Genomic DNA, 886,618 nt, shown 5'->3' on the forward strand with positions numbered 1-886,618 from the left:
TAGTTAAAATTATGATCCGGCCATAATTTATGCTAAAATTATAGCCATTTCCGGTTCTACGGTTATTTAAATGAATTATTATTTAAGGCCGAATTTCAGAGAATCGGAACGTACAAAATAACTCTCGATTATCAAGATCAGAAAATTTCTCTTCCTAACCTCAAAAATAGCTAAAAATCGTATTTATGCTTGGATCATAAAATTAAGGGTGTCATCGGAAAGACGGGGGACGAGACGAGTTTCAAACACTGGCTGTCGACTATATTTGGTTAGTAAAATCGAGAGATATTCTCGAAAAACTGTAAAACATAAAAATGTGCATAACTTCTATGCAAATAATGCTACGGGGTTGAACGAGGACTCATATGAAAGATCTGGACCTAAGTAATAAATTGGGTCCCCCCTATAGGATATCCCCGTCAAAAATGCCGTATCTCGCTTAGTTTTCGAGTTATGAGCGTTTAAAGATTTTTCTATGCTCTGCTGGAGCATAACCTTGTTTTTCGCTTATAACTTACGATCTATGAGAGGTACATAGACCACAAGTATATTAATGGATTCCTGAGAGCAAGAGCTTTCCATTGATATAGTTAAAATTATGATCCGGCCATAATTTATGCTAAAATTATAGCCATTTCCGGTTCTACGGTTATTTAAATGAATTATTATTTAAGGCCGAATTTCAGAGAATCGGAACGTACAAAATAACTCTCGATTATCAAGATCAAAAATTTCTCTTTCTAACCTCAAAAATAGCTAAAAATCGTATTTATGCTTGGATCATAAAATTAAGGGTGTCATCGGAAAGAGGGGGACGAGACGGGTTTCCAAACACTGGCTGTCGACGTATTTGGTTAGTAAAATCGAGAGATATTCTCGAAAAACTGTAAAACATAAAAATGTGCATAACTTCTATGCAAATAATGCTACGGGGTTGAACGAGGACTCATATGAAAGATCTGGACCTAAGTAATAAATTGGGTCCCCCCTATAGGATATCCCCGTCAAAAATGCCGTATCTCGCTTAGTTTTCGAGTTATGAGCGTTTAAAGATTTTTCTATGCTCTGCTGGAGCATAACCTTGTTTTTCGCTTATAACTTACGATCTATGAGAGGTACATAGACCACAAGTATATTAATGGATTCCTGAGAGCAAGAGCTTTCCATTGATATAGTTAAAATTATGATCCGGCCATAATTTATGCTAAAATTATAGCCATTTCCGGTTCTACGGTTATTTAAATGAATTATTATTTAAGGCCGAATTTCAGAGAATCGGAACGTACAAAATAACTCTCGATTATCAAGATCAATAAATTTCTCTTCCTAACCTCAAAAATAGCTAAAAATCGTATTTATGCTTGGATCATAAAATTAAGGGTGTCATCGGAAAGACGGGGGACGAGACGGGTTTCCAAACACTGGCTATTGACCGTATTTGGTTAGTAAAATCGAGAGATATTCTCGAAAAACTGTAAAACATAAAAATGTGCATAACTTCTATGCAAATAATGCTACGGGGTTGAACGAGGACTCATATGAAAGATCTGGACCTAAGTAATAAATTGGGTCCCCCCTATAGGATATCCCCGTCAAAAATGCCGTATCTCGCTTAGTTTTCGAGTTATGAGCGTTTTAAAGATTTTTCTATGCTCTGCTGGAGCATAACCTTGTTTTTCGCTTATAACTTACGATCTATGAGAGGTACATAGACCACAAGTATATTAATGGATTCCTGAGAGCAAGAGCTTTCCATTGATATAGTTAAAATTATGATCCGGCCATAATTTATGCTAAAATTATAGCCATTTCCGGTTCTACGGTTATTTAAATGAATTATTATTTAAGGCCGAATTTCAGAGAATCGGAACGTACAAAATAACTCTCGATTATCAAGATCAATAAATTTCTCTTCCTAACCTCAAAAATAGCTAAAAATCGTATTTATGCTTGGATCATAAAATTAAGGGTGTCATCGGAAAGAGGGGGACGAGACGGGTTCCAAACACTGGCTATTGACCGTATTTGGTTAGTAAAATCGAGAGATATTCTCGAAAAACTGTAAAACATAAAAATGTGCATAACTTCTATGCAAATAATGCTACGGGGTTGAACGAGGACTCATATGAAAGATCTGGACCTAAGTAATAAATTGGGTCCCCCCTATAGGATATCCCCGTCAAAAATGCCGTATCTCGCTTAGTTTTCGAGTTATGAGCGTTTAAAGATTTTTCTATGCTCTGCTGGAGCATAACCTTGTTTTTCGCTTATAACTTACGATCTATGAGAGGTACATAGACCACAAGTATATTAATGGATTCCTGAGAGCAAGAGCTTTCCATTGATATAGTTAAAATTATGATCCGGCCATAATTTATGCTAAAATTATAGCCATTTCCGGTTCTACGGTTATTTAAATGAATTATTATTTAAGGCCGAATTTCAGAGAATCGGAACGTACAAAATAACTCTCGATTATCAAGATCAATAAATTTCTCTTCCTAACCTCAAAAATAGCTAAAAATCGTATTTATGCTTGGATCATAAAATTAAGGGTGTCATCGGAAAGACGGGGGACGAGACGGGTTTCCAAACACTGGCTATTGACCGTATTTGGTTAGTAAAATCGAGAGATATTCTCGAAAAACTGTAAAACATAAAAATGTGCATAACTTCTATGCAAATAATGCTACGGGGTTGAACGAGGACTCATATGAAAGATCTGGACCTAAGTAATAAATTGGGTCCCCCCTATAGGATATCCCCGTCAAAAATGCCGTATCTCGCTTAGTTTTCGAGTTATGAGCGTTTAAAGATTTTTCTATGCTCTGCTGGAGCATAACCTTGTTTTTCGCTTATAACTTACGATCTATGAGAGGTACATAGACCACAAGTATATTAATGGATTCCTGAGAGCAAGAGCTTTCCATTGATATAGTTAAAATTATGATCCGGCCATAATTTATGCTAAAATTATAGCCATTTCCGGTTCTACGGTTATTTAAATGAATTATTATTTAAGGCCGAATTTCAGAGAATCGGAACGTACAAAATAACTCTCGATTATCAAGATCAGAAAATTTCTCTTCCTAACCTCAAAAATAGCTAAAAATCGTATTTATGCTTGGATCATAAAATTAAGGGTGTCATCGGAAAGAGGGGGACGAGACGGGTTTCAAACACTGGCTGTCGACTATATTTGGTTAGTAAAATCGAGAGATATTCTCGAAAAACTGTAAAACATAAAAATGTGCATAACTTCTATGCAAATAATGCTACGGGGTTGAACGAGGACTCATATGAAAGATCTGGACCTAAGTAATAAATTGGGTCCCCCCTATAGGATATCCCCGTCAAAAATGCCGTATCTCGCTTAGTTTTCGAGTTATGAGCGTTTAAAGATTTTTCTATGCTCTGCTGGAGCATAACCTTGTTTTTCGCTTATAACTTACGATCTATGAGAGGTACATAGACCACAAGTATATTAATGGATTCCTGAGAGCAAGAGCTTTCCATTGATATAGTTAAAATTATGATCCGGCCATAATTTATGCTAAAATTATAGCCATTTCCGGTTCTACGGTTATTTAAATGAATTATTATTTAAGGCCGAATTTCAGAGAATCGGAACGTACAAAATAACTCTCGATTATCAAGATCAATAAATTTCTCTTCCTAACCTCAAAAATAGCTAAAAATCGTATTTATGCTTGGATCATAAAATTAAGGGTGTCATCGGAAAGAGGGGGACGAGACGGGTTCCAAACACTGGCTATTGACCGTATTTGGTTAGTAAAATCGAGAGATATTCTCGAAAAACTGTAAAACATAAAAATGTGCATAACTTCTATGCAAATAATGCTACGGGGTTGAACGAGGACTCATATGAAAGATCTGGACCTAAGTAATAAATTGGGTCCCCCCTATAGGATATCCCCGTCAAAAATGCCGTATCTCGCTTAGTTTTCGAGTTATGAGCGTTTAAAGATTTTTCTATGCTCTGCTGGAGCATAACCTTGTTTTTCGCTTATAACTTACGATCTATGAGAGGTACATAGACCACAAGTATATTAATGGATTCCTGAGAGCAAGAGCTTTCCATTGATATAGTTAAAATTATGATCCGGCCATAATTTATGCTAAAATTATAGCCATTTCCGGTTCTACGGTTATTTAAATGAATTATTATTTAAGGCCGAATTTCAGAGAATCGGAACGTACAAAATAACTCTCGATTATCAAGATCAATAAATTTCTCTTCCTAACCTCAAAAATAGCTAAAAATCGTATTTATGCTTGGATCATAAAATTAAGGGTGTCATCGGAAAGACGGGGGACGAGACGGGTTTCAAACACTGGCTGTCGACCGTATTTGGTTAGTAAAATCGAGAGATATTCTCGAAAAACTGTAAAACATAAAAATGTGCATAACTTCTATGCAAATAATGCTACGGGGTTGAACGAGGACTCATATGAAAGATCTGGACCTAAGTAATAAATTGGGTCCCCCCTATAGGATATCCCCGTCAAAAATGCCGTATCTCGCTTAGTTTTCGAGTTATGAGCGTTTAAAGATTTTTCTATGCTCTGCTGGAGCATAACCTTGTTTTTCGCTTATAACTTACGATCTATGAGAGGTACATAGACCACAAGTATATTAATGGATTCCTGAGAGCAAGAGCTTTCCATTGATATAGTCAAAATTATGATCCGGCCATAATTTATGCTAAAATTATAGCCATTTCCGGTTCTACGGTTATTTAAATGAATTATTATTTAAGGCCGAATTTCAGAGAATCGGAACGTACAAAATAACTCTCGATTATCAAGATCAATAAATTTCTCTTCCTAACCTCAAAAATAGCTAAAAATCGTATTTATGCTTGGATCATAAAATTAAGGGTGTCATCGGAAAGACGGGGACGAGACGAGTTTCAAACACTGGCTGTCGACTATATTTGGTTAGTAAAATCGAGAGATATTCTCGAAAAACTGTAAAACATAAAAATGTGCATAACTTCTATGCAAATAATGCTACGGGGTTGAACGAGGACTCATATGAAAGATCTGGACCTAAGTAATAAATTGGGTCCCCCCTATAGGATATCCCCGTCAAAAATGCCGTATCTCGCTTAGTTTTCGAGTTATGAGCGTTTAAAGATTTTTCTATGCTCTGCTGGAGCATAACCTTGTTTTTCGCTTATAACTTACGATCTATGAGAGGTACATAGACCACAAGTATATTAATGGATTCCTGAGAGCAAGAGCTTTCCATTGATATAGTTAAAATTATGATCCGGCCATAATTTATGCTAAAATTATAGCCATTTCCGGTTCTACGGTTATTTAAATGAATTATTATTTAAGGCCGAATTTCAGAGAATCGGAACGTACAAAATAACTCTCGATTATCAAGATCAATAAATTTCTCTTTCCTAACCTCAAAAATAGCTAAAAATCGTATTTATGCTTGGATCATAAAATTAAGGGTGTCATCGGAAAGACGGGGGACGAGACGGGTTCCAAACACTGGCTGTGACCGTATTTGGTTAGTAAAATCGAGAGATATTCTCGAAAAACTGTAAAACATAAAAATGTGCATAACTTCTATGCAAATAATGCTACGGGGTTGAACGAGGACTCATATGAAAGATCTGGACCTAAGTAATAAATTGGGTCCCCCCCTATAGGATATCCCCGTCAAAAATGCCGTATCTCGCTTAGTTTTCGAGTTATGAGCGTTTAAAGATTTTTCTATGCTCTGCTGGAGCATAACCTTGTTTTTCGCTTATAACTTACGATCTATGAGAGGTACATAGACCACAAGTATATTAATGGATTCCTGAGAGCAAGAGCTTTCCATTGATATAGTTAAAATTATGATCCGGCCATAATTTATGCTAAAATTATAGCCATTTCCGGTTCTACGGTTATTTAAATGAATTATTATTTAAGGCCGAATTTCAGAGAATCGGAACGTACAAAATAACTCTCGATTATCAAGATCAATAAATTTCTCTTCCTAACCTCAAAAATAGCTAAAAATCGTATTTATGCTTGGATCATAAAATTAAGGGTGTCATCGGAAAGAGGGGGACGAGACGGGTTCCAAACACTGGCTATTGACCGTATTTGGTTAGTAAAATCGAGAGATATTCTCGAAAAACTGTAAAACATAAAAATGTGCATAACTTCTATGCAAATAATGCTACGGGGTTGAACGAGGACTCATATGAAAGATCTGGACCTAAGTAATAAATTGGGTCCCCCCTATAGGATATCCCCGTCAAAAATGCCGTATCTCGCTTAGTTTTCGAGTTATGAGCGTTTAAAGATTTTTCTATGCTCTGCTGGAGCATAACCTTGTTTTTCGCTTATAACTTACGATCTGTGAGAGGTACATAGACCACAAGTATATTAATGGATTCCTGAGAGCAAGAGCTTTCCATTGATATAGTCAAAATTATGATCCGGCCATAATTTATGCTAAAATTATAGCCATTTCCGGTTCTACGGTTATTTAAATGAATTATTATTTTTTGTTGAAACAATTTTCAATAATAATAAATGTATTTTTTTTTTTCCGTCTTTAATATTACTACTTATAAAAAATATATAATTTAATCAAAATAAATAACAATGGAATCTATTCACAGTTCTTGTTCTTTATGTATCGATCATTTAAATATTTTTATTTAAATTGAAAAATTTTAATTTTATTCATAATTTTGTTTTATTGGCAAGTTTGTCAAAGTTTGAACCTTTGATTATATTGGACACGTCCTTTTTTATATTTATGTTTAAACCATCGCTCAATCTAGGTAATTTTTCATATATTATTGCATAGGATTGTTGTTTCATAATAACATGCACGAATACTGTACAACTGCCAATTAAATATTGAATCCATTTTCATTATATAAATTCAAGTCCTTCGAATTTCTGAGTAGCTATCTTCGTATCTGGTAACAGTATTGAACCATCTATTGTGAATGCTGTAATGTACGTGGCAGTATCACCTTTATATTCTTCAGTTTTTAGTGCCACAATAATATAATCATTTGAACCAGGAAGGAATTTGAAACTAGAATATCCTCTTATTGGTATGATCGTACCAATTTTTATTACTGCTACTGTACTGAAATACTCATCTGTTTTTAATAAAACATTGCAACTCATATTTTCATCTGTTGTTTCGTTATATTGGTTTTGAGAACATCGACGAGGTAGAAAAAACCAGCTCTTATGTATATTACTCCATGTACCAGATTCATGGATCATATATCCTGTATATTTAAAAAAATGTTTAGTACATAAATAAGTTTGTTATAGAGACATAATTATTTAATTTTAAATATATATTAATACCTGGAAAATTGATATTGATCGATGCTCTTAATTTTTTATAATTATCCATCCAGTTTAATGAATTAGATGCACCATCCGGAGACAATACTTTTATCCACATAGGATTATTATTAACAAATTCCCCGGAGGCTGAAGTCCACTCTTTTCCCATGCTACCAATATACAGTAAATTATTTTTTACAGCAGCCCATTCTGATTTAAAACCTATTCAAATACATCAATTATAAATTAACAAATATCAAGTCTTTTTTAATTACATTATTTTTAATTATCATAGCAAAAATGATCGAACCTTTTGAAGTTTTTCCATCACCATCTGCTAGGATGATCCAAGGATAAATTTTATCATTCTCTATTTGGTAAACAAGACCAGTTCTATCATCAAAGCTCAAGAGCCGACCATCAAATGTTACAAGCTCTGATAACTCCATGCCACGATCCTTCATCGAAAAGGTTGAAGAAAGACTAATTTCATCTTCATCCCAATGAACAGAAATATGATTATTTTTTGGTAACCACGTCAGCCATCCTTTTTTAAAATAACTTATCCATTTATTTTCTTCATTAGCTTTTGACTGTAAATCGAGATCACTCACAATTCCAATTCGATAAGTTGTTCCTGAGTTCGTACGTATGGGTGCAGTCATAGGATATGTTGAATTATATTTGTAGATATTCAAACATGAAGTATTTTTACACTCAGTAAAGCAGTTATAATTTAATGCAAACGAGCAAAAATATAGCAAAATCAATAATAGTATTGAGAAAAAAATTATTAAATAATGATTTTGAATTCGTAATGTGCTGCTACCCACTCTATATACATGAGGAAGGTCTAAATTATTTCGCCAATTTCGTCCAGTAAACATATTCGTCATAATTTATCTAATTAATTTGATTTTTTTTTACTTATGTATTTATATGGATATTTGCAATAATGTACATTTCATCGTAATCTGAAAAACAAATTTTAATATGATTTAAAAATATAATGAAATTATGTAAAACTGCGTATAATTAAATATGTGTAAAAACTTAATTAAAAAATAAATCTTACACGTTTATTTGACAACTCACCAACTTTGTGTCTTATTGTTCACTATCCAGAAAACAGATTTCTCATTATAACCTATATTTTCAATCTGATTTTTCGCTTCGTTTTCATTGAATATACTAATTAAATCCATAAAATTGATGTTAATTAGTGATTTATGATATTTCAATTTATAGATTCAAAATAAGAATAATTAATAAACAATAAATAGTAACTTCAAAAATAACAAAATACAATTGTCATTAAATCAAGCTGAGATAAGAATGTATAATACATTTTTCAATTTACTATCAGTGAATGATTTCATAATTTATACAATAATATACAGATAAATATGATAACTTTTTAAATATTTATGAATTTTAAAGTCAACTGTACAAATAAGAATTGGTATAAAGATATGTACATAGACAAATTAATTGAAAACATGAGTTAACAGATTCAATGCACGCTGAATATCTAAGAATAAAATAGCATATTGAAAGATACTCGATTTTACTCATTTATTTTAATTCATTTATGAATGTATTTGTTTTTAAAACGATTAATGTATCTATGTCAAATAGTTTATTTAAATTGTTTTTATTTATGAAAAAAAAAAATTTGGAAAAACTACTGTAGATCCCTAGATTAAAAGGTTACCGACTTGTTGGGTGAAATTAATATTGTGATAAAGATTTGACAGATGTCTCTGCTTGGATTTTTTTAAATTTAAAAGACATTAAATTCTTTAAAAAATTTTTTTTTGTTCAAATTTTTTAAATAAATAATTTCTTATTGTTGAATAACTATACACAATATATATAGCAGTATTTGAAAACTTTTTTGATATATCTATAACATTAAACATATAATTATCTTCTCATACTTCAATTTCAGGCTCCGGAACAGGGAGCATCACTGAAGATACCGCAACAGGTTTTTTTTGGTCAAATCTACATAAAAGAACTTCGACTTTTTCAGGAATTAAACTTTTAGGAGTTGCTCTAACCGTAACTGGTACTGGATGACCAGCTAAAATAAAAGGTAAATCAATGATCCTGCGATCAATATCTACTGTTTCTTCACTTCTATAAAGCAAATGCAATCCCTCATTCAAAGTTTTTTCCTTGACCGTACTTAACACAGTACGAATTACATATGTTGGCCCTAATCCTAGCACACTAATTTCCATGTTAACTGAATTATTAGCAGGGCTTGCCTGAGAATATAAAAGTTCGTTTGCTTTTTTAGCAACAGCCAATTGAAGTTGAAGAAAATCTCGTTCAAAAGTACTATGAATGTTTTTGGCTTCTGCTTTTTCACGATTGGTTTGTTCTAAGAACAGTCGAGTTTTCTTTGGTATTGAGAATTTCTGACTAGAATTCACAGAAGTATTTGAATTATCAATTCTACTGCTAAAATTTGCAGTTCGTTTTAAAATTTTTACACATAATCCACCTCGAAGTGTCACTAAAGCCAAAGCACGTTCTTCTTGCCCCATACGTCCATACTGAAAATCCATTTTACAAAATTATTCCTCAAAATAGTGAATACTACTTAAAAATTATAAATACATTTAACATGACAGTTGATTTCTTACCTTCATAGCCGAAATAGGTTCTAATGTAGATATCGTATCAACATGATGTTGTGCATCATAAATAAGAATACCAACTTGTGGTATGCTGATAGCAAGAAGAGATAAACCAGTCTGAGGAACTGGAATGCTAATCATATCTAGTGCAAAATCGACAAGTTGAACTTCCCATAGCTTTGCGCCATTCATTGAAAGTCCAACTAAAGTACCGTTCATAAGGACAGCTGCTAGACCTTCAGCAGCAAGAGTAGCAATTGCTACTACAGGAGCAGCAAGATTTTCCCAGAGACTTATAGCTGACATTCCTTTTTTTAAAACACCAATTCTAGTATCTCTTGAAGCAACAAATATTTTGCCATCGCCAGACCACAATCCTGCACTTGCGATAGCTGCGGGTGCCCAACCAAGATAGAGTTTATCAGTCAATGAAAAAGATCTGAGTTTTATTACAAAAAAAAATTATTTATAAATTTTTAAAATATGTTACAATAAAGTTAAATTCTCGCATTAGTATTACCTTGGATCTAAAATGAGTATTTCTCCAATTTCAGTGCCGAGAACCAAACAGCTACAAGCTGGATCATGCCATGAATCTTTTCTGACAGTTCCAATAACACATAAACAATTAGGTTTGGTTAAAGGTACATTTCGATACTGTTCAACAAATTCAAGGCGATGATTTTCATCCATTGAAAGAAATTTTAGTGTACGTGGAGTCATAAAAGATGCACCAAGTTCATTCGAAAGTAATTCAAGATCATCACATAAAGATTTTATATTAAGATCACCTTCAGAACAAGCTTTATTCCAAATCTGTGTAGAAATAAAATAATATTAAAGACATGAAATATTTTTTTAAATGTTAAATACTTGATTTTTGATAAATCTTATTATATAAAAATTTTATTAATAAATAAATCCATTAATACCTCTCTCTCTTTAGGATGAGCGTCTAAACACGGTAAATTATATTTAAAATGTGGTTTCATATTTTTATAAATAAATACACTAGCAGCAGAACCAACAGCAACAACTGCAGATCGTAGTTCATTATTTTCTGTATAGAATCCAACAACTCCACATGGTGGTTCTAACACAGGTATTTCATTAATTTGTTCTCCACCTTTAAATACACGAATCTAAAACATCAATATAATAATTGGATTAAATTAATCAAAATAAATTAAAAAATATCAATCAAAGATTAAAATAAAAATACCTTAGATGATTCTGTAGACTCTGGAGGAATATCTATGCAAATTAATCTCGCTTGACCATCTCCAGTTATATCAATCATTTCAAGACCACCAGGTAAGGCAGAAATTTTAGCAGAAGGTTCCCAAACAGCTTCTAACCAACGACTTGTACTTAGTCTTGAATTCAAAGCTCGCTCCATTTTTTATAATAATAAAACAATAATAGTACATGTATTTTCTAATTTTTTACTATATTTTTGAAATAAATCAATCGATTTTCATACTGATGCATTTTATGTAAACAATTGAAGCAGATCAATTTCATTGTGATTGAAATGATAAAAAAACTTTTAAAAAATAAAATGGTATTATTGTTTATAAGTATGTATTTAAAAATTGTATCTTAATATACATAAATATAAAATGATTGACCTTTTGAATTGCACACGTTTATTTACACTACCGAGAACTGATGAGCAAGCACAGAGCGTCGAAACCTTTGTTTTGATTTTGTATCCATAGTAGAGTACCTGCGTGTTTACGCTAAATCCGTCCAATAGAAAATACGTGCGAAGTAGGAATATGTAAAATTCCAACGCCACAAAGGAGGGATTTTTGAAGAATAATGTTATTATTTACTATTCAACATCTTTATTTTTATTTTTACATTTGACTTCGTGCATATTATATCATTCTATTGGCATGAGTTGTGAGTGAATACAATTCAGTGATTAGGAGAATATAAAATTTATATTTTTTCTAATAAAAATGGATATAGAAACAAGTACTCCAATTGTTATGCTTCAAAACCTTGAACAAAGTTCTCGTTTATCAGAGGTTTCTGGATCATGGAAACTTAATTCACAGTTGCAGCAAGCAAATAATAATAATAATACAGTGAAGATACAAATTGGTGATTCGTGGTACAGTAAAGTTGATGGTCCCTGTTATGTTGATTTTCAAAATGGGATTCCTGACCCAAGAGACTCGTTTTTTGGTTCGTATATTATTTATTGCATTCATCATATTGTGTAATAATAGATACTAAATTATTTAAATAATTATTTTTCTTAAAGATGGACATGGATCATGTGTTTCTACACCAATACCACAACAAAAAGAACATCCAAATCAGTTGACGCCGAATTTGGATATAATCAGGTTAATATTTGTATGGACGAAAATGTTATTTTTAAATCAAAATATAAAATAATTGTAAATGTTATATTTTAGCTCACTTAAGCGATGCTCAATCTCTAGAATTGATGATTTAAGTGAAGGAGATAGTACTCTTAAAGCTGATTGTACTGTACGAGAATTTCAAGTAAATTATTATTTTTTTTTCCATTTCAAGAAACTTATTAATAGACTTTGAATAATTATTAGTTAATTGTTACTAATTTATTTTTTCAATTTTTAGAATTCAAAAAATTCGACCCTCTTGATTAGTCCTGATCCTCAAAGAAGACTCTCTCGACAGTCACTAACGACAGTAAAACCGTTCAGCTTTGAATTACGTGAGAAAGAACGACGAGAACGTTTAGAAGCTAAACAACACTATGTAATGAATTTTTTACATTTACATTTATGTTAACTAATAATAACATTTATTCTTAAAATAGTTAGATGATTAAATGATTTTGAAAATTTTTTGTAGATAAATATTTTGAAAGAACAGTATGAAGCTGAAACTTCAAAAGCAAAACGACCAAAATTTAGATCTACCAAAAAAGCAAACTCTATTGATACCAGTGCAAAAGTGAAACTTCTAGCTCAGTTTGAAAAAATAGCAGATGTCGAACAAAACAACAAAGTTTTGACTTTGGCTAATACAGAATTTCCAATTGCTAATAAATCAAATGCCGTAGAAGTTCCTGATAAGCAAAAATTTGAAGTTTGTACAAAGATAAGACCGGAAACTGAAATTATAAAGAACCAAATACCTTTAATTACAGGACAAGTCAATAAAATTGTTGAAATTTTTGATAAAAAAAAACCTCCGGATCCGGTTAAAATACATCTAACAAATAAAATCAATGACAAACCAGCATCAACAATGAAAATACAACCCACTAAACCTCTTTTTGCTGATGGACAAAACGTGCCAGTTAAAAATACATTACAAGTTGAGAATAAAAAAGAAATTAACGATTCAAGCAATAAAAAATTAGTTGAGGTAGGTAAATAAAGAAAAATATTGGAATATTAATTATTACTAACATAATTATGATTTATTATTTTAAGCCATGGAAACAAAAACCATTTCAAGTTTCTCTTCCTAAACGTCCAGCATGCATTCCGCGATCACCTAAATTACGTACTGCACAACGAGCAAGAGCCAGACAATTATTTGATGATAAGTTAAAAGAAAAAGAAAAGCAACAAGAGGAAATGAGGAAAAAAGTAAATGTACTAATTTGTTTCGATATTTTATCAAATCGAATAATTAAATGGAGAAAATTTTTCATAGCTATCTATACCAATCAAGTGATTTTTTTCTTAATACAATTTTACATATTAATGACTTACAAAAATTATGTTTAATTTCAGGATGCAGTTAATAAAGAGAAACGTGAAAAACAAGAAATTCAAAAGCTGCGGAAACAATTAGTTCATAAAGTTACACCAGTACCAATTGCAAATACAAAACGTAATCTAACAGATCCAATAATTCCGATTTTTGTGAAACGTCGTAAACTAAATAGTCAACATAATACTAACAGTAAAAATAAAAAAGTAGTAAAATGATTTTTTACATCAATATATTTATGATTGAAATAGATGTAAAAGTAGAACATGAAGACATTGAGGTATTCGATAATAAATTAAATTCTGTATATCTCAAAATATGTGCCAATTATTATATATTTAGTTTAGATATCTCAACATTAAACATATCGAACTTTATATAGTGTTACATTGCATTTGGTGCAACAATGATACAAATGAAATTAATCATTGTTTGGAAACAATAATTAGTTAAAAAGTATTTTTATTACAGAAAATAATTTTTCAACTTATCTCTTGATTCCCAGTTGAACTTTTCAATTAATTATGTCATTCGATTGGCAACAAAATTCAATTATTATTGTCATTACTTGAAAATAAATAATTATTGGTATATGCATATGTATATAAAAAATTATCAGTCTGTAAAATAAATTGTTATATTTTTCTAGTGTTTGTTATCAATAAAAAATACTGGGGATGATATTTTACAACTAATCATTAATCATTAAATTAATTTCTAATTAAGTACATTAAGTAATTTAATTGACAATAAATCTCAAAGTTAATCTCATTCGTCAAGGAAAATAGATAGATAATTTGAACTTCATCGCATAATTTTATAGTAAAAATTACCTATATTTATACTTAATATACCTAAAATCGAATTAATACTAAAATCAATGTAAATCACATTGTGTCATTACAGTCTTCCTGCATTTATCAAAATTACAGTTACTGATTAATTAACAGAACACATTACAAAAACGCTTTTTTTAATTCCACACATTACAATAACACTTTTGTTTATAATTATTAATTCCTGTCTTTTATTTAACCTCAGGTCTTTATGTTCAAATTTGTTCAGTTATTGATTAAATATCGAATTGGTAAAGATGAAATCTTAGCCAATAATAACATTATTGTTAACGATAAACAAAAATATTAGAACATCGAGCATTTTTCATTTACCATTAATTATTGTGTTGAATATTGAATAATATAAGAGGCCTGTCATTGTGAATTCAGAATTTAGAATAACAATATTTATAGCAATATTTTGATCACATATATCCACATATTTCTTATGTATAATTGTTTATAACATTATTATAAAGTGTATATATTTATCATTTATCCAGTTATTTCAATATTATACTTTTAAAAATAAAGAGCTTAATTACAAAAAGTAACACGATATTTAATACACTTTTCATCAAATTCATGCAAACTTTGATCATTAAAAGCAACTTTAATGATCATGAATTGATAAAGTAACAAAGAAGAGTTAATTGTAATTTTTTGTTCTTAAGCTCTTTAAAAAATCACAAAAATCCACAACAATAACAAAATTACAATTACATGATTAAGATAGACTTGTTTTCAACAATAAATTATTTAGCACCATCATAGGATAGAATTAAATCTCAATATTTTTACTTTTGTCTATTATTAACTATTTCTGATTGGCTTGGATCAAGATGAAGAAGTGGAGATGAAAGTGATGGTGGTAACGTTTCCAAAGTAGGAAGACGCGAATTAAGTACTTCTATTTCTGGACAATGAATTTGACAACCAGTACTTGAAGTACTTAAATTAGATTCTGATAGCATACCTCTAGTCTTTTTTCTTCGCCAATCGATTTTATCACCATTATCAGTATCACCTGTATCTTCATTTTCAGTCGATCGAAATCCAGGTAGATATTTTTTGAGCTTCGAATAATGAAATTGTGCAAAATCTGATGATGGACCAATCACATAAAGAAGTGGACATAAAAAGAACGTTGCATATATCCAACTAACGCACATGACTAGGATAAGAAAAATTGCAATTTGAATGTATGCTAAAACGTGTGATGGCAACATAAATGCACCCGAAGCTCCACTTGTAACAGCTGCCATGAGTGTAGGACCACCCATTTGCTCCAATGCTGCCTTAACTTTGTCTACTTTTTTTTCTGATTTACATGCACGATAACTCACACTATAATGTAAACTAAAATCAACTGCTAACCCTATAGCTGTTGATACAGCAACACTTTCAAGAACGTTGAGCCGCCAATTTAATAAAACAAGAGCAGCTACTGTAACTAATATTGCTCCTCCGATCGTTACAATTGCATATAAACTGAGCAATGGATTCAATGTTACAAATGCTAATACTATTAAAGCTAAAATCATGGATACTCCCATTGCCCAAAGTGTACCCTCATACAGAGTCCGTTGAAGTTCATAAAATTCCAAATGACTTACAAACCAACCACCACGCATACCTGGTGGTGCACCTTTTAATTGCTCTTGCATCCAATTTTCAACTTTGTTATAAAATTCATTCATCTCTGTGAATGACAAACTATACGAATAAGTACTGTCATATTCGACAATCAGTGCCATTATTTTTGGCAAAGGCATTGGCAGAGTTATATTATTTTCATCGACTTGTAGTTTTACAGAGTCTTTCAAGTACTTGATCCCACCAGCAACCACTCCTCCGCGAGTCCATAAGTAAGCAGGTGTTCGATAAAGATCCGCGCTGGCTTCGGCAACACACCGTGATAGAACTTCTGGAGTGTAAGGATATGTACTGCTTTCACAACAAGGTGCTCGGCTTATCTGGGGATTAATGACATCTTCACATCTTCGAGCCATCCAAGAGCGAAATGATTCAATAAAACAGTTGGATATTAGAGGGCCCAAAGTGTTGTGGTAAAATGGCTGAGTCCGAAGATTTCTACAAAATTGTTCAAGCCACAGTTGGGATTCTTTGTCAGTAATATTGAAGGTTTCGTCCCAGATTAGTTCACCTCGAGAAGCAGGATCTAAATAGTCACCATTGTCATATGGTTTGATGCCCCAGACAAATCGCAGAGGTAATAGGCCAGCACCTTCACCCTGAAATTTAATTGAAATTGATAAGGGAAATGTTTTTTGGAACGAAACAATTAGCTAATATTTGATATTAGATTTATATCTTACCATATCACTCTTTTCAAACCAGAATTTTGGTGCATACAGAGAAGTGTATCGTTCAAATAGATGCGAACTATCAAACAATTGAAAATCTGGAGAATTAGGTAATCTTAATCCTGGGTAACTGAAGACTATCACTCCTCCAATTAATACAATCGCTCCTAAAGTTGATATCCATAGCCATCTTAAGCCAATGACTAATCTCATGAGTAAATCACTGAATCCAGCTACTAATTTGTTCATAGTTATTTTAAATGGTCTAATTATTTTTCGAACTATTAAATTGGCAGGAGATAATATCATCAAATTACAATGATCAGCTACCACAACACTTGCTGGTAGCCAAGTTATCATAAGGAAAAAGTTTGCTATCACAGTCATACCTGAAAATAAACTATTCCCAAATATTATTATAAAATTTATGCAATTAAATAACAACAATAAGAAGTGAAAAATAATATAACGTATGATGAAAGGAAATTACCTGAAACAGTTGATAGCTGTAACGTTACTAACAATTGATGCAAAAAATGCTACTGCTGTTGTGAGGGAGGTCACAAACATTGAAGGAACCGCATGTTTCATAGTTTCTTGTACTACCTTGGTTAAACTACCATTAGAATTTTTTTGTTGTTTATGTTGTTCCCAAATTTTACAGAATATGAATGCATCATCTGCACCAATGCCTAAAAATGATGATAAATACATCTTAATGATTATTTATCTTTAAATTTTTAGTTTATTATTAGAAATGAAAAAATTTCAACAAAAAAAGTGTTTAAAATTACGTACCTACTGCCACAATCACTGCCAGAAAATTCATAAAAGGAAAAAAACTAATCTTTAGAGCCAGAGTATAAATAGCATATGAAATTCCAAGACTAAAAACTACAGCTAATATCGTAGTGATCGTCAGAATAATCGAGTTGGTATATGCCCATATGCAAATTGTAATAAATAAAAATCCTGATAATAATAAACACGTGTCTGCTACTAGCATACGATCGAATAAGGTACTTTTTAATCCCAACTCCATTCCTACAACTTGGAAGTTACCGTATACCAAACCATCATCCTTAATATCACAATAGAAATCTGAAGCTGCAGAGCTTGCAGCAAATGGTAAAAATAACATGACAAATTCTAGAGTCGTGTTTGAATTATTTTTGACAACCTGAAATTAAAAATAATTTTAATAGTTATTCTCTTCTCAATTTTGCCAAACGATTGATAATATCACTTACTTCTCGTGACATAAAATTTGAATCCAAAAGAAAATGCAACAAATGATAAGGAGCATTATGAACATAACATTCAGGCGGTACTTGTTTTTGGCAATTAAAGTCTTCAGTACAGTCGGCAGTTAAATAACGATGGTGGTAATAATATGCACATTTTTTCAATAAATTTTCAATTTTAATTAAATCACTTTCAGTTACTCCCAAACAAGATGTACGATTAGATAAAAACGCAACATAATTAGCAGGACTCCAGCTTCTACAACATTTTTTACTTCGAGGTCCATCTCCTGTTGGTACTTCACAAATTGATGAAAACTTAGGATTTGCTCTAAACATAGCATCTATATGACATTGAGCTAAAACACCTTCAAGTGACCATAAACTTTTCTCTTTAGAATTTGATCCAATCACTACTCGAGCATATGCAGATGTTGGTACATGACAGAAAAAATCTTCATCTAAATGATTGTGATTTTCATGATTGTCAATATGTTCGAATTGATTTTTATTTTTCAATTTCAATAGTTCATTCCATTTATCTTCACTATTCGTGTCAGTTACATCACTGACTGTGTCATTGGAATTTTTGTTATGTTTTTTATTTTTTTTCTTTTTATTTTTTGGCTTTTTTCTCAAAATACCGGGAATACTTCTTGTGCTATTGAATGAATCTGTCGAATTCTGTAAAATAAATTTTTTGTAATTCATTAAAAGTAAACAAAAATTTTTAAAGCATTTAAAAAAGTATGTTTTTGAATTTCTAATGGTGTCAAAAATCATACTTGTTTCATCAACTGCAATAAATAATTATAGTATTCTATTGGATCATCAACAAGTTCTCCCCGAGCACCAGTTGCTCTCATCAAATTGTACCATGCTGTAAAGCGTTTAGCCAAAGGAGTACCACGTGCTTCAAACCCCTAGAAATACATAATAATTATTGTTTAATAATAAAAATAGCTGATATTATTACTTATAGTTTACTTACCATTTGAGGGTCTGAAAAATCGGGAAAGTTATTGGTAGCTAGAGGAACAATTAAACATGTTGATGATAGCACGAAAACTGCTGCCAAAATAGCGTAAGGATGATGAGCAACAACTCTCGAAAACCACCACACTTCCATAATTAATATTGAATTAAATAATTTTTTGGAGAAAATTAGACTGTTTTTTAGATTACAAAATTAAACATGATGATATATTTAATGATGAAAAAATTATTTTACTCAATTAATGGAATACATATTTTTGACACTGTCTGAATTATTTTTTTCAACATCTGTAATTATAGATTATATTTTTTAAATAGAATTAAGTGTGCTTTTAGAAGACTTATACTCCAAAATTACCTCTTAATGAACTCACCCATTTGCGTCTTTTATAAGTAAAATGTAAACAATGTATGTATGTGGTGCAAAAACTCCAATTTATAGTTATTTAAAGGTTGAAAAAGGTTTAACAACATTTATTTGAAGCACTATTCCACAGTATTTTAACAAAAAAATTAAAATGATGAGGAAAATAAGTGAAATCAGACTAAAGAAAATTGTGCTAAAAACTTCACCGTTTCAGGTTAGGTCAATGTACTGAAAAATAAGCATAGAGTCATTGTTAGATCTAATTTTGTTTATGAGAAGAGGTTTAAATACTAGACTATTTAATATTAATTACTTTCCAAAAAACGAAAAAATATTTTAGTGATTTTTAAAGCATAAATAGAACAGTATATTAAAAGATAAAAGGATGAACTCACATATAAAATTACGGCACTGAAGAAAAGGGTTCAGGATAAATATTACGTATATTACAGCACTGTTAACGTAAATATTTTCAATCCAACTGGGGAGTAAATACTGATTCACCCTCTCACATCGTAAAAACATCCTTATTTATTTTACATTGAGTTATGATTATGATGATACATAAATTAGAGGGTGAATTTGATTAACAACATTTATAGGATAAACATTTCATGCAAATATAAGTTTTATTATCACTAATTTAAATACTGAAGGTATGTTTTACACAAAAATGAGTAATTTTTTAATAATATAAATTAAACTTACATCAATGAGGTGATAAGTAGTAATTTCAGATAAAAATAATCATCCTAGGCACAAAATAAAACATATTCATGATTTTAAATCATTACAATACATTTAATAATTCACAAATGTCCCGATATTTAAATAGAATTAAATTTCACTGCTCTATTTTTTCGTTTTTTGTTTATCAATAACTTTAATTATGATCTAATTTTTTATGACAATGATAGTAAATTATTTAAACCCAGATCCTCACGAATTGATCCCAAGAACAACTTGCTACTGCCATTCCGTTAGGTGCAACACTCAAACATGTTACTCTGTTTTCATGTCCATTTAATGCTCCTAAAAAATAATAATAAAATTTAACAATTAAAATGAAATAATTATCTTTCATATATGTCAGGTGGTACTAGCTGAATTTAAATGAATTTTTAATAAAAATTACCATTATATTGAGCTTTTAAAGTATCCCATATGTGAATAGAATTATCATCACTGGCACAAAAAATAAATCTTCCACTTAAAGACAACCCACATGAAGTATATCCAGGATTGGAATTTGGAGGTTTATATGTTGCAAGTTGTTGATCTGATCTAAGATCCCAAAGTCGTGCAGTTTTATCTTCCGAAGCTGTAACAAAAGCTTGACCAGATGGATGGAACTGGGAAAAAAAATTATAATTAATATAAAAAAAATGCATGGTGTGCTTTTTTAATTATTTATAAAATATATTAATGCACATACACAAACAGAATTGACATCAGCTTCATGACCGAAAAATGTTTGTCTAGCTTTTTCTTCTCTTATATCCCATAACTTACATGTCTTATCAACAGATCCAGTAATATAACTATTACCATCAGGAGAAAGACTGATGCTCACAACATCTCCAGCATGAGCACAAAAATCTGTCGTTTTTTTTCCTGCTTCTAGATCCCAGATACATCTAAAAATGATCAGTAGCTATTTAAGTTAATATCAATTTGATTGAAATGATGATAACATAAAAAAGAGGCTCACATTTTCATATCTCCAGAACCAGTGATGAGATTTTTATCATCTAAAAATCGACATGATGATAAGAACCCTTCATATCCAAGAAGCTCTCTAGTAATTTTAGCAGATCCTGTGGCATCTCGATTATTAACATCATAAACAGTACACATATTATCCATGCCACCACAAGCAACAAAATTTCCAGACTGTGCAAAAGCTACTGACATGACCCAAGCTGATCGAAGGGGAATTACTTGAACTTTGTTTCCTGTCCATGAGTCCCATATGATTAATTTACCATCAAGAGATCCAGTTACACAGTGCCTAATAAACAAATTGAAAAAAAACTATAGAACTCAAAGATAATTTTTGTAAAGTTATATATTAAAAAATCGACTTAAATTGGCTGTTAAGTCCTTGTCTATTGTAAGACTTCGGTCAGACTTATAACTGGACTTACTACTAAACTACGTTTATTTTGGAGCTGATTTAATTATCTAATTAACAAATGAACAATATATAATTATTCATCTACAGTTATAATTAATATTTCAATTATTACCTGCTATCTCCACTGTAATGAACAGAATTCACTTTATTTATATGACCTTTGAGAAGTTTTTTAGTGGATAATTTAACTTTAGGAGCATCTGGTAGCGAACCACACACGTCTTCAAGTTTAGTGTCTTGTTGTTTTTTTTGATCCTCCTATTTAATTTTAATCATTGTTCAGGAAAATAAACAATAAACTAATTAGTAAATACAATAATTAAATAACATAAATAATAAATTGATGTTGACTAAACATACCTGACATTTTTTAATTAAATCATCAAGTTCTTTTTTCAAAGCAGTAGTTTCAGCATCATCTTTACCCATTTCTAATGGATTATTTTATTATTAATTATCACAAATATTTATTTAATACTGATTACCGATTGACAGGTAGCTTAAAACTATACTGGTCAAATGTTGAAGAAGCCGCAGTATCGAGTGTTGGCCTAGTAATCATATTAAATCAACGTCAAATCCTATTTGTTAAGTATTAACTTGGCTTGTCAATATAACTTGATTAGTTTCATTATAAAAGCGCTAATACGGTAATTGTACGGTAAACTTTAGCATCACTGCCCTTATTTCAGTATAAATAGGATTCATTTTTTATTACTGGAATCATACCTATGGGTATGATACTTCTTTCATAATTTGATGATCTCTAGATCATTTTTCAACATTTAATTTTTTTTGTTCTAAATTTATATAAATTAAAAATCTAAAATTAGAAAATAAAAACTCTATTCAAATACATTTATCATGATTGATCACCTTTTTGTATCATCCATTGATTCATAAAAATTTTAATAGTGATCATCATTAAAAAGCAACTTAAACACTTTACAAAAAATGACTTCTAAATAACATGACCTTCTCACTTGGTCATGAAAAATTAACTTAATCGAATACAAAGTACTCTATTAATCATCCTGCATAAAGTACACCAAAGTATTTACTAATATCACTCAAGATAGTCTGCTGACAATGATCTACTTTCAAATCATATTAATCCAATCAATAAATATTGTCGTTAATAAAAATATAATGAATTTAGTTATATTTCTAGCTTATTCAGAATGACATTAATAATTCATGGTAATGCAAAAATAAAAATTAATGAGAGTCGAAATAAATAAATTAGTAAGGATCGATTATTAAACCATTGAGGCTCTCAGTAAATATGATGAGTTATTTTTCGAAGATAAACATCAGCAACATTCACCTCTCATATTGGACGTATTGTCAACAGTAATTATGCTTGAGCGACAAACTGACACGAACAAATAGATTATCATCATGATGTGCTATCGGATAAAAGTCGATTTCCCGTTTTGATTTGCATACATTTGGTGTTTGTGTGGCTCAAGTTTCGCATCATTGCATTAATGACTATTTTCAGTGAAACATCCAGTTAATGATTGATTTAAAAAATATACATTTCGATGTTTAATAACAAAGATTTAAACAATTATATCTAATTAAATTGAAAAAACAACAATTACTATTGTGTTAAGAATGTTATTCGGTTAAGTTGTTTCAATTGATGATAGAATTGAAGAATTATTCCTGAAAATGTCAAACAATGATTAAAGTATTTATAAAAAGAATCAATAAATAAACAAAAATGAGTAAACTTACCAAATCAGATATTTATCAGGGATTATTTCCTATTTATCATCTAAGTAAAGTATCAGGTTTATTACCTGTGAGATTTGTTCACCAAAGAAATGATCGATACATAGGTCGTATTCATGTAATTGACATAGTTCTCAGGTAGATAATTGGTTTATAATCTATTTGAATAATTATTGAAAAAAATCAATCATTATTTTGATATTAATTAAAGTTAAAATGACATTATTAGAGTTAAATAATTATTTGAGTTGCGAGCAGTATTTTTCTGCTCGTACTGTTTATAGTTCTGGAGATATGGGGTCTTTGGAGAGATCTTCGAGATGGCTGGGTGAATAGTACGAGATTAAAACATCAAACTGCAGTGAATATTACAGTTGGAGATGTTTGTGCTGTTGCTCTTTTGGCGACTGTTGGAGTACTTGGTGCTCCCTTTCGGTGGAAGTATATTCAGGAAATGATTTCTCGTTTTGTTCATGTAAGCACTAAAAATAAATTGTTATAAATAATTATTAATTCTTAACGCTTTTTTATTTCCTATATTATATAATGAAATTAGGCTGATGATAAACTGGGATTCATTAATTTGAAAAAAACCAGAAGATTTGCTATCATTTTGGCAACTGCTACAATAATATGCTTCATAATTCTTGCTTCCCTTGACATTTACGTGTGGGATGCTCAAACTAAAGCAAAAAGAAAAATGTCAGATAAAGGACCGATTAATTATACGCCTGTTTATTTTCTCTATTTCCAAGCGCTCATGATTGAAATTCAATGTACTATAGCTACTTACAATCTTAATGAACGCTTTATAAGGCTAAACAAAAACTTGGAAAATTTATTGAAAAGCATGAAAAATACTTCTCGCAAAGATATTAGCCTTATTGGAGATCCTATTATTGAAACTGATAAAATTCCAGTTACTATTTTAAGACCAGAGATGCATAGTAAATCTGCAAAGAGAGTTTTCAGGACTCCTAAAAAACCAGAATGGACTAATGAAAGAGGTATACTTGAAGAAGTAATAATATTATCTAGTAAAATGTTTTTATACCTGAATTTTAATTGCAGATGCTGCTGAAATAGCTGATTCTTTATCACAATTGATCAGTATTCACTCGTCCTTGTGTGATATAAATCTTCTCATAAATAAAGCATTTGGGTTTCCAATCCTTGTTGTAGGAATCACTTGTCTTCTTCACTTAATTATTACACCATATTTCTTGATGATGGAGGCAAACAATGAAAGAGAAGGAATTTTTATATTTGTTCAATGCTTATGGTGTATCCTACATATTTACAGAATGCTTATGGTCGTTCAGCCATGTTATGCAACAACTAAAGAGTCTAAGAACACTGCTGTTCTTATCAGTCAACTTCTAACATATTCATGGCAACCAGATGTACGAAAACAATTGGAAATATTTTCATTACAACTTTTACATAGGCCATTAAATTTTAGTGCTTGTGGATTGTTTTCATTAGATAGAGCACTTGTTACCTCGGTATAGTTTTTTTTAATTATAAAATAGTATTTTCTATTAAATATTCATTAATTACAATTTAAAAAATAAAAAATATTTTTTATAATTTGTCTTTTAGATGGCAGGTGCAGTAACAACTTATTTAGTAATATTAATACAATTCCAAAAAGCTGATGATTCAAAAGATAATACAAATAACATGTTAAAAAATGCAACATTACTTTTAAGAAATGTGTCATCACTTCATAATACAACAGGATTTAGGCTTTCATAATTAAAAAAATAAATATAAATAAATTGATAAATAAATACGAATGATAATAAAATTTCTGATTCGTATAAAATCGTGAAAAAATGTTTGTTGTTGAACTTTAGAAATTAAACAGAATTAATTAATAATATATTAATAAGTAATTATTTACAATTCGATTATTTCAAAAAAAAAATATTATTTGTAATTATTAACACAATTATGAAGATTTTAAAGAAAATATGCCGTGATTATTAATATTGGAAACGTGGTCCATAATTATTTTTGTTTATTAATGTATTTTTATTTTATTTTTAATAATAATACAACAAAAGAAAACTAAATAAATAATACCGACAAAATAATAACAATTGTGTGATGAATGTAATTTAGTTTATGATAAAACTACAATAATGATCAATAAGGAAATTTGAACTAAAGAATTGTTTTATTGATACTTGATTTGTTAAATTTAGTATTTAATCAATTGATCATTAATATCATTAATATATTTATTTATTAATTAATTGTTATACTTTACTATTTATTACTATACAAGTCCATTCGTTGATACGTGTCTGAAAATAATCCATCACAGCCTTGCACAAATGTGCACAGTATTGTGGATGTCACCGCTTGGTATGGTAAAATATAATCTTTCAAGAAATAATTTTTTCTTTCACTTTATAACCACATACACGTACTGACTCGTTAAAAATACATATGTACAATTTCATTTATATATATGTATATACTTATGTTATACTAAAATTTATATTTATTCTGATGTGAATATCTAATAAACACTGATTCTATATGCATTGTCGTAAAAATATTATTAGTTGAGTAATAAATATTTTATCATGTATAATATAAGACATTAATACGTTATCCATTCCTTCTATATTTACTTTATATAAATAAAAAAAACTTTTTAAGTGCAAGAAACTACACTATCATTTATTTATTAATCGTATCTTTGTCCTTTTTTAGATTTTATTTTACATTATCATTTCAGATGTTAATTTTGAATTGAACGAATTCAATTGAAATATCGTTTATCTTTTCTTTTGCTTTTCTTTTTATTCATTAATTGACCACTCGATTCAGAGAAGTGTAAACTTCACCGATTATTTTTTTGGCAATTAATTGTCAATGAAGTCTCACCATTGTTTTCTTTAGACTGAATAGAATTTAGTTTGCATTTTGTATTGATAAATGTGATATCAGAATTGGAAATTGAATCTAAAGAATCGTTATCGATGTGCTTACTTTTTTGGAGACTTTTACATTGACATGAATTTGAATGATGATGTAAGCGAGAAAAACATTCACTGCAAACTCTCACTGGGTTATAAAGTTGCTCACTAGGAAGTGGTGTTGAATTTTCAGAGCAATCAGCGCAAAAAATTTTACCACAGCATCTGTAAAGTATAACTGTATTAATAACTAATCATTACAAAAAAAAAAATTGAATATTATTACGTTTATATAAAGAAAAATCGTTAAAAATGATGAACAGTTATTATTCACAACAGAAAATAAAACTCTTAGGGTGAAATAAGAAATGTCATCCTTTGTGACAAGGGATTTTGAATCAGTTTAAAAAGACTAATAGCTTTAGATATTTTTTATTCAAACTGCAATTAATTCCGTTTTATTTTTTTTAATTTTATTTAAGCAATGATTATTAATTATTTATGAATTTAAAAACTGCAAAAAATCATTGAAAGTATCGAAATATTTCTCGAATAAATTACCTCAGAAATCACTACTTTTTACACTTATTTCAGCAACATCATTTTTTGGAGTTCTTAGAGCTTACAAAGACCTCCTAGATCGACAAGAATTTATAATTGAGAAAAAAAGAAATTAAATAAATAATTTAGAAAAGAGAATCGAGTTAAATTTTTAATTCATTCTAGGTCTTATTTAATTTATAGATTTTTGTTAATAAAATTGAAGGAATAGTTGAAATAATAGTAATTATTATTGTACCTGCAATGATGTTTTCGTCGACCTAACCAAAATTGTGTATCACATCCCATACACCTATTGACAGCATGATCGGGAACCCAAAGTGTTGGAGCAGGTCCAATTTCTTCTACTGCTTCCCAAGACATATCTGAGGGTAGAGACTCGCCGTGATCTCCAGCACTACCTACTGAATCTGGTAATGAGCCCTATAAATAGAAAAATAAATTCATTTATTTATTTTATAAATCAATAGATACTACAACTTCATGATACTATAACTAAATATTTAGAAAAAAATCTTACAATTTCATCAGTACGATCGTTTTCTTCATTATGGTTATTACAGACTTTTTTAATTAAAGCTATCCGCGTAGTGTGTAATTCTTTTCTCAAAGCTTCTTCTCTCACCTACAAAAAAAAACATTTATTAAGTAAACACATTATAAAGGAATTGTAATTCAATACTGAAATAATTAAAAGTAATATAATGTGACCTTGTGTTCAACAATAATTTGCTGAATGCGTAACTGTATATCACAATGAAGAACGGGAAGTCCATCCACGTCGTCAAGGCTATCAGGATTATCTATGACAAGGTCTTGATGTATTGGAGAAGCAGGACATATACTGCTAGGTGTTCTTGATGTTAAAGGGACACTTGTTTCACTTATTTCACTCCCTTCATGGTTTACATGATTACATTCTGCTTGATCTGTATTATTTTCTACCCAAAAAGCCACATTTTCTTGAGAAAGAGACGTTTGACACCTAAAATAATTAAATCATTGAATTAATTTATTTATGAGTATTCAATGCATGAAATTATTCAACAACTCTATTAATACAGTGTTTGAATATCAACGATTTATTTAATGAGATAAAATTTATGAATTAATGATCAGTCAAATAAAAAGACTTACGTGTCATTTTTGCCATCAGATATTACACCTGTTTCACTACTGGGTATAAGAGTATCAGTAGAACTGTCTACTGAAGGATTATTTGGTATTTCATTATTATTGTTATGATTAGCTTGAGAACCATTCTCCTTTATTGGTTCACAAATGCCATTAATTTTATCGTCAATACTTTCACCTTCTGCTTTATCCGATACATTTTCCAGAGTAATTGCATCAAACTTTCTGTAAGTAATTAATAAAAGTTTTATAAATATTAGTATGCTGAACACTCATTATCAAATTATTAAAATAATTAATATATGTAATTGTTTAAAACATTTTTTATTTACTTTCTGAATAATTAGTATTATTAAATTTATCAGTAATAAGATAAAGTGAAAGAGCGAAAATTTGCCTCACTTTCTTAATCTCATGATGAAATTTATATTAATTCATCTTAATTAAATGTTGAGATTTAATATTATATTCTAAGTAGAAAGTAAAGTAATAAATATCAACATACTTTTCAATAGAAATACTGGGATCACTAAGTCGACGGTAAAGATAAGCTGCATGATCTTGTGGATGAATAAGATCACCATAAGATCGTGTTTTAGTCATTTGCCCATGAGTTTCATCTTTATCGTTGTTTTCATTATCGATTAGAGGAACTCTTTGTTTATCTGGTTTATTAAGTGACATTTCCATAGATCCAAGGTAGACTTCAGACCACAGTACAAGGTCACGTACATTACACTTTGGCCACAATACCTAAAGCAAAGCTATTGTCCATAAGAAATTAATTACAAATGAATGGTATTAAATTTGAATAAATATCTTGCCTGATTTTTCGACGGTGAATACAAATGGTTTATAAATGAACTTGAATTTAAAAAACGCCACACCGAAAATGTACGCTCTCTTATCCTTAATCGCAACCTTTCGTGTCTTGTATTACATAAAAATGTACCAAATAATTGCGAATATGTATGCTGTGCTAGTTTTACCTACATTCAGAACATTTACATATTAATTTTGTATTATTATGAATTATTCTTTGTTAAGGCATGACATTATGCAATACTGAAATGTCTTATTTTCTATTATTTTCAATAATAATGTCTTATTGGTAGAATTTCATTTGAATTAAACAAACATTCAGTTGATTACATAATGTCGTGTGATGGTTGAATAAAAAAACAAAATTGAATTTATTTACAAAATATGTAGAAGACATCTGGAAACTGCATGGGAATTGTTCGATTAATTGATGGACACAATCTAACCATTGAAGGAACACTGGACATCTTTCATTTGGATCATCAGAGCCAATTATCTGACCACATCGATCAGCAAATTTATGGCCAAAGTCTAACCATTCTCTCTCACAAAGTGTTTGAAATCCCTTGAATAAAAAAAAAATTAATTTTAATAATCAAAATAATAGCAATATTGATCATATTTCAACTGTCATACTTGATCTGGGTCTATACTATGAATTAATTTACAACAAACAAGCAATTATATACTCACTTCCATAGTTCGATAATAAGGATCTAATAATATTTGTGCAAGTGCAACAATCTGAGGCGTTCTATCCCATCCATCAGTACAATGCACAAGCACTGGACGTCCTTCTCTTTCAATAGCTGATGCAACAGTAACTGCAGCCTGCAGTAAATCAGACATATGTTGTAGCCATCGAGTTCCTTCTAATAATGTTAACCAATTTGGTAAATTAGCATCAGATGCACAGAGTTGTCTTATCGCGTGAAAACTTTTTCTTATCGAATGTATATTTGGAAGATTCATAAACTGAATGTCACAGCTGGAATAATAGTCTGGACACTCACAACCACCTCCACGTGCACGATTAGCTACCGCTGTTGTATAAGATCTTGCATCAATAATCAATACTTTTTTTGGCGTAGGACTTTGAATACTAACAGCATCTTCACTAGAATTAGATGATGAATTTGGAGAGTCAATCATCGTTGATTCCCCTCTGTCATATGAACATGCGTCGGATAAAGCTTTTAGTAAGTCTTCATCTTCTGGACTTCGCCAACCTAACCAACCTACTTCTGGTTGACTACTACGTGCTATCACAGCACCATTTCTTACGTTACGCCAAACAACAGCAGGAATCCGCCTAAAACTTCGGAACTTTCCGACAGCTTCTAAGATTTTGTCCGGAATACAAGCCGGTACTAAAATTTCTGGAGGATAGGAAGGACACATTTGGTAATCCTTGTTGATGTGACTGATACGCCAAGTTCCATGAAGATTGAATTTCAATCGTTCAACCTTGAACATAGAAATTTCCAATTTTCAATCTTGAAGTCTTTACTTCGAGTGATATTCTAAATTTATACATTCAAGCATGAAATTAATTAGTTATTGATTCATAAAGGTATAATTATCTTTTTAATAAACTTAATTGAATAATTGTTTGTTATTTGATATAAAATATGCCAAAAAAAACCAACAGTGATTAAAAAATCTTCAATATTAATTATTGTAGAATGAAACTTCGTTTCAATAATAGAAATTTCTAGTCATCCAGGAGATTAGATTTTTTGTTTAATACTTATTTTTATTTCTTCACGTGTAACGACAGTGTGTACAAAAAAAATTATTACACATAATTCAATCGTATAATGACTGTTAATAAGTCCAATCTGTTATTAATTTACTCAAAATTGTATATTCATGAAAAAGGTAAAAATAGCTACGATAAAAACCCATTGTTACTATAATTAAATTACAATACGTACCTCAGAATTAAATGTTGCAATGAACGAATTATTATCCTTCCCAAGCCTTGGATAGTCTCTACCTTCTTCAGTAGACCATGCATAATATGCAAACGCAAAAATATCTTCAATACTTTTTCGTGAATAAATAGCTTTGTGGATTCTCTTGAACCAGTCGAGACAATGTTCATTTGTCGAAAATGCACAGCTGTAAATAATTTAATATATTTATTGAATCAAGTATTAATGTTTACATGTTTTTGATAGTTAGAGTGAGAATTACAAATTAAATAAATATTTTAAACAATGAATTGCAAAAATGATATCAACATAAAGATAACTAAACAATAAAAATAAAATAATTGTTGTGAAATGACCTAAAGGTTGTATTGATAAATCAATTTAACACGTTAAAAGGCACGTGGATTGTTTGAACTTACTACATTGATTTCCATTTAAACTACTTAAAAGTTTTAACGAATAAATAGTATATCAACATATGGGATTTATCAAATATTATTAATAATTTTTAATATTTAAAAGCACTTATAATTGTTTTCAGATAGAAATACCGAAGGTCTAAGAATGGACAATTCAATCAAAGAATATTAATATTATTCACGAAATTGAATGTTGATTGATCAAATAATAAAATTTTTTATCATATAATCTATCACAACAGTATTATTATTAGAATTGATGAGCAGTAGAAAACAAATTTAGATCAAAGGTTATCATAAATTGTTTACTAACCCATATGATTTTCCAAGACTTAAATTACTAATTAAAAGTATGGAATAATTGAAAACTGATAATTGAATTGAGAGTTGGTTAGAATAAATTAATTATAAGATGATTCATGCATGATTTACCTCACTGAACGTGCATCTTTACAGCAAATATGAAGAAAAAAAATCTCTTTAACTTCGAGTTGTTCAATGAGACCCAATGGTATGTTGTAACACGCTTGGCTTAATTGCAAGTACAACCGATAATTAGATAATGCTAGTGTACCATCAGCAGTTCTTCCTAGTGCAACTAAAAATTCTCCATTTAACGGCGTAAATGGTATACTTAAAGATGGGTCGTCACTTTCAAAATGAGTATGCTTCGGAAAAAGCTCAGATGCACGAACATGACAAATTGATTGAAGACTTGAAGGTTCTTCTGATCCCTCCATAATTACACTGAAAATGATAATTTTTATCATTTTATTTTTTCTTTAATTTTTTAATAACAGTGTTTCAATCTTTGAATTAATTTTACTATCATAATTTTATAAATCAATATATTATTTATCTCCTTTAAATTAGAATAAAAATTTTTTTCGAATTTCATTAGTTTCACTTCTTAATTCTTTAAAAAGCAATAAGAAAGTAAATATTTAAAAATTGCCATACATACCAAAAAAGTAATTGAATTAATCTCTAATTTATCCAATTATCGTCACTTATAGTCCCTTTTAAAGCTACGAAATTATCACTCAGCGTTCTGAAACAGATACAAAATATTTATTTATGTTTTCGCCATATTTAAAAAAAAAATCTAATTACATTTCACAGCCATTCATTACTTTAAATGTGATTTATTCGCTTAATATGGAATGAAATTTTCACCTTCTTCACACCAATAATTATAATGATACAAAAAATAACAATAAAAGAGATGATATCCTTGACAATGATAGATGTGTATAAAGATTGTAAAAGACTCAATAAACAGATAATAAACAATAATGATACAAAAAGAAAAAATATCGCAATAATCTTAACCTTCGATTGGGAGAGAAATGGAAAGTCAATTTATGTCAACATGAAAGTTGGAAATGTCGGACATACATGCCTACATACCTACTCATAGTACTTAAATAATAATCAATTAAATCAATAAATTTTTCTTCACATTGTAAAAAAATAGATTAATTAGTATTTCAATAAATATGTACATATGTATTAAAACATATAAAAAAATATATTGGATGTGTAAGATCAATATAAAACTCGTTAACAGCACAGTCAGTATCCATACTAGTAATTTCTAAAATTTATTTATTATGACAAATAAGTCACTTACATTACTACTTTATTCCACAAAAAATTGTTCAAAAAGTCACGAATTATTTCGAAAACTTGAAAAAAGTTTCATAAAATCCTTGTAACTTAAACAATATTCTAAATGTTATGAATGGTCGTGACACTAAAGACAAGGTCTATGGAGGCCATTCTCTTTATCTAGGTAATCGACATTTTATTGAAAAGAAATTCATTATTCAGTAACAATAAATTGACGTTTCATTAAAAATAACATTCTACTAAATCACTCGCGAGTAAATAATAATTAAGTAAATTGTACTTGACAGTTATCATGTCTTTCACAACGATAAAACACAGTTTTCATTGCAGCGGCAATGTTACAAATTAATAAAACAAAAATATGATTTCATGCATTATATGTATATTTATATATATAATAAATATATGTGTAAAAAGTGGGATTGACCTTTGGCAAAAATTTTGTCAACATAAATATTGAAATCTGACCAAGATAATAAGTAAATCAGATTCAATTGAATTTTATAGTTCAACAGTACAGATAATAAAATTTTATCAACATTTTTGTTATATGAATGTTAACGTGCAGCCATTGTAATAAAATGCATAGATACAATACTGCACTCGCGATCAGAATTTTACATGTAGAGAATGTCTCATGTAATAGTAAATAGTCCACGAATTAAAATACATAGACACATTTGAGTTTTGCAAACTACATAAACATGAAAGTGCGTCCGAAATGGTATTCAAGGTATATTTACAACACAAACTTGATCATGGCATCATACTGTAATCAACTTCGGCCACATTTTTACTCCAATTCATTGATTTGACTGTTATTTAAATTGAATTGTGATAACAGATGGAAGTACATGACATTCTTTCATTTTATTTTTCTTTAGATTAATTAAAATCGTATTAATATTGTATTGATTTACTCATCAATGTTAAGAGAGAACGATTGCCTTTCGAAATACTACACGCTGAATATAAAGTGCTAATTCACTAGAATACATATACATACATGTATACAGAGAGCAGCTGATATGTAAATATAAATCACTCTCAGTCCAGACGCGTCGATGATATATTTATAATACATTTGGTTCGAGTATCGCGTCAATATCCTAATACTCACGAAAAGTTATTAAATCTTTTATTATTATCACATTCATTATTTTTATACACGATTAACATGTAAAATGATGACGAACAAACTTGGCGCACAGTTTTGTACAGTCCCTAGGACTGTTGTTGGTACGACTGTGTATTTTTTCCTGGTATCGCCAAGTTATTGAACTGCCCTCTGTGGTCAAATTTGATAAGTACTGTAGAAAAATTTCTACGAATTACCTACAGTCGATAACTCATGGAATAAAAGAAAAGGTCACGGCATTCATTTCAATCTATAAAAAAAGAAATCAAGCCAGGAAGGCAACACTACTGATTTTCCAATAGCAAGAAAAAATATGGCGTAGGTGTGTTGTCATTTTATAAATAAAATAAACGAAGTGTAACGATAATATTTATCAAAATTTACTGGTGGTTATTATCAATGGATACGGAAATCGTGTGACCTCTGGTGAATATAATGTATATTACTTGAATCAATGTGTCGATTGTCATGAATAAAGTTGAAAACGTTGGCAATCCATTTTGGAAAAAGGTATGTTGTGTTGTAATAAACGTCAACAAAATTGTATTCTTTAGATGATACACCTCGTTAACTCTGTTTCACGAAATAAAACTCATCAAGAGGATAATATATATTTATTGTAGTGAAGTTTGTGAATTTGAACTTTTTTTAACGTAATAAAACAATGATGAATCGTACTGACGGATTAGTGCAAAGACGAAGAGTAGTCAACAGTGGCAATCCACAGAACCAGGATGGAACTTCCGATCATAGTGGAGTTTTTAATGATCAATCCTCAGGTCATGGACCAGAAGCCGATGGTAATTCTCCCAAAGATCTTAACTCCAATCCAACAATTGATGAAGATTCAGATAAAGAAACAAGATTGACACTCATGGAGGAGGTTTTATTACTCGGACTCAAAGATAAAGAGGTTTATTAGTTTATTACAATTAATTGATATTTTGCTTATGAACTAAGTTCATTCAATTATTGTTTTCATTTTTGAATTAATAATATTTGTTTATGGATCAAAAGTTTCATGCAATTAAATTTATTTTTTGCACTCTAGGGTTACACTTCATTTTGGAATGATTGTATAAGTTCAGGATTAAGAGGATGTATTCTAGCAGAATTAGGACTACGGGGTCGTGTTGAACTAGAGAAAGCTGGAATGCGTAAAAGAAGTTTATTGACCAGAAAATTATTAGTCAAAAATGATGCACCCACTGGTGATGTTCTTCTTGATGAAGCACTTAAACATCTCAAAGAATATGAACCACCAGAGCCTGTTCAATGTTGGATTGAATATTTAAGTGGTTGGTGATTGAAAATTTTATGTAATTTAATGATAATTCATAATAACACTGTGTTATTTTATTGTTCGTTTTTAGGTGAAACATGGAATCCTCTAAAGCTTAGATATCAGTTAAAAAATGTTCGTGAGAGATTAGCGAAAAATTTAGTTGAAAAAGGTGTTCTCACAACAGAAAAACAAAATTTTTTGCTATTTGATATGACAACACACCCTTTGACTGACAATTTAGCAAAAACTCGACTCGTTAAGAAAGTAAGTAATTAACATGTAACTAATTTCTATCTAAAGTAAAAATACTAAAATTGAACGTTAAATTTTTATAAATTAACATAAACACTGGTAACATATGACAGATATTATTTTATTGAAAAATTTTCAGATTCAAGAAGCTGTTTTGTGTCGTTGGGTCAATGACGCGAGTCGTATGGACAGAAGAACATTGGCACTTGTATTCTTAGCACATGCAGCAGACGTGTTAGAAAATGCATTCGCTCCTTTATCAGATGATGATTATGAAGTGGCCATGCGCCGAGTAAGAACGTTATTGGAGCTTGATTTCGAAGCAGAAGCTGCTAAACCCAACGCGAATCCAGTTTTATGGGCAGTTTTTGCTGCATTCACCAAGTAACATTACCCCAAGGATTGCGAGCATCAGGTACCAATATTAAATATATTTGCAAAAATTTTTAATATGTATGTCAGTTCCAAATGTTTATAACATCATATCTTAGATAAAATCACATATTTGATATCAAGTCATAAAAGACATTCCCTAAAATTGACAGCCATCAATTGCATCATGAGCTACATTTGTGCCATGTGAAATTAAAAAATTAAGAAAATATTATTGACATTGTTGCATTTACTTCAGTTAAACAGTTTTTTTAATTATTTAAACTTTATGAACATAATAATTTTAACTTAGTTAAGAATCACCAACATTTTTACGAAAATAAATGATTCATTTTAACCAAATTTTTATATGAATGAATTCAGAAATAAAATTGATAAATTCAGAGATAATTTTTTCACCGTTTGAGAGTGGTATTTTTTAAATAAAAGGAAAATTTATTTTACTTTTACAAAAATTCTTCGAATAGTGAAAATTACTATGGTAATATTAAAATATAAATTAAAAGTATATAAAATAAAATTATTAATAATGGTTGCAGGTCAATCATTAATTGTTTAATAAAATAATTCCAATAATGATTGATTATAGTTATAAATAGCACACAGTTAATTCCTTATAAATCAATATTCAGCTTTTATTCTTTTTTTTTTGATGTGTTAACAGGAACCTCTAATAAATCACATAAATATGATTTAATAGCAAGCTGATAAGCTTGCCTTTACTTTATGGCAATGTGGTAGTTTATCTTCCACGACGAATTTTCTTCCCAAATAATTAGAAGAGTTGGTGGGATTTGTTTTAAGGAGTCTATCTGATGGATAAAGGTTTTTATAATGTTTAAGGTAAAGTTATTGGATAAAAAATTTTGATTTATATTTGATTTTAATAGAATATGAAAATTTTTAATATGAAGTTTTTTAATCGCTTCATTATTTCTTAAATAAATAATAATTTATCCTAATTCAAACATGAAAAAAATAATTGCAACGAATGGTAAATATAATTTATTAAAAGTGTCATTATTGTTCAATCTCTTTTTGATAATTGAATGAATTTACAGTAAATGAAAAATAAGAATGAAAATTATAAAATTTAATTTTGTATTGAGATTGCACAGTATTATTATTTCTACTAATATCGATGAAAATCATACATATGTTGGACTTTTTACTTGTTATCTTTTTATAATATCAAAATGAGATATCTATATTTGAATCATTCATTCACGTAAAATGGTGAAAAAATTAATACGAATGTAATTAACAAACAAGTTATTAATAACTATGCAGAATAATTTACTTTAAGCACTGAAAATTTTATGGTGAAATTATTATATTAAATAGGAATTAAATGATATTACTGTTTTAATATTTTAAAATACAAAATGTTGGTGATATAAATATCATGCATATATTATACATATATCGATTTTTGTTGTTTCACTATTTTTTCTTATGTTACATACAGTATATACATACACAATATGTTAATAGATAATTGTACAAATAATCTTAAAGTTACAATATACATAATAATATATTTACAGATAGTAGTTCTAAGTAATAAGCATTGTATTAAAAATAAGCATAATGAAATAAATACAATCTTCAATAGCTTTGTACTATCTATTAATTATAATTCATAAATATATCTATCAACTACTATTATATAAATTTATGTAACAAGAAGTGTGCGAAAAATTCGTAATATTCGAATCGTTGAGCAGATAAATTTAATTTCTAATATTTTTTTAATGTTAAGAATAAATTAAAAACTTTCAATAGTTGTTGTATAACAACAAGAAATGAATAGACGTTTGAAGTAATGTTATAAATAAAGACCAAAATTTAATCTACACGATAATTAACGAGTTTAATTATGCGGTCATTTTGTATCAAGTTTATAATTTAGATTTAATCATAAAAAAAATATTTACCCTAATAAAGGATAATATGACGTCATACTTAAAGAAGCTTAGATTAACTCAAAAACTCAATTTGAGATTAACTTACTGTAAAATTCAATTTTAACTCGTTACATTAATTTACATTAAATCGGTTGATATGTATTATACGATAATATTTCATCGTTTTTTATGTATAAATTATTTCTTTCTCTTTTTTGGTATTCCATTCATTTGACATTTTAATGTCTACGAATCATTAAGAGCAGCACTAATGATTCCATATTGTCCAGTAGTCATCCAGTTCGGATCTTTATGAGAGAGTTCAGCAGCTTTATCAGAAGATATTCCAACAATCAAATCTGCTTTTACAGTACGTAGTGCAATTAAGTTAGTCGGTTGAAATTCTCTCAAAGCAGTTTTCAATTTAGTTGAATATTCCCAGTTAATGTCTCCCAGTAGTTTTCGATAATTCAGATCTCCCTTGGTAATTATTAAAACCGCTTCTGATAATTTATTATATAATTTCGGTGTTTCAGTTTTCATTTTTGAAAAATCAAATGGTTCTGTCCAGAAGGATTCAACCTATTATAAAAAATTAAATTATTACATTGAAGAGTTAATTTTATAATATATAAAATTAAATTTTTATTTACTTCAATAGACCATCTTTCAGATTTTAAATATTCCAAGCATTTTTCTCCCATTGCTTTTAAATTATTGTTTGATGAATTTTTTAATTGATCTATCATCCAATAAAAGTCTTTTTCCATTGTATCACTTACGAACCAAGGAAACATTTTTACATAAAAACGTATTTTATGAACTATATTTTGACTAGTTAAAAAAATTCCTAAACATAAATCAGTAAAAAGTTCGTAGCCTGCATTATCCAATATTACATCAACTGTAATATTCTTTCTTGTTTCTTTAGCTTGATTGAGCAGATTCCATACTGATTCACTATCGTTAATTAGAAGGTTCTCTTCCAATTCTGCAATTTGGTCGAATGGATTTTGGTCTTCTACAGGTATTGATGCTCCAGCACTTAAAGATAAATCACACCTAAAGTCAATAGATTAAATGAAAAATTATTAATATCCAAATTTCTTAATTGTCTTAAAGATTTATATTTTGTAATTTTATAGACATACTGGTTTCCCCAAAGATTCATTTTGAGTAAATTAATGAAATCAGTTTTTTGTTCATCAAGTGAATAAGTTTCAGTCTTATTTAAAAGTGTGTTTATAAATTTAGCTAAAGATGACATTGGTGCTAGTGATTGATGGAAGCTTTCATATTTTAAACTTTCAAAAGGGTCATACGAAGTTAATGTTTTGCTAAAATATAAAAATATTGTACGTTTAGTTTCAGCATTTAATAACTAATTCAAACGAATTTTAAACAACTTACGTTACTTGAAATATTTGTGCTATTCGTCGATACATGTAACATTCACTAAATAACCAAGTAGCATTGTACCATGTTGGTGGTTTGCCTTTATCAATTTGATTTTCAATTTCTCTATTCCATTTAATAATATCATTGCTATTTTCAGTATTAGTACTATTTAAACGTGATAAAAACTTATTAGTCATGAGTTCACTTTTTAACTCACTGAGATCACCAATAACTTGTTTCAATTCTTCTGCTGAATCCTATGAAATATTCATTTATCGTTTAATCTTGAAGAAATAATAAGCCATTCTGATCACTTTCATTGACTAAATTTTATTTTTTATCACTGGAAAAATTTTGAATTAATAAAATTATTCAAAATTTTATTTAAAAATAAAATTTAGTCAACAAATTTATAAAAATTTATTTGACATTGAGGTTAAAATGAAATGAAATGTTTACCTGTCCATATTTCTCAATAATTTCATCTTTACTCCTGCTCATTCGGTCAATAATTCGAGTTACTGTTACAGGTACTCGATCTTTTAGAGTGACATAAGCGAAGCTTCTGTAATTTTAATATTAGGATCCAATAATAAACCATGAGAATGAAGGAGTCGGAGGTTATGTAGGTAATTTTGGTTGTACTTACCTTTTATATAATCCTGACAGATGTGATCCAAATGGAGGAGATGCATCTTGAAGACCCATTATGTCTAGTGCTGATGATGACATATTACCAAAATATTTGATTTTGATATTACATGCAGTATCTCCAGTGTGACTGAACAAAATAACCAAATACGATGTCAAAAACAACCTTGTCATTACGATAAAGAGAGCCATCTTTTTTGAAAGTAAGAAACTTGATATTTTAAAGTTAAATAACTTTGAATAACATAACAATGTATCTTATATAGCTATAAGTAAACCTAAAAATAAATTACTTGTCCTACAAAATAACTAATCAAAAAATTAATGCTGATAAATTTGAGATCAGGATAATAAGGTCAAGTTGATAATTTTATTAAAAAAATTAATTTCACAATTTTTATCAATTATTGCAAGTTAAAAAACAATAAAATGTAACTGATTTGTGACCCTAGAGATCCATAGTGACCATTTCCTAATATTTATTATTAAGTATTTTTTCTACAATAATTATTATAAATGTAAGTTTTTATCATAAATTATTTTTTGCAATATAATGAATATAAATAATCATTTAAGAAATAATGTTTACGAATTCATCAATCTGTTGAATGTAAAGTGTGCCAATTGAACAATTAAATGGTAAACTTGATAATTTTCTGATGATTTGGATGTTTTTTTTCTAACATTTTCTCCATCGTATTCAGATAAAGAAACTTCATGTCAACAAACATTATTTGCTCAATAAATATTGCGAGTTTTAATTGCGTATAGATTATAAGAAAACTATGTAAATCTATTGGATGAAAATAATAAATATAACATGTTTATACTGAATGGAATTTACCAAGTATAAATGAATTACTTCTTGAGTATATCAACTTTCATTATTTTCATTTTTAAACAGTGCATAAAAAATGAGAAATGATTATTCCAAATGACAGGTGGAAAGATAATAATTTTAGAAACTTATATAAATAATTGAATCCTAAAGTGAGTTTAAAATAATTTTGATAATGTAATGAACTGTTTTGGTTTCTACATGTGGTGTCACTTGCAGGCAGAATGTTCAGATATTTGGATACGTTTGAGATGTCATTGTTTGACGATTCGATAACCGCTTCATTTAAAGCTAACACATCATTACGAAACATGTCTATCAGGTTGTATTGTAACATATTGTACGTTCTCTTCAACACCCCTACCCGCTATTGTACCGAATTGCATATATGTATAGTAGAATTATCCCCAGAGGCGGCACGCGAGGCACACAAATTTAAATTTTTAATTTTCGATAATTGAGATTGGAATGGTAAATTCATGCAGTGCATGGATTAGCCAATAGCATTAAAAAAGAACGACGAAACACTGTAGTTTATCGGATAAATAACGATGTTGAGTATATGCATTGTGTGATAACTATTTGCATTTATTTTTATCATCGTTTTTGTCATACTGATATATCTACCAACGTAAAATTGTTAATGCAGTTCTAGCATATTTGATTTTTTGTTTTGTTGACGTGCAGGTTGGTGAAAATTCAGGATCAAAGTTAAGTTTGTTAAATATACCTCTCAGTCGTGTCTTATCGTAATCATGCGGACAAGATCATTGACCGTGCTCTAGCATAATAATAACCTTATTATATTTATTCACAAATCTAATTACATAGGTATCCCATTATCAGTACTTGCAGGTATAAGTTCATTTTCGATCATTATTCAAGTCTGATTATTTTTTATGTTAAAATAATTCACTTTTCCAGCAATCACCTGATATCTCTTTTCAGGTAATTTTCATAAATGAAAAAAAATGTCTGACTCTGACAATATTCATTGTTTGTAAAATTTATTGTTATGCATTATATCTTGATGATGAAATTAATAACATTTAATAAATCTTCTTACTTATCTTTATCAGTTTATCCGTTTGAATTTCAAAAAATACTTGTAGCATGACTTGACTGATTCATTCAAAATATTCCGAGTAGTAAAATTTTTATTACAGTTATGACCTTGCTCTAATCTGATACAAATCTTGTCAACGTTTATTGCTGAATGGAATTATAACAGCATTAAGCAAATCCATTTATTTATTCATCATAAATAACAAAATTATTTTAAACTCTTTTTTTTAACACAATTGTTGGTTTATTCATTCATTGTATCACTTATTGCTTTTTACTTCATTCATTTTAGAGTTTATTTGTTATAAAAAAAAGAAAAAATAGCTATACCGAATTTGTTTAAATTCCTTCCAGATTTTGTATTATCTTTTAGATAAAATTATTCATCAATATCTCAATATAACCTTTTAAATGTCTCCAAACGTAAAGATATGACAAATTTACAAACTTTGAAAATGAACTCCATTACAATGTCTTCCTGATAGAAAATAAAAAATTAATTGTAAAAAATGGTTATTTATTAAAAGTAAATTTAGAATAAACATAATTAAATTTATACCTTGCAACCATATAAAGTAGACACTATCTTAAGATTCCAAGCAAAGACGATATTTTTTGTGACAAAAAGTTGGTTAATATTACTTTGAGATTGTTCAAGATTGATAATACCACTTCTTACAACAACTAGTATATTGCATGCATCAGAACTTTAATGTAAATGTTAGTTGTTCAGTTTGATGAGAAAGAAATCAGAAGAGCAATAAGTAATTATCTTTGGCTAAAGTGTTTTTGTAACAACAACTGAAACTTGAAAATTATAAACTCACAACATAACTCATTCGCAGATGTACTCGAGAACTGAATTCATACTACTTAATTCTATAAACTCTGATTTAATTTAAACGAATATCATTCTAATATGATTCCAAACGTAAATTGAAATAATAGTTGGATGCAATTGATGTCTACAGATGAAGACTCCGCGTTGGTGTAGGGACTGGCAACAATGTTGCTAATTACTACATACCACCGAGTGCGGCATAACTTGCGACCCACGAATTCCGAACGCCACCGTGCGCTCTTGCTACCGGTAAGTTAATTTATCGAGCTCATTTGTGAATAACGTTCTACATAAACCATGATAAATACCGCAATTTTCTATGAAAATTATCAAAAGTATGAATCGGTGAAGTCTCTTAACGCAGCTTGCGAATATTGTGAGATACCTCGAAATATAGATTAAAAATGCAAACTATGAAAGTTCATGGTTAATTATTCGAGCAAATGGACTGTGTGCTACTTGAGCCATACTTGCATATGCAAACGTTAGCATGAATTAATTTTTTTCTGGATAACACGTTCAGCTCATAACGAATGAATATATACAACACACTACATATATTTATTCATATACATCTATATATATATATATATATATTCAGCACATTAATAAATAATGTATTTATTGCTGATAATATTTTTGTTTAATAATTGAACACAAATGAAAAAGTAGGTTATGTCCAATTGTGTGGAGAATCATTCAATGATTGGTTCTTGATCATTTTTTATCAGATATCGAACTAACTATTGAAATGTATCAGCATTACAGTAAATGCCAATACTAAATCTAGATTTAACTAAATTATCGTCTCATTCGATACTAACTATGATATAATTCCTGAAGTGGATTCAGTCGAGGTGGAGCTAATTTTATTCACAGAAAAAAATATATTTCATATCTGATAGGACGATATGATAAGCATTGAAAAATCAGAGATTCAAAATGTACGTCGTATTGATTTTGTTATTTATTTACATATGAATAAGTATTATAATCAAAACATGCTATTTTATGGGTAATTTGTAGTGTACATATTTCATATTCTTGTCTTACTATAAAGCAGAGTATTATTTTATCGATAGTTTTAACTATTAGGTTTGTTTTTAATAAATGCACAAATTACAATTGAATTTGCTGAAGTAAAATCCACTCATTAGTGTAACTTTGGCTTTTAAAGTTAATTTTGGTCTTTATGTGAGTAGTGCTCTGTAGAATAAGGCCATCAGTGGTCAAATGAGTGTCCACTGATGCTTTTCGTTCTATTAAGGAACGAGTGAGATTAAAGTATGTGTTCTTAATGGATTTAAATATCTCCATACTTTCCCTAATTATAAAATAAATAAATTCATATTTTATGTCTGTTTAATACTAACATTGAATCTTCTGTTAAATTAATTTATAAACTCTAATTGGCATTAGAAAGTTGAAAATGATTCAGATGTTTTTGTTTTCAGGCTTAAATTAGAAGTTTTTATTTTAAACTAATTCTCTCTGACAATTCAGATAGTATAAATTTAAATGCGATAAATTAAGTAGTACTATCACACTTTCTTACGTAATTTTGTTTCATAAACTAATTTTATAGAACTTCTGGAATTTGTTATTTTGTTACTAGTTGATTCTTGAGCATTCTTTAAGGGCTCTTGAGATTTTTTTGATTTTTTTTTTTTTTTTTGCTTTGAGCTGGACTTCTTAATACTCTTAAATTAAACTAGCCTGTACATCAAACAAGTTTAAATCCAATGAACCAAAAAGAAGTTGAAACGACTTTAGGAGTACTTATATATTTTAGTGATTGTACAACACATGTTATCATTTTCAAAAAATCTAGAATCATCTTTTTCTCGTTGTCTCCATTTTGTTGCAAAGAAAAAGAATAAATTTCTGTATTATTAGTAATAAATTGAGTCATTAATAGTTGATTACCCATAATGTTTACTTTTTTAACGCCAAAAAAATTGATAATAGCCGCTATTATGATTCTGTTCATAGGTCTTCTAAGCTGGCTAATTCTACATAAAGGGTCTTCGTCTTTTGGAGCATCAGCACTAGATCCTTTTACACCTGACCTTGAAATAGAGAGGGAAATCGAGGAGGAGCATAGTAAATTATTTACAGAATAAAAAAATACAGATGATCACCACATTATCACTTATTGATGACTTGTACTTTGACTTTTCAATATGATGCTATTTGGCAAAAGATTGATATGCATCAACTCAACAAAAGTAATGAGCTCTTATTATATTACTTCCCATGATTGTATTAGCTAGGCACATTTTATTATTAGAAAAATATTCTAGAAAATTTGCCTACCATTGGAAAAGTTGATATTTGTTGGGAATGGATACTTTTTAATGAATACAGACAAATTAAATAGAAAAGGAGCAACAGAGTATCAACCTATCATGTATGTGTCAAACTGTGATTGCTTGTTTTATATATATGTGAAAAATATTTTTACTTTCTATTATTAGAAACATTAGGTAAGATACTGATAATAATCATAAAAGAACTTTGTTATAATGACTTTTGATAGCACAATAATAGTGGTTATTTGTCTGATAATTTTCGCTGGAGGTGTTATATATTTCATACTCTTCTTAACATCTTCTGTTACTGTAAATATAAAGCAGAAACTTATTACAGAACATAAAAAATTATGAACAATATTAAATCATGAAAATTATCACTAAAATTATTATTATGTAAAACATCAATGAATATGATTTTTCTTATGAAAATGCTTCTATTACAATTAATTGAAATTTGTTATGTTTAATCACATCTCATTAGTGACATGAATTTTGAAAACTGTAATTATTAAAAACATGATTATAATTAATGTGATTATTGAATATGGATACATTCTCTTGAAAGATCTAACAAAACAAACGAAATGGTAATTAAAAGATACTTCTCGAATAATTGAAATTACATATTACAAACATTATGTGGAGTACTTATAAAGACTACAAATAAAACTAGAAAATTGACAATTTCAAACGAGAATAATTCACATTTTATACCATCAATTTTGTCAATGCATGAATAAATTGAAAATATTATTATTCAATTAATTGAATATTATTGTAATATAATATACCAACTAATTTCTCAAACTTATGAAAACTTTTATCTATTTTTAATTTTAGATATAATTTATAATTATTACATTTATGATCAATTTTGATATTATTAAATTAGTTCATATTTGTTAGTGGTTAAATAAAAAATAAATATCTTTATGTTAATAGTGCATCATGGTGTATTGTAATTCTAGCAGAGAGATTGGCTTCTCCCTGGTTCAACATTGGGCTATGGATGGCTTAGATTGACACAGTGTTAAACCAGAAATGATTAGTCGTGCTTATCTGCTGGAGAAGTGCAATAATGATTTGATTGACAGTGAAAAATTTTATTTGTAATATTAACTATTAGAGAAATTACTAGTCAGGTTTATTTTAGTTAGAGTAATGTCGTGATGATCTATAATTTAGATACTTAATTATACTTTGTTACTTTAATTCATTAAAGGAGATTCAAATGAATCTCTTGTTGGATGATATTGTCAAATCTGTGTCACAAAATTTTTAATTATAGATATTGTAAGCTTTCTACTTGTCAGATTCTCATGGAATAATTTATATATTTATTCTATAATTATTATTATCCCAATAATTTTATTGAAATATGATTTTCCTTTTTTATTGAAGAAGTTGCCTATGAATAAAACTGATTCCATTTCTATAATAAGCTTATCAAATGACTGATAGAAATAACTTTATAAAGTAGAGATATTACAAGTTCAAACTAGCAGGCATGCATAAAAAATTGTTTGACTTTGTCACTTGATTGAAAAATGTCAAGCTTATCTTAGTTGATCATTTTTCTATCTCGTTTGATTATTTTTATCTTTATGTTACTATTAAAGTTTGCAATGAAAAATCTAACTTGCCAAATAAGTCAATAATAATTAATTTGTTTGTATTAATGTATAAGTAATTGATAATGTTATACAAAAATATAAACTAATAATACATTCGTTAAAAAAAAATATTACAAATATTTATTAAGGTTAAAATTATTAATAATGAATAAACGTAACGTCCGATCAGCTATGGTCTAAGCTACAATCTAAACATCAACAAGCAAATCGATCGTTGCTAACAACAAATTTATCCACGGTTGAGCATACAAATCAAATATTTAACAATATGAAACACTTGGATGCATTAAATTCTCTAAAAAAGTAAATTTAATTTATTAAAGATAAAAATTGATATTGGTTTAATGAGAATTACACAACAAATGTGTTTATTTAAAAAAAAAAAATTCTAATAAAACTGTGAATGTTATTTATTGTAAGCTGGTATTTTTGCAAGTATTAAAATAAGATGAGCTACATTCAAAACTTACTATCTCTAATGTTCCAGTAATAAAAAAGCAATGTATTATCTGACAGTGAGAGAAACGATGTTTTTATATATAGAAAAGTTATGAAAACAAAAAAATCAAAATGAACATCTTAGTGAATTCATGGTGGACGATAAAAAAATGGAAAAGATTAAAAGCATCACAACGTCGGATGCTTGTGAATTTCTACTAGGGGGGTAATGGTTCGTACGAATGGAGTTACGCGGTTAGAAATTACAATTCGAATTCCAGAGTCCTAGTGTGTAGCCTGAACTGGCAGTTGACCCTCGAGCGCGATTCCACGCTCGTGCAGCTTCGACCATTTGGCATTCTAGAATTGTAATCGCAGGTCTCGGTTCATCCTTGTCGTTTTCGTTTACACGAGGCGTTGACTGTCGCTAAATTCCACTTTAATTAATATCTTTGTTTCAGACACACACACATGTAAAATTTATTATTACACCATAAGGGTCAATAATTTGATTAATGACATCAACTTATGTTGTGAAACAGACTGATACAATGACTTGTTGTACAGCTGTAAAGTATTTGTATATTTTTTCAATCAGGATACAAGATGTGAAAAGCGAAAAATCTATTCGATAGTTCATTCCGCACTTCAATTTCCTTCGACTGAGGGTGGAATTAATGAGCGACAACTGCGAAACGGGAGTCTTTCAGTTATTGATTTTTTTCTCGTCTACGAAGCATCGGCATTAACCTCGGGAAAGTTCACGAGAAATATTGCGTAGTCTTCACCTGACCTGAAAAAATTTTCATCTTAATATATATGTATATTATTTTTACATTACCTCGATTAAATATATTTAACACGTATGTATATAATGAAATGGTTAAATTTAATAATAATATAATGTATTAATTCAAGTGAAAGACGAAAAGCTACATGTAGATCAAATTTGCACTTAACCGTTGGAATTCACTTTTGAAACTTCTCTCGGAATTCGAGTCTACGTTCTGACAAGCGAAAACGCGCTCAAGCGGTACGTACGGCCTGAAGCTATGGACCGAATTATAAAGTAAAGTGAAGGAAGCTGGCTAGTACGCTGGTCTCGACTCGGCCAAGCGCGGTAGTAGATTTAATTCATAATGTTCCACAATGCCCACTGTTCCCTACTTGGTTCATCAAGAATTTACGAGTCCTTCTCTCATGAACGTGCTTAGCAAGAAAGTCAAGAGGAGTACGAAGTGGCTTTTACGATTTTTTTTTGTATCTTGTATAAGAGGAAATCGATATAATGAGTCAAAGATTTGCATCACAATTTGTTTTCAAAGACTTTTACCATGCTATAATAAAATAGCCTGTATTAATCGACTTTCGAGCACTTGTCTAGTACACTAAATAAATAACTTTATTTTAACAACAAAATATTTTACTGCTTTCATTATTTTATTATGAGTCTAAACAATTTCATATTCAATCACTTTTTTCGTTTTTTTACTTTTAATGATGAACAACATCCATATTAAATGACGTTAATATTATAATTTTGTAATTAGAGATAAGGTTATGAGCGTGTGACGTCATGAATCAATCTTTAGTATTGTAGATAATTATTATAGCTATCCAATATTGCTCTAATCGCGAATCATCTACAGAAATACTTTAGATAATTCCTTCAACAATCTTTTTTCCTCAGTGTGTTAACATTTCATGATGATTTATTAGTGCATTAATTTTATTTGTGTTTTAGTAAAGTAAATGTAAATAAAATATTGATATAAACATTAGTGGTTTATTTTATTGATAAGTTACATTAAAAAAATAGATTACTCAATTATTTTGCCGTTCCATTCGTAGTAAAAAAAAATTCATTCAATCCATTTTCTTCCTCTTCCTCTCATATGTATCAAATAAAACAAAAACAAAAATACAAAACCTTTTTTTTGTACTGAATATACAAAAACCTATCGCATCAGGTTTTAAGTTTTTTTCCAATAAATCGTTCTCAATAAAATTCATCGTGACAATTTTTTGTTGAAATTCATCATTTCTATATCACTAACAAAGTAACAAAAAATAAATATCTATTAATAAATATCAGTTGATTTAAAGATAATAAAAATAATTAAAGACAGTTCCTAAGTTAATAATTACTTCTTATTCGTTAAGTCTATTTATTTATTAACAGTTACGCATCCGGCACTTGATGAAATATTCAAAATATTTTTTTTTTTTTTGGTTTATCGTAACTACTGTATTATTTCTATCTGTAACATTTTACAGTAAAATATTCCGTGAATCCTCAATAACGATCGCATAGTTGTAAGTATAGCTATATTTTACTGAGCGAAAATTGAATTTACTCGTAAACACGATTCGTAACCATTCCGCGGGGTAAGCACTAACCTCCATACAATTTACTCTAGCGTATTTATATGTTTTATTTTATCAATACCTTAAATTAATTTGTTATAAAAGATATTCACCTTCAAACAACAATGCATTGTATCCTTTTTATAATATTTTATATTAAATATTCAACCTATTTATTTTTTAATTATAATATTTGTGTCATTATGAATAATAATCATTTATTACTGTCATATTAAGACTGATCAATTGGTCATTATTACTAAATAGATCATTTTCTTAATGTAATCTATTATTGATTTGTGGATTATGTTAATATGGTTTCGACAGCAGGGTACTAATACCACCACAATTTTAGCAATGCAATGCTCATGAAGTGTAATATTATATCTTTGAACTTGAGTTAACCTATATATGCATATTATAATTTAATGATAATTATAATGTTTTTTTAAATTATTTTAATATATATTATAACAAATTTAAAATGGATATAAATGCATCTTCTCATTGATTGATGTTAAATTGAATGTTTAATGGAGATGCACCTATTTGTCTGTGCTTTAAATGAATATTGTTATAGAAAATATTGTAATTTTTTATAGAAATTTAATTCAGTTGCATTTATTTTTAAATTAATTTTATTTTTAGAATAATAAAATTTTGGTAATTTTTATTGAATAAACTTCAAAGTAAAAAAGAGGAGTATTTGTGATGACTTGAATGTATCAACTCTACGTCAAGTCACTGAAATAGAGGTGTAGAATTATTTGTCGTATGTAAATTTCATTTTGTGACAGAGTTAGTTAAAAATGTATATGACAAATAAAATGCAGTGGATAAATTAATTTTAGATTGATTATTTATTTCTAATTCAGATTGAATAAAGCTACAACTAAAAATCTATAAAAATCATGCTTAAATTAAAGATTAAATATTCCTTTGAAGTGAACCCAATTTGCATAAATAATTCATCTATTTCAATAGAGAGAACATTTTTTTTATCGAGAAAAGAATGCATACCATACAGAATATTATATGTGATGACATTTATTTGATAAAAAAAATAAATGAAGGCTTGTTAATTATTAGTAATTATTTATTTTTATTATTAAACACAATCATAAAATATTGAGTGAATATTTTAATACATTAATTAATTCACTTAGAAGTTAATAATAATTATTAAAAAAAACTCAGAAACAAAAGTTAAATTTTTTTATTTATTTTTTATCCAGTTAAAAATGAGCTCGTTGTTATTATCAGTGAATTATTGAAGCGTAAGTGCAGCACCTTCAACTATAATGAAAATATCGAAAAAAATACTTTAATTTTGGACGAATCGTCTTTTTAGAATATGCTTCAATCTTGGTGCATTAAACAGATGCGCGTGTCTGATAAATATACAGATCAGTAGTATAAAATTTCCGTCAATCTAAACGGTCTAATATTCTTCAATAGGAAACAAGCAGTGATCGATAGAAGTAATATTTTTGTTATTAAATAGTTTCAGGTCGTCGATAGGAGTTGAACTATCATAATTCAAAGTTCTGAGGGTGAAAGAAATTCGTTCAGCTATAAAATATATATATATATATTTAATCAAAGTGATTAAGTGCTAAAAATCAATTAATTTTGGAACAAGTCTGATAATTATCATCACATTATTAGGAATATAAATTTAATAACGAATCGGAAGTTTAATAAATGAAGTACAGATTTATTTGTTATCATCTTTTACAAATGAACACATTTAAATAAAAAAACATTTTTAATCCATCTATGATAAGAAAATGGAAATCATGAGCATCAAACTGCTGAACAGTGTGTGTGTGAAGTAATTAGGACTATTGACAAGATTGAATTAAAAATATTGATTAGGATCTTTAATTGTTGTGTAAATTAAATGATAATACTTTAATCATGGTACTGATACTAAACATTTCATGTCTATATAAGATATATTATTGAACAGTCATGATTAAAAGTGATACTCATAATATGTTGTTTGATATTGACATCCATTTTGTTTCATTCCAAATTCAATTATCTACTTCTCATTATTATTAATATACTATAATGCTTTAGCTAGCATCCTTAATGCCTTACAATTAAATTGGAGCATCTGAATGATGTTGATAGTAGTTTACATGGTTTCTTCTATGTTATTTTGATACTTTTCTAAATGTCTGATATCAGCTATTGCTTCTGGATGGTTGTTCACTGTGACTGGAGGGCATTTGAAATTATTCGGTCGTGTTGGATCCTTAATTACTAAATTTTTTTTGCTCAATTTTGACTTCTCTTTTAAATTAAACTACCTGACAAATCAGGATATGCTGGAATTTTAGGGTTTGCTAGTGATAGATCAAGTAACTTTAGATAGGATGATGAAATTAGCAAACTCATGAATTGAAGGTAGCACAATGCTTACAGGTATGTGAGATAATATTCTTTAAAAATTAAATAGTAAAAATCATTTAAAATGATTGCAAGCTAAATTTAATGTTTATATATTTACAGGATTATTTGTGTTAAAATTTAATAGAAAGATGTGGAATTGTGATCTAAAAAGAAAAAAGGATTGTCACATTGATTAAAAATTCAATTTTTCACATTGGAGGTGATGTAAGTTAATATATTTATTTATCGATGAACATAAGATATTTCATTCATGTATAAAACATCCTGTGTTTGATAAAAAAAGTATGACATTTTCTATCAAGACCTGATCGGTTATTGGAAAATCCTGACTGGAGCTCGATTACTTCTCCACAAATTTCCAACATGGGAGCTGTTAATACCCAACTAACATTTCTCGTTTGTTTTTATCTTTATCTGCAGAAGTGAATATATTTTAAAAACGTGCTTTTATCATTTAGTGACTACAATACTATTCAAGTCTGTTAAACAAATTTTAACTTTCATTTCCACTATTAAAAATATTAAATAAAAATTGAATGTAAGTATTAAGAAATTTCAAATTATTTTATTATAAAAGAATTTCATTTAAAAATTATTTCCGAAGTAATTTACTTTTTATATCTCAAACTGTTGCACAGCAAGCAAGTCCACTGGCTGACATAGAAAAGATCCTGTGTTACAATAAGACTTTTGATGTTTGTTAGCATCAAAATTTCAACAAGAAAAAATGATTTATTAATTAAGGAAATTAGTAGAACAAGAATTTTGGAAAATTGAAGTTGTTCTAACCAGGAGCTTGACTTTGAGCTTATTAGGAAGAGTGTTTGCTATCAAAAGCTAGCACTTTTGAACTAAGTTATTGATGTGGGTGTTGAAAAATATATTAGCAGCAATTGGAAAAAAAACTTCTCCCTTTTTAGTTGAGATGATGTTATGTCACTTATTCTCTTGATTTATCAAGTTAATTTTTAAATACTATCTTTGTACGAATATTTACTTAAACTCGTCACTTTAAGTTAATTGAATTTGTCATGTAAAATGAATTTCGTTTATGAAATGTAATAAATTAATTTTAAAACATGAATTATTCTATTTTAAGCATTAATTATTTGAAATTACGTTAAAAGTTAGTGCTTTTAATATTATTATATGGAAGTTTTTTTTAGATATTACTTATATTTTAATCTGTTATTCCTACTTTGTGAGAATCTATTTAGTAAGGTGTTAGATACTAGTGTAGTTGTGGGTGTTCAGAAATAGCTCAAAGTCCTGAGTTTGCCGTGAATTTTAACCCACAAGTTTACCACTAGCTCTCATGAATGAGTATTTTCAACCTTATGTGAAATTTGCAAACTGCATTTTTATTAGATGTTTTATAAATTTCTCAAATCTTTAATTGAATTAAAGGTCTTTGCTATGTAGAGATGAAAACAAATTTAAACTAAATATTAACACAGTGTTGACATTTTATAGAAATCATTAAGTACATAAAAATTGACTAGAAGTCAAAAAATATTTATTTTGTAAAACCTTGATTGAATAGTTTTTAAGGAACCTAAATCTTAGTTTTCATTAGATCAAGAAAAAAAATCGTTATCATTTTTACCTAGATATTATTAAAATCATACCCACAAAAATTTTCCATGGAAAATTACGTATTACGATTTTACAAACTATCAATTTGATGAATCGTAAAGTTCACAATGCATCACGTGTATTTATTGTATTGTTATAGATAGCATAAAAGTGGAGTGTAAATTTACCGAAGAGATTCACATCACTCCAAGAGTTTTATGGTGAAGGTCATAAAATCAAATAAAACTTATTTAAAAAAATTTTAATTTTATCAACTCACATTGGCCTTTTTTTGTCTTCTGGGCCTGAAGTTATTTTCTTCTGGGTATTATTACTACCTCATGATTACCATAGAACTACTCATCATATAAATAATTATTAAATGGTCCTATACTTTTTTTCTTTTCTATACCTGAATTTGCTCCTTTGGAAGTCTATTATCAGATCAGACTTTTCAGAAATTAAGTGGGTCATGTTTAGAATTCCAGAATAGAACCAGATTTGAATTATTGCATAGAAAACTGCAATTATAAATTTTAAAATTAACAATATTGATTTATCATAAAAATATGTTCAAACAAAATTAATTTGATACAATTAGGTATAAAAAAAACACAAATTTTGTCATAAATTTTTATTTAGTACCATTTTCATTATTTTTGTTATGAAATTAAAACTTAGGATACTTGGATAATCTAAAGGTAGTAAATATCATAGACATATTGAGGTTTGCATCTATAAGGCGTGTTGGGAAATATTTTCAATTAGTAATTATAATATTTCTGTCATTTCATTGAAATTTATCTCTAATGATTTTTTTTATACATGACATTTTTTTGTTTTTAAGCATTGATATTTTGAAAATAATTATCCGCTGAAAACAAACATAATGATTATATTCTTCTGATTTATCTTAATTAGTAACAATAACACAGCTCTAATAGCTTTTTAAACTATGTTTTTTTTTTTAATTATATATATTCATATTTTTTTGTATCCATACGGCTTATTTTAATTTTTGACACTTTAACTTGGAAAAAAAATTATCTTCTTAATTTTTAAACAAAATTCGTCTTTTCGTTAAGGCTGAGCTGTGCCCACATTTTTTTTAGAAAATTCCTAGTAAAAGTTTTTGGCAGATTACGTCGTTAAAAATGGATATTTTGTTTCAATTCAGGCTTTAATTGAAAGCTGAATTTATATTCTAGGATGGAAAATACGAATATTGTTGATATAATTAGTTAATAATTTGTCAAAAACAATTTGAGGTGATTTGAAGTTAGTACAGCCCAGCCTTATTTGTAAATCATTTCTATACTTGACTTGAATCATTTTCACGATTACAGCACTAACAAAATAACATTTTTTTTTGTTGAATTAATTTGTCAAATTTTAGAATACGTCGTATATACAATTGCCCATTGATTAACAATAATAAAAAATCAATAATTTAAAGCACAATGTATCGTTAGTACAGTATCATTTAATTTGCAATGTATCGTGTCACTATACTCATGACTGTTTCTCACAATTAATTATAACATAGTTTATATATACACGTACATATTTATGTATATATAAAATCTTATAATAGTTCGTCCTTTGTGCATTAACGGTTATATGGTTATTATTGACTATTTTTTAGACATCTCGGGGTTACGTCAAGAACATTTTTTTTTTCACATTTATTTTCACCATTCTTGATTATATCAAGACAGATAAAATTCTTATTCGATCTCATTGTACAGAGTTGAAATAATTTTTGGAAAATCAAATATTGATGTAAAATTATTACGAGCTTAATTCAAGAAATAAATTATACAGTTATTAAAGTAATGCATTTTTTACAATAAAATTCGATTTTTAATTTAAATAATATTATTGAAACAATATTAAAGTTTTTATAAATAATAATATGATATATCTAAATAATGAATGGAAATATTATAACATTAAATCGTATACATTGATGAATTTTTTTTGTTAAATTTAAAAATCAATAAAATTGTTTCAAGTTGATAGAAAAAAAATCTAATTTTTGAATTAAACTCGAATTAAACTACATATTTCACTTCACTACAATAGTAGATATCGGAAAACAATAGAGCCAAGTTAATCAGCATGCATTATTAAGTTTTATCATTATCTCAATTACATAATACTGACACATAAGATAAATAGAATTTAAATTTAATATATTTTAATCTCTTTTTTTTGCCTATATTTTGTTTACTTTTTTGAAATTTAAAATATAAATATACTTTGTTATTACTTATAAAATCTAATAAGTCAAGTAAAAGAATAACAATAGAAAGAAACTGTCAGACTAAGAAATATTATACTTTTACCCAGACTTTGGTACTTTATTTAATTCTTAACATTTCTTCATTGCTGTATTTTTGTGAAATTGTTCTTTTATGAATTTTACTAAAGCTCTTTTTTTTTTAATTCTATTTCTCCTAGAATAAGACAATTATAAGAACATTAAATATTTAATTCAATAAATGGATAATAAATCAATATTTTTCTACAAGTACATTAGTTCATATTATTTTTTATTCAGAGATAAAATAATTGATTTGAAGATGATGTGTAATAAAGGAATTAGTTCAGTAAGTACATGAAAGTGTTTGTTTTCAAAGTCTGCAAATTATATAGTCGAAGTTTACATTTAACTGGCATATCCGTAAGAAAGGAAAGAAATTTAATATAAGTAGAAGATCATTTTTATCGATTTTTTTCCTTCAAATATATTCTACACATATTTTCTTTTTACATGGGACCAACGAATGCATCTCTATAACTTCTCATTATTAATTTTAAAAATTAATTCTCTGTTCATATTATTTTTTTTTTTTATTACTTTTTAATTTGAATTTTGTTTGCTATTTCAAGTGAGTGGTGGTGCGTTGTTACGAGTGCGAATGAAGATAGAGGGAGTCTAGAGACATCTCAGATTGCTCTAAACTACGACCAAGTGAGGAGCTCTAAAATTTTGAGGTAATTTCAAAATGATTGTTAACAAGTTGTTGCTTATCTTTCTTTTGTTCTTTTAATGAATACTAAGTAATTTGTGATCCGTTATTGTTGATTGAAACTCCTGGTTCTTCGAGGGAAACAATTAGTAAATTACTAGATGCAAACAATGATACTTTTACATAAGTAAACTACTTGTTTTATCTCTGACTAAAAAAGTACTTGTCAAGAAAAGTAATTAATATGAATCAATGAAAGCTGATGATAGAATTAAATAAATGGGAAGAATAATTCAGATAAATGAATCGATAATCGGACTTGAGATCGTTTCTTTAATCATTAGCTTTATCCGATGCAGACAATCTTAAGTCTTTGTTATTTTGTACTCTGTACCTGTTGCGTTAAGCCGCAGCAAGTTACTGAATAATGGATATCCAGTGGGTATACCTTATAAGTAGATATACCTATGTACATTAAAGAAAATGTACTTTCAATGTTCTATCCTATGTCGCAGCAATAACTGTGTTTGAACATTACTTGACCTATATATACTTTTAATACCTTTACCCGAGATGCTCTAAATAATTTATGTGCACAATTGCCGTAGAAGTTTATTCCTGAGAAAATCGCGGCACCGTAAGCCGTTAGATTTGAAAACAATAAGCTCGAATATTTGGGCTTTCCTTGCCACATCTTTGGACGTATTAATACTAAAAGTTTTCATTCATTTTCATTTTTTTATCATTTTTTTTTTTTTTTTTTTAATTTTCTAGAGTGATTGCTCTAAAAAGTTAAGCAAAACAAATTGATTTGACCTTGAGTAAATAATAAATTGATCAAACACTCTGTCTTTATGATCAAGTTATGTGAATACTACACATAAAATATAGTTCTATACACAATTACAGGTATGTATATTTTTACATTTTTTTTTTTTTTTCTTCTTATCAATCACTTAAATAAGTATTTTCAGCGAGCATGAATCATTTTGCGTTCGTAAAAAGTTTCATAAATTCAGTCTCAATTATTTGCAGTGATCTGAAATTCTAAATGCATTATCTTCTAATGCATGATATAAAAGGAAAATAGTTGGCAATTTATAATACTTGAAGGAGGTAAAAAGTGCATTTTTTCATTATGTGTCTCTAGAGATTTTGGGGTTTATTGCTATTATATCAATTATATTGAATACAAAAATGGCATCTAATTTTTATAAGATATTTATAGATATAGTTATAGTATTGTATTGACTTTGTTTATTTTAGATGATCAATGATATAATAATACTTTTTTTTTTGTTACAGAATTCATTTTATCCATAAATAGATGAAGGAGTAAATTGTAAACAAGTCAGAACAAAAATAAAATTTATTCAACTATTTTTCCTGTAAACTAAATGGTAATCAATGCAGTTAAATTCAACATTATTTAGAATAACTATTCAATGGACTCCACTAGATTTTAAATGTCTGTTTTTTTAATAGAAATATTTGATAAAAATTAAAAAGAAAAGTTTTTTATAATAAAAAACAATTGATCTATTCGTTCAAAATGTAGTTGATGATTAATGTCTTTTAACAATGAAAAAAACTTGTTTGAAAAATATTTCAGTTGTATTTAGAAAACCAAAAATTCAAAGGATTAATCTTCAATTATTCGTGGATAAAATGCTTCAAATAGTTATAAAGAGAAGTGGAATAGAAAAGAATAATATTCAATGGATGTTTTTAATTGACTTGAAGTATGGAATGAAGTTTCAATTAATTAAAGAACTTTTGACTGAAACGTTGTGAGAGATTTTAATAAATATAGAATATCCCTAGTTGGTTCTAAATCATCATGATAATTGACTTAAACTAATTGACTTTATAATGTCTATAGAAATGAAAAAAATTTGAATGTGATTGTTATATATATTTATATATTTATATGTATATGTGCTGTTGTTGATATATATTATACTGATTTACAGATTGATACAAAAGATTGTGATGCATATGTTCATTTGATTATTCATTATTGCATCAACGTAATTATATTCCAATCTGAATTCGAATTATGGAGCTATGTATTACAGTAAAAACACTTGATAATTGATAATAATTAATAATCATAAGAAAACCATTTATATTAATTATTATTATTGTTGAAAAAAAATTTTTAACTTTAATTTTATCCACCTGTCAATCCAACAGTATATTTTTTTCATGAAGTTCATGTAGAGAGATTCAAAATAGAAAGCACTCTGGTATATTGTAAAAAAAGAATGCTTTGAATTTTATTAAAAAAAAAATCATTAAGCATTTTTCCAGTTATATTCGTAATATTGACTGTATCTATAATGAAATTTTTAAAAAAGCATGATCGATTTTTTTATTAATGTTACAACGCAACATAGTGAATAATATTCAAATTTTGGGGTAAAGTTTATTCTAAATTTCTCTTCGTGTAAAAACAAATGATATTGTAAATTATTTAAGTCTCATTGTGAGCTACGTTTTATCAACCGTAATAAATGTTAAATACCACATTTGTGCGATTTAATCAATCCACGTGATTTAGTCTGATAATTTGATTCTAACACATAAATCGGTTTTCTAGGAATATTGATCTTTTACTGACAAATCACATTAAATTCTTAACATTAAATCTTACAAAACTGTTAGAAAAAAGGAGGTATATATAACTGTAACTCAAGCTTTAATGATTAATTTTTATTTTATGGTGATAATTTAAAATACCTCAAATAAAAAGGTATCTATGAATTTTTAGTTTCATGTTTGTTACTTAAAAGAAAAAAAAATAGTAACAATAATTGAAAGTCACAACAGAACAGTAATTTTTTTTCAAATTACACTCGTATATCATTCAATAAGATTTACAGTTTTATTAATATCCATAAAATTAATTTTCAATCATTTAAATTCATATTTATTGTGGTTTATTAATCGAAAAGTTTAACCTGATATCAATTCTCGAATCATCAACAAATGAGTTAATCTCAGTAGCAAACAGCAATCGAATTTGAACTTGAACTGAGGGTGTTTGTGGTATGAACTCATTTGGCCACTGAGATCTATGCCCTAGTTCTCGATACTTTAGTGTGGGTGTATAGCATGAATGAAGTACATGTATATATCCATAGGTATTAGATTAACACTAGCTTTATTGATGCAAAGCTTTTTAATGAAAGGGAAATTAAACGTAATAATTTTTTAATCGAAAGATGTATTCAAGGATAAATTTTTTCTAGTAAAAATATTGAGGAAAATTCTATTACCATGGCAAAATATGTACAGAATGATTAATTTTCTAATCAAATGATCATCTGGAAATTTTGTTTTATATTTATATCTAACAATTAAAAACTAGTGTTTCTAATTTTCAAATTTATAAGCATCTTTTTTCATTTTTTACAAATCCTCTTGTATTGATAAGTTCATGCCTTTGATATTTTTACTATATTTTTATATTACCCCATAATTTTGCATTTACAGTATAATTTGATTGAATAATTGATAAGATTTAAATATGATTAATCTTGCATTATTTACATATTTAATCATTAATTATTTTTGTAAATAATTTATAATTAGTAACAGTTTTATTATAAATGGTTAATTAATTTACATGCAATAAATATGAATATACTATAGTCTTGACAATTGTCAAGTAATATTTTAAAATGAGGTAAATAAAATATTTTCATATAAACATAAATTTATCAAGTGTGAGAATAAAATTAATACTGCACGAAGCAAAACTTACCGAAGAGAAACATTCACTCTTGAAAGGAGTTCGTTTTAGTTAGATAGTTAAAGTAATCTTCAGTATAAAATTGGCTCCGATTATTTGAATGTCTTAATATTCTTTGATTGACAGGTTTAAAAAGTAATTTCAAATCTGTATTTGATAATATTTACCTAAAAATTTTCTCTATATACAAGCACTTGTAAAATATTATTAAAAAAAAGAAAAGAGAATATAAATTGAAAATCATTAGGTAAATAGATGTGGGCAGTCAACTGCATATATTCTATTCTTGTAAGTCAAGAATAAAAGATGAAAGAAAAAAAATTCAACGAAGGAAACCTGACGTTTTAATCTCAAGCATACAGATGGGGTCAGAAGAATTTTATAGAAGCTCAAGAACATGTAAGTAGTAGAAGATAGAAATAGAAGCAAGATTTTGATATTTCAAAAGTCGAGCAGATGATGAGACAGAATAAAATTACGAGCACAAATGATTCATGCTGACATCTGAAAATATTGTTTGTTATTTTGGCATTCATAGAATTTTCCCATCGATATACACGACGTTGAAAATGGACTAGTATATAAAGCGAAAGGCCTCTGCATTAAAAGAAATATTCGGCTTGGCGCGAGATTATCTGTTACATAAAATATTACATCAAAAGCGTCATGGTTGCTTCTTTCGGTGATGTTTATTTCTTTAATCGCAATGCCCTCAAAATTTAAATTGTTCATATTGCACTTACATTGCTGTGTTAGAAAATGCACTCATCAAATGCATCCACTAACATTATAATTTATAATTTGACGGCTCACGTTAAGATGTTTGTTTGCATATTTTTCTAACTACACATGATCAGTCTTTGTGATGATCTTTAGTTCAAGGGAACCACTCGATTAACGTAATATCCAGCGACGTCCGTGTTTATGTTTATCGAATAATCCAGGTAACAGTCAGATTCAATATCAAAACAGAAGTTGTTGTTGCTACTCGGATAGCAAGGTCTGAAACATAAAATTCATTATTGCTTGCATCAATACTTACCTGTGAATTTATTACTTAAAATTAATTAGAAGTCAATTAAGAAGATTATTTAAACATTTTAAATGTTAATAATTAAATTAAGAAAATATTCATTAAACGCATTAAAAATTATTAACATTTGTTAATATATTGGTTAATTTGTTGCTTTACATTTTTTTTTTCGTGTCCCACTTTACTCCATCTTCTCCCACGTTGTTTGCAAACTCGAAAATGAAGTAAAAAAAAATTCTTAAAAGATATGGAAATAAAAGAAAACAAGTTTTATTTCGTGCTCCGGTGAGTTTGAAAGAGTTAGTCTTAGTTTATTAAGATGGAATAAATCTAGAATTATTTTAATCATTGCCAATAATTTCATAAAGAACTTAAATTATCTTTCTACAGATAAACAAAAAATAATAATCATATCATTAAATTACTATATCTTTTTTAAAGATAATTTTGATTATTTAAAGTAATAAATTGAAATAATTAACTGCATAATTCTCATTTTTAATTTCAAAAAATAATTATAGTTGAAGTTAATTTCAAGTATCTCTTATTTATGAAGCATTTAACATTAGCATTTACTCTGATTGAACATAAATGTTCTTTTAATAATTCCCCTCTAGATATTCATGAATTGTTTTGTTAGTAAATGCATAATTTACTAAATATAATTCAATTCATTATCAACAAGTGATAAAGAAGTTCATTAATAACAATAAATATCTTATTTTGAACAATTGAAAGGAAACCGAGACGTTAAGTCACTAAATACCTCAATATCAAATAGAGATGAATAATATTAGAATTTTTTTTCTTATTATCGAAAGAGCCATATTGTTCCTGATTTTTCAGTTCCATTCATCTTTGATTAAGCTTCCAATACAATGAGGCGAATTCTTGGAAGTAGTGGTGCTTCGTTTATTTTATCATTAAAAACGAAAAAAAAAAAAAAAGAAAAATTGCGAAGAGAATAAGAGAAAGAGTATCAAGAAGAAAGAAAAGTGTATGGAGGGAGGGGAGGAAGAGAAACGAAGAGAGAGATGGTGTGAGAAAGAGAAAAAAGAGTATACTCCTCTCGTATCCCACGGGACTTCCGAACTCCGCAACTTTTGTCTGCTATCCTATTCTGTTACTCTGCATTCGTGCTACGTAGCCTTTTCCTTTTATTACTTTGTTCATCTTTTTTATCTCATCTCTTTAAAGAACGGCAAATTCGCAATGCGTTCAGCTATTCTTTTTCAATTAAATTGTTTAGTAACGCTTTGATTTATAATACTTCATAATCATCTGATTTTTTATTTATAATTGTGCTATTGTCACACTGAAGTTCAAATAAATACTCATTTTCATTGGATATTAATAAATAAGTTTTCACTATTATTTAATGGAAAAAAAATTCATTATTAATGACAAATATTAGTTCAATGAGGTTAATTATTAAAATGGGATTAATTTATAATTGATTTCATTGTTTTAATTTTGTAGTATTTTTCAATTATGAATAGAGTATTTCTGGTATAGAACATAAAAAATCGAAATTTAATGTTATTATTATTTTTTTTTAAGGTATTTTAATTTCTAGTTTCTTTTGAAAAATTAAAAAAAATTAATTTCAATACGATTAAATAAATAATACTAATGTGATAGTATTTCAATCGATTACCCGATTTCGATTTTCATTTATAACCGAATTATGCGAGAAATAGAGATTAAAAGAAAAATACGTACACGAAGATAAGACGAAAAAATGCAATTGTCTGATATTGAATCAGAGAGTTGGTTATTGATCCTTGAGTTTTATATACATCGTCTTGGAGTTTTAAGATGTTTGTAGATGTAGAGATATTGTGGTAAGAGTCAATGGGGAGAAGAAAAGCTGGGAGGTCGAAAGAGAAGGAAAGATTGAAGAGAAAGAGCCATCCGAGAAGTTGTGCGAACTTGTCAGAAAACCCGATTAAGCCACTGTGCATTCATTTTCTTGTACCATCTCGTCGACTTTTGCCCATACCCAGACATCGTCCTCAAACTTTGTTGGGCAAAGTTCTCTCGATTGGTTTACATACCGTGGTCGCGCAATTATTGTAAGTGAATTAATTCAACATTTGATTATATTGCTTACCATGATTGGATGGCCAATTGTAGTTACTCTTTTCTTCTATATCACCGGATTTTTGCTCGGATTTATTTATTTCGTTGAGGTTTGATCCAGATTTCTTATCTGAAAGTCAAGAAAAACATTCATAAATTTTACAAATTGAGTTACAGTTACATTACATTTATTTCTTTTAGAATTATTTACGTTTTATTATCTCATTCTTTTTGTTAAGTTATAACATTATTTATTATTATTAATTTTTTTTAATTAATCTACTACTTCATACTGTACATCTATGTATGTTATAATTGTTAAAAACAAATTATAAAGTGACTACAAAATACAATAGTTTGTGTATGGAGCTTTAATATTGAACACACTCTATGTGCATTATAATAATTCATATTTTTTTTCAGTATTCATATATCTACTTTATATGTTAATTGATTTGTTGACGCCATATTCACAAGTTTTAACTTTGTTAATATGACATACTTCCAAAAATGAAGTTATATCATGACATACTTGGATATTTCTATTCCTATAAAATCATCAATGAATGAATAATTCTTTATGACAATTCTATATTTAATCTAATGAAATAATTTATGTTGAAGAATAGAATATATGATTTATACTAGTTTATTAATTTATGTAAATGTATTGGACAAATAAAAAAAATTGAAACTTTCACAATAAGTAGAAAAGTCTTGTTTAGTCAGACATCAAAAATTTTTCGATTAATTAGAGTAGAGTTGTCGTTAGGTTTACCGAAAGACCATTAAAATTTTAATGACGAATTTGCTGCCTACTTGGTGCCTAAACCATATTTCCGCTCGGATTGTTTAAATTCAAGAAAAAAAATTTAGTAAAAGCTAATGAAAGATAATTCTTAATAAATAGATTTTGATTCATTAAAAAAGATTAAAATATTCAAGGATTGTATTGAAATGTATCTATTCTTTTCAAAAATGCTTAATTAATAATAGAAGAGAATAAAAGAGATGAATTTTTTTTAAATAAATAATTACTTTTGGATTGTATCAGAAAATACTGAATAAATTATTATCCAATACTTGTCTAAATTGAGATAATTTTAAAACCACCTTTATAAAACTGAGAAGATAATCAATGAATTTTCCACTAAAACATCTAATGACGTAAATCTTTAATTGCCTTAATACTATCATTTTGAAAGTCAGTTTATTACTTTTATCATTTAATGACTATTTATGTGAACCAATAAATTAAAAGAAACTTCTAACGAGTTCATTGATTGTCGTAATTTAGAGACAAAAGCATAAAAAAAATGATCACGTTTTATTTAACAGACCTAAATTGAATTTTATCTCTGAAATAATATTTATATGTAAGTTTGGCAGACTCATTAGAAATAAAAGGTTACGGGTGTTAAAGACAACGGAGCAAGCAGGTCCGAGACAAAGGGAGCGACAATGAAGTGCCTCTTGACTAAAGATGTTTACACCTCCATTGGCGTGTAAAGAGGGTAACAAGGGAGCTACAACGAGTATGCAAACTCAAGGTAAACACAATTCTCTTAACCTCATCTGAGGGCTTATATTCATTGGTTTGCCACGTTCAGTGTACAACATGACGCTTTCTCGTCTTCAAAGTCCATTTCGGAAGACCATCAGGATCCAGATTTACCTTTGTACTTAGATTTTATATGATTTTACGTTGTTTTTTTATTTTTTTTTGTGATATTATTTTATAAAACTTTGTCAAAGTATTGTAATTAAGGCTTACATAATTAACTACTCAACAGGAAGCACAATAATGGCTTCCATACATAAACGCAATATTTAGCTAAGAGCTTGATTGACAGTAAATACATAGTTACTAAAGTTGATTTTAGCTCACAAAATAAACAAGTATAATTTAAGTAATGTATTTTCATGTATATCACATAAATATTGTGAAAATATATCCTAAGGTACTGTGTCATTTGACATTTGCTAAACAGCTATTTTAGACCCTATAAAAAAATTAATTGTCATTTATTTGAGATAATTATTATTAGGTAGAGTTAAAATTTGGTTTTTTAATATTAGAAAATGTTTTTTAGTTAAAAATAATTTACAATGAAAGTTGAAAATATTTTTTTTATTCACTTGTTTAATTTTCATTAATTTATTCTTCTCCAGTTTTACTAGGAGATTTTAAGATAAATTGTAATATTAAATTTTCAATAAGACACTCAAAGACATTTTATTTGATTAAAGTACCCAACTTCGTCAAGTTTTTTTTAATCATAAAATTTTCCGAGCACAAAGCTGTCTGCTAAATCATTAGCTTATTAATCTTCAGAAATGAAAAAATATTACAAATATTGTAATTTAAAAGATCAATTTAAAGAGAAAATTGGAGGTCAGTTTTTCAATACAACAAAAAAGTATTGTAATTAAATTGAATGAAATTTAATTTTAATAATAGACATTATTTTTTTCAGATAATTGATGAATATTTTCAATTTAAATGATGAAAGGAAAAAAAAGGTAATAAATTGTTCATTTTGACTAAAATAAATAGCTTCAAAACTCTATAGAATACACTTAAGATCACGTTTAAGTTGCTATAGACACTTCACTTCACACGATACACTCGACACACGAAACAAGTGATGCGAAAACAACAGAATGACTAACAATAGATTTTTTTCTTGCACCTGAAGCTTCAGTTGAATTCAAATGCTATGTTTACGAATATGTTTGTGAACAGTCGATCAATCAGTTTATAAATTTTAAACGAATGACAATAATCTTGGAAATTTTAATTATACATGATAATAATCACTGCACTACACTACACTGCGAGAAATAAAAATTAAAAATTCATGTACGACACTGTACGAATTCTCATGTTAAAACTTAGGATTAATTGTTGCTATTACTGTTAATTATTATTATTTTTGAAGTATCACATGAGACTACAAAGAGTTAAATAAGCTCAAGAAAATTATAACATCAATTTTAAGACTGATTTTATATGATTTGTTATTGAAATTATTTCTAAAAAAAATTGATAATATATTTAATTGATGTCAGAGAATGAGGTTTTTTAAAAATATATGTATAAAAAAGGATTAATTAAATTATTTGATTAAAAAATTTATTACATATGCTGATAACAAAGTTAATAAACAATTAATTCAAAGAGTATTTTTTGAGCTAAATGAAGAATTGTTAATAGTTAATAAATCATATAAAAATGTCATGATTTAATTCAGAAAAATATTTAAATTATTTAATCAAACTTGAGGTCACATTGTATGACCGGATTATTAAAATAAAAATAAATTTTCTAAATCATTAAATAATTAAATTAAGTACGATTAATAAAATAATGTTACAGACATTTACAAAAATATTATCTATTAATATCAAGAGATATTCAGTGATTAAAGACTTATTAATTATCAAAAAATGAATAATTTTCATATAATGTTGAAGATTTAATAAAAATAGTCAAAAAATAAGTAGATAGAATAAAGCATTTAATTAGCTGGTAGATTACAGATTAAATTTCACTCGAATAACGTACTCGAATTAATGATCACATTCAGATTGTATTCTCGAATAGCCTATTTTGATAAGATAATTGATCGTCATATATAGATCTTATAGATATTTGTAATGTACATATATGCTCGTTTACATTATAATGAGAGGAGCAACATGAGGCTTGCCGATCATTCTGAACAATAGAGAATGTTGGAGAACAGTATCCAACAGCTTACTGGATTCTGACTAAGAAGGGCTGGTTGGTGGTACAGACGCATGCAAATTTTAGCTAAACATTAGCAGTGACAGAGCACGAGTTATATGAGGAGACTGCACGAACATTGTGTGGCATATAAGTGTACTAGAGGTGGGGTTGATACAACTGCGTTCACGTGCTGCTATCTGTCCCTCAATTTAACCCTCAGTAGGACTTGGTATAACTGCTCTAATTCCATTGTTTCAACATAAGTGACCATTATCACAATCAATGAAGCTATTGGATGTCAAGAGTGAGTGGCTTGCTTGTATATACGAGAGACATGGATTGTATTACACACAGTTATACTCATGTGGAGATTCGTTGATAGAAACATTATTTTCCTGGGACATAATCATAAAATTTGGGTAAAAACATGAGCTTGTGTTTAATACAATATTTGTATTTAATCTGATGAATTAATTTATGGTAACTAATTAGTCAATTATAAAACTACATAAGAGGAATCGTTGAGTGATGAGACTAATTGATTTTTATTCAATAGGTAGAAGGGTCCAACTTGCTAGGAAATGAAGTAATCATCCAGTCATGGCTGAGCAGACAACTACTGCTGAATGAGAACTTCATGCTAGTTCAATGATGAACCTATTCGATGTTCCTCCTAGGGATAGTCAAAAAATCATGTCATTTAAGAAGTCATCAAGTTGATGGTACCATGTTATCAAATACTATATTTTTAATTATATCAAGAAAGGAAGTTTCATTTTTGTTTTTTTTTTATAGAAACAATAACAATTTTATTTTAAAGAAAATCTAATCTCATGTTGGAATATAATTTCAATATTATTAACATAAAAACTTGATATGACTTTTTATATTTATTTGCTTGAGAAATGAAGCTAGCCAGCAGAGAGTTCTAATAAGTACTCGAATGTCTTATTATTAGAGGATTGATGAATCGAAATAATTTAAACAAAAATTTATTTTATCTATAAAAGAACATTTCTCAGCTGTATAGTATTATTTTTAGAATCTCTCTATTCTAGAGACTTTGAACAGATAGGTCTTTGTGATATGGTGATTTTTTTAAAATTACTTTGCATGTATAAATAATTAATTTATGCATATATATTTTTCTTTTAATAATAATAATATAGGTATATTGTGTTGATTACAGTTAAATTTACCTGTATGAATTGAGCATTATACGATAACGAAACTCTTGATGGGTTAACTTTACTCAATGTTATATCGTAGCAAGACCGCGAAAGCTAAACGAAGTAAAGTGGGAGTTTAAGCCACCGGCATCTCTTTACCGTGGTTCCGTTTCCGCCCCTCTGAGCAACACGTCAAGCTTGTACTTACCCTATTTACTCACTCTCCATCCTTATACTAGGAGATGCTCGACAGACTTCCTCAACTTTTGTGTAAGTTACAGAATATCAGGATTCAAGATACAAACATCACGAGTTTGTATACAGTTTTTAAGAAAGTGTTGGCTTTTTCATCGATTCACTCTAAAAGCTACTTTTATATTCACTTCGGTATTTTTTTCAAAATTGTCCCATAACAGTTAAGCCATATTCTTTTATCCTCAAACTTGTTGCAAGATTTTTCCAAACTTTCCAACCAAGTAACAATAATCAGTGGCTGCTTTTGGATCCAAGTATGACTTTTTGTCAATATTATTGCCACTAAGTTTATTATTATTTTTTTTGTTTCCTTACCACCATTTATGCGTGTAGATGCGTGAGCAGTTATGTACAAAATAGATATCGCGGAGGTTAGTAGTTGGTAGATAAAACACGATGTAGTGGTATGAGTACGAGGGAGCAAACATTAATGCCACCCCACAGACCGCAGATGTTGCGCCAATTACAAACCTCACCTCTTCCCCTTTACCGCCCACACTGTTTCCCCTACATTCTGTTCCGACAAGCGCTTGAGGCGTAAGCCATTTCTCTAGCGGATACCGACTTATGCCATCGTCGTCGTCGTAGTAGTTGGAACAAGCAATTCTCTACTAGTGCCATTTCTCTTCCTCTTCATACTTAACTTTTTCTTCATTCAAACCTTTAATGTGTAAAATAGCTTCAAATAAGTTATGGTGAAAAATTAACTCTGTCAAAGGTACTTAATTCACTAAAATATCCATCAGATATTTTTTTCTAAAATGACACACACAAGTTCTTCTTCAAAATTTTCAAGAATTTTGGCATTTAAAGCTTCTCTGCTTTTAAATGGTATTTTCATGATGAATAAAATACCTTTTCTTTCATGAATGATATGTTGAACCTTTTTGGAATTTAATATAATGAGGTTTGTATTTTAATGCGCTTTTAGAATGACGAGAAGTTGAAAAGAAAATGTGAGGTAAACGAAGGTCAAGATGATTAAGAATAGAGAAAAGAGCAATAGTGGGTATAACGAAAACGAGTGAACGCATGTATTCATGAACAGCTGTGTAATGTGCGTACAAGTTTGCGTGGCTGTTATACATATATGCATGTGACTGTACGTGGTTGCTGATATTATTCTTGGGTCTGCCTCGCTGGAGCATTATTAGTTTTGGCGTGTTAGCATACATGAAATATTGATGTTACAACCCTCACTATAGTCTGTGGCAGTCTAGCAGCACTACCGTATCTCAGCTCTTCCTACTTCACTCGTTCTCTTTCTCTTCTACTCTTTACACCATCGTACTTTCACCAACCACACTGCTCAGCCAATCTGTCGCCACTCTAAGTCCGTCCACTAACTTTCCGTGGTGTCGTTTAAGGTCGTATGCGGGCCGATTGCCTCAAAGTTACTCTCTGAAGGTGTTATAGCTTTTTGAACTGTTCTAAACGTGAAGTGACGACGTATGGAGCTTTACCGAATAAAATTTTTATTTCTCCATTTTTATTTTTCATACACACTTCAGTTAAATAATTTAATTTTTTTTGCGATTATTATTATAAAAATAATTCATCGAAACAATTTCTTGTACCGTTATTTTATAATATTAAAAAAATAAGAATGTATTTATAAATTTATTTTTGTGTTTTATCAAATGCACTAAAAGTGTTTTAATATGACATCACATTTTTAATTAATATTGTAGTAACTTTTAATGGACTTGAATATATTCAAGTGATTGCAATATTAATCAAATCGATGACGTCATATCAAAACATTCAGAGTGCATAGAAATTAAACACTTTAAAATAGAAGTTTTGAAATATTCTTATTTCACTAGTAGAAAGTATTTAAGATCATAGTAATGTAAGACTTCTTTGATCAAATACTTTATAATTAGTGTAAGATAATACTTATATCTAAAAATGTTCTGTGAGCTAAATAATTAATTTAAGAATGTCTCTTGAAACAGCAGCAATAAAATAAAATTTTGAAGGTCTTATAGAAAAGTTTGTTTTAAAGAAAAAGTTGTAAATTTTTTTCCAGATTTTAAATTTAAAGCTTTTAGAAATGTTGTTTAACAATGAAGTAAATGAAGAAAAATAAAATATATTTTATCGCAATAGTTTAAAGTAATGCTTTACTCTTGAAGCTAATTTATTTCCTGAATTGATCGAATGCATGCAACGAAAATATCATAATGCACTACTTTACCAATTTTCGGAGTTTTCCCATTCGGAAACATGAGCGAACTTGGTTTACTATCTATAGAATTATTAACTTCCGTTAAAACATCCCACACTAAACAAAAAGAATTGAATAATTATTTATCGTGATTGAGCAAAAATGTTGGAAATAGAATAAAATTTTTACCATTTTTCACCAATTCCGTTGTTGTTGGGCTTGGACTGGTACTTGGTGGGGTAGACACTGAAACAAAACAAAAGTTTTTATTTCTAATAAAAGTATTATTACAGTATGGTGTGGGGGTACATATGCACAATAACACACAAAAAAATAATGGTATATCGTCACTAGAGAAGATAAGAGTCGTCGCAGAAGATAACACACAGTTGTTATGAATTGCACCACCTGTTACTAACTTTACCTTTTAAACCTATTACATAACTGATGTAGTATGGTGGTGAAACTGGTGTGACCAGCCGCCTAAATCTTCATCATATTTTATCCGGTTACTGGGCAAACCAATGTTTGGTGGTAGTCGTGTCGAGAGTATATGCTTGAATAATTAGCCTTAATTTGGTCATTCGTCTTAACTTGATACAATTACGTAGAACGTTTGTCTACTTCGCATATGATTGAGCTAAATATATATGAAATGTTTTTTTTTTAGCTTAGAAATTTCAACAAATTTTTCATTTAGTTAGAAAATTTAACAAGTTCAAGATTGATTGACGTTTATAAAAAAAAGTGATGGAAAAAAGCGTTACGAGCTCGATCGAGAGTTAGCTGACTGGGAAAATATGTGGCATCAAATTTCGATTAATCACAAGGTTGACGCAAACGAGACGAGCTTGCATAACGAATAGTGTGGTATGTAAACAAGTTTGGTCAACTCAAAGCTGTTGCTCAAAGTTTAAAGTTTGTTTTCTTTAGTACATTTGAAAAAGTCAATTGCAAAGTGACGCTTTTATGGGAATATTTTTTTTTTGAATTCACAACATACTTCAAATAATTGCCCAGTCACAACGTTCTTGAATCAACTTTTAATTAAGCCATTTATGAAACTGTTTATTTATTCAATTAGCAACATTTTCTTGCTCCATCCAGGACATTTTCCTCATTTTCTAAACTATTGTGATTGAGGTAGCATCAATGTTCATTTACTTTATCTGTTGATAAAAAATATATTCATTTGAATCTATAAGCATAAATCTGATCCCTCTTCGGGACCTTTGGTCTATCTTTACCCAAGTCTGATATTCCTACCAAGCATATTTAGAATCCTCTGAACCATCAATATTAAATATTTTATGAGTAATATTCTTACTTGATTTCGAATAAACAAAAAGTTGTTTCTAAATTCATCTTAGCTATAACTGCTGATAAATTTATAAGGAATTACAACAGATGTACACATGATTAAAAATACTATTCTGATATTAATAATACAATTTTTAGTTCGCCCCAGTAGAAACAAAGATGAACTCAATCTTTATCCAATGTTGTACCAATGTATCTAATCTTGGTTCAACGTTGAGTTAAAGATGAGCCAATCTTTTTTCCTATTAGGGTGAGATTCAAGAGAAAAGGGAAGTTGAAATTTTTTTCATTAAATATATCGAGGTTTATTTCAGCAATTGACGACATGTCTTCAAGTCAAAATATCAACCTGGTTGTTAAATAGAAATGTATGCAAATGATGGTAGCTGTCAACTCAATTTGATCATGACAATATAGAAAACATTTCCAATTAATATTTAATACTTCAGTTTAATTCATTATGATTCTAAATAGCATTAAAAGTTATTGTTTATTTTATTCAAGTAATAAGGCAAATATACCCGTATGACAAGTATTCTGATTTTATCCTACATGCAAAGAAAAGAGAAAATCTTATAGTTTATGACCGTCCAACAAGGAATACATTGTAAGTCTAGATAGCAAGGTTTTAAAAAAAATATTCTATCAAGTTATCCTAGTCTCTTGTTTATCCAAATTTTTTAATCTTAAATAATTTTTGTCTTGTTTAATACAAGGTGTGCAGTTAAAGGGTTGACACTTCTATCATTGTTCAAAGAAGTCTGATTATAAAACATCAAACCAATGTTTCCTCTGAACTGTCAACTTAAAAAGAAACAATTAATTTACACGAGTTGTAACAAAATTTTTTTACTAACCATATTTAATAGTTGGAGTCTTCTTAATATTGGTGATACCATTATTTTATTTGGTATATTTTCTGGAAGATTTCATGCATCATTTCAATAAAATTATGTGAATAGAAATAAGCAGTCACAAAAATTCATTTATCATTTTTGTGAGTTTGTGACGGAAGAATGAGTCACTGGCCGATAGGACGGTAAAAAGAGGACATTGAATAGATAGAGGAAATAGAGACTGAGAGATGGAGAATAAGAGGAAAGAATGATGACGACAACAACCAAGAGTTGCCATTTTGTTCCCGGCTGAGTGGCAGCCAGACTGAGCGAGGTAGAACATTTTTGATTTATCGAGCTAACTTTTATTTCTCCCGGGATATATTAAAACTCGTTGTCTCGACCATTTAACTTCATATTCTTCTGATTGATGATTGGTTGCACAGACACGTATCGTGTGAACAGTCAACTTTTTGCTATATTCGATCTAACACTATTAATTTGACATATTAAATTTTAAAATCTTTCCATATCAACAGTAATTATTGTTGTCAACTATTTCGGACTAAAAAATTTTACCATTTAAGCTTATAAAAGCTTCACGGTGAAAAAGTTTACCGGAATCTCGTTAAAATCTCCAACATTCTCTAATTAGCGTAATGGGACGGTCTTTGCTTTACTCGTCCATCTGTTCACGGTTGCCAACTAAACTTACACTATACTTTGGTCGAGTCGTCAATCGTCCCAAACTTCACTTCATTAAATTTACATTTTTTTTTTCTTTTACCTAATTTTTATCCAATTCATAAAAAGATTCCACTCGTTATATAATCTATCGTATATTTATATATCTATATAGCATTAGTATGCGGTCAATGTCACATTCTTCCTCATCTTCTTCCTTATGACCCTTCCATGACACGGGACTATCCGTTAATTTTCCATCCCGTGACTCCAATCAATCTTACGAAGCGTCAGTGATTCTCTCTTAGTGCGAAGTTGGCTTTTTCTTCTTTCTATGTTCGATATGTCATGAGATGACACATTTCATCAAGCAATGTCATTAATGTTAAAAAAAATTTAAGGTACGGTATAAAGTTTTTATTTTCCAGCTCGCTTTTTTTTTAACCTACAAAAGTTGTACTATTTAAATAGATGTTATCATTTATGTTATTCAATTTCAGCTTCAGGCAAAAAAATTTTACTATTCTCGAAGATAGAGTAATACCATTTCGATAACTATTTGCAGGTTATGCGTGCATAGCGGCATAGAAGTTTCTGCTCTAGACAGTAGCCCTCGGCTGATTTGAGTTATTCGCTAATGTGTTGTATAAATCCTTCTGATAAATACATCTGTGAACGAAAGATCAGTTGAAACTTTTGTTTAGCACAGTGATATTGGTTAAATGCAAGGCTTATCAATGCAAATGAAATTTACCTGAAAAAAGATATGAGCATTAATGATGTCTCATTAGTTTTATTTAATTATTTGCCATTTTCTTCTGATTAATCCTTTTGTTGTGATAACAATCGGACGTATAAGTTTCTATGTGATTTTAAACTGATAAAATTAATTCAATTAGAGACAAAATAGCGAAGAGTGAGATAAGTATGAATGTAGAATAATTACAAATGTGGTAGTTTTGAAGTTTCCAAGCCAGATGATATAAATTCATTTTGAAAAGAACAATTGTATAAGGAATCAAATATATTAAATTTAAAACCATCTGGAAAATTATCAGGACTAAATTAAGGACTGTGTCAAAAATGTTGGAGATTTTATAAGACTCTTATCATGATAAGAATGTAACTTACAAGAATTTAACGCCTTCAACCATAAGTTTCTAATCCGATTACTCTATAAAATTCAGATAATATTGTGCTATTGTTCAATCTTATAACAATAAATTAACTCTTTAATTAGTTCCTATTAAAAAAAATTACTCATACGAATGAAGATTTAATGAGAAATATCAAAAAGCAAAGTATTATTCATCTTTGAAGGGCATTTTCATGGATTTTTTAATTAGGCTCTGATAGGTATTATATTAAATACCATAATATGACATGCTTCATCAAGCTATTAACACAGTTCTGATAGTCATCAAACATGCTCTGATTTTTTTCTTCTCAACCAGAGACTTCTATGCATCATTAATAGCCAAATATAAAAAATCAATTGGTATTAATCTTACCAATTTAATTTTAAAATGATATGCTCCATAATTAATAGACCATTTAATACTTTTATTCAGCTCTAAAATATTGGAAACACTTGAAATTATTCTGTAGTGTGTGAAGAACTGTGGTTATTAATAATGACATATTTTTAAAATAAATATTGCAATAAATTAATATTGTTTGTTATTATAATTTATTATCCAATGTTATTGTGTAAAATTTATTGGATAAAAAGAAGAAGTATTCATTGAAAAATAATTTTAATTATCGATGAAAACCAATCACTCTAATACTATGAGCTTGTCTGAACAGCTACTATTAAGAGCTGATCTTCCCTATATCAAAAGCGAGCCAGCTCGTTAACACGTTCTCGAGGGTCTGTTGATAGTTTATTATGATTGCAACGATCGATAGATACGACGTTTGAGTACTTGTAATGCGTCGATATGGAGAGAATGTATCGTAGGGTTGCCCTAACTTGGTAATTGTGGTAACATAGGTGGGTGCTGTTGCTTATTAAGCATCCCGCTCGCTACCGTAATTGATTGAGCTTGAATGAATTACGTACCACCAAATGATAGACAAAAGTGAGTTGATCCGATTTGATAGATAGTGAAAATTCATTTCATTCATGTTGAATATTTATCTACATATTCAATTAAAAACAATTATTTATTTATCTAGCAGAAGTGAATTTGTTGAGGAATATTTTGACCGCATAATTTGCAGTTTTAGAGTTTTCCGATCAAATTTATTATAAACTCAATTGCCAATCACAATACTTCTCACTGAACATTCTATCGTCATGTAAATTCCCAGCAATTTCGACATAATCCTGTGCTGCACAAAAAGGGTTCTAATCGTATTACCAATGCCAACCGTATTTCCATATGTTAGGTCAACCACGCTTATTGATACTGAAATTAAAAAAAAAATATTTCCTGATATTTCGTTCTTATTTTTATTGAATACCAAAATTTTTTATTATTCAAAGAATATTGTCAATGAAACATTATTTTGCAATTGAAATTAATATTTTCATCTTTCGAGGTATTTATCTTTATTTTCCAAAAATGATTGAGTAAAAATCACTTCCAAGTAATAAATATTCTTTGATTCTTTTTCAGAATTTGTTCAAAAGCCAGTCTCCAACATTAGACCAAGGTTGAATGCACTGACCAGTAATATGCTAACCCTGTTTCCTACTGAAAATAGTGCAGCAGTTGTCAAACACGTGAGTTTAGAACATACTTTTCAAAATGAATCACTATAAGTTAGTGATTGATTCTGAATGCCAAGCTTACTGACTGAATCAATGCCTAAAGTGATCCTGGAAAACTGAATAGCTACTGTCTAAGCAGGGGTGCTAAATTGGTGTTAAAATGAACAATAATGGGTCCATTGTATAACCCCACTCAGGTAATTTATTTGAAGAGAATGCTATTGAAGCACTATCAAGAAAATAATGTAGAAGATTATTCCTACAATTAAATCTTGATTTAATATTTTTATTGTAAATAATAGTTAATATTAAATTGCATCTGATAAGTAAAAAAAGATAAAGACATTAGACAGTCTAAAAAATGTTCAAATAGATCTCCACCTGATCTCAACTATCCTTCTCTTGAAACAAATCAGTCAAAATTATTATTCACCGTACACCACTACCAGGTTTAATGCTGAATAAATCAATAACCGCATTCACACTGATAGTTAGTCAATAATCGCTGATTTCCAGGTACCTTTACTGATTTATTCTAAAAGAGAACGACAGCAGAAAACCGTTAAGGGGATTCTAAGTTTCATAAGGCATTGACACCTGAATGAGGCACTCTTGGTTCGATCTGAATCCGATCCTTGAAAGTTATTCACTTGACAAGCTAAGAGAGGCATATTTTCATAACATGAATTATATTTAAATTAAGTTCATTTAGACTTGAAGTCAGACTTTAGTTTTAAAAATTTCTTCAGGATCACTACTCTTATCATCGATCTATCTTGATTTAAATCATTTATGGTTGAGCTTTTGTTGAAATAAACTTGATAGTTTCAGGAAATGAATATAAAATATTGAATAATATGATATGCAATAATAATTTATATATTAAATATTAATAATGTTTTATGGGAATAAATTTATAATATTCCTTTTCAGCTCTTCATCTACATGTTGATGATGTTTTTTTGATGTATCATGTTTCATTTGTTGTTTTACGTTTTGAATGAAACATTGTAAAAGTATGTCTACAAAATAATAAAGAAGAAAAATAAAATAAATATTTTAATTAACTAAATTTTTTTTGGATAGAAAATCTGTTGGCTATGAAACCTCAAAGGTTTCCAACCTTTGGAATTTATATATATATATTACATGATATAAATGATCAAAATGTGAACATTAATATGGTTTTTTTTTGTCAAAAGAATACTTCAAATAACTAGACACAAATGAATTGGATAAAATATATTTCTTTTAGAAGAACAAGTCCTGATAATTTAAAAAGTTCGTTATTATTTAAATTAACAGCTATTCAAAGAATGAAAAATTTTATATTTTTTTAACATAATTAAAATTCTTTTAACATTTAATCTACAACTAAACTTATTTTGTAGATGTTAAGAATAAAATCATAATTATAATTGAAATATTCTGCAATATGAATAATAAAAACTTGATTCTTTGTAACTCTTTGTAATACTTCATTAACTTTTCTGTCTTGTGAAATCTTTAATTTGACTTACCATATTTATAAAGCTGGATTTTTTTAATAGTAAGATTTTTTTCCAGTTCAAAAAATTAATAATTTTACAAGTTTATTTAATCTGAAAAGAGTGCAGAAGAAATTTTTAAGTTTCTATATTACTCGCAAACTGAAAGTTTACAAGTATGAAGGAGGTTAGATGTCAACTGAAAATTTTACAAGTTTCCTGTCTCAATGTTTATAGAATTCAACCTCGTTTTAGATTGAATTTTAAAAAGGAAACATTAAATGAGTTTTTAAAAAATATTGTTTTCAAAGTATAGGTATGAATTTTTGAAAACTATGGCTCTTCTATTTCAAAGTCTTGACATATTATGCATGTCTTGTATGTATTACTTATGGAACTACTATTTATTCAAAAACACTTAGAAGTCTAAAAAAATTCCACATATTGACAAGTTTAGTGAAATAATAAAGTTGTAATTTTATGTAAAAAAAAACACTAGTAGTTATTCACTTTCAATTATATTATTGAAAACGAGTTAAATTTTACTGAATACGGTAGGAGTGATTTATTTAGTAAAGATCACTAGTAAAATCAATCAACTTTTCTATTTCAATTACCACTCAGATGAAAAAACTCTTCACTATTGCTGGTGATTAATTCATAAAACGAATATGAAACAATATTTCAGCACAATTGGGAAATAAGTCAGATAAATAAGTAACTGTAAATGAGTAATATTTTTTTTAATTAACAAAATCAGTATTTTGAATAGTTGCAATGAAATATTTTTTTAGAATTGGTATGGTAGCATTTTTATAGATTCAATTCTGATGGTTATTTTAAATAATTCATTGGACAAATACATTATTGTATTTAATGTCAGTCAATTTTCAATGATTAGTTACAAAAAAATGGGCACTATTATTCTAAGGTTCTTTTACGAGGAATTATACAGAAATATTTTCATGTAATTAGATTACAAGAGTTAGCAAAAGAATATGAGCTTAGACCAAAATTTTTAGTTCATTTTTGTTATTGAATAAAATGTTTTGTTCATTGAATAGCATTTTTTCTAGAAAAAAAAGAGTTTTAATAAATTGATTAAGTGAAATGGAAATGATATTATTTGACTGAATGCGAAGTAATAAAATAAATAAGCTTATTTTTAATGGTAAGATGTTTGTGTTGGAATTATCCTAAATTTGTTATAGCAAATTTCCTTAATAATATTACCTCCACTATGTTTTGTTGAATATATTTATATCCTATCCTTGACGTACATACACGTTGATTCTATAGAGTTCTTATATTTCAATAGAAGCTGAATAAATTCGTAGATGTAAGAAAATACTGGCTCTCAAAATTTTTCACCCAGTCAAAATAAACTCGATTGAACAGTATATTTTCATGATGAAAAGAAACATACTTTCTAATTTATTTGAGTACATAAGAATAAATAATAAAAAAACTGCAATAAATTATCCAAATTTGGTAAAAAAAGATTCACTTCTAGTTAAAGTTAACATGGACAAAATGTAAAAAGAACTTTTAGAACGTGATGTTATTAATCATATTTCGAATAATTGTAGTAGCAAGCAACTTTTGAAAAAAACTTTGTACAAATTGACAACGTGATAAAAAAGTTGGTTATCGTAGGAAGAGTTAAAAAATCTGTTTAACTTGAGCGTACGCATTCACGTTCGTCTTGTGAAATCTCGAGAGGTACTCGGAGCTCTACTCCTTGTTTGAGGAGTCGCTTGTATAATTCATGGGATCACTCGGTGTTCGTGGTCGGTGTGAGTCCAATTTCATCCCCTCTCAACCTTGGAGCTCCCTAGTTTTGCTGCCTCGGCGGCATCTCAATGCTGACCGACCTCTAGATTAGCTCCAGGAAATTGCCAAACTTCTTTGCTCGTCAGAAAAGTCGATTCTAAAAGTATCCCTCTCTTTTTTCCTCTTCTTCTCTGACTGGGCAGAATTCAGAAGACAACTTTAGCTCAAACGACCACGAGTCGTGCTCAACTATCTTTTAAATTAATGCGGCGTATGTCGTAGCCACCTTGGCCCAACATCTTATGTACCTTGTGACTTGGTTGTTCTGTCTTCAATATTTTACAGTAAGAGTTACGTAGTCGACGTGCAAAGGAGCTTGCTCTGTGAGACTAAAGCTCTTGCGAAGAAGAAATGTAGATGCCGAAGAAGGAGAAGAAGAAGAAGGGACAAGGTGCGGAAATCGAAGATTGATGAGAGACGGATGAACGCGCAGACAGCGATTGTGAAAGAAGGCAAGACAATGAGAGACAGAAATTTTTCTATGTCGAGACAGAATGAAAGATCGAGCGATGCGGATGGAAATACTGATAGGATATATAATGTGTATGCCGTTAGAATGAGAGCAGCCATGGGTTAACGAGTTGAGACAGGTGGCTGGATGATATTATATTGATAACGTTCATTTTTGTCTGATTCATCACTACACCCAAATGCTAATATCTTCCCACTAACAATGTGTTCCATTATAAAATCGATTCAGAATAAAATCATATTTATATTTATATTATTTTGACATTTTATCTATCATGTCTAGAAGACATCTTTTTATAGATTGTTGTTTAATTCATCATGGAAGATTAGTGTAGAAAGGGACTGAATAAATGAAGAACAAGTGGAATATATTTAAAAAGAAATGATTAGCTGATAGTTACTAATAGAGCATTCTTGGTTGACCATTTGGTCTTAGGTTTTCCAGATAGACTAATTACTGACCTCTCATCACTTACTCACACATTCATGCAAGGTATTGCTAGATTTTTTTTCCCACCTTCACTCACAGATTATTTATTACAGATGTTTCTTACATCAAGTCAAGTCATCACATGGTCAATATGATGAAGTAAAAATTAATCCATAATGTTTTCATAACCCAATCATCATAAAATGTTGTAAAATGTATTACAAGAAATTCAGGTCTCAGACTTATTTTGAATTCCAAGATAGTTTTTACTTTAAAACTTGCTCCCTGTAGCTTTTATTTGGTGAAATATTAATTCCATATAATTAAAGTTTAATTATAATATAAATGTTAATATAAAAAAACTTGATAAAAAAGTTTATTGTTTAGATTGGCCTAGAAAGCTAAAAATAACAAGTATTACACAGCTTCAAAAATAAAATTTTTTGGAAGTTGTACAATGCATAAAATTAAATTAAAATACATAACACAATTATTTAATTAATATTCAATTAAACCTTTATAACATAAAAGACTGGAAATGACAAAAAACAAAGTTTTTATAATTAACCAAGAACTAATAATTAATAAACAACTAAATGTTTATCCATTCAATTCCGAATATAGAAATAACAATAAAAACCAATAGCACTCTTGTGGAATTTAATAGTTATTGATAAAAGACTATTTTAATTGGAATTATTTACAATCAAGATCAAGAATGACAGATAACTGCAGTTATAAATTTTTTTAGTGCAGAACGATGTTAAATTTCGGCTTCATAAAAAAAAACACTGAAAAATATTTAACTTCCCCATGAGAGAGTTCTTATTTTAAAATTTATCTACTGTAAACAAATTTCATCAAGTATGATGGTAGTTTTAGGATATAAATATTCTGTTGATAACAAATGGAAATGATTAAAAATAAAAGACTTTGATCAAAGTTTCAATAAATCTCTTTTAAATGAAATAAGTTGCTACAATTTTTTCTGCAAATGGTAATTATCTGTCAAGCTGATGATGATCAACTTTTATTATTTTAAATTTATCAAATTTAATCAGTTTTTTCAGCTTGAATAGTCAAGTTGGTTGGTGTTTCTCAAAAATTTGAACATGTCTAAAGATAAAAATAAAATTTATCTACATTTAACAGCACATAATTCATTATTCTCATTTGATAGCATTGATAGAATCTTTATATCTACAATATCGAATGTTTATGTAGAAATTATAATGTATTTTCCGAGTAATAGGTATTATCACTATCAAGTCATATTTGGTTAAATCATAAAATCTGTCACATTTATTCCGGGAAAAACACACCCCTCTAGTAAAATTGCTATCAGAACGTAGAAGAGCTAGAGAGTGGTAAATACTTCTAGAACAAATGCACATTGTTCCAATTTTGATTATATTATTTGGAAGCATTGATTAAGCCGTCACTAACGACATTTCAATCATGCTTAACACATAGTTTCGCAAAATGACAGTAACGTTGCTATTTATGAGAAGAATTCTTCATATCTTGAGGTAAACACATATTTCCTGACAATCATTATGCTGCAGTTATTCGTCGATGAATGTATTTTTATACGAGACTAAATAATTGACTTTTAATTATATTGATTGACTTAGTTGTTCTCCATTTTGTAGCATTAGAAATAGATAAGCTATTGATTAGGACAAATATATAACAATAATAGTTGAGATATATTTAATTGTAGAATTTCATTTTTTAATCTATTGCAAGTATTGACAATAATTTTTTAAAAGTTTTTTAATAAAAAAAAATAGATATTTTACTAAGAATGTAATGTAGAAAACAGAATGTTACAACAACATCAGTGACATGCTGAAAGGCTCTGCTTTTATTTTCTACATAAAATATATGTAAAACATTAAATGGCTCTAATTGCTAAAATTAAAAATTGTATTCATAGACACGACTTTTTTAGTAGTTATTAAAAGGTCTCTAAAAATGCATTTCTTGGTGCGTTAAAAGAAGCACCACGAAGTTAATGAATAACTTTTCCAAATGAATCATTCTATCTGGTCTGACTTTACATTGTAGAAAATTTTTTAAAGATGTTTTAGTAAAATTAAAAATACATTTTTATCAAGATACTCTAACTTATCATTTATGAAACATGGAGAAAGTTGTATTTCTATATCCTAAATGTCAATCTCTTTTTAACATGAATGAAAAAAAATAACTACAAACTTTGGAGATGAGTTTGTAAATTGATTTTAATTATGATCAACGATTTATTGATTATCAATGGAAAATAAACCATAAAATAAATTGATGAAGCTTTAGTTTAAAATCTTTTACACTATATGCTATTTTAAATGTTTTTGAAGAAGGATATTAAAGAAAATAAAGCTAGACGTGAATTTAGAGATGAAGATTATTCCAATACGGATAACAAAGAAAAATTATTGATATTTATCAGGAATGCTTTTAAGCATAAATGATGATGAAAGATTGGATAAACTGGACCTTGATGAACAAAATAGCCTCACCAGATTCAAAATACAGCATTTGAGATATTATTAATGAGATTAGTCAAGCTAATTATCTTTACCTAAGCAATTATTTATGGAAGAAGCATTTTTCTTATCATTTTGTCATTTAAATTTCATGCCCACCTTCAAGCTACAATCGATTTTTTTTAATTGCTGATAAGTTGACTGAAAAAGCTCGTAAAACATTTTTCAGAACCGCAGTTCGCTGGAAGAATAATGGACTTTCGAAAGCTTATCAGTTTTCATAAAAAGAAAAATTTCCACATCCTCAGGGCCTTAATAATATAAAAGAAAAATCATTGGCGAATTATTTCGTAGTTTTTCTTCAATTTTTTGAAAAAAAAAAAAGATTAAGCTTCTATTTATTTTTATAATTATTTTCTTAATGTTATTGTTCTTAAGAAGTTACTTCTCCTTTCTTCATTAAATCTTTTGTTAAAAAATGAATTGGAAAGTTTAAAAATAAATGGAAGAAGTTTTTCAATTAGATACGAAAAATATTCAAGATGATTGAAAACGTTCAACAACCATTTGAAATTCTGTTATTAGATAACATTATGTTTACGCTCAATTTCAATTATCATTATCCTAGCTCTATAGATGAACGATGAAATGCTTCTTAGATTAAGAATAATTTGATTGTTAATGATAATATTCTTAAATAAAACAATAATAGCAGAATGATGACAGCAGGATGGATCCAGAATGATAGCAGAGTGGAGGCAGAATAATGACAGAAATGTCATGATCCTCCATCATTCTGGATCCATTCTGCTGTCATCATTCTGCCATTATTGTCTTATTTAAAAACATTATGATCAACAATGAAATTATTCTTGATCTAAAAATATAATTTAATCAATATCTGTATATGCTTAATATTATATGATGATTGTTCAACATAAACAGTCAGAGAAATGTCAACTTTCTAAAACTGCACAATATCCTTGACATGCACACCTAACTAAATGACTTGTATTATTTTTAATTCGTTGAAAATTTTTTTGATGTAAGAATAAATTAATCACCATATTCATTAACTTAGATTGTCGCATTAAATCAATTCCTATGACTTTTTTCACCAACACAGCATATTTAAATTCAAAAAAGGGATATACTATACTAAAACTGCTGACAATGAATTACATTACTCTTGTTACATGTATTATCATTTTTGTTAAATATCTTTTTTTGTTATATAAAATACTTACTATATAAGCGAATAGTGCCATCAGTTTCTCCTCGTGGATTTTTAGCCACACATTTGTAGCTGCCATAGTCTGAATTCTGAAAGTTGAAATATTAATTTAACATTTTTCTATACCAGTTTTATTCAATATTATCAATAATCTTATTTTATCTTATTTAATTATCAATACTTTGAAGAGTTGAAATTATTATCAAACATTTATAGCTATTGTTAGTTTTTTTCTCAAAATAAGACTAGGACCATTCAGTAATCATTGATGTAAAAGGTAGTTCTATGGTATGTAGTAATATAGTAGCTGAAGTAATTAAATGGTAGAAGACTAGTTAAAAGGTAGAAATGATGGGTCCAAGATTTGGGACTGAATAACTTTGTAGGGTAAAATTGGTATAGGTTTTTTTAAGAATTGAACTAAACTTTTATCATCAACAATTATTAAATATTTTGGATAAATTAAAAAGTCAATTATCATTGGATGTATCAATTTTTTAAAAACATATTTTATCATCAACTTAAACATCCTTAACAAATTGTAACTTTTTATCCATCTTTCCAGAGCGAAATTTTCAAGAATTCTATCTTGACTTTGACTTGAAGAATGAATTTCTATAGATGGTAGATATAGTTGAAATGTCAAGCTCCTTGTTAGGATGGCTTAGCAAGTTTTTTCATTTCTTGTATGCAATGAAGTCAAAATTATAAGCCCTTTTTCATAGCAATTAATTTCATATTTATCAATAGTTCATTAAATCACAATGATTAATCTCTAATTAGCATTATTGTATGTCCGCGTATTTATTTCAACGAATATTAAATTAACTTCAGATAAGCTGATTTAATGTTGAATAACAATTTTACTTGATTCTTTAATCAAATTTAATAGGAAAGGTTGAATAAAAATTTCAGTAAATATTTAAGAATAAGTGTTAAAATGTGATAATATTAACTTGATAATTGAAAAACTATCCATAATGAATTATATAGATAATGGTAATAAATAATTATGTCAGTATTATTATAAAGCATTCAATGATATCATAAAATCAAAAATAATTTAATACAAATGAAATGCATTAAATACAATAAATTTTAATTCCATTATCAATCTTTCAAAATGAAATGATATTGAACCGGGATTATTTATTATAAATATTGAACAATTGGGAATAACTTTTATTTTAATTAGAAAAAATTAGTAAAAAGATCAAGTATTGAATGAAACTTCATAAATACAGAAAAAAAGCAATAAAAATCTAATTAAAATACTTTAGCAAAGTTTATTAGGTAATATTCTTAGTTATATCTGTATAGCAATTTTTAGTCTAGTTTACTATTGATCGTTAATTTATCAGTACACCTGCAAATATAATACATTTATGCGCGATGAAATCAATACAAGAGATATGAGGAAATATTTTCAATTTCCACTCATATCCATTTGAACTCGTTCAACTACAGAATCCACGAATATTTGAAACAATCGTGCATTCCACGATCATTACTATTTGCGCCTATTATATTACCATTGTTCAAAACAAGTAGGATATTAAAAAAGACATTATTACCTCCAAGTCATATATGGTGAGAGTCATGTGAGTTTTATAAGCAGGTTTTTCTGCCACTGAAGTGGTTTTGTACTTTTTACTGTCATGAATCATCCTTCCGTTCTCATGCCTTGTCCAATAGTTAAGTGAAGTAGGATGTGCTTCTGTATAACACTCCAGAGTCACTGTGTATCCTAGTGGTGCACCTACCAATTGATGAGGTATCCATAACATTGGAGAAACTGCAATAAAAGTTACAAATAGTGATAAGTCATTTGTATTTCTATTAGAGTCCATATTTTTATGCACAATCATTTCAAGCTTTTCGTTCAATATATTCAAATCAACTTCAAACATAAGATCCATTTAGAAGTCATATTCTTTGATTTCATTGTCAATTGATCAAGTCATAGTCACTATTATCTCTGGCTTTGACATTTAAAATATTTCAAAACTATTCCAACTTTTGTTTTTACCAACAAATGAAACCTCGATCCATGATCAAAGAATCAAAAGCAACTTGAATCTTTTATTATCCAGTTTATAGAAGAACCACTTTGTACTCAAGATATTTTTAAGTAATTAAAAATTATCAAATTGTCATGTTTCATTCAAGTGATTTAAATTGTTCTGAACATTGGAGAGAATGAGAAAGAAAGGGATTATTAAGAAAATGCAAGAATGCAAGGGTGTAGTAGATGAGGGTTATAGTGAGGAATGAAAAAGGGATATTTCATATGAGGGTTGAGCAAAGAATAAGTCGAAGTGTTTATAAAGTTTTTTAGAATGTAATAATGTAAAAACAAACGTCAGTTTTAGCGACAATGTATTGCATATTCTTTATCATTATTTGCTTTCCTGAATCATTCAGCATTGTTTTAAATTAATGGAGTTTAAATAATTGTTTACCTGAATGCAAAAATTTATTCTTCTTCATTATTACAATTTTATTAATGTTTGTTTAATAATAATCAATATTTAATGAAGCTTTTGTTCATCTATTCTAAGAATGGAAGGATTAAGATTCAATCAATTTAATATGGTTTGATCATCGTATATCCTTCATTGCTTCAATGTTGAAGCCTTCATTATCGAATAAATTAACAACAATATGATAAAATCAATCACCAGGCAACTTCATCAGATCAAATAAAGTAAAAAAAAATATTCTATTTGAAATAAAACTTTTAAGTAAAGTTGATCATAATGAAAGCTGGCATACATTGTGGTGATGATCAATCGAACTTAATTTTAAGTTGCTAGAGCAAATGATTAGATAAAGCTTTAATAGAGGTATTTTATTAGAAAGAGTAAAAGGAAGAAATAAGCCAAAATATGATGACGTTTATCTAGAAGGTCTGTAATGTGTCATGTGTCTGAAAATGAGTCTAAAAGAAATATGATGAAATTGGTATGTCTGTGAGAGATGTGCAGCTGTAATCACATCACGTTTTACACTTGGCTTCAGGGGGTAAGAAACTGAACGCAGAAATATGATTAAATGGAAGACCCTGTAACGTATAATATTCTGATTCTGTCCAGCAGAGTCCAGAGTTTTATAGACTGTCTAGGCGATTGTAGCATTGTGCTTGGGTCTTTTCAAGTTCGATGAGGAAAAGAAAGTTTTCTTGACTGCCTAAGGCAAACTAAAAGCAATATTACAGCCGGTGCCACGCGAATTCTTCGTACAAGATTGATCGATCGTAGCAAAGCTTGATATTATATAGTGTGAATAAATGAAAAAGTAACATGGTGCGAAAATGAAAAGGGAGTAAAAGAGTAGTAGTTGTAGGGCAAGTGGCAATCGATGGTAAAAAGTATCGATTAGAGATTAGAGTCGGCACTGTGTGTTTGGGGATGAGGAAATGCCTAACGGAGTTAACAAGAAGGTACAAGGGTTTGAGTGAGAAAGAGAAAATAATCCTCAGGGATTTCTCCGATCGTGTTGCGCGTATAGCTCGTCTCGAGGTGCCGCTTTGCTCTCTGCAGGGTGGAGGTGAGTCAGAACAGAGGTATTGTCGCATTAACATTCCTTTCGTGCGAAGAGGGTGCAGAGCGGTTAGGGTGGGATTTGATTACGGAGGGTTGCTGGCGGTCTCGTAGAGAGGATTGCTCGAGGGTTGACGACGACGAGTCAGGTGGTAGGGGACCAGTAGCTGGTGAAAACGTCTACAATCGGAAGGATGTTACAGTAATGTTACTATTATCCTTATTAATTTGTGATATGGACTATCGTACAAACGTATGGAATGTAGCCAATTGAATTTTACTAAGCAGACAATCTGTAACAATTCCACACAGGAAATTTTTTATGCCATTTCAGCTTCTACTGTGTGCCCAATATTCATTCTGATATTATGTTCAATTCATATCACTTATTCAAACTTTAACAATATATGAGCTCCAAGTTTCACGGAACAGGAAATTAATAGATCAAGATTACGCTTGGTATCAAAGAAAGGGACTTTAAGACAATGTGTGCATTCGTCAATGCACACCAAATTATTTGCAGATGGCAAAAGGACTATCGCCATGAGGATGAGAAATTGATTTATTGAAGAATATTAAAAAATACTTTTCAATTATTGTCAAGTTTCATTTAACTGAAATATTGTTTTTTCTTTCTTGTTATAGAATTCACGAGTTTTTATTTTTTTTATTCAATTTGCATGGATTATTATGATTTGTGTGATATATTTTTAATCAATTTGCTTTCAATTTTTTCCAGCTGTATCTTTTGTGTTGTGAAAAAATGTTCATTTTAATGATGATAGAATATTTTATTTGTAACCATTCGAGGAAATACTAAACTGTTGAAAGACTTTTTTTTTATGCATCAAATATTATACAAAATCATCATGTTATTTATGAATATGAAATTATTACAATTGTTTTTATTTTTTCATTTTATCACATCTAATGTAAGATATGTTTTTATCTTGTGAATAGTAGCTTAATAGGGACTTATGACTAATTCTACCATAATCTATTGTAATCCCAGATTTACTAAAGCTCAAATGATCTGGATATAACGTGAAAAATGACTACTGTCAAAAGATATTGATTATTATTATTATTTATTACTATGATTAGTTTATTTATAGATTTTTTTAATCCAAATTTATTCACTTAAAATTTTATTACCTATTTTCAGAAATAAATACTAATAATTATTTTATTTACTACTAATCATCAAATCCTAATCAAAACATTCAGAATTCCCTATAAAAACAAATTTTTTTGAATTATTTTCTAAGTAATTTATTAACAATTTTAATTACTAAAATATTCCTAAATTATTTATAATTTAAATATAAAAACTCTATTATAAAAGAGTGATTTTTAATAATCGCTAATTTTTTCGTGCCTATTTTATTAACCTAATATAATTATTGTAGATTCACAATCAAGGTATATAAATAGAGTAACATACTTTAGTCATTATTTTTACATAAATGAATTCTAATAAATGAGATTAAAAAATCTTCATTCTTTTCATTTTTTACAATTCAATGTATTATTCAAAATTATTCCTCCATTTGTAAAAAATATTCTTTCTTCAATTAACCCAGATGAAAAAAAAAATATTTTATTTTAAAAATATAGGAAAAATAATAGGTATATATTATAATTATTATCCAACTTTTAAAAGAATGTTTAATCATTAGCTGATTCTCAAATCTTGACATAATAAATTTAATATTATAATAACATGTATGATTATAGTAATGATAATAATAAAACTAAATGCATAGTAATCAGAATGTAACGTTGTCTGCTGTTCAAATTGGAATGAATATAATAGACAATGACTGATTGACAGTCGATTTCAATACTGTAAAAAAATATTAGAATAATTAACTGAAATATAGAATTGAATTAAAGCATTAAGATTGATAGAATTGAGTAATTTCTAAAAAATATTTACTTCTGAAATAAATAAAATAGATCACCTTTAATTATTCATGTTTAAATAGATGATAAATATTGATGCTGATATTATTTAATAAAATTTGAATAGGTTGCATTAAAATGTTAGTATCCAGTATTCACACAACAATATTTACAAAGTTGGTAATAAGAAATTCTGAAAAATTCATTGCTATTATAAAATTCATCGCTTTCAGTAGCTAAAAAAACATTCAGATAGGGTAAGTCCGGTAAAAAAGAAAATATTCTTCAAGCAAAGGAAAGTCTTAGGACGACATCTCACAAGTCTATAGTCAAGGCACGTAGCCACTTCAGGAAGACTGTACCCTGGGGAAACTAGAACGAATAAATCAACCTTTGCGTTGCCTGAAAAAACTACGTGTATTGCGGACGACGACTTTTGCTGTCTTACAAGTTATCTCTCGATGTATGGAAAAGTCCGTCAACGGTTCCATTAATCTGATCATGTAATAAGTGAGACAGTATGAGATACTGGAGATGTTATAAATTTGAAAAGTAAACTCAAATTACATCATGTTTCATTCTTTTTTCTACTGACTTTTATCTATTTATCTAAATGTAATTTCAAATAATCTGATATTCTATCATTTTTTTTTAAGACTACATTGATAGACAGTTGTTTGTTGATTAAATGTATGTTTGTTAGCTAGCTTGAAAATTAAACAATCGAGTTGTTAAATATTTTTATGATGTGTAGTTACAGTTATTTTTGCAATGCATGAATGAACTAGTTTCAATGATAGCTTAGATGAATCTACTTTGACAACAATGACCAAATAATTTTTATCAATTTTTTTCAGCGTATTTGTTAATTAATGGAACGAAAAATATTGAAATGTTCATCTAGAATAAATTCATGAAGATAAATTTATGTTATTTTACAGAATAGTTCATTTCATATAGCTTGTCATCTTTAAAATTATTATAGAGAGATCGTTGATGATATTTTTCATTTATTAAACTTTTTAAAATATGTAACAGTGCTAGATATTCAGAAGTATTGGTTTTATAATGTAAGTGATTGAAAGTTTCTTTCAGTTTGAACAGAAATATAAAAAGAATTTAATTAGCTCATTCCAATAGCACAAGAGAAAAATTCTAAGATTAATGTTTTACATATGGCGTTGAAGCAAGAATAGGATTAATAAATTAAAATACTTTATTTTAGATCTGCTGGTATTTCAAAAGTGTTTCCATTCTCTATAACTCTTTCTTCACAATGAAATTGGTTTGAAATAAACATGTCAAAAATTGTTGGATATTGACTTTTGTGTTCAACAGTCAATAAAAACAAAATGACCATAGATATAATGGATTGAATACTTCAAGTGTTTTTTTTACTCTTTCACCTTGAATAAGAACTCTCTTGAATGTAGTTGTTGTATATTCATTGTCATTATTTATACTCCATGAACATGTAATTCATAGAATGAAATTTTTCAAAAGATGTCTAGGTCTTATTGATTGGTATTTAGCAAATCTGATAGATCGATTGAAAATATTTCTTCTGCTTTTTATCAAGTTCATATTAGTTTTCGAATTATTAATACCTTTTTGATAGCTATTTACAACTAAAGAATATATAATTCAATCAAGATCAATCATGAATTAACTAGCAAACATTCAAACTCAGCAGAAAAATATCATCAAGTTGAAAATGACCACTGGTCATTTTTGGTTGACTATTAGACCATAGCTGACTTGGACTAGCACAGTGCTGGACCAAAAATGATCAATCGTGCTTTCCTGCTAGAAATGCATATGTTTTTTATGATGAAAGAAAAGTTGATGAATTTAAAAGCTATTAATTCAAGAGTAAATTATAATTTGAAAAATACAATTTTAAGATGAATTGGAAAGAGTCAAGTTTTATGAATAAAAAAAATGATCTGACAAATTTTAAAATACATTATTGAGCTACTTATGTAATAATAACTGTAGATATATAATAAATGAAGTAAAGTAACTGACACTTGATGGAATAAAAGATTATCCTGGCAGTTTTTTGCTTAGAAATTTGACTTGAATTGAGCTATTTCTTCAAAAAAAAGACAAAAAATAGTTTAAAAAAAACTGGACCAAGTATAATCAAGTTGAAGAAATTTTCCACGTAAGAGTCGCAGCTGATATGAATGATAGAGTAGAAGGGCAAGCGAGGAAGAGAGGTTCGCTCCCCCTTAGGGGGTGAACTTGGCGAGGAATACCGACCGCTACTTTTGATATAACAAGTTTCAAAATAAATAACATAGCTATATTGTAAACAAGTTTATGGCTGATTCTATATACGGTTGTACTACTGAAAGATTATGTTCTGGTAATTCATGATATTGTCAATAATAATGGTAGTCAACATACATATTATTTATATTATATAGACATGAAGCATTATCAAACAAATTTCAGTATATCATTATTTGATATTAGTAATATTAGTTACGAACATAAATATTAAATTGTCTTTTCTTGTACTCTGACAGTAATAATTATATTTAATGAAATTAAAAAAATATATTTGATTATAATTTAATCATCATTCAATTCATTATTTCATTTTTTATTTATTTATTTTTATTTTGCTTACAAGATGATCTTCTAGCTAGAAGGTACAATTATTAAATTAAAGTTTTTTTAATCACTTGACTTTATGAAAAATCTAGATTGTTAATTATATGTCTTTAGGGAATATTAACATAAAAATTATTTGATAAATTGTGTGTCATAAGAGCAAAGTATTAAAACGTATTATAATTGTACTTTTATAATTACACCAATACACACGATTGTTTTTTTTTTTTAAAGATTACTGTTTAAATTTGTAAGAAGATCAACCTGTGAGCTTTGCAAGACTTTTCGTGAATTAATGATCAATAGTCTACTATGACGAGAACATTTTTATTTGATCATTGTTTTCCTCAGGTTTCAGGGTTATATTCCATTAGTACATCAAATATATTATCTCTCTTCATAGGAAACTTGACAATAGGCCATTGTGACAGTATACAAAATACATCCCGAGTAATTAGAAGACCTTTATGATAATCAATATTATTTCTAATTATTTAATGAAGATATGGAATTGATTCCAGTGTATTATAATCAGCAGAATCTTTGTCATTTTATTTTTAGAACACTTTTATGAGGGAATCTAAATTCTACTGAGTAGAATTTTATCTACCATATAATAAGTAATAGCAAGTCGTATATTGTGCATTAAGGAAGTAAATAGGACATTGTATAACAAGGAAACAACGAAGGATATTTTTTATAAGGCGAACACCTGTGCTGAGATTGTTAATTTTATTCTCCTAGTAAATGTACTATTTTTAACTTCTTTTAAGGAAGTTATTGTAATGAAGTCAATTTTTGAAATTTGTAATTTTGTCATATTTTGACTCTCTTAAATAAGTAAGTGAATATTCACTGATTATCAGTGCCAATCTTATCACTTAAAAAGAAAAAAATTGGATTAGCACTGAAAATTAGTGTAAAACAACGCTTACTGTTATTTTTTTGTCAGTGTTTGTGCATAAATGATTGTATATTTTTTAATAGAAAATAATGCATGCCAATTAAAGTTCCCTTTCTTTATAAGAAACGCAAACGCACTAATCACTTTGATTACACTGGTATCTTTGATTCATCATTGATATATTCTCATTGATGAATAATTTATAATTTTAATTTATTGGAAGTTCGGATGGGTATTTGTGAAATAATCAAGTACAAGTTGATTTTCTATTTTCAAAAATTATAACTTAATTCTTTATTATTATCACGGATTGCATTTAGAGAAAACGTCTTTACATTACAGATAGTCGTACAGAACTAACTAAAGACTTTAAACTGAAGTATTATTTAGACAAAGAGATCTAAGCCTCTTCTCTATTTGTTTAAACATTACAGATGGTTATAATAAATAAAACACATGCAATACTCTGAAGATAGAGTACCAAATAAAACTTAATAAAGAAAGAGTCCTTTGTATGACCCAAGTGTCTGAAGTCATAAAACAGGGTTGGGCCTTGGTTCTTTTCTTTAAAAATATGTTTATAACTAAGTGTTGAGTTTAACCATAAGTTGAATATTTAAAAAACTATGAAATAAAATAAACAAAATATTAACTAAATAAGATTCATTTTTGTTCAGAGAATTCAACATAATTATTAAATTCACAATTATTACAATACGTAATAGTGACGTGATATATCAAAATGAAAATTAAGTAAATGAGATAAAAATGCAAACTAAATTGTACTTCTCTGTGAACATGATTTGCACATATATAATATATATATATATCTATATTTAATATCCATCATCACCATCACGTACTTACCAAGTATAATGATTCATTTTCGACCCAGTATACATACGTTCATTAGTAAATCAATAATTTAACTTTGAAAATGATTATCAAGATAAAAGAAATTAATTTATCTAAAGATAACTAACCACGTAAAGTTCATGAATAGCATTTAAAAATTAAAAATATTTTTTATTATTATAAAAAAGTTTGAATGCTTCAGTAACTCTGTATTGATGATAGAACAATTTATCAGCTCATCAACATTTATTAGCAGAATATATTAAATATAGAATCGTTGTTTTTTATAAATATTTGTAACTTTACAATGAGCTGCAATTATACGTACATGATTCTGCTTTTCATGTAACTGCAGAGGTATAAAGTACTTATAACATGTTATGTATCATGTTTTGTGTCTAGACCACATGTTTGCTACACACAGTTGAGTTATTAAAATATCCATTTTAAAAAACCAAAAATAAAAACTTAGAAAATCATTTATCATTTTTTTTTCTTCTTTAATTTTCGATCATCATCAATCTGCCTTTCATCTGTTCATTCAATTGTGACTTGAAAGAATATAATTTAGGAGAGAAATCAGAATGATTGTTTTTAATGGTATGATTACTATTTTCTAGTTGGAGTCAAGTAGTATAATATTTTTTAAAAATTCTAATCATTACAAATGTTTCTAAAAATCAATATAAAGAATCTATTTTTCAATCATTAATAATTCTAACTAAATCTCCAAAGAATGTTTCAATTCTAATTCTTTGTCAGAAAGGAAAAAAATGTACAGAAGAATAAGAACAAATTATTCTTAAAGTTTAAATTGGATAACGATAGGAAATGGAACATTTATGAGAAAAAATCATTTACTACCTTTCAATACTTGAAAATTCACGAATGAACTTTTACCCTGTTACCTCAATTTTTTCGATAAATATTTCAGTATCCATGTGTCTCTAACAATATCACTATAATAATCAATACATTCTAGAATATTATTATGTAAAATGAATGTCAATATTTGTTAAATTCTTTTATTGGGAATAAAGCAGAGTTTGTAACAACATAGTTGTCATTAAAAGCACCACAACTTTTATGACTTTGATCAACTATTTGAAAAATATGTACACTCTCATGCATTCTGTTGTTTGCCATTCATCATGAAAATGAAGTTAATTAAAATCTGAACAAAAATAAAAGTTGTAATTACAATCAATCTCTTTTTTTAAATTATTATTCCTATTGATTAGAAAGTTTTGATAAGAAGAATAAAGTTCTGTTTTTTTTTTTGAAATGATCTTATTAAATATTAAAATGATAATAATAAATTTTGTATATTTTTTTCATTATCTTGTATGGAAAATAAAATTCCATAGAAGAAAAATCAATCTTTTTTTTTAAACTTTTCCATCATTATTATTTCATACTTTCTCTTGAATGTATAATTCATAGCGTATAATACAAACTTTATCAACTCTAATTTCTTCCTTGCTACATCTTTCCTTTGTTTCCGAAACTGTAGGTTTATGAACAAAGTAATTACATTAATGAGTTTTTTAACTAACATGCCAAAATAAAATCGACAATAGCTGATAAAATGCATGATAATAAAAAAGAGTAACAAAGTAAACCAACAAAATTAAAGAAAAGAAATGTTGCAATGACTTTGAATTTGAAAAAACGCCAAGATCTTAAGTGCAATCTCTAATTTTATTGTTTTACAAAGACATTAAAACTTTTGGAATAGTCGATTGGCATCAACAAATCTTCGAGATATCATCTTCTATATGCTTCATCCAATTTAGGTTGAATCTAATAAAAGAAAGGGACTGATAGCAATATCAGTAATATATAATCGGATCTGATTGACAATTACATGACCTTATTAATTGAATTTCTCGCTTTAAAATTAACTCTTCACTATCGATTATTTATTTATGATTTCGCCACAAACTTAATTTTATGTAGAAAAGTGTCTTTCAGAGTGAATAAAATAAATGGCTGAATTTAAATTATTTTTATGTATACTGGCAACTTTATCTTTGAGATATCTTCAAATAATTTCAATCGAATTGAATAAGTATTTCCTCTAGATAAAAATCTACATAGCACAATCTTGCACTTGGATACAAAATACATACAACGTATGAAAGCTAACTAAAGATTAGACAAATTTCTACCAAGGTTGTTTAAAGAAAATTCCAAAGAAGTTTTATTGCATCTCGAATTTAAAATGTTTCTCGGCAGTTATTTTTTGAATTTCTTTTGGGACTTTCTTTTTCTAACATGGAGATGTAGGGAGAATATTTTTAATTTAGATTGCACAGTTTAATGATGAATAATATTATAAAATAATGACGCGAGAAATGATTTAAAGGAACTAAAAGTTGATTAAAAATGAAAGGAAGATTTCATAATTAAAGGAAGATGTTTGATGTTTCTTAGTCTAAGTTGTAAATTAATATCAATAAATAAGTCAGGCATTGTTGAAGACATATAATTATTTTACAGTATTTTATTAATTATCTGTTAGAAAGTTATTGTGATGGGGTTGATTTTTGAAAATTCATAATTTTTTCACTTCTTATTTCTATCACTTTTTCATCTAAACATCTGGCATAGTGTTAGTGATAGATGACAAAATGAAGTATCGAAGCATAAAATTGTACTTCCAACGAATTTATTTTTTAATTAATCTGCGATTGCTATCGAATGTATGCTAGGTATTTATAGATTAGTATATTTTTAAAAATGAGAAATGTTTCAATTTTTTTGCCAGTATTTGATATACATTCTTTATTAGATTCACAAGAGTATTTGGGGTTTTAATTTCACATGTATCCAAAGTTTTTTTCATTCATACGAACAATTTCATATTAGCGAATCGATATTGGTTGAAAAGAGCAAAAAATACCAAACGAGATGCTTGAGGTCAGACGAAGTCACGTATAGGCGGTGATTCAACGTTCCTCCACCTTTCCCGACTTTATAAGCACCGTTGGGTTCTTCTGACGTTAGTGGCAATCTGTTATTAAAATCAGCAACGAGAAAAATCCGTGCCATATCTTCACGTGCTTGGACTCTGTGCTTCCTGTTTGTACACTGACAAACGTGTTACAGCAAAAATTAAGCGACCAGCTAATTCAAAATTTTACTATGATATGTTCACAAAAATTCAGGATTAAGCAGATAGTACATGAATGGAATAATATGATTTAAGAACAATTTAAAATAAGCTTAAAAATTGCTGTAGTGAAAATAATTTAATCTACAAAATCAATCAAACAATATTGATCAAATTTTTCAACAATTCTTATTATATGTGGGAGGTTAATAAATTAATTTATAATTACTTATTGTTTCCAAGTATGAAGAAATTCTTTTAAAGAATTACTTAATTTTCTGTTTTGATGATTATTTTTATTCACATCTTATTTTTTTATCATGCCAATAAAATCAAGAAAATCTTTCTATGATTTTTTTTAACTTTAATTTATTGATAAATTAATAATTCTGATGTTTATGTGTAATTCAGTTTTCTCTTGTAAATCATGTATTCATTCATAATATTAAAATTGAATTATTTTTATATCATTTATCGATAGAGTCATGTAAACTTTCAAACTAATAAAAAATAAATTATTGATTATTCAAATTGTTTTTTTTTGGCAAATTTATATTCAATAAACAAACTATTTTTTTTTATTCTGTAAAATGTATGAATATGTATTTTAAAAAGTGGATAAAACCACGTATAACAATATGTGAATAGATTAATTTAATTTTTAATATGAATACATCTCTTCAATATTCCCTCGACCAACTTTGACTTATTTAAAACACAAATAGCAGTAGCAGACAATTAACTAAATCAAATATAACTTTAGTATCGATTGAGAAGCTAAATGAGACGGATATAACTATCAAAAACTTATCAAGATAAAAAAACTCATTTGAATAAAATATATATTTGATATATGATATAATAATGTCGTTATTATCTCCAAGTTACCTATCGGGTTGGATCCAATAAATCATGATACCCAATAAATCAAATGAATAATTGTCTTAAAACAACAATAGTAAATCTTGAAACATCATTCGAATAAGTTAAACTGATCGTTTAACTCAGATTATCGAGAAAGGAGAGGGTGATTATTAAGATAAGAAGAAATATCCAGATGTAATGTTACGTTGAGTCACTAGAAATCTGTTTCTCATGTAATCGTATTCGTTTTGGAGCCTTCAAACTAATCATATTATTTACATCAAACATCTTCCTCTATTATCAAATTCTAATAAATAGGTTTTTGAATATTTTTTAAAACATTTTCAGTGATATTAGATAAATCAGTAACAAAATAGCTTGGAGGATTGTTTGAATTATGATAATTGGTAAAATTGTTGGATTGATATTTTAAAAAGTTTTTTTAAGTTTGAAAAAAATGATAAAATTATGAATTTAATTTTTTATAATAATATATGATGTACTTACAATCTACTGATACTTTGATCTGCTTGCTGACAGAAGGTGGTACTCCATTGCTTGCTATGCACAAATAAGCACCCATACCGAGTCTTGAAATTCGTGTCATCTCTAATGTTTCACCTTCCCATTCCATCACTAGAACCGACAAAAAAAATTTCAATAAACCAAAAATAATATTTGAAATATTATTAATAGTTACAAAGTTTATGACAAAGCTAAATTTAACTGCAATTAAATTCAAGCTTGATTCAATAACAAGATCAGCAAACTGTCGATTAATGTCAAATGACAATTATTTATAATTTTTTGAAATTTGTCTTGAACTGAAATCGAGTACAGTAGAGATGAAAAAATGATTTCATGATAAATTGGGGGTAATTTTATTACTCCAAACAGGTCAAAGTCTCAAAATAAGTTTATCAAAGTTTTTTTCCAACATTTGTACTCGAATAAGCGTTACTGTTTTTTTAGATCTCATAAATTGGATAGATGAGACTTTGAATTATCATTTAGAATGTTTCAAATTATTTTTACGAAAACACTTCTTGAATAAGAATCAATAAAATTTTAATGACATTTGATTTATTTTTTATGGCTACAACAAGTAGTTAAATCTCAAAATAGTTAGACAAAATATTCAGTATTAAACTTATCTATTTGCAGAAATCTAATTTTTTTTACATATTGAAAAATTAACTTAAAATTTGTGTTTCAGACTGCTGCTACTTTTAGTGACATCCTTCAAGTTAACTTTTTTTTTTTAAGAACAAACTGTTGAAGTTTTTTGTGTCAATTCTTTACACAAAATACAGATTTTAACAGACTTCAGATTTACAGTGAATGGATTAGTTAGTGATTGAAAAAGACATTAATTAATGTGCATGTTCATAATGAAATTAATTAAATCGAAAGATGCCTCATCTATGATAACTTATGAAAGACTAGGTTAATAGCAAACAAAATTTTATAGCAATTTAGATTGAAAAAGTCATTTAATTTTCATCAATTTTCGTCATGTTGTATATAATCTTCTGTTATTTTATGTGTCAAGTAGATGGACAATTAATATTAAAAGTAAATTGAAAATATAATAACATGGATATTCGAAATTATCTGAATTTTTAAATCATCATTTAATTAACATCATAAAAGTTTTTCTCTTATTTGAAAAAGTGAAAAATTTCTACAATGTCAATCAAATTGGTGACGTTATAATTACCTGTTTTATATATTTAATATATCTCTTTTATATATCGGAAGGAGATATAACAAACTGTATAAAAAGATATATAAAATATAATATAATAAAAACTAAAAGTAATTTTTTTTTCAAAATTTCTATATAATAATTGACTTTTGAAGATATGATTTATGTTACAGTTGTATATTTTATTCTTTGAATGAAAAAAATATCTATAATAATATAAATTTGTTATAATTTTCCCACTTTCAGACATAGAAGTCATTTATTTTTTTTAATTAAAAACTAAATATCTATATTTATCAATCCTCCAAGAATCTTGAGAATAAAAGTGGAATATCTGTTTTTATTCACAACTCATCCATTGCTTAACTCACCCTAAATAGGGTAAAATCACTAATAAGAATGCTCATTCCAAAAGGGAACTTGATTGAATTTTTGTTCTTTAGTACCATTCATTGATAAATGGCTAATAATCTATTTTCTTTGTTCTCCGATTAAGAAAAAATCATACAGGAAAAAAAAAATTTCACGAAACAAATTCTACTAATTCAATCCTATTATATAAACCATTAAGAATTCTGAGTAAGTTAGAAGTTTGACTTAACTTTGAAAAGAATAACAATATAGTAAGTACTTCTCACATCACACATCATCTATCAAGTCATATTGAATAAAACAGGGAGAACAAAAGTCTTTATTATCAGATTCCTAGTGATATTAGATTGTTAATTGTTCAATTATTGAATATCTTCAGTTTTTATTTTGATTCAAAGTCTTTTCTTTTTCATCACTAGAAGGACAGCACAACAGACCCATCTATGATTCAACTGTCCTAGATAGCGATTTAAAATAAAACCAGGACCATTCAGTAATTATTTATGTAGCTCTATGCCCTAGTAGAGTATGCTAGACTTGCCAGTAAATGAATTTATCATCCAGTCATGGCTGAGTACAGAATCATTACTGAATGATAACTTTATGCCAGACCCAATGCTGGGCCATAAATGAGCCAGTCTTTTATCCTGCTAGAGATCTAGTTCTTGCTAAATTTTTGGATATATTTTTATTTTTCACACTATAAATCTTGTACTTGAAAAGTGTTTAATCCTTTTAAACACTGGATTTACAGTGCATTAACATCATACATTCATGTAAATTCATTAAAAAAATCATATTCTAATCAAAACATAGTATTTTACGAACCTTCAAGTGTTTTGTTGATCACAATTTTTTCATTATCATCACGTTTCCATCGAATACTTGGTGTAGGACTGCCAGTAGCTTTACAGGTGAGTGTAACATTAGCATTCTCTCGAACAATTGCATCCGATGAACTCTGAGCATCATCAATATTAGGTGGCACTACATAATAATAAAAATAACATTTTATTAATCTCTTACTCTCTCTTTAAACTCTAATATTGAAATAAATTAAACATTATCTTGGTACTTTGTATAAAAAATTAGAAATTTTTTCAACAATGTTAACTTTTACTGTCGTCTATGACAATTTTAGGTTAATTGATAGAATTGCAAAAGCATAAACACTAGAGGAGAGTTAAGTGGTGGAAATTATCCTTTAAAAGATATGTGACAAAAGTGAGAATGGTACAAATGTAGAGATATGAATACAAAAGATTCATACGCATGGCTTTTAATTGAGTTAAAGACCAAATCTCTGCTTTTAATTGGCTTATTCAATAATTGAAAGCTCTTAATTAATAATACTTGTATAATAAATAATAAATGCAATAAAAAAAATTTTTTTTTCAATTAGAAACATATATCATTATAAAAGAAACTGTTTAGCAAACAATATAAAAAGAATTATCTACAAAGAGTAACATTTCTTTCAAGAATTGTAGTTTTAATAATAATATTTAAATAAAAATTCCTTCACTCTTATTGCATTGTGATATAAAATTTTTATTATTATAAATTTTTGTGTTTTTAGATATTTTTAAAGAAAATTAAATACCATCGTGTTATAAAATATCTGATTTGGATATTTTTAAAATCAACCATTAAAAGAAGACCGAAACGAATTGAAAAGATTTGAAATTCCATTTTAAATAAGGCATAGCTTTAAATGTTATCTAAAGCATAAAAATAATGATATATTTGTTATAAAGTGGTTAAGTATTTCTTTTGATAAATATTGATACTCAATCTTCACCTCTAAGACTTGGCTGTACATAGGCAAATGTCAAGAAAATCTCAGATATCCGGTACTAAACATTGAGGCCAAGAGTCTCATAGAAATAATTAATCTAGCTTTCCGAGTACTTCTCTGACTCTTGTTCTCCGCGGAGATGTCAAAACTGGAGATATTAATATGTTATCTTGGATGACAGCACAAGGTTCAAGCGTACTGAGCACCCTATTCCGATTAAATTATTATTGTCTCTTGAGTACTGCTAGATAAACGGCTGCTATCCTTTCCGTTTTCTCCGCAATCTTACGTAATTTCTCATTTCTTCAGACAAAAAAAAAGTAATCAATGTTGTTGTGTATTGAAATAAAAATTATCTTTTTCATAATTTTCAAATGATTTTTTTTTAACAAAGGGATTCAAATGGAATGAGTTTTAAATAATAAATGTTAATTACCTACGACATCCAAGTATCCATATTGAGTTTTTGCTGTTGCTGTATTTATTTGGCACATATATTTCCCTTTATCATCTTCATGTACATTGTTGATATGTAGGTACCATGTTCTATGCTTGTCATGCGATACTGATATTCTTGGATTTCTTGTAATCACATGATTGTGAACAGTCAGAATTGCACTTTTATCAAATAACATCCAAGCAACCTGAAACAACAATTTTTGTATCCATTATTGGCTTACATTCGTAACACAAAAAGTAAATGTTGATTTAAAATATTAATTATGCTTTTCGATAATTAAAATTACTTCTGGTGGTCAGTATTTATTAACTATTACTTTTCCTTATTTTTAAATATGCAATTACTTGAAATTATTTTATGTTATCTTTAATGTATTAAATTATTTTATCAAAAAATTATAAATAAAAATCTGTCGACTATGATGTTATTTATACTAAACAATTGTTTATTCAATTTGAATCCGTTCTAATTAAAATACAAATATAGAAGTGCAAGTTATAGATTATCAAAACAAAGAGCTATCAAATATAGAATTTCGCTATATTTTAAATATTGATATTCCAGGTTAAGAGATCTTATTGTAAATTTGATCATTAGCCTGCATATATTTGCTACTAAAATGATCACAGATTTAAAATTACTGTATTCGAATAAGTTACACTTATTTACATATTCAGTAACATATTTTTGAAGTCCAAGAGTTGCTCATATGGGATTGAATTTCTGATAAAACAAACCTAATCAGAACTTTGTTTAGTCTAAAAGAATCTTCTACTCATATTACAATAGTCAGTTTCCGTTATTTTAGATAATGTAATAATAACAATAATGATTAGTTTACACAATGAACCATATCATACTAGGTTATAGATACATAGCATCTGAATTGTATAGGGTGTAGAACAGTGTATGGTAAATATGACACGAAACAAACTAATCATGTTATTCCAGGGTCATCTCTATATTATTACACTGAATCTAAGTTCATTACTGTAATATTCGTTATCTAAATATGACATTCATAATATAATATTAATATTATCGATTTGGTTTAATTGACCCATGTACATACATATCCATATAATATACTTGAATGATAATTCATCAAAGAAAAAAACATCAGAGACATCAACCAACTTATCTACCTTTAGAATATGGTCTTGTTAATATGAATACTGTTAATAACTTGAATTTAAATAAAAAAAGAAAAAGTTTCTTTGATTTATTTTAATTATAAAAAAAAATTAAACGTGAATATTAATTAAAATAGACTAAGCTATGGATAGTAATCAGCTTTTTTTTATTATAATTGGTGATAATCATCAACGATTGTTTATGTATCTTTAAACACTACATTTTTATTCCAAGTTGAATAAATAACTATTGTTAAATCATTTTTGTTAATTACTAATAAAAAATGAATAACAAAGTTTATTGTAATAGTTTTGTTAAAGAATAAAAAATAGTTTAATTGATTATAACATACTTTTAATATAACCTTGTTGATACCAATGTATAGTAATCTGAATGTTGTTGGCTGAAAGTCAATATCTCAATTTACTTCCAAGTTATTGTAACAGAAAAATTGCTCTACATTGTAATATGGACATGTACATCTTAAAAATACTGTAATAAATTTCCAACACTTTAATACAAAAAGCTGTATTAAAATTTCTGCTGTCCATTTTTTCATAAAGCACTCTGAGGCAATTTTTTTTTTTTGACTAAAAAAGTAAAACATTTACTTTCCAACATCGTAGCTTCTGTTATGATTGTAATGAACAATGTTTAGTTTTACATAACTCTTTACCATATTTAAATTTTATTAAGTTGGTTGAGAAAATATCTTGTACCAGTGAATAATGTTTTACATATGGTGAGCAAAAGTTTATTAGACCACAAAAGGTTTTTGTTTTTATTTATATACTAGAATCGAAGCACTATTTATATTTATGTGCAATAAAAAATTTTCTTAGTGTGCATTAACTTCTTTAAGTTGAGAAATTAATAAAAATACTGAAATTTAATGTCTTTAACAATTAATAGTTTTATAAGAATAATTTTGATTTTTGTTAATAAATAGTAAATTCAGAACAATGATGCACTAAATACCCAGATAATGGCAAATGACGCATCAAAATGGCTGACGCACTAATTATAACCTATTTCTGAATTTATCCGGCATGTGAAGTTGGCCAAAAATCGATATATATCGAAAATGGAGCGTCTTTATTCTGATTGATTACAAGATTCACATTATCATCCAATAAGCAGAAAGACGCTCCATTTTCGATATATATCGATTTTTGGCCAACTTCACATGCCGGATAAATTCAGAAATATGTTATAATTAGTGCGTCAGCCATTTTGATGCGTCATTTGCCATTATCTGGGTATTTAGTGCATCATTGTTCTGAATTTACTATTTATTAACAAAAATCAAAATTATTCTTATAAAACTATTAATTGTTAAAGACATTAAATTTCAGTATTTTTATTAATTTCTCAACTTAAAGAAGTTAATGCGCATATAAATTCATAAATAGTTTATAATTAGTAAGTTAGTGATTATAATAAAGCGTCAGTTGTTATTATCTGGGTGTTTAGTGCATCATTTTTCTAAATTTATTGTTTATAACTAGTGTTTAACGGTGAAAATTCAATGAGTTAATATATTTTAGTAGTGGTGAGCTTTTAAATCAATCAATTGATCGAAAAAAAAGGTAAGATTATTTTTTTCTATAAAAATTTACATGCCAATATTTAGATAAATATTCTCGAAATTAAAACCAAACGGATTTTAGTTTTTATTTCAATTAATAAAAAAAAATATTTGCAAACTTAATTTATTGAAATGTCTTGCTCCATATACGAAATAGTGTGGAAAAGATTATGTTCAGTATTGTAGCAAGAATTCACCAAAGAGAATAAATTATAGCAGAGCTTTTTGTAATAACTAGATGTAGAAATGTGAATTTTACAAATAATTCCAACAATTATGATAGATATCACGTAGCTGTTTGAATGTGACGTTAGCAGAAATTCAATTAATAAAATTAGTGAAAATTCTCGAGTATAGTCAGACATGCTCTAATCATTGTATTAATCATAAAATCTAACATATTTATTCAAAAAAAAAAAAATAATAGTTCCATGGAAAATAAACAAAGCTTAATTTCAAAAAAACAATCATCAATCATTTAAAATTCATTAGATAAGTTATTTTCCATTATAATCAAAACATTACGCATCACTGTTTGAATATGAAATATTAACGCAACAACTCAAACATATTTATCATGTTATCCTAGAAAGTTTTTCTTAGTTTTTAGCAGAAATGGCTTTTTATCAATACAACATAGTATACCATATATTTGACACTTCTATTCTATTTGTTGTCATTTGAAAATAAAATATTTGTACTTCTTTGTTGAGATGAGAAAAGTGAGTTCTGATCTTTGGAATGTAAAACGTATAACGTACACACTTACGGTAGGTAGGTAAAGCCAGTACAATCCCCGGAGAAATAAAAAGACGGCAGGTACTTTTTCATCATATATAACGCGTTGCGTAATGTGTACTTTGCTCCTACGAAGAGCTTGCATTCTTTCATATACATATATATATATATTTTATATATAGTCAAAGCTATATATTGTCAACAAGACTTATTACGATAGTGTCTGTGATAAAACCGTTACTATCTCGGTCGATCAAATAGCATACGAAGATTTGCTTAAAGAGAAAATTGTCGTTTATTTCTATCAAAAGATACGTAGACAATTTTTTTCGATATTTCTTAAGAGAGGATTATCTATATATATATATGGACGATTGTTTATTGGATCGATGGATGTTTGGCGTCGAAGCACTACTCTTTTGTGCATCAATATGCATAAATCTAGAAATAAGATGGATGCTGAACTCAAGTTTGTTTCCAAGTAAAGGGCAGCATTGATTCTTTAGTGCGAAGAGAGTTACAGCTTTGTTTACCACGAGTGCGACGAGTTCAGCGCCGTCCAGTCTGGCCAGAGTTGTCTGTACGTTTGTGACTCCATCCACTTTCCTTCCCTTCTACCATGTAATCTCGTGCTCGTGTTTCTTTCTATTCTCTACCTACTAAACTCTCGCTATTCTTTACACTTCCTATGCGTCTAATCCACTGTAAATTTAGCAAGCTTTGAATTTTTACACTTTATTTGTTTTTTTATCCACATTTTATACATTTATTCTTTCAATTTTATCAACAACATAACAATTAATTAATTAATATTTACAATAAACTACATAGTTTTATCAATTATTTTATTTTTTTCATTTAATATTTTATTAAAGTAAAGTTTGATGAGTTTTATCAATAATTCATATTATTTGTATTATAAAATATTTGGTTATATTGATATCTATATATGTTGACAGTACAATGCTAAACTAATTTGTTCATATTTAGTTTATGACTGAAACTAGAGTAGACCAGATGTCTTTTTCAATCTGTCATAATTCATCTTCCCTTTAATAAACTTTTAAAAAGTTTTTAATAATTTCTAAGTCGTTATTTTTATGATATTATAAATTTAAATAAATTTATGAATGAAGTTAGACAATAATTAAAATATATCAAAAATTGAGTGACTGGTTTTTCGTTAATTAATAATTTTTAAGGATGATTTATTCATACCTTTCTTAAACAATATCAGTCTGTGAAGAGTAATTAAAGATTACCTTTAAAATTTTTACATAGAAACACTAGAGTGAATTATGAAATAATTAGTCTTGCAGTGATTTTCACTGATTCATTTTGTTTTAAATTATTATTATTGTCACTGCAATTAATGAATATTCACTGATTCATTCTCAAAAAGATGTTAAAGGCGAGATAGTTAATTTAAATTTAAAAAGTAACTATTATGTTAATTAAATGAGTGAGGTGTATTTAAACACTTTTAGTGCATTGAAATACAATACTACAATTAGCAGTACAGGGTAACAAAGTAATTTTATGGTTTAGAGTAAAAAAGGAGACTTATCAAATAATGATTTCGAAATACAACAACATATTTGTGGATTAAACTTGCCCCAGGCGTAAACCTTTTTATTAGATATAATAAATATGAAACACTGCTTCATTCTCTTTTATCAAATTGTTAGTTATACAAACAAATCATCATTTGTTGGAGAAATCAAAATTGAAGATAAATTGATTTATATCGATTTAAAGAAAAAAAAAAAGTAGATAAAATAGTTATATATGCTATAAACGTATGACTTATTATTACTGTACACTAAACGATATAACTGGCAAGTTGTGTTATTTGGTTTGGTTGTATGACATCTGGTACAGTGAAAAATGTTGGTAAAGCATTGGAATAAGGTCCAAGGGGTTAAGGTTATTGAGAAAAAGGACAAGAAGTGAAGGTAGAAGGAGAGAAATAGGGGTGACAAGGGCCGAACATGTGGCGCTAGAATGGGTATATTGGAGGAAGAATGGAGGGTTGTGAGGGTGACCGAGAACCACGGGGTCGGGTAGTTGTGGTATATGTTTCTCTAGTCAAGGCACGCGCAACGTAATTGTCAGGGAGGAAGAGAAGTCGTTGGCTTGAAGGGGATGAGAAGGTGGTAAGGGAAGAGACGAACCCGTTCTCTATTCCGTAGCAAAGAGACATTGGTAGTCGAAGAGAGAGTAAGCGTCAGATGAATAGATGACAGGGAGGAAAAGATAGAGAAATCTCCATCTCTATTCTGATCGAAACCTTAAACAGGCATCACGATCATAGTCTAGAAACGTAATAGAATTCAAAAAGGACCGTTCATTCAACTATTTATGGAATTTCAAAGAATCAAGGATAAACGATAATTGAAGTTATATTGATAGATTTTACGAATATGTCGCTTTTATTTCAGAGTAATAACATATTTTTATCCTAAAATCTACTATTACATAACAGCTATCTATTTTGATATTATATCTTTCTATTTATTTGTTTAAAAATAAACCTTTATAGTCGAGTCAATAAAACATGTATTATGATAAAATTTTATTAAATTTCCTATTTTTATTATTAAAAGTAATGACATTAAATTAATACCAAGTTGTTTTAAATATTTAGCATAGATGTAGCTTCCAATGTTTTTGAAACAGTAAAAATAATGAAATGGATTGCAGAATCAGTGAATATAGTACAGCTGATTCAAACAGTGGTTCAATTTATGCTACAAAATTGATGAATATTCACTGATTTTGCCGATCTTTCAATATTTTCACTGTTTTATTTTTAGAGAGTGGAAACTGAAACTGCAACAAACTTTTCTCTTGTCAGTTATTAAATCTTTTAGTTAATTAATTAAATGAATGTTTCATTTAAATGATTTATTTTCTATTACTCAGTTAATTATTAAGGATAAATTAATTTATAAATCTTCTTTTAATTAAGTGTTCAAAGAATAATTGTTTTAAAGCCATATAAAGAAAAGAACATTCAGTTTTAGAGATTTCATGGTTCTAAAATTTTTTCATGAGTATTTTTCAAGTCCACTAAATCTGTTTATATATCAAAAATCCTGACTATAACTTTTTAAAATTCTGAGCACAAATTTTATTTATTTATCAGATGTGTAATAAAAGAAAATGAAAATAACATGATGGAAAAGATGTATGAGACGATTCTACATGTTTTCCCGACTACTAATTGCTCCATTCTTTTTTTGTTTTATCATGGTCCGTAACGATTCTTTCTTCATTCCAGTTTTCCCCCAAAGAGATAAAAGTCAATAGTGTACACTTGCCAAGTTATTACGAACTGACTCATATACAATAATTTTATAATCGTTCTACTAAACAGTGTCAACTCAACAAAAATGTTATTATCTACAATTGTGTTGATAATAAAATATATTTCCTTAAATAAAAAAAAAAACTTACCATCTTTTTTAATGTAAATTCGTTTTAATTAATATTATTATAAATTTGGGGGGTATTTTATTATTATCATACAATAAAAATATTTAAATTCTCAATTATTAATAATTGATTATTAATTAATTATTGTTTTTTATTATTATATAATTAATTAATCTATCAGCTATTGAATTGTGCATTATTTATTAATCCTTAAAGTCAATTGACTTTGGAAAATAAAAATAATTTATTTTAATTTCCTTTCGCGTTTTTATTATTCAAAAGAAATACAATATTGAGATGCTGTATTATTTTTTTAAGATAAAAATTTCGTTGTCTTGCAAGTGAAGTAATATCGTAATAAAAATTTTTATATTCTGATAAAAGAGAAGTAACTATATAACAATAGAATTTTCATTTCAATATTTCCACTATCCTTTAATGCGTATTAGCAGTTTTATATTGATTTAAATGTTATAGTATTCAATTTTAATATAAATATTCGTTTATATCAATTTTTTATTTTATTTTAATTTTGTTAAATGTATATAAATGAAAAATATTTGCAAAAACCGATGATAATGATAAGAATGGAGGTGAAATAAATAAAAAATCTATAAAAATTTTAACTTGGATCGTAGAACGTGTAAAGAGGGATAAAAACAAAATGTACAAATGACCAAGTAGGGAACGTCAGGCAATGGAAAACACGTTGGAGTAGCGTTGAAAAGCAAGGCGTTGAGGTATTTATATAGGGTTCTTTCGGTGTGACATAGATCGACTAGGAATTTCGTTTTCTGTACTTTTTCTCATTATTGCTCAGCAAGTTTTTCATATTAACTTTTGATGTTACAGAAAATAAAAAGAATTTTTATTTATTATGAATAAAATGTTTAAATTTCAATTTAAAATTCATGTAATCGAATAAAAAATAAAATTTTAATGTAATAATAGCTAATTGTTTAAAATGCCAATAAAGAGATATAAAGGTTGTGGAATTTTATTTTGATTTTAAATAATGAAAAAAAAAAAATCAGGTATGCACGTGAATATTTTGATTTTTAATTAATACAGTAAATGGAAAGCACTTTGTATCGGAATTTTAGTGAAAAAAAAATGTATGAGGACTTTTGATATTAAAGGCTAATGATTTGAAATTTTTTCAATTTACATTGAATATTGTTGCACTTTCGACCATTTCACTTTTTTACAAATATTTTATCACAATTTATTTTGTAATTGAATATTAATTACATTCATACATTGTTATACCATTTTATTGGCACTGAATAATACTATTAAACACTTAAATATTTTATTTATAATAAACATTTTGATAGAATATAATTTTAACATCAAGTAAAAAAAAAATAATAAAAGTAATGTATAAAACTCTATTAAGCAATATCATGTTTTTCTATTCTCAAATTTTGTGTTTGTTTAAAAAAAAGAATATTTAAAAAATGTTTTTTAATAAAAACAATGCATCACAAAAATAGTATATAAAAAAAAAAAATAGATATATATGTATTTTTTGTTTATTACTGCAAACATGAACCTGCTTCCGGAAAATTCAAAAACAACTACTCCATTATATCGAATCGAATTATATCACGTTTGTTTCTATGTAACGATTAACTAGTTCAATCGAGCATTTAAAATTTTTGTTCTTGCATTTTATAGCTTTTTTCTCTTTTTCACTGATAAATGTAGAATAGAAAAAACATCCTGGTTGTATCGTAAAATATTTTTAATATTCTTCATAAATTAAAAGTACGTATGTAACTTATATTAAAAAAAAAAAGTAGTGAAAATGAATGAAAGTAAAAAAAAAAAATTTTAAAAATGAAAATAAATAAATGAAAAAGCAGTGAGTGATTTTGCATTATATAGCAAAATGGTCGTTCGTACTTAGACATTCATAGCATTTTTTTTATGTAGAATTCGATTATCGTAGAGTGCTCAACTCAGTTTCAAAGCTAAATCAGAGTCTTTTATAGTATATATCTTTATATGTGTATGTATCTCTTCTTTTTATATCCTTTCCTTTTTCCCTTGAACGTTTGGTTTTCGATCGTGCACACTGATCTTCCGGCTGTTCGCCTTCTCCAGTGTTCGCACTAAGTACATACACTCAACGTTCTCGAATTCGATGCTTTCGTCTGATTCTACGTTTGCTATTCTATCTATATCAACAGCATTCGACAATAATTGAGAACTCTGATTGATTTCTGCTGGTGATTCACAAAACGAATGAAATTCGCCAAGAGTTGATGTTAGTGCAACAAAATACAATGTATTTATTTTTTATTTTCATTCCCACTAAATGAAATATTTTACAACATTTTTTATTTGCTTCCAACTAATATTAATATAATAAAAAATTTTTAAATTTTCATTAAATAATTTCAGTTTATAACACAGCTGTAAACTGATTAAAATTATTCATTGTCTAAGGTTGAATATAAGTTTGAAGTAAAGTAATTTACGAAATAATATTGAAGTTTGATGAACAGAGATTAGATATAGAATTTTCGGAGCAAGAATTCTAAGTGATGATGTCATTTTTATACTAGTGCGTGGTATGCATTGTGTACGATGGTCAATGATAGGACAAAGGTTCCAACGTGGTCAGTGAACTTTGTTTTAATGCAGTTATATGAAAAGTCATAAAGGTAAAAATTTTATTAGTTAATAAATTCTTTTTGTATTAATAATGATTTTATTTAAATAAATGTTATCATTAAAATTAGTAAATAGTAATTAGATTTTTCCAACAAGGAATTAATTGAATAGTGTTTAATTTTAATTGTGATCTCTTTTTATTTTTAAATTTTCAATTATCTATTGTTTAGTGCATCTAAATTCCTTGAAATTCACTGATTTTCACGTTTTCAGGTCACTGATAGTGAAGCTGAAGTTTGAAAATGTTGAGAATTCAAGATGGTATCAACTCTGAATAATGCTTCGAGCATCATTAATATGAAAAAATATCTTATTCACGACTCAGTAATTGTTTTTTTTTTTATAAATCAGACTATATATTACATAGTTTTTTCCCTCAGTATATATTAAACTTGAGATGCAATTAAATAAGTAATCATATATCAGTTAAAAAAAATCTTATTATCTAAATTTTGATTTTTAGCTGGAATAGAACGTTTTAGAAATTACATTTAGTGACGGTTTTTTAAAAATATATCTCTCAGTTAATTTCGATTCTGAAGGAAGAATATTTTTCAGAGGAAATACAGTTTAGTTTTCTTATCACGTTAAAAAGCTTATGTTGTGAGCTCAAAATTTCTGTAGAAATATTTTACAATTTTTAACCGTTCATCCTGATTTAGAGTAAATGTTGTCTTCTTCAGTTTTATAATCTTATTTTTATGAATAATATGATAGATAGATTTTTTATTAAATATTTAATTAATATTAAAAATATTTGTTCATTGGAAATCAAACTTTAAAATTGGCTAATAAACATTTCATCATCCATAATAAATAAAATTAATAATTAATAAATACATTTAAAAAAAAATTTCTAGGCATATATATTCAAAAATATATTAATTTTTTTTATAAAATTAAACTTATTAAAAAGAAAACTGGGAAAATTTTTAAAAGTGACTTAAAAACAGTGAGGCCTTATTTTGAAATAATTCAGAATTAGCACACAGATATATTTATAAAATAGATAAATATTTATAATCAATATAGATTGATAGAAGCCATTCTAAGTGAAAAAAAGTGTACGTTAAATGAATGAAAGACCTGACAAAAATGTTATCAGATTTGAAAATTTCTCGAAAATCTATAAAGTAACCGAATATGGAGTAACTTTTGCATGTGTGTTCACATTTTCACTATGTGCGCAAGGATTATTGTAGGAGTGTAAAATTTTCGTATGTATCCTCTTCGTGATTGTTAAAGCTTTTAATACTTGAACATGTCGAGCTTTACGTACATAACGCTCTCGTCGAGGATTCAAAAGGTGTGCAGTCAAATGGATAAGCGGATTGCTATCAGAACTAAAAAACTTTAATCGAAAACTAAAGTTTTTCCGATTACGATGAGATATATGGCAGGTGACTATGTTTGTGAGCCTTTTACGAATATGTCAAGTTTCTTTTCATTCTGATACAATATTTCTATGTATTAATTATCATTCACTTTGATATACTATTTCAATTCAATACCATTCACTTTGATATTCATTTAATACCTTCAATTCTAAACTAACTATTTATCACCTTAGTAACAATAAATAAATTAATCTCTACATAAAAGAAAGAGTTCAATTGTAACACACAATAATATTGTGACGTGTATTGTCTCTTGCTTCAGTTAGTCCAAAATTCGATATTAAGAAATAAGACATGAGTCGATCAAGAGTCATTATATCTATATACATTCAGAATTATTTTAATTTTTAAAACACAAATAAAACAGTGTATCAATGACTGGTGTTGAAAATTATTATAATAAATAAACCATTATAAAAAAATTTATTTTCTAAAAATAAAACAGTGAAAATGATACAACTGTTTCAAACAGTTTTTTTATTGGGTTGACAAGAAAATAGTAGAGCACTTAGAGCAGCTTTTAATTTTATTATTTATTTAATAGTCTGCGAACTTCAATCTCCAATGCAGTCACCATGTCCATCAATGACTTGTATCTGCCTTGAGGGTAGAGATATAGTGGTAGCATCATGATACTTTGTATTCTAGAATATTTAAATTATAAAAGTGTTTTATAATTTTTCTTTTTAATCTAAATAAAAATAATAATCATTGTCATGAACATTATTATGAATTATATTAATTCAAATAATGAATGATAATTATTCGATGCAATCCATTATAGTCTAATAAGCATATTCATTTATAATATATCTGTAGTCCTTTTTCTTCTTTAAGCTTCTTTCGATATATTTGTAGGATTTTCAATTCGTCAGTCAATCGTATTATTCCTTACTTATCGTAGAAATTGTTGGGATGTATCGCAAAGATGTAAATTATTGTTGACTATAATTGCAAGAAAATAATCAAATAACCATTTGATGGTGAATCAGGGGAAAAAGAGAAGAAAACTCATGAATAGAGTTATAAAAATGAGAGTGAAAATTATTGAAAAGGAAAAATTAAACGGCGGAAGGAAAGCAGTTCATTAATAGAATCTCGATGGAAAACTTAAAACAGTTCACCAGATTTAATCAAATTAGAATGCTTATTTAGGATACTAATAGCGACAAGTCTTAAAGTCAATTTTTGTCATCAAAATAATAATTTTTTTTTTAATTCAATTTATTAAAATAATATAATTAACTATTTATTTAACAAAATTTAATGCTAAAAATTGACATTAATTTTTATAGTTCATGTGAACTCACTATGATCGTTTTATGAATGCCTGTGTTAGATTAAATTGAAAGGAAATGATAAAATTAATTGAGTATATGATGTCACCACATCTATACCAGTGAATTGTAAAGAACTTCTACTCAAAGTTTATTTTTTTTACCAACACATCATGATAATATTTGTACATTTTGCATCAACGTATTTTAATGAATAGCTATCCATTAAAATTACTCCAAAATAGTTTTTATACTCCGAAAATTTTTTTATTCAGGTTCATTAAATGATAACAGCTAAGTTAAGTTTATATTACTATAGTAATTTATAATAATTAATAATAATACTTATTATTAAAAATGATAATAATTAATAATAATAATTAATTCGATATATGAATGAATTATTTGTAAAATGCAAATTTTTTTTTTTTTTTGCATAACAGCAAATATTTATAAAATCTTAAAAGTTAAGAGAAGGATGTATTTTTAAAATATACAAAATATAATTGAATACGAATCTTAAACTGAAATATATTTTCCTTATCTAGTATCTTCGAAGTTTTCACGAATTGTATTCCTTCAACTATATCAGCTCGAAAGCCAATCTTCTTGCGTTATGGGACCACGACTGGTATTCGAATAATACCGGTAAATCGAGAAATCCTCTTTTCAAGTCCGACTTACCAATTCAGTTACTGGCGAACAAAGACTTCCTTTACAATGAAAAAAGCTGCCCCTTTACGCTGGCTCAGGAAAGCGTGGCCTTCACAATAGAAAATTTACATTTTCGAAGATTCTCAAATTCTTTGGGTTGTCGATTTAGCTGACACCAAATATATATATATATATACATACTCATACATGAAGAATTATGTCGAACAGAAAAAAAAATAATGATCACAATGATATTATTATTTATTACAAAAGTATTATATGTAAAAGTAATATTGCATCATGTTGAACTTTTTTAAACATTTTCGAGCAGTGATGAATTTTAGAAATAATTTAACGTGGTCTTGGAGTAACTAGTGGTACTATTTTACTCTTTTTGAATTAACTGTACAGTCGTTTTTCTCACGTATTACATCTGACTCGTTTTATACCCTAATTTCTTTTCTTTCTTTGTAACAAAAATTTCATCAGTATGATTAACAGAGATCATTATTTATTGGCTGTCAGACTAATCAGTTTTTTTTTATTAATTTAATTTAAAAACAATTGTTCAGAAAAAGTTTGTGTTATTTTTTAAACAAAGAACAATGATTTTTAATCATTAAAATTCATCTTTGATCTTATTAAAATAATTATGACAGTCTGATCTCCAATGCAGACATGATGACTGCATTGGAGATCAGAGTTAGTGAGCCATTGAAAAAAAGACTACAATTAAAAATCATTCTACGTGATCCACTATTTTACTGCCAACCCAACAAACTAAATATAAATTTACTGATCATTGACTAAATGTTTGAATAAATTTATTAAACAACAACAATGAAATTGTGATGAAAAGCAATGTATTGTTGAACGCAAGTTGCTGCTAACCGAGAATAACTGTCACCTCAAGTGATGATAAATTGACCCAAGAAATTAATGATGTATGTTATAGCTTAATAACAAGCAATATACTTATAATAAATTATATACAATTTGGTATAAAAAATATTTTACTACCAGCTGCTTTGTCGTTATAATCCTTTAAAACAACTCAAGCGATATATTCTTGAATCACAACACAGTTCTCAAGCTCCTTTGATGAATAAGATTCGTGAGTCGCTCTCATTAAAATCACAGAGGAAAATTCAATAGATGAAACAGACGTGGATGAACTACAGAAAAGATTCATATTTAATGAACGACTCGTCATAAGAGTCTACTTTGTTAATACCTGTTGAAACCAAATCTTATCTAGTATATTCATCAATGAAATATATATGTAAAAAATCAAGTATGGAATTAATTATTACAATAATAATATTGATTATATTGAAATGAAAAAATATGTCAGATGAATATTTCATTCAATTGAACTAAAAAAAAATTTTTTAATGATGAAAAGAAACTGAAAACTTTATAATTATTTTTTTTAATGGTCAAGTATTATTAATGTAGAGAAAGTTCATCATTCAACTATTCTTAATCTTCACTTTTTATAAATTTATGGGTGACTTCCATCACTCAGATTGATTTTAATTTATTCAAATGAATCTTGTTTTAATTAAAAAGTTGCTGATGTACAACAAGAAATAATCTATGAAATTTTGTAAGTGTTTTTTTTTCTATTATTCTTATTTGAAACTTATTGTAAAATATGTATACTATTATTTCACTCAGTAAGATTGATTTTAAGAATAAATTTAAAAATGTTGCACAAAATCTAATTGTAGATTTTTCATTCAAGTATTTAGTTGATTTTGATAAAAATAGTTAGAATTCAACAACTTCAATTACTTGATTAAAGTCATTTTTAACTTGATATATTGAATTTGTTTTTTAATATTTATCGATTGTGAAAATTTTGATAGCTGATAAATAACTGATGATTACATTATAATTTATTAAAAATAGACTACCTTTAAAGACAGGCTTATATTTTATTGATAAAATAAGAAGTAAATAATTTGACTTTATAAAATTGTTTTATAATCAAATGAAAAATTGAGTGATTTTGGAAAAAAGTTTTTTTACATTTTAGGTAGCTCCTTTAGAATAAGAATAAATCCTAATTAGAGAGGTAAATTTAGTAGTTAAGTTGTCTTCTAAAGAGTTTTTCTTTTCTTTGACACAACTTCTAATGAAATTTAATTTCTTGTTAATAAATTATCAGGTTTTTTTTTAAAATAATTAAAATTAAAAACAAAAATCGATAACTCAAGTATTTAGTTCTTGATGATTTTGAGAACAATAAATTATCGAATTGATTACCAATGAAGTCAATTATTGAATCATCATCAGGCTGTATCTTTTAATAACTTTAATCACGAGTGGTATCTGTTAAAGTGCTTTTAGCCTTCAAGCACCCACTTTACAGAGGCTTATGAGGCTTAAGAGGAACAAGATCATTTTATTGGTCTTCTTTTTCTTTCTAACTTTTACTAATACACTTATACTTTTACTAGTTACAAAAAGTGTCCCGAAACTACGTCGAAATTTTGATAAACTTCGTTAGGACGTTCAAAGTTTTTTTTTGTCAGTTCAGGAATTCTTAGAATTTAATCATCATTCCTGCTTGAAGAGATTGAATTAACAAAATGAAGATTGTTTTTTTTTCATTACAAATACTGAAATAATGCTCTTAAATTTTCTTAAAATCAATAGAAAATTGGAACAGTTGAGATGATTGTCTAATTTTTTAATTGATCTGATCATTGAAATCATTTTTATCTAAGTATTCTGAAATAAAATAGCCAATTATAAATATTGTATCCAACTCTTATGGCTGGTCCATTGATTAAAAAATTAAATAATACGCAATCAATTATTTATAAAAAAATTAAAATGCTACATAATTTGTGTAAATCACCATTGACAAGCAGTAAGAAATTTTTAAACTCTTTTTAATTATTGAGAAAGAGATTGGAGATAACTATCACATATTTTCTCCAGTTTTTCAACAGAGTTTTACGTTAAAATGTGATTTCAATAATTTTAATTAAAGGTTTACTTTTAAACACTTGGATTTATTTATATTCAAATAATATGGGTTGATATTCAAGATTTTTACTTATGATTCAATAATTTTTAAATCTTACCTTATATGTTCCCAAGTCTTTGACACTACAGGCCAACTTGATACTCCTTCCTGCTGGTACAGTAGTATTTCCAATTGGCTCAACGAATTCAGGTTCTGGGATTGTACTCACTGTAAAATTGAAATCGATAAGTTTATAAAAGAATTATTATTTTAATTTTAATTATTCAGATGTGATTGATATAAAAAATAATTACTAATTAACCCATCATCTATATTTGATTGAAGAAGGTTTTTTTATTGTTATAAATTTATAATTTTTATTGAATTGATTTATTGAATCTAAATCTAACAGATATTAAGTTTAAAAATGTCATCATTTTTTTTTTGTATTTAACAGCTAATCTGTACAGTTCGAATAATTTTATTTCTAAACTTTCTTTCAATTTTGTAATTTGTTCATTTTTCATTAAAATCAAACTTTTCTGAAATATCTTTAGAAACATTAAATGAATCTTCGCACTAAACGTGACTTGCCAACAAAACTACTCAATTGGAGTTCAAACGTTTCAGGAAGATGCAGAAAGAAAGAATTCACCTTCTGAAATCGTTTTTTTTTTTACCTAAAGTCGAGATTTATATATTTTATCATCTTTTATCTATTATGCACCATCTTGATTTCGTTAGAATTTATCATTTTTATTGTGTATTAACATTAAAGATATTTTTGCATCAATTTTATCCTCATGACCTAGAGTCAGATCATCAAAACAATCTAAAAGTGACAGATATTCATTGAATATCTGCCATTTTTTGAAATATACTAGATCAACATTGAATTTTATTTGTCAAAGAGAAAGTGAAAAAATATAAAATAATAATAGTGAAAAAAAGAAATTTGATTGCCTGATAAAAATTTATTTTAAAAAAAATATTTAACTACTAATGTTTATTTTTAAAAGCATTTAAAAGTATTGATAATAGATTTTATTTTAGAATAAATTAATGAAAATGTTAAGTAGCAATTACTATTTAATGAAAGACGTGTTAATGAATATAATTATGTTAAAATTGCATTCTTAAAATAAAATGAATGAGTACAAGTCTTTCTTGATACGTATTAATCGAACTTCTTATTGGAACACGAATTTGGCAAGGCAGTTACTTTGACCGCGTACCACACGACTGATTGGTGGGATGACAAAGAACGGCCAGTGACCAAATGACTAGTTCCAATCAACCACTACTGCTGGAAAATCGATTTTCGTAATGAATTGTGGTTCAGCAGCTTCTCGTTGTCACCAAACCAATATTGCTTTTTCAGTCCTACAAGTTTCTTTGAGATAAGAAATAGTTTGTTGTGGTCGAAACAAAAAATCGACCCATATATTTGATTTAGATGAAAAAAAAAAAATTTTATTGCATTTTTTATGATTACTTTTATTAGAAAGAAGCTGGTAATGATACTATTCCATGAACTTTCATCAATTTTTTTTTTATTCAATACTGTGCTATACTTAGCAGACACTTTTTCTAGGTCTCAACTTAATCCATCGGTTAGCCATAAGAGCTGTTTTTTAATTGATATTTATTAATTAATTAATTTAACGAGTTATAGAGAATAGAAAAATTAGAGAAAAAGGATCTTGAATTTTTTAAATACAGTGATCAACACTCTTCTGAACTTCTTAAGTAGAAGAAAAAGATTGACCATTATTGGTTCAACACTGCTCGGATAAATTTTGTTGTGTATAAATTACATACTTTCCATATATTTTATCTCGATCAGAGAGCTGAGACTAGTCTCATTTTATTCCTCATGAAAATCTCTACAACTAAACATACAACATGTTTTGATCTCTGATCCATTGCTTTTAAGATATTGAATAAAATAAATTGTGAAGTTAAATTTATTAATATTTGAAAAAGTTAAAATTTTTGAAACCTTTTGAATAGAGTAGTGTTGTAAATATGTAAAATAGAAGCTAGTATTTAAATAATTACATTTATCATTCAAAACAAATGCAGATGTTGCAATTTAATTATTGACATTTATTTAAATGATCAATTTTTTCAATTAACTGTTCTTAAAACTCTAGTTTTTACGAGATCCATTACTCAAGGAACATTAGATTTTTTAAATATTTTTTGTAAACCTACCCTGATGTTCTGCCTTATCAACCTTATCAGGTTAAATCTCATAAATTTTTTCTAAAAAGTACTATTAAGCGAGGTTACTTTTTTTAAGTCGAACCAGATGCGGATCTTTCCATTATTCCTTCCTTGTGTCTACCTTTTTCCGTCTCTTGCTATTTCTTTTTTCGAACCGTCCAATCTAAGTATTCAAATGAGCGAATCAACTTATACTCATGCTATATGTCTAGGTACAGACTTTTGTATGTATATATATATATAGATATAAATATATGTATACACACGTTATTCTACGTTCGTCATGCATTCAGTCAATGTATCTAATAAAATTGGTTATACATATACGTATAAAGTATAACGAGAAAAAATATAGTCGTATATTTTACCAAACAAGACGATAGATAAATATTATCTAGTTAACATAAGTTTCCAAGTAACATTGTGTAGAGAATAATATTTCTACATTTCAAGCAAAGAACAAAAAAAAAAATGTCACTTTGGTAGATTTTTAAATTTAAATTTGAAATTCTTGATTCTAAAAATATATGTTCCTTAATGTATATAAGAAAATGTACCAGATGAATATGTAGTGATATAAATTGAACATTAATTCCACTGATTAAGTATTGATTTGATTTTTAAAAAGTCTTTGCCTAATCTTCTGAGTATTAATTTATATCAGACCAGATCTTTTAACACTATTCATATTTTTATTTTCAACAGAAATACAAAAAGAACCGTTGTTTTTAAACAATGGACTGTAATTTATAAAAAAATAAAGTTTTTAATAATTTCTCTATTTCTATAGATTGTATAAGAAGAAAAGTTTTAAACATATTATAACAATCCATATATTTTTTGGTTTCTATTTTATGAAATAATTATTTTTCTTAAAGTATAGAATTTATTCAAAATAAATAGATATTGTCAAATTCATATTACACGAGGTATAGTGATGCGTTCGTTATTACTCGGTAATCCAATATTCGACATGTATTTGGTGACCACGCAATAGAAGAAGCAGGGGACAACTACTTAGTATGCATTGCGATCTTCTATCAAGGGGTATAGTAATGTCTTGCTCCCCTAGGTATATGACGTAGTTGGTATTTTCATAATATGTGAAAGTATTCGGCATGTAGACCTCATTATCAAATTTCCTTGTCCCTTGTCGATATCTCTATACAATAATTATTTTTCATTTAAAAAATAATATGCTAACATTAATATAAATAAATAAATGTATATTACATTTTACATTTAAATTAGTTGGATAGTTTTAATTTTATAAACAATATGTTAGCAATATATTTTTAAAATAATTGTATAATAAAAGAACGATATGATGATTGACAACGTAGACTTAGTAATGCTATGATAACGAAATAAATATCAAACTGAAATTCAATTTTAAACTGAACAAATCCACCAATTAAATGAATCATAATTATAAAGTTTATAATTACAATCATCGTTATTTATTTTAAACATAATTGAAATCTTAATGTTTTTTTTTTGTAATTACAATTATTGATTTCAACGGGTCTAACAATTTTGAATTTTTTAAAATAATAATTTAAATATAGATAAATAAATAAACGTTATAATGATGATAAAATAATTTTATCCAAAAAAATTCACAGCAAGTGACTATTTTGCTTAAAATATTTTAAGTATTCATTTAAGATATTTAAGTTTTAATAATATGATAGCTGTTAGTAATTGTATTGTATCAATAGGTTTAATTTGCGACAAAAAATTTTAAATAAAAGTAAACTTGATAATAACTTAAATTTTAATTGACAAGACAAACGAAGAGTAATAACAGATGGTGCAACATCAGATGGAACTTGAACTGAAATAAAATAAATACAACCACTGTCAACACAAGGAAAAACCAAGAGAATGAGCAGTATAGGCTGTTGAATTCAATTCAATCCATTAATACAGTATTGTCTGAGTAATGACCATGCCCTTCTCTGCTTTGCAATTCAACTCCTGTCTAATTCCTTGTGCTGATTCACACTTTCACTACAATACCTGACAGAAAACTTATGAGAAAATTTCATGTAGTTCTGCTTATTATTCCATTTAATTAAAACTTTAAAAACTATTGTTCCATTTCAATATAAAAAAAAAAGAAGGAAATAAAATTCATTAATTATCTTATTAAAGTTATTTATAAAAAATTTATCAGATTATGTCTGGTTTGTATTTTATGAGTATCCACCTATGTAGTCATTTTTTTTAATGCAAAAATTCATTTACATATAAAATGTTTCGTTGTTATTCGTTCATTTTCATTTGATGTAATGTTTAATGAATGCTTTTTTTACATCTTCGTGGAATTAAGTGTTCCTTGAGATGAAAATAGTTAGAAAAACAATTTTCATCATGGTATGATAATTTTTGTGCTAAGTTTTAAAAATATTTTTCAACTTAGACGTCTTGTGAGCTTGAAGAATAATTTAGGATTGAATTGCTATATTTTGCGATATTAATTAAATAGATGACGATACATTCCAACACTTTTTATACATTTAAATAAAATCCTGGGAATGGCAGGCCAGGTATGGATTCAAATGCGGCTCTATTTTGGAGTCTTAAATATTAATATGGTCCACTTAATTTGTTTAAAAAAAAGCAAATAGGACTAGGGCTTTTTAATAATTATTTATTACTAGATAGTTCTATGATAGTGAAATTGTAGAATATTGTAATAACTACATTTCATTACCATCAGAGAAAATGGCATGATGAAAATAATGAATGAATTGATACTATTTTTGGATTCAAATAAATACAAAAGACTGAATTAAATTGAGTTTAAAATGCATTTAAATAATGATTGTTATAAAACATGAGAATATAAATGGTTCTTTAGATACCACATTTATAAATGATGGTTAATTAATACTCAAATAATTCAAGTTTACTTGAAACAACAAAGTAAAAAGTAGAGTAACAATTATTACTGTTATTTTACGAATTGAAAAAGTACATATAAATGAAATTTACATTTCATCAAATGAAAATGTTTTATTTTATCGTTGTTCATTCAAAGTTATTGAAAAGTCTTCACTTAAATCACTGGTTAATGGTCTACGAAGCGCTGACGTAAATAATGCTATAAAATTTGTTGTTCGCGGTGTAAACATGGTTGCGACCGCTCGAGCCAGATCTCACTACGGCGGACTGTAGATGTGCCAACACTGTCGCGTTAAACCAACTCTCCATAATTAAACACTACCATGGTAAATTAAAACAATAAATACTAAGTTGTTGCAGGAATTAATGGCTATAGTGAATTCGAATTTACTTAGTGTCCTCCAAGTTTCACTGATGTAATTAATGTTTTGAATAAAAAATTGGTATTTATACCCTAACTTAATTAATTTTTATCTAATCAAATATAAGAAAAATTTTAAACGTTGCTTAAATATTAACATTTTATAATTACAAGTTAAAAATTATTTTTTACATGTATTCATTTTTTTTCTAGGCAGAAGGAAGACATGAGGGTAGTTGGAGATCAATCAGGAATTATTCTAATATGGTACATCATGGCAAAACCTGATCAGGCCCCCATTACATTGCTATCAAAAAGATTAGGACAAATAGGAAGGGTGAGTACTGTAAATAATATTATAAAATTTATTTTTGTTTATCGAGATTATTTATGAATTTATTTTTACTCACTTTGACATTTTATTGTATTTATAAAGGAAGCTTTAAATAGAATAACGTGTTACATTTAATTAAGAATAATTTGATCAAAAATTATATTTAATATTCAATTTAACGTTATTTATTTTATTATTCAAAGAATATAAAAACACAATTTTTTATTCACTAGATCACAACATTTACGAATAATACCGATAGTCATTATCAGTGAATTTTATTTTTTAATGTTTTTGCAGCCATTTAAAACTCTATTAAAAGATTTATTGGTTAATTTATAGTATTAAAATATTTTAAATACATTACTCACTAACAAACAATTTAGTTATTATTCAATAATATATTTTTATAAACAATAATTTTATTCACAATAAGTTGAAATAAAACCTACTAACATACTTGTTTCACTTTTTTTTTTTTTATTTTTAGTAATATACACTTTTTTTACCCTCGTCCGAAAGTATGATGAGTTAAAAAAGGACATAGATGGCACGAACTCCATGGATAACAATAGTGATATCCGTGTTCATGCGTCCGGTTGGTGAGCATCTTCCGGTTATGAATTACACAGTTGAATAAATATACTAGGTAGTAGTCACAACAAAAAAATTATTGTCAAAATGGTGAAAGTGACAGGAAACAGTCTTGTTAATGAAATTGCAATTGACTAAATATACATACACTAGTGTATGATTGCACACATAATACATGCACATTTATATATGTATATATGTATTAGCTTTCTCGAGTACTTAATTGTGTGGATTATGATCACCCTTTGGCTTACTGCATGTTATTTAAAAGAGTTGGTACGAAGCCACATCCATCTATTAATTTCAAAACTGAAAGGGCATCCTACTTCACATAATTAAAATCGACGTACGTGACAGACAAACATCCTTTTAGCTATTTTAACTTCCTACTCTGTTAATTATTTTTATTACCATTATTTCAACTTAATCCTTTTGATAAATAAATTAATTGCTTTATTCAATATTTCAGGTGAAAATAATCATTTTTCCCACTGCAATCAGCAGTTTAAACTATGTTTAATCACAAAATTTTATCTATTTAATTTGTCAATAGCACACCAGAGTCATTTTTATTAAATCCTTTTTTTTTGTATTTATTCATGGACTTTCGGTATGCAAAAATAATACTCATAAGTATAATTGTGTCTCTATAGAAACATCTACCACATACTCCACAAATTTCTAACTAACATACCTCTGAAAGACAAACCCAACCGTATTGCCGCTGAGGATAACTATAATGAATTCATTTACATTTCAGGAATGTAATATAATAGAACAATACAATATTGTTCAAGAATGATTTTTAAACTACCCAATACTCCCTAAAAATAAATCAGTGTATGTTCACTGATATGTTGTGCTAAATCTATCATTGTTGGAACTAGTGTTATTATTATCACTGCAAACAGTGAATATTTATTGATTTATTTTCAGAAAAGATGATATGCTGACTACAATGACAGACTTTAAGAGGAAAAAATCAGCTTGGTTTACCTGATTGAAACCCTAATTGGACTTAGCAGCAAGTGATCAGTCGTATTTACTCTATCAAGACCAAAGATTAATTTGATGTGTGGTTTAAAAAAAAGGTCAGTGAAAAATAATTAAATTTTTTTGTCAAATGAATTCTATTTATTCATTTCTCTCGTAAAAAGTTTGTTTAAAAAATAGATAAGTAACTTTTGTGAAATATTTCCCATAACAATTTCTACTATTTCCACCCTCAATTCAAGTAATGCCATTATACTTTATTTGGCTTAAGGCAAGCCATCTGTTTCTCTGGTAAAATCTCTAATCAGCAAAGGTGACAGTTGCAAGAATTTTTTAACTAATAAAGTAATTGCAGTCTATCATCTTAATTAATCTTATTATTATCTCTATGATATATTATATCACATTCATCAAAATACTTTGTTGATTATTGAATTATTAATTAAAAATATCTATCCATTCTCGAAAAAGTTCTTTCAGATAAATTCATTTAGAAAGCATCAAAACTCATATACCATGTATCACATTACTAAAACTTTTTGCCATTCATCAATTTTATAGAATAAATCCTTCTTTTTTTTAACATCAACTTATTCTATTCCAATTGAAAAAAATGTATCATCCTAATTTTCTTATTAGCATAATGCATTGCACTTGATTTATTTTTATAATATTATTAAACAAAAAAAGAATGTCAATGATCATCAATTTACATAAATTATTGATAATTATTTGAAAATGTTTTGATCAACATAAAATACTATGAATTTATTATCAAGCTAATTTTGTAAAATCAAATGAATATATTAGCATTAATTGAAGTAGTTTTATTTTTATTTTAAAAATATTTCCTGATTAACATAAAGATATGTACTTATTTCAGGGAAATAAGTCTTCGATATTAGCTAGTTTATTATGTATAAACTAGTAGTGGTGTATTATGTGTATAAAAAGACACTAATAGCTATTGCTGGAGGTATGTAGGCATCAAACTTCGGTTGGAATCATGAATGAACTGAAAGAAGCTTTGATCTATTTTACAGTATCAGAAAAGATATGCGTTGAAGAAGGGAGCAAGAAGCATGATGAAGGGAGTGGCTCCATAGGGGATTGTCGCTTCATGCATTTTATATTTTGTTCAACCTTGATTCTACGATAGTACTTTCAAGAACGACCCTAGAGTATAATCCTTAATCTTTGATCAGAAATTATCTTTGATCGCTGCTCAGCCATTGAGCATACTTTTATGTCTTGTTCTTACCAATTTTCAAAGTTGAATAACAGTTATTCTTACATTTTTTTAAGATTGCTTTAAGATGGAGATATGAATTTTTCTCAATCAAATTATTGTCATCATTTGCTTTAAAGCTAATTCATGATTAATATTCATCAGATATTTCATTTGATTTCTTTGAATTATGCATCAATAAAAAGATAAGTTAACTTTATGGATGTATTATTGATGATGATATTACAAGAAAATAAGAAAAAAATAAGACATAAGTAAATATTCTAAGCTTATAAAATGATCTAAATAGTGTTATGTAAAATTGATCATCCTTTTTTTCTCACTGTTCTTATGTAAATGAGTAGCAGATACTTATGTTTTTCCAATGTCTGTGGAATATGAGTATTATTTTTTATTTGATTTAAACTGTTTTGACATGGGATAATGCTATCTCATTACGCAATAAGCTGATTTCTCCCATGAAATGGTGATTTATATTGCCCCACAAAAATTTTATACGGAGATTATTTCCAGAAAAATGACTCTCTAATAATGTGTGGAGTTAATCCATAATACTCGGAATAGTTTATTTAAATATGCAAAATTTATTGCTTTTAACTTTTAAACGTTTAAGTTTGTGGTAAATAATATGAATGTAATTCATATATTATGGATGTAATAGAGAAGGAACTTTGAATAAAAGTATGTCAATTTGAAATAAATGAATAAAAGAAAAAGTATCTTGACAAGTTTTAATAAAAATAAATAAATAACAAATTTGAAATATGTCAAAAGTAGCACAGATGGAAATAACAAAATGTATGTACCAATATTGAAGTCCCCTTCAAAGATTTCGCTATCTACATAATTACCACTTTACACATTTTGCTCATAGCAGAGCTTCATGGGGTGGCTTTAATATACTAAAATAATTATAAAAGACAGATGAAGGCTACATTTGAATTAGTAATTCAAGGTAATGAACAAATATTAACAAATCATAATATTTTCTTTTGTTTAAAATAATTATTAAGTCATCATTTAACAACATGAATAATTGATAAAAAAAAAACATGGTAATAGCCATAAATATTGAGTGAACAAAACATTTTTAATAGAGTTCGACTTTAATCAAGTCTCAACCAAGATATTGCACTCACAAGAAAGGGTTGGAGCAAAATAAATCAAAAGTATTATTGCTATTAAACTTGAATGAAAATTAATAATAACTTGAATTCGTTAATTGAATATAACTGTTATTTGCATAATATCAGAAGAAGCAAATATATTTTTTTACTCCGAAAATGGTTTTCATTTAACCACACAATAACCAACTTCAAAAGTTAAGCTTCGTATTTCCATGAGAGTTTAATAATACCACGATACCATGCTACAATAAATATACTTTTTTTATTGTTATATTTCATCAAGTTTCTACCATCGCTATCAACTTACGTATATTACACGAAGCAAAAGAAGCTAAGAAAACCTTATACTTCAGGTCAGTAATTTTTAATGAAATTAATCTTGACAATAACCCGCGTGGAAATCTTAGCTTGAGCTGCTTCGTCGTTATCTGACTTAATGCAGATATATATCATAACTGACTAGTCAAACTGTACAGGTGCTATTGTTGAACTTGAATGTGTTTCTATCAAGTTATTTTGTCAAAACTTTTACCTTCTAATCAGATGATTAAGATATACTACTTATTTTTAAAAACAATTTCTCACATATTTAAAAAATTAAAAATCATCGTTTGACACTTGACAAGTCATTGACTTGCAGTGACTTTCTTTGATCCATTTTAAGCAAGTATTTATATAAAAATCTTATTTAATATATTAAGAAAAAATAGTGCTATAACAAAATAAATTTTTTGTGTTATTAAATTTTTATAAAACGTTTCATATCTATTATGTTAACAGAAAGCTTTCTGTCCTGTAGATTTAAATGCTAGGTAATTTTTTTCACTTTATATTTTGTTTGTACACTGAAAAAAAATTGAAGTATCAAGTAAATAAACATAGGAATAGTTAAAGATTATCTCTGTAAATGCAGAAAAAGTGTAGAGGACTTGGATCATATATTATGACATTACAAGTTATATATATATCAATATACGAGATGTTGTTTTTAAATGATTTAAAAAAAAAACTTAAGTTTCACAACCAATTCTATGTTTAATTATTACTCAAAAGGCTCGAAATTCCTGCGTATTTATGTATTTTCAAGTACCTTGTTAATTGTAAATTATATAAGCGATTGAACTATGTAAATAGTATACAACACTCCATACTTTCATGTTATTTTATATATAATTGTATTTTTGTATAGCCAAAATAAACCTTTCCTGGTTTAAAGGGTTTTATAAAAAAAAGAGGTAAATAAATACTAGTGCTAAGCCAATAATTCATTCGATAGAAAATTAAATTTTTTATTTAATTAATTGCTTATTTAGCACAAGTGATTGTTTACTTGACCCTACAATAATCACATATTTACTTGATACAATTTTTTTCTTGCAGTGTAATAAAATTCTTTATCACCATTTTGATTATAATTCAAATGATGATAAACAATAATATTACTCAATATTTATCAATTGCATAAAATTGATAAAAAGTAATTTTTATTTTTTTTTGTCTGATAAATATGCTCAAAATACTTATAGACAAAATTTTTTATATAACCAGATATATTAACACGTTAATGTGCAAAAAGAAATCAATGTAAAATTGGTTATACAACTAGAATAATTGAAGGATACTTCATTATATATAAAAACAATCAGCATGAAATATAACAAAATAATAATTTTAATTGTAAAATTCATAGAATTTTATGACGACTCAAGTATGCTTTATAAATATAATGTAAATATCATAAATTATTCTTCAAATTTTTCTGCGTGTAATTATATACAACAGAAATAATTAATCAGGACAGATTTTAATTACTAGTGTAAATGAAAGATAAATATACTGAAATAGGAGTTATTAGAAGTCGAGAATTACATGAAAACCATTTCTTATAATTCCTAGGTAATTTTGAATTATTAAAAATCTTAATGATTTGATAGAAGCAGAAGCTTGAATTTAATTCATAAAAATATCTGCAAGTCGATAATTATTGATTGATTACAAGCACTAAGTCTATCATTGAATGAATCATTCATATAATAAGCAGTAGAAGATGATCACTGTTCTAAGATCATTTTTATTTATTTATATTGATAAAATGTGTTCTAGCATAAATCAAATAAAAAATTCACGAAAAATGGCAATTCTTCTGAGCTAATGAGGTGGTTTTTTTTTTCAAATAAATAAGCAGATTTGGGATAATGAGAAAATAACATTTGAGCTGATTTATTAACGATGATTTATGTATGAAAGCGTGCTGAAAAGCTCTCCCATTAAAAATAGAACCGTCAACATCACTGCGGAATCAGTGAATATTCACTAAGTCGTTGTGATTGACAATCGATCATTTTTATTTTTATTCAATAATTCCATTAATTTTGAATAATTAAGAAATATTAATTAACAATAAATTATGTTCATATTTAATAAATAATAATAAAAAAACAAAATAGCGGCAAATTTAAAAAATAAAAGGTGTCATATTAATCCTTTCAGGACCACAACGTTATAGGAGCTTATGTAATTATTTTATCTATTTAAAATGATCCATTGGGCGATAAAAAAAAAATATTTTAAAATCACGAAGGGATACTGTAGTAATTAATAAAATTACATACATCAGCTTTTAAATTTATATATGAATTTTGTCAATTTTGATCTGGATACCGTATCCCTTTGGTCATCAAAGGGTTAAAAAATGACAATTGTTAATATTTAAACTTACCTGTAGTAAACGTTGCTGTCGTCGTACATACAGCTTGGAATAATATGCATGACAATAAAAGAATTGACGATAAGTTAATTCGTAGCTTGGCAACTTTAACATTACTCATACTAAAAATTTCTAAATTAGGCAAGACACATGTTGAGTGAATTTTATTGGCACAGATGTTGATCCTATTGTTAGAACTGTTTTCTCTAACTGAGCATTTCTTATTGGATAATCTGTCTTCAAGGAGGTATTTTGGTGGATCTGTCAACGACTCACTGTAATCGTTCATTGTTTAAAATTTATTTTACCAAACCTACAATCGATAATCAAACGAATCCAATATACAAAATTGTTCACTATTCACTCGTTCAAAGGAAGCAAATAAATTGTACTATCACTTAATAGTTGGCATCTCGTACGTAAACATTATGTCCGTGATTATCATAATAAATAAATAGATATGAGAAATGCATATAAACTTTTGACCGTAAATGGCTAAAACTATTGAGCAATTTCATTCATTATTAAATCATATAATGAATAGTTTTATTCTGAATTCCACGTTGCAAAATGCTTAGAACTGCGATACTCATATCTCTCACAGCCGCTCGCTTATAACGCCCGGCGTCGACTGTTGTTTTCAATGTTAACCCTCTATGCAGTGGTTGTCACTGCGCATCTTTTATGCGACCAACTAAACTCCAACCCTCAGTGAACAGACCAACCACGAATTCGTATCACCGCCCACTAATACTCAAAAGGCGGAGCTACTGAATTAAGATTTTCGACTTTCTTGAGTTCTGTGGAGCTTGCGGCTACCACTTTGAGAATTAGCTAATTCCAACCTCTATCTTTTGATATTGCTATTTGAGTTTTATTTATGCGTTGATATACGGTTGTAGATGCTCAAATTGATGTCATTTAATTTTTATTACCTTCATTTTGTAACGATTAAATGTTCTTCTTCGTCATCAAACGATAGAAATCATACTAATATTATCAACTCATTTGCATTCATTTATCTTAGCTTTTAATTTATTTCAATTCGCACTGCAAAAATAGGATATTTTTTTTTTTAGTTTCAGTTTGAAAATTTTTTGATGAAATAAGTAACTTTGTTTTTTAATTGAAATTTAAGATAAATTGTCATCGAGTTTTTTTGTTGAAAATAACAAATATTTATTATTGGATATAAAAATTTATTATCGATTTATTAAATTCACTTTCAAGCTTTCAAAGTTGTGTCTTTACTTTGGAAAAATCATAGAAAGTTCGAATAACGTGATAAAACTGTAAAATCCAATGGATTGGTGTTTTTATATAAATTAAAGTAGATATCATTACTTGGTATTAATTGCAAATGAATTTTTTAATTGGGTCGGACTAAACTAGGATATTTTCACTTGTAGTAATTTTCATAAAATCATCTAGACGCATGTGAACATTTAATTATTTTCAATAATTTAGCCCTGATAAAAAATGATCTATATAATTATATAAGATTTTATATGATTATATAAATAATAGTAGGTTTTTTTATAGAATTAGATATACTTATATAAAATTATTATTGACTTAAATAATCAGTTTTAATGCATAATCTTTATAAGCTGATGTTATTGAATATTTTAATTTAAAAATTTAAGTCAGCTTTATTTTTTAATCATCAAGAAATGAACAGTACCAGTGCAATTGATTCTTTTGTTGTTTTAAATTTTTACTCTCATTCTTAAAATGATCAATTTTTTATCAGAATGCTATAAACATCACAGCTGAATAAAAGATGATCTATTCAAGGTTGTCTGATCAAACCTGGCCATTTTCACTTTCAATTGTTCTTGAAAAGTTGTGGAATAAAAAAAGGTGTTATAATAAAATTTCTAGTGAAGTAGAATTATACAATTTACTTTTGATACTTGTGAATTGATATAAAATCTTATCATGAGGTAGTTTATTTCAGAAAATAAGTAAATTGTAATGCACATTTCTTTGAGAAAGCTGAAAATTTTTGTCATGTAGCAGAATAGGTTATTTGAAGATCACTTTTCCGTATCTGTAGCAACATTCGTGACTCTCATTCCTTACCCGTTCCTTCAGGAATGCGTGACATGCCTTAAAACTTGTTTTACCTTTTTTTTTTTTTATTCCAATACATAGGATAACGCTCAAGCGCGTTGCCTACTTGGTAGTCATTTTCTGACTCGACACACCGGAAGATAAATGTAGTCCAGAGTTAGAGAAAAGCGGGAAAAACATCCTTGTGATACTCATAGGGAGAAGACAAGACAGCAAAAAGACAAAGACAACGAGTTAGATATCGGAAAATCAAAACGAAGACTTACGATTCTTGACAAGAAGCTTTCATTTCACCAATATAAGTCTGAAAATTCACATTACAGATTTGACAGGAATCAACATCAGACACACGTGTTCACCAACATATCTTGACTAGAATTTTCCATAAGGTATGCCTAGAATAATCAGGTAAATATCCAAACAACTGAATAAGTACATTTATTTTAATAAAATAACAATTATTCATTTAAAAAAAATATAAACTTTACTTTTAGATTATCTAGAAAAATTTTCTAGAATTGTTAACTTTTAATTTTAAAAAAAGATCCATTTTATTATTAGATTATTTATTATTTAATTTGTATTATTTATAGAAATATAGAAACATACTCTTTAAAAATGAATCAATTGAAATCACTGCAAGCAGGAAATATTCACTGATACATTTTTAGAGAGCACGAAAAGTGTGCTGAACATTAAACTTCCATAAACAAATTACAGAATTTCATATGCTAAGAAGTGTGTGGAAAGTGTCTGCAAAGTTTTACAATCCGTCTATTCAATTTCAACATCAAGCACACTTTATGCATATTATTCGAATATACATGGTTTGATGGTGTTCATGAACCCTGGTTTAAGATCTTAAAAATAATTCTAAATCATGATCATGTGCATGCTATACACAAACTTTAAAACCTTGAAGTCATTTCTAACACAAAGACTGGTTCAACGTTAGGCTAAAGATGGCCAGTTGTGCTCTTCTGCTCAGGTATTCTGAAGATTACTTCCCAAAGTAAAAAGTGTGGATGGAAATAGTCATGCCTTGACTTGGTAGATTTTTAAGATTAAATAAGTAACTCATTAAAAATGTTAATATTTAAATAATGTGACAAGCTCTATTCTTGTAACTCATCCATATGCTCTTTGAACAACATCACTTACTCAAAAGCTTTCACATCTACGTTGCACTTTTCTCTGATCAACAGCAGAAACAGTAGATTATCAGAAGAACCCAAGTTGGAATCTAATCCAAGAGGTTGCGCTGCCCACTTTGCTGTTTTGTACAAAAATATTCTCTTTTATCTAACTTCATGATCAGATAAAAAGAAATTGATCAAAGTCTTTCAAGAGTTAAAAGTACCAAACCCTAGCAACCAAACTAACGTTAGACTGACGTCAGGTCTGGATATTTTGTCCTACGTTGGTCATTTACGTATGTTTCTGCTATTTTTCTGAAACAGATGGACGTAAGATTACTAGAGAAATTAAAGTGAACGTAGTAGCTTGAAAAATATTATCCACAAACATTGCAAATGATTTCAGAATAATTATACCAGTTTTGAAGATTGGTTTTTTTTTTGACAATGACACAATAAGACTAGCAGTGATGAAAAAGTGTTTTCATGCAAGCTGCCAATGAACGAAATGCCTTGCAATTCTAACCATTTCATATTTAAAGTATATTTTCATTTGCTGTTATGTTATTGACGTCCATCGCAGATAGGCAAGCAAAAGAATATAGTCAATATCTTTTCTGACGTAGAGTTGCATCATTTCCGGTGGCTTCTTCGATGAAGAAATCTGCCAGTCAGTTGCAGGCGGGTGTACCCGGCTTATAGCTTACTTACAGACCCTCTTTATGCCTCACTACACCTGACTGCTTTAGTATAGCTACTGAAAACAGACAGCTGTTTATGCGGGTGGAAATACTCTAAAGAAGCATTCAATAAATCTTTATCATTATGTATCGATGTAATCACAAATTTATCGAAAGTTGTGTTGTTAATACAAGACACTGCAGGGTTAATTAGTTATCTGTTTTCCAAAATTAATTTATAGAATAAATATTCAGTGGTGATGGACCAACTCTTTGGATCATTTTTCAAGAAATATTATTGATTAAGAAATAATAGAAGCTAAATCAGTGAATATTCACTGATTCACAGTCGTTTTTACTGATTCAATTCAAGTGCATACACTGAAAAAAAAATGTTCATTTAATCAATAATAATAATTTAAAATATTTTATTACATTTAATGAAATTTATCTTGATATTTTTCTAGGTCTTCGTCTCAAGACAATACAAGTGATATTAAATTAATTCTTACTTTCTGCAACCATTTCAAATTTTGATTTTAATAGTTAAAAAAAAGATTACTTGTTCACAGTTAATTTTGTTTCAATATATATTCATCAAAGATATCATTGATCATCAAAACCTATATGGTACTTAATTAAAAATAAGACAATTTTATTATTGTTAGACAATCATTAGTTGAATCTCTTTGAAAACGAGCTCAATTGAATTGATTGCTAATAAGTATAAAATCTGAAATAAACAATGAATGAAAATGAAGAAATGACTCTTGATTTCGATAAATATCATGATTAATTGATTAATTATCAAGTCATTTTATTGACAAGAAACGAAAGTGGTTTCGAGTAAATTAAAAGGAAATAGCACTTTTGTCCTGAAACCAGTAAGCTAAGAAATTTACGATCCAATCAGTGGTGGGAAGTGTTTACGAGAAAACCGTTCAAGACTGATGATATTGGTGCACGTGGTTAATAATTTTAAAGTAGCAGTATTTTTTCATCTATCTTTCCTATTTCAGAATTATGTTATCTATCGACTCAATCATCTTTAAAAATAACATTTTATTTATTAAGCAGTGTATCATAAATAATGAATACTAAAAAAAATAATTATTATTACAGTGTACCTAAATAGCAAAAAAAATATTCATCTTCATTTATTTTGGAGAATATAAATTAAAGCTTAATAAAAAAAAATGAAGTGAATAAAGCTCACCTTCAAAATGACTTCCAATTCTTATTTCAATCAATTTAACTATTAGAGTAATTGAAGAGAAGTAATAATAAATAAGATAGTCAATTTTTAATTAATTGACTAATGAAGAATTAATTTAATTAATTGAATAAGATTGACTAGGTTTTTTTGATCATAAAAATTGAGATTATTTGAATACGAGACAAGTAGATTGGTCTTTAGTGTTGAAGGGTACCAAACAGGAAGTTGGTAACTCAATCAAGTCACACCCAGCTTTTTTTAGAGTTTAATTAATACCAATAGATAAAAAGATAATAATTTAATGGAACCAGTTGTGACTGATAAAAAGTTTCCAACATTTCTCGTTGTAACTTAAATGTATCTATATCTCCGGAAGTCATGGAATCGTCTTCTTCTTCTTCAAAGAAAGAAGAAAAAAATTAGTGGTAATTGTAACCTTTAATATTATTTACTAACTTATAAATTGTCGTTTTACATTGAATTGTTTCGAAAATCACACGACTTCATAAAACTTCTAGAAATGTTTCAAGTTCTATTGGCAGATACGAAAAGTCCTAGCAATCGCACCTATGCAATACCACAACGAAAAACCTTTCGTGTGCCCCAGGCTTTAAGGGTATAGAGGGTAGATAACGTGCAGAGCGTTAGTAAGGGTTGGGATCGTACGTGATCTTTCAGTGCGACTTGATTGGCCCAACATCAGAAGTAAAACTATTGTCACGGTGATACGTCTTGGAAGTACAGAAGATATAGACTAAACATTTAAAACTTTGTTCAATTGGCAATGATAAAAAGACAAGTTGATGAACACAAGATAAAAACTGAAGTTTCGCCCCTAAACTGTAATCTGCCCACGTGCTTCGCGTTATTTGAAAGTTTGCTTTGCCAATATATAGATAGAAAAAAAGAAGAGACTTTTCTTGTTCTCAAAGCTACTGGAAGATCAGTAAATTATTTAAAAGTCACTGAAATAAGATAGAAAATTTTATCATATCTTTTGAATCACAAGTTTTGTTTACAATTCATCAAGAGGTCAGATCTCAAATCTAATATTTTGATATTTAACAAAAAAAAATAATAAATTAATTAAATAATTATAATTTACCATCATCGTTGGAAAGATTTCCCGAATTACTTGAATAATATCTGTTTTATTACATTCATATACATGTTCTGTCTATCTCTATATCGGAAATTACCTGTCATATATCTAATAGATGGAATACATAAAAATCTATGCTCTTGAAAAGAATTATATATGTATATAACATATGTGGACTGATTTCCTAAAATTTATATCTCACATCTTTTGGCACATATGAAAAAGTCTTCTCAAACATTTTTTGTTCTCGAAATAAATATAAATATAGATATGGAAGTGAATAGTCATCAAACATCAAACTTCATTAAAATTGATATTATTTTATATTTGTAATGAATACCAATTATACTTAAGCTTCAGCAAATCCAATTTGCGGCCCGAGTTTCAAGTAGTCGTCAAGTTCGAATGGAACCTTTTCTAAACAAGCGTGCTCTAGTACTACACTCACTATAGAATAACGAGACGGTGCTGTACTAGTGTCTACTTTAACTTTATACTTTTATATTTTTGAATCCATTTTTTTTCATTCTCGTTTTCATGTATCCACATCAAATCATTTACTCAAATCAAATAAAATCATCCATCTTGGCATTGATATAATATTTTTTAACATTAAAAATTTCACATTATTTAATTTATATCATACCATTAAATATTACTCTAGTTTACCGATAAATATTAGCAATAATTAATGACAAAATATTAGTGACTAACAAATATCTACCCAGCTAATAGATCTAGGTCATACAGATCTATTAAATTATGAAAAGTTTTTGAAAAGAGTTAATTCTATTGGAGTAAATGTTTCAGTCATTTGCAGATGATATTGAATTAATACTTATTCAACATAACAGCCTAATGAGTCTCCTGTGGTATTGTAAATAAAACTAAAAGTGTGATAAATTGGATTAGATACTTGTTGTGAAACATCAGATCATTGCAGTTGGCTCTATTACCACTAGAAAATTTTTTATTTCTTTGGTGCTATAAAGCAGCACTTTCATTTAATTTTTTCCTTAATTTTAGGTCTGTGTACAGTATTTTTTGTTTGAACAAATTTTATCTAATTTTACTCTTTGGATTATATACATATAATCAAAATCAAAGTGAAGATATTAAATCAAGGATTTGATTTCTGGTTTGTAAAATATTCTTGGCATAGCTTTCTTCAATATTACTGATGAAAAAGGTATGTATCAATATATACTAATTATTGAAAAAAAAATTAAATTATCTAGTTTTTAGAAATATAGAGATGTCAGAATTTATAAATATTGTCGTGGAAATATTCGTAATTTACAAACCATTCTTGATTACAATCAATTTAAAAGAAATGCTAGCTATTCGTAAGAGAGTTTACTGATTTACCAAACAGAGAATTCTACAATTTCAAAAGTCGGTATAATATCATATGCAAATGAAAGTCTATACTAGACTATTTAAATAAGAAGAGAATTTGAAACCAACTGTGATATTTCAAATGCTAATACATAATCTATAATGATAAGATATAAATTTATAAATCTTGTTCAATAATTTATTGCTTATCAAATGAATATATTGGCATAAGTTTCTTAAATATTCTCATTTCTATTGGTCTATTACAATACGTTGACTTGTTGCTACAATTATATAATACTATTTAATTATAATGACTCAGGAATATACCATTACAATCATCAACTTCAACACAAATTTACAACTCTGCTCCATTTTATGAATAATTTCTCTTTGACTTAGTTTGACGATGATTTCAATCAAATTCTAACTACAAGTCCAATACAGATGGTATTTACTATCTCCATGTCCTTCAAAACACTCTTGGACATTATTATTATATCCGTGTTTTAACAATCTAAGAAACTATTGTTTCTGCCAACATCACTTCCACATGTACATTTCTCAGATGCTTCCTGTATTTTGTTTGAATCACAACCTGAAATAATTGAAACAGGTTTAAAGGAATGAAGTATTGAAGTCGAAGTAAATATAATTTACTATCAACTCAATAGTATCTTGAGTTTTGAAAATTAATATTTTCAAAACTCCTCAGAGTATATAAGTAAAATTTCAAAAATTCAGGTACGTAAAAATTTCAAAATGATTAAAAAATTAGTTCATTGATTGAAATTAAAGTTAAATTTTCAGATAAAAATTTCTATAAATATTTTTATCAGAAAAGAACATGAATAAATTTTGAAAAACTTTACCTATACCATGACGTAAATCATCTTGAACCTTATAAAATTCAGCAAGTTCCCGACCGGAACATAGTGGAGTATCAACTTGAGATGTAGAATTAAACAGTGAGTGATCTACTTCATAACCTTGCCTTTCTTTTGAGTATGAAACCATGGGTTCGAAACGATGTCCCCAAAGAATTTCTTGTGGTAAATAACTTGATCTCGCCTGAGTCGTTTGACCAGTTGATTCAATAGTGCCTTCCAAAATAACCACAACTTCGAAACGCTCAGTTAGCATATCTTCAGCAGTCATATTATAAAATGGAGATTCAGCATTTACTCTGTGAATAATAGTCATTGGCCAGATGAAGAAAATATTTCCATTATATCCATCAGTTCCAACTTGTAGTTCTTGTTGATTATGAGCAAGAATTTCACCTTCCTTGGTTGTTTTAGATCGGATCAACTGAGCTCTTACGTTTGCTCCAATAATATGAGACTTTCTCATATCAGCTACCCGGAACATCAAACACAATTCACCATCTCTTTGACAAATGACAGCATTTCTTGAAAATAACAATGTTTGAGTACGTTGTTTCGGTCTGCTCATCTTAGCAAAAACAATTCCAACCATGAAAGCTTGAATCATAACTCCAGCAATACTTTGAATGCACATGACAAATATCGCTTCAGGACATTCCTCTGTAGTTGATCGACTACCATATCCAATCGTATGTTGTGTTTCGATTGAAAAAAGAAAACAGCTTGTGAATGAAAAAATATTATAAATACATGGAGTCCAATGATTTTCAGCTTGAAATGGAGGTAAATGTTTTTCATCAAAATCACCATGAGTGAATGCTATGAGCCACCATATTATTGCAAATCCCAACCAGGACAGTACGAAACTTAATGTAAAACACAATAAAGTCCAACGCCATTGTGTGTCTACTAGAGTGGTAAAGATGTCTTGGAGAAATCGAAGAGATCTTCGTGAGATACGAGATTGAAGGATGTTACATTCACCATTTTTTAGAACCACTCGTCTACGAATTTTTCGGATGGGACCAGACCTAGAGCGATTCCTGCAATATTAATTTACAGAATATTAATTAAGGAAGTTGATGGCTTTAGTAAAAATAATGAAATGTCAATGGTGAAAAATAAATTTTAAGTTTTGATTATAAATAATTATTACCTTCTAACATTATTATTCTCACATTTACTTAATTTTTCTATGAGCGATGGTTCAAATTGAATAAAAATTTGCTTATCACAGTTCACATTTAAATGTTGATTTTTTAGAAACTTATTTTTTTCAAATTTTATAACTTCTTTCACCATTATTATTATGAAACAAAAACAAATGTGATGTTTTTGAAGAAATTTTGTCAATGTCAATGAATGAATACTCTGTTAAATGATCTTAAGGTGAGAAATGAGTGTTCAAATAAAAAAGAATCTCATGCATCGATATCAACTATTGATATAAAATCTTATCATGAAATCGATTGCATTGAGAATCGATATAAGTAAATGTAATTAATTATTATGTATATTTATATTTGTATTATAAATGTGTTAAGAGTAAGAGTAGAGTGATTGTTAAGTATAAATTTAGATATGAATAAATTCGGAGATCTTTTGATATTTTAATTATTTTCTAAATTATTATCTTATCATAGATTATGGTAATGATTATTACTGCTATGTTAAAACTTTATAATAGAATATTTTGAAGTTTATTTTTCTTTTGGTGTCGAGTTACAACAGAATATCGTTGGAATAAAATGTTCTTGAAACTTCTTTTTATGTAGCAATAGTATTTAGCATACTACAAGTATCGCCTCAATGGTGTAATATTTTATTTCGTGATTTTGTTAACAACGTTAAGATTATCATATTTTTATTTAATAATTTATACAAGATTTATTAATACTGAATATGAAGTTTTAATAAATCCCTTCTTCGATGCAGGTGTAGAACTGGAGGCTCAGTTGGAGATGCCCTGTTTTGTTCATACATCTTAATCATACTTTCTCCAAAAGTTAATATTATTTCGCAGGTGTAAATTTAGAAAGGTGACAGTCTTTATCTCTCAGACAAAGACAACACTATTCTACGTACACACAATTCTTTCTTTTACTGGAGAAGCTTTTAATTTTTACCGGGGCCATGCAGTGATGCGAGACCATACACGCGAACCTATGAAAATTCACCTAGTAACCCATGAGGATTGTAAATCCACCTATGGGACTCAACTATTAATCTTTAAGAATGTGGACAGACAAATACTATAACTGGGTCCAATTGCTTTCATTGGTATTTGTTTAAAAATAATTAGTTATAATTATTTACATATTAAATCAATATTTTAACTATGATACTTTTATATTTATAGAACATTAAAATTGATGAATTAGGATTCAAAATTGATTGATTTATTTAAATGATAAAAAAAAAATTTGATAAATGAATGATTTATTTACCTGTAAGAATCCTGTCGAGCAATACCCCCAATACTACTACTCTGCGTGCTCACTCTAATTAGAGTAATATTTCTCGGAATGCCAGCAATATTAATATTATTTTTTTGCCCAAGCAAAGGTGACTCAGCACGTAGTAAATGCTCATCTTGATGTAGTTTTGATTCTAACCCTTGATCGGTATCATCTTCGTTGCCTGGTAGTTGAAAGAGTTTTCGTGGTTCTTCCATGATGATGGATGTCCGTGAGATTATTTATCGTTGAATTATGGATACAATGTATCGAATCCAAAGAATAAAAATCGTCGATACAATCATCTCCGAAACATTTCATTTCATTCTTCAAAGGAATGGAATGGAGTCAACGAAACTTTTTTTTTTCTATTTCGCAACTTTCATTATCGACAAATCATTGAAATAGATGTAAATCTGCAGCAAAATGATTATGGTAAGCAATAATTATTATGTCCAGTAAATAAAACTTGTGTTAATGCATTTGAGTATGGTTGAATGAATTTTTTAATTATTGAATCAGTAAAATTCATTGTAAATTAATGATTATTTTCTAATAGTTTGTTGCAAGTCTTGCTACTGATGAAATTAGCACATGCAGAAAAAAATTTTCTCTGTACAAAAAATATTAATCTGATCAATAAAAATTTAAAATATTCTATTGCTAATATTTAAAATTTTGATATTATAAGTTAAAAAAATATTACTTGTTCATTTTAAATTTAAATAAATATATGAAATGGAGATTTTAATTCAGGGCCAATCATATTATATATCAGCTTGATACTTGCATCAAGTCTTCTGACAAAATACTGATTCAATTATGATGTAGATTTATTTTACTTTAATTACACTACTAATCCAAATATTTAGAAACTAAACATTTGAAGTGTTTACCATGTTAAACACTATAAACAAATAATAGTAATTCTAAACATTTCTTGGTGTTTACTAAAATGCTATGGTTTGTTTATGGTGTTCGACATTCCAAACACTCAAATATTTAATTATTAAATAATTAAAATGTTTTATTACAAAGCATTTGATTTGTTAATTCACGTCAAAATATTTGTTTTCATAAAAAGATTTTTAATAAAAAAAAATTTTCATTAATGTTTGCAACTTTTTTTACATTTAAATGTTATTTTTTGAATAGAATTATTGACAATGCGTTAAAAATAGTATTTGCCATAAACAATAATCTTCTAGTGTGTTATTCATTTCCAAAAGCACGATTTTATGTCCACTCGAAGGTTTTTGTTTTATTGTTATATTTAAATTTTTTTTCTCATAATTACTCTGTTATGTAAATATTAATTACACTATAGATATTCATACGTAAGATATCTACCTCATGTTATTATACGTAATGTATGAACTTCATTAACATAATCGTAATAATTTTTGTCAATACAATGTATTTCTATTTCCATCAGTTTTACTTTTAACCAGCATAATCTTCATAATGACATTCATATATAATTTAACTTGCTTAGTAAGTAATATTAATTTTCATCAATTATTAAAAATTATCGTTGACAATAATATATCTTCGTGACACCATATGAATAAAATGAATGTAGGTCAACATGCGATCGGATGTTGGTTTGTTCAGTCCCCTCTGTAATTATCTATTATTTCCAATAATGAATTATCAACTTTATTTGTATCGTGTAAAATGTAAAAGAATTAACTTTGAATAAGTACTAAATCATCATCATCATCATCATCAAGAGTTAGTTTGATCTAGATATTCACTTTTCAAGTCGATTGACACTTGTACACACTTACCTTTATCACTTTTAAAAGCAATATGTGTAAATAGATTATTTTTGCATTTACTTGTTTATTTTATTTTTCCTTCAATTATTGAAGAATAAAATTTTTTTCATAAAAATAATATTTAAAAATATTTATCCAGAATAAATAGATATAAATGTTGGAAAATATTTTGGAAATATCCACACTTTTGTAATACTTTGACATATTATTATAAAACAGTTTCATACACTTACAGGTATCTTTACAAATCCAAACATTGTATTGTCGAGCACTTTTAACAAATTGTTTACTACTTGAAGATATGTAGAATTAATAAATATAATTTTTTTTTAACATTATATTAACAAGTTCTTTATTTAATTAACACTTTTTATAAAATAATAACAGCTATAGGAAGATGCATACCGGTTAGTAGAATCGTCTAGTCTTTTAATGATGTTAACGTACATTCTATACTCGCCTTTATCCCCTCTTTTTCGACTTCATCACACTCTTTTTTTCTCAACTCCTCCCATCTTTCTTTCAAAATCTACACGTCTCGATACATTATCAAGAGTCTCCACTCTATCACCGTGATAGATGTAGGTGAAACAAAGGTGTTGTCATCAACGTATGTCATCAGGTGCTGTTCCAATACAAAACTATCAATGATATGAAATTTATGAACAAGGATTTCAATTGTAACAATCCGTAACATCTCTTTAAGTTATTATTAATAATAAACTTAACAATAATATTTGTTTCGTCCCAATAATTAACCTGTTTCCAATCTATAATCTTGATTTTTTGGAACTATCAAATTATCACAACGTTTCGGTATCAATAAATATCATCTTCAGCTGACTACAAATAATATGTAGCATTTTCTGAATAAGTAATTGTTGTATAAAATGATAATAGCAATTGGATATACTTTGCATGTAATGCATAATTGAAAATTTGATTTTTTAATTTAAGTTTATTTTTAATTGATGCTATTAACTGCAAGTTATATAGTTTTAATAGAAATGGTTAAAAAATAAATAAAAGTAGCTTAAAACAATGGAGGAAATTTCATTAAAAAAATCCAAGCTTTAAAATGCATGTCATGCACTTCATTGATATCTTGTGTATCTTACATATACACTGACTTTAACATAAAATATATAAATATTATGATTTAAATTGTTTATTTTAATTGTAAAGGAATTTTTTTTAATGCTAAAAACAACAATTATATAAATACAATGACTTTATTATTTTAAATGTAAAATCATCAATTATTGCTCCAATTCAATTGAATTTATAATTAAAATTATTATTATTATTATTATTATTATTATTAATAATAATAAAAGAGGTGTGAAAAATTAATAAATAAATTTAACATTACAAATGATGTCAAAAGTTCATTAAAAGTGTCCTCGATTCATTAAATCTCATCTCTTATCATAATATTTGTTAAGTGATACTTTTAACAGCAAAGTGAATTTTTTTGGATTCAACAAAAGAATAAATTATCATTACACAAATTACTCTTCATTGAAGATAATAATGACGTGGAATTATAAAATAAAAGAGACAATATGTAATGTTGGATACTTTTAATAAATTACAATAGGTATATTCAAGCTTTTAGAAATATAGTCACATGTATGTGAGGATTAAAATAGTATTAAAAGAAAAATAATCTTTTTTTTTGTAGCTGACACAACTTGATAACTAGTTAGACTAGTTTTGCGTGGTATTATACGTCATGTAAAAGAACAAACGGAAACCAAAGAATAGTTCAAGTTGCTGAGATTAAACAATTGTCTGGTGTGATAATAAGAATACTTCCCGCCACTTACTCCATCCTGTTACCTAATATAACTTACCGAGCTTCGATTTATTCATTAAAACTATTAAAATAATGGCGCTGAAAGAGCTTATTTGAAAACCAGTTTGATATTTAAGATATTTACATTTATTCCTACATTTTTAACTTCATCATTATCATTAATTAAAATAATAAAATTTTATTTGAAAATATTAAATTATTTTGTAACAAATAAAGCTCAATCATTCCAATGCAAACGTTATTTAACAATTTTTTATATTAAATTTTATTATATAATAATACGAATGTGCATACTTAATTAATTTATACAAAATGTCCATGGTTTTGTTGGAAGAATTAAAATTTTTATCATACTTTTACACCTCAAATCCTTTTAATCTTTTCAAAAGATTACTGTATGTACAACTTTTGTTTGATAAATAAGAACTATAATCTTGTTTCATATAAACAATGATTACTAAAATCCCCATATTAATTAATTATTATTTTTTTTTCATTTTTTCTAAAGATAGATAGCTTCCATTAACATATTGAAATAAATTGTAGGTCAATGTTTGTGCTTAATTTAGCATAATATTAGTCGTCATCAGAATCATTCAAAATAAAATAATAACTCAAATTTAAATAAACGTCATCATTATTAACAAACATAAATTGATACTGAATATTTTTAAAAAATTTTATTACAGATAATCATTCAAGATTTTTTGATAACTGTTATGCATCATAAGCAATACAACAGTAGTAATGACTGAGATAAATTTAGTCTCAAAGAAATATATAAAGCAACATGAGTAATACCAATCGTGTATGTACGATACATGTATTAATATTTTCTTCAATATTAAAAAAAAATGATTTTTTAATGCTAAGAATATCAATTAAATTTAGATATCGGCTCATCTTCTTTGAATAGTTTTCTGTAGAGAGTTATAGAATAGCCATTCTGTTAAAATGAGCTATCCTAAAATTAGAAGCATGAAACTCTACTGACACTTCTCTATCTTACTCTTTCGCTGTTTTACATACACAACCAAGTGATCTACTTTAGTTCGACTAATATTTAGAAGGTTGAATCAGTACAATTATACAATATTTAATAAGCAAGATCAACCTTAGTCTGTGCAGTAATTAGTGTAAAAGATGCATTGTGAAGGTTGAATAATAGTGAAAAGAAAGAACATTTTAATTGGAAAAGCATTTATAATCATCAATATCTATCAGAAATATCGTGAAATAACATGGAGCTGACACGTGCTGTCGAAGGTACATCAGCTCCATGCTTAGAACGTCTACATGTCAGTGATGGAATAGCTTTATCAGGTCTTCGTAGAGCTATTTCTCAAGTTTCTATGCTAGTTGGGAAAGCGACGAATTCAGGAGAATCTTCTTGGCGTGAAGAATGTCTGAAGTACATATTTTCGTCATTTAGATTAATATTTTCTGAATTAAGTCTGCTTTTAGCATTTGCTTCATGTTTGTTTCTCAATCAGATGATTAATGGATCATCACATGATCTTTTTTTGAAATATTTTGATACATGAAGTAAAGATAATACTATTATTTTATTTTATATAACAGATATTTTCCATTCATTTGCTAAGTCTAACATTGTTATCAAGACAGCTTTTCGAGTTTTTTTTTAGTAAATATGGCTTTTTATATTTTAAGTTTCAATATGATTATTATTTAGGAAAACTTGTGAAGTGAAGTTTTCTTGATTCATTAAAACAATTTGTGAGTAATTGACATTCGTTACTTTTTTCATTAATTTTATCGGAGTTATTTGATTTTAGATACCGTCAAACGAGGTTTAGTTCTAAGAGAGTACGAAAAAGAGTGGTTTTTAAACATGGTGATTGTAATATTGTTCAAGGATATGTAGCTAAAAGACGTCGTAAATATCTTCAGGTAATATCTTGTTAATTAAAAAATCTTTATCAAGTTCATTCATTTTCTAGAATTTTTTCAAAAATATTATTATGTTTATTTATGTCACCTAATAAATAAGTTCAATATAAGTAATAAAACATTATTTACCTTTCTTAGGACATTTTTACAACGTTGGTAGATGCCCAATGGCGATGGACATTGCTTGTATTTTCTATGAATTTTTTATTATCTTGGCTTGGCTTTGCTATGATCTGGTGGCTTATAGTATATTCTCATGGTGATCTTTACAGAGAAGATAATAATGACACTTTTACCCCTTGTGTAGAAGATATTCATGGATTTACCAGTTGTTTTTTATTCTCAGTTGAAACTCAACATACTATTGGGTACGCTAATAGCCAAAGTACAAATTTATTTGTCAACTTTTAATAATAGCAAAACATAATAATTAATTTAGATAATATCATTTATTTATTTATTTATTACTTATGCATTAGTTATGGTTCCAAACATACCACAGAGGAATGTCCTGAGGCTATTTTTGTTATGTGTATACAATCTATGACTGGTGTAATACTCCAAGCGTTTATGGTTGGCATTGTGTTTGCAAAACTTTCCAGACCAAAAAAAAGAACCCAAACATTATTATTTTCTCGTAATGCAGTAATTTGTCAAAGGGATGGACAATCATGTTTGATGTTTCGGGTTGGTGACATGAGAAAGAGTCACATTATTGAGGCTCATGTTCGAGCACAAATGATTAAACGCAAGGTTAGTTTTGATTTAGAAATGAATATATTTGAAGTGTGTGTAGTAAACATATTTATAGATGTTCCATGTTTAACCCCGTAAACAAACTATAGATTTTAATACACCTTGAAGTGTGTTAAAAATGACGACAAAACTCTATAATGTATACATAGTAATTCAACATTGAACACACGCAAGATGTGTTATTTTGACACTCAAGATTTGCAGTATATATTGAAATTTTCAAAGGGGTTTTTATATCCCGGCTTCTTCTTCATCTTGAATAAAATATAATTTTATTGTAGAACAAATCATGATCTACTATTAAAAAGAAAGCTCTTCATTAAAATAATTATTTTTTAAATAATATTTCTGGTTTTCTTCAATAAAAAACAGCTATCTTCTGACTTATTATTTAATAATGTTTAAAAATAATTATTGTTATTGAAATAATCAATTGCATTGTAGGTTACTAAAGAAGGAGAAGTGTTACCTTTTTTCCAAACCGAGCTTAAAGTAGGAGGTGATGGTGAAGAAGATAAAATATTTTTTATCTGGCCAACAACTATTGTTCATAAGATTGATCAGTGTTCTCCTCTGTATCATTTATCTGCTAGTGATATGCTACGAGAACGATTTGAGATCATCGTCATTCTAGAAGGTTTGAACAATTTATTTTTATTCAAAAATGTATATTTCTTTATTTTTTATCTAAAAAATTCTATTCAGGTGTTATTGAATCAACGGGAATGACAACACAAGCACGAAGCTCTTATTTACCTTCTGAAATTTTATGGGGTCATAGGTTCGAGAGTGTCATTACGTTTAGAAAAGAAACTGGTGAATATGAGGTAAATTATACTCTTTTCAATAATACTTACGAAGTCGACACACCTTTATGTTCGGCGGCTCAACTTGATGAGCTCAAAGCTTTACAACGTGCAAAAGGAGGTACATTTGATTCAGAACAAATTATTAAAGAGATTTTTTTATCAATAATAAAAAATAGTAAATTATTGGATGAAATAAATATTACATCTTTGACTTCATATTTTTATTTATCATAATTTGATTTTATTTTATAACAAATATTTTGCATTATCAATAAAAGAATTTCTTTAAGACATAAATATTTTAGTGAAACACAATAATCTTGTCTAGCAAAATGTTAAGACTCAAATCTATAATGTCTTGCAAAATAAAATATTGTCTTAATAATTTGTTAGTTTGGATACACTTTATAAATAATTCTCTATTGAACTAGAGGTGCTAAAACCTTTGATTTTCAGAACGAACAAGTACAACATCATTCCCCAACTATGGAAACAGTTCTAGTAGTTCATTAAAGACAACTTCCGATTCAGGGTCAGAATCTTCGAAAAGTGGTCTTAGGATGTACGTTCCACCAACACCTGTACCAATTTCTGTCATGATTACTGGTCCTGACGAAAATTCTAGCAGTATTAGTTTGTCAGCAATACCGAAATCTACAACATTCGTAACGCTAAATGAGGTACTTATTTCATGTTTATTTGATACTAAAGGTTGCCATGATGATGCAATGTATTTTGAACTCATTTCGCTAATACTAAAGGGAATCACTGATTATCAAGGATTTCATACAAGTATAGATAATAATCAGCATGAAAATGAGAAAAAAGCTATATTGGAAAATGTTGAAAATATTATGTATGATCAGAAAAATTTGGAGGATTTAAATAATCAACAAGTTCGTGAAAATGTATCCAATCCAAGTGTTTTGGTAGAATTAGATGCTCATCAAATTCATTTGGATGATCTAAATATAAAAGATATAAGTAATTCTTCATCAAATTCTGTTGTAGGACAACATTTATTAATCAATAGTTTAGATAATTCTCCAAAGCAAATGCATCAAGATGCCAGGTATGTTAAATATATTTTTTAAATTTTTTATATCAAATTGAAATTATGTGAATTCAAGAAAACATTTATTAACATACAACTCAATATTGACTACATAAATTTTTTCCTTTTCTTTTAAAACTTAATGGATTTAAATGGACTATTCAAACAACATGATAGAAAATTTGAATATGTCAAAAAATTATTATTATTATCCATAAATTGCAGATTTTATAATTTACAAAAGAGGTATGATTGATTCACACATTGAGATAGACTATTAAAAATGCTTCATTACCATACATTTGTTACCTCTTGTGGAGATTAATGATTCATAATAGTGAAAAAAATTCCAATATTTATTATTATTGACGTGTAAGTTCCTTTTATCAATCTATTGATATTTGAAATTTCTTAATTAGTATAGAGATTTATTAATGTTTATTATTTTCTTGCAGGTTTGTAAAATTCATAATTCATCTAATCGATGGATTGTTCTTGCATTAAAGAGATAAATACTCATTTTTAATATTAATTATTATTATCTTATTAAAACTATATTTTCAAGATCAATGGAAAAAGATATTTAGAATTAATTTTGGAATTAACAAAAATTATATTGTTAAATAAAGAGACATTGAATATTTGTAACAAAAGGATATTTGGAAAAAGTCAAACATTGATAAACAACAGCATATATTTTCCAATGATTTATGGTGAATTTGTTTCGTTTAACTATATTTATATAAACAAAATTAACATTACTGATAAAAAATGAAAATTTTTGTATGAATACAACTAAAAATAAATCAAAAATTTACTAGCAATATCATACGTAAGGAAAAATAAATTTAATATTTTGAAATAAAATTTTTGTTTCATGATTTATCATTAAACCGTCGAATATAATTTTATGATGAAAATGAAATTAAAATTACCATTTAGTAATTATTTTTTTTATTCTTTTTCAATCAAAAATACAAATATATTGAATTATCACATATGTGATGAATAATTGGCACATGAGGTAGAAGTTACAATTTTATATGGAATTAAATTGAAAATCATATATGATTTATATAAAAAAAAGATAAAAAATTATTTTATAATCTGAAAAGTAGTACCAAAGTTTTTACACAATATAAAAGTAAAAAAAAAATTAGTTGAACCATTGTATTACATTCAATGAGCATTACCATCTTTTGTTCATTAATTGTTTTGCTTTAACTTTACTGAATTTATTAACTAATTTACATCGCTTTTACTTCAAAAAATATTCAAAAAGAACAATATTATAATCTAAACTACTTTGAAGATGTAGCATTTTCTGGAGGCCATAAATTGTGAAGTTCTTCAGCTACATCAAGTTGTTCTCCTTCTATTATTCCTTTCCATTCAATAACTTTTTTTTTGAAATCATCTTTTTCTTTATCACTTATAAGTACTCTCTCTATGAACTGATTTAAAAATGCATACTGATTATTTGAGATTAATCTCATATATCCCCTTTTTCCAGATTCTATGAGTTGATTTCTGAGATCTGGTATTGTTGGATCATTAAATATCAAATTAATACTTTCTAAGTCCTGTACTGCTAGTAATTCGTTTACAAGACCACTTATACCAGAATATATCATCTTTCGTTTAGTAGTAACTAGAAGATGACTCCAGACTGTTTGTAATATACTAGAGTAAGTGGTATTTTTTATATTACAGCCTTTCTTGTGTTCATGAGACATTTTCCTTGAAGATTCAAATAACATTATACTAAGTGTGAGACTATTAGTCTTTACATATGGCAACATATCGTTTAATACTGGTATGAAAAGTTCTTGCCATGGCCACACAAACAACAACATTACTAGAATTTTAGATTTTACATCTTCATTCATAATGTCAAAATCATCAACGTTTTCCAGTGATAATTCTTGATTGAAAAGAAATTCCTTTTGATCTTTATTCATCTGGTTTATTAAAAATAAACAGATCTCTGCATACCTCTCTTTCTTGTGATTCTTTATTTTTTTATTCTCAATTTCATAATCATCGTAACACATCATAGCCATGCGAGTACAGTCTATAATACAAGCATTTCTTTCTCTTTCATTTATCTTCCCCCAAAAATATTTAGCTGCAATATGATCACCTTCATGTACTGACATCCACAACATATTTTCTTCTGGAGAATGATCAATGCGATATGAAAAATCATATTCGTACGTAAGTGGTTCTTTTAACATATAGAATGTATCGAAATAGAATTTCAATAAAGGCAGATTACCATCTCTCCAATGTCTCCAATATACCCATATATGTCGATCAACATTCGTAAATATGTCCTCATCACATTGTTTTTTCGAATCTTCTGACATTTGTTCCCACAAATCATCGATATGTTCCTCCAATGCATAATAACATGCAATACAATACATTATTTTAGGAAAACGATTTGGATTATTTGACAAATATGATTCGAATATTTTAACTTCATCAATAGTACCATAAGGTGTCCAGTATATTTCATCTAAATAATCTTTCACTTCTTCTATTTTAAACGGGAATTGATTCTCGATTTCAATAAGGACATACCAATTGTATAATTTTTCTCCTAATTTCCTGACAAAATACATCAGTTCATTCTCTAAAGTTGGAGGTAATACATGTTGATTTAATTCTTTGACTAGGTTGATAATTTGTCGCCATTTTCTTTCAACTCCGGCTTTTGTCAATCTTCCATCGAGATTAGCAAGCTGTCTGATTTTACGTTTAACTTCATTCTTTTTCAGGAGTGATATTGCAACAGATAATGTTGCTTTTTGCTGTAGATTAAATTGAAAATCATAAGGCATCTTGATGTTGATATTCGTCTAAAAAATATATATATATTCCATTATTAAATGAAAGAATATTACAATATTAATTAATTCATCAGTATATGCTATTGATTAACTTAAATATTTTTTTCATTTCAAATGTAAATCAGATAAGTTAGTAGTTTTTATGCTAACTTTTTAATTTGATAGTATACAAAAATAATTGAAACACAAAAATAAACTTACAACTAGTATTATGAATTCAATAACTACTAATAATTATACAACAATGAATTGTTTGGACAAAGCAAATCAATGCAAAATGAGCCCTAGGCAATGCCTACATGATCGAGTCGATTGTTTAGGCGGGACCGGCAAGGCTGATTTTGTTTACATCATGAAGGTTAGAAAAAGTTACATGCTGAAATGATAAAATGGCCACTGACTACAGAGAGAAGACTGAGAGTGTCCACTCTATGAAAATTTGTAACATCAAAACATCGCCATCTGAATCTAAAATGAATGTGAGGAACTAAAATATGTACAAAAGGTATCTTTATGGAGTAGACCCTCTCTAGCATTGATTATTACTGGTTTGAGGTTAGAAACACTTCTCCAATGTTGATCAACAAGTAATTATTTATCAGTTTGTAGGATTTGTAGATATTTAATTTATATATAAAAAAAATGTCCTATCTATGTGGAAAATTGTGTTCAACTATTTTATTAGAACATTTTGGACCAATTGTTCAAAAAGTTGGAGATTGTTTATTTCAAAATGATTCACAAACTTTATTTTTTATTCGTAGACATACATCTCTTCCAATGGAGAAGGTAATGAACTTATCTAAAAGCTTTCACAAAATTTTAATAAATATTATAAAAACTTATTTTTTATATTTCCAGATAAAAGAATCACTCTGTGTTTTAATTAAATTTGGACTGGTGACATTTGATCAGCAAGGAAAACTTTTTTGGTATAAAATACATTCTGAAAAGATCATTACAATGTTGCGTTACTCTAGGTAATTATCAATTCAATTAAAGTAATTATAAATTTGTATCTCTAATTATTTTAATTGACTTTACATGTTTCAGATTTATGTTTTTTATAAAAAAGTGTAGTGGAGATGAATGTGAAATAATATTCGAGGAAATATTAAAACAAGGAAATGAAACTGCATCTCAAGTAATTATCAAGACTTATCAAAAGATAGCACAAGGTATGAAAATGAAAGAATAAAAATAAATGTAAAAGCTTATTAGATACTCATAAAATAAATTTATCAATTTTACAGTTAGTCAAGAACCATCTGTCGAGAATTTAGTAAATAAATTTCAATTATTAGTTAAAAATCAATTTCTAATACGAAATATTAACGATAAACCTGAAAAATCAATTAATAGCTGTGAGTTTGATATGCCGAAATTAAATATAAGTTCAATCATAAAAAAAATTCAAGGAATTGAAGCAGATCCTGGTGACAGTAAGATTTATTGGAAAGTCAACTTTGACAGATTAATACAAGACTTAAGGTATGTAAAACAAATATAGACAAATTATTGCAACTATTTCACATAACTTATCCTGAAATCTATTTGTAGGGATGAGATTGTGGTGAGTGCAGTAGAAAGGATGATTGATAATCATGCTAGTGAATTGATGCGTCAACTTATTTATTTAATGTATACCCGAACAGCTTCTTGGGTAGACACATCGAATCCTATTCCTTACCATGAAATCAAAGATAAAGTTAAAAATTTAAATGCTCCAGAACTCTATGATTACTTGGATCAATACTTGCAACTTCTAGGTAAGAATTTATCAATTCATTATATTTGTTAATATTGATATTGAATTAATAAAATGAATATTCTAGTGGACGATCCCAGAAGATTCGTTAAACGAGTTGGAGACTCAGGTGGTGGTCAATTCTGTGTTGATATGAAAGAAGCTTTTGCTCAACTGGCTTGGGCTACAATAGAAAATATTGTACTTGAACGATTTGGATCTAAAGCAGCAAGAATTTTTCGGTATTATTACAATTTAATTAACATGATTTATAGTTGTTAATATTAATAATTGAAGTTAATGTTTTTTTCAACAGATTAGTTCGCAGTGAAAAATTTATTGAACAACAACATATACATGAATTAATTATGTTTCCTGTAAAGGAAGCTAAGGATCTGACTTATGCGCTTTTGGAAAAGAATTATTTAAAAATGCAAGAAATCAAAAAAATGAATGCATCTGCTGCACCATCGAAAATATTTTATTTATTTCACATTGATATTAATCAAGTGGTTCGTATGGAAATTGAACATTGTTATCATGCACTTTACAATACCATACAAAGGCGGAATCATGAAATTTCCAGCAACAAGCGTATGATGGATAAAAATATTAGATTGCAAACTCTTATTAGTAATTTAAAAGAACATGGTGCTCCTGAAGATCAAATAGAACAGGTAGAAAACAAAATTTACATTTTTGTTAATAATATTTTTGCAAAAACTTAATGGAGATTTTTTGTTTTTAGATGGAAAAGCTTATTACTCCATCGGAACAAACACAATTAGACAAAGTACAGAAAACAATTAAAACTCTAGGAGGAGCTGAACTCTACATTGAAGATACTTTATTTTTATTAACAATGTACTTGCGGTATCATTAATATTAATATAATGATAATAAATAAAACAAAAATAATTTTCATATTTTCAAAATACGAGGTTTTTTGTGGCGCCCTCTGTTCAAAACATAATTTACAAAACTTAGGTAATTTACGAACAACAAAAAATCTTCTTACCGACTGAGCAATCAATCAAACATTTCGTTTTGCACAAGCAGGAAAGAGAGACCAGTATAGAAGTTTTCATGTAGGAGCTAAACACATGCAGTCCGCATTCATGAAAATAACCGCAAGATGGCACGCCAACCGGGCATCTCACAATAGCTATAATCAAGACACTAGGGTAGCAATGGACCGGAAATGGCTATAATTCTAGCATAAATTATGCTCGGATCATAATTTTAACTAGTGCATTCGAAAGCTCTCGATCTCAGGAATCCATCGATATGCTTGTGGTCCACGTTCCTCTTATAGATCCTGAGATATCGGCCAAAAACGAAGCTATGCTCCGATAAAACATAAAAAAAACTTTAAACGCTCATAACTCGAAAACTAAGCGAGATACGGCATTTTTGACGGGGTTATCCTATAGGGGGAGCCCAATTTATTACTCTGGTCCAGATCTTTCATATGAGTCCTCGTTCAACCCCGTAGCATTATATGCTTCGAAGTTATGCATTTTTTTATGTTTTGCAGTTTTTCGAGAATATCTCGTAATCTATCTAACCAAATTTAATCGACAGCCAGTGTTTGGAACCCATCTCGTCCCCGTCTTCCCAGTGACATCCTTAATTTTATGATCCAAGCATAAATACGCTTTTTAGCTATTTTTGAGGTTAGAAATAGAAATTCTCGGATTTTGATAATTGGGGGTTATTTTGGACGATTCGATGCTCTAAAATTCGACTTTAAATAACAAATTAATTTCAACGACCTCGAGACCGGAAATGGCTATAATTCTAGCATAAATTATGCTCGGATCATAATTTTAACTAGTGCATTCGAAAGCTCTCGATCTCAGGAATCCATCGATATGCTTGTGGTCCACGTTCCTCTTATAGATCCTGAGATATCGGCCAAAAACGAAGCTATGCTCCGATAAAACATAAAAAAAACTTTAAACGCTCATAACTCGAAAACTAAGCGAGATACGGCATTTTTGACGGGGTTATCCTATAGGGGGAGCCCAATTTATTACTCTGGTCCAGATCTTTCATATGAGTCCTCGTTCAACCCCGTAGCATTATATGCTTAGAAGTTATGCATTTTTTTATGTTTTGCAGTTTTTCGAGAATATCTCGTAATCTATCTAACCAAATTTAATCGACAGCCAGTGTTTGGAACCCATCTCGTCCCCGTCTTCCCAGTGACATCCTTAATTTTATGATCCAAGCATAAATACGCTTTTTAGCTATTTTTGAGGTTAGAAATAGAAATTCTCGGATTTTGATAATTGGGGGTTATTTTGGACGATTCGATGCTCTAAAATTCGACTTTAAATAACAAATTAATTTCAACGACCTCGAGACCAGAAATGGCTATAATTCTAGTATAAATTATGCTCGGATCATAATTTTAACTAGTGCATTCGAAAGCTCTCGATCTCAGGCATCCATCGATATGCTTGTGGTCCACGTTCCTCTCATAGATCCTGAGATATCGGCCAAAAACGAAGCTATGCTCCGATAAAACATAAAAAAAACTTTAAACGCTCATAACTCGAAAACTAAGCGAGATACGGCATTTTTGACGGGGTTATCCTATAGGGGGAGCCCAATTTATTACTCTGGTCCAGATCTTTCATATGAGTCCTCGTTCAACCCCGTAGCATTATATGCTTCGAAGTTATGCATTTTTTTATGTTTTGCAGTTTTTCGAGAATATCTCGTAATCTATCTAACCAAATTTAATCGACAGCCAGTGTTTGGAACCCATCTCGTCCCCGTCTTCCCAGTGACATCCTTAATTTTATGATCCAAGCATAAATACGCTTTTTAGCTATTTTTGAGGTTAGAAATAGAAATTCTCGGATTTTGATAATTGGGGGTTATTTTGGACGATTCGATGCTCTAAAATTCGACTTTAAATAACAAATTAATTTCAACGACCTCGAGACCAGAAATGGCTATAATTCTAGTATAAATTATGCTCGGATCATAATTTTAACTAGTGCATTCGAAAGCTCTCGATCTCAGGCATCCATCGATATGCTTGTGGTCCACGTTCCTCTTATAGATCCTGAGATATCGGCTGAAAACGGAGCTCTGCTCCGATAAAACATAAAAAAAACCTTTAAACGCTCATAACTCGAAAACTAAGCGAGATACGGCATTTTTGACGGGGTTATCCTATAGGGGGAGCCCAATTTATTACTCTGGTCCAGATCTTTCATATGAGTCCTCGTTCAACCCCGTAGCATTATATGCTTCGAAGTTATGCATTTTTTTATGTTTTGCAGTTTTTCGAGAATATCTCGTAATCTATCTAACCAAATTTAATCGACAGCCAGTGTTTGGAACCCATCTCGTCCCCGTCTTTCCAATGACATCCTCAATTTTATGATCCAAGCATAAATACGCTTTTTAGCTATTTTTGAGGTTAGAAATAGAAATTCTCGGATTTTGATAATTGGGGGTTATTTTGGACGATTCGATGCTCTAAAATTCGACTTTAAATAACAAATTAATTTCAACGACCTCGAGACCAGAAATGGCTATAATTCTAGTATAAATTATGCTCGGATCATAATTTTAACTAGTGCATTCGAAAGCTCTCGATCTCAGGCATCCATCGATATGCTTGTGGTCCACGTTCCTCTTATAGATCCTGAGATATCGGCTGAAAACGGAGCTCTGCTCCGATAAAACATAAAAAAACCTTTAAACGCTCATAACTCGAAAACTAAGCGAGATACGGCATTTTTGACGGGGTTATCCTATAGGGGGAGCCCAATTTATTACTCTGGTCCAGATCTTTCATATGAGTCCTCGTTCAACCCCGTAGCATTATATGCTTCGAAGTTATGCATTTTTTTATGTTTTGCAGTTTTTCGAGAATATCTCGTAATCTATCTAACCAAATTTAATCGACAGCCAGTGTTTGGAACCCATCTCGTCCCCGTCTTCCCAGTGACATCCTTAATTTTATGATCCAAGCATAAATACGCTTTTTAGCTATTTTTGAGGTTAGAAATAGAAATTCTCGGATTTTGATAATTGGGGGTTATTTTGGACGATTCGATGCTCCGAAATTCGACTTTAAATAACAAATTAATTTCAACGACCTCGAGACCGGAAATGGCTATAATTCTAGCATAAATTATGCTCGGATCATAATTTTAACTAGTGCATTCGAAAGCTCTCGATCTCAGGCATCCATCGATATGCTTGTGGTCCACGTTCCTCTTATAGATCCTGAGATATCGGCTGAAAACGGAGCTCTGCTCCGATAAAACATAAAAAAAACCTTTAAACGCTCATAACTCGAAAACTAAGCGAGATACGGCATTTTTGACGGGGTTATCCTATAGGGGGAGCCCAATTTATTACTCTGGTCCAGATCTTTCATATGAGTCCTCGTTCAACCCCGTAGCATTATATGCTTCGAAGTTATGCATTTTTTTATGTTTTGCAGTTTTTCGAGAATATCTCGTAATCTATCTAACCAAATTTAATCGACAGCCAGTGTTTGGAACCCATCTCGTCCCCGTCTTCCCAGTGACATCCTTAATTTTATGATCCAAGCATAAATACGCTTTTTAGCTATTTTTGAGGTTAGAAATAGAAATTCTCGGATTTTGATAATTGGGGGTTATTTTGGACGATTCGATGCTCTAAAATTCGACTTTAAATAACAAATTAATTTCAACGACCTCGAGACCGGAAATGGCTATAATTCTAGCATAAATTATGCTCGGATCATAATTTTAACTAGTGCATTCGAAAGCTCTCGATCTCAGGCATCCATCGATATGCTTGTGGTCCACGTTCCTCTTATAGATCCTGAGATATCGGCTGAAAACGGAGCTCTGCTCCGATAAAACATAAAAAAACCTTTAAACGCTCATAACTCGAAAACTAAGCGAGATACGGCATTTTTGACGGGGTTATCCTATAGGGGGAGCCCAATTTATTACTCTGGTCCAGATCTTTCATATGAGTCCTCGTTCAACCCCGTAGCATTATATGCTTAGAAGTTATGCATTTTTTTATGTTTTGCAGTTTTTCGAGAATATCTCGTAATCTATCTAACCAAATTTAATCAACAGCCAGTGTTTGGAACCCATCTCGTCCCCGTCTTCCCAATGACATCCTTAATTTTATGATCCAAGCATAAATACGCTTTTTAGCTATTTTTGAGGTTAGAAATAGAAATTCTCGGATTTTGATAATTGGGGGTTATTTTGGACGATTCGATGCTCCGAAATTCGACTTTAAATAACAAATTAATTTCAACGACCTCGAGACCGGAAATGGCTATAATTCTAGCATAAATTATGCTCGGATCATAATTTTAACTAGTGCATTCGAAAGCTCTCGATCTCAGGCATCCATCGATATGCTTGTGGTCCACGTTCCTCTCATAGATCCTGAGATATCGGCCAAAAACGAAGCTATGCTCCGATAAAACATAAAAAAACCTTTAAACGCTCATAACTCGAAAACTAAGCGAGATACGGCATTTTTGACGGGGTTATCCTATAGGGGGAGCCCAATTTATTACTCTGGTCCAGATCTTTCATATGAGTCCTCGTTCAACTCCGTAGCATTATATGCTTAGAAGTTATGCATTTTTTTATGTTTTGCAGTTTTTCGAGAATATCTCGTAATCTATCTAACCAAATTCAATTGACAGCCAGTGTTTGGAACCCATCTCGTCCCCGTCTTCCCAGTGACATCCTTAATTTTATGATCCAAGCATAAATACGCTTTTTAGCTATTTTTGAGGTTAGAAATAGAAATTCTCGGATTTTGATAATTGGGGGTTATTTTGGACGATTCGATGCTCCGAAATTCGACTTTAAATAACAAATTAATTTCAACGACCTCGAGACCGGAAATGGCTATAATTCTAGCATAAATTATGCTCGGATCATAATTTTAACTAGTGCATTCGAAAGCTCTCGATCTCAGGCATCCATCGATATGCTTGTGGTCCACGTTCCTCTCATAGATCCTGAGATATCGGCTGAAAACGGAGCTATGCTCCGATAAAACATAAAAAAACCTTTAAACGCTCATAACTCGAAAACTAAGCGAGATACGGCATTTTTGACGGGGTTATCCTATAGGGGGAGCCCAATTTATTACTCTGGTCCAGATCTTTCATATGAGTCCTCGTTCAACTCCGTAGCATTATATGCTTAGAAGTTATGCATTTTTTTATGTTTTGCAGTTTTTCGAGAATATCTCGTAATCTATCTAACCAAATTCAATTGACAGCCAGTGTTTGGAACCCATCTCGTCCCCGTCTTCCCAATGACATCCTTAATTTTATGATCCAAGCATAAATACGCTTTTTAGCTATTTTTGAGGTTAGAAATAGAAATTCTCGGATTTTGATAATTGGGGGTTATTTTGGACGATTCGATGCTCCGAAATTCGACTTTAAATAACAAATTAATTTCAACGACCTCGAGACCGGAAATGGCTATAATTCTAGCATAAATTATGCTCGGATCATAATTTTAACTAGTGCATTCGAAAGCTCTCGATCTCAGGCATCCATCGATATGCTTGTGGTCCACGTTCCTCTCATAGATCCTGAGATATCGGCTGAAAACGGAGCTATGCTCCGATAAAACATAAAAAAAACCTTTAAACGCTCATAACTCGAAAACTAAGCGAGATACGGCATTTTTGACGGGGTTATCCTATAGGGGGAGCCCAATTTATTACTCTGGTCCAGATCTTTCATATGAGTCCTCGTTCAACCCCGTAGCATTATATGCTTAGAAGTTATGCATTTTTTTATGTTTTGCAGTTTTTCGAGAATATCTCGTAATCTATCTAACCAAATTTAATCGACAGCCAGTGTTTGGAACCCATCTCGTCCCCGTCTTCCCAGTGACATCCTTAATTTTATGATCCAAGCATAAATACGCTTTTTAGCTATTTTTGAGGTTAGAAATAGAAATTCTCGGATTTTGATAATTGGGGGTTATTTTGGACAATTCGATGCTCTGAAATTCGAATTTAAATAACAAATTAATTTCAACGACCTCGAGACCGGAAATGGTTGTAATTCTAGCATAAATTCTGCTCGGATCATCCGTCTCGTCTCGATCTTTCCGATGACATCCTTAATTTCATAATCCAAGCAGAAATCCTATGTGTACCTTCAAAGGCTCATAACTCGAAAGCTAAGCGCAATAATGTTTGGCTAACTTCCTGAAAACGTGCCAGAATTTCAAAATACATTATATATATTCATAAACTGTCTATTGTTGTTATTGAAATTAATCAATTAATAAAAAAAATAATATTGATATGCTTGAACACAAAACCAACGTTTCCGGAGTTGAGCGTGTTACCTCTGAGCTGTTACAAAAATATTGAGTTGGTTTTATAGCTTTTATGTATGGTGCGAACAGAGCCGGACCTTTTCCATTTAAAAATTGGTGCTTGAAAGCAAACTGGCTTAGGATTCTTGTAATGAGAATAAAAGAGACCATAAAGCTTATCTCTTTACTCTCTCAGATTGAGGGGTGTGGCTAGAATTGTGGGAAACAGGTTGTACCCAACATTAAATTAAGTCCAATTATTAATAACAATTATTTTTTTATAATCAAACTACTACTATTGTTACATTAAAATTAACATTTACTGCACGCCGTGTGCATACGATGTACGTTAGATCAAAATTATAGCATTATAGTCGGACTGAGAAGAGTGTTCCTCAGATGCTCTTCATGTGTTCTTGTACGCTTGCGCAGTAGTAAAAAAACATGGCAGAAGGGGTAGAAAATCAGTGGTGGGGAGCCCGAAAGCATTGAAGCAACTGAGGAACTTAGAGATGTGAATTTACCGGTAATAGAAAATTCGGTAATTACCACGTAAAATTACCGGTATCTGACGGTATTCTGACGTCAAAAAATTCTGAATGTAAAATTTACCGTCAAGCCGTCGGTCAGCGTAATTACCGTAAATTACCGGTCATTCGCATCTATATAGATGAATATGATGAGCTTTTTACCGAGGAAATGGCTTGCTTTCGAACTTGCTTGCCAATTTGCTTATGTTAATTTTGCTTTTTGCACTTGTTAATTTAAAACTAATTAATTATTATAAGATGAAAAAAAAATTTTGTAATTTGTAATAAAAAAAATATTTTACATTTTTGACTGTTAGGACAGAAATAATAAATATATTGAAAATTATTATAAACGTTTATTTAGTTAAGTTTTTGGTACATTTTTTTTATAAAATAGATAATCCTTCGTTATTACATATTATAAAGAATTTGACTTTTTTAACTTTTATGTAAATTATTTATGAAAAAATAAAACCATATAATCTATAGTTTCTATCAACTAGTAATATCACATAATAATTGACATATTTCATTAGGAAATAACAAGTCTAATACTGATTCAATTCCATCAACATCACTAATTAGTCTTGAGTAAATTCTTCTTCTAAAAATTCAACTTCTTCATGCTCAGCACAAATTTCACTTATTTCATCCTCTCCTTTATTACTTTCCTCATCTTCTTCCCATTCTTCTTCTGTATTTTTTGGTGAAGGATTAAGTAATTTTAAATTTCTTGCAATGTATGTTATTTTTCCAGCTCTATCGATACTTAACTTATTTCTTTTAGATGAATGAATCCATCCTTGTGTACTAAAGGAACGCTCGGTTGCAGCTGATGTTGCAGGTAAAGTCAATATAGCCACAGCTATTTTGCTCAACGAAGATTTTTGGCAAATACTTTGCCACCATTGACATGCTGAAGTGATTATACTTGCTCGCTTAACGTAGTCGTAACTCCACATACTTGATTCTGACACATAATGTACTTTATTTATTAAAGGGTTATCACCCTCTAAAATATTTATCCACTTTACAATCGGTTTCATCAATTGAAGAATTTGTTGAAGATTATTCCAAAATTCTTCATTTAGTACAAGAGCACGAGAAGCAGGTTTCCATAATGTAATAGCCTTTGAAGAAATTGCTAAAGCCTGAAGATTATGCTTATTAACACAAAGACTGTCAATCATAATTATAGTAGATCCAAATCTTGTCTTAGCTGGTAATTTTAAGGTAATAAATACTCTACGTTCATCTTGAGATTGAATTTCTTTGAAAATCGCTGACATTATTTGTACTTCTTTTATTCCTTTTACAATAGCTGTTGCACTTGTCACCAAAGTTTCAACAGTTGCTTGACTACCAATATCTTTCATGAGTAGGTTAAGAATGTGAGCAGCACAACCATAACAATACAATTTGTCGACATTATACTTTTGATCTATCAAAGTCCAAGCACTTTTCATTGCAGCACAATTATCTGTACAAATTCCGATAACTTTTTTAATTCCCAAAGCATCAATAACACTTCCTATTTTTTCAGAAATATATAAGGCAGTTTGTGATTCGGTTCCAGTTGGAAATGTTTTGAAAAAAACTGGCGCTGGGGTTGTTACAATAAAATTGATGATTCCTTCTTTGCGAATATTAGACCATGCGTCACATTGCACTCCAACAGTAGTAGCAGATTCAATTTTTTCATTAACCATATTTTGTGTTCTAACGAATACTGAATCTAAAAGATTATTTGATATTTGATTTCTTGATGGCAAATTAAATGAAGGCCGTAATGCGTTAAAAAATTTTAGCCAATATGGATTTTCTGTTATACATAATGGTGTACCAGATGCATAAATCGCTTCTGCAAGTAGTTCTTGTAGAGAATCTTCATCTTTTTTTGACATTTTATCACAAAAACTATCGATTGTATTTTTTTCATAGTTATTGCTACAAACACTTATATTATTTGGTAAATTTTCATTTGAAATCATTGAAGTACTTGCTCTATTGTCTGCTTCATTCAAATCTTCAATAGTAAATGAGTCGTCTGTGCTGTTTAGATGAGAATTATTTCGTTTACGAGGTTTACATGGTTTTAAAAGTTTCCGTAAGTCTTGAGGACAACTTCTACACTCTTTATAAAGATGTTTTCGCATGCGAGTAATGTTTTCTGCATACTTTCTCTTGCAATAGTTACATGAATACGATTTTAATTTTTGGTTAGATTGCAGAGGTAATGCAGAGAAATGTTTATATATTGATTTGTTCTCCCCCATTGCACCAAGTTCTCAATGAAAATCCTTATCTACAAATTGAATTTTCTTATATTAAATATTATCAGTATTTTTAATAAACAAATAAAAATGAAAATATATACCTGATAGAACAAATAAACAGTTGTATGCCGTTGGGAATTCTAAACTGTGATTGGACATGTATTAACCAATCAGAGATCAGCATTTTTCTGACCGGTATGGTAAAACAGGCTTGGTCATTGACGCGTTTTTTACCGGTAATTTACGGTAAATTTACCCGTCAATTACCGATTCACATCTCTAACGTTAGATCAAAATTATAGCATTATAGTCGGACTGAGAAGAGTGTTCCTCAGATGCTCTTCATGTGTTCTTGTACGCTTGCGCAGTAGTAAAAAAACATGGCAGAAGGGGTAGAAAATCAGTGGTGGGGAGCCCGAAAGCATTGAAGCAACTGAGGAACTCTTTTCTGAGTTCGACTATACATATATTAAGGTAGAAGATGGGGAAAATAAAGGCTGATCTCCAAAGAATAAACCGCTGCAGCGCCATCTCTTGATAGGTGCACAGAAACTTTTATGTTGTGACCTGAGATTACTGACATGTTGACCCAAAATACCAACATGTTGACCGAAACTTCGTCCGGATTTTTAACATAGCATTGGATTTCTACACTGTTCTCTCTTCTTTGGCACGAGTGAAGTTGAGATTTCTGTATGTTATAATACTTTTTAATAAATAAATAATTGTTACAAGCTAAGTAAGTAGTAACTCATCTTTAGTTCTAATATTTAAACATAATATAGTCAATAAAAAGAACAATATATTCATTTATTTATTTACTTTATGCTACATGTCCTACCCACGTGAAACTAACATAACCTTTTTCATAAATAAACATCAAGTTTTAAATATTATTAACATTTAATTTTTTTATTTTACAGATAATGAGAGATTTTCCACGAGGAGGTAAAGAACTTATTGTTCTGCCTTCATCTAATTTAGTAAGTCAATTTTGATTATAATAAGTAAATTGGATAACTTGTGTTTAACCTAAAGTATTAAATAATTTTTTTGTTTATAGCTATCCGGTAAAAATGGAAAACATAAAAAAGAAGGGAAATTACATCGAAAAAATAAAAATAAAAGTGACATTTCATCTGAAATCGATGCGAATTTTACACCAAACACTGCTGACTGCTTGACCTACACGACTTTGTTGGAAGGAATGATCGTTCTTGCTCGAGTTCATGCAGTCACAGAATACAATATTGCAGTGTCTCTACCCGGACGTATTGGCGGACAAATTCCAATTACAAATATTAGTGAATCTTATAATAATTTGTTACAAAGTTTAGTTGAATCAAAAGGTTCCCAACAAGATGAATTTAAATCTCTTTCTGATCTATGTAAACGTGGAGATTATCTTGTTTGTTATGTAAAAAACACTGATGCATCAGGAAAATATCGAATAACTCTTTCAATAGAACCGCAATTAATTAACCAAAGTTTAAATCTTTCACTTCTACGGAAAGGTGCTAAAATTATTTGTTCAGTTGCCAGTGTTGAAGATCATGGATATGTTGTGGATACTGGAATCAAAACCCTTCGAGGATTTTTATCAAATAATGATGTTCAGAATAATCTTAAATACTGTAAGTATAATTTTATTTTATCGTTTATTATTAAATAAGATTACTAAATTTTTCTCAATTTAAATTATTTCCAATAGATCCCGGTCAACAGATTTCTTGTTACATTAAAACATTAAAGTCTGATGAGAATATGACAACAATTAAATTAACTACAAAATCCAAATCTGACCAACTCGTAATTTCTGATGACCAACCTCTGGATGGATTAATTCCTGGCATTCGTTTAAACTTGAACATTAGTAAAATTTTGTCTAATGGTTTACAAGTTACCTTCAATGAATCCAACATCGGTTATATCAATCAACTATATTTGAAGAAACCTCTTTCGACATACGAAAAAGGATCAGAAATTTCTGCGACACTTATGTATGTTCTTCCAACAGTTAAATATGCATATTTCTGTCAATGTTCTCTTAATAATGAGAAAACATCCATAGAAGTTGGAGAAATGATAGAGAATGCGCAAGTATTATTCAAAGAATCGAGAGGTGTAGTTTTTTCTTTGAAGAAAGGAATTCGAGGCTTTCTGCCATTTAAAAGAGCAAACGTTGATCACGAAAAAATTAATGAAACATTTACTCCTGATTCTGTTCACAAATGTCGAATCATCTCTTACGAAATGTTTGATCGAGTTTATATTTGTTCAATGCAACAAAGTGTAGTGAAAGGAAATACTTTGATTCCTGAAGCAATACATCCTGGAGACAAAACAACAGTAGAAATAATTAAAATTAATGATAATGGATTTCTTGTAGTCAAATCTGGATCAATTCTTGGTAATGTGGCACCAGAACATGTACATGACGTTGATGAAGAAGACGCGAAACCACTGAAAATTGGAGATAAGGTTGAAGCTAGAGTTTTAGGACATCATACTCAAGGCAATGGAATAATGTTTACCTTAAAGAAGTCGCTAGTTAACAGTAAAAAAAAAATATTAAGTGATATTAATGATGCTAAAATTGGACGAAAATATCAAGCAGTAGTCATTTCTGTCCGTGATGAAGGATTACTTGTGAAATTTTATGAGAATTTAAAAGGCTGGATACCTGCTAAACTGTTGGATAAAAAAATCGGTGGGACTAAAAATTATGTTGTAGGACAAGTAGTGATGGTAACAATTAAAGAAATTGACAAAGAAAATGGAAAATTAATCTTATTTATGTATGACAAAACAAAAATGAACAAGAAAAAGGAGGATGCACTAGAGGAATTAAAGATTGGAAGTCTTGTTGAAGGATCAGTTGTCGAATCATCTATCAACGGAATTTATATACGAATTAAAATAAAAAATGACTCTGATACTGTTACTGGATTCTTACCAGCAGGTCATATGGCACCTTGTACAGAAATTGGAACTTATCTATCTGCTAAATATGTCCCTGGAGATAAATTATCAGCACTAGTTTTTTCAGTAACTCCAGAATTATTATTATCAAGAACTTTTACTCTGCAAAAAGAATCTCCGGTATTTAATAACCTCAAAGTAAATGAATGTATTCCTTGCTCTATTAAGGAAATCAGTACAAACGGTTTAAAAGTGATTCTATCAGTTGAAGATTTCAATGATTATGGGGTTATACCTTATCATAAGGTAGATAATACCGAAGCTCTATCAACGAATCAATTGTTATTTGGAAAAATAACTGGAATTAATAAAAAAGAAAAGAAACTATTTCTGACAACTTCTTTACACGAAATATGGACTGAAGTTGTGAAAAATGATTCTGATATGATTGCAGCTGTTGATCTATTAACATTATATTTCAGTAAATTAAAAGAGTTGTGCAATCATGATTGCTATAAAAATAAAAAAATAGCTTCGATGCATTTAGGTCAAAGAGTATCAGGAATTGTTGACCAAGTTACTGATCATGGCTTAATAGTAAAACTTGAGAACGATGTAATGGCCACAGTACGTCAAAATCATTTCTATGGAACGTTTGAAAAAGGAGATGAAGTTAAAGGATCAGTTTTATGGGTCAATTATATCCATGAAATTGTGGAAATCACTCTTATACCTGCTTTGGTAAATAGAATCACTGTCAAACAAAAAAAATTATCCGAAACATCTACAGATGTCCAATTAAGAGGTGAAATTCTTTTAGTGACTAATTGGTTCATTTTAGTATTATTGAAAGGTCAAGCCAAAGGGACCTTAGCTGCTTTACCTGCTAGAAGACATATTAATGACTTAGAACCTAACCTTCGTCCTTATACAGTTGGAAAAGAAATCAGATGTTATGCCGTTCTTGGTAAAAATGAGACTGATTTACTTCCTATCTGTCTAGTCAAATCTGCTTTTGAAACTAGAAAATCTGCATTGCTACAAAAAAATTCCTTGAAACGTGAAATTAAAAAAGATAGTGAAGATAATGTCACGGGTAAAAAAGTTAAAAGATTAAAAGTTTCTAATATTAATTCCAATAATTCAGTTGAAATCGAAGATGAACCAAATGATAAAGATGATAAAACTATAAAAGTTGAAATAACTAAAGAAAAAAAGGAAAATAATGATGAAAAAAAATCTAAAGATGTTGAAGATCTGATGATACCTGAATGTAAATTCTTTTGGGATTCGAAACCTGATCCAGAATTGCTTAAACAACTATCAAGTGATAGTGAAGATGATGATGAAGAAGATACCGAGCCGAAACAAAAGAAGAGAAAATTAAATGCTGCTGAAAGACGAGAACTTGAGAGACAAAAAGAACGAGAAATTCGTGAGCGAGAAGAAGCTTTAGCTAGTAATAAAGCACCTAGCTCTGCGGATCAATTTGATAGACTTGTTCTAGCAGAGCCCAATAATTCTATGATCTGGATGCAATACATGGCATATCATCTCCAAGCGACGGAAATTGAAAAGGCACGAATGGTTGTTAGAAGAGCATTAAAAACTATTAATTTCCGTGAAGAGAATGAAAAACTTAATATGTGGAAAGCTTGGTTGAATTTAGAATCTCGATTTGGTTCCTCTGAGAGTTTAAATGACGTTTTCCATCAAGCAATAAATGCAAATGATTCTAAAAAAATTCATCTGCATATGCTAACAATTCACTTGGATGCAGAAAGAAAAACAGAGTTAGAGAAAACTGTGAAAGCTATCATAGGGAAATTTAAAGATGATGTTGAAGTATGGATTGAATGTGGAACTGCTTTTGTTAAAATAGGATTGAAAGAGAAATCGAGACTTCTTATGCAACAAGCACTTCAGTCTCTTCCAATTTCAAAACGTACGTATCAATGGATCATTTATTGTCCATTTATTTTTCATTACATTTACTTATTGATTAATGTTATTTTTAGATGTTTATTTGATGGTGAAATTCGCTCAAGCAGAAAATAATTATGGTGATAAAGAGAGAGCTAAAACTTTATTTGAGAACATTTTAACTTCATACCCTAAAAGAGTTGACGTGTGGTCAACTTACGTTGATTTCTTGGTAAAGGACAAAGAATATGAGATTGCAAGGTATGATTTTATCTATAAAAGTTTATTTCTGTCTCGTATTACTTTCACATCATTAGATGCTAATAAAAAACAAAAAAATTTATTGCAGGAAAGTGTTAGAGAAAGCTGTTGCCCAAACTTTGCCACCAAAAAAAATGAAAACACTCTTCAAGAAATATGTTGCATTTGAAGAGCAGCATGGTACTCCTGATGGAGTAGATTATGCTAAAAAATTAGCTGTTTCATATATTGAAAATATAAGTAAAAATCCAGTTAACGAATAATTTATAAAAAAATATTAAAATTTTTTATTTAGACAAAAAAATAATTGTAAATAATTATTAGCAATAAATAATTATACCTCTATACATGTGAATGAAACGAACTTTATTGTTTGAAATCAACCATTTTAACCGCTATTTACTAGACGCGTGCGCGAAATTAAATTATCACAAAGATGGCCGCTAGTCTGCGCTGAAACCGCTATAACATCGCGAAGCTTCGGTCGGTTAGATTAGTGTGCATAGCATAGCATTTTTTTTAGCTGCGCTAGCGCAGAATGCATTAAGTTGATCGCGAAAAGCATGATTATCAGCGCAAAAATCGGTAACCTTGTAGTTGACGCCATATTGTTTGTACGCACGTTGCTGGTGAGCGAATATTCAGTTGTAAAATATCGCTGTATAGCAACGTAACGATCACGAAGACGAGGGAGTGCCACAGAGAAAGGTAAATATGTCCGCGAGTGAGGAGAAAATGCAAATTTTTTCTTTACGTGCATTCCTCCCAATATAATTGTGACTTTGTGGTAATGTTGAACTCTGAAAAAATTCCGGTCGCCTCGCGCTTTTCAACCTCTCCTCGTGTTCTCTCTCTTGCTCACTGTGCAAATGCCAGTGATGATTCGTAAGTGAATTTACCGGAAGGAAATTTCCCCAAAAGGCTCCGAAAATAAAATTATTTTCTGAGCTAATTTTGGAGGTTAAGTGGAGTGAGAAAGATGTATGTTAATCTTGTGAGTCATCTAAATTTTGAGTGGTCATTAAGTAAAGAAAAAAATCGATGAAGTATCGATCTCAGTCGTACGAATAATAAGCAGGTGCTATGTGAAGGAAGTTATTCATGAATAAAAGGGCGGAAAAAAGTTTGGGACATACGAACTGGGGTATTGTGACGTCACAATTAGATGAAGAATAATGACGCTTGATTGGACAAACAGAAATTACTCTCGCTGTTTAAAATTTTCGTTTATCCTTGAATATTGTCAATCAAAAGATTAACAACAGTCAAAAATCTAGAAACTTAACAGTTCAAGTGACGTGGATGATATCGAATATCGTACATACGTGCGTCATATGTGAGTAATTAGAGAGAGATTGCGAGTGGAGGTTAGAGTAAAAGTAAAAAGGAAACGTCGTCGTGGAAGTTGCGTGAGTATTTTCATCGCACATCACGCATTTTCGTTCATGTGGGTGGCAATAGGTTAACAAAAAACGTCCAAGATTACTCTTGAGACTTGAATATTGTTCCGAGTTTACAAGACAATTTTAACTTTTTCAGTAAATGATTCAGTTACTATTGTCCTCTAGCGTCAATAATTTACCAGTGAAACATCACCATTAAATTATATGACCAATAATAAATAACATGTTTCTTCAAGTTGTTATGAAGTTGCATTAAACATTATAATAAATGGAAATGAGAAAAATGAGCAAGAGAAAAATCGAGCAAGTTACTAAAATTCCAGTGTCATTTTCTATTTAAAGGAATATCATACCCTAATGAATATATTTTAAACTTTCTTTTTATTACAAAAAGTTTTTTATTTTTGACGCCTGTGCAGTCATTTTAGCTCTTTATATTTAGGTTAGTCATTTAGGAGAAGGAAGTAAAAGGTGTCGTAATTCATCATTAAAAAGTTGTGATCATTTTGTTGTATGTAAGCTATTTTGTTATCATAGTGGGCAATTTTCCAAATAATTTTGTATAAAATTCAATTAAAAAAAAAGATCTGATGTTTTTCAAAAGTGTATTATAGTGAGATTACAAAATAATGGCTGGACTGTACGTAAAATCCAAACAATCTCTACATTCAAGGATATGTAAATAATAAATAAATTTATTTATTTATGTATTTATTCATATAACTAATGAAGAAATTTTAAATATGCAAAAATTGAGCTATTTTTTATCTTAATATTAATTAATGTAAAAACCAAAATTTTATTATCTAAATAGTTTCATTTATATAATCTCACGTGAGTTATCGATTAACTTTGACAAAAAAAGTATTTGCCGAATGAGGACAGTCAAGATAATTATTTTAAATCATTCAATGACAAAAAAAATTGATAACAAAATAGATCAAAGTATCAAATAAGAACAAAAATAAATGTACAAAATAAATGATAATTATTTTTATTTAAATATAATTCAATGTCACTGATCTATAGATGAAGGAATTAAGTGAATTATTATTTTGAATATAAAGTGTGACGTCTATTCATTAACTTGAATCATTAAAATTTAATTTACACTCATGAATGATGATAATGAGTCACAAAAATCGCAGGAAACCGCTAAATCGACGTTGCATAAACGCTTAATCTCATCATAGTATCTATCTGTTAACGAGGTTTACCCTCAATGACGTAACACTGTGTATCGTTTATGTGTATTCTTTGTGTATTAGTGTAAGAGAGTTGAATAACGTCTTTGGCATTTGATAGCAATCTATAGTAGTACTCGATGGTACTTTGATATGAAAGCACTTATTTTTTATTCACGAATATTCTGTTTTTAGATATGTTATAGCTATAGCTATTATTATTATTGTAATATAGTAAATAAATAATTAAGAAAGTTATTAACTAAAGCAATACGATTAATTCTAAGTGGAAAGTTTAATACATTTACTTATATCACGAAGCCTCTTTCATGAAAGCTTTTAATCCAATTAAGAAAGGAAGGAAACTAAGGAAAAAAGAGAACAGGTTTGTAAAAGTATTGATGATATGCATTATGCTATTCCAGTTACATACTTTCAGAAACATTTTATTGCATTTTAATTTAAAAAAAAAAAAATATGCTGATAAATGATAATTATTTGATTACTTTGAAATAAAATGTAAAATTTTTTCCTGTTTATTGGATTCAAAGCTTTCTAGAAGTGCTAAAAATTAATAAATTTAATGAGGAAATTAAATGTAGAGGAAAATACTATTTATAACCAAGATAAAAAAAACATGTCTAGATGATACAGTATAATATTACAAGACTGCGTATTATCTTATTTTATAAATAGGTTGAAAATTTAATGCATATACTAACGAGTGGAAGAGTGTATCGAGAGATTTGGAAAGTCGCCACCTCGTGCATAAAAGTATTATAAGCGCTGCATAGTTTTGCATTCCTGGTATTATAATACATACTATAAATTTTCTCTTATACATTTTTATTGTTATTTTACATTTTGTTTGCAAACATAGTCTTCTTGTGAAATTTTCTTTTATATGACCAAGTTGACATCTTTATATAGTTGTTTATGAAAAAAATTAAAAAAAAAAATCACTAGAAATAATTGTATCAAAGATAGAATGTTTAGAAATATTTTTAAAACGCTCGTTAACTACTGTATAAGTTAAATTTAATTTGTTAGAATCATTTGAATTTAATGAATTTTTTGTCCTTTTCTGTTTCTCATTTTGGTTCACCTTTGTTACTCCATTACATACATCTGCAATCATCACGTTGGTCTGATTCATTTGTTCAAGGAATTCTTTCGGCCTTCACAATGGCCTTTTACAGAAGATCATATTTCAAAGAAACAAGTAAAAAAAAAATATGTCTAGAATTCATAAAATAACCCTTGAACAGTCTAAGGTCATTAGAGAATGTGAAGATGATCAAATACGTGAGTTAATTAGATTAGTGATTGTTTAAATAAATATATATATACATATAATTACATACTATTATTAATAATTCAATGATTATTTATTGTTATTTAATTAGTTCATTAATTTAGTATCTATATTTGGATTTCAATTAAACAAAATGGATTATCCAGTCATTTTCTCTTGCTCATAGAATGTTTGCGTGTGTTAAACCATCAAACACTAAAAAAAAAAAGAGTATTTAGTTGTATGCTATTTTTAAAAATAAAATTCCAGTTAGATATGTGTTAACTGGGTCACCCACCAACGGAATTTATGTTCCAATTCGCGACTGTATGTGAGTGTATCTTATAAAACAAAGCTCAAATGTTTGTTCATGTAATTGTTTGATGGCACACGAATTATATAAGCCTTCAAAAGCAGCTTCAAAAAAGAGTGTTAATTTTTGATTGAGAGTTGACAAAAATTAATTAATTAATAACGATATAGGAAAGTAGAATAAGTTAGAGATGTAGGAAATAAAATATTAAACATTTTATTTTTTTTGTTTAAAAAAGATTGAACCGGGGACGGTAACGTCAAAGATTTTGCACCAATACAACAGAGTGCAATGTCATTCCATCGCGGCGGTTCATCAGATATCCTCGCAGTTCCTTACAAAACAAGTTCAATAGCACCGCTATTGCCAGATGGACGACTTAACAGCAGTAACAACCGAAACGCAGCCTCTGGAATCGGTAGTCCTACAACTTCTACTAAATACATGTGTAGACCACCTGGAGAATTTAAATGTTCTCTAGTTGGTTCTTCAGTTTATGGTACAGCTGCATCAGCAGCTCTAAAGAAGAATAAATGTTTACCTACCAGGTGTGAAACAAATTCGTGACATCTAGCATTTTTAATTGATTTTATATAAAAGAAGAACACTTGAATCCTCTCTAGTCATATATTAGCATTAATTTATTTTTTTATTTGAGATCAAATATATTTAGACTATACTTAGAGTAAATATTTTGAGTAAAAGGTATTCTTGTCTTCTTAAAAATATTTAATAACAATAAAAGTCTACGGATTTTTAATTAAATATCAACAATAGTATCAACATGATTGAATTTTTTAAGAAGACATGATATTTTTTATTTATAAAAATATTAAAGTAATGTAAACAAACATTAGTAATGACTTGAGGTTTATTATAACAAACTTACAACACATTAATCTGCCTTAATGTTAGCATATCCGGGTCTCTATGGAGCTTGTTGTGTAATTCAAGCTTTGTTTCAACGTCCCACAATGTTGAAAGAATGAAGCAGGGTGAAGACATTTCCCCAGGGGGTAATTGCCACGATGAAGAGGTAGTAGTGGAGGCGTTAGACGGATGCATTGAAAACTCGGACAATTCGTTGACAAAAGCCTTGTTCGTAGCTTTTGTTTTCTGAGCAACAAAGATCCAATTAAGAATCAACTATGTTCACGCCTAAATTCTATAGAATCTCTAGGCGTGCGTATACCATTCTACTAGCAGCTCTAAAAGGTTTTAGGGGTCTAGTAAAGGGTCTAGGTCACACTTTCTCTGTACATTTGACACGGTCAATCATGTTGAATTCATAGAAACAAGTCAGACAAGGTCCAAGCGTTGAACCTTGGCCGTAACAAGACCGCGAACCTGTTCAACCAGTATCAACAACAGCATCAGCCGATTAGTGGTCGACTGTCGTGTCCCTCTTGATTTCTTCTTCTTGCTCATCTTTTTCTACTTGAGGTCTATCAAATGAAGGATCATGTTTATACATTGTACTGTTGAAGATGCTATGGAGTACACAGTAAAAAAGAAAAACTGGGGTCATGACCGCTCACTCGTGACTCGCATAAATGACGACAATTTAGCATCTGGCGAATTTTTTTCCCTCAGGGGTACTTTCAACCCCTGAAGCTCGTCTACTAGCTAAGAATAATGATCGTGTCAAGGGACACCCGAGTACCGTGGCACGAATTGTTTACAGTACTTGGCCTCTCCTTCTTCTACCCTTCATTTCACTTTTCAAAAAAGTCGATGCTAATATTAGTCTTAGCAAAAATAAAGGTAATAGCTTGTTAACTTGTTTTATTTCATATCAATCATATTTGTTATTATATTTTTACTCCATTTTGTTGTTTATTTTTTTTCTTTTATGAATTAAAAATATATATATATATATATATATATATATATATTATATATATATATATATATATTAATTGCGTAACTATGTAAATGCAATATGATTAAAGATTTTAATAAAATGTAATTTCATTAGAAATTGGTTACTTAAAGAAGGTTGTCAAATAGAAGTGCTTTTACCTTACGTAACATCCTTAAGAATAGAGCAATTTAATCTTGGAAAATTGCATGATTCTTAAATCACGCAATCTGTGATACTATTCCACTTTCCCGAGATAGTTCAGTCGTCATCGTTGTTAAGTTGTAGTTTGAGAAGAAATTTCTAAAGGTACAGGCAGTGATGCTGAAATTTTAGTTTGAAAAATCTTCAATGTGTCATTGGATTAGATGTTCCAAATACTTGGTACATTATAGCACACAATTGATCGATCCACCCCTTCTCCTCTTGGATGACTTTCGATGTCGTTTATATACACATTCGGGGAGATAATCTTTATAAGAAACGATAAGAAAGCTTGGAAATTTTTTGTTGAAAAAAATCCGATAAGATTTGAATAAAATTGTCAAAGATAATGTTAGCATATTCTTGATATGTGAATAGTAGTTAAAGCGATTTAAAGTAGTGTAAAAGTATAAAATTTAATGCGAATAAAGTTGCATAAGATAGTGAAAAACCTTTGGCTGTTAGCCCAAAGCAAGCAATAATCTATAACGTGTCCTGAATGACTTATATATATATAAATTTTTTACAGGCCAAACTTGCACAGTGACGTCAGATCTGATACAGCAGCTGTTAAACTGCCGAAATATTCATCATCGTCATCAACAAGCCTTGTCTCACCTTATTGTTTTGATAACTCCTGTGACACTGGATTGAGTTTCACAAGTAACAAACTGTCCAAGTATTCATCAACATTGAAATCTTCAACATCACCACCAGCCTTGTCAACATTGTCATCTTCTTCACAAGACCGTAAAAGCTTTTCTGTATCTAGTAGTTTCTCTGAAGAAGAATTGATGAAGTATTCACCGGGCAATTATACAGCCAAAATTCACCGCGACAAAAAGAACCAATTAAACGGCCACCGCAAGACTGTTTCATTCTCTGAACCTCTAGAACAACTTCCCGGTGGTGACGAACGTGATCGTCGGGACCGTTCATATTCAAACGATACGTCAATTTCAACGGTTTCAGATAGATGGTCATCCAATAGAGAAGTTAAAAGAAGAAATAATCTATTGAACACAGTGCACGGTGGCCACGATCAGATCGACTGTGCTGCAGCATCAAGCGAGGTAACTCTTCAAGATCAAAACGGAGACAGTGATATACCGAGAAATAGTCACGATAACGTCAACAATATTAACGTGGACAATGACAACAACGGAAATAACAATGACCGAGACAATGATACTTTAGATGAGCGTAAAGTGATCAAAGATCATGATGATAACATTAACAATGATGACAATTTAAACCACCACGGTCACCCGACGTCGGCCGATAAGTCGCGAAGATTAGCTGTTACTTCATCCTCATCTTCTTCGCTGTCATCATCAGCTTCACTCACTGATTCAATTTGGACCAGTTCCCCCGCTACTGAATCTTGCGATTCGTCTGCTACTACTCCTTTAGCTGCTCCACAAACTAGTATTGACAATTTTTACTTGTCGGCCACGTCTGGTGGTGGTAGTGGTGATCCCCAAGTTTTTTCGTGGACTAAAACACCCATTAATCCCGATAACACGGAGCTATTCACTAACAATAATGATCAGGACTGCAATTCCCCAATATTTGGGGCTGTCCAGAGTGAGGTCTCTCCTGGAGATACTTTGTTTGAGAGGCAAGCTTCTGTATCTAGTGCTCGCGTAAATGTTCATGGCTGTGCTGCGCAGTGGACTAATGCCAACGACTCCAATGGTCATCAAATCAATGATGAAGAGAATGAAGATGGTATTGATGGTGGATTTGAAGCTAATTTAGCTTCTAGTGACATTTCTGTTGATAAAATAAATCTCGAAGATGTACCTTTGGATGATACTCTCATTTTGAGTGCGTCAGATGATGTGTTCAAAACTCCAGGTAGTCTAGATGACAATTTTAGGGTTACAACTAGACCAACTGGTAATCAAGATGATTTGCCAAAACCTTCAACATCTAGAACTGTCTTTGGAGGTTGGGATACACACAATAATGATTTTAATACTTCATCAACCAGCACTACTCAACCTATTGATGTACACCAACCAATTTATAGAGGATTCAATGATCAGTCTGTAAGTATTCAGTGTATTCAATCAACAAATGTCGATGAACCGAGACAATGAGTTTACCCTCGACCGAGTTTTTCTTGATAGATTATTTATCAATGGTGATATCTCCTTTTGCTTTTTATTACCACGTGCTAGGTAGGACTGAGCTGCGAAAAGATGTATGATGCATACTCTTGTGCTCTACTTCCTCCCGCGCGCCAATTACTGATTTTGGCAGGCAGAATTGCGCTTGAGCAATGCCAGTGCAAAGTTCTATCGAGTCGCGAGGTACGAATAATCATTCACCGACAACTAAACAAGAATCTAGTTTATATTTCTTACAAGAAGAAAAAATAATATGGTCTCAGCTGTTGGTGCGACGTTCTTGGTCAGTGGCACGTGTAGTATAGAGTTTGCTATTAATACTTTCACTTGTGTGTCCACATATACCAAACATTCAATATTAGATAGAAGTGAATTATATAAACAGTTTTATATATACATCATTTTTTAATAATAATAAACCATTATTTTAAAATAAATATCTTTTTGAAAATAATTATGATTGAAACAACTCGTGAACGGTTCATCGACATTCATAATTGATAATCATCCTATTCTTAGACGGAACTCGTGTCTTAATCCTGACGTCTCATAGTTAATTGTGAGTATCAGTCATCATTTCATCAAAGTATCGTCAACGAAATATTTTATATTTTCATATTTTTACTTACTTCTTTTCTCTCTCTCTTTTTTTTTATTGTTTAAAACAATTTTTCCATAAAAGAAAAAAAAAATACGTAGTTGTTTATGATACTCATAAATGTATTTTTTTAAACATTTTTCAAACTATGACTGAGAAAAATTTTTCCATCATTTTTTATAGTTAAACTTTTTAATTATAATCAGTGGAAAACGATAAAAAAGAATGATGACAACCATTTTTCTTTACTAACAAAAATAAATCAACAGTACTCTGAAATCATTTCAAGAGAATTTTCCTCTTATTTTGACTTTTTCCATTTATTTTATTATTGAAATTTTTTTCAATCAATGAAAAGTGTAAACTTTTTATTTCACTGACAAATGTATCCACGGTGTTTCGAAATCATGTTGCTCTCTTCATCACAGACAAACTGCGACTCTCACCCTCGAGTTTTTATTAATAGAATCCGACAGCCGCTCTCTCTGGTTCTCGATGAAGTGCAACTACGTGTACGCCGGTTATAGAGTCATATATATTGTTATTAACACATTTTCATATATTTTCTAAATTAAAATTTCATCAAATCGTTCTAAAGTTTTCTTTTTATATTAATAGAATATTTTTTCCAAACTTTTAAATTGCCAAAGCAATAGCTTATATAATTATTTAGCTTCACTCCTGATTAGAATCAACTTCTAAATAATTTATTAATTATTTCAAGCATCATTGAAGTTAATTCGGTGCTTTTATAATAAATCAGTTAAAATAACGTGTAATATTTTGTATATAAACTGGCTTTCATTCAATTAATAAACCTGTGTCTTTGGTCCATTTGGACTACAACGGCTCTTGGAATTATTTTTGTTTTCTTTCTTGGACTTGCAACACCCTTAAAGGCTCAAAAGCCTCATGACCCTACTCTATATCGCTCGAAACTAACTTGTTCATTAGTTTCTCACGTCGTTCGTAAAAGGCCACTCATATCTCGGGTCAAGGTGAGTACGTGATGCTTTTAAATTGTCTTGAAACAATTAATACATTTTCATTCAATCATTTACATTTATTTTATTTATTAATTGATATTTTTTATTTTCTGGCTGATTAATGTGTTGGATTTTAGAATTTTTCAAATGCTCGGCGTGATATTTAACATCAAATTAACTCAACTGGTTAATAAATTATCAATATTCTGTAATAAAATTGCGGAAAAATATGTTTTCTATAGACTAACCGGAAACTGACCGACGACTTATGACCCATACGAATTTACGATCAACAGGAAATTGCTTCATAAAGTGCCAAATTAAATTATTGTCAATTTTACAGGAGGAAAGTTCTACCTCAAGGTCGCCGAGAAATCGAACTTCAGCACGACGAGACGAGAGTCATGGTCTAAATGGATTGAGAAACATAGGAAATACTGTAAGTTACATTTTTCATCAGTTTAAAACAAATTTCTTTTACCAACATGTATATTGATGTTCATTTTTTCTTTTCTAGTGTTTTATGAACAGTGTAATACAATGCCTGAGCAACACGAGACCTCTTCTAGAATATTTGTTAAACGACAATTATTTAGCCGACATAAATGTAACAACGTCCAGCATGAAAGGTGCCTTGATAAAAGCTTTTGCCCAAGTAATTCATGAACTATGGGGAAATAGTGGTGACCATGTAGTGAATACAATTTCACTGAAAACTCAAATTCAACGATTTGCTCCTCGATTTATGGGTTATTCCCAACAGGATGCTCAAGAGTTCCTTAGATATTTATTGGAAGGTTTACATGAAGATGTTAATCGAGTTGTAATAAAACCACAACCTATTCTCACTGATATCCCGGACCAATATACGTAAATATCTATTTTTCTAATTTCATTATAAAATTAACGTTACTCTAAAATAATGTAGTAATTATTTATTTATTTAACAGAGATGTTCAAAAAGCAGCAGAAAGTTGGAAACGATATCTTCGCAGTGAAGATAGTACTATTGTTGATGTATTTGTTGGACAATTACGTTCGTCATTGCATTGTACTTCCTGCGATCATGATTCAGTAACATTAGATCCTTTCTGGGATTTAAGTTTACCTATTCCTGTTAGAAGTGGAACAGTAAAACTTCAACAGTGTTTAGAACACTTCACCAAAGTGGAAACATTAGATGGTGATGAGAAACCTACGTGTTCTAAATGCCAGATGAGGAGAAAATGTACAAAAAGTTTCAGCATTCAAAAGTTCCCCAAGATCTTAGTTATCCGTATCCTTTATCAACTAAATAAACTTCTTAAGTATTAATATACTTCAAAAAAATTAAACTTATGAATGCTTTACTTAAACGTTATAAATGATAAATATTTTCCTTAATAAATATATTTTAAACAGATTTGAAAAGATTCTCTCCAACAGAAAGATTTCGAGCAAAATTGAGCGTTTTAGTGGACTTTCCTCTAGAAGGTTTGGACCTCAGTGCCTTTGCAGCTCCGGGCGTGGCAGGTTGTACGTACAATTTGTATGGTGTAGCCAATCATTCGGGTACTCCATACTCAGGTCATTATACCGCCTACTGTAAGCATCCGTACTCTGGAGAGTGGCATGAATATAACGACAGCAGTGTATCCTCAGTCTCTCAAAGTTCGGTGGTATCCAGTGAAGCATACGTCCTCTTCTATGAACAGCAACCACTTAGTCATCATTTGTAACCACACGCCACAATTAGCGTACACGACCATCTTGCCTCGTGAGGATTTTACCTCGGTCCAGCCTGACAAATGCGACTCGACCCCAGGCGAGTGCAGCAAAACACAAATAAAACAATAAGAGCAGCTTGACATCCGGAAGAAAATTGAACCACGAAGCGTTAGTGTAATAGAAACGTAAAAGCACTAATGGTGACGGTTTTAGGTACTGTGCTAGCTGGAGAATAAGCATAATAATAAATTAGTTGAACAGAAAAATATTAAAAATAGAAGGACGGGTCGCTGCATTTCTTTTTGATATTTACTTTGCTTCCTCTTTCATTTATTTATCATGAATTTATTAAAATAATTATAATAAATACACTCGTCTTTTTAATCAATTAAGATGGCAAGGATAAATCATTTGAAAATGTATTATGTATTTTTAGAATTGAATATATTTAATTTATTTATTAACAATAAAATAACTATCATGCGTTTACTGGCTTGATAAAATGGATGGATTAAAAAAAAAAAAAAAAAAAAAAAAATTATAGTGAAAAAAAGGGATATTTTGTGCAACGAAATGGAGGAAAAATTATGAAGGAAATATAAAAAAGGCTTTTAAAACATTGTTTACACTTGGAGCATGAATTAATCAAATTTCCGGATGTCTAGTTACTTTTTTAAAGAAAATTAAAAATTATAATATGAATAATAATTATCTTTCTCACAAAATCCATTTAATAAATCAGAAAAAAAATAAATAAAAATGAATAATAATAAAAATAAATAATAAAAATCATGAACCACCTGATAAATTTACGGCTATATTTACTTTTGTAAAATACTTTGTTTTATTTCCAAGCAGTCAGTGTTATTTATTTAATTTATGAAAAGAGAAAGAAAACTACAATAAAATATTAATATATTCGATACCAACGGATATAATATGAATCATATAAATATATTATTAATTAATTCATCATTATTATTAATATAATAATTATTATTACTATTATAATGCATGACAAATACCAATAAAAGTAACAGACATTAATAAGTACAAGCTGTCCAGTCAAATTATAATAAATGTTTTATCTCTATTATTTTAAACAAAATAATATAAAAATTCCTGTAATTAAAGAAAATCAATTATTGTTTATGTTTTGAAGAAAAAAAAAATTAATTCTTGTAGTGAAATACCTTATTTGATTTCATGAAAATTAATTAAAATCGCTTTCTAAGAAATATTTACGAACAGCCTGTAGTTCGTGTTTAAATCATTTTTAAATATTCATTAATAAATTTTTGTGCAGTAAAAAATAATAAATAGTTGCTCTATATTTTATTAAATACATTACTCATAAAATTTTGATCGACTTTTTGTTCTAAAAGGAAACAATAAAACAGGTTCGTTAAAAATTGTAATTTGATAATGAAATTTATTAAAAACTCTAAACAATAGATGATAAATATATGCAATTTTTTAAAATTTAGTTTAAATACAGTTAAATAATGATCAAAAATTGACATTTTTTATTTATTAACTCTTTTTGGAGTAGTTTCTTTTATAAATAAGTATTAGAGTCTTTAGAAAAAAATCAATTTGAATAATTTTAGGATAAAAAAAACACGTATTAATTATAAATATTAGTCGAACCACAATGATATGGTGGTCAATTCACAAACTGAAACTCGTTGGCGAAAATGCAGATGGCGGGATTACACATTTTCGCACATAAGAAGATGATAGAGTTGTGTGCGAGAACACTCTTGTGTAGTCGCGTGCGGTGCTTTCATGTTAGAAGAGAAATAAATTATAATGTTGGTAATAAATCGTTAAATAAATAGTTAATTAAAAAATGAATTAAAATAATAAATAATAATTGAATAAAAATAAGAATAAAAATGTAAAAAACCGTAAATACATATGAAACAGATAGTAAAAAGATTGACAGTACATCGACGATTCTTTATGATAGTGTTCTCTTTCAAGTGATGTCGTATATGTGTACGTGTGTGTGTGTGTATATATATGTGTGGGTATTCGGTCAGACAGAACGGTGGGAGTTGCAAAACGGTGAGGAGAGAGAGAAAGAACCTCGAATGGAAGTAGAAGGGAGACAGGGGGGCTTCACGACGAGGTTTAGGAGAGCGAGAGGAGTTGGCCGCGTGTTCGTGTGCGTGTCGTGCGCACCAGCGAAGAGTAGCGGAGAGACACGACACGACGACGGCGACAGTAGGACCGCGTACAAACGTATTCGCAAATGTACATGACCGTCTCGCCGGTCGTTCCAAACTAGAAGAGCCGACCACCCGCGAAAAAAAACCTCTCGTTCTTGTTTCCCTCTGTCTTCCTACACGTTTCACCACTAGATCTCGCTTATATACATGTATATAAAATTTTTTACAACCATGAAAATGTTGGAAATGCTGAAAATGTTAACATTTCAAACAAGTCGATAAAAGTACATGAGTTTTTACGCAATTAAAGTGGCTTTAATGATCGTGTTTCGGGTTTAAAAAGTGTTTAGTGTCGTTTTTAACAAAACATTTCAAGGCTTTAGTGGATTATAAAAATGGATTATGAGACAAGAAGCGTGAGAGGAGCATCAAAGACTAACTCTCAGGTACAGCTTAAGTGTGTGGCAGCATTTGAGACACTGGAGGTCTATATTTTCGCGTGCGCCGTGGTCGCTGTTGCTGTGCGAGACTCTATTGGCCGGAAATATAAGGCTTGAGAGCTGCGAATAATAGTGGTTTAGTTAGATTTTTCAAAGCTGGAGGATTACAAAGACTACTATAATACAGAGAACAGCAGAGAGTGCGTGAGATGGTTATGGTCGTGAGCAAAAGCAGGACGCGGGTACAGGAGAAGGCAATGGATCGAGAGGGAGACTCGGTCGTGCGCGCGAGAGGGCAGTGATCTCTCTCGGGGAGCGGCGACCTGACACCAACGACCGATAGCTATAGGATATATTCCACTCTCTCTCTCTCTCTCTCTCTCTCCCTCTCCTTCTTGATCTCTCTCTCGCTTTTGCTCATCGCCACAGACTCCACGATCTCAAAGAATTCACTCCGAAATACTCTGAGATTCCACCAAGGAATTCTTTTTTATTTATTCATGTCTTTGCTCGCTTTAATAAACTCAGCACATATCTCATCGGTGGACAAACTAAAGCAAACGCTTATTAAAAAGGTATTTTTTATTACCTTATATCTCCTAGTATTCTATGTAACTATATAAACGTGCGTGCGCGCGAGAAACATCGACACACGCGGTCGCTGAACTTTTTTTATCTGTCCACGGCCTCGTGCTTTCAAATCTCATGGTAGCTTTATTATTCCCTTTATTTTTTTCTTTTTTTTTTCATTTTTACTCTCCTATACTATTTTAGTATTTTTCACTGATATTTTTTTTTTTTATTCTGATGGTAATTGTTTTTAAAATGAGTATTGATTAATTATACTATATAGTTGAAAATGATGTATGTATATATATGTATATATATATATATATATAATGCTCAAGACGTTTTTAAGTGATTTATTGATTATCTTGACTGTAACGATTGCTCAATTACTAAATTAAATGAAAAAATATATTTATTCTTTTTTTCTTCATGTAAAGACGTTTACGACATTAATATTGAATTTACCATCAGAAATAATAGAAAATGATAACAAATAACGAGAGTTTAATTTTTATTTTTTTCTTCTATTTCTCTAATAATATTCCATGATATTTCATCAATTTTTATGCTAATTCTTGGAGAGAGAAATGAAAGTCAAATTAGAAATTATAACTTTTTAATTCAAGTTAAGAGATAATGAATATTTTCAATTACTTAAATGATTTATTTTCATCCTAGTAAATTAAAAAAGATATAATTAATTTATAATAATAAACCTGTGTAGTCAGTTGGAGGTTTTTTTTTTTTTTAAATCATTTATTAATAACGAAAGTCTATTATTATTACTTATAAATTAATTTAAAAATGGATAAAGTATAATTTAGAGTAACTCAATTATTCTTTCATGTATTCTGAAGTATAAAAATGATTGAAATTATAAGAAAAGAAATGTTAGACAATGATAAATGAAATTCTTGATTGATAAGCCTTTTACATGTCTACAAGCAAAAGTCTCTTAACGGTCATGGTTATACATAATTGTTTCCATTCATAAAGTATGTATTTATTGATAGACGTTCTGTATATATATTAAGACACGTATAAAAGGGTCAGTATATAATGTAAAGAAATACGTAGATGTATATAATCGGTAGTGAAGTGGCCAGTAGTCCAGGTTACAGCTATGCTAGAAGTATGTATTTAAACGATAAAGGGTTCAACTTTACTATACTAATTTTTCTACTCATGCGTGGGCTGTATACGTGTATCCATTATGAATGTTATGATCTCTTCCGCTCCCTCGTGCTTCCAAGTTTACTGACCCGTTAGTTATTTCAACTCTGTCCGTCACACGGAATTATTTAATCAGCTACACATTTTTTTTTACGAATTGTGCTGACCAGTTTTAACTTGTGTGTTTTAATAATACTTTATTTATTGTTTATTTAAGTATTTTTAACTTGATGGAATATTTTTCCTCAATTAAAAAAATCATCAACAGAATCAACTATGTTATTTTTACCTGAAGTGAAAATTTTTGGACAAATTCCCATACTTTCTGGTAATCTGTCTGCAATTTATTGGTCAAGTAAAAATTATCATGTTTCTATTGAAAATTATTATGCATTAATGAAATTTTTTCTAGTTTGTTTTAGAATAATTTCATTATTCATTACTTGCACTTGCTTTATAAGAATATTTCTAAGAAATTGGACTTCAAGTATTATTTAGGTTTAATAATACCTGGAAAGAACACAATGATGTTCATATAATGATGAAATTTATATTTCTCAAACTTCTCAGAAATTCTGTGTAATTAAAATTGAAATTACATTAAAATAAAATCAATATTTTTATTTTAGAATGAAAAAAAATTATTGCTAGTAATAAAGTGAATATATATATAATGAATTATTAATCTAGCAATTGAGAAATAAAAGTTGATAGACATTTTTGTTTAGTGTTTAGAGTGTTGGAAGGAATTTAATATGTAATTCAGTACTGACATCCAGTAAGACCTCCATCATGTTTTTCAGCTGAATGTTAGGTCTAGGGTCCGAACGATTTTCAGTAAAAAAGAGGGCGGAGCCCCTTTCACATGTTTGATGTGTTGAGCTCAGGTAAAACATTTTCCGAATGCACTCAATGTGTCCCAATCCCCACCAAATCATCCTCTTTCCCCTTAAAAATAAGAGGCGGGGCCTTCTAGCCCTTTTTACTTGACTTTTCATGTTAATATTTCTTTAATTTCCAATCAAATTTGGAGAAGGTTGGACCCTTCATCAACATTCACCACTACCGTATCATTCCATGGTGATCATTTCTTTCAACTCAACTTTCTAGGGTACATTAAACCCATTAAAATCTGCACACTTAACTGGCTCCTTTTTTTTTTTTAAATAAATGAGTCTCCCATTACTTCATAGCAAACAAGATTTAAATTAAAAAAAAATCTAAAAGTTTATTGCATCTATAAATGCACTCGTCCAACTTGGTAGGATACATAAATGTTACCAATTAAAATGTTTTTACAAAAAGAAGGAATCAGCGTCTTTAATTGAAGTTAAATTATTCTTCACGAAAATACATGGATATCATGATGTTGTTCATTAAAGAAAATGCGATATATTTAATTAGTTTACTTGATTGAAGGAAAAAGTATAGCACAAAAATCTGGAAATATTTCCTTTGTTAGACTTAGGACATATATATAGAACATCAAACGAATTCGGTCATCAACCTTCAAACTTTCCCGACTGGTTTTCCCCTCGAGTCTAGCGTCTGAAAGCAGAGTCTTTCACCCTTCTTCCTTGGGAAAATAAGTGCTGATCGTGCTGGAGGGTGTGTGTCTTTGACCCGGGTGATCGTGGGGTGTCGCGAGCACGTAACAATGTTGCGGTAGGCCTCTGGGCCAAGACTTGTCTACAATAATATACACATTGACATTCATACATGTATGGTGATGGTGTTCTGTCTCATTTCAATTTGACTCTTTTCTTTGTTTAACATTTTACAAAACAAAACTGCTAGTGACATGGATTTGTACATAATGTATGAATGTACATCACTTGGATGTCATTTTATTTTTCTTTACATGTTTTAGTGATGTTTTATACTCGTGTTTCTTCTTATATAAAAGTATAACTTTTACACCCTTGAAGTTTCTCGTAGGTCGAAGGCCATTTTCCGTCTCGTATCTGTCTAGTCTAGCTAGACATTCGATCCCTCTTGGGGACGCTCTGGTTTGTCAACTACAAACACAAGTGTTGAGCTACTAATATAACACAAAGTTTCTTTATATCACTGTATGTACAGAAAATCTCATAAACTCTTTTTGTCAACTGATATCTTATTTGATATACAAGTGGAATTGAAATAACTGTTCATCTTCATTAATACTTGACAGTATTTTTATTTATTCATTTAAGCAATTACATAGACTCAACAGAATAAGCCAAACTAGAACCACAGATACATGAAAATTATACAAAGCAAGAAAGAGAAATGATGCATGAAAGTTAAGATTTATTGACTCCAAAAAAAAGTATCAAAATTTAATCAATAGTTTTCTCCAAAATGCTTAGCATCAATAAAAGACAGGGTAGATACACCAATAGATGGACAGCTACCCTAGCAGGAAAGTATGACTGGTCATTTTTCGGTGCACATTGGACCAGTTTTAATCAACTGTGGCCCAGTGTTGGACTGGAAATGATCACTCGTGCTATCTTGCTAGGATGAGCCCAAAAGATGGACAAAAAATGGAAAAATAATTATATCAGTAAGATTTATGTATTTGAACTTAATAATCATAAATAATAATAGCAATATTAATCATAATTAAATTCAATACTGTGCTAATCTAAACCAACCATGGTCCAATGTTAGTCCGGGAATGATCCAGCTTTGCTTCCTGTTAGTTTAAAAATATTTTTATCTTTTTGATGATGTCCATCTATTAATCTATTCACCCTACTTAATAATTAAATGCTAATAAATTGAATTAAACATTAAAAGATTAATTAAAAAAAATATTATGCTTTGCTTTGATGCATGAATTCGCAATAAATAAATACATTTCGAAAGATCAATTTTCCAGTAAATGTATTTGTTAATAGCTTTGACAGCATTGATTTATCAACTGTTACTGAAAAGGTTATGGTTGTTATGTATTTATTTGCTCAGAGCAAGTTCAATGAATAAATAGATATATGTATAGATGAATACTCGTGTATATATATCTATCCGGAAACTCAAGCGACGATGACCTCATTTCCGCTCTTAATTCACCAAAGTTTCATTGTCATCTAATCAGTATTTATAATGATAGTAATAAATTTGTATCATTCAAATATCTAGTTCAATGAATTTCTTATAAACTCTAAAAATACTGCCAAGCATAACATTTTATTTTCACTATTTCCCTTCTTATATTTTTCATCATAAATTCAATATGTCAATAATGAAATGTTGAAAATAAATTTTATTAGAAAAGAAAAAAATGGACACATAGTGAAGGATATTTTATAAAATAAATCAAGTCAAAATGTGGAATGTATGAAAACTATTTTATTAAAAGTATATTTTTCTTTTTCATTTTTAATAAAATAAATAACTAGTTTATTTGAGGAGTTTAATAAAAGAAAAAGAAGACTAAAAAGCCAATAAAAAAATTCGAAGGGGTTACATAAAAATATCAGAGCTGGAAAAATATATATTCTTAAAACGTATTTTTGAATATAAAGAAAAAAAAAAGAAAGGTGACGTTTTATTATATATATATTCTGCTCAGAGCTCAATATTTTAGCGTCACTTCTATAGTTCCATCGATCACACTTTTCCACGGACAATCCTCCCATAACCATCCCGTTTCTCGACATTATTCTTCGACGTCAAAACATATATGAAGCTCTGGTTGTCGTCACCATCTTCATTCTATGTATTTTCTATCTATATAAGTATATATGTATACACATATCCAGCCACAACGGGGTATTTCAGGAGGTGGAAGGTACTGGAAGGATGCGAGAGGGGTTTGAGAGGTTGAGGAGCGTTAGAAGATGTCTGAGGAGTAGCTGAGGAAATCACGACCAAAGGAATAGAAGCGACGGAGGTAAGAGGAGAGAGGTTGAGCTCGCTGGAGGCCGATTCCCGTCGTCTCAACTTTGTCTGGTCTGGCAAGGGCTTGAATCCTTCAGCTCCCATCCCTTTTCTCCTTCTATTCTTCTTTATTTTCTTCAACTTCTTCTGATGCTGCTGCTGTTGCACGGTCGTGGTCTTCTTCTTCTTCTTTTTTATCCTGTTTCCTTGGCTACTATATACTCAGCCTACCTACATGCTCATAAATGCGCTCAGGTTCTGTTTAATACTTGGGTTTGGCGCGTACGTGGATATACGCTATTGAAATGTGAGTGTTCAGATGTGGAGAAGATACTTCTAGGGACGCATTCTATACCTTACAATGTTCTCTGTATATAGAAGACACTGCGAGGTTTGAAATGAATCCTTAGAGATTCCTTTTGTTGCTTTATTAGATATTTATTACATCAATTATTGATAAAATATCTAATACAACTACTCTTGAAACAAATTCATCAAATATTTCGTTAAAACTCTTCTCTTGTTTCGTTTATTTTTATTTAATTTCATTTGTTATCTTAGATTGATGATAATACTAATTTATTTCAATCCATTGGTAATATTATTTTTAATATTTTTTTCAATTCATGAAATCCAAATTTTGAATAATTGCAATAAAATGTCAGTTCTGATAATTACTCAAAATAATAATAATAAAATAATTTATTGAAAGAGTATTGAATTATTATTATGCTCGATTATTTTTAATATTAATTTATTTTAAGACTTTATCAAATTAATCTGCTTCAAAATAATGACGTTTTTATAAAGAAATAATTTAGTTAAAGTTACATGGATAATTTTTGGGAAGTTAGAGATGATAATAATAATTGAAAAAATAATTATCACATAATATGTAAATAAATGAATACAAATGTATAGATATAATTTGGTGGATATTTTAGCTACTGATATGTGATTTTCTATGACTCGACAATACAAAACTAGTCACGCGATGCTCTGTGAACGATTATTATACTACATGGCTAGAGAGATACATACACACTACAGAACACATCCGTGACCACTGAACAGTGCAATCGTTCGTAACGAAACGTTTTCGTTTTATATCATCACGCGACTACTGCATCATTTTATCACGCAACGAATATAATAGTACTCTAGACATATACTGTAACTATTATAAATCGTTTACAATATCCATGTCGAGTACCTACTCTCATTTATATATTTCACGGTGCCAATTTAATCAACAGATTATACTCAAAAATATGACACTTAAATTTACCAATGCTCTGCATGCTTTTATATTCATCTATTTCAATTTTATTTTCATTCTTTTTCTTTAATAATATCTTTCAATATACGTATATAAATATAAATAATATTTAATAATAAATTCTATAATATTTAACATTATAATATATTTATTATTATTTACATATTAAATATTGAAAAACAAATCTACATCTTAATAAATTTGAAAAAAAAAGAACTATCATTTTAATTAATAACTATTTGTTAAATAAAATTGAAAGGAAAATTAATTAAATGATGCCGAGTTTTTATTCTTGATATCGATGCATATTTAAGAGCAATATTGAAATAGTGGTGTAATTACTTAAAAATGTTTTTAAAAAATTTATCAAAATGTTTTTTAGCAAAAAGTAGTCTGAACAAAAAGAAGAGTTTATCGACCTCTCGGAAGAGAGCTTCGAGAGGTCGATGCAACAGCCAGCGGGTGGTCTATATAATACCGTGCAGCCGACGCTCTTCCCTCCACTCATCTTTTTTCTCTTTCTACTTCTCCTCCTCCTCCTCCTCCTCCTCTCTATCTTTCTTCTTTCTTCGTTTTCTCGACGTTTATCATTGCACACACAACCAATACACATAACCCCTCATACATTGTCAACATTCATATACCAACTATAATACATAGAAAGAGATTATGTATAATATTCTCAACATCATTATTTCATCTTTTGGCCCCAAAGCTAAAAACTATACCAAGTTTGAATTTATTCAAAAGTGCAACAGAATAATACAGAGTTGCTCCTTCATTATCATTGTTCATATTTTAACGTTATTATTATATATATATATACATGTATATATGTACATATATAATAATAATAATAATAATAATAATAATAATAATAATAATAATAATAATAATAATAATAATAATAATAATAATAATAATAATAATAATAATAATAATAATAATAATAATAATAATAATGTTAGTATATTATTATTTTAGTCCTATTATCTCTGATCATGCTCATAATAATACATTTTAGGTATTTTCGTTGTAGTAAAATATTAAAAGCCCCAAATTTAATTTTTATAATCATGTCATGTTTAGAGGCACAAAATTTACCACATTGTGGGGAAAAGGTAGTTTCCAGATAGAAAATTATGGTTACAATATTGTGGTAATTTGGTGTTACATATTCTTGCTAGGTTTATTACAAAGTATTTTATTTCAATGCACTAACAAATGTTTTAACATTATTCCAACCATTTAATTAAAATCACAGCCATTTTTGTAAACATTTAAATACATTAAAAGTGACTACAATATTTATTGAATAGGTGACGATGTCATATTAAAACACTTCCATTGTCAGTGTTATCATAAAATGATTTAATTATTAATTCTTGAATGAAAAAAAAATTATGTTAGGATTTTATACACAAACCATTATATAATTATCTATATATTTTATCAATCATAACTTAATAATTAAATTAATATTCCATGTTGATATATTTATAAAAATATTTAAATATAGATATAAAAATATATAATTAAATTAAATAATATTGAAATGAATAAGAAATTAATTTTTTAATTTATTTATTTTTAAAAAGTATTTTCTTTAATTTGTTTAAAAATGTTACATATTTTTATAATATATTTAATTTATATTTTAAATGATTTTTTAATACTTCAAACCTCATTTCTGATGGTGTTATAAAACGTTTAAACTATGGGTAGAAAAGAAGCCATGTGGTAAGCAGATAGTCCCCTTGTTCTCTTTATACTTCCAAGACAATATTAGAATTAGCTGTAGAAAAAATTCTTTTTTCATTTTTCTATACATACAAAAAAAAAAAAAATATTTACTTAAATCGAATTTAAATTTACTCCTCTATTATTTATTTTATAAAAATTAATCTTACACTTTACTTTTTAAAGCTGCTTATTTTAATAAAATCGTATTTATAATGATTTCTACTTGATCATGAGTATTTAATTCATCATTTACATGATAATAATCACAGCATATGTTAACGAGCTTAGATCTGCACCGATTAATTTAATCCACTACAATATTGATGAGTACTTAATAAGTACAAATTATTTTCGTGTATAAATAATTCTCTATTCATTTATTTAATTATTTAAATTTACAAAAATACTCATAATAAATCGATCAAACCAAATCAAACCAAAATTATTATTATTTCGAAAATTTTTTCTACAGATATCAAATCTAATTATAACCACATACACATTTTATTTATTCAGCTTGCTTTTTCAATTGCAGTTTAAAAACACATGTCTCAATATTTTTCATGTAACGTTATAGAGTTATTGATGATCAATGAAAAAATGTTAATTATAAAATTTTCGATATGTCTAATGGTATTATGAACTAAAGAGAAAAGTAGTTACACACACTTTGTACAACATATAATACACGTCGTTGTTGGGGTATAGAACATTGATGCTATGCGTGTATACGATAATAACTGCGTCCGACCAGTAGAGGCTGTGTTCACTTCACGTTGCATCTATCTCACACATTTACTCGTTTAGAGTTCGCATTGGGCCAACGTCAGTACGAAAAGGGACCTTTGGGAGCCTGCAAAACCCTTTAGAATTTATGTCGGCGCGTCGAATGGTTACCACTACCACTTTCAACTTGAACTAATACTACTACATGTATTGTAGATGCTACATGTAGACACAACCACTATCAATATCAAATTTTAGTTTCAAGAACAGTTCACCATTGAATCTAGATTTTTCATCTCAAAACTTGTATGGTGTTTTTATCATGTTATTAATTAAAGTATCATGTAATTGGATTGTTGGATGTTTCAGTATTATTTCAGTTATAAAATAAAATTTTAGAGTTGATAAATAATATTATTAAAGTTAGTAAATGAAGGATATAAAAAATTATAAAAGTATCATAAAATACATGGAATGAAATTTGTTTTGAAAACTATTTTTAAAGTTATAGATAAAAGTACTGTGGTGCTCAGTAACCATATGATAAAACACCTTAGTTAGAAAAATCACCACAGCATTAATACTTGAAATTCATTTTTATTAAAAATCATTTTCAGTTTCTTTTTGTTTAAATTTAAACTATTCCTACACCGCACAGTCATTTTTGCAAGTACATTTTTTAATAAATATATTTTAAAAAATTTTTTGTTGTAAAAATTATTGTGCTTTGATGACTTTTTAAATAATAATTGCAATAAATATCACTGAATTGGTATTCACATGTATTGCCTGTTAAATTGCAAATATTTTTAAAAATTAAATTTTTTTAACGGAAATAATTCAAACAAATTTGAAATTACTTGATTATTGTAAGAGATAAGATATAATAAACACATATTCACACACTTTAACGTACAGCTTAAATTTCTTGTTCTTATAGAAATATGTAAACAACGTTTAAGTTTAACTTGAGCAGCATTGCTGTTAGGATCACATTGTAAATATATTTATAGTCTTAAAATCATTCTAATCGACTATCATATTTATTCTGAAATAACAGTATTAACAATAATACTATAATTGATCTAATACAAATTGATAAATCATAACAACCAATAATATATTAATATTAATAAAATAATAATATTAATATACTAATACTTAACAATTTAAATATTTTTATTTATTTATAAACTTATCTCATTATTAACATAATTTTTTTTTGTTAAATGTGGGCCATCAAGCGTTAATAATAATAAATATTTAAACAAATATCTTAAATTATAAAATACAATTCACAATTCACAATTTCTCATATTACCTTTCTTAAAATTCCAATGAATTTTTTATCGTTTTTCCTATCTAAAAGAAGAGTGTTGATGCTTGCGAAAAAAAAGCTCTTATCAACAGACCGTATTAAGACGTTAGAAAATAATGGATGGTTGTGATAAAATTTATGCAAAAATGATCACAAATTGGCACTTTAATAATGACACAATATATTTTATAATATCAACTCCTCCACTGGTATCTTGCGGCGCTAGCAACTAAAATTCGCATAATATATTCGCGAATATCGCGGCAAGCCACGTGATCAATATGAAGGCCGAAGTAGGTCGGAGATGCACGAAGAGGTAGTGTGCACCCTGTGAAGCACCGTCATGTCAAGTATAAAGTGGAATATATTCTCTTCTTTATAAAGCCATCGTGGTTGAATAGTCGGCTACCAGTTTGTTGTTTTTAACCCTTCTCAGGGTCACTAACATTATCTAACTTTTAATTGGATAATTTACATAATTATTTTTAATTATCATATTACTTTATATTTATCAATTGACTTTTTGTGAACTTTCCCTTCAAAAAAAAAATCGTTTTTATATTCAAACTTAGTTAATTAATATTTATTTATTTAATAATAGACCAGAGCTTGTCTTGTTGATAAAATTTTTTTATACTATTTAAATATTATAATATAATAAATAGTTTTATTATTATTTTTTAATCTATTAAGGAAGAAAAGGGAATTAGTTCTAAAAATGCTGATTTTAAATGCAATTAAATTATTAAAGTTCCCATGTGTTGCTTTCATGAATTAATGAAATTTTTTTTCGAGTAATCTGTGCATATAATAGCACACTGCACTCAAGGAAGTTTTCTACAAAGCATATCGATCGTCTTTCAATTGCCTAGACCTGAGAGACCATAAATACTGATAAAAATCTCTCGATTCGTTGCTGCAAATGGCCGTCGTCTATTTTACTAGTTACTTTTTTTAACTTCACGACACTATTCACTGTATTTATTATTCCTCACATCTAATTCTTCTAATATATATTTCCTCGTAAATTTGAAAGAATCATGCACCTAAATTCTATATATATTCCACCTGTAATACTTTTATAAATATCCTAGAGCCATCGCTATCATTTTTAATATTTAGTGACTCATAGTTTTCTGGGGGAAAACAATTTTAAAATAGGTACAATATTTAATAGAAAGGCCTCTTTTGATTAGTAATAGTTTTTAGAAAAATTATTAGTAACAAATATTGTTTTGCTTGGTAAAAATTACCAAAATAGAAATGTTTACTCAGTTTTTGGTAATTTTTACTAACCAGAACAGTATTCTTTACAAAGTATTTTTTAGCTACTTTTACTAAAAAAAAACCCTAGTGATTTTTAATTTTTCTTCCTAGTAAATTTTACCGTAAATTAACTATTAAAAATTGTTATAAAATTTTCTCCTATTATACTATTTTACCCCGCATACCCTATATGTTCCCAATTTTCCCTATTAAAAAATATAAACCATTCATTTATTTAAAATCCCCTATTAATTACATTCATTAAATTTTCTTTACACGAACATAATAATCAAAAATTCCATTTACAAGCAACACAGTTGAAAATTACATCCTTCAACTCTCTACTTAAAATTGCAAATGATTATCCTCAAAGTCACACCAATTTTCTTTTCTAAAATTACCTTAGTAACTAATTAGTAATAATTTTGGTATTATTTACAAGATTGTTAGTGAGATATTTTTCTTTAACAATAACGAGGGAGCTATAGGGGTATATAGTTATGGCCAATATCACACATACTCCATCAGTCAACACGTAGAAAATAATTCGTCCAACGAACTTTATTATTCTGGCCCTTCTTTCCTGCTGCTGCTGCATTCTCCGCTGCAGGCGCACATCAGCCAATGCTTCACTCCCTACTTCTTTTATTTTACTTGTTTTCAATCCCATCACTGTATAATTTCTTTCTTTCTTTCTCTACAAATCCACACCACTCAACTCTCTGTTTCTTCTCCTCTATCTTTCATTCTTTCTCCTTTATTTTAGCTAACCATTGCAAATGTTTTCAGGTTTGTTAAACTCGGACAATTCACCATCAGTAATTCCATTTAACATAAAGAAAATAAATTAATATTAACATTTGAGAAACTTTTAGTTTAAATTAGTGCCTTAATTAACTTATTATAAAATATAAAGAAATAAAAAGTAAAATATTTAGTAAAACAAATTAAAATGTTTATTAAAGATGAATAAATTATGACAGTAGTAAAAATTTATTTTTATAAATTAGTAAATAAAACAAAAAAATTATACAGTGAAAAAAATCAGAACGAGTTAGACTACCGAGGAAAATCAGAACTAACTAAAAAATACGGCCCTGAGATTGAATTTGCACACCAAAGTAGTCAATTCTGTTGTCCACGTCACCGACGATTTCACGAACGCATCTCACCCCCGCATTTAGCAGTGCGTTGAACACCAAGTTAGAACTGCATATATGGTGTAACGGACGAACGAGCACGCGTGCACACAAAATCAAATGGCGGAGCATCCGTCTTCTATTCAATACACATCTCCCTATTCAATCAACTTCAATTAACATCGATTAGCATTCTCTAATTCAAATAATACAATATACTCTACCATAGTGCACCTTTGTCTCAGAATATTTTTACACAGAACACATCATCATCATACAAGTTCATTCAGCACTCAATCTATTTCGAATTAAACATCAACAACAATTTATCAATTCATTAATTCAATTATCCATTACATTAGGGATAATTTTAAAATTTTCATTTTCGTTTATGACTCAAGTGTTATAGATAGTAGAAAAAAAATCTAGGGCTTAATGCTAGGCTTTACTAATCTCAAATTACCTTAAATTTTTTTCATCAAACTGTGTCTGTTTTATTTGTTCTTTTTAGGTAAAAAATATTTATGAATATTCAGATAAATGGTAGACACATCGAAAAAAAAAATAAATAGTATAAGTGCAATAATAATCGTTGAATAGATTATTTTTTAGTCCAAAGTCCAAAGACCAACCGTAAGGCTCCGCTAGATGACATATATTTTAATAAAAAAATCACAAAGAAGTGGTTAGTGACACTAACCACCAAAGAGTTGAACATCATTCATGAATAATAACACTTTTTGAATATTTATTCACAAGATTATTGATCGTTTCATATAAAAAAAATTCTTCCAACTGTATTCACCATTGAAGATGACTTTTCAATTGAATTTCAATATAAATTGATGACTTAAAAAGAGGAAAAATATTGAAATATTCTTCTTGGTATAACGGTGCATCCCAAGACCTAAAAGAGGGAAAGCCAGAGCTCGTATTCCTCGCAAAAATGTGGATTCCCTTCGTGTCACTGAACTTACTCCGTCGTTTGACCCCGTCGTTCGGTTTTTCCGCGTGAGAAGCCTCGACCTCATCCGGAAGTACACGGTATGAAAAAGGGAAGGGAGTTTCTCTATTGTCCCCACCCCTCTGCTCCACCTCCTGCATATTACCCTCTCTACTATGATTCTCATTCCATACACCTCATGCTACTTAGTCATCTCTTGAATAATAGTAGTAGTAGTAGTAGTCATCATTATTATCATCATCATCATCATCATCATCATTGTCATCTTTGCAACTCATTTGTAATTACACGAGTTCCTATTTCCAACTTAAAGTCTAATTAAATATACTCGTTGACATTATTTATCTCATGTTGAGAATAATATCTTTTGTTTTAAACAAGTGTGCATCTAGTTTCATCTCACAACTCTACGATACTCCGTTGCTTTGATAAAGTTCTTTTTTTAGCTTGTATTGATATGCTTACATGCATGGATGTAATGCAATACTAAAGCCACAATTTATAGATTTTTTTTTGGCTTTGAAGTACGTGGAAATTAATACATGTTGTTATGACAGTTATGACATGAACATCTAGGTAAATGGGTTTGAAAAATTTTTTTAAAAGCCAGATGACTATTTTGGAGTTATCAGCAGGTGATATGCTGGTAACAATACCTTTTGATAGTGATGATAGTATTTTTTTTTTTTTAATATCTAAATCGATAATATTAAATCAACATTTATTTTAGAATCAATAAATTCTATTTTTTTTTTTCAAATAAATTTAAATGCATTCAGATTAATTTCTTCTTAAAATTTGTTGTACATTAAAATTAGAAATTACTAGAAAATAAAATATTTATTTTAATACAAATAATTAATTAATAATTTAAAACGAGGTTTTTTTATATTAATTTGATAACAATTTTTTAAATCATCATAAAAAAATTACATTATGTAAGTGCATTTAAATTGAATACTGTTAATATAATAATAAATAATTAATAATAATTTTAGTCTAAATTCTCCCATAAGATAAGCATTAATCTTTTGTTTAATCTTTTCGTATTATTCAAAGTAATAGAAGACTGTTTATATTTAATAAAAAATATTATCCAGTAATTCTCAAAAATATTCTGACAATATAAAATTCATTATTATTTTATGTATTTCGTGTTTATTCTTAATTAATGTAATAAATAGATTCATTAAAATACTTTAGAGTGCTACTATATTTATTTATAAATATTTAAAAAATTTTCTTATACCCATTGAAAAAATTATTTTTACATCGACTGAATTTATTAAATAAATTATTTAATAAAAAATAATTAAAATTCTAAAAATTAATAAAAAAATTTTAATTTATTACATTTTCTACCCCACGAGACATTTTTATCTGATTGAATAAAAATATAATAAAGAAAAAAAACATATTAATAAATTAATAAATAAATATTTATTTACATTTCTATCAATGGAAAAATTTCTCGATAAATTCCATTAATACATTTGATTTTAATGAGTTGGTTTTTCGTTAGAATGTGAAATTCTCTCCGACTAAATTACTCCGGGACTTGAGCTCTCGTCTGTACCTCTGATGATTTCCGCACAGAGACTGAAGGTGGCTCCGCTGGCGCGACACTTGGTGTCCTTCTCTTGTTCGCGTACCGTCCGTTCGCCCGGGCGATGCACTACATTGCATCGCGACCGCAGAATGCACGCAGTTCGTGAGCCCGACGTTCGTTAGTGAAGGTGATTCTTTATACGCCATCCCATCTCTTGCATTAGATATTTCACTTGTTTTGCCATTCATTAGACGTCATAAAAGTGAGTCAGGTACCATTGTTTGTAATATTTTCACTAATTTATATTTTTATTAACAACAGTAGACTCTTCAAATTTATAGTGGTTGTGCTTCATTTCCGATAATTTATAATTGTAATTTCACATAAAATATAGTCAATATTTAACTTTATACCATCTAAGGAATAATATACAGTGAATTTTATAAATTACTTATCGATTGTGTTGATGAAAATGAGTGAAGCCTTTTAGCAGGACTCTGTAAGTGAATTTTACAAAAAGTGTATGTTTAAATATATAACGTGAGAGTAGGATTAATCATCACTTGGATACTCTGGATAATTTTGGAGTTGGATCAATCAAAGCTGTATGGATAAATATTTAAATGTGATGAATGATGAACAAGTGAAGTGTTAAAGTGTACTGACATTTTTTTTTTTACCTCTAATCTAAAATTGAAACTAAGAAAAAGAACAATTTATAAACATTTAAAATTATAATTATATTCTCATTTCTCGTAGCAAATAGTGATTAAAAAAAAAAATAGTATCTCAGTAAAGATACTTTTTGTGGTATAATAATAAATATTAATGTTTGTTTTTAAGTATAGTGATTAGTGATATTTTATGGTAATATTCTTATGGTGGATATAATACTTGATGGAGTCAACCACTACTGAAGAGCACATATTTTATCCCATGCGGTTAGTTTTATAGGCATTTTGTTTTATTTGTGAGAAAATACGCCTCATCTTGATGGTTCAGAGGTGCAGGTAATTGCATGACTTCAAGGTCGTGAACAATCATGTGGTGCATTCTTCTAGACTGATGGTGAATCACATAAATTGTCTTCTTGTCAAACAAAATCAAGTCTTGATCATTATCTAGACTATTAAATATTTATCAACAAATTCAATCATTTATTTGACTTTAAAAAAAAGTAATTATTTAAACAAATTAAATTGAATTATTGATAAAAATATATATAATTATTTATTATCTAAAGAAACAATTGAAGAAAGACTTGAAATAATTGCAGAATAATATTTAGATGAAATAATAGAGTAGTTACACTTGTGGGCTGAATAAAAATATATATGATGTAATATGAGCAAGTATGTGTACTTGGATACATGGAAGAAAATCTAAACTGATTAAAGAGACAAATTGAAAATGCAAAAAATGAAGGTTTGATAATTGGATTTATTTCCTGGATCAATTAGAGAAATGAAAGATACTGATATTGTACTTTTATCTTTAATTCAAGTAACCATAGCACTATAAGCGCTATGAACGTCCATCGATTGACGTCTCTTAAGGTACTCACAGGCCAGTGGCACGTCCCGTGTCGCATCACATTTCCTTTGTTCGTGTCACTGTGTCTACTCCCGCCCGCTTGTCGCGCCTGCAACCGCCTTGATTCATTTCAAAGTGCAGTCATGCGTAGACTATTCGTAAACGTCAATGTTTAATCCCATAAAATTAGCAAAAATTTTAAGTTCCAGTATTTAAGTTATACTTGAGAGAGGTTGTTTGCATAGTAGTGAATTTATTTCGTAGATTACTTGCTTTGATACATACACAGACACACACACATTTATATTACATACCACTAATTTATTTTTATAATTTTTATACATTAATTAAATGTACAATGCATATCTAAATGATTATTATTATTATTATTATTTATTAAAATTATCTCAGGCAACAAATTTTTTATGATAGTAGAAGTAATTATTTCAATTTTACTATTTATACTTTTAATTAATTGTAATTTCAATTTTATTTTAAATAAAATAATGATGATAAGACAATTCATCAAAAGTAAAATATTTTTTTTACCGTTATTGATAAAAACTATATTTTTATTTATAGTGAAGAAATGTTTTTTTTTTATGCATATAGATAACATATTAAGAGAATAATAAATAAAAGTAAAGTAAAGAATTTAAATTGAAGTTGAAAGAAATTTTAATTGATACTTTAATCAAAGATTATTATTAAAATGAGAGCTATATTATCTATTTTATCTTCATATTTATATATAAATAAAATTATTACATCTATTATAAGCTACATATTTCTTTATATTTATAACGTTAAGATCTTCAATTATTTTAATAAGTTTAATCTTATATTATATTTTATGAACCCAGAAGATAAATATACTTTCATAGAATATTTCTGTCAATTTAAATATTTGAACAGAGTCCATAATATACAATGTAAAGAATAAAACATCAATTAATTATTAACAACACGACATTTTACATAAATATATTAATTAAAAATTTTTATGTAACAACATTAATTAATACTAAATTAACAGGAGTATTTAATTAAACATTAATAGCATTTTTCATAGTAACAAAACATGTTAAATCATTTGTATAATACTAAAATTTCTAAATTAAATTTAATTATCCAATTAAAAGATATCTCCATCATCTTTAATTGCACCAATTTCAGAACATCATTAATAAAGTAACCATTATGATACACTAATTGATTTCATAGTCATTAAAATTTAAACAAGAGCTCCTTTAAATTTTGGCTCATCAGATGATCTTTTATTTAGATTGTTGCTGGTGTTCTTCTCTCATTCATCTCCTTCTTATTTCTCCAGAGTCGAGCTAAGGTGAAACACCCCGAGAGAGGTCCTCGACCTTCCAGTGAACGTTCCGTGTATTTAGTCTGAAATATATATATATATATATATATATATGTATTAAGTACATACATACTATATTATATAGACATATATATTTTTGGGGAAAGGGTTTATGTATTATATTATATATAATATACACATGTACATAGAAAACGGTAGACGGAAACACGGAAACGGAAACTAGTTCCGGCTAAGATCAATACCTAACTTGTATGTTGCAAGCAAACGGTGTGCTAGTGTATCTGGGGGTCTGTAGTGATGATGAGAAAATACCTCGTGCACGCGCATCTCATTCTCTCCTGGGACCATCACACTTTCATTTGTTGAACGTGTCATATTGTTACTCTTGCATACATATAGGTAGATATTTGTATATCCAAAGCAATGTCTCTCCAGGATCCAATTCCCACTGAATTTTAGCATTCAATTTCTATTTTGTCATCTTCTCTACACGAAAGAAAACTGAACTCAAAATTTATATAATTATTAATTGAAATCAAACAAGAATTAGTAACGTTCAGGTGCATAACAAAAATGTCCTTGGATTTCTAGTTTATTCAACCAAAACTTCATATTTATTCAATAACAACATTCCTGAAAATATAAAAATGAATTCCTAGAAGCTAACTAGTTATAACCCATTTTCATATTTTGTACATGAATTTATATAAAAAAAAGTAAACATCCAAACTCACCTCTTCAGAGTTAATATTGTTTCAACATTTTCAAAACCAAATCCATGATGTTTTCATATATTACAACTTGTATTGAGAATATTTAGTTTGAAAATTATTGACATATGAATCTATCAAAAGCATTTGAAATATCATTTAAAAATATTTTTTACAACATTTGAAACAATCATTAATTACAATTTTGACAGTTTCAGTGAATAAATCAAACTGGAGTATTCTATAAATTATTTTTCAAGTCCATTTCTCTCTGTATAGTTGAAAATGGATTATATTATTAATTAACTTTAACTGTATTTATCACTTTGGATATGTGTTTTAATGAACACTCGAGTATTCTTGGTTGTTGAAATAGATAATTAACCGTGGATTTATCAAGTATCATGTGGAGTTAGTATTTTTACTTACCTTTTTATGCATGTCAATCTTTCTTCTCTTGTCACTGCCGGATATAGTTTCATGCTCAGAATTAAATAACACGAATAACCGGATATTAAAACTAAATTGGGATATCATATCATGTATAACTGAGTTTCATGCTTACACATAATGTAATCCTTGTAATTTCAATTATCTAAAGTACATACTTTGCCATTTCATTCAAGATTACATATTATTTATCATGAAATCAATTTATTCTGGTGTGAAATGAATTGTGAAGGTGATGAAGCTTTAATTAGTCTTCAAGTTTTAAGATCTAGGTTTCTAAATCCTTTGGAGATTAAGTTGTTTTATAAATATATTTATAAAATCAAAGTTTAAGCTAAAGCTTATTTAGGAACATCATTCATAATTACATCTATTCTATTTTAATGTTTTTAGACGATTAAGTGTAAACTTATCTGAGATATTTCAAGCTTTAAAATGTTCATTTAGTTAATAAAAAACATTGGAAATATTTGAAATAATTGAATCAAAAAAATATTCTTTAATTTCAACTATTTAAAATTTTGATTTTATTAATTGAAAATGATATTACTTGTTCACAGCTAATTTCAATCTCAGTCTAGATAATTAAATATAAATTCATCTAAGATGTTTTCAATTTCAAAATGTTATAATTAATAATCATGTTCTCATGATTAGAATATTTTTCTACGCATAAAAAACAGAATAACTCTATTTATGGAATGGAATTTTAAAATATTTCAATTTTACTCCAACTTATAATATAAATTTTTGCTAAAAACATTCCTGATTAATCGCATATTTCAGCTCAAAAAATTCATTTTAGCACACAATGTCAGCTAAAAATTTATCACCATAGTCCAGGATGCAAACTTTGATATCTAAAAAATAGAAAGATATTTTAAGAATAAATATTTTTTTAACGATAAATATGATATCAATATCAATAAAAAAAACAAAAAAAAAGAACAATAATTGATCAGAAATATAAGTCAAACCGAATAGTTGCTAACAATCAAGTATAGTGTAAGGAATAAATCAAAATAAAAGTCAAGATTTAGTGTGTCTCGTTGGCCCACTCCCCCTCGAGGAAGAGGGGGGACTAGTGATTCAGTTTAACCGTGACTCTCGCGAGCCTATCGGCTTTCTACGAATAGAATGCGTGGCATTCATTGGTGGAACTCGTCTAGGCAGTGGGCGGAGATAGATCTGTAAAAGAAAAAAGTGTACAATAATGTTTTCGACTACCTACCTATGGTGCTTCCTCTAACTTGATATTTTTTTTCATTAATCACCTTTATGTCTTATCTTTAGATATAGACAATTGATGGTTGGTGATAAAATAAATTAGAAAAAGCACCAAAGTTTTACTTTAAATTATTTATCTATCTTACCTTGGCTAACTGCAATTGATGAATTTTCTTTTGGAGTCTGCTCACTGTTGGCTCATGATCTCAATTCAATTCATCTATGGAGATTATTTTTACTTCTTAATTATATTACTAGATATTTAGTCGTTTTGGAGTGGAGTATTTATTTCCAGATGATTTAATACTCCTGAAAATCCAGTCATAATTTTATGAAAATTATTACATTCACTTTATCAACAATAAAAATCACCCTTTTGCTAAAACTGACCGGATCCAAACTAAATTTGGACCAATTTTTTTTTCTTCTTATTATACTTGATGGGATGTATATATATAGTACTTTACAACTCGTTGCCATGGAAACATTCATGTTATATATAGGTGTATAATATATTTCTTTCAATCCTTTTTAGACTATTATTATTATTATTATACTCTTTTCTTTATTTGCGCCCTCTTGAAGCTTATTGCACTCGGGGATGAATTTTGTCTACAATACTGGGAATATTCTAGCACGTTGTTACTTCTGAAAGAGAAAAAAAAGTTATGAAAAACAAACTTTTTAAAATTATAATTAAGAAAAATAATTTATAAATATTTAAACATTGGAATGCATATAATATTTTTAAATAATTCCAATTTATAATAAAAAAAATGAATAATATAAAATTTATTCATTTTATTTTTTAAAAGAGTAATATTCTAGAAAAAAAACGTATTTATTTCTGCTTTCTTAATTTTTCCCACAATTATATACATCACATTTTGTATCATTTTTTTTTCTTATGTTTAAAATAATTCAATGGAATTTTTGAAAAAGGATTCGCGGTTTCCTTTCCGTCCGAAAAAGAGGTGCATGCTCATCAACATCAGGCATCTATACAGTCGTCCATATGCACCTGAAGTTCATTCACACGAGAATTGCACGTCTTGCTAAATATAATATGGCGGTTGTACCTCAAAACCCTCATTCTCCCCACTTAACTCCCTCGCCCCCCTCTATCCCGCTAATCCAACGCCCCTGTGATTACTCGTCGCCCCCTCTTTTTCTCATCCCCCTTCAGCTTCGTCTCTCTCCAACCCTCCTAATTTTTAACTATGCCCTCGTTCGAAAAAAGTTCGTTAGCAATAGCCTCCTATTAATTCTGCTCCTTTTTTCTATATCATTATATATAAATATATTTAAATGAATCATTTTTTTCAAACATTAAATTTATTCAACTCTACTGATATCTATTGTTTAATAAATAATATTTTATCCATTAGTTAACTTCATTTAAATTAAATAACTATTTAATTATTAATAAATTACATTAAAAATGTATCTTTAATTTTTGTTAACAATATAAAAGAAAGATTCGGTGAGATTTAATAATTATATTTAATGATAAATAAAAAGAGTATGATAAAATGTTAAAGATTGAGCAATTCTCAGATAAATTCTTTGAAAAGAAATCGTTTTACTCCAAAACGTGATTACAATGATTGCGAAAAATATTAATCCTTCAAAATACCGAAAACATAAGCTGTAGAGTTGGAACATATAATGATGGTCTTGGGAGCAGACTTGGGAAGATTTTAGGCTGTGTGTATCTTGATGTAGTGTAGATTCTCAAGGGGTCCAAGGAGCATTTTAGCTGATGCAGAAGAGGGCGAGAAAAGAAAGAAAAAAAGAGTTTTGGTGGTACCACGATGCGTATCGCGACCACCACCTAATCGTTCAATTGGAAACGGGCCCTTATTCCTGGCTTAGCCTGCGGCAAAGTATCTACCGAGGCCATTACACTGTCTACAAACGTCGACCAGCATGAGATTCTTACAACAGCTCTGCAGAGTTGCCTTTATACTCATCTTTTACTTCTTCTTTCCTTCCTCACTTCTCTCAACTTCAGTTTCTTTTTTACTTTCATTTCTTTTTTTATTTTTCTTAATTTTTCAATTTTTTATTTTATTATTTTTCTACGTCTTTTTCTTTCTCTCAAGATCCACCTTCTTTTTTTCCACTCCTACTCTTCCGCCATTACCATCAGCAGTGGCCCTTTTCTTCGTCCACTGACTTGCCATTGGCGTGAGCCTGCAGGGACACATCATTTTTCTTTGCTTTTTCATTGCACTAGTTGTTTGACACAAGTCTCTTTCTCTCGAGTGGTCATCATCTTTGCACAGAATTAAAAAAGTAGAAAACATCTCTGACATTATTTAATACAATTGTTGTAGAAGAGAATGCAATTTACTTAGCAAAAATTACAATCAGAATAGATGATTAAAGTCAAGTTGAAATACGTGAATGCAACACAATTAGTTGACATCATTTTTGAATATTCCAAATGCTTATTTTCCTCTTTTGCTTCAAGGTAGCTTCAGGATGACGTTGATAATCAAATAAATCTGCATGAAGTTTAATCGTCTGAAAGTAATAGAAATAAAAGAGATTTAAAAGAGAAAAAAAGGAGTGTCTTATATACATGCTAATAATTCAAGAGAAACATACATATATATATATATATGGTACGAAATGTCATCGTGAATTAAATTCCTTTCCTTTATTGCTTTCAGGTGACCTTACTAGGTCCACGGGGAGGCTTGTTGAACCTGAATTCACACCACCTGGCTCCCTCCAGAGATATGAGACAATCTGCTGAGACACTATAATCCAGTCGTCAATCTGCGGACGACACACAAGAGAAGCAGCTACTTGATGACACTAACCCGTAGATCCGAACTTGTGGGCTATTTTATATGCATACCGCAAGCTCCTATCTACCGGTACATGTAGTCAGGCCGGCGTTTATGACCTTTCATCTCGTTCACGCTGTGACATGTTTGCTTCATCTAGAACTTTGGTGCATCAATCACCAGTGTAGACGATGTGTTTACACTTTGCTAAAGAAACAAAAAGAAAAACAATAAAAGTAAAAACAAACAAATGGATTTAACAAAAAAAAAAATCTGAAACATTTTTATCGTTACGTTTCTTTTATTATTGCAGTTATTTTGTCTTTGTGAGGAGGAAAATATTAAGAGGAGGATGTGATTGACAATTTTAATGACAGCTTTTATTTTTCCTATACTGTTGGAAGCACAAATAATAAAGCTTTCTTCAAGTTAATATAAGGTTGAAATTGAGGGAAAGTATTTTCATACATTTTCTCAAATACCTTTTTTGATGGTTAAATATTCAAGTGCGACGATGCCTGGGTGAGGTAGTAGGTTGTATAGCGGGTAATTGCTTTAGCAGATATGAAGTTCACTGTACAACTTGCTAACTTTCCCAGTTGTCGACGCTTCAGCGCTGGACAATGCTCTGAGGCATCGGTGTTTTGAAGAGATGAAAAAATAAAATAATAAAAAATAAAATAAAGGAGAATGAGAGGAAAGAGTTGGAGAAGAAAAAGGGGGAAGAATCGCTGGAGACTCAACTATAAACGGGCGGGTGGGAAAGACGAGAAAGAATGAGAAGTATGGAAAGAGGAATAAAGAGTGCATGAGAGTAAGAAAGGCCGTGAGAGGATAGAGAGAAGGGCAATGGCGAGCAGGCGATATATAAAGCCTGCCGCTTCGCCGGTTCCCTGAGACCCTAACTTGTGACGTCGCGACCGATATCTCACAGGCTAGATTCTCTGGTATTGGCGATGAGTTCTGCCTTTTGGCCGGTCGAACGACCGGTCCGGCACCGCTAACGTTCACCGGCCCTTTTAACGCAGTCTCGTCTCCGATGGATCGGCTAAGTGAATGTCCAAAAATTTTTGTCAATCTTAATTGAGAAATTTGCTGTTGATTAGTTTTGAATGAAAGATGAGTGCATTGATTTTGCTTTGTCTTCATGTATTTAAGATTATCATTTCAATTTATTTACATATCTTTCATGTATAAAATCATTTTCCAGAGACAACTTGCTCAAGACTAAATGGATTAATTGTTAATAATAATATGTTATTTGTACAAGTGGCTCATGAATGGTTTTACTGATAACACTTTAACGAAATTATTAATACTTGAAACATTGTTACTAATTAGATCATCAAAGATTTGGAAGTTATTCGTTAAATTGAACAATATTAAATGATTATGATAATTTAATTTTATTCATTGTGCAAGTAGCTCTGAGATTATTTTATTTTTTTTTTATAAAATAACAGACATGTTTTGAATGTAGAACCATTTATGCTTGTTGTATTATAATTATATAAAAATACATAAGTATAATCATTGTAATAACACTATAATAGAATCTGATAGTTTCAGTTATTTGTAACTTGTTCGTCATTTATATTGTTTTTATTCTTATAAATAATTTATATCGTAACTTATAAAGTTCACAACACTGTTAACCACCACAATTTAATTCTTCTGATAAATTTATCTCAAATTGACTGTTAAAAATATTACTATGTATCAATCAATCAAATAATTAATTGATTAATTATTTATTTTAGAGTTAATAATATTTTCTTCCTTCTTCAACTATTTTGCTAAGCTCAGCAGCTGAATATCCGAGAAGTTGTTTTAAATCGGCATCAAATTTATACACAAATCTTTTACCCTGGACCTTGGAGATCATATTACCATCATAGTAATATCGTAGAGCTCGGCTTAATTTTTCATAGTTCATCGATGGTTTATTCTTACGCGCACCCCAAAGTTGTGCAACAGCTTCTGGTTGATTAAGTTTGAATTCTCCATCTTCACCGACCCAACGAATGGCATCTCTATGTTCTCGATCAGTCAACAACTCAAGTAGAAATTGCCAGAGTTGTATTTGACTACTATTTACCGTACGACTAGGTGTTCCAAGTGTGACAGATGATGAAGAGTTCGAAAGAGGCATACCTACTAAACGTGCATGTTGATTCATTACTGCTCGAGCTTTAGGAGCTTTTTGACTACGAACTTTAACTGATTTTCGATGAATATTTTCGTGTATTGTCGAATCTTTTTGTACCACAGCTATAAATAATAATTGAAATAAAATCAATTAAAAAAATTACAATGTAATATATTTTTTTAAAATTATTTACTAATGAAAGAAAGATGATATACTTACCAACAAATTTACACTTTCTAAGCAACTCTAAATGTGTCCAAAATACATCGCCTGGATCGAGGGGAACTTTAGCTTGAAATTCTTCAAGGGTAAGATTACAAAGTTCAGCTCCAGTAATATTCCAATCTGCTAACCTCAGCGAAACGAGATTAAATTGCCTGACAGCCCATTGGAGCCAGTGTTTAACGTGGGTTTGTGACCATTCTTTCGGATCAAATGGAATTTTCAAACGTTCCTAAGAATATTGAATATTCAATATCATTTTCAATATTTAAATTAATGTCTCAAATATTTCATTTTTAAATGGTATAATATTAAATCAAAATTATAATATGTACAAATTTTAATGGAGATTATTAAAAACAATAACTAAATTTATTAATAAAAACTATGAAATAAAATAGCATTGACTTTTTTTTACTGTTTTCCTTGCTTTCTTAATAACTTTTATCAGTATAAAATTCAAAGAATTTAATAAATACCTGCTCTTGTTTATACTGTGCATCTACCATCCATCTAATCACATTCTGTTTATTGTCTTCCGGTACTGCTGTTGGAGCTTAAAATTTTAATAAAAAATATTCATAACGATCTTTTTATTTTTTTTCTTCACAATATTTCATAATAAATTTTAAAGTAATATTATTAACTCAACTAACCATGATTCTCAGCAGTTTCTACATAATCTTCAGCAGGTTTTAGAACGTCAACTATATTTATTCGTCTTTGTGCAGCTCTTATTTGTACATTCACTTGAACAAGACCTTCGCCTTGAACACATTGGTCTACTAAATTTTTATGACTTTCTAACTGAAAATTAAAAAATTGTTGATAAATTAAAAATTAAACAGAAACAGTAGTAGATTAAAGTCAAATTATTAATATAATTATTACCATTTGAGCATCTTGAAGCCAAAAAGAATAATCAGTTAGTTCAACACCCAATCTTTGTTCTAATAAATTTCGAAGTGTTGATAAAGGCTCTCTTATATCCATGTGCTGCATTAAAACTCCTTCATTACAATCCTCGTTAGCTACGGTATCAAGTACAAAACTTGGTTCCACTTCTAAATCAGAACTCTCTTGATGTAATTGTGCCATAATGTCATCATCCTGAGATAATATTGTTTCTGGTTCCATTTTTATTCGTCTAATCATAGCGAAATCAGATTGATCTTCGTCTCCGTTGTAACTTTAATATAAAAAAATGTTAAATAAGTAATAATAATTTATTTTATAATATTGATTAAGTTAATTGCATAGAAACAAAAATGCTGATAAGCCTAAGGGAAAATTACCTTTTTGTAATATTTTTTCTGTGATTTGAAGAATCCATTAGATTATGGTAAAGTATTAGAATAAATAATAAAAATCTTCAAATTTTGTATTTATTAGTTAAATAATTTTTTTTTTCACATTCAATAATATGAAAACATTCATTATCGCGTCATCATAAAGAAAAGAGGTTAACTTTTCTTGTATTATACTAGCGACACTAGCGGCGACTGTTGGAACTAATAAACGACAGTACTTCCCTCTGAAGTTAGTTGCAAGCACTGTAAACGGCGCAAAATTTGATTGTATGTACAAATAAAAAAAATAATTAAACAAGAAATTGTGAAGTGGTGAATTTTTTACAATTAAAAAGTAGAATATTCATTAACTTAACATCATGATTAATTTATTATCCAAAACGTTTTATATAAAAAGTTATTTTTTGCATTAAAAATATTTAATAAAAATAATTAAAAATATTGAAGGTTGTTTTCTTCAATTTTAATTCATTAATTAATGTTAAAATACTAATAAATAATAACAAATAAAAGTTCCTATGGATTTTTAAACTTATCTAGACGATTGTAAACAATTTATTCTGTTCACATTATATTATTTCATGGACCTTTGTAAAAAATCCCTTAACATAAAATGTTTTTCATCATCAAATAAAGCAAACACCGTTTGTCCGGCAAAATTGGGAATATTTCCTTTTGCTCCGTGCATTAAAAGTTTTTTACAAATTTGAAGATGTTCATTCTCTAGAGCATGAAAGAGAGCAGTTCTTCCTGATTTACAATCGCGTGCATTTAAGTCAACTTCAATGCGAATTAATTCATCTACACCTTCTTCATATCCATTCATTGCACAATAATGCAATGCCGTAAATCCTAAAAGTGTATAGGATTTATTAATATCCAATTATTTATCACAAACTACATTGAAGGATAAAAAACAATAGTTACCTTCTGAATCAACATTATTAATGGCAGGATCAGTTGATGACAGGTACGGAATAAGTGCGAGTAAAATAGGCGACGATTGTTTACTTGCTAAGGTCAAAGCTGAATCATGAGACTCAGGAGCAGTGGGATTTGCTCCAGCTTTGAGTAACATTTTGATAATTTCTAGTGAAATGCCATATCGTACAGCTAACTCTAAACTCGTCTTAAAGTGAAATATTATTTAATCTACTCGTTTATGTTTAAGAATTAATAAATAATAAATATAAAAGATAGATACCTGTTTATCAGTTGTACGTAAATCAACACTAGCTTTACAATTTGTTAAAACCATGATTTGTCTATTTACTAATTTCTCTTGATTACTTAAAACAGCTTTATGAATATTCAATAATCCATTTTTATCAAATTTTTTATAATTTTTAAAATCTTTTTCTATCAAGCGATGAGCTTTTTCAACTACAGGATGAACTTTAAATATTTCTCGCATTTGTTCTACATTGTTTTTATTTACAGAAAACGTATCCAACATTTTATTGAGTTTTTCAGAAAATTCAACGGTATCATTTGACGATACTTCAGGAAGTTTGGTGGAATCAATTTTTGTTCTTTCAACTTCTTGAATACGTTCTAACGCATCGCTTTCACCTTCAACCTTAATGAAATCTTTTTTATCAAGCAGTCCAAATACATTTGTCTGACAATAAGATTCTTTGATAGATTTCAAATCAGGAGAAGGTTTTATTGGTACAAATCTTTCCATCCCAATACCACAGTCTGCTAATGCTTTTAAAGCTTTTGCTTTAAGTTCTTCATCACCGATGGTACTTAATGCTTGACCAACAATGCTCAATTTACTTGAAATATCATTATCAACAGGATCATCATTCAATGAATCATTAGTTGGTAAAGAATAAGAACATGAATGATCTAAAGACGTTTCATCGTTTTCATTAAAATATGGTCTATTAATTAAAGGATTTTTTCGACCTCTTCTTATTAAATTTACTCTTCCGTGAGAATTCCTAAGAAACTTACTTTGATTTTCTATTACTTCTGCATTTTGAACACTTTCATTCTCAGTAAGATTATCATTACTTGGAACAACATAAATTACATTATCTCCAGTGTTATTTTCTTCTATTCCTTCAAGCTTCATAACAATATTAGAATTACCAATATTTACAAATTTCTTATCTTTCACTATAGTAGGTTTAAATACTGTTTCATCTATCTTTCTTTTCACTCCAGTTGTTATAATACCATCATTATTTTTATAAGTTACTACAGGTGACTTATGCGTTAATTGTACTCTTTGAGGCACATTTTTTACTTGTTTTGTATTTGTCGACATTACTTGATCATCATTTACTTGAGGCTTTAATATTATTGGCGATAAATTTGAAGTTTGACCATTATTTAATACTTGCCAATTATTTTTTGTTGGTTTTACAAGGAACACTTGCTTTTTCTTATGACTATCTACAGAAATCGATGACTGATTATTTTCACTAGTACCATTGGTCATCATATTGGATGCTATTGGTATTAAAACTCCCTGAGATGTTTCAGGCACGTCTACTTGTATCGGTTTTGTTAGATATTTAACTGCTGCAGATTGTGATAAAATTGAATTTTTTCCTGCAGTAAGTTTAACATACTTTCGAACATTGTTATCTTTATAATCACTCTTTATTGCTGGTAAATTATTTGGTTTTGATTGTACATTTAATGTTGTTGACAGATTTCTATTTTTATTTACAATTTGAACATCAAATTCTCCTAAATCTCTACCATCAGATGATTTTAATTTCAGTTTTTGAAGCTTTGGTCCAAGTTGTCCATCTTTCAATGGAATATTTGTTTGAATAATATTAGAAGGATTACTTATTAATTGTACTGAACTTTGTGATGTCATATTCAAATCCCCTTTTGCATTTTTAGCCATACTTGGAAAAGCCTGTGGCAGTTTAAATTCTCGTATACACTCAACAACTCCTGCTGACGATGATCTTTGTCTTTTTATGGGCACTAGTGAATTAGTCTCCATTTAGAAAAATTAGTCAATTTATTACATATTTTATTTTCTTCAATTACTCATCATAGTTTTATGTGAAAGTATTTTTTAAACTTATAGTTAACCTGTAAATAATAAAGTAAGCATAAAAATTTGTTCAAAAAATACGTCTAAAATATATAAATATTGATAATCTAATTAATGTTGAGCTGATTCAGCAAATAACTCGTTGAACAAGTGATCATGTACAAACATGCAATACGGGACATCCCTGTCTTTGTGTGATGTAGTACATTGGCGCTTTTCACAAGCTTGGAATGAAAAATAAATTGATGTTTGAAGTTCAAATTTACTGTTTTTACTAAGTAATTTTAATTATTATATATACTCAAATGATGGAAAATATTCCATTTATATACCTTGTTATTATAAATCTTTTTGTCAATTATTTAATAATCACAAAAATGAGTTTACACTCTTCACAATATCAACGCTATTTTATTTGCTTCGTCGCTCTAACCTCAATCAATTCCATTGGATAACATTGTGGGGGAACTCCAACAATACAAAATATCGTAAAGGTGCATTTTCACAAAAGCGTAATAATAACAGAAATATTACCCTTACTTTTTAAATATTTCTACCAATCAAATCTCGTTATTGATAGTTTTTTAGATTGGCAACTCTACCTCCAACGTAAACGCGGTATGTTGTCAAACAAGCATGATAAATAAATTAATTTAAAATTTGTTCACATTTAGATTAGTTGTTTTTGTTGGATTAATTATTCCTTTTACAGTTGATTCTTTAAACAGTTGCATACGATGAAAAATTAACATAATTTATTACTAATTTTAGAAAGAAATAACCTAAAAAAAATTCTAAAAATTTTTAATATTAATCAATTATTATTGTTCTAAATATTTAATGAAATATTTAAATGTTTGAATAAATAAATTTTCCATTCTTTTTTCATAATTCTAGAGTTGAAGTTTTAGATGTTTTATTATAATTATAATAATTAACAAAATTTGATACAACTATCTAATCACTTGAAGACATTTTTATATTTTTTATAGACTCTTGTAAGTAGAGATAAAAAATGTCGTCTACTGCAAACGGAATTGAAGCAAAAAAAATCTGTTATCAACTATTAAACGAGTAAGTTTTATTATTTCTCTTTAAACTTTATTAATAATTAGAGATATCTTAGTTACGTCTGTCTAAGTTAAGTATAGTATTTAACTTAAAGTTTAATAAGCTTGACAAAAACAAATCGCCAGGATGTTATCACAAGTCATTTTTTTTTAATCGTCTGGTCACAATAAAGGGAATTATCCGAGACGATGCTATAACATTTATCCGCGACTTATCCACCTCGCAGTGATTGAGCAAATGTGAATCGCCTGATGCTTAATGTCTCCAATTAAATTACGCCAACGTTTAAAATATCCAATCATACATATTCATATTATTATATCTATATACAGATTGTTACAAGCTTTTTTTTCAATTATTATTAAATATAAACAATTCACTTTGACAGCTATATTTTGATTATTGAATGCTTTATCAATAGCCTTGGAGTAAAATCACACAAATTTCAATTTCTAAAAGTCGTAGACTTGATTCATTTATTGATAAGATATCACCACTTCATTAAAAACATATTGTTTTGCTTTTTCTATTATAATTATAATTGACTATTCTATATTGCATAGCCTTCTTCATATCAGTGTTATATCATTAATCAGAATATTTAAATTAAATTTTACTTTAATCAATCTGTAATATTACTTTTTTCTAGAATTTATCATATTTTTTTAATCAATAATTTCCACACCAAAGTTAACATAAAATACTTCTTACTGTTTTAAATTAAATGAATGGTATGATGCTAAAATAATGATAACAATATTTTCAGAATGTTGATGAACGTGTTTGCCGGTCGCAGACAGGATGGCAAAGACCCGTGTCCTAACTGTCCAACATATCGGAGGTGCTACCCAAGAAAGGTCAACCCTCGCAACAAGGTTATCATTAGATTGAAAAAAGAGAAACTGAGAGATTTTTGTAAGACATTAAGTCGTATGAGAAGTCAGTCAAATGAAAACCATTCTAAGTGTATCATTTGATCGTGATTCATTGGGAATTTTGGATCAAAGTTAAAAAATATATTAACCATCATCATCAACTAAATATTTACGAAGCACACATTTAATTGCTGATTGGAATAATTATATAGTAAAAAAGTTATTTAAATTTTTAATTAATCTAAAATAAAGTTAATTTTTTGGCAAAATGACAAAAGGCATGTCAATAATGGAAAAACCGTTGTCGAATAATCGTCGACATTTTCTACCGCGAAAGTTGGTCGTTGCTTCAGTTCTTGGTATGACATTTTCAAGTCTGGTTCTTTTTGTAATTTTCTGGTGTACAAATATCTTTCAAAATACTATTCTTTCAACACTTGTCGTTAAAAATGGTACTCCAATGCTGGAGTGGTTCATTCGCCCACCAATTCGGGCAGTCTACAAGATAAAAATATTCAACTACACAAATGTTGATGACTTTGAAAGTGGTAGAACAAAAAAATTGAAAGTTGAAGAGGTTGGACCATATATTTATCGTGAAACTTTGACAAGAATAAATTATGTTTTTCATGAAAATGGAACGATAAGTTTTCAAGAGAAAAGATCCTTTCAATGGGAGGGTGGAAGACCTGATGACGAAATTATTATTGCACCAAATGTTCCACTTATGGCAGCTATGGCTTTTGTTAAAGATATGTCTTTTTTTGCTCATCTTGCTCTTACTGGAGTCCTCACGACTTTGCAATCAAAACCCTTCACATCAGTCACAGCAGGGGGTCTATTATGGGGATATGATGATAAAATATTTGAATTAGGAAAACCATTTATTTCTTTCCAAGAACATATATCTTTTGAAAAATTTGGTCTTCTTGCCCACGTATGTTTATTATTCATTCTTTCTTGTAATTAAAAATTTATTATCTTTCAATGATATATGAAATCAACTATTTTCTTTTAGAAAAATGGTGTCTCATCGGATGTTATTACAATGAACACAGGAATACATGATTTAAATCAACTATCAATGATTGAACGAGTCAATGGTCGTAGTAATCAACATGTCTGGCATGATGCTCAGTGTGACCGTGTTTATGGGTCAGAAGGATACATGTTCCCTTATAACATGATCAAAGATCCTGATTCAACATTATCAATTTATGCTGTTGATATGCGTCGTACTTTACGTTTCCAACGAGCAGGATCTGACATATCCTTTGGGGTTCCAACATATACGTAAGTTAATCATTGATTTCCTAAAAAAAAATTTTGTCAATAAAATTATTGACATTAATAACAATTTTTATTTAATAAATATTAATATACTTAAAGGTTCAAACCTCCTACTGATGCTTTCAATTACAACAATGGAGAGGAACGTTGCTTTTGTCCACAAACTATAACAGGTGTTTCATCATCAAAAACCTGTCCCCCTAATGGAATCTTTAATTCGTCAGTCTGTACCTTCAATATGCCTATCGCTGTGTCTTTGCCTCATTTTTTAAATGGAGATGAAAGTCTTAAAAAAAATATTGATGGTTTAAATCCTCAACAAAATTTGCATGAAACATACGTCAATGTTCACCCAGTGAGTTATTTTGCTATTTTAAAATGACTGATAATTATTACTGGCAATTGTTATAAAATAATTGGTTACTAATTGTTTATTTATTTTAGCGATTGGGAATTGTAATGGGAGGACACTCTAGAGTCCAACTGAACGTTGAAGCTCGCAAAGTTGCTGGTATTCCTTTCCTTGGGAATATCGAAGATGGGCAAATTCTACCTTTAATTTGGATTGACGTTGGAGTCGACAGCATTCCAGACCACCTGATGAATCTCTTGAAACATGCATTTTTTACTGCATCCACAGTTGAAGCAGGAATGAAGTGGGGAAGCATTGTAGGTATCATCTTATCTTCAGGAGCTCTCATGCATGTCTTAAGAAAACAACGGGAAGCACATCGAGCTGCTCTGAAGAGAAAAATATCTGGACAAGCTAAATTACTCGAAGAAAGTGAGTTAGGAACAGTACAATGTTAATTATTATTACAAAAAAATTAAAGTTAATTAGTAGTTAAAGTTAAGTAGAGTAGTAGTTTCTTTGGTATTAGACCTGTGGCAAGAATAAAAACTTTTAAATTTATGTGTTATGAACAAAGAAAGGTGTGAATAATTATAAGTAAAGATGTGTACAATATCTTTCTCAGGGCAAAATATTATTTTTTACTCTTAAAAACTATTCGAGAAAGTATGAAGGGTAAAAAGACTGTTAATTTTAAAACTTTCTATTTATTAATTATTTTATTTATCTCGCGATTTTTTAATTAGGTGTTTATTGATAAGAATTTTATTGGATAGAAGTTAATAAATAAACTAAGTAATTTGGAAATATTGTTGAATATATAAATTTACTAATATATTATGTTATTAATTTTATCATAAATTTTATTGTTACCTCATTAATCACGATAATTTAGTTAAATAAATTAATGAATAGTAATATTTAACAAGTTATTAAATAAATGCTCAAACCAAAATAATAAAAGAAAACCATGATCTTGAATTACTGTATGTAAATATACTCATCCAACAGTTACATAATTTCTATAACTAAGGAACATTAATCAATATAGATTATTAATATGCTAATGTCTATGTCTTATCAGCAGAATGTATTTTATCATGTTATTTTTTATAAAGTGATAACCTCTCTTTACTAGCATGACCTTCTTCCGTGAAACATGATATTAGCTGTTTAAATTGCAAGCATTTTATATGATTCAAAAATTTTGCAAAAATGATGTGGTACAAATTAATTGGTTTTCATAAGTCTATTTTTTCCAAGTGAACATACGATGATAAAAATATATATATATATCTATCTATCTAAGTAACATTTAATATGTACAAATGAAGAGGCGTAATATAAATAATCAGCAATGAAATATTTTGTTTGGTATCTTTTGATTTATTTGTACAAAATTATTTTCACCTAACAAATATTATCTAATAATTTTTGTTCCTAGTAATATATATAACATATACAACGAAGAATAATAAGAATTTTATTTAAAAATAATTAATAATAATAATAATATAAAACATTAGATATAGTTACATTCATTGGACGGAATACGTAGCCAAGATATTTTGATATTTTATAAATCTAGAATAAATTCATTAACTTAAATCATTATCAATGATTTTCAAAAACACATTTGATGTTACTTTCTTTCATTAATCAAGTCTTGGCTTAATTTTCTTTTGGATTAAATCCAATTTCTATTATGATAATTAATTTATAACAATAATAATAATTATTTTACAACTGTAATTTGAAATTTAGTTTGCATTTAATTAAATTACTTCAACTGCCACACTTCTAGAAGAAAGAACTAGATCATTCTAAAGTACACGCATGTGTAGTTTAGTTACACTTCAGTGCATCTGTTTATGTTTTTTTTTTTCCAATTTTTGCATGTTATCATTCATGTTTGTGATTTGTTTCGCAGTTGATTGATATGCTTTGTACGATTAGCATTAGAATTTTTAATTAAATTATTGTTGGACTTCTACCATATCAATGGATTTAAAAATATATTTTTCTGTCTGAACATGATCAAATTTCTCAACATTCACCACAACAAATGCGTCAATATAATGACGTATTAAATGAAAACATTAGATCGTTAAAATTAATACATTTATATCATAATTTTATTATCTCTCGACCTCGACCTACTACGAAAGACTTTCGTTGAGCATAAAAAGATTACGTGCATTGAAGGGTTTTAAATTTTAAAAAACAAAGTAAAAAATTTTTGTACGAAAAGAAGAGAGCTAAATATTTACTGTCATAAAATATATAGACAATTGATGACGGTAAATATTTTTTAAAGAATATGTCTTTTTGAATAATCATTCATAGATTGATTCCATTAATCATAATTATGTTTGTAATATATTTTACAGTTTTCATAAAAAGTTTGTAAATATTTAAAATCTAGATCATTTCTAATAATTCACCCTAAATACAAACTTAAATACCTCTTTTCTCTTACTTTCACCATTTCCCGCCTGCTTGACAATTATTTTCTTCGTTATAATTATACAATTGTTGTTGAAATTATTACATTGTTGTCATGACGAGTACACATAAAATTTATTCACCTTTGAATTTAATTCAAGTCGAATTTTTACTCTGGATTACTGTCCGATATTTAAAAACAATAAAAAAAGAAAAATCCTTATATCAACGGAGGATTTTTTCTTTTTACTTTCTTTACTCTGTTTTTGTTTTCATTTCTTATACATATATCACTTTCTATTTTTATTATCTAATTTATTTTGTTGGTCCTTGAAAACCTGGATTAATATTTCCTTGCTTTGTCATACCTGGAGGTAGAGGATTGCTTAAATGCAATTTTTCCTGACGTTTAGCCGCTCTAGCGAGACAGAAAAGTGCACCAACGAGAACAATTATTCCTGCTGCAGCCATAGCACCTGCGAGACCTGCTCTTGCTATTGGTGGAACATCAACAGCCATTTTTAAGAGAGATGTTACTTCTTCTGGTAATCCATCAACACCCTGTTATAATAATATTCATTCATAAGTACTGATGTAAGCACATTTGATTGATTTGTTGTTGATTTTTCATATCAATTTAATTTAAAGAATACACTTACATCTTCAAACCACATGATGGGAAAAATGATATCGGGAAATGAGGCAACTTGTTTGATATCTCTCACTTGACTAACAGCGAGATTGATTTGAACTCGAGCACGTGCTCTCAATGTAGTTCCCATTAATGGTTGGACATCAATGAAGAATTGATGTTTTTCTGCGTCTGGAGGTGATATTCCTACTACGGCTTCCCGTAGAGCAGGATCAGCTGAAAAAAATTGTTTAATTCCAATTTATCATTCTCATTTACTCTTTGTATTTAATACGAAAAAAATGAATATTTAATACCTAAATAAAAGTGAGGGAAACTTAGCAAAACAGGAGAATCGTATTGACATTTAGAGACATTAAATGTTCCTTCTGGTGCACAAGGCGGACCAGAGGGGCAATAACATTCTTGAGCAGAGATACGATCAGCTGATGCAAATACATCTTTAGGTGGAACAAATCTATATCCGGGAACATCTCCAGCAGTAGCTACTTCTTCCTATAACATTAAAAAAAGTGTCATGTTTTAATTTAAATTTATTTAATTCACTACAGTCAATTATTATTAATAACCTTGAAAAAAAATGATAGAAAGTATTTAATATAAAAAAATATTATTAGCATAAAGTCTAGTTTACCTTGAAGACAAGCGGAAGGGTTCTACACAAGTCCTTGTCAAAGACCTTGAGTACAGTTTGCTTGGAGATATGCGGGGGGAAAATACTGCCGTCACCACCCAATATATTATCACATTGATCTGTGGTCCAATGTTGAAAACTATCTTTTCCATTCCACCTATCCATCATTCCATACTTTGTGATATCTGATGTACCAGTAAAGACGGTATACATATCAGGATGTGTTCCATTTTTTCCATATAATAATCCAAACTGGTCGTAAGGAAGTTTCTGCTCTTTTGGTACGACGTCCTTGGCAAGCTTGAGTAATGGATCATCGTATCCCCAAAGAAGTTGACCGATTGAGACCTCGACAAATGGTTTAATTTTTAAAATGTCCATGATCGATGCCATAGCTAGCCGGAGAAACCTTGCTGCGTGACGAGATTGACTGGTTGCTGATAGCATTGGCACATTTGGGACAATTACCAAATCATCTTCAGATAAACCCGAAGATAATTCCTGTAAATTATTAATCATTAATTATAATCAAAGTATAAAAATATTTCTATATATGAAAAAAGAAAAAATTCAATTTAAATTATTCATAAAATTATTTTGATTATTTTTTCATCCAAAGTATTTTGTAATACAAGAATAAAATTACTTGATAAGTTATTATACTACTAAACTATCAGGTGATTCTAGACCTCGGCCATCATCAACATCTTAAACGAGTCAACGGAGCGTTGCTACGAGTGATATGCAAATTGCGATTCCGTATGCATTGTAGTCGCGCACGGATGAGCGTGTTTTCATCGTAATCAGAGTAAGACAACTGAAGAATGCCTACCAAACTTTCAGTCAACCGATTAATTTGTCATGTCTTATTGTTCAATTAGTCAAGTTACAAATAACATTCATCAAAGTCCTACTTGATTTCATTTTTATTATTTACCCAGTGACTAGTGGACAAGATAATTATAATATTATGTTACGCCAAAATGATAGAAAATTCATATTTCATGATCCAACTGTTTTTTTCCTGCACTAAGAAACTTGATAATTAATTTTAAAATGATTTTTGCACTCAAGTGTACTTAGAAAAAAATTCCAATGGAAAAAAAATGTCAGACAATGAATCACACTTACTACTGACTCATAAAATATCCATAAAATTTTACCACAATCATTGAATCTTATTCTTTATATTTATAAAAATGATTAATATTCAAAGAATTAAATTAATAGACATTTTTTCCAACCACAGCTTAGTCATTGTCACACCCTATATATTTATAATATTAAAAAAAAAGAAAAACAAATAATCACCTCAGAAAATACGAAACGTTTCCTCACATTGTAACTGACTGTTCCGTTATCATTGAATGTAATATTAGTTTTATCCCACTTTTGAAGGTATACATAGGGACCAAGTTCATCAACAATGGGTTTGTCACCGTTATTTAAGAACTCATCAGCATTAGTTACGTTATAAATGTAAATATTCATTCGAGGAACTATTGGAGGTGCTTTCCACCATCCATATGATCGGCTACCCTCTCTAATAGACACTTCTCGATTTATTATCAACTCCATAATGTTTGGGAACAATGCTGCCAGTACTCCAGCGAAGATTATCAATAATGCTCCAGCTGCTACAGCTGCCCCTGAAAATTAAAAAAAAAAAATGATTCATTGAATAAAAATGACAAAAATTAATTTTAAAATAAAATAAAAAAATGATCAACCTGTTAGTAATATTATTTTCTTATGCTTCATTTTAATTAGACAAAACATAATAGGAAAATCTAACAATATTTTTTCGACCTAGTTTGAATCGTTCAGGTTCCTGTCAGATGAACAACTGAATAGCTTACTGTCAAGTTTACTCGATACAATAAAAATACTAAAGTGAACTTCTAGATAGCATCGCAATTTTTCCCTCTTTTTTGATTTGTCACTGCCTGTAATTATTACTCTAAAGCATGTAAGTGTAGGGATTGTAACACTTTTTCTTTATTTGTTCAACCGTTGTTAGATTACATGTTTTCTAATACATGCTACCGTCATTTATGCATTAAACTTGCTGTTTACTAATGAATCTCTCAAAATAATATCATTATTCACTTGTAGAAATTATAAAATAATTGAATAGTGTGACACGGCGATTATTCAACTATTATTCAATAATAGACATTCATTATAAGCTTGATTTTTATTGTAATTAATAGATTATTATTCATGTATACTTTATAACCATAAAATGTCTAATCTTTTAGTTAAATTTTTATTTTAAAAATTATTCAATGAACTGATGGTATAAAAATTTCATTTTTTCTATTTTCCATGGCCACCATTTAACCTTCAAATTATGTCGAAAATTAATTAAATATGTAATAAAGAATACATTACTTTCAATAAACATGCTCATAAAAATGAATCCTTGTAGAAGCAGAAGACATAATCGTAAATTTTTTCTAGCAAATTTTTAATGAACTAAACTAAATAGATACTATATTATTATCCAGTGACTTCTTGGTTTTTTTTCATTTCTTTTTTTCTGTTAAAATCTCTCATTCTCAAGCAAATTACTGAACATAAATGTTCTATTGCTTTTTTTATTACATATGGACATTCATAGACCAAGTATTACAGTGATTATTTTATTTTTTGTATTTTCACGTGTCTGGCTTTTTTTTCGTCTTAAAAATATGAAATAAGAAGTGAGAGTTTTTCAACATCTAACTCCTTAGAAAATCTAACAGTGTTTCAAATTAATCCATTCAGACATTTGTCCTGAAATACAAAAGAAAATTACCATTCAGTGTTAAAAGATTGTCTCAAAAATGATTAATTAGACCTAAAGTAGTTAGAAAACAATTTTAAAAATTCTATTTCAATTTTCAATGTATTTTTTTAAATCTTAATTAGTAGTAGTACTAAAATATATTGCTGTGAATTATCATAAATTAAAAGTTAAAATAAATTTAATTACATAATAATACACAATAATTCTAGAAATCTTATTCCAAGGTTGTAGTGTCTTCTTGTATCTTCAATATTTTAATGACAAAAAAAAAACTTTTTAATTAACCTCTATCGACCCGATATGCAACTTCCTGAAGGCTATCACCAAGTAACATTTAACCCAAGTTCTCTTCTTTTAACAAATGCGGAAGAAATGAATTCCGACTAACAATTCAACCGGATGACTTTATTATAACATCAAACTATCACTTTCTTCGACATGCAATGTACAGTAAAACCATACCGGAAGTTAATTGGATCCGCTTTTCCGATTTTCCTAACACATTTCTAGATGAGTGTTTTTACTTTTGAAGGTACATTACATGTCATGTAGGTATTTGTGTCTCAATTACCAGAGCGTGTGAGATTTATGAGACTTTTAAAGTTGGATCTTTACTACAGTGAAGTTGGTTGCCATCAAAGGTCAAGTTCGACTGTAATTATGCTGACTAAAAAATTTTTTTTTTTAAAGGAAGTTTTCTGTTTATTTATTTAGATTATTATAATTATTATTAAATAAATAAAGCGTTCGGAAACTTTGAGTTGCATAACCTGTGAAAAACCTCTTTAAAACACTTCATGGAAGTAATAATCGGTTAGATCAATAACGAAGACCATTGAAGTGAGTCACTATACCGACAAATAATATTGCCTAAAAAAAATTACATAACTAATATAAAGTGAGATTGTTTTTTTTCTTTTCTAGATGATTTTAAATTTAAAAAATTCTACTTCCTTCCAACTTATTTATCATCGCCATCATCGTATCATTTTGAAGAAGATGAATGAAGAAAAAAGCAAAAATCATGATGTACTTTCCCATTACTACGATGTCTTTTGAACGAAAAGAATGGAATAGATGTGTCTTTGTAATCAAAGATGGGTATTATTTATAATTGGTAGTAGAAAATAGGCGTATAGGAACATGAGTTCTGATTCCGCAATGGAATTTTACGTCCGGTTATTTTTGATGAAAATATCGAATTAAAATAACTTTCACTTGCAATCAAATAGAGCGAATGACATATTACGTATAAATTATGGTAACTTGTTTTTTTTATACACTCATTCAAACATTCGAAATATTTATAAGCATATTTTTAACCAAGTTGTCATGAAAATAGTTATTTTTTTTTTTAAATAATCATCATTTTGAATATTTTTATCTAATTTATTCCAAATATTTATTCCGCAGTGGACGTCATAGAGTTGGAAAATAAATTAACTTGTTGATGTTAGAAAATTATTTGTCAGCATTATGCTGATACAATACCTATGTGAAAGAATAAACTACTGATTAGCCAACACGTCAGTAAAAGTCAATAACATTCCTGCATAAAATATTATGAACAAAAAGATGCTGAAGATGTTTGCCCCTGAAAGTAAATAAATGGCGACCACAGAGAGCTGGGAGATGACACGAAAGGTCATTCGTGCAATGGCCCAACTGGATTAACCTCCAAAAATTCCCTTGGAGCTCATTCAAGGAGTTAAACCGGTTCGTATCATTTAGTTGGCATCGAATTTATTTTTACTTTCAACTTTCATTGATTTTTATTATAAAAACAAGGTTTTCACGTGGACTTATAATTTTTCTATCATCAAAAATGTCTCAAGACCTTCATTATAAATTTTTATCTGAAGTGATTTAATTATTTCAAAATATTAAATTATTACGTTCAGTGTATTTAATACGTGAAATGGTATAAAAATAGTGCTTCTACGTTACCTAACAACTGTCATTTGAAAGTATAAATTAGCGTAAGTTAAAATTAAATGAATATGTTATTTTTTCTCTAATGTAATAGTGAAGTAATTGAATAATAACTTGAAGCTTTGCAACATTTGACGGATTTTTTAAAAATAAATAATAAATGTCATGTTTTATTTAGCTCCGGAACTGCAAGGTTTCAAATGATGTTATCAATATTTTCTATTATATCTGGATGGTGTAAAAACAATTGTCGACTGCGGAAAAAGAGTGCAAAAATTCACACTATTAATACAGCAGAAGAACATTTTCATTGCAAATTTTTTTTATAAAAGTTACTTAATAAATAGTATGAATTATTCGAAATGAAGAAATGAACAAAAAATTATTTAATGTCTAAGATTATTCTCAACATCATAAATTATTAAATGCAAAATATATTACATTCAGATAAAATGATGATTGCAATTGTAAATTATCGAAGTAGATTTATTTAATACATTTTTTTTTTGTCATAATAATCTTGAATTGATACACTTGGTCATTTATTGACTATCAATATTTAATGAAGAAACAAGTAGTTTAATGAAGTTTTTTTTTTCATAATTATACACAACTGAGGTATAAAGTTTTTCATAAATATCATTTGAACTGAAATATATGAAAATTATTCGTCTTTTTTTGTTAGTCAATCAATACAGAAAAAATTCTTATTTATTTACTTGGTATTTTTGTACCAACGTACACAATGATAATTGCAATTTTGTTATGGATACAGATCAGCATGATTCGAGCAAGGAGAACAACTTGGATGAAATGTGTAAGTGTACTACTACATTCTCATAGTCATGATAAATATATGCTATATAAAATAAATGTTTATTTTTTCAGTGATTACACTTTACTTAATATGAAGAATAGAGAGATATGCAATAATTGCCATAGTCAGCCTCGAAAAAATGATTGCTAGAAAAAAAATCCACTTTTTAAAATTTCTATATAAATAAAAAAAAATTTTTAAGAATCTCTTCATCAAGTTTTGATGCAGAAACGGAATATTATATTGATTTTTTTCACTACGTGAGTTAATGTAATGCATAATTAGCGATTACAAAATTACTTTTATTATTTAATAATACTAAATCATTATTATTATTATTATCCTTTTTTGTATATTTTTTTATATTCCAGCAATATGTAGCAATATTTAAAACTTTTTATTCTATAGAATAAAAATAAAACGCAATTGAAACAGTCATCACTGCAAATTACGTGAAAATCTGAAAGAGACTATTGAAGCTGTAGGAAGCTGACACTTTCAGTGCTCTCATTCCCACTAGTGAGGCGCGATAATCTATTCTCTCACGTGTTATACACACTTGATAATATTGTATGTACATTTTAGATTTCGACAATATCACTACAATACGCCTGAAAACTTTCGCAGAATATATAAAACTCGAAAAGATTTATTTTTCTCATGTCTGTCAGTATGTTTGTAATAAAAAATAACGTCCCAATCATATCCATGTTTGTGTTTGAACAATTGATTGGTGAAAAAAGAAAAAAGATTCATTAAATATTTATTAACTTGACGTGATAATTTAGTGGAAAGAATTTCAAAATAATGAATAATTATTTAATCTCATAATAAACACAAAAGAAACCAATCATTTAAAAATGGACATCTTGGAGTATAAAAATAAATTTTGCATTCAACGAAGAAGCTACCTATAAGCATTTTATCAGAATTAAAAGGAATTTATCATGATGAAAATAGAAATAAAATAAAACGATACATTGGTCGAGCAAAGACTACCAAGTCTTCGTCATTTCCGTCCACCAAACAAGTTCTAAAGACAAGAATCTTCACGCAAATCACGCAAGTTTGTCTATAAATCGCTATGATAATTCTAACATACTTGATTGTATACAGATTCCAATGTTTCTTTCACAGACTTCACAGTTGTGTTGAATTTGAACAATAAAAATAACATAAACATTGGCCAATGAGTATTTTAAAATACCTCATTTATTTTATTTCAATTTAATGAAGTGAATAAAATGAAATAATCTAATTAATAAAAATTATGTAAATAAAATTTCAGTATATTCCACTTCTTAAGTGGGTAATAAGAAATGGCAAAAAGTTAGTCATTCTGAGAAAAAGAAACTTTGTTATCATGTTAATGTAATATATAATATTCTTCTGATCGCAATGAGAAACGTGCGTGTAATTGAAAGTCTCCAGTTCACGGGCTACAACCGCAATGCTGATTACGGGAGCGAGGCGAGAGTTACGCGCGTGTCTTGTATGTGCCATTACGACAGAGAATACTTTTGCAAGAGCAGAGTAAAGTCTTGTGTCTTAAACATGTGCATTACTTGATTACTTGGATCGAATATCTCTTTAATATACTCATACAGAATACAGTAACTATAAGTAGTAGTTTACATGTACATTCTAAATAAATATTCACACCGTTATCCGACAATGTGTACAAAAGATTCATATAATTAATCACTTCCAGTGTAAATTACACAAATGTTTATTAAATAAATAAAATATTTTCAAGTTACTGTTTATATTTTCAAACTTTTGCAACTGATTCACTTAATCAAAATATCAATATTTCAAAATTATTTTACAAAAATACATTTCTTTATTTTATATGTTAATTTAATATCATCAAAATGATATGTGATTAATTATCAATATAATTAGTTGAATATAAAATATTATTTTTAAGTGAAAATCATATGGTAATATTTAAAGAAATTCAGATATTACCTAAATTTTTGTTTACCTCAACTCAATTAAAGTTTTTACATTTTTTCTCAACAATGATTACCTACATTTTTTGTAGTAATTACTACTCACTACCTGAAGATTTATGTCTAGTCCAGCTGTAGCAACCATAACTACTAAGTACTCGTCCTCGCAATCTAGCAAACATATACCAATCTAAGTACAAACTGAATTACCAACAACAACCACAATAATCTACCTAAGGTCAGGAATAAATGGTTGCAAAATGCTTAAATAAATGATAGTAAACTTTGCTCAATATTTAATTTTAAAAGAAACTCTGTAGAAAAAAAGATTAAGTAAAGATCCAAGAGAATAGATGCTTCTTTGCTGGCCATTGCTTGAGGATATCAATATCTAAGTGTGTGACTCTCATACCTACAACTTATAAAATATATAAGTATATAATGAACCGGGAAAACTGGCTAAGCCAGTGCACCATCAAGGAGAGGAGAGTATGCGAAGCCTGTCACTCGGGTTTGGCCGATGTTGGAATGCGGTGTGTTCATATTCTTGAAACTAGTTGAAACATTTAACTGCCAGTTTCATGTCAAATACGATTTATTTTTTTTTACAACATTTTTTTAAATAATCTATTATATTACAAGAAGCATACTCTTTAACTAGAAATTATTTTAATCTTCATATTTACCATCATAACAACTCACACTTAACTATGATACTCATAAAAAATGTATATAAATTTTTCTCTAATGAGAATGAATTTTCATGAACTGTTGGATGAAGAAGTTATCTACTTTACATCTAATTATCCATCAAAACAAGTTGCATAAATTAAATAATCAAGGTATTGAAGATAAATTAACTAAACAAACACGCAGAAGCTAGGATAAGGAAACCTATATTAACTTATTGAATGAATAATAGAACTTTAGACATGAAAACATCTAGGAAATATTAAAGAAAACTTCTTAAACCAAGTGTAACTTATTGAACTGAATGAATTGACCGTAGAAAGTTTGCGCGATAACGGTTTTGAAATTGACGGCTAAAGGTTTTATAAGTAGAGTAAGAACATAGACTAGCTATCCGAAAGTTTACTCATGAACAGCTAATGACGTCATTTACATTGTTGATATATTTAATTTGAAAAATATTGAAATATGGTAATCTAACATTTAACTTCCATCTATGAAATACCAACTACAAACATACTTTTTCAAATAATATTCATGTATATATCTTTTGAATAATCATTGAATTTTTTCTCTGAGTAGAAAGATATTAAGTTGGCTAATGACCTTTTACGACTCGTTAATAAGTAGAAAGGCTATAATGCTTGACTTTGAAAATACAAATTAAAAAATTGACTTATACGTGAAGAGCATTTTGAATTCCGGTATTTTAATTTGCATGTTAAAAGATATATAGTGACACTTAATTCATCTAATTAGCATGCCTTATACTGAGTTAAAGTCATTGCACTATTATAAAAAACTTGTGTAGAATACAGAATTTTTTATTTTAAATTACATTTTCATTCAAAATAAAACTATTCTCGAACTAATTTGTATTATATTCTAATATCAAACAAAACCCTTAAGAAAATAACATACTTAATTCTTTCATAAATACTTTGTAAGTCAAGGCAGCACAATTAGCTTGTAAAAGTGATTCATCATCAGTAGTTAATGTATAATTACTGCGATCAAATTATAGCAATGATTTTCTAGGCAATTTTACAATCGAATAACGAAATCAATGAATATTTTTTTTTCTTCAATCCAATCAATTTTTTTTTTTAGTTCAAGATGTTTTAAATTAACTCTCAATAATATTCATTTAAATTTGTCATTAATGGGACTGGAAATAATGATCTCAATAATTCATAAATAACAACATATAATTGGATAGCATTAAAAAAAAAATCCACGTGGAATGAAGAAAATGATCAGACATTTCCATAATGAACTTAAAAAATCTAATATCATCAAGAAATGTTGCTGATGAGTCGAACCATGACGCGAGGTCATTTCATTCACTATTGCTTGCATTTATAGTCATACCAACATCTACTAACGACACGAGTACACTTATAATATACATAGATAACTATATAAACCTGTATCAAATGTATTCATCTATCACATCACAATGTCTACATCTGTATCTGTATTGTACATATGACTGCACCCACGTGGCTTTCAAGATTTCAAAGATACATCAACATGAAGTGACCATTTTGTTATTTAATATTTTAGTTTCACTATAAAGTAAAAAAAAATAATTAAATTGTCAGCACATCAACTTTAATAATACCAAAACTAACTGTTTTATCCATCTTGGAACCAATGACAAACAGAATATATTTTCCATATAATCACATCCAGGGAGACTTGTTTTAAAATAAGAAAAATAGCATCTAAACTTCACTAGCGTGATCAAAGTGATATGGACTTCGAATGTTTCTCATAACAGTAACCTAGATATCATGTCTCCACTATAATTAGTGATAAAACTGCAACTGGAGCAACTGGAAGATTAAGCTAAGACAAGTAAATGTGATACCTAAATATCCCATTCAACACGTTCTTCGATTTATTATCGTTACATAAGAAATTCTATTGTAAATAAAATTTCATAATATAACTCTCTCTCAATATAAGGCCATAGTCTTTTTCATTTCAACTTATATGTACAGACTTGATCAAATTGAAAAAAGTCGAATTAGGTCTGTTGCTAGAGAGGTCTGTTTTGAATAATTATTGATAAAAGAAAAGTCATGAATATAATAATATTATATACATACACCATCTCCTTAGAAATCCTCCTTGAAGTTTTCCACAAATTCCTCGATTAATCCTCATGTTTTCTTGGTTTCTTTCTTGCACGTTATCTTCTCTGTCTATTCACACGTTACAGGTACAGTTACCTCATCCGTTTTTCTTTCTCTTAATCTATGTTGCTTTTATTTTGATGATAATTCAACTGAGAAAATTGCACAAATCCAATTTGGTCAAAGTAATAAAATTCTTACGGTAATTTTGGATAATCGTATAAGAGTTGTATACATCCAAAATCGATTGCCCAGATAAAAATTCTCCAGTCGACAACGACACGAGGAGAAAGTCGACTCTCAAGTGTGCCGACTACTTGGTGCGGTGACGAACGAATGGAAGAATACAGGCGTAAGTTTTATAAGTATAGCGCGTGAGAGCTGTTTTTAAAGTTAAACTTTGCGATACAAAAATTATTTTTCTTTTCTTCGTTTCTTCTTCTTCTTCTTCAATTTCTTCTTTCGTTTTGAATCACTAGTAGATGATAAGTTAACTTGAACAGTATATATAAACACCTTTTCTTTACACATACATTCTTCAATTTAAAAAAAAAAAAACTTTATGTCAAATCATTCTTCAATTAACAGCTATTTGTTTTCTAAACATCCTTTCTAATTGATTATCATTGATCTATCTTTGTATCAATTAGTACTTTTTTTTTTTTTTTTTAAAACAATTTTATCATTGAATGAATTTAGAAAAAAATTTTGGAGTAAAACGGCCGACCAATTGATTTTACTAGTAAACTATTCATTGATAGACGCGTGCAAAGTGATCAGCACGAGATCGGCTCGGACACTAAAGTGTGTTCGACCTGGCAGGAAAGTTGCGAGCTCGAGTAGTGGCTCAGGTGAACGATTTATTATTGCCCCCACTTTTAACAATATTTCAATCTTCTCTTTCCATCATTTCTCTGTCCATCTCTTTCTTGTCTCTTTTTACCTTCTGTTATTATTATGTCTTTCTCTTCTTTTTAAATCATATCGTCACCAGTGTTGCATTTTGAATGCATTTCTCTTTGTTTCCAACTAAATCATTGGCCTCCATGCTTTTTTCACTCTTATGTTCTTCACAATTTACGTATTACTTTTTATACCTCATTCACTTTTTTATGTCTTCGACTCAAGACTTTTTTCTACAGCATCGTAAAAGTTCAAGTTGCTGAAAATTTATCAAACAAAATAATATTTTAAATAAGAATAAAAAATATATATAATAAGCAGAAAATTATGTAAAAATTTTTATCGATTTATTAAATTATAATTTTGAACCTGATAATTTTACCTTTTATTTTTTTTCCCTTTGGCCTTGTGTATTTGCGATTGACATTTCCCTGACAAATAGACCACTGGGAAGATAAGACATGTACTAACATGATAATTGAACGATATTATTGTTAAAAGTCACGGTAACTCAGGTCATAGCAAATTAAATATTGAACCATTACTGTAACAAAAATGTACATATGTTTATTCATGTGTATCAGATGAATTTTATCTTGTATCAATTGTAATTTTATTAATAGATCCATGCTATAGCTTCGATTATTCTTTACTTACCACTGACAAAGTTGTAATCATAAATCCAAAATTAATTTAATTATTAACAAGTCATATTAAATCTTGGCAAAATAAATAACCTAAAATTTTTCCTTTCTTCTTTAAATTTAAATAAAATAAATTTAATTTATTCATATCAATGTTTATTATTAATTCATCCATTTTATTAGTTGTTATATTCTTGATATTGTAAAGAAAGTTATTTTATTTCAATCAAATAATTCCGTTTGAGTATGTAAATTAAGAAATGATGTGCATCATACACTTATTTTTGGTGTGTTTCTTGTTCTCAGCTTTCATCGAAGTCACGTAACTTCCGGTGTACACCTGTAAGAAAAACTCTCACCTACACGTCATGATTGATAAAACAGAACTTAAAATTAAGCTTGAGTATACACATTATTATTGCTATTAAATATTAACATAAATGCTTGCAATTATAATATAAGTTTTAAAATATAAATAACCAAAGAGTAAGAGAGAAAATACGTTCTAGAAACTCATATGAATGATGTAATACTCATTAAATTATTGAATAACATTCATTTTCTATTCATAATAATTTTTCACATGTATGTATAAGTTATGACTAGTGAACAATAAAAATATGGTATCTTTTAACAAATGATAGAAACTAAGATATAATTTTATAATAACATCATGAATTTTTATATAAAAACCTAGTATTTTTTTCGCTAAATTTAACTAAAGATATATTTTATCAAAAATAGTACTTAAGGATGTGGCTAAGTGATGACACGGTTGGTTTGTGGTTTAAAAACTGGTAAAAATATATAATTCAGACTTAAGGATCAAATAAAAATTTCACAATTAAGGTTGAGAAAGACAACAAAATAAAAATGAAAGCAGAAAAAAATTAAGTAAAAAGTTTAACAATAAAAATAAGAATGACTTTAACATGTTCAAATAATAAAGATGATGTTTGAAATAAAAAATATTTTTTAATACAAGAAAAAAAAAAAATTAACAAGCACGAATCAACCTTTGGATAAGGTTGAAGTTCGAGTGTATAGGTACATATAAACTGTATTTACGTCAGAGCCAAGTTGAATTGACTAGACATGTTTCTCAGCATATTTTTCAGAATCCTTTTTCTTATTTCTTTTTGTATATTTCTCTCTAAATCTCTTTCCGACTATTCTACCTCCCTATGACTATCCTTGGGTTACAAAGCAGTCATGATAATGAAGTAAAGTGCTTAGATGACGTTAGTTTTTTTTTTGTACCCAACTAACAATCACAAGAATTTGCAACATAATTTATGAATGCTTAAAGTTATTTTATTTTTTAATAATTTATTATCCTAGAAATCAAATAAATTTTAGTTGAAAACAAATACGTATATATTTTATTCTAAAAATCATTCTTTCTTGCAGTTTCTCATATTTTTATAACCAAACCAATTCATATTTGCATGGTTGATAAATATGCAGACATAATTGCAGTAATTATCACTTTATCAGAGTAATTATACAATTAAACTAGTTCCATGAAATAATTAATTATAACAAATTTAAGTTTCTAAAAAAATTTTGCTTTACCTATTTATCTTAAAACATTATTCAATCTTAATAGAGTTAAAAATTTTAAATATAATATTATTGTTAAAAAATTCGAGTAATATATTTGATCCACGTAACTTTAAACTGCATTAACAATCACCTATCGTTCACCACAAACAGCTATTGTTCATTGTTATTATTCAAGGTCTTTAAGAAATGTTAGAATGTATCTAACTGACTTCAAAGAATTCCTACCTCACCATTAGCTCATATAGCAAATCATTAATTCAACAAAGTAATAATATCCTAATTTCAAGCTAAAAATTTTTCTTGTTTTTGTATTCTCATATTTTAGTGCTGATTTTATATTTATTACATTAATTGAAAACATAGTTTAAGTTTCACTTTAAATGCTTTGCTACACAAAGCGTGAAACTCTCGGCTTACTCTCGCGATTTACGTAGAATTGCGATTTTCTTGCTTCCTGAAGCAATAAGTGGACCACGAGGTTTGTAAGATCAACACATAGCTTCATGAAAAAATATCCTAGTACTTGAACATATTTATTTTACATCTCTGTCACTTTTTAATTTCTGTTTTTATTTAATAAAAAAAATAACCTATAAAAAAAATATATTTCTGATTAGTTGATGATTAAATAGTATAAGCGTAGGAGTTATATAAACTTATAAATGACGTGTTCAAAGATAATATGATATACAATGAGGAAGACGTAGGTTAATAAACGTATTGCATTGTAATAACCTTTTCATACGTTTCTAGATTTGAAAGATATCAGGCCAACAATTATTGTGTATTGATGTACTCTCTATAGTAATAAACTCAGAAGCAATTACTGGTTTAAATTACCACAACATGATCTGGAGTAGCTTTGCAAAGAGCTAACAATTACTGTGTAAAAGGAAATAGAAGTAATATTCATGTAGGCTTCATTTGGAATAATCATTTAATAAGAAAAAAAACTTGAACGTTTTAATCAAATATTCAGCACAGCATTGAATAGTAATGTTTCTTGTAATGCTTGGAATTTCTATTATTTCTAGGTATTTGAACGAATAATGATCGTTAAACAGTCAAATCTAGAGTTTAATAGAAGAAACATTCATACAGATGTTTGTGGAGAATGTAATGATTAATGTCATTAGAAATTTATGAAACATTAGGGATATTAGATACGCTAAAAGTATCTGAATTATACAACGATCTTTTTCTATACTTCATCTCAAGTATTAAAATGAAAATAATAATAATGAGTTTTAAAGTTAGAAGTTTTACCTGATTTTTTATTGTCTGGAACAAAAGTATTTTTATTGGATAACATTGAAATGAAATAATATATAAATTAGTAGGCTCCTTTTAGATGTCTTCATCAATCAACCTCCGATCGTCTTCATAATTTTTTTAATAATTTTTTTCCTATAATCTGACAAGGATTTCAACTTTTTTCTTGACCACTTTGTTTTTTGTTTTTTTTTTTTAATCAACACAGTCAGATTGTTTTGGAGTCAGTAACAAAATACTTGAGTTATTGATGCTCCAGACATGCATTGACTTAATTGTCACCAATACAGGATGTCTAGTGCCATTTTAGAAGCTACTGTTAATTTCGTGACGTAAAAACTCGAGTCATAATTGGTATTATAATGAAGAATGGCATTGATCAAGATATTGATAAAGAAATACCTGAACGGATGATTAAAAAATTCATTGAATTTTTAATAGAGAATTTATGAGAACATATTTATTCTTACACTGATTCAAGGTATCAGTTTCCCAGCACTCTTCTATTATATTTGTTGTTTTACTTTTAGATCGATAGTTTTTTTTTTCATGCGTTACGCAAACATTGAGAAATATTACCAGAATTAACATGCTGACTGAGTACAATTTACATGTCAATGTCATACGGATCATACACACATAATTTGTTGATCAAATTCAAATAATTCCTTTAATTAAGGGATATAATCCTTTTTTGTTCATTGGAGAAAAAAAATAATGAGATTCTTCACCATAAAGACTATGAATATTAATTAGTCTCATTTAAATGAATTCATTTCTGATCATTAGAAAATGTTATGAAGAACTTCTGATATCTGCTATTACTTAGGACATTTTAAAAATATTTATAAATATTAATTTTAAAAAATAAAGTAATTCCAAGGCTTTGTTATTTTTCGAGTATAATCATTTACTTACCTCATCACGTAGATCATTTAACTTGTGTGTTTTACCTCCAATGACCTCAACCAGTTGAAGCTTTTTGGCAATGTGACATATTTTTCCGATACCATAATACAGTCCACTTTTTTGTATGCGAATCACTTTTCGTTATGCAAGTTATCCTTCAAGGGGTTTCATTAACTAAGAATCAATAAAAATTTTCTAAAAACACACACATACACATATTAATTGATCGCAAATTAATAAAAAATAATAATAATAGAAAAAAAAACTTATTCAATTTACATTTTAGAAAATGATTCTCATCAGCAGCCCATCAGTCATTCTTTTTATAATGAAATTAATTAAACAACTTTACAGAAAATGCACATTTTCACTCGTCCGATACTTTTTTTTACTACATTATAACCAATTTGAATTGTAAAATTAAGTATTTATTCTTCTCAATCATCAATCTTTAATGACCTTTGAAGTAATAGTTCATATGACTATGCTATGTTAACTCTTTTACGTTCGAAAAACGTGATAAAAGTTTACATATTATAAATCAAATAAAAAATCCTGTAACAATTTATTATTTGCATTATTCTTAAAACATAAATGATTGTTCGTTCGTAAGATAAGTAATAATTAACATCCTACCTTATACTTTTGACACTGTAATCATTAATGAACATGTGCGTGACATATCTGATTACCGGATATCATATAAATGAATGAGACTATGATTATAATGATAGTAAAGATATTTGTTAATTATTTTCTGTTTTCTAAATTTCTCATGACTTTTTTGTAAAATTTCCAAAATAAAAACTGTTAAATATAAAATAAAAATATTTTTTAATCATTTAAAAAAATAATTATCAATATCAAATTAATATGAAATTATATGTCGCAATTAAGTAAATTATCAAACTCAATTACCGACGTGATAACAAGAAAAAAGTATTAAGTATCATTGCTCACTCATAAATAAAGACATTAACTATCAATTAATTAATTAATTATTTAATTAGTCAATTAAAATCTTCTGTTATGTCTGCTTTCTTTTCATAGAATTATTATGAATGTTATCATTTTTTATACTTGATTTTCCAACATAAATTATTAGGGGAAAAATTACAATTATTTTTGAATAACAATCTGTCTGCAGATATTTATCCAACAACATGTCTACTTTATTTAGATCACAGTTCATTGGAACCTTGTAGTCTACATTCTATTCAGGTCAATGTCTGTATAATTATGTATGAAAAATAATAAATAATTTATCTGACATAGATTTACCAAAAAAAAAATTAATTATCAAATGATTTTATACTCGATTTATTCGCTTAAAAATAAAATTACTATGATGGCTAATAAAAAAAAATATTTAGTGTTCTTTTATTTTCATAAATAATTTCTAAAAATATTTAAATTAAATAATCATAATAAATTTAAGTTGAAAAAAAATAATTGTATCCTTGCCCTTTATCCAAGGTCCGCAAATCAATGCTAACAGTAACAAAAAGATTTTAAATATCACTGTGTGATATATTGATTATTAAGAGAATTAAAAAAGTCAATGATTCCCATGTAATCTATGATTTAAAACTATTAACAATTCCTTCATGCAATGCATTTATTGTAATTATCCAAGTATGTTATTATAAATAATAATACTAATGATGACAGTACGTTGTAATATGAGCATTCATTTATTAAATTAAAATAGAAAATTTTTGAATTGTTATACGTTTCTTAACGTTATTTATTATTATATCTTATTCAATAATAATTTTTTACTTACTTTATCACTAAATAATATACAAACTGGTTACTAATTATAACCCATATAAAATTTTTTATCGATCAATTTCACCGAAAACAACATCAAGAGTTCCAATGATAGCGACGATATCAGCAAGAAAATGTTTTGGTCCAATCTCTTGAAGAATTGACAAATGTGCAAAACCAGGAGCCTTGATCTTACACCTATATGGTTTACTAGTGCCATCGCTTACAAGGTAGACACCAAATTCACCTTTCGGTGCTTCGATTGCAGTATATGTTGCACCCGGTGGTACTTGAATACCTTGGCTGAAAAGTTTGAAATGATGAATCAATGCCTCCATACTAGTTTTCATTTCATGACGGCTGGGTGGAACTATTTTGTGATCATCAACTTTAATTTCACCAGCAGGCATCTGATTAAGACACTGCTCAATTATTCTAAGGGACTGACGCATTTCTTCAACTCGACACAAATATCTGCAATAAAATAATTATGTAAAGCACGTTAGACTATTAAATCTCATTAAACAACTAATTGATTTCTTTACCTATCATAACAATCGCCTGCTAGTCCAATTGGGACATCAAAATCAACGAGATCGTAAGCATCATAAGGTGCAGCCTTCCTAATATCCCACTTATATCCTGATCCTCGAAGCATAACACCACTACATCCCCAATCTAAAGCTTGTTGTGCCGTAACTACTCCAATATCCATGGTTCGATCTTTCCAAATAGGATTTCTCGTTAATACATCTTCCATTTGATCAATTACAGCTCCATATTGAGCTGCCCATTGATAAATGTCATCCAAAATTCCGAGAGGGATATCTTGTGCTACGCCACCAGGTCGAACATAAGCTGCATGCATTCGAGCTCCACTTACTCGTTCATAAAATTCCATCAGTTTCTCACGTTCTTCAAAAAGCCAAAAGAAAGGAGTCATCGCACCAATATCAAGTGCATGAGTTCCAATACCCATTTGATGATTAAGAATTCGAGTAATTTCAGCAAAGAGCGCTATGATAAAATTTTGTTTGATATTAATATTAATCGAAATATACATTACAGTGCAGTGAGATATGTTATTTAATAAATGAACTTACTTCTAATGTACTTAGCTCTTAGTGGAACATCAATATTTAACAATTTTTCAACAGCTAGAGAGAAACATTGCTCATTACACATCATGGATACATAATCAAGACGATCAAAATATGGTAGAGCCTGCATGTAAGTTTTATATTCAATAAGTTTTTCAGTGCCTCGATGAAGCAAACCAATATGAGGATCAGCTGACAGAACAATTTCACCATCTAACTCTAAGATCAAACGTAGTACACCATGAGCAGCTGGATGTTGAGGGCCGAAGTTAATCCTTATATTCTTGACTGTTTTTTCTGGAACAATTTTTACATCCTCTGGTGGAGGATAATTCCATCTCACTCCATCAGGAGCATACATATACGGTCCTTGGAATTGTTTCATATATTCTGCATCTGGATACCACGAACCCGCATATCCTCTTTGTTGCCTAGAAATTAAAAAACAATTTATATTGAAATTAAAACATGAATACATAAAAAAATGATTGATTTAATAATTTAAATAAATATAAAAATTGTAATTTATGTGATATAAATCAACAATGAAAAAGTTGCATATTTAATGTTTTTCTAGTTGAAACAACAGTTGAGGTTATATTATTGTTACATAATAAGTCAATCAATTGGTGATAAGAATTTATTAAGCAATTGTTATAACTTACCCGAGGACATTAACAGGATTATGTTTTTGCAATAAATACTTCCCATCATGGATAAAAAATCTAGATTTCTTCAAAACTGTCCTCAACACATTGATCGCCATTTCTTCCCAGGCGATCCTCCAACTACTCCGGCAAACAAGTGCGCAGATTTCTACGCTGCTCAATGTTACGCGCGTAGAATAATGTCATTTCAATTTATTTCATCATCAATTTTTATAAATAATTATTTATTATTTCTAAAAAATATCATACCTATTATTTAAATAATCTAGGTATTGAAAATTTTCAATTATTGGTCTTTATATTACTGTTTAACCTAAAAAATTGGTTTCCAAACTGATCAAAAATTTTGAAATTTCGCTTATTTATTTAATTTCTCAGAAATAAGAATTTAATAATTATAGTATTAACTAATATAAATAATTATATTAAAATTTTAATTAAAATGATACCATATTCTCGTGATTAAATATTGCTTCATTGGCAATCACGTTTGCCAAGAGTTTGACGTAAGCTATGGTATTGAGGCTGCTATTTCGAGGATGAGAATACAAACTGAATGATTGTGATTCTTAACGACTAATATTTTTAGCATTAAATATTCTGGAAGATCAAAAAAAATGATTATTTATATTATTAATGAATCATATATATGCATTCATATTTTGATTTATAACCTAACATTTACAAAAAAATCGATGAATATGGAATAATAATATTTGGGATATTTTTTATTTATTTCAATCGAACATTGTTCACATACAAAGGTACAAAATTAAATTGAACATGATCTATTTGAGATCATTTTATCTTTCCAATTTGTCTAATTTCTTTAATATCTCTGAATTCAGTCAGTCAGTTATTATTGTTAATTGAATGTTAATTTAATTTATTTTACATTATTTATTAATATAATACTTTAGTTTTTGTTCGGAAGCAATTGTTGTGAGTTTACCGACAAAAACATTTCAAATATTACTGTAAAAATATTAATCTCTACTGAATAACAATAAAACAACAAAATTGTTTATATTCAAATATGAAGTAGTATTGTATTGTATCACATTTTGAAATTTTTCGTTGATATTTAATGTTATCAGGATTAATCTCAAATACTTATTAATAGCAGTAAAAAATATTGAGATCATTTTTGCAGGTAGCTGTTAATAAAAGTCATACAAAAGGTAGCGATGTAGTGATTGAGGCAGCTGTAATCTACGCACAATTTTAATTAATTTATTTCCACACATTCTACGAACGATGAGTCGAGCCTGGTGAGTAAGAGGTAAAGGAGTTCGAGCAGCTTCCATGACTAAAGCTCTTTGAGCATCTGTAAGACTACTAGATCTTCGAATCATACAAGGATCAAAACTCTCAGCAGCTTCAAGTAGAGCTTTCAATAGCTTAGGTTTATCAGCAGTGTTTTGTAGGGAATTTAAAATTCCATGTGGATCTCGAAATTGTGTTTTGATGACAACACGTGCACCATACTTGAGAAGTAAAGCAACAACCTCCACTGATGGATTTTCATTGGATGCTACATATTCAGCAAGAACTGGACGCAATGATAGACCTTCATCACTTTTAATAACAAGATTTGGATCAGCTCCACGTTCCAAAAGCATACAGAGGATTTCTAGTCTGTTGGGAATGTTGTCAGCACACGCAACGTGCAATGGAGTACCAATTATCGGTGAAGATGCATTCACATTTGCACCTGAAAAAATAATTGACTTTTCAATTATTTTTATTGACAATATGAATTATTCGATAATGATTAAATAAATAACTGAACTGTTATTTAAATATACTTAATAATTATGCTGAGGCAATCATGCCAATAATTCATACCTGCTTCAAGCAACATTTCAACTATCGAGGGGTCACCTTTGAGAATTGCCAAGTCCAAGGCCGTAGGTTTTTGATAGTCAGGGCCAAGATTCAACTTAGCGCCCTGCTTTAACATTAAATTAATCACGGCTTTGTCACCACCAAGAATGGCATAATGTAAAACTGTTCTGTAATCATTTCGTGCATCCGTCATTGCATTTACATTTGCTCCATAACTCAAGAGTAATAATACAGATGCCATACCCTGTAATAACATTTATATTATTATTTATTTGTTTGTCTAACAATATTAATCATGTTGATAGGTTTATCGTGACTGCTCTACTTTGATATAATAAATATATCTATACCTGAGGTAATCTTGCAGCCTTCATCAATGGTGTAAGTCCACCACGATCACGTGTATTCGGATGTGCTCCAAAAGCTAGCAAGAGTTCCATACAATCCAAATCCAAGGGAGATACCAAGTTTATTTCAGAGCCAAAGAAATACCTTTTGTTTGGATTAGCGCCAGCTTCCAGAAGAATCTTTGCAACATCGATATGGCGATTTTTCAATGCTAATCGGAGTGGTTCATCACAGAGTGTAGTTCTATTTTATTAATTAACATATAATTATTATTTATTCAACTTAAAGGTAAGAAAATTATTTTTAAAATAAATTTTCTATCCATTCATTACTTACCGGGGATATAATTCTCCAGTATCCTCCCTATGATTTACTTTGGCACCATGTTTCAGTAATAATTTAACGAGGTCAAGAGATCCATGTTCAGCAGCCAAATGTAAAGCAGAATATCCGCATTCATCAGTCGCATCAATGTCAGCACCTCGTACAATTAATAATTGAGCTGCATCCGCATATTTTTGCCAAACTGCATAATGGAGAGGTCTTAGGCCCTGAGTGACAACATCATTGGGTTTAGCACCACAAGCTAAGAGGATCCTTATTTCATCTAAAGATTGCATACGAATTATTGCATCTGCAAGCTCTCGTTGCAATGGGTTGGCAATGCACTCAGCCGGCATCTAAAAAATTGCAACATATCTGTTAATTATTTAAAAATACATTTTTTCTTTAACATTCAAAAATTGAAATAGACAAATGATGATGACCTTTCTGTTTGTTATTGTCCCACGAATATTTTAAATTTATTGATTTTTAAATGGTATTAACATTGATATGATAATATTTATGAGATGTTCAAAAAATATTTAGTATCTTTATCAACAGGAAAAAGTGAATGAATATAATAATAATAATTTGTTTTTGCTTTCTAGTTGCTTTGACTTGCCAGTAAAATTGAAATCAATGATCGAGAGTGACGTGTAGTCCACAGACTCATGATTTCTTTTTTAGCCGTTCAAACTTCCTCAATAATCAAACGTGGACTAAATGTTTTTTCTCGAAGCGTCTGTCTTTATTTGACACGCGTTTCTAAAGAACAAATATCTATCTTACGTCTACATGTGAGCTACTACACTGCGTCCTATTTATTGAGAACACTCAAAGGGTAAGTCTATTTCGAATGCTTGTGATTTATTCGCAATCATGACGCTTTGAACATTTAATTTTCATAATTAGTAATAAGTTTTATTTGTTGATGTTTTTATTTTACTGATGTGCATGAAGTTACATGCAATGACAATTATGATTTGGTTTTTTTTTCAATTTTCATTCACAATTACAAACTCTTTTATACCCACTTCGTTTGATCTAAATAGTGTATACCGCGTGTAAGAAACCTGAAATATTAAATTATTTTTTAATTTTCAATTATAAATTTACATATTTTTTAAATAATCATTGATGTCTTTTTTTTCTAATCATGAATGTCTTTTTGATGAAATAAATTTAAATTTAATTTTTTTTGTTTCCAATTTGACAGAAGTATCAATTGATTCTCAAGTCTATCAAATATTTGAAATATCATATTAGCTTTAACTAATAAAATGAAATATTTTTAATACATTAATTTTTAATAATTATACAGACTTCCCTAAGTGTCGACGTCATCGTCAAATTTGCAGAAGCTTGTTTCCAAAATAATCACGATAAATTTTGGAGCTTTTGCCAATGCCAAGGGGAACGACGCAGTTTTTACCGGGCAATATCACAAGAGAGGAAAAAATATTAGTGTCCCAGTGTATTCTATAAAAAATTATTCTAATATAAGTGACAAAGATGGTATTTTAGTATAATTGATGAAAAGTTTTCAACACTATTATTCTTGAGGTCAAAATCCATTCTTCAACTAAAATATTTTTATCACTTATGACAGGTGGGAATTATATAATAAATAACTTTTATAAATAGTATTATAACAAAAAATTGAAACAATTTATAAGATTTCTCATATTTATTATCAATTGACTTATGAAACTATCATATATAAATAATATTCATTTTATAGATTTATAAATTGGTCGGATAAATGCTTCACCAATAAACCAACCACGAGCTTACGAAATAAAGATGATGCACTCACAATTAAAAATAAATAATCTAATAACATCGGCCAAGCCAATTGACAAATAACTTTTTTTTGCAAAGATACACTTTCACAAATGTAACATTTTAAAAAATTATTCCAGCTATTTTATTTGTATTGGTTTAAAATTTTCAAAAATCTCTTTTATCATCACTATCTATCAAAATATCATTTTTATTTTATTTAAATATAAAAATGAAATCATAACACAGAGTTGAACTGGTGATAAATTAATAACATTGTTGTCAGTCTTCGTAAGATCATTTGTTTACTTACTTCGAAGACAGTGCGATGCTCCAGCATGTAGAAATCGTGTTATGAACTGCTTTATACGACGGAAACTCAGTCCTATTTAAAGCATAGAACGACGATTCTGCCAAAAATAACACAAAGAGAATATGAGGCGAAAGAGCGTGCGCACCACAAGAATCATCTATCGTCTGTTATACTTTTAAACTACGCAATTTTGTTTGGTTCTTTGATTTACGATGGAAACACGAGGTTTCACATGTAGATCATGATCAATGTCATGATCTTATGACACTTAGACAATCAGAAAATATTTCTAAAATTTACAACAAAAGTATTGGAGCTACATGATGACTTAAAAAGCATTAAATGAACATTCAGACAAAGAAAATTTGCCAAAAAGTTGGCAAAGATCATACATAGGGAAATCCCAGCACACACGTGTCACTTGGCGTCAAAATCTTCATCTTTTTGTGTCGTTATGCACGCACATTAATATAAATAAAGGTTTTTAACCGTATACTCTAGACAACACGAGGAATAAAGGGAATGCCAAGGCGATAGAGGGTAAATTTGAATCTCTAGTCATTGACCCTAACTCCTGATGTATGCTGAAATTGAGTGAGAAAGGTCCGGGAATCCTAGGCGGGTAATATTTGAATATTACAAAAATTGATTAAATATTAGCTTTCTTTATCGCTTATAGACAAAGGCTTGAGCTTGATAAAATAAACGTTACATTCTCTAACGTTACAAAATAAAAAAAGACACAGGTCTCAACATATATATATTATGATAAGATCGTAAGCTATTTGTTGAACCTTACTTATATATAATTAGAATCCACAAAATGGATCATAGTATTGATTAATCTGTCAGAAGGACACGACGATGGTCGTAATAATGCAACGATCTGTTTTTTTTTTGTTTTGTTTTTTCTTAAATATAAAGAAACAGTTTTGTGTCAGTTTTTAGATGTATTGTCAGGTAAGAAATCGCCATGTAGAAATTTTTCTCGGCGTCCACGATGTGTTTTCGTACATCCACGAGGTAGGCACACGTGGTCCAAGGCCGATGATCGGTCGTTATATGCCAAGGTCATCACTTGGAGCACAGGAAGAAACAGTCGATTCTAGATGTTACGCTGCTGATGTCGGTGCCACCGTCTCGTATGCGTATGAGAAAAGTGCATTTTTCACTAGCGTGGATCGGATCGTTGGCCTGCGAATAAATGCGTTGTGTTAACAATAATCAATCCTTCACTGCTATTTAGGAATAATTTTCAATAAGCAGCATTATTGTAGTAATAACATTTGAATGCTTTTATTCCCATTATATATAATATTATTCTAAATTGATAATTAATAATAATAATAAAATACGCATATGATGTATAAACAAAATAAAAATAAACTTGGTATAAATTCGGTTTTAGAAATAATTTTATTAAGAAATACTCTGCACTTATTAAATGCCTTATGATCATAATTCATGGTAATTATATCTATTGTTTATAGCAATGTCCTAAATCACTAAGTAGAAGCATGCTTCACTAACACATTTTACATGTTCTTAAAATTAAAAATTAATAATAATATACCTTAAAAATGATATTTAGTTTTATGTATCATTTATTTTATTATTTTTTTTTTTGTATTTATTAATTGATTTCATTTATTCTAAATCAAATAAAAATACTTGGGAGTCTCCGCGAAACTAAATATATGCCCTAAACATAAGTCATCTCAAACAAAATGCTCACAGTTAGACAATTAGTTGACGGTTTCTTTTAATTATTGACTAATGACAAAAAAATTTGTTAAATGACACGAATATTTTTTTTCGTCTTAATTTTTCTTTTCATATACTTTCAATAAGGACATTGATTTATGCTCCGTATAAATTGTTATAATAATTATTATCATTATTATTATTATTATTAATTATAATTCTTTTCTTTATAATATACATATTCAAATTTTTTCAAAACGGTTTTTGCTCATCACCGAGTCGCTTAATAATTAGTTTTCTTATTAATTCATATCATTTTTTGCAGACATTCTATCTGCAATCGTTTATTCATTTCAATAAAGATTAAATATGAAAGTTGTAATAGAGTTATTATTCATTGCAAAAAAATATATTTTTTGTACCAACTTGATAAGTAAAATTATTTCGATTGAATGAAATAATATTATATAAAAAAAAAGAAATCAAAAAAATCTCTTTATATTCAATTTTCCTGCTTCTTTCTACTTCTTTTCTCTTTTTTTTTTTTTTATTTTTGATATTTTATAAGTATAATCTATGCTTTTATTGATTATGAAAATTTAAATATCGAACTCTATTTAATCTCTTTTACATACTATTTACTTATTAAAAAATTGTTGTTACTGAGTTGCAGTCACCAAAATGATTCATGATTGACGATTCTGAATGCTCTTTCGCAAGTATAATGTAAAATCTATGGTAGTTTTTATACTAAATATCATTTGTTGTTGTTTTTTTTTTCGTTACGTTAATAAAAATTAAAAAAAAAAAAAAACTATGTACGAAAATTCGCAAACAAAACATGACAAAAAAAATAATACTAAAGTATGTAAAGTAAATAATACAAATAATATTAAAAGATACACTTGTACACATTGAACGAGTCACGAAGGAACAATTCGAATCGTTTCGAGAATCATATAAATAAACTTCACAATGCATGATACTATAAAATGAGTTCCATGATTGTCCTGACTAAAGGGTAAATTTCAAAGGAATTTAAATGGATGAAAGTCTTGGAGTTTTACAGTCAAACAACAGTATAATGGCCCTATCTCGGTAACTTGGTATGAAGACTTATGAGTAAAAAAATTTTTTTTTTATCCGTTTCTTATTTTTTTTATAAACAATACACAATTAGTTTTTTTTTTTTTTTACCAGTCATTGATTTTATCTACAAATATAAAACGGCCACCGAGTAATGTATCCGTTATAAAAAAAAATTGCAATTTCATTATTACTAATGAAACTCAATATTAATTGCCACTAAAATGGCTGAGCTTTATAAATTGCAAGAATATTACTAAAGAAATGGAAGAATGAGAGTTTTAATATGTAATTACAATATTTTTAAACTCTCACAATTTTTTTTTATTACGCGTATATTCATTTAATAATAATCATACTCCAATGGGAGTAGTCTCTTACTTAAAAAAGGTAATAATAATAATTGTATTATTAAAAAATGCTGAGGGAAAAACTAAAAGAAAGAATACTTGATGAAATGAGACAAATTCACGCGGGATTGGTGAAAGAAGCGATTCTATAAAAAACTGTTTAGAAAACTAATTATTCTGCATTGGTTTTTGGAATACTGGTTTGATTAAACTGTTTCTTGTTGGTTAAACATCTTTCTACTATTCAGAGCCATTGTCAGTATCAATAGCGTCACAAATTGACGATTTACAAAGACAAAAAAATTAAATTATTATTATTATTATCCTATAACACTTTCTTCTATTAGTGTTTTTCTTTTTTTAACTTTATCATTAGTATTATTATTATTATTTTTATACTTTATTTGCTTCTTTGCTTTGTTCGGTCGGTTTCTCAGTGAGTGTAACTATGTTTCAATTATTGCATTGCATGAAAAAATATGGCCTCTTTTGAATGCTATATTTAACAAAGGCATTAACACCGCACGAAGTTGTTTCCACTTCGAGAGAGAGAGAAAGAGAGAAAGAGAAAAAGAGAGAGAGACTATTCACAATTGTATTTCCATAAAAACAATGAGATTTCTTTCACTCCGAATCTAAATGTTTTTATACAAACCAAATGTACTGTCATCTCGTTGACTACGTGTTACTTCTTTATTTCCTCATTTTGTTTTGTTCATTTCTTTTATACACTAATATGTAAAAAGCGTTTATACTACGTCATGATTATATTCCAGAGTATTGCGGATTTACATCGAAGGATCCGTGAAAAATAAGAGCAAGAAGTCTTTATATTTTTTTTCTTTTATCTTTACGATTTAGTTTAGTTCGCTTTTGGTAAATATTCACAGTGAAAAATATTTCTATATCAAAAAATAGTCCAAAAACCCCGGCTACATCTAATGCTTTCACTGGAATACTACCTCTGGCTCTTGCGACATCATTTAGCTTAAAAAATAATTTTTTTTTTTTTTAAAAACAAAAAACAATGGTAATAGACCGATACTACGTCGAATCTAAACCTTAGCTTGAGATTTGATATTGGAACGATTAAAAATTTTTTTTCATTTCTTTAGGCCTTATGGGAATGTTAAAACAAATTTTTAAAGTCAAATTAGTAGTTGATACTAATATTTGAAAATATATTATAGCACGGAATTTTTCTTAAAAAAAAATTTAATTCCGTCATTTTACTTATTGCTTTCAACCGGATTGTATGAATACAATATTTGTACAATATTGTTTTATACTCTCTTTTAGTATTAATCGTTCCTTAATAATATAAGTAATTGTTTTCATCATTATCGGGTTAGTAAACTGTAAACGTACGTTCTGACATAATAAAACTCACTACTCATCTCTCAACGAACGTGTACTTTGCATTTATAAGCACGTTTCGCCCGTCGACAAACTCAAATAAATGAAACAATAATAAACGGATACAGTTTCCGATATAGAGAATCGATGAGGGAAAAAATCGATTATTATACCCACGACGATAACTTAATCGTATTGACCGGATAAACAACCGGTATTTCACTTTCACGTCTCTTAGCCACTACTGAAGACTCGAATTTAGAGTCTCAGGCAAGCGGTAATTCATCATGTGAAATGGTGGAGTAGTCGCGGGGCTGCTGGGCTGACTGTTCGACGCACCTATGTTAGTCGAGCCGCGTCCCCGTTTTCGCCTCTGCAAAAGACCCTTTCGGACCATGTAGAAGCGAATTGTGCTGATCGGAATGTTGTATTTCTCAGAAGCTACTTGAAACGTTTTGCCGCGTGCTACCATGTCCGATGCCATTTTTAATTCTGCTTCAGAACGTCGTTGTCGTCTTTGATAACCTAATTAAAATCATCAATAATTATTGTTTGCTACCTCTAAATAATCAATACACTTAATTGAGAGAGAAAATATTATTGTTGAGAAGGAGAAAATCTTTAAGCAAAACAATACTTTTATTCTTAATAAAAATTGACAAAAAAAGTTTATTCAAAATAAATAAATTCGTTTTGGAATAAATGAATATTTATCGATTTGAATAAATAGGGGAAAAAAAATCTTTTGTTCATAATATATATATTGAGTTGAGAAATACAGGAATTTTTGAATCTTTGAATAATGAAGAAAATTTTTTCAAATATACCTATATATATTTAATATATACGACTATCTTCTTGGAATAAATGAATATTTATTTATTTTAATTCACTTTTTTTTTGTTTTTCTTTAATAATAAAAATATTTCTTTTGTTAAAAATTTATCACATGCATGAAATAAAAATAATAAACTTTTTTTAAATCGTTTGCTTAAACATTTTCAATTTTTTTATAAAAAATAATAATTATTTTCTTCTCAATTAAAATGATAAGAATGATAGATATAAATATGTTACCTTCTATAGCAGGAAAGGGACTGTTGGTCGTAGTAGTGGTTGTTGTATTACAATTGCTTGTCGGTACCATACTGATAGAATAGGGTTTGTCTTGCTGTTGTTGTTGAAAAAATGGTTCATCTGGTTCCATTTTAACCATTCCTGGAGCCTCAGTTAAAGTGGCTTCACAGGAGCTTAAAGCTTTCTCTAAATGTTGAAGGGCTTCAGTATGTTCAATGTTCATGAAGTTGGAAGTGTTAGAAACGGGTGGTTCACTGGGTGGTGAAGTTATCGGAGTATTGTTTGATGTATTTAATACGACTGCTGGTGAGTTGTCTATGAGGTTAATCGAGTCAATAGGTAGTGTGTCGTCGGTCTTTAAATTTACTTGATTAAGTTTGACAGGAGTTGTTGGTGTTGTTGGTACACTGGAGGAACTTTGTGGCGTTGGGGTGTCTTGATTATTGTCTCGTCCTTGGCTTGAAAGGCCACGAACCTACAAGTAAATATAGTAAATATGATATTATTATTTTCATTTAAAATCTTAAGAGAAGATAAACTCAATTATGACAATAAAAATAATGATTACCTGAAGAGCTTCAGCAGCCTGCATTAATTTAGCAAGCTGCTGTTCCTCAACATAAACTTCTCCTCGATACATAAACTCCACTAATGCTTGGAGTTCCCACATACGCATATCCCGAAGGAATATGATAGGATGTGTACATGGTATTTCCAAAAGCAATCGTTCCAGGTAATCACTGCATGCTGACAAAACAACCTTGTGACATTTAATGGAGCCACCATCACACGCCAAAGTGACATCCACAAATTGCTCAGAACTTAGCAACTTTGGAAAAGCACTGTGCATATTTGACTGATGAGAATTCCATGATACGCAAAATTGTTGACGATTCCCGCCGGGATAATTACCCACAGTGGGCAGGTTGTTTCCAGATTCCATAATAAATGTTGAATCAAATTCGTCAAGGTTTCTAAAAAGAAAAAAATATAACATAAATCAGATAACCAATAACTTGTTTCAACTAATAAAATTGGACAAACTTAAATAAAATTTGATAATGAATAATTAAATAACGCTGACGTAAGTGAAACTATGATAAGAACTTATTGTAAACAATTAACATGAGACGTAATATGTACTGATTAGAAAAAATAGTTTAATCATGCCGATAGAGATTTTTGGAGGCAACTTTTCAATATAGGATAATTTTACATAAAAATAATGATTATGATGAATTCTCACTTAATTATTATGATGAGAATATTAATATGAGGTTGATTTAATAATATATTTAATACAATAAACTTGAAAATACGTGAAAAATGTGTATAATAAAGTGGAGTTCACGACAGTGAAATGATTGTTAAGTGGATTATAAGATGAATGGAAAGACAATAGAGGCATGAGTATATTAAGAGAGCGGGAAGAAAAGAAACGAAACGACACACAAGTGTAAAAGAATTTACAACATGGCTGTCACGGCATGAGAATCTCCATTAACAATAAAATACTCCCGAAAAATATGGGCACAAGAGAGCGTTGCGCTAGATGTTCTCAACTAATAGCTTCAAATGGGCAAATCTATTTTAGCCGGTGGAATATTCATTAGACGAATAAATAAGTAACTAACGGATACCCACGCTAACGGTAAAATTTGGCGTCCCGGTCAAGATTTTACAAGGGAAAAAGGCCTAAGAGTGTTGAGCGTGCAGTAGAAAGAATGGATGGGCAACAAAACAAATAACGAAGCGGCGCGAGACGAGCGCCGTGAAAAAAGGAATGCCTGTTGGTACACGAACAAGAGAGAGATAGAAACACCCACGCGTTCGAAAGCGTTTTCAAAAATCACGTGTCGGCATTTAGCACGCTTCACTAGGTTAACAAAATAATAAAGTATTGATAGGAAATAATTTGAGTGAAAATGATGCTCAAGCATAATAATTATTGAAACGTTGTAGGAGACGACGCTCTGTCGGCGTGAGGGCCATCACCCCCCGAGGGACCGCCTTGAGCACAAGTTTCACGCTTTCTTCTTAATATCACGCTAATAATCACTAAATAACACTGACTTTTTTATTACTACCTTTATTTTCACACTTCCAACACGTTTAATTTCACTCGCGTGCACACTTATTTGGCAATAACTCAACGATCGTCGCGTCAATTTAGTAAGAATCCCTTAAGAAAACATACATCCGCCGAGATTTGCACTAGCTAGGGGAGCTCCAGGGGTGGGGGTAGCGAAATTGGGGGGTAGCTTCAATGGGAACACTAGCGCTCACTAGCGTCTAATATACTTTTCTATCAATCATTCAAAAATACCTACCACTTTAGCTACTATTTTTACTCTTTATTTTTAAAGTTCACTTTTTTTTATAAATATATCTGTAAAACTTTATAGATAAAATTTTAACGTTATTATTCGTCGCAATAACTTTTACGTAACGCGCATTCACTTGTGCGCATCGAGTTTGTTCAACCGACAAATGCAAATAAAAAACCAAATCATATATTTGATCATCAATAATTTAAATTAAAGCATTATTAATAATTTTGTTAATTATACATTATATGTTTTTTAATTATACTCCTTTACTGTTATTTCTAGTTTATTTTATATTATTTTTCGTCATTTAAAATTTATAATTAACAAAAAATAAAATTATTATTATAATTGCGCGATAAATCATTCTTGGTGTATTTACAATGCGTGACTTCCGTTCAACCATCCTAGTTGGTCTAGGGACTTTCTAGATTTTAACCAATCAGCATTAATTTATTAAATATTCCACTTCTCTCATTGGCTGAAAATTCAGTAAATTTTATTCGTTGAGTATCGATCCATATTAAACATCTGCGTTCGATATATTCATTTTTTTTTTATATTTTTGTAAACATCATTCCAAATAAATTGAATCATGTCAAGAATGGCCGGTTATGATTCTCACAACGATGGTCCAGGATTTGTTGGTATAAGATTTTGTCAAGAATGTAATAATATGTTATATCCTAAAGAAGATAAAGAAAATAAAGCACTTATGTATGCGGTAAGACCATAAAGTTCATAACATAACCTCTACACACTTATCATCTATTTATTAATTACAACATTTAATTGTTTTATTATTATTTTTATAGTGTCGAACATGTGACTATAAACAATTAGCAGACAGTAATTGTATCTATGTAAATAAAATTATGCACGAAATTGAGTAAGTATTGTTATTGCCAACATTTTTTCATTTGTTATATAAACAAAATTTAATTATAATACTTGTTTATTGAAATTATTTTAACAAAATATTAAATTTACAGTGAATTAACTCACATTGTTGCCGATGTCATATCAGATCCAACATTACCTAGAACAGAAGAGCATCCCTGTCCAAAATGTAATCATAGAGAAGCTGTTTTTTTTCAAGCTCAAACACGAAGAGCAGAAGAAGAAATGAGATTGTATTATGTATGTACAAATAAGCACTGCACTCATCGATGGACAGAATAGATTTTATTACTATAAATTTAACAGATTATAATGTAATTTCATTTTTATATTTATTACTTAATGTGTAAAGTTAAAAAAAATAAATTTATCAATTTTTCTATTTAATATACCGAATTATTGTCATTCAAACTTACCTAATTCATTACATAATAAAATAACATACATTGTTAATATTATTAATGTAGAGTAAACTACTAGATAAATTTAATTTAATAAATACAGGAAGATAAAAAAAATATCGTGAAAAAATAAATTTTCATTTATTTTATTGAATGAAGCAATTTTGTTACAAAAGTCAAACGTCATCTCACAATCGTTATAATCGTTCCACACTACAAGAAAAAATGGAGTAACAGATAAAATTGGTACGTAGGTATACATATATATGATTTACCTATCAATTGTACAATGAGTGATTGAAAAGTTTTGATTAGAGTCTATATGATAGAATTGACTAAAAAAGAAACAAAAAATATTTGACCCGAGAACCAAAAAGATAAGAGTGTATAAAAACTACTGTTTGTCTTACATTCACGACTCACTCATTTATAATTTTATTCTTTAATATTATTCATATTTAATTATTATAATAATTATTATGATAAAACGCTAATATATATTTTTTATTACACATATTTGCTTGACCTGAAGAGTTGAATAAGCATCTCAACAGGGCAAACTTATATATTTAATAATATTCATATCGTAATTATTTAGCTAATATTTAATTCTAATAGCTAGACCTAAATCCCACTAAACGAGACACATACTTGACTTGAAATTAATTAATATGAAGGAATAAATTACTTTCCATTAAACAATTCTAATTATAAACAATATGTAATTATATTTTTGGGCATTTAGTCTAACGAATACGAACTTGATAGCCTTTTAAATATACAATAATATAATTTGTATAATAAACAGTATTAATAAAAAAAAATTAACAGACAATTGTTTAAGTCATAATTAAAAACTAACAATAATTACGAGATCCCACTTTATTGCACTGATAGCTCACAATATTATAGTCATTCAATTTTAGAGTCGTGAGAATTCATTTTATATTATATTCAGGCCATTTTATTTATAGTAATTTGAATAAATTGATTAATTTCAAAACTGAATATTGAGCTCAAAATGAAATTGATTGGCTATTGTTCATTAATACATTATGCCAAATGCCATGAAAATCCTACAAATGAATATGCTTTTTTTTTTGTTCAATATTTATCTACTGAAAATTGTTCACTTTATGATTGGTGTCTCATCAAGTGTGGATTTACTAAACATAGTCCATCAATCATATAATCTATCTGTACACTCACAACCGTTCAAATACACAATAATATCAAAATATTTAATATGGTACCAGAAATATTATATATAATATTTGTTCGTAATATTTAATAATTTAACAATTCTTAAAAATGATAATTAATTATTAATAACTATCAGATAACTTAAACAAGATATCTTAGCTAACAGGAAGAAAAAAAAATTTATTAATCACATTAATAATTAACATTTGCGCGTGAACAAAATGATAAATATGATTGAAGAACTAATTTTTTTCTTACTGTTAAATCGATTTTTTTTCACTAACCAATTTATTTAATATGAAAATTAGTCAATTTCTTAAAATTCCTTCAGTTTATAAATTTACTCCATTATTTTCTATGAGCCCATATTAAATATATTTTACAATATTATTATTGTACATGAACAACATATGCTCTACACCTCAATTAATTAAAGTAGACGTAGGGACTTGAATCTTTAAGATCCCTATGTGCGTCATCTTCATTCCTGCTATAAAAAAAACAATTATAATTATTCTTTTTATTGATTAATTCATAAAAATAAGTAAAATTTTACTTGAATAATTAATATACTCACACAAAAATTACACGAAGTCAAATATAAGAAGGTTATTCCTTCTTGTCATCAGTAGTAGGCTTGGTGGAGGGATTTTGAGACTCCGTAGAGGCAGCATCAGATTTCTCTGCTGCATCTGTGGCATCTTGACTTGAGTCTGAACTATCTTTTACTTCATCATCTTTTTTTTCTTCATTAGCATTCGCACTTTTAGATTCTGTAACCGTAGTATTTTCCGATTCTTCCGTTAAATTTTCTTCTTTTGAATTTGTTTCCGGCGTTTTTTCAACATCTTTACTATCTTGTTCTTCATTCTTTTCTACTTTTTCCAACGTTTTACCATCTTTCTCATCTTTCATCTCATCCACATCCATTTTCGCCGATTCTTCGTCATGTTTCTCACTTTTATTATTCGCTTCTTCATCTGTGTTATTTTCATTTATTTTATCTTGTCTCTTTGGACGACCACGACCACGTCCTGTTCCTTTTGTACCTGATTCTTGTTTCTGTTTCTTCGGTGGTGATGGAGTTGGTGTCGGTGGTGTCGATGGAGTCAGCCCACGTGCTGAACTACGTGTACGTCTTCTTCCTTCAACTTCACCACCTGCTGTGTTCATTCCCTAAAATTAGAAAAAAAAATCTTCAGTAATTGAAATAAAAATTAGATTAATAAAAAATCTGTCTTAAAAATTGGAGGAATCAAGTAGTTGATAATTTTTTTTATAAAAAAAACGCTACTGTGGACATTCGTTGCAATACCTCCCCTTCGGGTATAAGAGTAGTCTAGTCGCCAGTTTAACGACTGTTTCCTCGTCACACTTGTAACGATATTCCCCTCCCTTGACTCTAGTAAATATGAATCACATGTATACCCATACATACATTTGGAGTAGATTTCGAATGTGTAAGTGAAACATTAAATTGGCGGGGAGAATAAATGTAGTGAATACTTTATGGACGAAGGGTGCGTAACCTTGACCTCATCATACTATTTTATATATTGCAAAATTGTAGGATATCTTATTCACTAAAATATGGTATTTTTTAATATACAATTTGCACCTTAGTTAATGCTTCGCCTTCTTGTGCTGTTCTTTCTAAGGTCGACAGCCTCTTTGTACCACTGCGTTTATTTTTTGCAGGAATAGGCTTCTCTTCCGCCGACTGATCCTAAAAAAAAAAAAAATAAATGATAAGTAAAATTACAAGATAAGAGATATGGAATAAAAGATAAGTCACATTAACATGCAGATGACGCATTATAGAAATGAATTGACTACTAATTCAAATTCATCAGATTTATTAAAGCGAAATAAATCAGAATACTTGAAATAAACGTGTTAAGACATCATATAGTATTAGAGAAATATTTTATAATAGTTTGAAGAAATTAATTTAAGTCAAGAAAAATTTCTGTATAACGATAATTGTTAAGCTTTGATAAGACTATCGAAGACCATTGAACCATGGGCGGTACTGGTTTTTTTTCATTTCCGGGAATCAATTGGTAATTAATATTGATTATCATGATCTAGTTAATTTAGTTGAATGAATTTAAATGTAATGTGAAATTATAATGGAGCGTACGATGACCGACAACGATATAGTAAAACTGGTGATTTCCCGCCTTTTTGAAAGCCAAACTGCCGGCGTGGAGAGCAGCGACTCTCGTCACAAGAGTCACAAATAAAAAACATCCACCATCTTTGCCAATGAAGGACGTACGGCGCAGCTTCAAAAAATCGCAGAATTTTCAATTTACGTACCTAAGCGATACTTTATATGGCAAATAATGGAGCTAAATGTGTACCTGATTAATAAGAAATACTAAGTCTTAATAAGTAATCACTTAGGAGCTCTGAATTTCTAAGATTTGAGCATTATCCCATATTTCAGCCACGACACGGCGCTTCAGCATGAAAACTCGGCTTGACGAAGCTTTTTTCAATAATTCCAACCACTTACCTTAGATATATCGTCGATATTATTATCATTCTTTGTTTCTGTCTTGATTTCCGACATCTTTTTGCACCTCAATCACACAACAAACACGGTAATACTACGAATTTACCAACGTTAATTCTCGTTGCGCCCGGTCGCACTGTTTATACGATAAGCAAAGATGGCGGTTAGCGTGGGTCACGTGATGTGGTCAAACGCGGAGCGGGAGTTCGAAGCGACATCACACGTCGTTTCAACAAACTTCGCGCTTGGTGACGCTTCAGTTTGTCTATGGTGTTAAATTAAATTTCTTACATTCCAATTGAATAGATACTTTTCTATTTTTCTTCAAAATTTTTCCCAATTTCAAATGAATAGAAATATTATATTTACTCGATTGTTATTATTATTTTTTTTTTAATAATAATTATGTTTCATATTATTCCAGAAACATCTGAAAACTAAAATCATCCATTCAAACTTGTGAAAAAGAATTAAATTTGAAATATGTTATCTAACAATTTACAAACTTACCCTTGATACCTTTATCAAGCTACGTAATTCATATAATTAAACAGGGAAGATTAATTTTTTTAATGTTCCATTTTTACCTTTATTTTTTTAATCTAATAATGTTTCGATCACCTAAAAATAATTAGAAAATATGTTAGTATTCTTATAAAAATTTCAAAGATTAAGTTATTATGATTAAATAAGATACATACCTAAATTATGGTATTGTTGATAATTATTGAATCCTAAATTAACTATAATAAATAAATAAAAATACTTTTAAAAATAAAATAAATGTTCAGTAAATTTTTTAGTTTACTGATTGCTGACTGGTAGTTTAAACGGCAATAGATCTGTTTCTTTGTTATAAATATCATGTATTCATTCATTTAATTGCTTGAAATCCACAAAGTTGAATAATAATTCATCATCACTAATAATATAAAAATATAAATTCACCAGTGAAGTCTTTTTTTCTTAAATATTTAATCAGATTAATCATCATTTTTAATGTGTAGGCATTCGTCGGAACCAAAATCGTGCTCTGAAATCATCACTGCAAGTCAAAAATGCTGGAGCTGTAGGGGAATGAACAATCAGTCGAACTGGGCCATTATGTCCCAATGATAATAGTTGTTTTCTCGAAGCATTTCTTGAATTCCATGCACAAAGAGATGTTGTGGCTTCGTCAGGGAACATTACGTAATCTTCAGTGTGGTTAAATATTGCTTGAGCTTTATGTTCTTGTTTTCCTAAAGTAAATAAAACAATTTCGTATTTTAAATTCTACTCATAAGTTGTCTAGACAACATAGTTTAAAGTAAATAAATAATATTCAGTAAAATACTTTTAGAACTTTATTGTTACTGATTTTACCTGTAGTTCCTGCACCTGTGTATGCTATTAAACATCTGCTGGTTGATAATTCCCATAATTTTATTAAAGAATCTTTCCCTGATGATAGTAGATACTAAAAAACATAATAAAATATTATTTCAAACATCACTGGTATAAACTAAAATTATCAATATTGCTACATACCTTTCCATTTCGTGTAAATGCAACAGAACAAACTTCATAGCTGTCATGAGCTTTGACAAAAGCATTGATACATCTGTTTGAAATACCATCCCAAATTTTAATACTGCCATCTTTGCTAGCAGAAGCATAAGTTTTAGCATCAGGAGAATATTTGATGCTAGTAATACCATCAGTATGTTGATGACTAGGAATACTGCAAACAAAACACTGAGCAGTGTTAACATCATATAGTCGTATAACTGGATGATTAGTTCCAACAACTAAAAAGTCTCCCGTTGGATGAAAAGATAAACATCTAATCTGATCGGCATCAGTTATAGTCCTGAAGGCTTTTTTTACACTGGCTTTGGAGTAATCAAATAACTTTATAGAAAAATCTCTACTCCCTGAGACTAAAATAGGCTCTCTTGGATGAAACTCTAAACATGTTACTTCCTCTAAATGATCATAGAGAGTTCTAATTACTGGATGCCCGCCAGCTTGATCTCCTGGAGCCATTTCATCAGGAGCAGATTTGGCCAACATTCTATCAACGTCTAAAATTTTTATTGATGCATCTACAGATCCTGTTGCTATTAATTGTCCATCAGGCGAAAATGCTCCAGCTCTACAATTGCCTTTATGAGAGGTCACATAAGCGGTTTCATATTGAGCTGGTTCTGGAGCTTGTGTTTGTGTTTCAGTTTCATATTCCAAGTCTAATCCAGGTCCCAATGTACTATCAAAATTACTGAAAGATGATTGATGATTATTTTCCTTCTTTGATCTATCTGGCTCATGAGCCATTCCAATTAACATTAAATGAAGTAATCTGTCCGATGGTGGACATGGTGGTTCTGCTTGAATCAGATTCGACAGTTGTACTGCCAGTGTTTGATGGCCATCATAAAATAATTGACTGAAAAAAAATTTTTTTAATCAAAATAATTGTTAGAAAGAATAAATTATTTGTATTAAAAGGCTTTTTTAATATGTTTAAATGACGAATAAAATAAACTATACGAAAATAAATGCGTAGAAGATATTTATGTAAACTACTATTAAAATATTTATAAAGTAAATACAAAAAATTCAAACCTGATAATTAATCTGTAGAGAAGTTCTCTATTTTTTATTACATTTTTTGGATCTATCTCCGGCTCTTTCACACTATTTTCAGTCATTTTTTCCGGGGACTGAATTTTTGCAATTTATTTCTTACTTTCTAGGAAAGAACAGAACGCCCATTAATCGATGCCAAATCTGTTGAGGTTATGTCATGTTGTTGTGATTTTGTCTACATATATTTATAAATTTCCATTACAATTTTATTTCAAAAAATAAATTCAATTGGGCAGTGAAAGAAGATCCATGAGAAATAACCTATAAACATTCGTTATTTTTCGGAGTCATTGGTCACGTGGTTCGAGTTAACATGGAGCACAATGGCTGATGAAAGTGAACAAGTAGATTTTAATAATAAAAAAGATAATTCCTCAAGTAAACCAAAAAGTTCATTGGAAAAAAATTCCAATTATTTAATCAAAAAACGAAATCCTTTGAGTAGTGGTCGTAAAAAAAATGACGTTTATGTCTCTAATCAATCGAGCTTCACAGTAAGTAAACCGCATAATTTATTTAACCTTAAAAATATTTTTACTTTATGTTTACAATTTATTAAAAAAATTTTTATATAATTTTTTAACATGTTAATCATTCATTACTTTTGTATTATTTGAAATTCTCTGCTAATTCATGTCAACAATATTTAAATGTCAGAAAGCAGTAATATTTCTGTTAAAAGGATGGTTTATTGACGCTGAAACTTATCTTTTTAGGCTCAATTAAAAAAATGTGAAAAACTTCTTGACTCCGGAGAATCTGAAATATTTATTCATGGTCTTGGAGCAGCAATAAGTAAAGCTTGTACTTTAGCATTACAATTACAAAGTAATCACCACCAAACTGTTGATTTAGACATTGAAACTTCAACTGTAGGATTAACAGGTATGATAATAAATTTAACAATCAATAATGTATTTATTACATAATATTTTTTTACACAGATGACATTATACCACTTACTGATGATGACGATTATTCGATAAACAAAAGGCAAAATTCTGCAATACACATCCGAGTGTTTAAAGTTGTTAATTTTGGTTCACTCAGATATGCTAAGGAAACAAAAAAGTAACTTATAATTTTTTACTTCTGAGTATTTAAATTTAATTATAATAGTTATATTTATCTATTATGTATTTAACTTTCGCTCAAATGTCTTCCTGGTAGAGACAAAAGAAATCAATGTTTAAAAAATGATATTTTCTTTAAACGAATTAGTACACTGGTTGGGACTAACCATCTTTGAAATATGGATAAATTTAGTATCACTTACAATATTCACTGTTTTATTAGCTTTAAAATTAGATGAGGATTATTTTATCGGCTATTCTGGTTGGTGGATCGTCTTTTCACCACTTTTTATAGCTGATGGTTTAAATACTTATTTTTGTGCAATCATATTCATACGAATGCACATGGAAGGAATGATTAAAGTAGGAATATTACGTGGTTTATGGAGTTTGATATCATTATTATTAATATTTGTATTCAAATATTTGCTATGTAAAAAATTATCAGGTCAAAGTAATCTTGAATATTCAGAGGTATTGAGTCCTGTATTTATACTGCTTCAATTAGTCGCAGTTAGAGCTTGTCAACTTCACTGATTAAGATCTAACAATCTTATTATAATTTTGATTTATTCAAGCATTAGAATTTTTTATAAAAAAGAAAAAAAAAATATTCTATGAACTTTACCAACAATTCAATGCTTGAACAAGGTTTTTTCTATCACTTTAATTGTAATGTAAATAATCAGAGCATAAGTATTGCTATTTATTGCTAATCAGTTGATGATTAAGTATAATTAATTTATTGATGAAAATATTTTTAGAACTTTATGGGCGACAATGCTGAACGTAATTTTGAATCATTGATTACTGAATTAATAAATAAAATGATTTTTTTACTACTCAATTATAAATAAATTGCCCTTGCATGCATCCGTTTGCTCCTAAACTATTTTAAGGATGACTTAATTGTAATTCACCAACTTACATGGTCTATTATCGTATAAAAAACATAATGAACTCGTGTAATCGATCATAGAAATCACGTAGTTTATTCTAAATATAGATAAAAACCTCACTCTTAACGTCAATAATCGATCGAAGAGGTGATAATCTTTTCTCTAGACTATATTCAACATCGGAAGTGACCGACTTTTATTGCCTCAAAACAGTAAAAACCCTCACAATGATTTTTCACAAGTTAAGATGTTTTTTTTTTCATGATACCTACATGATGACGTTGGTTGTTTTTTTTTAACCTAAAAAAAATAACCCAAATTTATTTATCAAAGTTTTTATGCTTTTATAAAATATTAAAAATAGTTTTTAGAAGTCCCAAAAAATAAACATAAAAAAAATAATTTGAAACAATAAACTCCAAGATGTAAATAAACTATTTAAAATAATAGATAGAATGAATATTATTTTATTATCAAGAATTTGAAATACTTTCAATTTCATGATGTTGATTATTCTTTGAGATGAAGTTGAAGACACTTTGTCCATGTAGTCATAAGATAACTAGGTCGTCCCATCTCTTTGAAAATTTTATACGAAACAGAAAAAGCTCAATACAAATCCTGAAAGCAATAAAAATAAAAATTGAATACCATTTGTAGATTTTAATGAATAATTGTTACCAATTTTATATAAAAATATAATAAAAACTTGTAAGTGTAATGAGTGAGCAAATTTAATCCCAAAAATAAACAATCTAAAAAGCTTGTGGACTGTGAGGATGGGTAGGTAACAAGTTATCTCTCTATACTCCCTCCTCCTATTTCCTATGAAGAAGATCAATATTCCCTACCCAAGGGAGACAGAATATCTCTTCTGACGCTTGCAAAAGGGTAGGGGTGCGAATGAAATTACTCTATAGACAAAGCCTGTTGCTGCCGCTGCACTTTGCAACTAGTTTTAGTGGTGAGTGCGTCTGATTCACCACGATATTTTAATATTTTTATTCATCACTATTAATTCTTCATTTGTTATTTAAAAGGGCGGTCAAGTGATGTGTGGTGATTTGCACTCAAAAGATTATGGATAAACTTGCTAATGCGACCCATGGTGAGTGATAATTAAATAAATATATTTATTTAAATAATGTTTTTTATTCTTATTAACAAAGACTGTCATAATATTGATAGAATTCACTAATATTATTATTTTCTTTGATTAAAAATGATACAATATCTTTGTTATTATGATCACATTGTCTGATTAATATGACAAATAAACAAAAATCAATTCGCAGCATCCATGCATAAAGTTCTCTATTAAAACTTTATTGATTAATTTTTCTATTATTTATTTGACTTTTTAATTTCGTTGTTCTTTTTATTTGATTGTTTTTCATTTATTTATTCATTTAGATAAAAATTAAACACTGAATTCAATTGATTGAAATAATTTATTTCAGATAAAAATGCAACAACTAATCCTGGACAAAATTGCGTGGGCAATTCATCAATTTTATTTGATAAAATTCTCATAACTACTCCACCTTTAGATCAAGTTGATCAAGAATTAAAATGGATCTTTTCTTTACATTCATATGGTTTTGGATGTCTTTTTTTTGTACTGAGTTTCTACACATTGTTTTCTATTTTAAACCTCAGGTATTTCATTTAACATAACTCTTTTTGTTATTGTTTTAAATTAAATAGTTTATATATAGATATACAAAGATAAAAGTTAAGTTGTTATTATTCATTAAAAACTTTCACCAACTTTGTCAAACTTTAATATTATTTTTGTCGAGTCCTTATCTTCATTTAAAATATAAGCTAATTTTAATTTAAACAATTCTCACTTTATTTTAATAATTAAATTTATCTATTTAATTTTTTTATGTGTTTCCTAAATATAATAAGGTTGTTTTTTTACAATAAAACTTTTTTTTATAGATCTCTCCTGTCCAGTCGGCCTTTCATGTCATCAATCAACATATTTCTCTGTCTCTTGGGAGCGTCGAGAAGTGGCTGTCTTTTTATAGATCCTTACAATCTCCAAGAAGTAATTGTTTTTGTTAAATATCTAGAAAAAAATATATCCAGAATATTATATAAAAATTATGCAATTTAATGACCAGGAAATGTATTAATATTGAACAGATAATGAAACAGTCAATTTATGATAATTCCAGACAATGCCAAAAGTAATTGGTTCAATAATGTGGGACATTGGATTTCCTTGCGTGACCTCGGCCTTTTGCCTCATACAACTTGCTTTCCTCCAACTCACGCAGGTGCAATTACAAGTTAAAATTACATGAAAGATAGTTTGGATTAACAACCAAATACTGATTCTATCAATTTTGCTCTTAATCTTCCAGCTTAAGTTTGGTCCGGCAAAGATACAAAAAGAATCATGCCTAAGTCTTATCATAACTTCACACTTTTCGTGTGTAATAGCAAGTGATGTAGCATTAGCATTCCATAATCACTTTATTACCAAGTATGTGGTGCAAAGTGCTTATCTCACTTGGAGTATACTCCTGTACTTGACCTTCCTTCATGCTGGCTATAAAGTCATGAATCTTTTAAAGAATTTACCAAATCACATTCTCACTCGAGATAACTCTTTGGGAAGTCAGAAAGGCAATTATTTAATTTTTTTTGTACCATATAGAATAAAAATCTTTATTTCATCAATTATTTAATATGTATTTAGGAATCATGCAATTAGCAATGCTGGCTCCCTACAACAATCTGGCATCTTCCGTAGCTGCAGCATTGGTTCCAACATTATTAAGCCAAAAATCCAAGCCTGATGAACGCGATGCAGTCAATCATAACAAGAATGAAGTAAATAATAAAATGAATTCAGAAGAAAAAGATAAATTTGACACAACAGCGATGTCAATAAATAAAAATATCCAAGAACAAAATCAATCTACCTCTACAGTACCAGAAGTTTATGTGAGACCACCAACGCCAACTCCTCCAATAGCAAATCTTCCTATAATAACAATTTCCAGTGCAAGTCGGAGAAGTTCTGTAGCAAGCAGTCGAAGAGGAAGTGATGTATCTAGGGAATCCAGAAGAAACTCAGAATGTAGTATTAAATCTATTGGCAGGGATGATACATCGTCGATAGCAGAAAATAGACACTCGCCAATTTATGATCGACCAAGAACGCCAGAAGGAGCTATGAGAAGACATTCTGATATGCCCACACCTACTGGAAGTACTAAAGATATCAGAAGATGCTCAGATTTCACTCATGAAAAAAATAGAAGCTCACAGTTTGCTACTAAGCTAAGGAGAAATTCTGATTTTGGTAATCGAACACCCAAGAGAATGATGCAATTAGATGATCATCCAAGATTACCTAGGGTATTGGATATTAGTCCGGCTGGTAATAATTATTAATATATGAATCAAATTTTTAATTAACCAGTGATTAACGCTTTTTTTTCTTTTTAATTCAAGGCTCTCGACGTAATTCTGATATTGGTGGATTAGCAAGTGTAAAAATACCAGAATCTCGGAGAAATAGTGATATTTCTTACAGACGTAATTCAGAGCTATCTGAAATAAAACCATTCGTAATGAATCGCCGAACTAGTGACGTCAGTATTAGAACATTGGATAAAAGTCCTACTCACTTCCAGAGCTCAATACCAAAGATGGAGATTCTCGAAAAGTCTGAATCAGATTCAGAACAACCAGATTGTAATGAAAAGGCTGCATTAATGACAAATGATAAACCAAAAAATCCAGAAAGTGAACCAAAAAATCGTAAAAAAAGTCTTTCATGGAAAAATATTGATTCTTGTAGAAATGATGATATTACTGCTGAAAGCAGTCTGTTGCCAGAAAATATAGATAATAAAGTAGGGGTAATTATTCTGAAATGTTTATTTTAAATAATGTTAGTGTTTTTTTATGTTATTAAGATTAAATCGTTTAATTTATTCTAGGGAAGTGACTTTACTCTTCATGCAATTCTCAATCACATTGCCCATGTAAATCGGTCGAAATCAAGCATTCCACTTCACGTTCCAGAATCGAGTACTGCTGCAGCTCGTAAATCACAGATTAAGAGAATTCTTCATGTTATTTATGCAACAGCAATCTTAGGGATAATTTTATGCATCGCAGACATCATACGAATATTTGGACCATATGGTAGGTTGTATTTATTGTTCTTCATGCTCTTCGTAAATATTGAATTTTTTGTTTTTAGGATTACTAGCTGATACCATAAGACCAGGTGAACAATTTAAAACAGTGAAATATCCAAAGCCTGTACCTTGGATTATTTATCAAACCATCTGTCGTGGATTAGAATTAATAATGGGTTGTGCTATGGCAAGTATTACCAAACAATCATCTGTAAGTCCAAGACATCAATATTTTCCTAATTATAACAGTAGTTATCGACTGAAGAATCGCGATGATCCGTACATATGAAATCCGTTGAAATTAGGAGCATGAAACATTTCAGAAAGCAATGACTGTATTTAGATTTTTTATTTGTTTATTTATTATAAATCGATCAAAAACATCAGTACTTTTTTTATTATTCAATGTTAAAATTTTATTCACGAGTTAAAGTATAGTGGGTGTATATTACACCAATAAATGGATTTTTTTTTATTAAAGTTTGATTAAATAGCAGCAATGAAGGTAAATATGTTGAAAAATTTTCCAATTGATTCTAGTAAGACTAGAATAATAAATTTAATTATATATACATACCTTTCATAAAAATCAAACTTGGGAACATGAAATTGCTGTGAACAAAAGACTTAAAGACTAATGAAAAACTGAAAAAAAAATTATAATTAAAAAAAAAAAAAAACAGAAAGAGAAAAATAATGAAGAAAGCGATATAAATGATTAAATTATCGATTGATTATTTATTTAACAGCAATAGTTTAAAGTTGGATTCTAAATAAAAGTAAATTGTGTTCAACATTAAACAAAATATGTGGAAATGCAACAATATACAAGTGTTAATTAATAGCAATTAATTTAAAAAAAAAAAAAAATTATCAATGTGTTGATAATTAATAATTCTATCGTCCAATAAAAAAAGTCATTCATTTAGATAATCATCAGATTAAAAATTGATAAACTATTTATTTTTTATCAAATAAAATTAGTTGAATATATATCAGTGAAAATATGATAAAATTCCGCATATATTGAGCATTTAATGGTTAATCTCGTCATTAAATTTATTTTTTTACTATGACTAAAATGGCTCAAGTCTACGTTATCAATCAATTTATTTATTTTCTATGAAAAAGATCATGATGAGCATCATGGGAGGGCTTTAATATTTAATTCTATTGTAAATAAAAACTTATAATCAAAACCAACATATATATTATACATAAAGATTGAAGTTTGCAAAAAAAATAAAAAAGTGGAAGTTTATTCAGTTATTATATTATTTATCTAAGTTGATGATAAATAAATGTAATAAGTAGTAATAAAAATGAATAACTTTTTTATTTTTTTTTTTATACACAATCAGTGTACACTTCAAACCCAATTTTTCAAGTGCCCGACTCTTTAAATGTTCAACCGAAATATTTTAATACTTGAGACTAATGACTTTAATGTTTTTCATTATGAAAATTAACAATGTTATGATTCTATATGTGATATGCATCTTGATGTTTGTAGAGTTAGATCGATTGTTTTCAATGATATCAGTACTCGTCTTAATAATATTTATTGTTGGTATTCGAAATATTATTAAATGGTTTTTTTTGCAACAATTATAAGAGAATGAAAATATAATTTAAATTATTTGCAAGCATTACTAATAAATATTTTTACAGAAATTTCGTTTTAATGTATTGAAATAATAATGATGATTTTTTTTTTTTTTTATATAAGTCAGTAAAGTATCTTAGAAGTCAAATATACAAGTACAAAAACTTCAATTAAAAATGTTTAGGAATACTTATGAGTACTCATGACATTGTGAACGTTTTTAGATTTTTCATTATCATATAGTAGATGTTTCGATGTGCCAAAACTACTCATGTTATCTATTCTAAATGTTTATTAAACTAAAAACAAATAAGTTAAGAGAAATTATATTGAACAAAAAAAAAAACACAAATATCATGAAAAAGTTAAGGAGAGAAAAGATATATCATTTTTTCATGAATAATTCTTGAAAAATGTTTTTCCTAAATGCACAATAAGTTTTAAAAAATAAAAGGACAAGTGATACTACAAAAAATATATCAGAAAAAATTACATAAAATATTTATAACAGAGTTTTTAAAAATTATAAACATATTTTTTTGCAATATGAACATTTTAAACTACTTAATTTTAAGCATTCATATAATAAAATAATGACATCATCTATAGATAGTCAGACAATATATTGTTAAAATTAAAAAATAATTATTAGAAGATGATTGGAGCATTTGAATAAATAAAAAATTTCGAAATATTAAATATTATTTTGAATATTCCAGTCATTGAAATAAACAGTTGTATTTCTTACTCGTACAATTAGCAATCTTTTATGTACATAGTCTAATGCTAAAAAAAAAAAAAAACATTGATCAAATTATGATGACTTCATACTTCTATCAATCATTAATAGTGTTTCAAAAATTGAATAAACTGAGTTACCAAAAGAAAAAAAAAAATTTGAAATTGATGCAAAAATGTTGTATTGAGAATTTCTGTCAATATTGATTTTACTATTTAATATACACTCTAATATTTAAGACTTCTACAAGAGGATAAAATAAGAAATAAGGTAAAATTTGTCAATAAAATAAAGTTTTCATGTTTGATGGTTCTGTATATTTTTCCTTCATTTCCATTCATTTATAATGACATTATTTCTGTGCTACTATCAAATTGAACAGTAAAAAATTCATTGCATATGAATTACTGTAAATTACAACAACTAAACAATTTTATTATAATACAACTATTGTGTTTAACGTAGAAATATCCTTTTCTATTCTTTGTTAATGCAGATGTTTTTCTGAGCATAAAACTTTCTATTGAAAACATGAAATTTTGGAGCAAAATGTAATATTTTTTCTAAATCAAACCGAAATCGAAGTTTTTAAGATTTAAAAATATAAAATACATGATGTTTTGAAAAATAATTTAAACAATTAATTACAAAACTGATAATTAATTCAAACTTAATGATTGCTTTAATTTTCAATGAAATTTAACTTCCCTTGGAATTGGAGTAGTCAAAATAATCTATCTCCTGCTCTGAAACCTTTGAGCTTGAAGTTGAAGGCTGAAGCATTTGAGTTTTCTTAGCAGTTGATGGTAGAACTTCTGAAGTTCTGTAAAATTAAAATTCATTAAAACAAAATTGACAATATATACATTTTTTACCAACTTACCGTGAAATTAAAGTATTAGTTTTCGTTGAATTGAGCATTGGCCTTGGCACTTTTCGTTGACCATTTTCCCGTTGGACCATTTCTAATAAACTGTAACTTGGTAGCCAGCACTGAAAAATAATTTATTAATTATTAATTTATTTAAGGATAATTTTTTTTTCAAGAAAAATTACCTTATCTTTTACAGCAGTTGCAACAACATTCCTTTTAGGCTCTTGATCATAAGCTTGACTTCCACATCCAAAATGTTCACACGCTTCATGAACAAATTGCCGTTTCTCTCGATTCATGCTATCAAAAGAATAACTTCTCGACTTTTGTTTAGATGTTTTAGCTAATTGAACTAACTCTGTAAGCTTTTCATGAACCATTTGACAAAAACTTGGATCTTTCTTAGCCCATTGTTTCATAAAATCACTATATCTTGGCAAAAGTTTACTACTGAGATCCGGATTAGCAATTTGTAAACCTAATGCTAACTTTCTATTTCTTTCTATTATTTTACACTCATCATTACATTCTAAAGTTTTCAACTGATTTTGTTTTCGTGCACTTTGACCAAAAACTTCCTCTAAATCCACTGAATGTCCTAATTGCATATCAGCCATTTTACTCGCAAGAATTCCACTAGCAATTCTTTGATATTCTTGCGAATTTTCGGCACAAGCTCTGGTCATACTTCGATGTCCACATGTGCATGTTACTTTTACCATTTCTTTACAAGGAGTATCAGGGCACTTTCCTTCATGACAAGGAGCTGCACAAATATGCCCACAAAGTTCTCTAGGTGTAGTGCAAGGTTGAACACAAACTTGTCCAGGTTTTTCACAAGGTCCAGGATGACAAAGTGTAATGCATTTGTGTCTACCACAACTAATTGGCTTTCCACAAGGCATTCCACAAGAAATTTCGTTGTAATAACATGGAACAGCTTTTCTAAGCTCATGTTTACCATAACACCATTTCTGAGTTAAAACTGTACAAGGTGGACACGATGCTTCGCTATGACAATTATGCAAAACTTCATGACCACAAGAATGTTGCCGAGAGCAAGGTTGACTGCATGTTGGTCGTCTTGTTCCACAAGCTACAGGTGGGTAAATAACAGCTGCACCACATTCACAGAATAACTCTTCAAAACTACTTCTATAACACGGCTGACATCTCCCTTTGTGACAAGTAAGTTCGCATTTGTGTCGTCCACAACTGAGAGTTTTAGAACAAGGCAAAGGACAAATATGTTCAATGTCAATACAACATAACTGATTGCATTTATGCTTTCCACAAGATCTTTTTTTTGTACATTTTTTTTCACATCTTGCATCATCAGCTTTTGTTGTTAGATCAGAACAAGGAATTTCTCGATCCATATTTCCACATCTACACTTGACCCAAGTTGTTAAATCACATTGTGGACAATCACCTGTGTGACAAAGAGCTTTACAACTATGTGGAGAACTTGGTTGACCGCATTTAAGTTGTTTCGAACAAATTTTATCACAAGTAGGAATGGGATCTAAACAAGATTCTCGTTTTATTGTTAGAAGAGTTTGGCCACAAGGGCAGTGAGTAACTATTTCTGGTTTCAATGAACATGTTCCACAGGCTCCTGGATGACATTTTTCTTTACAATAATGATTCCCACATTCTAGTAATTTATTACAAGTATCTTCACAAGTGTACATCGATGGAGTATTTGGTAAACACGCAACATCACGATTATGTTTACCACAAAAGCATTCTTGATGAATTGTTTTTGTGCAAGGACCACAGTTATCATGATGACACTGTCTTTCACATTTATGAATTCCACAATTCAAAAGTTTTTCGCAAACAGCATCACATAGTAGTTGAGTATCAGTGCTGCACTTAAGATTTTGTGAAGTTCTTTCACAACCACAATAACGAGTTACAATAGCAATACACAAAGGACAAGATCCTGGATGACAAAGCAAAGTACATTTATGCACACAAATATTTTTTTCTCGTGCTCTTCTTTTCCTACCACATACTTCTCCACAAGAATGTGCTACATCTCTCCTATTCCATTCAGGATCTTTTGTTTTACCACAGAAACAATTATAATCTTCAGGGATGGCTAGATTAGCATTCTGACAAGCAGGACAACGCCAGCCACTTTCACTCTGTGATGATTCCGCCCATTTTTTAATACATTTTAAATGCAGAACATGATAGCAGTTATCACATGACCAAATAGAATCATTTTGCCGGATAGAGTCACAGCAAACTAAACATTCTAATTGTCCTCTATTTAATTGTTCTGTTAATCTTTCTCTCTGACTTGATGCATCATCTAAATCAGCTTTATTAATTTTCTTCATTCGATTAGTATTTGACTTCAGACGCCAATTAACAGGCTTTTCTTCACGATTTGTAGAGTTTTCTTTCGGTTTATCATCTTCTTTAACTTTTTCAGACTTATCAAACTTTGAATCATGATCATAACCTTCTCGGTAATTAGTTTGATGATTTTTTCGGCTTTTAGAGTTTTTTTCTTCATAAGAATTTCGCCAGTTTCTAAATTTGTCATTTCGATATTCATCAGAGTAGGTTGCATCTTTGCCTTTAGCTCGTCTTTTATCTTTCTTTGATGTTCTATCCATTTCTGAATGCTCGCCATAATTATTATAACCTGTAGAGGATGAACCTGGACGATATTTTTCATCACGAGGATCTTTAGAAACTGATTCTTTTACTGATAGCTTACTTCGATTTAACTTTTCTCCATCACCAATATCATTAAGGCTTGATGTATTTCTCCACCTATTCGAATTGTTTTGATAATTTGACGTAGATGTAGTTCCATTATTATAATAACGACTATTAGAAAATCTATCATTCTGAAATCTGCCATCATTTCGATTTTTCCGACCTTTGTATCCTTTCGAAGAATCGTTGCTAGATGAAGCTTTAAATTCTTCTTCATTACTTTCTTTAATATTTAAATGATCTTCAGGAACAGCAGAATTAGAATAGGTTTCGTTAGTAAATGTGTGATTGCTGGAAGTGTGATCCTTTCGATGTTTTTCATAATGTTTATAAGAACTTCTTAAATAGTCGTTACTTTGCTGTCGATAGCCTTCGTTATTTTTTCTATTATCATACTTTTTATGATTGTATCTGCTTTGATTATCAGCAAAAAATGTTTTTGGATATTCAACAGGCTTTCTGTTAGATGGAACAAATTCATTAGCATCTGGATGCAAATTTGAATGACTGATACTGTAAGAATCAAAGTTCCTTGGTTTTGAATCATCTGAAATGTCCACTTGATAATTCTGTTGTGTATAGAAATTTGATGGTAGTCGATTATCTTCAATATAATAATTGGAGTTGTTTGTTGAACTGGTATTACTATTTACAGATGCATCCTGATAATTTTGAAATACTCCGGTTGAAAAGTTAAAATTTTTTTGTTGATTTACAGTGCTATTATCAACATAATTGGAGGATGCATTGTAATACTTCCAGGACTGTTGATTGGAACTTACATTCTGAGAATCTGAATGGTGATAATAATAATCATCCTCATGGGATTCTCCTTGAAAGGAGCCATCCCAGGTGGCCATTACGGCCTATCTTCACCTTGATTTTTCAGACTTTCAGTATCAGGTTTGGAGATTAACTTCACTTCAAAATTTACCTGTTAATGAAAATAGAAATATTATACACCATGTTAATGAAACAGAATCGCAACAATATTACTAAGTAATTGCATAATACTGATTAATATTTAGTAAGAGAGTTTTTTTAAAATATGTTAAAAATCTAACCTTCACATATTAAAATATTATAAATGTTTAATACGTCCAATTATCGAATAAAATTATTAAATTGACAAATTCAATTGGAATGACATTATTAAGTATTAAAAAATACATATTTTACGAACCTTCAGATAATAATGATTAAAAAGAATCCCATATACTAAAAGAGATAGCGCCATATTTAAAGATGGCGATTTACACGTAAGATGCCATATTGAGAGCGCTATTTGTATCTTATTGAGACTAGGCCATATTTAGGTATAATCACCTTAAATTTCTCTCCACAGAGTATAATTTATTTATTGGTTTTTTTTATATAAAAGTTGATCATAAATTATCTAAAAAATAGTATGGTAAATAAGAAAATTTTTTTTATAAATTTTAACTGAATTTTGAAAAATCCGCCTTAAGACTTGATATGTTGCTCTCTCTAGTAAAATTCAGAATGAAAATTACTTAGTTTTATACAATTAATTAATATAAATATTATGTTGATTTATCCTCAACAGGATCCTCAGCAGTAATAAATTTTACATCTTCCTTACAAGTATTTTCTAACTGCTAATTTTAAAGAAATAAATAAATAACAATATAATAAATAAATAAATTCACTAATTTAATTTTGGTACCTTTCAGAAATGGCAAGCAGCGCCACCTCATAAAGGGCAATTTTTGCAGTGAGTAAACCCTCTTACCTTTTTTTTGTTCGTCTAGTTTCAACACATGTGCACTCCAATTACTCATATGTCTTTTCTTTATCATGGCGACCGGCAAAGGAATAGTTTCTATTTTTCGACCGTGCAGTATTCGTATTATAAGAAATAATAATATTAATACAATCAAATCAAATATTTTACCAAAATGTCACGAGTGTCAACGGTTATTCGGAACAACAGCATTTAGTGTCGATGCGTGGTCTACGAGTATCAATGAAAAATGTAATGCGCTTTTGCATATCTTTCATTTTTTAAGATTACATCATATTGAATTTGTTTGATTTTTTAAAACATTTGCTGTTACTGTGATTGAATTGTACATAAACATTTAATTTTCATGGTGTATTAGAGTGTCTCTAACGTGACAATCAATTAGGTTTCGAAATTATTTCCAACCTCACTTTTATAACAGAAACACGAGGTTCTTGTTACTAATTGATATCGTTTGTAATCGTTTTTTATTTTGTTAATGTTCTAGATACCAAACGTTTTCTTTTTTTGCGACGAGATTTCCATACAACAAATAGCTTGAAGGCTGTAAAAAAGGATTATTACGAAATATTAGGTATAACTAGAAATGCTTCAGCTAAAGATATAAAAAAAGCTTATTATCAGCTTGCCAAGAAATATCATCCCGACACTAACAAGAATGATCCTAATGCGAACAAAAAGTTTCAAGAAGTATCAGAAGCTTACGAAGTTCTCAGTGATGAAACAAAAAGAAAACAATACGACACTTGGGGTGCCACTTCCGAACAAATGGGAATGGGCGGAGGTTACCCAGGTGGTCAACAACAGTCTCAAGAAGCCAATTATAATTGGAATTTTCAGTCAACAATAAATCCAGAAGATCTTTTTCGAAAAATCTTTGGAAATGCTGGATTTAGAGCATCTGATTTTTCAGAGTATGACGACTATGCTGATTCCAAATATGGGTTTGGAACTGCTCAAGAGGTATTTTTCTATAACTTAATTTGTTTTATCATTTTATTAAATTTTGTATTAAGAAAAATATGTTTGATTGCAGGTAGTCATGAATTTATCATTCGCACAAGCTGCTCGAGGTGTTAATAAAGAAGTTACTCTTAATGTAGTAGATGTTTGTCCAAAATGTAATGGATCTCGTTGTGAACTCGGCACAAAAGCTATCAAATGTCAACAATGTAATGGTACAGGTATGGAAACAATAAGTACTGGACCATTCGTAATGAGATCAACTTGTCGATATTGTCATGGAAGCCGAGTTTATATTAAATACCCATGTCTCGAATGCGAAGGAAAAGGACAAACGGTGAGTTCTTGAATTAATTTCAATAATCTTAGATATAGATAATAACAATTAAACATTATACTTATAAAAAATTGATGAGAGTTTTTTGGAGCTGAAACTCCAATCTACATTTATTAAGCCCCAATTAAAGTTTATTTTAATACTAAGTTTGATAAAAGATAATTTATCTGTTATTGATATGTTATTAGTAATAAATGCTTATTATATTTATTATTTAATTCAGGTTCAAAGAAAGAACGTAATTGTACCTGTACCAGCTGGTGTAGAAGACGGTCAAACAATCAGAATGGCAGTAGGAAATAAAGAAATATTTGTCACATTCCGCGTAGAAAAATCACGTTACTTCCGTCGTGATGGAGCTGATGTTCACACAGACGCGGAAATATCACTCGCACAAGCAGCCCTTGGTGGTACAATTAGGGTTCAAGGAGTTTACGAAGATCATACTATACAAATTCGACCTGGTACATCATCACACTCTAAAATACGATTAACTGGTAAAGGAATGAGGAAAGTGAATGGAGTTGGACATGGAGATCATTATGTTAATATCAAAATTACTGTACCAACAACACTTACTGACAAACAAAAGGCTTTACTTCTAGCTTATGCGGAGCTAGAAACATACACACCTGGAACTATTTATGGAATTACAAATTTGAAAGACGGTAAGATCAACTAGAATAGACGAGCGAATAATCAAAATGCCATTCGATTATTTTTATTTAATATAAAAATGAATTAATTCGATGTAAATATATTGTGTAAATAGGATAGATAAGCAGTATTTAAAATTACAGTGTGGAAAAATGTGTTATTTTATCAGATTGCATTTTGGTTAGTGGCTTTCGACATATATATATATATTTCTAAATATTATTAATTAAAAAGAAATACCTTCTGGTATCGCTTGAGTTTTCCCTTTTTTATAAAGTATGAAAAACGATTGAAGATATAAAAATATTGCTTGACATGATTTCAAGATGGGAAATTAAATTTGTTTAACCGAGTTGAGAATAAATATTCCTGTTTTAGGCTCATCTCAGAGAACTCAAGCGAAACCGGAGGTCCAAGGCGATGACGAAAACGACGGCATACTTAATAAAATAAAGAAAGCAATTTTTGGTTAAAAATATTTAGGTAAGTAAAAGATCAATAATCTTTGTTGGAAAAATACTCATATTTTGAAGATAAAATAATTTAAATACTAATTTTTCTCACGATAATAAAGGTTACCATTTAAGAATCATAAAAAAAATAAACAAGTTTTGTTGTGAGAAAAAAGAATTTAGCAATATTATTTTTGGACTTAATTTGTTTTGGTCAGTCACTACAATTATTCGTAAATCATTTCAATATCCATGAAAGCATTAATGACAAGTGCCAATTATGATTTTGAAACGAATTATATAATTTCTATAATTACAGGAGCTAAACAATGCTATGAAGGTCCTCTACACCTGTTAGAGTTAATACGACAAGCTTTGGGTGACTTGTCAAGGTCATCATCATTTTCTTCTGGCGGTAAAAGCGGTGCTTCACAAAGCTCATCTACAAAACCTGCCGGCGGGTCACCAAAAAGTAATCCAAAAACAGAAGAAAGTAGAAGTGATGATGAAGTTAAAATGAAGCAAAAAATGACTTGAATTGTAGAATAAATAGAAGGTAAAAGTTCATACCTTGACTTAAATAATTGACTGGTTTAAGAAAATGGACTTTCAGCAGTTTTCTTAAAGCCCTAATTTTTAATTGTATCGTCTGAGTATGTTGGAGTTAAAAATATTAAGAGTATATTATGGAATGTAGTGAAAAGATGAAGTGGTTAAAAATGTATAATAAAGGCTCTTTAGTTACCTGTTACTCAGATTGTTTATAATAATTTTTTTAATTTTAAAATATATTTTAAAATTATAAATTATAGTTAGTTTAAATTTTTAATCATTTTTATTAACAATGTAAATTAACATTACAATATCTTACAATTAAAAAACAAAGCATAATTATTAGTAATGAGCTATCTCTGTTATTCGGAAATAGTGAATATCATGAGCTATTTTTCTTTGTAGAAAAAATCAATAATTCTTCTAAATTATTTTTTGAACAATATTATTTAAATATTACTTCAATAGTGTAAATGCGTTACCATTAGTAAAGTTCAAGTATCTTTTATGCTCTACACATGACCTATCTCGATCAATATTATGAATTATAGAACGCAGTAAGCTCTTGTTAACTTTCATTGCAAATAAAACGTTCGTGAATATAAAAAACATGAATCACTCTATAGACTATTCAATGATGTTTGGCGTATTAATGAAACTTTTTCAACACATTTTCAATATAACATTCGTATATAATATCTCTTTAATACATATAATTATTTAATAGACATATACAACTTTTTACACACAATAAATTATAAATATTAATAATTACATTTACAATAAAAAATATTTTATTCAGTATCATTAATTAAAAGATTTAAAAATAAAAAGAGTACTGTGTTCATCACAGCTCAATATTTGAACGGGTCTCAGTACGTTTTGTTGAATTTTCTTCTGTTAGAAGATTTTAAATTCAAGTCTTCTGATTATTCACGCTTTTTGGTGATGGTCCTTGATGTTCTTTATCTCATTTATACAGCAGGAAAACCGTAGCCGTGACCGTCCTATCGAAAAATCAAAGTCACGCTATGTGCTAGGCTTTTTCCAGGGTCAACTAGGTTGCCGTTAATATAATAAGGATTGATCGTGCTTTGCACTATGCTTCAGTTAACAGGCCGTATTTTAGTCCAATATTTGTAAGACTTTCCGTAGCAGACACTTGAAGTACTGCTACTGCCATAGCAGCTATCGTGACTGCACCTTCAAGATACAAACCATAAATTATTCTAACAGGACCTGAAGTTGTAGCTAATCCACCAGCTGCTGTGAAGTCTAAAGGAAACAACAGGCTTGCCGCTAATGGTCGTAACCTTGCTGCTCCAAATCCTATGATACCAAGTAGATAATAACTCACTGAAACAAAAAAAAGATTTTTTCTTATTTTTATGTAATTTTGAAAACAAAAGTGAGCGTATAAATGCATTTTAAATTTTAACTTTTCACTTTTCATTAATAGCTTTATTAGAATTTATGATTTTTTCTTTTTAATATGTAAAAATTTTGGTTTTGAATAATTGAAATAGTTCTGAAAATAACTCAACATTGCATAATACGACCAAATGATGTAATTTTAAAAGTAAATATTAAAATCCTTTCTACTCACGCTGCATAAAATTAGAACTTGGAAGCTTGATTATTTAGTTCATCCATTATTTTATTGACATAAAGTTATTTAATAATTTAGAAAAAAAATTTGATTTAATTTTATTTATGTTCATTAGATTTATTTTAAAGATGATAAGTTTTAGAAAAATGGTAGATATGATTAATTAAAATGAAGAAAAACTATTATAGGTCAGTGCTTATAACAAAATATTTATATCGATACATTCATTTAAAATAAATAAATTAATAAACACATATCTTCTTATTTGTTTTTATTGTATTCTGTTATTCTATTTATATAAATAGAGCTTTTCAAGCTGCGTGATTCCTACATCTAAATTATATGATTAAATCTCACATCAAAAAAAGTCTTTTCGTTTTAAGTTTAATTATGAACAGTCGGGTCATATGTGGATCAAGTTAGACGATTATTTCCATTATAAAGATTAATCAAAGAAATAAATTAAAATTAACGTTCAGCATTTTCGTAGGAATATTTCTTATGAAATACTTTAGTCGTTTACTCGAATAAAATTTTTTTCCTAAAAAGATTGGAGTAATGAGTATGATCAATCTTACTTTAGATCAAAGTATTCACATTAACGAGTTTTTTTTTTGAATTATCCACAAATATTTAAACTATGTATATCTTACCTCCAATAATAAAAGGCGTGACTTTCACCCATTTAGGAACAGGTAAATTTTCTGCGGTTTCCACATCATAATTAGACCCATATCTCTTCTTTGCAGCAAACCTTTGAAGGCGTACCGCAAGCAAAAGGCCAAGATTTAAAACAAGGAGGAAGTGGGCTGGAATTCCAATTGCAGCAAAAATTACAGCCACAGTTCTTCCAGGAGTAGTGCGAGGTACTGGTGCTCCGAAACCTACAATTTATAACGGTTCGATTGGATTAGATAAATCATCAATCGATACCGTACGTATGCAAGAAGATCATCTACCTAAAGTAGTAATTAATGAAACAGCAAAAAGAACACAACCGGGAAATGTCCACAATCGACCACTATCACCACCACCTTCACCATAACCAGAACTCACTGCTGCTAACAAAAGTTTCTCGTGTTTCGCAACATATTGTCGAACTTTATTGCTCCAAAGAGGTTCCATTTCCTCTTCACTAGCTTTTAACTGTCGAAGCTCTGTTGCTAAACCTACTGCGAGATCTTTTTGCATTGTTTTTAACTCTATAACTTGTTCTCGTTCCCGAGGGCCTTCTGTTGCATAAAATGCTGCTGCTCCAGCAATCGTCCAGAATGTGAGAAGCCATGCCAGACCTGTATAATCATAAAATATTAAAATTAGATAAAGTTTATTGATTTTAATTCTTTCATATTAAAATTAATAAAAAGGAGGAATAAATTAATCAAAGCTGATATAATAAAAATTAGGCCAGTCAATAGCTCCATCACTCGTACAATTTCTGGAGTTTTTAATATTAAATTTGACGTAGAAAGTTTGAAGTTAATTTATGTAAATGTAATAGTCTATTTTTTAATTTATGTAAAACTAAAAATGATTGAAGCTTTAAGTGTTTCAAGTTCCTTCTTATTATTATAACTTTTACTGAATTATTTAGACAAGTGTTTAAATGTTTGATTTATTACTTCAATTTCAGTTCGTTAAAATAATCACTACTTCAAAACATATGTCTGAAAAATTCTTTTTACAGTTTGGCAGAATTTGGAAGTTTTATTAACTTGGATGAACTTTTTTAAGTTTAAGATCTTTTGACATCGTAAAATTAAACACTTCTTCCTGTTTTCAATCATAAAGTTAATGGTTTTAATTAATTTTTTGCAAATATAAAAAAATACTTATTGTACTTCGTAGATTCAATCGTACTCAATATTTTGAATTACTAATGAATATAAAAAAAATTATCCAAACCAAAAATAAAAAAATAATTCAAATTTCAGTACTTGAAGTTGATAAAACAGGAGGCAGGAAAAGTATTTCAATAATGAATTAAGTCAATAATCTAAAATAAAAAATTCAATATTTATATTCATTCAACATATTATCAAGCAGTGTAAATAAGAGTAAAAAAAATAAATAATTATGACATGCTAACACATAATTCATCATTTATTAATGATATCAAAGTAACGTACCAAATTGACTTAGAGAAAGCCTTCCTAAAAACCTTAAGTGCTTCCAAAATTTAGCAGCAGGCCTTTTATTACTATCATTCTCTTCTTCATCAATGATGTCTCTCAACGAAGGAAGCACCTTTAGCCTATATGGACCTTCACATTTACGAGTTTGGATACCAATCGATTTAATAAGGGGATCTTCAGTATTTTGGTGAGTATTTTCTTCTTTTAGATCAACAGATAAGTCTTCTGATATCGTCCTCGAGTCGAAGGACGCTGGAGTATCTAAAACATAATGCATTGCAAAAGAAAGTACTATAAATACCAAGTGAATCACTGAATATAAACGATTGTATGCAATGTACTGAGAGTATTAAATGGTTATGTAGCATAATTGTGAAACCAATCGATTTTTTCCGAGGGAAATCCATGAAACTCCCACTTTCTATTGATGGTTATGAGTGACAATGAAAATGTTCGTGAATGATTGTATCAATGTCACATTAAATGAATTGAAAAAAAGTCATAATAAGTTCAAAGGGTTATGTATTGTTTTTAGAATGTTAATCAATATATGGAATTGCATAGATGATGGAAATTGTTTTTTATTAAAAATAAGATAATTGTAAATAACATTTAGGTTAATTTATTAATTGAATTTTTTTTCTAATAAAAAACGATTGATTAAAAAAGTTGTTTTCAAATTTTTAAGTGCTCAGAAATTTCATTTAATATTAATTTAGTAGATACTGGATGAAACTAAACAAAAACTCGTGATATATCATGAAAAAATGTGAAATAGATGATGAATTAATTGACATAGTGATTAAATGATAAAAACAATTGGCAAATGTCAATAAATCGAATTTAAACTACTTTCGACTTCTTTTAAACCCATTGTTGCCATCCTCACAAGAAGTACGAATTTGAGTGTCATTGGATTTACCAATAATAAAAAAAAAAAATTCAACAAAGTCAGTTGATCAATCTAATGCGTATGATTTAGATGTATGATCAAGTTGAATTTTAATCTAATAAATAAATAACTCAGTCAATTATTTCTATAGTCTATTTTGAAAATAGAATGTAAAGACAAATATTAGTGTGGGAAAATAAAATAAAATACAAGTGGCCTACCTGGCGCACAAACCACATCAGCATCATCATCGTCCTCTTCTCTCCTTTCGGTCATCTTGAGCTTCAGCTCTGTGACACGTGCACGGTTAATTCTCGTTGACGCTCTCGTGACGACTCGTGGATGTACAGAGTTTGCAAGACGCGCCAGCCGGTGCGCGCGTCTCTTGGAGGAGTTGTTGATGCCAGAAGAGTTTGACAAAGTAGTGCAAGTGTGTTGCTCAGGTGTAACATGATTACACGGTCTCGAGATAACATCCGAAACGTCTCTGAATGTTATTGTTGGTGGTGGCACCGGAAAAGCCGGTACCTTCATATGAATACATATAATGAACACTAAGAAACACGTAAGTCTTGGCTGCAATCAAATATAAATTAGAAATAAATTTTACGATCTTTAACTCTAGCTGATTATATGTAATTAGATAATCTACAGATTGAGTGTGATAACGTAGACAATGTTGATGATGAGTATTATTATTGTGGTTATTGTGAAGTAATAAAGTTATTAAAATACTTACTCGTGATGATGGTTCATAATTAACAAGTATTTTTTTATTTCCCTAGGTATAGATGACCGAAAAATCACAGGTGCGATGTGAATAGACGGAGGGTTGAGAAAGAAAGCAGTCATAGACGGTTAGAAATAAAAATTCATACCTTTGAATACACTGATAATGGCCATGCGCAGAATAAAGTGGGCTGTATTGCACGCGGGAAATTCTAGGTATGATGATGATGATAGTATGGATGTGTTTGAATTATTTTTAACACTTACTTACTCATAAAATTTATATCAATTTATAGATATGGATAAATGTCATTTTTCCAAAAAATTTATAAATATCCTGTGAATCATACTGATGAATTTAATAAATATTTTTGTTTAATACAATTTCTAGAAATTCCTGAAATAATAATGGCCAAATACAATGTTTAGTTGCATACCTTCTATATGGATCATAAATAATACTAAAACAAGGTAATTGAAATAATATATTACATTTATATTATTTTAATCTTCGCATTAATCTTACAGACTATGATTGTAATAACATTATACATTCGATAAATAAAAATAAAAATCATATTTTCAACTTAATTATTCTGTAGAAAACTGAATAATATAAATATAAAATATTATTACAGATAAAAGAAGAATGAAAAATCATTAAATGAAATGAACGAAAAATAAACATTTACTACTGTGTGACGTCGAGTATTTATTATTAACTGAAGGTCGCAGACATCTTTTCTTGACAATCACAAGTGATGACTTAAATTATGCAGCAATACAATATTTGGACTAATGATTTAATTTCTCTCAATACGATTTATTGTCATCAAAAGTATAATATTTAAAAAATATGGATTGGTTTAGTACTATCTGACTATTAAAATGTTTATAAAAGATTTTAAATTAACTTGCTCATGTAATCAAAAGTTTCTGAATGTGTTATGATTGTGTCCATCAATTTAGTAGGTCATTACTCTTTTTACTGTAAAGGAATTTTCGCTGTCAAGTTAAAAGGAATCGATTAAAGAGCATTTTAGCTGTAATTATCAGCATGCCGCAGAGCTTCCGGGCGTCATTTAATAGATGAACATGATCAAGAAATGTAGAAAAGAGGGATAGTTCAGTTACAGACTTTAATTAACTTTTATCGATCGTTTTTGAACAATGAAAGAATAAATTTTATGTTAGAAATCACTTTTTGACACTACTGACAGTTCATTTGAATTCTTGTCATAATATTTCTTCATAAAATTCTGCTGACAGTTATGAATTAAGATATTTTTTTGATTATTTCATAGTATAATTGTGAAGATAAAAAAAAAATCATTTGGGTTCTGAAATGTAACAACGTCGGCCCTGAGACTTGCGCTCATGTGGCATCGATTAGAAAATGCAAGCAAAGTAAATGAGGGTGTAGTGTCAGTGAGGGTAAAAAAGTGGAGAACAATTCATGGATTTGTGTAAAAGACTGAAAGCAAGTTCAAAATCATAATAATAAGGAATGCGTGCGCATTTACGTAGGTTGTTTTTTTTCCTAAGTTTCATCATTTTCTTCTTCTTTGGCATCCATATCTTGACAGGTCGAAATCTTCTACTTCCGGTCGATGAAGATGCTTCTTTAGTAAGCTCAGAAGGTCAGGAAAATGCACAATTCACGCTTGCGTACGCACCTGGTACATATATGATTGGTCATCAACCCAAAAACACCGCAGCCTGCATTTGGGACTATGGGTTACCATCGTTATTCTCTTATTCGGTCAATAATATCATCTGGAGTCCACAGCAAGGAAGAAAAGGACCATATAGGATCCTTCCATTTATCATTCGAGGTGTCGATCAATCTTTTGATAAAAAATTATTACCACAACTAACGTTGTGCACTCATGCAACAGCTGACCTAGTTTATAACATCGTGGAAATTATAAGAAGATGGGAAGGGCCAGTTAGTTTAGCTATTTTTGTACCAGGATATGATGCTGGACTTGCAGTTAATCTACTCGACCGAGCTTGTCGGTGTGAGCCAGAGATGAATAAGGTCAGAATAGTAAAAATACTTTTTAAAATTAACATTGATTATTTCAATGATTTATAATAATTTTCTTTAGCTATCCGTCCATTTGATATTTCCAGCGAATCATCCACCTGCCCTCAAGAACAATTGTCCAACTTATGGAGACTGTACTGCTCTAGATCTCCAAATAAATAGATCTGACACTGAAAGATTTCGTCTGGGAATGACATATCCTATTAATGTTGCTAGAAATGTTGCTAAAGTCCTAGCAAATACTTCTCGTGTTTTGGTGTCTGATATAGAATTGTTACCCAGTGAGAAACTTGCTTCGGGTTTCTCGGAAATGATTGATGGACAACCACCGCAGTATGGACTTGTATTTGTAGTGCCTGTATTTGAAATTGAAGAGAACGAACGACCACCTAAAAATAAAAAGGAGTTAATGATTGCAATGAAGAATGGTGTGGCAGTTTACTTTCACAGATATGTTTGTATACACTGTCAGAAGTTTCCAGGAATAACACGATGGATGTTGAGACCAGATCCAGGCCGAGTGAAACCTTTAATTGTCACTCGGAGAGAATATCCTCATCATAGGTGGGAACCACTTTATATTGGTACTCAAGAAGACCCACTGTATAACGAAGACATGTCCTGGGAAGGGCGCCAAGAGAAGATGGCCCAAGTATGATTTATTTTAATTTCACTTGACAATTTAAATTGGCCATGAAGTATTTCAAGTGCTAGGGAATCCACTTTAGTCATAAAAAAAAGCTTACGTGGTAAAGTTCGTTCTCATGTCGTATCGAATGAAAAAAGTAGATAAGAATAAGGTAACCAAACCAATAAATGGACGGTTAAAATAAGACAACCTACAAAAAAATGTTTTTACAATTAGATACTATTAGTTTTTATTTGTTAATTTTCAAGAGTCTCTAGTTTAAACGGTTAAAAAATAATGTAATGTTAATTTCAATTTTTTTGTAGTTATCTGTTAGTATATTGAACCTTGTTAAATTATAAATCATTTTTTGATTACAACAATGATTTTATTACTTTCAGTATCAATAATTTATAATATTTTCAATATTGTATAAATTTTTAAAAAATACCAATGTCCTTTCGTTTCAAATCATAATTTAAAAATCATGAGCATAATTTTGAGCTATTTAAAGTTTATTTGCAATAAAAGTGTTATTTCAAATTTTATTCAATTTAAATTTAAAAAAACTTTTAAAAATGTTTTAATTTTCTATTACTGCAACATATTTATAGGCTATAAAATGAGCATTTTAACATTTATCATTAAATCATTATCAATAATTACTAAACAATTATATTTTTTTTTCAGATGCTTGAAATGTGTCTTTTAAATTATCATTTGATAATTCTCGACGGGGCCTTTCTAGTCCATTCACCAGGAATAAAAAGGAAGTTAAAAAAAATAAATGCATCAAATATTTATGAACATTCTCAGGAAAAAAAGAACGCTCAAATATATCTAAGTATCACGCAGAATTTGCTCAAAAAATATCCGACAAATAAGAAATGCAGACAATAGAAAATTATCAGGTTCCTATTAAAGCATAATAGAAAAACATAATAATAGTTAGATATTTTTTTAAAGATAGAAGTAAAATAAAAATAAAAATTATTTTATAGCTTCTTATAAATAGCTAATTTAAATATGTATCTACTGAATTCAAAGTATTAGCAATATCTGATAATAACGCCTTTATTGCTGTTACGCACATAAGACTATTGTCCAAACAACATACAAATAAATTAAGGATTTAACTCATAACAAAAAAAATGACTTAACTAATATTTCAAAAATATTAGTAACATTAGGACATTATTATTTTTTTTTATTCTTTCTTTTTAATAAAGTAATAAAATAAAAAATAATAGATGATGGTGCTTATTGAAAGATAACAATTTATTGTTCGCCTAAAAAAAATGGCATAATGCCGCATGCAGCGTTTCCTTGCCACTTGCCTGGGTTCCACCCTCTTAATGGCAATTTAGTATTCTCACTTTTACTTATTTTATCGCTCAAGTTTATCTCATTACCACCAAATAACATATTCACATCTGTTAATTAACCAATTGTGATATTTTATACACTGCTAGTCTTAACTTTTAATACATTACGTAGAATAGGCTGATTATTTAGTAAAAGATGGTATATTGTTACATGCTTCCTGTTTTATTGTAAGCTATTAAAACGTAATTAATAAAAATAAACAATAAAACTGATATTTGTTAAACTAACAAGAAAGAAAGATTGACAGAAAACTTTTTCTTGTTGTTTGAATATAATTCTGATTAAGAGAATATAAAAAAATCCGAAACTCAATTGATTTTCATATGTGCAATTAAAATATAAATAAATGTTAATGTCAAATTGATATAGAAACTGTAGCAATACATTAATCAGCCGAATCGTATACATAAAAAATTGTTAATGGTTAACAGTTGACACGACTTAAGAGTAGATTGTATTTCGCTGTAATTATAAATTATTTTACATCAATATTTATTCTACAGTAAATAATATATATTTTTATGTATAAGATAAAGAATGTTATTCGTAGACAAATGACGAAAACAACTGAGACTCTTAAAAATACTACAAAAATAATTTAATTTAATTTTATAAAATTTTTTTTTTTATGTTATTTGAAAGTTTTCAACTGTGATCGTTTTATTTTTGTATACAAATGTTTATTGTACGCAGAGTAAAATATATAGTTTACGATTTAATTGAAATTTTAATTAAAATATGTCAGTATTGTAAAAATATTCATTATAAGAAATACTTAGTATAATTGAAAATGACTGTCATGCAAAAACAATTACTATACTGAGGTGTATATAGAAATAACCTTTGGCAAAAAAATTTAGTATTTCTCTTGGTAATATAAAATGATTGTTGGTCGTCAAAACTCAAACGAATGAAAAAATATTCCAAAACTTTTCATACTATTACTTATAAAGATTTCTTTACAATTAATTATATTTATTGATTATTATTTTAATGATTGAAAAGTAAATCAGTGATAAGTTCGATTTTTCTCTAAACGTGCAAAACAAAATGTAAAAATACTCCGATCACGAATAATCTATTGAATTTAAAACCAATAAATTAATAGCAAACATGATGATATTGTTTCATGCTAAATAAAATCATGAAAACGTATTTCAATAAAACTAATAAACGATAAAAAAAAATTCAATTGAACTTAAGAATTTAATTGTTTCTTAATATTATTATTTTTTTTGTTTTTATAAGAAAAATTAATTGTTGTAAACGAACGACTTATTCCTATAATTTTTTTTTTCTATTCACAGCTTAAACATTTTACTCTGCATACATTCCTACTTCTTTAAATTTGATTTCGCCAATTTTTTCATTTACTACTATATTTTAACTTAATAATTAAAATTAATAGGATATCACATTATAGAAGGCACAATGCCTTATTTTATCACCTCATCCCGAGCATGACTCGAAACACGACTCTAAAAATTTGTTGTGCTACTACTACGATTAACTTTTTTTCCTATGACCCGTGATGATGTTCGATTTGGAGTCGGTCTCAATCTGTAACCACCGGAATTACTAAGAGAATTATTGATAGCCGTGACATTGGGAGCCATTGTCTTAATACATTTAGCCGCTTCCTGAAGTTGCTTCGATAAAATCTCATTTTTGAGTTTTTCTGCATTCAACTCTCGACGAAGTTGGGCTTTGGTTTTATTTCCAAAAGGACATAAAACTCGATGTTGAATTAAGGACACTGCTGATGGTCTTGTTTCGGGGTTTGGATGAATCATAAGCTACAGAAAAAAAGTACATATTAGTATGTTGAATCATCAACTGGATTAACGTTACTAAGAACCGGTAAAAGATGAATTAGTTCGTTGAACTTTGATTCAGACTATGATATAGAAATAAAATTCAAAAAAATTTATAAAAAAAAAATAGATAACTATTAAATTTACCTTTAATAAATCATTGAGATCACGACTATATTGAGGTAGTTCTTTGAGGTTTCCTTTTCTGATTTCATGCCAGTCAGGTCCATTTAATGGCAATGGACCACCGCCACCAGCTTCATAAACTGTTAAACCTAACGCAAAGATGTCAGCTTTGGTGAGATGTGTGAAGTCTTCATGTAAAATTTCTGTCGGTAGATATCTACAGTCGCCTTCTTCAACTTGTGGGTTTGTAATAGATGTTACATGACCAAGGTCACCAATTTTGTAGGTAATTTCTTCTTCAACAGTTTCTTCTTCGTCAAAACCATCGTCTGCGGAGTCATAATTTACAGCATGAAGTCGTTTTTCTTTAGAAATAAAAATATTTCCAGGTTTAATGTCCATGTGAACCAACTGCATACTATGAATATACCGTAAACCTTCGGCAACGTGAAGAAGTAATTGTCTTAATTCTGCTTCAGAAAATGTTCTTTTTTCTTTTTCGAGGTTTATGATAGCATCTGCCAAGCTTCCTCCATTACAATACTCATTTTGTATTATCATGTGATTGTCTTCCGCCCATGCTGAATAATAGCGCACAACATGCTGATGTTTCCCAAGAACTGCATGAGCATAAACTTCATTCAATGCATTCTTTTCATTCGCACTTCCGGCTACTGGTTTTATGCTCTTTTTTATAGCATAGGTACAACCATCCAGTCTATTTATGCATTTGTACACAGAGCCAAATTCTCCTGTACCAATGAGTCCTACTTCATGAAATTCTTGATGATACCTTGGTATGTTTGATTCCTGTAACGCAACGCGTTTTGTTGGATGTTCTACTTCATTGTCCGATTCTTCTGAATCTCCTAGATCATACTTTGGTATTCGAATATCAGGGGATCTACAACATTCAATAGAAAAATTATTTAGTAATTATTTTTTTTAAAACAAACCATAAATAATATAAAAGAATTTAGAAACAAAAAGAGAAGTTGATATGAATTTATTCAGATTTTTTTGTTAAATTTAATTATTAAAATAACAATAACAACAGATAAATAGCTTGCTTTGTCTCTTTTTGAATTTTCAACTTCCTCAATTAACACAATACTAAAAAAACAACTATTTTCTTAAATCCTTAAAGAAAATAATAATAAAATGAAGAAGTATTTTCCGAATAAACTTATTAAAAAAATTAGTAAGAAAAATAAATTTCACTAATGAGAGTGAAGAAACAATTTTTTAATCTTACCCATCAAGACTTCGCTTCGACCTACTCCGTTTCCTGGCAGTGAGTAACATTCCATTGGGAGTAAATGGATTAACATTGGCTGCGGGTCTATCGGATTTTTGACTTGAAAAACATGCTACAGATCTTGGTTTATCTAAGGGGAAAAGTCTTGAGCATTTAGAGGGAACAGGTGTGTGCATAGCACTTTTTTCTATTAAAGTTTTAGGAGTTGTTGGAGAATCAAATAGCCTTAAGGCTCTGACTCTCTTATAAGGTGGACTGCAAGCCATTGAAATTCTCGACTGTGGTCCACTGTCTCTAAGAGGATTCCTAGGGCCTGTGAACAAAAATTACTTTATCAATAAACAATTCAAATATTTTTTAAAAAATATGTTAGTTTATAATATAAATATTCTTATTTCTATTTTATACGAGTGCAAGTGGCAAAAAAAATATTCTAAAAATCTCAAACAATTTTTTGAACCACAAATACACTCAGCCATTGCTGAAAATAATATCTATTAGTTATTAAACAAAAAATCCATGCTCCGTTTATGCTGTGGTGGAATTTTTTGAAACCAAAGAAAAAAGAATTAGTTAGAAGAAAGAGTAGATATTTATTGTCCTTGACTTTTAGATCCTTTATATTTTATGCGATCCTTTCTTTTAACAGTCCAATAATTCTCTATGTAATCAAGTTGATACCAGCTAATGGCAATAATGAGTATTTTTATTAATCAATTCGGCTCAAAGGCTTCTTGGTTGGTACTTGTGACAGGTATGAAACAATTGGCTCGACACCTTTGCATAATCAATTGTCCACACCAGATGTCAATAAGTCCTATAAATTTTGAAATGTCTGCAGGCAAAATTTGAAGAACACTTACTCGGAGAATCTTGACCCATTACCGTTTCGGTCAATGAAAAATCCATTGTAACTAACAAATTTACTAAAAGCGTTGAATTATCTTTTTCTACACATAAAAATCACAATCAATCAAATTCACTAGGCGAATTTTCAATTTTTTTAGAAAAATAAAAGAATAAAAAAATCAAACGAAAGAATAAATAAATGAAAGAACACTGATTTAAATCACCAAACCAAAATAAATAATGAAAAACCTTGATAATTGAAAAAAAAAACACTCTTATTTAAATCACTTGAAAAATAAAGATTAAATATATAAATGAATAAATAAATAAATAAATAAATAAATAAATAAATAAATAACGCCAAACAACACACTTAAAAATAAAATCCCTGTGAACAAAAAATATCTTCGAGATGATGAGCTAAATAGAAAAAAAAAATTGGGGTTTTTTTAAAGCTTATGACGCAGGTAAATGGTATGTGTATCACAAGGCGAAGATAGCGTCCATAAAACGATGGACTAACCTGTCACAACGATGGCCGGAGTTTTCTCGATACTGTCGGATGGGCTAATTTCACTATCACTGCAATCCATGACATTGCTAAATGATAACTTTCTTCGCTGTGGTGATGGTGAAAAATCTTCTGCTGATGAATCAAGGGGATCCTCTACGTCGCATCCTGAACTATTTGTACGACAGCTGATGTTGAGTTCTTCGTCTTCAATATCATAAGCATCAAAATTGAGCTTTTGTGCAACGTTCATCTTCATTAAGACGTCATAGATAAATACGCGAGTAAAAAACGAATTTCATTAATACACAATTATATTAGTCAACTATACACTGATCACTAAATTTTAAATATTTTTCCAGAACACGTTCATTCAAACACTACTCATACCACGCTATGTTCGTTATGGCGGGTGGTCTGCTGCATTTTGAGGATATATTTTTGTAACCAATGAGAAAACGTTTTATAAATGGACTTCTACCTGAAATCTTATGTAACCTGTTTTCCTATTGGCTGTTGCTAGACACAATGGTCAATGTATAACAGTGCCATCTACAACTCATATTTGTCGACAACTGGATGATTTTCATCAGACGCGTCTTTCTTTTTCTCTCTCTTTCTCACTTGCCTATCTCAATAGTGACCTTCCTTTCTTTCGGAGAATACAGAATCTCTTTATTCTACTTTCTAATGTTGACCATCCTCCTCTATTTTAAATCTCTCAGGATTTTTCCATTTTCAAAATATTCAAACTGTTATCCTTTAATCTCCCATGGCTGTATCAATGTTTTAATATTAAACATTTATTCAGTTATTTTTCTAAATTATCATAGAAAATAATTTTTCATTAATAATAATTGTTAAAACATGTAATTTTTATTTTTTTCAAACATTCTTTTGTTGTAAATTACCACGTGGCATCAAGAATAGTTCAAAATTTTTCATTTTAAGCTGAAAATGATTTATTTATTCATCAAATTTTTGATGTTTTTATAACTTTGATAAATTAAATTTTATCTAAATACAATTGGAATAATAATAAACAATATTTTTTCTCGAAGCATCATTTTTAAACCATGTAAAATGAAAGTTACTTTCATTGTTGCTCACAAGCATGTGATTTCCATTATGTTCTTCATGTTTTCTAACAATTATATTGTAATTGTAAGTATTACGACTATATTTTTCTTCTAATTTTTAAAGTATAAATGTTAAATAATCATTTACAAAATTAAGATATATTATTTGATAAAAAAAACCTACATTAAAAATCAATTTCCTAATCTATGTCTTATTATCTTTTAAAATTAGATACTGAACATTGCAGCTTCAAATTTCATTTACATTCTTGTTTTTTCAAGTTTACATCAATTACTCCGCTAAATAACCAACCAAAATTCCGATTCTAGCGAGTGAGTTTTGGGAAGCAGATTTGCCGAGAGCATACGCAGTAGGGTGTGCAAAAGAATTTTTGTTGGAGCAGCTGCAACCTGTAGCATGCGTAGGGCTACGACGGCTGCATCAGGCAAAAACATAGGTAGGAGAAGGGAGAACGTAGGAGCAACTTTATCGTAATATGAAGCATGTTTGAACTTGTAGAGGGGGCCTACTGATGACTGCTCTTGGTCTAAATCTAAAATTTCAGAGTGGGGAAGCCTTATTCATTTACGTATATTGAAGAGAGTAAAAAAAATACAAGAGAACTCTAGCAAGACAAACTAAACACATAGACAGCCATTGTTTTTATCATCTGCCACATCACAGAAGAGTTGTTGATACAAATAAACGATGCAGGACGATGTAGGAATCACGATTACTGGTGAAATGGAGAATAAAGAAGAGCAAAAAGCTCAGAAACAAAATGGGTAACTTTATTTATATTCACATTTTGATCTACTCCTATTTTTACTCCGATTTTCCATATGTTTACTATAGACAACCTAACCTCACTTGAGTTCACAACTGTATCTTTTTTATTTATTTTCTTATTACTACACTTGGCAGGTGTTATGAGAAGGGAGATAAGAATTTGATAGTGAATTTATCCGAATTGTTATCAAACTTTAAAATTTACTGAATCATTTACTATGTAAACAAATCATTATATATCTAAATAATACTTTTTTCTTTACATTTCAGGTTTGATTTTCTACAATTATCACAGCTTCCATTGACTCAATTGAATCAATTAGGATATCCGCAAGCTCAAGCATGGATTCAACATAGAAAAGCTACTCTTCGGCCGTGGAGTGTGTTTTTAAATACGAATAATATCAAAGCTCCTCCTAGTATATCTAGGTTTAGCAAGAGAGTGATGAAAAATATTGAATACTTCCAAAGCAATTATTTTTTTGTATTTATTGGTTTGATTATTTATTGTTTGTAAGTATACTGATCATTAAATAATCAATAATTGTCATCAACTGGTCTGATATTACAAACAAATTCTGTTTTTTGCAGAATTACTTCTCCATTACTATTAATAGCAGTTGCTGGATCTTTAGGTACATGTTATAAAGTATCTCAAAGACATGCCAGGCATGAATTAAAAGTATTAAACCACACTTTAACGTTGGCACAAGTGTATATGTTAATTGGACTCTGCTTTTTACCTGTCTTCTATCTGGTTGGAGCTGGTGCTGTTCTTTTTTGGGTGTTAGGTAAGCTTAACAATTCTTCAATCATTAGAAGAGAATCAAATGATTCAAAATTTTTTTTTATTTGCATACAGGCGTATCTTGGTGCTTGATACTCCTTCATGCAGCTTTTTACAATATAGATTCTGTTCTATGTCCTGGAGAAGATGAATTAAATGCCTTAGTTATGCAAGAAGTGTAAAATGATAATAGAAATAATTAATTTTCATTCATACCATTGATAATCAACCATTTTTGGATTAAAAATCGATCAATCAATGGTTATATTCAATTATAAATAATTGTACCTTAATATGAAATGAATTAATTTTTTGTATTAATGAATTTTAATATTTTAAATACTGAAAAAAATTTTCGAGTAGTTAAATAATATTATAAAACTTTTAATATATACATTTATTTGTAAACAAAGCAATAATAATCATAATAGTGATAAATAAAAAATAGTAATAACAAGCATAAATGAAAATATTATATTTCGAAAATCTGAACCTTTCATGATAAAAAGGAAGTCAGGTGACGCCTATGAAAGAGACCAGGTGTTACAGGACTCAGCGTACCAATCTGCTGATCTTCAATTTCAAGCAAAAATTGAGCTCCTCCAATCAGATACTAGCAAAAGAAGTTTAAAACCCAAGCGTCAATCGCTAAAGTACACCTGCTCTTTCCTCGACTTTTTTTTAATCTTAGTTACCAAATTTACTTCGTAGAGTATCATTAATTTCAAACGTTTTTGCAATTTTTTTTAGACCTAATAAATTTCAATATTGCTTGAAGCTATCATAAGAATATCATTATGCAGATAATTCGTATCACCCGCTTCAAAATATGATCGCTTATTGGATGTAATTTAAATATAGCCGCTAAAATATCTCGAATGACTCTTACGAATCAATAATAATAAGCAGCTGTTGATGCAGCATTCACTTAGCAATCCAGTAGCACGCGGTGCGTGGATACATGAACAGTATTCGTTTATTTAAGAGAACTTTGCACCATGAGTGAGCAAAATTAAATTTATTTATCTTAATATCTATGTATATAGATCATCTATATTTATTTTTAACTTATTTTCTTTTTGATTCCAATGATTATTCTTTTAGGAGCAAGAAAATAACGATGTAACAGCAAGTAATATTATATTACCACATGGTCGGGTTGGTACAGAGTAACATCAATCATCTACTGTTTTGGACTCTACTCCTTCATTATCTACTTCCTTTTAGCTAGTGTAAGTGAGCTTTAAATATTTTCTAGCCACAAAAAATGTATTGTACATCATTAGGATTTTTCTTTTTTGAAAACAAGAGTACTGCAGCTCTTCTGGTTTTATTTTTGGTTACATCAAGCCTGTGATGGTATTACTCATCACAGACTCTCAAGTGTAATATTTATATTTTGTAACATCGTTCTGGGTATTTGTGTGAATACAATGTTTTTTTATTGCAGTATAACGACAAAATGGAGGAAGAGGAAAATGATAAGACAGAAATAGTTAGTAGAAGGAGTCATAGTACATCCCCAAGCATTTATCGTTCTGCTACTAGTAATATTGATAATAAAGGTTCTCAACAAACAATCTATCAGAGTTTTCGAAATACAATGTATGAAGATGCTATTAGCGTTGATATGACAAACGGAATAGTAAATTTTACCTCAGGAGATGATTCTTCGACATTAAGAGGCACTGAGGAAACAGTTCTTGAAGGAAGTTGTGAAGATGTAAGAATAAATTACACGGAGGATCAATGATGGTAGATTATTTTCAATTTCAAAGTGATAATTAGAGTAATTACTAAAAGTTAATATTATATTCCTTCAGTTCGCTCAAGATGATGGTACATATTTATTCTTTAGAGATGGAATTAGATCTATTGATTTTGTTCTCGTGTGGGATGAATGTGATGAGCAAGCAATAACTCCCAAGTGTGTTTATTATCGTAAGGTAATTAAAAAGATAAGTTTTTTAATTATTATTTATAATTAAAAATTATCAGGAATGTTAATTGCAAAAAATAACTATCAATCATGGTGATTTGCAAGGTTATGTCGTTATTCAAGTATATTTTTTTTTAACTTTCAACTTAAATATCTGAACAAAAATAATTTTGCAAGTAAATAGAATTAATTAGACTTATAATAAGTAATCTTTTGGGTTGTATTGAACAGTCTCCTAATCCTATTTTTTTTTTTAATTATTTGTAGGTTTTTGAACGAAATCTAGAATTTGAAGGATTGCAGTTAGAATATGAACCACCGGAACCAAGCGGCTTAAGATTTATTAAAATCCACGCACCACGGGAGGTACTAAGGCGTTACTCGGAAATATTAAAGTTAAGATTGCCGATGAAAGAGTTAATAGGATCGGTAGCGTCATCCCAACCGAGTAGTACAATCATTCGAGAAGTGAATGGATGGATAAAAACGTTCATGAAACGTTATTATGTAGATACTACGATTTTTCCGCCGATGAAACATCGATTCACTGCAGTCTATAGTAGGGACAAAGAATATCTTTTCGACCTCGATGCACCAGAATTTTTTACACCTGCAACACACTCCAGAATAGTACAATTTATACTTGACCGCACTAAGTTCACACAGGACAAAAATGATGATTTTGCATTTGGAGTTGACAGATTGATTTCTGAACATGCTTATACTGCTGCCTATCCTTTGCATGATGTGAGTATTTGTTATTTCTAGTAATATAATGCTTTTATTCAAATATATATATTTATAAATGGAAAAAACCTCAACACGACAGGGGATGTATTCTAATTTTGTGAAAAATGAATTTTATGTTCATTGATATTTATCATTTCTATTTAATGTAAATGAATCTTTGTCCTCTTGATACTGATCTACAATTTAAAAAATTTTTTATTTTATAGAATTTAAATTCTATTAAAAATATTTAACAATTGTTCAAAATTTTTTTTTCACTTATTATTTTATATTTATTCGAATACGGACGAGATTGTGCGTAGTTTATGATTCAGAATAAAAAAAAAAGATAAAATTATTTATAAAAAGAATCCTAAATCAAACCTGTTGACACTTAAAAAAATTATAAAAAATGGTCCTTAAATTTCGAGTATTTCTAGTACTTCCTTTTGGGAATAGTATGCATATACATTTTATTCAAAGACATTTTTTAGGTGGTAAATTCCAAGAAAATCTGACCATGGGTTTCATGCTGTTTGATTGTTCTCAAGGCATTTAAAATCGGAAAATCTTTGGGGAATAGAATGAGATCTAATACAAAGATGAAAGTGGACAACGTTTAAGTTGACCCATAGCATATATAAAATCTTCTTCACTGCAATCAATCCCTATCGATTTATCTGGTATTGAGATTCATAATCCCACCCAAGAAAATTCGGTTGTAAACTATTTTATTTGTTAAGAGGATTCCTATTCAAGAGCATTTCTCAATTAGATGAGAATGTAAATAAAAGTTGTGCTCAAGTCAAGGTCAAAGTACAATGATACTAATGCTGATCCAGGCAGAAAATAGCAAATACTACAATTGATGACCTTTACCCAATTTTAGAGATGAGTTACAACAAAAGTCATTGCTTTTTGGATAGCACATGAGGTTGTCATTCACCTTGGGACCTTTAAAATTTAAAAGTCCTGATCATAAACCTGATTCCCAATGTCTCCAAGGTATTTAAATTTATCCTGGTCCCACATAACCTTTAGGACAGTTATTTATCCTCATCCCTAATTAAACATTTCGAAATTTTTCAAATGCCCATTTAGTTTATGTTAAGAGTATTAGAGTACCGATATAATAGCTATTGTTGTAAAAATAACTGTAGGCTTACGGACTAGATAATAAACTCCAATCATAGAACATCTGTTTTTTCTTTACAGGGAAATCTGCGGACTCCAAACTCTACAAGATATCTATTATATACACACTGGGCGAGTCTTCAAAAGTGCTTCCATTATCAACCCCTTGATTACATAAAGGAATATTTTGGAGTGAAAATAGGTCTTTACTTTGCCTGGCTTGGATTTTACACCCACATGCTGGTACCAGCTAGTGTTGTGGGTCTATTTTGTTTCATCTACGGCTGTTTTACGCTGTATTCCCACCAACCTAGCGAAGATATTTGCCATGGGAATGATTCTATACACATGTGTCCACTCTGTGACCATATTTGCGGTTACTGGGATCTAAAGGACACGTGCCTTCATGGACGATTAACGTATTTGTTTGACAACCCATCAACAGTTTTCTTTGCAATATTTATGTCCCTATGGGCAACGTTATTTTTAGAATTATGGAAGAATTATTCTGCAGAAATTACTCATCGATGGGACCTAACCGGTCTTGATGCTCAAGAAGAACACCCACGACCTCAATATTTAGCACGTCTTGCTCACGTTAAGAAAAAAGCTGTTAATGTTATTACTAATACTGTGGAACCTAAAGTTCCTTTTTGGAGTATGAGACTGCCAGCAACAATTTTAAGTTTTTCTGTTGTATTATTATTAATTGCTGTAGCTATGGCTGCCGTTCTAGGTGTTATTTTATATCGGATGTCAGTTTTAACAACTTTAAGTGTTTATGGACATGCAACACTTACAAGTAATGCAATTCTCTTCACCACTGCCACCGCAGCATGCTTGAATTTATGTTGCATTGTTCTATTTAATTGGCTTTATGTATGGTTGGCAGAATATTTAACTGAATTGGAACTTCTTCGAACACAAACTGAATTCGATGATAGCCTGACTTTAAAAATTTACTTGCTTCAATTTGTAAACTATTATGCATCAATATTCTACATAGCATTCTTTAAAGGTAAATTTGTGGGACATCCACGCACTTATAATAGATTTTTTCAATATCGACAAGAAGAATGTGGACCGGGTGGTTGCCTTACTGAACTGTGTATACAACTTAGCATTATAATGATTGGTAAACAAGCGATGAATTCATTGTTAGAAATGATATTTCCATTATTTTATAAGAGATTGAATACTTGGAAAGTACACATGACAAAGACGAAAGATGAAACGGAAAGGTTGAATAATAGAAAATTTTTACCTTGGGTTAGAGATTTTAAATTAGTTGAATGGGGACCAAGAAGTTTGTTTCCAGAGTATTTAGAAATGGGTAAATATTCTTTTATTATTATTTTTAATAATTACTTCTTCCAATTAAATAATTGAAATTATTTTTAATGATTATACAGTGCTACAGTATGGATTTGTTACGATTTTTGTCGCCGCATTTCCATTAGCTCCACTTTGTGCTTTATTAAATAATATATTCGAAATGAGATTGGATGCAAAAAAATTGCTGACTATGTACAGAAGACCTGTAGGTCAACGTGTTCGAGACATTGGTATTTGGTACAGAATTTTGGATTCTATTTCGAAATTATCAGTCATAACGAATGTAAGTTGTAATTTAATTTAATTATTTTAGCTCAATAAAAACATTGAGTCGAATAGAAACTTTTATTTTTAATTTATTTATTTTTTTCAGGGTTTCATAATAGCATTCACTTCCAATTTTATACCAAAACTGGTCTACCAATTGACTGTGTCTGAAAATTATTCATTAGAAGGCTTTCTGGATTACTCACTCTCGAAATTCAATACCTCAGATCTTGAAAAAGAGATCAAACTCACCGAAAACACAGCAAATATTGAAATCTGTCGGTATCCTGATTTCAGAGAGCCACCGACTTCTCCAAATAAATATAATGTCACAACGATGTATTGGCATGTACTAGCAGCAAGACTAGCCTTCGTTGTTGTCTTTGAGGTAGTTCTTGGCTTCTTGATTTATCGACTATGTAATAAGCTTATTTTAATATAACCGGATATTAGAGAAAGAGAAAGAATCTAAAAAACTCATATTTGAATGAAAGCTGATTCCGGAGTTAGCAAAAAGACGACAAAAAAAATGTTCTTTTCTCCTTTCACAGAATTTCTTTTATAATGAAGGTCATAAAGTGAAGAAAATCTTAGAAATCATTGAAGAAAAGAAACGCATGTGAAAGGAAATGAATATTTTTAGTTCAAAAATAATATAAAAAATTTTTAAGTATTGAAAAAACTCCATGAAGGTCTTTTACATAAATTTATGTAAAAGGAAATTCTATTTTATTGATAATACAATAAAAATTCCGAATAAAATTATAATTATCTCTGCTTTTTACTTACAGAATGCTGTTGCAGTTGTGATGATTTTGGTTCGATGGTGTATACCAGACATGAGTCCTAAACTTCGTGATAAAATTCGACGAGAAACCTACATAACAAATGAAATAATTATTCAGCATGAAGCATTGAGAGCTTCTAATCGTAATCCTGATGAGCCAGAAATAGTTAGAAGACGAACTTATGTATGTGAAAATGCAGATCGATGGAATCGTGTGATGAGAGATTCTATGTCAATGGCAGATTTTGACTTGGAAGTTCACGGAAGTCCAGCAATTGCTCCAACTCCACCTCTGCGAACAAGACCTGCTGCGCTTTGACATGTGTCATTAAATATGTTGACATTACGATGAAATTTATGATGTTAAAATTTTAATGAATATCTGCACATATTAGTATTGAATGTAAATAACGAATGATATTATTGACATGATGCAAATTAATTTTTTAAGTGATAAAGTGCTAATCCGTCACTAGTCACTATTGAGATAGATAAAATTTATGATATACACTTATATATATATTTTATAAAATACGTACTTAAAGATTTTTCATTATTTATATAAAGATATATTTTTTCGTTGCTTTATTATAGTGATTATTGGTTTAAATATATTTTTTTGCATCTACCTCGGTAAATAAATATATTTTGATTCTGACACTAAATAAAAAAAAATTATTTCATAACATTTAGTATTTTCAATCTTCCTTTCTCAATTTATATTATAATTATTTCGATATTTTATTATGACATTCAAAGAATGCTTAAAGAGTTATAAAAAAAAAAGTTCGATTAAAATTTAAAAAAACGTCGATAATGAACAGAAAGAGGATCCTATAATATCGATAATGTTTTTATCGATAGAGCATAATTCTGAGAAATCCATTTTGTTCTAACACCAGGTGTCGCTAGTGTGTAAAGGTGTAAACAAACTCATTTAAACAAGTGCGTTTGTTTTAACGGTTCTTTTGTTTTATTTATTATTATCATAATTGTTTATGTTTAATGTAGTGAATGTGCATATGTTTTAGTGTATGGTGTTTATTTTATTAGGAATAAACTGTGTATTATAAACAATATTGTGATTTCAAATTAAAAGACGCTCTGGAGTGTTAATAAAAGGAGTCAAGTTCAGGATTAAGGCTCCAAAATGTAGCAAAACAACTAAAATTGGATCTTCTATTATAAAATAATTTAATCCTGTTGAAAATGAAAGCAAGATGATGATCATCACTGGTAAGTTTTTAAAAACAATTATTTGTGTTTTCAGAAACTTTTTACAATATAAATGTCATTGGATTCTATATCTACTCCATTTAATCCAACTTTTTTATTCGTTTCAATTCAGTCCTCTAAAGAACAAATGACAAGCATTCTTATTAGGTGTTATGAAAAAACTATACTTATAAGATGATATAAAAGATCTCAATTCAGGTTTAGAAGCAGTTTACTCGAGTGTATCAGTTAATGCGAAGATAAATAAATACTAAAAGTTACACAAAAAATTTAAAAAAAAGAAAGGTCTTTATTTGTCAGGTTAAATAGTTGAGCAAGAAGTGAAGATTTTACAGAAAGAAATATTAAATTAATCTAAATATTCACTACTTAACACATCCTAATAAACCAATATTACATTTCCTGTGCTATTCAACTAAAGGATTGTGATAAGAAGGAATTCGAATAGAAAGTGCCAGTCTTTAATTTAAATATATTTTTTTCAGAATATCATCGATAAAACGAATCCGTGTAAATAGAACCGTAACGATGATCAACAATCAGGGTATATATAGTTTCAATTATTACATGACCCTTGCGTTCACTTTGACGTGCATTAATATAATCAATAACATAATTATTACATTTCTATGTATAATGTTATCATTCATGGTCTTATCATCATCATCATCATTATTACCATCATTAGAACTCTCATTTCACAAATCTTACAATTCTTATAATTAGGATACACTTGATGGTTAACGATTACATTGATAATGCATTGTAGAAATAAAATGGATGCTGATGTTGGCTACTTTTATCCTCCAATTTTATATCATTCCAACACAATTTATTTATACGTTTTTTTAATATTTTTGTGCAATATTTTATTATCAATTTCTTTTCATTATCATTATATTTAAATGAATGTCATGAAACATTTTGAAAAGTTCAAAGTAGAAAGAGGTTTTTTTTTTATATCATCATAGAATACAAAGATTAATGCATTTAATATACAGGGTGGTGTGAATGTGCCCATATCATATCACAGAGAGGCGTAACAAAAATATAAAACAATTTAAATGTTACAGTATCTCATCTTTTATAAATCATGCATTCATACGGCAAACTATGCATTGTAACTCATTTTACAATCAAACTTAGAATTTAAATATTGAATTATTGGACATATGGTTTTATATTTTATTAAGCATGTTACAAAAAATCATGCTCTTCTTTTTATCATTATCATTTATCATAGCTATCATATAGAATATTAATTCTTCATAACATACATATCAACATGAGTTTAATTATTCAACCGTTACATTAAATACCACCATAAAAAATGTTTTTCTATTAAAATAAAAAAATACATAATTGTAAAACGAGTTACTCAGCTTAATTATTGTCATCATTCTTCACTTGTTTTTGTTTTTTTTTTTGTTTTTAGAAATTCTTTTATATTTTTTTAAAATTATCTATCATCTGTTATCTCCAGTCCACTATATTTCAACCAGTAAAATTGAAGCTTATAACTGTTGAAGATTGACGGCTTCATTATTTATTGAATAAGCATATCAATTTAATTACTTTTTTTTTCATTAAAAACAATGACTTTTCATTATGATTTTAGATCAATTTAATTAGATGAAATTAAATTTTATATGATAATGAGGAATACACTTTTTGTTCTAGTGTATTCAGAATTATTGATTGTGCTGATATACAACAGTGCTTGTTATAACATCACTTTATGTATTTCATAGACATACAATTTATGAAATGCCATATTTCTTTTTTTTTTTATATTCTTTTTTAATTTATCAATTAGTTTGATATAATAATAATATCATTTGCTTCAAGTAATTATTATTATTAGATTGTTAAATAGACAGTTAACAGTATGTTGGATGCAATGATCATTTAAAGTAGCTGAAATTTATTTAAGATTATTTAACAATATTTTTTTAGTCCCATAATGATTATAAATAGAAAATTAAACTAATGTTTTTTATGATGATACAAGTTTATGGATACTAGATAGCCTTGAATTGGTAATTGTAAGATTTAAATGTAAAATTTTATCGAATTTATATTCATGCACTCAGTATATACTTTAGCAATAAGTATTTCAACGACATAGAAGAAGTATAAAAGTTATATAAGTTTAGATTAGGCTATGAAATTCGCAAGGCTGTTGTCAATTAATTCTCAAGTTTCATTCTTAATATTTATATACAAGAAAATCTACGAAATTTTATAAAAAAAAATAATATCCAATTCAACTACATTGTTTATCAAATAACAATATTCACCATTTATCATTATACTTATTTTTTAAAAATAAAAAAGATAAATAATTAAAATAATCTTTTATAACATACTCTTTAAGCTCGAATACATTTATCTCATTGCATACATAATTTTTTCATTTAGGTAGTTATCAGAAATAATAATGTCAATGTTATTTTTCAAGAATAAATTTTGGAAGTAACTTTCTCTAGCTCTGTGCACTGAATCAAAAACACTTGTGCATATTTAATGAACTGCTAATAAACTCTGTATAAACGTTAACATCCCTTTGAAAACATTAACATTCATTATTTGGTAATGAATCAAATACCAAATGGTAAATTCTCATCATTATTTGATTTTTGCTTACACTCCATTGTTTGGCATCTAACAATTGTATTTTTCATGTTTTATCATCAACGATTATGGCTTTACATTAGCAGTAATATTTATCAGAAGTGCAAATTTTAATTATTTGTTGACTTAAACAAACAAAATTGAACATTAGAAATTATTAAAAGAAATTGATAATTTTTTATGGTTTATAAATTTGCATTAAAAGATTTTTATCATTTTTAAAACTTAAAAATGTATGCTTTTTCATTCAGTTTAAAATTATATCCAGTATAAATAATGATTATTCATGTCTTTCGAGACCAAAAAGTCTACATTAAATTATCAATTTCTACAGCATTAATGAATAAAAAACAAAATATATCTATCTATTCAAGTACAATATGCGCAAAAACTTATAACAATTGCGCAATACATAGTCTTATAATATTAAATTAATTACATTCATTAATTCAATGTAGACTTCATTGAAATATAAATATATTTACAATAATACCATTATGATGAATACAATAGGCTTATAATTTTAATCATAATAATTATTAAATTATTTAATTAATAATTAACTGTGATTAAATTGTTGAACTTTGTAAATTTACTGTGGGGTTGATTTTTCAGTCTGTTGATAACCGCGAATATATTTGAATATCGCATATTGTAAGTTGCTTTTTGATTCGACAATGAATCAAATAATAGAATATCCAGCAACATTTAATTATTTAATATCTTCTCACTTTAATTAAACTTATTTAATAAATTTATTACTCCGATTAATTACAAACATTATTGATGTCATTATTAGAATTGATCAATGAAGAACTGGAACAGATATAATATCAATACGTTTAGATTCTTATTTATTAATTCATAACTTCACTTGTTTAAAATATTAAATAACTGCTTGGAGGTCAAATTGATGAGACATTTTAATTATTTATTATTTCCTTAACGGATGCCACATAGCAACAGGTCGACGGGGAGCAGATAACATCTGTCTCCAGTGTGTTGAAGATTTGCCTGTCGCATTGGATCCTGTTATTACATGACCTACGGAATAGGCTTTTGAGTTAGCTCCAGAATCCGAATTCCACTCGGCTACAGTCAGTCTCAATTGAATTGTCTGCAATAAACAAAATATTTTTTATTAGTTAACTAATTAATATTGATGTTGTATCATAAAGATTCTATTCAGTGAAAACTATTATAATTATTCATTGATGTTGGAATAATTGTAATGGTATTAAAGCTGCTCTAGAGTTAGGTGAAATGAAGCTACATGAAAAAACTGCTCCTAAACTTGACAAAACATCAATTAGTCTCATCTTCAACATCCCATTTTCTTCGGCAGAAGTTAATCTTTGCAGATAATCATTGATAGTCTATTATTATTGTGCTTTTGGGAGCACAATGTATTCTTCAGGAGAACCTTTCGCAGGTACACCTGACCCATCACAAAGAGATTTGTAAACGATCCCTCGTTACTCTGCAAAAGTCAGAGTTTCTCTTGTCCTGTTATAAAGTACGATTGGATTGAACAGGTAACCTAATCCCATTAAAACGAAACTTGACTTCTTAATTTGCAAATAAGTTGAAGACTTTAGTAGTCCAGGTATAGACGTTGGACTCTTTACTACCTGCATTACCCATCCCACTATAAATCATCATGAAGTGATATGTCCTGTTAAAGATCCAGGGTTTAAAGACTGCAATTGACTTTCAGGTACACCTGTATCGATATATAAGTGATGGACTATGACAAGAATGACTTTTGTCAATTACCAGCCGTTAACTTTGCCATCGATCCTACCCAAGTAACGGTCAATGTCCGAGAAAATCACTTGTTGATATTTTACAACTCTATTGTAAGCTACATCAACTCATTGTGATTTCCAGTGTATACCTAGCGTTGCAATGTCAACATGCTAGCTCAATCAACATTAAGTTGACTATGCTAAGTGCTATGAACCTAAGATATTTCTTTGGTAGTAAGCTATAGTAAAATTAAAAGAAACTTTTTTATTTATGATTATAATAATAATATCGAAGTTCAACACTAGTATGAGCAGTTAAATTGTTCTTCTGTTGATCTTTTCTTCATCAAACTTTCACGACAAATTTCTTGCTTTACATCATCAATAAATCATAGAAAATTCATAATACCTGCAAAGTATGAACAGGAACATTGAAAATCATGGCTTCATTGAAGGTAGGACTTTTTTCTCCTCGTTTGACAGAAGTCTTTTTCTTGTGCATTTTCTTCCCTTGTTGAAGCAGGTACACCTTCATTAAAAATGATACATTGTTGTCAATAAAATGATTTCTTATTATAGAAAACAATTATTTATAAAACTTTATCATTATTTACTTTAACGAAAAATTCTCCAGGTGCTTCATTGGCTCCTCGGAGATTTCTGGCTTTGACTACCACTAAAGTTAGTCTTTCAGCAGTTGGTGAGTAACTTAGAGAGAACATTATTTCTCCTAGATGTGGCACTGATAGTGTAGGAGAAATAAGAGGTAGCCACGTCGTTGCTGGAGTTCTTGCCACAGGACCCAGCTTCAGAGTTGCTTCTCCTAGAAGATATGCCTCACCACCCATGTTGAGATCAACCGAAAAAATCTGGATAATTTTTATATACAAAGTTAAAGAAGTATTAAAATTTAATAAGTTATGCCAAGGGTGGATAACCTTTGACTTTTAAGCAACATCTTAGTACTTATAAACATTTTCTTTATTATTCTGATGAATAAAATAAGCAAATGTTTTAGACAAGACTATTTTATACTAAACATTTCTGTTTACTATTGAATAATAATTATATCATTGTTTTTCTTCTGATACTTTCTTATTTGAAATCAAGAACAACTTGATTTTATAAACGAACTCTAAGAGATGTTTTCTAAATGAAACATTGATGAAGAAGCTATCTTCAATGCTTATTTATAAATTTCTATTAAACTGGCATGCTTGAAAGATCAGTAGCTTTTACCTCAACCAATAATGTTCTCCCTACTGGACCTCCATCAAGAGGAAATGAAAATTTTTCTTGATAACTTGGTGCAGGCGATCCCCTGTAGAGTCTCGTTTGTACATGAGTTTGACGGTCTGGTAGGAGACACACTCTGTAAAAAGAATATATTTTTAGTCAAACGAAATATGAACGAATATTCAACCTATGTTTTAAACAAATATTAATTTACAATTCTTTTTAATTCAATAGAAATTCATATCTCTAAACAATTTATAATTTAGGTTATTAAAAAAAAGAATAATAAACCCCCACATACTATAAATAATAGCCTGATGCATGTTTGTATGGAGAAAAAAAAAATACAAAATAGAGAATTTCAAGTTGATGGAATATCTGATTAAAATTTTTATCTTAGGTAAATATTTGATTTAATTTGATAATATTTTATAGCTGTGCTGCTGTAAATAATAATATTAGGTAATAAAGCTTCCTATAAATTGAAAAGCTTCGTATTTTTAAATTTATGTTGGTTAGTAATTTATTACTATTAAAATTTCAATAAATGACAGCTTTTTACGAGATTCAAAGAACCTGGTAGAAAGTTATTTATAGGATTTTTATTCATAATTATTTGATAGAACAAAGTATTTGTTTTCATTTTTAATTAAATGTGGAATATGATTTTAAAACTAATTTATTCACCACAAAATATTTTCAAGATTATTCTATAAAGTTTATTATCAAATAAAACCAATAAAAAAGGAATGATTAAAAATGCAAAGCAAAAACTAATGATGAATATGAAAGATTTTAGAAGAATCAACAGACCTAGCAAGTGTATCTTGAGCAGGTCTTCCATCCCGTGCAATAAGGTCTCTTGCCTCTAGCACACTAACAGCTAGATCTCCTTTAATATCAGTTCCACGTCCAGCCCATCGTTCATACTCGAGGCCAACGCAAACATGCCCGACAGTGATTTCCTCTAGATCATCCAGGACCACACTAGTATCTGAACAAACGCTTTCACAACTAACAGCTCGTTTTAAGTTAGTCTCATCGGGTGGTGGTTCTGGTTCAGGGCCCTGTGAATTTTGTCGACTTCCTGGAGTTATTTCCTCCATGTCGAAGTTTGAATATCCATAGGATTCATCGAGGACTTGCTAAAGGGTTTTAATGATGAATGGTGAGTTAATGAATGAAATTTCATTGGTAAAATCAATAACTTACTTGTGAAAGTCGTCTTTTTAATTGAACTTCTTCAAGCGCATTATAAAGATCTTGACTACTGCGTCTTCTGTGGGAAAGCATTATTTGAAATCCCAGATTTTAATTACATCACCAACTTGTAATCAATTCAAGTTTGATAATTGAATGAATCAACATACCTTACATTATTAATGCTTTCCATTTCAACGTATTCATGAAGTCCATTGAGTCTTTCCATACTTTTTCTTCTTTGCTCTATACTATTGAATATATCCTAAAAAAGGCAAAAGATAAAGTTGTAAGATGTTTTCAAAATTCACTACACACTACTCGATAATACCTCTGAGGTTCTCGTAAAACTCGGATCAGACATGTAGGGATAGGGTTCCTGACTAAGATCTTTCAAAAGTAGTGGTGACGATGGGGGATCTTGGAGACTGTTGTACACCTATAACCAAAAATAAACAAATAAAAGAGTAAAAAAGAGAACACTACGTTCAGGAAAAAGCTTTTGTCATGTCAAGCAAACATTGCGATTACAAATCAAAAGAAAAAGCGAGGAAAAATTACTTTTTTTTTGTCAATGAAGAGAATGTGATGGTTTATTTATTTTACGTACACATGTTGGTATTTTATCAAAAGTATGTGAGTTTAATACAGCTAGGTATTAATTAATTGGGAAAGATAACTGATGTTTTGGAGTGCATTCAAGAAATAAATTCTGATAACTACGAGGTAAAAATTCAAACTGAATAACTATTTGAATTATTTATAGAAAAATTGGATTAACCAGTTCTAAAAAAGTTCTATTTTTTAAAAAATAAATATAAAAGTAGATATATTCACATTGATGAAATAATTTTTTATTTTTTAATAAAAAAATTTATCTAACTTTTCATTGGAAAATTAAATAAATACTTATGATATTAGAAATAAAGTATAAACAGAAGTTTATACTTTAATTAGAATCATTAAAACCTTCAAAGCAATTACAAATAGCACATCATCTTGATAATTTTATTAATTGGTAACTTTAACCTTAAACAAATTAATTCTACTTTAATTAGAATATTTATTATTCCAATGGTTGTTCATTGTTCATAATTTTCTAAAGTTGTAAGTCTCAAATATTTTCTTAAATAATTACAAAAAAAAGAATTGAATTCTATCTGTGAATAAAAAAAAATAATAATCATTGTAGAAGTGGAAAAATTTTCTATTCATTTGAAAAAAATTGTAAAAACCTAATAATATGAGAGAAGAATATGAATAGGAAGGAAAAATCTAGAATTTTAGACACGTGTAATTAAAATGAATAACTGAGTATGATATGAGTGGGTTGTTTACACGTGCGAATAATTGAAAAATTTCAATTGAAAAAAAAAGCTCTGTTTATATGAGAAATTTAGTTGAAGTAGTGTAGGTAAACGTGTGATCAGCCAATCGAGGATTTTACCTCCTGTGCGGTCTGGTGAGCCTTCAAATTAAGCTCGGGACTGTAAAGGTCGGATGCTCGCCTCGAGCCATCAATACCAATCGCTTCAGGCTCAACATCGATGTAGAGATTTGAAGCTTCATCTTGTATACTATTTGCTGGGCTATCCTTTTCAAGCTGTAAAGATGATCTTCTAATCGTCGGGAAGGTAAGCATTGGAACTTGCTGAGCTGATGAAAGCACTGAACTGTCGATTCAATAAAATCTTAAGGTCTTGAAAATTTTTCTGGTCAATTACATAGGCTTACATCGTGATTATCATATTAAATATTAAAATCAAAATTTGCTGATGATGGTTTAGCATCTTCTTCAAGTATATTCTGCATTTTATTTATGCTAAAGTTGATGAAAAATTTATTTTTTAATGCTATTTTATTTTTCTCTAGATTGTTGAAGGATTTGATACAGTCATATGCTCTTTAAAGCAGTTGGTACCTAGGTGTCCTAGGTAAGCTTAAATTTTTAACTGAAAGTTTTAGCAGATGTTGATCATTTTATTTTAATATTGCACTATTTGTTTCAAAATTGATCAGGAAACTATTTTTTAGATATGGATGATTAAATTAATCCACATACCTAAGTGTTTATAGTATAGATGATTTTTAACTGACATTGTAATATTATTTCAAATCAATTGAATTCCTCCAAGATTGGTTCAGTGATATTTTAAATGTATTGTTTATTATCCAAACTTTTACCAATCCAACAGTCCTGATGTTAATAAATTTTCGAACACAATGTTTTAATTACAATCATTATCAAGTGTGTACTACAATTGGGTGGGTTATCCTTAGAAAAAAAGCTTGGAAAATAAACAATAAATTTAAAATAGTTACAAATTTTACCCATGTTAAAGATGATTAGTCATAATAGTTTTATTATGAAAGGAGAAATGAATAAAACATGCAGATTCATTCTGTTGCTAGCTGTAGTTGTCAACTCTCCTGACTGGAGACTTCAGTTAGGATTTCATCAGGTCCTAATTAAGCTAGCAAATTTGTCATTAGGATCTTATTCGTCTTTAGATTTATCTAATTGGAGTTTTTAATCGTGTCCCTTGGAAGTCAAATTCATTTGATCTATTTGACAGTTGGATAACACCAACAACTATCTACTTAGAACAATCTAGATCTCTTTAGATTCTAATCTAATTTATGCACTCAATGAATCCTTAATTACTGTTTAAAAAATTGGAATCATAAATTTGAAAAATTTTATAGGCTTTTAAAGAACACTCAAGACTAGCAAATATTTCCATTTATCGAACAATAGAGATAGCTTTTTTTATTGTATATAAAAATTTCTTTGGCTTTTGTGGGGTTAAGAAAAATAGAGAAAAATAAATTCCCTTTGTCAGTTCATAACGATTTTTATCGTAGTGATAACCATTTATTTTCCTTATGACACTATTCCGGAATTTTATACATGAATTTTTATTTTTCGTTTATGGTTTATTTTTATGCTTTTATCATAAATTTCCTCCTAAGATAACCTATCAAAGATTGACATACAAATTTTGAATTTTTTAACAACTCCCTTTTTAACCTCCAGGCTTTATGCTATAAGTAAGCTAGACAATTTTTTTTTCATTCTGCAGTGATTGTTGATACTCAAGATGTAAACAAGCTCTCAAATACTTTGACTAGTAGAATAATAATCATTTACAGTATAATTTAAAACGAAAAGTAAATAATAAACAGCAAAAGAAAATCTTGAACTAAAATATTTAAAAGTTAAAAATATGTAAGCCTATGTAACAATTTGATGTTAAAGTACCTCACAATTTTAATTAAATAATGAAAATAAATATTTAGCTTACTTGTAGAATTCAGATGCATCAATATAACTTTGCGAAGTAACTGATCTGAGAGCACTGAATATTCTCTCGCCAGTTGTAAGTCCATTTTTCCTGTTCATATCAACTGAATTGGAGGGATCAGGTGGAGCTGGTGGAGGAACTGGACTCGGTGCTAATTCATTGTCATTAGGAGTGAGAGTTCCGTCATCCTCTATTTGATCTTCATGTGCTTGATCACTCATTGAATCATAAATAGGTACATCAGGTAGACTTTGAATATATTGAGAAACCCTTTGTAATCCTTGAATCTTGGAATTAGCATGAATTTCATAACTGAGATCTTCTGGAAAAACAGCAGTGTTTCTGAATGGAGTCATTTCTATGCTTTGCGTTCCATCGTCCTTTGTTCCAAGATCATTATTATAAATCTGTGAGTTCTGTAGCAATTTAGTCACAGCTTGAGGCCCATAAATAGACTCCATTATGTTCTGACTGTTTGAATTATTTGAATTAATAAAATTAAAACTACTATAAGATCCTCTCGAGTCATTTCTCACGTGTCTCATTTGATGTTGATTCTTTGAAGCTGGTTTATTGTATTCAGGGTAACTTGATACTGATCGAATATCATCAGAATTTCTCATAACACTTCTTTCATTCATTTGAGCTTGTGAAATACCATATTTAAGCTTTGACGAGTCATCTATAAGATCATAAGATCTATAGGGAATCTCTCGATTAATTCTACTGAGATAAGCATCCTTCATTTTCTCTTCAAAGCTCTCAAGGCTCTCATACCTTGGTTCGAATCCTGATACCTTGACCTCTGATGGATTATTAGTAGCAAAAGCTGATGTTTGAATACTCTCAGGAATAGATTTACTAGTATATGGATCAAAGTGTAATGCAGATTGTCCATTGCAAGCTTTTACATACTGACTATGACTGTATGACTGTGGAAGTTCATTTTGAAATACAAATACAGGTTGTGCTCCTCCTCGATGAGGTACTGATGGACGTGGAACTGGAGGTGGTGTCAGAGGACCTGGTCCTGTTTCTTGACGTAGATATTCCGCTCCGTAAGGTGTTTGAAGAGGTGAAGGTCTTGGACGAGCAGTTGGTCTAGGTTGAGGTGCTGGTCTAAGTGGCTGAGGTGGAATTGTATTTCCACTTACTCCTAATGGTGGATGAAGATCTCTGTCTACTGATTCAAATCTGTTAAAAAAATATCCTTTCACTTTACTTCTGTTATTCTTTCATCATTATATCAATATTGGCAAGCTAGAGTATTTAAAATGTAAATGTAGAAGTTAAAACTCAATATGATTTTAACTATTTTTATCTTTTCTTACTTTTTTCAATATAAATCGTGGAAAAGAAAGAAATATGATGGATCGATTGATGAGAGAATTAATGAATTACTTATTCAAGAATTATGATACATCATGTGATTTAATTTCTTATAATCTATTTTAAAATTCTTATTCATTGAATTGTATAGAACTAATTGATTCATGTCAACAATTAGCTACTAATCATTGATTGATTTTTGCTCATGCATCGGTCAGTTGACCGTATAATTAACTATTCAGATGATGCTCAATATCGATTAGCTTCAAAATAGCATATTAATTTTTATTTTCACCATTCAGGTTGTTGATCATCATAATAATAAGCTCCCAAACTAGCTTTACCTAATACTTAGCATAAAACATTCATTCTATGCTTTTTCTCTATCAATAAAATTACATATCATTTGAAATATTTTTTATCAAAGTCTGATAATATTCAATTGAACATTTAAAAGAAAATGTCATAAAAATATTTAGCCTTAGGGCAATGGTATTTATCATAATTTATTATCACAAATAATTGGAAGGATATATTTTTTACTTAATAATAATAATAATAATAAATAAATAAAGTGAAATAAAATAAAAAATATTTCAAATCAATTTTTGCAAAAAAAAAAAAAAAAACTGGTTACTTTAGTGAAGTGAAGTCATTAGTAATATGGATTAAAATAACTTGACTGTACAAAAAGTAAAACTTCATCATTAAGTACAGTATATAATCGAGTGAATCTAGAAATTTTCTCGTGTATTTACCGCGTAAATGCTCCTTGAGCATCCAAGCGTAGATCGCTGTCACTGTGTAGAAGATGCTGAGAGTTATTACTAGAATGTCTATATAGTCCTGGAATTGTCTGACAATGAGCTGTCGGATGTTGAGCCTTCACAAGACCCACCTAAAAGCGTTAAGATATGACATTTTAACCATGTTTTATCTTTAGAAGGAGAAGATGAAGAAAAAAAAGTCGAAGAAAAATATGGTTTACTATAAAAATACCTTTTCCTCCCTTGGTGCCCACAACCAAGACAATCTCTGTCTCCATTCTTCACATATACTCCATATATTTCTAGCTCCCCATTTCACGTTAATGCAGTATCTGAAGAATTTGTTTTATTTTAAATTCATATTATTTGTCATGATAAATAGTTTAGGATTTAAATAATGCTCAACAAATAAATTATAAATATAAATCAGAATGAATTTATTATCATCCAGGATGATGTTGAATGATGTGTTGGTCTTTTTAGAAAAATATTTCAATCAATTAACAGATTATTGAACCAAACGAAAAAAAATTATTTCAACTACTTTTCATATTGAGAATAAAATTTACTACTTATTGACGTAATCAATTTATTTAAAATATTTTTCAGCTAACAATGTCAGCATGTTGATTAAACCAAAGTTAAATAAAGTAGAGTATTGACAATTGGGATGAAGATTACTGAGATTTATTGATGAAACTAAACTTGAATCAACTCAATGTGCTAGGCATTAAGATTTGAATAACATCTAAAGCTTAGTTTTAAAAAGTCTCTCTAAAGAAATTCTATTAAAAAATAGATCTAACAATTACTATGAAAATGAAATATAATTCCTTGAATGAGTAGCTTGATAATTATTCAATAGAAAAATATTCATTTAAATTCTTATTATGATTTTATATTACTCTAGAATGAAGCATTTCTTATTTGAAAGATTATTTTATGCAATTTCAAATTCAATTTTCTTCTTCTCTCAATAAAATTTATCATCGTTTTGATCGTTTTTCTTAATCCATTGTTGTAGAGCAGAAGAAATAAATCTCTTAAAAAACTATAAAGCTGAAAAATAAATTAAAGTGCAATTAAAACCTTTCCTGTTATTGTTGGATAACACGAAACTTGGCAAGTTTCAAGACACGTGATACAAGAAAAGAAAATGGGAAGGATAGAATGAGAGAAGTGGCAAAACTTGCCTCCGGTAAAGAGCTAAGGTAGCACCAGCAATGACAGCAATAGCCAAAACAACCGCCAGAGTGACCACCCAACCGCTCATCCTCTTGGTTTAATCTCAGATCCAATTGGGATTCCAATCACTTGTCAATGCTGAAACAGACAAAAATTTTCTAATTTATTTTCCTTCTAAATGTGATTTATCTCTTTAATCTTGATAGAGTAATCAATAAAAACTAGTCAATATTGTAGTAGAAAAAATTAGACATGGAGTATAAATCTGATCTATATGTTAAAATGAAGTTGATTATTCCCTCATGACACGTGTTTTTCATAAGATTTATTCATGAAATATATTTTTTGAAAGGTATTATTTACAAGAGATTTACAGGCTTGTCTTGCTAGTAAATTTGATGCATAGCCTTATGCTCCTGACACATGAGTGGCAACGAAAAAAGGTCGGGTAAGAGTACTTGGTCTCCAGCTTCTTCCTATTCATAAGTTCTTTCTCTAGACATATTTCCAATTTATTGGAGTACCTACTCCCAAACAAAAGCCAAGCTTTCTCCAACTTTCATACAAATAAATTACTATTTTTCCTGATTTAATAAGCAGTAAAATATTGAGTTTATTTGAATGAAAAATAAAAAGTCCTACACATTCATCTACATGTGGGTTTTCATCTGATGGTAGCCAATTTGATCATCACCATCTGACTTGATTCATTCTGTTTTTTTTTTGCTCTTCTAGATGGTTGATGAATTTTGTTCTTTCAGTTTGAAATGCTACAAAAATTATTGACATATATAAAATATTTTTTTCAATGGATTTTATACTTGAAATATATCGTTGAAAAATGTTGAGTTCATGTTCAGAACATGCTTTTACATTTCAAGTTGATATAAGTATTTAGAGTCGATATTTTGATGATAGCAACTGAATGACATTTCAAGGCCAGAAGGTAAAGTGTTATTCATTTCATTTTTGATTTTTCAGACAATCATAAATAGGTCAAGAGTTTCAATTTGCAATTTACCAAAATTCTAATCAAATGTAATTAAGATTATTAAAAGTTTCGAAAAGTAACACAAGGTTAATGACGAATAAATTATAAATACATTTAGTCTTGAAAAATATGAATAAGTGAATGCTAATTACTGACCTAGTTGGTGGTTTAGATGGCTTTTTTTATGATGTAATAATAACCATTTCCACTGATGGTCAGATGTGGTCACTGGTGGTCAATCTGAAAAGAGTTGTTATCAGCATGTTATTGATGAAAATTTAAATAAAACCAGGCTACTTTTTGTTGAGTATTTTTTTTTTCTTTTCAATTTAATACAATGCAAAAAAATTAAAAGTGCATATTTTCATTTATGAAAGGCTATTTGCAGCAGTCAAACTTTTCAAATTCCAAATAATTATTCGAACATAAATACTTGAATTGTTTTTTGTATAAATTAATTGTTGTATAACGTTTTTATAAATATTTCGTAAATAATTGTTTTATAATAAATGATTTAATTTTGATATCATCAAAAAGTTGGCTTTGTTATTGAGTAAAAAAAATAATACTCTGATAAATTTTATGTTAAATATTGCAGCTTTTATTGAATATGTTGTATTTATAGAATGCAAAATATATCTCTGCAATTTATCTATCAACAATTTTAACTTGTAAGCTTTATTCCATGATATAAATTAAAAAATTCCATTCATCAAAATAATTTTAACACATAAAACTCCAATCAGAGTAAATAAAAATACGAGAATTTTATTGATAAAAGAGAAAAATTGTATTGACAATTCATCATTGATGTGTACTTTTCATTAAAAAAATTTTTAATCTGTAATCATCATAATTGAATACCACAGTGAGGTAGAAAATATCAACAAATTAAAAAAAATTAAATGAAAGTTATAAATAAAAAGTTGAACTTTCATTATTCATTACATTCTGATCTGAATGTTAAATTATAAAATTTATTTAATCCATTCTATATATTATAGATTAATAATGAAATGAATTTTTCAAGTAAAAGAATTATTTTGAGCTTCAATTTGCTTAGTACAATTCTACATAGGTTGATTGTAAATTTTGATGGTGATTACTTTTGAGCTAGAACGATTTTAACTTAGTTCTTAGATTCTCTCAACAGTTAAACTTCAATAGAGCTTCCGGGAGTTGACCAAATAAGATAGCTTCAACATTCAACCCTATATTGTCTTCAGAATAATAAGATTATAGAAACAATTGTTTTAATTTGTCGTTACATGATAAAATAAGACCAGCAATTTTAGATTTCATGATTATGTTGTAATTTATTGAAGCTGAACAGGTAAATGTGTATTTATAGTTGACCAGGTCAACCTAATAAATTACAAGATACAAAAACGAACAGGTCGATACTTGGACCATGTTACTACATGCATCTGCAGTTAATGGTGCTTTGGTTGACCAGAATGCAGAAACAGAGTTTCTGTTAGCAATTGGTATGTCCACTTTAAGATGAGACAGTAAAAGTATTGGGAACTTTTGAACCAGAAGGGATATTAGATAAGTGAAGGATAAGGATTCCATCGACATCAAAATTAGCATCAGGAAGTTTATGGAGCAAACAGAGTAATTACAGGAAATAGTAGGAAATTATTAATTAAACATTTTATTGTGAAGAAGGTAAAACAGTGAGAATCCTGGTGATTTTAAAACAAAGGATGCTCATGTAGATATTTTACATTCATTTATCACTATTTTGTAGCTACTATACCATTTATTTAGGTACAATGTTGATTAATTGATGATTTTTAAGGTAATTAGTCTCAACTAAATTTCATTTCCTAGCTTTTGAATCAATTAATTAGTTCACAAAGTTGGTAAAACGACTTTGTTTTATATAAACCATGTGTCTTCATTAATAAATAACAATCAGCTTCCTGATGCATTATTAGCTTGGTCTATAATCTGATAATAATTGAGACATGGCAACGGGATCCTCTCAATTGAGTTTCTTTTTAGCAATGACCTAAAAAATAATGATCAACTAAATAATTACTGAAATACAATCTCTTTGTCCAAAGAATAATTTTTATTCTAGTGATATTTTTGAAGCTCTTTCAAGTTGATAGTCTAGATAATATTTGATATGAAAATTTGCAGTGTAGTGGACAATGATTCAGATTTATCCAACATTATTTTCATCATGCCTTTTTTTTTCTGGACTTGATAATGTTGAAAATATCCTAGAGCTATGCTGAAATTTATGAATACTTCTCTATTGAATATACAAACAACTACTGTAATCCAACATTAAATCCTAGCTTTATGCAACCCAGGTATGTTCACATTTATGATGGAAATTTGCCATATGAGTGACATGGTATTCACGCGTATCTATATAGCACGGATATTGCAGAATTCGTGGTTCGCATGAGTGAATGAAGTGGAGAAAAAAACGTAGCCTTTTTTCTGAAAGTCATATATATACAATGGTAGCAATTAGTAACGCGGAGAATTTTGGCTTGCGGCAACACTCAGTTGTCCTTTCTTCATTTTTTTTTCTTCTTCATCTATTCTTCTCTTCATACTCTCTCGGCATTTTGTTCATTTGCAAATAAGCAAAAAAATAATCAAGAACTTGATGATGAAGTGATTCAATAAATGTATCTGTTTTTTTGACGATATAACTAGAAAAGGTTGATGTGAAGTAGCAGAAGATGTCAATTGATTTGCGAGCATCAACCTTTTCTACTTGATTGATTTTTTGATTGGCACCCTCTGATCAACTATGACCATCCAATCGTGTACGCCTTTCCCCTGAAGATATTTCTTTCTATTTACTAGACTTGTTCGACAGTTTACCCAAAGGGTTAAACCGATTGCTAAAATCGATAAGGTTGAAATTTAACAATCACTTCTCCTCTCAGATCAATTTGCTAAAGAAGATTTGATCTGTAATATAATTGAGGGAAAATTAGTCAAGATATTTTTCCCATCTATTAAATAAAATGAAAGGAAATTTATCATTTTGAACTAGAATACTGGTGAGATAGAAGAGAACCTGGATTACATTTTAAAGTAAAAGTAACTGATGTATTTCACATCTTGGTAAAAGAAAAGAAGAAAAAATATTAACAAATACTAGCAACTAGGAATGTTTATGTAAACCGATAACCAGCCGCAGGAAAGCAGAATATGTGTTGCTGGGCCTGGAAGTAGGTCAGGTCTTGGACAATGCTACCCCACCAGCACCACTCTAACTACCCTCAATAGATATTCGAGCTTGGCTCGGTCAAGGTAAATATTCAATGCGTACTAAAAAAAAAAAGAAGCTCTTTTTTTGACAGATCAATAGTACTTTCTTTTTAATAACTCAAAGAAAAAATATGGTGAATTTACAAAATTATAATTCAGGTCTATCTATTCCATTATCATCTTTCTGAAGCTGACTCTTAAATTCAATTTAATTCCTTCTCTTCTTTTCTTCCGTTCTCTTTTCTATTCTCTTTCAACCTCTTTACCCTCAGCTACGATCCACCCCGGCGGCATGACGGATGTCAAATACCCGCCTACAGAGAGAGTTTTATCTACCCCTAACACGATTCGCAAAACTTGATTTTCATCATCCAGCTCGAAATTCATGATGACAAAAAATAAAGGAGAAAGGTGAATATGTGATGCATATTTATCTGCTTTAAAAAAAATTTTATATTAATTATCTAATGCTATATTTTATTCTTGAAAAAAGAATTTTATATTTAGAATTTTTAAATATTAATAATATTCATATATTTATTATTAATCATTTTTTAACATTTCATGTTTAATCATTTCAAATGAATTGAATATATAAAATATTTTTAAAAAATCATTGTTTTTATTTATTTAAATAAATAAATTATAATTTTAATAAATTGCGTACAAAAATTGTTATAAAAATTCCAAATAAAAGAATGCAAAAAGATTTTTTTTTGTTATTGGAATATTTTTATCTAGATGAAAAATAATTAAATTCTATTTATTTGTTTAAATTGGGTAATTTTTTATTTTTATAAAGAATAGAAGTATCTATTTTATTATCTAGAAAAAATATTAAATGAAATTTTTTTTTGTTCAACTCGTTCAATAGGGAAATATTTATATTGTTAAATAAATATAAAAATAAGAAAGAAAAAAAAGTTTTTTGTTTAAAAAAAAACTGATGGTTTTTAAAAATGATTGAAAGTGGTAAAAAAATTATTATTTGAGGAAAAATATAAAGGCTGAAAATTTAATAACCAATATTTACTTTTGGTCTAACTAAAATGGCAATGTAATCGATATTGTGCTGATACGACCTCCACTTTTGTCAACGAGATCGTGACAAATTCTAAATTTTTTGGATCAGTTTTCATTTTAAGCCAAAATTAATCCTTTTTGTTGTTACTACATAAAATGATGAGGACTATCAGTCAGGAATAAATTCCAATATTTTTTGGTAGAAGTCCAGTGAATCATGTATCTCATTTGTTTGTTGAGTTGAATAGTCAATAATCATTCGACTGATGTACATATTTTTCCTATTACCATATCCATTTTATCAAGACAGCTATTGAGTGTTGAATTAATAGCCAAAGTTTATTTATGTCAGATAGATTTTCAAAGAACTCTTTTTTTTAATTAACCATTTAAAAATTTGAGTTCAAACATTATCCATTAATAAAGTACTTAATAATTTGAATAAAAAGCTATCATTGACTGTAAAAATTATTTAAATACTCATGCTGATGTTGATTTACAATTTTATTCATCATTACTAATGAAGAAACTTTTTTTTACCAACCAATTAAAAAGTTGACAATAATTTATTCATTTTAATTCCTGTTAATAATTGTTCAATAATAAAATAATTGAAAAAGCCAAATTATCAATTACATTAATTAGAAATAAATTAAATTATAAAATTATCCATCAATAGAATACCAAAAATTGTATTCACCAAAGTTATTGATTACTCACTTTTTGATATTTTGATTCTCTGAATATTTTATTGCAGTATTAAATAATTACTGATTAATATCAAAACAGTTATAGAATATAATTGATGACCATTTTATATTAATCGAATCAATAGTTTATTGTTTCTTATAATAATAGCAAATAAAATTAATAATTGATGATGAATTGATATCTAGGTACCAGTTGAATTAGGGTGATAGATTAATTAGAAGAAGAATGATAAAAAAAATAATTGAATTGGGTGTTAGAAGAGTTCTTTGATGTGATAATTTTTCAAGACTTTTATGAAATATTGTCATATGGTATCATTCTGACCAGTCTAAGAAAGCTCTGATAATAGTTAAGAATGTCTTGATGCTATTTTACTTAGGAGTGGTTGCTGATAGCACTGATACCAATATGTCATTACCACCTGCATTCAGACGTTTCTTTTTCGAATTATTAATGCATTTAGTGTGTCAAGTAGTTAGAATAAAAAAAAGTCTTCCAGTTTATTAACTTCACAACTCAAGTGAAATATTTATATCAATTTCTACCACATTAAAGTTAGAGGTGAAATCTACCACATGTACCTTATTTCAAACTCAATTAATTTCACTCACAGCATCACTTTCTCGTATTTTTTTTCTCCCATTTTATCATTCACATTTAAAAGCACTCATGCCATAACAAACTCTCAGCCAACGCATTAATCTATAAAAAGTTGTTCATGAAAAAATTCTCAACCGTTTGACTTCATACAGCATAAACCAACCCTCTTGTGAATAAATGAAAATCTAGCGGGAATTATTCAGATAATGAAAAATAAAAACATAGACTTAAAGCCTAAGGGATAAGAAAAGATGAGGGTAAGAAAGAGGGAAATATTTAAATAAGAGGGAGTTGAAAATTAGCGAAAAACAGCTATGCTGAAAGGAATGATGAAAACGATAATCTTGAGTTGCAAAAAAAGCGTAAGACAAAGAGAGATGGGGAAAGTACTGGTATTTTGGATTGTTGCCAGATGGTGCATTGCGTCTGAGTGAAATCCACCCCCCATTATTGGAACGTTGTACTCAACAATTCGCTATAATCCCTATTTTCGTGACCATGTGATAGGTCAACGTCCTCCATACACCAACTTTAGCTTATTCTAGCTTTCAGATAATTGTATCTATCTTTTTCGTTTCCATTTAAACTGGTCTGTATGTCTCTTGGATCTAGCTTCATTCAAGTTAAATAATTATTTCAACAGATATTTCTTTCTTAAATATAATTAAATTGACAAAGGAAAAAAAAACTTCAATTTATGTAATCTGTAAATCTTAAAGTTTTTCGTTCTTTTAATCGGCTATACTCAACTTTTCGAACGTAAAATGGAAGTTGTTTTACCTAGTTTGCAACGAAATAAAATTTACTTCTAAAGAGTATCTAAGAAAAATAATTCACAAAGTTTTAGTACAGAGAACTTCTCTATTTGCAAATACATTTATCATTCAAGATTAGTTTAATGTACCAAGTATTATTTCCAGCAAGCATTTATTAGATAAGTTCTTCAAATTGTTTTTTATAGATGTTGCAATTTATTGCTTGTCAAGAGTTTCGATGATTTCAGTCATGTGCATCAGACATCAAGTATTCAAGGATTGCTATGACATGGAGTAGATGGTTGACCAGTCAATACCAGAAGTCCAATATCCTCAAGTATTTGTTAATTAACGTGCAAACTCCATAAATGTGGTATCATTTAGAGATATTTGTGTTTTATGTCTAAATTGTTGGAATAGCTAGGAAGCAAAAAATGTCATATTCATCAATATGAAAAAAAAAGAAATGGTGGCTTATTTCTTCCTTATCATCAAGACTGATGCATCTTATTTATTTTATCAAAACATTTAGATTCAATGCAATCAAATGTTAATTGACTTCAAAATTGTCGATTGAGGATGAAAATGTTTTTTCCAACATGTTCAAAGGTTTAGATGAATGATATTCCCAATAGAAACAACATTGAAATATTTATATAATAATTGAGAATCACTACGAATGAAGTAAAGCCAATAACTTTATTCATGTTGACACTGTGCTGACTGTAGTTATTTAAATGCATCAATTTTCCTGATTAAACCAATCATCTAGGAACCTGTTTTTCACTGTAATTTACATATTTTTCTTTCTAAGTCAATGGAAATATTTCTATTGATTACTCAATTGAAGTATTTTTGCTGTCATTGCACCAATTAATAAAGAGAGTTTGAGTCATTTTGGCAAGGATTAAATCCATTTCAGTTGCATTTGAAAATGTTTCAAATGCATCAATTAAAACACACTCTGTTAAATGCACACATGAGATAGTCGATCGATCTAGAGCTACGTTGTGCAGATTTAATATGACGAAGTTATTCTATAGAATCCTCAACTGCTGCATTCTTGCAATACCTGACTAGACTCGTCGTTTGTTAGAAAGCTGGAATGGAGTGTATGCAAGATGAAGAAGAAAAGTATGAAAGCATGTTGGTAGAAAAACCACATTAAACGATAAAGGTATATTGTAGGGCTTAATTTAACCGTTATTTTTAATATTCCAGCCATCAATTTTGATCCATAAATAAAATAAGTCTTAGATGAAAAATTATGATGCTGTCTTGGATAAAAATGATTATATATAACCATATTGAATTATATATAAACAAGTTCTTAATGATTATAGATATAAAATTCAGTCTGACATAGTGATATATAAATATATTTAATTACATATGACAATGGCCATATTATTATAAAAAAATTTTTTGTTAGTATTGTTTAATAATTATAAAATAATTCATTACTTACATTTTTATTGTTTAAATGGGCCATCAGGTCCTAAGAAGTCCTTGAATAAATTTTTGGAAATTGAGATAATAATGTGGATTAAATTTCGTTTCGGCAACACTTTGTCCGATAATGATGACATAATCGTGCAAGAATTTACACAACGTATCGGTTGCTTTGTTTACATTTGTCTGTTATGGTGGATTTCTACGAATTGCTGGGTTAAGAATATAGATAAGAAAGCTTAAGAATTTAGAAAGACTCATCAGTTGAATCAGTCGACAAATTGGAGTGACTGTGAACACACTGTGAATAAATTGTTAATGCTAGAAATTAGTGTCATCATATTACTTGTGTCTGACTGTGTGAGATTTGAACCTACGATTATCAAAGTGCTTTTGGAAGACTGGAACTCAACCAGGACGACTACCTTCATTTGTATCATTAATCATTACATTAAAATGGGTTTCAAAATTTGGCTAACCACGTAAGTTGAATTTTATTTTTCTTTTAATTCTTTATATTAGTGTCATGATATATATTTGTAATTAAAAATTAACTGAATATTTACGATGATCGCTTTCTTTTCTATGCAATAAATATGTCTATATATAATTTAATATAAATATATATAATAAATATAATGATATATAATCGAACGATGTTTCAGAATTAAAAAATAATTTTAAGCTGGATTTTATATTTCATTATATATCATTATATATAAATATTTAAAGTTGTACAAAATTATTTTAAATTACATGTACAATTTTATACAATGATATACATTTATATAAAACACATTTATAAATTTTATATTTCACTATTCGTATTACATATAATTTATATATCGCTATATATGACCAGATATAATTATACGAAATAATTATTAGACTTAATATATAATTCTATATTTTTTATATATCATTATATATCATTATTTTGAACTGGACAGCTTGAAATTTTTCATTTAATTCAAAAAATGTTAGAGTCAACGGAATTATCTATAGATTTATGCACAAAAATAGTTCTTTGCTAAAGCATAAAAAAAACTTTTAGCAACTAGGCCAAGTGCGTTGGTTAAGAGTGTACAAAAAAGGATGAGAGAAACACTTGTGATCTACTTCAGAAAAAGTTGGTTTCTTTTAAAAAATTGCTTCTTTTTCATTTTTATCATTTCACGCATTTGTCCATTTTTAATTTAAAAATAAAGAATCACTATTAAAAAGATGAATGAATGAAATAAAAACCCATGTGCTATGGAAGTAGTTATAAATTTATATGCTGTTACTTCTTTCACTTTCACTTGGAATTCATTTCCATGAGTATGATCACATCGTAACAAGAAAGAGAAAAAAACAGTGAAAGTGTGTTACTTTTTTTCAATAGTTGATGTGTAGAGGGTAAATACTAGAGGGGAAATCTAGTACATTTTTTAATATCAAGGTAACATTTTCTCATTATGTTATAACGTTCTTTGTCTTTCAAAATGTTTTATGGTTTGTTGGAATAAACTTTCATTTAGTAAAAAAAATTTTATTGAAAAGTGAATATCTAATTTTGATAGATAATATATATTTTAAAAATAATTTTTCAATTTTATATATTTATTTATAAAACTTGGAAATTCTAGTTAATGGATAATTATTTTATCCATAATTATTCCATCTTTATAAATTTTTCAATTAATAGTTGACATAAATTTAATGGATCAGAGTTTTTAATTAATTAAAAATTGATTTAAATTTTCTTTAACTTCATTTCATGAAGTTATGTAACATTTTTAAATCACTAAAAATATACACTTTATCGTTTTTTAATATTCTAGACAATAAGGAATGATAATAATAAATTAAATTATCCAAAAAAATTTACTCTGATATTTACTACATTTTTTTTTTTCATTCTTTCAAATGTCTAGCACAGATTCTTTATATATAAAAAAATAATATAATTATTTTAGTCTATTTTATCTTATTTTTAAAAAATATAATCCCTTAGAGTTATTTAATGCTGTAGAAAAAGCGATATTTTATAAAATTAAAAAATAATTTATTCAAAATATTTTTTTAAAAAAAAGTTCACTTCATTTTCAACTTCATTTTTTTTTACATAAAACATTCAATAGTAAAATAATCTAATTTTGTCTTGATGCTCTACATCAATAGGATGTTATAAAGCATCCATTAAATTTTATTGATTAATTAAAAATAAAAACATCTCGAATATTGACCTTCTATCTTGCTCGTAAAATATCTCAAAGTTGTTACTAAAACATTTACTTGAAACGTTCAAGAAAAATTTACGTTGTCTGGTTTTTATACTTTTTTTTAACATCTTATTTTTCTTTAATTATTTAAATATTCAAAACCAGTTGAAAGCACAATATAATTCAATTGATTTAAATTTAAACTTGATGTTCTAAAAAATAGTTGAATTTTCACCAACAACTCCAATCAAGTTAATCAGCTGATAGAGTTGTCACTGAATTTTTGTCAATTTAAAGTGAGTTTAAATTGTATCAATTGATCTTGAAATAATCATAAGCAGTCGAGTGGTTCTTGAAATACTGTGACCAAAAGCTTGGTTTATGAGCAAACATTTTTTCAAAAAACATCTAGAATTATTTATCAAGCTTTCAACAAGAGACTTTTAGAAACAAAATGGTTGATTTAATTTCGATATACAATTATTTTTATTCGATTGAATAGCTCGTAGATAAAACAGATCATTTTTATGTGTAATTAACTCAGCTAATTAAATAGCATTGATTTCGTATGTGTTCAAAGACATCAGCATTCAGCTAGCCACATTCAGATACCTAGATGTTGATAGCTAGCAAGCATTGTTTTCGTTTATTTCGTTGGATTCTTCATTGAAATGTTAATTCTAATTTTATTTTATTAAGCTTTTAAACTTCAAAAAGAGCCTTTATTGGCTACACAAATGATGTAAGACAAATATTACAAGTAATGCACATGAAGTGTAGAATATTGCAGTGCATCAACGTAAAATTATAAATATAGTAATTCGTGATGAGAAATGTAACTTAACAGTTAATTTAAACATTGATATTACATGATCAAAAAAAGGAATTTAATTTTAATTAGATGGAATTTACAGCACACAGTCCATACCACTTTCAATTCCGTGTAATTACATTGGTAATAAGAATCTATATCTGATGCTAATTATTCATTGACTTTGTAACTTTAGAAATGGTCTAATTTAGAATAGAAGTGTTAGTTAAAATAGGATTGTTGTGTCAGATTGGATTTATTGTATCGAAATATACTCTATTCGTAGTGTTTATGAAGCTGATAAAGTTAGATAATGTCACTGTATTTGACATATGAGTACGTACTGTACGTGCTCACATTATTTTGCTTTCACAGCTCTAAAATCATATCCTTATTACATCTGGTCTGGTGCATTATATTTAAAAGCAAAAATTGCTATTTTAGAAAGTATGATGAGTTTCTAGTTAAATTATTTAGAATTTAATTAGAAATATCATCAAAACCTTCAAAACCTAACTCTTTATTTTGAATTTCAATTTTGTTTAATGCTTTAGTTGTACTTGAATCTCAAATTCCTGAACACTAGGCTTTTCTACTGATAAAATAACAATGCAATTAGCTTGTTATTGTCTAGAAATTGTCACATAGCTATATTTAATATTCATTAATAAAAAAATGATTGATGTGATCAGAATAAGAGTATTTTATTTATCATGATTGTTTGATAGTTAATATTAAAGGTTGATGAATCAGTTCTATTATTTATTTTGAAATATTTCCTTGAGTACATTACAGTCCAACACATTACAAACTTTAATAATTATTCTAAAGTGTGTTTCATATTAAATTTAATATTACTATACGTAACAGCTGTTCATTTATTGTAATTTTATGTATCATTACGTAGGACTCTTAGATCCAATTACGATTCACTGTTAGCCGAAGTGGTATTTTCGTGATATCGATTGGTAATTACAATGTGCGATAGTATCACTGAGGGAATAATGCACATGACATAGACGCATTCGAGTACTCATCGGTCAATTTCCGGAGATAGCGGTAATAATAAAAGATTGGGAGGGAAGGTAGAGAAATCGAGGGATAAATCATAAAAGCCAGTGAATAAAAAAGTTCATAAAGAAATGGGAAAATAATTTCAATCGTTCTGCATATACTCGGCATACGCCTACTTCCTATCGATGGTGATTAATTGGAATAGTAAACAATGAGTCTTTATAATCATTTTTATTTCGTTTGAAAGGATATATCTTAATTAAATAGAATATTAAAAATAGCAGAGTTTTATCATTGAATAATTATTTTTATTTACAGTTTTAATATTCTTTAATTTTCTTTAATAAATCAATAAAAATAATTGAGTTCATTGATTAACTTAATCATCATTAAATGAAAACTTTATAACAATCCAAGTGTGTAAGTTTTACTATTTTAATTTCCTTTTTTGGAGTAAAGACATTTAGGCCTACTTAGCCTAAATAAGCTCAGCCAACTCGAGTTAGGATTTATGAGATTAAATATAATTTTTTTTTTTAAATATACAATTTAAATTACTTAGATTACAACTTTGAGATTGTAATGGATTGAAACTCATTTAATTTAGACCAGTTTCAGTAGATCAATTTAGATTCGAACAGAATTGAGAAAACCTCATAGTCAAGACCTAAAGTGAAGTGTTGATGAAGATCTAGAGAGAGAGAAAGAGAGTCTAGATATGATCAGATCCACGAATTATTTCTCAATAGCACAGATAACATACAAGTAGATGTATAGTTTAAAATGAAAGGAATTGATAACTTGTATCACACTGTTGCTTTTCCTAACAGTGATGCTACAAAATCCTACTAAAGAGTCATTTTTGTAATACTTGGCATATTTTTATCTTCAAAAATAAACTGACTGACAGAAGCTGACATGACTGCAATCAATATCATACAGATTAAGAGATTAAACCAGTAGGAATTAAAGAAGAATTGAAATTAAAATGAAAATTTTTTTAATCATTTAAATACCTTTGATATTAAAAATGAAAAATTCATACTGAAATCAACTAATTCGAAGAGCTTTAAAATTTTTTCTTTTTTAAAATTATCTTTCCTTTAATCCGAATTTCCATCCATTATCACGTTTACGTACGAATTTTTTTAATTAATCAGCTTTTGCGATTGATAGAATTCAGTGATAAAAAAAAATAGCAGAAAAAAGGTAGAAATATTTTTTTATTTGACATCTATTAGACTAGCCCTATCTAAATTGCTCTAGGGGTAGGTGAGCTAACCATATATAACTTTGTATACAAATTGGATCCAGTTAGTCTGACTATTCCTAGGGGCAACTCCAGCCAGTCTTGTAGGAAATTTGTTTAGCTTCAAGTCAATCATATCAATAACAAAGGATCTAGTGTAGAATACATTTTGTAGTATTCAACAACTGGTTTTCATGTTTGTTTATAATAAATACATTTAATACTGTACAAACCAAGACTTCTTTATTATTAATTAATTCCATTAATAATAAATATTATTTGACATTAATAATATATTTTTTTGTTAATATAACAGAGTCGTTTTGCTGTATGTTATTCTTTAATTGATGAGTATCAACAAAGAAAAGAGCTCCAGAAATGATTAATTATTAATATTTTAGGACCTAAATGTCAGTTGAAAAAATGATAAATGATGAGAATGGTGGATAGATGAGTTGAGGAAATGATTAAAGAATAATAAGAAATTAAAGGAATGCACAAGAAAAGGGATGTTTAAGCTTAGATAAAAGTAGGCAACTAAAGAGTTGAGAATAGTTTAGACATGTGATTTCATTGTCATTGATGATGATATATCATGTAGGTTACATTAATATGAATTGGAAATCATGAGCAGTGAGCATGAATGATGTTGGTTCTTTCATTTTGAAAGGACCAGTATTCTTTCTGCAACTTTATTCTTCCTTATTTATCCAAACTTTGAGAGACGTTTATTTTTTCTCCCTCTTGCTTGATCATTTGAAGGTTTTTTGTACCTCTGACGCATTTAGAGTCTCTCTATTTAATTCTAAACAATTGTAAGATCTATAAAATACATTCAATGCATGATAATAATGATATAACATAATATTTCAAGCTCTAGCTTTAATAGAAATGCCACATTATGGTAGAAAATATTATTATGACAGTCGTAGGTAGTTGTAATGATATACTAAGCTAATAGTTATGAAAACAAGCTCAGCAATATTCCTCTAGCTGATGTTCTCTTCGTCCTTAATATGACAAGAATAAAATAATTCAATCAATATTTTATCTACTCGATTTTTTTATTTTTTTTATTTATTTCCGGATACAAATATTTCATTGCTTCAATGTTTTACAAAAACATATTTTTTAAACTCACTCTGAAAAAAATTTATTGTTATTCAAAATACAATTCGTGAAGATGATTTATAGAAATAAAATATTTCTTTTTGAATCTGAATAAAGCTTAATAGAACAACATGGTATAATAAAATTGTGTCAAGGTCTTACTGGAACACAGCCAATCATTTCTTTGTTGTTAACACGCAAATTGAATTAAATTAATGCATGTAAATTGTTGCAAACTGTGGTAGTAATTTTTTTCTGTTTTTTCAAGATCTGATTCTGATGAAAAAATTATATGATTTATGATGAAAGAAATTTTTTATTTTACAACACAATCATTGTTATTTTATTTATATTTGTAAAATCATAACTCGAGAAATGATTGAGAAAAAAAATTAAAAGTTTACTTAAAATAATAAAAAAGTTTTTTAAACATAAATGCTATTATACCAAACTGAAACATCATTGATGTCTGATACTGTAAAATTATTTTATAATATTATGAATGGAGTAGAAAAATGATTTTCAAATTTTACTTAAGTATTTTTTTATCCAGAATAACAAGCAAGCCTTTATCAAGGCTATCCTTAGTACGAACTGGAATTATGTAATAAACCTAGGATTATATAAACAATAAATAATGTGACATAAACTATGTGCAAGCAATGTGTTGAGGTCTTAAGTTGGTTATTATGAATCACAGCAAATCTAAGATTTTAAGACTGTTAAAATAGCATACGTAAAGCATGTTTGATATCAAATTTTCATAAACAAATTATATATATACAAACATAAACAAATAAGAAGATTGGATTACTCTTTGTTTAATAATTAATCACTTTAAATTGTCTCTAAAATGATGAAGATGTTTGATCGTGCTAATTTAAGGCTATCATTTTCCATGCAATTCTCTCTAGACAGAAGAAGCAATGGAGATCGATTATCAAGATACAAGTGGATACTTTGAAATACCAATAATGGCTAATATCTGGTTTTTCAAGTGTAGTTGAATCATCGCAGTTACAATAAATAAATAGTTTATTCTTACCAGGATTCTACCATTTTCTAGTCTATTGTTCTTCTTAAAGATGAACAAATATTTTGATAAATCATAAAATAAATTGAGTAAAATCTACTTTATGCTTTTACTCGATTTTGTATTGTATGAACAATATCCTTTGAAAAGATTTTAAAAAATAAAATAAATAACAAAAAGGAGTTCGAGAAGTTGAGATCAGCAATACGTATCCGGAATTTTTTTTTTTTTTCATCAATGCATGCTACGGTTGAGTGCATTCAGGAGTCTATTTTTCCAAGCGATCCTTTCGTCTGTGCCACCAAGACTCTTTCTAGCTTTCGTGACCGAGAGAAATCGCGTGAGAACAGTAAAAAAATATTTCCTGTTATCTTTCTTCTACAAGTCGAAAGATATCCTTGATATTAGTAGTTGTTTCGATCTATTATTTTGCTATTCTTCCTTTATTTGTTATAGATTTTTCCTAGATTTTCTTTTACACACTTTTCAATAAACTCAACTCAACTAATTGAGAACAAATCAATGACTTGAGGTTTCAAATCTCCAACAATACTTTTGTATATTAATTAAACATTTTTTTTTAAGTGTTATAATTATCTAACATCCTTGAGGAAATGAAGGAAATCATTTAGAAGATTGTTGAATTTATGTTGGGTGTAGTGAAGACAACAATGTGCTTAAATACAATGTACATTTGCACAAAAGTACACTTTGAATAACTGCAGAAATAACGAGACAAGTGGAAAGAGGTAGGAAGTGGATAGCGCCTCGTTGGCAAGGTTCATAAAGTAGTAACGCTCGCGTTATGGTCAGACATCCGTCCGAGTACATTGTTCAAGACGTAACAGTTGAAAAGTAGCATGATTTTCTGCATGTGTGAAAACTCAAAGTAAGGGCTTTCAACGTTGAGTGTGGAGCTTTTATCGTCCGTATAAAGTGCGAGTAAATTGTTAAAATTGATAGATAAATTGAACGAAATTTTATCAAAGACCTAAAAGAAATTCACTAGCGTAATCAAGTTATTTACTTCGAATAACCTGTTTAATTAAATTTTATCATTAAATTTCTATGTGTTGGTAATAGATTTACTATGAAATTGGAGAAGGAAATAATTTTTATTTTACTAGAACCTTAAATTCACTTTGAAAATATTTACCATCAGTAGTTATTCCTAAGCTAAGTTTTGTCAAGTACATGACTCCTTTATAAGTATCACATCCTAGTAGAAATATTAAATAGGTCTATCATTGGACCAGCATTAGGACTGGCATGAAGTTATCATCCAGTAATGGTTCTGTCCTAAGCCATGGTTGGATGATAACTTCATTTCCTAGCAAGTCTGGCATACCCTACTAGACTCCAGAATAAAACCGGATTTAAATGGACACTTGTCCCCCAGTGTTTATAAATTCATGAAAGAAAAAATACTTAAATGAGCTTTTCCTAATTAAAAAAAAATGGCCATAATCATACTGAAAATGCTACACATAGACATACTAAACATAAAGAAGTAGAAAATGATATTTTATTTTTCTAAAACTCACCATTAAAGACTTACAACTGCACATGATTCTTTAAAGCTTCTTCTTCTACCTAGCTTTGCTTTACAAACGTCAATCTCATAATAGTAACATCTAAGTTACGGTCGACTAATTATGTTTAAGAAACTTAAAATACTTCCGCATCCGTCGGTGTTCACAGTAAACCTGCACTGACATTAAGTTGAGTGACTTTGTCCTCGTTCATCTTAATTCTTTCCTCCTTTTTAAACGTTTTTATCTTTCGAAGCTACTAGATCAGAAACTCGTAGAGACATCGTAAAAAGAGGCTAAAGTTCAAAAATATTACATGGCTTCACTAAAATCATGAAATTTATTTCCCTTTTTTTCATACATTTATTTATAGTTTTAGGGAAAAGAGATAACGTCATTTGATGTCATGACATTTTTTATCAAGTTTATTTTTTATTATAAAGTAAAGTTATAGTGCATTGTTAAAATATAAAAGTTATCTTCAATTAATTCAACTAAATAAAGTGACTCTAACTTTTTAACACGTTTAAAAATAAATGTGGAATTTGATTGCATGAGTTCAATAAATGAAAAAAAAAATATATATATATGACAAACTTTAAAATATTTTTTTTTTCATCAATGATAAGTAAATTGTTTGAACAAACTCTAAAAACCTGACATTTTTTTTTTATATAAAAAATTGTTTATTATTTATGAATGAATACTTAATACTTAAATCATTCAATAGCAATAAATCATTTCCATTAATTAGTTTGAATTTCAAATGTAGCCTCTAATAGTTAAACTAAATGAATTTCATCATTTGCATACTCTGTTTTTATTCCTTGATTGCTGTGCTATTCCAACATATTTTTTTTTGCTGTTTTTTTAAGTCAAAAGTTAAATAAAGAGATACGTTTAGCACTAGATGGTAATCAAGCAAATTGAATTTTTGGAAAAAAAAAAATTAGACTAGACAGTGAAATGAAAATCGTTAGCTAAAAGAAATGATTATAATAGAAATAAAAAAGACAAACAGGCAATAATTTAATAGCTCTGCATCATGGAGGATAACTGAACCGAAGCTTTCTGTCCCTATTCCAGGATGCCAATACCGACTGTACTTGAAAACACCTCTGTAATATACATGCATTCTATCATATAGGGTATTTCTACATTGCATAGTGCCTCTACCACTTTATGATATTCCTCACAAAATATCCAAGTGTTCTTGGTTTCTCAGATGGTTGAAAATAAATCAAGACTTCATTGAAGTAAAATCATTTAAAACATTCTTTATTTGATATTAAAAAACTATATCGAATTAATGTTGATAAATATTTACCTGATACAAAATCAATAATTTATTTACTTAAGTCAAGTAATTCTTTACTTGGTACACTTGATTCTTTTTTCTACTCATACTATTCTAGCATCCAGATGTTGGTCTTGATGATAGACTTGCTCAAATCTGCTCTGAGTATTACCCCTTGGGCGATATAAACTTCTACAAGATTCTTGTCAAATTGGAACAAGATCATCATGAGAATAAAAAAGCATGTGACAAAAGTTTTCAAAATATAAACCATCAGTACTTGAAATAGCTATGGAGTTACTTTTATGTTCTCCAATCTCTGGATGTTGATTTCATGTCAACTTGAAAAGTTATATCCAACAAATTGTTCTCTCATTTAATTCAAAATTTGTATCATACCAATTAACTACATCTCATTCATTATTCTATATATTATTACAGCACATTATTATCAACATCAAAATAAACGAAATGAATAACTTTACTTTCATTGAAGTATAAAAAGCATTGTTGAATTTTTAATGAATAATCTGATCAAAAATTCCAGTTTATTGTTATGTCTTAATTTACTTTTTATTCAAAACTAAACGAAATTCAGAGCTTTTTGTTCATTTGATAAATACCCTGACTCTAAGAATTTAATATATATCCTGCTAAATGATGAAAATGCGTGGGAAGATGATGTTAATCAAGCTAATCAAGATGGTATATAAATATCAAATGCTTCTACTTATTCAGTAGTTGACTGTTTTTAGCTATGATTTACAATGCCTATAAAATGTGTTCTAATTACAAAACTTAAGTGGTACTTGAATACATGCAGCCTATGAGCTAAAGAATTGTTAAGCACTAGGATAAAATCATTACTTCACTAATGAATACTTGTATTCGGATATTGGAAATATCATTTTGGAAAATAGATAATAGGTAACTTGATAGAATATGCAACTTGTGTTCATTAATATCATCAGTTGTTATCTAGATGAAGTGAAATAAATTCATTAATTATTTATCAAGTAAAAAAAAAATAGTTTTATAATTAAATAAAAGATTAAAAAAGCTTTTTTTCTGGTAGATAATCACTAGAAGTATGAGAGTAATTTTTTTTAGTTATTGTATTATTATTTTTTCTATCGATTACTTTCTTACGTCTGACGTGTTGGAGAGGTAGTTGTTGCTGAGGGCTGTTATATTCTTTCCTTTATACTCTGTCGTGGCTTTTGTTCCCTATTTGTCTTTAGTCATTGTTTTGAGACAGAATATCTGATGAACAGAAATGTGATTATCAACGAAGTTGAGCTATCAAGATATAAGAGGAGATGCAGGATATATGAATAGTATGATAAACATGAATAACTTATATTCAAGTCTTTTGTTAACCTGGATTTTTCAAAGTCTTTATTCATCAGTTTAAAAACACAGATCAATAGTGAAAATGATCCTAGATGTTTGAGTATTGATTTAGCTAGGGTTGAGGATTATAATTATGTAAAAATTATAAACTAGATCATATTATTGTTTGTGCAAAAAAAACATTATAACTTTTATAGCAAAAGTTTTAATAAGAATCACTGTAATGTAGTGTGAAGTGACTTTATCCTAGGATGAAGCAAGAAGTGGTTCATTTTTGGCTCAACATTTTCAAGCTTGGTCCAATGTTGAACTAATAATAAACCAATTCCACTTCCTACCAGTGTACTAAATTAATGAAGATAAAGATGAAGCTATTTTATATCAAGGAAATTTAGATGTTATTTATTTAAACAACTGTTTCAACCAATTTTGAGTCCATCAATAAAAGGTTCATCATCAAGTTCATATTTTTAACTAACAGATAATGATACTTATGAAACAATATCCTAACTTGAAGCATGAACATGTGGACCTGTCTGATAGTATTTGACATTATTTTTTTATTTTCCTTTAATCATTTTCTCTAGAATTTATTTATTATTATTATTTTATTCTTTACAGTCTGTTAAAAATAGAACAATTAAGAAAAAGTGCTTGGGGATCACTTGTTACGTTTTAATCTTCTTATTTGTACTGGAAGTAAATAGGCTGTCTTGGTGTGAATGCTAGATTTCTAAATGATAATACTCTTCAACAGTAAGCTGGAGAGTAATTGAAAATATTAATATTAAGAATCATAGTCCTTGTTTGTTTTCAATCAAAGATATTAATAATCATAAAAATAATTTATCTTTATTGATTTTATGTTTAAAGTGTATTGAATACTACTTCAATGTTTACATATAGATATTAATTACGTGTAAATATATATACATATATCATTACTAATAATATAATGTAACTGTATGTCTAATTGAATGCTTAATATAAATTAATGATCTTCTTGGATAGCTTTGCTATATATAGCTCCAACACATTATCAAATAAACATGATTATCTCGCAATATTATGCAAATTAATAGGCACGACTACTTGTTAACATCATTCTAATGGTATCTAAATTTGATTTCAATACAAACTCCTATCATTTAATATAATGTCAATCACTAGTTATTTGTTTTTTTTTTTTTTTTAATTAAAATAAATTCATTCTTTATTCACTAGTTAATTAAATCTATTTATAAATCTATAGAGCTATAAAAAAATTATTGATTCAAAGGTGAATGTAATTTAATTATTACTATAAGAATAATATTTTTATAAAGAAGTAAAAATATTTATATCATTCATTAAAAATATTATTTTACATTCATACATTATTTATTTTTAGATTTGATGAATAATAAGATCTGCTTAAAATATACATTGATTTAAAATTTTTTATTTATTCTATATATATCGAGAGGTTGTTTTCAATTATTTGCTTTTAAATGATTTAAAAAAAAAAAGTTGACATAAGTACTTACAAAGTTTATAAGTGCTAACGTAATAATTCTTTTTAATGTTTGCAATAACATAAAAAAACTTTACAAGGTATTTCAAAGTAATTTCAAGTTGCTTTGAAATCATTTATTTGGTTTACTATTCTAAGAAAATACTAATGTTATTGATCTTAGAAAGGGAATTTTTTTATATCAGAAATTTCTTATCACACTTGACAAAAGCAATTTTTCCAAGTCATTAAAGCTAAAAAAGTATCAACATTTAATTTATAAAAGTACATTTTCCACTGTCATAACATTTGTCCATTACTACAGGTGAGAGTGGACATTTATCACATTGTAACAAGATTGTTGGCTTTCAAGTTAATTGAATGGACAAGATCATAGTGTATTGCAGAGTGAACTTTGAAAGGATCGGTGAGGGGAATTGACTGGTACCACAGAGGTCAGATGAGTAATAATATCTCAGCACATAGTGGACAGAAGAGGCGTTGACTTGCTAGCTACACGTTTGGAGAAATGAGCTTTAACAGTGCATGAAAGCTGGTGAAACAAGAGGGACAGCACTTACTCAAGTAAATCAGATTATGCTCTCAACTATCTTTACCTTATGGCAATCAAGATGCATTTTTTTTTCAAGTGCTTTCGTTGGTTACCTTTGCACATGATAAAATATTACCTTTCGTTCGTTTACTCAACGTTAACAACTGAGTGCCATCAATGATGATGGGTAGAGAATGGGTAGAGGAGATATAACAGTAGGTTACCCTTTGATCAAGCCCTCTATAAAATTTCTCAACCCTCTCGTTTACCGTTCATATTTTCACATTATTACGCCTGTGTTGCCACGTGCTGAGTCTGTTAAAAAAGGAAATTTTTGGGGTAAAAATGATTGTAGGTCATGTGGTGTAAAATTCATAACACATGTAGACTTATCAGATCTGATTAAGTTTTGGGTTGAAACTTCATCTTTATTTTAAATAATAATAACCCAGATATACTTTTGTGCTAACTTTTTTTTATCTAATATCAACAGATGAGTTATTTCCATCTGATAAACTGTCAGTGACTTTTGATCATCAAACAATTGATGAGGAATAAGAGATGTTTTAATCAATAAAGTCTAGTATAATGCAGCCCACACAATCCATAAAATAAGCATTGATTTGAATTTATAATTGATTGAATAGTGGTTGTTCAGTAGAGAAAAACAATTATTTAGAGTATCTTGGTACTGTTAATTCCTTTCGTGTGGTTTTTGTGTTGAACTGTAATGGATTAGATCCATGAAATATTCTAGAAGACTTAAACGAGTTATTTTAGAAGAAAAGTCAAAGAATCATTGATTATTCATCAACTAATGGACTACTTTAATAAAAAATTTGAGGATTATCATTTAATTAAAGACAGTTATTAACTCACAACCCACACGTTGCCCGCATATTAAATGCTGTGCCTACGTAATTAACTTGTTGAAGGCTGGTAGCAGAGTTTATTCATCCTATCAACTATTCTCTCTATCAGTTGTAAATATATTTAGTATTTAGAAATAACCATTGTATTTAGAATTAGCTAGATGATTAACTCAAATTCAATTGTTAATTTTATAAAAATTTTTTCATCTCCAAACAGATCCAATCATGATAATGATAAGACTTAAGACATTATTATTTATTTAAAATGTCATTTTGAAATAGAAAAAGCAATAAATTGATGATAAATCAGTTTCTTGTAAAACGAATTCGATTGCTTGTATTTCAATAATACTCATTTATATAAATCAGAGGAAGAGTATAAAATTGAGCTGAATTTTCTCTATTTGATAGCATATTACTAGACCTATTTGCTAGGTAAACTTCCATCATTTGATCCAATCAATTGAATAGATGTGTTGAATTTAATAGAAAGAAGAAATCGAATAATAAAAATAGATGAAATGTTTCAATTGTATTGAAAAATTAAAAATGATCATTACTACATACTGGATTAGCTGGAAAGGCTAGAAGAATTAAAAGAAGAACAATAAATGTCAGATAAATAATAATTTTCTTCAACAATTCAACAATAAGTTTAGTAATCAATGTTCAATTAATTAACAGCTGGATTACTTCTTCATACATATTGAATTTATTGAACAGTAAATTCATATTTACTAATATAGTTTGTCATTGAATAAAATATATAGTAATAATCTATTTACTTAGCAAACATGGTGTTAGACATAATATATATGCACTTACTCCTCATAAACTTATAACGATTTCAAATTTTCTTAGACAGATGAATGAACATTTGCACTTCAGGTACCTTCGTTTATGAACAACTTGATGGGAATTGTCGAAGCGAAAGGTAAAATGAACATCTGAGTTTGGCACATGTTTCTTCTTCCTTTTTCTTGAACAATTGCAGGAAATAGTTCTACCCCTACTGCTTCTAAAGAGCTTGAGTTTCTAGGTCAAAACTGTTCTATGGAGAATAAACTTTTGAATTAACTATAGATCCCATGAGCGAATAAGCCTCGAGCTGTCTTTAACGCAACCTAGCTCTCTAAATTGACTTCAATTATATCTTCTGTTAATTAACATGTTTCAATATATTTTCAGTGTCCATTATACTCTAATTACTCTAATAAATTTATTTTTATTGCTTGAAATTGTCCTGCATAGCATCTTCTTTCATTCAGATTCATTTTTATGTATCTATTTATCTATAAATAATGCCAAATAAATTGTGTTACTCCAAAAAAGTATATTACAATTCTAATTACTTGGAGATAAATTAAAATTATGTAGTTAATTTAATTGTGATTCACTGATAATTATATTAACATTATAATTTCTCCAGTTTACCAATAAAAATTAAATTTATTTAGAGTGTTACGAACTTCTAAATAATAATATAATAAAAACTGTAAATTACAATATCATTCTTGCTAATATTTTTTCATTTAATTGCAGTGATATTCATTAGGTTGAATTAGAGCTGTTACACCTCTAGATCAAGGCTCTAAATGAAATAGAATTTAAAGGGTAATTAAATAAATAGTATAATAAACTAAAAATATTAATTACTGTACTTGGATAAATGTAAATAGTCACGAAGATTCATTTCCCTTCAAATACTAAATTTCCTAGATGTTTTTTTAATTAAAGCAACTGAAGCTTATGTTAGCATTACATAATTGCATAAAGAAGCTAAGAATTATAATTATTATTAATAATAATTAAATATTGACCTTTACTATAATCCATAATTTAAAATTTTTTTGATTTTATCATAAATATAATTTAAACAAGATCATTTGAGTGACATTCGTTTAAAAGAAATTTCCAATTTACAAAACAAATTTTTTCTTTAACCTGTAAGCTGACATTGATGTATCGAGCAAAATGGTGCGAAGCAAATTAGTAGAGGTAGTAAATAATAGGGTGTAAGAGAACATCTGAAATATAATGTTAGTAACAGGCTTATAAATAATGTATAGATCTAAGGCTGTAGCTAACCGTTTTTAGGACAAATCTGCATGCAATTCTACCTAGGAAGCATTACTTCAAGCTATACTACATGTGCTATCAAAATGATTATGTAATCAAATGTGAAGTAATACATGGATGTTTTACATAAAGATTGACATATTACAATAGTTATACACGTGGTGTTGGTCTTTATAAAATCCAATCGACGTCATCAGTTATCTGTGACACATGTTGGTTCTGTATTGCGTGAGCTTTGCGCACACATATTAGCGCACACTTTGTAGCAGCTTCAAGTCGATATCCTCCCAGTGCTTGATCTGTATGTAACATACGAACTGGACTTAGTAGCAGTCTCGTCGTAGACAACAGTTACTGTCTACGTTTAAACGTCACTGTCAACCTACTGTGCCATTTACTACCATTCGTTTAACTGATAGTGACTGTTGCGTTCGATAACCCTCTAGTAAATGAAGGCCTTGGTACAAAAGCTTCTCGGTGGTCTAGCATTTACCATGGAAGAAAGAAAATACTTTACGTTGCATTGAGAGTTGAGCACAGATGCGGATTAATAATTAAACATATTGTTTTAAACTGAGCTACTATTTTTAGATATATTGAATTTTAGCTTTTTTATGTTCATCTATCTGTAGAAATTTATTCTTCTAAATCTTTAGAAGGTTAAATTCATTTCGGATAAGTGGAAATGAAATAATGTGCCCCAGAATATAATCTTTCCTAAATAACCTAGATTGGAATTTAAATCAGGTCCTATTCTGGAGTCCTAAACATGGCCTACTTCATTTTTGAGATACTTTGCCTGATGTGGTACTTATTGAAGAAGGATTCAAGACCAGAACTATTCAGCAATTATTATTTGGTGATTATTTATGTCATTGATAGCTTTATGATGATTATAAAGTAGCTAGAGGAAGTCAATTCAGGTCTAGAAGATACTAGGGTAGCTGGAGATTGATCAGACCTAGATGTAGCTATACTTCATTGCTGGTTGGGAATATAATATTGTATTGATACAATTCTGATGGAACTTAAATGTTCATCATGATTTATCACTTGATCTATGCAAAGAACATCTTGGATCATGAATTCAATTATTGAATTATTTGCTACTACTGGTTTCTTCCAATGCAAAGCAGTACATATGTATTTAAAGAATGCTCCAGTATTCAAAATTCCTCGACTCTTTGTTCGTTCGTTGAAGGAATTCGTAAAAATATTCAATTAATTCTCGATAAAGTGCACTTGACTGAATTCCTTCTCTTCTTTTTCTGCACAGAATTATTCTTATTTTCAATAAAATATGAGCTTTACTACTTGTCTGATTGTTATGTAAATGCATTGAGAACAAAATTCGAATGATAGGAAGTCTTATAACTTCAATTAAACTTTAGCATTTCATCATTTCACTTTGATAAAAAAGTGATAAACCAAGGCCTTTTTTTTCATAATACGATAAAAATAAAAATAAACAAGAGTATATTATTCAATAGGATTCTTCTAGTTTGACATAGTTCTTAACAAGTTCAACAGGCAAAATCGATTGTAGTGGCTTCTTAGAACTTAAATACTGAAAAATTTGTTTTTCGTTGGATGTACTTTAAAAAGTTTTAAATGGGCAAAGTTAAGGAAAATTAATAAATTTTCCAGTGAATAAAAATTTAGATGAATCTCATGTGGAATCTTTGTCATTGATAAATCATGTGTTTGGAAGGAAATTAAAAGTGTGAAATTTACACACTTGAATTAATATGGAATTTTCATTTAATGATGATTAAATTAATCAATGAACTCAATTATTTTTATTGACTTATTAAAGATTATGCAATTATTTTATCATATAATTAATGATAATAAATTAATGAAAATACAATCAATATTTGAAAGCAATATTGATTAATAAAATATAATAAGAAGCATATCTTAAAATAAATTGAATGATTAATAATAAATTTTTTAATCTAATTTTTGATTTTACATTTTGTCACATGACGTGACAATATTTTAGTAAATGAAAAAAAAAAAATTTATTAAGACAAAAACGTTGTAGCTTTTTTTTCTTTGAAATTCAATATTCAAACGTGGACGATTCAATATTTAAAGGTCTCGAGCTTTACACGATGTATAAATACTCCTGGCAGTTATTTCTCATTGCATGACTGATTGGTATACCAATGGGTCAAAGTCAAGCCTGCACAGTATCCGCATAGAAGTGGTAATTCCGGGTGTAGATACCGGATTGGCTGCAGTCTGGAGATAACGTCATTATCGAGCTTGCTACTGACATCCTCTGCAGACAAACTTATACATCATCGTGATATGGACACTTGGATCATAAAATTCCAAAAAACTCATCATAAATGAAAATTAAATTGTTGAAAAAAGTAACTTATTATCAACAAATAGTACATTGTACAACCAGAGAGCAAAGTATCAAGATTTTAAATAACTGTAATATAAATATCCTGATCAAAATAATATAATATTATAATTGCTCATATTCCAGAGATAAAAAAAATTTCATCATCGAAATATTAAGCATATTCACATCTGCAATAATAACTAATTATTTCAATGAATGAATATTAAATATTTGAATATCTAGGAATTTAAATTGATAAAAGTTCATAACTCCAATGTGAGTTATTACAATTATTCTCCATTATGAAGAATCGAATTTGTTCGACTATATAGCAAAAAAAAAAAACTACATAATTTTGTAGTTAATCCAAAACTAAATCAAAGTTCCAATGAAAATTAACTTACCAGCTCAATTAAGCTTTCACAATGGAAAAAACTTTATCCTAATTACTTTTCTTCCAACTATTCATCCACTTATGAACCTATTTTTTCTTTTATTCTCAGCAATAAATATCAAGTTATCAACATTTTTTGATTGTTGATTTTTAAATTGAACATTCTGATCATGGTATTCCTCTGCTAATCACTAAACCAAAGAATTTAATAAATTTAATATTGATGATATTCAAGAATTAAAAGTTTTCTTCAAACTAAAAATAACTGGAATAATTCTGAAAAACATTAAACAAAGAAGATAAGTTTAACAACAATAAAGAGAGAAAAAAATTTATTTATTCCTAAAAACTTTTTATATCTTGAACAGTTTTATCGATTTGTATATTAAATGGTGAAGAGCTTGCTTTTTTCCAACTATCGAAGTTGATATTTCTAGTTTTTCATTTCATTCTTTCTCATTCTCTTATATATTCTTCGTTTTCCCGATATTTCACCATACATTCGAATATTTAGTTCACCAATACCTGTAGATGAAACTGATCTGACATTTGAAACTGTCACTTTGTTCTCTTTTAGATTATTTTCATGTCCATCAGAATCTAATGTCCAGGAGATTAACAATCCCCTTATATACTTCTTTTATTTTTAGCATTCCAAAAGTAATTGCTGCATTTAGAAATGCTTTAAAAATAAAAAATTCGTGAGAAACTAAAATACTGAGTAATAAGGAAATGTGTGTTTTCAAAACAATCATCAATGACATGTCATGAAGAACTTGGAGATCTAGAAAGATGATGAGGTGTTAGACTATTGTGCCATGATAGTTGGATTTATGTATTTTTCTATTGTTACATAAAAGAAGTAAATAACTTGGCAAAATAACTAAAATAAATTTATTTGTCTACTATCTCTTGTCAACACTATCCTTTGTCATGGTTTTATTTGCTATTCCTGCTGACCTACTTTTTGATTTAACTAAACAATCAAAGTGCTATTCTCAAGATTTAGTTAATATTTAAACAGGAGCAAGGTAACAACTTTCAACAAAACATATGATTTTTTTAAATAGGCAATTAATTATTTTAATTGAAATTAGTTGGAACACTCTTTTAGCATTTTGAAGCTTTCATATCCAGACACCTTTAAGGTTGTCAGTCAATCAGAGCTGTTTCAATACTATTTAATTATAGAGCCACGATAAAAATTGGAGAAATTTATACTTTTGTTATTTAACTTACTTAGAAATGAATGAATAAATTGGTGTTTAGTTATTTGCTGATATTGATTGTAAATAAAATCAGAAAAGATACTTATGATGATTTTAATTGACAAAACTATGGACACTAGTCATATCAATATTGACTTATCTGTTTTAATTATTAAAGAATTCAAATATTATTTAACAAATACTCCATAGTAAAATAAAATAAAATTTTTTTAACTAAATCTCACTTTAAAAAAATTCACTGCAAATAAAATTCAATGAATATCATGAATATGATGAATATTAATTCTCCACAAACGTCAATTTTGTCATTTTTTATTCCAAATTCAAAAACACCAATTGAATGTTTATTTTAGTACGTTCAAATATAAGATTTATTTAAAATAAATAATGTTCAATGTATATAAATGAATTGCTTTTGAAAGCAGTAATTTATCACTTAAAAAAATATTGACACAGTTTTGACTATTTGACTAAAAGTTTAAAGTATTTTATAAAAAATTGCAATATCATTTTTTTTTTTTTTTTATGTTAATCCATTTGATTTAAATGATTTATTAAATTGTTTACTTTATTCATTGTTGTGAATAATCCATAAATGTGACTATATAAAAATAGTAAGGTATTCCTTTGTGAAGTTATGATAAAAAGTAAGTGACAAAACTTCATATTTTGAAGTGCATTCGTGCATACTGAGTATAGTTTTCCTTTAAATTTCCATCTTTTTAAGTTTAAAGATATTTTAGTGCCATACTTTTCTTGTGAACTTTTTCTTTTCATATGCAGAAAAATATACACACATCTGTAGATATTTGTACTTGTTATAAATATATAATATTACACAATATTATTGAGCAAATGCTACACAAAAGAAGTATAGTATACTTGTACAATAGTTTACTATGATTGATTGCTTTGAAGAGATGTTGAGACTCACCTTTGACATATTATATCTACAAGTCTTGAGGGCTAATTTTCATATAAATAATTCCATAATGTACATGTTTAGTATATGTAAATATCTCTAGGCTGCTTCCGATATTTTATACTACAATAAACATTACTGTTGATCTAACATTTTTTATTTATTCAGCAAAATGTTAATATATTGACCCCATAGTATAAACATCAATTGACAATATTTTTTATTCTCTTCCAGCTCCTTTGAAGCAAAGCAAGGAAAAATGATTTCATATCACTAGCTGTTTATTAATCACCAATACCAAGTCTGTTACTAAAGGTGAGTCTTGATCTAGATGAATTATTTTATCATAATTTATAGTCAGGTGACTCTTTCAGGTATGGAAGATCTAGTCCAGTATACCTGGGTCAGAAGCTTACACATACGTGATGAGCATGTCCAAGTGGCAGTTCAACATTCAGACAGGCAGCTGGAGATAGTCTTCTGTCTATCAGATTTTTCACAACCTTTTGAGATGGAATTAAAAGGATCAGTCGATCAATAATCTAGACAGTCCAGTGATAGACTTCAGGTAAGGATTTTAAGGCATTATTATGACGAGAGAGTTTGATATTTTCAATTAAAGTTTATCAAGTAGATCCTATCTTCTTGATGCAGTAACACAATATTACATCAAGTCCCAAGTTGGACCTAGATTTTTTTTTTACTTGCACTTATGGGAATATTTACAGAACATATGATATGTTGCTCTTGGGAGTATAAAACTGTCAAGCTCTCTCACTTGCTCTGATGAAAGCATTGGGAGTCAATATGGATCTCCATCTCCAAGTATATTTGACTCTGCTTTATAATAAAAGACTGTCCTTTTTATTTTGGTAGTTGATTTTACCCTAGTGTGCTAGGTAATTTTTTTAACGACTGAAAGAGATGTCTCAAGTTGATTCTAGGGTACCAGATAATTTTCTCACTTTCTTTCTTTCCTTGTAAATATCAACTATTCTTTGAAAATCTAATTATGCTTAACAATTTATACCATTTGATAGAGATTGTTAGGTTCAATAATTTAATTAATATCATGAAATAAATAAAACTTATTGCCTGATGTATGTAATATTTTTGTCCAATTGTCATCAGTTTTTATTAACTGACAATCCAAATGAACTCTGTTGTCTACTGTGTTTCTCTTGATTTTATCACTGATTCATCACCATGTGTTACTACGCAGATAATTACTGGGCAATTATTCGAAAAGTAAATATGATTAATTTAAAGAATAAATGAGTGTAAAAAGCATCAAGTTCACGATAAATAAATAACTTCAATTTTGTATTGTTTGGTATAAATAATTCAAATCTCTCTCTATAAACTATTCAACAACACTAGAATGCTTTTTCTCTGTAAAATGTATCGATCGTTTTTGCATTAATTTATTTATGCTAAAAAAATATACCAATAGTGAAAGAGAAATATTTATGATATGTCTATAAATCATAAGAATATTTTTTCCTTTTTCTTTAATAAATTATACTTAAATTATAAACAAAAGAAAAGACAAATTGATGAATTTTTAATATAAAAAAAATCAAATAAAAATGATGCTTATCTATCTAGCTACCCAGTGAAACTCTATAACACCCCCTCTTTCTGTGTCAGGAGTTAAAAATAGAGAAAGATAAAAAGCTTAGTTGTTCTTTTCAAATTGTTAACATGAACAAAGATAGGAATGATTTCAAAATATATCTGATGGTGTTGGTAAGTAGTTAGTAACTTAGATTAGCTGGAACTAAAATGGAAAAAGCTTTAAACATAGACATGTTTAGAATACCTAATTATCAGCACACGTCTTATCTCTTCTTCACTGTGGATTAATCGTGAATTTTATATTCAAGATAGTGATGATTGTATCCTTGCCATTCCCCTTCAATTCATTTGAATAATTGTATTAAAAAACTTTAGCTATTTTTTTATTCATAAAAGACAGAAAAGTTTTGATAAAAATTCTCTGCTTTCTTTTTTGAAGTGATCATCTCTCTCTCATGCATTCAAAGGAATTTTTAGAAATTTTTTTTGTAATTCAAAGACCGAAAATAATATATTTAAAATGAATGGAGTTTCTTTTCTGATCAAATGTAATGGGGAGAATCGATAACTTGAAAATCTATTAACAGCTTTCATTGACTTCTCCATCAATCATTTAGGGAAATTTTTGATCAATAAAATTTTGTCATTACTGTCTTCAATAATTTTTAACAGTCACATTTTGTTATTAAATTAATTAACACTAGCATTTTATTATTTAGCACAACATAAATTAGTATGAATTATTTATAAATATTTATTTATTAATATTTAATAAATATTTATATTATTTATTTATTATGTATTAATATTTATTTATTAATATTGAGTTGAAAAGGAATATCTGGAGGAAAATTATATAAAAATTAGGTTTTATGATAATGATAATATTTTTATGAATAAACACAAAAATTCTATTCATGTAACCCAAGTCTGAATAAATGTCTTTAAATTTCATTTCCACTCACAGAAAATAAAAATATGGAAGAAATTTAAGATGTGGCTAACGTTGCAGCTTTTTAAAGTCAATGCATTTATTTTAATAATATCTAGTCGTTAAAAATTCATTATAACAATTATTTTGCAACTTCTTTTTACTCTACTATTTTTTTTAGTATCCTCTAAAATTAATTCAACTAAAGTACCTAGTAAAATATATCACATATTGTCAGTTTTAAATAATTATTACTTTATTAAATAAATTAATTAATAATTTTCAATTAATAATAATTTATTTTAATAAAATGGAATTCTTTAATTAATTATCATCATCAACATTTCTTCTTGATGAGAATAAAAATGATAATTTTTTATTAAAGTTTCCAATGTTTCTGACTCGTCCATCAGGCTATTAACCCTAGCACGAAGAGTCTCATTGGTGTATCAAGTTAGCATGTTTTGAAGCTGTACAAACATGGCAAACAATCATGTACTTAAGATTAGCAATCACTCAAGGTTTCTTTTCTACTTGATTCCTGAACTTCTACTCAACTTGGTGAATTTCAATTAATTATTTCTTCTATCAAAAGCAATGGAATGTGTGTTGTGAATATTAAATTATCATCCAAATTTCTACATTCAGCATCGGTCAGTTAAAATCAGTCAATAAAATAACTTCTGTAATTCAATAAGCCATCAGACTGAAATTAGATTTACAATTAACCAGTTGAGTCAACCACAATAGACTTTTCTTTCTCTCTCTTAATACACACAATCATAAGAATTTTTATACATTGAGTTGAAATGAAGTTCTTTTACTATACATAAGCTGCGTGATGGAGCAGCTCTAGCATATGATTCAGAAGAATAAGAGAATCCTCGAAGATGAAAAGAACGAATGAATGAAAGTAAAAGAGAATAAAACAATAACAAAGCTCTTTGAAAGATTAAAACACGACTAATCTTAAATCGTAACGAAAACCATGTTGAAGCTCAAAAATACTGGTGCTTCATCTCCAACCCACTCATGCCTTATGACTCTCACTGATTTCTCGCTTTCTCTCTTCCGCGAGGTGAAAAGGTCAAGGTGCAACTAAACTCTTATCTTTTTCTCTAGATACTTATCGATTCCCCCACTCTTTGGACGTCGCATATTCCCTCTGCTGCACTCTTATCCGCATGAAAGATCAGGATGATGACTGAGGTTTGATGTCAAATGACAATATTCATGTTCATCAAGGGAGAAAAATTAACCAGTGAGTGTTTAAATAATTTACACTTCTTTACCTCAGTTTGATCCAGTTGTCAGTTAGCACATTGTTTTTAATTTTTAATTATCAAATCTATTATTGCATATTAATTGGAAATAAAAATATATAATCATGGTATGAGCATGAAAAAATATTGAACTTGGTTGTCAGTATTGATAAATTATTTTTACTTAATTATTTAAATAAAAAGTATGCATATTAATTAAACTTACATCCGGCGTCTGGTCTTTGGTTGACCTTCTCCACTTGCAAGTTGGCTAAGTCGATTCACCGATGCCGCGCGTGGTGACACCAATGTTTACACATCATTTTCACATAGTGTTATTATTCCGGAGTTTTGTTACAATTTTGTTGACAAGCACAAACGTATGGGCAAGAGAATAGGAGAGAAAGAAAAAAAAAACATAAATCGTCTAATCTCTTTTATTTCGCGTGCACGAAGCTTGGACAGGGTTTCACTAAATCCTTGCTCACATCACAAGCAAGACTGACTGAAGACCAGGAGAGCACCAAAGCCTCAGCGCCACCGCCGAGTGGTGTCGCACCACTCGAACTACACCCTCGTGCGCGTTGGAATATATAACATATCTGATAAAAAGAGAGAAAAACAAGTGAAGTAAAGTAGGGAAGAGAGGAATTTCTTTTTTTTTTAATTATCTTTAAAAACTTTTCGACTTCTTGAATTGAGACTTTAGAAAGATAACCTAATCTTGTGCTTATTTTTACTAAAATTCAATCAATTGAATATGTGAAATGAAAAATGTGGTTTTTTGTCCTGTTTTCGAATTCATCAGTCATGATCTCTATTTCTTACACTAGGGGTTGGGGTAAAGCTGGAGTCATTGACGTTGCAGCTAATTCATGACCTCTTTTGAAAGCGGTGGTACAGATAGACTGGATGATAAACTTTGATGTACTAAACATTACTGGGCTATCAAACTGAATCTTTTATTTTAGTCAAGAATCAATTGATCGGTAGGTGGTTTTTATTAATTTTCCTATGTTATTTACTCGACGTTTTTATTTTTAAAAATGGTTAATTGTATTTATCATGATTTCATGTCGATTTGGTTGAGTTTAATTGGAAAATTGATATATTTTTTTTTCCAAATGATTTTACTGGAGTAAATTATCAAAAATATTTTATAATTGAATATTATTTACCATTTATTTAATTGTTTATACGTTTATGGAATCCAATTATTAACTTTTTAATAATAATTGTTATTTAGATGCACAGTTTTTTCCAAGATTGGTTGTTTTATAAATTGACCATGTTTATTATTTAAATATTGATTATAATTAATAATAAAATACTCCAGAATTATTATTATTATTAAAAATACTTCTTCAATAGTCATTGCTGTTTGTGCTACTCAAACTAGTTGAAATATTTATCAACAAAGTTACATGCAAGTCCATGAACTTTTACTTAATATTCTGATTATTGATATTCAAGATGTCTACCTTTTTATTTAAAAGAAAAAATTTTTTTTTATAATCACCACATTTCATACTTCATTTTTGATTTCTTTTAATCCCCCAGTTAGAATATCTGGTCAATAACCTATAAAATACACTTCAATGTTGGCTCCAAAAAATCCACAAAACCATGAAAAATGCAACAACTACCAATGCTATCAATGTCATCAATTATTTAAATAAATGAACTAAAAAACAAAAAAAATGAAACCAGCAAGTAGGAATAGAAGAAAGGATTTCCTGATCCACAACAATTATTCATCAATTCCTTTCCATTACAAATGATTCTCTGGAATGTGGATGATCTAAAAATAGAATAGCATTATCATCTTTTTTTTCATCAGCACCTCTAATCTTTTACATTGAACGAACCCTTTTTTTTCAATTTCACCCTGCCAGTCTTTCTAACGTTGCATCCGACATGAGGATGGTAATCCAACCACCTGTAACGCCTGTAGAGACATCGGCCTCGTCCTAGTTCTTACATTTTTTCACTCACAGCTTGCTGATCTCTAATGATTATCAACACTATAAAAAAATTTTCTTTTAAACGTGATATTATTATACTTCTACTTTTTTTTTTATCTTCTATTTCATTTTCAAACTTGAACTGACACATTTTCAATATATCTTGACTTATAAAAAGCATTCTTGAATCAAATAGCACCATGCATTTACCAGAAGTCTTATTGTTAAGATATACATTCATTTCAATATAAATAGTTTGAAGAGGTGTATTTGCCATTTTCAGCAGAAAAAATATATATGCGTTGAATTTAAATAGCTATGATGAAGAAAAAGTCAATAAAAATGATGATACTCACTTTGAAGTACGTCAATTGCAAAAATATATTATTCAAGTGATTTCTCATTCTACATGTAGAAGCCTTATTGTCAAAAAGAAAAAAAAATGAGTGTACATGCTATTCATAATTCAAGATTAGAAGCCCTGGGTCTATAATATCGGGTTTGAATAGTCCGACTGAGTCCCTTTGTCAAGGGAGAATATTACAAACTTAGTAACGTTTGATAAAAGCTCTAACAACAATCTGAAAGCTAGAGCTTCTATGGTATCTCCAGATAAAAAGCTTTCCCTTCTTATCAACACACATTATGATAACATCTAATAATCATCATGAATGGAGATGTTTTTTTTTTATTGTTCAATCATCGGAGAGTCTTTGAACAATATTTCCTGCTAATAATTATTAATTTTGATTAAAAATTAACTGGAATTTAAAAGAAGCTTTGCTCTTAAGCTCGATCAATAATACAGTCAGCTATCAACTGATTAATCAATAATCCATCCTAAAAGTGGGTTGAAGAGTTTGGTAGCCGAAAATGATTCAGGAATTTTACCAGAAGTGGTTGTTGAGGTAAAAGTGAAGATAATTCCTATCACATTCTAAGGGAAGGCTAAAATCATCAACGAGCAGGTGAATGACCGATTGATAGGAGTAACCAAAGTTCAACAACCCCAGAGGGACAAAGAATGACCTAAAGCCTTACAAGTTGTGGAACAATACGAACAAGTTGACACTAAAACAATAAAGGAAATAATTTAATTTTCTATTCTTCAGTAACCTTCAATTATTAATGTTTGTGTTGAATACATAATATGGTTATTTATTTGTTCATGATAGATTGTTACCTTTTAATATTAGTAAATTACAGGGACGGTTTGTTTTCTTCAATTACTGCAATCGATTGTTAATTATTAGTTGGAATGGAAAAAATGGAGATATTTTTGTTGATGTTAAATAACCTTTACAAATAATCTTAGGTTATGTACTATGACAAATTGGAAATTCGTTGATATTCAAAGTCATTCAAGATAGTTCATAAACACTAATCATTCTATCAACAACATGACAACAATTTTCGAAAAAAATAGAAATTATTTTACAAATTATATATCATTCCAGTCACACCAGGTGATACAAATAAATTACCACCTAATCTGAAAGATGTCATAAATTTCTACACTTATGAAACTCTTAGTTATATAAATTCTATTGTCTTCTAGGTCTTCTGACATCGTCTTCACGACTATTCTCTAAAAAATAACTCACTTACCTGCAAAATCCAGCTTCTATTTATCTTATGTCACTGTTTTTTAAATTACATGCTAGCAAATCAACCTCCTGGTTTATTAAATTTATGAATAGATCAACATTGAAAAATTCTTTGACAAACAAGCTGAATCTTTCCTATTATTATTATTGTTTTTTTTTATTAATAATAATATAGTCCTAACCAAAGAAAATTAAACTAATCTTTACCCCAACTTTTATAAAACTATTATCTAATAATAAAAAAAATTGGGTGAATGACCTTAGCTGAAGCATCAGGTGGTAGTTTGTTACATGAGAGTTATTCACGTCATCAGAAATAATACTTCTTGAGGGTGAATAAGTTTTTCTCGTCAATCAGAAAAAGTTGGAAAGTTATTTAAGTATTTGGGTATGATAAATATGTTTATGTATCAATAATATTTTTCTGACACATTGATGCTCTATTTATTATGCTTGTTCATTCATGCTAATCGATAATTCATCAACCTTTTGATTGAAACTTTCTTGTGTTATTGTATTAGATAAACGATTTAATGAATCTTAGAGCTTTCATGATATTATTGGATGAAAAGATAAATACAGTTGAGTTGACTGGTTAAATTTATTTAAGACCTCTTGCAATGTGATCTGGATGAGCAAATACTTTTTTTCAAGTCAGTTGATGGTAGCATGGTAATTTTTATCATTAATACAATTCTTTTTTATTCCCATTGAAGAAACATTCTTGAAGTTTTTTTATGAATACAAACTTCTTTGCGTAGGAATGAATTTTATCTTCAGAAAATAAATTAAATAATAAAAATAAGTTTCAATTTCAAGTCTCTACTATTTCATTAGGAATAATCTTATTTATATTGGATCTTTGCTTAAATAATCTGATACAAACCAATTAATTTTAACACAATATTAATGAGTAATAATGGAGTTTTTAATTTTTTTTTCAAGGTTCAATTAGGATACCAAGTATGATATTATCATCACAACTGGGCCATCACTGTACTTGACAACTAACCTTGGTGCCCAGTCGTGGGAAATGACTGAATAGCAACATCATGTTCAGAATATCTTGTATACAAAGACCAGAAGAAGATGCCTGCTAGTCACCATAGGAGTCCAAAACGTTCAAATAGCACCAAAGGTATTGGGAAACTAGGAACTGAAGATATCGTCTAGCACGTATCGATTGACTTCTACCATACAAGAGTCACCAGGCAAACTTTATTCACAAGTGTCAAGTGCTAATACCAAGTATGAAACTAAAAGTGCCACTTAGTTTAAAGTGAAAGTGAGCATGTGATTAAGTTTAGAAGTGTCTGTGTAAAATTAATTCAAAATGAAAGTGCTGGTGATAGTGTCGACAAGGTTAGTCTTGGTGTTTCCAGGGATCCTGAAATATGTGATGAGGGTTATGACAACTCTGAATAGCCTAATTAGATCTACGAAAGATGGGCCGAATGTGAGTATATTTATCTTCTATTTAGTTCTAGATCCTCTATTTAGTTATAAATTTAATTTAACTTTGGGTACTCTTGATCCTATCGATTCAAAATCATTGGAATGTAAAATTATAAGTTGTCTGATCATGATATTTGAGTTTCTGGAGTGAGTCAATAGAAAACAATACTTACCACAAATCGATTGCTATTTGTACATGTAAAGAGAAATAGCCTGTTGTGCAACAAGTGGAACAAGTGACCAATTGTTATATTATTGCAGCTCGAATACAAACTCTCCCTATAGTTTAGTTATAGTTCAACCTAAGAATCACACAAGTTTTCATGTAAAAGCGCTATAAGACTTCAGTGAGGAGTATAATGTTTCGTTTCATGTTTCACATACCAGGCATGGTTTTAGAACCCACTTAGGTGGTATAGGTTTACCGATCATCTAAGTCTTTTAACCCAAGTCCAAATGACTCAGATAACATTCTTTTCATGAGACATAACTACTTGATGTTTATTTAAATTTTTTATAAAATCATCTTGTGGCCATTTTCTTCTGGTGCAGGTGTCAGCATATTAATATTATATCTATTCTTGTTGAGAAAGGATACTTGAAATAATTCAACAGACAGTGTATTTAAATTCCAAGATCTGAATTTATTCCATTTGAATTGAACTCTGGGAAGGTGATTCTCTCGTGTGGTTTTTGTTTGTTTATATCAACCTCGACCTAAATGTCAATCCAATTAGTTTTTTGATGATCTGTCTTTCATAATATGCTTTGATTTATTTATCCATCGATTTTAAAACAATATGGTTTGTTGATAAATTTTGTAATATTAAAAATAAATATTCCAACAATTTCATCCTAACTCAAAGGTTCAATTATTGTGGCTCGGATTCTAACAAAGCTTTAGAGAACGAAAGTTCCTAGGAATTAATACCAAAATTCTATACCAGTGCAATAATTCTTTTATTGGATAAAGTGAAATGAAAAGAACAAATATTTCACATGAATGGAAAGTAATCGGAGTATAGTAAAATCATAAGAGGAATAAAGAACTCTTGAACCACACTTCATATTAGTATTAATGAAAGATAAAAAAAAATGGATCTAGATGCACTTTGAAGTGTCCACACAAATATTTTGGTCAAACATCGCTTCAATTTTAAATTGGCTCCATTACAACAACTTTCCAATAAGAAGTTAATAACTCAACAGATCTTCTACTCCTTTATTTCAAGTATTTTCGCGGCGCATATTACCGTTTACAATTCGCTTGCCACCACCATGCGCTTTGCTCAGATACCCACGCACCCCCATCGACGCTGTGTGGTGGTCGTTGTTGAGCCTCTGAGGATCAGTCGTCAGGCCGCGTTTCACTTCGAATAGTCGCCTGTAAACTTATCTCATTTCAATATAACCATCCATATGTCACGTTATTTTTTTCAAACAAACAGTAGTTAAAATAAAATAATTCCATTGATTATCTTGAGATTCAGGTATTATCTTCAAACTTAAATCTTCTAGTTTCGTGACCAGGAATAAACGAATAAATTTATTGATGTTTGAATTTTATGACGCGCTTGATAAAACGCTACTCGTTGATAAGTGTATCTATTTACATTTACAAAACTTTTTACTGTTTAAAAAAGTCAAGTACTCATTAAAGAAATTTATTTTTGTTTTTTTAACGTGAAAAATAGTTACATCAATTAATCTGGAGTAAGAAGTAAGTTGTCATTTTTACTACTATCTAGACATAATAAAAAAAAAATCATATTAGACTTTAACAATAATTTATTATATTTTTTTGTCCATAAAGTTGCTCTTGTCTTACTTTACGAGTCATTTGTAACTGTAATTCACGCTCTTGTTCTTTTCAATATCACTCACATGCTGGTGAGATGAGAAAATATTTCCCCAAAAAAAAAAAACTGTCTGATACATTGAACCAAGTAATCCTAGTATTAGCAGACGATGAAGAAAACGTGTAAAAACTGATGTTTATCACTAAACCTCGAGATCAAGGTGATTCTAGCATATATTGTTAAATCGAGAATATCGATTAAAGCTTATCAGTGCACTTGACAAGGTGATGATCGATAAGCATGAAATGAAGCTCTGGAAAGCATTATTTAAAACTTCCACCATCATTTAACCACTTGATTAACTACTAGAAAATATTCAATAATAATTTCATATTTTTTGCTGTCTAGCTGTCTGATATTTAAATAAATTCATCACAATCTCGGTTATTTTTATGTCTATGTTGCTAAAGAAGTTCGATAGAAGGATAGGATTTATATTTATAGATTATTGATGGAAAAAAAGCAAGAGTAATGTATGCTGTCCATCATCATCATCATCATCATACCTAAGACTTGGACAATAGAAGATTGAATTACTTCTCTACTAAAGAGCTCAGTTTTCTAGATTCTGGTTTCCCTGTTTATTTATATATACTACTTTCATTATTGCTATTCCAATACCTGTGCAAAATTCATCCAAGGAAAAAACTTGAAAAAGGAATTATTAAAGAAATGTAAACAAGTTGTGTGTTCTATTTGACCTTGGGGAGATGAGCTTAAAGTTTTTTCTTGATGTATTTTTCAAAGTTTTTTTCTTCAAAGTATTCCTATTGTTTAAACTATTTTTAGAACTTTTCTTCTAACATTTATAGCTCTTTAAGCTCTTTTTGAATGTTCGTAATGACTTTTTTTGCATATCTTGCAAATGGATTGAATTCGAAACCTCTTTTTCAATATGTCTCATTGTAATTTGAACTTTAGTTGGATTGGAATAAAATCAGGCAAACAGATTTCTAGTAAATAATGAGAACGAGGTTTTTGAAGTGAAAATCACTAGTTCTGATAGAGGTGATGGTGAGTTAATTAAACAAATTGGTATCTAACAATTCAAAGTCTACTTTGATTTTAGAAATCTTGAATAATAATTTCACATGAGAATAAAGTTGTTCATTTATTATACTGATTGTAAGTAAAAACTTTGAATATGTACAAAGATAATATTCCAGATGGATTACATGCAAATGCAATTGTCGTATTCAAATATGTAATATTTTCTAGCATTTTTACAACATATTGGGTTGGCAAAGAAATAGTGAAACACTTTTATAATTTAAATATTCTAGAATACAGAGTATCATGATGCTACCACTATATCTCTGCCCTCAAGGCAGATACAAGTCATTGATGGACATGGTGACTGCATTGGAGATTGAAATTTGCAGACTATTAAATAAATAATAAAATTAAAAGCTGTTCTAAGTGCTCTACTATTTTCTTGTCAACCCAATATTTAACATTTTAATAAAAATAATTTTATATACCTATTTTAAAAAATTCTTTAAAATATAATAACCTATTGTGTCTTCTAATCAATTATCAACTATTTCTTACATTAAATCTAAGTAATGTAAAAAATCTTGATGTCTTTAAAAATTAGCAATGCAGTAGAAATTATATTACATTATGAACTCTTATGCTACAAATAATAAACTTAGATCTTTAAAGCTAATTTTCTACTCTTTTTGAAAATAATATCAAATTTTTTTTTAATTAAAATATAATACTATTTTAGTTAATTAACAATTAACAAGCCACAAGACTCACTTCTACTATTTAATGATAGAAAAATATTTTTTAAAAATATTATGTTCTGTGCTGATGAACAGAGTTGAAGCAAAAAATAAAAATTAATTTTTTTTAATGATGTCATAGTAATTTTATCACCAATTAATTTTGATACATTGATTCAGAGGAAACAATAAAATTATAACAATAATATAAAATGGTTGATAACATTGAATGTTCAATTTTTGAATTCTTTTGATGTACAATGTTGTTATTTTTATGTTATGATGATTGCATACATTCCAATTTTATCTTTATTAGATAACTACAATGGAATTATTAAAGATTACTAGTTGTAGTTTCATAAAAACCTTGTGAAATGATATGTTATTACAGTCAAAACTTGTTCTAAAGAATAAATAACAAGAAAAGTTTGTAAATCAGGGAAGTTGAATAGCTGAATTTTAAGCACATCAAATAAACAAGACTTTCGTAACGAGAGTTGATATGACGGTTTTCTTTTGCTATGATAATTGTGTTTTGAATAGTATTATACATATTTCTAAATACTTTCAAACAAAATAATTATTTTTAATAATTTAATATCATTATAAACAATATTAATAGCTAATTTATCTTGTTAAAATAATTGGTGAAATTAGTAATTAAAAATCCCACTGAGTTTTACTTTAAAAAATGTTTCTTAATACTTTAACGTCTTGATGGTATTGGATTTTATCGTGTGACCAAGGTGGACGTCTTAATCCTAGGGTTATAATAAAGTGCACTGGTTGCACTTTGAGCTTAGCCACACTAAGTCCATTAGACTCTGGATGAAATAAAACCCTAAAGTACTTCCCTAGAAAATTGATTACTTGATTAAATCAACTCATTAATTTTATTGATAGCTGAACATTGCTTTACTTTACAAGTTATTTAGAGCTGACTCAAATTCGTACCTTTCACAAATAATATTAAACTAAACTAATTCATTAACCAACCTCTACATGTTGATGTTGGGAAAAGAGAATGACTTGATTATTCATAAGTTGTTGAATCAAATAGCTTTTTCAGACAAAAACAAAATGCTAATTCACTCTTTAAAAATAACATGGAAAAAAGTTCTACCGAAGAGTAAATAGTTACTGATTTTCACTACTTCATTTGAACAGAGTATTATCTTGGAGTTGTAGCAAATAAAACTTGCTATATAAAAGTTGTAAAGTTCAAAAGATCAAGTTGATGAATTTATGCTAATCCATGTCTGATATTTATCATAAAATTCTATTTATGGTTGATAAAATGCATACACGTGTAGATGTTTATCTCAGTCAAGTCAAAAAAAATGATGAAGCTTTTATAAATGAAGATTCAAGGTTGCATAAATCATCAGCAGGCTATTTATTAACTCTTGAGTTTATGTCGTCAGCTACAGGTAGATGACATAGAATCATCATTTATTTAATCTTGGAAATATTATTTTAAAACATTTGTCCCAAACAAAATTTAATTATCTTTGTATCGAAAGATGATATCATTAATATATTTTTTCTTTACAAATTGAATAAAAATAATATATATTTAAGAACATCTTAAGACGTTGATTCTATTTTAGATGTTATTTTTTTTTTTGTATCGTTTGGAAACTTTTAAAGCTTTTTCTAAAAGTGGTTCCAAGGATTTTTTTATTGATACTATTATTGCAAAAATATTTGTTCAACTATTAAATAATCGGAAAGTACTGGACAAACTCTATTTTTATTTTTACACCTGAAAATATCTATCAGATATCAATGTCAACAAATAAATTTCCTATTAAGAGTATTCCTCAGCAATATTTTTAATATATTTAAAAATAAAAATCAGATCAATTCTTTTGTGCTTGTTAAATTAAGTAAGAAGCTTTCTTGTGAGTATAGAAGATAAAAATATAATAAAAAAGTTGATACTTTATAATTTTTATGAAAAAGTTACTTCTTATCAGTGAAGGGGACATAAATTATCTGAAAAAAAAAATGAAGAACAAAAGTTTAGAAGAAATCTGAGCTATGGAAATTACGGTGAGGAGTATAAAAAGGATTTCAAACCTTTTGGACTTGTAGATTGTGTTATGTATGATGGGATCTAACCTGAGTACTGGAACCTCTTTTGGTGGGTCGTAATGTGTTCACAAATAAATGGAATCTGCGAATGCATTCAGTGTTGAAGTGATGATAAGTAAAAAAGTGGTTTGAGATCATTTATTATTGTCACTTTTGCAGAAATAATAAATGAGATAAATTATATTTATATATTGAATACCTGCAGCTGTTATCAAAAATATAAATACCAAATTTTAGACAACCAAGATTGAATATGTTACCTTAATGTTGAAGAATAATTGGATCAATAATTCTCGTAAACCCTCACTGCTTGTTACATGTACTCAGTTTCAAATACTTTTCAATTTTACTTCATTTTAAAAAACTGTTGAGTAAAAATTATTTAATATTGCAAGTAAACCAAGGACTAGTTTTAAATGTAATGAAGGTTATTCAGATCAAGGTGAATATTTCTCTTCAAAAGTACAATTCAATAAGCTTAAAGTAATTTTTATTAATCTTAAGCACTTATTTTCACTTCAAGTTTAATAACCTTTATCACATTACAATCTAATCCTTACATTATCCAACTCGATCAATTTTTTACTCAAGTTCTGGACCAGGACTTGCTCAAAAATTAATTCAATGTTGAACATAGTATTATTTATCATATCGATGTTTAATTTTGAAATAAATTAGAACCAGCTATTAGCAGTACATGTCTTTACAAGGACAAATATATAATTGAAACATGTGATGATATATTAATACTTCAAAAAACCATTATTATGATGTAAACATTGGATAACTCATCAACAGTTTCTCACTCACTGTTTCATAATTATTCAATATACATACAAGGATTAATATAAATTCAAATTACGTGATTGAACGGATATGAATTTTATCATAACATAAATCCAACATTTATTTATATCGCTCTTCATTATCACAGGAAATAAATTGATTGCAAGAAGTCATTCTATTGATTTTGAAAATCTTTAGAATAATCCAACACAGATATCTAAAGTTCAAACGACTATAATCAAAAAGAATTCCTATAAAAGAAGAAAAGTATTTATTACACAAGTGATTCACCTTTAACATATCAACAGAAAATTCAAGAATGAATATTTTTTGCTCATCTTATTTATTCCAGACGACTTTAAGAAAAATCTTATCTCCAACGTTTACTGGCATACTGATTATTACACATTTATATTTTTTTTTCTTCAACAAATGGTGGAAAAGTAATGGAAAGTCGCTGAAAAATTTTGAAAAACTGATGAAAAAGAACAAAAAATTGATAATCCTACTCAACATATGAATAAGAAGATGTTGATAGAAGAGAATGAAAGGGATATGTTATCAGCATCCATGCTTTCATCTGGCTTTCTCATCAGACGTGCAAAGTCTCGTGGGATTGAATGAGTTTGACATTCCATTGGCAACCCCTGATCAATTTAATCAAGTTCCTCTAATCAACTGTAAGTCATAATGTCAGTTCCTTTGGATATAAAAATTTTCTACCCTATTATTATTTATCATTGAATTAATTTTCTATTTCCGGAGAAATTAATTTTTATTTTTTTTAAAAAAAAGAGGACAGTGGATTTTTTTTTCTAGATATTGAATGGATAAAATTACTTGATTCTAGACTTGAGTAAAAAGAAACAATTGGTATTGGAGTGTAATGAAAAAATGAAATGAAGTTGATAAGTTTTTGAAGAGTATTAAACTCAATGATATAAAAATAGCCAATAGAAAGATCTGTAGATTGGACTATAATTAAATAATCAATAGGAAATAAGAAATAAAAATGAATTGAACGAGGATTATTTCTGTTTTCTGAAGTCAATTGCACAGCTGGACATTTATTGCTGATCTATATGTAATAATAACAAATTTTATGTTTAGGTATCTTTTGAAAAAAAAAAAATGCTTTTAATAAATATGAATTAACAAAATTGATAGAAATGAAATACTCTGAAAATTAATTAACATTCAATTCAATTAAATATTTTTTATTTCAATTATTAGTCATTTTTCTATGGGTATTTATTTTATTGTATGACTAATGAGTTTGATAGTTTCAAAAAAATTATCTCTTTCTTAAAATTATCTTGAAAAAATATTTTGTATTAAAAAACTCCAAATTCATGTGAAAACAAATTTTAATCCATATTACAATAATATCTTTTTTTTAAAAAATGATTGTAAGCTCATTATTGAATGAAAATTAATACTTTAATCTATAAAACATATTAGTGCTGCTATAAACACACTTATACATAGTTCTGATTAAACTCATTTCAAATCTTAAATATATAATATTATTCATAAAACTCAAAATACATAAATGTACGTTTGTTTATTTATTGAGATGAGTTTTTTTTTATGTTTTATGGGAAATTAATGGGCAAAAAAAAATTAAAAGGAACAGATACAAAGTGGAATATATTATAAGAAACATTGTGATGCAAATAGTGAGTGGGGTTAGCTTAAAAAAAAATTCAATCCACTTTTAACTTTTTTTTTAACAAAGAATTTTTAATCAACAATCATTTTTATAAAAAAAAAAATTCAATTGCTTGAAGTGTTGAATAATGAAAACGTCTGTGAAATGTAATATTTATGATTTTTTGATTATAAAAAAGGTATATGTAGGTTGGGAAGCTTGTCAATAGTGGATAAAGAAATGAAATAAGTGTTATTTAAGTAGATATTAAGATAAATTACAAAAAAAGAAAACTTTTATTGAAAAAAATAGTATCAGTCATCTTTGCTCACACCTCATCTAGAACTGCTTGTCATTTTGCCAACATCTCTGTCATCTAACTTCTGAAAATATTATATTTTTTCTTAAACTCATATGTAGATCTTATTTAGTCGACTGCTTTACTTTTATTTTCTTATTTATTTTTTCTAAATGAAAAATAAAATTTGTGATTTTTATTAGTGTAGTAAGTTAAAATATTTAGACTTTGAAAATGAAAACTAGATCAATTCAATGAAGAAGTAATGAATTAAAAGCTGCAAATAGGACAAGAGTCTATTAGCAATTAGCTGATCTTATTTACAATTTTTACATTTTATTTATGTACAATTTTAATTAATAAAAAATACATGTCCTCATTGAATAATGAAGAAACCTAAATGCTAATAGCCTCTGAGTTGCTTATCCTGAGATCCAATATGTCATCTGTCATTGACATTCTATCATAGTCGAATATGGTGATCAATTTTGTTCAATAACAATCTGAATTACTCCATCAAGACAAAATATATATCGAATAATATATTTTTACATCAAAATTTCTATTTTAAAATCAATAAATCAATGAAAAAAATTTATTTTCATATTTTTGCATAAAAAGTTTACTCCAACAAACAATATTAGATTTAAATCAACTTACTTTTCTCAAATTATAATTTCAAATCATTCTAATAAAATTTGAGAATTCATTAAAATAAAACCTCTGACTTATGTAAAATAATTTTTATTGGATTTTATTTAATATCAAGCAAAAAAAAAATTGTTAGTTAATGTCTGTATTGGAATTATTAAAAAGAAACTCATTCTCTCAAACAGTGGGAAGGAAAATTAATTAATAGGTTCAAATATCAGACCTCATAAACACAGTAATTCTAAAGGTAAATAAAAGAAATTGCTGAATGAATATATCTACACATTTACTACCGAAGAGTGTTAAGTTAAAACCATATTTTTAACTTCACAGTGTTGTGACTCATCACTTAGGAAGAAAGTGATAATAATGTAAGAGTAGATTGCATAAGATTTATAAACATACAAAATGCAAAAGAAACTCATGAAAGTACTCTACAGCATATAATGAAAGCATAAACGTTATTTTCATGCAGAATAACTTAATAATTTTTTTAATTTAGTTCTGTAACGCTTAAGCTTGGCTTTTAAATTAGATAAAATTACTGTGCTTATTTAGGGCGTGAAAATATAATGATGCAAACAAAAAATGATCATTTAAAATAATTGTTACCTATAAATATTAAAGTTTAATATAAAAGTAGTCAAAATAATGCGTTTTTATATTTTTATTGTGATTAGATTTTTCATTACTCATTTATTGATATATCTTGCGTGATGAGGTCGAAGTTATAATTATGAACAGAATCATATTACAAAATGGATAAACATACAATTTAATGGGATCATAAATGGATATATAGAAGTATTGGAAAAAGTGAACTATTAAGGAAAAATATATTCTTTGATTTTTATGTAAGTCTATTCTATTATGTGAAATATTTGTTGTTTTAACTTTCATCAAATAAGAAACCAAATCAATATGTATAATTGATCATGTACCTTTCATCAGTTGTCCTTTTCAAGGTTTAAAACTGTACTCAGATGTTTTTATCATACTTCCTTTAAATGAAGCAGTGGGAATGCGTTATTTCCCAGTGGAAATTCATTCTTTACAATTGTAATGGAAAGCTGTAGAATCAGTGGAAATTTGATAATGAAAACTTTCACAATTGTATGTACCAGCCAATTAAAAAGGTTGAACAGGAACTGTACACCAGGATGATTGTAATTTTCCAGTTTTTCAAAACTAATTGAAACAAAACTGCACATCTGGAAACAGATTAATGTTCAGTTCAACCCTAGCATTGGATTTTTATGCCTATTTAAAATGAATCAATGTCTTCTTATTAAATTTTCGTACTGAGCTTGATATAACACTAAAATACAATAAGGATCCACTGATTTATTTTATAAAAATAACTTACCTCAATAATTGTGGTACTTTTTTTATTACTCTCAAATTTTCATGGAACTTGTGTGATAGCTTGTACCTGCCAACTGTTTCCAGAAACTGTTATTACTGCAATCTTTCTGCTCATTAGGATCTAATTCTAATGAAACCATCTAAAATCATTAGCTGGATGAATTTAACTGTTTTTTGTGCTTTTTCTTCTGGTAGTTTAAGCTTCTTAAAGACTTAGCCAATCATCACTCTTCATTTTTATATTCATAAAACTATTGATAGTTTTACACAGTCACTTTCATTAAATATTTTATCAAATTTCTCTTTTTTCCACTCTTATTTCTTCATACCATTGATTGACAGTACCAATTTCTGATAAAAACCAATCATTCATTAGTACTTTTTTGTTCGTACCAGTGAAAATGATGGTATGTTCAATTCAGAATTGTGCATTCAATAAAACAATGGTTTTTTTTCTATCATGATATATTTTTCAGTATTTGAAATACATCAATTAATAAGCTGAAATATTGATCTGTGTAGTTTATGAATACTAATGAGTTCTATATAATACTTACATGATATATAAACTTCATTAATACTCTTCCAGATAATTAATCTTTCGTCCTAGAAAGTGCAATTTATTGAACAAGTTACTTAATTACACTGAAAATTATTATTTTTACATTAGATATATTTAATGAAAGATCAATTAACTGCTTTATTATTGCTAATGAGATACTTGAATCAAGCTGAAGACATTTCTGACGAGATATTTTTGAAATCAATCTGAACTGATGATTGGAGTAAGAATATAAATATCTAGGAGTTTTCATTACGTCATTTTGAATCATTATCTTCTTTATATAATTTATTCTCTCTATACAAAGACCAAGATACCCTGCAAAAAAAAATCTCACAGAATAAAAAATATTTTATTTAGTAAAAAATTATTATAATAATTATAAACACTGATAGTTAATATGTCATGTTTATAATTAATTATTAATAACTCTAATTTTAATGAAAGATAATTTTTTTCCTTGTTTTTTTGGTCATAATAAAATTGTGGAAACATTTTTCTCATTTGTAAATGAAAACGTCTTACTTCAATAACTAGGTGTACTACTCGTAAGAGGAGAGTTGAGATTACTTGAAGCTTCTCAAAGAGAATTATGAAAAGAACATTCAATTGATAAAGTCTGTACTTTGAACCCATTACATTTAACTTCAATCTAAAAGAAAATAGATAAAATTAGCTAGACTTCATGTTTTCAATTTGAAAATCAAATACATCTTTTTCTTTGTTGACAAAAATATATTGTAACATTCAAAGTGTAAGTAAATAATATTTGATTATTAAATGGATATTTATTTATTTAATAATTAACTTGGATTCATAAATGGTTTGGATTTTCATTAAAGAAACTTAAGACCTCCAGAAGTTGTTTTATATAACTTGTGATATTGTCTAGAGTAATTTTACCATTATTTTAATTTTGTTTCAATATCTACATTTATATATTTCTATTCACTTTCAAATCTAAATGATAACCAGAACAGACAGTTACATTTTCAATGTCAAGTCCAATAAATTCTTAAAATTATTTAAGTGTATAAAATATGTCATTTACATGATTGCTTTGACAAGACAGTCTTATCAGATGCAGGTTTATATTTTCTTGTTGCTCTTTTGTTACAAATTATTATTTAATCTCCATGGTCGTATCAAAGCAAGTGAGGTGAATATATGCCATTTTTGTAATGCATTTTATATACAATTTGCCGTAAATTTCCATTCAATATTTTCCCTTCTATGAATTTTTATTACACTTTTTTTTTTATACAGACATACATTCACTTGTTTTTCTCCAATCCAAGAGATTTTCCATTTCGTTACACATGGATTTATCTCCCACTGAGGTAATTCGATTTCACTAATTTTCTCTAAAAACAGAAACGTCTGTTTTACCTCTAAATACCCACTCCTTCTTACGTGAAGCACCTCGTTTTTCCATTTATTGTAGTGTATTTAATCTTATTGTTCCCCTAAATCATCAAGCAGAGAAATTAAAAAAAAAGTATGTTAAAATATATCTACATTGAAGAAAAAAAAATCAATAATTGTTTTTGTTTGATAGCGCAAATGAGAATAAATTTCTTCAATAAATTACAGAATTTAATAGTTAGTTTGCTTGAATCTTCTTTTGTGTCAAGAAAGGAACACTTTAACTGATTAAATATTATCACATGTTATGTCTAAAGTTTAAATAGCTTTTGAAAACAGCTTTTTCAAGTGACTAACTACTTATTTCTAACACTTTTTACCCATTAAATGGATCACAAATAAATCTTGTTTTTGCTTTCTGTCGCAGAAAAATACAATAACATCAGTTTGAATACAATTATATTAATTTATATCGATTTAAAGTTGAATAATTAGCATCACCATTATTTTCCTAGCAATTTTTCTTCTATCACATTGACTTATTATATAATTCTCATCACTTTTATCCAAGTGTTGGTAATAAAATTACTTATTATATCTTGATGAACATTGATAAAAATGGCAAGCGTCAAAAAGCTGATAGTATCACTGCTTTCTTGGATTTTTGATAAAAAAAATATCATAAGACCTGTCTATGTCAAGGACTTTGCCTCTGAACCCTTGAAAAAGAAATCTTTAAATGGAGTGTCTTTGATATACTTTAGTATGCTCATTTAAATTGAAAACGATAGAATGTAAATCAATTGATGATCAAAATACATGTATAAGTACCTGGATTTATAAAACAGTGACAATAAATTACAGCCATCAATGAATTAGGGTAAGTAAATATCTTGGAGTTGTATTATGCAAATAAAAAGAGCTTCGTTTGAAATTCGAGATGTTCAGTTAGTTTTACAAGATTAATTCTGCTAATCAAATCCAATTTATCTTATGCTTTCCATTAAAACTTGTAGCATTTGTGCATTCCGAGTTTGCACAAAAATTAGAAAAAAATTCTGTTATTATTTCAGACATTTTATCTATAATTCATTCAGAGCGATTGAAAATAATTAAATAAATATAGTTTCAGTAAGTCTAAACTTAAATGAGGTAAAATATAAATGACCAGTACATTAATGATATTAATTCCAACATTTTAAGTTTATCAATTATTATTTAGTATTGTTTGAAATTAAAAAAAAAAAAACATCAATATGTCAAACTACTTATTATACCTCTAAAAATGATAAACCATAAATAACATTTCCGACTCAACTTAGTTAATTGCAAAGCAATTAACCCTTGCCATCACCAGTATTAAACCAAAACAGCAATTATCCTCCTTTTCTTTATCTAACTTCCTTCGAGGGGTAATGATATCTATAAATATGAGTAGTCGAATAGTATAAAAGTATGAACATCAAAGCAAGTAATTTTACTTGACATAACTCACGTAAAATAGTTTTGCCTCTAGGGAAATAGAATCACACTCAGAGTGGTATTGAATACGTCTTCTCTATAAGGTCTTGAGCTACACTCATCTTTTTTTTTTTCCATATCAAAAGTTACCCTGAGAGACCAAGCTCTAAGTATTATTGATCATCTTTCTTCTGTACTGTTTCTCTTTTTACTTCTTTTTCGACTGTTGTTTCCAATTGTGTGAATATAAATCAACCAGAAATAATGATGTTATGACATGCATATAAAAAATTCATGAACCTTATCTTCATCATTGATGAAAGGTCAGTTTCTAGAAATAATAAATATATAAATAAATCTTAATAATAAATCACATATTAATATTTAAATATCTTCATTAATATTAATCGATCATTGATTACCTTTGTTTGCAGGACATCACATCGGTTCGGTGTTACAAAATCCATTTAAAACGGGGGAAATGGTTTCTGCCGCTGTACTTGGTGCAGCAGCAGGTACAGGGCTAGCTTTAGTTGTAGCGGTTACAATTGTTGTATACCGCTACTATACTGCTAAATATCTTGACAAGTATTGGAATACTCTCGACCGTTGGCCTGATCCACCATTGAAAGCCTCATCCAAGGAGTACTATAATATCAGTCGGAGTCATCATCATTCACACAGCCCACCAGTTGCCTCTACTGTTCTCGACTGTTGGAAAAAAACCAAACCCAACTACTACACCATCCAACCACAGGTATGTTATCAGAATAAAATAAAAAATAACCTTAGAATGATAACAGCAACCATCTGATCATACCACTTTCGTACTCCTCCATCGGTAAAATAAATACTGACATTACTAGACAGTCGATAAAGTAGTTTCAATTTTTTTTCCAAGAAAGTTATAATGGTAGTTGTTAACTACTGTATGAACTAGAGATATATTAGGTAAGATTAGATATTCATATTCTTTGGCTAATTGTTTATTTAATTAATTACTGGTATATAATTATATCTATCGAAATGGAAACTATTGATAATAGTTATGCTAACTTAAGGTCCAATAATTGAGTACGAAGGTCAAAATAAAATATTTATCCCAGAATAATTTTAAATTTTCGAGACTAGACTAACGTGATTGGCGTATTGAATAGGGACACAGGTGGAATATTTTGAGAAATAAAATTGAATAAAAATTTGACTGAAAGATGTTACATTGAATAAAGGTTTTTTTATGTTCATTGAAGGGGGGTTGAATTTTTATGTGTTCATTGGTATAACATATATGAAGTGCGAAGAAATGGTCATGTGGTAAAGGAGGATAAAGGGTGGATTATGGGAAAAGAAAGTAAAGAATCGAAAGCGGAACGGCGGAGAGGACAAGGGAAGGTAAAAGGGAAAGGTTTAGAGGTGGGAGGGTGAAGGGAGTGAGAAAGATAGGGAGGACGAGAGGTGTGTTCCCGTGTCGCCGCGAGGGAATATAGAATCTGGTATCAGGATCAATACAGCACTCTACAATAAGCGATAGCTATTAAGGCTTTCAAGAGTACCTGCTGCCAAAGAGTAACAAGATTAAAGAATGTAAAGGATAATATCACTGCTTGCAAGATGAAATTATATGAACATATTTACATGAGAATACATTTTGTTCCTATGTAATAAATATTACATACGATATGACACATAATAACTCAATTGTGTTCGAAATTGATACATCACTTAGTGTTTGAGCAATGTCGACCAACATACTTTATGTCTGACATCACATCACTTTACACTACTTCTTCAATATTACTTTTGCACTTGTTTATCGTTGAGTAACAACTAAAAGACCACAGAAAAGCACATTCTTCTTTTATTACATTTTAAACTTTTTTTTTTTTTTTTTAAAAGTATTGTTAAATTCTTACTTTTTGTTTTATTATTTTTGATTTATTATTAAATATTTATGAAACCATAGACATCTTTTATTTAACGAATTTTAAGAGAAAAAGATAAAAGAGATTTTTTTTTTTTGTATTTTTGAAAATAGTCTTCAATCATTTATTCTTGTTTTTTACCCTTCAAGGCTTTTATTTTTTATTTCTAAAGATGTTATGGCATTTAGAGAGTTTATGTAAGACGTAGATATAAAAGAGGGAAGAATGAAAAAATAGTTTTATGTCTGAAAAAAATTTTAATATCTTTAAATCCTGAAGAAAAAAAATGATTTCAACGATAATGGATAATATATCATGACATTATTACATGACGTTTTGTATATATTTAAAAGAATTATTTTTGCATTATTTTTTTTTTTTTTTAATTTCATATCTCATCTTCATGTGTATACTATTGTCTGTAATAACAACAACAGAAAGGTTGGAGTCATAATAAGAATTTAATCCGATTATCTAGAAATATGTTTATACATGCTGAACAATTATGAAATAGCTTTTTCTCTTTCCTTTTAATATTTTTTCATGAATTTCTATTAAAATTACAGAATAATAGTCTGTATCAAGTTCTTCTTTTCATCAATAAATGAAGAAATATTTTTTTATTATAAATAAAACAAATATTTCAAATTATTAAAAAGAAGTGGAACATTTAAACTTTAACAAACAATAACAAATTTATTGAAAATCATAATGCGTCTGACCGAAGCTTGGTTATTCTACTTAAAAAATTTTCAATGAATTTCAATTAAGTTGAAAGTAGATGATGAGTTTGTTTGAAAGTTAAATAGTAGTTTATTGAATATATTACCATGGAATAAAAAAAAAAATAAAATTCATTCTGACATTAAGTAGAATCATCCAATTTTGTTCAGACATTCATCAATTTTTTAATGCTATCTATGATTGATGAATCTTAATAACAATAAAGAATTTCTTATTTGTTTAGGATTCGGAAGTGAGTTAACTCCCCTACAATTCTTATTGTTAGTAAATTAATAATAAAATTCATTAAATAATTATTTTCATAGACAAAAAAATAAAAATCAATAACTATATAGAAAAATTTTTGTATTGATTTTTTTTTAGTAAAAATTTTTTATTTTGGTCATTTTTACCAACTAGAATTTTTCAGTTATTTTTACAAAAAACAACCTAGTAATTTTTAATTTTTTTTTTTGCTAGTAAATTTTACTGTAAATTGATTACTAAAAATTACTATAAAGTTTTCTCCATACATCAGAACTGAATCTATAAAAATATCATCATGTTAATTCCAAAAATGATTATTATTGCGACTATTCAAAATTTTAATTTTATCAGTAAAAGAAAATACTACTTATCCATAGTTAATTTTTTTTTTTTGCAATGTATATTCATCACAAATTAACTCATCTTAATTTTACTAAAGTAGAGCATAAAGAGGCTGAAACAATAATAAAATCAAAGATACGCAATATCTTTAATTACCCTACTTTGTTTTCCATCGTTGCATCATCACGAGTTCATATCAGCACAATTAAACAACTTAATGTCAGCATGAAGAGGAAAAAAAAAAAAATATCTGAAGAATATAATAGATAGCCAAGGAGTCGATAACAGTCGATAAAGAGAGAAGGTACCTGTGGTTGTTCTTGACATGAATCCCAGGAACATACGCAGTTGGAGAGAGTGTAACCTGTTGCGACGCACGCATAGATCTCTCACTCTCACCTGAAACAGAAAACTTGTCTCACCACCTAGCCACCACCCTCGCTAGTTCTGCGTCGACTCACTGGCAACACGCGAAAGCCTTCCCCCTTCTTCATTCGCTCCACGATTCGCTGTTTTCTGGTCTTCCCGGCTGTCGTGTGATAATCGTGCTGATGTGTCGGGTCAAAACGGACGAGAACACTATAGAATAAAAGCGCACTTCTAGTCTTCCAAGACTTGAAGCATTTTATTTCATCTGTAAAACAATCAAATTCCAACTCCAAACAAAGCGCACGTAGGTCATTGAAATAAAACGAAGAATAACGTTGTTGAAATGAATAGAGAAGTGATTTAACAAGTGAATTATCCAATTCAATAAATCAACGATCAATTCAGCAGACAGATAAGAATAATAATTAGTGCCTAATTTATAAATTTTTAAAATAAAAGAAAAGTATAGTTTTTATGAGAATAACCAGTGAGGAGAATCAAATAAGAAGAAATAATTCTTCTGAAAAATTCATCAAACTAAAATCAAAACATCAAACACACTTGTTTTATTCATCTTATTTTCAAAGTTATTCTTTCAAATTCATACCAACGTCGTGATAATCAAATCAATAAAAATTATAACATAAAACTTCCAGTGAATTAAAGAGAGTAAAGAAAAGAAAGAAACCCGACAATCATACACTTAATTGCTAACAATATTTCCAAAAGTATTTGTACATATATATATATATTTTTCCAATAAACTAATACGCTTATAAATATCGTTGATAAGTTGACAAGTCAAGTATTTAGAGGCAATTGAAGTACTTTGTAAGCTACTTATCAAAGTCATTATATTCTATTGCAATAATTAGAAGAATAATTATCCCTAAAAACTCAAAGTACTTTTACGAGCACTTGGACATAAACAGTGATATTGGACGCACTCGTCAAAGTGCCGGACAAGTTGTCGGAAGTATTTGGGGATGTTCTGGAGCGAGCATGCGGCGGTGGAAGCGCCGGTGGCGGTGGCGATAAAGCTACCAGCAACAGTACCGCAAGTAAAATAGCAGTGGTTACAGGGGTAGCCATCATCAGAGATCGCTGGGTACAAAGGAGCTCTCGGTCACCCCTATCCTCTGCTACGACGACTGACAGCGCTGATAGTACCACTAGTTCTGAGGTAGATATTATTTCTTTTTTATCTTGAGTTATTGATGCTCCTTCTTCTTCTTCGTCTTCTTCTTAGGAGGCTTATCTAACCAACTAGGATTGAGTCTTATGATATGATTCTTTGTTAATAAAAATAATATTGGTGTAAGTCTACCCTTTTTATGGCTACTGACAAACATTGGAAAACTTTAAGCATCAAATTTGATTGAAAAGTATTGAAAAAAGTGGTGCTGTAAAGTTTGGATTACTTACAAGTTTATTTTTAACTGGGGATTTTTTGTTTCTAATCTTTAATCTACCATTAAGAGGGTTTAAAAAGGGATGTACGTACGTATATGCGTACGTACGTATGTCAGATTTTTTTTGTGTTACAGTAAACATACCTACACGTGTTTAATGTTGAACAGAATTGAGAATTAACTTTACTTATTATATGATAAGAATAATTTGAAAAAAGTGGTCAATATTGATGAAATATTGTTTGTCAATGACTTATATGACTTATAACAATTTAATATTATTTCTACCAATTTTAATTTGTTATAAACAATGTAAAAAATGAACAATAATTGAATTTATCGTTAAAAATGGGAATAATCCAATTGATTAAATTCTAATCAGATTTATGTGATTAGGAATTAAACGGTATTGGATCTTTTTGATAATGACTTCCCTATCGATTCTTTATTATCATATGAGAAAATATCTATCATCGATTTTTGGACGTAGTAATAGAGTATGTAACCCATATATTTTATTATTAAAAAACACATAGAAATATTTATATTATTTTTATCTGTGTAGTACACTCCTTTTTACATGAAATATTCGGTTTTCTATTTCGGTTAATTTAAAGCAATTTTCCGAGAAATATTCTTGTGTAGTTCTTGAAATGAAGGGAAAAGAATATAAATATAAGAAGAAAAATGTAGGATACAACGAAATATTTTTCCAGGGTTGTGATTTCAATCTCATGGTAATATCCAGCAATAACCATTTTATTCCCTGCAGAAAACAGAACACTTTTCTTCCTAAATCCGTACATATATGTATATATATATACACTTGTTGCACAGAGCCTATAAAGTGCAACATTTGTTATATTGCTAAGATTGTCTGCACTCTCTTGTGTCTCAAACTTTTATTCATTGTCATTTAATAGCTGGAATGTTTTTTATTTCCCAACGAAATTTTTATGTAAAAAGCATTTGAAATAAAAACCAGAAAAAATTGATAGTTATACAGAATAGAAACAGTAATATTGAAATATTTTTTTTTTTTTTTTTTAAAAAAGTTCAACTATTTAAATCATAAAAGCAGTTTCAATTTATATTACTGGAGAATCAATATTACATTTATTACAATAGTTGATGAATTTTTATTTTTTATCTGCTTTAATTGAATATTGTCTCTATTGATTGATTAATAATTAACTCAATTAAAATAATGAAAGGCATTTTATCAAAATTGATATATCATTTTATTAAATAACCAATAATTTAAAAAATATTGTAGATATTAATTGAGTTTTAATGTATATTTTTTTTTTTTCAATTATCGAATCATTTATTCCTATCTACTATAAATTCGAAAATATTTCGATGAGGAGGGTTTTTATTGTTTATCTCCCTCCCCCCTCTTCCCTAGGGATAGCAAAAAATTTTTATTATCCGATTCCAAATACCGGTATACTTTTAATTTGCTACCACCAAATTAATTGGGTTAAAACATCCATTACGAATACATAAAAAAAAAATTACTGTTTTTAAAATAATTGTAAGGTATTTATTTTTCTTATTTTAAAAAGAGAAATTATATGCCAAGCAATAGAAGAAACAATATTTTCCTTTTTAAGCTAACTTTGTTCCAATATTTGCCATAAAATATGTTTGTATAAAAAAATATTCCATGATAGTTTGAAAATTAAATTCATTTTCACAATCTGAATTTATAAATAAATTATTGAATAATCCGAATTCATAAATTTAAAATTCCACAATCTTCCAAGTGGCAAACATGTATGCAAAATAAGTCTAAATTATTCCAACTCACACGATTTTCAAGAGGTACAACCTGTCACGATTAATAAATGTCCAAGTTAAATTGAGATTTAGGTCAATTGTATTTCAATAGAGATTCTTTAAATTATGAAAATTCATCACAACTTTTATCAAATTGTTATCGAAATTTTCTACCAAAATAAAATTTCAATCCTAAATAATAGCAAGAACCACTTAAATCTTGATTAGTTTGTTCCATAAATTTTCAGTTAAACAAAAATGATGAAAGTTGTAATGAAGTTCTGTCAATCAAGACTGTGGTTACCAAACTTGTGGTATGTAATGTTATTTTGGAAAATTGTCGAGTGCGTTGTTATCCTGTAATATAATTGTTGACCGAGATTCCCTTGGCATGTTATGATGGAAACATTGTTACTCCATTGTTATTATTAATAATATTATTATTTAAATTTCACTTAAACACTCTTAACTATAAAGTAGAATCATTTGATTGGTATGAAAAATAAATAGACAGCTGTCATCAAATCGTCATGAAATAAATTTCATAATACTCTCTATTAATATTATTGATGGATAAATTATACATTAATTTATAGGGTTTATTTATCTTCCTTCTCTCTTAATTAGCATTTTCTATTGGAAAAAATTACAAGGACCATTTGTCACTCTCTGTTGATACGATGCTTATCGTGACATATTTTTCTACATCATACAGAGTTCTGAATAAAAATCCTTGAAATTGTTTGTCATTCGCACAATACAATCCTTGTTTTCTACATACAAACATCTCTATTTTTATTTTTTAATAAAATAAAATGATGTATTGAAAATATTTCATGTTAAAACACATGTCTCCATTACATTAAATAATTATAACAATCATTGAATTAATTAACTTCTTTCACATTAACAGATGCACTTGACAATCTTGAAAGCACAAAAAAAAATATGAGAAACATGTTTGGTTTGAAATAACAATTAATAGTAAAGAGGAAATGGCACAAATGTTGGAGATCATAACAGGTATGTTGGAGACACATCAAGAGAACATTAGCCCAGTTAATAATTAAATGTCAGATTTATAAGAATTCTTGCTGTTAACCTGATTAAAGATTTCTACCAGGTTGAAGCAATCTCAAGAGAATATTTCCCTTGGTCTTTTCAAAAAGCTTTACAATATTTGTTGGAGATACTTCTATTATGCATATACATTCTGAAAGGATTTGATCATCATTAATAAGGTTTATAAAGCTAACAAGTTATTTATCAAAAAGAAGATTTATTGAGAATGAATTTGTTGCTATTGAATTGCATCAACTTTTGTCAAATGTGAATATTTAGTTGAATAATTATAGACCAGATGGAAACTTATATCTTGGAAACTTGGAATAAGTAAATTAAAAATTTTAATTAGTCTGATACAAGGCCAATTGAATGGGATATTATCAACTTTTTTTCTTGATAACAATTTAAAAGTAATATCTAATGAGTTAGAGTGTAACAAATCAAGTCTGCTGAAGCTTAATAAGAAAGTTTGAAAACTAATTCTACTTGATAAAATGTAAAAAAAGTTATACATGAAGCACTTGAAAATTTTTGGTGTCTCTGAAGAAGATTTAATTGATTAATAGACAAGATATTGACACTCTTATCTTTGTCCATCTTTCTTTAATGTATATATTAGGTTTCAATCGATAAACAATTATGCTTCTATCATGATTAATTGCAACTCAGTTATGAGTTAATAATTATCAAATTTCTTTAAAATGACTTTAAAAAAGTTTCATGAAAATAAAGAAAACGATGCACTCTACGAAATAATAATCAATAAAATAAAGTAGAGGAGGAACATAAACGTTAATGGACTTTGAATATAGTTTGGAAATAATTCATCAAAATGTCAGTGCGTTTTTAGCACGATCAAAAATTCATCTTTTGAGAAAAAAGAATCACTTGAATAAATTGTCGAACTTTATATCATTATAATACTTCTCTATTATTTTTTTTTCTTTCTATTCTGCAGTTATTCATGCTATTCAAAAGTTATATGAAAAAGAAAGAATGATATTGAGAAAATTTATCGATAAACTTCTGTTAGATAATGCACTTTTATTGTAATGTTGAGTAATCAAATATCATATCAAAGCTATTTTATTTTATATTTCAATGATTTGAATTCAGTTGATAATTAAACTGCGACCAAGATGATTTTTCATTAGTTAACCACTAGTTAATTATTGCTTTTATATTTTGAAATAATTTAGTTGATCAATTTTTTTTGCTGAAATAATCATTTTAGATCAAAGACTTCAGCATTTAGGTAGCTTCGACAATAGATTATTAACTTTACTTCTATTCGATTTTCAATAGTTTCAAGTTTCCTGTTCAAATTTCTTTTTTTCAGGTCACTCCAAGTATTTATTGAATGCTTGCAATACTTTTGAAATCGAAATACCTCTGAATATCAATACATGTTTCTTCTTGAATATATTAATTCAAGATATTCATCGTTTGATTGAGTGCTGTTTTTCAATTAAAAAAAAAACTACACTGAAAAAAAAATTAACTGTGAATATCTAATTCTAAAAAATATTAATTAGATAAATAAATATTTAATACAATAATACAACTATTTATTCAATTTAAAATTATTCATTAGTAAAATCACTATAATTTAACATGAATTAAATAATTAGACTTTAAAATATTATTATTAACTTGATTACATAATTACATGCTTTGCTCTTGTAGCTATGAATATGGAAACAATTTACCTGATGACAGAAGTTGTTGTATTGATATATAACACTAGTAATCAACACTTCATTTATTAAGATTTAAAATAAAAAAATTTTAATGATGTATAATTAAAATTCTATAGAGCAACTAAACATATTTTATGTTCAATTAATCTAGCATTTAGACAATGTCTACGTGTTGTTGGAAATATATATTTAAAAAGCTAAAAATAATAATGTAAATACATTTACTATAGTAATTAGTATGTATTTAAATATGAACTATTAATAGCTAATTTTAAAACTTCAAGAGTGAATGTGAAAGAATATTAATCACAATTTTGGGGGCAATGGAATCAGTAGCACTTATTGATTTCTATTCAATTGACATTTTATGATGTGACAAAAGTGGAATGACAGTAAAACAATCCAAAATCAAGTGCTTTTTAACTTGCTTGGCTGTGAAAATGATGTACGAGCTGTCAATTCGTTAATCAAACCAGAATAAAAATTTTTTGAAGCTTTTGTTACAATATATAAAGTCAATATCACTGTTACTAAAATACAATTATTATCACGTGATATCCAAGTGAAATATTTCAATCAATTGAAAATAAAAAATATTCATTTTTGTAGGAAATAACTTTTGAACTAAAAATAATGGAACCTATAAAAGTGTAGAGTTTTATTTCAAGCCGATTTAAATGATTGTAAAATTTATAAAATTGATCATACAGTTTAGATTTCACTGTAATTTATATCAACTTTATTTAATTACACCAAGTATGTCATTCAATTAAAAATAACATTCAATCATAAACTGAGATATGAAGTGATTTGGACTTTAATACCAGTTTCATTTATTTACTCTCTAGAATTTCCAAGCTTTCATGCTTGATGTGTAATGATCCATATTCATTGATATAAATTACTATTGAATCAACAAAAACTTTAGTTCTCTAATTGACTACAACCCAGACCAACATGAGTGCAAATTCGTTTGCTTCTGATAACCTAGGTAATTCCCTGGAAAAAATAATCAGATCTTTTCAAATCACATTTAATTTAAATTTACATCAATCTAGTAATATTAATAAGCAGACCTGAACAAACCTACTTCAGTATTCTCAGATCAAATTATGCAAACTATCTATCTAGATGTAGACATAATGTAGCTAGGTCTAAACAGATCCTATTTAACTTCATTAGATTATTTCATTATCCCAGGTTCTGATGAAAGCATCAAAGGTTTTTGATGAACATCTAATTATATAAAATAAAAACAACTACACTTCCTAAAAATAATAAAGTTGTTTTTTATCAATTCATTTTTATTAAACTTTGCTTCATGAGCATTGTTTTATTGCACTGACCTGACAGTTGCTCAGCTCTGATGGTGAAAGAAATTATGAAAGTTTCACTGACGATAAATAGACACAATTTTAACTCATTCTTTTATTTTGAAAGCTAATAGAGTAGCTTTAATATCATTTTATTAATAGAAAATTCTAACATTTTTCTATATTTTATTTCATATATTTACTCTCCAGCTCTTCACTCCACTTATTACAGACTTTTTAACTCGATAAAAATGAAAAATACTTTTGACATAGTACATTCTCCAGCTGGGAAATTAGTAATACGTTCTGTTGAACGTGAACTTTTATCAAGTTTCTTTTTTTTTGTTCTTTAATAAAGAGTTTGCTATTTAATCAAACTAAAACTCAATCTAAAAGACCATTAAACATTGTACTATAAGAAATCATCTGAGGACACGAGTTCTTTATCATAATTAATTATGATAAAATTAAAATAAAAGATGTTAGTAATGACAAATACAAAATAGAGAAAAAATTAAACAAGATATGTAGTATATAAATTAAGAAAAATGTAATAAATATAAGAACTGAGAAAAAATGAAATAAAATTCGATGTTCGTGTTCAATAGATTGAACTAGGGGGGTTCAGAAAGTTTCATCGTATTCAGTCTCTGCGCTGTTCATGGAGTATCGACCCATAAAAGCCACCTTCTCAAATAAAATCCTGGAAAAAGAGGGAAAGCCATCTATAAAGAAAGAGAAATGAAATAAAAAATCTAAGACGTTTTTTTTTTAATCCTTTTCAGCATCACTCACACCTCCAGTTGCTTTTCTACATTTATTTTCACTCTCTTTCAATCTTAACTTGTTTTACATTTCTTTTTTTATTATATTCACTCCTGTCTGATTGACACTATCTTTAAGAGATAAAAGATATTCTTATGAATACTTTAGAATAATATGAAAATTAATTTATTCTTATAGATGCATTTTCTTTAAGAATAAATGCTTTGTTTTTTTACCAAGTAGTGTGGCAATTAATGTTTGTTAATGTCAAAGTTGATCTTTTTAATATTATGCTTTAGAATGTCATTTGGAACAACCACTTAAATTTATATGAAAAATAATAAAAAGTTTTATTACTGGTTCTTATTCATTTTGATGCTGACAAAAGTTATTTAAAATAAATGTCAAGTAAAAATGTTCATAAATAAAAAATTTGAAAACAATGAACAGATAAGGTTGGTTTATGTGTGAAAAAATAAAATGAGCTGATAATAATTAATGCTAAAATTGAGGTCATGATGAGATAAAAAATGCAAAAAGAGTTTTAAGAAGAACACCATAAAGTTTCATTTAAAGTTTACTAGTAATAATAGAAGAAAAACTTGAAAATATAGTGCAATAAGATACAACAAGTAGGTATGACCTAGAGAAAGTCTACACTCGCAACTTCAGTCACATATATACCTTCATGAAAATAATTGTTGTATGACTCCAATGACTTTAGAACATTAAAATATATGTTGAAATTTTGAATTCAATGCAATAACTGGAAAGTCCACAAGAAACTTGGTAAATTTTCTCAGCATATTGACTACCTAAGCAACTGTGATTACTTTTGATAAAAGCACAGGATGTTGAATAATGATCATTTTCTGCAATAGCTTAAAAGTAACTAATGGTTCAAAATAAAATGGTACGAACGATTTAAAAGAACATTTTAATCCTGCTAAGATAGACTGAAAATAGATCTTAGGTTAAATGATCAAAAGTTGATATTATGTTGCTATTGTACCTAAATAGCATAAAATTTAATATAACTTATAACACTGATCTCAATCAATTACATTTTATGAGAACATTAAATTATTGAAATCATAATTTTCTTTAATATTCTTTGAAATTGATTTTTTACTGTTTATTATTTTTTATTTGATCATAAAAGCAGGAATAAAACTGTTATCCAACCACAATTTCATCATTTTTAATTGATAGAGAAATTCATGCTCTATTTACAACGTGTAATCATCAACATTTGGATACATTTTTGATCGAATGGTTCATTCCCATTAATACATGAATTACTTGCTAAGAATATAGGTCGACTGTTTTCAACATTTTGTAGTTATTACCACTGTTGTCAAACAAACCAAATGGTACCATTTTTTTTATAGAGATTGATTGAACATATTTATCAAGTCCAGAGTATTTTTTGTCAGAATTTTTTAAAATGCATCAAATTGAAAAATAATATTTTTACATCAAGTAAATGCTTGAGAATTTTATATTCCATTAAAGCTATCTATTTTCTTGCATTTATCAAACTTGTGAGTAGAATTATTCGGTTTCCTTCCAACACTTTACATTCAATTTTACTGATGAAATTCTTCATGTTGAAGATTTCAATAAATTTCTTGAAAGATTGATTTGATTCTTTATAGATTCATTTCTAAAAACACTTCCTTTCCAATATCAATATTTACATGTATTTACACAAGAATCACATTTTTTGAGGTTACTTTTATGTATATATACTTTGTAACTATTCAAAGTTAAGTTGGGATCTTAAAATAATTAAAATACTTTTTGTAAATTTTGTTTGAAAACTCGTGGACGTAAAAATATAATTTACGTTCCAAAATTAAAGAACTTTCTCGATACAGTAATCGTCTTTAATATGTAAATGCCAGCTTTATATAATAGTAGTAATTATTTAAACGTGAATTCTTAAGAGAGCAGTAGAGGTCTTAGGAATGTTTACTTTTACAATAAAAGATCATGGATACTTTCATTTAAAATTAAATATAAAATTTAAAAAAAAAAAATTTTTAATAAAACCAACACATCCTAGATATGGTTGGACCAAGAAAAGAGTCTTCTTCGGGTGATTCCGGAAAAGTCGATTCCGCCAAAGAGAAGTAGTCCCTTTAGTTTAAATTGCCCTAAGATTGTTTTATTACAAAAAAATAGTATTTTTATTGCTTTTAATTATTGACAGAATGTATACGCGATGCAATATAAATATAAATTAATTATAAAAAAAATTACTCAATAAATTTTTGATTTTTCATATTTACCGCGCGGTGTAGTAATACAAAATAGGGCCAGGCGCATGCGCTCATGATTTTAGTCATGGTGGGGGTACTTTAGCCGAAAAGACCCGAAGACGACTCGTGTTCGGGTGCAACCATAACCATACCTATTTAGAATCACACAAGCCTTATGGCAATAAATATCGATTGTAAATCAATAAAAAGTGACAGAAATTAAAATTATCTGCATAAAAGAGAATTAACAGTGGTGTAACATAACAAAAATAATAAACAAATCTCAATAATTAAAAAAAAGAAAACTAAACATAGGTTAGTTTTTGTATACCAAGAACAAAGGTAATTGAGATGGCCATATTACAATGTATTCGAATTTTAAATATTAGATAACAAAAGAAAAAAGAGAGAAAAAGCACAATGATAGTGCAAACAATGCTTAGGGCAACTATACAACAGAATCAGATGGCCTGTGTTCCACCAAAAGCTTTTTTACATCTCCAGGAAAACAGCCAGTAGGGTTGGCGATTATTTAAACATTTAGATTAATGAATAAAATAGAAGATGATATAAATGCTAGAATTGGTAATTAAAAATGTAACATGAAAATTTTCTTTCTCAATTTTTAATATATTGATTTAATTAATAGCATACCTTGATAAAGAGTGCATACTATGGAATAAAAATAAATACTAAAAGCTGATGCATATTTCAGACTCAACGTGAAATAGTTAATTTATTATTTTCTGTTCTAAAAAATATTTTATCAATATTGAAAGTAACACGCAAGAAACTAATTTACTTTAATAGAAATATATTAAATGTAAAAGAATTATTATGCTCGCGTGGTTATTTATGACTTGGAGAAATTATTCCAACAGGTATTATATATTTCAGTTCAATCTTATCTTTTTTAGGAAATTTCAAGATATTGATAAGTCACCTGTAGTTCTTTTTAAGTGATAAAATTTTTTCTTGGTTAATGAATTCCCCATCTATATATTAGAAAATAAGTTACTAACATCACGATTGGATATTGATTTTATCGTACATTTATGCCGATGAATAATTCTCAAAGCTGGCTCTAACCCTTGGAAAATTAATGCTGCTTTGAAAGTAAAGTTCACCATAGAATATCATAAACCTCAGAGGTAAATATCAAGAGTTAATAAATAGAAAAAAAAATAAAACTAGTAGAAAAAAATATTAAAGACTCAATTTAACAAAAATTATTCGATATAAATGACAAAATTTTCTTTAGAATTTTTACTAACAGACTTAATACAATTTTTCATAATTATTTCTAGAAAATTTTATTATAATTAAAAAATAGTAAAAGCTTGCTGGATAAATATCAAAAAACTATTACATGATTACCATAGTTGTTTGAGGTAGATTAGTAAGAGCAAATAGAAGAGGAAATAGTGAGAAAGAAAAGAGTTTCAACCCTGGAAGTACACACCTTCAAGACCTTGTAAACACCCAGACACATAGATTGACCCTAGAACATTTTCAAACCTCTATGTCTTCTAAACTATGCTTTTGTTCAGAATTTATGTCATGAGATTTTTTTTGTTGGTTAAGAGAATGTTCTTTTTGACCACTTTATCGTTAGTTAGAAACTTATTTTTAACATCAACTCACTTCTTCCAATGTTTCTGCTCATTTTGATGTATTCCATTTTAAACAAGGTTTTGTAGTCCAGATGAGTCCCTGTATACTTCCCAGGTTGATTACAAAAGCAAGTAATTTCATTTTAGACTGAGCTTACCCAACTTAAAAACAAAAAAATTAGCTTACAAAAAATTGGGTAGCAATTGAGATCCAGTTCTATTCTGGGGTCCTGAACATGGTCCACTTAATCTTAGAGACGCCTTGCTAGGTATTACACTTATAATTCAAACCCAAAAGAGACAATAAGACCAAGACCATTTAGTAATTATCTATGTAATGGGCAGTTTTATGATCAAGAACAAAATCTCGTTCAGTGACAGTTTATTATAGTAATGTACTTTATAAATATTTATTATTATTGAGATTTAATCTATATTAATGAAATGTTTAATATTAAATGCTAGTAATTATAATCAGTGATTATTAATTTAATATTAAAGCAATTTTATATTAGACATTTAAATTATAACAAAATATTTATTAAACAAAAAAAACAGATTTATTGACAAAATATAACCTGTGTGGCGATATAGTAGTGAAATATAAACAAAATTTAATCATGGAAGAATGTTTATGGATTATGAATATTTCATTATTAATTAATAATACTTAGGGAATATAGTATATTATAAAATAATGAATAATGAATAATTAATTTAAAGTCACATATTTATATGACAAATATTGTAAATACATAAAGTATAAACCAATAATAGAATATGTGTATCCAAAGAGTCTTATCAACACAATAGTTGAATAAAAAAAAATTAAAAACGCTCTGATGAAAACATCGAAAAAATTTTATTACAACTTGCAGTCGAGGATGCAAAATTTTATTGAATCAACCATCTAAAATTCTAAAAAATATTAGCTTCATAACAACATACATATTTTCTGTTTGAATATTTGAAATAAATTGCTTTTATAATTGTACTTTTGTTTTTGGTCATAAAATAAGGTAATAAAAGAATGTAATTTTTTTATTGATTTTGAAGTCATAAACTGTAAAAATCCTGTTTTATTACAAGTCGTTTTTACCATGAAATATGCTGGAATATATCAGAATCAAAAAACTGCTGCTGATAACCTTAAAATATTGAAGAAAGAAAACTTTAGTTTTAAAAGCAGTTGGTGAGTTAGAATAAAAAACTTTGGAATAAAAGAATGATGAGAGATTTAAATTCATGAGATGAAATAATAAAAAATTATCTAGTATACTCCAAGCTGTTGTATTTATAATTATAATAATTTAATCACCGAAGCTCAAATATTAGATACAAAGTCAATCATGGGATATAAATAGTGACAAATAATCACATCAACTAGATAAAATTATTTATACAGACAATTTCAAAACTTTTTGATTCAAATTATGACCTAATGTCTCGCAGGTTATGGGTCAAGGTGAGGTCAACGCGTGAATATATAAAATTATGATTTATTTAGCTTTTCTAGAAAGTTTAGAATGAAAAATTTTGTGTTTTAAATCTAACAAAAAAAAAATAACTCTTCCATAAAAGAGTATCTTTTGTTAAAAATTTAAACACATAAAAACTATTATCTCTAAAAAATTCTCAAGTATACAACTCATTCCAACAAGTTCATAAATTGGAGCAAAAACTAATTAAACTCTTCATGTTTTCAGGAAAAGTATGAAATAGCATCTCGATTCTATAATTATACACACTAGATCAATTATGAGAAATGTAATAACAACCAAAACCATTTAAATAAATTAATACTATTCATGTTTCAGGAATTCAACATAGCAAAGGAACAACATGCAGTCCAACCCTCATCTTTCACCGAAGGTATTTCATTATTTTTATTAACTTATTTATTCAATGACATCAATTCGAATGAACCTTTAACATTTAAGGGACAAATTTTCGGTTAAATATTGAGGTTAAAATACTGCTTGTAACTATGTTAATAAATCAACTAATAGACAAGTTTATGTAATACCCAGATTATTCATAGGAAATTCATTAAACTCAACCCCACACTGACACAATATTGAATCAATCTAAGTGAATATCGAATTCCCAAGTTGCGATCAGTTGAATAATAGATTATTTATCATACCTTGTTGCTAAACAATAAATGTAATTTCAGGACCAGGCTTACCGCACCAAAGCCGAAGTTATCCCAGCAGTGCTGTTTCAGTTCAAGGTCCAGGTGGTCGAGTTCTGGCTAGAAATCCATCTATAAGTTCACAAGGTTCTCTAGAAGGAGCATCTGGAACGTCATCACATCGCGGCTCTTCTCCACAAATTAAAGCTTTTGGACCTGATGGACGTCATCATCATGACATCGTCCACGCTTCCTCCTCATATCCGCCCAGCAGAAGCTCTAGGTTATTTAATAACACTTATATTGACTCATTCAACAGCATCTTTTATCTTATTATCATTTTATAATTAAGTAGTGTTTGATAATTGAACTATTTCGTTACAGATAAAAAGTTTATGACTTATCTGATACTATGTTATATCAAGTTTTAATTAATTTCGGATATAACTTAAAGCTAAAGGAATATGATTAAAATGTTAATGGAAAAGCTGCTTTTGGAATGTATTTAGGATAGATTAGCTTTTATTTATTGATTCTTCTATTTATTTTTAATTGAAAATTTTTTTTTCAATATATTTTAATGAATTTGATGATTTTTTTATGATGACATACTTTATCACAACTTTCATTAAGCTTTCTTGATATATTTTATTGAAAAAAGACATTTACATTGTCTCTTGAATTTTCATACATTTTTTATTTCGAATTCATGGAAAGTTTGAATCTATTGCTCTTTCAAAAAAGCTTTCAAGTTTTCGAATCATGTAATTTTTAACAGTGTTTTAGAACATGAAATCCAGGAATGAAATATTTTTTTCAGTAAGTTTATTTTTGAAAAAAAAAGTGTTGACAGATTTTTTTTAGTAAATTGAAAAACTGATATTTTTAACTTCAATTTTATTTCACCATCAAAATTCGGTGATTTTATTCTCTGAGATGTCCTTGCTTGAAGCTAAAACCATCCTTTTAGTTTTATGACTCAATTACTCAAGATTGGAACGACGTGAAAAATAAAATAGGAATTTAAGCTTTTAAACGTTTTTTGGAAACTTAAGTGTGATTTTTTTTTTTAATTTAGTGTGTAATAATTTAGGAATTTTTTATTTCTAACTATTAAGTAAAAATAAAGATAAGTTTATGTAGTCGCGTCGGAATTACTCCAATTTTAGTGCTATGTATGGTAATTTTAGTCTATTCAACTTCAATAAGTTATTGAGATCAATATGTAATGTTATTCCTTAGAATATTTCTCCATGCATAAAGGAACTTGAAGCTAAAATGGTCTTACAATTTATAATAAACTCCAGGTCTAAGGAAAATAAAGAACAAAATTATGTTTGTATATAATCTTATATGTCTCAAGAGATAAAAATAAAATTATTCCAATGTAAATTGTACCTTCCAAGGGATGCATAGAGGATAATATTGATTCTCAATTCATTATATTTCAAGATCAACTACTGTAGAGTCATTTTCACTCTCCTTCAATAAATTAAATTTATTTTTTTCACTATGGTAAATTTACTTATTTTTATAAAGTAACATTTTCTCTCTATCTCTCTTTCTGCTTATATTTAATTATAAATTTTTGAGAGTTCAAATTAAATTTAAAAAACCAAATAGTAACTTAAGTTAAATAAAAATAATAAAAGAGAAAAGAGATAGAAAAAAACTATTTAAAATGGAGTAATTCATAGACGTGCTTTGAAAAACAAGCAATATTAAAGATATAAGAAGAAAGAAGACAAAAATTATGAAGGTTTTCAATGAGTAAAAGTAATTTGGATAAAAAGAAAAAGACTATATAAATAAATAGTCTCATGAGATTTAAAATTTCTCAGAAGCTAATGATCCTCATTTTATTTCATATAATTGAAAATCATTGAAATTATTTTCCTGAAGGTTTTTTTTTTTTTTTTTGAATTTCATCTATTATTACTGTACAAAATTTTATCTTATGTTTAAACATATCTATATACATATATATTACCACTCAAACACTTTGAAACAAGCATGAATTTTAAATAAATCCGATCATTATTATTTAATGCATGATACATTCCGTTCAGCAGAAATTTATTCAGCAAATTATTTATCATTTGTTTCAAACTCAAATAAGTAATTGAACAATATGAATGGAATTTTTCATTAAAATAACAACTACATCTGCAGCTATTATTATTAAAAAAAAAAAAAACAACAAGCAGTAGATAATTCATCAATACCAGTGCACTTATTACTATGCAGTAGAATGACTTGGAACATTATTTGAATATAACATGTTCGATAAATTAGATTGCTATGTGAGAAATTAAACACGAATACGTGCTATAAAACAAAATTATAGACCATTATAACAACTAAATCTATTATTTCACGTCTCTATTATTCAAAATACACTATCATTTTACATATTCTATAATGGTGATTACTACAAGTGATAAATGGACAACAAGTAACTGAACATTTTAAAAACTTGCTGAATATAGAATGCTATCAAGAAGTGTTATGTGTTTCAAATATTTATAAAAAGGAATTTTAAGAAAAATTTTTACAGTAATTTGTATTAATTTATTTTAAAAGAGTTTAATGTAATACTTACACATAATTTGTATAAAATTTTATCATTCTTTATTAGCATTGTTTCACTCTCAAGAATTCTAGAGCACTGTTTCACAATAGCACATCTACTCTAGAAACTATTTTAATTATGAATAATATTTAAAACTTCAAATTAAAAAATATCTCAACTACCATTCAGATTTAGACAGAAATGCTAACTAGGAAATTCAATTTATAAACATGCATGTAAATTTCTATACTGAAATAGCATGTTATATTTATGTTAATTGATATCATCAACGAACAGGAAAGAAAGAAAGAAAAATACTGAAATAAATACAAAGCTCGAGACAATCTTATACAAGAAAAAAAAGTAGCAATGTAATACAAATACCAACACAACAAAAAGGAGAAAAAGAGAATACTAAATGCTTCTCTGAATATTATCAAAGCAAACTGTAATAAAATATTTTATGTTATTCTATTTTTCATATTCATGAGTTTAATGACCATAATAATCAGTTTGATGTCTTTATATTTAACTTTAAGAAGGATATAAAGGATTAATAGATAATTATACTGTTTTATTTGTTTTTTTGTTAAAAAGATCACCATCTCCAGCAAGAGCAGCTTCTTTAGATGCACGATGTAGCAGTCCAGCTAGCTTTACTTCAGGAATTATTCATGGTGGAATTGGTTCACCTTCACAAAGTTCTCTATCTTCCATCGCAACTGGGACAAGTATATCAGGTGTCTCGTCTAATAAACCTCCAAATCGTTGTCTTTCACCACTTCTTATTCCTCCACCAAGAACTTCAATAAGGTCAGTTGTATTTCTTTTATATTTCTCTCATGAGCAAAGACCTTTTTACCATTCCCTTAGTCTTCAAGGTAGACTTTTCCTTCATTAACGTTAGAATGCTGGCTAAGGATTATTTTATTTCCCTCCAGATTTCTTTTTTTCTTAAGACTTTGTGAAATACTATTCCATTTATACGTTATTCCATCACTCTGTCTTCTTATTTATTATTTATAATTATATTAAAATATCGAAATATTTTATTTATTCATTATTATTTGTTTTAAAGGGAAATGAGTTCAATTTGAATGCTAGAGTTTATCTATAAATGCATTGCATTGTTTTTCGTTGATTGGAATTATAAAAGGTTTTAATTGACTGAAGAATGCTAGTCATGGGAGAAGAATGAATTCATGTTAATGCTTGATTAAACCATTTAGGTTGATCAATTGTTTTTTTTTTCCATTGGAACAAAACAAACAAGCATTTGTAGGATTTTTTTTAAATTTAAAGTTAACAGTAGTTTTTTTTGAAAGGACTATAAAGCTTACAGTGATATTGATCATGCATTTTACAAGGATAGATTGCTTTTCACATTGATTTGTAGTTTAGCAAAATTACAGGCAACAAGAAAAAACGTTCTAATTATAAATAAAGAGGAATAAGGTTTAAGAGTCAGATTAAAACTGATTATAATATATATTTTGAAACTAAATATTTAAATAAGTAGGATTTAACAGAACAATGTTATAAAAAAATAAGTAAAAGAGTAGAAATCAGACATAATTATATTCTACAGCCTTTTCAAAGAGTTGAATGAATGAAAAGGAAATTTTTAAACTGCATATGTAGTTGAGTTTTACAAAGAAACCTATGATAAAACTCTAAAGTAAAGTCTACTTGTATTTTTTTCAAGCTCACTAGAGTCTGACTACTGACTAAAAACTACCTAAAAGTATCATAAAGACAAAGAGATTTTATAATTTGTCATTTGACATAGCTCTTAAAAGTCCATTTAAGCAATGTGAACTGTTACCACTACTATATTATATCAATTAATATTTTCATTAAATAGTGAAAAATGAAATTTGAAAAATCTTTTAGTTTTTTCTTTCATTTTTTTATTATTAATAAAATATAAAAGATATTTTAATTATTAATAAAATGTTCTTCAGATGAACAATTAGTGATTTAGTAAAAAAATGGTGTAATAATTTCAGAACGCCTTACGGTGAGTTATTGAAGGGAATACGGTAAACACAAACGTAGAGTAATTACAGATGTGGCAGTTTTGATGTGTTAGAGAAAAAGAAATTAATTTAAGGAGAGAATAATCCAAATGAGAAATTACAAACACTAGATATATTTACCACAAAAAAAAAATAAAAAAATCTAAGACTGGATATTTAATCATTTTTCTCATAACACTAATTCTTCAACCATTATTATTTATTATGTTCTCTTCTGTAAATATAACAATGAATAATTGTTTTCTATAATTTATTACTTTTTCTTTTTTATTTAAGTTTCAACACCTTTAGTGAAATGTTGTTTCTTAAAAAATGTAAAAAAATTTGTGTAAAAGTTTTTTAGAAGAATTATTACAACACTTTGGAATGTAAATATTAATATTCCAATCACTAGTGAGTGTCTGTAAGTAGAGTGTCTGAACAAAACCAGACATTTCTACTTAAGTAGTAGATTCTACAGTTTTTAAAATCATGTCGAGGAGCTGATAAATTTAAATGGAAATGAAATGCATTGAATATTTATACTAAAATGAGGACATTGATTTATTTTTATCAAAGTTATCAAAATGATAATAAAAAAATATACTTAATAAAATTTTTATATAATCATTTTCCAATTCAACAGATAAAGTAGTAAAAACCTTTGTATGTTCCAACAAAAACAATTGTAATACAAATTTAGTCTAATTGAATTTTAAAACTATATGAAATTTAATGTAATTTCCTATTATACGACTTGAATACTTAGTTTTTAAGTTTCTATCATATATTAACACTTTTGTCTAGTAGTTTTAGATTTAATAGATCTTTCAAAATGAGAAAATTAAACAGCTTAAACATAAGTCACTTGAAATAATTGTTATAACGAATAATAACAGCTCGTCAAATCTTTGCAATCAAGTTTATAAGGTACTAAAACTTTTATAACTTAGACTATGAGATTATAATATATTATAAAATAGAGTTTATAAAGTTGCAGTGCATTTATGATCGAGTGTAATGAAATTGAAAATGTCTGCTTGAATAAGTGAGGATAAAAAATTTAATAATGATCAATTATTCACTTTTTTAATGCACAATTTAGACATAAAAAAATAGAAAGATAACTTAATATTCAGCTTAAAGATTGTTAGTAACATTTAATTGAAATTTTTTTTGTTGGAATCAGTTTCAAGATTTAATCAAACAAAATAACTAGACTGATTGAATTCTCTGTGCGACAAGATCCACATACAAATCTAAATTATTAAATACTTGCAAATCGATAAAAGAAAATAATGATGAAACAAATAAAGAAATAAATAACACGTCAATAACAGCATTTTTCTAGAACAAAAATTCAATCAGTGAAATCTTTATGATTACTCGCATTTATTAAAGAAATTCTTTCACTGTAAAATTCTAATTTCTTTTATCTCGGATGCTTTAAAGCTTCATGTTTTATTGAATAGGGATTTAATTTTTTTAATGAGCTAGAGTTTTAAAAACATAGAAAATAAAATAGTGAGGGAACATGGTTATAGTGAGTAATTAAATCCTTTGCTATTTTTTTTTGGGTCTTATTATTCCAATCCTTCATTCAATTGGATTAAAAATTCATCATAAAGATGAAATATTATTCTAAACAGTATCAATATTAAAATTAATTTCAATTTGATAAAATATAAAGGTTGATCAAGATTAATGTATAACTTGAGTTAACTCACACTTTGTTATAAATACTCTCATTGTTTTAGTACTTTCTTCATTTTCATCATGAATATATTATACTATAATATAACAAATCTTATAATTTAATAATCTAATATTAAAGCTTTCTAAAGATAACTTGAGGTACAACTCTAATGATGAAACTACTATTTGAACTTTATGACATTTAGCACATAATGAACTTGGTTTCTTCAGAAAGTGGTTCACTTAGCTTCTCTTTACTCCTAATATTTCTAGCACTTACATTCATTAATGTACTAATTTGATCCACAAAAAATAATAATTATAATCAAATTATCGTTTCATTTTTCTCATTAATTCTTCTTCAACACCAACACTATTTCAAATAATATAAGTCACATACAATCAATCACTGTTTATTTGTATTTATACATATCAAACTTTATACAAAGTTATATTGCTCATTTATTCTGATTACATATTAAATAGACAGAATTATAAATTATTTAGACATTTTTTTTTCTTTGGAAGATAAATTGTGTATTTTTATCAACACTTTTTATGATTTTTTCAGTATATCTTTAATTTGTAATTAATATTTAAAAAGAAACCTGTAAATATTTGATCAAATAAACAAATGTGATTATGTTATAGCGATGGTGGACCAACAGCTCCAGCATCACCATTGGGATCCCTCCAGCCTGATTTGTATCAACGCCAGGATGGCCCATTTTTTCTTAATGCTCACTGGTAAAGTAGCAATAAAGTAATCTATTCTTTATTGACCATTTTATAATCGAATAGTAAAGCTACTTCAACTGAATAAAAATATATTTATATGACCTATATTTTGTGGTGACTTGAAGAGTATTTTTTTTTCTAAGTAGAATAAACAAATCAATAGACAGACAGTTTAGTTAGAAAGATAATTAAAACTGAAAGTAAAGTATTTAAAAATTATTCTACTTCACAAAAATGTTTTCCGTTGAAACTAAAAAATAATTTTCTCTAAATAAATTCACATTTTCTTTTATGTTTGACAATTTGTCCTTCTTTTGGCTTATAGGGGAGTGTTTTGAGACATAAAAATTTCCTGAAAACTCCCCAACTAATTCTAGGGGTGATTACAATAACTTTTCCCTACACAAAAACAAAAAGTTTATAAAACCAACTGCATGAAGGTAAATAAACTACTACACAGGCAAATTGTTAGCATAAGAAAATGGTTAAAATTAAAGGAAGGTAAATTATTTTTAAACTTTGAAATAAAAGTTCTGTAGTTTCAAACTCAACTGTCTATTTATTGATGTATTTACTCTAGGTTTCTCCATATTTTATTTCAAATAATTAACTCTAGTATTTATCGATTGGTTTAGTAAAACTGGAAGAAGCATGGGTCGTCTTCATCTCTACCTAAGTTACGACTTTAATAAATCAGATCTTCAAGTTCATTTAATCGAGGCACACGATTTAGCAGGAAGTGATCAAGGAGGCTTCAATGTTCCTTTTGTCAAACTTACCCTTAGTCCTGAAGTTGACAACAAAAAAAGACAAACTAGCATTCATCGAAATAATCCAAATCCATTTTTCGATCAGTATTTTAGATTTCCAGTTAGTTGTGATGAATTAAAAGAGAAAACTCTAACACTTCAAGTAAGGATAAATATCAAAGATAAATGAAATACTTGAAATAATTTTTTAAATAATTCAAAAGTATTTTATCTAGTTTTTAATTTGCCGTTGAATATTCATTTATTTTTATGTAGGTGTTTGACTACGATCGTTATTCGAGGAATGACGTCGTTGGGTCACTAAGAGTCGTACTAGAAGAGCTAGAACTTGCCTCATCGGCTTCACCTGTTGAAGTATGGGGAGAAATAATTCCAGAAAAAAAACCTCCTGAAGAAATCCAAGAAGTTCTTGTTACTTTGTCTTATTTACCAGGTGCTGAAAGACTTAAAGTCTTAATACTTAAAGCCAGAAACTTATTCCCATCAGAGGTACATTTTCAATCTTCAATATTATCTAATACATTAGAACATCTCGACACAATTGATTTTTTCACGCTAACTTAATATTAAATAAATAAAATTAACTGTTCTTTGATCAGAAAAAAGAAACGTTGGATCCATTTGTCAAGGTCACTCTTTTATCAGGAGATAAAAGAGTTAAGAAAAAGACTAAAGTTAAAAAAGGTACCAGATGTCCTGTATGGAATGAAGAAATGGCCTTCAATGTTTCCTCAGGTTCCCTTGCATCATCTGCTATCGAGGTAATTAATACTTGAATAAATATTTGCATTAACTTTAGGGCACTCAGGGTAGGGTATTTAAACTAGAAGTTTCGGTAATTATTTATCTACATCGCAAAGTAGATGTCCAATTACTATGGCAAATAGAATTTTAAAAAAATAGGAGAATAGTTTGATAGAGAATTCAATCGTGATTATTTGTTACTTATGTTACTGACAGCTGCTTTTTTAAAAAGATCGTTAACTTTAATAGATGAGGCTTTTGAAAGAAAAACCATTTCCGTAAGAAAGTTATTAATAAAATCCAATATTACTTTATGCTTAGCTTCGAAAGGGAAAATTTTTGAAAGCCTAGAAGTATGAAATAAGTAATTATACTTTTCCCTGACTTCAGGTCACGCATATACATATTCATTTTTAAAAATCAATAAAATACTTATTGATTTACTTCTTTTCTAATTGTAACATGGTTTAAATAGTAAATTGTAGCTTCATGAGAGAATATTTCATTGAGAGAGATAATTTATTGGAGGTATTTGAACTATTTATGGTTTATTTGCTTGCTTTTATTCATATTCTCTAAAACGTAATAAATTCTTTATTTCATATTTAATCGGAATTTATCGAGTCCAGTATCACAGCTAGTTAATTTTGATAAAAGCTTTATCGTCATAAAAGAGTGCGATTAACTTTCTTGTGTAAATGCATAAGATATTCGATTACATTACTCCAACATTACTATTCTACTAAAGATAGCAATTAGCAAAATCATTAAGGCGACTAATAAACTTGTATAGGTGTGTGTAATGGATGCTAGTAGTGAACTTGGTGGTAATACTATTGTTGGCTCATGCATTGTTGGTCCATCAACTGGAGGGAATCTTTCGGGAGTGAATTGGGAAACGGGCAATCGCAGTCAAGAACATTGGACAAAAATTACACAATCACCACGAAAAAGTGTCACGATGTGGCACACGTTACATTAAATTAATTAAAATAAGTCTTAATTAAAGCTATACACATACAAATAAAAATAAATGAATAAAACTACCGACAAAGTAGTCATTAAAAGTTTATGAATGAGTGTTATTCATGATTAAATCCATTGATAAAAAAATTAGCAACTCAATGATACAAAAAAAAAAAGTTATTCAAGAAGGTACAAACATATATTTATGAGAAATATAAAATTTGTTAATGGCTTATGATTTATAATGCAGTGAATTGAGAAAATAATTGGAAATTGTAATTGGTGTCTATTTTCTTCTTTCTATGCATGATAAGATAAGAGAAAAATTTTAAAGTTAATTACTAATAAATACTGATCGATCATGAGAAAGAAAAATAAATAACTAAATAAATCTTCTATTGTTATAAACGTTATAAAATTATGATTAATTGGAAATATATGGCCTAAATAAATGAGCCAGATTTATAATAATAATAAAAAAAAAAACAATAATGAATTTTCACGATAATAATAAAGCAAAAGCAACGGAATATGCACAATCTATTGACAAAAATAATATTATAATAAAGTTTTACGTTAATACGACTTGAATAAGATGATTAAATAATGTTGTCAAGTTATAAAAATTTATGGATAAATATTAATAGCTATTATAAAACCAAATATATAATTATAATATTACTCTAATTATTATGTATTATTATTATTATTATTATATCTATAACTTATAAGAATGATAAAATTGAAAAAAAAAAAATATTATATGTTTTACAAATAATAAATATATACATGAATATAATAATAAAGTTTTAAATGATATAAATTAATGAAACTTGAAAACGCTTAACGGAATTTTAATTTTCATATTTTTTGAAGTAGTTTGCGATCAATATTGCAAATACTAAATTCATAACTGAATTAATAAATTAACCAGTTACAATTAAAGTCTGATTTTTACACAATCTAAAAAAAAAAATATTAAATAAATAATAATCATTAACATAAATCAACATACACTTAAGTAACAAAGTGATCAAATATCGTAATTTTTTGACTAACATATCAAACATGAAATTTTTTATTATATCCAAAAATCATCTAGCAACTTCATTTTTTTATTAATCTATCTAAGAGTTACCGTCTTGTGCATCAAACATTTGAAATAAAAATTTCGATAAACTATAAAAAATTAAAATTTCACAAAATTGATATAAATATATGGATTTTAGATTTCACGATTACAATAATTGTTGATTATATATTCTACCCATATCTTATATTATATATTAAATCTATTAACGATAAAATTGATGAAAAATATTAATTTAAAAAAGAAAATAAAATTATTATGGTAATCAGAACGACAAAATAATAAAAAAACGCTCAGCCATTTGAGCGTAGTCCGAATCGTACGCTTATCCTTAGATACCAACAGTATTTCTAAAATTCTGTCTAAATATTATATATATATATATTTATGTAGACAAATATATATATGTATATTATACACATATGTATACATATTATATGCTATAAATATATATAAAAAAGTATAACTGTTTATATTAGAACTATAACGTTCTTATACAAGTAAATAAAAATTCAAAAAATTCAAAAAAAAAATTGTCCATCAGTGGAGGCAATCTCTTCTTGTCCAAAGTATCTGACATACGAAAGTACCTTAATTATTGAATTAATGTTTCATTAAATACTTCAAATATTCTATAAAGTATTCAAACAAAAGATCAATATATTTTCAATTCAATCAGAAAGTTTTTATTTTCTCAATAACTCCAATTCGACACAATCTTTTATCTTGGTATATAATATAAAAAATGTATACTGTACTTTAAGTGTGATGTTCAACCAAAATGTCTTGTTATGTAACTTTAATTATCAGTTTACATTAAAGATGAATTTATTTACAGCGAATTGTATTGTTTGATAACAAATGAATCTTTTTTCCAACAAATTATGTTACAAGTTTTTCATTGGTGAATATTTCAGTCCTACAAAAGTGCAGTTTAGTTCATATAATAAAAGGCTATCAATTTCACTCTATGAAAATATTAAATAAATATTTATAATCTATAATAAACAAACATATACAATAATCAATCGATAATTCAAATTATCTCATAATTTAAATTCTATTCCTACCAAAAATCCTGAGTTTATATTTGGTTGAACACTTTTAGCATAGAAAAATAGTTACTATTCACTAAAACTGGGCATGAACATTTTTTATAACATTATCTGTCTCTGCAATGTCAACAAAATCCTTAACTCCAGGAGGTCGAACTGAAAGCATAATACTGGCTCCGTTTTCATGCCATTTAGTTTTTAGTTTGACGCAGCATTTTTTACCTGAAATAAAACATGACAAATCAATCTTGTTGAAAAGAAATAAAAAATACATTAAATGAAATTCAAATGTGCTTACCGAGTTGTCCACGTTCATGAGCAGCAGCCAACTGGTTAACTACTCGTCTTTCTACTTCATATTTTATAGACCGAGCACCATAATGAGCATCATAACCATCAGCAAGAACTGAAAGAACCTCACGATCCCATTTCAGTTCTATCATATGTCTCTCTTTTGCTCTTGTAGCCCAGGCTTCGAGTTCACGAGCTACAAGCTTTATCAATTCACTACGTGAGAATGGTAGGAAATATACGATCTCGTTTATTCTACCTAGAAACTCATCACGTCGAAAGTGAGCCTTTAATATGGGCCGCACCTATCAGTTATTCAACATTCAAAAATAATCAATCATTTTAATAGTAAATAATAGTATCAATACTTGATTATTATCTGAACTCAATAGTTTAACATCAAAATACGAGTACATAATTATACGAACCACTTCATCTTTAAAATGTCGTGATATAACGATTCGTTCTGGTTCTTGATCTTCATTAGAATTCTTGTCAAGTCGTTGTTGTAATACACTTTCTGCTTCAGCTCGTAATTGCATAGCATGTTCAGCTATTTCTTCACTGGCAAGATTTGACGTCATTATAAATACAGCATCTTTACACTCAATTGTTTTACCTTTTCCATCTGTTAGTCTTCCCTAAAAATATTAATTAAATAAAATAAAATAATCGATCGCCAGATAAATGTTTCCTCACCTCATCAAATAGTTGTAAAAGAACGGTTAGTACATCAGGGTGTGCCTTATCTACTTCATCGAAAAGTACCACGGCATTTGGGAATTTTTTTAAAAGTTTTGTCAACTGTCCTCCATCATCATGACCTACATATCTGTTATTTAATGAAAAAATACTTATAAACATTTATTGTTTTGTTTACTAATAACTATAATAGGTAGCATAAAACTAAGAGCAATATTAATGGATATTACCCAGGTGGAGCGCCAATTAATTTAGCAACTTCATGCTTTTCTTGATACTCAGACATATCCAATCTAATAAATCCATCTTTTTTATCTTTATGAATATAAGCAGCAAGTTGTTTCGCTAACTCTGTTTTTCCAATACCAGAGGAACCAAGGAAAAGAAATACTAAGGGATGTTCTTCATCAATCCAACCATTTTCTTTTCTTCTTATAGCTATTCAGTGAAAGCAATCATTGATAAATTGTGAAAATAAGATAATTAAAAAAAAATTAGAAACTTACTAGATGCTACAATAGAAATAGGACCTTCTTGACCAACAATATGTTGCTTTAATCTTTGCTCCAATGGGAATCTTCGTCGTTCTTCTGCTTCCTAAAGTCAATTAAATTAATTTGTCATAACTATTAAGACTAATTAGTGCATTTATTTTACAAAAAACCTTTTCTTTAAGTAATTCATCATATTTTTGAGCCTTCTGAATAAGTAATTTCTTTATTTTGTCATTTTTCGAATATTCTTCAGGCCTATGACCAGATTCATTATCTATCGTAGGATTAGCACCTGCATCTAAAAGTGCTTTAACACATTCGTAAGAATCGGCAAGAACAGCATAATGTAATGGAGTAAAACCTTTAAAAGTAGCTCGACTATTTAATCTATCAGAAAATTCTTCTTCACGTATCATAAGAACTAAAAATAAATTATATCCAACATTTTTATTCATTCTTTTGAATAAACGTGAATGATAATGATTGATAAATAAATTATACCTTCTAATGAATGAAGTCCTTTCTCTCTTCCAGTTTTATAAACATTTATAAATTCATCTTCCGCATTTACATCAGCTCCTTGACTAATTAAAAATTTGAGAGCATCAACTTTACCATTTATTGCTGCTGAATGCAATGCTGTCCATCCAAGACTGTGTCTCATGTTTACATCAACTCCTTCTAATATTGCCTGTAAGATGATATCCATCATGAATTATCAGTATCACTCAACATGTCAACAATTAATTATACATCTATTATTAGATTCTAAATATTGTGTTTCACAATTTAATATTGTTAAAAGTAATTAGAATTTATTTTACGAAATTTTTTAAACAAACTGTTTTCAACAGTTCAAATTGAGCTGAATAACAATTAAATATACTTGATAATAATGAATAATTTTCAAACCTTCTTTAAATCTGGAATATTTCCATACTGTGCGGCTCGAAAAAACCTTTTCTCTACAATAAAAAAAACAAAAATAGAATTACACTGATTGAATTTGTGAATTTTTTAATTCATTAGTAGAAATTATTATGTTTTCAACAAGATTATACCTTTTAATGATATTGGAGCATCACAATAAGCTACAATCAATCCTAATCCACTTAAAATAAAACTCAAATTCTTATAATTAGCCTCTGAGGTATTTTTTCTATAATTTCGCCACTTCTTTTCCCAATAAGATAGTGGAGCAATTGTTGAATGTAAAACGTTTCTTTCAATAACTTTGTGCATTGAGCATAAACAACGAATACTGATTGCTGCTCGCTCGAAAAAATAACCTGTTTCATGATGTACAACTGTATTATGTGGCTGTGCGTGTTTATGATAATTCAGATGAATACAAGAACTTTTTGTAGGCACTCGCTTATTAAAAAATGAACAAAATTTGAGGTAATTACAGCGTGACATTTTATTTATTGGTTTCTTATTCATATATTGTACTTCAATCTATACAATCCTTTAAGACCATGTGACAACTGCGTGAAGAAATGGAATCATCTTGTATTATTGATTACGAACAGATGATTTTAAGAGGGAGATCATTGCGTCAACCATGTACATGCTGCTACCATGTTAGAGATCATTTTTGTAATTAATTAAAATTCATTCATTTTACATTTTCATTACGGTCACACTGACTTAAATAGTGAAATATTTAATAAACGCTTTTCTAACCTGCTCCATATGAAAATAAATCAGTGAAAGTCACAGCAACATAATGAAAATATTCACTCATTTGCTATTGTAAAATGATCACTAATTTAAATCAATGTTATAATTGCTAATGAATAAATATTCACTATTGTGGAGCAAGTATAATTTCTAAAGAGCAAGAAGTCATTTTAACAGTTGACAGTTCAAATGTTTACTTATTTCTATATTGAATACTTAATTGTTAATTTTTACCACTCAATTTAAATTGAATTGTTGCAAATAGTATACTGACATATGGACAAAAATGTCATTTTCATCGAATAAGCGTTTTCAATCTATGGAAAAGTCAATAAAATTAGAGGTTATAATAAACAATAAATTATAACCTGTATTTGTATTCGATTATTTTTAAATACTTGTCTTGTAAATTTTTATACAAATAATATTGGAGATTAATTAACAAGAACGTGCGAATTTTCTAGAAAATCAAGAAGGACCTATTAAAGGGATATGGTATGGTGAAAGAGCGCGCAAGTTTAATATATAAATTCACAGAGACCGGTATTATCAAACGGCGTGGTATTTTCTAGAATATTCCAGAACATCCTTCTGTCCAATCGGACCTATGTTCGCGGCAAGCAACAGCGCCATGATTGGCCAGTTTTCAGCGGCAGTCTACAGAAAGTAATCATTCAGTCAAGTTCGTGTGCTGCATTTATTCACTTCGGAAGTTATTTCCTGAGCTATTTTAACGTAATATTTTACAAGCTGATTTACTATTTATTGTACTGATATTCAGATACGACAAGATTAATTGAGAGAAGTGATATAATTAAAATTAATACTTCAATAAAAACTCAATTAAATAACTTTAAACAAAAATAAAGTGTAGGTTGTGTTTCAATTCAGCGTGGAAGTCGTGAATCAAGTGGATAAATTCAATCAAGCGACCAACCATGGCTGCTATGTCCGTCATTGGAATCGACTTCGGTAACGAGAGTTGCTATATTGCTGTAGCAAGAGCTGGTGGTATTGAAACAATAGCTAATGATTACAGCTTAAGAAATACACCGTAAGTAGATCATATTTTCTTTTTATTCATCTACTACATTATTTGCATATTAACCGGCGCCGGCGCACACCGGTACTTCAAAATTTATCATATCGTCTTACAAACGTTTTAGAAAGTATTTTTTTCATATTTTTTAGACTAATTATTAATAATTACAAGTAACTAGTATTGATCAAATGTCATAACATTTATCTGAGGCTTAAAACATTTGTAAAACCATCTACCGGATGGTTCTTATGTTTTCCTTATTGTAGCTAATGAAGTTATATTATTTTTAATAGTAATTAAGTAATTTACATTATTTGTATGGTAAAACAAATCAATATCTCATTTATTTTTTTTCACTTCATACTGACAGATGCTTTATTTGTTGATTGGTAGTTGTTTTTTCTTTAAACATATATTAAATACAATTTGCCACGGTTTATTATTCAGTTTTTTCAATTCTAATGATTAATATCGATTAATTTACCTTTAAAAATCGTATAAATATTAATAATGTTATATAAAAAAAAAACTAAGTTTGAGTTCTCTAATATTTTTACCTTATTTGGGTGTCATATGATTCATAGTATGTTCAAGGTCTTTCATCTAAACAGACACTGGCAACTTTTAAGTGATAATTCAACCAAAGTATCAATAATAGGTTTTATTTATTAATTTAACATTAATATATTGATTGAAAAATTAAAACTATTTCAGTTAGAAGCTATACAATTAATATTAGCATGGATAATCTTAGAGATCTTGATAAGGAATATGCAAAGTGAAAAAATAAATATTCTATGATATTTCATAAATTTCTATTGTTAAAATAATTATCATTTGTTCCAGATCATGTGTAGCATTCACTCAGAAAAATCGAGTTCTTGGAGTAGCTGCCAAGAACCAAATGGTCACCAACATGAAAAATACCATTCATGGATTCAAGAGATTATTAGGAAGAAAGTATTTCGACCCTCAAGTCCAAACTGAACTTCGTAGTTTAACTTACAAAACTTCTAAACAACCTGATGGCAGTATTGGTATTCATGTAAGTAATAAAAAAAAGTTAACACAAGAATATTAGTGAGAAAAAATTGTTCTATATGATGTGATGATTATGATGCTCGTATTTTTAATGTTAAAATTGATACTTATTTTTATTATAATTATTTGTATTTGAATTTTTACTCAAATTCATATGAATGTATCATTTAATGTAATACTGGAAGAATGCCAAGTCTTCTTACTATACTTAGTTTATTTATGTAACGTAGATATTCATAATGAAACTGAGGTATCTAGTTGACATAAGAACAATTCAGGCGAGAATCAATTCGTGATAATTATGTACTAGGCAATTTATTACATAATAAACAAGCACAATGAAACATCTAAATAAAAGAAAAAATGTTCTAGAGTTATTTTATTATTTTATGCTTCTGAAAGACATTAATCAATATTAATCAATGTTTTGATTATTTTTTGTATTTTAATTATGTTGACAAAAAGTTAATGTAAGTTGAAAAAATTTAATGTATTGTTATTTATCATTTACAGGTTCAATATTTGGGAGAAGAGCATGTATTTACTCCTGAACAAATAACAGCAATGTTATTTACAAAATTAAAAGAGGTTTCAGAGCATGCTCTTCAAACAGCAGTTAATGACTGTGTTATCTCAGTACCTTCTTATTTTACTCAAGCTGAACGTCACGCTCTTTTGGATGCCGCTCGTATTGCTGGGTTGAATGTTTTACGTTTGTTTAACGAAACCACGGCGACAGCTCTTTGCTATGGAATATATAAACAGGATTTACCTCCACCAGAATCTCCACCACGGAATGTTGTATTTGTAGATTGTGGATATGCTAGTCTTCAAGTCTGCATTTGTGCTTTCCACAAAGGCAAATTAAAGGTACAATAGATGAAAAATTATTATTTTATTACATTATTTATTACTTAAACTTATGGAAAAAATACTGTTCTATGATTTTATTTATTTTGACGCTGATTAATTACAAAAATTGGTAATTAATTATCATATTAATATATCGTGCTTATTATTTTAGATGTTAGCCTGTGCGTCAGATAGCAACTTGGGTGGCAGAGACATTGATACAATTCTTGCACATCATTTCGCCAAGGATTTCCAAGCTCGCTACAAGATTGATGCTTTTTCAAACCCCCGAGCATATTTACGATTGCTTGCGGAAGTAGAAAAATTGAAAAAACAGATGTCAGCTAACTCAACGAAGCTTCCACTTAATATCGAATGCTTTATAGATGAAAAAGATGTTCACGGTGATATGAAACGGGAAGATATGGAGGCTATGTGTGCTCATCTTTTTGATCGTGTTGAAGCAGTATTAAAAAAGTGCCTTCATGACTCCGGTAAATACCACATATTTCCTATAATAGCAATTATAAACAAGAAATCAATAACTAATATTTTTTTGTTTTAATTACAGAGTTGAAACTTGATGATATTCATTCAGTAGAGATTGCTGGTGGTTCTTCTAGAATTCCAGCGATCAAACGATTGATTGAATCAGTCTTTAAAAAGCCTGCATCAACAACTCTCAATCAAGATGAATCTGTCGCACGTGGTTGTGCTCTCCAATGTGCTATGCTCAGCCCAGCTGTTCGAGTACGTGAATTTTCTATTACTGATATTCAACCATATCCTATTAAATTGACATGGGACCCAGTTGAAGGAGAACAAGGGTAAGCTAAAGCTTGTATGGAACTCATTTCTTTTTTTTTATTGCAAAGCTTTGTAATAAATTTAATTTTTTATTATTACAGTGAAATAGAAATCTTTTCATACAACCATCAATTCCCATTCTCCAAGTACTTAACGCTTAAAAGAAGTAATCCATTCACTCTAAATGCCAGCTATATGATTCAACCACCAAATTATCCTCAAGCTCATATTGGTAAGACTTTAAAATTTAGTTATCCATTTATATAAATCACTTTTTGAGGATAAATTTTACTGAATTGTTGTTTTTTCAGGTTCTTTCGCCATTAAAAATGTAAAGCCAACACCTGAGGGAGATCCATCTAAAGTGAAGATTAAGGTGAGATTAAATCTGAACGGAATATTGACAGTAGCATCAGCCTCATTGATCGAAAAACGTGAATTAACTCAAGAAGAGAAAGAAGAAGAAGAAAAACAATCCCAACAACAACAAGCCAATAATATGGATGTAGATCAACAGCAACAATCGCAACAAAACCAAGACAAAACTGATCAAGATGCTCAAGCTAACGAACCACCCGCTCAAGAGGTAATTTTTTTTGAAATATTTATTTAAATTAAAAAAAAAAAAATCAATATTTATATTTACGCATTGCCAAAAGAAATCATTTCAGAGTTGCATGATTTACAATATTACATTTGGTCAATTCAAATTGATGTGAAAAAAGATGCAATGTTTATGTAGCTTATAGAGGAAAGCCAATAACATTTCGCGAGCATGATCGTAAGTCTGTTGTGGTTTAGGTTAACGCGGAAAAAGGAGGGCGAGACTCAGATGCAGACGATGATGGAAAAAGTAAAAAGTCCCAGCGCTACTCCTCGAGGATTCGCTCTTGGTTCAGCTCGGTACGCGACACACTAACATTTGCTTGGACCCATGCGCATACATCTTCCTCTATCTCTTTCTGTCTAAAATCAAAAACATTTAAGATTGAGTGCTCCATTGAAATCGCCTTAATTATTTTAGCGCACTTTATCGTCGCGCACATTCTTCAGGATTTTATTTTAATTTGATCATATTTTATTATTGGTTAATACATAATCAGAATCATTTATCATTGTCAAAATCATCTATTTCATGATCATCATTAACATATCTCTTAATTATTATATGTCATTACTACACAATATTAACGTTTTGGTTGTTGAAAATTCGAATTACATTTAGAAAATTAATAGTGTTACTAATTCAGATGCAAATTCTGTTTCTATTTCTTCTGCAATAATTATTCATATGCTTGCTTTATAATTAACAATTTTTATTCAATGGCCTAACTTGTAGAGGGTTGGCGATTTCATGAAGGTTTTTTGTTTCATTTAATAAATATGCATATGGGTCCAAAATGTCCATTGTGTCACAAACCGTGCTATGTTTTTGAAATCATATTTTTAGTTGTTGTCCTTTATTAACAAGTAGCAGAAGAAAGAGAGACAGTTTTATTCATTGTAAAAATTTTCGAATTAATTATAAGGATCTATTTGAGATTCAATATTTCGTTAATTAATAGAAAAATTTATTTAATGAAATGATTTTATTATGATTTATAATAAGTTTATAATTTTATTTGATATACATGAAAAATAACTTGTTTGCGTATTGACAACTAATACTTATCGCGCCATTTTATTGATTCCCTTTAATGTACTTCACTTATTCTACATTAGTGTGTTGTTGTGTGTTCAAGTGAATCAATTTCAACTCACTCGTTGATCATGGAATGCTTTGACTTCAACATTTTTTGAGTTAAAATATTTCTTTTTCTTTCAGGGTGAAGATAAAGCAGAAGATAAAAATAAAAAGAAAGTTCCAGTACGTCATATTGAACTTCCAGTGGAAATTCAAGCAGGTGGTTTACCCCAAGAACAGTTACATCTTGCAATTGAGAAAGAAGTAATTATTACATAATTAAATGTTATTAAAGGATAATATAAGTATTATATTGATGAATTGATAAAATGAACGATTTTATTTTTTAGGCTAAAATGGTTGCTGAAGACAAACATGAAAAAGAACGAGTCGATGCACGGAATGCATTAGAGGAATACGTTTATGACTTACGAAGTAAAATTTTCGACGATACTCAATTAGCAAAATTCGTTACTGATGAGGAAAGAGAAAAACTCAGCAGAGTCCTTGAAGAGACTGAAAATTGGCTTTATGATCAAGGCGAAGATTGTAGTAGACAAATTTACAGTGATCGATTAACTGAACTCAAGGTTAGTAATAATCTTTTGCTTTTCATTAATTTGATTATCAAAATTATTCTCTACAAATGATAATTTAAAATAAATTTTCATTCTTACAGTCTCAAGGAGAACCTATTAAAGAAAGACAAAGTGAATTCGAAGGTAGACAATATGCTCTAAATGACCTTGCTAGTGCTCTTCAACTTGCAAAGAAGAATTATGAACAGATCAAAGCTTCATATGGAAAGGACGATAAATATTCTCATCTAACCGAAGAAGATATCGAAAAACTCAACAAAGCTATTCAAGAAAAATGGTCGTGGTTAGAAGAAGCTTATTCGGTATTTGCTAGTACACCACGAACACAATTAGCAAGTATCACTGTAGTACAAATTCGCAGCATGAAACAGGTAAATATTATTTCTGAAATACACGAAACAATATGTTAATGAGTATTTAATACCATGAAATGATGTTTTCTTTTTTTTAGGCTCTAGATAGTACGGTGTCGCCAATTATCAACAAACCAAAGCCCAAAGCAGAACCCCCTAAAAATGAAAAGACAAAAGAAAAATCAGCTGAAGAACAAAAAAATCATCAGAATTCACAAAAAAACTCTGAAAATGATGTCAATCAACAATCTCCAAAGGATGATAAAATGGATGTCGAGTAATAATTCGACTTAAATTATTTATAAGTTAAAATTCACCTAATATTAATTACAAGTAATGACGAGTACTTAAATGAATTATTCTCGTCAACACGCAAGCGTCTGAATCCTCACGATAAAAGCGAGTATAACAGCGCGTTTTGTTGCATTTTTGTTAAATTTGTCTAAATAATACCTCTACCATTCTAAAATTTTATTTGTCGAAACTTTTTCTACCTCAGTAGAGTGTTGTCAAACGAAACAAAGGTAAATAATACCTTTATTAAGAACTATAATTTTGAAAAGTAACTATTAATTCATCCGAATCATATAACTTTAATCTTAAAGTCAATTAAAAATTGATTTTTTTTATAAATGATCGGCCTTATTCATCATGTAGTGAGGAGATTTTTCGATACATTTCGGACGCTGTGTATTTGCCAGTAGAAATAAATGGACACTTGCAGCTTATGAACGTACAAAGGAACTGTAACTTGAGCTGTTGACTTGCTAGCTAAATTTAAAAGATTGATATCGCTGGCGATTTTATGTATTTAATTATGATATCAAATATTCATTCCATCAATAGCTAAAAAAGAAAAATCTCAAAAAGTATATCTGTGTTGCATTTATGGTGAAATAAAATCATTGTCGAATAAAGAGAAAATTAACATTTAATTATTATTTAATTTATCAAGCAAAAAACAAAATAAGAAAATCGCCAACGGAATAAAATTGATTTCTTATAATATTAAATTAATTATGTATTTTTTATTTAATTATCCAGGTGTTCTGTAATGTCACGAAAAAGATGTATATAATCCATTAATATTTGAATGAATTCACGTCATACTCCTCATACATAATTATAGTTTAGATAAATGAAAAATGTTTCAAACATTTTTACACAATGTTCCTTCACTTTTTATTTAAATTATTAAGATACATTTTTTTTTTTATCATTTCAACATTAATTTTACATTTTACAATAATTTGAATAATTTATGTACAATTTACAGAATAGTACTAAAATGTGATTATCTCTGCTGAATAAATAATAAATTAATTGTTGAAAGTACATTGCTTTTGTTTGCTATGTACTTTTTATTTAAATAATAAAATAACAATCAATGTAGGTTGAATTATAATTAATCGTTTACGAATTTTATAGAGTTGATACATTTATTATTTGATGCAAGAGAAATACTTGTAATATGTAATATCTTTGCTTAATTAAGTAAGCGTGTTGACATTTTTTTGCTTACAGCCTAAAATAATATAAAAATATAATATATTAAATATATCATTTTTACAATGGTAAATTATAAGTTCTTTATATTCTATTGAAAAAACAAAAAAAGTTAAGAAATGCTCTACCAATCCGTATCCTGTTCACTATTGATATCAAAAGTGATAGTTATTATTTTTACAAAAATTTAGGAAACATATTATTTTGAATAAATTAATCAGTTTTAGATGGTGCTTTGCTTTGACTTTCTGAATATGCTTTGTAAATAAATACTCCTAGGGCACCATGTAATACCAGGATAGAAAATATTGCAGCATAAACATTACTTGGAATACTATTCAAACCTAACAAGCCTAAAATAAATAAAATATTTTCATTACTTTTGTCAAAATAGAATGATGTAAATGTCCAACTTATCAACAATACTAAATTCTCAATAGTACGATGAGTATATGCAAGTTTTTATTTTTTAACGAGTGATTTTATGCTGATAAATTAATTATAAAATTTAAATTTAATATTTTTGCAGAGTTACTTTGATAAATAATAACAAGAATTAATGTAACAATTATTATTTGTGAGTATTAATATAAATCATAATCACATTGTGATAAAGTAGGACATTTACTCAATTAATATACTATATTTTGATGAAATAAATAATTTTTACCATCAAAAATAAATATCTTAGTTGCAAAAAAAGATGTGATGGGTAGAAAAATTATATATGCACAATAATAAAGAATAGTTTTGAATATTTGTAACTCCGGGAGTTCCTGAAAACAGAAAAAAGGGCAGCTTATCAGTCATGTTTACTGATTTATCGATTATAATTATTATTTTAAGTTAAAGTCTAAAATGAAATGTTATATATTCAATGTAACTAACCTTTACAGTCATCATTCTGTTGTAAAATACCGATAATTACTTTTGAAATAAATAGAAAACAATTATTTCTATACCAGTTTTCAATTATTTATTGACTTTAGAATAGAAAAGTTTTCACACTTCGAACCACGTGATTTATTGAATGACTTATACCAACTTATGGTCTAAAAAACCAGAAAGAATAAAGCACAGAAGAAAGGCCAGTACAGAAGTCTAATGCCATGTTAAAAATCCAGGTGGAGTTGCGGTCAACATGTCGGTAATCTCAGGTCACAAACATGGAAGTTTCTGTAAACCCATCAAGCGATGGCGCTGCACCGATTTATTTTAGCCTGGCCTCGTAATCTCATTGTTAAGATCGGGGGTTATTCTGTACGTCTCGATGTTCCAGAATTCATAACTGATTCACCTTAAATAACAGTTCATTTGAAAATCCGTAAAAACAGAAATGAAGGTGAAACCGGAAATGACCATAATTTTAGCATAAATTATGCTCGAATCACAACTTTGACTATATCAATGGAAAGCTCTTGCTCTCAGGAATCCATTGACATGCTTGTAGTCCATGTACCTCCCATGGATCATAAGTTATAGGCGAAAAACGAAGCTATGCTCCGATAAAACATAAAAAAATCTTTAAACGCTCATAACTCGAAAACTAAGCGAGATACGGCATTTTTGACGGGGATATCCTATAGGGGGGATCGAATTTTTTACTTAGGTCCCGATCTTTCATATGAGCCCACGATCAACCCCGTAGCATTATATGCATACAAGTTATGCACTTTTTTTATGTTTTGCAGAATTTCAGGAATATCTCCTGATTTTACCAACCAAATATGGCCGACAGCCAGTGTTTGGAAATCGTCTCGTCCCCGTCTTTCCAATGACATCCATGATTTTATGATCCAAGCATAATTACGATTATTTGCTGTTTTTGAGGTTAGAAAAGAAAATTCACGAATTTTGATGATTGGGAGTGATTCTGTACGTATGGATGTTTCGCAATTCAACCTTGAATAACAGTTCTATTTATTTTAAAGTCCGTAGAAAGAGAAATAAAGGTGAAACCGGAAATGGCCATAATTTTAGCATAAATTATGCTCGAATCACAACTTTGACTATATCAATGGAAAGCTCTTGCTCTCAGGAATCCATTGACATGCTTGTAGTCCATGTACCTCCCATGGATCATAAGTTATAGGCGAAAAACGAAGCTATGCTCCGATAAAACATAAAAAATCTTTAAACGCTCATAACTCGAAAACTAAGCGAGATACGGCATTTTTGACGGGGATATCCTATAGGGGGGATCGAATTTTTTACTCAGGTCCCGATCTTTCATATGAGCCCACGATCAACCCCGTAGCATTATATGCATACAAGTTATGCACTTTTTTTATGTTTTGCAGAATTTCAGGAATATCTCCTGATTTTACCAACCAAATATGGCCGACAGCCAGTGTTTGGAAATCGTCTCGTCCCCGTCTTTCCAATGACATCCATAATTTTATGATCCAAGCATAATTACGATTATTTGCTGTTTTTGAGGTTAGAAAAGAAAATTCTCGAATTTTGATGATTGGGAGTGATTCTGTACGTATCGATGTTTCGCAATTCAACCTTGAATAACAGTTCTATTTATTTTAAAGTCCGTAGAAAGAGAAATAAAGGTGAAACCGGAAATGGCCATAATTTTAGCATAAATTATGCTCGAATCACAACTTTGACTATATCAATGGAAAGCTCTTGCTCTCAGGAATCCATTGACACGCTTGTAGTCCATGTACCTCCCATAGATCGTATGTTGTAAGCGAAAAACGAAGCTATGCTCCGATAAAACATAAAAAAATCTTTAAACGCTCATAACTCGAAAACTAAGCGAGATACGGCATTTTTGACGGGGATATCCTATAGGGGGGATCGAATTTTTTACTCAGGTCCCGATCTTTCATATGAGCCCACGATCAACCCCGTAGCATTATATGCATACAAGTTATGCACTTTTTTTATGTTTTGCAGAATTTCAGGAATATCTCCTGATTTTACCAACCAAATATGGCCGACAGCCAGTGTTTGGAAATCGTCTCGTCCCCGTCTTTCCAATGACATCCATAATTTTATGATCCAAGCATAATTACGATTATTTGCTGTTTTTGAGGTTAGAAAAGAAAATTCTCGAATTTTGATGATTGGGAGTGATTCTGTACGTATCGATGTTTCGCAATTCAACCTTGAATAACAGTTCTATTTATTTTAAAGTCCGTAGAAAGAGAAATAAAGGTGAAACCGGAAATGGCCATAATTTTAGCATAAATTATGCTCGAATCACAATTTTGACTATATCAATGGAAAGCTCTTGCTCTCAGGAATCCATTGACACGCTTGTAGTCCATGTACCTCCCATAGATCGTAAGTTATAGGCGAAAAACGAAGCTATGCTCCGATAAAACATAAAAAAATCTTTAAACGCTCATAACTCGAAAACTAAGCGAGATACGGCATTTTTGACGGGGATATCCTATAGGGGGGATCGAATTTTTTACTCAGGTCCCGATCTTTCATATGAGCCCACGATCAACCCCGTAGCATTATATGCATACAAGTTATGCACTTTTTTTATGTTTTGCAGAATTTCAGGAATATCTCCTGATTTTACCAACCAAATATGGCCGACAGCCAGTGTTTGGAAATCGTCTCGTCCCCGTCTTTCCAATGACATCCATAATTTTATGATCCAAGCATAATTACGATTATTTGCTGTTTTTGAGGTTAGAAAAGAAAATTCTCGAATTTTGATGATTGGGAGTGATTCTGTACGTATCGATGTTTCGTAATTCAACCTTGAATAACAGTTCTATTTATTTTAAAGTCCGTAGAAAGAGAAATAAAGGTGAAACCGGAAATGGCCATAATTTTAGCATAAATTATGCTCGAATCACAATTTTGACTATATCAATGGAAAGCTCTTGCTCTCAGGAATCCATTGACACGCTTGTAGTCCATGTACCTCCCATAGATCGTAAGTTATAGGCGAAAAACGAAGCTATGCTCCGATAAAACATAAAAAAATCTTTAAACGCTCATAACTCGAAAACTAAGCGAGATACGGCATTTTTGACGGGGATATCCTATAGGGGGGATCGAATTTTTTACTCAGGTCCCGATCTTTCATATGAGCCCACGATCAACCCCGTAGCATTATATGCATACAAGTTATGCACTTTTTTTATGTTTTGCAGAATTTCAGGAATATCTCCTGATTTTACCAACCAAATATGGCCGACAGCCAGTGTTTGGAAATCGTCTCGTCCCCGTCTTTCCAATGACATCCATAATTTTATGATCCAAGCATAATTACGATTATTTGCTGTTTTTGAGGTTAGAAAAGAAAATTCTCGAATTTTGATGATTGGGAGTGATTCTGTACGTATCGATGTTTCGTAATTCGACCTTAAATAACAGTTCTATTTATTTTGAAGTCCGTAGAGAGAGAAATAAAGGTGAAACCGGAAATGGCCATAATTTTAGCATAAATTATGCTCGAATCACAATTTTGACTATATCAATGGAAAGCTCTTGCTCTCAGGAATCCATTGACATGCTCGTAGTCCATGTACCTCCCATAGATCGTAAGTTGTAAGCGAAAAACGAAGCTATGCTCCGAGAAAACGGAAAGCTCTTGCTCTCCGTCCGGATTTTTAACGCTGCATTAGGCTTCTATATCGGTCTCTTTTCTATGTTAATGTGTTAACGAGTCTTAAGGCTTCTGCCAAAAAAGCAAAGAATGGTGAAGTTCATAGATATCGTATTCAGTAGATCGGAACCTTTGAGTGCATACTCCAACCACCTGATGTCGCTAATTGTTTATTCTGACTCAATAACTTCGCGGTTATTTTTATAAATTTTCACTCAGTTTTTCAGCTTCTAGAAGAAATGATCTTCTCTACAAGTTTCTTTTCCAAGTAAAATAGAATGCAAAGGGATGATTCACCTCTGGAATGTTAAGAATCCATGATTTTTGATGAATGATGGCGTTGGTCATTTAAAAATCAAGTTTTTTCCGAATAAGAAGATTTAAGATTGAGCTGGTATAAAAAAGGATTTGTTAGGTTAACTATTTATGACTAACCTGCGTTGGATATATTTGTCCAATTACTATTGATAAAAAAATCGATCATTCAGTTAGTCTAATGTAGACTAGCTTATTTAAGAAAAAGAACTGAGTTCTAGGTATTTGAAACCATTTTTTGTTATGCATTTTTATCTTTCCCAGCTGCACCCTGTTTTGATATTGAAAGATTTTTTTTTCTTGGAATTTCATAGGCTGTTCTTTCTTGTCAACGGTCTAGCTAAAGTTCAAACGAGAAGTACACAATTGTCTACAGTTTATGTCATTGGGTCAGTGCCAATGGATTGTCATCAGACATATGTAGCACGAAGCAAAAAGGTATATGTGACTATGGGAATCACTCGTGAACTTCCGTGTCTATTCGTAAGCGGCTTCGGGATACCGATGAAAGTTTAGATGGTTCAGTTGGGTTCAAGTCGAGTACGACGATTGTTGTGTAAACGGAGGCTGGAAAAAAGTTATTTGCAGTTAAATAAAACCCGTTGTAACTTTTTCTTTTTCATTTTGATCCATTTCACAAGCTTTCATGATCATGAAATAGTAATACAAATTTCCTTTCAGTCTAGACTAACATAAAATTCATTATTAAATCAATCTCATTGCTATCGGAAACCATGAGGCGTTGATTATCGCGTGTATTTTGTTTGATAAACGCGGCAAATCGAGAATATAGAAATGGCAGCAGCTAGTGAAGCACCAATGCGAATTATACCATCTTACGTATCATCTAATGGTTATTATGGTTACGTTCCACCGATCAATGAGCCGGCCAAGCATCATAACAATTACCAAGATCTACAGCAACAAAATCAAAATCAACCGACTGTTAGTTATACAAACAATCACAGTTTTAATGATGTAGCAGCTTGTCATCGTCACAATCAGCAACATTATGATTACAATAATAGTCTATCAGCTATGGAAACTGATGAAGAAAATTGTATTGAAGGTGAATATTGTCAGAATAGCCATCGCGTGCTTCCAGTGACGGAAAAGCATCTCAACGATGATGATTGTGGGGGTGGCGTCGGCTTCATGTACCGGGTGGCCCATTCTGAGAACAATTACCTCACGAACGTATCTCAACGCGTCAACAGGAAACGCAACAGTTATGATGATCCTGCACTTCTTGGACAGATGAAAAAGTTAAGACAAGGTAGGAGAGAATTCACATCGACTTACCAAAACATCGTGGGTGCACGGAGTGAAAATTGTGTCGTCAAAAATCACGATTTTATTCAACAATCGCGATGAGCATGTACGAATTTGAAGGATATCTTTGATGTTTGTACATGGTTTAGGTAGTAAATATTTCGTCACCTAAGTATTTAGAAGTTGAACTGATTTGAATAGATGTTTTGTTGTTATATTTTTTTTCAGTTCTTTATTGTCAGTCTATTTTCTTGCCATCATTTAATATATTATCGTGGTTTGGCTTGAAAATTCACGTATACATACTCTTGAGAATGCACATGTTTATATTTTGAAATGCTAATTCTCAATCACTACTGTAGAGGGAGTAATTATTTTAAAGGGTTATCGCGGGCAACAACATTTAATATTTTTTTGTTTAAAAAAAACTTTAGTGGGAATTTTATAATTATTTCATATTAAAATAGTTCTAAAACTATTATCTAAAATGATAATTTTATAACTGCATCAACATTTAGACTGTTTATTCAATTATTAGATGATAAAATTAATTTTTAAATTTATTTTTAACAACTTTGGATTTTTTATTAGTAAAATATTATTTAAATAATTTTTTTTTATTTAAATGTTATGCGTTATGACGTTTATAAATATAATTTTGAGTTCAAAAACAATAATATGATTACATAAATTTTTAAGCATTGATATTTATTTTATAACAATAGCAACGGACTTGTTCACAATTAATTAAATAATCAACTCTTAATTTTATTCAATAAATTAAATTCATTTGATTTTTATTTATAAATAATTTTATTTGAAAAAAAATCTCTAAATCAATACAATGAAATTACGAGTTGATTAATAAATAATTTATGTTTGAAAAATATCTTCGTTTTTTTGTCATTTCTTCTGTGTAACAGCAATAAATGAGAATGATGGTAAAGGGAGCATGGAAAGATACGTGTTTGAACAAATAGGATGATAAGAAAGCGGATTTCCTTTCAGAGACGGTGGTAACAAACGTGTTTGCCATGGTACAGGAAGTAGAAGAGAACTTGGATCGACCGCGGTGTATAATGAGCCGACATCAATATGCTTAGTTTTCAACAGAACTAGTCCCCAAAAACGGTTCCCCAGGATGGTAGATGGTCGCTGCACACAAGCAGTAGGTAATAACTGTCTCTTAATACATGATAAGCCTCGAGAAAATATTCATGAGGTACGAGAAAACCCAATCACAAACGCATATAATGTAGAATATGAAACAATGTTAATGGAGACGCATGGCTGCTCAGTTTATCATCATCACCGCCATCATCTACTAGGCACTGGCACTTTCGAAGCTGAATTTTAGATTCACCTTTAAATAAATGACTTATAATTAAGATTTAAACAAACATGACTTACTATTTATACTAAACAAAAAGTTAGAGAACTATTTGTTATACAGTTATTGTTAAGATTCATTAAGGAAACTAAGGTTTTAGGATTTAATTATAAGTTTGTGTGCAAGAAAAATAAAATAAAAATATACTTTTCTACTTAAAAAAAAAAATTATTTACTTAAATTTTTTGTTATACCTTATTAATTAAAAGTATTATAATTTAAGTATTATAATTTGTAAAATACAACTGCTTTAGTTACTTTTTAACTATAGAAAAATAGTATGAATTACTATTAATACAATTACATGAAAAAGATTCATAAATTTCTTTTATCAACTGCTCTATAAAAAGTAAACATTTTTAAGATACTGTATAGCTTTGTTTAATTAATAGAAAAAAAAAACGAAATAATTTAATTACTTTTATAAAAAAGCTGTGAAATATATAAAAATTTTATGACAAATAGTCATTAATTTTAACGATGAAAAAGTATTGCAGAATTTCGTTCGAGTATTGAATTATCAGTTGCAACAGCATCATTACCATTCTCACTGTCTAAAATTTCTCGATCTGCTTCAAGAGCTGCGACATCTTGATTTACTGGAAAATGTAAATCCACACTATCTCCAAGTTCATCACTGCTGTTGTCTAATGAATTCTACAAGTTTAAAATAATGTGATAAGATAAATGTAGAAACTTTAATTATACTGTTGATTAAAGTTTTCAATCAAATTTAAAATGAGATAAACTACCTGTTGATTGTTCGATGCTTCTGGGCGTGATTGATCAGCTTCTGCTAAATCCTCATTGTACCCTGGTGTTAGAATTGATGCTGAAGATATCGAAGAGATAGAAGATATTGGATGAATATCCAATTGTGGTGCCTAAATTAATAATAATTAAAATGATAAGATATTAAAAAATTTTATTTTTAAATTTTAAATTATATTTAAACTTAAATACTACGTCTTTTCTAGTATTTTATAAAATATAAAATATTAAAAGTTTCTTTTCTCTTATATTATTTCAATGATTGCCATTGATAAATATTTGTACAACTAAAAAAAATTTTTTTATTTATATTTTATATAAGCTTATGTAATAAAACTATTTTTAAGATGGAAAATATAGTGTTAATAACAAAAAAAAGAATCAATATTCATTCCTTACATCAAATTCAATGTGATCGACCAATAAAGCTGGTATATTCTGGGGTAATGGTCGTTCAGAAGAATGGATTGGTGCCATTAAATACTCATTTACTAAAGATTGATGATCTGAACTGGTGTTCAAAAGTGGTCTCGCTTGAGCACCTATATCTGAATCTTCATCACTAGATTGGCAACTCTCACTAGCAGTTTGATCAGTTGTTTCATTCTGTAAAGAAATATTTGAATGACATCACTTGTTAAATTTTGTTATCTAAATGTTATTAGAAAATATTTGAAATAGAGATAAAAATGATTACCAATGGAATATTTGGTGATTGGGTATCTTGAAGTGCTCTTAATGATCGTAAAAGTCTTGGTCGAAGTCTGTGGTCTTCACTAATAGCCTTTATTTCTCGTAGGATTGTTATGAGGTAATCTGACCTTTTTCTATTTGCAGTAACTAAGGATAGCAGGATTTCTCTCATTTCACCACTGAAATCAATAAATTATTTAAAATTTATTATAAACTGATTTAACCAATTATTTTTTTAGTTTTATATCTCTTTTTTTTCATTTATATTACATAAATATTTTTAAACATAACTGCATATTTTTATAAGATATAAATTTCAACTATTTAAATTGGAAATTTGAAAATGAATTGCACGTAGATAAAATAAACATTGTGATGTAAAAATAAGTTAATTATTCATCGTTTATTATTCACATTCATGTCCAGCATAATAAATTCTAAAATTAACCTTTATATTATATAAATAAAAATAAATAATTAAATCAATCTTAATTGAATATATTAATTATCAAGAATTTTTATTTTAAGTTGTTTCTCAACTATATATTTAATTATTTATTTAAATTTTTAATAAGCTTCTAGCAAGTTAATTAAATAAATGATTTAAAAAAAAAATTTACCTGAGATGAAGAGAATAAATGTCATCATTACTATCTGGTACCAATCTAAAAGATGAATGCGCTTCTTCCCAAAAATTATCTAGCTGTTGAGACTGTGTTGCTTCATTAAAAGATATATTACTTCTGGCTGTAGAACTTTCTCGTTCATGGGTCTGTAGATTTGACTGGAGTTGGAGATTAAGAGAATACTGTGCATCTGAACTTGTCAAAGATGGTAGAGATAAATTATCGACTCCATGATCTCGATTTTTTTTATCCCAACTTTAAAAATAGAATTAGTTATTTAATTAATTAATCATTATAAATGCTAGAAGATTAAAAGATTTTGTGTAAATAATTTTGATAACAATAAACTCACACAAGTGTTGTATGTGCACTGGCTCCTGCAGTGTTAGTTGATAAACTTGAATTACTGGATGGACCAGGTAAAGAGTCTGTTATTGTTTTGGAATTTCCTGACAAAAGATTTTGCCTGGAATAACTGAAAAGCAAAACAATTCCAAACACATCACACATTGTTATTTTACAGAACATCACAATTATTTCATGCATTAATTGAACTTAAACAAATCTATCAAGATTTACACTCGGTGGTAAACAAATGATTAATCAACAAAAAAAAAACATCAAAAGGTCTTATAATAATTTTTTCCAATCAATACCTAGTATTATTTAATATTTGTTTGGTTGACTATTTTGACATTCTTAATTTAAAAATTGTTAGTAAATTTTTATAATAAAAATTCGACATTTCCGTGCAAACTTGTTCATTACTAGTTAATAATTGACTTTGATGGATGTGAATTGTCTCAAATATTCATAGTAAAAGCACAGTAAAATGTACATCAATAGACAAAAATAAACATTACAACCGCCAATCGATTTACATACCTATAAGGTACCTACCAAAAAAAGTTTCTCTTTTCTTGTAATCCTCATAAATAAATTCATTTCAAATGCACTTACGCGTAAAGAATAATATCTCTTAAAAAAAGGATATAACTAAATGATAAATAAATAAAATCGCGATTAAATGCAAAAACACAAACCGTGATTTTATTCCTCAATACTATAAATACAATGAAATAATAATTTTGAATATGACAGAAAAATATGATAATTTGTATTCAGAAAATGTATCACGAATTAATGGATTAATCTTGTTTAATTTCTCATGATCCATTGAGGTGTTTGGTCGTATAGATTGACTACGCTTGAGTCTTCAAGACAAGTGATAGACCATTTTTTTACCTTCGAAAATTATCCCAATAGTTGTTAGCACGATTTCCTGGTGGCACTTGATTATTAAGTTGTTGTTGATTGTGATGGTGATCAGAAGTGCTTGAAGCAACTATCGGAGTATGTGATGGTGCTGGAGATGGTGTTGGAAGAGAGACTAGATTCGGTAAAGATGAACTTGGAGGTAGAGCAGTCTCCAAGGTATTACCTAAATGATGAGTTGATCGACTTAAATTGGAATAATTCTCACGGTTTTCATTTTCAGTAACTCGTGGTTGATTTTGGGTCAATTGAAAGTGTTGTTGCAGTTGAGTTATTGCTGTCCTCATTGATTGAAGTTCTCGTTGCTGTGCCCATAAAAGCTGGCAGCATTGCTGCATTGTAGTGCTCATCATTTGAAGTTGTTGAGCTTGCGAACTCATCAATAACTGACGATAATATTCCAAAGAACCAGTCATGCCTATTCAACAATTTTTAGAAACAATAAAAATGTTTCAACATTAGAAAAAAGAAAAGAAAAAGAAGTTTAATGATTACAATTAAGTATATAAACATCTGTGTATCATTTGTAACAAAAATCTACTAATTAATCATCCAAAAAAACTATAAAGTAGATTTGAGTTATTTTCAAGTATGAGTAATGAAAAAAATGTGTTCTAATGCTTTTTTATTTTTATTACTCCTTACGTCTATAAATATAAACCAAGTGCTAATCTATGATATAATGCAAGCGGACAATTGGCTGAAGCTATAAAAATAGAATTTCCTAAATATTTCACAATGAAAATTCTATCTCAATGATAAACCCAATGAATCTATTGATACTATTGATTATCAGTTGATTTATTTTTAACATCTTTACCAGGCTGATGTGGTTGAGTAATCGGAGGAGCTGGAACATTCCACCAGTTGTTGCCAAATCCACTGTCAACAGCTGGTACCTGAAGTCCAATGTCCAGTAAATTGTCAGGGGCAGATATTCCATCAACACTTTGATCATTTGACTCACTCACTAAACAAAAATATGCAGAAAATTTATTACTCAATATTTTTTTTCGTTATTTAATGTATCTTTTGTTAATCAAATATTTATGGATAGCAATTCCAAATTTAGAATTATAAGATTTTAGTTTATTTAAAGCTTCCGGCATTTAAAATTGAATATGATTAAACTTTTTTATTTTTGGAATTTTCACTATAAAAAACTTTAATAAAATGACAAACGTAAATGATACTTAAACATTTTTATGACTGAAAATTTATAGAATAAGGAGCTTTATTACTATAAATTCACAGTACTTCAAAGCTTTGATGTCTTACTTTAGACATTATTTACTGAGCAATTCTTTATTCCTAGCGAAAAACATCATTTTGTTTTCTAAAACGAAGCTTCTAATATTCAGCATCTCGACTTCAAATATTTTTATAAACTAAGCACAAAATTGGATGATTATTCTAAAATATTAGCTCATTTATTTCTGTACTACGATTATTTTAATTTAAAAAATTTTTAAAGTTTCTTTTCTATTAGATAAAAGCTATCACTATTAAATTTTAGAATAATCAAAACTATCTACGTTTCGACTACAATGAAAAAATAATTTTTTCGTCATGCCTGCGCGGAAAGTTCACTTTTCCATTGGAGAGGGGTTGAACTTTCCACTCAGGTATGACGAAAAATTATATTCAGCCCTAAGGAGGACAATTAGACAAGCTTAAACCACGTGTTTACCCCCCTCGCCTTCGGCTCGGGTTGTAATTTTACACGTGGTTTGAGCTAGTCTACTTTTCCTCCCTAGGTGTGAAATATACTATTTTTTTTTATAATAAATGCATAAGAAACAGCAAATTTTAATTCATACCATTCATAGCATTAGGAACAGGCCAAACATTAGCAGGAGTACTGCTGTGACTATAATGTGAACTAGAGCCTCGTCTACTACTCCAATCAGTTCCACAATCTCGGTTAATACTCGAAGAATGAGGTTGGTCCTTTCGTACCAATTCTTCTAATTGTCTTTTTTTGTTTTGTGCAATGTCTCCATTTGCATTGTTATGTGTATTATTATGATGATTAATATTGTTGTTATTGTTGTTATTATTATTATTGTTGGTATTATTATTATTACTTTGATTGGTGTTGCTGTTCTTTTTCTCTGCATTGGAAATTCCTACTGTCGAAGAAGGAGGAGTTGATCCTTGCAAGAGAAGCGATGGAGCAGCTGATGTAGATGGAGTTGGATTTTTTAAACGTTGAATTTCAGCACGTGCTGATTGCAAGATAACTTGCTGTTCTTTCATTTTACGAGTAAAAGCCTATAATAAAAAAAAATTTGATATAATTTGAAAATGAAAATTTATAATTTCCTGAGCTAAAAAAAAATATTTTACAAAATTACCTGGATGTGCTCAACTGTTAAACGTTCTTTTGAGTTATTAAATTTAGCGTAAATATCATCAACATCACTATTTCGATCTAATGAGTGTACTGATGATGGTGCAGCACCAATTTCATCCTCAGCAGCATCACCATTCTCACAACAGCCTGCATTTGAATTTGATTCAACATCAGGTTCTGATGAATTGAGAGTATCTCTTGTAGCTTCTCCCATAAGATTCTTTAAGTGCGCCAATTGTAGTTTGAGCGATTCTAATTCAGCAGCTTTATCTCTTTCTGCATTACGTGAACTACTAGAGCTCTGGAATAAAAAAACGATTATAAAATTTTTATTTGTGTCAATACTTTTAAGTTTATATAAATATTTTAAGATAATATAGTTTAGTTAATTAATTAGTAGAATAAAAAAATATGTATACATTATCTGTTACAAAATTTTTTTACTTTTCAAAACTATATCAAAATAAGGAGTTATTTAAATAGCTGAGAAAACTTGAAAATAATTATTTATTTTTAGATACTAAGACATATCCATTTATATCTTGTTTTCAAGGGAGGTAGCTCAATTTACTTAAAAAGGTTTGAAAGCATATTTTTAACTCTTCAAAGTTAAAAATATTTAAAAATAGTTTCGATCTGTCATTCCATATTTAAACTAAAGATGTATTCAAGGCTTATTTTATTTGTAATCTATAAGATGTAAACAATAACTCACACAGCTAGCTCTATCAGACATTTCTGCTGCTTGTAATTCAGCAACAAGCGTATCCATCTGCTGTTTTTTACTCTGAAGTGCTGCTAATTTGCTCCGCAAAGCAGCAGTTTCTGATTCCAAAGTTGCAGTTTCATTTTCCATTTGACGTTGAATGATATTTGCATTATCACAAGTAGCCAAATTAGCTGACAATTCTCGTGCGTGATTTTCTTGTTGTAAAAGTGCTCGTTGAGTTTTTTTTGCCTCATTCAAACGTTCTCTTACTCGCATTTGCATTCCCACGAGATTTGCTTGATGTTCTTGCAACTGAGCCAATTTTCTCTGTGACTCTTCTACCTTCTTCCGCAATTGCGATTCTAATGATTCCTCACTCTCAGCACCGTCACCATTCTGTTCAAATGAAGTTAAATTATAAATAATTTTCAATTTCGAAATGCAAATGATTGGTCAACAGTGTCTAGAAAATTGATATTATAATGATTGTTAGTAAAGTAAATCAAACAAACCATGATGTTAAAGTTAGTAATTAATATACGATCTTGATGAGGAAGAACATCCAAAAGCTCAATAAAATGTTTCATTTCGGAAAAGCACGGTAATTGATGATCACACTACAATTATGCAATGTTAGTAAATATTTTGAAAAATAAATAATGTTAATCATTAGCCATGAATATTGATTTAATATAAAATACTTAAATATTTTCGATAAAAATTTATAAACAAACGTAAATTAAACGATTGTTGATGAATAATAAGTATCAATATTTATGGCAAAATTAATAAAAGCTTATTAACCTCATCTACAGGGCCCCGATAATTCTCCAAAAGCTTTGTGAGCTTTGCTTCACTATCACAAAGATCTTCCACCATTTTAGCCAATTTATCGTGTTGCGTTCGAGCTCGCTGTGAAGAATTGAATGATTAAAATTGAAGAGAAGAATAAAGATGATACTATTGATAAACTTTTGGCAATTATCTTCATCGAACTTACTGGATCCGAAGATTGACTCAGAGATTCCATCATCGTTGAGGTCACTCTGATGTAATCGCGAATTTGGTTTAAACGAGTCTCTACTTGATGTCTGTCCGGCTGTAAAATTTTATTGACAATTGAACATGAATATTACTATCAGTTCATCACATATCTAATTATTAAAAGACAAATTCATTCTAATTGAAGTGACATTAATTTAAAAGAATTATTTATACAAAACTTCAGAATAAATTGAATAAATATAGTTCCCATGAAAATAACAAATGAATTATTTACTTTCATTTATGTTACAACAACATTTTTGTGAAAGGAAAAAATTTTCTTTTAAAAATAAACCAAATTACACGTATTGGGGCTTGTATAAGTTTTTAGAAGCTTTAAAAACATTTTTGGAGTTATCTTTAAATTTCAGAAAGCTTATTACTGAATGATAAAATTGTTATTATAATGCTTATAAAACATTAAGTAAAATAAAATTAATGAAATTATTCAATGCAGTAGGAAAGAAAGAGGTTAATAAAAAAAAAATCAAGTTACCATCTTATCGACATTCGTAGGCTTCGCTTCTTGGACATGAGGGGGTGATTGAGCACGTGAATCGATTGATTGAGCCATTTCTTGCCACTGAGTACAATCGTCTCCAGTATAATTAAATTGCCGATTTCCACTAAAAGAAACTAAATCAATAAATAAAACATTATTAATTATTATTGCAAATATTCATTTAAAAAGATCTTATGTTTAATCTTTTATTAATGTTCTTTTTTCAGTGTTTATTTTATATTTTAATCTTAACTAATAAAACAGTTAGAATAACTAGTTGTAATAAAATAAAAATTCTTACATAAATCAGCAAAATCCTGGTAGGATAAAGAAGTAGTTGAAGACGTAGATCTAGCGTTGCTATTTTTAGTAGTTCTCACACTTTCCCGGTCATTGACTGGTTGCAAATCCAACTAAGTGAATTAGTGAAACAATTGATTAACAACTCACTTGAACTTTGTAAAGAATATGTTAAACAAGATTTGATAAAAGTTGTAGGTACATTGCAGGAGAACTTTTGTAATATAATGAACGAGACTTAGAAGTCTCGAAGTATGTATTCTTAGATGGAAACCCCCACTGTTAGAAGCTTTATTTATAGAATTTTACATCCTGAATTACAAGAGTAATTTCAACGTTCAAACTACAAAATACTTGATTGAATATCGTTTATAAGTATTCCATTTAAATATTGTGCCAGTTTGATGAATGCATTAATTAATAAATCAATTCATTTGTGAATGAATTGGTTTTTGATGGATGATAAGTGATTAGATACATAAGTTAGTGTTTCGTTTTTCTGAAAAATCTCAAATTTATTTGCCATGTGATGTGAATTATTTCATTATTATACCACTTGTGTTCAGTTACGTTTTTTAAGAAGACAGTACGAATGGAGTTGACAGCATAAATAGTTATTTTGCTATTATTTTTTGTTCAAATGTATAATTTAACCTTTTAGTCAATAACTTTAATAGAAGGTTAACTATTATTTAACCTCTAATTCTAATTTTTGGAGTAAAATATTATTAAATGTATTATTTGGATAAATTTTTATAATAAACATTGATAATTGTATGTGTTTGATATCTTCTTTCAAAGTATTTATTAATTTGTAATTAGAAAACTCCCTTTATGAATAATAAATCAAATGTTCTTTCTTTTCTTTATTGGTTTATAAGTTCAATAAAAATTGAGAATGATCAATGTTTAATGAATAAATAAGCTATTTGTTATACATACCAAATTATTGGAGTGTTGTGCTCGACTATGATAAGCACAACGCACAGATGGTGGAGTAGAATTGATTATTTCTCGATTCCGATCATTTCTGCGATTACTTTTGGGAAGTGTCCCCGTATTTTTTGGACTATCGTTTATGCCAAGAGTCATTGTCCTTGTGACAGCTAATTACTTTTATCTGTAAGTGTACATTATTGAACTTGAAAATTGTTATTAGAATTTTTCAGCACAAATTTATTGTTTCATAATATTAACTTGATAAAGAAATAGAGGTTAATTGAATTGAAAAAAATAGTTATTACTCACTGTAAATAAATACAAAGGATTGCTAATAATTTATAAAGAGAGTAAAAAAAAGTACTCCAAAGTACTTTAAAGTTCACAGTAAAAGATACACATGTAAAAAGTCATCATACAAATGTAGGCTGAGTAATTTATAAAGTGTTCAAAATCACTTTGCGTCAAATTATTTGGCAATAGTAACACGGGAAATCAAATCCTATAAATAAAATCACACTTCGACGCATTTCGTACACTTAGATAAGCCCAAATTCTAGAGACTTTGACAGAAATGATAACACCAAGCCGCATCAAGACACAGCGGCCATTTTTAAAAAACGCTTAGTGCAGTTTGGCCAACTGATATCTAATAAAAGTCACCAGACCAACTAGGGGAAATGTGATACCATATGTCGGTAAAACAGTTATATTCACACATTTTTGGAGTTTCAGAAAGACGTGTGTTTACAAACAAAATAAAATTTTTTAATTTAATTTATTAGTTTAAACAATGTATTAAAATTTTCTAAATGATTAAAAATCATAATGGCCGGATATTTAAGAGAACCAGCATTATTTGTTGGCAATATAGATGATGACATGGATTTTTCTGTTCCTCCAAGCTCTGGTGAAGAATATTTAAAACGAGTAGTGTAAATATTTTCGCCTCACATTTTTGTTTTTCAGCCCATTAAAATTTTTATCATAATCATTTTTTTACATTTATTTAGTAAATTACTTCATTTTTTTCTATCATCAAAACTATTTTTTGATCATTTTTCAATTTAAATGATTATTAACCAATGTTGCTACAAATTATTAGTAATGGAAAAAAATATTTTTAATATTATTTAATTTAATTTTTATTGCAGATTGGAGGCTCAACAATGTGATGATGTTGTCGTTGCTAATATAGACCGAAGTAAATTCAAAAAACCTACTGGTATTACACCGGTACGTTTATATTATTTATTATACTTTGATAATATACATTATGATAAATTTATAAATAACTTTCAAATTAATATTATTAAAACTTTTTAAAAGCTGGAAGGATGTGTAGAAGCTCCATCACATTTTCGTCCTACTGTAGAATGGCAAAATTACCAAGTCGCTGATTTTTCTGAAGTTAGAATGAAGATGGAAGGACTCAAATTTGAACGAGCTGAAAGTACAGATTGGAAAAACAATTTACCAACTCTTGTAAGTTTTCCTCATAGGGAATTGTTTAGAAACAGGAGCAAAATCAATCACTTTACTGAAGCTGTATCTTTTCATTTTAATTTTATTTATTGTTAAACAGAGTAAACTGTAACTTCTTGACCAAGTCCTTATCCTTTTTTTTAGCCGCCTGCGAATAGCAGCACCGAATGGATCGATTTTTGTTTAGGAGCATCAAATCAAGAGACAGAAGCTCATCAACCAAGTTTAAGCATAATTCTTTCGATGAATCAATCAATGGTTGAGCAAGTTTTAGAATATCTTGTGGACGAAGTAGAAAATAAAGGAACCTTAACACCACAAATGGGTCGATGGATCTATGCTTTATTAACTATCATAGAAATGCCTTTGGATCCAGATGTGTGTGCATGTCTCAGAACATTAGCTCGAGCATGTTCTAAACTAAGAGCAAGTTTGGTAAGAAAAAATATCTTTTATACTTTCTTGGAATTTTCATTTATTATATTCCATTAATTGACGTTTAATGATTTTCAGACATCAGAAGATGACACACAAGTGTCGACGATGAATTTATTTATCTGCTTAGTAGCAAGATATTTCAAACAACTAGATTTAGCTGATACTTAATCATGTATAAATGAAAAGCACATACACAGTAAATTGAAAAAAAAAACAAAAATTATAAAAAATATCATTCATTGGTAAATATTTAATCGTAAAGATTTTAATAAAAATTCATTATAATTTTTAAATATTTTGTAATATCTATTTTTAATTTAAATTCATGGAAATATTGATGTATGGTATTAAAATATGAGATGATGATTAAATAAAAATCTAACATCGATTACATTAACTCAAATTATATTAATTGTAAAATTAGAAAAAGTCTTGGTGATTTTATACAATCATCATTGTAATAAACGTAATTATTATGCTAAATTTTCTTGATCTTGTATTAAAGCCGTAGCTAATCGTTCTAAATCATCAAAACTAAGATTATTTACTTTGCTTCTTATAGCTTTTATCAATTCATTAACGATGGCTTCTGATTCAGCAGTACGATAATAATGTTTTAATATTTTCAATGCTGTATCACTCAATAATTCAGCTCCATTTTCTTGCGTTGGTGCTTTGTCTTCACTAGATCCTTGTGTAGTCTTTTTCACAACTAAATTCAATTTACTTCCATCCTTGATTCCAGGGTAAAAACTCAATGGATTTTCATCTGAAATGAGATAATTTATTTTTAATGATAAAAAAATTAATTATTTTCTTTGAATACTATTCAAACAATATAATAATAAACTACTTTCTTTTGATAAATAAATGTATTAAAAAATGTTCAATACCTGCTAACGTCTTTCCTGTTAGCAAAAGTTTTTGTTGAGATACTTCTACACCTAATAATTCACTGACTTTGTTTTTCAATTCGAGAACAGTCTCAGAAGGCGAAATCTAAATCAAAAATATTTTAAATAATTTTAACAAAAATATACATGAATAATTTATAATAGAATTGATGATTTAAAATTGATTTGATACCTCAACTACGCACTCGCTTCCTTGTAAAATCTTCACAGTGACTTTAATGGTCTCCATTGTATAAATAATTGCCAGGAATATTAAAAAATACTATCTAATCAAAGTTATGTAAATAGAAAATACTGAGTTAGTAAAGATGTAAAATAAAATATTTTGTAAAAGGTTATATTTGTTCGATAAAATTCACGTAATTTTTACACTTCTGTATGTGTCCATGTATGAGAAAAATAATTGACAGTAAAACTCAATCGATAAAGTAGACAGATACTTTTTACTAACTGTAAGTCATATCGTGATCTTCCTTATTATTTATAATTTATTATTTATTCAGTCTGTATGAATGAAAAATTATCATTAACTTCAATAAGATCAAATATTCTAAGCTATTTAAAATGATACAAGTCAATTCTTGTAATAATAGTTCATGATTAAAGCCTATGAAATATTGTCAATCATTTATAACCTCAATCCTTGAAAACGGAGTAAAAATGTGCACGTGATTATTTCATAATATCAATTCAATAATTAACTCATATTCTTGACACAGTAATAATTAATTATAATAGCTACCTGATAATTTTGAGTTAGTAATTATATTTCTGGTTTCAAAAAAAAAATGTTTTTATAGGGAACAAAGATAATTCAGAGAAATGTGTCATTGCAACAGTAGCAACAGCTGATTCGAGTGATGTGTGAGTAATGGAAACGACAGTACAATCAGTGTGAGACAAAAAAAATTAACTATGATGAAGTAATTGTCACCCCACTACATACATATCCCTACTACCTTATCTTGGAGATCGCAACTGCATTTAGCGTTCCAAAGTCGAGGGACAATCATAACACGTTCTTGTTGGTGGGTAAGGTAGTCGCAGTAAGTGCGACAAGTGAGCACTTTTAGGTTTAGTTTGCAGAATGGCACCAGCTCCGAGTAAATTTTTAACCCAAAGAAATGTGACTGGTGCCCTGGCAATCAGCGCGTTGATTTGGTTACTCAAACGCAAAGGAACAAAAAGGATAACTAAACAAAGGTGATTATTTCTATCACCATTATCTTTACGCGCGAAATTGCCTAATCACTGTTGAAATTACAGAACTTTGTGGCCGAGTAACGACGTCCACTATGTCATCAAAGAGGTAATATCAAAAAAGAACTTTCCTTATTGTTAATAATAATAATTGAAATTAATTTTAATCATCATAATTTGTATAGGAGAAGCCAAAAGGTCCACCCAAAGCTCATGTCAATGCAGCTTTTTTCAGACAACTTTATAAATTGTTATCCATTGGTGTTCCTGGTGTTGTTTCACCTGAAGCAGGATTCGCTTTGTTGGTTGCAGCTTCACTTGTTGCTAGATCACTTTGCGACTTATGGATGATTAGAGTCAGTACTCTTATTGAAGGGTAAATATGATTGTCATTAATTTTTTATAACAAATTACACAGCTAACATTAATCATTTACATTTCTTGTTCTATTGATGATTCATTCACTTACTTGATAAAAATAATTATGGAATTTTTTTAGATCTATTGTAAATATGGACGGACCATTATTTAAAAAACGATTGATTACATTCTTAGCAGCACTACCACTGGTAAGATTTACAAAACTCTGATGAAAATTTATTTTATCAACACAGTTTTTATCGTTGATTATTTTATAGATTTCAGTAGTCAACAACCTTCTGAAATATGGTATTGGAGAAATGAAGCTGCGATTACGAACAAATATTACTAGACATTTATTGGACCAATATCTCAAGTAAATTATTATTATTAATAATTATTGTCAAAACAAAACTCTTTTTTCCTTTTACAATATCTGCTACAATTTTAAGTAACCTTATCAGTACGTAATATAATAATCAAGGTTAAGCGATATTTATTTCGTAATGATAGTAATTAGAGTACTGAAATGTAATGTTTTAAAATCTTATCTTTTATTTATTTTCTGTTTCTAGAGGATTTACGTACTACAAAATGACGAATTTAGATACCCGTATTGCCAATCCTGATCAATTACTTACTACTGATATCGATAAATTCTGTGACAGCTGTACGGATCTTTATAGTAATATTGCCAAACCGATTCTTGACATTTCTATTTACGTTTATAGATTAACGTCTTCTTTGGGTGGTCAGGTATTTTAATTTAAGACTATTTATTAAATTGTAAATATTAATTAAATCATTGAATTATTAAATTAATACAATTTTTAGACTCCACTTATTATGTTTGGATACCTGGTGTTAGCTGGAAGTTTTCTTACACATCTAAGGAAGCCAATAGCTTCAATGACAGTTAAAGAACAACGTCTTGAAGGTGAATATCGGCACATTAATTCGCGACTCATTACAAATTCCGAAGAGATTGCGTTTTATCGTGGAAATAATCGAGAGAAGTTAACACTTCTAGCGAGTTTCCATAAACTGGTAAGTTTATTGGTTTATCATAAATTGCTGACCTTTTATCAATAGCATTAAATTTCCTTTTGACTACAGATTAAACATCTTCGATCACTTTTGGAATTCAAAGTGGGTTTGGGAGTAATCGATAACTTTGTTGGAAAATGTATGTTATTATAATGTACACTGTAATTTTCATTTAGATAGAAAGAAAGAAAGAGTATTAAAAAAATGTTCTACTACCTTTCAGATACTGCAACAGTTGTTGGCTTTTATGCCGTAAGCATACCGTTCTTCCAAAAAAATCATCCAGTTCTCTCAGGAACACCGGATCATCGGTTCAAGAATTATTATGAAAATGGTAGGATGATGATTAAAATGGCAGAGGCTATCGGTAGATTAATTCTTGCTGGACGAGAAATGACTAGACTAGCAGGTTTTACTGCTCGCGTGACGGAGATCCATAAAGTTCTTGAAGAGTTGAACCAAGGAAAGTATCAAAGAACAATGATATCTGACTCTAAAGGTCCACCAATTGGCGAGCCAGGTGCTGGAAAGATTGTTGCCAAGGATAACATTATCCGTTTTGATCATGTTCCGCTGGTTACACCCAATGGCGATATACTCATCAGAGATTTATGCTTCTCAGTAGAGTCAGGAATGAATGTATTAGTTTGTGGGCCGAATGGTTGTGGCAAGAGTTCACTATTCCGTGTACTGGGTGAGGTAAATGTCACTTTCTTATATCAATAATCAGCAAACGTTTTTATTGAATATGTAAATGCCTAATTTGTGGTTTAATTATACAGTTGTGGCCTGTCTGGGGAGGTGTTTTAACAAAGCCACCAAGTGGAAAACTGTTTTATATTCCGCAACGACCTTACATGACCCTTGGAACTCTGAGAGACCAAGTAATTTATCCTCATACTCAGGCTGAAATGCAGAGACGTGGTCATGCTAATGATGATGATCTGCAAAAATTCTTAGATTTAGTACAACTTAGTCACTTATTAGAACGAGAAGGTGGATGGGATACTGTAGCTGATTGGATGGATGTACTTTCTGGTGGAGAGAAACAACGTATTGCGGTAATTAAAATAATTATTACAAATCAATGAATAAATCATCATTTAAATATTTTATAATACTTTTTTTAGATGGCAAGATTATTTTATCATAAACCACAGTTTGCAATTTTGGATGAATGTACAAGTGCAGTAAGTGTAGATGTTGAAGATTCAATGTACTCTTACTGTCGTGAAGCCAATATTACCTTATTTACTGTATCTCATAGACGATCGTTATGGAAACATCACGAGGTAAGTATTTTTGTTGACCTTTGACTACGACTTTAGTTGACCCGAGAGAACTTTTACTTATGAATTGTGTATCATTTCAGTATTATCTACTAATGGATGGTCGAGGCTCTTATCAATTTAAACCAATTGAATCTGATACTGAAGAGTTCGGTTCATGAATCATGGTGTCCCTTGCATCAAAACATAAATAAAATCGAAGACACCTAAGAGTGCAAGGGACCTGATAGCAAGTTAAATTGAAAATAAACTTTAAGTAATTAAGTTGAAGCTCTAAAATTCTGTTCCAAAAGAATATTAGAGCTGTAGATACACTGAAACAATTTTTAGATAATCAAAAAAATGCCAATTATAAATATTAGAATTTTAATGAACTTAACTTTTGCACTTTTTTGAGATAAATTATTCGATGGTTATGCACGAAAAGATTAGACAGAATAAGAAAAACCTAAAGTTGATGAGCTCATTGATAAAAGTGTCAAATATAGTGGATTTCATATATTTTTGTTAGTAATATTTCTACTTAACGGTTTTAAAGTTGTTTATAAATTTCTTAATATTCATTTAAAATAGTTTCCTCTATCACAATCACACGGATTAGGGTAATACATAGTAATAATTATTATTAAACAATTTTATTATGGCAATTCTTTGTGCAATGTTAATCAAATTTATAACATTTACTATCAGAGGTCAATGATTATAACTGGTTATCGCCAAAATCAGAGAATGCCAAAAAAAAAAAGTTATCATCGTAGTACTCTGCGATGCAAATTGCTGGACAATATACATAATAAATAATTTTACAGTAGTTTATATATAAATCAATTAATTTAATAATTATACTATTACTAGACAAATGCTTTAAATCTTTTCAATTTTACATTAATATTGTTTCAAATCTTTCACAATCAGCACTCTATACAACATTTTTTATTTTTATTTTGTAATAAATATCTCCGTTAAATAAACACTAAAGTTTCTTTTCAAATTTTAAAATATGGTGAAACTTTTTCCTTAATATATTTTGTTTATATTTTTCCAAGTATTTAAAATTATTAACTATTTTATTTATCTTGAATTTTAATCAATATATTATTTAACATACACAATCATCGTATAATTTTTTTATTGTAAAAAAAACTTTTTGAAAAATAGAATTTTCATTATTTAAATTCAAACATTTTTCGCGGTTATAGATGTCGCTGTTTGAATATTTTAGGTTATGTATAAAAATTCTGTTAGATGTCAGTGTATGGTCGTTAGTGTGGCCATTTTTCATGTATTTGGGCTGGTCTCACACTGAGGTAGGTTCAGCTGGGTCTGGGAATCCGGCTGAGGCCGGGGTTTTGGGTTTTTCGGTTGCTAGTCGCAGAGTTCGAGCGGTCAAGGGTGGGTGGTTTCGTAGCGGGATCACCAGACGCGTGACGAAGAACGATCGAGCAAGCAATAAACGGAGAGAAGAGACTCGAGAGAAAAAGAGGAGAGACTAGAGTTACAATTCCCAAGAAGTATTACATAGAGAGAAGAGTGTCACGCAGTAGTGTGTCGAGTGTCGTAGTGACGGTCGAGTGCTCGATATCTTTCTCCAGTTTATCGATCGAAGTTTAGAGAGCGAAGTCTCTTGTGCCTGATTGTAAATTGTCGCGGTCTGGATCCTGTTTTCGTGCGTGCTTGGGACGGTTACTAATAAGTGAGTCGCGTATACATAACGCAATTAACGTTAACGACGACGTTATTCAGGTATATTTGTCGTTGAGGCCCGGCACGGGTCTGATTACTCGCGTCGGGTCCAAGGTACAGGTGCAAGGTGCGAGTGCGTGCAAGGTGAAGAATTCGTGATCGTTTTAGAAACACTGCACAATGGACGGCAGCTCGAAGCAGCCGTCCACGGACGTCACAGCAATGGATGGTAGCGGCAACAACAAAAGCACCAACGGTGATAATAACCACAGGACAAATAATAACAATCCTGAAAGTGAAACAGAATCATCAACTTCCTCGTCATTAGCAGCGAGTGGTGAATCGGAGTATTGTGCGGCTGGATCGAGTTCTGCGATGGCCACGATGACCACAAGTAGTGGCACCAGGAGTAGTAGTTTTGCCATGCCTACCTCGATCCCACCGTCACCACCAGGGTGTGGCTGTATTGTTATGGGTCCGCCAACAACTGACCCCGAGGAGATCACCATCAGCATTACACCCACAACAGGCGGACAATTTGAATTAGTTGTCGAGCGCAATGACACCATCGAAAACCTCAAAAAGATTATTTCAAAACGGCTGAAGGTCGCTAAGGAACGTATTTGTTTACTGCATCGAGAAAGGTGAGTGTGTATAATATATCTACTACATTTATAAATATGTGTTAGCTCTAGTGAGTATGAAAAGCCAACACCAAATGTCTATATTGCTAATACTCCTCATGGCCATCCACTAAAATTCCTCAATACATTTACTACACGAACCTCTCTAAATCGTATCTGTCGTGATATACAACTAACTACTCACTCCTCCTATCTCCGCACACGTTTCACCTTTCCCCCATGAGTCCCCCTGTTTCCTCGAGTCCCATCCAGATCTCTAGAGAGCGAGAAAGACTGAAGGAGAAAAAAACAAGTAAACTCGTGCAAGCACGCAGAAAGGAAAGGAGGGGCGAGAGATGTAGAGAAAGAACGTGGCTGGGAAATCAGCGCATCGGTGCTGCACTTTTGGCCGTCGAGTGGAAGCCGTAGGCGTCGCGGGGGCCGTGGATCCTCCTCCGCCAGGCAGGCACGCGAGAATCGAGATATACATGACGGTGCAGACACACACCGAATACTCGAGCTGAAGGTAAACGGAATATATACAGTAGGTGGAGATGAGGATCTTTTTTTACAGCTCGCTAAAGAGAGATAGAGAGAGAGAGAGAGAGATTGAAAGGTCGATTCCAGTGTAAGGAAAGTCGCATGTGTGTCTGGAGGAGATCGCGCACATGAAATAGAACTATGACAAGTGAGTAGTAAAGTAGGAGGAGAGAAGAAGAAGAAGAAGAAGAATCTATTCCCGGACCACTATTCTCCTCAACGCGGTTGCTTTTTCTAGCCGTTCTTATTCATGGCTCTGAGGCTCACTGTAATTCTCAAGAAGGTCTCTTTTGCTGCCGCCTCGTTTCTTTGTGCCCGCAAGGGGCCAGTTTCAGACTCCACTCAGGTACACGCCTCGGTCAATCCAATGACGACACTCACGTGTGTGCAGGCTCTTATACACTCCATCGTTATGTGTCTTATTGCAACGCGGCTTGTGACTCTCGAATCCATTAGGCGGAAGAACAAGTGCCACTTGGGTGTACACTGATATATTCCAAGCTCACTTATCCTTCTTTCTCTCTTTTTATGACTCGTTTTCTTTCTTCTCCCCTTGGACATACAGGTCGCCTTGCTGCCACCCTTTTCCTGCCTCGTTCTCCTGCATTTGTATCACACAGGCCTTGCCTTTCGCACGCGTGCACACGCGCATGTGTAGTTATACACATACACGCCATAGGTAGGCTTATCGTTATATACACACAAGACTACGAGAACAGTAGGTATATGCTGTTGAGAAAAAACTTTTGACGCCGAATGTACGCGTCCGGACGAGGGCCGACAGAGAAAGAAAAAGAGAGAGAAAGACGGATAATAACGTAGGATAGGGTATGCGATCTCCCGTGGTATTTCGAGACAGACCGCCGAGAGATAGGATTCTCCTCCTCTTCCTCTGCTTCATCATCATCTTCTTTCTCTTTCCCTCTTGCTCACTCACTCTCTTCTTTAATCGTGTGCGTCACATCGGCCAGTATATCCGTGAAGCAAATATATCGCCGATGTATGCACTACGAGTTATACAACATATATGGACGATGAACAACATCGTTCTATGTGATATATATACACAACAATTTCAATGCAGTCTGCAGATCTTTTGCAGGTTTGTAGCAAATCAAGTTTTATATATACTTGTTGCCAATATATTTATGTATATACTACTTTAACTGTGATGTTGATGATGATGATGATGATGATGATGATGGTGGTGGCTACTTATTCTTTTGTATACTACAGATGATGGTGTCATTTCGTAACGGTCGAAATCGTGAAAATGTATAAGCACGTTTGGCAGTCGGCTAATTAACACTGTCTGCTGCATATTTATTTCCCCGTATGTTACACGTATGTCGTTGGTAATGTAAGAGAAACGCTGACAGCGTAAATAAATATTTCCTGGCCGCGACAAAAGCCCATCGATGTTACATTCGTTTAGGTTGCAGGATCTCCTGGAAATTTGTATAAGTGTGTTGCTGTTTATACGAGTTAAAAGAGAAAGAGATGAAAGAATTTTTTAAAGTCTTGCACATCATGTCCTACGTGTGGGTAGAAAGAAGTGCTTAAGAGGAGAATGAGACGTAAAATGAGGAGGAAAAAAAGAAATGAGAAAAATTCAAAGGTAAAACCCTCATTCTTTATTATTATACTCTTTTTCTTTCTTTCTTTTTTTACCTCGTGAGAAATTGAAATTCGACTGCGAAAAAAGACTGATCGGAAGTGGCTTGGGCCACGTTTTCTGGTTGGATAAAGCGGCTTCACCAGAGGGGGTGAATTCCATGCTACGGATCGAAGACACAAGGCAACAGAGAAAGTAAATAGGGTATTCTAAAGCCTTCACCATTCAGCTCTTTCCTTTTCTATCTATCCGGTCTTCAACCCCTAGAGTTCGTCAATCCATACACATTCTATACCCGTATTGTACACACGCATTCGACGCTTTCTGTCGTTCCTCTTTCACTAATTCATTCTCTTCCATTTTCTCTCTTTTACGTAACTTCATTCACCCCACGTGCGCTGATACACATGCGGGGAAAATATTTTATTTTTTTTTTTTTCTGAGAGGACAGTGGAAAAGGTCATATTAATTATAGTACTCAATGATTAATTACTTTCTCTGATGTTAGTCGATTTGGGGAAAGCACTTCAATTATTCCTATTTTTTAGTGTGTGATGAAAATAACTTTCACAAGGGCGTCGGTTATAAAATAATGCTTTTTAATTTTAAACGAATTTTTTTATTTCCTTGAAATTTTTGTGTGGATTAATTATTTCTGGTAATGATAATTAAACATTACTTGATTAAATAAAATACTTTGTATTGAGTTTGTTTTTTTTTTTTTTAATTAACAAACAATTGTACTTGTTGGATTATTTTAAAGGCATTAATTTTATTGATACAACACAAAATTAAATAAATCTCTCAATTATTGACATAAAAAATATTTATTAAAGATAATTAACTTTTTATATCATTTTTTTTTTTTTAATAAATATTTAAATAGTTATTTTATTGATATAAACATTTATAAATCATTGAAAAAATTATATTTTTAAGAAATGCATTATATTTGAGTATGGAAAAATTTATTATAATTCACATTTAGATTCGTTGCCAAAAAGTCATTGTTCTTTACTAAGAATAAAAAAAGTCTATCAGCAGGAAAAACTTGTTTACAATATAGTTGCCAAAAAAATAAATTTAACTTATAGTTATTTTAGAGAAATAAAAATATTTCATACTTTTATCTAATCTAAAATGTATGTAACATAAATTTTACAGTTACACAATTTTCTTTTTTGTTGTATGAAATGAATGTAACAAAAAACTAATTACACTTTAAGCTATAAATGATAGGATTACTTTCAATCAATAATTGAATAGAAACAGACAAACAAAAGTCTTAGAATATTTAAATGTCAAGTTTATGACCTTTTCTTAACCTTTTTGAGTTACATAAATAAGTAAAAAATCTCTAGATCTTTCATTGAGTCAAAAAAAAAAAAATAATTTAATCAATAAACACGTGACGAGGTAATTGAAAATCTAAAAGAAATGAAAAGACAAGAAAGTCAAATATTCAATAGAGATTTTGTTTATTGTAATTTAAATGAACTGTGCCTTTTATTTAAACTTGAATAGGTCCAATAAAAATGCTAATGATAATCATGAGAATATATTCTATGGCTTCTTAGCTTTATCCATCTGACATCCAAGTATGGATGCAGAGGATGAAGGTAAAGATGTTTGGGCTGTGAGAAAAATTTTTTATTTAGTTAAAAAAAATTTTTTGATAGTTGTAAATCAATATTTTGATTAAAGGATGCATTGAACTTGATTCAATAAGACAATAAAAATTTTATTGATCATTTTAGATCATTGCAGTTACTCTATACTGCATTAATGATTAAATAAAAATAAATTCATTGTCTTAATATATTGTAAAATATACAGAAATGGAAATTACAATGAATAAATTATGAGAGATTCACAAAAGATGCCTGGTCAAGACTAACAATAATAATAATAATAATTTTTAGTGGAATCAAAACTTACAAAAATGAATACAGATGGATAAATTAATAAATTAAATATATATTTGAGTCTTTTAGAAAATTATAAATTATTATTATAAAGATATAATAATAATAAATTTATAAATGTATTATTTTATTTTATAGAAATTTTTATAAAAGATAATAATAATTATTGATGATTAATTAATTTTTTTAAAAATAATTAATTAATTTAAAATAATAATTATGTTTTACTTATGCTAAACTAAAATTGCATGCAATTATTTGCTTATAAAAAATTTTTTTTTCAATATATTTGAACCCATCTAATAATTAACTTTATAATTATCTTGATAAAAAAAAATTATATTAATTATAATTTATGTTATAAATCAAAGAGTTAAATTATATAAACAATAGAACAATTTATAAGTATTATTTGCGCTAAATTATTTTTAAAAAAATACATTTAATTAAATTAATTTTATCTTAGTGAATGATTAATATCCAGCATTGATTAAAAATAGTACAAAAAATGACGGCAATGTCAAATATTCATAAGTATTATTATAGTGTTTGAACATAACTGTGTACAGTTGTGATGGGCGATACTCGAAAGTCGAGGGTGTCCGGTATAGAAGGACCGTTGTCCGGACATTGGATTTACGGTTACGTTACCGTTATTACCGTGACGGAGTATATATTCTCGTGGAAGAAAATCTCTGATTTTCTCCAACGGAATTTCCATCGAACTGTAAAAATTCAATTTCGGCAATAAAATCCCACCCATCAGGAAGTTTTATTTATCTAAAACCAATATATAAATATTAATGGTTGACTGGAACCAAGTCAAACATCATCAATATACACCATAACACTATTTTTCATTACCGTTTGCGTGATCAAAGAAAATTCTCGCGGTCTCCGACCTCCTTCCTGTCCCATCCGCACCCTAGATTGAAGCAACGCTCAAGAGAAAGAGGAGTGAAGAAAAAGAAGTTAGCGGGTCGTTCCAGTTCGCTATTTTCAGTGACTAAGTCATTCTCCTAATCGAGTCTTGTGCTAATCTTTTGGATCCAGCATTGTACTAGCACTAGAATGATGAATAGAAGCAAAAGAATGGATGAATAGTCTGAGATACTCAAAGTAAATAAGATCTGGTTTGTTAGCAACGAATATTTGTGATACTCTTGAACAGTGCTGAGCAAAGCTGAGCTGATCTGGATACTCTCCAGGTAGATCTATGGCTACTGTCATGACTGGTGTGAGTGCAAGATACACTGAGCCTCTTATATGTTCAATTCTTCCAACATTGAGTCTCTTTTTGCTTTGAAAAAGTTACAGGCCAGGCCTGCTCTTGATATGAGGAATTGAGCTTTGAAAAAGGGAACAAAGAACAGGTTATACTAGATAGTCCAGCTTTGGAAGCATTTTAATTGATAAAACAATCAGTTTATTTCAATAAATATGCTCAAGCTTTTTTATTGAATATTTAAAATTATTCTTTATTTATTCCATAAAAAAAATTATATAATTATAGATAATTATATAACATTTTTAATGATTTTTATATATAATTATTACAAAAACAATTGATTGCAAATGTTTTAATGGTAATTTATTTAAAATTAATTTTTTTTTATCAATAAAATATTTTGTTTTATAATTTTGTCTGATAGGCTCATCATGATAAGAGCATAACTGATAGAATTACCAAATATTTATGATAATTAAAATCATCAATAATGAAATAGACAATTGATAGCATCCTTCAAAATGCAGTGATAATTGTTTACTTGGAAATGAATGATAAAATTATGGAGTTATAATGAATAATAATCATAATACTAGATGACAACTAAATCTCTAACATTATGTAAGACTGTAAAAAATAAAACTTTAATGGTGGAATATATTTTTAGTGGCATTAGAATGTAATAAAATGAATGAATCTAAGTAAAGAAATAATACAGCCAATGAGCTCCAAAAGTAGTGTAACTTTCCCTGATAATATTTACACTAATTTAGAAAAATGTTTTAATGACATGCTCAGCATGATGCCTATCATTATTTATATCATAGAATTTAATTAAAATTATTCTGTTAATTTATATTAATTACAATTTATTTCCACGATTGGGAAAATAAAAACATAGTTTATAATCCAGTTTCTTAATCTTTAGTTGAAACAAAAAAAAAATTTTTTTTTTTAAGAATTAATTCTTATTAATAATTATTACTATTTTTATTAAATTAATTAAAATTCCTCAAAAGTTTTTTGATAAAATTATTTAAATTATTTTGATAAAATTTGTAGCATCTGAAGCTTATTTTTATTGTTATAAGTAATAATTTGTAGATAAAAAAATAATTATTATCATGATAAAAGTTTTAATTAATAAATTAAAAAACTGCCAAAAGAGGTAATTATTGTAATCCAATGTGTGGTATTGAAGTAGCATTGGGGAGCTTGGATTAAATAAGGGCTAGTCAAGGGAAATAACTTGGTATAAATTATTCAAACATCAATCTAAAAAGTCAAATAAATATTTTTTATTATTATTAAATTATTAAAAAGAAAAAAAAGTTTAATTCCTGAAAAAAGAAATGAAATCGATCATTTTATTTAAAAAAAATAAAAAGTGAAGCTTTATCAACGCCCAGTCTATACAACCATCTAAAAAGTATCCATACATCACCCTAGCTTTTCTCCCCATCTGACAGTGAATTGTACAAGGTGGCTCGTATCCAATTGGAGTCTCCGTTAGTCTAAAGAGAGTGAGAAGAGCAAGTATAAAGCCCTGTCGCCAGTTATAAAAAAGAATTTCCAACACCTGCTTATGTATTTACATCTCTCTAGCGAAAAGAAAAAAAACTTGGAACTTCTTCGGTGTGTTTATCGATGGACCAGAACGTTCGCCTACTCGCCTGAGGAGTTGAAGGGTATAGAGTGTAGCCGAAGCAAAGAAGTGGGAAGAGAAAAGATAAATAAAACGAAAAAGTCGTTAGACTGAAGCAGCACACACAGGGCCTCGGGAAGGCCTTAGTTATTAGACTCAAGGGTTCAACTTTTCATGGGTTACTCATTTAGAGGGGGTCGTAGTCTCCCTCCCGCCCCTCTTTCTCTCTGTTCTACCTATTGGTGGACTCAGCTTCACTCCTTCTCAACCCCGGAATGTTTCGAGGGTCGCATCAAGGACGTCTGGGGTCGAACTCTGAGAGCCAACGCGAATGTAGAGAGGATTGTGAGCCAGATGTGAAAGAGAGAAGCAACGAGAATTGTGGTGGCGTCTCGTGGGTAAACGCCTCCGTGCAGAAGCCAGTACGCGAATAAATTTTGCGCACCCCGCGTGCCTTTACTTTTGCGCTTGCGCACTCTCTATTTCATTTTCTCCCTTATTTTACAGCCTGATTATACACCCTTCGTTTCCCCTTCTTTCTCTAATGCTTCTGGCTTTAAACTCTTTCAAACTTTCTGCTACTCAATATGTACTTAAAAATTAATCAAGATTATTACACCACCACCAACGGTTCTATTGGTAAATTAATTATTTTATATTTAAGTTTGATGGTTAATGACATCTAGTAGTTTATGTTGACGAATTTTTCATTGTATTTTGGAGGATGGTGATTGAAAAAAAAAAAACCTCGACTTCACACAGATGCACACTTGAGTATTTAAGAATGAGGAAAGTGTATAAAGTACACAAAAGCTGTACGTTGCTAGGGAAAACTGCTACGTGGCGTGTGGATCTGACAACATTTACATTTGGTTTATGTACTTGTTGTATAGCTGAAGAAAAACATCTGCTTTAACAGGAAATCATTTCTTCTTTTTTTTTTTATATATATATTATTATGAGTGATTTTGCGATGGCTTCAAAATTTGTGGTTGGAATATTTTTGTCATTATTGAGGAACAATCAGTCAGGTTAATTTATTCTATAAAATATCCAGAGTCAATTATTTTTTTCATCAATTGATTTTTTTTTTTTTTTTGCAACGTAATAAATATAACAGGTGGTTTTAAAGATTGGATAATAATTAATTTATTATGAATTAAAAATATTTATAATAATTATTTTAATTTATTTTTTATTTGAAGAAAAGGTCAATACATTAAAGTAAATAATGTTTCTTTTTTTAGAAAATTCATTTAATATTTTAAATATTAAAATTAATCGTAACGGTGAAAGAATTTGTAATTGATTTTGTAACGTAATTTACCACAGTTGGTTCCTCAACTTAAAAATTCTTAGGTCAGGTGTATAGAGAATTATTTAAGTGGGGACAGTGTAAGCTCTTGAGATAGGTGGAAAAATGAATAAGTGTAAGTCACCTCACCATATAGAAAGTTTTTATCTTAAGAAATATATTATAAGTTTGGAAAGTTTACTATCAAAAGTTTTAGGCTTAAGGGCGGATGCAAGACCAAAAAACCTTTGATTATAATTGTTTAGTTTTCCAAGGGTTTCTTCAGGAAATTTGTTTAGAAACAATAAGATAAAAATAGATAAGAAATCTTGGCTTAACAATTGGGTATTCAACCACTCTAGGATTCGATTGTAATCAAGTTTATTAAATTTGTTCAATGCAACACATCGACACTAAATAAATGATTGTTAATTTATTATTATCACTAAATGATTATTTTAAAGATAAAAAAAAAATAACATTATTAAACAAAAATTCTAGAAATGTAACGAATGATAAATTATTAGATGATACAGTGCTCTCCAAAAGTTAGTTGGAATATTCAGGTAAAAATTCTCAGGTATTCTTTTTTTACTTGTGGGATATTAATATGATTATAAATTGCAAATTTTCTATTATCCTTCTAAAAGAAGGCACTTTAAGAATTTTATTATCAGTCATCTAGTTTTTTTTTTATTAGCCAATTACATTTTATCTATATTATTTTCTTGAAAAATTCAGACTGAAATGGAGCAGCTTTAAAAAATAAATAAGGAGAGTAATAGTTACTACACAATCAACCATTAGTTAAGTGGGCTATATCTCGTGTTGAAACCTACCTCAAGGAATTATTTTAGGTTGAAAGTAGTTTATGGTAAATATTTTTAACTATCTCTATATTGAATATATTTTAAAACAAGGACTTAGCACACATTATCAATGATAAATGATTTACAGATAGGCTTTTTAAAAATGACAAATTAAATAGACGAAATGAAGCAGAAAGGTAAATGACCACTAGTAGATAATATCAATGTTTGAGCATCAAGCTTTGTTTTTTTTTCTTTCTTTCATAAACTTATTTATTTATGTTATTCATGAAATGCAGTTTGAGTTTGTTTATAATAAAGTTATAGTTCAGATAAATTTAGATGAATAGCTTTATTAATATTCGACAAAAATGATGTTATTTAAGTGTATTTGCAATATTACATAAGTAATCGGTTATGTATTAAATAATTCTTCATAAGAGATAATTATTAACATGAATATATAAGGATGTAATTTCAAAAAATAGTTAAGAGTGAAAATGGAACTCGAAAGATTTATTATAATCTGAATTTTAAGATGCAAAATTTCTTTTTTATCTCGTAAGCTCACGATTTTAGTTTTTTTAAATTGAATATTTCGAATGTTTTTGTTATTAATAAAATAATAAATAAGAGTACTTTAAGAATTTAAATAAACAATTTAAAAGTTTAAAATACCCTGGTGGAATAAAATCTCGCCACTTTCATTTTTACTTGACCAGAGTTTTACTAAAAGTATTTAAATAAATAAATAAAATTTAAAAGAAGAGAATTAATATGTGGTTTTAATAGCTACGAAGTAGTTTTAACTAATTAATTATTCATATAAAACACCTTGAGTAGTTGTATTTATTTTCAATGAAACCTTTTAAATAGCACAATCAGCTAAATATGTATAATAATGAATTATTAATAAACAGAAAGTAGAATGGAACGTTTGCTGATATAAATATTCGCTATTCTAATTTTTATAATAATAATAATAATAATAATAATAATAATTTCCAAGCATTCAATAGAGTCACATGTTCTTATTCTTATTGAGATAAATAATTTGACAAATTTTAAATTAACAACAATAACCAATCACTTACAATGAATGATATAAAAAAATATTTACTTTGTTTCTATCTAAATAAAGATAATACATTTATATTAATATTGTGGAAGAGAATAAATAATAGGAAATGTAACATCACTTCCTATATAAATACTTGATATCGTGATGCTTTTTTTTTTTAATACAGTATCTATTTTTAGTTGACTTAAACAGTTATTCTTGTTGATAATATACGTACGTAACATTTCGATTTTTATTTACAATTATATTTTATTCTAACATATATAATACTCATTTTGTAACGTGGATTATATTTTTATTTACTTGAATTAAATTTATTTATATTAAATCATTTTTATTATGACATTTTGGTGAACTATTTTTGTGAATATGTCGAATTAGTTTTATATGAAGACATGAATTTAATTATTTTATTTATTTTATGCTGTGACATAATTTTAATTCATTTTAACGATAAATAATCACTATTTAATTTTCAATCAGTATTTTATTCAAATTTAATATCGATAATTAACAATATTAATAATAATTAATATTTTATTATTGATAAAATTATTTTTAAAGCTTTCATTCAGTTGTTCTCCTTTAAAACAACAAAAAAAAAAGATTAAATAATGACGTGACACATATTATATTAATAAAAAAATTGATTGTTTTATATTATAAAAAAAAAAAAAATTCAAATTAAATTCTTTTTTAATCATATAGAGTGAGGAGAAAAGTTTAAATTTGTAATAAAACTTTTACATTACTACTACTATAATGAAAGCAGAAGTTTTCTAAAAAGTTACGTTGTTATATTATCAAATTTTTTTTCAAGGTTTTACCATTTTTTAAATTAAACTTTTAATCGATACGAAAAAAAAAGCTCGCATAGTATATATCAAGGTGATTGATTTCTCAGTCATGTGTCACATTTGAAGCATAAATAAATGTAACGACGAGCCCACTAATATGATCGCTGTTTGATCAGTCAAGCACGTGTGGATCTTGATCGAATTTCAGCACACGAGAGAATATCTTTATTCAGAAGTCACTGAAGTTTTAAATCCCCACGTGTTCGTTTAAAATGCTACTCAAGTGTGTTATGAATAACGATATTATATATTTAACATGAATAACAAGCATAATAATAAATCGATGAAAATCCTGGTGAAATTAGATGAGTTGATATGATGGTTAGAAAGTTGAGGTGAATTTATCAACATTTGCATAAAATGATCATCTTGAGTTTTTTATACGTCAGCATAGCTAGTGTTTCTTAAATATATATCATTATTTATCATCAGCATTTTCGAAGTTATTATTTCTTATGTAACTCAAGTATTATGGAATGTCTATGTAACGAAATTAAAATTGTCTATTATTCAAAGTTTATTGCAAGCAATAATTACAAATGAAAAAAATTTTTTCTGGGGTGAAAAGTGTTTTAAAATGTAGCTTAAAGTATTAAATTGTGTCTAGTAGGGAAAATTTGATCAAAAGATTCTAATTTTAGATCTTAAGAATCCAGTTTAAGCACAATTTTAACTCCAAAAGAAATTGATGTTTTAATATTGAAAGAAAAATTTGTTTTTTGAAGGTAAATAAATATATTATTGAATTTTTGTATCGAATTGACATTCACTTACTTTGAATAATAGTTTATTTCATTATGAATTATTGAATAATGATATTACATAAAATTATTTAAATAAAAATTACTATGATTTATTGAATAAACTGCTTACTTTATTAAGAGAATCGTAATTTAGTAAATAAACTTTCTCGAGTAACAGCTAATCTTTCTCCAATGTAAGTATTGCGATGAATAAATATGATAAAAATTAATAAGTTAAGTAGAAGTGTTATAAAAAATGTATAGAAAATCGATGCCAGTGTTATGTTATTATTCATACACGACAATAGAAATTGATTATGTCTGATTATTTATTACTGAAATAAAGCATTTTAATATTTATGTTAATATTACTGGTTGTAATGATAGGGTTAGAGATTCATTTGACAGACATACACCCAAGTTGATAATTTTTTTTTAAATATTAAATATAATTAGATATTACAAAATACATTGTTTTTATTTTTATTCAATTCATGTAAATAAAAAAATGAGAGATTGATTTTTTTAAGTATAAATATGTTACCATATTCAGGTTGATGTTGGAGATTAGAGTGAACGCTGAAGATCATAAGATTGCTAAAAGTATTACATGCAATATTCAAAGCAAGTAATTTGTGATTTATATTTTTATTAAAGGTTTATCAATTATTTATGAATATTGTTAAATAATTATTTTAAAGTTTGAACTCGAAAGTGTTTTAATACATTTTAAGAATCTTAATGTTATCATTCAAATGTTTAGTCTGAGCATTTGAAAAATTTATCTGAACTGTACTTACATCCTGTCATAATATTGGTTTCACCTAGCAAACAGTTTTGAAGGGAGTCCAGAAATGAGGTCGTGAGTTGGGGTTTGAGTTTAAGATTTCACATAATACCTGTGATGATAGTTTGCAAGAAAGAATCGTTTTTAGTTTCTTATCATTAAAACAAAAGTAAATGAACATTATTTTTAATTTTTAACTATTTTTATTTCAACAATGTTGAAGAATATAAATATAATAATAATCATTAATAATATTTTTTAGCTTTTTCCAATTCTTTTATTATGTAACACCAGTTTTGGAAAATTTACAGTCATTGGGTTCCAATGACAAATAAAAGCCACCAAGATTTCAAATTTATGCATAACAAGGTCTTTGTTCTAGCAAGAAAGGAAACAAAAAACCTTCATTTTCTAAAATTTTCTTTGATGATGTAAATTCTTAAACACAAACTACAATATGTGGATAACAACCTATCGATCACTTTCCCCAAGAAAGGAATCTTTTCTCCAATCTATTTTCCTTTATGCTAAACACATCCAAACAGTTAAAGTAATTTTTTTTCACCAAATAAATCAACGACCTAAAAAAAAATGCACCAATAAAAATTTTCATCATTTTTCCTATCCTCTTTAAAAAATGTCTCCACTTCCCTTGACGATTCATGGAGCCTTGTTTAAATGACAATGAATCCTAAATTTAGAAATTCCTACAAAAGAATGACCTGAAAAAAAGCATGGACGATGGATGTGTAAAATATCTTGATATTTCGAAAATATAAAATCTTTTATGCTCCATCCTTCTCCACACACTTCACATCATTCCCTAGAGAGTCTTCTAGACCAATGTATAGAATCAGCAAGAGCTTTAAGATTAACTAAGAAAACTGACGCTCTTTGAATTTTTTTCAGGCAGCTGCGTGAGGGCACACTCAAGGAAAACCATCTCCAAGATGGCAGTCGGTTGACGTTACTTCCCAGTGTAGAAACTGGTCTTATGGTAAGTATCTCTTAATACATTTATACATATTTGATGATACTTTGTGGTATTAAGCTGTAAATGAACTAGTCTACTTCATCGTATTTCTCATGATGATACTTAAAAATAACTATTTGTCTAAGAACTTCATAATAAATACTAAACTTTATTTCTCATTAATGTGAAAATGTTATTGAAAAGTAAAATTTTAAAAATAATTGACTATTTATGAGAGTCATAAAAACATTTCTTCAAAGTTCATGCTGATGTGCAGCATTCGTATGTGATGACGTGGCTTTTTCTGACATTCTTTGGATAATAACCAACCATCTAGTTAGAAAAAATGAATCAAAAGAATATTCTCCACACTAGGGACTCATGTGGACAAAATATTTTTCAAATGAATCTTGATTTTGAAATAGAAATTACTCTTTTTATGATGCTGGATAATGATGTCTTTGAATTATTTGATGAATTGTTGACAGCCAATTGAAGACAGCCTGCTATTATGGATGTATAGAATTTTTATTTATGTCATATAAGTGTTTTGAAAAAATTATTTTGTAATAGATAATTATGATGATATCTTTATTGAACATTTATGTAAGAATAGTCACTCAATTTTATCAATTATTGCATCAATACTTCTCCATCTCCAACTTGTATCCAAGTCAATTTTTAATTCATCTTCAATCTTTTGATGTTCTTTGCTAGCATTCCAACTATTCTATTATTTAATGATCAATTTTTTTTTATTATTATTGATTACTCACTGTTTCATGTCTGATCATTCTCACCTTTCCACTGTTTATTGATCATCATGAGCAAGTAGAATTACTCTCAAGGGAAAACTCATGTTGGAGATGATCAATAGTACCACTTTTACTTTCATTCCAATTATGACAGCTAAATTTTACTGAAAAAGGTTTTTGAGTATAACAAATTGTGTGCATCGAATAAAAAATACCAGACAAAAACTATAAAACTTTAGCATTCAATTTTTCAATGTTTAGAAATGTTTTTAAATAGACTCCACGATTTATATAATTTGTGTATGGCATTTTACACTGAATGCACTTGATAGATTTTAATTTAAAACGTTTTATGTGCTCTATTTTCCAACACTTACACTTGTACTAAAACATTGGGAATAATAAAACAGCAGAATATAAATGATCTTTAATTTAAACTTTTTAATGAATCAATTGAGCTGCTATTTTGTTTTTAGAAATAATTTTGCTTTTCTTGCATTACATAATAAATTTTAGTTATTGAATTAAAGATATTTTATTGTAGTAATTTATTATTAGATTTATAAAGGTATTCATTTAATTTTAGTAAATAAAAAAAAAGCCATTCATATTTTTTTAATTAATCAGAATTAAATCAAAACTTTTAATAACACTTTGGAATCTTTTATAAGCCCTTAATCTCTTATTCTAGAGTTATCAAGGGTTATAATTTTATGATGGAAAGATTATCCATAAAATATTTCACCTTAACGACTTTTCAGTATCATAACCATCAATAATATCTAAATATTTTTATTCAAATAAATTCTCACAGTTATTTTATTAACAGTAGCTTAGTCTAGCTTTTAAGCTTGAATTGTTTCTAACGGGCTTTTAATAAAACCGTAAAGTTAAAAAATTAACTTGAATATAATCTTTGTTATTTATTATTATAAGTTAAAGACTGACAATGAGATTTAGTTTCCATTTATAATTGAAACCAACTTCTATAAGCTCTTAATCCTTCACCATATTCTGTCTTTTATTTCATCATTTTTAAATGGTCTTTTTACACCATTGATTAAATGAGTTATTACTCTCACAGGTTTTAGTCCATTCAAATGTTACTTTGACAAAGTTGTTGTCAAGACTTTGTTTAGAGATCTAAAAAAATTGTAATGTATTTGAATCTTTATTCTGTGATACTTTGAAAAAATACCTTCATCTTCTGGGTAGAGTCCAAGTACTGGTCTGTTTACTCTATCAACTTTTGTGCTGCTAACTCACAGTCAATCCAAGTGCATTGAAACAACACACCTAAAGTGCTTCAATATTGAATTTCCATTCACCAATTATAGCAGCATTATGCAGTTCTTTTCTATCCACATCAAGAGGCATTTAATTCTATCATTTATTCATGGAAATTTATCATTGGTAACACTTTATATATGATGATATTATTATAATGGTGGAAAATTAATAATCATTATAAAATCCACTTGAAGTGTGCTTGTAATCAGTGGACACTAGCTCCTGATAGATCCTGATGGTAGGCCTAGTGGTTTGCATTTTTTTTTTAAATCTACATGTTTCGCTACTTCTGTCCAAGATCGTTGATAGCTGATTCTGTTGATATATCTCGTGCTGAATTTCTTCCTTGACAGTACTCATTCCAAGGTCCTTGTGAATATTTTCATTTGTTAAAGAACCAAGGAGCATTTACTAAGACTCTGTGAACTTTGGATTGAAGTCGTTGTATTACTTGGATTGAGCTAATACATGCTGAGCTCCTGGATGCCATACTTCCAGGTTGGCTTGATGATAACTTTGATGTTATTGAAGTGATTAATTTGAATTAAAATAGAGTGGATACTTTTTTTGACTTTTCTTATTAATTGCAACTATTAAATCTTGATCCAACCAATTGTTTACTCAATTTTCTTCTTCAATAATTGTTTCAAATGAACGTGTGCGAGTAAAATCTCCACACAGTTGGTAACAATAATTAAACAAGGAATGCGTTGTACAAATATTCGTTGTAATATAACGGCTAGGGAATTAAAAAATAATCAAGAACGGTTAACAGGTAGTGGAGTAGCAAAGAGTGCGCGAATTCCTTGTGGAGCAGGCAACTCGTGCTCTGGATAAACGCCGTTAACTCTAGTGCACGAGTATCGGTTGGGTCACTTGGTTTCTCGGTCATCATATCGCACTTTATTCACCTCCGTTGCAGCCACAGCGATTGCGCGACAACGTTACTTGCCTCGTGCTTTCAACGTCGACTAAGGAGTTGAATTACGCCTTTACTTTTTATCTATTCATTCTTTATATACATTCAACTGTGATAACGTTTAACTTCTGGTATAACTACCATTTACAATCCGTCACGAAGTCCACTTTTTTTTGTATAATATACAATAAAATGACGTCAAAGAATTGATACAATGATTAATATTTTATTGATTACGAAAAGAAGACATGGAAATGTTAAGTTTTACGTACGTATTATTGTATGTCCAGTTTTTTTGAAGATATCGACTCCAGACAAATTTCATTTGAAAGATAATACATTGAAGAAAATCTGGAAGAAGTTTAAACAAATTTGAGACAGCCATTCTTTTTTAATAACAAAAAGACTATAAAATGGATGAAGTAAATGATATGATAAGAATTATTGAAAAATTTGTTGAATATTGATGAAATATTGTTGTTAATGATTTTATATGAAATTTATTGTGTTGGCACAAAGTGCATCTAGATGCATTTTTTAATTTTATTTATGATTGTTTTTTGATTTATAAGCAAATGACAACAATGAATGGATAAAGTTAAATCAAATAACTGAACATTAAATACAATTTTACATTCTACATTATTCAGTTCAATTTTATAATTAAAATGGTTGAAAATATTGAATAAAATATAAATGTAAAGTACCTCTTAATTTATCAATGACGAGCTTTTTTATCATCACAATTGTTTTAATAAAATTACTTTAATATTTATCTAGATTGTTTATGTTTTTATATTCATGCATTATTGTTGGAAGTGGTCTCTGCCAATTTAAGTATTAAATCTCTCAACACTTGACAGTTATTTGTAAATATTACTCAGAATTTTAGATATAAATTTCGTCACTATCAACATCATCATCATAACAACGAAAGCTATATAATTTATTATTACCCGGAAATTAACCTAATCATGAAAAATTATCAAAAAATATCAGCTTTGTTATCGATTTTATCGATTGTGTCTTGAAAACTTTACTGTGTCAACGTGCTTCAGAAGTTAAATGGAACATACTATCTCGAAAATTAAACAATTCAGTAACTTTCATTTCAAAAGATAGTCAATTTTTTTTGTATTGCTATGCTACGATTGAAAGTTATTAAAACTCATTATTAAGATTATTTAATAACAAAATAAACTTTTTAATTTTCATTAAAAGAGAATTTTATTTAATCTCGTTTAAAGTGATATAATGATATTTCCTTGGTAGTTTTTAATATTGAATATTCCAGAAGTATGATATGAAATATATGTATCTTATAAAATATATGTTGAACAGAATCTACTCTGTAGCAATGATCAACACAGTAGTGCACGTGAACGAAAGAAAAAAGGCTTGATAGAGAAAGACATTCCAATGCAGAAGTTGTTTTAATGGAAACTATTTCAATGGGGTTTTTTTTAATTGAAAAGCAGACGGTTTAGTTATCGATCTGTCATAATAGAAAAATTGAGTTCAAATAGAAATACAATTATTTCATTGAAATTAGACAATAAAAAAGAATGATTCACTAAATAGAAATACGTCAATTGGAAATAAATTCAATAAAAAATTATGAATGAATTTTTTTTTAATTCAAAAGTTTCACCAACCTCGAGGTCAGCAATTGAGAAAGAGAGTTCGGTTGGAAAACGAGAAATAAAAAACATTGAAAACCAACTTTTTGCAAGGTTAAACTTCCAAGTTAAAGTTCACATTGGTGCATTCATGGTTAAAATGTATTTAACTATCAAAATTAGTTTTTCGATCAATAAAAGTCATTACAACAATTGTGATATTTTTTTTTTTTTAGTCAAAACAATTAAAAAAAAAAAAAAAGAAATCTATTTTCATATCTTACAATACTTTGGAGTAAATAATTCAATACAACTATTTATTTGTTTATCAGAAAATTATTTTGGTATTAAATATCAAAAGATAAATAAAATAAAATTAAAGAAATAATTACCATTGATAAAAAGATAATTTTCAAAAAAAAAAAAATAGAATACTTTGTACTTGAAATATACTGTAATTAATGAAAAAAAATCATAAGATAAATTTCACTAATGAATATAATTTATTTTATCAAAGTAATAATTTTTTTAAGTAGGTTTATATATACAGAATTTAATTATCAGATGTATTTCCTTATAACCAGCAGATAAAATTGCAGCTGATAAGATGTGTAACATTTAAAAGACAAATCATCAATGCCAAATGTTATTTAGCATGTACTTCACGTGTTCTCACTTCACTTTCTCCTTCTTCATTCAATAATGAAGGTTAACATTTTTTAACTTGAAATCGAATTGAATAGATCAATAGAGCAAATAAAAGAAGATAATGTAATACATATTAACTGATATTATTCATTACACTTCTTATCTCTATCAAGTTGATCATTGAACCTGAAGCAATAGCAGACAATATGTCTCTCCAACGTCATTTTATCGTTTACAATATATAAATATATCATGTTCATCATTACACATTACTTTTATTTACAATTAAATATTTCACCTGAAGTCTTGAAAGCAAAAATAAATGTTTGGTTTCAGTTCAACCTTGTACCAGAATTAAGTGGATTTTTCTTTGTATAATTATTTCTAAATACGAAATTTCATTTTTACTTTTTCGTCCTTATAACTTGTTGAGTGATTTCAAGTACTTCATGACATTGCTGCTATATATTACAAGTTTCTATAAACAGATCTTTTGTAATATATATATATATATATATACATACTGTTAATGACACTTTGTCATTCTGGCACCATCACTAAACTGACAAAACATTTTCAAGTCACCAAGCTTGTAATTTAAACTTTGTGAAGTACATCAAGTACAAAATTTACTTCATTTAGAAACAAAAAATATCTTGAAATACTCTTCTTTCATTAATTAAAAAATTCTTCTTCTCTTTTTTAATTAATTATAAGTCATTTCGACAAATAGTGAATTTACAGAGATTTTTTTTTTTGAACTACTTTTTTTACAAAGATCTTTTTTTACATTAACTTTGATGCTTTTTTATTTGACACAAAGTTCGAAAATATGATTTAATTAAGTTATATAAATCTATTTAACAGTAACAATAATTTAATTGATTAAAATAAAATAAATTAATTAAAAACAAAAAATTGCCAAAACAAGTAATATTAAAAATAGATTTTAAATTTTAATAACTAATTCTACTGACCTATTTTACTTTAGAATTTTTTATACATTAAATGATCAATCAATTAATTATGTTCTAAAAATACCATGTAATCATTGAAATATTAATATTATAGTTTCTTAATTGTTTTTATAATGATTTCACGTGAAAAAGTTTTTAAAAATTAATAGTCAACAACAAATTGTTTTCTAAAATATCTATAAAGTAATTACTAACTATTGATATTCCTATTCATGTTATATGTAAATCTATTTTGAATTACATATTAATATTGTTGTTCAACATTAATCATATTATTCATCAATCCTCATAATTGTGATATTTAACTACTACCACAATAATTGATTACATAATGTTTTGATATTCTGCTTAATTATCTCAATAAAGGGCCAATAAAAAACAGATTATTCTATCTATCTTCAAAGAGGATTGAGCTAATAATTAATAATTAATTGTAAATAAAATCGTCTTTGAGTAATTAATTTTAATCCTAGAGTTATTTACCAATTTAATTGTGAAAATGTTTTTAATTCTTCTAAACCTCTACATGACAATTATCATCAAAGTTTTATGCTGTTGTCTTGACAATGACATCAACTATTCAATGATGATGAGTCGTTTTTTTTTTTTTACCTAGAACATTACAGACAATGTTATTAAATAATTATTTGTTACTAGATTTTATAGTATTTGAAAGAAATATTTATTTTCAAACAACTATGATACTTTAATTAAGTGTGTAATCTAGTGTAAGTGAGTCAATTATTATCATCCACTTTACCAGACTTATTATCAATCTAAATAATCAATTACCTTCAAAGTTTTGCATTGAAAAAATGATCAATTTATTCTCACTACTTTTTCAAGTTCTAGCAATGTTTAAATAAAAAAAAAGTTGTTGTATAAAAATTCCATTCTAAACTTCCTGATTGTTCTTCAATTAAAGCAATAGCTAATTATAAATCCAACTATTTATCATGATAAATCTAGAATATTAGATAAGTAGTGAAAAAAAAAAAAAAATAAATATTGCAAAGTATCTATTAAAAAAATCAATACAATCAGATCATTAATTTCCCATTAAAAATAAATTAGCAATACCTTATGTCTATGAAATAATTCACCAACAAGTCATCATTATTCCTAATGATCTCCAATGATAATTTCTGCAAGAATATTTCAATGAATTATTGAACTAAATAAAAGAGAGTATGTTATAATAGTGATTTATTAAAACTCACCTATCACGAAGCCAACCCAACGTGAAATTGATTTTTTGCCTCACAAATAGCGATATGAAAAGTGAAAACATCAACAAAAAAAAGGCATATCTTGATTATAAAAGCCTAGGTATATATACTTACATCTATATATCTATGAGTTATGGTAGTTAGACAATATAAAACTCAAACAGACAAAAAGGGGGAGGAAAGGAACATTTTTTTTCCTTATCTCCATCTTGCTTCATCTTTTTGTGAAAACTATCCAAGCTGACGTATTTTTTTACCTCAGGGCATAGGGTGAAAGACATTCTTGTCGTTATTTAGATATATATTTAGCTCTAAACGCAAGAGTGGAAGTATTCGTAGCTAACATTCATGTCGATGGTACACACGGCTGTTCCGTTTCCGTTCAACAATGAGGATTCATAAGGTGGCGTCAGTCCCCAATTGGTACAATGAAAAAGCCTGCTACGAAACGGTCTAGTGGAGCCAGCAGCCGTGAGAAATACCATGGAAAGGATCTGGACTTAACAACACACTGGAGTCTGTATTCTGCAATGAAGCAAGAGCCTTTTTAAAGCCACATCGGTGAGAGGGTGAGTTAGGAAATAAAAATTGAAGAGCACCAGCAAATACATACCATTGATGCTGCTGAGAAGAAGAATTGTGGCAACGTCGCGAGGTCCTTATCGTCATCGTCGTCACCCTCGTGACTCTGCTTCTCTTGGCTTATTGGCTGTCAAAGGGAGGGGACGTAGCCTCTTTCCTTCCCGTCCTCTCTATATACATGTTCGTGGTCAATTTTAAAACGTCTGGTCTGAACACCGGGCTCTCTGTGTATCCGTTTATTCTTTCACTCAGGGACGCCCGTAGGTGGTGTTTTCATGGTCCAGGACAAAGAAGGGTTCCAACACTGATCCAACTCTCAAGGAATTATTGTAACAGATCGCGAGATATATATTGTATAAAGAGCGTGAGAATTTTTGCCCGGTGTATAATCTAATTTAATAAATATTTTTTTCTTCGTTATGATACTTTATTGGCTTCAACAATGTATTTAAGAGTATTATTCAATGAAAACGAAAGTTGATGGCTTTGTATATGCTCCTAAAACTGACTTATTATTCCTGATTATTATTATTGTTATCATTGTTGATGATGGAATTACTTTTTCATTTTAATTCTTGGTATATTCGTCTACTTCAAGTGTACTTAAACGTGTAATAAACATGGCTTATCAACACCAGCAAATAAAGTGAAAAAGAAACATTGAGCAAAACAAAACAAATGAATATAGTGAACGCTGAGTAATACGTCTGTATACACCAAGACTTCATTGTCGTTCAACATCAACACTGTGACAACTTCGTAGGCGAATCATGTTTACATACGTGCTTATCCTGGGTACATTCGTTGTTCTCTTTAATACTCTCTCTTTAAATTTAACGCGACAACAAAAGTCGAAAATTTCTTTGAAAAAGAAATGTTTGTACATAGGTATGACGTTCTATTTGTTTCCATGAAGAAAAAATCTCTATTAACCAAACATTTACATTGCTAACTTTAATAAATAAAGTTTCGTTAACAATTTATGATACTGAGATTGAATTTAAATTTATTCAAGTTGACTTTATAAATAACTTGCTAAATTATTTTTCTTTATTTTTAGCTTTTTGTTGATAGAAATAAATCATGATTATATTCGTGAGATAAATTATTGTAACACTTACTTGGCTTTTAATATAATAATATAACCTATATGCTTACGTGGTGGTTTTATATCAGTGTCTTTGATATTTCATTTAATCATTATCGTTGGATTAAAATGATTATTTCTGAAAATGTAAAACTACTTAAATGTTACATCAGCAATTACATTGCTTTTTTTATATACACACATACTTGATTATAAAATGTAATTGGTTTAAAGGAGACAATAAATATACCACCTGATTCATCAAGGTTTCTAACTGGTTCTAAAGTGCAAAACTATAAAAGCTCTATAAGGATTTATTAATTGATTGGAAATTCTTCATTCAAGTGAATCATTTTATTTGTTTTATCAACACAATTCACGTTAAAACAAAACTTTTTTTAATCTAGACTACAAATGGTCGTGGTTCGAAAATTAGTTTTCTGTTTACTAATTAAAATCAATTTTGATTGTTATTAAAAAAAACTTTTATGTAATTTTCTATCTAAAAAAAAACCTGTTTACACTTTACTGTATTAAGAAACCAGTTGTTCGTTCTATTGATGTGATTTGATATTTGATTAAAAAACTTTGAGGTCAATGATAGAATATTAAAGCTGGACTGTACTAACCTCAAATCACCTTAAATTATTTTTGGCCAATTATAAATTATTTATTCGTTTTTATCATATAAATTTATTCTTTTAAACTATTATAAACTAATTATATCAACAAAATTGGTATTTTCCACCCTAGAATATAAATTCAACTTTCAATTAATACCTGAATTGAGACAAAACATCAATCTCCTGCCAAGAACTTGTGCTAGGAATTTTCTAGGGGAAATGTGGCTACAGCCCTGCCTTAAAGACTGATTTCAAATGATATTGTAACATCTAGGGGAACAAAAATGATTTGCAATCATGTATTTAAGGGAATTAGTAAATAAATTACTTTGTATATATTCACTTTTCATAGCTTTAATCAAATAAGCAGCAAAGAAATGAACACCTACCTAGTGAATTGGCAAATCATTTAATGATCTAAATTGAAATATGACTTTGGATTAATATTACCTTTCATTACAGTATAAACCAATATTAAACGTAATTATACATTATTATCATAAATATGATTAGCAAATTCAATTAGAAAGCTATCATGTTGAGTTTGGATTCGGCATTGATGATCATCATCTAGAAGCTTGACAAATTCATTTCCATGTGATGATTTTAATCAAAGACCAATTAAATAACTGCAAAATGATTCATTTGATATTGAGGTTCTAATTCTTGCTATTGATTTATTATTTGTGAATGCTGTTTTGAAAGTATCATTGATGAAGGGAATATATATCTTTATCATGATTCTCCCTCTGGAGAAGGATTTCCCTATTTTTGTGGTGACCCATGCCACGAAAAATACAACTGTATATTCAAGAATCACATGATGTTATTCATCTTTATCTAACATTTGTCACTCTCTAGAATGAATAGGAAGTACTTTCCTATTTTTAGAATTTTCCCATTTGGGAGGAGTTATTGGAGTTCCATTGCAACAAAGCTGATGAAAGAATACAATACTATTAATTAATTTAAGTAATTGGATTGCCTGTTAATTAAAAGTATTTGTAATAATAAAAAAAGATGAATCATTTAAATTCATATTCACCAACTTTATTTTTTTCCAGCAATTTATCTCAACTGAAACTGTAAAGCAAATGTTTTCTTCGAAAAAAGTTGATTCGTTATATAAATACCGAATGAATCAGCATATAAAACCTAACGTGATCATTTGAACTATGGAAATAACGTTTATGCAGAGAGAAATATTTATCAGAGTAGCTACAAAGCGTTGGAGAATTTTTAAAAAATTAGCCTATGTATCTTTAGGGTAGAATCCCGTGAGAGAGCACCCATTTCGTTGGTAGTCGAAGGCATGGCCATGGAAAGTCGATGCACCGTGGAAGCAAGCTCACTCACATATACATATGTAGGGTCGTTCTTTGCACACGCCAGGGGTCCAAAGAGACTTGATTGTATGTTGAGAGCAAGAGAGATAGGACTAGAGTGGAGCAGAATCCAAAGTACTAGTGTGCGTGGATCGAGATAAAACGTGGGTGGGAGAGAAGGCGTAGGTCCGTACTCTCTCGCAGCTTGATTCTCTATTCTGCTGCTATGCTCTGCTACTTGTCTGTGGCTGTGTAGTTGATGTGTATTAGTGCCCCCGGGATGTGACACGTTGGATGTCTCTACCGGACGTGGGATAGCAGGTTGAGTTTTGGCTCTCGATTGGCGCCGACGACGCCCCTACAAGAAAGAGAGAAGATGATTTTTTCTTGATTCCCTTGATGCTAGTGATATACATCAAGTATCTTCCTACGTTTCATTTGTTAGGGAAAAGGAATAAAAAAAAAGAGAGAATTTTTTTCAGCTTGATTTAGTGCATTACTATACGTGGGCTTCGTGGCTATAGGTCATTAGTTGGCTAATTTTGTGGGGGGAATATTAAAGTTGTTGAAACAAATCGAATTACAGTACATGAGTATAGTAGACTTTGTACGAAAGGAAGTCCGTTAGGTGTTTCGAGGCAGCCAGGGATGCCGAGTGATGCCCCGGGGAGAACGGAAGAGCTTCAATGCCCGCGAGGTTTCCTCTCTATGCAGGGTCTTCTTGGGATTCGATCTCTTATAGTATGGCCGCATCGATTAGCGTCATCCTCGGTGTGGCTGTAAAGGGCATTGTATTTCAAATGTGCGGTTGGAATCTGCTGCGGTCGCGACTCGTCAAATTGCATGGCGCTTGTGTATACCACCTACATAAAGACTTTCATTCAAGTAATTGAAAAAGATAACTCTTCTGGTGGTTTTAAATCAATTGATAAATATTATACATGTATGTATAATAAACAGCTATGTAAAGTTTGATCAAATGTTAAATTTCCATGGTCACGGAATTGATCAAATGCAATTGTTTGATCGTGATGCGTTTCTATGCTAATATTTTGATAGCATTAATACTCGACCTAAATTCACCAAGTTGTTCGTTTCTTGTTACAGGGACAACGCCCAGAACAGAGTGTAATGCAAGCGTTGGAGAGTCTCAATGACTCACAGGTGAATGACTTCTTATCTGGCAAAGCACCACTGAATTTGACGATGCGCCTTGGCGACCAGATGATGTTGATTCAGCTGCAACTTTCAACTGTAACTCCAGCATCGCCACCTGCTACTTCTGTAGATCCCTCTGCTGGTGTTGCCATGTCAAGTAATCCAGCATCATCATCATCATCATCATCATCACCGACGTCGTCGTCGTCATCACCATCATCATCATTACCGTCATCGTCGTCATCGCCATCAATATCAACTTCCTCTTCTTCGTCATCGCCTTGTGAAAATACCACACCCAGTTCCTCAATTGGTAACTCGACGTCATCGACGTCGAAATCCAGTTTCGATCCACTGTCTATGTCCTCCTTACACAAGAATTTGAGCGACCACCTCGTCCGATCGATGCGCATCACCAAGCAGTATGGGAACACACCCGCCGGAACTTCGGCGTTATTAAGCAGCCTCGCCTCAGCATTTCACGCTTGCTGCCGCAACAACCTCTCTACAGCTATGACCACAACCAACCCAAGCGCCAGTGAACGCGTCGCATCGTCACCCACCTCTTCGTCAACTTACTCGAGACCTTCTTCACCATCAATTGCTTCAAGATTACGTTGGCACAATCACCTGGTACACCTTCGACATCGTCACAATCATCATCACTATCATCATCATCACCATCATCATCATCATTCAAGAAAAGAGCAAGCCTCTACATCTTGTAAATCCGTACAAACGTCTACCTCTTCACTCACAAGCCTTTCGGACCTCGCATCATCACCTACGACAAGTCAAGATACATCATCGACACATTGCACTCCACCAAAGAAAAAACTCTGCACTATGGGCCATCATCATTTACAAGCAGATATGACCAGAAGTCCTGACTGTGATTCTAACCCACAAAGTCCAAGCAATTCGATTATGGGTCTTTCCACAAGCAGCAAAGTTGCCTCTGCTACTCTTGACACTCGGGCTCTCGCTGAGGCATCCCGAAACCTTACGCAGAAACTTAAACAGCTATCCTCTGAGGTACTCACCTCGCGGGTCGACCTAGCCGAGGTATATTTACCGAAGCCAGTTCCCCTGTGTCATTTTTAATAAACACAATATCTGTTATTTACATTCAGCTAATTTAATAAAATTATTTTATTCTTAACAGGAAAACGCTAGACGTAGACAAGGAGCGATAATTGAGAGTATGCATCATCATGGGAAAGGCGTTTATTCTGGTACTTTTAGTGGTACACTAAATCCAGCTCTTCAGGATCGACATGGCCGACCTAAACGAGATATCAGTACCATCATTCACATTCTCAATGATTTATTATGCGCAACTCCTGCTGCTAGTGCTAGTCATTACAGGCATCATCATCGACATACCAGCAATCGTCAACAATCATCAACGTCCTCTTCGAATTCCACAAGCATCCCTTGTGGTTCAATATCACCTAGCGGCAGCTATCAAGATTCTTCTACACCAGGATACTCTATGGGTAAATTTTTCATTACTTACTTTGATGAAAAAAAAAATCTAAAAATCCAAAGATTGGCTTTAAATAATAATCAACGGTTTCTTGTTTGTCTTAACAGAAGAGTTATCAAGGGAAAATGAAGCAACCAAGGGGAAAATGCGACGGCTGCGCCTTGTGATGGAACAACGACGAGCCAAGCGGAAAGCAAGGCGACAGGCTCGTGCCGCGCCTTATACGACGCAGTGGGCGGCTCTTACTCCAGACCCAAATCATGATCCAAACACAACGTCGGGGTCAAGTAGTGCATCGGGCACTAATCCTACAGAGCCACAAAATGAACCTGAACTACAGCCTTGCAGTCCGGAACCTGTAGTGGCTTGAAATCAGTGCGTACGCGCACAAGTATCCTTACATCAGTAGCTGGATCAATTGTATCGTTCGTCCACTGCAGTTCAACTGCCTAATATGGCTTTCAACGTCTATTTAATCTTCATCCCGCATTCGACCCGGTCTAGCTGACAATAAAATGTTCAACTTTACCAGTTGTGTTGGTCATCTAATTCTCCTACTGTTCATATAAATATTCAAGTTAACATCAACATCCACACAGTAGATATATTTTTCATCAGGAAAGCGGTGAATGCTGATGTATGATTTGTAAGAAAATAAAAGAGTGACACGTTACGAGCGATGGATTATTATTAATAAATTGGTGACTATCATTAAATCAGTGCAATGATTATTCCCCCTTCGATACGAACCTTTATGTCCGACAATAATTATCACAAATAATGATAAAGGAGTCGGGACGTGCCGAATGTGGGGAATATAATGTCGAAGACGAGCGGTGATTAATAACTACAAAGTTTTTTAGAATTAATATCTCTGCGAATACTATATACACAGATAATAATAGAATTCGCATCGATATTTTCTTAATCGTCATGCTCGATTTATGTAGTTTATAATGTAGTTAATTAAGTTGTAATTCATTTACGTAAAATGCGATTTGATACACATTGATGATTAATAGTTTTGCAATGAATTGGCAATGTCGTTGTTATTATTGAGTGTATAGCTAAACAATTATTAATTTCCTTGAATTTTTTGTCTGTTTCAATTCTTAATGTAAAGGAAATCGTTGTCTTTTTTAGTAAAATTGCCGTTTTTTTTGTTCATTTATTAATTTGTATACTTTATGATGAATGAGTGCGAAGAGTAAGTAATAAAAGTCTATAGATTTCATCATTGAATTCAAAGAATTCATGAGCTTTGCATTCTCGACGTTGTACGATCGATTTTGCAACAAGAATTTGTAGTAAAGTTTTTCAAGTTAACATTTTTAAGTAAGATAAACTGAGAAAAGATGAAAAAAGTGAAAATATGGATCATTCTGTAGGTAGAATTTAGACGATCCTGTCTACGCAATAGGCTTTGGAGCCACACATTCGTTGAGGTTTATTAGGTATTATTATAAACATTGTATCACCTTATAGTATACTACTTTAGGTTATTTAGAAAAATTATTATTACTACTGTCATTATTATTAACTATTACTACAGTTTTGCAAACTGGCTCAATACTGTATCATATAAATACCGAACCTATCGAGTACCAAAATAAATAAGATTGCTTGCTAAGTCCAATTTATGACTTTCTTTTGTACCTCTTGCCTTATTAATCGGTCTTATGTAAATTATGTAAACCTTTTCTACGTTAATAGGTGGGTTGTGTATGATTTTTGTTAAAAAAAATTGCCGAAATAGTAGCGTTTAAAATTTATAACTTCAAATAAAAAATAAAACTGAAGTTTAAAAAATTTTCTCTGAAATAAATAAGCACTTCAAGTTTTTATTTGTATCATTTTTATCGTGTAAATATTTCATATATTCTTGAAAAAAATGTTATAAGCGTATTTTTTACGATAGATTAATTAATTTCCAACATTTAAAAATGTCTTGGAAATTATGTTAAAATAAATTGTGTAGATTACATTAGTCTGACAATATTTTGAATAATTTTCTGTCAATTTAATTATAATGTTATTCGTTTAATTGGGAAATTTTTCCAATTAATTAGAAGTTAACGATTATTTCTTCGGACGATTTATTAGTTTAGAATATAATAAATTTTTTTATGAAATAATCGCTTTTCTTTAATTAATCGCTTCTACTTCTGAAAGTTATAAGTTGAAATTTAGAAAATAAGTGTTATTCAACATTATTTTTCGTAGTTAATATTGTCTTTTATGTATAATTGTAAAAAAATACACACCAAGTTTCATATTTAGGCAACGATTGATGAAAATAAAAAAGAACCATGTATTAATATAACTTAAACATATTTATTTCAAACTAAGTCTAATATTTATTCCATGTATAAATTTAGTTTACTATCATTAATATCATTTTACAATACATTTATTGTAAATTCTCTTGGCCATTATTTATTGGAAAAAAGATTAAAAAATCCTTTCGGAGACGATAAAAATTGAACATTCAAATATATTGGATTATTAAGTATACATATTTTTCATGAAATTCGATCATAAATGACATATTTCCCTGTCATTTATTGCGAAAAAATTTATATATAATTTATTTGGTATTAAACACCATTATTTTTCAAATGATTAATCATGGTCAATATTAAAAACAGATCATAAATTCCTTTTATTACGCCACATTTATTTTAAATTCATCGAAAACTCTATTTTAGTTAAAATTTTTGATAATTACGAGAATGTACCATAGAGCAATGAGAGAAAAAGATGATTAAGTAGTCAAAAATAGGCTCTAAAATGGACATTTATCAATTAATTGGTCAATATTCGCACGAGTGGAAGTACATGTGAAAAATGGTTAAAAAGAATATCGAAAAATTAAGAGTACGCATTAAAAAAAATAGTTTACAAATATGTTACGTATACAAAAATCTTCAACGAGGGATTAATTAAAGGATCTAAAGCGAATAAAATATCGCTTTCGTTCCTTCGGTTATGGCACATCGCTCACAATAGAAAAATTCATTTGAGCTACGAGTAGCATCAAAAGGCAAAAATTACTATCATATAATTGGGTTTGGCAGTTGGAATTTTACAAGTATAAAAATCAAATTATCTAATAAAGATTGATCTTTTTGGTAATAGTTTTCCGACACATGTGACATGTTTTAAGAGGTGCTGCGCAATGCTCACAAGCACCATGTCCACAAAGGAATGCTACATTGCGTCTTCGTTCCATGCAAATACTGCACATATTTGCTTCTTCAAGATCAGCTACTCTTGTTTCTAGGTAACGTAGTCTCTCCAAGTCTTTATCCTTTTCCCTCTCCTTTTTCTCTTCTTTTTTAGTTACCTCATCGCTTTGTAATCTTTCTTCAGCTTTTACAGGACTGTCTCTCTTTGTCGAAACATTTCCTACAAAATAATCATTTATATAAAATTATAATTAAATAGTAAAAACTATTTTTCGATAATAAAATTAATAAATTTCTATGGTATATACCTGATTTGTGAGGACCATTTTTGCAGTCTTCATTTTTCCCTTCAACTATTGCTGTGATAGTATAGCTGGGTGATTCTTCAATGGTTGGTGGAGCAGTAGGTCTCCTACAAAAATGAAAGAAACTTGATTACATTTGTCCAAATTCCATGAGTCATTATTTAATTAAAATAATTAACTTACTCAATTTCAGGAGCATGCCTACGACGGAAATGAAAGTATGAACGTAGCAAATCAGCTACGTTAAGATCTGATCTCTCTGAAGGTACAAGATCTAACGGTGTTTTTCCTTTCGAGTTCTTTGTTTGCATTAAAAACGAACCATAATTCTCTACACTGACGAGAAAGCATGCAAGCGTCAATTCCGTTGGTCCATTTTGAGCTGTTAAATCCTGCCAAATCTGAAAAAAAAATGCATTCGCCATAGAGTTTTTTTTTATCTACATAAATAGAATTTCAAAACAATACTAAAATTAATTTACCGCATTTATCATCGGAGCATCACGTTGATTTTCACTAGTAGGTGTTGCTGATTGATGTCGGCTTTTAGCAATAGCTATATGCAAAACTGTATCTCCATCTTCATCAGTTGCTAAAATATCTGCATGATGCTTTAAAAGGAGCTCCACCAACGCCCAATGTCCTTGAGACACAGCTAAATGCAGAGGAGTTTGTTTTCGATTATTTCTAAGGTCTACTGTTGCTCTACCTCCAGTATCTGATAATAATAATGCAGCAACTTCACGATGGCCATTAAGAGCAGCAAGATGCAAAGCTGCAAAACCATCATCTTTTTTTACATCAACAAGATGTTGAATTCTCATCATAAGTTTTCTTGTTGCACTAAGAAAAAATAACATTATAAGAAATATTGAATAATTAATTAATAATCGTCTCAATGATAAAATAAATTTGTGTTTACTTACTGTGCATTTCCTTTCAATGCAGCATGATGGAGAACATTAAATCCACGTTTATTTTGCACTATGAAATCAACCGTTTCATAATTTATTAATGCGTCCATGATCTCAGTGGTATCCTTGCTAATAGCATCATGTAGTGCAGTGTCACCATAAGAATCCTGGAGATTCACGTTACAACCATGACGCAGCAACACCTGCGCGCATGCTGTATTTTCTTTATTAACAGACACGTGAAGAGCAGTACAACCACTATTATTCACAGCATCTATTGGCGCTCCTCTACTCAATAGCAGCTCCATCACTCCAGCTTGATTCCTATACAAGAACATGTATTTCCATGAATCATGTAGCTTTTAGATGAGTAAATGATCAAAAATGCTTTTAAATTTTTTTCACAAACCCAAATGCAGCATAATGTAACGGTGGATCACCATCTTCATCTACGGCCCGAAGTGATGCACCGGCATCAAGCAGAAGAACACATAGTTCACGATTACCTTGATGAGCAGCAACTTGTAAAAACGTTTTTTTACCACCACAAATTCCACTCGGCCGTACATCTACACTTCCGGAATACTTTCGTAAAAATTCACGCACTGCAGATAAACCAGCTTCACCTCTTGCTGCATCACGAAGAAGCTTTTCTATTTCTATTGCTGCACCATCAGTTGGCGAAGGATCAGTACCTGAAATTATTTTATTAAATTAAAACTATTGCAACATTTCTAGAATTTTCTTATAAATGAATAAAATTTAATTTCAAGTATTTTGTTAAAAGTTGCAAATATTATATTCGATGATTTCATTTTTTATTGTTGTTGAAAATATGTAAATAAATTAATTTAAGTTTTACTGTTATCAATGAGTAATAACCGATGAAATCATTTTTTCATTGTGCAATAAAAAAGCAATAATTTATGCATTACTGTAGAGATTCCAGATTTTTTTTAAAACCAACTATTGTTTGATTTAGAAACCATGAAAACATTTAATTACAGCTTATCTAATTTACCCTGTGTCCGTTGTGATTCCGCATGATTATTAATTCCTTGTCCACTGGCAATTTTCACTACACTAAGAGGGTTGAATGTCCATGTGTGGCCGTCTAATGTGACACGAAGATCTCCGTCTGGGTAAATTTTTATGACTTTTCCTAATTTTCCTAGAGCCTGTAACAATAATTATATTGTTAAATAAAAAAAAATTTACGTGTAATAATTTTCATGCATTCTTTTTCAACTACCAAAAACGTTATTTCTATGCAGAAAAATATTCCCATGTTGTCAGCAGTAAATTATAAACCTAAGATGGATTTGCGTGTTATCAAGAGACGGAAATCCCAGGTGAAGTAACGTTCAGTCATTGCAAAGGATATTTTTTAAATTATAATCATTATATTTTTCAAGCAAAATTTTTTTCTAGCTTTATAATAATAAAATTTTTCAAATTTTAATCATGACAAATATTAAAATACAAAAATACAATTAAAATCTTTTTAAATGAATTAATACTTTAGATTATACTGAAATAAATTACCAAGTAGCTTTTCAATAATGAATATGTACATGTATAATTCAAATTCATGAATAAATCCCTTTTCATTTCTTCATTTTTATGCTTCCGAATAATCAACTTAGAAAAAAACTCGCCTTTTTAAAAATGATTTCATGTGACCTTTTTTAATTACATATTTAGAAAGTATAAAAATGAAAAAAAAATCATAGAATACTGTTGTGTAATAACTTACACTCTTCATGACATCAATCCATTCACCATGACCCTGTTGATAATTTTTAACGAGTGCAGCGTCACTCTTTACCCGTACAATGTCTCCAAGAACAAAAGTATCTTTACTTGTAACTTTGGTAAGTGCTCGTGGATGAAATGTCCATCGATTGTTACATCCTTCATATTGTACTCGAATATCACCTTTATCTGTTATTCGATGAACAGTACCAATTTTGCCAATATAATCGGCCATTCTTGGATTCCATCCTCCATGACCAACTTGCATCTCCTTGAGTGACTCTGCATCACGTAAAACTTTCACTTTATCACCAACATTAAATGTTAAATGACATGGACTAGATGTGCTAGATACGTTTCCGCACTGGACGGTGGCATTTTCGTCCTCAACCATTGTCATAACTGTCTGGCCAAGGACTGGCAAGTGTTCTTTATAATAAGTTCCATAAGTAGACTTTTCAATATAACAAAGATCAACGCAACCTTTGTATCCAAGTCGGTAAACATTTGTGCTTCCTGATCTCCACGTAACTGTTGCCACTGAACGACTACTTTCATTATCCCATCCACGAATATCAATCACTCTTCCCGTTTTCCCAGGTCCTCCATCCTGATTACCCCATTCCCAATCAGGTCCTCTTATCACTGTAGCTCCAATGAAAATACCTTTTAGTGGAATTTTTGTGCAACCTTCTCTAGGACTTAGTTGAACCCTGGAAAAAACAATATTCAATTAGTTTATATATATTTTTTTTTAATTTACATCATTTTTAAATACTTTTCTAGCTATTACGAGATAACGATAATTCTCCAATTTTCTCTTATTAAACAATAAAGATGATAAAAAGTTGTTTAAATTTGTTTTTCTTTTGTTTCTAAGACAAATGTTCATTTTAATTGAAAATTGTATCTTCATGGTACTAAAAAATTCCAGAAAATAACATGTTTTTACTGTTAAACATTATTTTCCAATTAATAAATTCAATTTCAGATACTTTCTTTATTTACAATTCGTTTAATTATTCCTAATTTACAATTTCATCTCAATTTAAAAGTTGGATTTATAACTGAGATAATCAATAATCTAAAAACATCATAATCAATTCCTTTTCAGTAAAATTAAGGTAAAGAGGTAGTTATAATTGCAAAATTTTATTCAGATAATTAAAAAGACTTTGCTGTATAATTAATTAGATGAATGTTGGAAATAAGCAACCCATAAATCAATCAAAATTAAAGTTTTCAAAAGTACGAATATTTTTGTAACTTTCTAAAAAAGATCATCCTATCATGAAACCGATCTCACTCACCTTAACTTTTCGTACAAGTATACCAATACTTCAATTAGACAAAACTTTTGATTTAATCTGATCATTTTTTCTAACGACTGCTCTTTCGAAAACTCATATCTAATCTTTATGGTTTCAGGTAAGAAGTTTCATACTACTTTTGTTCAAGATTACAATTTTTTTTTGTTAACTTATATTATTAAAAAATATTCTATCAATAACAAATATTTCTTTTTTTTATTTATTTATAATTTTTAATCAATCACTAATCATTGATATGAGTATTCTTTTCGATGATAATAAATTTCAAACTTTATATATGACTTGAAATAAATTTTTTAATTCATCTCAAGAGTATTGCATACTTTTTTCATGTGAACTTTTTAATTCTTTTCAAACGGAAACATTAATTTAATCAACAAGAAATTACGTAAATATCATAAATGTTACAAACTCTGAACTTAATAATAGATTTCGATGAAGTTGATAACTTAATAGTGAGCATGAGTTGAAAATCTATTTTCCAAGAATATTACATTATGTGCTGACATTTTTTTTTTTTAGAGGACATTATTCAAAGATGAGTCGAAAGATCAGATAACAAAACGTAGAGCATTTAAGTGAAAAGAGACCTATTTCCACAAAAGCGAAAACTCTTGAGTTCTAAAGATTCCATTTTTACTGAATAAGTTTTTATAATAAGATATAAATCTTTGTCAACTACAATTGTCAGTCTTATTTTTGATAATAAATTATTCTAGATATTCTGTAAAATCTTCATTTATTGATTATCAATAGTTTCAGTAGTTCTGATGCTTTAGAAGATTTATTTTAAAAAAGATTATATCTCTTTGGAATTAATTTTCATTCCCTCTGGCTTGACAGTGTTTCCTTTCACTTTGTTGTACATTTATATATCGAGAAATAGTCAAATGAATGTTTTAAAACATTCAAAATTATCAAAACCACTAGCTAAAATGATTTTTATTTATAATAATTATGGTAACAATTGATTTGAAATATTTTTCATTTAATAATTATTATAAACTTTTAACATATTTTCTCTTTAACAATTATAAATTATGTAATAAATTATCATAATACATATTACGATAATTAAAAGTTTTTTACTCTGGTAATTAATCAATTTCAACAAGTCGAAATATTATAAAACTTTTCATTATAAGATTAATGATTGATAATTCAGATTAATATTAAAATAAAACAAGCTGAAATTGCATTTACTTTTTATTCAAGCATTGATATTTATAATCAAAATTCATTTAATTTTCATTAGTTTAAAAATAAATATTCAATACTTATCCATACTGTTAATTAACTTTATTTAAGTATCCATAAATACAAATGTGGAAATTTCAGCACTTGTAATATTCTACATCGATTCATTGATGTTAATCATTCTTTTTTATGTCTTTTGATAACGATTTATCACTATTTTTTCAGAATTAACTTTTTATTGAATCGAAGCCTGCATTAATATTTCATTTAATTAAAACGTGGACAGTTTTTCATTTGAAATTAATGAACCACTCCAGTTGATCAATCATAAATATTTTTATGCTTTTATAATTTTGATTGAACACTGGAATGAATAAATTACATCCAGTTCAATGAAAATAGCTTTATAAGGTGATAATCAATTTAAAGGGGTTTTGTTTTACTCTGCTATAGTATTTTGAATATTTCTAAAAATAGTAACAAATAAATTCAATTTAATAAAATATATTTTAGACCTCTCTATTTCTCGTCATTTGTATATCTATCAATACTTTTCAAACTTTATAATAACTAATTTAAAACTCCAAACTTTTAATAAATAGATAATCAAATATACGTACCCAACTGCATTAGCTGTTTGAAATCTCTGAAATGAATGGCTTAAATCATGAACATCCCCCATGTAACACTGGGTACACAGATCGTAATCATGACACTGACCACATTTCCATCTAATACCAACAATTCCATGTCTTTTACATCCGTCACAAATTATATTGTTATGTTGCACACCAGCTGCTGCATTATCAAACACAAGCAAGTCGTAGTAACCCTGGTAACCGATTCTGTAATTGCTTCTGGATCCATGATCCCATTGGACAATGACTGTTTTGTCAGGCGTTTTGTCTGTAGAATTAGTTGTTGCTGTTCCATTAACCTGTGGAGCAGGAGGTTTGCCAATTTCCACTACTGTTCCAGCATGACCCTCTCCACCATCCTGGTCTTTCCATATCCAGTCGTGGCCTCTCACCACCCTCAAGCCCACCTCCAACATCTCCAACAATCAAAGTAGCCGCCGTCTGTAATAAAAATATTTTATTATACCTTCTATCTATTTATTTATCATTTTTGATCATTATTTACATTTTTCATATTTCATGGAGCTTTAATTTAATTGCTTTTTAATGATACAGCTCTTATGTAATTTAAAAAACTGTTGACAGTTTTATTATGGAAAACTGGAATAATTACTGTTGAAGAAAGTATTCTTAACTGCTTCTAATTTATTTATATTTGCTTTGAAAACTCATGACAAAAATCTTTGTTGATGATTTCTATTTTCCAAGAACCTTTTTAGCTACTATACTAGACACTTATCTATTACTACATGTCCGATGTATAAATGACTTTGCGATAATCAGAGGAAAAACCAGTATTGCATGGAACATTGTAATCATTTCTCAATTTTTTTTTTTTTTATGAAACAACAAATTTCTATTCATAATAAAAAGCTGCTACTAAGAACTATTATTTTTATTTCTTTACAGAGAAATTTATATAATATAAAATCAATCTAATCGATAATATATATACTGAAAAATATATTTTATATATTATGTTATTTAAGAATGAATTAAAAATAGGAATTATATGACAGAAAAAAATTAATTTGAACAAGTTCAATGAAAGTAGATGAAAGTAATGAATGTTTAATCATTTCTTACATTATAAAAATTAGAGAAATTTGAATTTAATTATAATGACAGAATTTTAAGTAGTTTTAGTAAAATATTTAAATCATCATAAATTTTAATTCATTCATGTAATTCAATAGCTTCCAGAATGAACTGTTTCTCATTTGAATATTACTGATGTCTGACGTATTATGAGTAATATGACGAGAGTTTAGTATGAATTTTAGCAGAATCTAATAAAGAAAACATGCTAATATATTTAAATTCTTAAGTCATGTCAAAAAATGAATAAACAAACCCTAATTAATTTTTTAATAAGACTTACAAGCAATAGCATCATTGATAAAATGATATTGAGTGCAGTATGTTAATTATTAATTAAATAGATACAAACCTAGAACTAGCAGACGAAACTACTTGCTGCTAGAGTTCCACTCACTCATAGTGCTACTGATGATCACAAAAACATTCAAATAATTTTATCATACAATTTGTTCGATAAAATGAATAAAAATAAATGATAAAAAATTCACTTAAAATCACAAAATCCACAACATCATGATCAGAGTATTTTATTACTACTCCTGATGTGATCCTGAAGCTTCAACAGCTCTTTTGGAGTATCTTACTATCCTAGCAGCTTGTAGAATGAAAGGCCAGTGGCCTCTCGTAAATGATTCATCCATTTCTCGTTCTGGTACCGACTGTGAATACTCACTCGTTTATCAGATCCAAAGAATACACCTGGGTCCATTGATGCCTGGGTTGTTATCAATTGAGCCCGGCCTATACCCTACGAGTAATTATCAACTGCGAGAGGATTTTTTTTGTGTAGTTTTCGGTCTATCATTTTTCAAGTCCATGTTATATCTAAAAAAAACCATAAAATTATTTTTTATGGTTTGAAATATGAAGACTATAGAGATAAGGAGTCAAATAATTGACCACATTTGGAAGTTTGGGGCTCCATATGTCATCTAGTAGACCTGAAATTTCTAAAATAAAGATCAAGAGTTCCTAAATGGAACTATTTATCTTTTACAGCCATACACAATTATTTTTAATCCTTTATTTTTAGTAGAGAATAAAGTTTAAATACCTTGAAGTTAACCTCACTTTATTTGCTTAAATAGAAAGAATCGTTTTTGGTCTGATATCGATTGTAGATACTTATTAGTATGTTTGTCATGTTTCCTAAGCACACAATGGAGTTTCAATATGCATTTCCCTTCATTATGGAATTTCCCAATTTTATTTAGGAGTATTCCATGATTGCTCCAAAATTACTCGCATTTCTTTTTCTTTTTAAATTAAAAAAAATTGTAACAATAACAATACAAGCATATAAAAGCAATGTTATTGAATTATTTTTATGAATAAATTAAGTAAAAAATTGGACAGCATTATCCAGGGATGTCTTTTGACATTATTTATTAAGTTAATTATTTATAAATAAACCAATTTTTTTTACTGGCCATAATATTTTTTTTAAAATTATATTAATAAAATGTTTACTTAATTATTAGTGGGTAGATTTTAATTATCTTTTGATAAAATTAATAAAATAGAAATTGAAAAAAATTATTGATGTGAGCTACTTGTAGAGGGGTTGGCACCATTGGCACTAATGACGTCACTGAGCCGACATAACGGAAGAAATACTCCGTGGTGAATGTATGTTGGCATCGTGATCAGAGTAATTTATATAAACCTGGTACAATTTTATGAATAAAATCGTATTTTAATTTGAATTAGAGTTATTGCTCGGAGTGTGATCAAGACATTATTGTCAAAATAGTTAGTAAAACGAAGTTTTTCTTGTTAAATACGTATTACCATGGATCATGTTGGTGGTGGTGGTGGCGCAGAAGATCACCGAAGTGGAAGTCAAGGAAAAGGACGCGGAAGTTGGACGAATAATCCTCCACCTCTTCGACGACCGCATAATGTTAGATCAGGTACTTCATTTATTTATCTTTATTTTATTGTTATTGTTGTCAGCTGTTATAACCTCTCTTATGTTTTCAATATTTTTCAAGCATCAGTTAATCAAGTAGGCGAAATGCTCAATAATGTGTCTATCAATGACGTCGTCAGAAATTCACATTTATCAGCAGAAGCACGTGAATTTACTCCTCGAAGTGCGGTAAATTTACAAATGGTAAGTACGCTTATAAAATTACGTTAAAATTTTTTTATTCTTGAGAATCATTTTAAAAATGTCCGCATACGTAGGGGACATTTTCCAATATGAAACTCATTAAGAAATCTATCATTTAAGTGTTTATAATTTTTGCAATATGTTCAAATATAATTCAAATATCTAATAATAAATACATGAATTATATTGATTTTTAATAATTGATTAAATTAATTTATTACGTAGCTGCACAATCGATTGAGTCGAACTTCTGTTCAAAATCGAATAGACCTTGCCAGAAATGCTGATACTAGGAATCAAAGTTATCAGCATCAACAATATCCATACCAATATCAAGAAACATCTAATCAACCATCATCATATAACAATATCTCAGTTGACGATGGTTTAGATAAAACTTTGAGTCAACTCAACACCGCTATGCAAAAGTTATCAAGTTTTCCAGATCAATTTGAAAATCTAGTCAGTTCTCTCGTAGACACCATTTCTCCTCATCTTGAAAATGAAGCTCATGCTCGTGCTATAATCTCAACTGTAATTTTAAAGGTAATAATAATTTTTAACAAATAATATGAATACTTAAATAAATCAAATAAATCCAATGTAAATTTCACTTACAGTGTTTAAGCGATTGTAACTTCCGATACAGTGGAGTTAGACTTTGCTCTCATATTGATGCCGCAAATTCATCATCGAGTTCTTCTTATAATTTTCGAACAGCGTTATATGAATGGTTTGTTATATTACTCCTAAATAATACTACTAATCTAATATTTACAATAATTAGTAATAATATTATTATACTTTTCACTTACAATCTTCATATCTAGAATGTGAACTTTGAAAGTAATTCAAACATGATCATAGAATTATTCTTTAATTGATTGTAAATTATTTTTATTCATGTTAATGAAATTTGAATGCTTACTTGGATGTAATAGTTGAGTTGTTTGTAAATATAATAATCCATCTGTTATGTATGTTAATATGAAATATGATGTTATAGTTGTGAACAGGAAGCTAATAATCTTGCGGAAACATGGCCTAAAATAAAACAGCATACCGTCGAAGATGAACAAAAGTGCCGTGGACTTATGCTAAGTTTAGCTGAATTAGTTGCTCAAATGAATTCTGAGCATGCTGTAGTTTTAGGTAAACGTTTAATTGAAGTCATTTCAACAACTCTCAAGAATCCAGGGCCTACTTCTGCCAAATTTATTTGTCAATCTCTAAAAGTATGTAATTTGTATTCAAAAAATTATCAATTACTTTTATAATTGTAATCTTTGAACAAATTTTTATCTTTAGTTGGCAGGCCAATATTTAGAACGAGAGAGCAGTACAAATAGAGATGAAATCGAACGAGTTATGAAAGAACTTTCATCCCTCGTAATTCAAGGTCGTGTCGACGTACACACGGGTCGTATGGTTGATAGTGTGAAAGAATTACGAAATGGTAATTGGGGGCAGGGTATATCTTCACATGGACCTACGCCTGTAGAAATAAACCAGAGAATATCCCAGAATCAGGTACAACCGCAGTATCATCAGCAACAGTATCAACATCAACATCAACAACAACAACAACAGCATCAACCACAACAATTTGATGAACCAGTGCTTTATGGTCCGGATGGAATGATTTTGTCATCAGAGGAAAGACAGTTTTGTCAAAATCTTGCTAATTTTGAGTATGATAGTGAAGATTCATCGATTGTGGCTATGTATGTGTATAATAATTATTAACAATATTATGGTTAACATAAATTACTCATGTTAATGTTGAAATAGTTCTTTATTCTTCGCTTAAGAAAAGTAAATGAAAAGATATTATTAAATTATTAAAATTATCCGTAAAATAATTCAAAATTTGAGAAGTCTAGGAGTGCTATAATTTATTTCAATTATGTCAAGATTTAAAATTAATTAAAAATGATTTTATTTTACAGACAACAAGACTTGGGACTTGATCCATTGGAAGAAGCTGAAAATGATATGATGGCTGAAGCTTATGAGGAATTTTTAAAGCTTCCGCCCAACTTAACGCCAGTAATTAAAAAATGAAAATAATTCAAAAACAAATACGTCCTTCCAAATTATAGCTTACGTATTCAATCAACTTGTTATTTCATTAATGAAATACGTTTTAATTACGTTAGTAATCAATTAATTATCGATGAAAATATATAATAATCAGGCACATTATAGGAAATGTCATGACAAATTTCACTTCTAATTAAGTGTGTACAACCATTTAGATTAAGAAAATCTTTTTAATGGATATAAATATGTACGTAAAAGTTCTATGAATGTATATTTATAATAATAATTCATTTATGCTCGATTTATAGCACTTACTAATGGACTCATATAATTAAATATGAAATTGATACCAAGCACATAATATTGCATTTTTTTATGTATGAACTTTTATTAATAACTTTTAATTTAGATGTATTATTATTAATTCTTGCGATATCTATTATTGTAATATTATTATATTAGACAGTAATTATACTGTCATAGATGTGGAAAAATAAACAACGCCTACATTATGTAAAACAGACATCAACATCTTATTGACTTTTATTTCAATAATTATTGGCCGACTATTTTCTCAAATAAATTAAACAAACTTTATTTACTATAAACTATGCAAATGTATAATGATATTTGGATACTTAATACTCAAGTCTTTTTCGTTACTAAGTCACTTATTTTTTAAAATTAAAACCTACATAATAATTCGTGCGTAAGCATTCATTAAAAAAAATCACGTTGAACAAGTAGGTGAATCAGATGTTCTGGTATTGAAAATGATCTTTAGAATAACAAACTAATTTGACTAAGTAAAATAATAAATTGATCGAATTGTGAAAATATAATTTACAATTAAAATTGGTGAATATTTGAAATTCCAATGATTATCAATTTAAAGTGTTTCAAGTTCAACGTAACTTGTTTGGGAGGCGGACCTGAAAGTATTAAAAATCATTGATATCTTTATGTTTCGAGGTCAATTCAAGGCCATGATTACCATTTAGGAACGATATGACCATTACGTATGTGTTATCCCGTTCGTCATAACAATCGTCAATGCCATGAGAAACTGATATGTTATTAATGAATTAACTCTGAAGACGTGGATACTTAATAATTGTGAAGAGTTACCAGTTAAGGTACGATCTACCTACGAATGCTCTGATAGTTGATGATGTTTGATGGGTGGAGGTAAACTGCATTGATTTATTTTTTAAAAATCGATGAAAATATGTGGGTGGACCGAGTTCCAAGTCAAGGAGTCTGCCAGGGTCGTGCGTGGGTCAACTGGAGAATCCAAGATCGTGGATGGTGGGGTTGACGTCACTTTTACAATATTTTACTAAGCTATTTTCTCTGGATAGACTCAGCAAAAGTCTGTCAGTCGTCGCTATCGCACGGAAAAGAACAGTCTTCTCTGGAAATTTTGTAAATAGATTTTAAATTCACTTTTTGCTCTCACGTGATGACAATAATTCTCTACTATTCTTTCAGACATTAGTAACCGTGGGAAAATGTGGACTGCAGTTCTGCTAGCAATTTTTGCTACAATCACACTTGCCAATGCTTCAGGAGTACATTATTATTCCAGGCTCGTGTCATCAGGTAATTAAATAATTCTCTATAAAGAAATCTGTGTCAAAGCAAAATGTACAATTTATCACCATAAAGAATGATTTAAAAATTTCTGGATTTTTCCAAATATTGTAAACATATTACAATGTTTTTTTTTTCTATTATGTAGATGGATGTGCCTCTTATACATGTGGAGTCAATGCTAAATGTACCATGACTGATGGTCGACCTGTGTGTTCGTGCTTGAACCTTCACATGGGTGATCCTCTGATTCAGTGCCATCGAGTTGAATGCATAAGTAAGTACAAAGATATTTATAAGCAAACATTGATGGTATTCTAATTGTTCTCTTCAATACTCGATTTTCATTTTAATGATCATGACGCAGGATTAATTAATTATTGAATGCAATTATTCTTTGATTCGATGAGTAATTACATTATTAGCAATTCATTAAACAAAATTGTATCATTTAAAACATAGTCTAATAAATGCTAACATAATAAAATATATCAAATATTAAAATGTAATGGTACTAAAATTTTTTTACAGTTCCTGAGGATTGTCCGAATCACAAAACTTGTGCCAACAATCATTGTGTAGATCCTTGTGCAGGATTCTGCGGTGTAAATTCAAATTGCAAGGTAGTTAATCATTCACCTATTTGCTCTTGTCCACCAGGATATACTGGAGATCCATTTAAATCTTGCCATGTAGCTGATCCTCGTAAGTTAATTGCTTTATTTAATGTTTAGTATTCACTTGGTGACTTTGTTTTCGATGAGTATTGACCATGACCGTACCTTCGTACCATTCTCATTTAAATTTCAGAGGCGGCTTGTAAGCCAAGTCCTTGTGGAATAAATACTCGCTGCGAAGTAATCAGAGAAGTCCCAGTCTGTACTTGTTTACCAGGATATCGAGGTTCACCACTAACCGGATGTAGACATGAGTGCGAAAGCGACGCTGAATGTCCTCAACATCTTGCTTGTTCATCGAACTTTAAGTGTGAAAGTCCATGCAAATGTGGAGATGGTGCCAATTGTGATGTTGTTCATCATCAAGCTAAATGTACCTGTCCAAACGTAAGTGTCTCATTTTAAAATTCTTATCAATAAATAAATCAAATGTACTAAAAATAAATTTATTACCATTTAAATCGAATTGTAAATTAATAAAAAAACGTTTAATTGATACAAATATTTTTAGAACTGGCTTGGAAATCCCCACCTAAGATGCTACCCAGAGTGTACCACTCACTCCGAATGTCCTGGAAATAAACCAGCTTGTGTGTATCAAAAATGTACTAATCCTTGTGAAGGTGCCTGTGGAATAAATGCCAACTGCGAATTACGTGGTACTACACCAGTATGCAGTTGCCCACGCGATATGACTGGAAATCCATTCATTAGCTGTAGACCTTTTGAACCTGGTATGAATTATGCTTTAATTATGTTAATTTAATTTTTCAATAAATTAATTAATCATGAATCGTAGAGAAATATCTCTTATCGATTTATTAATTACTATTAATAATCGACAAACTATTTCATTATTTTTTTATCCCTGCAGAGGATCTTTGCCGACCAAATCCTTGTGGAGAAAATGCTGTTTGCACTCCAGGTCATGATAATACAGGAAAAGAGAGACCAGTTTGCACATGCCCTCCAGGATATATTGGAAATGCATTGATCAGTTGTCGGAGAGGTGAATGCCAGACAGACAGCGAATGTGCTGACAATAAAGCTTGTATTGATTATTACTGTCAAAATCCTTGCACTGGGAAAGAATGTGCACCAAGTGCAGTATGTCAAGCTCGACGGCACATAGCAGTCTGTACATGTTCAGATGGAACACGAGGAGATGCTGTTGTGGGATGTAATGTTATTCAATCGCGTGTTGCTGGATATGGAAGATACTTGGCTGGAAAATAAATTTCTTTCATTCACTTAACTTTAATATTTAAGTTAAACATTAACAAATTATGTCGAACATTTGAAAATTAGAATATTTTGTTAAATTTTATAATTATTGTGGAAATGAAACAAAATTGGTAACATTAGAAATTATAATGAAACAAAGTAACAGAAATTGAAATTATGGAGATATTTATGTAAAAAATTATTTACTTATATCGAATTATGTTAACATATTCTTATTATTTAATGATATTGTTATAGTATTAATAGTTGAAAAATATAGAAATTTTCGTAACTATTTGAAGACTCTTTTTCAAAAAACAATTTTCAATGATAATATCCTAGAAATAATTTTGGGTACTTGGTTTACCACTGTTGAAGCAACTAAAGAAATTAGGAGCTGTAAAATATAATAAAATAATAAAAAGTCAGTTCATTGATACTTAAAATAAACATTTAATAATAATAAATATATTTTTACCGGGATCAATTGTTTGATTTGCTGATGACATTGGATTACTTTCTTTAACTATAGGATTATTCATTTTAATATCAGAAGAATGTGTTGGCATTGCTGGAGAATCATACATCATATTTTTAAACATAGAAGCATTAGACATAAATGAGATATTAGAATCAGCTCGATTGGGAGGAGAAAAGTTTTGCCAGTTTGTATCAATTTCATAATTTCCATCACCTATGATTGATAGGTGATCTTCACTGGTAGAACTAGGTGCATAATTACGATTAGGACATAAGTTAGGTGTTGGTGGTACTTCAGCCATAGGAGGTTTTGTTTGTATTTTTATAGGCTCATTAATTATTTCAACTTTTCTTATATTTGGTAAAATCTTTTTTATAGTATCTTGAGTTTTATTTTTTTCTTTTTCTAAATTAGATAACAATAAATTTTCTCGAGAGGACTCAGAAAGTTTAGATCGTTTTCGTTCTGGTTCTTCTGAAATATCTTGTGCTGAGTCAATATTTTCTGATGGTTTCTTTTTCAAGTGGGAAACTGGACCTAAATATGCTTCTGTAGATACTGGTAGCCTTGGAGCCTCTATAATTGCTTCGCAGACAATTTGTTGAGATTCAGCATTATTCGAATCTTCTATTTTATCATTGTTTTCCTCATACATTGGTTCTTCATTGATACTTAACTGTCGACATTCATTTTCTAAGGTATTTACATTGAGTTCATGTTGCGAATTTTGTGATGTTTGTTCATCTACATCAGAATTTTGAGAACACTCACAATAATCCAATTGTTGCAATGATTCAACATCTTCTTTCTTTTTATCGTTATTTATTTTATCAAATACTTTTTCATTTTCACTGAAAAGCTGATCAAGAATCGAACTACATACAGAGGTAGTATCTGGAAGGAATTTCAAATTACATTGATAGATTTCATATATTTAAAAATTTACAAATAAATTTTACCTGAACCCATAGGCTTTGATTGATAAACTTTCTTTTCTCTTGATCGAGGAGTAGCAGAATATACTGATCGTAACATAGAAGTGTTTATTCTTGGTGCAGGCATCAGTTGTCTAGCTAAAGCTTTAGCTTTAGCTTCTTCCTCAATATCTTGTTGAATTTTTTTATACTACAAACATATTCATTATTTGAAAAAATTAATACTTACAATTGAAGTTTCAATGATAATAATAAACTGAATGATACTTTGTTACACATTTCTGCGTATTTTTTGTTCAAATCGATAATATCTGCTTTCAATACATCTCGATAATTTTGTTGCTTCAATCTTTCTAGTACTAATTGAGACATTTCTTTAATTAATGCTTTCAACCTCATGTCGTTTATAGCTTCTCTTTGCTCTAACATTTTAATCAATTGATTTCTTTTAAACTCTAAATTCATTAATTTAACCTTCTCCTTCTCTACTTTTATTTTAATTTCTCTCCTTCGGACAGCACCATCTAATTTCTCATATTTTTTCTAAGAAATATTGAATGAATAAAGTTTTTATATCAGTTATTGGAGTAATGATGCATTTAATGAATATACCCGATAGCTTTCCCATATGTTTTTATATTTTTCAATCATTCCTTTATACTTTTGTTGCTCATCTTTCATCCTCAATGAATCACTATCAAGTTCTTGTTCTAAGAACAATAATTCGAATTTTTTGTCTTCACAAATCACAGATAGCCTATTGGAATAAAGTGGTTTCAGGTTATTATTAAGAGACCTTGATAAACATTAATTATTAAAAACTTACACTTTCAACATTGGTTCAAATATTTTTAATTTTTCTTTCTCTATCTCTAAAAATTTTGACATCATTTTCCCTTCATTATATTTTAATTCCACTGATTTTTTCACAGTTTCAATTTGATCTTTAATATCTAATAAATGATAATAATAAAATTTAGCAAATTATTCTTCTATAATTTAACACTTGTAAAATTTATGTACTTATATTTAAAAAAATTAAACAATTATTTAAATTACCTCTTAACTTTTGCTCTTTTTTTTTTATTTCTGTCTCCAATGTTGCTTTTAATACCATGGAAAATTGTGGATTCTCTAAACATTCTTTTGGAATATCATTAATATCCATTTTTTTAATAAGATGAATGTTTCCAAAAAATAAATATGCGAAAATTCTTTTTCTAATTCAACAATTATATTTAAGACGCTATAATTTATTTAGGACGCTAAATATTTTCAAATTCGAACAATGTTTTCTGTTGGTATCAACAAAAAACTGTTGTATTGGCCGCCATTTTATTTAGAATTGCACAGTAGAGTCAAAGTTTTGCTTTTTCACCACAAACCGGTGCTGCCGGTTGCCATATTTTCACGATTTCCTGAAGACAGGAAAGAACGCGTGGATTTTAATTATTGTGTAATAATAAATTACTTTGGAAACATTTATTGAGTAAGTTTAAATGTAATAAATACTCACTAAGTCATTTTTTTCAACAATTTAAAGAACTTGTAAAAAATAAGTAAAATATTGATTGCTCATTTATAAGGTTTATTGGTTAAGTTGTCACATACTGTCTGTATGGTGTCAAATGATATTTTAATACACGAAATTGCCCAGTGATTCGAACAAATACTTTATTTTCAATTTGTTTACAGATAATCATTCAATATGAGTAAGTTTTTTACTACCGGGACGGATTCCGAATCCGATAGCTCATCCGAAGAGGAGCAGGTTCAACGCGCACCAGCGACTGCTTTTACTGTGAGTAACAAATATACTGATTTTACTTTATAAACTCAATAAGCTGAAAAAATATTTGCTATTATTCACAAAATAATCAATAAACTATCACTTTAGTTTTTTTATCAGAATAAAATTATAAAAAACCATTTTGGAGCAATAAGTATGAAAAATGCTTTACAAAAATGATGTTTAGAATTTTTTTCATTATTATTAATGTTATATTTATTTGCAGTTTAGTGATGAAGAAGAAGAAACAAAACGTGTGGTACGGTCAACGAAAGAAAAACGATATGAGGAGCTTACTAATCTTATTAAGCTCATTCGAAATTATAAAAAAATCAAAGACATGAGTAGCATGCTTTCAAGTAAGTACAAATTATTATTTTCAAAATAATATTATTTCTTTGAATTACTTTCTAATGAAATTTTCATATTTTATAGCTTTTGAAGACCTTAAAAAAGCTTATGAGAAAGCTCAAACAGTTGTTATGAAAGAAGAAGGTGGTCAAACACCACGTTTTTACTTAAGATGTTTAGTAGAAATGGAAGACTTCATTAATGAAGTATGGGAAGATCGTGAGAGCAGAAAAAATATGTCAAAGAATAATTCAAAATCTCTAACATCTTTACGTCAAAAACTCCGTAAATATAATAAAGACTTTGAGGAAGAAATAGTGAAGTTCAGAGAAAATCCAGATCAAGATGATGACGAAGAAGAAGAAAAACAAGAGGAAGAAGAGGAATCTGAAGATGATGAAGACCGCGTAAGCTCGTTTAAAAAGTCTGGATCCGAAGTTAGTGTAGCTGATGCTTCTAAGTTCAAAAAAACACCAACAACAGGAGATGATCAAAGCGAGAGTGATTCTGATTGGGGTAGTGACTCGGAAAGTGAAAGTGAAAGCAGTGAAGATGAGGGTCAGTATCAAAATATCCGAGAACGTTTCATCAAAAAAGCCACCGATAAAGATGAAGAAGAGGAAAAAGCAAAGAAAAAAGAACAACGTAAAGAAAGGAAAGATAAAGAACGTAAGAAAAAGCGTGATGAAGATGATGGTGAAGGCGAATGGGAAACTGTTAAGGGAGGAGTTGTTGTTCCTTCCGAGAAACCAAAAATGTTTGCTAAAGATGCTGATATTACTGTTCCAGCAGTATTAAAAAAATTGTCGGAAGTAATAGCAGCTCGTGGAAAAAAACGTACAGATAGACGAGAACAAATTGAACTTTTACATGAATTACGATCTATTGCTGAAGTTCATAATCTTGGACCTGCTGTAGTTGTTAAAATTATTTTCTCCATTGTATCATCTATTTTTGATTACAACCCTAAAGTATCTGATGCAATGAAGCCGGAATATTGGTCCAAATTACTTGATCGCATAACAGAAATGCTTGAGATGCTTCTTGCGAACCCAGACATGCAAATTGCCGAACACATTAGTGAAGATGCCGAAGAATTTGAAAATCCTCCATTTAAAGTTCATGGATGTGTTCTTACACTTGTTGAGCGTTTAGATGAAGAATTTACTAAACTTTTGAAAGAGTGTGATCCTCACAGTAATGAATATGTTGAAAGATTAAAAGATGAAAAACAAGTTGCAAATATTATTGACAAAGTTCAAGCCTATTTAGAACGTCATGGAGGTGTTTCTGAACTATGCCGTGTTTATCTACGTAAGATTGAACATCTTTATTACAAATTTGATCCAAATGTTCTCAAACAAAAAGACGGCGAAGTTCCTGCTGATGTAGTAACATCTGTTCAAGTAATGGAAAAACTTTGTAAATATGTTTACGCTAATGATGGAACTGATCGTTTGCGTACTCGAGCTATTCTTTCGCACATTTATCATCATGCTCTTCATGATAACTGGTTCCAAGCACGTGATTTGATGTTAATGTCTCATCTCCAAGAAACAATTCAACATTCTGATCCAGCTACCCAGATCCTTTACAATCGCACAATTGCTCATCTAGGTTTATGTGCATTCAGACATGCTAACATTAAAGATGCTCATAATTGTCTTGTTGATTTAATGATGACTGGAAAAGTTAAAGAACTTTTAGCACAAGGACTTTTACCACAGAGACAACACGAGCGTAGCAAAGAACAAGAAAAGGTTGAAAAGCAAAGACAAATGCCATTCCATATGCACATCAATTTAGAGCTGCTCGAATGTGTTTACTTGGTCTCTGCTATGTTGATTGAAATACCTTATATGGCAGGTGAGATAATATTAATTTTATTTACAACATGAGCTGTTAAACGTATGTTGTATTACAAAAAAAAAAAAAACATTTTTCATATAATAATTGTTACAACTTTTTATCAATTTTTATCCAGCACATGAATTTGATGCAAGACGAAGAATGATTTCCAAAACTTTCTACCAACAATTGCGATCTAGTGAGAGACAATCTCTTGTTGGTCCACCAGAGTCCATGAGAGAACATGTTGTAGCTGCTGCTAAAGCAATGCGTAATGGAAACTGGTCAGCTTGCAATAACTTTATTATTAATGAAAAGATGAATGCCAAGGTATATATTTTATTTAAACTATTAATTCAAAACGTTTTTCATTTTTTATTATTATAATCTATGAAATATTTATTTAATTAACCGTAATCAATATTTCCAGGTTTGGGATCTCTTTTATCAGGCTGACAAAGTTCGTGCTATGCTAACCAGATTAATTAAAGAAGAATCACTGAGAACTTATTTGTTTACTTATTCTCATGTTTATGATTCAATTTCTATGCCAACGCTGGCTGATATGTTCCAATTGAAACGAGCTGTCGTACATTCCATCATCAGTAAAATGATTATCAATGAAGAATTGATGGTAAGTTTTATTGATCAATCACATTTTATGAATAAAATATTATTATTACAGTCTAACTTTACTTAATTCTTTTCATTTTAGGCATCACTGGATGATCCATCTGAGACAGTCGTAATGCATCGCAGTGAACCAAGTCGTCTTCAATCATTGGCATTACAACTTACCGACAAAGTTAATAACTTTGTAGACTCTAATGAGAGAATTTTCGAAATGAAGCAAGGTATGTAAATTATAAAAATTTTTTAAAAATGCAATGTAATTGTGTGGAATAAATAATAAACATTTATTGTAAATTTTAGGCTTTTCGAGAGGAGGAAACCAAGGTAACTTCCGGGATCGACAAAATTACAACCGCCAGGGTGCAGATTGGGGTCGATCCAGGAGAGAGCGTGATCGTAATCGGGAAGAAACTCGTAATTATTAAATTGCCAAACGCTAAGTAGATATTTACTTGCGTGTGAAGTTAATCCTGTATAATTTTACACTCTGGTAAATAAATTACTTGGTTATAAAAAAGTAATTTTCAATTCTAAAATATATTATGTTAATAATAAATAAAAAATATCATGATCATGAAGTAATCAATATTGATTAAAATTTAATACTTTTTTTTTTAATGTAATGAATTTGTAATTGGCTGGTTCTTAAAAAAAAACAATTTTTTATAGAAATATAAATTATCAGTATTTAATAATATAAATTAAGCATTTTGTATGTTGTTAATAAGTTTATCACCAGTAATTAAACAATCAGAAACAAGAACTAGCCGTATTCCCGTTGATTTTTCAACAAGCCGACAAGCTGATATTTCTCCGTACGTAATTCCTCCAATAATACAAACAATTACTGTCTTGGGTTGTAATAAAACTCGTGGATGATTCACTTTACACTCTGGTAAGTTAATCAATTCATCATAACTCTTAGCATCTGTTACTTGAGCTAATGCAACTTTCAGAAATTGAGCCTAAAAATTACAATTTATTTTTAATTAAATTTTTATCTATTAAATTCAAATATTAGGTTTTTATTATTTAAAAAAAATTGATTACTACTTACAATGGCAGGAATATAAGCTCCACTATATACATAACTTGGACAAATAGTAGTTTTATCAGATTTTTTAGACTGATTTGGTAACAATTTCATTCGTTGAACATTGCTAGACCACTCTCCACTCCATGTTGGCAATTTATTAAGAAGATTTTCTTTCTTTTGTCGCAAAAATCCTGAAGTTTCTAATTTATAAAACAGAGGTATATGCTCGTAACCGTGAGCATGGAGGTGAGATTTTTGGATTAAATTTATTTCGGCAGGAGTAAGGCCATCACTAGTGATAGAAAGCAAGCATAAAAGTCGAAGACTGCGCATTGGATTGTCATCTAAAAAAGTAAAGTTTATTTATTAAAACAAAAGAAACGACAAATAGTTATTTCCATTTTCAAACGTGTTGAAATAAACAGTTATGTTCACCAACCAATATATCTCTCGATATAATCTAGACATTCTTTTCGTCTAGAGCAATCAAGTATTGATTGTTCAATTGCTTGCAATGTTTCGAACTCCGAACCCAAAGATCCAATAATTGCTTCACATGCAGTAATATGAGCAGCTAATTGTCGTTTGACTTCTGCTGTTTTTGGCAGTCTCGTAGCCACATAATGCCCCATTTCTGCCAGCTTCATCGTTTGTGTTGCTTCCTGTTCAGCTGATAGTAATATTATTCAGTTATGCTACGGAAAAATGAGAATTTAAAAAATTTATCATACATTTTAATGACTTAGCCATAGCACGAAGTTTAGGAAAAACATCACTGAAGTGGATATCACGAATATCTTCATAAACTTGATCTTTCTTTGGATCCAATTTAATTTGATTTTTTTCTACTGTTGCTACACCTACGTTCATAGGCGCAACCTCACTTAATAATCCAAGATAAGACACTGGAGTTAATAACGTTGGTACAAGATCATAAGTTCTATCCATAATAATAAGACCTCCTACTTCAGCTTCAGGAGTTATAGATTTCACTTCTTTCATTGTATCAACCATTTTTAAGACTTGTTCACTGTGTTTTCCAAATGAAAATGTTAATTTAGGCCAACCTAGGACTAGTTGTAATGACCATAATTTGCGAGCTAGGGCTGGTAATAGACTTGTATCTTTGTGATAAAAAAGATCAGTAAACATTGGAGTTTCTAGTGATAGCACATTTCCATCAATTCGAATAAATTCCCATGACATTTGATGGATTGTTATTAAATCAGCTAGACCTGGATAAAGTATATTATCAATAAAAATGATTTTTTTCACAGAATAATTGAGTTTTGAAGAAAGCAAAAAAGGTAATTATTAACGATACCTTCTTCTTCAATAAGTGATTGTAAAACTGTGGGTACATATGGTGCTACTAACATATGAAATACTAGGCCTTGAGTTTGAGATAACTCTGACTGAATTTGATCGAGTACCCTTTTACAAGATATTAGATCGTAGGGTGTTAAGAAAATTCGATGAGTATTATTAGGTTTTAATCCTGGTTCTAACTTGAATATCTTATCAACTCCGTGTCTCCTGCATAAATAAATTGTATAGATGAGAATAAAACCGAATTTCATTATTGGTTATTTTAGCAAAATTGTTCATTCAGTAGTTCAATAATGTACTCACTTAAGAACTGTAACTCCGACAAATGAATCTAAGGTTTTCATTAATTTTTGTTCTATAATGAGATCTTTTTTGCCAGATATAGAATCTAAAATATCTACCAATTTTCTTTGACTTATTTGTTGCAAGGCACTCAATCTATCATCGAATGTGATATCCATTTTACTGAATGAAAGTTCACCTAATAAAATAACAATGGTTCAATTTGCGTACATACTTGAATACGAATAATTTATAATAAATGATAATCATGAAATAAAGAAAATAAAAAAGACTTACTCATACTTTGGATCAATAAAATATTTTAGATAAACAATTGTTAAATGTTTATAATGAAAAATAATAGAAATAATTCATTCAATTTCTTTCATGAGTAATCGCAACAATTGATTGTTGATAATTGAAACAAAATATTAGAACATTTCTAGTGTTATAGTTTGTACTGATTTATTTTTGTTTAATATATAATTGTCTATAAATAATTAATGTAAATTTATTGATGTATATTTATCTAAAGTAACAATAAAATATTGTTTGGAGTAAATTAATAGTAAATTTTTTTCAATAATAATATTAACATTCTAGTATAAATATTCACTAACTTCATATTAGATAGAAACTTATGTTCAATGGATCAAACAATCTTTGAAGACTGTAAACAAATTACTACAATTAATTTATATTATTTGTTATGATCGATGAATACATTACTTACAAATGACACAAATAAAGAAAACAACTCCAATTAAGAGCTTAACAAATTTGCCGCTAGATGCTCGAGCTTTTTTGTGAATTGAATGCATCGTAAAAATAAAAATAAACGTAAAAAGTCATTTTTTCAAATAATATTCAACGTCAATTATACAATTAAGTATTAATATTAGTTTTAATAGAAGTATTTTTTGTATTATTCATAAAAATGACAGTCTATGCAAATAATTAAATTATAATAAACAGTTCTATTAACTTAACCTCTAGCACATTATCTGTCAATTACAAGAAAATTCCAAAAAATATTTTGATATATTTACTATACAATCAACGTAAGTAATATTTATAATTATATTATTCTCCATATGTTATTCTTAATCTAATAGAATATAAAAATATAAAAAATAAATGTAGGAAAATGGCCTCTGCAGCAATGTCTCCAGCAGAAGATGATGAGCTAACTTTACCACGAGCTTCAATAAACAAGATGATAAAAGAAATATTGCCACAAGTCCGAGTCGCTAATGAATCTCGAGAGTTAATTCTCAATTGCTGTACCGAATTTATTCACTTGTTATCATCAGAAGCCAATGAAATCTGTAATCAACAACAGAAAAAGACTATTAATGCTGAGCATGTGCTGTTAGCTCTTGAAAAATTAGGATTCGGTGATTATAGTGCTGAAGCTGAAGCTGTTTTAAGAGATTGCAAAGCTGTTGCTGCTAAAAGAAGACGTCAAAGTACTAGGTTAGAAAATCTGGGAATTCCAGAAGAAGAATTACTGCGTCAACAGCAAGAACTTTTTGCAAAAGCCCGAGAAGAACAAGCAGTTGCTGAACAACAACAGTGGCAACAACTGCAAGCTGGGGTTGCTCAAATGGCTTCAATGCAACAACCAGATAGTGAACAAGAAGATTATTCTTAAGAAATAATTATTCAAGAGAATAAAAAACAGTCATATAAATTCATAACTTACTACGTTGAACCTTCAATTTCAAACATGACTCAAAATATTGTAATGAACGGCTATATTGCAGGTAAAACTGATAAATTGTTTAGAATGTAAGATGAGTATCATTAGGACCAATTTACAAGTAGTTCAAGCCCACGTGTGCCTGTAATTTATGTTATACCTAATAGGCAATAATCTTAGATAATACTTTATGGAAGTAATCTTCCGTATTCTAAAGAAAGATGACTTTTCTTTATAGCCTCTACAACTTTTGAAGCGTAATGATACCTAAAACATGTAATTATAAAATAAATAATTAAAATTAAAAAGTCACCTCATATTTAAGTCATTGATAAATAATATTACCAGTTTTTTTCTGTCAACGTTGAAGGCGTTAATGAATTTCGTGACACTCCGTGAATTTTATTTCGTAATTTTTCTATCAAGTCTTTTTCATTATCATGCATAATTGGTTCACCTATATGTACAGAAATATTCTATTAATAAAATTTATGGACATATAAATACAAAGTAGTAATTAAAAAACAGATTAGTTACTTTCTGGACAGATTTTAGGAATAAGAAATAAATTTAATTGCCCTTCGGTAGGATATGAGCTCATGTCTAATCCACTGTGAATTTGTAGTTTAGAAGTGGCAAACACTTTAGTATAAAAATCCTAAAAAACATTTTTATAACATTATGTATAAACACACAAAAAATATAAAATAAAATATGATTTCATAAATAATACCGTCATTATTTTCTGAGTCTCGGGCCTAAAATCGTCAATTTCTGCTTTATTATGAAGAAAGAGGATGTGAGGATAATATTCAGCGTAATCTTGATCTAAATTTGATGTTGATGATGGTTTTAACATTTCAGCAGTTTGTAAAAATCTGTAAGTTAATATTTTAATTTTGTATAACACAAATGTAGTTGATGAATAATCTAACAATAAATTCAGATGTTAATCACCTTACTAGATTTGGATCGACAAACCAATCTTGAACGAATATAATAATATGACATATCGAATATAGAAAGGCTGTGAATTGGAGTGATTGTAGTTCTAGATTATAATCGGTACTGGCATAGTGTTCTAGTGTAGATGTTGCTGTAGTCATAACAGCGCTAGAAAGAATCGGCTGAGTATCTAAATAGATGACTCGATTTTTTGTTACATAAAAATCTATCCCAGTTGTACAATTTGATCCAGTTTTATAGTGTGTTAAATTTTCAACTCCAAATATATCTGGCCTAAAATACATTTTTTTTGTAATTAATGTTTTCAATAGCTAAAGTATAGTTATTAATTAAGTATTTTTCAGTATCTTACAAATGATTAAAAGTTAAAAGTGATAAGATTGTTGATTTCCCAACTCCTTGAGTTCCTAATACTCCAATTACTAGAAAGTCTTGTTGATCAACTAAATAGTCTAAGACATTTTCACAAAGCTGGAAATTTTCATCCATAAATTTGATACAATTCGACATTTCTTGGGGCATAGACATAAGCATTCGAGCTGGAAATTAAAGAATTTAATTAATTTTGAAGCTTGATAAAATATAAAATTTGTCATTTTGATTTATATTTACATTCAGAAGGTTTTGAAGATGTAGCAGTTGGAGTTTCTGATTCTTTCCTATAAATAAAATAAAGAAATAAATATTCATCAGAATTTCATGATATGATGTTTTTTATAAAATATAAAATAAGTATCAGTAAATTAAATTGTCAATGGAATGTTAATTTACTTTGATCCATTTCGCTGACTTGGAGAAACTGCTCTATTTTCACCTTCTCTGGTTTTTAATATAAATGTTGGACGTTCTGCAACTTTTATAGGTATTCTTCCTTCAATTTCTTTACCGTCATGATCTTTCGATACAACTGCTGTCACTTTTCGCGAATTCATGATTATTATTATTAAATTTAAACATTCACGAACTTTAAAAAAATTCCTAAATTTGCTTGTCTACTGTTGAGGTTATATTTACAAACGCGCGTTGCCATTTTGAAATTACAAAAAAAGTTTGTCGATAAGTCAGATGATACAAACATTAGTCGGTAATTTATCATCACAATATTCTGTAGATAATTTGTCAAAATATTCCCTCTGCTGTATCCTTTCCAAGTTCGAACATCTTGAAAGATGGTGAGTGAATTTTTTCCTGTGAAAAATCTAATAAATATGAAGTGATCCTAATAATTTATTGTTAAACATTGATCAAAAAATATTCTGCAGTAATCACAGATTTGTATAAAATCTATATCTTTGTTAAAAAAACTATTTTTGAATTATAAGTATCAGAATACTCAATATTTCTAGGTTAAGGTTCATGATACATTCAGTTTTATGTTGAATTTTGTGTTTCTACTGCAGATGTTTTTATCATAAAAACTTTTTTAATATTTATCATTGTTATTGCCTGATTATCATAATTAATCATATAATTTCATTTGTTTTTTTCTAGACAAAAGGGACATCGAGCTTCGGTAAACGCCGAAATAAAACCCATACTCTCTGTAGAAGGTGCGGAAGATCGTCATACCACATCCAAAAGAGCACATGTGCCCAATGTGGCTACCCTGCTAAAAAAATGCGAAGCTGTAAGTATTTTATTTATATTCTTTATTTAAATTTCTTAATTCAATAAATTCATTTCGATTAATCATCTATGAATTCTTTTTGTTAGACAACTGGTCTGTCAAAGCCAAAAGGAGGAAGACAACCGGAACTGGTCGAATGCGACATTTAAAAATCGTGAGAAGGAAGTTTAAGTAAGTTTGCATTATTTTTTTTCTCTATATCTCCAAATTTTATAACTTTCTTATTCATATTTCTTTCTGTGTAGAAATGGCTTCAGAGAAGGGCCACGTCCGAAGACCGTAGCCACCAAATAAATTGAATAAATTTCAAAATTTACAAAAAGTTAACAATCATGTTTTTATTTCACTATCCTTGTCTATTAGTTAATAAAATTTATAAATATTTGAAGTAACTCTGCAAAATATCTTTGATGAAGTTAGAAGTATAGTGTTCCCAACAAGAAAGTGATCTTTTTGGAAAGTATATGGTTTCTTTTCCTCCATATCATAAACAGCACTAATGCGCATGTGTGTGAATATTCTTACGCGCGCGGCACATTTAAAATGACGAATATGTAAAATAAATTAATTCATCAAAAAATGAGCACTTTACATAATTACTAATAATTAATTTGATTGATTAATATCACTAATGTGTGTGCCATGAATAGAAAAAAATAATTTTATATTTGGCTAATTTATTTTAATGTATATAAAAATTAGTTTCAATATAAACAATCAATATCAGATTATGTTAAGATAATGAACGATTTAAAAGTAAAAAAAAAACTATTTCAAACCAAGATCATCGAGTTAATTCAATAAGTTAAATATCTGCATAAAATTTTCTCCAGCATTTGGCCTCGCATAAACTTCATGTTTTTTTCTGAAAAATTCATAGGTTCTATTCAAGTGTATCATGTTAAGTATTATTACAATGAAAGTGTGTTTACTAATACACAAATATTTGCTTTAATATTTAAGTACTAGTGTATTATTTATTTAAGTTAGCACGTTGCAATCAGCCGGTATTTATATGATAATAATAGGTGAAAGAACTCGGCGTCAGATCATTTTCACATAATCGCACCACAAATATGACAAACATGTCTACGAAAAACTTCGAGAACATTGACGCTGTGGGTATTTAGCGAGACCACTGGTATTACGAAATGTCAGTCTGTTCCTAGGAGTCTTTGTCGAAGGATGAAGACAAGCATTAACAATTTAGTTTGATTCTTGAATAATTATTGTATAATATTAACAACTATTAAAGAGTCTACTTAGACTCTTGTTAATTTTTTAACAAGTTTTTGGAAGTCGTGGAAAGTTATGCCACGGCGCCAACCAAGTAGACCCATTTTCCGTCTTTATAAACGTCAAAGGATCAAGAATAGTCACGAGGATACTATTAAATAATCAGGACTTTATTTGTTTTGAGGATAAAACACGTCAACTGTTGAATTGAAAATTCGTCAGTTGGATATTTAAATTATTATTGGAGTCATTGGAAATTCCAACCATAAATGAGCTTCTTCAGAAAACTATTCTTTGGTAAAATTATTTAATTAATTTTAAATTACTGAATTTTAAGGATAAATTATATTTATTAATTTTAATTAAATAGGGAAGTACCTTATGATCACAAATACTGTGAGTGGCGGGCTGATGATGGGTATTGGAGACTTTTTGCAACAAAGAAGAGAACAATGGAAACAGAAATATATTGATTCAGCTAATGAGTTGGAGAACATGGTGCAAGATGGATTATCTTTCACACTAACACAATGCTCTAATAATTTTATACAAGGACCGAATCAACCGATTGTCCTTACTAATCTACAAAATCATGATATTACTCGTACTAAAAATATGGCTACAATTGGTTTGATGCAAGGTCCTTTTAATCATTATTTTTACGTTCTTCTCGATCGGTTCCTACCAGGAAAAACAGTAGTTTCTCTTGCAAAAAAAACTATTATTGATCAATTTGTGGGCAGTCCTACAAATCTTGTTATGTTCTTCTTTGGACATGAACTGCTTGAACAACGAAACCCAAGGGAAGTTTATAAGGATATTGTTGAAAAAGTCATTGAAACATACAAAGTAAGATCCTCATTTTTTTTTTATTATTTATTTTAAATTGGATTTTATAACCTGAACTTTTAACTTGTCAGATTGATTGTTGTTTTTGGCCTCCAACACAATTGTTAAACTTTATGTTCGTACCAATACAATATCGTGTAATTTACGTAAATATTATGAACGTCATTTGGAATGTATTTTTATCATACTCAAAATATGTAAGTATTTTTTAATATTTTAATAACTCATTTAGAGAAATGAATAATCATAAAAATTACTTTTTTAATCATTTTTATGGCTATTCACATTTCAACAAACACTCAAATGAGCTATAATTTATATTTTTTTTTTCTAAAGATGTAAAAATAATTTTGATGTAAGTTATTTTTATTACCAAATTCTATATTAAGACTAATTTGTTATTTATTAAATTAGAAAAATTTTGTATCTACAGGATGCTGCATAAATGAAAGGTATCAAGTAATGAGACTAATTGATAATAATATCAATAAATCTTTTCATATTAAAATGAAGATATGCTGACTATAGTGTAAGAAGAAACTTGGAGAAAAATATCATGATGTCATCATGTTCCTAGATTAATGGAAAATTTAACACGATAAAAAATTCATATCACTATTATTATCTTTACAGACTTATATTCTATTGTTTGTCAATAACAAAGATCGTTTCCGCAAAAATATTTATCAAACTTTCTGATATTTATCGTATAAACGATCACTTTGATCATTATCATTTATAAACAATAACACGTGCTTGTTACTTCTTTAATAAATAATTTATGTATGATAAAAAATTTGATCAAAAAGTTGGTAAAGACTGGTAATTAGTGATAAAAATTTTGTTGTATCTCTACAGTCGCCAGCTTGCAAATATACACAAGAATTGTCATAGGAATCATGAGTAAATAAGAATAATAAAAAAACAATACATTGTTACAATTAAACATTGCACAATCTTTTGTGGGTAGATCGAGATCTTGATATAGATTTCATATCACACAGATCCCCGTCGGAGCGGCGCCAAAACTCCTGACATCAATGTGCAACAAGTGAATTTATTTATCATCAATTTTTAATTAATATTCTGTTTTTATAACTATTGTATTATAAACAAATAAAATATAATGTTCCGTTTATACCTGACTAAACTCAATATAGTGTCCAGTATTGACCACAGTATTTATTATTTATTATTTATTTTTGCACAAAAATGATTTAATTATCTTGTATCTGATAAATTAAATCATTTTTCAAGTGCATTTGTCAAAGAAAAAATATAATACTGATCATTATCAATTTAAAAAAAATATTGGTTTATAAAAAATTTGAAAAAAGCGCCATGTGTTTGGGTAAATTTTTATAGAAATATGTAAGTGGAAAAGTTGCGAGTGTGATTTAAAGATTCGGCTTGTACTTTACCTTTGGAGGCTTTGGAGTAAGCGCGCAAGCAATATGAAAACAGATACCGATATTTCCATCACGTAGTGTAATAAATGTCACTGCTGAAGCGTGGACGCTGAAGATGGGAGGGGAAAGCGGCAGTCGTTTCAACTTTCAAGCCGTTTGGCCAAACAAGTAGCATCAGCGTCCCAACGGCATATACCACTACTACACGTAAAGTATCCAACTGGGGAAAAAAAACGGTGTGTTTTGTTAGTAGTGGTACCGTTCCAAAGCCAAACGATTAACGCCAGTCACCATCGTGTTAATTTAACTAAAATTATTTTATTATTTAATTGGTAGTTTTTACGAGTTAAATCGATTAGTGTTTTTTACGAAAGTAAGTTAAGCAGTATGTCAACAAAGAGAAAAAATACTTCCCAAAAGAAAGGACGAAGCAAAAGTAAGAAGGTTGAATATGATGAGGAGGATATTTCAAGTGAGTCTGATTATGATGATGCCGACGCCGGCTCTAACGATGACGCTACTGAAGAGGACCTAGCTGATGTGTCCAATGTTCCTGAGTTACGAGCTCCAGAGGTAAACATCAACATCATTACTTGAAAATTTGGCGGTATTAAGTATGCAAGTGTTTTTTAAATATATTATCTGTTTTTGTAGGGTGGATGGGGTAAACCTGGCACCCTCCTTATGTGTGGTTTAACGAATTGGGGCATGGCGGGACGCAAAGCACCTCCAAAAGGTGCCAAGTCTAGTGTGGGGAGGAATCTTTGGACTCCACATACTTTTAAGAACTTGAATGGCGCTAGAATCAGACTTATTGCCTCAGGACCTGCTGCTTCTCATAGTATTATTGTCACTGAAGATAACAGATGTCTTGCCTTTGGTAAAAATGAGAAAGGTAACATTATTGGATTTGTCTTGATGATAAAATATAAATTGTATTCTTGATATATTAATATGAATAAGCAGGTCAGCTAGGAGTTGGGGATACAAAAAGACGAGATGAACCAACTGAGATAGAAGCCCTGAAAGGTCATACAATTATTGCTGCTGCTTGTGGTCGAAATCATACATTGTTTTTGACTAGTCGTGGTATAGTTTTTGCTGCTGGTGATAATAAACTAGGCCAGTGTGGGGTTGGAAAATCTGATCCTTGCATAGTGACTGCAACCAAAGTTAAATATTCTGGTGCACCAATTGTAAAAGTTGGTTGTGGTGCAGAATTTTCAATGATTCTTGATATCAAAGGTGGACTACATTCATTTGGTAGTCCTGAATATGGTGCATTGGGTCATAATACTGACGGAAAGTATTTTATAAATAGTAATAAACTGGCATTTCATTTTGAAAAAGTGCCAAAGAGAATTGTCCTTTATGTTGAAAGAGGCAAAGATGGTCATGTTACTCCGTTAGACCGAGTTGAGATTACAGACTTTAGCTGCGGCCATTATCACACTGTTGCTATTGACAGTAAGAGCCGTGCATTTTCTTGGGGATTCGGAGGCGTTGGTCGTTTAGGTCATAATGAACAAAGAGATGAGCTGGTACCTCGTCTTATTAAATATTTGGAACCACCAAATCGTGGTGTAAGATCCGTCCACTGTGGAAGTACCTATAGTATTGCTATTAATGTACATGGAACAGCACTTATGTTTGGTCAAAACAAACGCACTGGAGAAGCTAATATGTATCCAAAACCAATTCCTGACCTCTCTGGATGGGAAATTAGATGTGTTGGTTGTTCTCAAACTAGTGTTGTTGTAGCTGCTGATGAATCAGTAATTGCCTGGGGAGCCAGTCCTACTTTTGGTGAACTAGTAAGTTCTTTCTTAAAAAATATTTGGCTTTGCTGATTTAATAAAGAGGTTTTAACATTTTATGATAAAAATTTTTAATAAAATGCTGAGTACACTAATTAGTCATGACATTTCTAGGGGTTTGGAGAGATGCGTAAATCTTCAACTACACCAATGGAAGTAAAAGCACTCGAAGGTCTTTATATCACTGCCGTAACTTGTGGGCTTTCCCACACATTAATGATTTGTCGAGATGATTCTGAAGAAGAAAAAGCTAAAATAGCAAATTTGGAAGTATATTCTGTTTAAAGGGATTTTAATTGAAATTTGTAAACCTTGTGATCGATTATTTGAGATTGGTTCTTGGTACTGAATGATATCCTGCTTAATATGTCAATATAAAAAATTTTGTAGTATGGAATTGATAATTCAATCACAGTGATCACAAGGTACGCGAGACGCTAAGTGACCCGTAATACGTTTTTTTTTTAAATATTCTAAATGGCCGAGAGTAATAAATAAGTCTACTTAACGGTGTATTAATATTACAGTTTTCGAGTTGAACATTTTATGTGCTAAATTTAATTGAGTATTTATCCAAGTACATATAAGTATACATGAATTTTTTTATTTATTCAGCAGAATATCCAGGTGGATAAACGCTGATATATACAAATGACATAAAATATATTTTGATACGTTGCAGTTTTAATACTATTTTAACTAGAAGTAATTCAGCCTAATAATACCATGACGAGAGTAATAATTCACTTTTAATAGTTATAATAAATATTGAAAAATACATGTCAGCCTTACTTATGAGATTGAAAATTAATTTATACTTTTAGAAAATAACTTTTAAACTTTTTTAATTTTAAAAACGCTCTCGGCATTGTCCTACACTGCAGGTACCTGAGTCGCCCGCGTTTATAATAGTAAATTCTTTTATTAATCTAATAACAATAATTTTGTTTCTGCGGTTATTGCATTTACTTGTACGTAAGTTGAAAAAACAAAACATTCTTCCATTACTCTTTAAACGAGTTTAAATATTTATATACATATAAGTTCAGGTATTAAAATTAGAGTTAAAAATATATTTCATCATGTGCGTAGGTATACTACTTGAGAAAACGAATGGAGATTTTAAATTTTTTCATAATACATTTAACTGCCAGAATATGTACAACGTAAATGACTTTATCATTTTTCTTCATGTATCATATAATTAATTATTGACATTATTATAAATTGTGGTAAAAGCAAACATAGCGATATAGATTTAATAAAGTATTCTTAAGATATTATAAACGCACAATCACCATGTACTTGAACACATAATGTAATAAACTACACAACAGGATGAAAAAAAAAAATATTAACTGAAGAATAAGTAAAGTGGAAACAATTTTTATAATAAAGTATTTAATCTTTTCTATCCTGTTACCGTTGAATATATGAATTAATAATTATATTAATATTAAATAAAATTAGTGAGTAATAATTTTGAATTTATATATCCATTCTACTAAAATTTATATTCAGGTAAAAAAAAATAATCATGTGAAAGATCTCTTTTTATTTACAAATAAATATTAAATATGACATTATTACCATTTTATCATGTTTGAATTGTATAATAACTCACTTAATTTGTGTAGAAATATAAATTTTTTTATATATTATTGGTTAGAATAAGCTGCAGTAACAACTAGAATAAGCGTCTTGTTGTTGATAATCATCAGTCAATAACATTCCTCGTTTGCCTAACCGTTGACGTGGTCCACTTCCACCAATGTTGGGCATTCGGCTGGAATGATTATGCTCCCATAGGCCCGGTGTTTGAATTATCTGATTAAAGTATTTATTTATTAATTGAGTTATCAGACCTTGAAGTAATAAAGAAGTTTATTTTGAGCAGTAAAAAACTCGTTAAAAATTTCAAATATTCTTCAAAGAAATTATACTATCAATTATTTCCTATGAATTATCAAAAAAACATCAATTTTGATTTTATAACTATAAAAAAATATCCTATGAATAATTAAGAACTGGAAAATTATTAATAGGGGGTAAGCATTAACGTTTTACATACCTTTTGAACGAGTTCCTCAAAACAACATTTAACACCATCAGCTGTTTTTGCACTACTCTCAATATAAAGTGTTTGATGTCTCCTAGCAAAACTTAATCCTTCTTCTGTAGTTACTTCTCGATTGGGCAAATCTATCTTATTTCCAACTACCATCTTTACTATATCTAATTTATTGCAGTACGTATTTAACTCATCTAGCCACGTTTCCAACTTTATAAACGTGTTTTTATCAGTAACATCATACATTAAAATTGCACCTTGACCATCTCTATAATAACTTGGAGTTAATGTTCTGAATCTCTCTTGACCAGCAGTATCCTAAACGAGATTCATTAATTACTGTGAAAGTTTTATAAAACCATGAAGCAAAAAAGTAATTCACAATGAGAAAACTCACCCAAATGGCGAGTTTAACTGTATTGCCATCAATTGTTATTTGTTTTGTTTTATAATCCATTCCCACGGTGCTTTGCATATTTTCATTGAACTCATCTTCCGTAAACCTCAACAGGGTGCTAGAATCAGCCATAATTAGAGTTTTTTTCAAGAAGATTCACATAATTAAAAATTAATAATAGTTAATTAATACATACCTTGACTTTCCCACGTTAGATTCGCCAATCATTAGAATCTTAAGTGTTGTTAATACGTCTTGATCCATTATTATTGACACAATGATTTACCTATAAAATAATAAGGTATCGAATGTAGTCTCGAGCTTGGAAATAATATTAATAGTTTTTTAAATGCATGTCCTATACAGAAACTTACGAAATGATGATAATTAAAATTTGATCAACGAAATAGAACAACAAAAAAAAAATTAATAAACGTCACAAAATAGCATGACTCAATTGTTGAATCGTCATAACAGTTTATAGAAGCTTTAATTTAAATTACAAAGGTCGTGATGAAATGTAACTGATAGAATTATCTATTTATTCGATATTACTTATTTTAAGCCTCAAGCAATATTTTAATCACTAATTTTTCAGTTCAATGACATTTTTCCTAGTGATATGTAGTTTTCTAAGAAATTTTAAATAAATATATATTACAAGAAAATTCTTTCTGTCACTCTATAAACTCATACACATTCCTTTACATATGTGTATACACATACACACTATCAAAATTATATCTTAAATATACACATGTAGAAATGCATGCAAATCACATAATCTCACGGTGTACAAAGTATTGGTACCTGAATTGTCTTTGTGGAGCGGTATAATCGACTTATAACCGCGTTATTCGATTTTTCCACCGTGTTAGTAATTGGCTTTGATAATATTTAATAAAACAATATTAATATCATATATATCTATTAACATTTTATTTAGATATAATTTAAAAAAAGGGAGCTATTTTTATACAACATAGCAATTGCTATTAATCGAAAAAAACTTGATCGATTTTTCGATATTCGATTATCAACAAATCAAATTTCTAAGAACCCTGATATAACCTAATTAAAAAAAAAAAGTCAAGGACATCACATTTCCAAGTTGAAAAAAATACATTAATAATGTCAAATATAAAAAAATCAGAACAATTCTATAAGCTTTGTGAAGCAATTCAACACAAGGATAAAGAAGCTATCAAGCAAATTTTATCACAAGATATTAATGTTAATCTTAAATTCAAATCATTGCAAAGCCCACTTCATTTAGCTATTATTCATTTTGATGATACAGAAGTAATTAAAATGCTGCTAGAAAAAAAAGCTGATGTTTATGCTAAGAATTATCAACAAAAAACTCCTCTTCAACTTGCTGTCCAGTTGAATAAAATAAATGCCTTTGAGTTATTTATGAATCTTGGAGTTGATCCTGGGACTCAGAATTTAAATGTACTGTTAAATATTGCTACAAGACAAGGTAATCTAACAATGGTGAAATATCTTGTTGATTGGGCTCGAAAAAAGCATTTATTAATCGATCGTAAAAAATCATTTGATGTAGCGGTTAAACGAGGATTTTTAGACATAGTTAAATATTTTTTACCTTTGATTAAATTCGAAAAAATCAGTGACAGATTTATTTTGCAAGATGTTGTTATAAAAAATAGTATCCTATCGAAAGCCTGTATCGATTTATTATTACAGCATGGTTTCATTGTCAATCCTGATTGGATGAATGATAAAAAATTCGTCTATTTAACTGTTTTATATGGACATACAAAGATAATTGAAGGGCTTTTAAATCTTGGATTGGATGTTAATATGAAACATGAATCAGTGGGATGTACTCTGCTACATGTTGCTTGTTTGCATGGATATTTTGAAATGGTGAAATTATTTATACAACATAAAGTAGATGTCAATTCAAGAGTCATCAATGGAATATCCTCTTCGAAAATATCTCAGATAATTCCAACAACAGACACATTAATTGGGAAAACAGCTTTGTATATTACCGTGAAATGTGTGAACATAGAACTCGTACAACTCCTTCTAAATAACGGAGCAACTGTAAATAATGATTCAGATTTTTTTTCTATGGCCAGTATTGCAATTAAAAAAAATCAAAAGGCAATTTTGCAGTTACTTTTAGACCACGGAGGTAATGTCAACGCTATTAATGATGAGAAAGAAACTCTTCTGCATGTTTGCGCTAAAATGAAAGAATCTCATAATCAGAAAAGTTTAAGACATGAAATATGCGAGTTGCTTTTAGCAAAAGGAGCCAAAGTTGATGCTCAATGTTCAAAAGGAAGAACACCACTTATTGAAGCTGTTCATTATCATTTTCATAAAATCACTCGAGTTCTTTTAAAATATAATGCTAATGTTAACATCCCTGACCAAGACGGTACGACTGTTCTTCATATTGCATGTGAACGGGGTCGTAAATTTATAATTCAATATTCTCTAGTGCACGATGCAAATCCTAACTCTCAAAATAAAGATGGTCAAACTCCACTCCATATAGCGACAAATAATTTTGACGTCCAAGTAATCAGAATTCTTTTAGAGAATGATGCTGACTCAAATATCAGAGACAAAAATGGACAGACGCCTCTTCATATTGTGTGCCAAGATCATCCGTCAACTGTGTTGGATATTATAAAACTTTTACTACAACATAATGCAGAGATTGATGCTATAGACGTAAAAGGAAAGACACCATTGTTCTATGCCTGTATGCAAGACAAAAATTCTTCGACTGTATCTTTTAAAGGTGTGGACTTTGATTCTATCGTTAAGTATGTTACAAGATGTCAAATTCCTGCTAATGATTTTAACTTTATAAACTGTTGGAAAAACTTTGATAGCGCAAAACTACTTTTAGCTAATAATGCAAACATTGATATAACTTATGACGAAGGAATAACGTTACTTCATCTCGTTATTGAACATGGAAAATTAGATTTAGTTGAAATTTTAATCAATATTGGCATAGATGTTAATAGCAAAGATGCATGTGGAAGAACAGCTCTTCATTTTGCAGCAAAAAAAGGAAATGTACAAACAGTTGAAAGTCTCTTGAAATGTGGAGCTGATATTAATATTTCTGACTGTAACAGTAGAACTGTTTTTCATTATGTTTTAAATGGAATTAATCAAATTCAAAATAATTACGAAGAAAATTTTAATTATTCTAATAAGGACAATATGAATGGAAGTACAAATAATTATCAAGATAAGATTGATTCTTATATAAAAATTTTTGAAATATTCAAAGGATATGTTCTTGAATTAATTACATATGGACTAAGTATAAATGAGCAGAATGCTGATTTTCTGAATTATGAAATTTTAGTAAGTGATAATAATGAATAAGGCATAAATAATGAACGGATTTTTTTTATAATAATTACTATGATAATTAGAAAAGCTGAGGTGATAAAGAAAAAAAATAGAAATTAAAAAGAGCTCTTGTAAAGAGTAAAAATAGTCATTAGATTTTTTTTATGATTATTATTGATTTAAAAAGTTTTATTTTATATCATAAATAATAATTAATGTTTATATTACCGATTATCACAAAAAGATATTTTAAATATGTTATAAAGATAAAAAGTAATAGTTTTTATTATTTATTCATAATATTGTTCGTCTTTTAAAACCACAGTCACTTTGTTTTTTGTGTGTTTGTAAGTGATGTAAGTGAGATTATTAATTGTAATTGAAAAAAAGGATTAACATAATCATAAGTCCTTCTCTGGTATGAATCATCGTCGTTACTATTTAAAGAAAGCAAAACTTTATATTAAAAAATTAACATTATAAATTGTAGAATGTTAATATTAAATAAATAAATATTTTTTTGTAAGACTGTGGATTTATTTAATGATGTTCGTCAATGATCATAAAAAAATTTCAATATTTTTATTGATTAATCATGTTTTATGCTTTAAAAAAATAACATTTGATTTTGAGCAAAGTTTCCATCGTACAGGAATACTAAACAAAGAATTTTACCTGCATGATAATTTGTATTACAATCAAACAAGTTTTTGAATAATTGAAAAAAATAAAATAATGTTTCAATTCTGCAAAAAAATGGAAAAATCAAAAGACAATATGCATTGTGATAAGATAAAAGCATCTATTATTAAATAGAGATGTATAGAAAGAACTTGTCTATGTTCGAAGAATTCATCTATTATTTTCTTCAGAGATAATTTGATACGATTCAATATTTTTCTGCAAATATTTTTTCAAAGTTAACATAAATAGAATTATCATCTACAAAGGATATATAAATAATGTAATTTCAGAATGCAAAAAGTATTTGATGGTTAAAAAACATTGCTCCACATAATGGCCCAATTTTTAAGAGTTTATATAAATAGTTTTATTTTTTTATTTACTATATTATTTTCAATAAGAGCCATCAATAGCCATGATGATCATTATCATAACAATAAAAATGGAATTTTAGGTAAATAATATTGTTTAAATAAAGAATAGTAACTTTATCAGTACATAAAAAATTGTCTTAATACATATTTTATATTAAAAGATCGTAATAAGCGAGACGTTTTTCCACCAAACATCTTAAGAATTCAGATAATTCATGGTAATCATACAGAAACGTTTGAGCTTTCAAAGATGGAACCTGATTATCTGGTTAATTGGAATGCATTTGTATATGCGTATAATAAAAATGCTGCCAATAATTTCAGCAATCTTGGTCAGGTAACATATAAATATCTTATTAATTAAATTAATAGATATGAAAATTGAACTGATGTATCGATAATAATTTATAATAATGCACATTTCAGATATCTTCTTTTAAAAATCTAACAACATTTTATTATGATAAACCTACTCATTCTGCAGTTGTATTCTATAATCAGTCAATTTTTGGTGGTAATTGCTTGGTAGTAAGTAAATTATTTACAATTATTGATATTGAACATTTTATAAAAATAGTGATTTTCCCTAGACCTTTTAATAAGCAGTATTGTTAAATAAAAAGCGAAAATAATAATTGATCTTTATTATTTTAGAATGGAATAATTGGCGAAAAGTACGTTCTTAAATATAAACCATACGCTGAATATAAAGGAGTTGCTAATATTAGCGTAGATTCTACAGATGTTATTCCTAAAAAAATTAAGAGAAGAACTAGGAGTATATCAGAAGCATTGAGTAATCAATTTTTAAAATTTATTTCTTCAGCTCACGATTAAAATAAAAATTTATCTATCAATCTCTTTTGATATATTATTTGTTAATCTAATGTATTTTTTAAAAATTCAATGCATAGAAACAAACATAGGAAACTCGTATGAAAATCCAGAATTTTACTTGGAAACGCTGGTTTTTATTGATGGAATATTGGTCAATGAGTATCTACCATACATTTATAAACATTTATTGATTACGTATTATGATAACACATAATTAAAATTAATATAATTTTCCAGACAATTTCCTGGTGAAATGAAAAGAGAAAGTAATCGACAAAAGCTTTATGTTATGCAAGTTTTATCTTTCCTCAATGTGATCAATATGTTATTCTCAGAAACTAATTTTAGGATAAATATTGCCGGAATAATATTCAACCAAGTAATCTTTTTCGTATTGTCATATTACTAAAAAATATCATATTCTATATTTATTGCAATATGCAATTATTACTTACAGAGGTACGAAGATGGAAGATTTTTTTTCTTGAACAGTGCTCTCAGTGATGATATCCATCAATACAAAATTCCTCAAGTAGTTGATGCTTTTTATGAGGCCTTACCAAATCTACCTCGTGATTTATCCAATCGAGATTTATTTGATTATATTCTCCATTTAACTGAGTTAGTATTATTTTGTATTTTAATAATAAGATGAAACTAATCAAACTTTATACATCAAACTGATTATGTTACAGTTTTTCTTTATATGACACTGAAACCAATAAAGTAACAGAAGGTAAATAAAGTTTTCTTTAAGATTGATTGGAATGTACTAGGAAAATAGAATTACCAATTGTTTCGTTGTGTGTTTTATATAATACCTTCCAATTACTTTAGGATTGTTGAGCTATCCAACATTTGGAATCTATCAAACCAGAAAATCAGAATCTTTTCGATCTTATCCATTGATTATATCTAACAGTTCCTTGAACTATCCATCAGTGGCAAATGTTGCACACCATCTCTTCCACTTGTAAGAATTGCTGTAAAATACACATTTCACGATTATTACATCAATAATAATTTCAGAAATTATAAAACCATTTTGTTGTTTCAGGATTGGGAGTGCCAATTACATTAAAAAATACAACAGCACTAAAAGTAGTCAATCAACTATTATCAGAGACTTTGATTCAAAATGTGCTGATTATTACGACTGGTACATTTTTCTTTTGTACATGTTTAATAATTTTATCGGTTATGAAAATAATATTAGTAATATTAGCATAGAAGTTACATTTGAAAACATTTCTTACCTATAGGACAGAAGACTATTGTGTGTTTATAAACAAACCACGAGTAAGCAGCTCTAGTCCATCTATTCTAGTCAGCAAAAATGATCAATGTTGGTGTTATGATTATTCTTATAAATATCATAATGATATGGTAATTATTGATTTTTGATCACCCACGAACCGAGTTTAATTTTTGTTCTTTTGACTCCTCAATTAAATCATGTGCTTTTTTATAGAAAATAACTGGCAGTGATATTTGTGCAAAAGGATTTCAATGTGAACTTGGTAAAAGAGTTATATTGAATGTAACGTTGGTTTTGGATGGAACACCCTGTGACATTAATAAAGTATTAATAATTTTTAACAAAATAATTTATGCTTCAAGTATAAATACAAAAAAACTCTAATTATTAAATTGAGTTCAATCTAATCTATATGTATATTTGCAGGTTTGTTGGAATAAAGCATGCACTCAAATCGGTTAAAGTCCAGAATATAACTTTAAAAAAGATGTGTATAATGAAATGTTAAAAAATTAATGTTTATTTTTGTGTATTTATCCAAAACGTGTGATTTAAATATATATCATTTTGAAAAAAATCTTCAGATGGCGTAAAAAGTATTTTTCAGTTTCACTCTTAGCGGAGAAATTATGAAGCATAATATTTGGCTTTTCAAGGAGTTTTCTATCTATGTAGTTTTTACTTTAGTATTAGCTATGGTTACAAGATGGCCATAGTGTTTTTCAGAAAAAATAAACTATTGTGGTCAGAAGATTTTAGTTAACATTAATATTATACAATAAAAAATCAATTAAAATTCTTTTTTATTTATTCAAAAATTTTATATCATCGAATAATAATTAAAATATTTATTATTACGTAAGTGAAGAAAAAATCTAAGAAATAGTGAAATCATTGGTGTAAACTTTCTATCCAGCGTGAAACAAATCTATTGCAAATGAAACTGTCAAACTTATTAAGATAAAATTTACTCATATAATAAAATCATCATTAAGTTTGTTGTTGTATGATTAAATTCAGTCTACAAAATTTAAAAAACACATTAGGTTTTTCATGATACCAGTAAAATAACATTAATATTTATAGTCGACTGACTAGTTATTCAATAATACAATACTCAAAAAACATTCAATCATTTCACTAAACAATTATAATCAGAGGAAAGAATCCAAGCTCTTCAGGGTTATTATACTTAATTGGCTGGAGGATAAATGATCTAACTCTTCTACGTTGTTTAAGATAAGACTTATAATCAGATTATTTCAATCTGAATTATTTATGCATTTGGATTTCAGTTTAAATATATTTGTATGTACAAGTCACGTTTTCATTTAAATCTTTTGTACACAATTGAAAGAACTATTAATAAATCAACGGATGTATTATTTGAAATCAAGGCATTTAAATGATATCGCGAATATTCCGTGGAGAACATGAGAATACTGCTGTTAAAAGAAAACGTCAAATTGATACACTTAAAATTTTTAACGACAAGTAAGTTATATTAACCTTTAATTAACCTCATAAATCATTCAATTTTAACTAAGTATTCCAAAGATCTTTTAAGATTTTTTTGCCAACAACTTGAAAAATCAGTTAACGTCTTTTTAAATGATATTTCTACATAATCATGTTGCAATGTCAATTCATATTGTTGTAATTAATAATTTTGTAAATTTTAGTGTAGTGGAGTTGAGAGAAGATGCTGAATATCAAGTACAATTTGATGCTGGCGATAAAAGGATGGCTATTATGGTGTCACTAACTCCTGATTTTCCTTTGGAAAAACCTATCCTGAGGGTATCTCCCCCTGTGTCACACTCATGGTGTAATGAACATAGTGAAATTACTCGTGCCCCAGGATTACTTAACGTAAACACATCTCATGATTAATTTCTCTTTGGTCAAAAAGTCAATCGATACTTTTTAAATTAATAATTTCCTTATTTCAATCTTGTTGGAGTACTTTATTTATTAATTACAAACAACTTTACAGTTTCATTCTTAAACTAAATATAATTTTAAAATATTCAACAACCTAGTTCAATATTATTTTCATTGATTTAATTCTTTAAATTATTTATTTTACAGTTCACAATGCATAGCGATCTCGGACGTGTGGTACAAGCGATAATTCGGGAATTTAGTAAAAACCCACCTCAAGTGATTGATGAAATTTCATTAGCTTCAAATTTAAAATCTCTAGGTATTGTAACTTAGAGTCATGTATGAATATAATTTTTTAGATGAAAAATTCAAATAAAAATTTTTCTAAAACAATTTGTTAATTTTCCAGAATTGCAAGATAATGCGTCAACCTATGGATTACAACAATTGCCTGAATTACAATCAATGTTATATAACTCTTATTATAATTCTCAATATCCAACGTTTCCACCTAGTTCGAATATTTATAAATATAATTATGTGAACTCAAGTGCATCAAATGAAGAAACAACGTCATTTGCATCAACTTCACACCGTCCAACATATAGTAATAGTCCTGGTCAATCAACTGGAAGTGTGAGTCCCGTTCAATACTCTAGTGATCGTCCAACGCCCGCTTACATTAATTCGCATTATGGAAATTCAAACTATGGTCCATCTGCATCTAACTCGTCAATGCATCCTGTGAATAGTTTTGAATTTCCGGAATTGAATAATTTAAGTAATGAGGAACTTATTGAACTTAGAAATGACCAAGAAAGTCTTGATGATTTTCTTTATGAACATTCCGAAAAAATAAAAAACATTAACTCGTTGATCGATGAAACGATAGATGATGTTGAAAAATTAGCATGTAAGTATTTTTTTAAACTACCAAACCTAATTTAAAAATAATTTATTGAATTTTATAGTATCTAAAATAATTTATTATTATTTGTAGCTGATAATTTATCCAAAGAGACTGAATTAAAAGCACTCCGAGATGAAGTGGCATCGAAAATTAATACTGTATCGGAGTTGAAAGCACGTTACGATAATTTAATTCAGCAATACAATAAATTGTCACAAGTTTTCACTCCTGATCATATAAAGGAATGTCTCAAGCGAGCAGCTGATGAAAGCCATGAACAAAGTGAGAAAATAGCGGAAAGTTTTTTAGAACAAAAAATTGATGTTGAACGTTTTTTAAGTACCTATATTGAGTGTCGAAAACTAGGCCAAGCGAGACGGACAAAAGAAGAAAAACTAGCTCATCAATTGAATGAATTGAAGCGAGCTGGTTATTAAATATATCTTATTTTTTAATTACAATAACGAAAATGTAAACAAAATGTAAATAATGAATTAATAATTCGTGATAATATAAATACAATTTAAAATTTTCCGCTAACCAATTTGACATCAATTTAAGCAAGGTTTAATAAATTACTTTGCTGCTTTTCAGTGCTTGTTTGTCGATCAAACATATGTTGTATACATATGTTAACTAATTTATTTATTGCATGAATTTAAATATAAATATGATAATGAATTTAAAATTATTTATTTGCAAAGAAAGATAATTCAGCGATATAAATTTTTACCATGTAAATAATAGCAGATGATATATATAAAAATATATCTAGAGATATAAGAAGATATTTAATTGAATGTGTTATAATAAATTTGAGGCTTGATAAAGCATGAAATTCAATCATGAATGTTCCTATGATGTTGGAGAATAATAAATGTTTTAAAGTTATTATCTACAGGATTATAAATTCGAAATTAAAATATTTTATTTTATATATTTTATTCGGGGGAATATCTAGAAACTACACATCTTCGATATTTTCATATGTCAACTGCCACATTTGTTTTGTCTGTTTGAAGAAAAATTATATTAATACATAGTTGTATAATACTAGATTTATGAAAATATAAAAAAGTATTTATACTAAAAAATGTTAAAATTTTATCCAACCTTTACATCTATTATTTTTATTATTATTTTTTTTTATCTTATTTACATATAATATTTGTCAAAATTTATACATAAACATTCAAACTGCGTTATTAACTTGTATTCATTTCATTACATATCATATATACTTTAGTAAAAAAATATCACTTTCATAATCGTGGACAAAAATAACGGATTAATTAAACTAATGAAAAATGAGTTATTTTAAATTGATGCTTGGACGTCATAGATTTAAAAAAAACATGAATAACATAATGTAAGTGAATTTATAAATGTATATAAATTATCATCACTTTGGTAGTTAAGTTATTATGGATCCACAAATGAAATCATGATGTATCTCGTTCCTTTAGTTACTAATAACCCTTCATGATAATGCGTTAGTCTACCCGGATGCATTAACATCCAGCCTCGTTTTGTGTCGGTGACTGAGCAATTGTATCGAAGAAAACGACATCCGCCTCCTTCATAATCGACACCAACTTGATTTAATGCTATGTTTATTGTGTAAGTTGAACTGTCATGGTGAGGGCGAAGAGACGGTTGTTCATCTGGCCTGTATCTCACTACGAAATTCATCAAAGATCTTGGAGGCTGTGAAAAATTTTCTTTTTTTAATTATGGTTCTATTATGATAGTTTTAAAATCAATCATTTAAATATTCTTATAATCTTTTATGTACAAACTAAGATAAAATGACTTTTAGAAATTTCCAATGGCTTTGGATCCATACTATAAGTAGTCCTTTTGTCATTATTCTATCATGATCATTTATCAATCAAAGTTCTGTCATTATAAAACTCAATACTAAACCACAGAAAGCCATTTTATCTTATTGAAATATCCAAAAAGTTTCCGTCTCCAAGGATTTATAAATTTTCATCTTCCCCGGTTAGTTTTATTGATAATTTTATTAATTATGAGCATAAATTTATCAATAAATGTGCTCAATTTCTGACGAATAATTTGTAAAAGTCGAAATAAATAAGCTAAAAGAAATTTTGCGTGATAAGATATGTCCAACACCCATGTGCAACCAATTGTGTTGGTGGTGAATTGAAAAATTTCAAGTCTTACGTAGTCTTCATATCCAAGATAGACAAGTTGTTGCAATGGGCTTACATATATCCGCAAAAACTCTAACCATGCTTCATGCAGATCAACTTGGGTCATATGAATATCCCGAGTCGGAACTGCTTCGTACCCGCCTTCAATCCTTGGATCCTAGAAATATTATGCAGAATAATACATTTTTATTCATAAAATCTTACATCGTGATAGTAGCCAATGAACACGAGCTCTTGTAATGGCCTGACATACTCCTTTAAGAAATACAGCCAGTGAGGCTCATAGTCAACTTGATTCATATGAATATCACGTGTTGGTACATTCTCATAACCACCTTGTAATCTAGGATCCTGTGAAATTCATTTAACAATTTTCATAATATAATTAAAAATTTATGATGTTGTTTATAAATTTTATCTAGGAATTAGCAATAGTTTTGATATAAAATTTTGAATAAATTTAAACGGAATATCAGATTATTCTACTAAACTAGACTGATGATTTGATTTGATCTGATAAATAATAAAATTACTTCTTTGTTAATTAAGATTAATTCGTTCGTTGGTATTCTGATACTCATTTAGCAGCTTTCATAATCGAGATAAAAACATTCAAAAATTAAATTAATTTATTTCAATTGAATCTGAACAATGAGTCATTTTTTAGGAAATTAATCTCAAGAGAATTTAATAGCCATTTTTACTCATGGTTCTTTAGAATTATCAATTGATTGTTGCATTACAACAATTGTCAATGACTGATTTTGTTGATGGTACCAACGAACAAGTTGAAATATTATTAATAATAAATAATTTATTAATTTTTACTTTATTTGATCCATCTGACCATTGTCCGTATGCTTCCATAATTTCAACGAATTCTTTCGTGAACCTGTCAGTGACAATTGGAAACCAATAAACATCTGGACAGGGCTGAAAACATAATCAGCAATAATTTTATATTCAATCATTTATTACATTGCTTATTAATCATGCTGAAAATTTACCTGATGTGGTGGAGCTTCCAGGTCAAAATTACTTGAATAATTTTCATGAATGTAACGTTTTTCCCAATCATATTTATTATTGAAGATTTCATAAACATCAGGATTTGTATATTGAGTATTGAAGTATTCAGGATTCACCAAGTGTCCGAATTCTAATCGATTACTAACGTACATGAAAATTTGTCGATATCGATTGGTCACAGCAAATGCCATATCTGGATCCAAGTCCTCATAGTTATAAAGTGGTCGAGTTGCTGGGTTGTCGATGATGGTTACATTGATCAGGTAACAATTATTGATGTATGGAACATTCCATAGTCCTCTAAAACAAAAAAAGGAAATCTTTTATGAAATTTATTTACATAATAAACGAAATAATATTGGTTTTTATAATTAAATCAAACTTTGCTATGAAAAATAAAATTCCATTAGTAGTATTAAAATGTAAAAATGAATTCTATCTTGAATAATAATTTTACCAGAATATTCAATAGCATTCATTGCTCTTCAAAACAATAAATTCAGAAATTCTCTAGAAAATTCTACTCTCCAACCTTTTCCACATAATCTCTACCAAATAGTCAGAATTAAAACAATCCTGAAGCTCATCAAAGAGTTTGAATTGTTGAAAAAAAAACTATCAGCAGCTTTCTATAATTGTTTGTAAATGTTTAGAAATTTCTACCATGAACTATGAAGAAGATAAAAAAAAGGTCGAAATGATAATAATGATTGAATTTAATAATAGCTGCAACGTTAGTGCAGGTCGCAAGTGCATTTATGATATCATTTGTAGCATGAACAAGTTGATTATGAAGCTGTGAAGATTAATAATTTCGAAGGTTAATAAGCCTAAGTTAGAAGAATGTTTAGGTAGAAAAATACTGTGGTGTCGTGATTGGTCGGACCCAACTAGCAATTGGTTACGCATAATTATCCAATTGAGATTCATAACTCTGACACTGCAGCCGGCGTTTCTATCGTGTATGGGTCCATTCATGTTTTGGGCTTGAAGACAATAGCCGTGAATCAGTTTCATATCATTTTATTCATACAAAAGCAACTCTATTATTATTAGTCAAGTGATTTGATCAATTCGCGCTATTTCTTGACCGAGTAAGTGAGCATCTAATTGTTCACAATCGTATTTCCTTTGCTAATTATTTTATCTGGTATCTCTTGGTCACTTGGTACACCTTTTGTTTTATCACATCAACAGGTCCAATGAAGTACTGGCAGCTTGGGGCAATCTTTCTATTGCTGATGCTTCATACCACGGTGGAAGGTGCGAAAGCTGGAAGTAGAGGTGCTCGAGGTAGAGGAAGGGGTCGTCTTTATGGTTCAAGAATGCCTATTCTTATTCCAAATCGAAATCCTACTAGTGCAGGATACTACGAGAATAAGGATGTAAGTTTCTGAGATAATTCAAGATTTATCTAATCAGAGCTTTTCTAATTAATTTGGTGATTAATTGAAGTAAATTAAGCAAATTAAAATAATGAAATAAAATTAACAATGATTTTTATCTATTTTATTAATTTAAATTATTTTTACTTGGGTAGTTCGAATAGCATGTTGATAGATATGATGTGTTGATGTTAATTATTCCAAAGATTGATTTATTTTACTGCGGATGATAGAATATAATCATTATGAATTTTTTTTAGGGAGCAAAAATAGTGAAAGCATCTCATTTTGAATTGGACTACATGTTGGGAAGGAAAATAACATTTTTTTGTATGGCACGTGGATACCCTAGACCAGAAATAACTTGGTTTAAAGACGAAATTGAATTGTATGATCACCGATTTTTTCAAGTAAGTTAGCTAAGGTGCATCATTGATAAACATTTAGTGCTATTTTATTTTTTAATTTATTTAATTTAACTCTAAAAAATGTCTTAATCTCATAAATATTCTATCGATCATTAATAGCCAATGTTGCTATCAATTCCAGCATTATTACAAATCAATAGACTGCTCTTACTTTATTGATAACTTTTTTTTTAAAATAAATTCTTCAATTATTTTTAAATCAAATCCTTTCCACAAAAAAGATTGAAAAAAATAATAATAAAAAATAGAATTATTCTTGGAGGTATCTCATTACTTTTTTATCTCAAGATAATTAAGTTCCAGTCTTATTGAAAACTTTATGATATTCCTATTTGATACAAACTTATATTTAGTAGATTAGACTCTAATTATTACAAAATACCTGAAGATTTAATTTCATTTTCTTAATCCTCAATATCAGAGCATGTTTAAGTCTTTGATGAATTAATCTTAGAGATTGAATTCTTTTTTCAATCATTAAAAAACTTTAATGATTACTTTATACCTGCCATTACTTACTGTTTAGCTAGGCTTGCACACATCTTGGTGTTTAATGTATTTTGATGAAAGTGGGGTAGCACTGGAAGCTTTTTGTATTCAATAAACTGATAAAGCTTTATCGAATTGAATAAAATTAAGCATTAATTAATTGTATGGAGTTTTCATTGCATTGCAATAATTAATAATAAATCTTAATAATTGTCATCAATAAATAATTAGAAAGATCATGTATCCATCACTAATTATTGTGCTAATCTTTAAACATTTCCAGGTGCATGAATGGCCAGTTGGAAATGACACAATAAAATCAAAAATGGAGATAGATCCTGCAACGCAAAAAGATGCAGGTTTTTATGAATGTCAAGCTGACAATCAATATGCTGTAGATCGTCGAGGCTTCAGGACAGACTATGTTATGATCTCATATTGACATGATATATTAATAATTAAGTTCCAACTGTTAATACACTCATATGTACCTATGTTGATTAATGTAATTTTTTAAAAATGCTTTTTCGATGTTGGCATCTTAGTAATATTATATTTTATACAGTTAACAATAATTCAATTGATTGTGACCCTCGCTCTATTTATTACAATGATTTACGGTAATTTAACAATAAGCCTCGGACTCATTGTCGTTTTATGAATATTTAAAAATCTGCAATTTTGCACTTGAGCATCTTTAGATCCCCCTCTTGGATCATTGGATAGCTCAATAATTATGACAACCCATCCTAATGTGTATTATATCTCCATGTAATGTAAATCATAATCTTATAAATCATTTTTTAACAAACATCCCAATTCTTTTTTTGCTAGTTTTTATTCTTAAATTTTGTTTGATATCATTGGAGTCCATTTTGCACTTTCTATTCATCGAATCATATCATCTCTGATAATAGAATAATTATTTAAAACAATATCTTTGGAATAATAAACAATAAATGAATATTCCATACATGATCCTGATTTCAACAGTTTATAATTGTTAATATTATTCTTGATGATTTGGTTTGATTTTCTTGATGTAAATCTTCAGAAGCTATTTATACTTCATATGTAGATAGAATTTGACATGTTTTAATTAATGTAACCCTTTTCAATTTATAATTTTATAAAAAAAAAAAACATAAATAATTTAAATAAAATTTAAATGACATAATTAAGATAGAATAAAAAATATTCCATGATAATTTTATATTAGAGTTTTATATGAAAAATAAATATTTAAAGTGATTGTTAATAAATGTGGTATTAATGTGACAGAATGAGGGAGGTAGAAGCAGCAAAGAGACGCGGAAGATTACTAAAATGACTTTAGCCACACAAATGTATCTCACTCTATGTAGGTAGATTACTATTGTTATGAGCTATAAGTCTGTAATAGATAGGAGTGGACAACTAGGGGAGTAATGAACAATCACTGTCAGTTACATCGACATTCTGTATCATCTTCATCCACAATATTGCCGGTTACGAGTGCACATTGCGCTTCTCACTATACTGGTCAAAACTGCGGATCACTATTTAGTTATTCTATTGGTTTTATTTTGCTTTCTTTCATCAATATTTTTTTTGTCAATATTTAATATCAACTATTGATTAATATTGCAACGATGCAACGTCATATTGGAATCATAGTCTTAGTGGTGATATTGATAATGTGTCCAGAAATTTATGGACGAAGAGGAAAAACACGAGTCAAAAGTAAATCTCGCGTTCAAATTGGTTTACCTATTACTGGAAAATACCGTGATCCAGAGAGTGATCAATATTATAACAATAATAATGTGAAGTATTTTATTTTTAAAGATGTTGAAAAACTAATACGAATTATTAATTAAAAGAAGATTATTTACTATCTGTGATTTAGGGTGCTAAAATTTTATTGGCTTCTCATTTCGATTTGGAGTATGTACTAGGACATAAAATTGCATTTCTTTGCGTTGCTAGGGGCTCACCACGTCCACACATAACGTGGTTTAAGGATGGTGCTGAAATCTATACACATCTGTATCTTCATGTAAGTGTATGAAATTTTTTAATTAAATAATTTATATGAAATCTAAGCCTTCAAGATAAATTATTATTTGAATAAATAATTTTTAACTGAAGGAATAAAAATATCAATTTTGAAATTATCTAATTTCCCAACAGGTCCATGAATGGCAAGTAAGAAATGATACCGTAAAATCTAAATTAGAAATTGACCCAGCCACTCAAATGGATGCTGGAGTATATGAGTGTACTGCAGACAATATGTATGCTATTGATCGAAGATCCTTTAAAACTGATTTTTCTATTGCATTCGATTAATATTTTTCAAATGATCTAAATACCTTTTTCAATTATTTTTTGAGGAATATTTCTTTAATATTTATCTATTGAAAATAAATTAATTATTTAAATGATATTATGTCAATTTGGTAGCTGATTCAGAAAAAAATATTAACTAAATTTATAAAACTTTGAAATTATACAAAATAAAAATTTTAAATATTGTAAATGATAATTTATTTGATTTACTTACCGGCGTTTGTTTTCAATAATTTCCATGTAATCAGAACTACGAGCATAGTAACCATTATCAGCAACCGCACCCCAGAAGTTACTCCAAGTTTTACCAGGTCTAACCAATAATGGTGCTACGATTCCTCTTTGTTGTTCAACTAAGAGTTTTAGAGTATATTCGTTGTCCAAATGAGCCACTGAATCAATGGAAAAGTACCCAGAACATTCTTTTAGTAGACAGTAGTTTCTAAAATAAAATACAAAATTCATTCAGTTAGTTTAGTTTACATAATAATAAAAAAAAATCTAATTATAAATATTAAAAATTTATTTGCATGAACTTGGAATTTTTTACGGATATTATATCTGTAATTAAATAAAATATAAATATTGTTTATTAAATGATAGACAAAAATAATCTTTATGATGTTAAATCAAGAAACTATTTAAATAATCATCAAATTTACTAGACTAGACGATAAATAATGTTCATAATCATTTATCCAATGATAAAGTTACTGCACAAAGCAGTCTGTAACTCAGTTGATAGAATGCATTAGTCGGTGAAACACAAATTAATAAAAATTTTTGTTAAACTATTTTATTTTAAAATAATTAGGAAACTTATTTTAAATAATTATTAAATATAATAAAAAAAAATACATACAGAGCTAAATTTCTTGCTGTCGATACATCAATTTGATCATCTGGATGAATGACTTTCAAGCTTTTGTATTTATCACCGTACTTATCAATCCAACTCCTTACGAGACCATCATGATAGACTTCATTATTATAAACGAATAGAAATAATTTGGACTTTGGATACGTTTGTTTCTGAACTTTGTCAAGAAATTCTTCCAAGAATGGCGTAGGACGATCAATGAATACAGCAATAACAATGGGTGGGTATGTTTCAACTTCTTCATCTAGAAGCTCGATTGTTTTATCCCAACAATTCATACATCCTTCTTCTGGACTCCATGCTTTGGCCAGGTAATTTCCCAAAGAATTGAAAATAGTTTTACTCAGACCATTTCCATGGATTATAGAAGGTACAGTATTGTGTGCTATGTTCTGAATGTAAGCTTCATTCTCTTTGAATCTTAATTCAATATCTCCTGCAATGAAAATACATTTTATTAGATATTAGCTTTGAAGAAGAAGAATAATTTATTGAAATTGATTAAAAAGCCAGGAAAAATTCTCGATCGATTAGCAATCGCAATGAAATTTTTTTAAATAATAACAAAATGTCAAATAACAATACTACTTGCCCGTAGATTCATGTAGATTTTGAAATATTTCCGATTTATGATCTAATTTGATTTTGTGTTTATTTCTCAATTCAAGATTCAAATAAATATGAGTATAAAAAAGTTGATCATCATCAGTATTTCCAATTTCTTGAGTATTTAGAATTTCATATAAATCCGAAGCATATCCAATAAAACCACCGGAATTAAGATAAGGATCTCCATTGTAAACACTTGGATATTTGGATTTGAGTTCCTTGTCTGGCCAGCAGCTCTTTTCTGCTGCAAATAATATTCGAGCGTCGAAGATTTTAAACTTTTTGATGATGGTGTCCAGGTCCGATGAAAAAATTACGTCATAACTGTAATAAAAATATATAACAGTGATTTAATACTTATTTAATAACATGTTTAATATTCTAATGCAATGATGAGTGATCAAACAATCATCACTATGAATGATCTAGACCATGACTTACCTGTCAGTGAATATAATAAGCTTTTCTTGATCATTCTTGTACTTCTTTAATTCTTTTTTCAGGAGATTAATTTTATATCCCCCACCAACACTGTTCATATTTCCTCCTTTCCATGGTTTATCTAGACCTAGGGTTATCACTTTGTCCTCAAAGCCATATACTCTAGTGGATCGCAAATACCTTTCGTATCCATCGGTTCTATTTGAAGCTACATTTATTACAATCACATCTGAAACAAACAAAAAAATTAATTGATTTATAAATAAAAATACTTGGAAGCAATTGATGATGATAAAAAAACATTCATGACATTTAGAAATGAAATAATTTCAGTATGAGGAAAGTATTAATATTCTAATCTAATAATTAATTATTCAAAATAATCATTATATGTTAATTAATACATATAATTGTAATTTCATGCACTAATTTATTTATTACAGTTCAGTAATTGTATTCAGGAAAAGATTTTTCTGAGGTAGAATAATTTAATTTATAACAGGTAATAAATCACTCTTTAATTGAATCAATTAAATCATTTTCTGATAATTATTGAATATATTTTTTTAATTTCAATTGATTTTTTAAAAGACTTCTGATTAAAATCAATGTTTTTTTTCAACATAGTTGCGCTTTTTTTTTTTTTTTTTAAATTGTATAGAGAAAAACAGTTCTTACTTAGTGAGTTTGTTAATTGTTAGTTTGTATTATGAAAAGTAGTACGAGTTTTCACGAATTATGATTTTTACGGAAACTAATTAAATTGTATTACAGTTAGGTTTGTGACTGATGAGTAACTTTGAGCAATTATTTATCTAAAAAGTTATAATTCTTACAAGCGTTTATTTATTTGTATTATTTTTTCTTCATATATTTCCATTAATCCTAAGCTTCTAAATAATAAAAAGTTAAATAATTTATTATCAATTCACTCTTTGTTATATTTAGTTTCCATTTCAAGTGTGGCATTGTTACTTGAACATCCTCAGTTCCATATGCACTTACATTATAATAAAATCAGTTCATTTCGAACTATCATTACATTGTCATGAACAAATTGTCGTGGTTTATTGTGGGTATCAATAGATTAATATGATACATTTCATTGATAATATCGCACCTATTCATGATTATTTTAATACACATCAGGAGTATTTGAAGTTCAAACTTTGAATTTTATTAATTCAAAATTTGATAAGTATTTATTTTTATTCTAATAATATGACGATTAATTTAATGATCTTTAATATCGTGTATCCTGGCTGTAATCAAAACTACTAAAAATACTCGTGGGTTTTCATCGTTGATTCCCACTCAAAAATCTATTTCCTTCAATAGTTACAAAGTATTTCATCGTTTTTAAGAAACTCAATCGGCTTTAAAATTATTGACCAACATTTTTCATTATATTTTTAAATGTTTTACTGTATAAACAATTTTAATTGTGTTATATATAATTATTAGTTGTTGTTGTTGTTATTATTAATTAAAATAAGTCAGTAATAATTGTCATACTTTTGGAGTATTTTATGTAACTTGAATTAATACTTCTCCAAAATTAATTTTTTCAAGCATATTTGGTCATTTTAAGTTATTTTAAAAATATCCATAATAAAATTGTCATAAATATGCTGATATGAGGAGGTTTGTAGCGGTGAGAATGACGCTTACAACCGTAGGACGTTCAGCGAGTGTTCATTTCCCTCTTTCAATATGATATTTCAGTATTCTTTAGCGCGCTTTAACACCACTCTGTCACGTATATACCAGAACTCATTCAGACCTACGTAAAGAGAAATAAGATATAACATTTTGTTTATGATAAAAATTATTACATTTCACCCTAAATGATTAAATAAAACAATCTTTAGTTGTTGTTCTATCAATGATTGAAAAGCTATGACTGATTACTTAGCTCCAATATTCTGCAAACCAGATTAAATTTTTCTTTGATCATTTTTTATTGTCACTTAACTAATCCGCATTGCTAACACATATAGCTGATGATCTAATCACTTTTTAGTCCAGTAAAATGTCAATGAATGATGAAAAAAAATTGTGGAAATTTTACAATTGAATGAATAATTTCTAATTTATGGTTCATTGGATGCCAAACGAAAACAAAAAATATTCTAGATCATTTATTTTACAGAAACTAAGTATTTTAAACGATTTCTCTTGTTTCTTTTTTTTTAAAAATAAAATTACTATTATATTAAATGAATAAAGCTAATGAAAATGTATCTATTCATCCTATTAAAATTGATCAAAACATATCATGCTGATATACAACACTCATAAATATATTAAACACCCTCATTATTAATTTAAAAGTCTTCTAATTAGGAAATGATAATTTATCAAAGGTGATTGTAATTACTTTTAGGTAATAAACAATTTTATATCAGAAAATAAAGAGTGAAGAATAAGTGAAATGCTCTGAAAAAAACAATTGCCAATAATTTAAATAACAATTAAAAATTTGAAAAAAGGAATAAATAAGAAAAATTAACTTACCATTATCACTGTCAGAAGTAGCAATTTGTGTGATAATGCAGGAAATAATAAAAATATGAAAAATCCATTGATCACTGAACATGTTACTTGAAAAAGACCGGAAAGATTCTGTATGATCAGTGATAAAGCTCCAACAAAACTGAGAGTAAATCACGTAGGCACATTCACCGACTTTACTGGACACTGGAGATCAATCTTTATAACAGCAATCTCTCCCACTTAGAATTAAAACTGTTCCAAAAGGAAGGGAAACTGACACACACCATAGCTTTTATAAACATCCTGAAAACTAGAAAACCCTCTTTTTACTAGGCTATCTTTAATTTTAGTTACTGTCTCAATGAAAAACATTTGATTATTTATGTAGGGGGTGGATGATGTTTTTCGAAGACCATCTTACATGTGTTGGAGTGAATTTAGTATACCACGATACCTATAGTAAATTAGTTTTGATACATTTCCATAGCCATAGTGGATTACAGGAAGCGTAATTAAACCAACGCGGACGTTTTTTTATCTGTAAATCGTTATTACTTGAGTAAAATACACGCAAACAGATTATTTTAATTACTTTTATGGATAATTAAAGTTATTTGTGGTGATTCAGTGCAATGCACGCACTGTGTTATGTTTAGTTATGTCGATAAAACGTTTTGCAGTTGGAATTATTATCATGTAGATATAATATAAAATGCAAGTAATTTACATTCAATGGTTAATGAACTGTTGACGTAAATAAATCATTAAACATTTTTAAATATCAAAATGTATTTACTCCTATCATAATTAAACGAATATTTGTGAATATTTGTCTATTTACGATTCTAACCTATTTGTGCATCGAACCATATCGGTGAAATGGCGGTCGGCACAACAAAAGTTGTTCAAGTGACGAACATTGCTCCACAAGCAACAAAAGATCAAATGCAAACGCTTTTTGGTTATTTGGGAAAAATAGAAGATATTAGATTATATCCTACAATAAGAGATGTTGCAGTACCAGTTCAATCACGAATTTGTTATATCAAATTCCATGATCAAGGTAGTGTTGCTGTTGCTCAACACATGACAAACACTGTTTTCATTGACCGGGCACTTATTGTTATTCCATATCAAAATGGGGATATTCCTGATGAACAAAGAGCTCTAGAGCTTACTAATAATGGAACAGTTGTACCAGGTGATAACAATATTCATTCTAATTATGTTTAAACAATTTTTTTCATTGTTAATTTTTTTATTTAATACATCATTAAAATTAATATATTGCAGATATTGATATTTTTAGAGTAACAGACTTGATTAATAATCGACATATATTTTTACATCATAATAATTATCATTCTTCAAGTTAAATGATCATAATTTTACATTAATTGTTTCTGAGTTTTTAATGAATAACAAAAGAAATTCACAGTAGTTTTTTTTATTAGATATCTTATGTAATCAATTGATATTACGTTATGAGAAACTATATTTTTATATTATTATAATATTTTTATTATATTTCAAATCACTAGCTTTTAAAAATTTCATTTAATATATTTTTTATAATATTGATTAATCTTTTCCAGGTTTATATCCATCAGAACCAAAATTGCCAGCAAACGTAGTCAATTCTATTGAAGGTATTCCTCCAAATCATGTTATCACGACATCGGATCCAAAACTAGAATCCAATGGATTGCCGCCTTATCCAAATCTTCCTGGTCATTTAGATAGCAGACGTATTGAAGAAATTCGACGAACGTTAATCGTTGCTAATTTGGATGATTCAGTATCAGTAGATCATCTATTGGAATTTTTTTCCAATAATAATGTTGAGATTAAGTATTTACGTTTATGTACAAGAGACTCAGATACTGATCATTATGCTCTAATTGAACTCACAGAGCAAACACAAGTTGTAACTGCTTTAATGTTAAACGGAAAAATGCTTGCTGATAAACCAATCAAACTTTATCATTCCACTCAAGCAATAGCCAAACCTGAAGCAAAGAGTAATGAAGCAGCACAAAAAGAAATCGAAGAGGCAATGTCAAGAGTGAAAGAAGCTCACAATTTAATATCTGCAGCAATTGATCCAATGATTGGAATGTTGTCAAAAGATAAACGTAGTCGAAGTGGATCAAGGAGTAGAAAATCTAGATCTCGTTCACGAGGTCGTAGTCGACGATCAAGATCTCGAAAACGTTCGCGTTCACGTCATAGAAGATCACGCTCTCGTCATCGACGACGGTCAAGATCGCGTTCTAAACGATCTCGCTCTAAAGAACGCCGACGTAAATCTCCATCTCGTCGAAGAAGCAGTTCTCGTGCTCGTCATCGTTCAAGATCACGATCAAGAAGGTCTCGGTCTCGACGTTCACGATCTCGATCAAAAGATCGAAAGAAAAGGTCACCTCGACGTCGAAGTCGTTCACGATCACGAAGCAAACGGTCGAAGTCTAAATCTAGGCGTTCAAGATCCAAATCAAAATCTAGATCTTCAAAATCTAAATACTCAGAGAAATCTAGGGATAAAGACAAAGAAAAAGATAGACACAGCAAAGATAAATCAGAAAGTAATGGTAAAAAGGAAGATCGCGACAAAAGCGACAGGGATAAGAGTGAAAAGAAATCAAGCAAAGATAAAAAATCTGAAAAAGAGTCTAGAGAAAGATCCGAAAGTAATACTGATAAGTCTTCGTCGCGCAGTGATAGTAAAGAAAAAATTGAATCTGAAAATTAGACGTATGTCTATTGATTATTGTCAATAATAAAAAGAATCACACATTGAAACTTTCTACAAAAGTTAAATTTCATCAAACCATAATTATGCAACGCTTTTTTATGACACTTTTACTTTCTCTTGGGAATTTGTGGTCTTAATACGTCTTTCTTACCGTCCGGAAACGATGGCCTGGAGTATAAAAATATTTTTAGTAAAAATAATTATAAAAATATCACCACTAAATTAAACAAATAATTCAAATACCCTGGTCCATATTGATTAACATATTCAGGCCGCTCATTGTCAATGTTGTGGAATGTCATAGACAAAGTTGGCTTTCGGAGAAAATCTTTTTGAGCACATTTAATTGCAGTCCGACGTTTTAAAAGTATCTGTAACAGTAATGAGATAATTATTCATACATAATATTCATTATCAATTAATTATAGAAATATAATAGAATGATTTAGATTTTGAGTGTGTGATATTGAAGAAAGCAACCAACCACTGCTGCATCAGATTCCAAATTTTCATCAGATTTTTTTTTTCCTAATTCTATTGTTTCATATTTTTTACATTTATCTTTTGTATGATCTAATTCGGTTGCACCTATAAAAATGATCATTTAAAAAACTTGTTTCATTAATTTATTTTTGACATTTTTCATTATTAATATGTTTACTTACGAATTAAAAATTCGTCATATTGATTTAAAATATCAATGCCAAGGAATATAGCGAGTAAATTAGGATGTCTAAGATCCAAAATTAATAATATTAAAGATAGTAATAGACATAAAATACCTAAGAATTTATTATTAATTATTATTAATAATTAACTTAAACAGTTCAATATGTTGAAGAAAAAAAAACAAATTTAATTTGAAGTTTTTATAAAAGGAAACGATCACCTGTCGTTGCGGCCAGCCAAAATGTTGGTCCATAATGCATCTCAATAAGTTTATCATTAAAGTGAATTGCTAGAGGATTAGGATTACGTACGTTCATCCAAATAATACAGCTAGTGATTTCAAGAATTCCTATCAATCCTGTAAAATATGCTGCATATCTTCCGACAGATTGCAAAAAAATATTTGCTAAAATCCAGGCAGGTACTGCAGCCCAAAGTAAAATGTGACAATACCATCCAGTTGTTCTGTAATATCTACCAAACCTAATGCCTTCACCGTCAATTGAAAGAAGATCAACAATCCAGATGATAGGAATAGGCAATCCTTTTCGTTGTGCTTCCCTAAGACTTCTTTGCAAAAGGCCAGCTGTTTATAAACATAATAATTTTGTTTAATTCATCAACAGTCATGAAGTAAAAAAAATTAGATTTCTGTATTGACAAATATAAGTATCTCACTTTATTGATAATTATTATTTTTATCATAATTATGTAAATAAAAGTACATACCTAGATGGTAAAATCATAATGAATGAATGTTTTACTCACCACTTGGACCAAAGCCAAAAGTTCCTTGATCCCAAGTCCATGAAAATCTTTCATTATAATTTATGATTTCCTTTTCAAGTGGAGTTCCTCTTTCACCGAAGCCTTTTAAAGTTATATTTATCGATCGTAATCCAATTTTGATTTTAATTTGTGCTTGAATTTCACTTTTTTCACCCGCACGGTAAGGAGTTGACGTTTCTATCTGGCCAACTTCCCATTCTTGACCATAATTCACAACTATTTTCATTAAACGTCCCATAAATTAAATATATCGAGTAATTTAGGATTAATTTAACATATTTATAAAGAGTTTAATATTATTTTCGCTTACGGAATAATGAGAAGCCAATAGATATGCTGAAAAAAGCTTTTATGCCAACATGAAGACTCTAAAAGTGATTTTAAGATAAAGATTATTTTAAATAATCATTTTATCTTTTTTTATTTTTTTACAAATTGTATGATATGAGTATTGATAAATTACCCTTTTTCCATAGCCAGGAACTATCGACAAAAAAATAATAGCTAATGTAGAAAAAATGAAAAATATAATGACTTCATCGTAATCAATGGTTACCCAAGTTTTTTTTGATTCGTAAATTGTTGGAAATTTTTCACTTCTTCCATATTGAAATAACCACGACATTTTTAAAAAATAAGTTTGAAAAAAAAAAACTCACAATAATAATAATTATTCAATAATCTTTTTATAACAATAAGTAGACTTAAACATAAAAAAAGTATAAACAAATCTTAATAACAAATTTTAACTATTTAATATGACGGTTTTTAAGAAACAATGTATGAACAAAAAATGATGAATAAATCATCCTTGATGGCTTATCAAACTATCGCTACAGTTTCCGTTTTTTTTTGTTATGAGTAATCATATTCTCTGAATATTAAAATGGAGTAAAACCATCAGATGACAAAAGAGTATAACGATATTTATATAATAAAGTTTGATACAAAGTTATAACAATAATATAATACTCAACTATAATAAAGTATTAAACAATAATACAAGATTATTTTTAAATTATATATTAAACATTATTCATAACTAACGAAGACTTGCTGTGCTTGTTTCTCTTAGTGTTGTGGTAGAGATACGAGTGAACACGAAGACTATTACTGTTTTTGTATTTGTTGCCACAGAGTTTGCAGGTAAGGCTTTCAAGAGGTCCATGGATATAACGTACATGAAGTTTAAGATTTTCTTTACGGGTGAAATGTCTTAAACACCAAGGACATGAGTACATACGAACAACTTTTCCCTTTTCTACTCGAATCGTGGGTCCAAGCTCAGAAACGACACGTAACGTTGTTTCCAATGGTAATGCACTGTGTTGAATACCTTTAACAGTTCTCCGGCCCTTCGCTACTTTTGATTGATTGGAAGAATCGAATGGCAAATCTTTTACATAATTTACATTGTTATCAATAGCACCTAGAATCAATAATCATTTATTATTGTCTTATCCTATTTTTTATATCTAAATGTAATAAATATTTTGATAAAATCGCTCGATAATTTTCAACTTTCCTATTTAATTTCTGCTTCATTCCAATTTCAATGAAGTCTGTCATAAAAATGATTAAATTCAATTTTTTCCAGCTTACTATGAGTCTAAACAATGAATAGATTGATTTTTATGATTATAAATATTTAAAGAATATTTATTCAACAAAAACTATGATAATAATATAAAAAATCAAAGTTAATATACAGTTTTTCTACAAACAATAGTATTGAAATAATATTTCTGTCAAACTTTAATCCTTAACTTATTACTTAATCAAAAATAAAGCTTTCAATTTACCTGGTGGCTCTTCAAAATAATCTGTTTGGAAAGACGTAATCTCAGAAGATGGTAATGATGATTGTATCGATGGATCTTCTAAACTATTTACTCCTGCTGACGACGTAGAACAACCAACGCCATATGTATAATTGTAGAGTCTGTCATTAGCTTTATTAATTTGACGAGTATCTGCAGTAAAATCAAGTGGTTCAACGGTATTATTTATTTCATCTATGTGAGGATCATCATCTTCGTTAAAGTCAAATGGCATAGGTTTAACAGTTGATTCTTGCTTGTAATTATTATCACTTTCAGATGTAATGATACTTGGAGATGTAATTTCATCGGGATGGTCTGTTGTTGAATTATTTTGATGAAGAGAACTGTCATCTAATTCCGATCGCTCAACAGCTTTCGAAAGCAGGTCAAATTTCTCTGTAGATTCTGGTGGAATTGATTCACTATGATTTGTATTGTCGTCTTCTGTAGAACTTAGGTTTTCTATTCGTGTTGAAGTATCTTCTGGCCGGTTTTTGTTCTGAAATGATAAGAAATAAAATGTTTTTACTAATTTAAATTTTTAAAATAATGTTTATTAATAATTACAGAGCACATAAACTACTTGAATATTTATCATTTTTGGAGCACGCCTGTATTCTAGGAATAAAAATTCTATAATATCCAGAGATAAAACCCGCAGAACATAAAATTGTAACTGTTTTCTAACTGTATATTTTCGAGTTAATAACTTTCGATTGTTCTTTTTTGCAAACAACCCATAAGAAAACTGATGATTATCAGTATTATTCTATACAATTAGAGAATGGAAACATTTAAATCATGTTTTAACTATTTTATTTATTGTCATTCAAAGAGAAATTTTCCAGTGGTTTATATTAATCATTTATATTTTTATAGCTAAACAATTTCGAAAGAGTATTATGAAACTTTAAAATACATTTTTTAAATTACCAGAAAAAAATAATAACTAAAAACAACTGTATTGTTTTGAATTTTGTAATGAATAATTTTGAATACGAATGACATTTCCAAAATAATCCAAGTTTTTGTGTTTACAAACTTTTATAACAGAGTAAATATTTTTATCATACGTTATTGATGCTCACCTCAGTTTTATCTTTTGTTAATCCTTTAATTTGTAAAGTTTCAGCAACTTTTAGAAAACTTGCAATATCTTCTTGTTTTATATTTACTTCTCCCTGGTACATAAAGTGTAGCATCGCTGATAAATCTCGATAATTAACATCTTTTAATATCACTATGGGATGTTTACACGTATTCCCCTGCGTAATAAGAATCAAAACAATCATCAAGTCACATGGTATCAATGGCAAAACAATTGTAAGGTATTTGTTATAAATGTTAATCAATTATTATCTTAAACATAATTACCTTAAATAAATCTCTGAAAAATGTACTACAAATAGATAAAACTAATTTGTGTGCTCTTAAAATTTTCCCTTCAGCAGCCAGAGTAACATCCACCAAATGTTCATCAGTTAATAATGAGTATAATCCAGATGATAAATTGGATGGAAAACTATTCCACACTAGTGAGAATTGTTCATCAGCCATCATTTTTGATAGTTTTTAATAATATAAAATATTTATGATCTGGTAAAATATATATGTATATATATATATATATATATTTGATATATTACTATAATATTTTAATTATGATCTAGTTGCATTGATTTAAGTATCAAATGTCACTGTTTTAATCGTATTTGTATTATAAATGAATAACTTTTTATTAATATTATTATTGTAACATGGAAGATAAGTATTTTAATACTATTTAAATAATAAAGAAGTCATTTATAAAATATAGAAACAATAGTTGCACTATTATTACTATCACAAACGACACTTGTCATTATTAAAATTTAACTCATATGTAAGATTATCACATTAATAGAGACTTTTTAATGACAAATTAGAATAACAAATTTGTTTAATTTGTTTTTGGAGTTATCATTAGTAATGACAATCAGGTAAGATACATAACTGCACCATGAATCATGCTTGCTACTGCTTACAAGCTATTTTTTTTTATTTATATGGGTATAAAGAGCGTTATATATGCGCGTTGTAAAATGACTTTAGCTCACGGTAGGAAAATCAGCTATATATACAATATACATACATATAAACATACAAAATGGCTGACTTACGCAAGGTGCGCCTTATATACACATGCATTTTTATAAATTCTACGCTATTGAGCTTTATAAAAAAACGTAATATGGATAAACATTAATATGCAAATGATTCAGTTAACGTATTTTTTCAATTTGTTTATTGAATATATTTTTCCTGACAAAAATTTTTAACAATTCACACATTATTTAAATAGTTTCTACAAGAATAATTTATTATTTATATTAAATAATAATGTATTTGAAATTTTTGAAAAAACTTCATACATGTTTTGATATTTTATTTTGACTTGTTCAAAATGAAAACTGTATTATTTTATTTTGAAATGTAAAAACTATAAAATGTCACCTGTGACTGTATTATGACTTTTTACATTCATTACTTTGATACTAAATTTTTATTTTAATCATTTTAACGAAATTTAAAATTAAAATAATCTGTGGACTTTCTAATAGGTAAAAAAAAAAGTCGTACATAAATATAAATAAAATACATATTTTTTTTATAATAAAAATAAAATTACTTTATACCCAATAATTTTATCATTATAATAATGATAATTTGATTAAAAAAAGACATTTTAAATACAAGGTAATAGTCTTATGATTTTTAGACATATTATAATTATACTTTTAATATTTTGAAGCTATTGTAAATATATTTCGCATTCTGATTGGATAATTGTCATTGTTTTTTTATTTTTTTGAAATTATTTATTATATCAAACGGTGAGCATAAATATCGCGTGCAGTAAGTCTTAAAGTGTTTACTATGATGCATATATATATTGTAAAAATCACTCAATAAAAAACGAAAATGTTTAACAATTATATAATTTGAATATTGCACGCATTTTTAAAGCAAAAATGTAACGTATTTTTTAAAAATTATCATTATCATTATGTAAGTCTTAATCCAATCATTTAGGAATTACACTTACTGGATCGTTACATTTAGTTTCTTAAAACCGGTTTTTAATTTTTTTTCTCTTTCTTCTTAGTATTTGAATCTGAATTGATCTGTTTTTACGACTTTTCTGCGTCTAGTTTATACAGTAATTGTAGACAATCTATATAAAGTAACATTGTTTATATGTGATTTTATATTATATCGTGCAATATACGATCCCAAATAGAAATGCCAAAATGCTCTATTATCAATTATTTCCAAATTCAATTTTAGCCTTTTTTTAATAAAAAAAGAGCAGACGTTCTTGAGCACTGCCAGATAATAATTTCCATCCACGTTTGATATTCAAGTACTGAGTGATTGCACGTATGCAAATAAGAATACCTGTTAAAATGATTAAACAATCATTAATGATATGTTGAGAGTCAAATAAAATTATAATACAAAACGGCATAGCTACGATGAATAATTACCAAGAGCCATAATGAGCCACCATAGCCAGAAATTAGCTCGTGATGCCAAATCTGTAGAATGTTTCACTATTAATGTCCATTTGGTAAGAGATAATCCGAATCCGGCGAGTGCTCCGTACCGAGCAGCAATTGTGTGACAGAAACACATTGATAAAAGGAATCCGATCCAATTAAAGAACAATGCCACTGAAACATTTCAATTATTTTTAATTTTATATTAAATTTTTTTTGTAGGCATTCTATACTTGTATTTTTCAAATTGTTTAAATGTAAAAACAAGTACTATTTTGTCCACAAAATTATTGTGTTAACAAGTCGAGATGTTATGTAATAAATTTATCCTATAGTAAAAATCTATAATACGTCAGAAGTTTATTTTTTTTTATACTTACGTAAAAATGCTGTGAAAAATGTAAAATCTGTTCCGAGTAATCCACTTTCAGCATCTCCTTCTGTAGCACTGGGATCTATAGCCAAAATAGTCAGCGGCTGGGGAGCAGAAATACCACCCTGCAAATTTGGAACATCATTAGGCATTAGGTTATTTTAAATTCCATATTTCTCTCTATCCTAGGTCATTGAAATGATCAAGATTAATTTAATTGATTATTATTTTGACACATACTAGGTGAATTTGTGGATGAGGTGTTGTTTCTCCTTGCAACGTTTTTTCTCTTTGTACTTCTTCATAACTAGGCAATTTAGTTGCCAACTCATATGGTGGAGGTGCTGAAAAATCAGGTTTCGGAGGTGCTAATTCTTCAACAGTAATCTGTATCAATAAATATCAATTATTATTATAATATTATTCTGTTTATAAAATTATAAAATACTACAGATTGCAGTAAATTAATTACGTACCGTTGGTGGCGGTGATCTAACTATTGTATGAGAACCAGAATGACCTGGACGAGGTTCTTCATGCACCTGGGCTGTTGAAACCGGAGTTTCTCCAGACATCGACGTGCCATTATGGGCACCATCAGTGTTTAGTTGTGACTGTAAAAAATAAATCTTTAGTATTAATAATCTGTTTTTATTGGGACTTTACGAAATTGTAATCCAATCTTTATTTTTTTTTAATCACTTTAACATGTTCATAAACCATAATTAAATAAATCCCATGACCTTCGTTAAAACCTTGAATATTATAATCAATATTTTGGGCTGTCATAAGTTCAAGAGGGTGACATGTATACAACTTTTTTGAACATTAATTTCCAACATTATTAAAGTTAATCTTGGATTTTTTCAAAAAAATTGAATACTTGTACTTACGGCATCAAGTATTTGTTCAATGAAAAAATAGAAAAAATATTAATCCCTGAATGCTTTCCTATTTAGAACATTATAATTGTTGTAAAATAGCATATTTTGTTATTTTTTAAAGAAGTTGTTTATTTATACTTCATATAGACATTTAGTAAAGCAGATTTAAACATCAGTGATCAATTTGAATTTAATTAACTATTGAAAATATAAAAGTAATCTTGTAATTAATTAGAAGCTGTTGAATAAACAAATATATGATAAATTGAAAACACTTTTTTAGAAACTTATAAAATAGAAATTCAACAATGTCATGATAGTAAAGAATCTTATTATAAACATACCATTTTGTGGCCAGTAGTGATTAAAGCTCTGTATAATCAGTTTATTTCAACAATGTAATATTGAATAGAAAAAAATAGAATTTTGTTAATGTGTATTTTCAAGTGTAACAAAATGTCCTTACAATCGATGGCTGACAGCTGGTGAAACTATCGTAAAAGTGTGTCTAACCAAATGTTTCGGATGACGGAAAATAACATTTCACATTGTACCTAATTGTACACATAACTTATAGGTATGCGTGCATTATCACGTGGACATTCTATATCTCGATCCTTTTCTATTTTTCTTTTCGTCGCATACTCTCCCGCTTTAATTTTATAGATTTCATTTTCACTAAAAAAAATTAATTTGCATTTTATAACCTCAATTATTAGTAAGAAGTTTTAACTAATATTTCAAGATTTTTTTATTAATAAAAATATATGAATCATAATTAATAAAACCTGAATAAATAAATTAATTATGAATGTGGTAATTTTTCGATTTCAAGACAAGATATTAGATTTCTCTGTGGTATCAGCCATTTTTCTAGCGTCACTTTGTCAGCAGCGCTACCGGAAGTGACTTTTGAGAATAAAATACAAAATTATGCATACATTTATCTAACTTCAGTAATTAATTATTTTTTTATTTATTTATTAGAAAATTAAGATTCCATATTCTTAATCTTCAACATTATAATAACTTTATTATTTATATTTAATTAATTTTTAAAATAAACTGTTATTACTTTCAACAATTGAATGACTCACGTAGTAAGTGGTGGGGATAAGTCAAGTTTAGATCACGGTGTAATCATACACGACGCTGAAGCTGCCAGTCAGTTGCCTGCTGAACGTTAAAGAGAGTTTATCTGCTGTAAAAATGTCGGAAGGATATAAACTAGGAGATCTCGTATGGTGTGTATTTATCAATTAAATATCATTTTGTTATCAGTGATTATAAATTAGAAGTTAATGTGAATTATTTGGAATGATTTTAGGGCGAAAATGAAAGGATTTCCACCATGGCCTGGCCGGGTAAGTTCCAAGTCTCTACTAACGGTTAGCCTGCATTTTATGCGTAATGCGCGCCACGCATCATGCTTTCTTCGGACGCATCCGTTTTGGCGGGAACATATGTGGTTTTTAGCGTAAAAACTAACTTAAACTCCAACTGCATTATAATCGACACTGGACTCTGGAAATATCCATTTGTTGACAACTACAAGGAAGTCGAATTATTTTCCCGCGTCGCTAGTCACTCCCGCCACACCCGTTGTTCGAATTCAAATTGGCGCGCAGGTGGATGAAATTATAACCTCGAAAGTGTTTTGAATTCAATTAAAATAATTTTTTACCTAAAAAATAATTTACCGGAGTGAATTAATTAAATAAAAGATCTTTTTCTGTTGATTTTATGGAATAATTGTTTATATTATCTTGTATTTAATGTTCATTTCTAAAGGTTGAAGCACCAAATCCTGACTCTAAAAAACCAGCCAATGCAAAGAAAAATCCTGTGCAATGGATATTTTTCTACGGAACTAGTAACTAGTAAGTGTACACCGATTTTAAATTAACTTCTATGTTATTGTAGTCATTAGCATAAAAGTAGATTTATTTATAAAATAATTCTAATTTTTTTCAATTATCAGTGCTTGGATCGAAGAATCACACATCAAACCATACCATGAGTACAAGGACACATTAGTGAAATCTAGTAAAACTGGGCAATTTAAAGAGGCAGTAGAAGCTATTGAAGAATATATTGCTAACGGAGAAGTGAGGGTAAATATCAATTTAAAGTTTTCGACATCATTTTATATTACATTGCATTTTGCATACGAATATATTGCATATATTAATACACACATATTTAATAGGTTCCAACCAATGATGTCTCTGACACAAACTCCGTTTTTGATAGACTAAAAGAAGAAGAAACATCTGAAAAGAAGAGTCCAAAAATTACAAAACCACGAAAGGTAAATAAAAGTGATAATTTTCAAATGATTAATCATCGATAAGAAAAAAATACTCCAAATCAAGAGATCTTTATATCTCATGAGTTAGTATATTATATAAACTAAATTATCGTAGGAGCCTACTCCAAAGACAAAAAGAGTGGACAATAGTGCTGAACGTCGTCCTGCGAAAAAACAACGTCGAGAATCCAGTACAAGTAATAGTGCTAGCAATCGCGTTGGTAGCGTAAGTCCAACATTAAATCATTCTCCCAGTCCTCCGAGAAAATCAGGATCAACACTCCTTAATAGACCTGCCAATATAGCAAGACCTGTAAGTATCTTTGAATTTGTTTTTTATTTTTGTTTTTAAACGTCTCAGTTTTTATTAATTAATCTTATAGCATAATTAATTATTTCAATAATCTTACTATTAATAATTTAAAATCACTATTGGAACATTTTTTTATATTTTTAAATATTTTTTATTTCTTTTCATTAATTAAATTGCAAAAAAGAAATTCTATCTCAACAATTGTCTAATTTATTATAGTTGTATTTATTTATTGCTATCTATTACTAAAACGATAATATTGTTTAACAGTAGTTTGTTGATGAAAGAATATTTATTTTTATAATATTTCATAAATAATATCAATAAATTCGGTTTATTCACAATCTCCACACAAGGATATTAAATCGCGAATCTAGTGCGCATGATCTTGCTAATGCACGTTTGTCCGGTATATTCATATATTTTAACAGAATGCAATATTTATTAAATACATTAATTTAATTTATTTATCGATTGCTTTCATGACGACTACATTCATCAACTAGTTTTCAATAACAATAAATGACAAAAAATATTATTCATTTGTTTTTAGCTTTTTCAATATAACAATATATTTCATCATAATTCTGAATTTCAATTTTTTTTTTTTTTTTCATTTATTGACCATTTGCGTAGATAGTCATTTGTAAATAATGAAAAACACGTAATTGTTAGTTTAAACTATAAAAATAATTTATACAGTAATGTTTATTTTAATTATATAAAAATTTTTTCTGATAACTAAAAACTTGATTTACTTTAAAAGGTAACTCCTCCCCTAGACGTGGAAACACTATCTCAAACCCTGAAAGAGAAAAACATAATGCCGTCAAATTTAAAGTTCGGTTTTCTTGGGCTCGGAATCATGGGCAGCGGTATCGTGAAAAATCTAATCAACAGTGGTCATAGCGTTATTGTTTGGAACAGAACTCAAGAAAAGGTATGTACTTATATGTAGTTATAATAATTATTTATAAATTACAGAGGAAACTCTGTAAATATACTAATATAATAGCGAACATAAAACAGTTTACGTCCACCATTAAACATTAGATTGTTTAACTTATATTTCCATTTCTTTAAGTTAATTTTGAAAAGCATTTTTAAAGTAACATTAAGCATTTAACTTAATTTATTTAATTAAAAAATAATTAAATAACGATTAGCATATGTTTAGCGTTGAGTATAATCATAAATTACCGCCAATTTTTTAAATTTAAATTCCTTCGGTCAGTTTAATGTCTGTTGTTTTTCATGCATTTTAATCATAGTTAGGGTTCTTAATAATTATTAAACAATTATAATTATTTACATATGAAAACTTTATTACAAAAAGTGTTGAGAGTGAAGTCTAAGGTAGGAAAGTTGAGAATTGATAAATCTAGGGTACAGAATAAGTCGAGCAAGACCGCGGTGTCTTGTCACACTTAAAGACCACTTACGTAATTTAAAAATACACTCAGCTATCATTTGCCCTATGACGAGTTATACTGTTATTCACGTGCTTACCTTACATAGTTTAATTTTAAATCATTTTCGTTAGTCCGTCCAATGTTATTTGCACATCGTAAATTACACGATAACCGCTATTGAATTGTTAATTAATTTACTAATAGAGAGTGAAAAAAATATTATTAAACAACAGATAAAACTGAATAGATTATTTATTTACAATTCATTTATTTTTTTTATTTTTTTTTTTTTTTCAATTTATTTACACAAAGTGATACATTGACAAAATGATACTCGTTTTACAAATGATGGACCATATTAGTCTTCTGATTAAGTACATTGAAAATTAAAAAATTAACTAATGCATTAACTCATTACATACATTTGCTATTTAACAAATTAACCTTTTGAAGCATATATTTTTAAAATTCATTCAATTAAAAGAATCTATATTTCAAGATATCACAATTTTTCTTCAATTAAAACCTGTATAAATTAATTTTTTTTTTACTTATATTATATGATTTTTTATGCATTATATGAGATATTAAAAAATTTAAATAAACAGTTGACTTTATCATGACATATTATTTATTATTAATGTGAAAATCTGAAAAAAAATATCATTATTTACTAAACATTTATCGTTGAAATATGAAACTTTTTCTTTAACATTTTTCATGAATTCAAAACACATATATTTTATTCTATGAAAAATATTTTTATATTTTTTTTTTAATTCATTTATTCACAACATTGAGTATATTTTTTAACATTATACATAACAGACCATATATAGCACCTATATTTTTTGACTAAGCAATTATTTTTAACTCCAGCAACCAGATTAGTGATGAATAAAAATGATATGTAAGAAGATTTAACTTCTTATTGTTATGCTTCAAAGGGTTAAATAATTAAAAACGAACGTTTTTATATGGGTAAGATTAATAAATAATCTTAATTTCCCATTTATACGTATATACTTTATTTATATTATCGATTACATTATTATGGAAAAGGAGATAATCTCCAATATGTATATATATTTTTATATATATATATGTATATAATCTACATAATTTTTCTAATTATTTAGATTTGTTTGCATATTTTGTGTAATTTTCACTCCTCAAAAAACAAAGCACATCTTCTAGAAATAAATTAATCAACTAAATATCAATTTACAATTCTCAGTGCTTTAAATTCAAAATTAACAATTATCTATAAAAAATATACAAGCAAAAGTCTAATATCAACATTTAGTTTGATAATAAATACTTGTATTCATATCTGAGATTAGGGTTGAAATTAAAATTCAGTACCCGTTGATTATTCAACTCATAAACATTATTTCCTGTCTCTCTTTTTTTCTTTCTTTTTTTCCGTTCACTTTTATTTCTTATTCTTTTTCGCTCAATTTTTCTCTGTACTTTTTCAATATTAATAGCTAGTGTATGAGCGGCTGCGTTGTCCCTTTAATTGACAAACATTCCATTGTCACAATTCTAACTTATTATTATTTTTATTATGATCATTATTACTGTATTTTCATAATATTTATCAACTAATTAAAATAATATTAAGTAATATAATATAAATCTTAATGAATAATTTATCATCACATTATTTAAAATGATGTTAAAACAAAAGTTGATGAAAATGATTATTATTTATTTTCATTGATTTGGTTTAGCAAAATTTATTTTTGTTATATTGTAGGAATTATTTTACTTGAAAATATCAGTTAATAGAAAATATTGGAAAGTGTACTATTTCAAACAAAATTATTTATTGATTTTGTTTTTTTTTTTTCAATCTATTTACCGAGGAAGACGTTACTAAATCATGAAAATTTGGCACCGTACCAGACAATGAAAATATCAATAGTGAATTATCAGTAAATTTAATTGAAAATTTTCATAAATTTAATCTCTTTATTTTCAATTGTTAGAGTAAATAATTAACACATCTGAAAACTTTCATTACACACTCATAATTAGCATTTTTTTTTTTACTAATTTCTATTGATGATATTTTTTTTATTTATGCATCATTTTTTTTTGTATTCTATTGCTATATTTTTCACTACATCTATAGAGAATTTAGAAACATTATTTAATGCTTTCAACAACTTACAATCTAGAAGAATAACAGATGAGTTGATGAAAAGAAGATGCGGTTTATTATTTAATACAAAACCACAAATAAAGTTTTTTTCCGACTGAGTATGTTGGCTCGGATCGTGATAAAAAAAAGAATATTAGTAATATAAATCCATGATTGGATATGAAAGAAAAAAAAAACAATCAGTCAGATATATCCTGAGTGATATTAAATCACGCTTACACTCAACTCCCTTTTAATTCGTGTACAAGTGTTGTGGATTTATTGTTTTGCACTACATTCCATGAACGTTCTTCTGAATATAATATTTTAATTAAATAAAACGAATAAAAGTAATGATTCAAATACGTTAAACAAAGTCAATAATATAAATAATTTAACAATAATTGATAATTGAAATGATCTAAAACACCATCACAATGTAATCTTCACAATTTCTTTAGTTGAATAATTATATTTTTATTTATTACTTCTTTTTTAAATTTAATTTATCTCATTTATTGTACACATCTTTATTCATTATCACTTGTTATATTATGTCAGGTACGGTGTCATGTGCAAGCACCAGTGATATTGTAAAAATTTCCTCAGGATTTAGAGATATTGTAAAAGAGTCACCGATAACTTTCACCTTGACCGATACAAAGCGATTAGTGAAAGGCACATGAATCCGAGCACAAAAAAAAACGATAAGATTTGCACCGACATCACAGAGGAATGAAAGAAGAAATTGAGAATATCATAATCATTATCACATTTAGGCCAGTTAGAGCCTGGTCTCGTGAGGTAATTCAGGCATACTAGTACTGGGGCCTAGAAGACTAGAATTCTCATTTGTCTTTTCTGGATTCTGTCGATTCAGCAATTCAACACTGGTACCTCTGTGAATCGGTTGACTTATAGTGAAGCTCTTCACTACTGTAGAATTACTGTTACACTCGTCAATATTATGCAGGATTGCATTCGATGTGTTGGCAGTTACTATTGGGCCGAGTGGTAACGGTGGACTGTCTTCTATATAATTGATATGAATTCCCTCAAAACCTAGTCCATGAGGACTTGCTGATGAGAATTCTGTTGGAGTATAATATTCACTATTAAGATCCTCAAGGCTTGCGCTACAAGTTACGATATCGTTTACTTTAACTTTGAAATAAGAATCTATTTCCGGTATTTGATTAACTTCTCTTGGATCAAATGCTGCCGAGTCACTTTTTCCACATGAACCACTACGACAATTGTCGAAATATAAATTAGGCAAATTTTCCAAAACTTTACTCAATGTTTGCTGCTGATATTTGTAGCTTTCACGTAATCGTAATACTTGATGGGCACTAAACTTGCGAATTTTATTCCGTTGGAAGACATAATTCTCTCGTACCCAATTTAATTGTCCTGTTGAATAATCTCGAACGCGTTTAACCTATCAAACAAACAAATTGTTTGGATTTCTATTAGTCTACATGCTTACTTTAATTTCATTATTATTCAACATTTTTTAAAATTTAAATGTTGTTGAAAATGAAATATTATCTTAAGGGTATTAATGATAAATTGATAAATTAGTTTAGAAAGTACCTGTTCATAATATTGATCTCTAAGTGATGTTAAATGACTTGTTCCATAATCACGGATGTCTCTGATGTGCCTCATTTGCCCTTCATAGCTGTCTCGTATCCATTCAACTTGTTGGGCGCAGTTATCTTTAATTCTATGTACCTGCTGAGTGTAATTTTCACGTAATCTTTCAAGCTGTTGGCTTTTATATTGTTCAATATTATCCAACATTTGATAGATTTGTTTTGCACGTGGTGTAACACCACGCCTGCAACAGTAACACCATCGATAGCAGCCACACCTGCAAAAAAAACATTGTATTTATAACAAAATTAATAACTCATGTCAAATAATTTAGATAAATTAACATTCACAACTAGGCATTCAAAAATCAATAATTAATTTAATTTAAAGCTTTAAAAGCAATCGCCATCAACAAAAATTAAAAATAGTATCAACATTAAATTAAATCGATTATAATACTTTAAAAGGTCAGAAAAATGATGCGTTTATAATTTATCAAGTGAGATGTTATTTAGAATATCTAATATTAGATAATTGAAAAATTAGTTAACGTGATAATATGAAAGTTTAAATGCTAAAATAAATGATTGATGTCTATAATAAGGATTACTTTGAAGATGAAAGGAATATTCTACTTGCCGATTAAACAGATAACGAAGAAACTGAACAAAAAGAGTCAGTAAGAGAAATATTGTAGCGCTAGCTGCTCCAACAGCAATGCTGAACATTTTAATATGTTGATAAGTAATTGGATCCATATGGACGTTGACATAAGTTGTATAATTATCTATTGGATTGATGGCAAAACATTTGTAACGACCAACATCTTGTCTGAGCAAATGTGTGATGAGCAAGGAACCATTATCAAGTAGGCGAATTCTGCCATTATTGCCAAGATTCATTGAATTTTCAATTCTATGATCAGCTGGATGGTTATGAAAGTCATCGGGAAAATCTGGATCAGGATTCCAATGAAATATTTCCAGTGAAGGTGTAACCCATGTTAAAGATGGTGCTGGATTTCCATTAAACTCACATTCCAATAGAACAGAATTATTTAATCGATGTAATTTCGTTGGGGTTGTATGAGCAAGGGAAGGTGGTGTACAATTTAAGTATCGAAGAATTTGTAGAGTGTCTATTGTGGCTATTTCATGCCCACAACGTAGACCACTTTCAAATGCAGTTCTATGAACATTAGTATCAGCCCATTTAACGAACCAGAACATTCTGCAATCACAAGCCCAAGGATTCCCTTGGAGATGAAGATGTGTTAGACGTGTTAGATGAGCTAAACTTGCTGGTAAAAATGTTAGATCGTTTCTTCGAAGATCCAAATTACGTAAATATGTTAAATGATCCAATGCTTTAGAATGGATCTCTCTGAGCCTTCCATTGGTAATGGTTAAATTTTCAAGTTTTTCAAGACCTATAAGGTCTTCATTTTCTATCACTTCGATCTTTGTTTCATCAATTGTTAAAGATCTCAAATTGGGTATCAGTCGCCAGAAATGATGAGGTATATGTAAAATGTTCGTTTTTCCAATATCAAGTTGAATTAAATTAGTCAGCCCTTGAAAAGATAAATGTGTTAAATTGGAAATAGGATTACCAGCCAAGTTTAAGAATTGAAGATTATTCAATTCAGCAAATAGTCCACGTGGAAGAATGCGAATATCGTTGTCGGCCATGTCTAGATGTTGTAGTTTACCAAGACCTGAAAAAGGCCGGCTAGGTAAATTAGTAAGATGATTAAAAGAAAGGTTGAGATACCGTAGTTGTTGATTTGGTTTAAATGTGTAGTCTTGTAGGGATCTAATACCATTGATAGAAATATCAAGATTGCTGAGATATTTAGACATTACAAAAGCTTGATACGGAAGCACAGTTATATTGTTACGAGCAATCAAAAGTGTTTCTAAAGATTCCAGGTCTTTGAAAGTAGCACGTGAGAGATTTGTCAATAGATTTCCAGTAAAATTTAAGAACTTTAGATGACGAAGTGGTGCCAAAACATTTTCTGGCAAAGAGATGAGCCTGTTGTCACCTAAATCTAGATATTCTAAATGCGGAGTTGCTGTAAATACACCTGGTTCCAATCTTTCTATTCCACTTGATGTCCAGCTGAGTTTCCGGAGATTTGTTGATACTTCCAAGGCAGCTACTGGCAAAGTAGCTGCTCCTACATTGATCAACACAACATCTCTTGCACGTGCTGGTAGTCCTAAGCCTAGAAAATTTCTTCCTTTGCAATAAAATGTCCAATTGTCGCATTGGCAACCGACATAGGCACACACAATGGGTCCTTCGCCAAGATTGCCGGCTGTTCGACTTGCATCCAAATTGGCCGAGGCTATTTTTGCAAGGATGGAGACTTTCAATGTCACCAGCAGTAGGAATACGAGTAGAGAACATTGTGAAGGAGGTAGAAAAGCTAGAAGTTTCATTCCTGATGTTGAAAAGGGGATGTCGTTTTTTTGAACACGGCTCACGTCCCATTTCCTGGCTCTAACCCTTGCGGCAGAGTCCACCACTCTCTTCTAGTAGTTAAGAATTGCTCCAATTAATCAATTGATTAATTTATTTAAGATATACAGCCCGGCTGTTATATTTTTCACTTCAATAATTGTCAGTCTTTCTTCTCTCTCTCTTTCTCTCACTAAACGCCTTCAACTTTTATAGATATACAAATTAGAAGACTCGTTTTCACCCTTTCAATTCTTCGTCAGTCCCAAATATCGAATTATTAACCGTTAGCTAGATATCTGCACGCTCTTATGAAGAACGCACTCATACCAATAAATATCCATGTTTCTGACATGTTTTTTTATAGATATATTTTCTTTAATACATTGATTTTATTATCAAGGTATTTTCTTTTTACTCAAACAATACATTTTTTCCCCTCTCTCTCTCTCTCTCAAAGTTGAATTTATTGAACAATTACTAAACTATTATTTTATTAGCTCTTCAATATTTAGTATTAAATTTCTTCACTGTTATGTTTTTTTTTTCGTCACATGACATTAACAACCCGATTCATATTCATATAAGTCAGTCGTCTTAGTCAGTCCAAGTCTGTTGAATCAATCTCAATACCCACCACGTCTCGAGACTAAAATTGACTGGCAAGCGTTCCCCCGAAGCTCCTCGTGGTTGCTCGTAGTTGCTCTGCTCCAAGGACATGGCAACAATGGCTGCTTGCTCGGCTCTCTCAACATCTGGCAACACTGTAGAGATACACTACCACTCAGCTCGACAAATAACCATGGTCATGCTGAAAACTTTGAAGACTACGAGAGGCTTTGATACTCAAATACTAAGCAAATATAACACACACTTTCATATTATTATACTTGTACAGATAATATATTGTTACTATGCTGCTAAATTCTTTGCAACTTGGCGTCTTCCTTTGTGTCTTACACTCTCTTCTCTTCAATATTTTATCATTAAAATTCTCACTTATGAGACTGTGCATCTTTTTTGCATCCTTTTATAACCTCGAAGAACTCACTTCGATCATTTAAACGATAAAATTTCTATTTTTCAAACTTTAAATAAATTTAAAGTAAAAAATACCGTGTAATTAAAACTGAAATAAAATTTTTATTAAATTATAACATAAATTTATAATTACAAAAAGATATAAATTTAATTAGTAATTATTTTCTTCTTTGTTTAATCGTGTTACGATAGACAATATTACTAATTAAATAAACATTAGTATTTTCATAAATATTTAAACATTAAAAAAAAAAATTACTAACATTAATGATTATCGTCATTATCATACAGTTTATGATAACGTACGTAAATACTTGAATTTTATATTTTTTCTTTATTTATCATGAAGAATGATAAAATAAATCAACATTCTTTATTATAAATTACGTCAATTATTAATGATATATAGATTTTTATATTGATATATTTTATATTAATATTTTTTTCATAATTTTTTGTTGAATGGAGCATGAAAATTTGCATCTATTAAGAAAAAGTCATAAATAAAATAGACTTTTCCAAGGAAATAAATAATGAAAGTGAACTTTTATATTCAAAGAAGAAACCGTCATAAAAGTGTCGTTTGAGTCATTACTCTCTACGAGGTCATGGTCATAAGAAGAGAGCAATTACTTCAATACATACCATGTACATATATATTTATTTATTTATCCAAGAAACAAATAATTTGCTAAAAAATAATTTCCTGTGCCATTTATTTGTTAAGATAAAAAGAAATAAAAAACGTCTGAACTAAGTCAGACGTGAAATGAAGATTTCTGATGAAAGGATTTTATTGTATTGAGTGTAAAGAGTGATAGAAAGTTTCCGGATATTTCGATATGAGACTGTGTAAGTGCATCACAAGCAATGAAGACTAGACAGGAAGAAGGGATAGGAGTCACACTACAGAACACACAGTCTTGGTAAAACGAAGCAGAGCTTGAATCAGCTGGGATCCGGGCTGCGTTGCCATTCGTTGAGCACTCAGCTACAGGCCGATCAATATTGCCCAGTGTGGCAACAACGTTGAGAAATAAATAAAGGTTCCTCACGAGTTGCCTGGTACAAGCTATACAACGAACATTTTCTGTTATGTCGTTCCCAACTCTCTTTACATACCCACACTCCATTGCCTACGAGTGCCATATGTTGTTTCCTAAATGTAATTAATTCATCTAATGAAATTACATTTTTAATGAACATATCATTCTAAACGACCTCAAAATGTTGGTAGAACTCATCTACGTACTTTGATGACCAAAAAAAAAACAACCATGCGTTCACGAAGCTATTTCTAAAAATATGTAAAATACAAACTATAAATGCCACGATATGGAAATGGGAACTGAGGTCAATATTCTGAGATAAGACAAAATCTAGATTTATTCATTTTACTGAATTTCGAGGACGATTAAAAGAATATTTTTAACGTATTTATATAATAAATGTAGTAATATTTGATGAAAACATCTTGAAGATGTTTAATTTAGTACTTGAAGAATGTTATTATAGTTGTTATATAGCATGGAGACATGTTATAATAACATGGTGGTAAGATGTTATATGCATCTAAAGCTGTCTCTAGGTCAAAAAAGTTACTCAAGAGTACAAAAAAAAAATTAAAGATAGAAAAATGTCAATAAACATCATTTTTCTTATATACCAAGTAGTTTATCTACGATAAACACCTATTTTTGCAGATAAATGGTAAAAAATTTATACAGATTTAATCGGAATTACCGTTATATAAAATTATATGTTGGTTTAAAGAAAAAAATTTGAATTGCTTCAGTAAATAAATGATTAGACAATCAAGAATATTCTTCATGATCATGGTAGATAATTTTTATTGGGTTTTTTTTTATTGAAAAAACCATTTATCTTCAGCAATTCTAGAATAAAAATCCATTGATTTTTTCCATATTTAAATAGTAAAATAATATATAACGTGAAGTTTTGTTCATTTGTTCACGACAAAAAATTATCCAGCTGCTTTCAGCAACATAATAGTGAATTGATGATAACAGACACAAAAAATTGATTATTGAAAAAGGGGTGGTTCCATCACCTATCATCAATAATATATCAACAATTCTGATAATTTTTCATTTCAACATACAACTATCTTCATACTTGCCTGTAAAAATAATAAATAAATCAACATTAATTTACAGTAAAATTCATGAAACCATGAGGTGGATTACAAACTAGAATATTTATATCATATTATTTTTCTAGTGTGCATTATTAATAATTAAAAAGTTAAGTTATTTAACTAGTAAATTATGTAATAAAATATAAAGAAAATGGTTAATTACGGATTTTTACGATGAAAGCGTTCATTAAAAAAGGGAGTAATGGCGACAGTTGATGATGTGGCGTAAGCAGTGTCAACATGCCGTTTTGTAAGCCATATCTTTGGCGTTACGTGACTTGGTTAATTTTACAAATGGCGGAATCTTAGAAAACTAACGCCATCTTGCGTATTTAAAATGAGTAATTGCCGATCGAGAAAAATTGTTTCGTCAAAAATCTACAGATGGCGTTAATTATCAAGTAAACGCGGGAATATATTTGAAATTTTCCATGCAACACTATTTTTTATATTTATCATTAAACAATTAATTTTTTTTTTGCAGTGTGCAGACTTTATTAAGGCTGGTGCTGAACATGGTCTAACACCTTCTGACGTTGTGTTGGCAGCAGATATTACATTCTCTTGTGTTGCTGATCCACAGGCTGCTAAAGATGTAAGTCAAATTAAATATTTCAATTATTTAATATAATTAAACTTTTAGCTTTATATTGTGATGTATAAATTTAAATTTAATTTCCAGATGGTATTTGGTAATTGTGGAGTCTTGATAGAAATGACACCAAACAAAGGCTACGTAGAGATGACTGGAATTGACGCAGAAACATCTCAAGATATTGCTGAAGCAATCAATTCAAAAGGTGGCCGTTATCTTGAAGCTCAAGTTCAAGGTAGCAAAACTCATGCTCAAGAAGGGACTTTAGTAATACTCGCAGCGGGAGACAAATCGCTTTTTGATGAATGTCATTCGTGCTTTGAAGCGATGGGCAAGAATACCTTTTATCTAGGAGAAGTAGGAAATGCTTCCAAAATGAATTTGGTGCTGCAACTGATGGCTGGTGTAACTCTTGCTGGACTCGCTGAGAGTATGGCATTGGCAGATCGTGCGGGTCTTCAACAAAAAGATGTCCTTGAAGTACTTGAATTAACTTCATTGGCATGCCCAGCGATATTAGATAAAGGAAAAGGTATGTTGTAGCACTTAAAGTAGTTGTAATGGAAATAAGAAATTTGTGTTAATGAAATTCTTTTGTTTTAGCTATCATTGAAGGTGGATTCCCAACTCAATTACCACTTCAACATATGCAGAAAGATTTAAGACTTTCCCTCGGTATGAGTGATCAATTAGAGCAACCATTACCTTTAGCCGCAGCAGCTAATGAGGTCTACAAGCACGCCAAACGTCTTGGTTATGGAAAACATGATGCATCCGCTGTTTACATTAGAGCTAGATTCTAACCTAGCCGGGGCATACCGTGCTTTTGCTACACTGTATTTATTGCAATATCTAAAGTTGTTTTCCGACGCAAGCAAACTGAGACATTAATTTTCTTTAGTTTATTTTACTCTTTTGATAGTTTCCTCATGATCCTAGACCAGTAACCGATTATTAAAAATTATTATTATTATAACAATTATAATTATTATTCTTATAAATTAATTGATGAAAAAAATTTCACTAAACGACGGCACAAAATACTAAAAAAACGCGGATGGGTCTCTTTAATGGTTTTTTAAGCTTTCGAAATTAATCCTGCGTCGCATTTTTTTATCATTTATTTTTCTTATTACAAATAACTGAAAAATAAAATGTAGAATACGAAATGGAGGAGATTGCTTTCAAAATAAATCTCAGTTGTTTGTAATAATATCTGTCGAAAGTGTTTATTTGCTATTGTTATTAGTATATGATTAAAAATAAATTAATTACTAAACAAAAAATATGAAAATCATCTTTCGACATATGTAATGAGTAGGTGACCTAGTAAATTACAAGAAGATACGACTTTTATTATTGACGCGTTTTAAAATGTGCCTTAGAATGCCACTCGGTAAGAAAACATTTATATTCATTAAAAAAGAAGTAATGAAAATTTGTCTTATCACAAAAGATCATAAACTTTAGATTAATTTTTTAGAAACCTAATACATAATTTTTTATTTCTTTATATGGATCATCTATTCCAACTATCTTATCTTTATAATTTAAATATTGTTTAATGAATGATGAAGTCAATTTCGGATGTATTTAATATTATAATTAATTGAAAAAATTTTAATTATGTGTGCGAAATTACTTTTGGCTTTTTTAATCATATTTATGGTTAATTAATGGCCAGTTGTATTGGAAACAACATATGACAACTAATTTTCAGATTAAAAAATTGGATAAAAATGTAAAAATAACTTTAAAAAAATGATTTGCATAAGCATTTTAGATAATGCAATGTTGAATCTTTTTTTTATTGAAAAAGTTATGTATGTATGATGAATTTTAATAGAATAATGTACAATTAAAAATAATTTAAATGTTATAATATAAATTTTTGTCATGAAATTGGAGTCCAATTCAATATTTTCATTTTAATGAAAAATACGTTGATGTATTTTGTTGTAAGAATAAGATGCTCCATTAATAAATTCGATAAATATAATAAATAATAATAATGTTAATAATTAAAAAATTATTTCAATTGATGACTCCAATATTTAATAATTACTTTAATATTATTAACAACTGTTAATATAATTTTATTATCATACTGTCTCCCATTTTATCTGTAATGGTTTATATTTCATAAGTCGTTCAATATTTGTTTAACTTTTTTGCAACCATACGCGTCAATACTGAATGAAAAACAATTTTACGAGTGGTCACTGACAAATATTTAAAGTGGAGATCAAAGATATTTGAAATAACATAAAGTCCAATAAAAGAACAAAATTTTTTATTTTATTTTGTATTTATTACAAATTTTTTTGAATAATAATTCATTTAGAAATTTGATTTAAAGTATTTGGATTTATGTCATACACATATTCAATTGATTACACTGAATTTTATTATGTTTTTTCCTTCTTTTTTTTTTTTTGAAACATTTATGCAAAAAAAGAAAATAAAGAGGAAATATTTTCACATAATTTATTTTTTATTGTTTCATAAAGTAATAAGTTAAATCATTTCATCTAAAACATTAAGGAAGAACCATAGTATTCATTAAAAAAAAAAAACTCGATTCTTGAAAATGTAATTAATCATCGGATGTATTTTTACTTATTACATACTGCTTGGACTAAACTATGATTTAGAAAATTTATGGTTTATATGATATGGATATATATAATTTTTTGAATGATTTATGTGCAGTAGATGATAATAAATATTTTTTGTGGCCCATCGGACTTTAAAAATTAGATCAATTCAAAATAATTATAATAAATAATATTATTAACGACATAAAAGCATATTATATAGCACGTGTAAAGAGTTTTAAATGATAAGATGGAAGATATATATACATAAGAATAATACATATTAAAAAAATCTTACTTATAAAATCGATAATAAAGAGTAGAGGAGCAATGTGTGAATGAGAATGTGCATATTATGCTACTCTTAAGAGATACGTTATATGTTTTACCGTGAAATACACTGATTTTTAAGTAATTATACTGCATTATTATTTATTAAATTATTTTTTTTAATGAAAAATAATTCGTTAGAAAGCAGATAAGCATCATATTTTTTTATGTAATTCTGATATTTCGCATCATAAAATTAGAGAAAAAATATAATAACATCTTTTAGAATTTAATTATATATTCATTATATTGAATAATTACGATATAATGATACAGTGGAAGTTGAAGTTGCGATAAATTTCAGCGACAAGTATTTTTAAAATAAGAAATAAAGTTGAAATAAAAGAAGTGGGGGGCAAAACTGCAAGTAAGAATCGGATTCAACACAATTACGAAAGCATCAATCCTATCTAGACGTTATAATTTTTGAACAATTTTTATACAAAATAATAATCGTTGATGTAATTAATTATATTCTTATAGTTATATTATTTAACAATTGTAAATATTTTGAGAAGTTGAGTTAATTGAGAAGTTAAAAATATTTGACTGATTAGATGAAGAAACAAAATAAAAGATAAACAAGTTAAAGTGACAACGCAGAAAATTTACGAACATTGTTGACAACAGCTAGATCAGTCTCGGTTAATCTCGGCAAGACTCGATACACACTTCGTGTCTCGTGACTTGCTTTCAGTTATTATAATATTTTGAAAGATTAAAGATAGCAGAGACGGAATATTGATAAAGATTTCGAGGTATTCCATCAATATAAGAATTATATTAATGTATATACAAAAGTAGTGCAACTCACATAGTATTTTTTCTTTTGATGAATCCACATTCCTAAGTGATTTATAACAAAAAATAGCACAGTTTACGGTACTGTGGTACTGTAATAATATGAATACTTAAGTATGTTCTACCTAATCATCAATAACAATAATCGTTATTATTGTCAATAAGAACGACGGATTTGAAACATCCATAATTTAGTAAGAAAAAAAGGGTAAGAATTCGTGCGTCACGACATATTGTAGTTAATGTACTCGCCCCACATGTTGCTATTTCCATCGTTTTCATCTAAACCGTTTTCACTGGGGCTTCGAGACATTGAGACTCAGAATAGAGGAAGCCCCAATACGATGCCGTTGTTAGTAGTCGGACTGTGAGTAAAAAAGATATTATAGAAAGCCTTTGCTGATGATGTGATGAAAATACAGTATTTTGCAACGCCATTATTTACTGTTCAACAGCTTAATTAATCTCTACTATTTATTTATTGCTCATCGAAATGCTGAGAATTTATCATTCAAGACATTCTGCTCATATTTTCATGGTAAAGACTGGAGTGGAGAGATTTATAGTTTATTTCTCTGTAAAAGATCATTTCATTTGTTTAACAAGTCTAGGAAAAATTTTTATCATTCTCTAACAACTTTATCATCTTCCTTTATTAGACTGAATTTTTTTGGAGTACAAATAGAACATGATCAAGTCTCTAGGGTTGAGCATGTATTTTTCAAACTTTCATTATTAAGTTTCTCATTTAATATACTAGTGCATGGTAAATTTAATAAAATTGTATCATTTTATCTAACATAGATTAGGTCTAGAAAGTCTACCTAGATTTAATGAAAATTATAATTCTATATTGGATAGGATTTTATTGAAGATCAAATGACAATTCCAGTAATTTCTTAACTTGAACATGATCTGGAATTGAACTCCATGATGAAAGTCATTGAGAGAATAATCATCTTAACTCTTTGATGAAGATCTAATAATCAAAACATGATACAATATTAATATAAATATTATAGATAAAATAATGATTAGGAATATAATTGAGTAGCACAGTAAATCATGTTTTACTTACTGAAATTTGATGTTCAATTAATACATTTGACGGTGAAGCAGCGTTCCAAGTATTCGTGCCAAATACCTGTTGATACTTGTATTTTTATCCTACTTTTATTTTGTTAATCGGATTTCCGTTGTCCTTTTGCTTAATCCATTTATCATGAGTTCAATGATGAAAAAAAGACCTAAATCAGTCAATATTTATTACAATTTATTTTGATAATAAAGTAAATATTATTTATCATACTATACAATCTAATTTTGTTGAAGTAGTACTGAATTAATTTTACAAAAGAGTACAAACCTTAGTCTTCTAGGTATTTCAATGTTATTATAATATTTTTAATCATTTCTAATTTTATAAAATGTAATACATATGTTAGGAATAATCGACTATGATTATTTGTGATAATTTAGTAAAAATCACTCTATTGAATAAATGTCACGGTTGATCGAGGGAAAAAAAATTAATAGTAGAAGGGAAAGAATGGAAAATGGTTGAATGTCTTAGCATTTTGCATTCATAGTAAATATAAAAAAAGAAAAATAACTGCACTTGATAGTTCTTTCATTTACTTACTCAATTTTGTTGTTTAATTGCTTTTATTGTTTCAATGTTACTCTTTTTCTCATCATTCATGGTCTAGAAAATCTTTGTTGATGGTTTGGAGTAATTAATATAATGTTTTGAAGTAATTCTAGCATCAAGACAAGTAATAAATAATTTCATAACATTGAATTGTTGTTAATATACTTAGTCTATCTTTTGATTAAATATTAGTGGTCTTCTTACTTAGTTCACACTTTCTGTTTGCTAAATAATTTATTTAAAGCGTTAAATGTTACGGATTGAGTAAATGTCACGGACGACTAAGAAAAATGGAGAAGGAAAATTCAAAGATATACATCATTTACTGAAAATTTATTTTTGTTCTTAAGTAAATGTAATTATTATCAAGTGAGTGAAAAATAATATTCTGTAATTAAATTAGATATTTATTTAATATTATTCTTAATTATAACTTGTTGAGTTTGTTTTATAATCGTTAGCATTCTCCATATACTGAATGAGTTATTAAAATCATTGATGAATGAAAGAAATAGAGCATGATAAATAATTCATAAAAATATACTCATGTTTCCGGTGAGGAAAAAGGTATAGAATTTTTAGTAATTTAAGTTATTAAGAATATTTTTCTTTAGTTTTTAATGATGAGTTTATTTATATCATATTGAAAACAGTTTTTAAATAGTTTCAATCACATTACTAAACATTTTTTCAAGATCCATTATTAAGAAACATCAAAAAATAACGAGTTACCATTATTTATTTAGTCAAACTATTTATTTATTTATTTTATTACATGTTATTTTAAGAAACAAAATAACTGATAAAGTTTTAAATATTTCTAAAAAACAAAAGAAAATCGTCCAATTATTTTTTTGGTTATCAACAGAGTTCCCTAACCTCTATTAGTTTAATCCCAAATTTGCTACAATATATATAATTAAAACTATATCAAAATTTTGATTCATCTTTCAATTGTATTGCTTAAAAAATAGGACAGTTTAGTCGTTATATTTAGCTCCAATTTTGAATTTAACATTTGTGGTTATCTTGATCAGTCTTCCAATAATTAAAATGGCCGCCTATTAATTAAATAGGATACAAAATAGTTTATTTACTGGTCGGTTAAGTTTACAAGCAAAATTTTTACATTTCCCGCGTGATAGACAGCACGTTCGTGTGTACACAGCTGTTAGATCGAGTGGGGGGAAGTAAAGAGAACAGCGACACTGGTCGCCATGTTGAAGCAGCAATCGCACGTGTTTTGCGACCCGACTTTGCTGTCAGTCGACAGAGAGAGGTGTTAGTGGCGCGATGTACTTGAATTTTAATCTTAAAATTATGTCATTTAGTAAAGGCGTCGATACACCGCCATTCACATTATGGTTACGTTGACATCTGCGTAGGTTTTAGTCAAACACTGACTAAATAATTATGAGATTTTTGGTATATTAATTATCGATCAGCTGTTTCGATCGTGATAATCAATCGAGTACTTGTGGAATTGTGATTATTGAATAAAAATATTAGAAATATGGTTTAATCAAAATCAAGTGTTTCCTTGTTGAAAAACAACTGTTTTTATTATTAGATAAAGTGATTTAGATAATATAGAGGGTATGTTTTCAGATAAATAAGAAGAAAGGTACCTCGAGAACGTAGTGCAAAAAAAAGTGGTACACAAATGCGTCATGTGGACTATGAAAAACATCAGGAGAGGCAGACAGTAAGCAGAGAAGGTACCAAGCAAGATCGCGCGACAGAGAGTGATGCAGTGGCGTAGTGCTAGTGTCAAGTGCCCTGTGCCAATCACTTGGATTACTTGAAGAGATGCCCTCGACTGGAGGTTATTATGATGACAGGAATCCACTGCTCAAAGGTACTTTATCGAGGTAAGTCTATTGATTACATTCAGATTAATAAACTTTGCTGATTCCCCAGCTTCTGATGGGATTATTGTTATCTAGTGCGCTCGGTCAGTCACTAGGCCAGTGTGTCGACATGAATGTTAAGCCTGATGCTTTCAGAAACGTGTCCCTATATCCACTTAATTATTGTATTCAGCCTAAACCAGATGCCTACTTTAAAATCCATATGGTTATCTAACTGGTCATTTCTTATATCAATCGTTTCAATGATTTACCAAACTGTTGAATAAAATTCCATTACCACTTGAAGTCACTCTAATATTCTTTTTTTTTTTTTTGACTTCACTTCAATAAACAGTCTCACTAAAAATGTGATTAGTGAATACTGATAAAAATTTTTTATCTATCATTTTTATACGACGATGTTCTCAATTTTAATTATTTTAATAAAAAAAAAAATTGATGACTCGTTAAAAGTAAAAACTCACAAGCTTTACTAATAGACAAATTCAATTAAGACATTTTTAAAATAATGCTTTGTAATATTTCAGCAAATTTTTATTTTTCAAATTGAATTATTTCGAGTTGAATATTAATTTAGGAGCATTAATAAGTGAGTGATGAAGAACTTCTAGATAATTTTTTGAAACAAAAAAAAAAAATTTATTTGTTTCCATACGGTAGATTGTTGTATTTATTAGGCCGATTTTTGACCTCTATAAAACCACATTTATATCAGGCTAGAGAAAACAAATACCAATTTGGTGAATGTGTACATTTAATAACTACCAGTTTACAATATTAACTTCTTATAAACCCTTGTTTCTTGTTCTCATGATTTCTAACAACCATCAGCACGCATATGTCTGATAGTTTTATCAGTAAACTTTTTAAATTATTCTGTAGAAAAATGTAGGACAGGGTCATCTACGAAAAAAAAAAAAAAACCCACTTACTCACAATGATTATTTATATATTTATTTTATTCAGTTTCATTTTACTACAATAAATATAAGAATATTTATCTTATTGTATTCATAATAAGAGAATTTTATGAGTTTTAATGACTTTGATATTTATCATCAACTTACATCGACATCTTACGACATAATTAATATGGTGGTTGGAGATAAAAATGAGTATAAAAACAATTAGTAGATGTGTTATTCAATGTAGAATATCTTGTTCTGAAATAGTAAATTGATAATAGCGTTTTATACACCCGCAGTAAACACTTTCACCCAAGGATTTCTAAATCGTGCTATAAGCTCTTGGGCATCGTCCATACAGTAACGTCTTGGTAGGTGCATCGCTGCGTGACGTCTTTCCACACTCTCTCGTCCATTCTCCAATCAATCTTGAAATTATATCAATTCATATAAGCACAAATAAGTGCTACTTTGTCTTTGTACGCCTTTCGATGCTTATACTGCAGTAGTCTTATCGTATTTTCATTTATTTATGTTCTCAGAAACAAAAAAAAAAATTACTGCAGCTGTGTTACAAGCTGTTTTAATATCAAACCATTTTTATTGCGTTATATTAATGCTTATGAAAATTCTGATGCAGATCGTTGATTATTTTATTCGTCTCCTTTAGACGTAATACATTCATTATCCCAGACATTGTTGGATTTTATGTTTAATTTTTTTTTTCTCCAGATTCTTTTAGTGAGGTTTCTTTTTTTTTTTTTAGGTTTTAAAATTGTTTAATTGAAAATGGTGCTTTATTAATGGAGTAAAAAATATGATCAACAAAAATTTACACTTGATTGACGAGGAAATATTTCGAATCGATTACTTTTTTTGGTTTAATTATTTTTAACTAAGGAGTGAAAGATAATTATTTTAATGAAATTTTTTTTCGAAGATTTATTAATAAATATTAAACATTATTTTTTTTTCTCAGTGAATTAAAAGAATTCTGGACAATCTGAGTTGAATAGCATAGACGAGGAAGTAAATTAAATTATTAATAATAATTATTTAAAATTATTAAAACTTAAAAAAAAATTTTTAAAAGTTGAATTTTAATAATTTTTAAAAAAAATACATTTGCCAAATAAAAAATCAAATAATTTATTCAATTAACTTTTAACTGATATTTTATTAAGTAAATTTTGAGAAAGATTTCTAAAAATACGAATGTCATTGTCAATTCATTAAAGTCTGTGATATTTATTTATTACCATTATTGTCATGTTGAACAAAAATAAAATAAAAAAAAGATTAAAAAAGAGGTTTTAAATTCTAGAAATCGATGTTTTTGTTACAGTAAAAAGAAAAAAAAAATTTCCTCTGTTTCGAAGTCACTGTGTATACGTAGTTTTTAAATGTCAAAAGTTTGTATTAAGAACTTGGGACGAATTTTATTTTTTTTTTGAAGAATATGTCTCTTTTATCATGATATAAAACACGATTGGAATAGTTTTTACTTAGTGTTATGAAATAAATCATTATTATCATTAAATGTTGATTTTTTTGTGTTAAAATAGAAAATTTAATGGGTCGTGATAGTTGTCAGGGCCCAAGTTATATACGAGTTGAGCGCATGTATATGCAGGTGAAAGTTGTAGAATAACTACGGGCGCATGGCCTCGTTTGAGCATAAACAGACGAAAAATTTGCAAACGCTTCTTTATTCATGTTATGTACAAGTATATTATGTAGTGACGACTTTTAATATTATTTTCGCGTCATCAAATTTTTTTTTCACCGTAACTTGAGCTTACGTCAATATATCTTAACTACTAATTAGATCTAAACTTGTATGAATTATATCTGATCTTACAGGTACAAACAAATCAAATAAATGTTTGTTATTTATTCATTAATTATTAATTTAAGTACTTTTCTTTTTACAATTGATATTCTATTGATAATTCTCAAGCATACCTACACTGAGGTACTGGTATTTTTTTTCACCTCGTACAGAGCTAAATATAACTTAGGGATTCATCATTAATTCTTGTTGCAGCAGGGTATTTCTAGATACAACTAACAGAAATATATCAGGAACCTCACTTTCTCGTACACTTTTCACTTCTTCCGTTTCAAGGAAACTGTCAACTTGATGATATATTTATACACTGTCATTTTTCACTTTTCATTTCTTCCCAGTATGATCAAATCTCTCAACTCTACTTAAGATAAATTATTTCTATGATAAATGTCTTATTTGCAATTATATGCCATTTTATAAACCAGAAATAATGCATGCTATATTGTTTTAGGTATTTATCACAAATATTCACCTGGATGAAAAGATAAAAGGTGATTCTTTTTTAGATACACTGAGAAAAAAATTTATTATCCACAAGTGATATTTTTTTTTTTTTTAATAATGAAATAAAAATTTTGAATAGTTGAAATGAAATTTTATTTCGTTAGAATTGACATGGTAACATTTTAATAGATTAAGCTCTGATAATTACTTGAAATAATCGAAGAATAATTGATTTGAAAAATACTTTTTGATTATGCTCAATTATTTGGAATAAAATGATCTGAGTATTGATTTATTCTAATGTTATATTGAATTGATTTTTCTTTCTAAGATCCAAAGTGTCTCAGAGAGTAAGAATTAGTTTTATTTCATTTGTATTTAAACTCATCACAATTTTGACCTAGATATATTAAAATACATTTTTCAAACAAAATTGCATTAAATTCAATAAAATATTTTAGTTTAAATTCTTTTTATTGATTAAATTTATATTTTTAGATAGTTGGGTTAGAGAGTGAAGTTTTGAATGTTTATGTTGAGAGTATGATTCATAGTAATTATTTTTGAAATCATCAAAAAAATTTCCGACAAAAAACATTTCAAGTAGGTCACTTGACTTTTACTTTATGCTTTTTAGTATATTTTGCAACCCTTAAAATGCATAAAGGGTGAATATACTTCAGTTGGTCTGCAGACAAACGAACTTTTTAGCTAACTGAATCCTCTTTTCAAACATTTTAGCTCTTTAATATTCCTTTCTTTTAAATAAAAAAAAAATCATTTTTCCTGATAATTTTATATTTTTCAACCAAACTAATCACAAATTTTGTGAATTATTATTAACTAATTTTCCATTTGAGAAATCTAAAGTAAACCTTTAGAGAAAAGAAATCGTCAGAAAGAATTTTTGAGTAAGCTTTTTTTTTTGTTTATTTTTGATTGATTATAATATTGTATGACTAACGATATTTAAGTATGTAATGTTGAGGAATATGAGAAAGTTTCCTAATTCTCATATCTATGTTACAATCATACCTTTGTTGAGTTTCTTTCAATTCCAACCCAGAGCCCATGAAAATTCATGACCTCTTTTTCCATTGCCTCAGGTGATTTTATATTAAATCCCAATGAATCTATTACTTTTAGAAATTACCTTGACAATTTATGGAATGGTTTGGTGTGTAATATCTTGTCAAATTGATTGATAATGCAATATTATCATTGCTTTTGATTTATTTATAAATATCAAGTCATTTATTGCATTAAATAAAAATTGATAGTTTAATCATATTTCAAAGTAATTCAATTTTTGTATTAAGTTCATTTGATCGTCAAATTATTTTTGATAAATATTTAAATTAATTCATGAGTAAAAGTGAAAAACTACACTGACTAGATCAATCAATTGTAATTTATTTCAACTTAAGTCAAATAAATCATCTGTCAATAACGTTTAAAATTGTTATTATAATATTTTAATAATTTTTATATAAATCAATATTTTTTTGCTAATTAAAATATCCCAACTTCTCTACACATTTTTTTTTTATTAAAAATCTATTGTGCTCCAAAACTAAAAAAAGTAAAACAAAAGACATTTATGAGTACAATATTATTATAATTTATGTAATGATAATAAAATTTCTAATAATATTATCATTTTTTTCTCCCTCACAAATTTATTTACTAAAATTGTCTAATTTTCTTAATAAAATCAAAAGATTACCATAGAGATCACATTACTTAGAACAATAATTCAAAGATGCTTGCAATATTAAAAAAAAAAAAAATAAAAATAATAGTTACTGGTTACAACCAAAAATTTAAATGTTATTATGATAATAAAAATCCTGTTTAGAGTCATTTTAATACAACAAAGTCAATTATCACATAGTTACTTCACAACCGATAACAATTTATAAAACACTAGATATTTTTATCCAAAAGTGAAGCATTTATTGCCATAATAACATATTGTTTGCTTTAAAGACCCATTTATCACCCTATTAACGATAATTTAACACTGTTATAAAAAAAATATATTCACACAACAATCTTGCAGAGGTTTAAAAAAATTACTGAATTTTAATATAAATATTATTCAACATAAAAATTAATACATCCGATTTAAACCAACTAAATTATTTATTTAATTAAAATGTGATAATAAATCTAATAGATTTAAATAATCATAATAATTAAATCATTAATTACATCGTTAATAAAGCATTATTAAAAGGTATGTTATCCTAATCATATCACAATAGAAAATTAGTTCACTACGTATGATAACGTGATAACAATTAGCTAATCGTATTATTTTCGTATGTGCATATTTTAAAACACAAAGATATAAACGTCTGTTGAAAAGTGTGTAAGTGAGAAATGTAATCATAAAATGATAAAACAAAGGCATATGAAAATAAGGAAATGGAGATAAAGAACAAAAACTTTTCCTTTTAAACGTGACAATTGAGAGTTAAGTGGCGAATGAACTACAGATTAAAGATATAATGTAACAAGTACTTCTTTTATGTGTGTATGTATGAATTTGTTTTTCTTTTTTTTTTTTTTTGTCCTTACTTTTTTAGTTTATACATAATTTCTTCTTTTAGACGATAGGTATTCTTAGTTATCCATCTACGAAAACATCGAAAATGCTTGAGTACGAAAGTAATTCCTTTGTCGCGAGTTTGTGAGCAGGATGACCCCGACATACGTGGCATTCTGCCTTCTCGTGAGTATGTGGGTCGAGAAATACCGCACTTGCTAAATATATCCGTACTTGTGTACAGCTCTGATGTATCCTAGTCATTTGTTTCTTTTTTTTTTTTTCCTCGATCTCTTAATATCATTGTTTAAGTAGTCATTAACTTTAAGAGTTAATCAGATATGCTTGGAATTATTTTCAAAACTTTCAACAATTTTAACATTTTTATTTATATATCAAATAATTCTATTTTTTAAATTAATTAGCAGTAATAAAAGGTATTGTGATGATTGAATAAGATATCTTTGATGTTGGATAAATTATAAATCATGGATTTATTTGTTAATAATTAATGAATGAAGTTTTAATAGATTTATGAGGAAAGATTTGAATAGATTTTTAAAAAAAAATTAAATAATATTTGTAATCGATGAATCTCTTTTTGAGGAGAAAGTATTTTTAAAAATAAGAAAGGCTTGAATATTTTTACGTCACAAGTGATTATTGTTATTATTAATATGTAATGTAATTTTATTGGTTAAATTTTTATTATAAAATATAATAGTTTTTTCTTTTATGTTATTTGATAATTTTTTATGTCATTGAAAGTTAGGGTCATATAATTTATAATTATATCGTAATTAATAACAAAATTTAACTTAAAAATAATTATTCTAATATTAATTTGAAAAAAAAAATTATTAATAAAAATATCTGAATGATAAATAAATAATTTTATTTTATTAAATTGCAATTTATTGAGTTCAATTATATTAAATTATTCCAATATATTTTAATTAATAAATTCTATACTTGTATAAATCAAGTTGGCAAAAAAGTTACTCAATCTTCAATAACTAATATCTTTTTTCTAACTTTACATATCGAAATAATTGAATATTATTAAAGTTGATAAATTCCAGTTTAATTAAGACTTTTATTCGCTTTCTTACATTACTTTATATCATTTTACATTAATCACTTACTTCCGGAATGTTTAGAAAATAATCAGCCAAAGTCTTTGAATACTTTTATAATATATATCACAATATTTCAAATTCTAAACCATCAGGAAATTTATTATACTCATCGATAACACAGTTTTAAATTATTTTTAATAATGAGAAGATTAAATATTTCATATATAAATTTTTAAATATCTACCAAAAGTATTTCGTTTATCAGAACATTTTTAGAGTTCAATAATAATGATATTATAATACAATTATTGATATAAAATAAATTTGTTAATGTTTATATTTATTTTAGTTAATTTTTTAATTAATTAATTAATGAGTTACTTACTCAATTTTATGTACCATGAAGTCTTTTTTTTTCTATCATAGATAACATTTTTCATACGAAATAGCTCGTATTTTAAAATAAATAATTATGTTGTAAATAAATTTGATTTATTCTCGTCGGAAATAGTTGAGTAAATAAATAATTTATGTGATGTACTAGTATGGATTATGAAATTTTTCATATACCTTATACTTAGTATATTATAAGGATAAAATAATTAACCATCAACGATTAAATTTATAGTTTAAAATAATTTCAATAACAAAGATTCATAGACCTTCGTAAAAGAGAACATGCTTCCTTATTTCTGCACTTAACACATTTTATGACTATGTAATTAACATTATTTCTTCAATCCTATGAGAAAGATATTACACTTCAAACCTCTTATGATTACTTAATTACTCTTCACTTCAAGAATAATAATATATTCAATATGACTAAAGCATGTACTTTCTTTATCCATAATCTCTGACAGTTGAGTAGTTGAAAAAATAACTGATTTATTTTTAAATAAATAATTTAAATTTAAATAATATAATTTTCTATCTGCAATTATGAAGGTATTTGGATTGAGATTAATTTTTTTTTTTTATTATGTTAGAATGAAAGATTATTAGAAAAGAAAATATTTATTTTGATAACAAAAAAATGGATTAATGGTTTAGAAGTGGAGTTATTTGAAATCAAAGTTGACTCTTATCTCCATTTAAACTAATTATAATTTACTACAACGCTAGCTTTTTTAACATTCATTCAAAAATTGTTCTTTAAATAGAAAAAAAATGAAAATAAAAAAATTAACTCTGTTTAGCATAAAATCTTAAAAAAATTATGTTGACAATGAGATAAGTTTATTATTGTTACTATTGTTGTTTGTTGCAAAAATGTCAGGCTCCAAAGGGTTGAAAAAATTTCAAAATGTCCAGAGTCTTTTTTTCAATACAGCCCAAAGCAATTGAAACACCTTAACAAAAAAATAGATCAAAGATAAAATGATATTCAAAGAATTGAAAATAAATTTAAAATGGTGTATATGTAAAAATATTTTTTTTTTTTTTTCGACTCCAACAAATCTAATCTTGAAAATGTATTTTCTTTCTTTTTCATTCCTTTCTTCACTTGAATTTACGATGTCTTGATTTACTCCGGATATTCTTCAGCTTTTGCATGCTCTTTTTTTTTTTCTCTCGGGATACCTTAAAAATGTAAAAAGTCCAGAGCAATAAAATAATATAAAAAGAAAAAGATAATAATAAATTCATTATAGATTAAGTTCTCAGTTGAATTTTCTTCTAATAAAATGATTTAATGGAATAATAAACAAAGTAAGATATTATGAAAATAATATTTATAAACATAAATACGCAGCATAATGTAAGAAAACAAGTTTACTATACTCTTTAGTAGCATACTAGTTATTGTTAGAAAGCTAGAAGTTAATATTGTTACGCTCGAAGACTTCAAGAACTGCGCAATCAATCTTAATGCTGCTTATATGTCCGTAAACTCCTTGAACTGATCAACAAGGCCACCAAATTAAAAGACAATCTTTAATATTTACATTTATTGATCATGAATTTTATCATATGGATCCAAGCCTATTTGACTATTTTTCTTTTTTTTTTGTCATCTGTTATTGAATGAAGTATAATTATTTAATTATTACTCATACATCAATGGACAATTTCTCTTTTTATTTCCGGGTATACTAAAGGCCTTTCTATATAGAAATCAATACAGAAACGAGAATTTTGTAACGGTAGGGTCGTAACATGATCATAGGATCCGTTTTATATCCACATTCGTTTGACATCCAATAAAAATGTATATAAGAAAAAGGTCAATAAAAAGTAAAATTTTGGTTTGCTTTTTTTTCTTGAAAATTTTGAGTTTAAAAGAATATTTATTTTATTTTGAATTAAAGTTGAAGTAATTTGTAAGAATATTTTTTTATTTTTTTAATTTCGATTATTCAAGCAGGAATTTGGTTAATGTTGAAATGAAAAAAATACATTTGAATAAATAATCGTTATCTTTTTTAGATCATAAATTTTAATTTACCAGTGATATTGTAAGTTATATTATAAAAATAGATGTCCATTAGTTTTATAGATTATCGATGGATTTTTTATGTCGAGTTGTTTTATATTAAAATGTAAAATAAACATTCAGATATAAAAACTATCAGTTATTTTTAATTTTACGATTTTGAGTGAATATAAAGCTTTTTTATTTATTACTGAATTTAGAGATATTTTTATTTTCATTATTACTAATAAATAAATGCATTTATTATGCACTTATAGATGTCACTATCTCAATTGTTATTGCATCAATTAACAGAGTATTTAATTAGAAAAATTAAATGAACAAAAAACATTTATTTCGCTTTTTTTTTAAATTTATTTTTGGATTAAAAAAATTATTGTTTGAAAGTAATTTTATTTTATTGAACAAATAATCACTTGGAATGATAATCTTAGTACTCTATTCAAGTATTACATACTTATCCATTGTCATTACTCGAAACTATCTAATCATATAATTGTTAGCAATCATAAATATATCCATTAAATATAGAGAATTGATAATACATGAATTTTATATCCTTCAACTATATATTGATGTTTTCTAGAAAATCATATTAATGTCAGTAAATTTCATTGTATCATCAATTAAACATTAAATGATTTACAATAGAATTCGTTTTAATTTTTTACATCTAAAATTAAGGATCTTATTTTTAAAAGATAATTTTTCCAAAAATCATGAATCATTAACAAAAAAATTGGAAAAAATAATTGAATCGTCATTTTTATTTTATAATTTTTAATACACTGACTAATTATATACTGAATTTATTTATAAATTATTGAATTATTTATCAACTTATCAATATCATTATCAATGTAATCAATCGTTTTTGGAGTTAAAAAAATAATACTCTTGGGATTCCAACAAAAAATAATATTATAACAAATCAGCAATGAAGTGTTAATTCATTTTTCCTTATTGTTAGTTAAATAAAAGATTAATTAATAATATAACTTTAGTATTATTTAATTAAGCTTTTTCTCATCTAAACAGTCGCACTCCTTTTATAAAATTTTCAAAATAAATTACACAACATAATTATCATCAAATAATATATTTATTATAAAATTATTAATTACCTATAAATGTTGGATAAATTGAATGAATATAAGATCAATTATTGCTGGAAAATTTTTGGTAAAATTATTGAAATTATAATAATACTAAACCTTATACTTTCACAATAAATAATTATTAAATAAAAAAATATCATTAATAATAAAATAAAACAAATAAGAATCTTTATGACGATATGACCAGTAAATAAAATTAAATTCATAGTTTTAGCAATATTTTATAGTATAATTAGCATAAATTAAAGAGTATATGTTTAGATTTATGAGGTTGAATTACAGATAGTTAAATAGAGATGTATTTTAATCGCGATGACAATAATATTTAACAAAGTAGTTGTAACAAGTAGGAACATTTACACACGTATTTAGATTCACCAAGTGAGAGATTTTGCTGCGAGGCGTGTGTAACAATATGCGTCATACTGTTATGACGTCACCATAAACTCGACCAGAGACAGACAGAAATACGTCGACGATGGGGGCAAAGTGTGGGCAAATATACGTTAACTTGTTGCTTAGTATATATAAGAACTAGTCTATCATATTATACATATTTTTTCTTCTCCCTTTCAGGAATTAATATTATTTGATGTATACAAATATAATAAATTATTCACACATTAAATAGAAATACAATATTTCGTGATCAAAGTGGGACTGCTAAATATAAATAATTCTTCAAATAACACATAGTGTGTAAATTTGAGAAAATAAAAATAAATAGTCTTTAAAAACAGACGATGGTAGAATTAAAAATAATTGTCTAGATTTTTTTTTCTTTTTTTTTACTTATAAAATAACATAAGCAGGAATATTTGAATAAGTTGAGTTGGCACAATATCAAGTCCAATACGTTCACCGTGTCAAGGTGCTGTGAGGCTTTCACGAGCGACACGAATTATTTGGATTTAAATTTCCAGATTTTAGTCTATACGTGATTTTATTCGCATACGGAAATGAAAGAGTTTTCAATGAGATAAAGAAAAAGTGTTGAAACGTGTGTATGAATTTTTATCATTTTTATATTTTTTAAGATATCCATTTTTCAATTGATGATTTAAAATATTTCGATCCCTTCAGGCAGTTAGAATAACAATTAATAAAAAACAATAATATATAATACAATAATAGTAACAATAATAAATCAATTATTAATTATTATTAATATTTAACAATTTAAATGTTTAAACATTTTTGAGAAATACATGTCTTCTTATATGCTTAAATTTAAAGACATGTTTTTGAATGAATATTAAAAAAGCTAGCGTTGTAGTGAAGTGTAATTGGTTTAAATGGAGATAAGAGTCAACTTTGATTTCAAATAACTCCACTTTTAAACTATTAATCCATTTTTTTGTTATCAAAATAAATATTTTCTTTTCTAATAATCTTTCATTCTAACATAATAAAAAAAAATTTAATCCCAATCAAAATATTGTAATTAAATGTTATAATCATCAAAAAATGACAATTATTTTACAAATCTTTCTTTCATCATTTATTCTTCTTTTTATATTTACTGAAATTGTCAAGTAGTGATCGAAGAAATCGACTTCTAACCACCAATGAATTTTGAAAAGTTCTAACATTCTCTCTTTCGAATGTGAAAAGAACTTATCAATTCAAATACCACATTAGAAAATAAAACAATAAATTTTTTTATCATCATTATGATTATCAAAAGTATAATCATTGTTTACAATAATTACTATTATTATTTTTGAAAACATACAAAACTAGGACTTGTTTTTTTGTTATTAATAATTAATTAATAATTGATAGTTACTTGAGGTTTGTTGGAGTATGTTTTGTGTTTGAGTTGGAGTCTTGTTAAATACATAAGTTATTAAAATCAACTATTTAGTCTGGAAAACTGATGACTTAAACTTTTTAATAGATCTACTCACCGAGTTAAATAAAACCCAAGCCTTTACTGCAAGTGATTAAGAGTCAAGATAAATAAACTCCTAGTTTGCAATGTTGAGATAAAAAATATCCTCCGAGATTTACGCATGATATTGCTGGTGGATAAGGTCAAAACTGTACATAAGAAGTTGTAGGAGGTGTTAAAACACACTTATTATCTGAATTACTCTAAAGTATGTTAAAAATGCTCAACCACAAATGCTATAGTGAAAGGATAGCTTAAATTGTTTTATTTTTTTAGCTTATAAAATGCAAGGTGAAAAATTATAACTTGAAATCATGTTTACTGTGGTTATTTGTAATTTATAAAATTTGTTCAATCTAACTAGAAATTATGAAATATTATATACATATATTTTTTAATAGAAAGATTGAATTATAAATCGTTTCCTATTTTTATTAGTAAAAATTATTTGATAATTGAACTCACTAGAGTGAGTAATATATTTCCTGATTGTAAACAGAAATATTTATCTAGGTAAAACTTAAGTAAATAACAATGTTATTAGAAAAAGGAGGGGTAAAGTAGGACACAAAAAAAAATATAAAACCCCAAATTAATTATTATATTAAGAAATATTAATCATTTTTAATATTTCAAACTTCACTAAAAAAAAAAAAATTTCTATAAATCAATTTTGTTCAATAATTAATTAATTGATTGATTTATTAAAAAAAAAGATTGCATTCATCGTTTTACTAATCATTATTGCTTTTAATTAATTTTAATTTTCAATAAATTGTTTATGCAAAAATGGAGCAATTTATTGTAATAAATAAAATATAAAATAATATTTTAAAACAGATAATAATCAAACTTACTGAAACAATAACGTCAATTATTTATAAAATTAAATTTAATTATCATCAACAAAAGACAATGATGCACATTTTAATAATCAGATGTTAATAAATTTAATTGTGCTTTTTATTTTACAATACGACTATTGTTTATAAGAAAACAGCATCAATTATTACCTAAGCATAAAAAAAATTCATAAATAATATAAATAAAATTTTTATTTCAAATAACAAATTACTTATATAACTAAATTTGTTAAAAAACATTTAAACGTAATTAACTTTGATAGATTAACGAGTGTTGAAGGCATAATAACATGCATGTAAAGGAAAAATATTCTTTGAAATGATTTATTTAATAAAGTCGTTAACACGTCTTGCGTTTTTATAAAGTGAAAGTAGAGTAGTTTGTACTACACCCCAACATTTTAAAAACATATTATTAAATGTGTATAGTGTTTTAAACTTTTATGGCTGCCCAGTTGTTGTCTCAAAACAATGAAAATATAAAACAGTTAAATGTGTATAGGCTTGGTAGAAGTTAAAAGTAGTATGCAATTGCTCTAATGACTGATGGACACAGATAATAACTAAGCTTGTCATTACTACTGGATAAATAAATATGGACATTCATAACGGGAATACTGATTCAGTAAACTTGCGTGAAATCCACACTCTTCGTTTTATTTTCGCTGCATTCTTTCAATATGACCTTGTTTCTAGGTTGAAATCACACAGATTTAATCGGTTAACGAATTTTTTTTTTTTATTCTTAGAATACACTACGAATAAAATTTACGGCGAATAAAGAATATATATTTATTCCAATTAATTAAATCAAAATTTTTAATAGTTGTAATAACATATTATTTTTATAGATTTAGTTTTAATAGATATTTAAAATAATTTATCAAAAAAGTATATTTTTTTGTGCTTGATCACATATTTAAAATATAATTATTTAAATATTGGTTTATTTTAATATTTTATTGGATTGTTTTTTTAACAATTCATCTAATGTCACTTGTATTTAATCTCATCATAATTTTGGACAAAATATTAAAATGTATATTTAAGTAAAATTGCATTGAATCTAATAAAATATTTTATTATAAATATTTTGATACAGAATTATTTTTACTAATTAAATTAAAATTCGTCTTGTACAGCAAAAATGTATTTCTCAGTGTACCTTTATTAATTTGTTCTATCAAATCTGATTATTAGCATGAATACTAGACCTGACTTGTAACATCAATAAACTTGAATGCCTAAAAATAGATTAGATGAGTGATAACATAACTATATATTCACAATAAGGATCAAATGTCAAGTATTAATGACAATCAGCAAAGTAATAGAATTGATAAGGTAAATAATTTAGAGTTATATTTTAAAGAACATAATTTTTATTTTTATCACTATAAGGAAGTACAAAAAAATTATTGAGAATATTTTTTTTCTTATTTTAAAATTATAAGTTCAAGAAAAAACAGAATTTTCATATCAGAAAATTGAACAATTAACAATACTAATGATTATTGTTTTAAATAATTTGTTAAATACTTTAAGAAGTATTCTTGAATGGTTTCATTTCTATTATTAGATAATGTCTGGTCATTTTCTATTAATTGTTTATTGTTATTTAATTCCCATTATAGTAAGCAATAATATTTTATTTCAAGTAAATACATAAGGTAATTTCAAATTCAACTCATTTTTATTGTCATATAAATAAACATGATCCAAAAATAATTTAACTTAATTATAAATTTAATAATTAAATCATTATGTTCTAGAAAATTATATATAATTAAAATTATCAATATTATTAGTTGTTTATTATCGTATTCCATAAAATTCAAACTTAAAAATAATTATAAAATAAAATTATTTACCCATGTTTTATATTTAACTTAATAATAAAAATAATGAATTATTTATAAACATAACAAAAATTTTTATTTTAATAAGTAAGAAGAAATTACATTCAATTTTCTAATAAATTCTGTAGTGTTTTAAATATATGAAGTAAAAATAGAATTTTAAATTGCTTGTTAGGATAAAATTAAAGAGCTTGACATTGAAATGAAGTTAAAAAAACAATCCATATTCATAGGGAAAATTGAAGCTGTTTAAATGATTCATATCATATTTCAGTGCATTTAAATAATCTAGTCGGTAAAAAAGATTAAGTAAGTAGATACCAAAGTAATCCGATAGATGTCAGGAAAATAACAGACATTGGGTTGTTGAGCATAATCTGTATGTCTACTGTTGTATTCCCCTTCCCCTCTTGGGATTGGTCGTCCTGCGCTGGTTACAGAACAGCGATTGCAATATGGCTTCCGCCACTGCAAGCAAGTGAGAGTAATCAAAGTGTCAATCGTCAGTAGTTGAAGATATTGATAGTATCGTACGTTATTTTTTAAAAATTAGTGTGACGTTTATTAGAGTTGATATTATTTGGTAATTGATACTAATATTATAATGAAATTTAAGTGACTCGTGTGGTCATAAAAATCGTTGACAAGTTTCCAAGATTGCAAAGAGAGTCTACGAAGAATCTCATTGGGATATAGCCGCAATAGTCGTTGTGTCGTGTCGATCGCTGCTGCTTGTACACAAACATCTTGACGACCTCATGAGTTTCTGTTTTCTTTGTGTATGTGAGTGCATGGCCTCTACTTCTCAGGCTCAATGGTTCCGTGCGAACACGTTGTTGCACCAGAATCTTCAGTGGCTCAAACGATGAAACGTAAATTCTAGTAAACAAAAAGAACCAGGTATTTTGTTTTGTTAGGTTTATTTCATTTACTTTTATTTTATAAATATTAACCGTTTTTTTTTTTATATACTCCATTTTAGATATTTAAATATTATCGCGGATTTTGCCATTCGCGTTACGTTGACAGTTTATTCGACTAATTATTAATAGGAAAAAGAGATTGGGTAAATATGTATTGATATTTATATAGATGTATATATAATATTTAAAGGCGGAGCTCTCGTCTTGCTTCTTCTTGCGTCGTTGCTCTCTTTTCTCTCTTCGTAGCAGTCACGTAGCGCGTGTACAACTGGAGAAGCACCTTCATATGTGTATATATCTATGGTTAAATGCATGTATGAGTGTGCTTTGAGAGGTAAAATGGCTTAGTAAAATAGCTTGATCCTCTAGTATACATGGTTTATAACATTGAGAGGCATAAGATACTTGTACAGATGCAATCAAAGTAATATACATGTCTGTATGAACATTTGATACTGTGTGGCTTTTGGCTGACGAAAATCGGACGAAAGAGAGAGAGCAGCTGTTGAGTGAATATTGTTCTGGATGGATATGCGCACACGAAGAGCAAACGGTGAGAAAGAAAGAAATAGTCAACTATGAGTGCTGTGTGGTATACGGTTGAGTGAGTGAGTGAATGAGTTGCGACGTTGCCAGAGCACGTTCCCTTCTTCTTATTTCTTCGTCTCGTTTCGGTACGTTGACGGAAACGAAAGAAATAGTCAAAAGTACTTGTGTGGAAATAGGAATGAAAATTCATCAAAAAGTTGGTTATTATTAATGGATTTCATGAAGGATTAGAGTATGATTTTGGCAATAAATCACATGGTTGTAAAGTCATAACTCGGGTTTTCATTCATAAAAATTCTAATCAATTTTTGCACGAGCTTGTGAATATTTTTTTTTCTATTTTTTCATATACTTTAAAACGTTAGTTTATCGAGTTTTATATATTTCCAACTTTTTTAGATATGTTTTTTCAATTTGTAGTAACTGTCAATTGATTTTTCCTTCATGAGGTAGGGTATGTGATGTTGCAAAAAATTATGAAAACATTTTTTTAATAAAAATTAGATGCTAAATGATTTTGAGAAAAGTACTTGGTCTATCAGTTCTAGAAAGACTGGAAAAAAAAATCAATGATATTGATTGATATCAAAAAATATTTCTAGAGTAATATTATAATTGATAATTAATTGATTGGCCAACAATACAATAAGCTCAATAATTTAGAGATACGTAATTAAATTTAAAAAAAAAAAAAATACCAATTTCAATCTTTGAATAATTAAATTCACAGTTTCTCATAACTGTCCTATATTTTATGATAATTAATCTTTGAACTTTACGAATCTATTGCATTTCATTAAATAATTATAACATCAATTAATAGACATTTAATTTCCAGCAATCTAATGCTTTTAAATAATTTTGAATAATTAATAAAATAAATGCAATTAAAAATCGAATTATAAAATAGATAAATATTTTTAGTATCATCACATAAATTTTATAAAAATTATTTTTTAGTTTCGATCCGTATATTGGCAAAATATTTCGTCGAAAAATGTAGTTTATTAGAATTTCATCACAATAAATAGTATCAATACCGATGGTAGTAAAATAATTGGCTATTAGCAAACGTTGATTGGTTAGTCGGGTCACAAAAAAAAAAAAAAACGTAAAATGTTTGCAGTCTTTGTACGTGCTCCAAGATCGCCGGGGAAAAGAAAAAAATAAGCGAAGAAGAAAGAAAAAAAGAAGGGTGTTTGATGCCATGATAGTGAAGGTAACGAGTGACACGTGACACATCGAGTTACGAATACGAGGTGGCTGACTTAAACGCCATGAAGAAACAGAAACCGCGGTAAGTTCACATCATCACATACATATACATATATTTTGTTTACTTTGTTATCATTTTCATTTTTATTATTATTATGATTTCAAGTGGTAATGACTTCATAAATGTTGATTTTATTTATTTTTATTATTATCAACGGATAATTTTCAATAACTATTTAATCTTTTTAAACCTAAGTTAAATTTTATAAATCTAGAAAAAAATTTCACTAAATAAAATTAATATCATAATCGAAAGTAATTCACGTGTCGAAGAAGTGGTTTTGAAACTTGATAACGTTGTCGATCACTCCGGAAATGAGTTGCTAGGTGATTGGTATGGTTATTTCATGCTCAAGTCTTTAAGTATTAAAGATGTCTATGATAAAAACTTTTCTCAACCATTTATCGTTTAAATTTTTCACCTAGTTTTTTTTCTTTAGTTTAAAACTCTTGCAAAGTTGGTAGTTGCTTATTGGAGAAAAAAATTATTCTTCACTCATTGAAACTTGAGTGTACTAAAATGTAAACACTGTGTATTTGGACTAATTTTAAATCAAACATGCTTTAGTTTAATTTGTGTATTAACCAGAGTTATTGGTAATTTTTTCTACTTAAGATTTCGTGAAGTCGTTGAAGGGCATCAAAAAAGTTTTATTGGTCAATTTTGAATGTAGGAATTTTAGTGAAATATTTACTTTATAAATTATGTGCTCATAAAAACGTTATATTTTGATTGAATATTTTTGCCTAAAATTCAAGATAATAATTAACCACAATGGACAAAAAGTCAGCAAATAAATGGAGATAAAAATGAAAAAATATCCAGTTTTGTTTGAATATTATTCAATTAATCGGTTGTTTCAGTATTAAATTGTGTCATTTAATAGACTTTATTGCTATGGGAGTATTTTTTTGACACAAACTATGATAAATCATTTTGCCAATTTATGAAAAAAAAAAATAAAATATTATAAATTAAATTATCAGTTTTTATAACATGGAAAAAATTTGTAAATGAAACTCATTTATTTTAATTAACTTATTTTCTGGTTAACCGAATATTCTTTTTTATTCAGCTCCAGAAACATATATTTAAGTCTCGTTAAATTTACTCAATTTTATGTTGCATAAAGTTAACTCCTCAGTAAGTGGGAGGGAAAAAAAAAGAAAACCAAGAGTTTGTTTGAAATATATGATTCAAAGAGCTACCAACATGATACTAAAAAAAATCCAATCAATATCATTGGTAACGTAGAGCAAAGATATTCTTTGAAAAAAAAAAAAGCATAGAATAAAATCTTCACATTTATGATATAAAAAGCAATTTTTTTTTTTATTTTAAATGAGGTTTTTGATAATTAAAATAATAATATGACGACTTATCAATGCTTATCAACATTCTATATCTATTTTGAATTAATAAGAAACAATTGAGTTCAAAAATGATAGTTCTTGTTTCATTAAGTTGCAAATACATAAAAGACTCCAGCAAATTGCTTTCTCTTAACACAAAGTTCTGGGAATAGTCGTAAGAATAGTTATAAGCGAATCTTGAGAACTGCGCAATCCATTACACAGTATAAAGTGTTCTCTTCGTAAGAAAGATAAAGAAAGATGATCAAAATAAGGCCGAGTCCAGTTATAATAAGTTTAGTTGGTTAATATTCATTAAATCGGTCATGACTTGAGAAGAAACAGGATGTTGACATGAATACGTAACTTTACATTGTTGCTCCTTTTTTTTTTTTTTAATTCTTTTTGATTGCTCTGTTATCTTTATGGTATACTGTGAATATCTATAAACACTGTGATATCTAGATAATTCAGTTCAAATGCTCCAAAGCAATAGTTATTGAAATAGAATGCCTGAGAGTGTGTTTCCAGGCAACTTGTAATGTAATGTAATGTGTTTATGTCCTTAGGCCGAGTGTATTACCTGTCTTTGTATTGCAAACATTGAGTTCAAGCGTAAATACTATACTAGTTAAGATGACCGTTGGCTTGACTAGCCACATATAGATACTTATACACACTCGAAATCCAAAGGAAGAGAAAATAGAGACCAGGATATGCATGTGTATATAATCCATAATATCCATGCATTTGTTGTATATATACATATATATGTATGTACGTAACTATAATTGAATGTATGATAGTGCATTAGTATTGTTCGTTATCGTATACTATGTATCAACTGTTAGGGTGGGGGGAAATGCATATCAATACAAGAATACGTATTAGAAGGGATTCGCTTTACTGATACTTAGCACGTGTGAGTTGATAAATTAACACTCAAACGATCTGTTATTATTCATTCGCAATTGCTTAGTATTTCTGTAGCCAGGGGATATAACTTGATTTCGTGATTAATATGCAGAAAAAAACAATTTTTTTTTTTGCGATGTTAAATTAACGCTATTTATATCGGTTGAATTTAATTGAAGACTTGAAGTAAAGAATTCATTTGAAAGCAAAAAAAATTTATTTAAATCATTAATTTGCAATTAATTATAAAAAAGTATTTTTAATTTTTTTTGCATTTATTTTAATATAAATACACAAACTGTTTTTATTAAAAATTAAATTTTTATTAATTTCTCATTAGGAAGTTATTATAATGAGGTCGATTTAAGTAAATGGTAATTGATAATAAACTTTACTTATTGTATGATAAAAATTGTTGAAAGATTTGTTCAATATTGATAAAATATTGTTATTAATGATTTTATATGACTTATAACAATTGCATAATGTTTATAAAAAATTGAAATTTTTAGAAAGCTTTCAAATCAATATTTGAAGTAAAGTTCAAACATTTAATCTTCATTTTGTACTTATTTGATAATACAAAATGTTATAACAACTAAATGTTATTTTCTAACGGATAAGATTTAGGAAAACAATGCACATTTAGTGACACCAAGTCATCTTATTGATTTTTCATCAACAAAAGTATCTTAAGAATGACTAGAATCCGATATACAATAAGAGGGAAGTTGTTACTCACTAATAGCTGATCAAATAAATCTTATCGCATTTCAAATCAAAATTGAGTCACTTTAACTAATGAGCTGACATCTAGAGATGATTTTACTTTAATAATTGAGTAAACATGGATACTTCTATTACCTTTAACGATTTTTTTACATCAAATTGTTGTTTGTTGGGTAAATATTTATTTGTCAATTATTTATTACTTGTGATAAGACAGTGGAAATGTCTTTCAATTTATCTGGCTCATTGAGTACAGTGGAAATTTATTTGTTATTTCAATTGCTACGTTTTTACATCAAATAAATTGCAGTTAACTTTTTAAAATTATTACTTCAAATTAGTTTATCTTAATTTTATTAATTCTGCACACTTTATTTCGAAAACCAGCAATAAAAAAAAAATTAATTAATAAAGATAAATAAATTTAAATGATAAAAATTGCAAAAATATTTTTTTAATTATTTTATCATATAATATTATTATATTAATATTGAAATACTCTGGCTCCGCTTAGAATCATTATAATTTTTAATTTGTTAATCTATTAATCTAAATTTGTCAATTAATTTGTCCATTTATTATTTTTTAAATTTAATTTGTGATATTCCCTATCTATTATTACATGTATTCGATAATTTACATTGTTTAAATTTATTTAATTAATTAAAATATATCGCAAATTATTGTTAAATTTGTGAAACAATTGAATACAATCTATGATAATCCCCTAAGTCTATCTGGATATTGTTCTAAAATTAATAATAACGGATAGATTAATTTTCGCTGTAATAATTAATCAAATCTATTAAAAACAAAACAAACAAGACCATAAATCTCGACTCAATTAATCAAAAATGGGAAGATTTTTAATAGATTTAATATTCCCATATGACTCTAGTTTTAAATTATTTCCCTCATCAGTTCTAAACAGATAAAAAATTATAAGATAAAGGAGATATCTAAAAGGTAGTTGCAAATGAAATAATTGAAGGAATTAAATGAAAGATTTTATTATAAAAAATAATAATTATACCGTGGATGAAGGAAAGATGAAGGAAGTTTTTAAAATGATCGATTTCGATATAAAGTACAATAGATAAGTAATAGGTTCTTATTTTTTTCTCGGTTATTTTATATCTATATCTTTCTATCGTATCTTTGCTCGACTCGGCGAACCTCAAGTATTTAGCGTCCGAGCATCCTCGATACCGATAACGTGTATACGATAAAGGCTGCAGCTGACAACCCACTTTGATAAAGTCTTGTCTCGAGTGTATAGCCGCCTATCTCTTTTTCTTATTTTCCTTCTGACGTTATTTGCAATTTTATGTAGCTGAATCATCCTGTTATAATACACATCCATGAACTATCATCGACTCTGTTTTGCTGACTTAATATATTCTTCTTAATTAAAAATACCAATACTCATTTACATAACATATTTTTATTCTAACCCTTTCAATTGATTTTCATCTGTAACTTTTCAATTTTTATCTTTTCATATTTGTTTGAGATCTGGTAATCTCGATTATTAAATAACATTTATCAATTACTGTTTGGTGTTTGATAATAAGTTTAAAATATTTTCATTCAAAGACGATTAATTTTATTTGTTTATTAAAATTAATTAATATTGTGCAGAGAATTCAATAGGAATTAATAATTGAATTTAAAGTATTAGATTTTTAATTCATTAAGTAAATAATATTTTTAAACATTAAATAGATATAGGCATTTAATATTAAAAAAAAAAAATTAATGATAAATAGTAATAATAATTTAATATTGATTCTAGAAAATTTATTGAAGAATGTAAGTGATGATAATGGATTTGAAGAAACAAAATAAACAGTGGATAATATAGGAATTTAAATCCACATCGATATTTATCTATTGTGTGAATAGACATGACGGATAATACATTGATTGATATCATCATTTCATGCATTCTCGTAATAAACTAGAAAAGAATAATAGTTGAGTAGAAAAAAAAAATTATATTTTATTTGGAGTGAAAATCAATAAAAGTATTCAAAATTGCAATTAAATAATAATTTTTTAAATACATAAATAAATTATGAAAGAACAAGAAAATAATAATAATAATAATAATGAAATTAATTAATTAAATTTGTTAAAGTTAGAATATTGAATAAAACTCAATAAATAATTGAGCTTGAATATATTGTTGAGAAATAATATATGAATGCTTGAATTTTATTGAATTTACAGTACATTTATTATAATGATGTACACTAAGTGCACACATCTTGTTGCATTGATTGTCGCAATGAATTCACTTGTGCTCTGATTAGTTAATAAATCTTGAATTTAATGCATCCATAATTTACATAACTTGGTGAATAGACAAGCAGTAGTAGTAAGAAGATAATAAGATGGATAAATTGATAAGGAATATAGATATACAACTGTTTGAATTTAGCGATGAAATATATAAATAGAGAGGATGAAAATTGCGTTGAGAGGAGTTACAAGTAGGCGGGCGTTCACCTACGTGAATGATGAATAAAGAGCTTCCAAGCACGATCTTCTCTCCACCATGTCTACAGTCAGTGAGCTACTGATTTTGCGATCAGACACGTGTAGGTCAAAGGTCAACGCGTTATTTATTCCACGACCTTTTCTTCCACTCAACTCGCATTGTACGTAGGCATTAAATACCTACCTGCTGCTATCAACTTGGGAGCTTTAATGTGCAAAATAATATGACGAGAAAAGAGAAAGAATTACTGAAACCAAGTTTGAATGTTGAAATATATTAATTCATCCATTCAATGCTTCATCATTTTCTATAGGATTTATTTTGAAATTTATTTAATTCATTTATCAAGTAAAAATACGAAGATTTGAAAATATTTTTTCAAGAATAAAGATATTACTAAATGAAAAATGAGGTTGGTAACCTCAGCAACGGTTTCTGGAGTGAGTCAGACGCCGGATATGGTGCGGGGGTATTGCGGAGTGTACCCAGGTATCCCTGAAATTATTATCTACTTCAATGGTCGATCGTAATTCCTAGGGACTAGTCACTAGGGATCAACAGCCTGCTGCTTTGTATTCTCTGGTAGTTTGTTGTCTTGCTACAAATTCCCTCAGATTAAAAGATATTTGCTCTCAACCTGTTATGTCTTTAGTCACTCTTCACAGTCTTTAACCAAAATTCTGAATGGAAAAGTTCAACATTCTTGACCATTTCTAATTTGTCTTTACAGTGAAACATGATTTCACAGTTTTGTACTTTTATCACACTATTCATCAGTGATCGAATCAACAGATTATTGTTCAAAATTGCTTTACTTGATTCTATTATATTTTATTTTATTGTTTTTTTGTTTGTTAAAGCATCCTTAACCTATATAGGTTTATTTTAGCTGTAAATACATTTCTATATTACACCTTAACTTGAATCTATATGTATTATAATTATGATGTGAGCTCAAATATTGCAATAATTTAAATTATTAATTTGTTTATTAAAAAATATGATTAAATACACGACTTCCATTTTCTAAAAGTCTTTTTTTTTAATAAGCAATTTAATAAAAAATAATTTAAAGAAAAGAATTACAATAAATTAACCTTGAATCTTATTGATTTAATTATTAACTGCTGAAAACAGAGTCCTTCTATATATTTCCAAGCTGATCATAAAATAACTTGTGTTGGAGATATTTTAAAACAATTTTATAGATTTGATCTTGGACTTTTTTTTCTTTAACATATCTTGATATAACTTGGAATTTAAGTCTCAGACTTAATAAAACTTTAATTCAATTCACTTGAGTTGATCTTATAAAGAAATAAAAGAAAACTAATTTTTTTACCAATACATATCGTCTGAGACTTTTTAAAATAGTTTAGTCAATTTAATAACAACTGTTCAGTTTATAATACAGTTTTACTGCTGTACAATAAAGTGATTAAACATCTTTAATATTCAGAACATTAATAATCTTTTAGCATAAAACTATGGGAAAATAATAAATGGAGAGTTTGGTCAGAAATTATAGCTTATGCTTTGAAATATTTAATAATAAAGTTCAGTACTTGGCAGTGAATAATATATTTTTACCCTCTGTTATTATATCAAAAAGAGCAATAATATTTTATTTATAAATCATTGTCTCATTTTTTTGCCTTAAAATATTCATCAATGAATCTAGAATAGACATGAAAAAGAATTAGTAAATTTTTCGAAAGTTTTTCCTTCTTTCTATTCAATACAGAGATGCTTTGTAATTTTTGGTTGAATATTATTTTTCTTTGGAACTAAACGATGTTATTTCTGCTGTCCTTGAATATTAAAAGAAGTCTAACTTGTTAACTACCCTTATTGCTCTTCACTTCCTTTCACTCCTCCCCCTATTACCGGGCTTTTATTCGTCTCCAACTGGTGCCCCTCTAAACTCACTATTAAACACCAAGCTTCAAGTTATTCTTTTCGGTTATAACTTTTCTTGTACTAAAATATATCAAAGATTCTTTCAAAATATTTTAGTTTACAAACATGTCTATGTGGTATTTATATCGTATTTTCAACATATTTCTACATTATTTATTGAGATTCTAGTTGTTTGTCAATCTAGATACAATATTGGGTGATACTATGATTAAATATTGAACAATATTTTTTTTTAAGCCCAATATATTGTTGTCAATGACACTCAACTTGAAATACATTGATGAGTATTGGTGATGTTCAATATTATGAATGAATTGTAAAAATGAGAATATTTTAATTTATTTTTATTTTCCATTGCATTTATTATAACTCTTACTTAACAATACATTATTAATGATTTATAAATAAACATAAACTTCACACAATATTTTTTACATTTTATTAATCATTAACAGTATTATTTAATCATTAATAATCAATAATATTTAATTATTGATAACATTATTAATGATTAAAATAAATTTTTTTAAAATAAATTATCAGTCGAATTGAATTGTTAGATATTTGTTATAGCAAATGTTTCAACAATTTTTTTTGTTAATAATTTCTATTTCTAAGTGAAAATAACTTTATCAAGTATGGCTACGAGTTTTAGAAAATAGCATAATTGTGCTATTTATAATTTTAACTTAACTCATGATAAACAAAAAAATTCAGTTTTGATAACATCAAAGTTAGTTATTGAAAGTCATTGCATAATAACAGTATTATTTATATAATTGATCATTTTTATATTATATATAAATGTATCTTTATGTACTATGAATTATTACGACATTATTTGAGGTAGTCTTTCCGGTGAATGGGCGTTTTCTTCATGTTTACATTGCGTATATATGGTCACCAATACTTTTATGTAACCATGAATTTTTTATAAATAGTTCCGAATTCATATAAAGCGGAAATTGCATAAATTTCATATAATCACTTAAATAAAAGCAGGGTTTACTTTAAATAGTCTTCTTACATTGTTGATATGTTGTTAAATATTTACTGTCAGTGATACATTACTACTTTAACTTGGAAAGTTATGAAGAATTTATAGCAGTTTGCAATTTAAATCGATTATATTTCTGTTTATTTTAAAATTCATTTGAATACAAATTCAGATAAAATAGTATTCCTATCAACCACTAGACTCTATTTATTGAGTTATTCTCTCACATTTTATTCATTTCATGGAAATTTCGAATAACTGTAATATTTATACAGCCCACATAGAATTTTTGTCTAAATTTAAACACACGTTGAAATACCACATCCTTAATTTTTTTTTTGGGTCATAGAGACAAGAAGGAATGCTAATGAATCGTGATATTTATAAACATGGTCTCTTTCTTTTTTTAAAAATAAAAAATATAATATTTTATTAACAATTAAAAATTATTTCATCATTATTAATCATTGCAATTATTAATATTACTATTTAGTAATAATTTATTAATAACAAAATATTATTTAATAAATAAAAAGGTTGTTATTAACTAATAATTATCTTCAGATATTATTATAACAATTGTTTGCACCTGGTGTTGATAATAGTTTCCTCTATTTAGACACTAGTCTTTTGACTGGCTTCCCTTTTGAATTTTCCTTCAAGAAATTATTTACGGTGGATTATCTGCATGTTATATGATAGTGAAAACCTTGGAAAATTTCCATGCAATATTACTTGTTTGAGAAAGACAAGCAATAAAAATTTTTGAGAATTTTACAAGTAAAAAACTTTCTCAAACGTATACAGATTTTTATTTTTTTTCAGTTGATTTTATCTATTATTTTTAAATATCTAAACAAAATTTATTATGACGTACTGTTAAAATTACCAATGCAGAAGCACTGAAATTAATTTAGGAATAAAAATCAGTAGAGATGGAAATTTTTTATGGGAGTTTAGTTGATGCAGGAATGTTTAAGCTAATCTACAGTGTAGTACATAAAGCCCTAGTATGATTAATATACATGAGTTTAATGTTGAAACGACTTGTAATAAAGAGAAAGAGGAATTACAGTTTAAATAGCGAATTATATATAAATGAAATCATGTAGTGATGTATATTCTATTTAAATAAGGGTGAAACGTGATTAATGAGGATATAAATCAAGCGATTAGAGGTGATAGTGTGTGTATGTATATCGATAACTTAGATTCCTAACTAGTAGTCAGCTGCCTTGCCGACTTGTGGATTCTTTGTCGTTTGCTCAATGACCTGAGTAAATAAAGTGGAAACAACTGGTTTAGTTAAGCCAGAGGTCAGGACTCGGTCTAAGACTCAAAGTGTTGAGATATCTAATTTAAATTAATAGCTTGCTGATTTTGCTTTATTTCTATCCAACTTTTAGATATTTTAGAAAAATTAGTCTAACTATTTTGATGACATTTGAGCTGATTTATAATGACAGTTATGTTATTTGTGAATTAAATATTTGATAAATGATACAAAATTTAACTATTTATTATCATGAATACTTTAAATTTCAGAGTCAAATGAAATTTTTTTTTTTTGTTTCAAGTAGAAGTTTTATAACATGTAATTTAGAACGTGCTAATTATGTTTATGCTTTTTTTAGTAATGAAGTCAAATTTGATATGCTTCGAGAATTTTTGTTCATTAAAAAACAATAAAAATAATAACAATAAGAGTTTAAAAGAATTACTGAATTTTTTTAGATATTTTAAATGACTTTATTTTTTTTTCTAAGCAATGTTTATTTATTATAACTAGTTGATTAATATTATACTAATGAAAGTTAATGGTAATACTATTTTTATTTCTCATTTATCAAGTTTAATAATAATCTAGCCCACAGGGACAATAAGTATTTTGTTAATTTTTATAAAAATAATGATTTAATGAATTTTTGTGATTCCAAGTCGTTTTCAATCAAACTTATTGACATTATTCGATCTTCTTTATAATTAAAATATCTTTCAAAGCATTTAAATGTAATGTTAATTAACATCATCAATGATAGTAATAATAATACATTTTTAAACATGACCTTCTAGTATTTACAAATTAATGATTAATGAGAATTTTTTTTAATCCTTGAATATTATAATAATTAGAATGATTAATTAAATATTCATAAAACAAATTAAAGTAAAGTTATTTTGTTTTTTATTATTTGAGATTTCTTATTAATTTTATTGAAAAATATTTGTTGCAAATGTTTTTTCTTCACATCAAATTTTTTGGAAAAAAGTGGAAATTATTTCACAGCTCTAAGAACAAATTTAATGCATAGATAAGTATATTAGTCTTGTTAACTGTATACTCTCTACAGCCAGTACGTATAAAAAACAAATTGAGATAAAAATAAATCTTAGCAGCAAAAAAAAAAAAATTCTTTAAAATATTCTTTCCATTTTAATTAAGCATTGATTTAATAACCATATAAATTTTGTTTTCATTGATTATTTACACTCTAGATATCAAAAAAATTCTCTGAATGATAAAAATCTTTCATAAAATTACCAAGGATTCTTCGTTATAGAATTTTCTTTCAATTACCTGCAAAAAAATTGTCACTTTGAAATGAATCTTGTTATTTAGAAGCGACAGTATCATTATAATAAGCAGACTCTATGAAAAATGATTTTAAAATGTTCTCTCTAGTAAATAAAGAGTGACAGAATTAACAAGTTAATAAATTTAAAACGAGTTAAGTAATATGAGTTGTTTTTGTAATGGAGCAATACGTGTGTACTTGTAAGGGCATTCTGACAGGAAACGTAGTGAAAAGAAGCCGGAGGGCTTGTGAGAAAAAAATGACAAGAAGCTCCATATGCTCTTGGTACTGATGACTGACAGACGCATACACACGTATGTCTCTTTTCAGTCAACACGTACAACTTCCATTCAACTTTCACAGCGATTTTATTATGCCAACACTAAACTGAGATAAATCTTTAAATCATCTTCCTGTCTGTTGTTCCAATCAGCTTTGACATAACCACATCATGTCAGAGATTAGTTATCGATTTCTTTTATATTCTGAAATTAAAAATATTTTATTATATTTATTTTTTAATAATCACTAAATAAGGAATTTTTATTATCTTATCTCTATGTCTTTCACTAGAATTCTAGCATTCAAAAAAACTGTAATTCGAATTATTTATTTTTTTATTATCATTATTATTATTATTTAATTAACGGATTATTGATAATTACGTATTTGGTTTGATCTCTCGTTTGTGAAGTCTATTATATTCACTTTTGAAAGACTTTTTAATTACTTTCACTTTATTAAAAACATTATACCAAGGTAATTAGAAAAAACTATTCAGCAATTAATATATTGTTTGAAGTAATTGCTTTATACTCTGATTAATAAAGAAAAAGTAACACCAATTGACATCTTTATGTGAACGAATAATTTTTTAAAAAGGTAAAAATGTTTTCTATGAAAATAAAAATTATCTTTTTACAATGATTTATGGTTCACAACTATTTTGATTGGTAGTAAATTAAATATGTATTTTTTTTTTTTTATTTTTTTGTAGCAGATTTTGGCTTTGTATTGTGTTTCAAATGTAGTTAATTCCTCTGTTGACATTGAGATAGAATTTGAAGAAAAAATCGTCATAAATCTAACAATGATAATTGACTTTTGATATGAAGATTTACCTTTTGATTTCTTTTTCACTTTTTCCTCGAAATCACTAGTATTAGCCTACAAAAAAAAAAAAAATATATTCTTTATAATGAACTGCCCACACAGAGACCACTAGTTTGATGTTTGGAGTTTAAATTTAGTTTCCAACGAATTTTAAATTCTGATTACTTGGTGCTTCATCAGTTTCTATCATTCTGATGAATTTTTTTTTTTATTCAACAATATTGAATAACTTTTTACAATTACTAATACACATTATTATTCAACAAATTGTCATAAATTCAACATGAAAGCAAAGCTTTTAAATAGGTCATAATAGCAAAAGAAGTTTTAACAAATCAAATAATCATAACTGTACACATAAATAAATGTTATTTTATATTTTTAAAAACATTGTGTTCAAAAGTCTGCCTATCAAACTAAACACCCATTGAATTGAACGTACAATATTTTCACACCAAATAGTTTCCAAATATAAAACAGCAATTAATCAAATTTCAATTCATAGAGGTGTGTAATCAAGCTCATAAAAACAATCAATTTAGTTAGTAGGAAAATTTTTTAATAAACTGACTGTGTATCACGAATGGTCAAACAATCAACCTAAATATTTCCGTGTCAGTTTAATTGGTTATTTATAGTTTCCACGACATTAAGTGTCATTGGAAATCATGGATGGTTTGAAGTCATGTTTTTGCCAATTAATATAAAACGTGTATTTGTTCATGGAAGATTTGACAGATGACGATGAGTTTAGTAAGATAAAAGAAGTAGGTGTCATTTTTCAAGGTACATTATCGAGAGATATATATCGTGTTTCCGCCATTTTGGTGTTGCGATCATGTTGGGACGAATGGTGCGACGATCATCAGGCAAGAGAGGACAACCAAACGAGACTGAACCAAACTATATATGTATATGTATATATGTATATAAATACACATATAGAATGCGGGGATAAGAGGGAAGAGAAATAGAGTCACACTCATCGTTTGGTGCTTGCACCAGCTATCACAAAATGTACACATACATTCTCTAAGTATCTCTATTTCTCTTTGTTTACTGCTATCCGTCTCTCCTGTTCAACATAGCAGTTCATTTCGTTCACCTAGACGTTTTTTTTACTCCTTTTACTTCGTCTGCCATTACCGCTATTTTTTCCCTCACTTTTTTTACTCACCAGATCTCTCGATCTCTTTTACTGTGCTCTTCGAACTGCCAATAAAACCAGCTTTGTGACATAGGTCGGGAGGTCGATTGACTTATAAAACTATGTTTCCCTCATTCCACCTTTTTATCTATTTAATTATTCCCCTCTTTATTTACCCTCGTAAATTTCGTTTGTATATGCTTTTGACGTGTTTTGTAGATTGATCAGTATCTATGATTCTATATCATGGTGCCTGTTTATCTAATAAGTATCATTTTTATTAATAAACTAAAACATATGGATCACTAAGAAAGAGGGGGATATATAAGACTACTTACGAGTTAAGATTAAACTTCTCCCTTTCTCTATGTTGTTAAATTAAACAACGTGGGATGCGTTATTGATCCTCTTTTGAAAGATTTCGTTAGTTAATGTATTTTATTATTGTAGTTGGCCTCCTAAACAAACAAAAATTAATTTAATATTGTGATTTATTTTATTTTATTTTTAAATTTTAATTAATTCAAGATTTTCAATTGTTTATTTATTTTCGAACAGTTTTATTATCAAATCAATACATTGGAATTTAATTATCATAGTTAATTGGTGATGAATTTGATTAGACAATAAATTTAAGATTAAAAGTATAAACCTAGAGGCATTGGAGTCGAATTTGATAATAAACAAAAAAAAACCTTTGCACAATAAAAATGAAATATTGATGATAAAATTGAGTATTAAATCAGTGTTAGTTGTTAAAGATAATAAACAAGGTGTAATTTTAAGGAAAATTATTTTTGGAGCATTAATTTAATTAGTATTAATGAGTATTGATAATGATGGTATGATGAAACACATTAGTTTTCCTTAACGATCCCTCGAGAAAAGTATAAATAAAATCACAGCATAAAATATTGATCATAGAAATACTTACTCCAAAAAATGATACTCCAATAAATTGTATATATTTATTTCGTGGGCAAACAGTTCTTGGGGTTTATAAAAAAAACTTAGATACTCATATTCGATAAGATCCAAGTAATATGTTGGAATTTATATACGTCAACTCTGAAAAATCAATAAGAAACAATAGGTAATAAATAATAATAAAGTAAAAATGATTATTGTCGCGACATATCATAATTTAACGAGCATTAAATAAGCTAGTAGAGCTAGTAAAGTGTTATCTCATCACGTCAATAATACCCCTGATAATCTGATCGTGATGACATAAAAATTACTCCATTCCAACGTATACACTTTTGCCTATGAAAATATATTTCCCCCTCTGTGGTTGCCAGTCAAAAATAATTTGTCGATTCAACATGCATATGAATTCGGAGTAAATTCCTCACATTTCAGCATGCGGATACACTAGGAGTTTAATCTAGTACAGAGAGACATATCTTTGGTTACGGCAAAAGAGGAGGTGTATTGGTGGTGAGGTTATATTGGTCGTCGTTATATTGGTGTTAGTTCTGTCTGTCTCTTTGGTCGTCGTTCTCGTGTTTTCTTCCTCGTCTATTCTACAGATTTTCTACAGATACCCTGTCTCACTTGTCCACATAAGAGAGACTAGACTCGATCCACGTTTTCTGCACAAGGCGGCGTGACGATCGAGCGGCCATTTTGATAATCTCTCCCACCTTTTCGTCGCGCGCCACTTTCCCCTCTTGGTTTCACCCGTCTCACCACTTGGTCGGCGTATGTACCATGCTTTACCCCTCTACTCTACCTTCTCTCATCGTACCTTTGTCTCGCTCAGCGATGCAGCTTTTTCCTCATCGCAAATTGTTTCGATCTTTCTCACTCTAGTATCAGTTAGCTAGTGTGCGTAGCTCAGTCGCGACCGGAAAGTGCCAGTTTCTCTTGAGCTCTAATCGCTTCGTTGCGTCTCCATCAAATACTGGAGAGAAGAATACGTCGTAACAAATTTTTTTTTTTTATATTCTTAACAATATTCATAACAATCTGAAGTTAACGTGACACTGTGTCGTCATATTCCGAGTGTCCGCGTGATGACAATAATCTAAGAAGTAAATATAACGTATACAGTAGTGTGATAGCTGCATTGGTAGTCATCTTAAAGAAGGAATGTCTTATTATTAAAGGGAATTATAAACATGATTATCATTAAATCAACTATTAAATAATAGTAGTATTTAATAAACATTTAACCGGTGTTTATTGGGCTAACCACATTGAGTGTTTTGAAGCTTTGTAAAATCCAGTGGGAAAATTTGTTGACGTGCGCGCATGATTCGTCTCGACGATCAATCAGTGTGTGTGTGTGTATATTAGTGTATGCAATTTAAATACGTGTATATTAACGTGTTTTCTTTGTGTCTCTTTGAACTAAATAACAGATTTACGACGCAGAGGTGACCTTTTGAGCGCGCAATTAAAAAATAGAGGTTAGGAAACACTGACAGAAAGAAAACAATCCGTTTCTACGTATTATTTATTTAGTGCTCATTGACTCCAAGTGACTTATTGGAAAATATATAACAACTAATCCTGTACGTTTATGACATCTGTGGAAAAGCCTTAATAAGGAAGATGTGATGATATTGTATGTATTGTAGTTAATTTAAAAGCGACGTGGTTGCGTTGAGGCGCGCGTTTCCGGATTAGCCGCTTCCTCGGGGCCACGTCGTTGACGTGAGCGACTAGTGCGCACATTTAATTAAGTGTTGCGTGCACGCGTGTGTATTCTGTGTGCTTCCTGAGGAGCATTAAATGCCCCAAGGGTGGGGTGCTCAAGTTGATATGATTGTGATGCATATTTGAAATATTTAAGTATGAGACCACGTTCAAATTTTATTGAACGTTATTCTGTTTTTTCCTTTTTCTATTTATCTTTTATTCTACTCTCGAATGCTGTACCAAGAACGATTGTAATACTTAGTTGCCATACTTGTACTCCTATAACTCATACGTCAAGATTATATTTGGATACACCAGAACGGCGTCCAACTCTGTCGCGCTCTTGAATTCCTGGTGAGTCAGTTGATTTGTGTCTACAAAAGATTCATAATATTCTCTCTGCACTACAAAAATCATACTAAATCGTATATAATACTAAATTTAACATTTTTCCTTTTTTTTTTTTTTTAGGTTCGTAAATTCTTCATGAAGTTTCATATACTTCACTTTATTCGAATAAATACATAATTAGCATTAATATATTGAGAACAATCACGTTAAATGCTTTGAGTTGAAATATTTATCACCAACTGATAAAATCTCAGTAATTATAGTTTCAAGTTATTTTTAGCCATTTTGTTATAATTAATGGGTTGTTATAGACTAATGATAATTTAAAAAAAAGCTCAAATCTCTTTGTTATAAGTTCACTGAAATGTCGTTTCTTTTTTGGCACAAAATAAGTGTTTTGTTACAAATTATTACGAATTGGAGTAAAAAAAAAAAAAAATTAAAACAACTTTTGTTTATGTTGCTTTTATCTGATGACTTTTTTAGACAAAGAAAAAGCAAACACGTTGGAAAAACTTTTTATTTATTTATTAATATTCACTGTTTTATATATAAGTTTGTTTACTCTTGTAAGTAATCGCGATATTCTCTTTGTTACTTATTATGACTGAAAAAATATAAAATTAGAACTTTTAGTTTTCATGATTTGAAAATTATGCCAAATTTTATGATTGCTTCATTTTTTTTTTTTATAAATAAATTAATTCATATTTATTTATATTCAATGTTCTATAAGTTGGTGAGCCAAAGATATTTGAAGTACTTCATTAACTACTTTTATAAAACTTTTAATTACTACTGTTAGTTTTTTAAAATAAATGTTATCTAATGAATTCATTAAACTGCCATAGAGTGTAATTATGAACAATAACAAGTATTAAAAATTGAGGAAAAAAAAAAGAATATTTTAATAAAGTAAATGGCAGGTTACAGAGTGAAAATGGAAAATTGATGACTCATAAAATGCAAACTTTGGCATCTGTTACTTCTCTATTATACTTCAATTTCATGTGAAATTTCCTATGAAACTTTGACCTTTTATCGCTTAAAATAACATTTTAATTATGTAGTTTCTTGGTGGATACAATTACTTATTAAAACAACAGAGAAGGGTTTTAAAAATTTCATTACAATATAAATTTATTTATCATTAAATATATAAACAATATTTTATGGAAGTACATACAAAAGAGATGAGACTTCATTATTTTAATAGATTTTTATTATTTTACTAGATTAATAATCTATGAAAACACATGACTCGTAGAGTATTTATTTAATTAAAGAAAACAGATGATTTTAACCTTAATTGATTTAGTCCATAAAACTAATTAAGGTTGAACCGGAAAAATTTTTTTCAATCAATATATTTCTTTTAATGAGTGATAATAATTAAAACTAATCCATCTATTTAGAGTAAAATAATTTTTTATCTCCATGGTGATATTTTTTTTTATCAAACTGTCATAATATTTCTTACAACTTTTCTTTTTTGTTAAAGGAAAAGTTTTGAGGTTAGAATGAATGTGATTTAGTTGATGTTAACAGTAAATTCATTATAAATTAAACAAGAATTAAATTCATAGTCTATTTGAGTTGGTACGTTGTAAGAAACAATGTAGGGGATGTTTAACGATCGTAACTATATTACTTTGTGTATATATATACGTATGATTTGAAATTATTACCTTCTCGCGTGAAATGTATATCATTCAGTACGAGCCAGGTGTCACGAAGAAACAGTATTTTTGAATGACAATAAGAGCACTATAACGATTATTCGAATTTCCCTCGAGCTTGCATTCATTCTAACTCACTTTACTAACTACTCAGTGAGATAAATATTTCACGAGAATTTTCACTCAATCATTTCTTTACATTACTGTCTGAAATATTTATTTCAACAAGTCGTTTGAAATAATGCAATTTTATTCCTCACAAAACTATTTTTATAAAGAAATTAATATAACAGTTAATAAAACAGTCATTTGCTTAATTATTAATTAATCATTAATCATGTTAATTATTTTTACACAAGTTTTAAAGTGAGTGTCGTAATAAAATATATTAAATATATTTTATTGCAAATATTTTAAATTATTTTCATTAATATTTCATAGTAAAACATAAAAAATTTTCATTTTTCTATTATTATATAAAAAAAAATTTATTTCTTCAACTTTTTATATTCATTAACGTCAATTAGTTATTTAAAAAAGGTCATATTAGATAAATTAACATATTAAATAAATATTTTGAAATGTTATCTAGATTATTTTTTTTTTTGTATTGAGCATGATAAAAAAAAATGGGTAACAGATATTTCCTGCTGACGTAAATAAGTAATTGCAAGTTTAAACTTTTGAAAAGAAGAGAGAAAAAAGTGTGGAAAAATAACTCTAAAGCGTGTTTCAATGTTATGAAGTCGTCAGTTGTAAATTTAAGTGAAATCTGAAATTTGAAAGAAAAATTATCCGAATTATCCCGTGTTAATCCATGTCGAGACGATGAAGAGACATGTTTTTTACAGTCTGTAAAACTTTTAAGTTGATATCTTTAGTACTTTTTAAGAAATCAACTGAGTCAGCTTAAAAAGTAGTCTCGTTTGGGTGTAAAACGACTCTTCAGTTTGAAAGTAGATAACGATACTATGGATAATATTATGTCACGAATGATGTTTACTTTTGAAAAACTTGTTACAACAATCAATATCTAATTAAATTATACATTCTTATTAAAATATCATTTATTACAACATAAAAAATTCTAAAATCATTAAATACTTATAGATAATTTCTTTCTATTCCAATGAATATAATTATTAAAATAAATAATTTATTATAATCATTCCAATCGATTTGACGATGTATAAAATAGATTATTAAATATAGCTCTTTAAAAAGGATCTGATTATAAAAATACCTTTTTTACTCTAAAAATAATTCGAAGATGAAATTATCCTTACAATGATTATACATCTCATCGCTATAAATAATTTTACTTTTCAATTCTTGCAACGATGGTCGTCATAATTATCATTAGAACATTGAATAAATGTGTTCATTAAAACATATGGAGATAGGCTGACTGATAAAATCTTCCACCATTTATTAATACAGTCAATTTCACAGAAGTTGTAATGATAGATATGAATACTCTAGAGAACTTATTTTATTCTTTAAATATATAGAAATTATCTACAAAAAATTTTTTTAACATGAAATGTTAGTTCAGTGGACTCTAGAAAAAACAAATAACTCATGACATTAAATTTTATCTATGTCAAACATTTATTCCTCTAATTTCTGCTGTTCTATTATAGATAATAATCTAAACTAGAAGCGTTAAATACAGATAATGATTCAATCTGTAATATACACTTTATAATTTAGTTTCATCATCAATTAAAACTTTACTCTAATCTTTACCACAATTAAGATCACATTTTAAGATTTATTTGACTTGTGAAAAAAGTTTTAAGATTATTTTTCACCAAATTAAGTTAAACTGATGTTTCTGTCGATATTTTTCTGAGAACTTAAAATGTTAAAGCTGTTGTCTTTATACGTCATCATGAGTAGTAGCTGATGGTTGCTGACCTCGTGCGACTCAATAAGCTATACTTGAAGTAATCACACAATAACACAATCGTTTATTCACTCTTCCTCTCACTTTCTATCATTAAACACGACACAAATTTCTTCTTGTATCTCAATAGAAGTTTTAATAGATTAATTGATTAATGATAAATATAAATTCTATTTATAATCATATGGATTAATAATAGAATCATGTTTTTTTTTTTTTTTCGTGAAAAATGTGATATGAATATTTTATTTGATGGATAAAAATATTTTTATCCACCTCTTGAGAATTTAAAGTGAATGTTTTGATTGAATTAAAACTTCTTCGGAATTACTTCAATTAGTAGAGAGAGAGAGAGAGTTATTATTCATTTTTATTTTTGAGAATTTCGTTTTTATTGTTGTTAATATTCAAATAATTTTTCAGACTTTATTTACTCAAGAGATTTTGAAGTAAAGAATAAATAATTGTTAGGCAAGTTTTCATACTACTGATTAGATTATGCAATGCTTGATCATTTTTTTTTTTTTCCTAAAACTTGGAATGGAATCTTTATTCATGACCTCATTTTCACGTTTTCTAAAAGAAGAGAGAAAGTTTTTTTGCTGATAAATCTCATATTATATATTAGAAATCGTATCTAAATTTTAATTTTCTACTACTTACAATTTATTTATAATAATATTTACAACAATATCCAGTCGATAAAACAGTTTATCTACTTAAATAAATTTAACCATGGAGAAAAAAAATTATTTCTTTCACGATAAATATTTTTTTTTTTTTGTAATCAAATGGCTTAAACGTCAACAAACAACATCATTCACTCATGACAAACCATTGAAAACTTGAACAAACAGTTCTATATAAAAATATAAAATTTTCTATCATCAGTTTTACCTTTAAAGTTCTAATCTCGACATTCCTTTATCTGATGAAGTTGACTTGAAATTCCGACAGTGACATATAATTTAAAATTGTAATTCTGATATAACTTGCACACTTGAAAGGGTTATAGTTGGATAATGTCGGAGTATTATGTTGGACACATGTGAATTGCGTGAAAGAAACTCGGTCGCGCGAGACTCGGAGCGTTTAACTGCGCGAGTTGGATTGGAGCACGTGCCCAGAATCACGTATACATACACTAAGGGATGTGCTTGGTGAGTGAAGAATGAGTAAGAGAGAGAAGGAGACAAGTGCGATCATGAGTGTGACGACATACTTCTTGTGTGCGCGGCACGATAAGCCGATCGCTAGTAGCCGTGAGTGTGATATCGATTGAAAGTTAATCGACAAAATATTCAGACTTGTTTCCCGAGGATTTTAATCAATCAAATATCCTTTTTTAACCGTTAATCAAAATATCAATCACAACCATCATCAACAAAGAACTAACAATTATTAAAGAAATTCATCTATTTCTAACCTAAAAAGGTATTTTAACTACTCATTAATATTGTGCCAATATAAAAAATCATAAATCTTAAAGAATGAAGAGTTTTATATATTTATCTGGTCATATTTAACATTTATATTGGTTTGAAATAATAAAATATTCGTTACTGGTAGTTTATTTTTGAGGAAAGAAATAAATTGTTTCAACAGCTCATTTAGTCTGTTTGAACATAAATAATGTGATGGGCATGTTAATAATAGCATACAATCATAGGCTTTCTTGTGATTGAAAAATGTACAAAAATTTACTACTGGTCCACAATGTACATTTCGGAGCACCCTCTATGGCTAGTTTATGAACACACGCTCCGCAGCGCCACCTAGTTATAGATCGATTGCATCAAACTTCAGTCGATTCTTCCGAAGAGGGTTATATTGTTGTTTATTTGCGATTGTGGATTTATATTGTGAAAATAATCAAATAATAGTAGTTATAAAAGACTTGAAAATGATTTCTATATTATTTGGAGTTTGAATTTTAATCTAACCTAAATATTGTGTCACTTTTCGACATCAAAAATATTCAATAGACACGTAGATTGTATTCGGGGATCAATAACCTTTAATGGTCGACAAGATTCATCAACTTGGAACAAATATTGTTTCAAGTGTATAAATTATATTGCATATTTGATATAAAGTGCATATTTTTACCTGTTAAAAAGTTCTATTAATGTCTATATTTAATAATCAATATGATTAGTCAATATGACGAAATAAAAATAAACATGACAATTGATAACTAGACGTAATGGAAGTATTTCAACATGTAATCCTTAAGTAAGTAACATGATAGTGAATGAAATATTACAAAAAATGATATTATTTAATGTCCTCAAGATCACGGTCAAGTTAAACTAATTACACACGTGTTTGTTAATTTTTCCAAGTTGAAGATCAACTGTGTAATAAAATAAATTTTATGTTGAAGATATATTTGCTTGATGTTGTAAGAATACTGTTTACCTTATATTATTAGCTGTGTATTAATTTAAATTCAAGTTTAGGTTAGGTTGAATGTAATACATGTATGTAAACACTAAAGTTATTTTCAATGTATGTAAATTACTGTAGGACTATTTTTAGTCATTATTATGAACTTAACTATATGATCATTATTAGTATGACATCGTCAAAATTGTGATATGCATGAAGGATCGTGTAATTGTGTCAGTGTGTCATTGTCGAGGCTAAACTGCAATCGCGATCACTTGGTCATGTTGGTGACGCTGATGATAGGAAAGAAAAATTATAAATAAAATCACTAGGAATTTTACAATTAAATGATGACATGTTTATTCATTTTATTTGTTGAAAATTGATGAATAGATAAAAATGAAAAAAAAAAAAAAAAATAATGGGGAACATTGAGGATATAAAAAACAAAGATCCATAAAATAGAAAAAAAAAAATACCTAGTGATTTAAGTGTTATTGGTTGCTGTGTGATATATTTTAGGAAAATGGTGGATGATAGCACAGTAGATATATGAAACAAGACGACAAATCGATGTTAAGAATTATAGTATGGAGCAAAATCAAGCGAAAACGACAGTGAATGATAGGAAGCCGATGGAATTATCGAGAATATGTAGACCATCGTTTCATTACTACCAACTCTATTGGTCTTGAAATAAACGCTTATTTGATGCTTCCTATTTTTTTTTCACTTTTAGAAAATTCTTTATTTTATTTGGTTTTTCTTATCATTTTATATTCAACAAAAAATCAAACCATATTTTGTTTATTATGTTTTCTCTTATGCATGGTTAATCAGATAATTAAATTCCACAATGTCTTTATTCGTTACAAATTGAATATACTCTCTCTATAATATTAAAATGTTATTTTTGAGGAATTATCACGATGGAATAGTATCGTTAGCTACTCAAATTAATCAGATATTACAATTTATCAAATTATAAAAGAAATATGGTAGCATATTTTAATTATATCTATTTTGTAAAATTAAATCTTTGTTTATTACATAATGTTTTATCATTAATTTTTATTTTAATTGTCAATTATTTCTAATATGTTATGAGATAATTATGTCTGAAATTGTGTAAAAGAGAAATAATTTATTAATTAACTCTTTGTAAATATTATGATCAATAGCAACATATTGGTGTAGCTAATTAAATTCTATCATTCTTATGAATAATTAAATACGAAAAATGTTTAAATTTTAATTTATTTTACATTTAAATGTGATTATATTCATACAAATGAATATTTTTTTTTTTTTTGTTAAAAAAGGAATTAAAAAAATAACTTATTTTTATTATTAGATTCTAAAATTTTAATACATAAAAATTTTTAATTATTTTTTCAAAGAATTCTAAGGGAAATACGAATATCGTGCAATCTGGTTTAAATATATTATAGAAATTAATTTTATCGAATGTCACAAAGGTAATGAAAAACGATAAATGTAGATATGGCCATATTACCATATTCTTTGATAATTATTTAACCAGTCCAACTTGTATGGTTGTATGTTCGTTATTTCATGATATCGACACTTGTTTAAACTTTTTATTGAGCATGATATGTGAAGAATGAAGTTGAATAAACAGTTTGATTGACCTTTTTGTCTTTTTTTTTTTTGTTCTAGCGTCGACCGGGACCGACTTCGAGAGCGTGAGCGGCAAGCACGCGCAGCGATGTCGGTCCAGGCGGAGCAGGCAACGGGCACCGGAGGTCCTGAGACCTGTCACAGCCACCACAATCATCACCATCATCACACTAATGCCCATATGTCTGCTGCCGCTCAGCTCTTTCGTCCTCCTCTCAAGGTATGTAAATATTATCATTAAGTACTTAAATCGCGCAATCATCTGCCGATAACAAAAAAAAGTTTTCATTTTGCTCCAATTATCATATTATCACATTTATAAATATTCAATCAACGTCATTTTTATAACGTCAAGAACTATTTAAAAAAAAAAAAAATAGGTGTCTAAATAATTCTATAATCATTTTTTTTTGTATTACTCAAAAGTTTTACGTCAATAGGAATTCGCATAATAACTGGTCATGTGGTGTTCATTATTTTAAATGATGGCATTTTTTAGTCTGATTATGTAGAATAGAAGATGATGAATTTTGATTAGAGAATTGTAAGGAAAATTATGCCACGACATTTTATCAAAAAGACAAGAAAAAATGTCATCTTCATTTTCTTTACTCTGATTGTGCTATTTTATGATGAGAAAATTATTTTCTATGCCATTTTTACTTAAGGTTTAATGATTTTTATTTTATTATTCATTTATTTGAATAAATGTCAGGATCTAACAATGATTGTCATTTAGATTGAAGATGTAGTTTATTGTTTAGGAAGCTAAACAAATAAAATACAAAGAATAATATACAAAACAAAGTAACGAACAAAGCAAAGGAAATTTGAATAGTATGACAGCCAAGAGACATGGAGAAAATCATTGAAAGGATCCCTAAAATAATTGTATGAAGTAGTGTAGTAATTATGACAAAATGAGATTGAGTTATCAAAACTAATATTCAATCAAAATAATATACAAAAGAATTATTATTATTGATAATAAAAATTTTTAATCAATACAAAAATATTTTTTACTGCTAAAAAAAATTTTTCTATATTTACTAGTAATTAATAGTGTTTTAAAATAATAGTGGATAAAAAAAATTCCCCAAAAAATATTTTAAACTGCAATCATAAATTATCCAAAATAAATTTTATTATTCATTTATTAATTATTTTGTCCATGTAACTAGTGACATTAGGTAGCAATAAATTACCATTACGTCAGGGATCTGAATCATTTTAAAAATCCTAAAAGATGATTATAAAATAATTTATAAGCAATAAAACTTTGCTGTGCATAATTTAATAATCTAAAGAATTTTTCAATTTTGCAAAATACAATAAATATCATAAAATCAAACAAATTCTTTCAATTGCTCTTCAAATCCTAGGGATTTGTGAAATGCACACTAACAATTTTCATTTGCTTCAATAAAAAAAAAATAAATAGCTTTTCATAATACTTTCATATAAAAGTAATCAAATAAAAACGTTGCATGATTAAGTAAATGCACTTTCATTGTTCTTCTCTATTTGATTGAAACCCTTTTTTTTGCAAATTAAAAAATATTATTTGATATATATCACAACCAATTAGCAATTAATATTTACCTGATATTGAAACAAATCAAATATTTATTCAGAGCTTTTCCAATGTTCAAATGTAACATTGAATAAAAATCCATGTTACTCTAGAAGTAAATAAAAAGTAAAAATTAGTTAAAAGGTGTTATCAAAGTCACGTGCATTAAAGTTCCATAAAATTCTTAGTTAAATATATATTTCCGATTGTAATTTCAATGAATTCAAACGAATGAATTAATTGATCTTAATACATTCATGCTTATATTCACTCAACAGGTGTTGGGATCAAAAAATTCATGAGCTCTTCATTAGCTATTCTTTTAGTTTAACTTTTTATCCATTGAAAAAAAAAAAATCATTTTTACTATTCGTTCTTTTGTCATTTAGTCAACAATATTTTCAAATATTGAATTGACTTCTAATCAAATCTAAAGTGTATCTCGTGGTCGTGTTTAAACAGACATCGATTCTCATGATAAAAATTAATTACAATTTATTGTTATAATAATTGATATTAATTAATTTTCAAACACAACGTTTCGATGATAATAATTATTATCAACATCAAGTGTGAAAAGAAGTTTTATGAAAAATAAAATTCTTTAATGTTAATAGTTTTTGGGCCATTAAAAATAAATAAAAATGGATGAATTTCTATGAAACATAATAAATTTAAAATATTATCGAACCAATCTTGAGGAAATTCAATGAATGAATTAATTATGATGACTTTAATTTTAATTTGTTATTTTATTTAACAAAACAATACTTGTTTCTTTTAATTGTGAGGAAAATTTTTTTCCTTCTTTATATAAAGAGGTTTGTAGTGTTTATTTAATTGAATTAAAGGTAGAATGGCAATAAAATTTGTATAATGTAATAGAGTAATAGTGAAGAATAATCAAACGCGAATAATTTATCTGCCAAGACAAATTCAAGGTCGTCGTAGAATATTTTTATTCTCGACATACTCCATTTCCGCTTGAGGGACCTTGAATAGTATCTACAGATTTTCTCGATCATTATGTCAATCATATCCTCGCAGACACGAAAAAAATCTGGTTTCATTTGTATGAGAAACAACTTTTTCTATTCTTTCAAATATATTTTCGATGGTAAATACATATATTATTGAAGATGTTTATGAATTAAATAATACTCAGTATTTAGTAATTGATTCTATTGAATAATCACCAGGTATTGCAACAAAATTTTGCAAGTAATACTATTTTAAATCTAGTTTTAAGATTATTAAAAAAGTTTATTGAGTCTATATGAACAGTAATTTTTGATTCATTGAAAGCGTGAAGATTTAATTTAAAAAAATAAAATATGAAACTGGTGAGCTGTTAAAGTTGTTTATGGATCAATAAAAAATGCTAAATGATTTATTTTTTTTTGAGGTATGAAAATTTTTTGCCATTAAAATAAAAGAAAAGAAAATGATTGCAATAAAAGTTTTAGAAAAGTTTAAATTAAAAATAATTTTTTAAGAAAATTATCTTTATTATTATTTAAAAAATTTTTAATTCTTTTTACTGAATAACATGTCATACAAACTAACTCAGTATATTAAAACCATTAACATTTAATTAAATTCTCTTATTTTTAAATGAAAATATTCTCTTTCATATATACATTACTTAATTAAAATATTTCACATAATTAAAGTTTAAAAGTAAATTAACATTCAATCAACAATGAATTTATGATATTAACATATTGGAATTTTTTCATTTCCACATCAATTATAAATTCCTCATTTTTTATTTTTTATTTCTATTAAAATACTAGTCCCTATATGGAATAAAATAAATTATGCATGAATAAAAAAAAAAAAAAATGAGATAAAGATAGAGCAATTTGAATCAAACAAGTTGACATCTTTTTACAAGGTTTAAACACCGATGTAATCAATAAAAGTACACTTGACAATCTCTATACTCTGATATATTGAGGGATATAGAAAGATTGTAGCATCTTTTTGTGTTCTATTATTCATTTTATTCTCTGTCCTATGACGTCGATATTCTGTTGCTGAGATCATTCGTTTCTTTTTTATTATGTGTCGTTGCATAATTCAAATTTCCCCTTTTTTCCCACTCTAGTAACATCCCACCATCGTTGGCAATACGTCATGCGATGAATTTTAAGAAGTAGTGTCAAAAAGTTTTTACATTGTTTTTTTTTCTATGTAAACTACATACTTATATATTTATATTTTATTTTGATTTAATTTTATTCATATCAATATTTTATTCCTTTAAAGTATTTCGATTAAGATGATTTTTTACTGCATTAAAATTAAATATTATTATTATTATTATTATTATAATTAAGACTAGGTTTTTAAACATTCATTCAAAAACGGTTCTTTAAATCTTCGAAGCAATAAAAGACAAATTAATTAATATTTAAAAATTAAGTGTGTATATTTAAGAAAAAATATTAATTTCATTTCAAATGGCCCTGGGTCTTTTAGTCCAGTCAAATTTTATTCACAATATTTGGAAGTATTATATTTGCCTAAATATTTTTATTATCATATCAAAAGCAAAAAAATAATATTTATTTTTTCACCTGTCGTGACTTAGTAGGAGTGAAAGAGTCAAACAAAAGTATATGTAAGAAGTAAATATCTATATGGAGTATAAAAAGAAAGGAAGAAAATATAAGAAGTGAAGGAAAAGGATGTGAGAAGGATGAATAGCATTCACAGTTGACGTTACTCCAAGTCTACTCACCAAACTACACGATAAGCAAGCTTGGAGAAGTTTTTTATTTCCATCTCTCTTTCTCTTTATCACAATCTCATTTTATTTACCTTCTCACTCTTTCTTGCAATATGCTTGAAAGAGGGTTGAAATCAATACCTTGGTGTGTGGAAGGATAAACGTGATAATACGTTGACTTAACAAGAATTGCAAAACTTGAAAGAAAGACAGAGAAACCTCTAGAAAATTCTCTTTTTTTATGCTTTACTTTTTATTTTTCTGTCTACTCCTTTTGTGTCTATTCGCTTTCGTGTCGTTATTTAAATATTTCTCTTTTCGTTTTAAATGATCAATAATTACTTGAATAATATTACTGCATTAATTTAATTACTTTAAACCACAAAAATATTATCATATTTTATTTTTGTTTACTTTTACGGTCAAAACATTAAACTGGCTATGAAAATTTAGTGTAGTAGTTAGTTGTATATATTGAGAGAGGATTTAAAATATACTTTGATGATCCCTTTAATACGTGTGGCTTCGATGTATATACACTTATAAATATTTTCTATCTCTTTCTTTCTCTCTATCTCAATACGTGGAATCGTGCCAATGGACTGGATTAATTAATCCCTCCAGCACATCTGGGTTCTTTCGCAGTGTACAACGCGCACGCGACTTATTTGATACCTTCTATTTAACGTCACATAATAAACACAACTGTTGCCAGATAAATATCAAATTTGATCCAGCTGATTATTTGTTCTAGTGGAAATTTATCTCTTATTGTGGAGAATAAAAATGAGATTGATAAGAAAATCAGATAATTATCAAGGAATTATCGTTTACGCAATGATGATCAATAATTTATTGTACACAGTGTTTTTATTTATTTTGATCACAATATTAATTTTAAAATGGATATTTATTTATTTATTTACAAGTTTTAGTGTGCTTTTTGTTTATTCAATATTCAAAGTTAAATGAGATATATATCTTAGGATAATTAGTTTCTAAATTGAATAATTATTGATGGAGAAGAATTTAAAATAGATATAATTGGTGGACTTGGAGAACTTAAGTAATTGTTTTTTTTTAATGTGTTCTTTATTTAAATTGGATTGAAAAAATTTTCTTATTTTCATCGTTTTTAATATCTTATCTAGTCTTATATACAACAGACTTTTTGTAAAGTAATTAAAAAATATGTTGATATTTTTTTAAGTTATCAAACATTTTGTGATTTAGCTAATTGGATTTTGATTGATATTCAATGTTATTTTAGTTCAATTGTGTCAATATTAATTTGAGTGTAATTGCTTTTATCAATTTCAAGAAATGAAACAGCTTTTGATGAATATATCTTTGTTTTAGATGTTTGGCAAGTCTTGCATCTTGTGGTTATGCCAAAAATAAGATAATCTGGACATAATTTGAAAGCAAACACTTGAAAAACTTTATAAAGATTCTTTTGTTATCCTTTCAGTTGAATTTTTTTTTGTTATTACTCATCAAAATCCAATTAAAAGCTCATTTATTATAAATATTATTGTTCAATTAACTTGTCTTATTAAATTTTCTTTAAAATGTCTGGTTTCATTAGCTTAAAGATATGATGGTTTTGATAATAAGGTTTATTATCAATTCAAAGTATTAAACAATAAACTCTAAGGTTAATTTTCAAACTATGAAATCAGTTGAGTGTAAATCATTTGATGTCATATCATCTTTTGATGTCAATTCAGTTAATCTTGTGTCAAGTTAAACTACCATTGACTAGTTATTTACCTATACAAGCATCTAGAAAAGTATAAGATAATGCTGAAAAGTTGGTACACATTCATACAATCGAATTGGAAGGTGAGGTTAGGCGAGGTCGTGACGAACGTGAAAACCCTGACCTGGTCATTCATCCCTCCTTCTTGGCCACTCTATCGTTGTCCTCCTCATTATGTAGTCTGCAATACATACACTGATTCTTACTATTGCTACATCTAAATTGTCCAAGGTCTCATCAGAAAGATAACTTGTCATTAAATTTTTCATTTGTAACATAGTACTATGCATTATCTTTATTATTTTCCACCAATTTTCTCGATTTCATCATAGGGGTTATTCCACATGCTGCAACTCATATTACATTTGATGAAATTTTTTCTGTATCATAGTTTATTTATCAAACACAAGCATGTTTTACAAATTATCTTTCTACATGAATTGATAAATTAACTTCACTGTTGTATTTTACAGTAGAAGTAGTAGAAAAGTCTATCCTAAAAATAAAAAATCCATGTTTACTTGAAAATACAATTCTTGGGTACCTTCGTTGGTTAGTACTAGAGAAAATGAGCTTTATAATAAGCAAAACCTTATTTAAAATAACTACTTGACAATATTATTGTTGCCACAAACCATAAAAATGAAACAAAAATTACAATAACTAGTGTAGTGAAAATGACTATTGTTGCATTTGACATTTTAAAGTAAAAATAAGCACAACAATACATATTTATATTTGCCCAACACATTGATATAGCATCCAGAAAAATTTGACTCATGTGGAAAAGTTGAACTTTGCTTTCGGTATTCATTAAGTATTAAAACGAATCAATCTGTATTTGTATTTGAATTTATTTTATATTACTACACTTTTAATGGCTAGATCTTGAAAAGAAAAATCAAGTATAGATTTTGATTCAACGATTGACAATTAGTAAGCATCATATAAAATAGCACAAACTGAAGTAAAAATTAATTTCTTGTTGGCGTATCTAATTGGATAAAATAATTAAATCAAAAAGAAATCCAGTATTATCTGAAAAAAATGGGAAATAAAGGTTTTATTTTGTTGTTATGATGAAAGCTTTAATTATCAAGTAGAATTGACCTATTTTAAAAATAATTAAATTAAACAATGAATTTTTTTTGTTTTATTAGGTGAATCCTAATAGCCAAGACCAAGATACGCAACAAATCCAATCAAAGCTTGGCAACTATTCGCTCGTGAAACATCTGTTGGAAGAGCCAAAGAGGTTGATAGGAATAGAGGGAGTGCCTGCTAGTCCAGCTCCATCGTCATCGTCGTCAAGCTCTTCAACGCGATCATCTTCAAGTACGAGCAGCAGTAGGAGTTCACCTTCTTCACAAGAGTTCAAAAAACCCGGATGTAATGGTCCAAGATCATCATCGTCATCAAGCCATACATCTCAAAGAGGCGGGTTTGTAAAACCTGCCGATGGAAAACCACCTTATAATGGTCGTGGTGGATATCCAGGTCAACCAGTCAAACATGGTGGCAGCAGCAATGATCACAGAAGCCACGGAATCCTTCCCGCAAAAGGTCCACCTTCGTCAGCTACTGTAAACACGAATTCTACCGGAAACAACGGCGGTCTAACTTCTTCCGGAAACTGTCCTCCTGCCCCAGGCAATACAGCTAATTTGAGTAGAGCTCATGCAGCTGCTTCCAGACTCTCAAGGCTACCTCTTGACAATGTTAGTACAGTTTATCCTTTTCTATATTATTACATCTAATTATCTCATCGTCAGTAATAATTTTATTATTTCTCATCATTCTGACATTCTAGGGAGTGAAGCATGGAGCTAATGAGAGTACTGCTGACTTGGAAAACATTCTTAAGGTATAAGAAACTTATATTTATCATTTAAAAAATAATTATCAATGTATTTTAAAAAATAGACAACATTATGCTATTTCAAATTATTTTATTGAGAAAATTGAAGAACAGTTTTTTTAGAATTTTTTTAATATATACAAATTATTGAACAGTAACTTTTAAAATAAAAATATAAATATTAATAAATAAGTTTCACTTGGAATATAGTCATTTTTAAAAAAATATAATTTAATTTTAAATCGTGAAATTTTTTTTATTAACTTTCTATCTTCTCGGGTTAATTGATTATTTATTGAACTTTTTCATTTTATTGAAAGGGTAGAAACTAACTAATTTAATTTCAATTTCACATAACTGTAAAAGTCTAATTTAAAAATACATTGATGATAAATTTTTCTTACTCTGAAATGACTCAACGTTCGTAAAGTTAATTTGAAGTTTAGTAGAACTAATAATATAGAATAGAAAAGTGACCAAATAAATTGCGAAAGTAAACTATTTATTTTACTCGTAGAAGAATAAATATTTAAAAAAAAAAAAAAATAATAAAACGATTGTAGATAGTTTTTCCTAAAAATTGGATTAGTTTTAAATAAAATTTATATCTCTAATACCGTGAAAAAGCATAAAAAGTAAAACGTTTAAATGACTATGAAAAGATAGCATAAAAGAAGAGAACAAAATCAAAGATCTCTGAGTTGAATTATAAAGTAAAATTGACCAATTTACATCAAAAGATTACAAAACATTTATAAATTTTTTCCACTCCAATAAATCATAAAACCTCAGTTCTAAGATTAAATGTTTTAAAAAGAAGGAAACTTAAGATATAAAATGATAGCAAACGAGAAATAATATATCCAAATAATCGGCTAAACTATCATCAATAAATAGAGCCTGGAGCTCATGTCATCTCCATATGAAGTCGTCAAATCTGAAAAAGATGGTATCTTAGAACAATGCTGAAAGTACAATAGAAGGCGTATGGGTTTATCGATCGTATAAAAAGACCACTTGTCAACGATGAGTCACGCCAGTAATTTTCGTAACCCTCGAATGGAGTTGGCGGGTAGCAGTGGAGGTGGTTAGTACTGAATAATAGCAAGTTGGCAAGCTAGACACTATACCAATACGATCACTATGAATCATGTTAAAGCACTTTGGCTTCCTACATAATGCTTGTGGTCATACAGTCAGTGACCATGAGATAATAAGTGTTATAATTACAAGTAAAGAGTGTCAGAAGGTTAATCCTGAAAATTTATTTCCAAATTATACATGTTTAGTAAATAAGCTGATTAATAACATTATTAATAGAGCTTAAATATTGTTGTGAAGCATTGTAAATATGAAAATTGAATGAAAATATCATCAGGCACATTCGAAAATAGTATTTACCATATTATAAGTCGTCTGGTTCTGGACTGAAACTGGAGAAAAGTTTGTGGAAGAGACGAAGAAGAGCGGATGCGAATGCGCTACTACAAACGCACACTCGGCCAACCATAGCATGAATTATTCTCACGGCTGCCCGTGGGAAAATACGGGTTACGCCGGTAAGCATCGCAAATGCTCTTGCTAATTACATTTCATGATCCAAGACCGTCATCTAGACCATTCAAATACTCACTATTTTGTCTGTCTATTATTGTTACTGATCAAATGATAATTATCTATTTTGTGTCAATCATTCTGGTAAATCTTTTGTTCGCTTTATTGATGAAATTATCAATACAAAAAAAACTGTACACTCAACAATAGATTTGGAACCGTTGGAGATTAATAGCTGGATGGATTACATATTGTATTTTTTATTATGTTATAGGAAGGAAATTTCTCTATATAACATTTTATATTTCATCCTTCGAGGACTAGTTTACAAAAAAATTCTCAAACTGTTTTATTAATATAAATTTATGCTTTTTTATTATAAATAAGCATGCATAGGTATAATTATGAACAGAGCATTAACTTTTATACGATTTGTTAAAGGGTAATTGATTTTTCAAATCATTTTAATGGCTTCCTATTTTAAGTCTGTTATTATTCTTTAAATAATCATCAGTCTGATATCAATATTACTTTATAAATCTATTTATAATCTTGTTATTGATAATTATTTTATCAATATTTAATTTTTGTTATTGAAAAAAAATATTTTACACAATAATTGGCTACTAAAAAAGTCATTAAAGTATTTTTTTATGTTCTATTGTATATTTAAAATTGTAGAAAACAAAAAGAAAGCAATTTTTAGTTTGTGGTATTGTGTAAAATCTTTAAAAATTCTTAAGTAATTTAAGAGAACTTTCATATGATTTCGAGTAAAAAATTTTACTTTTTTTATACCGGAAGTTTTACTCTTTTACAAAATGTATAGCGTGTATATAATTGATCATTCAGAAGATGCATGTTTAAAAGCCAGCTTTTTTCTCTAGTTTGTTAATACCATTATTTAGATTTAACTCTTATTTTGATGTCAATCATGTTATGAATTGATTTTTATCAATTTTATTGACAGGTCTATCAATATTTTCAATAATGTATGATGTTCAAGCAATGATATCTTCAGTGAAATACCAGATTTAACCAGAATAAAGCTTCAAAACATACATTTTTCAACACTCTTTTTTTGGAATTAGAGATATATTGTGTTTAAAGTGTATTTGTAGAAACAAAATTTGAAATTCAATACAACTGATCAAGTATAAAGTAATTGTAAAATATAGTAGCAATTCTTTTAAACTTACTGAAGCAAAAATTGAAGATTCATTTACTAACTGAAAAATTAGTTCTACTACATTGAATTAAATATCTTATTAAAACTTGAAAAAATCTAGAAGATAAAAGTTGTTCACCAAGAAATGGTAAAAGTTCTTTTATTTTATTCATCACTGTTCAACTACAATTCAAGATAGTTAAAAAAAAATGAACCCAACTGTTATTTAGATTAATATTAATGGATTTTAATCCTTTGTTAGTACAATACTAATTTCTGCTATTTTCGGAGCTCACTTGTATTTATAAACACACTTTAGAAACAGTTATGTGATTACATTTCTTGATACTCTTAACAAGTTAGACCAAACATTCATAATAAATATACTATTCAATGACCATGTTTATAATTATATTAAAGTGTGGTACAAAAGAACAGAAATAGAGCTTTTGGAGTGAGAATACATCAAGTGTTTAACTTGTTTTTAGATATTACTGTTATATTAGCAAATTAAATAGTCGTTATCAAGTGTATGGTGGTTTTATCCAGGATGTTAACTGATAGAATCCTACAACTAGTAACTTTAATGATCTGATATTCTTGATGATGATCAAACATCCTAAAATATACTGTCTAGAATGTCTAGTTATTGGAGTCTATATTTAAAATGTACAAACATTTTGCTTTCAAGATGAAAAAAAAAAAAATGTAAACATTTCAATGTTAACATGTAATTATTACCACAGTTTTAGAACTTTATTACTTAACAGCATATCTAATCCAATATAATTTCACTTCAATATTCAATCAAATATTGCGAAAATAGTTGTTTGCAATTCTCTAATAGAAGCGAATAATTAAAAGCATTATTTAATTAATCATTTCCCAGTTGTTAAGAATATGTTCTCAAAATAGGGTAATAAGAAACAATATTTAAAGTCTGAAGTAAGCTAAAGTATGATAATAGACAGAGTATTTAGTTTTTTTTTTTTTTTGCACCGGAAGCATTGCACTCTTATGAAATGTATTGCGCGTATGTAGTTAGTCCAAGGGCCACTCTTGCATGAATGCCTCGAGTGCGAGGTCGACGAGGTAACACTCTCTCTATCTTGTTGATGTTGGTGTAGCAAATACTCAAGAGAGCAGAAGAAGATGTGGCATGAAGAGAAAAAAGGAAAAGATTGAAAGCTTCTTGTTCATAATATCTCCACTGCTTAGACTACTCAGCTTGGTGTAACGGATTTTAGCCTCTTCACGTGCTCAGCATAATTATCTATCTAACGTCCACGTGAGGTGATGTAGGCTCTCAGTACTTTAAGTCACCTGCCCAAGCACATATGCAGGTGGCGCAGGTTGATCACTAATTTTGGCTAACAGTTATATGTATATTTTTTTGTTTTCATTTGAACGAATTGATATCAATATTTATAAATAAGTTTCATAGTTATTAGGTATATCGTAATCATAGTAATTGGATAGATAGTTATGGTTTATTGTTATTGATTTTGTGAAATGATTTGTTTTTATTTAGTTCATGAGAATCGAGAATAATTAATCATAGGTTTTCGATTGTACGCCTACTTATAATATTGTTCAAAACTTAAATAATGTTCCTTTGTCGTTTCAGGAAATGACGATGCCGCCCACACCACTTACAGCCATTGCACAAACGCCAAGAAAAGAACTCGAGTCTAAATTTACATTCAATCCTGTACTGGCTAAGGTAAGATATTTTTTTAGCTTTATTTCATTTGATAACATATCAATGTTGAGTTAAATAAATACTTGAGAAATTGATAAGTCACTCAACTGAATTTAAGTTTTAACAGCTGTCAAATAATTTTTTAGTTTAGTACTTGGCATTTTTATCACAAGGTTTTTAATCGATTCTTTATTATTTATAGAATCTATTGTATTTTTTTTTTTTTTTATTCATTTATATTATCAATTATTTACTTCTTGAGGTCATGAACTTAGAGCAAAAGAAAAACTGTTATATTGATACTGTATAATTTTAATTTTATTTTTATATTCATTAAATTTACTTCATAATTAATTACTTTGCAATTTTATTTATTTTTTTTTTTTACTGAAAGTTATAATAATTATTTATTACACAATAATAATGGTGTTTTATCAAATATTTTTATATCAGTAATTAAAAAAAAAAATTTTTTTTAGTTAGAGTAAAGTATTGTTCTTGAAAGAAAATTTTTCCATTTCTCTAAAATGTCCACATTTAACATAAATACAGAAAAAAGTAAAAACTTTGAGAAAAAAAAGTTATAAAGTAGAACAGCTTCTAGATGTAATGTGGTGTATTTTCTTATGGATAGAAATTGTGAAATAGTTAAAAGGGTGAATTCCGTGGGATTAATTCGATTTGTAGTTTCAACTTAAGTAAAAGAACTCTGTGATTAAAATAGTTATGTCGCGTTATACTTTAAAAAGAAAAAGAAAGATAGAAGAAAATAATTCTTACCATTTTACACTAAATTCCTTTTATCGATTACTCTTAATAAATGCAGTTATTAAAAATATAATTACTGAAAAGTATTTTTAAAATAATTTCAATTATTTTAATGATTAAAATATTTAAAATCTTTCTTTAGTAATAATTATCCATCTTATCAATTAATTTTAGTAATTTATATTTAACTCATCAGTTAATTAATAATATAAAAAGCTGAAAAAAAAGTCTGCTTCTTTAAATGAAAAAGCTTTTAATTTAAATATAAAATAAATGAGTTACATTTGAATTTGAATTTTTTTTTTTCAAACTTTAAAATTCTATATTTCCTAGAAGATTCATTTTTAAAAAATAAAATTACCTGTCATATAATAAGTTTAATAAATTTTAAAAGTAAAACCTTGTTTTTTTTTTTCGTTACAGTTGGAGATCCCACCAGAACCCACAAAGGCACCACGTAAGTATTTTTTATCGATAATATTTTAATAATAGCCAAAGATTTGCTGAGATTTAACGATGTTTTTTGCTTATATAAATTGTTTAAGATCGATTATAGTCTATAGATATTAATAGAGTTAAAAGAAAAGTAAAAAAAAAAAAAGGTTGTAAAACAAGTATTCACTGTGTCTGTTGTACTCGATCATCAATTTAATATTTTTAAAGTGAGAAAAAAGTCGTCTATTTGAATATGCAGTACAAGCTTGTTGATCACGTATGCGACAAAGCGGATTGTCTTGAGAGAATATTCAAGGCATCCGTTTACCAACACACATCCTTCGTTTACGACCATACCGACACTAAATTTATCGCGATTGCCCTCGATCACAGCAGTATTTTATCCACAACTTACTCTTCAAGTCAAGGAGCTACCATACGTAGAATATCACTAAATTTATGTACATCAGTTTTCTTTACTTCTAACTATTTCTGATGAAAGATCAATAATAAATCTTTGATGAAGGAACAACAATTTGCTGGCACATTTGTAAACAGTTAATTATTTATCCAATCATTTTGGCTGATAAAGTTATTTTCTGAAGCTACGTTACATGATGTTCCATCAATAGTTTTTTCAACAATAATTATTCTTAAATTAATCACCTAGAAGTTGATGAAAAGTTGTTGTAGGTTTTTCAATTAGTCATTTTTATAAATCATTTTTGATTGATTTGTTACTTCATATCAAGATAAAGTACAATTGATTAATGAAAAATATTTCAAAGTTTTAATGTCAAAGTTCAGTACTCTTTTAGAATATTTCCACTCTAACGTGAAAAATTGAAATAAATGGGAATCAATTCTTCAAATTATGTGACTACACCACGAATGGAAGCAAAAGTAGTTGATGTAAATAACAGAATTCCATTATAGGAATGGATATGATTTTGTTAATTAACTAGCTTTTCGATTTTGGAGTACAGAGAACAAGTAAAAATTAATTATCGACCAACGAGAATTATATTGTGATCAACAAAGCTATAATTTACTGTTTGAATTTCGTCTGTTCCATAAGTCTATTTTGTTAGGTGCTAAATTTTCTCTTCTAGATATTTTTAGGCTGTTCAATATAATAATAGACCTTACATGAACTTGGTAGCACAGACTGATGGTTTATTTTATCAGCAACTAACATTTAAATTAGATATATTTCTAGAATTGTCTGCTAAAATCAACCTGGCATCATTAATTGACCTTTGGAATTTTAAATTTAATTTTTTGATTTCATGAAAAATTATTTGATACTCATCATTAAGATTCTCAAAACAATTTAGCTTTGATGTTTTTCTGAATGATTAAGCAAGATTTCATCTGATACTGGTAAAAAAGGAATAAATTATCAAATTATCGTACATTGATGATTGTACTTGAGCTATTTATAGAGATGATGGTTTAGAACAATTAAATTATGTCGCTTGGAATTTTTTTTTTTTTGGCATTCCTATTGTATAATAGAGTCAGCCAGATAATCAATAAATCAGTCTAACTATAGAGCCATAGAGTAAAGAATTTGATTGCAAGTTGAATGGATTTTAGTAGAATGCAATAAGTGCATTAATTTCTGTGATATCACAATGATTAGCTTTAAAAATAGAATTTCATTGAAATCTTGTTGGAATTTTTAAAACTTTTGGAAGAAGAATCATGTGCTAATAAATATCTAGCTATTATTATGTAGATGATAATGGATCTAGATAGATGTTTGAATGAATAATAGAAAATTGTAGAATTAATGAATCAAAAAATTCAAAAATAAATCCAACAAGTCTTTTTGTTTTAAAACTCTGATTGATGACAATATTTGATATAGTGTTTTATCATCATTATTTGACTGTTGAGAAAAGTAAAAATAAAATAGAAAAATGTTTAAAAATAATTCAACATGAAATATTTATCTATATATTTTTTTCAATTTCTCAAGTCACTAAATAATATTTCTTTTGTTTCTTTTATACTTTATTTTTCATCTATGTCAACTTGAAAAATAAGTCATGAGTTTTAACAGTGAAGAATGATTCTTGATTGTTAAAAGAAGAAGTTTTCTAGCTTTTTCAAACTTTAAGGAACAAGTTTTGGTTGACTATATCGACTCTTTTACCGTTAGAGGTTTGCAAGGTTTTCCCTCGACGAGCTTTTTAAATCTCTACCAGCTTAAAAACTTGTCTTCATCCTTTCACCTTTTAGCTTTTCCATGTACTCATTCACTTAAATGATTCACTTTCTCATTTGCTCCTTCAAACTATAACTTGATTGATCTGTCCATCATATGGCTGTTATTAATTAATCAATCAATCAACATTTTAATAATTATTAAATGAACAAATGAAAATTTTTACTTTTGTCCCTGACCTATTTAGTCCCAAGGTTAAATTAAGTTTGAGCTAACAGTCTATCAATGCCTCCTACATGCATACCAACAAGTAGACACGCGACTCGCTTCCTACGTCAAGTTGAGTCGTTGTTTGGTTCATCATGCGAACTATTCACTTCTGTACTTTACAGTTAAAATATTCACGGCACTTGGAATACTTACAAGCGTGCAGTAATATGCATGTTGGAATTCTTTAAATTTTTAGTTACGTCAGTTATGATTTTATAAGAATTTCCTTGCATTTACGGCTAAAACGTGATTGCAGTTATGGATGCAGCTGAATACAAAAAAATAATAAAAAACGAGAGAGAGAGAGAGAGAGAAAAGAGGGAAACAGGTGCAGAAACCGGCTGGCGTGTGCCAGCCGTCAGATATCTTGTCAAACACAAGCCAGACTTTTTGCCCTGAGTTTCTTCTTCCTTAAGAAACTGAAACTGGGCCACTAAACTCATCTTTGAATATTTCTTAAATTAACTGTAATTCATTGTAATTAACTCATTATTTGCAATGATAAGAATATTTTATTTATTTAGCAAGAATAGGTTGGTTATCTCCATTTTCTTATCATGTTTGTTTTGTAAAATATTTAAAATTGAAATGCTAGATAATTGTAAAAACTCTTACTAATTTTATCTACTTTATTCAAAACAAAATTTTTAATAGATGAAAGTCTTTTTTATTTATAAAAAAATATATCTCAAGATAAAAAATTAAATTAAATTAATTAATTTAATTTATACTGTCTTCCAAGACAATTCTCTGGCATTAGAAGATCCTTTATCATAAGTCTTACTCCAAAGCTATCAACTAATGATGAATGAAATATTTGTGCTAATTAAGTCACATTTATATTTAATCTATTGATTAGAGTTTACAACGTGACATCCAGTAACAGTGGTTGCATTTATTTAAATTGGCAATATTAATTCTAGCAATTATTCAACATATTATCCAATAAATTAACTATCTTTTTAATAATGAACCTTACTGAAAATGACATATAGGATACTTAAGCCATTTGTAACTAGTGTTTTTGCTTTTTATATTTAACAAAACGTTTAAAAATGAATTAGATACTACAGTAGTATATATCGTATATATAAAATATATGCTTTTAGATATCTCATACATGAGATTCAATTTATCGATTGACCTGCTTTTTAACTCAGTTAAATCCTACCCAATTTAATAGCAGCATTGAAGAACTAGTATGTAAAAAAAAAAGTTCGACCTCGAATTTTCATTTCAAGAAAATTTATCGCATCAATTAATTAAATCGAAATTTAATTTAAACTAACAAAAAAAAAAATAAATAGTGATACATTTGGTTATATTTTTTTAAATTTTATCAGAAAATCCTTTTGGTATTTTGTTATTGCAAAAATAAAATATAAGAAATTATTATTCACAAATATTAAAAATAGTTATTATTAAATTTTTTATTTACTAAGTAAATATTTTTAATGCTGAAAAACAAAGCTTTATTTTTATATTTTTCAATATTTCATATCCTCGAAAAAAAAAAAATTTGCAAGTCATGTAAATCCACTGGAATATCAAACTAAAAACCAAAAGAATAAATTATATTATAAAAAATATGTATCAGCACGAAATAGGTATTGTTGGTACGTGCTTAGTAAATTTTTAAAAATATTTCACCTGAATTAATTTTATTGAAATATCATTCAATATTTGATTATTGATATACCAGTTCATATTTTTAGCTACATTTAAATGGAATATTTGAAAAAGCTTGTCAATAATTCAGATCCACCTACCATACTTCAGGTGATATAATAATAACAACTTAAAGGAATTTTAGACCACCTTTTATCATTATAAATGATTCAAGAAATAAGATTGGATTTCTAGTTATTATAATGTAAACTCTTTTATTCTAAATAATGATTGTTCATTATCAACTCTTATATCATTAATTTCTATACAAACCTGCTAACTTGAAACTACTAATACCAGTTTCTATCATGTTATATCCAATTATATTTCTTATGCCAATAGAAAAAACCTCATCAAATATTTACAGAAATACTTTACAATAATTTACACTCCAACAAAACTATCACTTGGAAAAAAACTTTGCTCAATATAAATCTAATTTTCACTTTTTTCTACATACTTCACTTCGGAATAATAAATAACTGAAATTGTCATGTTAGTATCCATTTATCTTCCTAAATTCATTCATGTTTCTATCATTTCTTAAATATTAATTGAATAAAAAGTGATAACAGGCAATAATTTATCTAATCTTCAGCTATAATTCATCAATAATTTCTGCTAATAATACAGTACATCTAGATCAATCATGAACTGATATCTTCAGTCATCTAATCTCCAACTATAAAACCCTCTTAATAATTATTCTAACCAGTTAAAACATCAATGTATCATTTTTTCAATCAACGAATCAACTAATTCATGTATCACTGATTTAGCACAAACTATTTTCATCAATCACTGGGCAAAATAATGCAAATTTGACTGTTTGATTCCCAAGTGTGTGGTGTCCATGTATGAAACTATCACATTCACAAGTCAGCAAACAACAGACGTCGTTAAACATAGAGGGGATTTTATTGCAAAGAGTGGGGTACATCAGCAGCAATATGGGGCACATCATTGCAGGTGAAGCCTATAAGTCCTATAAGGGTGCCATAAAAAGCCAGACTTCAGTATTTTAGCTTCATGTTCCCCTTCTGGAAACGAAGGCCCCTCCTTTTTCTCAACTACTGCGTCAATGTTCACCATACTTATACGTGTGTAAAATCAAAAGCTATGGGGTTCTTCCTTGTGCACTTTTACCAGTATCATCGTCATACTTTGCTGCTAAATTCAACCACGTTATTACACGAGATCAATAAACGATTTAATTTGATAAAGATTCACTTTGTCATATGCATTATTAAACTTCTTTTAATTGATATTATTGTGCATAGTTGATAAGTTAATTGAATATCAACGCTAAATAATCAATTTGCTTAAAGTAAAAGCTATTGTGAACATGTGACAATTATGTAGTGTTTATGAGAGTGCGTGTGTAGATTGAATAAAAAAAAGTGTGAAAATCAGATATTGCATCATGTGCACTAAATTTGAAATGCTACGAGGGATTGCCAGCTATCTTCTTGTATCAGGTGTGGTGATAATATTGTTATTTTTCCGCGTGGAATCTTATCGATTAGCGTCTATATCACTATAGGTCATCGATCTGGGTAAAGCATCCGTGGGAATCCTTCCATAATAGACATGCTTGTGGAAAATAGCTCAGTCCAAGGGATTTACAGTACTGTATACTCTGTCAATCTTAGTGACTTTTATCTAGAGAGTTACTTTTACATACCTTATCTCATGTCTAATAGTTTTTTTTTTTTTTATTTATTTACTTTAATATCCATGGTATAAAATATTTCTCCTCTAAGAAATGTTCATGTTTGTGAGAATTAGTATTTTATTACAGTTTAATGATCTTTTAAATTATTATGGGAATATTATTTTTTTAGAATTATTAAGTTTTTTTTGTTAGTGCTTCATATTAGAGTACTTTATCTACATTAAAAGTTTTGAAGTAACTATTCGTGCTTTTCAAAAAGGTCTTTGAATAGTGAAGCAACTGAAGAGAAAATTCAGACCAGGTTTTAGTATTTTCTCATTTACATTAAAATTATTTTGATGAAATTGATATTTTTCTTTGCTCTGAATGTAAGTTGTTAAAATTCCTTTTTACGTAACAATTTTTATCAAGTTCTTTTTCTAAAGTTTTTTAGCAATTTAAAATAAACATGATATAATTTTTCATGAGTATGAGTAATTTTTGTTTTTAAATGATGCTTTTAGTAGACTTATGTTGGAATGTGATACAAAGTATTATCCATTGAGAATCTAATCAAAATTAATTACTCATTAAATTGTCATAAATCCTGATTAATTCATTGATCAGCATCAAGGTTTTTAGGTTCTTTTTAGATTTTTCTTTTTATTTTAAAATATTTTTACAACACTTAGTAAATAAATTGACAAAGTTTGTCCATTAAATTGCTAATGAATAGCAATTATATTTACAAATTATTCGATTTATCTATGCATTATATTGATTAATTATCAATGAAATTGATTAATCCAAAAACCAATTGTCCACTATCTCTATAAACAGCAATTATTGAATTACCTTGTTAATTAGCCAATCAAAAAAGCTTCATGCTTATCATAGCCATGGAGATACATTATTAGCTATTATTCTGTTTATTTAAAGTCAACAAAGTTTAACATAAAGCATTGTCACGTCTGAATAATTAAAACATTTTAATCTTCCAAATGACCAACATTAAACTATCTTAGTAAATATTCCTTACTAAAATAAAGTTTATAAATCATTGTAATAAATTTCCTAAGCAGCTCAAATGAATTTAACAATCTGCTTCAACCAAGCGAGCATACATTATTTGATAAAATTTATTCAGAGCAGAAAAAAAGGGTAGTAAATTTGATGTAAAATGTTGACGTGCATGCTATCATCTTTTTCTTTTTTTTTTTTTTTAATAAAAAACATATCTGCGTGTTTAAAGTAGCTATAAAACTTCATTGTACATATGTTAAATTAAAGAAGAATTTGCAGAATTCTTCTTACATTGTCACATAATGATTAATATCATTTAGCTCCTGTCTAATTGAAATGTTATGCCACTCAGTGAAAGAAAAGAGTTGAATCACAAAAACAGTTTTAATGAATGGTCTGTTATTAAAGTAGTCTTAAGAGTAACCCTAAAGTTACTTTAATTGACTGTTGCATGAACTGACCTTTTATAGCAAGACTTATTAAATGTCAATCATTTTCAATTTTGCAAGTGCAAGTTTTTCCCATTACAAAATATCTTTTTCCTGATGCGAATCATTCCTACTTATGATTCTGATCAATAGCAAAAAAAAAACGACCAAATTTTCTTGGCCTTTTTTTTTTTTTATAATAATACACAATACCTTTCGAGTATACGTGACGAAATTCAATTGTAGCATCGTCCAGGTGCTCAAATTCCCTCTCCATACTGGAGAAGTCTGAACATGCAATCTACTACGACTTTGTCTCATGATATACCTGGCTCTATATCCATATTACACATATACATAGGTACTAGCCAGCTGGTCTATAGACAGTTTTGGTGTCTTGGCCAGCTGCAGAACATTCTACTTGTCAAGACACATTTATATTTACTTTATACTTTTGTTTACTAATTTTATTTAGCAAAACGAAAGTCAGAAACTGATTGCCAACGAATACATTAAGTAAAGTAAGCTGATTGTTGGTCGTTATTTCGAAACAAATGTTTACAACTTATAGCTTTTGACAGTTGACATCACATTGCAATAAAACTTTTTTATTCATTTAAAATTATTTATATTTATTTGTAATATTTAGTATACAATGGCTGATTAATAATTCCAACTGAACTTTGGCAAATAAATTTTCTTTATCAAACCAAGACAATAAATAGAGCAAGCTAGTAGAGGTAAAGAAAGGCTATCATACTAGGTTGGTTCATCAAATTGTCATTAAAAGCTGAATATGTTTATTGCAAAAATGATAATCATGGAGATGAAGTTTTTATTTATAAAGTTTTTTGTACTTCAAAACATTGAAAATTTTTATCTTCTATCTCGAACGTTGTAACTACTTTCAGAACTTTAAATAGAACATTCAGATTGGCAGTTTACGTTATTATACTTTTAAAGGATTAATATTTTAAATTTTTTTTATGGTGATTTTTCTATCTTCTTTGCTGTTGTTTTCAATCAATTAAGAGTTTAAAAATCTTCTTTTTAACATTGAGAATGAACTCTAAGAAACTTTTAATTGGCTATCAACAAAACAGGTGTTGAATTTCTCTAAATCATGAAAGTAAAATTTCCAACAAAGATTTTTTGTTTTGTATTTTTTTAAAGCATCTTTTTGCATCATATTACTGATCTTTTAAAATTATTGTCACTTAAAACACCAGCTTGGAGAAGCCACCAATTGTATCATGTTGGAAACTGGTTGGAGATCATTTATTACATATATAAACATGTTATAAATATTAAATGACATCAGGATTACCATACTAAGTTGCTTCTTATTACAAACATCAATTCTTCGACCATCAATTCAATTGTTTTGTAAATAAAGGTAAATTTAACTGCATTGACATCAAAACTGGAGCAGAAGAAGATTGATTAATAGATTTATTTCAATCCAAATATCATCAAAGGGACTTTATTTTTTTCACTTCTCCCTTTTTCTACATTTTATTTTACAATATAATAAAACAAAGGATCAATTTTGACAACGTTTTTTTTTGTTTTCGTTGTCCAATTGTATTCGATTGACTTACATAAGCTTGTGTACATTTTTACCATCAAGTTTCTACTTCACACGCTCCAACAATGATTAAACCACACGTTTGATTCACGTATTCTCAAGATCCTTTATATTTTTATTGCTTTTCTCCACTCTTTACTATTGCTCTCTATCTGAACTTGCACGTTACATGAACGTGACGGAAATACATTGAGTATGAGGTAGATGTTGAGGAACATGAAATATTACTTTCAATCGTGATCTAGGAATTCTTTTTGACTTTCCAAATGGTGGCACATCACTTATCATAATGTATTTATTAATAATTTAATCATGAAAATTTATTTAAATTTTTATTAATATAAATATAATTTTTTATTTGTCTTTTAATCATCTTGTAATTATTATATGAATGATTTTTTTTTTGTTACAGAACGTGAGAGACATGGAGCAAGCAGGCTGTCAGCGTAAGTATATTGATTCATAAAAGCTTTACCAAAAGTTTAGTAATCTATTTTAATAAAGTAGGATTCACTTTATGTATATGACATTCATACACAAAATATACTTTATAAGGGAACGTATGATACAAAAGCCCTTTTCAAAATTTGTCAAACTATCAAGATTCAAAGAGACTTGGTGCTACTTTTATGCAGGATTTATTTGAGATCTCAAATAAGAATAGACTTTAGTTTTCTTTTATATTCTGAGATGAGAAAAAATCTGTTTTATCATAACGTCTCTTTGACAATAGTCATGTGGGATTATTTTTGATGCTAATTATCAATTTGTCAAGTGACTATTTGTATTAAAATATTTTATCACACTGAGAAAAAAAATTTTGTTATACAAAAAAATATTGATTTTATTAATTAAAAAAAAAAATATTACTTTTTCACAGTAAATTATTTTCTCAGTGCATAAATATTATTTTTTTCTCAGTAAGTAAAAATTCTTAGATTAAAAATCCTCAACAAAAAATTTCATTCTGAGGTTTACTTTTTAATAAATTGAGAAAAATTTCAAGAAAACATTACAAAAGGTGTACACACCTTTATGAATAGTAAATAAATTAAATAATTCGTTCATTTTTGAATAGAGTTCATCTACTAGTCTACTTCTCTTGGTTATTTATTAACATTTTTTGGCATTTGTTTCTTGTTTTTTTTTTTTACGATTTACGTAGTCCCTGGCTAAAAATACGTAAAGAATAGGATATAAATTGCATGCTCTCATATAATGTTCTGAATAATAAATACTAAAATTGTTGTAAAAGCTAAAATCAATACATGTTCGTATTTTTTCGTATAATAGCACAAAACAATAGTACGTTAATTGAAAAAGTTTATTTAACTGACTTTAAAAACTCGATATTATTTATTATTAAAAGTTATAATTCACTGCTATTTGATCAATTTAAATTAATATTAAATTCACAAAGGGTAAAATGTCATTTTACATTGATAACAAAACATTTATTTTCATTCACATAATTGCAATAAATGTTATTTTTAATGATTGACATTTATCTGTTACCGAAGAGACAATTAACAATACCTTCAATTAGTTTCAAAAATACATATTTCATTGAAAAACTTAATCTTTTTATAGTGCATTGATGATTGAAAATTTCTTGAGTAGATTAAAGTCAATTTCTCTTTGGAAAGCAACTATTCCCATGAATGAATAATTTTAAAACTCAATTATTGTCCTTCACATCAATTTCAATTTTTTAATTTTCTTGTTAATTAAATACTGTATCGAACATTATTTGAGAGTAATTGCTCCAACTTTTCATCGTTTAGACTTTTAATTAATTTTTCTATCACATTATTGTTACCTCTGATTAATTATAATTTTTTTTTTTCAATGATTCTTAATTTAAACAATCACCAATGAACTTGAATATTATTTCATTGATCATTTAAAGTGTTAAAATAAAAATAATTCAATATCTTTTAATTACTTATTAATGGGTTGATTAGATAAATTAACTTCTTCTCTGGTTATTTAAATACCTCATTAGAATGAAGTTGCCATTTGATAAATTCACTTAGACAAAAATTTATTTAGACTTTAATAACATGTACTTTATCATGTTATTTTTTCTTCTTATCTTGTTAAATTTCTTTAGTATTTTATTGTCGAGTTTTATCTACCAATTTATGTACATTTGCACACGTGAATGTATTTTCTATTCCCTATATGCATGCATACATTCTTCTTCAAGCTTATCCATATCGTGTATTTAGTTGGACAATTTTACTCTTTCATTCATTCACATTCCAGTATTGATTTTTTTTTCATCAATCCCATCTTCAACTATCTAGAATTATTTTATTACATAAAATTACAACTAAGATTATTTATGATGAAGGAAAAACCAAAAAAAAAAAAAAGAATGAATTTAGTTTAATACAAAAATACAAAAGAAAAATGAAATTTTTAAAATATTTTTCAAACTTATCACATATCCGTAATGATTTTCCGTTGTGGGCGTCTATATATGGTACAGAATTGCATGGTCTGTGCTCGTAATAAAGGGTGAGTGTAGAGATAGAGGCAAAGTTATTACCGACATTGGTTGGCACACGTTGCACGACAGAATACAAACAAGGAAAAAGGTGGAATGACGAGAGAGAGCTGGTTCAAGGAGGAGGAGGAGGAGGAGGAGAAAGAAGAGAGTTAGAATTCATGCAACTTTTAAAATTATTCACAGTCTGCATAGTGGAATTTTCTCTACTCTCTTGATTCCCTGGATTCTCTCACTTTCCCACTTACTCTTTTGTCATCTGGACTTGTTCTCCAGTTAATAAGCTAAGAAAAAGACTAAGTGTAACCAACATTCTAGGATCCAACTAATTGTGGCTTTGCCATTGACTTTTATTACTTACAGCAAATCACCAAGTGTCTGATACACTTATTTATTTCATAAAAGATCCAATGAATTGATTCAATTTATTTGAAATTATCTTGTAAAAGAAACAACTAATCGTTTAAATGTAAAACAAGACATAAAATGGGGTGACAAGTTAAGAAAACAGGCTGTCTTTTGCCGCTTACAATCTCAATAGCTAGCAAGACAAAGGAAGAACAATGTAAAATGAAGAAGAGAGAAAAGCTAGAAGAGGAGTATGAGTGAAAGGATGAGACTCCAGGACTATCGATTGCAAAGGTTTCTGACTGGGATGTGAGAGAAAGAGATAGAGTGAGAGAGACAAGGGGACAAAAAAAAAACGAGTTACTACAGGGGATGGAAATATTCCTCTCTTTCTCTTTCATTTTCCTCCGTGGTAGTCATCCACTCTAGTCTGCAACGTCGACTAGGGTCGTCGACCGTCCACCAGTTAAACATTCGACCACTCCAAAGTTCCTTTGTTTCCATTCGACAATTCTTTCAATTTTATTTTCATTCGAAAAATGACACTAAAGCTTATTCAAACATCTTGGACAATGTAGATTATTTGATTGTCCACTTTGTGTCATTAAAAAATAATCAATACACCATGTGGTTTGGATGTTACGATGCTATTGAGTAATAGTCAATTATAAATTTATTGATTTCATTTCATTTTACATCAAAAGATGGTTTATAATATTTTTTTATTGTATTTTTTTTTTTAAGAGAGAATGAGAGGAAAAATAATACCAAGATGATGAAAATTAGATTGAACTAATGAATTAACTGATTGATAAATATAGACCAAGTTAGTCTTTATAGTGACAATGAATGTTTATCAAGGTCATAAGCCTCTTAACTGTTATGAAAATAATCCACTAATGCATTGGAGCTTATTCATTGATTAAATACTGATAAGTCAATGTAGAATGTCAGCACAATCAATATATCCTCTTGATGAAGGGCATCGAATCTTATGATTAGAGATTGTTGGAGATCAGAGCACTAAGCTACTTGGAATGAAAATTATTGGAAAGTTTTATTAGTATCAAAACCTTCATTATTCCTATGGCAAAAGTAGGCAAGCTTAATTTCGAATTTAGTACTGTTGAAGAGATTGAAGTAATTACCATAAATTACGAGTAAATAGTAAATGGTTCACTTCATTATATATTTGTGGCTCAATCTCTAGTTTAATTCATAAGAAGAAAACTGTTTTGCTTTCAATATTATTTTTAAATTCACAGTGAATATTAAAATAAAGAGCCACGATTTTTATAATTAATTTTGTGGAATGGATTAATATTTATATTTTTTTATAAATTATCTTTTATGAAGGAAACCACTTTTGATGTAACTTTGAAGTCTGATGAATTCATGTCACTGAATATATATTTTTCTTATTTATTTTATATCATTTTATATATTTATGAGCTGTAAAAGAAGATTTTATAATCTGATATTTAACAAAGGATATATGAGAGAATGCACAATCGATATAAATGTTGAAAGAATTTAGTGTACAATGTAAAAATGTCAAGTACAAACCAGATTATCATACTATGAATATTTATAAAAGTAAATCTTTATTTTTTAAACACTATGATTAAGATTGTGATTTGATCTAGATTTCATGGTCTTAAATTATAAAAAATTATCATTATTAAATCATTAAATAATGATTTTTAATCATTTGTTGTTGAATCAAAGCTTATAGTTATCTAACTTATTCAACATTTCATATAATTTTGAAGTTTTGAAAATAAGAATTATTTAGACAATTAAAAAATTATTCTAAAAAGATATGTAAATGTTCTATTTGTATCAAAATATTGATAATCAGTAATTCAATTAAATATTTAATCGACCATGAACGTAATTCAGATGTAAACTTGAACCTAGGGCTTACAAGCCCTGTAAGATTAAAGATATCTCTCCTTAATTACTCCTTCTGATACACTAAATCCCTTGAAGATAGACACGTGCTAATATTCATTGAGATAGAAAATTATCATCATCATTAAAAAGATTTACACCACCATTTTTTAATGATTGTAAAAAATTTATTTATTTATTTTTCTCTCTGTCTGAATGACAATCGTATATTTCTAATTATAATTTTTTTAATTCAGTTGCCATGTCATTATTACCGTTATTCTATAATAAAATTAGTAATTAGGTATTGATTAATTGTATATGTTCACTGGAAGGTTATTCAATCATCATTAGTCTGTGAATTTACATAGGTCTAAATAACGTAATTTATTTACTGTCCTTCAAGCTTGCTGGTACAGGTTGGAAGTAGGATACAATTAAATTTTTCAGATTCATTTCTTTTTATTTTTGTTTCTATCTTGATCTTATCCATCTCGATTATTCTCTTAAGGCTTTATTAGGTTGAAACAAGAATTAAAAAATTCCTTTTTTTCTATCAAATAGTTATTCTCTTGAAGTTCTTTGTATCTTTTGTTAAAAAATTCCCATAAAGTTTGTGTTTGAATGTTTTTTTTTTATTTAATCAATAAAATACTTCTGACAAATATTTCATAATAGATAACTACGACTAAATAAAATATTAAACTAAATTAAATCAAATGGTTGAAAATAAAATTTAAAATATTTTTAAAATTATAAAAAAACCATTTGATTACTAATTTAAGTTAATGATCTATCAATAAAACGTCAGTGTTGAAAAAATTTTTAATACACCGAAAGAATATTTTTAAAAAGATTTTAAAATATAAATTATTATTTGCTGAGAAATTTAATTGTTTAGTATAATGAACATTTAAATATACTCTATTACCATTGAAAGGACTTTGGAGCATAAAATGAGGATAAAAGCCCAGATAATTTTGTACTACTATGATTTTTATTATACCGCAATCTTTGGCATTGAAAATAAAATAAAGGCGGAGAGAATCGTTAGTGGTTGAATCTTGATTGTAAAAATGTCATAAAAGGTTTAGAAGTGTCGGAAGAAGGTGTTAAAACCCGAGGGGTAAAAGTGTTGAGAGGAGGGAAAGATACGCATGTAACAAGTAAATGGACCTTAGCTTGTAAATGCGTAACACAGTAAGGTAGCAAACCACTGTCGAACGCAGAAGATAGGGTAGCACAGTCTGAGCGGGGTCGACGTCCGCGATCCTCTCTTTGCCTCTAAATATATTGTGCACACGTATGTACATACATATGTCGTGTATATTCTCTTTTTACTCTTTACTACGTTCTACTCAACTCTGCACCATTCCGCCACTTTGTGTTTACCGATTCTATGGTATCGCTTACCCGTTAATGTATTTTAGCTTTCTCTGACATTATTTTATATTATTACAATACTCTGATTCAATATTTTATATCATCTTATTACTTTTGTACATTTGTTTATTATTCCACTTTTTCATTTAATCATTTTTATTATTTTTACTTGCAGAGATCTTGAACGTGACCTGATTCTTTCTGAGGACAGTGACGATGAAGATGTCAAGGTGAGCTTTTGACAATTATTCAAAAAGACTCTTTTTCTGGTATTATAAAAAAAAAACATTTTTTCATTTTCAGAATCCAATTTCAAGATTACCAAGAGGTAATAGAAGTCCTGATTTAACAGTGGAGTGAGTATTTTTATTGATATTAAAAATAAATAATACAAATTATTTTTTATGTTAACATTCAAATCATTTGTGTATATAAAAAAAAAAAGTGCAGAGAATAGGTAGAAAGAATTTTTTTTGTTGAGGGACATTTATTCGCAACAGGTGACTTTTATGACAATAGAAATATTTTTTGTATGATTTGAGTATGATTGATATTGTTATTTTTGAAATCTATTATGATATTAAGTCAAAAACGGATTTTATATACATTTTGAAATTAAAACACTTTAAAAAATTGAATTTAGGCCATTTAAAATAATTGTTTATTTAAATTATAATTTTATTCTAATTTTAAATCATCATCAAAACATCAGAAATAAATATTATCTATTCCACAAGCGTGAATTTTCAAAATTATTATCAATTTAAATAGCTCTTCTATCCCTTTCATTAAAAAAAAAAAAAATTGCACTTAATACTACATCATTTCAATAATTCACATTTATTTACAACAGCAACGTTGATCTCTATCACTAAAAGCAGTATAAAAAAAATCAATATTATTTAATTACAGCTTATCAACGCCACTGATACCAGCTATGACACCAGCTCCACCACTGTTGGCGCCAATGTCACCAATGGGAATATCTCCCTTGGGTCCACTGTCATCTCCGAGAGCACTCAGTCCTCCACGGAATTCATCGCCACCCAAACACACGCCAATAGAGCAGCAGTTGTCACCGTTGCCTGGAAGTCCTCAGAGAAAATGTTCTCCAAGCACAATGACACAAATGAGACCGCCAAGTCCACCTGGTCAAGCACCTGGGAGTTCAGGTAGTGCTAGTTCCAGTTCAGATTCCGGATCAGATTCAGGATCAGACAGTAGTGATGATTCTGAGGATGACTCTGCACCGCTGCCTCCAAAAGGACCTTCCACACCGCCTTCTTCCTCTCCTAAAGTTCCTGTAGAAGAACCACCTCCTGCAGAAGAGTCGAAATTCAGGTGGGATCTCAAGACATATTTCAACAAGACTGCAGTGCAAACTGGTGATCCGAATTCCGAAAATAAGCCTAATCAGGTGAATATTTATTTATTTATTATTAATATATTTTTTTCAAGAACTTTTACAATGAAATCATTTGTTTTTTTTTAATCAGGGCGAAGCTACTCGACGTGACAGTTCTCCCGAAGAAACTTCTCATGAGATACGAGGTCGAAGATCTGAAACAAATCACATGAATAACGACTGGAAGATGGATGACGCATTAAAGAGAACAAGAAATACAACGATGATGGGAGTGTTGAGTGATAATGAGCAAAACTCTGATTTAGAGAAGAAAAAGAAAGCTCAAGAGCAAAGATCTCAGTTACAAGATAAACCAAAGCCGCCAGATGTACGAAAACGTGGAAGACCACGGAAAACTGTGAATGAAACAGTAAAAAGTCCGAGAAGTCATAGAATGTCGATAGATGATGCAAAAACAAAAAGAAGTAAGCCACGTAGTGTGAGTAGTCCTAAAAAGAAAGCACCTATATCAAGACTTACAATTGATAATAGTGATGAAGTAAGTGATTCAAGATCACAGGACAGATCTAGTGATTCAGAATGTGAACGATCGACAAGAATTTCTCCGGTGCCAGTTATTCCAGCTGAGAAACGAAGATCTCGATTGAGTGTTTCATCAAGTGAAGATGAAAGAACTAATAAAAATAGTGGGTCTGAAGACGATCCGCGTTGGAGAAGAATACCAATGAAGCGAAGTAAGCTTACAGACTCTCCAACAAAGAAACAAGATAAGAAAAAGAGTCCCAGTAAAGTGAAACCTCGACGTCCGAGATCGAGAGTAACTAACACTTCAGGTTGTGCATCTGATTCAGACAGTGATTTAGAAACAAACTTACGGAACAATCGAATTCAGGTGGCGAGAGTACCACCAAGACCGAGAGCTCCGCTGGCGAGAGCTACATCGCCGGATAATTCAGACAGTGACAATAGTCCGACACCAAAACTGCAGGAAGAAGATGCTGGAAATGTTCAGGATAAAAAGAAGAATGATACATTGAGAAAGCTATTCTCAACTGCCAAGGGTGGAGCAAAGGGTGGTGGAAAGGGTGGAAAAGGTGGTAAAGGTGGAGGAAAATGTGGTATTTATGTAGAAGAGTATACGGGATCAGCAAACACACCAACGGGTGGTGAAAGTCCATATAAGAGACCATCATCGCAAGCTTCCTTGACACCGAGCTTTCCGCCATTGACGTATGTCAATGGAGTTCCGAGTCTCTTATGTAAACTCGACCTCAACAGAATTCCACACATACCACAAGCCTCTAGGGGTCAGGAACTTAGACAGCGTACGGAACTTCCTGATACGAGGCCGGCTTCCAGGCAATCCGTTGTTAAAGCTCAACGACCACCGACACCGGAAGAAGGTGAGATTGTTGACACTCCTACCACTCCACCATCTATCGAGTATCGAACCCATGGTGATAGTCATCGAGTAATTGATCCGGCAATAACATTAAAAAGTAAACGGTCAGAAGTGAAAAATGAATTCACTAACGGGGATGTGAAAAATCGAGCTATTCCTAGTGGTAGTGGAATAACAAGTGGTTCTACGAACTCTAGTGTAGGTGCTAGTGTAAATATTATTGCTACTACTGGTGATCATGCGCCGAAACGAAAACGTAATCCCAGCTGCAGTTCTGTATCCAGTTTGGGTGTGTGTTCTATAGACTCAAAGGTCAAGTCTGAGCACAAAGAAAAGAAAAAGAGAAAAAGAAATCATGCTGACAAAGAGTCTAATTCTTCAAGGTCTTCTTCTCATCAGGTAACCTTTATTTTTACTTTAATACGTCCTCTCTTTTTTTCTTTACTTTTTTTTTGTCTTTCTTATTACTCAAAAAGTCATTTTGATTAATTATTTATGACTTTTTATATAGCAAAATGACATACAACCTACAAATCATGAGCGAGAAGATAAGTCTGACATTAAATTGTTGCCACCACCGGCAGCACCACCTCAGCGTCTCTATTATTCTTATTTCAACCACCAGAACGATGTTTTGGAGGACCAAGATAGGTAAAGATTTTATCCTTTATCATTTAATTGCTTACTTTTTGACATATTTAAATTCAAACGACACTATTTATCGATATTTCGTTCGAATTTAGGGACCAGAATCAGTACCTGACCGAAGCTAAAAGATTAAAACACACTGCGGACGAAGAATGCGAGTTAACCGCACAAGGCATGCTATACTTGGAGGCAGTTTTGTACTTTTTGCTCACAGGCCACGCTATGGAGTCTGATCCAGTCACTGAGAGAGCCTCTTTTACCATGTACAAGGACACCCTTAGTCTTATAAAGTAAGCATTGAGTCAAGTGTATCTATAAAAACGCTAATTAGCTTGTAACAAAAGAGTTTCCTCAACTTTCATCGTTCTTTCAGATATATCTCATCCAAGTTCAAGAGCCAGCAGAACAATTCACCGGAAAGTAGTATACATAACAAGCTAGCGATCTTGAGGCAAGTATCGAATATACATTGTGAAGATTCTTTGAGATAAATAAAAAAATGGAAAATTATTCTTCAACTTTATTTTATAGCTTGTGGTGCCAGTCTTTAATTTATTTGAAACTCTTCAAAATGCGCAAACATGAAGTTAAAGAATACCAAAAAGTACTATCAGAATATAATCAAAAGGTAATAAAAATATTTAATATTTAAAAATAATTATTACTGTGAAAAATAAAAATAAATAACATGTTGAAAATAATTTTTACAGTCAGCACAACCAACGCTAGTGCAAGCTGAGGGTCAAGGAACTCCATCACTGTCTCCAACTCCATCTCCAGCAGGTTCGGTAGGTTCTGTTGGCAGTCAAAGTTCAGGATATAGCAGTGGTGAGCTTGCTAACCGCGGTGTGGTCTCAGGACAACCACCTGCAGCCACATATGTTAGTGTTCCTCTTGGTATTCACACAGCTATGCAAAAACAAAATCATCATTTTTCATTGTTGTTGAATTGCCATGAATTATGGGATCAAGCGACAGCGTTAGTTACTGATAAGCATCGAGGTAAATTATAAAATAAATCTCAAATATGTTGATTAAAAAATGAAAGAAGTTGTTGTTGAAAGTTGAATAATAATTCATGCTTTGTCTTACAGATTTCTTCATTGAATTAGATGAGAAACTTGGTCCGCTCACATTGAAAAGTTCATTACGAGATTTGGTGCGCTACGTACAAGCTGGAATAAAGAAGTTGAGAGCTCTCTGACCCCAGTGGCATAGTCCTAGGCCGCCCACTCCTAATTATATAACGGCACTTCCTCATAACATGGCAACTTACCCAACCATGTTTACGTAGCCATTGCGATTAATTCGCTACAAAGGCAATAATTAACAATACTTCACAACAATCAATTGATTAAATCGTAGGGTGGCGAGGACGAATATTTTTTTTTGAATGAATTTAGGCAAAAGGGTCATGTCTGTTCATTAAATTATATTGCGTTAATCAAATGAGATTACCTAAATCGGTTAGCCGATAAGGTAAATGATAAAAATAGTACTCACATCAATCGATGAATCCCAAAAAAAAAATTAAACTCAATTTAGAGACTGCAATAATGCATAATAAATGAAAAGAAGAGAAAACAAAGGGAAATATGTAGATCTCGGTGACGAGTGTGAATGAAAGTTGTACTCATTTCTATTCTTCCTATTTCCGAGATATTCTGCTTTTGTAAAATGTGCGTAGAAAACAATTGTACTTGATGAGTTTCGTGGTGCTGCGAAGAGGCAGTATCCTTGTATATTGTATGTCAGGAGCTTCCTCTTCAGCAAATTGTACGCACGAATGCGTCACACAAGTAATATTAATGAAAACTATATAGACGGATATAAAGTGCAGATTAATCTATACAATATATGTGTATAAATATTGTATACATTCTTATATATAACGTATATAGAAATGAATAAGAAAGAATGAGGACGGTTCATCTTTTAACGGAAAAACGTTACCGGAAGTTAACCGTTGTGCACTACTGGAAAAATAACTTTTGTAGATAAGCAACGATTATATAGTTAGATTAGTTATTAGTATGTAACAAAAAAAGAAAATCAATACATATTCTTTACATGATTATCTAGTTGGTATGGGAATCACTACTAAAGGAACTCTGTTCTAGTAGTTGGTATAGACAAAAATGAAATGAAAGAAAATTTTAATTAATAATCAAGCAGTAGATTTAATTGACTGAACGAATCGAGATAAAAGAATCAGAAAAATAACAAGCAGTGAGTTGCTCATGTATATATTTTTGTAAATAGGTATTGTGAGTGCCGCCGCCTTGAGGGGAGAATCTTTTGATCCTTGAGTTGATCACTCAGGAAAGATTCTTACCCGCCCCAATTTTTGCTACCACATCTTATCAAGAATTATTCAAATTATTAGTAATTATCCAGTTTACTTGACGTTATCTCAATAGGTCTCTCAGACATGTATAACTCAGCTTCTCAATCTTTTAGTACCTTTTTTGTTAGTAAATGCTCTACATTTAGTTTTATATTAATTGTCGTGATTAATATATTTAATGTATGTTGTGATAAAAATGAGTCATGGACAATTCAGAATCAGCTTGTAAATTGTGCGGTCCAATGAATACAATTTTTTAAATTCTAAACTAAGAGTGAATTTACCGAACAAAATAATACAAGAATTCCCATATTTTCGAGATGCATTTATTATGAAAGCAATTTATATCACATCTAAGAGTCTGATTGTCTAATATTAAAACTCATTAGAAAAAAAAAAACAGAATAATATAATTCTTGTAATTTCTGTTAAATTTTTTAGTTTGAATATGTAAACATTAATGAATGGTTTGCATTAAATATGTGATTATTATCAGTGATTGTTATTAAAGCAAGTAAATTGCATAATAAATTAAATAGTGTAATATTTTTTTTTTCTTTATAAGAATTAGAAAAATTTGTTTACGATGTTTTTTTTTTTTTTTGGTGGATTCTAAGATAATTATTTTTTAATTAATTAAATCAGTTTAAAATGAAATAATTGAGAAGAAATTAGTAAATTAATATCGATGCATGTACTGAGAACATGGCTGAGAGATTTAATAGTAGAATAGCGTTAAGTAAAATTGAGCGATTTGTACATTGTATCTAATCGAGAGTAGCAGTTGATTTATATTTATGAGAACACGGAATGGAACAATCCCCGAAAAATGTTGCTTACTACTGCTTGTTTTTTGGCAAGCTTCTTTATTATTATTATTATTATTATTATTATTATTATAATTCTTACAATTATTATTGTCATTATTATTTTTATTTTATTAATATTATTATTACTATTATGAGTACTGTATGATATTATATTATTTTCATCCATATCACTGTTGGATTATTATTTTATTATATTCAAACAGAATATCATATATATATATATAAACTTATTTTTGATGGTTAGAATCATATTGGAGCTGAAACTACTCAGTTTTTTATATATGCTCCGATTTAATATTCTTTTAGTAACAATATTTATCTGATTAATTGTAAATTGTGGTGCTCGCATTATTTTGTTTTTCTTCCTTTAACAAAATACCAATGGTTTTATGCGATTATTTAATTGATTAAAAATATCATATGATTGTTATCAGTGTAACCAAATTTTTTTCTCTCAACTACTTCAATTAATTAAATTTTTTTTTTTTAATTTTAATGTTTAAGCACAAATAATTGATTAATGATGTTTATTTATTGAATTTAATTTGTTTTCTTTTTTTGATTGTGAATTCATTTGTTAAAATTAAAAGTATAAGATATTATGTAAAATGTTCAATTTTTAAAAATTTTTTTTTCTAAATTACTGTATGTTTTCAACAAAGCACCAACGATAATAAAAATGAAAATACAGTTTTATAGTAACTTACGTACTGAGTAACACAAATGGAAAACAAACGGGTATAGAAATATTGGCACAAGCATATGCAAATAATCACAAAGTTGAGAAAAAGTTATTGGGGCACGCACAGATCTTTAAATCAGCTGTTAAAAAACTAAATGATAAGATGGAAAGTGAAAGGAAGATTCCTAGAAGGTAAACTGCACCAAGGAGAGACCAAACTCGCTTAATGAAACAATTTTTTACTCAATTTTTTTTATTTATTATTATTTTATTAATATGATTATCGATTTGATTTGTATTATTATTATGATTGATTTTCATTATTATTATATTATAATAATTATAACAATTATGTTATTATTAGTTAGTTAATTAATTAATTATATATTTTAATTATATATTTATTGCTGTGGTAACTTGAAATACAGTTAATCCACTGTTTCGGCATAGTAAATTGTTGAAACTAATCTTATTGTTACTTAACTAATATTGTTTCAGTTAGAAAAAGGAATAAACTTATACAACAAATTTTAAAACTACTGGTTCGATGAGATTGAACTTCTTCAATTGATTTTTAAATTTACAATTATGCATGAATATCATTGATACCATGCTCTAATAATCAAATTATATCTTTTCAGTAATTTCATTTAATTATTTTTATTCATTATGCAGAACATTTATTATTATTTATTGAAAAAAATAAATAAATAATGTGAATAGTAGAGCCGTATAATAAGTTTTATTTAAATTTTAATATAGTTCAGAGTTTTAATTTTTTTTTCGCTGTTTCTGAATGTTTTCAGTATCATGAAAAAAAACAATTAACATAGAGAGAATTGCTACAAATAGTTAAATTAAGAGGATTATTTAACGCAAAATAAATAAAGAACAAATATATTAATATTGCGAAATACTTGACAATATCGAATATTTGCGAAATATTTTGTAAATAGAGCTTTTTATCTATTTTATAGTATTCTCTGCTAGGAATGAACAAAAGAAGCAACAATCATTAAAATATATATAAATAAATGAATATATATATATATATATAAATGAATAAAAAATATAATAAAAAAGCACTGCTCACGCTTTTATATATTTAGTATTGCTAATGCGTTCAAAGGGGATGGTTTACTGCATACCGTGTACTCTACGTGAAATCATTTTTTTTTTCATTCTCTTATTTCGTTACATGTAATAATTGTGTTATAGGCTTATTATTACATTATTATATAAATTATATTATCATGTATATGGTATGAATTGTAAAAAAAAAAAACATATTTACTATATCATATTATTAATTAATTTCTTAAGATATTCATGTCTTTCAAATGAGCATATTGTTTGAAAATAAATAATTAAATTAACAATTTTTCGATATGTTTTTTTTTTAATCATTCGTCTTATGTTTATTATTAATTATTTATTTAAAACAAAAATAATCGTCATGAAAATCTAGTTTACCGACTGATGTTCAGATAATAAATAGATCATTGACTTTTTGGTTCAATTTATCGCCGCATCGTTTTTAGTGGCGCTGCCGTTATTAAACGGAACTCGGAGGATGAACTGAAGAGTTGATGATCACATTCGCTCGCTGATGCTTGAGCGAACGGTACTTTTGGGAATTTCTCGTCGTGTTTTTGTTTACCGTCATCTAGTGTTCATTTTGTCTTAATTTGAAACGTTACTCGGTAATTTAATTTGTGATTCAATGTTTATGTGACTTTCTTAGAAATTTCGAACGCCGGTCTTTATTGTTTACATTTGTGGTGTGTATTTAAAAGTGAAAGAGGATTAAAATGACAACGTGATACATTCTTTTTGTGCATTGATACCAAGTAACACGTCGCATCTTGCACCGTGGCGTCCTCCTGAACAGCTCCAGAAGATTTTATTCATCAAAAGAAAAAAAAAGAACAAGTGAACAGCAAAACAACGGTAAGTTTTTTACATAATTGATAAAATTATTTAAAATATTCTCTCCAGTGTTTGTTTACAAACCAATTCGTACTTTTTACGATTTATATCGGTTTATTTTGGTTAAAAATAATCAAATGAATATCATCGAGATACTGTAGTAGGCCAACAACAACAGACACCTGTTGGATGAATTGATTCACAGAAAAATGTAGATATCAGAGTTTTATCTGATCGCATTTCAGTTATTAATTAGGTTTTTATCATTATTTTATTATATCTATAAACACTCAGACTTTGCCAAGTTTAGTCCCACTGGTATACATGAGTGATCAACATGTGTTTCAAGCGGAAATTCTTGAAATTCTTGATAATTTAAATTAACTATCGAATAAATATTGCCATAGCAAAATGTGAAAAAATTAATTCATGCTTAGAATATCATGCTGTTAAACAAGCACGACCAATTATTGCTCATTGAGTAATCAACTATGATGATGATGACAGTAAATGAGCGTGACGGTTCTATGTTACTGATGAACACAAAGCATGATCTTTTTGTTTATCATTTGTCATTTATCAAGCAGAAAGTGTTTCAAGACATCACAAAAAATCGTCAACTATGCTTTGTTGGTCATTTATTGACAAAGATTTCGGTGAACAATAGATGTGTTACTCTTCCATTCTCTCTTGTTGCTTTCTTGATAAAGATCTGTGGTCAATACATTATTACAGTTTCAGTCCTAATTTCTTTGAATTTAAACTAACGTAACCATTTTTTTTTTTTTTATTTCATAGGAAAATTGAATCAATATTTTTCGACAATTTCAAGTGATTGTAGAAAAATATTGATAAATAATTGAATATTAAATCATCTCTATTGGAGTTGGGATTAAAAATTAACATAATGATTGCGATAAATAATTGAATAATCATTTATTAGTTTGAATTAACATTTATTTATCGACTGTTTATTAATAAAAAAAAAAAAAAATCACATTAGAGTGTATTCAGTTTATGTTTATAGATATCTAACGATAATGGAGCATTGTATTTAATGAGTAACTAGTAAAATCATTAGAAGTCATGCATTATGAAAACCATAACTTGCTACATTAAAAAATTAAAAGCTCAGTCGTTAATGTTTATTTATTCATTTTCATACTGAATTAACAACAAAAGTCAACAATAGTATTTATTAGTTATTCATTAATTCAGGAAATATTTCATTCCATAGCTCTAAACAACGACTTTTCAAACAATTATACCATTCATTTTTTATATTGTCTTTATTGCCATTGGAAATTTAATTAATGCTTTCCTTATCATTTCTATTATTCATGTTTGACTCAGTCAAATATTTATAACTTTTTACTCCAAAATCTTCTCTTTTTTTTTCAACTTTCCATTGAACAAAACCAATTAAATTATTAGTAATTATTATTCTAGACTGATAACTCTTTTATTTATACCAGTAGTTAGCTAGAAAAAAAATTAAAAACTTCTTTTATTCAATTTTGATTATTTTTACTGTTACGTTTCATTGATATGTATTTGATTGTATTGGCATCTGATTGTAGTACGATTATTTTTTGATTTCATTAACCAAAAAATATGACTCGAATGCAGAATATGTTGAGTGATTTGACTTTGAGTGATCAGTGAAAAACCAGTCGACTACATCTAATCTATCGTATGGATGATAGAACGAATAGGATAAGTTGTTAGCATACAAGGAGTGAAATGAATAAAGTAAAAGAAATCATACTGACTCGTGTTGGTAGTAGACGCAATAAAATGAATAAAGGGAGGAAGGAAGAACTCCCTGTGGAAAGAAGTAGCAGGTAATACTGGTCGGTGTACGACCTTGAAAGTGCGAGTCGAACCGCCTGGTTCATCAACAGTGTTCTCAACTTGTTTTGAATTGTAATCCATCTTGATTTTATACTTTTTTTTTTCATTTGTTCGTTAAAAGAACCTCTGGGTTTGTTCGGCCAAGTGGAAAGGTCCGTCCTCTTATTTGTCAAGCCCATGGAACTACACTTATGTTTATTGAACCAATGTTTATTATTATTATTATTACATTCTTCAGCAACATGTACTTACTAATTGTACTATTTTTCTTCCACTGACACTTTCATAACATTTCAATGTTGCTAACTTATTATTTGGTTTTTTTTTTCTGTGTGTATATAATTAATGGTATGACGTTTCTATTTTGGAGGTGAAGAAATAAATAATTATGTTATTTTATATCTTTAATCTATGATATTTTCGAGGTGTTATTTTATAATTATTGACGTTTGTCAAATTATAATTACCTTCATCACGAATATAAATGTAAATTCATATTTTCTATTACAATTTTTTTTTTTTATTTATAATTAAAATGTTTTTTTTGCTATATATTATTATAGTTCTGTTAGATGAGCATTTATTTATGATTATATATATTTAATAAATTACTTGAGAAAGTTTTTTGAATTCAATACAACGTTGTAATTAATACAACAATTCACTTATTAACTCAATGACTTTTTACCGTTTTCTTCTTATCTGTTTTTATTATTATTATTGCATTCTTCATTAATCAATAAATGCAATTGTTATACAATTTTCTTTCTTCATTCATGTTAATAATATTTTATTATGATGAATTCATCTGCTAATATTGCATATAATTTGTTGATCTTATTTCAAATGAGCAATCATTCTGTGAAATGAAATGTGTAGCAAGCAAATATCTGTTTAAATTTTCAATTTAATTTTTTTCTTTTAAATTGATTATATATTTTAAAAATGTCATCCTTTTAATGAATTTTTATACGAATTTTAATCTAAATGATTGCATGCACACAAATATAATTTCATACAGAAGATCACTGCTCTCTATATTTGTTGCAATTCTTCTGAGAAATGCTTTGAAATTCGTGGAGACTCTTGACTCATCATCTCCATTAAGTTGAACGATTTAAATAAAAAGATTTAAAAATGCAACAGTGAGTCAGGCAGTAGTAGAGTTGAATGCAGTCGATGAATCTTCAGAGAAAGGTAAATGATCCTTTGATGGGCCGGATACAATCATTATATTATTACTTTGAAGACAATAAGTTACGCAATTGTAATATCTACCATACTTATATTTCTGTTTTCTCCTAATTCTTGGAATCTACATGGCACATTCCTTTCTTTGTATCGTCAAATAGCTGAGAGTTTGATTCAGCAGCGTGTGTTTATATTTATTTCTATCATTCGAGTAGGAAAGCCTATTAAATGTTATCAACACACTTTCTTCGATTTTCACTCTTCCGGGGAAATTAATATAAACATAAATAAGAATCTTTTTGTTTGAATTAAACCTGGAACCATTTAATAATGATTTCGAAATATATCTAATGCTAATTTGAAATAAATTTTATTTTTATTAGTTTAAAAATTAATTATAAATAAATAGAATAATTTTTTATTTATAACAAAGAGTTTTATTTATTAGGGTAAATATATTGAATTAATTAAAAATATTTTTTATTTAATTGTTGATGAATAAATGAATAATATTGTTAATTAAGAAGGATCGTATTGGTTTTATTATTGCAATAAAAATCGTTTTTTTTTATTATTATTAAAAATAGTATGACTAAATAATTTAAAAATAGAAATCAGTTAATGATCTGTGCTAAATTTAATAAATTAAATAAAAGTGCCCACACAATGAAATGCATAATAATTGTATTATCTTATAAATAGATTCATTTGAATAATTCTTTCATTTATTAACTTCAATAAATATCTATTTATTTTTTATGATAAAAATTGGAGAATAATATTTAAAAAAAAAGACCATAATGAATTTAAATATTTTCAATATTTGTAGTTTCGTATTTCCATCAAGAAAAAAAATAAATAAACCAATTTAACTTGAATTCAAATTGAACTTGAAATTACTTGCAATTTAAACTCACTTGTTCACTTTAGCATAATATTCATCAGGCATGGTATCATGAGAAAAAATTTCTTTGTTATGTCGAAAGCTAGATTACAATTCAAAGAGAAACTATATTTCATTGTCTTTGAATGAGTTTGAATGAATTTAGAAAAAAATAAAAACAAAAGAACTTGGTGAGTTTAAAAATAGATTATATTTATTTTTAGTCATGTAAAAAAAATTGTAATATCTAACTTATAGATAATTATATGTTTAGTTACTGATGCAGGTAACAATTAGAGATATTTATATTTATATAAAATACAGTATGTTAAACCTATTTGTGTAGAATAGTTTAAATGATTAGTACTGAAGAAAATTATAGTGTCTATAAATAAGTATTAAGACATTTTTGATGAATACTTTTTATCACTAATTAATTTTCTTGAGCTACTTATTGGTTTTTTTCTCTAATTTCTCTCAGTATTTTTTAAAATATTTTATTAACAAGCCTTTTTAAATCTTTATTTCCTCTGAATTCGAGAAAAATAATATGATTAAAATAATTTACATAAATAATTTAGATGTTAGAGTAAATTTAATCACTATAATAAAATTTATCTCTTGATATTTTAGGTCTTTTAAAAACTTTAAGACTAGTATTCATTCATTTTTCATATTTAACTTCCATGTTTTTATCATAAAAATTATTATAATTTATGCAAAACTATTTGAATAAATATTAATAACAAAATAATCAGTAAATTTGCCTATTTCCGACCACCTAAACATTTAAATTATTGACTCATAAAATAATCACAAGGCCAAATTATAAATAAATTGCTCTGATAAATAATTAATTAATTATACAATATAACTGAATAATTTTGGGGATAAATTAAAATAGATATTTGTGTTTTTATAATTGAAAAAAAATTCATAATATTTTAACAAGAATATGTATCAGTTATTTTATTGGAAATGATAAATTAACAACCCAATGAGAGTTTGGTTTGAAATTTTGATACTTTTTTGTAGCCAATAATAAAAAGTGCTCGAGGCTGTGAAACACCAAATATTATGTGAATAAAAATCAAAATTATAATATAGATTTTTATTTTATTCTGCTCAGTATATTTCAATATTTTAGCTCGAGTTAATGAAAAGTATAATTAATTATAAATAAATAATTTTATTGATAATTGAAAAAGGATTTTTAATGCTTAAAAAATAATAATTAATATAAAATAATTACATATTACACAAAAATTTCAAACAAAAACTAATTATCTCTGTTAATTAATAAATATTTAATTTATTATCTTTACTGATTGTTTTAATAATGTTAAAGTTGGAAAATCAATGACAAGTTTTTGTCATCGATATAATTTTAAAAGTTTGAAGGAAGTTAAATAAGAACTGTGAAAAAAAAGAAATAAATAAAACTAGTATTATCAAATATTTAAAGATAATTTTATTTTTTTACAAATTTTATTTCTGTAATTAATTCAATTGTTAGATCAGTCAACAAGTTGGTAGTACGTAACAAAACGTTGTGAATGGTAGAGGAGAAAAAGTTTTTCATAAAAAATCAAGGTTGTGATTATGTCGAGCATAACATTCAAGTGCGCAAATCCATTAAGTAGCATTTCTCTTTTTATTTATAAAACGATTTTAGAATTTATTTATTTCAAAAATTTTAGTAATTAAAAGATTATTCCTTTTTGTTTACACTAATAGTAGAGATATGTAATGGGACAATTAATCACTAAGTAGCTTGATGATTTAAAAATAGAAATAATTGTTGGTAAAGAAAAAGAAAATTTGATAATTTTATTGTAAAATTATAGAGAGTTTATGACACGCTCTGCTTATGCTTGACAACAACGCGACTCATTACGATTTTTTCCTCTCGTTTACTCTGTTTTCACCACTAATCACAGTCTCTTCATTGATAAATTGTTTATTTTATTTGAAATAAATAGAATCAATTAATCTATAAATATTTTTAATAATTTTATGTCAGTCTCATTCATAGTCAAATAAATATGAGCAAATAATTAACAAAAAATGATTAGTTTACTAAACTTGATCAAGGACAAGAAATATTTGTTATTATTATTAAATATTTATTGAATTTATAGAGCAAAAAATGTCGAAAGCAAAAATACAGTTTTTTAAAAATAATAATTTTACCTTTTAGAATTATTTAATAGTTGTCGAATGTTGTTATTATTATTATTATTATTATTATTAAGTTCAATGTGTTAAAATTTTTTAATTACAAATTCAAGTGTGTTAAAAAAGCATTCAACATCATAAAAAACTATAAATAGTTTTTCGTCATTTTTTTTATTTATTTTAAAGTGATTTAATTTTGATGATTTATGTATGGCATTGACATTAAACATATTTATGTGTGATTACACTTGGAATTTACATCACAATATATTTAGGTTGACAGTGATTTGATATTCTACTATTTTTTATCAATAAAATCCCGTTTACCTTTCAAATATATTACGTGTCTTTTTACATATAGTATCTCATTTACACTCAGGTATTCTTGATAAATAAAATGATGTTGCGTGAGAAAAACTCCCATGGGGATGAATCTCTGAAGGGTTAGAATAGCAAATATGTAAATTACTTTTTAACCTTTTTTTTTTATTAGTTAAATCATTTCTTAAATTAATTAAATTTTGTTTTTTAATAGTTCACTAATGTTTTAATTTATTAGAATATCTAAATTACTTATTATTTATAAAAAAAACAAAATTTTAATTAATTAAATAATATACATACCGTATTTAATTTACTGAAATTTTTTTTTTTGTTGGAAATAATAAATTATTTAATTGTTAAATATCATCATCATTTGATCTTATAAATAAATAAATAAATAAATAAAAATATTTAAATACAATCAACAATTAATTAATATAAAAAAAAAAATTAATTGGATAAACTGTCTTCATTATTAGTATTTTTTTATTGTTTATTAAATTATATTGTACCTCAATTTAGCTTAGTATGCTATGAAGTTCTTTGAGGTTGTATAAAATAAGAGAAGAAAAAAAAAAATAAGTAAATAAATTGATTGTAGTTAAATAAAGTCTGTTATCAGCATCAGTGTGGACAGTTGAGATGGTTATTTAATTGCATCAAGTAACAGCTTTTTTGCAGTTCCTGCGGGTAGGTATAAGGGTGTCACAGGATGTCGTGAGTCCAAAGGAAGTGAACCAAGGGCATCAGGAAATCTGATAGCTGTTATAAACTCATAGGAAATTCCGTTGTTGAATATATATACACTTGGATACATGTAAAAGAAACCGGTGTATTACATGTATACAAGATAACTCATGTATAAATTAAATATTAACGAAATTCAATTGACATATAATTTTATTTGCATACTTTTTGTTTCAATTAAATATTTAATTAATTATTATTGTTTATATGGGCAAATAGTATTGAATTATTTTATAATAAACACATATTGATCATATGTTGATTTATTCAACTTTCATTCAATTCAGAATAATTATTTAGTTTGGAAATATTGGTATTCTGAACTGATGGAATTTACACAGAGAAATTTTGTGCGATGTTGATAATTACATTTCTGTCTATTGAAAATGATGTTATACATGGCAGAAAGTTGATATTAATTATGAAATATTTAACACTGCCCTCGAGGTGTTTCAAACAATTTACCAATTAAGGTGGAGGTTATTAAATTGTCCTTGACTTTTTCTTGTAGAATATTGTAACTCAAGTAATTAAAAGTTTCTTATAGAGTATTATCAATTTTTTTTTTATACACAAAATATTTGTTAAATTCTTCAGAAGTTTTAAATTCAAGTTTAGAAGTTCTTTACTGATAAAAACTTTATCTTGTTACAATTTTTTAAATTAAATATCTATATTGCTATTTAAAAGTTTGGATCAATAAATAACATGACTTTTAAACTTATAATTTATGTAAAATTTGTTGGTCATAAATAATTATATAATGTGATATGATAAATGATTAAAAAAAAACTGATATTTTAAGATATTCAAATTGACATATATGCATTCTCATGATTGAATTATCTTACTACTGACAAATTTTTCTTTTTTGGAAATATTCTCTTTTATTTGACCCAATTTTTTATTCCTAAATTCTTCAAAATATTTGAAAAAAATTATTATTCAATTTCTATTCATAAATTACCATGATTTTTATAAACTTGATTTATTTAATTTAAATTTAAATAAAAGTTTACTTTTTCTTACATATATATATTTTTTTCTTAAATATCAAATATATCAACTAAATGAAATTTAAACAAAAAAAATTTCTGTCGTGTGTAATTTTATTGACTTTTTTTCAGTCTATTTGATGTGAACAATACTATTAGTGATCGACCCAAAATTAGTCATCGACAATTACATGCATTTTTATGATGGATAATAATAGTAATACTATACTTGTAGTTACTGCATATATACATTGTAATGTCGTGTTGATGATAGGTTCGGTGTCGATTACTGAGTTGACGATATCCACCAGGAATTGTCAAAATCTATTTCAAGCCCACTTACTTGATACATACAGCACATTATTACAAGTTATGCTATTAATTTGCATCGATTTACAATTTTTTTTCTCAACTCGTCTCTAAATATAAATTGATAAATTTAAACCAACATCAATTGAAATAGATAAATATATTTTATTTTGAAATAATATTTTTTTTTCAACTTACATTGTTTCATACTCAATCAGAAAATGTATTGATGTTTAGTAAACATGAAAAATATTAATAGTTTTCTTATCATTACAATTTGTTAATTAATTTTTTTCAATTGTTACTATTCATTATTTTTATTTGTAAATAGTCTTGCTATTGGTATCTTTTAAATACTTCAATGAATAAAATAAAAGAATAATTAGAAATTAGAATAATTAGAATAATAAGAAATAAGTGAATGAAAAATAAATTTAAAAAATAAAATATTTGATTTCATTTAATATAGTAATCTAATAAATGGAAAAAAAGTTTTACTCTAGATACTAACTTATCTAAATGTAATTCAAATCTCCTCTTAAAAATAAAAGCTCTAAAAAACAAAAATATGAGCATCCAATTAAACTCTAAATAATACTCATTTAATATTTCACCAAATAACAGAAGTTTGGCTAGTCAATTTATGTCTCGAAACTTTTTATCTATTGCACCATAAAATAATGTCAGTGTAACTAAAATAATGTCAATGTAACATTCCAATGATAAAATTATTCGAAAATAAATACCCAAGATACATATACAGTATTGCCATCATAAGCAAAAGTGTGGTATTTATAAAAAAATTATTCTAGGGTTTAAAATGTAATTTAAATTAGTATCGTGTTATTTTTCTGATTAACAACGATTAACAATTAATGGTCCTTAACTTTGAATAACACTTGTTCAGTTTATTGACTCAAAACTCATTAATTGTCATATGCCCCACTTCTTTTTAATTTACAATAAAATTTATTAACAAAAAAAATTAAAATCACTAGGATTTTTTTTTAAAATAAAAAATAGTAAAAAAATTTAGCAACTTAGCAACTGTTTAGCCCCAAAAATTTGTCTTTGAATCAAAAAATTTCTTGAATACAGTTTTTTATAAAAAATAGTTTGACTGTGATTTTTAAAACGCATTAGACATATTAAAAAAAAAAATACTTATTAATTTTTTAATTACTTATTTGTTTTTAATTCATGCAATTAATATATATATATATTCGTCAAAATACTTTTGATCCACCACTTTATATATTTCCAATCTTTTGATGCATAAAAAGATTTTGAGGTCAGAGTAAAAGGTGTAGCGGGTGTTTGGGTAAATTTCAGGGGCGTCAGAGTGAATAGAGTCTGCAAGTGTGATGAAGAGTGCAGGGAGAACGAGTTTGAGTTGATAGTAACATATATATATATATATATATATATATATATATATATATATATAGAGAAAGAGTAATAAGTGGCATAGGTGTATATGTAGTGTGTTGAGGTAAACTGGCATCGAGTCTTCGTAGGAGGAAGCCATGCCCGAGGCTTTCATTACCGTTGTAAGACTACAGACTCAGGGCCGATATATGTTACGCAAGGGAACGCTAGCTGTCACTATATTATTCTTCATCTTTCACATGAATTTACCCCCCATTAAATACAATCCAAGTATCGGTGAATTATAGACAACACTTGAAATAATAATATGTAGATGAAAATAAAATTAAAAAACAAAAAAAAAAAAGGTTCATGTTAGCATAGTATTTTATATCAGATAGCGATTACCACGAAGCAAAGGACGACGACCCCAAAACTCTGTGGACTTGCGGCCTATACAGAACGATCGATATTGGAGAGCCTACGTGTGCATCGACACCTGCTACTGCTGAAAAATGTATAGAAACAGACGAATAGTTAGTTGAAGAGTAATTGAAAATAAATAAGACAATCACTGAGTTGATTTAGTTGATATAGTATTGGATAAAAACGATATTAAGACGATAAAAGACAAGAGTATTATCCAATCAGGGAGTGTTTGTCTGTGGCAGAAAGCAACTCAAGTCGTTTAGTGACTTCAACTTGCAAGTCGTGACCGCACAACTGGTGGGAATCCGCCCTGAGATCCACTCTCATACACTTGAGATCGCGTACACAAAGAAAAAGCACTGATACTTTTCTCTTCATCTTCCTTTCTCTTGGTTACTCTTTCTGTTTTTCTTTTTCTTCACAACTAATCCTCATAGAAAATACATACTGTTGTGCTAAATTTCAACATCATCACGAGAAAGTCAATAATTGTTATTTTCTTTGATGCGTTCACTTGATAGTCTGCAAATTGGATTGAAGACATCTTTTTTATTTTTGCGGGATTTTAAATAGACAGCTAGGTCAACAAGCCTGTAGAATTTGTTCTGATGATTAATTCAATTGTGTTCACATGTTGTTCAGATTTGTTTTTAGTTGTATTACACAATATGGTATTTGATTTATTTTCCTTTTTATTATTATGCTGCTAGGGGATTTGTTTTGTTTGATTAGAAATGCCTAGAGTTACCTTCAGATGTCATATATCTTTTTTTTTTATTTTGATACAATGTAATTGACTGTTATTTTGGAATTAATTATATTAATCAAAAAATGAAGCAATGAGATATTTTTCAAAATTCAATCACAATGAGTGTCTACTTTTAAATAAATAAGATTTTATCTCAATTATTCAACGCGACCGTGAGATGATGATTTAATTTTATAGATAAAAAATTACCTTGATTGATGATACAATATTTTTTGGACTTAAAATTTATTTTCTTGGAGTTATTTTTTAAAAAAGCTAGAAATTTTATACATCAAAAAATTCTTTTTTAACTTGAAAATTCATCTTTTTTCGTTATCAAGCTTTTTCGAGATGAAAAAGTAGAAATTTCAGAAAAAAAAGATGGAAGAAAAGAAGTCAAGCTTCTTTACATAATCTCGAAAAGATTGCAAAGGCATCAAAGAAATTGAAAAAAAAAAATAGTTTCTTTGTATTTTTTTTTTTGTTCAATTAAGAATGATATTAGTTAAACAAAAAAAAAAGCAATTGAAATATTTATAAATTAAACGAATAACTCATAAACAAGCATTCATAATTTTGGAGTAATAATTTTATCTTAGAATTAAATAATTATATAAAAAATCGAGTGTATAAAAATTTTTTATAACAAGAGAATTAAAAAAATATTTTAAGCTAAATACATGTAGCAAACAGTTAAAGTTTGCAATAATTGGAGAAAGAAAAAATTAAATTTTGAAGCCGAAAGCTTGTAAAAATACAAATAAGTGTTTGCAAGTTAATTTCATCTTTAGATACTAATTTTTTATGTTAATTGTGCATAATAATACGTGTAATATCCATAAACAGATAACTGTACCTTCTCAATCTCTACTGATTCATTAATATAATTATCAATTATTTTCATTCTTCTAAAATAAATAGTAAATCTTTTTTATTATTATTTTTTTTTTACATAAATTTCTTTATTATTATTATTATTATTAAAAAATAGAAAAGAATACTCGTAAATAAAAAGTAGTAAAATACAGCAAAATTGCGGTTCCAAGTGTTTCGAAATTAATCCAACTCATTTAGACGCCAGTAGATTTCAATTTATCGAGTCTTATTTACAAATCGATATGTTGAAATTGGATTTCACAAATGTGGACAAACGATGAAATTACATATGCAGATGAAAGATTGAATTTTTTGGTCAATCAAAAGGAAATGAAAGTTTTGAAAAAATTTATTTTTTAAATAAATAAATAAAATGAAAAATTATATTGATTTTTGATAGGGCAATTTGGTGATGAAACAGGTGTAATTAGAGCTGTGAGTGGTAATCTATCTATGTACAGGTAATATGACAATTAATAGGCAATTGAGCAGAGGCGTCGGGTCAGGAAGTCATCGTCTGTTTCTCGTTTCGACACCTGCGATTAAATCATTTTGACCAACCGGTTTCCCTGTTTCACTTTTATTTCCATTTGCTAATTTGTTTCGTTACAGGCATTAAAAAAATATCATTATTATATAATTATTTTTATTATATCCACTTGAATATTAATTCATTCCTCTTGTCATCTTTATCTGATTTCGTTGATTATGTGAAGTCATAATATTTTTAAATACACTTCATTATTAATCTTAATCCCGTCAATTTAAAAAAATAAAATTTAATCTCGAAAGTAGATTGAAAGAGAGAGATTTATATATACATGTATATTATTTTATTTTTGATTTTTTACATTCTAATACATTTTTGCATTCTCATCGTGAGAAAATCAATTTGCCTGTCAACGTATTAATTTATCAAATATTTTAATGATTATTTTAACATCATTTTAATGTAGGGAAATATGAATTGAAAAGAGAAATATGTTTGAATCGTTTGCAAATACCTCAAATAGAAAATATTTTCATTCATTTGATTTTTTTCCTCGTCTAATTAAAAACTCTCGGCTCGGTTGGCCTGTTTTCCGAGTAGGTCACACTGCTATGAGTCTTACTGATGGCTTAAATAAAAATCACGATTTTTTATTTACTTAATATTTTATTTAAAAAAGGCAAACGTGAAAAAAATCCCTATTAGATTATAATCAAGTGTTCACTACAACTATTAACAACACTTAGGTATATTTTTTTAATTAAAAAAAATGTTGAAATATTTCTGTGATTTCCATCAAGTATTATTTCTATAAGAATGTCCTTGATTGATAATCACAATTAGCAGATTGTTTTTCAATTTTTATAAAAAATTCTTTATTAATAAAAAAAATTTTTTTTTATTTTACTTAAGAGCTTGTAAAAAATCTTAAATTTAATTTGAGAGTTCATTATTATTTTAAACTATTTCACCACAGGTTTTTTCTTTTTAATAAATTATTTATAACATCAAAGAAAATTTGTTATTCAAAAAAACATCAAACAATTAGCACTAATTTTGTTAATGAATATTTATTTTATTTATAATATTTATAATAATGTTGACAAAATATACTTCACTTGGATTAAATTCCCACAGAGAAAAAATTCCCTGGACATGGAAAATATTTTATTGTCTAGACCATACCAGGGATCATAGTCCAGGTTTTCTTTTAGGACCTATGGTTAGGATACTCTTATTTCCCTCGTGAAATAAAAGGCTGGTTCATTCTTAGATCAACACTTGACCAGTTCAATCATCATTAGTCCAATGTTGGGTCAAGAATGAACCAGTCTAGCTTTCTATTAGACCCTAATAAGTAGGGTTCTGGAGTACAATAATATTTAATCTTTACTATTATGCTACCAAGACTGGTACTCATGCTGATCAATGATCTTTATCATCTAATTTTCCCTCAGTACCTGTTGGTAAATTTTCGATAATAAATCACCAACATTCAACTGATCATAATTCAAATAAGCCCTACATTTTGAATAATTGATCAATATTATGGCTTCAGCCATGATTGGATTAAATAAGGGATTAAAATCCACTCATACATAAAGTTAGGGGTCTAGGGTTCAATTTTCAATCGTAACCAAATTCTTTAAGTTCAGACTGTAATCATTACATCCCCATATTTTCCCTGGTTTGAAATCTAATTAAAGACTCGAAAATAATAAAAAAGTCTAGAAGTGAATAATTGCCTCATGTAACCCATTTTTTGGCAAAGTTTATCACAACGAATTAAATACCTAGCATGATAATTTCCAAACTAGGACTGTGGTGTTGGTAACAGACTTGAAACACGAAAGTTCTAAAAGTGATAGTTACTTAAAATTCTTTGGTATTTAAATAATTCATAAAATACAAGTTTAAAAATGACTTGGATTAAAAATAGAATCAATAAAAATTGAAATAACTTTGTTGGTATTAATTAATCACTTATAATTACAACATTCCTATTCATATTTTTATTTCCTACTGATCTTAATTTTATGTATGAATTTTGTGCAATACTGGAATGAATACACATTAATACTGTGGTGGATTATCCAATAGTTAATTAATAATTATAATAACATATTAGCTTTCAGTTATTTGCAATCCTATTAAATGAAATTCATTCCAATACAGATTGATTTAAAATTTAGATTCGAAATGTTATGAAAAAAAATATTAACATGATATCAAGTTCGTGTACTGGAAAAGATTGAGTATCTGGAGGAGATCCCTCTTATTTACTTTCTGTCTGCTTTCTCCCCCGGATGAAGTTGTTAATTTGTATGATATCGAATGACGATGTGGGAATGAATAAGAGTTCACGAGGTCAACGTTCGTTGGCAACTTTTTGATTCACGTTCATACCTTAATATAATAGATGTTAGGCATTTGAACATTTGTTTATGGATCAGATGAAATGATTATGCCTGTTGACACATTCAATAACGATTGGTGTTGATGCCAATGAGCATTGAATTGCCTCAGGGAAAATAGGGATGAATGATGAGATTTCTAAATAGCTTTGGGTTGTGATGGGTTTATTCATGTTTATGTTTCAAAATTGATCATTCAATCCATTTAAATAATAGGTTCCAACAGTATTTTTAGCAGTTTAGAGTCAAACAGAGTCAGTAAATAGTTCCACATGTTTATTAAGTGTAAGTGATGGTGAATTGACATGGTCTAGTCATTGGACTGAACTATTTAAGAAAGCTTGGGATATTTTGAATTGAAACCATCCTTGATGGAAACAAAAATTGGCCCATGCTAACCTAGTCTTAGTCCAACAATGCATCTTGCCTTATTGTTGCTTGAAGAAAATCCCTGATACCTTATTATTTTTATAAAGATGTATTTCTGTACGTAAATGTGATAGATCCCTCTGGATATTCCCTCACCCTTACTCTCCCTACCCTCAAATATTCCTCAGGTTCCCTACCTCCACTTCCACTTATACCTAAATATAAATAAGGATCCCAATGACCATTGACCTCAGTTGCTTACCAGGTTTCAAGATCGTCTTTGCTCATTACAAGTGAAGTTGTCTAAACTCCTAGTTATTTTTTGTGATTTTGTGTCTTGAATACATTTGTGAGTTTGTTCAGATATATTTTATTTCAAAAAAACAAGAGTCTACCCAGCAGCTTTGAATATCAAAAAGGTGATTTTTAAATATCGATTTATTTATCATTATTTAAATTTTCAAGATATTTTAGTGTTTATGTTGATCAAAAGTATTTAAATAAAGTGTATAAAACAAATATCTTTTTTAATTCTTCAACAAAATATTCACTTGTAATGCATTACCTCCATCATGCTCTCTGACGTGATGAACTTTTGCCCTGGAGAATATTTGAAGAACTCTTGTGAAAAATTTTCTTCACATGGAATGCAAAATACTTAAATATAAAATACCAACTTATTTCTTCTTTTACTTATTACTTTTTAGTTGTTATTATAATTATTTATCAATATTGATTATTTTAATAAATTATTGTATCCAATTTAATTAAAATCACTATCTAATTTGAAACAAAAGTTTTGGTGAATAATTTACTGATATGATTATTAAAAATCTATATAATCACTTTATATTCACATAGATAACATCAAGTTATCTATCAGTCAGTATATTTGAACAATTTTCATGCAAAATTAATTCAATCAATTTCGTGAAAATTCGGTACACAGAAATTTTGAGGTATATGGTATTATCTATTGGTTATTTTGCCATTCAATTTCTAAAAATTTATATTAATATAACACATTACCATGACCACTGATGTAACACATTTCTATATAGAAATCAAAACATGAAAATTATGTAGATAAAATTGTTTTCAATCATCAACATGTTAATCCTGATCTATCATAGCTACAACTGGTGTTAAGAATAATTTAACATTCCTTGAAACCCTTTAAAGGTTAACTTTAGAATGTAAAATTGTCAAGTTGATAAATAATTATAAGTTTCTATTGAAAACTTAAATTACCATATCACCTGAATAAGTACCTGTCATGACCTTGTTGCTAGTTAGTAGATCTGCAATAAATATAATACACAGTTCTCGTTCTAGCATGCTACCTGGTAAGAGCTATGTAATTACCACATAGCTTTTCAGATATCAGATGTAAAATTTCCAGAAAAAGTGAAAATCCTAGAATCTAATTATCAAGTGATTTATTGATCAGGTAGGTTTGTGGTAACCTTGACTTGATGATTTTATTGCTGACCCCTTGATTTACCTGAGATACACTTCAGTTGTCCAAGTAGATCAGGACTTTTACTTTATTTCTTCAGGTAATCATGTAATTAACTTTCATGAGCATTTGAAACTTAATACCCAGCTTGAACTGTTCAGGTTTTAATATGTACATCAACTGGTCCATCATCGTTAAGAGTAGATGACGATAGTTTCAAGATAGTAGGGTGTTCCATTATGCTATTCATTTTAATAGTTCAATGCAAATTTTCTAAAACATTCCATCATTCATTTTTAGCTAGGGATGTTGTAAATAATTTCACTAATAGCTGATGATAATTTCCAATTAGAGTTTGAAATTCTGCTAAAGACTGAGTTTACTATTTTATTATCTATTTAAATTTTTAATACTATTTTTCTTTTACATTCTAAAACACGTGTTTTCTCAAGTAATTAGAAACAATGCCTAAACTCCTTACTTGTCTTTAGACAAAGCAGTGCACTGCTTTTGTTTGGAATATCGATAATGCTATACTAAACGAAGACAGTGCAATAGATAAGTAGGAAAATCAGGCAGAGCTCTTTGTCAACAGAAATATTTTATAAAAAATAAAATTGTTTATAACATAGACATTCTAAATACATTATAATAAATAATTAAATTAAATTATTTATAAAAAATTTATTTATTTATTTTAACATGCTTTGGAGTAATAATGATAAATTATAAAAAAGAATGCATTTTATTAATTAAATAATTATTTTAAACAAATCTTTATTTACTAATGTAATACCTACAATAAAATACACTGAATATTGATTTAATCCTTCTTTGAATAATTTTTAAAAATTTACTTTAATGCTATTTGTTGATTATAACCGATAATATATTGCAGAGAATAATAATCATATTTAAATTTACAATATAATAATACTTGTCAATTATATGTAGTTTATGTTGTGGTGGTAGTTTTATTCAATGAAGGGCGTGGTGAAGTGTATCTTATTTTTAGCTCGTATGAAATATTTATTATTAATAATTTTATTCAAATTATAACTCGAATAGCATTACCACGATGCAATAAAAATTTGAAGATGCTTACTTGAAATTTATTGTGAAATTTTTTTCTCTTTAGCTCATGAACACAAATTGTATCTCATTAAAAAAATATTGGTATTTTATTTATAACTCTTATAAGAATAGCATTCTATCACTGCATTTTTTATCTTGAATTAAATCTTCCAATTTATCAGATTATAAATATTAAATCTAGCATAATTAATTCTTTACTTCACTAGTTCTATCAATTTGTAGCAATTTCAACTGTTTATCCACCAAGGCTAATAGAAAATTCTTTTTAAAAACTAATGATCGAAAAAAATATAAAATCAATCATCTTCAATACAGCTGTAGAGTTCATGGAGTCATGTAATTGATGTCATTAAATTAAGGGTTGGCAACAGAGACAAAGAAAGATAATGTTACAACTAAAGTGTAACTTTAGAAGTACAGAAAATGACTTTGTTGGAACCCAGTATGTTATGCTAGATATCAATCTATCGTACTGCGCAATTTTATTTCAAGTGGACGTTTAATCGTCCAACATTCATTATAATTGGAGCTGGACATTGAGTTATTGAATTCTTTTATTGCAGTTATTACCAGCAATTTATTTTCAACTTTTTCCTAATCACACTAATAACATTCTTCTATTTTTTCATCAATGAGTCATAAAACCTTTCTAAGTGCTCATTCAGAAATTTTATAGATTATATTCTTGTGTTTACTTAAAAATGCTTTTTATGATGCACTCAATGATAGCAAGTATTTTTAATCACCTGTCATTTTTGAAAAATTGTGGGAACAGCTATTGTAATGGACTGTCACACGAATCATTTCATTCAAGACAGTTAAAAATTAAACTTCTGAATAGACTGAAGCATTCCCATTATTTTGTGCTTACAAGAAACCTAAAAAATAGTTTCTATCTAAATATTAAAAAATGTTAGAGATTAAGATTTGTATTTTGAACCAAAGCTAGCCAATAATTACCTTTGAATTAATCAAATTAAATTGCTGTATTAAATTTTTCTTCTACATGCAACAGAAATGAAGCATTTCAATTCTTCATCAAGTTTTTGTCAATCAGACTTTCATCAACACCAACAATATCAAACCCCACCTGTACCTAAACTTTATCTCCATTCAATACATCTTCTGAAATGACTTCTACAAAGAATTTCCAATGCTTTCAAGATAATCAATGAAGTGGTCTGCTAAGGTTTAGAAAAGATATTGTTCACTAGCAGAAGAGCTTATCAGCTTATTGTAGACGTGCACCTGACAAATTTTTTGCTCTCAAAAAGAAGCTAAAAATCAAAGGAGAAGTGTTTAAAGAAGTGAATGATAAAGATGAAGGTGATACTTACTTTTGTTACCTTATACATCATTCATTGGCTCATTAGAGATCTTTTCTAGCATCTCTATTGATCAGGAATCAGCTTATTTTCTCTAGCCTTTCAAGAAGAGTTTATACCTGAGTACCCAAAGAGCTAACTTTTGATTGATAAAGAATTACTAGAGCTTTTTATTCATTCAATATCAGCTAGCTTATTCTACAACAGGTCTGATTCTTGTGATTTCAAAGTCATCATAAGCTATAATACAATTAGCTATCATTTTTGATTAACTGTATTGATCATTAAATTATATAAAAACAATGTTATGAACTAACATAGAGTAGGAATTGATGGAGATTATCACAGGGAATTTGATTGACAAAGAATTTAATTAAAAATTCCACTGGTTCAGTTGGTTTAATATGTATAACAGAAAGTTTAAGATAACATTGGAATAAGTACTCTTGAAATATCGTCAACGAAAAATTGTTCTTAAATGGCAAAACTTTGTTCGATGACACTTTGAAGATTAAAGTTTTTTTCAACATGTTGAAGATAACTTTTAAATTATTTGACAGTTCTTGAAAATTAATTTAGATTAATTTTTCATAAATTAATCCAAATATTGTTATTAATTCAGTGAATCAATACAAGTTGAATAAACTAATGATTGAATATGTCTAGAAGTTTAAAAAAAAAACTTACCATAAAAATTGAAATAGACTTTTTTGAAAGCTTTTCAATGAAAGTACATCAACTAAGTGCTTCCTCATAATATCATTAGGATATTCAATAAACAGAAAACTAGTTTTAGATATTTATTGAATAAAAAAAAATATCATTGAAATCGGTCAAAGATCCCTGACAGTTGACAACATATCCGTCTGCTAGTGATAATAACATGTAGTCAAACCGGATCCTTTTGCTCTTCTGTTTTCGCTTTCATTTCCTTCAGATAAATAATCAGTAAATAAAATGAAAAATCACACTGGAAATGATTTTTTAATGCAAAATCGTACATATTAAATTTCATTCAAGATTTAAATTACTTTCTTCTTTTTATTTTCTCTGACAACCAACTTGAATTCAACCACAATCACATGGCATTAAAATTTGACGTTTGATGGGAAAATCATTACCTTGATAAATCAGATAAAACATTAACTGAGAATAAATGTTTTAAATTCAACAAAGTCAACAGCTTGATAAATACAATCTTTATTGAAAATTAAATTGAAAAATTTTGTCATCTTTTAATTTTTTTTGTTTATAATGAGTTGCAATTACATAAAGTTATTTATAACAATATTTTATTGTTATTGAGAACAATTTTCAACGATAATAATCACTCAATATGCTTTAAAATGTCTTAAAACGTAAAGATATATGGAAGGAATAAAATGGTCTAGATGAAAAGTTTGCCATCTTCTTTTGGATTTGAATTAAATGAAACTGGGACAATTATTCTTGTTTCTTTTAAACACAATTATATTACGGCTCTCATTTTTTATTTCATTTCAGAAATCACTGGCTCATTACCTGCCAGTGTTTGTAAAAAAAATAACCTCGGATTTTCTTTATAATTTGCAAGTGCAGAAGGTAAGAGAAAATGGAACAACATGAGAAAATAAAAATAGTGGAAGCAAGTGAATTCATCATACGTCCACTCATACAATTATTTCAAAGCTTTACCATTTTAAAACTTATGCTTTTCTCCATCATATAAGCTTGCATGGATCTTTTGTTCCCTCGAGAAATGTTCAACATATTGTTTGTTTCACCACCATGTACTCTGCTTATCAACTTCCGGTATTGTATACGTCATTTCTATTTAATAGTTGCGTTTATTTATAAACTTTAAGGGTCGATTTACTGATTGTAAGTCTTGAAATGTGTGTAAATAACAAGAGAACTTCCGACATGGAAAATTTTTCGTCACTCTAAATTTTAATTTTAAACTAAGGAAGTTGGGGGAAGAGTGTATGTGTCTGGAATCTAAAGAGTAAATTATTCCAAAATGACGAGAGAAAGTATATATGGGTTTTAATCTTAGCATTTTATATTTATACTTACAGAAGCTTTCTCATTCAATTGGCTATATGATATATTTTTACATCTAAATCCATAGCACTTAAGTCTCTCTCTTTCTCGGCATTCCATAGATCATTTTTGTTACCTCAAGCTACATATTGATGTTGAATGTAAAAGTAACTTGATTGAACAGCTGGATACAAGGCTAACAAGTCAAAGTCTCTGACAGACCTTCAACTCTTGTCATTTTTAGATACCATTCACTCTCGTGACTATAATAGTAGGGTAATCTTTTTATCTAGTTAATTCTTCAGAGTTGAAGCTTTAGAGCTTCTTGAATATACCAGTGACATCCATTATTTCATTCAGAAATATTCTTCAATGCTGATTGAAATATGACACCAATCAATAACTGATTTATTATTCATTTATTATTAATAAGGTCGTTGTGTTATGATTGTTCTCCATGGTACAATATATTTTTAATTTTATTATCTAGTTAAATTAATATCTATTTACAATCATAAGTGATAGTATTGGAGTTTATTAGATATTAGTTAATATGACTTGGCATATTTTTTTTTTTGTTTATATCAAAACATTTATTTTAATGCTATTATCTCTTTATAATATATTATTATTAAGTTAAGTTTTTTTTTTGATTGGGTATTTTTTCTAATCACTTAAATTTATGTTTATGTATTTAAGATTAGTTCTGACATTGGAATTAATGAGGTAAATGTGGTGTCTTGAAAACTTAATAAATTTGAAATTTTCAAACAGTAAATTAGAAGTTGATCTTTTTATATCTTAGATTTTAGAAAAAAGGAGGAAATGTTTGTTAATTCGTGGAATAGATAATATTCTTCATGCTGTCTAGTAATCTAAACAATTTTCACAATTAATGTCCAAACATCTTATATATATAATTATTTACCTCATCCTGTTTTATAATTAAAAATTAAAACAATATAATTTTTTTAATTTTTTCTGTCTGAGGTATTTCGATTAGTTTGAAATAAAATTAATATTTTTTAATTTTAATGTAATTAAAAAATATTAATCACAATCGAAATACTTTAAATAAAAATAAATAATTTAAAATTATTTAAATAAAAATCTTAGAGTAAATAAATAATAATAATTAAATCTGAATAAATAAAATTGCAAAGCATTAATTAATGTAAAATATTAAGATGCATCATAATTATAATATCTTAAGTTAAATAATTAATTACAAGTTGATCTTTGTTATTTATTTGTCACATGCACTTGATGAAAGTTTATTGAGTTTTAATGAACATTATTTGTTGGTAGTTTATCATTTGAAACTTTTCATTTTGAAAAATGACATGATTATGATTAAATGATATGAAAAGGATGATTTTATTTTTTGCAAAAAAATATTCTGAATAATTTGCATAAGTTTTGAAGAAGGATATTTTAAAATTATTAAGTACTTTCAACTTGGAAGAGATTTATAGTCACGTTAATTCTGATGGTTTAACTCTTCTTAACAAGGATTTATTAACTGCTATTAAATAATAAATTATTCATTGAAGGGTAATAGTTACAAAATTATGGGCAGTTTCAAGCAATGTAATCTCTATTAAAACTATTATCTTAAAATTTGATCAATATAATAAATTATATGGTATAGATTTTAAATAGTTGTCATTATTTTTCTTAATTAATTTTTAGATTGAGTATATTAGTTTATTTTCACGATGTAGAATTAAATCTCAGGGCCTGTCAACGTATTCATGTGCATAGGAAATAATAAAAAAATGCGACTAATTACGTCTGTATTTCCATAAACAATCTTTTAAATAAATAAATGAAATTATTTACTTTATTCAAAACTTCAATAAAATCATGTACATAACATTGTTCAATATTATTACTTAGTTTTTATGAAAGGGAGCAAATGGAGCAGAAAGTAATGTTATTGGTAAAGCTCAGAAGTCAAGCTCTATTTGAAAGCGGAATTTTAAACTTTTTTTTTGCAAAATTGACATTTCACAGTAATTTAATTATATTCATTTTTACTGTATCCATTTTCAATAATATTATTAAACTCCATATTGAATCCAATGGTACTAAAAAACAAAATATTCCTACAATGGTCTCAATTATTCTGTGGTTGACAAAAAAAAATTTATTTAAATGTAACTGAGTTACTTAGCAGTCTGCTCAGCACTTGGAACATAGCTAGGTGTGGTTCCAAGTGATTCTATTCTGTTGCATCTATGCACTTGATTTGTAATTAGCTTTTTTGGTGACAGATGGTTACAAAAATTTATTAAGAAACTAAGACACTATTTCTACAAGTTAAATATTTTCTTTCTCTGAATATTTACAAATAAAAAAAAAAACTATCTTTTAAAATGAGCTTATTAATATGCTTTTTATCTCATCTTCAAGTAATCAACTATATTTTTTTTTTTTAAAATTGGCTCATCCATCACATTGATGTCTCCTCTTAGCATCAATCATTACCTTTCCAAGCTCCAAAGTGTACTTTTTGTTGATTTTAAATCATTAAATTCAAATCTAAAATTACTTCTTACTAATTAGTCTAGCATTTTCATCATCTTCTGATTAATAATATCATCACTAATGATTCATAAAAATTACTCAGAAAAATATCTACCAAGTTTTATTAGACTACATTGTGAATGTCTAAAGATAACAATTTTGATAAGTGATTAAATAATTGACTAAAATTTATTCCTCTCTAATGAATCATTTGTATCATGTTTGCTGTAACTACCTAAGTAGTTTATTTTATCTAAGTATGATAATATTCTTTAGTTACTCAAAAACATTTATAAAAACACTCACTATTTTTTTTTTAGACATAAAATGCTTCTCATTAGAGTGAAGAAGTAGATTAGGTTGGTTTGAAAGATTGAAAAAAAAATCTCATGGGTTAATTCTTACGTAAAATAGTTCATTATCTTTTGATAATTATGTAATTAACTTTATTTATTGTTTTAAAATTGAAAAATATCTGAATGATACTCCGCTTAATTATCTAATTAATTTTCTTTTTTTTTGTTCCAGATCATTGAAAAAACCAACGAATAAAGGATTAAAAAGAAGATAAAAATCAATTAAAATGTCATTCGTTCAGTGAGGTAATTACTACATTACTACATTACGTTTAGTTATAGTCGACATTAAAGTGTCAATTTTAGATTAAATTAACTCCCTAATTTATTAGTCACGAGTGTAAGATATTTTTTTTTTTCACACATGCTCTATCTATTACGTATGATGACCTAACTGTTCTTTTAGATAAGAGCTTACTTATTGACAATATCAATGCGTCATATCAGTAACCTTCAAAGGCTTTCCATTTCTAAACAAAAAAATGCTTCTTTATTTTATTTAATTGAAGAAAAATGAAAGGATTAATAAAATAAATATATTGACAATATTATATAAATAAAATGATTTAGAACATATCCATTTTGAAGTCATGGGATTAAAATCCAAGGGCTTTTAGATTAAGTCATTATATTTATTTATGAAAATAAAATTTAGAGATTACGAAATTATTTACAGGTATTTTATTGACCTGACTTAGAGATATATAAATTCTAATTCTAATTGCATCATCATTTGGGTGGTCTTTGTGGAATAAAATCTACAAAGAGTTTTATTTAATAGACAGCAGAAGCCATTGATGATGTAAAATGATGCGTAACGGGCAATTTGAATGTTTAAATGTATTGTTATGATTTAAATTAGCTAAGAAGGTGAGGTTTAGGTTTTATGAACTTGGCTTCCTTTATTCTAGAAGTAATGCTAAACTAGTGTAATTATTTAGTCATTTCTTTGAATAAAATTTAAATAAAAATATATTTTTAGCAATATTTAAATATTAAATATTCAAATAAGATATTAATTAATTAATATTAATAAATATTTATAGGATAAATATTTACTTAAAATATTTAAAATAATTAGAAAAAAAATTTTCTTTCATTTTATATTGATATGGAATTTTATTATATTTATCTATCATAATTTTCACACTTTTGTTAAATTTATTCAACGAGCTTCCACACCATTCTGAGTCATTAGTTAAATTATTAAGAATAGCATTAACTCTGTTTCTAAGATAATTCATTATGCAATTAGATGTTGACTATTATAATTATTCATGTTTATTAAAATTTAATGAGATATTTTATACTTCTAATCTTCAACTGCACTCAAGGTGTGTACTTTATCCTAATTGATTAAACTAGACCCACGTGTTAGAATAAAATAAATTTATTTACATTCATTTCTAGATGTTAAACTACAGATCATAATAATAAATTTAAATTATAATTACAATAAGAAGTTGAAAATTATATTTTTTTTATTAAATTCATCTAATTCAATTCATATTTTACATAAATAATTAAAAAAAAATCTTCAAATGTATTATAAAAATTCAGATCACTCCCAAACAATTCTTTTTTTTTTAACAATTTTTTGCAACAAATACCAATTGAATAAAAACAACTAATTATTCCACAAAATATATATTTCCCTATCCAACTATACATACTATTATTTATATAAAAATACCAGTATATGTTGAAAGACATATACTAAACACAAAAAAAAATTTTTTCCCCATTTTTCTTATACTTATAATTAACTAAATGTTAACATATATTTTTTTTTTTCATCCATCCGGTATGGTTACCAACTCTTGACATGACTTTTCCACTCACCTCATAGTTACGATAATAATAACAATGATGATAAAACGTAGTAGACACTCCTCCTGGTGCTGCAGCATCAACATCTCCCTCTCCCTCATCCTGTCCGCGTGCGCCACATGACGATCCCGCACGCTCTGTCAGCTGTACTGTTAGCAAGGTCATGGTCACTGTAGGGTGGGTCGCGTAATCGATAGCCATCGACCAACCCCTTTTTGGCTGCAGCTTCCATGAGGATTCAAATCTTTTCGCATTCACTTTTTGCACATCCAACGACGCAAAACGTCTGTTAATAAAAATCAATATTAACGAAAAAAAAAAAAAAAAATATTTTATTTTTTCATTAGTGACTGTGAGTTATTTGTTGAAATAATTGGGTGAAGATGGATGAGAATGTGAAAAGATCATGGACATCAACAAATTCAATATTATTAGAATGGTATCATAGTGTGAAACAATCCTATATCGCAGCATGGTTTTTCCGGGTGTTTCAGGCGAAAGAAATGTCGACAACGAGTGGTAACGGAAGTGGTACTAGTACTAGCGGAGGAAGTACTATAATTGGAGTTGGAGGAGCTTTAAGTCTCATGGGTTGTGTGAGGGAGGCTTCACCATCACCCCAGGAACATCATCATACTCTTGACATGGGTGACTTTGCTATGCACCGGAATCAACGAAATGTTGACACACTTCCGAAAGGTAAAAAAGAAAATTTTTTTTTCTTTCTATGCTTTTTATGCTTTGTAGAAAAAAAATTTTTATGTCTCTTTTTATAGTTCTACTTTTTTAAATGAGTCAGAAATTTTTTCTTTTTTGTTCTTCTAAATTTTTTGTTTTCACAGTTTTTACACAGATATTAATTAGGAACAGAGTTCTATCAATTTTTTAAAATATTATTCATTGTTTAATTTTATGTGTCGAGAATCAGAAAAGCTTTTTTTTTATCTCAATATTTTACATTAATTAATAATTCACTAATTTATTTATTTAAATCCTCATATGGGAGAAATATATTTTATTTTAGAGACATATAAAAATATCTTATTTTCAAGGTATTTCGATTAAGATTAATATTATTTTTATTATTTCTCACTATTTAAAAATATTTAAATTATTAAATATCATTAAATATTAAATATAAAAATAAATAATTAATGATTAATTTATTATTGCTGATTATTGTTGTTTGTTGTTATTTGTTAATTGTTGTTATATTAATCAATCAAAATACCTTAATTAATTAACCACTATTACGAAATAATTCAACCATTTATTTACAAATAAATCAGGAAGTTGAAAAACAAAGAGAAAAGTAATTACAATGAATTGAAATTTTTTTGCTACTTGTTCTAGTCATTCATTATATACAATTATCATTCTAAATAACTATCACTATTACTATATTTGCAATAATGATGACAAAAAAAAAACAAATTAAATTTCTTTCAATATTTAAGTGAGAAAAAAGAATTAAAACTCATTAATTTTAGTCGATAGGAAAATAATATGAAAAAAATGTTTGATAAAATCATAATTAAAGCACTAAAACATTCCATTGATTAAAGCAGTATACGTAAATCTTCTTCACTGACATATTCGATAAGAATTAAAACGAAAAGAATCCCTTTAAAGATATTTTATAAATAGACATCCGTTAGGGGTACGTTAATTGAGGTAACGGTGTAGGGTTTAAAGGTCAGCTTTCCAATAGTCATTAGCATTCAAAGTTGACATATCATGATTCAAAAACATTCATCTTTCAGTCTATCTGTTTAAAAAACTTTAAAAGAAAACTATTTGTCAGATCTTCAAACAGTGGGTAATAATTAAAAATGCTTGTAACGATTAAAAGATTTTAAATGATAACAGAAATAATAAGAATCCTTCAGTCTTTGATTTATTGAAAACTTTCGAAATGTATTACCAGGAAACAATGTAGTTATTTCTATTCTTCTTTATTCACATAAAATGTATTATGTGGTATAGTTATGTTAATTATTATATTTTTAATAATATATGGGAAATTACGAGCAAATATTTCTTATGATTAACCAACTGAACATTTTTCATTCCTTATGTAATATTTGAAAATTTTCTTAAGTAAATTAAAATTTATTACTCAGTGATAATTGTATAATTTATGTCTTAAGACATAATAGTACAATACTTGAACATAACGCAAGGTTTAATTATCTTTTTTATTATATTTTATTAGGTTTATTATATTTTATTTAAATAAAAATCATAATGATTGTTATTTCATTCTTTCTCGCTCATTAAGTGAAGAAAAATAATTTAAAAATTTTTTTTATTGGAAAACATTTATAGAAAATGTGTTTTTTTTTATTATGGCAGGAAATAGGGTGAAACTTTGACTTCCGAAAATTGAAAAAAATTATTATTTCAAGTCTATCTTTATAACGTGCTCTAGATTTATTTTTATTCATTCAAAATAAACTTATAGAATGAAAGTTTCGTGTTTCAAACATTAGTTTTTTTTTATGCAGTTAACTCATTCATAACTTGACTGAAATATATTTTTTAGATAAAAATTACTTCACAAGATAAAAATTACTTTCAAATATTCAATTCAAATTTTTTTGAATTAAATAGAAAATTATTTCTATGAAGTCATTTTTATTTTTTATTTTCCAAGCCAATTTTTTTTGTATTTTTTTGAAGTTGAGCAATTTTTAAAATATTATTCTGACCAGAACAATTTTTCAATTTTGTTCAAAATGCCCATAAGTGACTGATTTACGAGTTAATAATTTTTAAAATAAAAAAAAAATCTCAACAAGTTTATGTTCAGGTCCAATTGGATCCTAATTTGCCCATTATATAACAGTAATTTTTACTTAAATCATTTTTCTCGTCATTAAACTCTTCACTTGTGTGAATTATAAATAATATAACATTGAAAAAAAAATAAAAAAATAAAAAATAAATTCAAACGAACAAAAACACCCATTAATTAATAAAAATGTACATGTTTGTAAACAAAAGTGTCGTAATAAATTGAATAATCCAAGCTCCACCATAAATTAACGTATTAAAAAAAAAGAAACAAGTGAAACCTTTTTAACTGAAACACATAAACTGTAATCAGTGTAAAATGTCATAAACAAGCAGCAGAAAACGTGTAGTCGATTTTAAAATACTTCCAACGATTTAAAGTAACTACATTTTTCTATAATTTATTATGGCATTTTACATTTAAAAAATATCGCACGTTTTATTCTAAAACATTGCACTGACACTTGAACGTGTTATTCACATCACGAATTTTTTAACATATTCTCGAATTCTATCAGCATTAATAACAATATACCTCTCTTTTAAAATCATTTTTATTCACTTTTTTATACTTATTTTATCTTCTGCTAAAAAATAAACCATCAACTCATTTTTTTTTTTTTATTAATATTTATTTTACTCTTTATTTGTTATTAGATGAGATTACGTAAATGCTTTTACTTTCATACTATATCCAAGTTATCTCAATGCAAATTTAGGTCAGTCTGTGTTTGAAAAAATAGCAAAGATAATAATTTATCTAAAGATAAAATTCAGGTAACTTTCGCTTATTGATAAATTATCTACTATCTTCAATTAATACAATAGCAATAAGTTGAGTGAAAATATTTTCATTCCTCATTTTAAATTAATATATAAATTGATCAGCATATTGCTTTAGCAGTTGCTTGATTATGAAGGCCAGTAGAGCAGTTTTAATATCGCGTGAAATTGACGTTGTAATTTCAAGACTTTTACCGTTTTATGGGATGTGATTGAGAAGCAATTGCACTTGAGTGAATTAAGGTCAATTGTAGGTACTCGAGTATATAGAATATTTGTTGGATGCATGTTTTTTTTTATCTTTCTCTATTTTATCGTTTTGTCTTCTTCTGCTTCTTGTCAAGTCACACACTTTCACTTACATCAGTCTTATGTAATGTATGTGCATCTATGTTGTGTTCTAATCTCAAAAGATCCTATAAGATTTAAATCTTAGTTTAAATTATTCATTTCCTTGCTCTGTGATATTATTTTTTATGTTGATGGTTAATTATTTGCTTGATACTTTCGTGGGAATAATTATTTGCTATCGATTGACGTGTTGGTAATTATTGTGAGGATTTAATTTTCCTGGGCTATAAATTAGTATTTCTATCATCTAGGAGTCTATTATTTGTTATTTGTAATTAACAGAATCATTCTATGAAATCTAGTTCATCAGACATTTTTTTTTTCTTGCTCTTTATTATTTTTATGGTAAATTATTTTACTTGGAGATGTAATTATAATTATTTTATTTAAAATTGGAATTATTATTATTAGATAAGTTAATTTAATGTAAATAATAATAAAATCAATAAAAATTTTTTATAACATTAATATAAATAATCTCTACGATGATAAAAAGTTCTAAAAAAAATAATTAAAATCAACTAAGAACAGAGTGTGATAAAAAAAATATGTAAAAGAAATTAAAATGAAATTCTATGTTCAATAAGATCCAAGAATTCGTAATTACATCTCCATCTATTTTTTTTTTCATTATCATATTTTATAATATTTATTATTCATTTGATAATAATAATAATACATGAAATGTATTGGTTTATAATATTTTATAAATTATGTGAATGTATTTCAAGTTCTTTAATTGAACCTCCAACTTAAATAACCTGTCAGCTGGAACGCCATTCAGAATTCCTGTGTTGATGATTAATATAATGTCTCTGCTCAAGTTCATTTCAAATATTAAAAATTCCAATGTAATTTCACTCCATATAAAAAAAAAGTAGAAGCTAGAACATCCACTAAAAGTCTTTCTTCAACTACGCTACAATAATCAGTGTAAAATTGTTATCAATCTGAACTAAATGGTCTTTTTACCAGAAACTTTTAGCTTTGTTTACAGACAAAAATTATCTAACAATATCTTGATAAGAGCTTAACTAATATTCCTTCATGGAGAATCAATTCATGCGTTTTCAGGTCACTTAATGTTGATAAAGTTCTCTGTAAAATCGGTCAAATCGTTATTACAGAGCTATTAATAGAATTTAGACAATATTCAAGATAAGAAGCTCTAAATCTGATTATCGTACAATACCATCAGAAATTTAGCTTTTCATTTAAAATAGAATTTTCTAAAAATAATTCCTTTTGAATGAAAGGATTCTTTCAGTGAAAATTACACCATTACCTAGAGCAAATAGTTATCGTAATTTTTCTCGAAATCTTACTGGATTTGATCTGTCTACACTAGATGGAAATTAGCACATTGAAACTAGTTCATCTGATTTTTGTTTGAGTTTTATATTAGAATAGAGAACTTCAAAATTTTAATGATTATTTGTCAGCTAACCCTAGGGTTTTGATAATAGAAAAATCATCAAGTAACTTTTTATTATTCTCTGGAAAGGTACAGGGTGCTCCAATTACTTACTTGAAGTGTTCAAAGTAGCTATCATGACCCAGTTTATAAAACTGAATTATTGAAGGGATGACAACTGGTCATAATCATCAAACAATCGTGATCAACTTTTCTTTGCTGCTTTGCTTCTTTATCATTAATCGAAAGCTTCATTGTTGATGTTCATCAATAGGGAATGATATAAATATTCTAGATGAAATAGAATTTTTGTCTTCCATCCAATCACTTTGTTATAAATATCAAATTAAAAATCAACAGAGACTGAGCATGCATAATAAAGTATGCAATCAATCTGATCAAACTTGATGATCAATTCATCCATCCTAGATCTCATGCTACTTACTTAGCAACGAAATTAATGTTGATTATCCTCTCATACTTTGATCATCAAATCAGGTTACGTTTCTATTAAATTGATAAAAGAATAATCTGATAAAAATTTATTAACTTTTTTCTTTTTCATTCCAACTCATCATCTGTTCCACTTGCAATTTTTCCAATAGAAAGCTTCGAATGATTATCCTTCATTTTTCCATAAAAGGGAATTGCAAGGACTATATAAAAAGTCTACCAATTGTTACCAACTGCAGCCCTACATCTCCATCACTCAAGAAATATAATAGTAAAGTGACAAAAATACAACAGGAACTCTCGCTAAAGTCTCTTGAAATCTTTCCAACAATACAGTAGCTAGAGATTCACATTAGAATTCAATTCTTTTTTTTCTTCACTCTCTTTGTTTCTTTTCGTTCATCTCCCTCATTTCCGGGCGTCGACTGCAAGTTCTCTTCGTTTAAATTCCAGTAAGCCTCAGGGTAAATACTCTCTTCTACGAATATATATATTTCTCTACCCCTTTGCTGTATTAATCTCTCATCCATCTCTTCATTTTTCCCTTGGCTTTTTTCCTTCGCATATTTTTCTCCTATTCATACCTGCAATTTAGTGTGCTTAGATATCCTTTTGTTCAGGATATTCAGCTTTAGGCTCTCGACTTTACAATTAAAAAACCACCAGATCAATAAAAACCAATAAGTTTTCAAGAGTAAATGCTCAAAGGTGAAACAATAAAGTAAAAAGGATATTTAAATAAATTATTCATCAACTTGCTACCTGTTTTTGATGACAATATGTATCACTTTTAGAACTTTATTCATTTCGAACTGAAATTAATAACTGAACTAGTGATACTCTATATATACAGTAATATTATTTTCTTCTCATACAAAGAAAGACAATTGCTTATTGAACAAATACATTTTTAAACATTTGAACACATGGAACACATGACTATCTCTTATAGAATATGATAATAAAACCACTTCTAGAACCAGAGTGAGTAATTAAATTTTGCAGCGTTTTTGATAGAAGAATGGATTGGACTACAAATAGTCAAGTAATTGAAAGGAAACTAATCGAGATGAAGTTGCTTTCTTCAGACTAGTGGAACCTTGATTGGACCGGTGAACAAATTTTCCTTGCATCTCCAACTCCATCAAGATGAGCTCTAAGATTATACAACTTGAGTTATCCTATTAAATTCAATAAAGGAAGCTTTTTTATCCTACTATCAGATTATATAAAACTCAAACTCTTAATGATATAAAGAAACCAAATATAATTGGTTTACAAAATAATTCTAGTCATCTTGGCGTACCAAGCATATAAATGAATTAGACAATAATATATATGTAGATATTGTAGTGGTGATTTATTATTTGTTTGAATAAGTTTTAATTCAAACATATTATTCATATTAACTATTTATTTATTGTAATGTCAAAAAAGATGTTTGTTCCACTCCATCTGATTCTCAAGAGAGCTGTACAACTTGAAACACTAACTTTCTTCAATTAACTCCAACTAATTATTATTTCCCTTGACAGTGTTTTCGGTGTACTTTTGCTTTTGTAGCTTAAACTAAAAAATCATCAATCATATTAAAACTTTGATAGGTCCAATGTTCACTTTAAATATTGCCACTGTTTGAAACTTTCAATTAATACATATCAATATCATTGACATTTGCATTAACATACATTAAAATTTTCTCAGAAGATGGATTTTCATGTTCATTTAACCAATCAAATATTTTTTTAAAAAGTTATTATAATACTCGTGATAAAGTAAATTTTTTAGCAAAACTTTGATTGATAAAAATTTATTTATAAATTAGCATATCAGTTTTTCAATGAACTTTTGTTCTTAAATTACATATTTTGCTCCTGAGCTGATAGCTTTCAACTCATTTCATTCAAACATACAATCATCTCTAATTCACATCCACCTGGTCTGCATGAAATTGATTATTACGTTGATGTGTTGGCTTATAGCGAAAGTTTCGAACCAAAAAATGATGATAATTATGTTATATCAGACATAAGAAAAGTTGTACAACTAATATCTGTACTTAAATTCTCATTTATATTTCAATAATTAAATCTTGAAGTAGATGTTGGCATAGACAATCTTATAGAAAGTATGAACATTGATAACTTAATTCTTTTCATCACAGAAATTACTTTCATTAGTTGATAAAATTCCAGTTGATCAACTGAAAAAGGTACTAAAATAAATAAATAAATAGAACTCGTGGAATCTATAGGGAATAAATGTCTAGATTTCGAAGTTCTGAATGTCATATTGACAGGTGTGTCCGCATAATGGAGATTGGACGGTTAGTCACGTGGTAGTTAATCAAATCAGTTCGATATCTGTTATTCATGTTATACAACATGTATGAATGTATCCTATACATACATATATCCAAGTCGTAATTGTCATTGTCATCACTGCTATGAACTCGCTATGTACTGTGACAATGTCCATGATGTCATTTGTAATCGATACATTCACATTTTGATTGGCTTTAATTGATTATATATATACTATGAAATTGCTTCTTATCTCTTTCATTATGTACCTTTATCGTCTTGATAACATCATGTTGAAAAGATGAGCTAGCTAATAGAATTGATAAAGGTACTTGAACACTTTCAACTGTTGTATAGATATATATTTTCTAGGACATCTAGCAAAGATGGTGAAATCACTTCCACTTTATACATCTATGTTTTTTACAATCTTTTCGAAATTTATTAATGTTTATTCAGCAGATTATGATAAATGACTTGCAGCTATGATTTAATCCAATAGCTAAAGAAATTGTTTACTTCAAAGTTCAACATTAATTTCAAGAAATACTTAACATTCATGCCAATTGAATTAAAATGACTAATTTTTATGGTCATTTTAATTCCAATATATCAATAATAATAGCAGGAAAATTGAATCAGAATTGAGTAGAATATTCTATTGGATTCTATCAAGTTTTCTTTTTTATTTTTATTCCATTGAAAACCTCAGGTAAGGTCTTTTGAAACTGCTTATACCATTTAGGTACATCCAATACAATACAGATAAATCAATACATTTCATATATACCAATTTCAGAGTAATCTATCAATATATTTAAAATTTTTTTCATTCTAGACAAAAGCATCAAAGTGGAACAATTAATCTTCTCTGTTGAAGCTCATATTTTTGAGAAGACTTCTCAATCTCTTGATGTCTTCCTGCATTACGTGACTCATTTAGACATAAGCATCTAGATAATAGTCTCTTTCCTTTTAGCTACACCTGTCTTCTCAACTGAAAATAATTCTGAATAGTTTGCCTGTAGTTAAATTATTCCATGTGATCAACTCACTTATTCACAGATGTTACATACCTTTTTTAAACCAGTTCATGACAATCAGTGACATATAGAGATAGTGTTGGTGATGAACAATATTTGTTTAGGAGTTTGGAGTCACTTTTTACCCTTTGGATGGTTTGTTCCTCTAACTTTACTACTTGTTTTGATCATTCCAATGTTGGCTATTAATCCAATATTTCATCATATTGATATCAACTACACCACATATTATAAATATCTCATTTCTTAGAGCATTCCATCTTGAACTACGTTTCTTTATGTATCGTAGAAGTGAATCATCAGTTGACTGCAAGCAATTAAACTCATTGTTTATCATAAAATAATTGTAACGAATGCGAATGAATGGAAGAATAGATGATTATAGAGTATGACAAACATAGAACATTAATAGAAGACAATAACTCTTCATCTACAGTGATGATAGTTATTTTGTAGTATTAAATAAGTGATTAGTTTGAGTTTGATCATGAACAGAAGCAGTCATGTATAGAATAAGAATTTTAATTAATTTCTTTCTTTAATTATTTAATTAAATATTTTGTTATTCAGTCATATTATTTTCAATAAGAGTTTTTATTGAAAATTTTGAAAAGTATCAATAACTTATAGCAGATTATTGAAAAATATATCATCTAAAATTGCTTCAATTAGATTTAGCAATATAATACTTACAAATAAATGTAAATATAACTTTTCAAATATACAAAAATCATTGTATTTTTAAGAATAGTCTACTATTGTACCCCAAAGAGTCGTTTTACTACGAATTTCTTTGTGTAAACGTCATTTTATTGAAGATATTTCAAGAACGATTTTATTGACTCTACCCTGGAACCTTTTTACCGGTACATTTTTAAGTAACTTTGACTTGTTCAAATATAAAATACAATTTGTAATATCGTTTTTTACACAATCTTCAAACATCAATTCTTCTATAAATGTAAATATCAATTCTTTTATTCGAATAAGAAAAACATCAATTTTATTTGAGTTTTATTACCAATTTTAGATCATTTTTAAATTTAAATTCAAATTTTAGTTTGAAATAAATCATAGAGGGTTTTTAAAATAAAATAATTAACTCATATTAATATATAAATACTTGTCGAAGTCTGTTTTAATGCTTGAGATTTTTTCTTTCAGTTTGAATCCTTTTTTAACCCTTAATGATATTTCTCTTGCATTATTTAAAAACTAATGTGTACTTGAACTTTGAGGCTGAAAATAAAAATATGCAATACTTTTTGATCTTTTATAAATAATAATTTAATAATTTTAAATACTTAAAGATCTATTATTTATTGATCATTTTTTATGGGTTCATACAACTTGGTACAGTAGTATTATTTATAAGATAAACCTCTAAAAGAGAAGTAAAACCATCTAATCAATTTTTCATTTATGTTTTTATTCCAGAATTAAAGAAGAGGCGATTTCATCCTCTGCGAGGTCTTCGGAGAATTTTCCGGAGAAAAAGTAGAAGTGCAGCAGACGCAAAGGTCGACTCTCGTGGCAGTGATCGAACCAGTGAACTTGTGATTCATGACAGAGAAGAGATGACACTAAGACATCCTGCTGGACGTCCAGACGATGCTAGAAGCCAAAGTGCTAGTGAATTACTAACAGACTCCTGTGACCGTCAGAGGTAAATAGTATTTGCATCACCAAGTAGTATTTATTTTTATTTTTCTTTACTATTTTTTTCTTTTCAAGGAGGATAAATCAAAATAGTCGATCTATTTTTCCAATTATCTGTTATTATTTCAGCAAACGTGTCATTGGCTGGCCTAAAAAATACAGAATATCCATGAGGAAATCTTTTAATCAGTAAATATTTTTTTATCAATCAGCAACATGAATAATATCAAGCTTCTATTTGTTTATTTTAATAATTAATACTATTATTTGTTTAATAGAGTAAATATGGGATGTTATAATGGTATTTAAATAAGTTGTAATTTTTTTTTAAAATCAATTGTATTATTATTAATCAATTTTTATTATTTATAAATAAAATGTAGAGAATAATTTGTATTAAGTTTGGTAGAAAATTTGTTATGTAAAGTAAATATTGATAACTAATAGTTCAATATGCATTTGTTTGTAGTAAATTAAGAATAATGAAGTTGAAAAAAATTTTTTAACTCTCTAATATAAATTTTTAATACTAAAATTATTATTGCTAATATTAAATATCTTGATAATATAGTAATAAACAATTGATAGAAATTAATATTGCTTCGTAATAATTTTTTTTCTTGTCAGAAACAATGTTTTCAATTTAGAGCATGATGTAGACCACATATTGACTGTAACGCCTATCGAAAGACTTTTTTAGTTCAACCGGAAAAATAACAAAATTTTTGGCATTGCTTCAAAAGCTGTATATGCTATCAAATAGATATTACACATGACTTACATAGTTTTATAGTTTTTCTAAAATAAATTTTTCATTGGACAATATTTTTTATTCTTTTCAAAGTTATCAACAAATATACCTGAACAGATAAAAACTTTGAAAGCTGATAATATTAATAATATATTTACATATTTTTATTATTTATAAATATTATTTTATTTATTAAATTAAATGTATTTTATTTATTTATATCTATCTATCTATAAATGTAATCCTTTCAAATGACAAGTTTTTCCAAGAAGAACTGATAAAAGATAAGTTTTCTTTTCCTACATAGTATTAACATAATCCCATGTTTACTCTATTCGTAATATAACAAATGAATTTATAATAAATTATTCAAGGTCTGCAAGATTTGTGTGTTTTAAAAAATTGTTTACTTTTTTTTCAATATTTCTGGTTTAAATTTTTAAATTATTTTCATTGTATTCTAAAATTGGTGACAATTAATTTTTATAAAGATGTTCAAGCTTTTTTTTTTTTAATCCATAATCACATTTTTTATTAATTCTCAAATCTTTTTATAAAGTTTTAACATCAATTAATGTCATCATCAGGTGAACTACAAAATTTTTTATCATTCTTATCAATATTTAATGATTCTTTAATCATTCTTAAATTGATACTCTAGAATTTTATCATGCTAAATTTCAACTCATACTGAATGTATCATACTTTTAAAATCATTTATTGCATTGATACTTTTTTCAAAATATTTCTAATCATATGCAAAATGACTGATATTCTCTTTCATCAAAAGCTTAGCCCTACAATGTATGTAGTGACATATATGGTACAACCAAGAATATTAAAAACTTTTTTAGACTTGTATAATATAGACTAATATTATTAAAAACAGTCTAAATCTTAAGTAGAATCATATTTATTTTTTTTTAGACTAAAAAAAATGCATTGTAGGGCTGAACTGTTCACCTTGATGATAAAAAGCATTATTCATAGATGTATATAGTGAGTGGTCTTACATAATACAAAAAAAGTAAAACAAAATGATTAAAACAAAACTTCTTATGCAGACCCATGTAATATATCGCATAAAACCATGTTGGAGAAATTTATTGTCATTGTAAAATTGATGCTTGGAATAGCAAAGTAGTCTAATGGTACTATATTCAGCAGAAAGTGACGTCTTTGGTGCTTATACATGCCTTCTTGATCCTCTCATATTTTTGTTTATCATATTAAGTGTATCCTATTGTTTTATTAACGAACAAACTTGGCTTTCTAGTGTGTTCCTGAGGCGAAGTAGAGGTGAAGAGCCGTTTGGAAAACTACGAGGTACATCAGGTCAACTCTCGGTGTCTCACGACAGTGTTTTCCCCGGAGAAGTACCTCACACTCGCCCACTCTCATCCCTGGATACCTTGGCAACTCTCCAAGTACGTCATTTTTTTTTCTTCTTTTCCACTTATACTTTTTTATTTTACCATTTTAATCTCTTATATTTTACTTTATCTCCAACACTTCTACACACTTCTTAAGAACTTAAGAAAAAAGGTCTATAAATATCACTTCAATATAATTCCAAGTTTCATTTAATCAATGATTTACACTTGGAATTCCTCATGAACATACTGCTGTTTTATGGTACACTATTTCTGGTAGCCAATAAGGTCAACGTTGGAAATAGAAGCATCGTAAGCTTCGTGTACTAACTCGACGAGACATCCAGATTCATTCTCAAATGTTTCAATGGGATTATTGATTATTTTGTCAATAAATTTTCACCAACTACTGTTATTCATAAACTATTTAAAGCATGATTGAATATGAAGGATATATGTGCTCTTTCATTCATCCATCTATATATAGAATAAAAAAGTTATCAATAATTTTTCCAAGCAATATTTTATTAAATAGAAACAAAAAAAAACATAACACAAGTCTGAGTAATTTTGTGAACATTAAATCATTTGGAAATAATGAAAAATACAGACACTAGATTATCTGAAATAAATCCACGTCTGTTAGTGCTCATCTTTCGCCACATTTTATTGCAAACGTTTGCGTTCCAACCTGATAGGCTTAGGAAAGTCTTGGAGCGTTTCATCATTAAAATTTAGTTCCTTTTCTACTTATTGTTATCTTATTAACCTTCTAGAGATATATATAAATATTCTTTTTAGTTTTCAGTGATGGAATTATATTGTTTATTTATGGGAATTATTTTTCAACTTTTCATAGAGACGACAAAGCAAGACCAGTGATGAAGCTGTTCATAAAAATTGTAATCCTCAAGGCCCCTACAATCATCGAATGTCTAATCGAGTAAGTATACTTGTAAGAACTATGATATAGATATTTTCAATCATGAACATAATAACAATAAGTTATCAGTAAACAAAGTATATATTTCCTTTTCATTTTATGATTATTTTAAATTAATATCTAATCTAATTTTATATCAGAACAAATGAATGAATAATAGTGATACGTTTTATTGTGATTCAGATCATAAATAAAATAAAAAAGTGGAGAAAAAAATGAATCTCACTTCTAATATTTGGAAGAGATTATTTCTTTCAATTGTCATATTTATATTGAAAAAAAAAAATAATAATTTTAGCTTATCAATATTGATGGTGTGAATAATTATTATAGTGAAGCATTAATTATTAGTGAATTTAAATAAGATTAATAAAGTATTTTAAAAGTATACTCATTGAAGTTGCTTTTGTTGGTCTAAAATTATCATCTAACCTAGCTACCTGGATTGGTGTTAAATTTCTAGGCTAACATTTTACTTTGTGAATTTTTATATCACTTAATTAGATTGGATATTTCTCAATCAAGTCTGATATTTGAAAATAGTAAGAAATATTTCCCAATGAAATTTCTTATACATAATAAATATTTAAAATAAACTAATTTAGCTTGATATTTGAATAATTTGCTATAATTATTATAATATAAAAAAAATATTATTACCAAGAATTCATGGTTAAAATAGTTTGGAAAAAAATACTGATAAAGTTGATTAAAAATGAAATACCAACTAGATTAGATTAATGAAAATTAGAATAAAACTTGAATGAAAAATAAAATAAATGATGATTACTCAGGTGTTGGAGCAAATAAAGACTGCCATAGAGAATCGAAATCAGCTGGCATCAGCAGGATCCACTTATAGTTCACACGTGAGTATACAAACAATCAGCTTGAAATCTATATCATCTTGACGAAGCAAAATATGTCTTATAAGTTAGTTGCTCATGTGGGACTTTGGTTGGTGGTGCACTTGTAGGATACATAAATTTCACCATTCCTTTCTTTCTGGTCTTTTTATGATGCGGTTGACGAGTTACCAAGAACACTTATTCTTTTCTGCATTCATATCTTTAGTTTCCTTCTTTCTTTCTCTTTTACTTAAATTGCTCTTTTTCAATGATGTCATAACATATTTTTTTTTTTGCGTTTCAGGCTTCTAGAGAGCACTATCAGCAGGATACCACTGAGGTGAGATAATGTGAAAAGTACATTTTATGAGACATATCACGTCTATCCACACGAATGAGCTTGTTCAGTCATGCAATTGCGTGTTAGTCTGTTCGGAGTGCATTAAAGTGCATTTACTTGCTGCATAGCCATATATACAATTTAAGTATTTATTCAATCATCTTGTGAATTCTCTTTTCGTAATTTACCTATTGATTGAATTTCTAAATGGATCATCTTGCCAAGGTTTCTGTTTAATTGATAAATATTGATGAAGCCTGTATTCATTGATGATGCTGGAAATTAAGTTGTAGTGTTTACCATGGGTATTGAAATCATGTTCCTTCGAAAATTGAGAATTGAAATACAACTGACCCAGTAAATTACGTGAATAATTTGACTATTTTATTGACTCTCTCTCTCTCTCTGTTGAGAGTTCATTAATCAACGAAATCAATGGGGGTAAACATTCTCGTTATTCATTAGTTCTCTTTTGTGTTTATTATATTATACGAGTTCTGTTAAATACAATCAGTGACATTGTATTGTTGTTATTTCAGAATCGGTTTACACGATTGGAGAGACGAGAAAAAATCGACGAAGGAGAAAAATTTAGGGTGAGTTTTATTTTTAATTATTTATTATTATTATTTTTTAATACATCAGAGTTTAAAATTTTATTTGCGTAAGCTTATTGCCAACCGAAGTGATTAGAAAATTCTTTTCACTGATATGAATGTTATGAATAAGAGGAAAAAATTCTTAAAGTTGTTTTTGAGGTATTTAAATTTAAAAATAGTTTCGATAAACTTCTTTTTAAAAAGGCATTTCTAAATAAAAATATCGGAATTTTATTATTTACTTTATCAAATAAATTAATAATTAATTAATATCATCAACTACTCCAAAACCAAATGGATGAATTATAATTACTCCAAAAATTGGAATTTTTAATTATACTTGATTTTAAATATAAACATTTATTTAATACTTAGCATAATTAAATCTTATGATTATGCTAGATTGTTTCGACAATACTAAAAACTAAAAACAAAGAAGTTTATAATTAATTCTTTTTTATAAAATAAAATGAATAAAGAAAGAAATCATTGAAAATAATACTGTTATAAGTACAGTATTTCTTCTGTCGCTAATTGGTGAATGGAAAATTGAAGATACTTGGGAGGAAAAAAATATAAAAAGACTTTATGAGATAGAGTTTCATATTAAAATAAGAAAGCACTTCATTTATGAAGATAATCATTCCAATAACTATGATATTAAGTAAGCCATGAATAAATTCCAGTGGTATAAAGTGAATGTCAATTAAATATGGATCTATTAAATGAATGAAATATTCTAATCAGCAACTTAAGAAATAGAAGATGAATCAACATAAATAAAAAATCGAGAGTAAAATCCAAGTGAATTTTTTCATCATCTAGAGTTTAGAAACCGGTTTAGCATGAGTCATCGAACAAATTGTCAAAATGGCAACAACCGTTTCTCGACTTTTTTTTCCTCAATTCTTCCCTGATGAGGATCCGTAAGATGCAATAAATTATCTGTTGAATCGGGTCAACGTTGTTCTAACGACGGTCCCTTTTACGGAATCAGTTGATAGCCATTCTGGTTCACTCACCTTAACATTCGTCATCGTCGTCGTTGCTTTATGTCTCTTTGTTGTTATTACTTCCGGACATTCTTTGTTCTAACGATAATATTCCGTTAGGTTGATTTAGCAAAAGTAGTCAACAAGTAATTAGTGATTATTTTATTAACTAATTGACAGTACAAGTGCAATTTGTGAAGATCAAGTTCATCAGATGAAAATATGAATGGAAAAATCTGGAATTTGTTAAATAGAATTAATGACAAATTAGTTGTAGGGAAAAGTGACTTTCAGATAAGAGATGATCAAGTAATGAATATCATGAAGCAATGTTAAAATGAAATTACCGTTATTCGGCCTGATGCCTCTGTGGCAGTAACACGATCTTTGTAGCACGCTTTTCTCAAATAAAAACATTCTACCTTCATCACCTTCTAGCGCCATCATACGTTGCTTTTTATCATCTTATTCATTTATAACTCACCGTTTCCATCAGAGAAAAATTCCTGTCTGACCAAACCTGTCAGCAACTACTTTATCAACTGCATTCATTAACTCAGTAGAAACATACGTTAACTGGTAAGACTCAAATGGTAAATAAAGAGCTGTTGTTAAAAAAAATATATATAAATTAAATTGTATACTTTATGATGCTCTAAAAGACTACTGTTTTCTCGACAGTTAATATTTTTTATTTTAAAGTACGCTCTTTAAATTAGTTTTTAAATATTTCTCAATAATAACACTTAATAATTATATTAAATTAATTAATATTATATATTATTTATCAAATTATCTAGGTTTTTGGTAATTTTTTTTTTTTACTGAAAATGGGTTTTAGCCAAAGTAGTTCAAAAAGTGAAATATTTAATTAGGTTGGTAGAAAGTCATCTCATTATAATTTGGATAGTTTTAATAAATTATGCTAATCTTATGTAAAACACGTATTAAGGTAAATGTACCAGTACAGTAGTGACATGGTAACTAAATAAAAACACTGATTAAATATAAAATACAAAACCTGAATAATTTTGATTCTAAAATTTCCAAAAAAGTTGATGCTCCAACATGTGAACAGCTACCTTTTCGAGATAACTAATTATTATTTAATATTCTATCATTAATTAAAATAAAACTTAAAAATATATAACTGATTTAAAGTCCAATTGAATAACTAATTAATCAATAATTAAACAACATTTTGCATATTTTATTTAAAGTTTCACTGATATATTGAATGAAACCACTGCTTCATCCAATAACCTGGAACAAAAAAAAATATCTAACCATTATCTAACAGATGATTGGATAACCTCGGTATAATCCAATAAGTCTAGAGCCTAATGAAAACCTTCTTTTCAATTATCAACACCAAAGAAATAAAGAGAAGCCATTAGGTCAGTTACACGTTATAAACCACCAAGTGAATCTGAAGTGGGCCTTAGACCGGGACATTTTCTTATCCCAGCCAGAGTAAGTGTACTCAAGGTTTATAGCAATTACAACGGTTCATGTTAGTCTTCTCACGGCTTTCATATACACCAGAATATTGCTTAGAGAATGGTCTTGGTGTTGCGTACAAGCTAGACAAGATAAAAGGTCTAGTAGTCGAGGATTGCAAGTCCTCGAGTTTGCGAAAGATCTTTATAGCATACCTCGTATACACAGTGAAGGGTAGGGAAAAGTGTGGCACGTGGTGAAGGAGAGAATGTTGGAGGCGTTGTGAAGACAGCAAAGTCTTGTGGAGTTAAAGAAGAGAAATAGAGTGGGTACTACAAAACAGCTGGCAAGCAGAAACTAGTAAAAGACCGTTAACGTTCTCGCGTGTGCTCGCTAGAGGATCGACCCTCGCGATCAGCCCCTTTCTACTCTACCACAAAGTCCCCCTCTTCACTTAGTTAAGAACTGTTTGCCTGTGAAAAGTGACTGCACAACACGACAGTCGTTGTCGTGCTTCTCTTGCAGACCGGACCCATTGTCAGTTTTTTTTTCTACCATTCACTAGAGTAATATTACGTGCTGTGTTTAACTTTACCAACCAACTAAAGTATCAGTTTTATTACCTGGAGATCATCAAAGTCATTGAAAGATTTAAGGATGTAAGAGTGATTTAGGTATTTTAAAATAATTCACTGAACAACCAAAATTACTGATATTATTTTGCAAGGAATCAGAACATGACGATTGATGTTAAGACAATAGTAGACAAGATATACTCTAGACTCTAGAGATCCATCAGTGGAGATAGAAATAATACTATTGGAGCTATATTAGAAATTAGCAGAAGAGTTTCTTCTTTTGATGTGCTTCAGTGAGCAAATACAGGTCAGGGAAGTATATTTCCTTGTAACTGATTGCTCCAGAATCTTAACTATTTTTCCTTTCGTTTCCTTTGTTTTATCTAGAATTAATCCCAGTGTTGATTGATAATGTGATTAGATAAAACCAGTGAAATACAGTATTCATACTTTCAGAATATCGTGAACGATAATTCTTCAAGGTTGATCTTGAGACATTTTTAGATTTAGCATCAATTCACAACCGATAATAAATCTCTTAGAATCTATTATCTTCAATTCCAAGTTATTGTTTAGATGGTAATTAAAATGAAGACTGTGTTTGAGAATAGTTGGAGTGATTGTATGGCTTGTAGGGTAAATCAATTGATTGAACAATCGTCATGTTTCAAAAATGTTGATATTTTCACTAAGAGGATATGCTTACAATGTATTTAACAATACCGGGAAACGTGTTTTACTGACATTGCGTGCTATTAGAATACTTCAAACATCCTCTGTTGGGTACACAGAGTCACGTTACGCTACTACTCACATTCAGTTGGATTCATAAAGTGTGATAGTGATGGTTGATAGTTTTGTATACCAAAGTATTGTCGAAAAATCGTTGCTTTATGCTTTTTATAGAATAAACATTACCTACATATATATATCATTTATAATAATAGTCATAATTAAAATCTTTAAAGAATTAATGTCATTATAACAGGACATGCATTCTACACATATAGAGTGTGATTTACAATTGTATCTTTTGAAAGAAAGTGAGTTCATGAGCAACAGCCATGTATTGTGTCTAAAAAATTACAGAATTATCATTTTAAATGTCTTTTGAATAAAGATTGTTGTTGAAAGAGAATAGCAAAAAATAATAACATTGAGTTTATTAAAAGTAATTAATTGAAAAAAAATTTTATTATTTAAAAGAAATAAAATGAATAATGAACAAAAGAAATTAAGAGGTAAAAAAAACAAGCATTGATAGTTTAATTATTCGTAAATGACAGGTTTGTTTTTACTATCTTTTTTTTTTTTTTTAGAAAATTAAAAATTAATATTGAATATTATTTTCTATGATCAAGTAGATGAAATGTATTTGAACAATAATTTCTACTTGTTAAGTTTCTTTACATGAGAAGGCTTTTTCAATAAATATACTTTTAATGATAGTTAAATAAAAATGACAGCACATAAACTGATTAAATGAAAAATATGTCAGTAATGTTAGTAATCACTTTTTAACAACTGTGACTTGGAATAAAGAATAATAGAATATAAATTTTTCTTTAACATTACTTTTATTGAGTTAATAATAATAAATAATCTTATTATAAAAAATTAGTTACATCAGAAATACTTTGAGGTAGAAAATATTTTCTACAAACACCTGGTGTTAATAAAAACAAAAAACCCCCTGAATTATTTATCAAATGACCAAATTAGCAGGATAATTTATTCCAATGCTTCATAAAACAAACAATAATACTTATAATAATTTATGAGTTATTTTCAATAATCTAAATAATGACTGGAATTGATTAATATCTTATTAGGTTACTCACCAAGTCATTCCCTCAATTTATTAAAATTGCTTTTTCATTAAACTTAATGACCTAAAAAAAAAAAAAAATGTACAATAAATTAATCATTTACTTAATTACTCTTTAATTATTCATAAATTATATTTGTCCAGATTTTTGAAAAATTTAAAGAGCAAAAATAAAAGAAAAAAAAACTTATCATCTAGAGTAAATATAGACTGAAGCCATGAAAGTGTAAAATAAATATTTACATCTCTTTCATGTTTATTTTGCAAGCAATTTATTGATAGAAAATCTAAATGTAAAACAAAACACAAAAATAGCAATTACTTTTATCTATTCAAATGAGTATTTAAATGCTTTCAACTTATTTTCTCCATCAATCAAAAATTTTTATGAACACATCTAAAGGTATTCAACTCCATCCAATTCACAGATGAATGCTGAATGATAATGTCTGATGTCATATCATCATTGTCGAGCTTTCAAGCATGATAGAGTCTTAGAAAATACTTCCAAAGTGATTACTCAGTTATTTTACACGAGACCAACCACCATGTAACGAGCTAGCAACACGCTAAAAGATAGATTCAGAGTTAACTATATCTAAATCAGATTCCATTTCTGTCATTATCTTTCCAGTAATCTTATAAATGCATTAGCAGCAAAGTTTAAGTAAAAAGAGTTTGATCAATATTACCTAGACAACGAAACGTGACAGCTATTGCGTGACTAATCAACATCAAGATGCTTGATATTGTTATATTACTATCAGCATTGTTAATACTTTAATTATAGAACAATTTGTATTTCTAACTCACTTGGTTCAGTGTTATGATGATCAAATATCAATCAATAATCTTCAGCTTCAATGATTTTTAAATATAACACCAAATATTACTCTAATTAGATTCTTGTTGATAAATAAATTAGTAAAAAACACTTCATGGTTCATTAATAAGTGGCTATTTAAAGAAATCTTATTAAAAGTTTTTTTTTTTTTTTAAACTGGTAAAACTTTAATTGGATTGACACGTGAATTTTATTGATTAGATTTATGATTCAATCAAGCTAGGAAGAATGTTGGTGGGTTGATCCTTTCAAGTATAGTAATTCATTGGCAATATTTTGAAATTTAAAAAATTTCAAACATTTTAAAAAAAAGAACTCTAATTGGCATCTGATATATAATTATCTTAATTCATCAAAATTATTTAATTGCTTACACATTTCATAACAAAGCTGACTCATTGTATTCTTGATGTATCAATTCATCTCCACTTTTTTTTAAAGCTAAAAGTGAATACTAATTAGTATGACCATTATCATTTCTCCATTACTCAATGCAGTGTAACTAATAGATTTGTCAAGTTAGCAACAGCTTTTGTCTTGTTTCATAAGTGAAAATCAGCATGAACTTTGAAAAAATTACAGATATGACCTATCCAACTTAAAAGTCGTTAACTCTTAGGTAACATAAAACAGAGGGAAGAATAATTATCAATGGATGACTTGGAATTTCTAAAAAAAAAAACAGTTTTATTCTACTTAAACAATTGATAGTAAAGTCTAATTATTAAAAATGCATATATAAATATTTTCTTCAACAATTAGAGTCTAAAGTCCAACATGAAAGATGTGTAATTGATTAAATGAATTATTTTGTAGCCTCAGACACATTAAATATAACTCAAATAATATTTTAAAGTGAGTTAACATTAGGTTTTATCACAACATAGTGTTTCGCTCTGTTAATGGTTGACACTAGTTAAATAATCAGAATAATAATTTAAAAAATAGCTTAATGATAGTAAGATTATTTATTCGGCCATGGTCACAATGGGTACACTGACTTTACTACCTATGATATGTCTATCATATACCATTATTATGTTAATTATTTTGATTAGATTTGTTGATAAATAATATCATTCACATTGTCATATTATGCTAGCTGAACCAATAACACCAACACATTCTTCAAAACAATGTACTGATATTCTAGCAGACAAATAGTGCATTAAATATAACTCTAGAAGCTTCAATACTCTATAAATTATATTTAACAGTAGTTAGATATAACTCTAAGGTAGAAATTTATCATGGTAGCAAAAAAATTGTACCCACGCTATTCTTTTTATGAATAAGAGACTGGTATTTATGATAGTAGCAGGGAAAAGACCTTCTCCATAGCTTATTTTTAATAAATTAATTTTAATAAATAAATTGCATAATTTCAATGCACTTTGATGATGAAAATATTTGTTAATATTATTGTTGCTATTTATATGAATTAAAAATTTTTTTTTTGTTTGATATACAGTAAATTTAACATGAATTTCATCATAATTCTTGTTATGATGTTGATGAGTGATAATATAATATGAGCATAAATTAAGGAACTTTATTGTTAGTCAGTCACAGATAATTTATTATTAATTTCAATTATTCTGTTATCCAATAATACATTTATCTTCAACCATTTGTGTTTTGAATCAAAGCAACATTGCAGTAGAGTAAATACAAGTCTTAAATGTCATAGGTTTATCAAGAAACTATACTAGCTTTCTGATCTCAATTTCAAATGATATTAAATTCTCTATTTAAAAATTGAAAGTTAAGTAAAATTAGAACGACTGTGTTACGTTTTATTAAATGCTTTATTCATAAAATAAGTGGTCAAATGAAATAAAGGTGGAACTTAATATTATTCAAGTATATTCACTTCTGCTTCACGCCTGACGAGCACGGGTGTATTATCTCCACTTGTTATCAGAATAGAAATGCCTTGGAATAACGAATTGTACTCTAGTTTCAAGTTTTACTTCATTTAGTGAGTAATAGGGGATTAGTAATACGTGTGATCAACTTTTATTGAGTCTTAGATTTTGCAATTATTTTATTTATTTTTTTTATAATTTTTAATGTTGATTAATATTTTGTTATGATTATTTTTATTGTTAAGAACTGATGAGAATACTTTTAGCATAATAATTTCATTAAAATAAAGCATCACTAAATAATGATGATGAGAATATTTCTAAGTAGGTTGAAGATTGTTGAAACAATTATTGAACTTGAATTTATATTTTTTTATTATTAATTAAATATTTCAGTATTAAAAGTAGGATTTTGAATAATTTAAAAGACTTTAGTTTGATATAATTATTTATTGTTCATCCATTTTACTGAGAAAGTTGATTAAGGAAATAGTTAATTAGACTTTATGAAAATTTTTTTTAGATCATTGTATTAACATTTTTATTAACTTTTTCCGGTGTTTTAAAGATAAAATATTTTTAAGAAAGTTTTAAAATTGAAAATTTCTATTTAAGATTAATTAAAAAACGGAAAATCTTTTTTTCAATGATAAAATTTATTACTCCAACTCTTAGTGAAAATATCTCAAGTTAACATTCTAAAATACTAGTATTGAAACAAAAAAAATTAAAATTAATTTCAATATATCAAGTATTCATCGGAATATTTGTACCCAATTACACAGCATAAATTGTCTACAACTACACACCAAGTCCATTTAAAGAAAGTATAAATATGTACATGTAAACATACCAAGAGTCTAAGATTTCAATTCTTGCATGTGCAATGAAAACATTAATGTAGATAATGATGATGATGAAAAAAGAAAAAAGTTTTCTTACACCTGAATAGCAGGTGGGAAACTTTTTTTTTTTCTTAAATATTGTAGGACACACCTTGCAGAAAATATCAATAGAACATAAAAGGCAAAAGGCGCGACGAAGATTCTAGAGTAGGCGAATATGTGGGTTGTTCATTGGCCCAGAATTGACGCACCTTGATGAGAATAACAAAAGATAAAAATCCATCATTCATTTATTGTATTGATACGAATCTATCATCTTAAATCTTTCAATGACTTATTACAGAAATATCAAAAGGACAGGATAATATGTAAGACACCATTACATAATCTACAAAATAAAAATCATCATAAAGCTAACAAGTTATTCAAGTGTTGGAATTCAAATATTGACAATTGTTCCTACATTATATGTTTAAATGTAGTTTCCGTGTTTTCTATCAGCTACTGAGCGTGCGAAATCGGTCGAGAACGACTGCAAAAGGGAAGATAGTGAATAGTTTAATCTTGACTGAGGTTGAAGGTTGCGTGAGAAACGATAGAAATAGTAAGCTAGGTCGAGGAGAGTCCAAAGAAGAAGCTTTAAATATTGTGGGTAAATAAGATAGTCTAGTCGTTTTGTTAATACAGTTGATAGTAGAAGAGCTGAGAGTGTATTCAAGAGATCAAGTGAACTCAAGTGAAAGTTGTTAAACTGTTCTGATGAGATTAAAGATATAGCTTTATCTTTATCTTAATTATCATCATCAACAGCATCATGGTTGTGTCACATAGAGAGACTAATATTTCAACTAATATTCGTGCTATAATTGAGCAATTGAATTTAAATCCAGTTGAACGACGTCGTTTAATTGATAGAAATCGTGAAAATGTGAGAATAAGACCAGTTAGTTTGCCAGCTAAAATTACTATTGGCGTTTATGGTTGTAATAATAATGACCAAGATTCGAAAAAAATTGAAACTAATGTTACTCCTAAGATTGATATTTATCCAGAAGATAAAAAAGTTGAAGGTATTGAGAAGCATGATACGAATATCAATGTTGTTGATAATAATACTGGTTATAAAAGCCGGATCCAAGATGACTTTTTAACACCAAAAGCTGGTAAAATAATCATTGGTGTTTGGGGAAGTAATGATGGTAGAAAATTGGAGACTAAGATTGAACGTACCACCTCGTGTGTTGGAAAAATAGATATTGAAAGGATTATAGATGAGGAAAGGAAACCATTCCTTGTATCTAGGTCACGAAAGTCTGAATTGAGGCAGAGGATACCAGAAGAGCAGAAGGATCGAGTTGAGGTAATAAAAACCATCATTGATTGCTTTTTAATATATTTGATCTTATTGAAATTGGTTTCCAACATACGAAGATTTATTTACAACCGGTTCTTATTGAGATCATGGTTAAATATTGACTGAACCTAGACATGATACAGGTTTGCCCTGTTTAGCCCACGTCTTGTCTAATATATATCATTAAGCATGAAGAGTAATAGTTATTAAGGTCTTTAGCTGACTGATTTTGTGAATTATAAGAGAAAATTAAATGCTCACTTTAAGGCTGGGCTTTAAAAGTTTTTCAATTGTTTCAATGCTTTCAAGCTCCCCACCACTAATTTCTTATCCCCTCTACCACGTTTTACTGCGCAAGCGTACAAAAGCACATCGGAAACTCTGCTCAGTCCGGCTATAACCTCAAATGTCCGACTATAACCTCAAATTTTTCTTGTCAAACTGTGCAATTTTTATTAGTTTTTTTCATGTGAATAATATTTACAAATATTCAGAAAAGTGGTATATACATCAGAAAACAAAGATTGATAGTGTAAGTGCGATTATTATTGTAGAATAAGTAATTATTCAGTGAATTCCGTAGTGTCATGGCGGGTGCACTTATCGTGAGTCCTTCCCTGAAAAATTATTTATTCTACGATGATTATTGCACTAAACCCATCAATCCTTATTTTCCGATGTGTATAACACTATTCTGAATATTCATAAATATTTTTTACATGAAAAAAACCAATAAAAATTGCACAGTTTGAGGAGCAAAAATTTTGAGGTTATTTGAGGTTAGTTGAGCATGCAATCATAACTCTTTCTTTCAATTACTTTTCTTAGTTATTATTATTTATATGTTCTACTTTTGGTGTCGGATATTACGAAAATAATTATATTATATCCATTTAGCGGTAACTAATTTTTTAGAGTGGTAATAAATATTAAGAATTAACAATAATCTAATTTGTATAAATTGAAATGACAACTTTAAAGAGAATTAATCATCAATTGAATTATTAATGAGAAATAAAAAATTAATATTTCATAATAAAAATAAAATTAAAATATTTTAATTATTTTCATGTTAATATAATTATTGAGTGTTATAAACCTAATTTTCATTTCTCTAGGAATTTGCTTTACTACTATAAAATATGAAAGAAAATAATAAAATTAAAAAAAAAATATAAGAAAAAAATTTTCTCTTTTTAAATAATGATGTTAAATATTAAGCATAATATGAATCATGTAATTAACAAAAAGACTTTGACTCTAAGTTTCATAATAACAGTCTAATTAATTACAACTTTATCAACATGTAATTAAAATAAGAGAAATATCAAAACCTGGCAGCTGATTTATGTATTTGTAATAAAACTGCAACATTATAAGATATCGTATTTTAGATAATACAACCGGATATTATCAGCAAAATGTATAATTAAAAATAAATAAGACAAGGAAATGATAGAAGCAATGAACGAATTTGGCTTAAACTGTAATACTCAACAAGACGAATGCGAAATAGAAGGGAAAAAAAGAAACTCACGAGCACTCGAGCGCTCAAACAAGTCTAAGCTCTGATGTAACTTAGTATGGAGAAACTAACGAAACGATGTTCATCTTTCCGTGTTTAATAAAATTAATAAACAACCACATTGCCATTATTTTTATTTCTGTAGATTATTGAAATCATCAGGTGAATCTAATGGGTAATTATTTTTATTTCCTTTTTTCAGGTAACACGGACATTACAACAGGATGAAAATGAGAGGATTAATAAAGTGCCAAAAGAGGAATTACGTATGTATAAGATTTCTTATCAATTATTATCAAACATTCATCATCACTATCGACTAAAGAATAAATTTAATTTTCTTTCAAGTCTGACAAGTAATTTTTTTTAATCTAATTCTTTATTATTAAAAAAAATAAAGAGGAAATTTATTAAGTTCATTTATTATTAATTAATCGAATTAAAAAAATGTTTTAGAAGCTTTTATAATTTTTATATGATAATTTTTATAAGATAAGAGCACCTTTTCATTTCTAAGTGGTGTTAAATATCTTGGAGAGACATCTCAAGTTCTAGAGAGAAGGTATTAACCCCTTCAACATAGCTGACTCATTCATAAACGTCATTCTGAGGGTGACTAAAACACGTTTTTTTTTTTTGAGTATTACTCATTTTTAGATTATTGTCTAATAGATCTTCAATGAAGCTTAAACAAATTTCACAGTTAAATAGATATTTTCTTAATTATTTAACTTCAAACACAAAGTTTGTTTTACTTTCAAGTAAATAATAATTTCATACATTTTTTATTTATAGCGGAGTTGGAGATAGCTAGTTTAAATCATACTGCTGCTCATCACCGTATATCGGTTCGACCGAAAAACCGACGACCACCACGACGTACAGCAACGAACACCAGTATGTCTTGTTCAACGATCACAACGATATCAGAAGGTTCTGACGTTTTGGATAGTCTAGAGCCAATATCAACAAGCAACGAAAGTACACCAATCGATACAAAGAGTATTTCAATACTCCGGAAATCTTCCAGCCGGTTATCAAGAAACTCTGATATTTTTGAAGAACTTGAAGCAAAATTGCCAAAGAAACCTTCAAGTTTAGCTTCTTTGTCACCAGATAGTTTAGACATAGGGTCAACAAGAGGAACATTAGATCATACAGATACAGATGATAGTCGTGAATCTAAATCAATCACAAGAAAGTCTTCAAATCGTATTCCAAAGCCATCAAATCTTTATGATGAACTTGAGCTCAAAATTCCGAAGAAAAGATCATCAACCAGTAGACTATCAAAGTCACCAGACAGCCTGGATAATTCATTTTCAAAATCAACAGAAGGATTCGATAAATTGATTGAAGACGAGAAAGTACCAACATTTGGAAGGTTGCAAAATTTGATGTCTAAATCTAGTGATGGCTTTGATAAATTATCAGAGCAGATGGAAGTGAAACCAATGCCTAGAAGGTTTTCTAATGTTATATCCAAGTCAACTGATGCTTTCGACACCTTGACAGAACGAGACGAGCCACGTCCGGTTGCTAGAAGACTTCTACATCCAGTTTCCAAGTTTCCAAATGTTTCAAAATCATCTGATAGTCTAGAAGCAATACAAACCCTCGAGAGCGATGATTCGATAGAGCGCAGGCGCAGTAGTTTCGAAATTCGCCCAAGAAGAAGTCTGAAAGTAATGTCTATGTCATCAGAAAATTTCGAAGCCTTAGAGAAACCTCTAGAGTTGCATAAATTGAGCAGTGCATCTGACGTTCACCTTTCGCGTATGAAACACCAGTCGAAGATGAATAATAATATTATTTCTAAGTCTTCTGAAAATTTCGAAAGCATGGCAAACAGTATTCAAGCCGCAGAGACTCATAGATCAAATGATTTTACTAAACCTAGTTGGAAAAGTTATAAAAGAACTGTTTCTTCAGAAAGTTCAGACAATCTGGAGCTTGATGACAAAATTGAAAATCGTAGAGTTCGTAAACCACCAAAGAGAGTACCAAGTTCAAGTATTGTTGATGTATTTCAACGTGATAGTTATCACGAGGATGAAAGGAGACCAGTGTTGATGAGGAAACCACCACGTTTACAGAAATCTTCTGAAAGCTCAGAACTTGGTAGTACTGACACTATTGACTCGGAGAAACGAAATAAGTCTTCCGACAGCACCGAAACTCTTGATAGTCTTGAGAAAGACCTAGAGCAAGACACCAGGGATGAAGATATGTCAAGTAGCTTTGGTGAAAGACACGATAAACATGTAAGTTATATAAATGTTTATCTAAACGAGTTTTCTCTATTTTTCCTAACAAAATAGTTATAAACTAATAATACCGTTTATTCTTAATATATATAAATCTTAAAACTTATATAATAAGGATATTACATGGTTTTACTTAGACCACTTTCCTGCTGTTTATCTTTAAAATAAATTGCTCTAGAAAGGCTTTATCATCTAAGTAGGAAAAATTGCTTCATACATAGATTTCAATAGTAACATTCCACATTTTTTATGGTGAAAATAATTTTGTTATTACATAAATAATGTCATGGAATTATATAATAACAATATACAATTCATAAATCTCAAAATCATTCAGATAAATGATAATCAAAGACAATTGTTATCAAAGTCAGGAGGTAGTAATTTATATAAGAATATAATATATATTATTAATATCGATTTATGTTACATTGAATGAAGAATTATTATTCGCAATAATACCTTTTACTGCCTAATATTATGTTCCATAGATTTGTAGGTTTCTTATGTATAATAAAGTTTCGAAAGGAAGACTATCGGTTAGGTAATAATTTGATCATGGGTATTGATTTTGACAAATCAGTTTTAGACAGATACAAGTTTGATAAACCTGCATAATTAATTTGATTTATATGACTAATTATTATAAGTAAAAATTATAATAAAAATTTTATTGAATCATAGTTGACCTTTCACACTTGAAAAAATTAATTTATTGATAAAATTGAACTTGTCTTTTTGATTGAGATTTAGAAAGTTATCAAAATAAAATATATATAATCGAGTTGGTTTAATTAAAATTCATTACACGAAAAAATCAGTACTTCATTTTTTAATATTCAAACAACGTAATGACAAAAGAAGTCGATTTCAAATTTTTTAGCACTGTTTTGTACGTCTTTAAGTGTTGCTAACACTTGAAAAAGTGATACAATAATTAATCAAATTAAATTTATAAATCATTAATCATAAGTAAACAAGTACATTGATTTATTAATCAATATATACATAGTTAATTAATTTTATCTAATTATTTTACATTAATTCTTATGGGGATAAATAAATGTTTATAAATGAGTACTGATTTAGAGCTAGAAAAAAATTAAATATTAAAAAATATCTAATGGCATTTTTTTTTTTATTGCTAATAGGATTCATGGTCATCAAAGCCAATGGATATGAAGCATGACAGAGAAACCGCTGATGGAGTAGAGAATTCCAGGCCTCTTTCGTTCACAGATAATAAATCTTATTGGCGTCAAAGTTCAGACTCAAAGGAAAATATCGACATCCATCAGCTTCTTTCAATAGTCAGCCGTATGACAGACAACGGTAATAATAATCAACGGAACTCAGTACCATTTCCGAATAAACTCACATCACCGCCATCATCTCCTGTGGTTAAACAGGAAGACAATAAATTATTATTTAATAATTTACTTACGACAAAAAATAATGAAGAATTACAAAATATGTTAAATGGAAACATATCTGAAGTGTCAACAGACACAAAAAGCTTTAAAGAAAAACTTATCATGTTTGAAAAACTCGGAAAATGAATATATATATATATATATATAATAAAAAACCATTGTGATAAATAAATATTTCATTGGTGTTTTTCACAGTTGTACTAATCAGTAACTTAATAACAATCAATCTTCTACTTCATGACTATATCATACTACTCAACATTTATTATTATCATTATTTTATATCTTTAGAGATTACTATAATCATACTGATGCAATTATAGTTGCAAATAAATAAGAAGAAAATACTTGCCTACAATAATTGAAGTAATTAATTAATTAATTGAACATTATTGCTCTAACGACGTACATAATTTATATAATATCAATACTGATAATGTTATGGTTTTTTCATTATTATTCAAGAGCTTAAATGTGCTGAGCACATATTAACAATGATATTTTATTTTATTCATGTAAATTAATTATTTCATTTCACTTTAGTGTGTTGATAAGAATTTTTCCAGTTTTTCTTAAAGATCTATTATATAAGACTAAATTTTTTTCTCTTCTGAGAGAATATTTACATACTTAAATCAGTGTGTTTGTATGATATTGTAGTGGAGAAGTTTAAATAATATAGAAAAGTATTTCTGATTGTAAATAAATAAAAGTAGAATTTACATATTCAATAGTTATATTAAAATTATTAATTCATTTATAATAGAGTATAAAAAATAATATTGCCCCTGGTTACCTAATTTATTAGGGCCAAAGATTAGAGGCTCAAATCCCATTTACAAGTTTATAGAATGCAAAATTGTAAAAAAAAAAATAACTGGATTGATGTCAAAGTGAATCGATTATGATTTTAAAAACCATTAGACAGAATTGAAAAAAAAAAAAAACATTAGCATAAATTTTAAATAAAAAAATACTTAAGTAATGTTAAATTTCTAATGTGGTGCCTATATATTTTTTTAGCCATCAAAAAGTATTAAAATTAATGATGAATTAAAGTGTGATCTTTTTATTGGAATAATTAATATTCGAAAGGTATTTAATTTGCATCAATCCAATGCTTAGACTCATTTGAGGCGAACATTTGGGACATTAATAAAATAATTAAAATGATTACATGAGTCTCAAGTGCCTTAAATGGACCTAAAAATTGACTAAATGTATCCTGGAAAATAATGAAATATCAAAATCGGTAGTTACCTAATGACAAACATGAATTGATTAATATACGTAAAAGTTTTTAAATAAATATAGTTGATTGGAAAGCTAAAGATATATAGACTTATAAAATAATTGAAAAATTATATAAATATTATTAATAAATATATGAATATTAATAAATAATAAATGTTTATGAATAAATGTTGTAAATAAAATCGCCATTGCTGTCATATATTAATTTGACAAAATGTAATTTATTTTTTTAAACCTGCAAATTGAACGCAAATGCGCTTCAATATTCTTTTTTAAAAAGTTACAAAATATTTAACTTAATTTTAACATGTTCTTTATCGGTTTAAAATTCACAAAATGTATCAGGTTTTTAACAAGTTGTATCCTCGGAATAATTGGATCACTGATTGCACGATTTGGTCACAAGTTATCATCATCACTACATGCACTTTATCACATGATCATTATAACAGACATGTTTTAAATAAGTTATTTAATAAAAAAATTTCATGTTTGTAATTATATTTATTTAAAAACGGAGTTGAAAAAATATTTTAGCATATTTTGTTGTTTTAGTATTTGATAAAAATAATTTAGAATTTTTATTTATGATATATAAAATGGTGAAAACTATTATTTACGATTTTTATCTAATTGAAATTTTATATGATCTGCTTAAACTTACATGAAACATTACTATTCTATTTTTATACATTTATTTTTCTTGATAATTCATTACTTATACAGAAAAGAGGAATGTAACAGTGATCCGAGAATATTTTATGGCCTTTAACCACCGTATTTTTTTTTATTTAAATATTAAATTGTTGCAAGTCTTTTTAATAATAATTTTATACAAATCAAATTATAATTATTAATCAATATTGCTTCGTTTATAGATTTTTATAATTTTATCTATGTATTTTATTGGTAAACCAATAATTTGTATAGTCCATTCATTCTATTACTACTTATGCAACAAATTAATAATTTTCTTAATCTTTGTGAAAAATTGATTGGCTACGTAATTCGAATTTGTTATATTTTATTTAAATGCACATATAACTTTTATATGAAGTATGTTTGATATAATAAAAAATGGATTGACAATAATAATTCAACAACATCAAATCCATTTTTTACGTATTGGTAAACTTTTAACATAAAGTTATCTCAAAAAGATTACGCACAATAATAATTAATAAAACTAGGCACTGCCTTGCATGTTCTAATTGTAAATAAGGTTTACAAGAAAAGTAAGAACATTTTTTAAAAAATGATAATCCATGAAAAATCACACCCCAGAAATGTAAACGCATCCCATACAAATTGGTGACACAGAAATAGTATAATTCATGAATTACTTGATTCATGAATTACACAATTAATTATTTATGATTGTTTTTAATTTGTGTCCATGTAATATTCATACTATTTAACATAATTCGTTTTTTACAATTCATCATGCACACTACTAGAATCTGAATCTGTAGTACAAAGTGCAGGTGTTGTAAATATCATTGCATATTCACACCGGCTTGGTTCTGAAACTGAAACCAGTTTATTTTCTGTTCCACATCGTAGATCAACAACAGTCGAACGTGCAGGTCCATTCCAACAAGTAAGCCCCTTATCGAACTTCATCCTTGAATATTTATTATGTTCAGGACCAATCCATTCACTCCAGTGACCAAGACTTACTTCACTACCTCCTGATTTTGCACTCTGAGAAGCTCGACCGAACATACACATGGAATAAACGTATTCCAGATCCGTATATTGATAACATGTACCATCAAGAGTAGCAAAGACTTCTCCTGGACCATAATCTCGATCAACTTTGGCCTCTATTGATCTTATTTGATTTTGTAAGTCCATAACTACTTTTTCTACTTCTTGATATTGATTTCTTGCTTCATTTGCTTCGTTAATAATAGCCTGAGTCTCTTCATCATACTGAATTGCTGGCTCTTCAGGTTTTTCTGGTTCTTCATGAGCTTCTGAATGATCACCTTCTTCTTCTTCCAACTCATGTTCATCTTCTTCACCATGTTCTTCTTCCATATCTTCATGAAGTTCTTCAGCATCTTCTTCGCCAGTTGGTGGTCTAAATAATCCTGAAAATAAACGAAAATTTACAATTAATCTGTAAGTACAAAATATTACATTGCATACTTATATTTAATATAATTACCTTGTTCTTTCATCATGAAAGGTTTAATCTTGATCCAAGATTTTTCGATAAATTCATCTAAATTAACTTCATCTTGTCCTAAAAAGTACATTGCTTCTTCTTCAGTAATTACTCCATTACCATCTCGATCAAATATTATTCTTGTTTGGAGTTCTTGGATTGTTACACTTTTACTCTCATCAGAATCAAGCTTCTTAAAGTATTCTTCAGCTTCAATTTCCTTACCTTCAGGTTTTTCAGTCTCTTCTGGAATTGGTTCTGGTTCAGGTTTATATTTTTCTAAAGCAGCACTTTCCCTTTCTTCCGCTTGAGTTTTAATCACTTCTTTTTCTTTTTTCACTCGCTCTGCCTCCAAGTATTCAGCTTTTAATTGAGATAATTTCTCAACATTATCTGTTCTCAATTTTTGGCCTTGTTGAGACATCTCCAGTTTAATTTTGCTACCTTCTCGTGCTAACTCTGCAGCCTTTTCCGCTTCAGCTCTAGCTTCTCTACCAAGCTCATAGCAATTGTCAATACATGACACACCCGATGCATATTCATCACTAGCATCACAACAATCACATATTCCATCATTCACTCGGCTAGATGGGATGTATATGGACCTAAACCCAGTGTTTTCGCAGAAAAAGAAGCCATTATAGCAAGCCGCTGTGCCCGGTTCATCACTACCATCTCCACAATCGCAATAATCATCATTAACTTTATTAAAAGTTATTCTACGACTACCATCTAAACATTCAAAGTCTTTTTCAGGGTTATATAGAGGACTTTTGGGCAGTGATACACCTCGAAGGCGAAGTACTTGGGTGCCGGTTACGTGGCTTAAATCAAACGATAGCACTATTGACGACACTCCAAAAAACAACAAATAGTTCATCATGGTTGTAGAATGAATTTCTAACAAAAAAATCACAATTATTATAACTAGATCTAATAAGATCTAATGTTAAGTTTATTAACTAATACTTTCTTATCAATAATATTATTTTTTATTAAAGATAACTCAAGTAAACGACTCACAATCATACACTCTCAAGCGTTTGCGAAACCTCCTCAGGTACCCTGCCTGAGTATCATTGCTTAGAGCTAAAATCCCTAGAAAAATTATAATTCCCTAGTAATATTTATCAAATAAAATATTCAAATAAATTTTTATCACAGTTTGTTCTAAAATTATATCAATAAATAAATATAAAAAATAGTATTATAAATAATAATTGATGAAATTGTAAAATAAGAGAGCATTTTTATAAATTCATTCACGAAAATCCACGTCATTCATAAACTTCTAGGAGATTTTTTTTTGGTTTGAAGAAGATAACCTAGAAGTTTGTCTTACCGACTGAGAGAAACAAGTTAACCTATTCTATCGAGTAATGGTTCGTAAACATTACAGTTATCTATCTTTTTTCAAACAAAAACTATAAATAGGTGAAAATAATTATTTTTTATAGTTTTTTCTGTTTTAGAGACATGTTTAATATTAAAAAATATATAAATAAACAAATGAATTGATAAAATAAGGTGTATATGTGCTAAGAAATGTTGAAATCAATTTTTCTTGTCAAGAATTGAATGAGTCTTTATTTCAAGTAATTGACATAATTATTTAATGACATAAATAATGATGAAATTGACGAATTATAAATAGATAATTTGTTTTTTAGTTGAATTAAATATACATAATCATTGTTCAATTGTTATAACACATTTAACCTCTACAAAGCATTAACAATCCATTGAAATATTTTCAACAATCATCTGGATTGTCATCATTATTAATTATCATCAAAATATGCACAAATATACCAATTTTTATTAAAATAGAATCATTCTCACAGAAACTACTTGTTTGGTTGATGAAAAAATTTACTTTAGAACCAATGTTCATAAATTCTTTACTAATTTATGCTTTTTGTGTAGGAGTACTGCACACTTTTGCAGAAACTTATTACACTTTTTCAATAATCAATCCTATTCCTAAGAATTTAGTGGCTATAGTGAATGGTTATGTGACTATTTGTGTTGGTGTAATAATAAGTGAAAAACATGTTCTAGTTAGAAAGGAATGTTTGACTGATTGGAATTCAAAGTCAACGAAATTGAAAATTGGAGCTGGAAATACTGTACGAGGATATGATTGGTATCAACAGTTTGTAAATATATCTCAAATAAATGATTTCACATATGATCTATCAATAGTATTGGTAAGAGATATTTATTTACTTCAACAACAATTTATTAAACAAATATTTACCCAAATTATCTTAATTTTCTGAATTAGCTCAATCATACAATCAAATTGAATGAGCAAGTTCAAGTAGCTCAATTGCCCACTCAAGATGTGCATACAAAAAAGAATGCTATTGTTTCGGGATGGACTGGTAAATGTTCAAATGATTTCAAGTTTTTCGTTAATCGAAAGTTGATGGTGGTACACTATTACCCAAAGGAGTGTGGAGAAAAAAAAGATGATGAATTTTGTGGAAGAACAAAGTATCCTAAGAAGTCACATAGTACTAAAGATGATGGAATTGATCGAGTAATATTTTTTTTATATGCTATAAGGTGGAATATTTAACACTGATGTTTTTATATATTAAATCTCTTTTTATTCTAGGTATACAAAATATCAGAAGGAGCACCAATGATTGATTCAAATGGAGTTTTAATTGGTTACACTCGATTTGGATGTAAAGAAGGTGGTCCAGTTGTCAATATATATCGTCATGTAAATACAATCAGAAATATTATAGAGAATCCTTGAACTTGAAAATGTTGGGATAGACTTAGGAAAGGGAATTCGTTAATGGATTTACAATTTATTCATAAATTTTATTATATTAATAGACATATTATTAACTAGATAAAAGTGAAATCACTCTTTTTTTTAAATATTACCATCTATAAATATTTTTTTGATTAATTGAATACTTTATTTTTTGAAACGTTGTCAAACGCAACTGAAGAATCAATTTAAAAAAATACATTTAACTCCAAAACAGACACGTTTGAACAGATCAAAGAATTAAAGGGTATTTTTGTATAAAGGGTGATTGAGTCCTTTGATTCGAATTTCAATTAAGACAATTTTTATAGGTGATATAGAATTCAATACATGGATAAAAAACTTTGGTAATACAATTATCGTAGATTAATCTAGTTTAAACATTGATTGATAACTATATAACATCTTTAGGTAATTGTTATCAAGATCTTTAATTTTTAAAGCAGTAAAATAGATATGTGTTATCATTATGTTGATATAGACTTTTTCAGCATATCCAGCTTCCCATGGTAAACATGGTGAACTGCCGGAAGACCTAGTCTTGTACAATGATGAGCCATCAACATATACTCTTAAACAATCGAATTAAGAATGGACAGTATATGAAACGATGCCTGCTGAGTATATCAATTATACATAACAGCTCTCTAAGTAAAATAATATGTTATACAATAATTTATCTGTATAACACAAAAAATAATTGTTCACATATTGTGTAAACCTTAATTTAAACTTAGAGATAGTATTCAATGTAATTTTTATTTAAAAAAATATTTAAATTTAAAATTTGTTTTATGAAAGATATAGATGATTTATTACCATCAATGATAGTAGATATATCATAAATAAGTAGAATAAATAGTAAAGTAGTTTATTTTTTTAATTTAACTACTTTAATTCTATTTGTATACTGATTATGAATTAAAGCCCATCGACTGTTTAATGATGATGGAATAGCTGGTTTCTTAAATTCAACTTTCTTTGCTTTTTTTTGCAAGTATCTGTTCGTTCGAAACACATCTATAATCCCTGAAGATTTTGGACGAACAGGTTCACCTATCTTCTCACATGCATCAGCTATTTCATCTTCTTCCCTGGTTTTTTGTAAAGTTTCATCACTGCTCACTCCCACTTGAATTTTCAGGTATTGAATCTCTTGTTTTAGCCCTTCAATTTCTCGCTTAATATGCTCGATTTCTTCCTCAAACATTGTGTGCAAAAATCCTTCTGGATTAGCTGTGAAAGGATATTTAGGATTTATTAAAATACCATTAGATTAAAAAATATTTCCTGTTATTTATGATTACTGTTAGCAATGAATTATTTTATATCAATTGTCATATTTGAAAAATATCTGTATTTTTAATTGTTGTAGGTCTCAAAACAAGCATAGATGTTCTCTGATCAAGCATCAGATCAAGATATATTTCCTTGGGAATAAATGTACCCAATAAGATACGTGATTCTAATACATTGTATTATTGTAACCAAGCAGATAGCAGGTACTTACACTCAAAAATATTTATTGGTGTACTACTCACTATGTTCCAAGATAGGTAACTTATATCAATGATGACAGTCTGCTGATGCTTCTCAGCAATGATTAACTTTTGAATAAATCTTCAAATGTAGCCTCGATAGATTTAACTACTGTATTATTTTAAAGTTATTCAATCAATTAAAGCACAACTATTTAATTTCTTTTCTAATAATTTTATAATTTATTTATTTAACAATTACAATTGACATAAAAAAATATTTTTCACCTAATAAACATTTAATTTAAATAAAATACTAATTTATTAAACTCTCATTTATTTGACTAGTAAAAAATAATTGCAATTATCAAGAAAAGAAGTATTAATAAAACTTTTCACTCAAGAAACGAGAACAAGTTTTGAAGACAGAGATCCTGAGTTTCTTTTCGCAAGGGTTTATGTAAAACTTTGTATCCTGTAAAATGCAACAGTGGAAAGGAATTAGTAGTGGGGTATTTTCCCTCTAAATGAATTTATAGGAGATGCGTATGCGCGACTGAGTCCTAACACTTGCTGGTTCTACCTCTGAATTTCACCCTTCCTGCTCGTACTTGTTGCGTTGGAGCACGTGAGCTTTTTTGTTTACCCTCTGAAACGAATTAGTAAAAAATATTCAGTGATTACCAATGCCAATACATATATTCAAGTGTATCAATGACCTATTTTATCATTTTTTTACTGAAGTTCTGTTTTATGAGTGTCATATTGTATATTATCACTTATATGTATGATGTATCATATGTAAAGAGAATAAATAATAAAGTGTTTCATTTAAAAAAATTTAATGTATTTAATAATTTACCTCACTCCCACCACTACTCGTCTTAAGTACCTTGGTGTGTGTCAAATCGTACGATAAAATACATGATAATTTTAACATTGTTGCAGTTAGACAAAATACAGACAACACTTTAAAAAATATGTACATTTCATGGATGACTTTTAGAACGTTTGGTCATCTAAGCTTTTTCATACTGCTTGTCAAATGACTAATAATGACAATTTTCTGTTGTGATGTTTTCTATTATCCCATTATTTTGATGATTAAATCAATAAAGTCGTGGTGTATTTTGAAGTAGAAAATTGCTAAATATGAATAGCTTATCCACAAAAGAATTAATGTACATTTTTAAAAAAATTATAAATATACCAGATCTCTTAATACTGCGTGAAGTTTGTAAGAAATGGAACGATGTAATAGATCTTTTATTGATCAACATTAAATTATGGAAGAATATGTGCTCCAAAGATGTCATCAGTCCATGGGTTCATGAAATTGTAAAGAATAAATATTCATCTTATTCTGTAGCAGATTTTGAGAATAAAACCTTTGATCAATCAACATGGAAAGAAATTTATTTATTTTACAAAAAATGGCGACAATGCGTTTATATTCCATCCATACATTTTTTTTTCAATATCACTTCTGAAACAACTACGGATGATCATCATGAAAAAGCCACATGCATGGATATTTGGGGTTAGCATTGTGAAGAATCGACTAAGATTTTTGTTAGAATTGAAATATTTATTAACATTTGAATTTACAGCTGATTATGTAGTCGTTGGTAGCAATATTGGAAACGTGAACTTTTATCTTCTTCGAGGTCGATATAGAAGATTATATCAAATTAAAAATCCACAATTATTCATTACGGAAGTCAAGTTTTGGTTCACGAGTAAGTATTATTGAATATCTTGATTTTTTAAACTAGACTCAAGTCAAACGTAAACGAAGGTAAAACCGGAAATTGCTAGAATCTTAGCATAAATTATGCTCGGATCATAATGAATCAGTTAGGATAAATTTTTGTCGAGGATGATTGAATTTCGCATTTCCGAACACCGAAATGGACAGAATTACCCCAATCATCAAAATTGGAGAATTTTGTTTTCTAACCTCAAAAAACAGCAAATAATCGTAATTATGCTTGGATCATAAAATTAATGATGCCATTAGAAAGATGGGGACGAGACGATTCCTAAACACTGGCTGTCGGCCATATTTGGTTTGTGAAATCAGGAGATATTCCTGAAATTCTGCAAAACATAAAAAAGTGCATAACTTCTATGCATATGATGCTACGGGGTTGATCGAGGGCTCATATCAAAGATCTGGACCTCAGTAAAAAATTCGATCCCCCCTATAGGATATCCCCGTCAAAAATGCCGTATCTCGCTTAGTTTTCGAGTTATGAGCGTTTAAAGATTTTTCTATGTTTTATCGAAGCATAGCTTTGTTTTTCGCTCATAACTTACGATCTATGAGAGGTAGATGAACAATAAGCATATCAATGGATTCCTGAGAGCAAGAGCTTTCCAATGCAATAGTTAAAATTATGATCCGAGCATAATTTATGCTAAAATTATGGCCATTTCCGGTTCCTCCATTATATTCGTATCTATGGGTTTTAATATGGATTGATATTGAGGGTCGAATTGCAGATCTTCGGATTGTACAGAATTACCCCCAATCATCAATATTGGAGAATTTTGTTTCCTAACCTCAAAAAACAGCAAATAATCGTAATTATGCTTGGATCATAAAATTAATGATGTCATTGGACAGATGGGGACGAGACGATTCCCAAACACTGGCTGTCGGCCATATTTGGTTTGTAAAATCAGGAGATATTCCTGAAATTCTGCAAAACATAAAAAAGTGCATAACTTCTATGCATATGATGCTACGGGGTTGATCGAGGGCTCATATCAAAGATCTGGACTTGAGTAAAAAATTCGATCCCCCCTATAGGATATCCCCGTCAAAAATGCCGTATCTCGCTTAGTTTTCGAGTTATGAGCGTTTAAAGGTTTTTTTATGTTTTATCGAAGCATAGCTTTGTTTTTCGCTCATAACTTACGATCTATGAGAGGTAGATGAACAATAAGCATATCAATGGATTCCTGAGAGCAAGAGCTTTCCAATGCAATAGTTAAAATTATGATCCGAGCATAATTTATGCTAAAATTATGGCCATTTCCGGTTCCTCCATTATATTCGTATCTATGGGTTTTAATATGGATTGATATTGAGGGTCGAATTGCAGATCTTCGGATTGTACAGAATTACCCCCAATCATCAATATTGGAGAATTTTGTTTTCTAACCTCAAAAAACAGCAAATAATCGTAATTATGCTTGGATCATAAAATTAATGATGTCATTGGACAGATGGGGACGAGACGATTTCCAAACACTGGCTGTCGGCCATATTTGGTTTGTAAAATCAGGAGATATTCCTGAAATTCTGCAAAACATAAAAAAGTGCATAACTTCTATGCATATGATGCTACGGGGTTGATCGAGGGCTCATATCAAAGATCTGGACCTCAGTAAAAAATTCGATCCCCCCTATAGGATATCCCCGTCAAAAATGCCGTATCTCGCTTAGTTTTCGAGTTATGAGCGTTTAAAGATTTTTCTATGTTTTATCGAAGCATAGCTTTGTTTTTCGCTCATAACTTACGATCTATGAGAGGTAGATGAACAATAAGCATATCAATGGATTCCTGAGAGCAAGAGCTTTCCAATGCAATAGTTAAAATTATGATCCGAGCATAATTTATGCTAAAATTATGGCCATTTCCGGTTCCTCCATTATATTCGTATCTATGGGTTTTAATATGGATTGATATTGAGGGTCGAATTGCAGATCTTCGGATTGTACAGAATTACCCCCAATCATCAATATTGGAGAATTTTGTTTCCTAACCTCAAAAAACAGCAAATAATCGTAATTATGCTTGGATCATAAAATTAATGATGTCATTGGACAGATGGGGACGAGACGATTCCCAAACACTGGCTGTCGGCCATATTTGGTTTGTAAAATCAGGAGATATTCCTGAAATTCTGCAAAACATAAAAAAGTGCATAACTTCTATGCATATGATGCTACGGGGTTGATCGAGGGCTCATATCAAAGATCTGGACCTGAGTAAAAAATTCGATCCCCCCTATAGGATATCCCCGTCAAAAATGCCGTATCTCGCTTAGTTTTCGAGTTATGAGCGTTTAAAGGTTTTTTTATGTTTTATCGAAGCATAGCTTTGTTTTTCGCTCATAACTTACGATCTATGAGAGGTAGATGAACAATAAGCATATCAATGGATTCCTGAGAGCAAGAGCTTTCCAATGCAATAGTTAAAATTATGATCCGAGCATAATTTATGCTAAAATTATGGCCATTTCCGGTTCCTCCATTATATTCGTATCTATGGGTTTTAATATGGATTGATATTGAGGGTCGAATTGCAGATCTTCGGATTGTACAGAATTACCCCCAATCATCAATATTGGAGAATTTTGTTTCCTAACCTCAAAAAACAGCAAATAATCGTAATTATGCTTGGATCATAAAATTAATGATGTCATTGGACAGATGGGGACGAGACGATTCCCAAACACTGGCTGTCGGCCATATTTGGTTTGTAAAATCAGGAGATATTCCTGAAATTCTGCAAAACATAAAAAAGTGCATAACTTCTATGCATATGATGCTACGGGGTTGATCGAGGGCTCATATCAAAGATCTGGACCTGAGTAAAAAATTCGATCCCCCCTATAGGATATCCCCGTCAAAAATGTCGTATCTCGCTTAGTTTTCGAGTTATGAGCGTTTAAAGGTTTTTTTATGTTTTATTGGAGCATAGCTTTGTTTTTCGCTCATAACTTACGATCTATGAGAGGTAGATGAACAATAAGCATATCAATGGATTCCTGAGAGCAAGAGCTTTCCAATGCAATAGTTAAAATTATGATCCGAGCATAATTTATGCTAAAATTATGGCCATTTCCGGTTCCTCCATTATATTCGTATCTATGGGTTTTCATATGGATTGATATTGAGGGTCGAATTGCAGATCTTCGGATTGTACAGAATTACCCCCAATCATCAATATTGGAGAATTTTGTTTTCTAACCTCAAAAAACAGCAAATAATCGTAATTATGCTTGGATCATAAAATTAATGATGTCATTGGACAGATGGGGACGAGACGATTTCCAAACACTGGCTGTCGGCCATATTTGGTTTGTAAAATCAGGAGATATTCCTGAAATTCTGCAAAACATAAAAAAGTGCATAACTTCTATGCATATGATGCTACGGGGTTGATCGAGGGCTCATATCAAAGATCTGGACCTGAGTAAAAAATTCGATCCCCCCTATAGGATATCCCCGTCAAAAATGCCGTATCTCGCTTAGTTTTCGAGTTATGAGCGTTTAAAGGTTTTTTTATGTTTTATTGGAGCATAGCTTTGTTTTTCGCTCATAACTTACGATCTATGAGAGGTAGATGAACAATAAGCATATCAATGGATTCCTGAGAGCAAGAGCTTTCCAATGCAATAGTTAAAATTATGATCCGAGCATAATTTATGCTAAAATTATGGCCATTTCCGGTTCCTCCATTATATTCGTATCTATGGGTTTTCATATGGATTGATATTGAGGGTCGAATTGCAGATCTTCGGATTGTACAGAATTACCCCCCAATCATCAATATTGGAGAATTTTGTTTTCCTAACCTCAAAAAACAGCAAATAATCGTAATTATGCTTGGATCATAAAATTAATGATGTCATTGGACAGATGGGGACGAGACGATTTCCCAAACACTGGCTGTCGGCCATATTTGGTTTGTAAAATCAGGAGATATTCCTGAAATTCTGCAAAACATAAAAAAGTGCATAACTTCTATGCATATGATGCTACGGGGTTGATCGAGGGCTCATATCAAAGATCTGGACCTGAGTAAAAAATTCGATCCCCCCTATAGGATATCCCCGTCAAAAATGCCGTATCTCGCTTAGTTTTCGAGTTATGAGCGTTTAAAGGTTTTTTTATGTTTTATTGGAGCATAGCTTTGTTTTTCGCTCATAACTTACGATCTATGAGAGGTAGATGAACAATAAGCATATCAATGGATTCCTGAGAGCAAGAGCTTTCCAATGCAATAGTTAAAATTATGATCCGAGCATAATTTATGCTAAAATTATGGCCATTTCCGGTTCCTCCATTATATTCGTATCTATGGGTTTTAATATGGATTGATATTGAGGGTCGAATTGCAGATCTTCGGATTGTACAGAATTACCCCCAATCATCAATATTGGAGAATTTTGTTTCCTAACCTCAAAAAACAGCAAATAATCGTAATTATGCTTGGATCATAAAATTAATGATGTCATTGGACAGATGGGGACGAGACGATTCCCAAACACTGGCTGTCGGCCATATTTGGTTTGTAAAATCAGGAGATATTCCTGAAATTCTGCAAAACATAAAAAAGTGCATAACTTCTATGCATATGATGCTACGGGGTTGATCGAGGGCTCATATCAAAGATCTGGACCTGAGTAAAAAATTCGATCCCCCCTATAGGATATCCCCGTCAAAAATGCCGTATCTCGCTTAGTTTTCGAGTTATGAGCGTTTAAAGGTTTTTTTATGTTTTATCGAAGCATAGCTTTGTTTTTCGCTCATAACTTACGATCTATGAGAGGTAGATGAACAATAAGCATATCAATGGATTCCTGAGAGCGAGAGCTTTCCAATGCAATAGTTAAAATTATGATCCGAGCATAATTTATGCTAAAATTATGGCCATTTCCGGTTCCTCCATTATATTCGTATCTATGGGTTTTAATATGGATTGATATTGAGGGTCGAATTGCAGATCTTCGGATTGTACAGAATTACCCCCAATCATCAATATTGGAGAATTTTGTTTCCTAACCTCAAAAAACAGCAAATAATCGTAATTATGCTTGGATCATAAAATTAATGATGTCATTGGACAGATGGGGACGAGACGATTCCCAAACACTGGCTGTCGGCCATATTTGGTTTGTAAAATCAGGAGATATTCCTGAAATTCTGCAAAACATAAAAAAGTGCATAACTTCTATGCATATGATGCTACGGGGTTGATCGAGGGCTCATATCAAAGATCTGGACCTGAGTAAAAAATTCGATCCCCCCTATAGGATATCCCCGTCAAAAATGCCGTATCTCGCTTAGTTTTCGAGTTATGAGCGTTTAAAGGTTTTTTTATGTTTTATCGAAGCATAGCTTTGTTTTTCGCTCATAACTTACGATCTATGAGAGGTAGATGAACAATAAGCATATCAATGGATTCCTGAGAGCGAGAGCTTTCCAATGCAATAGTTAAAATTATGATCCGAGCATAATTTATGCTAAAATTATGGCCATTTCCGGTTCCTCCATTATATTCGTATCTATGGGTTTTAATATGGATTGATATTGAGGGTCGAATTGCAGATCTTCGGATTGTACAGAATTACCCCCAATCATCAATATTGGAGAATTTTGTTTCCTAACCTCAAAAAACAGCAAATAATCGTAATTATGCTTGGATCATAAAATTAATGATGTCATTGGACAGATGGGGACGAGACGATTCCCAAACACTGGCTGTCGGCCATATTTGGTTTGTAAAATCAGGAGATATTCCTGAAATTCTGCAAAACATAAAAAAGTGCATAACTTCTATGCATATGATGCTACGGGGTTGATCGAGGGCTCATATCAAAGATCTGGACTTGAGTAAAAAATTCGATCCCCCCTATAGGATATCCCCGTCAAAAATGCCGTATCTCGCTTAGTTTTCGAGTTATGAGCGTTTAAAGGTTTTTTTATGTTTTATCGAAGCATAGCTTTGTTTTTCGCTCATAACTTACGATCTATGAGAGGTAGATGAACAATAAGCATATCAATGGATTCCTGAGAGCGAGAGCTTTCCAATGCAATAGTTAAAATTATGATCCGAGCATAATTTATGCTAAAATTATGGCCATTTCCGGTCTTACCTTTTTTTAAGCGTTACATTTCGGACTTTCTGTATTCTTTAAGTGAGAACATGAATTCTCGGCGCAATCAGAAACATATGATTCAATGCATCAAGATAGGAGGAATCAGTTAGCTTCATGACTTGAGTCCCTTCTTAATAAATGTGTTACAAGAATGGATGAAGAGGAAAATAATCGAATTAATTTTTTAGATGCTCAGAAATTAATTGCTGTCATAGCTCTTAGAAATCGGCATTTAAAATTTTGGGATGTTGAGAACCGCTATAATATCGAAAGTCCATCTGAAAATCAGTCATCAACAATAGCTGAATGGTATGAAATATTGTTACTACATCAGATTATTTCAATCGCTAAAAATACAGTAATTCCTTTCTTTTCTTCCTATTCCGAAAATTAGCAAATTTCATAGATTCTTTGTGGCAAGTAATCTGGAGATTCTGGAATATAAATATCATCGAAATAGAATACATGAAAGACAACGATTCGCATTATCTACGATTTTGAGTTCAACTGTTGATCAGCCTATCAACATCATTGGAATGTACATCGGTGTAAATAAGGTAAAAAATAAAATAGAAACAAACATTTAAATATTGTCTCTAATTTCCGATTCTTTATTATCATTATTAAAATGAATAAGATAATAAAAAATAATGATCTCATTTTACAGTTGACAATAGTTGGAAGTAATTTTCCTACAATTGTAACGACATCGTTAAACATTCCTGTATTACCACATCGTAGGTCCATGATCATTTCCAAAGATGTTTCTATTCATAAAACAGAGCAATTTTCAAATAATAAATTCATTTTATGTCATGTACCACTTAATGATGTTCTGCTAATTGTTGATGGTAATAGAATTCTTTAAAAAAACTGATACTAATTATCAAAGAATATGTGATCAGCTATTATAATCAAGAATTTATCTTGACAGATTTATTCTTATACACTGCTACAAAAGATTCAACGAACCAAGAATACGTGTGGAAAACATATCAATTGAAAGATCCTCTAAAAAGAAACATTTCATCTGTCCTTTTATTTGCAAACACTTTGATTATAGGTACTAGAACAGGTAATTGTTAAATAGTTACGACTTCTTTCTATTGTCTTCTTATGGTTTATTTCTTCTCTCTAAAATTACCCCACAGTATTGAATCAGTAAATGTTCCTTTTGTATGGTAGGATTGACATTAAAACTCGGTGAACGTTTACTGATTCAACTGAAGAGAATCGTATTATATTTTTTAAATGTTTTCAGGTATATTAAATCTCTATATTTTAAAAAATGTTTATCATTTCTCCAATCTTATTCTGGAGACCATTCCTTCAAGATCTGTTTATCTCAGTACGGAACCAATAACTGATTTGAAAATCACTGACTTGAAAGGTTTTTTTCATATTTTTGCCATGACAGGATCAATGTTACATATTGTTAAATTTTCTGAAAATGATTTTGAACAACTATGAGCATTTTTATCTGCAAAAACAATTGGTATTGATATTTTAATTGTTAAGTTGTATTATTTAATAATGATTTGTCAACATTGTAGCAATAAGAGTTGATTTCTTAATTGTTTGAATATGTTAGACAATTTAAAAAATGGTTTTATATACAATAAAAATAATGATTCATACAATACTTAGATCACTCGAGAATTTGTAGAATTTCTAAGCTTCTCTGGTTAATGTCTTTCACGTTTTTCTTTAAACAAAAACAAAAAATCAATTGATTTAAGTCAACTTTTTTTTAAATATGGAGGATCTACCACCTGAAATGTTAGTTTTGATTTTCGCAAAAATTAATAATCCATTAAATCTTTTACGCTGTCGTGAAGTATGTACTAGATGGACTAATATTATTGATTACTCGCTAATAAAATTCAAACGATGGGAAGAAATGTGTTTTAATAATTATGTACGACCATGGATTCATAAAGTTATTGAAAGAAGATTTCCATTACTTACGAAAGATGAATGGCAACTTTTAACACAATTAGATTGGAAACAAGTTTATTTATCTTACAGAATTTGGCAAACTTGTCATCGATTCAAATTAGTTCATAAAGTTATTTTTAATTTTCATCTCCCTGAATATGAGGCTGAAAATGAAACAATTACTTCCATGGATGTTAGAGGTAAGGAATATAATATTATTCATGATGTTATTACAATTAAGTAATTTTGTATTTCTATTTTAGCTAATTTTCTTGCAATCGGCAATTTTACTGGAATAGTTCGTTATTTTTTTATTGGAGAAAATATTCAACCATTGTACTATGAAGAATATCCACATTTTTGTGTAACTAATATCAAATTTTGGTATATTGGTAATTAAATTATATATAATTGCAAAAATATCATTGACCTTAAGATGAATGGATATATTTTATTGATGTTAGGAAAGTGAAAAAAAAATCTTCTATATATTTCAGACAACAAGCGATTGATTGCTGTTATTGCATTAAAGAATCGTTTTCTGGAATTTTGGGATGTCCAGTACAGAGAAAGTATTCCTAGCTCATTAATAAACTTTCCATCTACAGCAATCGTATGGTAGATAAAAAATATTCATATGGAAATATCAAAACTGGTGTTAATATTTATATTTTATTTACATAAGTGATGGTCACAGATTATTTGTTGCGAATAATTCTGAAATTCTTGAATGTGTGTGGGATGGTAATCAAGTATTAAAAGGAAAAATAAGTACACTTGGTCATTTTCCACTTAGTCCAATAGCACAACCATTAGATATTATTTGTATGAATATTGATACAGATCATAAGGTAACATACATATGGCTATAAAATAATTAAATGAACAAAATGTCAACAGTTATGAATGTTATTAGTTTTATAGTTAACAGCAGTGAGATGTGATTATCGCATTTTATTAACAAACGCATTTATAATTCCCACTTCTAAAAATCCGGATTTTCAACCGATTATTGAAGGCTGTCTGAAATATTATGAAAACGACAACTTTAAAAGACAAAGATTTATATTCAATTATCCAGTTGCTAATACTTTTTTGATTATCAATGGTAATTCAACGTATTCATTTTTAATATTTATAAAAAATATTTTTTTATTATTGTTTTTTTTTAATAAATGTTTTTATTTGTAGATGAACATCTTCATGTATGTCTTAAACATTCACATAACTATCAGTGGAAAACATTTGTATTACAATCTCCTCTGGCATCAAATACTTCTGCATGTTTTATGCACGCAAATGTTTTATTATTCGGTTTAAAATCAGGTAACATAAAAAACAGTACTAATTTTAACGTAATCAAACATTATAATTCTGAATTAAAAATTTAAAGAACACTTTCTGCTATGAACTCTTCAAAAATTATTTTATTTTAATAATTGTTAATTTTTTCTATGATTTTCTATTTTCTAATCCTACTAGTATCTTTTTATTCCATTTATTTAAAATATATTGTTTATTATTATCAGGTTCTTTATTGATGTATGTCTTGGAAAACGTTCAACATTTGTTAGAATTTACTACAAAACCTGCATATACGAGAACATTTAAACTCGACAGTCAACCAATTACTAATTTAAATGTTGCTGAATATAATTATATTCTTTATATATTTGCAACAGTGGGAACAAAGTTATATGTTGTTACATTTCCCACTGATTAATGCGATAATATTTATCAAGAATTAAAAAAAAAAATTCGTAGTTTTACTTAATGTATGTAGAAAAGGTAATATATTCTAGCAATTCTGTTTAATGTATTCGATAGCTAATAGTTTTAAAACTTATTGTATGTATTTATCAAATATTAAATCATTAACATAAAAAAAAATAATTATTATGGACTAATTGTTAAAAATATATTTTTGTTTTGATATTTTTGCTCTTTGCAATTAGTAGTAAAAAAATAAATGTTTCCAAACAAACTCAAACAACTTACAAACAAACAAAATATGATTCCTAAACTAGATGGTACAAAAGAGACTCTTACTATCTGGGAACCCCAGCAAAAAAGCGTATTAAAAATAGTTTTCAATATCTAAGACTTTAATAACTATAATTGAGATTAGATAAAACTAGATCTTCAGATTAAAACTGAAATTGAAATCAACGTAAGGCTTATGACTAAACTTATTCTATAAATTGGAATCATATTTTATAAAATATCGCTGTTAGAAAATTTAACATTTCTTTCGTTTATTTTGACGATTACCAGATCTGGTTCTTATTCGTTTCTGTTCTGCTAGTGTCGAAGATGGCTTTTCTACAACCGCTTCTTGGTCATCCGATTTCCTTACATCATAGTCAGTATTATTAGCAACGTATTGAAGAAAAGCGTTAGTGATGTCGAATATTGCAGGATCCATTGTTGTTGAAGCTTCATAAACTACGACTTCTTCATAGCTTGCACTTATTCCCAATGCTGATAATAGTTCAATTATCCATTTGAAACCAGTTTTCTTATGAAGATATGTCCCAAGAGCTAATTGTAATGTTGAAAGAAATGACTTTGGACGTATAGCAGAAATAATTGAATGTGCAATAAAATTTCGTTTGATGCTTCTTTTTGTATCACCTGAGTTATTTTCGTTAGGTAATAAATTATTCAAAAAAGAAGATAATTGTGGTGGTATATCATTTTGCATGTCGTCCAAAAATGTGCTTGATTCTGGATATGATGGATAATTATATTCACGCTTGTTTACTTCTTGTCTTAATAACTCAGCAGAAACTTTCAGTATTTTTTTCTTTGCCGCGTCACTTACACTGTCCTTATTACAGTGCCAGTCTTTACAAATTTGTGCAATATCCATCTTTTCATACAAGAATTTAGGAGATTTGCCTCTTGCTGTTACAATAGTCATTTCATCTCCGAATTTTTCCTTCAAAGCAGAATAAAGCTCTTCGTTGCTACGGAATTGTTCTTGCAACAGATCTCGAAATTCTTGAAGGGTAAATTGATCTTTGCCACTTTCTATAATGAAGTTGAAGAGTTTCTGTAGTGCAGCTTCATATTCAGGATCCTGTTCTTTTGCTTTCGCTGAGTATAATACTTGAAGAAGTCGATTATAACATGCTTTATGATATGCAGCTTTGGCATCAACCAATGAAGACGTACTATTTATGCGATCAATTATCAGAAGACTATCAGCATTGTGCTTTTCACAAAGTTCAATTATTCGTTCTTTTGTTTTAACATCATTCGAGACCGTAACTACTGTTTTGTGTTTTCGATCAAGTTTCTTAGCACAAATAAAGCACAATTCTTTGAAGTCAAACATGATCTTTGATAATGGTTTTGACGAGCGTGCAGTGATAAAGAAAGCAGTAAGATTATTAAATGTTGTAATTATTTTATTGCTGTTGAATCAATAATGTATGGAAAAAAGAAAAATGAATTATTCTTTTAGTCATATTTTTTCTATTAAACATATAATACTATTATTTATATCTAGTGACGAATATTTAGATTTAGCAACGATTTATTTTCAAAATCACACACTGCTGGTTTGGAGGTTATTGCATAAAGTATACAAAATATAAAGAGCACCATCTATTGACAAATTTTCAATTTTATTGGGCACCTTAAAAATAAACAAATATTACCAACTGCGATTTTATTTTCCCCCACTTTTCATTAGATAAGTACGTTAGATCTTCTAAACAAAAGCAGCGAATCAATTACACAAAAGATGTATAAATTCATAATATGCTTTTTTCTTTACTGTAAAAAGGAATACATGAAATTAAATATTATTTTCGTCTTTAACAGCTTTAAAAATTGATATTTCAATGCTTTACGTATGTACGTATGCAATTATAAAGAGGCTTTAAAGCTCAATAAAAAAAAGAAGAAATAATTACTACAATTTATTTTGCTTTGTTCAAATTTTTCTTCGTATGTATTGCTATAGGCAATAATAGAATACTTAGGTATTATATACAAAAGCCTACTTCGTAATTTGTTCCATTAAAAATTATACGTTAATATTTAAATTAACTTTTTGTTAAATATCTTCTTACAAAACAATACAATATAATTCAAAATTAATATTATGATAACTAATTACAGTGTAGACTTTGATGTCTTTTCGTATTTTAAATGGAGATTTTGAAAGATAAATTGTGAATAAGAATATTAGTCATGTACCTTAATTATCTTTATCATTAAAATATATTAACAAAATATAACACAATAATATATTTTTATGCTCATTAAATATTTTTTAATAGATATTGTCTACTAAACAATAGTCTATTGTGAAGCATTCTTTAAACTAGATGTTCTGTACAAGTCTTGTAATTTGTAAGTTCTAGTAGAGTTGATCGAATTGCTTGCTGAAGACCAAAAAGTTGTGTTTCTTTCAATTTTCATAATTATTTAATATAATTAATGAAATAGAATTTAATATAACATAGTTATAACGACAAAATGATTCGAATAATTTTACATTTATTTGTTGTAACAATTTTATTAAATAATTATATGTGTGGCTCACATTTTATTAAAGATGTAAAGAGTCACGTTAATACAAATACTCCAACACAATGGACATTACAAATACTGCATACAAATGATATGCATTCAAGGTAAATAATTTTAATTTTGTTTTAATTATTGATAAATTAATGTTTAAGAAATATTTCTAAAGGTTTGAAGAAACAAGTTCAGTCTTAAGCACGTGTACCCAAAGAGATAAAGCTGAGAAGAAATGTTACGGAGGTTTTGCCAGGATTGCACATTTAGTTCGAAAATGGAAACAGTCTGCGTATCCTACATTATTTCTCAATGCTGGAGATACTTTTCAAGGGACAGCATGGTATTACTTGTATAAATGGGAAATTGTTGCCAAATTCTTAAATATTCTGAAACCAGATGTAATTGTAAGTAATATTATTTATTATTATCAGAACGACAAGGCGTAAAACAATTTCGAATTGATTTTATTTTTATTTTAGACTTTAGGTAATCATGAGTTTGATAATGGTATTGACGGATTACTTCCTTTTCTCAAAAACGCTTCATTTCCTATTGTGGTATCCAATCTCGATCTATCTGAAGAACCAGAAATAGCAGCGATAGTAAAAAAGAGTATCGTCCTCAACGTAAATGGTAGAAAAATTGGAATAGTTGGATATGTAACTTCAGAACCTGGAATAGTACATCCCACTGGCCGAATCATTGTTAAGAATGAGATTGAATCAATTAGAAATGAGATAAACAGGCTTAAGAAAGAAGAGGGCGTGAATATTTTCATCGGTCTTGGTCACTCTGGTTATGAAGTTGATAAAAAGATAGCAGCCGAAGTTGAAGATCTAGATTTAATTGTTGGAGGTCATTCACACAGTTTTCTCTCTAATGGAATTAAACTAGACAAAGAGATACCAACAGGTTCATATCCAACTGCTATCAAACAGAAAAATGGAAAAATTGTTTACATAGTTCAAGCTTATGAATCTACAAAATACATTGGTAGACTCTTTGCAACATTTGATAATGATGGTAATATAATTGATATTTTTGGTAAACCAATGCTACTTGATTACAAAGTACCACAAGCTCCCGATGTTCTTCAAGAACTTGAAAAGTATCGGCCAGGATTGGATGAATTTAAAAATAAACCAATTGGATATAGCAAAGTTTTATTAATGGGTGAAAGAGACGTTGTTAGAAAACGAGAAAGTAATCTAGGTAATCTAATAACTGATGCTATGATTGAATATGTAAGTATGATAATCATTTATTTTTTACGTTAAATTTCTCTATTAAATATTAAAATTTCTCATAAACTTTTAATTTCGTTACAGAATTTAGAACAGTATACAGGCCATGATGGATGGACTGATGCAGCTATTGCTACTATTAATGGTGGAGCAATTCGATGCTCAATTAATAAGACATCTGGTGAACCAGTAAGCTTAAATTAACAATTTAAAAATCATTTTAATGATTAGATTGGATTTAATCTTTTTTTTCTATTTAAGCTAACATATGAAGATGCAATTCACGCATTTGCTCTCGGAAATGTTATAGGAAAAACTAAATTAAAAGGATGGCAGATTGTACAAATGTTGGAACATAGTGTAGCGCAACATGAAATAGGTCGAAATGATATCCAATATTCAGGACAATTTTTACATTTCTCTGGACTTCAAGTAACTTATGATCTAACACAACCTGTTGGTTCACGAGTATTGTATCGAAATGGAGTTCTTATTCGATGCTCTAAATGTTTGGAGCCAAAATATTATAAATTACACTTGAACAGGACATATACAATCATTATGGATACATTCCTTTACGGTGGAGGTAATGGTTACACAATGATCAAAACTGAGAACTCAACATGGACATCTTTAGGTATGTAATCATAATCCTGTGAGTGCCATTAATTTTTCTGCTAACTATTTTTATTTTTTAGATGTTCCTTTGGATATAGTGTTAGCAAAATATGTAGAAAAAACAAAATATTACATTCATGCAGAATCTAACAAGAGAATCAAATTCTATTCTCCACAACGAACAAGTGTCATTCGCAAAAATTCACCATGATTTTATTTTGCTAATTTGAAATTTAAATAATTAATTATACATTTATAATGTAAAAAATTAGATTAAAAGTGAAATAATTTATTTATTATTGATTCAATTATAGATTTTAATATTCTGTTGATTCATTCGTGCTTCAAAATGGCATGTTTTATAAAGTATTCCGATTTTTTTCAAATACAAATCTTATCAATTTTAATCTTTAACTCGATTCGATATGATATAAACAGTTATAAGCCTTTACTCAATATAGCTATATAGCGGAAAATAATGATTAACATGACGTCATGTTTTAATGATGTATTATTAATAACTGTGATAACGTATTCACTGCTCTATGTACGACAATTTGTTTCCTGCATAGTGTAAAAGTTGTCGGTAGCAAAATAAGAAACATCAATAATCGAGTTCAATCTGAAAATGAGTGCTAATTTTTTAAGAAAAGCAGCAATAATTACTGCTGGAGGAGCAATAGGTACTGGAATAGTAGTTTTTGGTGCTCCACTTGCTGTTGCAGCTGTTGGATTTGGATCTTCGGGAATAACAGCAGGAAGTACTGCAGCCTGGTTGATGAGTTTGTCTGGTGGAGCAACACAAGCTGGAAGTGTCGTAGCTGTATGTCAAAGTATTGGAGCAACTGGAGCTGTTGCTACTTCTACGAGTGCTTTAGGAGGAGTTTTAGGAGTAAGATATCGAATCAATACATGTTATTATTGATCATATATACAAAAAAGTTAGTTCATTTTTTAATGTGTTTTTCTTTTTAATCTTATGATATTTTTTTATATTTTTAGGGAGCAGCTGGATATTTTGGTATGTACAAACATATTAAGCAATTAAAACCATGTACTTAAATTTTCTTAGTTGATGTTTGACCTCTATATTATTATTTACATAGTGAGTAGAAATGGTAATAGATCTAATGACGAACCAAACCAAAGACCAGATCAAGAACCAGATCAAAGACTCGGTCAAGGAAGAAGAAGTGAAGAAGAGTCAAGCGAAGAGAATGAGGAAGACGAAGAACAGAACGTATAAAACAAAATCAATCTATTATATTCCTTATATCATTGTAATAGTGGAAATAAATTTATTTCCTGTATAATCACGATTGTTTTATGAAAGTTTTAAGAAAGACAAAATAAAAAATTACACTTTTCTGAAATTTATCGAAGTTAATCGATATTACTCATGCTTTACTACTTTTCAAGGAGTTTCTTACAAAATTTTTTACTGTTTTATATTTTGTCTGCTTTAATGGAAAATTATAAATGAATCAATAATAATTACCAATTAAATCATATAATCAATTGTCAATAAAAAATAAAAATATTTACGAAAGATAAATATTTATTTTTATTCTTAGTTTGTTTCAATACTACTATCGAAATATTATTATTCAATTTCTTAGTTAATATTTGACTTCTATATTATTATTTATCTTCTTCTAATTATCAGTGTATTTTATATCTTTAGAAAATCGCTGGATAAATGAGGAAGTGAAAGCAACAAATTACTTTTTTCTAGAATTTTTTTAAAATTAATAAATATTTTTTATGCTTTACTATTTTATAAATATTTAATTTATACATATATTTTCTTTCTCTAATAAAAAATTACTCATTACTTATATATTACATAATATTTTTCATAATTTTATAGTCAAACATGAAGTTAAAATATTTTATTACTCAATTAATAGAACTTCACTGAATCGTATTCGTGTTAATAAAAAACGAGAACATTTACGAAAGAGTGATATTTATTTTTATTAATAAAACAAGCACATTTTGAATACATTCTAGTTGTCGACGAAAAATTTGATCATTTAGAATTTTTTCTGTACCAATTGACGTATTCCAAATAGATGAATTAGAAATTTTTTATTTGAAGGAAATAAAAAAGATTGAAACCCAAGACTGAATAAAGAAGATAATTCTTACACTTTTCTTGTTTATTAAAGAGTCAAAATTTCGGACGCTCGGGATTCAAGTAGCATTTCCATTAAATTAACATCTTTACACCAACGATCTAACTGCTGAACCATTCCGGAGATTTGATTGCGATCAAGAACTCTCGGTTGGACCCAAGTCATATTGACAGTACCGGCTACTTGATCTATAGCTCCACGAACAAGACCTTGAGCTAGAGCTTTCATAACTAATAGTTCTACTTCATTAACTGGCAGTCGTGTTTCTTGTGAAATTTCCGTAAACGTAAGTTGGCTGAAAAAATAATCAACACTTATTTCTCCGAAAAATGTCTTGAATTAAAACAGAAGTCATTAATAGTTTTAATAAAAAATAAAAATTCTACCGATTATTTGCTTGACGTTTGAATGTCATCTCCATCAAACACAACAATGATATTTTTTGCCGTAATTTCAATTCTTGTGCTGCTAAATCAGCAACTTTAGTCCATTGAGGTTTGAGTTTTTCAAAAGCAGCAATGTCGCCTGCATTGAAGGCTTGAAGAAGATCAACTAGCCAACCATTTGGAGTACCTCTCAATGAGTCTAACACTGGATGAGCTAAAAGTTCTCCAAGGTTGTAAACTCCCTCACCTAGAAGAGCTGCTAATCCGAGGAAAAATGCATGTTGCTCTTGTTCTTGTTTGTTTAAAGTACTCAAATTAATACAACCTAAATATCTGTAAAATGATGCATTTTAAATATTTTATGTTTTGATAATTCTCAATATTACTTAATTGTAATTCCTCTTTATAAAGAAAAATCACTCATTTATCATACCTTAAAGCTGTACGATAATATTCAGCATGTTTTCCTTGCAATCGATATAATCTGCTAGCAAGTAGATAAAATCTACCATGTACAGAGGTAACCCCATCAGCATTATCAAGCATTGCTTCGACATCTTCAATGATTTTTTTTGTCTTCACTTGATCATTGAGTTTATCCAAAAGAATTTGTCCTTGCAATACTTTACACAATGCAACTGCTTCATTGTTATTACTAACTTTAGTCTCTGTTTTTTCTAAAAATTTCACAGCTTCTTTTTTATCTACAAACTGCTGAACAATGTGTGCTGATATCTCCACGAGAGACAAAGAATTAATTCTAAAATCGAATAAAATCACGAGATGTTTTCAATTGTAGGTTATGTTTAATATTAGTATTTATCAAAGTAGATTATACAAAACAAACTCACTTATTTTCGAACGTTGACAAGAAGTTTTTATACAATTGGATGAGATTATCACCTTTTTGGAGAGCAGGATGTTTGACAAATGTCTCCAATTTTAGAGTGAGTTGATGCCATAGTCTGCAAGTCAGCAAATAAATCTTAACAACTAGATCCAACTCATAAATTACATGAGATTAAATATTATTTACCTTTTATTATAAAGCTCCTCCAATTGTGCCCATTCTGCGGCCAATTCTTTATCCGTAACATTTTGTCTTTGACTCAAAAAGGTATTAACATCCTTCGATCCTGTGGCGGCTGCCATGTTTATTAACAATGACCGGCACAATTGTTGTATCGAACATGAAAATGCACTTCTCTGAGATAAGCAAACTAGAAATAAATCGTCATGCACTCTTTTGAAGATAAATTAAAATTTTTGTATTATTTGTAGGAAACTTAGATCTCTAGTTTATTTATCAACGTCTCATACAGTGTCGACACACTGAATGAGTAGATTTGGAGGTTATACAAGGAAATTATTTTGGCGCATGCGCACAAGTTATTTCTGAGCTTGTTCATAACTTAAAATAATTAATTTCTCATATAGAATAATTTTCTGTATAACAATTTTTAATAAATAATAACTTAGAATAACTTGAAATAAAATATAATAAATATAATAAACATAATAACTTAAAAAAAAAATTTCTCGTATAACTTCTAAGTGCTCTAAGTCTACTCTTTCAGTGTTCGACTATATTTCGTGTCTCTTTTCATAAAAAAACATACACGACACCCGGCCACGTCAAAATAAATTATTTAAAAATGGTAAGAAAACAATATGAAATTTATTTACTGAAAAAATGTAAAATTATCATAAGTATCTTCCCCTTATTTAATTGTACTATAAAGTTGTATTAAATCTTAAAATCAAAACCGGTAGTTGTATTCTAACCTTAATACATGTTTTTATATTTAATCGACACATGATTGCTTCATTTATTATTGTATTTTAATTTTAGATTGAAATTGAATCTATGACAAGGTATGTTTCACCTGTAAATCCAGCTGTATTTCCAATACTAGCTATGGTTCTTCTTGGAATTGGTATTTTCTTCACAGCCTGGTTTTTCGTTTACGAAGTCACTAGTACAAAATTCACAAGAGATATTTTTAAAGAATTACTTGTATCTCTTGTTGCGGCACTATTTTCGGGTTTTGGAGTATTATTTTTAATGCTATGGGTTGGAATTTATGTATAGGTAAGATTTTAATTATTTCCATTAATATTCTTTCATTAAAAAGTGACTAATTAATCAATCTTCTTTCAGTTTTTGGCCTTTTATCCAGAGTATCAATATTTTAACATTCCAGCACTGTTTTGTAAATTATTTACATTAAATAATCAGTCACGTTTTTTAACTTTCAAATATCAAAATAAACATCTAATCTTTTAAAACTAAGCTATAACATGATTTATTTTTTTGGACGCGTACATTGATAGTGATTATAGCATTTACATTCTTATTATTATAATAGTATAATTTTTCTTTTAACTAAATACATTTTTCAATATTAAAATAGTATGTTATATCAGAATTCAACCATAAGATTAAAAGCATGTTTGTTCGATATTTAATGATGACATCAACCAGCTAACCCGGCTTTTTGTCGACAGCGAAGCATTAATGCTCTGAGCATAAATTGTCTTCGTGATAACTGCCGAACGTGCTTCAAAAACACATCTAGATCTATGGAGCCTTGCCGAAGACCCTCTCCTAGATAATATATCGCATCTTCTGTTGCAGCCTCTTCAGCAAATGCATTCAACATTCTGGAAAATAAGCAAAAGTATTTTTATAAAAGTTTAAAATCAAATTTGCTTGAAAATACACTGAGGAAAAAAAATAGTAATCAATAAATGATTGAAACATACTGTTTATATAAAGGTGCGATAGTCGTAACTGCTTCATCAACATCAATAGACTGATTGTCTGAAAGTTTTTCTATTTCTTTCTCTAGCTCTCCTTCTTTATCCTGAAGAATAGTAATATTCTTCTCCAATTCTTGTTTTTCCTTTTGGAGTTTGCTAAACAATTCCTTGAGCTTTGTAGAACCATTTTGTAATTCTTGTTGTGTACGACGCAACGTTTCAAGCTCAGCTTGAAGTTGTGAAAATTGTTCACAAAGTCTTCGACGGAGTTGATCTCCTACTGCTGACAGTAATGATGCCCTTATGTGTTCTTCAGTTATAGTATCTGAATTACCACTATTTATTGCACCTGTCATTGGTGGTGACTAAAAACAACACATCAGTTGTAAATTAAAGATAATAAAAAATTAATCAATTTTAGTATAAAACATATATGCTATGTTATCGAATACTCACGGGCTGTGCAGGAGGATAAGGGGTTGGGAATGAATTAGGGTATCCACTAGGAGGAAAAGATGGCAATCCTCCTGCTGGTGGATACCTTGGATAACCACCGTAGCCTGTTGTTGGATATGGTGGGTATGGAGTACTGCTACTACCATATTGAGAATTTGTAGGATATGGAGGAAAAGATCCACCAGATGCATTAGATGCAGCTCCTGGCATCGGCATGAAAGCTGAAAAATTAACGTTGTACTATTTTATTTATTTCTAATAAATAATATCAACAAATTGAAACGAGATATAAATAGACTTTTCAACTTACACTGTATAGGATAAGGAGTTGATGTCTGAGTATCAATACGTCGTTTCGCGTATACTGGAGGTTTTTCTCCAAAAGTCACACACATGATTTGTATCAAGCTTAATAGATCAGAAGAATGCTGGAAAGAAATGTTTTTTTCTGTTATTATTAATCATCTTTTTTGATCAGACAGCATAATGAATCTTTTGAGAACATATCATGATTCATTTTGTCTCTGTGACCAAACTAAAACTTACAGGAACCCAGTCATGTAGATAAGGTAGATAAATCTTTCCATTGTGATCAACATACATGCTAACTTGAATAGTCATATCTGCTGTTGGCTTCACATAGCACATTGGAGCATTGTTGGGATGAGTATCCATTAACCATATGCATATTGGAATGTTATACACATTACCTGAAAGTATTTTATAATTATAATAAAGGATTATTTTATTTTATTTTTAATCAAACTTTCATTTATTATGAAACAAACCTTTATATTTCACTGGTATTGTTCCTTGTAGGTTGAATAGATTCTGGCAAGATCCATCATTAAATACTGCGAAGTAATTTTAGTAATAAATTTAAAAACTTTATTATTATTATTTAATAATTAAATAGAATTATATTATTACCAAAACTATCACTGGCGGGAAGTAAATTAGGGTATTCTTTCAAAACATTTCTTACTTCTCTCCATGATGCTTCTGGATTCTGGTACTATAAATATAAAAAATTATTTAATCATTATTCAATCATAACCTATCATTTAATAAGAGTTTATGATTAGTTATCAAATATTTAATACTATACCTTTACAAAGAATTGTTTTAGTTTTTCTTCAGTTATGGAACTCATTTTCACCATCTAATTTGAGGTTAAGTTGACAACTATAGGTTAAAAAGCACTACCTTAGGTGAAAAAATAAAAAAATAAAATAAAATTTAATTATACTGAGTCACCGAATGATTTTTATTATGATTAAATTCCAAAATACTTTGATCAGCATTTAATTCTCAAAGCTGATCTGAAAATGACGTTTCTTGGACAATGATCACAAGACTAATCACAAAAATATCAGCTGTACTCAACTCAACTGTCAATGAGCTGTGGCGCTATCTATATACAAAAATATAACCCTTGAAGGTCTAGAAAAAAAGCAAATAAAGGGTTTTAAATTAACATCCCGGATGTAAAAATTGATGTAATAAATTCAAAGTAATAACTGTGTTTATAACTCTTATCAATCAAGCATTGTGAATACTTTTTATGAGTGATTTAGAGTTTAGATTTTTTGGTCGCTAAATCATCCAAGAAAAACAAGATTTCTACATAAACATACACATAAAATGACAATATAACCTTAAAACTCGAATTTTTTACATTTTATTTTTTACAAAAAGACTATTTTAATCAATTTAAAATGGATATAAGTAGTGAAGAATGGTTTGTAGATTGCTCTGATGATGAAAAATATGAGAATGATCCCAAGGTTAGAATATACTTTTTTATCACTGTAAACAAATTATCATTCTATTGTTTATTATCGTTATTGCTGTTATTTAGGATGAATGGTCTCCCAAACCTGAAGATCTTATTAATTTAATTGATAGATTAGAATGTAATAAACAATGTCTAGAATTGGAGTGGAAATGTCCTGGACGGAGAGGACCTTCTCCTGTACTTCTTAATAATCATCAGCCAGATGATATACCAGAATACAAGTATGGTTATTTCTCCTTTGAAGAAAAAATTTTAATATCCATTCTATTATTGATGGGTTTTTTTAAGTTGCACGTTATTTCTACTCCAATCTCAGTAATTCGTCGAATATTATCAATTATAAGATATATCAATTATAATATCAGTATGAATAAAATATGTAAAAAGAAAATTATCTACAGTTCATTAATCAATGAGTTTATTATGATATATTTTTAATAATATATTTTATAAAAGCGCTATTATGTTGAGATTCATTGTAACAATTAAAATTATTTAAATGTTGTTATAGGACTGAAGAAAAAGATGATTTTGATTTTATGGATGAAATGGCTTCACCACGTTTGTTAGTAAGAAGACAAGGTGAAGCAACACCAAAGGGTAGTGCCAAGAAAAAGACTGCAAGTTTTAATGGTGTCTTATCAACAATGCTTCGTCATCGTCGTCAAGAGCAACAAGAAATCAATTCAACTCCAAAAAAGTCAGATCTTTCAAATGTCAAGTTACAACTTCCGTAATACAAACTCATCTATTTTTTATACTTAATTCAAAGACTTATACATATGCGTGATGTACAAATAAGAAATTTCTATAAATATTTTAGAAATTGAAAAAAAAATAAAATAATATATGCATACATTAAATTGGAGAATAGAATCTTATTGATCATGTGTGAAATAGATTTTTTTACTGCCAAAAACAATTTTGTTAAATCACTCTTTGTTTAAAATAATTTTTCTTTGATACAGCAAATGATCTTTTTAATGCAAAAATATTTTTGATTAATAAATAGATTATTAAATCAATAAACATTATAAAAAATAGTACTATTTGGATAAGGAAATGAGTACAAAAATTAAATTTCAATCAAATTGCTTACAAAAGCATGAATTAAATATAAAATATAATTAAGTAATAAATAATAATTGTGATGAATATATAATATTTAAAATAACTCAAAATTATTGTCAATTGATTATTTTATTTTCTCTTATAATAATTTAAAATGTACTTTACACCTATTATTAATAGCTGGTTGAGTAAATAAGTGATGCAGAAAGATGATAAAATGACTAGTAGGGCTTTTACCTCGACAATAAATAGTTGAAAGTTAAATAAAAAGTCTATGTAAAGTGTAGATATAGACATGAACATGAAAGTTCGAATTATGTCTAGTGAGTTGAGGGCAATACAATGCCCTAGCAAGTGGGGAGGTTAAGGGGAAGGTATTTGAACCCCTTCTGGTAAAAGCTCGTTGGAGACTTTGCTCTGAATTTTAGTCTGCATTGCGCATTCACAAGACAGGCGCAACGTGTATCGAGACATCGCGACTTGTCGTCGCAAGCCACGATCCTCGTTATTTCTCCCCCGGTTTGTTCAATAATATATCAAGAATCTTTAGTTCATATTTTTTCATTATACTTTTATTAACTGTTTGAATTAATTTTTATAAAACACTCTTTTATTTAACTTCCGGGTAATTATCGTTCATTACTCTCGCCGTGTTCTGGCTATTGATTTCATCAAACAATCGAGATAATTTGACTAATTTTCATTTAAACATTGCCAACGATTCAACTACATCAACTTGTTTTCTCAAGTAAGTATTTAAATATAAAAAAAAAAAAAAACGTTTAGAATTTGTTAATATTAATTATTATAAGAGAGTAATAATTAAATTTTTGATTTTAAATATGATAAAAAATTGTAATATCTTATTTTTAAAGATCAAAAAATTTTTTTAATCATTTTCAGCATAAAAAAAATATTATTCTGATCTAAATATTGGTGTAAAAAATATTTTTCAGATAAACACATTAAAATAATGTACAAGCGAACAAACATGGCAGGCATAGTCCTTATCTTTATATGGATGACAGTCCTTGCGTGCGGTCAAGGTATACATGAAATTATAAATTCAAATTTCCAACTATATTATGTATTCTTTTTCGATTTTTACAAATAAAGTAAAGAAATTAATTAACTTATGCTGACTAAATATTTAAGTAAATTTATAAAATAAATTAAGTATGTAAATTGATGTATTTATTGTTTTTTTCTTTTATTAAAGGGAGTAATGCCCGAGAATTACCTCCCAAGGAGACAGAGGTGCAGTCACTGATAACGCGCGCCTCCACGTGGTTATGGAAACAAAAAGATAAAGACGATGGATGGGGTAATAACACCCACTGGGTGTTGTTGGCACTTCGTTTGACTAATTTATCCTACAGTGATGATAATCCTTCGACAATATCTCTGGACTTCCAGCTGAGTAGCAAGCAAATGGAGCTGGAAATTGTGCTGTTGCTTTGGAGGTAGATGTTGAACCTTTATTATGCTATCATTAGATGATTTAATCAGTCATCAATAGTAGTTTATTATTCAATAACTTCTCATAGTTAAAAAATAAATATGAATTCACTTTAGTCATTGATCTTTTATAGCTATAAAAATAGCAGCATATTTTTTTTTAACTCTCAAAAACATATTGGACTAGATAAAATATATAATAAAATTAAAATAATTTAAATATAGAATGTAGACGTTAGTGTTTATTAAAACTAATTAATAACTATTGTGAATAATTAAAATAAAAGTTATTAATAATTTGCAGTAACATTAAAGCTCTTTTGGCAAACATTGAGTTCAATTTTTTTTTTAAAATAAAATATTAACAAGTTAAATTAATTGGTTTAATAATGTTTATAGTTGGCCAATATTTTATTCTATTCTAAAAAAAGCAATTTGCCAATTTTATTTTAATTGTAACTTCATTGAATGTTTCTTTTGTCTTAAAAAACGTTAAAAATATTTATACACTCTAGCAGAGAGTATGACAAGGTGCCAATTAGTAATCCATTAATGTTTTATTTAATCAAGTACTTGAAAGAGGGTTGTAATATTTTAAAAATGGTATTTAAATATTTAAAATCCATGAAGTACATTATTATGAAACTTTTGAAAGATTATCCTTTTATTTATCATCCTACTTGTTATTTATAATAAACAGTGGAACTCAAGATATTACATAACTATTATTGATCCTATATGTAATCCTGGCGCTAGTAATAGGGAATAGAATCACTAATTGGCGCAATAGTGGATGCTAGATATAAACTGAACGTATTGATCTGCTTACATAAATTTAATACGTATCCATAACATGAAATTCATGATAGTATTAAATATAATCATTAATAATGAACAATTCATTATCATTCATTTTTTAATTAGGCATAGAGAATTAGGATTTTCAGCAACCAATTTAGCACGATACACGCTTGCCCTGAATGCACTTTGTATGGATCCAAGACAATTTTATGGTCATGATCTGATAGGAACTCTTCAGCATCATGAACCACAAACGGACTATGATTTAGCTCTATCAAGTCTTGCGGCTTGTAGTGCGGAAGCTCATATCAGAAAAAGACAAATTAGAAGACTTTTAGACATTGCCAATGCTGGTCAATATCATAATATAGGTAATAGATAGCTATCTAGTTATTTGAAAGGATATACTTGATGATGAATAGGATAGAATTACATTTAAAAACAATTTCAGATACTATTTCTATGGTAATCCTTGCCTTAAGATGTATTGTCCAAGATCACAGACATCGGAATCTTCGCCATTTCGTTAGGAAACCATCAATAAGCCTGGCCAAACGCCAAAGACTTGATGGAAGTTTTGGAGATTTACGCATGACAGCATTAGCTATGCAGGCTCTTGAACAAGCTGAAAACGAATCTGCAAACAATTGGAATAAATCAGCAGCCTTGAAATGGCTGATTTCTTGTCAGCAAGGGGATGGTTCTTTTGAGAAAGACATTTACACGACAGCTCAAGTAGTTCTTGGTCTCAGTCCCAAGAGTCTCGCTGGAATACGAACTTTAAATTGCCGTGATGGTGACAATACTTCTCCGCATATCATTACAAATTATGGTAAGTGAAGAAGCGAGATATTATTACGATCTTACTTCAAGTTGTGCATAATATTTCGATTCTTCTCATTATGTAAGTTTCTTCGACACTATTTTTTTTTATTGCTAACATTGACAATGCTAAGATTAGTTCAAGCGAATGAGAAACTTTTATAAATGCAAAATAGGAAGCAAGTTAAAATTTTTCTTGATAAAAATAGTTTGGAATTACATTGATACAGTTTATGGAAGATATTTTTTAACATCTTTATTCTAATTTTATTGGTCAAGCTTCTTCCAATATGCAGAATAAATGCAAAATTATCTTAAAAATTTTAAAATACTATCCTTATATTGATACTATGCTAGACATTATCCTCGACTCTGATTTGAATATTGGAAAAGACTCTTTGTAAAGCATTGTTGCACATAAAATATTTTGCTATACAAGTTTTTAAAGCTTCACCATTCAGCTATAAAATGGAACGTAATTTATTCTAATAGTTGCTTTACTTTTACTCATAATTAATATTTTATTATCAATATGATACCCAGTGGATGAACTATTTGAAAAAAAATTTGATGCTTTACATGTTGTCAACAAAGTTGAATAACTAATTAACTAATTTAATTTTTAATGATTGATTTTTTTAGATAATTATGGTGAAAATTCAATTCCTTCAAGTACAATGATGAACGTAGAAATGAACATAAGCTCTATAACAACCTTATCATCATCATCAACGCCATCAACATTAACTAAATTAACAACAGTTTCAACAACAGTTACTACAACACCATCAAATCATTTTGTGAATGTTTCATACACTCTTTGGGTTGGAACTAATGAAAGTTACCATTTGATTGTAACGGCACCGAAAAAAATGACTTTCTATGGAGTCATGTTATTAGCAGCTGAAATGTCACCACATTTCCAATTCTCAGCATCTGAATGGCCTAATGGTCATTATGTTCATACTATCGCTGGATATAAGGAGGAACCGATGTCATATCATTATTGGTTACTATATAGGCTTAATACACCACCAGACTTATCTTCTCCACCAGGCAATCAACTCGTTGCCCCTGGAGGTAAGATAAATCCTTTTAAATATCCTATCTTTGTAACAAGCTATAATATCCACTTATTACTTCATTTAAAATTCGATAGAATCAAGTTTTTTATCCTTCCTTGTTCCTGAAAATAAAATAAAACCATTAGAATTAAAGAAAGTTGTTTTCGTAAAATATATTTATATTTTAAAATTTATTTTTAAGTTTTGTTTGTCGAAGATAAATTGATATGTGATAAAAATAAATTACAATTTAGTTTATAATTGATAGATGAACAATTTTTAAAACGTAAAGTAAAAATAAAAATCGAATACTTTTAGTATGAATATTTAGATTAATTATAATCTCTGAATCTAAAATATCAAAAATAACTGAAGCATATAAAAATAATGTAATCGATTAATTTTCAGGTGTGGATGACCTGGAAGTCAGTGAAGGAGAATACTACCTCTTCTGGTATAAAAAACTCTGAAGAGTATTAATCAATAATCATAAATGAATCATTTATCAAATGTAATAATAATAAAAAAAAAACACAAAACAAAAAATGCCATGCACTGTAGCATGCAATTTTTTTTTTAATTTGAACAACAGTTATAAAACTAGTAAAGTCATTTAATGATGAGCATTTAAGTATATTATACTTAACGTCGATTATTAAATACACGTACACATACGTTGTTATATTATTTATTAACAATGAATAAACAAAAAATTTTGTAATATGTATAAAACTCAAATGCACAACATCATATTGATATTGCATATACTTCATATAGATTATGTATATAATATCATTATCATATGATATCAATTATTTGGAGAACAAATAAATAAATAATCTAATTAATTAATGATTGTTATAGAAAAAAAAGCTTATTATAACAATGAATTAAAGTGAAAACAAGCGAGTTATTAAAGCTCTTGGTTAATTAATAAGTATGTACTAAAGAAATTTCTTGTTATTACTTATTACCTTGTGATTTATTCGCAACCGGTTAGAAATTAAATCTTTCTCTGCAGATAAGATAGCAGCTGGTTTTTATTATATTTAATTCTAACTACTGAATGTTATTAATAATAAAAAATTGTCACAAACTATAAGTTAGAAGTAAATAAAAAGAGATAATGATAATACTGATAATAATCTTCATCAAAGTAGTAAGAATCTCCTTAACGAGAAACCCCCAATTGAACAGATATAACTTGATTTTTTTTTGACGCACCTGCGTGTTACCGTGAGAAAGATAATTGTAGTTGGGTACGACTGATTAGCGTTAAAGATCACAAGCGGCTCAAGGCGAATTCGCTAGTAAGCGGCAGGGGTCCAATTTGCTCGAATTATGGCAGGTGAGTGCCAGAAATGCCTTCGGTTATTTTGCATCAAGCCTTTTGATTCGTTGAAATTTGCACGGAGGAGATGAATTTTTAATTCAATCAGTGATAAATTTAATGCCGTACATAATTGTTGTATTTTCTTTTTTTTTTTTTTTTTTTAATTAAAATTTTTATAAACTAATATGACAAATAAAGGTTTTACAAATGGTGATAAAATTACGATATGAATATAAAAAAAATCATTTTAATAAAATTGTTGATAAATAAAAAACTTTGTTGGATATTTAATAAATATAAATATTTATAATGGTTGAATAAACAAAATTAAAGAAGAAATATTTAACAAATAACATGTACTAAATGTTTTAAAATGTTTAATCTTACAATGTTAACTTTTTAACTAACAATAAGTAAGTACATTGAATATGAATTTTTTTTTTTTAATCATTTGCAACGATATTTTTATAGCCTTAAGTATTTTTTTAAATTTATTTATGTATTGAATAAATTGTAGACTTACTTGCTGTTTTATTTTTTTTTGTTATTAATATATGAATATCTATCGAGCAATAATTGTAACATTAATCAACTAATAATAATTAATTAATTAATTAATAATGATAATCATTTAATATCAATGATGTAGATAAATAAATATATCTAGATAACGTAAAAATAAATTTGTCTCAGCAAGGTAAATATTTTTTCGATTTTATTATATACAATAATATGGCGCTTTTTTAGGCATTTAGATTATTCCTCTGTTTGTCTATCAATTAAATACATACATAATATACATCGACATATAGAAGAATCGTCACTTTGTCAGCAAGTAAAGAAAACACTCATTTTTGTATTTTTATCTTTTATACGTCCAATCGTTTTTTTTTCTTATTTTTACCAAGGTCTCCACATTCCCTCTTCATCTTTAACCGGTTGCTGATGAGAAATCGTCGATGCTGACGAGGGAGGGATGATGGTAACCATTTCTTCAGGACAATCCACTGAATGAGTAGACGATCGTTCTCCAGCAAGTACATTATTTTGAATTTGCTGAGCATTAAGCTGTTCATTTTCATGAGATTTGAATCCTTTGATTTTTTTGGATGTTGTAAAGTCAAGTGGCTGTTCTGGTTGATCAATTCTTAGACTCTTTGTGGGTTTAGGGCCATCGGAGGTCCACTCGGATGGTGGAATATCTTGATGAGGTCGTTTGACAAGCTTATCAGTAGCTTTTAAAAGAGACATATTAGTAGCAGCCCAAATAGCTGTAGGTGGATTAGGTCCAATACTAATGCCATTAGCTGCAGCAGCGGCTGCCAGTTGAACATAATGGCTGGGAAGTAAAAAAACAACTTGGCCGTCGGGTAGTCTGGACGGTATTACTTGGACGACAGAAAGCATATTAGGATTCTGTCCAGAAGTTGATGCTTGATCTAATGGCAATCCACCTGGATGATGGGGATCTAAAGTCGCTGGATTAACCTGACTGAAAGCTGATGTTGGTCGACTGCTATTATTATTTTCATCTCCAGTTGTTGTACTGCTGTCTGGTCGCGTCATTGGCGTAGTTGCTTCCATGATATCCGGAATTTCAGATTTAATTAAGTTAGAATTGAGTGATGTACCGCTGCAATGCGGTATAGGTGTCGAGTGGTGATCAAGAGCACCTGGACTGGAAGCGCCGGGAACACGATCTGTTACACTACCCGGACTGCTTCCCAAACCACTGTCTGGCCGTGAACCAAGATCTAAATCTAATTCTGAGACACAACTGTCAAGATGACGTAGCAGCCGTTGCTTAACGGCTGGATCCATCGGTGTCGTATTGCCTGTTATTATATCTGGAGCATCCAGATAACGACTTACCTAGAAGACAAGTTATCTGGTTAATATTTTTCATTTATCCAATACACTGTGTGAAATAAAAACATTTTTCAGAAATATTTTCATTTCTCACCTCTCGAGAACAGTCTTGATAACCAGCTTTGTACCTTGAAAGACCAGGCTGTGCTAAGGTTCTCTGTCGTTGGAGGTGTCTTACAGTCAATTCTAGTATATCAGCTTTTTCAAGCTTGCTGTGCTTCGTATTTTCTAGTCTAGCGCTATCGAGAATTAGCGCCTTAAGCGCAGCCAGTGATTGATTTATTCTTGCACGTCTTCGCTTCTCCATCAGTGGTTTATTGGCCTGCAAACATATTGATGAATTAGTTTAAAAAACTCCAACTATTATTATGAAACACTTCTAAGAATATACATGCAACGGTGAAGTGAAATATATTAACATAAAAATAGTTAAATGTTTTTTTTTTCTTTCTTGTGCAATAAAATATAAATTATGATTCACATAAAATTTATACCTAGAATCTACTGATTGACAATGAAAGATATCTCACCGCCTACAAGTCTTATTTTATAAGAAATTTATGTAGATTTTAATGCGTAGAAAAGGGAAATGGAATCTAAACAAACACAGTATCTCGTATATACAATAAAAATAAAATGCAAATACACAGAACTAAAAAAACCCCAACACAGATGGCAGAAAAACAAGCGAAGAATAAGTGGAAAAAAAGGGTGTGAGTGCAAAATACGGCGCGTGGCCTGTGTCACGCGACGTTCAGTAGCTTTTTATATAGTTTCGAGGGAATATGACAGTTGCTGGCCTACGTGATTAGCACTAAGTATGAACGATAATCATTTGTGGTTGGCATATTCATATGAAGATCTGATATAAAGGTTCCATTTGATATCATCTGATGGTTATAATGCAATGATATGGTTCTGCACCATTTAAAATAAAAATGATTATTATACATGACCACTTCAGCTTTAGCAGAAATACATAATGAAACTCATTTAATATTGTTGCAATACAATCATTCATCAGCCTCTGATGATAATCAGGAAATAAATAAAGTTTTCAACTTCTTCAGTGTAAATGGTGGTGATGATTTTTACTCATCATTTATTATGATTTATTGATGATGACCATGTAATTGGAATATTAATAACAATAGTTACTTTACTGTTCTTATCATCAAACCAGTAATGCATCAACTAGCAATAAAAAAACAGATATGGTTGAATTTACTGCTTTTACGTAGGCTTTGTTTTACTGAAGTGAATAAATAATACTGAAGGTACCATTAATGAACATAATCGCAACCTCAATATTTGAACTAACAAAACAACAGTTGTTTTATTGGATAGCTCAAAAAAATGATAAAAAACAAAAGAAAAATAATAATAAATTTTTTTTTGTAATTAATAGTATATTTTATTTCCAGATGAATAGGAACCTATTATTTATACTTCCTAGGTACTTTTGAAGAACCAAAATATACTATTGGAGTAAAAAAAGCTCTAAAATTTAAAGAAGATAACTTGAACCCTACCAGTTGTTAAGCAAAAAATAAATGTAGTTTTTGATAACTATCACATTTCGAAATGAGTGAATGGCATTAATAAATGAAAAGCTAATTCTATCATCTCTAGGCATAACTAAGATGAAAGTTATCTTCTAGACATGCTTGAAAAACTTGCTAATAGTATGAAAAAAAGTTGTTAAACTTACTCGACGTCCGTCCGAGTGCTTAGGGTTTGGGCTAGGACTGGAGCTGGGGCTCGGGGCCGGGCTCGGGACTTGTGGTACGATCTGCTGATGCTGCGGCTGTTGGGTATGATGTCTGTGTCCACTGCCCGTGGATTTTTTCTCCTGATGCCTCAACGTGTGTAGACGCGCAGTCATTTTAGCAGGTCCTCGCGGACCTTGGACTCACTGAGTAACACTTTTGCACCGTTCGTGAAATTTTCGCGATTATGCTCAAGCCACTAAGCATCGCGTCCAATCCAAGTTTCAATAGTTACGATGAAAATTATTTTTTTAATGGTAAATAAGAATTCCAAAGTTCACTGTTTACTTTATATTTGTCTGATTGGTTTGTTCACTTTAGGTTGCTCTAGCATTCAACCATCAACAATCAATGTCTTAAACTTCATGTCTCCAAGAGAACTTGATGTTGAATATCTTATTATCAATCAGGCAATTATCGTTGGTTGAAGATAATTCCAGTTATAATAAACTTAATGTGGTATGCGCCACCACGTGGGTTGCCTACACGTGTCTTACGACCACTTGCTGTCACTTTCGTTGTAAAGCTCGTCACCAACTATTCACTCAATCCATAAATTTCACTTTTTATTTATTCATTCATTCATAGGTTGATTTTCTTCATCAACTTCTCCAGTGTTCACAATTGTTCTCTGATCAATTCAACCAACTCAATTGTTCACATTGTTTTTCTGTCACTCAACAACTTCCAGCCGAGGTATTGACTGTTTAATTACATGTATTTTCACTGAAATATATTGGTAAAACTATGATTCAAGTGTCCAGATGAATCATTCAAACTTTTGATCAATTATTTTCTTAATAATATCCAACGAATTGGAAATATTTTCAGTTTTTTTTTCGTTGAATGAAAATAGAGTTCTAGAAAGCTAAAGCACGAAACTTTTAGCAAGATAGTAAGAGAGATTATATAAGAAATAAGGATGATAGCATGAGCTTTTGATCAAGTATTCGCGTGACCAGTCAACAGACTGGTAGGAACTCGAATGATGATCAGCAAGGCAGCGAACGGCTTGCAACCGCGGCTTGTCGTTTCTGATATTGAAGGGGAAGAGCACACGAGAGTGCGATACGAGCCGTGTGACCAACACAACTACCACCGCCACACACAGTTTACTACTACTATGGACTACATAGAATGAATTCTGTGGTGAAGAGTAGGATGAAGAGAACGAAACAGCACATCGTCATCCAGACCATACCAAGTGAAAGAGGGGATGAAGCGGAGTCGAGGGGAGGAGTCGGCGCGCTACACTGCTGTTTAAGCACCAGAACAGAGAGGAAATTACTGAGCAAGGGCGATGGAGAATGAGCTAACGTTCATGTTGACGCGCGCCCTTGCCTGCGGCCACCACTCAGGCAATCTCACTGGCTACCTTACTCTCTACCTCTACTCCTCTATATCATGCTAACGTGACTGTCGTCTCTCTTTGTGCAAGCACACCAGTTCGACATGCAACTCAACATTGCTTAAATAACAATTCACCCTATATATAAAAAAAAAAAAAGCTTCAATTCACAGAGGAATCACCGAAATTGCTGGACAAGGGGGAAAAAGAGAAAATTGTCAACAAAACAAAAAAACCCGAAAGAAAATAAAAACAAAATTTTAATCCAACGGCGATCACATTGGCGTATAGAGTAAACTTGTGGTGGTGTAGACTATTCAGTTGCCTAGCACACGTGTGTGTGACGTTGGTTTTCATGTCGCACGTGTGCGAGTATGATAGGGAGAGAGATGGAGTGAGTGGAGGTAGCGGAGAGATGAAAGGATCTGTTGAGTGGGTTGAGAGGCCTGGTAGCGTATCGCGGTAGCTATGGGTGAGGGGATGAGGATAGTGACTATCGCGGCTGTCGGCACGCGCGCGGCCAAGTGCGCTTCACTTCTATCCCACTTTTTCGCTGGTATATAGCACACACTCTTGCTGCTGGAGATACGCTAGAGTATTGTATATAATATCCCAATATAAACGAGAGTTGGTAAAGTGGTGGTGATGGTGGAGGGGTTGCTGCTGCTGCTGTTCTTCTTCCTTTCTTCTTGTTCGGTTCTTTTGTTAGCTTTCTTCGTTCTCGTGCATCTCTGACCACTTCGTACGACCACGGCATTCTCCTCATATACATAAGCTTATATACTTTATAGTAGTTTTGAGCTCGTGTGAGTTAGTGGCGCTTCGTTTGAAATGTTGTATGTGTGTGTATATGTTGATGTGTCTCGACGGATCACTTTTCTCTTTTTCTACTCGTCGTTCTCGCCTGGGTGGGTATTAGGTTGGACGATCGTGCGTGCGGCGACCCTCCAACTAGTCTCGTTGAGTGTAACGAGCAGAATTCTAGAGTTGCCACGCTACGTTGAGGAGTCAAGGGAGGAGAATTTGCTTGATCTGTGCTTGGATATTTTTAGAGGCTTTTATTGCTATTTCTTCTTTTGTTATTATTATCATTGTTATGAAGTGTATGGTGCTATAAAAATTTTTTGAATATTTTATATGATTATTGAAATGATAGGAATGTTGGTTTATCAGAGATTGAAAATTTTTATATCAATAAAATATTTTTGTTAATACTTCTGTCATTATTATTAACCTTTTGGAGTCCAAGATCTTAAAAAAATAAATTATGCTGATCATGAGATAAGTTTAGGCATATAAGAAAACTCGTATATTTCGAAATTTAATAATATTTAAATTATCAAATATTAATAATCATTTGTAATTATTAACTAATTATTGTTACTATTATTAAATTGTCGCTATTATTGTTAATTATTATTGTTGTTATTTTTTAATTATTGTACCATTATTGTTGGAAGATTACTGTTTGTTTTTTAGTTATTTTATAAACAAAATGTTTTCAATATTCTAATGTGGTTTTTTAATAAATCAAATATGCAATATATTTAATGTATTATTATAATTAAAAGAAATGCAAAACATGTAAAAAATTATTTAATAAATAAACATTATTTTTGATATAAATTATTGGATCTTCTAATGTGTTAAAATAATATTTATGTATTAAATAAAAAATAATCAATTATAGAAATGAATTCGTATTTTAAATATCACATTAAATTATACAATAAATTAATGAATAGTTGGTTTTCTAAATGTATTATTATTTTTTCTTATCAAGTAATGATATGATATGTACTTGATACTTGATAAGTAATTTTATTACTTTTTTTCCTGAAAATCAACCATCAGGTAATTCTATGAAATGATTCATGAGTTTTTCTCTAATATTATTAAAAAATCATTACCAGTTTTTGTTTTTCACCAATATTATTTTCAATATAATTTCTAAATTTATTTATAACTGAACTGACATAAGACTAAATTAATTCTCAAGATAAAATTGTTATTATAATAAATGATTTACATAAATGATTATTTTTCTTTCATTCTTATAGAAACTATATTACTATTTCTGTCGTGATTTTTGTAGATCCGGCAAGAAGTACATACGTGAATATGTGCATGGACATGCTTCGAATTCTACGTACAGACAGATACATATTCTATATCTACGTGAAGTTTTCTTCCTTGCAGCTACCACTGTAACATCACACTCGAATCGGAACAAGTCTTGATGCCACATTCTTTCGAGAGTTCCGCATAACTTTACGATTTTTTTTTTTTTTTTTTTTTTTTTATAAAATTTTCTTTTTGCTACATACCTAACCCATTTTTTCAAATTCCAAAACATATTTATTCTACAATATATATAAATATACATACAATCGTTTCTTTTTGAAATTCATATTTTTCGAAAAAAATTTTTTATAACTCCACTTTGAAGTTATTAATCATACATGCTGACAATCAGCTTTTATTTAAACAATAAAAAATATTGCATACATTTCTACAATGTAAAGAGAGTAAAGAATACACAAGTACACTTGTGACTAAAAAATAGCAATTAAAATGGAAGGAATTTTTTATTTATTAAATCTTATTTAGAATAAACTAGACAATATATTTTACCAATAAATTATAATAATTATTAATTATAAATTAGCAATATAATTGATAGATTGTTTAAAATTTCTATAAAATATCCATTAACATTTCAATTAAAAATAATTGACGTTATTTAATTTATTGCAAATTTATTATTTCAAAGTTATGAAAAAACAGTTGTCATTATAAATAATAGCAAATTTTAATTTTCAATTTAATAAATAAAAAATATGTTAATAATATTTCCTTCAGCTATTTTTAGTGCAAAACTATAACGTAAGACGATCTTTTTTTTTTTATCCATAAAAAGAAACTCCATACTATAAGTACACTAACGAAAGAAGCTGATTCCTATTGACATTTAGAAACAGAAGTAAAATAAAAATCAGCTCGACAGTATTATGCGCTTGTTATGAGCAACCCCTCAAAGTATCTTGGACGTATCTAAACAATCCTCATTTAATGCAACAATTTTTTTGATTTGTATAAAAACAGAAGCGACGGGAGCTAAAGTTGGCAGAAGAAGAGTATTTATATGGAGTGATCAAGAAACAGAAGGGCGTGACGGTATACCTATATCAAGTATCCTAGGATATATTGGCTAGGGGGAGTGTATAATGACATTGATAAAGGATAGAAAAAAAAGAGGAACGAGCATAAACCAAAGTGAGAGAATAAAGGACAAAAAGTGAAGAGGGAAGAAAAGAATAATATAAGTGAAGTTAGTTTGGTGACTCCCACATCTTTAATAGCGTTCGCGTGATGCATTTACCAAGTTTCAATGCGTTGGTAGTATACAGAAATCGACGTACAACGAGAGAGAAAATGCATAAAATCCCAGTAGATCTATTGTACGTATCGTTTATATGCATGTTTGCATCACTTGTATATATGTACAAAGAACTATTCTATATACACCAGAATTTTTTATCATTTTTTAGAAAACATTTTAATCTATTTTTACTATGAATTTACAGATGAAAAATAGATTTTTTTGAATTTTTATCAAAAATTTGTTCATAAAAACAAGTAAACTAAACTTTAAGAGAACATTTTTTTTAAATATTTCTATTGTCTATTATTTAAAATATTCACTGTTTGGTGTAATAAAAATTAATCTAGTCAATATACTTTAAAAAAAGACAAAAATTCGAAGTTGTTTTTTAATATTTATCGTAAGACTTCAGTAAGTATTTGTGCTTTTTTGTTTATAAATAAAATTGCTCTTGTTTTAAACAAACAATAATAATCATTATTAATTAATTATTAATTTCAACATTGACTCTTATAACTGTAAATTTATTAATATTTATTATTATTATTCTATATTAATTTCCATTAATTTTATTAAAATATCATTATTTATATAAAAGTTACTTCAACTCATATTGACACTAACAAAAAAAAAAAAATTATTTATTAATTTGCAGTTATAAAACCATCAATATTTAAATTAATACTATTATTATCACTCCAACCAATAAATATTCACTGATTTATTTTTCCAGAGTAATTAAAGAAAAAATTTCCAAGTATATTAGACATCTATTGCCATAAATAACAACATGTAGACAATTTTTGAATTTTTTTGTTGTTCAAAAGCATTAAAATTTATAGTAAAAATATTATTAACACATTCTACAATAAATAACCAACTTACTTCTATCGATCTGCAAACATAAATTCCAATGATAAAACGCAACTCGTTCCATCGATTTTCAACAAAAAGACTTTTCTAAAAAATTAAAAAAAAAAAAAAATCTCCAACTAAAATTGTGTTTTAATATTTCCTCCATGCACATATATATATATATATATATATATATATATAAACGTGTATATATCGTTTGTGATTGTAAGTGTATTGTTAAAATGTGTATACGTATTGTATATAATAGATGTGTATATATACGTAAAGCAAGTTAGTTGGGGCGCAGTTGCCTCGGGGGCTGGATTACATGACGCGTGTAGAGTGAGTGGCAAAGTGAAGCACCTCCAGTATATGTGTACGTGTGGTGCGAGATCCCGCGATAACGAGCAGCACGCACGTTCACACGAGTGGAGGTGCCACGCGTGTTCGTTCTATACATCCCACTTTATCTAGATTAAATAGAGCTATATAACACGTGGCAAACTGTCTATATATACATACATACATATACATGGATTTCCTACATGCTTCTGGGTAATTCAAGCCTACGCTTCGGCCTCTGATGATCGCCTTTTTCCCTTGATTTTTCATATCATTTTTTTTTTGTGATTTGTTTGCTTCGTTATTCATTTGTCTTTCCTGTGGCGCAGTTACACTTTATGCGCCATTCTGATAGATCATGATAGGTGGTAAGGGGGTAGTAGAAATGGCCTTACCCAGTCAGACGTGATCATCTTGATGGCATTGATGTAACTATCATCTTTATCGTCCAACAGTTGATAACCATTGAAGTATTGGTCTGAAATATTTTTGCATCTAAAAAATGATATGTTTGCAGAAATTTCTGGTAAACTTACTGAAGAGATGGAAAAATTACGGTCATATTTCATTTCTTATTATTCTAAGGAAGTAAAAATATCTTTATTTGTTGATTGAAGGTGTTTTTTTTTTTAGATTTTTTATAATATGCTGGACGATGCAATTAATCGAGGAAAAAATACTCTAGGATATTTAGAGAAGAAATAAAAATAATTGTTATCACTTTATTTGATTAGTGTATGTTATTTAATTAGCATGTCATATATATAATGTGAAACTGACAATTGTATTGATTTCATTTTTTATTCATACCAGCTAATTCTCATAACTGACAAGTATAAATAAATAGAATATAAAATATATTATGGAAGGAGAAAAAAATTTATCATTTACTAGTGTATTTATTTATGAACGTTTAGATGCAGGCGATGTTGATCAGTGGAAATAACAAACTATTATGATGGATAAAAAATGGAAAATAAAAGTATTATCAACTGAAAATTAGAAGTGATTCTATTTTTTTGTTTTTAAATTCTAGTTCAAGTGATTGGTTGAGATAATTTTTATCCAATTAAACATTGCTAGAGTAATCCATGATGAAGTAATAAATATGTTTTTCAATATAACATAAAAAATATGCTTTTTTTTTATCTATTGGAAATAAATTGATGATAAAATTATAAAAAATAAATGGAAAAATACCAGGAATAAAAAATTATGTAAATAATAAATGTCTCTTTATATCCTGGATCGTATCTGATGGATAACTTTTACACTATTTAAGTTGAAGGCAAATTGGTAGTATGGTAATAATTATACTTTAGGGACGTTTATAAAGTGATAACAATCTACCAGGTTAGTATTGCATACTCTTCACGAATGATTTCATCCCTGTCCTTGCTTTGATAATTGATTTTCTAGATGAACATTTGCCTAAGAATGTATTTTTTAATTATCATAAAAATTAGTTTCAGAATCTGAAGAGAACTTTGGAGTAAAAATGACTTTGATGGAAGAAGAAAGTCTAGGATAGCTCTAAGTACCAAAGGAGTAATTAGAAACTACAATACTTTTTTGCAAAAGGTACCATCTCCAAGGTAACACCATGGTATGTTATTTTTTGTGAAATTCTTGAAGCTTAGAACTTGAAATAGCACTTAAATTCCAAGCTGTTAGTGATCACAGTTGAATTATGAACCATGATAGGGATACCTCAAATTCTGAAGGTCTCTTACCAAGAGTCTAAAACTTCAAAGCATAAAATCCTAAGCTATTCTATGAAACTTGGATGAAATTGTACAATTGTTAACATTTGTAGAGCTACAAATTAGTGATTTCATGCTCTTTTTATTCTTTCTTGAAGTATAAAAAAGCATATTCACCTAATAGGTAAGGTCAAAGTCTAAGAAACCTAGTAAAAATCAAAAAGAGGTCATGATGGGTCCAACATTACACCAGGCTTGAAAATGGTAATCTCATGTTGGACCAGTAATGTGTCATCTTACTTTTTACTGTAGTATTATAGATCTTTAATCCTCCAACAAAGAAGGATTTATCATAATAGGGCATTAAATGTTGAAGAAAGAAAACTAGACTGACTCCAATCATTAGCAAGTCTACCACCCAAGCAGTATTGAATGTTGAATACTGTAATGTAGCATACCTTGGCAAAGTTTGATGGATTCTTGATGATAGTCAGGCATTTTTTGATGATTATCTGCCCAACGTTTGATATAAAACCCAGCTTTCAACCTAAAATTCAACAAAAAAGGAATAAAAATAAAATAATGATAGCTACACCATGGTAGATAAATAAAAGAACAGTTTTCACTACATAAAATTAATTATTACAGCTGAAGAAAATACTAGCCGTTCCATACATTGAGATAGTTTTCGAACAAAAGTAGAAAGAAAAAGAAGAAAAAAGAGTTTTGAACAGAAAAGGTCTGGAGGGAAATAAGATGTGGATGAGAAGATCCTTTGATGTGGTCAACTAAACCAAGTGCACTTGTATTGGAGAGTAAAAGAAAGTAAATAAAAGAAGACAGAGAAAAAAAGAAGAAGACTGCAAGTGAACTGGTAAGTAAAGAAAGGCCATGAGGATTCTAAGGGTCAGTGGAAGCAGAAGAGAGTTGGAGAAAGATAGAGGGTGGATGAGTGAGGGAATAAAAGGTGACAGAAGGCGTGAGGGTGGAAATGGTTTGTGGGTTGGGGGAAGATGTCGAGAAACGTGCGATGCCGTGACACCGACAAACTCCCTCTTCTCTTCAGCCCTGCTCTTTATCCTCCGTATGCAATGCTCGTGCCGCGCGGGCAGCAAACTCTCCCGGCTCGAGTTCGAGCTCGTCGTTAATCCGTTTATCGCGTTACGCCGCCACCAGACGCCCTGCCCCTCTCATTCCCAACATATCCAACAGTTTTCGCTCTGCTCTATATATCTATAGATGCAGCTCAACACTCACACACTTGTCTTCTACACTACGTGCATGAGATCACTCTACACAACTTGTGTGGGTGTGAACTTGTTCACGTGCGGGTACCCGCACCTAATACCATACTCTCAAAGGCCTCTCGTATATCCCATGCATGTGTGCAAGGATTTCGCTTGGTTATGTCACATCACAGACTATGTATAGATATATGTAGGTATGCTCCTAGGTATATACATGCTGCATGTGCTATTCTATGGAAATATATAGACGTGATTATCACTGCGCCACAGTCATTTTCTTTTCACACATACACACTCTTTATGTGTGGGTGCTTTTTTTTTGGATAATTTTGAAAAATTGTCCTACAGTTATTTGTCATTAGTAGCCATCATTTTAAACCCTATCTTCATATGCATTAATTATAGAATAAGAATGAAAAAATTTTTTTCTTGCAGATGCTAAGTTTCAACGAGATTTTATTTAAATAATTTTAATTTTCAAAACATTTGTAAGCTAGAAATGGTAGATTTTTAAGTTATGAAAGCTAGAAAGAATTGTTCCAATGTGATATGATATTGTTCAGTAGTTATGATAAAATGTTTAGGTAACAGCAAGGCTATTTAAATGTATCAATAGTCATCTAGAGTTTTAGCAGCATCAGCAATTTATTTTCTAATGATAAATTTATTGATGCACTTGGTGGATATTGGTAGCTAGAAGGTGATAATTTTGCACTAGGAGTTGGTCTGATATTTGATAGAAGACTAGGATATTTTCAGATAGTAGAGTAATCGTAAAGCGTCAGAGCAAAATTCACTCGATTTTAGAACGAATTTCACGCCGTACTGAAATTGCTCAGTAGAAGATTACGAGTTTAATGCGACATGGTAATTATGAAGTTTCAATATATTTTAACGCTTGAAGAGTTTTTCATTGTTATTAAAAAAATATTCTGGCACACTACTTTCGCAATGGATTATTTATTATTAAAAATAAAAAAATTTATAAATAATATGGTACATATGTTAATAATAAAATTTGCCATTTTATGCAAAATTTTATGAATAAAAGTGGCATTTTGATTAATTAGTCTGTTAACTTTGATTATGAGTAAAAAAATAGCTGAAAAAATTTGGAACATCTGGAAACCAGTGATGCTTTAGCTAAAGAAAATTTGAATAATTATCAAGAAGATGCAATGATCATTTTTATGTATTTAGAAATGACTACAATGATGATCAAATGAGTGATGGTCATTTTCAGAACATTTAGCTGTGTAAAAACAACACGTGTTTAACAATCAAGATTTGAAGTCTGTTTAGGCTTTCTTTTAGACATCATTTGAAAAAAGTTTTACGCAAAAACAGATATCTTTTTAGATATTTCAAAGACAAGAATATCAAATAAGAATTGGACATCTTTTATCTGACTCCAAAAGATGTCGTATTTCTTGAAAATTTCAAAATATCTAAATTATTAAATATTAATAATAATTAACAATTAAATATTATTTGATTATTGTTACTATTGTTGCTAAGTATTTTTATTATTGTTATTTGTTAATTGTTGTTGCATTAATTATTATGTTATTATTAAGTAACCATCAAAACTAAATCTATAAAAATATTACCATGTCAATTCCAAAAAAATATTTCATCAGGACTATCAAAAATTTTAATTTTATTAATTAAAAAAATTATTACTTGTTCATAATCCATTTTGTTCTGAGTGTATTTATTTTTAAAAACCAATCATCGTAATTAATACCACAAAGAAATCCCCTCCTCCCACTTTCAATTATTTCCATAAATTCTTCTCGATGATAGAATTAAAATGCTCGCAAAAAATTAAACGCGTGGATCTCAGTCGATTTGAGTTGGTAGGTGTCTACAGTATTTCCCGGGGAGCATGTATTGCTAAGATTTATTATAAGTGTGAGGGTGGTAGTAGGGTGGTTGAGTGTCGGCGATGAGGGGTTGGAAAGGGGTCGAGTTTGTAGGTGGTGGGTTCGGTCGCACTCCCTCGCGACACGACACGGATGATTGAGCACCACTGACGCGGGAGTAACGGCGGTCTGGGACGGGGTCGACTGGTCATGGCGTGCCGGGGATGATTAATGCGCACTACCCCCTGGCCGCCAGTTATACACGCGCTCAGACTCTGCTGCCTGCTTTTGCCATTTCCCCAATATACCACCGCAGTTTCACATCACCTCGCACCTCGTTTCTACATCATTTCGAGTATCCGTATATGCTCATTACTTCTACACACATATCAACACTTGATGAGGAAATATGCCACGTGCCAACTTTTCAAGAAATTATCTAAAAGTAATCAAGCGTTTTTATTTGTACAGGAAGCTCAGGAAAATACTTTTCAACTTGAGATTACATATTTTATATTCTTAATGCATTCACTGATAACAGAAATTAATACAACCTTTTTATTCCCGTGGTAAATAGATTGATATGATGATGAATGAAAGAAATGAATATGTTGAGTTTTTGTGCTGAATTTTTTTTATTAGATCAATAGAAAGGTAGATAGAAATCAGTCAATCAAATGAAGCTTCAATCATCGAAAAAGAATAAATAAAAATGAATGACAAATTTTTACTTCCACCCAGCTTTTTCTGGTAATTTTAAAACAGAAAATCAAACTATTCTTGATGTAATAAACTTTGGACATTCAATATTTTTATAATTCTAATTATTTATTAAAACTAATTAAACACTAAGGATGAATCTAATGATTTGATCAATCAATTTACCACCCTAATTTCCAAAAGATGATTGATAAAAATCCATAGCTATTCAACTAATCATCAAAGTATGATGATTCTCCATAGAAATTAATTTCTATTAATTCGACAATGATTATCATCAACTTAATTTTAATTTTATTTATTTATCAATTGCTGTCAGAAATAAAAGCTTCCATTCATAAATACACATGATCCAGACCCAAATGTTCATGTGATGACTGAGATTTCTTTCGAGATCCATTTGTGTATGAAGTATTAGTTATTGAATGTAATTTCAGTAACATAACACTACTTTTTCAAATGTCAAGCAAGAATTGAAGATATATATTAATTCAGATTCAATAGTTGGTTTATGTACAGTTAGAGTTGGTTGACTATGAGAAGTCTGAATCATATGTCTTTAACCCTATAATTTATATCATGACATATGTACACTCATTTGGAGAGTTCATTCATTGGATAAAAAATAACTGGTAGCTGATTTTGATGATATATGATTAGAAAGAAGTATGCTTTCTGTTCAAGATAAATTTTTTACTGCAAGTCTAACTTTTGAAGTAAAATAAACATATTAGTTTAGCAATAAGTTTACTTCCATTTAGGGAGATCTTGGTTGAATCATCTTGCTATTGATGATAGAAATAGGAGTTTCTTTTTCAATGCAGCATCTCCAGCTTAAAAACTAGCGCATCAATTGTATGTACTTCATTTCTAGAAGATGATAGCTATGCTGATTGATTGTGAAAGTATTGCTCATTGTTGGTGTGATAATTGAAGGTTGATGATGGTGATAAGTTTCTCTAGCTAAATACCAACTGAAGCAGATAAGTGTTAGCTGATTTAATCAGTTATAATTTCAATAATTATAGTGATTATGATTGAATGAATCAGTGAAAACCTATTTTACTGATTTTTAGTGGTGTGATTAGGACTGATTCCATCAGTGCCATCAACGAAAAGCTGTTGATATAAGCAGTTAGCTACAAAATAATCATTTTCCTTGCCATCAAGACATAAATAATTCTTTTGTGAATAATTTAATTATTCAAAAAAACCTTTACTTACTCTATTTGCATTGCTTATTAATAATCCCGAAAGTATTTATCTTGTTTGATTATTATAATTCAAAAGTATGTCCCACTAATCTTGGAATTAAAGTGATGGAAAAAAACTCTGAATTATTTATCCAAGGATTAGATACTTCTTATGACTTGATCTGATATCAAATCATATCAGACATGCATTAGAATAAATATTCATCAAATTAATCAGCGATATATAGAAAGCTAACTCATTAAATTAAAAAGCTTCAGACATTGATCATCGTCAAATTTAATTGCTGAATAAAATCATAATGAATTTATTCTTTGAACAATAAAAATCTAGAGCAAACTATTGAACTTGTCAATTTTGGATATTTAAAATTATTTCCAATGACAGCAAATCCATCATTAAGTAACTGATGTATCATCGATAACGTAATTGACAAAATTGATGAATTCATTCTTGTTTTTATTTTTTATTCTCCGGTTTTATTTAATTATTATTACTTCCGATTTAGAGGATTTGCATGGAAGTTATCATTCGTTGACTGAACATCATAAAATTACAATTATTATCAATTTTAAATTAACAAAGATCATTTTTAATCATTATTTTTTATGGATATTATAATTATCATCATTGCTATCTTGATTATTTGGTAAAAATATTTTTCTTGATAATTTAATAGCGATGTCTCGATAGAAGTTGACTATTATTATTTCATTCTATCACCTTTAATTCGTTGCTTAGATTCTTTTAATGTCAATCTTTACGAACAATCTACGAAGAAAATTACAACTGATTTTTTTTATAAATATTAAAAAAGAGAAGTTGCATTAATTAATAATAATTTTGAAAGATTTATAAAAATGTTTTTTTAAATTTTATTTCGAAAAACGTTTTAGCTGTAATGCCAACCATCAAACTAGGATTTCACACATCATGAAACTTTTCCACCAGTTTATTTTCATTGAAATAAAATGTTTAATTGTTAAATGATTTTTTATAACAATCTAAGTTGTCTTTTCTACTCATTTATTATTAATAATTAATTTTTATTAATAACAATGATTATTAATTTCGCAGACAAATAAAATTTACTTGACAATAAATAGCAATACATGAATTTTTTTATAATCTTGTAGTTATTTTTCATATATTTCTAATTATGTATAAATCTACAACATGATTATAAAAATTTCACATTAAATACACTTCATGTATGTTATTTTATGGCACTTAAAAAATCTTAGATTTGCAGTGCATTTTAATTTACAGGGATAAAAATAAAATGCACTTGAAAACAGAGTGATTAAAATTGTGATAAATAAAAAAATATTTAAACTTCAGTATTGTTTAATTATTTCCAGATGAATTTTGATATTATTTTTTTTCGAATATTTTTCTATCAAAATAATAATCAAATTTCATTGAACAGCTCTTTGTTTTGAATGATTCTTTTTTTTTTTTTTTTAAATAAAAATTTTAAAGCTTTTATATTGTTATTAATAATCACCAAATATTTTTAATTCTTTTAAATTCTAATATTTTATTTTCAAAAAAACGGCTATATTTATTAATAATATTTTAAATAAAATATTTTAATAATTTATTTATAAAAAAATGCTGAATAAAATTTTTTTTCAAGGAAATTTAAATTATTTGAATAAATAAATAAATTTGAAGAATAAAACAAAAAAATTCCTACAATCATGAATGTGAATATCTTAGTCAATTGATATTTATAAAAAGGCCTTTTTTAATTTTAAAAATAAAGAAAAAAAACCAGAAACTTATGTTAAAACTGATGAAGAAGCAAGTGACAATATCGTGAGACTTTGAGAAAAATATAATGAGGCCGACGTATTACCGCGTAAGACGAGTAGGAAAATAGTTGAGACGTAAAAAAGTAGCACAAAGCTGAGAAAAAAAAAAAGAGGTGAAAATACGAAAGCGCTAGAGAGGCTAAAAAAGACGCGCAGGTGCGTGTTTTCTCGCTCGTTCATCGGGGTAGAGAAATAAAGTGAAAAAGAAATGAGAAAGAAAAGAAAAAGGATATAGAAAAAAAAAAAGAAAAAGCTCTCGAAATAAAGAGTGTGCGCGTGTACATGAGAGCAAGAGTAAAAGAAAGGAAAAAAAAAGAAGGAAAAGAGATGAGAAAAGTCTTGGAGAAAAAAGGAATTAAAAAGGCGGGGCTGAGAAGGCGCGCGCGCGAGGTTCGTCGAGCGAGAATAGAACGAGTGGAACGACGCAGCAAAAACCGAGCGAAGAGCTGAGCGTGCGCAAAAAAAAAGGAAAACGAAGAAGAGTAAGAAAATAAAGTAAAAAGGATTCTTGACGAGATGGAAGTGGTGGGTTTCTTACGCAAGAGAAGGAAAAAGAAGGAGAATTGTAGAAGAGTAGAAAGAGGAGAGTCCAAAAGAAGCAAAAAGAAAAAAGTAACGGAAGCCAACCTTCGACTCTCCTTAGGTCGTGGAGCCGCGAGACGACAAACACGCTTCAACTTCTCTTTCTTTATCCCACCTCTGCTATATACCATCTAACTATCACTCGACACTTTCTTCTACACTATTTCACTCTGTCTCTTGCTCTCACTTTTGCTCTTCTTTTATCTACTTTGATTTTCTTTGTGAAGCCAAGAAACAATCTTGAATATCTAGACCCACATGTCCCTATTTTTTTGTACTTTTTATTTTTTAAGTTGCTGCGTATCAGATGGGCTATTTATCATCAAACATGTGCCGAGTCCTTTAACCCTTTTAGGGGTTTAACTTACAACTTTGGGTCTTGAATGTAGTTTGCACGGGATAGTAAGTTGGAGTTTAATTACACGCTTGAAGATTGTCTTTGAGAAAATTCCTCAAAAAATAAAGCGTTCATTGCAATGATACTTTTGAAAGGTAATTTAAGTTTGAAAAAACATGACAAAAATAATTTCGAATGCACTCTAAAAAATTAACAGTTGGATTTATAATCCTATGTTAATTTCGCACTTGATAGAAAATAGTTGAGCTATTTTTGAAGTAATATAATAGTAGTAAATGCAACTATATATTTCTCTTAGTGTGACAGATTGTTTTAAAACAATTTAATGAGATAAATCAGAGTAATTTTATAATTTATTACAAGTCACAATCAGCTACTGTTTCTGTGTTTAATTTCATTAATTTAAATATTTATAAAAAAAAAAGGTTTGTTTTATTTTACTGAAATTAAAAGATGTTGAAAGACGGATAATAAATTTTTATTCTAATTAATATTTATCATATCACATCACAGTAAATATTTTATAGTCAATTTTACTGTAAATTAACTGGTAATAATTAGTATAAAAATTTTTTCATTTGTTTTTAAAAAGAAAAAATCTTTCTCCCCAACACTTGTACTTTTCATTATTAATATTATTAATTGTTAAATTTATTAAACTTAATGTAACATAATTTGATTGAAATAATTTGTTTCCATTAAAATGCATCAACTCTAACTGACGAGTTAGGATCATTAAATAAAAAGTTTAATGATTAAATAATGTGATATTAAAATGACTCATTGAAGGATAACTCATTTACAAAAATTCCCAAAGCCTAAAAACCATCACTAAAAGTTATAATGACACAAAAATATATTAAACAAGTTTTTAAATGATAATGACTGGAAAAACGCACTCGAAACAAATTCGATACCAAGAAAAAAGAGATAAGTAAAAAAATAAAAGTAATATTGAGTGATAATAGGTGGGTTTTAACGCCATTAATACTTGACGAATTTTTTTGTGAAGATAAATACCGAATCTCTGGGGTGGAGAAATCGATATATATATAATTCACCATATGGTTGAGACCCTCCATTTCTGTGCTCATCTATCAAAAGCACATACGTGCATAATGTAAGCACGCGTGTAAGAATACATGTATGTATATAACAACACGATATCATAAGAAGTATTACTGTTATCATGGCCAAATCAAAAGGATTGCAGCCATTACTACTTTATGCATTTATACTACATGACTCTGTCATTATTTTCAGCAAATATATTATCATATTGCGTGTATAGGGCGCAGACAAATTACTCAACCGTTGTTGATCAGCTTTGAATATCACTCTATTTCATTTTTTGGACAACAATTCACTGAGAAATGTTTCATTATAGCGAATGAGAAAGCAAGGTGTATTATAAAATTTAACTTTACTTCATTTAACGAAATTTTACATTTGTTAATAAATATTCTATCTCTTTAAATAATTTATTTCTCATTAAAATAATTAATGATTTATCTAACGAATTAAATTTTAAATAATTTAAAAAATAAAATAGAACATAATATCAAAAGTGTGAATCCTTTAAGGAGTAGTAAAATGAATGGAGTATATATAAAATTACAAAATCAGTGAAAATACTACACTTGATTCAAACAGTGGTTTCATTTGCACTGCAAAATTTATAAATATCCACTGATTTTGCAGTCCATTTTCGTTTTCACTATTTTATTTTTACATGCACAATCTCCTGTCTTTCAATCGCTATAGACTGAAAAACCGTGAAAAACAATGATATTAAAAAATTAGAAAAAAAAAGAAATGATCTTCCAGGTCGCTGATAATTTTGTCGACTGTTACTATCGACTTGTCTGTCTTCCTTTTTGTGGCTTTCTCTCTCTCTCTCTCTCTCTCTCTCTTTCTCCCTGTGATCTCATATCTCTGTCATTAATGATCATAAGTAAAGGATGAAAGTCCAAGAGAATATTGATCGCAAGTTGACATTTACCCGGACGCCATCAACTATCCTATACTCTAGCTATCTCACTCTTCCGCCTACTTTGTCTCCCTCACTCTTTTGCCATTCTTTAAACCCGGACCCACTGGACCCATTCAAGTATGCCATGTAATCCTTCGACAACGAATCTTCTTATCCTTCCCCATAGAAGTATTTTTCTTTACGTTTGATGCCAACTTTGATGCTTTGAAAAATTTTTCAAAACATTTATTAAGAATACTGGGAAACCAACATAAGTATACTGATATTGTATTTTTATATTTTTGACGTTAAAAAATTCATTTTTTTATTAACCGCCATTTTTTTAAACATATTTCACAATAATTATCCCAAAAAATTATTCCATTTTCTCAAATCATTCCTTTTAAATATTGTACTTTATTAATTACAATAAACAATGCGAGCAGATAATTTTTTTTTTTATTTATTTTATTTATTGTTATTTTTTTTTTTATGCATCATCGTCACAATTATTTTTTAAAATCAATTGAAGTGTTGTATTCCATAAAATTTAATTTAATTTTTAACTATTTATATTTATTAATAATTCAATTTTTTACAAAAAAATTTCTAGTTAACTATTATGGTTTTTTTTTCAATTAAATCGTTTTCTTTACCTGACAAAAGATATTATCTATTTATTCAGAAATCATTTATGAAATAGACATATTGAACTACATTGAAATTACTTCCCTTTAATAAAATCGTTCAAAGTTCATTTAAAAGATTATTAAACTTTTTATAATGAAAATGATTATTACTTATTGCAATATAAAAAAATGTTTGCTTTTTGAATAGTGACTTTTTAAAATGATTTAGACATTAAAAAAAAACATTTCGAACAATCACAGAATATTTATTTACAGTGAATTATTTTATTTTAATTAATATTAAAAGAACGTTTTTTTTTATTAAAACAAAAATAATAATTAATTAAATGGATACAGTGAAAATTAAATAATTAAACTTTTTTTTTTATTAAACAATAGTTAATCACGTGTGATTGGTCTTAACTAATGAATGACTTTTCTACTATTTAACTGACATAAGTGCCGAGTTCTACACTAAAATCACTTGATTTGTTTACCAAATAAACTTATCAATCATCGTGACCAATATTCACACTTCTGTAAAATTGAATAACACTATTACCATAATTATTGCCACCGGAAATAATCAAATAAAGAACTTTATGATAAATTACATCCAATAACTAACGTATTTTATTTAAAATTTTATCACTCCAAGCCGATTTTTAGTTTGATATTCAATCAAAACATGGAAAAAAAATAATTACCCATGATGTGATGAAAAAATTGTCAAATCGTTTATACCCGGGGAATTTTTTATTTTATTTGTATTTATTTTTTGCAGAAATTCAATACTGTTCACCAGTTGATAACGCTTACGGAACATTACGATCATTCATAAAAATGAATACAGATGAATATCACGAGAATGTAAAGTATAAATACAGACTGCGTGAATTCCAGAAAAGAAGTAGTACAACCCTTAATTTGAACCGACAACATACAATTTTCTCTACTACTCTATAATTACATTCATGAAAGAATTTTGTGAGTCTCGTTGTGTTTTTAATTATCATTTTTAACTAAAGTATGACATTATTTATTAATAATTAATTATTATGATTTTAAAAACAGTGACGTTTATTCAATAATTATATTTCATTAAGCTAAAATATTAACTGTCCATTAATTTTTTTCTGCTTCTGTGTCTTTTGAAAAATAAATTTAAAAAATATTTAATTAAAAAGCTTTTATTTTAGTTTTTTGAAATTAAATTTTATTTATTGAAATGTTGTCATGATTATTATCATCATTATCAAGCAATTGATAACTCTAATCACATTGATGTAAAGTATAATGAATGTTCGAACTATTCTTGCATAAATCATCAGCACTAAGAGGCTAGAAGATAGTCTAATGCCATTTTTGAATAAAAAAAAAAAATTATTGCACTTAAAAAGAGCTTTTTAATCTAAGTCCTAGTTAAAACCTTTTTTATTTTTTCATTGCTGATGCTATTATTCTTTGCGGTTTTCAGACACATCAAAATTTAATTTGCACTGTACGCGTGATGATAGAGATTCGAAAAAGAGCGAACCGCAAAAATGAGTGACTCTACTAAAAGGGGATATATTGAATTTTTTACAGCCATAAAAATTCCACGTATGTCCTGCTTACTTATCACATTTGATCGACATCGAATAAATATTTATTGTCACAATTCTTCGTCATCATTAATGTCTAGTCTATTTTTCAAAAAATTTATCAACTCAATAAAAGTATAATATACATTTATTTATTTTAGGAAAGAAATAAAATGAAAATTTTTTAATCGAAATAGTTCAAAGTTGTATGGGAAAAGAGCATAGCAAATATTACAATTACAGACGAAAACGGATTCTGATTAAGCCCCTTTCCTTTCACTGCCAATTCTGTAATTCGGTACAAAGCTTATTCAAGAGGAGTTAGAAAGCTAAAAGAGGATGGTACGTGTCTACATAATGTTTTTTAACCATTTTTTATATTCTTTGTGTTCAGAGGACGTAAAAAAAATTATAGATTGGCTGAAAGAAGAGAGAAGTTGATGAAAAGTATAAGCCAGCACAAATTATAAGATAATTATACTCTATAATTTCTTGTTATATTAAATTAAATAATTAATTTGTTTGAAATCATTTATGTAACCATTGACTAGGTGTGACTACTTTTTTGATTTTTTTTCGCCAAAATGTTGGTCGAAGCTTTGATCCCACTATCTATGAATCATTTTGACTGGGGTACAATATTAAAAAGTGTAATAAACACATCCATTTAATTTTCATAATTATTTTTGTTTTTAATGTTAACAAAAGGTATTGATTAAAATACTTCAAATGTGGAGATTAGATTATTCACATTTTTGTTCAGAACTAAACATTCGAAAGGAAGAATCTGTAGGCAAAGAGTAGGGTTAGTTTTAGCTTTACGTTAATTCCAAGTGACAGTTATGTTGCAAGTAGTCAAGATAGACACAACATTCTGTCAAGTTGATGTATTTTACTTCAATCTGATGTTTAGAAATAATTTATCATTTATACTTAAATCATCTTGCTTATTAACCTTGTTAACTTCTCAAAAATTTACCACATTTAAAACAATCTTGAGCTTTGTTTGTAAAAATATTTTTTCAATTGTTCTAGATATTATTTAGAAACTTGATAATAACGTATTTTTAGTTGTATTGCAGAAGTTTGAATAGCAGAAACTTATTCCAATAATAACGTGACTCAAATTACATAATTTCGTACTAATAGTTTCGATATGAAAAATGTTTCTTATGGATTTAAATTTGTAAGCAATGATACACCATTTTGTATTGAATTTTTCTTCAGTAATATTTATTATTTTTTCATTTATCTGTAAGTTACTATGAATGTCTTTGTTTTTTAAAAGTAATTATTAGCCTGATTAGGACCAATATATTGTGAAATAATTTTATGTCTCCATCCATATGTTTATTGAAAGTTTTTTATTGATAAAAAAAATAGTTGACATTTAACTTTTTATTCATAAAGATTTAGCAAGAGTCATTTTAATAAATAAATTACCTAGAGTTATTAACTATAAACTTTAGAATAAATTGACAGCCTATCGTCTGTTCTTAGAATTGTAATAATATTTAATTTATTTAAGTATCAAGTAAGGTGCCCACGTAAACATTGGTTAAAAAAAACCACTTAATAGGTGTTGCAACAAATGAATAAATATATAAATAAATGGAGCGCTATCTTTACAAAAGTCATCAGACATCATTCTGCCACTTAAAATGAATTTTTCGTTCCTTTTAATAATTTTTTGTACCGTTATTTTACAATATGATAAATAATATAAATAAATAAATAAATATAAAGATAGAAAAATTCCAATTTTTTGTAAACGTTACCTAAAAGAATTATTTAACAATAAAATGCATCAAATTTAGAAGCAAAAAATAAAATAAATTTTTTTGAAAAAATATAAACTTTTTTTTTTCTGCATGATGAAAGCTTTTCAATACCTCCTTTCATTCTATTTCTCTTTTACACGAGTATACACCTATCTACGTGTTACAATGCTCAATGTGTTGCTTTTAATGCCTGATGCAGTGATGGCTCACGAAAGGATACTTAGTTGAGTCATTGAGATTTCAAGAAGTGATGAGTCCTTATATTTACTAGTCGAATCTCGCGCACAATCTCATCTACAATACTTGAACAAGATATTTTTCCTCTTTTTTTCCCCTTCGGTTTTCATCTCTCTTTCGACCTCGTACACACAGCACATCCACTAGGCAACGTCCTCCTTCCCTCTTGCCGGTGTGTTCCCGCCCTCTCCGTGTTTCCGCAGCCCGTTCCAACCACCCCGTTCCATGCCATGTCCCGCAGGGCATGTCCCTATACTCCACTGGATAAACGTTGTCCAGATGATGCTGAATAAGTATCTCAAAATTTCCGTTAAAATGAAGATAAAAAAAAAAATTTCTCTCTAGACCCCTAGAGAATACGATGACAAATATTAAAATGATATTTTCCAAAAAATAAGTATAATCCTGTAATTTTAGTGAATTTTTAAAAAATCCAAATGGATGTCAATAGTTTCACAGGGGATGGAAAATTCCCATCCCCTTCGGTGGCACGCTCCGCGGCACGCCCGGCCGTCTCTGTTATACTGCCGGCAGCAACCCCCAACCCATCCCCCATTCGGTGTACCATACTACCACTGACGCTCTTCATGCCTCAAGCGCCCCGCGAGCCGCTCGTTAACCTGCTAGCGCACCCCGTTACCACCGCCTGAGGGGTGGCCAACGATCCCCCTTCCACTATTCTCTGTCTTTGTCTATACTCAATCCTCGTCTCTTCTCTCCTCTTCACTCTCCCAACCTTCATCTCTTTCTGTCGCATCCTCATTCTCTACTCCTGCAGCATGCAACAGAACGACCATGACGCCGTATACCTCACACCGTAACCTTTACCAACCGTACGTCCCTTTGCACAAGTGTGAATATATATGGATGTTTATGGATATATAGATATATTCTACCTTGGGTACATGTACTTATAGGCTTGTGTATATGTAACATATTTACATATCAATATTTCTCGCCACTTGAACGTTTCAAGTTGACGAGACGCAACTGTCTTTAGACTTCTGGCTACTAGGATAATTGTCTCAAACGCAGCTGAGACTTGCTGAGCTCATTCTTGGATTGGATAATGAATCAAGCTTATGGTAACATCTGGGATATTTTTTGGGGGGTTCTTTAATATAAAAAAAAATGGATCTGAACACACTTTGTTATTTCCATTCATTGAAATCCATAATTTTGTCATCTTTTACTTTTATTTTGTTTATAAAAAATTGTATTTTTTGTTAAAAGTTAAAGGGAAAAGTTTAATATTTTTCAGTGAGAAAATGACGAAAAGTATACAATATGTTGGAGCTACGTGGTTTAATCAACCACAATACGTTAGAGAAATTGTCACATCATTCGCTACACTTGTGTTAAAACTTACGTTTCTTGAATTTCTTATTTATCTCCAATCATCTCCCTTATGCTACCATGATGATATTAAGTGATTAAAGAATTTTTAGTCTTAAGAAAAGAGTTTAGTAAATTGCAAAAAACTTTTTTTTTTAATTCTTTGCAATATCTTTGGAAATAATTAAATTGAATATTAAATGATGGAAGTCACAGTCTAATTTCAAGAAACAGTAGTTCTTTTGGATTTTAATATTTCAATACTAAAATTGAAAAAGAAGCTTCCAAAAGCAAAATCTTAATCAGACTACCTACTTTAATATTGTATACATGATCAAGTCTTATTAAACCTACATCAGCATTTGTTTGCTTAAAATTTAGTAGCATATTTATTGTTACATTTATGATAATTAGATGATCTTGATCTATTTCTTAGCTAACTATTTTTGTGAACTTTAAATCATCAACTCCACTGATCAGTAGCTACTTCTAGAGAGTCGATCTTTATTGTAAAATAAATAAAATGACCTGGTAAGAAGCAAGAATGACACATTACTGGTCCAACATTGGCCTAACATTCTCAAACTAGGTTCAATGTTGGATCAGGAATGATCTTGCCTTGCTCCTTACCAAGACATTTTTATCAGCCATCCTGAGACTTCATAATATTTCTGATCATCAACAGCATAGAACAAAAAGACAGATTTTATATAAAAAAATACTAAACATTGTGCTACTGAAATGTGCCAAGGTTGATTAGAAGCTTTTAAAAGTCTTGATACCAGAGGCTAAGATGTTCTTTGAATGGCTTGGATCTCTTTCTATCACTAGTTACAAGGCTTTATGTACACTTTACTACAACTTTACACAGTAAAAAATGCTATTCATGTGATAAAAAGAATGTCCTGATGGATTGAAACAAGGGGAAATGTCATACGTCAATTGTACTAAGTTATAATATTGGTCACAACATTTAAGTATGAGTTGACACACTAGGGGAAGCAGTGTGATATTATTCAAGCATTAAAGTAGGATCTACATCATCAGAAAGTATCAAGATAACTTTGGAAACATGTTGTGTGATACTACGAATCCATTCCAAAGTTTCAATAGTTTATAAATAATCTTATCTGGTTGTGTTTTGTTATCCCACTTGACTTGTGAGATTTTATATATAAATAAATATGTACATTTTTGATATTATAAGAGCTTTTGATAAAGCATTTGGAAGTTTTATAACAATCTTGGGACATTAATACTTGATATATTTTTTTTATAAAAAACTGGCATTTTATTTATGGTAATTAACATTTTATTGATGAAAAAAAATTTAATTGTGAATGTTTAGGCTTATATAAAAGCTAATATAAATGTTTGTTTTATCATGATAAGAGAAATTGGGAGATATGATAAAGTAGATTAAGAAGATCCAAAAATACTGCCTAAAAATTTTTGATTAAACTTCAGGAAAAAGAAGTTATTACAGTGGTCTTCATGTTAGCTATTTCCATGCAGTTAAAATTTATTAACCATAATTGAAGTTTCTTTTCAATCATTTTTTAGGACGAAGGTGAATTGTAATGTTGCAAATAAATTTATTTGATGTATTATGTATAAAAAATTAACAATTTAAGCTTATAAACATTTTCTTGTAATATTACATTTGAATACTTGAATAATTCGACTTGCATTCCCCTACTGCAAGATAATTTTTTTTGTTCATCAAGGGTGGTTTTTTTAAATAAATAATTTATAAATAATATATTTATGGTATAATTTATACGTAAATTAAATAAATTAAATAATTTTTTCAGTACAATATGAAATTAAAAGAAGAGCCATTTTTTTTCTCACAAGTTAACACCAATTTATCAGCCAATCAGTTCATAATTTAAACAATAAAAAACCACGAGCCCTGTTTTATTCTGATTAGAAAAAAGATGTCTAATTCTATGGTAAAATTTCGTATCGCAATAGTTCGAAGAGTAATCTCCGAGGTAAGATGAGTGGGAAAAGGGAAAAGGATAAGACGATGTAAGTAAAGCGAATAAAAGCACTGGTAGCAGGAGTAGGAAAAAGGTAAAAAAAAGGTTCAGAATAAAAAAAAAGAAAAAAAAAGGAACGAAAGAGTACGAGAATCCACAGGGAATAACCGTATTCTGCAGTGGTATGAAAGACGCCTCGGTGGTTGGAGGGTAGGTCGGTCGTAGAGAGAAGTATGAATGTGAGGGTTGAGAAGAGATCGGAGTGAAGGCGAGTGGTTGAACGCGGGGTGATAGCAGCGTTGCGGCGTAACGACGCTATAACGCGAGCCGCCGGCGGGTGATTACCTACCACCTCCTCACTGCTGTCGATTTTCTCTCCCCCGGCTCCCACCTCAAGGCCCCAAACCACCCCCAAAGCAGCTCCGCCTTGCTCTCTCGCGGCCTAACCGGCTCTTCTTCTATTCGTACTGTGTGTCGTATACCGCACACTACCCGAGTCTCATAGCGGCAACGACGAGCGAAGAGAAAGGGGGAGGAGGAATCCAAGGGGAAATGGAAGCCAACGTTGACGCTCTAAACGCGGCGCCCTCGTAACGACGCCTAGCCGCCAGGGACTCTGCGACGTGTCGCTCGGCGTCAAATCTACCCTTCCAACATCCTCCCACCTCCACTATCATCCTCCCACCTCCATCACCTCCCGCTCACTTACTATATCGCTATCCTTGCTCGCTTTTCTCGCTTCGACGCGGCACTCTCGACGTCGTCGCCGTTACCATCCAAACGGTCGCGTCGCCCTCGTTAACCCTTATCCCGACGAGTCGAGACCCTCACGACCATCAGGACTTGTGTCGAAGAGGCAAAAAAGAGAAAAAATACAAGTAGAAAAATGCTGACGCGTAATTTCTATCTAAAACTCCACGTTGTTACCTCTTTCTTTGTTTTTTGTTTCTATCGTTTTTCTTTTGACTCTAAGTACTTTTTTCGGGGTTTGATTTTGGTTTAATTATTTGAATTTCCTTACGTTTTATAAATCACTAATAATCATTCCAGTAATAATTTAACCTTCGTTTAAATAAAGAATTCTTTATCAACTATAAATCTTAATATATAAACATTGCATGTAAACAAGTGTATTAAAAATGAGTAAAAAGCTCTATAGTTTATGTATAGGCATTTAACACACAGACAGTGTGTTATTTTAACACATTTTCAATTTAAAGTGAAACAGTATCCCTTTAATTTTTCGAGTATCTCACATTACCTTTCCCTTATTTAAAAAAACTTATCGTTTTGTTTTTAATTAAAAATTATTATTACGCAGAATTATCCATCTAAATTATTAAAATTTTGATTGCATAATTTTTTTTTTCCTTTAACTGGTTATCTGGAATAGTTTAAAGAGATAGTGTTGTATTCCTATCTCGTCTACTCACTGCTTTCTAAGACGGAGGAATAAAATTGCAAATATTATGCCACACCAGAGTTTTATTTTATTAATTGCGAAAAAAAATAAATAAATAAATAATGACAATTAGGTTTAAAAATGTTCAAGAACACTAGGATTTTATTGACATTTAAGTGCTTTATTCTTGTCACCAGTTGATGAAAATTATAATGAATTTTGTCTCAATTAATCTCAAAACGAATAATTGTTGTAATGAATTCATATTATTCTGCATTATTTTAAATCGCGTAATAATAAAATACACTTTTGCATCGTTTATAAATAGTATTCATTTATCTTCAAAAAATTTTAAACTTTTTTAATAAAGAAATAAAATTTTTTCTACTGACTGTTAATAATAATATGAATTTAATAAATTCTTTTTTCATCTTTAACTGTTGTTAAACAATATTTTTACAAAATAAATAATATATAAAATGTTTTTGAAAATAATTTTTTTCTATTCAAAAAAAAAAAGAAAAAAATGTTTTTCTTTTTTTTCTTTTGGATTTCTCGTGTTTTTTTTAGCAAGTCTTTTTTTTTGTTCATTTTCTGTTGGTTCTTGAAAGTATATACGTATATATCTATGTATATATATTCAGTCCTAAGTGCTTGAAAAAATAAAAAGAAGAAAACTGAAGCGAAGAGCAAAAGGAGACGAGGGAACAATTTCAGGAGAAGCTTAGTCTCACTTTCCACGGACTAGACATTTATCGGGAGGCTTTTACGTCATCGTCCTCTGGTAGAGTTGCTGACAGATCGATATCTTCAAGATAAATTACTTTTCTGTCTTCTAGATTGTCATATAGTCACACGAAAAATGTGACATCAAATTTTTGAAAAACGAAATCAATCAAATCTAATCGATAATTATTTATTTATTATTAACATTTTTTTAAGTACTTAAAAGTCCTGATTTTGAAGGATTTAAAATTATCCAATTATTGTTGTTTATAAAAGATCGAAAAGGGTTGTATATTTTTGTTGAGCTTCATCAGTACTTATTAAGGATCTAACAAAAAAATTTCTTAGATTCTAGTTCAATACTTTTTCATTATTATTAATAAATTATTTTGTGTAGTATGCATAAATAATATGACCAAAATTAAATATTTATTTGCATTTTTTTAAGGTACTTTGTTGAAAAGAAACATGGAGGAAAGTGATCTTGATTTGCGTAGCCCCTTGTATTTTTTATGTGTCTTCGATTATGTCTTACAATTAATTATTAATTCATCACTATTTAAATTAAAATAATCAGGATAATAAAGCGAAATATAATGCCACAATTATTAAGAAAAGGATAACAACCTATTTTTAATTATTAAATAAAATAATTAACATAAAAAAAAAAAAAAAAATATTCACCGAACCCAATAAAAAAAAGGATTATTTCAAAATGAATGAAAATCGATTTTCCGATATTTTTGAAACATTTCCTCGATAATCCTTCGCACGTGTTCTATATCGTGTTCTCATCTTTATTTGCCTCTCGAAAGCCGAAGCTTTCTGCCGATTCCGAAAGCACCAACTACTCGAAATCGTCGTGCAGAGGTGGAGTCAACACCCGTGTGTGTTTTTTTATTGCTTTTTTTTTTTCCTTCCTTTTTTATTTTTTTTATTTTTTCTTTTTTATTCAAACATTTCGTCTCTTTTCAACTACACAACATATACCTATATATATGTTCGCGTAATAGCCTCGTTTCTGGCGTGTGCGATGGTAGATACGCGGTGAACTTTTCTCTCTCTACTCCCCTTACACCACCTCCGAGTCGAGCCGCGAAGCCCGAGGGCGAGCGATAAATGGTGCCGCGCCGCGCCACGCCACGCTCACTCGACCGAGCCACGGAATATACCCACGAGCTGAGAGCTACAGTCTCATACAAAATTTGACATCCTTCTATTCAACTTCATCCACAAATTAGTTCATTTTTTGACTGCCATGTGGTCCCAAAATAATTGTCAAACACCTTACAGATATCCCCGAATAATTTTAATAAAAAAAAAATAACAAATAAATGGATAATTGTTGATAAAAAAAATGGAATTTAATGACAAAAAATTCGGGATAAGTGTTAAAAAAGCGTTAAAAATGATGGGAATGATGAAAGGAATTTTTTGAAGAATTTTGAAAAAAATGTAAAAAAGTGAAAAGAAATTTTGAAAGGAGCTGTAGGATAAAGCTGCGGCAGCGGGTGGCCACGGGTAGACCGAGAGACGCGACGAGGGAGCACGAGCAGCAGCAGCACTACCATCGCTATACGAGGCAACGAGGGTGCGATGGCTGGAGACCAAGAGAGAAAGTATAAAGAGGTATGTTGAGTGAAGTGGGAGTGAGAGAGACAGTGAGATGTGCTTGGTTATTTATCACGCGCCGCGCGGTTCGCCGATCGTATCCCTACTACCCTCACTTCCTATAACCCTCTCGTATACTCTCTGTTTCTCGCTTCTCATTCCACATTTCATTCCATCTCACTTGACTGACTCGACGTCTGATGTAGTTTTCTTTCTTCCTCTTGTCTCTTCTTCTAACCGTGACGACATCACTGTTGTTGCTTTTCTGTTGTCTTTTTTCTTTCTAGTAGCCTCTTGCGACATTTCGTAAGACCGTAGTCTCGTTACATCCACCTCACTGTCGTCCTATTTTTTGTCTTTCTTATCGAGTCACGTGCACCGTCTCCTCTTTCGGTGTATCGTTCTATTGTAACTAGTTTTGTATACAAGCTCACATCGAATCTCTGTCTACACTTAATTGCTGTCATTATTTATGTTAATGTGTTGAGTAATTGTTGATAATCGACAGTGCTTGCCTATTTTAAATAGTCTTCTTGAATAAAAAAAAATTACACATCTGTATGTCATCGTCTGTCAATACGTCTGACCAATTATTGGTCGTTCTACTTAGAGAAGCATCTTTGATTTGAGTCGAATATATCGGACAATAATTATTGTAATTGATAAGAATTATTGTTAAATAACTATCAGAGCTGAATCCACAAAAATGTGACCATGTCAATCCAAAAAAAATATATTTCATCACAATTATTTAAAATTTTGCTTTTATCAGTTGAAAACAATGTTAATTGTTCACAGTAAATTTTTTTTCTCAAAAACTAATCTACCTCATTTAATTGCATATAAATTTCTTTTTGAAAAAAATGTTCAAAAATTTAAAAAATAAATAAATTCTTTTTTATTTATAACGTTTTCAATTTTGAATATAGTAGTTTTGCAATAAAATTTATAGTGAATGAAAACCAATTAAAATTCATTGAAAAATAGAGAGACATAGGTGTAATATTATAATACTTTTATTTAACAATTGTAAAAGAACCAATGGAAATGTGTTGTTTGCTAGAAAACAGTCCATGTGGATTATTAGAATAAAGTAGAGAATATACAATAGGAATAGGAAGAGATGAGAGATGAGATTGTCCGTCGGCACGCGCAAGTATTCATCATCAATGAAAAACAACATTAATAACTATTTTTCACCATGTCTTTTTTTTTTTTTCATTTCTCTATTTTTCCAGATTATTTATATCATTTCATATTTAACAAATAGCCTAAAGAAAAAATTATATTTATAAAGTGTAAAAATACCTGATCAATAATTTTTCACTCATGAAATAATTGTCATCAATATGTTATGAATGAATGAATAAAGTATTTTATTCAACGAAAATGAAAAAAAAGAGAGTCAATATCATCAAATAAATTAAAAACATTTTTTATAAATTAAATTGTTCATTAAACCGAAGAATTGAAAATTGTAATGCTTGATACTCGAGTAAAAATTAATCATTTATTTATTTCCAAAGTAAAAAATTAAAATTTACAAAAATATATAGAGTATATATGTTTTAAAAAAGATAAATCTCATTATTCATTCATTAAATATAATATGAATTATAAAGTACATGAACAAGCAGACCAATAAAATATTTTTGGACTTTGACTACACTGATGTATAGTGATAATTGTAAAACCGTATTAAAGCAACAAGTTTATACTGTAACTATATAATGATAGTAATTAAATAGCGGAAAAAGTCATTATAGAGTTGGTTCTGGACTGTCATAAATCACATTACTGAAAGCGTGAAAAATGATACTGATCTGGAATGTATTGAGCCATTCAAAACAGATCAATAATGAGCGTGTATTTTAATTACACATCATGAAGTGCAATTATTTTTGAATAAAACTACTTCCCTACCTACCTAAATAAAAATGATCACTTGGTATGATCATCACTGAATAACTGCAGACCTACATCTGATTATAAATTTTCATACCTAAGGTATCAGTTCCTAAACTTGAACTAAATGTCTAATTATATTTAATTTCATCAGCTACATACTGGTCATGATAAATAAAAAATAATCTTAATTATTAATACAAGAATAAAGTCACCAAAACCTAACTGCTTTGATGATCTATCAAAGAATAGTTGATTTACTGTTCCACTTTAATTCAATTCTATACCTTGACCGATTCCTATCTAGCACATATTAATGAGAGTTGTTGTATTTTTTCAAACTCTTTTGAATACATAATGCATATTTTTTACGACCATAATGCTAGTATATTTTACCCAGGCAAAGCAGAATGTTCTAAGCTATAAAGTATCCAAGAATATGGTATGAAGGAGTTGAAGTAAACGAATATTGTAAGAAGTAGCATATAGACCATGCATATAAAATAGTCTTATCAGGATGAGGACATGTAGACACATCTATGTACATAATTGTGACGTCTATGATGATAAGAGGAGCTTTTAGGTGAGTAGCTTTGACTTACTAAAACAGTCTTTTATGCAAAAGCTATCAGGAAAAAAAACTAGCATCTAGAGCATCATCATAGCTGTAGGCTCTCAATTTAATTAATCAACAGAGTTTGTTTTTTATTCAGATTTAGAAATTACTTATGCTTATCAGGTATTATTAATGTTGATCGTAAAATATCTGTCTTTAAAAAAAGACATTGATTGGAATTTTTAACATTGCCATTTGCTCCAAGTTGGAGACCATGGAACATAAAAATAACATAAGCTTCAAGGTCTAGGGAACTCAACTAAAACTAAGCTGTAAACCTTTATTAAAAAAGTTATGCTACGTACTGAATTAAAACCATAAGATTTCTTTTTATTCACAATCAGAACATGTCCATCTTCCTTCTCTGTTTTTCTATGATCATAAATCAGTTTGGTAAAACATAAGATCAACATCTTGGTACAGCTGTGAAGCTTTAAACATAACTATTCTTTTAGTTTCATAAAATATTGTGTTTTACGTTGCAATGATTGATAATATTCACAACTCAAAAGCTTTTCATGATGAACATGTTCAAATTTGTATCCAACAACTTCAAATAAAGTCTAAATTTATTTCAAGGTGGCAAGTAGCTACCAAATGACCGAATAGTATGCTAATATTACCAAGCATATAATTTTCTCTTCTGAATGTTTGATCAGTTGAAAACAACATTTACAAGTAGCAATTTACCAAGAGACTATCTTGAAAACTAAACTTTTTCTTCAGCTCCAATTGAGAGTACTTTTGTTCTAGCTAAAGTTTTTTTTTCTTGCCTCCACTGACAGTACATACATCTTATTTAAATAGTTAATAAATATTGTGTAGCAGTGATATATATTTTTATCCCGTATCTGACATCCTTTGGGTGTGCAGGATACATGTAATGCCAAGCAAGGCACCGGACTGGAAAATAGCCTATGCTCATCTGAATGTGGTGCGGTAACACCTGCAGTACTAGAGAATGATGAGAGAGAACAAAGGCGAGATGGATAAAGAGTGGGTTGTACAAAGAAGAGATGCATGAATTTAGTGTGCAATAGACAGAGCACAACATGTAGAAACTCAAACGTGCAGCTTCAAAATAATGACGATAGCTTACTAGTGTATGCCATATTGTGCTATACCAGATGATGAAATACACTCTGATGGCTGTAAAATAAATGCCCATTCGAGAGGCAAAAGTAGAGGAGAAAGAGGCTACAATTTACGTTGTTCACATCAACACGTTCCATTCAATTGTCGAGTTCATTCAAATTTTTATTACAAGTGGCCAGTGTGCTAATGATCAAGTGTCTAAAAGCACGTTCCAATGTGTTTGGTAAAAAATTTGGGAAATTTTACATCAACATAGACAACACGTGCATCAGATTTTTTATACTTCACTCTGAATAAATAAACGTTTAACGTTTAGCTAGCTCAAATTTAACACTGTAGCTATGGGGTTGATGCTTTTGTGGGGATATTTAATCAAGGGGTGAAATAATTTAAAAAATGCAGATATTTTGTGAGATTTCCTTGGAGGGAACAGTCGAGATTATTTCAAGGACCATTAAAATTCCCATGATACTTTCTCAATTTGCAATGATAGTATAGGATATCATATTTGTTAGTTTTAAAGATAAAATTCAGCTCATGTTATTCAATTGTTTTTTTATAATTGGATTTTTTAATAATATTCTTATAATGAAGCAGTTAAAGGGGATAGATTCATTCATTAAATATTTCCCAAAAAATTTTATATCAGTTTAAATTGAAGCAGAAGTTGAAGCAAAAGTTATCAAGATGTTCATCTAGCTGCTTGTGTATTTAAGAACACATTATGTGATAGCAGCTTGATCAATTTTTATAGAATTTATTTTATTATATTGATAATAGTTCTACTTAAAAACATGACCAAGTTTTATTTCAATTGGTTGAGTAGATCCAAGGTGACAACTTGAACTTTTCATACTCTGCAGCTTCATATAAAGTTAGTATCATGATGGTCTGGAGACCATGGTGGTTTGCTATCATCAGGGTCTAGATCAGAGACAGACGAACTTTGACTTTTTAGGAGTATCTCTGTATCAGCCAGTGCTACTCTGTACTTATCTAGAAAGCTGAAAGACCTGAGTTTGTCCATCTCTCGTCTAGACAATAAATACAAACTTTTTTTCACATCATTCAGAGCCTGCATTTCTATTTATTAATATCTCATTACTGATAAACTTTATCAATAATTACTGAATAAATTTAGACTTTTAAAAGTTGTAAATTACATGATCGTAATTTGACAATTTCGATGAAATTAAAAGAATCATTTTAACGAAGGGGAGCTATAAAATAATTATCACATATTACGAAGCCACATGTAGGTAATAGTCCAATTTAAAATGCAACGATACAATATACTCTTTCAGTTTGATAATATTCGTTTTAATTTTTCGTTAATTCGGAGGATGTAGCTCTTTGTTTCAGTAGTTTTATATGTTGAGATATTTTAGGGTTTGGAAAAAGTTAAATACGAGTGTCGATATTTGACTTAAAACATATACATCACGTGAAGAATATTGTTGGTGGAAGTTTCTAAAGATATAGTGATTGACATCTTGAATATAAAATCCATGAACTAGAATAGAACGAAATGAATGCCAATAATTGTTCTTAACGTGCCAATAACTTTATAGTTTACTTTAATTATCTAGGTGCATCAATTTTCACAGTTAAATTGTATTGAATGAAAACGAAATATCGATATCTTAGGAAGAGTTAAATCGACTGACATGTCAATTTATTTTCTCAAATATTTTTAAATTTGTTTAAAACACGTAAATATTAAACCTAAAATTTATTTTACTTTTCGTCATATTTATATTGTTTTTCAAAAGAGTTTGTCTACAGTTTTTGGACAGTGGAAGAGAAATAGAGGTGAATGTATTTGAACTAATTACAATATTTTTGGGAAACTTCCAGTAAAAATTTTAATTCATGCACATTTCAGAAAATCGTAGTCTCGTTACATCCACCTCACTGTCGTCCTATTTTTTGTCTTTCTTATCGAGTCACGTGCACCGTCTCCTCTTTCGGTGTATCGTTCTATTGTAACTAGTTTTGTATACAAGCTCACATCAAATCTCTGTCTACACTTAATTGCTGTCATTATTTATGTTAATGTGTTGAGTAATTGTTGATAATCGACAGTGCTTGCCTATTTTAAATAGTCTTCTTGAATAAAAAAAAATTACACATCTGTATGTCATCGTCTGTCAATGCGTCTGACCAAGTATTGGTCGTTCTACTTAGAGAAGCATCTTTGATTTGAGTCGAATATATCGGACAATAATTATTGCAATTGATGAGAATTTTTTATTTAATTACTATTATAAACTTTGGAATATTCTATTCTATTTTATATTTTGTTTAAACAAATATTTAAAGGCACAGTTATTTAACTGTTGGGTCCAATTTGTGAGGAAACCATTTCCTTCTCTTGAAAACTAAATGTTCATTTATAAATAAATTATTTATATTTATTTATTAAAAATAGCTTCTTATTATATTCTTTAAATTCAGGCATATTTTTAATATTTTTCTTTGCTTTTTTCTACTAAAATAAAAATTACTATTTTCGTTTTATTAATTATTTTACCAAAAATTGCGATTTAGTTCAAAGATGCTAAATAAAGCTACACTAAGAAAGAAGAAGATTTAATAAGTAAAAGTTACTGACAAACTCTAAATTATTCAGATTAGAAGATTATCAATTGTGGTTTAGAATATAAGAAACAATTCGTTTAATAAAGTCAATAATAAATGCAATTATCATAAAAATAAATTCGATATATGACAAAGAATAGACGAAACACGTGCTGAAGTAACTTAACACTACCCAACAGACAAGTTGCCCGAGGGTGCAATACTGAAAGAATAAGTCAGGGTATGGAATCAAGGACTGTGGACGGAAATAGAACAGTTGATAAGTCCGGTAGTTCGGGTGAGTTCAGTACTCTAACTATGTTACTACGTTGGCTTCGTATATGAGTTCCCAAGAGCCACTTTTCGCTTCTCACTCCCAACACCCATCAACCCCATTCGAGTGGAACATTTATGTGTACATGTATGTATATATGTATAGATGTATATATGTAGCTTTGTCGCACTTGGACTACCGCTACCAAAGTCGAATATGTTACACTCGATCTCACGACAAACGCCCACATGCTTCATCATCATCGATTCTCGCACCATTGCGACAGATAAAAAATACTCCTGACCATTCAAACTAGAAAAAAATTATAAAAAAGGCATTTTTCAATTGTAACGAGTCGACTTGTTTAAAATATTTTTAATATAGGTACTTGTCGAAGTCTTTTTAGATCATTTTTGTCACTCTCGAAGTCTGTTTTAATACTTGAGATTTTTTCTTTCTATTTAAATCCTTTTCAAACTCTTAATATTATTGCTCTTGTATTTTTTAAGAACTAATGTGTACTTGAAGTCATGGATTTTTTAAAAACAGTCATGTCAAAAATTGATAAAATATTAAAAAAATTTTCTATACAGAGAAAACAATCAAATCCACAATAAATTTTATGTAATAAAATAAATCCAATTAAATTTATAATAAATTCATAAACATTAATTCAATAAAAAAGACTCTTAATTTCAAACATATTGATAATTCTACCATTGCATTTTATCGACTACAAATTTTGAAACAATTATCATCAGAATTTTTTTTATAATATTTAATTGTCAATACAAACTAATAAAAAATTAATATTCAATTTTAAAAAAAAAAAAAAACTAAATCAACAAAATGGCGATTTAATAAAAAAAAAAAAAAAGAAAAGTTAGTAATAATAATTCTAGATAACCCAAATGAAATGCTTGAGAAGAGATGCATAGATCAGGTATTAGAGTAAAAAGCATATTTTCCGTCTAAATCGTCGGGAACTCTATATCGGATTTTTCGACCACGTCAAATGGAACATCGTGAAAACGAACACGGTATCAAATCAAATAGGCATGTCAATATGTATATATGGTGAGCATAAGACAGAGCAAGAGACTAGGGAAAAGCAGAAGAGAGACCAGGGCGTTTCAATCGATACGATAGTCGATACCCAAAGCACCCGATTGGTCGTACGATTATCGTCCTCCCCCTCCCATCCTTTTCGTACTACTATCCTTTACTCATATCCGCGCGACGTGCATTCGTAATGCTATGTCGGGATGTCCGCGCGCTTGCATCCGTTCACCCGTAGCATTGTCATCCGTTCCACAGACGTGTAACCGCAGTTTCTGGGTCGCATCTACTCACCCCGATATCGATCCGCTAATAAAGTCGATATGACGCTTCACATCATCATACACTTTTGCCTCATCTTCTACTTCAATAAATTTCACATCAAATTCTTCAAATTTTTTTCCACTCTCTCTTTCTCTCTCTCTTTATCTTCATTGCATTAACATCAACTATGTAAACTTTGTTCAATTATTCTTTGCAATGTTAACCAAAATTTTGATATTTTAAAAAATTCTAATTCTTGTCCAGGTATTTTAATTATTAATAACAATGTGTTTTGTTGAAAAAATATTAATAATAACGCATTTTAATGTCATTCTATTATTTACTTTCTTAAGTTGAATCAGTAAAAATCAGTGAACATTTACTGATTTTCATTATTAATTATTAATAATAATAATAATAAATTCTAAATATCAGTATTAATCGTTAATATTCACTGATTTTAAGTGACAATCCTGATTCATTCAGTAATAAAATTGGCACTGAAAAACAAAATATTCACTGATTCGTTTAAAGGTATCTTTTTTTTACAGTAAATCATTAAAAAAAAAGATTAATCGATTTTTTGTTGTTGTTGTTGTTATGATTATTATTATAGTGAATAAATTTTTTTATATGCAATAAAATTATGCAACTCTATTGTAAAAAAATCTTATTTTTTATATCAAGTAATGAAGTAATTTTTTCTTCAGTTTTATATATAAATAAAGAAATAAAGTGGTGAATATATATTTTTGTATCGTAAGAAAATGGAGATAAGATAAAACAATTTATAACTTCTTAAGAAAAATTTATTAATAACATATCTTATGTAGGAGGAGAATTAATTAATCAATTCTCCATAAGATAAGATTATTCTTATATTTCAAATGATGTGATTATATTGTGCATAGAAAATAGTTGCATCTAAGAAAAAAGAAGATCTTTTGTTATAGCTTTTAGTGATCGAAATCAAAAAAGAAAAATAGTAATATTAAAGTGTATTTACTGATATTTAAACAGGAATTAAATTTTTTTTTCTGATTAATTTTATAGAATTTGACTGTTTTTTGAGTAATATTCTACTACTGTATTTAAATAAGCCAGTAAAAATGATTTAAAATCAGTAAATATTTACTGATAATTAGTGTCAATGTAATAATTGTTTAATTCAGTGATAGCTTTAATACTGATGATTAATCAATTTGCAAAAATTTTACTAATTAATATTAAAAAGATACTTATTAAAAACCTGTCAGTGAAAATTAGTGAAAACCAGTGAATGTTCACTTTGTTTTATCAATTTTCACTGATTTATTTACCAATAAACAAAATACAAAATTTTTATCAACATTTTTTTGAATCCATCAGTAAATAACCATCGTTCAAGAGAGTTAATTTCCACTGATTAATCAATAAATTAACAAACAAAAATTTTGTATGTATTTTTGTAAATTAACTTTTAATGATTGAACAAATAAATTATTTTTATTTTGAAAAATTATTTTAAAATAATTTTTTTACTCAAAAATTTTTAAAAGTATGATGAAAATATTTATCGTAAAAAATAGTAAAACCAAGAAAGGATATTTTTTAATAGAAATATTTAAACAAAATAATGGAGTGTGACGTTGTGAAAGGACCTTTACGATGGCGTACGATGACGTCGTTGAGTCGCGTGGGTGCTAGCGGATATACGATCCGCTCGCTGGCTCATCGTTTCACAGTCGCCTAGAAGGGGTGGAGGTGACGTGGTATCGACGCCCCATTCCTGTTATCCGACGACTGCCAGGTTCTCACCCTCTCTGATACATTCTCTCGCGCGTGGTGCCACCACCCAAGCAAAAGTGCCAGGAAACTGTGTGAGTAAAGAGGAAGTGAGATAGAGAGTGAGAAAGAAAAAGAAAGAAAAAAGCTGATAGACATCACCAGAAAACCCTGAGGAATAAAGAATGACCGCAAAATAAAAAGTCGACTTTAGTCTACTATCTTCTTTTTTCTTTTCTTTTCTTTATTTTCTCATCCCTCAATTCTTCTCTTTATTTTCAAGTGTACTTGTATAGAATATGAAAGTTGACGTACGAAACTCAGCACTCTCGTTGTCGTTAAGTCGAAAAAGTATGCGTATGTCTGAATGTATATGAGTTACTCGATCCCACTTGAAACAAGAACTCAAGTACGTGTAAGTCAAAAAGAGCTTACAATCACCACAATTCACATCACCCCCTAGTTCATCACCACTACATCTAATGTAAAATAAAACAATTCAAGATACTTGAACTTGTGTGTGACAAGTAAAATACTTGTCAAGTTCCTGATAACTGAATTCTCAATTGCTCCAGGTGCTTCTGTAGATGTTAGAGTAGCTCAGAGTTTAACTATTCTCCCCTGATACTTATTTAAATTCGAATTTCGATGAAAAACATTTGTAAATATTACTTATTTAGCAAGAATTCATCAAGATATAGAAAAAAGTTGATAATAACTAGGATATCTAGAACCTGAGTGAGATAACTTGATCTCAAACAAAATAAGGTAATAATCAAAACAATGAAGAAATGATAGATGATCCATCTATCTAAATTAAATTAAAAGTAATTCCATGTTTAAAATGTTATAAACAAATTTTTGTCTTATGTCAATTGCTCATTCCAATCATCTCATCAGAAGATTGGAATAACAAAAAAAAATATGGTTGATTTAAACAATTAAAAATTTTTGGTATCATTATCAATGATTATTGATTATTTTAATCAGCAGAATATTACTAGAAAAGCAGTCAGATATAATAAAACTAAAAACAGAGAAAAAATAGGTAATGCTTATTGGCTTATATTACATTAAACATAATCATAATTCTAGATATTATTTATCATAAATTTAATTGTTAATATTTACTAACTCTTTTTCACTGATACTACAAAGCTATTTCTTATTCATCATTCAATATGATTGTACCAGTATGACAACTTCTTGACTAAATATCATTTCAAAAATATTGTGCTAATGATTCTAATAATACCATTTTAGTTTGTTTTAATTTAAAAAATTAAACTATTGAATTATTTTCAACATCATAGATTCAGATCAGCAAAACCTTCACTATTTTCTTCAATATTCATACCATAAATGAATGGATCCAGTGATTGTATATCTTTTTTATTAAATCATCCAATTATTATATTGTTTAGTAGGAATAAAATTCTGTTAATAAGTTATTGTGATCTAACCTTTTATCACTATACTTAAATAATGCCCTTGTTATTATATTATAATATTTATTATCATGTGAAGCTAATGTACAGCTATAATAGATGATTCTACAGTAAATCATTCTATATGAGGTTGTATGAACATTGTTTTTCGTTGCAATATTGTTGTTAGTATAGAATCGACAGTTCATAAGTTAACAAACTCAATAATTAATTAACACTTAATTAATGACTTTTTTTAATTATCAAAGTAAGGTTAATAACATGTTGTTCATCATAGAGGTAAACTTTCGAAGTATCAGTGAAAATACATTACCCATTTTTATGACCATGTTTTCAATTTTTTTTATTAAATCATTAAAACGATTCACTCTTAATTATTTATGGTTTTAAAAGCTTGATAGAATGATCGAAATGATAAATATGTGCATCAAGACTAGAACGTTATATGTAGAAAAGATATGAAAGAGTTTTGTGAACAAAATCATTCAAGTAAAATTCAGAAGTTGATAGAAATATATCTTTTTTTTCCTACTCTAGAGATTTAATTGATAGAAATCGAAACACACATCTAACAAATACTTTAAGATAATACCCCTTTGTTTGGAATTTTTAGGTAGAAAGAAGGGTATATCTAGTATTTATTAATATAGAAAGAATTTTGTTTTACTTATGAATATTAATGCTCATAAATCGAATAGTGGTTTGAAAGTAATTTTGAGTTACTTGATTACAAAAATCAAAAAATAATGAGTATTCAAAATAGATCTATTTTCTAAACTTACCTCAACAATCAGCTAATATCTACATGCAAAAATAGACGCTTTCCATGTTTAATTGCGTTGTAATTATTTGCCACTAACCGTCATTTTTGAACTTGATTTTTGGCCCGTCATCAAAAGTAAAAAATGAGGTTAAACTAACACTTGAAAGCGGCACATTTGTAAATAAAAATTGTAAAAAATATAAATAAAACACAAATTTCACTTCACTTTTTCTGAACACAATAATTTTGTATTTGAAATTTTACACAACTCCTCAACGGAAAAATGGAGCGGAGACTGAAATAATAAAGATGGCGTTACTAAGCAGTATCACAAAATGTCCGAACTTACCGACGTGGAAAGTTCAAAAACCGCCAAAATGTGTAGTTGTAACATAAACAATAAAAATTAAATAATTGAGTTTACTTTGCAAATAAACACATTTTTTTCATTATTAATTAATAATTCTTTTATTAGTATTATTAAAATGGTAAGATTCCTAAATTATGAATAATTATAACCTAAAATCACACCTAATTTTAACTTATTTTCATAAAATAAGGTTATATTTGATTATTCAATTTAATTATTAATTTAAAAACCTATTTTCTAACAGGATGAAAACACTACCAACAGATCTTCTGAAAATGTAATAGGCGAATTTACCCTTGAAGATACCTACGATCATCTTAAAGAAGTTCAACAAGAGTTACATGAGCAAATGGACGAATTGCTCAATATTTGTACTAATAATCAAGTTGAAACTTTAACTGCCGATTCAACTCCAAAAGATGTCCAATTGAAACAGAGCAGGATGCTCCAAAGCTTACTAAATAATCCTTGTGATTACGATCATAAAAGTCAGCCTATTGCTCATACGAAGGACTCATATGCGTTGACTGTTTGGGAATTAGAGCAAGAAGTTGCTCGTATGGAGGACGTTGTCAAAGATCTTTCAGAAAGTTTAAATAAATCGAAAAATAATATTACCTAGTAAGTATAACTAGTTTTATCCTTTTTTATTTGTTACAAAAAAAATATCAATCATTCATTGATGTCTTGATTATATTCATTGTGTTGTGAAAATTAATTATTTTCTACAGTTTAGAAAATCGAATAAGCACGATAGATAGAATGAAAGAAATTTGTTTAGATGCAACTGAAAATGTTACAAATACAACCTACGATGCTGAAATGAAAATTGCTAAAGAAATGTTTTCTTCAGTTAAACATGATTTGGTAACGATAATTTTTATATAAATCTATCATTAGTTAATCAAATATTAACTGATCACTTTTTAAATATAAAATTATTATGTTCCAGGCATCTGTAGTAGATATGGTATTACCTGATAATGATGGGTTTAATGAGTTACTTGCAGTAAGTATTATAAAATTATGAATATGAAAATATAATAACATAAAAATAAATGAATAAATATTTACAGAAACTCACGAAAGCTCATGCAAAAGGCGGTGATAATGTTTACATCGATGTAGACCCTTACTTTTTAGACTGTATAGAATTTTTGATCGAAGCTGACATCGTGACCTATCACCGAAATGATAAAAACAAAATAAGGCTGATGGATCTCGTGTGAGAGAAAATTGTTGAAAGAAGATTATCAAAAAAGTTCAACAAATATATATCAAGAATAAATATTCTTTCAATCATTATTAACAATTCTAATTATACCTTTATGAAATACTTTTCTTCATTCGAGAAAATTCATCACGTTTTTACATAGTTTTTTCTTGAATTCTGACATTGTAATTAAATTAATTAATTAGATCTTGAAAAATTATTGCCACCACATAAAAGGTGCTCGTTCTCGTAAAACTCTAACACCAAAACGTTCCCATTCTTCTTGAGTTATCCAAAGCTCTTGTGCTGATTCTAAACAGCTAAGAATTGCTGCACCTTTCCATGAAGTCATACCTGGGTCCATTTCTTTTGGCTGTGTAATTATGTCCAATTGTTCTAAAATAATGTATAGAATTAGATATATTTTTTAATAAAGCTTTACTACAAAATAAAAATTAAATTATTCTCTACCTGCTCTATACACGTAAGGTATCTGTAGGGATATTCTATTATGAAGCCACATTCCAATACCTTGAAATTTCATTCCTGACCCAACAACGAGAATACAACTGTACATTTTTCTTTTAAGATCTTCCGTAGCTATCGCAAAAACATTGTTTATTATATAAGATAAGAGAAACACAGAAGTTTTATTAAATAAAAAATATCAACTGGATAACTTACGACAACGATCGATACTTTGTAAAACTGCATGGTCAAGTCCTAGAAGTTGTTGGGGACCGACTACAAACTCTCGTGGAGCATCCAAGTCACGATTAGATATAACTATTGGGGCAGCATCCACGTTATCAACAACTACTTCTTCTTCGCCAGTTACAGCAGGTGGTGCAACTTCCTCTTGCAGCTCTAAAGTTTGCTCTAAATTTTCTTTTATTCCTCTTCTCTGTAATTATATAAATAATATAAATATCTTCATAAATATATAAAGAAAAAAAAATTCAATAATTAATTTAAAAACTTTACTGGAAAAGTTATGAGTTCTGTAAATTCATTATAACTTACACTTGTTTCTCGAAGATAATTATCGTCATGGGGATCTTCTGAATCCCCAGTATACCGTTTTTGAACATGAGCATTATGTGTACCGGTGATTTTAAATAGTTCAGGTTGGAATAGACTCAACGGAGCAATTAAACATTCATCTCCAACCTAAAAGTTCAAGTCAACATTATTTATAAAATTATTTTTCACTTTATCTGACTTGAAAATAAATGTTCAAACCTGTAAGATATATTTTTCCACAGGTGCTTTGGGTTTCTTAACTAAGAAAGATTTCTCTTGAGATCCACAAACATTTAAGTCAACATGACAAAATTCTTTCTTCAGTTCACTGAGTAACACTGCATCCGGTCTATTGAGAGGATCACAGGTCTTGTATGGAAAAGCAGATTTTTGTAGAAGCCAAAAAAATGTCTGGGTAATATCGCCACCTCCATAGTCCATACGTACACGAGTATTTCTATGAGAAATTCCATCTTCGACACAAGAAACTGAAGTTTTCTCATGACCAACGTCCACAACACAAGCATATCCTAAACCTGCTCCAAAAGTTGCTGCTACATGATCCTAGAAATTGTAGTAAAATTGAATAATTCATTATTCAAAAAAATTTCCTCAACCTGATAATTATTTAGCAATAAAATATATTTTGTGAGCAAAAATTACCTGAAGCAAAAAACAACTTCCAAAGTTGATGTGACAGAGAACCAAAGTCATTAATTCTTTTAGGTACTGACGATTATAAATATCAGGGATCACTAAGACTGCTTTATAGTGTTTTAAATCACGCAATGGAATGTTGAGTTTTTTTGCAATAACATATTCCCAAATAGTTTTTAAGTCAGCTAATACTGCTGTGAGACTACCACCTGGACCTGAATGTACATGAAGATCACCGCGACGATATGGAAAGTGGATGTTGTAATCTTCATCAGGGTTCAAATTTATAATATCATCTCCTATAATTACATCACTATCTGTTTTAACCCAATCTTCATTATTTATTGCCAGCACTTCGGGATTGGATCTTCTGTTAAATGCTGCTATTTGTTGAGGTGGGGTTGCATACCTTCTACGACCATCTGATTGTAAACAAGACTGGAGGGTATGTGATACTTGAAGTCTCGACTCTTCCATAGCTTGAGTGAGCTCTTTTGTCTAATTTAAATGAAATGTATTGTTAACGTTTATTTGATTTTGTTACTTGGACTAATTAGAATTAATAGTCAATTATTTTAATACCTTCGTAACTAATGGTGGTAGATATGTATCTTTACGTATCATGCCATTAGGTAGTCGTCTTCTAGCTACAGCGTGTAACATTGTGACAGGATTTAAATCGGAAGCTCTTCCGATCCTAATATTTTGAGATCCAGGATGAATTATAATTACCGTTTGAGCTTGGATTTGCTAAAATGGAAAAAAATAAATTCAATTTAATGCACTGATGCTATAATACGTTGAAAAAGTTTTTATTTATTTATTAATAAATTTTTAATTACCTCACTACACGATTCATGAAAAACAGGCATGTTGAATTATTGAAAATTTTTCCAAAAAATTGTTTAAATTAGTTCATAAATAAAATTTCATTTTTTTATAATAATCATTGATGTAATCATTTATATTACACATGCACATAATATTCTAACACCGGTAAAATGATCAAACATATTCATAAAAATATTGTTTCATATACTAATTATGAATTGAAATTATTTTTGGCTGTATCTTGGAAATAAAAATATATTTACTTGTGTAAATAACAATTATACGTTAAAATCTTCACGATTGAATAATACTTTATGTTTTGATGTTTGTTTTATTTACAAAACTTCGACAATACACTGATCATTGTATTCAATTAATTGAACCAGAGAATAAAACCTTTACCTAGAAATCACATCTCAAAATTCTTCAAACATTTGTGTCATTTAGTACATAAGTTGACCACCTGTGGTGCTACAATCAAAAATGGCGCTGAAAATTGAAAATTTCTGTTGGACCCACAGTTCATATTTCAGCCAATCAGGAATTAGAATTTTTTTGTATGGCTAGTTTATATGGTAAAATGAACTCGGTAATTTCCGATAAATTTACTGGTTAAATTACATTTCTAGCGGAGGCGCATGATTCACACAAAATTTGAGACGTAGTGGGGATAGTCCAGTTCGATAAAATAGACAAATTACACTTATACGTTTAGTTCGGGTGTGTGTGGATAAAACACAAGCAAGGACGAAAAAGTATTAGCAGTGAAAAGTAGCAAAAAATAAGCAGAAGTTGTGGCTTAAATTTCATTCATATCAATTGTCTTTCCTCGCCATTATGAATTCACTGATGAATTACGGCAGTGATGGTGAAAATAGCAATAATTCCGATGACGCTAAGGTAATTATTTGATTAAGTTTTGATTTTTTTAACTTTATTTACTACAGTATGCTACCTACACACAAGTTGTATGACGCTTGACTTACTATTCGCTATTCAAACAACATGATCTATTCATATTCGCATGTTTATTTATTATTTATCAAATATAAAAAGAACTCAACATTTGTTATAACCTTAAAAATTTAAACCAATTTCAGAACTTGGTTGGAATTAGTGTTAAAGTAACTGTTTATTCACATACTGTAATTAAAAAGATCAAGTTGTTATATATATCTTATAAAAATAAATCTTCATTATTTCTTATATGAGTTGATAGACACACATATTCACAACACAAATTTATCACAAAGGGTTGGTTAATTAGTTTTGTTATTTTCAGATATCCAATGAAGAAAAAAATCATATCCGTAGTAAACAAGCTAATGATGTCAATTATGATCCAGTTCAAATGGATATGAGTGAGGTATAAATATATAAAAAGGATTACCAATTTATTTATTATATTTATTTTTATATATTTAAAATTAGGGCAATAAGATTGCAACAATACTTAGGTTGTCCCGTTCTTAATAAGCAGGGAAAGTTTTTTTCTATTTTTTTTTTTTCGATATTACGAAGTCATGTTTAATATCAGAAAAGCTTATTGTTAATCTATTATTCAATTGATTTTTCGTATCCAAAGAAATGATGATAAGGAATTTTTTTTTTTGCTAATTTATTCGGTGGTATAATGAGAGAAGAATAATGAAACATGACCTCGTTTATCGGTAAAGATTAAATGTAAATAAAATTGATTAGAGAGTTATTTTTAAAAAAGTATACAATATAATATTATAAGTAAGTGGGAATGGTACCATTTCGTGAGAGAATATTAACACGTAGCTCTGTTGATAATACATGATACAATATCTCCGCACCTCGGCAAGGTCAATGCTGTACGAGGGTCTTTCTAGTCTACCCCCCAAGTTCTAACCCGAAGACTTAGGTGAGTAGAGGATGCCGGCTAAAGGTAACACTACTAAGTACAAAAAGAATTCTTACATAAATCGACAATAAAATTGCGTGAAAGATGTAGGTGATTTATTTATACACAAAATTACCTGGATTATTGGAAGGATAATCGGGTGTCTTTGTTAGTCTTTGAAAAAATAAAATAACTAATAAAAAAAAATAATCGGAAATAGCTATTTGTCGAAAGAATTTATTTGTTATAATTTTATATTCTAAATTAGATATTTACAAAAAATATCGACTAACGAAAACATGTATCCTTGATCCTATTACCAATTATAAATCCATCAACTTGGTTTTGGGAGTTAAAGTTATAAGTATAATTTAATATTTTTTTCTTCAATATATTTGAATAATAAGACATGTTTATAATAGTTTATTATTATTTTTCTTTCTATAGGAGAGTAACAACAATCATTCCTCTGAACAATCAGACAGTGAAGAAGGAACCCACAGTCCACAATCAAGTCGGTCGTTAAGTTCTTCAAAATTAGATTCTGCACGTCCGCGATCTTCCCCCACAGACCAGAGGTATGCTGGTTTGGTTTTTGATCTTTTATATTTGAACATATTTTCTATGCTTCAAAAACATTCCTAGATTTATTAATAGTACGGGGAACATTGAAATGTTCTAATACTTATGAAAATATAATCATCTTTGATAATTGTTACATCTAGCTATTATCAGATGATTTTATTGATAATTATGATATAATGCAAAAAAAAATTGAAAAGATAATTGGTATCAAACAATTATCTTTTCATCTTTCATTCGGGCCATAAAATCAGGTTATATTATTTTATCAAATACAATCTAATTTAAACATTCACTCAGTTTTTTATTATTATAAAAGAAAAAGAAAGAAAAACGACTCATATTAACTATAGAATCTTTTTAAGAGTCGATTAATAATACGAATCTGTGTGGTATACCCCTGCAGAACGTAATCGTTTTACAGGCGTTCGGACCATGACAGTCACAAATCAAGTTACCGAGGGGATTCAAAAAGATCTGACAGCCGAAATGATCGTTCACACAATTCCGAAGAAAAATGTCGACGATCATCTAATGATGACAAGAGATCACGAGACTATGACAACAAAGACTCCAGAAAACGAGACGACGACAGAAGGCATCGAGATGACGACCGACGAAGAGACAAAAATTCAACATCAGGAAGGGAAGATCGAAGAGATGATCGTGACAAAAAAGACAAAGATCGTCGTCATGGAAGTGATAGGTCGGCCAGAACGCGAGATCGAGACCGAAGACACTTTAGATCAGAGAGAACCAAAGACAGACATCGTGACGATAGACCATCTCATCAGAAAGACAAAGACAGAAGATCTAGATCTAGGTCTAGATCCAAAGATCGTGTATCATCATTCAGGCCGATGAGTTACAGAGAAGAGAAAGGCAGAAATAAATTAGCACAACTAGAGAAACTTGGGATTGAGTTGAAAGCTCCTGAAGGATCAGCAGCTATGCCAGCGTTGTTTAAGGAACAGAATTATTATAATCCTTTGACTACTGCAACAGCAGGGAAGTATGCTGAACAGATTCAGAAGCGGAAGCTGCTTTGGGCAAATAAGGTATTAATTATTTTATTATTATAATTGATTAACTATTTAGTTACGACGTTATAATTCATTTTTGTAAATTCGATTAGATTTATTGAAATGAAAATTAACTATCAATTACTGGTATATTCATCCAAGTTGTTATTTTAATAATTAAGTTAGCTATTTTAATTGAAGGAATTAAAAATATCAATACTCAAATTTGTTTTAATTGTTGAAATTAGTCAAAACAAGATGAAAGTAAAAATACAGCTGCAGTTGGATCCAATACATGGGTAGGAACGACATTCACTCACGATGAAGATGGTAAAATGACTGCCAAATTTAAAAGACTAATGGGAATCAAGAATGAAGTTCCATCAACACCAGCTCCTGGAACAAAACCAGATATTTTGAAAAAACAAGAAGAAATGTTTAGCAATATGGAACAACAGTATGAAGTTGCTCGTGCAACAACCCATACCCAACGTGGAGTTGGTCTTGGTTATGCTAGCAGTGGGTATCAATTTCCTCGATAGATTGTGTGCGCTTTTATATAAATATATATATATATATTTATAATATAGATATAAATTTCAAAACTATTCAAAGGGTTGAAGTTAAATATGATAAAAGTTGTAATAAACTATTTAAGTGTAAGAATACTTTTATTGTATGATAAACTAATATTAATAGTTAGAAAATCTTGGTAAAAAAGATTTGCTATTCAAGAGAAAGGTTGTTGATACTCTATAATTTGTATAGAGTATTTTTTGTTAAATTGGAATTGTTTGGAAACAATATTAATAATTATTACATATAATGCAGAAATATTCGTAAAAAGCTTTCTAAATAAAATTTTTCAATAAGACTTTTATGAATATATGGATATTTATGTTTGCTGCTGGAAAAAAAACTCGAGACCTGGTAGATAGAGCATAGTTTTTCTTGACTAGAAGTTTGTTCAAACCAACAATTCACAAAAATTAGTTTATAATGTTGATATAAAATGTAAGTAGATTTATATTTAAGATAATACATTGTATCATTTATGTCGATTTTACTAAAGTATAAATTGCAAATTCAAATTTTTTCAATAAACATAAAGAATTTAACAAATTGTACACTTTATTTATAAATATAACATAATTTTGTTAATATAATCTTCATTTATGATCAACGAGAATATATTTTTTTTTTGAATCTAGCGGTCAACAGTTTGCGCACAACTTAGTTAAAACATAACCTACAATTTGAAGATGCAAATAGCATTGTCAACTATTCTTCGAGCTCTTGTCATCAGTATTATTACTAAATAATATTCTTAAAAAAATTTAAATATTTATGGTGATAAAAATTTAATGGAAAAAGTATTATTTAAATAATAAATAATTTATTTTGTTTTAAAATTATTGCAAACAAAGCCAACAGAGCGCGTTGATGTTCTTATCTTCTTGTTTTTGATTGGTCAAAAGTTTGATGAAAAGAAATGTATACTTTTTTCTTTTGTATCTTCTTCATGTTTGAATTTGAGCGTTAGGAATTGCTAACGTTCGGTGTAAAGGATAGAAATCGAGCAGCTGCATCCTGGATAAACTTGCAGGGCCACCTAAAAAATATTCTATTTTAATTAACAAACTCAAAGTCTGTGATAGTTTTTATATATATTTAGAATAAATATAGGCCTTGTAAGGCCTTTCACGATAAATAACCATGGATAACTACATAAAAATCGAAAAAATTGGTGAAGGTAAGTGCTCACATCAAAATATACTACAAAACCATTCAATGAGTCTGTAGCGCATCTTTTATTAATTTTTGAAGAACAATCGAAACTGAATATTGACAGACATATTATAAAACCCTCATTACCAGATATCAGTTATTAAAAAATTTATCCAAATGTTTAAACATTTAAAAAATGAATAAGTCAAAGTGTCAATAAAAGATCAATAAAGACGACATTTTTAGTTGATCGAGGCTTTCTTTGATCAATTGAGCATATCAGATGTGTTGCACCTGTCTTCATATTAATGACATTATAATTATCGTTTATTATTTCTTATGACGCAATTCCATAGTATTAATTATTGATAAACATTTATATATTTGTCAATTGAATTACTACATTAATATTATTATTCTAAACATAATTGATGAATATTTTTCAAATAATTAATTAACTTGTTGCTTTCATTAAATATTTTTTTTATTGATTATTTATCTATTTCGAGTTATTAATTTAATAAAAAGTTTTAATACATTTTAAAACTTACAATTCATTGAAGTTCATAGATATTATTGATACTACCTGTTGCATCCTTCAACGAGATATGATTGAAATTATGACTTAATAATTTTGTAGGCACCTATGGAGTTGTTTACAAGGGAAAACATAAGAAAACTGGTGATATAGTGGCAATGAAGAAGATACGTTTAGAAAGTGAGGATGAAGGTATTCCATCAACAGCAATTAGGGAAATATCATTATTGAAAGAGTTGAAGCATCCTAATGTTGTTGGATTACTCGATGTTCTCATGGAGGAATCCAGACTTTACCTTATTTTTGAGTATCTTACAATGGATTTGAAGAAATACATGGACACTTTGGGCAATGGAAAACTTATGGATCCTAAAACTGTTCAATCTTATCTTTATCAGGTAATGGATCCAAGAAAAATAATTTTAAATTTAAGGATTGACTACCAATTGTTGATAATTTAGTATGATGAATTAATTATAATGATAAAATCTTTCATTTATAGATTACAACAGCTATTCTATTCTGTCACACTCGTCGAGTTCTACATCGGGATCTTAAGCCTCAAAATTTACTCATCGATAGCAAAGGAGTCATCAAGGTGGCTGATTTCGGTCTAGGACGAGCTTTTGGTATTCCAGTTAGAGTTTATACTCACGAAGTCGTGACTCTGTGGTATCGAGCTCCAGAAATTCTTCTAGGAACTACTAGGTACACGTGTGCCATTGATGTTTGGAGCATTGGATGTATATTTGCAGAAATGGCCACAAAGAAACCTCTCTTCCAAGGTGATAGTGAGATTGATCAATTATTCAGGATTTTCCGGTAAGTATTTCATCATTAGTATATATTAGTTCTTATCATGTGTACGTAGTTAGCACGTAGATTCAATTGTTAAAAAAAAATTTCTCCACATACCTCCCTACAAAGACTTTCATATAATTAAGTAAAAAATGCTTAAAAATAATTTGAACTAATTTGTGTTTAATAGTTTTTGGAGTTTTGGTTAATTATGTTAATGAAGTTGTAGCTGAAATATTAATAAATTCCAACTCTAAAACTATGCTAGTAATTTAATATACTGCATTATATACGGTTCAAACTGAATTGAATTTGATTAAATTTTCTGTTTGCAGCGTTTTAAAAACGCCCACAGAAGAAAATTGGCCGGGGGTTACTCAACTTTCTGACTACAAAGCAACGTTTCCTAACTGGACAACAAATAACTTGGCTAGTCAAGTAAAGCAATTAGATGAAAATGGTCTTGACCTTCTTCAATCGATGCTTATCTATAATCCTGAACATCGAATTTCTGCACGTGCTGCATTGAAACATGCTTATTTCGACGATTTGGATACGCGAAAATTGCCATGGGGATATTGATAATTCTGTGAATGACATAATCACTCAATATTTATTTATTATTTTTTTACATTTATTTATTAATATAATTTAGAGGTTAAACTTCACAATTACCAACACAATCCGCGTTATATTACATTTCTTATATTTATTATCATTAAAAAAAGACATTAGAAATATTTTGTAAACTTAGAAATTTTATTGCAATTATATTGGAACAAAATTTTATCTATGACGCTACTTTTTAAAATTGTATTTTAAATTTCTGTCCCAATTCAAGAAATAGTTTTAAAATTATTATTCCGAGTAAAATGAATATTTTAAATGCTCAACTTTTACTCTCAAATGAATAGTAATAAAATTACTGAGATAGATCTCTTTGATTAGAGGAAAAATTTGATAAAGCTCAATTTTACTATTTTTAAGATTAATCATAAGCTTATTGTTTATATTTCAGTTTTATTGCTAAGTTACCATTATGCCTTTCTGAAGAATAATTAAAATATTTTTCTCATTAACGTTTTAGATACGTTAATCAGAAAAAAATGTTTAATCATTCACGAATTTTTCCAAACGGAGTCAATCTGCCAATTGATTTATGAGTGTTGTTTATTCTTAGTGAAAATACACTTGTTACTACGTTATCGCCAAATTTTCTTATAAAATTTAATTTGCGGGCAATAAAAAACAGCTTTTGTAAATATTTAAACAAAACGTGTAGTAAATATGGTAAATTAATGTTTAAACTTTTATATAGTAATATGTCATTTATTCATTCCATTTTAAAAACTATGATAAAACCAAAAAAAAAAATAATAAAAACATTTATGAAAAAAATTTGTTATGTGATTTTACTTGAAATCGTAAAGTACAATTTTTTAAGTAACAAAATAAAAATAATATGAAATTGTTGTTAATATTAAGCTATATTTATATCAACTCTTAATTTAATTTATGCATAATTCTTAATTCAATTACAGGCACCAATTATTGATATATTCGATTATCGTTTTCTGATTATATAGAAACAGCTTTTTAATATTTAAATAATTAATTCTTAAAATCGAAAATTTGTTTAATTCTTTATGTACTCGTTTATATTAAATAAGTTGTAGCCTTGAAAGAAATGGCAATCGTAGGAAATTATCTTATTTATTTCTTAGTCTTATAATTCTTACAGTAAATTTCTCCCTTATTTTTTTAATTAATTCATTGCTCATATATTTTAATGAATCGTTTCAAACATCTTTTGGAATGTGGGAAAATTTTGATTGCTTTTTAAAGATACGTTTTTTGAAAATTACCATTTGAAAAACGAATGAGATAATTTATCAATTTCTAATGCATAATTTTCAACAAAGGCTGCTCTTATATAATGAAAAGTCTTAATAAGTTTATTTATTATAAATAGTGTTAGAATTGATTTTATTTTTAATTTATACGTATTTAGATTCTATTGTCATATACACGTAAAATCCCAGAGGATAAAGTTTTCTCGGAAGCTTTATACTCGTGTCAGGTCAAACGTTTTGACATGTCATGTTATGCTGTATTAGTTTGAGTCTTTGTCATACTTTTTACGTTCTATTTTTTAAAGCGACTAGAGTTCTGTTATACAATTTGAATGTTCTAAAACGCTAATTCCATTTTCCACTAGCATTTAATGTTGCTTTCATCTGAATGCTATAATAAAACAATAATAAACAACAATGGTAGCTATAATTGTTATTATTTCGGAGCAAATATAAGTTGTTAAAGATAAAATGTAATTAAAAATATCTATTAAGCAAACTAATGAATGGGTAAACTAAAAATTAAGGATAATAACATCACTTGTAATAATTAGTATCATTAGTTCTAATGAATTCATTGAACTTATAGAGCTTAAAACTTGACTGAAGTCATGTAATCGACTTGGTTGACTCATTCAGGAAGAGCACAGTAAACAATACAATGTTTTGAGGGCTAGGTACTGATGAGGCTTCAGCCAGGCCTGAAGAATTGCAGCGATTCGTCATCATTCGTTGAAAAAGGATTTACATTCTTGATTGAAAGTTTGGAGGGGGATCGCATATATATGAAGAGGATGGTAAGATACTCACAGTCACTGTTTAGAGATCACTAAGTGCAGAGTGTACATTTTACAGATCAATGTAAGTACACAACTATTAGTCATCACTATAAACTTTTTAAAGATTTTAAAAATCATCTCTTCTGTCATCATCAAATACTTTTCAATAATAATAAGAATAATGATAATAATTATCATTATTATCATTATAACTACCAGAAGTTACATTAATATTTAGCATACGTTTATCAGAAGCTTTTTACTTCTTGAACTATAGATAAGAGATTTTTCAATCAACTTTCGATGTAGTAATTATTACTTAGCTGAGATTAAGAGTGAGTTTGGACTTTAATTAATTTAAAGAATAGAAAAGATTGTTGAATTTTATTAAAATTCAAAGTTTTGTTTCAAATAAAAGAAGAGAAAGTCTTCCAAACAACAAATGAGATCCAGTAAGATAGAGCTACATAAGTAGAGAATTTAATAATGGAGCAAACAATAAAACATTCTTTCAATTAGTCAATGTAAATTATTTTTTCATTTTTTTATAACACAACAGAGTGAATGCATGAATAGGTCAATAGGATCAATCATAATAAAACTCACTTTCATACTTTACTCTTCAAAATATTCAAATTACTTATGAGTTAATCAGTTGAATGTATGACATTGGCACTCGACATACAAAGGTCCTTGCTCTGAGTTATTACGTTCAAGGTGAATCATATTTATGAAAATAAAATTCGCCAAATGCTAATTACTATTATTATTAAACATTAAATTGTAGGTTTTCAATTAGAAATGCTATTTTTCATTGTTAATAATAAGAAAATTTTTTCATTTTTTATTAGATGAAGACAATAACTGCTATTGCCTTTTTGGCCAGCATTTTGGTGATTGCAAATGCTCATACTTATCACTTGGGAGTATGCCCAATTGTGGAACCTATGGTAGGATTTCAAATGAGCAAGGTAAAATCTAAAAAAAAATTATCTACAATTGTTTTAATACAACAATTATTATTTTTAAAAATTCTATCTCATGTTTCGTTTGAATTAATGGTAAAAATATTTTTTATAGTTCTTGGGCTACTGGTATGTCATCCAAAAAACATCAACCGGAAGTAAATGTGTTGGATACAATTACACTCGTGGTGAGGAGCCTGGCGAATATAGAATTACTCAACAATCCAACCATCCTGTTTTAGGTAACATTTGTTATCTTTCTCATAAATATTTATCTATATTTATCTATCTCATTTAAAGTTTGATTATAATTTAGAGTCCAAGTTCTGACTCATAATACCAAGATTGAAGTAATTAATAACTTTATCATCTTAATGATATATACTAGAATATATTCACATAATTTCACAAATGAAGTGACATAAATTTAATGTGAAAATACTAAGAAAAGTTATCGAATATGATTTAAATTGTCCTCCATAAAAATTTAATGAGCATGCGTCATGCATAGCTCGATTAGCTCTCGTCAAGCTTCATGAAGAGGTCGATATGAGCAAAAAGACGTCAATGAGATAAATGCCGATAAAGTGGGATCTATTGTACTATAACGATCTACTATTTAGGAGCGATATGTAACATATATAAATTTATTGTATTGTTGTAGGTCTCACGCCCCTGAAACACGAGTATCATTACACTGGTGAATTGTCTGTACCAGAACCAAGTGTACCAGGTCGTATGCAAGTTCGTTTTCCTTTGAGTAAGTATTTAAAAAAAAAAAATACATTTCAAACTCCACCTGCAACTTTGAAAAAAAAAAATAAAATAATTAAAAGTAAAGAACATAATGGACAATAAATAAAGTATTAATTAATTAATTACCTTTTTAAATATCATAAAAACCATCTAACTTCATCTTTTATTTTTAATCATTTAATTAATCATGATTAATTAACAGCATTATTTTAATTACAGGTGTTGCTGGAAGTGCATCCCACGTAGTATTTGCAACTGATTACGACACATATGCTGGTATCTTCACTTGTCAGAGACTTGGATTTGCTCATCGACGAAGTGCAACAATCCTCTCTCGTACGAAAGAACTCGATAAATCAATTGTTGATTCTCTTCGTGCCAAGTTAACAAGCTTCAGTGTCAATCCATTCGATCTAAGCATAGTACCCCAAACTGGTTGTGACAAGGGTGATGATCCTGTTAAAATTGACATCAACCCTGACACATTTTCAACTGAAAACTTAAGTAACGTCTTCCGTAAAGCTGGCGAGAAATTAGGTGATGGTTACGAATGGGTGGTTAGCAAGGGATCTGAAGTTTATCATAAAATCGCTGGAGCTGCTTCTGATGATGATAATAAAACACCTGAATATCCTGCTCATGTAGCTACTATTCCTAAAAATAATGATGATAAAATTGAAACCAATGAAGTTGAATGGATTCCTTAAATAAAAACGATGCACGTCGTTTTATTTTTCTGACTGACTAATAATTAAAAACTACTGATCAAGCATTTGTTAATGTAGTTTTAGAAGGATTCAGCATTTGTAATATCTCATGTTAGTTTTTAATGATCGTGATAATTGTAATATGTATAATCAACATGTTACACTGATGAATGATAGTTATTTAGATCATATAAATTTATAATATGGAGTATGATCTCGAAAGAACAAAATTATTGACTGACTCCTGTGAATATTAGATCTATCAATAAAGATTTGTTAATTATTCTTTAACTCATCAATTTTTATTTTATCACAGCTTTAAAGCGTCAATATCCTTGCACATTCCGAAAAAAAATCAAGTTCTTCATCCCTAACATATTGCATGAAATTTTTAATTCATAAAAAGAAATGATCAATTATCACTATTATTTATAATAAATCATTAGAAAAAATTATATTGTCAATAAATTTTGATTTGAAAATTGTTTGAGCCGTAAATTTAAAAAATAATCATTGCTGCATACAAATATTTCGATGGATTGATAATACATAAATGAGACGTTGGTATTAACTTAATAAAGAAAATAGCAACATAATAGCAACGATGTTTAATTTATTGATTTTTGTCAACTGTCAGGTGGTCAGTACACATGTTTATCAACTATTAAGTCAATGTATTCATGAATAAAATAAACAAACATATTTCGATGACCAATGTCCACAGGGTCCAGGGTGATTTTTATGATGTTAATATGATACATAGTTAGGATTTGTAAATCCATACATAAATGATAGTTTTAAACTGTTCGGCAGACTCAGTACTCACACCTTGATCCTCGTGCGTGTTTCAATATTAACGTCCTGAGCTGTTAGCAGACGATCAGTCTGTTGGTGGCTGCTGAAGAGTGATAGTAATTTTGATAAATTTTTTAACTCTAGAGATTATTTCACCACTGTTATCACCAATTGATCATAGAAGGGTGCAATAACACTTGCTGATTGAATTTTTAAATCATTACAGAAATTAATTACCAGCAACTTAAAAATACAAGGTACCAAATTATCAATTAAATTTTTTACAATTATTTAAATTTAAAAAAACATTTCGATTTATTTATAAAATTATTTTTAATCAAACTATGAGCACTGTTAAATGATTTTTTTGCTCCAATAAAAATAATTAAATAAATTCTTTTAAAGAAGAAATTTAATAACAAATCACTAGAATCTACGTTTATTTTATTTGCAAACATTTGATGTAATATTTTTTTATATGTATATTTAAAAATACCTGAATCAATAGAAGGTATAGAGAAAAGTGTTTTTTATGGCAAATGAGAACAAATAAATCAACTGAATCGATTCATAACTCACTATACGTGTTTGTTGTAAATATTCATTTCCATTTCTAAAATGCATATTATATAATCGATGACAATTAATCTAAGATTAATTTCTAATAATTTTAAATCATTACACTGCATTTATTATTAATAAAACATTTTTAAATTAAACTAAATCTGACAACTTTCCTTTTGACAAAGAAACAAATTTACTAGCTTAACTAAACAGTTTTGCTACCGATACAAAACATTTGTGTTCAATTACTTCAACTCAAAACAATTTCATACTTTTATTAAAACTGTTGCTTATAAAAATTTTCCACTATTTACAATTGACCTAGTTTTTCTCGAAGATCAGGTGAAGGTCAAATAATTAATTAAACTCATCAATTCATAACATTCACTATGAATAAGTTTAATTGGCTAAATTGTCCCCTGAATGCTGAGTACTGAAACTCAGTTGAATTGAGGGTGGCTTTGATCCGTAGTGCGCAATGCGGGATCCGCATCTTAAGGGTCATGCTTTTGCGCAGATGAAATAAATACGAATTCTAAACACACCAGAATCCACCCAATCACATGAAGATTTTATTTATTTCCTGTAATAGAGTCGTTAGAAAATTCTTTATGTGAGTTCTCTAACAGATTGGAATGATAATTATATTCTTTTACAAACCACAACCACGTATTTTAATATCTATTCAACAATAATGTGACTTATTTAAGAATTTAGGCATGAAAATAATGTAAAATGTGGCTTTTGTAAACTGACAGTGGCAGTAATAGATGTAGAATAAATTAAACTCAAAAGGTTTTCACTATATTGCTGATGACCTCAAGTATTATGTCTCTCATATCTTGTGCAATTAGTAAACACTATAATCCACTCAAAAAAGGTAATTGACTGGTCAACTAGTTTTGACGATGATACTGATAGGGGAATAAATAAGGGGAGTGTCATCCTCATCAATTTAAATTATTTCAAACGGAGATTTGACTTTAAAGATCACTTCATCAGGTCGATGAATGTCACATTGCAATTTGTACACGTGTAATTTAATTGACGGTGAGTCACAGTGCATTTTTACTGACCTACATTTTGTTCAATTATTATTACTAAAATCATAAAAAAAAAAAACAATGACCGTATATTGTAAACTTACTAAAACATGAAGTATAGAATTTATTTCAACATCTTGGGAAAAATTGTTGTTGTATAAAGTGAATTTGTCTTAAAGAGTTTTAATTATCAATATTGTTTAGAAGAAAAAAAAACACTATTTTATAGGACTATGTTACTAATAACATTTTAGGAAAAAGTTGAATAAATTTTCTTTATGTGATTGCAGTTATAAGTTAAGTATTAAGTCTGAGATAGTTTCAACCTTTGAATTATTTGCCATGAAAACTTACGGTTGAGCAATTTATTCTGATTAAATAACTATTAACTGTCAATTTTGTAATTTAAGAAAATCGCTCTGATTATTTTTATTTGACTATTATTAAAAAATCAACCGAGCAGATTCTTTGAAATTATTTTACTACAATCACTGATTTCTGAGAAATTTTTTTAAACAATGAAATATACTACATTATTCATTTTTTAGACGTCAAATTACCAATAAATTATTATCTTCACATAAACTGAAAAAAATAACTCATCTAAACTTGAGGTGTCTTCAAGTTCAACTTACCTAACGATTTCTTCTTATTCACTCCAATATGTAATTAAATAAAAACTCATAGCAATACTCCACAGTTTTTCAATTCTGAAAAAGAAGCTGTGAATAATTTTTGCAATAATTAAATGTATGAGTTTATAAAGAATCAAGACATACGTAGGAGGAAGGATATCCAGTCGAAAGTCCTTCAATTTCAGGTTCAGAACATAAACACCAAGAATATTGCATTGTCCCTGAGGGAAAATTCATTACTTACAAATTCTTCCATTATCTTTTATTGCATGAAAAAAAATTCCATTCAGCTCGAGTCACAATATATATGTAGATCTTGTCAATACATCTATTTCTAAACAATACGTTACTCAACACTACATAACATATCATTGTATTTTGAATCACATCATAAACATTAATCGATGGTGTTTTGTTTTTAAGGTATCGTAGGCTCACGACAGGTGTATGAATCTTATCTGAATGTAAACAACGACAGAAAGGCTACCGTATCAATAAATAAAGATGTAATAAGAAAGATAAACAGATTACAATCTATTCTATACTACTCATTTCTATTTGGGTAGAAATTTGTGAAAATTCAATGACTAATAAATGACAACATGAACTTGATAAAATCTAAAACAGGTTAATAATCTGTTACATCACTGAAGTATTCATCAAGTTGTTTCTAAATTTCTCGAAATGAAATTATTCATTTATTACCGATTTGATTATTTAAGAATACCTGTTGTATCCACACGTGATAAATTTCTAATGATAATAAACTATCATGTACATCAATGACTCATTAGATGACTAAATATTACAATTTTCTGGCGGTAATTTGTTTCTAATAATTCGCTTGTAATCAATTATGAAAAAGATTGCCTATCAATTCATTGATTGTTGCTTTTTGAATAAATTGCTATGGTGGTGAGCATCAATCGTTAGTCTTCGATTGACAGGCTTGTACACTTGTTCGAATCAAAACATTAGAATAAAAACTCTGAACTTTGAATAGTTCTGTTCGAAAAGATAAAAAAATCTCTCTGATATCTAGTACTTGAACAATACGTGATTAATTTGTTTGTGTTTATAAAAAAATTACAAACTTTATAAACATATAGACATAAAGGGTTGATTAGTTTTCAAGCCAATTTAATATTTAGCAATCAAGATAAAAAATTACATCTTCATAAAAAAAAAATGTGGTGAAAAGAGGTGTATTAGACAAGTGAATGCTATTCACTGTAATTATTCATCGTTTGTGGTTGATAGAATCATTTTGCTTTTTTTATTTTACTCAAGTCAGACTTCAGATTCACACAGTCAAGTGAATGGAAGGGTGAGAGCTCAGTCTTCCTCCAGAATTTGTCCAATAAGGTCAGGAACAACCACTCTGACAATCATTAATACCAGCTAAAGAAAATCACTTTCATATAATTTTCATTCAAAACATAGGAGGTTGTTTTAATATTTTTGTGAAAATTTTGTTTAATTAAATTGATGGTAAATATTGTTAATGGTTAATTCTCATTTGAATTAGAATTTTATTAGATGAATTTATTGATGAAATATCACGTAAATTTGTGTTTCAGAAAATGCATTTTATAATTCTGTCAATATTACTGGTGTTTTGGTGCACTGATTCCAAAGCGAGTGTCTTGGTTGCTGATAATGGAATGTCTAAAATGATCGAACTAAATGCTGATGCACCTTTTTGTGCACTGTACCACGATCGAGGGGTAATTCAAAGGATGATTCTTGGTGCTGATCCGAAGAGAGTTCGTCAAATGTCAACTAATCTGGTCAATGATCTCGAAGAAACTTGCAAGGCATCTAGAAGCAAGGGAAAGGTAATGATCATTCAGTTCCATAATATTACCCGATAATTTAATAATAACTTTTTCAGCTAACATTACTCAGAACTATTTATAACAAATAACAATAATATTGCATTTGTAAAAATTTCTTTTAACTCCAAGTTAATTTTATTTTCAAAAAAAAAATGTACGAGCTTCAATGTCATTTGTTGAAAATTGTATACAAAAAATAAAAGAACCTTATGTTTTTATCGTTGTTGTGTGTACTATACTTGGAAATGACTGCTGGAAGAATCTTAATCATAGTTTAGATACTAAAAACATAAATAACATGGAAAGTTTTAATTTTTTTGCATTAATTTCTGCACTAATGATTTCAACATTTTAGTTATTTATAAAAGAATTAAAAAAAAAAACTTAATTGATTTGAAAAAAATAATAATAACGCTTTGAATACTATAGAATTTTCTTGGATTTTGTACCTAGAAAAAATCTTCCTTGATATGATGAATTAAAATTGTTAATTTGATAAAAATAATGTTGTAGAATGTAATAATAGCCTCGTCATTAATCTTGTACATCATTAAATCATTATTCAACAATAATAAATGTTTTCCTATTTATTCATCGATAGAAATTATGTACAATGAATATTGTCACGTAGGATCAGCCTGCTGGAGGAGGACTCATTTATCCCGGAACTAAATGGTGTGGACCAGGTTCTTTGGCAGCTTCTTACGATGATCTGGGTCATCATGCAGCTGAAGATGCATGCTGCAGGGAACACGATCATTGTCCAGTCACAATAAGTCCTCAAGAATGTATCAATGGTATCTGTAATAATTCCCCTTTCACTCGATCACACTGCGATTGTGATGCTAAATTCAGAAGATGCCTCCAAAACTTGAATACCGAAGTTGCTAATACACTTGGCGCTCTTTTCTTCAATGTCATTCAAGTTACGTGCTTTAAAGAACGACGTCCGTGTTCTCAATGGCAAAGGTCAGTCTTGTGTTTAGTTTTAAATTTACATTACCTTTTTCCATTAATTTTTATTGTGTTCCTTCTATTTTTCTTTTTTTCTTTTATTTTATTTTTTTATGTAGCTTTTGTTGATCAATTGCTGAATAATATTACAGTAGGATTGGCCTTGAGTGGCAGAGGTCACCAAGATATTTCTCAAACTCGCAACGCGCTTGGAGACAGACAGCAACACCTGTACTGAGGACGATCTTTGATTTCATCACAGGAGTAGTTAGAAATACATTTTCTAGTCCAAAACAACGATATCAATCGGTTATTTATTTTTTTTTTAAATTAATTAATTTGGTGATGGATAAAACACTGGGTTGAATGACTTGGGATACATTTTTTTATTAATCAAAAAGTTTTTCTAGTATTGGTGGAGGTTTAAAAATATAAAAAAATTATTGATGAATCTGAGTAGTTAAATCTAACTATTGGTTGAATAATTATTCAATAAATATTTATTAATTTATTTATTTTTCTATTTACAGAACTGGATACGGTGAGGAAGAATCAAATCGTCTATGTTCTCAGTACAAATTTCAGCCCAGTGAGAAGTACGTTCCTCTGATGCCTCTCAACATGAACATGTAATTGCAGATGCATCAAAAAAAAAAACTCAATTCTTAAATAATTTTTATTCGAGTCATAGAGTAATAATTGAATTTAAATATTTTATTAGTGCACTAAGTATAGTAATTATTAATTAATTCATATTACTTTGTAAATAGATGAGTTGAAGTTTCTTTTGAATATTTACCTATCAGAAATTTAAACACATAAAGACTAGTATGATAGATTTTTCTTCAAAAGTATGAAAATAGGATTTTTTTTAGAAATTAATTGATAAAAAATGGTTAAAATAGAAAATAATTCTCAAATCAAAATGTGATATAAGAGTATATGCAAATTATTTTAAGAAACTAATTATCATAAATAACAAATGAACTTATAGATGTAACTAATAACTATGATATAAAAACAAGGAACCATGATAATGTAAAGATAGACTTTTTATTGTTACATATCATGATCGATTTTACAATTAATGACGGAGTCATAAAATATATTAATAAACAAGTGAATATAATATTTATATTTTATTATTTTAAAACCTATAAAGTTATTATCACTAGATCCGCTGTTTGTGTTATCTTAAAGCATTGTTTTTATCATTAAAATTCATTGTGGGAAATAATTGCGTAAAAACTTCTCCACATCGACTCTCTAATTTGACATTTGCGTATTTATCAGCTCTAGTATCACCGATGTTGACTATGGCAATAGGCTTTTTAGATTCTACTGCTTGTAATATTATTCGAAATCCAGAGAATGTCGTCAAGGACGTTCCGAGGACTAACAAAGCATTAGCATCATCCACAGCACATTCAACTCTCCCAACAACTGACTTTGGTACATTATCTCCGAAAAATACTATATCTGGTTTTAGAATTCCACCACAATTCGAACAGGATGGTAGAACAAAATCCTTTATTTGTTCTTCAGAGAGCTCAACATCACCATCAGGTCTTATTTCTTTAGTTACAGCAGTTACAGATGGATTTAAATTATCTAAAGTTTTTTGGAAAGTATGACGACTAATTTTTTGATCACAGTTTAAGCACATTACAGTATAAGCTGTTCCATGAAGCTCTATTACATTACGACTACCAGCTTTAGAGTGTAATCCATCAACATTTTGAGTTACTATGCATGATACTTGACCTACCTCTTCTAAATGACTTATAATTTTGTGTGTAAAATTTGGTTGGAAATTAGAAAATCTGTAATCAATGAAAAATAACTGGTAGATAGGATTTTATTGTAAGTAATAAATTAGAAAGAAATGTAAAATCACCTTGGCCATCCAACATAATTTCTAGCCCAATACCTTCGCCTCACATAATCATGTTTTCTGAAATCCTGATATAAAACTGGTCTCCTATTACTCGTGGCATATAAACCCACTCCTTCTGACCTATAATCTGGTATCCCACTCTCAGTAGAGACTCCAGCTCCAGTTATAACACATAATTTTCCTTGATTCTCAATAAATTGTTCTAATTTTGTTAAATCACTTGGTTTCGGAGGTTGATATTTAGGAACAAAAGCAAGATTAGAAAATTTTGTAATACCTATAACATAAACATGATATAATAAGCAAATTATATATATTTTTTTAATCAAAAATATATGAATGTTAAATCTATTAACAAAATATTTAATTATTTAATATACTAGTTAGTAATTCAAATTTAAGTTGAAATATAACCTCTTAATTTTTAAAAATGTATGACAAATATTCTTCTGACATAAATAATTATGTAATAGTGTAAATTTATAATCATAAAAATGTTAATTTATTTCTAAAATACGAATATTCTTACTAGGAAGTAGGCGTCCAATTATCACCGTTTGGAGGTTAACATCAATAAAATTATTAATAGCACCCATATTTCTCGTGTTATAAATTTACAAATTATTATTAATTATCTATTTCATCCAAGTTGTGATTAGTATAACTTTAAAGAATTGTAGAGTATTAAAATACTTGTTGACAACATATTTTGCAAAAACAAATTATTTATATACATAATTGAATCACTACTCACTTTCCACTGTGTTTACATACAAATGAATACAACTACACAATCACATGATCGATTAGATCACAATAGTCCTGTATATTTAGATAAGGAAGAAAAATTCGACATCTGTTATGACTGAATTGAATATATATTTGATTTAATATTTAATTTTGAACACATGTTACATACAATAATATCAATATTATAATGACTAAAATATTTATTATGAATACGATATAAAGTAATTAAACATGCTTACTATTTATTATATCACATCACAATTTATACGATTTAAAAAATATAGTGTTCTTTACTTCTTGCTATCTTTTCATATTTCACAAGTATCATAATTAATTTAACCATGTATTAATATATGCTTGTAACAATTAGACTGAAGCGTCAACCGTATAAGAGTACGATAAACTGACTGGACTCGTATTTCATTAACGACTATGTTAGTAAAATGATATATTGAGTATGAATAAAGTTTTTTAAATTAACTAATTAATATTCATACATAATTTCTATGTAAGAGTCAAAACATGAACATATAAATAAGTATTTGTTTCAAACTTTTTAATTTTTATATCTGACTATTCAATAAGATGCAGAATAAAAATTAATTTCGTAATTTCATTTATAATAATTGTTTTAATCATTGAATATTGAAAATGTAATTTAAAGTACGCTTTTCTTCATAATATGCTAGTAGGATTTTTATGTTCTAAGTAAATCACCTAAAGCTAATTTAGAAGCGAAAGAATCTATATAAATTTAGTTAATTATTGTGTTTGTTTTGCTTTTGAAATCCGTTTTTTATGTCAAGTCATGTTGACACGATGAGCTGAAATGTAGAAAATTTATAAAGTAAATATCATATATCATTTTTGAAATTTTTAAGTTATACTTACATTGCACTGGTATTCGGAGAGGTTCATTATCTTTTATAAGACATTCATGTGTCTGTCGATGAAATAGATACTGTAAAAGAAGCTGCTTATCTTCCCCAAAACATGGATCATAGAAGCCAGGTAATTCACTCTGAAAGATTAATTACCAAATAGATAAATTTAATTAATCATGTATCCAACTATTTAGTTTTCTATTAAAAAAGTTTTTACCTTCGAGGCTTCATGTAGAACTAATCTAGAGTTAATAACTAAGCACTGTAATGGAATAGTAACATCAATAACATCGTCCTTTGAATCATTTCCAACTTCTTGTTGCTGATTTCGTTTATCAGGATAAACAAAGCGTCCATATAATGCTTTCGTAATAACTAAACCACCTTTAGCTTCTTCTTCAGCTCTAATTCTACTAAATGTAGCCATCATTAGTTCAATAGCTGCTTTAGCTTCACGTTGTTTTTCTAACATTCTAGCTTTATTCAATTCCTTTTGTTTTTCTTTCTCCCTTTCTTTCTGTTCTTTTATCATTGGCTCAATAACTATCTTCTTGACAACTGTCCACGTTATAAGAGGTACCACTGTGGCATAGAAAACTGGTGCGGGAACAATTTCTTCACATAAATGAATTGGAAATAAGTAAGACTGTGATGCACGAATTAATTTAATCCTTAATGTGACACCATTTGGTACACCGACGCGTACAGATGCAGATAATGCACTATGTTTTGATACCTTTTTTTCAGCTCCGTACTCTAAATATGCTCCGAGAGTACCTACCCTATAATTAAACCCAAGAATTAAAGTCTATGTGGATATTTTTATAATGTTACAAAAATGTTTGTTTTACTTTTCATGATAAAATAGATTATCTGAATGGTAAGTTCATGTTAAATGTAAATAAAAAAAAAGATAAGTAGTGTGGTAAAATATTTTTCAACTAACTTTAACGTTCCTCGTAATTTCATTTCTTTTTCCACCATTTTATAAGTATAACTAAGACTAGCAAAGCTGTTAACCAATCCGAATTGTAAAGTAAAGGAAGTGTATGATTCTGGAGTATCTCTTACGATCATTGTAGTCATTCCGTTTTGAATTCCACCTTTATATGTTATATATCCAACTGTGTGTTTATCTAATTGTTGGCCTAAAGCTGTGAAGAGTGATAAAAAATTAAATTAATTTAACATCAACTACATATTGTATTTGCATTAAATTACTCACAAGCAACTAGTCCGGGTCGGACTTCATTAGGTTTAAATTGAAGAATTATGGCTCCAGTGAAAAATAATCGCTGGGTCAGAGACCGATAACATTTAACTGACGTTACAGGTCCGTTACCAGCTCCTACATCTAATTCCACCCAACTCTTTGATGATAGTGTTTTTCGAGCAGCAACATTTACCGTACCTACTCCGGTACCATTTTCAGCATCTAACTGGCCGTAGAGAGTCAATGTATCTTTTAAAGTCAGGGGAGCTTCAATTGATTGTTGAAAAGACATTCCACTAATTTCGACACCACTAAATAATCCGTTTCTATGAAGATATAATTGTTTAATTTAAATTATTAATTAAAATAAAAAATTGAAACGATGCATAACAAGTTTTGAAATTACTTAATCGTTAGAATAATTGTTTAATTACCCAACATCATATTCTTCATCGTAGCTATTAAAAATATTAGTTGCATTCACGTAAACAGTTATATTGCCTTTAGGATTAGTCCTTTGTTGCAATAATCTATCTTCCCTTTCCTTAGCAATTCTTTCATATTCCTCTCTTATTTCTTGGGGAGTTTTTGTTCTTTGAACTATTTCCCATCCTTGTGTTTCCAATCCTCTAACTCCGAGGGAGTCATAAATAGCTCTTTGGTGAGGATCACTTAACACTGCATGAGGGAAAATAAAAATACATTTACTCCATTTCGTTGTTATTTAACCAATGACTAATATTTTAAGTACCTTCATATGCTTTATTTGTTCGACTAAACAGAGTCTCTGCTTTTTTCTTCAGTACTGGATCCACGTGTTTATCGGGATGATAAAGTCTACTTTGTCTTCTATAAGCTTGATGAATTTCTTCAGGTGTTGCCTAAATAAATATCAGTTAAATGAGTTTAATTAACATTAACTTTTATTATTTTTTGGTAAGCTATTAAATTCTGATACAAGTTCTAGATGAATTGACTAACAAAAAATAAAACAAGAAAACAAAGTATTAATTTTTAACACATATTGTCACCGTTTCTTGTGAAAATAAATGAAAAAAAAACAGTAAAAGTATTAATCAATTGAAAGATTATTATATGAGATTTTATTTAAATAATTAGAATTAATTGCACAAACAATTGAAGCATTGCACTCAAAAAAAAAAGAGTTTAACAATCATAACATCTTACGTTTCTTGGTAAATTGAGAAAAGTATAATAATCCTCTTCATTAACATTTTCTTGCTCATTGTCATTATCCATTTTATTAATTTTTTTCCTTCACTATTACTCTTTATTTTAACCTTCGTCCCTATTTTTAATTTAGGTTACAATAAAATTTACTCCAAACCGGCGTGCGCGATTAATGTACATAATTATTTTAGAGGGCGCAATGTGTTTTTTGTCGTAAGCATCAGATGTTGATCCAAAATCAGTCGGTAATGTCAACTAATAATCTTGACATCGACGCAATTAAATTTTTACAAACGAAAATCGTAAATTGGAGTAATAATTTCGTAAAAATATCAATTATTTTTTTATACATTAAGTAAACAAAAAATATTTAACACGTCGATTAAATATTTTTCAATTCACGCTTATTTTAAATTGATATAAATAATTTTTTATAAACTCCAAAATATATTAATCAAGCATAACAAAAAAAATTATACGAATATTGTGAATAAATTCTAAACAAAGAAAAATTTTCCAAATGATTATCTAAATGCTAATAGTGTTGATCTATACGGTGTAGTGTGAATAACCTTAGTGCCAAACGAATCATTCAGCATTTTGTCTTTATACTTCTGGCAGTGAATTCCATACAAATAATCATGAGAAAAAAGAAACAGTTGATTTTTGTGAGTAATTAATAATCAAATCACAAATCTCTACTTTAAACAGAGTAATACATATAAGTATGAAGAATTATTGTAATGATTTTACTGTCATGACTCATGGTAAGAATCAAATTTTCTTAAATTTCTCAAAGTTACTTATTTATATAATTTCCATAAAATTATTTTAAAGGTCGAAATACCAATAAAATGCAGTTTATTATATTCATCATACTGCCATTAGTTTTGGGAGCAGCTGATTTTTCATTAAAAAATAACAATTCATTGCCATCTTTATATCCTGAAGTCATACCAGCAGATTATGAGACATCGTATATAAAAATCATCAACTCATCAGTTGAATATGTGTTCCTATATAGTGAGACTCAGGTAATATTTAATATTGACAATCTAGAATCTTAATAGTTTCACTAGTCGCTCGATGTTTAATGTTTATTAAAATGAATTCATTATTTTATTCAGATTAATGAGAGTGCAAGGATTAACGTGGAAAGCAATGCTACCATTGAAGATCCTTTGTTAGTTGTTGTCAAACAAAGAGTAGGAATTTTATCGTGGCAAATCCCACTTCTTGTTGAAAGGAATAATTCAATTCCACAACTTTTCCATAAAACTAGTCGAACTTTGTGTTCTTCTAGAGATTATAGAAGTAATTTAGAACCTCTTAAAGGTGATCGTGATACTATTGTAGTTAGTATTTTTACTGGAAGTGATTCATCAGTGTCTTTCAATTTGACTGTTGATTTAGAGGATGACTTTTATCTCAGGTATATTAACTGATGTCTGTCTTTCTTAATTTTTCTAAATATTATATATTTATATAATATTAATTAATTGTCATATAGTCTGGGTAAAAGTCGAGAAATATCCATCACTCCTGCAGAACCAAGATATTATGCTTACAACTTTTCGGATAAAATAGAAAGTGCATCTGTGTTGATGAAAGTGGAGTCACATGAGGATACCTGTATGACAGTTTCAATTCAAAATACTGTGGTAAGTTTTACACATTTTTTTATTCCTTAAATGAGAATAATTTCTTAACAAAAAAAGAAAATAATTTACACTTATTACATGTCATTATTTATTTTAATTTTAATTTTTTAATTAAATCAAATTTTTCGTTTTTCAGTGCCCAGTATTTGATTTGGAACGAAATATTCAATTTTCCGGTTATTGGCAAACCGTGAGTCAACTCGGCGGCATTTCAATTTCTGTATGTAATTAATGTTCACTTCTATTTCATAAAACACAAATTTTAATATTTTAATTGGATTTACAGAAAGAAATTTACCCAAAAGGTTTTTTTGTGGTATTGGTGGTGAAAGGTGATGATATCGATTGTACAGGTTCATTAGGATCAGAGCAACGTAACAAAACTGTTACTTTAACAATTTCTCCTAATATAACGACGAAAGAAGGTATTAGAGCAGCGTCGATTGCTTTGATGATTGGTATCGCTTTCTTTAGTGCTTATGCAGTTGGTGTCATAACGCACAATGTTCGTCTTCGTCGTAAATTACGTCAAGAATTAGAAGATCTGAATTCTCCAGAGCCTCTACGTCCGGAAGAGCTTCTTACTCCTGTGATAGAAGAGGTAAATATTTTTAAAATTAAATTTAAATAAAATATTGACAAAGATATTTTCTTAGGATGGTCCTCGACAATCTTCAATAATTGAAGTTGATTCTTCAATAGATGAAGATGATATAGACATGTTGGATGATGCACTTTCAGATAAAGAAATAATTCGTACCAAAAGAGTCTTGGCAGTATCAGATTTAGCTCGTAAAGATCCTAAGATTCTTCGGCACAAATCTCGTTTATACTTATATTATCTGGGAACGATCGCAGTATTTTATGCTTTACCTGTCGTTCAATTGGTAGCTACTTATCAAAATGTTCTTCACGTTACTGGAAATCAAGATTTATGCTACTACAACTTCCTATGCTCGCATCCATTTTTATGGCTGTCAGACTTTAATCATGTGTTTTCCAATTTTGCTTACGTTTTACTAGGTCTTTTATTTATGTTATTAACATATGTAAGGGAACAAGGAGATTTAGCAAATGAAGAAAAGAAAAAAAGTTATGGAATTCCTCAACATTATGGATTGTTTTATGCAATGGGTACAGCGTTGATAATGGAAGGTGTACTTTCTGCTTGTTATCATATGTGCCCTAGCCATAGTAATTTTCAATTCGGTAATTTCATATTTTCACATTAATTATAAATATTCTGATACTTGAAAAATTATTAGTATCAATTGATTTATTATTAATTTATTATAGATACCAGCTTTATGTATATCATCTCAGTCTTGTGTATGGTAAAAATTTATCAGACTCGACATCCAGATATTAATGCTCGGGCTACCGTAACATTTGCTGTACTTGCTTTGATGATATTTTTGGGGACAGTTGGTGTATTAAATGGAACCGATTGTTTCTGGATTTTGTTTTCAATAGTCCATTTAAGTGTTTGTCTTCTTATAACTGTTCAAATTTATTACATGGGTAGATTTAGGTTGAATAAAGGGGTATTACAACGAACACTTATGGTAAGAGTTTAAAGTAACTTTTTATATCCAATTTCGCTTTTTCAGTGTATGATAATTCTAATTATGATATTTCTATCTTGATAGACATTGAAACATGATGCAAGAGCTGGAGTAGGTTACTTAGTGAAACCTATCTACCCTGCAAGACTGATGTTACTTGCTATAGCAAATATTGCTAATGTAGCTTTAGCTATTGTCGGAAATATACATCATCAGAGACAAGAGACAAAAGACTTTGCTACATTTTTATTAGCTGTGCTTATGATGAATTTACTGCTCTACACGTGTTTTTATATCGTTATGAAAGTAAGTAACTAAAAAATTTACTTATAAAATAAAAAGTTGATGATATTTTAAATGATTTTGATAATTATTTACTGAAGATTTAAAATAATGATTTATAATTAAATGTAATTAAATATTTAATTTACAGTTATGCTCTCGAGAACGAATTTTACTTCAACCGTTGTGTTACATTATCCTGTCAATAATAACATGGGGTTTTGCGCTTTATTTCTTCATTCACAAATCAATCTCTTGGGCATTGCTACCAGCGCAATCTCGACAGTACAATATGCCATGTAAACTACTAAATTTCTTTGATTTTCATGACATATGGCATTTCTTATCAGCCTTAGCAATGTTTTTCTCATTCATGGTACTGTTAACACTCGACGATGATTTGGAGGATACTCACAGGAGCCAAATTCCTGTTTTTTAAACATATTGATTTAATACTAAGGTCTGTTGGGTAAATGTAAATTGAAATGAACGAATAGGTTACAAATATATTGATATTTTTAACATTTCCCACGGCAGTATACAATCATTATTTATTTAATTCATTAAACATCATCGGTATAATCATTTAGATATACAAATGAATTTTTTGTACAATATTATTTATCCCATTTATTTTTTAATTTGTTTACAGCACCAACTCACACCGCTGTGAGCATTTGATAGCAATAACAAATCGCAATACAAACTGTATTTGTATCTAAAAATAAATATCTGTTTCTTTTGTCTTTTCCAATTTAAAAACACGAATTCAGCACAAGTTCTTCACACTCACGTTTGATAAAGTTTTCTCATTATTTATTCATCTTTTGGATCAAGGTATCCAAGAAACAATCAACACACATACGCTAACAAAATTCTCAGAGAAATATTAACAACTGATCGGTAACATTTACAAATCAATGGCTAGTTTGCAGTGAATTGAATAATCAATTCACAAGAAGTGAATGTTAATCAATTATGTTATAAAGTGTCTTAGTGTGAAATTCAACAGGTACCCATCAATGAATAAAATCCTAGTATTACGATGAACCACTTGAATCATTATGATGCTCTTGAACTGTTGAAGAGTCCATTTGTGCTAAAGTACGTTGGAGCTCTGCACGCTCCGAAGGGCTAAGTCTGTGTGAAATTTCAAGAACTGCATCTAGACGAACTTCAGGACACTTTTCTAAAGCATCTTTAACTTGTGTAACTACTGCACCACGTTTTACACAATTGATATTACGCATAATTACACTATCTTCATTAGATCGTTGATTTTGAAGCCACTCTACTATTTTTTCATCCTGGTCCCAAATGTAAGACTCGATTGTTCCTCGATCTTCGATAAACCAACGTCTCAACATCGCATCTACTTGTCTCACATCTAGACTTGGTTGGGTTGATAAAATTTCATTTCGTACTTCTTCCTCAAGTAATCGTCGACGCAAACGCCAATAAAGTGATTGTCGAGCTTTGCGCCAAGGTATGATGTCGTTAATTGCACCTTTTTCTAACATTCTCTCAGGGGTGTCATGAAGATCTGAGAAATGTATAGCTGCTTGACGATACATTGGTTCTAAGACACGCTCTCTAGTACGCATTTCCATTTCGATATTTGCTCGCTCTTCTGATGATACTAAATGTGTTAATTTTTCCTATAAAAATTATAAAAATTTTTTAGAATTAAATTTTTAATTATTTTGTACAAATAAAAATACAAATAAGTACCTTGAGATTTTGAATAACAGGATCCAACCTCTGAATGGTTTTGAGAATATCTTTATTCTTGAATTTAATTTCCACAATAGCTTCTGGTTCTAACACTCCACCTCTACTGGTATTGTCTACAAACATCTCCATATACCGTGGATTTATTGTAGGATCGACAACAGCCCATGCTCCTCCTCTCAATTCTCCATTAGGTGGAATGTAGATGAATACTGGCTTGGTGTACTCTCTTAAACCATCAACAATGTATGCTCCAAACTTCATAATTTGCTCGTACATATCTGAAAGTATCAATAAAAAAGATTTATTCCTTTCTATTCAACTTATTAAAAAAAATCTACATTTATTATTTAATTTACCTTTCTGACCACCCGAAAATCCTCTCCAATTAGCAAAGATAAATAACGGTAACTCTTCTCTGTTGAAATCCTTAATAGCTTGTGCAGTCTTGTAGGAACTGTCAGGATACCAAACCTGACCCGCTTGTGAAATAGTTTTTGCTTCAGAATCAAGATTCGCAGGATCAGCAGGCAAATGTATCTCTACAGTTCTTGTTTCTACTGCAATAACACCACAAGGGATACCACCAAGTCTCGCTCGGCCTGTGACCACTGTTTGAGCCCAAGGTTGCATAATTTCTTCCCAAGATCCACGATCAAAGAACCCAGACTCCCATACTGCTGGATCACCAGTTGATTTTCCTTCAAGCATCCATCTAGGATCATAAGGTGTTTTTGTTGGGACATAACTAATTTCTCTGTCTATCTGGTCTACCGGGCTAATAATGGGTAACGGTCCTCCTTTATTTTTAGGCACCATACTGATCCAATTTAAAACAATAGCAATACTATCAAGATCTCTTGGAGCAGTTACATGAGATATTCCATTATGATGCATGATCTGAACACCACCAAGTTGGTTATTGCTAGCATATACTTCTCGACCAAGTATTGTATTAAGTGCTCGATATCCAGTAAGAATAATCGGAGAATTTTCAACCTGAATAACTCTCTGGCCAAGTCGAAGTAAATAAGATCCAATCCCAATTGCTCTACAGCTTGCTATAGAGATTGTAACAATTTCTTCATAAGCTCTAGATGTTTCTCCAGCAATTAATCCTGCATATTTAAGATTTTCAACCCCTAGACCATCTTCTTTACCAATGATGTCAGTAATTTTATATCTTGCTTCTCCGCCATCTTCAATAAGCGAAGCTTTGACAGAATTAAAAGGTGCTAAGCGAGCATAATCATCAGGAGTTAAATAAATATATTTGAAACCCTTTTCTGGTTCTTTTTCATCCTCCCATGCTATTTTAAAAGACCCTTTAACTTCCTCAGCAAGACCAATACGTGCTCCAGAATTTGTGCTGAAGTATACTCTAGGTATTCCCAATTCTCTAGCTCTTTCAGAAGCTCGATAGAATACAAGATCTTCTTTAGGTCCGAAAGATCCTATTAGATATGTAACATCATTTGAAATAAGGATGATATCACGGCCAGATGGATATTCTGGGGTATATAACGTTAATCTCCAAGCTACCATTCCGACATCATTTTCCCCTGGTAGTCTTTTTTGCTCCACTAGAGTATCTCCGTCTAAAACCAATTCAGCATAGTCCATCACAGGATTAGGCATCTGTATCTCCATATTAGGCCGCTCTTCAATAAACTTAGTCCAAGCCTTCTCCAACTGTTGACGGAACATATCAGGAAGATCATAAACATAGGTCGTTCCCGTACTTTGTGCTTGAAATCTTTTTGCTTGAAGATAATCCTTGGTTAAATAAGGTGTAGAAACTGGCAATCCATGCATAGGTCCTGGTCTTCTGTTAGCATTTGATGAATTATAAGATTCGAAACGAATAATTCCGGTCTTAGGTTCAGTTGTTTCCGTATATAAATGTAAATCAATACTGTATCCACTGTCATTAGCAATACATAAACGAACTGTTGATGTCGGTTTACCTGGAGCTGGACGAATAGTCATTTTGATCTCTGCCTGACGAACCCGAAGCTTCCATAGTCTTGGTCCATATCGTAAAACCATGCTAGTGACACTTTCTTCAATTCTTGCAGGATCCATGATCACAGTAGGGACAAAATTAAGAAATATATGATTACAGTCGGTTCGTTTAGCTAGAGGATGTGAGAATGCAACTTCTAACTCATCCATAGCTTCTAAAAGAACTCTCTCGCCTTCATTATGAAGATAATCAAAACTAGCTTCCTTGGTAATTAAATCTGAATGACGAATGATTGATCGGATGAAGAATCGATAATCTGTAACCTGTTGACCTTTAGCAACTTTAGCTTTTCCTAGATAAAGATGCATTTTCTGATTGGATGTTGGTAATGCTTCTAAATCATAAGTTCTCATTCTATTAAGTTCAAGCTGGAATGCACATCCAGGCTCTAGATGTCGATAAATCCTATCTTCAACAAATCCATCCCGGTTACGGAACGTAAAGAATTTGGGAAATTGACGTTTTTGTAAAGCGGCAAATGTCACTCTTCGAATTCCTCGAGAGAAAAGTTCTTCTTTATTGGCAGCACACCAATCTCCAAATAATCTAGCCATCGCTGCGTCATCTTGATTCCCGTTATCTTGAACGGTAATACTTAAAATATGGACTGGTTCTGTTGATTTTTCTCTAATTTCAACTGGACCACCTTCAGCAATGCTGAGAGACACATTGATAGATGTACTATGTCTTGATTCACTGCCTGCTGCATCAACAGCTTCAAGAACTTTAGTCGATAATGAAGTAGGAGATGATAAATCTTCAAGAAGATCTAATACTTCATCAGCATACTGGCTAAATTGTTCTAAATTTTGGAACGCAGCTACTGCACCTGTTCGGTGATTAACAAGAGCTTGATTTTGCCTATTAGGATGATTACTTGGTAGAAGAAATTGAAAATAAACCAAAGGAATTTCTCCTGATAACTCTAAATGTTGGAGACATGTAAATTCATAACTGATATATGCTCTTCTTACGTAAACTTCTAAAGCTGCATTGCAAACAGCTCGGTTTGTGTGATAAAAGAAATCATGAAGGATATCAAAAATTGATGTTTCTGAGAGAATTAATTTCTGAAGGTTTTCAGGATGGAAATCATGACCATACATATCAACAGCTGACAAAAATATTGACTCCATTTGATTATGTCTTAATTCATAAGCTGGTTGATGAGCTGCAATAAGAACTTGTCGTGCACGAAGTGCAACTCTGCAGTGCTCCGCTCGATTTAAACTTGTTAATTCAGTCAATGTACTAGCAAGCTCATCAGTAAGACCAGGTTCATTAGCCCACAGGTGATCAATCAACATTGTCACCAACACATTCTTCTTAGTAACTTGATTATGACTGAAAATAGTGTTAGTCACCATCACCATATTATCTTTATACTGCTTGATAAGCGCAGAAACACATTTATCATAGTGACCCTGTTGGAATTGACTCTCCACTGCATAATATTGACGCAACAATTCATGTATAGCTGTTTTCATGCGACCTCGTATTCCGTTTCTATATCTTTGGACTAATTGAACGATTGCCTGAGTTGTAAGGAAAAATACATCTCTTTCAGACCGTTTGGACAATGTAGCAGCATGACTGTCAATTACTGCAGCTATTTGTTGGCTCGGAAATTGTGCTAAGACTGATGTAATATTTCTTTCATACAAAGTCATCAATTTTCGGATTTTTTTCTCTACAGATACAGGAATTCTCCCTGAAATTGTTGATATTACTTCCTGAAGTTCAAGAAGAGGCAAACTAGGGTCTCTTAAAGAGCCCATGAATTTTTCTATCAATTCACGAAGCCTTGGAAGATGATATGGATCAGGTAAACAATAGCCTGCTAAAGTATTTTCCAATGCTGCACGATATTTAATGTGAAGAAGATTTAATTTTTCCGGAATAGCTGGAGTAGCAGCTGTAGGAAATTGCCCAGTATATTCTTGAGCTTTTGTTATGAGAGATGGATCATCTAATTCTAAGTGGGCGATAAGTGTTCCTGCTTCAAGAATAGCTCCGGGTCTTTTGACATAGAAAACACTTCCTGCTTCACTGGCTGTTACAGTCATTACCATTTTCATCACTTCTATCTCTGCATATGCTTGACCTGCATCAACATGTCCTCCATCTTCCACGAGAAAACTAATGAGTTTACCAGCTGACGGTGATCGCAACAGTGACGGATCATTATCTTTTTCAAAAATACATGTTTGATTCCCGATAATTATTCTGTAACGATCAACTTCTTCACGCATGTAAGTAGTAAAACTAGCACCATCTAAAGAAAGTAATAAACCACCATCTGACAGTCGATGAACTTCAATATCTTTGTAAGAGTTGTTCATTACTAAGAAATAACTGTTAGGACCACTTTTAGATGTTTGAACTTTATATTTCCAGCCATCATTAATTAATTCAACATCAACAACATTATTCAAATCATTACTTGCTTGAATTTGACCTTTTTCTAATGCTGTTTGAAAACCAGAGAAAGCTGCAGTTATTGTTCTATCAGCAATATGAAGAGCACCACATGTCACTGCTAACAAAACGTCCGGTTTATCACTTTTAACTCGTTCTGCAATCAAAGCATCTAACCATGCAGTATCAATATTATTAGTTTGAAAACTCTCTGTTTCTAATAGTGTAATTAAATATTCAACAGTAGTACGAAAATCTCCACGAATACTCAGTTCTTTCAACGCTATTACTAGATTTTCACGAGCTTGATTACGATCTTCTCCCCACGAAAAACAATGGCCAAATTGTGAATCCGCAAATTCATGAAGTCCACCTGACACTCCAACAGAAAAGTATCCCCAGACATTTTTTGATGATCGGAAATTAAGTTCCTGCACCGTACCAGAACTTGGTTTAAATCCCTCATCTGGATTTTCACTGGTAATTCTTGCTGCTATTACGTGGCCCCAAGGTTGAGGTTTATGTCGAGGTTGATCGAAATCTATTGGGCTGTCTCCCCATGGACTTTCTCCATACAATAAACGAATATCCTTGATATGATGCAACGGTAATCCCATAGCTATTTGAAGTTGTGCTGCTGGTAAGTTTACATCAGACACCATCTCAGTACATGGATGTTCAACTTGCAATCTAGGATTTAACTCCAAAAAGTAATACCGACCAGCAGTATCATAAAGATATTCTACTGTTCCAGCACTAACGTAACCTACCATTTTTGCTAATCTCACAGCAGCTTTTTCCATTTCTTCAAATACTTCTGGCTTAGCGATTACCGCTGGTGCTTCTTCAATAATTTTTTGATGTCTTCTCTGTATAGAACAGTCACGACCGAACAATGAAATAGCATTTCCATAATTATCAGCCAACAATTGTACCTCCAAGTGTCGTGCGCATTTAGCGAGTTTCATAATAAAAATAGGAGATCCAGGTACTTCGGTTTGAACTTGCCTGAAAAGTGTTGGCAATTCTTCAGCATTTTCTACTTTACGGATTCCTTTACCTCCACCTCCTTCACTAGCTTTCACCATGACAGGGAAACCAATTTTTTTAGAAGCAGCTAAACATTCTTCTACAGTTGATACACAGCCTTTTTTAAATAACTCTGATGATATTTTGATTTTTTTCCCACTATATTGAGCTTTTAGTTCTGATCCTGACCAAGGCAAAGTTGGAACATCAGCAGTTTGAGCGACAATACTTGATGCTATTTTATCTCCCAATGCCCACATGGCTCTTTCTGATGGTCCAATAAAGGCAATATCTTTTTTATGAAGTAATTCAGGTAACTTAGGATTCTCAGAAGCATGTCCCCATCCAGCCCAGACTGCTTGGACTTGTGTTCGCATGGCAATGTCGACAATCAGTTCTACATTAGCATAATTATTGTTATTCGATCCACCTGGTACTGGTACATATTGATCTGCCATTTTAATATACTCAGCATTAGCTTTAAGATCTTCTGGAGTAACCATAACAACAAATCTGACAGCACGTTCATTTTTAAACATCTCATAAGACCATCTTCGTATTGAACGCATACATTTCACTGCTGCTATTCCATTATTCGCAATAAGAACCTGCGAATTTGAAAAAAAAAAAACAAGTGTTGAGGTCATGTGCATTTATTAGTGTGTAAATTACGATAAGAAGGATAGACATAGAAATAAATATTCTTTTACGTAATAAGTGGCAGATCAAGGTACAAGGGTTATTTTATTTGTCTAGATTTTTATTTAATCTTCATTAGCATCGATTAACTATCATTAGCAAGCTGGTCTTTTAGATCTTATCTTTGATTATTTATTGATTAAAGAAATTATGATTTTTTTTTTAAATTTCATTTTTATATTTATTCCACTCACTTTATTGATGACTTTTGTACCATTAAAACGATGAACAAATTCTTCAGGGGTTGCAACTGTGAAATCTTTTTCTTGTAAACGATTTTGAGTCTGGATCATCACCGTACCCTGCGACATGCTGGGCCTGAAATTAATTATGAATAAAATTAATTATAAATGACATTTAGATAAAAGAAAACATGTTAGAATAACATTGTAATTATTGATGAATTATTTATTAATACGCCGTTACTCAGATGTTCAAGCTAGATTAAGTTGAGTTAGGTAGTAATAGAGAAAAAAAAATCTAGAAAAATATTTTAAATTAAATGATAGCTGTGAGTGAAAGAGTGAATGATCATAACAGAGAAAGTGAGTGTAATAATTCAAACTATTCACGTAGTACATTGCCTTCTTCTATTTCATTCAACTTTTCAATACATTGTTATTCATTTACAAATAACTTGATGTATTGTAATTAAATAAATAACTTATAATTACTAAATAATAAATATTTTATTATTTTTGAAAATTATCAATAACTGAAATATTTAGGTCCATTGATTCACAACAATAAATGCAAGCATTATTAAAAATAATAATAAGTTATAACGTAATTTCTTTTTTGAATAGTATTTAAATAAAATTGTTTCTTAATTTATTATTTTCTCAATACACCTGAGCTCTTGTAAAGTTGATATGAGCTAACTTCAAACATTCAAAGAGCTTGTGTTTACAAAGTGCAATGTTCAGCGGAAATTTTAGACTCAAGTTGAACATTAAAATCAAATAAATAGTAAATATAATAAGTATTATGAATAATTTTTGACTTTTGTATTTTATTTTCAATTATTTAAAAATATTAAAGTCCAAATAGAAGCATTGATCATGTTTACTTTTAAAGATTTAAAAAAAATTTAAATAAGTAAAATTAATTTCAACAAGTAAATATAAATTTATTCTAAAAAATGCATAGCATTAATGTTTAAAAAGTTAAGACTTGTTTATATTCCAGTCCTTTGGATATATAAAACATAACGGGTGATGAAGAAATATTAAGAATGACTTAACGGTAATTCAAAAGATATTGTCCATTTCCTACATTTCTCTTTCATTTCGTTAAATATTTTTCAAGCCCAACAATATTTAGGAATACTTTAAAAAATCATTACTTGATGATACTTTGAAATTTATAATCAGATAAATTACTCTACTGTTTCATAATTAATGACATTATTTAGCAATGAAACAATAGTACAGATTCGATTGTTTATATTGATTATTAAATACTATGAGTTCTATTAGCGTTGGTTGATAAAATTTGAAATAAAGATGAAATTATTACTGAAGTGTTGACGATGTTGTTGGTACTTCCAAGTAGCTCATCATTTGATTATTCGATAAAGAAACTTCTTCATTATATTTAGATGATGTGTCTTCATCATCACTTTTTTCACTGTTCCTTGAGGAACCAATGTAAAAATTATCAGAACTCTTCCAAATGGTATCTTTTTCATCACTTTGGACTAAAACAAATCTTTTTAGTCTTCTCATCATTTTAATATCTTTCAATATACTCATTAACAAATAAAGAAATCACAATTTTCTATTTTTGAACATTGAATATCGATGATTTTTTAACAAATTTTAAATCTAATCCAGTTCATTAAATATATTATCTTTTAAACATTATATATTAGACATGTTCCAACATCAAAATATATTTTTTTATTATCAACGTTTGATAACATTGTCAATTATGACGATTAACAAACGATTCTGTTCGTAATAAAATTAACAATTGGTAAATAACACTAGATAATAAATTTTTCTGTTATAAAACTAGGAAAACTATTAAATAAGCATACAGATCAACTGTCTGTCAATTACTGTCTTAACGTTCAATAACGTAAACTTTCTTACACCAGAAGGTTCCCCTTCTCTGTACCTTTTAATGACGTTTGAGAAAGTCCAGTATGTTCAGTAATAACATAGCAGGTGAAACAGTTTTTGTTTTAACTACGGTTGTCTTCTGATAAGTAAAGCCTCATCATACAAATTATAGACATTTCTAGTCATTCTTCAGTTTTATTACTTAATAGTTCTTATATACTGCTTTGAAGGTTTTTCATATTGTTCATTCTGCATGTTTATTCTTAACGTTTATTCCAATCTGCTTGCTTAAATTCTCGTTTCACTTTATCCTTTAAACTCTTTTGACATATTGTTGAAATATTCAGTTGCATCATGTAATTCCTCAAATCCTGTTTGGATCTAAATTTCTTTTTTCTTGATATCATTCATAAAAAAAGGTCTGGCCTTTCAAAAACATCAACTAAAATAACTTTATGAAAACAAATAAAATTTAATTATAAATTAAAATGTCATTTCTTTTCTTACACTTATATAATTATCCTTTTAATATTGATTTAATTATTCATTATTTAAAGATTAATAATTAATTATTTCTCATTTCATTATTTATTCTAAAACTTTTTATTGAAAGTTATATAAACAAAATTCTACTTTTACATTTAGATTTTATGTTTTCTATGAATCTTTTAAGTTTGTCATTTTATTTTCAGCAATATAAATAAATAGTTGAATTATTTAATAACTAATGAAATATTAATTATTTAAATCAACACCATAAATCAATGTTAAACAAGATCAAAAGTTAAATGCTAAATCAAATAAAACAATTAAATCAGAAAAATTAAAAGGAAACAAAACAAAAAAAACATCATTTTTTCACCTTAGCCGTTTTCGATGCTCAGTAAAAGCTGGTCCAAGTACTTGTTGACTTCCATCATTTACAGCAATTGGAAAACTATCCTCATTCTCCAAGTCATCCTCAGTCAGGTCTGGACCACCAACAACAAAGCTCACTGGTGCATTTGTCATTTTGCTGATATTTTTTAGCTTTTTCTGCGACTCTTCTTCTACCTCTTCGTCCTTTATTATATCTTCTTCTTTATTAGCGTCAACTGAATTTTGTTCTGGTAATTCGTTGTCTTCTGTACTACCTTCAAAATGATATTTCTTTTAAGAGTTTATAAGTAAGAGTTAAGCCAACTCCATAATGGCTCATGCCTTTTATTTTAGTGTTTTTCATGGTTTTTATGAACAGTTTATCGTCCATTTTACCAAAATGATTATGTTCCCAATTTAAAAATAATTCATGCATTATTAACAACAGGTTTTTGCCATTATTTCCACTTAGTTAAATATTAGTCCTATGTATGGTTCTGTAAAATTGACCGAAAGAATGATAAAATCAATAATTGATCAATCAAATCGTCATTAACATTTAAATTTTTAATATAATAATTAAATATTAATCATCACTAAATTTATCAATAATTTGATTGATTTAATATTGACTAAAAACTTTTATAGCTGAATATTAATTCAATAAATATATCAGTTAATCACAAACAGGCATTTTTTAATCTTCAAATAGCAGATTAAAAATTATTTAGTAGACTTTAAGCAGCAAAACAGATATAAAACTTGGAATATATCTACAATATTATCCATCAATCGATGGTCATTAAAAGTAATTTAAAAAAATGAAACCAATCTCTAGTCTATCACCTCTACTTGTCTTTACTCACCACCTGCACCATAGAGTACCCAAATTTGAGCCAAGTTTTTTAGAATAACACACAAAAGAAATATTCGACAGAAAATCAAGACAGAAACTTGCTTGGTGTCACATGCGAACTGAATGATGAGTCGGAATGACCAAACGACGACTCTGATCACGAGACAACATACATAAAAGAGCCTTGAATTCAATTCCCTAGCTACACAAATATTTTAATATTATCTTTAGAACATAAAAAATGCTCTCAATCAGCAACACATCATTAATATTAATCAAACTCCAAAAAAAAAACTATGACCACTTAATACTTTTATGTATACCAATGATTGAATTAAGAAATCCTCTCAGCATACCGTTGAACTACTTATCCTTTAGCACTACATAAATTCACCCATCAATCAAAATAACAAAATAAACTAATTAATTCATCAACTAATTTAATTCAATTATTTAATATTCTATTATTAACTGATGAAAAATTTAAAAATAAATCTGAGGATGAGTTTTAATCAAGAAAGATATAAAATCTATTCAGAATAGATGTTCTTGGATAGACTTTTAATGAGCAACTGTTGAAAACAGTAATAAATAAAACTGATTGACCAGGGCACAGCTAAGGATGACCGGAAAATGGTTCAAGGGTCGTGAATAAACTTGTTTAAGATTCAGTTTTACTAGTAATGTTATAACATAACTTAGTTTGTTATACAATATCAACACTACAGTCTTTTATCAGAATAGCTCATTTAAGTATACATTTAACATTCGAACAACAAACCATACTATTTGCTACTAATTTACTGCCTTTGAGTAATTTTTATCACTAGAATTTTTATCAAAAAAACATTCAAACTTATGAAATAAGTTGATAACCTCCAATTATGTGATTATAACGATTTATCAGATATTATTGATTATAGATTAGTTCATTATTATACTAGTTTCTAATTAATATCCTAGCTTCTTTCTATATCTATCATCAGTCGAACTTATTCAAATATGATGGTCAATTTAATTTTAGAATTTATCGTTTTTTTGTTCAATTATTAAAATAATTTTATTAGATATTACACATACATGTTGTAATTCTCTAACAACAAATTAATTTGTCGGTAAGTTCAATGATAAGAATTACACTTGGAATTTTAATTTATTAAATTATATTTGACCTTGATATGTAATAATATTTAAACTTTCATCAATAGTGTGTGACATTGTTTTAAATTGTTACAAAATTTACAATATCTTTTTATCACGAATGTTCCTCAGACAATTTTTGTTAATTAATTAATGATAAAAAAATTCGCAATTTTCATTTAACATTTTATGTTAGTCTTTGATGTTTTTTAGAATTTTTAACTTATTTATGAATTGATTTTGTTGTAAAATAAATTCTTTTGCCAGTTAATATTTTTTTATTCAATCATAAAATTGAGTACACAACACAAATGACCGAGAAACACGTGTTTCTCAGCCGATGTTTTTGTATGACGTATCACCATGTCCTTGATCTTTGATAAGTTTTAGTAGATATCAAATTCAATGTTAAAATAATCCTAAACAATTCATAAATTCATTGAAAAAAAAAACGTAACCGAAATTTAAAGACACTTACATCAAGTTAGATATTTCGTGACATTATTTTACAATGTTTTAAAATGTTATTTCTTGTCAATAAAAATAATTATCCAAACTAAAACATGAATTTAGTAATCAGCTTTTAATATTTATGAACAACAGAAAATATTACTAACAAATTTATTTAAAAAATTGACGTTATACTTAGAGTGAGTTGAAGTGATAAACAAATCAGTTGGAATTATTTGAATATTTGTGATAAAAGAAATGAATCGAACCTGTTATGATTACATACCAACGATCAGACTGATAATTTGTCCCATGTCTCATTTTTAAATCATGTGTATTTAAACTAATAAATTAATATGTATAAATTTTAATACTTGAAATATAAAAAAACAAAAAAAGAAATTACAGAATAGTTTATAGAGAATGAATTACTATTGGTTAGAAAAATTGTCAGGCGACAAAAGAATCGTTTTGATTGGTCCAGAAACTGCGTACATGATCATCATGCTTCAAGAATCACATGCGTCACAAATAAATGCTCTCTTTTGTAAAGTAGTTTATTGCATTTTTGACAGTAAGGTTACAAGATCTTGACCAATTCAGATTAAATTATCATTCAGGAATATGTAAAAAAAGAATTATTTTAATCAATAAAAGTACTTACCGGTGACGAATCTTACGAGGTACTGGCCCTCGCTCCACTTGGAGGTTAGGGTCAGATTTTCCTTCGCCTCCTGTCATTCGAGTTTACTTTATTTTACACAAAATAAATGAAAGAAACCTTGAATTAATTTTTATGATCCTTTTAGAGACAAATTACTACAGATACGATAAATTCAGGGTTAACTAACTAGTTTTAACGTTTAAAAAACGTTTTGTAATAGGAATTTTAATTGTAGGTTTTCCGCATTCACACTGTTTGTTGTACTTTTTTTTATAACCTATACCGAATCCATTAGAAGGGCACTTGAGATAGAGGAAAATTTTTATCCCTTTTTCTAATACCGACTGAGACATTTAATTAGAAATTTAGAAAGTAGAGGGCAGATTTTACTGGAGGTAAATTTGAAATATGCATAAAAATAATGCACGCGTAAAATTTATTAAATTATTTATTATCTAACTCAAAACATAGCCCTTTTGAGCTGTATCGGATATAAATGAAGATCTTTGTTTATTTACATATAAAGGTTTGTTTATAATACGCAACAGGTTCATTTTCTTTTGTTGGAAACAGCAACAAGTCATTAAATGAATCTTATTGTAAATGCGCCTTAATAAATGTAATGTGGCAATGTTCAGGTTGGAGTAAGGGGCGTTTTGAAGTTGAGGCTGCCGTCTGCTGTCAAGTCGACAGTAATTTTTCTCATTTTTCATATATTCAGTTCATTATCATTACTCTGGTAATTATTTTTATATTTATTCAATCATTAAATTTATCTGAAGAAAATTTGTAATACAATTTAAGTAGTATTTACAGAGTTATTTGATAATTGATCCTATTCACTACGCTACTAAACTCGATTGAACATGCGTGAAATTCAAGTGCTTCATATGATTTTTCGAGCTCATTAACTAATATAATTTTATAATTTCGATCGATCAAATGAATTGGAAATAATTAAGTAATATGTGTTATTATTAATTCATTTTACACAAATTGCTCAATGAAAACTTCTAAGTATGTATGGAACGTATATATATAGTGAAGGAATTTAACTTGACATGAATAGTGTATACTAGCAGAAACATTGATCCATTCGCTTATATTGAAGCTTCAGTAATATCTTCTTTTTTTTTGTGTTTTTTAAATTCTATTTGATTGTTAACAGCCAAAATGTCAGACTCAAAGTATTTTACAACAACTAAAAAAGGAGAAATCTTTGAATTAAAATCAGAATTGAATAATGACAAGAAAGAAAAGAAAAAAGAAGCTGTTAAAAAAGTAAGTATATTGAGACAATTGTATTTATTTCTTTTTTTTTTTTTATCAATAAGAGATTGACAATGATATGGATTTTTGTAGGTCATTGCGTCAATGACTGTAGGAAAAGATGTATCAGCATTGTTCCCAGACGTCGTCAACTGCATGCAGACTGATAATTTGGAGCTGAAGAAACTTGTTTATCTCTACCTTATGAATTATGCCAAGAGTCAACCCGATATGGCTATTATGGCAGTCAACACATTTGTCAAGGTAATGAAATTAGTAAAATTTTTTCAATTAGTCTTATTCATCATCATTATCCATAATTATAAATGCACCTTTGCTATATCTGTTTGTCTATATCTACACCATTTATTACTATTAATATATCCAAATTTTCTTTTATTCTAGACAAACTATTTACTTATTTTATTTATTAAAATATAACAAAGTCTTAATAAATAAATAAATAATAATAATAATAACATAGATTAATATAGTTTCGGTGCATAGAAAATATGATGCAATTCTCTCACTATTAAGACAATACTCAAAAGTCATTCTTATGAAAAATCATATTAAAAATTATTTGAAGATTGAAATTTGTAAGAAATTCCAAGTGATGTAATTAATCATGAGTAAAAAGTTCATATTAATAAGTCAAGATAGTTTGTCTAGTGATGATTACAGACAGTACTCGGCAAATTAACTGAATTTGCACAGTACTGTCTGTATTGTAAAATAGAATGGAATGATTTTTCTTTGTATCAAGAGACGAGTTGCTTATTTTTCAAAGAGCACGAGACTGGAATTTGGTTTCGACAACAGAAATATATTATTTTTTCTACGATTAATTATTGTATACCGATGTCTTTATATGGAATGAAATTCTTCCATTCTAATAAAAAAAAATATGTGAAATACATATGTCATTTCAAATTCCAGAATCAAATATTGATTTGGCTATTAATTCAATTAATCTCAAATAACATATAAAAACAATTAATTTTTATACACAGATTACAATAATAAATATTTCTTTTTTTAAATATTACATGTTTCTGAATGCAAAAAATATAACGATATTTTAGTTTGCTGAAAATACTTCAAGCATGAATTGATACATTAAAAAAATTTCTAAAACCACATACATCTATCTATTAATTGCAGCATGTATCTAAAAAGACAATCATAATAGTAATTACAATCGTATTACAAAAAATATTAATTATAATAATATTTTGATTTTCGTAATCAATGTTTATATGTTCATGGCTGTATCATAACAATGAATGCCTGTTAACGCATAAATATTTGTAATTGCACGTACACCAATTTTCAAAGACAAAAATCAATTTTAAAAATTTTTTCAATGTATCATTCCCTACAATTGTTATCAATTTGATGTTTTCATGTAAAATAATCTTCTATAGTCAATATTTATTATCAATTCCTAACATTTAATTCTTATCTTAAAGTAATAATTACAACTAATATTTTTATTATTGCTGGAAGCTTAGTGTTACACATCACTTAAAATTTTAATATATTTTGTTATTGTTTATTCTTCTAAACTTTTTCAAGTATCACATCTACTTACTTTTGATATAATCACTTTTATTGAATTCACACGAACTCCAACAAATATTTTTTTCATTGTTCATGATCTTTTTTATAAATATAAATGAAAAATTAAGAAAACAAAAGAGAAACTTGATGTAAGTGAAAAATAAAATAAGAAATTTAGAATAAAATATCGTGCTCTTTGAAAAATGAACGATTCGTGTCATTTTTGTTAATCATAATTTAATTAATATTTAAAAATGGTGACGGTGACCAATTTGACCTTTTTCGTTCTGACACGCTAAAAGGAGCTAGCAACATCTCCAATGACTAAGGTATCTTACCAAACTTTATATCTCGTTAAAAAACAAAAAATTTCTTAAAAAATAAAGAACAAAAAAAACAAAAATTTTTTTGATGGGTTGATTAAAATAGTTAGCCCTTATTGTAACTAGACTTGAATCCCTGGCTTGCCCGATTTGTTGCGTAGGATTGTGAGGATCCAAATCCACTGATACGTGCCTTGGCAGTACGAACAATGGGATGTATTCGTGTTGACAAAATAACTGAATATCTTTGTGAACCTTTGAGAAAATGTCTGAGGGATGAGGACCCATATGTAAGAAAAACAGCGGCTGTTTGTGTTGCTAAATTGTACGATATTAATGCTTCATTGGTTGAAGATCTAGGATTTTTAGACCAATTAAAAGATTTACTATCAGACAGTAATCCTATGGTAAGAATATCTTCATTAATCAATACTTTATAAATTATTTTATAAAAAATAAACATTTGAATAATATTGAATTTTTTTTTTCATGTAATCATCATCACGATGGATAGGTTGTTGCAAATGCAGTAGCTGCATTATCAGAGATAAATGAATCAAGTCCTAGTGGACAACCACTTGTTGAAATGAATTCACAAACAATAAATAAATTGTTAACTGCTCTTAATGAGTGTACTGAGTGGGGACAGGTGTTTATTTTAGATTCTTTGGCTAACTATTCACCAAATGATGATCGTGAAGCTCAAAGTATTTGTGAACGAATTACTCCACGATTGGCACATGCTAATGCTGCAGTTGTACTTTCAGCTGTCAAGGTTTAATATCAATCCAATACTTACGTAATTTATTTACAATAAAATTAATTTATTGAACTATTTAAATAATAAATATAATTGTTAATAGGTGCTGATGAAACTTATGGAGATGTTGGAGTCAGAGTCTGATTTTGTTGGAACATTGACTAAGAAATTAGCTCCACCTTTAGTTACACTTCTTAGTTCTGAACCAGAAGTTCAATATGTTGCGTTAAGAAATATTAATTTAATTGTACAAAAGCGACCAGATATTTTAAAACATGAGATGAAAGTATTTTTTGTGAAATATAATGATCCTATTTATGTTAAATTGGAGAAACTCGATATTATGATACGATTAGCATCACAGGCCAATATTGCCCAAGTTCTATCTGAATTGAAAGAGTATGCTACAGAAGTGGATGTTGATTTTGTAAGAAAAGCTGTTAGAGCTATTGGTCGTTGCGCTATTAAAGTTGAACCGTCTGCTGAAAGATGCGTATCTACACTATTAGATCTGATCCAAACCAAAGTAATTTTTTAGTTTATCCGTAATTTATATTAAATATTTAAATATCCATTGTGTATATCCATAACTACGTATTCTAACAATATTTTTTTTAGGTAAATTATGTGGTTCAAGAAGCTATTGTAGTTATAAAAGACATTTTCCGAAAATATCCAAACAAATATGAAAGCATTATTTCAACACTCTGTGAAAATCTTGATACTCTTGATGAACCAGAAGCTCGTGCATCAATGATTTGGATTATTGGAGAATATGCTGAGCGTATTGATAATGCAGATGAATTACTTGAAAGTTTCTTAGAGGGTTTCCATGATGAAAATACTCAAGTTCAATTGCAATTACTTACAGCCATAGTGAAATTATTTTTGAAACGTCCTACGGACACTCAAGAACTAGTACAACAAGTATTAAGTCTCGCGACACAGGATTCTGATAATCCAGATCTTAGAGATCGTGGTTTTATTTATTGGCGATTATTAAGTACAGATCCTGCTGCCGCTAAAGAAGTTGTGCTGGCTGAAAAACCATTAATCTCAGAAGAAACAGATTTATTAGAGCCAACTTTACTTGATGAATTAATATGCCATATATCAAGTTTAGCTTCAGTTTATCACAAACCACCTACTGCTTTTGTCGAAGGAAGATCCGCTGGCGCTAGAAAATCATTACCTGCTCGAACTAATTCGAGTGATGATACTCAGAAAAATCAATCCACTCCCCAAGTCATTCCTGCACAAGATTCGCTTATTGGAGATCTTCTTAGTATGGATATTGGTTTGTATTTATATGATTTAGGATTAGTTTTTAGAGAATCTAAATTTTTTTTCGTAAAATTAATTTCAATGGCTCTAAAAGTCAATGTTATTGAATTAATTTTATTCAAGACGCATAAATATTAATTTTTCAAACAATGTTTCTATTAGGTGGACCTCCAGTTGTTCCTGCAGCACCAGCAGCTTCTGCTGGACTTGATCTTTTAGGTGGTGGATTAGACGGAATCCTCGGAGGAACAGAAAATTCAGCACCAATTGTTTCTCAAAGTACAACAGGTCTTCTTGGAGATATATTTGGTTTCAACCAAGCTCCAACGTCCTATGTACCACCGAAAGTTAATTGGCTTCCTGCGGAAAAAGGAAAAGGTTTTGATATTTGGGGAACATTTTCCAGAAAGTATGTATATGTTGCGGTAGAGGAACAATAATTTAATAATTACTCCAATTGAAAATAAAAAATTTCAATTTATTTATCATTAGAAATGGCCAAATCAATATGGAGATGACTTTCACCAATAAAGCTATGCAACCGATGGGCGGTTTTGCAATTCAATTAAATAAAAATAGTTTCGGGCTTACGCCAGCTGCTCCCTTGCAAGTACCAGCACCACTGGGACCTGGAGCTAGTGTAGAAGTTAGTGTAGTACTCTCTACCGGTGGTGCTGTTCAGCGAATGGATCCTTTAAATAATTTACAAGTTGCAATTAAAAATAATATTGATGTGTTTTATTTTGCGTGTTTGGTTCCAATGAATGTATATTTTGCTGAAGATGGCCAATTAGATAAAAGAGTTTTTCTTTCTACGTGGAAAGACATTCCAGCTCAAAATGAGGTAATATAAAATAATCAATCGAATTAATACAATTATTTATTTATATTTATTTATATTTATGATAAGACTAACATTGTGATTTTTTTTAAGGTTCAATACACACTTAATGGAATCCTGTTAACAGCAGATCAAGTAGTTCAGAAAATGCAACAAAATAACGTTTTTACGATTGCTAAAAGGAATGTAGAAGGTCAAGATATGCTATATCAGTCCCTGAAGTTAACAAATAATGTGTGGGTGCTTATTGAACTCAAAATACAACCAGGAAATCCAGATGTTACTGTAAGTAATGTATTTAATTATTTATCAATTATCATTTACAGTTTATAGCTTACAAAAATATTCATATACAACTTATTAATTCATATTTGTTTTTTTTCATTAGCTTTCACTCAAATCACGTACTGTGGAAGTAGCGCCTGGAGTATTCCAAGCTTATACGTCTATTTTACATTCTTGAACTGAGAATTTAAATAATAATAATGATTTTTTATCTTTAATTAAATAATTTAATAATATCAGTTATCCATAATATTATGACAAAACCATGTTTTTGTAAAATTCCATTAAAATGATAAGAAAAAATATTCAGAATGGTAAAAACAGAATGTGAAATTTAGACAAATTTGATGAAAATTGTTATAAAATAAATTATAGACATATTTACTTACGTTTAAATAATATATGTATTATAATATAATTTGCAAAATCTTGAAATTCATGATAGAATAAATATGCTGATGAAATACCAATTGATTTTTTATTTACTAAGTAAATTCATTAATGGATTGTTTATGATTACAATCGATACAAGTATATTTCTTGCCGTCAAAAAATAATTTATGGTACAATAATGAAGATTGATAACATTAATAGTAGAAAATATTATATTGATTAATTTCATTCTTTTGACTTTCATTAATTTTATAGTATTCTATTAATGACAATAAAGATAAAAAAATATCACTAATTAATTGATAACCATTTTATTAGTATTAAAGTTAAAAATAAATCTTTTTAATATTATTTGAATTTTACCTCGTTAGCAATAACGGATTTCTTCGTAAACAGTCGGCTATGATCGGCTTTAATTGTGAAGACTCGAATTCGCTAAACTTGTGTTGTCTATCTTCTTTACGTTTGTAATTTCAATAAAATTCACTTACAATTTATTATTAATCTTCATTTGTTATATTAATAAAATAGTATAATTTTATTTCTATTACAAAATCGTTCAATTCAAGCTTCACATTAAATCTTTGAAACAATAACATCGTAATCATTTTGTTGGTGGTCGGTCTTTCATGGTGTTTTTTTAAATAAAATAAGTATTTACAACAAAATAAATAATAGTGCTTTAATAAGTTAAAAAAAAGTCATCATGCCGACTTACGAGATGCCAATTTTGCTTCGTATAATGAAGAAGGTATCTATAATTAAATTAATAACATTTACTTGTACAGTAGATTGGTTATGTTCAACTTGAAATTAGCATTCTTATGTTGATTGCTTTTTTTTTTATTATTATTGATAGTTTACAACAATTTATTATTCGAATAAAATTAACTCGGTCAAATCTCAATCTCATTTCTTGTATAAAAATCAATTGTCAATAAAATTTGTTTATTTGATTAGCCGGATACAGTGGCCGCATTGAAGAGGATTACAAACGTTATCTTTGATAAAGGAGGCTTTCTTAGAAAAATTGATAATCTTGGTGAACAACAGCTTCCTAATAAAATGTCAGTTCATAACAAAATTCATAGACATGCAAGATATATTATTTTACATGTTGATTTTCCTCCTCGAAGCATCCCGAGTCTGATGGATGAATTTAATCGTGATCTTGATATAATAAGGAACAGAGTATATGTGAAACCAGATGAAAATGCTGAAACTCCAGAGTGTACTTGGCATGAAGAAATGTTACCTCCTCCATATAGGTACATTTTATTAAAAATTTTTTTTAAATTATTTTATTTTTAATACACTCAAATTCACATGGAATTTGCAGTGCAATATACATATTTACCTTAAATCGTCTACAATTATAGAATAATCATTCTTTTTATTTATAGAGCTGATGTGCAACAATTGATGAAAGTATCTGAAGACACCCGAAAGAAAAAGGTTCCCCAATTCCAATTCAATTCGGGACTAGATTATTATCCATTCCAAAGGTAAATTAAAAAAGTTAAAATCAGTAGTGATGATTAAAAATGTACATAGAGTATATTAATAAAAAAAAACAATTTTTACATAGTTCAGTACAGTTTATTGGTCTTTTATTTTGTTTTTAATTTAACTTATAGCAAAGAGTGCCAAAATTATAGTAAAAAATTGAATAATGTCTTTTGTTTCGTTTACATTTGTAGTAATGTTGTTCATAGTATATTATTTTTTTTTCACACACTAATCAGGTTTTCTATTGAAAAATTTTGATTATCAAGATGTGACACTTAACAATAATATTTCATTTTCATACAAGACAATATTTTATCATGGATTTATTCATACTGACTTTTTATTGTTATTTAATAACACTAGAAAAGAGATAACGTTATCAATGTTGATTAAAAATTAACAAAGTTTATTTATCAAACTTTATTTAGTTCATTTCACATTTTGGCCTTTGGAAGAATATAATTGACATCTATTGATTTAACAGTCAATAATATTTGTTAAGTATTCACAATTATTTAAGGAATGTACATTTTAATAAGAAAATACATAATTCATAATTATTGATTGCAAAATGTTTACAACCAAATAATTTGGTGAAACTTTAAGGCAATAGTGTAAACAACGAATGTTTTTAAAATACTTTGATTTCATTAACTTAGATAGAAATTCTGTAATTATTTCTAAACTTCAACTATCTTTTAAATAACTGTGCATTTTATTTTGATAACATCGGTAATGTCTTTTATGAGTTTTTCTTCAATTAGATACTATTATCTGAATGTACCTATTGCTGACAGAGTTCTTATATTCATAGAACTTCTTTTTTAGCAAATATTGCAATTATTAAATTTAATGTTAATTGATAAATAATTTTGGAAAAAACATAAAAATATTTTATGATCCTTTTTTTGTGTTCATAGATCCATTATCAGTTAGCGATACTCTTATTTATGTATTGCCAATCCATAAATCTTATTATTTTATAAATAATAATTTGTCAACCAATTCACAGATTTTTACAAAATAATATAAAAATGATTACTTTAATATTTTCATAAAAAAAAAAAAAAACATTTCAATCATTTACATATGTCGAGTATTTCCAAAATTAATACCACTCTGGGTAGCACCTTTGTTACTGCCATATTGCAGACTAATTACCTGTTGTCCAGCATTTAATACTTCCTGGGTAAATTGACGGATATTTTTGTCGGCTTCTTTGGGACCAATACTTGGCTTTCCGTAATTTCCAGCCTATTAAACAAATATTAAAGTTATTAATTTTATTTCAATTTTTATAATTACTTCAATTAATTAATTGAGTTTTGATAATACTTTTCTTCCGAGTGACTGTAGACAAATGACGACAGAGTTGAGGTTTTGTCGTTCCCAGAGATCAACAGTTTGGAAGGTTTCTTGGGGTGGTACTCCAAGTGCTTTAGCTGCTTCTAGGAAAGCATTGATATTTTCCATGCATTTAAATGCCATGGTAGATTCATTAAATTTTTTCACTGATCCTACTTTGAGTTCATTTACCAGTCTAAGAATTAAACAAAAAACAAAATATATTAAACTAAATGAAATGGGAGCTTTTATTATAAGAGGATTACAAGCTACTGATAGTTTAATTTATTAGAATATTAATAAAATATACCTGCAAAGAAGTACTCCATTCTTCAATGTTTCATAAAAATTATCCATATCTCCACTTGTATTTATATCTGCTCCAGTAATTGTTTTTACCCATTGTAGAGACTCTTGAGCTAGTTCTTCACTATATTTGCTATTAATCTGAAAAATAATAAAATAACACTCGATTATTTTTTATTACAAAACAATACTAATTACTATACATAAATTATTCTTGTGTATCAAAAATATTCACACACGATCGGCGAAGCTAACTGTTGGAAAACTTGTGAAACTAACAGTTCATACCGATTTGATGCTTAATAATATAACTTTATTAATTATGCTAGATACATGTTAAGTGCTACATCCGGTATGATATACTTCAATATTTACATCAGTCAGCTGCGTTACCCTATTTTTAATTCTTCGTTACTGTTATTTTGTTTGCAACATAAGAGAAACAATATCATTTTGACGTCCACTTAATGCAGCTTATTAAAATAATCTTCATATAAAAAATAAATTCTTATAATAAATTTAAAAATATTCATGAATCAATAGCAGTCATGCTCATATTTAGATTATATTAAGATTTTTTACAGTTAAAATTATACTCTCTAAGATGAATCAACTTTCTCACTTCTCCAAACTATTCTTACATATACTGGCATTTACTTTCACTGAAATTTGTTATTGGAATGCAGGAAGTACATCCTTTACAACATTATAGATATACCAAGAACATATCGTATGATAGAAATGACGTTTTTAATGACTTTTCTATAAACCTCAAACATTTTTTTGTGCTTATTTATATCATTACTCACATATTTAATAGCATTTCTTGAATACATTTATTCATGCAGAACGTTTGAACAGGCTCTATATCAAATAATTTGCAGAATTTCTTTTATCAACTTGTAGCGCCAGCATTTAATTATTATGAGTCATCAAAGGCATATGATTTATATTCAAATATTTCACTTTATTCAATAGCCACATTATTCCCAAAATAATGCAAGTTATTTTATAAATAAAACAAGTTTTTCATGTAAGTTAGACCTAGAAGCAAAGTTAGAATCAATGTTAACATTCTAGATTTGTTTTACAAACTATCAAGTTATTTTGTGATGATCAAATTGATCACAACTTAGTTTGTCATTTACTAACAAAACTATTGGCCTACTTCGTAAGGTTAAGATGTTGCGCAAGAATCTTACAAGTCAAGGATACAAATATATGTATGTTGAATACTATTCTGAGACTTGAAACTTGTACTTAAATACTGTAGTTGGAATGTGATTCGCGATCAAGGTTTACGTTCGTTTATCCTTATAAGGTTGGTAGGACCATGACAACACTTTTGTCTCTTTTTAAACAGCAAAACTGGAATAGCCACATCCTGAATGCATTTGTACTGTGCACGTTGTTGATTTATTCGACTGAATGAAATTCCTAAGTCTTCCCTTTAGCGTCACACGCGCCAACCATAAATATGTAGACAAAAAATTTCTAACGCTTTTTTATCACCACCACAAGCCATTTATTAAAGTAAAATAAGTTAATTATATAGCCTAATAATAAAACCGATCGCAGTTTTAATGATTTGGAGTATAAATTAATCATTAGTGATGAACAAAAAATTTAATTGACACCATATTTTTTTATCATGCATTTAAGGGTTAATGATAGTTAATTATTTTAGAACTAACCTAAAATTAGATTGTTTAAAACTGGATAAAGAAATATTTCAATACCATTAACATCATAAATAACAGTTTATTTAACAGATCAAAGTCATAAAAAAATCATTGAAGTATCAAATGATATTTCTATATTAGGATCAAGTAATGTAGCAATTTTAGTGATAGATAAGAAATGAATATTAATATATAAAAAATTATTATATATGGTCGAATTGGATTATATATTATTATCATTAATTCAACAAGGTGAAACAAATAATACCATATGGAAATGTATTTCTTTTTTTTATCTCATTGCTCATTACTATGTTCTTATTAGTCACATTTGATATACATTAGGTCTAATCAATCCATTCAAATGGAATATATTTGATAAATGGTTGATTCAATTATAATGCATTGTAAATAAGCAGATACAAGAAGTAAGAATATTTAATAATTGAAACTGTGTTATGAAAAAAATATTCTTTATTATTATTATTAGTGTCTACTAATTGAAATGATTCATAATTTATAATATATATATATATATATAATGAGGATATTTGCTTTGACTTTGATCAATTATGGAGACATATTTAAAATTTTTTCATCACCAATGAAGATATCATTTTTGCTGGTGTAGGTTATTTTTTTTTTATTTTTCTAACATAAATGGAAGAAAAAAACAAACTCAAGAAATTAAACCACATAGTGTACTTTCTATTTGTGATAAGCTTATCGAACAACGATTCCGGCCATTTGCGGTGTCTGTTACCAACGGTTTTCTGGCCTTCATCTTCAGTGTCATCTAAACTTGAGTCCTATAAGGCATTTTTTTTAAGGTACACAATCTTTTAAAATTTTCCATTGCTTTTTAAATGTTTATAAATACTACTTTTTTATTAAAAAACATTTTTTTCTAATAATAAAATGAATGCTCATATAATAATAATTATTCTAAGGTTGATTATTATTTTTACATGACTTTGTCAGGGACATGCAAGAGCATCATTAGAAAAATAAATGATAAAAAAATGCTTTGTTGAATATTGTTAAATACTTTTTTTATTGGAAATATTTGAGGAATATAGTGTTATATTTTTTGAATAAAAAACGAATATTTTGAATTAATTCTGATAAATTGTATTACAATAATTGATTTCAGGTGGAATAAAATACGAGATTTACAGTCTTATTTGATTAAGATGTTACTCAGAAGTTGTGTGAAGTCACGTCTATAATAACCGATGATGAAATATTTATGTCAACGCGTAAAAATTGTGTGATCTATCAAAAAAAGAACACACAAGTAAATATAAAATTATCAATTATTGTTAATCAATTGCAACTGTTATTGCGCATTATATGATTGATCAATAAATCATTTTAAGCCATTCATCAAATAGAAGGTATCTATTGAAAAAAATTTATTCACTAGTTAATAAAAATATTAAAAACACTTATGATACTTCACAAGATTAAGAATATTTTTTTTTTGTTTCAAAAGTCGAATTAAGGATACTTTAATTATCTTTTTAAATAAGCAGATGGTATTTATAATATATCTTTATCCAGTTTACAGATATAATTTTATTTGAATTAAAATAACAATAAGTCTTATCAATGCGAATAAAAATATTAGTGATATATTTTTAATATTTTATCATATCTTAAAGTTTTCTTATCTCACATTCTTTCATATTCAAGATTTTTTTTTATCATTCAACTTGTAATTGAATATGTATATTCAATAAAAAAAAATTTGTAATTTAAGTACAGAAGATCACAGAACAGGTTATAATTTGCAGACTTACAAAGGGTAAGGAAAACTTAACCGGGCTTTAGTAGGTCAGGGCAAATCAGTAGTGCAGAAGGTCCTGGATTATTTGTATAAAATATTATGTTAGTACATAGAATAATCCCAAAGGAAAAATATTTATTGTATTCCTAAAAGTAGGATAATAGTTATTGAATATAAAAGAGAAGCCAAGAATAAGGTAGAAGCACGTTTCTAGAAATTCTTTACCCACCTTTCTTTGTGCCTCAGCGGCGAATCCTGATTTGGCTGCTCTGTTGGATGCCATTGTGATATCGTTATGTATTAATTCAACTACTTAGTACCAATTTTGCGGTAATAATTAAATAATTATGTTTACAAACATGTAATAGTCACTAGCACGTGAAAAAATTGTTCTCCACACTTCGGCAGCCACGGTTCAACTGAATACTGGAGCGCCGAGAGTCACTGACAAGCGGGTAAATTCCCCGCCCAACAACTTGACGACGTAAGAGCTTGGTATTGAATTTTCGTGAGTAAGGCATGTGGCCTCCGTTCTCCAGTTGATCCTGTAGATGATGTCATTCGCCAGAAATTGTAACCTTGAGCCGATGGTACTGTCAGATATATGTGAGTGAGATTTGTATTTACTCAGGGATGCATGAATTGCAATCTTTCTAACGGATTCTACAGTTTTCCGTCAGTAATAATATCGGTTTAATAATTATTAATTAGGTTACTTACCCGATTTTGGTTCAATTTAATTATAGTTTATGATATGATTCATATCATCTTACAAAATATATACGAAACTTATATACCATTAATGGTCAATGGCCTTCGAACTGTTTTTTAAACATTATTCATGACTAATCAGTTGATAATTCTATTAATATGTTATTTTAAAATTATTTTCAAACATTTTTCAATTTTTATCTCCAATCGTTGATTATATAAAAAGAATATTCTTATCCATCTTCGAGAGAGTCGAATAAAAAAAAAGGAATTTTTTAATTGCATTTCTTGGATTTAATCCTAAGAAGCAATTTTAACTGACTTTTTACAGCAGATGGTCCACATTACAAAAGAATAATAGAAACTACATATATAACACTACTACAAACACACAATACCTGTTATGATTTTAGGGGGCATCAGGATACGAGCGATCAAGTATAAAGAAAATATTAAGACAGAATATAGAGTAAAAAACCTGTAATGTTTATTATTAACTGTCGATTTTGTAATCCATGTAAATTTGAATACAAAAGTTTTGTTTTTTACATGAATAGAAAAATATGCACGTATTGACATGAGTTGATTATATTGTATACAATTTCTATAATGATTAATTATCAAAATAGACGTATTGAAAATATTGTTAAAATTAGTAATCATTCTAAAAATCTATTATCCAAAAATACGATTATTCAGATGCATCGTAATCAACTTGGAAGACTAGATTAAAATTTTTTAGTTTAATATAACTTACAATTCATTAATATATATATATCTATATATAATAGAAGTAATAAGATTCAATTGTAAATAATTACCTATAAATGTAAATATTTAACTAAATTTTTTTAAGCAAATAGTAACTTATCAATTATGTGGCAATTTAACTTATCATATAAGTTAATTATTTGTTAATTAATATTAACTAAAAATTATCAGTAAAAACTGTCGGCTAATGGTTTAATTTCATTGATTGTTAGTTTCCCTTAGAATGCTGGATATTGGCATATGGTATTATTGAGTTTATATTATGATGAAGAAATATTTCTTCAGGCACATAGGCAATAATAATATAGTCTTATTAGCTGAGATCTTACGAATATTATGAAAGTTTAATATTTTATCAAACTTCATGTTCAAATTCATGATAACCTTCAGCGCCTGTAAATACAACATCGACCCATACTCTCATTGCTTCTGGGCTTGGTGCCATTAGATGATATGACCGTGTTGACGTTTTTATGATGAAGGTAAGTGATGGCTGCGGCGATCTAACGGTGTTCATATGATCAACATAAACTTCCTCAATAGACTGTAAAATTAAACATTTGATTAATTAATTATTCTTAAAAGTTCATTCATTGGTATATTTTTAGCTTGAATATTTTTTTTCTATAACTCACTTGAAAATAGATGAGCCCTCGTGCTTTTTTAGATGAATTATCGCTGTAGTAGGATAGTGTTTTCTTTTTACGATCAAACACAAACCAACGTTTGTTCCAATGATGAAATTTTTTACTCATTTTTGATAAGTAACCGCTGCATGATGTGGTATCGATTATGATATCGTGAATGAGAGACAGCTGATGGCCTGCTGTTTCAATGTGATGTCTCAAATCCAGTGATTCTGATTTTATAGGAAGGTACCTCGTCAACGGTCGCTATAAATAAAAAAGAATTTTTATTAAAGTTTTTTTTTAAACATCCTATATTTAAGTTAAGTACTTTAAGATGATTGCAAACTACCTGAAGTTTTGGCTTTTCTCGATACTTGACAGTCTGTAGGGATCCAACACTGTCAATCTCACTGGAAGTTTCAGAAAGAGGACGACTTTCATTACCATCTACTCCAACGCTGTTACTGCTAAGTCGTTCTCCTTCCATCAAGGAAATCCTTCGGCCATCCCTCATCTATAAACAGAATTCAAAATGTTCAACCTATTTCCGGCATTATGTTTGACGTACTCCTTAACAAAGTTTAGATTTCCGGCCGGCTGAAATACGTTTTTTCACTGAGGACGTTTATTTATAAGTGACAATCAAACTTATTTTACATGCTATAAACTGAATGAAGATTATGACTAAGAGCCATATGAAACAGGAAATATTTGTATCCTTATGAATGATAATGATTCTAAGAATAACTTATTCTCTTAACTTCTCTCAATAAGTAAGAATTTTTTAAGATAATTATTTTGAAAATATATTGCTAAAATTTGTTGATGTTTTTGCGCATGTTTTTATATTTTAAAGTAAAACTAGGTCATTAAATGATATCTTTAAGAATATATGACCAGTCTTCTGTGGACATATTTATAGATGTCACATAAATACTGAATAACGGACCAATCTCAAGCTGTTATCAAATTTTTTAAATACTGTTTTGGTTTTATAAAATATCTACGCTTAATGATGAATAATTTTTAAAATATTTTTGGCACGAAAAGCAAAAAAAAATTTATTTCCGGATACTTTAATCAAGAATAATAATATTGCTATTTGAACCAGAAGTGACAATGTAATTGACCGTATGTTAACTTAAATTTAATTTCAACTCCATCCTTCCCTTTGTGATCACTTACACGCTTTTTTTTCAAGTGTTTTTTTCTATATGTCGACTTTAAGTAATTCATCCACATAAGAGACATAATAAAGAAAATATCTTTGTTGTTCTTTGTTTATAATTTTTCTTTCTTTTGGAGTTTAGTGATTTTATCAAATTCAACGTTGAAAGTTGATTTTTTTTTTTATAAATAATTAATTTAGATCAAGATTATAACAAAAAACAATCCACTAATTATTTTCTTAAAAGTGAATAGAAATGAAATGTTTAACCGATCACGGTATGTCAGTAACTGAATTTCATTGCCGCAACTTTACGATTATTATTCAGGCAACACATACACCAGCTCCCCACTCTAAGAGTAGATCTGTCCGCGGAAAATCGTTCTTGCTTGTCATGTAACGACTTTCATTCACAGTAGGCTAATAATATATAGATTGAATAAAATTTTAAATATATACGCCCACAGAAACAACGTTTGTATCTTCTGAGTCATTGAACAATTTTAAAAATTAACTATTTTACTGGCTCATGAAAATCACAAAAATAATTTTATGCTTTTAAACCAACCATTTGAATTGTTTGATGCTTTTCAAATACATGAACTGTACGCGGCATCTTAATCACAAAAGTAATATCATATCTTTTTGAGTAGGTGTTAAATTATCATCATTATTTTTTTATACAAGTAAAACTGGAATTCCACAGAAACAGGAAATTACACTTTAACTATGTCGTTAGAAAAAGAAAGTTTTAGGTAACGTCACTGGTTGTTGCTCTGCTCCCTACAGAACACAACGTCTCTGTGTAGTATATAATACTCTACTACTCTTCGGGTGCCCTTTTATATATTTCCCCTAACAGAGGGTCATAACAATATCGAGCATTGATCAATAACTTGAATGAATCTTTCAAATGTTCACTATTTTGCAGATTCATGCTACAGTGCGTTAAACCCTTCATATATTGACAATTTTTCCAATAGAAAATAAATTAAAATCTACATTCCTTTCATAAATAAACCTTTTCATCAATAAATTCCAAGTTATTTTAATATAGCTGTGCTTCGATTAGTTTCTTTATCTTTTCATCAAGTGAAAACTGATATTTTAAATGATTTCTATTTTATGGAATTTATAATTCATTAATAGCTTTTCTTCATAACTATTTCTTGAGTAAACATAATATTTTTGAAATATACTCAAGGTTAAAATTTATTATACTATTCACAGCATTGATTAAAAACTTTTTTTACTCTATTAATTAATTTATAATTTATTGTTTATCATAATTCCTACTTTCAATGCATTCTGCACTATTCTATAGCTCCAATGAAATTTTAATTTAAATATTTTATTTAGATAAAAAAGAATTACTAAAAAAACAATTACGTTATCATTTTGAAGAAGTGTATAAGAGTTATTAGATGGACCAGGGCTGGGTGATGTAAATTCCGAAAGTTTACCAGGTGACATTTTTTCATTAGTTCCATCAGCACCATCACTACTTCCACTCCCACTGAAACACAACATAAAACACCAATAAATCAAATTGATTGATACTTGATCAATAATTTTAGCAATACAGTACTATAAAATCATCAGAAATAACACAAAAAAAAAAATATTATTTCTGTTTTATTATATGACTAAAATAAGACGACTTACAACCAGTGATCATATTGATGCCGTATATAATTTCGAGTTGGTCTATAGCAATTTTCAATAAACCAATCCTTACTAATCATGTAGAATTTGTTGCTTGTGATGATTGTGATCAAGTTACATCCACGAGCTCGCGCCTCATGCGTTATTGCCGCGCCCATTTCCCGCGCGTTCATTTTCACGCATTATACTTTGAATTTGCTCTGATTTGTGCTAGATCTTTATCAATATACATTCCAACCGATTTCTACTACAACTGATTCTCAAAAAAAAACAAATAAAAAATACTAAATATTCTTAACAAAATGAGTAAAAAACGAAAAATGTATAATTTCTCATCATTTTACTGTCTGCCTTATTTATCTTTCACAGTTGAAACACCTTCTTAGCTTGTGACGCACGATATACCAAACAAGAACGATACCATATCTTATATTATGCGATAATGCCCCACTTCTTTAATACAATCGATATTAACCTATAAATTAGTAATTCAATTAATAAATTCTATGATAAGAATAAACAAATTTGTTTATTTATATAACAAGTAAAGGATAGCCATTTTGATATAACAATCGTTAAAATCATTTAATTCTCTATAAAAGAACTATTATACACGACATAGTAGTAGCATAAATGTTTTGATAGAATTTCAAACAAGCTCACTTTATTAATGCGTAGATTAACTGGCAGTTGTAATAGTAATTTCAATGTATGACAAGTCTGTTTCTGTCGATTGTTAAAAGTAATATATAGTTCAATTAAGTAGAAGGCATAAACACTGATAATTTTGCATCTCTAACGGAGATCAGAGTTCGTTTTACACGCGCAACGACTGTACATTTTCTACTGTTACCAGCGAGAGATTTAAATTATGGCTCTCGAACCGGTATGACATGAGCTCACGTTTTATATGCAGCGCCGGAGAATCGGTCAAAGGTCGACGATACATCAAGCATAGAAATCTGAGGCGTAAATTCTTTTGAACAGTAAATTCTTTTTTTGTTTCCTTTTTTTCATAAAAGTAACATTTGTACTGACAAAGATACTTTTTTTGAGTAATATTTGACGTTAAAAGTCGAGTTTTAATTTATTTTTACCTTTCAGTTGGTCCGGTTGAATAGCTAGATGATTCTTCACCTGATTCAACGCTATTAAATGATGCACAATTCATTTTTCTTTCTTCCCATTGCGATCGTACTTCATCTTGTACTCGTCTTTTCAATTCTTCCACTCTTCTACGTTCCTCTGATATGACTTGACTACCTTGTTTTGCTAAATGTAATTGTCGATTTCGTTCTATTTCCCTCAGTGACTCGATTGTTTTTTTCCCTAAACTTCCCTGATTATTAACAATCGGAGAATCTGTCGTTACTCGTGATATTCTGTCGAAATCTTCTCTACTGGATGATCGTTTTTCTTCAGTATTGTCAGATCCACTTTGAGTTAGTTTCTGCAATTCATCGTCGATGGCACGTACTCTATTTCTACCCTGTTAAATTCAGTGATTAAAAAACTTCATATATCATTTTCAGATAAGCTATACTATTTTACTTACTTCTTCTAATCTTCTCATGTGACCTAATTTTTGTCGTTCAAGCGTTCGAGATTCTTTCGCTGCGATAATTTTTGCTTCATTTCGTTGTGACTCTAAATTACTCATTTGTGTCTTGCGTAGTTCTATCTTATTAGAAAGTTCACTCAGGTACCTAAAATAAAATAGAATTAATAAGAATCTTTTTCTAGAAAGATATTATTTAATAATAATTGATAAAAAAAATTCAATTACCTTTGTAATTCTTCTCTAGTTGCCAATTTGCTTGCTTCTTCTTCAAGATGATGAAATTCAAGATCTTCAAAAGTTTTTCTTTCTGTTTCTAAAGCATCTTGCTGTACATGTAACTTGTCAATAAGTACTTGTTGTTGGTCGTCACTGTCACAGTTTTTCAATTCTTCCTCCAAACGAGTACACAATTGCTGCGCTTTTTCAACTCTTGATTTTGCTTCAGCTTGAAGTTTAGTTTGCATTGAAGTATCTTCAGCCATTTCTCGTTCAAGATTATTTATTCGCATTTGGACGTTTATTTTTTCTGTTTCATCACCTGTTAATTTTAATGATTCTGAATCGTATTCGGCTGATAATAGTGCTTTCTCCAATTCAAGCTGAAAGAATTTTTTATTTTAAAAGTTGAGTAAAGTTTTCTTTAGTGTTGTAAGTAATGATAAGCAAATATCATGGTAAATAAATTAATATTTCGAGCTAGTTATAATCAAGATTTATTAAAAGGAGAAACAAATCAAATATTTACTGAGTCGTTTTTAGGTAATGTAGTATGATGTAGTAAATCAAACAAACATGTCACATAAAACCATAGTGAGAAGCTTAAAATATCTTAAAAAAAAGGAAAAAAAAAAATAATTACCTCTCGACTAATTTCTTCTTCTTGAATTTCAATATCAGCAATACTGCGTTTTAAAACGTTCATATTACTAAGAATATGAAGTTTTTCATTTTCTAAAAATGCAATATACTTTTTTTTATCTTCATCCTCTAATATTTTTCTATCATTATCAGCCTTCACTTCATTTGATTTAGTGTTATTCTTTTCAGAATTATTTTTCTTTGGTGTAATACTAGTTTCTTTGGACTTTGACAACATGGAAAGTTGTTCAATAGCTTCAAGCAAATCATCATTCGATATCGCTAGTTTATTTTCTATTATTTCACATGTTTGCGTAGAATGTCCATTTCTTTTAAGCGTAACACAATTTTGATTATTATTATTGTTGTTATTATTATTATTATTATTATTTCTTTCTGTCACATTTATTACATTTTCATAGATATTCGAATTACCGTTGAAATAAGTATTGTCAGAATTTGAAACAGACTCATGTTTTATTCTTATACCATTGAGTTGTATTGTACTAAATATAGATGGGTTTTTTACTGCTTCCATATTGAAATTATTGTTGGCTTCATTATTTCGCATATTTGAATTATACTCTTGGCTGGAATTTGAATCTTGTAGTGGTGCGTTTGATGAATTAAAATTTACTCGATCGTCATCTAGACTATTAGTAAATTTATTGTTATTTGTTGATAATAATTCGTCTGATGTGTATGAAATATTTTGAGCGTCGTGTGATAAATTTCCGTTAGTTTGAGTAGTTTTGTAACAATCACCAACAGTTTTTGTAGATAAATTTTGGTTAACTGTTTCAAAAGAGAAATGAGATTGACCTTCTGGTGGACTCTTCGGACTGTGATAGGGAGAAGAGTTGTATGGTGGCCTTTTATCTCGTGGTAAAGATCCATTTGTCTTGATTCTGAAATGATTCATACAGTAAAAAGATGATTATCACTGAATTATAATGAAAAATAATAAAAATTGAATTAAAAAATTACCTGTTGGGTTGCCTTGGTTTTTCTAATGTATTTTGTCGTTCATATTCCGCACACATAGCCAATATTTCTTCCAGTCTCATTTTCTCTTGCCTCTCAATTTCCTGTTCTCGCAGTCTTTCTTCTTGTACCATCTTTCTTTTATTCTCTGCTTCTTTTCGTTTAAATTCCGCATCAGCCTGACGTTCACGAAGTTCATCAAGTGAGCAATTACTACCTACACTTGGTGTTGGGCTTTTAATTCTATCTTGGAGTTTTTTGTGATCATTGTATTTAGGATTACGATTAAATGCAGGACTTGGTACTTGATTTCTTTTAATATTAGGATTTGATCCAAAATTTTGTATACTTTTTAGACTATTTACTGATGGACTAGAGCCGGTAATTAATGGACAATTAGATAAATTTGAATTAGATTCATACTTATTATCAACATGAAGAAATTCAGTCATTGTCGTTTTAGTGACTATAAGACTTTGACTCATATCAAACTCACGTCCGAATTTATCAAAGTCTGATGACATTTGACACGTTAAACTTTTTGACATTAAATCAAAATTATTATTACATATTTTAGGTAATAATGCATGCTGTAGAATATGATTCTCATTGTTATTTTCATTGTACTGAGGTTTGAAAGTTTTAACAAAAGCTCCAGCTGCTGTATACATTTGAATTTGATTGTGATTAGGTGTTGATGTATGATACTCTGAATTTGGAGTATTTGAGCGACTAGGTGTTCTACTATCTAGCCTTTGTCTATATCCTTCAACAGGACTAATTTGCCCACTTGTACGGGTATGCGGGGTATTAGAACGGCTTGTGTCAAAGTTTGTGAGATTTCGTAGAGGAGAATTTTGGCTTTTAGTAAGTGAAACTAAACTTGCAGTTCTCGAATGACCTAGAATTTGATCAGCAGGCACATTAGTAGTTAATGAACCTGCTGGAAATACTTTAGGTGAAACACAGTTTCTACTGTTTTGTCTTGCAAGCATTTCAAATTTAGTTAATTTTCCTTGAAATCCAATTTCATCATCTGAATAAGAGTTCCTTGGTGATTTGCGTGGTGCAACTGGTGGCTTTCTTTCTAAAAAGTCCTCCAAATTGTCAGTTAGGGAACAAAAATTTATCGGTGCCATTGATATTCTTGAATTTGGTAAAACTGACTTTAATTGTTTAGCTTCCGCTGGGTTGTTAAAACGCATATAATTAGATCTGCCTATCAAAATCATACATCCTAAAAAAAAATTGAAATTAATCATCGGATATATTAAAAATAAGAAAATTATACAAATGATTTATTCTTTTGTGAAGCTAATATTAATTGTATTTAATAATCAAAAATAAATTGAGATGATCACAAAAAAGTATTGAATAAATGTATGGTTTCAATTACCTTGAGTAAGTCTGATAGGTGAAACAGCAGTGACACCATCAACTAATGTATTTCCATTTATTGGATGGAGAACGACGATTCCGTTGTTATTTTCAATTGCACAATGAATAGATTCAACACCTGTTCCTATTACGGAAATATCAGAATTTCGATCGGATCCCAAAACAACTCGACCTGTCCGTTAAAAATAAATATTATTAATAATTCACACTCTAAAATCATAGTTCCAAGTATTCATAAAATTAATCATTGACATCTTTTTATTTGATTAAAAATATTGAAATATTAATACTGATTGTTATTAATATTAGTATTATCAAAGAATTAGTAATGTGATGCATATATACTAGCAATGAATATACACAGAAATACTGCTAAGAATTTGTCTTTTGCAACGTACTAAGAGAATATTTCGTTGAGCTTCCTACAAAGGATCCGGGAGACTTATATTTAGTTTTGGCGCAAGCGACCCCAGCATTTTCGGTCTTTTTGGAAATGCATTTAGGGTGAGAGTACCAAGTTAGAAATATCGGTTTATAACTACTCTGAATATTTCATGATTTAAGAAAATTTTTGTGCTACGGTTCATGTATAGTGTTGTGCTTGAGGTTAGTTAAACTTTAGAATTCTCTAAGCCAAAATTTCATGAGTTTATATTAAATTAACGTTGTAAACTGTAAAGCCAATTGGATGTTATAACAAACTTGTGACTTTAAAGTTTATACAAATGATGCTGCGTAACAAGCTAAAAGCAAGTACATTATTAGAAAAATAATTATAGCTTCCGGTGGTGATCTGTCATAGAAATAGTATCTGTAATAACAGACGTTTTTTGAGGATTTCTTTCTAAACTCGTATATTTTTACTGAATTTTTTTTTTGAAATTTGATATATATATATAGTTTTAGTTTAAATTTAGTTAAGTTTATAAGTCTAATTTGTTTGTTGAAAGGAAACAATTTTGTAGAAAAAAATTGTTAGAAATGTAAGATAAAAATAGGATGAGATTGTCAAGATGATGATTGATAAAATGAAATGACTTAAATGAAAATTATTCTATATAATTGACTTTATATGTGAGAGTGGAATTTATATTGGATATGTGTGTTTAAACTTTAGTATACTTGATGCAGTGTTGTCTGCAACTTAAACTCGACCGTAACTAAATACATCTATCATATATTGCACAGCATATTTTTAATATAAATACATATTACAATGTAATACCGTAAGCAAAAAAATTCAACTCTATTGTTCATCATAAAAAAAAATGTTAAATATTTCTTGCATGTCCAAGAATTTTATAATGTCAGTATAAATATTAAATTAAATTTTTTCTCAGCATATGAATGAATCATTAGTTATTTTTTAATTTTCTAAGTAATCCAAGGATTTAAGCTGAAATGAAAAAATTTTATATCAGAAATGTAATTGAAAAGTTGGAGTTAGAATTGAGTTGTGTTTATAAATTTAAAGACAAGACGGATGCTCCATTGTGTTTTCTATTAAAGTACTCTAGCTGTCGCTATTTATCTGAGTTTTGCAAAATATGTTTACCTTCTGGTAATGGATGAAGGGTAACTGCTGTCGACAAGCGACCACTTCCCATAGAAACTAGATGAGGTGCTTCTGTCTGAACCCTGAGGGCTCGACCTGCTTCTTTTACTTCCAAACCTGCGCTTGCCATTTCTAAACGAGAAAATGATATTTATGTAATCACAAATTTATTATTATAATAAAACATAAACATCTCTTTATCAAATTTATACAATCATTTTATCACCTAACAATATTAAATAAATTCTTCATCTGTAGAATTTTCCATCTTTAACCTCATTTTTATTCCAGTATTTTTTTATTTTAGTTCAATATTTATTTACATGATACATTTTATTGTATCCAACTACTGATATCTAATAGAGTTCTGTGTATTTTTTGCAACTACGATAAAAACAAAATAATTCTTTCAATAAATAATAACATTTAAAAGTCACAAAAAGTATTTTATAACCATAAACGTTTCTACCATGAAAAAAAATTCGAGAAATTTCTTCAATTTATGAAGACAATTTTATATTGAATAAAAGCAAATAGAGTATGAAGAAAGAATGATATCCAAAGAGGATATAGATAAAACCAAGTGTATCAAGTTAAGCACTATAAATTTATGAGTAGTTACATTGGAGTACTTACACGAGTGTTCTCATGCGTCAAGTATCGTCGAATCATCGGATTCATTAAACATCTTTGTCTAATTCTGGTATGTTATCATTTTAAAGTATGGTGATATCTTAATAAAACTTCTGATGAGAAGTAAGATTTGTTAAGTGTGCAATGACTCGCAGGCGCCATGAGCATTCCCAAGTGTTGCCGGTGTCAAAGAAACATGTGAATACATGGCGTCTTGTAACGAATTAGAAAGATATAATGCATGATAATAAGTAAAATTGGTAGAAATGTATTATTTATCATGGTTAAATGTAAATTTTCGATTTCTTTTCGCCTACATTCAACAGACGCCTTTTCTTGAATGACGAAAAAGGTCGTGGCTTTCGCGTCTCAACCGTATACGGCCGTTGAAGCGTCACACAATCTTCGTGTCTTTCTATTCCTTTTCGTCCTCTCTGTAAATCACAGACTGATCACTCGTCTTACTGTTCAGTCATATAATAAATAGTAAGATTCTGAATGTATCGTGACGTATACACATAACGTAGCTATAACCATTAAAAGTATTCTTGCGAGGGTGTAGTGTATATATCCAAACAGCACGTGTACAGGATATACATGCATGCTCTAAACCTTGTACATGCACGCTCATATCATACTATATGATGAACGTTCTATATGTGACTTCACCGGACGTTAGTTAAACGACCTTTCCTACGCATGCATATATATGTCTTGTAAAATATTATTTCTAATGCTATTGGCAATTATAAAGACTACATTACGATTAAAAAATTCATTTTCATTCTAAATTTTGTTGCTTTATTTATTTCTTTATGAGAACTCAATATTTTAGTGTTTCATAAATTTTATTTTATTATTATTTTTTTTTTCGGTTAAGAATTGGTAACACTGTTTTATTTCTAAACACTTGAATTTGCAGTGTTTATTTACGAAGTAATAGTTACCTGTAGTCTAACAAATGTTATATAAAGAGTTTAAAGAATATTTTATTATTGAAATAATAATTTTTCTTGAAGATTAAAAAATAATAAATATTTTTTATCAACTGATCTAAAGAAAGCAGTAATTTTTAACCTTTTCTTTTTTACTACAAAGTTAGTAATATTCTTATCAGCATTACGCGATAAATTATAACCGTATAAACAATTTTTCGAGACAACAGTGTTAGTAAATATTGTTATAACAGTTTTATATTTCAGTTGATATGATACCAGAAATTGCAACTCGTTAAATATTCTTAAAAGGATAAAACGAGATTTGTTATATTATTTAATCATAAAAATCCAAGTAAGTACATTGATTTTGATTAAAAAAAAATATTGTAATCCATTGCATGATTATTTTTTATTTTATATATTTCAGAGAAAGCAAAATATATATGCCGATTCACTGAACTGGTTCTTGATGTATTGTAACGCTTAAACTTCCGTTCTATCATTCAAGAATAAAGACATGTGACACTCTTTGATGCTATCTTCAGCCATAAGGCAAGAAAATGTGGCTTAAGAGAAAGAGATGATTAGTATGACTGCAATTGCCTTGAGCTGAAGTAAGAAATAAGAAAATATAATACAAGACAAAGAAACAGATAATACTCTGCAAATTTAGACCATTGCAAGTCCATAGGTTTTGCATGAGTTGTTTTAATATTTTTTTTTGTTTTTTTAATTTTAATATTTAAAAACCTTCATACTGAGAAATAACAGTAGACATTGTTGTTTCCTTGGTGCATAACCAGAAATTTCAAAGCGTAACGTTTTATTTAAAGCATTGCAACCATAAATTGTCAGGATGTCCGGTTATCACCAGATTGTTCAACATCCAATTCATGCTTAATTCTTAAATCGTAATCCAATTTTATGGGACATATTTAAAAAATATTTTTTTTATTATTATTACAACTTGGGATAATAAAAAAGCAATAATTTGATATTATTGTTGCAATTTTAGAATTAAAAATTTGTATTTTTGTCGTACAGATTCAATTTTTTTTACTCAGAAAATAATAAATAGTTATTTACTTCCAGAGAGTTGGTTTATGACTAAAAACACTGCATTGTGAACAAAAAGAAATGCTTATTCATAGAAGGTATTTAGGTGGAATAAAACAGTGCACGTTAACATTTCGAAGGACTTGATTTTCTAATACACTATGTATTGTGTATAAATGCAAGAATAGAGTGAAAAATTAAAAGGAAGCCAGAATAGACAAACGAACATTTAGTGGCAAATATAAAAAGAAACAGAAATTTTCACAATTACTTTCTGCCTTGACCACGAATGAGAACAAGAAACGTCCACAGTTCTTTGTTTAAGAAGAAAAATGTACAAATTTCTATGAATACTGAGGAGAACATTTATTTATATTTGGCAAAGTACCTGAATAAAGTTAAATAAATGCTAATTCTTCAGAAATATACTAATATTTTTTATTAGTAATGATAAAACAGGCCGGATGAAAATACTTTTTCAATTACAAATATTTTTTTTGTTAGCCTGAGTAATTATAATTCAACAAAAAATTCTTGGTGATTATTAAACAAAAAAAAAAAAAAAGAATTAATTGCAAAAAAAAGAACTTTCTCTATGTGATATTACAGCTAAAAGTAAAGGATGTTAGTGAGTGTATAAGTAACGCTAGAAATTAACAAATCCATTAGTCACGTGTTTATATTATTAGGCTACTCGTTGTTAATTCTAACTAACATAAATGATCTCACGCCGGTCATTGACACACTCTTTTTTACTCACTTCATCTGTTTCTCAAACTAATTATATTATTCTACAATCGTTTCAATAAGTTTAAGCACGAATGAAAATTTTTGAATAACTATGACTTTCTCCAGGACAAAAAAAAAGAAATGATACCACGTGGATTTTCACTGAAAATCGCCAAAGTACATTCAATGAATAATTCAGGAATTGAAGAGGAACTTTACGAATTACATTCAAGTGAAAAGAAAGGGGGACAAGTGGGAACTGTCGTTTGAGAATCAAACGAGTTGGGCAATGGTCCAAGACGTCGAGACTTCCGTTGATTTATCTTCACTGTAAAATATCACAATACCCTATCTGTCAATTTTAAGCTTTTATTTGTATATACATTTGTTTTTATGAATTTCAATAAACAAATTTACATATACACTATTTTAATAAATAAAGATTTTATTGATTGACAATAAAAAATATTTAAAAATAATAAAATACTAAAATTACTTGTCCTTGTGATAATTAGAGAAAGTAAGTTAAATATACAAGTTTTATTATTTAATAATGTGTCATTATAGTATGAGGGTTTGATAATTAAACTAATTATCTTCCAAGTGTAGCTTAGATAATTTTTTTTAATAAATAAAAACCAGCTATGATTAGAAAATTGCATTAATGCAATTAATTAAATTTTTGCTTCATTAAAAATTGGATTAATAAATTTAAAAAATGCATTTGAAAAAAATTGCAGCATATTATAATTAAAATAATAATATAAATGATTATTTTTAAATATTTTTGAATATTCTATTTTTAAAAATAATTATGTGATTTTTATTTATGATTTTAGAATGGCAATTTTTATAATAAAAGATATTCTATAAACAATTACCACATCCATCAACTTTTATATTTGCTAAATGTTTTATTATAAGCAGACTTGAGTAAGAATAATAGTAATAATTAGTGGAATGACAATATAATGCATAGGATGCTAGGGTGACTATATGACTCACCCTGGACTTATTAATATGTATTTTTGTGATCATTCATTAAATTATTCCATATCATTAAATACTTTGTTATTTCTAATGCACAAGTTCTTGAATTCATAAATTTAATTATTTAGACTGATATTAAAAAACATAAGAATCTAGAATAAAAAATTATTATTATTTATTTAGAAATGTTTTCAAAGTTATTTTAACTACAAAAATTGCCAATAGAAACTTGGAATAATATTTTAATAAGTTATATAGCAGTATGTACCTGTTAATTTACATAAAACTCTCAAGGATACAACTTTTTCAATAATAATAAAAAAGGAAAACTCATTTTTGCAGTTCCTTAAGAGAAAAAAAAGTTTATTGTTAAAAATGTTTTATCTTAGTCTGAATAAGTAAGATGAAGGTAAAAAAATTTATTTGTCTTGGTGAATTTTAATTACAGATCCATCACTCTGGTACATATATACGTGAAATTGATACTGAGTGTGAAAACAAGAGATATTAAGATAAAGCAACTTTACAACGTAGTTTACTTTTGGAATACTTGTGGGTTATGTAAATTGACACTATATCTTAACGTTAAATTCAAGTGATAAGCTTATAGTATTATATTCTCTAAAGGCTAACGTATTTATAGTGACTGTTAAAAGAATTTTTTTTTTATTAATTTTTGTATTAAAATATCGATTACTGAGCTTTTATTTTGCAGAAAACTACTTTTGTTATCTATCAAACTCATATCTGATAAAAAAATTACTATATCATATAAAAATCGCTACAATCATTTTTCCTTCCTTGTCTGAGTAAATATTTATTGTTTAAAGTTAAACATAATATTCTACGACAGTTATGTATTTTTCAAGATAAAATAATAAAAAAATTACAATTTAAAATATTTCATTCACAATTCTAATTTTAAGATTCTACATTAATAAAAAATTTATTATAAACAAGTAATATTTTTTTTTAAATAATAAAAACAAAATTTTAAATAATTGCAATTAAATATCTCTTTAGAATTGACATAGTAACATTTTTATAAATTTACTTCTGATGATTACTTGAAATAATAATAAAATATTCATGGAAAATAGTATTTTTCCTCCCTAGGTGTGAAATGTACTATTTTCTCACACTCCTGTTCAAACGATAATATAATAAAAAATAGTATGTTAGCCATGGAAACAAAGTAAGATATTCTTACCTGGATGTTTGCCATCCTCGCAATTTTACATCCAGTTCGGAATATCATACTTTGGTCCCTTGGTTAACAATCTACTTATTATTAGTTTATTGAATTAAACAAAATATTTTATTGGAAATATTAAAAATTTTTTTTTATTGATTAACTAAACATTTTTTTGTATAGCAAAAATATTTTCTGAGTGTAGTGATATTACATGAGATTCAATGTATTATGCCCAAAGCTGTTCGTGATTTACCTTAGAACCTTATAATTCTCTTGGTATGCCGACATAGAAGAAAACAACGAGTCAGAAAAGAGATAATGTGGTTTGTAGGAACCAACAAGAAAGGATTCCACAGTTATGTTGGATAAGTTTATATTCACAAGTATCCAATTATTTAACATAACAATTCCAACATTGTCTCCAACATAAACTCCTGTTATAAAAGCCTAGAACTGGGGTTATTTTTTTTCGGTATCATATCTATAGATATCAGTATGTCTACAAAAAAAATATTGCGTAATTTGCAAGACGATAAATGTCGACAGGATAACCTTGTCTCATGTGCGACCGAATAAACTTATTTACCTTGAGAATTGATCAGAATGTTAATGTCAGGAAAATTTGGAGGTGCAATACACGTGTAAGTAATTAATATTTATATATTTCTTCATTCATAGACTATTAATTATTTCGTTAATTGGTATCTCAATTAAAAACCAAACGCTCTATTTGTTGAATAATGTTCATTCATTAAATATTCATTAAATAAATTGGTTGATAAAATATGATCATTAATTAATAAACATGCTAACATAACTTTGAATAAAAAGTTACAATGTAATCGACCAAGTTACCAAAGTACTATAAGTATTAAAATGTTGATAGTAAAATCATCTTTATATGTTTCTATAGACATTCAGATGATTTTTTGGAGCATTCAAAGTTCAGTAATTGTAAACTATAGTATTATGTGCAAGCCGGTTGAATATGTACAGACCAAACTAAAAACATTTCAGCCTCCTGAAGCGTGAAAAGAAATAAACAACCCTTTGAAATGTACTCCCATTAGGTCATCTTATAAAAATTATCAACACTTTGGTTCATTAAAAAATTTGAGAAAGATAAAAAATTTTTTTAAATATACATAAGACATTACTGATAGATTTATAAATAGCCTTTCTGTTTAAATAATTAATTTGTTCATTAAACATATGCGAATATTCGATATGGTAGATCTTGTTGACGTGGCTGGTACATATTTTGTTTTAGCTTTATTCGATTGTAAGTGTATTTATTTTTTACTGCTATATCGTATTTCAATGATTTTTATCAAGTTATTATTATTACTTGAAATTACTACTATATGTTTACAAAGATATTAATAATACGAGAAAGTTTGACAATTAAATTAGAGTAATTTAATTATAACTTTTTTTTTTAGATTTAATCTTTTAGTAAATATGTAAAGAAATTACGATATATCAGTTATTTTTGTTATTTCATGAAAAATTGATAAATGTCTTTAAATAATTCAAGTGTTCGATTACAAAATCAACTCAATTTATGAGTCATAAAGTTTGAAGAAATTAAGTAACTGATAATAATAAATAAGTTAATTATCATTATCAGATATTTTTCATACATTTTTAGGTTCTATATGATTGATGGAAGCACACAGAGTTAATTAATTTTTTTTACCATGAAATTATATTGTATTTTAAAGAATTATAACTCATTAGAGTTTTTAGTATTTTATTACAAGTGAGTTATAAAATTGATTTCTCTAGCTATTTAATCCAGATGATACCTTCTAATAGGTTATTTATTGATTTTAATTAATATAATGATGATTGGCATCCATTGTTCTATATCATTAAAACTTGTACCATCATGTGAATTAATGTGTAACCAATGAGTTCTGCTTTATGACTCATAACGTTTATTATAAAGATATAGACACATGTTTTAAATTTTATAGAAAAGATGTTATTTATATGTGATTATGTCTAAGTTTATCTAATATTATCACATAAAATAACTTGTGATATGCTGTAGAGTGATATAATTTTATGATTATCTATATTACAGAAAAAAGTAAAAAATATTTTATAATGCACTTTGCTTCTGTGAATTATAATTGGTTAATCATGAAATACAGTAAGCATACTATGTTTTTATGATGATCCACCTACTGAGATATTACATAAAAAATTAAAATAGATGAATATATTATAAATGGAGAACATTTATAAATACACTGAGATAAATTATTTTTTAAATATTTAGTTCGTACTGAAGAATGAATAAAAATTTTTACAAAGCAAATATTTGATAGAATAATTTCAAGATGGTATTTTTTCTACTAATTTGAATGTAAAAGATAAGAAAATAATTCAAGTTATTTTTAATCATCTAGAGTTTAGTGGATCTAACTTCAAATTGGATCAATTAAATAAAGAGGAAGAACATTGATGTTAATAATAAAAATGATGATGAATAATAGAATAAAAAATATAAATAATAATATCAGAATCTGTTGTTGTTGTTGTTAGAACCTAGTATATCCAAGCCAAGTTGACTGATACACTGATGGTAATATGACATACTATTAATAATAAAAAATAAGAAACAGTCAATTTTATTTTATTATCCATAGAAGCTATCCAATCAAAAGTCTATTGTTTGTCAATGGATTGTGATACTGATGAAGATAATGTGAAATTCAGTAGTGTCAATAAAAATGACATTATTCGCAATTATTTGCTCTTTCTCAAACTCAATTTTAAAGATCAATTCATGGTGATACATGCTTGATTGACTGCACACCACTTGTTAACATGTAGTTATTCAAGCCACATGCGTTCAGCAGACGAATGTCTGTTGTTACTAGAGTGTAGAAAGATCTTATGACGTAATGTGCCCACATAAAGGCAATCAAAATAAATGATCTCAAATAACTAGGGAGACTTGAATTAATTTTTTTTTTTTTTAGCAATTTCAAGTGTGCAATTTAAAGATCTTTGTTTCATTCACTATGTAATTTAACAACATACATATATACTTAAATATATAACTAATAATTCTCATCTATAACCATCAAGGAATGTAGCTATTAGATCATTATAAAACGATACGTGATTGAAAAGCTTTTCATAAAATACTCATCAATCCAACACTACATACTTTGAATGACTCTTATTGTACATACCAGAATCAGGTTAAATTTTTTCAACATTATATTATATAAAACAAAAGAGAAATAAATGCGAAATATTTGTAAAGGGTCAGTCATATTCTAAGAACTGTTCATCATCATAATACTGTTCAAATACAAACTTGACACTATCTTATCAATGAAAATGCTTCTTGTACTTATTCACTAGTTATGATATATCTAGACTGCTTCACAAGATGCATTAACTGTATGTTAGAACATATTGAAAATTCATATCGGATCTAAACAATAAAAGTCAAACAATTTGTAATGATAAACTTTTTATTGTTTGACTTTCAATAAGATATAGTTGTTGGAAACTTTATTCATAGCTTTTCGCTACTGTATGGATGCTTCACAAAAAATTTTTTGTATTGTTCAATAGGTCAAGGATCGACCTTATTATGCTAAAATATTCGGTGCACGTTACAACTTTATATTAGGCATAAAAACAAGATCCCAGAATAACATTTCCCATTGAAGAATTGTAAGGATTCATCTGCAATAACCGGTTTTACACTTAATTGTAATGTGTATTTATAGAGACTATAGAAGTTGTTAGTAAATTCTTCTAATTCTCATTATTTTCATGTAAACCTGGAAAAATTTTTTGAGAAAAACAAATAAATCATTAGGATAAAGAAAAAAAAATATTTGTTGATTTTTTAAGAGATTTTTAAGTGGATTAGTATCAGTTTAAAAATAACCTAAAATTATGTATATTTTGACTATAAAACTAAAATAGTATATTCAACTATATAAAAATATATAGATATTGAGTAAAATACCTTTTCGATTGCTCATTCTAATGAAATCGTAGTAGATATAACTTCTATTTCGTGTACCGATAATGACTGTTTTTGTATTAACTAGGTGTTGTCACAACTGTAGCTTTACGTCATTGTTGATGATTATGTGCAAAACTTATTAAAATACACAGAACTCACTTTTATCCTTACTCTTTAGAATTTATTTTCCTTGAATTAGTTACGAAGTAAATAAATAATATTTGCATTGTAGAATAATAAATAAAACAATATATATGTATTCATTACTTCAAGGTAAATTAACACACTTAATGTATCCAAGAATTGCCCAAAAGTCTAAATTAAAAATACTGGTTTTTATCCAAGTTTTTAAAGTTTTTTTTTGGATAACCAACAATATTATAGATGAAAATGATGTTTTTCTCAGCTTGATTTTTATCTATTGTTCGGGTCAATGAACAAAAAACTTACCGGTGGGATTGGACTGGTATGCCGATCGAGAATCTTAGCCGTACAGCTTATGCGGCGTCCAGCGAATGGAAATTCCAAGTGAAGCTTCATACACTCATCACTAGATCTGATCGGCACGTGATTAAAATAACTTTTATTTAATTATTAATGCATTATTATCAATGCAAATATATTAACGTTTATTCCGTTATATGTTAAATGATTTAAATAAACAGTAGATTTCGTTCGGTACAGCACACTATCGCAGAGAAACAAGAAATCGAAGATCACTAAGCGATCTTGGCAACGGGCTTTGTGATACTATAGAGTTTTACGTGCATTCACCGCTTGATCCCAACGGCGGCATGATTATGGCGAGGGGAAGTGGGGAGTGAAGAGGTTAGGAACGAGCAGATGGCTATACGAAAAGCGACGACTGCCGTCGAAAATTACCGAATAGTTTGAGAATTATTGTTCAAGATGTTAAATAATATACATCTGCTCCTAGGTTTCTTAGAAGTATCATTGATTTATAACCGCAACAAATAAATACTATTGTATTTAAATTAGTAAGTGAATTTTAGTGTTTATTCAAACATTTTTTTTTTAAATAAATTAATTTATTCTATGAGATCATTGTTTTGTACAATTACGATTATATTTACAATAATTAACTTTTCATTAATAGAAATCTCGTTTTCTAATCTGAATATAAAATGTTATCTTTAGAATTGATAATTATTAACAATGTAATTATAAGTTTCGATTGATAGTATTATCACTTTCACCACAATCGTCGTAAGAAAAATAGTTTAGTGATTTAAATTGAATTAAATGACACATTATTTACATTAACATTCTTTGGTACATAATCTAGTAGATATTAATTACCCCCAATCGGGGAAATTGGAATCTGTTATAGATTTTGGAGTCAAAGGTTGTAACGAAGGTGGTAGATTTAAATTTTGTAATTCTCCTGGACTACTCCATAAAGGATTTTTAAAAATTTGATTATTACTAGATATAATAGGGTTTTGAAAATATTCATGAATTATCTCGTCTGTGTTGGGTTCCTTCGTCATCTGCATAGTAGACTGTGAATATTTTTTCCAGGCGCCTGCAAAGTATGAACCAGGTGTGAAAAACAGTTAAAAACAGTAAGTAGTTTTCATCATGAATATTTCATTTAGTTACATATCCTTTGGAGTTCATAAATCATTGGTGGTGTGTAGTGAGAAAATCTACAATTATTCCCAAATGCACATTCTCCACCGCTCATTAGTTTTTTGCAAGGTATTTTTTCTGTTTCTTCTTTCAAAATTTCTTCTGGATCTGCAAAATATCACAATCATAAATTAGATTCTAGAAAATTCTCAACAAAAAATGTATGTACTCCAAAGTATGTATGTAAACTAACCTTTAAAATAACGATAATGTTCAAGACGATTGTTTACATGTTGTGTACTACAAAGATGTTTTTTCCTAGCTTCGTAATTATCTTTAAAAGACCTGTCACAATAATCACAGTAATAACTCCTTCCCATTGTTAACTGTGACTTAAATGTATGTGATAAAATAAGTATACAAAGTTATACAATTTCGTATAAATAATTTAATGATGTAAAGTGTATATATCTTCTTAATTATTTCACTTTGATAAATAACTGCCTATTATTTATGTACCACATACAATTTATATGTAAATTTTACAACGTTCGGTTCAAGTCTTTGCAGTTCTAAAGTGACAACCTGAATACCCACGTGTCATCTATAAACTGATGAGGACAACATGGAAGTTGCATTTGCATCGATTTTTTTGATGACGTGCTGCCATCTAGCGCATTTAATTTTTTTTATTAACTAAATTCTTAATATCCAATGACATGTTAAAAAATATTATTTTCAACGAATAGTATTGTAGAAATCGTCTTAACAGTACTGAAAAGTTATATGAAATTATCTTCAATTTAATATTAATTAATTGAAGACTTAATATTTTATTAATTCGTCTTTAGTATCAGGAAGAATAAATTTCCTACAATTATGAGATTTTCTGCGTATCTAGTTCATTATTTATCAACTCCATTTAACAAATGGTTGATTTTAAATTTTTTACTTAAAATTTTTATAATATTTCATCAATCAAAGATGATTTGTTTCTATCAAAAGTGAACTTCGATTATGTCAATTCAATTTTTGTATCAATTAAAATATTAAATTTATTTTAAATCAGTCAAGGAACTTTCTTGGATGAAATTGTGTAGATTATTTGTCGCTTTAAACTAACTAGTCCAGTCAATATAGGAGACTTTGTTCTATTGGTGTTAAAATTGTTTATAAGATGGGCAATTTTTAATTTTTTAAAATTAACAAATTTCAACACAAATGGAGCCAAGCCTCCTTTATTGACTGAACTAGATATACTTCGTATGGTTCCGTATGGCATCATGCTCATATTAAGTTCATTTCTTCTTATAAATTATTTATTATCATCTTTATTTATTTAATTATTTTTCTTTTCCTAGAAAAATTGTCATTAATTATTTTCTATGAAATTAAGATAACGATGATTAACGTAAGTTTGCTCGTGTGAGAAATTTTCCTCGAGGGTAATGTTTATGAGTCAGTACACGAAGGTTTCGAAAAGCTAAGAGTGCCAATAACTGATATAAGTACCAATAAATGAATCCATCATCTTAATCTTTTTTTAACCTAGAAACTGTAAACTTCTAATATAAAGATATCGATTAAATATTAAAAAAAATTTATTTTTAGCAGATATTTATTTATAACGAATAAATTACATACACAGTATGTTGTTTTGCTTAAATAATAATAATTTACCTAGATTGTTGTTTTTATTTACGTTGTAGATTGGGTGAGAAGCATAATTACAGGTAATCATCTAATTTTTTTGCGTATTCATTCAAAAATACTACTGAAAATACCAATTTCATTACACTTTTAATAATGTATTTCAATAAACATGATGATTGAATTTTATTTATAATGTCTATTCGTTGCTTTAAGTAGAATTTTAAGTTGAAAAGTAATAAAATTGATAGATTTATATTCAACACCCAGGATGATTGAATTTATTTTATATAACTTTATATACAAAAATGTATTATTTATAATTGAAAGTGGTATTTTCAGGTAGGTTGAATTTAGAGTAAGATATTTTTTAAATATCTATTATAAAGCATATTTCATAAGGATAATTATTAGAGTCACATGTAAGAGAATTGACTTTCACACTGTTTTAGAGTAATATAAAATAATAATAAATGTAGTTCCACTTAAAAACGAGGTGCATGATTAAAATAACAATTAAAAATAACATAAGACTATCTTCAAACAATTCATTGGTTCATAGAATAAATTATTACCTTCAAGTTCTTAGGCCTGCTAAAAACCTTGTTTTTTAAATGGAAATTAATGGCTATTAGCACCGAAAGAAAATTTTTTTTTTACCGGTTTTATATTATTTTTGTTGTTGTTTTCCATTGACTATCATAATTGTACATTAAACTTATGATATTGCGTAATTAATTTTTCGCCAAGTTGATGCACCCAGTCAATTAGATCATATTTTAAAAGGTTATTTTCAGATTACAATGTTTAATAAATGTATAAGTTTAAAATACTTTTCATATTGTATTGTGCAAAAAATAAGGGAATCCGAAATTTGTATTCTTTAAATAATATTTGTTTTTTTTGTTTCTAAAAATTGTTGCACATACACAACAATATAAATTGCACCCAACAATAATGATCACAATTTCAAAATGCGACTATTTTCAAAGCATCCTTCAGACAATGTGTGTTGGTTATTAATATGAATATTTTTTGTTACCAATATCGAATAACTATGGACTGTCAATTATTTTAATAATTGTATTCATTTATTAAAAAATTTCATTAATATATATTATTGAAAATTATATGAGTTTTTGGTTCCTCAATGGCAAAATAAGTGAACAATATAGTATAGTAGCATGTATAAATGTAGAATGATAGATTATAATCACGTTATGGAATCAATCTTGTTTAAAGACAATTTCGTGAAAATGAAAATTTATAGTGACCATACATTCTGCCTTAATTCAATTTAGGCGGAATAATTAGCAACTTTCGGTGTTCACAGTGAGGTATTTACCATCATCTTATACAACAAAAGAACCTCATTTACACTATTATTGAACAGTGGTAAAGTAACGAGGTTTTTATAGTGAGACAAAACAATATCTTAGCTCCATCGATTTCATGTGACTCCTACATAGGAGTATGGATTGTACATGCAGTAGAACTCTACTACTTCCCACGTTGTTTGTTTGTGCCATTTTATTTTAATTTTTGTTTTCAGTCCCTGATATGGTTACCTCTTGGCGAACTTTGTGGCCTCGGAAGCTTGCTTGAATTTTCGTTGCAGCTTTGTGCAGATCCGGATCAGACAGATCAATTCCTTGCAGCTCACTAGCAGCATCATCTACCTGAAATAATATTACAACGTTTTTGTAAGTTTCATCATCAATATTTTGTCATTATTTTTTGAATATTATCTAATTTATGTTTCATTTAATATTGTAGATTGTGGCTTGTAACCAATGATGGAGAAAAATGGGTTAAGAAAATATAGAATATCGTTATTTTTCTATTTTTAGTGTTAATTACAGTCAAAACAAGTGGCTGGACAAGTGACCTCGCGTGAGACTTACCCAACTTGAGTAGATGCAAAAAATGCTCACGTGAGACAAGTTTGCAGACATGTAAATTATTATTTCTTCACGATACTAAATTATTTCTTTCTCAAAGACATTCATTGAAATTTTTTCAATCATTATTTGATTGTCAAATAGAATTGTATTTTACATTTAGATCAATATTTTTTTTATATAAAACTAAATTTGTTATAAAGTCAGTGTTGGTTTGTTTATCTATCTTTACGTTTGATCGTTATAAAGAATGTATTAAGAAAAACTCCCCCGTATAAAATCAAAGGATTTATAGTAACAATAAATCTTAACTCTATCTAAAAAGTATTGACATTTATACCACCAATACCGCTACATTATTTAGAATCTTTCAAAGCATTTATTGATTTAAACCGCAGTATTTATCAACTAAATACCATGAAAATACTTAGGATTCTTCATTCTTGACCTTGTATACAAAAAGACATTAATGCTAAAATTCAAATGAACTGAAGTTATTTTTTTTGAGGAATTTTTATTATTTTTTAAATAAGACTTGCGAATTTTAACTGTATTTTTATACAAACATACTCTTTAGGAATATTGGAAAAACGTATACTACATGTTTTAATGCTTTAGTTTTCTAATATACAAGTATTTTAATATATTTTTTATAGTTGCAACGTGCTTTGAAAGAGTAATTTGTTATTTTACTTTTATTTGTGATTTTTAGAGCTAGTAGTAGTTTAAATATAATCCACTGAAATTTGCAAAGCTATTGATTTTTCTATTTTTTATTGGTTCATACTCTTAACTTTATTTTCAAAGCATTTTCACGACAGAGAACCTACGTTTGAAAATTTAATCGATTCAGAAGCTCATAATAAGCTTCAGAGTGTATTAAGATTGTTAACTCTAAAATAGGGTGAACACAAAAATGATTGATTATTTATTTATTAAAGATAATATCAAAACCAAGAAAAAAAAGTAGACTTTTATTAAATTAATTCTATCATATTTTAAATCTTTTTGGTTTAATTAAGTTTTCCATATACAAAAAAAAACTCCTTAAATATGATATAATTGTTCATTTTTCAACGACATTTTCATGATATCAAGTAAAATTTCCTAATTGGAAAATAGTAATATAATCTTCATTAACAAATAGATTTTTTCTGATTTTCATAAATATAATAGCTGTAATGAAAATGATACTTTTTTACTTAAAAAAAAAAGAACTCTTTCATTGCTAGAACCAGTTATTCTTGTCAGTGTGAAATTAAAACCATAAAAAGCTAATCTTATCTCCCATGAATGTCCATTGTTAATATCTTTTCATTGCTTTAAATACATAATCAATGTAAAGCTTTTTTAATTTAGCAGTTAAGTTATTTTTGAAAGGGCTGAACTAATTAAGGTAACTGACCTATATACCAACTTCGTACCAAATATTGATAACTTAGTATAGAAGTGATATACTACCAACCATTTCAAGGTAGTCGATAAATGGTGTGTACATAGAGAAGAGCTTCATTTTATTTTTAAATTGTTTCATTTATATCTCTAGGCAGTTACTATTGATGATTTTTTTTCTCTCTTACAACAACCTCTATTGATTAGAGTTAACATCACATTCAATCACTCTTTTTGAGTTATTGGATTGTTTTTAGAATGTACACAGAAGAAAATATGTAATTATAATTCATTTAGTTGATAAACTTCATTTTAATCATCTTTATAAATGACATAATATTTCTCGTTAAGTTTATCTAAATTTTACTAATTATTTTGTGACTTTTTTTCTCTGTCTACTTCTTCATGTGTGAATTAATGAAAACTTTATGTATGTAAATATTATAAAACCATTTCTATCATAGATATATTTTCAGAGTTTGTAATGAGAATATTTTTATTTTTTCACATATTCATTTATATCATGCAAAAGATATATGTAAATATATATATATTTTAAAAAACTTTTAAACTTTATCAGAAAAGATAATTTTATATTTATAATACTAAAAGCTTTTCAAATAATATAATTATTTATTTAACTATTTAATCCACAATGAAAGTAGAAATAATAAAAACTAACAATAATAATAGGGTAAAACTTTTTGTAATACTGGATTTATACGTAGATATCACAATAATGCTTAATGTATGTTTGTACAAAGGATAAAGTCTATAAAAAGTATTGTAGATCAGGATATGACAATAGAACGTTAGATGATAACACAAAGAAAAAAAAATATAGTAGTGTGAAATTTATATAATCATTATATTTTTTGTTACTACAAAGAATGAAGATGAATTTTCGAAAAGCTTTTATCGAATTGATAATATCCGTAGCTTCATTTTATCAGCTATTATATACAAAGGTCTTTGCTGTACATGATAGGGATCCTATATAGCTGAGCTCTGATCTAATATATATTATTAGAAGGTCAACAATATTTGATTTATGATGTGAATTATTGATCATAGATAATTATCGTTGGTTCACAGCTCATTAAACTAAATGTACAGTGCATACTGGGGTTGAGATTATTTCTATATGAACCAGCTTTGGATATAATAACATCATGAATGACTACGTCAGACATATTATATGGAAAGTCAATCATTCATTGTGTATCGTTATTATTTTCTAACATTGATTCCATGTACTACACGAAAATGATCTATTTTAAAAATGTTATGTATTGTTAAATAATCTTAAATGAATACTTTTCAAGTCCTATTTAAATATTACTCAATCACTGTTATGTTCAATGTGTATAGAACAGACTTAAACTTGTTCTTAAAAGTGAACTAGTTTTAAATGAAGTTGTGTATTTGTTATATCTTCAGAAGCACTACTTCATTTATAATTAAATTTAAATAAATTTGAAGTTAAACGTCATTTTCTATCAAGATATTCATCTTTTAAAGCTTCCTGGATTAATAAAATTATTTTGTTCATCAACAAAAAAAATAATTCATTAATTATTGTGAAGCTTTTTTATATAAAATGAAATATATTAATAGCAAAATATGCATAACATGTTATTTCTTTTATAATATACAGTCTAGAATTTTTTATTTAAATTATTAGAGTCTACACAGCAGTTTCAGCCAGGTAATTATCAATGCTTTAGGTTACTATGTCAAAAATAGCTTTTAATTATAAGCAGTTATTCTCAACGAGTAATTAAAAATTTAAATCATCCTATAAATTATATTCCAAGTATATTTGTTTCGTTCAGTCTTTTTTTTCAAAAAAAAAAAACCATTGTCAAGTTTTAATTTTTTTTCTTTTGTATGTATCAATCTATATTTTTTTTTATTATAAAAACATAAATTTTTTTGTCATGGCAATAATGAGTTGAAGCCGGTATATATCTTTATTATAAGAATATACTTCTTGCTTGAAAGAAAAGGTATTTGCATCGTTACCATATGACTTGATGTTTTATTCTCTCAAGAGAACTATAATAATGTAAATAGACTTATGTTCGTTCTGTTATCGCAACCTGGAGTATAGCTGAAAGGCTCGAGTATTCTTTTCATGAAGAATTCTGCAATTATATTGAAAGCAATACGAGAAATTGAAATATCAAGTATTGTTTAGTGAAGACAGGAGTTAAAATTATGACTTTAAAAGTATATATACCAACACTTTCCTGATAATAACTATGAATCATTTAGGATTTTTATGAATAAATTTGTATTTGTATTTTTAAGGAAGAATCCTAATTTGTTAACTAAAAGGAAATATTTAAATGATTGTTAAATTTGAGGTTTCGACTGTAGTAACACTACTTAATCAGATCTGTGGTGTACCTATAGGTAGATTAACTTATTCAACCTATTTCACACACTTCAATGAGATTTTGTTTTTTAATACGAATTAATTCAATCCTATTGCAAATTGGATTCATAGTTAGATTAGCAATAAAGCAACTAAATGTGCTTATATGATTATCAGCTTTACACACATCAAATACCAAGCTATATCCGATCATATTAAGTTATACCATCTTCTCCTCATCAGTTTTTTCTCACTAGATAACGTTAGCTCCATCTGATAATAAAAGAAAAATGATATCATAATTTTTTTGTTAAAATTATTTATTTAAAAAATAACAAAATGTATTTTGATTATAAATTAGCTGTCTGTCTAGAGGATTATTTAATTTGAATATTGTGCTGTCAGAATGTCATTTTACAGGAGAAGATAGATAGAGTACTCAAGAAAAGTCTACTTATGTGTGGGCACAAAGATAGATAATATAACACATCTTCGATCGGTCTCTTCGAAAGTTGTATATCTTGTCTCTGCTGTTCCTGGGTCAAGTATCAGCCTATAGGTTTTAACTTATATCAACTTGCTGACTTGGGAGAAAATTTTTTCAAAAGTTCAAAAATAATATAAAGAGGTAGAAACTCATTTATTTCATGTGTATTGTTGTCTACGTATTTTGTGTCTAGAAAAATTTGATTTATTTTGACATCAAAGGAAAAGTGAATTTTTATTTTAAAAATCTGTTTTTGAAAAGCTACCGAGCTATTTTATTATTATAATAAATTTTTTCTCTCTGTGTAAAATGATTTTTAATAAAATTAATTTTCCTTATCACAGTGTGTCGGTTAAATGTGTGAAAAAATATTTATGTTAAAATTCACTTTATATTAATTTTAAAATTAAATACTAGCTTTATCATGCGATTACTTTTGAACAGAAGCTTTTCATATTACATGACAAGCACTAGTTTGGTAACTTGTCAGCTGTAACTTGTTTTTATGCTTTGTTTCTCACTCGACTTCATATAAGTTACGGTCGATATTAAGTATAACATGAGTATTATTTTATTGTCGAGTACATGCATATTTGTATTAAACGAATACTCCATATTTACTTACATGTTATTAGTATAAATATACATACATTTACACTTCAATGACTGATTACGCGAATTAACATTTTACATTAACTCTAGATGTTAAATTTTATTTAAAAATTATTCTCTACTATGTAATAAATGTTATAATATAAAGTGTGGTATTTAATATTTTCTAACAATTGAATAAAATGACGATAATTTCATTTTTATGAATATTTTATTAATTTAGAACTTTTTCTACCACAATTATTCTTCGTTATTTAAATATTTCTGTGCCAGCAATAATGTATGAATGTTTTATTTGTTAGATGTAATGGTATAAAGCTGTATATTTATTTCCGGAATGCTGAAAGTTATATATGTGCTTAAATTATAGATATGTTGCCAAAATCTATAAAATAAAGTGTCTTTTTCCAAAACACATATATAAATATAACGTAATAATTAATATATTTTTTAAAATTACGCTCCAATTTTAATTAATTAAAATATTATAAAATATGAGCAAATATCAAAAGAGATAATTCAAAAAAAAAATAAATAAATGTAAAAGAGCAAATGGTTATAAGCTTCTCAAATAAGATTTGCAGCTTTTTTATGCAAACATGTAACATTTTTAAACCAGGAAAACTACAGTCAAAAGTTTGACCTATTTTCTTGTATCACTGGAATTGATCCTGAATATTCAATCCTATGTAGTATATTTTCACGACAATCTAGTGTTTTATGGATAAAAAATAATTCATTTTTAATTGATTTTATGTAAATTTTCAAATTTTTAAAGTCTGTTGAATTATTCACAATAATTTCATAGGTATTTATTTGAAATGCATTGAGAGCCGTTAGGTATCAACACGAAATATAACATTTGATAAAGTATATTCAGAAACATAATTTAATTATAATTATTATCTAATTGCCTCAACTCTTAATGGTATTTAATTATGCAATTACTTGTATATATCGTTGAAATTATTCAACAGTTTATATTTTGATAACTATTGACTGTTTACATTCCTAATAATTTTTTTGTGTAATAATAGTTCTAATAATTAAATTCATTACCGTGGCTTTTCGTTACCACAACTATCTTATTACAGAAAGTTAGCCAGCATAGTTGTGTGCTTGCGTGTCACCCAAGATGCCTGACCTATTGAGCTTGAGCAAGAATTTGTAAATAAGTGTAGAGATATGTACATACTAGAAGTATATAATGATTACACATACACTTATTTCTTTGCATTAGAAAAGCTAGAAAAACCATAGCATGAAATTAATAGTAAATAAGTAATTAAATTGTTTGACAAATCAAATCAATTTTTTTACTTTATATTAATTTCTTTTTTTTCATCTGATAAAAGAGTTGAGTTGATATAAATATATATTTATTTATCCAATAGAAATGAATATTCAATTCCGGTGGAGAGAGTAAAGATTCATTAATTATTAAAGAGTTCTCAGTTCAATGATCGATATTTGATAATTTTAGATAAATTTATCGGATAAATGTCACATTATTTCATATAATTAATGATATCAAAACAGGACGAAACTTTTGTTTATCGACGATATTACAGATAAAAATAGTTTTAGAGTTGAAATTTTAATTTCAGGATTAGAGCTTTTGGTAAAAAAATACTTTAATACAGGAAAAAGCTTTGAAATAACTAGCCAGTTACTGGCGAATTTACTCTATCAGTTTTTTGTTTATTTTACAAAGAGTTGAACTTTTATTTGACTATGGCTTTATCAATTTTTTCTATTCAAGATTTATTACCAGTTCAAAAAATATTTTTTTTTCTAAATAAACGTTTTCCAGAACATTAGTAAATTAAATGAAATACGAGGAATTTATTTTATTAATGCATTGTATCAGCTTATTTCCTTTAAGAATAGCTTTAGAACAAAGTAGATATTGTTCCTTACCTTTTCTTTAATTTTTGATGCTGCATCTTCAATGACATCTTCAGCAGCTTTCACAGCTGATGTAATAGCTTGCTCCTTTCTAGACATGTGACCACGAAAAGAAGCTTGAATTTTCGTGGCGGCGTTACACAAATCTAAAATATAAAAAATTTATTATTATTTATTTTTTAATAAGTGTTTGTTATTTTTTTTTTATTTATGTACATCAAAGTCATAACAATTACAGGATGGTAGTTGACAAAAAGACAGATTGAGTAATATTTAACCATAAATCAGGATATTTCGAGTAGAATAAAAAAAAATGGGTCTTCAAAGTGGTTACATTAAATTTTTATCGACTTACCAACGTCGTCTGCTCGAAATTCTTCTTCAAGTTGAGCTTTAGAAGGGTCGCTTTCTTCCGACCGAGTTCCTTTCTGCGATGTAGTTTCTGCTCCTTTCATACTCTTTCTTGTTTGATGGCCACGGAACGCTGCTTGTATCCTCACTGCTGCTGCTTCTTCCTTTTCCTTGTCAGTTACGTTTGCTGACTCTTTTTCTGTATCGTTAATGACTTTGTCTGGTTCTGTATCAGCAGGATTACTTGTCGCAGATTTAGGAATATCTGTCAACAAAATAAGTATTGATACTCAATCAGTATACAATAGTAACAAAGTCAAATTTGACTGTAAGATTTTGTTTTACATTTCTTATTGTTAAGAAAACATTTCTTCATGTATTTTTAAAAATATGCATGAAATAATACGAGAAAGAAATATGTAATCATAAAAGTATATTGACATAAAAGAAAGTTTTGTTAGGTACGTTTAATAATATCAGCCATTTTGAAAATACGTCAGTCATATGTGATACGTTTTGTTTGTGAAAATAAAAAAGAAATTTTAACACACGAAAAAATTCTTTAATTTAAAAAGGTCTTGGTATTTTTTTTTTTTTTCGAAATATTAGAATAATTTTAAAGTGAAAACATTGTTTTGGAAAAAAAATTAAAATTTTGCAAAAGTCAATAAAAAAGTGTGCCAACTACTAGTATCTAACTTTTATAAAACTTTTTTTTTTCATTGTTGTCATTGTGTCTTTAGCTTGTCAAATGATTATTGACTTCAGTAGTCAGTGTAAGAACTTGACTCATGTACAAGTGCACTAAAAAAAAAAATCCTCTTCATGTATTTACAATCTATTTAATTCTCTTCTTTTAATATAAAAAGAATTGATTAATGATAAATAAATTCCATCTTTAATAGATAAAACTTGGGATAGAAAAACTGACTTTAAAGTGTACTTTTTAAAATGAATGATTGAACTTTAATGATCGTTTTGATCACATCAAATTTTTTTGGTGAAATGGAAAATAAAAAATGACGAAGAAAGGTTAAAAGTTGACATGTCTGTAAAGAAAAAATGAAAAATTGAAGCAATTGTAGCTGTCATCACGTTTTGTAACAATTCACAAAAATGTCTAAACTATTTTTCTATCTACATTTAGTATAAAAATCGCTTTTATGACTAGAAATTCCTGAGTGCACTAAAAAAGAAAATTCATTTACTTTACATTGTTTGTATCGGAGTTCAATAAGTGAATAAAATCAAAAGGTACTTTTTTATAAATCTTCAAAAGAATACATTATTGCAAAATTTTTTTTTTACATTCACTACCTAGAGAATATTTCATATGATTACTGTCAAGACTTGAGATGTTAAATGAAGTGTTCGGAATACTTCTAAATCTTCTTTTATATATGATTTTTTTCATGAGATTTCCAGATTTGAACTGTCTTATAAAAAATGAACTCAGTAACGTCTCAGAAACTGCATGAAAAAGCCATTTAAGGATACAGAATATCATTTTACATGAATAAGAAAGTATAACTAATGTGCATCCTCGTGAATTTGCATTTTTTAAACAGAAAATAAAATGCCTATCTTTCTTCGTTATCAATTTTGAAAATCTATTATTAAAAATTTTAACATAAAACAATACTTTTTCTTTTTATCAACTCAGAAACAAAAACCAGATCAAATCTAATCTGATCTGCATTTTGGCAATATTTGTTCCAACTAGAATCCATGTTGACCTGACCATATCTAGCCATCTTTGATCCCCTAGACTTGGAACAAACTAAACTTCTCATAAAAATATTTGTACTCCGTATTAAAACTTTATACTCCAAAAGAAAACATACTTATAAAACGTATCAATTTGTAACATCAGCTTTTCTTTATTTTTTTATTTTATAATAATTAGTGTTATTTTTTCAGGTATAAATTCTTAGATAAGGAATTTAATTCCAACGTATGTGCTAGTGAAAATTCTTAGTAGAAAAAGAATAGTTACTGTGGCAAGATTGTACTGTGTGGTTGAATACAGATTAAAAGAAGTGATTAAACTTCATTAGTACTCTGGCTGGCTGAAATAAAACTGTATACTGATTAGAAACCATAGAAAGGTATGTGGCAAGCTACTAATTTGCAAAGTTCGTACATTAGTAAAGACTACCTTAAGGTAGATGCAATTGCTTCTATATCTCAACTAACAGCTTCTTACATGCACCTACGTTGTTCATATTTTCAATACCAAGATTATTCACGTCATTTGAATGAATACTATTTCTTAGAAAGAAGCTACTCATATGAGCTTAATTAAAAAAGAAAATTCAAATGCTTATTTCTTTGTGTGGAAATTATTTAAACTTGAAATAGAGGAAGATTTAAATATTTTAACAAGTTGGATTGGTAAATAAGCTTAGATAGAAGAATACTTTGTATTTCATGTCACTATTTTTGATAGAATTAGTCTCACATGTTTCCCAATTTCATCTGCTTTGTAGAGAGAATTTTCTGACACTTGCCATTAAGAACTCTTTTAGTAAGCTATGTATATGTGTATACTGTTTGCCAGCCTTTTGAATTTTATGTGTGGAAGATTAAACTGAGGTTTTTGTTCATGAACATTTTTTCAATAAGCAGAAAAAAAGATCAATGGAGAAAAAAAACTAATGCATAGTTTAAATGCTACAAATGCCAATATTTGCACATGCATCCAATACCAAAGCATAATACCTATCCTTATGCAATAATCAATTCCTTTTAAACAAACTCTTTTAAATAATTATGATAGAATATCTTATTGTTGATATTGATTTATTTTAAAATCCAACTTTTTAAAATTTAACAAAAACAATATCCATGTTTTATATAAGAATAGTAATAAAAATTAATCATAACTCTAATAGTTATAATTTTTATTCTCTGACATCGAATAGAATGGCAATGTAGTTTCTTTTGAGTACCATGTCAGGTCATATAGTACCTCACAAGAACTCTACACTCGTACTACATTCTTCATCTCAAGAGAAATAACATGTTACTATTATATTCATTTCTATACCTTCTATTTCACAGTATTTATGAAACTGCACAGTGAAGAATTATATATTTATTACTGTTATCCATAGAAATGAAATTTGCTTGGTTAGTGTAATCAATATCAATTGATAATACTTTTAAAATATGTTTCAATAATATAGATTTACGTTTAAATGTAAGAAACTAAAAAAAAAAAGTAACAAACACTGATGACATAGTAGTTGTCTTCACGAATCACTTGTTAATTTGGAGCATTTCCAACACTTTACGTTAGCCAATTACGATAAAAAAAAAAAAAGATAGAAAAAATAAAGAACAAAAGAAAGAAGAAATATACTTTATTCAGTAGTCAAGTCTTGAAGGTGACTAACAATTTAAGCTTGTCTTCTCTACTCGTTCCACTTTTTTATGTATTAAATAAATATATCTAAAATATATTATCATTTATCATTGAACGAACTCTGTTAAAATAAATCAATATTTTATAGCTGATATGCACATACACATATACAATATCGACAGTTTTTTCTACAAAAAGATAACTTTTTAAAGCAGCATTCAAATATCTTTTTATTAAGTACTTTATTATTGAGCTAAATGTGTGCATATAAAATCTTCATAAAAAGTGTACGTGATTTTTAAGAAGTTATACTTCACTAATATTAAGTATGCAAGAACATAATAGTAAGATTTCATGCAAATTTGGAAATGATGATTCAGAAAGTTTTGGAATAGAGAAGTTGGAACTAATGACATGTAATTTTAACAATAAAGTTAATTATTAGTTGGATTAAATATTATTAAATTTAAATTAAATAATAGTAATGAAGTATTTGACAAGTTCTTAAAATATACAGTCTGAATAAAATATTTAATTGCAAACGTTATCGATTTTATTTCAATTGGGCTAATTTTAATGGATTACTTAATTTTCTGGTTTACTTCATTCAAATGATTTGAATAAATTTAAATAGTCATAAAAATTTTTTCACATTTATTTATAATACCAAATAAATTTAACTTACATTCATGAATACTTTGTAACTTAAAGACATTCCAATTTTTTTTTTTTTTTGTCTTTCTAACTACACAACTTTTTAGTGATGAACTTTTGTAACATGGGGATAGAAAACTTACCAATGTGTGTTGTAAGATTAAACTTAATCGACAGTAACGAAAAACTCTAGTTTTAATATCTTTTAAGTTTTTATTTATTTAATTATGTATAAGTTTCATTTTAATGGGTCAACTAATGAAATAAAATTTATGCTTTATGAGCTATGAAATTATCATAACATTGAGGGTAAGCCAGAAGACAAATATGATGTTGTTGTTTTTTTGTAGAAGTGTGAAAATAAACTAGATATTCTAAAAGTTTAATGAAATTGTTACCACCTAGGGCGAATAAATTCACTTTTCACAGCATGATATATTGCATTGATAGAATAGTTTTCAATAACATCATTGATATATTAGTTAACCAGGCAGATTAATTATTTTTTTGTTCTGTTTTTATATAAATAAACATGAACTTTCAAAATTTAACTTCTAATATTATTGGAGTGGAATGTAGGTTCTATTTAATCTCACACTAAAATTCATCATCATTTAAATGATGGTGATATCAAGACATTTCAATCAATTTACAGAATCTTCATCAAAAAGTTGGATAATGGTTTAGAAATAAGTTTCAGAGTCTTCTCGGCTCAATAATTTTGAATATAAAATACTGCACACATGCATGACTTTATCAATCACGAGATGAAAAATTTATATAATCTCACTTTATCAATTTTTTCTTATCCAGTGTATCGAACTTATCTGTTTCTATGCGAAGTGAATACGAATAATTAAACATCTCTACTGGAGTTTTGTAAAAAAAAATTCTTATCTCAACATTAAATTTTTCTCGTGTCTTTGATATTTATTTTTTCTCAAGAACACAACATATATCTGTTGTATAATTTAAATAGAAAAAATATTAATTCAATTACAATTAAGTTGATTTTCATAATTCAAAACTTTAATTACGTTTGTATTTAATGATTACGGTAGGAAGCCTTTTTGAAAACTCAGTAAACTAAGCCAATTGAAATGAATTGTTCATCGTTAGATCAAATTATGTTATAACAACGGACTGTCCTACTTTATTAATGGTATTTTTGTATAATTTTTTATTATTAACGTGTGAAAATGTAGCGTGTAATAAACAAATTTGTTAATCATTAATTTACTAAGTAAATTTATCAAGAATTCTTTTATACCAAACTGGATGAAAAGAAGGTAAGCTCAACTATAACATTTATTACAGTCAGACACGAAGAAAAGCTTGTGAGTTGACAGAAAATTAATGATTTTTTGCAAGAAAGGTATATGATTATGTTAAAGTCTTGATAAAGTGAGTAAATATATTATTCAAAATCATTAAAAATTGATACTTAATGTCAGTAAAAATGATAAGCTTACCCTTGGTTGATCCTGTATTATACAACTAGTGTAAACTCCAACGAACGACTGATATGACATGGGTACCACACCAATCCTTTTATAACAGCGCAACAATTCTGCGCACACGCCATACAATCTCAACGATACTTACTATTATATACTAGTGTATATTAATGTAATATAATAATAAGAAAAAATTATTTAATTGTTAAAACTATATTGATATCTCAAGACATCATAAGTCAACTAACCTCAAGTATTGAAAATTACTTCAATTTTAGATTTCCAGTATTCATGAAAACAATTGTGAGTATCTTTTTTTCTTATAATAAATCCATTAAAACCAATTAGCCCAATATTTTTTTACACTTTCAGATTGTTGATGTAACAAATGGAATTTAATGATACTGTGTGGAATAATTATTTTCCAATTATTGCTATTAACTGGTATTGAAGAGCGATCATTTGGAATACATTATTTGGTAATTAAGCTAAATCATTGTTTGTGTTAATTTACAAATAGGTTTAATTTTTTTTAACTATTGTTGCAGAATATTCCAAGTTTTGAAGAAAAATAGATAGACTTTGACAGAGAATGGTGTTTGTAAATCAATGACAAATGGGATTTCGTACATTGTTTTGGTATTATTGGCACACTTTTGTTTAGATCTGTACTTAAATAAGTTCATTTATTACCAATTGAATATAAGAGAAGATAGGGATTATACATATTATCTGCGAAAACGTTTCACATAAGTGAATACTATACCGCATGAAGATAGAAATGTACTGTGGTAGAAAGTCAATATTATTGTACTTTTTATTATTCGTTATATTGTGTTTCAACTTTAGCTTTTTATGTCATAGTATTTTCGATAATAATTATGTAACTTTTATCAGATCAGATAATATTTTAAATGAAATTGTTGGATAAATATTTCAACCAACAGTCAATTAAATAACAATTTATTAAGTACTGGATAAAAAAGATGTTTTATGAGATATGATGTGCCATAAAACTCATATGGTGAACAAACAAACTTATTCTGCTATGTTGTGGCATTTTTTTAGGAAATTTCTGTGGAAATAAATGAAAATAGACTAACTGGAACAATTAACCATTCTGACTTGAAGTATACTCTTACATTCAAAGAATTCGATAAGTCAGATGCTTTTTTTAAATATAAATTAACAACAACATTATTTTTTGTGTGTGCATTAAATATGTAAGTACTTCCTCTTTATAATAAAGTCTTTTGTATTAAATCATTGCGTTTTATAATGTACTAATTTTGCTTTTAGGGATGAATACTCCATTGAATTTATGTGTTACTCGGTGTGGTTTAACAATAGAGAATTGAGAGAGAAAATAGTCTGCTTTCAAAGAATTAATGTCCGTTTCTAAAGTAACACTTTTTGAAAAGAATTATTTTTTTATAGGAAATTATACACAACTAATTCCACTATGACACATCTGATTTTATTATTGAACATTCGTGTATATTTATTTTGTATCAAAAATATTCAAATAATGATTGATAATAATTGCAGAGTTCTACATTTTCGATAAATTTTTGTAGGTACAATGATAATTTATCGACAGCCGGTAATCTACATGCTGTGAAGTTGGTATCAAATTTGTTGATGGAAATATACTGGTTGTCAGTAAGATGGTATTCAACAAAAAAATAATTAAAAAATAATTTTAATTTGATTTTATTGTTTTTAATGGTTGGAATTAATCTAAGCACTTTGGTAGTGAAGTGCGTCTTAAACAAAAGATTAATTAGTACTTATTTGCTTGGGAAAGTTTCCTTAATCTTTGTTAAAAGGTCAAAATTAATTGCTGAAGTGTAATAACAATTAAAAATTAGTTTCTGAACATGTTAGTTTGATGTCATAAGTCTACTGGTGAATAATGAGTTTAAGAAGTTTTCAAGTCATGTTGAAATATAAAACTACCATCAAAATTTTTCATTGTTTCATAGGCAAATCATGTTCACAGAGAGAATTGAACTAAATCAATGAAATTGCTCAAATTTCTATCAGTCATAAAAATCCCCAATAGTAAAATTATAGCTAATGGCGAGTCATTCAAAAATAGTTATTGTATAATTTAAAATTACAAGCTCGGAAATGACATATTTATTTAATAAAGCCAATACTTTAGTATGATTATTTAAGTACACATTTGATTTTGGTCCCACAGTAATATATGACTGTGATATCAATATTACTTATTCATGGATGAAACATAAATTCACTATTCTCAAGGTAAACTATATAAATAAATGATTGTATATATGAACTTAAATCAATCATAAAATTAGAAATTTATTAAATAAAATAAGCATTTTGACAAGTTTTCATACCAATTTTATCCATTAAATCTCTATAGATTCGAACGAGACATCAATATTAACTGTCAATATGTCAACAAATATAACCTTTAGCACTATTTTCAAATTAATTAACTCCTTATTGACAATTTTAATCCTATATTTATATCTCGTATCTCTACAACAAAAGCAAAATATTGTGAAATTATATCATGCATAAAATTATTAAAAATTAATAAGTTCTCACGAATTTTTACTGGAGTAGTTGTCATAAAAATAATCACCAGTGTTTAAGTAATTTCTTTTATCTGACATAAAACTATAAAAGATAATTTTTTCATGTTTGTGTTGTGTGAACATAAAAAACATTTAATATATTGTTAAAATGTATACTTCTTTCTAATATTGAACACCAACTACTGTCAGAAACAGTTAAAAAATATGACATAATTTATGAAAATCAGCTAGATTCTCTATCGACCTATTTAACTATGTATTAAAACTGTGCCCTTCGCCATTTTCATCATAACAGTATTTTAACTTTATTTACAATTTTATAACAGTCCTAGAGCATAACTTGGTGTGTAAGGACTTGTTAAAACTCGAAAGTTCTTTACAGAAGACTTTAATATTCATTAAGCAGAATTTAAGCTTATAATCAAAATGTAACAAATATGAAAATCTAATTAATTAACATGATTTCTGATAAATTTTTAAATTTTACGATTACTGTGTGATAATTGTCCAAACATTGGATATAAATCCATCTGAATAATTCGTGTTCATTCATATAACAACTTATCTGTCTGCCATGATCTCGCAGTTTTCGTAGAAAATACACGAAATAGAACAAATGCACGTGATCTACTTAACAGTATTTCAACTAATATAAGAGAATGTACACTGAAAAACTAGGACAAGACTATCGCGAAATTCAATCACGATATTAGCGAGTCGATAAATAACCGAGTATATGTTGCGTGACGTCAACCGATCTATGGTGTAAACATAAAATCCAATATTATGTGTTCATTTTAAAAAGTAAGAGTGTTTCAATCATCATTCGAATCTTTATGTTTGATATATATTTATTCTAATAATTATGAAGTAAATGAAGAATAATCTATAACTAACTTATCAAAGAGATTCCAGGCATTATCAGATTGGCGAGTCATCACATCGATCTCAACGGAAATGCCAAGAAGGGTGCGAGCTAAATCGATCGACGTTCAATGACCCTCACGCTACATGTGTATATATGTCATGTAATTGTGCAATTATTGCTCGTTTCGTGTTAATTTATGCACAAAGTACATTTCAAAAATATTATATGGACAAGTGGTTTTTTTTTTACTTCAGTCAATTGCAGACTAGTCACATGACAAATTATTCCTACATGAAATATACATTCGATCGGTTGTCACTTGTCAGGAGTTTGAAGTCTCTGTAAAGTTTTAGCCAACAAATGACATAATTATATGAGTAAAGTAATTTATACTTGAATGTGAATGTTCAAAGTCAAGTAAAATGTTATATTAAAAATTTTTTTGTCAATAAAGAAAAATATAAAATTCTACAAGGTGGATTAATAAACAAAAAAAGTAGAATAATTCTAGAATTTTGGATATCTTTTATATTTGAATTAACGCTTTAAATATACACATACTCTAGATCATATAAACTTCAATGATTGTATTATTAGCCAGTAGTTAAGTCTGTTCATTGACTCTTTTTTTAGGAATGTTATGTAAAGTATATACTACTCTAATTCAGTGCAATTCACTTCAACTCCTATTATTTTTGTTATTTTAATAAATTATTTTGTTTACTTGTGAATTAACGCATTATTATGTAATGATGTAATCAATAAACAAAAAATGAGAATTTACTATTCATCATGCATCAAAGACAAATAACCTTAAGATTGAAAAATTAGCATTTAATTTTGTAACAGCTTATAACATACTTTTCTGGTTGTCATCATAAATATGTTAGGGACAACCTTTGTACTTGATTTATTTAAATATCATATCATGTGAAAATTTGTTTGCTTGGAATGTAATATTTTAGTCCGTTAAGTTAAGATTATATTTAACAAAAGCGACGTTATTTTTATAAACGAGCTGAATAATCTATTAAAAGGTAGAAAATTAATGCCAAAAAGTGTGTATTCTCACCGCCATTCTTGACATCCTCTTTTCCCTCCTCGGCTACCGGTTGAACATTCTCTTTACTCGTGTTGCATCCCATCTTTTATCAGTGCACGTGTCTATATTGTACTATTATATCGTTAATATCCCGAAAATGAATACAATATTTAATATTATTTATCACGTATTAATTTTATTTTAAAAATTTTCGATAAATATAATTATTTTTTAATTTACAGTAACTTTTATTATCATTTACTTTGAAAGTTTATAAAAACTACGCAGTAAAGATTTTAATAGTCTTAGTGTTGTAAAAAATAAGACGGCAATCTCAAATAAGTTACAATTGAATCGTATAGAAAAATCACAGATTAAAATATGGAGTTTTAATATTATTGCTTTACTCGGTAAATTTCACAAATTTTTTGATGCTTTTGTCGGACGTATGTCACAAATATAAGTATTATATTTCAAAAAAAGTAGTAATATTCAAAATATAGTAGAATATAATTATTACAAGTTTTTTTTTTTAATAAATGTGCTTTTACTACTGGTAAAAAGATCTCTATTCTACAATAATCAACATCAATGTTCTGTCGACGCCGCGGGCGTACTAACTCTGTCGTCTGCCGACGACCCTGCCCTTGCGTCGCGACGATGCGTCAATATATACTACTGAACACATATATATATATATCTTCATGTATATATATATATATATAACGTGATTAATTTAATGCACAGAATTATTAACTTTTAAATTATTTTATAATCGCTGTTCACTTTATGAGTTTTTTTGTAAGTTATAAAAATAATAATACAGAACTCAAAAAAAAGTAGGATAGGAAAACACAAATTCGTTATTGAAAAGTTTATAACCAAACAAGTGCTTTCATCTTTATAAATGAATCGGATTTAATTCAAATAATTACATATCTGATGTACTCCATTTATAAGCTTCTTCTTGTATAGCAGCCTTAGCATTTTGAGCTTCAAACCACTTTTTTTCATAACCATTACTTCGATCAACTCCGTCCCAACGATGACCTGGTCTAATACCAAAACGATTAGGCATGAATGACCCTTGATAGCTCGGTTCATCAGGCTGTCTTTTTCCTTCCTTTATTTGTTTCTTTTTAATGTATTCTAACATAGGGTCACCCTCTCGTTCAACTGCACGAAGTCTTGCATCAAGATCGGCATCATCTGCATATCTTGCTAAAGGTTTGCTCATTTCATAAAGATCGTCTTTCAATTTTTCCATCCGATCATCAACTTGTTTCAACCTGTGATAGAAATATTTAATTATTAAAATTTTTGTAGTTATAAAAATAAGATGATCAGACTAATAGACCTCTATTTATTAGTTTATTTATTTCAAAGATTATAATATTTGCTATTTACATACCCTTTGCCCCATCGAGCATATTTTTCATCGATTTCTTTCTGTCGTTTCTCTTTTTCTTCACGTTCAGCAGCTTCAGCTTCTAAATTTCTTCTTTTCCCTGTTTTCTTATCTCTCAATACTGCTGCTTGACCAACTCCACTTGTTTCACTGTCCATCTAAGAAAGTTTGAATTATTAATTTCATAAACTAATTTTAAAAAAGCGAATTAAATAAATTATTTCAATTGAAATGTAATATAAAATTAAATATCATACTTGACGGAATAATTCAGCTTCTCTCTTTTTATGAGCCATCGTTTCTTCCCTCAAATCTTGAGCATTTTGTAATCCAGCTGTTTTACCATCTAAAGTCTTCTTCAATTGTCTATGATTTTCTGGACTTCTTGATTTGTTGCGATATCTATCTAATTTAGATTGCCGACTTTCTGACAATCTTCTTTCATGTCTTGATGATTCTGGTAATTTTGAAGAATGTCTGAAATTATTGGACTCTGATCTAGAGTGTCTAGGTGGACTTAAATCTGAATCTGATTCTCTGCTTTTTGGGTTTCTGATTGATTTGTTATGAGATTTACGATATGAATTATAATTTGAGTCTAATTTTTCATGATGATTTCTTGTTCTTCTTGGCGACATTCTAGACGATTTATGCGATGGTTTACATTTTGGATCAACATCTCTGTATTTTTTTGAATTTTCATATCTACGAGGCGGACTTAAATCGGAATCTGATCCTCGATTATTTCTTGATGATTTAATTGAGTTTTTATGTGAGTCTCGAGGGGGACTCAAGTCTGAATCCGACCAATCACGATTCTGTGTTTTTTTTAATTCTTTTCGTGACGAACTTAGATCTAAATCTAAATTACTCCTGTTTTTAGAAGTTCTATGATTTCGATGTGACTTTTGTGATAGATCCATATCTGAATCATATTGTTTATTACTTTTAGATGCTTTATAGGATTGTTTTCGTGGCTCTCGAGTTGGGCTTAAGTCGGAATCTGATTCATTATTGTGTCTGGAATGATGTGACTTTTTGTGTTTACGTGGTAAATTGAGATCTGAATCAACTTCACTTTGAAATTTATGAGATGGACTTGAATCTTCATCAAGATGTTTTCGTTTCTTAGAAGTTTTTTCAGAACTGGTTTCAATCTTTTTTACTTTAGAGTCCTTACTCATAAATGAATCTTTCTTTTGAGAAATAAAAGTATTGTCATTATTAAATGACGTGATAGCAACGTTTCCTTCACCATCATCAGCTATAACTTTCCATTTTTTTCTATCCGAAAAATCTGTAGGTCCTCTTTCATCAACTACTCCGACAATTTGGGGTGCATCTTCTGTATTGTTTAAAATTGCAAATTCTTCATCTTCTACTGGACGTATATTATTTAGGTCGACATCATCATCAATGATTTTAACTCTGGAAAAGATATCTTACATTTTTGGAAAATGAACAGAACATTTTAAAGCAAGTATTTATTTTATGGATGAAAATATTCCATCTTAATAAAATAAATGTTATTTTTCGTTTGTTGACGTTATAGTGACTGTCAACATAACCTAAAATATAATAGATCAATATAATTTCAATAAACAACACATAAAAAAATTAAAAATAACACTTACTTCTTTACTCCAATTTTGAATTTTTTTTTCTTCTTTTTCTTTGCTTCATTAGAACCTCCGAGATATTTTTTTAAATATTCTTTTTGACTAATTTTTGTTTCCATCTTATTCATCAGATAACCAAATTGATGGAATTCTTGGAACAGAGACAAGACCAGAGAAGAGAGACAGTATAGAAGTCCAATGCTGTGTTAAAAATCCGGACGAGGTGTCGGTCAACATGTCAGTTATCTCAAGTCACAAACATAAAAGTACCTGTGAACCCATCGAGAGATGGCGCAGCAACGGTTTATTCTAGCCACGCCCATTAATCTAAGAGAGAAAAGAGATAAGATTTGTGTTCTCTTTTACTCTCATTATAAAAATCCTGAGCCAGTTTATCTTCAAGTTATAAAACAAATTCGATATTTTTGTAACAGTTCAGCGGTACCACGCTCGACTATGGAAACAAAAGTTTTGTGATCAAGCTTATCAATGTCATTTTTTTTTAAAATTAATGAATTGTAATAATTAATAGGATATCCCCGTCAAAAATGCCGTATCTCGCTTAGTTTTCGAGTTATGAGCGTTTAAAGATTTTTTTATGTTTTATTAGAGCATGGCTTTGTTTTTCGCCTATAACTCACGATCTATCGAGGGTACGGGGACCACGAGCATGTCAATGGATTCCTGAGATCAAGAGCTTTTCATTGATATAGTCAAAATTATGATCCGGCCATAATTTATGCTAAAATTAGAGCCATTTCCGGTTTCACCTCCATTTTCGGTTCGATGATCGTTGGAGTAAATGGTAATTCGAGGTCAAATTTCAAAGCACCGGAACGTTCAGAATAACTACCCAATCATCAAAATCCGAGAATTTTGTTTCCTAACCTCAAAAAATGCAAAACATCGTAATTATGCTCGGATCATGGAATTGAGGATGTCATTGGGAAGACGGGGACGAGACAGTTTCCAAACACTGGCTGTTGATTATATTTGGATAGTAAAATCAGGAGATATTTCTGAAAAACTGCAAAACATAAAAATGTGCATAACTTCTATGCCAATGATGCTACGGAGCTGATCGAGGACTCATATGAAAGATCTGGACCTAAGTAGTAAATTGGATCCCCCCTATAGGATATCCCCGTCAAAAATGCCGTATCTCGCTTAGTTTTCGAGTTATGAGCGTTTAAAGATTTTTTTATGTTTTATTAGAGCATGGCTTTGTTTTTCGCCTATAACTCACGATCTATCGAGGGTACGGGGACCACGAGCATGTCAATGGATTCCTGAGATCAAGAGCTTTTCATTGATATAGTCAAAATTATGATCCGGCCATAATTTATGCTAAAATTAGAGCCATTTCCGGTTTCACCTCCATTTTCGGTTCGATGATCGTTGGAGTAAATGGTAATTCGAGGTCAAATTTCAAAGCACCGGAACGTTCAGAATAACTCCCAATCATCAAAATCCGAGAATTTTGTTTCCTAACCTCAAAAAATGCAAAACATCGTAATTATGCTCGGATCATGGAATTGAGGATGTCATTGGGAAGACGGGGACGAGACAGTTTCCAAACACTGGCTGTTGATTATATTTGGTTAGTAAAATCAGGAGATATTTCTGAAAAACTGCAAAACATAAAAATGTGCATAACTTCTATGCCAATGATGCTACGGAGCTGATCGAGGACTCATATGAAAGATCTGGACCTAAGTAGTAAATTGGATCCCCCCTATAGGATATCCCCGTCAAAAATGCCGTATCTCGCTTAGTTTTCGAGTTATGAGCGTTTAAAGATTTTTTTATGTTTTATTAGAGCATGGCTTTGTTTTTCGCCTATAACTCACGATCTATCGAGGGTACGGGGACCACGAGCATGTCAATGGATTCCTGAGATCAAGAGCTTTTCATTGATATAGTCAAAATTATGATCCGGCCATAATTTATGCCAAAATTAGAGCCATTTCCGGTTTCACCTCCATTTTCGGTTCGATGATCGTTGGAGTAAATGGTAATTCGAGGTCAAATTTCAAAGCACCGGAACGTTCAGAATAACTACCAATCATCAAAATCCGAGAATTTTGTTTCCTAACCTCAAAAAATGCAAAACATCGTAATTATGCTCGGATCATGGAATTGAGGATGTCATTGGGAAGACGGGGACGAGACAGTTTCCAAACACTGGCTGTTGATTATATTTGGATAGTAAAATCAGGAGATATTTCTGAAAAACTGCAAAACATAAAAATGTGCATAACTTCTATGCCAATGATGCTACGGAGCTGATCGAGGACTCATATGAAAGATCTGGACCTAAGTAGTAAATTGGATCCCCCCTATAGGATATCCCCGTCAAAAATGCCGTATCTCGCTTAGTTTTCGAGTTATGAGCGTTTAAAGATTTTTTTATGTTTTATTAGAGCATGGCTTTGTTTTTCGCCTATAACTCACGATCTATCGAGGGTACGGGGACCACGAGCATGTCAATGGATTCCTGAGATCAAGAGCTTTTCATTGATATAGTCAAAATTATGATCCGGCCATAATTTATGCTAAAATTAGAGCCATTTCCGGTTTCACCTCCATTTTCGGTTCGATGATCGTTGGAGTAAATGGTAATTCGAGGTCAAATTTCAAAGCACCGGAACGTTCAGAATAACTACCAATCATCAAAATCCGAGAATTTTGTTTCCTAACCTCAAAAAATGCAAAACATCGTAATTATGCTCGGATCATGGAATTGAGGATGTCATTGGGAAGACGGGGACGAGACAGTTTCCAAACACTGGCTGTTGATTATATTTGGTTAGTAAAATCAGGAGATATTTCTGAAAAACTGCAAAACATAAAAATGTGCATAACTTCTATGCCAATGATGCTACGGAGCTGATCGAGGACTCATATGAAAGATCTGGACCTAAGTAGTAAATTGGATCCCCCCTATAGGATATCCCCGTCAAAAATGCCGTATCTCGCTTAGTTTTCGAGTTATGAGCGTTTAAAGATTTTTTTATGTTTTATTAGAGCATGGCTTTGTTTTTCGCCTATAACTCACGATCTATCGAGGGTACGGGGACCACGAGCATGTCAATGGATTCCTGAGATCAAGAGCTTTTCATTGATATAGTCAAAATTATGATCCGGCCATAATTTATGCTAAAATTAGAGCCATTTCCGGTTTCACCTCCATTTTCGGTTCGATGATCGTTGGAGTAAATGGTAATTCGAGGTCAAATTTCAAAGCACCGGAACGTTCAGAATAACTCCCAATCATCAAAATCCGAGAATTTTGTTTCCTAACCTCAAAAAATGCAAAACATCGTAATTATGCTCGGATCATGGAATTGAGGATGTCATTGGGAAGACGGGGACGAGACAGTTTCCAAACACTGGCTGTTGATTATATTTGGTTAGTAAAATCAGGAGATATTTCTGAAAAACTGCAAAACATAAAAATGTGCATAACTTCTATGCCAATGATGCTACGGAGCTGATCGAGGACTCATATGAAAGATCTGGACCTAAGTAGTAAATTGGATCCCCCCCTATAGGATATCCCCGTCAAAAATGCCGTATCTCGCTTAGTTTTCGAGTTATGAGCGTTTAAAGATTTTTTTATGTTTTATTAAAGCATGGCTTTGTTTTTCGCCTATAACTCACGATCTATCGAGGGTACGGGGACCACGAGCATGTCAATGGATTCCTGAGATCAAGAGCTTTTCATTGATATAGTCAAAATTATGATCCGGCCATAATTTATGCTAAAATTAGAGCCATTTCCGGTTTCACCTCCATTTTCGGTTCGATGATCGTTGGAGTAAATGGTAATTCGAGGTCAAATTTCAAAGCACCGGAACGTTCAGAATAACTACCAATCATCAAAATCCGAGAATTTTGTTTCCTAACCTCAAAAAATGCAAAACATCGTAATTATGCTCGGATCATGGAATTGAGGATGTCATTGGGAAGACGGGGACGAGACAGTTTCCAAACACTGGCTGTTGATTATATTTGGATAGTAAAATCAGGAGATATTTCTGAAAAACTGCAAAACATAAAAATGTGCATAACTTCTATGCCAATGATGCTACGGAGCTGATCGAGGACTCATATGAAAGATCTGGACCTAAGTAGTAAATTGGATCCCCCCTATAGGATATCCCCGTCAAAAATGCCGTATCTCGCTTAGTTTTCGAGTTATGAGCGTTTAAAGATTTTTTTATGTTTTATTAAAGCATGGCTTTGTTTTTCGCCTATAACTCACGATCTATCGAGGGTACGGGGACCACGAGCATGTCAATGGATTCCTGAGATCAAGAGCTTTTCATTGATATAGTCAAAATTATGATCCGGCCATAATTTATGCTAAAATTAGAGCCATTTCCGGTTTCACCTCCATTTTCGGTTCGATGATCGTTGGAGTAAATGGTAATTCGAGGTCAAATTTCAAAGCACCGGAACGTTCAGAATAACTCCCAATCATCAAAATCCGAAAATTTTGTTTCCTAACCTCAAAAAATGCAAAACATCGTAATTATGCTCGGATCATGGAATTGAGGATGTCATTGGGAAGACGGGGACGAGACAGTTTCCAAACACTGGCTGTTGATTATATTTGGATAGTAAAATCAGGAGATATTTCTGAAAAACTGCAAAACATAAAAATGTGCATAACTTCTATGCCAATGATGCTATGGGATTCATCAAGGGCTCATATGAAAGATCTGGACCTAAGTAGTAAATTGGATCCCCCCTATAGGATATCCCCGTCAAAATGCCGTATCTCGCTTAGTTTTCGAGTTATGAGCGTTTAAAGATTTTTTTATGTTTTATTAGAGCATGGCTTTGTTTTTCGCCTATAACTCACGATCTATCGAGGGTACGGGGACCACGAGCATGTCAATGGATTCCTGAGATCAAGAGCTTTTCATTGATATAGTCAAAATTATGATCCGGCCATAATTTATGCTAAAATTAGAGCCATTTCCGGTTTCACCTCCATTTTCGGTTCGATGATCGTTGGAGTAAATGGTAATTCGAGGTCAAATTTCAAAGCACCGGAACGTTCAGAATAACTCCCAATCATCAAAATCCGAGAATTTTGTTTCCTAACCTCAAAAAATGCAAAACATCGTATTATGCTCGGATCATGGAATTGAGGATGTCATTGGGAAGACGGGGACGAGACAGTTTCCAAACACTGGCTGTTGATTATATTTGGATAGTAAAATCAGGAGATATTTCTGAAAAACTGCAAAACATAAAAATGTGCATAACTTCTATGCCAATGATGCTACGGAGCTATCGAGGACTCATATGAAAGATCTGGACCTAAGTAGTAAATTGGATCCCCCCTATAGGATATCCCCGTCAAAAAAGCCGTATCTCGCTTAGTTTTCGAGTTATGAGCGTTTAAAGATTTTTTTATGTTTTATTAAAGCATGGCTTTGTTTTTCGCCTATAACTCACGATCTATCGAGGGTACGGGGACCACGAGCATGTCAATGGATTCCTGAGATCAAGAGCTTTTCATTGATATAGTCAAAATTATGATCCGGCCATAATTTATGCTAAAATTAGAGCCATTTCCGGTTTCACCTCCATTTTCGGTTCGATGATCGTTGGAGTAAATGGTAATTCGAGGTCAAATTTCAAAGCACCGGAACGTTCAGAATAACTCCCAATCATCAAAATCCGAAAATTTTGTTTCCTAACCTCAAAAAATGCAAAACATCGTAATTATGCTCGGATCATGGAATTGAGGATGTCATTGGGAAGACGGGGACGAGACAGTTTCCAAACACTGGCTGTTGATTATATTTGGTTAGTAAAATCAGGAGATATTTCTGAAAAACTGCAAAACATAAAAATGTGCATAACTTCTATGCCAATGATGCTACGGAGCTGATCGAGGACTCATATGAAAGATCTGGACCTAAGTAGTAAATTGGATCCCCCCTATAGGATATCCCCGTCAAAAATGCCGTATCTCGCTTAGTTTTCGAGTTATGAGCGTTTAAAGATTTTTTATGTTTTATTAAAGCATGGCTTTGTTTTTCGCCTATAACTCACGATCTATCGAGGGTACGGGGACCACGAGCATGTCAATGGATTCCTGAGATCAAGAGCTTTTCATTGATATAGTCAAATTATGATCCGGCCATAATTTATGCTAAAATTAGAGCCATTTCCGGTTTCACCTCCATTTTCGGTTCGATGATCGTTGGAGTAAATGGTAATTCGAGGTCAATTTCAAAGCACCGGAACGTTCAGAATAACTCCCAATCATCAAAATCCGAAAATTTTGTTTCCTAACCTCAAAAAATGCAAAACATCGTAATTATGCTCGGATCATGGAATTGAGGATGTCATGGGAAGACGGGGACGAGACAGTTTCCAAACACTGGGCTGTTGATTATATTTGGTTAGTAAAATCAGGAGATATTTCTGAAAAACTGCAAAACATAAAATGTGCATAACTTCTATGCCAATGATGCTACGGAGCTGATCGAGGACTCATATGAAAGATCTGGACCTAAGTAGTAAATTGGATCCCCCCTATAGGATATCCCCGTCAAAAATGCCGTATCTCGCTTAGTTTTCGAGTTATGAGCGTTTAAAGATTTTTTATGTTTTATTAAAGCATGGCTTTGTTTTTCGCCTATAACTCACGATCTATCGAGGGTACGGGGACCACGAGCATGTCAATGGATTCCTGAGATCAAGAGCTTTTCATTGATATAGTCAAAATTATGATCCGGCCATAATTTATGCTAAAATTAGAGCCATTTCCGGTTTCACCTCCATTTTCGGTTCGATGATCGTTGGAGTAAATGGTAATTCGAGGTCAAATTTCAAAGCACCGGAACGTTCAGAATAACTCCCAATCATCAAAATCCGAAAATTTTGTTTCCTAACCTCAAAAAATGCAAAACATCGTAATTATGCTCGGATCATGGAATTGAGGATGTCATTGGGAAGACGGGGACGAGACAGTTTCCAAACACTGGCTGTTGATTATATTTGGTTAGTAAAATCAGGAGATATTTCTGAAAAACTGCAAAACATAAAAATGTGCATAACTTCTATGCCCATGATGCTATGGGATTCATCAAGGGCTCATATGAAAGATCTGGACCTAAGTAGTAAATTGGATCCCCCCTATAGGATATCCCCGTCAAAAAGCCGTATCTCGCTTAGTTTTCGAGTTATGAGCGTTTAAAGATTTTTTATGTTTTATTAAAGCATGGCTTTGTTTTTCGCCTATAACTCACGATCTATCGAGGGTACGGGGACCACGAGCATGTCAATGGATTCCTGAGATCAAGAGCTTTTCATTGATATAGTCAAATTATGATCCGGCCATAATTTATGCTAAAATTAGAGCCATTTCCGGTTTCACCTCCATTTTCGGTTCGATGATCGTTGGAGTAAATGGTAATTCGAGGTCAAATTTCAAAGCACCGGAACGTTCAGAATAACTCCCAATCATCAAAATCCGAAAATTTTGTTTCCTAACCTCAAAAAATGCAAAACATCTGTAATTATGCTCGGATCATGGAATTGAGGATGTCATTGGGAAGACGGGGGACGAGACAGTTTCCAAACACTGGCTGTTGATTATATTTGGTTAGTAAAATCAGGAGATATTCTGAAAAACTGCAAAACATAAAATGTGCATAACTTCTATGCCAATGATGCTACGGAGCTGATCGAGGACTCATATGAAAGATCTGGACCTAAGTAGTAAATTGGATCCCCCCCTATAGGATATCCCCGTCAAAAAAGCCGTATCTCGCTTAGTTTTCGAGTTATGAGCGTTTTAAAGATTTTTTTATGTTTTATTAAAGCATGGCTTGTTTTTTCGCTATAACTCACGATCTATCGAGGGTACGGGGACCACGAGCATGTCAATGGATTCCTGAGATCAAGAGCTTTTCATTGATATAGTCAAAATTATGATCCGGCCATAATTTATGCTAAAATTAGAGCCATTTCCGGTTTCACCTCCATTTTCGGTTCGATGATCGTTGAAGTAAATGGTAATTGAGGTCAAATTTCAAAGCACCGGAACGTTCAGAATAACTCCCAATCATCAAAATCCGAAAATTTTGTTTCCCTAACCTCAAAAAAATGCAAAACTCGTAATTATGCTCGGATCATGGAATTGAGGATGTCATTGGGAAGACGGGGACGAGACAGTTTCCAAACACTGGCTGTTGATTATATTTGGTTAGTAAAATCAGGCGATATTTCTGAAAAACTGCAAAACATAAAAGTGGCATACTTCTATGCCAATGATGCTACGGAGCTGGATCGCGGACTCATATGAAAGATCTGGACCCTAAGTAGTAAATTGGATCCCCCCTATAGGATATCCCCGTCAAAAATGCCGTATCTCGCTTAGTTTTCGAGTTATGAGCGTTTAAAGATTTTTTATGTTTATTCAAGCATGGCTTGTTTTCGCCTATAACTCAGATCTATCGAGGGTACGGGGACCACGAGCATGTCAATGGATTCCTGAGATCAAGAGCTTTCATTGATATAGTCAAATTATGATCCGGCCATAATTATGCTAAAATTAGAGCCATTTCCGGTTCACCTCCATTTTCGGTTCGATGATCGTTGGGAGTAAATGGTATTCGAGGTCAAATTCAAAGCACCGGAACGTTCAGAATAACTCCCAATCATCAAATCCGAAATTTTGTTTCCTAACCTCAAAAAATGCAAAACATTCGTAATTATGCTCGGATCATGGAATTGAGGATGTCATTGGGAAGACGGGGACGAGACAGTTCCAACACTGGCTGTGATTATATTTGGTTAGTAAAATCAGGAGATATTTCTGAAAAACTGCAAACATAAAATGTGCATAACTTCTATGCCAATGATGCTACGGAGCTGATCGAGGACTCATATGAAGATCTGGACCTAGTAGTAAATTGGATCCCCCTATAGATCTCCCCGTCAAAAATGCGTATCTCGCTTAGTTTTCGAGTTATGAGCGTTAAAGATTTTTTATGTTTTATTAAAGCATGGCTTTGTTTTTCGCCTATAACTCACGATCTATCGAGGGTACGGGGACCACGAGCATGTCAATGGATCCTGAGATCAGAGCTTTTCATTGATATAGTCAAAATTATGATCGGCCATAATTTATGCTAAAATTAGCGCCATTCCGGTTTCACCCTCCATTTTCGGTTCGATGATCGTTGGAGTAAATGGTAATTCGAGGTCAAATTTCAAAGCACGGAACGTGTCGAATAACTCCCAATCATCAAAATCCGACAATTTGTTTCCTAACCTCAAAAATGCAAAAACTCGTAATTATGCTCGGATCATGGATTGAGGATGCATTGGGAAGACGGGGACGAGACAGTTTCCAAAACTGGCTGTTGATTATATTGGTTAGTAAATCAGGAGATATTTCTGAAACACTGCAAAACATTAAAAATGTGCATAACTCTATGCCAATGATGCTATGGGATTCATCACAGGGCTCATATGAAAGATCTGGACCTAAGTAGTAAATTTGGATCCCCCCTATAGGATATCCCGTCAAAAAAGCCGTATCTCGCTTAGTTTTCGAGTTTGAGCGTTTAAAAGATTTTTTTATGTTTTATTAAAGCATGGCTTTGTTTTTCGCCTATAAATCACGATCTATCGAGGGTACGGGGACCCCGAGCATGTCAATGGATCCTGAGATCAAGAGCTTTCATTGATAAGTCAAATTATTGATCGGCCATAATTTATGCTAAAATTAGAGCCATTCCGGTTTCACCTCCATTTCGGTTCGTGATGCTCGTTGTAAATGGTAATTTGAGGTCAAATTTCAAGCACCGGACGTTCAGAATAACTCCCATCATCAAAATCCGAGAATTTTGTTTCTAACCTCAAAAATGCAAAACATCGTAATTATGCTGTAGATCATGGAATGAGGATGTCATTGGGAAGACGGGGACGAGACAGTTTCCAAACACTGGCTGTTGATGTTATATTTGGATCGTAAAATGCAGGCAGATATTTCTGAAAAACTGCACAAAATATTAAAATGTGCTGATACTTCTATGCCGAATGATGCTATTGATCATCAGGCTCATCTGAAAGATCTGGACCTAAGTAGTAAATTGGATCCGCCCCTATAGATATTCCCGTCGGCAAAAAAGCCGTATCTCGCTTAGTTTCGAGTTATGAGGTTTAAAGATGGTTTTATGTTATTAAAGCATGCTTGCTGTTGTTTTCGCCTATAAACTCACGATCTAGCGAGGGGACGGGGGACCACGGCGCATGTCAATGGATTCCTGAGATCAAGAGGCCTTTTCATTGCTATAGTTCAAAATTATGATCGGCATAATTGTATGCTAAAATTAGAGCCATTCCGTTGTTCACGCCATTTTCGGTTCGGTTCGATGATCGGTGAAGTACTGTGGAATTTGAGGTCGAAGGTCAAAATTTCCAAAGCCACGGAACGGGCCAGTAATAACTCCCAATCATCAAAATCCGAAAATTGTGTTTTCCTAACCTCAAAAAATCCAAAACAT

The 886,618-nt window shown here is 28.6% G+C and overlaps 101 protein-coding genes and 10 long non-coding RNA genes across 207 annotated transcripts; 58 read left to right on the forward strand and 53 right to left on the reverse strand.

The window, feature by feature from the left end:
* Window positions 1-6,588: 6,588 nt before the first annotated feature.
* On the reverse strand, window positions 6,589-8,809 carry LOC118074797 (soluble calcium-activated nucleotidase 1). 2 transcript variants are annotated; one of them, XM_035096279.1, is made up of 4 exons: window positions 8,426-8,809; window positions 7,661-8,324; window positions 7,369-7,572; window positions 6,589-7,286 (listed from the first exon to the last, which is right to left on the reverse strand). In XM_035096279.1, exons 2-4 carry the CDS (start codon window positions 8,244-8,246, stop codon window positions 6,916-6,918), a joined length of 1,161 nt encoding a protein of 386 aa, XP_034952170.1. In that variant the 5' UTR covers window positions 8,247-8,324; window positions 8,426-8,809; the 3' UTR covers window positions 6,589-6,915. The 2 variants fall into 2 exon arrangements, with proteins under 2 accessions (XP_034952170.1, XP_034952160.1); XM_035096269.1 differs by having other exon boundaries at window positions 8,446-8,807.
* Window positions 8,810-8,958: 149 nt separating this feature from the next.
* disp (dispatched) lies at window positions 8,959-20,265 on the reverse strand. Its single transcript, XM_035092907.1, has 14 exons — window positions 19,893-20,265; window positions 19,505-19,725; window positions 19,126-19,418; window positions 18,920-19,057; window positions 18,141-18,818; window positions 17,689-18,070; window positions 17,381-17,582; window positions 16,903-17,290; window positions 15,621-16,818; window positions 11,221-11,375; window positions 10,931-11,140; window positions 10,519-10,814; window positions 10,005-10,437; window positions 8,959-9,914 (listed from the first exon to the last, which is right to left on the reverse strand). Exons 3-14 carry the CDS (start codon window positions 19,261-19,263, stop codon window positions 9,285-9,287), a joined length of 4,848 nt encoding a protein of 1,615 aa, XP_034948798.1. The 5' UTR covers window positions 19,264-19,418; window positions 19,505-19,725; window positions 19,893-20,265; the 3' UTR covers window positions 8,959-9,284.
* Window positions 11,783-14,312, forward strand: LOC118072443 (targeting protein for Xklp2-like). Of its 2 annotated transcripts, none has more exons than XM_035092364.1 (7): window positions 11,783-12,194; window positions 12,274-12,358; window positions 12,431-12,521; window positions 12,618-12,758; window positions 12,855-13,373; window positions 13,442-13,606; window positions 13,748-14,312. In XM_035092364.1, exons 1-7 carry the CDS (start codon window positions 11,966-11,968, stop codon window positions 13,943-13,945), a joined length of 1,428 nt encoding a protein of 475 aa, XP_034948255.1. In that variant the 5' UTR covers window positions 11,783-11,965; the 3' UTR covers window positions 13,946-14,312. The 2 variants fall into 2 exon arrangements, with proteins under 2 accessions (XP_034948255.1, XP_034948340.1); XM_035092449.1 differs by having other exon boundaries at window positions 11,787-12,194; window positions 13,442-13,600; window positions 13,748-14,303.
* Window positions 20,266-20,304: 39 nt separating the features above from the next.
* Gbeta76C (guanine nucleotide-binding protein subunit beta-2) lies at window positions 20,305-23,636 on the reverse strand. 2 transcript variants are annotated; one of them, XM_035092790.1, is made up of 8 exons: window positions 23,378-23,636; window positions 23,242-23,305; window positions 21,995-22,185; window positions 21,747-21,892; window positions 21,209-21,508; window positions 20,933-21,134; window positions 20,633-20,849; window positions 20,305-20,529 (listed from the first exon to the last, which is right to left on the reverse strand). In XM_035092790.1, the coding sequence occupies exons 3-8, from the start codon at window positions 22,061-22,063 to the stop codon at window positions 20,423-20,425; spliced, it is 1,041 nt and encodes a 346-aa protein (XP_034948681.1). In that variant the 5' UTR covers window positions 22,064-22,185; window positions 23,242-23,305; window positions 23,378-23,636; the 3' UTR covers window positions 20,305-20,422. The 2 variants fall into 2 exon arrangements, with proteins under 2 accessions (XP_034948681.1, XP_034948595.1); XM_035092704.1 differs by lacking the exons at window positions 23,242-23,305; window positions 23,378-23,636 and adding an exon at window positions 22,962-23,098.
* Window positions 23,234-25,132, forward strand: LOC118072562 (gustatory receptor for sugar taste 43a-like). Its single transcript, XM_035092578.1, has 5 exons — window positions 23,234-23,512; window positions 23,633-23,849; window positions 23,931-24,381; window positions 24,446-24,879; window positions 24,977-25,132. Exons 1-5 carry the CDS (start codon window positions 23,364-23,366, stop codon window positions 25,130-25,132), a joined length of 1,407 nt encoding a protein of 468 aa, XP_034948469.1. The 5' UTR covers window positions 23,234-23,363.
* A 336-nt stretch (window positions 25,133-25,468) lies between these two features.
* LOC118074383 (myotubularin-related protein 3) lies at window positions 25,469-34,045 on the reverse strand. Of its 5 annotated transcripts, XR_004691205.1 has the most exons (14): window positions 33,819-34,045; window positions 32,145-32,231; window positions 31,613-31,927; window positions 30,762-30,948; window positions 29,518-30,291; window positions 29,204-29,389; window positions 28,827-28,991; window positions 28,508-28,755; window positions 28,006-28,227; window positions 27,580-27,853; window positions 27,389-27,493; window positions 27,107-27,291; window positions 26,869-26,942; window positions 26,402-26,532 (listed from the first exon to the last, which is right to left on the reverse strand). XR_004691205.1 is itself a non-coding variant. In XM_035095546.1 (13 exons), exons 3-13 carry the CDS (start codon window positions 31,918-31,920, stop codon window positions 26,232-26,234), a joined length of 2,955 nt encoding a protein of 984 aa, XP_034951437.1. In that variant the 5' UTR covers window positions 31,921-31,927; window positions 32,145-32,231; window positions 33,819-34,045; the 3' UTR covers window positions 25,469-26,231. The 5 variants fall into 5 exon arrangements, 4 of the variants coding, with proteins under 4 accessions (XP_034951437.1, XP_034951466.1, XP_034951457.1 ...); XM_035095546.1 differs by lacking the exon at window positions 26,869-26,942 and having other exon boundaries at window positions 25,469-26,532; XM_035095575.1 differs by lacking the exons at window positions 26,869-26,942; window positions 33,819-34,045 and adding an exon at window positions 33,556-33,761 and having other exon boundaries at window positions 25,469-26,532.
* Window positions 34,046-34,194: 149 nt separating this feature from the next.
* On the forward strand, window positions 34,195-37,051 carry sau (Golgi phosphoprotein 3 homolog sauron). Of its 2 annotated transcripts, XM_035096551.1 has the most exons (6): window positions 34,195-34,460; window positions 34,574-34,863; window positions 35,002-35,248; window positions 35,324-35,499; window positions 35,627-35,902; window positions 36,545-37,051. In XM_035096551.1, exons 2-5 carry the CDS (start codon window positions 34,615-34,617, stop codon window positions 35,873-35,875), a joined length of 921 nt encoding a protein of 306 aa, XP_034952442.1. In that variant the 5' UTR covers window positions 34,195-34,460; window positions 34,574-34,614; the 3' UTR covers window positions 35,876-35,902; window positions 36,545-37,051. The 2 variants fall into 2 exon arrangements, with proteins under 2 accessions (XP_034952442.1, XP_034952437.1); XM_035096546.1 differs by having other exon boundaries at window positions 34,196-34,863; window positions 36,545-37,050.
* Window positions 37,052-37,998: 947 nt separating this feature from the next.
* LOC118074562 (damage-control phosphatase ARMT1-like) lies at window positions 37,999-42,775 on the reverse strand. 2 transcript variants are annotated; one of them, XM_035095885.1, is made up of 8 exons: window positions 42,299-42,775; window positions 42,070-42,217; window positions 39,835-39,966; window positions 39,645-39,750; window positions 39,198-39,442; window positions 38,939-39,124; window positions 38,441-38,849; window positions 37,999-38,369 (listed from the first exon to the last, which is right to left on the reverse strand). In XM_035095885.1, exons 3-8 carry the CDS (start codon window positions 39,915-39,917, stop codon window positions 38,034-38,036), a joined length of 1,365 nt encoding a protein of 454 aa, XP_034951776.1. In that variant the 5' UTR covers window positions 39,918-39,966; window positions 42,070-42,217; window positions 42,299-42,775; the 3' UTR covers window positions 37,999-38,033. The 2 variants fall into 2 exon arrangements, with proteins under 2 accessions (XP_034951776.1, XP_034951767.1); XM_035095876.1 differs by lacking the exons at window positions 42,070-42,217; window positions 42,299-42,775 and having other exon boundaries at window positions 39,835-40,045.
* Window positions 42,776-60,478: 17,703 nt separating this feature from the next.
* Window positions 60,479-131,161, reverse strand: LOC118063895 (lachesin-like). Its single transcript, XM_035078117.1, has 11 exons — window positions 130,557-131,161; window positions 118,159-118,268; window positions 102,129-102,336; window positions 100,723-100,881; window positions 98,322-98,450; window positions 85,582-85,802; window positions 84,021-84,096; window positions 70,694-70,750; window positions 70,535-70,621; window positions 63,209-63,307; window positions 60,479-61,064 (listed from the first exon to the last, which is right to left on the reverse strand). Exons 1-11 carry the CDS (start codon window positions 130,831-130,833, stop codon window positions 60,991-60,993), a joined length of 1,497 nt encoding a protein of 498 aa, XP_034934008.1. The 5' UTR covers window positions 130,834-131,161; the 3' UTR covers window positions 60,479-60,990.
* LOC118063915 (uncharacterized) lies at window positions 104,531-126,686 on the forward strand. Its single transcript, XR_004689997.1, has 5 exons — window positions 104,531-104,875; window positions 123,754-123,877; window positions 125,405-125,559; window positions 126,345-126,437; window positions 126,505-126,686. It is a non-coding gene; the product is annotated as an uncharacterized lncRNA (long non-coding RNA).
* Window positions 131,162-138,273: 7,112 nt separating the features above from the next.
* On the reverse strand, window positions 138,274-141,687 carry LOC118063901 (G protein-activated inward rectifier potassium channel 3-like). 2 transcript variants are annotated; one of them, XM_035078156.1, is made up of 3 exons: window positions 141,427-141,687; window positions 138,993-140,022; window positions 138,274-138,690 (listed from the first exon to the last, which is right to left on the reverse strand). In XM_035078156.1, exons 1-3 carry the CDS (start codon window positions 141,651-141,653, stop codon window positions 138,610-138,612), a joined length of 1,338 nt encoding a protein of 445 aa, XP_034934047.1. In that variant the 5' UTR covers window positions 141,654-141,687; the 3' UTR covers window positions 138,274-138,609. The 2 variants fall into 2 exon arrangements, with proteins under 2 accessions (XP_034934047.1, XP_034934039.1); XM_035078148.1 differs by having other exon boundaries at window positions 138,965-140,022.
* Window positions 141,688-141,752: 65 nt separating this feature from the next.
* On the forward strand, window positions 141,753-150,264 carry Irk1 (Inwardly rectifying potassium channel 1). Of its 7 annotated transcripts, XM_035078074.1 has the most exons (12): window positions 145,109-145,137; window positions 145,725-145,843; window positions 146,729-146,772; window positions 146,832-146,946; window positions 147,085-147,314; window positions 147,426-147,699; window positions 148,147-148,339; window positions 148,408-148,629; window positions 148,968-149,191; window positions 149,273-149,583; window positions 149,791-149,937; window positions 150,021-150,264. In XM_035078074.1, the coding sequence occupies exons 5-11, from the start codon at window positions 147,142-147,144 to the stop codon at window positions 149,819-149,821; spliced, it is 1,428 nt and encodes a 475-aa protein (XP_034933965.1). In that variant the 5' UTR covers window positions 145,109-145,137; window positions 145,725-145,843; window positions 146,729-146,772; window positions 146,832-146,946; window positions 147,085-147,141; the 3' UTR covers window positions 149,822-149,937; window positions 150,021-150,264. The 7 variants fall into 7 exon arrangements, with proteins under 7 accessions (XP_034933975.1, XP_034933965.1, XP_034933932.1 ...); XM_035078084.1 differs by lacking the exons at window positions 145,109-145,137; window positions 145,725-145,843; window positions 146,729-146,772 and adding an exon at window positions 141,753-141,870; XM_035078041.1 differs by lacking the exons at window positions 145,109-145,137; window positions 145,725-145,843; window positions 146,729-146,772 and adding an exon at window positions 145,940-146,446.
* Window positions 150,265-150,587: 323 nt separating this feature from the next.
* LOC118063888 (uncharacterized) lies at window positions 150,588-152,967 on the reverse strand. The gene is made up of 2 exons (XM_035078105.1): window positions 152,622-152,967; window positions 150,588-152,429 (listed from the first exon to the last, which is right to left on the reverse strand). Exon 2 carries the CDS (start codon window positions 152,409-152,411, stop codon window positions 150,867-150,869), a length of 1,545 nt encoding a protein of 514 aa, XP_034933996.1. The 5' UTR covers window positions 152,412-152,429; window positions 152,622-152,967; the 3' UTR covers window positions 150,588-150,866.
* A 95-nt stretch (window positions 152,968-153,062) lies between these two features.
* Polr3C (RNA polymerase III subunit C) lies at window positions 153,063-155,102 on the forward strand. Its single transcript, XM_035078133.1, has 8 exons — window positions 153,063-153,209; window positions 153,282-153,400; window positions 153,474-153,598; window positions 153,674-153,911; window positions 153,981-154,189; window positions 154,256-154,409; window positions 154,484-154,844; window positions 154,916-155,102. The coding sequence occupies exons 1-8, from the start codon at window positions 153,063-153,065 to the stop codon at window positions 155,048-155,050; spliced, it is 1,488 nt and encodes a 495-aa protein (XP_034934024.1). The 3' UTR covers window positions 155,051-155,102.
* A 7,451-nt stretch (window positions 155,103-162,553) lies between these two features.
* LOC118074576 (uncharacterized) lies at window positions 162,554-164,556 on the reverse strand. The gene is made up of 2 exons (XM_035095897.1): window positions 164,418-164,556; window positions 162,554-164,345 (listed from the first exon to the last, which is right to left on the reverse strand). Exon 2 carries the CDS (start codon window positions 164,314-164,316, stop codon window positions 162,622-162,624), a length of 1,695 nt encoding a protein of 564 aa, XP_034951788.1. The 5' UTR covers window positions 164,317-164,345; window positions 164,418-164,556; the 3' UTR covers window positions 162,554-162,621.
* A 385-nt stretch (window positions 164,557-164,941) lies between these two features.
* Rrp5 (Ribosomal RNA Processing 5) lies at window positions 164,942-169,726 on the forward strand. 2 transcript variants are annotated; one of them, XM_035095526.1, is made up of 6 exons: window positions 164,942-165,055; window positions 165,240-165,299; window positions 165,380-165,950; window positions 166,028-169,183; window positions 169,257-169,422; window positions 169,511-169,726. In XM_035095526.1, the coding sequence occupies exons 2-6, from the start codon at window positions 165,243-165,245 to the stop codon at window positions 169,683-169,685; spliced, it is 4,125 nt and encodes a 1,374-aa protein (XP_034951417.1). In that variant the 5' UTR covers window positions 164,942-165,055; window positions 165,240-165,242; the 3' UTR covers window positions 169,686-169,726. The 2 variants fall into 2 exon arrangements, with proteins under 2 accessions (XP_034951417.1, XP_034951425.1); XM_035095534.1 differs by having other exon boundaries at window positions 164,966-165,009.
* A 142-nt stretch (window positions 169,727-169,868) lies between these two features.
* LOC118075107 (ubiquitin carboxyl-terminal hydrolase 2-like) lies at window positions 169,869-182,423 on the forward strand. 4 transcript variants are annotated; one of them, XM_035096762.1, is made up of 7 exons: window positions 169,869-170,130; window positions 173,855-174,164; window positions 176,211-177,735; window positions 179,744-179,839; window positions 179,918-180,270; window positions 180,351-180,676; window positions 180,802-182,423. In XM_035096762.1, exons 2-7 carry the CDS (start codon window positions 173,908-173,910, stop codon window positions 181,116-181,118), a joined length of 2,874 nt encoding a protein of 957 aa, XP_034952653.1. In that variant the 5' UTR covers window positions 169,869-170,130; window positions 173,855-173,907; the 3' UTR covers window positions 181,119-182,423. The 4 variants fall into 4 exon arrangements, with proteins under 4 accessions (XP_034952653.1, XP_034952679.1, XP_034952669.1 ...); XM_035096778.1 differs by lacking the exon at window positions 169,869-170,130 and adding an exon at window positions 170,196-170,831; XM_035096770.1 differs by lacking the exon at window positions 169,869-170,130 and adding an exon at window positions 173,155-173,314.
* Window positions 182,424-199,429: 17,006 nt separating this feature from the next.
* LOC118075137 (uncharacterized) lies at window positions 199,430-207,619 on the forward strand. Its single transcript, XR_004691271.1, has 2 exons — window positions 199,430-200,256; window positions 207,253-207,619. It is a non-coding gene; the product is annotated as an uncharacterized lncRNA (long non-coding RNA).
* An 870-nt stretch (window positions 207,620-208,489) lies between these two features.
* Ets97D (DNA-binding protein Ets97D) lies at window positions 208,490-211,226 on the reverse strand. The gene is made up of 6 exons (XM_035096800.1): window positions 211,039-211,226; window positions 210,635-210,932; window positions 210,400-210,550; window positions 210,223-210,299; window positions 209,741-209,975; window positions 208,490-209,643 (listed from the first exon to the last, which is right to left on the reverse strand). Exons 1-6 carry the CDS (start codon window positions 211,074-211,076, stop codon window positions 209,135-209,137), a joined length of 1,308 nt encoding a protein of 435 aa, XP_034952691.1. The 5' UTR covers window positions 211,077-211,226; the 3' UTR covers window positions 208,490-209,134.
* A 345-nt stretch (window positions 211,227-211,571) lies between these two features.
* LOC118075090 (uncharacterized) lies at window positions 211,572-214,518 on the reverse strand. 2 transcript variants are annotated; one of them, XM_035096739.1, is made up of 5 exons: window positions 214,414-214,510; window positions 214,248-214,305; window positions 212,258-214,119; window positions 211,981-212,182; window positions 211,572-211,905 (listed from the first exon to the last, which is right to left on the reverse strand). In XM_035096739.1, the coding sequence occupies exons 3-5, from the start codon at window positions 214,025-214,027 to the stop codon at window positions 211,628-211,630; spliced, it is 2,250 nt and encodes a 749-aa protein (XP_034952630.1). In that variant the 5' UTR covers window positions 214,028-214,119; window positions 214,248-214,305; window positions 214,414-214,510; the 3' UTR covers window positions 211,572-211,627. The 2 variants fall into 2 exon arrangements, with proteins under 2 accessions (XP_034952630.1, XP_034952622.1); XM_035096731.1 differs by lacking the exon at window positions 214,248-214,305 and having other exon boundaries at window positions 214,414-214,518.
* A 555-nt stretch (window positions 214,519-215,073) lies between these two features.
* Window positions 215,074-218,466, forward strand: LOC118075151 (scavenger receptor class B member 1-like). The gene is made up of 5 exons (XM_035096848.1): window positions 215,074-215,155; window positions 215,919-216,964; window positions 217,046-217,320; window positions 217,417-217,672; window positions 217,762-218,466. Exons 2-5 carry the CDS (start codon window positions 216,296-216,298, stop codon window positions 218,125-218,127), a joined length of 1,566 nt encoding a protein of 521 aa, XP_034952739.1. The 5' UTR covers window positions 215,074-215,155; window positions 215,919-216,295; the 3' UTR covers window positions 218,128-218,466.
* Window positions 218,467-219,518: 1,052 nt separating this feature from the next.
* emp (epithelial membrane protein) lies at window positions 219,519-233,155 on the reverse strand. Of its 2 annotated transcripts, XM_035078915.1 has the most exons (7): window positions 233,012-233,155; window positions 231,700-232,888; window positions 222,712-223,049; window positions 221,401-221,901; window positions 221,063-221,261; window positions 220,774-220,982; window positions 219,519-220,675 (listed from the first exon to the last, which is right to left on the reverse strand). In XM_035078915.1, exons 2-7 carry the CDS (start codon window positions 231,755-231,757, stop codon window positions 220,430-220,432), a joined length of 1,551 nt encoding a protein of 516 aa, XP_034934806.1. In that variant the 5' UTR covers window positions 231,758-232,888; window positions 233,012-233,155; the 3' UTR covers window positions 219,519-220,429. The 2 variants fall into 2 exon arrangements, with proteins under 2 accessions (XP_034934806.1, XP_034934812.1); XM_035078921.1 differs by lacking the exons at window positions 231,700-232,888; window positions 233,012-233,155 and adding an exon at window positions 223,131-223,454.
* Window positions 225,586-228,696, forward strand: LOC118064388 (uncharacterized). Its single transcript, XR_004690055.1, has 5 exons — window positions 225,586-225,907; window positions 225,980-226,170; window positions 226,899-226,940; window positions 227,012-227,200; window positions 227,312-228,696. It is a non-coding gene; the product is annotated as an uncharacterized lncRNA (long non-coding RNA).
* LOC118064394 (uncharacterized) lies at window positions 230,161-231,690 on the reverse strand. The gene is made up of 2 exons (XR_004690056.1): window positions 231,220-231,690; window positions 230,161-231,156 (listed from the first exon to the last, which is right to left on the reverse strand). It is a non-coding gene; the product is annotated as an uncharacterized lncRNA (long non-coding RNA).
* A 1,062-nt stretch (window positions 233,156-234,217) lies between the features above and the next one.
* LOC118064385 (uncharacterized) lies at window positions 234,218-237,505 on the reverse strand. Its single transcript, XR_004690054.1, has 4 exons — window positions 237,300-237,505; window positions 237,030-237,215; window positions 236,106-236,935; window positions 234,218-235,429 (listed from the first exon to the last, which is right to left on the reverse strand). It is a non-coding gene; the product is annotated as an uncharacterized lncRNA (long non-coding RNA).
* Window positions 237,506-238,735: 1,230 nt separating this feature from the next.
* ND-49 (NADH dehydrogenase (ubiquinone) 49 kDa subunit) lies at window positions 238,736-240,714 on the reverse strand. The gene is made up of 4 exons (XM_035078246.1): window positions 240,559-240,714; window positions 239,897-240,324; window positions 239,339-239,810; window positions 238,736-239,267 (listed from the first exon to the last, which is right to left on the reverse strand). Exons 1-4 carry the CDS (start codon window positions 240,657-240,659, stop codon window positions 238,862-238,864), a joined length of 1,407 nt encoding a protein of 468 aa, XP_034934137.1. The 5' UTR covers window positions 240,660-240,714; the 3' UTR covers window positions 238,736-238,861.
* A 549-nt stretch (window positions 240,715-241,263) lies between these two features.
* LOC118063926 (ankyrin repeat and SOCS box protein 13-like) lies at window positions 241,264-245,321 on the reverse strand. Of its 5 annotated transcripts, XM_035078206.1 has the most exons (7): window positions 245,177-245,215; window positions 244,405-244,560; window positions 244,116-244,154; window positions 243,094-243,437; window positions 242,760-243,000; window positions 242,410-242,653; window positions 241,264-242,275 (listed from the first exon to the last, which is right to left on the reverse strand). In XM_035078206.1, the coding sequence occupies exons 2-7, from the start codon at window positions 244,423-244,425 to the stop codon at window positions 241,722-241,724; spliced, it is 1,443 nt and encodes a 480-aa protein (XP_034934097.1). In that variant the 5' UTR covers window positions 244,426-244,560; window positions 245,177-245,215; the 3' UTR covers window positions 241,264-241,721. The 5 variants fall into 5 exon arrangements, with proteins under 5 accessions (XP_034934097.1, XP_034934088.1, XP_034934116.1 ...); XM_035078197.1 differs by lacking the exon at window positions 244,405-244,560 and having other exon boundaries at window positions 245,177-245,321; XM_035078225.1 differs by lacking the exons at window positions 244,116-244,154; window positions 244,405-244,560 and having other exon boundaries at window positions 245,177-245,321.
* On the forward strand, window positions 243,788-244,940 carry LOC118063991 (uncharacterized). The gene is made up of 3 exons (XR_004690009.1): window positions 243,788-243,922; window positions 244,403-244,690; window positions 244,823-244,940. It is a non-coding gene; the product is annotated as an uncharacterized lncRNA (long non-coding RNA).
* A 911-nt stretch (window positions 245,322-246,232) lies between the features above and the next one.
* On the reverse strand, window positions 246,233-253,217 carry LOC118063956 (protein abrupt-like). 5 transcript variants are annotated; one of them, XM_035078288.1, is made up of 5 exons: window positions 252,837-252,977; window positions 251,318-251,723; window positions 250,750-251,224; window positions 250,012-250,197; window positions 246,233-246,370 (listed from the first exon to the last, which is right to left on the reverse strand). In XM_035078288.1, the coding sequence occupies exons 2-5, from the start codon at window positions 251,690-251,692 to the stop codon at window positions 246,348-246,350; spliced, it is 1,059 nt and encodes a 352-aa protein (XP_034934179.1). In that variant the 5' UTR covers window positions 251,693-251,723; window positions 252,837-252,977; the 3' UTR covers window positions 246,233-246,347. The 5 variants fall into 5 exon arrangements, with proteins under 5 accessions (XP_034934179.1, XP_034934156.1, XP_034934149.1 ...); XM_035078265.1 differs by lacking the exons at window positions 246,233-246,370; window positions 252,837-252,977 and adding an exon at window positions 253,080-253,217 and having other exon boundaries at window positions 246,574-250,197; XM_035078258.1 differs by lacking the exon at window positions 246,233-246,370 and having other exon boundaries at window positions 246,574-250,197.
* A 392-nt stretch (window positions 253,218-253,609) lies between these two features.
* On the forward strand, window positions 253,610-254,363 carry RpII15 (RNA polymerase II subunit RpII15). The gene is made up of 3 exons (XM_035095155.1): window positions 253,610-253,800; window positions 253,892-253,965; window positions 254,069-254,363. Exons 1-3 carry the CDS (start codon window positions 253,672-253,674, stop codon window positions 254,256-254,258), a joined length of 393 nt encoding a protein of 130 aa, XP_034951046.1. The 5' UTR covers window positions 253,610-253,671; the 3' UTR covers window positions 254,259-254,363.
* Window positions 254,364-254,501: 138 nt separating this feature from the next.
* On the reverse strand, window positions 254,502-258,275 carry LOC118074610 (altered inheritance of mitochondria protein 21). 2 transcript variants are annotated; one of them, XM_035095999.1, is made up of 4 exons: window positions 258,102-258,275; window positions 257,199-257,306; window positions 256,158-256,756; window positions 254,502-256,067 (listed from the first exon to the last, which is right to left on the reverse strand). In XM_035095999.1, the coding sequence occupies exons 1-3, from the start codon at window positions 258,156-258,158 to the stop codon at window positions 256,190-256,192; spliced, it is 732 nt and encodes a 243-aa protein (XP_034951890.1). In that variant the 5' UTR covers window positions 258,159-258,275; the 3' UTR covers window positions 254,502-256,067; window positions 256,158-256,189. The 2 variants fall into 2 exon arrangements, with proteins under 2 accessions (XP_034951890.1, XP_034951882.1); XM_035095991.1 differs by having other exon boundaries at window positions 254,502-256,070.
* Window positions 258,276-258,982: 707 nt separating this feature from the next.
* Window positions 258,983-260,922, reverse strand: CstF50 (cleavage stimulation factor subunit 1 Cst50). Its single transcript, XM_035095115.1, has 4 exons — window positions 260,709-260,922; window positions 259,632-260,529; window positions 259,467-259,560; window positions 258,983-259,342 (listed from the first exon to the last, which is right to left on the reverse strand). The coding sequence occupies exons 1-4, from the start codon at window positions 260,792-260,794 to the stop codon at window positions 259,098-259,100; spliced, it is 1,323 nt and encodes a 440-aa protein (XP_034951006.1). The 5' UTR covers window positions 260,795-260,922; the 3' UTR covers window positions 258,983-259,097.
* A 91-nt stretch (window positions 260,923-261,013) lies between these two features.
* On the forward strand, window positions 261,014-261,828 carry Rpp20 (ribonuclease P protein subunit p20). Its single transcript, XM_035095128.1, has 3 exons — window positions 261,014-261,226; window positions 261,449-261,617; window positions 261,677-261,828. The coding sequence occupies exons 1-3, from the start codon at window positions 261,056-261,058 to the stop codon at window positions 261,805-261,807; spliced, it is 471 nt and encodes a 156-aa protein (XP_034951019.1). The 5' UTR covers window positions 261,014-261,055; the 3' UTR covers window positions 261,808-261,828.
* Window positions 261,829-261,892: 64 nt separating this feature from the next.
* On the forward strand, window positions 261,893-262,644 carry LOC118074158 (transmembrane protein 203). The gene has a single exon (XM_035095142.1). The coding sequence runs from the start codon at window positions 261,929-261,931 to the stop codon at window positions 262,340-262,342; it is 414 nt and encodes a 137-aa protein (XP_034951033.1). The 5' UTR covers window positions 261,893-261,928; the 3' UTR covers window positions 262,343-262,644.
* Window positions 262,645-263,122: 478 nt separating this feature from the next.
* LOC118074129 (uncharacterized) lies at window positions 263,123-268,872 on the forward strand. Of its 3 annotated transcripts, XM_035095094.1 has the most exons (10): window positions 263,123-263,668; window positions 263,745-263,812; window positions 264,165-264,363; window positions 264,652-264,760; window positions 264,891-264,992; window positions 265,080-265,344; window positions 265,418-266,104; window positions 266,179-266,588; window positions 266,670-266,877; window positions 266,936-268,872. In XM_035095094.1, exons 2-10 carry the CDS (start codon window positions 263,785-263,787, stop codon window positions 267,160-267,162), a joined length of 2,235 nt encoding a protein of 744 aa, XP_034950985.1. In that variant the 5' UTR covers window positions 263,123-263,668; window positions 263,745-263,784; the 3' UTR covers window positions 267,163-268,872. The 3 variants fall into 3 exon arrangements, with proteins under 3 accessions (XP_034950985.1, XP_034950975.1, XP_034950993.1); XM_035095084.1 differs by lacking the exon at window positions 263,123-263,668 and having other exon boundaries at window positions 263,675-263,812; XM_035095102.1 differs by lacking the exon at window positions 263,123-263,668 and having other exon boundaries at window positions 263,675-263,812; window positions 266,179-266,582.
* A 640-nt stretch (window positions 268,873-269,512) lies between these two features.
* LOC118074007 (protein shuttle craft-like) lies at window positions 269,513-274,101 on the reverse strand. The gene is made up of 4 exons (XM_035094906.1): window positions 274,015-274,101; window positions 270,275-273,765; window positions 270,102-270,211; window positions 269,513-270,041 (listed from the first exon to the last, which is right to left on the reverse strand). Exons 2-4 carry the CDS (start codon window positions 273,689-273,691, stop codon window positions 269,918-269,920), a joined length of 3,651 nt encoding a protein of 1,216 aa, XP_034950797.1. The 5' UTR covers window positions 273,692-273,765; window positions 274,015-274,101; the 3' UTR covers window positions 269,513-269,917.
* Window positions 274,102-274,608: 507 nt separating this feature from the next.
* On the forward strand, window positions 274,609-277,756 carry LOC118072091 (protein tumorous imaginal discs, mitochondrial-like). 2 transcript variants are annotated; one of them, XM_035091822.1, is made up of 6 exons: window positions 274,609-274,827; window positions 275,084-275,559; window positions 275,633-275,896; window positions 276,120-276,564; window positions 276,932-277,036; window positions 277,325-277,467. In XM_035091822.1, exons 1-5 carry the CDS (start codon window positions 274,650-274,652, stop codon window positions 277,024-277,026), a joined length of 1,458 nt encoding a protein of 485 aa, XP_034947713.1. In that variant the 5' UTR covers window positions 274,609-274,649; the 3' UTR covers window positions 277,027-277,036; window positions 277,325-277,467. The 2 variants fall into 2 exon arrangements, with proteins under 2 accessions (XP_034947713.1, XP_034947628.1); XM_035091737.1 differs by lacking the exon at window positions 276,932-277,036 and having other exon boundaries at window positions 277,325-277,756.
* Window positions 277,757-277,990: 234 nt separating this feature from the next.
* LOC118072213 (uncharacterized) lies at window positions 277,991-283,072 on the reverse strand. Its single transcript, XM_035091940.1, has 6 exons — window positions 282,933-283,072; window positions 282,415-282,769; window positions 281,296-281,562; window positions 280,126-280,458; window positions 279,820-280,050; window positions 277,991-278,913 (listed from the first exon to the last, which is right to left on the reverse strand). The coding sequence occupies exons 2-6, from the start codon at window positions 282,725-282,727 to the stop codon at window positions 278,657-278,659; spliced, it is 1,401 nt and encodes a 466-aa protein (XP_034947831.1). The 5' UTR covers window positions 282,728-282,769; window positions 282,933-283,072; the 3' UTR covers window positions 277,991-278,656.
* LOC118072293 (beta-1,4-glucuronyltransferase 1-like) lies at window positions 282,618-287,167 on the forward strand. 3 transcript variants are annotated; one of them, XM_035092148.1, is made up of 7 exons: window positions 282,626-282,758; window positions 282,837-282,907; window positions 282,979-283,138; window positions 283,314-283,393; window positions 283,561-284,963; window positions 285,034-285,624; window positions 286,291-287,167. In XM_035092148.1, the coding sequence occupies exons 5-7, from the start codon at window positions 284,430-284,432 to the stop codon at window positions 286,498-286,500; spliced, it is 1,335 nt and encodes a 444-aa protein (XP_034948039.1). In that variant the 5' UTR covers window positions 282,626-282,758; window positions 282,837-282,907; window positions 282,979-283,138; window positions 283,314-283,393; window positions 283,561-284,429; the 3' UTR covers window positions 286,501-287,167. The 3 variants fall into 3 exon arrangements, with proteins under 3 accessions (XP_034948128.1, XP_034947951.1, XP_034948039.1); XM_035092237.1 differs by lacking the exon at window positions 282,837-282,907 and having other exon boundaries at window positions 282,618-282,758; window positions 283,219-283,393; XM_035092060.1 differs by lacking the exon at window positions 282,837-282,907 and having other exon boundaries at window positions 282,618-282,758.
* Window positions 287,168-287,858: 691 nt separating this feature from the next.
* On the reverse strand, window positions 287,859-291,935 carry LOC118072022 (wee1-like protein kinase). Its single transcript, XM_035091613.1, has 4 exons — window positions 291,557-291,935; window positions 290,182-290,497; window positions 288,948-289,830; window positions 287,859-288,782 (listed from the first exon to the last, which is right to left on the reverse strand). The coding sequence occupies exons 1-4, from the start codon at window positions 291,801-291,803 to the stop codon at window positions 288,465-288,467; spliced, it is 1,764 nt and encodes a 587-aa protein (XP_034947504.1). The 5' UTR covers window positions 291,804-291,935; the 3' UTR covers window positions 287,859-288,464.
* Window positions 291,936-292,928: 993 nt separating this feature from the next.
* Window positions 292,929-300,946, forward strand: subdued (anoctamin 1). 5 transcript variants are annotated; one of them, XM_035095043.1, is made up of 11 exons: window positions 292,929-293,081; window positions 293,144-293,409; window positions 293,684-293,926; window positions 294,005-294,204; window positions 294,276-294,376; window positions 296,024-296,146; window positions 296,407-296,886; window positions 298,084-299,335; window positions 299,415-299,620; window positions 299,711-299,992; window positions 300,396-300,946. In XM_035095043.1, the coding sequence occupies exons 2-11, from the start codon at window positions 293,333-293,335 to the stop codon at window positions 300,708-300,710; spliced, it is 3,279 nt and encodes a 1,092-aa protein (XP_034950934.1). In that variant the 5' UTR covers window positions 292,929-293,081; window positions 293,144-293,332; the 3' UTR covers window positions 300,711-300,946. The 5 variants fall into 5 exon arrangements, with proteins under 5 accessions (XP_034950934.1, XP_034950899.1, XP_034950907.1 ...); XM_035095008.1 differs by lacking the exons at window positions 292,929-293,081; window positions 293,144-293,409; window positions 293,684-293,926; window positions 294,005-294,204; window positions 294,276-294,376 and adding exons at window positions 295,128-295,202; window positions 295,305-295,432; window positions 295,651-295,923; XM_035095016.1 differs by lacking the exons at window positions 292,929-293,081; window positions 293,144-293,409; window positions 293,684-293,926; window positions 294,005-294,204; window positions 294,276-294,376 and adding exons at window positions 295,135-295,238; window positions 295,305-295,432; window positions 295,651-295,923.
* Window positions 300,947-304,780: 3,834 nt separating this feature from the next.
* LOC118074740 (uncharacterized) lies at window positions 304,781-349,566 on the reverse strand. The gene is made up of 15 exons (XM_035096189.1): window positions 349,310-349,566; window positions 316,179-316,262; window positions 315,040-315,169; window positions 314,079-314,178; window positions 313,838-313,977; window positions 311,751-312,944; window positions 309,893-310,118; window positions 308,777-308,884; window positions 308,616-308,710; window positions 308,458-308,524; window positions 308,059-308,390; window positions 307,249-307,381; window positions 306,624-306,878; window positions 306,419-306,538; window positions 304,781-305,378 (listed from the first exon to the last, which is right to left on the reverse strand). Exons 3-15 carry the CDS (start codon window positions 315,117-315,119, stop codon window positions 305,196-305,198), a joined length of 3,033 nt encoding a protein of 1,010 aa, XP_034952080.1. The 5' UTR covers window positions 315,120-315,169; window positions 316,179-316,262; window positions 349,310-349,566; the 3' UTR covers window positions 304,781-305,195.
* Sytbeta (Synaptotagmin beta) lies at window positions 324,096-395,352 on the forward strand. Of its 8 annotated transcripts, none has more exons than XM_035096223.1 (14): window positions 324,096-324,291; window positions 345,547-345,627; window positions 345,670-345,880; window positions 348,944-349,082; window positions 353,600-354,110; window positions 368,369-368,691; window positions 385,289-385,343; window positions 385,648-385,888; window positions 388,775-388,990; window positions 392,542-392,637; window positions 393,264-393,540; window positions 393,654-393,887; window positions 393,998-394,159; window positions 394,936-395,352. In XM_035096223.1, exons 6-14 carry the CDS (start codon window positions 368,416-368,418, stop codon window positions 395,122-395,124), a joined length of 1,746 nt encoding a protein of 581 aa, XP_034952114.1. In that variant the 5' UTR covers window positions 324,096-324,291; window positions 345,547-345,627; window positions 345,670-345,880; window positions 348,944-349,082; window positions 353,600-354,110; window positions 368,369-368,415; the 3' UTR covers window positions 395,125-395,352. The 8 variants fall into 8 exon arrangements, with proteins under 8 accessions (XP_034952114.1, XP_034952106.1, XP_034952101.1 ...); XM_035096215.1 differs by having other exon boundaries at window positions 345,674-345,880; XM_035096210.1 differs by having other exon boundaries at window positions 345,687-345,880.
* Window positions 395,353-396,876: 1,524 nt separating this feature from the next.
* LOC118064416 (caseinolytic peptidase B protein homolog) lies at window positions 396,877-400,936 on the reverse strand. 3 transcript variants are annotated; one of them, XR_004690059.1, is made up of 11 exons: window positions 399,802-400,936; window positions 399,653-399,705; window positions 399,242-399,431; window positions 398,911-399,161; window positions 398,753-398,843; window positions 398,477-398,684; window positions 398,244-398,376; window positions 397,973-398,185; window positions 397,552-397,849; window positions 397,269-397,475; window positions 396,877-397,166 (listed from the first exon to the last, which is right to left on the reverse strand). XR_004690059.1 is itself a non-coding variant. In XM_035078984.1 (10 exons), exons 1-10 carry the CDS (start codon window positions 400,181-400,183, stop codon window positions 397,330-397,332), a joined length of 1,965 nt encoding a protein of 654 aa, XP_034934875.1. In that variant the 5' UTR covers window positions 400,184-400,936; the 3' UTR covers window positions 396,877-397,329. The 3 variants fall into 3 exon arrangements, 1 of the variants encoding a protein (XP_034934875.1); XR_004690058.1 differs by having other exon boundaries at window positions 396,877-397,196; XM_035078984.1 differs by having other exon boundaries at window positions 396,877-397,475.
* A 113-nt stretch (window positions 400,937-401,049) lies between these two features.
* Window positions 401,050-407,725, forward strand: Hsc70Cb (heat shock protein 70Cb). 3 transcript variants are annotated; one of them, XM_035078968.1, is made up of 13 exons: window positions 401,050-401,158; window positions 401,315-401,477; window positions 402,312-402,510; window positions 403,020-403,376; window positions 403,531-403,852; window positions 403,930-404,185; window positions 404,267-404,397; window positions 404,477-404,751; window positions 404,967-405,068; window positions 405,991-406,113; window positions 406,200-406,439; window positions 406,529-406,819; window positions 406,900-407,725. In XM_035078968.1, the coding sequence occupies exons 2-13, from the start codon at window positions 401,362-401,364 to the stop codon at window positions 407,080-407,082; spliced, it is 2,595 nt and encodes an 864-aa protein (XP_034934859.1). In that variant the 5' UTR covers window positions 401,050-401,158; window positions 401,315-401,361; the 3' UTR covers window positions 407,083-407,725. The 3 variants fall into 3 exon arrangements, with proteins under 3 accessions (XP_034934859.1, XP_034934849.1, XP_034934866.1); XM_035078958.1 differs by having other exon boundaries at window positions 401,079-401,477; XM_035078975.1 differs by lacking the exon at window positions 404,967-405,068 and having other exon boundaries at window positions 401,079-401,477.
* A 252-nt stretch (window positions 407,726-407,977) lies between these two features.
* Window positions 407,978-409,346, reverse strand: LOC118064428 (vacuolar ATPase assembly integral membrane protein VMA21 homolog). The gene is made up of 3 exons (XM_035078999.1): window positions 409,196-409,346; window positions 408,978-409,083; window positions 407,978-408,660 (listed from the first exon to the last, which is right to left on the reverse strand). The coding sequence occupies exons 1-3, from the start codon at window positions 409,208-409,210 to the stop codon at window positions 408,521-408,523; spliced, it is 261 nt and encodes an 86-aa protein (XP_034934890.1). The 5' UTR covers window positions 409,211-409,346; the 3' UTR covers window positions 407,978-408,520.
* A 4,347-nt stretch (window positions 409,347-413,693) lies between these two features.
* On the forward strand, window positions 413,694-416,011 carry LOC118075064 (uncharacterized). 2 transcript variants are annotated; one of them, XM_035096692.1, is made up of 3 exons: window positions 413,694-413,811; window positions 413,889-414,483; window positions 415,490-416,011. In XM_035096692.1, the coding sequence occupies exons 2-3, from the start codon at window positions 414,003-414,005 to the stop codon at window positions 415,834-415,836; spliced, it is 828 nt and encodes a 275-aa protein (XP_034952583.1). In that variant the 5' UTR covers window positions 413,694-413,811; window positions 413,889-414,002; the 3' UTR covers window positions 415,837-416,011. The 2 variants fall into 2 exon arrangements, with proteins under 2 accessions (XP_034952583.1, XP_034952575.1); XM_035096684.1 differs by having other exon boundaries at window positions 413,711-414,483.
* A 131-nt stretch (window positions 416,012-416,142) lies between these two features.
* On the reverse strand, window positions 416,143-425,685 carry LOC118074431 (myb-like protein AA). 3 transcript variants are annotated; one of them, XM_035095662.1, is made up of 17 exons: window positions 425,394-425,685; window positions 425,088-425,265; window positions 424,147-424,258; window positions 423,840-423,979; window positions 423,300-423,398; window positions 423,104-423,211; window positions 422,306-422,695; window positions 421,592-421,891; window positions 421,322-421,508; window positions 420,055-420,204; window positions 419,205-419,652; window positions 418,312-418,434; window positions 417,954-418,214; window positions 417,338-417,512; window positions 417,040-417,246; window positions 416,622-416,753; window positions 416,144-416,526 (listed from the first exon to the last, which is right to left on the reverse strand). In XM_035095662.1, exons 2-17 carry the CDS (start codon window positions 425,235-425,237, stop codon window positions 416,344-416,346), a joined length of 3,165 nt encoding a protein of 1,054 aa, XP_034951553.1. In that variant the 5' UTR covers window positions 425,238-425,265; window positions 425,394-425,685; the 3' UTR covers window positions 416,144-416,343. The 3 variants fall into 3 exon arrangements, with proteins under 3 accessions (XP_034951545.1, XP_034951553.1, XP_034951538.1); XM_035095647.1 differs by having other exon boundaries at window positions 416,145-416,526; window positions 421,055-421,508; XM_035095654.1 differs by lacking the exons at window positions 423,104-423,211; window positions 423,300-423,398 and having other exon boundaries at window positions 416,143-416,526; window positions 421,055-421,508.
* A 133-nt stretch (window positions 425,686-425,818) lies between these two features.
* Gem2 (Gemin 2) lies at window positions 425,819-427,221 on the forward strand. Its single transcript, XM_035094987.1, has 5 exons — window positions 425,819-426,019; window positions 426,239-426,320; window positions 426,414-426,569; window positions 426,714-427,004; window positions 427,083-427,221. The coding sequence occupies exons 1-5, from the start codon at window positions 425,913-425,915 to the stop codon at window positions 427,173-427,175; spliced, it is 729 nt and encodes a 242-aa protein (XP_034950878.1). The 5' UTR covers window positions 425,819-425,912; the 3' UTR covers window positions 427,176-427,221.
* LOC118074082 (ubiquitin-like protein 4A) lies at window positions 427,025-428,786 on the reverse strand. The gene is made up of 4 exons (XM_035094998.1): window positions 428,664-428,786; window positions 428,094-428,187; window positions 427,901-428,006; window positions 427,025-427,776 (listed from the first exon to the last, which is right to left on the reverse strand). Exons 2-4 carry the CDS (start codon window positions 428,148-428,150, stop codon window positions 427,481-427,483), a joined length of 459 nt encoding a protein of 152 aa, XP_034950889.1. The 5' UTR covers window positions 428,151-428,187; window positions 428,664-428,786; the 3' UTR covers window positions 427,025-427,480.
* Window positions 428,787-428,797: 11 nt separating this feature from the next.
* On the forward strand, window positions 428,798-432,623 carry Pmp70 (ATP binding cassette subfamily D member Pmp70). Its single transcript, XM_035094975.1, has 12 exons — window positions 428,798-429,124; window positions 429,188-429,230; window positions 429,307-429,497; window positions 429,621-429,690; window positions 429,760-429,857; window positions 430,057-430,237; window positions 430,316-430,528; window positions 430,598-430,667; window positions 430,752-431,227; window positions 431,311-431,589; window positions 431,659-431,820; window positions 431,901-432,623. Exons 1-12 carry the CDS (start codon window positions 429,009-429,011, stop codon window positions 431,976-431,978), a joined length of 1,977 nt encoding a protein of 658 aa, XP_034950866.1. The 5' UTR covers window positions 428,798-429,008; the 3' UTR covers window positions 431,979-432,623.
* A 505-nt stretch (window positions 432,624-433,128) lies between these two features.
* LOC118063920 (midnolin) lies at window positions 433,129-462,109 on the forward strand. Of its 2 annotated transcripts, none has more exons than XM_035078174.1 (5): window positions 433,129-434,144; window positions 447,557-447,644; window positions 459,782-460,897; window positions 460,998-461,331; window positions 461,429-462,109. In XM_035078174.1, the coding sequence occupies exons 1-5, from the start codon at window positions 433,681-433,683 to the stop codon at window positions 461,689-461,691; spliced, it is 2,265 nt and encodes a 754-aa protein (XP_034934065.1). In that variant the 5' UTR covers window positions 433,129-433,680; the 3' UTR covers window positions 461,692-462,109. The 2 variants fall into 2 exon arrangements, with proteins under 2 accessions (XP_034934065.1, XP_034934077.1); XM_035078186.1 differs by having other exon boundaries at window positions 433,131-434,144; window positions 459,782-460,867.
* Window positions 462,110-463,804: 1,695 nt separating this feature from the next.
* On the reverse strand, window positions 463,805-472,913 carry mib2 (mind bomb 2). Of its 2 annotated transcripts, XM_035095857.1 has the most exons (12): window positions 472,805-472,913; window positions 472,239-472,575; window positions 472,100-472,155; window positions 470,632-471,090; window positions 467,485-468,196; window positions 466,750-466,906; window positions 466,138-466,423; window positions 465,741-466,052; window positions 465,297-465,657; window positions 464,998-465,215; window positions 464,818-464,921; window positions 463,805-464,729 (listed from the first exon to the last, which is right to left on the reverse strand). In XM_035095857.1, exons 4-12 carry the CDS (start codon window positions 471,063-471,065, stop codon window positions 464,431-464,433), a joined length of 2,883 nt encoding a protein of 960 aa, XP_034951748.1. In that variant the 5' UTR covers window positions 471,066-471,090; window positions 472,100-472,155; window positions 472,239-472,575; window positions 472,805-472,913; the 3' UTR covers window positions 463,805-464,430. The 2 variants fall into 2 exon arrangements, with proteins under 2 accessions (XP_034951748.1, XP_034951738.1); XM_035095847.1 differs by having other exon boundaries at window positions 472,100-472,575; window positions 472,805-472,912.
* Window positions 468,515-469,423, forward strand: LOC118074556 (uncharacterized). The gene is made up of 3 exons (XR_004691215.1): window positions 468,515-468,607; window positions 468,678-468,911; window positions 469,337-469,423. It is a non-coding gene; the product is annotated as an uncharacterized lncRNA (long non-coding RNA).
* Window positions 472,914-473,338: 425 nt separating the features above from the next.
* On the forward strand, window positions 473,339-476,356 carry Paip1 (Poly(A) binding protein interacting protein 1). The gene is made up of 7 exons (XM_035096670.1): window positions 473,339-473,663; window positions 473,745-473,866; window positions 474,092-474,412; window positions 474,487-474,599; window positions 474,873-475,101; window positions 475,175-475,590; window positions 475,816-476,356. Exons 1-7 carry the CDS (start codon window positions 473,543-473,545, stop codon window positions 475,928-475,930), a joined length of 1,437 nt encoding a protein of 478 aa, XP_034952561.1. The 5' UTR covers window positions 473,339-473,542; the 3' UTR covers window positions 475,931-476,356.
* Window positions 476,357-477,185: 829 nt separating this feature from the next.
* aspr (asperous) lies at window positions 477,186-479,528 on the forward strand. Its single transcript, XM_035096753.1, has 7 exons — window positions 477,186-477,334; window positions 477,401-477,511; window positions 477,651-477,779; window positions 478,034-478,207; window positions 478,313-478,566; window positions 478,691-478,913; window positions 479,054-479,528. Exons 2-7 carry the CDS (start codon window positions 477,421-477,423, stop codon window positions 479,413-479,415), a joined length of 1,233 nt encoding a protein of 410 aa, XP_034952644.1. The 5' UTR covers window positions 477,186-477,334; window positions 477,401-477,420; the 3' UTR covers window positions 479,416-479,528.
* Window positions 479,529-479,620: 92 nt separating this feature from the next.
* Window positions 479,621-482,594, reverse strand: LOC118064166 (uncharacterized). Of its 2 annotated transcripts, XM_035078598.1 has the most exons (8): window positions 482,336-482,594; window positions 481,879-481,962; window positions 481,646-481,772; window positions 481,432-481,576; window positions 481,087-481,362; window positions 480,844-481,009; window positions 479,882-480,778; window positions 479,621-479,800 (listed from the first exon to the last, which is right to left on the reverse strand). In XM_035078598.1, exons 2-8 carry the CDS (start codon window positions 481,934-481,936, stop codon window positions 479,742-479,744), a joined length of 1,728 nt encoding a protein of 575 aa, XP_034934489.1. In that variant the 5' UTR covers window positions 481,937-481,962; window positions 482,336-482,594; the 3' UTR covers window positions 479,621-479,741. The 2 variants fall into 2 exon arrangements, with proteins under 2 accessions (XP_034934489.1, XP_034934481.1); XM_035078590.1 differs by lacking the exon at window positions 482,336-482,594 and having other exon boundaries at window positions 481,879-482,218.
* Window positions 482,186-486,022, forward strand: eIF3c (eukaryotic translation initiation factor 3 subunit c). The gene is made up of 8 exons (XM_035078580.1): window positions 482,186-482,308; window positions 482,515-482,620; window positions 482,835-482,967; window positions 483,044-484,825; window positions 484,944-485,137; window positions 485,238-485,441; window positions 485,523-485,661; window positions 485,741-486,022. Exons 2-8 carry the CDS (start codon window positions 482,528-482,530, stop codon window positions 485,863-485,865), a joined length of 2,670 nt encoding a protein of 889 aa, XP_034934471.1. The 5' UTR covers window positions 482,186-482,308; window positions 482,515-482,527; the 3' UTR covers window positions 485,866-486,022.
* A 77-nt stretch (window positions 486,023-486,099) lies between these two features.
* Window positions 486,100-488,536, reverse strand: Vps33B (vacuolar protein sorting 33B). Its single transcript, XM_035078609.1, has 7 exons — window positions 488,385-488,536; window positions 488,109-488,286; window positions 487,801-488,012; window positions 487,208-487,711; window positions 486,916-487,146; window positions 486,498-486,820; window positions 486,100-486,405 (listed from the first exon to the last, which is right to left on the reverse strand). Exons 1-7 carry the CDS (start codon window positions 488,386-488,388, stop codon window positions 486,142-486,144), a joined length of 1,716 nt encoding a protein of 571 aa, XP_034934500.1. The 5' UTR covers window positions 488,389-488,536; the 3' UTR covers window positions 486,100-486,141.
* A 469-nt stretch (window positions 488,537-489,005) lies between these two features.
* NC2beta (negative cofactor 2beta) lies at window positions 489,006-490,519 on the forward strand. Its single transcript, XM_035078632.1, has 2 exons — window positions 489,006-489,148; window positions 489,231-490,519. Exon 2 carries the CDS (start codon window positions 489,235-489,237, stop codon window positions 489,739-489,741), a length of 507 nt encoding a protein of 168 aa, XP_034934523.1. The 5' UTR covers window positions 489,006-489,148; window positions 489,231-489,234; the 3' UTR covers window positions 489,742-490,519.
* On the reverse strand, window positions 489,914-491,814 carry LOC118064190 (protein SMG9). The gene is made up of 8 exons (XM_035078622.1): window positions 491,527-491,814; window positions 491,368-491,414; window positions 491,108-491,294; window positions 490,747-491,028; window positions 490,523-490,667; window positions 490,327-490,447; window positions 490,135-490,246; window positions 489,914-490,056 (listed from the first exon to the last, which is right to left on the reverse strand). The coding sequence occupies exons 1-8, from the start codon at window positions 491,685-491,687 to the stop codon at window positions 489,978-489,980; spliced, it is 1,134 nt and encodes a 377-aa protein (XP_034934513.1). The 5' UTR covers window positions 491,688-491,814; the 3' UTR covers window positions 489,914-489,977.
* On the forward strand, window positions 491,799-492,709 carry RpL37a (ribosomal protein L37a). Its single transcript, XM_035078639.1, has 4 exons — window positions 491,799-491,927; window positions 492,247-492,382; window positions 492,469-492,553; window positions 492,628-492,709. The coding sequence occupies exons 1-4, from the start codon at window positions 491,925-491,927 to the stop codon at window positions 492,674-492,676; spliced, it is 273 nt and encodes a 90-aa protein (XP_034934530.1). The 5' UTR covers window positions 491,799-491,924; the 3' UTR covers window positions 492,677-492,709.
* An 816-nt stretch (window positions 492,710-493,525) lies between these two features.
* Window positions 493,526-495,605, forward strand: LOC118074048 (mpv17-like protein 2). Of its 2 annotated transcripts, XM_035094951.1 has the most exons (5): window positions 493,526-493,915; window positions 493,989-494,467; window positions 494,539-494,664; window positions 494,804-494,822; window positions 494,901-495,605. In XM_035094951.1, exons 1-4 carry the CDS (start codon window positions 493,888-493,890, stop codon window positions 494,807-494,809), a joined length of 639 nt encoding a protein of 212 aa, XP_034950842.1. In that variant the 5' UTR covers window positions 493,526-493,887; the 3' UTR covers window positions 494,810-494,822; window positions 494,901-495,605. The 2 variants fall into 2 exon arrangements, with proteins under 2 accessions (XP_034950842.1, XP_034950833.1); XM_035094942.1 differs by lacking the exon at window positions 494,804-494,822 and having other exon boundaries at window positions 493,527-493,915.
* A 367-nt stretch (window positions 495,606-495,972) lies between these two features.
* LOC118074808 (protein RCC2 homolog) lies at window positions 495,973-498,788 on the forward strand. The gene is made up of 4 exons (XM_035096292.1): window positions 495,973-496,449; window positions 496,531-496,771; window positions 496,843-497,690; window positions 497,808-498,788. The coding sequence occupies exons 1-4, from the start codon at window positions 496,264-496,266 to the stop codon at window positions 497,976-497,978; spliced, it is 1,446 nt and encodes a 481-aa protein (XP_034952183.1). The 5' UTR covers window positions 495,973-496,263; the 3' UTR covers window positions 497,979-498,788.
* A 445-nt stretch (window positions 498,789-499,233) lies between these two features.
* Window positions 499,234-500,871, reverse strand: LOC118075082 (ras-related protein Rab-18-B-like). The gene is made up of 5 exons (XM_035096718.1): window positions 500,536-500,871; window positions 500,358-500,447; window positions 500,162-500,279; window positions 499,765-500,082; window positions 499,234-499,520 (listed from the first exon to the last, which is right to left on the reverse strand). Exons 2-5 carry the CDS (start codon window positions 500,423-500,425, stop codon window positions 499,359-499,361), a joined length of 666 nt encoding a protein of 221 aa, XP_034952609.1. The 5' UTR covers window positions 500,426-500,447; window positions 500,536-500,871; the 3' UTR covers window positions 499,234-499,358.
* Window positions 500,872-501,292: 421 nt separating this feature from the next.
* On the forward strand, window positions 501,293-503,548 carry LOC118075141 (ankyrin-2-like). Its single transcript, XM_035096822.1, has 3 exons — window positions 501,293-502,501; window positions 502,781-503,291; window positions 503,451-503,548. The coding sequence occupies exons 1-3, from the start codon at window positions 501,293-501,295 to the stop codon at window positions 503,546-503,548; spliced, it is 1,818 nt and encodes a 605-aa protein (XP_034952713.1).
* Window positions 503,549-504,509: 961 nt separating this feature from the next.
* Window positions 504,510-507,245, forward strand: LOC118063736 (uncharacterized). Its single transcript, XM_035077878.1, has 13 exons — window positions 504,510-504,653; window positions 504,735-504,910; window positions 505,000-505,101; window positions 505,228-505,369; window positions 505,488-505,569; window positions 505,648-505,789; window positions 505,868-506,031; window positions 506,106-506,146; window positions 506,248-506,383; window positions 506,468-506,569; window positions 506,673-506,796; window positions 506,882-506,992; window positions 507,095-507,245. Exons 1-13 carry the CDS (start codon window positions 504,533-504,535, stop codon window positions 507,128-507,130), a joined length of 1,479 nt encoding a protein of 492 aa, XP_034933769.1. The 5' UTR covers window positions 504,510-504,532; the 3' UTR covers window positions 507,131-507,245.
* Window positions 507,246-507,367: 122 nt separating this feature from the next.
* Window positions 507,368-510,559, forward strand: LOC118063759 (vacuolar protein sorting-associated protein 37A-like). 2 transcript variants are annotated; one of them, XM_035077923.1, is made up of 6 exons: window positions 507,368-507,976; window positions 508,066-508,162; window positions 508,351-508,540; window positions 508,760-508,874; window positions 508,965-509,468; window positions 509,556-510,559. In XM_035077923.1, exons 2-6 carry the CDS (start codon window positions 508,074-508,076, stop codon window positions 509,900-509,902), a joined length of 1,245 nt encoding a protein of 414 aa, XP_034933814.1. In that variant the 5' UTR covers window positions 507,368-507,976; window positions 508,066-508,073; the 3' UTR covers window positions 509,903-510,559. The 2 variants fall into 2 exon arrangements, with proteins under 2 accessions (XP_034933814.1, XP_034933807.1); XM_035077916.1 differs by having other exon boundaries at window positions 507,368-508,162.
* Plod (procollagen lysyl hydroxylase) lies at window positions 510,391-522,108 on the reverse strand. 2 transcript variants are annotated; one of them, XM_035077865.1, is made up of 9 exons: window positions 521,755-522,108; window positions 519,238-519,466; window positions 518,780-519,120; window positions 518,170-518,623; window positions 517,522-517,749; window positions 512,653-512,974; window positions 512,474-512,578; window positions 511,656-511,802; window positions 510,391-511,172 (listed from the first exon to the last, which is right to left on the reverse strand). In XM_035077865.1, exons 1-9 carry the CDS (start codon window positions 521,834-521,836, stop codon window positions 510,888-510,890), a joined length of 2,193 nt encoding a protein of 730 aa, XP_034933756.1. In that variant the 5' UTR covers window positions 521,837-522,108; the 3' UTR covers window positions 510,391-510,887. The 2 variants fall into 2 exon arrangements, with proteins under 2 accessions (XP_034933756.1, XP_034933747.1); XM_035077856.1 differs by lacking the exon at window positions 511,656-511,802 and adding an exon at window positions 511,850-511,996 and having other exon boundaries at window positions 521,755-522,102.
* On the forward strand, window positions 513,634-515,839 carry LOC118063785 (immunoglobulin domain-containing protein oig-4-like). Its single transcript, XM_035077940.1, has 4 exons — window positions 513,634-513,768; window positions 513,872-514,059; window positions 514,320-514,469; window positions 515,260-515,839. The coding sequence occupies exons 2-4, from the start codon at window positions 513,877-513,879 to the stop codon at window positions 515,416-515,418; spliced, it is 492 nt and encodes a 163-aa protein (XP_034933831.1). The 5' UTR covers window positions 513,634-513,768; window positions 513,872-513,876; the 3' UTR covers window positions 515,419-515,839.
* Window positions 516,433-517,413, forward strand: nkt (noktochor). Its single transcript, XM_035077946.1, has 3 exons — window positions 516,433-516,781; window positions 516,865-517,014; window positions 517,149-517,413. Exons 1-3 carry the CDS (start codon window positions 516,608-516,610, stop codon window positions 517,305-517,307), a joined length of 483 nt encoding a protein of 160 aa, XP_034933837.1. The 5' UTR covers window positions 516,433-516,607; the 3' UTR covers window positions 517,308-517,413.
* A 31-nt stretch (window positions 522,109-522,139) lies between the features above and the next one.
* Window positions 522,140-525,100, forward strand: Srp54 (splicing regulatory protein 54). The gene is made up of 2 exons (XM_035077892.1): window positions 522,140-522,934; window positions 523,329-525,100. Exons 1-2 carry the CDS (start codon window positions 522,613-522,615, stop codon window positions 524,483-524,485), a joined length of 1,479 nt encoding a protein of 492 aa, XP_034933783.1. The 5' UTR covers window positions 522,140-522,612; the 3' UTR covers window positions 524,486-525,100.
* LOC118063773 (dual oxidase maturation factor 1-like) lies at window positions 524,534-526,604 on the reverse strand. The gene is made up of 8 exons (XM_035077935.1): window positions 526,410-526,604; window positions 526,257-526,314; window positions 525,926-526,162; window positions 525,378-525,743; window positions 525,154-525,270; window positions 524,973-525,076; window positions 524,732-524,859; window positions 524,534-524,656 (listed from the first exon to the last, which is right to left on the reverse strand). The coding sequence occupies exons 1-8, from the start codon at window positions 526,569-526,571 to the stop codon at window positions 524,596-524,598; spliced, it is 1,233 nt and encodes a 410-aa protein (XP_034933826.1). The 5' UTR covers window positions 526,572-526,604; the 3' UTR covers window positions 524,534-524,595.
* Window positions 526,605-526,954: 350 nt separating this feature from the next.
* Window positions 526,955-530,008, reverse strand: LOC118063748 (zinc finger and BTB domain-containing protein 44-like). Its single transcript, XM_035077905.1, has 4 exons — window positions 529,144-530,008; window positions 528,858-529,034; window positions 527,749-528,268; window positions 526,955-527,375 (listed from the first exon to the last, which is right to left on the reverse strand). Exons 1-4 carry the CDS (start codon window positions 529,327-529,329, stop codon window positions 526,972-526,974), a joined length of 1,287 nt encoding a protein of 428 aa, XP_034933796.1. The 5' UTR covers window positions 529,330-530,008; the 3' UTR covers window positions 526,955-526,971.
* A 436-nt stretch (window positions 530,009-530,444) lies between these two features.
* Window positions 530,445-533,319, reverse strand: Ndfip (Nedd4 family interacting protein). Its single transcript, XM_035096597.1, has 6 exons — window positions 532,910-533,319; window positions 532,158-532,295; window positions 531,922-532,068; window positions 531,689-531,806; window positions 531,297-531,482; window positions 530,445-531,207 (listed from the first exon to the last, which is right to left on the reverse strand). Exons 1-6 carry the CDS (start codon window positions 532,910-532,912, stop codon window positions 531,104-531,106), a joined length of 696 nt encoding a protein of 231 aa, XP_034952488.1. The 5' UTR covers window positions 532,913-533,319; the 3' UTR covers window positions 530,445-531,103.
* Window positions 533,320-533,694: 375 nt separating this feature from the next.
* Window positions 533,695-548,317, forward strand: Ndf (Nucleosome-destabilizing factor). Its single transcript, XM_035078571.1, has 10 exons — window positions 533,695-533,809; window positions 533,893-533,929; window positions 534,357-534,445; window positions 534,547-534,679; window positions 534,775-534,876; window positions 534,992-535,189; window positions 535,956-536,129; window positions 546,499-546,609; window positions 546,697-547,141; window positions 547,213-548,317. Exons 1-10 carry the CDS (start codon window positions 533,775-533,777, stop codon window positions 547,410-547,412), a joined length of 1,524 nt encoding a protein of 507 aa, XP_034934462.1. The 5' UTR covers window positions 533,695-533,774; the 3' UTR covers window positions 547,413-548,317.
* LOC118064133 (leucine-rich repeat and immunoglobulin-like domain-containing nogo receptor-interacting protein 1-B) lies at window positions 538,698-543,490 on the reverse strand. Its single transcript, XM_035078563.1, has 3 exons — window positions 540,989-543,490; window positions 540,347-540,626; window positions 538,698-540,191 (listed from the first exon to the last, which is right to left on the reverse strand). The coding sequence occupies exons 1-3, from the start codon at window positions 542,794-542,796 to the stop codon at window positions 539,535-539,537; spliced, it is 2,745 nt and encodes a 914-aa protein (XP_034934454.1). The 5' UTR covers window positions 542,797-543,490; the 3' UTR covers window positions 538,698-539,534.
* Window positions 548,318-550,088: 1,771 nt separating the features above from the next.
* Window positions 550,089-629,527, forward strand: lilli (lilliputian). 9 transcript variants are annotated; one of them, XM_035096474.1, is made up of 18 exons: window positions 550,089-550,294; window positions 553,597-553,859; window positions 595,518-595,698; window positions 602,708-603,265; window positions 603,358-603,411; window positions 607,755-607,850; window positions 609,021-609,054; window positions 618,249-618,282; window positions 624,148-624,202; window positions 624,276-624,328; window positions 624,885-625,389; window positions 625,469-627,139; window positions 627,252-627,391; window positions 627,484-627,678; window positions 627,762-627,839; window positions 627,920-628,016; window positions 628,099-628,390; window positions 628,483-629,527. In XM_035096474.1, the coding sequence occupies exons 2-18, from the start codon at window positions 553,798-553,800 to the stop codon at window positions 628,590-628,592; spliced, it is 4,215 nt and encodes a 1,404-aa protein (XP_034952365.1). In that variant the 5' UTR covers window positions 550,089-550,294; window positions 553,597-553,797; the 3' UTR covers window positions 628,593-629,527. The 9 variants fall into 9 exon arrangements, with proteins under 9 accessions (XP_034952365.1, XP_034952374.1, XP_034952356.1 ...); XM_035096483.1 differs by lacking the exon at window positions 550,089-550,294 and adding an exon at window positions 550,430-550,545; XM_035096465.1 differs by lacking the exon at window positions 550,089-550,294 and adding an exon at window positions 552,202-552,357.
* LOC118074953 (uncharacterized) lies at window positions 584,882-586,081 on the reverse strand. The gene is made up of 3 exons (XR_004691249.1): window positions 585,796-586,081; window positions 585,200-585,319; window positions 584,882-585,122 (listed from the first exon to the last, which is right to left on the reverse strand). It is a non-coding gene; the product is annotated as an uncharacterized lncRNA (long non-coding RNA).
* Window positions 629,528-632,847: 3,320 nt separating the features above from the next.
* Window positions 632,848-689,750, forward strand: LOC118063803 (dentin sialophosphoprotein-like). Of its 4 annotated transcripts, none has more exons than XM_035077954.1 (13): window positions 632,848-633,197; window positions 657,310-657,383; window positions 659,462-659,666; window positions 669,548-669,776; window positions 669,845-669,958; window positions 671,797-671,947; window positions 672,753-672,836; window positions 673,631-673,705; window positions 673,989-674,024; window positions 674,564-674,620; window positions 686,100-686,163; window positions 686,693-688,161; window positions 689,316-689,750. In XM_035077954.1, exons 3-13 carry the CDS (start codon window positions 659,471-659,473, stop codon window positions 689,721-689,723), a joined length of 2,883 nt encoding a protein of 960 aa, XP_034933845.1. In that variant the 5' UTR covers window positions 632,848-633,197; window positions 657,310-657,383; window positions 659,462-659,470; the 3' UTR covers window positions 689,724-689,750. The 4 variants fall into 4 exon arrangements, with proteins under 4 accessions (XP_034933845.1, XP_034933851.1, XP_034933856.1 ...); XM_035077960.1 differs by having other exon boundaries at window positions 669,899-669,958; XM_035077965.1 differs by lacking the exon at window positions 669,845-669,958.
* A 1,302-nt stretch (window positions 689,751-691,052) lies between these two features.
* GCS2beta (glucosidase 2 subunit beta) lies at window positions 691,053-694,082 on the reverse strand. The gene is made up of 3 exons (XM_035077987.1): window positions 694,048-694,082; window positions 693,025-693,924; window positions 691,053-692,947 (listed from the first exon to the last, which is right to left on the reverse strand). The coding sequence occupies exons 2-3, from the start codon at window positions 693,905-693,907 to the stop codon at window positions 692,283-692,285; spliced, it is 1,548 nt and encodes a 515-aa protein (XP_034933878.1). The 5' UTR covers window positions 693,908-693,924; window positions 694,048-694,082; the 3' UTR covers window positions 691,053-692,282.
* Window positions 694,083-694,815: 733 nt separating this feature from the next.
* On the forward strand, window positions 694,816-697,920 carry LOC118063826 (uncharacterized). Of its 6 annotated transcripts, none has more exons than XR_004689987.1 (5): window positions 694,816-695,234; window positions 695,312-695,569; window positions 695,648-695,758; window positions 697,191-697,317; window positions 697,642-697,920. XR_004689987.1 is itself a non-coding variant. In XM_035078014.1 (4 exons), the coding sequence occupies exons 1-4, from the start codon at window positions 694,887-694,889 to the stop codon at window positions 697,206-697,208; spliced, it is 735 nt and encodes a 244-aa protein (XP_034933905.1). In that variant the 5' UTR covers window positions 694,816-694,886; the 3' UTR covers window positions 697,209-697,490. The 6 variants fall into 6 exon arrangements, 3 of the variants coding, with proteins under 3 accessions (XP_034933905.1, XP_034933917.1, XP_034933892.1); XR_004689988.1 differs by lacking the exons at window positions 697,191-697,317; window positions 697,642-697,920 and adding exons at window positions 696,127-696,226; window positions 696,297-696,430; XR_004689986.1 differs by lacking the exons at window positions 697,191-697,317; window positions 697,642-697,920 and adding an exon at window positions 696,297-696,430 and having other exon boundaries at window positions 695,648-696,226.
* A 378-nt stretch (window positions 697,921-698,298) lies between these two features.
* Window positions 698,299-706,681, forward strand: LOC118074352 (uncharacterized). The gene is made up of 7 exons (XM_035095500.1): window positions 698,299-698,833; window positions 698,904-699,032; window positions 705,381-705,501; window positions 705,587-705,749; window positions 705,860-706,043; window positions 706,127-706,267; window positions 706,454-706,681. The coding sequence occupies exons 1-7, from the start codon at window positions 698,446-698,448 to the stop codon at window positions 706,660-706,662; spliced, it is 1,335 nt and encodes a 444-aa protein (XP_034951391.1). The 5' UTR covers window positions 698,299-698,445; the 3' UTR covers window positions 706,663-706,681.
* Window positions 706,682-706,903: 222 nt separating this feature from the next.
* LOC118074963 (uncharacterized) lies at window positions 706,904-708,987 on the forward strand. The gene is made up of 7 exons (XM_035096537.1): window positions 706,904-707,330; window positions 707,394-707,522; window positions 707,628-707,748; window positions 707,816-707,981; window positions 708,055-708,238; window positions 708,322-708,456; window positions 708,660-708,987. The coding sequence occupies exons 1-7, from the start codon at window positions 706,949-706,951 to the stop codon at window positions 708,851-708,853; spliced, it is 1,311 nt and encodes a 436-aa protein (XP_034952428.1). The 5' UTR covers window positions 706,904-706,948; the 3' UTR covers window positions 708,854-708,987.
* Window positions 708,988-711,659: 2,672 nt separating this feature from the next.
* LOC118075146 (protein 5NUC-like) lies at window positions 711,660-713,742 on the forward strand. The gene is made up of 6 exons (XM_035096833.1): window positions 711,660-711,779; window positions 711,842-712,073; window positions 712,149-712,913; window positions 712,998-713,102; window positions 713,175-713,550; window positions 713,612-713,742. The coding sequence occupies exons 1-6, from the start codon at window positions 711,676-711,678 to the stop codon at window positions 713,740-713,742; spliced, it is 1,713 nt and encodes a 570-aa protein (XP_034952724.1). The 5' UTR covers window positions 711,660-711,675.
* A 281-nt stretch (window positions 713,743-714,023) lies between these two features.
* On the forward strand, window positions 714,024-715,019 carry LOC118074060 (interferon alpha-inducible protein 27-like protein 2A). The gene is made up of 3 exons (XM_035094962.1): window positions 714,024-714,423; window positions 714,534-714,552; window positions 714,638-715,019. The coding sequence occupies exons 1-3, from the start codon at window positions 714,160-714,162 to the stop codon at window positions 714,775-714,777; spliced, it is 423 nt and encodes a 140-aa protein (XP_034950853.1). The 5' UTR covers window positions 714,024-714,159; the 3' UTR covers window positions 714,778-715,019.
* A 475-nt stretch (window positions 715,020-715,494) lies between these two features.
* Rpn9 (regulatory particle non-ATPase 9) lies at window positions 715,495-718,067 on the reverse strand. The gene is made up of 6 exons (XM_035095366.1): window positions 717,942-718,067; window positions 717,092-717,275; window positions 716,907-717,020; window positions 716,489-716,815; window positions 716,056-716,388; window positions 715,495-715,964 (listed from the first exon to the last, which is right to left on the reverse strand). Exons 2-6 carry the CDS (start codon window positions 717,205-717,207, stop codon window positions 715,697-715,699), a joined length of 1,158 nt encoding a protein of 385 aa, XP_034951257.1. The 5' UTR covers window positions 717,208-717,275; window positions 717,942-718,067; the 3' UTR covers window positions 715,495-715,696.
* On the forward strand, window positions 717,459-718,348 carry kud (oligosaccharyltransferase subunit 5 kud). The gene is made up of 3 exons (XM_035095379.1): window positions 717,459-717,713; window positions 717,908-718,147; window positions 718,217-718,348. The coding sequence occupies exons 1-2, from the start codon at window positions 717,711-717,713 to the stop codon at window positions 718,145-718,147; spliced, it is 243 nt and encodes an 80-aa protein (XP_034951270.1). The 5' UTR covers window positions 717,459-717,710; the 3' UTR covers window positions 718,217-718,348.
* On the reverse strand, window positions 718,345-720,655 carry TSG101 (tumor susceptibility gene 101). The gene is made up of 8 exons (XM_035095354.1): window positions 720,383-720,655; window positions 720,205-720,289; window positions 720,063-720,128; window positions 719,821-719,984; window positions 719,585-719,702; window positions 719,275-719,495; window positions 718,822-719,183; window positions 718,345-718,719 (listed from the first exon to the last, which is right to left on the reverse strand). Exons 1-8 carry the CDS (start codon window positions 720,434-720,436, stop codon window positions 718,533-718,535), a joined length of 1,257 nt encoding a protein of 418 aa, XP_034951245.1. The 5' UTR covers window positions 720,437-720,655; the 3' UTR covers window positions 718,345-718,532.
* Window positions 720,656-720,701: 46 nt separating this feature from the next.
* On the forward strand, window positions 720,702-722,046 carry Pa1 (PTIP associated 1). The gene is made up of 3 exons (XM_035095070.1): window positions 720,702-721,061; window positions 721,136-721,293; window positions 721,584-722,046. The coding sequence occupies exons 1-3, from the start codon at window positions 720,993-720,995 to the stop codon at window positions 721,807-721,809; spliced, it is 453 nt and encodes a 150-aa protein (XP_034950961.1). The 5' UTR covers window positions 720,702-720,992; the 3' UTR covers window positions 721,810-722,046.
* Window positions 722,047-722,308: 262 nt separating this feature from the next.
* On the forward strand, window positions 722,309-726,834 carry LOC118074864 (uncharacterized protein CG3556). Its single transcript, XM_035096373.1, has 7 exons — window positions 722,309-722,891; window positions 723,100-723,189; window positions 723,363-723,606; window positions 724,526-724,773; window positions 724,854-725,234; window positions 725,867-726,304; window positions 726,697-726,834. The coding sequence occupies exons 2-7, from the start codon at window positions 723,117-723,119 to the stop codon at window positions 726,756-726,758; spliced, it is 1,446 nt and encodes a 481-aa protein (XP_034952264.1). The 5' UTR covers window positions 722,309-722,891; window positions 723,100-723,116; the 3' UTR covers window positions 726,759-726,834.
* A 1,479-nt stretch (window positions 726,835-728,313) lies between these two features.
* On the reverse strand, window positions 728,314-771,992 carry Sidpn (similar to Deadpan). 4 transcript variants are annotated; one of them, XM_035096395.1, is made up of 4 exons: window positions 771,820-771,992; window positions 731,202-732,119; window positions 729,585-729,812; window positions 728,314-729,493 (listed from the first exon to the last, which is right to left on the reverse strand). In XM_035096395.1, the coding sequence occupies exons 2-4, from the start codon at window positions 731,373-731,375 to the stop codon at window positions 728,522-728,524; spliced, it is 1,374 nt and encodes a 457-aa protein (XP_034952286.1). In that variant the 5' UTR covers window positions 731,376-732,119; window positions 771,820-771,992; the 3' UTR covers window positions 728,314-728,521. The 4 variants fall into 4 exon arrangements, with proteins under 4 accessions (XP_034952286.1, XP_034952295.1, XP_034952303.1 ...); XM_035096404.1 differs by lacking the exon at window positions 731,202-732,119; XM_035096412.1 differs by lacking the exon at window positions 731,202-732,119 and having other exon boundaries at window positions 771,742-771,992.
* Window positions 771,993-772,065: 73 nt separating this feature from the next.
* LOC118075003 (uncharacterized) lies at window positions 772,066-773,760 on the forward strand. Its single transcript, XM_035096586.1, has 5 exons — window positions 772,066-772,210; window positions 772,337-772,713; window positions 772,824-772,959; window positions 773,045-773,101; window positions 773,169-773,760. The coding sequence occupies exons 1-5, from the start codon at window positions 772,208-772,210 to the stop codon at window positions 773,319-773,321; spliced, it is 726 nt and encodes a 241-aa protein (XP_034952477.1). The 5' UTR covers window positions 772,066-772,207; the 3' UTR covers window positions 773,322-773,760.
* Arp8 (Actin-related protein 8) lies at window positions 773,489-776,165 on the reverse strand. The gene is made up of 8 exons (XM_035096575.1): window positions 775,828-776,165; window positions 775,568-775,735; window positions 774,992-775,483; window positions 774,548-774,892; window positions 774,329-774,475; window positions 773,990-774,209; window positions 773,777-773,905; window positions 773,489-773,701 (listed from the first exon to the last, which is right to left on the reverse strand). The coding sequence occupies exons 1-8, from the start codon at window positions 775,855-775,857 to the stop codon at window positions 773,523-773,525; spliced, it is 1,710 nt and encodes a 569-aa protein (XP_034952466.1). The 5' UTR covers window positions 775,858-776,165; the 3' UTR covers window positions 773,489-773,522.
* Window positions 776,166-776,427: 262 nt separating this feature from the next.
* On the forward strand, window positions 776,428-780,387 carry LOC118074605 (arginine/serine-rich coiled-coil protein 2). The gene is made up of 5 exons (XM_035095968.1): window positions 776,428-776,716; window positions 777,099-777,182; window positions 778,131-778,261; window positions 778,690-779,323; window positions 779,536-780,387. Exons 1-5 carry the CDS (start codon window positions 776,654-776,656, stop codon window positions 779,827-779,829), a joined length of 1,206 nt encoding a protein of 401 aa, XP_034951859.1. The 5' UTR covers window positions 776,428-776,653; the 3' UTR covers window positions 779,830-780,387.
* A 414-nt stretch (window positions 780,388-780,801) lies between these two features.
* On the forward strand, window positions 780,802-783,707 carry LOC118075074 (Cyclin-dependent kinase 1). The gene is made up of 4 exons (XM_035096705.1): window positions 780,802-781,040; window positions 781,656-781,951; window positions 782,056-782,375; window positions 782,687-783,707. The coding sequence occupies exons 1-4, from the start codon at window positions 781,004-781,006 to the stop codon at window positions 782,931-782,933; spliced, it is 900 nt and encodes a 299-aa protein (XP_034952596.1). The 5' UTR covers window positions 780,802-781,003; the 3' UTR covers window positions 782,934-783,707.
* Window positions 783,708-784,929: 1,222 nt separating this feature from the next.
* Window positions 784,930-787,702, forward strand: LOC118064269 (apolipoprotein D-like). Its single transcript, XM_035078755.1, has 5 exons — window positions 784,930-785,065; window positions 785,835-785,954; window positions 786,064-786,190; window positions 786,613-786,708; window positions 786,924-787,702. Exons 2-5 carry the CDS (start codon window positions 785,835-785,837, stop codon window positions 787,409-787,411), a joined length of 831 nt encoding a protein of 276 aa, XP_034934646.1. The 5' UTR covers window positions 784,930-785,065; the 3' UTR covers window positions 787,412-787,702.
* On the reverse strand, window positions 785,791-786,970 carry LOC118064308 (uncharacterized). The gene is made up of 2 exons (XR_004690044.1): window positions 786,831-786,970; window positions 785,791-786,753 (listed from the first exon to the last, which is right to left on the reverse strand). It is a non-coding gene; the product is annotated as an uncharacterized lncRNA (long non-coding RNA).
* A 519-nt stretch (window positions 787,703-788,221) lies between the features above and the next one.
* LOC118064275 (acidic phospholipase A2 PA4) lies at window positions 788,222-794,356 on the forward strand. Of its 5 annotated transcripts, none has more exons than XM_035078785.1 (5): window positions 788,222-788,463; window positions 792,029-792,286; window positions 792,918-793,255; window positions 793,393-793,549; window positions 793,771-794,356. In XM_035078785.1, the coding sequence occupies exons 2-5, from the start codon at window positions 792,032-792,034 to the stop codon at window positions 793,783-793,785; spliced, it is 765 nt and encodes a 254-aa protein (XP_034934676.1). In that variant the 5' UTR covers window positions 788,222-788,463; window positions 792,029-792,031; the 3' UTR covers window positions 793,786-794,356. The 5 variants fall into 5 exon arrangements, with proteins under 5 accessions (XP_034934676.1, XP_034934685.1, XP_034934660.1 ...); XM_035078794.1 differs by lacking the exon at window positions 788,222-788,463 and adding an exon at window positions 789,374-789,820; XM_035078769.1 differs by lacking the exon at window positions 788,222-788,463 and adding an exon at window positions 791,377-791,939.
* On the reverse strand, window positions 788,799-791,067 carry LOC118064302 (uncharacterized). Its single transcript, XR_004690043.1, has 3 exons — window positions 790,593-791,067; window positions 790,449-790,523; window positions 788,799-789,353 (listed from the first exon to the last, which is right to left on the reverse strand). It is a non-coding gene; the product is annotated as an uncharacterized lncRNA (long non-coding RNA).
* On the reverse strand, window positions 794,307-795,923 carry Sirt4 (Sirtuin 4). Its single transcript, XM_035078743.1, has 3 exons — window positions 795,667-795,923; window positions 795,138-795,414; window positions 794,307-795,063 (listed from the first exon to the last, which is right to left on the reverse strand). The coding sequence occupies exons 1-3, from the start codon at window positions 795,731-795,733 to the stop codon at window positions 794,430-794,432; spliced, it is 978 nt and encodes a 325-aa protein (XP_034934634.1). The 5' UTR covers window positions 795,734-795,923; the 3' UTR covers window positions 794,307-794,429.
* A 206-nt stretch (window positions 795,924-796,129) lies between these two features.
* LOC118064249 (dnaJ homolog subfamily C member 11) lies at window positions 796,130-799,341 on the reverse strand. Its single transcript, XM_035078732.1, has 8 exons — window positions 799,173-799,341; window positions 798,736-798,865; window positions 798,419-798,662; window positions 797,997-798,310; window positions 797,718-797,925; window positions 796,989-797,553; window positions 796,779-796,908; window positions 796,130-796,711 (listed from the first exon to the last, which is right to left on the reverse strand). Exons 1-8 carry the CDS (start codon window positions 799,242-799,244, stop codon window positions 796,689-796,691), a joined length of 1,686 nt encoding a protein of 561 aa, XP_034934623.1. The 5' UTR covers window positions 799,245-799,341; the 3' UTR covers window positions 796,130-796,688.
* A 73-nt stretch (window positions 799,342-799,414) lies between these two features.
* LOC118064245 (SID1 transmembrane family member 2-like) lies at window positions 799,415-803,210 on the forward strand. Its single transcript, XM_035078720.1, has 10 exons — window positions 799,415-799,942; window positions 800,013-800,209; window positions 800,303-800,607; window positions 800,686-800,836; window positions 800,973-801,056; window positions 801,123-801,437; window positions 801,493-802,045; window positions 802,133-802,401; window positions 802,486-802,707; window positions 802,835-803,210. The coding sequence occupies exons 1-10, from the start codon at window positions 799,903-799,905 to the stop codon at window positions 803,120-803,122; spliced, it is 2,424 nt and encodes an 807-aa protein (XP_034934611.1). The 5' UTR covers window positions 799,415-799,902; the 3' UTR covers window positions 803,123-803,210.
* An 8-nt stretch (window positions 803,211-803,218) lies between these two features.
* ACC (acetyl-CoA carboxylase) lies at window positions 803,219-816,967 on the reverse strand. 8 transcript variants are annotated; one of them, XM_035078690.1, is made up of 6 exons: window positions 816,621-816,967; window positions 813,515-813,785; window positions 810,781-810,904; window positions 804,774-810,495; window positions 804,415-804,695; window positions 803,219-804,341 (listed from the first exon to the last, which is right to left on the reverse strand). In XM_035078690.1, exons 2-6 carry the CDS (start codon window positions 813,661-813,663, stop codon window positions 803,724-803,726), a joined length of 6,894 nt encoding a protein of 2,297 aa, XP_034934581.1. In that variant the 5' UTR covers window positions 813,664-813,785; window positions 816,621-816,967; the 3' UTR covers window positions 803,219-803,723. The 8 variants fall into 8 exon arrangements, with proteins under 8 accessions (XP_034934581.1, XP_034934553.1, XP_034934544.1 ...); XM_035078662.1 differs by lacking the exon at window positions 816,621-816,967 and adding an exon at window positions 816,243-816,375; XM_035078653.1 differs by lacking the exon at window positions 816,621-816,967 and adding an exon at window positions 814,690-815,007.
* A 286-nt stretch (window positions 816,968-817,253) lies between these two features.
* Window positions 817,254-823,380, forward strand: AP-1-2beta (adaptor protein complex 1/2, beta subunit). Of its 2 annotated transcripts, XM_035095592.1 has the most exons (12): window positions 817,254-817,359; window positions 817,789-817,901; window positions 817,983-818,153; window positions 819,755-819,781; window positions 819,937-820,182; window positions 820,290-820,550; window positions 820,639-821,061; window positions 821,154-821,832; window positions 821,982-822,228; window positions 822,312-822,663; window positions 822,754-822,945; window positions 823,049-823,380. In XM_035095592.1, exons 2-12 carry the CDS (start codon window positions 817,794-817,796, stop codon window positions 823,121-823,123), a joined length of 2,781 nt encoding a protein of 926 aa, XP_034951483.1. In that variant the 5' UTR covers window positions 817,254-817,359; window positions 817,789-817,793; the 3' UTR covers window positions 823,124-823,380. The 2 variants fall into 2 exon arrangements, with proteins under 2 accessions (XP_034951483.1, XP_034951491.1); XM_035095600.1 differs by lacking the exon at window positions 819,755-819,781 and having other exon boundaries at window positions 823,049-823,377.
* Window positions 823,381-823,749: 369 nt separating this feature from the next.
* Window positions 823,750-824,925, forward strand: mRpS6 (mitochondrial ribosomal protein S6). Its single transcript, XM_035095636.1, has 3 exons — window positions 823,750-824,089; window positions 824,299-824,606; window positions 824,742-824,925. Exons 1-3 carry the CDS (start codon window positions 824,045-824,047, stop codon window positions 824,845-824,847), a joined length of 459 nt encoding a protein of 152 aa, XP_034951527.1. The 5' UTR covers window positions 823,750-824,044; the 3' UTR covers window positions 824,848-824,925.
* An 84-nt stretch (window positions 824,926-825,009) lies between these two features.
* On the reverse strand, window positions 825,010-830,409 carry Chd64 (calponin 3). Of its 2 annotated transcripts, none has more exons than XM_035095614.1 (4): window positions 830,198-830,409; window positions 826,502-826,638; window positions 826,183-826,387; window positions 825,010-826,101 (listed from the first exon to the last, which is right to left on the reverse strand). In XM_035095614.1, the coding sequence occupies exons 1-4, from the start codon at window positions 830,249-830,251 to the stop codon at window positions 825,931-825,933; spliced, it is 567 nt and encodes a 188-aa protein (XP_034951505.1). In that variant the 5' UTR covers window positions 830,252-830,409; the 3' UTR covers window positions 825,010-825,930. The 2 variants fall into 2 exon arrangements, with proteins under 2 accessions (XP_034951505.1, XP_034951515.1); XM_035095624.1 differs by lacking the exon at window positions 830,198-830,409 and adding an exon at window positions 827,307-827,512.
* Window positions 830,410-831,208: 799 nt separating this feature from the next.
* On the reverse strand, window positions 831,209-851,568 carry LOC118073522 (pleckstrin homology-like domain family B member 1). 3 transcript variants are annotated; one of them, XM_035094122.1, is made up of 12 exons: window positions 850,813-850,955; window positions 841,269-841,400; window positions 839,712-839,885; window positions 838,319-839,552; window positions 837,333-838,239; window positions 836,699-837,072; window positions 836,468-836,618; window positions 836,010-836,401; window positions 834,637-834,763; window positions 832,429-832,593; window positions 832,086-832,343; window positions 831,209-831,994 (listed from the first exon to the last, which is right to left on the reverse strand). In XM_035094122.1, exons 1-12 carry the CDS (start codon window positions 850,826-850,828, stop codon window positions 831,806-831,808), a joined length of 4,119 nt encoding a protein of 1,372 aa, XP_034950013.1. In that variant the 5' UTR covers window positions 850,829-850,955; the 3' UTR covers window positions 831,209-831,805. The 3 variants fall into 3 exon arrangements, with proteins under 3 accessions (XP_034950013.1, XP_034950183.1, XP_034950096.1); XM_035094292.1 differs by lacking the exon at window positions 850,813-850,955 and adding an exon at window positions 841,905-842,411; XM_035094205.1 differs by lacking the exon at window positions 850,813-850,955 and adding an exon at window positions 851,263-851,568 and having other exon boundaries at window positions 831,211-831,994.
* Window positions 851,569-851,885: 317 nt separating this feature from the next.
* On the reverse strand, window positions 851,886-853,068 carry LOC118074168 (zinc finger matrin-type protein 5). Its single transcript, XM_035095169.1, has 3 exons — window positions 852,659-853,068; window positions 852,436-852,573; window positions 851,886-852,358 (listed from the first exon to the last, which is right to left on the reverse strand). Exons 1-3 carry the CDS (start codon window positions 852,783-852,785, stop codon window positions 852,129-852,131), a joined length of 495 nt encoding a protein of 164 aa, XP_034951060.1. The 5' UTR covers window positions 852,786-853,068; the 3' UTR covers window positions 851,886-852,128.
* A 948-nt stretch (window positions 853,069-854,016) lies between these two features.
* On the reverse strand, window positions 854,017-873,760 carry LOC118073344 (cilia- and flagella-associated protein 91). Of its 3 annotated transcripts, none has more exons than XM_035093836.1 (4): window positions 873,078-873,760; window positions 863,091-863,351; window positions 862,748-862,881; window positions 854,017-855,734 (listed from the first exon to the last, which is right to left on the reverse strand). In XM_035093836.1, the coding sequence occupies exons 1-4, from the start codon at window positions 873,148-873,150 to the stop codon at window positions 855,591-855,593; spliced, it is 612 nt and encodes a 203-aa protein (XP_034949727.1). In that variant the 5' UTR covers window positions 873,151-873,760; the 3' UTR covers window positions 854,017-855,590. The 3 variants fall into 3 exon arrangements, with proteins under 3 accessions (XP_034949727.1, XP_034949887.1, XP_034949805.1); XM_035093996.1 differs by lacking the exon at window positions 873,078-873,760 and adding an exon at window positions 863,552-863,585; XM_035093914.1 differs by lacking the exon at window positions 873,078-873,760 and adding an exon at window positions 863,432-863,551.
* A 180-nt stretch (window positions 873,761-873,940) lies between these two features.
* Window positions 873,941-876,255, reverse strand: LOC118073271 (BUD13 homolog). The gene is made up of 4 exons (XM_035093710.1): window positions 876,090-876,255; window positions 874,713-875,883; window positions 874,459-874,613; window positions 873,941-874,336 (listed from the first exon to the last, which is right to left on the reverse strand). The coding sequence occupies exons 1-4, from the start codon at window positions 876,200-876,202 to the stop codon at window positions 873,979-873,981; spliced, it is 1,797 nt and encodes a 598-aa protein (XP_034949601.1). The 5' UTR covers window positions 876,203-876,255; the 3' UTR covers window positions 873,941-873,978.
* Between the last annotated feature and the right edge of the window lie 10,363 nt (window positions 876,256-886,618).

This window comes from Chelonus insularis, unplaced genomic scaffold (assembly GCF_013357705.1).
Source record: "Chelonus insularis isolate UGA/USDA-ARS -01 unplaced genomic scaffold, ASM1335770v1 contig_116_pilon, whole genome shotgun sequence".
NCBI classification, from domain to species: domain Eukaryota; kingdom Metazoa; phylum Arthropoda; class Insecta; order Hymenoptera; family Braconidae; genus Chelonus; species Chelonus insularis.

Coding starts and splice junctions, on each gene's coding strand:
- LOC118074797 (XM_035096279.1), bottom strand. CDS start 8,246: ATGACGAATATGTTTACTGGACGAAATTGGCGAAATAATTTAGACCTT. Junction 7,573..7,660: donor TGATGGAAAAACTTCAAAAG/GTTCGATCATTT, acceptor GTATTTGAATAG/GTTTTAAATCAGAATGGGCT. Junction 7,287..7,368: donor GATCAATATCAATTTTCCAG/GTATTAATATAT, acceptor TTAAATATACAG/GATATATGATCCATGAATCT.
- LOC118072443 (XM_035092364.1), top strand. CDS start 11,966: ATGGATATAGAAACAAGTACTCCAATTGTTATGCTTCAAAACCTTGAA. Junction 12,195..12,273: donor CCCAAGAGACTCGTTTTTTG/GTTCGTATATTA, acceptor TTTTTCTTAAAG/ATGGACATGGATCATGTGTT. Junction 12,359..12,430: donor CCGAATTTGGATATAATCAG/GTTAATATTTGT, acceptor GTTATATTTTAG/CTCACTTAAGCGATGCTCAA.
- disp (XM_035092907.1), bottom strand. CDS start 19,263: ATGGAAGTGTGGTGGTTTTCGAGAGTTGTTGCTCATCATCCTTACGCT. Junction 18,071..18,140: donor CAAATTTTATGTCACGAGAA/GTAAGTGATATT, acceptor TTTTAATTTCAG/GTTGTCAAAAATAATTCAAA. Junction 9,915..10,004: donor AACCTATTTCGGCTATGAAG/GTAAGAAATCAA, acceptor ATGGATTTTCAG/TATGGACGTATGGGGCAAGA.
- Gbeta76C (XM_035092790.1), bottom strand. CDS start 22,063: ATGGGTAAAGATGATGCTGAAACTACTGCTTTGAAAAAAGAACTTGAT. Junction 21,509..21,746: donor CATTACAGTGGAGATAGCAG/GTAATAATTGAA, acceptor TTTGTTTATTAG/GCACTGTGTAACTGGATCTC. Junction 20,850..20,932: donor CTGATGTCAATTCTGTTTGT/GTATGTGCATTA, acceptor TTTTTTTCCCAG/TTCCATCCATCTGGTCAAGC.
- LOC118072562 (XM_035092578.1), top strand. CDS start 23,364: ATGAGTAAACTTACCAAATCAGATATTTATCAGGGATTATTTCCTATT. Junction 23,513..23,632: donor GTAATTGACATAGTTCTCAG/GTAGATAATTGG, acceptor AGTTGCGAGCAG/TATTTTTCTGCTCGTACTGT. Junction 24,880..24,976: donor ATAGAGCACTTGTTACCTCG/GTATAGTTTTTT, acceptor TTTGTCTTTTAG/ATGGCAGGTGCAGTAACAAC.
- LOC118074383 (XM_035095546.1), bottom strand. CDS start 31,920: ATGGAGGGATCAGAAGAACCTTCAAGTCTTCAATCAATTTGTCATGTT. Junction 28,228..28,507: donor CCCAGTATTTCTATTGAAAA/GTATGTTGATAT, acceptor AATTACTTACAG/AAAGTTTGATGCAATTACTC. Junction 27,292..27,388: donor ACGATCGTACTGATGAAATT/GTAAGATTTTTT, acceptor TTCTATTTATAG/GGCTCATTACCAGATTCAGT.
- sau (XM_035096551.1), top strand. CDS start 34,615: ATGATGAATCGTACTGACGGATTAGTGCAAAGACGAAGAGTAGTCAAC. Junction 35,249..35,323: donor TTGGATTGAATATTTAAGTG/GTTGGTGATTGA, acceptor GTTCGTTTTTAG/GTGAAACATGGAATCCTCTA. Junction 35,500..35,626: donor AAACTCGACTCGTTAAGAAA/GTAAGTAATTAA, acceptor AAAAATTTTCAG/ATTCAAGAAGCTGTTTTGTG.
- LOC118074562 (XM_035095876.1), bottom strand. CDS start 40,028: ATGGCTCTCTTTATCGTAATGACAAGGTTGTTTTTGACATCGTATTTG. Junction 39,751..39,834: donor CTGTCAGGATTATATAAAAG/GTAAGTACAACC, acceptor TTAAAATTACAG/AAGCTTCGCTTATGTCACTC. Junction 38,850..38,938: donor ATGAATCTTTGGGGAAACCA/GTATGTCTATAA, acceptor TATTGACTTTAG/GTGTGATTTATCTTTAAGTG.
- LOC118063895 (XM_035078117.1), bottom strand. CDS start 130,833: ATGAACGATTACAGTGAGTCGTTGACAGATCCACCAAAATACCTCCTT. Junction 63,308..70,534: donor TGGGAAAACTCCGAAAATTG/GTAAAGTAGTGC, acceptor CTTGACTTTCAG/ATAAGAAATCTGGATCAAAC. Junction 61,065..63,208: donor CAATTGGCCATCCAATCATG/GTAAGCAATATA, acceptor TTTATGTTTCAG/ACCTTGCTATCCGAGTAGCA.
- LOC118063901 (XM_035078148.1), bottom strand. CDS start 141,653: ATGGAAGAACCACGAAAACTCTTTCAACTACCAGGCAACGAAGATGAT. Junction 140,023..141,426: donor GCTCGACAGGATTCTTACAG/GTAAATAAATCA, acceptor TTAATATTGCAG/GAATCGCTCTAGGTCTGGTC. Junction 138,691..138,964: donor TGATTTACGTCATGGTATAG/GTAAAGTTTTTC, acceptor CAATTATTTCAG/GTTGTGATTCAAACAAAATA.
- Irk1 (XM_035078041.1), top strand. CDS start 146,277: ATGGAGCTGACACGTGCTGTCGAAGGTACATCAGCTCCATGCTTAGAA. Junction 148,340..148,407: donor GATCATCGTCATTCTAGAAG/GTTTGAACAATT, acceptor AATTCTATTCAG/GTGTTATTGAATCAACGGGA. Junction 149,192..149,272: donor CATTCGTAACGCTAAATGAG/GTACTTATTTCA, acceptor CTAATACTAAAG/GGAATCACTGATTATCAAGG.
- LOC118063888 (XM_035078105.1), bottom strand. CDS start 152,411: ATGCCTTATGATTTTCAATTTAATCTACAGCAAAAAGCAACATTATCT.
- Polr3C (XM_035078133.1), top strand. CDS start 153,063: ATGTCCTATCTATGTGGAAAATTGTGTTCAACTATTTTATTAGAACAT. Junction 154,190..154,255: donor TCAATACTTGCAACTTCTAG/GTAAGAATTTAT, acceptor TGAATATTCTAG/TGGACGATCCCAGAAGATTC. Junction 154,845..154,915: donor CTGAAGATCAAATAGAACAG/GTAGAAAACAAA, acceptor TTTTGTTTTTAG/ATGGAAAAGCTTATTACTCC.
- LOC118074576 (XM_035095897.1), bottom strand. CDS start 164,316: ATGGGGGAGAACAAATCAATATATAAACATTTCTCTGCATTACCTCTG.
- Rrp5 (XM_035095526.1), top strand. CDS start 165,243: ATGAGAGATTTTCCACGAGGAGGTAAAGAACTTATTGTTCTGCCTTCA. Junction 165,300..165,379: donor TTCTGCCTTCATCTAATTTA/GTAAGTCAATTT, acceptor TTTTGTTTATAG/CTATCCGGTAAAAATGGAAA. Junction 165,951..166,027: donor TCAGAATAATCTTAAATACT/GTAAGTATAATT, acceptor TATTTCCAATAG/ATCCCGGTCAACAGATTTCT.
- LOC118075107 (XM_035096762.1), top strand. CDS start 173,908: ATGTCATTCCATCGCGGCGGTTCATCAGATATCCTCGCAGTTCCTTAC. Junction 177,736..179,743: donor GAGGATTCAATGATCAGTCT/GTAAGTATTCAG, acceptor TCAATTTTACAG/GAGGAAAGTTCTACCTCAAG. Junction 179,840..179,917: donor TGAGAAACATAGGAAATACT/GTAAGTTACATT, acceptor TTTCTTTTCTAG/TGTTTTATGAACAGTGTAAT.
- Ets97D (XM_035096800.1), bottom strand. CDS start 211,076: ATGGATTCTTCAAATCACAGAAAAAATATTACAAAAAG. Junction 210,300..210,399: donor AGAAACTGCTGAGAATCATG/GTTAGTTGAGTT, acceptor TAAAATTTTAAG/CTCCAACAGCAGTACCGGAA. Junction 209,644..209,740: donor TAGAAAGTGTAAATTTGTTG/GTAAGTATATCA, acceptor TATTATTTATAG/CTGTGGTACAAAAAGATTCG.
- LOC118075090 (XM_035096731.1), bottom strand. CDS start 214,027: ATGGAGACTAATTCACTAGTGCCCATAAAAAGACAAAGATCATCGTCA. Junction 212,183..212,257: donor TACGTACAACTGATAAACAG/GTATCTATCTTT, acceptor TTTCACTTTAAG/ACGAGTTTAGAGTTAGCTGT. Junction 211,906..211,980: donor TAATAATGTTGATTCAGAAG/GTAACTATTGTT, acceptor ATACACTTTTAG/GATTTACGGCATTGCATTAT.
- LOC118075151 (XM_035096848.1), top strand. CDS start 216,296: ATGACAAAAGGCATGTCAATAATGGAAAAACCGTTGTCGAATAATCGT. Junction 216,965..217,045: donor AATTTGGTCTTCTTGCCCAC/GTATGTTTATTA, acceptor ATTTTCTTTTAG/AAAAATGGTGTCTCATCGGA. Junction 217,673..217,761: donor CATACGTCAATGTTCACCCA/GTGAGTTATTTT, acceptor TATTTATTTTAG/CGATTGGGAATTGTAATGGG.
- emp (XM_035078915.1), bottom strand. CDS start 231,757: ATGAGGATTAATCGAGGAATTTGTGGAAAACTTCAAGGAGGATTTCTA. Junction 223,050..231,699: donor AGGATTTCTAAGGAGATGGT/GTATGTATATAA, acceptor TTTAATTTTCAG/GGGCAGCTGTAGCAGCTGGA. Junction 221,902..222,711: donor AACGTTTCGTATTTTCTGAG/GTGATTATTTGT, acceptor AATAATTTACAG/GAATTATCTTCGGGTTTATC.
- ND-49 (XM_035078246.1), bottom strand. CDS start 240,659: ATGGCGATCAATGTGTTGAGGACAGTTTTGAAGAAATCTAGATTTTTT. Junction 240,325..240,558: donor AATCCTGTTAATGTCCTCGG/GTAAGTTATAAC, acceptor TTTAATTTCTAG/GCAACAAAGAGGATATGCGG. Junction 239,268..239,338: donor GCAGGCGATTGTTATGATAG/GTAAAGAAATCA, acceptor ATTTTATTGCAG/ATATTTGTGTCGAGTTGAAG.
- LOC118063926 (XM_035078197.1), bottom strand. CDS start 245,203: ATGCTGGAGCATCGCACTGTCTTCGAA. Junction 244,155..245,176: donor AGCATCGCACTGTCTTCGAA/GTAAGTAAACAA, acceptor TTAATATTTCAG/GTTTCTTACACGCGGTATAC. Junction 242,654..242,759: donor AGGCTGCAAGATTACCTCAG/GTATAGATATAT, acceptor ATGTTATTACAG/GGTATGGCATCTGTATTATT.
- LOC118063956 (XM_035078265.1), bottom strand. CDS start 251,692: ATGGAATCTGGAAACAACCTGCCCACTGTGGGTAATTATCCCGGCGGG. Junction 251,225..251,317: donor AGGCTGCTGAAGCTCTTCAG/GTAATCATTATT, acceptor ATTTACTTGTAG/GTTCGTGGCCTTTCAAGCCA. Junction 250,198..250,749: donor TCCCTTTCCTGCTATAGAAG/GTAACATATTTA, acceptor GATTTTAATTAG/GTTATCAAAGACGACAACGA.
- RpII15 (XM_035095155.1), top strand. CDS start 253,672: ATGTCAAGAATGGCCGGTTATGATTCTCACAACGATGGTCCAGGATTT. Junction 253,801..253,891: donor ATAAAGCACTTATGTATGCG/GTAAGACCATAA, acceptor TTATTTTTATAG/TGTCGAACATGTGACTATAA. Junction 253,966..254,068: donor AAAATTATGCACGAAATTGA/GTAAGTATTGTT, acceptor TTAAATTTACAG/TGAATTAACTCACATTGTTG.
- LOC118074610 (XM_035095999.1), bottom strand. CDS start 258,158: ATGTCGGAAATCAAGACAGAAACAAAGAATGATAATAATATCGACGAT. Junction 257,307..258,101: donor ATATCGACGATATATCTAAG/GTAAGTGGTTGG, acceptor TTTTTTTTTTAG/GATCAGTCGGCGGAAGAGAA. Junction 256,757..257,198: donor AAGGCGAAGCATTAACTAAG/GTGCAAATTGTA, acceptor TTCTAATTTTAG/GGAATGAACACAGCAGGTGG.
- CstF50 (XM_035095115.1), bottom strand. CDS start 260,794: ATGACTGAAAATAGTGTGAAAGAGCCGGAGATAGATCCAAAAAATGTA. Junction 259,561..259,631: donor CATTTACACGAAATGGAAAG/GTATGTAGCAAT, acceptor TATGTTTTTTAG/TATCTACTATCATCAGGGAA. Junction 259,343..259,466: donor CACAGGTGCAGGAACTACAG/GTAAAATCAGTA, acceptor TATTTACTTTAG/GAAAACAAGAACATAAAGCT.
- Rpp20 (XM_035095128.1), top strand. CDS start 261,056: ATGGCTGATGAAAGTGAACAAGTAGATTTTAATAATAAAAAAGATAAT. Junction 261,227..261,448: donor CTAATCAATCGAGCTTCACA/GTAAGTAAACCG, acceptor TTATCTTTTTAG/GCTCAATTAAAAAAATGTGA. Junction 261,618..261,676: donor TTCAACTGTAGGATTAACAG/GTATGATAATAA, acceptor TTTTTTACACAG/ATGACATTATACCACTTACT.
- LOC118074158 (XM_035095142.1), top strand. CDS start 261,929: ATGATATTTTCTTTAAACGAATTAGTACACTGGTTGGGACTAACCATC.
- LOC118074129 (XM_035095094.1), top strand. CDS start 263,785: ATGGATAAACTTGCTAATGCGACCCATG. Junction 264,993..265,079: donor CTTTCCTCCAACTCACGCAG/GTGCAATTACAA, acceptor TTAATCTTCCAG/CTTAAGTTTGGTCCGGCAAA. Junction 266,589..266,669: donor ATATAGATAATAAAGTAGGG/GTAATTATTCTG, acceptor AATTTATTCTAG/GGAAGTGACTTTACTCTTCA.
- LOC118074007 (XM_035094906.1), bottom strand. CDS start 273,691: ATGGCCACCTGGGATGGCTCCTTTCAAGGAGAATCCCATGAGGATGAT. Junction 270,212..270,274: donor CAACTGCTGTAAAAGATAAG/GTAATTTTTCTT, acceptor ATTATTTTTCAG/TGCTGGCTACCAAGTTACAG. Junction 270,042..270,101: donor ACTAATACTTTAATTTCACG/GTAAGTTGGTAA, acceptor TTAATTTTACAG/AACTTCAGAAGTTCTACCAT.
- LOC118072091 (XM_035091737.1), top strand. CDS start 274,650: ATGGCGACCGGCAAAGGAATAGTTTCTATTTTTCGACCGTGCAGTATT. Junction 275,560..275,632: donor GGTTTGGAACTGCTCAAGAG/GTATTTTTCTAT, acceptor GTTTGATTGCAG/GTAGTCATGAATTTATCATT. Junction 275,897..276,119: donor GCGAAGGAAAAGGACAAACG/GTGAGTTCTTGA, acceptor TATTTAATTCAG/GTTCAAAGAAAGAACGTAAT.
- LOC118072213 (XM_035091940.1), bottom strand. CDS start 282,727: ATGAAGGTACCGGCTTTTCCGGTGCCACCACCAACAATAACATTCAGA. Junction 280,459..281,295: donor GCTTTCTCTAAGTCAATTTG/GTACGTTACTTT, acceptor ATGATTATACAG/GTCTGGCATGGCTTCTCACA. Junction 280,051..280,125: donor TTCATTAATTACTACTTTAG/GTAGATGATCTT, acceptor TATAAATTGTAG/GTTTCGGAGCACCAGTACCT.
- LOC118072293 (XM_035092237.1), top strand. CDS start 284,430: ATGCGTGCGCATTTACGTAGGTTGTTTTTTTTCCTAAGTTTCATCATT. Junction 284,964..285,033: donor GTGAGCCAGAGATGAATAAG/GTCAGAATAGTA, acceptor AATTTTCTTTAG/CTATCCGTCCATTTGATATT. Junction 285,625..286,290: donor GCCAAGAGAAGATGGCCCAA/GTATGATTTATT, acceptor TTTTTTTTTCAG/ATGCTTGAAATGTGTCTTTT.
- LOC118072022 (XM_035091613.1), bottom strand. CDS start 291,803: ATGAAGATGAACGTTGCACAAAAGCTCAATTTTGATGCTTATGATATT. Junction 290,498..291,556: donor TCCGGCCATCGTTGTGACAG/GTTAGTCCATCG, acceptor TTTTGTTCACAG/GCCCTAGGAATCCTCTTAGA. Junction 289,831..290,181: donor TCGAAGCGAAGTCTTGATGG/GTAAGATTAAAA, acceptor TGAATGTTGTAG/ATCCCCTGATATTCGAATAC.
- subdued (XM_035095043.1), top strand. CDS start 293,333: ATGCAGGACGATGTAGGAATCACGATTACTGGTGAAATGGAGAATAAA. Junction 293,927..294,004: donor GGTTTGATTATTTATTGTTT/GTAAGTATACTG, acceptor TGTTTTTTGCAG/AATTACTTCTCCATTACTAT. Junction 299,993..300,395: donor CCTTCGTTGTTGTCTTTGAG/GTAGTTCTTGGC, acceptor TTTTACTTACAG/AATGCTGTTGCAGTTGTGAT.
- LOC118074740 (XM_035096189.1), bottom strand. CDS start 315,119: ATGAGCGGTTGGGTGGTCACTCTGGCGGTTGTTTTGGCTATTGCTGTC. Junction 308,711..308,776: donor GTTTTACGAGAACCTCAGAG/GTATTATCGAGT, acceptor TGCCTTTTTTAG/GATATATTCAATAGTATAGA. Junction 306,539..306,623: donor CTGGAGAATTTTTCGTTAAA/GTAAATAATGAT, acceptor TTTTTAATGAAG/GTGTACCTGCTTCAACAAGG.
- Sytbeta (XM_035096202.1), top strand. Junction 393,541..393,653: donor AGAAAACTCTAACACTTCAA/GTAAGGATAAAT, acceptor ATTTTTATGTAG/GTGTTTGACTACGATCGTTA. Junction 393,888..393,997: donor GAAACTTATTCCCATCAGAG/GTACATTTTCAA, acceptor TTCTTTGATCAG/AAAAAAGAAACGTTGGATCC.
- LOC118064416 (XM_035078984.1), bottom strand. CDS start 400,183: ATGAATAAGAAACCAATAAATAAAATGTCACGCTGTAATTACCTCAAA. Junction 399,706..399,801: donor TGCTCCAATATCATTAAAAG/GTATAATCTTGT, acceptor TTTTTATTGTAG/AGAAAAGGTTTTTTCGAGCC. Junction 398,844..398,910: donor ATGAATTACTTAAAGAAAAG/GTTTTTTGTAAA, acceptor AATTGACTTTAG/GAAGCAGAAGAACGACGAAG.
- Hsc70Cb (XM_035078968.1), top strand. CDS start 401,362: ATGGCTGCTATGTCCGTCATTGGAATCGACTTCGGTAACGAGAGTTGC. Junction 404,186..404,266: donor CCAGTTGAAGGAGAACAAGG/GTAAGCTAAAGC, acceptor TTATTATTACAG/TGAAATAGAAATCTTTTCAT. Junction 404,752..404,966: donor ACGAACCACCCGCTCAAGAG/GTAATTTTTTTT, acceptor GTTGTGGTTTAG/GTTAACGCGGAAAAAGGAGG.
- LOC118064428 (XM_035078999.1), bottom strand. Junction 408,661..408,977: donor TAAGATATTTATTTTTGATG/GTAAAAATTATT, acceptor TATTTATTTTAG/GCTTGTTAGGTTTGAATAGT.
- LOC118075064 (XM_035096692.1), top strand. CDS start 414,003: ATGGCAGCAGCTAGTGAAGCACCAATGCGAATTATACCATCTTACGTA. Junction 414,484..415,489: donor GATGAAAAAGTTAAGACAAG/GTAGGAGAGAAT, acceptor TTCCTTTCAGAG/ACGGTGGTAACAAACGTGTT.
- LOC118074431 (XM_035095647.1), bottom strand. CDS start 425,237: ATGACTCTTGGCATAAACGATAGTCCAAAAAATACGGGGACACTTCCC. Junction 423,212..423,299: donor TGAGTCAATCTTCGGATCCA/GTAAGTTCGATG, acceptor AATTCTTCACAG/CGAGCTCGAACGCAACACGA. Junction 418,215..418,311: donor AGTGCACATACAACACTTGT/GTGAGTTTATTG, acceptor CTATTTTTAAAG/TTGGGATAAAAAAAATCGAG.
- Gem2 (XM_035094987.1), top strand. CDS start 425,913: ATGGCCGGATATTTAAGAGAACCAGCATTATTTGTTGGCAATATAGAT. Junction 426,321..426,413: donor AACCTACTGGTATTACACCG/GTACGTTTATAT, acceptor ACTTTTTAAAAG/CTGGAAGGATGTGTAGAAGC. Junction 427,005..427,082: donor CTAAACTAAGAGCAAGTTTG/GTAAGAAAAAAT, acceptor AATGATTTTCAG/ACATCAGAAGATGACACACA.
- LOC118074082 (XM_035094998.1), bottom strand. CDS start 428,150: ATGGAGACCATTAAAGTCACTGTGAAGATTTTACAAGGAAGCGAGTGC. Junction 428,007..428,093: donor GAAGCGAGTGCGTAGTTGAG/GTATCAAATCAA, acceptor TTTTTGATTTAG/ATTTCGCCTTCTGAGACTGT. Junction 427,777..427,900: donor AACAGGAAAGACGTTAGCAG/GTATTGAACATT, acceptor ATCTCATTTCAG/ATGAAAATCCATTGAGTTTT.
- Pmp70 (XM_035094975.1), top strand. CDS start 429,009: ATGGCACCAGCTCCGAGTAAATTTTTAACCCAAAGAAATGTGACTGGT. Junction 429,231..429,306: donor TCCACTATGTCATCAAAGAG/GTAATATCAAAA, acceptor TAATTTGTATAG/GAGAAGCCAAAAGGTCCACC. Junction 431,228..431,310: donor TATTCCGTGTACTGGGTGAG/GTAAATGTCACT, acceptor TTAATTATACAG/TTGTGGCCTGTCTGGGGAGG.
- LOC118063920 (XM_035078174.1), top strand. CDS start 433,681: ATGGACGGCAGCTCGAAGCAGCCGTCCACGGACGTCACAGCAATGGAT. Junction 447,645..459,781: donor GTGTAGAAACTGGTCTTATG/GTAAGTATCTCT, acceptor TTCTTGTTACAG/GGACAACGCCCAGAACAGAG. Junction 461,332..461,428: donor TACACCAGGATACTCTATGG/GTAAATTTTTCA, acceptor TTGTCTTAACAG/AAGAGTTATCAAGGGAAAAT.
- mib2 (XM_035095857.1), bottom strand. CDS start 471,065: ATGTTGGAGGTGGGCTTGAGGGTGGTGAGAGGCCACGACTGGATATGG. Junction 465,658..465,740: donor GCATTGAAAGGAAATGCACA/GTAAGTAAACAC, acceptor ATTTTTTCTTAG/TGCAACAAGAAAACTTATGA. Junction 464,730..464,817: donor AAATGGTCCTCACAAATCAG/GTATATACCATA, acceptor ATTATTTTGTAG/GAAATGTTTCGACAAAGAGA.
- Paip1 (XM_035096670.1), top strand. CDS start 473,543: ATGGATCATGTTGGTGGTGGTGGTGGCGCAGAAGATCACCGAAGTGGA. Junction 473,867..474,091: donor GTGCGGTAAATTTACAAATG/GTAAGTACGCTT, acceptor TTTATTACGTAG/CTGCACAATCGATTGAGTCG. Junction 474,600..474,872: donor CGAACAGCGTTATATGAATG/GTTTGTTATATT, acceptor ATGATGTTATAG/TTGTGAACAGGAAGCTAATA.
- aspr (XM_035096753.1), top strand. CDS start 477,421: ATGTGGACTGCAGTTCTGCTAGCAATTTTTGCTACAATCACACTTGCC. Junction 478,208..478,312: donor TTGCCATGTAGCTGATCCTC/GTAAGTTAATTG, acceptor TTTAAATTTCAG/AGGCGGCTTGTAAGCCAAGT. Junction 478,914..479,053: donor CTGTAGACCTTTTGAACCTG/GTATGAATTATG, acceptor TTATCCCTGCAG/AGGATCTTTGCCGACCAAAT.
- LOC118064166 (XM_035078590.1), bottom strand. CDS start 481,987: ATGGATATTAATGATATTCCAAAAGAATGTTTAGAGAATCCACAATTT. Junction 481,363..481,431: donor ACATATGGGAAAGCTATCGG/GTATATTCATTA, acceptor AATATTTCTTAG/AAAAAATATGAGAAATTAGA. Junction 480,779..480,843: donor ATCAAAGCCTATGGGTTCAG/GTAAAATTTATT, acceptor AATTCCTTCCAG/ATACTACCTCTGTATGTAGT.
- eIF3c (XM_035078580.1), top strand. CDS start 482,528: ATGAGTAAGTTTTTTACTACCGGGACGGATTCCGAATCCGATAGCTCA. Junction 485,138..485,237: donor ATGAAAAGATGAATGCCAAG/GTATATATTTTA, acceptor CAATATTTCCAG/GTTTGGGATCTCTTTTATCA. Junction 485,442..485,522: donor TTATCAATGAAGAATTGATG/GTAAGTTTTATT, acceptor TTTTCATTTTAG/GCATCACTGGATGATCCATC.
- Vps33B (XM_035078609.1), bottom strand. Junction 486,821..486,915: donor TTATATCGAGAGATATATTG/GTTGGTGAACAT, acceptor TTACTTTTTTAG/ATGACAATCCAATGCGCAGT. Junction 486,406..486,497: donor GAGCTTATATTCCTGCCATT/GTAAGTAGTAAT, acceptor TGTAATTTTTAG/GCTCAATTTCTGAAAGTTGC.
- NC2beta (XM_035078632.1), top strand. CDS start 489,235: ATGGCCTCTGCAGCAATGTCTCCAGCAGAAGATGATGAGCTAACTTTA.
- LOC118064190 (XM_035078622.1), bottom strand. CDS start 491,687: ATGAATTCGCGAAAAGTGACAGCAGTTGTATCGAAAGATCATGACGGT. Junction 491,029..491,107: donor CTTTTAACTTTTAATCATTT/GTAAGATACTGA, acceptor AATGTATTTTAG/GCCAGATATATTTGGAGTTG. Junction 490,448..490,522: donor AGACTCAGAAAATAATGACG/GTATTATTTATG, acceptor AATGTTTTTTAG/GATTTTTATACTAAAGTGTT.
- RpL37a (XM_035078639.1), top strand. Junction 492,383..492,468: donor TGCTAAAAAAATGCGAAGCT/GTAAGTATTTTA, acceptor TCTTTTTGTTAG/ACAACTGGTCTGTCAAAGCC. Junction 492,554..492,627: donor ATCGTGAGAAGGAAGTTTAA/GTAAGTTTGCAT, acceptor CTTTCTGTGTAG/AAATGGCTTCAGAGAAGGGC.
- LOC118074048 (XM_035094942.1), top strand. CDS start 493,888: ATGAGCTTCTTCAGAAAACTATTCTTTG. Junction 493,916..493,988: donor CTTCAGAAAACTATTCTTTG/GTAAAATTATTT, acceptor TTAATTAAATAG/GGAAGTACCTTATGATCACA. Junction 494,468..494,538: donor AAGTCATTGAAACATACAAA/GTAAGATCCTCA, acceptor TTAACTTGTCAG/ATTGATTGTTGTTTTTGGCC.
- LOC118074808 (XM_035096292.1), top strand. CDS start 496,264: ATGTCAACAAAGAGAAAAAATACTTCCCAAAAGAAAGGACGAAGCAAA. Junction 496,450..496,530: donor CTGAGTTACGAGCTCCAGAG/GTAAACATCAAC, acceptor CTGTTTTTGTAG/GGTGGATGGGGTAAACCTGG. Junction 497,691..497,807: donor GTCCTACTTTTGGTGAACTA/GTAAGTTCTTTC, acceptor TGACATTTCTAG/GGGTTTGGAGAGATGCGTAA.
- LOC118075082 (XM_035096718.1), bottom strand. CDS start 500,425: ATGGATCAAGACGTATTAACAACACTTAAGATTCTAATGATTGGCGAA. Junction 500,083..500,161: donor CAGTTAAACTCGCCATTTGG/GTGAGTTTTCTC, acceptor AATCTCGTTTAG/GATACTGCTGGTCAAGAGAG. Junction 499,521..499,764: donor TTGAGGAACTCGTTCAAAAG/GTATGTAAAACG, acceptor TACTTTAATCAG/ATAATTCAAACACCGGGCCT.
- LOC118075141 (XM_035096822.1), top strand. CDS start 501,293: ATGTCAAATATAAAAAAATCAGAACAATTCTATAAGCTTTGTGAAGCA. Junction 502,502..502,780: donor GAACACCACTTATTGAAGCT/GTTCATTATCAT, acceptor AAAAATGGACAG/ACGCCTCTTCATATTGTGTG. Junction 503,292..503,450: donor TAATATTTCTGACTGTAACA/GTAGAACTGTTT, acceptor AAATATTCAAAG/GATATGTTCTTGAATTAATT.
- LOC118063736 (XM_035077878.1), top strand. CDS start 504,533: ATGGCCCAATTTTTAAGAGTTTATATAAATAGTTTTATTTTTTTATTT. Junction 504,911..504,999: donor ATTTCAGCAATCTTGGTCAG/GTAACATATAAA, acceptor TGCACATTTCAG/ATATCTTCTTTTAAAAATCT. Junction 506,993..507,094: donor CACCCTGTGACATTAATAAA/GTATTAATAATT, acceptor GTATATTTGCAG/GTTTGTTGGAATAAAGCATG.
- LOC118063759 (XM_035077916.1), top strand. CDS start 508,074: ATGATATCGCGAATATTCCGTGGAGAACATGAGAATACTGCTGTTAAA. Junction 508,163..508,350: donor CTTAAAATTTTTAACGACAA/GTAAGTTATATT, acceptor TGTAAATTTTAG/TGTAGTGGAGTTGAGAGAAG. Junction 508,541..508,759: donor GTGCCCCAGGATTACTTAAC/GTAAACACATCT, acceptor TTTATTTTACAG/TTCACAATGCATAGCGATCT.
- LOC118063785 (XM_035077940.1), top strand. CDS start 513,877: ATGAAGTACTGGCAGCTTGGGGCAATCTTTCTATTGCTGATGCTTCAT. Junction 514,060..514,319: donor GATACTACGAGAATAAGGAT/GTAAGTTTCTGA, acceptor AATTTTTTTTAG/GGAGCAAAAATAGTGAAAGC. Junction 514,470..515,259: donor ATGATCACCGATTTTTTCAA/GTAAGTTAGCTA, acceptor AAACATTTCCAG/GTGCATGAATGGCCAGTTGG.
- nkt (XM_035077946.1), top strand. CDS start 516,608: ATGCAACGTCATATTGGAATCATAGTCTTAGTGGTGATATTGATAATG. Junction 516,782..516,864: donor AATATTATAACAATAATAAT/GTGAAGTATTTT, acceptor TCTGTGATTTAG/GGTGCTAAAATTTTATTGGC. Junction 517,015..517,148: donor ATACACATCTGTATCTTCAT/GTAAGTGTATGA, acceptor ATTTCCCAACAG/GTCCATGAATGGCAAGTAAG.
- Plod (XM_035077865.1), bottom strand. CDS start 521,836: ATGTTCAGTGATCAATGGATTTTTCATATTTTTATTATTTCCTGCATT. Junction 519,121..519,237: donor CTTATTATATTCACTGACAG/GTAAGTCATGGT, acceptor TTTTTATTACAG/TTATGACGTAATTTTTTCAT. Junction 512,975..517,521: donor ATTATTGAAAACAAACGCCG/GTAAGTAAATCA, acceptor TTTTTGTTTTAG/AGGACTATGGAATGTTCCAT.
- Srp54 (XM_035077892.1), top strand. CDS start 522,613: ATGGCGGTCGGCACAACAAAAGTTGTTCAAGTGACGAACATTGCTCCA. Junction 522,935..523,328: donor TAATGGAACAGTTGTACCAG/GTGATAACAATA, acceptor AATCTTTTCCAG/GTTTATATCCATCAGAACCA.
- LOC118063773 (XM_035077935.1), bottom strand. CDS start 526,571: ATGTCGTGGTTATTTCAATATGGAAGAAGTGAAAAATTTCCAACAATT. Junction 525,744..525,925: donor TTTTGGCTTTGGTCCAAGTG/GTGAGTAAAACA, acceptor GTTTATAAACAG/CTGGCCTTTTGCAAAGAAGT. Junction 525,271..525,377: donor TTGGCTGGCCGCAACGACAG/GTGATCGTTTCC, acceptor ATAAATTCTTAG/GTATTTTATGTCTATTACTA.
- LOC118063748 (XM_035077905.1), bottom strand. CDS start 529,329: ATGATGGCTGATGAACAATTCTCACTAGTGTGGAATAGTTTTCCATCC. Junction 528,269..528,857: donor TAACAAAAGATAAAACTGAG/GTGAGCATCAAT, acceptor TTATCATTTCAG/AACAAAAACCGGCCAGAAGA. Junction 527,376..527,748: donor TTATTTTGAAGAGCCACCAG/GTAAATTGAAAG, acceptor TATTGATTCTAG/GTGCTATTGATAACAATGTA.
- Ndfip (XM_035096597.1), bottom strand. Junction 532,069..532,157: donor TTAGATCACCGCCACCAACG/GTACGTAATTAA, acceptor TTATTGATACAG/ATTACTGTTGAAGAATTAGC. Junction 531,483..531,688: donor ATTTTTCACAGCATTTTTAC/GTAAGTATAAAA, acceptor GAAATGTTTCAG/TGGCATTGTTCTTTAATTGG.
- Ndf (XM_035078571.1), top strand. CDS start 533,775: ATGTCGGAAGGATATAAACTAGGAGATCTCGTATG. Junction 534,446..534,546: donor TTCTACGGAACTAGTAACTA/GTAAGTGTACAC, acceptor TTCAATTATCAG/TGCTTGGATCGAAGAATCAC. Junction 547,142..547,212: donor GATATTAGATAAAGGAAAAG/GTATGTTGTAGC, acceptor CTTTTGTTTTAG/CTATCATTGAAGGTGGATTC.
- LOC118064133 (XM_035078563.1), bottom strand. CDS start 542,796: ATGAAACTTCTAGCTTTTCTACCTCCTTCACAATGTTCTCTACTCGTA. Junction 540,627..540,988: donor CTTCGTTATCTGTTTAATCG/GCAAGTAGAATA, acceptor TTTTTTTTGCAG/GTGTGGCTGCTATCGATGGT. Junction 540,192..540,346: donor GAGATCAATATTATGAACAG/GTACTTTCTAAA, acceptor TTTGTTTGATAG/GTTAAACGCGTTCGAGATTA.
- lilli (XM_035096474.1), top strand. CDS start 553,798: ATGCCCTCGACTGGAGGTTATTATGATGACAGGAATCCACTGCTCAAA. Junction 618,283..624,147: donor GGAGCAAGCAGGCTGTCAGC/GTAAGTATATTG, acceptor TTTTACTTGCAG/AGATCTTGAACGTGACCTGA. Junction 627,140..627,251: donor CAAGGTCTTCTTCTCATCAG/GTAACCTTTATT, acceptor CTTTTTATATAG/CAAAATGACATACAACCTAC.
- LOC118063803 (XM_035077954.1), top strand. CDS start 659,471: ATGTCGACAACGAGTGGTAACGGAAGTGGTACTAGTACTAGCGGAGGA. Junction 674,025..674,563: donor ATCAGCAGGATACCACTGAG/GTGAGATAATGT, acceptor TTGTTATTTCAG/AATCGGTTTACACGATTGGA. Junction 674,621..686,099: donor ACGAAGGAGAAAAATTTAGG/GTGAGTTTTATT, acceptor TCCTTTTTTCAG/GTAACACGGACATTACAACA.
- GCS2beta (XM_035077987.1), bottom strand. CDS start 693,907: ATGATGAACTATTTGTTGTTTTTTGGAGTGTCGTCAATAGTGCTATCG. Junction 692,948..693,024: donor TTTCATGATGAAAGAACAAG/GTAATTATATTA, acceptor GTTTATTTTCAG/GATTATTTAGACCACCAACT.
- LOC118063826 (XM_035078001.1), top strand. CDS start 694,887: ATGAAAAAATTTACTTTAGAACCAATGTTCATAAATTCTTTACTAATT. Junction 695,235..695,311: donor ATGATCTATCAATAGTATTG/GTAAGAGATATT, acceptor TTTCTGAATTAG/CTCAATCATACAATCAAATT. Junction 695,570..695,647: donor AAGATGATGGAATTGATCGA/GTAATATTTTTT, acceptor TTTTTATTCTAG/GTATACAAAATATCAGAAGG.
- LOC118074352 (XM_035095500.1), top strand. CDS start 698,446: ATGAATAGCTTATCCACAAAAGAATTAATGTACATTTTTAAAAAAATT. Junction 699,033..705,380: donor AGTCAAGTTTTGGTTCACGA/GTAAGTATTATT, acceptor TTAATTTTTTAG/ATGCTCAGAAATTAATTGCT. Junction 705,750..705,859: donor TGTACATCGGTGTAAATAAG/GTAAAAAATAAA, acceptor CTCATTTTACAG/TTGACAATAGTTGGAAGTAA.
- LOC118074963 (XM_035096537.1), top strand. CDS start 706,949: ATGGAGGATCTACCACCTGAAATGTTAGTTTTGATTTTCGCAAAAATT. Junction 707,982..708,054: donor ATATTGATACAGATCATAAG/GTAACATACATA, acceptor TTAGTTTTATAG/TTAACAGCAGTGAGATGTGA. Junction 708,239..708,321: donor TACTTTTTTGATTATCAATG/GTAATTCAACGT, acceptor TTTTATTTGTAG/ATGAACATCTTCATGTATGT.
- LOC118075146 (XM_035096833.1), top strand. CDS start 711,676: ATGTGTGGCTCACATTTTATTAAAGATGTAAAGAGTCACGTTAATACA. Junction 712,914..712,997: donor CTGATGCTATGATTGAATAT/GTAAGTATGATA, acceptor ATTTCGTTACAG/AATTTAGAACAGTATACAGG. Junction 713,551..713,611: donor CTCAACATGGACATCTTTAG/GTATGTAATCAT, acceptor TTTATTTTTTAG/ATGTTCCTTTGGATATAGTG.
- LOC118074060 (XM_035094962.1), top strand. CDS start 714,160: ATGAGTGCTAATTTTTTAAGAAAAGCAGCAATAATTACTGCTGGAGGA.
- Rpn9 (XM_035095366.1), bottom strand. CDS start 717,207: ATGGCAGCCGCCACAGGATCGAAGGATGTTAATACCTTTTTGAGTCAA. Junction 717,021..717,091: donor GAGGAGCTTTATAATAAAAG/GTAAATAATATT, acceptor GCTGACTTGCAG/ACTATGGCATCAACTCACTC. Junction 715,965..716,055: donor AAACGTCAAGCAAATAATCG/GTAGAATTTTTA, acceptor TTATTTTTTCAG/CCAACTTACGTTTACGGAAA.
- TSG101 (XM_035095354.1), bottom strand. CDS start 720,436: ATGGTGAAAATGAGTTCCATAACTGAAGAAAAACTAAAACAATTCTTT. Junction 720,290..720,382: donor TAAAACAATTCTTTGTAAAG/GTATAGTATTAA, acceptor TTATATTTATAG/TACCAGAATCCAGAAGCATC. Junction 719,184..719,274: donor CTTATCCTCCTGCACAGCCC/GTGAGTATTCGA, acceptor TGTTGTTTTTAG/TCACCACCAATGACAGGTGC.
- Pa1 (XM_035095070.1), top strand. CDS start 720,993: ATGGATATAAGTAGTGAAGAATGGTTTGTAGATTGCTCTGATGATGAA. Junction 721,062..721,135: donor AATATGAGAATGATCCCAAG/GTTAGAATATAC, acceptor GCTGTTATTTAG/GATGAATGGTCTCCCAAACC. Junction 721,294..721,583: donor GATGATATACCAGAATACAA/GTATGGTTATTT, acceptor ATGTTGTTATAG/GACTGAAGAAAAAGATGATT.
- LOC118074864 (XM_035096373.1), top strand. CDS start 723,117: ATGTACAAGCGAACAAACATGGCAGGCATAGTCCTTATCTTTATATGG. Junction 723,190..723,362: donor AGTCCTTGCGTGCGGTCAAG/GTATACATGAAA, acceptor CTTTTATTAAAG/GGAGTAATGCCCGAGAATTA. Junction 725,235..725,866: donor GCATATCATTACAAATTATG/GTAAGTGAAGAA, acceptor TGATTTTTTTAG/ATAATTATGGTGAAAATTCA.
- Sidpn (XM_035096395.1), bottom strand. CDS start 731,375: ATGACTGCGCGTCTACACACGTTGAGGCATCAGGAGAAAAAATCCACG. Junction 729,813..731,201: donor AGCACTCGGACGGACGTCGA/GTAAGTTTAACA, acceptor ATATGTTTGCAG/GCCAATAAACCACTGATGGA. Junction 729,494..729,584: donor ATCAAGACTGTTCTCGAGAG/GTGAGAAATGAA, acceptor CTTGTCTTCTAG/GTAAGTCGTTATCTGGATGC.
- LOC118075003 (XM_035096586.1), top strand. Junction 772,714..772,823: donor TCGAAAAATAATATTACCTA/GTAAGTATAACT, acceptor TATTTTCTACAG/TTTAGAAAATCGAATAAGCA. Junction 773,102..773,168: donor GGTTTAATGAGTTACTTGCA/GTAAGTATTATA, acceptor AAATATTTACAG/AAACTCACGAAAGCTCATGC.
- Arp8 (XM_035096575.1), bottom strand. CDS start 775,857: ATGCCTGTTTTTCATGAATCGTGTAGTGAG. Junction 774,476..774,547: donor TGGAAAAATATATCTTACAG/GTTTGAACATTT, acceptor TTGAACTTTTAG/GTTGGAGATGAATGTTTAAT. Junction 773,702..773,776: donor ACCTTACGTGTATAGAGCAG/GTAGAGAATAAT, acceptor ACATTATTTTAG/AACAATTGGACATAATTACA.
- LOC118074605 (XM_035095968.1), top strand. CDS start 776,654: ATGAATTCACTGATGAATTACGGCAGTGATGGTGAAAATAGCAATAAT. Junction 776,717..777,098: donor ATAATTCCGATGACGCTAAG/GTAATTATTTGA, acceptor TGTTATTTTCAG/ATATCCAATGAAGAAAAAAA. Junction 777,183..778,130: donor TTCAAATGGATATGAGTGAG/GTATAAATATAT, acceptor TTCTTTCTATAG/GAGAGTAACAACAATCATTC.
- LOC118075074 (XM_035096705.1), top strand. CDS start 781,004: ATGGATAACTACATAAAAATCGAAAAAATTGGTGAAG. Junction 781,952..782,055: donor TTCAATCTTATCTTTATCAG/GTAATGGATCCA, acceptor TTTCATTTATAG/ATTACAACAGCTATTCTATT. Junction 782,376..782,686: donor CAATTATTCAGGATTTTCCG/GTAAGTATTTCA, acceptor TTCTGTTTGCAG/CGTTTTAAAAACGCCCACAG.
- LOC118064269 (XM_035078755.1), top strand. CDS start 785,835: ATGAAGACAATAACTGCTATTGCCTTTTTGGCCAGCATTTTGGTGATT. Junction 785,955..786,063: donor TAGGATTTCAAATGAGCAAG/GTAAAATCTAAA, acceptor TATTTTTTATAG/TTCTTGGGCTACTGGTATGT. Junction 786,709..786,923: donor GCAAGTTCGTTTTCCTTTGA/GTAAGTATTTAA, acceptor TTTTAATTACAG/GTGTTGCTGGAAGTGCATCC.
- LOC118064275 (XM_035078769.1), top strand. Junction 792,287..792,917: donor CATCTAGAAGCAAGGGAAAG/GTAATGATCATT, acceptor ATTGTCACGTAG/GATCAGCCTGCTGGAGGAGG. Junction 793,256..793,392: donor CCGTGTTCTCAATGGCAAAG/GTCAGTCTTGTG, acceptor ATAATATTACAG/TAGGATTGGCCTTGAGTGGC.
- Sirt4 (XM_035078743.1), bottom strand. CDS start 795,733: ATGGGTGCTATTAATAATTTTATTGATGTTAACCTCCAAACGGTGATA. Junction 795,415..795,666: donor AATTGGACGCCTACTTCCTA/GTAAGAATATTC, acceptor TTTATGTTATAG/GTATTACAAAATTTTCTAAT. Junction 795,064..795,137: donor AATTATGTTGGATGGCCAAG/GTGATTTTACAT, acceptor CATTGATTACAG/ATTTTCTAATTTCCAACCAA.
- LOC118064249 (XM_035078732.1), bottom strand. CDS start 799,244: ATGGATAATGACAATGAGCAAGAAAATGTTAATGAAGAGGATTATTAT. Junction 797,554..797,717: donor AAATTACGAGGAACGTTAAA/GTTAGTTGAAAA, acceptor GTTTAATTATAG/GGTAGGTACTCTCGGAGCAT. Junction 796,909..796,988: donor TTCTACATGAAGCCTCGAAG/GTAAAAACTTTT, acceptor TTAATCTTTCAG/AGTGAATTACCTGGCTTCTA.
- LOC118064245 (XM_035078720.1), top strand. CDS start 799,903: ATGAAGAATTATTGTAATGATTTTACTGTCATGACTCATG. Junction 801,057..801,122: donor TCGGCGGCATTTCAATTTCT/GTATGTAATTAA, acceptor TTGGATTTACAG/AAAGAAATTTACCCAAAAGG. Junction 802,708..802,834: donor GTTTTTATATCGTTATGAAA/GTAAGTAACTAA, acceptor TTTAATTTACAG/TTATGCTCTCGAGAACGAAT.
- ACC (XM_035078653.1), bottom strand. CDS start 814,720: ATGCTGAGAGGATTTCTTAATTCAATCATTG. Junction 813,786..814,689: donor ATTTCTTAATTCAATCATTG/GTATACATAAAA, acceptor ATCATTTTGAAG/GTAGTACAGAAGACAACGAA. Junction 804,342..804,414: donor CTGTTATTCAAAATCTCAAG/GTACTTATTTGT, acceptor TAATTTTTATAG/GAAAAATTAACACATTTAGT.
- AP-1-2beta (XM_035095592.1), top strand. CDS start 817,794: ATGTCAGACTCAAAGTATTTTACAACAACTAAAAAAGGAGAAATCTTT. Junction 820,551..820,638: donor TTGTACTTTCAGCTGTCAAG/GTTTAATATCAA, acceptor AATTGTTAATAG/GTGCTGATGAAACTTATGGA. Junction 822,664..822,753: donor ACATTCCAGCTCAAAATGAG/GTAATATAAAAT, acceptor ATTTTTTTTAAG/GTTCAATACACACTTAATGG.
- mRpS6 (XM_035095636.1), top strand. CDS start 824,045: ATGCCGACTTACGAGATGCCAATTTTGCTTCGTATAATGAAGAAG. Junction 824,090..824,298: donor TGCTTCGTATAATGAAGAAG/GTATCTATAATT, acceptor TTATTTGATTAG/CCGGATACAGTGGCCGCATT. Junction 824,607..824,741: donor ATGTTACCTCCTCCATATAG/GTACATTTTATT, acceptor TTTTATTTATAG/AGCTGATGTGCAACAATTGA.
- Chd64 (XM_035095614.1), bottom strand. CDS start 830,251: ATGGCATCCAACAGAGCAGCCAAATCAGGATTCGCCGCTGAGGCACAA. Junction 826,639..830,197: donor CCGCTGAGGCACAAAGAAAG/GTGGGTAAAGAA, acceptor ATTATTTTTCAG/ATTAATAGCAAATATAGTGA. Junction 826,388..826,501: donor AATGGAGTACTTCTTTGCAG/GTATATTTTATT, acceptor TTTAATTCTTAG/ACTGGTAAATGAACTCAAAG.
- LOC118073522 (XM_035094122.1), bottom strand. Junction 839,886..841,268: donor CCTTCATCCATTACCAGAAG/GTAAACATATTT, acceptor TTTAACGGACAG/GTCGAGTTGTTTTGGGATCC. Junction 836,402..836,467: donor ACATGAGAAGATTAGAAGAA/GTAAGTAAAATA, acceptor TGAATTTAACAG/GGTAGAAATAGAGTACGTGC.
- LOC118074168 (XM_035095169.1), bottom strand. CDS start 852,785: ATGGGAAGGAGTTATTACTGTGATTATTGTGACAGGTCTTTTAAAGAT. Junction 852,574..852,658: donor ACATTATCGTTATTTTAAAG/GTTAGTTTACAT, acceptor GATATTTTGCAG/ATCCAGAAGAAATTTTGAAA. Junction 852,359..852,435: donor TTATGAACTCCAAAGGATAT/GTAACTAAATGA, acceptor CATACTTTGCAG/GCGCCTGGAAAAAATATTCA.
- LOC118073344 (XM_035093836.1), bottom strand. CDS start 873,150: ATGGGATGCAACACGAGTAAAGAGAATGTTCAACCGGTAGCCGAGGAG. Junction 863,352..873,077: donor AGAGGATGTCAAGAATGGCG/GTGAGAATACAC, acceptor TTTTGTTGACAG/ATATTCCTAAATCTGCGACA. Junction 855,735..862,747: donor CATCAAAAATTAAAGAAAAG/GTAAGGAACAAT, acceptor ATATTATTTCAG/GTAGATGATGCTGCTAGTGA.
- LOC118073271 (XM_035093710.1), bottom strand. CDS start 876,202: ATGAATAAGATGGAAACAAAAATTAGTCAAAAAGAATATTTAAAAAAA. Junction 874,614..874,712: donor AAGCTGAATTATTCCGTCAA/GTATGATATTTA, acceptor AAACTTTCTTAG/ATGGACAGTGAAACAAGTGG. Junction 874,337..874,458: donor TATGCTCGATGGGGCAAAGG/GTATGTAAATAG, acceptor TTTCTATCACAG/GTTGAAACAAGTTGATGATC.